This window comes from Carcharodon carcharias, chromosome 2 (genome assembly GCF_017639515.1).
Source record: "Carcharodon carcharias isolate sCarCar2 chromosome 2, sCarCar2.pri, whole genome shotgun sequence".
In the NCBI taxonomy this organism is placed as follows: domain Eukaryota; kingdom Metazoa; phylum Chordata; class Chondrichthyes; order Lamniformes; family Lamnidae; genus Carcharodon; species Carcharodon carcharias.
In genome coordinates, this window is record NC_054468.1 from 3082784 (window position 1) to 4150746 (window position 1067963).

Genomic DNA, 1067963 nt, shown 5'->3' on the forward strand with positions numbered 1-1067963 from the left:
AGTCTCTCCGAGCTCCAGGTGAGTCTGGGCAGGTGAGTCTGGGCAGGTGAGTCTGGACAGGTGAGTCTCTCCGAGCTCCAGGTGAGTCTGGGCAGGTGAGTCTGGGCAGGTGAGTCTGGACAGGTGAGTCTGGACAGGTGAATCTTTCCGAGCTCCAGGTGAGTCTGGACAGGTGAGTCTGGACAGGTGAGTCTGGACAGGTGAGTCTCTCCGAGCTCCAGGTGAGTCTGGGCAGGTGAGTCTGGGCAGGTGAGTCTGGACAGGTGAGTCTTTCCGAGCTCCAGGTGAGTCTGGACAGGTGAGTCTGGACAGGTGAGTCTCTCCGAGCTCCAGGTGAGTCTGGACAGGTGAGTCTGGACAGGTGAGTCTGGACAGGTGAGTCTGGACAGGTGAGTCTCTCCGAGCTCCAGGTGAGTCTGGGCAGGTGAGTCTGGGCAGGTGAGTCTGGACAGGTGAGTCTGGACAGGTGAGTCTGGACAGGTGAGTCTCTCCGAGCTCCAGGTGAGTCTGGGCAGGTGAGTCTGGACAGGTGAGTCTTTCCGAGCTCCAGGTGAGTCTGGACAGGTGAGTCTGGACAGGTGAGTCTCTCCGAGCTCCAGGTGAGTCTGGACAGGTGAGTCTGGACAGGTGAGTCTCTCCACGCTCCAGGTGAGTCTGGACAGGTGAGTCTGGGCAGGTGAGTCTCTCCACGCTCCAGGTGAGTCCGGACAGGTGAGTCTGGACAGGTGAATCTTTCCGAGCTCCAGGTGAGTCTGGACAGGTGAGTCTGGACAGGTGAGTCTGGACAGGTGAGTCTCTCCGAGCTCCAGGTGAGTCTGGGCAGGTGAGTCTGGGCAGGTGAGTCTGGACAGGTGAGTCTTTCCGAGCTCCAGGTGAGTCTGGACAGGTGAGTCTGGACAGGTGAGTCTCTCCGAGCTCCAGGTGAGTCTGGACAGATGAGTCTGGACAGGTGAGTCTGGACAGGTGAGTCTGGACAGGTGAGTCTCTCCGAGCTCCAGGTGAGTCTGGGCAGGTGAGTCTGGGCAGGTGAGTCTGGACAGGTGAGTCTGGACAGGTGAGTCTCTCCGAGCTCCAGGTGAGTCTGGGCAGGTGAGTCTGGACAGGTGAGTCTTTCCGAGCTCCAGGTGAGTCTGGACAGGTGAGTCTGGACAGGTGAGTCTCTCCGAGCTCCAGGTGAGTCTGGACAGGTGAGTCTGGACAGGTGAGTCTCTCCGAGCTCCAGGTGAGTCTGGACAGGTGAGTCTGGACAGGTGAGTCTCTCCGAGCTCCAGGTGAGTCTGGGCAGGTGAGTCTGGGCAGGTGAGTCTGGACAGGTGAGTCTCTCCGAGCTCCAGGTGAGTCTGGGCAGATGAGTCTGGGCAGATGAGTCTGGACAGGTGAATCTCTCCGAGCTCCAGGTGAGTCTGGACAGGTGAGTCTGGGCAGGTGAGTCTGGACAGGTGAGTCTCTCCGAGCTCCAGGTGAGTCTGGGCAGGTGAGTCTGGGCAGGTGAGTCTGGGCAGGTGAGTCTGGACAGGTGAGTCTCTCCACGCTCCAGGTGAGGCTGGACAGGTGAATCTGAACAGGTGAGTCTGGACAGGTGAATCTCTTCGAGCTCCAGGTGAGGCTGGACAGGTGACTCTCTCTGAGCTCCAGGTGAGTCTCAGGTGTTGGATGGTCAGAGCTCTGCTGGGGTGTAAAGAGTTTTCCTTTTGCGCAGGTAAGCCCAACACCCACTCTGGTGTGTTTCTTGGTTCATTGCAGGGGCAGATCACAGAACATAGTCCTCAAGAACAGAAAAGATCATTAGCCGCCCCATGGTAGCAGACAGGTAGGTCCATCCACCCCAACATCCCGATCTGGGCAAAGAGCATTGCAGAATAATTATGTTGTGGGTGGATTCACATAAGGTTTCATGTTAAGTGCAACTCCTGGAAAAATCCTATTGATAGGATTCTCAAAACCAGAGTTATACTACCACTGAACTTTGGAGCACTTTCTGCCATGATGAGCTTCAGGTTAGGAGCACTTGCAGCCTGCAGCAGAACTCTGATTTGACATGGAAGAATTTCAGTCACAAACACAATAAATTGGAGAATTAGTTGGCAGATGTTTGCCTAGTGGTGATATCACTGCAGTGGTAATCCAGAGGCCCAGTCTAGAGCTTTGGTTACAGGGTGAATAATAAATATGGATTTGAAAGCGAGTCTCAGTAATGGTGACCATGAAACTATCACCGATTGTCATAAAAAACCATCTGGTTCACTAATGCCCTTTAGGGAAGGAAATCTGCTGTTCTTACCTGGTCTGGCCTACATGTGACTCCAGACCCACAGCAACATGGTTGACTCTTAACTGCCCTCTGAAATGGCTGAGCGAGACACTCAGTTCAATGACAATTTAGCGATGGGCATCAAACACTGGCCGTGCCAGCGATGCCCAGACCCAATGAAAGAACAAAGAGAAAAAGAATTAAAATTTTTAAAAGAGAGTGAAAACAGGAAATGGTGAAACGATCAGCTGGTCCAGCGGCGTCTGGAGAGAGAGAAACAGAGTTAACGGCCAGGATTTGTTGGCCCCGCTGCGGTGCATCTCACTGCCCCCTCCCCCTGCCCTCTCCTGTCCGGCGGATGCGGCGAGCCATTTAAATTTCCATTCAGTTGGGTGGCACCGTAATATCCCACCGGGCGGGAGGGGCTGGAAGGTTCTGGCCAGCATTTCGATTGGGACATGAATCTGCTTCAGAACGGTTAGAAATGGAACAGGCTTTAAGCAAGTACAGAGACGAGAGAGATGGGGAGGAGCAAAAGGCAACGTTTGTGACAGGGAAGATGAAAAGACACGAGGGACGATGGTGTAAGGAAAAAGGAGAGGGTAGTGGGACAAGTAAAGGAACAAAAGATTGATACTTTCAAGATATAAATAAAGTCATTCAGCCTAGAAGGCTAATTGAAAGGTGCCTACCCTGCATGTGGGCATATCATTTACAAATTAATTTTAACATTGTCAGATAGTAAATTTTCATAAGAAACATAATGTTTCTTTACTTGTTTTTTTAAATTAAAAGGGGAACAGAATCAAAAGTAGTGATGCAGATTAATAAACCCATAAAAACATAAAATCAACCAGTAGGACCAAATCTTCTGATTGCAGACAATGCAGTACCCTCTCAGTACTGACCCTCTGACAGTGCAGCACTCCCTCAGTACCGACCCTCCGACAGTGCAGCACTCCCTCAGTACTGACCCTCTGACAGTGCAGCACTCCCTCAGTACCGACCCTCCGACAGTGCAGCACTCCCTCAGTACTGACCCTCCGACAGTGCAGCACTCCCTCAGTACCGACCCTCTGACAGTGCAGCACTCCCCCTGTACTGACCCTCTGACAGTGCAGCACTCCCTCAGTACTGACCCTCTGACAGTGCAGCACTCCCCCTGTACTGACCCTCTGACAGTGCAGCACTCCGTCAGTACTGACCCTCTGACAATGCAGCACTCCCTCAGTACCAACCCTCCGACAGTGCAGCACTCCCTCAGTACTGACCCTCTGACAGTGCAGCACTCCCAGTATTGACCCTCCGACAGTGCGGCACTCCCTTAGTACTGACCCTCCAACAGTGTGGCGCTCCATCAGTACTGACCATGAGACCATAAGGTGTAGGAACAGAAATAGGCCATTCAGCCCATTGAGTCTGCTTTGCCATTCAATGAGATCATTGCCGATTTGGTCTCAACTCTCCACTTTCCTGCCTTTTCCCCATAACCCTCGATTCCCTTACTGATTAAAAATCTGTCTGTCTCTGCCTTGAATATACTTAACGACCCAGCCTCTACAGCCCTCTGCGGTAAAGATCCACAGATTCACCACCCTCTGAGAGAAGAAATTCCTCCTCATCTCTGTTTTAAATGGATGCCCCCTTACTCTGAGATTATGCGCTCTGGTCCTAGACTCTCCCACAAGGGGAAACAACCTCTCAGCATCTACCCTGTCAACCCCCCTAAGAATCTTATATGTTTCAATAAGGTCACCTCTCATTCTTCTAAACTCCAGTGAGTACAGGCCCAACCTACTCAACCTCTCCTCATAAGAAAATCCCTCCATACCCAGAATCAACCTAGTGAACCTTCTCTGGACTGCCTCCAAGCCAATATTTCTTTCCTTAGATAAGGGGACCAAAACTGTTCTAGCTAGTACCTTGTATAGTTTTAGCAAGACTTCCCTATTTTTATACTCCATTCCCTTTGAAATAAAGGCCAACATTCCATTTGCTTTCCCTATTACCTGTTAAACTTGTATGTTAGCTTTTTGGGATTCACGCACAAGGACTCCCAAATCCCTCTGTGCTGTAGCTTTCTGCAGTCTTACTGTATTTAAATAATATTCAGCTCCTCTATTCTTCCTGACGAAGTTCATAACCTCACATTTTCCCACATTATATTCCATCTGCCAGGTTTTTGCCCACTCACTGAACCTGTCTATATCCCTCTGTAGACTCTTTGTATCATCCTCACCACTTCCTTTACTATCTATTTTTGTGTCTTCTGCAAACCTGGCGATAGTACATTCATTTCCCTCATCCAAGTTATTAATATATATTGTAAATAATTGAGGCAGCAGCTCTGATCCCTGTGGCACTCCACTAGTTACAGGTTGCCATCATGAAATTGCCCACCTTATCCCAACTCTCTGTCTTCTATTAGTTAGCCAATCCTCTATCCATGCTAATAAACTACCCCCAATGCCATGGGCTACTCTTATTAAGTAGCCTTATGTGTGGTACCTTATCGAACACCTTTTGGAAATCCAAATATATTACATCTACTGGTTCCCCTTTATCTATCCTACTTGTTTCCTCCTCAAAGAATTCTATTAAATTAGTCAGGCATGATTTCCCCTTCATGAAGCTATGCTGATTCTGCTTGAATAGATTATGTATTTCTAAATGCTCTGCTATTACATTCTTTATAATACACTCCAACATTTACCCAATGACAGGTGTTAAGCTAACTGGCCTATAGTTACCTGTTTTTTGTCTCCCTCCTTTTTTGAATAAAGGTGTTACATTGGCCATTCTCATTTCCTCTGGGACTTCTCCAGAATCTAAGGATTCTTGAAAGATTACCAGCGCATCCACTATCTCTACAGCTACTTCCTTTAATATCCTAGGATGCAGCCCATCAGGTCCAGGGGACCTATCGGCCTTTAGACCCATTAATTTCCCTAGTGCTTTTTCTCCAGTGATTGTTATTGTATTTATTTCCTCCCTCTCTTTTGCCCCTTGATTAGTTAATATTTTTGGAATGCTATTCATGTCTTCTACTGTGAAGACTGAAGCAAAGTATTTATTCAACTCCTTTGCCATTTCCTGGTTCCCCATTATTATTTCTCCAGCCTCATTCTCTAAGGGGCCTCTATTGACTTTGGCCTCTCTCTTCCTTTTTATATATTTAAAGAAGCCCTTACTGTCCGTTTTTATATTACTTGCTAGTTTGCCCTCAAAGTTTATTTTCTCCCTCTTTATTTTTTTTTGGTCTTTGGGTTTTTTAAACTTTCCCAATCCTCTGGCTGACCACTAATCTTTGGCACATTGTATGTTTTTTCTTTAAATTTGATACTATCCTTAACTTGCTTGTTTAACCATGATATATCCCCTTCCTGGAATCCTTCTTCCTCACTGGGATGCGTCTTTGTTGTGAGTCATGAACTATTTTCTTAAACATCTGCCATTGTTCATCAACCGTCTTTTCTGCTAAACTCCTTTCCCAGTCCACTCCAACCAACTCTGCCCTCATTCCTTTGTAATTACCCTTATTTAAGTTTAGCTCAGTTGTACCCAAGTTTCTCACTCTCAAACTGAATGCTTAATTCTATGGTACTATGGTCACTGTTTCCTAGGGGATCCTTTACTCTGAGATCATTTATTAAACCTGCCTCATTACACATTACCAGATCCAGAATAGCCTGATTCCTGGTTGGATTCACAACATATTGTTCTAAGAAACTGTCCGGAAAATACTGTATGAATTTTTGCTTGTGATGATTGCAGTATTAAAGTCACCCATGATTAATGTACTGCCTTTTTATACATGCCCTCATTACCTCCTGATTTATTCTCTGTCCTACAGTAATGGCTATAAGATCATACCAATTAACCTGTATTTGTGCCGTTAATTCATTCTAACAGTTCAGCAGACCCTCAGTACTGACCCTCCAAACAGTGCAGCATTCTCTCAGTATTGGCCCTCTAACAGTGTGTGGCCCCCTCAGTACTGCCCCTCCAACAGCGCAACACCCTATCAGTGCTGCCTCTCCAACAATGCAGGGTTCCCTCACTACTGACCCTCTGACAGTGCAATGCTTCCTCAGTACAGCACTTCAACAGTGCAGCACTCCCTCAGTACTGATCCCCCAACAAGTGCTCCCTCAATCCTGACCCTCTGACAGTGCAGCACTCCCTCAGTACTGACCCTCCGACAGTGCAGCACTCCCTCTATCCTGATCCTCTGACAGTGCAGCACTCCCTCCGTACTGACCCTCCAACAATTCAGTGCTCCCTCAGTGCTGCCCCACTGAGAGTCACTCACCACCCTGACTTGGAAATATATCACCGTTCCTTCACTGTCACTGGGTCAAACTCCTGGAACTCCCTCCCTAACAACACCTTGGGTGTACCTACACCACATGGACTGCAGCGGCTCAAGAAGGGAGCTCATCATCACCTTCTCAAGGGCAATTAGGGATGGGCTATAAATGCTGGGCCCAGCCAGCGAAGCCCACATCGCATGGATGATTTTTTTTAAAAGTAAGAAACACACACTGCCAGTGACCCACACAAACTGCCTTAAAAATTGGACATTGTTTTCATCCACCTGTCATGAACACCTCAATTACAGAAAATAACTCATCTTCAAGGGCTAAGAACATTCTGGAAGAATTTCTGGAAGACACTGTCCCTTAAAGGGTTAATGTAAGGATTCCGATTGCTTTTCTTGGCAGAGAGACTCGTTTACTGGAAAAGGTAATTAAGTCATCAAAGCTGGAAACCTCTTGACCCGAAGATATAAGCAAAATACTGTGGACGCTGGAAATCTGAAACAGAAACAAAAATTGCTGGAAAAACTCAGCAGATCTGACAGCATCTGTGGAGGGGAAGACAGAGTTAACATTTCGAGTCCATGTGATTCTGCATCAGAACTAAACAGGAGTAAAAGTGTGGTGAAATATACACTGTTTACGGAGGAGTGTGGTGGAACAGGTGGAGCTGGATAGAGGGCCAGTGACAGATGGAGGCAAAGGAGAGATTGCCAAAGATTTCATAGACAAAAGGACAAAGGGGTGTTGACGGTGGTGATACTGGCTAAAGGAGGTGACATTAAGGGTAGTAAGCAGAATGAGCAAGTAACAGATGACCCAAGTGGAGATGGGCTGGTGGGTAGGGATGGTGTGGGAGAAAAGATCAAAATGGCTAAAAGATGGGGATGAATCAATGAATGGAAATAAATTTTAAATATAATAATAAAAATGGGTGGGAAAAAAATATATATATAAAAATTTAAAAATAAATATTTGAAAAAAGGAAATCAAAAAGGCGTGAAGATGGAGGAGAGAGTTCATGATCTGAAGTTGTTGAACTCAATATCCAATCCGGAAGGCTGTAAACTGCCTGGTCGGAAGATGAGGTGCTGTTCCTCCAGTTTGCGTTGAGCTTCACTGGAACAATGCAGCAGGCCAAGGACAGACATGTGGGCATGAGAGCAGGGTGGAGTGTTCAAATGGCAAGCGACAGGGAGGTCTGGGTAATGCTTGCGGACAGACCGAAGGTGTTCCGCAAAGCGGTCACCCAGTCTGCGTTTGGTCTCTCCAAAGTAGAGGAAACCGCATTGGGAGCAGTGAATGCAGTAGACTCAATTGGAGGAGCTGCAAGTGGTGCGCTGCTTAACCTGAAAAGAGTGTTTGGACAGTGAGGAGAGGGGAAATAAAGGAGCAGGTGTTGCACCTTCTGCAGTTGCATGGGAAGGTGCTGTGGGAGGGGTTTGAGGTGTAGGGGGTGATGGAAGAGTGGGCCAGGGTGTCCTGGAGGGGGGGGTGAAGGGCAAGATGTGTTTGGTGGTGGCATCATGCTGGAGTTGGCAGAAATGGCGGAGGATGATCCTTTGAATGCGGAGGCTGGTGGGGTGATAAGTGAGGACAGGTAGGCTGACCCAATCGCGGGTGGGTGTGGAGCCGATCGGGACTGCACCACCATTTTATGTAGGCTGGTCAATTAAGGCCGGTGGATGGGGTTTCATGTTTTTTCTACTCCCCACCGGGGCTCCTGACCGACCAGCCAACATTAAGGTTGGACGGGCAGGTCCTTTACTTGTTTAAATAATCCTGTCAATAGCCTCAATTGGCCATTGACAGGTCGGGGGGCCCGCAGCTGATTTTGCTGCACCCCCACCTTCCTGAATATTTAAATGGGGCGGGATGACCCCGGGGGTTCCACCCAACATCATCCTGTGTCATTTTATGTACCGGCGAGCCGGCCCCTCCCCCACTTGCCAACGGTAAAATCCTGCCCAAGGATCCCAAACCCAATGCTTTCCCCTTTGAACCATCAACTTTTAACCTTTGGAAAAATTACTTTATTTTTATTTATTTTTGTGTGTGTGTTTGTGTTAGTGTGCGTATATGTGTGTGTTTGTGTGTGTGAGAGAGGTTTAGGGTATTTTGAATGAGTAATTGGAATACTTTCTTATTTCTTAATTTATATCAATAAACTTTGCCTTTCTGTTTGAAAAGTTTGGTTTTTTAATAAACAAATAGTTTTGTTACTTATTGAAGAAACCTGGCCATTGAGTGATCATTCTGAGATAATAGGTCAAGCAAATCTTTGGCTGTATAACTAACTGGAAACGTCATTTAAATATATGTTGCAATATAAATATATACCAGAGCTGCAAGAGTTTAGATTCTACCTGTTAGAGGATAAATTTGTGTTTTTTATTGCAAACATACCCTCATAAAAACTATTACCACTCTCGTGGAACTGCGAGCTGGCCAAGTTTGACTATTTAAACAGCACCCTGAGGCATTGGACAAGTTGGCAGAAGGTCTATCTCCAAAATTCCCTTTATCATATCCTTAAACTTTACAATCACCACCAGATTGCACAAGGACGATCAATCATCGTTTGTGTAATGCCAGATGGCTGTCTACTTACTGTGTGAAAGAGCTTGGCCTAAATAGCCAAGTGGTTATGGTACTGGGTTTGTAACCCCAAGATCAAGAATTCAAATCTCGCAATGGGAAACTATGAAACAATGTAACTCCATCTGAAACAGATGGAAATGGGTTTGTACTTGAAAGAGTTACTGTGTGAAAGTCCTTAACCCATCATAGTACAGTCTAGGGGCTGCTTGCATCTCACTATGTCTCTAGTTCTTGAATTCTACCTGTGAACCTGCTTATACTACCATTACAGACAGTGTTTTCCACATCATTACAACCCACTCCACATCCACCATGTTAGTCTCCCTGGTACATATTGAGGCAATGTAACTATTTAGTATTTCTACTCTCATTGCACGTGAGTTTATTGTGCGCAATTAGTGACCCTATCCCTATTTTGTCCTTTTGTTATTTATGTATTTGTAGCATAGTTTACTATTTCTTTTTACGTTATTTAATAATTGATTTCTGTAGTTTCTCTTGCCTTCCTAACTGCTTGTGACATTTTTGCCTTGCTCACCTTCATTGCTTTCCATTTCTCTCCTGGTGTTTGACAAGGTGTTTACTAAAACCCGCTTTCACAGCCATATCTCCTTTCTCAGTGACTGTCTCCGTCTCCGACTTACCCCACGTGGATTTCAACTGAAATTCCATCCCTCATGTTTTGAACCCACCCAGGATTACAGGTATCTCCGGGACATAAAACGTTTCTCGGACTGCTGTTCCCGTCACATTCTGAGATCCACACTCAGTGCCATGCGCCGCCATATGAACACACTCAACCTCTCCCTCCAGCAGCACCACCGTACCCTTTTTCAAAGCTGCGCGTGCCCCCGGTTTCATTTTATTATTTGTCTCATCCGACGTCTCAACAAGAAACTTTTTCTCTTTCTCTCAAGTGCTAAGGAACGCAAACTATCTGTACCTTGCTTGTCCTGCTCTCTACTCTTAATTAACACATTCCTTTAGATAATATCACCACCTTCAACAGCTCTTTGTTCTTTTGTCTGTGACATCTTTTGGTTATCTCCTCCTATCACTGGCTGCTTGTCCCAACAAACCCCTCCCCCTTGACCCCCACTTGCCCCCCCCCCTTTAAACCAGCTTATATTTCACCCCTTTCCTATTTTTACTTAGTTCTGTTGAAGTGTCATGAGGACTCAAAATGTCAACTGTGTTCCTTTCCGCAGATGCTGCCAGACCTGCTGAGTTTTTCCAGGTATTTCTGTTTCTGTTTTTGCTTGTGACTTCTTCCCGAGCTTTATCGTACGTCTCATTACTATCGACTACTGATTTAAATATTTCCCACAGCTGTTCTGTTTGCCAATTTATTTTTCCAATTTATCTTCTCTAGTTCCATTCTCATTCTCATAAAATTATTTTTTATCAAATCTATTACTTTGGTCTGTGTCCTTTTTTGTCTTTCTTAATCATTGTTTTAAACTTTAATAGAGTTGTGATTGCTATTACTTAGATGCTCCCCTATGCCCTTGCCTGGTTCTTTTCCCATTACTAGATCCAGAAGAATTGTCTGTCTTGTTAGGATTTTATGTGCTGCTTAAGAAAGGTGTCCTGAGCTACATTCCCTTTACTCTTCTCAAAAAACTAACAGTTGAACTTTCTGTCCTTGCAAAGTACTGCTCTGTCAATGACCTACCTTTCCTCCCAAAGTTCTTGAATATGTTATCATCTCCAAAATGTGTTCCCCTCTTTCCCTGAACTCCATGTTTAAGTCCCTCCAATCAGGTTTCTGCCCCTGCATATTACTGAAATGACTTAAAGTTGCCTATGTGACTTTGACAAAGGTAAACTATCCCTTCTCATCCTTCTCAACCTGCCTGCAACTTTTGACATGGTTGTCTACACCATCCTTTTCCATTGCCTCTCACTGTCCTTGCACACAAATCACAGAAAGTTAACTTGCAGAAACAGCAATCAACAAAGAAGGCAAATAGTATGTTGGCCTTTATTGCCAAAGGGCAAAAGTAAGGAAGTCTTGTTTCAATTATATTGGAAATAAAAACAGAAAGCAGTGGAAAAACTCAGCAAGTCTGGCAGCATCTGTGGAGAGAGAAACAGAGTTAACTCTTTGAGTCAAGTGCTTCAGAACTGAAGGTAGGTATAAATGTGATTGGAGAGGGGAGAAAGGGCAAAGGGATGGTCTGGGATAGGGTAGAGGGAGAGAGAGATTAACTGACATAGATGTCATGGAACAAAAGGCTAAAGGAGTTAGCTGTGGTTAAGAAACAAAGCATTGGTCCAAAGTGAGTGTGAATGGCCAAATAATTATCAGCCCTGTCTGAAAGCAAAAACATGAATAACAAGAGTCAGACCAGCACATGGCAAACAAATAGAATCAGGATGGAGGACAGAATTCATGGTCTGAAGTTGTTGAACTCAATGTTTAATCGGAAGATGAGTTGCTGTTCCTCCAGCTTGCATTGGGCTTCACTGGAACATTGTAGCAGGCCAAGGACAAGAATGTGAGCATGAGAGCAAGGTGTTAAATTAAAATGGCAAACAACTGCGAGGTCGGAGTCATTCTTGTGGACTAAACGGAGATGTTCTGCAAAGTGGTGATCTGGTCTGTGTTGGTCTCCCTAATGTAAAGGAGGCTGCATTGCGAGCAATAAATATTTTTTATATTCATTCATGGGATATGGGCGTCACGGGCAAGGATGATTGCCTATTCCTAAGCACCCTTGAGAAAGTGATGGTGAACCCCTGCAGTCCATGTGTGATAGGAACAGTGCTGTTAGGTAGGGAGAACCAGGATTTTGACTTAGCGACAGTGAAGGAACGGCGATATATTTCCAAATCAGGGTGGTGAGTGACTTGGAGGGAACTTCCAGGGGGGTAGTGTTCCCATGGGCTGAATTTTTCAGTTGGTGGGGTGCCCTTGGCGGGAGTGGGCGGGGGTGGTTCTGGAGCTGGTCGCCGCCCGCAATTGGCTCCATGCCACCATTTTACGTGGGTGACCCAATTAAGGTCCACCCAGCATAAGACGCGAGCTGGAGCGCTCAGCGTGAGCTGTGCGGGTGGGGGTAGGAGAGAGAGTCGAGACCAGAGCTCTTTCGCGCATTTGCGTGAATCTGCTTGTGGCACGGAGTTGCCTCAGGGAGATTGAGCAGTTTACAAATCAATAAATAAATGGATCAAAAATTTATTTAAATATGTCCCCTCATGTGACTGTGTCACATAGGATGGGAAATGTTTTTATATTTCATAAAAAGTTTTATTTAATTAATAAAAGCTTTAGGAAACCTTATCCCGCTCATGGATGGGGTTTCCTAGAAAAGCTTGGCCTTTTCACCTGCCCCCCAACCTTAAAGTTGCAGAGGCAGCATCAACAATGACCTTAATTACTTCCTTAATGGCCTTAATCGCGAGACAGCGCGATGACATTGGGTTGCATGCCTGACATTTTACATGTCGGTGTGTTGGACCCGCCCCCACACACTGACTGAAAATTCAGGCCCATGTGTCTGCTGCTCTTGTCCTTCTAGATGATAGAGGACACGGGTTTGGAAGATGCTGTCTTGGTGAGTTCCTGCAGCGCATCTTGTAGATGGTACACACTGCTGCTACTGTGCATTGGTGGTGGAGGAAGTGAATGTTTGTGGATGAGATGCCAATCAAGTGGGCTGCTTTGTCCTGGACGGTGTCAAGCTTCTTGAGTGGGAGCTGCACTCATCCAGGTAAGTGGAGAGTATTCCATCACAACCCTGACGTGTGCCTTGTAGATGGTGGACAGGCTTTGGGGAGTAAGGAGGTGAGGTACACGCTGCAGAATTCCCGGCCTCTGACCTGCTCTTGTAGCCACAGTATTGAGATGGCTAGTCCAGTTCAGTTTCTGGTCAATGGTAACCCCCAGGATGTTGATAGTGAGGGATTCAGTGTTGACAATGCCATTGAATGTCAAGGGGTGATGGTTGGATTCTGACTGGTTGGCTTTGGTCATTGCCTGATACTTAAATGGTGACAATGTTATTGCCACTTAGCAGCCCAAGTCTGAATATCGTTCAGTACTTGCTACATATGGACATGGACTGCTTCAGTATCTGAGGTGACACGAATGGTGCTGAACATTGTACAATCATCAGTGAACATCCCCACTTCTGACCTTATGATGGAAGGAAGGTCATTGATGAAGCAGCTGAAGATGGTTGGGCCGAGGACACTACCCTGAGGGACTCCTGCAGTGATGTCCTGGAACTGAGATGACTGACCTCCAACAACCACAACCATCTTCCTTTGTGCTAGGTATGACTCCAGCCAGTGGAGAGTTGTCCCCCTGATTCCCATTGACTCCCATTTTGCTCGGGCTCCTTGATGCCACACTCAGTCAAATGCTGCCTTGATGTCAAGGGCAGTCACTCTCATCTCATCTTTCAAATTTAAGGAGTACACACTCTGTTATGATTGGTTATGGTCTGGTATGTGGTTTCGGCAGTCCTGGACTTACTGATAAAGCTGGAGGCAATACTATTAACAAACTCTCCCTGTTATTTAACATGATTCTAACTGTTTACAAAGTAGTGCCTACGCGTTGCTGTATATAGGACTATCTCTTTCCCTGCCCTGTTATCTTTTAATCTTACATCACTGATAATGTAGATTATTTATTTCCATATTCGGTATTAACCCTTTACTCCTCCAATCTCTGACTCGGTAAATAGTATTTACTTATCCTATGCAGGCCCCTACCCCACTACCCCACTACAAAGACTCTGCCTTCATCTCTGGTTCACAGAGATAAGCGTATGGTGGTTTCACCAATCTCCCTGACCTTGTTTGGATCTCTCTCTGATATTGCATAGGAGTTAGGCTTTCGCTGTTCACTCTTGGACTCTGTGGAGTAGCTTGTGAACCTTCAGAGACCTGATCACATTGTGATTTTCTAAGTAGCCTGCTATAACCATCTTAATGGATTCTAGCAAATTCCCCTATGTTAGGCTGACTGACCTGTAATTTCCTGTGTTCTGCCTCCCTCCTTTCTTGAAGAAAGGTGTTACATCAGCTATTTTCCAATCCGCTGGAACCCTTCCAGAATCTAAGGAATTTTGGAAGATTGTAACCAGTGCAGGTACTATCAATGCTGTCATTTCTTTTAATACCCTAGGATGTAGCTCACCTGGTCAGAATCACAGAATCACACTGTGCAGAAGAGGCCCTTCAGCCCATTGAGTCTGCACCAACACATAAGAAACACCTGACCTACCTACCTAATCCCATTTACCAGCACTTGGCCCATAGCCTTGAATGTTATGATGTGCCAAGTGCTCATCCAGGTACTTTTTAAAGGATGTGAGGCAACCCGCCTCCACCACCCTCCCAGGCAGCGCATTCCAGACCCTCACCACCCTCTGGGTAAAAACGTTTTTCCTCACATCCCCCCTAAACCTCCTGCCCCTCACCTTGAACTTATGTCCCCTTGTGACTGACCCTTCAACTAAGGGGAACAGCTGCTCCCTATCCACCTTGTCCATGTCCCTCATAATCTTGTACACCTCGATCAGGTCACCCCTCAGTCTTCTCTGCTCCAACGAAAACAACCCAAGTCAATCCAACCTCTCTTCATAACTTAAATGTTTCGTCCCAGGCAACATCCTGGTGAATCTCCTCTGCACCCCCTCCAATGCAATCACATCCTTCCTATAATGTGGCGATCAGAACTGCACACAGTACTCCAGCTGTGACCTCACCAAGGTTCTATACAACTCCAACATGACCTCTCAACTTTTGTAATCTTTGCCTCAATTGATAAAGGCAAGTGTTCCATATGCCTTTTTCACCACCTCACTAACATGCCCCTCTGCCTTCAGAGATGTATGGACACACACGCCAAGGTCCCTTTGTTCCTCAGAAATTCCTAGTGCCATGCCATTCATTGAATACTTCCTTGTCAAATGACTCCTTCCAAAGTGTATCACCTCACACTTTTCAGGGTTAAATTCCATCTGCCACTTATCTGCCCATTTGACCATCCCATCTATATCTTCCTGTAGCCCAAGACTCTCAACCTCACTGTTAACCACCCGGCAAATCTTTGTGTCATCCGCAACTAGTGCTACACCCTCACATAGTCATCTATGTCGTTTGTATAACTGACAAATAATAGGGGACTGAGCACAGATCCCTGTGGTACGCCACTGGACACTGGCTTCCAGTCACTAAAGCATCCTTCTGTCATCGCCCTCTACCTCCTACAACTAAGCCAATTTTGAATCCACCTTATCAAATTACCCTGTAACCCATGTGCCTTTGCCTTCTTTATAAGTCTCCCATGTGGGACCTTGTCAAAGGCTTTGCTGAAATCCATATAAACTACATCAACTGCGCTACCCTCATCTACACACCTGGTCACCCCCTCAAAAAATTCAGTCACATTTGTTAGGCATGACCTCCCTCTGACAAAGCCATGCTGACTATCCCTGATCAAACCTTGCCTCTCCAAGTGGAGATAGATTCTCTCCTTCAGAATTTTCTCCAATAGTTTCCCTACCAATGACGTGAGACTCACTGGCCTGTAGTTCCCTGGCTTATCTCTACAAACCTTCTTAAATAGCGGAACCACATTAGCTGTTCTCCAGTCCTCTGGCACCTCCCCCGTAGCCAGAGAGGAATTAAAAATTTGGGTCAGAGCCCCTGCGATCTCCTCCCTTGCCTCCCTCAGCAGTCTGGGATACAAATCATCTGGACCTGGAGATTTGTCCGCTTTTAAGCCTGCCAACACCTCCAATACCTTGTCACTCCCTATATCAATTTGCTTAAGAACCTCGCAGTCTCTCTCCCCGATTCAATACCTTCATCCTCATTCTCATGGTGAAGATGGACGTAAAGTATTCATTCAACACTCTGGCTCCACCCATAGATTGCCCCCTTGGTCCCTTATGGGCCCTACTCTTTCCCTGGTTATCCTCTTCCCATTGATATACTTATAGAATATCTTGGGATTTTCCCTACTTTTACCAACCAGAACTTTCTCATATCCCCTCTTTGCTCTCCTAATTGCTTTCTTAAGCTCCACCCTGCACTGTCTGTTCTCCACTAATGCCTCTGCTGATTTGCTTCCCTTGTACCTGCTAAAAGCCTCTCTTCTCCTTCTCATCGTATCCTGAATATCTCTGGTCAGCCATGGTTCTCTGGGCTTGTTACTCCTTCCTATCACCCTAGAGGGAACATGTTGAGCCTGTACCCTCCCCAATTCCTTTCTGAACACCCCCCACTGTTACTCTGTAGATTTCCCCACAAGTAACTGTTCCCAGTCTACCTTGGCCAGATCCTGCCTCATTTTACTAAAATCCACTCTCCCCCAATCCAAAACATTTTTTTGCAACTTGGGGCCTTGTCAGCCTTCAGGTCTAATAGTTTTCCCAGCACCTTTTCCCTGGTGATGGTGATTGTTTTAAATTCCCTCCCATCCACACCTTAATTTTCAAGTATCTTTGAGAAGTTTTCTAAATCTTCCACAGTGAAGACAGACACAAAATACCTGTTCAACGCCTCCGCCATTTCCTTGTTGGTGTTAATTTTCCAAAATTCCCTAGATTCTGGAAAGGTTCCATCAGACTGAAAAATAGCAAATATAACCCCTCCATTCTAGATGGGAGGGAGGCAGAAAACAGGAAACTATAGACCAGTTAGTTTGATGTCTGTTGTGGGGAAATTGTTAGAATCGATCATTAAGGAGGTTATAGGTGGGCACTTAGAAGAGCTCAAGGAACTGGGAAGAGTGGCCATGGTTTTATGAAAGGGAAATCATGTTTAACTGATTTGTAGTTTGGTAGTACAGAACATGAGTAATGCTGAAAAAAGAGACATGTCTAAGTTTTTCGTCTAGCACCCAACAGGACACTCGCAAGAATACCAATATAAGGGGAAAACAACAATTTGTACCGTATGTGAAGAGAGTGCTGTTTGGTTGGCAAGTGTAATTGCTATGGAGAATGCACCACTGGTGGTGACTGACAATTAACTGCCAAGCAATATTTGAAAATTAAACCAGCCAGCTTGACCCTGCTTGATCAAAGCATTGCCCTGAGGAATGAATCAGTGAATGTCTGTCACTCATTTTGTTTAGCTGAAACAGACACAATGTATGTACATGTTCTTTCTGTCTGCAAAGAACAGGGCCCCGTGTATTAATATATGTAGCTCCCAGTAGACGCAAATGTGCCACACAGCGAGCCTGGCTGACAATCTTAAATTGATTGTCAGCATAATTTTTAGTGCATTGAAGATCATTTTGCAAATGTTGTCCAATCATAGAATCACAGCTCATGTTGGACACTATGTTTTGAGTTTTGCAAGCACGGGCAGGTTGGGTACAGTCTGTACCCTGCCTGTTGCCAACAGCAGCTGGGACATGCCTGTTTGATTTAATTCACCACTAACAGGATGCTGCTGTCAAGCCAAGAAGACATTCTGCCTATCACACAGATGAGTAATGTGTATATGAATTTCAGAGCCAGTGTGATGCTGGGTATGTAGGCCGTCCACCCCAAAGACTGGCAGATCCAACCTTGTCAAAAGTACGAGATCAGGTATTGCACAGACAGTTGAATTCTTCAGTGTCTGAAGAGGTAAGACCATTTCATACCCGTAAAACACAGTGAAGCAGTCACGATGGAATCTTGGGCCTGAATTTCGTGCTTTGCGTGTGCGCCAAGCCGACAGGAGCAGAAGCGGAATCCACTCCAGCAAATGCAATTTCATGCTGGCTGGCCAATTAACATCCGCCCAGCGTGAAACGTGTCTTCCCAATGGTCAGGAAGGGCTGGCCGGGGGCGGGGCCTGTCAGGTGCCGGGTCCAATGGTGACCCGGTGTGTGCAGTGTAAAATCAGCAGAGGCAGCTCCCTGAAAGCTGCCAGGGGAGGATCTGTATTCGGTCCGGAGATTGGGGCAATGGCCTCACCAGCGGCAGCAAACGTCAGGCGGGAGGGCAGGTCAGTGGGCGCTCGGCCCCCCTGTTTCTCGGACCAGTGTCTCATGGTTCTTGTGGAGGAGGTGGGAGTCAGGCAGGATCCCTGGTTCCCAGGGGTGGCAGGAGGAGGCCACCACACAAGATCAAAAAAGCCTGGAAGGAGGTGGCAGCCGAGGTCAGCGGCCACGACATTGTGCGGCGCACACGGGCGCAGAGCCACAAAAGGTTCATCGACCTGCTGCACTTGGCAAGGGTGAGCACCGTGTTGGCATGGATCAGTGTAGAGAAGTGTTAAGGGCTGGTCGTGGATCAGTGTGAAGAAGTGTTAAGGGCTGGTCATGGATCAGTGTGGAGAAGTGTTAAGGGCTGGTCATGGATCAGTGTGGAGAAGTGTTAAGGGCTGGTCGTGCCCCCCACCCCATGGAGCTCAGGGGTGTTATAGTCTGACTGCTAATGGTCAATGACGCCGGAGCTGGCCAAGGGGGTGAGCCCTGGCTGCTTGACCTGAGCACCTCGCGGCTCGAGGGCCACGACTCGGATGTGCCCTGTGAGGTGCTCCTCAGCTGGGGTTGGCCAGGCTGCAATGATGCTGCAGGTAGAGAGTGGACTAGTCAATGTTCCTCTGTCCTTTCAGGAGAAGATGAGCCAAAGCAACACTGAGGGGCTGGAGAAAGTTAGAGCTCCCCGCCCAAACCTCCTAATCCTGACCAGATTCGAGCAGGACTCCTTGGTGCTGGAGAGTTTCCACCCACCTTGGTCAGCTCGGCGTGGAGAGGCTGGGGTGTCAGACGAAGGTAAGAGTGCAGTGCGCAGAGGTGAGAGTTACAAATGGTGCTTACATTCTTGTGTAGTCTTATCATTAATGGGAGCCTCAAACCTGGAGTCCCCACTGATCACTGAAAGACGAGGGCAGCATGATGCAGATCTCCATGGTCTCACCAGGGTGCCTGGCATACACAGTGATAGTGTGATGACTTTAACTAATGACATGTCCTTCTTCTCCCTTAGCTTCGCCAGCTCACACTCGAACGCAGGACCCCGAAGTGTCACCCCTGATGCCAGAGGACTGCTGGGCTTCAGATGCATGCCCGCTCTCTGAACCAGGCACCAGTGCAGATGCCAGCACCTTGATGGGCATCAGATTGTCAGTTGGACTGTTGGTGCACAGCGGTGAGGGCACCTTACACTCGCTTGAGGTGTAGGTGGAGGCAGAGAGTGCCCAGGACGCCGGCAGTCGGAGGACTGCTGGAGATCAGGACGATGCTCAGCCGAAGGCTGAAGATGAGCCTCTGGAGTCATCCATTAGGCGGCAGATGCTGGATATCCAGCAAGATGTATGGTAGGATCTGGCAGAGATCCATGAGGGTCTGTGTGCCATGGTCTCTGGTGTGGAGGAGTCCATGTGGAGCATGAGCAATGCAATGACCCTCGTGGCCGAGCGCACTGCCTCCTGCATGGAGAGAGAGGTGACTCATGGAGAGGCAGCTCCAGGAACTGAATCAGGGGTTCCTGGGGTTGCGCTCGAACCTGCAGCTCAGGTTGTCAGTGCCAGTGGATGAGGCATCCAGTCTCCCAGCTAGGTGTCTGTCCATCAATGGTGAGCAGGGTAGTCCAGAGCAATTTCATGTTGGTCACATGTTGCCTGTTGTCTCTGTGGGCTCCTCTCAGGGTGCTCTGGATGACGGCAGCAGCTCCTCTGCCCCTCTGCCAGTGACCGAGGCATCTGATGAGGCTGCGGTGACTGGGGAGGTGCCAGCTGTGACACTGGCCGCTCCCTCCCAGGCGGGGCCAGCACAGGCTCCACTGGCCAGAGGACGACCACCAAGGTTATCAAGGCCAACAAGACAGCAGAGTCAGCAGCTGTCTCCAATGCCAGTGCCAGCGAGGGGTGGCACCAAGACTTGGCACTCGTAAATGTAAGTTTAGGACAACGTGAGCAGAAGAGGGACTGTTCACAGGCAATCTTCTGTTATGCCATGTTTTGTTAATATGTTTACTGACATGGCCATTAACACCAGATATAGTACTGTTCTTTTGATGTGAATGTTAACATGAAACGAGTTTTGCACTTGTCTTAATTTCCTGAGTATGCTTCACTTGTTTTGTAGGTACAGGACATGCCTGTATGTAATGCTGGACGTGAGTATCTCTAAACACAGGCACTGAATGGACTTTGGGTTGAAATGAAAGGGTCACTTCAAACATTTAGGATGGAGGTGGCAGCCCTGGCAAGAGGGGGAAGCAGATCTTTGGCAGCCAAGCTGAAGGACCGTTGGTTCAAGGTGTCCCTGGTGCCACTGTGTCCCTGAAGGATACCGACGTCTGTCTCCACGCCCTCAGAAATCTCCTCACTGTGCTCCTCCTCTGACTCACTACTGGATTCATCCTCTGTGGCCTGTGGAGCGGCCTTAAGATCCTCTTCCTCCAGTGAGTCCCCCACTGCCAGTGCCAGATTGTGGAGAGCGCAGCATGTGACCACTGTCAGTGACACCCGCTCTGGGGGGGTTTGTAGTGCTCACCCTGAATGGTTCAGGCATTGGAAGCGCATCTTCAGAAGACCCATGGGCCTCTCTATCATCACCCTTGTGGGACTCCAATTATAACGCTGCTCGGCCTCTGTTCTTGGGTGGGGAGAGGCTTCATGAGCCATCTTTTCAATGGATAGCCCTTGTCACCCAGCAGCTATCCATCCAGTTGTGTTGGAGCAGTGAATAGCTTTAATTCCTGGGAGTGTCTGAGGATGTAAGTGTCATGAGAGCTGCCAGGGTACCTTGCACAGACTTGCAGAATATGCGTCTTGTGGTCACAAACTATCTGAATGTTCATTGAGTGGAATCCCTTCCTGTTGACTAAGGCAACGCACTGACTAGCTGGTGCCTTGCTGTCCACATGTGTGCAATTAATGGCACCCTGGATGGGGGGGAACCCAGCAATCACAGCAAACCCTCTAGCTCACTCAGCCTGGCTGACCTCGTCCATATGGAAATGAATAAAGGTCAGTCCCCTCCTGAACAGAGCTTCTGTCACCAGCATGACACAACTGTGGACAGCTGATTGGGAGACTCCACACAGATCCAGGGCAATAGAAATTGAGGGCCACTGTGACCTTCTGTGCCAGTGGCACGGGGAGTCCACCCACACAGTTGGAGCTGATCTCAGGCCCAATCCTCTGACAAATGGAGGTCACAGTCTCCCTGGAGAGACGGAGCCTCCTTCGGCACTGCACCTCAGACATATTGCGGTAGCTGCATCGCTGCCTGTAAACCCTGGCAGCAGGATAGTGGCATCTCCTGTGGCCCCTTACACCTTGGACTTCCTGCTGGCCCTGCCCCCCTTGTGCCTGCGCCTGTCCTCCCACAGGTCCCTCCCCTGGAAGCTGCAATGAGACACCCAACCTCCTCTCCCTCCTGCCCCTCTCTCCCTCCTCAGAGGAGGTGCCTCCAGCAGAGACCACAATCCCCATTCCCAGGGTAAGGGAAGGCTGTCTGATACCTGGAAGGGCCCAACAACATGTGCCACTATTGAAAAGTTGCGCCAATGTTTTAGCCTACCGGAAGTCATCGTTTCATATAACGTTACTATCTTTACTAGTACAGAATTCCAGAGATTCATGAGTTTAAATGGAATTAAACATATTAAAACAGCACCGTATCATCCCTCATCAAATGGGTTAGCTGAAAGAGCAGCGCAAACTTTCAAGTCAGGAATGAAGAAGTTATCGAAAGCACTTTAAACAAAGAACAAAGAACAAAGAAAAGTACAGCACAGGAACAGGTCCTTCGGCCCTCCAAGCCTGCACCGATCATATTGCCCGTCAACTAAAACATTTTGCACTTCCGGGGTCCGTATCCCTCTATTCTCATCCTATTCATGTACTTGTCAAGCTGCCTGTTAAACACCACTATCGTACCTGCTTCCACCACCTCCTCTGGCAGCGAATTCCAGACACTCACTACCCTCTGCGTAAAAAACTTGCCCCACACATCTCCTCTATAGTTTTCTCCTCTCACCTTAAATCTATGTTCCCTAGTAATTGACTCTTCCACCCTGGGAAAAAGCTTCTGACTATCTACTCTGTCCATGTTTTGTAAACTTCTATCAAGTCGCCCCTCAATCTCCGTCGCTTTAGTGAGAACAATCCGAGTTTCTCCAACCTCTCCTCATAGCTAATAACCTCCAGACCAGGCAGCATCCTGGTAAACCTCCTCTGTACCCTCTCCAATGCCTCCATATCCTTCTGGTAATGTGGTGACCAGAATTGCACGCAATATTCCAAGTGTGGCCTAACCAAGGCTCTATACAGCAGCAGCATGACTTCCCAGCTTTTATACTCAATACCCCTGCCGATGAAGGCAAGCATGCCATATGCCTTCCTGACTACCTTATCCGCCAGCGTTGCCACTTTCAGTGCCCTGTGGACCTGTACACCCAGATCCCTCTGCCCGTCAATGCACTGAAGGGTCCTGCCATTTACTGTATAATTCCTGCCTGTATTAGACCTTCCAAAATGCATTACCTCGCATTTGTCCGGATTAAACTCCATCTGCCATTTCTCCGCCCAAGTCTCCAACTGATCTATATCCCGTTGTATCCTTTGACAATCCTCTTCACTATCTGCAACTCCTCCAACCTTAGTGTCATCTGCAAACTTACTAATTAGCCCAGTTACATTTTCCTCCAAATCATTTATGTATACTACAAACAGCAAAGGTCCCAGCACTGATCCCTGCGGAACTCCACTAGTCACAGCTCTCCATTCAGAAAAGCATGCTTCCACTGCTACCTTCTGTCTTCTATGACCAAGCCAATTCTGTATCCATCTTGCCAGCTCACCTCTGATCCCATGCAACTTTACCTTCTGTACCAGTCTGCCATGAGGGACCTTGTCAAAGGCCTTACTGAAATCCACGTATATAACATCCACTGCCCTTCCATTGTCGATCATCTTTGTTACTTCCTCGAAAAATTCGATCAAGTTAGTGAGACATGACCTCCCCTTCACAAAACCATGCTGCCTTTCAGTAATACACTAATACACTAATTTGCTTCCAAATGGTAGTAAATCCTGTCATGCAGAATCTTCTCCAAAAATTTCCCTACCACTGACATAAGGCTCACCGGCCTGTAATTTCCTGGATTATCCCTGCTACCCTTCTTAAACAATGGAACAACATTGGCCATTCTCCAGTCCTCTGGGACCTCACCTGTAGCCAGTGAGGATACAAAGATTTCTGTCAAGGCCCCAACAATCTCCTCCCTTGCCTCCCTCAGTACTCTGAGGTAGATCCCATCTGGCCCTGGGGACTTATCCACCTTTTAGTTCAAATTCAGTGTAGATTCGCTACCAGCCAATCAGGTCACAGATTTACTGTGATGCCACTTTTAATTATTTTTTAGAAACTTGACTTTCACATTTTCTTCTCAATTATCGTACGACTCCTCGAGCAACTATGGGTTCAACACCTCTGAATTATTGATGAAACCTCACCTTCGTACAATGTTTAGGGTGGGAATTTCCACACCCACCCGCTGGTGGGATCTTTCTATCCCCCCACAAGTCAATGGGCTTCTGGCTGGGGCGCCGCCTCCCCCTCGGGGGGTCCCATCCATGACAGGGCCGGAAAATCCCGGCCTACGTCTAGTGTTTCCAAACTTAGAGGGGAAGGTAGGGCAAAATCAGAGTAATCAAAAATTGAATCACAATATTCATAGCAAAGCTGGAAGATTTACCGTGGGAAATACAGTTTTTGGGTGGAATTTTGCAAAAGGACCTAGTTGGGTTCCTAGTGTAATTGCCTCTGAAACTGGACCCTTGTCATTCCAAGTGGAAGTGGAAGACAAGATTGATCGAAAACATCTGAATCATCTAAGGAGTAGAGAGACATTCCAACAATCAGTTATTCCACCTGTAATTGATGTAATAGAGTTACACAGCACAGAAACAGGCCCTTCGGCCCATCATGTCCGTGCCGGCCATCAAGCCCCTATCTATTCTAATCCCATTTTCCAGCACTTGGCCTGCAGCCCTGTGTGCTGAGGTGTTTCAAATGCTCATCTAAATACTTCTTAAATGTTGTGAGGGTTCCTGCCTCTACCACCCCCTCAGGCAGTGAGTTCCAGATTCCAACCACCCTCTGGGTGAAAAAAACATTCCTCAAATCTCCTCTAAACCTCCTGCCCCTTACCTTAAATCTATGCCCCCTGGTTATTGACACTTCCGCTAAGAGGAAAGGTTTTTTCTTATCTACCCTATCTGTGCCCCTCATAATTTTGTTTACCTCTATCAAGTCCCCCCTCGGCCTTCTCTGCTCTAAGGAAAACAGCTCCGGCCTATCCAGTTTCTCTTCATAGCTGAAACGCTCCAACCCAGGCAGCATCCTGGTGAATCTTCTCTGCACCTCTCCAGTGTATTCACATCCTTCCTATAGTGCGGTGACCAGAACTGCATATGGGACTGTGGCCTAACTCACGTTTTATACAGCTTCAACATAACCCCCCTGCTCTTGTATTCAATGCCTCAGCTAATAAAGGCAAGTATCCTATATGCCTTCTTAATCAGCTTATCTACCTGTGCTGCTGCCTTCAAGGAGCGAAGGACATGTACACCTCCGATCCTCTGTACTTCCTATTCATTGTGTATTCCCTTGCTGTGTTAATCCTCCCAAAATGCATCACCTCACACTTCTCAGGATTATATTCCATTTGCCACTGCTCTGCCCACCTTACCAGCCCATCTACATCGTCCTGTAATCTAAGGCTCTCCCCCTCACTATTTACGACACCACCAATTTTCGTGCCATCTGCAAACTTACTGATCATCCCTCCTATATTAATGCCTAAATCATTAATGTACACTACAAACAGAAAGGGTCCCAGCACCGAACCCTGTGGTACACCACTCATCACAGGCTTCCAATTGCAAAAGCAACCTTCGACCATCACACTCCTGCCAAAAAGCCAATTTTGGATCCAATTTGTCAAATTGTCCTGGATCTTATGGGCTGTTACCTTCTTGACCAGTCACCCATGCGGAACCTTGTCAAAAGCCTTACTGAAGTCCATGTACATCACTACATCAACTGCACTTCCCTCATCTACACACCTAGTCACCTCCATGAAAAACTCAATCAAATTTTTTAGAAATTATCTCCCCCTGACAAAGCCATGCTGACTATCCCTAAATAATCCCTGTCCCTCCAAGTGGAGACTAATCCTGTCCCTCAGAATTTTTTCCAATTGTTTCCCTACCACTGATGTTAGACTCACTGGCCTGTAATTACCTGGTTTATCCCTACCACCCTTCTTGTATAATGGTACCACTTTCACTGTCCTCCAGTCCTCTGGCACCTTCCCTGTGTCAGGATCAGTGTCAGAGCCCCTGCTATCTCCTCCCTTGTCTCACACAGCAGCCTGGGATACATCTCCTCTGGGCCTGGGGATTCATCCACTTTTAAGCCAGTTTAAAACATTCATACCTCCTCCCTTTCAATGCTAATTTGTTCAAGTATATACAGTACCCTTCCCTGATTTCTACACCTACATTGTCCTTCTCCATGATGAACACAGCCGAAATGTAATCATTTAAAACCTCACCTACGACCTCTGGCTCCACACAGATTGCCACTTTGGCCCCTAATGGACCCTACTCTTTCCCTGGTTATCCTCTTGCCCTTAATATATAAACTGCCTTGGGGTTTTCATTTATCTTGCCCACCGGTGTTTTTTATGCCCCCTCTTCACTCTCCTAATTACTTTTTAAATACTCCCCTGCACTTTCTATACTCCTCTAGGTTTCCGCTGTTTTCAGTCCTCTGTATCAGCCATAGGATTCCCTTTTTCTCCTTATCCAATCCTCTATATCCTTTGACATCCAGGGTTCCCTGGACTTGCTGGTCCCGCCCTTCACCTTTACGGGAACCTGTTGACCCTGAACTCTCACTATTTCTTTTCTAAATGACTCCCACTGTCTGATGTAGACTTTCCCGCAAGTAGCTGCTCCCAGATCACATTGTTGAACCTTTAATCCCTGAGGTGACAGATTCGACAGAATAGACTTAGCTTATGTCTCTGTTGAATTGCCTAATCCTGAACTGCCACTTTCTAAGGATGTAACTGATGCTGCAGTTCCTGATCATGTCGATCCAGTGGGAGAAGTCTCAAGTGGTAGAGTTACACCATTCTAGCCGAATTGTAAAACCACCTCAGAGACTTAGGGCAATATTTTCCCAGATTTGCATTAAGTGCAGGAGATTTGTTTTCCCCACTGGCTGCAGTGCCAGGTTTGCACACTGTATCATCCTAAACCCACCGTATTACTTGTACATTCCCAGGAAACATGCCGTTTCCATAACGGGCAGGCTCTCATTCACCCACAGAGCCATCACCTCGCTGCTTCATCACGCCGGGCGCCATATTTAAAGTACCGTGGCGCACACACATCTCAGCGCTTCCAGCCCAGGACTACTGCAGGGAAGATGTCCAAGAAAGGCAAAAAGACAGCAGCCCCCAAGTTTAATGACGATTCACTGGAATGCCTTTCGGACACCGTGGAAGCCTGACACAATGTCACCTGCTTTAGCCACAGAATGGGCAACGGTGTGACCAACCAGGCTTGGGAGGCGGAGTCAGTGGTGATCAGTGCCAATGCTGCACAGAAGAGGTTGGACATCCAATGCAGATAGAGGATGAATGATCTCATCTGTGCTGCCAGGGTATGGTAACCATCTCATCACTCTAAACTCACACACCCAAGCTCATCACACATGCATAGGCTCACAGACATTTACAGCATAGAAGGAGGCCATTCAGCCCATCGTGTCAGCACCGGTCAACAAAGATCTGACTACACTAATCCCATTTTCCAGCACTTGGCCCATAGCCCTGGAGACTATGGCAACACAAGTGAATATCTAAATACCTCTTAAATGTTACGAGAGTCTCTGACTCAACCACCCTTTCAGGCAGTGAGTTCCAGACTCCCACCACCCTCTGGGTGAAAAAGTTTCTCCTCAACTCCCCTCTTAGCCTTCTACCTCTTATATTAAATTTATGCCCCCTGGTTATTGACCCGTCTACTATTGGAACAAGTGTCTTCCTATCCACCCTATCTATGCTCCTCATAATTTTATACACCTCTATCAGGTCCCCTCTCAACCTTCATTGCTCCAAGGAAAACAACCCCAGCCTATCCAATCTTTCCTCATAGCTCAGAACCTCCAGCCCAGACAGCATCCTGGTAAATCTGCTCTGCACCCTCTCCAGTGCAATCACATCCTTCCTATAATGCAGTGACCAGAACTGCACGCAGTACTCTAGTTGTGGCCTAACTAGCATTTTATACAGTTCCAGCGTAACCTCCCTGCTCTTATATTCTACATCTCAGCTAATAAAGGCAATTATCCCATATGCCTTCTTAACCACCTTATCTACCTGCCCTGCTACCTTCAGGATCTGCGGATATGCACACCAATGTCCCTCTGATCTTCAGCACTTTCCAGGGTTCTACCATTCATAGTGTAATCTCTTGCCTTGTTAGCCCTCTCCAAGTGCATTACCTCACACTTTTCCAGGTTGAATTCCATTTGCCACTGCTCTGCCCACCTGACCAGTCCATTGACATCCTCCTGCAGTTTACAGCTATCCTCCTCACTATTTACCACCCGACCAATTTTCATGTCATCCGTGAACTTCTTGATCATCCCCCCTACATTTAACTCCAAATCATTTATGTACACCACAAACAGCAAGGGCCCCAGCACCGAGCCCTGTGGAACTCCACTGGAAACAGACTCCCAGTCACAGAAACATCCCTCTACCATCACCCTCTGCTTCCTACCACTCAGACAATTTTGGATCCAATGTGTCACTTTGCCTTGGATCCCATGGGCTCCTACTTTCTTGACCAGTCTGCCAAGAGGGACCTTCTCAAAAGCCCTGCTAAACTCCATGTAGACCACATCAAATGCATTATCCTCATCAACACTCCTGGTTACCTCCTCAAAATTTTGATCACTTTTGTCAAACACGACCTTCCCTTAACAAATCCATGCTGATTATCCCTGATTAATCTGTGTCTCTCCAAGTGTAGATATATACAGCCCTCAGAATTCTTTCTAGTAACTTCCCCAGCACCGAGGTTAGACTGACTGGCCTGTAATCTCCTGGTCTATCCCTCCCTCCCTTTTTTAATAATGGGACAACGTTAGCAGTCCTCCAGTCCTCTGGCATCTCACCTGTGGTGAGAGAGGATTTGAAGATTACTGCCAGGGCCCCTGATATCTCTTTCCTTACCTCCCTCAACAGCCTGGGATACATCTCATCCAGGCTTGCGGATTTATCCACTTTTAAGGCTGCTTTACCCACTAGTACCTCCTCTCTCTATGTTAATTTCCTCTAATAATTCACAGTCCTCCACCCTGATGTCTATACCTGCATCGTCCTTTTCCATTGTGAAAACCGATGCAAAGTATTCATTGAGGACTGTACCCATGACTTCCGGGTCCACACACAGATTACCTCTATGGTCCCTAATTGGTCCTACTCTTACCCTAGTTATTCTCTTGCTCTTTATATATTTAAAAAACTCTTTTGGGTTTTCCTTTATTCCACCCACCAATGATTTCTCATGCATTCTCTTAGCTTTCCTAATTTCCTTTTTAAGTTTCCCCCCTGCACTTTTTATACTCCTCTAGGGACTCTGTCATATTGAGCCCTCGGTATCTGCCATAAGCTTCTCTTTTTTTCTTAATCATAACCTTTATGTCCCTGGACATCCAGGATTCTCTGGACTTGATCCCCTCTTTGTCTTTACAGGAACATATTTGCCCTGTACTCTTGCTGTTTCCTTCTTGAATGCCTCCCACTGCTCAGACACAGTCTTATCTGTAAGTAGCTGCTCCCAGTCCACTTGGGCCAAATCACATCTCATCTGAGTAAAACTAGTCTTTCCCCAGTTTAGAACTTTTATTCCTGGCCCAACCTTATCCTTTTCCATAACTATCCTAAATCTAACTGAGGTATGGTCACTATCTCCAAAATGCTCCCCTACTGATACATCTTCCACCTGCCTGGGCTCATTTCCGAAAATTAGGTCCAGAACTACCCCCTCCCTTGTTGGGCTTTCTACGTACTGGCTAAAAAAGTTCTCCTGGATGCAGCTTAAGAATTTTGCGCCACCCCCCCCCCCGCCACCCCCAACCACCCACCCCCCACCCACCCCCAACCCGCCCCACCCCCACCGCCCCCCCACCTTGCACACCTATACTATTCCAGTTAACATGTGGGAACTCAATGGCATCTCACTCACTGCCAGCCCAAGGGAAATCACCATTCATTCTCTCACATCTCCATCTGGCCTCATCTCCTCTGGAGACTACCTCCTCAGCCCTCACCATCTTGAGGCTACTTGGACAGATCAACATGTGCTCCACACACACCCTGGGATACCCCCCTTCCCCAGTACAGCCCTGGCCCTGCAGCCTCTCCCCTTGCCCGAGGTCACTTCCCCCCCTTCCCCAAGCAAGCCCTAGCCCCGCAGCTGTTGAAAGGCCACCCTCATGCAGCTGGTCTGGTAGGTAAAGACCTGCCCATGAGCCCCCACTAAATGTGATGTGGTGCTGTGTATGTGAAGCCTGGTGCTGATGACAGTGAGTGCTGTCCGAAGCAAGGTCGGCAAACAAACCTCGAAGTCCCGAGTGAAGTGCAGCTCGCCAGATGTGTGCTTTTGTGAAACGTGTTGGTGTGTTTTCCCGTGGACGTGGGTGGACCATCCAGCAGGGGTGGGTGGGGAGGCGGGGGTGGGGGGAGATGGGTCCGGCGGGCTGGCCTTATAATGATATGCTGATGTATTACAATGAGGTTCCCGACAATCGCAGTCGTGAAACAGATCGTGCCATATTGTCCGCTCACACCACCAAACACACCCGACGCTGGCACTGGGGCATGAAAAGTCCCGGCCTTAATCTTTAATCGCTAGACCTGTGTATATATGTATGTGTCGCGGTGATTATCTAACCAAAGAGGAGCTTCTGCCACCTGCAAACAAATTGGACAAAGCGGCTCTGTGAAGTGTGAAGACAATTCATCGAAACATAGAAACTAGGAGTAGGAGTAGGCCATTCAGCCCTTCGAACCTGCTCCACCATTCAACATGATCATGGCTGATCCTCTATTTCTTTGTGAATAGGAAATGTAAAAACACTAAAGGGGGAGGAAATATAGTGATTGTCGGTATAACCCTTCCTACAGCCTTTAGGGGTCATGTGATTGTTCTGACGAATGAGCCGTAAGCGAGGATAATCCAGGGGGCAGAGCTTTTGAGTTGTGGATCTGGTTCAAGCATGTCACTTCTAATGAGTTCTGTGATAAAGTTATCTGTTTCAATAAGAAACCTGTCCGGGACCTCTATTTCATTACAGCTAGCTATGGCACCATTTATTGCCCATCCCTAGTTGCCCTTGAGAAGGTGGTGGTGAGCTGCCTTCTTGAACCGCTGCAGTCCATGTGGTGTAGGTCACCCACAGTGCTGTTAGGGAGGGAGTTCCAGGATTTTGACCCAGTAACAGTGAAGGAAAATGTTGTAACATCCCATTGACTATCAGGTTGTGGAATTCCTGATCACCAGCCCCCAGTCAAACAAGTGAGTTTGAGTTGGTCATGTGTTGCTTCCTTATTTACAGAGAGAGTGCTGGAGGGATTGGGTCTGTGAACTGGTAGTCCATGAGATGGCAGTGTTACACTGCTGTACAGAACTGGATGTTTGAATGCTGCTGTTGTTAGGAGAAATGTTTCCAGATCTGGGAGTCAGTTTCTCTAATCATTGTTGGTACTAGGAAGTGGCAGAATCCAGAATCAGATCAAATCTTTGAGCAGAAAAAATGGTTAGGGAATCATCTCAATAAATTAAACCCCCTAACTAGTTGTCTGCATCCAGTAAACAGTCACAACCTGAAACATTGGCTGGAATCTCCCAGCTGCCCCCACAGTGGGTTCCCCTGTGATGGGGCCAGCAAACCATTGAAATCTTCGTTCACATCAGCATGACAGGGAGATCCCGCCAGTTCGTAGGGCTGGAAAATTCCATCCGTTAACTCGGTTTCTCTCTCCACAGATGATGCCAGACCTGCTGAGTATTTCCAGCATTTTCGGTTTTTATTTCAGGTTTGCAGCATCTGCATATTTTGCTTTTGTATTGTTCTATAATTAAGTTTCATCTCCAGAGGGAATAAGCGCAAAAAATGCCAACACCTTTATTACCTTTCTGTTCTGTTCATGTGGTGAATCTTGTTATAATGTTGAAAATGTACAGGCTAATAAATGGCAAGTAACATTCGCGCCACACAAGTGTCAGACAATGACCATCTCCAACAGGAGAGAATCTAACCATCGCCCCTTGACGTTCAATGGTGTTACCACCACTGAATCCCCCACTATCAACATCCTGTGAGTTACCATTGACCAGAAACTGAACTGGAACTAGCCATATAAATACTGTGGCTACAAGAATCTGGGAATTCTGCATTTTACAAGGATCTGTGCCTATTTATTGGGATCCTTCCAGTTTTTTGGCTCTTGTATCAATTTTCTGTGAGAGGAATTTTAATTTTTGTGGTGGTGGTGGTGTTGGGTTTATGTTAGTGTCTTCGCTTCTTGAGGAGGTTTAACATGATGTCATTATATCACGTTAAAGTGAAGGGTAAGTCTTTCACAGGAGTTTGAAATGTCTCTTTAAATTTTACAAACTCTTTCCCTAAGGTTATGCTGCCCTCTAATTTTCCTGGAATTCTGACACAGAGTCCCACCTGTTTGGACTTGTTCGCGATCAGCATGTGTGTCGCCTGCCAACTTTGTAAACCTTGGCAGCTCCCTCCTCGTCCTGTGGTCTCTCCACAGGATCCAGTCCAAAAAACTAAACACTCAGTAGAGTCTCTCGAAGTATTTATGGACAGTTCCTGAGCTCGATGACAGGTACCAACACTCACACATGCTCAGTAGCCACTTTTTAAGAGTCTGGAATTGAGTGCCAGCCCTGGGTTGTAATTTTTGGGTTTCATTGCAACTGAGGCCAAGTCTGAGGCGAAAGGAGGCACTTCCTAACCCTGGGCAATGAGCTCAATTCTAATCCCTTCATCACCACCCTGGCTGATACCAAACCAACTCAGCACAGGTGCAAGATTCAACCTGCGAAGCGACCTCAGTATACACCTTGTTCACAAAGTCCTTTCAATTTACCACAATGTTAGTCAGACTCAAGGCAGAGGCCACCAGCCAACAGGAAGCTATCCACATCATTGGGAAGGCTGCAGTTGCCAGTGTGATCACTAGCCTCAGATTTTGGGCCCAGTGATGATGAGGAGTAACATCCTTCGCAAGAAGGGCAGAGTCCTGGGCATCAAGAAGGTAAAGAAGCGGGGACTAGGGCCAGGAAGGACACAGAGGCCACCCTGTCAACATTAGCATTGAGATACAGGATCAGCCATGATCATATTGAATGATGGAGCAGGCTCGAAGGGCCGAATGGCCTACTCCTGCTCCTATTTTCTATGTTTCTATGAATTATCTTCACCCTTCACAGAGCCGCTTTGTCCAATTTCTTTGCAGGCGGCAGAAGCTCCTCTTTGGTCAAACCAGCCAAACCTTCAGGTAATTACCTCGAGTGGGAGACACACGGGAATGAGCCCCATCCCCAGGCTCCACTGGTTACTGTCACACTACTTATAAACACCACGGCACAGACACTGCAACCTCCAGCCAATACACAAAGCTGCAAAACGATGCTGGAGCAAGAAACTAGTGACCATCAACTCACCAGAACACAGCTCAGTGAGGCACGGAGACACACAGAAGAACACAGTACTCCATAAAAGCCAAACTGCAAGGTGAGCTCACTGATCAGGAACATCCAAACGCAGGGAGAAATACCTCCAACTCCCACAGAGATCACGGTGGACCACACGGAAAAAGAAAAACTGGGTTCGGACCACGAATGAACAGAGTAAAGGCTCCATCCAGAAGGATTGGGACAAGCTGGTGGTCCCTAAGTAGGGCACATGGGGAGTTGACAAAGTGACGTTCAACTCTAAAGAGGAGAAAAAGCGTATCAGGAGAAGACAACCGAGTGCCTGAAACACAGACCACAACACAAACTCAGAATCAATGAAGGCTGTCCAAAGCAGCAGAGCCTACCACTGCTCTGAATGTGACCAGAGTGAGATCTAAAGAACTGTCAAGCCTCCAGATCATCTGAATTTATAAAGTCAGAAACTTGAGGGCTGGGGTTGGGGGGGTTGGCGGGGGGTGGTGGGGTGGTGGGGTGGGGTGCGTGGTGGTGGTGAAAGGGGTAGCATGATTGTAAGGTAAATACTTTGGGTAAATATTTGGGGGGAGGTGTTGTATAAATGTATCTGACATAGCAAGAGTTAATGTGAGACTGGGATGCAGTACCGCCCACAGTCAGAAATATACTTAATGTTCAACCATACAAGACTCAAAACCTCTTCATGAGACCCACTGAACATACAACATAAAGCAGCAAGGAGCAAGCAAAAGTCGTGTTTCGCAGCTGAGGGAGGGAGAGACAGACATGGGAAAGAGAGAGACACACACAGTGAGAGAGACACAGAGACAGGGAGTAAGAGACAGACAAGGAGAGAGACACAGAGCGAAAGAGGGACAGGGAAAGGGAAGTGAGTAAAGGGGAAATTTCAGCTTCAACCAGAATGAAAACCAAGGGAGCAGAGAAAACTGTTGTGAAAGCAGCAGCTGACTGGCTGGGAGAGTGATCTTTGCAGGGTGAAATTATCAGTGTTGCTAGTGTAACACTGTCATAAACACATTAATCACAGAAAATGGTTCATCTTCAAGGACTAAGAACATTCTGGGAGCATTTGCATTTTTTAAAAACGGTCCCTTAAAAAGGGTTAATGCAGGGACTGTGGTTGCTGCTGTTCCTGGAAAAGACAGCATTTTACAGGAAAAGGTAATTAAGCAGCTTTAAAGAAGCTGGAAACCTCTTGACCCCAGTGGCCTGTTTACAAAAGGGTCACAATGTGGTTTATGGCTTTGAAAAAAATACCATGCCTGGAAGACGGTGTTTAAAAGCTGGTAGACTGGTTTTGGCTTTTCTTTTATTCATTGATGGGATGTGGACATCGTTGTGTGTTGCTGGATAGGCCAGCATTTATTGTCTATCCCTTCTCAAGGGAAATTAAGGATGGCAATAAATGCTGGCCTAGCCAGTAACACCCACATTCTGCAAATGAGTAAAACAAGAAGGATCAACTGCCTGGGTAAAGAAGGCAACAGCTCCTGAAACTCCAGACCCAGTCCCAAAGGAAAGAGTAAATGGAAGTTACTCTGAAGATGTTCTACGCTCTGAAATTGACTGACTGCAAGTTTTCCTCGAAGCCCATCTGAAAAGCAATGCAAGAGCCATCGATTGTTTCCCAGACAAGTATCAAGAGACCAACCGTATAACCCGGACACCATTTCAAGGATTCCACCATTTGTCCTTTTCGCTTGAACCATTGACTTTGAACCTTTTTGGCAGAATTCCTCTATTTTATTTATTTATTTTTTTGGTGTGTGTACATGTGCATGCGTGTGTGTGTAGGTGAGAGTTAGGGTATTTAGAAAGAGTAATTATTATACTTTCATATTTCATTCTGTATGTTAATAAACTTTGCCTTCTATTTGACAAATCCAGCTTTATAATACACTAATAATACACTAATAATTTTGTTGTTTATTGAAGAAATTTGGGCATTGAGTGGTCATTCTGAGATTCACGGGTAAAGTACATATTTGGCCAATAAGCTAGCTGGAAAAATCATTTCAATATATGTTGTGACCCACGGAGTAGTGGAACCAGAGTCAGACTGTGCACTCCTCCCATCTTGGTCATAACAGCACCTGCCAGACAGTCCCTGATTCATATGCAAGTGTCCTATGCGAATGCATGGGGCAAGTGCGTCTTCTATTGCACCCTCTAGCCCTCTTCGGGTTTTCTGAATTCCTGTCTGGGGTTTGGGATGCCCCACCGCTTGGGGAAGACAATAATGTTTGGAAACTTTCCTAGCTAACTCATTCCTGGTCACTTCTGTATCATTGAATGTTTTGAGACAGAGGTAGATGCTCAGAAAGGGGTCAGATAGCTGACCTCTACATCCCAAATAACATTTTAAATCAAAAGAAAAAAGTTTCTAGGGGAAGAGACACTGGCTATAATGCTTTGGGGACACAGGTTCAACTTCCACCACTGTAGGTGGAGGAATTTAAATGCCATTAATAAATCTGGAATTAAATCTAGTCACAGTAATGGTGACTATATGACAGCTATATATTTTTTATTCATTTATGGGACGTAGGCTTCGCTGGCTGGGCCAGAATTTATTGCCCATCCCTAATTGCCCTTGAGAAGGTGGTGGTCAGCTGCCTTCTTGAACCGCTGCAGTCCATGTGGTGTAGGTACACCCACAGTGCTGTTAGGGAGAGAGTTCCAGGATTTTGACCCAGTGACAGTGAAGGAACGGCGATATATTTCCAAGTCAGGATGGTGAGTGACTTGGAGGGGAACTTCCAGGTGGTGGTGTTCCCATCTATCTGCTGACCTTGTCCTTCTAAATGTTGGTGGTCATGGGTTTGGAAGGTGCTGTCTAAGGAGCCTTGGTGAATTCCTGCAGTGCATCTTGTAGATGATACATACTGCTGCTACTGTGCATTGGTGGTGGAGGGAGTGAATCTTTGTGGATGTGGTGCCAATCAAGTGGACTGCTTTGTCCTGGATGGTGTCAAGCTTCTTGAGTGTTGTTGGAGATGCACTCATCCAGGCAAATGGAGAGTATTCATAAAAACCCATCAGGTTCACTAATGCCCTTTAGGGAAGGAAATCTGCCATCCTTACCTGGTCTGGCCTACATGTGAATCTAGACCCACAGCAATGTGGTTGACTCTTAACTGCCCTCTGAAATGGGCCAGCAAGGTACTCAGTTCAAGGGCAATTAGGGAGAGCAACAGATGCTGGTCTTGCCCAGCGACACCCACACCCCATGAAGGAATAAAAAAAAAAGATATATAAACCTGAAATAAATCAGAAAATGATGGAGAGACAACATCCGGAGGAAAAGCAATGAGGAATGTTCAGGTTTGTTGTTTAACAAAGCTAGTTCAGTTTGAGAGATGACCCCTTGGCTAGTTTGTTTTAAACACAAGAGGAGTGGGGGTGGATTCCATCAGGTAGAGATCAGGGTTCAGATATGCTAACCATTTTCAGTCAAAGACAGAATAACAACGTGTTATTTCAGGTTAGGGTTACCAGCAACCCCCAGGATTGACTTGAAGGTTTCACGAGGTGGTCGACACAAAATGTTTCCTCTGGCTGGAGAATCTAACACACGGGGACACAGTCTTAGGGTAAGGATTGATCATTTAGGATGGAGCTGAGGAGAAATTTCTTCACTCAAAGGGTTGTGAATCTTTGGAAATCTCTACCCCAGCGGGTTGTGGATGTTCCATCATTGAATATATTTAAAGCTGGGATAGACAGATTTAGGTCCATCAGGGAATCATGGGACATGGAGAGTGGGCGAGTGGGAGTTGAAGCCCAAGGTCAGCACAGCAGGCACAATGGGCAGAATGATCTCCTCATGCTCCTAGCATTAAACTATTGGAGTATTCATCTGGGTGATGAGAAGGCAACGAGGGTGGGGCCAGGGTTTGAGGGGCCAATGGGGGAGGGCAACCTGGAGGAGTTGCACCTCGCGGGATGGAGGCCTTCGATAGGCCCAGGTGTGGCTGGGCTGGCCGCTTGGTAGGAGCCATTCTCACTGGCAGTTAACTTGGCCGACTGGGGGGTAGGCCAGCCATTGCCACCCCCGCTGCTTGTATAATTGTAGTGGGGGCAGAGGTGGGCAGGCCACCCACTCGATTTAACGTGCCCCCCCCCGCCTTCAAACCGCTGGTGGAGGAAATACTGAAGCCAGCCCCGCACACTCTCCAAACCAATCTCTCCTTCCTGAGGTGCAGTGTCCAGAACTTAGGTACTTACTCCCAATGGTGTAAAGACCTGTACAACTGAAGCATCATAATCTCACTTTTGAACTCCAGCACCTTTGGAGGTAAAGGTCAACATTTCCTTAGGATTTTAATTACTTTTCCTACCTGTCCACTAGATTTTAGTGATTCTGCCCTTGGATCCCTAATCTAGCTCTTCCACAGTTCCTAGCTTCTCACCGTTTGGAGGTATCTCTCCTGGCAGGAATGAGTGGAAATGACTGGAAATCTGACCCAATCTGTTTAGACCACTTTGGCTTCAAAATGCTGACTGCACAGATGGTGGCGGAACGCAGTCCAAATGTAATATTGGAAGCAACTCTTCACGTTGTTTACGAGTTCCATTTTAATTCAAATCAGGTTGAATTTCGGATCAGGTCAAATAAGGTTTGAGTCACCTCTTTCCAAAAGTTTGATGTAAATAAGCTTTTGATTTTTCTCTCTCTGAGCCTGAAGCAAGAGTTGCCAATCCTGGGTGGAATTAGACCATAAAAATAGGAGCAGAAATAGGCCCATCGAGTCTGCTCCGCCATTCAATCATGGCTGATAAGTTTCTCAACCCCATTCTCCCGCCTTCTCCCCGTAACCTTTGATCTCCTTACCAATCAAGAACCTATCTATCTCGGTCTTAAATACACTCAATGACCTGGCCTCCACATGGACCCATTTTGTTCAGCTGCAACTAAGAGATTAAATTATGAGGACAAATTGAAGAGACTAGTCTTATACTTAGGTAATTAGCTATAGTCAAAATGGGACCATAGGCATCCAATAGAGAGAGAGAGAGAGAGAGAGAGACGATTGGTTATATAACTTAACAGGCACCACTCCACATCCAATGCAGGGCAGTGAGGAGGTCTCCGTCAGCTGATACAAGGATTGAACCCACGATGTTATCATCATTCTGCACCACAATTTAATCAGCGAGCCAAACAAGCCGAGCAACTCCCTATAAACACCAGCATAGACCAGTTGGGCTGAATGGCCTGTTCCTGTGTTGCAAATGCACGACACTTATTGTAAAGTGCAGGCATAACCTGTGGGAGGCAGAGTGGGGATTGGGTGGTCCCTTTAGGGGGGCGGTGGGGGGGGGGGGCTGAGTTTGTTAAGGGAATTCTTGACTTTGTATAATAGATTGCTCCAGATGACATTCTGTAAAATTACAGTAGCTGTGGTTTACTGTATAGGTTCATCTTAAATCTCCAAACCAAGAACTGAGCGTTCTGTTTCCTGAAGGATACCAGAGAACATGTGAATAAACATAGCAGCTGTTTATTCCTCATTTAAAGAGAATTTTCTGCTAAATGCAGGAGCTGGAATTAATACCAGATCCAACAAAATACAAGGTTAAAGGGAGAAGGGAAACTTGGATAGAGTTGCAGAGGAAATAGGTACTTGCGGATAGACTCCAATGAGAGTCAGAACCTTCAGCAACTGTCCACCAGTGAGAGTCAGCACCTTCAGGAACTATCCCCCCCACAGTGAGTGTCAGCACCTTCAGGAACTGTCCCACAGCAGTGAGAGTCAGCGCCTACAGGAAATCTCCCCCAGTGAGGGTCAGCACCTTCAGGAACTATCCCCAGTGAGAGTCAGCATCTTCACGAACATTCCCCCAGTGAGACTCAGCACCATCAGGAACTGCCACAATGAGAGTCAACACCATCAGGAATTGTCTCCCAGTGAGATTCAGCACATTCAGCAACTGTCCCCCAATGAAAGTCAGCACCTTCAGGAACTGACCGCCAGTGAGAGTCAGCACCTTCAGGAACTGTCCCCCAGTGAGAGTCAGCACCTTCAGGAACTGTCCCCCAGTGAGAGTCAGCATCTTCAGGAACTATCCCCCAGTGAGAGTCAGTACCTTCAGGAACTGTCCACCAGTGAGAATCAGCACCTTCAGGAACTGTCCCCCAGTGAGAATCAGCACCTTCAGGAACTGTCCCCGAGTGAGAGTCAGCGCTTTCCGGAACTGACCACCAGTGAGAATCAGCACCTTCAGGAACTGTCCCCCAGTGAGAGTCAGCGCTTTCTGGAACTGACCACCAGTGAGAATCAGCACCTTCAGGAACTGTCACTCAGCAGTGAGAGTCAGCGCCTTCAGGATCTCGCCCCCAGTGAGAATCAGAACATTCAGGTACAGTTCCCCCAGTGAGAGTCAGTACCCTCAGTTATTGTCCGCCAGTGAGGGTCAGCACATTCAGTAACTTCCCCCCTCAGTGAGAGTCAGCATCTTCAGGAACTGTCCGCCAGTGGGAGTCACCACCTTTAGGAACTGGCCCCCAGTGAGTCAGTAACTTCCGGAACTGTCCCCCACTGATTGTGGGGCACCTTCAGAAACTGACCGCCAGTGAGAGTCAGCACCTTCAGGAACAGTCCCCCAGTGAGAGTCAGCACCTTCAGGAACTGACCGCCAGTGAGAGTCAGCACCATCAGGAACTGCCACAAGTGAGAGTCAGCATCTTCAGGAACTGTCCCCCAATGAGAGTCAGCACCTTTAGGATCTGTCCCCCAATGAGAGTCAGCACCTTCAGGAACTGTGCCGGAGTTAGAGTCAGCACCTTCACGAACTGTGCCGGAGTGAGAGTCAGTACCTTCAGGAACTGTCCCCGAGTGAGAGTCAGCACCTTAAGGAACTGTCCCCGAGTGAGAGTCAGCACCTTCAGGAACTGTCACCCAGCAGTGAGAGTCAGCACCCTCAGTTATTTTCCGCCAGTGAGATTCAGAACATTCAGGAACTTCCCCCCTCATGAGAGTCAGCACCTTCATGAACTGACCCCAGTGAATGTCAGCACCTTCAGCAACTGTCCCCCAATGAGAGTCAGAACCTTTAGGAACTAGTCCCAGTGAGGGTCAGTAACTTCAGGAACAGTCCCCCACTGATAGTGGGGCACCTTCAGGAACTGACCACCAGTGAGAGTCAGCACCTTCAGGAACTGTCCCCCAGTGAGCGTCAGCATCTTCAGGAACTATCCCCCAGTGAGAGTCAGCACCTTCAGGAATCTGACCCCAATGAGAGTCAGCACTTTCAGGAACTGTCCACCAGTGAGAGTCAGCATCTTCAGGAACTGTACCCCAGTGAGAGTCAGCATCTTCAGGAACTGTCCCCCAGTGAGAGTCAGCATCTTCAGCAACTTTCCCCCAATGAGATTCAACAACTTCAGGAACTGGCCCCCAGTGAGTTTCAGTAACTTCAGGAACTGTCCTTCACTGATAGTGGGGCACCTTCAGGAACTGACCGCCAGTGAGTGTCAACACCTTCAGGAACTGTCCCCCAGTGAGAGTCAGCAGCTTCAGGAACTGTCGCCCATTGAGTGTCAGCACCTTTAGGAATTGTCCCCGAGTGAGAGTCAGCACTTTCAGGAACTGTCCACCAGTGAGAGTCAGCATCTTCAGAAACTGTCCCCCAGTGAGAGTCAGCGCCTTCAGGAACAGTTCCCCCAGTGAGAATCAGCGCCCTCAGTTATTGTCCGCCAGTGAGATTTAGCACATTCAGGAACTTCCCCCTTCAGTGAGAGTCAGCACCTTCAGGAACTCTCCCCCAGTGAGAGTCAGCAACTTCAGGAACTGTCCCCCAGTGAGAGTCAGCAACTTCAGGAACAGACCGCCTGTGAGAGTCAGCACCTTCAGGAACTGTCCCCCAGTGAGAATCAGCAGCTTTAGGAACTGACTCCCAGTGAGAGTCAGCACCTTCAGGAACTGTCCCCCATTGACAGTCAGCACCTTTAGGATCTGTCCCCCAATGAGAGTCAGCACCTTCAGGAACTGTCCCCCAGTGAGAATCAGCAGCTTTAGGAACTGACTCCCAGTGAGAGTCAGCACCTTCAGGAACTGTCCCCCATTGAGAGTCAGCACCTTTAGGATCTGTCCCCCAATGAGAGTCAGCACCTTCAGGAACTGTCCCCCAGTGAGAGTCAGCACCTTCAGGAACTGTGCCGGAGTGAGAGTCAGCACCTTCAGGAACTGTCCCCGAGTGAGAGTCAGCACCTTAAGGAACTGACCCCGAGTGAGAGTCAGCACCTTCAGGAACTGTCCCCGAGTGAGAGTCAGCACCTCCAGGAACTGACCCCCAGTGAGAATCAGCACCTTCAGGAACTGTCACCCAGCAGTGAGAGTCAGCACCTTCAGGAGCTCTCCCCCAGTGAGAGTCAGCTCCTTCAGGAACCGTCCCCCAGTGAGAGTCAGCACCCTCAGTTATTTTCCGCCAGTGAGATTCAGAACATTCAGGAACTTCCCCCCTCATGAGAGTCAGCACTTTCATGAACTGACCCCAGTGAGTGTCAGCACCTTCAGCTACTGTCCCCCAATGAGAGTCAGCACCTTTAGGAACTAGTCCCAGTGAGGGTCAGTATCTTCAGGAACAGTCCCCCACTGATAGTGGGGGACCTTCAGGAACTGACCGCCAGTGAGAGTCAGCACCTTCCGGAATTATCCCCCAGTGAGAGTCAGCATCTTGAGAAACTGTCCCTCATTGAGAGTCAGCACCTTCAGGAACTGTTCCCCAATGAGAGTCAGCACTTTCAGGAACTGTCCACCAATGAGAATCAGCACCTTCAGGAACTGTCACCCAGCAGTGAGAGGCAGCACCTTCAGGAACTGTCCCCGAGTGAGAATCAGCACCTTAAGGAACTGTCCCCGAGTGAGAATAGGATCTTCAGGAAATGTCCCCGAGTGAGCGTCAGCACCTCCAGGAACTGACCCCAAGTGAGAATCAGCACCTTCAGGAACTGTCACCCAGCAGTGAGAGTCAGCACCTTCAGGAACTCTCCCCCAGTGAGAGTCAGAACATGCATAAACTGTTCACCCAGTGAGAGTCAGCTCCTTCAGGAACCGTCCCCCAGTGAGAGTCAGCACCCTCAGTTATTTTCCGCCAGTGAGATTCAGAACATTCAGGAACTTCCCCCCTCATGAGAGTCAGCACCTTCATGAACTGACCCCAGTGAGTCCCAGCACCTTCAGCAACGGTCCCCCAATGAGAGTCAGCACCTTTAGGAACTAGTCCCAGTGAGGGTCAGTAACTTCAGGAACAGTCCCCCACTGATAGTGGGGCACCTTCAGGAACTGACCACCAGGGAGAGTCAGCACCTTCAGGAACTGTCCCCCATTGAGAGTCAGCATCTTCAGGAACTATCCCCCAGTGAGAGTCAGCATCTTCAGGAACTGTCCCCCATTGAGAGTCAGCACCTTTAGAATCTGTCCCCCAATGATAGTCAGCACTTTCAGGAACTGTCCACCAGTGAGAGTCAGCACCTTCAGGAACCGTCCACCAGTGAGAGTCAGCTCCTTCAGTAACCTTCGCCCAGTGAGAGACAGCACCCTCAGTTATTTTCCGCCAGGGAGATTCAGAACATTCAGGAGCTTCCCCCCTCATGAGAGTCAGCACCTTCATGAACTGACCCCAGTGAGTGTCAGCACCTTCAGCAACTCTCCCCCAATGAGAGTCAGAACCTTTAGGAACTAGTCCCAGTGAGGGTCAGTAACTTCAGGAACAGTCCCCCACTGATAGTGGGGCACCTTCAGGAATTGACCGCCTGTGAGAGTTCGCAACTTCAGGAACTGTCCCCCAGTGACAGTCAGCATCTTCAGTAACTATCCCCCAGTGAGTGTCAGCACCTTCAGAATCTGTCCCCCAATGTGAGTCAGCACTTTCAGGAACTGTCCACCAGTAAGACTCAGCACCTTCAGGAACTGTCCACCAGTGAGAGTCAGCACCTTCAGGAACTGTCCCCGAGTGAGAGTCAGCGCCTTCCGGAACTGACCACCAGTGAGAATCAGCACCTTCAGGAACTGTCACCCAGCAGTGAGAGTCAGAGCCTTCGGGATCTCTCTCCCAGTGAGAGTCAGAACATTCAGGAACAGTTCCCCCAGTGAGTGTCAGCACCCTCAGTTATCGTCTGCCAGTGAGAGTCAGCACATTCAGTCACTTCCCCACTCAGTGAGAGTCAGCACCTTCAGGAACTGTCCGCCAGTGGGAGTCACTAACTTTAGGAACTGGCCCCCAGTGAGTCAGTAACTTCCGGAACTGTCCCACACTGATTGTGGGGCACCTTCAGGAACTGAACGCCAGTGAGAGTCAGCACCTTCAGGAACTGTCCCCCAGTGAGAGTCAGCACATTCAGCAACATTCCCCCAATGAGATTCAACAACTTCAGGAACTGGCCCCCAGTGAGTTTCAGTAATTCAGGAACAGTCTCTCACTGAGAGTGCGGCACCTTCAGGAACTGACTGGCAGTAAGAGTCAACAACTTCAGGAACTGTCCCCCAGTGAGAGTCAGCACCTTCAGGAACTGACCGCCAGTGAGAGTCAGCACCTTCAGGAACTGTCCCCCAGTGAGCGTCAGCACCTTCAGGAACTGTCCCCCAGTGAGTGTCAGCACCTTTAGGAATTGTCCCCGAGTGAGAGACAGCACATTCAGGAACTGACTCCCATTGAGAGTCAGCATCTTCAGGAACTGTCCCACAGCAGTGAGAGTCAGTGCCTACAGGAAATCTCACCCAGTGAGTGTCAGCACCTTCAGGAACTATCACCAGTGAGAGTCAGCATTTCACGAACATTCCCTTATTGAGAGTCAGCAGCTTCAGGAACTGTCCCCCAGTGAGAGACAGCACCTTCAGCAACGGGCCCCCAGTGAGTTTCTGCACCTTCAGGAACAGTCCCCCAGTGAGGGTCAGCACCTTCAGGAACTGACCACCAGTGAGATGCAACACTTTCAGGAACTGTCCCCCAGTGAGAGTCAGCACCTTCAGGAACTGTCCCCCAGTGAGAGTCAGCATCTTCAGGAACTGTCCCCCATTGAGAGTCAGCACCTTTAGAATCTGTCCCCCAATGATAGTCAGCACTTTCAGGAACTGTCCACCAGTGAGAGTCAGCACCTTCAGGAACCGTCCACCAGTGAGAGTCAGCTCCTTCAGTAACCTTCGCCCAGTGAGAGACAGCACCCTCAGTTATTTTCCGCCAGGGAGATTCAGAACATTCAGGAGCTTCCCCCCTCATGAGAGTCAGCACCTTCATGAACTGACCACAGTGAGTGTCAGCACATTCAGCAACTCTCCCCCATTGAGAGTCAGAACCTTTAGGAACTAGTCCCAGTGAGGGTCAGTAACTTCAGGAACAGTCCCCCACTGATAGTGGGGCACCTTCAGGAATTGACCGCCTGTGAGAGTCCGCAACTTCAGGAACTGTCCCCCAGTGACAGTCAGCATCTTCAGGAACTATCCCCCAGTGAGTGTCAGCACCTTCAGAATCTGTCCCCCAATGAGAGTCAGCACTTTCAGGAACTGTCCCCGAGTGAGAGTCAGCACCTTCAGGAACTGTCCACCAGTGAGAATCAGCACCTTCAGGAACTGTCCCCGAGTGAGAGTCAGCGCCTTCCTGAACTGACCATCAGTGAGAGCCAGCACCTTCAGGAACTGTCCCCCAGTGAGAGTCAGCACCTTCAGGAACTGTCCACCAGTGAGAGTCAGCATCTTCAGGAACTATCCCCCAGTGAGAGTCAGCATCTTCAGGAACTATCCCCCAGTGAGAGTCAGCATCTTCAGGAACTGTCCTCCATTGAGAGTCAGCATTTTCAGGAACTGTCCACCAGTGAGAGTCAGCACCTTCAGGAACTGTCCACCAGTGAGAATCAGCACCTTCAGGAACTGTCCCCCAGTGAGAATCAGCACCTTCAGGAACTGTCCCCGAGTGAGAGTCAGCGCTTTCTGGAACTGACCACCAGTGAGAATCAGCACCTTCAGGAACTGTCACCCAGCAGTGCGGGTCAGCGCCTTCAGGATCTCGCCCCCAGTGAGAATCAGAACATTCAGGTACAGTTCCCCCAGTGAGAGTCAGTACCCTCAGTTATTGTCCACCAATGAGGGTCAGCACATTCAGTAACTTCCCCCCTCAGTGAGAGTCAGCACCTTCAGGAACTGTCCGCCAGTGGCAGTCACCACCTTTAGGAACTCGCCCCCAGTGAGTCAGTAACTTCCGGAACTGTCCCCCACTGATTGTGGGGCACCTTCAGAAACTGACCGCCAGTGAGAGTCAGCACCTTCAGGAACAGTCCCCCAGTGAGAGTCAGCACCTTCAGGAACTGACCGCCAGTTAGAGTCAGCACCATCAGGAACTGCCACAAGTGAGAGTCAGTATCTTCAGGAACTGTCCCCCAATGAGAGTCAGCACCTTTAGGATCTGTCCCCCAATGAGAGTCAGCACCTTCAGGAACTGTGCCGGAGTTAGAGTCAGCACCTTCACGAACTGTGCCGGAGTGAGAGTCAGTACCTTCAGGAACTGTCCCCGAGTGAGAGTCAGCACCTTAAGGAACTGTCCCCGAGTGAGAGTCAGCACCTTCAGGAACTGTCACCCAGCAGTGAGAGTCAGCACCCTCAGTTATTTTCCGCCAGTGAGATTCAGAACATTCAGGAACTTCCCCCCTCATGAGAGTCAGCACCTTCATGAACTGACCCCAGTGAATGTCAGCACCTTCAGCAACTGTCCCCCAATGAGAGTCAGCACCTTTAGGAACTAGTCCCAGTGAGGGTCAGTAACTTCAGGAACAGTCCCCCACTGATAGTGGGGCACCTTCAGGAACTGTCCCCCAGTGAGAGTCAGCATCTTCAGGAACTATCCCCCAGTGAGAGTCAGCATCTTCAGGAACTGTCCTCCATTGAGAGTCAGCACCTTCAGGAATCTGACCCCAATGAGAGTCAGCACTTTCAGGAACTGTCCACCAGTGAGAGTCAGCACCTTCAGGAACTGTCCCCGAGTGAGAGTCAGCGCCTTCCTGAACTGACCAGCAGTGAGAGTCAGCACCTTCAGGAACTGTCCCACAGTGAGAGTCAGCACCTTCAGGAACTGTACCCCAGTGAGAGTCAGCATCTTCAGGAACTGTCCCCCAGTGAGAGTCAGCATCTTCAGCAACTTTCCCCCAGTGAGATTCAACAACTTCAGGAACTGGCCCCCAGTGAGTTTCAGTAACTTCAGGAACTGTCCTTCACTGATAGTGGGGCACCTTCAGGAACTGACCGCCAGTGAGTGTCAACACCTTCAGGAACTGTCCCCCAGTGAGATTCAGCAGCTTCAGGAACTGTCCCCCATTGAGTGTCAGCACCTTTAGGAATTGTCCCCGAGTGAGAGTCAGCACTTTCAGGAACTGTCCACCAGTGAGAGTCAGCAGCTTCAGAAACTGTCCCCCAGTGAGAGTCAGCGCCTTCAGGAACAGTTCCCCCAGTGAGAATCAGCGCCCTCAGTTATTGTCCGCCAGTGAGATTTAGCACATTCAGGAACTTCCCCCTTCAGTGAGAGTCAGCACCTTCAGGAACTCTCCCCCAGTGAGAGTCAGCAACTTCAGGAACTGTCCCCCAGTGAGTGTCAGCAACTTCAGGAACAGACCGCCTGTGAGAGTCAGCACCTTCAGGAACTGTCCCCCAGTGAGAATCAGCAGCTTTAGGAACTGACTCCCAGTGAGAGTCAGCACCTTCAGGAACTGTCCCCCATTGAGAGTCAGCACCTTTAGGATCTGTCCCCCAATGAGAGTCAGCACCTTCAGGAACTGTCCCCCAGTGAGAGTCAGCACCTTCAGGAACTGTGCCGGAGTGAGAGTCAGCACCTTCAGGAACTGTCCCCGAGTGAGAGTCAGCACCTTAAGGAACTGACCCCGAGTGAGAGTCAGCACCTTCAGGAACTGTCCCCGAGTGAGAGTCAGCACCTCCAGCAACTGACCCCCAGTGAGAATCAGCACCTTCAGGAACTGTCACCCAGCAGTGAGAGTCAGCACCTTCAGGAGCTCTCCCCCAGTGAGAGTCAGCTCCTTCAGGAACCGTCCCCCAGTGAGAGTCAGCACCCTCAGTTATTTTCCGCCAGTGAGATTCAGAACATTCAGGAACTTCCCCCCTCATGAGAGTCAGCACTTTCATGAACTGACCCCAGTGAGTGTCAGCACCTTCAGCTACTGTCCCCCAATGAGAGTCAGCACCTTTAGGAACTAGTCCCAGTGAGGGTCAGTATCTTCAGGAACAGTCCCCCACTGATAGTGGGGGACCTTCAGGAACTGACCGCCAGTGAGAGTCAGCACCTTCCGGAATTATCCCCCAGTGAGAGTCAGCATCTTGAGAAACTGTCCCTCATTGAGAGTCAGCACCTTCAGGAACTGTTCCCCAATGAGAGTCAGCACTTTCAGGAACTGTCCACCAATGAGAATCAGCACCTTCAGGAACTGTCACCCAGCAGTGAGAGGCAGCACCTTCAGGAACTGTCCCCGAGTGAGAATAGGATCTTCAGGAAATGTCCCCGAGTGAGTGTCAGCACCTCCAGGAACTGACCCCAAGTGAGAATCAGCACCTTCAGGAACTGTCACCCAGCAGTGAGAGTCAGCACCTTCAGGAACTCTCCCCCAGTGAGAGTCAGAACATTCATGAACTGTTTCCCCAGTGAGAGTCAGCTCCTTCAGGAACCGTACCCCAGTGAGAGTCAGCACCCTCAGTTATTTTCCGCCAGTGAGATTCAGAACATTCAGGAACTTCCCCCCTCATTAGAGTCAGCACCTTCATGAACTGACCTCAGTGAGTCCCAGCACCTTCAGCAACGGTCCCCCAATGAGAGTCAGCACCTTTAGGAACTAGTCCCAGTGAGGGTCAGTAACTTCAGGAACAGTCCCCCACTGATAGTGGGGCACCTTCAGGAACTGACCACCAGGGAGAGTCAGCACCTTCAGGAACTGTCCCCCATTGAGAGTCAGCATCTTCAGGAACTATCCCCCAGTGAGAGTCAGCATCTTCAGGAACTGTCCCCCATTGAGAGTCAGCACCTTTAGAATCTGTCCCCCAATGATAGTCAGCACTTTCAGGAACTGTCCACCAGTGAGAGTCAGCACCTTCAGGAACCGTCCACCAGTGAGAGTCAGCTCCTTCAGTAACCTTCGCCCAGTGAGAGACAGCACCCTCAGTTATTTTCCGCCAGGGAGATTCAGAACATTCAGGAGCTTCCCCCCTCATGAGAGTCAGCACCTTCATGAACTGACCCCAGTGAGTGTCAGCACCTTCAGCAACTCTCCCCCAATGAGAGTCAGAACCTTTAGGAACTAGTCCCAGTGAGGGTCAGTAACTTCAGGAACAGTCCCCCACTGATAGTGGGGCACCTTCAGGAATTGACCTCCTGTGAGAGTCCGCAACTTCAGGAACTGTCCCCCAGTGACAGTCAGCATCTTCAGTAACTATCCCCCAGTGAGTGTCAGCACCTTCAGAATCTGTCCCCCAATGAGAGTCAGCACTTTCAGGAACTGTCCACCAGTAAGACTCAGCACCTTCAGGAACTGTCCACCAGTGAGAGTCAGCACCTTCAGGAACTGTCCCCGAGTGAGAGTCAGCGCCTTCCGGAACTGACCACCAGTGAGAATCAGCACCTTCAGGAACTGTCACCCAGCAGTGAGAGTCAGAGCCTTCGGGATCTCTCTCCCAGTGAGAGTCAGAACATTCAGGAACAGTTCCCCCAGTGAGTGTCAGCACCCTCAGTTATCGTCTGCCAGTGAGAGTCAGCACATTCAGTCACTTCCCCACTCAGTGAGAGTCAGCACCTTCAGGAACTGTCCGCCAGTGGGAGTCACTAACTTTAGGAACTGGCCCCCAGTGAGTCAGTAACTTCCGGAACTGTCCCACACTGATTGTGGGGCACCTTCAGGAACTGAACGCCAGTGAGAGTCAGCACCTTCAGGAACTGTCCCCCAGTGAGAGTCAGCACATTCAGCAACATTCCCCCAATGAGATTCAACAACTTCAGGAACTGGCCCCCAGTGAGTTTCAGTAATTCAGGAACTGTCTCTCACTGAGAGTGCGGCACCTTCAGGAACTGACTGGCAGTAAGAGTCAACAACTTCAGGAACTGTCCCCCAGTGAGAGTCAGCACCTTCAGGAACTGACCCCAACTGATACTGGGGCACCTTCAGGAACTGACCGCCAGTGAGAGTCAGCACCTTCAGGAACTGTCCCCCAGTGAGTGTCAGCACCTTTAGGAATTGTCCCCGAGTGAGAGACAGCACATTCAGGAACTGACTCCCATTGAGAGTCAGCATCTTCAGGAACTGTCCCACAGCAGTGAGAGTCAGTGCCTACAGGAAATCTCACCCAGTGAGGGTCAGCACCTTCAGGAACTATCACCAGTGAGAGTCAGCATTTCACGAACATTCCCTTATTGAGAGTCAGCAGCTTCAGGAACTGTCCCCCAGTGAGAGTCAGCACCTTCAGCAACGGTCCCCCAGTGAGATTCAGCACCTTCAGGAACAGTCCCCCAGTGAGGGTCAGCACCTTCAGGAACTGACCACCAGTGAGAGTCAGCACCTTCAGGAACTGTCCCCCAGTGAGAGTCAGCATCTTCAGGAACTATCCCCCAGTGAGAGTCAGCATCTTCAGGAACTGTCCCCCATTGAGAGTCAGCATCTTCAGGAACTGTCCCCCATTGAGAGTCAGCACATTCAGAATCTGTCCCCCAATGAATGTCAGCACTTTCAGGAACTGTCCACCAGTGAGAGTCAGCACCTTCAGGAACTGTCCACCCGTGAGAGTCAGCACCTTCAGGCACTGTCCCCAACTGATAGTGGGATACCTTCAGGAACTGACCGCCAGTGAGAGTCAGCACCTTCAGGAACTGTCCCCCAGTGAGAGTCAGCACCTTCAGCAACTGGACCCCAGTGAGATTCAGCACCTTCAGGAACAGTCTCCCAGTGAGGGTCAGCACATTCAAGAACAGTCCCCCAGTGAGAGTCAGCACCTTATGGAACTGTCCCCCAGTGAGTGTCAGGGGCTTCAGGAACTCTCCCCCAGTAAGATTCAGCACCTTCAGGATCTGTCCCCAGTGAGAGTCAGCACCTTTAAGAACTGACTCCCAGTGAATGTCAGCAGCCTCAGGAGCTGTCCCACATCAGTTAGAGTCAGGGACTACAGGAAATTACCCCCAATGAGAGTCAGCACCTTCAGGAACTATCCCCCAGTGAGAGTCAGCATCTTTAGGAGCTGTCCCCCACTGAGAGTCAGCACCTTCAGGATCTGTCCCCCAGTGAGAGTCAGCAGCTTCAGAAACTGTCCCCCAGTGAGAGTCAGCGCCTTCAGAAACTGTCCCCCAGTGAGAATCAGCACATTCAGGAATTTTCACCCAGCAGTGAGAGTCAGCGCCTTCAGGAACTCTCCCCCAGTGAGAGTCAAAACCTTCAGGAACAGTTCCCCCAGTGAGAGTCAGCACCCTCAGTTATTGTCCGCCAGTGAGATTCAGCACATTCAGGAACTTCCCCCCTCAGTGAGAGTCAGCACCTTCAGGAACTGTCCCCGAGTGTGAGTCAGCGCCTTCAGGAACTGACCCCCTGTGAGAATCAGCAACTTCAGGAACTGTCACCATGCAGTGAGAGTCAGCACTTTCAGGAACTCTCCCCCAGTGAGAGTCAGATCATTCAGGAACAGTTCCCTCAATGAGAGACACCACCTTCAGGAACTGTCCCCCAGTGAGAGTCAACACCTTCAGGAACTGTCCCCCACTGAGAGTCAGCACCTTCAGGAACTGTCCCCAACTGATAGTGGGGCAACTTCAGGAACTGTCACCCAGTGAGAGTCAACATATTCAGGAACTGTCCCCAAGTGATAGTGGGGCCAATTCAGGAACTGTCACCCAGTGAGTGTCAGCACCTTTAGGTTTTGTCCCCGAGTGAGAGTCAGCACATTCAGTAACTGAATCCCAGTGAGAATCAGCACCTTCAGGAACTATCCCAATGCAGTGAGAGTCACCGCCTACAAGAAATCTCCCCCCCGTGAGGATCAGAACCTTCAGGAACTATCCCCAATGAGAGTCAGCACCTTCAGGAACCATCCCCCTGTGAGAGTCAGCACCTTCAGGAACTGACCGCCAGTGAGAGTCAGCACCTTCAGGAACTGTCCCCAAGTGAGACTCAGCACCTTAAGGATCTGTCCCCAGTGAGAGTCAGCACCTTAAGGAAATGTCCCCCAGTGAGAGTCAGCACATTCAGGAACTGTCCTCCAGTGAGAGTCAGCACCTTAAGGAACTGTCCTCCAGTGAGAGTCAGCACATTCAGGAACTGTCCCCCAGTGAGAATCAGCACATTCAGGATCTGTCACCCAGTGAGAGTCAGCACTTTCAGGAACTGCCCCCCAGTGAAAGTCACAAACTTCAGTAACCATTTCCCAGTGAATGTCAGCTACTTCAGAAACTGTCCCCAGTAAGTGTGAGCACCTTGAGGAACTGACCACAAAGAGAGTCAGCACCATCAGGAATTGTCCCCCAGTGAGAGTCAGCACCCTCAGTTATTGTCCGCCAGTGAGATTCAGCACATTCAGGAACTTCCCCCCTCAGAGAGAGTCAGCACCTTCAGGAACTGTCCCCGAGTGAGAGTCAGCACCTTCAGGAACTGTCCCAACTAATTTTGGGGCACCTTCAGGAACTGACCGCCAGTGAGAGTCAACACCTTCAGGAACTGTCCCCCAGTGAGAGTCAGCACCTTCAGGAACTGTTCCCAACTGATAGTGGGGCACCTTCAGGAACTGTCCCCCAGTGAGTGTCAGCACCTTTTGGAATTGTCCCCGAGTGAGATTCAGCACATTCTTTAACTGACTCTCAGTGAGAGTCAGCACCTTCAGGTACTGTCCCACAGCAGTGAGAGTCACCGCCTACAGGAAATCTCGCCCAGTGAGGGTCAGCATCTTCAGGAACTATCCCAAGTGAGAGTCAGCACCTTCAGGAACCATCCCCCAGTGAGGTTCAGCACCTTCAGGAACTGACCGCCAGTGAGAGTCAGCACCTTCAGGAACTGACCGGCAGTGAGTGTCAGCACATTCAGGAACTGTCCCCCAGTGAGAGTCAGCAGCTTAAGGATCTGTACCCCAGTGAGAGTCAGCACCTTAAGGAACTGTCCCCCAGTGAGAGTCGGCACATTCAGTTTCTGTCCCCCAGTGAGAGTCAGCTCCTTCAGGAACTGTCCCCCAGTGAGTTTCAGTAACTTCAGGAACTGTCCACCAATGATAGTGGGGCACTTTCAGGAACTGACTGCCAGTGAGAGTCAGCACCTTCAGGAACTGACCCTCAGTGAGTGTCAGCACCTTCAGGAACTGTCCTCCAATGAGAGTCAGCATCTTCTGGAACTGACCCCCAGTGAGAGTCAGCAACTTCAGGAACTGTCACCCAGCAGTGAGAGTCAGTGCCTTCAGGAACTCTCCCCCAGTGAGAGTCAGCACCTTCAGGAACAGTTCCCCCAGTGAGTCAGCACCCTCAGTTATTGTCTGCCAGTGAGATTCAGCACATTCAGGAACTTCCCCCCTCAGTGAGAGTCAGCACCTTCAGGAACTGTCCTCGAGTGAGAGTCAGCACCTTCAGGAACTGACCCCCAGTGAGAATCAGCAACTTCAGGAACTGTCACCCAGCAATGAGAGTCAGCACTTTCAGGAACTCTCCCCCAGTGAGAGTCAGAACATTCAGGAACAGTTCCCCCAATGAGAGACACCACCTTCAGGAACTGACCGCCAGTGAGAGTCAGCACCTTCAGGAGCTGTCCCCCAGTGAGTGTCAGCACCTTCAGCAACTGTCCCCCATTGAGAGTCAACAACTTCAGGAACTGTCCCCCAGTGAGAGTCAACACCTTCAGGAACTGTCCCCCACTGAGAGTCAGCACCTTCAGGAACTGTCCCCAACAGATAGTGGGGCAACTTCAGGAACTGTCACCCAGTGAGAGTCAACACATTCAGGAACTGTCCCCAAGTGATAGTGGGGCCAATTCAGGAACTGTCCCCCAGTGAGTGTCAGCACCTTTAGGTTTTGTCCCCGAGTGAGAGTCAGCACATTCAGTAACTGACTCCCAGTGAGAATCAGCACCTTCAGGAACTGTCCCACAGCAGTGAGAGGCACAGCCTACAGGAAATCTCCCCCAGTGAGGGTCAGTACCTTCAGGAACTATCCCCAGTGAGAGTCAGCACCTTCAGGAACTGTCCCCCAGTGAGACTCAGCACCTTAAGGATCTGTCCCCCAGTGAGAATCAGCACCTTAAGGAACTGTCCCCCAGTGAGAGTCGGCACATTCAGGAACTGTCCTCCAGTGAGAGTCAGCACATTAAGGAACTGCCCTCCAGTGAGAGCCAGCACCTTATGGAACTGTCCCCCAGTGAGAGTCAGCACTTTCAGGAACTGTCCCCCAGTGAGAATCAGCACCTTCAGGATCTGTCACCCAGTGAGAGTCAGCACTTTCAGGAACTGCCCCCCCAGTGAGAGTCAGCACCTTCAGGAACTGTCCCTCAGTGAAAGTCACAAACTTCAGTAACCATCTCCCAATGAATGTCAGCTACTTCAGAAACTGTCCCCAGTAAGTGTGAGCACCTTGAGGAACTGACCACAATGGGAGTCAGCACCATCAGGAATTGTCCCCCAGTGAGAGTCAGCACCCTCAGTTATTGTCCGCCAGTGAGATTCAGCACATTCAGGAACTTCCCCCCTCAGTGAGAGTGAGCACTTTCAGGAACTATCCCCCAGTGATAGTCAGCACCTTCAGGAACTGTCCCAACTGATAGTGGGGCACCTTCAGGAACTGACCGCCAGTGAGAGTCAACACCTTCAGGAACTGTCCCCCAGTGAGAGTCAGCACCTTCAGGAACTGTTCCCAACTGATAGTGGGGCACCTTCAGGAACTGTCCCCCAGTGAGTGTCAGCATCTTTTGGAATTGTCCCCGAGTGAGATTCAGCACATTCTTTAACTGACTCCCAGTGAGAGTCAGCACCTTCAGGTACTGTCCCACAGCAGTGAGTGTCACCGCCTACAGGAAATCTCGTCCAGTGAGGGTCAGCATCTTCAGGAACTATCCCAAGTGAGAGCCAGCACCTTCCGGAACCACCCCCCAGTGAGGTTCAGCACCTTGAGGAACTGACCGGCAGTGAGAGTCAGCACATTCAGGAACTGTCCCCCAGTGAGAGTCAGCAGCTTAAGGATCTGTCCCCCAGTGAGAGTCAGCACCTTAAGGAACTGTCCCCCAGTGAGAGTTGGCACATTCAGTTTCTGTCCCCCAGTGAGAGTCAGCTCCTTCAGGAACTGTCCCCCAGTGAGGGTCAGTAACTTCAGGAACTGTCCACCAATGATAGTGGGGCACTTTCAGGAACTGACCGCCAGTGAGAGTCAGCACCTTCAGGAACTGTCCCTCAGTGAGTGTCAGCACCTTCAGGAACTGTCCCCCAATGAGAGTCAGCATCTTCTGGAACTGGCCCCCAGTGAGGGTCAGTAACTTCAGGAACTGTCCCCGAGTTAGAGTCAGCACTTTCAGGAACTGCCCCCCAGCGACAGTCAGCACCTTCAGGAACCTTCCCTCAGTGAAAGTCAGAAACTTCAGTAACCGTCTCCCAGTGAATGTCAGCAACTTTAGAAACTGTCCCCAGTAAGAGTGAGCACCTTCAGGAACTGACCCCAATGAGAGTCAGTACCATCAGGAATTGTCCCCCTGTGAGACTCAGCACATTCAGGAACATTCCCCCCAGTGAGAGTCAGCACCTTCAGGATTATCCCCCAATGAGAGTCAGCATCTTCAGGAACTGTCCCCCAATGAGATTCAGCACTTTCAGGAACTGTCACCCAGTGAGAGTCAGCATCTTCAGGATCTCTCCCTCAGTGAAAGTCAGAAACTTCAGGAACCGTCTCCCAGTGAATGTCAACAACTTCAGAAACTATCCCCAGTAAGAGTGAGCACCTTCAGGAACTTACCCCAATGAGAGTCATCATCATCAGGAATTGTCCCCCAGTGAGATTCAGCACATTCAGGAACATGCCCCCCAGTGAGAGTCAGCTCCTTCAGGAACTGTCCCCCAGTGAGAGTCAGCACCTTCAGGAACTGGCCCACAGTGATGGTCAGCACCTTCAGGAAGTGGCCCCCAGTGAGGGTCAGTAAATTCAGGAACTCTCCCACACTGATAGTGGGGCACCTTCAGGAATTGACCGACAGTGAGAGTCAACACCTTCAGGAAATGACACCCAGTGAGTGTCAGCATCTTGAGAAAATGTCCCTCATTGAGAGTCAGCACCTTCAGGAACTGTTCCCCAATGAGAGTCAGCACTTTCAGGAACTGTCCACCAATGAGAATCAGCACCTTCAGGAACTGTCCCCGAGTGAGAATCAGTACCTTAAGGAACTATCCCCCAGTGAGAGTCAGCAGCTTTAGGAACTGTCCTCCAGTGAGAGTGAGCACCTTCAGAAACTCTTCCCAACTGATAGTTGGGCATCTTCAGGAACTGTCCCCCAATGAGAGTCAGCACCTTCTGGAACTGGCCCCCTGTGAGTGTCAGTAACTTCAGGAAGTGTCCCCCAGTGAGAGTCAGCACCTTCAGGAACTGTCCCCCAGTGAGAGTGAGCACCATCAGAAACTCTTCCCAACTGATAGTTGGGCACCTTCAGGAACTGTCCCCCAATGAGAGTCAGCACCTTCTGGAACTGGCCCCCTGTGAGTGTCAGTAACTTCAGGAAGTGTCCCCCAGTGAGAGTCAGCACCTTCAGGAACTGTCCCCCAGTGAGAGTGAGCACCATCAGAAACTCTTCCCAACTGATAGTTGGGCACCTTCAGGAACTGTCCCCCACTGAGAGTCAGCACCTTCTGGAACTGGCCCCCTGTGAGTGTCAGTAACTTCAGGAAGTGTCCCCCAGTGAAAGTCAGCACCTTAAGGAACTGACCCCCAGTGAGAGTCAGCAACTTCAGGAACTGTCCGCCAGCGAGGGTCGACACCTTCAGGAACTGTCCCCAAGTTAGAGTCAGCACTTTCAGGAACTGCCCCCCAGTGACATTCAGCACCTTCAGGAACCGTCCCTCAGTGAAAGTCAGAAACTTCAGTAATCGTCTCCCAGTGAATGTCAGCAACTTTAGAAACTGTCCCCAGTAAGAGTGAGCACCTTCAGGAACTGACCCCAATGAGAGTCAGCACCATCAGGAATTGTCCCCCTGTGAGACTCAGCACATTCAGGAACATTCCCCCCAGTGAGAGTCAGCACCTTCAGGATAATCCCCCAATGAGAGTCAGCATCTTTAGGAACTGCCCCCCAATTAGATTCAGCACTTTCAGGAACTGTCCGCCAGTGAGAGTCTGCAGCTTCAGGAACTGTCCGCCAGTGAGAGTCAGCACCTTCAGGAACTCTCCCTCAGTGAAAGTCAGAAACTTCAGGAACCGTCTCCCAGTGAAAGTCAGCAACTTCAGAAACTGTCCCCAGTAAGAGTGAGCACCTTCAGGAACTGACCCCAATGAGAGTCATCATCATCAGGAATTGTCCCCCAGTGAGAGTCTGCACCTTCAGGGACTGCCCCCCAGTGAGAGTCAGCTCCTTCAGGAACTGTCCCCCAGTGAGACTCAGCACCTTCATGAATCGGCCCTCTCTGAGGGTCAGCACCTTCAGGAACTGGCCCCCAGTGAGGGTTCGTAACTTCAGGAACTCTCCCACATTGATAGTGGGGGACCTTCAGGAATTGACCGTCAATGAGAGTCAACACCTTCAGGAAATGACACCCAGTGAGTGTCAGGGCCTACAGGAAATCTCCGCCAGTGAGAGTTAGCACCTTCCATAACTCTCCCCCAGTGAGAGTCAGCATCTTCAGAAACTGTCCCCCATTGATATTCAGCACCTTTAGTATCTGTCCCCCAATGAGAGTCAGCACTTTCAGGAACTGTCCACCAATGAGAATCAGCACCTTCAGGAACTGTCACCCAGCAGTGAGAGTCAGAACATTCATGAACTTTTCCCCCAGTGAGAGTCAGCACCTTCAGGAACTGTCCCCCAATGAGAGTCAACAACTTCAGAAACTGTAGCCCAGTGAGAGTCAGCATCTTCAGGAACTGTCCCTCAGTGAAAGTCAGAAACTTCAGGAACCGTCTCCCAGTGAAAGTCAGAAACTTCAGAAACTGTCCCCAGTAAGAGTGAGCACCTTCAGGAACTGACCCCAATGAGAGTCAGCACCATCAGGAATTGTCCCGCAGTGAGATTCAGCACATTCAGGAACATGCCCCCCAGTGAGAGTCAGCAACTTCAGGAACATGCCCCCCAGTGAGAGTCAGCTCCTTCAGGAACTGTCCCCCAGTGAGAGTCAGCACCTTCAGGAACTGGCCCACAGTGATGGTCAGCACCTTCAGGAAGTGGCCCCCAGTGAGGGTCAGTAAATTCAGGAACTCTCCCACACTGATAGTGGGGCACCTTCAGGAATTGACCGACAGTGAGAGTCAACACCTTCAGGAAATGACACCCAGTGAGTGTCAGGACCTACAGGAAATTTCCCCCAGTGAGAGTCAGCACCTTCCGGAACTATCCCCCAGTGAGAGTCAGCATCTTGAGAAACTGTCCCTCATTGAGAGTCAGCACCTTCAGGAACTGTTCCCCAATGAGAGTCAGCACTTTCAGGAACTGTCCACCAATGAGAATCAGCACCTTCAGGAACTGTCCCCGAGTGAGAATCAGCACCTTCTGGAACTGGCCCCCTGTGAGTGTCAGTAACTTCAGGAAGTGTCCCCCAGTGAGAGTCAGCACCTTCAGGAACTGTCCCCCAGTGAGAGTGAGCACCATCAGAAACTCTTCCCAACTGATAGTTGGGCACCTTCAGGAACTGTCCCCCAATGAGAGTCAGCACCTTCTGGAACTGGCCCCCTGTGAGTGTCAGTAACTTCAGGAAGTGTCCCCCAGTGAGAGTCAGCACCTTCAGGAACTGTCCCCCAGTGAGAGTGAGCACCATCAGAAACTCTTCCCAACTGATAGTTGGGCACCTTCAGGAAATGTCCCCCAATGAGAGTCAGCACCTTCTGGAACTGGCCCCCTGTGGGTGTCAGTAACTTCAGGAAGTGTCCCCCAGTGAGAGTCAGCACCTTCAGGAACTGTCCCCCAGTGAGAGTGAGCACCATCAGAAACTCTTCCCAACTGATAGTTGGGCACCTTCAGGAACTGTCCCCCAATGAGAGTCAGCACCTTCTGGAACTGGCCCCCTGTGAGTGTCAGTAACTTCAGGAAGTGTCCCCCAGTGAAAGTCAGCACCTTAAGGAACTGACCCCCAGTGAGAGTCAGCAACTTCAGGAACTGTCCGCCAGCGAGGGTCGACACCTTCAGGAACTGTCCCCAAGTTAGAGTCAGCACTTTCAGGAACTGCCCCCCAGTGACATTCAGCACCTTCAGGAACCGTCCCTCAGTGAAAGTCAGAAACTTCAGTAATCGTCTCCCAGTGTATGTCAGCAACTTTAGAAACTGTCCCCAGTAAGAGTGAGCACCTTCAGGAACTGACCCCAATGAGAGTCAGCACCATCAGGAATTGTCCCCCTGTGAGACTCAGCACATTCAGGAACATTCCCCCCAGTGAGAGTCAGCACCTTCAGGATAATCCCCCAATGAGAGTCAGCATCTTTAGGAACTGCCCCCCAATTAGATTCAGCACTTTCAGGAACTGTCCGCCAGTGAGAGTCTGCAGCTTCAGGAACTGTCCGCCAGTGAGAGTCAGCACCTTCAGGAACTCTCCCTCAGTGAAAGTCAGAAACTTCAGGAACCGTCTCCCAGTGAAAGTCAGCAACTTCAGAAACTGTCCCCAGTAAGAGTGAGCACCTTCAGGAACTGACCCCAATGAGAGTCATCATCATCAGGAATTGTCCCCCAGTGAGAGTCTGCACCTTCAGGGACTGCCCCCCAGTGAGAGTCAGCTCCTTCAGGAACTGTCCCCCAGTGAGACTCAGCACCTTCATGAATCGGCCCTCTCTGAGGGTCAGCACCTTCAGGAACTGGCCCCCAGTGAGGGTTCGTAACTTCAGGAACTCTCCCACATTGATAGTGGGGGACCTTCAGGAATTGACCGTCAATGAGAGTCAACACCTTCAGGAAATGACACCCAGTGAGTGTCAGGGCCTACAGGAAATCTCCGCCAGTGAGAGTTAGCACCTTCCATAACTCTCCCCCAGTGAGAGTCAGCATCTTCAGAAACTGTCCCCCATTGATATTCAGCACCTTTAGTATCTGTCCCCCAATGAGAGTCAGCACTTTCAGGAACTGTCCACCAATGAGAATCAGCACCTTCAGGAACTGTCACCCAGCAGTGAGAGTCAGAACATTCATGAACTTTTCCCCCAGTGAGAGTCAGCACCTTCAGGAACTGTCCCCCAATGAGAGTCAACAACTTCAGAAACTGTAGCCCAGTGAGAGTCAGCATCTTCAGGAACTGTCCCTCAGTGAAAGTCAGAAACTTCAGGAACCGTCTCCCAGTGAAAGTCAGAAACTTCAGAAACTGTCCCCAGTAAGAGTGAGCACCTTCAGGAACTGACCCCAATGAGAGCCATCACCATCAGGAATTGTCCCGCAGTGAGATTCAGCACATTCAGGAACATGCCCCCCAGTGAGAGTCAGCAACTTCAGGAACATGCCCCCCAGTGAGAGTCAGCTCCTTCAGGAACTGTCCCCCAGTGAGAGTCAGCACCTTCAGGAACTGGCCCACAGTGATGGTCAGCACCTTCAGGAAGTGGCCCCCAGTGAGGGTCAGTAAATTCAGGAACTCTCCCACACTGATAGTGGGGCACCTTCAGGAATTGACCGACAGTGAGAGTCAACACCTTCAGGAAATGACACCCAGTGAGTGTCAGGACCTACAGGAAATTTCCCCCAGTGAGAGTCAGCACCTTCCGGAACTATCCCCCAGTGAGAGTCAGCATCTTGAGAAACTGTCCCTCATTGAGAGTCAGCACCTTCAGGAACTGTTCCCCAATGAGAGTCAGCACTTTCAGGAACTGTCCACCAATGAGAATCAGCACCTTCAGGAACTGTCCCCGAGTGAGAATCAGCACCTTCTGGAACTGGCCCCCTGTGAGTGTCAGTAACTTCAGGAAGTGTCCCCCAGTGAGAGTCAGCACCTTCAGGAACTGTCCCCCAGTGAGAGTGAGCACCATCAGAAACTCTTCCCAACTGATAGTTGGGCACCTTCAGGAACTGTCCCCCAATGAGAGTCAGCACCTTCTGGAACTGGCCCCCTGTGAGTGTCAGTAACTTCAGGAAGTGTCCCCCAGTGAGAGTCAGCACCTTCAGGAACTGTCCCCCAGTGAGAGTGAGCACCATCAGAAACTCTTCCCAACTGATAGTTGGGCAACTTCAGGAAATGTCCCCCAATGAGAGTCAGCACCTTCTGGAACTGGCCCCCTGTGGGTGTCAGTAACTTCAGGAAGTGTCCCCCAGTGAGAGTCAGCACCTTCAGGAACTGTCCCCCAGTGAGAGTGAGCACCATCAGAAACTCTTCCCAACTGATAGTTGGGCACCTTCAGGAACTGTCCCCCAATGAGAGTCAGCACCTTCTGGAACTGGCCCCCTGTGAGTGTCAGTAACTTCAGGAAGTGTCCCCCAGTGAAAGTCAGCACCTTAAGGAACTGACCCCCAGTGAGAGTCAGCAACTTCAGGAACTGTCCGCCAGCGAGGGTCGACACCTTCAGGAACTGTCCCCAAGTTAGAGTCAGCACTTTCAGGAACTGCCCCCCAGTGACATTCAGCACCTTCAGGAACCGTCCCTCAGTGAAAGTCAGAAACTTCAGTAATCGTCTCCCAGTGAATGTCAGCAACTTTAGAAACTGTCCCCAGTAAGAGTGAGCACCTTCAGGAACTGACCCCAATGAGAGTCAGCACCATCAGGAATTGTCCCCCTGTGAGACTCAGCACATTCAGGAACATTCCCCCCAGTGAGAGTCAGCACCTTCAGGATAATCCCCCAATGAGAGTCAGCATCTTTAGGAACTGCCCCCCAATTAGATTCAGCACTTTCAGGAACTGTCCGCCAGTGAGAGTCTGCAGCTTCAGGAACTGTCCGCCAGTGAGAGTCAGCACCTTCAGGAACTCTCCCTCAGTGAAAGTCAGAAACTTCAGGAACCGTCTCCCAGTGAAAGTCAGCAACTTCAGAAACTGTCCCCAGTAAGAGTGAGCACCTTCAGGAACTGACCCCAATGAGAGTCATCATCATCAGGAATTGTCCCCCAGTGAGAGTCTGCACCTTCAGGGACTGCCCCCCAGTGAGAGTCAGCTCCTTCAGGAACTGTCCCCCAGTGAGACTCAGCACCTTCATGAATCGGCCCTCTCTGAGGGTCAGCACCTTCAGGAACTGGCCCCCAGTGAGGGTTCGTAACTTCAGGAACTCTCCCACATTGATAGTGGGGGACCTTCAGGAATTGACCGTCAATGAGAGTCAACACCTTCAGGAAATGACACCCAGTGAGTGTCAGGGCCTACAGGAAATCTCCGCCAGTGAGAGTTAGCACCTTCCATAACTCTCCCCCAGTGAGAGTCAGCATCTTCAGAAACTGTCCCCCATTGATATTCAGCACCTTTAGTATCTGTCCCCCAATGAGAGTCAGCACTTTCAGGAACTGTCCACCAATGAGAATCAGCACCTTCAGGAACTGTCACCCAGCAGTGAGAGTCAGAACATTCATGAACTTTTCCCCCAGTGAGAGTCAGCACCTTCAGGAACTGTCCCCCAATGAGAGTCAACAACTTCAGAAACTGTAGCCCAGTGAGAGTCAGCATCTTCAGGAACTGTCCCTCAGTGAAAGTCAGAAACTTCAGGAACCGTCTCCCAGTGAAAGTCAGAAACTTCAGAAACTGTCCCCAGTAAGAGTGAGCACCTTCAGGAACTGACCCCAATGAGAGCCATCACCATCAGGAATTGTCCCGCAGTGAGATTCAGCACATTCAGGAACATGCCCCCCAGTGAGAGTCAGCAACTTCAGGAAAATGCCCCCCAGTGAGAGTCAGCACCTTCAGGAACTGTACCCCCAGTGAGAGTCAGCTCCTTCAGGAACTGTCCCCCAGTGAGAGTCTGCACCTTCAGGACCTGCCCCCCAGTGTGAGTCAGCATCTTCAAAAACTGACGTCCAGTGTGAGTCAGCAACTTCAGTAACTGTCCCCAATGAGAGTTAGCACATTCAGTAACTGTCCCCCAGTGAGTGACGGCAACTTTAAGAACTGTGATCCAATGAGAGTCAGCACCTTCAGGAACTGTTCCCCAGTGAGAGTCGGCACCATCAGAAACTGTCTGCCAGTGAGATTCCTCACCTTCCGGAACTGTCCCACAGTGAGATTCAGCAACTTCAGGAACTGTCCCAAAATGAGAGTCAGCACCTTCAGGAACTGTCCCCAGTGAGAGTCAGCACCTTCAGGAACTGTCCCCAGTGAGAGTCAGCACCTTCAGGAAATGAACGCCATGAGAGTCAGCATCCTAGCGAACTGCCCTCCATTGTGAGTCACCAGCTTCAGGAACAGTCCACTAATGAGCGTCATCAGCTTCAGGAACTGTCGCCCAGTGGGACTTAGCACCTTCAGGAACTGTCCCCCAGTGAGAGTCAGCACCTTCAGGAACTGTCCCCCAGTGAGAGTCAGCACCTTCAAGATCTGACCACAAGTGAGAGTCAGCATATTCAGGAACTGTCCCCCAGTAAGAGTCAGCACCTTCAGGAGATATGTCCCAGTGAGAGTCAGCACCTCCAGGAAATGTCCCCCACTGAGCGTCAGAAACTTCACGAACTGTCCCCCAGTGAAAGTCAGCACCTTCAGGAATTGTCCCCCAGTGAGAGTCAGCAACTTCAGGAACTGCCCCTCAGTGAGAGTTAGCACCTTCAGGAACTGTCCTTCAGTGAGAGTCAGCACCTTCAGGAACTGCCCCTCAGTGAGAGCTAGCACCTTCAGGCACTGTTCCCAGTGAGAGTCAGCACCTTCAGGAACTGTCCGCCAGTGGAATTCAGCTCCTTCAGGAACTGTCCCCCATTGAGAGTCAGCACCTTCAGGAACTGTCCCCCAGTGAGAGTCGGCACCTGCAGTAAATGTCCCCCTGTGAGAGTCAGCTCCTTCAGGAACTGTCCCCCAGTGAGAATCAGCACCTTGTGGAACTTTCTCCCAGTGAAAGTCAGCAACTTCAGGAACTGCCCCCACCCAGTGAGAGTTAGCACCTTCATGAACTGTCCCCCAGTGAGAGTCAGCACCTTCAGGAACTGTCCCCCAATGAGAGTCAGCACCTTCAGGAACAGTCCGCTAGTGAGATTCCGCACCATCAGGATCCGCCCCCAGTGAGAGTCAGCACTTCAGGAATTGCCCCCCAGTGAGAGCACATTCAGGAACTGCCCCCATTGAGAAACAGCACTTTCAGGATCTGCCCCCAGTGGGAGGCAGCAACTTCAGGAACTGGCCCCCAGTGAGAGTCAACACTTTCAGGAACTGTCTGCCAGTGAGATTCATCACCTTCAGGAACTGTCCCCCAGTGAGAATCAGCACCTTCAGGATCTGTCACCCAGTGAGAGTCAGCACTTTCAGGAACTGCCCCCCCAGTGAGAGTCAGCACCTTCAGGAACTGTCCCTCAGTGAAAGTCACAAACTTCAGTAACCATCTCCCAATGAATGTCAGCTACTTCAGAAACTGTCCCCAGTAAGTGTGAGCACCTTGAGGAACTGACCACAATGGGAGTCAGCACCATCAGGAATTGTCCCCCAGTGAGAGTCAGCACCCTCAGTTATTGTCCGCCAGTGAGATTCAGCACATTCAGGAACTTCCCCCCTCAGTGAGAGTGAGCACTTTCAGGAACTATCCCCCAGTGATAGTCAGCACCTTCAGGAACTGTCCCAACTGATAGTGGGGCACCTTCAGGAACTGACCGCCAGTGAGAGTCAACACCTTCAGGAACTGTCCCCCAGTGAGAGTCAGCACCTTCAGGAACTGTTCCCAACTGATAGTGGGGCACCTTCAGGAACTGTCCCCCAGTGAGTGTCAGCATCTTTTGGAATTGTCCCCGAGTGAGATTCAGCACATTCTTTAACTGACTCCCAGTGAGAGTCAGCACCTTCAGGTACTGTCCCACAGCAGTGAGTGTCACCGCCTACAGGAAATCTCGTCCAGTGAGGGTCAGCATCTTCAGGAACTATCCCAAGTGAGAGCCAGCACCTTCCGGAACCACCCCCCAGTGAGGTTCAGCACCTTGAGGAACTGACCGGCAGTGAGAGTCAGCACATTCAGGAACTGTCCCCCAGTGAGAGTCAGCAGCTTAAGGATCTGTCCCCCAGTGAGAGTCAGCACCTTAAGGAACTGTCCCCCAGTGAGAGTTGGCACATTCAGTTTCTGTCCCCCAGTGAGAGTCAGCTCCTTCAGGAACTGTCCCCCAGTGAGGGTCAGTAACTTCAGGAACTGTCCACCAATGATAGTGGGGCACTTTCAGGAACTGACCGCCAGTGAGAGTCAGCACCTTCAGGAACTGTCCCTCAGTGAGTGTCAGCACCTTCAGGAACTGTCCCCCAATGAGAGTCAGCATCTTCTGGAACTGGCCCCCAGTGAGGGTCAGTAACTTCAGGAACTGTCCCCGAGTTAGAGTCAGCACTTTCAGGAACTGCCCCCCAGCGACAGTCAGCACCTTCAGGAACCTTCCCTCAGTGAAAGTCAGAAACTTCAGTAACCGTCTCCCAGTGAATGTCAGCAACTTTAGAAACTGTCCCCAGTAAGAGTGAGCACCTTCAGGAACTGACCCCAATGAGAGTCAGTACCATCAGGAATTGTCCCCCTGTGAGACTCAGCACATTCAGGAACATTCCCCCCAGTGAGAGTCAGCACCTTCAGGATTATCCCCCAATGAGAGTCAGCATCTTCAGGAACTGTCCCCCAATGAGATTCAGCACTTTCAGGAACTGTCACCCAGTGAGAGTCAGCATCTTCAGGATCTCTCCCTCAGTGAAAGTCAGAAACTTCAGGAACCGTCTCCCAGTGAATGTCAACAACTTCAGAAACTATCCCCAGTAAGAGTGAGCACCTTCAGGAACTTACCCCAATGAGAGTCATCATCATCAGGAATTGTCCCCCAGTGAGATTCAGCACATTCAGGAACATGCCCCCCAGTGAGAGTCAGCTCCTTCAGGAACTGTCCCCCAGTGAGAGTCAGCACCTTCAGGAACTGGCCCACAGTGATGGTCAGCACCTTCAGGAAGTGGCCCCCAGTGAGGGTCAGTAAATTCAGGAACTCTCCCACACTGATAGTGGGGCACCTTCAGGAATTGACCGACAGTGAGAGTCAACACCTTCAGGAAATGACACCCAGTGAGTGTCAGGACCTACAGGAAATTTCCCCCAGTGAGAGTCAGCACCTTCCGGAACTATCCCCCAGTGAGAGTCAGCATCTTGAGAAAATGTCCCTCATTGAGAGTCAGCACCTTCAGGAACTGTTCCCCAATGAGAGTCAGCACTTTCAGGAACTGTCCACCAATGAGAATCAGCACCTTCAGGAACTGTCCCCGAGTGAGAATCAGTACCTTAAGGAACTGTCCCCCAGTGAGAGTCAGCAGCTTTAGGAACTGTCCTCCAGTGAGAGTGAGCACCTTCAGAAACTCTTCCCAACTGATAGTTGGGCATCTTCAGGAACTGTCCCCCAATGAGAGTCAGCACCTTCTGGAACTGGCCCCCTGTGAGTGTCAGTAACTTCAGGAAGTGTCCCCCAGTGAGAGTCAGCACCTTCAGGAACTGTCCCCCAGTGAGAGTGAGCACCATCAGAAACTCTTCCCAACTGATAGTTGGGCACCTTCAGGAACTGTCCCCCAATGAGAGTCAGCACCTTCTGGAACTGGCCCCCTGTGAGTGTCAGTAACTTCAGGAAGTGTCCCCCAGTGAGAGTCAGCACCTTCAGGAACTGTCCCCCAGTGAGAGTGAGCACCATCAGAAACTCTTCCCAACTGATAGTTGGGCACCTTCAGGAACTGTCCCCCAATGAGAGTCAGCACCTTCTGGAACTGGCCCCCTGTGAGTGTCAGTAACTTCAGGAAGTGTCCCCCAGTGAGAGTCAGCACCTTCAGGAACTGTCCCCCAGTGAGAGTGAGCACCATCAGAAACTCTTCCCAACTGATAGTTGGGCACCTTCAGGAACTGTCCCCCAATGAGAGTCAGCACCTTCTGGAACTGGCCCCCTGTGAGTGTCAGTAACTTCAGGAAGTGTCCCCCAGTGAAAGTCAGCACCTTAAGGAACTGACCCCCAGTGAGAGTCAGCAACTTCAGGAACTGTCCGCCAGCGAGGGTCGACACCTTCAGGAACTGTCCCCAAGTTAGAGTCAGCACTTTCAGGAACTGCCCCCCAGTGACATTCAGCACCTTCAGGAACCGTCCCTCAGTGAAAGTCAGAAACTTCAGTAATCGTCTCCCAGTGAATGTCAGCAACTTTAGAAACTGTCCCCAGTAAGAGTGAGCACCTTCAGGAACTGACCCCAATGAGAGTCAGCACCATCAGGAATTGTCCCCCTGTGAGACTCAGCACATTCAGGAACATTCCCCCCAGTGAGAGTCAGCACCTTCAGGATAATCCCCCAATGAGAGTCAGCATCTTTAGGAACTGCCCCCCAATTAGATTCAGCACTTTCAGGAACTGTCCGCCAGTGAGAGTCTGCAGCTTCAGGAACTGTCCGCCAGTGAGAGTCAGCACCTTCAGGAACTCTCCCTCAGTGAAAGTCAGAAACTTCAGGAACCGTCTCCCAGTGAAAGTCAGCAACTTCAGAAACTGTCCCCAGTAAGAGTGAGCACCTTCAGGAACTGACCCCAATGAGAGTCATCATCATCAGGAATTGTCCCCCAGTGAGAGTCTGCACCTTCAGGGACTGCCCCCCAGTGAGAGTCAGCTCCTTCAGGAACTGTCCCCCAGTGAGACTCAGCACCTTCATGAATCGGCCCTCTCTGAGGGTCAGCACCTTCAGGAACTGGCCCCCAGTGAGGGTTCGTAACTTCAGGAACTCTCCCACATTGATAGTGGGGGACCTTCAGGAATTGACCGTCAATGAGAGTCAACACCTTCAGGAAATGACACCCAGTGAGTGTCAGGGCCTACAGGAAATCTCCGCCAGTGAGAGTTAGCACCTTCCATAACTCTCCCCCAGTGAGAGTCAGCATCTTCAGAAACTGTCCCCCATTGATATTCAGCACCTTTAGTATCTGTCCCCCAATGAGAGTCAGCACTTTCAGGAACTGTCCACCAATGAGAATCAGCACCTTCAGGAACTGTCACCCAGCAGTGAGAGTCAGAACATTCATGAACTTTTCCCCCAGTGAGAGTCAGCACCTTCAGGAACTGTCCCCCAATGAGAGTCAACAACTTCAGAAACTGTAGCCCAGTGAGAGTCAGCATCTTCAGGAACTGTCCCTCAGTGAAAGTCAGAAACTTCAGGAACCGTCTCCCAGTGAAAGTCAGAAACTTCAGAAACTGTCCCCAGTAAGAGTGAGCACCTTCAGGAACTGACCCCAATGAGAGCCATCACCATCAGGAATTGTCCCGCAGTGAGATTCAGCACATTCAGGAACATGCCCCCCAGTGAGAGTCAGCAACTTCAGGAAAATGCCCCCCAGTGAGAGTCAGCACCTTCAGGAACTGTACCCCCAGTGAGAGTCAGCTCCTTCAGGAACTGTCCCCCAGTGAGAGTCTGCACCTTCAGGACCTGCCCCCCAGTGTGAGTCAGCATCTTCAAAAACTGACGTCCAGTGTGAGTCAGCAACTTCAGTAACTGTCCCCAATGAGAGTTAGCACATTCAGTAACTGTCCCCCAGTGAGTGACGGCAACTTTAAGAACTGTGATCCAATGAGAGTCAGCACCTTCAGGAACTGTTCCCCAGTGAGAGTCGGCACCATCAGAAACTGTCTGCCAGTGAGATTCCTCACCTTCCGGAACTGTCCCACAGTGAGATTCAGCAACTTCAGGAACTGTCCCAAAATGAGAGTCAGCACCTTCAGGAACTGTCCCCAGTGAGAGTCAGCACCTTCAGGAACTGTCCCCAGTGAGAGTCAGCACCTTCAGGAAATGAACGCCATGAGAGTCAGCATCCTAGCGAACTGCCCTCCATTGTGAGTCACCAGCTTCAGGAACAGTCCACTAATGAGCGTCATCAGCTTCAGGAACTGTCGCCCAGTGGGACTTAGCACCTTCAGGAACTGTCCCCCAGTGAGAGTCAGCACCTTCAGGAACTGTCCCCCAGTGAGAGTCAGCACCTTCAAGATCTGACCACAAGTGAGAGTCAGCATATTCAGGAACTGTCCCCCAGTAAGAGTCAGCACCTTCAGGAGATATGTCCCAGTGAGAGTCAGCACCTCCAGGAAATGTCCCCCACTGAGCGTCAGAAACTTCACGAACTGTCCCCCAGTGAAAGTCAGCACCTTCAGGAATTGTCCCCCAGTGAGAGTCAGCAACTTCAGGAACTGCCCCTCAGTGAGAGTTAGCACCTTCAGGAACTGTCCTTCAGTGAGAGTCAGCACCTTCAGGAACTGCCCCTCAGTGAGAGCTAGCACCTTCAGGCACTGTTCCCAGTGAGAGTCAGCACCTTCAGGAACTGTCCGCCAGTGGAATTCAGCTCCTTCAGGAACTGTCCCCCATTGAGAGTCAGCACCTTCAGGAACTGTCCCCCAGTGAGAGTCGGCACCTGCAGTAAATGTCCCCCTGTGAGAGTCAGCTCCTTCAGGAACTGTCCCCCAGTGAGAATCAGCACCTTGTGGAACTTTCTCCCAGTGAAAGTCAGCAACTTCAGGAACTGCCCCCACCCAGTGAGAGTTAGCACCTTCATGAACTGTCCCCCAGTGAGAGTCAGCACCTTCAGGAACTGTCCCCCAATGAGAGTCAGCACCTTCAGGAACAGTCCGCTAGTGAGATTCCGCACCATCAGGATCCGCCCCCAGTGAGAGTCAGCACTTCAGGAATTGCCCCCCAGTGAGAGCACATTCAGGAACTGCCCCCATTGAGAAACAGCACTTTCAGGATCTGCCCCCAGTGGGAGGCAGCAACTTCAGGAACTGGCCCCCAGTGAGAGTCAACACTTTCAGGAACTGTCTGCCAGTGAGATTCATCACCTTCAGGAACTGTCCCCCAGTGAGAGTCAACTCCAACAGGAAATATCCACCAGTGAGAGTCAGCACCTTCATAAACTGTCCTCCCCAGTGAGACTCAGCACCTTCAGGAACTGTCTGCCGGTGGGGGTCAGCATCTTCAGTAACTGTCTCCCAGTGAGAGTCAGCACCTTCAGGATCTGAAGCACAGTGAGAGTCAGCATCATCAGGAACTGTCCCCCAGTGAGAGTCAGCACCTTCACGAACTGTCCGCCGGTGAGAGTCGGCACCTTCAGGAACTCTCCCCCAGCGAGAGTCAGCAACTTCAGGATCTGAACATCAGTGAGAAGCAGCACCTTCAGGAACTGCTCCCCAGTGAGAGTCAGCACCTTCACGAACTGTCCCCCAGTGAGAGTCAGGAACTTGAGGAACTGTCCCACAGTGATAGTCAGCACCTTCAGGAACTGTCCCCCAGTGAGAGTCAGCACCGTCAGGAACTGTCCCCCAGTGAATGTCAGCAGCTTCAGGAACTGCCCCCCAGTGAGATTGAGCACCCACATGAACTGTCCCCCCAGTGAGAGTCTGCACATTCAGGAACTGTCCATCAGAGAGATTCAGGACCTTCAGGAACTGTCCCCCAGTGAGAGTCAGCACCTTCAAGGTCTGATCCTCAGTGACATTCAGCACCTTCAGGAACTGTCCCCCAGTGATAATCAACACCTTCAGGAACTGTCCCCCAGTGAGAGTCAGCAACTTCAGGATCTGAACATCAGTGAGAAGCAGCACCTTCAGGAACTGCTCCCCAGTGAGAGTCAGCACCTTCACGAACTGTCCCCCAGTGAGAGTCAGGAACTTGAGGAACTGTCCCACAGTGATAGTCAGCACCTTCAGGAACTGTCCCCCAGTGAGAGTCAGCACCGTCAGGAACTGTCCCCCAGTGAATGTCAGCACCGTCAGGAACTGACACCCAGTGAGAGTGAGCACCCACATGAACTGTCCCCCCAGTGAGATTCTGCACATTCAGGAACTGTCCATCAGAGAGATTCAGGACCTTCAGGAACTGTCCCCCGTGATAGTCAGCACCTTCAGGAACTGTCCGCCAGCGAGAGTCAGCGCCTTCAGGTGCTGCCCCCCCAGTGAGAGTCAGCACCATCAGGAACTGTCCCCCAGTGAGAGTCAGCACCTTCACGAACTGTCCGCCGGTGAGAGTCGGCACCTTCAGGAACTCTCCCCCAGCGAGAGTCAGCAACTTCAGGATCTGAACATCAGTGAGAAGCAGCACCTTCAGGAACTGCTCCCCAGTGAGAGTCAGCACCTTCACGAACTGTCCCCCAGTGAGAGTCAGGAACTTGAGGAACTGTCCCACAGTGATAGTCAGCACCTTCAGGAACTGTCCCCCAGTGAGAGTCAGCACCGTCAGAAACTGTCCCCCAGTGAATGTCAGCAGCTTCAGGAACTGACCCCCAGTGAGAGTGAGCACCCACATGAACTGTCCCCCCAGTGAGAGTCTGCACATTCAGGAACTGTCCATCAGAGAGATTCAGGACCTTCAGGAACTGACCCCGTGATAGTCAGCACCTTCAGGAACTGTCCCCCAGTGAGCGTCAGCACCTTCAGGAACTGTGCCCCAGTGAGAGTCAGCACCTTCAAGATCTGATCCTCAGTGAGAGTCAGCACCTTCAGGAACTGTCCCCCAGTGATAATCCGCACATTCAGGCACTGTCCCACCCAGTGAGAGTCAGCACCTTCAGGAACTGTCCGCCAGTGAGAGTCAGCTCATTCAGGATCTGCCCCCCAGTGAGCGTCAGCACTTACATGAACTCTTCCGCCAGTGAGATTCTGCACCTTCAGGAACTGTCCCCCAGTGAGATTCAGCACCTTGCAGAACTGTCTCCCAGTGAAAGTCAGCACCTTCAGGCACAGACCGCCACTGAGAGTCAGCACCTTCAGGAACTGTCCCCCAGTGAGCATCAGAGCCTTCAGGAGCCGCTCCCCAGTGAGAGTCAGCCCCTTCAGGAACTGTCACCCGGTGTGATTCAGCATCATCACAAACTGTCCTACAGTGAGAGTCAGCAACTTCTGGAACAGTTCCCAGTGACAGTCGGCACCTTCAGTAACTGTCCCCCAGTGAGTGTCGGCACCTTCAAGAACTGTCATCCAGTGAGATTCAGCACCGTCAGGAACTGTCCGCCAGTGAGATTCAGCACCTTCAGGAACTGAACCCCAGTGAGATTCAGCACCTTCAGGAACTGTCCCGCATGAGAGTCAGCACCTTCAGGAACTGTCCCCAAGTGAGTGTCAGCACCTTTTGGAACTATCCCCCCGTGAGAGTCAGCGCCTTCAGGTGCTGCCCCCAATGTGAGAGTCAGCACCATCAGGAACTGTCCCCCAGTGAGAGTCAGCACCTTCAGGAACTGTCCCCCAGTAAGAGTCAGCACCTTCAGGAACAGACCCCCAGTGAGAGTCAGCGCCTTCAGGAACTGTCCACCAGTGAGCATCAGAAACTGCAGTATCTACACCCCGTTGAGAGTCCGAAACTTCAGGAAGTGTCTCCAATGAGTGTCAGCATATTCCGGAACTGATCCCCAATGAGAATTAGCACCTTCAGGAACTGTCTCTCAGTGAGAGTCAGCAGCATGAGGAACTGTCCCCCAGTGATAGTCAGCACCTTCAAGAACTGTCCCCCCAGTGTGAGTCTGCACCTTCACGAACTGTCCCCCCAGTGATAGTCAGCACCTTCAGGAACTGTCCCCCCAGTGTGAGTCTGCATCTTCAGGAACTGAACCCCAGACAGATTCAGGATCTTCAGGAACTGTTTCCCAGTGAGAGTCTGCACCTTCAGGAACTATCCCGCAGTAGGAGTCAGCACATTCAGGATCAATCACCCAGTGAGAGACAGTGCCATCAGGAACTGTCCCCCAGTGAGAGTTGGCACCTGCAGTAAATGCCCCCCTGTGAGAGACAGCACCTTCAGGAACTGTCCCCCTTTGAAAGTCAACTCCAACAGGAAATATCCGCCAGTGAGAGTCAGCACCTTCATGAACTGTCCTCCCCAGTGAGAGTCAGCACCTTCAGGAACTGTCTGCTGGTGAGAGTCAGCATCTTCAGTAACTGTCTCCCAGTGACAGTCAGCACCTTCAGGAACTGTCCACCGGTGAGAGTCGGCACCTTCAGGAACTGTCCCCGGGTGAGAGTCAGCAACTTCAAGAACAGTCACCAGGGGGAGTCAGCACCTTCAGGAACTGACCCGCTTGAGAGTCAGCACCTTCAGGAACTGCCCCAAGTGAGTGTCAGCACCTTTTGGAACTCTCCCCCCGTGAGAGTCAGCGCCTTCAGGTGCTGCCCCCAATGTGAGAGTCAGCACCATCAGGAACTGTCCCCCAGTGAGAGTCAGCACCTTCAGGAACTGTCCCTCAGTGAGAGTCAGCACCTTCAAGGTCTGATCCTCAGTGACATTCAGCACCTTCAGGAACTGTCCCCCAGTGATAATCAACACCTTCAGGAACTGTCCCCCAGTGAGAGTCAGCAACTTCAGGATCTGAACATCAGTGAGAAGCAGCACCTTCAGGAACTGCTCCCCAGTGAGAGTCAGCACCTTCACGAACTGTCCCCCAGTGAGAGTCAGGAACTTGAGGAACTGTCCCACAGTGATAGTCAGCACCTTCAGGAACTGTCCCCCAGTGAGAGTCAGCACCGTCAGGAACTGTCCCCCAGTGAATGTCAGCACCGTCAGGAACTGACACCCAGTGAGAGTGAGCACCCACATGAACTGTCCCCCCAGTGAGATTCTGCACAGTCAGGAACTGTCCATCAGAGAGATTCAGGACCTTCAGGAACTGTCCCCCGTGATAGTCAGCACCTTCAGGAACTGTCCGCCAGCGAGAGTCAGCGCCTTCAGGTGCTGCCCCCCCAGTGAGAGTCAGCACCATCAGGAACTGTCCCCCAGTGAGAGTCAGCACCTTCACGAACTGTCCGCCGGTGAGAGTCGGCACCTTCAGGAACTCTCCCCCAGCGAGAGTCAGCAACTTCAGGATCTGAACATCAGTGAGAAGCAGCACCTTCAGGAACTGCTCCCCAGTGAGAGTCAGCACCTTCACGAACTGTCCCCCAGTGAGAGTCAGGAACTTGAGGAACTGTCCCACAGTGATAGTCAGCACCTTCAGGAACTGTCCCCCAGTGAGAGTCAGCACCGTCAGAAACTGTCCCCCAGTGAATGTCAGCAGCTTCAGGAACTGACCCCCAGTGAGAGTGAGCACCCACATGAACTGTCCCCCCAGTGAGAGTCTGCACATTCAGGAACTGTCCATCAGAGAGATTCAGGACCTTCAGGAACTGACCCCGTGATAGTCAGCACCTTCAGGAACTGTCCCCCAGTGAGCGTCAGCACCTTCAGGAACTGTGCCCCAGTGAGAGTCAGCACCTTCAAGATCTGATCCTCAGTGAGAGTCAGCACCTTCAGGAACTGTCCCCCAGTGATAATCCGCACATTCAGGCACTGTCCCACCCAGTGAGAGTCAGCACCTTCAGGAACTGTCCGCCAGTGAGAGTCAGCTCATTCAGGATCTGCCCCCCAGTGAGTGTCAGCACTTACATGAACTCTTCCGCCAGTGAGATTCTGCACCTTCAGGAACTGTCCCCCAATGAGATTCAGCACCTTGCAGAACTGTCTCCCAGTGAAAGTCAGCACCTTCAGGCACAGACCGCCAGTGAGAGTCAGCACCTTCAGGAACTGTCCCCCAGTGAGCATCAGAGCCTTCAGGAGCCGCTCCCCAGTGAGAGTCAGCCCCTTCAGGAACTGTCACCCGGTGTGATTCAGCATCATCACAAACTGTCCTACAGTGAGAGTCAGCAACTTCTGGAACAGTTCCCAGTGACAGTCGGCACCTTCAGTAACTGTCCCCCAGTGAGTGTCGGCACCTTCAAGAACTGTCATCCAGTGAGATTCAGCACCATCAGGAATTGTCCGCCAGTGAGATTCAGCACCTTCAGGAACTGAACCCCAGTGAGATTCAGCACCTTCAGGAACTGTCCCGCATGAGAGTCAGCACCTTCAGGAACTGTCCCCAAGTGAGTGTCAGCACCTTTTGGAACTATCCCCCCGTGAGAGTCAGCGCCTTCAGGTGCTGCCCCCAATGTGAGAGTCAGCACCATCAGGAACTGTCCCCCAGTGAGAGTCAGCACCTTCAGGAACTGTCCCCCAGTAAGAGTCAGCACCTTCAGGAACAGACCCCCAGTGAGAGTCAGCGCCTTCAGGAACTGTCCACCAGTGAGCATCAGAAACTGCAGTATCTACACCCCGTTGAGAGTCCGAAACTTCAGGAAGTGTCTCCAATGAGTGTCAGCACATTCAGGAACTGATCCCCAATGAGAATTAGCACCTTCAGGAACTGTCTCTCAGTGAGAGTCAGCAGCATGAGGAACTGTCCCCCAGTGATAGTCAGCACCTTCAAGAACTGTCCCCCCAGTGTGAGTCTGCACCTTCACGAACTGTCCCCCCAGTGATAGTCAGCACCTTCAGGAACTGTCCCCCCAGTGTGAGTCTGCATCTTCAGGAACTGAACCCCAGACAGATTCAGGATCTTCAGGAACTGTTTCCCAGTGAGAGTCTGCACCTTCAGGAACTATCCCGCAGTAGGAGTCAGCACATTCAGGATCAATCACCCAGTGAGAGACAGTGCCATCAGGAACTGTCCCCCAGTGAGAGTTGGCACCTGCAGTAAATGTCCCCCTGTGAGAGACAGCACCTTCAGGAACTGTCCCCCTTTGAAAGTCAACTCCAACAGGAAATATCCGCCAGTGAGAGTCAGCACCTTCATGAACTGTCCTCCCCAGTGAGAGTCAGCACCTTCAGGAACTGTCTGCTGGTGAGAGTCAGCATCTTCAGTAACTGTCTCCCAGTGACAGTCAGCACCTTCAGGAACTGTCCACCGGTGAGAGTCGGCACCTTCAGGAACTGTCCCCGGGTGAGAGTCAGCAACTTCAAGAACAGTCACCAGGGGGAGTCAGCACCTTCAGGAACTGACCCGCTTGAGAGTCAGCACCTTCAGGAACTTCCCCAAGTGAGTGTCAGCACCTTTAGGAACTATCCCCCCGTGAGAGTCAGCGCCTTCAGGTGCTGCCCCCAATGTGAGAGTCAGCACCATCAGGAACTGTCCCCCAGTGAGAGTCAGCACCTTCAGGAACTGTCCCTCAGTGAGAGTCAGCACCTTCACGAACTGTCCGCCGGTGAGAGTCCGCAACTTCAGGAACTGTCCCCCAGCGAGAGTCAGCAACTTCAGGATCTGAATATCAGTGAGAAGCAGCACCTTCAGGAACTGCTCCCCAGTGAGAGTCAGCACCTTCACGAACTGTCCCCCCAGTGAGAGTCAGGAACTTGAGGAACTGTCCCACAGTGATAGTCAGCACCTTCAGGAACTGTCCCCCAGTGAGAGTCAGGAACTTGAGGAACTGTCCCACAGTGAATGTCAGCAGCGTCAGGAACTGACCCCCAGTGAGAGTGAGCACCCACATGAACTGTCCCCCCAGTGAGAGCCTGCACATTCAGGAACTGTCCATCAGAGAGATTCAGGACCTTCAGGAACTGTCCCCCGTGATAGTCAGCACCTTCAGGAACTGTCCCCCAGTGAGAGTCAGCACCTTCACGAACTGTCCGCCGGTGAGAGTCGGCACCTTCAGGAACTCTCCCCCAGCGAGAGTCAGCAACTTCAGGATCTGAACATCAGTGAGAAGCAGCACCTTCAGGAACTGCTCCCCAGTGAGAGTCAGCACCTTCACGAACTGTCCCCCAGTGAGAGTCAGGAACTTGAGGAACTGTCCCACAGTGATAGTCAGCACCTTCAGGAACTGTCCCCCAGTGAGAGTCAGCACCGTCAGAAACTGTCCCCCAGTGAATGTCAGCAGCTTCAGGAACTGACCCCCAGTGAGAGTGAGCACCCACATGAACTGTCCCCCCAGTGAGAGTCTGCACATTCAGGAACTGTCCATCAGAGAGATTCAGGACCTTCAGGAACTGACCCCGTGATAGTCAGCACCTTCAGGAACTGTCCCCCAGTGAGCGACAGCACCTTCAGGAACTGTGCCCCAGTGAGAGTCAGCACCTTCAAGATCTGATCCTCAGTGAGAGTCAGCACCTTCAGGAACTGTCCCCCAGTGATAATCCGCACATTCAGGCACTGTCCCACCCAGTGAGAGTCAGCACCTTCAGGAACTGTCCGCCAGTGAGAGTCAGCTCATTCAGGATCTGCCCCCCAGTGAGCGTCAGCACTTACATGAACTCTTCCGCCAGTGAGATTCTGCACCTTCAGGAACTGTCCCCCAGTGAGATTCAGCACCTTGCAGAACTGTCTCCCAGTGAAAGTCAGCACCTTCAGGCACAGACCGCCACTGAGAGTCAGCACCTTCAGGAACTGTCCCCCAGTGAGCATCAGAGCCTTCAGGAGCCGCTCCCCAGTGAGAGTCAGCCCCTTCAGGAACTGTCACCCGGTGTGATTCAGCATCATCACAAACTGTCCTACAGTGAGAGTCAGCAACTTCTGGAACAGTTCCCAGTGACAGTCGGCACCTTCAGTAACTGTCCCCCAGTGAGTGTCGGCACCTTCAAGAACTGTCATCCAGTGAGATTCAGCACCGTCAGGAACTGTCCGCCAGTGAGATTCAGCACCTTCAGGAACTGAACCCCAGTGAGATTCAGCACCTTCAGGAACTGTCCCGCATGAGAGTCAGCACCTTCAGGAACTGTCCCCAAGTGAGTGTCAGCACCTTTTGGAACTATCCCCCCGTGAGAGTCAGCGCCTTCAGGTGCTGCCCCCAATGTGAGAGTCAGCACCATCAGGAACTGTCCCCCAGTGAGAGTCAGCACCTTCAGGAACTGTCCCCCAGTAAGAGTCAGCACCTTCAGGAACAGACCCCCAGTGAGAGTCAGCGCCTTCAGGAACTGTCCACCAGTGAGCATCAGAAACTGCAGTATCTACACCCCGTTGAGAGTCCGAAACTTCAGGAAGTGTCTCCAATGAGTGTCAGCACATTCCGGAACTGATCCCCAATGAGAATTAGCACCTTCAGGAACTGTCTCTCAGTGAGAGTCAGCAGCATGAGGAACTGTCCCCCAGTGATAGTCAGCACCTTCAAGAACTGTCCCCCCAGTGTGAGTCTGCACCTTCACGAACTGTCCCCCCAGTGATAGTCAGCACCTTCAGGAACTGTCCCCCCAGTGTGAGTCTGCATCTTCAGGAACTGAACCCCAGACAGATTCAGGATCTTCAGGAACTGTTTCCCAGTGAGAGTCTGCACCTTCAGGAACTATCCCGCAGTAGGAGTCAGCACATTCAGGATCAATCACCCAGTGAGAGACAGTGCCATCAGGAACTGTCCCCCAGTGAGAGTTGGCACCTGCAGTAAATGTCCCCCTGTGAGAGACAGCACCTTCAGGAACTGTCCCCCTTTGAAAGTCAACTCCAACAGGAAATATCCGCCAGTGAGAGTCAGCACCTTCATGAACTGTCCTCCCCAGTGAGAGTCAGCACCTTCAGGAACTGTCTGCTGGTGAGAGTCAGCATCTTCAGTAACTGTCTCCCAGTGACAGTCAGCACCTTCAGGAACTGTCCACCGGTGAGAGTCGGCACCTTCAGGAACTGTCCCCGGGTGAGAGTCAGCAACTTCAAGAACAGTCACCAGGGGGAGTCAGCACCTTCAGGAACTGACCCGCTTGAGAGTCAGCACCTTCAGGAACTGCCCCAAGTGAGTGTCAGCACCTTTTGGAACTCTCCCCCCGTGAGAGTCAGCGCCTTCAGGTGCTGCCCCCAATGTGAGAGTCAGCACCATCAGGAACTGTCCCCCAGTGAGAGTCAGCACCTTCAGGAACTGTCCCTCAGTGAGAGTCAGCACCTTCAAGGTCTGATCCTCAGTGACATTCAGCAGCTTCAGGAACTGTCCCCCAGTGATAATCAACACCTTCAGGAACTGTCCCCCAGTGAGAGTCAGCAACTTCAGGATCTGAACATCAGTGAGAAGCAGCACCTTCAGGAACTGCTCCCCAGTGAGAGTCAGCACCTTCACGAACTGTCCCCCAGTGAGAGTCAGGAACTTGAGGAACTGTCCCACAGTGATAGTCAGCACCTTCAGGAACTGTCCCCCAGTGAGAGTCAGCACCGTCAGGAACTGTCCCCCAGTGAATGTCAGCAGCTTCAGGAACTGCCCCCCAGTGAGATTGAGCACCCACATGAACTGGCCCCCAGTGAGAGTCTTCACATTCAGGAACTGTCCATCAGAGAGATTCAGGACCTTCAGGAACTGTCCCCCGTGATAGTCAGCACCTTCAGGAACTGTCCCCCAGTGAGCGTCAGCACCTTCAGGAACTGTCCCCCAGTGAGAGTCAGCACCTTCAAGGTCTGATCCTCAGTGACATTCAGCACCTTCAGGAACTGTCCCCCAGTGATAATCAACACCTTCAGGAACTTTCCCCCAGTGAGAGTCAGCAACTTCAGGATCTGAACATCAGTGAGAAGCAGCACCTTCAGGAACTGCTCCCCAGTGAGAGTCAGCACCCTCACGAACTGTGGCCCAGTGAGAGTCAGGAACTTGAGGAACTGTCCCACAGTGATAGTCAGCACCTTCAGGAACTGTCCCCCAGTGAGAGTCAGCACCGTCAGGAACTGTCCCCCAGTGAATGTCAGCACCGTCAGGAACTGACACCCAGTGAGAGTGAGCACCCACATGAACTGTCCCCCCAGTGAGATTCTGCACATTCAGGAACTGTCCATCAGAGAGATTCAGGACCTTCAGGAACTGTCCCCCGTGATAGTCAGCACCTTCAGGAACTGTCCGCCAGCGAGAGTCAGCGCCTTCAGGTGCTGCCCCCCCAGTGAGAGTCAGCACCATCAGGAACTGTCCCCCAGTGAGAGTCAGCACCTTCACGAACTGTCCGCCGGTGAGAGTCGGCACCTTCAGGAACTCTCCCCCAGCGAGAGTCAGCAACTTCAGGATCTGAACATCAGTGAGAAGCAGCACCTTCAGGAACTGCTCCCCAGTGAGAGTCAGCACCTTCACGAACTGTCCCCCAGTGAGAGTCAGGAACTTGAGGAACTGTCCCACAGTGATAGTCAGCACCTTCAGGAACTGTCCCCCAGTGAGAGTCAGCACCGTCAGAAACTGTCCCCCAGTGAATGTCAGCAGCTTCAGGAACTGACCCCCAGTGAGAGTGAGCACCCACATGAACTGTCCCCCCAGTGAGAGTCTGCACATTCAGGAACTGTCCATCAGAGAGATTCAGGACCTTCAGGAACTGACCCCGTGATAGTCAGCACCTTCAGGAACTGTCCCCCAGTGAGCGTCAGCACCTTCAGGAACTGTGCCCCAGTGAGAGTCAGCACCTTCAAGATCTGATCCTCAGTGAGAGTCAGCACCTTCAGGAACTGTCCCCCAGTGATAATCCGCACATTCAGGCACTGTCCCACCCAGTGAGAGTCAGCACCTTCAGGAACTGTCCGCCAGTGAGAGTCAGCTCATTCAGGATCTGCCCCCCAGTGAGCGTCAGCACTTACATGAACTCTTCCGCCAGTGAGATTCTGCACCTTCAGGAACTGTCCCCCAGTGAGATTCAGCACCTTGCAGAACTGTCTCCCAGTGAAAGTCAGCACCTTCAGGCACAGACCGCCACTGAGAGTCAGCACCTTCAGGAACTGTCCCCCAGTGAGCATCAGAGCCTTCAGGAGCCGCTCCCCAGTGAGAGTCAGCCCCTTCAGGAACTGTCACCCGGTGTGATTCAGCATCATCACAAACTGTCCTACAGTGAGAGTCAGCAACTTCTGGAACAGTTCCCAGTGACAGTCGGCACCTTCAGTAACTGTCCCCCAGTGAGTGTCGGCACCTTCAAGAACTGTCATCCAGTGAGATTCAGCACCGTCAGGAACTGTCCGCCAGTGAGATTCAGCACCTTCAGGAACTGAACCCCAGTGAGATTCAGCACCTTCAGGAACTGTCCCGCATGAGAGTCAGCACCTTCAGGAACTGTCCCCAAGTGAGTGTCAGCACCTTTTGGAACTATCCCCCCGTGAGAGTCAGCGCCTTCAGGTGCTGCCCCCAATGTGAGAGTCAGCACCATCAGGAACTGTCCCCCAGTGAGAGTCAGCACCTTCAGGAACTGTCCCCCAGTAAGAGTCAGCACCTTCAGGAACAGACCCCCAGTGAGAGTCAGCGCCTTCAGGAACTGTCCACCAGTGAGCATCAGAAACTGCAGTATCTACACCCCGTTGAGAGTCCGAAACTTCAGGAAGTGTCTCCAATGAGTGTCAGCACATTCCGGAACTGATCCCCAATGAGAATTAGCACCTTCAGGAACTGTCTCTCAGTGAGAGTCAGCAGCATGAGGAACTGTCCCCCAGTGATAGTCAGCACCTTCAAGAACTGTCCCCCCAGTGTGAGTCTGCACCTTCACGAACTGTCCCCCCAGTGATAGTCAGCACCTTCAGGAACTGTCCCCCCAGTGTGAGTCTGCATCTTCAGGAACTGAACCCCAGACAGATTCAGGATCTTCAGGAACTGTTTCCCAGTGAGAGTCTGCACCTTCAGGAACTATCCCGCAGTAGGAGTCAGCACATTCAGGATCAATCACCCAGTGAGAGACAGTGCCATCAGGAACTGTCCCCCAGTGAGAGTTGGCACCTGCAGTAAATGTCCCCCTGTGAGAGACAGCACCTTCAGGAACTGTCCCCCTTTGAAAGTCAACTCCAACAGGAAATATCCGCCAGTGAGAGTCAGCACCTTCATGAACTGTCCTCCCCAGTGAGAGTCAGCACCTTCAGGAACTGTCTGCTGGTGAGAGTCAGCATCTTCAGTAACTGTCTCCCAGTGACAGTCAGCACCTTCAGGAACTGTCCACCGGTGAGAGTCGGCACCTTCAGGAACTGTCCCCGGGTGAGAGTCAGCAACTTCAAGAACAGTCACCAGGGGGAGTCAGCACCTTCAGGAACTGACCCGCTTGAGAGTCAGCACCTTCAGGAACTGCCCCAAGTGAGTGTCAGCACCTTTTGGAACTCTCCCCCCGTGAGAGTCAGCGCCTTCAGGTGCTGCCCCCAATGTGAGAGTCAGCACCATCAGGAACTGTCCCCCAGTGAGAGTCAGCACCTTCAGGAACTGTCCCTCAGTGAGAGTCAGCACCTTCAAGGTCTGATCCTCAGTGACATTCAGCAGCTTCAGGAACTGTCCCCCAGTGATAATCAACACCTTCAGGAACTGTCCCCCAGTGAGAGTCAGCAACTTCAGGATCTGAACATCAGTGAGAAGCAGCACCTTCAGGAACTGCTCCCCAGTGAGAGTCAGCACCTTCACGAACTGTCCCCCAGTGAGAGTCAGGAACTTGAGGAACTGTCCCACAGTGATAGTCAGCACCTTCAGGAACTGTCCCCCAGTGAGAGTCAGCACCGTCAGGAACTGTCCCCCAGTGAATGTCAGCAGCTTCAGGAACTGCCCCCCAGTGAGATTGAGCACCCACATGAACTGGCCCCCAGTGAGAGTCTTCACATTCAGGAACTGTCCATCAGAGAGATTCAGGACCTTCAGGAACTGTCCCCCGTGATAGTCAGCACCTTCAGGAACTGTCCCCCAGTGAGCGTCAGCACCTTCAGGAACTGTCCCCCAGTGAGAGTCAGCACCTTCAAGGTCTGATCCTCAGTGACATTCAGCACCTTCAGGAACTGTCCCCCAGTGATAATCAACACCTTCAGGAACTGTCCCCCAGTGAGAGTCAGCAACTTCAGGATCTGAACATCAGTGAGAAGCAGCACCTTCAGGAACTGCTCCCCAGTGAGAGTCAGCACCTTCACGAACTGTCCCCCAGTGAGAGTCAGGAACTTGAGGAACTGTCCCACAGTGATAGTCAGCACCTTCAGGAACTGTCCCCCAGTGAGAGTCAGCACCGTCAGGAACTGTCCCCCAGTGAATGTCAGCACCGTCAGGAACTGACACCCAGTGAGAGTGAGCACCCACATGAACTGTCCCCCCAGTGAGATTCTGCACATTCAGGAACTGTCCATCAGAGAGATTCAGGACCTTCAGGAACTGTCCCCCGTGATAGTCAGCACCTTCAGGAACTGTCCGCCAGCGAGAGTCAGCGCCTTCAGGTGCTGCCCCCCCAGTGAGAGTCAGCACCATCAGGAACTGTCCCCCAGTGAGAGTCAGCACCTTCACGAACTGTCCGCCGGTGAGAGTCGGCACCTTCAGGAACTCTCCCCCAGCGAGAGTCAGCAACTTCAGGATCTGTACATCAGTGAGAAGCAGCACCTTCAGGAACTGCTCCCCAGTGAGAGTCAGCAACTTCAGGATCTGAACATCAGTGAGAAGCAGCACCTTCAGGAACTGCTCCCCAGTGAGAGTCAGCACCTTCACGAACTGTCCCCCAGTGAGAGTCAGGAACTTGAGGAACTGTCCCACAGTGATAGTCAGCACCTTCAGGAACTGTCCCCCAGTGAGAGTCAGCACCGTCAGAAACTGTCCCCCAGTGAATGTCAGCAGCTTCAGGAACTGACCCCCAGTGAGAGTGAGCACCCACATGAACTGTCCCCCCAGTGAGAGTCTGCACATTCAGGAACTGTCCATCAGAGAGATTCAGGACCTTCAGGAACTGACCCCGTGATAGTCAGCACCTTCAGGAACTGTCCCCCAGTGAGCGTCAGCACCTTCAGGAACTGTGCCCCAGTGAGAGTCAGCACCTTCAAGATCTGATCCTCAGTGAGAGTCAGCACCTTCAGGAACTGTCCCCCAGTGATAATCCGCACATTCAGGCACTGTCCCACCCAGTGAGAGTCAGCACCTTCAGGAACTGTCCGCCAGTGAGAGTCAGCTCATTCAGGATCTGCCCCCCAGTGAGTGTCAGCACTTACATGAACTCTTCCGCCAGTGAGATTCTGCACCTTCAGGAACTGTCCCCCAATGAGATTCAGCACCTTGCAGAACTGTCTCCCAGTGAAAGTCAGCACCTTCAGGCACAGACCGCCACTGAGAGTCAGCACCTTCAGGAACTGTCCCCCAGTGAGCATCAGAGCCTTCAGGAGCCGCTCCCCAGTGAGAGTCAGCCCCTTCAGGAACTGTCACCCGGTGTGATTCAGCATCATCACAAACTGTCCTACAGTGAGAGTCAGCAACTTCTGGAACAGTTCCCAGTGACAGTCGGCACCTTCAGTAACTGTCCCCCAGTGAGTGTCGGCACCTTCAAGAACTGTCATCCAGTGAGATTCAGCACCGTCAGGAATTGTCCGCCAGTGAGATTCAGCACCTTCAGGAACTGAACCCCAGTGAGATTCAGCACCTTCAGGAACTGTCCCGCATGAGAGTCAGCACCTTCAGGAACTGTCCCCAAGTGAGTGTCAGCACCTTTTGGAACTATCCCCCCGTGAGAGTCAGCGCCTTCAGGTGCTGCCCCCAATGTGAGAGTCAGCACCATCAGGAACTGTCCCCCAGTGAGAGTCAGCACCTTCAGGAACTGTCCCCCAGTAAGAGTCAGCACCTTCAGGAACAGACCCCCAGTGAGAGTCAGCGCCTTCAGGAACTGTCCACCAGTGAGCATCAGAAACTGCAGTATCTACACCCCGTTGAGAGTCCGAAACTTCAGGAAGTGTCTCCAATGAGTGTCAGCACATTCCGGAACTGATCCCCAATGAGAATTAGCACCTTCAGGAACTGTCTCTCAGTGAGAGTCAGCAGCATGAGGAACTGTCCCCCAGTGATAGTCAGCACCTTCAAGAACTGTCCCCCCAGTGTGAGTCTGCACCTTCACGAACTGTCCCCCCAGTGATAGTCAGCACCTTCAGGAACTGTCCCCCCAGTGTGAGTCTGCATCTTCAGGAACTGAACCCCAGACAGATTCAGGATCTTCAGGAACTGTTTCCCAGTGAGAGTCTGCACCTTCAGGAACTATCCCGCAGTAGGAGTCAGCACATTCAGGATCAATCACCCAGTGAGAGACAGTGCCATCAGGAACTGTCCCCCAGTGAGAGTTGGCACCTGCAGTAAATGTCCCCCTGTGAGAGACAGCACCTTCAGGAACTGTCCCCCTTTGAAAGTCAACTCCAACAGGAAATATCCGCCAGTGAGAGTCAGCACCTTCATGAACTGTCCTCCCCAGTGAGAGTCAGCACCTTCAGGAACTGTCTGCTGGTGAGAGTCAGCATCTTCAGTAACTGTCTCCCAGTGACAGTCAGCACCTTCAGGAACTGTCCACCGGTGAGAGTCGGCACCTTCAGGAACTGTCCCCGGGTGAGAGTCAGCAACTTCAAGAACAGTCACCAGGGGGAGTCAGCACCTTCAGGAACTGACCCGCTTGAGAGTCAGCACCTTCAGGAACTTCCCCAAGTGAGTGTCAGCACCTTTAGGAACTATCCCCCCGTGAGAGTCAGCGCCTTCAGGTGCTGCCCCCAATGTGAGAGTCAGCACCATCAGGAACTGTCCCCCAGTGAGAGTCAGCACCTTCAGGAACTGTCCCTCAGTGAGAGTCAGCACCTTCACGAACTGTCCGCCGGTGAGAGTCCGCAACTTCAGGAACTGTCCCCCAGCGAGAGTCAGCAACTTCAGGATCTGAATATCAGTGAGAAGCAGCACCTTCAGGAACTGCTCCCCAGTGAGAGTCAGCACCTTCACGAACTGTCCCCCTTGTGAGAGTCAGGAACTTGAGGAACTGTCCCACAGTGATAGTCAGCACCTTCAGGAACTGTCCCCCAGTGAGAGTCAGCACCGTCAGAAACTGTCCCCCAGTGAATGTCAGCAGCTTCAGGAACTGACCCCCAGTGAGAGTGAGCACCCACATGAACTGTCCCCCCAGTGAGAGTCTGCACATTCAGGAACTGTCCATCAGAGAGATTCAGGACCTTCAGGAACTGACCCCGTGATAGTCAGCACCTTCAGGAACTGTCCCCCAGTGAGCGTCAGCACCTTCAGGAACTGTGCCCCAGTGAGAGTCAGCACCTTCAAGATCTGATCCTCAGTGAGAGTCAGCACCTTCAGGAACTGTCCCCCAGTGATAATCCGCACATTCAGGCACTGTCCCACCCAGTGAGAGTCAGCACCTTCAGGAACTGTCCGCCAGTGAGAGTCAGCTCATTCAGGATCTGCCCCCCAGTGAGTGTCAGCACTTACATGAACTCTTCCGCCAGTGAGATTCTGCACCTTCAGGAACTGTCCCCCAATGAGATTCAGCACCTTGCAGAACTGTCTCCCAGTGAAAGTCAGCACCTTCAGGCACAGACCGCCAGTGAGAGTCAGCACCTTCAGGAACTGTCCCCCAGTGAGCATCAGAGCCTTCAGGAGCCGCTCCCCAGTGAGAGTCAGCCCCTTCAGGAACTGTCACCCGGTGTGATTCAGCATCATCACAAACTGTCCTACAGTGAGAGTCAGCAACTTCTGGAACAGTTCCCAGTGACAGTCGGCACCTTCAGTAACTGTCCCCCAGTGAGTGTCGGCACCTTCAAGAACTGTCATCCAGTGAGATTCAGCACCGTCAGGAATTGTCCGCCAGTGAGATTCAGCACCTTCAGGAACTGAACCCCAGTGAGATTCAGCACCTTCAGGAACTGTCCCGCATGAGAGTCAGCACCTTCAGGAACTGTCCCCAAGTGAGTGTCAGCACCTTTTGGAACTATCCCCCCGTGAGAGTCAGCGCCTTCAGGTGCTGCCCCCAATGTGAGAGTCAGCACCATCAGGAACTGTCCCCCAGTGAGAGTCAGCACCTTCAGGAACTGTCCCCCAGTAAGAGTCAGCACCTTCAGGAACAGACCCCCAGTGAGAGTCAGCGCCTTCAGGAACTGTCCACCAGTGAGCATCAGAAACTGCAGTATCTACACCCCGTTGAGAGTCCGAAACTTCAGGAAGTGTCTCCAATGAGTGTCAGCACATTCAGGAACTGATCCCCAATGAGAATTAGCACCTTCAGGAACTGTCTCTCAGTGAGAGTCAGCAGCATGAGGAACTGTCCCCCAGTGATAGTCAGCACCTTCAAGAACTGTCCCCCCAGTGTGAGTCTGCACCTTCACGAACTGTCCCCCCAGTGATAGTCAGCACCTTCAGGAACTGTCCCCCCAGTGTGAGTCTGCATCTTCAGGAACTGAACCCCAGACAGATTCAGGATCTTCAGGAACTGTTTCCCAGTGAGAGTCTGCACCTTCAGGAACTATCCCGCAGTAGGAGTCAGCACATTCAGGATCAATCACCCAGTGAGAGACAGTGCCATCAGGAACTGTCCCCCAGTGAGAGTTGGCACCTGCAGTAAATGTCCCCCTGTGAGAGACAGCACCTTCAGGAACTGTCCCCCTTTGAAAGTCAACTCCAACAGGAAATATCCGCCAGTGAGAGTCAGCACCTTCATGAACTGTCCTCCCCAGTGAGAGTCAGCACCTTCAGGAACTGTCTGCTGGTGAGAGTCAGCATCTTCAGTAACTGTCTCCCAGTGACAGTCAGCACCTTCAGGAACTGTCCACCGGTGAGAGTCGGCACCTTCAGGAACTGTCCCCGGGTGAGAGTCAGCAACTTCAAGAACAGTCACCAGGGGGAGTCAGCACCTTCAGGAACTGACCCGCTTGAGAGTCAGCACCTTCAGGAACTGCCCCAAGTGAGTGTCAGCACCTTTTGGAACTCTCCCCCCGTGAGAGTCAGCGCCTTCAGGTGCTGCCCCCAATGTGAGAGTCAGCACCATCAGGAACTGTCCCCCAGTGAGAGTCAGCACCTTCAGGAACTGTCCCTCAGTGAGAGTCAGCACCTTCAAGGTCTGATCCTCAGTGACATTCAGCAGCTTCAGGAACTGTCCCCCAGTGATAATCAACACCTTCAGGAACTGTCCCCCAGTGAGAGTCAGCAACTTCAGGATCTGAACATCAGTGAGAAGCAGCACCTTCAGGAACTGCTCCCCAGTGAGAGTCAGCACCTTCACGAACTGTCCCCCAGTGAGAGTCAGGAACTTGAGGAACTGTCCCACAGTGATAGTCAGCACCTTCAGGAACTGTCCCCCAGTGAGAGTCAGCACCGTCAGGAACTGTCCCCCAGTGAATGTCAGCAGCTTCAGGAACTGCCCCCCAGTGAGATTGAGCACCCACATGAACTGGCCCCCAGTGAGAGTCTGCACATTCAGGAACTGTCCATCAGAGAGATTCAGGACCTTCAGGAACTGTCCCCCGTGATAGTCAGCACCTTCAGGAACTGTCCCCCAGTGAGCGTCAGCACCTTCAGGAACTGTCCCCCAGTGAGAGTCAGCACCTTCAAGGTCTGATCCTCAGTGACATTCAGCACCTTCAGGAACTGTCCCCCAGTGATAATCAACACCTTCAGGAACTGTCCCCCAGTGAGAGTCAGCAACTTCAGGATCTGAACATCAGTGAGAAGCAGCACCTTCAGGAACTGCTCCCCAGTGAGAGTCAGCACCTTCACGAACTGTCCCCCAGTGAGAGTCAGGAACTTGAGGAACTGTCCCACAGTGATAGTCAGCACCTTCAGGAACTGTCCCCCAGTGAGAGTCAGCACCGTCAGGAACTGTCCCCCAGTGAATGTCAGCACCGTCAGGAACTGACACCCAGTGAGAGTGAGCACCCACATGAACTGTCCCCCCAGTGAGATTCTGCACATTCAGGAACTGTCCATCAGAGAGATTCAGGACCTTCAGGAACTGTCCCCCGTGATAGTCAGCACCTTCAGGAACTGTCACCCGGTGTGATTCAGCATCATCACAAACTGTCCTACAGTGAGAGTCAGCAACTTCTGGAACAGTTCCCAGTGACAGTCGGCACCTTCAGTAACTGTCCCCCAGTGAGTGTCGGCACCTTCAAGAACTGTCATCCAGTGAGATTCAGCACCGTCAGGAATTGTCCGCCAGTGAGATTCAGCACCTTCAGGAACTGAACCCCAGTGAGATTCAGCACCTTCAGGAACTGTCCCGCATGAGAGTCAGCACCTTCAGGAACTGTCCCCAAGTGAGTGTCAGCACCTTTTGGAACTATCCCCCCGTGAGAGTCAGCGCCTTCAGGTGCTGCCCCCAATGTGAGAGTCAGCACCATCAGGAACTGTCCCCCAGTGAGAGTCAGCACCTTCAGGAACTGTCCCCCAGTAAGAGTCAGCACCTTCAGGAACAGACCCCCAGTGAGAGTCAGCGCCTTCAGGAACTGTCCACCAGTGAGCATCAGAAACTGCAGTATCTACACCCCGTTGAGAGTCCGAAACTTCAGGAAGTGTCTCCAATGAGTGTCAGCACATTCAGGAACTGATCCCCAATGAGAATTAGCACCTTCAGGAACTGTCTCTCAGTGAGAGTCAGCAGCATGAGGAACTGTCCCCCAGTGATAGTCAGCACCTTCAAGAACTGTCCCCCCAGTGTGAGTCTGCACCTTCACGAACTGTCCCCCCAGTGATAGTCAGCACCTTCAGGAACTGTCCCCCCAGTGTGAGTCTGCATCTTCAGGAACTGAACCCCAGACAGATTCAGGATCTTCAGGAACTGTTTCCCAGTGAGAGTCTGCACCTTCAGGAACTATCCCGCAGTAGGAGTCAGCACATTCAGGATCAATCACCCAGTGAGAGACAGTGCCATCAGGAACTGTCCCCCAGTGAGAGTTGGCACCTGCAGTAAATGTCCCCCTGTGAGAGACAGCACCTTCAGGAACTGTCCCCCTTTGAAAGTCAACTCCAACAGGAAATATCCGCCAGTGAGAGTCAGCACCTTCATGAACTGTCCTCCCCAGTGAGAGTCAGCACCTTCAGGAACTGTCTGCTGGTGAGAGTCAGCATCTTCGGTAACTGTCTCCCAGTGACAGTCAGCACCTTCAGGAACTGTCCACCGGTGAGAGTCGGCACCTTCAGGAACTGTCCCCGGGTGAGAGTCAGCAACTTCAAGAACAGTCACCAGGGGGAGTCAGCACCTTCAGGAACTGACCCGCTTGAGAGTCAGCACCTTCAGGAACTTCCCCAAGTGAGTGTCAGCACCTTTAGGAACTATCCCCCCGTGAGAGTCAGCGCCTTCAGGTGCTGCCCCCAATGTGAGAGTCAGCACCATCAGGAACTGTCCCCCAGTGAGAGTCAGCACCTTCAGGAACTGTCCCTCAGTGAGAGTCAGCACCTTCACGAACTGTCCGCCGGTGAGAGTCCGCAACTTCAGGAACTGTCCCCCAGCGAGAGTCAGCAACTTCAGGATCTGAATATCAGTGAGAAGCAGCACCTTCAGGAACTGCTCCCCAGTGAGAGTCAGCACCTTCACGAACTGTCCCCCCAGTGAGAGTCAGGAACTTGAGGAACTGTCCCACAGTGATAGTCAGCACCTTCAGGAACTGTCCCCCAGTGAGAGTCAGGAACTTGAGGAACTGTCCCACAGTGAATGTCAGCAGCGTCAGGAACTGACCCCCAGTGAGAGTGAGCACCCACATGAACTGTCCCCCCAGTGAGAGCCTGCACATTCAGGAACTGTCCATCAGAGAGATTCAGGACCTTCAGGAACTGTCCCCCGTGATAGTCAGCACCTTCAGGAACTGTCCCCCAGTGAGAGTCAGCACCTTCAGGAACTGTCCCCCAGTGAGAGTCAGCACCTTCAAGATCTGATCCTCAGTGAGAGTCAGCACCTTCAGGAACTGTCCCCCAGTGATAATCAGCACTTTCAGGAACTGTCCCACCCAGTGAGAGTCAGCACCTTCAGGAACTGTCCGCGAGTGAGATTCTGCACCTTCAGGAACTGTCCTCCAGTGAGATTCAGCACCTTGCAGAACTGTCTCCCAGTGAAAGTCAGCACCTTCAGGCACAGACCCCCAGTGAGAGTCAGCACCTTCAGGAACTGTCACCCAGTGTGAATCAGTATCATCACAAACTGTCCTACAGTGAGAGTCAGCAACTTCAGGAACAGTCCCCAGTGACAGTCGGCACCTTCAGTAACTGTCCCCCAGTGAGTGTCGGCACCTTCAAGAACTGTCATCCAGTGAGATTCAGCACCTTTATGAACTGTCCGCTAGTGAGATTCAGCACCTTCAGGAACTGAACCCCAGTGAGATTCAGCACCTTCAGGAACTGTCCCGCATGAGAGTCAGCACCTTCAGGAACTGTCCCCAAGTGAGTGTCAGCACCTTTTGGAACTATCCCCCCTTTGAGAGTCAGCGCCTTCAGGTGCTGCCCCCAATGTGAGAGTCAGCACCATCAGGAACTGTCCCCCAGTGAGAGTCAGCACCTTCAGGAACAGACCCCCAGTGAGAGTCAGCGCCTTTAGGAACTGTCCACCAGTGAGCATCATAAACTGCAGTATCTACCCCCCATTGAGAGTCTGAAACTTCAGGAAGTGACTCCAATGACTGTCAGCACCTTCAGGAACTGGTCCCCAATGAGAATTAGCACCTTCAGGAACTGTCTCTCAGTGAGAGTCAGCAGCATAAGGAACTGTCCCCCAGTGATAGTCAGCACCTTCAGGAACTGTCCCCCCAGTGTGAGTCTGCACCTTCACGAACTGTCCCCCCAGTGTGAGTCTGCATCTTCAGGAACTGAACCCCAGACAGATTCAGGATCTTCAGGAACTGTTTCCCAGTGAGAGTCTGCACCTTCAGGAACTATCCCGCAGTAGGAGTCAGCACATTCAGGATCAATCCCCCAGTGAGAGACAGTGCCATCAGGAACTGTCCCCCAGTGAGAGTTGGCACCTGCAGTAAATGTCCCCCTGTGAGAGACAGCACCTTCAGGAACTGTCCCCCATTGAAAGTCAACTCCAACAGGAAATATCCGCCAGTGAGAGTCAGCACCTTCATGAACTGTCCCCCCCAGTGAGAGTCAGCACCTTCAGGAACTGTCTGCCGGTGATAGTCAGCATCTTCAGTAACTGTCTCCCAGTGAGAGTCAGCACCTTCAGGAACTTTCCCCTAGTGACAGTCAGCACCTTCAGGAACTGTCCGCCGGTGAGAGTCGGCACCTTCAGGAACTGTCCCCGGGTGAGAGTCAGCAACTTCAGGATCTGAACATCAGTGAGAAGCAGCACATTCAGGAACTGCTCCCCAGTGAGAGTCAGCACCTTCACGAACTGTCCCCTAGTGAGAGTCAGGAACTTGAGGAACTGTCCCACAGTGATAGTCAGCACCTTCAGGAACTGACCCCCAGTGTGAGTGACCACCTACATGAACTGTCTCCCCCGTGAGAGTCAGCACCTTCAGGAACTGTCCCCCAGTGAAATTCAGCACCTTGCGGCACTTTCTCCCAGTGAAAATCAGCAACTTCAAGAACAGTCACCAGGGGGAGTCAGCACCTTCAGGAACTGACCCGCTTGAGAGTCAGCACCTTCAGGAACTGCCCCCCATTTTGAGTCAGCAGCTTGAGGAACTGTCCTCTAATGAATGTCGGAACTTTCAGGAACTGTCCCTCAGTAAGAGTTAGCACCTTCATAAACTGAGACGCCCCCACTGAGACTCAGCACCTTCAGGAACTGCTCCCCAGTGAGAGTCTGCACCTTCACGAACTGTCCCCCCAGTGATAGTCAGCACCTTCAGGAACTGTCCCCCCAGTGTGAGTCTGCATCTTCAGGAACTGAACCCCAGACAGATTCAGGATCTTCAGGAACTGTTTCCCAGTGAGAGTCTGCACCTTCAGGAACTATCCCGCAGTAGGAGTCAGCACATTCAGGATCAATCACCCAGTGAGAGACAGTGCCATCAGGAACTGTCCCCCAGTGAGAGTTGGCACCTGCAGTAAATGTCCCCCTGTGAGAGACAGCACCTTCAGGAACTGTCCCCCTTTGAAAGTCAACTCCAACAGGAAATATCCGCCAGTGAGAGTCAGCACCTTCATGAACTGTCCTCCCCAGTGAGAGTCAGCACCTTCAGGAACTGTCTGCTGGTGAGAGTCAGCATCTTCAGTAACTGTCTCCCAGTGACAGTCAGCACCTTCAGGAACTGTCCACCGGTGAGAGTCGGCACCTTCAGGAACTGTCCCCGGGTGAGAGTCAGCAACTTCAAGAACAGTCACCAGGGGGAGTCAGCACCTTCAGGAACTGACCCGCTTGAGAGTCAGCACCTTCAGGAACTGCCCCAAGTGAGTGTCAGCACCTTTTGGAACTCTCCCCCCGTGAGAGTCAGCGCCTTCAGGTGCTGCCCCCAATGTGAGAGTCAGCACCATCAGGAACTGTCCCCCAGTGAGAGTCAGCACCTTCAGGAACTGTCCCTCAGTGAGAGTCAGCACCTTCAAGGTCTGATCCTCAGTGACATTCAGCAGCTTCAGGAACTGTCCCCCAGTGATAATCAACACCTTCAGGAACTGTCCCCCAGTGAGAGTCAGCAACTTCAGGATCTGAACATCAGTGAGAAGCAGCACCTTCAGGAACTGCTCCCCAGTGAGAGTCAGCACCTTCACGAACTGTCCCCCAGTGAGAGTCAGGAACTTGAGGAACTGTCCCACAGTGATAGTCAGCACCTTCAGGAACTGTCCCCCAGTGAGAGTCAGCACCGTCAGGAACTGTCCCCCAGTGAATGTCAGCAGCTTCAGGAACTGCCCCCCAGTGAGATTGAGCACCCACATGAACTGGCCCCCAGTGAGAGTCTGCACATTCAGGAACTGTCCATCAGAGAGATTCAGGACCTTCAGGAACTGTCCCCCGTGATAGTCAGCACCTTCAGGAACTGTCCCCCAGTGAGCGTCAGCACCTTCAGGAACTGTCCCCCAGTGAGAGTCAGCACCTTCAAGGTCTGATCCTCAGTGACATTCAGCAGCTTCAGGAACTGTCCCCCAGTGATAATCAACACCTTCAGGAACTGTACCCCAGTGAGAGTCAGCAACTTCAGGATCTGAACATCAGTGAGAAGCAGCACCTTCAGGAACTGCTCCCCAGTGAGAGTCAGCACCTTCACGAACTGTCCCCCAGTGAGAGTCAGGAACTTGAGGAACTGTCCCACAGTGATAGTCAGCACCTTCAGGAACTGTCCCCCAGTGAGAGTCAGCACCGTCAGGAACTGTCCCCCAGTGAATGTCAGCACCGTCAGGAACTGACACCCAGTGAGAGTGAGCACCCACATGAACTGTCCCCCCAGTGAGATTCTGCACATTCAGGAACTGTCCATCAGAGAGATTCAGGACCTTCAGGAACTGTCCCCCGTGATAGTCAGCACCTTCAGGAACTGTCCGCCAGCGAGAGTCAGCGCCTTCAGGTGCTGCCCCCCCAGTGAGAGTCAGCACCATCAGGAACTGTCCCCCAGTGAGAGTCAGCACCTTCACGAACTGTCCGCCGGTGAGAGTCGGCACCTTCAGGAACTCTCCCCCAGCGAGAGTCAGCAACTTCAGGATCTGAACATCAGTGAGAAGCAGCACCTTCAGGAACTGCTCCCCAGTGAGAGTCAGCAACTTCAGGATCTGAACATCAGTGAGAAGCAGCACCTTCAGGAACTGCTCCCCAGTGAGAGTCAGCACCTTCACGAACTGTCCCCCAGTGAGAGTCAGGAACTTGAGGAACTGTCCCACAGTGATAGTCAGCACCTTCAGGAACTGTCCCCCAGTGAGAGTCAGCACCGTCAGAAACTGTCCCCCAGTGAATGTCAGCAGCTTCAGGAACTGACCCCCAGTGAGAGTGAGCACCCACATGAACTGTCCCCCCAGTGAGAGTCTGCACATTCAGGAACTGTCCATCAGAGAGATTCAGGACCTTCAGGAACTGACCCCGTGATAGTCAGCACCTTCAGGAACTGTCCCCCAGTGAGCGTCAGCACCTTCAGGAACTGTGCCCCAGTGAGAGTCAGCACCTTCAAGATCTGATCCTCAGTGAGAGTCAGCACCTTCAGGAACTGTCCCCCAGTGATAATCCGCACATTCAGGCACTGTCCCACCCAGTGAGAGTCAGCACCTTCAGGAACTGTCCGCCAGTGAGAGTCAGCTCATTCAGGATCTGCCCCCCAGTGAGTGTCAGCACTTACATGAACTCTTCCGCCAGTGAGATTCTGCACCTTCAGGAACTGTCCCCCAATGAGATTCAGCACCTTGCAGAACTGTCTCCCAGTGAAAGTCAGCACCTTCAGGCACAGACCGCCAGTGAGAGTCAGCACCTTCAGGAACTGTCCCCCAGTGAGCATCAGAGCCTTCAGGAGCCGCTCCCCAGTGAGAGTCAGCCCCTTCAGGAACTGTCACCCGGTGTGATTCAGCATCATCACAAACTGTCCTACAGTGAGAGTCAGCAACTTCTGGAACAGTTCCCAGTGACAGTCGGCACCTTCAGTAACTGTCCCCCAGTGAGTGTCGGCACCTTCAAGAACTGTCATCCAGTGAGATTCAGCACCGTCAGGAATTGTCCGCCAGTGAGATTCAGCACCTTCAGGAACTGAACCCCAGTGAGATTCAGCACCTTCAGGAACTGTCCCGCATGAGAGTCAGCACCTTCAGGAACTGTCCCCAAGTGAGTGTCAGCACCTTTTGGAACTATCCCCCCGTGAGAGTCAGCGCCTTCAGGTGCTGCCCCCAATGTGAGAGTCAGCACCATCAGGAACTGTCCCCCAGTGAGAGTCAGCACCTTCAGGAACTGTCCCCCAGTAAGAGTCAGCACCTTCAGGAACAGACCCCCAGTGAGAGTCAGCGCCTTCAGGAACTGTCCACCAGTGAGCATCAGAAACTGCAGTATCTACACCCCGTTGAGAGTCCGAAACTTCAGGAAGTGTCTCCAATGAGTGTCAGCACATTCAGGAACTGATCCCCAATGAGAATTAGCACCTTCAGGAACTGTCTCTCAGTGAGAGTCAGCAGCATGAGGAACTGTCCCCCAGTGATAGTCAGCACCTTCAAGAACTGTCCCCCCAGTGTGAGTCTGCACCTTCACGAACTGTCCCCCCAGTGATAGTCAGCACCTTCAGGAACTGTCCCCCCAGTGTGAGTCTGCATCTTCAGGAACTGAACCCCAGACAGATTCAGGATCTTCAGGAACTGTTTCCCAGTGAGAGTCTGCACCTTCAGGAACTATCCCGCAGTAGGAGTCAGCACATTCAGGATCAATCACCCAGTGAGAGACAGTGCCATCAGGAACTGTCCCCCAGTGAGAGTTGGCACCTGCAGTAAATGTCCCCCTGTGAGAGACAGCACCTTCAGGAACTGTCCCCCTTTGAAAGTCAACTCCAACAGGAAATATCCGCCAGTGAGAGTCAGCACCTTCATGAACTGTCCTCCCCAGTGAGAGTCAGCACCTTCAGGAACTGTCTGCTGGTGAGAGTCAGCATCTTCAGTAACTGTCTCCCAGTGACAGTCAGCACCTTCAGGAACTGTCCACCGGTGAGAGTCGGCACCTTCAGGAACTGTCCCCGGGTGAGAGTCAGCAACTTCAAGAACAGTCACCAGGGGGAGTCAGCACCTTCAGGAACTGACCCGCTTGAGAGTCAGCACCTTCAGGAACTTCCCCAAGTGAGTGTCAGCACCTTTAGGAACTATCCCCCCGTGAGAGTCAGCGCCTTCAGGTGCTGCCCCCAATGTGAGAGTCAGCACCATCAGGAACTGTCCCCCAGTGAGAGTCAGCACCTTCAGGAACTGTCCCTCAGTGAGAGTCAGCACCTTCACGAACTGTCCGCCGGTGAGAGTCCGCAACTTCAGGAACTGTCCCCCAGCGAGAGTCAGCAACTTCAGGATCTGAATATCAGTGAGAAGCAGCACCTTCAGGAACTGCTCCCCAGTGAGAGTCAGCACCTTCACGAACTGTCCCCCCAGTGAGAGTCAGGAACTTGAGGAACTGTCCCACAGTGATAGTCAGCACCTTCAGGAACTGTCCCCCAGTGAGAGTCAGGAACTTGAGGAACTGTCCCACAGTGAATGTCAGCAGCGTCAGGAACTGACCCCCAGTGAGAGTGAGCACCCACATGAACTGTCCCCCCAGTGAGAGCCTGCACATTCAGGAACTGTCCATCAGAGAGATTCAGGACCTTCAGGAACTGTCCCCCGTGATAGTCAGCACCTTCAGGAACTGTCCCCCAGTGAGAGTCAGCACCTTCAGGAACTGTCCCCCAGTGAGAGTCAGCACCTTCAAGATCTGATCCTCAGTGAGAGTCAGCACCTTCAGGAACTGTCCCCCAGTGATAATCAGCACTTTCAGGAACTGTCCCACCCAGTGAGAGTCAGCACCTTCAGGAACTGTCCGCGAGTGAGATTCTGCACCTTCAGGAACTGTCCTCCAGTGAGATTCAGCACCTTGCAGAACTGTCTCCCAGTGAAAGTCAGCACCTTCAGGCACAGACCCCCAGTGAGAGTCAGCACCTTCAGGAACTGTCACCCAGTGTGAATCAGTATCATCACAAACTGTCCTACAGTGAGAGTCAGCAACTTCAGGAACAGTCCCCAGTGACAGTCGGCACCTTCAGTAACTGTCCCCCAGTGAGTGTCGGCACCTTCAAGAACTGTCATCCAGTGAGATTCAGCACCTTTATGAACTGTCCGCTAGTGAGATTCAGCACCTTCAGGAACTGAACCCCAGTGAGATTCAGCACCTTCAGGAACTGTCCCGCATGAGAGTCAGCACCTTCAGGAACTGTCCCCAAGTGAGTGTCAGCACCTTTTGGAACTATCCCCCCTTTGAGAGTCAGCGCCTTCAGGTGCTGCCCCCAATGTGAGAGTCAGCACCATCAGGAACTGTCCCCCAGTGAGAGTCAGCACCTTCAGGAACAGACCCCCAGTGAGAGTCAGCGCCTTTAGGAACTGTCCACCAGTGAGCATCATAAACTGCAGTATCTACCCCCCATTGAGAGTCTGAAACTTCAGGAAGTGACTCCAATGACTGTCAGCACCTTCAGGAACTGGTCCCCAATGAGAATTAGCACCTTCAGGAACTGTCTCTCAGTGAGAGTCAGCAGCATAAGGAACTGTCCCCCAGTGATAGTCAGCACCTTCAGGAACTGTCCCCCCAGTGTGAGTCTGCACCTTCACGAACTGTCCCCCCAGTGTGAGTCTGCATCTTCAGGAACTGAACCCCAGACAGATTCAGGATCTTCAGGAACTGTTTCCCAGTGAGAGTCTGCACCTTCAGGAACTATCCCGCAGTAGGAGTCAGCACATTCAGGATCAATCCCCCAGTGAGAGACAGTGCCATCAGGAACTGTCCCCCAGTGAGAGTTGGCACCTGCAGTAAATGTCCCCCTGTGAGAGACAGCACCTTCAGGAACTGTCCCCCATTGAAAGTCAACTCCAACATGAAATATCCGCCAGTGAGAGTCAGCACCTTCATGAACTGTCCCCCCCAGTGAGAGTCAGCACCTTCAGGAACTGTCTGCCGGTGATAGTCAGCATCTTCAGTAACTGTCTCCCAGTGAGAGTCAGCACCTTCAGGAACTTTCCCCTAGTGACAGTCAGCACCTTCAGGAACTGTCCGCCGGTGAGAGTCGGCACCTTCAGGAACTGTCCCCGGGTGAGAGTCAGCAACTTCAGGATCTGAACATCAGTGAGAAGCAGCACATTCAGGAACTGCTCCCCAGTGAGAGTCAGCACCTTCAGGAACTGTCCCCCAGTGAGAGTCAGCATATTCAGGAACTGTCCCCCAGTAAGAGTCAGCACCTTCAGGAACAGACCTCCAGTGAGATTCAGCGCCTTCAGGAACTGTCCACCAGTGAGCATCAGTAACTGCAGTATCTACCCCCCGTTGAGAATCCGAAACTTCAGGAAGTGATTCCAATGAGTGTCAGCACCTTCAGGAACTGCTCCCCAGGGAGAATTAGCTTCTTCAGGAACTGTCCCCCAGTGAGAGTCAGCACCTTCAGGAACTGTCCCCCCGTGTGAATCCGCATCTTCAGGAACTGAACCCCAGACAGATTTAGGACCTTCAGGAACTGTCTCCCAGTGAGAGTCTGCACCTTCAGGAACTGTCCCCCAGTGAGAGTCATCACCTTCAGGATCAATCCCCCAGTGAGAGTCAGCACCTTCAGGATCTGTCCCCCAGTGAGAGTCAGCACCATCAGGATCTGTCCCCCAATGAGAGTCAGCACCTTCAGGAATTGCCCCCCAGTGAGAGCACGTTCAGGAAGTGCCCCCATTGAGAAACAGCACTTTCAGGATCTGCCCCCATTGGGAGTCAGCAACTTCAGGAACTGGCCCCCAGTGAGAGTCAACACTTTCAGGAACTGTCCGCCAGTGAGATTCATCACCTTCAGGAACTGTCCCCCAGTGAGAGTCAACTCCAACAGGAAATATCCGCCAGTGAGAGTCAGCACCTTCATGAACTGTCCTCCAGTGAAATTCAGCACCTTGCGGAACTTTCTCCCATTGAAAGTCAGCAACTTCAAGAACAGTCACCATAGGGAGTCAGCACCTTCAGGAACTGCCCCCCATTTTGAGTCAACAGCTTGAGGAACTGTGCTCTAATGAGTGTTGGAACTTTCAGTAACTGTCCCCCAGTGAGAGTTAGCACCTTCATAAACTGAGACACCCCCCACTGAGACTCAGCACCTTCAGGAACTGTCCGCCGCAGAGAGTCAGCGTCTTCAGGATCTGAACCTCAGTGACAGTCACCAACTTCAGGAACTGTCCGCCAGTGAGATTTAGCACCTTCAGGAACTGTCCCCCAGTGAGAGTCAGCACCTTCAGGAACTGCCCCCAACCAGTGAGAGTTAGCACCTTCAGGAACTGTCCCCCAGTGAGAGTCAGCACCTTCAGGAACTGTCCCCCAGTAAGAGTCAGCACCTTCAGGAACAGACCTCCAGTGAGAGTCAGCTCATTCAGGATCTGCCCCCCAGTGAGCGTCAGCACTTACATGAACTGTTCCGCCAGTGAGATTCTGCACCTTCAGGAACTGTTCCCTCCGTGAGATTCAGCACCTTGCAGAACTGTCTTCCAGTGAAAGTCAGCACCTTCGGGAACTGCCCCCCATTGTGAGTCAGCAGCTTGAGGAACTGTCCTCTAATGTGTGTCAGAACCTTCAGGAACAGTACCCCAGTGAGAGTCAGCACCTTCAGAAACTGTCATCCAGTGAGAGTCAGCACCTTCAGGCACAGACCGCCAGTGAGAGTCAGCACCTTCAGGAACTGTCCCCCAGTGAGCATCAGAGCCTTCAGGAGCCGCTCCCCAGTGAGAGTCAGCACCTTCAGGAACTGTTACCTGGTGTGATTCAGCATCATCACAAACTGTTCTACAGTGAGAGTCAGCAACTTCAGGAACAGTCCCCAGTGACAGTCAGCACCTTCAGGAACAGACCCCCAGTGAGAGTCTGCATCTTCAGGAACTGAACCCCAGACAGATTCAGGACCTTCAGGACCTGTTTCCCAGTGAGAGTCTGCACCTTCAGGAACTGTCCACCAGTGAGCATCAGAAACTGCAGTATCTACCCCCCGTTGAGAGACCGAAACTTCAGGAAGTGACTCCAATGAATGTCAGCACATTCAGGAACTGATCCCCAATGAGAATTAGCACCTTCAGGAACTGTCTCTCAGTGAGAGTCAGCAGCATGAGGAACTGTCCCCCAGTGATAGTCAGCACCTTCAGGAACTGTCCCCCCAGTGTGAGTTGGCACCTGCAGTAAATGTCCCCCTGTGAGAGACAGCACCTTCAGGAACTGTCCCCCATTGAAAGTCAACTCCAACAGGAAATATCCGCCAGTGAGAGTCAGCAGCTTCACGAACTGTCCCCCAGTGAGAGTCAGGAACTTGAGGAACTGTCCCACAGTGATAGTCAGCACCTTCAGGAACTGACCCCCAGTGAGAGTGAGCACCTACATGAACTGTCCCCCCAGTGAGAGTCAGCATCTTCAGGATATGAACCTCAGTGAGATTAAGCACCTTCAGGAACTGTCCGCCAGTGAGAATCAGCTCATTCAGGATCAGCCCCCCAGTGAGCTTCAGCACCTACATGAGCTGTTCCGCCAGTGAGATTCTGCACACTCAGGAACTGTCCCCCAGTGAGATTCAGCACCTTGCAGAACTGTCTCCCAGTGAAAGTCAGCACCTTCAGGAACAACCCCCCATTGTGAGTCACCAGCTTGAGGAACTATTCTCTAATGAGGGTCAGAACCTTCAGGAACTGTACCCCAGTGACAGTCAGCACCTTCAGAAACTGTCCCCCAGTGAGAGTCAGCACCTTCAGGCACAGACCCCCAGTGAGAGTCAGCACCTTCAGGAACTGTCCCCCAGTGAGCATCAGAACCTTCAGGAACCGCACCCCAGTGAGAGTCTGCACCTTCAGAAGCTGTCACCCAGTGTGATTCAGCATCATCACAAACTGTCCTACAGTGAGAGTCAGCAACTTCAGCAACAGTCCCCAGTGACAGTCGGCACCTTCAGTAACTGTCCCCCAGTTAGTGTCGGCACCTTGGAGAACTGTCATCCAGTGAGAGTCAGCACCGTCAGGAACTGTCCGCCAGTGAGATTCAGCACCTTCAGGAACTGAACCCCAGTGAGATTCAGGACCTTCAGGTACTTTCCCCGCATGAGAGTCAGCAGCTTCAGGAACTGTCCCCAAGTGAGAGTCAGCACCTTTAGGAACTATCCCCCCGTGAGAGTCAGCGCCTTCAGGTGCTGCCCCCAATGTGAGAGTCAGCACCATCAGGAACTGTCCCCCAGTGAGAGTCAGCATCTTCAGGAACTGTCCCCCAGTGAGAGTCAGCACCTTCAGGAACTGTCCCCCAGTGAGAGTCAGCACCTTCAGGAACTGTCCCCCAGTGAGAGTCAGCACCTTCAGGAACAGACCTCCAGTGAGAGTCAGCGCCTTCAGGAACTGTCCTCCAGTGAGCATCAGAAACTGCAGTATCTACCCCCCGTTGAGAGTCCGAACCTTCAGGAAGTGACTCCAATGAGTGTCAGCACCTTCAGGAACTGCTCCCCAGTGAGAATTAGCACCTTCAGGAACTGTCCCTCAGTGAGAGTCAGCAGCTTGAGGATCTGTCCCCCAGTGATAGTCAGCAGCTTCAGGAACTGTCCCCCCAGTGTGAGTCTGCATCTTCAGGAACTGAACCCCAGACATTTTCAGGAAATTCAGGAACTGTCTCCCAGTGAGAGTCTGCACCTTCAGGAACTGTCCCCCAGTGAGAGTCAGCACCTTCAGGATCAATCCCCCAGTGAGACTCAGCACCTTCAGGATCTGAACCTCAGTGAGAGTCAGCACGTTCAGGAACTTTCCGTCAGTGAGAGTCGGCACCTGCAGTAAATGTCCCCCTGTGAGAGACAGCACCTTCAGGAACTGTCCCCCATTGAGAGTCAGCTCCTTCAGGAACTGTCCCCCAGTGAAATTCAGCACCTTGCGGAACTTTCTACCAGTGAAAGTCAGCAACTTCAAGAACAGTCACCAGGGGGAGTCAGCACCCTCAGGAACTGACCCGCTTGAGAGTCAGCACCTTCAGGAACTGCCCCCCAATTTGAGTCAGCAGCTTGAGGAACTTTCCTCTAATGAATGTCGGAACTTTCAGGAACTGTCCCTCAGTGAGAGTTAGCACCTTCATAAACTGAGACGCCCCCACTGAGACTCAGCACCTTCAGGAACTGTCCGCCGGAGAGAGTCAGCGTCTTCAGGATCTGAACCTCAGTGAGAGTCAGCAACTTCGGGAACTGTCCGCCAGTGAGATTTAGCACCTTCAGGAACTGTCCCCCAGTGAGAGTCAGCACCTTCAGGAACTGCCCCCACCCAGTGAGAGTTAGCACCTTCAGGAACTGTCCCCCAGTGAGAGTCAGCATATTCAGGAACTGTCCCCCAGTAAGAGTCCGCACCTTCGGGAAGAGATCTTCAGTGAGATTCAGCGCCTTCAGGAACTGTCCACCAGTGAGCATCAGAAACTGCAGTATCTATCCCCCATTGAGAATCCGAAACTTCAGGAAGTGATTCCAATGTGTGTCAGCACCTTCAGCAACTGCTCCCCAGTGAGAATTAGCATCTTCAGGAACTGTCCCCCAGTGAGAGTCAGCACCTTCAGGAACTGTCCCCCCATGTGAATCCGCATCTTCAGGAACTGAACCCCAGACAGATTTAGGACCTTCAGGAACTGTCTCCCAGTGAGAGTCTGCACCTTCAGGAACTGTCCCCCAGTGAGAGTCAGCACCTTCAGGAACTGCCCCCACCCAGTGAGAGTTAGCACCTTCAGGAACTGTCCCCCAGTGAGAGTCAGCACATTCAGGAACTGTCCCCCAGTAAGAGTCCGCACCTTCGGGAAGAGATCTTCAGTGAGATTCAGCGCCTTCAGGAACTGTCCACCAGTGAGCATCAGAAACTGCAGTATCTATCCCCCATTGAGAATCCGAAACTTCAGGAAGTGATTCCAATGTGTGTCAGCACCTTCAGCAACTGCTCCCCAGTGAGAATTAGCATCTTCAGGAACTGTCCCCCAGTGAGAGTCAGCACCTTCAGGAACTGTCCCCCCATGTGAATCCGCATCTTCAGGAACTGAACCCCAGACAGATTTAGGACCTTCAGGAACTGTCTCCCAGTGAGAGTCTGCACCTTCAGGAACTGTTTCCCAGTGAGAGTCAGCACATTCAGGATCAATCCCCCAGTGAGAGTCAGCACCTTCAGGAACTGTCCCCCATTGAGAGTCAGCTCCTTCAGGAACTGTCCCCCAGTGAGAATCAGCACCTTGCGGAACTTTCTCCCAGTGAAGGTCAGCACCTTCAGGACATGCCCGCACCCAGTGAGAGTTAGCACCTTCAGGAACTGTCCCCCAGTGAGAGTCAGCACCTTCAGTATCTGTCCCCCAATGAGAGTCAGCACCTTCAGGAGCAGTCCGCTAGTGAGATTCCGCACCTTCAGGATCCGCCCCCAGTGAGAGTCAGCACCTTCAGGAATAGCCCCCCAGTGAGAGCACGTTCAGGAACTGCCCCCATTGGGAAACAGCACTTTCAGGATCTGCCCCCATTGGGTGTCAGCAACTTCAGGAACTGGCCCCCAGTGAGAGTCAACACTTTCAGGAACTGTCCGCCAGTGAGATTCATCACCTTCAGGAGCTGTCCCCCAGTGAGAGTCAACTCCAACAGGAAATATCCGCCAGTGAGAGTCAGCACCTTCATGAACTGTCCTCCAGTGAAATTCAGCACCTTGCGGAACTTTCTCCCATTGAAAGTCAGCAACTTCAAGAACTGTCACCAGAGGGAGTCAGCACCTTCAGGAACTGACCCGCTCGAGAGTCAGCACCTTCAGGAACTGCCCCCCATTTTGAGTCAGCAGCTTGAGGAACTGTGCTCTAATGAGTGTTGGAACTTTCAGTAACTGTCCCCCAGTGAGAGTTAGCACCTTCATAAACTGAGACCCCCCCACTGAGCCTCAGCACCTTCAGGAACTGTCCGCCGCAGAGAGTCAGCCTCTTCAGGATCTGAACCTCAGTGAGAGTCAGCAACTTCAGGAACTGTCCGCCATTGAGATTTAGCAGCTTCAGGAACTGCCCCCAACCAGTGAGAGGTAGCACCTTCAGGATCTGTCACCCAGTGAGAGTCAGCACCTTCAGGAACTGCCCCCAACCAGTGAGAGTTAGCACCTTCAGGATCTGTCCCCCAGTGAGCGTCAGCACCTACATGAACTGTTCCGCCAGTGAGATTCTGCACCTTCAGGAACTGTCCCCCAGTGAGATTCAGCACCTTGCAGAACTGTCTCCCAGTGAAAGTCAGCACCTTCTGGAACTGCCCACCATTGTGAGTCAGCAGCTTGAGGAACTGTCCCCTAATGAGCCTAAGAACCTTCAGGAACTGTACCCCAGTGAGAGTGAGCACCTTCAGAAACTGTCCCACAGTGAGAGTCAGCACCTTCAGGCACAGACCGCCAGTGAGAGTCAGCACCTTCAGGAACTGTCCCTCAGTGAGCATCAGAGCTTTCAGGAGCCGCTCCCCAGTGAGAGTCAGCACCTTCAGGAACTATCACCCAGTGTGATTCAGCATCATCACAAACTGTCCTACAGTGAGAGTCAGCAACTTCAGGAACAGTCCCCAGTGACAGTCGGCACATTCAGGAACTGTCCCCCAGTGAGTGTCGGCACCTTCAAGAACTGTCATCCAGTGAGATTCAGCACCGTCAGGAACTGTCCACCAGTGAGATTCAGCACCTTCAGGAACTGAACCCCAGTGACGTTCAGCACCTTCAGGAACTATCCCCGCATAAGAGTCAGCACCTTCAGGAACTGTCCCCAAGTGGGAGTCAGCACCTTCAGGAACTATCCCACCGTGAGAGTCAGAGCCTTCAGGTGCTGCTCCCAATGTGAGAGTCAGCACCATTAGGAAATGTCTCCCAGTGAGAGTCTGCATCTTCAGGAACTGTTCGCCGCAGAGAGTCAGCGTCTTCAGGATCTGAACCTCAGTGAGAGTCAGCAACTTCAGGAACTGTCTGCCAGTGAGATTTAGCACCTTCAGGAACTGTCCCCCAGTGAGAGTCAGCACCTTCAGGAACTGTCCCCCAGTAAGAGTCAGCACCTTCAGGAACAGACCTCCAGTGAGAGTCAGCACCTTCAGGATCAATCCCCCTGTGAGAGTCAGCAACTTCAGGAACTGTCCGCCACTGAGATTTAGCACCTTCAGGAACTGTCTCCTAGTGAGAATCAGCACGTTCAGGAACTGTCCCCCAGTGAGAGTCAGCACATTCAGGAACTGTCCCCCAGTAAGAGTCAGCACCTTCAGGAACAGACCTCCAGTGAGAGTCAGCGCCTTCAGGAACTGTCCACCAGTGAGCATCAGAAACTTCAGTATCTACCCCCCCGTTGAGAGTCCGAAACTTCAGGAAGTGACTCCAATGAGTGTCAGCAGCTTCAGGAACTGCTCCCCAGTGAGAATTAGCATCTTCAGGAACTGTCCCCCAGTGAGAGTCAGCACCTTCAGGAACTGTCCTCCCAGTGTGAATCCGCATCTTCAGGAACTGAACCCCAGACAGGTTTAGGACCTTCAGGACCTGTCTCCCAGTGAGAGTCTGCACCTTCAGGAACTGTCCGCCAGTGAGATTTAGCACCTTAAGGAACTTTCCCCCAGTGAGAGTCAGCACCTTCAGGAACTGCCCCCAACCAGTGAGAGTTAGTACCTTCAGGAACTGTCCCCCAGTGAGAGTCAGCACATTCAGGAACTGTCCCCCAATAAGAGTCAGCACCTTCAGGAACAGACCTCCAGTGAGAGTCAGCGCCTTCAGGAACTGTCCACCAGTGAGCATCAGAAACTGCTGTATCTACCCCCCGTTGAGAATCCGAAACTTCAGCACGTGACTCCAATGAGTGTCAGCAAATTCAGGAACTGCTCCCCAGTGAGAATTAGCATCTTCAGGAACTGTCCCCCAGTGAGAGTCAGCAGCTTGAGGAACTGTCCCCCAGTGATAGTCAGCACCTTCAGGAACTGTCCCCCCAGTGAGAGTCTTCATCTTCAGGAACTGAACGCAAGACAGATTCAGGACCTTCAGGAACTGTCTCCCAGTGAGAGTCTGCACCTTCAGGATCAAACCCCCAGTCAGAGTCAGCACCTTCAGGAACTGTTCCCCTGTGAGAGTCGGCACCTGCAGTAAATGTCCCCCTGTGAGAGTAAGCATCTTCAGGAACTGTCCCCAATTGAGAGTCAGCTCCTTCAGGAGCTGTCCCCCTGTGAGAGTAAGCATCTTCAGGAACTGTCCCCAATTGAGAGTAAGCTCCTTCAGGAGCTGTCCCCCATTGAGAGTCAGCTCCTTCAGGAACTGTCCCCCAGTGAGAATCAGCACCTTGCGGAACTTTCTCCCAGTGAATGTCAGCAACTTCAAGAACTGTCAGCAGGGGGAGTCAGCACCTTCAGGAACTGTCCCCCATTGTGAGTCAGCAGCTTGAGGAACTGTCCCCCAGTGAGAGTCAGCTCCTACAGGAAATATCCGCCAGTGAGAGTCAGCAACTTCATGGACTGCCCTCCCCAGTGAGACTCAGCACCTTCAGGAACTGTCTGCCGGTGAGAGTCAGCATCTTCAGTAACTGTCTCCCAATGAGAGTCAGCACCTTCCGGAACTGTCCGCCAGCGAGAGTCAGCGCCTTCAGGTGCTGCCCCCCCAGTGAGAGTCAGCACCATCAGGAACTGTCCCCCAGTGAGAGTCAGCACCTTCACGAACTGTCCGCCGGTGAGAGTCGGCACCTTCAGGAACTGTCCCCCAGTGAGAGTCAGCAACTTAAGGATCTGAACATCAGTGAGAAGCAGCACCTTCCGGAACTGCTCCCCAGTGAGAGTCAGCACCTTCACGAACTGTCCCCCAGTGAGAGTCAGGAACTTGAGGAACTGTCCCACAGTGATAGTCAGCACCTTCAGGAACTGTCCCCCAGTGAGAGTCAGCACCGTCAGGAACTGTCCCCCAGTGAATGTCAGCAGCTTCAGGAACTGACCCCCAGTGAGAGTGAGCACCTACATGAACTGTCCCCCCAGTGAGAGTCTGCACATTCAGGAACTGTCCATCAGAGAGATTCAGGACCTTCAGTAACTGTCCCCCGTGATAGTCAGCACCTTCAGGAACAGTCCCCCAGTGAGAGTCAGCACCTTCAGGAACTGTCCCCCGTGATAGTCAGCACCTTCAGGATCTGAACCTCAGTGACATTCAGCACATTCAGGAACTGTCCCCCAGTGATACTCAGCACCTTCAGGATCTGTCCCACCCAGTGAGAGTCAGCACCTTCAGGAACTGTCCGCCAGTGAGAGTCAGCTCATTCAGGAACTGCCCTCCAGTGAGCGTCAGCACCTACATGAACTGTTCCGCCAGTGAGATTCTGCACCTTCAGGAACTGGCCACCAGTGAGATTCAGCACCTTGCAGAACTGTCTCCCAGTGAAAGTCAGCACCTTGAGGAACTGTCCTCTAATGAGCATAAGAACCTTCAGGAACTGTACCCCAGTGAGAGTCAGCAGCTTCAGAAACTGTCCCAAAGTGAGTGTCAGCACCTTCAGGCACAGACCGCCAGTGAGAGTCAGCACCTTCAGGAACTGTCCCCCAGTGAGCATCAGAGCCTTCAGGAGCCGCTACCCAGTGAGAGTCAGCACCTTCAGGAACTGTCACCCAGTGTGATTCAGCATCATCACAAACTGTCCTACAGTGAGAGTCAGCAACTTCAGGAACAGTCCCCAGTGACAGTCGGCACCTTCAGTAACTGTCCCCCAGTGAGTGTCGGCACCTTCAAGAACTGTCATCCAGTGAGATTCAGCACCGTCAGGAACTGTCCGCCAGTGAGATTCAGCACCTTCAGGAACTGAACCCCAGTGAGATTCAGCACCTTCAGGAACTATCCCCGCATAAGAGTCAGCACCTTCAGGAACTATCCCCCGTGAGAGTCAGGGCCTTCAGGTGCTGCTCCCAATGTGAGAGTCAGCACCATCAGGAAATGTCCCCCATTGAGACTCAGCACCTTCAGGAACTGTCCCCCAGTAAGAGTCAGCACCTTCAGAAACTGTCCCCAAGTGGGAGTCAGCACCTTCAGGAACTATCCCACCGTGAGAGTCAGCGCCTTCAGGTGCTGCTCCCAATGTGAGAGTCAGCACCATTAGGAAATGTCTCCCAGTGAGAGTCTGCACCTTCAGGAACTGTTCGCCGCAGAGAGTCAGCGTCTTCAGGATCTGAACCTCAGTGAGAGTCAGCAACTTCAGGAACTGTCTGCCAGTGAGAATCAGCACCTTCAGGAACTGTCCCCCAGTGAGACTCAGCACCTTCAGGAACTGTCCCCCAGTAAGAGTCAGCACCTTCAGGAAGAGACCTCCAGTGAGATTCAGCGCCCTCAGGAACTGTCCACCAGTGAGCATCAGAAACTGCAGTATCTACCCCCCGTTGAGAATTCGAAACTTCAGGAAGTGATTCCAATGAGCGTTCGCACCTTCAGGAACTGCTCCCCATTGAGAATTAGCATCTTCAGGAACTGTCCTCCCCAGTGAGAGTCAGCACCTTCAGGAACTGTCTGCCGATGAGAGTCAGCATCTTCAGTAACTGTCTCCCAGTGAGAGTCAGCACCATCAGGAACTGTCCCCCAGTGAGAGTCAGCACCTTCACGAACTGTCCGCCGGTGAGAGCCGGCACCTTCAGGAACTGTCCCCCAGTGAGAGTCAGCAACCTAAGGATCTGAACATCAGTGAGAAGCAGCACCTTCAGGAACTGCTCCCCAGTGAGAGTCAGCACCTTCACGAACTGTCCCCCAGTGAGAGTCAGGAACTTGAGGAACTGTCCCACAGTGATAGTCAGCACCTTCAGGAACTGTCCCCCAGTGAGAGTCAGCACCGTCAGGAACTGTCCCCCAGTGAATGTCAGCACCTTCAGTAACTGTCCCCCATTGTGAGTCAGCAGCTTGAGGAACTGTCCTCTAATGAGTGTCGGAACCATCAGGAACTGTCCCCCAGTGAGAATCAGCACCTTCAGGAACTGTCCTCCCCAGTGAGACTCAGCACCTTCAGGAACTGTCTGCCGGTGAGAGTCAGCATCTTCAGTAACTGTCTCCCAGTGAGAGTCAGCACCGTCAGGAACTGTCCCCCAGTGAATGTCAGCAGCTTCAGGAACTGACCCCCAGTGAGAGTGAGCACCTACATGAACTGTCCCCCCAGTGAGAGTCTGCACATTCAGGAACTGTCCATCAGAGAGATTCAGGACCTTCAGTAACTGTCCCCCGTGATAGTCAGCACCTTCAGGAACAGTCCCCCAGTGAGAGTCAGCATCTTCAGGAACTGTCCCCCAGTGAAAGTCAGCACCTTCAGGATCTGAACCTCAGTGACATTCAGCACCTTCAGGAACTGTCCCCCAGTGATACTCAGCACCTTCAGGATCTGTCCCACCCAGTGAGAGTCAGCACCTTCAAGAACTGTCCGCCAGTGAGAGTCAGCTCATTCAGGAACTGCCCTCCAGTGAGCGTCAGCACCTACATGAACTGTTCCGCCAGTGAGATTCTGCACCTTCAGGAACTGTCCAGCAGTGAGATTCAGCACCTTGCAGAACTGTCTCCCAGTGAAAGTCAGCACCTTGAGGAACTGTCCTCTAATGAGCATAAGAACCTTCAGGAACTGTCCCCCAGTAAGAGTCATCACCTTCAGGAACTGTCCCCAAGTGGGAGTCAGCACCTTCAGGAACTATCCCACCGTGAGAGTCAGCGCCTTCAGGTGCTGCTCCCAATGTGAGAGTCAGCACCATTAGGAAATGTCTCCCAGTGAGAGTCTGCACCTTCAGGAACTGTTCGCCGCAGAGAGTCAGCGTCTTCAGGATCTGAACCTCAGTGAGAGTCAGCAACTTCAGGAACTGTCTGCCAGTGAGAATCAGCACCTTCAGGAACTGTCCCCCAGTGAGACTCAGCACCTTCAGGAACTGTCCCCCAGTAAGAGTCAGCACCTTCAGGAAGAGACCTCCAGTGAGATTCAGCGCCCTCAGGAACTGTCCACCAGTGAGCATCAGAAACTGCAGTATCTACCCCCCGTTGAGAATTCGAAACTTCAGGAAGTGATTCCAATGAGTGTTCGCACCTTCAGGAACTGCTCCCCATTGTGAATTAGCATCTTCAGGAACTGGCCCCCAGTGAGAGTCAGCAGCTTGAGTAACTGTCCCCCAGTGATAGTCAGCACCTTCAGGAACTGTCCCCCCAGTGTGAGTCTGCATCTTCAGGAACTGAACCCCAGACAGATTCAGGACCTTCAGGAACTGTCTCCCAGTGAGAGTCTGCACCTTCAGGAAATGTCCCGCAGTGAGAGTCAGCACCTTCAGGATCAATCCCCCAGTGAGAGTCAGCAACTTCAGGAACTGTCCGCCAGTGAGATTTAGCACCTTCAGGAACTGTCTCCTAGTGAGAATCAGCACCTACAGGAACTGTCCCCCATTGAGAGTCAGCACATTCAGGAACTGTCCCCCAGTAAGAGTCAGCACCTTCAGGAACAGACCTCCAGTGAGAGTCAGCGCCTTCAGGAACTGTCCACCAGTGAGCATCAGAAACTTCAGTATCTACCCCCCGTTGAGAGTCCGAAACTTCAGGAAGTGACTCCAATGAGTGTCAGCACCTTCAGGAACTGCTCCCCAGTGAGAATTAGCATCTTCAGGAACTGTCCCCCAGTGAGAGTCAGCAACTTCAGGAACTGTCCCCCCAGTGTGAATCCGCATCTTCAGGAACTGAACCCCAGACAGATTTAGGACCTTCAGGAACTGTCTCTCAGTGAGAGTCTGCACCTTCAGGAACTGTCCTCCAGTGAGAGTCAGCACCTTCAGGATCTGTCCCGCAGTGAGAGTCAGCACCTTCAGGATCAATCCCCCAGTGAGAGCCAGCACCTTCAGGAACTGTCCCCCAGTGAGAGTCAGCACCTGCAGTAAATGGCCCCATGTGTGAGTCAGCACCTTCAGGAACTGTCCCCCATTGAGAGTCAGCTCCTTCAGGAACTGTCCCCCAGTGAGAATCAGCACCTTGCGGAACTTACTCCCAGTGAAAGTCAGCACCTTCAGGAACTGCCCCCAGTGAGAGTCAGCACCTTCAGGAACTGTCCCCCAATGAGAGTCAGCACCTTCAGGAACTGTCCGCTAGTGAGATTCCGCATCTTCAGGATCCGCCCCCAGTGAGAGTCAGCACCTTCAGGAATTGCCCCCCAGTTAGAGCACGTTCAGGAACTGCCCCCATTGAGAAACAGCACTTTCAGGATCTGCCCCCATTGGGAGTCAGCAACTTCAGGAACTGGCCCCCAGTGAGAGTCAACACTTTCAGGAACTGTCCGCCAGTGAGATTCATCACCTTCAGGAACTGTCCCCCAGTGAGAGTCAACTCCAACAGGAAATATCCGCCAGTGAGAGTCAGCACCTTCATGAACTGTCCTCCAGTGAAATTCAGCACCTTGCGGAACTTTCTCCCATTGAAAGTCAGCAACTTCAGGAACTGACCCGCTTGAGAGTCAGCACCTTCAGGAACTGCCCCCCATTTTGAGTCAGCAGCTTGAGGAACTGTGCTCTAATGAGTGTCGGAACTTTCAGTAACTGTCCCCCAGTGAGAGTTAGCACCTTCATAAACTGAGACCCCCCCACTGAGACTCAGCACCTTCAGGAACTGTCCGCCGCAGAGAGTCAGCCTCTTCAGGATCTGAACCTCAGTGAGAGTCAGCAACTTCAGGAACTGTCCGCCATTTAGATTTAGCACCTTCAGGAACAGTCCCCCAGTGAGAGTCAGCACCTTCAGGAACTGCCCTCAACCAGTGAGAGTTAGCACCTTAAGGAAATGTCCCCCAGTGAGAGTCAGCACATTCAGGAACTGTCCCCCAGTAAGAGTCAGCACCTTCAGGAACAGACCACCAGTGAGAGTCAGCGCCTTCAGGAACTGTCCACCAGTGAGCATCAGAAACCTCAGTATATACCCCCCGTTGAGAATCCGAAACTTCAGGAAGTGACTCCAATGAGTGTCAGCACCTTCGGGAACTGCTCCCCAGTGAGAATTAGCATCTTCAGGAACTGTCCCCCAGTGATAGTCAGCACCTTCAAGAACTGTCCCCCCAGTGTGAGTCCGCATCTTCAAGAACTGAACCCCAAACAGATTCAGGACCTTCAGGAACTGTCTCCCAGTGAGAGTCAGCACCTTCAGGATCAAACCCCCAGTCAGAGTCAGCACCTTCAGGAACTGTTCCCCTGTGAGATTCGGCCCCTGCAGTAAATGTCCCCCTGTGAGAGTAAGCATCTTTAGCAACTGTCCCCAATTGAGAGTCAGCTCCTTCAGGAGCTGTCCCCCATTGAGAGTCAGCTCCTTCAGGAACTGACCCCAGTGAGAATCAGCACCTTCTGGAACTGCCCCACAGTGTGAGTCAGCACTTACATCAACTGTCCCCCCAGTGAGAGTCTGCGCCTTCAGGAACTGTACCCCAGTGAGAATCAGCACCTTCAGGAACTGTCCCCCAGTGAGAATCAGCACCTTGCATATCTTTCTCCCAATGAAAGTCAGCAACTTCAAGAACTGTCAGCAGGGGGAGTCAGCACCTTCAGGAACTGTCCCCCATTGTGAGTCAGCAGCTTGAGGAACTGTCCTCTAATGAGTGTCGGAACCATCAGGAACTGTACCCCAGTGAGAATCAGCACCTTCAGGAACTGTCCCCCAGTGAGAGTCAGAACCTTCAGGAACTGTCCCCCAGTGAGAGTCAGCACCTTCAGGAACATTCCGCTAGTGAGATTCCGCACCTTCTGGATCTGCCCCCAGTATGAGTCAGCACTTTCAGGAATTGCCCCCCAGTGAGAGCACATTCATGATCTGCCCCCAGTGTGAGTCAGCAACTTCAGGAACTGGCCCCCAGTGAGAGTCAGCACTTTCAGGAACTGACCGCCAGTGAGATTCATCACCTTCAGGAACTGTGCCCCAGTGAGAGTCAACTCCAACAGGAAATATCCGCCAGTGAGAGTCAGCAACTTCATGAACTGTCCTCCCCAGTGAGACTCAGCACCTTCAGGAACTGTCTGCCGGTGAGAGTCAGCATCTTCCGTAACTGTCTCCCAGTGAGAGTCAGCACCTTCAGGAACTGTCAGCCAGCGAGAGTCAGCGCCTTCAGGTTCTGCCCCCCCAGTGAGAGTCAGCACCATCAGGAACTGTCCCCCAGTGAGAGTCAGCACCTTCACGAACTGTCCGCCGGTGAGAGTCGGCACCTTCAGGAACTGTCCCCCAGTGAGAGTCAGCAACTTCAGGATCTGAACATCAGTGAGAAGCAGCACCTTCAGGAACTGCTCCCCAGTGAGAGTCAGCGCCTTCACGAACTGTCCCCCAGTGAGAGTCAGGAACTTGAGGAACTGTCCCACAGTGATAGTCAGCACCTTCAGGAACTGTCCCCCAGTGAGAGTCAGCACCGTCAGGAACTGTCCCCCAGTGAGAGTCAGCACCGTCAGGAACTGTCCCCCAGTGAATGTCAGCACCTTCAGGAAATGACCCCCAGTGAGATTGAGCACCTACATGAACTGTCCCCCCAGTGAGAGTCTGCACATTCAGGAACTGTCCATCAGAGAGATTCAGGACCTTCAGGAACTGTCCCCCGTGATAGTCAGCACCTTCAGGAACTGTCCCCCAGTGAGAGTCAGCACCTTCAGGAACTGTCCCGCAGTGAATGTCAGCACCTTCAGGAACTGTCCCCCAGTGAGAGTCAGCACCTTCAGGAACTGTCCCCCAGTGATACTCAGCACCTTCAGGAACTGTCCCACAGTGATACTCAGCACCTTCAGGATCTGTCCCACCCAGTGAGAGTCAGCACCTTCAGGAACTGTCTGCCAGTGAGGTCAGCTCATTCAGGAACTGCCCTCCAGTGAGCGTCAGCACCTACATGAACTGTTCCGCCAGTGAGATTCTGCACCTTTAGGAACTGTCCACCGGTGAGATTCAGCACCTTGCAGAACTGTCTCCCAGTGAAAGTCAGCACCTTCTGGAACTGCCCCCCATTGTGAGTCAGCAGCTTGAGGAACTGTCCTCTAATGAGCGTCAGAACCTTCAGGAAATGTACCCCAGTGAGAGACAGCACCTTCAGAAACTGTCCCCCAGAGAGAGTCAGCACCTTCGGAAACTGTCCCCCAGAGAGAGTTAGCACCTTCAGGAACTGTCTCCCATTGTGATTCAGCATCATCACAAACTGTCCTACAGTGAGAGTCAGCAACTTCAGTAATAGTCCCCAGTGACAGTCGGCACCTTCAGTAACTGTCCCCCAGTGAGTGTCGGCACATTCAAGAACTGTCATCCAGTGAGATTCAGCACCGTCAGGAACTGTCCGCCAGTGAGATTCAGCACCTTCAGGAACTGAACCCCAGTGAGATTCAGCACCTTCAGGAACTATCCCCGCATAAGAGTCAGCACCTTCAGGAACTGTCCCGAAATGAGAGTCAGCACCTTCAGGAACTATCCCCCCGTGAGAGTCAGCGCCTTCAGGTGCTGCCCCCAATGTGAGAGTCAGCACCATCAGGAACTGTCCCCCAGTGAGAGTCAACACCTTCAGGAACTGTCCCCCAGTAAGAGTCAGCACCTTCAGGTCCAGACCCCCAGTGAGATTCAGCGCCTTCAGGAACTGTCCACCAGTGAGCTTCAGAAACTGCAGTATCTACCCCCCGTTGAGAGTCCGAAACTTCAGGAAGTGACTCCAATGAGTGTCAGCACCTTCAGGAAATGATCCCCAATGAGAATTGGTACCTTCACGAACTGTCCCTCAGTGAGAGTCAGCAGCATGAGGAACTGTCCCCCAGTGATATTCAGCACCTTCAGGAACTGTCCCCCCAGTGTGAGTCTGCATCTTCAGGAACTGAACCCCAGACAGATTCAGGACCTTCAGGAACTGTTTCCCAGTGAGAGTCTGCATCTTCAGGAACTGTCCCGCAGTGAGAGTCAGCACATTCAGGATCAATCCCCCAGTGAGAGACAGAGCCATCAGGAACTTTCCCCCAGTGAGAGTTGGCACCTGCAGTAAATGTCCCCCTGTGAGAGACAGCACCTTCAGGAACTGTCCCCCATTGAGAGTCAACTCCAACAGGAAATATCCGCCAGTGAGAGTCAGCACCTTCATGACCTGTCCTCCCCAGTGAGACTCACTACCTTCAGGAACTGTCTGCCGGTGAGAGTCAGCATCTTCAGTAACTGTCTCCCTGTGAGAGTCAGCACCTTCAGGAACTTTCCCCTAGTGACAGTCAGCACCTTCAGGAACTGTCCGCCAGTGAGAGTCGGCACCTTCAGGACCTGAACATCAGTGAGAAGCAGCACCTTCAGGAATTGCTCCCCAGTGAGTGTCAGGAACTTGAGGAACTGTCCCACAGTGATAATCAGCACCTTCAGGAACTGTCCCCCAGTGAGAGTCAGCACCGTCAGGAACTGTCCCCCAGTGAATATCAGCACCTTCAGGAACTGACCCCCAGTGAGAGTGAGCACCTACATGAACTGTCCCCCCAGTGAGAGTCTGCACATTCAGGAACTGTCCATCAGAGAGATTCCAGACCTACAGGAACTGTCCCCCAGTGATAGTCAGCACCTTCAGGAACTGACCCCAGTGAGAGTCAGCACCTTCAGGATCTATCCCCCAGTGATAGTCAGCACGTTCAGGAACTGTCCCACCCTGTGAGAGTCAGCACCTTCAGGAACTGTCCCACCCAGTAAGGGTCAGCACGTTCAGGATCTGAACCTCAGTGAGATTAAGCACCTTCAGGAACTGTCCGCCAGTGAGAGTCAGCTCATTCAGGATCTGCCCCCCAGTGAGCGTCAGCACCTTCCGGCACAGACACCCAGTGAGTGTCAGCACCTTCAGGAACTGTCCCCCAGTGAGCATCAGAACCTTCAGAAACCGCTCCCCAGTGAGAGTCAGCAACTTCAAGAACAGTCCCCAGTGACAGTCGGCACCTTCAGTAACTGTCCCCCAGTGAGTGTCGGCACCATCAAGAACTGTCATCAAGTGGGATTCAGCACCGTCAGGAACTGAACCCCAGTGAGATTCAGCACCTTCAGGTACTGTCCCCGCATGAGAGTCAGCACCTTCAGGAACTGTCCCCAAGTGAGAGTCAGCACCTTTAGGAACTATCCCCCCGTGAGAGTCAGCACCTTCAGGTGCTGCCCCCAATGTGAGAGTCAGCAGCATCAGGAACTGTCCCCCAGTGAGAGTCAGCACCTTCAGGAACTGTCCCCCAGTAAGAGTCAGCACCTTCAGGAAAAGACACCAAGTGAGAGTCAGCGCCTTCAGGAACTGTCCACCAGTGAGCATCAGAAACTGCAGTATCTACCCCCAGCTGAGAGTCCGAAACTTCAGGAAGTGACTCAAATGAGTGTCAGCACCTTCAGGAACTGCTCCCCAGTGAGAACTAGCACCTTCAGGAACTGTCCCTCATTGAGAGTCAGCAGCTTGAGGAACTGTCCCCCCAGTGATAGTCAGCATCTTCAGGAACTGTCCCCACTGTGTGAGTCTTCATCTTCAGGAACTGAACCCCATACAGATTCAGGAACTTCAGGAACTGTCTCCCAGTGAGAGTCTGCACCTTAAGGAACTGTCCCGCAGTGAGAGTCAGCACCTTCAGGATCAATCCCCCAGTGAGAGACAGCGCCATCAGGAACTGTCCCCCAGTGAGAGTCGGCAGCTGCAGTGAATGTCCCCCTGTGAGAGACAGCACCTTTAAGAACTGTCCCCCATTGAGAGTCAGCTCCTTCAGGAACTGTCCCCCAGTGAAATTCAGCACCTTGCGGAACTTTCTCCCATTGAAAGTCAGCAACTTCAAGAACAGTCACCAGGGGGAGTCAGCAACTTCAGGAACTGACCCGCTTGAGAGTCAGCACCTTCAGGAACTGCCCCCCATTTTGAGTCAGCAGCTTGAGGAACTGTGCTCTAATGAATGTCGGAACTTTCAGGAACTGTCCCTCAGTGAGAGTTAGCACCTTCATAAACTGAGACACCCCCACTGAGACTCAGCACCTTCAGGAACTGTCCGCCACAGAGAGTCAGCGTCTTCAGGATCTGAACCTCAGTGAGAGTCAGCAACTTCAGGAACTGTCCGCCAGTGAGATTTAGCACCTTCAGGAACTGTCCCCCAGTGAGAGTCAGCACCTTCAGGAACTGCCCCCAACCAGTGAGAGTTAGCACCTTCAGGAACTGTCCCCCAGTGAGAGTCAGCACATTCAGGAACTGTCCCCCAGTAAGAGTCAGCACCTTCAGGAACAGACCTCCAGTGAGAGTTAGGGCCTTCAGGAACTGTCCACCAGTGAGCATCAGAAACTGCAGTATCTACCCCCCGTTGAGAATCCGAAACTTCAGGAAGTGATTCCAATGAGTGTTCGCACCTTCAGGAACTGCTCCCCAGTGAGAAAAAGCATCTTCAGGAACTGCCCCCCAGTGAGAGTTAGCAGCTTGAGGAACTGTCCCCCAGTGATAGTCAGCACCTTCAGGAACTGTCCCCCCAATGTGAGTCTGCATCTTCAGGAACTGAACCCCAGACAGATTCAGGACCTTCAGGAACTGTCCCGCAGTGAGAGTTAGCATCTTCAGGATCAATCCCCCAGTGAGAGTCAGCACCTTCAGGAACTGTCCGCTGCTGAGAGTCAGCGTCTTCAGGATCTGAACCTCAGTGAGAGTCAGCAACTTCAGGAACTGTCCCCCAGTGAGAGTCAGCACATTCAGGAACTGCCCCCCAGTGAGAGTCAACTCTTTCAGGAACTGTCCGCCAGTGAGATTCATCACCTTCAGGAACTGTCACCCAGTGAGAGTCAACTCCAACAGGAAATATCCGCCAGTGAGAGTCAGCACCTTCATGAACTGTCCTCCCCAGTGAGACACAGCACCTTCAGGAACTGTCTGCCGGTGAGAGTCAGCATCTTCAGTAACTGTCTCCCAGTGAGAGTCAGCACCTTCAGGAACTGTCTGCCAGCGAGAGTCAGCGCCTTCAGGTGCTGCCCCCCTAGTGAGAATCAGCACCTTCAGGAACTGTCCCCCAGTGAGGGTCAGCAACTTCAGGATCTGAACATCAGTGAGAAGCAGCACCTTCAGGAACTGCTCCCCAGTGAGAGTCAGCACCTTCACGAACTGTCCCCCAGTGAGAGTCAGGAGCTTGAGGAACTGTCCCACAGTGATAGCACCTTCAGGAACTGTGCCCCAGTGAGAGTCAGCACCATCAGGAACTGTCCCCCAGTGAATGTCAGCAGCTTCAGGAACTGACCCCCAGTGAGAGTGAGCACCTACATGAACTGTCCCCCCAGTGAGAGTCTGCACATTCAGGAACTGTCCATCAGAGAGATTCAGGACCTTCAGGAACTGTCCCCCGTGATAGTCAGCACCTTCAGGAACTGTCCCCCAGTGAGAGTCAGCACCTTCAGGAACTGTCCCCCAGTGAGAGTCAGCACCTTCAGGATCTCAACCTCAGTGAGAGTCAGCACCTTCAGGAACTGTCCTCCAGTGATACTCAGAACCTTCTGGAACTGTCCGCCAATGAGAGTCAGCTCATTCAGGAACTGCCCCCCAGTGAGCGTCAGCACCTGCATGGACTGTTCCGCCAGTGAGATTCTGCACCTTCAGGAACTGTCCGCCAGCGAGAGTCAGCGGCTTCAGGTGCTGCCCACCAGTGAGAATCAGCACCATCAGGAACTCTCCCGCAGTGAGAGTCAGCACCTTCACGGACTGTCCGCCGGTGAGAGTCGGCACCTTCAGGAACTGTCCCCCAGTGAGAGTCAGCAACTTCAGGATCTGAACATCAGTGAGAAGCAGCACCTTCAGAAACTGCTCCCCAGTGAGAGTCAGCACCTTCACGAACTGTCCCCCAGTGAGAGTCAGGAACTTGAGGAACTGTCCCACAGTGATAGTCAGCACCTTCAGGAACTGTCCCCCAGTGAGAGTCAGCACCGTCAGGAACTGTCCCCCAGTGAATGTCAGCAGCTTCAGGAACTGACCCCCAGTGATAGTCAGCACCTTCAGGAACTGTCCCCCAGTGAGAGTCAGCACCATCAGGATCTGTCCCCCAGTGAATGTCAGCAGCTTCAGGAACTGACCCCCAGTGAGAGTGAGCACCTACATGAACTGTCCCCCCAGTGAGAGTCTGCACATTCAGGAACTGTCCATCAGAGAGATTCAGGACCTTCAGGAACTGTACCCGTGATAGTCAGCACCTTCAGGAACTGTCCCCCAGTGAGAGTCAGCACCTTCAGGTACTGTTCCCCAGTGAGAGTCAGCACCTTCAGGATCTGAAGCTCAGTGAGAGTCAGCACCTTCAGGAACTGTCCCCCAGTGATACTCAGCGCCTTCAGGAACTGTCCGCCAATGAGAGTCAGCTCATTCAGGAACTGCCCCCCAATGAGCGTCAGCACCTACATGAACTGACCCCAGTGAGATTCAGCACCTTTCAGAACTATCTCCCTGTGAAATTCAGCACCTTCAGGAACTGACCCCCATTGTGAGTCAGCAGCTTGAGGAACTGTCCTCTAATGAGCGTCAGAACCTTCAGGAACTGTCTCCCATTGTGTTTCAGCATCATCACAAACTGTCCTACAGTGACAGTCAGCAACTTTAGGAACAGTCCCCAGTGACAGGGGGCACCTTCAGTAACTGTCCCCCAGTGAGTGTCGGCACCTTCAAGAACTGTCATCCAGTGAGATTCAGCACCGTCAGGAACTGTCCGCCAGTGAGATTCAGCACCTTCAGGAACTGAACCCCAGTGAGATTCAGCACCTTCAGGAACTGTCCCCGCATGAGAGTCAGCACCTTCAGGAACTGTCCCCAAGTGAGAGTCAGCACCTTTAGGAACTATCCCCCCGTGAGAGTCAGCGCCTTCAGGTGCTGCCCCCAATGTGAGAGTCAGCACCATCAGGAACTGTCCCCCAGTAAGAGTCAGCACCTTCAGGAACTGTCCCCCAGTAAGAGTCAGCACCTTCAGGAACAGACCTCCAGTGAGAGTCAGCGCCTTCAGGAACTGTCCTCCAGTGGGCATCAGAAACTGCAGTATCTACCTCCCGTTCAGAGTCCAAACTTTAGGAAGTGACTCCAATGAGTGTCAGCACCTTCAGCAACTGCTCCCCAGTGAGAATTAGCACCTTCAGGAACTGTCCCTCAGTGAGAGTCAGCAGCTTGAGGAACTGTCCCCCAGTGATAGTCAGCAACTGCAGGAACTGTCCCCCCAGTGGGAGTCTGCATCTTCAGGAACTGAACACCAGACAGATTCAGGACCTTCAGGAACTGTCTCCCAGTGAGAGTCTGCACCTTCAGGAACTGTCCCGCAGTGACAGTCAGCACCTTCAGGATCAATCCCCCAGTGAGAGACAGCGTCATCAGGAACTGTCCCCCAGTGAGAGTCGGCACCTGCAGTAAATGTCCCCCTGTGAGAGACAGCACCTTCAGGAACTGTCCCCTATTGAGAGTCAGCTCCTTCAGGAACAGTCCCCCAGTGAAATTCGGCACCTTGCGGAACTTTCTCCCATTGAAAGTCAGCAACTTCTAGAACTGTCACCAGAGGGAGTCAGTAACTTCAGGAACTGACCCGCTTGAGAGTCAGCACCTTCAGGAACTGCCCAACATTTTGAGTCAGCAGCTTGAGGAACTTTCCTCTAATGAATGTCGGAACTTTCAGGAACTGTCCCTCAGTGAGAGTTAGCACCTTCATAAACTGAGACCCCCCCACTGAGACTCAGCACCTTCAGGAACTGTCCGCCACAGAGAGTCAGTGTCTTCAGGATCTGAACCTCAGTGAGAGTCAGCAACTTCAGGAACTGTCCGCCAGTGAGATTTAGCACCTTCAGGAACTGTCCCCCAGTGAGAGTCAGCACCTTCAGGAACAGACCTCCAGTGAGAGTCAGCGCCTTCAGGAACTGTCCACCAGTGAGCATCAGAAACTGCAGTATCTACACCCCGCTGATAATCCGAAACTTCAGGAAGTGACTCCAATGAGTGTCAGTACCTTCAGGAACTGCTCCCCAGTGAGAATTAGCATCATCAGGAACTGTCCCCCAGTGAGAGTCAGCAGCTTGAGGAACTGTCCCCCAGTGATAGTCAGCACCTTCAAGAACTGTCCCCCCAGTGTGAGTCCGCATCTTCAGGAACTGACCCCCAAACAGATTCAGGACCTTCCGGAACCGTCTCCCAGTGAGAGTCAGCACCTTCAGGATCAAACCCCCAGTCAGAGTCAGCACCTTCAGGAACTTTTCCCCTGTGAGAGTTGGCACCTGCAGTAAATGTCCCCCTGTGAGAGTAAGCATCTTCAGGAACTGTCCCCAATTGAGAGTCAGCTCCTTCAGGAGCAGTCCCCCATTGAGAGTCAGCTCCTTCAGGAACTGTCCCCCAGTGAGAATCAGCACCTTGGGGAACTTTCTCCCAGTGAAAGTCAGCAACTTCAAGAACTGTCAGCAGGGGGAGTCAGCACCTTCAGGAACTGTCCCCCATTGTGAGTCAGCAGCTTGAGGAACTGTCCTCTATTGAATGTCAGAACCTTCAGGAACTGTCCCCCAGTGAGAATCAGCACCGTCAGGAAATGTCCCCCAGTGAGAGTCAGCATCTTCAGGAACTGCCCCCACCCAGTGAGAGTTAGCACCTTCAGGAACTGTCCCCCAGTGAGAGTCAGCACCTTCAAGAACTGTCCCCCAATGAGAGTCAGCACCTTCAGGAACAGTCCGCTAGTGAGATTCCGCACCTTCAGGATCTGCCCCGAGTATGAGTCAGCACCTTCAAGAATTGCCCCCCAGTGAGAGCACATTCAGGAACTACCCCCATTGAGAGACAGCACTTTCAGGATCTGCCAACAGTGGGAGTCAGCATCTTCAGGAAGTGGCCCCCAGTGAGATTCATCACCTTCAGGAACTGTCCCCCAATGAGAGTCAACTCCAACAGGAAATATCCGCCAGTGAGAGTCAGCACCTTCATGAACTCTCCTCCCCAGTGAGAGTCAGCACCTTCAGGAACTGTCTGCCAGTGAGAGTCAGCATCTTCAGTAACTGTCTCCCAGTGAGAGTCAGCACCTTCAGGAACTGTCCGCCAGCGAGAGTCAGCGCCTTCAGGTGCTGCCACCCCCCCAGTGAGAATCAGCACCATCAGGAACTGTCCCCCAGTGAGGGTCAGCACCTTCACGAACTGTCCCCCCAGTGAGAGTCAGCACCTTCATGAACTGTCCTCCCCAGTTAGACTCAGCAACTTCACGAACTGTCCTTCAGGAACTGTCCCCCAGTGAGAGTCAGCAACATCAGGATCTGAACATCAGTGAGAAGCAGCACCTTCAGGAACTGCTCCCCAGTGAGAGTCAGCACCTTCAGGAACTGTCCCCCAGTGATACTCAGCACCTTCAGGAACTGTCCACCAATGAGAGTCAGCTCATTCAGGAACTGCCCCCCAGTGAGCGTCAGCACCTACATGAACTGTTCCGCCAGTGAGATTCTGCACCTTCAGGAACTGTCCCCCAGTGAGAGTCAGCACCTTCAGGAACTGTCCCCCAGTAAGAGTCAGCACCTTCAGGAAGAGACCTCCAGTGAGAGTCAGCGCCTTCAGGAACTGTCCTCCAGTGAGCATCAGAAACTGCAGTATCTACCCCCCGTTGAGAGTCAGAAACTTCAGGAAGTGACTCCAATGAGTGTCAGCACCTTCTGGAACTGATCCCCAGTGAGAATTAGCACCTTCAGGAACTGTCCCTCAGTGAGAGTCAGCAGCTTGAGGAACTGTCCCCCAGTGATAGTCAGCAACTGCAGGAACTGTCCCCCCAGTGGGAGTCTGCATCTTCAGGAACTGAACCCCAGACAGATTCAGGACCTTCAGGAACTGTCTCCCAGTCAGAGTCTGCACCTTCAGGAACTGTCCCGCAGTGACAGTCAGCAACTTCAGGATCAATCCCCCAGTGAGAGACAGCGTCATCAGGAACTGTCCCCCAGTGAGAGTCGGTACGTGCAGTAAATGTCCCCCTGTGAGAGACAGCACCTTCAGGAACTGTCCCCTATTGAGAGTCAGCTCCTTCAGGAACAGTCCCCCAGTGAATTTCGGCACCTTGCGGAACTTTCTCCCATTGAAAGTCAGCAACTTCTAGAACTGTCACCAGAGGGAGTCTGCACCTTCAGGAACTGACCCGCTTGAGAGTCAGCCCCTTAAGAACTGCCCCCCATTTTGAGTCAGCAGCTTGAGGAACTGTGCTCTAATGAGTGTCGGAACTTTCAGTAACTGTCCCCCAGTGAGAGTTAGCACCTTCATAAACAGAGATCCCCCCACTGAGACTCAGCACCTTCAGGAACTGTCCGCCACAGTTAGACTCAGCAACTTCACGAACTGTCCTTCAGGAACTGTCCCCCAGTGAGAGTCAGCAACATCAGGATCTGAACATCAGTGAGAAGCAGCACCTTCAGGAACTGCTCCCCCGTGAGAGTCAGCACCTTCACGAACTGTCCCCCAGTGAGAGTCAGGAACTTGAGGAACTGTCCCACAGTGATAGTCAGCACCGTGTGGAACTGTCCCCCAGTGAGAATCAGCACCGTCACGAACTGTCCCCCAATGAATGTCAGCAACTTCTGGAACTGACCCCCAGTGAGATTGTGCACCTACATGAACTGTCCCCCCTGTGAGAGTCTGCACATTCAGGAACTGTCCACAGAGAGATTCAGGACCTTCAGGAACTGTCTCCCATTGAGAGTCAGCACCTTCAGGAACTGTCCTGCAGTGAGTTTCAGCAACTTCAGGAACTGCCCCCGAGTGAGTGTCAGCAACTTCAGGAACTGTCCACCAGTGAGCATCAGAAACTGCAGTATCTAAACCCCGTTGAGAATCCGAAACTTCAGGAAGTGACTCCAATGAGTGTCAGCACCTTCAGCATCTGCTCCCCAGTGAGAATTAGCATCTTCAGGAACTGTCCCCCAGTGAGAGTCAGCAGCTTGAGGAACTGTCCCCCAGTGATAGTCAGCACCTTCAGGAACTGTCCCCCCAGTGTGAGTCTGCATCTTCAGGAACTGAACCCCAAACAGATTCAGGACCTTCAGGAACTGTCTCCCAGTGAGAGTCAGCACCTTCAGGATCAAACCGCCAGTCAGAGTCAGCACCTTCAGGAACTTTTCCCCTGTGAGATTTGGCACCTGCAGTAAATGTCCCCCTGTGAGAGTTGGCATCTTCAGGAACTGTCCCCAATTGAGAGTCAGCTCCTTCAGGAGCAGTCCCCCATTGAGAGTCAGCTCCTTCAGGAACTGTCCCCCAGTGAGAATCAGCACCTTGCGGAACTTTCTCCTAGTGAAAGTCAGCAACTTCAAGAACTGTCAGCAGGGGGAGTCAGCACCTTCAGTAACTGTCCCCCATTGTGAGTCAGCAGCTTGAGGAACTGTCCTCTAATGAGTGTCGGAACCATCAGGAACTGTCCCCCAGTGAGAATCAGCACCTTCAGGAACTGTCCCCCAGTGAGAGTCAGCACCTTCAGGAACAGTCCGCTAGTGAGATTCCGCACCTTCAGGATCTGTCCCGAGTATGAGTCAGCACCTTCAGGAATTGCCCCCCAGTGAGAGCACATTCAGGAACTGCCCCATTGAGAGACAGCACTTTCAGGATCTGCCCACAGTGGGAGTCAGCATCTTCAGGAAGTGGCCCCCAGTGAGATTCATCACCTTCAGGAACTGTCCCCCAATGAGAGTCAACTCCAACAGGAAATATCCGCCAGTGAGAGTCAGCACCTTCATGAACTCTCCTCCCCAGTGAGAGTCAGCACCTTCAGGAACTGTCTGCCGGTGAGAGTCAGCATCTTCAGTAACTGTCTCCCAGTGAGAGTCAGCACCTTCAGGAACTGTCCGCCAGCGAGAGTCAGCGCCTTCAGGTGCTGCCCCCCCCAGTGAGAATCAGCACCATCAGGAACAGTCCCCCAGTGAGGGTCAGCACCTTCATGAACTGTCCTCCCCAGTGAGAGTCAGCACCTTCATGAACTGTCCTCCCCAGTTAGACTCAGCAACTTCATGAACTGTCCTTCAGGAACTGTCCACCAGTGAGAGTCAGCAACATCAGGATCTGAACATCAGTGAAAAGCAGCACCTTCAGGAACTGCTCCCCAGTGAGAGTCAGCACCTTCAGGAACTGTCCCCCAGTGATACTCAGCACCTTCAGGAACTGTCCGCCAATGAGAGTCAGCTCATTCAGGAACTGCCCCCCAGTGAGCGTCAGCACCTACATGAACTGTTCCGCCACTGAGATTCAGCACCGTCAGGAACTGTCCCCCAGTGAGATTCAGCACCTTGCAGAACTATCTCCCAGTGAAATTCAGCACCTTCAGGAACTGCCCCCCATTGTGAGTCAGCAGCTTGAGGAACTGTCCTCTAATGAGCGTCAGTACCTTCAGGGACTGTCTCCCATTGTGATTCAGCATCATCACAAACTGTCCTACAGTGAGAGTCAGCAACTTCAGGAACAGTCCCCAGTGACAGTCGGCACCTTCAGTAACTGTCCCCCAGTGAGTGTCGGCACCTTCAAGAAATGTCATCCAGTGAGATTCAGCACCGTCAGGAACTGTCCGCCGGTGAGATTCAGCACCTTCAGGAACTGAACCCCAGTGAGATTCAGCACCTTCAGGAACTGTCCCCGCATGAGAGTCAGCACCTTCAGGAACTGTCCCCAAGTGAGAGTCAGCACCTTTAGGAACTATCCCCCCATGAGAGTCAGCGCCTTCAGGTGCTGCCCCCAATGTGAGAGTCAGCACCATCAGGAACTGTCCCCCAGTAAGAGTCAGCAGCTTGAGGAACTGTCCCCCAGTAAGAGTCAGCACCTTCAGGAACAGACCCCCAGTGAGAGTCAGCAACTGCAGGAACTGTCCCCCCAGTGGGAGTCTGCATCTTCAGGAACTGAACCCCAGACAGATTCAGGACCTTCAGGAACTGTCTCCCAGTGAGAGTCTGCACCTTCAGGAACTGTCCCGCAGTGACAGTCAGCACCTTCAGGATCAATCCCCCAGTGAGAGACAGCGTCATCAGGAACTGTCCCCCAGTGAGAGTCGGCACCTGCAGTAAATGTCCCCCTGTGAGAGACAGCACCTTCAGGAACTGTCCCCTATTGAGAGTCAGCTCCTTCAGGAACAGTCCCCCAGTGAAATTCAGCACCTTGCGGAACTTTCTCCCATTGAAAGTCAGCAACTTCTAGAACTGTCACCAGAGGGAGTCAGCACCTTCAGGAACTGACCCGCTTGAGAGTCAGCCCCTTAAGAACTGCCCCCCATTTTGAGTCAGCAGCTTGAGGAACTGTGCTCTAATGAGTGTCGGAACTTTCAGTAACTGTCCCCCAGTGAGAGTTAGCATCTCCATAATCTGAGATCCCCCCACTGAGACTCAGCACCTTCAGGAACTGTCCGCCACAGAGAGTAAGCGTCTTCAGGATCTGAACCTCAGTGAGAGTCAGCAACTTCAGGAACTGTCCGCCAGTGATATTTAGCACCTTCAGGAACTGTCCCCCAGTGAGAGTCAGCACCTTCAGGAGCTGCCCCCAACCAGTGAGAGTTAGCACCTTCAGGAGCTGTCCCCCAGTGAGAGTCAGCACATTCAGGAACAGACCTCCAGTGAGAGTCAGCACCTTCAGGAACTGTCCACCAGTGAGCATCAGAAACTGCAGTATCTACCCCCCGTTGAGAATCCGAAACTTCAGGAAGTGACTCCAATGAGTGTCAGCACCTCAGCAACTGCTCCCCAGTGAGAATTAGCATCTTCAGGAACTGTCCCCCAGTGAGACTCAGCAGCCTGAGGAACTGTCCCCCAGTGATAGTCAGCACTTTCAGGAACTGTCCCCCCAGTGTGAGTCCGCATCTTCAGGAACTGAACCCCAAACAGATTCAGGACCTTCAGGAACTGTCTCCCAGTGAGAGTCAGCACCTTCAGGATCAAACCGCCAGTCAGAGTCAGCACCTTCAGGATCTTTTCCCCTGTGAGATTTGGCACCTGCAGTAAATGTCCCCCTGTGAGAGTTGGCATCTTCAGGAACTGTCCCCAATTGAGAGTCAGCTCCTTCAGGAGCTGTCCCCCAGTGAGAATCAGCACCTTGCGGAACTTTCTCCTAGTGAAAGTCAGCAGCTTCAAGAACTGTCAGCAGGGGGAGTCAGCACCTTCAGGAACTGTCCCCCATTGTGAGTCAGCAGCTTGAGGAACTGTCCTCTATTGAATGTCAGAACCTTCAGGAACTGTCCCCCAGTGAGAATCAGCACCTTCAGGAACTGTCCCCCAGTGAGAGTCAGCACCTTCAGGAACTGTCCCCCAATGAGAGTCAGCACCTTCAGGAACAGTCCGCTAGTGAGATTCCGCACCTTCAGGATCTGCCCCGAGTATGAGTCAGCACCTTCAGGAATTGCCCCCCAGTGAGAGCACATTCAGGAACTGCCCCCATTGAGAGACAGCACTTTCAGGACCTGCCCACAGTGGGAGTCAGCATCTTCAGGAAGTGGCCCCCAGTGAGATTCATCACCTTCAGGAACTGTCCCCCAGTGAGAGTCAACTCCAACAGGAAATATCCGCCATTGAGAGTCAGCACCTTCATGAACTCTCCTCCCCAGTGAGAGTCAGCACTTTCAGGAACTGTCTGCCAGTGAGAGTCAGCATCTTCAGTAACTGTCTCCCAGTGAGAGTCAGCACCTTCAGGAGCTGTCCGCCAGCGAGAGTCAGCGCCTTTTTGAACTGCCCCCCCCAGTGAGAATCAGCACCATCAGGAACTGTCCCCCAGTGAGGGTCAGCACCTACACGAACTGTCCCCCCAGTGAGAGTCAGCACCTTCATGAACTGTCCTCCCCAGTTAGACTCAGCAACTTCACGAACTGTCCTTCAGGAACTGTCCCCCAGTGAGAGTCAGCAACATCAGGATCTGAACATCAGTGAGAAGCAGCACCTTCAGGAACTGCTCCCCAGTGAGAGTCAGCACCTTCAGGAACTGTCCCCCAGTGAGAGTCAGCAACTTCAGGATCTGAACATCAGTGAGAAGCAGCACCTTCAGGAACTGCCCCCCCGTGAGAGTCAGCACCTTCACGAACTGTCCCCCAGTGAGAGTCAGGAACTTGAGGAACTGTCCCACAGTGATAGTCAGCACCGTGTGGAACTGTCCCCCAGTGAGAGTCAGCACCATCACGAACTGTCCCCCAATGAATGTCAGCAACTTCTGGAACTGACCCCCAGTGAGATTGTGCACCTACATGAACTGTCCCCCCTGTGAGAGTCTGCACATTCAGGAACTGTCCACAGAGAGATTCAGGACCTTCAGGAACTGTCTCCCATTGAGAGTCAGCACCTTCAGGAACAGTCCTGCAGTGAGTTTCAGCAACTTCAGGAACTGCCCCCCAGTGAGTGCCGGCAACTTCAGGAAATGCCCCCCTGTGAGAGTCAGCACCTACATGAACTGACCCCCCAATTAGAGTCTGCACATTCATTAACTATCCCCCAATGAGATTCTGGAACTTCAGGAACTGTCTGCCAGGGAGAGTCTGCACCTTCAGAAACTTTCCCCCAGTGAGAGTCAGCACCTTCAGGAATGTCACCCAGTGTGAGTCAGCTGCTAGAGGAAATATCCGCCAGTGAGAGTCAGCACCTTGATGAACTGTCCTCCCCAGTGAGAGTCAGCACCTTCAGGAACTGTCCAGCAGTGAGTTTCAGCAACTTCAGGAACTGCCCCCGAGTGAGTGTCAGCAACTTCAGGAACTGCCCCCCTGTGAGAGTCAGCACGTACATGAACTGTCCCCCCAGTTAGAGTCTGCACATTCATTAACTATCCCCCAATGAGATTCTGGAACTTCAGAAACTTTCCCCCAGTGAGAGTCAGCACCTTCAGGAACTGTCACCCAGTGAGAGTCAGCTGCTAGAGGAAATATCCGCCAGTGAGAGTCAGCACCTTCAGGAACTGTCCAGCAGTGAGTTTCAGCAACTTCAGGAACTGCTCCCGAGTGAGTGTCAGCAACTTCAGGAACTGCCCCCCTGTGAAAGTCAGCACCTACATGAACTGTCCCCCCAGTTAGAGTCTGCACATTCAGGAACTATCCCCTAATGAGATTCTGGAACTTTGGGAACTGTCTGCCAGGGAGAGTCTGCACCTTCAGAAACTTTCCCCCAGTGAGAGTCAGCACCTTCAGGAACTGTCCCTGCATGAGAGTCAGCACCTTCAGGAACTGTCCAGCAATGTGTTTCAGCAACTTCAGGAACTGCCCCCCAGTGAGTGTCAGCAGCTTCAGGAACTGCCCCACTGTGAGAGTCAGCACCTACATGAACTGTCCCCCCAGTTAGAGTCTGCACATTCAGGAACTATCCCCTAATGAGATTCTGGAACTTCAGGAACTGTCTGCCAGGGAGAGTCTGCACCTTCAGAAACTTTCCCCCAGTGAGAGTCAGCACCTTCAGGAACTGTCCCTGCATGAGAGTCAGCACCTTCAGGAACTGTCCAGCAGTGAGTTCCAGCAATTTCAGGAACTGCCCCCAGTGAGTGTCAGCAACTTCAGGAACTGCCCCCCTGTGAGAGTCAGCACCTACATGAACTGTCCCCCCAGTTACAGTCTGCACATTCAGGAACTATCCCCTAATGAGATTCTGGAACTTCAGGAACTGTCTGCCAGGGGGAGTCTGCACCTTTAGAAACTTTCCCCCAGTGAGAGTCAGCACCTTCAGGAACTGTCCCTGCATGAGAGTCAGCACCTTCAGGAACTGTCCCCTAATGAGAGTCAGCTCCTTCAGGAAATGTCCCCTTGAGAGTCTGCACCTTCAGGAACTGTCACCCAGTGAGAGTCAGCTCCTACAGGAAATATCCGCCAGTGAGAGTCAGCACCTTCATGAACCGTCCTCCCCAGTGAGAGTCAGCACCTTCAGGAACTATCTGCCGGTGAGAGTCAGCATCTTCAGGAACTGTCCCCCAGTAAGAGTCAGCACCTTCAGGATCTGAAGCACAGTGATATTCAGCATCTTCAGGAACTGTTCCCCAGTGAGAGTTAGCACCTTCAGGAACGGCTACCCAGTGAGATTCAGCACCTTGAGGAACTGTCCCCCAGTGATAGTCAGCAACTTCATGAACTGTCCCCATGTGAGAGTCAGCACCTTCAGGAACTGATCCCCAGTAGTGTCAGCAACTTCAGGAACTGCCCCGCAGTGACACTCAGCACCTACATGAACTGTCCCTCCAGTGAGAGTCAGCACCTTCAGAAACTGTCCCCCTGTGAGATTCAGGACCTTCAGGAACTGTCCCCCAGTGAGAGTATGCACCTTCAGGAACTGTCCCCCAGTGAGATTCGGCACCTTCACGAACTGTCCCCCCAGTGAGAGTCAGCACCTTCATGAACAGTCCTCCCCAGTGAGACTCAGCACCTTTACGAACTTCCGCTGGTGAGTGTCAGCACCTTCAGGAACTGTCCCCCAGTTTGAGTCAGCAACTTCAGGATCTGAACATCAGTGAGAATCAACACCTTCAGGAACTATCCCAGAGTGAGTTTCAGCAACTTCAGGAACTGCCCTGCAGTGAGAGTCAGCACCTTCAGGATCTGAACCTCAGTGAGAGTCAGCACCTTGAGGAACTGTCCCCCAGTGACAGTCAGCACCTTCAGAAACTGTCCACTAGTGAGATTTAGGACCTTCAGGAACTGTCCCCCAGTGAGATTCAGCACCATCAGGAACTGTCCCCCAGTGAGATTCGGCACCTTCCCGAACTGTCCCCCCAGTGAGAGTCAGCACCTTCATGAACTGTCCTCCCCATTGAGACTCAGCAGCTTCACGAACTGTCGCTGGTGAGTGTCAGCACCTTCAGGAACTGTCCCCCAGTGAGAGTCAGCAACTTCAGGATCTGAACATCAGTGAGAAGCAGCACATTCACGAACTGTCCCCCAGTGAGAGTCAGGAGCATGAGGAACTGTCCCACAGTGATAGTCAGCAAATTCAGGAACTGTCCCCCAGTGAGAGTCAGCACCGTCAGGAACTGTCCCCCAGTGAGAGTGAGCACCTACATGAACTGTCCCCCCAATGAGAGTCAGGAACTTGAGGAACTGTCCCACAGTGATAGTCAGCAAATTCAGGAACTGTCCCCCAGTGACTTCCAGCACCTTCAGGAACTGACCCCCAGTGAGAGTGAGCACCTACATGAACTGTCCCCCCAGTGAGAGTCTGCGCATTCAGGAACTGTCCATCAGAGAGATTCAGGACCTTCAGGAAATGTCCCCCAGTCGGAGTCGGTACCTGCAGTAAATGTCCCCCTGTGGGAGTCAGCACCTTCAGGAACTGTCCCCCAGTGAGAGTCGGCACCTTCAGGAACTGTCCCCCAGTGAGATTCAGCACCTTGTGGAACTTTCTCCTAGTGAAAGTCAGCAAATTCAAGAACTGTCACCAGGGGGAGTCAGCACCTTCAGGAACTGTCCCCCATTGTGAGTCAGCAGCTTGAGGAACTGTCCTCTAATGAGTGTCGGAAACTTCAGGAACTGTACCCCAGTGAGAATCAGCACCTTCAGGAACTGTCCCCCAGTGAGAGTCAGCACCTTCAGGAACTGCCCCCCAATGAGAGTCAGCACCTTCCGGAACAGTCCGCTTGTGAGATTCCGCACCTTCAGGATCTACCCCCAGTGAGAGTCAGCACCTTCAGGAATTGCCCCCCAGTGAGACCACCTTCAGGAACTGCCCCCATTGAGAGACAGCACTTTCAGGATCTGCCCCCAGTGGGAGTCAGCACCTTCAGGAACTGACCCCCAGTGAGATTCAGCACTTTCAGGAACTGACCGCCAGCGAGATTCATCACGTTCAGGAACTGTCCTCCAGTGAGAGTCAACTCCAACAGGAAATATCCGCCAGTGAGATTCAGCTCCTTCATGAACTGTCCTCCCCAGTGAGACTCAGCAACTTCACGAACTGTCCGCCGGTGAGAGTCAGCACCTTCAGGAACTGTCCCCCAGTGAGAGTCAGCAACTTCAGGATCTGAACATCAGTGAGAAGCAGCACCTTCAGGAACTGCTCCCCAGTGAGAGTCAGCACCTTCACGAACTGTGCCCCAGTGAGAGTCAGCAACTTCAGGATCTGAACATCAGTGAGAGTCAGCACCTTCAGGAACTGCTCCCCAGTGAGAGTCAGCACCTTCACGAACTGTCCCCCCAGTGAGAGTCAGCACCTTCATGAACTGTCCTCCCCAGTGAGACTCAGCACCTTCAGGAACTGTCTGCCGGTGAGTGTCAGCATCTTCAGTAACTGTCTCCCAGTGAGAGTCAGCACCTTCAGGAACTGTCCCCCAGTGAGACTCAGCACCTTCAGGAACTGTCCCCCAGTGAGAGTCAGCAACTTCAGGATCTGAACATCAGTGAGAAGCAGCACCTTCAGGAACTGCTCCCCAGTGAGAGTCAGCACATTCACGAACTGTCCCGCAGTGAGAGTCAGGAACTTGAGGAACTGTCCCACAGTGATAGTCAGCACCTTCAGGAACTGTCCCCCAGTGACAGTCAGCACCTTCAGGATCTGAACCTCAGTGAGAATCAGCACCTTCAGGAACTGTCCCCCTGTGAGAGTCAGCACCTTCAGCAACTGTCCCCCAGTGACAGGCAGCAACTTCAGAAACTGTCCCCCAGTGAGATTCAGGACCTTCAGGAACTGTCTCCCACTGAGAGTCAGCACCTTCAGGAACTGTCCCCCTGTGAGAGTGAGGACCTACATGAACTGTCCCCCCCAGTGAGAGTCTGCACATTCAGGAAATGTCCATCAGAGAGATTCAGGCCCTTCAGGAACTGTCTCCCAGTGCGTGACTGCACCTTCAGGAACTGTCCCCCAGTGAGAGTCAGCACCTTCTGGAATTATCCCCCAGTGAGAGTCAGCAACTTCAGGAAGTGCCCTCCAGTAAGTGTCAGCAACTTCCGGAACTGCCCCCCTGTGAGAGTCAGCACCTACATGAACTGTCCCCCCACAGTGAGTGTCTGCACATTCAGGAACTATCCCCCAATGAGATTCTGGAACTTCAGGGACTGTCTCCCAGGGAGAGTCTGCACCTTCAGAATCTTTCCCCCAGTGAGAGTCAGCTCCTTCAGGAAATGTTCCCTTGAGACTCAGCACCTTCAGGAACTGTCCCCCAGAGAGAGCCAGCTCCTACAGGAAATATCCGCCAGTGAGAGTCAGCATCTTCATGAACTGTCCTCCCCAGTGAGACTCATCACCTTCAGGAACTGTCTGCCGGTGAGAGTCAGCACCTTCAGGAACTGTTCCCCAGCGAGAGTCAGCACCTTCAGGATCTGAAGCACAGTGAGATTCAGCATCTTCAGGAACTGCTTCCCAGTGAGAGTTAGCACCTTCAGGAATGGCCACCCAGTGAGTGTCAGCACCTTGAGGAAATGTCCCCCAGTGATAGTTAGCAACTTCATGAACTATCCCCCTGTGAGACTCAGCACCTTCAGGAACTGATCCCCAGTGAGTGTCAGCAACTTCAGGAACTGCCCCGCGTTGAGAATCAGCACCTACATGAACTGTCCCCCCAGTGACAGTCAGCACCTTCAGAAACTGTCCCCTGTGAGTTTCAGGACCTTCAGGAACTGTCTCCCAGTGAGAGTCTGCACCTTCAGGAACTGTCCGCCACTGAAAGTCAGCGCCTTCAGGAACTGTCCCCCAGTGAGATTTGGCACCTTCATGAACTGTCCCCCCAGTGAGAGTCAGCACCTTCATGAACTGTACTCCCCAGTGAGACTCAGCACCTTCTGGAACTGTCTGCCGGTGAGAGTCAGCATCTTCAGTAACTGTCCCCCAGTGAGAGTCAGCAACTTCAGGATCTGAAGCATAGTGAGATCCAGCATCTTCAGGAACTGCTCCCCAGTGAGAGTCAGCACCTTGAGGATCTGAAGCACATGAGATTCAGCATCTTCAGGATCTGCTCCCCAGTGAGAGTACGCAACTTCAGGAACGGCCCCCCAGTGAGAGTCAGCACCTTGAGGAACTGTCCCCCAGTGATAGTCAGCACCTTCAGGAACTGTCCCCCAGTGATAGTCAGCACCTTGAGGAACTGTCCCCCAGTGATAGTCAGCAACTTCATGAACTGTCTCCCTGTGAGAGTCAGCACCTTCAGGATCTGAAGCACATGAGATTCAGCACCGTCAGGAACTGATCCCCAGTGTGAGTCAGCAAATTCAGGAACTGCCCCGCAGTGAGACTCAGCACCTACATGAACTGTCCCCCCAGTAAGAGTCTGCAACTTCAGAAACTGTCCCCCTGTGAGATTCAGGACCTTTAGGAACTGTCTCTCAGTGACAGTGTGCACCTTCAGTAACTGTCCTCAAGTGAGAGTCAGCGCTTTCAGGTGCTGCCCCCCCCCATTGAGAGTCAGCACAATCAGGAACTGTCCCCCAGTGAGAGTCAGCACCTTCATGAACTGTCCCCCCAGTGAGACTCAGCACCTTCACGAACTGTCCGCCGGTGAGAGTCAGGAACTTGAGGAACTGTCCCACAGTGATAGTCAGCACCTTCATGAACTGTCCCCCTGTGAGAGTCAGCACCTTCATGAACTGTCCCCCTGTGAGAGTCAGCACCTTCAGGAACTGTCCCCCAGTGAGATTCAGGAACTTGAGGAACTGTCCCACAGTGATAGTCAACACCTTCATGAACTGTCCCCCTGTGAGAGTCAGCACCTTCAGGAACTGTCCCCCAGTGAGATTCAGGAACTTGAGGAACTGTCCCACAGTGATAGTCAACACCTTCATGAACTGTCCCCCCAGTGAGAGTCAGCACCTTCAGGAACTGTCCCCCAGTGAGTGTCAGCACTTTCAGGAACTGCCCCCCAGTGAGAGTGAGCACCTACATGAGCTGTCCACCCAGTGAGAGTCTGCATATACAGGAACTGTCCATCAGAGAGATTCAGGACCATCAGGATCTGTCTCCCAGTGAGAGACTGCAACTTCAGGAACTGTCCCCCAGTGAGAGTCAGCACCTTCAGGATCTGAACCTCAGTGAGTTTCAGCACATTCAGAAACTGTCCCCCTGTGAGAGTAAGCACCTTGAGGTAATTTTCCCCAGTGATAGTCAGCTCCTTCAGGAACTGTCCCCCAGTGAGTGTCAGCAACTTCAGGAACTGTCCCCCAGTGAGAGTCAGCACCTTCAGGAACTGTCCACCAGTGAGTTTCAGCACCTTCAGGAACTGTCCCACTGTGAGAGTCAGCACCTACATGAACTGACCTCCCAGTGAGTGTCTGCACATTCAGGAACTATCCCCCAATGAGATTCAGGAACTTCAGGAACTGTCTCCCAGTGAGAGTCTGCCACTTCAGAAACTTTCCCCCAGTGAGAGTCAGCACCTTCAGGAACTGTCCCCAAGTGAGAGTCAGCTCCTTTAGGAAATGCCCCTTGATACTCAGCAACTTCAGGAACTGTCCCCCAGAGAGAGCCAGCTCCTACAGGAAATGTCCACCAGTGAGAGTCAGCACCTTCATGAACTGTCCTCCCCAGTGAGACTCAGCACCTTCACGAACTGTCTGCCGGTGAGAGTCAGAATCTTCAGTAACTGTCGCCCAGTGAGAGTCAGCATCTTCAGGTTCTGAAGTACAGTGATATTCAGCATCTTCAGGAACTGCTCCCCAGTGAGAGTCAGCACCTTGAGGAACTGTCCCCCAGTGATAGTCAGCAACTTCATGAATTGTCCCCCTGTGAGAGTCAGCACCTTCAGGAACTGTCCCCCAGTGTGTGTCAGCAACTTCAGGAACTGCCCCGCAGTGAGACTCAGCACTTACATGAACTGTCCCCCCAGTAAGAGTCTGCACCTTCAGAAACTGTCCCCCTGTGAGGTTCAGGACCTTTAGGAACTGTCTCGCAGTGAGAGTGTGCACCTTCAGTAACTGTCCGCAATTGAGAGTCAGCGCCTTCAGGTGCTGCCCCCCTAGTGAGAGTCAGCACCTTCAGGAACTGTTCCCCCAGTGGAGTCAGCACCTTCATGAACTGTCCCCCTGTGAGAGTCAGCACCTTCAGGAACTGTCCCCCAGTGAGATTCAGGAACTTGAGGAACTGTCCCACAGTGATAGTCAACACCTTCATGAACTGTCCCCACAGTGAGAGTCAGCACCTTCAGGAAATGTCCCCCAGTGAGTGTCAGCACTTTCAGGAACTGCCCTCCAGTGAGAGTCAGCACCTACATGAGCTGTCCACCCAGTGAGAGTCTGCATATTCAGGAACTGTCCATCAGAGAGATTCAGGACCTTCAGGATCTGTCTCCCAGTGAGAGACTGCACCTTCAGGAACTGTCCCCCAGTGAGAGTCAGCTGCTTCAGGAACCGTACCCACGTGAGAGTCAGCTCCTTTTGGAAATGCCCCTTGATACTCAGCAACTTCAGGAACTGTCCCCCAGAGAGAGCCAGCTCCTACAGGAAATGTCCACCAGTGAGAGTCAGCACCTTCATGAACTGTCCTCCCCAGTGAGACTCAGCACCTTCAGGAACTGTCTACCGGTGAGAGTCAGAATCTTCAGTAACTGTCCCCCAGTGAGAGTCAGCACCTTCAGGAGCTGAAGCACAGTGAGAATCAGGAACTGCTCCCCAGTGAGAGTTAGCACCTTCAGGAATGGCCCCTCAGTGAGAGTCAGCACCTTGAGGAACTGTCCCCCAGTGATAGTCAGCAACTTCATGAACTGTCCCCCTGTGAGAGTCAGCACTTTCAGGAACTGTACCCCTGTGTGTTTCAGCAACTTCAGGAACTGCCCCGCAGTGAGACTCAGCACCTACATGAACTGTCCCCCCAGTAAGAGTCTGCAACTTCTGAAACTGTCCCCCTGTGAGATTCAGGACCTTTAGGAACTGTCTCCCAGTGAGAGTCTGCACCTTCAGGAATTGTCCGCCATTGAGAGTCAGCGCCTTCAGGTGCTGCCCCCCCAGTGAGAGTCAGCACCTTCATGAACTGTCCTCCCCAGTGAGACGCAGCACCTTCATTAATTGCCCCCCAGTGAGAGCACCTTCAGGAACTGCCCCCATTGAGAGACAGCACCTTCAGGATCTGCCCCCTGTGGGAGTCAGCACCTTCAGGGACTGGACCCCAGTGAGAGTCACCACTTTCAGGAACTGTCCGGCAGCGAAATTCATCACCATCAGGAATTGTCCCCCAGTGAGAGTCAGCAACTTCAGGAACTGTCCCCCAGTGAGAGTCAGCACCTTCAGGAACAGACCCTCAGTGAGAGTCAGCACCTTCAGGAACTGTCACCCAGTGTGATTCAGCATCTTTAGAAACTGTCCTACAGTGAGAGTCAGCAACTTCAGGAACAGTCCACAGTGACATTGGCACCTTCAGTAACTGTCCCCCAGTGAGTGTCGGCACCTTCAAGAGCTGTCATCCAGTGAGAGTCAGCACCGTCAGGAACTGTCCGCCAGTGGGATTCAGCACCTTCGGGAACTGAACCCCAGTGAGAGTCAGCACCTTCAGGAACTGTCCCCATGTGAGAGTCAGCTCCTACAGGAAATATCCGCCAGTGAGTGTCAGCACCTTCATAAACTGTCCTCCCCAGTGAGACTCAGCAACTTCAGGAACTGTCCGCCGGTGAGAGTAAGCATCTTCAGTAACTGTCCCCCAGTGAGAGTCAGCAGCTTCAGGAATTGAAGCACATGAAATTCAGCATCTTCAGGAACCGCTCCCCAGTGATGGTTAGCACCTTCAGGAACGGCCCCCCAGTGAGAGTCAGCAGATTGAGGAACTGTCCCCCAATGTTAGTCAGCAACTTCATGAACTGTCCCCCTGTGAGAGTCAGCACCTTCAGGAACTGACCCCCATTGAGTGTCAGCAACTTCAGGAACTGCCCCGCAGTGAGACTCAGCACCTACATGAACTGTACCCCATTGAGAGTCTGCACCTTCAGAAACTGTCTGCCTCTGAGATTCAGGACCTTCAGGAATTTCCCACCTGTGAGAGTCAGCACCTACATGAACTGTCCCCCCAGTGAGAGTCTGCACATTCAGGACCTATCCCCCAATGAGATTCAGGAACTTCAGGTACTGTCTCCCAGTGAGAGTCTGCAACTTCAGAAACTATACCCCGGTGAGAGTCAGCACCTTCAGGAACTGTCCCCAAGTGAGAGTCAGCACCTTCAGGAACTGTCCCCAAGTGAGAGTCAGCTCCTTCAGGAAATGTCCCCTTGAGACTCAGCACCTTCAGGAACTGTCCCCCAGTGAGAGTCAGCTCCTACAGGAAATATCCACTAGTGAGAGTCAGCACCTTCATGAACTGTCCTCCCCAGTGAGAATCAGCACCTTCAGGAACTGTCTGCTGGTGATAGTCAGCATCTACAGTACCTGTCCCTCAGTGAGAGTCAGCACCTTCAGGATCTGAAGCACAGTGAGATTCAGCATCTTCAGGAACTGCTCCCCAGTGAGAGTTGGCACCTTCAGGAATGGCCCCCCAGTGAGAGTCAGCACCTTGAGGAACCGTCCCCCAATGATAGTCAGAAACTTCATGAACTGTCCCCCCGTGAGAGTCAGCACCATCAGGAACTGTCCCCCAGTGAGAGTCAGCAACTTCAGGATCTGAAAATCAGTGAGAAGCAGCACCTTCAGGAACTGCTCCCCAGTGAGAGTCAGCACCTTCACGAACTGTCCCCCAGTGAGTGTCAGCACCTTCAGGAACTGCTCCCCAGTGAGAGTGAACAATTACATGAGCTGTCCCCCCAGTGAGAGTCTGCACATTCAGGAACTCTACATCAGAGAGATTCAGGAACTTCAGGAACTGTCTCCCAGTGAGAGATTGCACCTTTAGGATCTGAACCTCAGTGAGATTCAGCAAATTCAGGAACTGTCCCCCGGTGAGAGTCAGCACCTTCAGGAACTGTCCACCAGTGAGTTTTAGCACTTTGTGGAACTGTCCCCCAGTGAGAGTCAGCAACTTCAGGAACTGCCCCCCAGTGAGTGTCAGCAACTTCTGGAAGTGCCCCCCTGTGAGAGTCAGCACCTACATGAACTGTCCCCCCAGTAAGTGTCTGCACATTCAGGAACTATCCCCCAATGAGATTCAGGAACTTCAGGAACTGTCTCCCAGTGAGAGTTTGCAACTTCAGAAACTTTCCCCCAGTGAAGGTCAGCACCTTCAGAAACTTTCCCTGCATGAGAGTCAGCACCGTCATGAACTGTCCTCCCCAGTGAGACTCAGCACCTTCAGGAACTATCTGCCGGTGAGAGTCGGAATCTTCAGTAACTGTCCCCCAGTGAGAGTCAGCAGCTTCAGGATCTGAAGCACAGTGAGATCCAGCATCTTCAGGAACTGCTTCCCAGTGAGAGTTAGCACCATCAGGAACGGCCCCCCAGTGAGAGTCAGCACCTTGAGAAACTGTCCCCCAATGATAGACAGCAACTTCATGAACTGTCCCCCTGTGAGAGTAAGCACCGTCAGGAACTGATCCCCAGTGAGAGTCAGCAACTTCAGGAACTGCCACGCCATGAGACTCAGCACCTACATGAACTTTCCCCCCAGTAAGAGTCTGCAACTTCAGAAACTGTCCCCCTGTGAGATTCAGGACCTTCAGGAACTGTCCCACAGTGAGTGTCAGCACTTTCAGGAACTGTCCACCAGTGAGTTTTAGCACTTTGTGGAACTGTCCCCCAGTGAGAGTCAGGAACTTGAGGAACGGTCCCACAGTGAGAGTCAGTACCTTCAGTAACTGACCCCCAGTGAGTGTCAGCACTTTCAGGAACTGCCCCCCAGTGAGAGTGAGCACCTACATGAGCTGTCCCCCCAGTGAGAGTCAGCTCCTACAGGAAATATCCGCCAGTGAGAGTCAGCAACTTCATGGACTGCCCTCCCCAGTGAGACTCAGCACCTTCAGGAACTGTCTGCCGGTGAGAGTCAGCATCTTCAGTAACTGTCCCCCAGTGAGAGTCTGCACATTCAGGAACTATCCCCCAATGAGATTCAGGAAGTTCAGGAACTGTCTCCCAGTTAGAGTCTGCACCTTCAGAAACTTTCCCCCAGTGAGAGTCAGTACATTCAGGAACTGTCCCCGCATGAGAGTCAGCACCTTCTGGAACTGTCCCTCACTGAGCGTCAGCACCTTCAGGAAATGTCCCCGCATGAGAGTCAGCATCTTCAGTAACTGTCCCCGGTGAGAGTCAGCACCTTCAGGATCTGAAGCACAGTGTGATTCAGCATCTTCAGGAACTGCTCCCCAGTCAGAGTCAGCACCTTGAGGAACTGTCCCCCAATGATAGTCTGCAACTTCATGAACTGTCCCCCTGTGAGTCTCAGCACCTACATGAACTGTCCCTCCAGTGAGAGTCTGCACCTTCTGAAACTCCCCCTGTGAGATTCAAGTCCTTCAGGAACTGTCTCCCAGTGAGAGTCTGCACCTTCTGGAACTGTCTGCCAGTGAGAGTCAGCACCTTCAGGATCTGAACCTCAGTGAGATTCAGCAACCTCAGGAACTGACCCCTGTGAGAGTCAGCACCTTCAGGAACTGTCCACCACTGAGCTTCTGCACCTTCAGGAACTGTTCCCCAGTGAGAGTCAGCAACTTCAGGAACTGTCCCCCAGTGAGTATCCGCAAATTCAGGAACTGCCCCCCTGTGAGAATCAGCACCTACATGAACTGTCCCCCCAGTGAAAGTCTGCACATTCAGGAACTATCCCCCAATGAGATTCAGGAACTTCCGGAACTGTCTCCCAGTGAGAGGCTGCACATTCAGAAACATTCCCCCAAGTGAGATTCAGCACCTTCAGGAACTATCCTCCAGTGAGAGTCAGCGCCTTCAGTTGCTGCCCCCCAAGTGAGAGTCAGCAACATCTGGAACTTTCCCCAAATGAGAATCAGCACCTTCAGGGACTGTCCCGAAATGAGAGTCAGCAGCTTCAGTAACATACCCCAGGTGAGAATCAGCACCTTCAGGAACTGTCCCCCAGTGAGAGTCAGCAACTTCTGGAAATGTCCCCCAGTGAGGGTCAGCACCTTCAGGAACAGACCCCCAGTGAGAGTCAGCACCTTCAGGAACTGTCCCCCAATGAGCATCAGAACCTTCAGGAACCGCTCCCCAGTGAGAGTCAGCATCTTCAGGAACTGTCACCCAGTGTGATTCAGCATCTTCACAAACTGTCCTACAGTGAGATTCAGTAACTTCAGGAACATTCCCCAGTGACAGTCGGGACCTTCAGTAACTGTCCCCCAGTGAGTGTCGGTACCTTCAAGAACTGTCATCCAGTGAGAGTCAGCACCTTCAGGAACTGTCCGCCAGTGAGATTCAGCACCTTCAGGAACTGAACCCCAGTGAGAGTCAGCACCTTCAGGAACTGTCTCGCAGTGAGTGTCAGCATCTTCAGGAACTGTCCCCAAGTGAGAGTCAGCTCCTTCAGGAAATGTCCCCTTGAGACTCAGCACCTTCAGGAACTGTCCTCCAGTGAGAGTCAGCTCCTACAGGAAATATCCGCCAGTGAGAGTCAGCACCTTCATGAACTGTCCTCCCCAGTGAGACTCAGCACCTTCAGTAACTGTCCCCCAGTGAGAGTGAGCACTTTCAGGATCTGAAGCACAGTGAGATTCAGCATCTTCAGGAACTGCTCCCCAGTGAGAGTCAGCATCTTCAGGAACTGATCCCCAGTGAGTGTCAGCAACTTCAGGAACTGCCCCGCAGTGAGACTCAGCACCTACATGAACAGTCCCCCCAGTGAGAGTCTGCACCTTCAGAAACTTTCCCCCTGTGAGATTCAGGACCTTCAGGAACTGACTCGCAGTGAGAGTCTGCACCTTGAGGAACTGTCTGCCAGTGAGAGTCAGCGCCTTCAGGTGCTGGCCCCTCAGTGAGTGTCAACACCTTCAGGAACTGTCCACCAGTGAGCATCAGAACTTTCATTACCTACCCCCTGTTGAGAGTCAGAAACTTCAGGAAGTGACCCCAATTGGTGTCAGCACCTTCAGGAACTGTCCCCAGTTCGAGTCTGCACCTTCAGAAACTGTCCCCCTTGAGATTCAGGACCATCAGGAACTGACTCGCAGTGAGAGTCTGCTCCTTCAGGAACTGTCCGCCAGTGAGAATCAGCACCATCAGGAACTGTCACCCAGTGAGAGTCAGCACCTTCACGAACTGTCCCCCCAGTGAGTGTCAGCACCTTCATGACCTGTCATCCCCAGTGAGACTTAGCACCTTCACGAACTGTCCCCCAGTGAGACTCAGCAACTTCAGTATCTGAACATCAGTGAGAAGCAGCACCTTCAGGATCTACTCCCCAGTGAGATTTAGCCCCCTCAGGAAATGTTCCCCAGTGAGAGTCAGGAACTTGAGGAACTGTCCCACAGTGATAGTCAGCACCTTCAGGAACTGTCCCCTAGTGAGTGTCAGCAGCTTCAGTAACTGCAACCCAGTGAGAGTCAGCACCTTCACGAACTGTCCCCTAGTGAGTGTCAGCAGCTTCAGGAACTGTCCCCTAGTGAGTGTCAGCAGCTTCAGGAACTGCAACCCCTTGAGAGTCAGCACCTTCACGAACTGTCCCCCAGTGAGAGTCAGGAACATGAGGAATTGTCCCACAGTGATAGTCAGCAAATTCAGGAACTGTCCCCTAGTGAGAGTGAGCACTTACATGAACTGTCCCCCCAGTGAGAGTCTGCACATTCAGGAACTGTCCATCAGAGAGATTCAGGACCTTCAGGAACTGTCTCCCAGTGAGAGTCAGTGCCTTCAGGAACTGTCCCCCAGTCAGAGTCAGCACCTTCAGGATCTGAACCTCACTGAGATTCATCATCTTCAGCAACTGTCCGCCGCTGAGAGTCAGAGTCTTGAGGAAATTTTCCCCAGTGATAGTCAGCACCTTCAGGAACTGTCCCCCAGTGAGAGTCAGCAACTTCAGGAACTGATCCCCAGTGAGAGTCAGCAACTGCACTAACTGCCCCCTTGTGAGAGTCAGCACCTACGTGAACTGTCCCCCCATTGAGTGTCTGCTCATTCAGGAGCTATTCCCCAATGAGATTCAGGAACTTCAGGAACTGTCTCCCAGTGAGAGTCTGCAACTTCAGAAACTTTCCCCCAGTGAGTGTCAGCACCTTCTGGAACTGACTCCCATTGTGACTCAGCAGCTTGAGGAACTGTACCCTAATGAGCATCGGAACCTTCAGGAACTGTCCCCCAGTGAGAGTCAGCTCCTACAGGAAATATCCGCCAGTGAGAGTCAGCAACTTCATGAACTGTCCTCCCCAGTGAAACTCAGCACCTTCAGCAACTGTCTGTCGGTGAGAGTCAGCATCTTCAGTACCTGTCCCCCAGTGAGAGTCTGCACATTCAGGAACTATCCCCCAATGAGATTCAGGAAGTTCAGGAACTGTCTCCCAGTGAGAGTCTGCACCTTCAGAAACTTTCCCCCAGTGAGAGTCAGCACCTTCTGGAACTGTCCCCCAGTGAGAGTCAGCACCTTCAGGAACTGTCCCCACATGAGAGTCAGCATCTTCAGTAACTGTTCCCCAGTGAGAGTCAGCATCTTCAGGAACTGTCCCCCATTCAGTATCAGCACCTTCAGGAACTGCCCCCCCGGTGAGATTCAGCACCTACATGATTTGGCAGCCCAGTCAGAGCTTGCACCTTCAGGAAATGTCCCCCAGTGAGATTCAGCACCTTCAGGAATTGTCTCCCAGTGAGAGTTAGCACCTTCATGAAGTCACCCCAGTGAGACTCAGCATCTTCAGGAACTGTCCACCGTTGAGACTCAGAAACTTCAGTAGCTGTCCGCCGGTGAGAGGCAGCACCTTCAGGAACTGTCCCCCCTTTGAGAATCAGCACCTGCAGGATCTGAACCTCAGTGAGAGTCATCACCTTCAGGAACTGTCTGCCAGTGAGATTTAGCACCTTCAGGAACAGTCCCCCAGTGAATGTCAATACCTTCAGGAACAGTCCCCCAGTGAAAGTCATTATTTCAGGAACTGCCCCATAGTGAGAGTTATCACCTTCAGAAACTGTCCCCCAGTGAGAGTCAGCACATTCAGGAACTGGCCCCAACAAGGGTTAGCACCGTCAGGAACTGTCCGCCATTGAGATTCAGCACCTTCAGGATCGGAACCTCAGTGAGACTCTGCACCTTCAGTAACTGTCCCCTAGTGAGAGGCAGCACCGTCAGGAACTGTCCACCAGTGAGATTCAGCACCTTCAGAACTGTCCACCAGTGAGATTCAGCATCTTCAGGAACTATCCCTCAATGAGATTCAGCACCTTCAGGAACTGCACCCAGTGAGAGTCAGCACCTTCAAGAACTGTCCCCCAGTGAGCGTCAGCACTTTCAGGAACTGGCCGCCAGTGAGATCCAGCAGCTTCAGGAACTGTCCCCCAGTGAGAGTCAGCACCTTCAGGAACTGTCCCCCATTGAGAGTCAGCACCTTCAGGAACTGTCCCCCAGTGAGAGACAGCACCTTCAGGATCGGAACCTCAGTGAGACTCTGCACCTTCAGTAACTGTCCGCTAGTGAGAGGCAGCACCGTCAGGAACTGACTCTCATTTAGAGTCAGAACCTTCAGGATCTGAACCACAGTGAGAGTCAGCACCATCAGGAACTGTCCGCCACTGAGATTTAGCACCTTCAGGATCTGTCCCCCAGTGAAAGTCATTACCTTCAGGATCTGTCCCCCAGTGAAAGGCATTACCTTCAGGAACTGTCCCCCAGTGAGATTCAGCACCTTCAGGAACTGTCCCACAGTGAGAGTCAGCACGTTCAGTAACTGCCCCCCCAGTGAGAGTCAGCACTTTCCGGAACTGTCTGCCAATGAGATTCAGCAACTTCAGGATCTGTCCCCCAGTGATAGTCAACACCTTCAGGAACTGTCCCCCCCATGAGAGTCAGCACCATCAGTAACTGTCCCCCAGTGAGAGTCAGCAGCTTCAGTAACTGTCCCCCTGTGATAGTCAGCACCTTCAGGAACTGTACCCAGTGAGATTCAGCACCTACATTAATTGGCTCCCCAGTCAGAGCCTACACCTTCAGGAACTGTCCCTCAGTGAGATTCAGCACCTTCAGGAACTGTCTCCAGTGAGAGTTAGCACCTTCATGAACTGTCACCCCAGTGAGACTCAACACCTTCAGTAACTGTCCGCTGGTGAGAGTCAGCACCTTCAGGAACTGTCTGCCAGTGAGATTTAGCACCTTCAGGAACTGTCCCCCAGTGAAAGTCATAACCTTCAGGAACTGTCCCCCAGTGAAAGTCATTACTTCAGGAACTGTCCCCCAGTGAGAGTCAGCACCTTCACTAACTGGCTCCCCAGTGAGAGTCAGCACCTTCAGGAACTGCCGCCCAGTGAGAATCAGCATCTTCAGGAAGTGTCTGCCAGTGGGATTTAGCACCTTCAGGAACTTTCCCACAGTGCGATTCATTACCTTCAGGAACTGTTCCCCAATGAGATTCAGCACCTTCAGCAATTGCCCCCCCAGTGAGAGTTAGCACCTTCAGGAACTGTCCCCCAGTGTGAGTCAGCACCTTCAGGAACTATCCCCCAATGAGAGTCAGCACCTTCAGGAACTGTCCACCAGTGAGATTCAGCACCTTCAGGAACTATCCCTCAATGAGATTCAGCACCTTCAGGAACTGCACCCAGTGAGAGTCAGCACCTTCAGGAGCTGTCCCCCAGTGAGCGTCAGCACTTTCAGGAACTGGCCGCCAGTGAGATCCAGCAGCTTCAGGAACTGTCCCCCAGTGAGAGTCAGCACCTTCAGGAATTGCCCCCCAGTGAGACTCAGCACCTACATGAACTGTGCCCCCAGTGAGTGTCTGCACCCTCAGGAACTGTCCCCCAGTGAGATTCAGCACCTTCAGGAACTGTCTCCCAGTGAGAGTAAGCAACTTCAGGAACTGTCCCCCAGTGAGTGTCAGTACCATCAGGAAGTGTTCCTGAGTGAGTGTCAGACACTTCAAGAACTGTCCCCCATTTTGAGTCAGCACTTTGAGTAACTGTCCCCTAATGAGCGTCGGAAACTTCAGGAGCTGTCCCCCAGTGGGAGTCAGCACCTTCAGGAACTGTCCTCCAGTGAGAGTCAGCACCTGCAGGAACTATCCCCCAGAGAGCATCAGAACATTCAATATTTTACCGCCGTTGAGAGCCAGCATCTTCAGGACTTGACCCCAATGAGTTTCAGCACCTTCAGGAACGGTGCCCCAGTGAGAGTCAGCACCTTCAGGATCTGAACCTCAGTGAGAGTCAGCACGTTCAGGAACTGTCCGTCAGTGAGATTTAGCACCGTCAGGATCTGTCCACCAGTGAGAGTCATTACCTTCAGGAACTGTCCCCCGAGTGAGAGTCAGTACCTTCAGGAATTGTTCCCCAGTGACTGTCAGCCCCTTCAGGATCTGTCCTCCAGTGAGAGTCAGCACTTTCAGGCACTGCCCCCCAGTGAGAGTCAGCTCCTTCAGGAACTGTCCCCCATTGAGAGTCAGCAGCTTCAGGACCTGTCCGCCCGTGAGATTCAGCACCTTCAGCAACTGCCCACAGGGAGAGTCAGCACCTTCAGCAACTGACCCCAGTGGGAGTCAGCACTTTCATAAACTGTCCGCCAATGAGATTGAGCAACTTCAGGAACTGTACACCAGTGAGATTCAGCACCTTCAGGATCAGATCCTCAGTGAGAGTCAGCACCTTCAGGAACTGTCCCCAGTGAGAGTCAGCACCTTCATGAACTGTGCCCCAGTGAGAGTCAGCACCTGCAGGAACAGACCCCCTTTGAGAGTCAGCACATTCAGGAACTGTTCCCCAGTGAGAGTCAGTACAGTCATGAACTTTCCCCGAATGAGTGTCAGCACATTCAGGATCTGAACCTCAGTGAGTGCCAGCCCCTTCAGGAACTGTTCCCCAGTGAGAGTCAGAAACATCAGGATCTGAACCTCAGTGAGAGTCAGCACATTCAGGAACTGTCCACCATTGAGATCTAGCACCTTCAGGAACTTTCCCCAAGTGAGAGTCATTACCTTATGGAACTGTCCCCCAGTGAGAGTTAGCAACTTCAAGAACTGTTCCCCAGTGAGAGTCAACACCTTCAGGAACTGTCCCCCAATGAGAGTCATCACTTTCAGGAACTGTCCACCAGTGACATTCTGCATCTTCAGGACTTGCCCCCAGAGAGAGTCAGCACCTTCAGGGATTGGCTCCCAGTGAGAGCACCTTCAGTAACTGTCCCCCAGTGAGACACAGCACGTTCAGGAAGAGTCCCCCAGTGAGAGTCAGCTTCTAAAGGAACTCGCCCCCAGTGAGTGTCAGCACCTTCAGGAACTTTCTCCCAGTGAGAGTCTGCAACTTCAGGAATTGTCCCCCAGTGAGAGTCAGCACCTTCAGGAATATCCCCCAGTGATACTCAGCACCTTCAGGAACTGTCCCTCTGTGAGTGTCGGTACCTTCAGGAAATTTCTCCCAGTGAGAGTCAGTAACTTCAGGAACTGTCCCCTCAGTGACATTCAGCACCTTCAGGAATTTTCCCCAGTGAGTGTCAGCCCATTCAGGAACTGTGCCCCCAATGAGAGTCAGCATCTTCAGGAACTGTCCACCAGTGAGATTCAGCACTTTCAGTAACTGTCCCCCAGTGAGATTTAGCACCTTCAGGAACTGTTCTCCAGTGAGATTTAGCACCTTCAGGAACTGTCCCCCAGTGAGAGTCAGCACCTACAGGAACTGTCCCCCAGTGAGCATCAGAACATTCAATATTTTACCGCCGTTGAGAGCCAGCAACTGCAGGACTTGACCCCAATGAGTGTCAGCACCTTCAGGAATGGTCCCCCAGTGAGAGTCAGCACCTTCAGGATCTGAACCTCAGTGAGAGTCAGCACCTTCAGGAAATGTCTGTCAGTGAAATTTAGCACCTTCAGGAACTGTCCATCAGTGAGCGTCATTACCTTCAGGAATGTCCCCCGAGTGAGAGTCAGCACCTTCAGGAATTGTTCCCCAGTGAGATTTAGCTACTTCAGAAACTGTCCCCAAATGAGAGTCAGCACCTTCAGGCACTGCCCCGCAGTGAGAGTCAGCACCTTCAGGAACTGTCCCCCAATGAGAGTCAGCACCTTCAGGAACTGTCTGCCCGTGAGATTCAGCACCTTCAGCAACTGCCCCCAGTAAGAGCACCTTCAGGAACTGTCTAACAGTGAGAGTCAGCACCTTCAGGAACTCTCTCCAGTGAGAGTTAGCACCCTCATGAACTGTCACCCCAGTGAGACTCAACACCTTCAGTAACTGTCCGCTGGTGAGAGTCAGCACCTTCAGGAACTGTCTGCCAGTGAGATTTAGCACCTTCAGGAACTTCCCAAAGTGAGATTCATTACATTCAGGAACTGTTCCCCAATGAGATTCAGCACCTTCAGAAATTGCCCCCCCCAGTGAGAGTTAGCACCTTCAGGAACTGTCCCCCAGTGAGAGTCAGCGCCTTCAGGTACTGTCCACCAGTGAGATTCAGCACCTTCAGGAACTGTCCCCCAGTGAGAGTCAGCACCTTCAGGAACTATCCCTCAATGAGATTCAGCACCTTCAGGAACTGTCCCCCAGTGAGCGTCAGCACTTTCAGGAACTGTCCGCCAGTGTAATCCAGCAGCTTCAGGAACTGTCCCCCAGTGAGAGTCAGCTCCTACAGGAACTGTCCCCCAGTGAGAGTTAGCACCTTCAGGAACTGTCCTCCAGTGAGATTTAGCACCTTCAGGAACTGTCCCCCAGTGAGCATCAGAACATTCAATATTTTACCGCCGTTGAGAGCCAGCAACTTCAGTACTTGACCCCAATGAGTGTCAGCACCTTCAGGAACGGTCCCCCAGTGAGAGTAAGCACCTTCAGGATCTGAACCTCAGTGAGAGTCAGTACCTTCAGGAACTGTCCGTCAGTGAGCGTCATTACATTCAGGAACTGTCCCCCGAGTGAGAGTCAGCACCTGCAGGAATTGTTCCCCAGTGAGATTTAGCTTCTTCAGAATCTGTCCCCAAATGAGCGTCAGCACCTTTAGGCACTGCCCCCCAGTGAGATTCAGCACATTCAGGAAATGTCTGTCAGTGAAATTTAGCAACTCAGTAACTTTCCATCAGTGAGTGTCATTACCTTCAGGAACTGTACCCCGAGTGAGAGTCAGCACCTTCATGAATTGTTCCCCAGTGAGATTAACTACTTCAGAAACTGTCCCCAAATGAGAGTCAGCACCTTCAGGCACTGCCCCCCAGTGAGAGTCAGCACCTTCAGGAACTGTCCCCCAATGAGAGTCAGCACCTTCAGGAACTGCCCCCAGTGAGAGCACCTTCAGGAACTGTCTAACAGTGAGAGTCAGCACCTTCAGGAACTCTCTCCAGTGAGAGTTAGCACCCTCATGAACTGTCACCCCAGTGAGACTCAGCACCTTCAGTAACTGTCCGCTGGTGAGAGTCAGCACCTTCAGGAACTGTCCGCCAGTGAGATTTAGCACCTTCAGGAACTGTCCCCCAGTGAAAGTCATTAATTTCAGGAACTGTCCCCCAGTGAAAGTCATTACTTCAGGAACTGCCCCCCAGTGAGAGTCAGCACCTTCAGGAACTGTCCGCCAGTGAGCTTTAGCACCTTTAGGAACTTTCCCGCAGTGAGATTCATTACATTCAGGAACTGTTCCCCAATGAGATTCAGCGCCTTCAGAAATTGCCCCCCCAGTGAGAGTTAGCACCTTCAGGAACTGTCCCCCAGTGAGAGTCAGCACCTTCAGGAACTGTCCCCCAGTGAGCGTCAGCACTTTCAGGAACTGTCCGCCAGTGTAATCCAGCAGCTTCAGGAACTGTCCCCCAGTGAGAGTCAGCACCTTCAGGAACTGTCCCCCAGTGAGACTCAGCACCTACATGAACTGTGCCCCCAGTGAGTGTCTGCACCTTCAGGAACTGTCCCCCAGTGTGAGTCAGCACCTTCAGGAACTGTCCTCCAGTGAGATTTAGCACCTTCAGGAACTGTCCTCCAGTGAGATTTAGCACCTTCAGGAACTGTCCTCCAGTGAGATTTAGCACCTTCAGGAACTGTCCCCCAGTGAGCATCAGAACATTCAATATTTTACCGCCGTTGAGAGCCAGCAACTTCAGTACTTGACCCCAATGAGTGTCAGCACCTTCAGGAACGGTCCCCCAGTGAGAGTAAGCACCTTAAGGATCTGAACCTCAGTGAGAGTCAGCACCTTCAGGAACTGTCCGTCAGTGAGATTTAGCACCTTCAGGAACTGTCCGTCAGTGAGCGTCAATACATTCAGGAACTGTCCCCTGAGTGAGAGTCAGCACCTGCAGGAATTGTTCCCCAGTGAGATTTAGCTTCTTCAGAATCTGTCCCCAAATGAGCGTCAGCACCTTTAGGCACTGCCCCCCAGTGAGATTCAGCACATTCAGGAAATGTCTGTCAGTGAAATTTAGCACCTTCAGTAACTTTCCATCAGTGAGCGTCATTTCCTTCAGGAACTGTACCCCGAGTGAGAGTCAGCACCTTCATGAATTGTTCCCCAGTGATATTAACTACTTCAGAAACTGTCCCCAAATGAGAGTCAGCACCTTCAGGCACTGCCACCCAGTGAGAGTCAGCACCTGCAGGAACTGTCCCCCAGTGAGCATCAGAACATTCAATATTTTACCGCCGTTGAGAGCCAGCAACTTCAGTACTTGACCCCAATGAGTGTCAGCACCTTCAGGAGCGGTCCCCCAATGAGAGTAAACACCTTCAGGATCTGAACCTCAGTGAGAGTCAGCACCTTCAGGAACTGTCCATCAGTGAGATTTAGCACCTTCAGGAATTGACCATCAGTGAGCGTCATTACATTCAGGAACTCTCCCCCGAGTGAGAGTCAGCACCTGCAGGAATTGTTCCCCAGTGAGATTTAGCTTCTTCAGAAACTGTCCCCAAATGAGCGTCAGCACCTTCAGGCACTGCCCCCCAGTGAGAGCCAGCACATTCAGGAACTGACCCCAGTGAGTGTCAGCACTTTCAGCAACTGTCCGCAAATGAGATTCAGCAACTTCAGGAACTGTCCCCCAGTGAGAATGAGCACCATCAGTAACCGTCCCCCAGTGAGATTCAGCAGGTTCAGTAACTGTCCCCCTGTGATAATCAGCACCTTCAGGAACTGTACCCAGTGAGATTCAGCACCTACATGAATTGGCACCCCAGTCAGAGCCTACACCTTCAGGAACTGTCCCTCAGTGAGATCCAACACCTTCAGGAACTCTCTGCAGTGAGAGTTAGCACCCTCATGAACTGTCACCCCTGTGAGACTCAGCACCTTCAGTAACTGTCCGCTGGTGAGAGTCAACACCTTCAGGAAAAGTCACCCAGTGATAATCAGCTGCTAAAGGAACTGGCCCCCAGTGAGTGTCAGCACCTTCAGGAAATTTCTCCCAGTGAGAGTCTGCAACTTCAGGAATTGTCCCCCAGTGAGAGTCAGCACCTTCAGGAACTATCCCCCAGTGAGACTCAGCACCTACAGGAACTGTCCCTCTGTGAGAGTCGGTACCTTTAGTAACTGTCATCAAGTGAGAGTCAGTAACTTCAGGAACTGTCCCCTCAGTGACATTCAGCACCTTCAGTAATTTTCCCCAGTGAGTGTCAGCCCATTCAGGAACTGTCCCCCAATGAGAGTCAGCATCTTCATGAACTATCCCCCAGTGAGATCCAGCACCTTCAGGAACTGTCCACCAGTGAGATTCAGCACATTCAGGAACTGTCCCCCAGTGACAGTCGGCAACTTCAGGAACTGTCCTCCAGTGAGATTTAGCACCTTCAAGAACTGTCTGTCAGTGAGAGTCAGCACCTTCAGGAACTGTCCCCCAGTGAGCGTCAGCACTTTCAGGAACTGTCCGCCAGTGAGATCCAGCAACTTCAGGAACTGTCCCCCAGTGAGAGTCAGCTCTGGCAGGAACTGTCCCCCAGTGAGAGTGAGCACCTTCAGGAATGGCCCCCCAGTGAGACTCAGCACCTACATGAACTGTGCCCCCAGTGAGTGTCTGCACGCTCAGGAACTGGCCCCCAGTGAGATTCAGCACCTTCAGGAACTGTCCCCCAGTGAGAGTAAGCAACTTCAGGAACTGTTCCCCAGTGATTGTCAGTACCATCAGGAACTGTTCCTGAGTGAGTGTCAGACACTTGAAGAACTTTCCCCCGTTTTGAATCAGCACCTTGAGTAACTGTCCCCTAATGAGCATCGGAAACTTCAGGAACTGTCCCCCAGTGGGAGTCAGCACAATCAGGAACTATCCTCCAGAGAGCATCAGAACATTCAATATTTTAACGCCGTTGAGAGCCAGCATCTTCAGGACTTAACCCAATCAATTTCAGCACCTTCAGGAACGGTGCCCCAGTGAGAGTCAGCACCTTCAGGATCTGAACCTCAGTGAGAGTCAGCACGTTCAGGAACTGTCCATCAGTGAGATTTAGCACCTTCAGGAACTGTCAACCAGTGAGAGTCATTACCTTCAGGAACTGTCCCCCGAGTGAGAGTCAGTACCTTCAGGAATTGTTCCCCAGTGAGTGTCAGCCCCTTCAGGATCTGTCCTCCAGCGAGAGTCAGCACCTTCAGGCACTGCCCCCCAGTGAGAGTCAGCACCTTCAGGATCTGAACCTCAGTGAGAGTCAGCACGTTCAGGAACTGTCCATCAGTGAGATTTAGCACCTTCAGGAACTGTCAACCAGTGAGAGTCATTACCTTCAGGAATTGTTCCCCAGTGAGTGTTAGCCCCTTCAGGATCTGTCCTCCAGCGAGAGTCAGCACCTTCAGGCACTGCCCCCCAGTGAGTGTCAGTACAATCAGGAACTGTTCCCGAGTGAGTGTCAGACCCTTCAGGAACTGTCCCCCAATGAGGGTCAGCACCTTCAGGAACTGTCCCCCAATGAGAGTCAGCACCTGCAGGAACTATCCCCCAGTGAGCATCAGAACATTCAATATTTTACCTCCGTTGAGAGCCAGCACCTTCAGGATTTGACCCCAATCAGTTTCAGCAACTTCAGGAAAGGTCCCCCAGTGAGAGTCAGCACCTTCATGATCTGAACCTCAGTGAGAGCCAGCACGTTCAGGAACTGTCCGCCAGTGAGATCTACCACCTTCAGGAACTTTCTCCCAGTTAGAGTCATTACCTTAAGGAACTGTCCCCCAGTGAGAGTTAGCACCTTCAAAACTGTCCCCCAGTGAGAGTCAACACCTTCAGGAACTGTCCCCCAATGAGAGTCATCACCTTCAGGAACTGTCCGCCAGTGACATTCTGCATCTTCAGGAATTGCCCCCAGTGAGAGTCAGCACCTTCAGGGATTGGCTCCCAGTGAGAGCACCTTCAGTAACTGTCCCCCAGTGAGACACAGCACGTTCAGGAAAAGTCCCTCAGTGAGAGTCAGCATCCAAAGGAACTGGCCCCCAGTAAGTGTCAGCACCTTAAGGAAATTTCTCCCAATAAGAGTCTGCCACTTCAGGAATTGTCCCCCAGTGAGAGCCAGCACCTTCAGGAACTATCCCCCAGAGAGACTCAGCACCTTCAGGAACTGTCCCTCTGTGAGAGTCGGTATCTTCAGTAACTGTCATCAAGTGAGAGTCAGTAACTTCAGGAACTGTCCCCTCAGTGACATTCAGCACCTTCAGGAATTTTCCCCAGTGAGTGTCAGCCCATTCAGGAACTGTCCCCCAATCAGAGTCAGCAACTTCATGAACTGTCCCCCAGTGAGATTCATCACCTTCAGGAACTGTCCCCAGTGAGATTCAGCACCTTCAGGAACTGTCCCCAGTGAGAGTCAGCACCTTCAGTAACTGTTCCCCAGTGAGAGACAGTACAGTCATGAACTTTTCCCGAATGAGTGTCAGCACATTCAGGATCTGATCCTCAACAAGCGCCAGCCCCTTCAGGAACTGTCCCCCAGTGAGAGTCAGAAACATCAGGATCTGAACCTCAGTGAGAGTCAGCACATTCAGGGACGGTCCCCCATTGAGAGTTAGCAACTTCAAGAACTGTTCCCCAGTGAGAGTCAACACCTTCAGGAACTGTCCCCCAATGAGAGTCAGCACCTTCAGGAACTATCCCCCAGTGAGACTCAGCACCTTCAGGAACTGTCCCTCTGTGAGAGTCGGTACCTTCAGGAACTGACATCAAGTGAGAGTCAGTAACTTCAGGAACTGTCCCCTCAGTGACATTCAGCACCTTCAGGAATTTTCAACAGAGAGTGTCAGCCCATTCAGGAACTGTCCCCCAGTGAGAGTCAGCATCTTCAGGAACTGTCCCCCAGTGAGATCCAGCACCTTCAGGAACTGTTCCCAGTGAAATTCAGCACCTTCAGGAACTCTCCCCCCTGTAAGACTCAGCAGCTACATGAAATGTCACCCCCAGTGAGACTCAGCAACATCATGATCTGAACCTCAGTGAGAGTCATCACCTTCAGGAACTGTCCGCCTGTGAGATTTAGCACCGTCAGGAACTGTCCCACAGTGAGAGTCATTACCTTCAGGAACTGTCCCCCGAGTGAGAGTCAGTACCTTCAGGAAATGTTCCCCAGTGAGTGTCAGCCCCTTCAGGATCTGTCCTCCAGTGAGAGTCAGCACCTTCAGGAACTGCCCCCCAGTGAGAGTCAGCACCTTCAGGAACTGTCCGCACGTGAGATTCAGCACCTTCAGGAACTGTCCCCAGTGAGAGTCAGCACCTTCAGCAACTGACCCCAGTGGGAGTCAGCACTTTCATGAACTATCCGCCAATGAGATTCAGAATCTTCAGGAACTGTACCCCAGTGAGAGTCAGCACCTTCAGCAACTGACCCCAGTGGGAGTCAGCACTTTCATGAACTATCCGCCAATGAGATTCAGAATCTTCAGGAACTGTACCCCAGTGAGATTCAGCACCTTCAGGATCAGAACCTCAGTGAGATTCAGCACCTTCAGGAACTGCTCCCCAGTGAGAGTTAGCACCATCAGTAACTGTCCCCCGTGATAGACAGCACCTTCAGGAACTGTCCCCAGTGAGAGTCACCACATTCAGGAACTGTCCCCCAATGAGAGTCATCACCTTCAGGAACTGTCCGTCAGTGACATTATGCATCTTCAGGAATTGCTCCCAGTGAGAGTCAGCACCTTCAGGGATTGGCTCCCAGTGAGAGCACCTTCAGTAATTGTCCCCCAGTGAGACACAGCACGTTCAGGAAAAGTCCCCCAGTGAGAGTCAGCTTCTAAAGGAACTGGCCCCCAGTGAGAGTCAGCACCTTCAGGAACTGTCCCCCAGTGAGAGTCAGCACCTTCAGGATCTGAACCTCAGTGAGAGTCAGCACGTTCAGGAACTTTCCGTCAGTGAGATGTAGCACCTTCAGGAACTGTCCACCAGTGAGAGTCATTACCTTCAGGAACTGTCCCCCAAGTGAGAGTCAGCACATTCAGGAATTGTTCCCCTGTGAGTGTCAGCCCCTTCAGGATCTGTCCTCCAGTGAGTGTCAGCACCTTCAGGCACAGGCCCCCAATGAGAGTCAGCACCTTCAGGAACTGGCTGCCCATGAGATTCAGCACCTTTAGGAACTGTCCCCCAGTGAGAGTCAGCACCTTCAGTAACTGTCCCCCAATGAGAGTTATCAACTTCAGGATCAGAACCTCACTGAGATTTAGTACCTTCAGTAACTGTCCCCCAGTTATAGTCAGCACCTGAAGGAACTGTCCCCCAGTGAGAGACAGCAACTTCAGGAACTGTCCCCCAGTGAGAGGCAGCACCTTCAGGAACTGTCCCCCAGTGAGATTCAGCATCTTCAGGAACTAACCTCCAGTGAGATTCAGCACCTTCAGGAACTGTCCCCCAGTGAGTGTCAGTACCATCAGGAACTGTCCCCCAGTGAGTGTCAGTACAATCAGGAACTGTTCCCGAGTGAGTGTCAGACCCTTCAGGAACTGTCCCCCAATGAGGGTCAGCACCTTCAGGAACTGTCCCCCAATGAGAGTCAGCACCTGCAGGAACTATCCCCCAGTAAGCATCAGAACATTCAATATTTTACCTCCGTTGAGAGCCAGCACCTTCAGGATTTGACCCCAATCAGTTCCAGCAACTTCAGGAAAGGTCCCCCAGTGAGAGTCAGCACCTTCAGGATCTGAACATCAGTGAGAGTCAGCACGCTCAGGAACTGACCGCCAGTGAGATCCACCACCTTCAGGAACTTTCCCCCAGTTAGAGTTATTACCTTAAGGAACTGTCCCCCGGTGAGAGTTAACATCTTCAAAACTGTCCCCCAGTGAGTGTTAGCACCTTCAAAACTGTCCCCCAGTGAGAGTCAACACCTTCAGGAACTGTCCCCCAATGAGAGTCATCACCTTCAGGAACTGTCCACCAGTGACATTCTGCATCTTCAGGAATTGCCCCCAGTGAGAGTCAGCACCTTCAGGGATTGGCTCCCAGTGAGAGCACCTTCAGTAACTGTCCCCCAGTGAGACACAGCACGTTCAGGAAAAGTCCCTCAGTGAGAGTCAGCATCCAAAGGAACTGGCCCCCAGTGAGTGTCAGCACCTTCAGGAAATTTCTCCCAGTAAGAGTCTGCCACTTCAGGAATTGTCCCCCAAGGAGAGTCAGCACCTTCAGGAACTATCCCCCAGTGAGACTCAGCACCTTCAGGAACTGTCCCTCTGTGAGAGTCGGTATCTTCAGTAACTGTCATCAAGTGAGAGTCAGTAACTTCAGGAACTGTCCCCTCAGTGACATTCAGCACCTTCAGGAATTTTCCCCAGTGAGTGTCAGCCCATTCAGGAACTGTCCCCCAATGAGAGTCAGCAACTTCATGAACTGTCCCTCAGTGAGATTCATCACCTTCAGGAACTGTCCCCAGTGAGATTCAGCACCTTCAGGAACTGCCCCCCAGTATGCATCAGAACATTCAATATTTTACCGCCGTTGAGAGCCAGCAACTTCAGGACGTGACCCCAATGAGTGTCAGCACCTTCAGGAACGGACCCCAGTGAGAGTCAGCACCTTCAGGATCTGACCCTCAGTGAGAGTCAGCACATTCAGGAACTGTCCGTCAGTGAGATTTAGCACCTTCAGGAACTGTCCACCAGTGAGAGTCATTGCCTTCAGGAACTTTCCCCCGAGTGAGAGTCAGTACCTTCAGGAATTGTTACCCAGTGAGAGTAAGTACCTTCAGGAATTGACCCCCTGTTAGAGGACCTTCAGGCACTGCTCCCCAGTGAGATTCAACACCTTCAGGAATTGTTCCCCAGTGAGAGTCAGCACCTTCAGGAATTGTCTGCCCGTGAGATTCAGCACCTTCAGCAACTGCCCCCAGTGAGAGCACCGTCAAGAACTGTCCCACAGTGAGAGTCAGCACATTCAGGAACTGACCCCAGTGGGTGTCAGCACTTTCAGGAACTGTCCGCAAATGCGATGCAGCAACTTCAGGACCTGTTCCCCAGTGAGAGTGAGCACCATCAGTAACTGTCCCCCAGTGAGAGTCAGCAGCTTCAGTAACTGTCCCCCTGTGATAGTCAGCACATTCAGGAACTCTACCCAGTGAGATTCAGCACCTTCAGGAACTGTCTCCAGTGAGAGTTAGCACCTTCATGAACTGTCACCCAGTGAAACTCAGCACCTTCAGTAACTGTCTGCTGGTGAGAGTCAGCACCTTCGGGAACTGTACACCAGTGAGATTTAGCACATTCAGGAACTGTCCCCCATTGAAAGTCATTACCTTCAGGAACTGTCCCCCAGTGAAAGTCATTACTTCAGGAACTGCCCCACAGTGAGAGTCAGCACCTTCATTAACTGGCCCCCCAGTGAGAGTCAGCACCTTCAGGAACTGCCGCCCATTGAGAGTCAGCACCTTCAGTAACTGTCCCCCAGTGAGATTTAGCACCTTCAGGAACTTTCCCACAATGAGAATCATTACCTTTAGGAACTGTTCCCAAATGAGATTCAGCACCTTCAGGAACTATCCACCAATGAGAGTCAGCACCTTCAGGAACTGTCCACCAGTGAGATTCAGCACAATCAGGAACTGTCCCCCAGTGAGCGTCAGCACTTTCAGGAATTGTCCGCCAGTGAGCTCCAGCAGATTCAGGAACTGTCCCCCAGTGAGAGTCAGCACCTGCAGGAACTGTGCCCCAGTGAGAGTCAGCACCTTCAGGAACTGTCCGCCATTGAGAGTGAGCACCTTCAGGAATGGCCCGCCAGTGAGACTCAGCACCGACATGAACTGCGCCCCCAGTGACTGTCTGCACCCTCAGGAACTGTCCCCCAGTGAGATTCAGCAGCTTCAGTAACTGTCCCCCAGTGAGTGTCAGTACCATCAGGAACTGTTCCTGAGTGAGTGTCAGACCGTTCAAGAACTCTCCCCCATTGTGAGTCAGCAGCTTGAGTAACTGTCCCCTAATGAGCGTCGGAACCTTCAGGAACTGTCCCCCACTGGAAGTCAGCACCTTCAGGAACTGTCCCCCAGTGGGAGTCAGCACCTGCAGGAACTGTCCCCCAGTGAGCATCAGAACATTCAATATTTTACCGCTGTTGAGAGCCAGCAACTTCAGGACTTGACCCCAATGAGTTTCAGCACCTTCAGGAACGGTCCCCCAGTGAGAGTCAGCACCTTCAGGATCCGAAACTCAGTGAGAGTCAGCACGTTCAGGAACTATCTGTCAGTGAGATTTAGCACCTTCAGGAACTGACCCTGTGAGAGTCAGCACCTTCAGCAATTGCCCCCCAGTGAGAGCAACTTCAGGGACTGACCCCATTGAGAGTCAGCACCTTCAGGATCTGAACCTCAGTAAGAGTCATCACCTTCAGGAACTGTCCGCCAGTGAAAGTCTTTACCTTCAGGAACTGTCCCCCAGTGAAAGTCATTACATCAGGAACTGCCCCCCAGTGAGAGTTATCAACTTCAGGAACTGTCCCCCAGTGAGAGTCAGCACCTTCAGGAACTGTCCCCCAGTGAAAGTCATTACATCAGGAACTGCCCCCCAGTGAGAGTTATCAACTTCAGGAACTGTCCCCCAGTGAGAGTCAGCACCTTCAGGAACTGGCCCAAACAAGATTTAGCACCGTCAGGAACAGTCCGCCATTGAGATTCAGCACCTTCAGGAACTGTCCCCCAGTGAGAGTCAGCATCTTCAGGAACTGTCCCCCAGTGAGATCCAGCACCTTCAGGACCTGTCACCAGTGAAATTCAGCACCTTCAGGAACTCTCCCCCCGTAAGACTCAGCAGCTACATGAAATGTCACCCCCAGTGAGACTCAGCAACATCATGATCTGAACCTCAGTGAGAGTCATCACCTTCAGGAACTGTCCGCCAGTGAGATTTAGCACCTTAAGGAACTGTCCCACAGTGAGAGTCATTACCTTCATGAACTGTCCCCCAGTGAGAGTCAGCACCTTCGGGAACTGCCCCCAAAGTGAGAGTTAGCACCTTCAGGAACTGTCCACCAGTGAGAGTCATTACCTTCAGGAACTGTCCCCCGAGTGAGAGTCAGTACCTTCAGGAATTGTTCCCCAGTGAGTGTCAGCCCCTTCAGGATCTGTCCTCCAGTGAGAGTCAGCACCTTCAGGCACAGCCCCCCAGTGAGAGTCAGCACCTTCAGGAACTGTCCCCCATTGAGAGTCAGCACCTTCAGGAACTGTCCGCCCGTGAGATTCAGCACCTTCAGGAACTGTCCTCAGTGAGAGTCAGCACCTTCAGCAACTGACCCCAGTGGGAGTCAGCACTTTCATGAACTGTCCACCAATGAGATTCAGCTTCTTCAGGATCAGAACCTCAGTGAGATTCAGCACCTTCAGGAACTGCTCCCCAGTGAGAGTTAGCACCATCAGTAACTGTCCCCCGTGATAGACAGCACCTTCAGGAACTGTCCCCAGTGAGAGTCAGCACCTTCAGGAACTGTGGCCCAGTGAGAGTCAGCACCTGCAGGAACAGACCCCCAGTGAGAGTCAGCACATTCAGGAACTGTTCCCCAGTGAGAGTCATTACAGTCATGAACTTTTCCCGAATGAGTGTCAGCACATTCAGGATCTGAACCTCAGTGAGCGCCAGCCCCTTCAGGAACTGTCCCCCAGTGAGAGTCAGAAACATCAGGATCTGAACCTCAGTGAGAGTCAGCACATTCAGGAACTGTCCGCCAGTGAGATCTAGCACCTTAAGGAACTGTCCCCCAGTGAGAGTTAGCAACTTCAAGAACTGTTCCCCAGTGAGAGTCAACAGCTTCAGGAACTGTCCCCCAATGAGAGTCATCACCTTCAGGAACTGTCCGTCAGTGACATTATGCATCTTCAGGAATTGCTCCCAGTGAGAGTCAGCACCTTCAGGGATTGGCTCCCAGTGAGAGCACCTTCAGTAACTGTCCCCCAGTGAGACACAGCACGTTCAGGAAAAGTCCCCCAGTGAGAGTCAGCTTCTAAAGGAACTGGCCCCCAATGAGTGTCAGCACCTTCAGGAAATTTCTCCCAGTGAGAGTCTGCAACTTCAGGAATTGTCCCCCAAGGAGAGTCAGCACCTTCAGGAACTATCCCCCAGTGAGTCTCAGCACCTTCAGGATCTGAACCTCAGTGAGAGTCAGCACGTTCAGGAACTTTCCGTCAGAGAGATTTAGCACCTTCAGGAACTGTCCACCAGTGAGAGTCATTACCTTCAGGAACTGTCCCCCAAGTGAGAGTCAGCACATTCAGGAAATGTTCCCCAGTGAGTGTCTGCCCCTTCAGGATCTGTCCTCCAGTGAGTGTCAGCCCCTTCAGGAACGGCCCCCTAGTGAGAGTCAGCACCTTCAGCAACTGCCCCCAGTGAGATTCAGCACCTTCAGGAACTGTCCCCCAATGAGAGTTAGCAACTATACGATCGGAACCTCACTGAGATTCAGCATCTTCAGTAACTGTCCCCCAGTTATAGTCAGCACCTGCAGGAACTGTCCCCCAGTGAGAGACAGCAACTTCAGGAACTGTCCCCCAGTGAGAGGCAGCATCTTCAGGAACTGTCCCCCAGTGAGATTCAGCATCTTCAGGAACTAACCTCCAGTGAGATTCAGCACCTTCAGGAACTGTCCCCCAGTGAGTGTCAGTACCATCAGGAACTGTCCCCCAGTGAGTGTCAGTACAATCAGGAACTGTTCCCGAGTGAGTGTCAGACCCTTCAGGAACTGTCCCCCAGTGAGAGTCAGTACCTGCAGGAACTATCCCCCAGTGAGCATCAGAACATTCAATATTTTACCTCCGTTGAGAGCCAGCACCTTCAGGATTTGACCACAATCAGTTTCAGCAACTTCAGGAAAGGTCCCCCAGTGAGAGTCAGCACCTTCAGGTACTTTCCCCCAGTTAGAGTCATTACCTTCAGGAACTGTCCCCCAGTGAGTGTTAGCACCTTCAAAACTGTCCCCCAGTGAGAGTCAACACCTTCAGGAACTGTCCCCCAGTGAGAGTCATCACCTTCAGGAACTGTCCGCCAGTGACATTCTGCATCTTCAGGAATTGCCCCCAGTGAGAGTCAGCACCTTCAGGGATTGGCTCCCAGTGAGAGCACCTTCAGTAACTGTCCCCCAGTGAGACACAGCATGTTCAGGAAAAGTCCCTCAGTGAGAGTCAGCATCCAAAGGAACTGGCCCCCAGTGAGTGTCAGCACCTTCAGGAAATTTCTCCCAGTGAGAGTCTGCCACTTCAGGAATTGTCCCCCAGTGAGAGTCAGCACCTTCAGGAACTATCCCCCAGTGAGACTCAGCCCCTTCAGGAACTGTCCCCCAGTGAGAGTCAGAAACATCAGGATCTGAACCTCAGTGAGAGTCAGCACATTCAGGAACTGTCCGCCAGTGAGATCTAGCACCTTAAGGAACTGTCCCCCAGTGAGAGTTAGCAACTTCAAGAACTGTTCCCCAGTGAGAGTCAACAGCTTCAGGAACTGTCCCCCAATGAGAGTCATCACCTTCAGGAACTGTCCGTCAGTGACATTATGCATCTTCAGGAATTGCTCCCAGTGAGAGTCAGCACCTTCAGGGATTGGCTCCCAGTGAGAGCACCTTCAGTAACTGTCCCCCAGTGAGACACAGCACGTTCAGGAAAAGTCCCCCAGTGAGAGTCAGCTTCTAAAGGAACTGGCCCCCAATGAGTGTCAGCACCTTCAGGAAATTTCTCCCAGTGAGAGTCTGCAACTTCAGGAATTGTCCCCCAAGGAGAGTCAGCACCTTCAGGAACTATCCCCCAGTGAGTCTCAGCACCTTCAGGATCTGAACCTCAGTGAGAGTCAGCACGTTCAGGAACTTTCCGTCAGAGAGATTTAGCACCTTCAGGAACTGTCCACCAGTGAGAGTCATTACCTTCAGGAACTGTCCCCCAAGTGAGAGTCAGCACATTCAGGAAATGTTCCCCAGTGAGTGTCTGCCCCTTCAGGATCTGTCCTCCAGTGAGTGTCAGCCCCTTCAGGAACGGCCCCCTAGTGAGAGTCAGCACCTTCAGCAACTGCCCCCAGTGAGATTCAGCACCTTCAGGAACTGTCCCCCAATGAGAGTTAGCAACTATACGATCGGAACCTCACTGAGATTCAGCATCTTCAGTAACTGTCCCCCAGTTATAGTCAGCACCTGCAGGAACTGTCCCCCAGTGAGAGACAGCAACTTCAGGAACTGTCCCCCAGTGAGAGGCAGCATCTTCAGGAACTGTCCCCCAGTGAGATTCAGCATCTTCAGGAACTAACCTCCAGTGAGATTCAGCACCTTCAGGAACTGTCCCCCAGTGAGTGTCAGTACCATCAGGAACTGTCCCCCAGTGAGTGTCAGTACAATCAGGAACTGTTCCCGAGTGAGTGTCAGACCCTTCAGGAACTGTCCCCCAGTGAGAGTCAGTACCTGCAGGAACTATCCCCCAGTGAGCATCAGAACATTCAATATTTTACCTCCGTTGAGAGCCAGCACCTTCAGGATTTGACCACAATCAGTTTCAGCAACTTCAGGAAAGGTCCCCCAGTGAGAGTCAGCACCTTCAGGTACTTTCCCCCAGTTAGAGTCATTACCTTCAGGAACTGTCCCCCAGTGAGTGTTAGCACCTTCAAAACTGTCCCCCAGTGAGAGTCAACACCTTCAGGAACTGTCCCCCAGTGAGAGTCATCACCTTCAGGAACTGTCCGCCAGTGACATTCTGCATCTTCAGGAATTGCCCCCAGTGAGAGTCAGCACCTTCAGGGATTGGCTCCCAGTGAGAGCACCTTCAGTAACTGTCCCCCAGTGAGACACAGCATGTTCAGGAAAAGTCCCTCAGTGAGAGTCAGCATCCAAAGGAACTGGCCCCCAGTGAGTGTCAGCACCTTCAGGAAATTTCTCCCAGTGAGAGTCTGCCACTTCAGGAATTGTCCCCCAGTGAGAGTCAGCACCTTCAGGAACTATCCCCCAGTGAGACTCAGCCCCTTCAGGAACTGTCCCCCAGTGAGAGTCAGAAACATCAGGATCTGAACCTCAGTGAGAGTCAGCACATTCAGGAACTGTCCGCCAGTGAGATCTAGCACCTTAAGGAACTGTCCCCCAGTGAGAGTTAGCAACTTCAAGAACTGTTCCCCAGTGAGAGTCAACAGCTTCAGGAACTGTCCCCCAATGAGAGTCATCACCTTCAGGAACTGTCCGTCAGTGACATTATGCATCTTCAGGAATTGCTCCCAGTGAGAGTCAGCACCTTCAGGGATTGGCTCCCAGTGAGAGCACCTTCAGTAACTGTCCCCCAGTGAGACACAGCACGTTCAGGAAAAGTCCCCCAGTGAGAGTCAGCTTCTAAAGGAACTGGCCCCCAATGAGTGTCAGCACCTTCAGGAAATTTCTCCCAGTGAGAGTCTGCAACTTCAGGAATTGTCCCCCAAGGAGAGTCAGCACCTTCAGGAACTATCCCCCAGTGAGTCTCAGCACCTTCAGGATCTGAACCTCAGTGAGAGTCAGCACGTTCAGGAACTTTCCGTCAGAGAGATTTAGCACCTTCAGGAACTGTCCACCAGTGAGAGTCATTACCTTCAGGAACTGTCCCCCAAGTGAGAGTCAGCACATTCAGGAAATGTTCCCCAGTGAGTGTCTGCCCCTTCAGGATCTGTCCTCCAGTGAGTGTCAGCCCCTTCAGGAACGGCCCCCTAGTGAGAGTCAGCACCTTCAGCAACTGCCCCCAGTGAGATTCAGCACCTTCAGGAACTGTCCCCCAATGAGAGTTAGCAACTATACGATCGGAACCTCACTGAGATTCAGCATCTTCAGTAACTGTCCCCCAGTTATAGTCAGCACCTGCAGGAACTGTCCCCCAGTGAGAGACAGCAACTTCAGGAACTGTCCCCCAGTGAGAGGCAGCACCTTCAGGAACTGTCCCCCAGTGAGATTCTGCATCTTCAGGAACTGTCCCCCAGTGAGATTCAGCATCTTCAGGAACTAACCTCCAGTGAGATTCAGCACCTTCAGGAACTGTCCCCCAGTGAGTGTCAGTACCATCAGGAACTGTCCCCCAGTGAGTGTCAGTACAATCAGGAACTGTTCCCGAGTGAGTGTCAGACCCTTCAGGAACTGTCCCCCAGTGAGAGTCAGTACCTGCAGGAACTATCCCCCAGTGAGCATCAGAACATTCAATATTTTACCTCCGTTGAGAGCCAGCACCTTCAGGATTTGACCACAATCAGTTTCAGCAACTTCAGGAAAGGTCCCCCAGTGAGAGTCAGCACCTTCAGGTACTTTCCCCCAGTTAGAGTCATTACCTTCAGGAACTGTCCCCCAGTGAGTGTTAGCACCTTCAAAACTGTCCCCCAGTGAGAGTCAACACCTTCAGGAACTGTCCCCCAGTGAGAGTCATCACCTTCAGGAACTGTCCGCCAGTGACATTCTGCATCTTCAGGAATTGCCCCCAGTGAGAGTCAGCACCTTCAGGGATTGGCTCCCAGTGAGAGCACCTTCAGTAACTGTCCCCCAGTGAGACACAGCATGTTCAGGAAAAGTCCCTCAGTGAGAGTCAGCATCCAAAGGAACTGGCCCCCAGTGAGTGTCAGCACCTTCAGGAAATTTCTCCCAGTGAGAGTCTGCCACTTCAGGAATTGTCCCCCAGTGAGAGTCAGCACCTTCAGGAACTATCCCCCAGTGAGACTCAGCACCTTCAGGAACTGTCCCTCTGTGAGAGTCGGTATCTTCAGTAACTGTCATCAAGTGAGAGTCAGTAACTTCAGGAACTGTCCCCTCAGTGACATTCAGCACCTTCAGGAATTTTCCCCAGAGGGTGTCAGCCCATTGAGGAACTCTCCCCCAATGAGAGTCAGCAACTTCAGGAACTGTCCCCTCAGTGACATTCAGCACCTTCAGGAATTTTCCCCAGTGAGTGCCAGCCCATTCAGGAACTGTCCCCCAATCAGAGTCAGCAACTTCATGAACTGTCCCCCAGTGAGATTCATCACCTTCAGGAACTGTCCCCAGTGAGATTCAGCACCTTCAGTAACTGTCCCCCTGTGAGAGTCAGCATCTACATGAAATGTCACCCCCAGTGAGACTCAGCAACATTATGATCTGAACCTCAATGAGAGTCAGCACCTTCAGGAACTGTCCGCCAGTGAGATTTAGCACCTTCAGGAACTGTCCCCCAGTGAGAGTCATTACCTTCATGAACTGTCCTCCAGTGAGAGTCAGCAACTTCAGGAACTGTCCCCCAGTGTTAGTCAGCACCTTCAAAAGCTGTCCCCCATTGAGAGTCAGCACCTTTAGAACTGTCCCGCATTGAAAGACTGCTCCTTCAGAAATTGCCCCCCAGTGAGAATAAGCACCTACATGAACGGCCACAACAGTGAGCGTCAGCACCTTCAGGAACTGTCCCCCAGTGAGATTCTGCCTCTTCAGGAACTGTCCCCCAATCAGCGTCGGCACCTTCAGTAACTGTCCCCCAGTGAGAATGGTCACCTTCAGGAACTGTCCCCCAGTGAGAGTCAGCACCTACAGGAACTGGCCACCAGTGAGCGTCAGCACTTTTAAGAACTGTCCCCCAATGAGAGTCAGCACCTTCAGGAATTGTCCCCCAGTGAGAGTCAGCACCATCAGGATGTGCCCCCCAGTGAGAGTCAGCACTTTCAGGAACTGTCCACCAGTGACTTTCAGCACCTTCAGGATCTGTCCCCGAGTGAGAGTCAGCACCTTCAGCATCGGTACCTCCTTGAGATTCAGCACCTTCAGGAACTGCTCCCCAGTGAGAGTGAGCACCTTCAGTAACTGTCCCCCAGTGAGAGTCAGCACCTTCAGGAACAGTCCCCCATTGTGAGTCAGCACCTTCAGGAACTGCCCCCCAGTGAGAGTCAGCAGCTACATGAACTGTCCCGCCAGTGAGAGTCTGCACCTTAATGAACTGCCCCCCTGTGAGATTCAGCACATTGCGGAACTGTCTCCAAGTGAAAGTTAGCAACTTCAGGAACTGTCACCAGTGAGAGTCAGCACATTCACGAACTGACCAGACTGAGAGTCAGGACCTTCAGGAACTGCCCCCTATTGTGAGTCAGTAGCTTGAGGAACTGTCCCCTAATGAGCGTCGGAACCTTCAGGAACTGCCCCCAGTGAGAGTCGCAAACCTTCAGGAACTGTCCCCCAGTGAGATTCAGCACCTTCAGGAACTGTCCACCAATGAGAGTCAGCACCTTCAAGAACTGTCCGCCAGTGAGAGTCAGAACCTTCAGCAGCTTCCCCCCAGTGAGAGCACCTTCAGGAACTGTCCCCCAGTGAGAGACAACACCTTCAGGAACTGTCCCCCAGTGAGAGTCAGCACGTTCAGGAACTGTCCCCGATTGAGAGTCAGCACCTTCAGGAACTGTCCCCCAGTCATAGTCAGCTCCTTCTGGAACTGCCCCACAGTGAGATTTAGCACCTACATCAACTGTCCCCCCAGTGAGATTCTGCATTTTCAGGAACTACCCCCCAGTGAGATTCAGCACCTTCAGGAACTGTCCCCCAGTGAGATTCAGCACCATCAGGAACTATCACCGAATGAGAGTCCCTCTTTCAGGAACTGTTCCCCTGTGAGTGTCAGCACCTTCAGCAACAGGCCCCAGTGAGAGTCAGCGCCTTCAGGAACTGTCCCCCTTGTGAAAGTCAGCACCTTCAAGAACTGTTCCCGAATGAGTGTCAGCACCTTCCGGATCTCTCCGCCAGTGAGATTCAGCAACTTCAGTAACTATCCCCCCAGTGAGAGTCAGCACCTTCAGGAACTGCCCCCAGGTGAGATTCAGCACCTTCAGGAACTGCCCCCAGGTGAGAGTCAGCACCTTCAGGAACCGTCTCTGCAGTGAGAGTCAGCACCTTCTGGAATTTGCCCCAGTGAGTGTCAGCCCCTTCAGGAACTGTCCACCAATGAGAGTCAGCACCTTCAAGAACTGTCCGCCAGTGAGGGTCAGAACATTCAGCAGCTTCCCCCCAGTGAGAGCACCTTCAGGAACTGTCCCCCAGTGAGAGACAGCACCTTCAGGAACTGTCCCCCAGTGAGATTCAGCACCTTCAGGAACTGTCCCCCAGTGAGAGTCAGCACGTTCAGGAACTGTCCCCAATTGAGAGTCAGCACCTTCAGGAACTGACCCCCAGTCATAGTCAGCACCTTCTGGAACTGCCCCACAGTGAGATTTAGCACCTACATCAACTGTCCCCCCAGTGAGATTCTGCACATTCAGGAACTACCCCCCAGTGAGATTCAGCACCTTCAGGAACTGTCCCCCAGTGAGATTCAGCACCATCAGGAACTATCACCGAATGAGAGTCCCTCTTTCAGGAACTGTTCCCCTGTGAGTGTCAGCACCTTCAGCAACAGGCCCCAGTGAGAGTCAGCGCCTTCAGGAACTGCCCCCAAATGGGTCTTAGCACTTTCAGGAACTGTCCCTCAATGAGAGTCAGCACCTTCAGGAACTGCCCCCAGTGAGAGTCAGCACTTTCAGGAACTGTCCCCTAATGAGCATCGGAACCTTCAGGAAATGTCCACAGTGAGCATCAGAACATTCAATATCTATCCGACGTTGAGAGATAGCAACTTCAGGAACTGACCCCAATGCGTGTCAGCAGCTTCAGGAATGGTCCCCCAGTGAGAGTCAGCACCTTCAGGATCTGAAATTCAGTGAGAGTCAGCACCTTCAGGAACTGTCCATCAGTGAGATTTTGCACCTTGAAGAACTGTCCCCCAATTGAGAGTCATTACCTTCAGGAACTGTCCCCTGAGTGAGAGTCAGCACCTTCAGGAACTGTCCGCCAATGAGAGTCAGCACCTTCAGGAACTGTCCCCCATGTGACAGTCAGCACCTTCTGGAATTTTCCCCAGTGATTGTCAGCCCCTTCAGGAACTATCCACCAATGAGAGTCAGCACCTTCAAGAACTGTCTGCCAGTGAGAGTCAGAACATTCAGGAGCTTCCCCCCAGTGAGAGTATCTTCAGGAACTGTCCCCCAGTGAGAGACAGCACCTTCAGGAACTGTCCCCCAGTGAGATTCAGCACCTTCAGGAACTGTCCCCCAGGGAGAGTCAGTACCTTCAGGAACTGTCCCCACAGTGAGAGTCAGCACCTTCTGGAATTTTCCCCAGTGAGTGTCAGCCCCTTCAGCAACTGTCCACCAATGAGAGTCAGCACCTTCAAGAACTGTCCGCAAGTGACAGTCAGCACCTTGAGGAACTGTCCCCCAGTGAGATTCAGCACCTTCAGCAACTGTCCCCCAGTGAGATTTAGCAACTTCAGGAACTGTCCCCCAGTGAGAGTCAGCACCTTCAGGAACTGTCCCCCAATGAGAGTCAGCACCTTGAGGAACTGTCCCCCAGTGAGAGTCAGCACCTTCAGGAACTGTCCCCCAGTGAGAGTCAGCACCTTCAGGAACTGCCCCACAGTGAGAGTCAGCACCTACATCAACTGTCCCCCCAGTGAGAGTCTGCACCTTCAGGAACTGCCCCACAGTGAGAGTTAGGACCTACATCAACTGTCCCCCCAGTGAGAGTCGGCACCTTCAATAAGTGTCCCCCAGTAAGAGTCGCCACCTTCAACAACTGTCCCCCATTGAGAGTCAGCACCTTCAGGAACTGTCCGCATGTGAGAGTCAGCACCTTGAGCAACTGTCCCCCAGTGAGATTCAGCACCTTCAGGAACTGTCCCCAAGTGAGATTCAGCACCATCAGGAACTATCACCCATTGAGTGTCAGCACTTTCAGGAACTATCTACCAGTGAGATTTAGCACCTTCAGGAACTGTCCGCAAATGAGACTCATTACCTTCAGGAACTGTCCCCCAAGTGAGAGTCAGCACCTTCAGGTACTGTTCCCCAGTGAGTGTCACGCCCTTCAGCAACAGTCCCCCAGTGAGTGTCAGCACCTTCAGGAACTGTCCGCCAGTGAGATTTAGCACCTTCAGGAACTGTCCGCAAATGAGACTCATTACCTTCAGGAACTGTCCCCCAAGTGAGAGTCAGCACCTTCAGGTACTGTTCCCCAGTGAGTGTCACGCCCTTCAGCAACAGTCCCCCAGTGAGTGTCAGCACCTTCAGGAACTGTCCGCCAGTGAGATTTAGCACCTTCAGGAACTGTCCGCAAATGAGACTCATTACCTTCAGGAACTGTCCCCCAAGTGAGAGTCAGCACCTTCATGAACTGTTCCCCAGTGATTGTCAGCCCCTTCAGCAACAGTCCCCCAGTGAGTGTCAGCAACTTCAGGAACTGGCCCCAAATGAGTGTTAGCACCTTCAGGAACTGCCCCCCAATGAGAGTCAGCACCTTCTGGAATTTTCCCCAGTGATTGTCAGCCCCTTCAGGAACTGTCCCCCAATGAGAGTCAGCAACTTTAAGAACTGTTCGCCAGTAAGAGTCAGAACCTTCAGGAACTGTCCCCCCGTGAGAGTCAATACCTTCAGGAACTGTCCCCATATTGAGAGTCAGCACCTTCTGGAATTTTTCCCAGTGAGTGTCAGCCCCTTCAGCAACTGTCCACCAATGAGAGTCAGCACCTTCAAGAACTGTCCGCCAGTGAGAGTCAGAACCTTCAGGTGCTTCCCCCCAGTGAGAGCACCTTCAGGAACTGTCCCCCAGTGAGAGACAGCACCTTCAGGAACTGTCCCCCAGTGAGATTCAGCACCTTCAGGAACTGTCCCCCAGTGAGAGTCAGCACGTTCAGGAACTGTCCCCAATTGAGAGTCAGCACCTTCAGGAACTGACCCCCAGTCATAGTCAGCACCTTCTGGAACTGCCCCACAGTGAGATTTAGCACCTACATCAACTGTCCCCCCAGTGAGATTCTGCACATTCAGGAACTACCCCCCAGGGAGATTCAGCACCTTCAGGAACTGTCCCCCAGTGAGATTCAGCACCATCAGGAACTATCACCGAATGAGAGTCCCTCTTTCAGGAACTGTTCCCCTGTGAGTGTCAGCACCTTCAGCAACAGGCCCCAGTGAGAGTCAGTGCCTTCAGGAACTGCCCCCAAATGGGTCTTAGCACTTTCAGGAACTGTCCCTCAATGAGAGTCAGCACCTTCAGGAACTGCCCCCAGTGAGAGTCAGCACCTTCAGGAACTGTCCCCTAATGAGCATCGGAACCTTCAGGAAATGTCCACAGTGAGCATCAGAACATTCAATATCTATCCGACGTTGAGAGATAGCAACTTCAGGAACTGACCCCAATGCGTGTCAGCAGCTTCAGGAATGGTCCCCCAGTGAGAGTCAGCACCTTCAGGATCTGAAATTCAGTGAGAGTCAGCACCTTCAGGAACTGTCCATCAGTGAGATTTTGCACCTTGAAGAACTGTCCCCCAATTGAGAGTCATTACCTTCAGGAACTGTCCCCTGAGTGAGAGTCAGCACCTTCAGGAACTGTCCGCCAATGAGAGTCAGCACCTTCAGGAACTGTCCCCCATGTGACAGTCAGCACCTTCTGGAATTTTCCCCAGTGATTGTCAGCCCCTTCAGGAACTGTCCACCAATGAGAGTCAGCACCTTCAAGAACTGTCTGCCAGTGAGAGTCAGAACATTCAGGAGCTTCCCCCCAGTGAGAGTATCTTCAGGAACTGTCCCCCAGTGAGAGACAGCACCTTCAGGAACTGTCCCCCAGTGAGATTCAGCACCTTCAGGAACTGTCCCCCAATGAGAGTCAGCACCTTCAGGAACTGTCCCCCATTGAGAGTCAGCACCTTCAGGAACTGTCTACAAGTGAGAGTCAGCACCTTCAGGAACTGCCCCACAGTGAGAGTCAGCACCTTCAGGATCTGAACTTCATTGAGAGTCAGCACCTTCAGGAACTGTCCGTCAGTGAGATTTTGCACCTTGAAGAACTGTCCCCCATTGAGGGTCATTACCTTCAGGAACTGTCCGCCAATGAGAATCAGCACCTTCAGGAATTGTCTGTCAGTGAGATTTAGCACCTTCAGGAACTGTCCCCCAATGAGAGTCAGCACTTTCAGGAACTGCCCCCAGTGTGATTCAGCACCTTCATGAACTGTCCGCTAGTTAGATTCAGCACCTTCAGAAACTGCCCCCAGTGAGAATCAGCAACTTCAGTAACTGTCCCCCAGTGAGCGTCGCCACCTTCAAGAAATGAACCCCAGTGAGAGCCAGCACCTTCAGGAACTGTCCCCGCAGTGAGAGTCAGTACCTTCAAGAACTGTTCCCCAATGAGAGTCAGCACCTTCCGGATCTGTCCGACAGAGAGATTCAGCACCTTCAGGAACTATCCCCCCACTGAGAGTCAGGACCTTCAGGAACTGCCCCCAGGTGAGATTCAGCACCTTCAGGAACTGTCTCTACAGTCAGAGTCAGCACCTTCTGGAATTTCCCCCAGTGAGTATCAGCCCCTTCAGGAACTGTCCACCAATGAGAGTCAACACCTTTAAGAACTGTCCGCCAGTGAGAGTCAGAACATTCAGGAGCTTATCCCTAGAGAGAGCACCTTCAGGAACTGTCCCCCAGTAAGAGGCAGCACCTTCAGGAACTTCCGAAAGTGAGATTCAGCACCTTCAGGAACTGTCCCCCAATGAGAGTTAGCACCTTCAGGAACTGTCCCCCATAGAGAATCAGCAGCTTCAGGAACTGTCCCCAAGTGAGAGTCAGCACCTTGAGGAACTGTCCCCCAGTGAGAGTCAGCACCTACATGAACTGTCCCCACAGTGAGAGTCTGCATATTCAGGAACTCTCTATCAAGTGAGATTCAGGACGTTCAGGAGCTGTCCCCCAGTGAGAGTCAGCACCTTCAGGAACTGTCCCCCAGTGAGAGTCAGCACCTTCAGGAACTGCCCCACAGTAAGATTCAGCACCTACATCAACTGTCCCCCAGTGAGAGTCTGCACCTTCAGCAACTACCCCCCAGTGAGATTCAACACCTTCAGGAACTATCACCCATTGAGAGTCCCACTTTCAGGAACTGTTTCCCATGAGTGTCAGCACCTTCAGCAACAGTCCCCCAGGGAGAGTCAGCACCTTCAGGAACTGTCCACCAGTGAGATTCAGCACCTTGAGGAACTGTCCCCCAGTGAGAGTCAGCACTTTCAGGAACTGTCCCTCAGTGAGAGTCAGCACCTTCAGGAACTGCCCCACAGTGAGATTCAGCACCTACATCAACTGTCCCCCCAGTGAGAGTCTGCACCTTCAGAAACTGCCCCCCAGTGAGATTCAGCACCTTCAGGAACTGTCCCCCCGTGAGATTCAGCACCATCAGGAACTATCACCCATCGAGAGTTCCACTTTCAGGAACTGTTCCCCATGAGTGTCAGCACCTTCAGCCACAGTCCCCCAGTGAGAGTCAGCACCTTCAGGATCTGAACTTCAGTGAGAGTCAGCACCTTCAGGCACTGTCCGTCAGTGAGATTTAGCACATTGAAGAACTGTCCCCCATTGACAGTCATTACCTTGAGGAACTGTCCCCTGAATGAGAGTCATCACATTCAGGAACTGTTCCCCAGTGAGTGTCAGACCAGTCAGGAACTGTCCCCCAGTGAGAGTCGGCACCTTCAATAACTGTCCCCCAGTAAGAGTCTCCACATCCAACAACTGACCCACAGTGAGAGTCAGCACCTTCAGTAACAGTTCCCCAGTGAGAGTCAGCACCTTCAGGAACTGACGCCAAATGAGAGTCAGCACCTTCAGGAACTGTTACCCCAGTGAGTGTCAGCCCCTTCAGAAACTGTCCCCCAATGAGAGTCAGCACCTTCAGGAACTGTCCTCCAGTGAGTGTCAGCACCTTCAGGAACTGCCCCACAGTGAGAGTGAGCACCTACATCAACTGTCCCCCCAGTGAGAGTCTGCAACTTCAGGAACTGCCCCACAGTGAGATCTAGCACCTACATCTACTGTTCCCCGAATGAGAGTCGGCACCTTCAATAACTGTCCCCCAGTAAGAGTCGACACCTACAACAACTGTCCCCCATTGAGAGTCAGCACCTTCAGGAACTGTCCGCAAGTGAGAGTCAGCACCTTGAGGAACTGTCCCCCAGTGAGATTCAGCACCTTCAGGAACTGTCCCCCAGTGAGATTCAGCACCATCAGGAACTATCACCCATTGAGTGTCAGCACTTTCAGGAACTATCTGCCAGTGAGCTTTAGCACCTTCAGGAACTGTCCGCAAATGAGACTCATTACCTTCAGGAACTGTCCCCCAAGTGAGAGTCAGCACCTTCAGGAACTGTTCCCCAGTGAGTGTCAGCCCCTTCAGCTACAGTCCCCCAGTGAGTGTCAGCACCTTCTGGAACTATCCGCCAGTGAGATTTAGCACCTTCAGGAACTGTCCGCAAATGAGACTCATTACCTTCAGGAACTGTCCCCCAAGTGAGAGTCAGCCCCTTCAGCAACAGTCCCCCAGTGGGAGTCACCGCCTTCAGGAACTGCCCATAATGAGAGTTAGCACCTTCAGGAACTGTCCGCCAATGTGAGTTATCACCTTCAGGAACAGTCCGCCAGTGACATTCAGCACCTTCAGGAAATGCCCCCAGTGAGAGTCAGTACCTTCAGGAACTGTGCACCAGTGAGAGTCAGCACCTTCAGGAACTGTTACCCTGTGAGTGTCAGCCCCTTCAGCAACAGTCCCCCAATGAGATTCACCGCCTTCAGGAACTGCCCATAATGAGAGTTAGCACCTTCAGGAACTGTCCGCCAATGAGAGTTATCACCTTCAGGAACAGTCCGCCAGTGACATTCAGCACCTTCAGGAACAGCCCCCAGTGAGAGTCAGTACCTTCAGGAACTGTGCCCCAGGGAGAGTCAGTACCTTCAGGAACTGTCCCCACAGTGAGAGTCAGCACCTTCTGGAATTTTCCCCAGTGAGTGTCAGCCCCTTCAGCAACTGTCCACCAATGAGAGTCAGCACCTTCAAGAACTGTCCGCAAGTGACAGTCAGCACCTTGAGGAACTGTCCCCCAGTGAGATTCAGCACCTTCAGCAACTGTCCCCCAGTGAGATTTAGCAACTTCAGGAACTGTCCCCCAGTGAGAGTCAGCACCTTCAGGAACTGTCCCCCAATGAGAGTCAGCACCTTGAGGAACTGTCCCCCAGTGAGAGTCAGCACCTTCAGGAACTGTCCCCCAGTGAGAGTCAGCACCTTCAGGAACTGCCCCACAGTGAGAGTCAGCACCTACATCAACTGTCCCCCCAGTGAGAGTCTGCACCTTCAGGAACTGCCCCACAGTGAGAGTTAGGACCTACATCAACTGTCCCCCCAGTGAGAGTCGGCACCTTCAATCAGTGTCCCCCAGTAAGAGTCGCCACCTTCAACAACTGTCCCCCATTGAGAGTCAGCACCTTCAGGAACTGTCCGCATGTGAGAGTCAGCACCTTGAGCAACTGTCCCCCAGTGAGATTCAGCACCTTCAGGAACTGTCCCCAAGTGAGATTCAGCACCATCAGGAACTATCACCCATTGAGTGTCAGCACTTTCAGGAACTATCTACCAGTGAGATTTAGCACCTTCAGGAACTGTCCGCAAATGAGACTCATTACCTTCAGGAACTGTCCCCCAAGTGAGAGTCAGCACCTTCAGGTACTGTTCCCCAGTGAGTGTCACGCCCTTCAGCAACAGTCCCCCAGTGAGTGTCAGCACCTTCAGGAACTGTCCGCCAGTGAGATTTAGCACCTTCAGGAACTGTCCGCAAATGAGACTCATTACCTTCAGGAACTGTCCCCCAAGTGAGAGTCAGCACCTTCAGGTACTGTTCCCCAGTGAGTGTCACGCCCTTCAGCAACAGTCCCCCAGTGAGTGTCAGCACCTTCAGGAACTGTCCGCCAGTGAGATTTAGCACCTTCAGGAACTGTCCGCAAATGAGACTCATTACCTTCAGGAACTGTCCCCCAAGTGAGAGTCAGCACCTTCATGAACTGTTCCCCAGTGATTGTCAGCCCCTTCAGCAACAGTCCCCCAGTGAGTGTCAGCAACTTCAGGAACTGGCCCCAAATGAGTGTTAGCACCTTCAGGAACTGCCCCCCAATGAGAGTCAGCACCTTCTGGAATTTTCCCCAGTGATTGTCAGCCCCTTCAGGAACTGTCCCCCAATGAGAGTCAGCAACTTTAAGAACTGTTCGCCAGTAAGAGTCAGAACCTTCAGGAACTGTCCCCCCGTGAGAGTCAATACCTTCAGGAACTGTCCCCATATTGAGAGTCAGCACCTTCTGGAATTTTTCCCAGTGAGTGTCAGCCCCTTCAGCAACTGTCCACCAATGAGAGTCAGCACCTTCAAGAACTGTCCGCCAGTGAGAGTCAGAACCTTCAGGTGCTTCCCCCCAGTGAGAGCACCTTCAGGAACTGTCCCCCAGTGAGAGACAGCACCTTCAGGAACTGTCCCCCAGTGAGATTCAGCACCTTCAGGAACTGTCCCCCAGTGAGAGTCAGCACGTTCAGGAACTGTCCCCAATTGAGAGTCAGCACCTTCAGGAACTGACCCCCAGTCATAGTCAGCACCTTCTGGAACTGCCCCACAGTGAGATTTAGCACCTACATCAACTGTCCCCCCAGTGAGATTCTGCACATTCAGGAACTACCCCCCAGGGAGATTCAGCACCTTCAGGAACTGTCCCCCAGTGAGATTCAGCACCATCAGGAACTATCACCGAATGAGAGTCCCTCTTTCAGGAACTGTTCCCCTGTGAGTGTCAGCACCTTCAGCAACAGGCCCCAGTGAGAGTCAGTGCCTTCAGGAACTGCCCCCAAATGGGTCTTAGCACTTTCAGGAACTGTCCCTCAATGAGAGTCAGCACCTTCAGGAACTGCCCCCAGTGAGAGTCAGCACCTTCAGGAACTGTCCCCTAATGAGCATCGGAACCTTCAGGAAATGTCCACAGTGAGCATCAGAACATTCAATATCTATCCGACGTTGAGAGATAGCAACTTCAGGAACTGACCCCAATGCGTGTCAGCAGCTTCAGGAATGGTCCCCCAGTGAGAGTCAGCACCTTCAGGATCTGAAATTCAGTGAGAGTCAGCACCTTCAGGAACTGTCCATCAGTGAGATTTTGCACCTTGAAGAACTGTCCCCCAATTGAGAGTCATTACCTTCAGGAACTGTCCCCTGAGTGAGAGTCAGCACCTTCAGGAACTGTCCGCCAATGAGAGTCAGCACCTTCAGGAACTGTCCCCCATGTGACAGTCAGCACCTTCTGGAATTTTCCCCAGTGATTGTCAGCCCCTTCAGGAACTGTCCCCCAATGAGAGTCAGCAACTTTAAGAACTGTTCGCCAGTAAGAGTCAGAACCTTCAGGAACTGTCCCCCCGTGAGAGTCAATACCTTCAGGAACTGTCCCCATATTGAGAGTCAGCACCTTCTGGAATTTTTCCCAGTGAGTGTCAGCCCCTTCAGCAACTGTCCACCAATGAGAGTCAGCACCTTCAGGAACTGTCCGCAAGTGAGAGTCAGCACCTTGAGGAACTGTCCCCCAGTGAGATTCAGCACCTTCAGGAACTGTCCCCCAGTGAGATTCAGCACCATCAGGAACTATCACCCATTGAGTGTCAGCACTTTCAGGAACTATCTGCCAGTGAGCTTTAGCACCTTCAGGAACTGTCTGCAAATGAGACTCATTACCTTCAGGAACTGTCCCCCAAGTGAGAGTCAGCACCTTCAGGAACTGTTCCCCAGTGAGTGTCAGCCCCTTCAGCTACAGTCCCCCAGTGAGTGTCAGCACCTTCTGGAACTATCCGCCAGTGAGATTTAGCACCTTCAGGAACTGTCCGCAAATGAGACTCATTACCTTCAGGAACTGTCCCCCAAGTGAGAGTCAGCCCCTTCAGCAACAGTCCCCCAGTGGGAGTCACCGCCTTCAGGAACTGCCCATAATGAGAGTTAGCACCTTCAGGAACTGTCCGCCAATGTGAGTTATCACCTTCAGGAACAGTCCGCCAGTGACATTCAGCACCTTCAGGAAATGCCCCCAGTGAGAGTCAGTACCTTCAGGAACTGTGCACCAGTGAGAGTCAGCACCTTCAGGAACTGTTACCCTGTGAGTGTCAGCCCCTTCAGCAACAGTCCCCCAATGAGATTCACCGCCTTCAGGAACTGCCCATAATGAGAGTTAGCACCTTCAGGAACTGTCCGCCAATGAGAGTTATCACCTTCAGGAACAGTCCGCCAGTGACATTCAGCACCTTCAGGAACAGCCCCCAGTAAGAGTCAGTACCTTCAGGAACTGTGCCCCAGGGAGAGTCAGTACCTTCAGGAACTGTCCCCACAGTGAGAGTCAGCACCTTCTGGAATTTTCCCCAGTGAGTGTCAGCCCCTTCAGCAACTGTCCACCAATGAGAGTCAGCACCTTCAAGAACTGTCCGCAAGTGACAGTCAGCACCTTGAGGAACTGTCCCCCAGTGAGATTCAGCACCTTCAGCAACTGTCCCCCAGTGAGATTTAGCAACTTCAGGAACTGTCCCCCAGTGAGAGTCAGCACCTTCAGGAACTGTCCCCCAATGAGAGTCAGCACCTTGAGGAACTGTCCCCCAGTGAGAGTCAGCACCTTCAGGAACTGTCCCCCAGTGAGAGTCAGCACCTTCAGGAACTGCCCCACAGTGAGAGTCAGCACCTACATCAACTGTCCCCCCAGTGAGAGTCTGCACCTTCAGGAACTGCCCCACAGTGAGAGTTAGGACCTACATCAACTGTCCCCCCAGTGAGAGTCGGCACCTTCAATAAGTGTCCCCCAGTAAGAGTCGCCACCTTCAACAACTGTCCCCCATTGAGAGTCAGCACCTTCAGGAACTGTCCGCATGTGAGAGTCAGCACCTTGAGCAACTGTCCCCCAGTGAGATTCAGCACCTTCAGGAACTGTCCCCAAGTGAGATTCAGCACCATCAGGAACTATCACCCATTGAGTGTCAGCACTTTCAGGAACTATCTACCAGTGAGATTTAGCACCTTCAGGAACTGTCCGCAAATGAGACTCATTACCTTCAGGAACTGTCCCCCAAGTGAGAGTCAGCACCTTCAGGTACTGTTCCCCAGTGAGTGTCACGCCCTTCAGCAACAGTCCCCCAGTGAGTGTCAGCACCTTCAGGAACTGTCCGCCAGTGAGATTTAGCACCTTCAGGAACTGTCCGCAAATGAGACTCATTACCTTCAGGAACTGTCCCCCAAGTGAGAGTCAGCACCTTCAGGTACTGTTCCCCAGTGAATGTCACGCCCTTCAGCAACAGTCCCCCAGTGAGTGTCAGCACCTTCAGGAACTGTCCGCCAGTGAGATTTAGCACCTTCAGGAACTGTCCGCAAATGAGACTCATTACCTTCAGGAACTGTCCCCCAAGTGAGAGTCAGCACCTTCATGAACTGTTCCCCAGTGATTGTCAGCCCCTTCAGCAACAGTCCCCCAGTGAGTGTCAGCAACTTCAGGAACTGGCCCCAAATGAGTGTTAGCACCTTCAGGAACTGCCCCCCAATGAGAGTCAGCACCTTCTGGAATTTTCCCCAGTGATTGTCAGCCCCTTCAGGAACTGTCCCCCAATGAGAGTCAGCAACTTTAAGAACTGTTCGCCAGTAAGAGTCAGAACCTTCAGGAACTGTCCCCCCGTGAGAGTCAATACCTTCAGGAACTGTCCCCATATTGAGAGTCAGCACCTTCTGGAATTTTTCCCAGTGAGTGTCAGCCCCTTCAGCAACTGTCCACCAATGAGAGTCAGCACCTTCAAGAACTATCTGCCAGTGATAGTCAGCACCTTCAGGAGCTTCCCCCCAGTGAGAGCACCTTCAGGAACTGTCCCCCAGTGAGAGACAGCACCTTCAGGATCTGCCCCCAGTGAGATTCAGCACCTTCAGGATCTTTCCCCAGTGAGATTCACACTTTCAGGAACTGTCCGCCAGTGAGATTCAGCATCTTCAGCAACTGTCCCCCAGTGAGATTTAGCACCTTCAGGAACTGTCCACCAGTGAGAGTCAGCACCTTCAGGAACTGTCCCCCATTGAGAGTCTACACCTTCAGGAACTGTCCGCAAGTGTGAGTCAGCACCTTGAGGAACTGTCCCACAGTGAGAGGCAGCACCTTCAGGAAGTGTCCCCAGTGAGAGTCAGCACCTTCAGGAACTGCCCAACAGTGAGAGTCAGCACCTACATCAACTGTCCCCCCAGAGAGATTCTGCACCTTCAGGATCTGCCCCACAGTGCGAGTTAGCACATACATCAACTGTCCCCCCAGTGACAGTCAGAACCTTCAGTAACAGTCCGCAAGTGAGAGTCAGCACCTGGAGGAACTGTCCCCCAGTGAGATTCAGCACCTTCAGGAACTGTCCTCCAGTGAGATTCAGAACCATCAGGAACTATCACCCAGTGAGTGTCAGCACTTTCAGGAACTATCTGCCAGTGAGATTTAGCACCTTCAGGAACTGTCCGCACATGAGACTCATTACCTTCAGGAACTGTCCCCCAAGTGAGAGGCAGCACCTTCAGGAACTGTGCCCCAGTGAGTGTCAGCCCCTTCAGCAAAAGACCCCCAGTGAGTGTCAGCACATTCAGGAACTGTCCCCCAGTGAGGTTTAGCACCTTCAGGAACTGTCCGCAAATGAGACTCATTACCTTCAGGAACTGTCCCCCAAGTGAGAGTCAGCCCCTTCATCAACAGTCCCCGAGTGGGAGTCAGCACCTTCAGGAACTGTCCCCAATTGAGATTAAGCACCTTCAGCAACTGTCCCCCAGTGATATTTAGCACCTTCAGGAACTGTCCCCCAGTGAGAGTCAGCACCTTCAGGAACTGTCCCCCAGTGAGAGTCAGCACCTTCGGGTACTGTACGCCAATGAGAGTCAGCACTTTCAGGAACTGTCCCCCAGTGAGAGTCAGCACCTTCAGGAACTGATAGCCACTGAGTGTCAGCCCCTTCAGCAACAGTCCCCCAGTGAGAGTCACCGCCTTCAGGAACTGCCCCGAAATGAGAGTTAGCACCTTCAGGAACTGTCCGCCAATGAGAGTTATCACCTTCAGGAACAGTCCGCCAGTGACATTCAGCACCTTCAGGACCTGCCCCCAGTGAGAGTCAGAACCTTCAGGAACTGTCGCCCAGTGAGAGTCAGTACCTTCAGGAACTGGCCCCACAGTGAGAGTCAGCACCTTCTGGAATTTTCCCCAGTGAGTGTCAGCCCCTTCAGCAAATGTCCAAAAATGAGAGTCAGCACCTTCAAGAACTATCTGACAGACAGAGTCAGCAGCTTCAGGAGCTTCCCCCCAGTGAGAGAACCTTCAGGAACTGTCCCCCAGTGAGAGACAGCACCTTCAGGATCTGCCCCCAGTGAGATTCACACCTTAAGGAACTATCCCCCAGTGAGAGTCAGCACCTTCAGCATTAGCCCCCAGTGAGGTTCACAGTTTCAGGAACTGTCCGCCAGTGAGATTCAGCACCATCAGCAACTGTCCCCCAGTGAGATTTAGCACCTTCAGGAACTGTCCCCTAGTGACAGTCAGCATCTTCAGGAAGTGTCCCACATTGAGAGTCAGCACCTTCAGGAACTGTCCGCAAATGAGAGTGAGCACCTTGAGGAACTGTCCCCCAGTGAGAGTCAGCACATTCAGGAACTGTCCCCCACTGAGAGTCAGCACTTTCAGGAACTGCCCCACAGTGAGAGTTAGCACCTACATCAATGTTCCCCCCAGTGAGAGTCGGCACCTTCAATAACTGTCCCCCTTGTAAGAGTCGCCACCTTCAACAACTGTCCCCCATTGAGATCCAGCACCTGCAGGAACTGTCCGCAAGTGAGAGTCAGCACCTTGAGGAACTGTCCGCCTGTGAGATTCAGCACCTTCAGCAACTGTCCCCCAGTGAGATTTATCACCTTCAGGAACTGTCCCCCAGTGAGAGTCAGCATCTTCAGGAAGTGTCCCCCATTGAGAGTCAGCACCTTCAGGAACTGTCCGCAAGTGAGAGTGAGCACCTTGAGGAACTGTCCCCCAGTGAGAGTCAGCACCTTCAGGAACTGCCCCACAGTGAGAGTCAGCACCTACATCAACTGTCCCCCCAGTGAGAGTCTGCAACTTCAGGAACTGCCCCACAGTGAGATTTAGCACCTACATCAACTTTCCCCCCAGTGAGAGTCGGCACCTTCAATAACTGTCCCCCAGTAAGAGTCGCCACCTTCAACAACTGTTTCCCATTGAAAGTCAGCACCTTCAGGAACTGTCCGCAAGTGAGAGTCAGCACCTTGAGGAACTGTCCCCAAGTGAGATTCAGCACCATCAGGAACTATCACCCATTGAGTGTCAGCACTTTCAGGAACTATCTACCAGTGAGATTTAGCACCTTCAGGAACTGTCCGCAAATGAGACTCATTACCTTCAGGAACTGTCCCCCAAGTGAGAGTCAGCACCTTCAGGAACTGTTCCCAGTGAGTGTCAGCCCCTTCAGCAACAGTCCCCCAGTGAGTGTCAGCACCTTCAGGAACTGTCCCCCAATGAGAGTCAGCAACTTCAGGAACTGTGCGCCAGTGAGATTTAGCACCTTAGGGAACTGTCCACAAATGAGACTCATTACCTTCAGGAACTGTCTCCCAAGTGAGAGTCAGCCCCTTCAGCAACAGTCCCCAGGGAGAGTCAGCACCTTCAGGAACTGTCCCCCAGTGAGATTCAGCAACTTCTTTAACTGTCCCCTAATGAGCATTGGAACCTTCAGGAACTGTCCCAAGTGAGCATCAGAACATTCAATACCTACCTGCCGTTGAGAGCCAGCAACTTCAGGAACTGACCCCAATGAGTGTCAGCACCTTCAGTAACGGTCCCCCAGCGAGAGTCAGCACCTTCAGGATCTGAACTTTAGTGAGCGTCAGCACCTTCAGGAACTGTCTGTCAGTGAAATTTAGCAACTTGAAGAAATGTCCCCCACTGAGAGTCATTACCTTCAGGAACTGTCCCCCGAGTGAGAGTCAGCACCTTCAGGAACTGTCTGCCAGTGAGATTTAGCACCTTCAGGAACTGTCCGCCAATGAGAGTCAGCACCTTCAGGAACTGTCCCCCAGTGAGAGTCAGCACCTTCAGGAACTGTTACCCAGTGAGTGTCAGCCCCTTCAGCAATAGTCCCCCAATGAGAGTCACCGATTTCAGGAACTGCCCCCAAATGAGAGTTAGCACCTTCAGGAACTGTCCGCCAATGAGAGTTATCACCTTCAGGAACAGTCCGCCAGTGATATTCAGCACCTTCAGGAACTGCCCCCTGTGAGAGTCAGAACCTTCAGGAACTGTCCCCCAGTGATAGTCAGTACCTTCAGGAACTGTCCCCAAAGTGAGAGTCAGCACCTTCTGGAATTTTCCCCAGTGAGTGTCAGCCCCTTCAGCAACTGTCCAAAAATGAGAGTCAGCACCTTTAAGAACTATCCGCCAGAGAGGGTCAGCAGCTTCAGGAGCTTCCCCCCAGTGAGAGCACCTTCAGGAACTGTCCCCCAGTGAGAAACAGCACCTTCAGGATCTGCCCCCAGTGAGATTCACACCTTCAGGAACTGTCCCCCAGTGAGAGTCAGCACCTTCAGGATCTGCCCCCAGTGCGATTCACACTTTCAGGAACAGTCCGCCAGTGAGATTCAGCACCTTCAGCAACTGTCCCCCAGTGAGATTTAGCACCTTCTGGAACTGTCCCCCAGTGAGAGTTAGCACCTTCAGGAACTGTCCGCAAGTGAGAGTCAGCACCGTGAGGAACTGTCCCCCAGTGAGAGTCAGCATCTTCAGGAACTGTCCCCCAGAGGGAGTCAGCACCTTCAGGAACTGCCAAACAGTGAGAGGAAGCCCCTACATCATCTGTCCCCCCAGTGAGAGTCTGCAACTTCAGGAACTGCCCCACAGTGAGATTTAGCACCTACATCAACTGTCCCCCCAGTGAGAGTTGGACCTTTAATAACTGTCCCCCAGTAAGAGTCGCCACCTTCAACAACTGTCCCCCATTGAGATTCAGCACTTCAGGATCTGTCCGCAAGTGAGAATCAGCACCTTGAGGAACTGTCCCCCATTGAGATTCAGCACCATCAGGAACTATCACCCATTGAGTGTCAGCACTTTCAGGAACTATCTGCCAGTAAGATTTAGCACCTTCAGGAACTGTCTGCAAATGAGACTCATTACCTTCAGGAACTGTATCCCAAATGAGAGTCAGCACCTTCAGGAACTGTTCCCCAGTGAGTGTCTGCCCCTTCAGCAACAGTCTCCCAGTGAGTGTCAGCACCTTCAGGAACTGTACCCCAATGAGATTCAGCATCTTCAGGAACTGTCCGCCAGTGAGATTTAGCACCTTCAGGAACTGTCCGCAAATGAGACTCATTACCTTCAGGAACTGTCCCCCAAGTGAGAGTCAGCCCCTCCAGCAACAGTCCCCCAGTGAGAGTCAGCACCTTCAGGAACTGTCCCCCAGTGAGAGTCAGCAACATCAGTAACTGTCCCCTAATGAGTATCGGAACCTTCAGGAACTGTCCCCAGTGAGCATCAGAACATTCTATACCTACCCGCCGTTGAGAGCCAGCAACTTCAGGAACTGACCCCAATGAGGGTCAGCACCTTCAGGAACGGTCCCCCAGCGAGAGTCAGCACCTTCAGGATCTGAACTTCAGTGAGAGTCAGCACCTTCAGGAACTGTCTGTCAGTGAGATTTAGCACCTTGAAGAACTGTACCCCATTGAGAATCATTACCTTCAGGAACTGTCCCCCGAGTGAGAGTCAGCACCTTGAGGAACTGTCTGCCAGTGAGATTTAGCACCTTCAGGAAATGTCCCCAACTGAGTTTCAGCACCATCAGGAACTATCACCCAGTGAGTGTCAGCACTTTCAGGAACTATCTGCCAGTGAGATTTAGCCCCTTCAGGAACTGTCCGCAAATGAGACTCATTATCTTTAGGAACTGTGCCCTAAGTGAGAGTCAGCACCTTCAGGAACTGTTCCCCAGTCAGTGTCAGCCCCTTCAGCAACAGTCCCCCAGTGAGAGTCAGCACCTTCAGGAACTGTCCCCCAGTGAGAGTCAGCACCTTCAGGAACTGACCCCAATGATTGTCAGCACCTTCAGGAATGTTCCCCTGTGAGAGTCAGCACCTTCAGGAACGGTCTGCCAGTGAGATTAAGCACCTTCAGGAAGTGTCCGCCAATGAGAGTCAGCACCTTCAGGAACTGTCCCCCAGTGAGAGTCAGCACCTTCAGCAACTGTTACCCAGTGAGTGTCAGCCCCTTCAGCAACAGTCCCCCAATGAGAGTCACCGACTTCAGGAACTGCCCCAAATGAGAGTTAGCACCTTCAGGAACTGCCCCCAGTGAGAGTCAGCACCTTCAGGAACTGTTACCCAGTGAGTGTCAGCCCCTTCAGCAACAGTCCCCCAATGAGAGTCACCGCCTTCAGGAACTGACCCCAAATGAGAGTTAGCACCTTCAGGAACTGTCCCCCAAGTGAGAGTCAGCACCTTCAGGAACTATCCCCTAGTGAGTGTCAGCCCCTTCAGCAACAGTCCCCCAGTGAGAGTCAGCACCTTCAGGAACTGTCCCCTAGTGAGAGTCAGCAACATCAGTAACTGTCCCCTAATGAGCATCGGAACCTTCAGGAGCAGTCCCCATTGAGCATCCAAACATTCTATACCTACCGGCCGTTGAGAGCCAGCAACTTCAGGAACTGACCCCAATGATTGTCAGCACCTTCAGGAATTTTCCCCTGTGAGAGTCAGCACCTTCAGGAACGGTCTGCCAGTGAGATTAAGCACCTTCAGGAAGTGTCCGCCAATGAGAGTCAGCACCTTCAGGAACTGTCCCCCAGTGAGAGTCAGCACCTTCAGCAACTGTTACCCAGTGAGTGTCAGCCCCTTCAGCAACAGTCCCCCAATGAGAGTCACCGACTTCAGGAACTGCCCCCAAATGAGAGTTAGCACCTTCAGGAACTGTCCACCAATGAGAGTCAGTACCTTCAGGAACTGCCCCCAGTGACAGTCAGCACCTTCAGGAACTGTTACCCAAGGGTGTCAGCCCCTTCAGCAACAGTCCCCCAATGAGAGTCACCGCCTTCAGGAACTGACCCCAAATGAGTGTTAGCACCTTCAGGAACTGTCCGCCAATGAGAGTTATCACCTTCATGAACAGTCCGCCAGTGACATTCAGCACCTTCAGGAACTGCCCCCAGTGAGAGTCAGTACCTTCAGGAACTGTCCCCACAGTGATTTTCAGCACCTTCTGGAATTTTCCCCAGTGAGTGTCAGCCCCTTCAGCAACTGTCCACCAATGAGAGTCAGCACCTTCAAGAACTATCTGCCAGTGAGTCAGCAGCTTCAGGAGCTTCCCCCCAGTGAGAGCACCTTCAGGAACTGTCCCCCAGTGAGAGACAGCACCTTCAGGATCTGCCCCCTGTGAGATTCACACCTTCAGGTACTGTCCCCCAGTGAAAGTCAACAACTTCAGGAACTGTCCCCCAGTGAGAGTCAGCAACTTCAGGATCTGCCCCCAGTGAGATTCACTCTTTCAGGAACTGTCCGCCAGTGAGATTCAGCACCTTCAGCAACTGTCCCCCAGTGAGATTTAGCACCTTCAGGAACTGTCCCCCAGTGAGAGTCAGCACCTTCAGGAACTGTCCCCCAGTGAGAGTCAGCACCTTCAGGAACTGTCCGCAAGTGAGAGTCAGCACCTTGAGGACCTGTCCCCCAGTGAGAGTCAGCACCTTCAGGATCTGCCCAACAGCGAGAGTCAGCACCTAAATCAACTGTCCCCCCAGTGAGAGTCTGCACCTTCAGGAACTGCCCCTCAGTGATAGTTAGCAACTACATCAACTGTCCCCCCAGTGAGAGTCGGCACCTTCAATAACTGTCCCCCAGTAAGAGTCGCGACCTTCAACAACTGTCCCCCATTGAGAGTCAGCACCTTGAGGAACTGTCCCCCAGTGAGATTCAGCACCTTCAGGAACTGTCCCCCAGTGAGATTCAGCACCATCAGGAACTATCACCCAGTGAGTGTCAGCACTTTCAGGAACTATCTGCCAGTGAGATTTAGCACCTTCAGGAACTGTCCGCAAATGAGACTCATTACCTATAGGAACTGTCCCCCAAGTGAGTCAGCACCTTCAGGAACTGTTCCCCAGTGAGTGTCAGCTCCTTCAGCAACAGTCCCCCGGTGAGTGTCAGCACCTTCAGGAACTGTCCGCCAGTGAGATTTAGCACCTTCAGGAAATGTCCGCAAATGAGACTCATTAACTTCAGGAACTGTCCCCCAAGTGAGAGTCAGCCCCTTCAGCAACAGTCTCCCAGTGAGAGTCAGCACCTTCAGGAACTGTCCCCCAGTGAGAGTCAGCACCATCAGTAACTGTCCCCTAATGAGCAACGGAACCTTCAGGAATTGTCCCCAGTGAGCATCAGAACATTCTATACCTACACGCCGTTGACAGCCAGAAACTTCAGGAACTGACCCCAATGAGTGTCAGCACATTCAGGAATGTTCCCCCAGTAAGAGTCAGCACCTTCAGGATCTGAAATTCAGTGAGAGTCAGCACCTTCAGGAACTGTCCATCAGTGAGATTTTGCACCTTGAAGAACTGTCCCCTAATTGAGAGTCATTACATTCAAGAACTGTCCCCTGAGTGAGAGTCAGCACCTTCAGGAACTGTCTGCCAGTGAGATTTAGCACCTTCAGGAACTTTCCGCCAATGAGAGTCAGCACTTTCAGGAACAGTCCCCCATGTGACAGTCAGCACCTTCTGGAATTTTCCCCAGTGATTGTCAGCCCCTTCAGGAACTGTCCCCCAATGAGAGTCATCACCTTCAAGAACTGTCCGCCAGTGAGAGTCAGAACATTCAGGAACTGTCACCCAGTGAGAGTCAAAAACTAAAGGAACTGTCCCCCATTGAGAGTCAGCACCTTCAGGAACTGTACGCAAGTGAGAGTCAGCACCTTGAGGAACTGTCCCCCAGTGAGAGTCAGCACCTTCAGGAACTGTCCCCCAGTGATAGTCAGCACATTCAGGAACTGCCCCACAGTGAGAGTCTGCACCTACATCAACTGTCCCCCCAGCGAGAGTCTGCAACTTCAGGAACTGCCCCACAGTGAGAGTCGCCACCTTCAACAACTGTCCCCCATTGAGAGTCAGCACCTTCAGGAACTGTCCGCAAGTGAGAGTCAGCACCTTGGGGAACTGTCCCCCAGTGAGATTCAGCACCTTCAGGAACTGTCCCCCAGTGAGATTCAGCACCATCAGGAACTATCACCCAGTGAGTTTCAGCAATTTCAGGAACTATCTGCCAGTGAGATTTAGCACCTTCAGGAACTGTCCGCAAATGAGACTCATTACCTTTAGGAACTGTCCCCCAAGTGAGAGTCAGCACCTTCAGGAACTGTTCCCCAGTGAGTGTCAGCCCCTTCAGCAAAAGTCCCCCAGTGAGAGTCTGCACCTTCAGGAACTGTCCCCCAGTGAGAGTCAGCACCTTCAGGAACTGTCCCCCAAGTGAGAGTCAGCCCCTTCAGCAACAGTCCCCCAGTGAGAGTCAGCACCTTCAGGAACTGTCCCCTAGCGAGAGTCAGCAACATCAGTAACTGTCCCCTAATGAGCATCGGAACCTTCAGGAACAGTCGCCATTGAGCATCCGCACATTCTATAAATACCGGCCGTTGAGAACCAGCAACTTCAGGAACTGACCCCAATGAGTGTCAGCAGCTTCAGGGATGTTCCCCAGTGAGAGTCAGCACCTTCAGGATCTGAACGTCAGTGAGAGTCAGCACCTTCAGGAACTGTCTGTCAGTGAGATTTAGCACCTTGAAGAACTGTCCCCCATTGAGAGTCATTAACTTCAGGAACTGTCCCCCGAGTGAGAGTCAGCACCTTCAGGAACGGTCTGCCAGTGAGATAAAGCACCTTCAGGAACTGTCCGCCAATGAGAGTCAGCACCTTCAGGAACTGCCCCCAGTGAGAGTCAGTTCCTTCAAGAACTGTCCCCCAGTGAGAGTCAGCACCTTCAGGAACTATCCGCAAGTGAGAGTCAGCACCTTGAGGAACTGTCCCCCAGTGAGATTCAGCACCTTCAGGAACTGTCCCCCAGTGAGATTCAGCACCATCATGAACTATCACCCACTGAGTGTCAGCACTTTCAGGAACTATCTGCCAGAAGGATTTAGCACCTTCAGGAACTGTCTGCAAATGAGACTCATTACCTTCAGGAACAGTCCCCCAGTGAGTGTCAGCCCCTTCAGCAACAGTCCCCCAGTAAGTGTCAGCACCTTCAGGAACTCTCCGCCAGTGAGATTTAGCACCTTCAGAAACTGTCCGCAAATGAGACTCATTACCTTCAGGAACTGTCCCCCAAGTGAGAGTCTGCCCCTTCAGCTGCAGTCCTTCAGTGAGAGTCAGCACCTTCAGGAACTGTCCCCCAGTGAGAGTCAGCAACTTCTGTAACTGTCCCCTAATGAGCAGCGGAACCTTCAGGAACTGTCCCCAGTGAGCATCAGAACATGCTATACCTACCCGCCGTTGAGAGCCAGCAACTTCAGGAACTGACCCCAATGAGTGTCAGCACCTTCAGGAATGTTCACCCAGTGAGAGTCAGCACCATCAGGAACTGCCCCACAGTGAGAGTCAGCACTTACATCAACTGTCCCCCCAGTGAGAGTCAGCACCTTCAGTTACTGACCCCAGTGAGAGTCGACACCTTCAAGAACTGTTCCCCAATGAGTGTCAGCACCTTCTGGATCTGTGAGCCAGTGAGATTCAGCACCTTCAGTAATTATCCCCCAGTTAGAGTCACCACATTCAGGAACTGCCCCCAGGTGAGATTCAGCACCTTCAGGAACTGCCGCCAAATGAGAGTCAGCAATTTCAGGAACTGGCTCTGCAGTGAGAGTCAGCACCTTCTGGAATTTGCCCCAGTGAGTGTCAGCCCCTTCAGGAACTGTCCACCAATGAGAGTCAGCACCTTCAAGAACTATCTGCCAGTGAGAGTCAGCAGCTTCAGGAGCTTCCCCCCAGTGAGAGCACCTTCAGGAATTGTCCCCCAGTGAGAGACAGCACTTTCAGGATCTGCCCCCAGTGAGATTCTCACCTTCAGGATCTGCCCCCAGTGAGATTCCCACATTCAGGAACTGTCCGCCAGTGAGATTCAGCACCTTCAGCAACTGTCCCCCAGTGAGAGTCAGAAACCTCAGGAAAGGTCCCCCAATGAGAGTCAGCACCTTCAGAAACTGTCCGCTAGTGAGAGTCAGCACCTTGAGGAACTGTCTCCCACTGAGAGTCAGCACCTTCAGGAACTGTCCCCCAGTGATAGTCAGCACCTTCAGGAACTGCCCCACAGTGAGAGTCAGCACCTACATCAACTGTCCCCCCAGCGAGAGTCTGCAACTTCAGGAACTTCCCTACAGTGAGAGTCGCCACCTTCAACAACTGTCCCCCATTGACATCCAGCACCATCAGGAACTATCACCCACTGAGTGTCAGCACTTTCAGGAACTATCTGCCAGTGAGATTTAGCACCTTCAGGAACTGTCCGCAAATGAGACTCATTACCTAAAGTAACTGTCCCCCAAGTGAGAGTCAGCACCTTCAGCAACAGTCCCCCAGTGTGTGTCAGCACCTTCAGGAACTGTCCCCCAATGAGAGTCAGCAACTTCAGGAACTGTCCGCCAGTGAGATTTATGCACCTTCAGGAACTGTCCGCAAATGAGACACTTTACCTTCAGGAACTGTCCCCCAAGTGAGAGTAAGCCCCTTCAGCAACAGTCCCCCAGTGAGAGTCAGCACCTTCAGGAACTGTCCCCCAGTGAGATTCAGCAACTTCTGTAACTGTCCCCTAATGAGCATCAGAACCATCAGGAACTGTCCCAAGTGAGTATCAGAACATTCTATACCTACCCGCCGTTGAGAGCCAGCAACGTCAGGAACTGACCCCAATGAGTGTCAGCACCTTCAGGAACGGTCCCCCAGTGAGAGTCAGCACCTTCAGGATCTGAACCTCAGTGAGAGTCAGCACCTTCAGGAACTGTATGTCCGTGAGATTTAGCACCTTGAAGAAATGTCCCCCATTGAGAGTCAGTACCTTCAGGAACTGTCCCCCGAGTGAGAGTCAGCACCTTCAGGAACTGTCCGCCAATGAGAGTCAGCACCTTCAGGAACTGCCCCCAGTGAGAGTCAGCACCTTCAGGAACTGTTACCCAGTGAGTGTCAGCCCCTTCAACAACAGTCCCCCAGTGAGAGTCACCGCCTTCAGGAACTGCCCCCAAATGAGAATTAGCACCTTCAGGAACTGTCCTCCAGTGACATTCAGCACCTTCAGGAACTGCCCCCAGTGAGAGTCAGAACCTTCAGGAACTGTCCCCCAGTGAGAGTCAGTAACTTCAGGAACTGTCCCCACAGTGAGAGTCAGCACCTTCTGGAATTTTCCCCAGGGAGTGTCAGCCCCTTCAGCAACTGTCCAAAAATGAGAGTCAGCACCTTCAAGAACTATCCGCCAGTGAGTGTCAGCAGCTTCAGGAGCTTCCCCCCAGTGAGAGCACCTTCAGGAACTGTCCTCCAGTGAGAGTCAGCACCTTCAGGAACTGCCCCACTGTGAGAGTTAGCACCTACATCAACTGTTCCCCCAGTGAGAGTCTGCAACTTCAGGAACTGCCCCACAGTGAGATTTAGCACCTACATCAACTTTCCCCCCAGTGAGAGTCGGCACCTTCAATAACTGTCCCCCAGTAAGAGTCGCCACCTTCAACAACTGTTTCCCATTGAAAGTCAGCACCTTCAGGAACTGTCCGCAAGTGAGAGTCAGCACCTTGAGGAACTGTCCCCAAGTGAGATTCAGCACCATCAGGAACTATCACCCATTGAGTGTCAGCACTTTCAGGAACTATCTACCAGTGAGATTTAGCACCTTCAGGAACTGTCCGCAAATGAGACTCATTACCTTCAGGAACTGTCCCCCAAGTGAGAGTCAGCACCTTCAGGAACTGTTCCCAGTGAGTGTCAGCCCCTTCAGCAACAGTCCCCCAGTGAGTGTCAGCACCTTCAGGAACTGTCCCCCAATGAGAGTCAGCAACTTCAGGAACTGTGCGCCAGTGAGATTTAGCACCTTAGGGAACTGTCCACAAATGAGACTCATTACCTTCAGGAACTGTCTCCCAAGTGAGAGTCAGCCCCTTCAGCAACAGTCCCCAGGGAGAGTCAGCACCTTCAGGAACTGTCCCCCAGTGAGATTCAGCAACTTCTTTAACTGTCCCCTAATGAGCATTGGAACCTTCAGGAACTGTCCCAAGTGAGCATCAGAACATTCAATACCTACCTGCCGTTGAGAGCCAGCAACTTCAGGAACTGACCCCAATGAGTGTCAGCACCTTCAGTAACGGTCCCCCAGCGAGAGTCAGCACCTTCAGGATCTGAACTTTAGTGAGCGTCAGCACCTTCAGGAACTGTCTGTCAGTGAAATTTAGCAACTTGAAGAAATGTCCCCCACTGAGAGTCATTACCTTCAGGAACTGTCCCCCGAGTGAGAGTCAGCACCTTCAGGAACTGTCTGCCAGTGAGATTTAGCACCTTCAGGAACTGTCCGCCAATGAGAGTCAGCACCTTCAGGAACTGTCCCCCAGTGAGAGTCAGCACCTTCAGGAACTGTTACCCAGTGAGTGTCAGCCCCTTCAGCAATAGTCCCCCAATGAGAGTCACCGATTTCAGGAACTGCCCCCAAATGAGAGTTAGCACCTTCAGGAACTGTCCGCCAATGAGAGTTATCACCTTCAGGAACAGTCCGCCAGTGATATTCAGCACCTTCAGGAACTGCCCCCTGTGAGAGTCAGAACCTTCAGGAACTGTCCCCCAGCGATAGTCAGTACCTTCAGGAACTGTCCCCAAAGTGAGAGTCAGCACCTTCTGGAATTTTCCCCAGTGAGTGTCAGCCCCTTCAGCAACTGTCCAAAAATGAGAGTCAGCACCTTTAAGAACTATCCGCCAGAGAGGGTCAGCAGCTTCAGGAGCTTCCCCCCAGTGAGAGCACCTTCAGGAACTGTCCCCCAGTGAGAAACAGCACCTTCAGGATCTGCCCCCAGTGAGATTCACACCTTCAGGAACTGTCCCCCAGTGAGAGTCAGCACCTTCAGGATCTGCCCCCAGTGCGATTCACACTTTCAGGAACAGTCCGCCAGTGAGATTCAGCACCTTCAGCAACTGTCCCCCAGTGAGATTTAGCACCTTCTGGAACTGTCCCCCAGTGAGAGTTAGCACCTTCAGGAACTGTCCGCAAGTGAGAGTCAGCACCTTGAGGAACTGTCCCCCAGTGAGAGTCAGCACCTTCAGGAACTGTCCCCCAGAGGGAGTCAGCACCTTCAGGAACTGCCAAACAGTGAGAGTAAGCCCCTACATCATCTGTCCCCCCAGTGAGAGTCTGCAACTTCAGGAACTGCCCCACAGTGAGATTTAGCACCTACATCAACTGTCCCCCCAGTGAGAGTTGGACCTTTAATAACTGTCCCCCAGTAAGAGTCGCCACCTTCAACAACTGTCCCCCATTGAGATTCAGCACTTCAGGATCTGTCCGCAAGTGAGAATCAGCACCTTGAGGAACTGTCCCCCATTGAGATTCAGCACCATCAGGAACTATCACCCATTGAGTGTCAGCACTTTCAGGAACTATCTGCCAGTAAGATTTAGCACCTTCAGGAACTGTCTGCAAATGAGACTCATTACCTTCAGGAACTGTATCCCAAATGAGAGTCAGCAACTTCAGGAACTGTTCCCCAGTGAGTGTCTGCCCCTTCAGCAACAGTCTCCCAGTGAGTGTCAGCACCTTCAGGAACTGTACCCCAATGAGATTCAGCATCTTCAGGAACTGTCCGCCAGTGAGATTTAGCACCTTCAGGAACTGTCCGCAAATGAGACTCATTACCTTCAGGAACTGTCCCCCAAGTGAGAGTCAGCCCCTTCAGCAACAGTCCCCCAGTGAGAGTCAGCACCTTCAGGAACTGTCCCCCAGTGAGAGTCAGCAACATCAGTAACTGTCCCCTAATGAGCATCGGAACCTTCAGGAACTGTCCCCAGTGAGCATCAGAACATTCTATACCTACCCGCCGTTGAGAGCCAGCAACTTCAGGAACTGACCCCAATGAGGGTCAGCACCTTCAGGAACGGTCCCCCAGCGAGAGTCAGCACCTTCAGGATCTGAACTTCAGTGAGAGTCAGCACCTTCAGGAACTGTCTGTCAGTGAGATTTAGCACCTTGAAGAACTGTCCCCCATTGAGAATCATTACCTTCAGGAACTGTCCCCCGAGTGAGAGTCAGCACCATCAGTAACTGTCCCCTAATGAGCAACGGAACCTTCAGGAATTGTCCCCAGTGAGCATCAGAACATTCTATACCTACACGCCGTTGACAGCCAGAAACTTCAGGAACTGACCCCAATGAGTGTCAGCACATTCAGGAATGTTCCCCCAGTAAGAGTCAGCACCTTCAGGATCTGAAATTCAGTGAGAGTCAGCACCTTCAGGAACTGTCCATCAGTGAGATTTTGCACCTTGAAGAACTGTCCCCTAATTGAGAGTCATTACATTCAAGAACTGTCCCCTGAGTGAGAGTCAGCACCTTCAGGAACTGTCTGCCAGTGAGATTTAGCACCTTCAGGAACTTTCCGCCAATGAGAGTCAGCACTTTCAGGAACAGTCCCCCATGTGACAGTCAGCACCTTCTGGAATTTTCCCCAGTGATTGTCAGCCCCTTCAGGAACTGTCCCCCAATGAGAGTCAAAAACTAAAGGAACTGTCCCCCATTGAGAGTCAGCACCTTCAGGAACTGTACGCAAGTGAGAGTCAGAACATTCAGGAACTGTCACCCAGTGAGAGTCAAAAACTAAAGGAACTGTCCCCCATTGAGAGTCAGCACCTTCAGGAACTGTACGCAAGTGAGAGTCAGCACCTTGAGGAACTGTCCCCCAGTGAGAGTCAGCACCTTCAGGAACTGTCCCCCAGTGATAGTCAGCACATTCAGGAACTGCCCCACAGTGAGAGTCTGCACCTACATCAACTGTCCCCCCAGCGAGAGTCTGCAACTTCAGGAACTGCCCCACAGTGAGAGTCGCCACCTTCAACAACTGTCCCCCATTGAGAGTCAGCACCTTCAGGAACTGTCCGCAAGTGAGAGTCAGCACCTTGGGGAACTGTCCCCCAGTGAGATTCAGCACCTTCAGGAACTGTCCCCCAGTGAGATTCAGCACCATCAGGAACTATCACCCAGTGAGTTTCAGCAATTTCAGGAACTATCTGCCAGTGAGATTTAGCACCTTCAGGAACTGTCCGCAAATGAGACTCATTACCTTTAGGAACTGTCCCCCAAGTGAGAGTCAGCACCTTCAGGAACTGTTCCCCAGTGAGTGTCAGCCCCTTCAGCAAAAGTCCCCCAGTGAGAGTCTGCACCTTCAGGAACTGTCCCCCAGTGAGAGTCAGCACCTTCAGGAACTGTCCCCCAAGTGAGAGTCAGCCCCTTCAGCAACAGTCCCCCAGTGAGAGTCAGCACCTTCAGGAACTGTCCCCTAGCGAGAGTCAGCAACATCAGTAACTGTCCCCTAATGAGCATCGGAACCTTCAGGAACAGTCGCCATTGAGCATCCGCACATTCTATAAATACCGGCCGTTGAGAACCAGCAACTTCAGGAACTGACCCCAATGAGTGTCAGCAGCTTCAGGGATGTTCCCCAGTGAGAGTCAGCACCTTCAGGATCTGAACGTCAGTGAGAGTCAGCACCTTCAGGAACTGTCTGTCAGTGAGATTTAGCACCTTGAAGAACTGTCCCCCATTGAGAGTCATTAACTTCAGGAACTGTCCCCCGAGTGAGAGTCAGCACCTTCAGGAACGGTCTGCCAGTGAGATAAAGCACCTTCAGGAACTGTCCGCCAATGAGAGTCAGCACCTTCAGGAACTGCCCCCAGTGAGAGTCAGTTCCTTCAAGAACTGTCCCCCAGTGAGAGTCAGCACCTTCAGGAACTATCCGCAAGTGAGAGTCAGCACCTTGAGGAACTGTCCCCCAGTGAGATTCAGCACCTTCAGGAACTGTCCCCCAGTGAGATTCAGCACCATCATGAACTATCACCCACTGAGTGTCAGCACTTTCAGGAACTATCTGCCAGAAGGATTTAGCACCTTCAGGAACTGTCTGCAAATGAGACTCATTACCTTCAGGAACAGTCCCCCAGTGAGTGTCAGCCCCTTCAGCAACAGTCCCCCAGTAAGTGTCAGCACCTTCAGGAACTCTCCGCCAGTGAGATTTAGCACCTTCAGAAACTGTCCGCAAATGAGACTCATTACCTTCAGGAACTGTCCCCCAAGTGAGAGTCTGCCCCTTCAGCTGCAGTCCTTCAGTGAGAGTCAGCACCTTCAGGAACTGTCCCCCAGTGAGAGTCAGCAACTTCTGTAACTGTCCCCTAATGAGCAGCGGAACCTTCAGGAACTGTCCCCAGTGAGCATCAGAACATGCTATACCTACCCGCCGTTGAGAGCCAGCAACTTCAGGAACTGACCCCAATGAGTGTCAGCACCTTCAGGAATGTTCACCCAGTGAGAGTCAGCACCATCAGGAACTGCCCCACAGTGAGAGTCAGCACTTACATCAACTGTCCCCCCAGTGAGAGTCAGCACCTTCAGTTACTGACCCCAGTGAGAGTCGACACCTTCAAGAACTGTTCCCCAATGAGTGTCAGCACCTTCTGGATCTGTGAGCCAGTGAGATTCAGCACCTTCAGTAATTATCCCCCAGTTAGAGTCACCACATTCAGGAACTGCCCCCAGGTGAGATTCAGCACCTTCAGGAACTGCCGCCAAATGAGAGTCAGCAATTTCAGGAACTGGCTCTGCAGTGAGAGTCAGCACCTTCTGGAATTTGCCCCAGTGAGTGTCAGCCCCTTCAGGAACTGTCCACCAATGAGAGTCAGCACCTTCAAGAACTATCTGCCAGTGAGAGTCAGCAGCTTCAGGAGCTTCCCCCCAGTGAGAGCACCTTCAGGAATTGTCCCCCAGTGAGAGACAGCACTTTCAGGATCTGCCCCCAGTGAGATTCTCACCTTCAGGATCTGCCCCCAGTGAGATTCCCACATTCAGGAACTGTCCGCCAGTGAGATTCAGCACCTTCAGCAACTGTCCCCCAGTGAGAGTCAGAAACCTCAGGAAAGGTCCCCCAATGAGAGTCAGCACCTTCAGAAACTGTCCGCTAGTGAGAGTCAGCACCTTGAGGAACTGTCTCCCACTGAGAGTCAGCACCTTCAGGAACTGTCCCCCAGTGATAGTCAGCACCTTCAGGAACTGCCCCACAGTGAGAGTCAGCACCTACATCAACTGTCCCCCCAGCGAGAGTCTGCAACTTCAGGAACTTCCCTACAGTGAGAGTCGCCACCTTCAACAACTGTCCCCCATTGACATCCAGCACCATCAGGAACTATCACCCACTGAGTGTCAGCACTTTCAGGAACTATCTGCCAGTGAGATTTAGCACCTTCAGGAACTGTCCGCAAATGAGACTCATTACCTAAAGTAACTGTCCCCCAAGTGAGAGTCAGCACCTTCAGCAACAGTCCCCCAGTGTGTGTCAGCACCTTCAGGAACTGTCCCCCAATGAGAGTCAGCAACTTCAGGAACTGTCCGCCAGTGAGATTTATGCACCTTCAGGAACTGTCCGCAAATGAGACACTTTACCTTCAGGAACTGTCCCCCAAGTGAGAGTAAGCCCCTTCAGCAACAGTCCCCCAGTGAGAGTCAGCACCTTCAGGAACTGTCCCCCAGTGAGATTCAGCAACTTCTGTAACTGTCCCCTAATGAGCATCAGAACCATCAGGAACTGTCCCAAGTGAGTATCAGAACATTCTATACCTACCCGCCGTTGAGAGCCAGCAACGTCAGGAACTGACCCCAATGAGTGTCAGCACCTTCAGGAACGGTCCCCCAGTGAGAGTCAGCACCTTCAGGATCTGAACCTCAGTGAGAGTCAGCACCTTCAGGAACTGTATGTCCGTGAGATTTAGCACCTTGAAGAAATGTCCCCCATTGAGAGTCAGTACCTTCAGGAACTGTCCCCCGAGTGAGAGTCAGCACCTTCAGGAACTGTCCGCCAATGAGAGTCAGCACCTTCAGGAACTGCCCCCAGTGAGAGTCAGCACCTTCAGGAACTGTTACCCAGTGAGTGTCAGCCCCTTCAACAACAGTCCCCCAGTGAGAGTCACCGCCTTCAGGAACTGCCCCCAAATGAGAATTAGCACCTTCAGGAACTGTCCTCCAGTGACATTCAGCACCTTCAGGAACTGCCCCCAGTGAGAGTCAGAACCTTCAGGAACTGTCCCCCAGTGAGAGTCAGTAACTTCAGGAACTGTCCCCACAGTGAGAGTCAGCACCTTCTGGAATTTTCCCCAGGGAGTGTCAGCCCCTTCAGCAACTGTCCAAAAATGAGAGTCAGCACCTTCAAGAACTATCCGCCAGTGAGTGTCAGCAGCTTCAGGAGCTTCCCCCCAGTGAGAGCACCTTCAGGAACTGTCCTCCAGTGAGAGTCAGCACCTTCAGGAACTGCCCCACTGTGAGAGTTAGCACCTACATCAACTGTTCCCCCAGTGAGAGTCTGCAACTTCAGGAACTGCCCCACAGTGAGATTTAGCACCTACATCAACTTTCCCCCCAGTGAGAGTCGGCACCTTCAATAACTGTCCCCCAGTAAGAGTCGCCACCTTCAACAACTGTTTCCCATTGAAAGTCAGCACCTTCAGGAACTGTCCGCAAGTGAGAGTCAGCACCTTGAGGAACTGTCCCCAAGTGAGATTCAGCACCATCAGGAACTATCACCCATTGAGTGTCAGCACTTTCAGGAACTATCTACCAGTGAGATTTAGCACCTTCAGGAACTGTCCGCAAATGAGACTCATTACCTTCAGGAACTGTCCCCCAAGTGAGAGTCAGCACCTTCAGGAACTGTTCCCAGTGAGTGTCAGCCCCTTCAGCAACAGTCCCCCAGTGAGTGTCAGCACCTTCAGGAACTGTCCCCCAATGAGAGTCAGCAACTTCAGGAACTGTGCGCCAGTGAGATTTAGCACCTTAGGGAACTGTCCACAAATGAGACTCATTACCTTCAGGAACTGTCTCCCAAGTGAGAGTCAGCCCCTTCAGCAACAGTCCCCAGGGAGAGTCAGCACCTTCAGGAACTGTCCCCCAGTGAGATTCAGCAACTTCTTTAACTGTCCCCTAATGAGCATTGGAACCTTCAGGAACTGTCCCAAGTGAGCATCAGAACATTCAATACCTACCTGCCGTTGAGAGCCAGCAACTTCAGGAACTGACCCCAATGAGTGTCAGCACCTTCAGTAACGGTCCCCCAGCGAGAGTCAGCACCTTCAGGATCTGAACTTTAGTGAGCGTCAGCACCTTCAGGAACTGTCTGTCAGTGAAATTTAGCAACTTGAAGAAATGTCCCCCACTGAGAGTCATTACCTTCAGGAACTGTCCCCCGAGTGAGAGTCAGCACCTTCAGGAACTGTCTGCCAGTGAGATTTAGCACCTTCAGGAACTGTCCGCCAATGAGAGTCAGCACCTTCAGGAACTGTCCCCCAGTGAGAGTCAGCACCTTCAGGAACTGTTACCCAGTGAGTGTCAGCCCCTTCAGCAATAGTCCCCCAATGAGAGTCACCGATTTCAGGAACTGCCCCCAAATGAGAGTTAGCACCTTCAGGAACTGTCCGCCAATGAGAGTTATCACCTTCAGGAACAGTCCGCCAGTGATATTCAGCACCTTCAGGAACTGCCCCCTGTGAGAGTCAGAACCTTCAGGAACTGTCCCCCAGCGATAGTCAGTACCTTCAGGAACTGTCCCCAAAGTGAGAGTCAGCACCTTCTGGAATTTTCCCCAGTGAGTGTCAGCCCCTTCAGCAACTGTCCAAAAATGAGAGTCAGCACCTTTAAGAACTATCCGCCAGAGAGGGTCAGCAGCTTCAGGAGCTTCCCCCCAGTGAGAGCACCTTCAGGAACTGTCCCCCAGTGAGAAACAGCACCTTCAGGATCTGCCCCCAGTGAGATTCACACCTTCAGGAACTGTCCCCCAGTGAGAGTCAGCACCTTCAGGATCTGCCCCCAGTGCGATTCACACTTTCAGGAACAGTCCGCCAGTGAGATTCAGCACCTTCAGCAACTGTCCCCCAGTGAGATTTAGCACCTTCTGGAACTGTCCCCCAGTGAGAGTTAGCACCTTCAGGAACTGTCCGCAAGTGAGAGTCAGCACCTTGAGGAACTGTCCCCCAGTGAGAGTCAGCACCTTCAGGAACTGTCCCCCAGAGGGAGTCAGCACCTTCAGGAACTGCCAAACAGTGAGAGTAAGCCCCTACATCATCTGTCCCCCCAGTGAGAGTCTGCAACTTCAGGAACTGCCCCACAGTGAGATTTAGCACCTACATCAACTGTCCCCCCAGTGAGAGTTGGACCTTTAATAACTGTCCCCCAGTAAGAGTCGCCACCTTCAACAACTGTCCCCCATTGAGATTCAGCACTTCAGGATCTGTCCGCAAGTGAGAATCAGCACCTTGAGGAACTGTCCCCCATTGAGATTCAGCACCATCAGGAACTATCACCCATTGAGTGTCAGCACTTTCAGGAACTATCTGCCAGTAAGATTTAGCACCTTCAGGAACTGTCTGCAAATGAGACTCATTACCTTCAGGAACTGTATCCCAAATGAGAGTCAGCAACTTCAGGAACTGTTCCCCAGTGAGTGTCTGCCCCTTCAGCAACAGTCTCCCAGTGAGTGTCAGCACCTTCAGGAACTGTACCCCAATGAGATTCAGCATCTTCAGGAACTGTCCGCCAGTGAGATTTAGCACCTTCAGGAACTGTCCGCAAATGAGACTCATTACCTTCAGGAACTGTCCCCCAAGTGAGAGTCAGCCCCTTCAGCAACAGTCCCCCAGTGAGAGTCAGCACCTTCAGGAACTGTCCCCCAGTGAGAGTCAGCAACATCAGTAACTGTCCCCTAATGAGCATCGGAACCTTCAGGAACTGTCCCCAGTGAGCATCAGAACATTCTATACCTACCCGCCGTTGAGAGCCAGCAACTTCAGGAACTGACCCCAATGAGGGTCAGCACCTTCAGGAACGGTCCCCCAGCGAGAGTCAGCACCTTCAGGATCTGAACTTCAGTGAGAGTCAGCACCTTCAGGAACTGTCTGTCAGTGAGATTTAGCACCTTGAAGAACTGTCCCCCATTGAGAATCATTACCTTCAGGAACTGTCCCCCGAGTGAGAGTCAGCACCTTGAGGAACTGTCTGCCAGTGAGATTTAGCACCTTCAGGAAATGTCCCCAACTGAGTTTCAGCACCATCAGGAACTATCACCCAGTGAGTGTCAGCACTTTCAGGAACTATCTGCCAGTGAGATTTAGCCCCTTCAGGAACTGTCCGCAAATGAGACTCATTATCTTTAGGAACTGTGCCCTAAGTGAGAGTCAGCACCTTCAGGAACTGTTCCCCAGTCAGTGTCAGCCCCTTCAGCAACAGTCCCCCAGTGAGAGTCAGCACCTTCAGGAACTGTCCCCCAGTGAGAGTCAGCACCTTCAGGAACTGACCCCAATGATTGTCAGCACCTTCAGGAATGTTCCCCTGTGAGAGTCAGCACCTTCAGGAACGGTCTGCCAGTGAGATTAAGCACCTTCAGGAAGTGTCCGCCAATGAGAGTCAGCACCTTCAGGAACTGTCCCCCAGTGAGAGTCAGCACCTTCAGCAACTGTAACCCAGTGAGTGTCAGCCCCTTCAGCAACAGTCCCCCAATGAGAGTCACCGACTTCAGGAACTGCCCCAAATGAGAGTTAGCACCTTCAGGAACTGCCCCCAGTGAGAGTCAGCACCTTCAGGAACTGTTACCCAGTGAGTGTCAGCCCCTTCAGCAACAGTCCCCCAATGAGAGTCACCGACTTCAGGAACTGACCCCAAATGAGAGTTAGCACCTTCAGGAACTGTCCCCCAAGTGAGAGTCAGCACCTTCAGGAACTGTCCCCTAGTGAGTGTCAGCCCCTTCAGCAACAGTCCCCCAGTGAGAGTCAGCACCTTCAGGAACTGTCCCCTAGTGAGAGTCAGCAACATCAGTAACTGTCCCCTAATGAGCATCGGAACCTTCAGGAGCAGTCCCCATTGAGCATCCAAACATTCTATACCTACCGGCCGTTGAGAGCCAGCAACTTCAGGAACTGACCCCAATGATTGTCAGCACCTTCAGGAATTTTCCCCTGTGAGAGTCAGCACCTTCAGGAACGGTCTGCCAGTGAGATTAAGCACCTTCAGGAAGTGTCCGCCAATGAGAGTCAGCACCTTCAGGAACTGTCCCCCAGTGAGAGTCAGCACCTTCAGCAACTGTTACCCAGTGAGTGTCAGCCCCTTCAGCAACAGTCCCCCAATGAGAGTCACCGACTTCAGGAACTGCCCCCAAATGAGAGTTAGCACCTTCAGGAACTGTCCACCAATGAGAGTCAGTACCTTCAGGAACTGCCCCCAGTGACAGTCAGCACCTTCAGGAACTGTTACCCAAGGGTGTCAGCCCCTTCAGCAACAGTCCCCCAATGAGAGTCACCGCCTTCAGGAACTGACCCCAAATGAGTGTTAGCACCTTCAGGAACTGTCCGCCAATGAGAGTTATCACCTTCATGAACAGTCCGCCAGTGACATTCAGCACCTTCAGGAACTGCCCCCAGTGAGAGTCAGTACCTTCAGGAACTGTCCCCACAGTGATTTTCAGCACCTTCTGGAATTTTCCCCAGTGAGTGTCAGCCCCTTCAGCAACTGTCCACCAATGAGAGTCAGCACCTTCAAGAACTATCTGCCAGTGAGTCAGCAGCTTCAGGAGCTTCCCCCCAGTGAGAGCACCTTCAGGAACTGTCCCCCAGTGAGAGACAGCACCTTCAGGATCTGCCCCCTGTGAGATTCACACCTTCAGGTACTGTCCCCCAGTGAAAGTCAACAACTTCAGGAACTGTCCCCCAGTGAGAGTCAGCAACTTCAGGATCTGCCCCCAGTGAGATTCACTCTTTCAGGAACTGTCCGCCAGTGAGATTCAGCACCTTCAGCAACTGTCCCCCAGTGAGATTTAGCACCTTCAGGAACTGTCCCCCAGTGAGAGTCAGCACCTTCAGGAACTGTCCCCCAGTGAGAGTCAGCACCTTCAGGAACTGTCCGCAAGTGAGAGTCAGCACCTTGAGGACCTGTCCCCCAGTGAGAGTCAGCACCTTCAGGATCTGCCCAACAGCGAGAGTCAGCACCTAAATCAACTGTCCCCCCAGTGAGAGTCTGCACCTTCAGGAACTGCCCCTCAGTGATAGTTAGCAACTACATCAACTGTCCCCCCAGTGAGAGTCGGCACCTTCAGGAACTGATAGCCACTGAGTGTCAGCCCCTTCAGCAACAGTCCCCCAGTGAGAGTCACCGCCTTCAGGAACTGCCCCCAAATGAGAGTTAGCACCTTCAGGAACTGTCCGCCAATGAGAGTTATCACCTTCAGGAACAGTCCGCCAGTGACATTCAGCACCTTCAGGACCTGCCCCCAGTGAGAGTCAGAACCTTCAGGAACTGTCGCCCAGTGAGAGTCAGTACCTTCAGGAACTGGCCCCACAGTGAGAGTCAGCACCTTCTGGAATTTTCCCCAGTGAGTGTCAGCCCCTTCAGCAAATGTCCAAAAATGAGAGTCAGCACCTTCAAGAACTATCTGACAGACAGAGTCAGCAGCTTCAGGATCTTCCCCCCAGTGAGAGAACCTTCAGGAACTGTCCCCCAGTGAGAGACAGCACCTTCAGGATCTGCCCCCAGTGAGATTCACACCTTAAGGAACTATCCCCCAATGAGAGTCAGCACCTTCAGCATTAGCCCCCAGTGAGGTTCACAGTTTCAGGAACTGTCCGCCAGTGAGATTCAGCACCATCAGCAACTGTCCCCCAGTGAGATTTAGCACCTTCAGGAACTGTCCCCTAGTGACAGTCAGCATCTTCAGGAAGTGTCCCACATTGAGAGTCAGCACCTTCAGGAACTGTCCGCAAATGAGAGTGAGCACCTTGAGGAACTGTCCCCCAGTGAGAGTCAGCACATTCAGGAACTGTCCCCCACTGAGAGTCAGCACCTTCAGGAACTGCCCCACAGTGAGAGTTAGCACCTACATCAATGTTCCCCCCAGTGAGAGTCGGCACCTTCAATAACTGTCCCCCTTGTAAGAGTCGCCACCTTCAACAACTGTCCCCCATTGAGATCCAGCACCTGCAGGAACTGTCCGCAAGTGAGAGTCAGCACCTTGAGGAACTGTCCGCCTGTGAGATTCAGCACCTTCAGCAACTGTCCCCCAGTGAGATTTATCACCTTCAGGAACTGTCCCCCAGTGAGAGTCAGCATCTTCAGGAAGTGTCCCCCATTGAGAGTCAGCACCTTCAGGAACTGTCCGCAAGTGAGAGTGAGCACCTTGAGGAACTGTCCCCCAGTGAGAGTCAGCACCTTCAGGAACTGCCCCACAGTGAGAGTCAGCACCTACATCAACTGTCCCCCCAGTGAGAGTCTGCAACTTCAGGAACTGCCCCACAGTGAGATTTAGCACCTACATCAACTTTCCCCCCAGTGAGAGTCGGCACCTTCAATAACTGTCCCCCAGTAAGAGTCGCCACCTTCAACAACTGTTTCCCATTGAAAGTCAGCACCTTCAGGAACTGTCCGCAAGTGAGAGTCAGCACCTTGAGGAACTGTCCCCAAGTGAGATTCAGCACCATCAGGAACTATCACCCATTGAGTGTCAGCACTTTCAGGAACTATCTACCAGTGAGATTTAGCACCTTCAGGAACTGTCCGCAAATGAGACTCATTACCTTCAGGAACTGTCCCCCAAGTGAGAGTCAGCACCTTCAGGAACTGTTCCCAGTGAGTGTCAGCCCCTTCAGCAACAGTCCCCCAGTGAGTGTCAGCACCTTCAGGAACTGTCCCCCAATGAGAGTCAGCAACTTCAGGAACTGTGCGCCAGTGAGATTTAGCACCTTCAGGAACTGTCCCCCAGTGAGAGTCAGCACCTTCAGGAACTGTCCCCCAGTGAGAGTCAGCACCTTCAGGAACTGTCCGCAAGTGAGAGTCAGCACCTTGAGGACCTGTCCCCCAGTGAGAGTCAGCACCTTCAGGATCTGCCCAACAGCGAGAGTCAGCACCTAAATCAACTGTCCCCCCAGTGAGAGTCTGCACCTTCAGGAACTGCCCCTCAGTGATAGTTAGCAACTACATCAACTGTCCCCCCAGTGAGAGTCGGCACCTTCAGGAACTGATAGCCACTGAGTGTCAGCCCCTTCAGCAACAGTCCCCCAGTGAGAGTCACCGCCTTCAGGAACTGCCCCCAAATGAGAGTTAGCACCTTCAGGAACTGTCCGCCAATGAGAGTTATCACCTTCAGGAACAGTCCGCCAGTGACATTCAGCACCTTCAGGACCTGCCCCCAGTGAGAGTCAGAACCTTCAGGAACTGTCGCCCAGTGAGAGTCAGTACCTTCAGGAACTGGCCCCACAGTGAGAGTCAGCACCTTCTGGAATTTTCCCCAGTGAGTGTCAGCCCCTTCAGCAAATGTCCAAAAATGAGAGTCAGCACCTTCAAGAACTATCTGACAGACAGAGTCAGCAGCTTCAGGATCTTCCCCCCAGTGAGAGAACCTTCAGGAACTGTCCCCCAGTGAGAGACAGCACCTTCAGGATCTGCCCCCAGTGAGATTCACACCTTAAGGAACTATCCCCCAATGAGAGTCAGCACCTTCAGCATTAGCCCCCAGTGAGGTTCACAGTTTCAGGAACTGTCCGCCAGTGAGATTCAGCACCATCAGCAACTGTCCCCCAGTGAGATTTAGCACCTTCAGGAACTGTCCCCTAGTGACAGTCAGCATCTTCAGGAAGTGTCCCACATTGAGAGTCAGCACCTTCAGGAACTGTCCGCAAATGAGAGTGAGCACCTTGAGGAACTGTCCCCCAGTGAGAGTCAGCACATTCAGGAACTGTCCCCCACTGAGAGTCAGCACCTTCAGGAACTGCCCCACAGTGAGAGTTAGCACCTACATCAATGTTCCCCCCAGTGAGAGTCGGCACCTTCAATAACTGTCCCCCTTGTAAGAGTCGCCACCTTCAACAACTGTCCCCCATTGAGATCCAGCACCTGCAGGAACTGTCCGCAAGTGAGAGTCAGCACCTTGAGGAACTGTCCGCCTGTGAGATTCAGCACCTTCAGCAACTGTCCCCCAGTGAGATTTATCACCTTCAGGAACTGTCCCCCAGTGAGAGTCAGCATCTTCAGGAAGTGTCCCCCATTGAGAGTCAGCACCTTCAGGAACTGTCCGCAAGTGAGAGTGAGCACCTTGAGGAACTGTCCCCCAGTGAGAGTCAGCACCTTCAGGAACTGCCCCACAGTGAGAGTCAGCACCTACATCAACTGTCCCCCCAGTGAGAGTCTGCAACTTCAGGAACTGCCCCACAGTGAGATTTAGCACCTACATCAACTTTCCCCCCAGTGAGAGTCGGCACCTTCAATAACTGTCCCCCAGTAAGAGTCGCCACCTTCAACAACTGTTTCCCATTGAAAGTCAGCACCTTCAGGAACTGTCCGCAAGTGAGAGTCAGCACCTTGAGGAACTGTCCCCAAGTGAGATTCAGCACCATCAGGAACTATCACCCATTGAGTGTCAGCACTTTCAGGAACTATCTACCAGTGAGATTTAGCACCTTCAGGAACTGTCCGCAAATGAGACTCATTACCTTCAGGAACTGTCCCCCAAGTGAGAGTCAGCACCTTCAGGAACTGTTCCCAGTGAGTGTCAGCCCCTTCAGCAACAGTCCCCCAGTGAGTGTCAGCACCTTCAGGAACTGTCCCCCAATGAGAGTCAGCAACTTCAGGAACTGTGCGCCAGTGAGATTTAGCACCTTAGGGAACTGTCCACAAATGAGACTCATTACCTTCAGGAACTGTCTCCCAAGTGAGAGTCAGCCCCTTCAGCAACAGTCCCCAGGGAGAGTCAGCACCTTCAGGAACTGTCCCCCAGTGAGATTCAGCAACTTCTTTAACTGTCCCCTAATGAGCATTGGAACCTTCAGGAACTGTCCCAAGTGAGCATCAGAACATTCAATACCTACCTGCCGTTGAGAGCCAGCAACTTCAGGAACTGACCCCAATGAGTGTCAGCACCTTCAGTAACGGTCCCCCAGCGAGAGTCAGCACCTTCAGGATCTGAACTTTAGTGAGCGTCAGCACCTTCAGGAACTGTCTGTCAGTGAAATTTAGCAACTTGAAGAAATGTCCCCCACTGAGAGTCATTACCTTCAGGAACTGTCCCCCGAGTGAGAGTCAGCACCTTCAGGAACTGTCTGCCAGTGAGATTTAGCACCTTCAGGAACTGTCCGCCAATGAGAGTCAGCACCTTCAGGAACTGTCCCCCAGTGAGAGTCAGCACCTTCAGGAACTGTTACCCAGTGAGTGTCAGCCCCTTCAGCAATAGTCCCCCAATGAGAGTCACCGATTTCAGGAACTGCCCCCAAATGAGAGTTAGCACCTTCAGGAACTGTCCGCCAATGAGAGTTATCACCTTCAGGAACAGTCCGCCAGTGATATTCAGCACCTTCAGGAACTGCCCCCTGTGAGAGTCAGAACCTTCAGGAACTGTCCCCCAGTGATAGTCAGTACCTTCAGGAACTGTCCCCAAAGTGAGAGTCAGCACCTTCTGGAATTTTCCCCAGTGAGTGTCAGCCCCTTCAGCAACTGTCCAAAAATGAGAGTCAGCACCTTTAAGAACTATCCGCCAGAGAGGGTCAGCAGCTTCAGGAGCTTCCCCCCAGTGAGAGCACCTTCAGGAACTGTCCCCCAGTGAGAAACAGCACCTTCAGGATCTGCCCCCAGTGAGATTCACACCTTCAGGAACTGTCCCCCAGTGAGAGTCAGCACCTTCAGGATCTGCCCCCAGTGCGATTCACACTTTCAGGAACAGTCCGCCAGTGAGATTCAGCACCTTCAGCAACTGTCCCCCAGTGAGATTTAGCACCTTCTGGAACTGTCCCCCAGTGAGAGTTAGCACCTTCAGGAACTGTCCGCAAGTGAGAGTCAGCACCTTGAGGAACTGTCCCCCAGTGAGAGTCAGCACCTTCAGGAACTGTCCCCCAGAGGGAGTCAGCACCTTCAGGAACTGCCAAACAGTGAGAGTAAGCCCCTACATCATCTGTCCCCCCAGTGAGAGTCTGCAACTTCAGGAACTGCCCCACAGTGAGATTTAGCACCTACATCAACTGTCCCCCCAGTGAGAGTTGGACCTTTAATAACTGTCCCCCAGTAAGAGTCGCCACCTTCAACAACTGTCCCCCATTGAGATTCAGCACTTCAGGATCTGTCCGCAAGTGAGAATCAGCACCTTGAGGAACTGTCCCCCATTGAGATTCAGCACCATCAGGAACTATCACCCATTGAGTGTCAGCACTTTCAGGAACTATCTGCCAGTAAGATTTAGCACCTTCAGGAACTGTCTGCAAATGAGACTCATTACCTTCAGGAACTGTATCCCAAATGAGAGTCAGCACCTTCAGGAACTGTTCCCTAGTGAGTGTCTGCCCCTTCAGCAACAGTCTCCCAGTGAGTGTCAGCACCTTCAGGAACTGTACCCCAATGAGATTCAGCATCTTCAGGAACTGTCCGCCAGTGAGATTTAGCACCTTCAGGAACTGTCCGCAAATGAGACTCATTACCTTCAGGAACTGTCCCCCAAGTGAGAGTCAGCCCCTTCAGCAACAGTCCCCCAGTGAGAGTCAGCACCTTCAGGAACTGTCCCCCAGTGAGAGTCAGCAACATCAGTAACTGTCCCCTAATGAGCATCGGAACCTTCAGGAACTGTCCCCATTGAGCATCAGAACATTCTATACCTACCCGCCGTTGAGAGCCAGCAACTTCAGGAACTGACCCCAATGAGGGTCAGCACCTTCAGGAACGGTCCCCCAGCGAGAGTCAGCACCTTCAGGATCTGAACTTCAGTGAGAGTCAGCACCTTCAGGAACTGTCTGTCAGTGAGATTTAGCACCTTGAAGAACTGTACCCCATTGAGAATCATTACCTTCAGGAACTGTCCCCCGAGTGAGAGTCAGCACCTTGAGGAACTGTCTGCCAGTGAGATTTAGCACCTTCAGGAAATGTCCCCAACTGAGTTTCAGCACCATCAGGAACTATCACCCAGTGAGTGTCAGCACTTTCAGGAACTATCTGCCAGTGAGATTTAGCCCCTTCAGGAACTGTCCGCAAATGAGACTCATTATCTTTAGGAACTGTGCCCTAAGTGAGAGTCAGCACCTTCAGGAACTGTTCCCCAGTCAGTGTCAGCCCCTTCAGCAACAGTCCCCCAGTGAGAGTCAGCACCTTCAGGAACTGTCCCCCAGTGAGAGTCAGCACCTTCAGGAACTGACCCCAATGATTGTCAGCACCTTCAGGAATGTTCCCCTGTGAGAGTCAGCACCTTCAGGAACGGTCTGCCAGTGAGATTAAGCACCTTCAGGAAGTGTCCGCCAATGAGAGTCAGCAAATTCAGGAACTGTCCCCCAGTGAGAGTCAGCACCTTCAGCAACTGTTACCCAGTGAGTGTCAGCCCCTTCAGCAACAGTCCCCCAATGAGAGTCACCGCCTTCAGGAACTGACCCCAAATGAGAGTTAGCACCTTCAGGAACTGTCCCCCAAGTGAGAGTCAGCACCTTCAGGAACTGTCCCCTAGTGAGTGTCAGCAACATCAGTAACTGTCCCCTAATGAGCATCGGAACCTTCAGGAGCAGTCCCCATTGAGCATCCGAACATTCTATACCAACCGGCCGTTGAGAGCCAGCAACTTCAGGAACTGACCCCAATGATTGTCAGCACCTTCAGGAATTTTCCCCTGTGAGAGTCAGCACCTTCAGGAACGGTCTGCCAGTGAGATTAAGCACCTTCAGGAACTGTCCGCCAATGAGAGTCAGCACCTTCAGGAACAGTCCCCCAGTGAGAGTCAGCACCTTCAGCAACTGTTACCCAGTGAGTGTCAGCCCCTTCAGCAACAGTCCCCCAATGAGAGTCACCGACTTCAGGAACTGCCCCCAAATGAGAGTTAGCACCTTCAGGAACTGTCCACCAATGAGAGTCAGTACCTTCATGAACAGTCCGCCAGTGACATTCAGCACCTTCAGGAACTGCCCCCAGTGAGAGTCAGTACCTTCAGGAACTGTCCCCACAGTGATTTTCAGCACCTTCTGGAATTTTCCCCAGTGAGTGTCAGCCCCTTCAGCAACTGTCCACCAATGAGAGTCAGCACCTTCAAGAACTATCTGCCAGTGAGTCAGCAGCTTCAGGAGCTTCCCCCCAGTGAGAGCACCTTCAGGAACTGTCCCCCAGTGAGAGACAGCACCTTCAGGATCTGCCCCCTGTGAGATTCACACCTTCAGGTACTGTCCCCCAGTGAAAGTCAACAACTTCAGGAACTGTCCCCCAGTGAGAGTCAGCAACTTCAGGATCTGCCCCCAGTGAGATTCACTCTTTCAGGAACTGTCCGCCAGTGAGATTCAGCACCTTCAGCAACTGTCCCCCAGTGAGATTTAGCACCTTCAGGAACTGTCCCCCAGTGAGAGTCAGCACCTTCAGGAACTGTCCCCCAGTGAGAGTCAGCACCTTCAGGAACTGTCCGCAAGTGAGAGTCAGCACCTTGAGGACCTGTCCCCCAGTGAGAGTCCGCACCTTCAGGATCTGCCCAACAGCGAGAGTCAGCACCTAAATCAACTGTCCCCCCAGTGAGAGTCTGCACCTTCAGGAACTGCCCCTCAGTGATAGTTAGCAACTACATCAACTGTCCCCCCAGTGAGAGTCGGCACCTTCAATAACTGTCCCCCAGTAAGAGTCGCGACCTTCAACAACTGTCCCCCATTGAGAGTCAGCACCTTGAGGAACTGTCCCCCAGTGAGATTCAGCACCTTCAGGAACTGTCCCCCAGTGAGATTCAGCACCATCAGGAACTATCACCCAGTGAGTGTCAGCACTTTCAGGAACTATCTGCCAGTGAGATTTAGCACCTTCAGGAACTGTCCGCAAATGAGACTCATTACCTATAGGAACTGTCCCCCAAGTGAGAGTCAGCACCTTCAGGAACTGTTCCCCAGTGAGTGTCAGCTCCTTCAGCAACAGTCCCCCAGTGAGTGTCAGCACCTTCAGGAACTGTCCGCCAGTGAGATTTAGCACCTTCAGGAAATGTCCGCAAATGAGACTCATTAACTTCAGGAACTGTCCCCCAAGTGAGAGTCAGCCCCTTCAGCAACAGTCTCCCAGTGAGAGTCAGCACCTTCAGGAACTGTCCCCCAGTGAGAGTCAGCACCATCAGTAACTGTCCCCTAATGAGCAACGGAACCTTCAGGAATTGTCCCCAGTGAGCATCAGAACATTCTATACCTACACGCCGTTGACAGCCAGAAACTTCAGGAACTGACCCCAATGAGTGTCAGCACATTCAGGAATGTTCCCCCAGTAAGAGTCAGCACCTTCAGGATCTGAAATTCAGTGAGAGTCAGCACCTTCAGGAACTGTCCATCAGTGAGATTTTGCACCTTGAAGAACTGTCCCCTAATTGAGAGTCATTACATTCAAGAACTGTCCCCTGAGTGAGAGTCAGCACCTTCAGGAACTGTCTGCCAGTGAGATTTAGCACCTTCAGGAACTTTCCGCCAATGAGAGTCAGCACTTTCAGGAACAGTCCCCCATGTGACAGTCAGCACCTTCTGGAATTTTCCCCAGTGATTGTCAGCCCCTTCAGGAACTGTCCCCCAATGAGAGTCAAAAACTAAAGGAACTGTCCCCCATTGAGAGTCAGCACCTTCAGGAACTGTACGCAAGTGAGAGTCAGAACATTCAGGAACTGTCACCCAGTGAGAGTCAAAAACTAAAGGAACTGTCCCCCATTGAGAGTCAGCACCTTCAGGAACTGTACGCAAGTGAGAGTCAGCACCTTGAGGAACTGTCCCCCAGTGAGAGTCAGCACCTTCAGGAACTGTCCCCCAGTGATAGTCAGCACATTCAGGAACTGCCCCACAGTGAGAGTCTGCACCTACATCAACTGTCCCCCCAGCGAGAGTCTGCAACTTCAGGAACTGCCCCACAGTGAGAGTCGCCACCTTCAACAACTGTCCCCCATTGAGAGTCAGCACCTTCAGGAACTGTCCGCAAGTGAGAGTCAGCACCTTGGGGAACTGTCCCCCAGTGAGATTCAGCACCTTCAGGAACTGTCCCCCAGTGAGATTCAGCACCATCAGGAACTATCACCCAGTGAGTTTCAGCAATTTCAGGAACTATCTGCCAGTGAGATTTAGCACCTTCAGGAACTGTCCGCAAATGAGACTCATTACCTTTAGGAACTGTCCCCCAAGTGAGAGTCAGCACCTTCAGGAACTGTTCCCCAGTGAGTGTCAGCCCCTTCAGCAAAAGTCCCCCAGTGAGAGTCTGCACCTTCAGGAACTGTCCCCCAGTGAGAGTCAGCACCTTCAGGAACTGTCCCCCAAGTGAGCGTCAGCCCCTTCAGCAACAGTCCCCCAGTGAGAGTCAGCAACATCAGTAACTGTCCCCTAATGAGCATCGGAACCTTCAGGAACAGTCGCCATTGAGCATCCGCACATTCTATAAATACCGGCCGTTGAGAACCAGCAACTTCAGGAACTGACCCCAATGAGTGTCAGCAGCTTCAGGGATGTTCCCCAGTAAGAGTCAGCACCTTCAGGATCTGAAATTCAGTGAGAGTCAGCACCTTCAGGAACTGTCCATCAGTGAGATTTTGCACCTTGAAGAACTGTCCCCTAATTGAGAGTCATTACATTCAAGAACTGTCCCCTAAGTGAGAGTCAGCACCTTCAGGAACTGTCTGCCAGTGAGATTTAGCACCTTCAGGAACTTTCCGCCAATGAGAGTCAGCACTTTCAGGAACAGTCCCCCATGTGACAGTCAGCACCTTCTGGAATTTTCCCCAGTTATTGTCAGCCCCTTCAGGAACTGTCCCCCAATGAGAGTCATCACCTTCAAGAACTGTCCGCCAGTGAGAGTCAGAACATTCAGGAACTGTCACCCAGTGAGAGTCAAAAACTAAAGGAACTGTCCCCCATTGAGAGTCAGCACCTTCAGGAACTGTACGCAAGTGAGAGTCAGCACCTTGAGGAACTGTCCCCCAGTGAGAGTCAGCACCTTCAGGAACTGTCCCCCAGTGATAGTCAGCACATTCAGGAACTGCCCCACAGTGAGAGTCTGCACCTACATCAACTGTCCCCCCAGCGAGAGTCTGCAACTTCAGGAACTGCCCCACAGTGAGAGTCGCCACCTTCAACAACTGTCCCCCATTGAGAGTCAGCACCTTCAGGAACTGTCCGCAAGTGAGAGTCAGCACCTTGGGGAACTGTCCCCCAGTGAGATTCAGCACCTTCAGGAACTGTCCCCCAGTGAGTGTCAGCACCATCAGGAACTATCACCCAGTGAGTTTCAGCAATTTCAGGAACTATCTGCCAGTGAGATTTAGCACCTTCAGGAACTGTCCGCAAATGAGACTCATTACCTTTAGGAACTGTCCCCCAAGTGAGGGTCAGCACCTTCAGGAACTGTTCCCCAGTGAGTGTCAGCCCCTTCAGCAAAAGTCCCCCAGTGAGAGTCTGCACCTTCAGGAACTGTCCCCCAGTGAGAGTCAGCACCTTCAGGAACTGTCCCCCAAGTGAGAGTCAGCCCCTTCAGCAACAGTCCCCCAGTGAGAGTCAGCACCTTCAGGAACTGTCCCCTAGCGAGAGTCAGCAACATCAGTAACTGTCCCCTAATGAGCATCGGAACCTTCAGGAACAGTCGCCATTGAGCATCCGCACATTCTATAAATACCGGCCGTTGAGAACCAGCAACTTCAGGAACTGACCCCAATGAGTGTCAGCAGCTTCAGGGATGTTCCCCAGTGAGAGTCAGCACCTTCAGGATCTGAACGTCAGTGAGAGTCAGCACCTTCAGGAACTGTCTGTCAGTGAGATTTAGCACCTTGAAGAACTGTCCCCCATTGAGAGTCATTACCTTCAGGAACTGTCCCCCGAGTGAGAGTCAGCACCTTCAGGAACGGTCTGCCAGTGAGATAAAGCACCTTCAGGAACTGTCCGCCAATGAGAGTCAGCACCTTCAGGAACTGCCCCCAGTGAGAGTCAGTTCCTTCAAGAACTGTCCCCCAGTGAGAGTCAGTACCTTCAGGAACTGTCCCCACAGTGAGAGTCAGCACCTTCAGGAACTATCCGCAAGTGAGAGTCAGCACCTTGAGGAACTGTCCCCCAGTGAGATTCAGCATCTTCAGGAACTGTCCCCCAGTGAGATTCAGCACCATCATGAACTATCACCCACTGAGTGTCAGCACTTTCAGGAACTATCTGCCAGAAGGATTTAGCACCTTCAGGAACTGTCTGCAAATGAGACTCATTACCTTCAGGAACTGTCCCCCAACTGAGAGTCAGCACCTTCAGGAACTGTGCCCCAGTGAGTGTCAGCACCTTCAGGAACAGTCCCCCAGTGAGTGTCAGCCCCTTCAGCAACAGTCCCCCAGTAAGTGTCAGCACCTTCAGGAACTCTCCGCCAGTGAGATTTAGCACCTTCAGAAACTGTCCGCAAATGAGACTCATTACCTTCAGGAACTGTCCCCCAAGTGAGTGTCTGCCCCTTCAGCTGCAGTCCTTCAGTGAGAGTCAGCACCTTCAGGAACTGTCCCCCAGTGAGAGTCAGCAACTTCTGTAACTGTCCCCTAATGAGCAGCGGAACCTTCAGGAACTGTCCCCAGTGAGCATCAGAACATTCTATACCTACCCGCCGTTGAGAGCCAGCAACTTCAGGAACTGACCCCAATGAGTGTCAGCACCTTCAGGAATGTTCACCCAGTGAGAGTCAGCACCATCAGGAACTGCCCCACAGTGAGAGTCAGCACTTACATCAACTGTCCCCCCAGTGAGAGTCAGCACCTTCAGTTACTGACCCCAGTGAGAGTCGACACCTTCAAGAACTGTTCCCCAATGAGTGTCAGCACCTTCTGGATCTGTGAGCCAGTGAGATTCAGCACCTTCAGTAATTATCCCCCAGTTAGAGTCACCACATTCAGGAACTGCCCCCAGGTGAGATTCAGCACCTTCAGGAACTGCCGCCAAATGAGAGTCAGCAATTTCAGGAACTGTCTCTGCAGTGAGAGTCAGCACCTTCTGGAATTTGCCCCAGTGAGTGTCAGCCCCTTCAGGAACTGTCCACCAATGAGAGTCAGCACCTTCAAGAACTATCTGCCAGTGAGAGTCAGCAGCTTCAGGAGCTTCCCCCCAGTGAGAGCACCTTCAGGAATTGTCCCCCAGTGAGAGACAGCACTTTCAGGATCTGCCCCCAGTGAGATTCTCACCTTCAGGATCTGCCCCCAGTGAGATTCCCACATTCAGGAACTGCCCCCCAGTGAGATTCAGCACCTTCAGCAACTGTCCCCCAGTGAGAGTCAGAAACCTCAGGAAAGGTCCCCCAATGAGAGTCAGCACCTTCAGAAACTGTCCGCTAGTGAGAGTCAGCACCTTGAGGAACTGTCTCCCACTGAGAGTCAGCACCTTCAGGAACTGTCCCCCAGTGATAGTCAGCACCTTCAGGAACTGCCCCACAGTGAGAGTCAGCACCTACATCAACTGTCCCCCCAGCGAGAGTCTGCAACTTCAGGAACTTCCCTACAGTGAGAGTCGCCACCTTCAACAACTGTCCCCCATTGAGAGTCAGCACCTTCAGGAACTGTCCGCAAGTGAGAGTCAGCACCTTGAGGACCTGTCCCCCATTGAGATTCAGCACCTTCAGGAACTGTCCCCCAGTGAGTGTCAGCACCATCAGGAACTATCACCCAGTGAGTGTCAGCACTTTCAGGAACTATCTGCCAGTGAGATTTAGCACCTTCATGAACTGTCCGCAAATGAGACTCATTATCTTTAGGAACTGTCCCCCAAGTGAGATTCAGCACCTTCAGGAACTGTTCCCCAGTGAGTGTCAGCCCCTTCAGCAACAGTCCCGCAGTGAGAGTCAGCACCTTCAGGAACTGTCCCCCAGTGAGAGTCAGCACCTTCAGGAAATGTAACCCTAGTGAGAGTCAGCCCCTTTAGCAACAGTCCCCCAGTGAGAGTCAGCACCTTCAGGAACTGTGCCCTAGTGAGAGTCAGCAACATCAGTAACTGTCCCCTAATGAGCATCGGAACCTTCAGGAGCAGTCCCCATTGAGCATCCGAACATTCTATACCTACCCGCCGTTGAGAGCCAGCAACTTCAGGAACTGACACCAATGAGTGTCAGCACCTTCAGGAATGTTCCCCAGTGAGAGTCAGCACCTTCAGGATCTGAACTTCAGTGAGAGTCAGCACCTTCAGGAACTGTCTGTCAGTGAGATTTAGCACCTTGAAGAACTGTCCCCCATTGAGAGTCATTATCTTCAGGAACTGTCCCCCGAGTGAGAGTCAGCACCTTCAGGAACGGTCTGCCAGTGAGATTAAGCACCTTCAGGAACTGTCCGCCAATGAGATTCAGCACCTTCAGGAACTGTCCACCAGTGAGAGTCAGCACCTTCAGCAACTGTTACCCAGTGAGTGTCAGTCCCTTCAGCAACAGTCCCCCAATGAGAGTCACCGCCTTCAGGAACTGACCCCAAATGAGTGTTATCACCTTCAGGAACTGTCCGCCAATGAGAGTTATAACCTTCAGGAACAGTCCGCCAGTAACATTCAGCACCTTCCGGAACTGCCCCCAGTGAGAGCCAGTTCCTTCAAGAACTGTCCCCCAGTGAGAGTCAGTACGTTCAGGAACTGTCCCCACAGTGAGAGTCAGCACCTTCAGGAACTATCCGCAAGTGAGAGTCAGCACCTTGAGGAACTGTCCCCCAGTGAGATTCAGCACCTTCAGGAACTGTTCCCCAGTGAGATTCAGCACCATCATGAACTATCACCCACTGAGTGTCAGCACTTTCAGGAACTATCTGCCAGAAGGATTTAGCACCTTCAGGAACTGTCCGCAAATGAGACTCATTACCTTCAGGAACTGTCCCCCAACTGAGAGTCAGCACCTTCAGGAACTGTGCCCCAGTGAGTGTCAGCATCTTCAGGAACAGTCCCCCATTGAGTGTCAGCCCCTTCAGCAACAGTCCCCCAGTAAGTGTCAGCACCTTCAGGAACTCTCCGCCAGTGAGATTTAGCACCTTCAGAAACTGTCCGCAAATGAGACTCATTACCTTCAGGAACTGTCCCCCAAGTGAGAGTCTGCCCCTTCAGCAGCAGTCCTTCAGTGAGAGTCAGCACCTTCAGGAACTGTCCCCCAGTGAGAGTCAGCAACTTCTGTAACTGTCCCCTAATGAGCAGCGGAACCTTCAGGAACTGTCCCCAGTGAGCATCAGAACATTCTATACCTACCCGCCGTTGAGAGCCAGCAACTTCAGGAACTGACCCCAATGAGTGTCAGCACCTTCAGGAATGTTCACCCAGTGAGAGTCAGCACCATCAGGAACTGCCCCACAGTGAGAGTCAGCACTTACATCAACTGTCCCCCCAGTGAGAGTCAGCACCTTCAGTTACTGACCCCAGTGAGAGTCGACACCTTCAAGAACTGTTCCCCAATGAGTGTCAGCACCTTCTGGATCTGTGAGCCAGTGAGATTCAGCACCTTCAGTAATTATCCCCCAGTTAGAGTCACCACATTCAGGAACTGCCCCCAGGTGAGATTCAGCACCTTCAGGAACTGCCGCCAAATGAGAGTCAGCAATTTCAGGAACTGTCTCTGCAGTGAGAGTCAGCACCTTCTGGAATTTGCCCCAGTGAGTGTCAGCCCCTTCAGGAACTGTCCACCAATGAGAGTCAGCACCTTCAAGAACTATCTGCCAGTGAGAGTCAGCAGCTTCAGTAGCTTCCCCCCAGTGAGAGCACCTTCAGGAATTGTCCCCCAGTGAGAGACAGCACTTTCAGGATCTGCCCCCAGTGAGATTCTCACCTTCAGGATCTGTCCCCAGTGAGATTCCCACATTCAGGAACTGTCCGCCAGTGAGATTCAGCACCTTCAGCAACTGTCCCCCAGTGAGAGTCAGAAACCTCAGGAAAGGTCCCCCAATGAAAGTCAGCACCTTCAGAAACTGTCCGCTAGTGAGAGTCAGCACCTTGAGGAACGGTCTCCCACTGAGAGTCAGCAACTTCAGGAACTGCCCCACAGTGAGAGTCAGCACCTACATCAACTGTCCCCCCAGTGAGAGTCTGCAACTTCAGGACTTCCCTACAGTGAGAGTCACCACCTTCAACAACTGTCCCCCATTGAGAGTCAGCACCTTCAGGAACTGTCCGCAAGTGAGAGTCAGCACCTTGAGGACCTGTCCCCCAGTGAGATTCAGCACCTTCAGGAACTGTCCCCCAGTGAGTGTCAGCACCATCAGGAACTATCACCCAGTGAGTGTCAGCACTTTCAGGAACTATCTGCCAGTGAGATTTAGCACTTTCAGGAACTGTCCGCAAATGAGACTCATTATCTTTAGGAACTGTCCCCCAAGTGAGATTCAGCACCTTCAGGAACTGTTCCCCAGTGAGTGTCAGCCCCTTCAGCAACAGTCCCGCAGTGAGAGTCAGCACCTTCAGGAACTGTCCCCCAGTGAGAGTCAGCACCTTCAGGAAATGTAACCCTAGTGAGAGTCAGCCCCTTCAGCAACAGTCCCCCAGTGAGAGTCAGCACCTTCAGGAACTGTGCCCTAGTGAGAGTCAGCAACATCAGTAACTGTCCCCTAATGAGCATCGGAACCTTCAGGAGCAGTCCCCATTGAGCATCCGAACATTCTATACCTACCCGCCGTTGAGAGCCAGCAACTTCAGGAACTGACCCCAATGAGTGTCAGCACCTTCAGGAATGTTCCCCAGTGAGAGTCAGCACCTTCAGGATCTGAACTTCAGTGAGAGTCAGCACCTTCAGGAACTGTCTGTCAGTGAGATTTAGCACCTTGAAGAACTGTCCCCCATTGAGAGTCATTATCTTCAGGAACTGTCCCCCGAGTGAGAGTCAGCACCTTCAGGAACAGTCTGCCAGTGAGATTAAGCACCTTCAGGAACTGTCCGCCAATGAGATTCAGCACCTTCAGGAACTGTCCACCAGTGAGAGTCAGCACCTTCAGCAACTGTTACCCAGTGAGTGTCAGCCCCTTCAGCAACAGTCCCCCAATGAGAGTCACCGCCTTCAGGAACTGACCCCAAATGAGTGTTATCACCTTCAGGAACTGTCCGCCAATGAGAGTTATCACCTTCAGGAACAGTCCGCCAGTGACATTCAGCACCTTCCGGAACTGCCCCCAGTGAGAGCCAGTACCTTCAGGAACTGTCCCCCAGTGAGAGTCAGTACCTTCAGGAACTGTCCCCACAGTGAGAGTCAGCACCTTCAGGAACTATCCGCAAGTGAGAGTCAGCACCTTGAGGAACTGTCCCCCAGTGAGATTCAGCACCTTCAGGAACTGTCCCCCAGTGAGATTCAGCACCATCATGAACTATCACCCATTGAGTGTCAGCACTTTCAGGAACTATCTGCCAGAGGGATTTAGCACCTTCAGGAACTGTCCGCAAATGAGACTCATTAACTTCAGGAACTGTCCCCCAATTGAGAGTCAGCCCCTTCAGCAACAGTCCCCCAGTAAGTGTCAGCACCTTCAGGAACTGTCCGCCAGTGAGATTTAGCACATTCAGGAACTGTCCGCAAATGAGACTCATTACTTTCAGGAACTGTCCCCCAAGTGAGAGTCAGCCCCTTCAGCAACAGTCCCCCAGTGAGAGTCATCACCTTCAGGAACTGTCCCCCAGTGAGAGTCAGCAACTTCTGTAACTGTCCCCTAATGAGCAGCGGAACCTTCAGGAACTGTCCCCAGTGAGCATCAGAACATTCTATACCTACCCGCCATTGAGAGCCAGCAACTTCATGAACTGACCCCAATGAGTGTCAGCACCTTCAGGAATGTTCCCCCAGTGAGAGTCAGCACCTTCAGGAACTGCCCCACAGTGAGAGTTAGCACCTACATCAACTGTCCCCCCAGTGAGAGTCTGCAACTTCAACAACTGTCCCACATTGAGAGTCAGCACCTTCAGGAACTGTGTGCAAGTGAGAGTCAGCACCTTGAGGAATTGTCCCCCAGTGAGATTCAGCACCTTCAGGAAATGTCCCCAACTGAGTTTCAGCACCATCAGGAACTATCACCCAGTGAGTGTCAGCACTTTCAGGAACGATCTGCCAGTGAGATTTAGCACCTTCAGGAACTCTCCGCAAATGAGACTCATTACCTTTAGGAACTGTGCCCCAAGTGAGAGTCAGCACCTTCAGGAACTGTTCCCCAGTCAGTGTCAGCCCCTTCAGCAACAGTCCCCCAGTGAGAGTCAGCACCTTCAGGAACTGTCCGCCAGTGAGAGTCAGCACCTTCAGGAACTGTCCCCTAGTGAGAGTCAGCAACATCAGTAACTGTCCCCTAATGAGCATCGGAACCTTCAGGAGCAGTCCCCATTGAGCATCCGAACATTCTATACCAACCGGCCGTTGAGAGCCAGCAAGTTCAGGAACTGACCCCAATGATTGTCAGCACCTTCAGGAATGTTCCCCTGTGAGAGTCAGCACCTTCAGGATCTGAACGTCAGTGAGAGTCAGCACCTTCAGGAACTGTCTGTCAGTGAGATTTAGCACCTTGAAGAACTGTCCCCCATTGAGAGTCATTACCTTCAGGAACTGCCCCCCGAGTGAGAGTCAGCACCTTCAGGAACGGTCTGCCAGTGAGATTAAGCTCCTTCAGGAACTGTCCGCCAATGAGAGTCAGCAAATTCAGGAACTGTCCCCCAGTGAGAGTCAGCACCTTCAGCAACTGTTACCCAGTGAGTGTCAGCCCCTTCAGCAACAGTCCCCCAATGAGAGTCACCGACTTCAGGAACTGCCACCAAATGAGAGTTAGCACCTTCAGGAACTGTCCACCAATGAGAGTCAGCACCTTCAGGAACTGCCCCCAGTGAGAGTCAGCACCTTCAGGAACTGTTACCCAGTGAGTGTCAGCCCCTTCAGCAACAGTCCCCCAATGAGAGTCACCGCCTTCAGGAACTGACCCCAAATGAGTGTTAGCACCTTCAGGAACTGTCCGCCAATGAGAGTTATCACCTTCAGGAACAGTCCGCCAGTGACATTCAGCACCTTCAGGAACTGCCCCCAGTGAGAGTCAGTACCTTCAGGAACTGTCCCCACAGTGATTTTCAGCATCTTCTGGAATTTTCCCCAGTGAGTGTCAGCCCCTTCAGCAACTGTCCACCAATGAGAGTCAGCACCTTCAAGAACTATCTGCCAGTGAGTCAGCAGCTTCAGGAGCTTCCCCCCAGTGAGAGCACCTTCAGGAACTGTCCCCCAGTGAGAGACAGCACCTTCAGGATCTGCCCCCTGTGAGATTCACACCTTCAGGTACTGTCCCCCAGTGAAAGTCAACAACTTCAGAATCTGCCCCCAGTGAGATTCACTCTTTCAGGAACTGTCCGCCAGTGAGATTCAGCACCTTCAGGAACTGTCCCCCAGTGAGATTAAGCACCTTCAGGAACTGTCCCCCAGTGAGAGTCAGCACCTTCAGGAACTGTCCCCCATTGAGAGTCAGCACCTTCAGGAACTGTCCGCAAGTGACAGTCAGCACCTTGAGGAACTGTCCCCCAGTGAGAGTCAGCACCTTCAGGAATTGTCCCCCAGTGAGAGTCAGCACCTTCAGGATCTGCCCAACAGTGAGAGTCAGCACCTAAATCAACTGTCCCCCCAGTGAGAGTCTGCAACTTCAGGAACTCCCCCTCAGTGATAGTTAGCACCTACATCAACTGTCCCCCCAGTGAGAGTCGGCACCTTCAATAACTGTCCCCCAGTAAGAGTCGCGACCTTCAACAACTGTCCCCCATTGAGAGTCCGCACCTTCAGGAACTGTCCCCCAGTGAGATTCAGCAGCATCAGGAACTATCACCCAGTGAGTGTCAGCACTTTCAGGAACTATCAGGCAGTGAGATTTAGCACCTTCAGAAACTGTCCGCAAATGAGACTCATTACCTTTAGGAACTGTCCCCCAAGTGAGAGTCAGCACCTTCCGGAACTGTTCCCCAGTGAGTGTCAGCCCCTTCAGCAACAGTCCCCCAGTGAGTGTCAGCACCTTCAGGAACTGTCCGCCAGTGAGATTTAGCACTTTCAGGAAATGTCCGCAAATGAGACTCATTACCTTCAGGAAATGTCCCCCAAGTGAGAGTCAGCCCCTTCAGCAACAGTCTCCCAGTGAGAGTCAGCACCTTCAGGAACTGTCCCCCAGTGAGAGTCAGCACCATCAGTAACTGTCCCCTAATGAGCAACGGAACCTTCAGGAATTGTCCCCAGTGAGCATCAGAACATTCTACACCTACACGCTATTGAGAGCCAGCAACTTCCGGAACTGACCCCAATGAGTGTCAGTACATTCAGGAATGTTCCCCCAGTAAGAGTCAGCACCTTCAGGATCTGAAATTCAGTGAGAGTCAGCACCTTCAGGAACTGTCCGTCAGTGAGATTTTGCACCTTGAAGAACTGTCCCCCAATTGAGAGTCATTAACTTCAAGAACTGTCCCCTGAGTGAGAGTCAGCACCTTCAGGAACTGTCTGCCAGTGAGATGTAGCACCTTCAGGAACTGTCCGCCAATGAGAGTCAGCACTTTCAGGAACTGTCCCCCATATGACAGTCAGCACCTTCTGGAATTTTCCCCAGTGATTTTCAGCCCCTTCAGGAACTGTATCCCAGTGAGAGTCAGCAAATTCAGCCACTGTTACCCAGTGAGTGTCAGCCCCTTCAGCAACAGTCCCCCAATGAGAGTCACCGCCTTCAGGAACTGCCCCCAAATGAGAGTTAGCACCTTCAGGAACTGTCCACCAATGAGAGTCAGCACCTTCAGGAATTGCCCCCAGTGAGAGTCAGCACCTTCAGGAACTGTTACCCAGTGAGTGTCAGCCCCTTCAGCAACAGTCCCCCAATGAGAGTCACCGCCTTCTGGAACTGCCCCCAAATGAGAGTTAGCACCTTCAGGAACTGTCCGCCAATGAGAGTTATCACCTTCAGGAACAGTACGCCAGTGACATTCAGCACCTTCAGGAACTGCCCCCGAGTGAGAGTCAGTACCTTCAGGAACTGTCCCCCAGTGAGAGTCAGTACCTTCAGGAACTGTCCCCACAGTGAGAGACAGCACCTTCAGGAACTGTCCGCAAGTCAGAGTCAGCACCATGAGCAACTGTCCCCCATTGAGATTCAGCACCTTCAGGAACTATCCCCCAGTGAGATTCAGCACCATCAGGAACTATCACCCATTGAGTGTCAGCAATTTCAGGAACTATCGGCCAGTGAAATTTTTCACCTTCAGGAACTGTCCGCAAATGAGACTCATTACCTTCAGGAACTGTCCCCCAAGTGAGAGTCAGCACCTTCAGGAACTGATCCCCAGTGAGTGTCAGCCCCTTCAGCAACAGTCCCCCAGTGAGTGTCAGCACCTTCAGGGACTGTCCGCCAGTGAGATTTAGCACCATCAGGAACTGTCCGCAAATGAGACTCATTACCTTCAGGAACTGTCCCCCAGTGAGAGTCAGCAACTTCTGTAACTGACTCCTAATGATCATCGGAACCTTCAAGAACTGTCCCAAGTGTGCATCCGAACATTCTATACCTACCCGCCGTTGAGAGCCAGCAACTTCAGGAACTGACCCCAATGAGTATCAGCAACTTCAGGAACGGTCCCCCAGTGAGATTCAGCAGCTTCAGGATCTGAACTTCAGTGAGAGTCAGCACCTTCAGGAACTGTCTGCCAGTCAGATTTAGCACATTCAGGAACTGTCCGCCAATGAGAGTCAGCACCTTCAGCAACTGTCCCCCAGTGAGAGTCAGCACATTCAGCAACTGTTACCCAGTGAGTGTCAGCCCCATCAGCAACAGTCCCACAATGAGAGTCACCGCCTTCAGGAACTGCCCCCAAATGAGAGTTACCACCTAAAGGAACTGTCCGCCAATGAGAGTTATCACCTTCAGGAACGTCCGCCAGTGACATTCGGCACCTTCAGGAACTGCCCCCAGTGAGATTCAGAAGCTTCAGGAACTGTCCCCCAGTGAGAGTCAGCACCTTCAGGATCTGCCCCCAGTGACATTCACACCTTCAGGAAATGTCCCCCAGTGAGAGTCAGCACCTTCAGGATCTGCCCCCAGTGAGATTCACACCTTCAGGAACTGTCCCCCAGTGAGAGTCAGCACCTTCAGGATGTGCCCCCAGTGAGATTCACACTTTCAGGAACTGTCCGCCAGTGAGATTCAGCACCTTCAGCAACTGTCCCCCAGTGAGATTTAGCACCTTCAGGAACTGTCCCCCAGTGAGAGTCAGCACCTTCAGGAACTGTCCCCTATTGAGAGTCAGCACCTTCAGGAACTGTCCGCAAGTGAGAGTTAGCACCTACATCAAATCTCCCCCCCAGTGAGAGTCTGCAACTTCAGGAACTGCCCCACAGTGAGATTTAGCACCTACATCAACTGTCCCCCCAGTGAGAGTCGGCACCTTCAATAACTGTCCCCCAGTAAGAGTAGCCACCTTCAACAACTGTCCCCATTTGAGATTCAGCACCTTCAGGAACTGTCCACAAGTGAGAGTCAGGACCTTGAGGAACTGTCCCCCATTGAGTGTCAGCACCATCAGGAACTATCACCCATTGAGTGTCAGCACTTTCAGGAACTATCTGCCAGTGAGATTTAGCACCTTCAGGAACTGTCTGCAAATGAGACTCATTACCTTCAGGAACTGTCCCCGAAGTGAGAGTCAGCACCTTCAGGAACTGTTCCCCAGTGAGTGTCAGTCCCTTCAGCGACAGTCCCCCAGTGAGTGTCAGCACCTTCAGGAACTGTACCCCAATGAGAGTCAGCAACATTCAGGAAATGTCCGCCAGTGAGATTTAGCACCTTAGGGAACTGTCCGCAAATGAGACTCATTACCTTCAGGAACTGTCCCCCAAGTGAGAGTCAGCCCCTTCAGGAACTGTCCCCCAGTGAGAATCAGCACCATCAGTAACTGTCCCCTAATGAGCATCGGAACCTTCAGGAACCGTCCCCAGTCAGCATCAGAACATTCTATACCTACCCGCCGTTGAGAGCCAGCAACTTCAGGAACTGACCCCAATGAGTGTCAGCACCTTCAGGACCGGTCCCCCGGTGAGAGTCAGCACCATCAGGATCTGAACTTCAGTGAGAGTCAGCACCTTCAGGAACTGTCTGTCAGTGAGATTTAGCACCTTGAAGAACTGTCCCCCATTGAGAGTCAGTACTTTCAGGAACTGTCCCCCGAGTGAGAGTCAGCACCTTCAGGAACTGTCTGCCAGTGAGATTTAGCACCTTCAGGCACTGTCCACCAATGAGAGTCAGCACCTTCAGGAACTGTCCCCCAGTGAGATTCAGCACCTTCAGGAACTGTTACCCAGTGAGTGTCAGCCCCTTCAGTAACAGTCCCCCAATGAGAGTCACCGCCTTCAGGAACTGCCGCCAAATGAGTGTTAGCACCTTCAGGAAATGTCCGCCAATGAGAGTTATCACCTTCAGGAACAGTCCGCCAGTGACATTCAGCACCTTCAGGAACTGCCCCCAGTGAGAGTCAGCACCTTCAGGAACTGTCCTCTAGTTAGATACAGCACCTTCAGAAACTGCCCCCATGAGAGTCTGCACCTTCAGTAACTGACCCCAGTGAGAGTCGCCACCTTCAAGAACTGTTCCCCAATTAGTGTCATCACCTTCCGGATCTGTGAGCCAGTGAGATTCAGCACCGTCAGTAACTATCCCCCCAGTGAGAGTCAGCACCTTCAGGAACTGCCCCGAGGTGAGATTCAGCAACTTCAGGAACTGTCTCTGCAGTCAGAGTCAGCACCTTCTGGAATTTGCCCCAGTGAGTGTCAGCCCCTTCAGGAACTGTCCACCAATGAGAGTCAGCAACTTCAAGAACTGTCCGCCAGTGAGAGTAAGAACCTTCAAGAGCTTCCCGCCAGTGAGAGCACCTTCAGGAACTGTCCCACTGTGAGAGACAGCAAATTCAGGAACTGTCCCCCAGTGAGATTCAGCACCTTCAGGAACTGTCCCCCAATGACAGTCAGCACCTTGAGGAACTGTCCCCCAGTGAGAGTCAGCACCTTCAGGAACTGTCCCCCAGTGAGAGTCAGCACCTTCAGGAACTGCCCCACATTGAGAGTTAGCACCTACATCAACTGTTCCCCCAGTGAGAGTCTGCAACTTCAAGAACTGCCCCACAGTGAGATTTAGCACCTACATCAACTGACCCCCAGTGAGAGTCGGCACCTTCAATAACTGTCCCCCAGTAAGAGTCGCCACCTTCAACAACTGTCCCCCATTGAGATTCAGAACCTTCAGGAACTGTCCACAAGTGAGAGTCAGCACCTTGTGGAACTGTCCCCCAGTGAGATTCAGCACCATCAAGAACTAACACCTATTGAGTGTCAGCAACTTCAGGAACTATCTGCCAGTAAGATTTAGCACCTTCAGGAACTGTCCGCAAATGAGACTCATTACCTTCAGGAATTGGCCCCCAAGTGAGATTCAGCACCTTCAGGAACTGTTCCCCAGTGAGTGTCAGCCCCGTCAGCAACAGTCCCCCAGTGAGTGTCAGCAACTTCAGGAACAGTCCCCCAATGAGAGTCAGCAACTTCAGGAACTATCTGCCAGTGAGATTTAGCACCTTAGGGAACTGTCCGCAAATGAGACTCATTACCTTCAGGAACTGTCCCCCAAGTGAGAGTCAGCCCCTTCAGGAACTGTCCCCCAGTGAGAGTCAGCACCATCAGTAACTGTCCCCTAATGAGCATCGAAACATTCAGGAACTGTCCCCAGTGAGCATCAGAACATTCTATACCTACCCGCCGTTGAGAGCCAGCAAATTCAGGAACTGACCCCAATGAGTGTCAGCAACTTCAGGAACGGTCCCCCAGTGAGAGTCAGCACCATCAGGATCTGAACTTCAGTGAGAGTCAGCACCTTCAGGAACTGTCTGTCAGTGAGATTTAGCACCTTGAAGAACTGTCCCCCATTGAGAGTCATTACCTTCAGGAACTGTCCCCTGAGTGAGAGTCAGCACCATCAGGAACTGTCTGCCAGTGAGATTTAGCACCTTCAGGAACTGTCCGCCAATGAGAGTCAGCACCTTCAGGAACTGTCCCCCAGTGAGAGTCAGCACCTTCAGGAACTGTTACCCAGTGAGTGTCAGCCCCTTCAGCAACAATCCCCCAATGAGAGTCACCGCCTTCAGGAACTGCCCCCAAATGAGAGTTAGCACCTTCAGGAACTGTCCGCCAAAGAGAGTTATCACCTTCAGGAACTGTCCCCCAATGAGATTCAGCACCTTCAGGAACTGTCCTCTAGTTAGATTCAGCACCTTCAGAAACTGCCCCCATGAGAGTCTGCACCTTCAGTAACTGACCCCAGTGAGAGTCGCCACCTTCAAGAACTGTTCCCCAATGACTGTCAGCACCTTCCGGATCTGTGAGCCAGTGAGATTCAGCACGTTCTGTAACTATCCCCCCAGTGAGAGTCAGCACCTTCAAGAACTGCCCCCAGGTGAGATTCAGCACCTTCAGGAACTGCCGACAAATGAGAGTCAGCAACTTCAGGAACTGTCTCTGCAGTGAGAGTCAGCACCTTCTGGAATTTGCTCCAGTGAGTGTCAGCCCCTTCAGGAACTGTCCACCAATGAGAGTCAGCACCTTCAAGAACTATTTGCCAGTGAGAGTCAGCAGCTTCAGGAGCTTCCCCCCAGTGAGAGCACCTTCAGGAACTGTCCCCCATTGAAAGACAGCACCTTCAGGATCTGCCCCCAGTGAGATTCACACCTTCAGGAACTGTCCCCCAGTGAGAATCAGCACCTTCAGGATCTGCCCCCAGTGAGATTCACACTTTCAGTAACTGTCTGCTAGTGAGATTCAGCACCTTCAGCAACTGTCCCCCAGTGAGATTTAGCACCTTCAGGAACTGTCCCCCCGTGAGTTTCAGCACCTTCAGGAACTGTCCCCCATTGAGAGTCAGCACCTTCAGGAACTGTCCGCAAGTGAGAGTCAGCACCTTGAGGAACTGTTCCCCAGTGAGAGTCATAAACTTCAGGAACTGTCCCCCAGTGATAGTCAGACCTTCAGGGACTGCCCCACAGTGAGAGTCAGCACCTACATCAACTGTCCCCCCAGCGAGAGTCTGCAACTTCAGGAACTGCCCCACAGTCAGAGTTAGCAGCTACATCATCTGTTCCCCCAGTGAGAGTCGGCACCATCAATAACTGTCCCCCAGAAAGAGTCGCCACCTTCAACAACTGTCCCCCATTGAGAGTCAGTACCTTCAGGAACTGTCCGCAAGTGAGGGTCAGCACCTTGAGGAACTGTCCCCCAGTGAGATTCAGCACCTTCAGGAACAGTCCCCCAGTTAGATTCAGTACCATCAGGAACTATCACCCAGTGAGTGTTAGTACTTTCAGGAACTATCTGCCAGTGAGATTTAGCACCTTCAGGAACTGTCCGCAAATGAGACTCATTACCTTTAGGAACTGTCCCCCAAGTGAGGGTCAGCTCCTTCAGGAACTGTTCCCCAGTGAGTGTCAGCCCCTTCAGCAACAGTCCCCCAGTGAGAGTCAGGACCTTCAGGAACTGTCCCCCAGTGAGAGTCAGCCCCTTCAGGAACTGTCCCCCAGTGAGAGTCAGCAACATCAGTAACTGTCCCCTAATGAGCATCGGAACCTTCAGGAACTGTCCCCAGTGAGCATCCGAACATTCTATACCTACCGGCCATTGAGAGCCAGCATCTTCAGGAACTGACCCCAATGAGTGTCAGCAGCTTCAGGAATGTTCCCCAGTGAGAGTCAGCACCTTCAGGATCTGAACTTCCGTGAGTGTCAGCACCTTCAGGAACTGTCCCCCAGTGAGAGTCAGCACCTTCAGGAACTGTTACCCAGTGAGTGTCAGCCCCTTCAGCAACAGTCCCCCAATGAGAGTCACCGCCTTCAGGAACTGCCCCCAAATGAGTGTTAGCACCTTCAGGAACTGTCCGCCAGTGACATTCAGCACCTTCAGGAACTGCCCCCAGTGAGAGTCAGAACCTTCAGGAACTGTCCCCACAGTGAGAGTCAGTAACTTCTGGAATTTTCCCCAGTGAGTGTCAGCCCCTTCAGCAACTGTCCAAAAATTAGAGTCAGCACCTTCAAGAACTATCCGACAGTGAGAGTCAGCAGCTTCAGGAGCTTCCCCCCAGTGAAAGCACCTTCAGGAACTGTCCCCCAGTGAGAGAAAGCTACTTCAGTATCTGGCCCCAGTGAGATTCACACTTTCAGGAACTGTCCACCAGTGAGATTCAGCACCTTCAGCAACTATCCCCCAGTGATATTTAGCACCTTCAGGAACTGTCCCCCAGTGAGAGTCAGCACCTTCAGGAACTGTCCCCCATTGAGAGTCAGCACCTTCAGGAAATGTCAGCAAGTGAGAGTCAGCACCTTGAGGAACTGTCCCCCAGTGAGAGTCAGCACCTTGAGGAACTGTCCCCCAGTGAGAGTCAGCACCTTCAGGAACTGTCCGCAAGTGAGAGTCAGCACCTTGAGGAACTGTCCCCCAGTGAGATTCAGCACCTTCAGGAACTGTCCCCCAGTGACATTCAGCACCATCAGGAACAATCACCCATTGAGTGTCAAAAATTTCATGAACTATCTGCTAGTGAGATTTAGCACCTTCAGGAACTGTCCGCAAATGGGACTCATTTCCTGCAGGAACTATCCCCCAAGTGAGAGTCAGCACCTTCAGGAACTGTTCCCGAGTGAGAGTCAGCCCCTTCATCAACAGGCGCCCTGTGAGTGTCTGCAGCTTCAGGAACTGTCCCCCAATGAGAGTCAGCAACTTCAGGAACTGTCCGCCAGTGAGATTTAGCACCTTCAGGAACTGTCCGCAAATGAGACTCTTTACCTTCAGGAACTGTCCCCCAAGTGAGAGTCAGCCCCTTCAGCAACAGTCCCCCAGTGAGAGTCAGCACCTTCAGGAACTGTCCCCCAGTGAGAGTCAGCACCATCAGTAACTGTCCCCTAATGATCATCGGAACCTTCAGGAACTGTCCCCAGTGAGCATCAGAACATTCTATACATACCGGCCGTTGAGAGCCAGCAACTTCAGGAACTGACCCCAGTGAGAGTCAGCACCTTCAGGATCTGAACTTCATTGAGAGTCAGCACCTTCAGGAACTGTCTGCCAGTGAGAGTCAGCACCTTCAGGAACTGTTACCCGGTGAGTGTCAGCCCCTTCACCAACAGTCCCCCAATGAGAGTCACCGCCTTCAGGAACTGCCCCCAAATGAGGGTTAGCACCTTCAGGAACTATCCCAAAGTGATAGTCAGCAACTTCAGGAACTGCCCCCAATGAGAATCAGCACCTTCAGAAACTGCCCCCAGTGTGAGTCAGCACCTTCATTAACTGACCCCAGTGAGAGTCGCCACATTCAAGAACTGTTCCCCAATGAGTGTCAGCACCTTCCGGATCTGTGAGCCAGTGAGATTCAGCACCTTCAGTAACTATCACCCAAGTGAGAGTCAGCACCTTCATTAACTGACCCCAGTGAGAGTCGCCACATTCAAGAACTGTTCCCCAATGAGTGTCAGCACCTTCCGGATCTGTGAGCCAGTGAGATTCAGCACCTTCAGTAACTATCCCCCCAGTGACAGTCAGCACCTTCAGGAACTGCCCCCAGGTGAGATTCAGCACCTTCAGGAACTGCCGCCAAATGAGAGTCAGCACCTTCAGGAACTGTATCTGCAGTGAGTCAGCACCTTCTGGAATTTGCCCCAGTGAGTGTCAGCCCCTTCAGGAACTGTCCACCAATGAGAGTCAGCACCTTCAAGAACTGTCCACCAGTGAGAGTCAGAACCTTCAGGAGCTTCCCCCAAGTGAGAGCACCTTCAGGAACAGTCCCACTGTGAGAGACAGCACCTTCAGGAACTGTCCCCCAGTGAGATTCAGCACCTTCAGGAACTGTCCCCAATGAGAGTCAGCACCTTCAGGAACTGTCCCCAATTGAGAGTCAGCACCTTCAGGAACTGTCCCCCAGTGAGAGTTAGCACCTTCAGGAACTGCCCCACAGTGAGAGTTAGCACCTACATCAACTGTCCCCCCAGGGAGAGTCAGCACCTTCAGGAACAGTCCCCTAATGAGCATCGGAACCTTCAGGAACTGTCCCCAGTGAGTATCAGAACATTCAATATCTACCCGCCGTTGAGAGCCAGCAACTTCAGGAACTGACCCCAATGCGTGTCAGCAGCTCCAGGAATGGTCCCCCAGTGAGAGTCAGCACCTTCAGGATCTGAAATTCAGTGAGAGTCTGCACCTTCAGGAACTGTCCGTCAGTGAGATTTTGCACCTTGAATAACTGTCCCCCAATTGAGAGTCAGCACCTTCAGGAACTGTCTGCCAGTGAGATTTAGCACCTTCAGCAACTGTCCGCCAATGAGAGTCTGCACCTTCAGGAACTGTGCCCCATGCGAGAGTCAGCACCTTCTGGAATTTTCCCCAGTGATTGTCAGCCCCTTCAGGAACTGTCCCCCAATGAGAGTCAGCATCTTCAAGAACTGTCCGCCAGTGAGAGTCAGAACCTTGAGGAACTGTCCCCCCGTGAGAGTCAAAAACTTCAGGAACTGTCCCCACAGTGAGAGTCAGCACCTTCTGGAATTTTCCCCAGTGAGTGTCAGCCCCTTCAGCAACTGTCCACCAATGAGAGTCAGCAACTTCAAGAACTATCTGCCAGTGAGAGTCAGCAGCTTCAGGAGCTTCCCCCCAGTGAGAGAACCTTCAGGAACTGTCCCCCAGTGAGAGACAGCACCTTCAGGATCTGCCCCCAGTGAGATTCACAACTTCAGGGACTGTCCCCCAGTGAGATTAAGCACCTTCAGGAACAGTCCCCCAGGGAGAGTCAGCACCTTCAGGAACTGTCCCCCATTGAGAGTCAGCACCTTCAGGAACTCTCCGCAAGTGAGAGTCAGTACCTTCAGGAACTGTCCCCCAGTGAGAGTCAGCACCTTCAAGAACTGTCCCCAGTGAGCATCAGTACATTCTATACCTACCCGCCGTTGAGAGCCAGCAACTTTAGGAACTGACCCCAATGAGTGTCAGCACCTTCAGGAACGGTCCCCCAGTGAGAGTCAGCACCTTCAGGATCTGAACTTCAGTGAGTCAGCACCTTCAGGAACTGTCTGTCAGTGAGATTTAGCACCTTGAAGAAATGTCCCCCATTGAGAGTCATTACCTTCAGGAACTGTCCCCTGAGTGAGAGTCAGCACCTTCAGGAACTGTCTGCCAGTGAGATTTAGCACCTTCAGGAACTGTCCGCCAATGAGAGTCAACACCTTCAGGAACTGTCCCCCAGTGAGAGTCAGCACCTTCAGGAACTGTTACCCAGTGAGTGTCAGCCCCTTCAGCAACAGTCCCCCAATGAGAGTCACCGCATTCAGGAACGGCCCCCAAATGAGAGTTAGCACCTTCAGGAACTGTCCGCCAATGAGAGTTATCACCTCCAGGAACAGTCCGCCAGTGACATTCAGCACCTTCAGTAACTGCTCCCAGTGAGAGTCAGAACCTTCAGGAAATTTCCCCCAGTGAGAGTCAGTACCTTCAGGAACAGTCCACACAGTGAGAGTCAGCACCTTCTGGAATTTTCCCCAGTGAGTGTCAGCCCCTTCAGCAACTGTCCAAAAATGAGAGTCAGCACCTTCAAGAACTATCCGCCAGTGAGTGTCAGCAGCTTCAGAAGCTTCCCCCCAGTGAGAGCACCTTCAGGAACTGTCCCCAAGTGAGAGACAGCACCTTCAGGATCTGCACCCAGTGAGATTCACACCTTCATAAACTGTCCCCCAGTGACAGTCAGCACCTTCAGGATCTGCCCCCAGTGAGATTCACTCTTTCAGGAACTGTCCGCCAGTGAGATTCAGCACCTTCAGCAACTGTCCCCCAGTGAGATTTAGTACCTTCAGGAACTGTCCCCCAGTGAGAGTCAGCACCTTCAGGAACTGTCCGCAAGTGAGAGTCAGCACCTTGAGAAACTGTCCCCCAGTGAGAGTCAGCACCTTCACTAACTGTCCCCCAGTGAGAGTCAGCACCTTCAGGAACAGCCCCACAGTGAGAGTTAGCACCTACATCAACTGTCCCCCCAGTGAGAGTCTGCAACTTCAGGAACTGCCCCACAGTGAGATTTAGCACCTACATCAACTGTCCCCCCAGTGAGAGTCGGCACCTTCAATAACTGTCCCCCAGTAAGAGTCGCCACCTTCAACATCTGTCCCCCATTAAGATTCAGCACCTTCAAGAACTGTCCGCAAGCGAGAATCAGCACCTTGAGGAACTGTCCCCCAGTGAGATTCAGCACCATCAGGAACTATCACCCATTGAGTGTCAGCACTTTCAGGAACGATCTGCTAGTGAGATTTAGCACCTTCAGGAACTGTCCGCAAATGAGACTCATTACCATCAGGAACTATCCCCCAAGTGAGAGTCAGCACCTTCAGGAACTGTTCCCCAGAGAGTGTCAGCCCCTTCAGCAACAGGCCCCCTGTGAGAGTCAGCACCTTCAGGAACTGTCCCCCAATGAGAGTCAGCAACTTCAGGAACCCTCCGCCAGTGAGATTTAGCACCTTCAGGAACTGTCCGCAAATGAGACTCATTACCTTCAGGAACTGTCTCCCAAATGAGTGTCAGCCCCTTCAGCAACAGTCCCCCAGGGAGAGTCAGCACCTTCAGGAACTGTCCCCCAGGGAGAGTCAGCACCTTCAGGAACTGTCCCCCAGTGAGAGTCAGGACCTTCACTAACTGTCCCCCAGTGAGAGTCAGCACCTTCAGGAACTGTCCCCTAATGAGCATCGGAACCTTCAGGAACTGTCCCCAGTGAGCATCCGAACATTCTATACCTACCCGCCGTTGAGAGCCAGCAACTTCAGGAACTGACCCCAATGAGTGTCAGCACCTTCAGGAATGGTCCCCCAGTGAGAGTCAGCACCTTCAGGATCTGAACTTCAGTGAGAGTCAGCACCTTCAGGAACTGTCTGTCAGTGAGATTTAGCACCTTGTAGAATTGTCCCCCATTGAGAGTCATTACCTTCAGGAACTGTCCCCCGAATGAGAGTCAGCACCTTCAGGAACTGTCTGCCAGTGAGATTTAGCACCTTCAGGAACTGTCCGCCAATGAGAGTCAGCACCTTCAGGAACTGTCCCCCAGTGAGAGTCAGCACCTTCAGGAACTGTTACCCAGTGAGTGTCAGCCCCTTCAGCAACAGTCCCCCAATGTGTGTCACCGCCTTCAGGAACTGCCCCCAAATGAGAGTTAGCACCTTCAGGAACTGTCCGCCAAAGAGAGTTATCACCTTCAGGAACAGTCCGCCAGTGATATTCAGCACCTTCAGGAACAGCCCCCAGTGAGAGTCAGAACCTTCAGGAACTGTCCCCCAGTGATAGTCAGTACCTTCAGGAACTGTCGCCACAGTGAGAGTCAGCACCTTCTGGAATTTTCCCCAGAGAGTGTCAGCCCCTTCAGCAACTGTCCAAAAATGAGAGTCAGCACCTTCAAGAACTATCCGCCAGTGAGGGTTAGCAGCTTCAGGAGCTTCCCCCCAGTGAGAGCACCTTCAGGAACTTTCCCCCGAGTGAGAGTCAGCACCTTCAGGAACTGTCTGCCAGTGAGATTCAGCACCTTCAGAAACTGCCCCCAGTGAGAGTCAGCACCTTCAGTAACTGACCCCAGTGAGAGTCGCCACCTTCAAGAACTGTTCCCCAATGAGTGTCAGCACCTTCCGGATCTGTGAGCCATTGATATTCAGCACCTTCAGTAACTATCACCCAAGTGAGAGTCAGCACCTTCAGGAACTGCCCCCAGGTGAGATTCAGCACCTTCAGGAACTGCCGCCAAATGAGAGTCAGCAACTTCAGGAACTGTCTCTGCAGTGAGAGTCAGCACCTTCTGGAATTTGCCCCAGCGAGTGTCAGCCCCTTCAGGAACTGTCCACCAATGAGTGTCAGCAACTTCAAGAACTGTCCGCCAGTGAGAGTCAGAACCTTCAGGAGCTTCCCCCCAGTGAGAGCACCTTCAGGAATTGTCCCACTGTGAGAGACAGCACCTTCAGGAACTGTCCCCCAGTGAGATTCAGCACCTTCAGGAACTGTCCCCCAATGAGAGTCAGCACCTTCAGGAACTGTCCCCCATTGAGAGTCAGCACCTTCAGGAACTGTCCGCAAGTGAGAGTCAGCACCTTGAGGAACTGTCCCCCAGTGAGAGTCAGCACCTTCAGGAACTGCCCCACAGTGAGAGTTAGCACGTACATCAACTGTCCCCCCAGTGAGAGTCTGCAACTTCAGGAACAGCCCCACAGTGAGATTTAGCACCTACATCAACTGTCCGCCCAGTGAGAGTCGGCACCTTCAATAAGTGTCCCCCAGTAAGAGTTGCCACCTTCAACAACTGTCCCCCATTGAGAGTCAGCACCTTCAGGAACTGTCCGCAAGTGAGAGTCAGCACCTTGAGGAACTGTCCCCCAGTGACATTCAGCACCATCAGGAATTATCACCCACTGAGTGTCAGCAATTTCAGGAACTACCTGCCAGTGAGATTTAGCACCTTCAGGAACTGTCCGCAAATGAGACTCATTACCTTCAGGAACTGTCCCCCAAGTGAGAGTCAGCCCATTCAGCAACAGTCCCCCAGTGAGAGTCAGCAACTTCAGGAACGGTCCCCCAGTGAGAGTCAGCACCTTCAGGATCTGAACTTCAGTGAGATTCAGCACCTTCAGGAACTGTCTGTCAGTGAGATTTAGCACCTTGAATAACTGTCCCCCATTGAGAATCATGACCTTCAGGAACTGTCCCCCGAGTGGGAGTCAGCACCTTCAGGAACGGTCTGTCAGTGAGATTTAGCACCTTGAATAACTGTCCCCCATTGAGAATCATTACCTTCAGGAACTGTCCCCCGAGTGGGAGTCAGCACCTTCAGGAACGGTCTGCCAGTGAGATTTAGCACCTTCAGGAACTGTCCGCCTATGAGAGTCTGCACCTTCAGGAACTGTTACCCAGTGAGTGTCAGTCCATTCAGCAACATTCCCCCAATGAGAGTCACAGCCTTCAGGAACTGCCCCCAAATGAGAGTTAGCACCTTCAGGAACTGTCCGCCAGTGAGAGTTATCACCTTCAGGAACTGCCCCCAATGAGATTCAGCACCTTCAGGAACTTTCCGCTAGTTAGATTCAGCATCTTCAGAAACTGCCCCCAGAGAGAGTCAGTACCTTCAGTAACTGACCCCAGTGAGAGTCGCCACCTTCAAGAACTGTTCCCCAATAAGTGTCAGCACCTTCCGGATCTGTGAGCCAGTGAGATTCAGCACCTTCAGTAACTATCCCCCCAGTAAGAGTCAGCACCTTCAGGAACTGCCCCCAGGTGAGATTCAGCACCTTCAGGAACTGCCGCCAAATGAGAGTCAGCACCTTCAGGAACTGTCTCTGCAGTGAGCGTCAGCACCTTCTGGAATTTGCCCCAGTGAGTGTCAGCCCCTTCAGGAACTGTCCACCAATGAGAGTCAGCACCTTCAAGAACTGTCCGCCAGTGAGAGTCAGAACCTTCAGGAGATTCCCCCCAGTGAGAACAACTTCAGGAACAGTCCCACTGTGAGAGACAGCACCTTCAGGAACTTTCCCCCAGTGAGATTCAGCGCCTTCAGGAACTGTCCCCCAATGAGAGTCAGCACCTTCAGGAACTGTCCCCAGTTGAGAGTCAGCACCTTCAGGAAAGGTCCCCCAGTGAGAGTCAGCACCTTCAGGAACTGCCCCACAGTGAGAGTTAGCACATACATCAACTGTCCCCCCAGTGAGAGTCTGCACCTTCAGGAACTGCACCCAGTGAGATTCAGCAGCTTCAGGAACTGTCCCTCAGTGAGATTCAGCACCATCAGGAACTATCACCCATTGAGAGTCCCACTTTCAGGCACTGTTCCCCAGTGAGTGTCAGCACCTTCAGCAACAGTCCCCCAGTGAGAGTCATCGCCTTCAGGAACTGCCCCCAAATGAGTGTTAGCACCTTCAGGAACTGTCCCCCAATGAGAGTCAGCACCTTCAGGGACTGCCCCCAGTGAGACTCAGCACCTTCAGGAACTGTCCGCCAGTGAGAGTCAGCACCTTCAGGAACTGTCCGCCAGTGAGAGACTGCACCTTCAGGAACTGCCCCACAGTGAAAGTCATCAAATACATCAACTGTCCCCCAGTGAGAGTCAGCACCTTCAGGAACTGCCCCACAGTGAGAGTTAGCACCTACATCAACTGTCCCCCCAGTGAGAGTCGGCACCTTCAATAACTGTCCCCCAGTAAGAGTCGCCACCTTCAACAACTGTCCCCCACTGAGAGTCAGCAACTTCAGGAACTGTCCGCAACTGAGAGTCAGCACCTTGAAGAACTGTCCCCCAGTGGGATTCAGCACCTTCAGGAACTGTCCCCCAGTGAGATTCAGCACCATCAGGAACTATCACCCAGTGAGTGTCAGCACTTTCAGGAACTATCTGCCAGTGAGATTTAGCACCTTCAGGAACTGTGCGCAAATGAGACTCATTACCTTTAGGAACTGTCCCCCAAGTGAGAGTCAGCACCTTCAGGAACTGTTCCCCAGTGAGTGTCAGCCCCTCCAGCTACTGTCCCCCAGTGAGTGTCAGCACCTTCAGGAACTGTCCGCCAGTGAGCATTAGCACCTTCAGGAACTGTCCGCAAATGAGACTCATTACCTTCAGGAACTGTCCCCCAAGTGAGAGTCCGCCACTTCAGCAACAGTCCCCCAGGAACAGTCAGCACCTTCAGGAACTGTCCCCCAGTGAGAGTCAGCACCATCAGTAACTGTCCCCTAATGAGCATCGGAACCTTCAGAAACTGTCCCCAGTGTGCATCAGAAGATTCTATACCTACACGCCGTTGAGAGCCAGCAACTTCAGGAACTGACCCCAATGATTGTCAGCACCTTCAGGAATGTTCCCCCAGTGAGAGTCAGCACATTCAGGATCTGAACTTCAGTGAGAGTCAGCACCTTCAGGAACTGTCTGTCAGTGAGATTTAGCACCTTGAAGAACTGTCCCCCATTGAGAGTCATTACCTTCAGGAACTGTCCCCCGAGTGAGAGTGAGCACCTTCAGGAACTGTCTGCCAGTGAGATTAAGCACCTTCAGGAACTGTCCGCCAATGAGAGTCAGCACCTTCAGGAACTGTCCCCCAGTGAGAGTCAGCACCTTCAGGAACTGTCCGCAAGTGAGAGTCAGCACCTTGAGCAACTGTCCCCCATTGAGATTCAGCACCTTCAGGAACTGTCCCCCAGTGAGATTCACCACCATCAGGAACTATCACCCATTGAGTGTCAGCACTTCCGGGAACTATCTGCTAGTGAGATTTAGCACCTTCAGGAACTGTCCGCAAATGATACTCCAGGAACTGTCCCCCAAGTGAGATTCAGCACCTTCAGCAACAGTCCCCCAGTGAGTGTCAGCACCTTCAGGAACAGTCCGCCAGTGACATTCAGCACCTTCAGGAACTGCTCCCAGTGAGAGTCAGTACCTTCAGGTACTGCCCGCCAGTGAGAGTCAGTACCTTCAGGAACTGTCCCCACAGTGAAAGTCAGCACCTTCTGGAATTTTCCCCAGTGAGTGTCAGCCCCTTCAGCAACTGTCCACCAATGAGAGACAGCACCTTCAAGAACTATCCACCAGTGAGAGTCAGAAGCTTCAGGAGCTTACCCCCAGTGACAGCACCTTCAGGAACTGTCCCCCAGTGAGAGAAAGCACCTTCAGGATCTGCGCCCACTGAGATTCACACCTTCAGGAACTGTCCGCCAGTGAGATTCAGCACCTTCAGAAACTGTCCTCTAATGAGAGTCAGCACCTTCAGGAAGTGTCCCCCATTGAGAGTCAGCAGCTTCGGGAACTGTCCCCAAGTGAGAGTCATCACCTTGAGGAACTGTCCCCAAGTGAGAGTCAGCAACTTCAGGAACTGTCCCCCAGTGAGAGACAGCACCTTCAGGAACTGCCCCCCAGTGAGATTCCGCACCTTCAGGAACTGTCCCCCAGTGAGAGTCAGCACATTCAGGAACTGTCCGCCAGGGAGATTCAGCACCTTCAGGAACTGCCCCACAGTGAGAGTCAGCACCTTCAGGAACTGCCCCCCAGTGAGAGTCAGCACCTTCAGGAACTGCCCCCCAGTGAGTGTCAGCACCTACATCAACGCTCCCCCCAATGAGAGTCTTCACCTTCAGGAACTGCCCCCCAGTGAGATTCAGCACCTTCAGGAACTGCCCCCAAGTGAGAGTCAGCACCTTCAGGATCTGAACCCCAGTGAGAGCCAGCAACTTCAGGAACTGTCCCCCCAGTGAGAGTCAGCACCTACATCAACGCTCCCCCCAATGAGAGTCAGCACATTCAGGATCTGAACCCCAGTGAGAGCCAGCACCTTCAGGAACTGTCCCCCCAGTGAGAGTTAGCACCTTCAAGAACTGTTCCCCAATGAGAGTCAGCACCTTCCGGATCTGTCCGCCAGTCAGATTCAGCACCTTCAGGAACTATCCCCCCAGTGACAGTCAGCACCTTCAGGAACTGCCGCCAGGTGAGATTCAGCACCTTCAGGAACTGCCGCCAAATGAGAGTCAGCACCTTCAGGAACTGTCTCTGCAGTCAGAGTCAGCACCTTCTGGAATTTTCCCCAGTGAGTGTCAGCCCCTTCAAGAACTGTCCACCAATGAGAGTCAGCACCTTCAAGAACTGTCCACCAGTGAGAGTCAGAACCTTCAGGAGCTTCCCCCCAGTGAGAGCAACTTCAGGAACTGTCCCCCAATGAGAGTCAGCACCTTCAGGTACTGTCCCCCATTGAGAATCAGCAGCTTCAGAAACTGTCCCCAAGTGAGAGTCAGCACCTTGAAGAACTGTCCCCCAGTGAGAGTCAGCACCTACATGAAATGTCCCCACAGTGAGAGTCTGCACATTCAGGAACTCTCTATCAAGTGAGATTCAGGACCTTCAGGAGCTGTCCCCCAGTGAGAGTCAGCACCTCCAGGAACTGTCCCCCAGTGAGAGTCAGCACCTTCAGGAACTGTCCCCCCAGTGAGAGTCAGCACATTCAATAACTGTTCCCCAATGAGAGTCAGCACCTTCCGGATCTCTCCGCCAGTCAGATTCAGCACCTTCAGGAACTATCCCCCCAGTGACAGTCAGCACCTTCAGGAACTGCCCCCAGGTGAGATTCAGCACCTTCAGGAACTGCCGCCAAGTGAGAGTCAGCACCTTCAGGAACGGTCTCTGCAGTCAGAGTCAGCACCTTCTGGAATTTTCCCCAGTGAGTGTCAGCCCCTTCAGGAACTGTCCACCAATGAGAGTCAGCACCTTCAAGAACTATCCGCCAGTGAGAGTCAGAACCTTCAGGAGCTTCCCCCCAGTGAGAGCATCTTCAGGAACTGTCCCCCAATGAGAGTCAGCACCTTCAGGAACTGTCCCCCATTGAGAATCAGCAGCTTCAGGAACTGTCCCCAAGTGAGAGTCATCACCTTCAGGAGCTATCCCCCAGTGAGAGTCAGCACCTTCAGGAACTGTCCCCCAGTGAGAGTCAGCACCTTCGGGAACTGCCCTACAGTGAGATTCAGCACGTACATCAACTCTCCCCCCAGTGAGAGTCTGCACCTTCAGGAACTGCCCCACAGTGAGATTCAGCACCTTCAGGAACTGTCCCCCAGTGAGATTCAGCATCATCAGGAACTATCACCCATTGAGAGTCCCACTTTCATCAACAGTCCCCCAGTGAGATTCAGCGCCTTCAGGAACTGCCCCCAGTGAGAGTCAGCACCTTCAGGAACTGTCCCCTAATGAGCATCGGAACCTTCAGGAACTGGCCCCAGTGAGCATCAGAACATTCAATATCTACCCGCCATTGACAGCCAGCAACTTCAGGAACTGTCCCCCAGTGAGAGTCAGCACATTCAGGAACTGCCCCACAGTGAGAGTTAGCACGTACATCAACTGTCCCCCCAGTGAGAGTCTGCAACTTCAGGAACAGCCCCACAGTGAGATTTAGCACCTACATCAACTGTCCGCCCAGTGAGAGTCGGCACCTTCAATAAGTGTCCCCCAGTAAGAGTTGCCACCTTCAACAACTGTCCCCCATTGAGAGTCAGCACCTTCAGGAACTGTCCGCAAGTGAGAGTCAGCACCTTGAGGAACTGTCCCCCAGTGACATTCAGCACCATCAGGAACTATCACCCACTGAGTGTCAGCAATTTCAGGAACTACCTGCCAGTGAGATTTAGCACCTTCAGGAACTGTCCGCAAATGAGACTCATTACCTTCAGGAACTGTCCCCCAAGTGAGAGTCAGCCCATTCAGCAACAGTCCCCCAGTGAGAGTCAGCAACTTCAGGAACGGTCCCCCAGTGAGAGTCAGCACCTTCAGGATCTGAACTTCAGTGAGAGTCAGCACCTTCAGGAACTGTCTGTCAGTGAGATTTAGCACCTTGAATAACTGTCCCCCATTGAGAATCATGACCTTCAGGAACTGTCCCCCGAGTGGGAGTCAGCACCTTCAGGAACGGTCTGTCAGTGAGATTTAGCACCTTGAATAACTGTCCCCCATTGAGAATCATTACCTTCAGGAACTGTCCCCCGAGTGGGAGTCAGCACCTTCAGGAACGGTCTGCCAGTGAGATTTAGCACCTTCAGGAACTGTCCGCCTATGAGAGTCTGCACCTTCAGGAACTGTTACCCAGTGAGTGTCAGTCCATTCAGCAACATTCCCCCAATGAGAGTCACAGCCTTCAGGAACTGCCCCCAAATGAGAGTTAGCACCTTCAGGAACTGTCCGCCAGTGAGAGTTATCACCTTCAGGAACTGCCCCCAATGAGATTCAGCACCTTCAGGAACTTTCCGCTAGTTAGATTCAGCATCTTCAGAAACTGCCCCCAGAGAGAGTCAGTACCTTCAGTAACTGACCCCAGTGAGAGTCGCCACCTTCAAGAACTGTTCCCCAATAAGTGTCAGCACCTTCCGGATCTGTGAGCCAGTGAGATTCAGCACCTTCAGTAACTATCCCCCCAGTAAGAGTCAGCACCTTCAGGAACTGCCCCCAGGTGAGATTCAGCACCTTCAGGAACTGCCGCCAAATGAGAGTCAGCACCTTCAGGAACTGTCTCTGCAGTGAGCGTCAGCACCTTCTGGAATTTGCCCCAGTGAGTGTCAGCCCCTTCAGGAACTGTCCACCAATGAGAGTCAGCACCTTCAAGAACTGTCCGCCAGTGAGAGTCAGAACCTTCAGGAGATTCCCCCCAGTGAGAACAACTTCAGGAACAGTCCCACTGTGAGAGACAGCACCTTCAGGAACTTTCCCCCAGTGAGATTCAGCGCCTTCAGGAACTGTCCCCCAATGAGAGTCAGCACCTTCAGGAACTGTCCCCAGTTGAGAGTCAGCACCTTCAGGAAAGGTCCCCCAGTGAGAGTCAGCACCTTCAGGAACTGCCCCACAGTGAGAGTTAGCACATACATCAACTGTCCCCCCAGTGAGAGTCTGCACCTTCAGGAACTGCACCCAGTGAGATTCAGCAGCTTCAGGAACTGTCCCTCAGTGAGATTCAGCACCATCAGGAACTATCACCCATTGAGAGTCCCACTTTCAGGCACTGTTCCCCAGTGAGTGTCAGCACCTTCAGCAACAGTCCCCCAGTGAGAGTCATCGCCTTCAGGAACTGCCCCCAAATGAGTGTTAGCACCTTCAGGAACTGTCCCCCAATGAGAGTCAGCACCTTCAGGGACTGCCCCCAGTGAGACTCAGCACCTTCAGGAACTGTCCGCCAGTGAGAGTCAGCACCTTCAGGAACTGTCCGCCAGTGAGAGACTGCACCTTCAGGAACTGCCCCACAGTGAAAGTCATCAAATACATCAACTGTCCCCCAGTGAGAGTCAGCACCTTCAGGAACTGCCCCACAGTGAGAGTTAGCACCTACATCAACTGTCCCCCCAGTGAGAGTCGGCACCTTCAATAACTGTCCCCCAGTAAGAGTCGCCACCTTCAACAACTGTCCCCCACTGAGAGTCAGCAACTTCAGGAACTGTCCGCAACTGAGAGTCAGCACCTTGAAGAACTGTCCCCCAGTGGGATTCAGCACCTTCAGGAACTGTCCCCCAGTGAGATTCAGCACCATCAGGAACTATCACCCAGTGAGTGTCAGCACTTTCAGGAACTATCTGCCAGTGAGATTTAGCACCTTCAGGAACTGTGCGCAAATGAGACTCATTACCTTTAGGAACTGTCCCCCAAGTGAGAGTCAGCACCTTCAGGAACTGTTCCCCAGTGAGTGTCAGCCCCTCCAGCTACTGTCCCCCAGTGAGTGTCAGCACCTTCAGGAACTGTCCGCCAGTGAGCATTAGCACCTTCAGGAACTGTCCGCAAATGAGACTCATTACCTTCAGGAACTGTCCCCCAAGTGAGAGTCCGCCACTTCAGCAACAGTCCCCCAGGAACAGTCAGCACCTTCAGGAACTGTCCCCCAGTGAGAGTCAGCACCATCAGTAACTGTCCCCTAATGAGCATCGGAACCTTCAGAAACTGTCCCCAGTGTGCATCAGAAGATTCTATACCTACACGCCGTTGAGAGCCAGCAACTTCAGGAACTGACCCCAATGATTGTCAGCACCTTCAGGAATGTTCCCCCAGTGAGAGTCAGCACATTCAGGATCTGAACTTCAGTGAGAGTCAGCACCTTCAGGAACTGTCTGTCAGTGAGATTTAGCACCTTGAAGAACTGTCCCCCATTGAGAGTCATTACCTTCAGGAACTGTCCCCCGAGTGAGAGTGAGCACCTTCAGGAACTGTCTGCCAGTGAGATTAAGCACCTTCAGGAACTGTCCGCCAATGAGAGTCAGCACCTTCAGGAACTGTCCCCCAGTGAGAGTCAGCACCTTCAGGAACTGTCCGCAAGTGAGAGTCAGCACCTTGAGCAACTGTCCCCCATTGAGATTCAGCACCTTCAGGAACTGTCCCCCAGTGAGATTCACCACCATCAGGAACTATCACCCATTGAGTGTCAGCACTTCCGGGAACTATCAGCAAGTGAGATTTAGCACCTTCAGGAACTGTCCGCAAATGATACTCCAGGAACTGTCCCCCAAGTGAGATTCAGCACCTTCAGCAACAGTCCCCCAGTGAGTGTCAGCACCTTCAGGAACAGTCCGCCAGTGACATTCAGCACCTTCAGGAACTGCTCCCAGTGAGAGTCAGTACCTTCAGGTACTGCCCGCCAGTGAGAGTCAGTACCTTCAGGAACTGTCCCCACAGTGAAAGTCAGCACCTTCTGGAATTTTCCCCAGTGAGTGTCAGCCCCTTCAGCAACTGTCCACCAATGAGAGACAGCACCTTCAAGAACTATCCGCCAGTGAGAGTCAGAAGCTTCAGGAGCTTACCCCCAGTGACAGCACCTTCAGGAACTGTCCCCCAGTGAGAGAAAGCACCTTCAGGATCTGCGCCCACTGAGATTCACACCTTCAGGAACTGTCCGCCAGTGAGATTCAGCACCTTCAGAAACTGTCCTCTAATGAGAGTCAGCACCTTCAGGAAGTGTCCCCCATTGAGAGTCAGCAGCTTCGGGAACTGTCCCCAAGTGAGAGTCATCACCTTGAGGAACTGTCCCCAAGTGAGAGTCAGCAACTTCAGGAACTGTCCCCCAGTGAGAGACAGCACCTTCAGGAACTGCCCCCCAGTGAGATTCCGCACCTTCAGGAACTGTCCCCCAGTGAGAGTCAGCACATTCAGGAACTGTCCGCCAGGGAGATTCAGCACCTTCAGGAACTGCCCCACAGTGAGAGTCAGCACCTTCAGGAACTGCCCCCCAGTGAGAGTCAGCACCTTCAGGAACTGCCCCCCAGTGAGTGTCAGCACCTACATCAACGCTCCCCCCAATGAGAGTCTGCACCTTCAGGAACTGCCCCCCAGTGAGATTCAGCACCTTCAGGAACTGCCCCCAAGTGAGAGTCAGCACCTTCAGGATCTGAACCCCAGTGAGAGCCAGCAACTTCAGGAACTGTCCCCCCAGTGAGAGTCAGCACCTACATCAACGCTCCCCCCAATGAGAGTCAGCACATTCAGGATCTGAACCCCAGTGAGAGCCAGCACCTTCAGGAACTGTCCCCCCAGTGAGAGTTAGCACCTTCAAGAACTGTTCCCCAATGAGAGTCAGCACCTTCCGGATCTGTCCGCCAGTCAGATTCAGCACCTTCAGGAACTATTCCCCCAGTGACAGTCAGCACCTTCAGGAACTGCCGCCAAATGAGAGTCAGCACCTTCAGGAACTGTCTCTGCAGTCAGAGTCAGCACCTTCTGGAATTTTCCCCAGTGAGTGTCAGCCCCTTCAGGAACTGTCCACCAATAAGAGTCAGCACCTTCAAGAAATGTCCGCCAGTGAGAGTCAGAACCTTCAGGAGTTTCCCCCCAGTGAGAGCACCTTCAGGAACTGTCCCCCAAAGAGAGTCAGCACCTTAAGGAACTGTCCCCCATTGAGAATCAGCAGCTTCAGGAACTGTCCCCAAGTGAGAATCAGCACCTTGAGGAACTGTCCCCCAGTGAGAGTCAGCACCTTAAGGAACTGTCCCCCATTGAGAATCAGCAGCTCCAGGAACTGTCCCCAAGTGAGAATCAGCACCTTGAGGAACTGTCCCCCAGTGAGAGTCAGCACCTACATGAAATGTCCCCACAGTGAGAGTCTGCACGTTCAGTAACTCTCTATCTTGTGAGATTGAGGACCTTCAGGAGCTGTCCCCCAGTGACAGTCAGCACCTTCAGGAACTGTCCCCCAGTGAGAGTCAGCACCTTCAGAAACTGCCCCACAGTGAGATTCAGCACCTACATCAACTGTCCCCCCAGTGAGAGTCTGCACCTTCAGGAAATGCCCCCCAGTGAGATTCAGCACCTTCAGGAACTGTCCCCCAGTGAGAGTCAGCGCCTTCAGGAACTGCCCCCAGTGAGAGTCAGCACCTTCAGGAACTGTCCGCCAGTGAGTGTCAGCACCTTCAGGAACTGTCCGCTAATGAGCATCGGATCCTTCAGGAACTGGCCCCAGTGAGCATCAGAACATTCAATATCTACCCGCCACTGAGAGCCAGCAACTTCAGGAACTGACCCCAATGAGTGTCAGCACATTCAGAAATGGTCCCCCAGTGAGAGTCAGCACCTTCAGGATCTGAACCTCAGTGAGAGTCAACACCTTCAGGAACTGCCCTCAATGAGATTCAGCACCTTCAGGAACTGTCTGCTAGTTAGACTCAGCACCTTCAGAAACTGCCCCCAGTGAGAGTCAGCACCTTCAGTCACTGTCCCCCAGTGAGCTTCGCCACCTTCAAGAAATGAACCCCAGTGAGAGCCAGCTCCTTCAGGAACTGTCCCCCCAGTGAGAGTCAGCACCTTCCGGATCTGGCCGCCAGTCAGATTCAGCACCTTCAGGAACTGCCCCCATTTGAGATTCAGCACCTTCAGGAACTGCCGCCAAATGAGAGTCAGCACCTTCAGGAACTCTCCACCAGTGAGAGTCAGCACCTTCAAGAACTGTCCACCAGTGAGAGTCAGAAACTTCAGGAGCTTCCCCCAGTGAGAGACAGCACCTTCAGGAACTGTCCCCCAGTGAGAGTCAGCACCTTCAGCAACTGTCCCCTAATGAGAGTCGGCACTTTCAGGAAGTGTCCCCCATTGAGAGTCAGCAGCTTCCGGAACTGTCCCTAAGTGAGAGTCATCACCTTGAGGAACTGTCCCCAAGTGAGAGTCAGCAAATTCAGGAACTGTCCCCCAGTGAGAGACAGCACCTTCAGGAACTGCCCCCCAGTGAGAGTCAGCACCTTCAGGAACTGCCCCACAGTGAGTGTCAGCACCTACATCAACTCTCCCCCCAGTGAGAGTCTGCACCTTCAGCAACTGCCCCCCAGTGAGATTCAGCACCTTCAGGAACTGTCCCCCAGTGAGAGTCAGCAACTTCAGGAACTGTCCGCCAGGGAGATTCAGCACCTTCAGGAACTGCCCCCAGTGAGAGTCAGCACCTTCAGGAACTGCTCCACAGTGAGAGTCAGCACCTTCAGGAACTGCCCCCCAGTGAGAGTCAGCACCTTCAGGAACTGCCCCACATTGAGAGTCAGCACCTACATCAACGCTCCCCCCAATGAGAGTCAGCACATTCAGGATCTGAACCCCAGTGAGAGCCAGCACCTTCAGGAACTGTCCCCACAGTGAGAGTCAGCACCTTCAAGAACTGTTCCCCAAAGAGAGTCAGCACCTTCAGGATCTGTCCGCCAGTCAGATTCAGCACCTTCAGGAACTATCCCCCCAGTGACAGTCAGCACCTTCAGGAACTGCCGCCAAATGAGAGTCAGCACCTTCAGGAACTGTCTCTGCAGTCAGAGTCAGCACCTTCTGGAATTTTCCCCAGTGAGTGTCAGCCCCTTCAGGAACTGTCCACCAATGAGAGTCTGCACCTTCAAGAACTATCCGCCAGTGAGAGTCAGAACCTTCAGGAACTGTTCCCCAATGAGAGTCAGCACCTTCCGGATCTGTCCGCCAGTCAGATTCAGCACCTTCAGGAACTATCCCCCCAGTGACAGTCAGCACCTTCAGGAACTGCCGCCAGGTGAGATTCAGCACCTTCAGGAACTGCCGCCAAATGAGAGTCAGCACCTTCAGGAACTGTCTCTGCAGTCAGAGTCAGCACCTTCTGGAATTTTCCCCAGTGAGTGTCAGCCCCTTCAAGAACTGTCCACCAATGAGAGTCAGCACCTTCAAGAACTGTCCACCAGTGAGAGTCAGAACCTTCAGGAGCTTCCCCCCAGTGAGAGCAACTTCAGGAACTGTCCCCCAATGAGAGTCAGCACCTTCAGGTACTGTCCCCCATTGAGAATCAGCAGCTTCAGAAACTGTCCCCAAGTGAGAGTCAGCACCTTGAGGAACTGTCCCCCAGTGAGAGACAGCACCTACATGAAATGTCCCCACAGTGAGAGTCTGCACATTCAGGAACTCTCTATCAAGTGAGATTCAGGACCTTCAGGAGCTGTCCCCCAGTGAGAGTCAGCACCTTCAGGAACTGTCCCCCAGTGAGAGTCAGCACCTTCAGGAACTGTCCCCCCAGTGAGAGTCAGCACATTCAATAACTGTTCCCCAATGAGAGTCAGCACCTTCCAGATCTCTCCGCCAGTCAGATTCAGCACCTTCAGGAACTATCCCCCCAGTGACAGTCAGCACCTTCAGGAACTGCCCCCAGGTGAGATTCAGCACCTTCAGGAACTGCCGCCAAATGAGAGTCAGCACCTTCAGGAACTGACTCTGCAGTCAGAGTCAGCACCTTAAGGAACGGTCTCTGCAGTCAGAGTCAGCACCTTCTGGAATTTTCCCCAGTGAGTGTCAGCCCCTTCAGGAACTGTCCACCAATGAGAGTCAGAACCTTCAAGAACTATCCGCCAGTGAGAGTCAGAACCTTCAGGAGCTTCCCCCCAGTGAGAGCATCTTCAGGAACTGTCCCCCAATGAGAGTCAGCACCTTCAGGAACTGTCCCCCATTGAGAATCAGCAGCTTCAGGAACTGTCCCCCAGTGAGAGTCAGCACCTTCAGGAACTGTCCCCCAGTGAGAGTCAGCACCTTCGGGAACTGCCCTACAGTGAGATTCAGCACGTACATCAACTCTCCCCCCAGTGAGAGTCTGCACCTTCAGGAACTGCCCCACAGTGAGATTCAGCACCTTCAGGAACTGTCCCCCAGTGAGATTCAGCATCATCAGGAACTATCACCCATTGAGAGTCCCACTTTCATCAACAGTCCCCCAGTGAGATTCAGCGCCTTCAGGAACTGCCCCCAGTGAGAGTCAGCACCTTCAGGAACTGTCCCCTAATGAGCATCGGAACCTTCAGGAACTGGCCCCAGTGAGCATCAGAACGTTCAATATCTACCCGCCATTGACAGCCAGCAACTTCAGGAACTGACCCCAATGAGTGTCAGCACCTTCAGGAATGGTCCCCCAGTCAGAGTCAGCACCTTCAGGATCTGAACCTCAGTGAGAGTCAGCACCTTCAGGAACTGCCCTCAATGAGATTCAGCACCTTCAGGAAGTGTCCGCTAGTTAGATACAGCACCTTCAGAAACTGCCCCCAGTGAGAGTCAGCACCTTCAGTAACTGTCCCCAAGTGAGCATCGCCACCTTCAAGAAATGAACCCCAGTGAGAGCCAGCACCTTCAGGAAATCTCCCCCCAGTGAGGTTCAGCACCTTCCGGATCTCTCCGCCAGTGAGATTCCGCACCTTCAGGAACTATCCCCCCAGTGAGAGTCAGCACCTTCAGGAACTGCCCCCAAGTGAGATTCAGCACCTTCAGGAACTGCCGCCAAATGAGAGTCAGCACCTTCAGGAACTGTCTCTGCAGTCAGAGTCAGCACCTTCTGGAATTTTCCCCAGTGAGTGTCAGCCCCTTCAGGAACTGTCCACCAATGAGAGTCAGCACCTTCATGAAATGTCCGCCAGTGAGAGTCAGAACCTTCAGGAGCTTCCCCCCAGTGAGAGCACCTTCAGGAACTGTCCCCCAATGAGAGTCAGCACCTTCAGGAACTGTCCCCCATTGAGAATCAGCAGCTTCAGGAACTGTCCCCAAGTGAGAGTCAGCACCTTGAGGAACTGTCCCCCAGTGAGAGTCAGCACCTACATGAAATGTCCCCACAGTGAGAGTCTGCACGTTCAGGACCTCTCTATCAAGTGAGATTCAGGTCCTTCAGGATCTGTCCCCCAGTGACAGTCAGCACCTTCAGGAACTGTCCCCCAGTGAGAGTCAGCACCTTCAGAAACTGCCCCACAGTGAGATTCAGCACCCACATCAACTGTCCCCCCAGTGAGAGTCTGCACCTTCAGGAACTGCCCCCCAGTGAGATTCAGCACCTTCAGGAACTGTCCCCCAGTGAGATTCAGCACCATCAGGAACTATCACCCATTGAGAGTCCCACTTTCAGGAACTGTTCCCCATGAGTTTCAGCACCTTCAGCAACAATCCCCCAGTGAGAGTCAGCGCCTTCAGGAACTGCCCCCAGTGAGAGTCAGCACCTTCAGGAACTGTCCGCCAGTGAGCGTCAGCACCTTCAGGAACTGTCCCCTAATGAGCATCGTATCCTTCAGGAACTGGCCCCAGTGAGCATCAGAACATTCAATATCTACCCGCCATTGAGAGCCAGCAACTTCAGGAACTGACCCCAATGAGTGTAAGCACATTCAGAAATGGTCCCCCAGTGAGAGTCAGCACCTTCAGGATCTGAACCTCAGTGAGAGTCAGCACCTTCAGGAACTGCCCCCATTTGAGATTCAGCACCTTCAGGAACTGCCGCCAAATGAGAGTCAGCACCTTCAGGAACTGTCCACCACTGAGAGTAAGCACCTTCAAGAACTGTCCACCAGTGAGAGGCAGAAACTTCAGGAGCTTCCCCCAGTGAGAGCACCTTCAGGAACTGTCCCCCAGTGAGAGACAGCACCTTCAGGAACTGCCCCCCAGTGAGAGTCAGCACCTTCAGGAACTGCCCCACAGTGAGTGTCAGCACCTACATCAACTCTCCCCCCAGTGAGAGTCTGCACCTTCAGCAACTGCCCCCCAGTGAGATTCAGCACCTTCAGGAACTGTCCCCCAGTGAGAGTCAGCAAATTCAGGAACTGTCCGCCAGGGAGATTCAGCACCTTCAGGAACTGCCCCCAGTGAGAGTCAGCACCTTCAGGAACTGCCCCACAGTGAGAGTCAGCACCTTCAGGAACTGCCCCCCAGTGAGAGTCAGCACCTTCAGGAACTGCCCCACAGTGAGAGTCAGCACCTACATCAACGCTCCCCCCAATGAGAGTCTGCACCTTCAGGAACTGCCCCCCAGTGAGATTCAGCACCTTCAGGAACTGCCCCCAAGTGAGAGTCAGCACCTTCAGGATCTGAACCCCAGTGAGAGCCAGCACCTTCAGGAAATGTCCCCCCAGTGAGAGTCAGCACCTTCAAGAACTGTTCCCCAATGAGAGTCAGCACCTTCCGGATCTCTCCGCCAGTCAGATTCAGCACCTTCAGGAACTATCCCCCCAGTGACAGTCAGCACCTTCAGGAACTGCCGCCAAATGAGAGTCAGCACCTTCAGGAACTGTCTCTGCAGTCAGAGTCAGCACCTTCTGGAATTTTCCCCAGTGAGTGTCAGCCCCTTCAGGAACTGTCCACCAATGAGAGTCAGCACCTTCAAGAACTGTCCGCAAGTGAGTGTCAGAACCTTCAGGAGCTTCCCCCCAGTGAGAGCACCTTCAGGAACTTTCCACAAGTGAGAGACAGCACCTTCAGCAACAGTCCCACAGTGAGAGTCAGCACCTTCAGTAACTGCCCCCAGTGAGAGTCAGCACATTCAGGAACTGTCCCCCCAGTGAGAGTCAGCACCTTCAAGAACTGTTCCCCAATGAGAGTCAGCACCTTCCGGATCTGTCCGCCAGTCAGATTCAGCACCTTCAGGAACTATCCCCCCAGTGACAGTCAGCACCTTCAGGAACTGCCCCCAGGTGAGATTCAGCACATTCAGGAACTGCCGCCAAATGAGAGTCAGCACCTTCAGGAACTGACTCTGCAGTCAGAGTCAGCACCTTCTGGAATTTTCCCCAGTGAGTGACAGCCCCTTCAGGAACTGTCCACCAATGAGAGTCAGCACCTTCAAGAACTGTCTGCCTGTGAGAGTCAGAACCTTCAGGAGCTTCGCCCCAGTGAGAGCAACTTCAGGAACTGTCCCCCAATGAGAGTCAGCACCTTCAGGTACTGTCCCCCATTGAGAATCAGCAGCTTCAGGAACTGTCCCCAAGTGAGAGTCAGCACCTTGAAGAACTGTCCCCCAGTGAGAGTCAGCACCTACATGAAATGTCCCCACAGTGAGAGTCTGCAAATTCAGGAACTCTCTATCAAGTGAGATTCAGGACCTTCAGGAGCTGTCCCCCAGTGAGAGTCAGCACCTTCAGGAACTGTCCCCCAGTGAGAGTCAGCACCTTCAGGAACTGTCCCCCCAGTGAGAGTCAGCACCTTCAAGAACTGTTCCCCAATGAGAGTCAGCACCTTCCGGATCTGTCCGCCAGTCAGATTCAGCACCTTCAGGAACTATCCCCCCAGTGACAGTCAGCACCTTCAGGAACTGCCCCCAGGTGAGATTCAGCACCTTCAGGAACTGCCGCCAAATGAGAGTCAGCACCTTCAGGAACTATCTCTGCAGTCAGAGTCAGCACCTTCTGGAATTTTCCCCAGTGTGTGTCAGCCCCTTCAGGAACTGTCCACCAATGAGAGTCAGCACCTTCAAGAACTATCCGCCAGTGAGAGTCAGAACCTTCAGGAGCTTCCCCCCAGTCAGAGCACCTTCAGGAACTGTCCCCCAATGAGAGTCAGCACCTTCAGAAACTGTCCCCCATTGAGAATCAGCAGCTTCAGGAACTGTCCCCAAGTGAGAGTCAGCACCTTGAGTAACTGTCCCCCAGTGAGCTTCGCCACCTTCAAGAAATGAACCCCAGTGAGAGCCAGCACCTTCAGGAACTGTCCCCCCAGTGAGAGTCAGAATCTTCCGGATCTGGCCGCCAGTCAGATTCAGCACCTTCAGGAACTATCCCCCCAGTGAGAGTCAGCACCTTCAGCAACTGCCCCCCAGTGAGATTCAGCACCTTCAGGAACTGTCCCCCAGTGAGAGTCAGCAACTTCAGGAACTGTCCGCCAGGGAGATTCAACACCTTCAGGAACTGCCCCCAGTGAGAGTCAGCATCTTCAGGAACTGCCCCACAGTGAGAGTCAGCACCTTCAGGAACTGCCCCCCAGTGAGAGTCAGCACCTTCAGGAACTGCCCCACATTGAGAGTCAGCACCTACATCAACGCTCCCCCCAATGAGAGTCAGCACCTTCAGGATCTGAACCCCAGTGAGAGCCAGCACCTTCAGGAACTGTCCCCCCAGTGAGAGTCAGCACCTTCAAGAACTGTTCCCCAATGAGAGTCAGAATCTTCTGGATCTGTCCGCCAGTCAGATTCAGCACCTTCAGGAACTATCCCCCCAGTGACAGTCAGCACCTTCAGGAACTGCCGCCAAATGAGAGTCAGCACCTTCAGGAACTGTCTCTGCAGTCAGAGTCAGCACCTTCTGGAATTTTCCCCAGTGAGTGTCAGCCCCTTCAGGAACTGTCCACCAATGAGAGTCTGCACCTTCAAGAACTATCCGCCAGTGAGAGTCAGAACCTTCAGGAACTGTTCCCCAATGAGAGTCAGTACCTTCCGGATCTGTCCGCCAGTCAGATTCAGCACCTTCAGGAACTATCCCCCCAGTGACAGTCAGCACCTTCAGGAACTGCCGCCAGGTGAGATTCAGCACCTTCAGGAACTGCCGCCAAATGAGAGTCAGCACCTTCAGGAACTGTCTCTGCAGTCAGAGTCAGCACCTTCTGGAATTTTCCCCTGTGAGTGTCAGCCCCTTCAAGAACTGTCCACCAATGAGAGTCAGCACCTTCAAGAACTGTCCACCAGTGAGAGTCAGAACCTTCAGGAGCTTCCCCCCAGTGAGAGCAACTTCAGGAACTGTCCCCCAATGAGAGTCAGCACCTTCAGGTACTGTCCCCCATTGAGAATCAGCAGCTTCAGAAACTGTCCCCAAGTGAGAGTCAGCACCTTGAGGAACTGTCCCCCAGTGAGAGACAGCACCTACATGAAATGTCCCCACAGTGAGAGTCTGCACATTCAGGAACTCTCTATCAAGTGAGATTCAGGACCTTCAGGAGCTGTCCCCCAGTGAGAGTCAGCACCTCCAGGAACTGTCCCCCAGTGAGAGTCAGCACATTCAGGAACTGTCCCCCCAGTGAGAGTCAGCACCTTCAAGAACTGTTCCCCAATGAGAGTCAGCACCTTCCGGATCTTTCCGCCAGTCAGATTCAGCACCTTCAGGAACTATCCCCCCAGTGACAGTCAGCACCTTCAGGAACTGCCCCCAGGTGAGATTCAGCACATTCAGGAACTGCCGCCAAATGAGAGTCAGCACCTTCAGGAACTGACTCTGCAGTCAGAGTCAGCACCTTCTGGAATTTTCCCCAGTGAGTGACAGCCCCTTCAGGAACTGTCCACCAATGAGAGTCAGCACCTTCAAGAACTGTCCGCCTGTGACAGTCAGAACCTTCAGGAGCTTCCCCCCAGTGAGAGCAACTTCAGGAACTGTCCCCCAATGAGAGTCAGCACCTTCAGGTACTGTCCCCCATTGAGAATCAGCAGCTTCAGGAACTGTCCCCAAGTGAGAGTCAGCACCTTGAAGAACTGTCCCCCAGTGAGAGTCAGCACCTACATGAAATGTCCCCACAGTGAGAGTCTGCACATTCAGGAACTGTCCCCCCAGTGAGAGTCAGCATCTTCCGGATCTGGCCGCCAGTCGGATTCAGCACCTTCAGGAACTATCCCCCCAGTGAGAGTCAGCACCTTCAGCAACTGCCCCCCAGTGAGATTCAGCACCTTCAGGAACTGTCCCCCAGTGAGAGTCAGCAACTTCAGGAACTGTCCGCCAGGGAGATTCAGCACCTTCAGGAACTGCCCCCAGTGAGAGTCAGCACCTTCAGGAACTGCCCCACAGTGAGAGTCAGCACCTTCAGGAACTGCCCCCCAGTGAGAGTCAGCACCTTCAGGAACTGCCCCACATTGAGAGTCAGCACCTACATCAACGCTCCCCCCAATGAGAGTCAGCACCTTCCGGATCTGAACCCCAGTGAGAGCCAGCACCTTCAGGAACTGTCCCCCAGTGAGAGTCAGCACCTTCAAGAACTGTTCCCCAATGAGAGTCAGCACCTTCTGGATCTGTCCGCCAGTCAGATTCAGCACCTTCAGGAACTATCCCCCCAGTGACAGTCAGCACCTTCAGGAACTGCCGCCAAATGAGAGTCAGCACCTTCAGGAACTGTCTCTGCAGTCAGAGTCAGCACCTTCTGGAATTTTCCCCAGTGAGTGTCAGCCCCTTCAGGAACTGTCCACCAATGAGAGTCTGCACCTTCAAGAACTATCCGCCAGTGAGAGTCAGAACCTTCAGGAATTGTTCCCCAATGAGAGTCAGCACCTTCCGGATCTGTCCGCCAGTCAGATTCAGCACCTTCAGGAACTATCCCCCCAGTGACAGTCAGCACCTTCAGGAACTGCCGCCAAATGAGAGTCAGCACCTTCAGGAACTGTCTCTGCAGTCAGAGTCAGCACCTTCTGGAATTTTCCCCTGTGAGTGTCAGCCCCTTCAAGAACTGTCCACCAATGAGAGTCAGCACCTTCAAGAACTGTCCACCAGTGAGAGTCAGAACCTTCAGGAGCTTCCCCCCAGTGAGAGCAACTTCAGGAACTGTCCCCCAATGAGAGTCAGCACCTTCAGGTACTGTCCCCCATTGAGAATCAGCAGCTTCAGAAACTGTCCCCAAGTGAGAGTCAGCACCTTGAAGAACTGTCCCCCAGTGAGAGACAGCACCTACATGAAATGTCCCCACAGTGAGAGTCTGCACATTCAGGAACTCTCTATCAAGTGAGATTCAGGACCTTCAGGAGCTGTCCCCCAGTGAGAGTCAGCACCTTCAGGAACTGTCCCCCCAGTGAGAGTCAGCACATTCAATAACTGTTCCCCAATGAGAGTCAGCACCTTCCGGATCTCTCCGCCAGTCAGATTCAGCACCTTCAGGAACTATCCCCCCAGTGACAGTCAGCACCTTCAGGAACTGCCCCCAGGTGAGATTCAGCACCTTCAGGAACTGCCGCCAAATGAGAGTCAGCACCTTCAGGAACGGTCTCTGCAGTCAGAGTCAGCACCTTCTGGAATTTTCCCCAGTGAGTGTCAGCCCCTTCAGGAACTGTCCACCAATGAGAGTCAGCACCTTCAAGAACTATCCGCCAGTGAGAGTCAGAACCTTCAGGAGCTTCCCCCCAGTGAGAGCATCTTCAGGAACTGTCCCCCAATGAGAGTCAGCACCTTCAGGAACTGTCCCCCATTGAGAATCAGCAGCTTCAGGAACTGTCCCCAAGTGAGAGTCATCACCTTCAGGAGCTATCCCCCAGTGAGAGTCAGCACCTTCAGGAACTGTCCCCCAGTGAGAGTCAGCACCTTCGGGAACTGCCCTACAGTGAGATTCAGCACGTACATCAACTCTCCCCCCAGTGAGAGTCTGCACCTTCAGGAACTGCCCCACAGTGAGATTCAGCACCTTCAGGAACTGTCCCCCAGTGAGATTCAGCATCATCAGGAACTATCACCCATTGAGAGTCCCACTTTCATCAACAGTCCCCCAGTGAGATTCAGCGCCTTCAGGAACTGCCCCCAGTGAGAGTCAGCACCTTCAGGAACTGTCCCCTAATGAGCATCGGAACCTTCAGGAACTGGCCCCAGTGAGCATCAGAACGTTCAATATCTACCCGCCATTGACAGCCAGCAACTTCAGGAACTGACCCCAATGAGTGTCAGCACCTTCAGGAATGGTCCCCCAGTCAGAGTCAGCACCTTCAGGATCTGAACCTCAGTGAGAGTCAGCACCTTCAGGAACTGCCCTCAATGAGATTCAGCACCTTCAGGAAGTGTCCGCTAGTTAGATACAGCACCTTCAGAAACTGCCCCCAGTGAGAGTCAGCACCTTCAGTAACTGTCCCCAAGTGAGCATCGCCACCTTCAAGAAATGAACCCCAGTGAGAGCCAGCACCTTCAGGAAATCTCCCCCCAGTGAGGTTCAGCACCTTCCGGATCTCTCCGCCAGTGAGATTCCGCACCTTCAGGAACTATCCCCCCAGTGAGAGTCAGCACCTTCAGGAACTGCCCCCAGGTGAGATTCAGCACCTTCAGGAACTGCCGCCAAATGAGAGTCAGCACCTTCAGGAACTGTCTCTGCAGTCAGAGTCAGCACCTTCTGGAATTTTCCCCAGTGAGTGTCAGCCCCTTCAGGAACTGTCCACCAATGAGAGTCAGCACCTTCATGAAATGTCCGCCAGTGAGAGTCAGAACCTTCAGGAGCTTCCCCCCAGTGAGAGCACCTTCAGGAACTGTCCCCCAATGAGAGTCAGCACCTTCAGGAACTGTCCCCCATTGAGAATCAGCAGCTTCAGGAACTGTCCCCAAGTGAGAGTCAGCACCTTGAGGAACTGTCCCCCAGTGAGAGTCAGCACCTACATGAAATGTCCCCACAGTGAGAGTCTGCACGTTCAGGACCTCTCTATCAAGTGAGATTCAGGTCCTTCAGGAGCTGTCCCCCAGTGACAGTCAGCACCTTCAGGAACTGTCCCCCAGTGAGAGTCAGCACCTTCAGAAACTGCCCCACAGTGAGATTCAGCACCCACATCAACTGTCCCCCCAGTGAGAGTCTGCACCTTCAGGAACTGCCCCCCAGTGAGATTCAGCACCATCAGGAACTATCACCCATTGAGAGTCCCACTTTCAGGAACTGTTCCCCATGAGTTTCAGCACCTTCAGCAACAATCCCCCAGTGAGAGTCAGCGCCTTCAGGAACTGCCCCCCAGTGAGATTCAGCACCTTCAGGAACTGTCCCCCAATGAGAGTCAGCACCTTCAGGAACTGTCCCCCATTGAGAATCAGCAGCTTCAGGAACTGTCCCCAAGTGAGAGTCAGCACCTTGAGGAACTGTCCCCCAGTGAGAGTCAGCACCTACATGAAATGTCCCCACAGTGAGAGTCTGCACGTTCAGGACCTCTCTATCAAGTGAGATTCAGGTCCTTCAGGAGCTGTCCCCCAGTGACAGTCAGCACCTTCAGGAACTGTCCCCCAGTGAGAGTCAGCACCTTCAGAAACTGCCCCACAGTGAGATTCAGCACCCACATCAACTGTCCCCCCAGTGAGAGTCTGCACCTTCAGGAACTGCCCCCCAGTGAGATTCAGCACCTTCAGGAACTGTCCCCCAGTGAGATTCAGCACCATCAGGAACTATCACCCATTGAGAGTCCCACTTTCAGGAACTGTTCCCCATGAGTTTCAGCACCTTCAGCAACAATCCCCCAGTGAGAGTCAGCGCCTTCAGGAACTGCCCCCAGTGAGAGTCAGCACCTTCAGGAACTGTCCGCCAGTGAGCGTCAGCACCTTCAGGAACTGTCCCCTAATGAGCATCGTATCCTTCAGGAACTGGCCCCAGTGAGCATCAGAACATTCAATATCTACCCGCCATTGAGAGCCAGCAACTTCAGGAACTGACCCCAATGAGTGTAAGCACATTCAGAAATGGTCCCTCAGTGAGAGTCAGCACCTTCAGGATCTGAACCTCAGTGAGAGTCAGCACCTTCAGGAACTGTCCTCAATGAGATTCAGCACCTTCAAGAACTGTCTGCTAGTTAGACTCAGCACCTTCAAAAACTGCCCCCAGTGAGAGTCAGCACCTTGAGTAACTGTCCCCCAGTGAGCTTCGCCACCTTCAAGAAATGAACCCCAGTGAGAGCCAGCTCTTTCAGGAACTGTCCCCCCAGTGAGAGTCAGCATCTTCCGGATCTGGCCGCCAGTCAGATTCAGCACCTTCAGGAACTATCCCCCCAGTGAGAGTCAGCACCTTCAGAAACTGCCCCCATTTGAGATTCAGCACCTTCAGGAACTGCCGCCAAATGAGAGTCAGCACCTTCAGGAACTGTCCACCACTGAGAGTAAGCACCTTCAAGAACTGTCCACCAGTGAGAGGCAGAAACTTCAGGAGCTTCCCCCAGTGAGAGCACCTTCAGGAACTGTCCCCCAGTGAGAGACAGCACCTTCAGGAACTGCCCCCCAGTGAGAGTCAGCACCTTCAGGAACTGCCCCACAGTGAGTGTCAGCACCTACATCAACTCTCCCCCCAGTGAGAGTCTGCACCTTCAGCAACTGCCCCCCAGTGAGATTCAGCACCTTCAGGAACTGTCCCCCAGTGAGAGTCAGCAAATTCAGGAACTGTCCGCCAGGGAGATTCAGCACCTTCAGGAACTGCCCCCAGTGAGAGTCAGCACCTTCAGGAACTGCCCCACAGTGAGAGTCAGCACCTTCAGGAACTGCCCCCCAGTGAGAGTCAGCACCTTCAGGAACTGCCCCACAGTGAGAGTCAGCACCTACATCAACGCTCCCCCCAATGAGAGTCTGCACCTTCAGGAACTGCCCCCCAGTGAGATTCAGCACCTTCAGGAACTGCCCCCAAGTGAGAGTCAGCACCTTCAGGATCTGAACCCCAGTGAGAGCCAGCACCTTCAGGAAATGTCCCCCCAGTGAGAGTCAGCACCTTCAAGAACTGTTCCCCAATGAGAGTCAGCACCTTCCGGATCTCTCCGCCAGTCAGATTCAGCACCTTCAGGAACTATCCCCCCAGTGACAGTCAGCACCTTCAGGAACTGCCGCCAAATGAGAGTCAGCACCTTCAGGAACTGTCTCTGCAGTCAGAGTCAGCACCTTCTGGAATTTTCCCCAGTGAGTGTCAGCCCCTTCAGGAACTGTCCACCAATGAGAGTCAGCACCTTCAAGAACTGTCCGCAAGTGAGTGTCAGAACCTTCAGGATCTTCCCCCCAGTGAGAGCACCTTCAGGAACTTTCCACAAGTGAGAGACAGCACCTTCAGCAACAGTCCCACAGTGAGAGTCAGCACCTTCAGTAAATGCCCCCAGTGAGAGTCAGCACATTCAGGAACTGTCCCCCCAGTGAGAGTCAGCACCTTCAAGAACTGTTCCCCAATGAGAGTCAGCACCTTCCGGATCTTTCCGCCAGTCAGATTCAGCACCTTCAGGAACTATCCCCCCAGTGACAGTCAGCACCTTCAGGAACTGCCCCCAGGTGAGATTCAGCACATTCAGGAACTGCCGCCAAATGAGAGTCAGCACCTTCAGGAACTGACTCTGCAGTCAGAGTCAGCACCTTCTGGAATTTTCCCCAGTGAGTGACAGCCCCTTCAGGAACTGTCCACCAATGAGAGTCAGCACCTTCAAGAACTGTCCGCCTGTGAGAGTCAGAACCTTCAGGAGCTTCCCCCCAGTGAGAGCAACTTCAGGAACTGTCCCCCAATGAGAGTCAGCACCTTCAGGTACTGTCCCCCATTGAGAATCAGCAGCTTCAGGAACTGTCCCCAAGTGAGAGTCAGCACCTTGAAGAACTGTCCCCCAGTGAGAGTCAGCACCTACATGAAATGTCCCCACAGTGAGAGTCTGCACATTCAGGAACTGTCCCCCCAGTGAGAGTCAGCATCTTCCGGATCTGGCCGCCAGTCAGATTCAGCACCTTCAGGAACTATCCCCCCAGTGAGAGTCAGCACCTTCAGCAACTGCCCCCCAGTGAGATTCAGCACCTTCAGGAACTGTCCCCCAGTGAGAGTCAGCAACTTCAGGAACTGTCCGCCAGGGAGATTCAGCACCTTCATGAACTGCCCCCAGTGAGAGTCAGCACCTTCAGGAACTGCCCCACAGTGAGAGTCAGCACCTTCAGGAACTGCCCCCCAGTGAGAGTCAGCACCTTCAGGAACTGCCCCACATTGAGAGTCAGCACCTACATCAACGCTCCCCCCAATGAGAGTCAGCACCTTCCGGATCTGAACCCCAGTGAGAGCCAGCACCTTCAGGAACTGTCCCCCAGTGAGAGTCAGCACCTTCAAGAACTGTTCCCCAATGAGAGTCAGCACCTTCTGGATCTGTCCGCCAGTCAGATTCAGCACCTTCAGGAACTATCCCCCCAGTGACAGTCAGCACCTTCAGGAACTGCCGCCAAATGAGAGTCAGCACCTTCAGGAACTGTCTCTGCAGTCAGAGTCAGCACCTTCTGGAATTTTCCCCAGTGAGTGTCAGCCCCTTCAGGAACTGTCCACCAATGAGAGTCTGCACCTTCAAGAACTATCCGCCAGTGAGAGTCAGAACCTTCAGGAATTGTTCCCCAATGAGAGTCAGCACCTTCCGGATCTGTCCGCCAGTCAGATTCAGCACCTTCAGGAACTATCCCCCCAGTGACAGTCAGCACCTTCAGGAACTGCCGCCAAATGAGAGTCAGCACCTTCAGGAACTGTCTCTGCAGTCAGAGTCAGCACCTTCTGGAATTTTCCCCTGTGAGTGTCAGCCCCTTCAAGAACTGTCCACCAATGAGAGTCAGCACCTTCAAGAACTGTCCACCAGTGAGAGTCAGAACCTTCAGGAGCTTCCCCCCAGTGAGAGCAACTTCAGGAACTGTCCCCCAATGAGAGTCAGCACCTTCAGGTACTGTCCCCCATTGAGAATCAGCAGCTTCAGAAACTGTCCCCAAGTGAGAGTCAGCACCTTGAGGAACTGTCCCCCAGTGAGAGACAGCACCTACATGAAATGTCCCCACAGTGAGAGTCTGCACATTCAGGAACTCTCTATCAAGTGAGATTCAGGACCTTCAGGAGCTGTCCCCCAGTGAGAGTCAGCACCTCCAGGAACTGTCCCCCAGTGAGAGTCAGCACCTTCAGGAACTGTCCCCCCAGTGAGAGTCAGCACATTCAATAACTGTTCCCCAATGAGAGTCAGCACCTTCCGGATCTCTCCGCCAGTCAGATTCAGCACCTTCAGGAACTATCCCCCCAGTGACAGTCAGCACCTTCAGGAACTGCCCCCAGGTGAGATTCAGCACCTTCAGGAACTGCCGCCAAATGAGAGTCAGCACCTTCAGGAACGGTCTCTGCAGTCAGAGTCAGCACCTTCTGGAATTTTCCCCAGTGAGTGTCAGCCCCTTCAGGAACTGTCCACCAATGAGAGTCAGCACCTTCAAGAACTATCCGCCAGTGAGAGTCAGAACCTTCAGGAGCTTCCCCCCAGTGAGAGCATCTTCAGGAACTGTCCCCCAATGAGAGTCAGCACCTTCAGGAACTGTCCCCCATTGAGAATCAGCAGCTTCAGGAACTGTCCCCAAGTGAGAGTCATCACCTTCAGGAGCTATCCCCCAGTGAGAGTCAGCACCTTCAGGAACTGTCCCCCAGTGAGAGTCAGCACCTTCGGGAACTGCCCTACAGTGAGATTCAGCACGTACATCAACTCTCCCCCCAGTGAGAGTCTGCACCTTCAGGAACTGCCCCACAGTGAGATTCAGCACCTTCAGGAACTGTCCCCCAGTGAGATTCAGCATCATCAGGAACTATCACCCATTGAGAGTCCCACTTTCATCAACAGTCCCCCAGTGAGATTCAGCGCCTTCAGGAACTGCCCCCAGTGAGAGTCAGCACCTTCAGGAACTGTCCCCTAATGAGCATCGGAACCTTCAGGAACTGGCCCCAGTGAGCATCAGAACGTTCAATATCTACCCGCCATTGACAGCCAGCAACTTCAGGAACTGACCCCAATGAGTGTCAGCACCTTCAGGAATGGTCCCCCAGTCAGAGTCAGCACCTTCAGGATCTGAACCTCAGTGAGAGTCAGCACCTTCAGGAACTGCCCTCAATGAGATTCAGCACCTTCAGGAAGTGTCCGCTAGTTAGATACAGCACCTTCAGAAACTGCCCCCAGTGAGAGTCAGCACCTTCAGTAACTGTCCCCAAGTGAGCATCGCCACCTTCAAGAAATGAACCCCAGTGAGAGCCAGCACCTTCAGGAAATCTCCCCCCAGTGAGGTTCAGCACCTTCCGGATCTCTCCGCCAGTGAGATTCCGCACCTTCAGGAACTATCCCCCCAGTGAGAGTCAGCACCTTCAGGAACTGCCCCCAGGTGAGATTCAGCACCTTCAGGAACTGCCGCCAAATGAGAGTCAGCACCTTCAGGAACTGTCTCTGCAGTCAGAGTCAGCACCTTCTGGAATTTTCCCCAGTGAGTGTCAGCCCCTTCAGGAACTGTCCACCAATGAGAGTCAGCACCTTCATGAAATGTCCGCCAGTGAGAGTCAGAACCTTCAGGAGCTTCCCCCCAGTGAGAGCACGTTCAGGAACTGTCCCCCAATGAGAGTCAGCACCTTCAGGAACTGTCCCCCATTGAGAATCAGCAGCTTCAGGAACTGTCCCCAAGTGAGAGTCAGCACCTTGAGGAACTGTCCCCCAGTGAGAGTCAGCACCTACATGAAATGTCCCCACAGTGAGAGTCTGCACGTTCAGGACCTCTCTATCAAGTGAGATTCAGGTCCTTCAGGAGCTGTCCCCCAGTGACAGTCAGCACCTTCAGGAACTGTCCCCCAGTGAGAGTCAGCACCTTCAGAAACTGCCCCACAGTGAGATTCAGCACCCACATCAACTGTCCCCCCAGTGAGAGTCTGCACCTTCAGGAACTGCCCCCCAGTGAGATTCAGCACCTTCAGGAACTGTCCCCCAGTGAGATTCAGCACCATCAGGAACTATCACCCATTGAGAGTCCCACTTTCAGGAACTGTTCCCCATGAGTTTCAGCACCTTCAGCATCAATCCCCCAGTGAGAGTCAGCGCCTTCAGGAACTGCCCCCAGTGAGAGTCAGCACCTTCAGGAACTGTCCGCCAGTGAGCGTCAGCACCTTCAGGAACTGTCCCCTAATGAGCATCGTATCCTTCAGGAACTGGCCCCAGTGAGCATCAGAACATTCAATATCTACCCACCATTGAGAGCCAGCAACTTCAGGAACTGACCCCAATGAGTGTAAGCACATTCAGAAATGGTCCCTCAGTGAGAGTCAGCACCTTCAGGATCTGAACCTCAGTGAGAGTCAGCACCTTCAGGAACTGTCCTCAATGAGATTCAGCACCTTCAAGAACTGTCTGCTAGTTAGACTCAGCACCTTCAAAAACTGCCCCCAGTGAGAGTCAGCACCTTGAGTAACTGTCCCCCAGTGAGCTTCGCCACCTTCAAGAAATGAACCCCAGTGAGAGCCAGCTCTTTCAGGAACTGTCCCCCCAGTGAGAGTCAGCATCTTCCGGATCTGGCCGCCAGTCAGATTCAGCACCTTCAGGAACTATCCCCCCAGTGAGAGTCAGCACCTTCAGGAACTGCCCCCATTTGAGATTCAGCACCTTCAGGAACTGCCGCCAAATGAGAGTCAGCACCTTCAGGAACTGTCCACCACTGAGAGTAAGCACCTTCAAGAACTGTCCACCAGTGAGAGGCAGAAACTTCAGGAGCTTCCCCCAGTGAGAGCACCTTCAGGAACTGTCCCCCAGTGAGAGACAGCACCTTCAGGAACTGCCCCCCAGTGAGAGTCAGCACCTTCAGGAACTGCCCCACAGTGAGTGTCAGCACCTACATCAACTCTCCCCCCAGTGAGAGTCTGCACCTTCAGCAACTGCCCCCCAGTGAGATTCAGCACCTTCAGGAACTGTCCCCCAGTGAGAGTCAGCAAATTCAGGAACTGTCCGCCAGGGAGATTCAGCACCTTCAGGAACTGCCCCCAGTGAGAGTCAGCACCTTCAGGAACTGCCCCACAGTGAGAGTCAGCACCTTCAGGAACTGCCCCCCAGTGAGAGTCAGCACCTTCAGGAACTGCCCCACAGTGAGAGTCAGCACCTACATCAACGCTCCCCCCAATGAGAGTCTGCACCTTCAGGAACTGCCCCCCAGTGAGATTCAGCACCTTCAGGAACTGCCCCCAAGTGAGAGTCAGCACCTTCAGGATCTGAACCCCAGTGAGAGCCAGCACCTTCAGGAAATGTCCCCCCAGTGAGAGTCAGCACCTTCAAGAACTGTTCCCCAATGAGAGTCAGCACCTTCCGGATCTCTCCGCCAGTCAGATTCAGCACCTTCAGGAACTATCCCCCCAGTGACAGTCAGCACCTTCAGGAACTGCCGCCAAATGAGAGTCAGCACCTTCAGGAACTGTCTCTGCAGTCAGAGTCAGCACCTTCTGGAATTTTCCCCAGTGAGTGTCAGCCCCTTCAGGAACTGTCCACCAATGAGAGTCAGCACCTTCAAGAACTGTCCGCAAGTGAGTGTCAGAACCTTCAGGATCTTCCCCCCAGTGAGAGCACCTTCAGGAACTTTCCACAAGTGAGAGACAGCACCTTCAGCAACAGTCCCACAGTGAGAGTCAGCACCTTCAGTAAATGCCCCCAGTGAGAGTCAGCACATTCAGGAACTGTCCCCCCAGTGAGAGTCAGCACCTTCAAGAACTGTTCCCCAATGAGAGTCAGCACCTTCCGGATCTTTCCGCCAGTCAGATTCAGCACCTTCAGGAACTATCCCCCCAGTGACAGTCAGCACCTTCAGGAACTGCCCCCAGGTGAGATTCAGCACCTTCAGGAACTGCCGCCAAATGAGAGTCAGCACCTTCAGGAACTGACTCTGCAGTCAGAGTCAGCACCTTCTGGAATTTTCCCCAGTGAGTGACAGCCCCTTCAGGAACTGTCCACCAATGAGAGTCAGCACCTTCAAGAACTGTCCGCCTGTGAGAGTCAGAACCTTCAGGAGCTTCCCCCCAGTGAGAGCAACTTCAGGAACTGTCCCCCAATGAGAGTCAGCACCTTCAGGTACTGTCCCCCATTGAGAATCAGCAGCTTCAGGAACTGTCCCCAAGTGAGAGTCAGCACCTTGAAGAACTGTCCCCCAGTGAGAGTCAGCACCTACATGAAATGTCCCCACAGTGAGAGTCTGCACATTCAGGAACTCTCTATCAAGTGAGATTCAGGACCTTCAGGAACTGTCCCCCAGTGAGAGTCAGCACCTTCAGGAACTGTCCCCCCAGTGAGAGTCAGCACCTTCAAGAACTGTTCCCCAATGAGAGTCAGCACCTTCCGGATCTGTCCGCCAGTCAGATTCAGCACCTTCAGGAACTATCCCCCCAGTGACAGTCAGCACCTTCAGGAACTGCCCCCAGGTGAGATTCAGCACCTTCAGGAACTGCCGCCAAATGAGAGTCAGCACCTTCAGGAACTATCTCTGCAGTCAGAGTCAGCACCTTCTGGAATTTTCCCCAGTGAGTGTCAGCCCCTTCAGGAACTGTCCACCAATGAGAGTCAGCACCTTCAAGAACTATCCGCCAGTGAGAGTCAGAACCTTCAGGAGCTTCCCCCCAGTCAGAGCACCTTCAGGAACTGTTCCCCAATGAGAGTCAGCACCTTCAGGAACTGTCCCCCATTGAGAATCAGCAGCTTCAGGAACTGTCCCCAAGTGAGAGTCAGCACCTTGAGTAACTGTCCCCCAGTGAGCTTCGCCACCTTCAAGAAATGAACCCCAGTGAGAGCCAGCACCTTCAGGAACTGTCCCCCCAGTGAGAGTCAGCACCTTCAGGAACTGCCCCCATTTGAGATTCAGCACCTTCAGGAACTGCCGCCAAATGAGAGTCAGCACCTTCAGGAACTGTCCACCAGTGAGAGTAAGCACCTTCAAGAACTGTCCACCAGTGAGAGTCAGAAACTTCAGGAGCTTCCCCCAGTGAGAGCACCTTCAGGAACTGTCTTCCAGTGAGAGACAGCACCTTCAGGAACAGCCCCCCAGTGAGAGTCAGCACCTTCAGAAACTGCCTCACAGTGAGAGTCAGCTCCTACATCAACGTTCCCCCCAATGAGAGTCTGCACCTTCAGGAACTGCCCCCCAGTGAGATTCAGCACCTTCAGGAACTGCCCCCAAGTGAGATTCAGCACCTTCAGGATCTGAACCCCAGTGAGAGCCAGCACATTCAGGAACTGTCCCCCCAGTGAGAGTCAGCACCTTCAAGAACTATCCGCCAGTGAGAGTCAGCACCTTCAGGAACTGTTCCCCAATGAGAGTCAGCACCTTCCGGATCTGTCCGCCAGTCAGATTCAGCACCTTCAGGAACTATCCCCCCAGTGACAGTCAGCACCTTCAGGAACTGCCCCCAGGTGAGATTCAGCACATTCAGGAACTGCCGCCAAATGAGAGTCAGCACCTTCAGGAACTGTCTCTGCAGTCAGAGTCAGCACCTTCTGGAATTTTCCCCAGTGAGTGACAGCCCCTTCAGGAACTGTCCACCAATGAGAGTCAGCACCTTCAAGAACTGTCCGCCAGTGAGAGTCAGAACCTTCAGGAGCTTCCCCCCAGTGAGAGCAACTTCAGGAACTGTCCCCCAATGAGAGTCAGCACCTTCAGGTACTGTCCCCCATTGAGAATCAGCAGCTTCAGGAACTGTCCCCAAGTGAGAGTCAGCACCTTGAAGAACTGTCCCCCAGTGAGAGTCAGCACCTACATGAAATGTCCCCACAGTGAGAGTCTGCACATTCAGGAACTGTCCCCCCAGTGAGAGTCAGCATCTTCCGGATCTGGCCGCCAGTCAGATTCAGCACCTTCAGGAACTATCCCCCCAGTGAGAGTCAGCACCTTCAGCAACTGCCCCCCAGTGAGATTCAGCACCTTCAGGAACTGTCCCCCAGTGAGAGTCAGCAACTTCAGGAACTGTCCGCCAGGGAGATTCAGCACCTTCATGAACTGCCCCCAGTGAGAGTCAGCACCTTCAGGAACTGCCCCACAGTGAGAGTCAGCACCTTCAGGAACTGCCCCCCAGTGAGAGTCAGCACCTTCAGGAACTGCCCCACATTGAGAGTCAGCACCTACATCAACGCTCCCCCCAATGAGAGTCAGCACCTTCCGGATCTGAACCCCAGTGAGAGCCAGCACCTTCAGGAACTGTCCCCCAGTGAGAGTCAGCACCTTCAAGAACTGTTCCCCAATGAGAGTCAGCACCTTCTGGATCTGTCCGCCAGTCAGATTCAGCACCTTCAGGAACTATCCCCCCAGTGACAGTCAGCACCTTCAGGAACTGCCGCCAAATGAGAGTCAGCACCTTCAGGAACTGTCTCTGCAGTCAGAGTCAGCACCTTCTGGAATTTTCCCCTGTGAGTGTCAGCCCCTTCAAGAACTGTCCACCAATGAGAGTCAGCACCTTCAAGAACTGTCCACCAGTGAGAGTCAGAACCTTCAGGAGCTTCCCCCCAGTGAGAGCAACTTCAGGAACTGTCCCCCAATGAGAGTCAGCACCTTCAGGTACTGTCCCCCATTGAGAATCAGCAGCTTCAGAAACTGTCCCCAAGTGAGAGTCAGCACCTTGAGGAACTGTCCCCCAGTGAGAGACAGCACCTACATGAAATGTCCCCACAGTGAGAGTCTGCACATTCAGGAACTCTCTATCAAGTGAGATTCAGGACCTTCAGGAGCTGTCCCCCAGTGAGAGTCAGCACCTCCAGGAACTGTCCCCCAGTGAGAGTCAGCACCTTCAGGAACTGTCCCCCCAGTGAGAGTCAGCACATTCAATAACTGTTCCCCAATGAGAGTCAGCACCTTCCGGATCTCTCCGCCAGTCAGATTCAGCACCTTCAGGAACTATCCCCCCAGTGACAGTCAGCACCTTCAGGAACTGCCCCCAGGTGAGATTCAGCACCTTCAGGAACTGCCGCCAAATGAGAGTCAGCACCTTCAGGAACGGTCTCTGCAGTCAGAGTCAGCACCTTCTGGAATTTTCCCCAGTGAGTGTCAGCCCCTTCAGGAACTGTCCACCAATGAGAGTCAGCACCTTCAAGAACTATCCGCCAGTGAGAGTCAGAACCTTCAGGAGCTTCCCCCCAGTGAGAGCATCTTCAGGAACTGTCCCCCAATGAGAGTCAGCACCTTCAGGAACTGTCCCCCATTGAGAATCAGCAGCTTCAGGAACTGTCCCCAAGTGAGAGTCATCACCTTCAGGAGCTATCCCCCAGTGAGAGTCAGCACCTTCAGGAACTGTCCCCCAGTGAGAGTCAGCACCTTCGGGAACTGCCCTACAGTGAGATTCAGCACGTACATCAACTCTCCCCCCAGTGAGAGTCTGCACCTTCAGGAACTGCCCCACAGTGAGATTCAGCACCTTCAGGAACTGTCCCCCAGTGAGATTCAGCATCATCAGGAACTATCACCCATTGAGAGTCCCACTTTCATCAACAGTCCCCCAGTGAGATTCAGCGCCTTCAGGAACTGCCCCCAGTGAGAGTCAGCACCTTCAGGAACTGTCCCCTAATGAGCATCGGAACCTTCAGGAACTGGCCCCAGTGAGCATCAGAACATTCAATATCTACCCGCCATTGACAGCCAGCAACTTCAGGAACTGACCCCAATGAGTGTCAGCACCTTCAGGAATGGTCCCCCAGTCAGAGTCAGCACCTTCAGGATCTGAACCTCAGTGAGAGTCAGCACCTTCAGGAACTGCCCTCAATGAGATTCAGCACCTTCAGGAAGTGTCCGCTAGTTAGATACAGCACCTTCAGAAACTGCCCCCAGTGAGAGTCAGCACCTTCAGTAACTGTCCCCAAGTGAGCATCGCCACCTTCAAGAAATGAACCCCAGTGAGAGCCAGCACCTTCAGGAAATCTCCCCCCAGTGAGGTTCAGCACCTTCCGGATCTCTCCGCCAGTGAGATTCCGCACCTTCAGGAACTATCCCCCCAGTGAGAGTCAGCACCTTCAGGAACTGCCCCCAGGTGAGATTCAGCACCTTCAGGAACTGCCGCCAAATGAGAGTCAGCACCTTCAGGAACTGTCTCTGCAGTCAGAGTCAGCACCTTCTGGAATTTTCCCCAGTGAGTGTCAGCCCCTTCAGGAACTGTCCACCAATGAGAGTCAGCACCTTCATGAAATGTCCGCCAGTGAGAGTCAGAACCTTCAGGAGCTTCCCCCCAGTGAGAGCACGTTCAGGAACTGTCCCCCAATGAGAGTCAGCACCTTCAGGAACTGTCCCCCATTGAGAATCAGCAGCTTCAGGAACTGTCCCCAAGTGAGAGTCAGCACCTTGAGGAACTGTCCCCCAGTGAGAGTCAGCACCTACATGAAATGTCCCCACAGTGAGAGTCTGCACGTTCAGGACCTCTCTATCAAGTGAGATTCAGGTCCTTCAGGAGCTGTCCCCCAGTGACAGTCAGCACCTTCAGGAACTGTCCCCCAGTGAGAGTCAGCACCTTCAGAAACTGCCCCACAGTGAGATTCAGCACCCACATCAACTGTCCCCCCAGTGAGAGTCTGCAACTTCAGGAACTGCCCCCCAGTGAGATTCAGCACCTTCAGGAACTGCCCCTCAGTGAGATTCAGCACCTTCAGGAACTGTCCCCCAGTGAGATTCAGCACCATCAGGAACTATCACCCATTGAGAGTCCCACTTTCAGGAACTGTTCCCCATGAGTTTCAGCACCTTCAGCAACAATCCCCCAGTGAGAGTCAGCGCCTTCAGGAACTGCCCCCAGTGAGAGTCAGCACCTTCAGGAACTGTCCGCCAGTGAGCGTCAGCACCTTCAGGAACTGTCCCCTAATGAGCATCGTATCCTTCAGGAACTGGCCCCAGTGAGCATCAGAACATTCAATATCTACCCACCATTGAGAGCCAGCAACTTCAGGAACTGACCCCAATGAGTGTAAGCACATTCAGAAATGGTCCCTCAGTGAGAGTCAGCACCTTCAGGATCTGAACCTCAGTGAGAGTCAGCACCTTCAGGAACTGTCCTCAATGAGATTCAGCACCTTCAAGAACTGTCTGCTAGTTAGACTCAGCACCTTCAAAAACTGCCCCCAGTGAGAGTCAGCACCTTGAGTAACTGTCCCCCAGTGAGCTTCGCCACCTTCAAGAAATGAACCCCAGTGAGAGCCAGCTCTTTCAGGAACTGTCCCCCCAGTGAGAGTCAGCATCTTCCGGATCTGGCCGCCAGTCAGATTCAGCACCTTCAGGAACTATCCCCCCAGTGAGAGTCAGCACCTTCAGGAACTGCCCCCATTTGAGATTCAGCACCTTCAGGAACTGCCGCCAAATGAGAGTCAGCACCTTCAGGAACTGTCCACCACTGAGAGTAAGCACCTTCAAGAACTGTCCACCAGTGAGAGGCAGAAACTTCAGGAGCTTCCCCCAGTGAGAGCACCTTCAGGAACTGTCCCCCAGTGAGAGACAGCACCTTCAGGAACTGCCCCCCAGTGAGAGTCAGCACCTTCAGGAACTGCCCCACAGTGAGTGTCAGCACCTACATCAACTCTCCCCCCAGTGAGAGTCTGCACCTTCAGCAACTGCCCCCCAGTGAGATTCAGCACCTTCAGGAACTGTCCCCCAGTGAGAGTCAGCAAATTCAGGAACTGTCCGCCAGGGAGATTCAGCACCTTCAGGAACTGCCCCCAGTGAGAGTCAGCACCTTCAGGAACTGCCCCACAGTGAGAGTCAGCACCTTCAGGAACTGCCCCCCAGTGAGAGTCAGCACCTTCAGGAACTGCCCCACAGTGAGAGTCAGCACCTACATCAACGCTCCCCCCAATGAGAGTCTGCACCTTCAGGAACTGCCCCCCAGTGAGATTCAGCACCTTCAGGAACTGCCCCCAAGTGAGAGTCAGCACCTTCAGGATCTGAACCCCAGTGAGAGCCAGCACCTTCAGGAAATGTCCCCCCAGTGAGAGTCAGCACCTTCAAGAACTGTTCCCCAATGAGAGTCAGCACCTTCCGGATCTGTCCGCCAGTCAGATTCAGCACCTTCAGGAACTATCCCCCCAGTGACAGTCAGCACCTTCAGGAACTGCCGCCAAATGAGAGTCAGCACCTTCAGGAACTGTCTCTGCAGTCAGAGTCAGCACCTTCTGGAATTTTCCCCAGTGAGTGTCAGCCCCTTCAGGAACTGTCCACCAATGAGAGTCAGCACCTTCAAGAACTGTCCGCAAGTGAGTGTCAGAACCTTCAGGAGCTTCCCCCCAGTGAGAGCACCTTCAGGAACTTTCCACAAGTGAGAGACAGCACCTTCAGCAACAGTCCCACAGTGAGAGTCAGCACCTTCAGTAAATGCCCCCAGTGAGAGTCAGCACATTCAGGAACTGTCCCCCCAGTGAGAGTCAGCACCTTCAAGAACTGTTCCCCAATGAGAGTCAGCACCTTCAAGAACTGTCCACCAGTGAGAGTCAGAACCTTCAGGAGCTTCCCCCCAGTGAGAGCAACTTCAGGAACTGTCCCCCAATGAGAGTCAGCACCTTCAGGTACTGTCCCCCATTGAGAATCAGCAGCTTCAGGAACTGTCCCCAAGTGAGAGTCAGCACCTTGAAGAACTGTCCCCCAGTGAGAGTCAGCACCTACATGAAATGTCCCCACAGTGAGAGTCTGCACATTCAGGAACTCTCTATCAAGTGAGATTCAGGACCTTCAGGAGCTGTCCCCCAGTGAGAGTCAGCACCTTCAGGAACTGTCCCCCAGTGAGAGTCAGCACCTTCAGGAACTGTCCCCCCAGTGAGAGTCAGCACCTTCAAAAACTGTTCCCCAATGAGAGTCAGCACCTTCCGGATCTGTCCGCCAGTCAGATTCAGCACCTTCAGGAACTATCCCCCCAGTGACAGTCAGCACCTTCAGGAACTGCCCCCAGGTGAGATTCAGCACATTCAGGAACTGCCGCCAAATGAGAGTCAGCACCTTCAGGAACTATCTCTGCAGTCAGAGTCAGCACCTTCTGGAATTTTCCCCAGTGAGTGTCAGCCCCTTCAGGAACTGTCCACCAATGAGAGTCAGCACCTTCAAGAACTATCCGCCAGTGAGAGTCAGAACCTTCAGGAGCTTCCCCCCAGTCAGAGCACCTTCAGGAACTGTTCCCCAATGAGAGTCAGCACCTTCAGGAACTGTCCCCCTTTGAGAATCAGCAGCTTCAGGAACTGTCCCCAAGTGAGAGTCAGCACCTTGAGTAACTGTCCCCCAGTGAGCTTCGCCACCTTCAAGAAATGAACCCCAGTGAGAGCCAGCACCTTCAGGAACTGTCCCCCCAGTGAGAGTCAGCACCTTCAGGAACTGCCCCCATTTGAGATTCAGCACCTTCAGGAACTGCCGCCAAATGAGAGTCAGCACCTTCAGGAACTGTCCACCAGTGAGAGTAAGCACCTTCAAGAACTGTCCACCAGTGAGAGTCAGAAACTTCAGGAGCTTCCCCCAGTGAGAGCACCTTCAGGAACTGTCTTCCAGTGAGAGACAGCACCTTCAGGAACAGCCCCCCAGTGAGAGTCAGCACCTTCAGGAACTGCCTCACAGTGAGAGTCAGCTCCTACATCAACGCTCCCCCCAATGAGAGTCTGCACCTTCAGGAACTGCCCCCCAGTGAGATTCAGCACCTTCAGGAACTGCCCCCAAGTGAGATTCAGCACCTTCAGGATCTGAACCCCAGTGAGAGCCAGCACATTCAGGAACTGTCCCCCCAGTGAGAGTCAGCACCTTCAAGTACTGTTCCCCAATGAGAGTCAGCACCTTCCGGATCTGTCCGCCAGTCTGATGCAGTATCTTCAGGAACTATCCCCCCAGTGACAGTCAGCAACTTCAGGAACTGCCGCCAAATGAGAGTCAGCACCTTCAGGAACTGTCTCTGCAGTCAGAGTCAGCACCTTCTGGAATTTTCCCCAGTGAGTTTCAGCCCCTTCAGGAACTGTCCACCAATGAGAGTCAGCACCTTCAAGAACTGTCCGCAAGTGAGTGTCAGAACCTTCAGGAGCTTCCCCCCAGTGAGAGCACCTTCAGGAACTTTCCACAAGTGAGAGACAGCACCTTCAGCAACAGTCCCACAGTGAGAGTCAGCACCTTCAGTAACTGCCCCCAGTGAGAGTCAGCACATTCAGGAACTGTCCCCCCAGTGAGAGTCAGCACCTTCAGGAACTGTTCCCCAATGAGAGTCAGCACCTTCCGGATCTGTCCGCCAGTCAGATTCAGCACCTTCAGGAACTATCCCCCCAGTGACAGTCAGCACCTTCAGGAACTGCCCCCAGGTGAGATTCAGCACATTCAGGAACTGCCGCCAAATGAGAGTCAGCACCTTCAGGAACTATCTCTGCAGTCAGAGTCAGCACCTTCTGGAATTTTCCCCAGTGAGTGTCAGCCCCTTTAGGAACTGTCCACCAATGAGAGTCAGCACCTTCAAGAACTATCCGCCAGTGAGAGTCAGAACCTTCAGGAGCTTCCCCCCAGTCAGAGCACCTTCAGGAACTGTTCCCCAATGAGAGTCAGCACCTTCAGGAACTGTCCCCCATTGAGAATCAGCAGCTTCAGGAACTGTCCCCAAGTGAGAGTCAGCACCTTGAGTAACTGTCCCCCAGTGAGCTTCGCCACCTTCAAGAAATGAACCCCAGTGAGAGCCAGCACCTTCAGGAACTGTCCCCCCAGTGAGAGTCAGCATCTTCCGGATCTGGCCGCCAGTCAGATTCAGCACCTTCAGGAACTATCCCCCCAGTGAGAGTCAGCACCTTCAGGAACTGCCCCCATTTGAGATTCAGCACCTTCAGGAACTGCCGCCAAATGAGAGTCAGCACCTTCAGGAACTGTCCACCAGTGAGAGTAAGCACCTTCAAGAACTGTCCACCAGTGAGAGTCAGAAACTTCAGGAGCTTGCCCCAGTGAGAGCACCTTCAGGAACTGTCCCCCAGTGAGAGACAGCACCTTCAGGAACTGTCCCCCAGTGAGAGTCAGCACATTCAGCAACTGTCCCCTAATGAGAGTCGGCACTTTCAGGAAGTGTCCCCCATTGAGAGTCAGCAGCTTCCGGAACTGTCCCCAAGTGAGAGTCATCACCTTGAGGAACTGTCCCCAAGTGAGAGTCAGCAACTTCAGGAACTGTCCCCCAGTGAGAGACAGCACATTCAGGAACTGCCCCCCAGTGAGAGTCAGCACCTTCAGGAACTGCCCCACAGTGAGTGTCAGCACCTACATCAACTCTCCCCCCAGTGAGAGTCTGCACCTTCAGCAACTGCCCCCCAGTGAGATTCAGCACCTTCAGGAACTGTCCCCCAGTGAGAGTCAGCAACTTCAGGAACTGTCCGCCAGGGAGATTCAGCACCTTCAGGAACAGCCCCCAGTGAGAGTCAGCACCTTCAGGACCTGCCCCACAGTGAGAGTCAGCACCTTCAGGAACTGTCCCCCAGTGAGAGTCAGCACCTTCAGGAACTGCCCCACAGTGAGAGTCAGCACCTTCAGGAACTGCCGCCAAATGAGAGTCAGCACCTTCAGGAACTGTCTCTGCAGTCAGAGTCAGCACCTTCTGGAATTTTCCCCAGTGAGTGTCAGCCCCTTCAGGAACTGTCCACCAATGAGAGTCAGCACCTTCAAGAACTGTCCGCAAGTGAGTGTCAGAACCTTCAGGAGCTTCCCCCCAGTGAGAGCACCTTCAGGAACTTTCCACAAGTGAGAGACAGCACCTTCAGCAACAGTCCCACAGTGAGAGTCAGCACCTTCAGTAACTGCCCCCAGTGAGAGTCAGCACATTCAGGAACTGTCCCCCCAGTGAGAGTCAGCACCTTCAAGAACTGTTCCCCAATTAGAGTCAGCACCTTCCGGATCTGTCCGCCAGTCAGATTCAGCACCTTCAGGAACTATCCCCCCAGTGACAGTCAGCACCTTCAGGAACTGCCCCCAGGTGAGATTCAGCACATTCAGGAACTGCCGCCAAATGAGAGTCAGCACCTTCAGGAACTGTCTCTGCAGTCAGAGTCAGCACCTTCTGGAATTTTCCCCAGTGAGTGACAGCCCCTTCAGGAACTGTCCACCAATGAGAGTCAGCACCTTCAAGAACTGTCCGCCAGTGAGAGTCAGCACCTTCAAGAACTGTCCGCCAGTGAGAGTCAGAACCTTCACGAGCTTCCCCCCAGTGAGAGCAACTTCAGGAACTGTCCCCCAATGAGAGTCAGCACATTCAGGAACTGTCCCCCATTGAGAATCAGCAGCTTCAGGAACTGTCCCCAAGTGAGAGTCAGCACCTTGAAGAACTGTCCCCCAGTGAGAGTCAGCACCTACATGAAATGTCCCCACAGTGAGAGTCTGCACATTCAGGAACTCTCTATCAAGTGAGATTCAGGACCTTCAGGAGCTGTCCCCCAGTGAGAGTCAGCACCTTCAGGAACTGTCCCCCAGTGAGAGTCAGCACCTTCAGGAACTGTCCCCCCAGTGAGAGTCAGCACCTTCAAGAACTGTTCCCCAATGAGAGTCAGCACCTACCGGATCTGTCCGCCAGTCAGATTCAGCACCTTCAGTAACTATCCCCCCAGTGACTGTCAGCACATTCAGGAACTGCCCCCAGGTGAGATTCAGCACCTTCAGGAACTGCCGCCAAATTAGAGTCAGCACCTTCAGGAACTATCTCTGCAGTCAGAGTCAGCACCTTCTGGAATTTTCCCCAGTGAGTATCAGCCCCTTCAGGAACTGTCCACCAATGAGAGTCAGCACCTTCAAGAACTATCCGCCAGTGAGAGTCAGAACCTTCAGGAGCTTCCCCCCAGTGAGAGCACCTTCAGGAACTGTTCCCCAGTGAGAGTCAGCACCTTCAGGAACTGTCCCCCATTGAGAATCAGCAGCTTCAGGAACTGTCCCCAAGTGAGTGTCAGCACCTTGAGTAACAGTCCCCCAGTGAGCTTCGCCACCTTCAAGAAATGAACCCCAGTGAGAGCCAGCACCTTCAGGGACTGTCCCCCCAGTGAGAGTCAGCATCTTCCGGATCTGGCAGCCAGTCAGATTCAGCACCTTCAGGAACTATCCCCCCAGTGAGAGTCAGCACCTTCAGGAACTGCCCCCATTTGAGATTCAGCACCTTCAGGAACTGCCCCCAGGTGAGATTCAGCACATTCAGGAACTGCCGCCAAATGAGAGTCAGCACCTTCAGGAACTGTCTCTGCAGTCAGAGTCAGCACCTTCTGGAATTTTCCCCAGTGAGTGACAGTCCCTTCAGGAACTGTCCACCAATGAGAGTCAGCACCTTCAAGAACTGTCCGCCAGTGAGAGTCAGAACCTTCAGGAGCTTCCCCCCAGTGAGAGCAACTTCAGGAACTGTCCCCCAATGAGAGTCAGCACCTTCAGGTACTGTCCCCCATTGAGAATCAGCAGCTTCAGCAACTGTCCCCAAGTGAGAGTCAGCACCTTGAAGAACTGTCCCCCAGTGAGAGTCAGCACCTACATGAAATGTCCCCACAGTGAGAGTCTGCACATTCAGGAACTCTCTATCAAGTGAGATTCAGGACCTTCAGGAGCTGTCCCCCAGTGAGAGTCAGCACCTTCAGGAACCGTCCCCCAGTGAGAGTCAGCACCTTCAGGAACTGTCCCCCCAGTGAGAGTCAGCACCTTCAAGAACTGTTCCCCAATGAGAGTCAGCACCTTCCGGATCTGTCCGCCAGTCAGATTCAGCACCTTCAGGAACTATCCCCCCAGTGACAGTCAGCACCTTCAGGAACTGCCCCCAGGTGAGATTCAGCACCTTCAGGAACTGCCGCCAAATGAGAGTCAGCACCTTCAGGAACTATCTCTGCAGTCAGAGTCAGCACCTTCTGGAATTTTCCCCAGTGAGTGTCAGCCCCTTCAGGAACTGTCCACCAATGAGAGTCAGCACCTTCAAGAACTATCCGCCAGTGAGAGTCAGAACCTTCAGGAGCTTCCCCCCAGTCAGAGCACCTTCAGGAACTGTTCCCCAATGAGAGTCAGCACCTTCAGGAACTGTCCCCCATTGAGAATCAGCAGCTTCAGGAACTGTCCCCAAGTGAGAGTCAGCACCTTCAGTAACTGTCCCCAAGTGAGCATCGCCACCTTCAAGAAATGAACCCCAGTGAGAGCCAGCACCTTCAGGAACTGTCCCCCCAGTGAGGTTCAGCACCTTCCGGATCTCTCCGCCAGTGAGATTCCGCACCTTCAGGAACTATCCCCCCAGTGAGAGTCAGCACCTTCATGAACTGCCCCAGGTGAGATTCAGCACCTTCAGGAACTGCCAACAAATGAGTGTCAGCCCCTTCAGGAACTGTCCGCCAGTGAGAGTCAGCACCTTCAGGAGCTTCCCCCCAGTGAGAGCACCTTCAGGAACTGTCCCCCAATGAGAGTCAGCACCTTCAGGAATTGTCCCCCATTGAGAATCAGCAACTTCAGGAACTGTCCCCCCAGTGAGAGTCAGCACCTCCAAGAACTGTTCCCCAATGAGAGTCAGCACCTTCCGGATCTTTCCGCCAGTCCGATTCAGCACCTTCAGGAACTATCCCCCCAGTGACAGTCAGCACCTTCAGGAACTGCCCCCAGGTGAGATTCAGCACCTTCAGGAACTGCCGCCAAATGAGAGTCAGCACATTCAGGAACGGTCTCTGCAGTCAGAGTCAGCACCTTCTGGAATTTTCCCCAGTGTGTGTCAGCCCCTTCAGGAACTGTCCACCAATGAGACTCAGCACCTTCAAGAACTATCCGCCAGTGAGAGTCAGAACCTTCAGGAGCTTCCCCCCAGTCAGAGCACCTTCAGGAACTGTCCCCCAATGAGAGTCAGCACCTTCAGGAACTGTCCCCCATTGAGAATCAGCAGCTTCAGGAACTGTCCCCAAGTGAGAGTCAGCACCTTGAGGAACTGTCCCCCAGTGAGAGTCAGCACCTTCAGGAACTGTCCCCCAGTGAGAGTCAGCACCTACATGAAATGTCCCCACAGTGAGAGTCTGCACATTCAGGAACTGCCCCACAGTGAGAGTCAGCACCTTCAGGAACTGCCACACCGTGAGAGTCAGCACCTTCTGGAACTTACCCCAGTGAGAGTCAGCACCTTCAGGAACTGTCCCACAGTGAGAGTCAGCACCTTCAGGAACTACCCCCAGTGAGAGTCAGCACCTTAAGGAACTGCCCCACAGTGAGATTCAGCACCTACATCAACTGTCCCCCGCAGTGAGAGTCAGCACTTTGAGGTACTGTCCGCCAGTGAGATTCAGCACCTTCAGGAACTGCCCCCAGGGAGATTCAGCACCTTCAGTAACTGTACCCCAGTGAGCGTCGCCACCTTCAAGAAATGAACCCCAATGAGAGCCAGCAGCTTCAGGAACTGGCCCCGCAGTGAGCGTCACCACCTTCAAGAAAGTCAGCACCTACATCAACTCTCCCACAAGTGTGAGTCTGCATCTTCAGGAATTGTCCCCCAGTAAGAGCACCTTCAGGAACTGTCCACCAGTGAGATTCAGCACCTTCAGGAACTGCCCCCAGAGAGAGTCAGCACCTTCAGGAACTGTCCCACAGTGAGAGTCAGCACCTTCAGGAACTGCCACACCGTGAGAGTTAGCACCTTCTGGAACTGACCCCAGTGAGAGTCAGCACCTTCAGGAACTGTCCCCCAATGAGAGTCAGCACTTTCAGGTACTGTCCGCCAGTGAGATTCAGCACCTTCAGGAACTGCCCCCAATGAGAGTCAGCACCTTCTGGAACTGTCCCCCAGTGAGAGTCAGCACCTTCAGGAACTGCCCCACAGTGAGAGTCAGCACCTACATCAACTGTCCCCCAGTGAGAGTCAGCACCTTGAGGAACTGTCCCCCAGTGAGAGACAGCACCTACATGAAATGTCCCCACAGTGAGAGTCTGCACATTCAGGAACTCTCTATCAAGTGAGATTCAGCACCTTCAGGAGCTGTCCCCCAGTGAGAGTCAGCACCTTCAGGAACTATCCCCCAGTGAGAGTCAGCACCTTCAGGAACTGCCCCACAGTGAGATTCAGCACCTACATCAACTGTCCCCCCAGTGAGAGTCTGCACCTTCAGGAACTGCCCCCAAGTGAGAGTCATCACCTTGAGGAACTGTCCCCCAGTGAGAGTCAGCACCTTCAGGAACTGTCCCCCAGTGAGAGTCAGCACCTTCAGGAACTGCCCCACAGTGAGAGTCAGCATCTTCAGGAACTGCCCCCCAGTGAGAGTCAGCACCTTCAGGAACTGCCCCACAGTGAGAGTCAGCACCTTCAGGACCTGCCACACCGTGAGAGTCAGCACCTTCTGGAACTTACCCCAGTGAGAGTCAGCACCTTCAGGAACTGTCCCACAGTGAGAGTCAGCACCTTCAGGAACTACCCCCAGTGAGAGTCAGCACCTTAAGGAACTGCCCCACAGTGAGATTCAGCACCTACATCAACTGTCCCCCCAGTGAGAGTCAGCACCTTCAGGAACTGACCCCAGTGAGAGTCAGCACCTTCAGGAACTGTCCCGCAGTGAGAGTCAGCAATTTGAGGTACTGTCCGCCAGTGAGATTCATCACCTTCAGGAACTGCCCCCAGGGAGATTCAGCACCTTCAGTAACTGTACCCCAGTGAGCGTCGCCACCTTCAAGAAATGAACCCCAATGAGAGTCAGCACCTTCAGGAACTGTCCCCCATTGAGAGACAGCACCTTCAGGAACTGCCCCCCAGTGAGAGTCAGCACCTTCAGGAACTGCCCCACAGTGAGTGTCAGCACCTACATCAACTCTCCCCCCAGTGAGAGTCTGCACCTTCAGCAACTGCCCCCCAGTGAGATTCAGCACCTTCAGGAACTGTCCCCCAGTGAGAGTCAGCAACTTCAGGAACTGTCCGCCAGGGAGATTCAGCACCTTCAGGAACTGCCCCCAGTGAGAGTCAGCACCTTCAGGAACTGCCCACAGTGAGAGTCAGCACCTTCAGGAACTGCCCCCCAGTGAGAGTCAGCACCTTCAGGAACTGCCCCACAGTGAGAGTCAGCACCTACATCAACGCTCCCCTCAATGAGAGTCTGCACCTTCAGGAACTGCACCCCAGTGAGATTCAGCACCTTCAGGAACTGCCCCCAAGTGAGAGTCAGCACCTTCAGGATCTGAACCCCAGTGAGAGCCAGCACCTTCAGGAAATGTCCCCCCAGTGAGAGTCAGCACCTTCAAGAACTGTTCCCCAATGAGAGTCAGCACCTTCCGGATCTGTCCGCCAGTCAGATTCAGCACCTTCAGGAACTATCCCCCCAGTGACAGTCAGCACCTTCAGGAACTGCCGGAAAATGAGAGTCAGCACCTTCAGGAACTGTCTCTGCAGTCAGAGTCAGCACCTTCTGGAATTTGCCCCAGTGAGTGTCAGCCCCTTCAGGAACTGTCCACCAATGAGAGTCAGCACCTTCAAGAACTGTCCGCAAGTGAGTGTCAGAACTTTCAGGAGCTTCCCCCCAGAGAGAGCACCTTCAGGAACTTTCCACAAGTGAGAGACAGCACCTTCAGTAACTGCCCCCAGTGAGAGTCAGCACCTTCAGTAACTGCCCCCAGTGAGAGTCAGCACATTCAGCAACTGTCCCCCCAGTGAGAGTCAGCACCTTCAAGAACTGCCCCCAGGTGAGATTCAGCACCTTCAGGAAACTTCGCCAAATGAGAGTCAGCACATTCAGGAACGGTCTCTGCAGTCAGAGTCAGCACCTTCTGGAATTTTCCCCAGTGAGTGTCAGCCCCTTCAGGAACTGTCCACCAATGAGAGTCAGCACCTTCAAGAACTGTCCGCAAGTGAGTGTCAGAACCTTCAGGAGCTTCCCCACAGTCAGAGCACCTTCAGGAACTGTCCCCCAATGAGAGTCAGCACCTTCAGGAACTGTCCCCCATTGAGAATCAGCAGCTTCATTAACTGTCCCCAAGTGAGAGTCAGCACCTTGAGGAACTGTCCCCCAGTGAGAGTCAGCACCTTGAGGAACTGTCCCCCAGTGAGAGTCAGCACCATCAGGAACTGTCCCCCAGTGAGAGTCAGCACCTTCAGGAACTGCCCCACAGTGAGAGTCAGCACCTACATCAACTGTCCCCCAGTGAGAGTCAGCACCTTGAGGAACTGTCCCCCAGTGAGAGACAGCACCTACATGAAATGTCCCCACAGTGAGAGTCTGCACATTCAGGAACTCTCTATCAAGTGAGATTCAGGACCTTCAGGAGCTGTCCCCCAGTGAGAGTCAGCACCTTCAGGAACTATCCCCCAGTGAGAGTCAGCACCTTCAGGAACTGCCCCACAGTGAGATTCAGCACCTACATCAACTGTCCCCCCAGTGAGAGTCTGCACCTTCAGGAACTGCCCCCAAGTGAGAGTCATCACCTTGAGGAACAGTCCCCCAGTGAGAGTCAGCACCTTCAGGAACTGTCCCCCAGTGAGAGTCAGCACCTTCAGGAACTGCCCCACAGTGAGAGTCAGCATCTTCAGGAACTGCCCCCCAGTGAGAGTCAGCACCTTCAGGAACTGCCCCACAGTGAGAGTCAGCACCTTCAGGACCTGCCACTCCGTGAGAGTCAGCACCTTCTGGAACTTACCCCAGTGAGAGTCAGCACCTTCAGGAACTGTCCCACAGTGAGAGTCAGCACCTTCAGGAACTACCCCCAGTGAGAGTCAGCACCTTAAGGAACTGCCCCACAGTGAGATTCAGCACCTACATCAACTGTCCCCCCAGTGAGAGTCAGCACCTTCAGGAACTGTCCCCCAGTGAGAGTCAGCACCTTCAGGAACTGTCCCGCAGTGAGAGTCAGCACTTTGAGGTACTGTCCGCCAGTGAGATTCATCACCTTCAGGAACTGCCCCCAGGGAGATTCAGCACCTTCAGTAACTGTACCCCAGTGAGCGTCGCCACCTTCAAGAAATGAACCCCAATGAGAGTCAGCACCTTCAGGAACTGTCCCCCATTGAGAGACAGCACCTTCAGGAACTGCCCCCCAGTGAGAGTCAGCACCTTCAGGAACTGCCCCACAGTGAGTGTCAGCACCTACATCAACTCTCCCCCCAGTGAGAGTCTGCACCTTCAGCAACTGCCCACCAGTGAGATTCAGCACCTTCAGGAACTGTCCCCCAGTGAGAGTCAGCAACTTCAGGAACTGTCCGCCAGGGAGATTCAGCACCTTCAGGAACTGCCCCCAGTGAGAGTCAGCACCTTCAGGAACTGCCCCACAGTGAGAGTCAGCACCTTCAGGAACTGCCCCCCAGTGAGAGTCAGCACCTTCAGGAACTGCCCCACAGTGAGAGTCAGCACCTACATCAACGCTCCCCTCAATGAGAGTCTGCACCTTCAGGAACTGCACCCCAGTGAGATTCAGCACCTTCAGGAACTGCCCCCAAGTGAGAGTCAGCACCTTCAGGATCTGAACCCCAGTGAGAGCCAGCACCTTCAGGAAATGTCCCCCCAGTGAGAGTCAGCACCTTCAAGAACTGTTCCCCAATGAGAGTCAGCACCTTCCGGATCTGTCCGCCAGTCAGATTCAGCACCTTCAGGAACTATCCCCCCAGTGACAGTCAGCACCTTCAGGAACTGCCGGAAAATGAGATTCAGCACCTTCAGGAACTATCCCCCCAGTGACAGTCAGCACCTTCAGGAACTGCCCCCAGGTGAGATTCAGCACATTCAGGAACTGCCGCCAAATGAGAGTCAGCACCTTCAGGAACTGTCTCTGCAGTCAGAGTCAGCACCTTCTGGAATTTACCCCATTGAGTGTCAGCCCCTTCAGGAACTGTCCACCAATGAGAGTCAGCACCTTCAAGAACTGTCCGCAAGTGAGTGTCAGAACTTTCAGGAGCTTCCCCCCAGAGAGAGCACCTTCAGGAACTTTCCACAAGTGAGAGACAGCACCTTCAGTAACTGCCCCCAGTGAGAGTCAGCACCTTCAGTAACTGCCCCCAGTGAGAGTCAGCACATTCAGCAACTGTCCCCCCAGTGAGAGTCAGCACCTTCAAGAACTGCCCCCAGGTGAGATTCAGCACCTTCAGGAAACTTCGCCAAATGAGAGTCAGCACATTCAGGAACGGTCTCTGCAGTCAGAGTCAGCACCTTCTGGAATTTTCCCCAGTGAGTGTCAGCCCCTTCAGGAACTGTCCACCAATGAGAGTCAGCACCTTCAAGAACTGTCCGCAAGTGAGTGTCAGAACCTTCAGGAGCTTCCCCCCAGTCAGAGCACCTTCAGGAACTGTCCCCCAATGAGAGTCAGCACCTTCAGGAACTGTCCCCCATTGAGAATCAGCAGCTTCATTAACTGTCCCCAAGTGAGAGTCAGCACCTTGAGGAACTGTCCCCCAGTGAGAGTCAGCACCTTGAGGAACTGTCCCCCAGTGAGAGTCAGCACCTTCAGGAACTGTCCCCCAGTGAGAGTCAGCACCTTCAGGAACTGCCCCACAGTGAGAGTCAGCACCTACATCAACTGTCCCCCAGTGAGAGTCAGCACCTTGAGGAACTGTCCCCCAGTGAGAGACAGCACCTACATGAAATGTCCCCACAGTGAGAGTCTGCACATTCAGGAACTCTCTATCAAGTGAGATTCAGGACCTTCAGGAGCTGTCCCCCAGTGAGAGTCAGCACCTTCAGGAACTATCCCCCAGTGAGAGTCAGCACCTTCAGGAACTGCCCCACAGTGAGATTCAGCACCTACATCAACTGTCCCCCCAGTGAGAGTCTGCACCTTCAGGAACTGCCCCCAAGTGAGAGTCATCACCTTGAGGAACTGTCCCCCAGTGAGAGTCAGCACCTTCAGGAACTGTCCCCCAGTGAGAGTCAGCATCTTCAGGAACTGCCCCCCAGTGAGAGTCAGCACCTTCAGGAACTGCCCCACAGTGAGAGTCAGCACCTTCAGGACCTGCCACACCGTGAGAGTCAGCACCTTCTGGAACTTACCCCAGTGAGAGTCAGCACCTTCAGGAACTGTCCCACAGTGAGAGTCAGCACCTTAAGGAACTGCCCCACAGTGAGAGTCAGCACCTTCAGGAACTACCCCCAGTGAGAGTCAGCACCTTAAGGAACTGCCCCACAGTGAGATTCAGCACCTACATCAACTGTCCCCCCAGTGAGAGTCAGCACCTTCAGGAACTGTCCCCCAGTGAGAGTCAGAACCTTCAGGAACTGTCCCGCAGTGAGAGTCAGCACTTTGAGGTACTGTCCGCCAGTGAGATTCATCACCTTCAGGAACTGCCCCACAGTGAGTGTCAGCACCTACATCAACTCTCCCCCCAGTGAGAGTCTGCACCTTCAGCAACTGCCCCCCAGTGAGATTCAGCACCTTCAGGAACTGTCCCCCAGTGAGAGTCAGCAACTTCAGGAACTGTCCGCCAGGGAGATTCAGCACCTTCAGGAACTGCCCCCAGTGAGAGTCAGCACCTTCAGGAACTGCCCCACAGTGAGAGTCAGCACCTTCAGGAACTGCCCCCCAGTGAGAGTCAGCACCTTCAGGAACTGCCCCACAGTGAGAGTCAGCACCTACATCAACGCTCCCCTCAATGAGAGTCTGCACCTTCAGGAACTGCCCCCCAGTGAGATTCAGCACCTTCAGGAACTGCCCCCAAGTGAGAGTCAGCACCTTCAGGATCTGAACCCCAGTGAGAGCCAGCACCTTCAGGAAATGTCCCCCCAGTGAGAGTCAGCACCTTCAAGAACTGTTCCCCAATGAGAGTCAGCACCTTCCGGATCTGTCCGCCAGTCAGATTCAGCACCTTCAGGAACTATCCCCCCAGTGACAGTCAGCACCTTCAGGAACTGCCCCCAGGTGAGATTCAGCACCTTCAGGAACTGCCGCCAAATGAGAGTCAGCACCTTCAGGAACTGACTCTGCAGTCAGAGTCAGCACCTTCTGGAATTTTCCCCAACGAGAGTCAGCACCTTCATGAACTGTTCCCCAACGAGAGTCAGCACCTTCAGGAACTGTCCCCCAGTGAAAGTCAGCACCTTCAGGAACTGCCGGAAAATGAGAGTCAGCACCTTCAGGAACTGTCTCTGCAGTCAGAGTCAGCACCTTCTGGAATTTACCCCATTGAGTGTCAGCCCCTTCAGGAACTGTCCACCAATGAGAGTCAGCACCTTCAAGAACTGTCCGCAAGTGAGTGTCAGAACCTTCAGGAGCTTCCCCCCAGAGAGAGCACCTTCAGGAACTTTCCACAAGTGAGAGACAGCACCTTCAGCAACAGTCCCACAGTGAGAGTCAGCACCTTCAGTAACTATCCCCCCAGTGACAGTCAGCACCTTCAGGAACTGCCCCCAGGTGAGATTCAGCACCTTCAGGTACTGCCGCCAAATGAGAGTCAGCACCTTCAGGAACTATCTCTGCAGTCAGAGTCAGCACCTTCTGGAATTTTCCCCAGTGAGTGTCAGCCCCTTCAGGAACTGTCCGCCAGTGAGAGTCAGAACCTTCAGGAGCTTCCCCCCAGTGAGAGCACCTTCAGGAACTGTTCCCCAAAGAGAGTCAGCACCTTTAGGAACTGTCCCCCATTGAGAATCAGCAGCTTCAGGAACTGTCCCCAAGTGAGAGTCAGCACCTTGAGGAACTGTCCCCCAGTGAGACTCAGCACCTACATGAAATGTCCCCACAGTGAGTGTCTGCACATTCAGGAACTCTCTATCAAGTGAGATTCAGCATCTACATGAACTGTCCCCCTAGTGAGAGTCTGCACCTTCAGGAACTGCCCCCCAGTGAGATTCAGCACCTTCAGGAACTGTCCCCCAGTGAGATTCAGCATCATCAGGAACGATCACCCATTGAGAGTCCCACTTTCAGCAACAGTCCCCCAGTGAGAGTCAGCGCCTTCAGGAACTGCCCCCAGTGAGAGTCAGCACCTTCAGGATCTGTCCCCTAATGAGCATCGGAACCTTCAGGAACTGGCCCCAGTGAGCATCAGAACATTCAATATCTACCCGCCGTTGAGAGCCAGCAACTTCAGGAACTGACCCCAATGAGTGTCAGCACCTTCAAGAATGGTCCCCCAGTCAGAGTCAGCACCTTCAGGATCTGAACCTCAGTGAGAGTCAGCACCTTCAGGAACTGCCCTCAATGAGATTCAGCACCTTCAGGAACTGTCCGCTAGTTAGATTCAGCACCTTCAGAAACTGCCCCCAGTGAGAGTCAGCACCTTCAGTAACTGTCCCCAAGTGAGCGTCGCCACCTTCAAGAAATGAACCCCAGTGAGAGCCAGCACCTTCAGGAACTGTCCCCCCAGTGAGGTTCAGCACCTTCCGGATCTCTCCGCCAGTGAGATTCCGCACCTTCAGGAACTATCCCCCCAGTGAGAGTCAGCACCTTCATGAACTGCCCCAGGTGAGATTCAGCACCTTCAGGAACTGCCAACAAATGAGTGTCAGCCCCTTCAGGAACTGTCCGCCAGTGAGAGTCAGCACCTTCAGGAATTGTCCCCCATTGAGAATCAGCAGCTTCAGGAACTGTCCCCAAGTGAGAGTCAGCAACTTCAGGAACTGTTCCCCAATGAGAGTCAGCACCTTCCGGATCTTTCCGCCAGTCCGATTCAGCACCTTCAGGAACTGTCCCCCCAGTGACAGTCAGCACCTTCAGGAACTGCCCCCAGGTGAGATTCAGCACCTTCAGGAACTGCCGCCAAATGAGAGTCAGCACATTCAGGAACGGTCTCTGCAGTCAGAGTCAGCACCTTCAGGAACTGTCTCTGCAGTCAGAGTCAGCACCTTCTGGAATTTTCCCCAGTGAGTGTCAGCCCCTTCAGGAACTGTCCACCAATGAGACTCAGCACCTTCAAGAACTATCCGCCAGTGAGAGTCAGAACCTTCAGGAGCTTCCCCCCAGTCAGAGCACCTTCAGGAACTGTCCCCCAATGAGAGTCAGCACCTTCAGGAACTGTCCCCCATTGAGAATCAGCAGCTTCAGGAACTGTCCCCAAGTGAGAGTCAGCACCTTGAGGAACTGTCCCCCAGTGAGAGTCAGCACCTTCAGGAACTGTCCCCCAGTGAGAGTCAGCACCTACATGAAATGTCCCCACAGTGAGAGTCTGCACATTCAGGAACTGCCCCACAGTGAGAGTCAGCACCTTCAGGAACTGCCACACCGTGAGAGTCAGCACCTTCTGGAACTTACCCCAGTGAGAGTCAGCACCTTCAGGAACTGTCCCACAGTGAGAGTCAGCACCTTCAGGAACTACCCCCAGTGAGAGTCAGCACCTTAAGGAACTGCCCCACAGTGAGATTCAGCACCTACATCAACTGTCCCCCGCAGTGAGAGTCAGCACTTTGAGGTACTGTCCGCCAGTGAGATTCAGCACCTTCAGGAACTGCCCCCAGGGAGATTCAGCACCTTCAGTAACTGTACCCCAGTGAGCGTCGCCACCTTCAAGAAATGAACCCCAATGAGAGCCAGCAGCTTCAGGAACTGGCCCCGCAGTGAGCGTCACCACCTTCAAGAAAGTCAGCACCTACATCAACTCTCCCACAAGTGTGAGTCTGCATCTTCAGGAATTGTCCCCCAGTAAGAGCACCTTCAGGAACTGTCCACCAGTGAGATTCAGCACCTTCAGGAACTGCCCCCAGAGAGAGTCAGCACCTTCAGGAACTGTCCCACAGTGAGAGTCAGCACCTTCAGGAACTGCCACACCGTGAGAGTTAGCACCTTCTGGAACTGACCCCAGTGAGAGTCAGCACCTTCAGGAACTGTCCCCCAATGAGAGTCAGCACTTTCAGGTACTGTCCGCCAGTGAGATTCAGCACCTTCAGGAACTGCCCCCAATGAGAGTCAGCACCTTCTGGAACTGTCCCCCAGTGAGAGTCAGCACCTTCAGGAACAGTCCTGCAATGAGAGTCAGCACTTTGAGGTACTGTCCGCCAGTGAGATTCAGCACCTTCAGGAACTGCCCCCACTGAGAGTCAGCAACTTCAGTAACTGTACCCCAGTGAGAGTCGCCACCTTCAAGAAATGAGCCCCAGTGAGAGCCAGAACCTTCAGGAACTGTCCCGCCAGTGAGAGTCAGCACCTTCCGGATCTGTCCGCCAGTGAGAGTCAGCACCTTCAGGAACTGCCCCACAGTGAGAGTCAGCACTTACATCAACTGTCCCCCAGTGAGAGTCTGCACCTTCAGGAACTCTCCCCCAATGACAGTCAGCAGTTTCAGGAACTGTCCGCCAGTGAGACTCAGCACCTTCAGTAACTGTCCCCCAGTGAGCGTCGCCACCTTCAAGAAATGAACCCCAGTGAGAGTCAGCACCTTCAAGAACTGTTCCCCAATGAGAGTCAGCACCTTCTGGATCTGTCCGCCAGTCAGATTCAGCACTTTCAGGAACTATCCCCCCAGGTGAGATTCAGCACCTTCAGGAACTGCCGCCAAATGAGAGTCAGCACCTTCAGGAACTGTCTCTGCAGTCAGAGTCAGCACCTTCTGGAATTTTCCCCAGTGACTGTCAGCCCCTGCAGGAACTGTCCACCAATGAGAGTCAGCACCTTCAGGAACTGTCCCCCAGTGAGAGTCAGCACCTTTAGGATCTGCCCCCCAGTGAGAGTCAGCACCTTCAGGAACTGGCCCACAGTGAGAGACAGCACTTACATCAACTGTCCCCCAGTGAGAGTCTGCACCTTCAGGAACTGTCCGCCAGTGAGAGTCAGCACCTTCAGTAACTGTCCCCCAGTGAGCGTCGCCACCTTCAAGAAATGAACCCCAGTGAGAGTCAGCACCTTCAAGAACTGTTCCCCAATGAGAGTCAGCACCTTCTGGATCTGTCCACCAGTGAGATTCAGCACTTTCAGGAACGATCCCCCCAGGTGAGATTCAGCACCTTCAGGATCTGCCTCTGCAGTGAGAGTCAGCACCTTATGGAATTTTTCCCAGTGAGTGTCAGCCCTTTCAGGAGCTGTCCACCAATGAGAGTCAGCACCTTCAAGAACTGTCCACCAATGAGAGTCAGCACCTTCAGGAACTGTCCACCAATGAGAGTCAGCACCTTCAAGAACTGTCCGCCCAGTGAGAGTCAGCACCTTCAGGAACTGTCCCACAGTGAGAGTCAGCACCTTCAGGAACTGCCACACCGTGAGAGTCAGCACCTTCTGGAACTGTCCCCCAGTGAGAGTCAGCACCTTCAGGAACTGTCCACCAATGAGAGTCAGCACCTTCAAGAACTGTCCGCCAGTGAGATTCAGCACCTTCAGGAACTGCCCCCAGTGAGAGTCAGCACCTTCAGTAACTGTACCCCAGTGAGCGTCGCCACCTTCAAGAAATGAACGCCAGTGAGAGCCAGCACCTTCAGGAACTGTCCCCCCAGTGAGCGTCGCCACCTTCAAGAAATGAACCCCAGTGAGAGTCAGCACCTTCCGGATCTGTCCGCCAGTCAGATTCAGCACCTTCAGGAACTATCCCCCCAGTGACAGTCAGCACCTTCAGGAACTGCCCCCAGGTGAGATTCAGCACCTTCAGGAACTGCCGCCAAATGAGAGTCAGCACCTTCAAGAACTGTCTCTGCAGTCAGAGTCAGCACCTTCTGGAATTTTCCCCAGTGACTGTCAGCCCATTCAGGAACTGTCCACCAATGAGAGTCAGCACCTTCAGGAACTGTCCCCCAGTGAGAGTCAGCACCTTTCGGAACTGCCCCCCAGTGAGATTCAGCACCTTCAGGAACTGTCCCCCAGTGAGAGTCAGCACCTTCAGGAACTGTCCACCAGTGAGATTCAGCACCTTCAGGAACATCCCCCAGTGAGAGTCAGCTCCTTCTGGAACTGTCCCCCAGTGAGAGTCAGCACCTTCAGGAACTGTCCCCCAATGAGAGTCAGCACCTTCAGGAACTGTCCCCCAATGAGAGTCAGCACTTTCAGAAACTGTCTGCCAGTGAGATTCAGCACCTTCAGGAACTGCCCCCAGTGAGAGTCAGCACCTTCAGGAACTGTCCCCTAATGAGCATCGGAACCTTCAGGAACTGTCCCCAGTGAGCATCAGAACATTCAATATCTAACCGCCGTTGAGAGCCAGCAACTTCAGGAACTGTCCCTAATGAGTGTCAGCACCTTCCGGAACGGTCCCCTAGTGAGAGTCAGCCCCTTCAGGATCTGAACTTCGGTGAGAGTCAGCACCTTCAGGAACTGTCCGTCAGTGAGATTTAGCACCTTGAAGAACTGCCCCCCATTAAGAGTCATTACCTTCAGGAACTGTCCCCCGAGTGAGAGTCAGCACCTTCAGGAACTGTCCCCCGAGTGAGAGTCAGCACCTTCAGGAACTGGCTGACAGTGAGAGTCAGCACCTTCAGGAACTGTTACCCAGTGAGTGTCAGCATCTTCAGGAACTGCCCCCAGTGAGAGTCAGCGCCTTCAGGAACTGCCCCCAAATGAGAGTTATCAACTTTAGGAACTGTTCCCCAGTGAATGTCAGCCTCTTCAGAAACTGTCCCCCAATGAGAATCATCACCTTCCGGATCTGTCCACCAGTGACATTCAGCACCTTCAGGACCTGCCCCCAGGTGAGATTCAGCACCTTCAGGAACTGCCCCCACAGTGAGAGTCAGCATCTTCAGAAACTGTCCCCCAATGAGAATCATCACCTTCCGGAACTGTCTGCCAGTGACATTCAGCACCTTCAGGAACTGTCCCCCTGTGAGAGTCAGCACCATCAGGAACTGTCCCCCAATGAGAGTCAGCACCTTCAGGAACTGCCCCCTAGACAGAGTCAGCACCTTCAGGAACTGTGTACCAGTGAGATTTAGCCCCTTCAGGAACTGTCCCCCAATGAGATTCAGCCCCTTCAGGAACTGCCCCCAAGTGAGAGTCTGCACCTTCAGGAACTGTCCGCCAGTGAGATTCAGCACCTTCAGGAACTGCCCCCAGTGAGAGTCAGCTCCTTCTGGAACTGTCCCCCAGTGAGAGTCAGCACCTTCAGGAACTGGCCCCCAATGGGAGTCAGCACCTTCAGGAAATGTCCGCCAGTGAGATTCAGCACCTTCAGGAACTTCCCCCTGTGAGAGTCAACACCTTCAGGAACTGTCCCCCCAGTGAGAGTCAGCACCTTCCGGAACTGTCTCCCCAGTGAGAGTCAGCACCATCAGGAACTGCCCCCCAGTGAGAGCACCTTCAGCAACTGTCCCCCACTGAGATTCAGCACCTTCAGGATCTTCCCCCATTGAGAGTCAGCAACTTCAGGAACCGTCCCCCAATGAGTGTCTGCACCTTCAGGAATTGTCCGCCAGTGAGATTCAGCACCTTTAGGAACTGCCCCCTGTGAGAGTCAGCACTTTCAGGAACTTTCCCCCAGTGAGAGTCAGCACCTTCAGGAACTTTCCCCCAGTGAGAGTCAGCACCTTCAGTAACTGTACCCCAGTGAGAGTCAGCACCTTCAGGAACTGTCCCCCCAGTGAGCGTCGCCACCTTCAAGAAATGAACCCCAGTGAGAGCCAGCACCTTCAGGAACTGTCCCCCCAGTGAGAGTCAGCACATTCAGGAACTGTCCCCCCAGTGAGCGTCGCCACCTTCAAGAAATGAACCCCAGTGAGAGCCAGCACCTTCAGGAACTGTCCCCCCAGTGAGAGTCAGCACCTTCAAGAACAGTTCCCCAATGAGAGTCAGCACCTTCCGGATCTGTCCGCCAGGCAGATTCAGCACCTTCAGCAACTATCCCCCCAGTGACAGTCAGCACCTTCAGGAACTGCCCCCAGGTGAGATTCAGCACCTTCAGGAACTGCCGCCAAATGAGAGTCAGCACCTTCAGGAACTGTCTCTGCAGTCAGAGTCAGCACCTTCTGGAATTTTCCCAGGTGACTGTCAGCCCCTTCAGGAACTGTCCACCAATGAGCGTCGCCACCTTGAAGAAATGAACCCCAGTGAGAGTCAGCACCTTCAAGAACTGTTCCCCAATGAGAGTCAGCACCTTCTGGATCTGTCCGCCAGTGAGATTCAGCACTTTCAGGAACGATCCCCCCAGGTGAGATTCAGCAACTTCAGGATCTGTCTCTGCAGTGAGAGTCAGCACCTTCTGGAATTTTCTCCAGAGAGTGTCAGCCCCTTCAGGAACTGTCCACCAATGAGAGTCAGCACCTTCAAGAACTGTCCGCCAGTGAGAGTCAGAACATTCAGGAGCTTCCACCCAGTGAGAGCATATTCAGGAACAGCCTCCCATTGAGAGTCAGCAGCTTCTGGAATTTGCCCCAGTGAGTGTCAGCCCCTTCAGGAACTGCCGACAAATGAGTGTCAGCCCCTTCAGGAACTGTCCACCAGTGAGAGTCAGCACCTTCAAGAACTGTCCGCCAGTGAGAGTCAGAACCTTCAGGAGCTTCCACCCAGTGAGAGCACCTTCAGGTACTGTCCAAAAGTGAGAGACAGCACCTTCAGGAACTGTCCCCCAGTGAGATTCAGCACCTTCAGGAACTGTCCCCCAATGAGAGTCAGCACCTTCAGGAACTGTCCCCAATTGAGAGTCAGCACCTTCAGGAACTGTCCCCCAGTGAGAGTCAGCACCTTCATGAACTGCCCCACAGTGAGAGTCAGCACCTTCAGGAACTGCCCCACAGTGAGAGTTAGCACCTACATCAACTGTCCCCCCAGTGAGAGTCTGCACCTTCAGCAACTGCACCCAGTGAGATTCAGCACCTTCAGGAACTGTCCCCCAGTGAGATTCAGCACCATCAGGAACTATCACCCATTGAGAGTCCCACTTTCAGGAACTGTTCCCCATTGAGTGTCAGCACCTTCAGCAACAGTCCCCCAGTGAGAGTCATCGCCTTCAGGAACTGCCCCCCATTGAGTGTTTTCACCTTCAGGAACTGTCCCCTAATGAGAGCCAGCACCTTCAGGAACTGCCTCCAGTGAGAGTCAGCACATTCAGGAACTGCCTCCAGTGAGAGTCAGCACCTTCAGGAACTGTCCGCCAGTGAGAGTCAGCACCTTCAGGAACTGTCCCCTAATGAGCATCGGAACCTGCAGGAACTGTCCCCAAATGAGAGTTAGCCCCTTCAGGAACTGGCCACCAATGAGAGTCAGCACCTTCAAGAACTGTCCGCCAGTGAGAGTCAGAACCTTCAGGAGCTTCCCCTCAGTGAGAGCACCGTCAGGAACTGGCCCCCAGTGAGAGAAAGCACCTTCAGGAACTGTCCCCCAGTGAGATTCAGCTCCTTCAGGAACTGTCCCCCAATGAAAGTCAGCACCTTCAGGAACTGTCCCCCATTGAGAATCAGCAGCTTCAGGAACTGTCCCCAAGTGAGAGTCAGCACCTTCAGGAACTGTCCCCCAGTGAGAGTCAGCACCTACATGAACTGTCCCCACAGTGAGAGTCTGCACATTCAGGAACTGTCCCCCAATGAGAGTCAGCACCTTCAGGAACTGTCCCCCAATGAGAGTCAGCACCTTCAGGAACTGTCCGCCAGTGAGCGTCAGCACCTTCAGGAACTGTCCCCTAATGAGCATCGGAACCTTCAGGAACTGTCCCCAGTGAGCATCAGAACATTCAATATCTAACCGCCGCTGAGAGCCAGCAACTTCAGGAACTGTCCCTAATGAGTGTCAGCACCTTCCGGAACGGTCCCCCAGTGAGAGTCAGCCCCTTCAGGATCTGAACTTCGGTGAGAGTCAGCACCTTCAGGAACTGTCCGTCAGTGAGATTTAGCACCTTGAAGAACTGTCCCCCATTAAGAGTCATTACCTTCAGGAACTGTCCCCCGAGTGAGAGTCAGCACCTTCAGGAACTGTCCCCCAAGTGAGAGTCAGCACCTTCAGGAACTGGCTGCCAGTGAGAGTCAGCACCTTCAGGAACTGTTACCCAGTGAGTGTCAGCATCTTCAGGAACTGCCCCCAGTGAGAGTCAGCGCCTTCAGGAACTGCCCCCAAATGAGAGTTATCACCTTCAGGAACTGTTCCCCAGTGAATGTCAGCCTCTTCAGAAACTGTCCCCCAATGAGAATCATCACCTTCCGGATCTGTCCACCAGTGACATTCAGCACCTTCAGGAACTGTCCCTCTGTGAGAGTCGCCACCTTCAAGAACTGTCCCCCTGTGAGAGTCAGCACCATCAGGAACTGTCCCCTAATGAGAGTCAGCACCTTCAGGAACTGCCCCCAAGACAGAATCAGCACCTTCAGGAACTGTCTACCAGTGAGATTTAGCCCCTTCAGGAACTGTCCCCCAATGAGATTCAGCCCCTTCAGGAACTGCCCCCAAGTGAGTGTTAGCACCTTCAGGATCTGTCCCCCAGTGAGAGTCAGCACCTTCAGGAACTGGCCCCCAATGGGAGTCAGCACCTTCAGGAACTGTCCGCCAGTGAGATTCAGCACCTTCAGGAACTTCCCCCTGTGAGAGTCAACACCTTCAGGAACTGTCCCCCCAGTGAGAGTCAGCACCTTCCGGAACTGTCTCCCCAGTGAGAGTCAGCACCTTCAGGAACTGCCCCCCAGTGAGAGCACCTTCAGCAACTGTCCCCCACTGAGATTCAGCACCTTCAGGATCTTCCCCCAGTGAGAGTCAGCAACTTCAGGAACCGTCCCCCAATGAGTGTCTGCACCTTCAGGAATTGTCCGCCAGTGAGATTCAGCACCTTTAGGAACTGCCCCCTGTGAGAGACAGCACTTTCAGGAACTTTCCCCCAGTGAGAGTCAGCACCTTCAGGAACTTTCCCCCAGTGAGAGTCAGCACCTTCAGTAACTGTACCCCAGTGAGCATCGCCACCTTCAAGAAATGAACCCCAGTGAGAGTCAGCACATTCAGGAACTGTCCCCCCAGTGAGTGTCAGCACCCTCAAGAACTGTTCCCCAATGAGAGTCAGCACCTTCCGGATCTGTCCGCCAGTCAGATTCAGCACCTTCAGGAACTATCCCCCCAGTGACAGTCAGCACCTTCAGGAACTGCCCCCAGGTGAGATTCAGCACCTTCAGGAACTGCCGCCAAATGAGAGTCAGCACCTTCAGGAACTGTCTCTGCAGTCAGAGTCAGCACCTTCTGGAATTTTCCCCAGTGACTGTCAGCCCCTTCAGGAACTGTCCACCAATGAGAGTCAGCACCTTCAGGAACTGTCCCCCAGTGAGAGTCAGCACCTTCAGGAACTGGCCCACAGTGAGAGACAGCACTTACATCAACTGTCCCCCAGTGAGAGTCTTCACCTTCTGGAACTGTCCCCCAATGACAGTCAGCACTTTCAGGAACTGTCCGCCAGTGAGAGTCAGCGCCTTCAGTAACTGTCCCCCAGTGAGCGTCGCCACCTTCAAGAAATGAACCCCAGTGAGAGTCAGCACCTTCAAGAACTGTTCCCCAATGAGAGTCAGCACCTTCTGGATCTGTCCGCCAGTGAGATTCAGCACTTTCAGGAACGATCCCCCCAGGTGAGATTCAGCAACTTCAGGATCTGTCTCTGCAGTGAGAGTCAGCACCTTCTGGAATTTTCTCCAGAGAGTGTCAGCCCCTTCAGGAACTGTCCACCAATGAGAGTCAGCAACTTCGAGAACTGTCCGCCAGTGAGAGTCAGAACATTCAGTTGCTTCCCCCCAGTGAGAGCACATTCAGGAACTGTCTCCCATTGAGAGTCAGCAGCTTCGGGAATTTGCCCCAGTGAGTGTCAGCCCCTTCAGGAACTGTCCACCAATGAGAGTCAGCACCTTCAAGAACTGTCCGCCAGTGAGAGTCAGAACCTTCAGGAGCTTCCACCCAGTGAGAGCACCTTCAGGTACTGTCCAAAAGTGAGAGACAGCACCTTCAGGATCTGTCCCCCAGTGAGATTCAGCACCTTCAGGAACTGTCCCCCAATGGGAGTCAGCACCTTCAGGAACTGTCCCCAATTGAGAGTCAGCACCTTCAGGAACTGTCCCCCAGTGAGAGTCAGCACCTTCAGGAACTGCCCCACAGTGAGAGTTAGCACCTACATCAACTGTCCCCCCAGTGAGAGTCTGCACCTTCAGGAACTGCACCCAGTGAGATTCAGCACCTTCAGGAACTGTCCCCCAGTGAGATTCAGCACCATCAGGAAATATCACCCATTGAGAGTCCCACGTTGAGGAACTGTTCCCCATTGAGTTTCAGCACCTTCAGCAACAGTCCCCCAGTGAGAGTCATCGCCTTCAGGAACTGCCCCCCATTGAGTGTTTTCACCTTCAGGAACTGTCCCCTAATGAGAGCCAGCACCTTCTGGAACTGCCTCCAGTGAGAGTCAGCACCTTCAGGAACTGTCCGCCAGTGAGAGTCAGCACCTTCAGGAACTGTCCCCTAATGAGCATCGGAACCTTCAGGAACTGTCCCCAAATGAGAGTCAGCCCCTTCAGGAACTGTCCACCAATGAGAGTCAGCACCTTCAAGAACTGTCCGCCAGTGAGAGTCAGAACCTTCAGGAGCTTCCCCCCAGTGAGAGCACCTTCAGGAACTGGACCCCAGTGAGAGACAGCACCTTCAGGAACTGTCCCCCAGTGAGATTCAGCACCTTCAGGAACTGTCCCCCAATGAAAGTCAGCACCTTCAGGAACTGTCCCCCATTGAGAATCAGCAGCTTCAGGAACTGTCCCCAAGTGAGAGTCAGCACCTTGAGGAACTGTCCCCCTGTGAGAGTCAGCACCTACATGAACTGTCCCCACAGTGAGAGTCTGCACATTCATGAGCTCTCTATCAAGTGAGATTCAGGACCTTCAGGAGCTGTCCGCCCTTGAGAGTCAGCACCTTCAGGAACTGTCCCCCAGTGAGAGTCAGCACCTTCAGGAACTGCCCCACAGTGAGATTCAGCACCTACATCAACTGTCCCCCCAGTGAGAGTCTGCAACTTCAGGAACTGCCCCCCAGTGAGATTCAGCACCTTCAGGATCTGTCCCACAGTGAGATTCAGCACCATCAGGAACTATCACCCATTGAGAGTCCAACTTTCAGGAACTGTTCCCCATGAGTGTCAGCACCTTCAGCAACAGTCCCCCAGTGAGAGTCAGCACCTTCAGGAACTGCCCCCAGCGAGAGTCAGCACCTTCAGGAACTGTCCCCTAATGAGCATCGGAACCTTCAGGAACTGGCCCCAGTGAGCATCAGAACATTCAATATCTACCCGCCATTGAGAGCCAGCAACTTCAGGAACTGACCCCAATGAGTGTCAGCACCTTCAGGATCTGAACCTCAGTGAGAGTCAGCACCTTCAGGAACTGCCCTCAATGAGATTCAGCACCTTCAGGATCTGAACCTCAGTGAGAGTCAGCACCTTCAGGAACTGCCCTCAATGAGATTCAGCACCTTCAGGAACTGTCTGCTAGTTAGACTCAGCACCTTCAGAAACTGCCCCCAGTGAGAGTCAGCACCTTCAGTAACTGTCCCCCAGTGAGCGTCGCCACCATCAAGAAATGAACCCCAGTGGGAGCCAGCACCTTCAGGAACTGTCCCCCCAGTGAGAGTCAGCTCCTTCCGGATCTGTCCGCCAGTGAGATTCAGCACCTTCAGGAAGTGTCCCCCAGTGAGAGTCAGCACCTTCAGGAACTGTCCCCTAATGAGAGTCAGCACCTTCAGGAACTGTCCACCTTTTAGAGTTAGCAGCTTCAGGAACTGTCCCCAAGTGAGAGTCATCACCTTGAGGAACTGTCCCCAAGTGAGAGTCAGAACCTTCAGGAGCTTCCCCCCAGTGAGAGCACCTTCAGGAACTGGCCCCCAGTGTGAGACAGCACCTTCAGGAACTGTCCCCCAGTGAGATTCAGCACCTTCAGGAACTGTCCCCCAATGAAAGTCAGCACCTTCAGGAACTGTCCCCCATTGAGAATCAGCAGCTTCAGAACTCTCCCCAAGTGAGAGTCAGCACCTTGAGGAACTGTCCCCCAGTGAGAGTTAGCACCTACATGAACTGTCCCCACAGTGAGAGTCTGCACATTCAGGAGCTCTCTATCAAGTGAGATTCAGGACCTTCAGGAGCTGTCCCCCAGTGAGAGTCAGCAGCTTCAGGAACTGTCGCCCAGTGAGAGTCAGCACCTTCAGGAACTGCCCCACAGTGAGATTCAGCACCTACATCAACTGTCCCCCCAGTGAGAGTCTGCAACTTCAGGAACTGCCCCCCAGTGAGATTCAGCACCTTCAGGATCTGTCCCACAGTGAGATTCAGCACCATCAGGAACTATCACCCATTGAGAGTCCAACTTTCAGGAACTGTTCCCCATGAGTGTCAGCACCTTTAGCAACAGTCCCCCAGTGAGAGTCAGTGCCTCAGGAACTGCCCCCAGTGAGAGTCAGCATCTTCAGGAACTGTCCCCGAATGAGCATCGGAACCTTCAGGAACTGGCCCCAGTGAGCATCAGAACATTCAATATCTACCCGCCATTGAGAGCCAGCAACTTCAGGAACTGACCCCAATGAGTGTCAGCACCTTCAGGAATGGTCCACCAGTGAGGGTCAGCACCTTCAGGATCTGAACCTCAGTTAGATTCAGCACCTTCAGGAACTGTCTGCTAGTTAGACTCAGCACCTTCAGAAACTGCCCCCAGTGAGAGTCAGCACCTTCAGTAACTGTCCCCCAGTGAGCGTCGCCACCATCAAGAAATGAACCCCAGTGGGAGCCAGCACCTTCAGGAACTGTCCCCCCAGTGAGAGTCAGCTCCTTCCGGATCTGTCCGCCAGTGAGATTCAGCGCCTTCAGGAACTGTCCCCCAGTGAGAGTCAGCACCTTCAGGAACTGTCCCCTAATGAGAGTCAGCACATTCAGGAACTGTCCACCGTTGAGAGTTAGCAGCTTCAGGAACTGTCCCCAAGTGAGAGTCATCACCTTGAGGAACTGTCCCCCAGTGAGAGACAGCACCTTCAGGAACTGCCCCACAGTGAGAGTCAGCACCTTCAGGAACTGCCCCCCAGTGAGAGTCAGCTCCTTCAGGAACTGCCCCACAGTGAGTGTCAGCACCAACATCAGCTCTGCCCCCACTGAGAGTCTGAACCTTCAGGAACTGCCCCCCAGTGAGATTCAGCAACTTCAGGAACTGTCCCCCAGTGAGAGTCAGCACCTTCAGGAACTGTCCGCCAGTTAGATTCAGCACCTTCAGGAACTGTCCCCCAGTGAGAGTCAGCACCTTCAGGAACTGCCCCACAGTGAGAGTCAGCACCTTCAGGAACTGCCCCCCAGTGAGAGTCAGCACCTTCAGGAACTGCCCCTCAGTGAGAGTCAGCACCTACATCAACGCTCCCACCAGTGAGAGTCTGCACCTTCAGGAACTGCCCCCCAGTGAAATTCAGCACCTTCAGGAACTGTCCCACAATGAGAGTCAGCACCTTCAGGAACTGTCCGCCATTGAGATTCAGCACCTTCAGGAACTGCCCCCAGTGAGAGTCAGCACCTTCTGGAACTGTCCCCCAGTGAGAGTCAGCACCTTCAGGAACTGTCCCCTAATGAGAGTCAGCACCTTCAGGAACTGTCCACCTTTGAGAGTTTGCAGCTTCAGGAACTATCCCCAAGTGAGAGTCATCACCTTGAGGAACTGTCCCCAAGTGAGAGTCAGCAACTTCAGGAACTGCCCCACAGTGAGAGTCAGCACCTTCAGGAACTGCCCCCCAGTGAGAGTCAGCTCCTTCAGGAACTGCCCCACAGTGAGAGTCAGCACCAACATCAACTCTGCCCCCACTGAGAGTCTGCACCTTCAGGAACTGCCCCCCAGTGAGATTCAGCAACTTCAGGAACTGTCCCCCAGTGAGAGTCAGCACCTTCAGGAACTGTCCGCCAGTTAGATTCAGCACCTTCAGGAACTGCCCCCAGTTAGAGTCAGCACCTTCAGGAACTGCACCACAGTAAGAGTCAGCACCTTCAGGAACTGCCCCCCAGTGAGAGTCAGCACCTTCAGGAACTGCCCCTCAGTGAGAGTCAGCACCTACATCAACGCTCCCACCAGTGAGAGTCTGCACATTCTGGAACTGCCCCCCAGTGAAATTCAGCACCTTCAGGAACTGTCCCACAATGAGAGTCAGCACCTTCAGGAACTGTCCGCCAGTGAGATTCAGCACCTTCAGGAACTGCCCCCAGTGAGAGTCAGCACCTTCTGGAACTGTCCCCCAGTGAGATTCAGCACCTTCAGGAACTGTCCCCTAATGAGAGTCAGCACCTTCAGGAACTGTCCGCCAGTGAGATTCAGCACCTTCAGGAACTGCCCCCAGTGAGAGTCAGCACCTTCAGGATCTGAACCCCAGTGAGAGCCAGCACCTTCAGGAACTGTCCCCCCAGTGAGAGGCAGCACCTAGAAGAACTGTTCCCCAATGAGAGTCAGCACCTTCCGGATCTGTCCGCCAGTCAGATTCAGCACCTTCAGGAACTGTCCGCCAGTGAGATTCAGCACCTTCAGGAACTGCCCCCAGTGAGAGTCAGCACCTTCAGGATCTGAACCCCAGTGAGAGCCAGCACCTTCAGGAATTTTCCCCCCAGTGACAGTCAGCACCTTCAGGAACTGCCCGCAGGTGAGATTCAGCACCTTCAGGAACTATCCCCCCAGTGACAGTCAGCACCTTCAGGAACCGCCCGCAGGTGAGATTCAGCACCTTCAGGAACTGCCGCCAAATGAGAGTCAGCACCTTCAGGAACTGTCTCTGCAGTCAGAGTCAGCACCTTCTGGAATTTTCCCCAGTGAGTGTCAGCCGCTTCAGGAACTGGCCACCAATGAGAGTCAGCACCTTCAAGAACATTCCGCCAGTGAGAGTCAGAACCTTCAGGAGCTTCCCCTCAGTGAGAGCACCTGCAGGAACTGTCCCCCAGTGAGAAAAAGCACCTTCAGGAACTGTCACCCAGTGAGATTCAGCACCTTCAGGAACTGTCCCCCAATGAGAGTCAGCACCTTCAGGAACTGTCCCCCATTGAGAATCAGCAGCTTCAGGAACTGTCCCCAAGTGAGAGTCAGCACCTTGAGGAACTGTCCCCCAGTGAGAGTCAGCACCTACATGAAATGTCCCCACAGTGAGACTCTGCACATTCAGGAGCTCTCTATCAAGTGAGATTCAGGACCTTCAGGAGCTGTCCCCCAGTGAGAGTCAGCACCTTCAAGAACTGTCCCCCAGTGAGAGTCAGCACCTTCAGGAACCGCCCGCAGGTGAGATTCAGCACCTTCAGGAACTGCCGCCAAATGAGAGTCAGCACCTTCAGGAACTGTCTCTGCAGTCAGAGTCAGCACCTTCTGGAATTTTCCCCAGTGCCTGTCAGCCCCTTCAGGAACTGTCCACCAATGAGAGTCAGCACCTTCAAGAACTGTCCGCCAGTGAGACTCAGAACCTTCAGGTGCTTCCCCCCAGTGAGAGCATCTTCAGGAACTGGCCCCCAGTGAGAGAAAGCACCTTCAGGAACTGTCCGCCAGTGAGAGTCAGCACCTTCAGGAACTGTCCCCTAATGAGCATCGGAACCTTCAGGAACTGTCCCCAAATGAGAGTCAGCCCCTTCAGGAACTGTCCACCAATGAGAGTCAGCACCTTCAAGAACTGTCCGCCAGTGAGAGTCAGAACCTTCAGGAGCTTCCCCCCAGTGAGAGCACCTTCAGGAACTGGCCCCCAGTGAGATTCAGCACCTTCAGGAACTGTCCCCCAGTGAGATTCAGCACCTTCAGGAACTGTCCCCCAATGAAAGTCAGCACCTTCAGGAACTGTCCCCCATTGAGAATCAGCAGCTTCAGGAACTGTCCCCAAGTGAGAGTCAGCACCTTGAGGAACTGTCCCCCAGTGAGAGTCAGCACCTACATGAACTGTCCCCACAGTGAGAGTCTGCACATTCATGAGCTCTCTATCAAGTGAGATTCAGGACCTTCAGGAGCTGTCCGCCCTTGAGAGTCAGCACCTTCAGGAACTGTCCCCCAGTGAGAGTCAGCACCTTCAGGAACTGCCCCACAGTGAGATTCAGCACCTACATCAACTGTCCCCCCAGTGAGAGTCTGCAACTTCAGGAACTGCCCCCCAGTGAGATTCAGCACCTTCAGGATCTGTCCCACAGTGAGATTCAGCACCATCAGGAACTATCACCCATTGAGAGTCCAACTTTCAGGAACTGTTCCCCATGAGTGTCAGCACCTTCAGCAACAGTCCCCCAGTGAGAGTCAGCGCCTTCAGGAACTGCCCCCAGTGAGAGTCAGCACCTTCAGGAACTGTCCCCTAATGAGCATCGGAACCTTCAGGAACAGGCCCCAGTGAGCATCAGAAGATTCAATATCTACCCGCCATTGAGAGCCAGCAACTTCAGGAACTGACCCCAATGAGTGTCAGCACCTTCAGGATCTGAACCTCAGTGAGAGTCAGCACCTTCAGGAACTGCCCTCAATGAGATTCAGCACCTTCAGGAACTGTCTGCTAGTTAGACTCAGCACCTTCAGAAACTGTCCCCAATGAGAGTCAGCACCTTCAGTAACTGTCCCCCAGTGAGCGTCGCCACCATCAAGAAATGAACCCCAGTGGGAGCCAGCACCTTCAGGAACTGTCCCCCCAGTGAGAGTCAGCTCCTTCCGGATCTGTCCGCCAGTGAGATTCAGCACCTTCAGGAACTGTCCCCCAGTGAGAGTCAGCACCTTCAGGAACTGTCCCCTAATGAGAGTCAGCACCTTCAGGAACTGTCCACCTTTCAGAGTTAGCAGCTTCAGGAACTGTCCCCAAGTGAGAGTCATCACCTTGAGGAACTGTCCCCAAGTGAGAGTCAGAACCTTCAGGAGCTTCCCCCCAGTGAGAGCACCTTCAGGAACTGGCCCCCAGTGAGAGACAGCACCTTCAGGAACTGTCCCCCAGTGAGATTCAGCACCTTCAGGAACTGTCCCCCAATGAAAGTCAGCACCTTCAGGAACTGTCCCCCATTGAGAATCAGCAGCTTCAGAACTCTCCCCAAGTGAGAGTCAGCACCTTGAGGAACTGTCCCCCAGTGAGAGTCAGCACCTACATGAACTGTCCCCACAGTGAGAGTCTGCACATTCAGGAGCTCTCTATCAAGTGAGATTCAGGACCTTCAGGAGCTGTCCCCCAGTGAGAGTCAGCACCTTCAGGAACTGTCCCCCAGTGAGAGTCAGCACCTTCAGGAACTGCCCCACAGTGAGATTCAGCACCTACATCAACTGTCCCCCCAGTGAGAGTCTGCAACTTCAGGAACTGCCCCCCAGTGAGATTCAGCACCTTCAGGATCTGTCCCACAGTGAGATTCAGCACCATCAGGAACTATCACCCATTGAGAGTCCAACTTTCAGGAACTGTTCCCCATGAGTGTCAGCACCTTTAGCAACAGTCCCCCAGTGAGAGTCAGTGCCTTCAGGAACTGCCCCCAGTGAGAGTCAGCACTTTCAGGAACTGTCCCCAAATGAGCATCGGAACCTTCAGGAACTGGCCCCAGTGAGCATCAGAACATTCAATATCTACCCGCCATTGAGAGCCAGCAACTTCAGGAACTGACCCCAATGAGTGTCAGCACCTTCAGGAATGGTCCACCAGTGAGGGTCAGCACCTTCAGGATCTGAACCTCAGTGAGATTCAGCACCTTCAGGAACTGTCTGCTAGTTAGACTCAGCACCTTCAGAAACTGCCCCCAGTGAGAGTCAGCACCTTCAGTAACTGTCCCCCAGTGAGCGTCGCCACCATCAAGAAATGAACCCCAGTGGGAGCCAGCACCTTCAGGAACTGTCCCCCCAGTGAGAGTCAGCTCCTTCCGGATCTGTCCGCCAGTGAGATTCAGCGCCTTCAGGAACTGTCCCCCAGTGAGAGTCAGCACCTTCAGGAACTGTCCCCTAATGAGAGTCAGCACATTCAGGAACTGTCCACCGTTGAGAGTTAGCAGCTTCAGGAAATGTCCCCAAGTGAGAGTCATCACCTTGAGGAACTGTCCCCAAGTGAGAGTCAGCAACTTCAGGAACTGTCCCCCAGTGAGAGACAGCACCTTCAGGAACTGCCCCACAGTGAGAGTCAGCACCTTCAGGAACTGCCCCACAGTGAGAGTCAGCACCTTCAGGAACTGCCCCCCAGTGAGAGTCAGCACCTTCAGGAACTGCCCCTCAGTGAGAGTCAGCACCTACATCAACGCTCCCATCAGTGAGAGTCTGCACCTTCAGGAACTGCCCCCCAGTGAAATTCAGCACCTTCAGGAACTGTCCCACAATGAGAGTCAGCACCTTCAGGAACTGTCCGCCATTGAGATTCAGCACCTTCAGGAACTGCCCCCAGTGAGAGTCAGCACCTTCTGGAACTGTCCCCCAGTGAGAGTCAGCACCTTCAGGAACTGTCCCCTAATGAGAGTCAGCACCTTCAGGAACTGTCCACCTTTGAGAGTTTGCAGCTTCAGGAACTATCCCCAAGTGAGAGTCATCACCTTGAGGAACTGTCCCCAAGTGAGAGTCAGCAACTTCAGGAACTGTCCCCCAGTGAGAGACAGCACCTTCAGGAACTGCCCCACAGTGAGAGTCAGCACCTTCAGGAACTGCCCCCCAGTGAGAGTCAGCTCCTTCAGGAACTGCCCCACAGTGAGAGTCAGCACCAACATCAACACTGCCCCCACTGAGAGTCTGCACCTTCAGGAACTGCCCCCCAGTGAGATTCAACAACTTCAGGAACTGTCCCCCAGTGAGAGTCAGCACCTTCAGGAACTGTCCGCCAGTTAGATTCAGCACCTTCAGGAACTGCCCCCAGTTAGAGTCAGCACCTTCAGGAACTGCCCCACAGTGAGAGTCAGCACCTTCAGGAACTGCCCCCCAGTGAGAGTCAGCACCTTCAGGAACTGCCCCCAGTTAGAGTCAGCACCTTCAGGAACTGCCCCACAGTGAGAGTCAGCACCTTCAGGAACTGCCCCCCAGTGAGATTCAGCACCTTCAGGATCTGTCCCACAGTGAGATTCAGCACCATCAGGAACTATCACCCATTGAGAGTCCAACTTTCAGGAACTGTTCCCCATGAGTGTCAGCACCTTCAGCAACAGTCCCCCAGTGAGAGTCAGCGCCTTCAGGAACTGCCCCCAGTGAGAGTCAGCACCTTCAGGAACTGTCCCCTAATGAGCATCGGAACCTTCAGGAACAGGCCCCAGTGAGCATCAGAAGATTCAATATCTACCCGCCATTGAGAGCCAGCAACTTCAGGAACTGACCCCAATGAGAGTCAGCACCTTCAGGATCTGAACCTCAGTGAGAGTCAGCACCTTCAGGAACTGCCCTCAATGAGATTCAGCACCTTCAGGAACTGTCTGCTAGTTAGACTCAGCACCTTCAGAAACTGCCCCCAATGAGAGTCAGCACCTTCAGTAACTGTCCCCCAGTGAGCGTCGCCACCATCAAGAAATGAACCCCAGTGGGAGCCAGCACCTTCAGGAACTGTCCCCCCAGTGAGAGTCAGCTCCTTCCGGATCTGTCCGCCAGTGAGATTCAGCACCTTCAGGAACTGTCCCCCAGTGAGAGTCAGCACCTTCAGGAACTGTCCCCTAATGAGAGTCAGCACCTTCAGGAACTGTCCACCTTTCAGAGTTAGCAGCTTCAGGAACTGTCCCCAAGTGAGAGTCATCACCTTGAGGAACTGTCCCCAAGTGAGAGTCAGAACCTTCAGGAGCTTCCCCCCAGTGAGAGCACCTTCAGGAACTGGCCCCCAGTGAGAGACAGCACCTTCAGGAACTGTCCCCCAGTGAGATTCAGCACCTTCAGGAACTGTCCCCCAATGAAAGTCAGCACCTTCAGGAACTGTCCCCCATTGAGAATCAGCAGCTTCAGAACTCTCCCCAAGTGAGAGTCAGCACCTTGAGGAACTGTCCCCCAGTGAGAGTCAGCACCTACATGAACTGTCCCCACAGTGAGAGTCTGCACATTCAGGAGCTCTCTATCAAGTGAGATTCAGGACCTTCAGGAGCTGTCCCCCAGTGAGAGTCAGCACCTTCAGGAACTGTCCCCCAGTGAGAGTCAGCACCTTCAGGAACTGCCCCACAGTGAGATTCAGCACCTACATCAACTGTCCCCCCAGTGAGAGTCTGCAACTTCAGGAACTGCCCCCCAGTGAGATTCAGCACCTTCAGGATCTGTCCCACAGTGAGATTCAGCACCATCAGGAACTATCACCCATTGAGAGTCCAACTTTCAGGAACTGTTCCCCATGAGTGTCAGCACCTTTAGCAACAGTCCCCCAGTGAGAGTCAGTGCCTTCAGGAACTGCCCCCAGTGAGAGTCAGCACCTTCAGGAACTGTCCCCGAATGAGCATCGGAACCTTCAGGAACTGGCCCCAGTGAGCATCAGAACATTCAATATCTACCCGCCATTGAGAGCCAGCAACTTCAGGAACTGACCCCAATGAGTGTCAGCACCTTCAGGAATGGTCCACCAGTGAGGGTCAGCACCTTCAGGATCTGAACCTCAGTGAGATTCAGCACCTTCAGGAACTGTCTGCTAGTTAGACTCAGCACCTTCAGAAACTGCCCCCAGTGAGAGTCAGCACCTTCAGTAACTGTCCCCCAGTGAGCGTCGCCACCATCAAGAAATGAACCCCAGTGGGAGCCAGCACCTTCAGGAACTGTCCCCCCAGTGAGAGTCAGCTCCTTCCGGATCTGTCCGCCAGTGAGATTCAGCGCCTTCAGGAACTGTCCCCCAGTGAGAGTCAGCACCTTCAGGAACTGTCCCCTAATGAGAGTCAGCACATTCAGGAACTGTCCACCGTTGAGAGTTAGCAGCTTCAGGAACTGTCCCCAAGTGAGAGTCATCACCTTGAGGAACTGTCCCCAAGTGAGAGTCAGCAACTTCAGGAACTGTCCCCCAGTGAGAGACAGCACCTTCAGGAACTGCCCCACAGTGAGAGTCAGCACCTTCAGGAACTGCCCCTCAGTGAGAGTCAGCACCTACATCAACGCTCCCATCAGTGAGAGTCTGCACCTTCAGGAACTGCCCCCCAGTGAAATTCAGCACCTTCAGGAACTGTCCCACAATGAGAGTCAGCACCTTCAGGAACTGTCCGCCATTGAGATTCAGCACCTTCAGGAACTGCCCCCAGTGAGAGTCAGCACCTTCTGGAACTGTCCCCCAGTGAGAGTCAGCACCTTCAGGAACTGTCCCCTAATGAGAGTCAGCACCTTCAGGAACTGTCCACCTTTGAGAGTTTGCAGCTTCAGGAACTATCCCCAAGTGAGAGTCATCACCTTGAGGAACTGTCCCCAAGTGAGAGTCAGCAACTTCAGGAACTGTCCCCCAGTGAGAGACAGCACCTTCAGGAACTGCCCCACAGTGAGAGTCAGCACCTTCAGGAACTGCCCCCCAGTGAGAGTCAGCTCCTTCAGGAACTGCCCCACAGTGAGAGTCAGCACCAACATCAACACTGCCCCCACTGAGAGTCTGCACCTTCAGGAACTGCCCCCCAGTGAGATTCAGCAACTTCAGGAACTGTCCCCCAGTGAGAGTCAGCACCTTCAGGAACTGTCCGCCAGTTAGATTCAGCACCTTCAGGAACTGCCCCACAGTGAGAGTCAGCACCTTCAGGAACTGCCCCCCAGTGAGAGTCAGCACCTTCAGGAACTGCCCCCAGTTAGAGTCAGCACCTTCAGGAACTGCCCCACAGTGAGAGTCAGCACCTTCAGGAACTGCCCCCCAGTGAGAGTCTGCACATTCTGGAACTGCCCCCCAGTGAAATTCAGCACCTTCAGGAACTGTCCCACAATGAGAGTCAGCACCTTCAGGAACTGTCCGCCAGTGAGATTCAGCACCTTCAGGAACTGCCCCCAGTGAGAGTCAGCACCTTCTGGAACTGTCCCCCAGTGAGATTCAGCACCTTCAGGAACTGTCCCCTAATGAGAGTCAGCACCTTCAGGAACTGTCCGCCAGTGAGATTCAGCACCTTCAGGAACTGCCCCCAGTGAGAGTCAGCACCTTCAGGATCTGAACCCCAGTGAGAGCCAGCACCTTCAGGAACTGTCCCCCCAGTGAGAGGCAGCACCTAGAAGAACTGTTCCCCAATGAGAGTCAGCACCTTCCGGATCTGTCCGCCAGTCAGATTCAGCACATTCAGGAACTCTCCCCCCAGTGACAGTCAGCACCTTCAGGAACTGCCCGCAGGTGAGATTCAGCACCTTCAGGAACTATCCCCCCAGTGACAGTCAGCACCTTCAGGAACTGCCCGCAGGTGAGATTCAGCACCTTCAGGAACTGCCGCCAAATGAGAGTCAGCACCTTCAGGAACTGTCTCTGCAGTCAGAGTCAGCACCTTCTGGAATTTTCCCCAGTGAGTGTCAGCCGCTTCAGGAACTGGCCACCAATGAGAGTCAGCACCTTCAAGAACTGTCCGCCAGTGAGAGTCAGAACCTTCAGGAGCTTCCCCTCAGTGAGAGCACCTGCAGGAACTGTCACCCAGTGAGAAAAAGCACCTTCAGGAACTGTCACCCAGTGAGATTCAGCACCTTCAGGAACTGTCCCCCATTGAGAATCAGCAGCTTCAGGAACTGTCCCCAAGTGAGAGTCAGCACCTTGAGGAACTGTCCCCCAGTGAGAGTCAGCACCTACATGAAATGTCCCCACAGTGAGACTCTGCACATTCAGGAGCTCTCTATCAAGTGAGATTCAGGACCTTCAGGAGCTGTCCCCCAGTGAGAGTCAGCAGCTTCAAGAACTGTCCCCCAGTGAGAGTCAGCACCTTCAGAAACTGCCCCACAGTGAGATTCAGCACCTACATCAACTGTCCACCCAGTGAGAGTCTGCACCTTCAGGAACTGCCCCCCAGTGAGATTCAGCACCATCAGGAACTGTCCCCCAGTGAGATTCAGCACCATCAGGAACTATCACCCATTTAGAGTCCCACTTTCAGGAACTGTTCCCCATGAGTGTCAGCACCTTTAGCAACAGTCCCCCAGTGAGAGTCAGTGCCTTCAGGAACTGCCCCCAGTGAGAGTCAGCACCTTCAGGAACTGTCCCCTAATGAGCATCGGAACCTTCAGGAACTGGCCCCAGTGAGCATCAGAACATTCAATATCTACCCGCCGTTGAGAGCCAGCAACTTCAGGAACTGACCCCAATGAGTGTCAGCACCTTCAGGAATGGTCCCCCAGTGAGAGTCAGCACCTTCAGGATCTGAACCTCAGTAAGAGTCAGCACCTTCAGGAACTGCCCTCAATGAGATTCAGCACCTTCAGGAACTGTCCGCTAGTTAGATTCAGGACCTTCAGAAACTGCCCCCAGTGAGAGTCAGCACCTTCAGTAACTGTCCCCCAGTGAGCATTGACATCTTCAAGAAATGAACCCCAGTGAGAGCCAGCACCTTCAGGAACTGTCCCCCCAGTGAGAGTCAGCACCCTCCGGATCTGTCCGCCAGTGAGATTCAGCACCTTCTGGAACTATGCGTCAGTGAGAGTCAGAACCTTCAGGAGCTTCCCCCGAGTGAGAGCACCTTCAGGAGCTGTCCCCCAGTGAGAGACAGCACCTTCAGGAACTGTCCCCCAGTGAGATTCAGCACCTTCAGGAACTGTCCCCTAATGAGAGTCAGCACCTTCAGGAGCTGTCCCCCATTGAGAGTCAGCAGCTTCAGGAACTGTCCCCAAGTGAGAGTCATCACCTTGAGGAACTGTCCCCCTGTGAGAGTCAGCACCTTCATGAACTGTCCCCCAGTGAGAGTCAGCACCTTCAGGAACTGCCCCACAGTGAGAGTCAGCACCTTCAGGAACTGCCCCCCAGTGAGAGTGAGCATCTTCAGGAACTGCCCCCCAGTGAGAGTCAGCACCTTCAGGAACTGCCCCACTTTGAGAGCCAGCACCTACATCAACTCACCCACCAGTGAGAGTCTGCACCTTCAGGAATTGTCCCCCAATGAGTGCACCTTCAGGAACTGTCCACCAGTGAGATTCAGCACCTTCAGGAACTGCCCCCAGTGAGAGTCAGCACCTTCAGTAACGGTCCCACAGCGAGAGTCAGCACCTTCAGTAACTGCCCCACCATGAGAGTTAGCACCTTCAGGAACAGCCCCCAGTGAGAGTCAGCATCTTCTGGAACTGTCCCCCAGTGAGAGTCAGCACCTTCAGGAACTGTCCCCCAATGAGAGTCAGCACTTTCAGGTACTGTCTGCCAGTGAGATTCAGCACCTTCAGGAACTGCCCCCAGAGATTCAGCACCTTCAGTAACTGTACACCAGTGAGCGTCGCCACCTTCAAGAAATGAACCCGAGTGAGAGCCAGCACCTTCAGGAACTGTCCCCCCAGTGAGCGTCGCCACCTTCAAGAAATGAACCCCAGTGAGAGTCAGCACCTTCAGGAACTGTCCCCCCAGTGAGAGTCAGCACCTTCAAGAACTGTTCCCCAATGAGCGTCAGCACCTTCCGGATCTGTCCGCCAGGCAGGTTCAGCACCTTCAGGAACTATCCCCCCAGTGACAGTCAGCACCTTCAGGAACTGCCCCCAGGTGAGATTCAGCACCTTCAGGAACTGCCGCCAAATGAGAGTCAGCACCTTCAGGAACTGTCTCTGCAGTCAGAGTCAGCACCTTCTGGAATTTTCCCCAGTGACTGTCAGCCCCTTCAGGAACTGTCCACCAATGAGAGTCAGCATCTTCAGGAACTGTCCCCCAGTGAGAGTCAGCACCTTCAGGAACTGCCCCCCAGTGAGAGTCAGCACCTTCAAGAACTGTCCGCCAGTGAGAGTCAGAACCTTCAGGTGCTTCCCCCCAGTGAGAGCACCTTCAGGAACTGGCCCCCAGTGAGAGAAAGCACCTTCAAGAACTGTCCCCCAGTGAGATTCAGCACCTTCAGGAACTGTCCCCCAATGAGAGTCAGAACCTTCTGGAACTGTCCCCCATTGAGAATCAGCAGCTTCAGGAACTGTCCCCAAGTGAGAGTCAGCACCTTGAGGAACTGTCCCCCAGTGAGAGTCAGCACCTACATGAAATGTCCCCACAGTGAGACTCTGCACATTCAGGAACTCTCTATCAAGTGAGATTCAGGACCTTCAGGAGTTGTCCCCCAGTGACAGTCAGCACCTTCAGGAACTGTCCCACAGCGAGAGTCAGCACCTTCAGGAACTGCCCCACAGTGAGATTCAGCACCGACATCAACTGTCCCCACTGTGAGAGTCTGCACCTTCAGGAACTGCCCCCCAGTGAGATTCAGCACCTTCAGGAACTGTCCCCCAGTGAGATTCAGCACCATCAGGAACTATCACCCATTGAGAGTCCCACTTTCAGGAACTGTTCCCCATGATTGTCAGCACCTTCAGCAACAGTCCCCCAGTGAGGGTAAGCGCCTTCAGGAAATGCCCCCAGTGATAGCCAGCCCCTTCAGGAACTGTCCCCCCAGTCAGAGTTAGCACATTGAAGAGCTGTTCCCCAAAGAGTCAGCACCTTCCGGATCTGTCCGCCAATCAGATTCAGCACCTTCAGGAACTAACCCCCAGTGACAGTCTGCACCTTCAGGAACTGCCCCCAGGTGAGATTCAGCACCTTTAGGAACTGCCGCCAAATGAGAGTCAGCACCTTCAGGAACTGTCTCTGCAGTCAGAGTCAGCACCTTCTGGAATTTTCCCCAGTGAGTGTCATCCGCTTCAGGAACTGGCCACCAATGAGAGTCAGCACCTTCAAGAACTGTCCGCCAGTGAGAGTCAGAACCTTCAGGATCTTCCCCTCTGTGAGAGCAACTGCAGGAACTGTCCGCCAGTGAGAGAAAGCACCTTCAGGAACTGTCACCCAGTGAGATTCAGCACCTTCAGCAACTGTCCCCCAATGAGAGTCAGCACCTTCAGGAACTGTCCCCCATTGAGAATCAGCAGCTTCAGGAACTGTCCCCAAGTAAGAGTCAGCACCTTCAGATCTGTCCCCCAGTGAGAGTCAGCACCTACATGAAATGTCCCCACAGTGAGAGTCTGCACATTCAGGAAGTCTCTATCAAGTGAGATTCAGGACCATCAGGAGCTGTCCCCCAGTGAGAGTCAGCACCTTCAGGAACTGTCCCCCAGCGAGAGTCAGCACCTTCAGGAACTGCCCCACAGTGAGATTCAGCACCTACATCAACTGTCCCCCCAGTGAGAGTCTGCACCTTCAGGAACTGCCCCCCAGTGAGATTCAGCACCATCAGGAACTATCACCCATTGAGAGTCCAACTTTCAGGAACTGTTCCCCATGAGTGTCAGCACCTTTAGCAACAGTCCCCCAGTGAGAGTCAGCGCCTTCAGTAACTGCCCCCAGTGAGAGTCAGCACCTTCAGGAACTGTCCCCTAATGAGCATCGGAACCTTCAGGAACTGGCCCCAGTGAGCATCAGAACATTCAATATCTACCCGCCGTTGAGAGCCAGCAACTTCAGGAACTGTCCCCAATGGATGTCAGCACCTTCAGGAATGGTCCCCCAGTGAGAGTCAGCACCTTCAGGATCTGAACCTCAGTGAGAGTCAGCACCTTCAGGAACTGCCCTCAATGAGATTCAGCACCATCAGGAACTGTCCGCTAGTTAGATTCAGCACCTTCAGGAACTGCCCCTCAGTGAGAGTCAGCACCTACATCAACGCTCCCACCAGTGAGAGTCTGCACCTTCAGGAACTGCCCCCCAGTGAGATTCAGCACCTTCAGGAACTGTCCCCTAATGAGAGTCAGCACCTTCAGGAACTCTCCACCTTTGAGAGTTTGCAGCTTCAGGAACTGTCCCCAAGTGAGAGTCATACATCTTGAGGAACTGTCCCCAAGTGAGAGTCAGCAACTTCAGGAACTGTCCCCCAGTGAGAGACAGCACCTTCAGGAACTGCCCCACAGTGAGAGTCAGCACATTCAGGAACTGCCCCCCAGTGAGAGTCAGCACCTTCAGGAACTGCCCCACAGTGAGAGTCAGCACCTACATCAACTCTGCCCCCACTGAGAGTCTGCACCTTCAGGAACTGCCCCCCAGTGAGATTCAGCACCTTCAGGAATTGTCCCCCAGTGAGAGTCAGCACCTTAGGGAACTGTCCGCCAGTTAGATTCAGCAACTTCAGGAACTGTCCGCCAGTTAGATTCAGCACCTTCAGGAACTGCCCCCAGTGAGAGTCAGCACCTTCAGGAACTGCCCCACAGTGAGCGTCAGCACCTTCAGGAACTGCCCCCCAGTGAGAGTCAGCGCCTTCAGGAACTGCCCCTCAGTGAGAGTCAGCACCTACATCAACGCTCCCCCCAGTGAGAGTCTGCACCTTCAGGAACTGCCCCCCAGTGAGATTCAGCACCTTCAGGAACTGTCCCACAATGAGAGTCAGCACCTTCAGGAACTGTCTGCCAGTGAGATTCAGCACCTTCAGGAACTGCCCATAGTGAGAGTCAGCACCTTCTGGAACTGTCCCCCAGTGAGAGTCAGCACCTTCAGGAACTGTCCCCCAATGAGAGTCAGCACTTTCAGGTACTGTCCGCCAGTGAGATTCAGCACCTTCAGGAACTGCCCCCAGTGAGAGTCAGCACCTTCAGGATCTGAACCCCAGTGAGAGCCAGCACCTTCAGGAACTGTCCCCCCATTGAGAGTCAGCACCTTCAAGAACTGTTCCCCAATGAGAGTCAGCACCTTCCGGATCTGTCCGCCAGTCAGATTCAGCACCTTCAGGAACTATCCCCCCAGTGACAGTCAGCACCTTCAGGAACTGCCCCCAGGTGCGATTCAGCACCTTCAGGAACTGCCGCCAAATGAGAGTCAGCACCTTCAGGAACTGTCTCTGCATTCAGAGTCAGCACCTTCTGGAATTTTCCCCAGTGTGTGTCAGCCCCTTCAGGAACTGGCCACCAATGAGAGTCAGCACCTTCAAGAACTGTCCACCAGTGAGAGTCAGAACCTTCAGGTGCTTCCCCCCAGTGAGAGCACCTTCAGGAACTGGCCCCCAGTGAGATTCAGCACCTTCAGGAACTGTCACCCAATGAGAGTCAAAACCTTCAGGAACTGTCCCCCATTGAGAATCAGCAGCTTCAGGAACTGTCCCCAAGTGAGAGTCAGCACCTTGAGGAACTGTACCCCAGTGAGAGTCAGCACCTACATGAAATGTCCCCACAGTGAGATTCTGCACATTCAGGAACTCTCTATCAAGTGAGATTCAGGACCTTCAGGAGCTGTCCCCCAGTGAGAGTCAGCACCTTCAGGAACTGTCCCCCAGCGAGAGTCAGCACCTTCAGGAACTGCCCCACAGTGAGATTCAGCACCTACATCAACTGTCCCCACGGTGAGAGTCTGCACCTTCAGGAACTGCCCCCCAGTGAGATTCAGCACCATCAGGAACTATCACCCATTGAGAGTCCCACTTTCAGGAACTGTTCCCCATGAGTGTCAGCACCTTCAGCAACAGTCCCCCAGTGAGAGTAAGCGCCTTCAGGAACTGCCCCCAGTGAGAGCCAGCACCTTCAGGAACTGTCCCCCCAGTGAGAGTCAGCATCTTCAAGAGCTGTTCCCCAATGAGAGTCAGCACCTTCCGGATCTGTCCGCCAGGCAGATTCAGCACCTTCAGGAACTAACCCCCAGTGACAGTCAGCACCTTCAGGAACTGACCCCAGGTGAGATTCAGCACCTTCAGGAACTGCCGCCAAATGAGAGTCAGCACCTTCAGGAACTGTCTCTGCAGTCAGAGTCAGCACCTTCTGGAATTTTCCCCAGTGAGTGTCAGCCGCTTCAGGAACTGGCCACCAATGAGAGTCAGCACCTTCAAGAACATTCCGCCAGTGAGAGTCAGAACCTTCAGGAGCTTCCCCTCAGTGAGAGCACCTGCAGGAACTGTCCCCCAGTGAGAAAAAGCACCTTCAGGAACTGTCACCCAGTGAGATTCAGCACCTTCAGGAACTGTCCCCCAATGAGAGTCAGCACCTTCAGGAACTGTCCCCCATTGAGAATCAGCAGCTTCAGGAACTGTCCCCAAGTGAGAGTCAGCACCTTGAGGAACTGTCCCCCAGTGAGAGTCAGCACCTACATGAAATGTCCCCACAGTGAGACTCTGCATATTCAGGAGCTCTCTATCAAGTGAGATTCAGGACCTTCAGGAGCTGTCCCCCAGTGAGAGTCAGCACCTTCAAGAACTGTCCCCCAGTGAGAGTCAGCACCTTCAGAAACTGCCCCACAGTGAGATTCAGCACCTACATCAACTGTCCACCCAGTGAGAGTCTGCACCTTCAGGAACTGCCCCCCAGTGAGATTCAGCACCATCAGGAACTGTCCCCCAGTGAGATTCAGCACCATCAGGAACTATCACCCATTTAGAGTCCCACTTTCAGGAACTGTTCCCCATGAGTGTCAGCACCTTTAGCAACAGTCCCCCAGTGAGAGTCAGTGCCTTCAGGAACTGCCCGCAGTGAGAGTCAGCACCTTCAGGAACTGTCCCCTAATGAGCATAGGAACCTTCAGGAACTGGCCCCAGTGAGCATCAGAACATTCAATATCTACCCGCCGTTGAGAGCCAGCAACTTCAGGAACTGACCCCAATGAGTGTCAGCACCTTCAGGAATGGTCCCCCAGTGAGAGTCAGCACCTTCAGGATCTGAACCTCAGTGAGAGTCAGCACCTTCAGGAACTGCCCTCAATGAGATTCAGCACCTTCAGGAACTGTCCGCTAGTTAGATTCAGGACCTTCAGAAACTGCCCCCAGTGAGAGTCAGCACCTTCAGTAACTGTCCCCCAGTGAGCATTGACATCTTCAAGAAATGAACCCCAGTGAGAGCCAGCACCTTCAGGAACTGTCCCCCCAGTGAGAGTCAGCACCCTCCGGATCTGTCCGCCAGTGAGATTCAGCACCTTCTGGAACTATGCGCCAGTGAGAGTCAGAACCTTCAGGAGCTTCCCCCGAGTGAGAGCACCTTCAGGAACTGTCCCCCAGTGAGAGACAGCACCTTCAGGAACTGTCCCCCAGTGAGATTCAGCACCTTCAGGAGCTGTCCCCCAGTGAGAGTCAGCACCTTCAGGAACTGCCCCCCAGTGAGAGTCAGCGCCTTCAGGAACTGCCCCTCAGTGAGAGTCAGCACCTACATCAACGCTCCCCCCAGTGAGAGTCTGCACCTTCAGGAACTGCCCCCCAGTGAGATTCAGCACCTTCAGGAACTGTCCCACAATGAGAGTCAGCACCTTCAGGAACTGTCTGCCAGTGAGATTCAGCACCTTCAGGAACTGCCCATAGTGAGAGTCAGCACCTTCTGGAACTGTCCCCCAGTGAGAGTCAGCACCTTCAGGAACTGTCCCCCAATGAGAGTCAGCACTTTCAGGTACTGTCCGCCAGTGAGATTCAGCACCTTCAGGAACTGCCCCCAGTGAGAGTCAGCACCTTCAGGATCTGAACCCCAGTGAGAGCCAGCACCTTCAGGAACTGTCCCCCCATTGAGAGTCAGCACCTTCAAGAACTGTTCCCCAATGCGAGTCAGCACCTTCCGGATCTGTCCGCCAGTCAGATTCAGCACCTTCAGGAACTATCCCCCCAGTGACAGTCAGCACCTTCAGGAACTGCCCCCAGGTGCGATTCAGCACCTTCAGGAACTGCCGCCAAATGAGAGTCAGCACCTTCAGGAACTGTCTCTGCATTCAGAGTCAGCACCTTCTGGAATTTTCCCCAGTGTGTGTCAGCCCCTTCAGGAACTGGCCACCAATGAGAGTCAGCACCTTCAAGAACTGTCCGCCAGTGAGAGTCAGAACCTTCAGGTGCTTCCCCCCAGTGAGAGCACCTTCAGGAACTGGCCCCCAGTGAGATTCAGCACCTTCAGGAACTGTCCCCCAATGAGAGTCAGCACCTTCAGGAACTGTCCCCCATTGAGAATCAGCAGCTTCAGGAACTGTCCCCAAGTGAGAGTCAGCACCTTGAGGAACTGTCCCTAAGTGAGAGTCAGCACCTACATGAAATGTCCCCACAGTGAGAGTCTGCACATTCAGGAACTCTCTATCAAGTGAGATTCAGGACCTTCAGGAGCTGTCCCCCAGTGAGAGTCAGCACCTTCAGGAACTGTCCCCCAGCGAGAGTCAGCACCTTCAGGAACTGCCCCACAGTGAGATTCAGCACCTACATCAACTGTCCCCACGGTGAGAGTCTGCACCTTCAGGAACTGCCCCCCAGTGAGATTCAGCACCTTCAGGAACTGTCCTCCAGTGAGATTCAGCACCATCAGGAACTATCACCCATTGAGAGTCCCACTTTCAGGAACTGTTCCCCATGAGTGTCAGCACCTTCAGCAACAGTCCCCCAGTGAGAGTAAGCGCCTTCAGGAACTGCCCCCAGTGAGAGCCAGCACCTTCAGGAACTGTCCCCCCAGTGAGAGTCAGCATCTTCAAGAGCTGTTCCCCAATGAGAGTCAGCACCTTCCGGATCTGTCCGCCAGGCAGATTCAGCACCTTCAGGAACTAACCCCCAGTGACAGTCAGCACCTTCAGGAACTGACCCCAGGTGAGATTCAGCACCTTCAGGAACTGCCGCCAAATGAGAGTCAGCACCTTCAGGAACTGTCTCTGCAGTCAGAGTCAGCACCTTCTGGAATTTTCCCCAGTGAGTGTCAGCCGCTTCAGGAACTGGCCACCAATGAGAGTCAGCACCTTCAAGAACATTCCGCCAGTGAGAGTCAGAACCTTCAGGAGCTTCCCCTCAGTGAGAGCACCTGCAGGAACTGTCCCCCAGTGAGAAAAAGCACCTTCAGGAACTGTCACCCAGTGAGATTCAGCACCTTCAGGAACTGTCCCCCAATGAGAGTCAGCACCTTCAGGAACTGTCCCCCATTGAGAATCAGCAGCTTCAGGAACTGTCCCCAAGTGAGAGTCAGCACCTTGAGGAACTGTCCCCCAGTGAGAGTCAGCACCTACATGAAATGTCCCCACAGTGAGACTCTGCACATTCAGGAGCTCTCTATCAAGTTAGATTCAGGACCTTCAGGAGCTGTCCCCCAGTGAGAGTCAGCACCTTCAAGAACTGTCCCCCAGTGAGAGTCAGCACCTTCAGAAACTGCCCCACAGTGAGATTCAGCACCTACATCAACTGTCCACCCAGTGAGAGTCTGCACCTTCAGGAACTGCCCCCCAGTGAGATTCAGCACCATCAGGAACTGTCCCCCAGTGAGATTCAGCACCATCAGAACTATCACCCATTTAGAGTCCCACTTTCAGGAACTGTTCCCCATGAGTGTCAGCACCTTTAGCAACAGTCCCCCAGTGAGAGTCAGTGCCTTCAGGAACTGCCCGCAGTGAGAGTCAGCACCTTCAGGAACTGTCCCCTAATGAGCATAGGAACCTTCAGGAACTGGCCCCAGTGAGCATCAGAACATTCAATATCTACCCGCCGTTGAGAGCCAGCAACTTCAGGAACTGACCCCAATGAGTGTCAGCACCTTCAGGAATGGTCCCCCAGTGAGAGTCAGCACCTTCAGGATCTGAACCTCAGTGAGAGTCAGCACCTTCAGGAACTGCCCTCAATGAGATTCAGCACCTTCAGGAACTGTCCGCTAGTTAGATTCAGGACCTTCAGAAACTGCCCCCAGTGAGAGTCAGCACCTTCAGTAACTGTCCCCCAGTGAGCATTGACATCTTCAAGAAATGAACCCCAGTGAGAGCCAGCACCTTCAGGAACTGTCCCCCCAGTGAGAGTCAGCACCCTCCGGATCTGTCCGCCAGTGAGATTCAGCACCTTCTGGAACTATGCGCCAGTGAGAGTCAGAACCTTCAGGAGCTTCCCCCGAGTGAGAGCACCTTCAGGAACTGTCCCCCAGTGAGAGACAGCACCTTCAGGAACTGTCCCCCAGTGAGATTCAGCACCTTCAGGAGCTGTCCCCCATTGAGAGTCAGCAGCTTCAGGAACTGTCCCCAAGTGAGAGTCATCACCTTGAGGAACTGTCCCCCTGTGAGAGTCAGCACCTTCAGGAACTGTCCCCCAGTGAGAGTCAGCACCTTCAGGAACTGCCCCACAGTGAGAGTCAGCACCTTCAGGAACTGCCCCCCAGTGAGAGTGAGCATCTTCAGGAACTGCCCCCCGGTGAGAGTCAGCACCTTCAGGAACTGCCCCACAGTGAGAGCCAGCACCTACATCAACTCTCCCACCAGTGAGAGTCTGCACCTTCAGGAATTGTCCCCCAATGAGTGCACCTTCAGGAACTGTCCACCAGTGAGATTCAGCACCTTCAGGAACTGCCCCCAGTGAGAGTCAGCACCTTCAGTAACTGTCCCACAGCGAGAGTCAGCACCTTCAGGAACTGCCCCACCATGAGAGTTAGCACCTTCAGGAACAGCCCCCAGTGAGAGTCAGCATCTTCTGGAACTGTCCCCCAGTGAGAGTCAGCACCTTCAGGAACTGTCCCCCAATGAGAGTCAGCACTTTCAGGTACTGTCTGCCAGTGAGATTCAGCACCTTCAGGAACTGCCCCCAGAGATTCAGCACCTTCAGTAACTGTACACCAGTGAGCGTCGCCACCTTCAAGAAATGAACCCGAGTGAGAGCCAGCACCTTCAGGAACTGTCCCCCCAGTGAGCGTCGCCACCTTCAAGAAATGAACCCCAGTGAGAGTCAGCACCTTCAGGAACTGTCCCCCCAGTGAGAGTCAGCACCTTCAAGAACTGTTCCCCAATGAGCGTCAGCACCTTCCGGATCTGTCCGCCAGTCAGATTCAGCACCTTCAGGAACTATCCCCCCAGTGACAGTCAGCACCTTCAGGAACTGCCCCCAGGTGAGATTCAGCACCTTCAGGAACTGCCGCCAAATGAGAGTCAGCACCTTCAGGAACTGTCTCTGCAGTCAGAGTCAGCACCTTCTGGAATTTTCCCCAGTGACTGTCAGCCCCTTCGGGAACTGTCCACCAATGAGAGTCAGCACTTTCAGGAGCTGTCCCCCATTGAGAGTCAGCAGCTTCAGGAACTGTCCCCAAGTGAGAGTCATCACCTTGAGGAACTGTCCCCCAGTGAGAGTCAGCACCTTCAGGAACTGCCCCACAGTGAGAGTCAGCACCTTCAGGAACTGCCCCCCAGTGAGAGTGAGCATCTTCAGGAACTGCCCCCCGGTGAGAGTCAGCACCTTCAGGAACTGCCCCACAGTGAGAGCCAGCACCTACATCAACTCTCCCACCAGTGAGAGTCTGCACCTTCAGGAATTGTCCCCCAATGAGTGCACCTTCAGGAACTGTCCACCAGTGAGATTCAGCACCTTCAGGAACTGCCCCCAGTGAGAGTCAGCACCTTCAGTAACTGTCCCACAGCGAGAGTCAGCACCTTCAGGAACTGCCCCACCATGAGAGTTAGCACCTTCAGGAACAGCCCCCAGTGAGAGTCAGCACCTTCAGGAACTGTCCCCCAATGAGAGTCAGCACTTTCAGGTACTGTCTGCCAGTGAGATTCAGCACCTTCAGGAACTGCCCCCAGAGATTCAGCACCTTCAGTAACTGTACACCAGTGAGCGTCGCCACCTTCAAGAAATGAACCCCAGTGAGAGTCAGCACCTTCAGGAACTGTCCCCCCAGTGAGAGTCAGCACCTTCAAGAACTGTTCCCCAATGAGCGTCAGCACCTTCCGGATCTGTCCGCCAGTCAGATTCAGCACCTTCAGGAACTATCCCCCCAGTGAGAGACAGCACCTTCAGGAACTGCCCCCAGGTGAGATTCAGCACCTTCAGGAACTGCCGCCAAATGAGAGTCAGCACCTTCAGGAACTGTCTCTGCAGTCAGAGTCAGCACCTTCTGGAATTTTCCCCAGTGACTGTCAGCCCCTTCGGGAACTGTCCACCAATGAGAGTCAGCACTTTCAGGAGCTGTCCCCCATTGAGAGTCAGCAGCTTCAGGAACTGTCCCCAAGTGAGAGTCATCACCTTGAGGAACTGTCCCCCAGTGAGAGTCAGCACCTTCAGGAACTGCCCCACAGTGAGAGTCAGCACCTTCAGGAACTGCCCCCCAGTGAGAGTGAGCATCTTCAGGAACTGCCCCCCGGTGAGAGTCAGCACCTTCAGGAACTGCCCCACAGTGAGAGCCAGCACCTACATCAACTCTCCCACCAGTGAGAGTCTGCACCTTCAGGAATTGTCCCCCAATGAGTGCACCTTCAGGAACTGTCCACCAGTGAGATTCAGCACCTTCAGGAACTGCCCCCAGTGAGAGTCAGCACCTTCAGTAACTGTCCCACAGCGAGAGTCAGCACCTTCAGGAACAGCCCCACCATGAGAGTTAGCACCTTCAGGAACAGCCCCCAGTGAGAGTCAGCACCTTCAGGAACTGTCCCCCAATGAGAGTCAGCACTTTCAGGTACTGTCTGCCAGTGAGATTCAGCACCTTCAGGAACTGCCCCCAGAGATTCAGCACCTTCAGTAACTGTACACCAGTGAGCGTCGCCACCTTCAAGAAATGAACCCGAGTGAGAGCCAGCACCTTCAGGAACTGTCCCCCCAGTGAGCGTCGCCACCTTCAAGAAATGAACCCCAGTGAGAGTCAGCACCTTCAGGAACTGTCCCCCCAGTGAGAGTCAGCACCTTCAAGAACTGTTCCCCAATGAGCGTCAGCACCTTCCGGATCTGTCCGCCAGTCAGATTCAGCACCTTCAGGAACTATCCCCCCAGTGACAGTCAGCACCTTCAGGAACTGCCCCCAGGTGAGATTCAGCACCTTCAGGAACTGCCGCCAAATGAGAGTCAGCACCTTCAGGAACTGTCTCTGCAGTCAGAGTCAGCACCTTCTGGAATTTTCCCCAGTGACTGTCAGCCCCTTCAGGAACTGTCCACCAATGAGAGTCAGCACCTTCAGGAACTGTCCCCCAGTGAGAGTCAGCACCTTCAGGAACTGCCCCCCAGTGAGAGTCAGCACCTTCAGGAACTGCCCCACAGTGAAAGTCAGCACTTACATCAACTGCCCCCCAGTGAGAGTCTGCACCTTCAGGAACTCTCCCCCAATGAGAGTCAGCACTTTCAGGAACTGTCCGCCAGTGAGAGTCAGCACCTTCAGTAACTGTCCCCCAGTGAGCGTCGCCACCTTGAAGAAATGAACCCCAGTGAGAGTCAGCACCTTCAAGAACTGTTCCCCAATGAGAGTCAGCACCTTCTGGATCTGTCCGCCAGTGAGATTCAGCACTTTCAGGAACTATCCCCCCAGGTGAGATTCAGCACCTTCAGGAACCGCCGCCAAATGAGAGTCAGCACCTTCAGGAACTGTCTCTGCAGTGAGAGTCAGCACCTTATGGAATTTTCCCCCGTGAGTGTCAGCCCCTTCAGGAACTGTCCACCAATGAGAGTCAGCACCTTCAAGAACTGTGCGCCAGTGAGAGTCAGAACCTTCAGGAGCTTCCCCCCAGTGAGAGCACCTTCAGGAACTGTCCCCCATTGAGAGTCAGCAGCTTCAGGAACTGTCCACAAGTGAGAGTCGTCGCCTTGAGGAACTGTCCCCAGTGAGAGTCAGCACCTTCAGGAACTGTCCCACAGTGAAAGTCAGCACTTACATCAACTGCCCCCCAGTGAGAGTCTGCACCTTCAGGAACTCTCCCCCAATGAGAGTCAGCACTTTCAGGAACTGTCCGCCAGTGAGAGTCAGCACCTTCAGTAACTGTCCCCCAGTGAGCGTCGCCACCTTGAAGAAATGAACCCCAGTGAGAGTCAGCACCTTCAAGAACTGTTCCCCAATGAGAGTCAGCACCTTCCGGATCTGTCCGCCAGTCAGATTCAGCACCTTCAGGAACTATCCCCCCAGTGACAGTCAGCACCTTCAGGAACTGCCCCCAGGTGAGATTCAGCACCTTCAGGAACTGCCGCCAAATGAGAGTCAGCACCTTCAGGAACTGTCTCTGCAGTCAGAGTCAGCACCTTCTGGAATTTTCCCCAGTGACTGTCAGCCCCTTCAGGAACTGTCCACCAATGAGAGTCAGCACCTTCAGGAACTGTCCCCCAGTGAGAGTCAGCACCTTCAGGAACTGCCCCCCAGTGAGAGTCAGCACCTTCAGGAACTGCCCCACAGTGAAAGTCAGCACTTACATCAACTGCCCCCCAGTGAGAGTCTGCACCTTCAGGAACTCTCCCCCAATGAGAGTCAGCACTTTCAGGAACTGTCCGCCAGTGAGAGTCAGCACCTTCAGTAACTGTCCCCCAGTGAGCGTCGCCACCTTGAAGAAATGAACCCCAGTGAGAGTCAGCACCTTCAAGAACTGTTCCCCAATGAGAGTCAGCACCTTCTGGATCTGTCCGCCAGTGAGATTCAGCACTTTCAGGAACTATCCCCCCAGGTGAGATTCAGCACCTTCAGGAACCGCCGCCAAATGAGAGTCAGCACCTTCAGGAACTGTCTCTGCAGTGAGAGTCAGCACCTTATGGAATTTTCCCCCGTGAGTGTCAGCCCCTTCAGGAACTGTCCACCAATGAGAGTCAGCACCTTCAAGAACTGTGCGCCAGTGAGAGTCAGAACCTTCAGGAGCTTCCCCCCAGTGAGAGCACCTTCAGGAACTGTCCCCCATTGAGAGTCAGCAGCTTCAGGAACTGTCCACAAGTGAGAGTCGTCGCCTTGAGGAACTGTCCCCAGTGAGAGTCAGCACCTTCAGGAACTGTCCCCCAGTGAGAGTCAGCACCTTCAGGAACTGCCCCACAGTGAGAGTCAGCACCTTCAGGAACTGTCCCCCAGTGAGAGTCAGCACCTTCAGGAACTGTCCCCCAGTGAGAGTCAGCACCTTCAGGATCTGCCCCACAGTGAGAGTCAGCACCTTCAGGAACTGTCCCCCAGTGAGAGTCAGCACCTTCAGGAACTGCCTCACAGTGAGAGTCAGCACTTACATCAACTGTCCCCCCTGTGAGAGTCTGCGCCTTCAGGAACTGCCCCCCAGTGAGATTCAGCACCTTCAGGATCTGTCCCCCAGTGAGAGTCAGCACCTTCAGGAACTGTCCACCAGTGAGATTCAGCACCTTCAGGAACTGCCCCCAGTGAGAGTCAGCACCTTCTGGAACTGTCCCCCAATGAGAGTCAGCACCTTCAGGAACTGTCCCCCAATGAGAGTCAGCACTTTCAGGAACTGTCCGCCAGTGAGATTCAGCACCTTCCAGAACTGCCCCCAGTGAGAGTCAGCACCTTCAAGAACTGTCCCCTAATGAGCATCGGAACCTTCAGGAACTGTCCCCAGTGAGCATCAGAACATTCAATATCTAACCGCCGTTGAGAGCCAGCAACTTCAGGAACTGTCCCTAATGAGTGTCAGCACCTTCAGGAACGGTCCCCCAGTGAGAGTCAGCACCTTCAGGAACTGTCCACCAGTGAGATTCAGCACCTTCAGGAACTGCCCCCAGTGAGAGTCAGCACCTTCAGGAACTGTCCACCAGTGAGATTCAGCACCTTCAGGAACTGCCCCAGTGAGAGTCAGCACCTTCCGGAACGGTCCCCCAGTGAGAGTCAGCCCCTTCAGGATCTGAACTTCGGTGAGAGTCAGCACCTTCAGGAACTGTCCGTCAGTGAGATTTAGCAACTTGAAGAACTGTCCCCCATTAAGAGTCATTACCTTCAGGAACTGTCCCCCGAGTGACATTCAGCACCTTCAGGAACTGTCCGTCAGTGAGATTTAGCAACTTGAAGAACTGTCCCCCATTAAGAGTCATTACCTTCAGGAACTGTCCCCCGAGTGAGAGTCAGCACCTTCAGGAACTGTCCCCCGAGTGAGAGTCAGCACCTTCAGGAACTGGCTGCCAGTGAGAGTCAGCACCTTCAGGAACTGTTACCCAGTGAGTGTCAGCACCTTCAGGAACTGCCCCCAATGAGAGTCAGCGCCTTCAGGAACTGCCCCCAAATGAGAGTTATCACCTTCAGGAACTGTTCCCCAGTGAATGTCAGCCTCTTCAGAAACTGTCCCCCAATGAGAATCATCACCTTCCGGATCTGTCCACCAGTGACATTCAGCACCTTCAGGACCTGCCCCCAGGTGAGATTCAGCACCTTCAGTATCTGTCCCCCAGTGAGAGTCAGTACCTTCAGGAACTGCCCCCACAGTGAGAGTCAGCATCTTCAGAAACTGTCCCCCAATGAGAATCATCACCTTCCGGAACTGTCCGCCAGGGACATTCAGCACCTTCAGGAACTGTCCCCCTGTGAGAGTCGCCACCTTCAAGAACTGTCCCCCTGTGAGAGTCAGCACCATCAGGAACTGTCCCCTAATGAGAGTCAGCACCTTCAGGAACTGCCCCCAAGTCAGAGTCAGCACCTTCAGGAACTGTCTACCAGTGAGACTTAGCCCCTTCAGGAGCTTTCCCCCAATGAGATTCAGCCCCTTCAGGAACTGCCCCCAAGTGAGAGTTAGCACCTTCAGGATCTGTCCCCCAGTGAGAGTCAGCACCTTCAGGAACTGGCCCCCAATGGGAGTCAGCACCTTCAGGAACTGTCCGCCAGTGAGATTCAACACCTTCAGGATCTTCCCCCTGTGAGAGTCAACACCTTCAGGAACTGTCCCCCCAGTGAGAGTCAGCACCTTCCGGAACTGTCTCCCCAGTGAGAGTCAGCACCTTCAGGAACTGCACCCCAGTGAGAGCACCTTCAGCAACTGTCCCCCACTGAGATTCAGCACCTTCAGGATCTTCCCCCAGTGAGAGTCAGCACCTTCAGGAACTGTCCCCCAATGAGTGTCTGCACCTTCAGGAATTGTCCGCCAGTGAGATTCAGCACCTTTAGGAACTGCCCCCTGTGAGAGTCAGCACCTTCAGGAACTGCCCCCCAGTGAGAGCACCTTCAGCAACTGTCCCCCACTGAGGTTCAGCACCTTCAGGATCTTCCCCCAGTGAGATTCAGCACCTTCAGGAACTTTCCCCCAGTGAGAGTCAGCACCTTCAGGAACTTTCCCCCAGTGAGAGTCAGCACCTTCAGGAACTGCCTCCCAGTGAGAGTCAGCACCTTCAGGAACTTTCCCCCAGTGAGAGTCAGCACCTTCAGGAACTTTCCCCCAGTGAGAGTCAGCACCTTCAGGAACTTTCCCCCAGTGAGAGTCAGCACCTTCAGGAACTGCCTCCCAGTGAGAGCACCTTCAGTAACTGTCCCCCACTGAGATTCAGCACCTTCAGGATCTTCCCCCATTGAGAGTCAGCACTTTCAGGAACTGTCCACCAGTGTGATTCAGCACCTTCAGGAACTGCCCTCCCCCCGTGAGATTCAACACTTTCTAGAATCTTTCAAGATATTTGTAGTAAGCAGGAAAATGCAGCCTCTGGAAAGCTGCTGTTTAGTCCGTTCCTGTTCCATGAGGCACCAAAACCTTTATTTGAAGTTTTGTTCCCAGCTGGTTCATCCTATTTTAAAAATTACTCTAAGTCTCCTCTCCCACTTTTCCTTTGCCCGTTTATGCTGGCTCTTTGTGTTTGTGCATCCGATTGGACTCGGTGTGGATGGTCACTAATTTAGAAAGCAGAATTGGAGAGGCTGTGGTGTTACAATGGGATTCATAATCTAGAGACCCAGGGCATTGCGCTGTGGACCATGTTTTGAATCCCACCACAGCAGATGGTGGAATTTGAATTCAATGAAAATCTGGAATTAAAAGTCTAATGATGAAACTATCGCCCATTGTAAAAACCCATTTTGTTCACTAACGCCATTTCGGGAAGGAAATCTGGTCTGGCCTACAAATAATTCCAAACCCACAGCCGTGTGGTTGACTCTTCAATGTCCTGTGAACAAGGGTAACCAGTGATGGGCAATAAATGTTTGCCTTGCCACATCCCGTGAATGCATAAAAAAAGTGCAGTTTTTATAGGTGTGATAAACCTTGATCGCAATATGCAGTGGTGAGTTCTGTGCTGTGACCCTGTATTATTTAACAAAGTGCGTACACAGAGAGCTGGGGGGAATCTTACTGAAGCAGCACCTGGACTTATAAAACAAAATTCCACTGAATTGACCCAAAGGCAGCTGGTGGTGCTTATTGCAGCCCAGCCTTTGGGGGTCAACTTCACCAACAATCTCATGTGAGAATGGCCAAATGGTCTGAGTGTCAACTGACCAGACATCAGGAGGCCAACATTCTTGCCCATCACAGGCTTTCCATGAGATTCTGGTCAGTAGGAATACTTCTCCACATTCTTTGGTCACAGGAAACTGGGCACAGTCCTCTGGAGCTCAGCATAAAGGGTCTTCCAAGTCATTATGTTATAATGACCAGATCTTTAGTGATTGCTGACCAGGAAACTGGACAAGATTCCCCTGCTCTCCTTCCAATTGTGTCCTGGGTTCTATAAGCACATTTGAAACAGCAATCTCCATTTAACATCGCCACCTAAAAGATATCACCTCCAATATTGCAGCACTCCCTCAGTACTGACTCTCCGGCAGTGCAGCACTCCTTCAGTACTGACCCTCCGACAGTTTAGCACTCCCTCAGAACTAAACATTTGACAGTGCAGCACTCCCTCAATACTGACCCTCTGACAGTGCAGCACTCCCTCAATACTGTTCCTCTGACAGTTTTCAAGAAACTATCATATCTTTCCTAATCTTACTGTGGGATATTTTAAAGCATGTTTAAAGTATGTGTGTGTGTGTGTGTGTGTGTGTGTGTGTGTTCATGTCTAATTTAATTAAACTAGAGATGATTCGACTGCAAGTTTTAATTTATCAAAGGGACTGTGTGAAACAGACATGGAGAAAAAGCCTCTAGCCACCCTGCAGAAGTTTGCGGTTGCAATATCCAAAGTTGTGTTAAAAGCCTTTGGAATTCCATTATCCATTGGGCGCTTGTGGCAAAGTTACTGAATGACGTCATAAATTTGGACTGTTGTCTTAAAGGGGGTGTGTAGTTGGGAGTCTGATTAGGTAGATATTTTGGGAACTGTGTGACTCTAATCTTGGGTGTGTTTAAGTTTGTTATTCTTTTGTTAATAAATGTTTTAATTTAATCTTCAAAATCTCTGAAGGTGGCAGTGGGCTCATTACTTCTGACTTTAGTTCACAAGGCTTCTTGTAATAAATGCAAATTGCAAAATGGTTGATAGTGTGGCCAAGTTTCCCTTGTGGACTGCGTCAGTCTGGCAAACACCACCTGCCATATCATAACAAAATCGGGGGCTCTTTGTGGGACTTTTGAGCTTCCTCGATTGGCTTGAAGTTGGTGAATCTTAAGGTTTCGAGTATGAGAAGATCATTGAACTCAGGAATTGGTGCTGAGGGAGTTTTTAAGTGGTTAGACTGCAAGTATGGGTTTATCAATTATTAGGACTTCTCTGGGAGTAGGAAATGTAATCCAGACTGTTTCACAATAAGTAACAAAGGACCAGTTAACAGAATTGGCAGGTAAATTGCAGTTAGGATTAACTGCAGGGGCAAAGACAGAAGGCATAATTGAAATAATAGCACAGCATTTGAAATTGGAAGGGATACCTAGAACTAGTGAGGCACAGTTGGATGCAGTGAGACTTTAGTTACAAATGAAAAAGCTCGAATTTGAACAAGCAAAGGGAAAGAAAAAAGAACTTGAATTCGGAGGAAAGGAAAAAAGAAAAAGAGAAATAATTTCAAAAATAAATGGAAATGAGAAAGTTTGATCTTCGGAGGGAGAAGTTAGTAATGGAGGAAAGAGAAAAGGAAACGGAAAGGGAGTATCAGCTTAAAAGGCTGGAAGTTAAAAAAGAGACTTCAGATGCTGATGAAGGTTCTGATGTGAAAACAACCACTCTTAACCCAAAGCCTAGTGGAGAGGTGTTTAAATTTGTGCAGGCTCTTCAGAAATTTGAGGAAAGGGATATAGGGACATTTTTTATTTCATTTGAGAAGGTAGCTAAGAAAAATGAAATGACCACAAGAAATGTGGACATTGCTTTTACAGTCTAGGTTGCTAGGTAGAGTTCATGAAGTAAATGCATCGCTGTCAGAAGAAGTATGTGTGGATAATGAGGCAGTAAAAAAGGCTATTTTGAGTGCATATGAGTGGGGTCCTGAGGCATACAGGCAGAAATTTAAGAAGGTAAGGAAACAGCCTGGACAGATTTATATTGAGTTTGAGAGAACAAAACAAAGTAATTTTGACCAGTGGATATGTGCATTAAAGGTAGAGAAAATGTAAGCAGCTCTTTTGGAAGTAATTCTTTTGGAAGAATTGAAAGATTCAATTTCTTCCATAGTTAGAACTCATGTGGAGGAACAGAGGGTTCAAGTGGCTAGGTAAGCAGCAGAGATAGCTAATGATTACGAGCTTGTCCATAGATGTAAACCTTTCTTCTGTCACCTTTTTAAATCTGAGTAGGATAGAAAGTGGGAAGGTGAAAGGAAGAGAAGGAGCCGATGGAAATGTTCAGGAAGTTTCTCCTCAGACCAGTAAGGAAGGTGCTGAGGGTAGAAATGACACTCAAATACTTAAAATTTTTAATGTAATAAGATCAAAAGTCAATGTGTTGGAGGTTACTGGGAAAACCTATTGCAGTAGTTGGAACACCAAACTGTTCTAGAAATAAGAGTACTGTGGGTCCTGAGAGCCAGGGGCAAGATAAACCAATGGTTTATGTACAGCTGAAGCAGGAAGAATCAGTGGGAGGTAAAGAAGTGGGAATGTGTTTGCAACTTATTCAAGGAAGTTCTGAAGGGCAGGTTTCAAGAAATGTTTAAAGATCCTGTGTGTGAAGGGAAAGTCTTTCCATGTGTACAGGATGGAGCAGACAAAAATGCTAAAATTTTAAAGGAACATAGAGGCCAGTCGGTCCTTAATGTTATGGGATGGTGCTATTTGTTGTCCAGAGGGTGTATCGTAAGAAAGAATGGTAATAATGGAATTCATGGAGATGCTAAATCTATTCCATTGTGGAAGGTAAATTTAAAAAGTAAGCTGAAAACAGGTGAGGTGATTGTTGGAGCAGTGGAAAAATTGCCCATTGCAAGAGTTCAATTTATTTTAGGTAACGATATAGCTGGGTCACAGATGTTGGTGATGCCTACTATAGTCAAGCAGCTGGTGGCGATGCTTTATTATTTTCAGATTGTGTAGTAACAAGAGCACAAACTCACAGGTTGAAACAAGAGGAGGACGCTAAAAGACGGAAGGATGCTGACATCTAATTAGCTTGTCCTGTTTTTGAAAAGATTGTTCAGGAACGGAAGGTTGAAGAGAATGAGGTGGAAATGTTTAGCTCAGTGAAATTGGTAGAGTTACAGCAGAAGGATTCACAAATAAAGAAGTTATTCCAGACAGCTTATTCAGAAACAGAGGCAGAATGTGTTCCAAAACGTTATTTCCTTAAAGGTAATGTGTTAATGAGGAAATGGAGGCCATCTCATATTCCAACAGATGAGAAGTGGGCAGTAGTACATCGAATAATTATACCATCTGTATACAGAAATGAAATATTGACAGCAGTTCATGAAACTCTAATAGCTGGACATTTTGGAATTAGGAAAACTCAGGTGAAAGTACAAAAACAGTTTATTGGCCCAGACTGCATAAGGATATAGTCAAATTCTGTAGAACATGTCACACATGTCAGGTGACAGGAAAACCTCAAACAGTGATTAAACCTGCACCTTTGATTCAGATTCAAGCATTTGAGGAACTTTTTACCAGGGTCCTGTCTGATTGTGCAGGACCCTTCCCTAAGATCAATAGTGGAAATCAGTGCTTGCTGACAATCATGGATGTGTCTGCAAGATTTCTGGAAGCAATTCCTCTACGAACTATTACAGCAAAGAGAATTAAAGAGGACTTGACCAAATATTTTACGAGATATGGGTTACCAAAAGAAATGCAGTCAGATCAGGGTTTGAATTTCATGTTACAGCTGTTTAAGGAAGTAATGAACAGACTGGGGATAAAACAATTTAAGTCATCAGCTTATCATCCTGAATCACAAGGTGCTTTAGAGAGATGACATCAAACTTTACAAACTATGATGAGGGTTTATAGTCAATACTACCCACAGGACTGGGATCGAGGGATTCCATTCCTGTTATTTGCTATTAGGGATGCCCCTAACAAATCGACAGGGTTTAGCCCTTTTGAATTAGTCTATGGTCATGAAGTGAAGGGACCACTTAAGTTGATTCAGGAGAAACTTGTGGGCCAGAGTTTAGAAACTACTCTCCTGGGTTATGTGGCAAAATTCAGAGAAATATTGAGCACAACATGTGAGTTAGCTAAGGAACATTTAAAGATATCACAGCAAGTGATGAAGACAAATGCAGATCAGGGGGCAAAAACTCAGAGTTCTGTTGCTGGGGAAAAAGTGTTAATTTTATTATCAGTACTGGGTGAATAATTAAAGGCATTTTACAGTGGGTCTTACAGGATTGAAAAGAAACTGGGTGAAATAAATTATTTAATAAATTCTTCCACATCCATAAACATTCATTCCCTCCACCACCAATGCACAGTAGCAGCAGTGTGTACCATCTACAAGATTCATTGCAGGAACTCACCAAGCGCCTTAGACAGCACCTTCCAAACCCACAACCATTACCATCTAGAAGGACAAGGGCAGCAGATAGATGGGAACACCACCACCTGGAAGTTCCCCTCCAAGTCACTTCACCATCCTGACTTGGAAATATATCATCGTTCCTTCACTGTCACTGGGTCAAAATCCTAGAACTTCCTCCCTAACAGCACTATGGGTGTACCTACACCACATGGACTGCAGTGGTTCAAGAAGGCAGCTCACCACCACCTTCTCAAGGGCAATTAGGGATGGGTAATAAATGCTGGCCCAGCCAGCGATGCCTCATCCCGTAAATGAATAAAAAAGAAGAAAGAATCAGAGGGTGTGTCATGTAAATATGCTTAAAAGTACTTTGACAGGGAGGATAACAAGAAGGAGGTATTAGTCGTGGTAGATAAAGTGAAAGAGGTAGAAATGAAGGATTATGAAATTGGTTTTCCTCTAATCAAATTGGACAATGAGGGGTACTTAAAATACTGAGTTATCTTCCAGGCAAGTGTCAAAGTGATTTGGAAAAGCTATTGCGGTCACACAAATCTATTTATGGAAATAAGTTGGGGAGAACAAATTTAACTATGTATGATGTGGATGTGGGAGATTCAGTTTCAATCAGGCAACATCCTTATAGATTAAATCCAGTAATATTAGCTCAAGAAAAAAAGAGATCAAATTTCTGCTTCAGAGTGACATCATAGTGTCTAGTTGCAGTAACCGGAGTTCACCTGTTGTGATGTTGCCGAAACCAGATGGGACACAAAGATGGTGCGTGGATCATCGAAAAGTAAATGCAGTGGCAAAAGCGGCTTCATATCCTAATCCATGGCTGGAAGATTGTTTAGAGAAAGTGGGATAATCAGAGGTTATTACAAAGGTTGACTTGCTGAGAGAATATTGGCAAGTACTGTTAATGGAAAGAGTAAAAGAGATATCAGTTTTTGTACTGCCGGCTAAACTACATCAGTTCAAAGTTACGCCATTTGGTATGAAGAATGCACCAGCGTCATTTCAAAGACTGACAAACAAAGTAATTGCGGGACTGAGCAATCGTGCTGTTTATATTGATGACCTGATAGTTTTCAGTCAAACATGGGAGGAACAATTACAACATCTGAAAAAACAAACCTTTGATCGACTGCAAGAAGCTAATTTGGTGGTGATCTTGGCTAGGAGTGAATTTGCCCATACTGCTGGACATGGTCATGTGGCTGCAAGAGATGTGAAAATAAAATCAATCATGAATTTCCCAGAGCCTACAACAAGATAAGAATTTTTGAGATTTCTGGGAATGAAGGGATTTTATTCGAAGTTTGAACCAAATTTTAGCAGTGTGATCACTCCATTAACTGAACTACTGAAATAGAATAAGAAATGTCAATAAACACAGGAGTGTCAGAATGCATTTAAAAACTGTGTTGAATACTACACCAGTTTTGGCAGCACCTAATTACGCCAAGCGATTTAAGTTGGCGATTGATGCAAGTGATCCGGATATTGGCGCTGTGTTGTTATAAGAAGCTGAAACAGGAATTGAAAAGCCGGTAGGATATGTTTCAGGGAAGCTGAATGTACATCAGAAAAGATACTCAACCATTGAAAAATAGATTTAAGTCTGGTGTAAATGTTGCAGCATTTCAAGGTTTATCTTGCAAGTAATTATTCAAAAAAATTGTTTACATAGACCACAATCCTTTAAAATTTTGGGACAAATTTTGAGACCAAAGTGCAAGATTCAAATGGAGTTTATTGGTGCAACTGTTTAATATTCATATTATACCTGTGGCTGGAGGAGAAAATTTAAGATGCATTGTCAAGGATTGAAAATTCAAAGGAGATTGGACATTTGAAATGTGGACTCTGGAATGAAATAACCTCTGTTGATACAAAGGATTTGTACATTGTAAAAATCATATATTTTTATTTTTATTGGACTGCGGCTTTAAAATTGGACTGCGGCTTTAAAAACTACCATGGCAGCAATTGAAAGACGTTCACTGGAGCAGGATGAGGAATATATACAATGCTGCTATCCTGGGACAGAGTGTGCCATTAAAGAACAGGATGGTGCCAGAAAGGAGTTCTGGACTAAGGGGAACTGCCTGATGATGGCATTTTAATTTGTTCCTGACCAGGTGACCAGGATTCTGTGCGGTAACTATACAGGGAGAGCAGCTCCTAGCGTCTGAACTAGAACAGCCCAAAACTGCTCTCTCCTGTGTTTGTAAGATTTCAGTCATTCTGCCATAGTAGCTAGCTAGCTGGTTATTCCTCACATCTCTGTAACCTGCTTTCTCTGAAAACACCTGTCAAGAGGAAAAGGGGTAAAGTCGCTTGCAGAGACCTTGAAAAGCAAGTTTTTCAACCAGTGAACCACAGGCTGAAAGTGCTGGGAGACCAGCTCATGTCACCAGCAACAAATTGCAAAGAATTTGGAAGACATCAATCAAAATCAACCCATCTAATCCTGTACTCCAGATTGGTGCTATTGGGCTGTTTTATCTCGTCCTTAAAACTCATGTTTTGTGTGCCTTATGTGTGTGTGTGTGTGTGTGCACATGTGGGTTGAGTATAGGGATTAAAGACGGGGTAGAGTTAAATTATAGAGTTAGAAATTAGCAGTTCATATTTCTTTTTACCACTGGTTAAAGACAAATTGTTTAATAAACAGTTATTTACTTTTATAAGTTTACAAACCTGTTGCTTGGATTCTGTTAACATAAATTAAACATTAGGTAGAATTGGGACAATCTGGTGGTTTGGTCAAACTTTTCATATTTATTGTGGTTCGGGGAACAGTGGGGCTGGATATAACAGTGCACTATCCCCAGTGAATCATGACAAAGTTTGGGGGCTCGAGTCCCCGATATTTTGGAACAAAAGATAATGACAATTTGGGTGTAAATTTAGTAAGTCACAAAAGCTAAAAGGAAATACCAGGTTTGTACTATCAAAATAAGATGGCACTGCAAACTGTTAAAACCTTGCTGCAAGTGGAAGAGATGTCCCTGACAATTTTACAAGGGATCACAAAAGCCAGGTTAATTGAATCGGCAAGTAAATTAAGAGCAGGATTGCCTGCTAAAGCTAGAATAGCAGAGATAATTGAAGAGATAGCACAGCGTTTAAAACTGGAAGGAATATCTGAGAGACTGAGTTTTCCAAAGGGTTGTTCATTGGAATGGGCTCAAATTCAGTTGCAAATTTTTTTAAAAATTGGAACTAGGGGCAGCAGAAAGGGAAACGGCATTAGAGAAGGTGAGGTTAGAAAAAGAGAAAAAAAGAGAAAGAGAGATAATCCCAGGCAAGAAAGAAGGATAAATAAAGGGAATACCGCTTCAAAATGCTGTCATTTAAAAAAGAGACATCAGCAGGTGAGGCAGGATTTATGTGCAGATCAGAATCCAGACAGATGTTTAAATTTGTGCAAGCTCTTCCCAAGTTTGAGGAAAGGAATGTTGAAACATTCTTTATTTCATTTGAGACGATAGATAAAACAGATGAACTGGCCAAAGGAAAACTGGACATTGCCCACGCAGAACAAATTGACAGATAGAGCACAGGAAATGTATACTTCACTGTCAGAGGAGATTTCTAGGGATTAATGACATGGTGAAAAAGGCCATTTTGAGTACATACAAGTTGGTCCCTGAAGCACACAGACAAAAGTTTCAACATTTAAGGAAACAGCTTGGGCAAACTTACCTCCAGTCTCTTATTTGTAGTTAAAGCTACAATTTGATCCGTGGCATTTTCTTTTTGAGTTCCCTTTTCGGACGCAATATTAAGAACTCTAATAAATTCCATTGGCTTCCCTCGCAACTTCCAGCATTCTGAATGAATGTGACCATTCCCTTAAATTTGAAAGGATTAAGCAAAATAGTTTTGACAGGTGGATACGAGAATTAAGAGTTGAAACTACATATGAAGTTCTCAAAGAGACCATTCTCTTGGAAGTATTTAAAAACTCCCTACCTTCTGTAATAAGAACCCATGTGGAAGACCAAAGAGTTCCAGCTGCTAGACAGGTAACAGTAATGGCTGATGATTATGAACTGATCCATAAACTAAACCTGTTTTCCATTGCCCCCATAAATTTGAAAAGGAAAAACGGTGGGAGAGTGAAAGGAAGGTGAGTAGCCAGGGTAAAGAATGGATAGCTGGGAATACCTTGAGATCTCCTCCCCAGATCAGGAAGGAAGGTACTGAGGGTGGAGGTGAAACTCAAAGGCCTAAGTGTTTCCATTGTAATAAAGTGGGACACATTTGTTCAGAATGCTGGAAATTGCGAGGGAAGCCCATGGAATTTACTAGAGTTCATAATATTGAGTCCGAAAAAGGAACTCAAAAAGAAAATGCCATGGATCAAATTGTAGCTTTAACTACAAATAAGAGACTGGAGGTAAACACTGCTGTGAATGCAGGTGAAGTGAATAAGGTAGATGAGGGATATAAAGTGTTTTTTTCCCAAAGGAAAGATAACCCCTTTTTCATCAAATGAAGCAGCTAAACCCATAACTACATTAAGGGACACAGGAGCTATTCAAACTCTTTTGCTGGAGAAGGACCTAGTTTTTCCCCCAGAGAGTTCAATGAAAGCTAAATTATTGGTAAACAGGATAAGTGGAGAGTATATCCTGGTTCCATTGTACAAAGTACAATTAGACTGTGATTTGTTGTCTGGATCGGTGGTGTGGGAGAGGTTAAGAAATTACCGGTGGATGGAACTGATTTCCTCCTGGGGAATGATTTGGCAGCAGTGAGGGTTATAGCTTCACCCATAATTACAGAAAGCCCAAGAGAGGCTAAAGAGACGGAGCAGTTACACAACACGTCCCTGGTATTTTTCCATCATGTGTGGTGACCAGAGCAATGGCTAAATAAAGCTTATCACCAGAGGTCAATGTAATTCCATAAGCAGATGTTAGAGTAGCCAGAACTTTCTTTAAGGATGAGGATAATTCGAAGGAAGTGTATGGCACGTCTTCATTAATTGAGGCTCAGAAAGCAGATCTGGATCAAATTGTAGCTTTAACTACAAATAAGAGACTGGAGGTAAACACTACTGTGAATGCAGGTGAAGTGAATAAGGTATATGAGGGATATAAAGTGTTTTGAATAAGTTGAATAAGTTAGCACAGTCAGCTCACACTGAAGCTGAGGCAGAAGGAGTTCCGCGGTGCTATTACATTAAAATCTGAGTTCTTCTGAGGAAATGGAGACACCCTCACAGACCTGTGGATAAGGAATCAGATAGTGGTACCGCCCAAATATCGCAAGGAGATATTGCGAGTAGCACATGAAATTCCTATGACAGGAATATATAGGAATACGGAAAACCCAAGCATTGACAAACAGGCATTTTACCTGGCCAAGACTTCATAAGGATATAGTGCAATTTTGTAAAACATGTCATACATGCCAGGTTGCAGGTAAACCTCAACATGTAATCAAACCAGCAGCTTTAATACCCTTATCAGTTTTTGAAGGAACATTCAGTCGGGTATTAGTAGATTGTGTAGGACCATGACCCAAAACAAAAACAGGAGCATGTAAAGCAGCACGAGAGCAGACTAATGGAAAAGAGTTGGAGAAATAAGTCTGCAAAATCCAGCACACGTGATTCAGAACAGAGTAATGGCAAAGAGGCAAAATTCAGAGATACAGATCCTAAACAGTAAAAGCAAGGAGAGAGAAAAATGGATCCAATTGAAATCTAAAAGTCGGAACGAAGTAAAAGCAGGGAGCAAGAAAAAAGGGCCAAATCAAAATCTAGAAGCTGAGATAGAGAACAGAATAGAGACAAAGATAGAGGGAAAAGTGACAAATCTCAAAGTAAAGATGGGGTAAAAAAGGGAAGAGAGAGGAAAACATGCAAACTCAAGAAGCAAATGCAGGGAACAAAAACACAAAGAAAACTGGGTTTAATCCAGTAGTAACGATGCGGACCAGGGCAATAGTAAAGATAAAAAAAGAACAAAATCCAAAAGCAAGGAAAGGGCTAGAGAAGCCAGTGGGGGACCTTTCCAAGAAACTAAATCAATATCAGAAGAAGTACCCTACAGTAGAAAAAGAAACTCTAACATTGTTGTCTCTTCAACACTTTGAAGTTTATGTCCGACAAGGTAACAAAGAAACACTAATCTACACTGACCATAATCCACTGGCATTCATTGAGAAGTTTAAAACTTGAAATGCGAGACTGTTTAGATGGAGTCTATTGTTTCAACCATTGAATGTAAAGATTGTTCACATTGCCAGTGAAGATAATGTGATCGCAAATGCTTTGTCAGGGGTGTGAATTACTGAAATAAGTATAAGGGGGAAGGATGGATGAATGAATGCAAGTCTCATGTTTTGTTGTCCATGTGTCACACACCTTGTGATGAAAACACATTTTTTAAATGGTGCTTCATCCTTTTTAAGGGTGGAGGCATGTAAAGAACATATTATTTATTTTTCTTGGACTGTGGCTTTAAAATTGGACTGTGACTTTAAAAACTAGAATTTAGTATTAGGCTGCAGTTGAAAGGCATGTTCACTGGAATTGGATGAGGAATATCTATAATGTTGCCATCCTGGGATAGAGTGTGCTCTAAAAGAACAGGATGGTGCCAGAAAGGAGTTCTGGACTAGGAGGAACTGCCTGATGATGGCATTTTAATTGGCTCCTGACCAGGTGACCAGGGTTCTGTGTGATAACAGTACAGGGAGAGCAGCTCCTAGCCTGTGAACTAGAACAGCCTAAAACTGCTCTCTCCTGTGTTTGTAAGATTTCAGTCATAATATCTGCCATAATATCTAGCTGGCTATTCCTCACACCTATGTAACCTGCTTTCTCTGAAGGGTCCCTGTCAAGAGGAAAAGGGGAAAAATTGCCAGTAGAGACCTTGAAATGCAAACTTTCCAGTGAACCATAGACTGAAAATGTTGGGAGACCAGCTCATGTCACCAACAACAGACGGCAAAGAATTTGGAAGACAACAATCAAAATCAACCCATCCAACCCTGTACTCCACATTGGTGCTATTGGGCTGTTTTATCTTGCCCTTAAAATCCATGTTTTCTGTGTTTTATGGTGTGTGTATATGTGTTTGTGTGTAGGGATTTAAGAAGGGTTAGAGTTTAAGTTATAGAGTTAGAAATTAACAGTTCATATTTCTTTCTTTTGCTACTGGTTAAAGGCAATTTGTTCAATAAACAGTTATTTATTTATTAAGTTTACATACAAACCTGGTGCTCGTATTCTGTTAACCTAAGTTAAACGTTAGGTAGAATTGGGACAATCTGGTGGTTTGGTCAAACTTTTCACATTTGTTGTGGTTCAGGGAACAGTGGGGCTGGATATAATAGCGCACTATCCCCAGTGAGTGGTGACAAAACATTGTCATGTTAATGCATGTAATAGTTTTGTGTATATAGGTAAGTATAGTAAATAATGTGAAACAGGTTGGGAAAATCAAACCATCTTTCAAAATTATGACGGTTAATTTTTTCATAAGGATGGAGAATCATGAAATTATCATGTTTTTCATAATATTATTGTGGGATAATTTAAAGCAGGCTTGTGTGTGTGTTTGTGTGCATGTGCATGTGCATGTGTGTAATTTAATTACACTAGAGATAATTAGGCTGCAAGGTTTAAATTATCAAAGAAGAGAGGTATAAAACAGATATTTGAAATGCAGATGAGTAAAGCTAGGTTGAGGTCACAGCAGAGACGGTGTGATGAAATTTGCATTTTTAGATAAGTAGGAAAGGTGTTTGATTTTCAAAGGGATCTGATAAGATTTTTACAACTGGCAAGATAAACAAGGCAAAGTTATTACATTGATTTTTCCCAAAAGTGCTGGCCATAATGATAACATGAAAGATTGTTGTATTCTGGGAAAATTAACTTCTAAAGACAAGTTGAAACAATGGGATTTCCAAATCAAAAAGAGAGAAATATATTTGAAGATGGACAAAAGGCTTTGTGAGTTATGGCCATGTGAGATCTTGAAAGGTGACAGTGTGAAACAACCTTGGAGAAAACGCCTCTAGCCACCCTGCAGAAGTTTGCGGTTCCAATAACCAAAGTTGTGTTAAAAGCTTTTGGAATTCCATTGTCCAGTGGGTGCTTGTGGTAAAATTACTGAATGACTTTATAAATTTGGAATCTATTTGGACTATTGCCTTAAAGAGGGTATTTAGTTGGAAGTCTGGTTATGTAGTAATTTTGGGAACTGTTATAACTGTGTAACTCTAATCTTGGGTGTGTTTAAGTTAGTTATTCTTTTGTTTATAAATGTTTTAATTTAATCTTTAAAATCACTAAAGGTGGCAGTGGACTCATTACTTCTGACTTCAGTGCTCAAGGCTTCTTGTAATAAATACAAATTGCAAAAACGTTGTGAGAACGTGGCCAAGTTTCCCTTTTGGATTGATCAGCCTGGCAAACACCACCTGCCATATCATAACACAATGCAGCACTCCCTCAGTACTGACCCTCTGACAGTGCAGCACTCCCTCAGTACTGACCCTCCGACAGTGCAGCACTCCCTCAGTACTGACCCTCTGACAGTGCAGCGCTCCCTCAGTACTGACCCTCTGACAGTGCTGCACTCCCTCAGTACTGACCCTCTGACAGTGCAGCACTCCCTCAGTACTGACCCTCCGACAGTGCGGCACTCTCTCAGTACTGACCCTCCAACAATGCAGCACTCCCTCAGTACTGAACCTCTGACAGTGCAGCACTCCCTCAGTACTGACCCTCTGACAGTGCAGCACTCCCTCAGTACTGACCCTCTGACAGTGCAGCACTCCCTCAGTACTGACCCTCTGACAGTGCAGCACTCCCTCAGTACTGACCCTCTGACAGTGCAGCACTCCCTCAGTACTGACCCTCTGACAGTGCAGCACTCCCTCAGTACTGACCCTCTGACAGTGCAGCACTCCCTCAGTACTGACCCTCCGACAGTGCAGCACTCCCTCAGTACTGACCCTCCGACAGTGCAGCACTCCCTCAGTACTGACCCTCTGACAGTGCAGCACTCCCTCAGTACTGACCCTCTGACAGTGCAGCACTCCCTCAGTACTGACCCTCTGACAGTGCAGCACTCCCTCAGTACTGACCCTCTGACAGTGCAGCACTCCCTCAGTAATGACCCTCTGACAGTGCAGCACTCCCTCAGTACTGACCCCCTGACAGTGCAGCACTCCCTCAGTACTGACCCTCTGACAGTGCAGCACTCCCTCAGTACTGACCCTCTGACAGTGCAGCACTCCCTCAGTACTGACCCTCCGACAGTGCAGCACTCCCTCAGTACCGACCCTCTGACAGTGCAGCACTCCCTCAGTACCGACCCTCTGACAGTGCAGCACTCCCTCAGTACCGACCATCTGACAGTGCAGCACTCCCTCAGTACTGACCCTCTGACAGTGCAGCACTCCCTCAGTACCGACCCTCTGACAGTGCAGCACTCCCTCAGTACCGACCCTCTGACAGTGCAGCACTCCCTCAGTACCGACCCTCTGACAGTTCAGCACCCCCTCAGTACTGACCCTCCAGCGGTGAGGTGCTCCAGCAATACTGACCCTCTGACAATGCAGCACTCTCTCAGTACCTACCCTCCAACAATGTGACACTTCCTCAGCACTGACCCTCCAACAGTGAGGCACTCCCTCAGTACTGACCCTCCAACACTACAGTATCCCTCAATACTGACCCTCTGACAGTGAGGTACTCCCACAGTCCTGCACTGGGATTGTCGGCCTGGATCATGGGCTCTTTCAGGAATGGGTCTTGAATCCATAACCTTCTGGCTCAGATGTGGGAATGCTTCCATCTGAGCTAAAGACATCCAGAGACCTCCAGTCTCCACTTCCAATTTTATAACCTGGTGCTATTGTTTAAATTTTTAAAAAACTTGTTCTCAGGTTACAGGTGTTGATGACAAGGCCACTGTCTATTGCCCATTCCTTGTTCCTCTGGAGAAATTGGTGATGGGCCCACTAGTTGAAGAGCTGCACTGTTTGTGGTGAATGTGCTCTCATCGAGCTGTTAATTAGGCTGTTAGTATGTTGGCAGTTTGGAGAGATAGAAAGGAGATGGGGATGAACTATACTGACCCCATTCATTTAAACAACACTGAATCTATAAATTACTAATTAAATCACAAATGTTAGCAGCATGAGTCAGATTCTCCGATTAATACTTTACATGGTTCCCCAAATCTACAGCACTAATGTCACAATTAGTTATTTCCTTCACCTTATATAACCTTGTGAAACTTTTTCATGATAGTTTTGTTAAAGGGCTGTTTTCTTTGTATAATTGAGTCTAGCTCAAATGACCACTCTCCGGTAACTCAGATTGTAACATTGCAAAATGAGTCCCGCTGTGTGTTGTTGACAATTCTCTCTGCTTGTTACAGTAATTGTGACTAATGCTTATGATCATGAATGTACACTGCCTAGTTCCAGACATCTGTTCTGTAGGCTGCTTTTTAATTCATGGAACTAGACAAGCACTGGGCAATCACAGTGAGTACTGTAGCAGTGCAAACTGCACCAGATTTAAGAGTAAGAATCTGGGTTAATTTAAGCTTCGTTTAGGGTTTGGAGGCTCTGGAATCTCCTAAAACTGAATGGGAGCACAAATATTAGCACCTCTGCATATTGAAATACAGAACAACACCTTGTGCCTAGACATTGCCTGTTAACCCCTGGACACGGGGGTCAAACCCAGCCCACAGAGGGCAAAGATCACCTTTCCCTCTTAACTCTCAGGTGGTAAATACATCGAGAGTGGGCTCCCATTTCACAAGGTCTGTACTTGGAGCACAAACTCTTAAAAAGCCTGCTGAAGTGTCCGACATGAAATGGGCCTGGGATGGTCTGATTCTTATTCCCAGCGGGCCTGCGTTTAATGAAGTGTTAGCTTGGCTCAGTGGTCACACTCTTTCCCCAGAGTCAGAATCGGCTGTGTTCAAACCATGAGTAGGAATAAATGGGTCATTTCAGGAAAACATGGTATAACTTGTGGGGTACCACAGAAATCAGTGTCTGAACCTCAGCTTTTTATAATCTATATGAGTCTAAATACATTTCAGAACAACGTGTAGAATTATGATGAAAGGTCATTGACCTGAAACATTAACTCCACAGATGTTGGCAGACCTGCAGAGTTTTTCCAGTACTTTCTATTTTTATATCAGATTTCCAGACAGTATCTGGCATTAGCAATGTATTTAATTTGCTGACAATACAATGTTAGTTGGGACAGGAAGCTGAGAGGAAATAGGCCTCAAAGACCGGTTAAGTGAATGGACAAGAATGTGGAAGATGTGGGGAAATGTGTAATGGTCCACCCTGAGAGGAAGAGTGAAAAATCAGAATATTTTTCAAAAGGTATGAGACTAGTAAACATTGATGTTCAGAGAGATGTGGAACCCTCGTACACAAATCACAGAATGTTAGCATGCGAGTACAGCAAGCAATTAGGAAGACAAATGGCATGAGTCCTTTATTGCAAGGGGATTGGAGTATAAGAGTAAGGAAGCCTTACTGCAGTCGTACAGGGCTTTGATCAGATCACACTGTCTTGAAGTCCTTACAGGGGATGCAATGAATATTCGCTAGATTGATCCTGGGATGGGAGATGAAGAGAGATTGAGTAGAATGGGCCTATCTTTCCTGGTTTGGAAGGTGCTCACACTAAGACATTTAAATTCTGCAAAGACTTTACATTGATGTTGAGAAGTTAGAGCATCTACAACTAGGGGGCATTGACTCAGGATAAAGGGGGCAGCCATTTTTGACTAAGATTAGGAGAAATATTTTCGCTCCGAGTGGCATGAATGTCTCGGTCCGAGTGGGTTGTGGATGCCCCATCGATGAGTACATCCCAGGTTGTGATCAAAAGATTTTTTTGGTGCTAAGAGAATGGAGAAACAGGGATTGGCCCAGAAGGTGGAGCTGATCATAGTGTCACAGAAGTTTAATGGCACAGGAGGAGGCCAGTCAGCCCATCGTGTCTGCACCGGCTCTCCAAATGGCCATAATGACCTAGTGCCATTGCTTTGCCTTTTCCCTGTACCCCTGCACATTGTTTCTATTCTAATAATCATCTGATGCCCTCTTGAATGTTTCAATTGAAGCTGCCTCCACCACACTTCCAGGCAGCGCATCCCAGACCCGAACCACTCGTTGTGTGAAAAAGCTTTTTCTCACATCAGGTTTGCTTCTTTTGCAAATCACTTTAAATCTGTGCCTTCTCGTTCTTGATCCTTTTACGAGCCGGAAAAGCTTCTCCCTACCTACTCTGTCCAGCCCCCTCATGATCTTGATCATCCCTATCAAATCTCCTCTCAGCCTTCTTCTCTCCAAAGAGAACAGTCCCAACCTCTCCAATCTATCCTCATAGCTGAAATTTCTCATCCCTGGAACCATTCCTGTAAACCTCTTCTGCACTCTCTCCAATGTGTTCACATTCTTCCTATAATGTGGCACCCAGGACTGTACACAATATTCCAGCTGATGAGGGTAATGCTGTTGATGTGGTGTACATGGACTTTCAAAAGGCATTTGACACAGTGCCACACAACAGACTTGTGAGAAAAGTTATTGCTCCTGCAATAAAAGGGACAGTAGCATTGTGGATACAAAATTGGCTGAAAAATAGGAAGCAGAGAGTAATGGTCAATGGATATTTTTCAGGCTGGGGGAAGGTTTGTAGTGGAGTTCCCCAGGGGTCGGTATTGGGATCCTTGCTTTTCCTGATATATATTAATGATCTAGATCTTGGTGTGTAGGGGACAATTTCAAAGTTTGTGAATGAGACAAAGCTTGGGAGTGTTGTGAACTGCGAGGAGGATGGTGTGGAACTTCAAGAGCACATAGACAAGTTGGTGGGGTGGGCAGATAGGTGGAGAAGTGTGAGATGATGCATTTTGGTAGGAAGAATATGGACGGACAATATAAAATAAGGGGTGAAATGTTGAAGGGGGTGCAGGAGCAGAAAGACCTGGGTGTATATGTGCACAGATCATTGAAGGTGGCAGGACTGATGGAGAGAGCAGTTAATAAAGCATACAGCATCCTGGGCTTTATTAATAGGGGCATAGAGTATAAGAGCAGGGAGGACCTTGGTGTACATATCCATAGATCCCTGAACCTCTTCAACAAAATCCAGCAAGTTAGTTAAACATGATTTCCCCTTTAGAAATCCATGCTGGCTCTTCCTTATCAACCCATACCTTTCCGTGTGATTACTAATTCTATCCCGAATAATTGTTTCTAGAATCTTGCCCACCACTGAAGTTAAACTGACTGGTCTGTAATTGCTGGGCTTATCCTTACAACCTTTTTTTGAACAAGGGTGTAATGCTTGCAATTCTCCAGTCCTCTGGCACCTCCCTTGAGTCTAGGGAAGACTGAAAGATTATGGCCAGTGCCTCTGCAATTTCTACTCTTACTTCCTTCAATATCCTTGGATGCATCTCATCCAGTCCTGGTGCCTTGTCAATTTTGAGTACCAACAGATTGTTCAATACTTCCACGTCATCAATTTTGAACCCTTCTAGTGACAGAGTTTACCTCGTCTGTCACCATGGCCTGGGTCTACCTCCTTGGTGAAGACGGATGTAAAGTATTCATTTAATATCTCAGCCATGGCCCCTTCGTCCATGTGTAAATCCCCTTTTAGGTCCCTAATCGGCCCTACTCCTCCTTTTACCACCCTTCTACTACTTATATGCTTATAGAAGGCTTCGGGATTCCCCTTTATGTTGGCTGCCAGTCTTTTCTCAAAATCCCTCTTCACTTCTCTAATATGCTTTTTCACCTCCCCTCTGAACCTTCTGTATTCCTCTTGGTTCTCAATTGTATTTTCGACCTGACACCTGTCATAAGTGCACTTTTTCTTCTTTATCTTAATTTCAATCTCCTTTTCCATCCAGGGAGCTCAGGATTTGTTTGCCCTTTCAATGGAATATACCTCAACTGTGCCCAAAACAATTCTTTTTTGAAAGTAGCTCATTGTTCAGCTACAGTTTTCCTGCCAATCTTTCATTACAGTCTATCTGGCCCAGCTCCGTTTTTGCCCCATTGAAGTCGGCTCTTGTCCAATTAATTATTTTTACTCTGGATTGCCTATCATCCTTTCCTATCATCATCCTAAAACATACAATACAATGATCAGTGTCTGCTAAATGTTTCCTCACTGACTTTTGATCTATTCAGCCTGCCTCATTTCCAAGAACCAGGTCCAACTGTGCGTCTTTTCTTGTTGGATTGGACACTTACTGATGTAGAAAATTCTCCTGAACACAATCTGGGAACGTTTGCCCCTCTCTGCCCTTTACGCTACCACTGTCCCAGTCTACATTCGAGTAATTAAAGTCCCCCATTATAACTACTCTACAATGCTGCATCTCTGTAATTTCCTTGCAGATTTGTTCCTCTACATCCTTCTACTATTTGGTGGTCTATAGACTACACCAAGCAATGTAATTGCAACTTTTTTGTTCCTTAGCTTTAGCCAAATTGATTCTGCCCTTCAACCCTCTGGGACATTCCCTTTCTCCAGCACTGCAATGCTCTCCTTAACCAAGTTAATAAGGAATTAAACTGGACAGGGTATAAGGCTTCAAAGTGACACCAGAAACGACAACAACAAGCTCAGCCCTGTTGACCCTGCAAAATCCTCTTACTAACATATGGGGGCTAATGCCAAAATTGGGAGAACTGTCTCATAGACTAGTCAAGCTGATGTGCTGGACGGAGTCATACTCATGGAATCATATCTCACAATGTCCCAGGCTCCACCATCACCATCCCTGGGTATGACCTGTCCCACTGACAGGACAGACCCAGCAGAGGTGGGGACACAGTGGTATACAGTCAGGAGGGAGTTACCCTGGGAGTCCTCAACATCGACTCCGGACTCCATGAAGTCTCATAGCATCAGGTCAAACATGGGCAAGGAAACTTCCTGCTGATTACCACGTACCGCCCTCCCTCAGCTGAGCTGGCTGAGTCCTAAAGGACATAGCTGCTAGACTGGGTCTGCGGCAGGTGGTGAGGGAACCAACTGGGAAGAGCATACTTGACCTCATCCTCACCGACCTGCCTACCACAGATGCATCTGTCCATGCCAGTATCAGTAGGAGTGTTCACTGCACAGACATTGTGGAGATGAAGTCCCGCCTTCACATTGAGGATACCCTCCATCATGATGTCATAGAGTCATGGAGGTCTACAGCACAGAAAAAGGCTCTTCGGCCCATCGAGTTTGCACCGGTCAAACAAGTACCTAACTATTCTAATCCCATTTTCCAGCACTAGGCCCATAGCCTTGTATACCATGGTATCACAAGTGCACATCCAAATACTTCTTAAATGTTATGAGGGTTCCTGCCTCTACCACCCTTCCAGGGAGAGAGTTCCAGATTCCCACCACCTTCTGGGTGAAAACATTCTTCCTCACATCCCCTCTAAGCCTCCTGCCCCTTACCTTAAATCTGTGTCCCCTGGTTATTGATCCCTCCACCAAGGGGAAAAGTTCCTTCCTGTCTACCCTATCTATGCCCCTCATAATTTTATACACCTCAATTATGTCTCCCCTCAATCTCCTCTGCTCGGAAGATGGTTGGGCCGAGGACACTACCCTGAGGAACTCCTGCAGTGATGTCCTGGAGCTGAGATGACTGACCTCCCACAACCACAACCATCTTCCCCTGTGCCATGCATGACTCTGACCAGCAGAGAGGTTTCCCCCTGAATCCCATTGACTCCAGTTTTGTTCGGGCTCCTTGATGCCACACTCGGTCAAATGCTGCCTTGATGTCAAGGACAGTCACTCTCACCTCAGGAGTTCAACTCTTTTGTCCTTGTTTGAACCAAGACTGAAATGAGGTCAGGAGCTGAGTGGCCCTGGCGGAACCCAAACTGGGTGTCAGTGAGAAGGTTATTGCTGAGCAAGTGCCGCTTGATAGCACTGTTGATGACCCCTTCCATTACTTTACTGATGATGGAGAGTAGACAGATGGGGCAGTAATTGGTCGGGTTGGATTTGTCCTGCTTTTTGCGTACAGGACATACCTGGGCAATTTTCCACATAGCCGGGTAGATGTCAGTGTTGTAGCTGTACTGGAACAGCTTGGCTAGGGGTGCGGCAAGTTCTGGAGCACAAGTCTTCAGTACTATTGCCGGAATGTTGTCAGGGCTGATAGCCTTTACAGTATCCAGTACCTTCAGCTGTTTCCTGCTATCACGTGGAGTGAATTGAATTGGCTGAAGACTGGCATCTGTGATGCTGGGGACCTCCGGAGGAGGCCGAGATGGATCATCCACTTGGCACTTCTGGCTAAAGATTGTTGCAAATGCTTCAGCTTTATCTTTCACACTGACGTGCTGGGCTCCTCCATCATTGAGGATGGGGATATTTGTGGAGCCTCCTCCTCCAGTGAGTTGTTTAATTGTCCACCACCATTCACAACTGGATGTGGCAGAACTGAAGATCTTAGATCTAATCCATTGGTGTGGGATCACTTAGCTCTGTCTATCACTTGCTGCTTATGCTGTTTGGCACACAAGTAATCCTGTGTTATAGCTTCACCAGGTTGACACCTCATTTTTAGGTATGCCTGGTGCTGCTCCTGACATGCCCTCCTGCACTCTTGATTGAACCAGAGTTGATCCCCTGCCTTGATGGTAATGGTAGAGTGGGGGATATGCTGGGCCATGAGGTTACAGACTGTGTTCGAGTACAATTCTGCTGCTGCTGATGGCCCACAGCACCTCATGGATGCCCAGTCTTGAATTGCTAGATCTGTTTGAAATCTATCCCATTTAGCATGGTGGTAGTGCCACACAACATGATGGAGGGTATCCTCAATGTGAAGATGTGACTTTGTCTCCACAATGACTGTGCGGTGGTCACTCCTACCGATACTGTCATGGGCAGATGCATCTGCGGCAGGCAGGTTGGTGAGGATGAGGTCAAGTATGTTTTTCCCTCTTGTTGGTTCCCTCACCACCTGCTGCAGACCCAGTCTAGCAGCTATGTCCTTTAGGACTCGGCCAGCTCGGTCAGTAGTGGTGCTACCGAGCCACTCTTGGTGATGGACATTGAATTCCCCACCCAGAGTACATTCTGTGCCCTTGCCACCCTCAGTGCTTCTTCCAAGTGCTGTTGCCACATTAAGGTCAACACTGGCAGGATGACAGTGGAAGCCTTGCTCCAAGACATTGGTCCTGCACCTGATGTGTGGGCTGAGTTTCAGTGCTGGGCCATAGTTGGTCGCCAACAGTCTCAACACCAGGTGCGGGGGAGGTGGGGGTGGTGGGGGGGGAGGAATTGTGGGGTAGTTCCATCTCACTCCAGCTTCCCCTTCTCCTCAAGGAGTCAATCAGGAGCAGTAACTTGACACCCCGGGGCCATCTACCCATGTGAGTCTGGGAATGTCCACTTGACCCAAATCCTCTCTTCCTGTGACCCCCGGCCCTCAGGCCGAGGAGGGTGCAGCTGACCCACAGCAGGTCACCCAAAGCAGGCCGGGGCCCTCCACATCTCGGCCCTCCAGAGACAGGGCCTCACACTCAGCAGACTGACCCCACCTCCACTGGAACTCTTTTGAGTCAAAACAATTGAACTAAATTAACAAATTAAGGGCAAAGTAAAAGCAGCCCCTTAAAGGGAAACTGCAAAAACAAAGGCAAAATGCAAAGGAAACTTACCGACATCAAACCAAAATGTGATAAAAGGGGTCAACAAAACACCCCAGTCCCCGCGGTGCCCACCGAGCACGGAAGGCCTCGATGGTGCCAGCAGACACCGCGTGCTTCCTCTCCAGAGACACCCGGCAGCGAACGTAGCCGCGGAAGAGGGGCAGACAGTCGGGCGGGACTCTCCCGTCAATCGCCCGCTGTCTGGATTTGGCCAGGCCCAGGAGCAGGTTCACGAGGAGGTCCTCCTCCTTCCTGACCCCCTTCCACACCGGGTGCCCATAGATCAGGAGCGTGGGGCTGAAGTGCAAACAAAACATCAATAAAAGGTTTTTTAAATAGCTGAAAAGGGAGTGCAACCTACCACACTCTATATATGCATGGTCCACGGACTCCACAAGACCACAAAAAGGGCAAGTGTCCTGGGAGTCCGTGAACCTACACATTCTCCGGTTGTAGGGGACTGCTGTATGCAACACCCTCCAACCCAGGTCCCCGATAGAAATCGCAAGGACTCCACCCTCCGTAGAGGGTCTCCCATCGGGGGCCTCCGTCGCCAGATGGTAACAAGGCACGCCAGCGCGTGTCCGGGCAGCGGACAAGGGCGAGGAAGTGAAGGGTGTACAGCAGCAGTCCTTACAAAAAGCTACTCCGCGCCGTGCTAAAGGACACAGAGGGCATGTCCCCGAGGCAGCTCATATTGCGGGGCACCAGCACCCGAGGGAGGATTCAGGGATTGGGGCCAATGTGGAATTCTGTCCGAACAGGGGAATGTTCAGACGTAAGACCACCGCGCACCTGGGCCTCCTCGAGACCCAATAAAATTTCGGGGCCAAACACGATCATCCTAAAGTCTCGAATGGCATCGGCTGCGGGAGCATCCAAACCCAGTCCTCCACCACCCAGCGCGTCCCCAATCCTGGTCACCCCTGTGGCCACAGCCCTCCTGTCCACCAGCCACTGAAAGGGACGGAGGGGTGGATTCCTGAGCAGTGGCTCTCTGACGATAGCCGCTACTCCTGACGGGGGAGAGCTGCGTCACGAGGCAACCATGATCCAGACTTTGATCAGGTTGGGTAGAGTTGTTGTTGGGTAGATCCACTGGTGCCCACCACCACCCCCCCCCCACCGCCAATTCTCCCCTCATCCCTTTATGGGATCTCCAGGATTTTTTATCGAGTAATCCCGGTCACCGAGACAGGGTCCAGTTGGCCCTGGACCGGTGGCATTCGTTTCCACTGGTGTTCGGGTCCACTCACGAGACCCTCAAAGCCCCTGGGCTGGACTGGATGCTAAGAGGAGGGTCCACACATTTCTCACTGGGCTCCTGAAGGAGAGAAAGGATTAAAACAGCCTTCTCTTTCTTACACTAGGCATGATGATAGCAGCACATACTCCTGACAATGAAGACTACCATAGCCAACCTCAACATCCACAGCAGCAGCAGGGACGCACAGCGCAGCTTCCAGAACTTCTCGCTCTGCCGGGATGGGAAGTATGTGATGTGCTTCCTGTAGGAAACCCAAACCATTCCGGGAGACAAAGCTACGAGGCTCCTGGAGTGGCGAGGGGGGGTCTACATGAGTCACCCAGCCTCCAATTCTGGCCAGGTAGCTTTCGTAGAGGGGTGGCCAGTTGTATTCTACCTGTGAGGAGCCTTTCCTGAGCCTCTTGCGGGGGAGGTTGTCGGGATTGGTTCTGTGTGGGCCGGGCATCGGGGTGGTCCCTCCGGCTTACGCCGATGTCATGATCCTCATGTTCACTGACCCGGCTGACCTGTGGAGGATGTGCGAGTGCCAGGAGGTCTACTCTGCCCTGCCCTCTGCCAGGATCAACTGGGGTAAATGTTCTGGACTCCTGGTTGGTCCATGGCAGACGGATCCCCTACCCGAGGAGCTCAGGACTTTCACCTGGAGCAGGACCAGCCTCCTCTACCTGGGGGTCCATCTCTGCCCCGCTGAGGAATCCTGGCCGGCGAATTGATAGGAACTGGAGATGAAAGTCACCGCTCGCCTGCGGCGCTGGACAGGACCGCTCCGAGTGCTGTCTTACCGGGGTCGAGTGCTGGTCATAAACCAGCTGATCGCCGCCACGTTGCGGTATCGGCTGGTCACTTTGACCCCTCACCTGGACTTTGTCACAAAAATCCGGAGAATTCTCGTCGATTTCTTCTGGGACAAAAGGCTGCGCTGGGTCACTGCCGAGGTTCTGAGTCTCCCGCTTAGGGAGGGTGGTCAGGCGCTAGTGTGCCTACGCACACAGGTGGCGACTTTCTGCCTTCAGACCCTGCAGCGATACCTCTACGTCGAGCCTCCTCCGAGATGGTTGCCCTGACGATGTATTTCTTCCGTCAGGTGCACGGCCTGAATTATGACAGGCAGCTCCTGTTTATAGAGCAGAGGGGCCTCGGTGGCTCCTTGCAGGCGTTGCCCGTCTTTTATTTTACTTTTATTTCCGTTCCTCTCGTGATAAAGGATAGCATTCCATTGGTCTTCTTAATTACTTGCTGTATCTGCATACTAACTTTTTGTGACTCATGCACGAGAACACTTAGATCCCTCTGCAGCTCAGAATTCTGCAGCTGTTCCCTGTTAAAGTAATATCTGCTTTTTTATTCTTCCTGCCCTATCAGAGGGTCAGTACTGAAGGAACACTGTACTGTTGGAGCGTCAGTACTGAGGGAGTGCTGCACTGTCAGATGGTCAGTACTGAGGGAGTGCTGCCCTGTTGGAGGGTCAGTACTGAGGGAACACTGCACTGTTGGAGTGTCAAGTACTGAGCGTGTGATGTACTGTTGGAGTGTCAGTACTGAGAGTGCACTGCACTATCGGATGATCAGTATTGAGGGAGTGCTGCACTGTCGGAGGATCAGTACTGAAGGAGCACTGCACTGTCAGAGGGTCATTACTGAAGGAGTGCTGCACTGTCAGAGGGTCAGTACTGAGGGAGTGCTGCACTGTCAGAGGATCAGTACTGAGGGAGTGCTGCACTGTCGGAGGATCAGTACTGAAGGAGCACTGCACTGTCAGAGGGTCATTACTGAAGGAGTGCTGCACTGTCAGAGGGTCAGTACTGAGGGAGTGCTGCACTGTCAGAGGATCAGTACTGAGGGAGTGCTGCACTGTCAGAGGGTCAGTACTGAGGGGGTGCAGCACTGTGGGAGGGTCAGTACTGGGGGAGTGCTGCACTGTGGGAGGGTCAATACTGAGGGGGTGCTGGACAGTCAGAGAGTCAGTACTGAGGGAGTGCTGCACTGTGGGAGGATCAGTACTGAGGGAGTGCTGCACTGTCAGAGGGTCAGTACTGAGGGAGTGCTGCACTGTCAGAGGGTCAGTACTGAGGGAACACTGTACTGCTGGAGTGTCAGTGCGAAGGGACTTCTGCACTGTCAGAGGGCCAGTACTGAGGGAATGTTGCACATTTGGCTGTGCTGTCTTTTGAACGAGGGCTCTGTCTGCCCTCTCATGTGGATGTAAATGATCCAACTGGTCTATTTGATAAAGACCGAGGGGACTTCCCCCTGGTGTTTGTGGTGAATATTTACCCCTCGATTAACATGACTAAAACAGATAATCTGGTCATTATCACATTGCTGTTTGTGGGAGCTTTCTGTGTTCAAACTGGTTGTTTGTTATTCTACATTACAGTGAGTGCACCTTACAAACCTGTTGATTGTCTGTGTAGCCTTTTGGAACATCCTGAGATTGTGAAAGTTGCTATAGAAATGCAGCTGTTGCTGTGATCTGATCAATCAGGCATGTCGCTCCTTTACGCAGCTTCCTCTATGGTAACACGAACCTGCTGGTGCAGTCAAAATTGCAAGGATATTAAAAAAGTGAAGTTCAAAGTGAGTGAGACAGCGATTCCAGGCCGTCTACTCTTACCCTCGATTTCACAGTGAGCTGACTGATTGGCTGCTTCCACTTTTCTTTCAGGACTCAATGGTTTTTCTTTGCAGACTAGATGTTGCCATGACAGCAGTTTCCAGACCGCAGTCAGTGGTTGGAATTGATGGAGGTGGCGGGGGGGGGAATCTTGGGATCAGTGTGGCTGCTGGGATTGACAGGTCTGCAAACAGGGAACGCTGACAGACCCAACACATTCCAGTAGCAGAGGCAGCAGCTGGTCATGCAAACTGACTGTCCCTGTGTCTGGGGCCACCGATTCAGCTGTTATCATGTTGCATCAATGAAATCAATGCCTTTTCCTATCGGTTATGCAGCTGTTGTTTGAGCTGAGTGATTTTACCGTTTCAGCAACTCTGTGTCTGCCCCGAGTCAGCCCCTGTAGGGGCGAGTGTCTGATGAATGCTGAATTGGGTTTGCTGGTGAGGATAGGCTGGAGCAGCAGTGAGTACAGAGACACCTCACAGGTTCCGAGCCCAATTCACTATGTCACAGGACAGACATGAGTAAAACGTGGGGCAGAGGGGGAGAGGGAGAGACCTCCCCTTCAACAAGCTCCTTCAGCTTTGCTGTCAAATTAACAAGAGCCAGTATTCAGCTGATGAACTCCCTCAAACGCACAGAGAACTTTTAAACAGAAAGGACAATTATGAAACAATACAGCACAGGTGACCGTTCAGCCCATCACGCCAGTGCTGGCTCTCAGGAAGAACTATCCAACAGTCCCACTCCCCTGTTTCCCCATAACAAGAGCATTATCCTATTCCTTTCATATATTTCTCCAAATCTCTTTTGAAAGTTCCTGTTGAATCTGCTTCCACTGCCCTTTCAGGCAGAGCCTTCCAGATCACTAGATTTATGGAAAAGGATCGTTCCTCTTCTCCCCCTTTGGTTCTTTTGTCAATTACCTTCACTCCACATCCTCTGGTTACTGACCCTCCCTCCCTGCGGTTTCACTTGACCTACACTGTTCAGCGTCAGGAGAGATGAGGATGACATCACAGTGAAATGATGAGCTCCTGCTCATGGTCCACAGCTCATTAGCTCTAAGCAGAGGTAGTGATGGGTCTTTACAGGGCAGCACCCAGAAAGTACCCATACCTGGCCCATGCTGTGAAAGAAGTTCAACATTCTAGGCCAGTCACTGCATAGCGATGGTGGGGGTGAGTTAGAAACAGGCAGCACACAACATAATGCTGGGCCCAGCAGTCTGCTGGCAGGTCAGACAGTATCAGTCTGCATCCTAATGGAACAAAATTATCTCCAAGACACCGCAAGACTCAAGATCCTAGACAGGGGGAATTGAAAGGTTTCACTGTTGGTGTAGGAATTATCTAGTGAGGTTGACGGGACGGTGAAAGGGGAGCTTTACTCTGCGTCGAACCCCGTGCTGTACCTGTCCTGGGAGTGTTTGATGGGGACAGTGTAGAAGTAGCTTTACTCTGCGTCGAACCCCGTGCTGTACCTGTCCTGGGAGTGTTTGATGGGGACAGTGTAGAGGGAGCTTTACTCTGTATCTAACCCCGTGCTGTACCTGTCCTGGGAGTGTTTGATGGGGACAGTGTAGAAGTAGCTTTACTCTGTATCTAACCCCGTGCTGTACCTGTCCTGGGAGTGTTTGATGGGGACAGTGTAGAAGTAGCTTTACTCTGTATCTAACCCCGTGCTGTACCTGTCCTGGGAGTGTTTGATGGGGACAGTGTAGAGGGAGCTTTACTCTGTATCTAAGCCCATGCTGTACCTGTCCTGGGAGTGTTTGATGGGGACAGTGTAGAGAGAGGTTTACTCTGTATCTAACCCCGTGCTGTACCTGTCCTGGGAGTGTTTGATGGGGACAGTGTAGAAGTAGCTTTACTCTGTATCTAACCCCGTGCTTTACCTGTCCTGGGAGTGTTTGATGGGGATATTGTAGAGGGAGATATACTGTGTATCTAACCCCGTGCCGTACCTGTCCTGGGAGTGTTTGATGGGGACAGTGTAGAGGGGGCTTTACTCTGTATCTAACCCTGTGTTGTACCTGTCCTTGGAGTGTTTGATGGGGACAGTGTAGACAGAGTTTGACTCTGTATCTAACCCCGTGCTGTACCTGTCCTGGGAGTGTTTGATGGGGACGGTGTAGAGGGAGATTTACTCTGTATCTAACCCCGTGCTGTACCTGTCCTGGGAGTGTTTGATGGGGACGGTGTAGAGGGAGATTTACTCTGTATCTAACCCCGTGCTGTACCTGTCCTGGGAGTGTTTGATGGGGACAGTGTAGAGGGAGCTTTACTCTGTATCTAATCCCGTGCTGTACCTGTCCTGGGAATGGTGCCAGGTTCAGGGATGTCATTGAACGGCTGCAGGACATTCTGAAGGGGGAGGGTGGACAGCCAGAGGTCGTGATCCATATCGGTACCAACGACAGAGGTGAAAAGAGGGATGAGGTCCAATAGGGAGCTGGAAATAAATTAACAAGCAGGACCTTAAAGGTAGCAATCTCAGGATTACTCCCATTGCCACGTGCTAGCTAGATCAGGAATAGGAGAATAGACCAGATGAATGTGTGACAGGAGAGATGGTGTAGGAGGGAGGGGATTAGATTCCTGGGGCATTGGGACCAATTCTGGGGAAGATGGGACCTGTACAAGCTGGACCGGTTGCACCCCAGCAGGACCAGGACCAATATCCTCACAGGGGTATTTGCTAGTACTGTGGGGGAGGGTTTAAGCTAGATTAGCAGGGGGTGGGAACCTGAGCAGAAAGGCAGAGAGACATGAGAGGGAACCAAAGATAGGAATGAGAGACAGAAAAGTAGAAAGTAAAAGTGGAAAGCAGAGGAAACAAGGGCTAGCAGCAAATAGGGCCATAGTACAAAAAACATGTGTAAAAATGTTAAAAAGACAAGTCTAAAGGCAGTGTATCTGAATGCATGGAACATTCACAATAAGGTAGACGAATTAACAACGCAAATAGATGTAAACGGGTATGATGTGATTGTGATTACGGACACATGACTGCAGGGGGACCGAGGCTGGGGACTGAATAGCCAATATTTAAGCCGGACAGGCAAAAAGGAAAAAGAGGTGGTGTTGTTAGTTAAGGATGAAATCAGTGCGATAGTGAGAGAGGATATTGGCTCAGAAAATCTAGATGTAGAATCAGTCTGGGTGGAGCTAAGAAGCAACAAGGGGCGATAAACATTAGTGGGAGTTGTCTATAGGCCTCCAAGCAGTAGTGATAAGGTAGGGGACGGTATTAAATAGGAAATTTGAGATGCTTGTAAAAAGGGTGCTGCAGTAATCATGGATGACTTTAATCTACATATAGACTGGGCAAACCTAATTAGCAATAATACTGTGGTGGATTAATTTCTGGAGTGTGTACCAGATTTTTGTTTGGACCAGTATGTCGAGGAACCGACTAGGGAACAGGCTATCCTGGATTTGGTATTGTGCAATGAGAAGGGGTTAATTAATAATCTTGTTGTGCGGGGTCTTTTAGGGAATAATGATCATAACTTGATAGAATTCTTCATTCAGGTGGAAAGTGAAGTAGTCCGATCCAAAACTAGGGTCCTAAATCTAAGAAAAAGGTATGAGGCATAAGATAGATTGGGGAACTTCATCAAAAGGCATGACAGCGGATAGACAATGGCTAATATTTAAGGAATGAATATATGCATTGCAACAGTTACACACAACAGGAAAAGTGGCCCAACCATGGATAGCAAAAGAATTTAAGAATAGTATTAGATCCAAAGAGGAGTCATATGAAGTTGCTAGAAAAAGTAGCAAGCTTGAGGACTGGGAGCAGTTTAGACTTCAGCAAAGGAGGACAGAGAGATTGATTAAGAGGGGAAAAATAGAGTATGAGAGTAAACTTCCAAGGAACATAAAAGAGGACTGTATAAGATTCTATAAGTATGTAAGAAGAAAAAGGTTAGCGAGGACAAATGTAGGTCCCTTACAGTTCAAAATGGAGAAATTTATAACAGAGAACAAGGAAATGGCAGAGCAATTAAACAACTATTTTAGTTCTGTCTTCATGGAGGAAGACACAAATAACATCCCAGAAATACTAGGGAATCAAGTTCCTAATGAGAAGGAGGAATTGAAGAAAATTAGTATTACAAAAAAAATTGCTGCAGGAGTTAATGGGACTGATAGCCAATAAATCCCCAGGGCTTGATAATCTATACCCTAGGACACTAAAGGAGGTGGCCATGAGTTGGTTGTCATCTTCCAAAATTCTGTAGATTCTGGAACAGTCCTGGCAGATTGGAGGATGGCAAATGTAACCCCACTATTTAAAAAAGGAGGGAATTACAGACCAGTTAGCCTAACATAAGTAGTGTCATAACTGATGCAGTTGGTAAAGCTGAGCTATTTAAAAATCCCAGATGGTAACTTTAAACAACTGTCATAACCAATAATTATTTGTGATATGTTTGAGATGTGACTCTAAATTCAGGAATCAGACTACCAGTCCTCGAGGTTTTACATTAAACTAAATGAAACATTTTATTAATTTACACAGGTTAAATATATATACACATGGCTACAAATTACTGCTATCATAACTTTTAACAAATTCCCAAACTAGTCTCCATTAAGGGAACAGGAACCCATAGACTTAACCAGACACCAGGCAAAGCATTTTCACCTTACGAATTCAGAATGAGGTTCCTTTCACTTTGGTTCCTGTGGAGACAGTTGGAGGCTTACAGCTGCCTTTTGATCTCACATTGTTTCTGCTCTGCACACCCGAAAACTACTGAAGTTATACCAACCACCGCCCATTGAATGTAAACTGTCATTGTATCATCTACCTCTGAACTAAACCTCTCTAGCAATAAAACCCCTTTCATAGCACCAGTTTTATTAGTAATATAAACATATTGCTTGGTATCTGCCAGATAGGTGTCAGTTTTCACCCCACTTCTTGAATGCTCTATTCAAAAAAATGCAAATGCAGCTATCTCTCTTACATATCAAAACTAGTACACATCAAAGCACCCAGACTAGCTGGCTTTAATCCAATTAAGACACACCCACCGACTACACCTCTATTTTATAAGAAAAATATTTTCCAAAATATTATATGTATATTAATAGCCTCATGACAATGTATCAGTAATTACATTGCATGGCAATTACATTGTTAAAGACAATTGCTCGTTAACTATTTAAATAAGGAGTCAGGGAGAAAACAGCGAATTACAGACCGGTAAACCTAACTTCAGTAGTAGGGAAAATGCTACAGATTATGATAAAGGCTGTGATAACAGGACACTCAGAAGATATCAACAGGATTAGACAAAGTCAACATGGATTTATGACAGGGAAATCATGTTTGACAAACCCACTGAAGTTTTTTGAGGATGTAACTTGTAGAATAGATAAGGGAGAACCAGTGGATGTGGTTATTTGGATTTTCAGAAAGCTTTTGATAAAGTCCCACATAAGAGGTTAGTGTGTAAAATTAAAGCACATGGGATTGGGGTAATATATTGGCATGGATTGAGAATTGGTTAGCAGACGGGAAACAGAGAGTAGGAATAAATGGATCTTTTTCGGAGTGGCAGGCAGTGACTAGTGGGGAACCGCAGGGATCAGTGCTTGGGCCCCAGCTATTCACAATATCTATCAATGATTTGGATGAGGGAACCAAATATAATATTTCCAAGTTTGCTGATGACACAAAACTTGGTGGGAATGTGAGTGATGAGGAGAGTGTTAAGAGGCTTCAAGGCAATTTAGAGTGAGTGGGTGAATATATGGCAGATGCAGTATAATGTGGATAAGTGTGAAGATATCCACTTTGGTAGGAAAAACAGAATGGCAGAGTATAATTAAAATAGTAACATATCGGGAAATGTTGTTATACAAATGGACCTGGGTGTCCTTGTACACCAATCACGGAAAGCAAGCATGCAGGTGCAGTAGGCGGTTAAGAAGGCAAATGGTATGTTGGCCTTCATTGCGAGAGGACTTGAGTACAGGAGCAAGGATGTCTTACTGCAGCTGTACAGGGCCTTGGTGAGACCACACCTGGAGTATTGTGTGCAGTTTTGGTCCCCTTGCTGTCTTGAAGAGATATTAATATATATGTTATTGGAAATTATTTTAATTTGGACTTGTAGTAGGATCTGTGTCTGTGGGTGTGGGTGTGTGTGTTTTAATTGGATTAAAGCCAGCTAGTCTGGGTGCTTTGGTGAATAGTAGTTTTGAGATGTTAAACAGTAAGGTAAAGGGGACATTTGCATTTTGTTGAATAAACCATTCAAAGACTGGGGGTGAAATCTTGCACCTAGCTAGGAGACACCAAGCAATATGTTTATATTACTAATAAAATTGGTAATATGAAAAGGGTTTTATTGTTAGAAGAGGTGGAGTTCAAAAGACCTGGTGATATAATGAGAATTTACATTCAAAGGGAGGGCTAGGTATATACAAAAAAAGAATTTTGTGTGTGATTCAGAGGTATGTGAGATCTAAGCCACCTGTAAGCCTACAACAGTCTGCGAAGGAACTAAATTGAAAAGAACCTCATTTTGAATTTGTAAAATAAAATGTGCTTTGCCTGGTGTCTGTTTAAGTCTATGGGTTATTGTTGCCTTGGGGAAGATAATTGCCTGGGAGTGATTAATTTGGGGATTTGATTAAAAGTTATTATGGTAGTAATTTGTATACATGCGCATGTGTTTAAATTTGTTGTTAAATTAATAAATGTTTAATTTAATTTATATAAAAAATCTCTGGAGGCTTGGTGGTCTTATTCCTGAATTTAGAGCTGCATCTCAAACATACCAATTGAAAATATATGTTATGACAGTTGTTTAAAGTTTCCCTCTGTGATTTTAAATAACTTAGCCTTTACAAACTGCTACCTCATAACATTACCTAAGAAAGGATATATTTACCATAGAGGGAGTGCAGCGAAGGTTCATCAGACTGATTCCTGGGATGGCAGGATTGTTGTATGAGGAGAGATTGGGCTAACTAGGCCTGTATTCACAAGAGTTTAGAAGAATGAGAGGGAATCTCATTGAAATGTATAAAATTCTGACAGGGATGGACAGACTGGATGCAGGAATGACCTTTCCTCTGGCTGTGGGGTCTAGATCAAGGGATCACAATTTCAGGATACGGGGTAAACCGTTTAAAATTGAGAGGAGGAGAAACTTCTTCACTCAGAGGGTGGTGAACCTGTGGGATTCTCTACCACAGAGGCTGTGGAGGCCAAGACACTGAATATATTTAAGAAGAAAATAGATAGATATCTAGACACTAAAGGTGTCAAGGGGTAAAGGGAGAGTGCGGGAGTATAGTGTCGAGATGTAGGATCAGCCATGATTATAATGGACCATGAATGGGGGAGCAGGCTCGAAGGGCTGAATGACCTACTCCTGCTCCTATTTTCCATGTTTCTATGTTTGATGGGGATAGTACAGAGGGAGCTTTATTCTGTAACTAAACTGTGATGTACTTGCCATGGGAGTGTTTGATGGATACGGTGTAGATGGAGCTTTACGATCGATTTAACTCCATGCTGTACATGTCCTGGGAGTGTTTCATGGAGAAAGCATAGAGGGAGATTTACTCTGTACCGAACCCCATATTGCACCTGTCCTGGGAGTGTTTGATGGGGACAGTGTAGAGGGAGATTTACTCTGTACCGAACCCCATATTGCACCTGTCCTGGGAGTGTTTGATGGGGACAGTGTAGAAGTAGCTTTACTCTGTATCTAACCCCGTGCTGTACCTGTCCTCGGAGTGTTTGATGGGGACAGTGTAGAGGGAGCTTTACTCTGTATCTAACCCCGTACTGTACCTGTCCTGGGAGTGTTTGATGGGGACAGTGTAGAGGGAGATTTACTCTGTATCTAACCCCGTGCTGTACCTGTCCTGGGAGTGTTTGATGGGGACAGTGTAGAGGGAGATTTACTCTGTATCTAACCCCGTGCTGTACCTGTCCTGGGAGTGTTTGATGGGGACAGTGTAGATGGAGATTTACTCTGTATCTAACCCCGTGCTGTACCTGTCCTGGGAGTGTTTGATGGGGACAGTGTAGAAGTAGCTTTACTCTGTATCTAACCCCGTGCTGTACCTGTCCTGGGATTGTTTGATGGGGACAGTGTAGAGGGAGATTTACTCTGTATCTAACCCCGTGCTGTACCTGTCCTGGGAGTGTTTGATGGGGACAGTGTAGAGGGAGATTTACTCTGTATCTAACCCCGTGCTATACCTGTCCTGGGAGTGTTTGATGGGGACAGTGTAGAGGGAGCTTTACTCTGTATCTAACCCCGTGCTGTACCTGTCCTGGGAGTGTTTGATGGGGACAGTGTAGAAGTAGCTTTACTCTGTATCTAACCCCGTGCTGTACCTGTCCTGGGATTGTTTGATGGGGACAGTGTAGAGGGAGATTTACTCTGTATCTAACCCCGTGCTGTACCTGTCCTGGGAGTGTTTGATGGGGACAGTGTAGAGGGAGATTTACTCTGTATCTAACCCCGTGCTATACCTGTCCTGGGAGTGTTTGATGGGGACAGTGTAGAGGGAGCTTTACTCTGTATCTAACCCCGTGCTGTACCTGTCCTGGGAGTGTTTGATGGGGACAGTGTAGAAGTAGCTTTACTCTGTATCTAACCCCGTGCTGTACCTGTCCTGGGAGTGTTTGATGGGGACAGTGTAGAGGGAGATTTACTCTGTATCTAACCCCGTGCTGTACCTGCCCTGGGAGTGTTTGATGGGGACAGTGTAGAGGGAGATTTACTCTGTATCTAACCCCGTGCTGTACCTGTCCTGGGAGTGTTCGATGGGGACAATGTGGAGGGAGCTTGACTCTGTATCTAACCCCATGCTGTACCTGTCCTGGGATTGTTTGATGGGGACAGTGTAGAGGGAGATTTACTCTGTATCTAACCCCGTGCTGTACCTGTCCTGGGAGTGTTTGATGGGGACAGTGTAGAGGGAGATTTACTCTGTATCTAACCCCGTGCTGTACCTGTCCTGGGAGTGTTTGATGGGGACAGTGTAGAGGGTTTACTCTGTATCTAACCCCGTGCTGTACCTGTCCTGGGAGTGTTTGATGGGGACAGTGTAGAAGTAGCTTTACTCTGTATCTAACTCCGTGCTGTACCTGTCCTGGGAGTGTTTGATGGGGACAGTGTAGAAGTAGCTTTACTCTGTATCTAACCCCGTGCTGTACCTGTCCTGGGAGTGTTTGATGGGGACAGTGTAGAAGTAGCTTTACTCTGTATCTAACCCCGTGCTGTACCTGTCCTGGGAGTGTTTGATGGGGACAGTGTAGAGGGAGCTTTACTCTGTATCTAACCCCGTGCTGTACCTGTCCTGGGAGTGTTTGATGGGGACAGTGTAGAGGGAGATTTACTCTGTATCTAACCCCGTGCTGTACCTGTCCTGGGAGTGTTTGATGGGGACAGTGTAGAGGGACCTTTACTCTGTATCTAACCCTGTGCTGTACCTGTCCTGGGAGTGTTTCATGGAGAAAGCATAGAGGGAGATTTACTCTGTACCGAACCCCATATTGCACCTGTCCTGGGAGTGTTTGATGTGGACAGTGTAGAGAGAGATTTATTCTGTATCTAACCCCGAGCTGTGCCTGTCCTGGGAGTGTTTGATGGGGACAGTGTAGAGAGAGATTTATTCTGTATCTAACCCCGAGCTGTGCCTGTCCTGGGAGTGTTTGATGGGGACAGTGTAGAAGTAGCTTTACTCTGTATCTAACCCCGTGCTGTACCTGTCCTGGGAGTGTTTGATGGGGACAGTGTAGAAGTAGCTTTACTCTGTATCTAACCCCGTGCTGTACCTGTCCTGGGAGTGTTTGATGGGGACAGTGTAGAAGTAGCTTTACTCTGTATCTAACCCCGTGCTGTACCTGTCCTGGGAGTGTTTGATGGGGACAGTGTAGAAGTAGCTTTACTCTGTATCTAACCCCGTGCTGTACCTGTCCTGGGAGTGTTTGATGGGGACAGTGTAGAAGTAGCTTTACTCTGTATCTAACCTCATGCTGTACCTGTCCTGGGAGTGTTTGATGGGACAATGTAGAGGGAGATTTACTCTGTATCTAACCCCGTGCTGTACCTGTCCTGGGAGTGTTTCATGGAGAAAGCATAGAGGGAGATTTACTCTGTACCGAACCCCATATTGCACCTGCTCTGGCAATCTTTGATGTGGACAGTGTGTACGGAGCTTTACTCTGTATCTAACCCCATGCTGTACCAGTCCTGGGAGTGTTTGATGGGGACAGTGTAGAGTGAGTTTTACTCTGTATCTAACCCCGTGCTGTACCTGTCCTGGGAGTGTTTGATGTGGACAGTGTGTACGGAGCTTTACTCTCTATCTAACCCCGTGCTGTACCTGTCCTGGGAGTGTTTGATGGGGACAGTGTAGAGGGATCTTTACTCTGTATCTAACCCCGTGCTGTACCTGCCCTGGGAGTGTTTGATGGGGACAGTGTAGAGGGAGATTTACTCTGTATCTAACCCCGTGCTGTACCTGTCCTGGGAGTGTTTGATGGGGACAGTGTAGAGGGAGATTTACTCTGTATCTAACCCCGTGCTGTACCTGTCCTGGGAGTGTTCGATGGGGACAATGTGGAGGGAGCTTGACTCTGTATCTAACCCCATGCTGTACCTGTCCTGGGATTGTTTGATGGGGACAGTGTAGAGGGAGATTTACTCTGTATCTAACCCCGTGCTGTACCTGTCCTGGGAGTGTTTGATGGGGACAGTGTAGAGGGAGATTTACTCTGTATCTAACCCCGTGCTGTACCTGTCCTGGGAGTGTTTGATGGGGACAGTGTAGAGGGTTTACTCTGTATCTAACCCCGTGCTGTACCTGTCCTGGGAGTGTTTGATGGGGACAGTGTAGAAGTAGCTTTACTCTGTATCTAACTCCGTGCTGTACCTGTCCTGGGAGTGTTTGATGGGGACAGTGTAGAAGTAGCTTTACTCTGTATCTAACCCCGTGCTGTACCTGTCCTGGGAGTGTTTGATGGGGACAGTGTAGAAGTAGCTTTACTCTGTATCTAACCCCGTGCTGTACCTGTCCTGGGAGTGTTTGATGGGGACAGTGTAGAAGTAGCTTTACTCTGTATCTAACCCCGTGCTGTACCTGTCCTGGGAGTGTTTGATGGGGACAGTGTAGAGGGAGATTTACTCTGTATCTAACCCCGTGCTGTACCTGTCCTGGGAGTGTTTGATGGGGACAGTGTAGAGGGACCTTTACTCTGTATCTAACCCTGTGCTGTACCTGTCCTGGGAGTGTTTCATGGAGAAAGCATAGAGGGAGATTTACTCTGTACCGAACCCCATATTGCACCTGTCCTGGGAGTGTTTGATGTGGACAGTGTAGAGAGAGATTTATTCTGTATCTAACCCCGAGCTGTGCCTGTCCTGGGAGTGTTTGATGGGGACAGTGTAGAGAGAGATTTATTCTGTATCTAACCCCGAGCTGTGCCTGTCCTGGGAGTGTTTGATGGGGACAGTGTAGAAGTAGCTTTACTCTGTATCTAACCCCGTGCTGTACCTGTCCTGGGAGTGTTTGATGGGGACAGTGTAGAAGTAGCTTTACTCTGTATCTAACCCCGTGCTGTACCTGTCCTGGGAGTGTTTGATGGGGACAGTGTAGAAGTAGCTTTACTCTGTATCTAGCCCCGTGCTGTACCTGTCCTGGGAGTGTTTGATGGGGACAGTGTAGAAGTAGCTTTACTCTGTATCTAACCCCGTGCTGTACCTGTCCTGGGAGTGTTTGATGGGGACAGTGTAGAAGTAGCTTTACTCTGTATCTAACCCCGTGCTGTACCTGTCCTGGGAGTGTTTGATGGGGACAGTGTAGAAGTAGCTTTACTCTGTATCTAACCTCATGCTGTACCTGTCCTGGGAGTGTTTGATGGGACAATGTAGAGGGAGATTTACTCTGTATCTAACCCCGTGCTGTACCTGTCCTGGGAGTGTTTCATGGAGAAAGCATAGAGGGAGATTTACTCTGTACCGAACCCCATATTGCACCTGCTCTGGCAATCTTTGATGTGGACAGTGTGTACGGAGCTTTACTCTGTATCTAACCCCATGCTGTACCTGTCCTGGGAGTGTTTGATGGGGACAGTGTAGAGTGAGTTTTACTCTGTATCTAACCCCGTGCTGTACCTGTCCTGGGAGTGTTTGATGGGGACAGTGTAAAGGGAGATTTACTCTGTATCTAACCCCGTGCTGTACCAGTCCTGGGAGTGTTTGATGGGGACAGTGTAGAGTGAGTTTTACTCTGTATCTAACCCCGTGCTGTACCTGTCCTGGGAGTGTTTGATGTGGACAGTGTGTACGGAGCTTTACTCTCTATCTAACCCCGTGCTGTACCTGCCCTGGGAGTGTTTGATGGGGACAGTGTAGAGGGATCTTTACTCTGTATCTAACCCCGTGCTGTACCTGTCCTGGGAGTGTTTGATGGGGACAGTGTAGAGGGACCTTTACTCTGTATCTAACCCCGTGCTGTACCTGTCCTGGGAGTGTTTGATGGGGACGGTGTAGAGGGAGCTTTACTCTGTATCTAACCCCGTGCTGTACCTGTCCTGGGAGTGTTTGATGTGGGCAGTGTAGAGGGAACTTTATTCTGTATCTAACCCTGTGCTGTACCTGCCCTGGGAGTGTTTGATGGGGACAGTGTAGAGGGAGATTTATTCTGTATCTAACCCCGAGCTGTGCCTGTCCTGGGAGTGTTTGATGGGGACAGTGTAGAGCGAGCTTTACTCTGTATCTAACCCCGTGCTGTACCTGTCCTGGGAGTGTTTGATGGGGACAGTGTAGAGGGAACTTTACTCTGTATCTAACCCCGTGCTGTACCTGTCCTGGGAGTGTTTGATGGGGACAGTGTAGAGGGAGCTTTACTCTGTATCTAACCCCGTGCTGTACCTGTGCTGGGAGTGTTTGATGGGGACAGTGTAGAGGCAGATTTACTCTGTATCTAACCCCGTGCTGTACCTGTCCTCGGAGTGTTTGATGGGGACAGTGTAGAGGGACCTTTACTCTGTATCTAACCCCGTGCTGTACCTGTCCTGGGAGTGTTTGATGGGGACAGTGTAGAGGGACCTTTACTCTGTATCTAACCCTGTGCTGTACCTGTCCTGGGAGTGTTTGATGGGGTTAGTGTCGAGGGAGCTTTACTCTGTATCTAACCCTGTGCTGTACCTGTCCTGGGAGTGTTTGATGGGGACAGTGTAGAGAGAGATTTATTCTGTATCTAACCCCGTGCTGTACCTGTCCTGGGAGTGTTTGATGGGGACAGTGTAGAGAGAGATTTATTCTGTATCTAACCCCGTGCTGTACCTGTCCTGGGAGTGTTTGATGGGGACAGTGTAGAAGTAGCTTTACTCTGTATCTAACCCTGTGCTGTACCTGTCCTGGGAGTGTTTGATGGGGACAGTGTAGAAGTAGCTTTACTCTGTACCTCACCCTGAGCTGTACCTGTCCTGGGAGTGTTTGATGGGGACAGTGTAGAGAGAGATTTATTCTGTATCTAACCCCGTGCTGTACCTGTCCTGGGAGTGTTTGATGGGGACAGTGTAGAAGTAGCTTTACTCTGTATCTAACCCTGTGCTGTACCTGTCCCGGGAGTGTTTGATGGGGACAGTGTAGAGGGAGATATACTCTGTATCTAACCCTGTGCTGTACCTGCCCTGGGAGTGTTTGATGGGGACAGTGTAGAGGGAGCTTTACTCTGTATCTAACCCCGTGCTGTACCTGACCTGCGAGTGTTTGATGCGGACGGTGTAGAGGGAGCTTTACTCTGTATCTAACCCCGTGCTGTACCTGTCCTGGGAGTGTTTGATCGGGACAGTGTAGAGGGAGCTTTACTCTGTATCTAACCCTGTGCTGTACCTGTCCTGGGAGTGTTTGATGGGGACAGTGTCGAGGGAGCTTTACTCTGCATCGAACCCCGTGCTGTACCTGTCCTGGGACTGTTTGATGAGGACAGTGTAAAGTGAGCTTTACTCTGTATCTAACTCCGTGCTGTACCTGTCCTGGGAGTGTTTGATGGGGTTAGTGTCGAGGGAGCTTTACTCTGTATCTAAACTACATTGGATGGGATGAAATGATTTTCCTTTTTACGTGACCTGATCATATTTCTAAAAGAAGCCCCAAAGTATTTTATTTGCTGAATTCGAATTGCTGTGGCTTTCATGGTTTCCACTGACCCAATGTGAGGCTCATGTTGGGGAAGTGGCAATGGACAGAGAAAGTAACTGCAAAGGTACTGCTGCTACAACAGAGGGAACTCATTCAATAGTTCTACACAGAATTTACATCCCAGAATCAAGCCATTCAGCCCGAGCAGCCTGTGCTGCTATGTTAGGCAGTTCAAAAGCTGTTCACCCTGTAGTGACTCATTAAATCAGCTCTGTTGATTGGAGGCATTCAGGAATTTGTCAGAGTTTCTTCTGTTCGTACCTGGTTAACGTGCGATTAGCCAAGTGATGAGATGATGGGTTTAACTGCTGACAGCAGTCAGACAGGCTAAGTGGAGATTTCCTGTTTATTAAATATATTACTAACTTCACTCTGCTTTTGGCACTGATCACATTTCTCTGGCAGATTATGTTCACAACATCGCCACAATAACCAGTGCTAATTATTCCTCCGAGATTGGTCAGTGTTAAAATGATGTTGAATATGATGCCATTTGGACTGTATAAAATTCCCATAAACAGTAACTGGGTAAACGAGTGCTTAAGCACGGAAAAATCTCACCATTTATCAAATATTGCCACAGTATCACCAACCTTATCTCAATCACTGGATAAAGCCACAACTTCACTTCTCTTCTGCGCGACAACATGCCAAAAGTGCAGCACTCCCTCAGTACTGAACCTCTGACAGTGCAGTAATCCCTCAGTACTGATCCTCCCACAGTGCAGCACTCCCTCAATACTGACCCTCCGAGATTGCAGCACTCCCTCAGTACTGACCCTCTGACAGTGCAGCACACCCTCAGTACTGACCCTCTGACAGTGCAGCACTCCCTCAGTACTGACCCTCCGAGATTGCAGCACTCCCTCAGTACTGACCCTCTGACAGTGCAGCACACCCTCAGTACTGACCCTCTGACAGTGCAGCACTCCCTCAGTACTAACCCTCCGACAGTGCAGCACTCCCTCAGTACTGACCCTCTGACTGTGCAGCACTCCCTCAGCACTGACCCTCTGACAGTGCAGCACTCCCTCAGTACTGACCCTCTGACAGTGCAGCACTCAATCAGCATTGACCCTCTGACAGTGCAGCACTCCCTCAGCACTGACCCTCTGACAGTGCAGCACTCCCTCAGTACTGACCCTCTGACAGTGCAGCACTCAATCAGCATTGACCCTCTGACAGTGCAGCACTCCCTCAGTACTGACCCTCTGACAGTGCAGCACTCCCTCAGTACTGACCCTCTGACAATGCAGCACTCCCTCAGTACTGACCATCCAACACTGCAGCACTCACTCAGCACTGACCCTCTGACAGTGCAGCACTTCCTCAGTACTGACCCTCCCACAGTGCTGCAGTCCCTCAGTAATGACCCTCCCACAGTGCAGCACTCCCTCAGTACTGACCATCTTCCTGATACAGAGTTATGTTGCTACCCACTGAGACATGGTGACACTCTAATCTACTCTTTGGGAGCATGAAACCAGCTGTCTTTGTGCAGCTTGTGATTATTGGACTATAGATTCCTCTCTCCCTCATCTTTCATTTAACAGTTAGGTCATGACGAGGGTTTGAACACTTGAGTTGTGCAAAATGAGTGATAAGGGATCAGCTGTCCATTTTTCTGACAGAGACATTGAATTTGTACATTTTTGTGTGTAATGCATAAGTTGCACATTAGCTGTGGCATGGTTTTCTCTTCTTCTATTTAAGAGTGGGAGCACCAACACCTGGAAGTTCCCTCCAAACCGCTCACCATCCTGACTTGGAAATACATCGTCATTCCTTCACTGTCACTGGGTCAAAATCCTGGAACTCCCTCCCTAACAGCACTGTGGGTGTACCTACACCACATGGACTGCAGCGGTTCAAGAAGGCAGCTCAGCACCACCTTCTCAAGGGCCACTAGGGATGGGCAATAAATGCTGAATAAAAGAATGGTATTTCATCCCTGGCACCCTGCTCTGGTGTATCGCACTGTGAAAATCTCTCGAACTCACTATCTCCTTTCCAGGACTTCTGCAGCTACATTCACACATTATTTATGGGCTGATTACTTTCGTGTTGTTTTAACTTCCCCTTGCTGACCCAAGTAGTGTGTTTTTATATTTAACAAATAATTTTGCTTTCTGATGTTTCATGAAGATTTTGCAGCACAGCTGCACTTCCTGAGGAACTAACATTAGCCATTTATATATATCTATATCTATATATATCTATAAAATATACATGTGCTGTCTTCAAACAGATAGATTATTGAAACTTCCCAACGTCCAATTTTACATCAGAGGTGGTGCTTTTGTCTGTGTTATGTGTGTCTGTGAAAATGAGTGGGGTAATGTGTGTGAGTGAGTGTATATGTGTGTTTGTGTGCATGTTTGTATATGTTTCTCTGTGTTTATGTATGTGTCTGTGAGTATGAGTGCAAGCTGTCTGTTTGTGGTCATTATGTGACCATGAGTATGAGTGTGTCTGTGAGTGTGTGCTTGTGCACATGCGAGAGTGTGTACGACTGTGTGCCTTTGAGTGTGAGTCTATCTCTTTTAGTGTGTGTTTGACTGTGTGTTTGTGTGGGTGTAGGCACGTGCTAGAGTGTGTGTGTGTGTTTGTGAGTGTATGTGTGTATGTGTGTGACTGTGTGTGTGAGTGCAAGAGAATTTGTGTGTGTGTGTGTTTGTGAGTGTGTGTGTATTTATGTGTGTGGAAATGCATGTGCAGGTGTGTGTCTCTGTGTTTGTGTATGTGTCCATGAGTATGAGTGTGAGGTGTGTTTGTGGCCTCTGTATGGGGGAGAATGAGTGTGCATATGAGTGTGTGTGCTTGTGCATGAGTGCACAGTCTGTCTCTAGTCCAACGAGTTCACCAGTCACAACATATATTGAAATGATTTTTCCAGCTAGCTATATAGCCAAATATGTGCTTTACCTGTGAATGTCAGAATGACCACTCAATGCCCAGGTTTCTTCAATGAACAACAAAATTACTAGTGTATTATAAAGCCAGGCTCATCAAGTAAAAGGCAAAGCTTATTAACATACAGTATGAAATATGAAAGTATAATAATTACTCTTTCTAAATAACGTAATTCACACACAGTACAAAAAAATTTGGTAATATAGAAGAATTCTGTCCAAAGGTTAAAAGTCAATGGTTCAAGGGAAAAGGATAAATGGTGGAATCCTTGAAATGGTGTCCGGATCATACAGTTGGTCTCTCAGTGCTTGTCTGGGAAACAATCAATGACTCTTGCACTGCTTTTCAGATGGACTTTGAGGAAAACTTGCAGTCAGTCAATTTCAGAGCAGAGAGCAACTTCAGAGCAACTTCCTTTCACTCTTTGTTTTGGGACTGGGTCTGGAGTTTCAGGAGCTGCTGTGTTCTTTATCCAGGCAGTTGTTCCTTCTTGTTTTCTCCCCAAAAGCAAAACAAAACCAGTCTACCAGCTTTTAAACACCGTTTTCCAGGCATGGTATTTTTTTCAAAGCCATAAACCACGATGTGACCCTTTTGTAAACAGGCCACTGGGGTCAAGAGGTTTCCAGCTTCTTTAAAGCTGCTTAATTACCTTTTCCTGTAAAATGCTGTCTTTTCCAGGAACAGCAGCAACCACAGTCCCTGCATTAACCCTTTAAGGGACAGTTTAAAAAAAAAAATATTATTCCAGAATGTTCCGCATCCTTGAAGATGAATTATTTTCCACGGTTAGTGCATTAATGACAATGTGTGAAAGTGTACGCAACGGTGTGTGTGTGTCCGAGTGTGCGTATGTTTGTGAGTGTATGCATGAACATGGTTGAGTGGGTGTGTTTGTGTGTGTGTGTGTGTGTGTGTGTGTGTGTGTAAGCTTGATTGTGCTTCTGTGTGTATCTCTGTATTTAGAAGTATGTGAGTGTGTGAATCATAGGATTATAGAACATTTACAGCACAGGACAAGGCCACTCTGCCCATCGTGTCTGTACTTGTTAATATACCAGCTGCCCAGCCCAACCCCACTTTCCAGCATTTGGCCCTATAGATTCTGGCACTCGAGGTGCAGATCCAGACGCCTTTTAAATGAGTTGAGGGTTTCTCCCTCTACTACCCTTTCAGGCAGCCAGTTCCAGACCACCACAAGCCTCTGGGTAAAAACAATTTTCCTCACTTTCCCTCTAATCTTTCTACCAATCACTTTAAATCCCCTAGTCACTGGCCTCTCTGCTAATGTAAATAGGCCCTTCCCATCCACGCTATCCAGGCCCCTCACAATTTTGTGCATCTCAATCAGATTACCCCTCAGCCTCCTCTGTTCTAAGGAGAACAACCCCAGCCTTTCCAATCTTTCCTCATAGCTGCAATTTTCCAGTCCTGGCAACATCCTCATAAACCTCCTCCATACCCTCTCCAGTGTAACTACATCCTTTCTGTAATGAGGTGGCCAGAGCTGCACACAGTACTCAAGTTGTGGCCTAACTAATGTTTTATAAATTCCAGCATAACCTCCCTGCTCTTATTCTATTGCTCAGCTCATAAGTGAAAGGATTCCATATGCCTTCTTAACCACCTTATCAAAGGACCTGCTACCTTCGGGGATCTGTGGACATTCACTCTAAGGTCCCTCACTTCCTCTACACCTCTCAGTATTCTCCCATTTATTGTGTAATCCGTCACCTTGTTTGACCTCCCCAAATGCATCACCTCACACTTCTCTGGGTCGAATTCCATTTGCCACTTTTCTGCCCACCTGACCAGTCCATTTATATCTTCCTGCAGTCTACAGCAATCCTCCTCACTATCTACCACACAGCCAGTTTTTGTGTCAACAGCAAACTTCTTGATCATTCCTCCTATATTTATGTCCAAGTCATTAATATATGCCACAAGAAGCAGGGGACCCAGTACTGAGTGCAGCTCCAGGAACACTCAAGACACTTGACACCATCCAGCACAAAGCAGCCGCTTGACTGGCACTTCATCGACCATCTTCAACATCCGTTCCCTCCACCACTGACACACAGAGGCAGCAGTGTGAACCATCTACAAGATGTACTGCAGCAATTCATTAAGGCTTCTTCGACAGCACCTTCCAAACCCACAACCACCACCATCAAAAGGGACAAAGGCAGCAAATACAAGTTGCAAGTGTAAATGCCTCACCTGGAAGTTCCCCTCCAAGTCACTCATCATCCTGACTTGGAAATATATCGCCGTTCCTTCACTGTCACTGGGTCAAAATCCTAGAACTTCCTCCCTAAGAGCACTGTGTGTATACCTACACCACATGGACTGCAGCGGTTCAAGAAGGCAGCTCACCACCACCTTCTCAAGGGCAACTAGAGATGGGTAATAAATGCTGGCCCAGCCAGTGAAGCCCACATCCTGTGAATGAATTAAAAAAACACACTCATATACACTCTTACAAACACTCACTCTCACACATACGGACACACCCTTTCACAAACACACACACTGACCAACACACACAAATCACACTCGCACTCACAAACACAGACACACACAATCACATTCTCTCTCATAAACACTCACAAACACTCCCACACACACAAACACTTACAAATACACAAAGGCACACACACACCAACACACTCACAAATACACACGCTGACAAACACACACAAATACTCACACCCCCACACTCGCACTCACAAACACACACTCACACACACAAACACTTACAAACACACTCACAAATACACACGCTGACAAACACACACAAATACCCACACCCCCACACTCCCTCACACAAACATACACCCACACACACGAACACTTACAAATACACAAAGGCACACACACACAAACACACTCACAAATACATACAAGTACACATGCCCATTCACAAGAAAACGCATACTGTTGCACACACTTTACTCAGGTAAGTCGAGAGGAGTATAGAAAGTGGAGGGGTGAAATCAAAAAGGAAATTAGAAAAGCAAAGAGAGTGCATGAAAACATATTGGAAAGCAAAATCAAGGAAAACCCAAAGATGTTTAATCAATACATTAAGAGTAAGGGGATAACTAAGAAAATATTAGGGCCCATAAAAGACCAAAAAAGGTAACCTTTGTGTGGAGGCAGAGGATGTGGATATGGTTCATATTGAATACTTTGTGGCTGTCTTCACTGAAGAGGGGGTCAATGCGAACATTGTAGTTAAGGAGTGGGAGTGTGAAGTATTGGATGTGATAAACATCGGGAGAGAGGAAGTATGAAGGGGATCAGCATCCTTGAAAGTGGATAAATCACTAGCGCCGGATGAAATGTACCCCAGGCTGTTAAAAGAAGCCAGGGAGGAAAGAGCAGAGGGTCTGACCATGATTTTCCAATCCTCACTGGATAAGGTGAGGTGCTGGAGGAACGGAGGATGGGTAACATTGTACCTTTGTTTAAAAAAAGAGCGAGGGATAGACTGAATAATTAAAGGCCAGTCAGTCTGACCTCAGTAGTGGTTAAATTATTAGAAACAACTCTGATAGACAGTATAAACTGTCACTTAGGAATGCATTGATTAATCAGAATGGTCAGCATGGATTTGTTAAGGGAAGATCGTGTTTGATTAAATTGCATGGAATTTGTTGAGCAGATAATAAATAGGATTGATGAGGGGACTGTAGTTGATGTGGTCTACATGGATTTTGGTGAGACTTTTGACAAAGTCCCACATTTTTTTTCATTCTTTCATGTGACATGAGTGACTTGGAGGGGAACTTGCAGGTGGTGGTGTTCCCATCTATCTGCTGCCCTTGTCCTTCTAGATGGTAGTGGTCATGGGTTTGGAAGGTGCTGCCTACGGAGTCTTGGTGAATTCCTGCGGTGCATCTTGTAGATGGTACACACACTGCTGCTACTGTGCGTCGGTGATGGAGGGAGTAAATGTTTGTGGATGTGGTGCCAATCAAGCAGAGCTGCTTTGTCCTGGATGGTGTCAAGCTTCTTGAGTGTTGTGGGAGCTGCACTCATCCAGGCAAGTGGGGAGTATTCCATCACACTCCTGACTTGTGCCTTGTAGATGGTGGACAGGCTTTGGGGAGTCAGGAGGTGAGTTACTCGTTGCACGATTCCTAGCCTCTGACCTGCTCTTGTAGCCACAGTATTTATATGGCTAGTCCAGTTCAGTCTCTGGTCAATGGTAACCCCCAGGATGTTGATAGTGGGGGATTCAGTGATGGTAATGCCATTGAATGTCAAGGATGTCGAGGAGCGATGGTTAGATTCTCTCTTGTCGGAGAAGGTCATTGTCTGACACTTGTGTGGCGTGAATGTTACTTGCCACTTGTCAGCCCAAGCCTGGATATTGTCCAGGTCTTGCTGCATTTGGACATGGACTGCTTCAGTATCTGAGGAGTCATGAATGGTGCTGGACATGGTGAAATCATCAGCAAACATCCCCACTTCTGACCTTATGATGGAAGGAAGGTTAAAGATGAAGCAGCTGAAGATAGTTGGGTCGAGGACACTACCCTGAGGAACTCCTGCAGTGATGTCCTGGAGCTGAGATGACTGACCTCCAACAACCACAACCATCTTTCTTTGTGCAAGGTATGACTCCAACCCCTGATTCCCATTGACTCCAGTTTTGCTGGGGCTCCTTGATGCCACACTCGGTCAAATGCTGCCTCGATGTCAAGGGCAGTCACTCTCACCTCAGCTCAGGAGTTCAGCTCTTTTGTCCATGTTTGAACCAAGGCTGTAATGAGGTCAGGAGCTGAGTGACCCTGGCAGAACCCAAACTGGGCGTCAGTGAGCAGGTTATTGCTAAGCAAGTGCCTCTTGATAGCACTGTTGGTGACCCCTTGCATCACTTTACTGATGATGGAGAGTAGACTGACTGGGGCAGTAATTGGCTGGGTTGGATTTGTCCTGCGTTTTGTGTACAGGACATACCTGGGCAATTTTTCACATAGCCGGGTAGATGCCAGTGTTGTAGCTGTACTGGAACAGCTTGGCTAGGTGCGTGGCAAATTCTAGAGCACAAGTCTTCAGTACTATTGCCGGAATATTATCAGGGCCCATAGCCTCTGCAGTATCCAGTGCTTTCAGCCATTTCTTGATATCATGTGGAGTGAATCGAATTGGCTGAAGACTGGCATCTGTGATGCTGGGGACCTCTGGAGGAGGCTGAGATGGATCATCCACTTGGCACTTCTGGTTGAAGATTGAAGCAAATTCTTCAGCCTTATCTTTTGCACTGATATGCTGGGCTCCTCCATCACTGCGGATGGGGATATTTGTGGAGCCTCCTCCTCCAGTGAGTTGTTTAATTGTCCATCACCATTCATAACTGGATGTGGCAGGACTGCAGAGTTTACACTGATCCATAGGTTGTGGGATTGCTTACCTCTGTCTATCACTTGCTGCTTATGCTGTTTGGCACACAAGTAATCCTGTGTTATAGCTTCACCAGGTTGACACCTCATTTTTAGGTATGCCTGGTGCTGCTCCTGGCATGCCCTCCTGAACTCTTCATTGAACCAGGGTTGATCCCCTGCCTTGATGGTAATGGTAGAGTGGGGGATATGCTGGACCATGAGGTTACAGATTGTATTCGAGTACAATTCTGCTGCTGCTGATGGCCCACAGCGCCTCATGGATGCCCAGTCTCGAGTTGCTAGATCTGTTTGAAATCTATCCTATTTAGCACGGTGGTAGTGCCACACAACATGATGGAGGGTATCCTCAATGTGAAGATGTGACTTTATCTCCACAATGACTGTGCGGTGATCACTCCTACCGATACTGTCATGGACAGATACATCTGAGGCTGGCAGGTTGGTGAGGATGAGGTCAAGTATGTTTTCCCTCTTGTTGGTTCCCTCACCACCTGCTGCAGACCCAGTCCGGCAGTTACAAAACAAAAACAAAAATACAAATATACCTGGAAAAGCTCAGCAAGTCTGGCAGCATCTGTGGAGAGGAACACAGTTAACATTTCGAGTCCAAATGACCCTTCAACAGAACTGTTAGCTTCAGTCTAGCAGCTATGTCATTTTGGACTCGTCCAGCTTGGTCAGTAGTGGTGCTACCGAGCCACTCTTGGTGGTGGACATTGAAGTACATTCTGCACCCTTGCCATTGTCAGTGCTTCTTCCAAGTGGTGTTCAACATGGAGGAGCACGGATTCATCAGCTGAGGGAGGGCGGTACGTGGTAATCAGCAGGAGGTTTCCTTGCCCATGTTTGACCTGATACAATGAGACTTCATGGGGTCCGGAGTCGATGTTGAGGATTCCCAGGGCAGCTCCCTCCTGACTGTATACCACTGTACCCCCACCTCTGCTGGGTCTGACCTGCCGGTGGGACAGGACATACCCAGGGATGGTGATGGAGGAGTCTGGGATATTGTCTGTAAGGCATGATTCCGTGAGGATGACTATGTCAGGCTGTTGCTTGACTAGTCTGTGAGACAGCTCTCCCAGTTTTGGCACTAGCCCCAGGTGTTAGTAAGGAGGATTTTGCAGGGTTGGCAGGGCTGAGATTGCTGTTGTCGTTTCCGGTGCCTAGGGCGATGCCGGGTGGTCCGTCCGGTTTCATTCCTTTTTTGCGCCTTTGTAGTGGTTTGTTACAACTGAGTGTCTCACTGGCCCATTTCAGAGGGCATTTAATAGCTGTGGGTCTGGATTCACGTGTAGGCCAGACCAGGTAAGGATGACAGATTTCCTTCACTAAAGGGGATGGATTTTTGCAACAATCAACAACGGTTTATTGGTCAGCATTAGACTTTTAATTCCAAATTTTTACTGTATTCAAATTCCACCATTTGCCGTGGTAGGATTCAAACCTGGAGCATTACCCTGGGTTTCTGGATTATTAGCCAGCGACAATACCACTACACCATCACCTCCCCAATATGTGTGTGTGTGTGTGTGTGTGTGTGTGAGTGTTAATGTGTATTTGTGAGTGTGTGTGTTTGTGAGTGTATGTGTGTGTGAGTGTGTGTTTATGTGTGAGTATTTGTGAGAGTGTGTGTGTGTGTATGTGTGTGTGTATGTGTGTTTATGTGTATTTGTGAGTGTATGTGTGAGAGTGTTTGTGTGTGTGTGTGTGTTTGTGTATTTGTGAGTGTGTGTGTGTTTGAGTGTGAGTATTTGTGAGAGTGTTTGTGTGTGTGTGTCTATCTGTGTGAGTGTGTGTGTGTGAGTGTTTGTGTGTGTATGTGTGTGAGTGTGAGTGTATGTGTGTGTGTGTTTGTGAGTGTGAGTATTTGTGAGAGTGTTTGTGTGTGTGTATGTGTGTGAGTGTGTACGTGTGTGTGTGTGTCTATGTGTGTGTGTGTGTCCATTTGTGTGAGTGTGTGTGTGTTTGTGAGAGTGTTTGTGTGTGTGTACATGTGTGTGTGAATATGTGTGTGTGTGTGTGTGTTTGTGAGAGTGTTTGTGTGTGTGTACGTGTGTGAGTGTGTGTGTGTTTGTGAGAGTGTTTGTGTGTGTGTACGTGTGTGAGTGTGAGTGTGTGTGTGTGTGTGTATGTGTGTGAGTGTGTGTGTGTTTATGTGTATTTGTGAGTGTTGAGTATGAGTGTGTGTTTTTTGGTCTGGTTGCTGAATCTCTGGCTGCCTCCTCTGTCTGGATCTGTTTGCCAACCTGAATTGACATCACAGCCTGTGTCTTTGCCAGAACACAATGTTCTCTGGGATCAGGCCAGAACCTTCTTCAGTTTACTGTCACACAAGACAGAAGCAGAGAGCAGTGTGTCTGTGTGTGTATGTGTGGAAATGCTGAGAGCTATATTTAACAACTCTGCTCTGAACTGGCTGCCTGCCCTACCTCTATAAACACTGAGCTGTTCCACATGAGTTTTCCTTCCCTAGTTGTTTTGCACATCATTCTATTCATGTAACATCTGATTCGCTACAAATAAGTTGGTAAATAAAACATAATTCCTTTAAAGTTTTAGAGCAATGAAAGACTTGTCTTCATATCCCTCTTACTACCTCCTGAAGGTGACCATCTTTGAAGCTCAATGTTATAAATACATTTAAACATCTCTATAAACCAACATCTCCATGCATTCTGTTCCCACAAACAGGAATGGGTCTATTTTCAGTGTGACAAGCAGGAGGAACATTGACCCGGACACTAGAGGCAGTATCGGCCTGGATTCATGTTCAACCCTCTGGGGGACTTGAACCCACAACCTTCAGACTCTGGGGTAAGTGTGTAAGCCAAGCTATCATACTGGTCAGGGCAGGAGCACATTTCTGGAAATGGGCTTGAGTTGATCCTAATTTAAGCAACTAATCTGAGTTGGAAGTTTTCACAGTTGTCATCTTTTACCAGGTTTTCTAGAAAGTGCAGATAGTCAGGGTTGAGAAAAAGTCACTGCTTCTACTGAAGTTAATTTCTCTCATACTAAATCTCCCCAACTCTCCTTCCAGCTGTATGCTAAAGGTTTCTCTCTGCTATCATCCTGCCAGGTCATTCCGAACATTTCTCTCTCTCAGAGAAGGAATTTAGCCTCATCTTTGCTTGAATGTTTATTTTCACTGTTTTCATTTATATGCTCAATTCCTGATCCTCAACGAAAGAGCAGGATGTTCAAACTGTTCAGTCCCTGTGTTCTCACAGACTCTCAGATATCTGCAGCACAGAAGGAGGCCATTCAGCCCATCGTGTCCGTGCAGGTCAACAAAGATCTGACTACACTAATCCCATTTTCCAGCGCTTGGCCCATAGCCCTGGAGGCTATGGCAACGCAAGTGAATATCTAAATACTTCTTAAATGTTACGAGAGTTTCTGACTCAGCCACCCTTTCAGGCAGTGAGTTCCAGACTCCCACCACCCTCTGGGTGAAAAATTTTCTCCTCAACTCCCCTCGTAGCCTTCTACCTCTTACCTCAAATCTATGCCCCTGGTTATTGACCCCTCTACTAATGGAACAAGTGTCTTCCTATCCACCCTATCTATGCTCCTCATAATCTTATACACCTCTGTCAGGTCCCCTCTCAACCTTCGTTGCTCCAAGGAAAACAACCCCAGCCTATCCAATCTTTCCTCATAGCTCAGACCCTCCAGCCCAGACAACATCCTGGTAAATCTCCTCTGCACCCTCTCCAGTGCAATCACATCCTTCCTATAATGCAGTGACCAGAACTGCACACAGTACTCTAGTTGTGGCCAACCAGCATTTTATACAGTTCCAACGTAACCTCCCTGCTCTAATATTCTACATCTCAGCTAATAACGGCAATTATCCCATATGCCTTCTTAACCACCTTATCTACCTGCCCTGCTACCTTCAGGATCTGTGGATATGCATACCAAGGTCCCTCTGATCTTCAGCACTTTCCAGGGTTCTACCATTCATAGTGTAATCTCTTGCCTTGTTAGCTCTCCCCAAGTGCATTACCTCACACTTTTCCAGGTTGAATTCCATTTGGCACTGCTCTGCCCACCTGACCAGTCCATTGATATCCTCCTGCAGTTTACAGCTATCCTCCTCACTATTTACCACCCGACCAATTTTCGTGTCATCCGTGAACTTCTTGATCATACCCCCTACATTTAACTCCAAATCATTTATGTTCACCACAAACAGCAAGGGCCCCAGCACCGAGCCCTGTGGAACCCCACTGGAAACAGACTCCCAGTCACAGAAACATCCCTCTACCATCACCCTCTGCTTCCTGCCTCTCAGCCAATTTTGGATCCAATGCGCCACTTTGCCTTGGATCCCATGGGCTCTTACTTTCTTGACCAGTCTGTCATGAGGGACCTTATCAAAAGCCTTGCTAAACTCCATGTAGACTACATCAAATGCATTATCCTCATCAACACTCCTGGTTACCTCCTCAAAAAATTCGATCAAATTTGTCAAACACGACCTTCCCTTAACAAATCCTTGCTGATTATCCCTGATTAATCCGTGTCTCTCCGAGTGCAGATATATTCTGTCCCTCAGAATTCTTTCTAGTAACTTCCCCACCACCGAGGTTAGACTGACCGACCTGTAATCTCCTGGTCTATCCCTTCCTCCCTTCTTTAATAATGGGACAACGTTACCAGTCCTCCAGTCCTCTGGCACCTCACCTGTGACCAGAGAGGATTTGAAAATTACTGCCAGGGCCTCTGATATCTCTTCCCTTTCCTCCCTCAAAGGTGTGGGATACATCTCATCCAGGCCTGCGGATTTATCCACTTTTAAGGCCGTTAGACCCATTAGTACCTCTTCTCTCTATGTTAATTTCCTCTAATAATTCACAGTCCTCCACCCTGATGTCTATACCTGCATCGTCCTTTTCCATTGTGAAAACCGATGCAAAGTATTCATTGAGGACTGTACCCATGACTTCCGGGTCCACACACAGATTACCTCTACGGTCCCTAATTGGCCCGACTCTTTCCCTAGTTATTCTCTTGCTCTTTATATATTTAAAAAAACAGTTTGAGTTTTTCTTTATTCCACCCACCAATGCTTTCTCATGAATTCTCTTAGCTTTCCTAATTTCCTTTTTAAGGTCCCCCTCTGCACTTTTTATACTCCTTTAGGGACTCTGACATATTGAGCCCTCGGTATCTGCCAGAAGCTTCTCTTTTTATCTTAATCCCAACCTTTATGTCCATGAACATTCATGGTTCTCTGGACTTGGTCCCCCCCTTTGTCTTTACAGGAATATATTTGCCCTGTACTCTCGCTATTTCCTCCTTGAATGCCTCCCACTGCTCAGACACAGTTTTATCTGTAAGTAGCTGCTCCCAGTCCACTTGGGCCAAATCACATCTCATCTGAGTAAAACTAGTCTTTCCCCAGTTTAGAACTTTTATTCCTGGCCCAACCTTATCCTTTTCCATAACTATCCTAAATCTAACTGAGGTATGGTCACTATCTCCAAAATGCTCCCCTACTGATACGCCTTCCACCTGCCTGGGCTCATTTCCAAATATTAGGTCCAGAACTACCCCCTCCCTTGTTGGACTTTCTACGTACTGGCTAAAAAGGTTTTCCTGGATACAGCTTAAGAATTTTGCTGGAAAAATTCAACAGGTCTAACAACATCTGTGGAGAGAGGAACAGAGTTAACGTTTCGTGTCCATATAACTCTTCTTCAGCTCTGAAGAAGAGTCATACGGACTTGAAATGTTAACTCTGTTTCTCTCTTCACAGATGTTGTTAGACCTGTTGAATTTTTCCAGCATTTTCTGTTCTTGTTTCAGATTTCCAGCATCCACAGCATTTTGCTTTTAATGTAAGAATTTTTCTCCCTCCCTACCTTGCACATTAAAACTATCCCAGTTAACATTTGGGTAATTATAATCCCTGACTATTACTGTCTTAATATTCTTCCACTTCCCTGAAATTTTATTACATATTTGATCCTCTATCTCTCCCTGACTGTTTGGGGGCCTATTGTACACACCCAACAGTGTGTTTGCCCCTTTTGTGTTTTTGACTTCTACCCATATGGCCTCATTTGATGATCCTTCCAAGATATCATCCCTCCGCACTGCTATAATTGATTCCTTGATCAATATTGCAATCTCCCACCTCTCTATCCCGTCTGAATACCTGATAACCAGGAATGTTGAGCTGCCAATCCTGCCCTTTTAGCTAGTTCTCAGTCATAGCTATGATATCATACTCCCATGTGCCTACCTGTGCCCTTAGCTCCTCTGTCTTATTCCTCAGGCTCCTTGCATTAAAATATATTCCATTTAGCCTTGCTAAACTCACTTCTTTCTTATCTAGCCTATGTTTCCTCTGCCTTGCAGACTCACTCACTAGTGTTTTAACTTCTAATTCCATCTCAGCTTCTCTCCCCTCCAATACATATCAGGATCTCATCCTCCTGCCAATTTAGTTTTCCCAAGTGAGGATTCAATTAATCAGATTCTCTCCATATTCTGCAGTTTGAAATTCTCAAATGCCTTTTACACTGGGATCATTCTCATGGGCAGAGGTCAGCTGGGGGGAGACTGGGTGGGAAGAAAGCAAGTGGACATTGAATGGGGGAGGAGTGGGAGAAGTTCAGGCAGGAAGAGATTGAATGGGATAGATGGGAACACCACCACCTGGAAGTTCCCCTCCAAGTCACTCACCATCCTGACTTGGAAATATATCGCTGTTCCTGCACTGTCGCTGGGTCAAAATCCTGGAACTCCCTCCCTAACAGCACTGTGGGTGTACCTACAACACAGGAACTGCAGCAGTTCAAGAAGGCAGCTCACCACCGCCTTCTCAAGGGCAATTAGGGATGAACAATAAACGCTGACCCAGCCAGCGAAGCACATGAATTAAAAAAAAAGTGATCGGGTGGAAGGAAATTGGCAGCAGAAGTTCAGATGGGAGGAGATTGGATGGGAGGAGATCAGGTGGAGGGGGATCGGGTGGAGGGGGATCGGGTGGAGGGAGATCGGGTGGGGGGAGATCGGGTGGAGGGAGATCGGGTGGGGGGAGATCGGGTGGAGGGACATTGGGTGGAGGGAGATCGAGTGAGATTTGGGGAGCAGAGATTGGGCAGGGATTGGGGGAGGCTGTGCTGTCGTGGGACTGATCTTCAGCTGCAGTACAAGGGCAGCTGATTAAAGTAAATCAGCAGTGATCTCTGCACCAGGATCAAAGGGCTCAGGGTCAAGAAACATGCCAACAAGGCCAGCAGCTGTTAAAGAGCTGCTGCTCCTTTTTAAAGCTGCCTATGGGAAGGGGTAGAATGGCTGCTGCATTAATGGGATCAGGTAGACATCTATCAGTGGGGAATGTGTCCACAGTTAATCTCGTTGCTAACCTCACCCTCTCTTATATTGTGCTAATTGGAGCTGTTCCTACAAGACCAGGCTGTGTGCTTTGTAATCAGACAGAGAGATTCTGCCCCTATTCAGAGCTTGGGGGTTCTTAACACTGTAACAGCAAGGGGTGCTGGGGGGAGGGTGGGTGCTATTTGACTTGGCATAATAAAAGCAGCTCTGCTGCTGAGAGGCAGACACGAGTCAAACCCACTCAAATCGTACAGAATCGGACAAGATTCCACAGCCATTCAACATTTTTAGATGACAAAGGCCATTAATCAAACTGTTTACTTTAAAAACTTTTGGATGAGGGGATTGTTCCTGTAATGCATTCCATCCCTCTCAGCTAAAAACTAAGAACCCAGCTCCAGATACAGGACAGGAAATCTATGCGTGACAGGGTGTTTGTCTCCACTGCACTGACAGTTTGCTCCCTGACAGAGTGGATGGATCTGGTGGTGAGGGTTTTTAAGGAGGGTTATTTTTCATGTTCCATATAGCAAGGTTCAGCAGCCAGGGCTGTAGGAAATTAAGCATAGCAACCAGCCGAGGAGCTGATTAACGGATTGTACCAGCACATTCTCGCAATGCAAGGGAGCCGCTTATGACCAGACTATTGGGACAAAGGGAGATTGGACACTAATATCTGAACTAACTCGCTCCATCAGAATGAGCAGAGTGTAATAAAATCTTCACTCTTGCTAATGCGCAGGTAAAGTATCCGCTCTAACAGAGTAGACTCCAGGGGCTGATTTGCTGAGTTATGAAGAGCCCATGTGTGTTTGAGGTGATTTCTGAACAGCTGTCACCTCCTTTCAGAAACAAAATCCTGAAAGAAATTCCAGGGAAAAATAATCCTGGGAAATTCCTCTCTGCCCTCAAAGGAGACCAAAAGTTAACTCCACATGTTGACCACGAGGTACATCGATGGGCCGAATGACCCTCTTCTGCGCTGTACTAACTTTATGACATCCCACCTGCATTCCGTATCCAGTGTATTGTTCACCTCCAGGAACACAAGAACAAAATCCTTCACAAACATTTACAGTGAACCCGGAGCATGAGCCACGAAGCCATTGAAAATTTCAACGTGATACATTTCAAGGGGGGATTGGTGAACACGTGAGGGAGAAGGGAAGAGAGTGATTATAGGGGCAGGGTGGGATGATCTAATTAGAGAGGGACGAGGTGTGTCAACACCAGTACATATCAGGTGGGCTGAATGGTATGTCTGTGCTTATAAATTGGGTGCAATTCCAAAAGTTGTGGTAGGAATTTGCCATGACTGGAATGGTCATTAGCCAATCAGGAGGAATTTAATAAGATAATTTCAAACCATTCTGCAGCTTAGTAGGAAAATAAATCCAATTGCACCAAACAATCTTTGCTTCTATTCCACCAACAAATAATTTGTGGCCATTTTAATGGCAGCTGCTGTGTAGTGAACGGTTGATCATTGGAAACAAGAAGTTTCTAATGTTTTAAATGATAAATTGACCTTTGTGGTGAACTTCGTGTTTGTTTCAGAGGCTTTTGGAAAAAACAACTTGCAAAATCCACACAATCTGAGCTCATTCCACAGCCTTCAGCAAATTACACTCGCTCAAAAACTTCAAAACTCCTCAATTGTTCTGGTGAGAAACTCCCAACTGATGCCCAGGCTTTAGAGACATGCTAGGCCTCAAAGGCCAAACTTTAATTAAAAGAAAACAAATTGGCATCTAAATGAAATATTACTGTGAAATATGAAATACTTAAAATGCATTCATCTGGTTAAAATAAAATTAGGTCCCCCCTGAATTCCTCACTTTGATTGTCCCCCAAATTCAGAGCGAGGGAGGACAGGAAATGAAGGACAATGAGGTTGGTCCAGTCTGTATCTCCTCCCATCATGGCCAGCACTGACCACTCCAGCTCAGACCATAACACTTAAATAGCAGAGGGAAGGAGGAAAAATGAGAATGGTGGAACCTGGGAAGGGTGGATCCATGGGGAGAGTGGATCCATGGGGAGGGTGGATCCATGGGGAGAGTGGATCCATGGGGAGGGTGGATCCATAGGGAAGTTGGATCCTTGGGGAGGGTGGATCCACAGGGAGGTTGGATGCAAGGGGAGAGTGGATCCATTGGGAGGCTGGATCCATGGGGAGAGTGGATCCATGGGGAGGTTGGATCCACGGGGAGGTTGGATCCACAGGGAGGTTGGATCCAAGGGGAGAGTGGATCCATGGAGAGGTTGGATCCATGGGGAGGCTGGATCCATGGGGAGGCTGGATCCATGGGGAGGCTGGATCCACGGGGAGGCTGGATCCATGGGGAGGGTGGATCCACGGGGAGGGTGGATCCACGGGGAGGCTGGATCCACGGGGAGGCTGGATCCACGGGGAGGCTGGATCCACGGGGAGGGTGGATCCACGGGGAGGTAGGATCCACGGGGAGGGTGGATCCACGGGGAGGGTGGATCCATGGGGAGGGTGGATCCATGGGGAGGGTGGATCCATGGGGAGAGTGGATCCATGGGGAGGTTGGATCCATGGGGAGGGTGGAGCATTGGGGCAGGAGCTGGGAGAGTGGGGATGATGGGTATCGGGGCCATTGACACACCCTGGCGTTGGCAGTCCACGGGGACAGGAGCAGGACACTGTGTTACAGAAACGCACAGCCCCTCGAGCCTGCCCTGCCATTCAATCACACCATTTCATGTGGCTGATCAGTATCGTCACTTCATTCACTCGCCTGCTCCATATCAGTTGGTCGCCAACAAAAAAATCTCATCAATGACAGTGTTGAGATCTTTAATGGGTCCACAGCATCCACAGCTTTTAGCGGGAGAGAGGTCTAGAATTGCACTAGCCCTTGTGTAAAGATGTGATATCACACTGCAAATCCTAAATCCAATTTTAAAACCTTGATCTTGGCTCTGTTGCCAGAGGAAACAGTTTTGATGGACCCTCTCAAATCTATTAATCATTTTAAACACTTCCTTAAATCACAATAATTCTATCAAGTGAATGATATAAAAACAATTTAAAGCGAACGGAAAAAAAACAGAGGCAAAAGGAGAAAATATTTCATTACACAACGTATGGCTGCACTGTCAGGGGGTCAGTACTGAGGGAGTGCTGCACTGTTGGAGGGTCAGTACTGAGGGAGTGCTGCACTGTCAGAGGGTCAGTACTGAGGGAGTGCTGCACTGTCAGAGGGTCAGTACTGAGGGAGTGCTGCACTGTTGGAGGGTCAGTACGGAGGGAGTGCTGCACTGTCAGAGGGTCAGTACTGAGGGAGTGCTGCACTGTCAGAGGGTCAGTACTGAGGGAGTGCTGCACTGTCAGAGGGTCAGTACGGAGGGAGTGCTACACTGTTGGAAGGTCAGTACTGAGGGAGTGCCGCACTGTTGGAGGGTCAGTACTGAGGGAGTGCCGCACTGTTGGAGGGTCAGTACTGAGGGAGCGCCGCACTGTTGGAGGGTCAGTACTGAGGGAGCGCCACACTGTTGGAGGACCAGTACTGAGGGAGTGCTGCACAGTTGGAGGGCCAGTACTGAGGGAGTGCTGCACTGTCAGAGGGTCAGTACTGAGGGAATGCCGCACTGTTGGAGGGTCAGTACTGAGGGAGTGCTGTACTGTCAGAGGGTCAGTACTGAGGGAGCGCCGCACTGTTGGAGGGCCAGTACTGAGGGAGTGCTGCACTGTCGGAGGGTCAGTACTGAGGGAGCGCCACACTGTTGGAGGGTCAGTACTGAGGGAGTGCTGCACTGTCAGAGGGTCAGTACTGAGGGAGTGCTGCACTGTCAGAGGGTCAGTACTGAGGATAATTTTTTACATTTTTAAAAAATTCATCTATGGGATGTGGGCTTCACTGGCTGGGCCCAGCATTTACTGCCCATCGCTAATTGCCCTTGAGAAGGTGGTGATGAGCTGACTTCTTGAACCGCTGCAGTCCATGTGGTGTAGTACACCCACAGTGCTGTTAGGGAGGGAATTTTGACCCAGTGACAGTGATATATTTCCAAGTCAGGATGGTGAGTGCATTTACCTTCCAGCATTATGTTTTTTTTGGAGCAGTTATTCTGTAAAATGCTTTGGGACATTCTGAGATAGGGAATTCAATACGCAGGTAGCAGAGTGGTGTGCTATTGTCACTGATCAGTATTCCACCGACCTAGGGTAATGTTCTGGGGACCTGTGTTCAAATCCCACCATGGCTGATTGAATTTGAATTCAATAAAAATCTGGATGACCATTGTTGTAAAAACACATCACTAATGCCCTTTAGGGAAGGAAACCTGCTGTCTTTACCTGGTCTGCCCTACATGTCACTCCAGACCCACAGCAAAGTGGTTGACTCTTAAAATGCCACCTGAAAAGGGACAATTAGGGAAGGGCAATAAATTCTGGCCTAGCCAATGACACCCACATCCCATGAATGAATAAATAAAATGCAAATACAAGTCTCAGTCTTTGCTATTTCCAATTGATTAAGCTGATTTGAATTGGAATCTGTGGTGATTTAACGCTGTCATGGTGCTTAAATAAAGCCATCAAATCAGACATTCCTGTTGTTTGCTTAGAGTGCTCCGGGAAATGGTTTGCTCTTTATGCTTGGTTCTATTTTCTTTGTGTCTGTGGTCAATAGAATGGTGGTTACCAGGCAGCAACTGAAAATCGAGAATTTCAGTCATGCCTATCGCTGGCACAGAAACAGGCAGAGCGTCAGACACAGTTACAGGCAGAGCGTCAGCCACAGTTACAGGCAGAGCGTCAGACACAGTTACAGGCAGAGCGTCTGCCACAGTTACAGGCAGAGCGTCAGCCACAGTTACAGGCAGAGCTTCAGCCACAGTTACAGGCAGAGCTTCAGCCACAGTTACAGGCAGAGCGTCAGCCACAGTTACAGGCAGAGCGGCAGCCACAGAAACAGGCAGAGCTTCAGCCACAGTTGCAGGCAGAGCGTCAGCCACAGTTACAGGCAGAGCGTCAGCCACAGAAACAGGCAGAGTGTCAGCCACAGAAACAGGCAGAGTGTCAGCCACAGTTACAGGCAGAGTGTCAGCCACAGAAACAGGCAGAGCGTCAGCCACAGTTACAGGCAGAGCGTCAGCCACAGAAACAGGCAGAGCGTCAGCCACAGAAACAGGCAGAGCATCAGCCACAGTTACAGGCAGAGCGTCAGCCACAGAAACAGGCAGAGTGTCAGCCACAGTTACAGGCAGAGCGTCAGCCACAGAAACAGGCAGAGCGTCAGCCACAGTTACAGGCAGAGCGGCAGCCACAGTTACAGGCAGAGTGTCAGCCACAGTTACAGGCAGAGTGTCAGCCACAGTTACAGGCAGAGTGTCAGCCACAGTTACAGGCAGAGTGTCAGCCACAGAAACAGGCAGAGCGTCAGCCACAGTTACAGGCAGAGTGTCAGCCACAGTTACAGGCAGAGTGTCAGCCACAGAAACAGGCAGAGTGTCAGCCACAGTTACAGGCAGAGTGTCAGCCACAGTTACAGGCAGAGCGTCAGACAGGCACAGACTCAGTGAGTCACAGTCACAAACAGACACAGACACTTGTGTTGTTATGTTGACAACATAAACAAGTCCAGATAATTTTCTCAATATTTCCTGAATGTTTTCATTTAGTATCTTTAGAGATTAATGAAGGGTCAGTGACAGATGAGAGTGATGATGCTAATAGCGATTCTGATGAACACTGCACACGTGATTCAATTCCAGTCAAAATGATCTGAGCTGCACAACATATTCAGGGTTACCGGCACTTAAGATATTTTGCTGTTTTCATACCGTGTGTGGTGTTATTGTGCCATATCCTGGGAGTGTGGTGTTACCGTGCTGTATCCTGGGAGTGTCGTGTTAGTGTATCGTATCCTGGGAGAGTGGTGTTACCGTGCTGTATCCTGGGAGTGTCGTGTTAGTGTATCGTATCCTGGGAGAGTGGTGTTACCGTGCTGTATCCTGGGAGTGTCGTGTTAGTGTATCGTATCCTGGGAGAGTGGTGTTACCGTGCTGTATCCTGGGAGTGTGGTGTTACTATGCCGTATCCTGGGAGTGTGGTGTTACCGTGCTGTATCCTGGGAGTGTGGTGTTACCGTGCTGTATCCTGGGAGTGTGGTGTTACCGTGCTGTATCCTGGGAGTGTGGTGTTACCATGCTGTATCCTGGGAGTGTGGTGTTACCGTGCTGTATCCCGGGAGTGTGGTGTTACTGTGCTGTATCCCAGGAGTGTGGTGTTACCGTGCTGTATCCTGGGAGCGTGGTGTTACTGTGCTGTATCCTGGGAGTGTGGTGTTACTGTGCTGTATCCTGGGAGTGTGGTGTTACCGTGCTGTATCCTGGGAGTGTGGTGTTACCGTGCCGTATCCTGTGAGTGTGGTGTTACCGTGCTGTATCCTGGGAGCGTGGTGTTACCGTGCTGTATCCCAGGAGTGTGGTGTTACTGTGCTGTATCCTGGGAGTGTGGTGTTACTGTGCTGTATCCTGGGAGTGTGGTGTTACCGTGCTGTATCCTGGGAGTGTGGTGTTACCGTGCCGTATCCTGTGAGTGTGGTGTTACCGTGCTGTATCCTGGGAGCGTGGTGTTACCGTGCTGTATCCCAGGAGTGTGGTGTTACTGTGCTGTATCCTGGGAGTGTGGTGTTACTGTGCTGTATCCTGGGAGTGTGGTGTTACCGTGCTGTATCCTGGGAGTGTGGTGTTACCGTGCCGTATCCTGGGAGTGTGGTGTTACCGTGCTGTATCCTGGAGAGTGTGGTGTTACCGTGCCGTATCCTGGGAGTGTGGTGTTACCGTGCTGCATCCTGGGAGTGTGGTGTTACCGTGCTGTATCCTGGGAGTGTGGTGTTACCGTGCCGTATCCTGGGAGTGTGGTGTTACCGTGCTGCATCCTGGGAGTGTGGTGTTACCGTGCTGTATCCTGGGAGTGTGGTGTTACCGTGCTGTATCCTGGGAGCGTGGTGTTACCGTGCTGTATCCCAGGAGTGTGGTGTTACTGTGCTGTATCCTGGGAGTGTGGTGTTACCGTGCTGTATCCTGGGAGTGTGGTGTTACCGTGCCGTATCCTGTGAGTGTGGTGTTACCGTGCTGTATCCTGGGAGCGTGGTGTTACCGTGCTGTATCCCAGGAGTGTGGTGTTACTGTGCTGTATCCTGGGAGTGTGGTGTTACTGTGCTGTATCCTGGGAGTGTGGTGTTACTGTGCTGTATCCTGGGAGTGTGGTGTTACCGTGCCGTATCCTGTGAGTGTGGTATTACCGTGCCGTATCCTGTGAGTGTGGTGTTACCGTGCCGTATCCTGTGAGTGTGGTGTTACCGTGCTGTATCCTGGGAGAGTGGTGTTACCGTGCTGTATCCTGGGAGAGTGGTGTTACCGTGCTGCATCCTGGGAGCGTGGTGTTACCCTGCTGTATCCTGGGAGTGTGGTGTTACCGTGTTGTATCCTGTGAGTGTGGTGTTACCGTGCTGTATCCTGTGAGTGTGGTGTTACTGTGCTGTATCCTGGGAGTGTGGTGTTACCGTGCCGTATCCTGTGAGTGTGGTATTACCGTGCCGTATCCTGGGAGTGTGGTGTTACCGTGCCGTATCCTGTGAGTGTGGTGTTACCGTGCTGTATCCTGGGAGTGTGGTGTTACCGTGCTGTATCCTGGGAGTGTGGTGTTACCGTGCTGCATCCTGGGAGTGTGGTGTTACCGTGCTGTATCCTGGGAGTGTGGTGTTACCGTGCTGTATCCTGGGAGAGTGGTGTTACCGTGCCGTATCCTGTGAGTGTGGTGTTACCGTGCTGTATCCTGGGAGAGTGGTGTTACCGTGCCGTATCCTGGGAGTGTGGTGTTACCGTGCTGTATCCTGGGAGAGTGGTGTTACCGTGCCGTATCCTGTGAGTGTGGTGTTACCGTGCTGTATCCTGGGAGAGTGGTGTTACCGCGCTGTATCCTGGGAGCGTGGTGTTACCGTGCTGTATCCCAGGAGTGTGGTGTTACCGTGCTGTATCCTGGGAGTGTGGTGTTACTGTGCTGTATCCTGGGAGTGTGGTGTTACCGTGCCGTATCCTGTGAGTGTGGTATTACCGTGCCGTATCCTGTGAGTGTGGTGTTACCCTGCCGTATCCTGTGAGTGTGGTGTTACCGTGCTGTATCCTGGGAGTGTGGTGTTACTGTGCTGTATCCCAGGAGTGTGGTGTTACCGTGCTGTATCCTGGGAGAGTGGTGTTACCGTGCTGTATCCTGGGAGTGTGGTGTTACCGTGTTGTATCCTGGGAGTGTGGTGTTACGGTGCTGTATCCTGGGAGTGTGGTGTTACCGTGCTGTATCCTGGAGAGTGGTGTTACCGTGCTGTATCCTGTGAGTGTGGTGTTACCGTGCCGTATCCTGTGAGTGTGGTATTACCGTGCCGTATCCTGTGAGTGTGGTGTTACCGTGCTGCATCCTGGGAGTGTGGTGTTACTGTGCTGTATCCTGGGAGCGTGGTGTTACCGTGTTGTATCCTGGAAGTGTGGTGTTACCGTGCTGTATCCTGGGAGTGTGGTGTTACCGTGCTGTATCCTGGGAGAGTGGTGTTACCGTGCTGTATCCTGTGAGTGTGGTGTTACCGTGCCGTATCCTGTGAGTGTGGTATTACCGTGCCGTATCCTGTGAGTGTGGTGTTACCGTGCCGTATCCTGGGAGAGTGGTGTTACCGTGCCGTATCCTGTGAGTGTGGTGTTACCGTGCTGTATCCTGGGAGAGTGGTGTTACCGTGCTGTATCCTGGGAGTGTGGTGTTACCGTGCTGTATCCTGGGAGTGTGGTGTTACCGTGCTGTATCCTGGGAGTGTGGTGTTACCGTGCTGTATCCTGGGAGTGTGGTGTTACCGTGCTGCATCCTGGGAGTGTGGTGTTACCGTGCTGTATCCTGGGAGCGTGGTGTTACCGTGCTGTATCCTGGGAGAGTGGTGTTACCGTGTTGTATCCTGGGAGAGTGGTGTTACCGTGCTGTATCCTGGGAGTGTGGTGTTACCGTGTTGTATCCTGGGAGTGTGGTGTTACCGTGCTGTATCCTGGGAGAGTGGTGTTACCGTGCTGTATCCTGTGAGTGTGGTGTTACCGTGCCGTATCCTGGGAGTGTGGTGTTACCGTGCCGTATCCTGGGAGTGTGGTGTTACCGTGCTGTATCCTGGGAGTGTGGTGTTACCGTGCTGTATCCTGGGAGCGTGGTGTTACCGTGCTGTATCCTGGGAGCGTGGTGTTACCGTGCTGTATCCTGGGAGTGTGGTGTTACCGTGCTGTATCCTGGGAGCGTGGTGTTACCGTGCTGTATCCTGGGAGTGTGGTGTTACCGTGCTGTATCCTGGGAGTGTGGTGTTACCGTGCTGCATCTTGTGAGTGTGGTGTTACCGTGCTGTATCCTGGGAGCGTGGTGTTACCGTGCTGTATCCTGGGAGTGTGGTGTTACCGTGCTGTATCCTGGGCATGTGGTGTTCCTGTGCCGTATGGCGGGATTGGACAGGTGCCAGAGGTGGTGGTGGGGGAGCATTTTAGCGATAGCGACCACAACATGGCACAGTTTAAGTTTGTTATGGACAAAGAAATGGACAAGTTGCAAAAAAAATGTTTTGGATTGGGGGAGAGTGGATTTCAGTAAAATAAGGCAGTATCTGGCCAAGGTAGACTGGGAACAGTTACTTGGGGAGATCTACATAGGAACAGTGGGGGGGTGTTCAAAAAGGAAATGGGGAGGGTACAGGCTCAACATGTTCCCTCTGGGGTGATAGGAAGGAGTAACAAGCCCAGAGAACCATGGCTGACCAGAGATATTCAGGTTACGATGAGATGGAAAATAGAGGCTTTTAGCAGGTACAAGGGAAGCAAATCAGCAGAGGTATTAGTGGAGAACAGACAGTGCAGGGTGGAGCTTAAGAAAACAATTTGGAGAGCAAAGAGGGGATATGAGAAAGCTCTGGCTGGTAAAAGTAGGGAAAACCCCAAGATATTCTATAAGTATATCAATGGGAAGAGGATAACCAGGGAAAGAGTAGGGCCCATTAGGGACCAAGGGGGCAATCTATGGGTGGAGCCAGAGGACATCGCTAGAGTGTTGAATGAATACTTCACGTCCATCTTCACCCAAGAAAATGAGGATGAAGGTATCAAACTCAGGGAGAGAGACTGCGAGGTTCTTCAGCAAATTGATATAGGGAGTGACAAGGTATTGGAGTTGTTGGCAGGCTTAAAGTGGACAAATCTCCAGGTCCGGATGATTTGTGTCCCAGACTGCTGAGGGAGGCAAGGGAGGAGATCGCAGGGGCTCTGACCCAAATTTTTAATTCCTCTCTGGCCACAGGGGAGGTGCCAGAGGACTGGAGAACAGCTAATGTGGTTCCGCTATTTAAGAAGGTTTGTAGAGATAAGCCAGGGAACTACAGGCCAGTGAGTCTCACGTCAGTGGTAGGGAAACTATTGGAGAAATTTCTGAAGGAGAGAATCTATCTCCAATTGGAGAGGCAAGGTTTGATCAGGGATAGTCAGCATGGCTTTGTCAGAGGGAGGTCAGGCCTAACAAATTTGATTGAATGTTTTGAGGAGGTGACCAGATGTGTAGATGAGGGTAGTGTAGTTGATGTAGTTTATATGGATTTCAGCAAAGACTTTGGCAAGGTCCCACATGGGAGACTTATAAAGAAGGCAAATGCACATGGGATACAGGGTAATTTGATAAGGTGGATTCAAAATTGGGTTAGTTATAGGAAACAGAGGGTGATGACAGAAGGATGCTTTAGTGACTGGAAGCCAGTGTCCAGTGGCGTACCACAGGGATCTGTGCTGGGTCCCCTATTATTTGTCATTTATATAAATGACATAGATGACTATGTGGGGAGTAGGATTAGTAAGTTTGTGGATGACACAAAGATTGGCCGGGTGGTTAACAGTGAGGTTGAGTGTCTTGGGCTACAGGAAGATATAGACGGGATGGTCAAATGGGCAGATAGGTGGCCGATGGAATTTAACTCTGAAAAGTGTGAGGTGATACACTTTGGAAGGAGTAATTTGACAAGGAAGTATTCAATGAATGGCATGACACTAGGAAGTTCTGAGGAACAAAGGGACCTTGGTGTGTGTGTCCATAGATCTCTGAAGGTGGAGGGGCATGTTAGTGGGGTCGTGAAAAAGGCATATGGGACACTTGCCTTTATCAATCGAGGCATAGATTAAAAAAGTAGGGAAGTCATGTTGGAGTTGTATAGAACCTTGGTGAGGCCACAGCTGGAGTACTGTGTGCAGTTCTGGTCACCACATTATAGGAAGGATGTGATTGCACTGGAGGGGGTGCAGAGGAGATTCACCAGGATGTTGCCTGGGACGAAACATTTAAGTTATGAAGAGAGGTTGGATTGACTTGGGTTGTTTTCGTTGGAACAGAGAAGACTGAGGGGTGACCTGATCGAGGTGTACAAGATTATGAGAGGCATGGACAGGGTGGATAGGGAGCAGCCTATACTTATAGGGGCAGAGGTTCAAGGTGAGGGGCAGGAGGTTTAGGGGGGATGTGAGGAAACACATTTTTACCCAGAGGGTGGTGACGGTCTGGAATGTGCTGCCTGGGAGGGTGGTGGAGGTGGGTTGCCTCACATCCTTTAAAAAGTACCTGGATGAGCACTTGGCACATCATAACATTCAAGGCTATGGGCCAAGTGCTGGTAAATAGGGTTATGTAGGTAGGTCAGGTGTTTCTCACGTCGGTGCAGACTCGGTGGGCCAAAGGGCTTCTTCTGCTCTGTGAGATTCTGTGATTTTGTGATGAACAAGGCCACCCATGTCCCTTTGCACATCACTTCCCTACCTCGCAAATACTCTGCTTCTGCGATTCTGATTCTGATGGTGGTGTTACCTTGCCGTATCCAGGGAGTGTGCTCTTTCTTTGCCGTTCCCCTGGAATTTGGTGTTTCAGTACCACATCCCAGGAGTGTGGTGTTTCCGTGCCATACCCTGGGAATTTGGTGTTACTGTGCTGTATCCCAGGAGTGTGGTGTTACTGTGCTGTATTCCGGGAGTGTGGTGTTACTGTGCTGTATCCCAGGTATGTGGTGTTACCGTGCTGTATCCCAGGAGTGTGGTGTTACCATGCTGTAGCCTGGGAGTGTGGTGTTACTGTGCTGTATCCCAGGAGTGTGGTGTTACCATGCTGTATCCTGGGAGTGTGGTGTTACCATGCTGTATCCTGGGAGTGTGGTGTTACTGTGCTGTATCCCAGGAGTGTGGTGTTACTGTGCTGTATTCCGGGAGTGTGGTGTTACCGTGCTGTATCCCAGGAATGTGGTGTTACTGTGCTGTATTCCGGGAGTGTGGTGTGACCGTGCTGTATCCTGGGAGTGTGGTATTAATGTGCTGTATTCCAGGAGTGTGGTGTTACCGTGCTGTATCCCGGGAGTGCGCTGTTGCTGTTCCATACCCCGGGAGTGTTGTGTTACTGTGCTGTATTCCGGGAGTGTGGTGTTACCGTGCTGTATCCCAGGAGTGTGGTGTTACTGTGCTGTATCCTGGGAGTGTGGTGTTACCGTGTTGTATCCTGGGAGTGTGGTGTTACCGTGCTGTATCCCAGGTGTGTGGTGTTACTGTGCTGTATTCCAGGAGTGTGGTGTTACTGTGCTGTATCCCAGGTGTGTGGTGTTACTGTGCTGTATTCCGGGAGTGTGGTGTTACTGTGCTGTATCCCAGGAGTGTGGAGTTACTGTGCTGTATCCCAAGAGTGTGGAGTTACTGTGCTGTATCCCAGGAGCGTGGTGTTACTGTGCTGTATCCCAGGAGTGTGGTGTTACCATGCCGTATCCTGGGAGTGTGGTGTTACCGTGCTGTATCCTGGGAGAGTGGTGTTACCGTGCTGTATCCTGAGAGTATAGTGTTACTGTGCTGAATCCTGGGAGTGTGGTGTTACCGTGCTGTATCCTGGGAGAGTGGTGTTACCGTGCTGTATCCTGGGAGAGTGGTGTTACCGTGCTGTATCCTGGGAGAGTGGTGTTACCGTGCTGTATCCTGGGAGTGTGGTGTTACCATGCTGTATCCTGGGAGTGTGGTGTTACCGTGCTGTATCCTGGGAGAGTGGTGTTACCGCGCTGTATCCTGGGAGAGTGGTGTTACCGTGCTGTATCCTGGGAGAGTGGTGTTACTGTGCTGTATCCTGGGAGAGTGGTGTTACCGTGCTGTATCCTGGGAGAGTGGTGTTACCGTGCTGTATCCTGGGAGAGTGGTGTTACCGTGCTGTATCCTGGGAGAGTGGTGTTACCGTGCTGTATCCTGAGAGTATAGTGTTACTGTGCTGTATCCTGGGAGTGTGGTGTTACCGTGCTGTATACTGGGAGAGTGGTGTTACCGTGCTGTATCCTGAGAGTATAGTGTTACTGTGCTGTTTCCTGGGAGTGTGGTGTTACCCTGCCATATCCTGGGAGTGTGGTGTTACCGTGCTGTATCCCAGGAGTGTGGTGTTACCGTGCTGTATCCTGGGAGTTTGGTGTTACTGTGCAATATCCCTGGAGTGTGGTGTTACCGTGCTGTATCCCAGGTGTGTGGTGTTCCTGTGCCGTATCCCGGGACAGTGGTGTTACCGTGTGTATCCTGGGAGTGTGGTCTTACAGTGCTGTATCCTGGGAGTGTGATGTTCCTATGCCTTATCCTAGCTTCAGTTCTGAAGAAGTCATGTTGCACTTGAATCGTTAACTTTCATCACCCTCGACAGATGCTGCCAGACCTGATGAGTTTTTCCAGCACTTTCCATTCTAATATACCCTGTTTCCTGTTCAAATGGATTGCATGAATCCATTTATTTAGGAAACATTCCAGTCAGAGAGAATAAGGTGCTTGTGGGTCACTGTTGGATGAGGATGGGAATGGAGTGCAGCAGTGAAGCTGCAAAAGGACTGAGGGTGTGACTGTGGTTTACTCTCACACCAGGGGGCTTAGCTTCAGCCTAACTGTATGAGTCGTGATGTTAGCCTCCCGTTTGCCATTTACAAAACATCAATAGAAGAGCCTGAGGAGATGTTCAGAGTCTATTACCGTTCTCCCAAAATCGGGGCAGAGAGGTGGCTGCAGCAGTTAAGGACTAAATTATCCAATACAGAGTGCAATTTTATTTAACTATAAGCCAATGTCAGTATAAACCACATACTATAAATATTCTGATTGTACGTGAGACTTTTATTGAGAATGGTGCTAATGGACAGTATACAAATTTCATAGCAGAGAAGGGGGAGGCCATGTTCATGAATGATTCTCAGCTTCCCCGGAATCAAAATAAAAATATATTGCTGATGGAAACATAGTTTTATCAAGAAATATTTCAAAATTTAAAATAATCACTGGTGAATAGCAAAGCAGAACATATTGATTTTGAAGTGTTATATATAAAATGTGTTATATTCATTCTAAATAAGTATATACAGTCCAGCATGTCTAGATTGCATTCTGTGCCTTCAGCTCAATTTTATTTCTCCTCCAGCGGTCTCTGTTGAATGGCTTTGCTCCCAACCCTGCTCTTGGATGAAATGGCAAAGTGTCTTAGATTGGAGTGTGTTGAATTGAGTTGAGGTGAATTAAGTTTGATTGGGATTAATTGCGTTCAGTTCAATTAAGTTGAGTTGGGTTGAATTGAGTTGGGTTGAGCTGTATTGATTTGAGATGAGTGGGTGAAGTTGGGCTGTGTTGCATTGGGTTGGGCTGGGTTCAGTTGGAATGGTTTGAGTTGGGTTGGGTTGGGTTGGACTGGATTGGTTTGAGGTGAGTTGAGTTGAGTTGAGTTGAGTTGAGTTGGGTCAGGTTAGGCTGGGTTGGTTTGAGTTGGGTCGGGTTGGGCTGGGTTGGGTTGGGTTGGGCTGGGTTGGGCTGGATTGGTTTAAGTTGAGTTGGGCTGGGTTGAGTTGAGTTGAGTTGAGTTGAGTTGAGTTGAGTTGAGTTGAGTTGGGTTGAGTTGAGTTGAGTTGAGTTGAGTTGAGTCATGTTGGATTGAGTTGAGTTGAGTTGAGTTGGGTCAGTTTGGGCTGGGTTGAACTGAGTTGAGTTGAGTTGGGTTGGGTCAGGTTGGATTGAGTTGAGTTGAGTTGGGTTGGGTCAGGTTGGATTGAGTTGAGTTGGGTTGGGTCAGGTTGGATTGAGTTGAGTTGAGTTGGGTTGGGTCAGGTTGGATTGAGTTGAGTTGAGTTGGGTTGGGTCAGGTTGGATTGAGTTGAGTTGGGTTGGGTCAGGTTGGATTGAGTTAAGTTGGGCTGGGTTGGGTTGGGCTGGGCTGGGTTGGGCTAGATTGGGTTGGGCTGGGTTGGGCTGGGTTGGTTTGAGTTGAGTTGAGTTGGGCTGGGTTGGTTTGACTTGAGTTGAATTGGGCTGGCTTGGTTTGAGTTGAGATGAGTTGGGTTGGGTTGGATTGGTTTGAGTTGGGTAGGTTTGGGTTGGTTTGAGTTGGGCTGGGTTGGTTTGAGTTGAGTTGGGTTGGGCGGGGTTAGGTTGAATTGAGTTGAGTTGGGCTGGGTTGCTTTGAGTTGAGTTAGGTTGGGCTGGGTTGGGTTGGGTTGAGTTGGGCTGGGTTGGGTTGGGTTGGATTGAGTTGAGTTGGGCTGGGTTGAGTTGAGTTGGGTCAGTTTGGGCTGGGTTGAGCTGAGTTGAATTGAGTTGAGTTGGGTTGGGTCAGGTTGGATTGAGTTGAGTTGAGTTGGGTTGGGTCAGGTTGGATTGAGTTGAGTTGAGTTGGGTTGGGTCAGGTTGGATTGAGTTGAGTTGGGTTGGGTCACGTTGGATTGAGTTGAGTTGAGTTGGGTTGGGTCAGGTTGGATTGAGTTAAGTTGGGCTGGGCTGGGTTGGGTTGGGCTGGGTTGGGCTGGGCTGGGTTGAGTTAGATTGGGTTGGGCTGGGTTGGTTTGAGTTGAGTTGAATTGGGCTGGGTTGGTTTGACTTGAGTTGAATTGGGCTGGGTTGGTTTGACTTGAGTTGAATTGGGCTGGGTCGGTTTGAGTTGAGATGAGTTGGGTTGGGTTGGATTGGTTTGAGTTGGGTAGGTTTGGGTTGGTTTGAGTTGGGCTGGGTTGGTTTGAGTTGAGTTGGGTTGGGCGGGGTTGGGTTGAATTGAGTTGAGTTGGGCTGGGTTGCTTTGAGTTGAGTTGGGTTGGGTTGGGTTGGGTTGAGTTGGGTTGGGCTGGGTTGGGTTGAGTTGAGTTGAGTTGGGCTGGGTTGAGTTGAGTTGGGTTGGGTTGGGTTGGGTTGAGTTGAGTTGGGTTGGGTTGGGTTGGGTTGGTTTGAGTTGAATTGGGTTGGGCTGGCTTGGGTTGAGTTAATTTGGGTTGGATTGAGTTGGGCTGGGTTGGGTTGAGTTGAGTTGGATTGGGCTGGGTTGGGTTGGGCTGGTTTGGGTTGAGTTGAGTTGAGCTGGGTTGGGCTGGGTTGAGTTGAGTTGAGTTGAGTTGGGCTGGGTTGGGTTGAGTTGGGTAGGGCTGGTTTGAGTTGAGTTGGTTTGGGTCAGGTTGAATAGTTTTAAGCTGAGTTGAGTTGGGCTGAATTGGGTTGGATTGGGTTGGACTGGTTTGAACTGAGTTGGTTTGGGTCGGGTTGGGTTGAACAGTTTTAAGCTGGGTTGGGTTGAGTTGAGTTGAGTTGAGTTGAGTTGAGTTGAGTTGAGTTGAGTTGAGTTGAGTTGAGTTGGGTTGGGCTGGATTGGGTTGGATTGGTTTGAGTTGAGTTGGTTTGGGTTGGGTTGAACGGGTTTAACCTGAGTTGAGTTGGGCTGGGTTGGGTTGAGTTGCAATGGATTGGAGAGGAATCTGTTGTAAGCTGGTTCCGAATGAGGAAGTGGGGGGGAGGGGGGGGAGGGCACTGGGATTGTTCTCAACCCACCCTTCTCCAATGTGCTTCGATATTTACTGTGAACAACACAACCTAAGCATGAAATATGTTGAATCTAGCAGTTCAGTATAACTTCAGATGTCAAATCTTCAAACCTATTTGCAGGACTTCCCACAGATCTAACCCAGCAAACCTTCTCATTGATACAACCTGCCCAGTTAAGATTAATATCTTCTCATGTAAACATTTATGTTCAATCTGTAAATGACACCGGGAGTAATCAGTGGCTCCATCTGGGACAAAATTGCTAATGACTTTACACAGAGACCTGTACCCAGGGGATTGATCCAGGGCTGACAAAAATGCAATACAACATTTTCAAATGGCCTAACACCCACAGAGTGACAAAGGTGACAATTCCTAGACATATTGGACTGTACAGTGCTTGAACACAGCAAGAAAAACTCAAGCCTAATCTGGTGCCATGACCCATGAATCCCATCAATAACTCGAGCCACATCAATGTTCCCGAAATTCCAACCCTCACTGGGGAACAATTCCTGAAATGCTGACTCTCACTAGGGGACAGTTCCTGAAGGTGCTGACTTTCACTGGGGGACAGTTCCTGAAGGTGCTGACTCTCAATGGGGGGACAGTTCCTGAAGGTGCTGACTCTCACTGGGGGGGCAGTTCCTGAAGGTGCTGAATCTCACTGGGGGGACAGCTCCTGAAGGTGCTGACTCTCACTGGGGGACAGTTCCTGAAGGTGCTGACTCTCACTGGGGGACAGTTCCTGAAGGTGCTGACTCTCACTGGGGGACAGTTCCTGAAGGTGCTGACTCTCACTGGGGGGACAGTTCCTGAAGGTGCTGACTTTCACTGGGGGACAGTTCCTGAAGGTGCTGACTCTCGTTGGGGAACAGTTCATGAAGGTGCTGACTCTCGTTGGGGAACAGTTCCTGAAGGTGCTGACTTTCACTGGGGGACAGTTCCTGAAGGTGCTGACTCTCATTGGGGAACAGTTCCTGAAGGTGCTGACCCTCACTGGGGGACAGTTCCTGAAGGTGCTGACTCTCGTTGGGGTACAGTTCCTGAAGGTGCTGACTCTCACTGGGGGACAGTTCCTGAAGGTGCTGACTCTCATTGGGGAACAGTTCCTGAAGGTGCTGACTTTCACTGGGGGACAGTTCCTGAAGGTGCTGACTCTCATTGGGGAACAGTTCCTGAAGGTGCTGACCCTCACTGGGGGACAGTTCCTGAAGGTGCTGACTCTCGTTGGGGAACAGTTCCTGAAGGTGCTGACTCTCACTGGGGGACAGTTCCTGAAGGTGCTGACTCTCACTGGGGGACAGTTCCTGAAGGTGCTGACTCTCACTGGGGGACAATTCCTGAAGGTGCTGACTCTCACTGGGTTTTGGGTTACACAGACACGGACTTTCACTGGTAACAGTTTTGTCCTTGCCTAATACACAAGTGTTCTAGTCGAGGTTACTGGCGTTGTCATCAGGGGTATGACTCCTGTTCAATCTTTTCCATTTCCTTAGCTGAAGAACAGTGAGGCTAATTGTAAAATCCTGCTCCTCTCTGATTGAAGGCAGCAGTTTCAGCAGTAACTGGGGTGAAAGCTGCTGACGGGGTAAGGGCAACTGATCTGTGACCAGGAACAGGGAAAATAATCACGTGTCAGCCAATAACAGTGTATGGGACTGTATGGTGTGAGAATGAGCTACAGCCACCGTGTACAATTTATAAAGAAGCCACTTTCGGATTACATTTTAAGGCATATACTCACTAACTTGTTTAACTGCAGGGTGGTTATTAGGGTTGGCACCATCTCAGAGATCGAGTTTTCTTGCTGCTGTCATTACACTGAAAGCAGATTAAATGTTGTTTTGCTGTTTAGACACAGGAAACTGAATTTACCAAAGACGTTGTTTTTAAGATAGTAGGAAGTAAACGTACAAATTAATTGCAGCTATAGTCAATCCTGTAATTGTACAGTGCCCTTTAATATCGAGCTGTGCCCTATAATATTGTAATTTGCCCTGTGATATTTAGTGTAGGATCAGTAATGGAAGCAATAATAGACAATTAAACAAGTGTTGATATATTCCACAGATAGTAACTGATCTGAAACTGACTCTAGAAAGATGCTGTGTTCAGAATCTTGCCATGGTTAGCTTCAGGCCATTACAGCTGATTATAAATACACTGGCGTAATAATAGTGCTTTTTTATAAAGGGTTTTAAAAGTTAATATTTGATTAAAGTGGTGTCTCCCTCAGTTACCTAAGAGGCACTGAGTCCGGGACGTTTTTGCTTTGGTTTGGGAATCATGGTCTGGGCTTAAAGACTTTCTGAAAACACAAATTGCAAGTAGTGGGTTCAAATTTACCAGACAGCCCCTGAAAACCACCAGGTGGCGACATGAAGCCATCTTGACATCAACAGGTTCAGTTTAGTGTGAAGGGACAAGATTATATAAACACACTGATGTAGACACTGGAAAACAACCAGCATTATATAAATGATTGTAGCAGCAAGCAGCTTTCAGTTCATTGCATAGAATTCAAATATCCCCAAAATTAATTACACAGAGCACTGAAAGTGACGGGAAAGGGCAACAAGTAATCTCCAGAAGAGTCAAGTCTAAACACAAGATAAAAACACAAGCAAGGAAATCGTGATGTGAACTCATTCACCATACAAGGAGCAGGACTGGGACTTTATGGTGCTGTGACCGGACACATGGCCAACCTGAGCTAGTGTGAAACACACGAGAAAACATCAGGCGGGTGCCCCGACGCTATGGGTGGTGTTGTGCCAGGTCAGTCAGCAGCAATACGTGGGGGCTGGAAGACCACCTGCCGATAAGCAAAGTTCCAATTAAAGCCCCAACCGACCTGGATTTTTAGTGGCCCGTGCGCTTTTACACTTGGCACACGGGCTGATTGGCCAGGCGGCCTTCACCTTTTTGGCATCCTTCTCTGAGCAACATTGCAGCTCCCTGAGGCTGCTCCACAGCAGGTGTTAGCCTTCAGGTAGCTCACCATAAACCACCTGCCCTGGCCCTCAGTTACCTTGGTGCCCACTCCCTTCCTGCACTGACCCACCCCCAACCCCGTTTCCACCCCACCCCCGGCCCCGGCAGCTCTGAGCCCCTTTCAGCGTGTGTTTCACGCTGGCCGCCAGTTGATTGGCCAGCCAGTGTGAAACTGCGAGTCAGTTGTGTTCACGTCTGGAAGCTCATATTGTATCCACTTCCGGGCCAGCCAATCGTGCGCCTACAACAAACGCAAAATTCAGGTCCTGGATCTGTTTCAAAGACACCGACTGATTCAGGCCAATATCCTGCCCTGCTCTGCTCGGAACACAGTCTGTACAGTCCCTTTCCCTATACAGACCCGTCCCCACCAGTACTGTACCCCAGTGTTATACAGTGACAGACCCGTCCCCACCAGTACTGTACCCCAGTGTTATACAGTGACAGACCAGTCCCCACCAGTACTGTACCCCAGTGTTATACAGAGACAGACCAGTCCCCACCAGTACTGTACTCCAGTGTTACACAGTGACAGACCTGTCCCCACCAGTACTGTACCCCAGTGTTACACAGGGACAGACCTGTCCCCACCAGTACTGTACCCCAGTGTTATACAGTGACAGACCTGTCCCCACCAGTACTGTACCCCAGTGTTATACAGTGACAGACCTGTCCCCACCAGTACTGTACCCCAGTGTTATACAGTGACAGACCTGTCCCCACCAGTAGTCTACCACAGTGTTATACAGTGACAGACCTATCCCCACCAGTACTGTACCCCAGTGTTATACAGTGACAGACCCATCCCCACCAGTACTGTACCCCAGTGTTATACAGTGACAGACCTGTCCCCACCAGTATTGTACCCCAGTGTTGTAGTGACAGACCCGTCCCCACCAGTACTGTACCCCAGTGTTGTACAGTGACAGACCCATCCCCACCAGTACTGTACCCCAGGGTTATACAGTGACAGACCCGTCCCCACCTGTACTGTACCCCAGTGTTATACAGTGACAGACCTGTCCCCACCAGTACTGTACCCCAGTGTTATACAGTGACAGACCCGTCCCCACCTGTACTGTACCCCAGTGTTATACAGTGACAGACCTGTCCCCACCAGTACTGTACCCCAGTGTTATACAGTGACAGACCTGTCCCCACCAGTACTGTACCCCAGTGTTATAGTGACAGACCTGTCCCCACCAGTACTCTACCCCAGTGTTATACAGTGACAGACCCATCCCCACCTGTACTGTACCCCAGTGTTATACAGTGACAGACTTGTCCCCACCTGTACTGTACCCCAGAGTTATACAGTGACAGACCTGTCCCCACCTGTACTGTACCCCAGTGTTATACAGTGACAGACCTGTCCCCACCAGTACTGTACCCAGTGTTATACAGAGACAGACCTGTCCCCACCAGTACTGTACCCCAGTGTTATACAGTGACAGACCTGTCCCCACCAGTACTGTACCCCAGTTTTATACAGAGACAGACCTGTCCCCACCAGTACTGTACCCCAGTGTTATACAGTGACAGACCTGACCCACCCATACTGTACCCCAGTGTTATACAGAGACAGACCTGTCCCCACCAGTACTGTACCCCAGTGTTATACAGTGACAGACGAGTCCCCACCAGTACTGTAACCCAGTGTTATACAGTAACTGACCTGTACCAACAATCAGTACTGTACCCCAGTGGTATACAGTGACAGACCTGTCCCCACCAGTACTATACCCCAGAGTTAGAAAGTGACAGACAACACTAGAGCTCTTCAGAAGACACTATAGTCTCCTGAACATCTTTGTTGGTGATTATTGAGAGCTGATCATCATCTTGATCATTAACATGACTGCCAATTTGTTGCTCATGGGACCTGGCTGTTTGCATTGAGTTAATGACCAGATAATCTGTGTAAGCGATGTTGATTGTTAAATATTGACCAGGACGTTGGGGATAACTCCGTAATTCTGGTTTGAAATAGTGGCAGGGAATCTTTCGGATCCACTTGAGAGGGAAGGTGTGGTCTCGGTTTAACATCTTGTCTATAAGAGATAGTTAGTCAGCAAACTGATAACAGGATTTATCCAATTGAAGATCACAAGGTGAGTAAATACTGTCTTTTATTGGGGACATTAATCAGAATATTTTAAAACATACATCATTATCGTGTCTAGGAGGGTCAATTGACAGTGTGTTCTGTGTATTGTGCAGTTGGATGTTATTTCAGAGAACGGTCTTATCTGTTGGAGAGAAGGTCAGCCACCTGTTTCTGACAGCCAGACAGGTGACAGCAAGAGTGTCAGACCTACAAACTGTGCACGCTCTGGTAGGGGTTGGTGGAAATGGTGCAGCACTGCAGAGTAGTTCCTCTTTACTGGCTTAGTCCTACTTGAAGGCACCTCAATCTCAGCTGCTCACATCCTAATACCGTGTTACTCCATTAATGTGTTACAGTAATATTAATGGTGTCACATGGCCTAAGTTGCTTCAGGGGAGCGCGTAACCAAACACAATTTGACAACGAGTCAAAGAGGAGAAGAGAGGGAGGGAAGACAAAGAAGTGGGAATGTGAGAGTAGGGAGCAGGGAGGAAGGGGTAGGTTGGAAGAGGAGAGGAATGGGGAGGAAGGAGAGAGGAGGCAGGTTGGGGGAGGGGACAGAGGGAAGTAGTGAGGGGAGGGAAGGAGGGGGTAGGAGGAACGTTAGGAGGGAATTCCTTTGCATTGAGGGAAGCTGGATTGATGCAGTGTAACTAGACTGGACTGTGTTCCCCATTTAATCTGCCTGGGGGGGCAGAAAGCTTTTTAAAAAATGAATCCTATGTCAGTGATGGTAAAGCTGCTGAACCTGAACAACCCACAATTACAGGAAACCACCAAAACCACTTCTGGGTGAAAAATAAGCTGTTCTAAATATGGGAGCAGGTGCTATTAAAAGGCATCTAATACTGAACTGAATGTTGCCAGTTGTATATCTGTGAGACTGCGAGGAAGGGTAATACTGAGAGAAATGACAACCCTTGCCTGTCCCTCCCTTCCCCCTTTCTTTGTTGCCCCACCAATCTATGTTCTCCCCTCACTACCAAGAAATTAGGAACAGAAGGCCATTCAACCCCTCAAGTCTGTTCCGCAGTCAGTGAGATATTGGCTGGTTTATAACCTAACTCCCTGTACCCACCTTTGTCCCATATCCCTTAATACCTTTGGATAATAAAAATCTATCAAGCTCAGATTTAAATTAACAACTGACCCAGCATCAACTGCTGCTTGCAGAGGAGAATTTCAAACTCCCACCGCTCTGTGACTTCACCCCTGAACTGTTTAAACTGGACAGAAATAAAACTCAACTTTAGGAGTGATTCTTTATCTCAGATTTTCTATCACAGTCAAATCATGTTCTATTTCTGGGAACGTGTTGTATATCCCGGGAACGTATTGCATGTTCCTGAACTCATCTGTATCGACAAATATAATCTCAAATGGAATGACACTTCGCTGAAACTAAGCAGTGGCTGCAGATAATATCGAGATTAACACACTGCCAAACAGTAATCAGGAAAAATTATTTGGTGCAAAGTCTCAAATCTAATACATTTGTGCACAGTCTGCACCTGATCTATTGTATTTACTTAGATAATTTCAAGGGACCATATATAGTTCTTGATGAAAGAACAACAGGATCATTAGAAATGATCACTTCATTATTGTGAAGCAGCTGCTCTCTCCAGTCTCTCACACAATATTAATGCAGTTTGTATCACCAGATCACACTGGGAGATTTTTTAAAATGCCCATCTTCATGTTAAAATGGGTTCCTGAGATGAACTTCTGACACAATTTATTAGTGGATATTGTCAAATTCAGCTGAGCACCTGCTCTGGTCTATTAATGTATCCTCACCACTGAGTGTTCTTCATTAGAGAAGAGATCTTGCACAGTCAGAATTGACTTTTCTAGCAGTAGAACAGTGCACAATTACTCCTGCAAAACTAAAAACATTCAGTCTCAATCTGCTCGAATAATCTCCCATTCTGCTTGGACATAAACGCCTGTATGACCCAATCCAGGAACAAAAATCAGGGAGATTCATTGCCAGAGCTCCACATCTTCCTGTCACTTCACTTTCTCTTTAGCAAGGAGCAGGCAGTGAGGATATCACTTTAAATCCCCTCACTGCATCCTGTGATTTAACAGCATGTTACAGTGCTCTGTTTATGCTACTGGAAAGTGTGTGGAGGACAAACTTTACAGGAAAATGGACAGATACATCAGTCACTCTACCTCATCTTCTTTTGGGGATTATCTGTAAAGAGATTCCAGCAGTAGAGTCCATGACAGACAAGACTGGCCAGGATCTTGAAAGGAGATTAAATGGGTTAAGAGAGTCCACGAAAGGATGAAGTGTTACATGGGGCTGTGCTGAATAACTTGGGAGGTCAAGATGACTATAAGCAGGACTCTGACATCACCCCATAAAATCACCTCCTCCCAAGGCAATAAAAGCGAAAAAACTGCGGATGCTGGAAATCCAAAACAAAAACAGAAACAAAAATACCTGGAAAATCTCAGCAGGTCTGGCAGCATTGGCGGAGAAGAGCACAGTTCACGTTTGGGGACTCGAAACATCAACTGTGCTCTTCTCCGCCGATGCTGCCAGACCTGCTGAGTTTTTCCAGGTATTTCTGATCCTCCCAAGGCAACATGGCTCAGGCTTGAGACTTAGCAACTGCGCAAACCTGGCTCTGGTTACTCAAAGGGGACATTGTCTATCGGGGTAACTTTATGGGGGTATCTATTCTTCACCCAACTGCGCTCCCCCTCCTTCCCTGCCCACCCCCGGGTCAGAAAGTTAGTCGGCAGCTTGCTGATTTTAAATCTGGCTGCCCGGCAGTGATAATACACCAGGAGGAGCTTTAACGAGCTGAGAGTAGGACTTCTGCCCCTCAGACACGGGTTTGGTGGGCTGCTGAGCAGTATCAGCAGTGCCAGGAGCAAGTAGTGCCTCCTGCTGGCACTACCGGCAGATCACAGGAAGGAACCGGATCCTGGACTTCAAGTATGCTGGAGGGGAGGGGCATGGTAGGCTGCATAATTCACCCCCTCTCTCAAAGGCAGCCTTCACCCCATCAATAACCACCCATTTTACAGGGCTCTGTTTGTCTAGGATGCTCATGGGAAAATCCTGGTGGGAAACTGTGCCCCCAGTGTATGTATGTATCTCAATTCTCATCCTTGTTTTCAAATCTAACCTCGGCCTCACCCCTATCTCTGTAATTTCACCCAGCCCCCTACAAGCCTCCAAGTTCCCCACGTCCCTCTAATTCTGGCCTCTTGAGCATCTCCAATTGTAATTGCTCCACCATCGCTGGCCATGTATTCAGCATCTTAATCATGAATATAATCAGTGACTGAACATCTACAATCCTTCGGGGGTAGAGAATTTCAAATATTCACAACCCTTTCAATGAAGCAATTTCACTTCATCTCAGGCCTAAATGATTGACCCCTTGGCCAGAATTTTCCTGCGTGCCCGACCAGAACAGATGTGAAATAGCACGAGATGGGGTCGGCCAAGCGTCCCCATGTCATCGCGCTCATGCGCCATATTTCACACCGTGGGCACTCACACTAGTCGGATGTGTGCCCGCCGACAACTAAGTGGCCAATTAAGTCTGTTAGCGATGCAATCAACAGCAAGTTTACGTGGCCTGTCCACATTTCGGGTTGTCGGATGGACCGTTCTCCCAGGCAGCATCCACGTTGCTGTTCAAACCTCAATCCAGGGCGGGGTGAAATCTCCGATTGAAAAAGAGAGAGAGATATCTGGGTGCTGGTTTTTTTTTTTAATCAGGTGTGCTTTCAGCTGTTTGCAGCATATTTTGCAGCATTTTTGTCATGTTTTTTATTCTGTGCAGGTCTGCAGCTCCCGGGGACAGCTGTCTGTCTTCAGGGAGCTCTCTCGAAGCACTCACCCACACACTCGGTGAAGTAGAAGCCCGCCCTCCTCCTGACCCCGCCCCCCACCCCACCCTGGCAGCGCTGAGCATTTCAGAGCCTGTTTCACGCTGTTTGTTAATTGGGCAGCCGGGGTGAAATCGCAGTCGGGGACCGATCACGGCCAGTGGCCCATTTCCCATCCACTAACGGGCCTGCCAATCTCGCAGGCCTGATGACTGCCAAGTTCAGGCCCTTATCCTGAGACTGGGGGCTCCATCTCTAGACTCTCCAGCCACACCCTCTCCAAATTGTATAACATTTTAATGGGGTCGCCTCATATTCTTCTACACTCACAGTGTAGGCCCAATTTACTCAGCCTCTCAATCCCTGCACTACCCAACACAGACAGTGCAAAGCTTTAACTGCATCCACACAATTAAATATCTGTCGCGTTGCTCTGAATCTCAATGCTGATGCAGTACAATCTGAAATAAGTCTTTAGGGAAAGGTAAAGTTCTGAGAGGCTCCACACCTCAGGACTGTCTGAGTGCAGAAACTATTGTCAGGTATGGATGTTTCCCACATCGGAAATATGGCTTCCTTTTCCATGAAATTCCTGGCAAGATTGGCTTCTATATTGGCTCAGGGAATGTTGGTCTCTGCTCTATGTTTGGAGTTTAGATATTTAGAAAGTCAGTCTGTTTATTCTATTTCCAATAAAGATTCCCAGAGCTAAATAAGGCTTACTTTTTACATTTATAAAGTGCCAGAAGCAAACATTATTTCTTCCTGTATAAGCTCAAAGCTGGAATGCCTGGTACCATTTCTGTTGAAATTCTGTTGTGTCCATCAACAACTCTCAGTATGTAGCCCTGGTCCTTTACAATCTGGGAGTATAGCTGTGATGTTTGAAATCTCACTCAAACGACCAGAAGACCCTGCTGCCTATGTTGTGTGTTTTCAATGAGGGGGGAGGATGATTAATATCCCATCAGGAGAAGCGAAGGAACACAGTCTTCAGCAGTAAACGAGATAGATTCTGTTGATATAACGTCCTTCAGGATCACAAAGGTTCCAACAAGAATTTTCTTCAATCACAAAGACTTTTGGCAGTGGGTTTTTCACCATGGGGGACTTTTCAACAAGATGTGAAAACAGTCTGTGTGTGAGGCACAGGATTACAAAGTTTCTTTCATCTAAGCTTTCCAATTCTCACCTAATGCATTCAAAAATAAAATCTCTTCCCTGTTGAGTCTGCAAAATGGAAGGCACCACATTCAGTGTCACAAACCCCAGCTTGCCTGGCGCCAGTTAGAGAGGACATTTTTTTTTGGTCCCCTGCTCAATGAATGGCCTTTGATCACAATATAACCAACACAAACCACTGTCATCGTTCAGCAAATTATTTTCTCTAGCACTAGAATCACTCTCTGCTTTCAACATAGCCTTCAGCTGCAAATCACTGCAACAGTACTAGGTGTGCATTGAGGGATGTGGCTGGTAAAGATGGAATCATGCCCATTCTTTGGACTGAGTCCAGCTCAGGATTGAACTTGTCTGTCGAAAGGAATCAGTTAACTAAAACCAAACACAGTTGTTATACTGAGGGTGAGTAGATCTTACACAAATTGGATCCTGTCCTGTGGAAACCAATAACATTCTGATCCAATCATATCCATACCCTCAACCCCAACAGCAACTATTTGTCCTTGCAGTATTCCCCTTCTGGAGTGGGGTACAAACAATTCCTTCCTCCAGAGGTACAGTATAATGGGCACCCTCTTCCTGTTGGGGTACAGTATAATGGGCACCCTCTTCCTGTTGGGGTACAGTATAATGGGCACCCTCTTCCTGTTGGGGTACAGTATAATGGGCACCCTCTTCCTCGGGGGGTACAGTATAATGGGCACCCTCTTCCTCCCGGGTACAGTATAATGGGCACCCTCTTCCTCGAGGGGTACAGTATAATGGGCACCCTCTTCCTCGGGGGGTACAGTATAATGGGCACCCTCTTCCTGTTGAGGTACAGTATAATGGGCACCCTCTTCCTGTTGGGGTACAGTATAATGGGCACCCTCTTCCTCCGGGGGTACAGTATAATGGGCACCCTCTTCCTCCGGGGGTACAGTATAATGGGCACCCTCTTCCTCCGGGGGTACGATATAATGGGCACCCTCTTCCTCCCGGGATACAGTATAATGGGCACCCTCTTCCTCCAGGGGTACGGTATAATGGGCACCCTCTTCCTCGAGGGGTACAGTATAATGGGCACCCTCTTCCTCCTGGGGTACAGTATAATGGGCACCCTCTTTCTCCTGGGGTACAGTATAATGGGCACCCTCTTCCTCTGGGGGTACGGTATAATGGGCACCCTCTTCCTCGAGGGGTACAGTATAATGGGCACCCTCTTCCTCCCGGGGTACAGTATAATGGGCACCCTCTTCCTCCGGGGGTACGATATAATGGGCACCCTCTTCCTCCCGGGGTACAGTATAATGGGCACCCTCTTCCTCGAGGGGTACACTATAATGGGCACCCTCTTCCTCCCGGGGTACGGTATAATGGGCACCCTCTTCCTCCTGGGGTACAGTATAATGGGCACCCTCTTCCTCCGGGGTACAGTATAATGGGCACCCTCTTCCTCGAGGGGTACAGTATAATGGGCACCCTCTTCCTCGAGGGGTACAGTATAATGGGCACCCTCTTCCTCCGGGGGTACAGTATAATGGGCACCCTCTTCCTCGAGGGGTACAGTATAATGGGCACCCTCTTCCTCCCGGGGTACAGTATAATGGGCACCCTCTTCCTCCGAGGGTACGGTATAATGGGCACCCTCTTCCTCAGGGGGTACAGTATAATGGGCACCCTCTTCCTCGAGGGGTACAGTATAATGGGCACCCTCTTCCTCGGGGGGTACAGTATAATGGGCACCCTCTTCCTCCGAGGGTACGGTATAATGGGCACCCTCTTCCTCAGGGGGTATGGTATAATGGGCACCCTCTTCCTCGAGGGGTACAGTATAATGGGCACCCTCTTCCTCCCAGGGTACAGTATAATGGGCACCCTCTTCCTCAGGGGGTACGGTATAATGGGCACCCTTTTCCTCAGGGGGTACAGTATAATGGGCACCCTCTTTCTCAAGGGGTACAGTATAATGGGCACCCTCTTCCTTGGGGGGTACAGTATAATGGGCACCCTCTTCCTCCGGGGGTACGGTATAATGGGCACCCTCTTCCTCAGGGGGTACGGTATAATGGGCACCCTCTTCCTCCGGGGGTACGGTATAATGGGCACCCTCTTCCTCCGGGGGTACAGTATAATGGGCACCCTCTTCCTCCGGGGGTACGGTATAATGGGCACCCTCTTCCTCAGGGGGTACGGTATAATGGGCACCCTCTTCCTCCGGGGGTATGGTATAATGGGCACCCTTTTCCTCAGGGGTACAGTATAATGGGCACCCTCTTCCTCGGGGGGTACAGTATAATGAGCACCCTCTTCCTCGGGGGGTACAGTATAATGAGCACCCTCTTCCTCAGGGGGTACAGTATAATGGCATCCAACCCTCTGCTGAGCATGTCACCCTCCAGAACCTGACCATATTGCAAGAGGAGTATTAGTGGGTCCCTCCCTGTTGAGGGCCTATGGCTGAGTCAGTGAGATTTCAAGATCCATATATCTGGACGGACAAACACACTTCACAATTGAATTCATTGGACAGAGCCCAGGAGAATGGACCCAGTCTTTATTTCATCTGTTGGACCTAATGCCACAGCAGCTGGGATTAGGTGACCGAGCAGTGAAACAACTGCAGTCTGCGGCTCTAGGGATTGAACTTAACTGCGGGATTCCCTCAATTGACAGTTATTTGCTCTAAAATATTCTTAAGATTCAGAGGGTTTTATAAATTCTCTTTAAATTTCACATTTTGTAGTGTTAAGTGTTAGTTAAACTCTTCCTGAACGCCATGGGATAGAGTTTGCTTGGCGAGTTCTCCTGAAATTCTGATTTCACGTTGGTGTAAAGAACGTGATCAAGAGGATCTGGAATGAAATCCACCCCCCCTCCCCCCACCCCCACATCGCCACCGCCCTTGGCCCTTTTAGGAGAGTAAATGTAGGATTGTCAGGGTGTGTATGTTAGAGGGCAGGGAATTCCACCCAGTCTGTGGTCTCAATTTTCACCATCTCCTTGAGGACAGAGGGGAAGAAGTGTAAAATGGCGCCACACCAACACTCGCTGAGGGCCTACCATCGAGTCTGGAATACTACCATTCCCGCTTGGGATTTGTCCACCATCCCAGGAGGTTGGTTGCAATGTTATCCCATCGGGCCAACAATCAAATCAAAAGGAATTTTATATCCCTGTGTAATGTATAATGGAAGGAAATCGTAGGATTAGAGTTTAAAAAAAAGGCCACAGGCTGCTCCCTACTATTTCACAGGATAATTTCCAAACAGCAGCTAGACCTTTTCTACTCAAGGGAATGTGAGAGAGAGAGAGAGAGAGACCAAGGGAAAGAGAAATGAGCTTAACAGAGAGAGAGAGAGGGAGGGAGAGAGAGCGAGACAGTGACAGCGAAAGAGAGAGAGCTAGAGAGCGATGGAGCTGGAGACAGACAGTGCATGACAGAGGGTGAAACAGAGAGAGACAGATAGAGAAACAGAGCTGGAGAGAAGACTGGGAGGTGGTGCTTTGAGTGACAAACACTAATTTCCTTGTTGGGCTATTTTCAATGCTCTGGTTAACAAGTTTCCACTAGCTTCCCATCCACTCTATTTCAATTACTCAAAACCACTGCACTCTGTACTGAGAAGATAATAGCAAGCAGGCTGTGGGGAGTTAGTTTCCGGAGACAGTCAGAGATGCGGCAGACAGTTCATCCATACTGGAGAAATATAGCTCCACAGGTTAATCAATGACACTAGGACACTAAACCCCTGAACCTCCTCCAAAAAGCAGTAACTTACAGGCAGCCAGAATGAAGCTGAAGCTGTGTCACAGGAAGTGTCTATATCGACTGAGGCAGCAGCGTGATTGGCAGAAGTAAGGCTGTGGCTGGTAAGCAGGAAAGAGGAAGAGCAGCGGGAGAGGCGCAGCATTCTGCTAACTGCCTGATCTTTGGTAAGGAGCTCCCAACTCAAGGAAACTCAGTGGGGAAGTCAAGTCACCGCAGGTTGACGTGCTGCTCCTACTGGGCAGTATGGATCAGTGGGCTGTCTGGGGTCATCAGAGATCAGTGGTGGCCTTGGCGGTCAGTGTCTGGATACGTTTGGCATTGCAATTCTTGCAGTAGATGTGTCCATCCAGGGGGTAACATCCTTGAGTGTCTCCATCTGACAGGAGGATATTACAGTCCTGCAATAAAACCAGAATGGTCAATGAGGAGAGCATGAGGAGAAAAAGCAGTAACAGAGGGGGATAAACTCAGCACTGGAAGCAGAAAGGTGCAGCCAACCAGGTAGTGATGGTTGTTTGTGTAACAATGCAGGTGATGTTGTTCCACCCACATCCTGCAATTGAGCCCATTTAGGACACAGTCATTGCCTTGGGCTTTGGGCACATTAAGGTCCCGCTGCACATCGCCTCCCATTGGGATAGCAGAGCTGTGGAGATTAGCACCATCACCAGGATCAGCACCTGATGTGGAAAAGGCACAGAAGCGACTTACTGAGATTCCTTCCTTTTATAGCAACAAATTCCAAATGTTTCTACACTTCACAATTAAAGGATTTGATAATGTAGACACAGAGGAGCTATTTCATCAGGTGGGTAAGTCCAGAAAAAGGGAGTTTAATTCTAATACTGGAGGGAAGCTGTGGAGGGGGCGGATCAGAAAATACTTCTTCACACAAAGGACAGTGGAAATCTGAAACTCTCTGGTCCCAAAAAGCTGTGGATGTTGGATATTTTCAAAATTGAGATAAATAGGTTTTTATTGGGTGAAGTTAATGAGGGATATGGAGTAAAGGCAGGTAAATGGAGGTAAGTTACACACCAGCCAGGTAATGACTCTAAGTTGCAACAGGTTATACGAACATATGAATTACGAGCAGGAGTGGGCCACTTAGTCCCTTGAGCCTGCTCCACCATTCACTGAGGCCATGAATGTAACCTCAACCCCGTATTCCTGCCTAACCCTGCTAACCTTTCACCCCCTTGTAAATCAAGAATCTATGTGGCTCTGCCTTAAAAATACCCAAAGGCTCTGCTTCCACCACCTTTGAGCGAGAGAGTTCCAAAGACTCATGGCCCTCTGAGAGAAATAAATTCTCCTCATCTCTGTCGTAACTCAGCAATCCCTTATTTTTAAACAGTTCTAGATTCTCCCGCAAGAGGAAACATCCTTTCCACATCCACCCTGTCAAGTCCCCTCAGGATCTTAAAAGTTTCAATTAAGTCACCTCTTACTCTTCTAAACTCCAGCAGATACAAGCCTAACTTGTCCAATCTTTCCTCATAAGGCAACCCACTCATTCCTGATATTAGTTGAGTAAACCTTCTCTGAACTGCTTCTAACGCATTTACATCTTTCTTTAAATAAGGAGACCAATACTGTACACAATACTCCAGATGTGGTCTCACCAGTGCCCTGTACAACTGAAGCATAACCTCCCTACTTTTGTAATCAATTCCCCTCACAATGAATGATAACATTCTATTAGTTTTCCTAATTACCTGCTACAACTGCATGCTCACCTTTTGTGATTCATGCACTAGGACACCCAGATCCCTCTGAATCTCAGAGCTCTGCAATCTCTCACCATTTAGAAAATAAGCTTCTTTGTTATTCTTCCTGCCGAAATGAACGATTTCACATTTTCCCACATTATTTGCCAGATAGTTGCCCACTCATTTAACTTAGTTATGTCACTTTTGTAGCCTCTTTATGTCCTCTTCACCATTTACTTTCCTACCTATCTTTGTGCCAGCAACCATCCCTTCAGTCCCTTCATCCAAGTTACTTATATAAATTGTAAGAGGTTGAGGCCCCAGCACCAGACACACCACTCATCACATCCTGCCAACCAGAAAAAGGCCCATTTATGCCAGCTCCCTGCTTCCTGTTAGCTCGCCAATCTTCTACCTATAGGTTTGAGGGGCTGAATGGTCTCCTCCTGTTTGCAATTTTTCATCCAAATAAGAAACAGACTTTGCATTTTTATAGCACCTTTCACTTCCTCAGATCACTCCTAAGTGCTTTAAAGCCTGAAGTTCTTTTGAAATGCAGTCACTGATGTAATGTAGGAAAACATTCACCATAACATTTCTGCAGATACTGATTTGTTCAACCACATCCTCACCCCCATCTTTGGTGCCCTAGTTCAATAAAACTCACTCTCAGTTGCATCCCCTAGCAACAACCTCCATCCACCTCCCTGTCTGAAGTTAAACCAGACTATTTGTAACTATGGTGTTACATCTATTCCAAGATTAGCTTCTGACTATGATTCTGGGCTGCCTGCCTCCATCTTCTTGACATGGTTAAGGCAGGGGAGTGGGAGTAGGTGGAATGATCTCTCAGAGAGCCAGTGCAGACTCGATGGGCTGAATGACCTCCTTGTGAGATACTGTGATATTGTGGTCCGACTTTGACCCTTCCTCAGTTCATCAGCTGTTGAAAACCTCATTCCTGCCTTTGTTACCCGTAGACTTGACTATTCCATTCCACTCCCGGATGGACTCCCAAATTCTACCCTCCAAAATATCTGCTGCCTGTGTCTTAACTCGGGCTCCAACCCCTGTTCATCTATCACTTCTGTGCTCGCTGACCTGCACTGGCTCCCGGTCAGACAATGCTTCCATTTTAAAATTCTCCTCCATCATCTTGGCTTCCCTATCTGTGTAAAATCCTCCAGCGCAACAACCCTTCGGAATGTCTATGCTTCTCCGATTCTGGCATCTTGACCCTGTTGTTTGTTGTTGCACTATTGGTGGCTGTGCCTTCTGCTGTCATGGCTCGAAGCTCTGGAATTCCTTCCCCAAACTCTCCAGTTCTTGAAGTGTCTTCTTCTCTTTGACCAAACTTTTTGCCACCTGCCCTAACATCATCTTATCTAGATTGTTGTTAATTATTGCTTTAGAACATTCCTGTAAAGCGCCTTTAAGTGTTTTATAACTTATAGGTGCTATATAAATACGGGTGCAGCACTCCCTCAGTACTGACCCACTGACAGTGCTGATCCCCCTCAGTACTGACCCTCCGGCAGTGCTGATCTCCCTCAGTACTGACCATCCGACAGTGCAGCACTCCCTCAGTACTGACCCTCTGACAGTGCAGCACTCCCTCAGTACTGACCCTCTGACAGTGCAGCACTCCCTCAGTACTGACCCTCTGACAGTGCAGCACTCCCTCAGTACTGACCCTCCGACAATGCAGCACTCCCTCAGTACTGACCCTCTGACAGTGCAGCACTCCCTCAGTACTGACCCTCCAGCAGTGCAGCACTCCCTCAGTACTGACCATCCGACAGTGCAGCACTCCCTCAGTACTGACCCTCTGACAGTGCAGCACTCCCTCAGTACTGACCATCCGACAGTGCAGCACTCCCTCAGTACTGACCCTCCAACAGTGCAGCACTCCCTTATACTGACCCTCTGACAGTGCAGCACTTCCTCAGTACTGACCCTCCAGCAGTGCAGCACTCCCTCAGTACTGACCATCCGACAGTGCAGCACTCCCTCAGTACTGACCCTCTGACAGTGCAGCACTCCCTCAGTACTGACCCTCTGACAGTGCAGCACTCCCTCAGTACTGACCCTCTGACAGTGCAGCACTCCCTCAGTACTGACCCTCCGACAATGCAGCACTCCCTCAGTACTGACGCTCTGACAGTGCAGCACTCCCTCAGTACTGACCCTCCGACAGTGCAGCACTCCCTCAGTACTGACCCTCTGACAGTGCAGCACTCCCTCAGTACTGACCCTCTGACAGTGCAGCACTCCCTCAGTACTGACCCTCATTACTGTGCTGGGTGTGTCAGCCTGGATAATCATGTAGGTGGTTGGAGTGGGTCTTGAACCACTCGGAGAGAGCAACTGAGCCACACACATGGTACCACCGCGGACACCGGTCACTGAGTATGGCAATTATTCTCCGCAGATGTCTTTTTGCCAGTGCCGTGTTTTTGGATATATGAATGTCAGTGATCGTACCTCACAGCGATAACATTGCACGTGGAAATCACGGTCGAGAGCCACAATACGCACAGTTTCCTCCTGACCTTGGGCTGGCATGATGGCCTCATTGCAGACACAGCACCTTGGAGCAAACTTCCTACAGGAACAGGAGGCGAGGATCAGAATGATTAAACCTGGTTACAACAGGCCACGCTCTGTTGGACCAACAGCTCGGTGGATTTAATGAATGATATCCTGGGGGGAGGGGGGGGGGTCAAACCTCCTCCCGCTTCAGCCAAAGGGGATGGAGGTGGGGGAGTGGAGTGGGGGGTGGGTAACGGCTGCACCTATACCACTCGTGTCACCAGCGAAGACTTTGTACAATGTTAGGCCACATATTTTTGACAGAGGAATCTAAATGAAGATGTGACAACAAGCTTAGGAGTCAGCACCTGAGCACCTGTCCCCCCAGTGAGAGTCAACACCTTCAGGAACTGTCCCCCAGTGAGATTCAGCACCTTCAGGAACTGTCCCCCAGTGAGAGTCAGCACCTTCAGGAACTGTCCCCCAGTGAGATTCAGCACCTTCAGGAACTGTTCCCCAATGAGAGTCAGCACCTTCAGGAACTGTCCCCCAGTGAGAGTCAGCACCTTCAGGAACTGTCCCCCAGTGAGAGTCAGCACCTTCTGGAACTGTCCCCCAGTGAGAGTCAGCACCTTCAGGAACTGTCCCCCAGTGAGAGTCAGCACCTTCAGGAACTGTCCCCCAGTGAGAGTCAGCACCTTCAGGAACTGTCCCCCAGTGAGATTCAGCACCTTCAAGAACTGTCCCCCAATGAGAGTCAACACCTTCAAGAACTGTCCCCCAGTGAGAGTCAACACCTTCAGGAACTGTCCCCCAGTGAGATTCAACACCTTCAGGAACTGTCCCCCAGTGAGATTCAGCACCTTCAGGAACTGTCCCCCAGTGAGAGTCAACACCTTCAGGAACTGTCCCTCAGTGAGAGCTATGACAAATTTTTTTACTTGATCAATTATCCTGATTATTTCCCGCATAGCAGATCACTAGTCGTTATTGAGGATAAAATGCATTCAAATATTAATAAGTTATTGGTTGAAGTATTGGTTAAGTTATTATTGAGGTTATTTATTAAATTAGCGGCAGAGGATTGCTCCCGAGGTGTGTAAGGATATTAATTTGTGAGTGACGTATTGTTTAAGTTACGTACTTGTGGAAATCCTCAATGCAGTGAATCTGATTGGATGCATCGACAGTGAAGGGGATCCCATCGAGGCTGCGGTGACACATCACACAGGTGAAGCATTGTGGGTGATAGGCCTTGCCTGTCGCACGCAAGATTCGCTCCATTATCGGCTTAGAGCAAACGCTACACTTTTCCAGGGTGTTCTGTGTCGGAGACAGAGAGAACGCAGAGGTTAGATAGTGAGAACAGTTAATCTTGACAATAAAATCTCAAAATAAATATTGTGAATACATATTGAACCTGAAACATTAACCCTGTTTCTCTCTCCACAGGATGCTGCCAGACATGCTGGGTTTTCCAGCATTTTCTATTTTGCTTGCAGTTTTAAAACATCTGCAGTATTTTGTTTTTATTTTAACCTTTCATTAGAACTGGGAGAAGTTAGAAACCTAAACAGGTTTGAAGCAAGTGAAAGGGGGAGGGGCAAAAAAGACAGAGCAAAGGCCTGTGATTGGGTGGAAATGAGAAAAAAGGGTTGATGCTGTAAGGCCAAAGGGATGCTAACAGGACAGTAAAGAAACAAAGGATGTGTCTAAAGGAGGTGTGAATGGCAGAATGATGAACAGCTGCATTCTGAAAGAAAAATCAAGAGAGAAAACAAAAGCAAATTGGAAAAAGAGAAAGGGAACAAAATGGGGATTGGGGGGGGAGGGGGAGCAGAGATTGAGGTTTGAAAATGTTGAAGTCAATCAAAAGGTGAGATGTTCTTCCTTGAGCTCGTGTTGCCCTTCACTGGAACACTGGAACACTGGAATACTGTAACACTGTAACACTAACACTGGAATACTGTAACACTGGAATACTGTAACACTGGAACACTAACACTGGAACACTGGAATACTGTAACACTAACACTGGAATACTAGAACACTGTAACACTGGAATACTGTAACACTGGAACACTGTAGCACTAACACTGGAACACTGGAACATTGAAACAGGCAGAGGACAGAGATGTCAATCTGACAGCAAGGTAGAGAACGAAGCTGATATGCAACAAGAAGCTCTGCTCATGCTTGTGGATTGAACAGAGGCTGCGATTGGTCAACCCAATGCAGAGAGACTGCATTGTGGATAGTGAATACAATGTCAGTAAAACCTGACAGCACTGTGTTGTTAAACTGAGGCAACATTTAAAACAACTTTCCAAGCAGCCCAAGTTACACTGCCTGTTTGGCAATGCCTGCCAATAAAGCTAAAGAGAACTGTGCAGGTGCAGACCTCCTGCTTGTTGTTCATTCAATTTTAAATCAGCTGCATGGTCACAGTTTACAGAGCTGTAGTGATACCCACCCTCCTACACGGTTCAGAGGCACGGACTATGTACAGCAGGATCTCAAAACTCTGCAGAAGGACCACCAGAGCTGCTTCTGCAAGATCCTGCAAATCCATTAGCAGGATAGGTGCACCAACGTCAGTGTTCTCACTCAGGCCAACATCCCTAGCATTGAAGCATTGACCAGGCTCGATCAGCTCCGCTGGGCAGGTCACATCGTCCACGTGCCTGACACGAGACTCCTGAAACAAGTGCTCTACTCAGAACTTCAACGTGGCAAGCGAGCCCCAGGAGGGTGGAGGAAACACTTCAAGGAAACCCTCAAAGCCTCCTTGACAAAGTGCAACATCGCCACCGAAGTCTGGGAACTCCTGATCCAAGACAGCCTGAAGTGGAGGGAAAGCATCCGGGAAGGAGCTGAACACCTCGAGTCTCATCGCCAAGGGTTAGTTGAAGCTAAGCATCGACAGCAAAAGGTGCGCATGGCAACCCGGGCACCCCACCCACCGGGTCCCCACATCACTGTCTGCCCCACCTGTGGCAGAGACTGTAGGTCACGTATTGGACTCTTCAGTCACCTGAGAACTGATCTCTTAGTGTGGAAGCAAGTCATCCTCTACTCCGAGGGACAGCCTAAGAAGAAGGACCTAAGCTCAGGAATTTGTTCCCTAAATCACTCCAACTTCTTTGTGATGCTCCTAAAAACCTAGTTCCCTATCCTAATATCTCCTTATACAGCTTGGTGTCAAATTTTGTTTCATCATGCTCCTGCTTTGTGCGTTGGGACATTTAACTCGATTAAAGACACAAAGTTTAAGCACGTGTCAGCTGTGGCTCAATTTATAACACACACACATCTGAGTCAGAAGTCATGGGTTCAAGACCTACTTCAGGACTAGAGTGATGAGGGAAATGAATGTACTATCGCCAAGTTTGCAGGTGATACAAAAATAGATGGGAAGGGAAGTGGTGAGGATGATACAAAGAGTCTACAGAGGGATATAGACAGGTTCAGTGAGTGGGCAAAAACTTGGCAGATGAAATATAATGTGGGAAAATGTGAGCTTATGCACTTTGACAGGAAGAATAGGGAGCTGAATATTATTTAAATGGAGAAAGACTGCAGAAAGCTGCAGCACAGAGGGATTTGGGGGTCCTTGTGCATGAATCCCAAAAAGCTACATACAAGTTCAACAGGTAATAGGGAAAGCAAATGGAATGTTGGCCTTTATTTCAAAGGGAATGGAGTATAAAAATAGTGAAGTCTTACTAAAACTATACAAGGCACTAGTTAGACCACACCTAGAATGCTGTGAACAGTGTTGGTCCCCTTATCTAAGGAAAGATATACTGACATTGGAGGCAGTCCAGAGAAGGTTCACTCAGTTGATTCCGGGTATTGGAGGGATTTTCTTATGAGGAGAGGTTGAGTAGGTTGGGCTTGTACTCATTGGAGTTCAGAAGAATGAGGGGGGACCCTATTGAAACATATAAGATTCTGAGGGGGCTTGACAGGGTAGCTGCTGACAGGTTGTTTCCCCTTGTGAGAGAATCCAGGACCAGAGGGCATAATCTCAGAGTAAGGGGTCACCCATTTAACACAGAGATGAGGAGGAATTTCTTCTCTCAGAGAATAGTGAATCTGTGGAATTCTTTACCGCAGAGGGCTGTAGAGGCTGGGTCATTAAGTATATTCAAGGCTGAGATAGACAGATTTTTAATCAGTAAGGGAATCGAGGGTTATGGGGAAAAGGCAGGAAAGTGGAGTTGAGGATTATCAGATCAGCCATGATCTCATTGAATGGTGGAGCAGACTCGATGGACTGAATGGCCTACTTCTGTTCCTATGTCTAATGGTCTTATGGAAAGCGGTAGGACAGGTTGAGAAAGTGGTTACAGTCAAGGGTGTATGAACTTTGGCTCTGCAAGTTCCACTCACTCCCTTCAGTATCCTTAGGTGCATGTCAACCAGTCTTGGTGCCTTAGCAACGGTATCCTTCCTTATTCTGGACTTTCCTCCTTCACCATAGGAAATCGTTTATCTCTCTCTATCTTGGTTATATCACCACTTAATCTTCTATACATATATTTAACTCTTTAAGCCCTGATATCATTCTGGTGAATCTGTACTGCACTCCCTCCAAGGTCAATATCTCCTTCCTGAGGTGCGATGCCCAGAACTGAACATAGGAACAGGAGTAGGCCATTCAGCCCCTCAGCCTGCTCTGCCATTCAACTAGATCATGGCTAATCAGCTACTACAATGCCAAATTCCTGCAATATTTCCATATCCCTTGATCTATCGATCTCTGTCTTGAATATGCTTAATGATTGAATGAGAATTCCAAAGATTCACCACCCTCTGAGTGAAGAAATTCCTCCTCATCTTAGTTTTGAATGGACTGCCTCTTATTCTGAGACCATGTCCCTTGGTTCTAAATTTCCCAGCCACAGGAAACTCCTTTCTGCATTTACCCTGACCAGCCCTTTAAGAATCTTGTAAGTTTCAAAGAGATCACCTCTCATTTTTCTAAACTCGAGAGAATACAAGCCCAATCACCTCAATCTTTCCTCATAGGTAGTCCCACCAGCCCAGGAATCAGTCTGGTGAACCACTGTTGCACTCACTCTATGGCAAATATATCCTTCCTTAGATAAGGAGACTAAAACTGTACACAATACTCCATGTGCAGTCTCACCAAGGCTCTACACAGCTGCAGTAAGACATCTTTACTCCTGTACTCAAATCCTCTTGTGATGAAGGCCAACATACCATTTGCTTTCCTAATTGCTTGCTGTACCTGAATGCTAGCTTTTAGTGATTCATGAACAAGGACACCCAGATCCCTTTAGACATCATTTCCCTCCCTCACAAATACTCTGCAACTCTGTTCCTCCTACCAAAATGGATAACCTCACACTTATCCACATTACATTCCATCTGCCATTCTTGCCCACTCACTCAGCCTGTCCATATCCCCTTGAACCTTCTTTGCATTATCCTCACAACTCACATTCCCACCTGGTTTTGTGTCATCTGCAAGTTTGGAAATATTACATTTAGTCCCCACATCCAAATCATTGATATAGATTGTGAACAACTGGACCCAAAGTATTGATCCTTGCGGTACTCCACTAGTAACAGCCTGGCAAACTGAGAGTGACCTGTTTATTCCTCCTCTCTGTTTTCTGAATCCTCAACCTGAATGCAGTTACTCCAGATGGGGTCTGACCAAAGCTTTATATACTGGAGCAAGGGTTTCCACCCCTTGTATTCCATTCAAAGCACCCTTTACTATTCTGACTGAGTCGCACAGGGCTTCACTGCAGCAACAGGAAAAGAGAAGTAGCCACTCAGCCCCTCAGACCTGCCCACCATTACATTAGTTCATGGTCGATTTGCTTCTGAACTCCACCCACCCATCTTGGCTCCATATTTTCTAAAATATTCTGATCCACTTGGCCCTGGTCCCTCTCTCTCTTTTGGCACAGTGCTGTTGCCAATGTCAATTGACCTTACATAGAAACATTTCCAAGGAGCTGTTCGACAGATGAGAAACTTCAAACCGCCGATCAAACAGCATTTGTTGGCAAGAAACCAAGTTTGAGTTGGAACGAGGGAGTCAGAGGTCAATGGCCAACACTGTGTCACATAATTGCACAAGTACTTTTAATTCTGGACACTATAAACAATTGAATGTAAAAGTAGCCGATTAAGACAACGGCTGCATCAGTTGCCTAAATATGGTCAATGCAATTTGTTGAGTTTAAAACAAAATCGAAGTTTATGTGTTCAACAGCCCATATGGGTTTATTTAAGCTCCATTCGTACTATCTACATCAATTTCTCTGAAGATTGTGTGACCTTCAGCAGGAGGTTTTGATTACACTAATGCAAGTTAGAGAGTGATTGCAAAAATAATATTAACATATACCAGATTACAATTTCTAAATTCTTCAATCCTTTTAAGCCTCTTACACAATTTTGAACATCTTTTGTACAAACTGGAAGATATATGAAGCTCTATCTTCTTTACTTAAAGGGAAATGTTGGACGAACGTCTGGTCAGCTAGAATGACCATTGTCCCCATCCCACATCTTCTGCTTAAGTAGCAAAGCCAAGTGTCTATGGTGAAGCAGGTTGAAGCTCAAAAGCGTCAGTAACCCTGCTAATGGCTGCACTAATGCTTCCTCAGGCAGTCCATCTTATTAAGTGCAATCCGTATTTCCACTTTCTGCAGTGCATGGGTCAGCAGTGGGTTACTGTGGTCACGCTAAGTGTTTATAAATGGAGTGCAGCCATTTATATAAGTGACTGCTCAGTCGGTCAGACAGCATCAGTGGAGAGAGAAACAAGAGTTGACGTTTTAGGTTGATGAACTTCAGAACGAAGGAAGGTCACAGACCTGAAATGTTAACCCTGTTTCTCTTTCTACAAATGCTGCCAGGCCTGCTGAGTTTATCCAGCACTTTTGTTTTGTCTTTATTTTAGATTTCTTGCATCTGCAGCATTTTTCATTTGTGAAAAAGATGTGAATTTGGTGATAGTGGGAACCTGCTGGCAAGTGGTGAATTTAGTTTAATGTTTGGAATTTAACATAGAATTTTAAAAAGGGTGGAAGAAGCTTCAAGGATTTTGTGGCTGGAGGAGGAGAGAGGGCTCTGGCTGTCAAGGTGACCAGAGCTGGAGGTGTACTGCATGGTGGAGGAGTGGACTGGATGTTGCTGGAAGAGCTTGCCTGACATGAGTCCCTGGTTAGAGTCCAGCTTTGCGGCCAAAGCCATAGAGACACTTAAAGTGATGCTTGAGTATACTCAAGGTGTCGAGGTGGCTCAGGTGTGTGGAGGGCTCCCGTCTGAACAGTGTTTGGATTAGAACCACAGAACCATAGAAATGTTACAGAACAGAAGGAGGCCATTCGGCCCATCTTGTCCATTGAATGGATTGAAATGCAATCATGTCCTAATTTTCATTCAGTTCTAAAAAAGTCGGAGTACGACAAGCACTGTACTCTGTCAGCTCATAAAAGACAGAATTTCTGATCGGTGCCAGGCAATGAAAGTTTCCTCAGGTGCCTCGGCCCCACAATCTGAGAGGCCTCGTGGAAATCCCCTCTGTGCCACTCCACTCTGCCCGGAGGAGTTTCCTGTGTGAGCTGCTCTTGCACACCCTGCACTTACTTGTCCTTACCGGCCGTCTGGACATGCTGTGATGTTCCGTCCTGCTGTGTGGAGGAGCCTGCACCCCTGGTAGAGGGCTGTCTGTGCAGGAATCCTCCCTTTGTCCCTTGGGGATTTGGCATGAGGGAGTGTTGCATGTGGCAATCCCATGCAATAGATGGTTAAAACTTTTGTCACGTGTTTTAGTGCTAATAGGTTAATGAGTAGATAAAGAAAAAAAGAACATACATCAAACTAAAAGGTGGATATAAATAATCTAGATTTAGATATGGCAGAGCAGGTTGTGTTTCTAGACTGCGGTATGTAGTCATACAAACAGTGAGGCTGTCTTCAATAAACACTTGTGCAGTAAATGTCACCATCACAAATCTCACTGGCACAGAGTTGGAGACACTCTGACAAGTAGGGACAGGATCAGTGTCTGGGCAGTGTGCTCCAGACTTTGGTCATACCTCATGGAGAGGTACAGGTTTGGAATAAGTTGGCATGACAGATAGTTTACAAAGTATGAGGTGAGATAGAGAATGTGGAACCACAGAAATTGATCCTACTCAAAAGGTCCAATGTACTTGCTACCTGTGAGGATAAGGATAACGACAGTCAGAAGGACAGCCTGAATGTGGACCAAGCCACCTTGAAGTAGGAGGCTGTCCAAATAGTTGGGGGGGGGGGGGGGGGGGGGGGGTGGATGCGGGGTGTGGAGTGGGGGGAATGGGGATACAAGGAGATGAGTAGAGAAAACATAATTCAATAATTCGGGGGACAGGGAGCACCCTTTGCAAGCGGGATCGGGAGTCCCGCATAGGGAAGAGACATAAACAGTTTGAAATGATATGAGAGAGGGAAGGGGAAGATCCAGTCATTGTGATCCATGTTTGGACCAACAACATAGGGAAGAGTAGGCAAGATGCCCTGTTTGGGGGATGTACCAGGACTTAGGAGCTAAACAAAAGAACAGAACCTCAAGGGCTATAACCTCTGGAGCTGCGTGCAATTTGAGTTGACTAAAGTACTGGATAGGGGAATGTCTGGCTGTTTTATATATATATATATATATATATATATATATAGAGTTCCAGGAGACAATTAATAAAGTCCCTCACATAAGACTGCTAGCTAAAGTCAAAGCTCATGTTGTATATATTAATGATTTAGACTTAAAAGTGGCAGGCACAATTGAGAAATTTGCAGATGACACAAAAATTGGCTGTGTAGTGATAGTGAAGAGGATAGCTGCCGATTCCAGAATTATATCAATGGTTTGGTTGAGTGGATGGAGAAGTGGCAAATGGAATTCAATCCGGAAAATTGTGAGGTAATGCATTTGGGGAGGGCAAACAAAGCTAGAGAATACTCAATAAATGGGAAGTTATTGAGAGAGGTTGAGGAAATGAGAGACCTTGGGGTGCATGTCCACAGGTCCTTGAAGGTAGCAGGACAGGTGGACAAGGTGAACAAGAAAGCATCCCCCTTTATTGGGTGAGGTATTGGATACAAAAGCAGGAACGTAACGATAGAACTGTATAAAACACTGGTTAAGCCACAGCTGGAATTTTGTGTACAGTTCTGGTCACCATTACAGGAAGGACATAATTGCTCTGGAGACAGTGCAGAGGGGATTTACAAGAATGTTGCTAGGGCTTGAAAATTGTAGCAAGAGGAGAAATTGGATAGGCTAGGGTTGTGTTCCATAGAACAGGGGAAGCTGAGGGGTGACCTAATTGAGGTGCACAAAATTATAAGAGGACTAGATAGGGTAGATAGGAAAGATAAAAGCAAAATACTGTGTATGCTGGAAATTTGAAACAAAAGCAAAACTTGCTGGTAAAACTCAGCAGGTCTGACATCATCTGTGGAGAGAAAGACAGAGTTAACGTTTCAAGTCCATATGACTCTTCTTCAGAATGACTTGTTTCTCCTAACTGAGGGGTCAATTACCAGGGGGCATAGATTTAAGATGATTGGTAAAAGGGTTAAGGGGACATGAGGAAAACCTTTTTCACCCAGAGGGTGGTGGGTGTCTGGAATTCACTGCGTCAGTTGGTGGTTGAGGCTGAAATGCTCAACTCATTTAAAAGGTACCTGGATCTGCATCTGAAGTGCTGTAACCTGCAAGGCCATGGACCAGGGGCTGGAAAGTGGGATTAAAATGAGCGGCTAGTTTCTTTTTCATCTCTTTGGCCAGAGCAGATACGATGGGCTGAATGGTCTCTTTCTGCACCGTAAGTTTTCTATGATTCTATGAAATTGAAAACAAATGTTTGACCTGGTTAGGAAATAGGCTGATTGTCAGGAGATATGGGCAGATACTCTAAATGACACGATGTGACTTGCGGTGCCCCACAAGAATCTGTGGGGCGCTCAACAATTCATCGTTTTTATCTACAGCTTCGATGGCAGGAAAGAAAGCCATGTAACAAGGTTGCTGATGACACAAGGGTAGATGGTAATGTAAGCAGTGTAGATAAGAACATAAAACTACAGAGAGGTATTAGTCGACTAGGTGCAAAAGCATAACAAATGGGTTTCAATGTAGGCAAATATGAGCTGATCTACTTTAGAGCAGTAGGGCACTTTCTAAATCAGGAGTTCCAAAACTAAGAGCTCCAAGACAGCCATGGCGCCTTTTGAGTGAAGTGTTTGGTGGGACAGTCCTGGGAACAGCTCCGAGTCTCCATTACACCCGAGCGCACAATTCTCCGCTCCGAGGCTCCATCAGTCATCAAAGCTGTTGTGGACAAAACCATTGGTCCCTGCTCAACTACTTCCTCTCCACCCCCTTCAACAACTACCCCCACCCCACACACGCCCCCACTGGGGATCCAATGATGGTAGTGCCTTTGAACGTTAAGAGTCAATGGTTAGGATTCTCATTGTCTGACACTTGTGTGGGGCGAATGTTACTTGCCACTTGTCAGCCCAAGCCTGGATATTGTCCAGGTCTTGCTGCATTTGGACATGGGCTGCTTCAGTATCTGAGGAGTCATGAATGGTGCTGAACATTGTGCAATCATCAGCGAACATCCCCACTTCTGACCTTATGATGGAAGGAAGCTCATTGATGAAGCAGCTGAAGATGGTTGGGCCGAGGACACTACCCTGAGGAACTCCTGCAGTGATACCCTGGAGCTGAGATGACTGACCTCCAACAACCACAATCATCTACCTTTGTGCTAGGTGTGACTCCAGGCATACAGACTTAGGTCACAGGTCAGCACTGATCTCACTGAATGGTGGCTGAACAGACTCAATGGGTTGAATGGCCTCCTCCTGTTCCTGTGTTCTGATGGGTTAACAATTGTGAATTGTGGTAAATTACATGGGATACTTATCAAAAATGTCTGACAGCCTCGAAGACTTGAACCCAATCACAATGCGCAAGACAAAACTGGATTTACAGCGTGTACACACCAGATTTACACCAATTACAAACCAGAGTTACACCATGTACACACTGGATTCACACTGTGTACATAATGGATTCACACCATGTACACACTGGATTCACACTGCATACACACCAGATTCACACCGTGTACACACTGGATTCACACTGCGTACACACCAGATTCACACCATGTACACATCAGATTACACTTTTAGTGGCTGAACTCAAACAAAAGTCAAGGATTGATTCCCTGTTTTTTTTCCCTGTAGATATTAATCTTAGGAAGGTGTGATTCACTTCACAACTGGCTCAATCGCCAAGAATTAAGGTAAAGAAATCAGCCAGGGTTCCTGCTCCAGATCACCGTCCAGTGATCCCTGCGTTAGAGAGAGAGGGGAAATCAGTCAGGGTTCCTGCTCCTGATCACTGTCCAGTGTTCCTTGGGTTAGAGAGAGAAAGTCTTGGAAGGATCCTGGTGTTTTCACACTGTGCTGTCATTGGTTAACAGGCTTGTGTTCAAAGTGAGCAATCCTCTACATCAAAGCAAAAACAAAAATACCTGGAAAAACCCAGCAGGTCTGGCAGCATCTGCGGAGAGGAACACAGTTAACGTTTCGAGTCTGAAAGACCCTTCAACAGAACTAAGTAAAAATAGAAGAGAGGTAAAATATAAGCTGGTTTAAGGGGGGTGGGGCAGGTAGAGCTGTATAGAGGGCCAGTGATAGGTGGAGATAACCAAAAGATGTCACAGACAAAAGGACAAAGAGGTGTTGAAGGTGATATTATCCAAGGAATGTGCTAAGTAAGGGTAGAAAGCAGGACGAGCAAGGTACAGATTGGGCTATCTGTACCTTGCTCGTCCTGCTTTCTACCCTTAATTAGCACATTCCTCGGATAATATCACCACCTTCAACACCTCTTTGTCCTTTTGTCTGTGACATCTTTTGGTTATCTCCACCTATCACTGGCCCTCTATACAGCTCTACCTGTCCCACCCCCCTTAAACCAGCTTATATTTCACCTCTCTTCTATTTTTACTTAGTTCTGTTGAAGGGTCTTTCGGACTCAAAACGTTAACTGTGCTCTTCTCCACAGATGCTGCCAGACCTGCTGGGTTTTTCCAGGTATTTTTGTTTTTGTTTTGGATTTCCAGAATCCGCAGTTTTTTTAACTTTTATCTCTACATCAAACCTCCTGATTTAGACAGAGTAAGGGCTTTATCCCATTGCAATCCCCCATGTGAATGAAGCTATTTGTTATAATCTCTGCAGGGCAGAAGTGAGAGAATGGAACGTCCCACCTCCTCCTGACACCTCAAAGTATCTCCTCGCAAATTTAATTTTCTATTTTGCTACTTAAGGAAAGTTGGGTGAAATCCTGATTGAATCACTTCAGATGTGAGGAATTGGCCAGAACCAGTGAAAATGTCACGATTATAAAAATAAGACATCATTGGTGGAAACTATGCAGAATCCCTCTGGGTACATGACACACTCCCATTGATAGAAGTTCTATGATGATTCAAGGTCAGTGAGTGCAAGAACAACACTCAATGCTGTAGGCATTTCTACTGACAGACTCAGGGAGGGTATCGATCGATGGGAGGTGAAAGGCAAATAGAAAGGTGAGGGGGGCAGTGTGGGGGTGACTTCTGTCTTGAGGAGATTCTGAGCTGAAGGAATTGATTGTAAGTCCTTCAAGTTGTAGATCAAAACAAATCTACAAATCGAGCACTTTATGAATCCCCACCTGCTAAGTTACACATCCCACCTCACCCCCAATCCAGAAGCCAAACACTCTATACCCCTACTGATGCCCCCAAACACTCTATATCCCTGCTGATGCCCCCAAGCACTCTATACCCCTGCTGCTAATACCCCCAAACACTCTATACCCCTGCTGCTAATACCCCCAAACACTTGATACCCCTGCTGCTAATACTCCCAAACAATCTGTGCCCCTGCAGCTAATACTCCTAAACACTTTGTGCCCCTGCAGCTAATACCCCCAAACAATCTGTGCCCCTGCAGCTAATACTCCTAAACACTTTGTGCCCCTGCTGCTAATACCCCACAAAACTATATACCCCTGCTGCTAAAACCACCAAACACTCTATGCCCCTGCTGCTAAAACCCCCAAACAATCTATGCCCCTGCTACTAATACGGCCAAACACTTGATACTCCTGCTACTAATATCCCCAAATGCTCTGTACCCCTGCTGATAATATCCCCAAACAATCTGTGCCCCTGCAGCAATACTCCTAAACACTTTGTGCCCCTGCTGCTAATACCACACAAAACTATATACCCCTGCTGCTAATACCCCAAAACAATCTGTGCCCCTGCTGCTAATACCCCACAAAACTATATACCCCTCCTAATATCCCCAAATATTCTATGCCCCTGCTGCTAATACCCCCAAACACTCTTTGCCCCTGCTGCTAATACCCCCAAACACATGATACCCCTGCTGCTAAAACCCCCAAACACTCTATGCCCTTGCTGATAATACCCACAAACACTCGATACCCCTACTACTAATACCCCCAAACACTTGATACCCCTGCTACTAATACCCCCAAATGCTCTATACCTCTGCTGCTAATACTCCCAAACACTTGATACCCCTGCAGCTAATACTCATAATTCTGTGCCCCTGCAGCTAATACCCCACAATACTATATGCCCCTGATGCTACTACTCCTAAACAATCTATGCCCCTGCTGCTAATACCCCACAAAACTATATACCCCTGCTGCTAATACACCCAAACACCCGATACCCCTGCTGCTAAAACCCTCAAACACTCTATGCCCCTGCTGCTAATACCCCCAAACACTCTATGCCCCTGCTGCTAATACCTCCAAACACTCGATACCCCTACTGCTAATACCCCTAAACACTCTGTACCCCTACTGCTAATACTCCCAAACACTTGATACCCCTGCTAATACTCCCAAACACTCGATACGCCTACTGCTAATACCCCCAAACACTCTGTACCCCTGCTGCTAATACCCCCAAACACTCTGTACCCCTGCTGCTAATATCCCCAAATGCTCTATACCCCTGCTAATACCCCCAAATGCTCTATACCCCTGCTGCTAATACCCCAAAACAATCTGTGCCCCTGCTAATACTCCTAAACACTCTGTGCCCCTGCTGCTAATACCCCCAAATACTCTATGCCCCTGCTGCTAATACCCCCAAACACTAGATACCCCTACTGAAAATACCCCCACTCTACGCCCCTGCTGCTAATACCCCCAAACAATCTGTGCCCCTGCAGCTAATACTCCTAAACACTCTATGCCCCTGCTGCTTATGCCCCCAAACATTCGATTCCCCTACTGCTAATACCCCCAAACACTCTGTGCCCCTGCAGCTAATACCCCCAAACACTCTGTACCCCTGCTGCTAATACCCCCAAACACATCATATCCATGCTTCTAATACTCCCAAATACAATACCCCTGCTGCTAATACTCCAAAAGAACTCTATACCCCTGCTGCTAATACCGCCAAACACTCGATACCACTACTGTTAATACTCCCAAACTTTTTATACCCTTGCTGCTAATACTCGCAAACACGCGATACCCCTGCTGCTAATACCCTCAAACACATGATACCCCTGCTGCTAAAACCCCCAAACACTCTATTCCCCTGCTGCTAATACCCCCAAATACTCAATACCCCTACTGCTAATACCCCCAAACACTCTACGCCCCTGCTGCTAATACCCCCAAACAATCTGTGCCTCTGCAGCTAATACTCCTAAACACTCTATGCCCCCGCTGTTAATACCCCCAAACACCCGATACCCCTGCTGCTTATGCCCCCAAACATTCGATTCCCCTACTGCTAATAACCCCAAACACTCTGTGCCCCTGATGCTAATACCCCCAAACACGTCATATCCAGGCTGCTAATACTCCCAAATACTATACCCCCGCTGCTAATACTCCAGAAGAACTCTATACCCCTACTGTTAATACTCCCAAACACTTGATACCCCTGCTGCTAATACTGCCAAACACTCGATACCCCTAATGTTAATACTCCCAAACAGTTTATACCCCTGCTGTTAATACCCGCAAACACGCGATATCCCTGCTGCTAATACCCTCAAACACAGGATACCCCTGCTGCTAATACCCCCAAACACCTCTATACCCCTGCTGCTAATATCCCCAAACACACTGTGCCCCTGCAGCTAATACTCCCAAACACTTTATATCCCTGCTGTTAATACCCGCAAACACACGATACCCCTGCTGCTAATACCCTCAAACACACGATACCCCTGCTGCTAATATCCCCAAACAATCTGTGCCCCTGCAGCTAATACTCCCAAACACTTTATACCCATGCTGTTAATACCCTCAAATATGCGATACCCCTGCTAATACCCTCAAATACGCGATACCCCTGCTGCTAATACCCCCAAACACTCTATACCCCTGCTGCTAACACCCCCAAACACTAGATACCCCTACTGCTAATATCCACAAACACTCTATGCCCCTGCTGCTAATACCCCCAAACACATGATACCCCTGCTGCTAATACCCCCAAACACATGATACCCCTGCTGCTAAAACCCCCAAACACTCTATGCCCTTGCTGATAATACCCACAAACACTCGATACCCCTACTGCTAATACCCCCAAACACTTGATACCCTTGCTACTAATACCCCCAAATGCTCTATACCTCTGCTGCTAATACTCCCAAACACTTGATACCCCTGCTAATACTCCCAAACACTCGATACCCCTACTGCTAATACCCCCAAACACTCTGTACCCCTGCTGCTAATACCCCAAAACAATCTGTGCCCCTGCTAATACTCCTAAACACTCTGTGCCCCTGCTGCTAATACCCCCAAACACTAGATACCCCTACTGATAATACCCCCACTCTACGCCCCTGCTGCTAATGCCCCCAAACAATCTGTGCCCCTGCAGCTAATACTCCTAAACACTCTATGCCCCTGCTGCTTATGCCCCCAAACATTCGATTCCCCTACTGCTAATACCCCCAAACACTCTGTGCCCCTGCAGCTAATACCCCCAAACACTCTGTACCCCTGCTGCTAATTCCCCCAAACACGTCATATCCATGCTGCTAATACACCCAAATACTATACCCCTGCTGCTAATACTCCAAAAGAACTCTATACCCCTGCTGCTAATACTCCCAAACACTTGATACCCCTGCTGCTAATACCGCCAAACACTCAATATCCCTACTGTTAATACTCCAAAAGACTTTATACCCCTGCTGCTAAAACCCCCAAACACTCTATTCCCCTGCTGCTAATACCCCCAAATACTCAATACCCCTACTGCTAATACCCCCAAATACTCTGTGCCCCTGCTCCTAATATCCCCAAACAATCTGTGCCCCTGCAGCTAATACCCCCAAACACTTTATACCCCTGCTGTTAATACCCTCAAACACGCGATACCCCTGCTGCTAATACCCCCAAACATTCTATACCCCTGCTGCTAATACCCCCAAACACTCTATACCCCTGTTGCTAATACCCCCAAACACTCTATACCCCTGCTGTTATTACTCTCAAACACTCAATATCCCTGCTGTTAATAACCCCAAACACTCGATGCCCCTTCTACTAATACACCCAAACACTCAATAGCCCTGCTGCTAATGCCTCAAACATTCTATACCCCTGCTTCTAACACCCCCAAGCACTCCATACTCCTGCTGCTAATACCCCCAAACAGTCAATACTCCTGCTAATACTCCCAAACATTTGATACCAGTGACATCAGTCATCTCAATTTCTCTGCTCCTCTCACCCACTCTAACTTGTCTCTCTCTGAACTTGCTGCACTCTGTTCTCTCAGGTCCAACCCTGACATTGTCATCAAACCCGCTGACAAGGGTGGTGCTGTTGTTGTCTGGCGCACTGACCTCTACCTCACGGAGGCTGAGCGTCAACTCGCACACACTTCCTCCTACCTCTCCCTGGACCATAACTCCACCACTGAACATCAAGTCATTGTTTCCAGGACTGTCACTGACCTCATCTCCTCTGGGGATCTCCCTCCCACAGCTTCCAACCTGATAGTCGCCCAACCTCGGACGGCCCGCTTCTATCTCCTACCCAAAATCCACAAACAGAACTGTCCCGGCAGACCGATCGTGTCAGCCTGTTCCTGCCCCACGGAACTCATTTCTCGTTATCTTGACTCCCTTCTCTCTCCCCTTGTCCAGTCCCTTCCCACCCACATCCGCAATTCCTCTGACACCCTACATCATATCAACAATTTCTAGTTCCCTGGCCCCAACCACTTCCTCTTCACCATGGACATCCAATCCCTCTACACCTCCATCCCCCACCAGGATGGTCTGAGGGCCCTTAGCTTCTTCCTTGAACAGAGGCCCGAACAATCCCCATCCACCACTACTCTCCTCCGTCTGGCTGAACTTGTTCTCACGCTGAACAATTTCTCCTTTAACTCCTCTCATTTCCTCCAAATAAAAGGTGTGGCTATGGGTACCCACATGGGCCCCAGTTATGCCTGTCTCTTTATCGGGTATGTGGAACATTCCTTGTTCCAGTCCTACTCCGGCCCCCTCCCACAACTCTTTCTCCGGTACATCAATGATTACTTCAATGCTGCTTCATGCTCTCGTCTGGACCTGGAAAGATTTATTAATTTTGCTTCCAATCTCCACCCCTCCATCATTTTCACATGGTCCATCACTGACACTTCCCTTCCCTTCCTTAATCTCTCTGTCTCAATTTCTGGTGATAGACTGTCCATCAATATCCATTGTAAGCCTACCGACTCCCACAGCTACCTTGACTAAAGCTCCTCACACCCCGCTTCCTGTAAGGACTCCATCCCATTCTCTCAGTTCCTTCGCCTCCGTCGCATCTGTTCTGATGATGCTACCTTCAAAAACAGTTCCTCTGACATGTTCTCCTTCTTCCTTAACCGAGGTTTTCCACCCACGGTCGTTGACAGGGCCCTCAACCGTGTCCGGCCCATCTCCCACGCATCTGCCCTCACACCTTCTCCTCCCTCCCAGAAACATGATAGGGTCCCCATTGTCCTCACTTATCACCCCACCAGCCTCCGCATTCAAAGGATCATCCTCCACCATTTCTGCCAACTCCAGCATGATGCCACCACCAAACACATCTTCCCTTCACCCCCCCGGCGGCATTCTGTAGGGATTGTTCCCTCCGGGACGCCCTGGTCCACTCCTCCATCACCCTCTCCCATGGCACCTTCCCATGCAAAAACTGAAGGTGCAACACCTGCCCCTTTATTTCCCCTCTCCTCACCGTCCAAGGGCCCAAACACTCCTTTCAAGTGAAGCAGCATTTCACTTGCACTTCCCTCAGTTTAGTCTACTGTATTCATTGCTCCCAATGCAGTTTCCTCTACATTGGAGAGACCAAACGCAGACTGGGTGACCGCTTTGCAGAACTCCTTCGGTCTGTCCACAAGCATTACCCAGACCTCCCTGTCGCTTGCCATTTTAACACTCCACCCTGCTCTCTTGCCCACATGTCTGTCCTTGGCCTGCTGCATTGTTCCAGTGAAGCTCAAAGCAAACTGGAGGAACAGCACCTCATCTTCCGACTAGGCACTTTACAGCCTTCCGGACTGAATATTGAGTTCAACAACTTCAGATCATTAACACTCTCCTCCATCCCCACCCCCTTTCCATCCCCCTTTTTCCAATAATTTATATATATCTTTCTTTTTCCACTTATTTCCATTATTTTTAAATGTATTTCCATCCATTGTTTTATCTTTGCCTTTTAGCCTATTGCAATACCTTCCCCCCACCCCACCCCCACTAGGCTATCTGTACCTTGCTTGTCCTGCTTTCTACCCTTAATTAGCACATTCCTTAGATAATATCACCACCTTCAACAGCTTTTGTCCTTTTGTCTGTCACATCTTTGGGTTATCTCCACCTATCACTGACCCTCTATCCAGCTCTACCTGTTCCACCCCCGGCAACCACCTTTAAACCAGCTTATTTTTCACCCCTTTTTTATTTTTACTTAGTTCTGTTGAAGAGTCATTCGGACGCGATACGTTAACTGTGTTCCTCTACGCAGATGCTGTCAGACCAGCTGGGTTTTTCAGGTATTTTTGTTTTTGTTTTGGATTTCCAGAATCCGCAGTTTTTTGCTTTTAACTTGATACTCCTGCTGCTAATACCCCCGACATGACACACCCCTGCTGCTAATATCCCCAAACATTCTACACCCCTGCTGCTAATACCCCCAAACATTCTATACCCCTGCTGCTAATACCGCCAAACATTCTATACCCCTGCTGCTAATACCCCGAAACATTCTACACCCCTGCTGCTAATATCCCCAAACATTCTATACCCCTGCTGCTAATATCCCGAAACATTCTACACCCCTGCTGCTAATATCCCCAAACATTCTATACCCCTGCTGCTAATACCCCGAAACATTCTACACCCCTGCTGCTAATATCCCCAAACATTCTATACCCCTGCTGCTAATATCCCCAAACATTCTACACCCCTGCTGCTAATACCGCCAAACATTCTACACCCCTGCTGCTAATATCCCCAAACATTCTATACCCCTGCTGCTAATATCCCGAAACATTCTACACCCCTGCTGCTAATATCCCCAAACATTCTATACCCCTGCTGCTAATATCCCGAAACATTCTACACCCCTGCTGCTAATATCCCCAAACATTCTATACCCCTGCTGCTAATACCCCGAAACATTCTACACCCCTGCTGCTAATATCCCCAAACATTCTATACCCCTGCTGCTAATATCCCCAAACATTCTATACCCCTGCTGCTAATACCCCGAAACATTCTACACCCCTGCTGCTAATATCCCCAAACATTCTATACCCCTGCTGCTAATACCCCGAAACATTCTACACCCCTGCTGCTAATATCCCCAAACATTCTATACCCCTGCTGCTAATATCCCCAAACATTCTACACCCCTGCTGCTAATACCGCCAAACATTCTATACCCCTGCTGCTAATACCCCGAAACATTCTACACCCCTGCTGCTAATATCCCCAAACATTCTACACCCTTGCTGCTAATACCCCCAAACATTCTATACCCCTGCTGCTAATATCCCCAAACATTCTATACCCCTGCTGCTAATATCCCCAAACATTCTATACCCCTGCTGCTAATACCCCCAGACATTCCACACACCTGCTGCTAATACCCCCAAACATTCTATACCCCTGCTGCTAATACCCCCAAACATTCTACACCCTGCTGCTAATACCTCCAAACATTCTATACCCCTGCTGCTAATACCCCCAAACATTCTATACCCCTGCTGCTAATATCCCCAAACATTCTATACCACTGCTGCTAATACCACCAAACTTTCTACACCCCTGCTGTTAATATCCCCAAACATTCTACACCCCTGCTGCTAATACCCCCAAACATTCTATACCCCTGCTGCTAATACCCCCAAACATTCTATACCCCTGCTGCTAATACCCCCAAACATTCTATACCCCTGCTGCTAATACCCCCAAACATTCTATACCCCTGCCGCTACTACCTCCAAACATTCTATACCCCTGCTGTTAATATCCCCAAAAATTCTACACCCGTGCTGCTAATACCCCCAAACATTCTATACCCCTGCTGCTAATACCCCCAAAATTTCTATACCCCTGCTGCTAATACCCCCAAACATTCTATACCCCTGCTGCTAATACCCCCAAACATTCTACACCGCTGCTGCTAATACCCCCAAACATTCTATACCCCTGCTGCTAATAACCCCAAACATTCTACACCCCTGCTGCTAATACCCCCAAACATTCTATACCCCTGCTGCTAATACCCCCAAACATTCTATACCACTGCTGCTAATACCCCCAAACATTCTATACCCCTGCTGCTAATACCCCCAAACATTCTATACCCCTGCTGCTAATATCCCCAAACATTCTATACCACTGCTGCTAATACCACCAAACTTTCTACACCCCTGCTGTTAATATCCCCAAACATTCTACAACCCTGCTGCTAATACCCCCAAACATTCTATACCCCTGCTGCTAATACCCCCAAACATTCTATACCCCTGCTGCTAATACCCGCAAACATTCTATACCCCTGCTGCTAATACACCCAAACATTCTACACCGCTGCTGCTAATACCCCCAAACACTCTATACCCCTGCTGCTAATAACCCCAAACATTCTACACCCCTGCTGCTAATACCCCCAAACATTCTACACCCCTGCTGCTAATACCCCCAAACATTCTATACCCCTGCTGCTAATAACCCCAAACATTTTACACCCCTGCTGCTAATACCGCCAAACATTCTATACCCCTGCTGCTAATACCCCCAAACATTCTACACCCCTGCTGCTAATATCCCCAAACATTCTATACCCCTGCTGCTAATATCCCCAAACATTCCACACCCCTGCTGCTAATACCCCCAAACATTCTATACTCCTGCTGCTAATACCCCCAAACATTCTATACCCCTGCTGCTAATACCCCCATTCTATACTCCTGCCTATAAACACCCCCAAACATTCTATACCCCTGCTGCTAATACCCCCAAACATTCTATACTCCTGCCTATAAACACCCCCAAATATTCTATACGCCTGCTGCTAATACCCCCAAATATTCTATACCCCTGCTGCTAATACCACCAAACATTCTATACCCCTGCTGCTAAACACCCCCAAACATTCTATACCCCTGCTGCTAGTACCCCCAAATATTCTATCCCCCTGCTGCTAATACCCCCAAATATTCTACACCCCTGCTGCTAATACACCCAAATATTCTATACCCATGCTGCTAATACCCCCAAATATTCTACACCCTGCTGCTAATACACCCAAATATTCTATACCCCTGCTGCTAATACCCCCAAGTATTCTATATCCCTGCTGCTAATACCCCCAAACATTCTACACCCTGCAGCTAATACCCCCAAACATTCGACACTCCTGCTGCTAATACCCCCAAACATTCTACACCCCTGCTGCTAATAACCCCAAAAATTCAACACCCCTGCAGCTAATACCCCCAAACATTCTACACCCCTGCTGCTAATACCCCCAAACATTCTACACCCCTGCTGCTAATACCCCCAAACATTCTACACCCCTGCTGCTAATACCCCCAAATATTCTATACTCCTGCTGCTAATACCCACAAACATTCTACACCAGTGCTGCTAATACCCCCAAATATTCTATACTCCTGCTGCTAATACCCCCAAATATTCTATACCACTGCTAATACCCCCAAACATTCTATACCTTTGCTGCTAATACCCCCAAATATTCTATACTCCTGCTAATACCCCAAATATTCTATACCCTGCTGCTAATACCCCCAAATATTCTATACCCCTGCTGCTAATAACACCACACATTCTATACCCCTGCTGTTAATAACCCCAAATAGGTTATAATCCTGCTGCTAATATCCCCAAACATTCTATACCACGGCTGCTAATACCACCTAACTTTCTACACCCCTGCTGTTAATATCCCCAAACATTCTACACCCCTGCTGCTAATACCCCAAACATTCTATATCCCTGCTGCTAATACCCCCAAACATTCTATACCCCTGCTGCTAATACCGCCAAACATTCTATACTCCTGCCTATAAACACCCCCAAATATTCTATACGCCTGCTGCTAATAGCCCCAAATATTCTATACCCCTGCTGCTAATACCCCCAAACATTCTATACCCCTGCTGCTAAACACCCCCAAACATTCTATACCCCTGCTGCTAGTACCCTCAAATATTCTATCCCCCTGCTGCTAATACCCCCAAATATTCTACACCCCTGCTGCTAATACATCCAAATATTCTATACCCCTGCTGCTAATACCCCCAAATATTCTACACCCTGCTGCTAATACACCCAAATATTCTACACCCCTGCTGCTAATACCCCCAAGTATTCTATATCCCTGCTGCTAATACCCCCAAACATTCTACACCCTGCAGCTAATACCCCCAAACATTCGACACTCCTGCTGCTAATACCCCCAAACATTCTACACCCCTGCTGCTAATAACCCCAAATATTCAACACCCCTGCAGCTAATACCCCCAAACATTCTACACCCCTGCTGCTAATACCCCCAAACATTCTACACCCCTGCTGCTAATACCCCCAAACATTCTACACCCCTGCTGCTAATACCCCCAAACATTCTATACCCCTGCTGCTAATACTCCCAAATATTCTATACCCCTGCTGCTAATACCCCCAAACATTCTATACCTTTGCTGCTAATACCCCCAAATATTCTATACTCCTGCTGCTAATACCCACAAACATTCTACACCCCTGCTGCTAATACCCCCAAATATTCTATACTCCTGCTGCTAATACCCCCAAATATTCTATACCCCTGCTAATACCCCCAAACATTCTATACCTTTGCTGCTAATACCCCAAAATATTCTATACTCCTGCTGCTAATACCCCAAATATTCTATACCCTGCTGCTAATACCCCCAAATATTCTATACCCCTGCTGCTAATAACACCACACATTCTATACCCCTGCTGTTAATAACCCCAAATAGGTTATAATCCTGCTGCTAATACCGCCAAACATTCTATACCCCTCCTAATACCCCCAAACATTCTACACCCCTGCTGCTAATACCCCCAAACATTCTACACCCCTGCTGCTAAGAACCCCAAACATTCTATACCCCTGCCGGCAATACCCCCAAATATTCTATTCCCCTGCTGTTAATACCCCCAAATATTCTATATCCCTGCTGCTAATACCTCCAAACATTCTATACCCCTGCTGCTAATACCCTAAACATTCTACACCCCTGCTGCTAATACCACCAAATATTCTATACCCCTGCTGCTAATACCCCCAAATATTCTATAACCCTGCTGCTAATACTCCCAAACATTCTACACCCCTGCTGTTAATACCCCCAAATATTCTATACGTCTCCTGCTAATACTCCCAAGCTTTCTATAACCCTGCTGTTAATACCACCAAATATTCAATACCCTGCTGCTAATACCCCCAAATATTCTATACCCCTGCTGCTAATACTCCCAAATATTCTATACCCCTGCTGCTAATACCCCCAAACATTCTATACCTTTGCTGCTAATACCCCCAAATATTCTATACTCCTGCTGCTAATACCCACAAACATTCTACAACCGTGCTGCTAATACCCCCAAATATTCTATACTCCTGCTGCTAATACCCCCAAATATTCTATACCGCTGCTAATACCCCCAAACATTCTACACCTTTGCTGCTAATACCCCCAAATATTCTATACTCCTGCTAATACCCCAAATATTCTATACCCTGCTGCTAATACCCCCAAATATTCTATACCCCTGCTGCTAATAACACCACACATTCTATACCCCTGCTGTTAATAACCCCAAATAGGTTATAATCCTGCTGCTAATATCCCCAAACATTCTATACCACGGCTGCTAATACCACCTAACTTTCTACACCCCTGCTGTTAATATCCCCAAACATTCTACACCCCTGCTGCTAATACCCCAAACATTCTATACCCCTGCTGCTAATACCCCCAAACATTCTATACCCCTGCTGCTAATACCCCCAAACATTCTATACCCCTGCTGCTAATACCCCCAAACATTCTATACCCCTGCTGCTAATACCCCCAAACATTCTATACCCCTGCTGCTAATACCCCCAAACTTTCTACACCGCTGCTGCTAATACCCGCAAACATTCTATACCCCTGCTGCTAATAACGCCAAACATTCTACACCCCTGCTGCTAATACCCCCAAACATTCTATACCCCTGCTGCTAATACCACCAAACATTCTACACCCCTGCTGCTAATACCCCCAAACATTCTATACCCCTGCTGCTAATAACCCCAAACATTTTACAACCCTGCTGCTAATACCCCCAAACATTCTATTCCCCTGCTGCTAATACCCCCAAACATTCTACACCCCTGCTGCTAATATCCCCAAACATTCTATACCCCTGCTGCTAATACCCCCAAACATTCTATACTCCTGCTGCTAATGCCCCAAAACATTCTATACCCCTGCTGCTAATACCCCCAAACATTCTATACTCCTGCCTATAAACACCCCCAAACATTCTATACCCCTGCAGCTAATACCCCCAAACATTCTATACTCCTGCCTATAAACACCCCCAAACATTCTATACCCCTGCTGCTAATACCGCCAAACATTCTATACTCCTGCCTATAAACACCCCCAAATATTCTATAAGCCTGCTGCTAATAGCCCCAAATATTCTATACCCCTGCTGCTAATACCCCCAAACATTCTATACCCCTGCTGCTAAACAAATCCAAACATTCTATACCCCTGCTGCTAGTACCCCCAAATATTCTATCCGTCTGCTGCTAATACCCCCAAATATTCTACACCCCTGCTGCTAATACACCCAAATATTCTATACCCCTGCTGCTAATACCCCCAAATATTCTACACCCCGCTGCTAATACACCCAAATATTCTATACCCCTGCTGCTAATACCCCCAAGTATTCTATATCCCTGCTGCTAATACCCCCAAACATTCTACACTCTGCAGCTAATACCCCCAAACATTCGACACTCCTGCTGCTAATACCCCCAAACATTCTACACCCCTGCTGCTAATAACCCCAAATATTCAACACCCCTGCAGCTAATACCCCCAAACATTCTACACCCCTGCTGCTAATACCCCCAAACATTCTACACCCCTGCTGCTAATACCCCCAAACATTCTACACCCCTGCTGCTAATACCCCCATTCTATACCCCTGCTGCTAATACTCCCAAATATTCTATACCCCTGCTGCTAATACACCCAAACATTCTATACCTTTGCTGCTAATACCCCCAAATATTCTATACTCCTGCTGCTAATACCCACAAACATTCTACACCCCTGCTGCTAATACCCCCAAATATTCTATACTCCTGCTGCTAATACCCCCAAATATTCTATACCCCTGCTAATACCCCCAAACATTCTATACCTTTGCTGCTAATACCCCCAAATATTCTATACTTCTGCTAATACCCCAAATATTCTATACCCTGCTGCTAATACCCCCAAATATTCTATACCCCTGCTGCTAATAACACCACACATTCTATACCCCTGCTGTTAATAACACAAATAGGTTATAATCCTGCTGCTAATACCGCCAAACATTCTATACCCCTCCTAATACCCCCAAACATTCTACACCCCTGCTGCTAATACCCCCAAACATTCTACACCCCTGCTGCTAATATCCCCAAACACCCTATACCCCTGCTGCTAATACCCCCAAACATTCTATACCCCTGCTGCTAATATCCCCAAACATTCTATAGCCCTGCTGCTAATACCCCAAAATATTCTATACCCCTGCTGCTAATACCCCCAAACATTCTATAACCCTGCTGCTAATACCCCCAAACATTCTATACCCCTGCTGCTAATATTCCCAAACATTCTATAACCCTGCTGCTAATACCCCCAAATATTCTATACCCCTGCTGCTAATACCCCCAAACATTCTATACCCCTGCTGCTAATATCCCCAAACATTCTATAGCCCTGCTGCTAATACCCCCAAATATTCTATACCCCTGCTGCTAATATCCCCAACCACTCTATACCCCTGCTGCTAACACCCCCAAACATTCTACACCCCTGCTGCTAATATCCCCAAACATTCTATAGCCCTGCTGCTAATATCCCCAAACATTCTAAACGCCTGCTGCTAATATCCCCAAACATTCTATATCCCTGCTAATACCCCCAAACATTTTATACCCCTGCTGCTAATACCCCCAAACATTCTATACCCCTGCTGCTAATAACCCCAAACATAAAACACCCCTGCTGCTAATACCCCCAAATATTCTATACCTTTGCTGCTAATACCCCCAAACATTCTATACCCCTGCTGCTAATACCCCCAAAAATTCTACACCCCTGCTGCTAATACCCCCAAATATTCTATACCCCTGCTGCTAATATCTATAAACATTCTACACCCCTGCTGCTAATACCCCCAAATATTCTATACCCCTGCTGCTAATATCCCCAAACATTCTACACCCCTGCTGCTAATATCCCAAAATATTCTATACCCCTGCTGCTAATACCCCCAAATATTCTATACCTTTGCTGCTAATACCCCCAAACATTCTATACCCCTGCTGCTAATACCCCCAAACATTCTATACCCCTGCTGCTAATATCCCCAAACATTCTATACCCCTGCTACTAATACCCCCAACAATTCTATACCCCTGCTGCTAATATCCCCAAACATTCTACACCCCTGCTGCTAATATCCCCAAATATTCTATACCTTTGCTGCTAATACCCCCAAACATTCTATACCCCTGCTGCTAGTACCCCCAAACATTCTACACCCCTGCTGCTAATATCCCCAAACATTCTACACCCCTGCTGCTAATATCCCCAAACATTCTACACCCCTGCTGCTAATATCCCCAAACATTCTACACCCCTGCTGCTAATATCCCCAAACATTCTATACCCCTGCTGCTAATACCCCCAAACATTCTATACCCCTGCTGCTAATACCCCCAAACATTCTATACCCCTGCTGCTAATATCCCCAAACATTCTATACCCCTGCTGCTAATACCCCCAAACATTCTATACCCCTGCTGCTAATATCCCCAAACATTCTACACCCCTGCTGCTAATACCCCCAAACATTCTATACCCCTGCTGCTAATACCCCCAAACATTCTATACCCCTGCTGCTAATACCCCCAAACATTCTACACCCCTGCTGCTAATACCCCGAAACATTCTACACCCCTGCTGCTAATATCCCCAAACATTCTATACCCCTGCTGCTAATATCCCCAAACATTCTACACCCCTGCTGCTAATATCCCCAAACATTCTACACCCCTGCTGTTAATATCCCCAAACATTCTATATCCCTGCTGCTAATACCCCCAAACATTCTATACCCCTGCTGCTAATATCCCCAAACATTCTACACCCCTGCTGCTAATATCCCCAAACATTCTACACCCCTGCTGCTAATACCCCCAAACATTCTATACCCCTGCTGCTAATATCCCCAAACATTCTACACCCCTGCTGCTAATACCCCCAAATATTCTATACCTTTGCTGCTAATACCCCCAAACATTCTATACCCCTGCTGCTAATACCCCCAAACATTCTACACCCCTGCTGCTAATAACCCCACACATTCTACACCCCTGCTGTTAATAACCCCAAATAGGTTATAATCCTGCTGCTAATACCCACAAACATTCTACACCCCTGCTGCTAATACCCCCAAACATTCTACACCCCTGCTGCTAATATCCCCAAACATTCTATACCCCTGCTGCTAATACCCCCAAACATTCTACACCCTTGCTGCAATACCCCCCAAACATTTTATACCCCTGCTGCTAATACCCTCAAACATTCTACACTCCTGCTGTTAAGACCCCCAAACATTCTACACCGCTGCTGCTAATACCCCCAAACATTCTATACCCCTGCTGCTAATACCCCCCAAACATTCTATACCCCTGCTGCTAAAATCCTAAAACATTCTACACTCCTGCTGTTAATACCCCATACATTCTATACCCCTGCTGCTAATACCCCCAAACATTCTATACCCTTGCTGCAATACCCCCCAAACATTCTATACCCCTGCTGCAATACCCCCCAAACATTCTACACCGCTGCTGCTAATACCCCCAAACATTCTATACCCTTGCTGCAATACCCCCCAAACATTCTACACCGCTGCTGCTAATACCCCCAAACATTCTATACCCTTGCTGCAATACCCCCCAAACATTCTATACCCCTGCTGCTAAAATCCTAAAACATTCTACACTCCTGCTGTTAATACCCCATACATTCTATACCCCTGCTGCTAATACCCCCAAACATACTATACCCCTGCTGCTAATATCCCCAAACATTCTTTACCCTTGCTGCAATACCCCCCAAACATTCTATACCCCTGCTGCTAATACCCCCAAACATTCTACAACCCTGCTGCTAATATCCCCAAACATTCTATACCCCTGCTGCTAATACCCCCAAGCATTCTATACCCCTGCTGCTAATACCCCCAAATATTCTATACCTTTGCTGCTAATACCCCCAAACATTCTATATCCCTGCTGTTAATACCCCCAAACATTCTATACCCCTGCTGCTAATATCCCCAAACATTCTACACCCCTGCTGCTAATACCCCCAAACATTCTACACCCCTGCTGTTAATATCTATAATCATTCTACACCCCTGCTGCTAATACCCCCAAACATTCTACACCCCTGCTGCTAATACCCCCAAACATTCTATACCCCTGCTGCTAATATCCCCAAACATTCTATACCCCTGCTGCTAATATCCCCAAACATTCTATACCCCTGCTGCTATTACCCCCAACAATTCTATACCCCTGCTGCTAATATCCCCAAACATTCTACACCCCTGCTGCTAATATCCCCAAATATTCTATACCCCTGCTGCTAATACCCCCAAATATTCTATACCTTTGCTGCTAATACCCCCAAACATTCTATACCCCTGCTGCTAATACCCCCAAACATTCTATACCCCTGCTGCTAATATCCCCAAACATTCTATACCCCTGCTACTAATACCCCCAACAATTCTATACCCCTGCTGCTAATATCCCCAAACATTCTACACCCCTGCTGCTAATATCCCCAAATATTCTATACCTTTGCTGCTAATACCCCCAAACATTCTATACCCCTGCTGTTAATATCCCCAAAAATTCTATACCCCTGCTGCTAATATCCCCAAACATTCTACACCCCTGCTGCTAATATCCCCAAATATTCTATACCTTTGCTGCTAATACCCCCAAACATTCTATACCCCTGCTGTTAATATCCCCAAAAATTCTATACCCCTGCTGCTAATACCCCCAAACATTCTATACCCCTGCTGCTAATATCCCCAAACATTCTACACCCCTGCTGCTAATATCCCCAAACATTCTACACCCCTGCTGCTAATATCCCCAAACATTCTATACCCCTGCTGCTAATATCCCCAAACATTCTACACCCCTGCTGCTAATACCCCCAAACATTCTATACCCCTGCTGCTAATACCCTCAAATATTCTATACCTTTGCTGATAATATCCCCAAACATTCTACACCCCTGCTGCTAATATCCCCAAACATTCTACACCCCTGCTGCTAATACCCCCAAACATTCTATACCCCTGCTGCTAATACCCTCAAATATTCTATACCTTTGCTGATAATATCCCCAAACATTCTACACCCCTGCTGCTAATATCCCCAAACATTCTACACCCCTGCTGCTAATACCCCCAAACATTCTATACCCCTGCTGCTAATATCCCCAAACATTCTACACCCCTGCTGCTAATACCCCCAAATATTCTATACCTTTGCTGCTAATACCCCCAAACATTCTATACCCCTGCTGCTAATACCCCCAAACATTCTACACCCCTGCTGCTAATAACCCCACACATTCTACACCCCTGCTGTTAATAACCCCAAATAGGTTATAATCCTGCTGCTAATACCCACAAACATTCTACACCCCTGCTGCTAATACCCCCAAACATTCTACACCCCTGCTGCTAATATCCCCAAACATTCTATACCCCTGCTGCTAATACCCCCAAACATTCTACACCCTTGCTGCAATACCCCCCAAACATTTTATACCCCTGCTGCTAATACCCTCAAACATTCTACACTCCTGCTGTTAAGACCCCCAAACATTCTACACCGCTGCTGCTAATACCCCCAAACATTCTATACCCCTGCTGCTAAAATCCTCAAACATTCTACACTCCTGCTGTTAATACCCCATACATTCTATACCCCTGCTGCTAATACCCCCAAACATACTATACCCCTGCTGCTAATATCCCCAAACATTCTTTACCCTTGCTGCAATACCCCCCAAACATTCTATACCCCTGCTGCTAATACCCCCAAACATTCTACAACCCTGCTGCTAATATCCCCAAACATTCTATACCCCTGCTGCTAATACCCCCAAGCATTCTATACCCCTGCTGCTAATACTCCGAATCATTCTATACCCCTGCTGCTAATACCCCCAAGCATTCTATACCCCTGCTGCTAATACTCCGAATCATTCTATACCCCTGCTGCTAATATCCCTCCACACACTCTATACCCCTGCTGGTCATACCCCTTGGCCCCCCCTATATGCAATGTATACACTCCATTGTTCATTACAGAATCACTGAATTATTACAGCACAGAAGGAGGCCATTCAGCCCACCTGACTTAGGCGTTGTGTTCCCATTCACCTGCTATACCCTCAACTGAAACTCTCACTCATTGTTTGTAAAATTCATTCATCTAAAAGCTGGGAATCAAGAAATGAAATGATGAAATAATGAGATAGAAACAGGAATCAATATTTCTGAGCAGCTTTGTAAACACCTGTCTGCTCTGTTGACACTGTCACCGAGTGCACTCTCTAATACACTTTAGAAGATGGGGACTGTACATAAGTATTTTTTGTTATCTTTTAGATAATGTCTGACCTTCAGAGTCTACTCACACGTTATTGCCCTTCATCAATCAAATTCGGCTTGTACAAATATGAGCTAAGGTATTCCATTATGTATTTCATGTATTTGGGGATCAAAGGTTACGGGGAGAAGCTGGGAGAATAGGGTTGAGAAACTTATCAGCCATGATTGAATGGCGGAGCAGACTCGATGGGCCGAATGGCCTAATTTCTGCTCCTATGCCTTATGATCTTATTATCATTTTTGGTTTCAGACTAACTATTCAATGGAGTGCTTGTAGATTTGCTTTCTACAGCACCTTCAGAACATTGTAATTACTGCAATGTTCAAATGTGGAGGACTGGTACACCTACTCGAAGATGCCAGGTTCCACACTTGCTCCGCACTGAGTTAATGATAGCTGCAGCAGTTTAATTAACCTCAGCTATTCTAGTTTGGGGAGGGAGAGAATATCAGCCAGTCCCTTGTGCTCTTGCTCATCATCCAGTAACCACTATCGGGAACTGTGTGGCTATGGATAGGATTGGGCTCAGCTGCCAAGCTCCACATGGTCGAACAACAAAAATCTTCTCCAGTCATCCTCCCATGCAGTACCTTTCCTAAAGGCCATGGACACCACACTTACACATTGCCTCCAACTAACTGTGTCTGCTCCCTTCTCAAACAGGTTGACAAAGCACAATTGTTCCTTTGGCCATTCTTACAGGCGTGCGAGGCATCTGAGGTGAACCTCAATAAACTTCAAAAGAGATATTTCCTGAAGTTACCACACACTCGGGTGGCAAACAATCCTTGTTGTCCAATAGAGGTATGACTCAAGGGCGCTGAAATACAAGGAAAGGAAGTCATGCTACAGTCGTCCAGGGTCTTGGTTACATCCCATCGGGAGTAACTGTGTTCAGCCCAGACACTGCATCTCAGGAAGGATTTATTAGCTTCGAGGGGGTGTGCAGATTCACCAGAATAATATCAGGGCTTAAAGGGTTAAACTACGAGAACAGGTTGTACAAATTGTGGCTTTGCATCCCTTTGGTTATAGAAGATGAACAGGTAACCATATTGAGGTAAAAACAGAAAGGGTTAGAAATTCTCAGCAGGTTTGGCAGCATCTGTCCACAGAGAAACATCTGGAGTTCAATCTGACTCAGAGGAAGAGCACTTTCTGTTTTTATTTTAGATTTCCAGCATCTGCAGTATTTTGCTTTTAGTTTAGGATCCAATTGATTAAAATGATTCAAGGGTTGGCAGAAAGCATTACCTATCGTAGGCAAGTCGAAGGCAAATGGGCATAATTTTAACATGAGAGCAAGCCATTCAGGGGTGATGTCAGGAAGCACTTCTTCACACAAAGGGGAGTGGAAATCTGGAGCTCTCTTCCCCCAAAAGGCTGTGGGTGTCAGGGGTCAACTGGAACATTCAAGATAGAGATCAATGATTTTTTATTGAGCAAAGGTATCAAGCAATATGGAGCAAAGGTGATACAGATCAGCCATGATCTAATTGAATGCAGAACAGGGTCGAAGGGCTGAATGGCCTCTTCCTGTTGCTATGGTCAGTCGAGATGCTAATCAGAAAACTGAAGCATAGTTCGAGGTTTGCAATGAACTGTTCTCTCTGCTTCAGTTGGAGTGGAAATTGATTATTTCTGTTGGCAGTTGCTTTGGCTCTTTATTGAGTAAACCTGGTTCGCTGCCAAAATCGTTTCAGAGCCTCAGTTGCTCAACGTGGTTTGGGTTCCCCTGAAAACGGTCAGTTTCTTCCCACTGGAGCACTCAGTCTGATTGATCATGCTGCAAACTCCTGTAGCGGCTTACTGTCCAAATTGTAGAGCTTGATTCAGATCTTATCCTCACCATTATCATTGTGACCTTCCTGTAAGGCTGCACACTTTAAATTCAGTAGGCTAATGTTGTGGTAACCTTTAGCTTTAAGCACACCACAAATTTCAGTGACTCCCTCTCACTCTGTGGGGTAGCAGGCTCTGGATGTTTGTGGAATCAGTGCTGTGTCAACAAGGATCTGGACTCACGCCAAAGAATCTCTTCTGAGGTAACGAGTCCAGATGTTTCCAGTAAAGAGAGAATGCATGTCTTAGTGACAAACAATTGAACTGAAAACTGCCCCTTTGCTCTCTCCCTCCCCCTCCAAACCCCCAAATAAACCACTCACAGCTGAAGTAAACCCACATATTGTATGTAGCAAGGTTGGGGTGGGAGGGATCATTGTTAAAATATAACATAGTAATGGAATAAGTTCAAATAAATAATTTTCAGTTTTATTTGCGGTTGATGGGGGAGAAATTGGTGGCACTAAACAGAGAATACAAAACAGTACTCCCACCATCATTACAGTCCACTCCTTAAATTACAGCCCACCCCCTGATTACAATCCACTCTACTAATTACAGCTCACACTCACCAATCACAGCTCACCACACCCCCTTGATTACAGCCCACCCCTTGACTGTAAGAGCTTGCTGTGCACAAATTGGCTGTCATGTTTCCTTATTACAGCAAGGATCACACTTCAAAAATACTTTATTGGTTGTGAATGTTTTGGGATGTGCAGATGTCCAGAGCCTGATACCCCACAGAGTGAGAGGGAGTCACTGAAATTTGTGGTGCACTTAAAGCTAAAGGTTACCACAACATTAGCCTACTGAATTTAAAGTGTGCAGCCTTACAGGAAGGTCACAATGATAATGGTGAGGATAAGATCTGAATCGAGCTCTACAATTTGGACAGTAAGGTACGAAAGGAATTGTAATTCACTCTTAATAAATATTCATTTTTACTTGAAAATCAATCTTTGCACTTTCCTCCAGCACTGACTGGACATTGACACACTGACCCATGGACAGTGCTGTTTCTGGCCTAGATGGTGACACACATCCCATGAACAAATAAATGTAAGAAAAAAGGTCACTCATCAGTTATCAGTGGGAATCAAAGATTATTGAGGGTAGCTGGGAATGTAGAATTCAAAACACAAACAGATCAGCCACGGTCTTTTTGAATAGTGGAGCAGGCTCGAGGGGCTGAATGGTCTACTCCTGCTCCTATTTTGTATGTTCGTATATTCAAGAAGGCAACTCACCACCATCTTCTCAAGGCAACTAGGGATGGGCAACAAATGCTGGCCTTGCCAGCGATACCAACAGCCTGAGAATGACTACATTTCAAGTGGCAAGTTAACACGTAGCCCTCATGAAAACAAGTTTCCAAAACCTGATTTGTCTGCACTTCCATCCATAAATGGCTTGTACAAATGAAATTCAGCTTCCGAAGCAATGGTTGGCACACGTTTTACTACACTTGATGGACTCAGCATTTAAACAAAAATATTTTGGGGAATGTTACATAGGGAGGAGTGTCTTGGCTAAAACTGTTATGCTTGGCTGTGCAGAGCTGTGAAATGCGAAGGGAGTTTGGAGATTTTGCAATCCTGCAGTTGGTTTGGGTTTATATTGGAAGCCGGGTGTGTTTACATTGGAAAACGACAGACGTCAAGGTGATCTCACTGAAGTTTTCAGGATCCTGAAGGGACTTCATAAAGTTGATTGCCGCAATTAGTTGCTCATGTTAAAGAGTTCAAATCCTAGTGGGCAAAGATTAAAACATGGGGGAGCTGGAATTACCAGTGACACAAGAGTGTGACGCTTCCTCATCTGAACGAGAGATGCATTTAGAGAAAGCTTCCAGGGTAGGATAGAGAAGTGAAAATGGAACCAAGCGATAACTGGGTGTTTTGGAGAGAAGGGTTTGAGAGATATGGCGCTAGGGTGCATTGAGGCAGTGCCATTGTGCTTTAAAAATTATAGCAGTTTCTTCAAAAGATAGATAGAATTCTACCGTAATATTCATCCGATGGAATTTTCACAAGAAGGAGAAGAAGAGAAGGCAGAGGAAGGAATTAGAGGGGAGGAAGGGAGTGAAGAAAGGGGAAGGGACATGTGAGGAAGGAGAAGAGAGGAAAGGAAGGAAAATGGAGTGGTGCAGAAAAGATTAAAAGGTGGGGAGGCAAAAAGAGGAGAGAAGGAGGAGAGGAGTTGAAGAGAGAAAGAGAGAAAAAGCGGGGTAGGGATGAGGTGGGAATTGAGAGGAAATGTTTCAAGAAGACAAAAATGTGACTGGGTGAGAAAGTAGAGAAAGGTGAGGGTGGAGGGAATGGAAGGGAAGAAGAAGAGAGAAATAGACAATCTGTTGATAATATGTTGAGAGGTGAAGAAGAGAAAGGAGAAAAACAAAAGATTCCTGTGTGCCAAAATAGGGCCGTGTTGGTCATACTTGAGTGACAGTTCATTAAACGCCTCCCTCTACAAAGGGAGCTGACCTTTGACCCCCCACCTTTTTCTCCATCTTGAATTGTGATGACTTTGATCAAGAACTACTCTCGTTTCTCCATGTTGTTTGAGTATTACATATAATTTTGGTTTGTCAGGTCAATCGCATCCATAATTCCTGGATCCAAGTAAAACCTGTGGCCCTGATGCTTACTCTTCCTGCATCCTCAGGATGGGATACCTCTGAGTTGATGCATGCCCTCTGGATTTCTAGTCCAATAAGCTAAGAATTACTCTACCCTTGTGAATGAAATCTGTTTGCTGTAAAGTGAGAGAGGAGTATTCAGTGAAGCTATTGATATGGGGGCATTACTCAAGATTTTTGTGGATCTGGGCTAAGGATAGGTTGCATAGACTAAGCTTGTATTCCCTTGAGTATAGAAGATTAAGGATGATCTAATTGAGATACACCGCAGGAATTCACCAAGGCTCCTTCAACAGCACCTTCCAAACCCACGACCACTACCACCAGGGCAGCAGATAGATGGGAACACCACCAACTGGAAGTTCCCCTCCAAGCCAGCCACCATCCTGACTTGGAAAAATATCGCCGTTCCTTCACTGTCGCTGGGTCAAAATCCTGGAACTCCCTCCCTAACAGCACTGTGAGTGTACCTACACCACATGGACTGCAGCGGATCAAGAAGGCAGCTCACCACCACCTTCTCAAGGGCAACTAGGGATGGGCAATAAATGCTGGTCTAACCAGTGAAGCCCACATCCTGTGAATGAATAAAAAAAATGTTAAAGATGATTAAAGGATTTAATTTGGTGCATAGAGAGAAACTATTTCCTCTGCTGGGAGAGTCCAGAACAAGGGGATTAAAATTAGTATTAAACAATTCAGGACCGATGTCAAGAAGCACTTCTTCACACAGAGGGAGGTGAAAATCTGGAACTCTCTCCCAAAAGCTATTGAGGCTGGGGGTGAGTTGAAAATTTAAGAACAGAGATCAATAGATTTTTGTTGGGTAAGGGTATTCAGAGTTGCAAAACCAAGGCAAGTAGATGGTATTAAGATAGAGGTCAGCCATGATCTAACTGAATGACGGAACAGGCTCGAGGGGATGAATGGCCTACTCCTGCTCTCATGTTCTTTACCAGTGACACCCACAATCTGAGAACAAATGCGTGAATAATAGGTCAAATACTTGTAATTTCCAGCACTTTTTGTTTTTAGTTCGGATTTCCTGCATCCTCAGTATTTTGCTTTTGGCCCAAGAGTAGAGGCTGAGGCTGGTTTTTCCTGGCTGGAGAGTCTAGAACTAGTGGATATAGTCTCAGGATATGAGGTCGGCCGTTTAGGAATGAGGAGGTAAAATTCCTTCACTCAGAGCGTTGTGACTCTTTGGAATTCCTTACATGCTGTACATGCTCAGTCACTCAGTTTTAGATTGATAGACTTTTGGACACTAAGAAAGTCAAGGAAGAGGGCAGGAAAATCAGTCATGACCTTATTGAATGGCAGAGAAGGCTTGAGGGTGAAATGGCCTATGCCTATGGGAAGTGATCTTTGTCTGCTTCTCCAAGTCCAAATAATTATGAATACGTCTGTCTATATTTGTCCCATCTTTCTTTGTAACACTGAGAAGCAAACAGTCACACACTGGAGAAGATGGCAGTAGTCATTTTTGATCTATCTTATTATCTGAGTCCTATCCCAATCACCAAAGATATTTGTACATTTATAAAGGAAGAAATAGCAGGACATTTGGTTAACGCAATCAAACAGAGTCAATATGGTTTTGTGAAAGAGAAATCATGTTTGCCAAATTTGCTACAGTTCTTTGAGGATATAACAAGCAGAGTGGATAAAGGGGAACTGGCAGGTGTAGTGTATTTGGATTTCCAGAAGGCATTCGATAAGGTGCCACATAAAAGGTTATTGCACATGATAGGAGATCACGGTATTGGGGGTAATATATTAGCATGATTGATGATTGGTTAACACACAGAAAACAGAGAGTCGGGATTAATAGGTCTTTTTCAGGTTGGAAAGACATAACTAGTGGAGTGCCACAAGGATCAGTCCTAGGGCCTCAATTATTCACTATCTATACTAATGATTTGGAGGAGGGGCAGAGTGTAATGTATCCAAATTTGCTGACGATACAAAAATAGGCGGGAGGTCATGTTGTGATGAGCACATATGGAATCTGCAAAGCAATATAGACAGGTTGAGTGAGTGGGCAAAAACTTGGGAGATGGAGTTTAAAGAACTTTAGCAAATTTGTCAAGCATGATTTCCCTTTCACAAAACCATGTTGACTCTGTTTGATTGCATTAAGCTTCTCTAAATGTCCTATTTCTTCCTTAATAATGGACTCTAGCATTTTCCTAACAACAGATATTAGGCTGACTGGCCTATAGTTTCCTACTTTTTGTCTCCCTCCTTTCTTGAACAGGGACATCACATTACCAGTTTTCCAATCCTCTGGGGCCCTCATGGAATCCAGTGAGTTCTGAAATATTTTGACCAATGCCTTCAATATCTCTACAGCCATTTCCTTTAAAACCCTTGGATGCAGGTCATCAAGTCCTGGAGACTTGTCTGCCTTTAGTCCCATGAATTTGTTAAACACTTTGCCCCCTTGTGATAGAGATGGTTACAAGATCTTTCTTCCCATTAGCTCCTTGCTTATCTGATTTCTTTCTGATGTTTATAGTGTCTTTACAGTGCGAAGACCAATGCAAAATATTGGTTTAAAGTATCTGCCATTTCTCTATTCCCCACATCCTCCAGGGGTCCCACACTGACTTTAGCTACTCTCTTTCTTCTTATATACCCATAGAAGCTCTTGCTGTTTGTTTTTATTTTTCTTGCCAATTTACTTTCATAATCAATTTTCTCCCTCTTTCTTAGCTTTTTAGTCTCTGCTGCTGGTTCCTAAAAAATTCCCAATCCTCTGGCCTACCATTAGTTTTTGCCGCTTTGTATGCCTTAGTTTTTGATTAGATACTCTCCTTGACCACCTTTGTTAACCACGGGTAGTTCATCCTTCTCATTGAGTCCTTCTTTTTGACCAGGATTAATCTTTGCTGAGCGTTATGAAATATCTGTTTAAATTTCTGCCACTACTCAACTACTGACCTCTCACTTAGTCTATTTTCCCAGCCCACTTTAGACAACTCGTTCTTCATAACCTCGGTAAATGCCCTTATTTAAATTGAGGACATTGGTTTGAGGCCCGAGTTGCTCGCCCCCAAATTGAATTTGAAATTCTACCATGTTGTGATCGCATCCCCCTAGAGGATCCTTAACTATGAGATCTCTTATTAATCCCACCTCATTACACATTACTAGATCTAAAATTACCTGTTCCCGGGTAGGTTCTGCAATGTATTTCTCTAACAAACATCCCTGATGGACTCTATAGATTCGTTTTCCATGTTACCCCTGCCAACCTGATTTGTCCAGTCAATATGCAGATTAAAATCACCCATGACAATTGTAGCACCCTTATTACACACCTCCATTATTTCCTGGTTTATACTTTGTCCTACAGTGAGGCAACTCTTCGGGGGCCTATAGACAACTCCCACCTGTGACTTCTTCCCCTTGCTATTCTTTATTTCCACCCAAACTGATTCCACATCATGATCTATTGCACCTATATCACTACTCACCACCGCACTGATACCTTCCTTTATTAACAAAGCTACTCCACCTCCTTTTCCTTTTTGCCTATTTTTCCGGAACGTTGAATACCCTTGAATATTGAGTTCCCAGTCTTGGTCACACTGCAACCATGTCTCTGTAATAACTATCAAGTCATATTCATTTATTTCTATTTGTGCCGTCAACTCATCTATCTTGTTACAAATGCTGCATGCATTGAGATAAAGAGCCTTAAGTCTTGAATTTTTAACATTATTACTCATTCTGTCTCAAATTTCTGCTGCACCCTTCTGCTTATATTGTCTGCCCCTTCCTGTCACACTTTGATTATTGTTTGCCTCTTCACTACCCTGTACCTCTGCTCTCTCTTTTCTTTTTGATTTTTTGGGTATCCTTGTACATGAAGCACAAAAGGTCAGCGTGCAGGCACAGCGAGTAATTAGGAAAGCAAACAGAATTCTATAATGATTTTCTAAATGTTCTGCCACTGCCTCCTTAATAATGGATTCTAGCATTTTCCCAATGACAGATGTTAGATTAACTGGCCTACAGTGTCTGCTTTCTGTCTTCCTTCTTTTTTGAATAGGAGTGTTACATTTGTGACTTTCCAATCTGCTGGGACCTTTCCAGAATCTACAGAATTTTGGAAGAGTATAATCAATGCATCCACTATCTCTACATCCACTTCCTTTAAGACCCTAGGATAGAGGCCATCTGATCCAGGGGGCTTGTCAACCTTCAGTCTCATTAGTTTTTCCAGTATTTTATCAATGATCATGATTGTTTAAAGTTCCTCCCTCCCTTTTGCCTCTTGATTTCCTCCTATATTTGGGATGTTTTCTCTGTCTTTTACTGTGAAGACAGATGCAAGATATGTGTCCAACGTCTCTGTCATTTCCTTGTTTCCCATTATTAATTCCCCAGTCTCACCCTCTTAGAGACCCAATGCTCACTTTAGCTAATATCTTCCTTTTTTTATACTTGCTTTTCCTGACTGTTTTTATATCTCTTGCTAGTTTTCTCCTATACTCTAATTTCTCCCTCTTTACTTTTCTTTTGTTATCCTTTGTTGATTTCTAATTTTTTTCCCAATCTTCTGGTTACCATTAATCTTTACATTGTTTCTTTCATTTTGATACTATCCTTAACTTCCTTAGTTAGCCATAGATCCTTCACATAGCATCCTCCTTTCTCAGTGGAGTATATCTTTGTTGAGAGTTACGGAATATCTCCTTAAATGTCTGCCACTGCTTCTCCACTGTTTTACCTTTTAACCTATTTTTCTATTCCACTTTAGCCAACTCTGTCTTCATAACCTTGTCATTGCCTATGTTTAAGTTTCAGACACTATTTCAGACTTCAACTTCTCACCCTCAAACTGAATGTGAAATTCTATCATGTTATGATCACTCTTACTTAGAGGATCTTTTACTATGAGGTTATTAATTGATCCTGTCTCATTACAAGTTCCCAGGTCTAAAGTAGCTTGTTCCCTGCTTGGTTCCAGAACATATTGTTTTAAGAAACTGTCCTGAATACACTCTATGAACTCATCCTCCAGCTACTTTCACCAATTTGATTCGTCCAATCTATAAGAAGATTAAAATCTCCCACAATTATTGCAGTATCTTTCTTTCAAGCCCCCATTATTTCTTGCTGTATACTCTGCCTATAGCATAGCTGATGTTAGCAGGCCTATAAACTACTCCCAGTAGTGACTTATTTCCTTTGCTATTTCTTATATTCACCCAAACCGATTCTACATTTTGACCATCTGAACCAAGGTCATTTCACACTACCGTACTGATCTCATTGTTTATTAATAGAACTACCCTACCTCCTTTTCCTTTCATCCTGTCCTTCCAAAATGTCAAATACCCTTGAATATTCAGCTTCCATCCCTGGTCACTTTGCAACCATGTCTCTGTAATGCTTATCTTATAATACTCATTTATTTCTATTTGCGCTATCAACTTATCCATCTTGTTGCGATTGCTGTGTGCATTTGGGATCAATATAGGGTCATGGAGAGAGATTGGGGTAGTGGATTAGGTTATGACTATTCTCACCAAAATACCACCAGGGACATAATGGGCCGAATGGTGTCTCTCTGTGCTGCATAATTCTATGATTTTGTACTGATGTCACCCGAATATGACAAGCTGCTCTCCTTTAAAGAAAATCACCAGACTGACATACTCTTCCTGCCTCTGGACAATAACACAAGGATGGTGGATGAAATAGAAAGCCTTGATTTTGTTCTAATACTCAACTAATTTGCACACCTACTCCTTTCACAATTACACTTGACAGTTAAACTGTAGTGTGCAGTTCAATGGATGGAGACTCTGGGCTGCTTATGCACTCGGTGCTGTGGTGCTGTTAGTATCTGACTGATTCTGCACTATTAACATGTTTCATTGCCATTTGCTATTGAGGAAGTTGCTGTGTTCTTACGTAAATAGCCATTTTTCACTTCGTAAATCAATCTCCCATTCCTTTTATAGAAGCCTGGAACAAGCTGCATACAGGAACTGATGCATATTAATACTTCTATTTTAAATTAAATAAACATTTTGCTGTTAAATTCAGCAGTGAGAACATTCCATTACTTTCTAATGTGCATTTTTTGGTGGCTACTTTATTTGGAATGTGTACTGAATGCCCTTTGACTCCAGGCTCCATTGTTGTATTCATAGACTCATTCCCATTGAAGTATATGGGGGATTAGAGTATGGGTTGGGGGACAGTGGTTGGGTTACACTGCAAAAGGTATTCCAAATTACTATACTGATTGGAGTCATTGTTTTTATAGCATTAGCCTAGGCCTCTGGGTTACTAGTTCAGTTGTGTTACCACTTTGCCCCAACCTCCCCTTATCTGAGAGGTTTGGGGGCTTGGAGGAGATTACAGAGGTAGGGAGGGACCGGGCCATGGATGGATTTGAAAACAATGATGAGAATTTTAAAACTGGGGCACTATGCAACCAGGAGGCAGTGTAGTTCACTGTGCACAGGGGTGATGGGTGTACAGGACTAGGTTTGATTAAAGACACAGGCAGCAGAACTTTGGATGACCTCAAGCTGAGGTTGGATGGAAGATGGAAGTCCAATCAGAAGACCATTGGAATAGTCAAGTCTACAGGTAACAATGGCATGGTTGGGGGTTTCAGCAGCAGATCAGCTTAAACAGGGCGAAGTTGGGCGATGTTAAGGTCCTCCCAATATTTAAGTGGAGGAGGTTTCTGCTCATCCAGTACTTGATGTTGGGTAAGCAGTTTGATCATTTAGAGACAGTGGAGAGTTTGAGTGAGGTAGTGGTGAGGTAGAGACGGGTGTTGTCGGTGTACTTGTGGAACCTAAAATTGTGTTTATGGATCATGTCACTAAGGATCAGCAAGTAGATGAGAAATCTTCCTTCCTTACCCCATCCGGCTTGTATGTAACTCCTGTCCCACACCAATCAAATTAGCTTTTAATTGCCCTCTGAAGTGATCTGGCAAGCTCCTCAGTCATGTCAAATTGTTTCAGTGGCTCAAGAAGAAATCTCATCATCACCTCCACCTTCTCGTGGCCACTGGAGATGAACAATTAATGTTGTCCTTGCCAGTGATGCCCAAACCTTGGGTATTATTTTTTAAAGAATAGCCAGCAATTTTAAGATTGATGTATAAAGTATATTTTTGGTGGAAGAAAACGTCTAGAGTGCCTGGAATGTCTGGAACTTGCTAGTTTTGCCATGTAAAAAGCTGCCAACAGCCGAGTGTGGCAGAGTGGTACATTCCAAGCTCCAGCACTATGTGCTGAGGGACACACTAAAGCTTGGGGCAGCCGCTGCAAAGGCCCAATGAAGAATGGCCACAGTCTAAACCTCCCACTGTCATACACTGAGGGGCTGGAACCCGAGTAAAACCTCTCAGGCTGGACGTTTGATGTGAAATGAATATTGTTGATATAACCTGTAAATGTAGCTTTAGTGAGGCACCTCAGACTGCTGCATTTTGTATGGAAAGAAATTGATCGGGATTATACTTTATGTAATGTTAAATTTGAACTGTTATGTCATGTATCTTTATAAAGTTTATGAATAAAGAATAGTTCTGGAAAAAAAATCAAGGATCCCATTAAATGGGAGATTGCTGAGTGACGGAGGAGTGGGCACTGGGTGCAGAGAGTAAGGGGGCAGGGGGGAGCACATTCAAAGAAAGTCACACTAGGAAGGATGAAGGACAATAAACATACATTTCCGGACCTCTGACTGGCAGGATTCTGAGTCAGGGACCCTTAATATCCAGCTACTGAGCCAATATTGTTGGCGTCAAGAATACTGAGCTGTGAATTTGTGTTTCTTTTTAAAGCGAGTATGAAAGCCTCCCCCTTTTGTGTGTTATAATAATTAGTTCTGATACTCACAACGTAGCAGGGCTCACAGTAGGATTTCTTCTCCACAGCATAGAAGGGCTGCCCTCGGAGCTTGTGACTGCACGTCATGCAGGTGAAGCAATCAACGTGAAAGACTTGGTCCATTGCTGTGCAGCCTGCACCCTCCCCAACAACACTCTCCCCACAACGAGCACAGCAGCCTGCAATGAGAGGTTCCAGAATAAACCCTGGCTGTCAGATGGAGAAAGACTTCATGTGCAGGAAAGAAATGGATAATTAGGGCATCATATCTTTTATGCATCAACCATTGCCAGTCAGATACAACCTTCTGCTTAGGGTTGGAGCTTGAGTTAAACTATCAAACTGTCTTTCAGATATGCCTTTAAACTGAGGCTCCCTCTACCCTCTTTACAATTGAAAGAAGTGCAGGGAAGTTCTCCCCAGTGTCTTGGTCAATATGTCAACATTTATCCCTCAGCCTACATCACTGAAACCAATTATCTGATCATTATCTCATTGCTGTTTGCAGAAGCTTGCTGTGCGCAAACTATGTAATTCCCTTTAAAAAATGTGTGGATTTAGCTTTAATAACAGTTTCTGGCAGTGAGTTCTACTTTTTAACTTCCCACTGTGTGAGAAATATTTTTCAACCTTCCCTTTAATTTTATTTGTGGTTATCTTAAATTAGTTTCCTTACTACCAGAAAGAACCCTCCATAATCTTGAATACATCTATGAGTTCATCCATTAACCCTCTAAATTCTGGTGAAAAGCTACCAAAACTATCAAATATCACTTCCAACTGGAATCCCTCAGCCCTGGAAACAGCCCCAGTGAATCCACACGGCATCTTTCCCACTATCCTTATGTCCATCCTGGAATGCCGGGTCAAAATGGTACACCCATCTTTCAAAGCCTCCAATGTCTTGCCCCACCCAACCTCTGTAACCGCTTACAATCCCATCCCCCTTTCCCCCAAGACATGCCTGACCCTGGGTTTCTGTGTCCTCCTCCTCCTTGTCCCACTGTGTAAGTAGGTCCTTCAGTTGTCTGGTTCCTTCTCTCTGGAACTTCCTTCCTGAATCCCTCCACCCTTCAATCTACCTTTTCTCCTTTAAAAGTCTTCTCAAAACACATGACTTTGACAAAGCCTGTCCCTCTAAACCATTCCTCACTGGCTCCCTCCGTGCTCTCCCATTACAGTGAAAGTTTCAGGATGTTCTTTATGTAATATAGTTCCAGAAAGCAGGTTGTTTTGCATAATAATACAACTGTGGCCTAACTAAAATGTTGGACAAGGTCAACATTAACTCCTTGGTTTTGTGTTCTATGCCTTATGATTCCTTTCTTGACATGATCTCCTTACATTGCATATGAACGTATGAATTAATAGCAGCATTAGGCCTTTCTTTGAGACTGTTTGGCTTACAGTGTAACAAGACTCTGGGAGGAGTTGATGAGAGATCCATAGCATCTGTTTGGGGTGGCATTTGTCACAGTTTCAGGGTATGGTTTGCCTGGCCACAGGTCACCTATTGTTTTACATGGACTGTGTACCTACGGTGGACATTAGAGTATAAGATAGCTTTTTTTAAATTCATTCACAGGATGTGACTGGGCCAGCATTTATTGCCCATCCCTAATTGTCCCTTGAGAAGATGGTGGTGAGTTGCCTTCTTGAACCGCTGCAGTCCATGTAGTGTAGGTACACCCACAGTGCTGTTAGGGAGGGAGCTCCAGGATTTCCCATCTATCTGCCGCCCTTGTCCTTCTAGATGATAGTGGCTGTGTGTTTGGAAGGTGCTGCCTAAGGAGTCTCGGTGAATTCCTGCAGTGCATCTTGTAGATGGCACACACTGCTGCTACTTTCTGTCGATGGTGGTGCTTTGTCATTCAATAAGATCATGGCTGATCTGATTGTGGCTCCACTTTCCTTCCTCCCCCTGACAACGTATAATAACCTGTGTACTGCTCTTACCTATTATCTTACATTTTTCTTCACTCAACTGTATCCCCACCAGCAACATTTTAGAGGTCACCACTAACTGATGTTTAACTGAACCTGCCACATCATCACTGTGGCTACAGGTAAAAGGTTGAATCCACTGCACCCAGTGTGTTCTCTCCTGACTGTTCAAAATCTTTCCATCATCGACAGGGTTCTGACTATCAATCTGATGCAATAGCATTCAAGAAGCCCAAAACCATCCAAGACAGTGCAGTTTGTTTGATTGATGTCCCTGTCACTGTACTCAATATCACTCCTTCCACCACTGGAGCACAGGGGGCAGCAAAGTGTACCATCTGCAGGACACAGTGCAGCAACTCCCTAAAGCGCCTTTCACAGCACGTTCCAAACCCGCGGCTTCTATCATCAAGAAGGAGCAGCAATGTTGTGGGAACACCGTCACTTCCAAGGTCACCTCCAACTCCCCAGTCATCCTGACCTGGATGTACATCAATGTTCTTCATTATTATCGGGTCAATATTCAGAATTTCTTTAAAAGATCCCCATAATGGGAGCTGCTTCACTACACAGACTGCAGCAATTCAAGAAGGTGGCTCACCACCACCTTTTCAGAACAACTAGAGATGGGAAATAACTGCCAGCCTTGCATACATCCCATGAACCAATTAGAAAAATCATTCACAAGCTTGCTCATAATATGTTCTATTCCTAATTTGGTGATAACAGCAAATACACTAGATACTATTCTCTTCCTCAAAGAGCAGTGCAGGCAGGGTCACTGAATATCTTTAAGGCTGAGTTAGAGAGATTTGTAACTGACAAGGGAGTCAAAGGGTATGAGGGTAGACAGGAAAATGGAGTTAAGGCAAGAGTCAGATCAGCCATGATCTTATCAAATAGCGGAGTAAGGTGCTCACTGGACCAAATGTCTTACTCCTGCATCTAATTCATATGGTCATATGTATGTTCTATTCTCTCAGTTAATTTATTTGAAGGTACTTTGACAGCAAACACTTTGCTGCAACTCACATCCTGCATTTCATCAAGACTTTATCTTTCATCTTGGGGGCCTGGGTATTTCTGACAGCCTGATTAACAAATATGTGCTGCCTGAATCCAGGGCCCATTGAGCCACGTCTCCATCTGCATTTAGAACAAGTAACTGTCATGGTCAAGTTCAGAAGATGTCTAAAAGAATTTCATCTGGGAACATTTGAAACCACTGTTGATGGTGTCAGTTTTTCATGGAAATTCCCAGCATGGGAATATTCAAGTTGGGGTTAACATTGTTGCAGAAGAACTCATTTACTACATCACAATAGTGACTATACTTGGCTGTAAAGCACTTTGTGTCTCAAACACACTAGATCGATTATATCATCCATGCCTACTCTATTATCTCTTCAAAAAATTCAATGAGGTTGGTGTCAAGCCCCTTTTTGAAAACCATGCTGATTATTCATTATTATATTTTTGGTTTCTAGATATCTGCCTATTCTGTCCTCTCACAAGGATGTTAAGCTGAGTGGTTTATAATTTCATGGACACATTCTATCTCTGTTTCTTAAATATAGTTATAGCGTTAACTAACTGCCAGTGTTCTGGCACTACACATTTCCTAACACAGTATTAGATATGTGTAATAGTGCCTCTGCTATCACTTCTTTAATAATGCATGGATGCAATCCATCCAGACCAGGAATTTTATCCTTTTTGAGTTTGATTAGCTTATTTAATATTTCTGTTCTTTTTATTTTAAATGATGTTTTATCACTTCTAATCTCATCTTCAAATGCCATCTCTACCTCATTTGACTCCCTGGTAAAGCAAAATAATTATTTCATATTTATACCATATTGCTATCATCATCTATGATTCTATCCTGTCCGACTCTTAGTGGCACTATTCTCATCCCAAATTTATTTTCTTAATTGATATGTCTGTAGAATGTTTTACTACTTTATTTTAGGTCCTCCAATAATTTAATTTCATAGCCTCTTCGTTGTCCTAGCTATGATTTTGATTTCTCTCCTAATCTCTTTGTATTCTTCCTGATCATACTTTCCCCTGTCATCTATGTTCTTACTTATTTGTCTCTTTCCTTGCCTTTAATTTTCCCCTTATGCCTTTATTTATCCATGGTGTCTCATTTGTACTTATTTCATCTTTGCTTTTAGCAAAATATATTCTTCCTCGACTCTGTTGATCTGTTTTAAATATTTCCCAGAGCCGTTCTACATTGTTGTTTGCCAATATTGTTGTCCATTTTATTTTCCCAGTTTTATTCTCAAACCCCAAAATGGGATTATCTCTACTTTATTATGCTGGTCATACTTATGTCCTTTCTATACCATATGATATTATGGTCACTACTGCCTAAATTTTACTTGTACTTCTTTTATCTGCTCTGGCTCATTACAAGATCCACTAGCAATTCCTCCCTTCTTGAGTTTTTAAAAATATTGGGTGTACACAATCCAGCTCCTTATTCCCTTTACCTAACTCTTCTAGCCAATTAATTTTGGGTAGTTAAAAATCCCCCATGATTATTCTTCCATTTTCTTTTACTAATTTCCCTAATTTGTTTGCATGTTTCTTCCTCCACTTCCTTTCTACTATAAGGTGATCTGTAGGCTACACCTAATGGTGTGGTTGATTCCTTATTGTCTTTAGTATCTACCCACACGGATTCTCAATTTAGAATGCTCCAGTTGACCCCCATCTATGTCTACAGCCTTTTTGGGGGAGAATTGCAGATTCCCACTACCCTCTGCATGAAAATCTGCTGCAGGATTTCACCCCCCAACAGTCTGTTCTAATTTTTAAATTATTCCCTTTGTTTTGGACTCTTCCCCACCCCCACCCCACCCCCCCACCCACCCCACCACCCCTCCACCAGAGGGAATAGTTTCTCTCTATCCACCTTATTGAATCCTTTGTCATTTTTAAATACAGGTAACAGGCCCAATGGGCAGAATTTTACAGCAGTGGGATTTTACGTTCCCGCTGCAGTCAATGGGGTTTGGAATGTCTCACTGCATCTTACAGCCCTGTCCCCGCCAAAACAGGGCCGTAAAATTCTGCCCCATATCCGGGAAGCTTGGGATCGGATGTGTGCCGGATTTGGGGATTTTGGGTCCGTGCTTAGCTTGTGCTTATAAAACATAAAATAAAGTATGAAAAATAAAGAATAAAATAAAAGCATTATTAAAATTGCTACCCGGGGCACCAGCTGCGAGTATAGCTGGTTTTGGGGTCCTTCTAGATTTCGGGCACACCGGTTAAGGGGTCCAGTGCCTGTGGCTCAGTTAGAGCACTCGTCAACCTTTGAAACTCAAGGGATACACCAAGTCTCTGCAGCCTGTCCTCAAACTTTAAGGCTCCTAACTGCAATATTATTCTGATGAATCTGACTGCACCTCCCTCCAAGGACAATGTATTCTTCCTGGGGTGGGGTGCCCGGAACTGAGCACAGTTACTCCAGACAGGGGCTGACTACAGCCCTGTTTAACTGAAGTGTAACTCTCTCACTTTCATAATCCAGCTGCTTCTTGGATGAAAGGGGAAAAAAATGATTTATTCTTCCTATCCTGATCTGGAAGACACTGCCTGAAAGGGTGGTGAAGGATGAAAAGCAACTTTCAGGAGGGAACTGGATTTGAAAAAAAAAAAGTTAAAAAAAAATGAAGGCTGCGGGGAAAGGGAGAGGTATGGGACCAACAGGGTAGCTCTTTCAAAGAGCTAGTACTGGCTCAAAGGGCTGAATAACCTCCTTTTGTGCTGCATAATTCTAAGATTTAAAAATGGAGCAAAGCCAAGCTGTCTCGGCAGATTGCTGGAGAACAGCACCATCACCAATGTAAACAGACAAACAGTTAAACCTCTCCCTGGAAACACAGGAGCCCTGCCAAACCTAGGAAGAGTCATGCTACTCTTGAAAAAATATTCACAACACTGAAATTGTAGCAATTGGAATGATGTGAGCTAAACAGCGGCTTTGCATCTGACAGCAACGTCCCCAGTGTACTGGCGGAGAAACTGTAATCTGTGGGGGCTTCATCAACTCAGTACCAACGTTCCAGAGCAAAATGTTCATTTTGTCTCAACAGAACAAATTGTACAATATAAACACAGGGATGTTTTGAGAGGGAGCTGTCACTCTCACTGCTTCCATTACACTTCAGTAAGAGTGTGCAGTAGATTTTCAACTTGTGGACTGAGCATGAAGGTCGTATTACAGATCGGGATTGCCCATTATTTAAAACTGTCCAATATTTCATATCTTCAATGCTATTCAAGCAGATTGTCCATGAGCTAATTTTATGCCCAGTAATTTGTGAATCTACTCCCATAACTAGATCGTGCTGAGCAACACAGCACAGGCTTACCAATAAATGCAGCTCACAAGTATTTTATCCAGGTGAAGCAAAACTGTTCACAGAACTCCAAATGCAATCCAGTTCTTGTCGCTACACTTTAGAAAAGGTGTGAAGGTCCTTGAGAAGGTGCAGAGATTTAGCAGAATGGTTCCAGGGATGGGTAGTGTTAGTCCCAGGGTTAGGTTGAAAAGGCTGGGGGTTGATCTCCTTGGAGCAAATGGAGATTATGACATGCTTGGATAAGGTAGATGAGGAAAAACCCTTCCCTTTGGCAGTTTTTTAATCCATTCGTGGGATGTCGTTGGGGGCAGCATTTATTGCCCATCCCTAATTGCCCTTGAGAAGGTGGCGATGAGCTGCTGATGGTACAAGGACTAGGGGAAACAGAGTTAAGATTTTGAGTAAGAGATGCAGGGGGAATGTGGGGAGGAACTTATTTGCGCAGCAAGTGGCATTGACCTGGACCTCGCTTCCCATGAGGGCAGTGGAAGCTGTAACAATCAAGGATTTCAAAAGGAAATTAGATAGATACTTGAAGGGAATAAACTTGTGGGGCTACGGAGACTGAGTTGGGGAGTGGGACTGACTGGATTGCTCCACAGAGAGTTGGCATGGATTCAATGGGCTGAATGGTCTCCACATGTGCTGTAAATGGCTCTTTGACTCTAAGTTTGGAACTAAATGGGAAATATTAAATGAAGCGTCAAACTGAAGATCAGTGTAGAAATGGACGGGATTTTATGGATAGGGAAATACATGTAAATTTGTATAAAACCGGGTTAATCCACTGTTTGAGGACTGTGTACAGTTTTGAGTCCCACTATATAAAAAGCATTAAAACCATAGAGGCCTGACAAGTGTAGATTCACCAGGGTGATGCCAGGAATGGGAAACTATAGTTATGAGGAGAGACTTGACATACTGGCACTATTCCCACTGGAGCAGAGATGGAAAAGACGGAGATTTAAGAGGTTTTTGAAATAATGGAGTGTTTTGATGGTGAATAGGGGAGTCAGGGACAAGAGCTTCATCAACTTCAAATTGTCACAAAATTAGTGAGTAGGGAGATTGGGAGAAATCTCTTCCCGAAACCCATTTGAATTTGGATTGCCCTCCATTCGGTTTCCTTACCAAAGTAATCATCAGACGGTGGGTTCTCCATGTCATACAGCATCCTTTTCGTCAAACGTTCAAGCTCATCCTCTGGTCTTGCACCAGTTGCACTCAATCCAGGAGCTTGAGTGGGAACCGCAACAGGAGGTGGAGCAGGAGCTGGAGTGGAAACTGGAGCAGGGATGGGAGCAGGAACTGGAGGCTGGTAGACATTCTGAAAAAAAAGAAAATGTTTTTATGGTTATGAATTCACCTTTGACTTCAATTCCAGAACTAAAAATCACCACATTCCCCTCAGAGTCTCTCCAAGAAATCTTGAAACTACAGAGTATTCCAGCGTATTTACAGCACAAAAACAGGCCATTCAGCCCAACTGGTCTATGCTGGTCTATGCAACATATGAGCTTCCTCCCACCCCTTCCCATCTCATCCTATCACCACGTCCCTTTATTCTTTTCTCTCTTGTGTTTATCCAATTTCCCCTTAAATGTACCTGTACTGTTCACCTCAACCACTCTCTGTGGTAGCGAGTTTCACATTCTCACCACTCTCTGGGTAGAGAAGGTCTGGGTCACCACCTCCCCCCCATCCCCACCCCCACCCCCACCCCCACTCCTCCACCCCCACTCCCACCCCCACCCCCACTCCTCCAGCCCCAGCCCCATCCCCACACCCACCCCCACCCCTCTACCCCCACCCCCACTCCCACCCCCACTCCTCCACCCCCACTCCCACCCCCACCCCCAACCCCACTCCTCCACCCCCACTCCCACCCCCACTCCTCCACACCCACCCCCTCCCCCACTCCTCCACCCCCACCCCCACCCCCACTCCTCCACCCCCACCCCCAACCCCACTCCTCCACCCCCAACCCTTCCCCAGAAGGAATGTCGGCCCCAAACTTTTAAAAAGCCCGCTCAACAGCGATAACATGCTGGGCTAAACAGGCTTAGGGTCAATCTGCTTGGCCGGCACCTTTAGAAGTCCCAGCTGCACCAGAATCCAGTGGTGGGTGCTGCTGGGGCTGTAAGGAGGCCCACTGAAATCTCTGATGGTGTCCGGAATCAGCTAAGTCCCAGGGTTTTAAGGCTGGGAGGGATTGCAGAGAGGGGAGAGTGGGGTGGGGTGTGGGTTTTGGAGGGCAAGCAGGGAAGAAGAAAGTAGGGGGTGATGTCTTCGGGAGGGTGCCCCCACTGAGGACACGTCCTTGACTGATGTGCACCATTCCCCCTTCCATCCACCTTTTCAAAGAAGCCTATTCAAAAACTACCTTTGTGTTCTGGCCCTTCTGCCACTGCCCAGCGGTTTATCACAGTGGAGGCGGATTGAAGCTCTTAATTGCCAATTAATTGGGCAGTTAGGGATCTTAATAGGTCTACAGACTTACCACCGCCCTCCAAGTCCCCACCCTGTATTATGGGGAACAGGTCGGGGGTGGGTGGGAAGGAGGTGGGCTGGCCACCCAACATATTTTATGTACTGCCCGCTCAAAACACGCCCCCAGTGGGAGAAGCCACAGAGTCAAGTCCAAAGTTTCTCCTGAAACCCCTATTGCATTTATTAGTGACTATCTTAGAGTTAGCCCTAATTCTGGTCTCTCCTGTAAGTGGAAACATTTCCTCTCCATCTATACTATCAAATCCTTTCATAATCTTAAAGTCCCCCTTCAATCTTCTCCTTTATAAAGAAAAATGCTTCAGCTTGTTCAATCTTTCCTGATCGGTATACCCTCCCAGTTCTAATATCATTCTAGTAAATCTAGTTTGCAGCTTCTCCTGTATCTCTAGTGTCCTTTTTGTAATATGGGTCTGTGAACAAATATGGTCCAGCCAAAGTTCTTTACAAGTTGAACATAACTTCCCTGCTTTTCAAATCTATCTTTCCAGAAATGAACCCGAGTACTTTGTTTTTTTCTCAATTAACCTGCGTCACTGCTTCAGTGATTTGTGTATCTGTGGATCCCTCTGCTCCCGTATCCTATTTAGACAATCATTTGCCAAGAGATTGTGATCCTCTGAAATTCTCTGTGCCGAGAGCTAAAGATGCTTAGTACATTCAAGACAGAGATTGATGGATTTTTGGGCATTAAAGGAGGGATAGGGTGGAATTGAGGTAGATGATGACCCATGATCCTATTGAATGATGAAGCAGGCTCGAGGGGCTGAATGGCCTTCTGCTGCTCCTATTTCTTTTGTTCGTAAATATGGAACCAGATAATGGAACTGGAAGATGTGGGGTTTAGGGAGTAGGAGGTTTGACACTGGCTTGTATGGACAGTTTCTGAGTTCAGCTTCCGCTGATGGAATGAAGTACTAGTGGCTGATTTACATGTTAAATAGGTCAGAGAAGCAAGTGCTAATTTAATAGTGGGTAAGAGTAAAGAGCCCAAAATTACCCTTAAATTGATACCAAGTTTGGCAAGGCCAGCTTGGAGAGGGGGAAAGGATGAATGGCCTGGAGGCATTTCATTACATAATGCATCACAGTTCACTGCAATCCCTCACCCAACAGCACATCATAGAATCATGGAATGATACAGCAAAGGAGGAAGCCATTCAACCCATTGTGCCTCTGCTGGTTCTTTGAGAGAGCTGTCCAGTTCATCTCAACTCCTGCCATTTCCCCATAGCCCTGAAAATATTTTCCATGTGAAGTATTTATCTGAATCTCTTTATAAATGTTTCCAAGACATGTTTCCACCACACTTTCAGGCAACACTTTCCAGATCATCAGAACTCATTCAGTAAAATGATTTCTCCTCATCTTCCCACTGGCTCTTTTGTCAATTACATAAGAATATAAGAAACAGGAGCAGGAGTAGACCACAGGGCCCCTTGTGCCTGCTCCACCACTCAATAAGATCATGGCTGATTTTGGGCTTCTGCTCTATTTTCCCACCTGCTCTCCATACCTCTTAATTCCCTGAGAGACCAAAAATCTCTCTCAGCCTTGAATATACTCACTGATAGCACATCCACAACCCTCTGGGGCATAGAATTCCAAAGATTCACAATCCTTTGAGTGAAGGAATGTCTTCTCCTCTCAGTCCTAAGTGATCATCCTCTTAATTCTGAGTCTGTGTCCCTGTGTTCTAGATGCTCCAGCCAGGGGAAACAACCACTGTGTCTACCCTATCAAGCCCTTTCAGAATGGTGAATGTTTCAATAAGATCACCTCATTCTTCTAAGGTATGGCAAAGCAGCTCAGCCGAATGGAATGTGCCTCCTGTGATATGTGGGAAGTCGTGGATGAACCATGTGTCCTAGACAAACACATCTGTAGGAAGTATCACCAGCTGCAGAAGATTGAGCTCTGGGTTGTGGAACTCTAGTGGTGGCTGGAGTCACTGCATCACAACCACAAAGCTGGGAACTATGTGGATAGCATGATTAGGGAGGTGGTCACACTGCAGGTTAGGAGTGTGCAGGCAGAGCAGGAATGGGTGATTTCCAGGCAGTCTAAGAAAGCCAGGCAGATAGTGCAGGAGTCCCCTGAGTTGATCTCGCTCGCCAACCGGTTTTCCATTTTGGATATTGGTGAGGGTGATGGCTCCTCAGAGGAGTGCAGCCTGAGGCAAGTCCATGGTTCAGTGGATGACTCAGCCACACAGGAGGAGAGAAAGAAGAGTGGAAGGGCAATGGTGATAGGCGATTGGATAATTAGGAGAAACGGACAGGCGTTTCTGCAGCTGTAGATGTGATGATATGTTGCCTCCCAGATGCCAGAGTCACAAATGTCATGGAGTGGCTGCAGGGTGTTCCTCTGGGGGAGGGCGATCAACCAGAGGTTTTGGCCTGCATTGGTATGGATGAATTAGGTAGGAAGAGGGATGAGGTCCTGAAAGCAGATTTTAAGAAGTTAGGCAAGAAATTAAAAAGCGGGACCTCAAAAGCAGTAATCTCAGGATTACTCCCAATGCTACGTACAAGTGAGCAGAGGAATAGGAGGATTGAGCAATTGAACATGTGGCAGGAGAACTGGTGTAGGTGGGAGGGCATCGGATTTCTGAGGCATTGGGACTAGTTCTGGGGCAAGTGGGACCTGTTCAAGATGAATGAGTTGCACCTTAGCAGGACTGGCACTAATGCCCTCACAGGGAGATTTGCTAGTGCTGTTAGGGGGTTTAAACTAGATTGGCAAGGGGATGGGAACCTCAGATTGGAAGGAAGCAAAACTGGTAAAAGGAAGTAGAAAAGTAGTAAGCAAAAACAGAAGACAGACAAAACAAAGGGAAGCATCAAATAGGATCGGAATGCAGAATAATACCAAAAAGACAAAGTTAAGAGCACTCGATCAGAATGCACATAGCATTCACAACAAGGTAGATGATTTGAAGGCATAAATGGAGGCAAATGGGTATGACTTAATATGGGTATATTACAGGCGGAGAAGGAGAATTTATAATAGAGAATAGGGAAATGGTGGAGAAAATAAATATTTAATTTTTGTCTGTCTTCATGGATGAAGACACAGAAAATCTTCCAGTAATAGTAGGGAACCAAGGGACTTGTGAAAATAAGGAACTGAAAGAAATTAGTATTAAAGAGGTAATACTCGAAAAATTAATTGGGTTGAAGGTTGATAAGTCCCCTGGACCAGATGAGCTACACCCCAGAGCATTGAAGGAGGTGGTTATAGACATAATGGATGTATTGGTGATTATCTTTCAAATTTCTATACATTCTGGAAAGGTTCCTGCAGACTGGAAAGTAGCATTACTCATTATTTAAGAAGGAAGGGAAGGAGATTGGAGAACGACAGACCTGTCAGTTTGACGTCAGTAGTAAGGAAAATGTTGGAATCTATTAAAAAGGATGTGATAACTGGACACTTAAAAAATAATGGTAACATGGGGCAGAGTCAACATGGATTTAAAAAGGGAAATCATGTTTGATAAAGTTGTTGGAGTTTTTTGAGGATGTTACTTGTAGCATAGATAAAAGAGAACCAGTGGATGCAGTGCATTTAGATTTTCAGGAAGCTTTCAATAAGGTCCCAGACAGAAGGTTAGCAAACGAAATTAGAGCGCATGGGATTGGAGATAACATACTGGTATGGATTGAGAATTGGTTAACAGAAAGAAATCAGAGAGTAGGAATAAAAGGCTCATTCTCAGGATAGCAGGCTGTTAGTAGTGGGGTATTGCAAGGATCAGTGCTGGGGCAACAGCTCTTCATAATCTATTTCAATGATTTGGATGTGAGGACCAAATGTAATTTTTCCAAATTTGCTGATGACACAAAACTAGATGGGAATCTGAGTTGTGAGGAGGATGCAAGGTTGCTTCAAGGGAATTTGAACAGGACAAATGAGTGGGCAAGAACATGGCAGATGAAATGTAACGTGAATAAGCATGAGTTATTCACTTTGGTAGAAAATACAAAAAGTCAGAGTATTTCATAAATGGTGAGAGGCAACTAGGAAGGTAGATGGTATGTTGGCTTTTATTGCAAGAGGATTTGAGTACAGGAGTAAAGATGTCTTGCTGCAATTGTATAGAGCCTTGGTGAGATCGCATCTGGAGTGCTACATACAATTTTGGTCTCTTTCTCTAAGAAAGGATGTATTTGCCATAGAGAGAGTGCAACAGAGGTTCACCAGACTAATCCCTGGGATGGTAGGATTGTCTTTTGAGGAAGGATTCAGGAGATTGGGCCTGTATTCCTAGAGAGGTGATCTCATTGAAACTTACAAAATTCTTACAGGAGATGACAGGGTGGATGTGGATAAGATGTTACTGTGGGCTGGTGAGCCTAGAATCAGGCGGCACAGTATCAGAATAAGGGGTGGGCCATTTGAGACTGAGATGAAGAGGAATTTCTTCACTCAGAAGGTGGTGAAACTTTGGAATTCTCTACCCCAGAGGACTGTGGAAGCTCAATCATTGAGTATGTTCAAGACAGAAATTAATCCATTTCTAATGACATCAAGGGATAAGGGAATAGTGGGAAAAATTAAAGAGGTAGATGTTCAGCCTGATCTGTTTGAATGATGGAGCATTCTTGATGGGTTGAATGGCCCACTCCTGCTCCTATTTCCTATGATCTTATGTTCCTAAACTCCAGGGAATATAGACCCAATTAACTCAGCCTCTCTTCAGAGGACAACCCTCTTATCCCAGGGACCAATCTAGTGAACCTTCACTGTACTGCCTCAAATGCAAGTGTATCCTTCCTTAAATATGGAGACCAAAACTGCACACAGTATTCTGGGTGTGGTCTCAGCAAAGCCCCATACAGTTGTAGGGAGGTTCCTTATTATTGTACTCCAAATCCCTTGCAATAAAGTCCAACATGCCATTTACTTTCTTGCTTGCTTGTACCTGCTGTTTGTACCTTGCTTGTTTATACCTGCTGACTTGGTGTACCTCTCACTATTTATGAAATACTCTGACTTTTTGTTTTCTCTACCAAAGTGGATAACTACACGTTTATTCATGTTATATTCCATCTGCCATGTTCTTGCCCACTCATTTGTCCTGTTCAAATCCCCTTGAAGCTGCCTTGCATCCTCCTCACAACTCAGATTCCCACCTAGTTTTGTGTCATCAGCAAATTTGGAAAAATTACATTTGGTCCTCACATCCAAATCATTGAAATAGATTATGAAGAGCTGTTGCCCCAACACTGATCCTTGCAAAACCCCACTACTGACAGCCTGCTATCCTGAGAATGAGCCTTTTATTCCTACTCTCTGATTTCTCTCTGTTAACTAATTCTCAATCCATACCAGTGTCTGCATGCTTTTGTGTTCCTTGTATGAGTAAAGCCAAGTCTCTCTGAGCATCAACCTTTACAAATTTCATGTCTTTCAAAAAATATTCTGCTTTTCTATTCATACATTCAAAGTGGATAATCTGAAACTTCCTACATACTTCATCTGCCATCTTGTTGCCCAGTCACAAACCTGTCTCTATCTCTTTGCAGCTTCTTTGTGTCCTCCTTGCATCATGCATTCCCAACTAGCTTTGTATCGTCAACAAATTTAGATACATTAGTCTCTATCTCTTCATCTAAGTAATTAATACAGATTGTAAATAGCTGAGATCCTAAGGCTGATCCTTGTAGCCCTCATTAGCCACAGCCTACCAATCTGAAAACACTCCTTCTATCCCTATCCTCTACCTCCTGTCCATTTGTTGTTGGAGGTCAGTCATCTCAGCTCCAGGACATCACTGCAGGAGTTCCTCAGGGTAGTGTCCTCGGCCTAACCATCTTCAGCTGCTTCATCAATGACCTTCCTTCCATCATAAGGTCAGGACTGGGGATGTTCACTGATGATTGCACAATGTTCAGCACCATTTGTGACTCCTCAGATACTGAAGCAGTCAATGTCCAAATGCAGCAAGACCTGGACAATATCCAGAATAGACTGACAAGTGGCAAGTACATTTGCGTCACACAAGTGTCAGGCAATGATCATCTCCAACAAGAGAGAATCTAACCATTATCCCTTGACATTCAATGGCATTACCATTGCTGAATCCCCCACTATCAACATCCTGGGGGTTACCATTGACCAGAAACTGAACTGGACTAGCCACATAAATACTGTGGCTACAAGAGCAGGTCAGAGGCTAGAAATCCTGCGACGAGTAACTCACCTCCTGTCTCCCCAAAGACTGTCCACCATCTACAAGGAACAAGTCAGGAGTGTGATGGAATTCTCTCCACTTGCCTGGATGAGTGCAGCTTCCACAACACTCACGAAGCTTGATACCATCCAGGACAAAGTGGCCTGTTTGATAGGCACCACATCCACAAACATTCACTCCCTCCACCACCGACACACAGTAGCAGCAGTGTGTACCATTTACAAGATGCACTGCAGGAATTCACCAAGGCTCCTTAGACAGTACCTTCCAAACCCATGACCACTACGATCTAGAAGGACAATGGCAGCAGATAGATGGGAACACCACCACCTGGAAGTTCCCCTCCAAGTCACTCACCATCCTGACTTGCAAATATATCGCCGTTCCTTCACTTTCACTGGGTCAAAATCCTGGAACTCCCTCCCTAACAGGACTGTGGGTGCACCTACACCACATGGACTGCAGCGGTTTAAGAGGGCAGCTCACCACCACCTTCTCAAGGGCAACTAGGGATGGGCAATAAATGCTGGCCCAGCCAGTTGCGCCCACATTTCGTAACTGAATAAAAAAAAATCTCTTCCTGTGACTCAATGTCAATTTTTTTTTTCCAATTTAGTTCAATTCCTTGGGACAGTTAACTACATTACTGGTGCTATACAAATGCAAGTTGTTGCTTTTATTTCACTAGAGTGTAGGGGTTTAAAGGATAACCTACCAAAGGTCATCAAAATTATGGTTGAGGTTATGATAAAGCTATATGGTGGTAGACTGGATCGCTAGGTGGAACGAATGTGTAAAAATGTAAGACGATGACACACACACACCGTCTCTGTTGCTCCAACTTTGGCCTCTTGAGCATCCCTGGTTTCAATCGATCCACTGTGGTGGCTGTGCCTTCAGTTGCCCGGGTCCTACGCTCCGGAACTCCCTCTACCTCTTTACCTCTCTCTCGTCGTTTAAGTTGCTCCTTAAAACCTACCTCTTCGACCAAAAAAAGGTTGCCAGCCTTAATATCTCCTTTGGTTCGGGATCTTTTTGTGCCTGATGATGTCTGTCTGAAGCACCTTGGCATGTCTCTGTCGGCTCACTGCAGGCTGATGGCAGAAGCAATCGCAAAGTGGGGGAAGGATCAAGCTTTGGACCTTTGTGCCCTCAAAACACTGTGTGAGGAGTAATGCTGTCAGAGACAGTGAGCTGATTGGGTTAATGGTGAATATATTTAAGCACAAGCTGCAGAAATGAAAACCATCTGAAAGTGTGTTACAGGGCAGGCCAGCCAAAGCTGTAAATATTATCCGAGCAGCAGAGACCCTGAGATATCTCTGACTAAGACTGTTCCTAGCTGAATGCCCACCCAGAGATTTCCCCAAAGATGCCCTGTAAAAGGTGCTATCTTTTATTAAAAGAAACCTCATTTAATGAACCTGCACGTGTCACTCACAGCTTCATCAAAAACACTTTTAAAAATCAGTCAGGAATTGAATTCTTCAGAAGCCACAGGAAAACACAGTTACAAATCACAGTATGTGTGTGTGATCCCTAGGACAGTCTGTGGGGGACAGGTTGTGGGGTATAGGCTGTGGGGGACAGGCTGTGGGGGACAGGCTGTGGGGTATAGGCTGTGGGGTATAGGCTGTGGGGTATAGGCTGTGGGGGACAGGCTGTGGGGTATAGGCTGTGGGGTATAGGCTGTGGGGTATAGGCTGTGGGGGACAGGCTGTGGGGGACAGGCTGTGGGGTATAGGCTGTGGGGTATAGGCTGTGGGGTATAGGCTGTGGGGGACAGGCTGTGGGGTATAGGCTGTGGGGTATAGGCTGTGGGGGACAGGCTGTGGGGTATAGGCTGTGGGGTATAGGCTGTGGGGTATAGGCTGTGGGGTATAGGCTGTGGGGGACAGGCTGTGGGGTATAGGCTGTGGGGTATAGGCTGTGGGGTATAGGCTGTGGGGGACAGGCTGTGGGGTATAGGCTGTGGGGGACAGGCTGTGGGGGACAGGCTGTGGGGGAGAGGCTGTGGGGGACAGGCTGTGGGGTATAGGCTGTGGGGTATAGGCTGTGGGGTATAGGCTGTGGGGTATAGGCTGTGGGGTATAGGCTGTGGGGGACAGGCTGTGGGGTATAGGCTGTGGGGTATAGGCTGTGGGGGACAGGCTGTGGGGGATAGGTGTGGGGTATAGGCTGTGGGGTATAGGCTGTGGGGTATAGGCTGTGGGGGACAGGCTGTGGGGGACAGGCTGTGGGGTATAGGCTGTGGGGGACAGGCTGTGGGGTATAGGCTGTGGGGTATAGGCTGTGGGGTATAGGCTGTGGGGTATAGGCTGTGGGGGACAGGCTGTGGGGTATAGGCTGTGGGGTATAGGCTTTGGGGGACAGGCTGTGGGGTATAGGCTGTGGGGGACAGGCTGTGGGGGACAGGCTGTGGGGGACAGGCTGTGGGGGACAGGCTGTGGGGTATAGGCTGTGGGGTATAGGCTGTGGGGTATAGGCTGTGGGGTATAGGCTGTGGGGTATAGGCTGTGGGGGCCAGGCTGTGGGGTATAGGCTGTGGGGTATAGGCTGTGGGGTATAGGCTGTGGGGGACAGGCTGTGGGGTATAGGCTGTGGGGTATAGGCTGTGGGGTATAGGCTGTGGGGTATAGGCTGTGGGGTATAGGCTGTGGGGTATAGGCTGTGGGGGAAAGGCTGTGGGGGACAGGCAGTGGGGGACAGGATGTGGGGGACAGGCTGTGGGGGACAGGCTGTGGGGTACAGGCTGTGGGGGACAGGCTGTGGGGTATAGGCTGTGGGGTATATGCTGTGGGGTACAGGCTGTGGGGGACAGGCTGTGGGGTATAGGCTGTGGGGTATAGGCTGTGGGGTATAGGCTGTGGGGGACAGGCTGTGGGGTACAGGCTGTGGGGGACAGGCTTTGGGGTATAGGCTGTGGGGTATAGGCTGTGGGGTATAGGCTGTGGGGGACAGGCTGTGGGGTATAGGCTGTGGGGTATAGGCTGTGGGGTATAGGCTGTGGGGGACAGGCTGTGGGGGACAGGCTGTGGGGGACAGGCTGTGGGGTATAGGCTGTGGGGTATAGGCTGTGGGGGACAGGCTGTGGGGGACAGGCTGTGGGGTATAGGCTGTGGGGGACAGGCTGTGGGGTATAGGCTGTGGGGTATAGGCTGTGGGGGACAGGCTGTGGGGGACAGGCTGTGGGGTATAGGCTGTGGGGGACAGGCTGTGGGGTATAGGCTGTGGGGTATAGGCTGTGGGGTATAGGTTGTGGGGTATAGGCAGTGGGGGACAGGCTGTGGGGGACAGGATATGGGGTATAGGCTGTGGGGTATAGGCTGTGGGGTATAGGCTGTGGGGTATAGGCTGTGGGGGACAGGCTGTGGGGTATAGGCTGTGGGGTATAGGTTGTGGGAGACAGGCTGTGGGGTATAGGCTGTGGGGTATAGGCTGTGGGGTATAGGCTGTGGGGTATAGGTTGTGGGGTATAGGCTGTGGGGAATAGGCTGTGGGGGACAGGCTGTGGGGTATAGGCTGTGGGGTATAGGCTGTGGGGTATAGGCTGTGGGGTATAGGCTGTGGGGGACAGGCTGCGGGGTATAGGCTGTGGGGTATAGGCTGTGGGGTATAGGCTGTGGGGGACAGGCTGTGGGGTATAGGCTGTGGGGTATAGGCTGTGGGGGACAGGCTGTGGGGTATAGGCTGTGGGGTATAGGCTGTGGGGGACAGGCTGTGGGGTATAGGCTGTGGGGTATAGGCTGTGGGGGACAGGCTGTGGGGGACAGGCTGTGGGGTATAGGCTGTGGGGTATAGGCTGTGGGGTATAGGCTGTGGGGTATAGGCTGTGGGGGACAGGCTGTGGGGTATAGGCTGTGGGGTATAGGCTGTGGGGTATAGGCTGTGGGGTATAGGCTGTGGGGGACAGGCTGTGGGGTATAGGCTGTGGGGTATAGGCTGTGGGGTATAGGCTGTGGGGGACAGGCTGTGGGGGACAGGCTGTCGGGTATAGGCTGTGGGGGACAGGCTGTGGGGGACAGGCTGTGGGGTATAGGCTGTGGGGACAGGCTGTGGGGTATAGGCTGTGGGGTATAGGCTGTGGGGTATAGGCTGTGGGGTATAGGCTGTGGGGGACAGGCTGTGGGGTATAGGCTGTGGGGTATAGGCTGTGGGGTATAGGCTGTGGGGGACAGGCTGTGGGGGACAGGCTGTGGGGTATAGGCTGTGGGGTATAGGCTGTGGGGGACAGGCTGTGGGGGACAGGCTGTGGGGTATAGGCTGTGGGGGACAGGCTGTGGGGAATAGGCTGTGGGGTATAGGCTGTGGGGGATAGGCTGTGGGGGACAGGCTGTGGTGGACAGGCTGTAGGGGACAGGCTGTGGGGTATAGGCTGTGGGGTATAGGCTGTGGGGTATTGGGTGTGGGGGACAGGCTGTGGGGTATAGGCTGTGGGGTATAGGCTGTGGGGGACAGGCTGTGGGGGACAGGCTGTGGGGTATAGGCTGTGGGGTATAGGCTGTGGGGTATAGGCTGTGGGGTATAGGCTGTGGGGGACAGGCTGTGGGGTATAGGCTGTGGGGTATAGGCTGTGGGGTATAGGCTGTGGGGTATAGGCTGTGGGGGACAGGCTGTGGGGTATAGGCTGTGGGGTATAGGCTGTGGGGTATAGGCTGTGGGGGACAGGCTGCGGGGTATAGGCTGTGGGGGACAGGCTGTGGGGGACAGGCTGTGGGGGACAGGCTGTGGGGGAAAGGCTGTGGGGTATAGGCTGTGGGGTATAGGCTGTGGGTATAGGCTGTGGGGTATAGGCTGTGGGGTATAGGCTGTGGGGGACAGGCTGTGGGGTATAGGCTGTGGGGGACAGGCTGTGGGGGATAGGCTGTGGGGTATAGGCTGTGGGGTATAGGCTGTGGGGTATAGGCTGTGGGGGACAGGCTGTGGGGGAAAGGCTGTGAGGTATAGGCTGTGGGGGACAGGCTGTGGGGTATAGGCTGTGGGGTATAGGCTGTGGGGTATAGGCTGTGGGGGACAGGCTGTGGGGAACAGGCTGTGGGGGACAGGCTGTGGGGGACAGGCTGTGGGGGACAGGCTGTGGGGTATAGGCTGTGGGGTATAGGCTGTGGGGGACAAGCTGTGGGGTATAGGCTGTGGGGTATAGGCTGTGGGGTATAGGCTGTGGGGGACAGGCTGTGGGGTATAGGCTGTGGGGTATAGGCTGTGGGGTATAGGCTGTGGGGTATAGGCTGTGAGGGACAGGCTGTGGGGGACAGGCTGTGGGGGACAGGCTGTGGGGTACAGGCTGTGGGGGACAGGCTGTGGGGTATAGGCTGTGGGGTATAGGCTGTGGGGTACAGGCTGTGGGGGACAGGCTGTGGGGTATAGGCTGTGGGGTATAGGCTGTGGGGTATAGGCTGTGGGGGACAGGCTGTGGGGTACAGGCTGTGGGGGACAGGCTGTGGGGTATAGGCTGTGGGGTATAGGCTGTGGGGTATAGGCTGTGGGGGACAGGCTGTGGGGTATAGGCTGTGGGGTATAGGCTGTGGGGTATAGGCTGTGGGGGACAGGCTGTGGGGGACAGGCTGTGGGGGACAGGCTGTGGGGTATAGGCTGTGAGGTATAGGCTGTGGGGGACAGGCTGTGGGGGACAGGCTGTGGGGTATAGGCTGTGGGGTATAGGCTGTGGGGTATAGGCTGTGGGGTATAGGCTGTGGGGTATAGGCTGTGGGGGACAGGCTGTGGGGTATAGGCTGTGGGGTATAGGCTGTGGGGTATAGGCTGTGGGGTATAGGCTGTGTGGGACAGGCTGTGGGGTATACGCTGTGGGGTATAGGCTGTGGGGTATAGGTTGTGGGAGACAGGCTGTGGGGTATAGGCTGTGGGGTATAGGCTGTGGGGTATAGGCTGTGGGGGACAGGCTGTGGGGGACAGGCTGTGGGGGACAGGCTGTGGGGGACAGGCTGTGGGGTATAGGCTGTGGGGTATAGGCTGTGGGGGACAGGCTGTGGGCTATAGGCTGTGGGGTATAGGCTGTGGGGTATAGGCTGTGGGGTATAGGTTGTGGGGTATAGGCTGTGGGGTACAGGCTGTGGGGTATAGGCTGTGGGGTATAGGCTGTGGGGTATAGGCTGTGGGGTATAGGCTGTGGGGGACAGGCTGTGGGGTATAGGCTGTGGGGTATAGGCTGTGGGGTATAGGCTGTGGGGGACAGGCTGTGGGGTATAGGCTGTGGGGTATAGGCTGTGGGGGACAGGCTGTGGGGGACAGGCAGTGGGGTATAGGCTGTGGGGTATAGGCTGTGGGGGACAGGCTGTGGGGTATAGGCTGTGGGGTATAGGCTGTGGGGGACAGGTGGTGGGGGACAGGCTGTGGGGTATAGGCTGTGGGGTATAGGCTGTGGGGTATAGGCTGTGGGGTATAGGCTGTGGGGGACAGGCTGTGGGGTATAGGCTGTGGGGTATAGGCTGTGGGGTATAGGCTGTGGGGTATAGGCTGTGGGGGACAGGCTGTGGGTTATAGGCTGTGGGGTATAGGCTGTGGGGTATAATCTGTGGGGGACAGGCTGTGGGGGACAGGCTGTCGGGTATAGGCTGTGGGGGACAGGCTGTGGGGGACAGGCTGTGGGGTATAGGCTGTGGGGACAGGCTGTGGGGTATAGGCTGTGGGGTATAGGCTGTGGGGTATAGGCTGTGGCGGACAGGCTGTGGGGTATAGGCTGTGGGGTATAGGCTGTGGGGTATAGGCTGTGGGGGACAGGCTGTGGGGGACAGGCTGTGGGGTATAGGCTGTGGGGTATAGGCTGTGGGGTATAGGCTGTGGGGGACAGGCTGTGGGGTATAGGCTGTGGGGGACACGCTGTGGGGTATAGGCTGTGGGGTATAGGCTGTGGGGGACAGGCTGTGGGGTATAGGCTGTGGGGTATAGGCTGTGGGGGACAGGCTGTGGGGTATAGGCTGTGGGGTATAGGCTGTGGGGTATAGGCTGTGGGGTATATGCTGTGGGGTACAGGCTGTGGGGTATAGGCTGTGGGGGACAGGCTGTGGGGTATAGGCTGTGGGGGACAGGCTGTGGGGTCTAGGCTGTGGGGTATAGGCTGTGGGGTATAGGCTGTGGGGTATAGGCTGTGGGGGACAGGCTGTGGGGGACAGGCTGTGGGGTATAGGCTGTGGGGTATAGGCTGTGGGGGACAGGCTGTGGGGGACAGGCTGTGGGGTATAGGCTGTGGGGTATAGGCTATGGGGTATAGGCTGTGGGGGAAGGCTGTGGGGGACAGGCTGTGGGGGACAGGCTGTGGGGGACAGGCTGTGGGGGACAGGCTGTGGGGTATAGGCTGTGGGGTATAGGCAGTGGGGTATAGGCTGTGGGGGACAGGCTGTGGGGTATAGGCTGTGGGGTATAGGCTGTGGGGGACAGGCTGTGGGGGACAGGCTGTGGGGTATAGGCTGTGGGGTATAGGCTGTGGGGTATAGGCTGTGGGGCATGGGCTGTGGGGTATAGGCTGTGGGGTATAGGCTGTGGGGGACAGGCTGTGGGGGACAGCCTGTGGGGAATAGGCTGTGGGGTATAGGCTGTGGGGTATAGGCTGTGGGGTATAGGCTGTGGGGGACAGGCTGTGGGGTATAGGCTGTGGGGGACAGGCTGTGGGGTATAGGCAGTGGGGTATAGGCTGTGGGGTATAGGCTGTGGGGTATAGGCTGTGGGGGACAGGCTGTGGGGTATAGGCTGTGGGGGACAGGCTGTGGGGTATAGGTTGTGGGGTATAGGCTGTGGGGGACAGGCTGTGGGGGACAGGCTGTGGGGTATAGGCTGTGGGGTATAGGCTGTGGGGTATAGGCTGTGGGGGACAGGCTGTGGGGTATAGGCTGTTGGGTATAGGCTGTGGGGTATAGGCTGTGGGGTATAGGCTGTGGGGGACAGGCTGTGGGGGACAGGCTGTGGGGTATAGGCTGTGGGGTATAGGCTGTGGGGTATAGGCTGTGGGGTATAGGCTGTGGGGGACAGGCTGTGGGGTATAGGCTGTGGGGTATAGGCTGTGGGGTATAGGCTGTGGGGGACAGGCTGTGGGGTATAGGCTGTGGGGTATAGGCTGTGGGGGATAGGCTGTGGGGGATAAGCTGTGGGGTATAGGCTGTGGGGTATAGGCTGTGGGGGACAGGCTGTGGGGTATAGGCTGTGGGGTATAGGCTGTGGGGGACAGGCTGTGGGGGACAGGCTGTGGGGTATAGGCTGTGGGGTATAGGCTGTGGGGTATAGGCTGTGGGGGACAGGCTGTGGGCTATAGGCTGTGGGGTATAGGCTGTGGGGTATAGGCTGTGGGGTATAGGCTGTGGGGGACAGGCTGTGGGGTATAGGCTGTGGGGGACAGGCTGTGGGGTATAGGCTGTGGGGGACAGGCTGTGGGGTATAGGCTGTGGGGTATAGGCTGTGGGGTATAGGCTGTGGGGGAAAGGCTGTGGGGGACAGGCTGTGGGGTATAGGCTGTGGGGTATAGGCTGTGGGGTATAGGCTGTGGGGTATAGGCTCTGGGGGACAGGCTGTGGGGTATAGGCTGTGGGGTATAGGCTGTGGGGGACAGGCTGTGGGGTATAGGCTGTGGGGTATAGGCTGTGGGGTATAGGCTGTGGGGTATAGGCTGTGGGGGACAGGCTGTGGGGGACAGGCTGTGGGGTATAGGCAGTGGGGTATAGGCTGTGGGGTATAGGCTGTGGGGTATAGGCTGTGGGGGACAGGCTGTGGGGTATAGGCTGTGGGGTATAGGCTGTGGGGTATAGGCTGTGGGGTATAGGCTGTGGGGGACAGGCTGTGGGGGACAGGCTGTGGGGTATATGCTGTGGGGTACAGGCTGTGGGGTATAGGCTGTGGGGGACAGGCTGTGGGGTATAGGCTGTGGGGTATAGGCTGTGGGGTATAGGCTGTGGGGGACAGGCTGTGGGGTATAGGCTGTGGGGTATAGGCTGTGGGGTATAGGCTGTGGGGGACAGGCTGTGGGGTATAGGCTGTGGGGTACAGGCTGTGGGGTATATGCTGTGGGGTACAGGCTGTGGGGTATATGCTGTGGGGGACGGGCTGTGGGGTATAGGCTGTGGGGGACAGGCTTTGGGGTATAGGCTGTGGGGTATAGGCTCTGGGGGACAGGCTGTGGGGTATAGGCTGTGGGGTATAGGCTGTGGGGTATAGGCTGTGGGGTATAGGCTGTGGGGGACAGGTTGTGGGGTATAGGCTGTGGGGTATAGGCTGTGGGGTATAGGCTGTGGGGGACAGGCTGTGGGGTATAGGCTGTGGGGTATAGGCTGTGGGGTATAGGCTGTGGGGGACAGGCTGTGAGGTATAGGCTGTGGGGTATAGGCTGTGGGGTATAGGCTGTGGGGGACAGGCTGTGGGGTATAGGCTGTGGGGTATAGGCTGTGGGGTATAGGCTGTGGGGGACAGGCTGTGGGGGACAGGCTGTGGGGTATAGGCTGTGGGGGACAGGCTGTGGGGTATAGGCTGTGGGGTATAGGCTGTGGGGGACAGGCTGTGGGGTATAGGCTGTGGGGTATAGGCTGTGGGGGACAGGCTGTGGGGGACAGGCTGTGGGGGACAGGCTGTGGGGTATAGGCTGTGGGGGACAGGCTGTGGGGTATAGGCTGTGGGGTATAGGCAGTGGGGTATAGGCTGTGGGGTATAGGCAGTGGGGTATAGGCTGTGGGGTATAGGCTGTGGGGGACAGGCTGTGGGGTATAGGCTGTGGGGTATAGGCTGTGGGGTATAGGCTGTGGGGGACAGGCTGTGGGGTATAGGCTGTGGGGTATAGGCTGTGGGGTATAGGCTGTGGGGGACAGGCTGTGGGGGACAGGCTGTGGGGTATAGGCTGTGGGGGACAGGCTGTGGGGTATAGGCTGTGGGGTACAGGCTGTGGGGGACAGGCTGTGGGGTATAGGCTGTGGGGAATAGGCTGTGGGGGACAGGCTGTGGGGGACAGGCTGTGGGGGACAGGCTGTGGGTTATAGGCTGTGGGGGACAGGCTGTGGGGTATAGGCAGTGGGGTATAGGCTGTGGGGTATAGGCAGTGGGGTATAGGCTGTGGGGTATAGGCTGTGGGGGACAGGCTGTGGGGTATAGGCTGTGGGGTATAGGCTGTGGGGTATAGGCTGTGGGGTACAGGCTGTGGGGGACAGGCTGTGGGGTTTAGGCTGTGGGGTATAGGCTGTGGGGTATAGGCTGTGGGGGACAGGCTGTGGGGTATAGGTTGTGGGGTATAGGCTGTGGGGTATAGGCTGTGGGGGACAGGCTGTGGGGTAAAGGCTGTGGGGGACAGGCTGTGGGGTATAGGCTGTGGGGGACAGGCTGTGGGGTAAAGGCTGTGGGGTATAGGCTGTGGGGGACAGGCTGTGGGGTATAGGCTGTGGGGGACAGGCTGTGGGGGACAGGCTGTGGGGTATAGGCTGTGGGGTATAGGCTGTGGGGTATAGGCTGTGGAGGACAGGCTGTGGGGTATAGGCTGTGGGGTATAGGCTGTGGGGTATAGGCTGTGGGGGACAGGCAGTGGGGGATATGCTGTGGGGTATAGGCTGTGGGGTATAGGCTGTGGGGGACAGGCTGTGGGGGACAGGCTGTGGGGGACAGGCTGTGGGGTATAGGCTGTGGGGGACAGGCTGTGGGGTATAGGCTGTGGGCTATAGGCTGTGGGGGACAGGCTGTGGGGTATAGGCTGTGGGGTATAGGCTGTGGGGTATAGGCTGTGGGGTATATGGCTGTGGGGGAAGGGCTGTGGGGTATAGGCTGTGGGGTATAGGCTGTGGGGTATAGGCTGTGGGGGACAGGCTGTGGGGGACAGGCTGTGGGGTATAGGCTGTGGGGTATAGGCTGTGGGGTATAGGCTGTGGGGGACAGGCTGTGGGGGACAGGCTCTGGGGTATAGGCTGTGGGGTATAGGCTGTGGGGTTTAGGCTGTGGGGTATAGGCTCTGGGGGACAGGCTGTGGGGTATAGGCTGTGGGGGACAGGCTGTGGGGTATAGGCTGTGGGGTATAGGCTGTGGGGTATAGGCTGTGGGGTATACGCTGTGGGTTATAGGCTGTGGGGGACAGGCTGTGGGGGACAGGCTGTGGGGTATAGGCTGTGGGGGACAGGCTGTGGGGTATAGGCTTTGGGGGACAGGCTGTGGGGTATAGGCTGTGGGGGACAGGCTGTGGGGTATAGGCTGTGGGGGACAGGCTGTGGGGTATAGGCTGTAGGGTATAGGCTGTGGGGGACAGGCTGTGGGGGACAGGCTGTGGGGGACAGGCTGTGGGGTATAGGCTGTGGGGGACAGGCTGTGGGTTATAGGCTGTGGGGGACAGGCTGTGGGGGACAGGCTGTGGGGTATAGGCTGTGGGGGACAGGCTGTGGGGTATAGGCTGTGGGGGACAGGCTGTGGGGTATAGGCTGTAGGGTATAGGCTGTGGGGGACAGGCTGTGGGGGACAGGCTGTGGGGTATAGGCTGTGGGGTATAGGCTGTGGGGTATAGGCTGTGGGGGACAGGCTGTGGGGGACAGGCTGTGGGGTAAAGGCTGTGGGCGACAGGCTGTGGGGTATAGGCTGTGGGGTATAGGCTGTGGGGGACAGGCTGTGGGGTATAGGCTGTGGGGTATAGGCTGTGGGGGACAGGTTGTGGGGTATAGGCTGTGGGGGACAGGTTGTGGGGTATAGGCTGTGGGGGACAGGCTGTGGGGGACAGGCTGTGGGGTATAGGCTGTGGGGTATAGGCTGTGGGGTATAGGCTGTGGGGAATAGGCTGTGGGGGACAGGCTGTGGGGTATACGCTGTGGGGTATAGGCTGTGGGGGACAGGCTGTGGGGTATAGGCTTTGGGGTATAGCCTGTGGGGTATAGGCTGTGGGGTATAGGCTGTGGGGGACAGGCTGTGGGGGACAGGCTGTGGGGTATAGGCTGTGGGGGACAGGCTGTGGGGTATAGGCTGTGGGGGACAGGCTGTGGGGTATAGGCTGTGGGGGACAGGCTGTGGGGTATAGGTTGTGGGGTATAGGCTGTGTGGGACAGGCTGTGGGGTATAGGCTGTGGGGGACAGGCTGTGGGGTATAGGCTGTGGGGGACAGGCTGTGGGGTATAGGCTGTGGGGGACAGGCTGTGGGGTATAGGCTGTGGGGTATAGGCTGTGGGGTATAGGCTGTGGGGGACAAGGCTGTGGGGGACAGGCTGTGGGGGACAGGCTGTGGGGTATAGGCTGTGGGGTATAGGCTGTGGGGGACAGGCTGTGGGGTATAGGCTGTGGGGTATAGGCTGTGGGGGACAGGCTGTGGGGTATAGGCTGTGGGGGACAGGCTGTGGGGTATAGGCTGTGGGGTATAGGCTGTGGGGTATAGGCTGTGGGGTATAGGCTGTGGGGGACAGGCTGTGGGGGACAGGCTGTGGGGTATAGGCTGTGGGGTATAGGCTGTGGGGGACAGGCTGTGGGGGACAGGCTGTGGGGTATAGGCTGTGGGGTATAGGCTGTGGGGGACAGGCTGTGGGGTATAGGCTCTGGGGGACAGGCTGTGGGGTATAGGCTGTGGGGGACAGGATGTGGGGGACAGGCTGTGGGGTATAGGCTGTGGGGGACAGGCTGTGGGGTATAGGCTGTGGGGGACAGGCTGTGGGGTACAGGCTGTGGGGTATAGGCTGTGGGGGACAGGCTGTGGGGTATAGGCTGTGGGGGACAGGCTGTGGGGTACAGGCTGTGGGGTATAGGCTGTGGGGGACAGGCTGTGGGGTATAGGCTGTGGGGGACAGGCTGTGGGGGACAGGCTGTGGGGTACAGGCTGTGGGGTATAGGCTGTGGGGTATAGGCTGTGGGGTATAGGCTGTGGGGGACAGGATGTGGGGGACAGGCTGTGGGGTATAGGCTATGGGGTATAGGCTATGGGGTATAGGCTGTGGGGTATAGGCTGTGGGGGACAGGCTGTGGGGGACAGGCGGTGGGGTTTAGGCTGTGGGGTATAGGCTGTGGGGTATAGGCTGTGGGGGACAGGATGTGGGGGACAGGCTGTGGGGTATAGGCTGTGGGGTATAGGCTGTGGGGTATAGGCTGTGGGGGACAGGCTGTGGGGGACAGGCTGTGGGGTATAGGCTGTGGGGGACAGGCTGTGGGGTATAGGCTGTGGGGTATAGGCTGTGGGGGACAGGCTGTGGGGTATAGGCTGTGGGGGACAGGCTGTGGGGGACAGGCTGTGGGGTATAGGCTGTGGGGTATAGGCTGTGGGGGACAGGCTGTGGGGTATAGGCTGTGGGGTATCGGCTGTGGGGTATAGGCTGTGGGGGACAGGCTGTGGGGTATAGGCTGTGGGGGACAGGCTGTGGGGGACAGGCTGTGGGGGACAGGCTGTGGGGGACAGGCTGTGGGGTATAGGCTGTGGGGTATAGGCTGTGGGGTATAGGCTGTGGGGTATAGGCTGTGGGGGACAGGCTGTGGGGTATAGGCTGTGGGGTATAGGCTGTGGGGTATAGGCTGTGGGGTATAGGCTGTGGGGGACAGGCTGTGGGGTATAGGCTGTGGGGTATAGGCTGTGGGGTATAGGTTGTGGGGTATAGGCTGTGGGGGACAGGCTGTGGGATATAGGCTGTGGGGTATAGTCTGTGGGGTATAGGCTGTGGGGTATAGGCTGTGGGGGACAGGCTGTGGGTGACAGGCTGTGGGGGACAGGCTGTGGGGGACAGGCTGTGGGGTATAGGCTGTGGGGTATAGGCTGTGGGGGACAGGCTGTGGGGGATAGGCTGTGGGGTATAGGCTGTGGGGTATAGGCTGTGGGGTATAGGCTGTGGGGGACAGGCTGTGGGGGACAGGCTGTGGGGGACAGGCTGTGGGGGACAGGCTGTGGGGTATAGGCTGTTGGGTATAGGCTGTGGGGGACAGGCTGTGGGGGACAGGCTGTGGGGTATAGGCTGTGGGGGACAGGCTGTGGGGGACAGGCTGTGGGGGACAGGTTGTGGGGTATAGGCTGTGGGGTATAGGCTGTGGGGTATAGGCTGTGGGGGACAGGCTGTGGGGGACAGGCTGTGGGGTATAGGCTGTGGGGTATAGGCTGTGGGGTATAGGCTGTGGGGGACAGGCTGTGGGGTATAGGCTGCGGGGTATAGGCTGTGGGGTATAGGCTGTGGGGTATAGGCTGTGGGGTACAGGCTGTGGGGTATAGGCTGTGGGGGACAGGCTGAGGGGGACAGGCTGTGGGGTATAGGCTGTGGGGTATAGGCTGTGGGGGACAGGCTGTGGGGTATAGACTGTGGGGTATAGGCTGTGGGGGACAGGCTGTGGGGGACAAGCTGTGGGGGACAGGCTGTGGGGTATAGGCTGTGGGGTATAGGCTGTGGGGTATAGGCTGTGGGGGACAGGCTGTGGGGGACAGGCTGTGGGGTATAGGCTGTGGGGTATAGGCTGTGGGGTATAGGCTGTGGGGTATAGGCTGTGGGGGACAGGCTGTGGGGTATAGGCTGTGGGGTATAGGCTGTGGGGTATAGGCTCTGGGGGACAGGCTGTGGGGGACAGGCTGTGGGGTATAGGCTGTGGGGTATAGGCTGTGGGGTATAGGCTGTGGGGGACAGGATGTGGGGGACAGGCTGTGGGGTATAGGCTGTGGGGTATAGGCTGTGGGGTATAGGCTGTGGGGGACAGGCTGTGGGGTATAGGCTGTGGGGGACAGGCTGTGGGGGACAGGCTGTGGGGGACAGGCTGTGGGGTATAGGCTGTGGGGTATAGGCTGTGGGGTATAGGCTGTGGGGTATAGGCTGTGGGGGACAGGCTGTGGGGTATAGGCTGTGGGGTATAGGCTGTGGGGTATAGGCTGTGGGGGACAGGCTGTGGGGTATAGGCTGTGGGGTATAGGCTGTGGGGGATAGGCTGTGGGGGACAGGCTGTGGGGTATAGGCTGTGGGGTATAGGCTGTGGGGTATAGGCTGTGGGGGACAGGCTGTGGGGTATAGGCTGTGGGGTATAGGCTGTGGGGTATAGGCTGTGGGGTATAGGCTGTGGGGTATAGGCTGCGGGGTATAGGCTGTGGGGGACAGGTTGTGGGGGACAGGCTGTGGGTTATAGGCTGTGGGGGACAGGCTGTGGGGGAAAGGCTGTGGGGTATAGGCTGTGGGGGACAGGCTGTGGGGTATAGGCTGTGGGGGACAGGCTGTGGGGTATAGGCTGTAGGGTATAGGCTGTGGGGGACAGGCTGTGGGGGACAGGCTGTGGGGTATAGGCTGTGGGGTATAGGCTGTGGGGGACAGGCTGTGGGGGACAGGCTGTGGGGTATAGGCTGTGGGCGACAGGCTGTGGGGTATAGGCTGTGGGGTATAGCCTGTGGGGGACAGGCTGTGGGGTATAGGCTGTGGGGTATAGGCTGTGGGGGACAGGTTGTGGGGTATAGGCTGTGGGGGACAGGTTGTGGGGTATAGGCTGTGGGGGACAGGCTGTGGGGGACAGGCTGTGGGGTATAGGCTGTGGGGTATAGGCTGTGGGGTATAGGCTGTGGGGGACAGGCTGTGGGGTATACGCTGTGGGGTATAGGCTGTGGGGGACAGGCTGTGGGGTATAGGCTGTGGGGTATAGCCTGTGGGGTATAGGCTGTGGGGTATAGGCTGTGGGGGACAGGCTGTGGGGTATAGGCTGTGGGGGACAGGCTGTGGGGTATAGGCTGTGGGGGACAGGCTGTGGGGTATAGGCTGTGGGGGACAGGCTGTGGGGTATAGGTTGTGGGGTAAAGGCTGTGGGGGACAGGCTGTGGGGTATAGGCTGTGGGGGACAGGCTGTGGGGTATAGGCTGTGGGGGACAGGCTGTGGGGTATAGGCTGTGGGGGACAGGCTGTGGGGTATAGGCTGTGGGGTATAGGCTGTGGGGTATAGGCTGTGGGGGACAGGCTGTGGGGGACAAGGCTGTGGGGGACAGGCTGTGGGGGACAGGCTGTGGGGTATAGGCTGTGGGGTATAGGCTGTGGGGGACAGGCTGTGGGGTATAGGCTGTGGGGTATAGGCTGTGGGGGACAGGCTGTGGGGTATAGGCTGTGGGGGACAGGCTGTGGGGTATAGGCTGTGGGGTATAGGCTGTGGGGTATAGGCTGTGGGGGACAGGCTGTGGGGGACAGGCTGTGGGGTATAGGCTGTGGGGTATAGGCTGTGGGGGACAGGCTGTGGGGGACAGGCTGTGGGGTATAGGCTGTGGGGTATAGGCTGTGGGGGACAGGCTGTGGGGTATAGGCTCTGGGGGACAGGCTGTGGGGTATAGGCTGTGGGGGACAGGATGTGGGGGACAGGCTGTGGGGTATAGGCTGTGGGGGACAGGCTGTGGGGTATAGGCTGTGGGGGACAGGCTGTGGGGTACAGGCTGTGGGGTATAGGCTGTGGGGGACAGGCTGTGGGGTATAGGCTGTGGGGGACAGGCTGTGGGGTACAGGCTGTGGGGTATAGGCTGTGGGGGACAGGCTGTGGGGTATAGGCTGTGGGGGACAGGCTGTGGGGGACTGGCTGTGGGGGACAGGCTGTGGGGTACAGGCTGTGGGGTATAGGCTGTGGGGTATAGGCTGTGGGGTATAGGCTGTGGGGGACAGGATGTTGGGGACAGGCTGTGGGGTATAGGCTGTGGGGTATAGGCTATGGGGTATAGGCTGTGGGGTATAGGCTGTGGGGGACAGGCTGTGGGGGACAGGCTGTGGGGTATAGGCTGTGGGGTATAGGCTGTGGGGGACAGGATGTGGGGGACAGGCTGTGGGGTATAGGCTGTGGGGTATAGGCTGTGGGGTATAGGCTGTGGGGGACAGGCTGTGGGGGACAGGCTGTGGGGTATAGGCTGTGGGGTATAGGCTGTGGGGTATAGGCTGTGGGGGACAGGCTGTGGGGTATAGGCTGTGGGGGACAGGCTGTGGGGTATAGGCTGTGGGGTATAGGCTGTGGGGGACAGGCTGTGGGGTATAGGCTGTGGGGGACAGGCTGTGGGGGACAGGCTGTGGGGTATAGGCTGTGGGGTATCGGCTGTGGGGTATAGGCTGTGGGGGACAGGCTGTGGGGTATAGACTGTGGGGGACAGGCTGTGGGGGACAGGCTGTGGGGGACAGGCTGTGGGGTATAGGCTGCGGGGTATAGGCTGTGGGGGACAGGCTGTGGGGGACAGGCTGTGGGGTATAGGCTGTGGGGGACAGGCTGTGGGGTATAGGCTGTGGGGGACAGGCTGTGGGGTATAGGCTGTGGGGGACAGGCTGTGGGGTATAGGCTGTGGGGGACAGGCTGTGGGGTATAGGCTGTGGGGGACAGGCTGTGGGGTATAGGCTGTGGGGGACAGGCTGTGGGGTATAGGCTGTGGGGGACAGGCTGTGGGGTATAGGCTGTGGGGGACAGGCTGTGGGGTATAGGCTGTGGGGGACAGGCTGTGGGGTATAGGCTGTGTGGGACAGGCTGTGGGGTATAGGCTGTGGGGGACAGGCTGTGGGGTATAGGCTGTGGGGGACAGGCTGTGGGGTATAGGCTGTGGGGTATAGGCTGTGTGGGACAGGCTGTGGGGGACAGGCTGTGGGGTATAGGCTGTGGGGGACAGGCTGTGGGGGACAGGCTGTGGGGGACAGGCTGTGGGGTATAGGCTGTGGGGGACAAGCTGTGGGGGACAGGCTGTGGGGGACAGGCTGTGGGGTATAGGCTGTGGGGGACAGGCTGTGGGATATAGGCTGTGGGGTATAGGCTGTGGGGTATAGGCTGTGGGGTATAGGCTGTGGGGGACAGGCTGTGGGGGACAGGCTGTGGGGTATAGGCTGTGGGGTATAGGCTGTGGGGTATAGGATGTGGGGTATAGGCTGTGGGGGACAGGCTGTGGGGTATAGGCTGTGGGGTATAGGCTGTGGGGTATAGGCTGTGGGGGACAGGCTGTGGGGTATAGGCTGTGGGGGACAGGCTGTGTGGTATAGGCTGTGGGGTATAGGCTGTGGGGTATAGGCTGTGGGCTATAGGCTGTGGGGGACAGGCTGTGGGGTATAGGCTGTGGGGTAGAGGCTGTGGGGTATAGGCTGTGGGGGACAGGCTGTGGGGTATAGGCTGTGGGGGACAGGCTGTGGGGTATAGGCTGTGGGGTATAGGCTGTGGGGTATAGGCTGTGGGGGACAGGCTGTGGGGGACAGGCTGTGGGGTATAGGCTGTGGGGTATAGGCTGTGGGGTATAGGCTGTGGGGTATAGGCTGTGGGGGACAGGCTGTGGGGGACAGGCTGTGGGGTATAGGCTGTGGGGTATAGGCTGTGGGGTACAGGCTGTGGGGGACAGGCTGTGGGGGACAGGCTGTGGGGTATAGGCTGTGGGGTACAGGCTGTGGGGTATAGGCTGTGGGGTATAGGCTTTGGGGGACAGGCTGTGGGGGACAGGCTGTGGGGTATAGGCTGTGGGGTATAGGCTGTGGGGGACAGGCTGTGGGGGACAGGCTGTGGGGGACAGGCTGTGGGGTATAGGCTGTGGGGTATAGGCTGTGGGGTATAGGCTGTGGGGTATAGGCTGTGGGGGACAGGCTGTGGGGGACAGGCTGTGGGGTATAGGCTGTGGGGTATAGGCTGTGGGGTATAGGCTGTGGGGTATAGGCTGTGGGGGACAGGCTGTGGGGTATAGGCTGTGGGGTATAGGCTGTGGGGGACACGCTGTGGGGTATAGGCTGTGGGGGACAGGCTGTGGGGTATAGGCTGTGGGGTATAGGCTGTGGGGGACACGCTGTGGGGTATAGGCTGTGGGGGACAGGCTGTGGGGGACAGGCTGTGGGGTATAGGCTGTGGGGTATAGGCTGTGGGGGACAGGCTGTGGGGGACAGGCTGTGGGGTATAGGCTGTGGGGGACAGGCTGTGGGGTATAGGCTGTGGGGGACAGGCTGTGGGGTATAGGCGGTGGGGGACAGGCTGTGGGGTATAGGTTGTGGGGTATAGGCTGTGGGGGACAGGCTGTGGGGTATAGGCTGTGGGGGACAGGCTGTGGGGTATAGGCTGTGGGGGACAGGCTGTGGGGTAAAGGCTGTGGGGGACAGGCTGTGGGGTATAGGCTGTGGGGTATAGGCTGTGGGGGACAGGCTGTGGGGGACAAGGCTGTGGGGGACAGGCTGTGGGGGACAGGCTGTGGGGTATAGGCTGTGGGGTATAGGCTGTGGGGGACAGGCTGTGGGGTATAGGCTGTGGGGTATAGGCTGTGGGGGACAGGCTGTGGGGTATAGGCTGTGGGGGACAGGCTGTGGGGTATAGGCTGTGGGGTATAGGCTGTGGGGTATAGGCTGTGGGGGACAGGCTGTGGGGGACAGGCTGTGGGGTATAGGCTGTGGGGTATAGGCTGTGGGGGACAGGCTGTGGGGGACAGGCTGTGGGGTATAGGCTGTGGGGTATAGGCTGTGGGGGACAGGCTGTGGGGTATAGGCTCTGGGGGACAGGCTGTGGGGTATAGGCTGTGGGGGACAGGATGTGGGGGACAGGCTGTGGGGTATAGGCTGTGGGGGACAGGCTGTGGGGTACAGGCTGTGGGGGACAGGCTGTGGGGTACAGGCTGTGGGGTATAGGCTGTGGGGGACAGGCTGTGGGGTATAGGCTGTGGGGGACAGGCTGTGGGGTACAGGCTGTGGGGTATAGGCTGTGGGGGACAGGCTGTGGGGTATAGGCTGTGGGGGACAGGCTGTGGGGGACTGTCTGTGGGGGACAGGCTGTGGGGTACAGGCTGTGGGGTATAGGCTGTGGGGTATAGGCTGTGGGGTATAGGCTGTGGGGGACAGGATGTGGGGGACAGGCTGTGGGGTATAGGCTGTGGGGTATAGGCTATGGGGTATAGGCTGTGGGGTATAGGCTGTGGGGTATAGGCTGTGGGGGACAGGCTGTGGGGGACAGGCTGTGGGGTTTAGGCTGTGGGGTATAGGCTGTGGGGTATAGGCTGTGGGGGACAGGATGTGGGGGACAGGATGTGGGGGACAGGCTGTGGGGTATAGGCTGTGGGGTATAGGCTGTGGGGGACAGGCTATGGGGGACAAGCTGTGGGGTATAGGCTGTGGGGTATAGGCTGTGGGGGACAGGCTGTGGGGTATAGGCTGTGGGGGACAGGCTGTGGGGTATAGGCTGTGGGGTATAGGCTGTGGGGGACAGGCTGTGGGGTATAGGCTGTGGGGGACAGGCTGTGGGGGACAGGCTGTGGGGTATAGGCTGTGGGGTATAGGCTGTGGGGGACAGGCTGTGGGGTATAGGCTGTGGGGTATCGGCTGTGGGGTATAGGCTGTGGGGGACAGGCTGTGGGGTATAGGCTGTGGGGGACAGGCTGTGGGGGACAGGCTGTGGGGGACAGGCTGTGGGGGACAGGCTGTGGGGTATAGGCTGTGGGGTATAGGCTGTGGGGTATAGGCTGTGGGGTTTAGGCTGTGGGGGACAGGCTGTGGGGTATAGGCTGTGGGGTATAGGCTGTGGGGTATAGGTTGTGGGGTATAGGCTGTGGGGGACAGGCTGTGGGATATAGGCTGTGGGGTATAGGCTGTGGGGTATAGGCTGTGGGGTATAGGCTGTGGGGGACAGGCTGTGGGTGACAGGCTGTGGGGGACAGGCTGTGGGGGACAGGCTGTGGGGTATAGGCTGTGGGGTATAGGCTGTGGGGGACAGGCTGTGGGGGATAGGCTGTGGGGTATAGGCTGTGGGGTATTGGCTGTGGGGTATAGGCTGTGGGGGACAGGCTGTGGGGGACAGGCTGTGGGGGACAGGCTGTGGGGTATAGGCTGTGGGGGACAGGCTGTCGGGGACAGGCTGTGGGGGACAGGTTGTGGGGTATAGGCTGTGGGGTATAGGCTGTGGGGTATAGGCTGTGGGGGACAGGCTGTGGGGGACAGGCTGTGGGGTATAGGCTGTGGGGTATAGGCTGTGGGGGACAGGCTGTGGGGTATAGGCTGTGGGGTATAGGCTGTGGGGTATAGGCTGTGGGGTATAGGCTGTGGGGTACAGGCTGTGGGGTATAGGCTGTGGGGGACAGGCTGAGGGGGACAGGCTGTGGGGTATAGGCTGTGGGCTATAGGCTGTGGGGGACAGGCTGTGGGGTATAGACTGTGGGGTATAGGCTGTGGGGGACAGGCTGTGGGGGACAAGCTGTGGGGGACAGGCTGTGGGGTATAGGCTGTGGGGTATAGGCTGTGGGGTATAGGCTGTGGGGGACACGCTGTGGGGGACAGGCTGTGGGGTATAGACTGTGGGGTACAGGCTGTGGGGTATAGGCTGTGGGGTATAGGCTGTGGGGTATAGGCTGTGGGGTATAGGCTGTGGGGGACAGGCTGTGGGGTATAGGCTGTGGGGTATAGGCTGTGGGGTATAGGCTGTGGGGGACAGGCTGTGGGGGACAGGCTGTGGGGTATAGGCTGTGGGGTATAGGCTGTGGGGTATAGGCTGTGGGGGACAGGATGTGGGGGACAGGCTGTGGGGTATAGGCTGTGGGGTATAGGCTGTGGGGGACAGGCTGTGCGGTATAGGCTGTGGGGGACAGGCTGTGGGGGACAGGCTGTGGGGTATAGGCTGTGGGGTATAGGCTGTGGGGTATAGGCTGTGGGGTATAGGCTGTGGGGGACAGGCTGTGGGGTATAGGCTGTGGGGTATAGGCTGTGGGGTATAGGCTGTGGGGTATAGGCTGTGGGGGACAGGCTGTGGGGGACAGGCTGTGGGGTATAGGCTGTGGGGTATAGGCTGTGGGGTATAGGCTGTGGGGGACAGGCTGTGGGGTATAGGCTTTGGGGTATAGGCTGTGGGGTATAGGCTGTGGGGGACAGGCTGTGGGGTATAGGCTGTGGGGTATAGGCTGTGGGGTATAGGCTGTGGGGTATAGGCTGCGTGGTATAGGCTGTGGGGGACAGGCTGTGGGGGACAGGCTGTGGGGTATAGGCTGTGGGGGACAGGCTGTGGGGTATAGGCTGTGGGGGACAGGCTGTGGGGTATAGGCTGTGGGGGACAGGCTGTGGGGTATAGGCTGTGGGGGACCGGCTGTGGTGTATAGGCTGTGGGGGACAGGCTGTGGGGTATAGGCTGTGGGGTATAGGCTGTGTGGGACAGGCTGTGGGGGACAGGCTGTGGGGTATAGGCTGTGGGGGACAGGCTGTGGGGGACAGGCTGTGGGGGACAGGCTGTGGGGTATAGGCTGTGGGGGACAAGCTGTGGGGGACAGGCTGTGGGGGACAGGCTGTGGGGTATAGGCTGTGGGGGACAGGCTGTGGGATATAGGCTGTGGGGTATACGCTGTGGGGTATAGGCTGTGGGGTATAGGCTGTGGGGGACAGGCTGTGGGGTATAGGCTGTGGCGGACAGGCTGTGGGGTATAGGCTGTGGGGTATAGGCTGTGGGGTATAGGCTGTGGGGTATAGGCTGTGGGGGACAGGCTGTGGGGTATAGGCTGTGGGTTATAGGCTGTGGGGGACAGGCTGTGGGGTATAGGCTGTGGTGTATAGGCTGTGGGGTATAGGCTGTGGGGTATAGGCTGTGGGGGACAGGCTGTGGGGGACAGGCTGTGGGGTATAGGCTGTGGGGTATAGGCTGTGGGGGACAGGCTGTGGGGTATAGGCTGTGGGGGACAGGCTGTGGGGTATAGGCTGTGGTGTATAGGCTGTGGGGTATAGGCTGTGGGGTATAGGCTGTGGGGGACAGGCTGTGGGGTATAGGCTGTGGGGTATAGGCTGTGGGGTATAGGCTGTGGGGGACAGGTTGTGGGGGACAGGCTGTGGGGTATAGGCTGTGGGGTATAGGCTGTGGGGTATAGGCTGTGGGGGACAGGCTGTGGGGTATAGGCTGTGGGGGACAGGCTGTGGGGTATAGGCTGTGGGGGACAGGCTGTGGGGTATAGGCTGTGGGGTATAGGCTGTGGGGTATAGGTTGTGGGGTATAGGCTGTGGGGTATAGGCTGTGGGGGACAGGCTGTGGGGGACAGGCTGTGGGGTATAGGCTGTGGGGTATAGGCTGTGGGGTATAGGCTGTGGGGTATAGGCTGTGGGGGACAGGCTGTGAGGGACAGGCTGTGTGGTATAGGCTGTGGGGTATAGCAGGTGGGGTATAGGCTGTGGGGGGCAGGCTGTGGGGGACAGGCTGTGGGGTATAGGCTGTGGGGTATAGGCTGTGGGGTATAGGCTGTGGGGTATAGGCTGTGGGGGACAGGCTGTGGGGTATAGGCTGTGGGGTATAGGCTGTGGGGTATAGGTTGTGGGGGACAGGCTGTGGGATATAGGCTGTGGGGTATAGGCTGTGGGGTATAGGCTGTGGGGGACAGGATGTGGGGGACAGGCTGTGGGGTATAGGCTGTGGGGTATAGGCTGTGGGGTATAGGCTGTGGGGGACAGGCTGTGCGGTATAGGCTGTGGGGGACAGGCTGTGGGGGACAGGCTGTGGGGGAGAGGCTGTGGGGTATAGGCTGTGGGGTATAGGCTGTGGGGTATAGGCTGTGGGGTATAGGCTGTGGGGGACAGGCTGTGGGGTATAGGCTGTGGGGTATAGGCTGTGGGGTATAGGCTGTGGGGTATAGGCTGTGGGGGACAGGCTGTGGGGGACAGGCTGTGGGGTATAGGCTGTGGGGTATAGGCTGTGGGGTATAGGCTGTGGGGGACAGGCTGTGGGGTATAGGCTGTGGGCTATAGGCTGTGGGGTATAGGCTGTGGGGGACAGGCTGTGGGGTATAGGCTGTGGGGTATAGGCTGTGGGGTATAGGCTGTGGGGTATAGGCTGCGGGGTATAGGCTGTGGGGGACAGGCTGTGGGGGACAGGCTGTGGGGTATAGGCTGTGGGGGACAGGCTGTGGGGTATAGGCTGTGGGGGACAGGCTGTGGGGTATAGGCTGTGGGGGACAGGCTGTGGGGTATAGGCTGTGGGGGACCGGCTGTGGGGTATAGGCTGTGGGGGACAGGCTGTGGGGTATAGGCTGTGGGGTATAGGCTGTGTGGGACAGGCTGTGGGGGACAGGCTGTGGGGTATAGGCTGTGGGGGACAGGCTGTGGGGGACAGGCTGTGGGGGACAGGCTGTGGGGTATAGGCTGTGGGGGACAAGCTGTGGGGGACAGGCTGTGGGGGACAGGCTGTGGGGTATAGGCTGTGGGGGACAGTCTGTGGGATATAGGCTGTGTGGTATAGGCTGTGGGGTATAGGCTGTGGGGTATAGGCTGTGGGGGACAGGCTGTGGGGTATAGGCTGTGGCGGACAGGCTGTGGGGTATAGGCTGTGGGGTATAGGCTGTGGGGTATAGGCTGTGGGGTATAGGCTGTGGGGGACAGGCTGTGGGGTATAGGCTGTGGGGTATAGGCTGTGGGGGACAGGCTGTGGGGTATAGGCTGTGGGGTATAGGCTGTGGGGGACAGGCTGTGGTGTATAGGCTGTGGGGTATAGGCTGTGGGGTTTAGGCTGTGGGGGACAGGCTGTGGGGGACAGGCTGTTGGGTATAGGCTGTGGGGTATAGGCTGTGGGGTATAGGCTGTGGGGTATAGGCTGCGGGGGACAGGCTGTGGGGTATAGGCTGTGGGGTATAGGCTGTGGGGTATAGGCTGTGGGGGACAGGCTGTGGGGGACAGGCTGTGGGGGACAGGCTGTGGGGTATAGGCTGTGGGGTATAGGCTGTGGGGGACAGGCTGTGGGGTATAGGCTGTGGGGTATAGTCTGTGGGGTATAGGCTGTGGGGGACAGGTTGTGGGGGACAGGCTGTGGGGTATAGGCTGTGGGGTATAGGCTGTGGGGTATAGGCTGTGGGGGACAGGCTGTGGGGTATAGGCTGTGGGGGACAGGCTGTGGGGTATAGGCTGTGGGGGACAGGCTGTGGGGTATAGGCTGTGGGGTATAGGCTGTGGGGTATAGGCTGTGGGGTATAGGCTTTGGGGGACAGGCTGTGGGGGACAGGCTGTGGGGTATAGGCTGTGGGGTATAGGCTGTGGGGTATAGGCTGTGGGGTATAGGCTGTGGGGGACAGGCTGTGAGGGACAGGCTGTGGGGTATAGGCTGTGGGGTATAGGCGGTGGGGTATAGGCTGTGGGGGGCAGGCTGTGGGGGACAGGCTGTGGGGTATAGGCTGTGGGGTATAGGCTGTGGGGTATAGGCTGTGGGGTATAGGCTGTGGGGTATAGGCTGTGGGGGACAGGCTGTGGGGTATAGGCTGTGGGGTATAGGCTGTGGGGTATAGGTTGAGGGGGACAGGCTGTGGGATATAGGCTGTGGGGTATAGGCTGTGGGGTATAGGCTGTGTGGGACAGGCTGTGGGGGACAGGCTGTGGGGTACAGGCTGTGGGGTATAGGCTGTGGGGTATAGGCTGTGGGGTATAGGCTGTGGGGGACAGGCTGTGGGGTATAGGCTGTGGGGTATAGTCTGTGGGGTATAGGCTGTGGGGGACAGGCTGTGGGGGACAGGCTGTGGGGGACAGGCTGTGGGGTATAGGCTGTGGGGTATAGGTTGTGGGGTATAGGCTGTGGAGGACAGGCTGTGGGGTATAGGCTGTGGGGGACAGGCTGTGGGGTATAGGCTGTGGGGGACAGGCTGTGGGGTATAGGCTGTGGGGGACAGGCTGTGGGGTATAGGCTGTGGGGTATAGGCTGTGGGGTATAGGCTGTGGGGGACAGGCTGTGGGGGACAAGGCTGTGGGGGACAGGCTGTGGGGGACAGGCTGTGGGGTATAGGCTGTGGGGTATAGGCTGTGGGGGACAGGCTGTGGGGTATAGGCTGTGGGGTATAGGCTGTGGGGGACAGGCTGTGGGGTATAGGCTGTGGGGGACAGGCTGTGGGGTATAGGCTGTGGGGTATAGGCTGTGGGGTATAGGCTGTGGGGGACAGGCTGTGGGGGACAGGCTGTGGGGTATAGGCTGTGGGGTATAGGCTGTGGGGGACAGGCTGTGGGGGACAGGCTGTGGGGTATAGGCTGTGGGGTATAGGCTGTGGGGGACAGGCTGTGGGGTATAGGCTCTGGGGGACAGGCTGTGGGGTATAGGCTGTGGGGGACAGGATGTGGGGGACAGGCTGTGGGGTATAGGCTGTGGGGGACAGGCTGTGGGGTATAGGCTGTGGGGGACAGGCTGTGGGGTACAGGCTGTGGGGTATAGGCTGTGGGGGACAGGCTGTGGGGTATAGGGTGTGGGGGACAGGCTGTGGGGTACAGGCTGTGGGGTATAGGCTGTGGGGGACAGGCTGTGGGGTATAGGCTGTGGGGGACAGGCTGTGGGGGACTGGCTGTGGGGGACAGGCTGTGGGGTACAGGCTGTGGGGTATAGGCTGTGGGGTATAGGCTGTGGGGTATAGGCTGTGGGGGACAGGATGTGGGGGACAGGCTGTGGGGTATAGGCTGTGGGGTATAGGCTATGGGGTATAGGCTGTGGGGTATAGGCTGTGGGGGACAGGCTGTGGGGGACAGGCTGTGGGGTTTAGGCTGTGGGGTATAGGCTGTGGGGTATAGGCTGTGGGGGACAGGATGTGGGGGACAGGCTGTGGGGTATAGGCTGTGGGGTATAGGCTGTGGGGTATAGGCTGTGGGGGACAGGCTGTGGGGGACAGGCTGTGGGGTATAGGCTGTGGGGTATAGGCTGTGGGGTATAGGCTGTGGGGGACAGGCTGTGGGGTATAGGCTGTGGGGGACAGGCTGTGGGGTATAGGCTGTGGGGTATAGGCTGTGGGGGACAGGCTGTGGGGTATAGGCTGTGGGGGACAGGCTGTTGGGGACAGGCTGTGGGGTATAGGCTGTGGGGTATAGGCTGTGGGGGACAGGCTGTGGGGTATAGGCTGTGGGGTATCGGCTGTGGGGTATAGGCTGTGGGGGACAGGCTGTGGGGTATAGGCTGTGGGGGACAGGCTGTGGGGGACAGGCTGTGGGGGACAGGCTGTGGGGGACAGGCTTTGGGGGACAGGCTGTGGGGTATAGGCTGTGGGGTATAGGCTGTGGGGTATAGGCTGTGGGGTATAGGCTGTGGGGGACAGGCTGTGGGGTATAGGCTGTGGGGGACAGGCTGTGGGGTATAGGCTGTGGGGGACAGGCTGTGGGGTATAGGCTGTGGGGTATAGGCTGTGGGGTATAGGCTGTGGGGTATAGGCTGTGGGGGACAGGCTGTGGGGGACAGGCTGTGGGGTATAGGCTGTGGGGTATAGGCTGTGTGGTATAGGCTGTGGGGTATAGGCTGTGGGGGACAGGCTGTGAGGGACAGGCTGTGGGGTATAGGCTGTGGGGTATAGGCGGTGGGGTATAGGCTGTGGGGGGCAGGCTGTGGGGGACATGCTGTGGGGTATAGGCTGTGGGGTATAGGCTGTGGGGTATAGGCTGTGGGGTATAGGCTGTGGGGGACAGGCTGTGGGGTATAGGCTGTGGGGTATAGGCTGTGGGGTATAGGTTGTGGGGGACAGGCTGTGGGATATAGGCTGTGGGGTATAGGCTGTGGGGTATAGGCTGTGTGGGACAGGCTGTGGGGGACAGGCTGTGGCGGACAGGCTGTGGGGTATAGGCTGTGGGGTATAGGCTGCGGGGTATAGGCTGTGGGGTATAGGCTGTGGGGGACAGGCTGTGGGGTATAGGCTGTGGGGGACAGGCTGTGGGGTATAGGCTGTGGGGTATAGGCTGTGGGGTATAGGCTGTGGGGGACAGGCTGTGGGGGACAGGCTGTGGGGTATAGGCTGTGGGGTATAGGCTGTGGGGGACAGGCTGTGGGGGACAGGCTGTGGGGTATAGGCTGTGGGGTATAGGCTGTGGGGGACAGGCTGTGGGGTATAGGCTCTGGGGGACAGGCTGTGGGGTATAGGCTGTGGGGGACAGGATGTGGGGGACAGGCTGTGGGGTATAGGCTGTGGGGGACAGGCTGTGGGGTATAGGCTGTGGGGGACAGGCCGTGGGGTACAGGCTGTGGGGTATAGGCTGTGGGGGACAGGCTGTGGGGTATAGGCTGTGGGGGACAGGCTGTGGGGTACAGGCTGTGGGGTATAGGCTGTGGGGGACAGGCTGTGGGGTATAGGCTGTGGGGGACAGGCTGTGGGGGACTGGCTGTGGGGGACAGGCTGTGGGGTACAGGCTGTGGGGTATAGGCTGTGGGGTATAGGCTGTGGGGTATAGGCTGTGGGGGACAGGATGTGGGGGACAGGCTGTGGGGTATAGGCTGTGGGGTATAGGCTATGGGGTATAGGCTGTGGGGTATAGGCTGTGGGGGACAGGCTGTGGGGGACAGGCTGTGGGGTTTAGGCTGTGGGGTATAGGCTGTGGGGTATAGGCTGTGGGGGACAGGATGTGGGGGACAGGCTGTGGGGTATAGGCTGTGGGGTATAGGCTGTGGGGTATAGGCTGTGGGGGACAGGCTGTGGGGGACAGGCTGTGGGGTATAGGCTGTGGGGTATAGGCTGTGGGGTATAGGCTGTGGGGTATAGGCTGTGGGGGACAGGCTGTGGGGTATAGGCTGTGGGGGACAGGCTGTGGGGTATAGGCTGTGGGGGAAAGGCTGTGGGGTATAGGCTGTGGGGTATAGGCTGTGGGGTATAGGCTGTGGGGTATAGGCTGTGGGGGACAGGCTGTGGGGGACAGGCTGTGGGGTATAGGCTGTGGGGTATAGGCTGTGTGGTATAGGCTGTGGGGTATAGGCTGTGGGGGACAGGCTGTGAGGGACAGGCTGTGGGGTATAGGCTGTGGGGTATAGGCGGTGGGGTATAGGCTGTGGGGGGCAGGCTGTGGGGGACATGCTGTGGGGTATAGGCTGTGGGGTATAGGCTGTGGGGTATAGGCTGTGGGGTATAGGCTGTGGGGGACAGGCTGTGGGGTATAGGCTGTGGGGTATAGGCTGTGGGGTATAGGTTGTGGGGGACAGGCTGTGGGATATAGGCTGTGGGGTATAGGCTGTGGGGTATAGGCTGTGTGGGACAGGCTGTGGGGGACAGGCTGTGGCGGACAGGCTGTGGGGTATAGGCTGTGGGGTATAGGCTGCGGGGTATAGGCTGTGGGGTATAGGCTGTGGGGGACAGGCTGTGGGGTATAGGTTGTGGGGTATAGGCTGTGGGGGACAGGCTGTGGGGTGTAGGCTGTGGTGTATAGGCTGTGGGGTATAGGCTGTGGGGTTTAGGCTGTGGGGGACAGGCTGTGGGGGACAGGCTGTTGGGTATAGGCTGTGGGGTATAGGCTGTGGGGTATAGGCTGTGGGGTATAGGCTGTGGGGGACAGGCTGTGGGGTATAGGCTGTGGGGTATAGGCTGTGGGGTATAGGCTGTGGGGGACAGGCTGTGGGGGACAGGCTGTGGGGGACAGGCTGTGGGGTATAGGCTGTGGGGTATAGGCTGTGGGGGACAGGCTGTGGGGTATAGGCTGTGGGGTATAGTCTGTGGGGTATAGGCTGTGGGGGACAGGTTGTGGGGGACAGGCTGTGGGGTATAGGCTGTGGGGTATAGGCTGTGGGGTATAGGCTGTGGGGGACAGGCTGTGGGGTATAGGCTGTGGGGGACAGGCTGTGGGGGACAGGCTGTGGGGTATAGGCTGTGGGGTATAGGCTGTGGGGTATAGGCTGTGGGGTATAGGCTGTGGGGTATAGGCTTTGGGGGACAGGCTGTGGGGGACAGGCTGTGGGGTATAGGCTGTGGGGTATAGGCTGTGGGGTATAGGCTGTGGGGGACAGGCTGTGAGGGACAGGCTGTGGGGTATAGGCTGTGGGGTATAGGCGGTGGGGTATAGGCTGTGGGGGGCAGGCTGTGGGGGACAGGCTGTGGGGTATAGGCTGTGGGGTATAGGCTGTGGGGTATAGGCTGTGGGGTATAGGCTGTGGGGGACAGGCTGTGGGGTATAGGCTGTGGGGTATAGGCTGTGGGGTATAGGTTGTGGGGGACAGGCTGTGGGATATAGGCTGTTGGGTATAGGCTGTGGGGTATAGGCTGTGTGGGACAGGCTGTGGGGGACAGGCTGTGGGGTACAGGCTGTGGGGTATAGGCTGTGGGGTATAGGCTGTGGGGTATAGGCTGTGGGGGACAGGCTGTGGGGTATAGGCTGTGGGGTATAGTCTGTGGGGTATAGGCTGTGGGGGACAGGCTGTGGGGGACAGGCTGTGGGGGACAGGCTGTGGGGTATAGGCTGTGGGGTATAGGTTGTGGGGTATAGGCTGTGGGGGACAGGCTGTGGGGTATAGGCTGTGGGGGACAGGCTGTGGGGTATAGGCTGTGGGGGACAGGCTGTGGGGTATAGGCTGTGGGGGACAGGCTGTGGGGTATAGGCTGTGGGGTATAGGCTGTGGGGTATAGGCTGTGGGGGACAGGCTGTGGGGGACAAGGCTGTGGGGGACAGGCTGTGGGGGACAGGCTGTGGGGTATAGGCTGTGGGGTATAGGCTGTGGGGGACAGGCTGTGGGGTATAGGCTGTGGGGTATAGGCTGTGGGGGACAGGCTGTGGGGTATAGGCTGTGGGGGACAGGCTGTGGGGTATAGGCTGTGGGGTATAGGCTGTGGGGTATAGGCTGTGGGGGACAGGCTGTGGGGGACAGGCTGTGGGGTATAGGCTGTGGGGTATAGGCTGTGGGGGACAGGCTGTGGGGGACAGGCTGTGGGGTATAGGCTGTGGGGTATAGGCTGTGGGGGACAGGCTGTGGGGTATAGGCTCTGGGGGACAGGCTGTGGGGTATAGGCTGTGGGGGACAGGATGTGGGGGACAGGCTGTGGGGTATAGGCTGTGGGGGACAGGCTGTGGGGTATAGGCTGTGGGGGACAGGCTGTGGGGTACAGGCTGTGGGGTATAGGCTGTGGGGGACAGGCTGTGGGGTATAGGCTGTGGGGGACAGGCTGTGGGGTACAGGCTGTGGGGTATAGGCTGTGGGGGACAGGCTGTGGGGTATAGGCTGTGGGGGACAGGCTGTGGGGGACTGGCTGTGGGGGACAGGCTGTGGGGTACAGGCTGTGGGGTATAGGCTGTGGGGTATAGGCTGTGGGGTATAGGCTGTGGGGGACAGGATGTGGGGGACAGGCTGTGGGGTATAGGCTGTGGGGTATAGGCTATGGGGTATAGGCTGTGGGGTATAGGCTGTGGGGGACAGGCTGTGGGGGACAGGCTGTGGGGTTTAGGCTGTGGGGTATAGGCTGTGGGGTATAGGCTGTGGGGGACAGGATGTGGGGGACAGGCTGTGGGGTATAGGCTGTGGGGTATAGGCTGTGGGGTATAGGCTGTGGGGGACAGGCTGTGGGGGACAGGCTGTGGGGTATAGGCTGTGGGGTATAGGCTGTGGGGTATAAGCTGTGGGGGACAGGCTGTGGGGTATAGGCTGTGGGGGACAGGCTGTGGGGTATAGGCTGTGGGGTATAGGCTGTGGGGGACAGGCTGTGGGGTATAGGATGTGGGGGACAGGCTGTTGGGCACAGGCTGTGGGGTATAGGCTGTGGGGTATAGGCTGTGGGGGACAGGCTGTGGGGTATAGGCTGTGGGGTATCGGCTGTGGGGTATAGGCTGTGGGGGACAGGCTGTGGGGTATAGGCTGTGGGGGACAGGCTGTGGGGGACAGGCTGTGGGGGACAGGCTGTGGGGGACAGGCTGTGGGGGACAGGCTGTGGGGTATAGGCTGTGGGGTATAGGCTGTGGGGTATAGGCTGTGGGGTACAGGCTGTGGGGGACAGGCTGTGGGGTATAGGCTGTGGGGGACAGGCTGTGGGGTATAGGCTGTGGGGGACAGGCTGTGGGGTATAGGCTGTGGGGTATAGGCTGTGGGGTATAGGCTGTGGGGTATAGGCTGTGGGGGACAGGCTGTGGGGGACAGGCTGTGGGGTATAGGCTGTGGGGTATAGGCTGTGGGGTATAGGCTGTGGGGTATAGGCTGTGGGGGACAGGCTGTGAGGGACAGGCTGTGGGGTATAGGCTGTGGGGTATAGGCGGTGGGGTATAGGCTGTGGGGGGCAGGCTGTGGGGGACATGCTGTGGGGTATAGGCTGTGGGGTATAGGCTGTGGGGTATAGGCTGTGGGGTATAGGCTGTGGGGGACAGGCTGTGGGGTATAGGCTGTGGGGTATAGGCTGTGGGGTATAGGTTGTGGGGGACAGGCTGTGGGATATAGGCTGTGGGGTATAGGCTGTGGGGTATAGGCTGTGTGGGACAGGCTGTGGGGGACAGGCTGTGGGGGACAGGCTGTGGGGTATAGGCTGTGGGGTATAGGCTGTGGGGTATAGGCTGTGGGGGACAGGCTGTGGGGTATAGGCTGTGGGGTATAGGCTGTGGGGTATAGGCTGTGGGGGACAGGCTGTGGGGGACAGGCTGTGGGGGACAGGCTGTGGGGTATAGGCTGTGGGGTATAGGTTGTGGGGTATAGGCTGTGGGGGACAGGCTGTGGGGTATAGGCTGTGGGGGACAGGCTGTGGGGTATAGGCTGTGGGGGACAGGCTGTGGGGTATAGGCGGTGGAGGACAGGCTGTGGGGTATAGGCTGTGGGGTATAGGCTGTGGGGTATAGGCTGTGGGGGACAGGCTGTGGGGGACAAGGCTGTGGGGGACAGGCTGTGGGGGACAGGCTGTGGGGTATAGGCTGTGGGGTATAGGCTGTGGGGGACAGGCTGTGGGGTATAGGCTGTGGGGTATAGGCTGTGGGGGACAGGCTGTGGGGTATAGGCTGTGGGGGACAGGCTGTGGGGTATAGGCTGTGGGGTATAGGCTGTGGGGGACAGGCTGTGGGGGACAGGCTGTGGGGTATAGGCTGTGGGGTATAGGCTGTGGGGGACAGGCTGTGGGGGACAGGCTGTGGGGTATAGGCTGTGGGGTATAGGCTGTGGGGGACAGGCTGTGGGGTATAGGCTCTGGGGGACAGGCTGTGGGGTATAGGCTGTGGGGGACAGGATGTGGGGGACAGGCTGTGGGGTATAGGCTGTGGGGGACAGGCTGTGGGGTATAGGCTGTGGGGGACAGGCTGTGGGGTACAGGCTGTGGGGTATAGGATGTGGGGGACAGGCTGTGGGGTATAGGCTGTGGGGGACAGGCTGTGGGGTACAGGCTGTGGGGTATAGGGTGTGGGGGACAGGCTGTGGGGTATAGGCTGTGGGGGACAGGCTGTGGGGGACTGGCTGTGGGGGACAGGCTGTGGGGTACAGGCTGTGGGGTATAGGCTGTGGGGTATAGGCTGTGGGGTATAGGCTGTGGGGGACAGGATGTGGGGGACAGGCTGTGGGGTATAGGCTGTGGGGTATAGGCTATGGGGGACAGGCTGTGGGGGACAGGCTGTGGGGTTTAGGCTGTGGGGTATAGGCTGTGGGGTATAGGCTGTGGGGGACAGGATGTGGGGGACAGGCTGTGGGGTATAGGCTGTGGGGTATAGGCTGTGGGGTATAGGCTGTGGGGGACAGGCTGTGGGGGACAGGCTGTGGGGTATAGGCTGTGGGGTATAGGCTGTGGGGTATAGGCTGTGGGGGACAGGCTGTGGCGTATAGGCTGTGGGGGACAGGCTGTGGGGTATAGGCTGTGGGGTATAGGCTGTGGGGGACAGGCTGTGGGGTATAGGCTGTGGGGGACAGGCTGTGGGGGACAGGCTGTGGGGTATAGGCTGTGGGGTATAGGCTGTGGGGGACAGGCTGTGGGGTATAGGCTGTGGGGTATAGGCTGTGGGGGACAGGCTGTGGGGTATAGGCTGTGGGGTATCGGCTGTGGGGTATAGGCTGTGGGGGACAGGCTGTGGGGTATAGGCTGTGGGGGACAGGCTGTGGGGGACAGGCTGTGGGGGACAGGCTGTGGGGGACAGGCTGTGGGGGACAGGCTGTGGGGTATAGGCTGTGGGGTATAGGCTGTGGGGTATAGGCTGTGGGGTATAGGCTGTGGGGGACAGGCTGTGGGGTATAGGCTGTGGGGTATAGGCTGTGGGGTATAGGCTGTGGGGTATAGGTTGTGGGGTATAGGCTGTGGGGGACAGGCTGTGGGATATAGGCTGTGGGGTATAGGCTTTGGGGTATAGGCTGTGGGGTATAGGCTGTGGGGGACAGGCTGTGGGTGACAGGCTGTGGGGGACAGGCTGTGGGGGACAGGCTGTGGGGTATAGGCTGTGGGGTAAAGGCTGTGGGGGACAGGCTGTGGGGGATAGGCTGTGGGGTATAGGCTGTGGGGTATAGGCTGTGGGGTATAGGCTGTGGGGGACAGGCTGTGGGGGACAGGCTGTGGGGGACAGGCTGTGGGGGACAGGCTGTGGGGTATAGGCTGTTGGGTATAGGCTGTGAGGGACAGGCTGTGGGGGACAGGCTGTGGGGTATAGGCTGTGGGGGACAGGCTGTGGGGGACAGGCTGTGGGGGACAGGTTGTGGGGTATAGGCTGTGGGGTATAGGCTGTGGGGTATAGGCTGTGGGGGACAGGCTGTGGGGGACAGGCTGTGGGGTATAGGCTGTGGGGTATAGGCTGTGGGGTATAGGCTGTGGGGGACAGGCTGTGGGGTATAGGCTGTGGGGTATAGGCTGTGGGGTATAGGCTGTGGGGTATAGGCTGTGGGGTACAGGCTGTGGGGTATAGGCTGTGGGGGACAGGCTGAGGGGGACAGGCTGTGGGGTATAGGCTGTGGGGTATAGGCTGTGGGGGACAGGCTGTGGGGTATAGACTGTGGGGTATAGGCTGTGGGGGACAGGCTGTGGGGGACAAGCTGTGGGGGACAGGCTGTGGGGGACAGGCTGTGGGGGACAGGCTGTGGGGTATAGACTGTGGGGTACAGGCTGTGGGGTATAGGCTGTGGGGTATAGGCTGTGGGGTATAGGCTTTGGGGGACAGGCTGTGGGGTATAGGCTGTGGGGTATAGGCTGTGGGGTATAGGCTGTGGGGGACAGGCTGTGGGGGACAGGCTGTGGGGTATAGGCTGTGGGGTATAGGCTGTGGGGTATAGGCTGTGGGGTATAGGCTGTGGGGGACAGGCTGTGGGGGACAGGCTGTGGGGTATAGGCTGTGGGGTATAGGCTGTGGGGTATAGGCTGTGGGGGACAGGCTGTGGGGTATAGGCTGTGGGGTATAGGCTGTGGGGTATAGGCTGTGGGGGACAGGCTGTGGGGTATAGGCTGTGGGGTATAGGCTGTGGGGTATAGGCTGTGGGGTATAGGCTGTGGGGTATAGGCTGCGGGGTATAGGCTGTGGGGGACAGGCTGTGGGGGACAGGCTGTGGGGTATAGGCTGTGGGGGACAGGCTGTGGGGTATAGGCTGTGGGGGACAGGCTGTGGGGTATAGGCTGAGGGGGACAGGCTGTGGGGTATAGGCTGTGGGGGACAGGCTGTGGGGTACAGGCTGTGGGGGACAGGCTGTGGGGTATAGGCTGTGGGGTATAGGCTGTGTGGGACAGGCGGTGGGGGACAGGCTGTGGGGTATAGGCTGTGGGGGACAGGCTGTGGGGGACAGGCTGTGGGGGACAGGCTGTGGGGTATAGGCTGTGGGGGACAGGCTGTGGGATATAGGCTGTGGGGGACAGGCTGTGGGGTATAGGCTGTGGGGGACAGGCTGTGGGGGACAGGCTGTGGGGTATAGGCTGTGGGGGACAGGCTGTGGGGTATAGGCTGTGGGGTATAGGCTGTGGGTTATAGGCTGTGGGGTATAGGCTGTGGGGGACAGGCTGTGGGGTATAGGCTGTGGGGTATAGGCTGTGGGGGACAGGCTGTGGGGTATAGGCTGTGGTGTATAGGCTGTGGGGTATAGGCTGTGGGGTATAGGCTGTGGGGGACAGGCTGTGGGGGACAGGCTGTGGGGTATAGGCTGTGGGGTATAGGCTGTGGGGTATAGGCTGTGGGGTATAGGCTGTGGGGTATAGGCTGGGGGGACAGGCTGTGGGGTATAGGCTGTGGGGTATAGGCTGTGGGGTATAGGCTGTGGGGGACAGGCTGTGGGGGACAGGCTGTGGGGGACAGGCTGTGGGGTATAGGCTGTGGGGTATAGGCTGTGGGGGACAGGCTGTGGGGTATAGGCTGTGGGGTATAGGCTGTGGGGTATAGGCTGTGGGGAACAGGTTGTGGGGGACAGGCTGTGGGGTATAGGCTGTGGGGTATAGGCTGTGGGGGACAGGCTGTGGGGTATAGGCTGTGGGGGACAGGCTGTGGGGTATAGGCTGTGGGGGACAGGCTGTGGGGTATAGGCTGTGGGGTATAGGCTGTGGGGTATAGGCTGTGGGGTATAGGCTGTGGGGGACAGGCTGTGGGGGACAGGCTGTGGGGTATAGGCTGTGGGGTATAGGCTGTGGGGTATAGGCTGTGGGGTATAGGCTGTGGGGGACAGGCTGTGAGGGACAGGCTGTGGGGTATAGGCTGTGGGGTATAGGCGGTGGGGTATAGGCTGTGGGGGGCAGGCTGTGGGGGACAGGCTGTGGGGTATAGGCTGTGGGGTATAGGCTGTGGGGTATAGGCTGTGGGGTATAGGCTGTGGGGGACAGGCTGTGGGGTATAGGCTGTGGGGTATAGGCTGTGGGGTATAGGTTGTGGGGGACAGGCTGTGGGATATAGGCTGTGGGGTATAGGCTGTGGGGGATAGGCTGTGTGGGACAGGCTGTGGGGGACAGGCTGTGGGGTACAGGCTGTGGGGTATAGGCTGTGGGGTATAGGCTGTGGGGTATAGGCTGTGGGGGACAGGCTGTGGGGTATAGGCTGTGGGGTATAGGCTGTGGGGTATAGGCTGTGGGGGACAGGCTGTGGGGTATAGGCTGTGGGGTATAGGCTGTGGGGTATAGGCTGTGGGGGACAGGTTGTGGGGGACAGGCTGTGGGGTATAGGCTGTGGGGTATAGGCTGTGGGGTATAGGCTGTGTGGGACAGGCTGTGGGGTATAGGCTGTGGGGGACAGGCTGTGGGGTATAGGCTGTGGGGGACAGGCTGTGGGGTATAGGCTGTGGGGGACAGGCTGTGGGGTATAGGCTGTGGGGTATAGGCTGTGGGGTATAGGCTGTGGGGTATAGGCTGTGGGGGACAGGCTGTGGGGGACAGGCTGTGGGGTATAGGCTGTGGGGTATAGGCTGTGGGGTATAGGCTGTGGGGGACAGGCTGTGAGGGACAGGCTGTGGGGTATAGGCTGTGGGGTATAGGCGGTGGGGTATAGGCTGTGGGGGGCAGGCTGTGGGGGACAGGCTGTGGGGTATAGGCTGTGAGGTATAGGCTGTGGGGTATAGGCTGTGGGGTATAGGCTGTGGGGGACAGGCTGTGGGGTATAGGCTGTGGGGTATAGGCTGTGGGGTATAGGCTGTGGGGTATAGGTTGTGGCGGACAGGCTGTGGGATATAGGCTGTGGGGTATAGGCTGTGGGGTATAGGCTGTGTGGGACAGGCTGTGGGGGACAGGCTGTGGGGTACAGGCTGTGGGGTATAGGCTGTGGGGTATAGGCTGTGGGGTATAGGCTGTGGGGGACAGGCTGTGGGGTATAGGCTGTGGGGTATAGGCTGTGGGGTATAGGCTGTGGGGGACAGGCTGTGGGGGACAGGCTGTGGGGGACAGGCTGTGGGGTATAGGCTGTGGGGTATAGGTTGTCGGGTATAGGCTGTGGGGGACAGGCTGTGGGGTATAGGCTGTTGGGTATAGGCTGTGGGGTATAGGCTGTGGGGTATAGGCTGTGGGGGACAGGCTGTGGGGTATAGGCTGTGGGGTATAGGCTGTGGGGGACAGGCTGTGGGGGACAGGCTGTGGGGTATAGGCTGTGGGGTATAGGCTGTGGGGTATAGGCTGTGGGGGACAGTCTGTGGGGTATAGGCTGTGGGGTATAGGCTGTGGGGGACAGGCTGTGGGGTATAGGCTGTGGGGTATAGGCTGTGGGGTATAGGCTGTGGGGTATAGGATGTGGGGTATAGGCTGTGGGGTATAGGCTGTGGGGTATAGGCTGTGGGGGACAGGCTGTGGGGTATAGGCTGTGGGGTATAGGCTGTGGGGCATAGGCTGTGGGGGACAGGCTGTGGGGTATAGGCTGTGGGGGACAGGCTGTGGGGGACAGGCTGTGGGGGACAGGCTGTGGGGTATAGGCTGTGGGGTATAGGCTGTGGGGTATAGGCTGTGGGGTATAGGCTGTGGGGGACAGGCTGTGGGGTATAGGCTGTGGGTATAGGCTGTGGGGTATAGGCTGTGGGGGACAGGCTGTGGGGTATAGGCTGAGGGGGACAGGCTGTGGGGTATAGGCTGTGGGGTATAGGCTGTGGGGTATAGGCTGTGGGCTATAGGCTGTGGGGGACAGGCTGTGGGGTATAGGCTGTGGGGTATAGGCTGTGGGGTATAGGCTGTGGGGGACAGGCTGTGGGGTATAGGCTGTGGGGGACAGGCTGTGGGGTATAGGCTGTGGGGTATAGGCTGTGGGGTATAGGCTGTGGGGTATAGGCTGTGGGGGACAGGCTGTGGGGGACAGGCTGTGGGGTATAGGCTGTGGGGTATAGGCTGTGGGGTATAGGCTGTGGGGGACAGGCTGTGGGGTATAGGCTGTGGGGGACAGGCTGTGGGGGACAGGCTGTGGGGTATAGGCTGTGGGGTATAGGCTGTGGGGTACAGGCTGTGGGGGACAGGCTGTGGGGGACAGGCTGTGGGGTATAGGCTGTGGGGTATAGGCTGTGGGGTATAGGCTTTGGGGGACAGGCTGTGGGGGACAGGCTGTGGGGTATAGGCTGTGGGGTATAGGCTGTGGGGGACAGGCTGTGGGGGACAGGCTGTGGGGGACAGGCTGTGGGGTATAGGCTGTGGGGTATAGGCTGTGGGGTATAGGCTGTTGGGGACAGGCTGTGGGGTATAGGCTGTGGGGTATATGCTGTGCGGTATAGGCTGTGGGGTATAGGCTGTGGGGTATAGGCTGTGGGGGACAGGCTGTGGGGTATAGGCTGTGGGGTATAGGCTGTGGGGTATAGGCTGTGGGGGACACGCTGTGGGGTATAGGCTGTGGGGGACAGGCTGTGGGGGACAGGCTGTGGGGTATAGGCTGTGGGGTATAGGCTGTGGGGGACAGGCTGTGGGGGACAGGCTGTGGGGTATAGGCTGTGGGGGACAGGCTGTGGGGTATAGGCTGTGGGGGACAGGCTGTGGGGTATAGGCTGTGGGGGACATGCTGTGGGGTATAGGCTGTGGGGGACAGGCTGTGGGGGACAGGCTGTGGGGCATAGGCTGTGGGGTATAGGCTGTGGGGTATAGGCTGTGGGGGACAGGCTGTGGGGGACAGGCTGTGGGATATAGGCTGTGGGGTATAGGCTGTGGGGTATAGGCTGTGGTGTATAGGCTGTGGGGTATAGGCTGTGGGGTATAGGCTGTGGGGGACAGGCTGTGGGGGACAGGCTGTGGGGTATAGGCTGTGGGGTATAGGCTGTGGGGTATAGGCTGTGGGGGACAGGCTGTGGGGTATAGGCTGTGGGGTATAGGCTGTGGGGTATAGGCTGTGGGGGACAGGCTGTGGGGGACAGGCTGTGGGGGACAGGCTGTGGGGTATAGGCTGTGGGGTATAGGCTGTGGGGGACAGGCTGTGGGGTATAGGCTGTGGGGTATAGGCTGTGGGGTATAGGCTGTGGGGGACAGGTTGTGGGGGACAGGCTGTGGGGTATAGGCAGTGGGGTATAGGCTGTGGGGGACAGGCTGTGGGGTATAGGCTGTGGGGGACAGGCTGTGGGGTATAGGCTGTGGGGGACAGGCTGTGGGGTATAGGCTGTGGGGTATAGGCTGTGGGGTATAGGCTGTGGGGTATAGGCTGTGGGGGACAGGCTGTGGGGGACAGGCTGTGGGGTATAGGCTGTGGGGTATAGGCTGTGGGGTATAGGCTGTGGGGTATAGGCTGTGGGGGACAGGCTGTGAGGGACAGGCTGTGGGGTATAGGCTGTGGGGTATAGGCGGTGGGGTATAGGCTGTGGGGGGCAGGCTGTGGGGGACAGGCTGTGGGGTATAGGCTGTGGGGTATAGGCTGTGGGGTATAGGCTGTGGGGTATAGGCTGTGGGGGACAGGCTGTGGGGTATAGGCTGTGGGGTATAGGCTGTGGGGTATAGGTTGTGAAAGACAGGCTGTGGGATATAGGCTGTGGGGTATAGGCTGTGGGGTATAGGCTGTGTGGGACAGGCTGTGGGGGACAGGCTGTGGGGTACAGGCTGTGGGGTATAGGCTGTGGGGTATAGGCTGTGGGGTATAGGCTGTGGGGGACAGGCTGTGGGGTATAGGCTGTGGGGTATAGGCTGTGGGGTATAGGCTGTGGGGGACAGGCTGTGGGGTATAGGCTGTGGGGTATAGGCTGTGGGGTATAGGCTGTGGGGGACAGGTTGTGGGGGACAGGCTGTGGGGTATAGGCTGTGGGGTATAGGCTGTGGGGTATAGGCTGTGGGGGACAGGCTGTGGGGTATAGGCTGTGGGGGACAGGCTGTGGGGTATAGGCTGTGGGGGACAGGCTGTGGGGTATAGGCTGTGGGGGACAGGCTGTGGGGTATAGGCTGTGGGGTATAGGCTGTGGGGTATAGGCTGTGGGGTATAGGCTGTGGGGGACAGGCTGTGGGGGACAGGCTGTGGGGTATAGGCTGTGGGGTATAGGCTGTGGGGTATAGGCTGTGGGGGACAGGCTGTGAGGGACAGGCTGTGGGGTATAGGCTGTGGGGTATAGGCGGTGGGGTATAGGCTGTGAGGGGCAGGCTGTGGGGGACAGGCTGTGGGGTATAGGCTGTGAGGTATAGGCTGTGGGGTATAGGCTGTGGGGTATAGGCTGTGGGGGACAGGCTGTGGGGTATAGGCTGTGGGGTATAGGCTGTGGGGTATAGGCTGTGGGGTATAGGTTGTGGCGGACAGGCTGTGGGATATAGGCTGTGGGGTATAGGCTGTGGGGTATAGGCTGTGTGGGACAGGCTGTGGGGGACAGGCTGTGGGGTACAGGCTGTGGGGTATAGGCTGTGGGGTATAGGCTGTGGGGTATAGGCTGTGGGGGACAGGCTGTGGGGTTTAGGCTGTGGGGTATAGGCTGTGGGGTATAGGCTGTGGGGGACAGGCTGTGGGGGACAGGCTGTGGGGGACAGGCTGTGGGGTATAGGCTGTGGGGTATAGGTTGTCGGGTATAGGCTGTGGGGGACAGGCTGTGGGGTATAGGCTGTTGGGTATAGGCTGTGGGGTATAGGCTGTGGGGTATAGGCTGTGGGGGACAGGCTGTGGGGTATAGGCTGTGGGGTATAGGCTGTGGGGGACAGGCTGTGGGGGACAGGCTGTGGGGTATAGGCTGTGGGGTATAGGCTGTGGGGTATAGGCTGTGGGGTATAGGCTGTGGGGGACAGTCTGTGGGGTATAGGCTGTGGGGTATAGGCTGTGGGGGACAGGCTGTGGGGAATAGGCTGTGGGGTATAGGCTGTGGGGTATAGGCTGTGGGGTATAGGATGTGGGGTATAGGCTGTGGGGTATAGGCTGTGGGGTATAGGCTGTGGGGGACAGGCTGTGGGGTATAGGCTGTGGGGTATAGGCTGTGGGGTATAGGCTGTGGGGGACAGGCTGTGGGGTATAGGCTGTGGGGGACAGGCTGTGGGGGACAGGCTGTGGGGGACAGGCTGTGGGGTATAGGCTGTGGGGTATAGGCTGTGGGGTATAGGCTGTGGGGTATAGGCTGTGGGGTATAGGCTGTGGGGTATAGGCTGTGGGGGACAGGCTGTGGGGTATAGGCTGTGGGTATAGGCTGTGGGGTATAGGCTGTGGGGGACAGGCTGTGGGGTATAGGCTGAGGGGGACAGGCTGTGGGGTATAGGCTGTGGGGTATAGGCTGTGGGGTATAGGCTGTGGGCTATAGGCTGTGGGGGACAGGCTGTGGGGTATAGGCTGTGGGGTATAGGCTGTGGGGTATAGGCTGTGGGGGACAGGCTGTGGGGTATAGGCTGTGGGGGACAGGCTGTAGGGTATAGGCTGTGGGGTATAGGCTGTGGGGTATAGGCAGAGGGGTATAGGCTGTGGGGGACAGGCTGTGGGGGACAGGCTGTGGGGTATAGGCTGTGGGGTATAGGCTGTGGGGTATAGGCTGTGGGGGACAGGCTGTGGGGTATAGGCTGTGGGGGACAGGCTGTGGGGGACAGGCTGTGGGGTATAGGCTGTGGGGTATAGGCTGTGGGGTACAGGCTGTGGGGGACAGGCTGTGGGGGACAGGCTGTGGGGTATAGGCTGTGGGGTATAGGCTGTGGGGTATAGGCTTTGGGGGACAGGCTGTGGGGGACAGGCTGTGGGGTATAGGCTGTGGGGTATAGGCTGTGGGGGACAGGCTGTGGGGGACAGGCTGTGGGGTATAGGCTGTGGGGTATAGGCTGTGGGGTATAGGCTGTTGGGGACAGGCTGTGGGGTATAGGCTGTGGGGTATATGCTGTGCGGTATAGGCTGTGGGGTATAGGCTGTGGGGTATAGGCTGTGGGGGACAGGCTGTGGGGTATAGGCTGTGGGGTATAGGCTGTGGGGTATAGGCTGTGGGGGACACGCTGTGGGGTATAGGCTGTGGGGGACAGGCTGTGGGGGACAGGCTGTGGGGTATAGGCTGTGGGGGACAGGCTGTGGGGGACAGGCTGTGGGGTATAGGCTGTGGGGGACAGGCTGTGGGGTATAGGCTGTGGGGGACAGGCTGTGGGGTATAGGCTGTGGGGGACATGCTGTGGGGTATAGGCTGTGGGGGACAGGTTGTGGGGGACAGGCTGTGGGGTATAGGCTGTGGGGTATAGGCTGTGGGGTATAGGCTGTGGGGGACAGGCTGTGGGGGACAGGCTGTGGGGTATAGGCTGTGGGGTATAGGTTGTGGGGTATAGGCTGTGGTGTATAGGCTGTGGGGTATAGGCTGTGGGGTATAGGCTGTGGGGGACAGGCTGTGGGGGACAGGCTGTGGGGTATAGGCTGTGGGGTATAGGCTGTGGGGTATAGGCTGTGGGGTATAGGCTGTGGGGGACAGGCTGTGGGGTATAGGCTGTGGGGTATAGGCTGTGGGGTATAGGCTGTGGGGGACAGGCTGTGGGGGACAGGCTGTGGGGGACAGGCTGTGGGGTATAGGCTGTGGGGTATAGGCTGTGGGGGACAGGCTGTGGGGTATAGGCTGTGGGGTATAGGCTGTGGGGTATAGGCTGTGGGGGACAGGTTGTGGGGGACAGGCTGTGGGGTATAGGCTGTGGGGTATAGGCTGTGGGGTATAGGCTGTGGGGGACAGGCTGTGGGGTATAGGCTGTGGGGGACAGGCTGTGGGGTATAGGCTGTGGGGGACAGGCTGTGGGGTATAGGCTGTGGGGTATAGGCTGTGGGGTATAGGCTGTGGGGGACAGGCTGTGGGGGACAGGCTGTGGGGTATAGGCTGTGGGGTATAGGCTGTGGGGTATAGGCTGTGGGGTATAGGCTGTGGGGGACAGGCTGTGAGGGACAGGCTGTGGGGTATAGGCTGTGGGGTATAGGCGGTGGGGTATAGGCTGTGGGGGGCAGGCTGTGGGGGACAGGCTGTGGGGTATAGGCTGTGGGGTATAGGCTGTGGGGTATAGGCTGTGGGGTATAGGCTGTGGGGGACAGGCTGTGGGGTATAGGCTGTGGGGTATAGGCTGTGGGGTATAGGTTGTGGGGGACAGGCTGTGGGGTATAGGCTGTGGGGTATAGGCTGTGTGGGACAGGCTGTGGGGGACAGGCTGTGGGGGACAGGCTGTGGGGTACAGGCTGTGGGGTATAGGCTGTGGGGTATAGGCTGTGGGGTATAGGCTGTGGGGGACAGGCTGTGGGGTATAGGCTGTGGGGTATAGGCTGTGGGGTATAGGCTGTGGGGGACAGGCTGTGGGGTATAGGCTGTGGGGTATAGGCAGTGGGGTATAGGCTGTGGGGGACAGGTTGTGGGGGACAGGATGTGGGGTATAGGCTGTGGGGTATAGGCTGTGGGGTATAGGCTGTGGGGGACAGGCTGTGGGGTATAGGCTGTGGGGGACAGGCTGTGGGGTATAGGCTGTGGGGGACAGGCTGTGGGGTATAGGCTGTGGGGTATAGGCTGTGGGGTATAGGCTGTGGGGTATAGGCTGTGGGGGACAGGCTGTGGGGGACAGGCTGTGGGGTATAGGCTGTGGGGTATAGGCTGTGGGGTATAGGCTGTGGGGTATAGGCTGTGGGGGACAGGCTGTGAGGGACAGGCTGTGGGGTATAGGCTGTGGGGTATAGGCGGTGGGGTATAGGCTGTGGGGGGCAGGCTGTGGGGGACAGGCTGTGGGGTATAGGCTGTGAGGTATAGGCTGTGGGGTATAGGCTGTGGGGTATAGGCTGTGGGGTATAGGCTGTGGGGGACAGGCTGTGGGGTATAGGCTGTGGGGTATAGGCTGTGGGGTATAGGCTGTGGGGTATAGGTTGTGGGGGACTGGCTGTGGGATATAGGCTGTGGGGTATAGGCTGTCGGGTATAGGCTGTGTGGGACAGGCTGTGGGGGACAGGCTGTGGGGTACAGGCTGTGGGGTATAGGCTGTGGGGTATAGGCTGTGGGGTATAGGCTGTGGGGGACAGGCTGTGGGGTATAGGCTGTGGGGTATAGGCTGTGGGGTATAGGCTGTGGGGGACAGGCTGTGGGGGACAGGCTGTGGGGGACAGGCTGTGGGGTATAGGCTGTGGGGTATAGGTTGTCGGGTATAGGCTGTGGGGGACAGGCTGTGGGGTATAGGCTGTTGGGTATAGGCTGTGGGGTATAGGCTGTGGGGTATAGGCTGTGGGGGACAGGCTGTGGGGTATAGGCTGTGGGGTATAGGCTGTGGGGGACAGGCTGTGGGGTATAGGCTGTGGGGTATAGGCTGTGGGGTATAGGCTGTGGGGGACAGGCTGTGGGGTATAGGCTGTGGGGTATAGGCTGTGGGGGACAGGCTGTGGGGTATAGGCTGTGGGGTATAGGCTGTGGGGTATAGGCTGTGGGGTATAGGATGTGGGGTATAGGCTGTGGGGTATAGGCTGTGGGGGACAGGCTGTGGGGGACAGGTTGTGGGGTATAGGCTGTGGGGTATAGGCTGTGGGGTATAGGCTGTGGGGTATAGGCTGTGGGGTATAGGCTGTGGGGGACAGGCTGTGGGGTATAGGCTGTGGGTATAGGCTGTGGGGTATAGGCTGTGGGGGACAGGCTGTGGGGTATAGGCTGAGGGGGACAGGCTGTGGGGTATAGGCTGTGGGGTATAGTCTGTGGGGTATAGGCTGTGGGCTATAGGCTGTGGGGGACAGGCTGTGGGGTATAGGCTGTGGGGTATAGGCTGTGGGGTATAGGCTGTGGGGGACAGGCTGTGGGGTATAGGCTGTGGGGGACAGGCTGTGGGGTATAGGCTGTGGGGTATAGGCTGTGGGGTATAGGCTGTGGGGTATAGGCTGTGGGGGACAGGCTGTGGGGGACAGGCTGTGGGGTATAGGCTGTGGGGTATAGGCTGTGGGGTATAGGCGGTGGGGTATAGGCTGTGGGGGACAGGCTGTGGGGTATAGGCTGTGGGGGACAGGCTGTGGGGGACAGGCTGTGGGGGACAGGCTGTGGGGTATAGGCTGTGGGGTATAGGCTGTGGGGTACAGGCTGTGGGGGACAGGCTGTGGGGGACAGGCTGTGGGGTATAGGCTGTGGGGTATAGGCTGTGGGGTATAGGCTTTGGGGGACAGGCTGTGGGGGACAGGCTGTGGGGTATAGGCTGTGGGGTATAGGCTGTGGGGGACAGGCTGTGGGGGACAGGCTGTGGGGGACAGGCTGTGGGGTATAGGCTGTGGGGTATAGGCTGTGGGGTATAGGCTGTGGGGTATAGGCTGTTGGGGACAGGCTGTGGGGTATAGGCTGTGGGGTATATGCTGTGCGGTATAGGCTGGGGGGTATAGGCTGTGGGGTATAGGCTGTGGGGGACAGGCTGTGGGGTATAGGCTGTGGGGTATAGGCTGTGGGGTATAGGCTGTGGGGGACACGCTGTGGGGTATAGGCTGTGGGGGACAGGCTGTGAGGGACAGGCTGTGGGGTATAGGCTGTGGGGTATAGGCTGTGGGGGACAGGCTGTGGGGGACAGGCTGTGGGGTATAGGCTGTGGGGGACAGGCTGTGGGGTATAGGCTGTGGGGTATAGGCTGTGGGGGACAGGCTGTGGGGTATAGGCTGTGGGGTATAGGCTGTGGGGGACAGGCTGTGGGGTATAGGCTGTGGGGTATAGGCTGTGGGGTATAGGCTGTGGGGGACAGGCTGTGGGGTATAGGCTGTGGGGGACAGGCTGTGGGGTATAGGCTGTGGGGTATAGGCTGTGGGGTATAGGTTGTGGGGTATAGGCTGTGTGGTATAGGCTGTGGGGGACAGGCTGTGGGGTATAGGCTGTGGGGTATAGGTTGTGGGGGACAGGCTGTGGGGGACAGGCTGTGGGGAATAGGCTGTGGGGTATAGGCTGTGGGGTATAGGCTGTGGGGGACAGGCTGTGGGGTATAGGCTGTGGGGGACAGGCTGTGGGGGACAGGCTGTGGGGTATAGGCTGTGGGGTATAGGCTGTGGGGTATAGGCTGTGGGGGACAGGCTGTGGGGTATAGGCTGTGGGGTATAGGCTGTGGGGTATAGGCTGTGGGGTATAGGCTGTGGGGGACAGGCTGTGGGGGACAGGCTGTGGGGTATAGGCTGTGGGGGACAGGCTGTGGGGTATAGGCTGTGGGGTATAGGCTGTGGGGTATAGGCTGTGGGGTATAGGCTGTGGGGGACAGGCTGTGGGGTATAGGCTGTGGGGGACAGGCTGTGGGGTATAGGCTGTGGGGGACAGGCTGTGGGGTATAGGCTGTGGGGTATAGGCTGTGGGGTATAGGCTGTGGGGTATAGGCTGTGGGGTATAGGCTGTGGGGGACAGGCTGTGGGGTATAGGCTGTGGGGTATAGGCTGTGGGGTATAGGCTGTGGGGGACAGGCTGTGGGGGACAGGCTGTGGGGTATAGGCTGTGGGGTATAGGCTGTGGGGTATAGGCTGTGGGGGACAGGATGTGGGGGACAGGCTGTGGGGTATAGGCTGTGGGGTATAGGCTGTGGGGGATAGGCTGTGGGGGACAGGCTGTGGGGTATAGGCTGTGGGGGACAGGCTGTGGGGGACAGGCTGTGGGGGACAGGCTGTGGGGTATAGGCTGTGGGGTATAGGCTGTGGGGTATAGGCTGTGGGGTATAGGCTGTGGGGGACAGGCTGTGGGGTATAGGCTGTGGGGTATAGGCTGTGGGGTATAGGCTGTGGGGGACAGGCTGTGGGGGACAGGCTGTGGGGTATAGGCTGTGGGGTATAGGCTGTGGGATATAGGCTGTGGGGGACAGGCTGTGGGGTATAGGCTGTGGGGTATAGGCTGTGGGGGACAGGCTGTGGGGTATAGGCTGTGGGGTATAGGCTGTGGGGTACAGGCTGTGGGGTATAGGCTGTGGGGTATAGGCTGTGGGGTATAGGCTGTGGGGTATAGGCTGCGGGGTATAGGCTGTGGGGGACAGGCTGTGGGGGACAGGCTGTGGGGTATAGGCTGTGGGGGACAGGCTGTGGGGTATAGGCTGTGGGGGACAGGCTGTGGGGTATAGGCTGTGGGGGACAGGCTGTGGGGCATAGGCTGTGGTGGACAGGCTGTGGGGTATAGGCTGTGGGGGACAGGCTGTGGGGTATAGGCTGTGGGGTATAGGCTGTGTGGGACAGGCTGTGGGGGACAGGCTGTGGGGTATAGGCTGTGGGGGACAGGCTGTGGGGGACAGGCTGTGGGGGACAGGCTGTGGGGTATAGGCTGTGGGGGACAAGCTGTGGGGGACAGGCTGTGGGGGACAGGCTGTGGGGTATAGGCTGTGGGGGACAGGCTGTGGGATATAGGCTGTGGGGTATAGGCTGTGGGGTATAGGCTGTGGGGTATAGGCTGTGGGGGACAGGCTGTGGGGTATAGGCTGTGGGGGACAGGCTGTGGGGTATAGGCTGTGGGGTATAGGCTGTGGGGTATAGGCTGTGGGGTATAGGCTGTGGGGGACAGGCTGTGGGGTATAGGCTGTGGGGTATAGGCTGTGGGGGACAGGCTGTGGGGTATAGGCTGTGGGGTATAGGCTGTGGGGTATAGGCTGTGGGGTATAGGCTGTGGGGGACAGGCTGTGGGGGACAGGCTGTGGGGTATAGGCTGTGGGGTATAGGCTGTGGGGTATAGGCTGTGGGGTATAGGCTGTGGGGGACAGGCTGTGGGGTATAGGCTGTGGGGTATAGGCTGTGGGGTATAGGCTGTGGGGGACAGGCTGTGGGGGACAGGCTGTGGGGGACAGGCTGTGGGGTATAGGCTGTGGGGTATAGGCTGTGGGGGACAGGCTGTGGGGTATAGGCTGTGGGGTATAGGCTGTGGGGTATAGGCTGTGGGGGACAGGTTGTGGGGGACAGGCTGTGGGGTATAGGCTGTGGGGTATAGGCTGTGGGGGACAGGCTGTGGGGTATAGGCTGTGGGGGACAGGCTGTGGGGTATAGGCTGTGGGGGACAGGCTGTGGGGTATAGGCTGTGGGGTATAGGCTGTGGGGTATAGGCTGTGGGGTATAGGCTGTGGGGGACAGGCTGTGGGGGACAGGCTGTGGGGTATAGGCTGTGGGGTATAGGCTGTGGGGTATAGGCTGTGGGGGACAGGCTGTGAGGGACAGGCTGTGGGGTATAGGCTGTGGGGTATAGGCTGTGGGGGGCAGGCTGTGGGGGCAGGCTGTGGGGTATAGGCTGTGGGGTATAGGCTGTGGGGTATAGGCTGTGGGGTATAGGCTGTGGGGGACAGGCTGTGGGGTATAGGCTGTGGGGTATAGGCTGTGGGTTATGGGTTGTGGGGGACAGGCTGTGGGATATAGGCTGTGGGGTATAGGCTGTGGGGTATAGGCTGTGGGGGACAGGCTGTGGGGGACAGGCTGTGGGGTATAGGCTGTGGGGTATAGGCTGTGGGGTATAGGCTGTGGGGGACAGGCTGTGGGGTATAGGCTGTGGGGTATAGGCTGTGGGGGACAGGCTGTGGGGGACAGGCTGTGGGGGACAGGCTGTGGGGTATAGGCTGTGGGGTATAGGCTGTGGGGTATAGGTTGTGGGGTATAGGCTGTGGGGGACAGGCTGTGGGGTATAGGCTGTTGGGTATAGGCTGTGGGGTATAGGCTGTGGGGTATAGGCTGTGGGGGACAGGCTGTGGGGTATAGGCTGTGGGGTATAGGCTGTGGGGGACAGGCTGTGGGGGACAGGCTGTGGGGTATAGGCTGTGGGGTATAGGCTGTGGGGTATAGGCTGTGGGGTATAGGCTGTGGGGGACAGGCTGTGGGGTATAGGCTGTGGGGTATAGGCTGTGGGGGACAGGCTGTGGGGTATAGGCTGTGGGGTATAGGCTGTGGGGTATAGGCTGTGGGGTATAGGATGTGGGGTATAGGCTGTGGGGGACAGGCTGTGGGGTATAGGCTGTGGGGTATAGGCTGTGGGGGACAGGCTGTAGGGTATAGGCTGTGGGGGACAGGCTGTGGGGTATAGGCTGTGGGGGACAGGCTGTGGGGTATAGGCTGTGGGGGACATGCTGTGGGGTATAGGCTGTGGGGTATAGGCTGTGGGGTATAGGCTGTGGGGTATAGGCTGTGGGGTCAGGCTGTGGGGTATAGGCTGTGGGGTACAGGCTGTGGGGTATAGGCTGTGGGGGACAGGCTGTGGGGTATAGGCTGTGGGGGACAGGCTGTGGGGTATAGGCTCTGGGGTATAGGCTGTGGGGTATAGGCTGTGTGCTATAGGCTGTGGGGGACAGGCTGTGGGGTATAGGCTGTGGGGTATAGGCTGTGGGGGACAGGCTGTGGGGTATAGGCTGTGGGGGACAGGCTGTGGGGTATAGGCTGTGGGGTATAGGCTGTGGGGTATAGGCTGTGTGGGACAGGCTGTGGGGGACAGGCTGTGGGGTATAGGCTGTGGGGTATAGGCTGCGGGGTATAGGCTGTGGGGTATAGGCTGTGGGGGACAGGCTGTGGGGTATAGGCTGTGGGGGACAGGCTGTGGGGGACAGGCTGTGGGGGACAGGCTGTGGGGTATAGGCTGTGGGGTATAGGCTGTGGGGTACAGGCTGTGGGGGACAGGCTGTGGGGGACAGGCTGTGGGGTATAGGCTGTGGGGTCTAGGCTGTGGGGTATAGGCTGTGGGGTATAGGCTGTGGGGGACAGGCTGTGGGGGACAGGCTGTGGGGTATAGGCTGTGGGGTATAGGCTGTGGGGGACAGGCTGTGGGGGACAGGCTGTGGGGTATAGGCTGTGGGGTATAGGCTGTGGGGTATAGGCTGTGGGGTATAGGCTGTGGGGGACAGGCTGTGGGGGACAGGCTGTGGGGTATAGGCTGTGGGGTATAGGCTGTGGGGTATAGGCTGTGGGGTATAGGCTGTGGGGTATAGGCTGTGGGGGACAGGCTGTGGGGTATAGGCTGTGGGGTATAGGCTGTGGGGGACACGCTGTGGGGTATAGGCTGTGGGGGACAGGCTGTGGGGGACAGGCTGTGGGGTATAGGCTGTGGGGTATAGGCTGTGGGGTATACGCTGTGGGGTATAGGCTGTGGGGGACAGGCTGTGGGGGACAGGCTGTGGGGTATAGGCTGTGGGGGACAGGCTGTGGGGTATAGGCTGTGGGGTATAGGCTGTGGGGGACAGGCTGTGGGGTATAGGCTGTGGGGTATAGGCTGTGGGGGACAGGCTGTGGGGTATAGGCTGTGGGGTATAGGCTGTGGGGGACAGGCTGTGGGGTATAGGCTGTGGGGGACAGGCTGTGGGGTATAGGCTGTGGGGTATAGGTTGTGGGGTATAGGCTGTGTGGTATAGGCTGTGGGGGACAGGCTGTGGGGTATAGGCTGTGGGGTATAGGTTGTGGGGGACAGGCTGTGGGGGACAGGCTGTGCTGTATAGGCTGTGGGGTATAGGCTGTGGGGTATAGGCTGTGGGGGACAGGCTGTGGGGTATAGGCTGTGGGGGACAGGCTGTGGGGGACAGGCTGTGGGGTATAGGCTGTGGGGTATAGGCTGTGGGGTATAGGCTGTGGGGTATAGGCTGTGGGGGACAGGCTGTGGGGTATAGGCTGTGGGGTATAGGCTGTGGGGTATAGGCTGTGGGGTATAGGCTGTGGGGGACAGGCTGTGGGGGACAGGCTGTGGGGTATAGGCTGTGGGGGACAGGCTGTGGGGTATAGGCTGTGGGGTATAGGCTGTGGGGTATAGGCTGTGGGGGACAGGCTGTGGGGTATAGGCTGTGGGGTATAGGCTGTGGGGTATAGGCTGTGGGGTATAGGCTGTGGGGGACAGGCTGTGGGGTATAGGCTGTGGGGGACAGGCTGTGGGGTATAGGCTGTGGGGTATAGGCTGTGGGGTACAGGCTGTGGGGTATAGGCTGTGGGGGACAGGCTGTGGGGGACAGGCTGTGGGGTATAGGCTGTGGGGTATAGGCTGTGGGGTACAGGCTGTGGGGTATAGGCTGTGGGGGACAGGCTGTGGGGGACAGGCTGTGGGGTATAGGCTGTGGGGTACAGGCTGTGGGGTATAGGCTGTGGGGTATAGGCTGTGGGGTATAGGCTGTGGGGTATAGGCTGTGGGGGACAGGCTGTGGGGGTCACATTGTAGGGGACAGGTTGTGGGGGACGGGCTGTGGGGGATAAGCTGTGGGGGACAGGCTGTGGGGTACAGGCTGTGGGGTATAGGCTGTGGGGTATAGGCTGTGGGGGTCACATTGTAGGGGACAGGTTGTGGGGGACGGGCTGTGGGGGATAAGCTGTGGGGGACAGGCTGTGGGGTACAGGCTGTGGGGTATAGGCTGTGGGGTATAGGCTGTGGGGTATAGGCTGTGGGGGACAGGCTGTGGGGTATAGGCTGTGGGGTATAGGCTGTGGGGTATAGGCTGTGGGGTATAGGCTGTGGGGTATAGGCTGTGGGGGACAGGCTGTGGGGTATAGGCTGTGGGGTATAGGCTGTGGGGTATAGTCTGTGGGGGACAGGCTGTGGGGGTCACATTGTAGGGGACAGGTTGTGGGGGACGGGCTGTGGGGTATAGGCTGTGGGGTATAGGCTGTGGGGTATAGGCTGTGGGGGACAGGCTGTGGGGTATAGGCTGTGGGGTATAGGCTGTGGGGTATAGGCTGTGGGGTATAGGCTGTGGGGTATAGGCTGTGGGGGACAGGCTGTGGGGGACAGGCTGTGGGGGTCACATTGTAGGGGACAGGTTGTGGGGGACGGGCTGTGGGGTATAGGCTGTGGGGGACAGGGTGCAGGGAACACGCTGCCAGGACCTGTTTTGTATGAGAGGTCCTGACAGAAAATCCAAGTGTCAGTCTAACCATGGTCCTATTTAAGAAAATCTTGCATTTCTACAGCACCTTTCCCGACCACAGGATATCCAATAGTGTTTTAGCCAGTGAGCTACTTTGGAGTGTAGTCACTGTTGTAATGGGGGCCAGTTTGCAGGATCCTGCAAATAGCAATAAGTTAGTAACAGGTAAACACTGGCCAGGACACTGAGGTGAACTTCCCTGCTCATCTTTGAAAAGTTCATAGGACCGTTTACATCCACTTGAAAGAGCAAAAAGGGCCTTCGTTTAATGTCTCATCTAAAAGATGGCACCTTTGACAGAGTAGCCCTCCCACAATACTACACTGGGAGTGTCAGCCTGGACTTTGTACTCGTTTCTGAAATGGGATTTGAACCTACCACCTTCTGACTCAGAGGTGAGAATACTGCCTGCTTCTGACTGGCAACAAATAACTCCCGGTGGATCGGAGAGTAGGGAGCTGACCAGCGGAGGACGCAGTCCCACAACCCGGAACAGCTACAGACTATTCCAAACTCTGTGAAAATTATGAAACATTTTTTATCTGAGGAAACATGTAAGGAGAATGGTGAAACTGAAACAGGCTCAAACTCAGACCTCAGAATCACAGATTGTTACAGTACAGAAGGAGGCCATTCAGCCCATCATGTCTGCGCCAGCTCTCCAAATGAGCATTGTGACCTAGTGTCATTGCCCTGCCTTTTCCCTGTACCCTGCACATTGTTTCTATTCTAATAATCATCTAACGCCCTCTTAAATGCCTCGAATGAACCTGCCTCCCCCACACTTCCAGGCAGCGCATTCTAGACCCAAACTCGTTGTGTGAAAGTTTTTCTCACATCACATTTGCTTCTTTTGTAAAGTCATTTTAAATCTGTGCCCTCTCGTTCTCAATCCTTTTACGAGTGGGAACAGCTTCTCCCGATCTACTCTGTCCAGCCTCCTCATGATTTTGAACATCTCTATCAAATCTCCTCTCAGCCTTCTCCTCTCCAAGGAGAACAGTCCCAACCTCTCCAATCTATCCTCATAGCTGAAGTTTCTCATCCCTGGAACTATTCGTGTAAACCTCCCTGCACTCTCTCCAATGCGTTCACATCTTTCCTAAGTGTGGTGCCCAGAACTGTACACAATATTCCAGCAAAAGTCTGACGAGTGTCTTATATAAATTCAGCATAACCTCCCAGCTCTTGTACTCTATGCCCCTAATAATAAAGCCCAGGATACTGTCTGCTTTATTAATTGCTCTCTCCACCTGTCCTGCCACTGTTAATAATTTATGCTGAGTTCCGGAGCTGTTTGCTCTGCTGCTTCCAGAATTTCAACAAGAGCATTGTGGGAGGAGAAGAGACATCACTTAGGTTGCTTAAGATATTGTATGTTGCCTCACTGCAAATACCCAAATGGTTTGTCGACAGAAACAATTGTTTCAAAAGCAGTTCTCTTCACTTAATTAAATCCATGAGGCAACAGTACTGAAGACGTGTGCTCCAGAACTAGCTGCATCCCTAACCAAGCTGTCCCAGTACAGCTACAACACTCACATCTATCCGGAAATGTGGAAAATTGCCCAGACATGTCCTATCCACAATAAGCAGAAGAAATCCAACCCCGCCAATTACGAGCCCATCAGTCTACTCTCGATCATCAGTAAAGTGATGGAAGGGGTCATCAACAGTGCTATCAAGTAGCACTTGCTTAGCAATAACCTGCTCACTGATGCCCAGTTTGGATTCCGCCAGGGCCACTCAGCTCCTGACCTCATTACAGCCTCGGTTCAAACACGGACAAAAGAGCTGAACTCCTGAGGTGAGGTGAGAGTGACTGCCCTTGACATCAAGGCAGCATTTGACCGAGTGTGGCATCAAGGAGCCCTAGCAAAACTGGAGTCAATGGGAATCAGGGGGAAAACTGCGCTGGGTAGAGTTATACCCAGCACAAAGGAAGATGGTTATGGTTGTTACAACAGTCACTACACTTCAAAAGTACCTTCATTGGTTGTAAGGTGCTTTAGGACATTATGAGGAAGTGAAAGGTGGTGAATAAATGCAGGTCTTTCGGAGAAAGACATCACATCTGGAATACTCTTTACAGTTCCGGTCTCCAGAACACAAAAAGGAAAGAGTGAAATTGGAGAAAGAGGAAAATAGATTTACAAGTATGATATCAGAACTTGGAGGTTAAATCAGTAAAGACTGAACTCTTCTGTCCGCAGAACAGAAGACTGAGGGGTGACCTGATAGAGGTCTTTAAGATTATGAAAGGATTTGATAGGATAGACGTGGGGCAGATGTTTCCACTTATCGGGGACCCCAGAACTCGGGGATTTAAATGTAAGGTGTAAGACTGGGAGGGAAATGAAATTAATTTTCTCCTTTTCATTCATCACCTTACAGGCAAAATGTTTTAACAAGCTTCTGCTCAATTCAGGAATTTGAAATGACAATTCCTTGATCTCAGTTAGATTCTTTCCTATCCTGGGAATTTAATGGGATTCCTACAAGAGCAGATGCTTCAAATTAGAGGCTGAACAACCCCACAGCAATTTGCATCTGATGGCCTAATGTGTTTTTTGAGAGCTGGGGCCCAGTGAGAGTGGTCATTATGGGAGTGTAATTTCAGATCCCCTAAACAATGTGATCGGGCCCCTGCTCCCTCCAACACTAATCATTCGCACAATGCTAACATGTGCTCAAAAGATAGGGAAAAAAAGACTTGCATTTATATAGCACCTTTCATGACTTCAGGACATCCCAAAACACTTTAGAGAACAGTCACAGTTATAATGTAGGAAATGTGGCAGCCAATTTGCGCACAGCAAGCTCCCACAAACAGCAATGTGGTAATGATTCCATTACCCGTGACTGAGAAATAAATATTGACCAGGAAACAAGAGAACCTTCCAACTTCTCTTCAAAATAGTGCCATGGGATCCTTTACACCCATCTGACAGAGCAGGCATGTCCCTGGTTTATTACTTATCCCTCACACTCCCTCAGTAATGCACTGGGATGGGTGACTGTATTTCTATCCTCTAGTCTCTGGAGTGTGATTTGATCCACAACCATCTGATTCACAACTGATAGTGCTCCTCACTGATCCACAACTGACAGTCAATTTTTGCTTTTTCTTTCCCCACGTTCTCCTCTTCTGACCACAATGCCTGATTGTTGGGGTTCAGAGAAGCAAGTCTAAAGAATGGGAAGTGGTTAGACATGGCACCCAGCATGTCCGAGTTACTATTAGCTGCACACATTGCAATAGAGGTCACTGGTCTGTGGGCTTTTTTTATTCATTCATGGGATGTGGGCTTCGCTGGCTGGGCCAGCATTTATTGCCCATCCCTAATTGCCCTTGAGAAGGTGGTGGGGAGCTGCCTTCTTGAACCGCTGCAGTCCATGTGGTGTAGGTACACCCACAGTGCTGTTAGGGAGGGAGTTCCAGGATTTTGACCCAGTGACAGTGAAGGAACGGCGATATATTTCCAAGTCAGGATGGTGGGTGACTTGGAGGTGAACTTCCAAGTGGTGGTGTTCCCATCTATTTGCTGCCCTTGTCCTTCTAGATGGTAGTAGCCATAGGTTTGGAAGGTGCTGTCGAAGGGGCCTTGGTGAGTTCCCGCAGTGCACCTTGTAGATGGTACACACTGCTGCTACTGTGCGTTGGTGATGGAGGGACTGAATGTTCAAAGTGGTGAATGGGGTGCCAATCAAGTGGGCTGCTTTGTCCTGGACAGTGTCAAGCTTCTTGAGTGTTGTGGGAGCTGCACTCATCCAGGCAAGTGGAGAATATTCCATCACACTCCTGACTTGTGCCTTGTAAATGGTGGACTATCCTCGGGGAATCAGGAGGTGAGTTACTCACTGTAGGACTCCTAGCCTCTGACTTGCTCTTGTAGCCACAGTATTTAAATGGCTGGTGTTATGATCCCAGCTGATGTTATTACTGGACAACCCAAATCCCAGGATGGAACCCGGCTTGATGAATCCTAACTTTTATATTTTGTTTAGAAACATGGAGAGTGGCTACTGAACAGAGTCACAGGAGTCAGCTGATGAACTTCTAATAAAAGAATAAAACATTTATTAAACAAGAAAAGATGAACTATATTACAATACTCCTTCACCTACAACTATACTTTTACAGATATATCTAGATTCGTAATGATAACACAATTTACAATTCACTGTTGCTGGGGCAAAATCCTGGCACTCCCTTCCTAACAGCACTGTGGGTGTACCTACACCATATGGACTGAAGCGGTTCAAGAAGGAAGCTCTCCACCACCTTCTCAAGGGCAACTAGGGATGGGCAATAAATGCTGGCCCAGCCAGTGAAGCCCACATCCCATGAATAAATAAAAAAAGCTATCTTATACTCTAATGTCCACCGTAGGTACACCGTCCATGTAAACCAATAGGTGACCTGTGGCCAGGCAAACCATACCCTGAAACTGTGACAGATGCCACCCCAAACAGATGCTATGGATCTCTCATCAACTCCTCCCAGAGGCTTGGTACACTGTAAGCCAAATAGTCTCACTGAACTCCATCTTTCACTCGAGGGCTTCCTATCTCCACTCTTGAAGAACTTGCCTTAGAATCTTCTCCCAAATGATGCCTTATCTTGGATGCCTCCCACAAGGGTTCACCTCCAGGGTTTTTAACTCTCCTTCTGATGTTCATCTCCCCTGGATCGCCATGTGTATTCAAGCTTTGCCTTTTACGCATTCTCTCTCAAATGTTCAGCCTTGCCAACAGAACACCACTGCTACATTTCCCATAAGAAAGAGTTACAGATCTTTGGCTGACTCATTGGATCTTCAGGCTTTCTGCAAGCCTATTTTGCTTCAAGTCTGAGTCCTGCAGCTTTCTCTCTTTAAGTTTGGAGTCTTTCCCTGCTCCTCACTCTTAACTTCACTTAACAGGAACTTTTTCAGATTCCTGTCCTTGTCTTTTGACTTAACTGAAAAGGCTTCTTGTGCCTTCCTCTTTCTTCTTTTAGGACCTGCTCCCTGCAGATCCCTCTCCCAGCAGACTGCTAACAACTTGGTATCTCCCTTGAGATCCAGAACTCACTTGACATTCACTGTTACTTTACTTTAGAGCAAAATATCTAACATTCTTAGACTTATTCTCCTCAGCAAACCACCAGTATGTCAGCTAGAGAGAGGCTTAAACTGCTCCCTATACCTTAGTGCAGAGTGACCACCTGAACTCAAACTGCTTTCGATTTCTTTGTGTCTGTGTAGAGCCTCTCTCTGTTTGGACCCCTGTTGCTAGCAACAGCATAATTCTGCTATCTTATGTTTGTTTTAACTGCCCTTCAAGAGTTGTCTATAAAACCTATAAAAATATAGGCATCTTTTAAAGTGAAACTAAAACTCAAGTTCTCTCTTTCCTAACACACAAATACAGAAATACAAATTAAACTTAAAGTTAAAACTCATTCCTAACACCCACAAATACAAATATAATTTGCTTAAAGTGTCTCTATTTCCTAACACCGCTCCAGTTGGATTTCTGGTCAATGGTAGCCCCCAGGATGTTGATAGAGGGGGATTCAGTGATGGTAATGCCATTGAACATCAAGGGGCAATGGTTAGATTCTCTCTTGTTGGAGATGGTCATTGCCTGACACTTGTGTGGTGTGAATGTTACTTGCCACTTGTCAGCCCAAGCCTGGAAATTGTCCAGGTCTTGCTGCATTTGGACATGGACTGCTTCAGTAACTGAGGAGTCATGAATGGTGCTGAACATTGTGCGAACATCCCCACTTCTGACCTTATGATGGAAGGAAAGGGCATTGATGAAGCAGCTGAAGATGGTTGGGCCGAGGACTCTATCCTGAGGAACTCCTCCAGTGATGTCCTGGAGCTGAGATGACTGACCTCCAACAACCACAACCATCTTCCTTTGTGCTAGGTATAACTCCAACCAATGGAGAGTTTTCCCTCTGATTCCGATTGACTCCTGTTTTGCTAGGGCTCCTTGATGCCACACTCGGTCAAATGCTGCCTTGATGTCAAGGGCAGTTACTCTCATCTCACCTCTGGAGTTCAGCTCTTTTGTTCATGTTTGGACTAAGCTATAATGAGGTCAGGAGCTGAGTGGCCCTGGCGGAACCCAAAATGTGTGTCAGTGGGCAGGTTATTACTGAGTAAATGCTGCTTGATAGCACTGTCAACGACACCTTCCATCACTTTGTGATGAGGAACATGGGCCAAGGCTGATCATTTACCCACTCTCTCCATCCTGGGGACAAACATTCAATCTTAGCAGCCCTGTTAATCAGAAATCTGGGTACATCCTAGGGTTCAAAGCTGTTCAGTTTGGCAGCACAGTTACCGGGGGGTCACACACATCATGTTAAAGCTTTGCTGTATTTGCATTTACAGAGAGTTTGGTCAGATTGTGATGAAAGATCCTTACATTAACCTTTTGCCACTCAACTGCCATTGTACATGTACTGACTGAGCTGTTCTCAAGTCCAGCATCTCTCTTCCTGATTCTTTTATTTTATTTAAAGAATGCAAAAGTTGATTTTAATCTTCAGTGGAATAAAGCTGGTGAGGACTCTATAAAAAGCGAATGATTCGTTACCCCACATAGAAGATTAAAATCAATCAAATGGTCCTTTTGAAAAAGGTAATTGTGAAACAAAAATTTACGATTTATAATTTCACTGAGTACAGCACATGTCCCACCATCAGGAGGGTCCAGAAAACCATGGGGATTGGGAGGAGCAAGGAGGGAAGGCGAGACTGAGAGAGGGGGAAGAAGAGGAGATGGTGGACAGAGAGAGAGGAGAGTGGAGGGGAAAAGTGGGGATGGGATTGGGGAGAGAACAGGGACAGTGTGGGGAGAGGTTGAGAAGGGAGGAGGTGAAACAGGAAAGAGGTGGTGGGGGGAAGGTGGAGAAGGGAATGGAGAGTGTGGAGGAGAGGGGTGGGAGAGGGAGGGGCAAGAATGGGAGATGGGAAAGTGAGCAAGAGGGAGAGAGGAGAAAAGGGAGAGGGCAGATGGGAGATAGGTGGAGAGAGGGAGTGAGGGGAGTCAGGGAGAGGGGAGCATGAGAGAAGTAGGTAAGTGGAGAATGAGGGAAAGGGAGAAGGAAAGACGTGGAGAGGAGGTATGAGAGACAGGGAGGGGGGAGGTGGAGAGTGCAAAGTGGAGAGAGCAAAGGAGAAAGAGAGAGGTGAGATCTCAGAGAGGGAGGAGTAGAGAGATTGGGGGAGAGGAGAAGCGTGGGAGTAATAGAGCGATAATTACGTTGAGACCACAGAGGGTGCAAAAGAGAAAGAAGAAATTGCATTCCAATAGAATGTTTCACAACCTCAGGATTCCCCAAAGCACTTCACAGCCAATCAGGTGAAGTGTAGTCATTGCTATAATATAGGAAACATTGCAGCTAATTTGTGCACAGCAAGATCCCACAAATAGATATGTGATAACAACCCAAATAATCTGTTTTTTGAGGTACTGATTAAGGGATAAATATAGTCCAGAACGATTTAGTAAATTTCAGTTGAAGGTGATCCTAGGTTATAAGCAACTGGGAATATTTTACTAAAACAGAAAAGATGAAGAGATCATCAGGTCAAAGGACTCAATATCAGGAAGTATTCCAGTGAAGTAAATCAGAGTGAATTTTGCAGGATCTTGCAGCTGTTGTGAGTCACCTTCACAGTACATCTGATACAAAGTAAAATCCAAATTCCGTCTGAACAGCTCTGAAGAAGTCATATGGACTTGAAACGTTAACTCTGTTCCTCTCTCTACATATGCTCAGACCTGCTGAGTTTTTCCAGCATTTTCTGTTTTAATCTAAGTTTTTTGTTCTAACCTCTCCGTTCACTCCATTATCTTTCTCTTGTTTCCTGAGAAGAACTTGGGATGTTTCTCCACTTAAAAAATGTTGCAATGATGCAGTATGTGGTTGGGTTGTTTAGAGAGAGAATTGTCTGGGCAGTTTCCTTCTTGCTAATGCTCAGGTGTGGTGTACTGGTGATAAGACAGAGTCTTTCAGCCTGGCAAAGGAGTCAGAAAAGGACGTAACACATATGAACTTAAGAAACAAGAGCAGGAGCAGACCACTCTACCCATCAAGCCTGCTCCATTCAATATAATCTTGGGCTTCAACTCTAATTTCCTGCCCACTCCCCATACCCCTTTAATTCCCTGAGAGACCAAAAATCTGTCTATCCCAGCCTTAAATGTATTCAACGATGGAGCATTCACAACCCTCCGGGGTAGAGAATCCCAAAGATTCACAACCCTTTGAGTGAGGAAATTCCTCCTCATCTCAGTCCTAAATGATTGATCCCTTATCCTAAGACTATGTCCCCATGTTCCAGTTTTCACCACTATCGCTCAATGCCATAGGAGAACCGGTCACGGGGGAAGTCAGCTCTACTCTCCCAAAACATCTTGGTGGTCACAACATCTGAAACATCAGATATACTGAGAACACTTCCCTAACGGCTGAAGACAAACAAGAATTGTCCACGATGGCTGAGGCATTGAGAAAGTCATCTGAAGTTTAGCTTCAGCATCAATAACAAGACATACTCAGTAGCAATTCACGGTGGGAGCAGTGGGATGATTCAGTCCACAACTATTGCAAATTTAGAGCAATTTCAGTTTCTGGGATTGAAAGTGACCACAGATGGAGATAGTGGCACTGAAATCAAGGCAAGACCAGCAATTAGGAGGGGCTCCAACACTAGCCTTCACTTGAAAAAGCAAATATCCCTGCTATGGAGCCCAAGACCAATACACACTCCCCAGGCTGGCCGAAAGAGTCAGCTTTGCACAGCGTAAAGGGGAAACACTTATTCTGAGAATCTCATGTGCAGCAACACATGGGACTGAGATCTATTGTTGTGGATTAACCGGCCATCTTAAAATAATTAAACCAACAGAAGTGGAGATCAGTTGTAACAACTAAATGCCTGTACAAATCAAAAGCACAGAAAAACCATGATACTAAAACCACTGACCCCAACTCATCATTTCACAGACACATTTTTTGCTGTGAAATTACCACAGCCAAACACAGAATGAAGGTAAGGAGCCTGCCCGCCTCTTTAATAGCAACTGGGATTCAAACAATATAAGGGGCACTGAGGGAGAAATATTCATGCAGTGTGTCCAGGAAAATTTTTTCAACCATTAGTGACAAAGCCAATGAGAGGAGATGCAATTCTAGACCTAGTCTTGGGGAACGAAGAAGGGCAAGTGGGTGAAGTGACAGTTGCCGACCACATCCGGGACAGTGATCACAATTCAGTTAGATTTAGCATTACCATGGAAAAGGACAGAGATAAGGCTGGAGTAAAAGTCTTGAACTGGGGGAAGGCAAATTCTGCAGAAACGAGAAGGGACTTGGCTGAGGTGGACTGGACAGCACTGCTGGAGGATAAAACAGTGGGAAGCACTAAAAAGCGAGATCCTAATTATACAAAGTAGACATGTCCCTTACAAAAATAAGAGTGGTACTGCCAAATCTAGACCCCCCCTGATTGTCTAGAGGAATACAGGGGAAGATCAAACAGAAAATGAAAGCGTATGATAGGCACAAAGAACTAACACTGCAGATAGTCTAGATGAATATAGGAAGTGCAGGGATGCAGTAAAAAAGGAAATTAGGAAATCAAAGAGAGGGCATGAAAAAAGATTAGCAAGTGGAGTTAAAGATAACCCAAAGATGTTTTACCAATACATTAATTCTAAAAGATTAGTTAAAGAAAAATTGGGACCTATCAGAGATGAAGATGGAAACTTGTGTGTAGATGCAGAGGCTGTGGGAAGGGTTTTAAATGAATATTTTGTCTCCATGTTTACAAAGGAAAGGGAGGATGTAGATATAGTCCAGGAGGAACACTGCGAGATATTGGACGGGATAGTCATAAAGAGAGAGGAAGTACTCGAAGGGTTGAAATACTTGAAAGTGGATAAGTCACCAGGGCCAGATGGATTGTTTCCGAGGCTGCTGAAGGAAGCCAGGGAGGAGATAGCAGATGCTCTGAGGACGATTTTCCAATCTTCACTAGATACAGGGGAGGTACCGGAGGACTGGAGAAATGCAAACATAGTTCCATTGTTTAAAAAGGGATCAAAGGAAATGCCTAACAATTATGGGCCAGTTAGTCTAACATCAGTGGTGAGCAAATTAGTAGAATCAATCCTGAGAGATAGGATTAACTGTCATGTGGAAAGGCATGGACTAGTCAGGGATGGTCAGCATGGATTTGTTAAAGGAAGGTCTTGCCTCACAAATTTGATTGAATTCTTTGAGGAAGTGACAAGAAGGATTGATGAAAGGAGTGCAGTGGATGTTGTGTACATGGATTTTATCAAGGCATTTGACAAGGTCCCACATGGCAGATTGGTCAGGAAAGTAAAAGCCCATGGATTCAGGGTAATGTGGCAAACTGAATAAAAGGTTGGCTTTGTAACAGGAAACAAAGGGTAATGGTCAATGGATGCCCTTGCGAATGGAAAATTGTCTCAAGTGGTGTTCCACAGGGCTCGGTGTTGGGACCCTTGCTGTTTGTGTTATTTATTAACAATTTGGACGTGAACGTGGGGGCCACGATTGGGAAATTTGCAGATGACACAAAGATTGGCTGAGTAGTGGATAGTGTAGAGGATAGCCATAATCTCCAAAACGATATAGATGGGTTGGTGGAGTGGGCGGTAAAGTGGCAGATGGATTTTAACATAGAGAAGTGTGAGGGAGAACTGCACTGTCAGAGTGTAATACTGAGGGAGTGCTGCACTGTCAGGCGGTCAGTACTGAGGGAGTGCTGCACTGTCAGAGTGTAATACTGAGTGAATGTTGTACTACTAGACGTGTCAACTTTAGTTAGGACGTTAAGCCTAAAGCCTAATTTTCGGTGGATGTTTGGGATCCTTCTCTGTAGAAATGTTCTGGTTCTGTGCTGTAAACACGGTGACTGGAAAACACATAGACCAGATCGAACCTTGGGAGCAGGAGGGCAAAAGCAGGGAGTGGTGGGGGAAGGGGTACAGGAGTGTTTGTGAGAAGGGGTTGGGCTGGGGGACAGTTGGTAAGAGGTATTGAATTCACAGCAAGATGAAAGAAACAGGTGATGGAAACATGACAGTGAAAGAGTCAGATTAAGGACATCACATCCTGTGCTCAAAAAGCACTTTTATCTGTAATTTTGTTCATTAGATTGTGGAACTGATGGGACACATCAACATCATTCTTGAAAGCTGCAGATCAATTTGTGCAGAGATGTCTGGAAGCCAATGAATCTTCTTCTGTTAGATGCCTCTTTCCAGAGAGAATAACACAGTTTCCTTCAAATAAGGAGTGAAATTCTACAGCAAGTGCCACACTGAGTGTCCTCTCCCATCAGTCACACACTGCCTGAGAGCTTCTTCAGTCACATTTACTGTACTCTAGTGTTCTCAGGAACATTTAGACAAATGCTTTGAAATAAACAAACAATTCTCCATTTTGATCTGATGTCTGATTCACTGTAATGAGGTGTTTTTTCCAGCTCACTCTTTCCGCTCAAATTCAGCAGATCTCAAACACGGTTCTCCTAAAAATCCTTAGTTCAAAACAAAATAATGAGATAGATTTTAACTTTTAACTTCAATACAGATTGGGATAAGCAGACGAGTCTGTGCCAGCCGAGTGATGAACTTCCTGAGTCAGTTTCTGCAACAAAATGTCTGAAGATGGGGCAAGGCCATTTTCGACATATTATTGAGCAATGAGCCAGGTTTAGTTCACAGCCCATCACTGCTTGCAAACCTAATAGCAATCATAATATGATCAAATTCAATGTCGTGTTTGAAAGGGAGAAATACTAAACAGCTACTGAGATTCTAGTTGTAGGTAAGACTGACTTCAATGCAGTGAGATCGAGAGTGTCCGCAGTAAACTGATCAAATCAGTTAATGGGTAAAATAACAGAAGTGGTGCTCAAAAACTAATTTAAGATGATACAGAACCAGCTTATAAAGCTAAGGGGTAAAAGCTCTACTTGGCAATAAAACCAGCATGAGCAATTAACGAGGTAAGAGAAAGATAAAACTAAACAAAAAGCTATACAAAAGTGCAAACATTAGCACAGATCCTGGTGAATGAGAAATATAGTAAGAACTACAAAAAGGAATTTGCAAAGGGTTATTGAAATCAAACAAACAGCCCCTTAGGCACCTGGAGCAGTGGGGCATATGGTCACTATTCCTGCCTGAGCCTGGAGAGTGCTATTTGAATGGGCTATTTGGCAGTGGAGGCTATCACACCTGGGTTCAATTCTCTCCTCAGATTTTCATTAGGGTTCCTGGCTGATTTCCCTAATCCTCTAACTGAAATATTTTAGAACCAATGAAGTATTTTGAAATGTGGTCACTGTTGTAATGCAGAAAAGGTGGCAGGCAATTTCTCCACAGCAAGATCCCAAAAACAGCAAAGTGTTTTTTTTAAGTGATGTTGGTGAGGAACAAAGATTAGCCCAGAATAGTTTCATAGGATCCTTTACGTTCACTTGATAAGCTCCATACACCTCACCTCAGTGCTCATCATGCGAGACCCATAAACTTGGACCTTAGTGAAGGGAGGGAGGAGGAATGTGAGGAGTGAGAGGACGGCCATGTGGAGATGTAGTCAGAGGGAGGGATGGGGAGTAAGAAGGTTTGGACCTCATGATTCTGAGGAGGGCAGACTTGTGAATCTCTTATAGAGTAATAAAGCAATGGAGCAGGAGAAGGGAAAGGAGAAACAGGAATGAGACTGGATATATGCTCCAGACTTGCCCGTGATCACTACAACAAACAGACATTGCTTTTGCCTTGACTCAGGGGCCCCAGATTTCTCAGTGTACATGAGTGGATATCAGACTCTCTCCATGTACATGAGTGGATATCAGATTTTCCCCGTGTACATGAGCAGATATTAGACTCTTTCCATGTACATGAGTGGATATCAGACTTTCCCCATGTACATGAGCAGATATTAGACTCTCTCCATGTACAAGAGTGGATATCAGACTCTCCCCATGTACATGAGCGGATATCAGACTTTCCCCGTGTACATGAGCGGATATCAGACTCTCTCCATGTACATGAGTGGATATCAGACTCTCTCCATGTACATGAGTGGTTATCAGACTGTCTCCATGTACATGAATGGATATCAGACTTTCTCCATGTACATGAGTGGATATCAGACTTTCCCCGTGTACATGAGCAGATATTAGACTGTCTCCATGTACATCAGCGGATATCAGACTCTCCCCATGTACATGAGTGGATATCAGACTCTCACCGTCTACAGGTATGGATAACAGACTCACGCCATCTACATGAGTGGATATCAGACTCTCTCTGTGTACATGAGTGGATATCAGACTCTCTCTGTGTACATGAGTGGATATCAGACTCTCTCTGGGTACATGAGTGGATATCAGACTCTCTCCATCTACATGAGTGGATATCATACTTTTTCCATGTACATGAGTGGATATCAGACTCTCTCTGAGTACACAATGGATTTCAGGCTCTCTCTGGGTACATGAGTGGATACCAGGCTCTCTCCATGTACAAGAGTGGATATCAGACTCTCTCCATGTACATGAATGGATATCAGACTCTCTCCATCTACATGAGTGGTTATATGGCTCTTCAAATCAAAGAATATATTATTAAAAGGTGTGATGCTGTTCCTTCATCCTTTATAATTTCCGGATCTTTAGATATCCTCCCATATACGACAGTACTGGTCACACTGTAAGCGGTCTAGTTACCTTATGTTCAGGAGTGTGCTTGGATTGTCTGATATTTAACGGAATAATAGTAGGAGCTCTGTCTGGTCTGGATATTCAGCAGTGTGCCTTTTCAATATCTTTGATGAGAAAATATTTGGTATGATGGGGCCAGGTACAAATCATTAAATAAATACATGTAAAACAAATAGAGCCAATGTTACCTTGCTCTTCCTTATATAATTTACATGGGATCTTTTATAACCACCGAGTGAACAGAGGAGCCTTGTTTTAACAGCTCACCTGAAAGATGGCAGCTCAGACAGTGCAGTACTCCCTCAATACTGACCCTCTGACAGTGCAGCACTCCTTCAGTACTGACCCTCCGACAGTGCAGCACCCGTTCAGTACCGATCCTCCAACAGTGCAGCACTCCCTTAGTACTGACCTATTGATACTGCAGCACTCCCACAGCACCGATCCTCCGACAGTGCGACACTCCCTTTGTAATGACCCTCTGACAGTGTGGCACTCCCTCAGTACTGACCTTCCAACAGTGCTGCACTCCCTTAGTTATAACCCTCTGACAGCGCAGCATTCTCTCAGTGCTGACCCACTGACAGTGCGGCACTCCCTCAGTACTGACCCTTTGACAGTGTGGCACTCCCTCAGTATTGGCCCTCTTACAGTCCAGTCTCCTTCAAGTACTGCATTCAGATTGGTTGTTTAAATATTACGATCTAGTCTCTGGAGTGGGATTTAAACACACAGCTGCCTGACTCTGAGGTGACAGCGCTCCCCACTGAGCCATGACTGACAGCGTGTGTCATGGTCCATCCCACCCCTGAACCCGAGAGTCCTACCGTGGGGTTCTTGTGTTCCTTGGTGCTGCGGTCAGCCTTGTTTTTTAATCTCCAGAACATTTCTAGATTGTGTGGATGAAATTCTCACCTTCACCCTCTCAATCACAGTGTGTGATGTGTTGTCTCTTGTCCCTTTTCTGCTCTGCTCTGAGCGGCAAGAGTTTCTCTCTTGTTGTGAATCTCATCCTGTTCTGTTTGGGAGTTCATTAAATTTAAATTTGCCTCCTCTCTAATCTAAACACTGAGCTTGCCTCTGATCAATCAGTGCAATGAAAACCATCAAAACAGCTTGAAGATCCGAGTAAACAGCTCACTCCAAGCAAAAAAGGTTTCACTTTTGCTGAGTCTCCCATTTCTCTTTAGCTAATGAATAGATTTAGGAAAATAGCTGTTATATGTTCACCAGGCAGCATCACTTAACTGCAGAATGAGGAAAGTTGGCAAGACAAGCTGCCAGTGCAATGAGTCACACCTTCCTTCCCCAACACACACGTACATCCTTAATTTGCACAAACTGCTTCCTGAGGGAATTATCACATCAACAACAAGCTCATAATCACAGCTACTACTCAGAATTAATATTTCCGCCTTGCTTCCTGTGCTTCAGGAGTCATTTCTATAGTGACTTAGTCAAAAATATGACAGACCTCAAAGATACAGTAACTTTCTGAGACAGCTTTGGGTGGGAAATTTCCAGTAACGCTGGCATACAGTTCACACAATGTCGCAATACGGAGATTAACCAAGGGCAAAGGAGAAGCAGAGAGAGGGGTAGAGGGGATGGAGGAAGGGGGGAGGGAGGAACGGAGGGTGAAGCGGGTCACGGAATGGAAATAGATCTCCCTCACTTCAACAGTGCTTCACCTGTCCAACAGATTCAGTACCTCAAACACAGAAAGTTCTCATTAAGCTGATAAAACCTAAAGACTAGTACCAAAAATGCACTTTCCATTGACAGACCATTCACAGGACTCACAGTCCAACTCACTCCATCTCCTGACAAACACTGATTGTACATTTCAATTCAGCAAAGCCCTGTGAAATTTCTCTCCTCTCCCATAGTGTCCCTGTAACCAGGCAACACATCAATAACTCAGAAACACAACTCTTGACCAGTGGCATTTCAAAGTAGGCTGATCTCTCATCTCAGAGAAGAGGCTTCCGTATAACCTCCTCCAGCCCCTCAACCCTCCCTTAGCCCTGTAACCTCCTCCAGCCCCTACAACCCTCCCTTAGCCCTGTAACCTCCTCCAACCCCTACAACCCTCCCTTAGCCCTGTAACCTCCTCCAGCCCCCACAACCCTCCCTTAGCCCTGTAACCTCCTCCAGCCCCTACAACCCTCCCTTAGCCCTGTAACCTCCTCCAACCCCTACAACCCTCCCTTAGCCCTGTAACCTCCTCCAGCCCCTACAACCCTCCCTTAGCCCTGTAACCTCCTCCAGCCCCCACAACCCTACCTTATCCCTGTAACCTCCTCCAGCCCCTACAACCCTCCCTTATCCCGCTAACCTCCTCCAGCCCCTACAACCCTCCCTTATCCCTCTAACCTCCTCCAGCCCCTACAACCCTCCCTTAGCCCTGTAATCTCCTCCAGCCCCCACAACCCTCCCTTAGCCCTGTAACCTCCTCCAGCCCCCACAACCCTCCCTTAGCCCTGTAACCTCCTCCAACCCCTACAACCCTCCCTTAGCCCTGTAACCTCCTCCAGCCCCCACAACCCTACCTTATCCCTGTAACCTCCTCCAGCCCCTACAACCCTCCCTTAGCCCTGTAACCTCCTCCAGCCCCCACAACCCTACCTTATCCCTGTAACCTCCTCCAGCCCCTACAACCCTCCCTTATCCCGCTAACCTCCTCCAGCCCCTACAACCCTCCCTTATCCCGCTAACCTCCTCCAGCCCCTACAACCCTCCCTTAGCCCTGTAACCTCCTCCAGCCCCCACAACCCTCCCTTAGCCCTGTAACCTCCTCCAACCCCCACAACCCTCCCTTAGCCCTGTAACCTCCTCCAACCCCTACAACCCTCCCTTAGCCCTGTAACCTCCTCCAGCCCCCACAACCCTACCTTATCCCTGTAACCTCCTCCAGCCCCTACAACCCTCCCTTAGCCCTGTAACCTCCTCCAGCCCCCACAACCCTACCTTATCCCTGTAACCTCCTCCAGCCCCTACAACCCTCCCTTATCCCGCTAACCTCCTCCAGCCCCTACAACCCTCCCTTATCCCGCTAACCTCCTCCAGCCCCTACAACCCTCCCTTAGCCCTGTAATCTCCTCCAGCCCCTACAACCCTCCCTAACCTTGTAGCCTCCTCCAGCCCCTACAACCCTACCTTATCCCTGTAACCTCCTCCAGGCCCTATAACCCTCACTATCCCTGTAGCCTCTTCCAGCTTCTACAACCCTCCCTATCTCTGTAACGTCCTCCATCCCCTACAACGCTCCCTATCTTGGTAACTTCCTCCAGCCCCTACACCCCTCCCTACCTCTGTAACCTCCTACACCCTACACCCCTCCCTACCCCTGTAACCTCCTCCACCCTACAACCCTCCCTACCTCTGTAACCTCCTCCACCCTACAACCCTCCCTATCCCTGTAACCTCCTTGAGCCCTACAACTCTCCTTATCCCTGTAATCTCCTTGAGCCCCTACAACCCTCCCTATCTCCAATTTCTTTCAGCCCTATGACTCACTGAGATTTCTTCGCTCCTCCGATTCTGATGTCTGAGCATCGCCCTACCATTGGTGGTTGTACCTTTCACTGCTTGGACTCTAAGCTCTGGAATTCTCTTCCTAAACCTCTCGGTCTCACATTGTCCTCCTTAATACATTCCTTAAATCCTCCTTCAAGCGTTGGTCACCTGTCTTAATATCGCTTTTGATGGCTCAGTGTCAAATTTTGTTTGATAATGCTCTTGTGAAGCACCTTGAGACATTTTACTATGTTAAAGGCACTAAATAAATGCAAGGTGTTGCTGTTGTATTTCTTGTGGGGAGCCAAGAGTTGACTTAATTTCACCTCTGAACAGCCGGGCTCTAATTTTAAGGTTATGCCCCCTTGTTCTGGACTCCCCTACCAGAGGCAATAGTTTCTCTCCACCTGTCCTTTAAAATCTTTTAATCATCTTAAGCATCTTAATTAGATCATCCCTTAATCTTCTTTGCTCTTCTACACAAGGGAATGTATAATTTAATCCTTTAAACCCTGGTATCATTCTGGTAAATCTATGCTACGCCCCCATGAGCTAACATATCCTTTCTAAGGTGCAGTGTCCAAACTGAACACAGCTACTCCAGATGGGGTGTGACCAAGACTCTAGACATCACTTCTTCATTTCTGTACTCCAAGCCCCTTCAGGTAAAGGTCCTCTTTCCTTTCACCTTTCTGACTGTTTTTCTTACCTGTGTACTAATGTGTGTACACAAACACCTAAATCCCTTGGCTCCCTCACAGTTCCTGGTCTCTCATCATTAATTAGGGAAAGAAGCCATTCGAAGGCACAGTCATTGAATATCACAAGGAATCCAAAACTACATGAGAAGCTCTTCAGGCTTGTTAATTATAGTCTCCACACAAAAAGGGAGCTGGGGGTGTAATGGTAATGTCATTAGACTAGTAATCCAGAGGCCCAGGCTAACGCTGTGGGGATATGGGTTCATAGCAGCCGTGGAATTTAAATTTAATTAATAAAATCTGGAACATAAAGCTAGTCCCAGTAATTAACCCATTAACCTACCTGGTTCACTAGTGCCCTTTAGAGAAGGAAACTGCCATCCTTACATGTGACTCCAGATGCACAGCAATGTGGTTGACTCTTAACTGCCCTTCATCTCAAGGGGCAGCGAGGGACGGGCAACAAATGCTGGCCTCACAACCGATGCCCACATCCCATGAATGAATAAAAAAAGTAGAGTCATCTCTCATAATGGCAGAATTTGTACACAGTATTTACAGCACAGAAAGAGTCCATTGGGTTCTTGTCAGTGTTTATGCCCCATATAAGCCTCCTCCCACCCCCCTCGTTATCTCCCTCAGTCACCCTATCATTCTTCTGGTGTTTACTGCAAGGGGAATAGAACATGAAAGTGGAGAAGTTTTACTGCAGTTGTACAGAGACTTGGTAAGACCACATGTGGAGTGTTGCTTTGGTCTCCTTATTTGAAGGATATAATTGCATTAGAAGCAGTTCAGAGAAGATTCACTGGACTCATTGCTGGGATGAAAGGCATATCTTGTGAAAAAGGTTGAGCAGGTTGGGCCAATACCCATTGAAGTTTAGAAGACTGAGAGGTGATCATATTGAAACAAACAAGATCCTGAGGGGATTTGATAGGTTGGAATCCCAGAGGATGCTTCCTCTTGTAGGGGAGACTAGAACCAGCGGACACAGTTTAGGAGTAAGAGATCTCCCTTTTAAGAAGGGGATGAGGAGATTTTTTTTTTCTCTCAGAGCATCTGTAGTCCGTGGAATTCTCTTCTCCAAAGAGCATTAAAACATAAGAAATAGGAGCAGAAGTAGGCCATTTGGCCCCTCGAGCCTGCTCCACCATTCAATAAGACCGTGGTTGATCTGTTTGTGTTTCAAGTTCCGCATTCCCATCTACCCCCGATAACCTTTGATTCTCTTGCTTAACAAGAATCTATCTACTTCCGCCTTAAATATATTTGGTGACCCCGCCTTCACCACCTTCTGAGGCAGAGAGTTCCAAAGTCGCATAACACTCTGAGAGAAAACATTTCTCCTCATCTCTGTCCTAAAAGAGCAAACCCTATTTTTAAAGCACTGCCACCTAGTTCTGGACTCACCCACAAGAGGAAACATCCTTTCCAAATCCACCTTGTCAAGGCCGTTCAGGATCTTGTAAACTTCAATCAAATCGCCCCTCACTCTTCTAAACTCCGGTGGAAACAAGCCCAGTCTGTCCAACCTTTCCTCATAAGACAACCCACTCATTCCAGGTATCAATCTAGTAAACCTCCTCTGAACCGTCTCCAACACATTTACATCCTTCCTTAAATAAGGAGATCAAAACTGCACATAGTATTTAAGATGGGTTCTCACCAATGCCCTGTATAACTGCAGAATAACATCCTTACTTTTACATAAAGGCAAAATACTGCAGATGCTGGGAATCTGAAACAAAAATCAAAAATGCTGGAAAAACTCAGCAGGTCTGACAGCATCTGTGGAGAGAAAGACAGAGTTAATGTTTCGAGTCCGTATGACTCTTCTTCAGACTCTTCCTCACGATGATGTCGGCTCTGAAGAAGTATTACAGACTCCAAATGTTAATTCTGTCTTTCTCTCCACAGATGCTGTCAGATCTGAGATTTTCCATCCTTACTTTTACATTCAATTTCTCTCGTAATAAAGGATAGCATTCCATTAGATTTCTTCATTACGATGTACCTGCAAGCTATCTTTTTGTGATTCATGCACGAGAATACCTAGATCTCTTCTGCACCTCCGAATTCTGCAGTTATTCTCTGTTTAAGTAATACTCTGCTTTTTTATTCTTCCTGCCAAAGTGAACAACTTCTCATTTTCCCACATTATACTCCATCTTGCCAGATTTTTGCCCACTCACTCAACTTACCTATATCCATCTGCAAACTCCTCAGGCAGAATTCTTCCCTTGAAGAAAAGAGTTGACGTCTCAAGTCCTCATGACCCTTCAGCAGAACTGAGTAATATTAGGAGAGGGATGAAATATAAGCTGGTTTAAGGTGGGGGTGGGTGCATGGGGGGAGAGAAGTGGGGGGGGGTGGGTTGTAGGGACAAGCAAGCAGTGATAGGAGCAGATCATCAAAAGATGTCACAGACAAAAGAACAAAGAGGTGTTGAAGGTGGTGATATTATCTAAACGAATGTGCTAATTAAGAATGGATGGCAGGGCACTCAAGGTACAGCTCTAGTGGGTGTGGGGTGGAAAGACTAACAGGGCATAAAAGGCATAGATTTAAAAATAATGGAAATAGTTGGGAAAAGAAAAATCAATATAAATTATTGGAAAAAAACAAAAGGAAGGGAGAAAAAACAGAAAGGGTGTGGGGATGGAGGAGGGAGTTCAAGATCTAAAGTTGTTGAATTCAAAATTTAGTCCGGAAGGCTGTAAAGTGCCTAGTCGGAAGATGAGGTGTTGTTCCTCCAGTTTGCGTTGGGCTTCACTGGAACAATGCAGCAAGCCAAGGACAGACATGTGGGCAAGAGAGCAGGGTGGAATGTTAAAATGGCAAGCGACAGGGAGGCTTGGGTCATTCTTGCGGACAGACCACAGGTGTTCTGCAAAGCGGTGGCCCAGTTTACGTTTGGTCTCTCCAATGTCGAGGAGACCTCATTGGGAGCAATGAATGCAGTAGACTAAGTTGGGGGAAATGCAAGTGAAATGCTGCTTCACTTGAAAGGAGTGTTTGGGCCCTTGGACGGTGAGGAGATGGGAGTGAAGGGGCAGATCCCTGTTCCCTCCAGGACACCCTGGTCCACTCCTCCATCACCCCCTACTCCTCAATCCCCACCTATGGCATCTCCCCATGCCTACCCAAAAGATGCAACACCTGCCCCTTCACTTCCTCTCTCCTCACCGTCCAAGGGCCCAAACACTCCTTTCAAGTGAAGCAGCATTTCACTTGCATTTCCCCCAACTTAGTCTACTGCATTCGTTGCTCCCAATGAGGTCTCCTCTACATTGGAGAGACCAAATGTAAACTGGGCGACCGCTTTGCAGAACACCTGCGGTCTGTCCGCAAGAATGACCCAAACCTCCCTGTCGCTTGCCATTTTAACACTCCACCCTGCTCTCTTGCCCACATGTCTGTCCTTGGCTTGCTGCATTGTTCCAGTGAAGCCCAACGCAAACCGGAGGAACAACACCTCATCTTCCGACTAGGCACTTTACAGCCTTCTGGACTGAATATTGAATTCAACAACTTTAGATCTTGAACTCCCTCCTCCATCCCCACCCCCTTTCCGTTTCTTCCCCCTTCCTTTTGTTTTTTCCAATAATTTACATAGATTTTTTCTTTTCCCACCTATTTCCATTATTTTTAAATCTATGCCTTTTATGCCCTGTTAGTCTTTCCACCCCACACCCACTAGAGCTGTACCTTGAGTGCCCTGCCATCCATTCTTAATTAGCACATTTGTTTAGATAATATCACCACCTTCAACACCTCTTTGTTCTTTTGTCTGTGACATCTTTTGATGATCTGCTCCTATCACTGCTTGCTTGTCCCTACAACCCACCCCGCAAAATTCCCTCCCACGCACTCCCACCGCCCACCCCGCCCCCCCCAACCCCACTCCACAATGCCACCCCAAACCTTAAACCAGCTTATATGTCACCCCTCTCCTAATATTACTAGTTCTGTGGAAGGGTCATGAGGACTCGAATTGTCAACTCTTTTCTTCTCCGCCGATGCTGCCAGACCTGCTGGGTTTTTCCAGGTAATTCTGTTTTTGTTTTGGATTTCCAGCATCCGCAGTTTTTTGTTTTTATCTTAGAATTCTTCCCTTGTTGGGTGGCAGTAAAATAACGTACAATGATGTTGGGCAAGTGTCCCGACGTCATCGCGCACTCTGGCAATATTTCGCTTGGCGGGCACATGCGAGAGGTGGGAGCAAGTCACCGACTATTAAGAGGCCTATTAAGGCCCTTAATCAATTAATTAAATGGAATTTTTCACTGCCCGTCCAACTGTTTAGTTGGTGGGCAGCTGAATAGGTCAAGCGGCCTTTGCATTTTTTTTCAAAACCTCATCCGCAGGTGGGGTGAAGTTTCAACCAGTGATTTGAAAAAAAACTATTAAAGATTATTTTTAACAAGTCCCTGCTCATGTCACAGAGTCACATGAGGGAACATGTTTTCCTTATTTTTCAATTCTTCATCTGTAATTTGAAGAATCCCCAGTTCCCTGAGGCAGCTCTGTGCCTTCAGAAAGATTTCACTGAGCACACCTGGCGCTCATGCACTGACTTCCACACTCGTCCTCCTACCTCCCCATCCTGACAGCGCTGAGCATTTCAGTGTGTGATTCACGCCGTCAGGCCGCTAACTGGCCAGCCAGCATGAAATAGAAGTCGGGCCTGATAGCGGGTGGTGGACCATCACTTACCAACTCCCGGGCCCACCCACTGTGCCCACCTGACCAGGGGAAAGTCTACCATGCCTTTGCTCCCCTCATCGCAGTTATTGATGTAAATTGTAAAACATTATGTCCCCAGGAGAGCTGGGATTTTCACAGTTTAAAGCAGCGAGAGGAGAGACGGGATTTTCACAGTTTAAAACAGCGAGAGGAGGGACGGGATTTTCACAGTTTAAAACAGCGAGAGGAGACGGGATTTTCACAGTTTAAAGCAGCGAGAGGAGAGCCAGGATTTTCACAGTTTAAAACAGCGAGAGGAGAGACGGGAATTTCACAGTTTAAAACAGCGAGAGGAGACGGGATTTTCACAGTTTAAAGCAGCGAGAGGAGAGCCAGGATTTTCACAGTTTAAAACAGCGAGAGGAGAGCCAGGATTTTCACAGTTTAAAACAGCGAGAGGAGAGACGGGAATTTCACAGTTTAAAACAGCGAGAGGAGAGCCAGGATTTTCACAGTTTAAAACAGCGAGAGGAGAGACGGGAATTTCACAGTTTAAAACAGCGAGAGGAGAGACAGGATTTTCACAGTTTAAAACAGCGAGAGGAGAGCCAGGATTTTCACAGTTTAAAACAGCGAGAGGAGAGCAGGATTTTCACAGTTTAAAACAGCGAGAGGAGAGACAGGATTTTCACAGTTTAAAACAGCGAGAGGAGAGACAGGATTTTCACAGTTTAAAACAGCGAGAGGAGAGACAGGATTTTCACAGTTTAAAACAGCGAGAGGAGAGACAGGATTTTCACAGTTTAAAACAGCGAGAGGAGAGACAGGATTTTCACAGTTTAAAACAGCGAGAGGAGAGACAGGATTTTCACAGTTTAAAACAGCGAGAGGAGAGACAGGATTTTCACAGTTTAAAACAGCGAGAGGAGAGACAGGATTTTCACAGTTTAAAACAGCGAGAGGAGACGGGATTTTCACAGTTTAAAACAGTGAGAGGAGAGCCGGGATTTTCACAGTTTAAAACAGTGAGAGGAGAGACAGGATTTTCACAGTTTAAAACAGTGAGAGGAGAGCCGGGATTTTCACAGTTTAAAGCAGTGAGAAGGGAGCTGGGATTTTCACAGTTTAAAGCAGTGAGAGGGGAGCAGGATTTTCACAGTTTAAAGCAGCAAGAGGAGAGACGGGATTTTCACAGTTTAAAGCAGTGAGAGGAGAGCTGGGATTTTCACAGTTTAAAGCAGTGAGAGGGGAGCAGGATTTTCACAGTTTAAAGCAGCAAGAGGAGAGACAGGATTTTCACAGTTTAAAGCAGCAAGAGGAGAGACAGGATTTTCACAGTTTAAAACAGTGAGAGGAGAGACGGGATTTTCACAGTTTAAAGCAGCAAGAGGAGAGACGGGATTTTCACAGTTTAAAGCAGTGAGAGGGGAGCAGGATTTTCACAGTTTAAAACAGCGAGAGAAGAGCCGGGATTTTCACAGTTTAAAGCAGTGAGAGGAGAGCTGGGATTTTCACAGTTTAAAGCAGTGAGAGGGGAGCAGGATTTTCACAGTTTAAAGCAGCAAGAGGAGAGACAGGATTTTCACAGTTTAAAGCAGCAAGAGGAGAGACAGGATTTTCACAGTTTAAAACAGTGAGAGGAGAGACGGGATTTTCACAGTTTAAAGCAGCAAGAGGAGAGACGGGATTTTCACAGTTTAAAGCAGCAAGAGGAGAGACAGGATTTTCACACTGTAAAACAGCGAGAGAAGAGCCGGGATTTTCACAGTTTAAAACAGCGAGAGAAGAGCCGGGATTTTCACAGTTTAAAGCAGCAAGAGGAGAGACAGGATTTTCACACTGTAAAACAGCGAGAGAAGAGCCGGGATTTTCACAGTTTAAAACAGCGAGAGAAGAGCCGGGATTTTCACAGTTTAAAGCAGTGAGAGGAGAGACGGGATTTTCACAGTTTAAAGCAGCGAGAGGAGAGACGGGATTTTCACACTGTAAAACAGCGAGAGAAGAGCCGGGATTTTCACAGTTTAAAACAGCGAGAGAAGAGCCGGGATTTTCACAGTTTAAAACAGCGAGAGGAGAGACGGGATTTTCACAGTTTAAAGCAGCAAGAGGAGAGACGGGATTTTCACAGTTTAAAGCAGCAAGAGGAGAGCTGGGATTTTCACACTGTAAAACAGCGAGAGAAGAGCCGGGATTTTCACAGTTTAAAGCAGTGAGAGGGGAGCAGGATTTTCACAGTTTAAAGCAGTGAGAGGAGAGACGGGATTTTCACAGTTTAAAGCAGCAAGAGGAGAGACAGGATTTTCACACTGTAAAACAGCGAGAGAAGAGCCGGGATTTTCACAGTTTAAAACAGCGAGAGAAGAGCCGGGATTTTCACAGTTTAAAACAGCGAGAGGAGAGACGGGATTTTCACAGTTTAAAGCAGCAAGAGGAGAGACGGGATTTTCACAGTTTAAAGCAGCAAGAGGAGAGACGGGATTTTCACAGTTTAAAGCAGCAAGAGGAGAGCTGGGATTTTCACACTGTAAAACAGCGAGAGAAGAGCCGGGATTTTCACAGTTTAAAACAGCGAGAGAAGAGCCGGGATTTTCACAGTTTAATGCAGTGAAAGGAGAGCTGGGATTTTCACAGTTTAAAGCAGCGAGAGGAGAGACGGGTTTTAAACAGTTTAAAGCAGTGAGAAGGGAGCTGGGATTTTCACAGTTTAAAGCAGTGAGAGGAGAGCTGGGATTTTCACAGTTTAAAGCAGCGAGAGGAGAGACGGGATTTTCACAGTTTAAAACAGCGAGAGGAGAGACGGGATTTTCACAGTTTAAAGCAGCGAGATGAGAGCTGGGATTTTCACAGTTTAAAACAGCGAGAGGAGAGCTGCTCTAGGAAACTATCTCGAAAGCATTCTATGAAATCCTCATCCAGGCTACTACTGCCAATCTGATTTATCCAGTTTATATGTAGATTAAAGTCGCCCATGATTATTGCCGTCCCTTTATTACTGGCACTCAATATTTCTTCTTGCATAATTTGTCCAACATTGTGGTTACTGTTTGGGGGCCTGTAGACTACTCTCACTAGTGACTTCTTTCCCCTACTATTCCTCATCTCCACCCAAACCAATTCTACATCTTGAACCAAGGTCATCTCTAACTATTGCACCAATGCCATCCTTGATTAACAGTGCTACCCCTCCACCTTTACCTAGCTTCCTATTCTTCTTGAAGGCTATATGCTAGGACCCAATCCTTGTCATCTTGCAGCCAGATCTCCATAATGGATATCAGATCATATTTATTTCCTTCAATGTGTGCTATCAGTTTGTTTACTTTGTTACGAAGACTGGATGGATTTTTGATAAACAAGGGAGACAAGGGGGCAGTCAGGAGAGTGGAGCTGGGACCACAACCAGATCAGCCATGATCTTATTGAATGGCAGATCAGGCTCGAAGGAATAAATGGCCTCCTCCTGCTCCTAAGGCCTATGTTCCTATTCTTTTCTCCCTCATGTAATTGTCTATCTTCCTCTTAAATTGAAAGTTAGGGCCTTCTGTGGAACCACTGTTTGTGGCAAGAATAATTTGTAATTGAGTCCTCTCAATCTCTTGAAACCCTGGAGAACCAGGATAAAGAACTACTTTTGGCCATTTACACCATTTCTTGAGCCTATAACATCCCATTGCCGAAGTTACAAGGGGAATTTTGGAATAACAATCCAGAAACTCCTGCCATCTATTTTTTTAGCATTTCTTTATCACCCTATCACATCCTTAGGAAGTTCCAGAGCACTTTACAATCAACGGACTATTCTGAAAGCACAGTTGCTGTTTCCTGTAAGGCATGACACCAAACCTGAGTTTGTAAGGTCTGTAGCCTGTGAGAGTAAATGGAATAGTGAGGGAAGTGAGGATTGGGACTTCCACAAACAAAAGACATAAAATGACCCTTAGGCAAATGTACAACATTCTTAACATGAGATGAATTTGTACCTTGGGTTGCTGCAGAGGTGCAGCTGGTCCCGGAGCTTGGTCAGTGATGTAGGTTTTCTTGGTGGGAGCTGGTTGATGATAGGCACTAGTGTTTGATCCAGGTGTGACTTGAGTATAAGCTGCTTCTGGTCTCCAGGTATTCTGAGCTCCATATGTTGGGTCACCTGCATACCCCACTCCATATGCCGGTGCTGGAGCCATAGGTCGGTGATCTAGGTAACGACTTGGTGAAGGCGTGTAAGTATAACCTGGGTCAGGGTATCGTGTGGGCATCGCTCCATACCCATGGTCTATGGTGCGGGGCTGTTGAGTGTAATGCTGAATCGGCGGAGCTGGTTCAGGGAACCTGGATGGCTGCAAGTTATACTGCTGGTACTGAGAAGGGGCAGGGTCTGGACCTGTTTGCTGAAGCCCCTGTGGCATGAAATTTGGATTGGGTTGTGCTGTTTTAACTTGCACGTTGAAGGCAGGTCGGGCAGGTGTGGAGGCTGTGGTATAGGAGGCTGGAACTGGCTGTGGTTGGCTCTTTGGGGCCACAGCTACACCCTGTGCCACGTGGGGCTTTGCAGCTGCTTTCTTGGTGGCTGTTAGAAGTGGCTGAGAGGGGATAACCATCCTCTGATGTCCGATCACTGGACTGTGAGAGGTTGTCATTGGAGCTTGTGGAGTAGAAGAGCTGATGGTCGAGGCAACTCCATGACTCTGAAAAAGAAGGAGATTCATGAGGACAACAACAGAACTGAGAGGGAACACCGATCAGGAAGGACTGAACAGGCTCTTCTCCCTAGAAAAAACAGAAGATTGTGTGAGGTGATCTGTTAAATATCTTTAAGATTATGAAAGGGTTTGGTGGTGTAGACAAAGAGAAGATTGTTCAACTTGTGGAGAAGACCAGAACTGGGGTCCATCAACATAAAGATAGTCACTAATAAATCCAATCTGGAATTCATGAGAAACTTCTTTACCCAGAGAGTGGTGAGAATGTTAAACTCATGACCACAGAGTGGTTGAAGTGATTAGTATCGATACATTTGAGGGGAAGCTGAATAAACACATGAGGGAGAAGGAATAAAAGGGTACGTTGATAGCGTGAGATGAGAAGGGGGTGTGAGGACACTGGTTTGGAACAGAAACACTGAGAAAGGTCATTTGAGTCAAATGGCTTGTTTCAATGGTGTAAATTTGCTGCAATTTTATGTAACAAGGCTAAAATAGAAAGTACTGATCAGCTTCACCCCTGGAATATTACTGTGTGAGCACACGTCAAATACACAGAACAGTTCGTAGGCTATTCAGCATCTGCAGGAAAGCATCAGAGACTCTAAAGTCACATTTCATTAAAGAACAATCAATGTTGTTAGAAAAATATTGGCACAGCCCAAGGTGATACCGGGGATCAGGGGAAATCAGTGGGAATGAAAATTCACAGCAGATATCAGTAAAATCATCTGCACTCAAAGAGTAGCCTCTCTCCAAAATGTATCCCACCAGGTATCCCATGTCTAACCATCTCTCGCTCCCTGATTGGATCACTGCCTGTTCCTCCCTCTCTCAGTCCCTGATTGGATCGCTGCTTGTTCCTCCCCCTCTCAGTCCCTGACTGGATCACTGCCTGTTCCTCCCCCTCTCAGTCCCTAACTGGATCACTGCCTGTTCCTCCCTCTCTCAGTCCCTGATTGGATCACTGCTTGTTCCTCCCCCTCTCAGTCCCTGACTGGATCACTGCCTGTTCCTCACTCTCTCACTCCCTAACTGGATCACTGCCTGTTCCTCCCTCTCTTACTCCCTGACACGATCCCTGCCTGGATCACTGCCTGTTCCCCCCTCTTCACTGCCTGACTGGATCATTGCCTGTTCCCCCCTCTTCACTGCCTGACTGGATCACTGCCTGTTCTCTCTCACTCCCTGACTCGATCCCTGCCTGTTCCCCCATTTCTCACTTCCGAAATAGATCACTGTCTTTTCCCTCTCTCACACGGAATAGATCACTGCCTGCACCCCCACCCCCCTCACTCCTGGACTGGATCACTGCCTGTTCCTCCCCCTCTCACTCCCTGACTGGATCACTGCCTGTTCCTCCCCCTCTCACTCCTGGACTGGATCACTGCCTGCACCCCCACCCCCCTCACTCCTGGACTGGATCACTGCCTGTTCCTCCCCCTCTCACTCCTGGACTGGATCACTGCCTGCACCCCCACCCCTCTCACTCCCTGACTGGATCACTGCCTGTTCCTTCCTCTCCAATTACCACCCTAGAACCCAGAACTGAAACACAAGTCAATGTTTCCAGGAAAGGAGAGGCGGAGACAGGAAGAATTATTTCAATAAGATAAAAGCAAAATACTGCGGATGCTGGAAATCTGAAACAAAATCAAAAATTGCTGGAAAAACTCAGCAGGTCTGACAGCATCTGCGGAGAGAGAAACAGAGTTAATGTTTCGAGTCCGTATGACTCTTCTTCAGAAGAATTATTTCAACCCTATTGTGATCCCAGACTGAGCTCAGTCTCAGATGGCCTTGCTTCGAGCTTCAACTCTTGTTCCATGGGATTGCGAGGGAACCACAAGTTCCCAAGCCTGCACATTCGGAGGACGCACATTCGGAGGACGCACTCCAAGCTTAATTAACATCTTGGGATGGAGGTGTTGACTGACACAGATTCAAGAATGGATGGAAGGGACTTGGTAGGCTGAACAAGGAATAGTTGACAATATACAGTGACATTTGGTGACAAGGTCAAGTTCCAATCCTAGTTCACAACTAGGTGCTGAATAAGGGAAAGCCATCTCTATCTCTATACACCCAAGTCCTGATTGACTGGGCTCAGTTTAGACTCAGAAAGGACAGCAAAAATAAACACAGGAAAACTGTGACTATTAGAAGTTTAACAAAATGCAATAAATGCATAACAGCTGCTGTACATCACAGAGAAAAATGTGTCCCATTCAATCACTTCAGAGATCGGGTCAAAGCCAGCAATATTGCTGTGGAACTGGAACAGTCGCATTCGGCTGCAGACTGTGTGACAACAACAGGCAGAATGGCCTGTCCCTAATCGCCCAGAATCGAAGTCTCTCCACGCCAGCCTGTCCCGTGCATGAGGCTGAACAAGACCAGCATGGGACTGGTAACCCTGGCTGGGGAAGCAGTCCTGACCCCGGGAGCTGTTGGCTAATCCGATTGGCCCAGGAGCTCCATCATTCCTGGTGGTGGGAGCTGCCAAGAGCAGGTTAGTGGGGGCTGTCGGGGCTGCAACGAGGAAGTCAATAACGGCCCTGTGACTCCCAGAAACTGGTCAGTCCGGACTCTTGGAAGGGGGTTATTGGGCAGGTTTTGGCATGAGTGGGCGATGGTGAATTTAAGGCAGCAGGTGGATAGGACAAAAGCGGAGGTGGGGGGGGGGGGGGTTCGCTTTTAATGGGGGGGTCTGCCCCGCCTGATACACAAAGGGCAGCCCTCAAAGACAGAATTCCCCCTTCCTTCCCACCCTTTGAAGAATTAGAAAAAGATTGGGCTGCCCATTCCTGTTAGACTTCCCACGTTAACCACTGTATGATTTCGGCAGTGTAATATCGGGGTCAACTGGCCTGTTTCAAGCCTAACCAACACCCCCCACCCCACCGCGCCCCCCTCCACCCCCAACCCCCCGGTAAAATGGGGGTGAGCTCAGGGCTGGGCGAAAAGATGGTGGGGCGGACATCTGCCCTATTTCACATGCCTTCCTTCTGGAAACACACCCGTCAGGGGCGCGTAAAATAAGTTCCTTCATTAAAGGGACAAGCCAAACAAACAAAACTAAAAACTATCAATCGTGAAAGCTCTCGCTGACCCCTGACATCCACAGTACCCTTGTTCCCGACTTTCCCCAATCAGAGGAAATATTTTCTCTGTATATACCTGATTGAATTCTTTTATCATTTTAAGCAACTCGATTAGATCACACCTCAATCAGCTAAACGCAAGGGAATACAAACTACATTTTGCAACCTAACCTCACAATTTTACACTTTAAAAGTTCCACTATCATTTTGGCTAATCTGTGTTGGACCCAATCAAAAGTCAAATTATCTCAACTGATTTGCAATGCCCAGCATTGAACACAGTTACTCCTGATGAGGTTTGACCAAGTTGAAGCATCACTTTCTGTCCTTTGCATTTCAGGTTTCAACCCCTTGCAGTCGTTTCCAGTACCGTTTGTACCTGGGATCCAGCTTTTAGTTATTAATAATATGACAGTGTTTCTACTGCCCTAGTCCCAACCATCTTCAGCTGCTTCATCAATGACCTTCCTTCCATCATAAGGTCAGAAGTGGGGATGTTCGCTGATGATTGCACAATGTTCAGCACAATTAGCAATTCCTCAGATACTGAAGCAGTCTGTGTCCAAATGCAGGAAGAACTGGACAATATCCAGGCTGACAAGTGGCAAGTAACATTCGCGCCACACAAGTGTCAGGCAATGACCATCTCAACAAAAGAGAAGCTAATCATCGCTCTTGACGTTCAATGGCATTACCATCACTGAATCTCCCACTATCAACATCCTGGGGAATACCATTGACCAGGAACTGGACTGGTTTAGCCACATAAACAGTGTGCGTGCAAGAGCAGGTCAGGAGTTGGGAATGCTGTGGTGAGTAACTCATCTCCTGACTCCTCAAAGCCTGTCCACCATCTACAAAGCACAAGTCAGGAATGTGATGGAATACTCCCCACTTGCCTGGATGAGTGCAGCTCCCACAACACTCAAGAAGCTTGATACTATCCAGGATGATGCAGCCCACTACATCCATCATCTTCAACATTCATTCCCACCACCACTGACGCACAGTAGCAGCAGTGTGTACCATCTACAAGATGCACTGCAGGAACTCACCAAGGCTCCTTCGACAGCACCTTCCAAACTAATAGCCTCTACCACTTAGAAGGACAAGGGCAGCAGATAGATGGGAACACCACCACCTGGAAGTTCCCCTCCAAGTCACTCATCGTCCTGACTTGGAAATATATCGCCGTTCCTTCACTGTCACTGGGTCAAATCCTGGAAACCCCTCCCTAACAGCACTGTGGGTGTACCTACACCACATGGACTGCAGCAGTTCAAGAAGGTGACTCAGGTAGTGAGTATGAAACGCTGGCCTAGCCAGAGATGCCCACATCCAAGAATGAATAAAACCATTGCCACATTTTGGAGATGTGATTAGCATTTATATAAACAGAAATTTTATAGTAAAGGGTTAATTCTGATGAGCTCCACCACTTACGGCCAGAAGGTTTTAAATATATTTTCTGTGTTTTCAATTTATAAATATTAAGAAGTAGTTTTTTGACTACTTTCAGATTGCTATTCTAATTTAATTTATTGCATCAACTATGGGTCCCCACCCTCACTATAATCAATGATAGTCAGCAGAAAACTACTCCCAAAGCACAGACACAACTAGTACTGAGAAGGATCTTCCTACACTCTGTCTAATTCAACCTAACTTAAATGGACAGCCACAATTTAAAGGGTTAGTCAATCATTTATTCAAAACACTTGGCTTAAAGTACAAGCTTGATGAAAGACACCAAGGTCCATCCCCTTCACCCGCTACCATCCTGGGAGTCACATGACCCAATGATAATGGTGTTATTGACTAATCACAGTGATCAATCTCTATCAATGAGTCTATAACAGAGACAGACATGAGCTAAGGAAAACCTTCAATAATGTCAAGCTTTAGGAATGAGAATTGTTCCTCTCAAGTTTGTTATACTCAGTACATAAAATGTTCCAAATTACTCAGATACTGGATCCCAAAATTGAAAGACAGGTCTCAAATTTCCACCATAATCCTTGAGGTATACCAGGAAATGCAGCTATGGAGAGAGGAACAGAGTTAATGTTTCAGGTTGATGACCTCTCATCAGAACCCTTTCATCCATGGGAGAATGTTCCACTGACTGATGTGTGTTCCACAGGCTGACCAAGGACTGAAATACTGTTTATAGACTGATCATTCACTAAAACACTGTTCCACAGACTGACCACTGACTGAAATAATGCTCCACAGACTGACCACTGACTGAAATACTGTTGTGCCAGGCAATGACCATCTTCAACAAGCGAGAATCTAACCACCTCCCCTTAGCATTCAATGGCATTACCATCGCCCACCATCAACATCCTGTGGGTTACCATTGACCAGAAACTAAACTGGACTAGCCATATAAATACTGTGGCTACAAGAGCAGGTCAGGGTCTGGGAATTCTGCAGTAACTCACCTCCTGACTCTCCAAAGCCTCTCCACCATCTACAAGGCACAAGTCAGGAGTGTGATGGAATATTCCCCACTTGCCTGGATGAGTGCAGCTTGCACAACACTCAAGAAGCTTGACACCATCCAGAACAAAGCAGCCTGCTTGATTGGCACCCCATCCACCACCTTCATCTTTCACTTCCTCCACCGCCGGTGCACAGTAGCAGCAGTGTGTACCATCTACGAGATACATTGCAGCAACTCCTTATGACTGCACCTTCCAAACCCCCGACCTCTACCATCTAGAAGGACAAAGGTAGCAGATAGCACCATCTGCAAGTTCCCCTCCAAGCCACGCACAATGTTGACTTGGAAATATATCACTGTTCCTTCACTGTCACCGGGTCACAATCCTGGAACTCCCTCCCTAACAGCACTGTGGGTGTACCTACACCACATGGACTGCAGCTGTTCAAGAAGGCAGCTCACCACCAACTTCTCAAGGGCAATTAGGGATGGGCAATAAATGCTGGGCCAGCCAATGATGTCCACATCCTGGGAATGAATTTTAAAAATGGCTATAGGAAGAGCAGGGCAGTGGCATTGGTTTGAGATTGATGCAGGGCTCTGGGGAGAGAGAGCACAGGGAAGTGGGATTAGTTTGGGATTGATACAGGACTATGGAAGGAGTGTGGGGTAGTGCAATTAGTTTGAGATTGATACAGGGCTATGGTGAGAGAGTGAGGCAGTGGGATTAGTTTTGGATTTATACAGGGCTATGGTGAGAGAGCAGGGCAATGGGTTTAGCTGGACAGGCTGGGTCTGTATCCATTGGAACTTAGAAGATTGAGAGGTGATCTTATTAAAACAGCTAAGTTCCTGAGGGAACTTGACAGGGTGGATGCTGAAAGGATGTTTTCCCTTGAGGGAGAGACTAGAACTGGGGGACACAGTTTAAAAATTGGAGATCACCCATTTAAGATGGAGAGAAGAAATATTTATCTCTCAGAACGTCATGAATCTTTGGAACTCTCTTTCCCGGAAAGTGGGGGAGGCGGGGTTATTGAATATTTTTAAGGCAGAGGTAGATTGATCCTCGACGAGCAAGGGAGTCAAAGGTTATTGGGCTGGGCGGAATGTGGAGTTAAGGCCACAATCAGATCAGCCATGATCTTATTGAATGGCGGAGCAGGGTGGAGGGGCTGAATGGCCTACACCTGCTCCTAATTCGTATGTTCGTATGGTTGGTTTGGGATTGATACAGGGTTATGGAGCAATGAGATTAGGTTCTGATGGCTGAATGAAAAGAGGATTAAAGGGGTTCTTGAAACATAGCCTTCTGATATACTTGACATTTCAATTTCTCTTCTGTCACCGACCAGAAATAAAAATAGAAATTTAAATTAACCAGCAATCTGTTTCTCTTTTTTGGGGACAACGGAAATTGGCACTTCTTTTTATGAAACCACAGAAGCTTTAGAATAGAAAGTGTTGGTCAGATATCTCCAGCCATGGGAGTTGATTTTAATTTTGGAATAGCTAGGTTTTGTGATGAGCTGGTGGATTGGAGTTATCTGCCACACAATCTGTCCAGCAAATCACCGGTGTTAAGAGCTCGAATGGATTTCTGGTCAGCAACGGGTGTCCATTTATTAACTGCTTGGTTTCCTTCTCAGAGTGAGGCCAGGTGAATCAGGGAAAATCAGATTGAGAGAAGAAAGGAAAAATAAGGCCATCTACAGACAAATAAGGGGACTCACATGTGGAGGCTGGAGAAATAGCGGAGGTGTTAACCGAATGATTTGCATCTGTCTTTACAAAGGAAGAAGATGCTACCCAGGCTGAGGTGAAAGATAAGGTAACTGGTATACTAGAATAATTTACAATTGAGAAGGAGAAAGTGTTAGAAAGGCTATCTTTACTTAAAATAGGTAAGGGACCAGGAATGGATGAGATGCATCCAAGGGTACCAAGGGAAGTGAGAGAGGAAATTGCAGAGTCACTAGTGATAATTTTCCAGTCTTCCTTAGACACAGGGATGGTGCCAGAGGACTGGAGAATTGTGAATGTTACACCCTTGTTCAAAAAGGGGTGCAAGGATAAAGCTGACAACTACAGACCAATCAGTTTGACCTCAGTGATAGGGAAACATCTGGAAGCTATAGTACAGGATAAAATCATTTGCCACTTAGACAAGTGCAGGATAATTAAGGAAAGCCAGCATGGAATCATTAAGGGAAAATCATGTTTAACCAACATGCCAGAGTTTTTTTGAGGAGGTAACAGAGAAGTTTGATAAATAAAACGCTGTTGATGTGATGTATATGGATTTTCAAAAGGCACCTGATAGTGCCACACAACAGACTTTGAGCAAATTTCAAGGCCATGGAATAAAAGGGAACATAGGCACTTGGATAAGAAATTGGCTGAATGACAGGAAACAGAGAATAGTGATAAATGGTTGTTTTTCAGATTGGCGGAAGGTCTGCAGTGAAGTTCCCCAGGAATCAATGTTGGGATGTTTACTCTTCCTGATATATATTAATGACCTAGACTGTGGTGTGCAGGGCATGATTTCAAAATTTGCAGATGATACGAAGATTGGAAATGTTGTCAGTTGTGATGAGGATAGTCTTGAACTTCAAAAGGACATAGACATGTTGGTGTGTTGGGCAGACAAGTAGCAGATGAAGTTCAATGCAGAGAAGTGTGAGGTGATTGATTTTGGTAGGAAGAATATGGTGAGAAAGTGTAAAATAAAGGGAGAGTCTCTAAAGGAGGTGCAGGAACAAAAGGACCTCGGTGTATATGTTCATTGAAGGTGGCAAGGCATGTTGAGAGAGTAGTAAATAAAGCATATAGTATCTTAGGCTTTATTAATCGGGGGTATTGAGTACAAGAGGAAGGAGGTCATGTTGAACTTGTATAAGACACTAGTTAGGCCTCATCTGGAGTACTGCATCCAGTTCTGGGTGCCATACTTGAGGAAGGATGCAAAGGCATTGGAAAGAGTACAAAGGAGATTCACAAGAATGATTCCAGGGATAAAAACCTGTAGCTATGAGGATAGGTTGGAGAGGTTGAGACTGTTTTTCTTGGAGAAAAGAAGGCTGAGAGGAGACTTGATCGAGGTATTCAAGATCCTGAGGGGTATGTACAGGGTAAATAGTGAGAAACTGTTCCCACTCAAGAGAACATCAAGAACTAGAGGGCACAGATTTAAAATAATTGGCAAAAGGAGTAAATGTGATGTAAGGAAAACATTTTTCACCCAGAGGGTGGTTGGAGTCCAGAACGAACTTCCTGAAAGGGTGGTGGAGGCAGGTTCGATCTAGGTATTCAAAAGGGAATTGGATTGCTCCCTGAAAAGAGACAATGTGCAAGGTTACAGGGATAAGGCAGGGGAGTGGGACTAGGTGGAATGCTCCTTCAGAGAGCCAGTGTAGACTCGATGGGCTGAATGGCCTCCTTCTATACTGTAAAGATTCTGTGATTCTGGGAGGATACCAGAGGAAAAGCAGGAGGAGTCCATTCAACCACTTGAGCATGTACTGCCATTCAGTGAGATCAGGTTTGAGCTGCATTGCAATTCTACCCACCTGTCTTGGTTCCATATCCTTTTAAACCTCTGTCCAGCAATAATCTATCAATTTCAGGTTTAAAATGATTGAGTTCCAGCATTCAATGCTTTTTTGTGGGAGAGATTTCCACACTCCTGACACCCTTTGTGTGATTAAGTGTTTCCTAACTTTTACCCCGCATGACCTGGCTTTGATTTTAAGGTTATGTTTCTATATCCACACTTTCCAACCAGCAGTGGAAAAAATGTATTTCTCTATCTAGGCTATCAAAGGGGAAGAGTTCAAAGGCCAAGGTGATGGATCAGAGGTGGTGGCTTCTGTGGATCTTCCTGGGTGTTGCTCCAGACAGCTGATCTCAGAGCAACATTGATGGATTCTTAGAAGCTGATCCCTCGAATAGACACCCTGTGGTACATGAGGGCTGTGTGAAAAACCTGAAGAGGAAGAAACGTTTTTCAGAAGAAAGATCTGAGACTGAAATTAAAAAGAAAGATTGTGCAGAATTTAAAAAGGGTGAATGGAATTTGTCAAGGTCAGTAAATGCCTCTGTGGTAAGAAAATGGTGAACAGGGACAGTTACTGCACTCAGAGTATTTACACTTCAAGGTGAATTTTCAAATAGATATCTTCCATTAATTATAATAAAATATGACTCCAGCTTTGTTGAATAGGAAATACTTTTCATGCAAGGTGCATTAGTATGCAATGTGCCGAAATTCACTCTGAATAATGTGACTAGAAATTGGTAGTCAGACCATCTTCCAAATCCAAGAAGGAAAAGGGCAGCAGACAAATGGGAACACCACCACCTGCAAGTTCCTCTCCAGGTCACACACCATCCTGACTTGGAAATATATTGCCGTTCCTTCACTGTCGCTGGGTCAGAATCCTGGAACTCCCTCCCAGACCTACACCATATGAATTGCAGTGGTTCAAGAAGGCAGCTCACCACCACCTTCTCAAGGGCAACTAGGGATGGGCAATAAATGCTGGCCCAGCCAGCAACGCCCGCATCCTGAGATGGATTTTTTAAAGTTATTACTTATAATAAATTATTGAAAATTTTTGTGAGCTAAATATCATTAAAAAACTGTTGGTAGGAGATGTTCTGTCTTGTTACATTCAAATATCCTGGAGTTAATCCAGCATCTTCATGTCATTCTTCATTATGAACCACTTCTCACTACTTTCTAATATCCCTCACTATCACAGGAGTCATGCCAATATTCACAGTAACTGGGTTTTTCAGCAACAGATGAGTTGTCTCCTGCACTAAAGAATTCATATTAATAGCATGCCCTGGTTTCCAACCATGTCTCAAGAAATAAAACAGATGGGCAACTGCTTATTACTCTATAAAACTAGCACCTCCGAGAATTAGTCACCACACCTCATAAATCTATCAACAAGTGACTGTAGATAGCGTCCGCACAGTAATTGAAGATTGAATTGCATCCAAACCAGGGATCTATGAGGAGTAGTGAGAGAGGGTGGGACCATTAATCCAAAAACAAACTGTAAACAGGGGTTTAGAGAGTACAAGACAAGAGAAAACATGTACACACCAAGAGAGTCAATATACACAGAGTCAATACACACAGAGTCAGTATACACCAAGAGAGTCAATATAGAGTCAATGTACATAGAGTCAGAATACAACAAGTGAGTCATTATACACAATCAATGCACACAGAGACAGTATACACCAAGAGAGTCAATATCCACAGAGAGATTTAATATATAGTCAATATACACAGGCAGCCAATGTACATAGAGGGAATAAATAATCAGAGTGTTCTTATACATCCAGAGTCAATATACACAAAAGATAGTCACTATACAGAAGAGAATCAATATATACAATATACACAGAGCCAATGTGCACAGAGGGCGGAATTGTCCCAGATTTTCACTAAATGCGGTAGCAGGCGGGTAAAACAGCATTTTACCGGGTGGCTGCAATGCCGGGATTTCACAACTTATCATCCCATTAGTTATGCACTCCCCAGGAAACACATCGTTTCCATGGCGGGTGGGCTCTCATTCACCCGCCATGCTATCACCTCACCGCTTCATCACGCCGAGCGCCATATTTAAAGTACAGCCGTGTGCAAACACCTCAGTGCTTCCAGCCCAGGATTACTGCAGGAAAGATGTCCACAAAAGGCAAAAGGACCACAGCCCTAGGTTTACTGATGCGTCACTGAAATGCTTTTTGGATGCTGTGGAGGCCCGCCGTGATGTCCCCTACCCCCACTTGGCCGCAGGGTGGGCAGCAGCCTGACCAGCCAGGCTTGGGAGGCAGTGGCAGTGGTGGTCAGTGCCAATGCTGCACAGAAGAGGTTGGCCATCCAGAGCAGAAAGAGGATGAATGATCTCATCTGTGCTGCCAGGTTAAGGCAACCATCTCATCACTCTAAACTCACACACTCAAGCCCATCACACACTCACTGGCATCTCACTCACTGCCAGCTCAAGGGGCATCACCACCCATTCTCACACACACACACCCTCACATCTCCATCTGGCCTCATCTCCTCTGGAGGCTGCCTCCTCAGCCCTCACCATCCTGAGGCCACTTGCACAGATCAACATGTGCTCCACACACACCCTGGGATACCCCCCTTCCCCAGTACAGCCCTAACCCTGCAGCTGTTGGAAAGCCCCCCACATATGGCTGATCTGGTAGGTAGAGACCTGCCCATGAGCCCCCCTAAAAGTGATGTGGTGCTGTCTGTGAAGCCTGGCGCTGATGACTGTGAGTGCTGCCTGAAGCGAGGTAGGTAAACAAACCTCGAAGTCCTGAGAGAAGTGCAGCCCGCCAGGTACACGTCGCTAATGTGCTGTTTTGAAACATGTCAGCGTGTTTTCCTGCTGACGTGGGAATCCAGCGGGGGAGGGAAGATTCCGGTGGCCAGGTTTAACACTGATTTGCAGATGTACTACAATGAGGTTCCTGGTGTCCAATGGTGGGAAACACAGCCACCATCGGCAGGCTGAGCGGACGATTGCAAACGCCATTGTGAAACCGATCACGCCACATTGTCAGCTCACAGCACTGAACACGCCCAACACCAGCGGGCACAGGAAATTCCAGCCAGGAGGTCTATAGACACGGAGGGAATCAAGTTACACAGAAACAGTCAATATACAGAGAGAGTTTTTGGGTATGGAGAGTAGCTGCTATGGTCTTTGACCAGTAATCCAGAAGCAGAAGTTCAAATGGCAATGTTAGTAGTTAATGGTTTGGATTCAGGTTCAATAATACCTCTTGAATAAATCTAGAATGAGGAATGTGGTTGACTCTTAACTACCCTCTGAAATAATCTAGCAAGCCACTCTGCTGTATCAAACAACAAAGAACAGGTCTGATATCAGTAAAACCAGACGAGCAACCCAATACCGCACGAGGCACTGGAAATGACCACTGCACATTCTGCCCCACTAACCCTGCAAATTCCTCCTTATGAACATCTGAGGGCTTTTGTAAAAGTGGGAGAGCTGTCCCTCAGGCAATGTTGTACTCATGGAATCATAACTCTCAATCACAGAATCACAGAATCTCACAGTGCAGAAGAGGCCCTTCGGCCCATCGAGTCTGCACCGACACATAAGAAACACCTGACATACCTACCTAATCCCATTTAACAGCACTTGGCCCATAGCCTTGAATGTTATGATGTGCCAAGTGCTCATCCAGGTACTTTTTAAAGGATGTGAGGCAACCCGCTTCCATCACCCTCCCAGGCAGCGCATTCTAGACCGTCACCATCCTCTGGGTAAAAAAGTTTTTCCTCACATCCCCCCTAAACCTCCTGCCCCTCACCTTGAACTTATGTCCCCTTGTGACTGACCCTTCAACTAAGGGGAACAGTTGCTCCCTATCCACCCTGTCCATGCCCCTCATAATCCTGTACACCTCGATCAGGTCACCCCTCAGTCTTCTCTGCTCCAGCGAAAACAACCCAAGTCTATCCAACCTCTCTTCATAACTTAAATGTTTCATCCCAGGCAACATCCTGGTGAATCTCCTCTGCACCCTCTCCAGTGCAATCACATCCTTCCTATAATGTGGCGACCAGAACAGCACACAGTACTCCAGCTGTGGCCTCACCAAGGTTTTATACAACTCCAACATGACCTCCCTACTTTTGTAATCTATGCCTCAATTGATGAAGGCAAGTGTCCCATATGCCTTTTTCACCATCCCACTAACATGCCCCTCTGCCTTCAGAGATCTATGGACACACACGCCAAGGTCCCTTTGTTCCTCAGAACTTCCTAGTGCCATGCTGTTCATTGAATACTTCCTTGTCAAATCACTCCTTCCAAAGTGTATCACCTCACACTTTTCAGGGTTATATTCCATCTGCCACTTATCTGCCCATTTGACCATCCTGTCTATATCTTCCTGTAGCCCAAGACACTCAATCTCACTGTTAACCACCCGACCAATCTTTGTGTCATCCACAAACTTACTAATCCTACCCTCGACATAGTCATCTATGTTGTTTATATAAATGACAAATAATAGGGGACCCAGCACAGATCCCTGTGGTACGCCACTGGACACTGGCTTCCAGTCACTAAAGCATCCTTCTGTCATCACTCTCTGTCTCCTACAACTAAGCCAATTTTGAATCCACCTTATCAAATTACCCTGTATCCCATGTGCATTTGCCTTCTTTATAAGTCTCCCATGTGTGACCTTGTCAAAGGCTTTGCTGAAACCCATATAAACTACATCAACTGCACTCCCCTCATCTACACACCTGGTCACCCCCTCAAAACATTCACTCAAATTTGTTAGGCATGACCTCCCTCTGACAAAGCCATGCTGACTATCCCTGATCAAACCTTGCCTCTCCAAGTGGAGATAGATTCTCTCCTTCAGAATTTTCTCCAATAGTTTCCCTACCACTGACGTGAGACTCACTGGCCTGTAGTTCCCTGGCTTATCTCTACAACCCTTCTTAAATAGTGGAACCACATTAGCTGTTCTCCAAACCTCTGGCACCTCCCCTGTGGCCAGAGAGGAATTAAAAATTTGGGTCAGAGCCCCTGCAATCTCCTCCCTTGCCTCTCTCAGCAGTCTGGGACACAAATCATCCGGACCTGGAGATTTGTCCACTTTTAAGCCTGCCATCACCTCCAATACCTTGTCACTCCCTATATCAATTTGCTTAAGAACCTCGCAGTCTCTCTCCCTGAGTTCCATACCTTCATCCTCATTCTCTTGGGTGAAGACAGATGTGAACTATTCATTCAACACTCTACTGATGTCCTCTGGCTCCACCCATAGATTTCCCCCTTGGTCCCTAATGGGCCTTACTCTTTCCCTGGTTATCCTCGTCCCATTGATATAGTTATAGAATATCTTGGGATTTTCCCTACTTTTACCAGCCAGAGCTTTCTCATATCCCCTCTTTGCTCTCCTAATTGCTTTCTTAAGCTCCACCCTTCACTGTCTGTACTCCACTAATGCTTCTGCTGATTTGCTCCCCTTGTGACAATGTCCCAGACACCAGACACCACTATCACCATCCCTGGGTGTGTCCTGTTCCACCAGCAGGACAGACCCAGCACGGTGGCAGCACAGTGGTATACAGTCGGGAGGGAGTTAAAATGAATAATAAGCAAAATAAAAGTGGAAACTTTCTTCACATGTCGCTTTCTTCATGCTCAGGCGATGCCAGGAACCTGTCTCTCTCTGGGAGGTTGAGCTGGATTGAGCTGTTATCGGCCCCAGGCACCTCCCCACCTGCTGTACCTTGGGAATCCTCAACATTGGCTCCAGGAAGTCTCATGGCATCAGGAGGAGGGTAAACATGGGCAAGGAAACCACCTGCTGATTACCACCACCCTCCCCTGCACCCTGCCTCAGCTGATGAATCAGTCCTCCTCTATGTTGAACACCAGTTGAAAGAAGCACCGAGTGTGGTAAGACACAGAATATACTCTGGGTGGGGGACTTTAATATCTATCATCAGTCGAGAACCAGTGCAGACACCATGGGCCAAGTGACCTCCTTCTCCTCCATAACAATTCTGGGGAGTGGTTTAGCAGCACCACTATAGACCGAGCGGGCTGAGTCCTGAAGGACATATCTGCTACACTGGGTCTGTGGCAGGTGGCAAGGGAACCAACAAGAGGCAAAAGCCCACCTGATCTTATCCTTACAAATTTACCTGTCGCAGATGCATCTGTCCGTGACAGTATCGGCGGGAGTGACCACTGCACTGTCCTTGTTGAGACAAAGTCCCACCTTCACATTGAGGATACCCTCCATCATGTTGTGTGGCACTACCACCCTGCTAAATGGGATGGATTTCAAACAGATCTAGCAACTCAGGACTGGGCATCCATGAGGCGCTGTGGGCCATCAGCAGCAGCAGAATTGTACTCGAACACAATCTGTAACCTCATGGCCCAGCATATCCCCCACCCTACCATTACCATCAAGCCAGGAGATCAACCCTGGTTCAATGAAGCGTGCAGGAGGGCATGTCAGGAGCAGCACCAGGCAAACCTAAAAATGAGGTGTCAACCTGGTGAAGCTATAAAACAGGATTACTTGCGTGCCAAACAGCATAAGCAGCAAGTGATAGACAGAGCTAAGCGATCCCACAACAAACGGATCAGATCTAAGCTCTGCAGTCCTGCCACATCCAGTCGTGAATGGTGGTGGACAATTAAACAACTCACTGGAGGAGGAGGCTCTACAAATATTTCCATCCTCTTGGATCCCAGCACAGCCAAGAGTTTGGAGGAGGAGTGGACCATACTTCCTGTCAAGTCTGCTCCACCATTCAATACAATCATGGCTAATCTTAGGCTTCAATTCCACTTTTCCACCAGCTCCCCATGTCCCTTGATTCCCTGAGAGATCAACATCCTGATACATATTCAACATCAGTGCAAGAGATAAAGCTAAAGGATTTTCAGCTGTCTTCAGCCAGAAGTACCGAATGGATGATCCATCTCAGCCTCCTCCGGAGGTCCCCAGCATCATAGATACTAGTTTTCAGCCAACTCGATTCACTCCATGTGATACCAAGAAACAGCTGAAGGCACTGGATACTGCAAAGGCTATGGGCCCTGACAATATTCTGGCAATAGTATTGAAGACATGCGCTCCAGAATTTGCCGTGCCCCTAGCCAAGCTGTTCCAGTACAGCTACAATACTAGCATCTACCCGGCTATGTAGAAAATTGCCCAGGTATGTCCTGTACACAAAAAGCAGGACAAATCCAACCCGCCCAATTACCGCCCCATCAGTCTACTCTCCATCATCAGTAAATTATGGATGTTGACATCCACAGTGCTATCAAGCAACTTATACAGCATTAACCTGCTCACTGATGCTCAGTTTGGGTTCCATCACAACCACTTGTTTTTTGACCTCATTACAGCCTTGGTTCAAACATGGACAAAAGAGCTGAATTCCAGAGGTGAGATGAGAGTGACTGCCATTGACATCAAGTGAACATTAGAATATAAGAAATAGGAGCAGGAGTAGCCGCTTGAGCCTGCTTTACCATTCATTAAGTTCATGGCTGATCTGGTTATAGCTTTAACTCCACTTGCCTGTCTGCCCCCACATAACCTTTGCCTCCCTTGTAGATTAAAAATCTGTCTACTTCATCCTTGAATATATTCAAAGTCCCAGCCTCCACTGCTCTCTGGGCAAGAGAATTACAAAGACTAACAACGTCCTGACAGAAGAAATTCCTCCTCATCTCAGTTTGTGCCTTTGAATGCTAGAATCCCCCATGAGGAGAAACATTCTCTCACCACCTCCCCTGTCAAGCCCCCTCAGAATCTTATGTTTCCACAAGATCACCTCTCATTCTTCTAAACTCCAATGTGTATGGACACAACCTGCTCAACTGTTCCTCATAAAACAATCCTTTCATCCCAGGAATTAACCTAGTGAACATTCTGTGAAGTGCTTCCAATGCATATATATCCCTTTTAAATAAGGAGACCTAAATTGTACAAATTCCCCAGGTGCAATCTCACACCTCTAACAACTTGTACAGTTGTAACAAGACTTCCTTACTTTTATACTCCCCCCGAAAGCCAATATTCCATTTGTCTTCCTAATTACTTTCTGTACATACATAGATCTACAAATTACTACTATGATAACTTCTAAGTCCCTTAATCAATCTAACTCCCAGTTACACTTTCGTTAAGGCAACAGTCAGACATATAGATTTTAAAAGACCCAGGCAAAGAACCATGATACCTTGAACAATCCAATTTCAAAGTGAGTTTTCTTAGCTTCAGTCTCTGGAGACAGCAGCTTGAGGCTTAGATGCTGAATACTTTTCACACTTGTAATGTGTTAAAAATGCCTCCCCGACACACAGCCTTTGCTTTTTTATACATATTTTCCCCCTTGGACGCAAATACCCATTGTTTCACTATGTCTTTGGACTTAATCTCCCTGATAATAAAACCATAATAAAACTAAGTTTTATCAGTAATCTTTAGGAGAAATAAACACACTGTTTCTAAACTTCACCAGGCTAGGTAACACATTTCCCCCCTCCTTTGAAAAGAAACTAGTTTGGTTTATTTCAAAATGCAGATGTTCCCTTGACACCTATGTTTCTAAACTTTCCCATGTTTACCTAATTAACATTTCAAACCTAACTCCTCTTCTTACATCAAAGGACTCACAATAATTCAATTAAGTCTCACACATACAGAGTGGGGGGGCAAACCTTCCACTCGGTGTGCGGGGGTGGGACTAACACGCCAACACATAAAGTGCCGCACGACGATGTCAGGTGTGTGTTCCTGTGTCATCACGCGTCACCTCGATATCTCGTTTGGCGGTCTCGCTCCTGAGGCAGTTACTCACCCGCCGAAATGTCAACAGCCTATTAAGCCCACAGAGGAAGTAAGCTTGACGGGCAGGCGAAAAGGCCAAACGGCCTTCACCTTTTTCAGGAAACCTCATCCACAGGTGGGATGAGGTTTCCTGAAGCTTTTATAAAATTAGATGAATTTTCCAACCTTTACAAACATGTCCCCACTCATGTGACATTGTCACATGAAGGGACATGTTTGAATAAATCTTAAAATCTATTCTTAATTTTCATAACCATTCAATCTCCCTGAGACAACTCCATGCCTCAGGGAGATTTCTGCACTCTTTTTGCGTGCATGTGTGAAACAGCACAGGCCCCGACTCTCCCTCCTCCCCCCGCCCGCACAGAGAGCGCTGAGGGCTAACGGCTGCGCGTTATGCTGGACAGGCCTTAATTGGCCCGCCCGTGTAAAATGGCGGCACGCGGCTGATGATGGGTCGCGACTGGCTCTGCGTCCCTCTCACCCACTCCCGCCCAGCCCACCCGCCATAGGAAAAATCCCGACCATATAGACACAGAGACACATCCCACTATTCCTCTATTTTACAATAAATTTTAATATTATAAGAATTGTTATATCTTCCTGACACATCCTGTGAGGGAAGAGGGTGAATGCTCCCATCCGTTCTACCAGGGTAAGTCAACCACCTCATCACTCTCAGCTCACACACTCACAAACCCATCACACACCCACAGGGATCTCACACCTCAAGGGACAACACCACTAACTCTCACACACACCCTCACATCTCCATCAGGCTCATACCCTCTGGAGCTCATGTCCTCATCCTGTCCCTGGCTCCACTCACCACACAAACATTCCACACGGAGTCATGTGTCCTGCTCACACTCTCTCCATCTGTTTTCATGCAGGAGAAGCTGGCTCACATCAGCAGGGAGGGGTCCCAGACCCAGGGTGGAGTGGCCCACATTAGGCCCCTCACTCACTTTGAGGAGCGTCCCATCGCGCTGACTGGTGAGGACGTGGACTGTGCTTGTGGTGACGATGAGGTCAGCAATGAACACCCACGTGAGGAACCTACACCACATCGTCCCTCTCTCAATGCAAATACTCTCTCTCCCTCTCTCAATGCAAATGCTCTCTCTCCCTCTCTCAATGCAAATACTCTCTCTCCCTCTCTCGAAGCAAACACTCTCTCTCCCTCTCTCGAAGCAAACACTCCCTCTCCCTCTCTCAATGCAAATGCTCTCTCTCCCTCTCTCAATGCAAATGCTCTCTCTCTCTCTCTCAATGCAAATGCTCTCTCTCCCTCTCTCAATGCAAACACTCTCTCTCCCTCTCTCAATGCAAATACTCTCTCTCCCTCTCTCAATGCAAATGCTCTCTCTCCCTCTCTCAGTGCAAATGCTCTCTCTCCCTCTCTCAATGCAAATGCTCTCTCTCCCTCTCTCAATGCAAATACTCTCTCTCCCTCTCTCAATGCAAATACTCTCTCTCCCTCTCTCAATGCAAACGCTCTCTCTCCCTCTCTCAATGCAAATGCTCTCTCTCCCTCTCTCAATGCAAATGCCCTCTCTCCCTCTCTCAATGCAAATGCCCTCTCTCCCTCTCTCAATGCAAATGCTCTCTCTCCCTCTCTCAATGCAAATGCTCTTCCTCTCTCAATGCAAACACTCTCTCTCCCTCGCTCAGTGCAAATGCTCTCTCTTCCTCTCTCAATGCAAATGCTCTCTCTCCCTCTCTCAATGCAAATGCTCTCTCTCCCTCTCTCAATGCAAACACTCTCTCTCCCTCTCTCAATGCAAACACTCTCTCTCCCTCTCTCAATGCAAATGCTCTCTCTCCCTCTCTCAGTGCAAATGCTCTCTCTCCCTCTCTCAATGCAAATGCTCTCTCTCCCTCTCTCAATGCAAATACTCTCTCTCCCTCTCTCAATGCAAACGCTCTCTCTCCCTCTCTCAATGCAAATGCTCTCTCTCCCTCTCTCAATGCAAATGCTCTCTCTCCCTCTCTCAATGCAAATGCTCTCTCTCCCTCTCTCAATGCAAATGCTCTCTCTCCCTCTCTCAATGCAAATACTCTCTCTCCCTCTCTCAATGCAAATGCTCTCTCTCCTGCTTTTGACTCTGCTGCCAGGCACTAATTATCTCTACTTTGGTTCACAGGGAGCTCTGCCAAGCAACCAACACCCTCAGCCAGCCAGGCCCTCAGCTCCATCCACATCCTCACCTCCAGCCAAGAGGACACCTCTTCTAGTGAAGAGCTGGAAATAAGCAGCCTGGAAGACCCATCACAGCCCTTACCCACACCCTCCACCAGCGCAGAGACACACACCTCAGTGAGACCTGGATCTAGAGCAGGCTCGGGTTCACAATCTGGTGGTTACCACGTGGACACGTGTCTGCAGCAGGAGGAGGCAGGTTCAGCTGAGCTCCCTGGCACTTGGGGCACTGCTAGGAAAGAGGCATCTGAGGTCTGAGTCAGATGATGAGCCTCTGGATCCGGCCTCCCAACTCATCGTGGAGAGTCAGCAGAAGGTGGGGGAACATCATGCGAGCTGTTGAATGCCCTCAGCAGAGTGGCACGCGAGTCGGGGGAGTGTGTCCGCCTGCTCTCTGATGAAGTGGTGCCCACGTGTACGCGTATGGAGGTCTCATGGGGAAGATGGCAGATGCCATGGTGACCCTGGTCCAGCAGAATGCGGAGATGTGTGCAGACCTGCCCTCCATTGCAGGGGGGGAGACAGGGCACTTCAACGTCCCTCTAGGCGCTCTGTCCCCTCAAGGAGTCAGGCCGGGGCCCTCGAGCACCCGGAGGGAGGAGGAGCGGCAGCTGGACACCCCTGAGTCATCCACTCAGGAATCTCAGATTCTGTCCTCTCCCTCTGAGTCCCTTTTACCTGTGACCCCTTCAACCTCGTCCTCTGTTACCGCAGAGGAAGCAGCTGGCCCACAGGAGGACAGGCAAAGCAAGTCAGGACCCCCAAGGGCTCGACTCTCCAGACGATCTACACCAAAATCATCAGAGGGAGCAGGGCCAACATTGCACAGGCTGTCTCCACTCCTGCTGCAGATGTCAGGGCAGTACATGGAAGTCTAAGGCCTAGAAAAGTTAAGAACCTCTGACCACAGTTGGTTGCACAGGTGAATACAATTTGTCACTTTACAATGTGAAGATATATTCACTTTCACTGAATAATGTGTAATGGTGTCTTTCAGTTTTGTTGACAGACTTCATGAGCCCTCCCACTGCATCTGCCCTCCACCCCCCCAACTCCCACTAGCTGTTCAGCTGCAGTGTGTGTGTGTGTGTGTGTGTGTGTGTGTGTGTGTGTGTATGTGTGTGGCAGGGCCTTTCAGAGCCTCATGCAAGCATCTTCCACGCACATGGATCTTTCCTGTATCACACTCATCTCACTGCCCTGAGCATTTTCAATGCTGCCTGCTGGGGTTCACTTTCAGTTGACCATCTGAGCTGACCTGCATCTCCACCCACCCACTGATCACACTCCCATGGCACGTCTGATCTCGTCCACCACGACACTCGTCTCGCTTTCGATTTAGACAGCACGATAATGCTAGTTTTTCTTTCGCTCCCCCATCTTTTCCCCTCCTCTAATCACCCATTTCTTTTCCCCCATCACTGTCAACCCCCCTGGCATCACCTTCCACCTCCCGACCATGACCTACCAGTCACAACCCTTTTTTTCCCAGGCATGTCCTGGTGAACATTCACTTCCTTCCCGAAAATCCCACCCCATCCACATTAACCTCCCTGACCTTCTCTTTCCCACACCCAGGGTCTGTGTCTGTCTCTGAGTCCCCACCAAACACCCTCACTGTCCCCTGTCCCGATACTGTCACACCCTCATCCTCCCACCCTACTGCCTCACTCTGCCCTTGGTCATTCTCACCATTTCCTCTTACCATGTCACCCTCAGTTCGCCCAGGAGGCAGCCATGGACTCAAGAGAGCCCTCCCTTGCAAGTTCACCAGGACATCTCCCCCTCCAGACTCCTTCCCCCCTTGGAACTCCTTCCCCTTCCACTGTGCCTCCTGTCAGAATCCTCCCCAACTCTGGACTCCCCCATCCCCCTGCTTACGCCTTCCTCCTTCCCGGCTCCTTCCTCCACCCTTACTTCTTCCTCACACTTACTCCTTCCCCTCTCCCAACTTCTTCCTCCCACCAGACTCCTTCTTCCGCCTGGACTCCTTCCCCTCTTTGGACTCCTTCCCCTCTCCAAACTCATTCCCTTACAACTTCCTCCCCACTACACCCACCTCCCCAGCTGTCCAACCTCACCCTCCCAACACCTTCACCCACCCCCCACCTAACTTCATCCGCTCCGACACCTTAATTCCCCCTTCCCAACCTCACTCCCCAACATCTTCATTCCCCCCTCCCAAACTTACCCCCCGACACCTTTGTTTCCCAACACTCAACTTCACTCTCCTCGACACACCTCCCTCTCCCAGTCGATCCTAGACCTTCTCTCCACCCGCTTGACCATCATCCGTCCTGAGCAGAGCCTCAGCGGTGATTTTCCACCTTCCTGAGCTGCTTGGCGGTGAAGCCATGTCCATGAGAATCCACCCAGCATGCCATGGACGTCCCTCCAGGGTCCCGTTGCTGTTGGGTTCCAGCACTTTCTGCTCCCCGGATCTCCGCCATGTGAACAAGGCCCTGGCGGTAAGTCCCGATTCGGCACATCACGCTTGTCAAGACTGTTCTGCTCTGGAGTGTTTTCCTGCCGACATGAGCGGAAAATTTGATGTGGGCAGATGATTCCGGCGAACAGGACTTATAATGATAGGCAGATGTATTAAAATGGAGTTCCCAGTGTCCAGCGGCAGGAAAGGCGGCCTGACATTGACGGGGCTGAGCGGACATTCGCCAACTGGTTTCATGACATAGTGAAACCGATTTTTGGCCTTCTCACTATGTTGTCCACTCACAGCGTCAAACACGCCTAACGCCAGCAGGCACGGAAAATTCCGCCCATTGGGATCCGGAATTCTAGACTAGGGATGCGAACCCAGGTTGGTCATATTCCTGGAGGGAAAATAATGCTGAATTCTTAACTACCCCACCAAGTGAAACAGCCTCTGCCCCACTGCCAATTATTTTTTTGAACCAATAAACATCTGTTCAGGGAAATGAAAACTAAATCATCATTTTTTTTAAAAGATTTCTTTCTCTGAGTCCCTAGGTTCACTTGCAGCGGTGTGCAGGAGATTAATCTCTAACTCCTGAAGATGATGGGCTGAATGACTGTATGGCAATCCTGGGGGTTTGGTGACATTATTCTAGACTATTCCTCACCTTGACACCTAAGGGCGTCTTGCTGGAGCTGTGACTGGCACAGAGTGTTTGAAATGTCAGGGAACAAGCTGTGGGTTCGGAGTATCCATGTGATATAAGACACATGATGCAGCATTCCCATCCAAACCCTCCAGAACGATCCATCAAAGATGCCCCAAGGTTACTATACTGGCACAGAGAAAATATCTTAAGCTGCCTTCTTCAATCTCAGGCTCATCAAAACAAAGTTCTGTACATTGTGTTCTTGTTTCAAACATATTGCTAAACTGGAGAACTTAATTTGTTTCTCTAATCCACTTCAATGTTCCATTTCCTCTGCAGGTTTCAAACACCAAGGCTCATGCAAAGTGCTGCATTCTGGCACTGAGGGTGTGCTCAGCTGAGCTCAGTATCACAAGGTCAGCCCATGTGCCTCACATGGAGGATTTCCACATACCGAAGGCAGCACTCTTCAGCCAGCTGTACACGGGAACCCAAACCACAGGACATCCCAAAGTTAGAGAAAGCCAACCTCAGAGATTGCAAGTTGGATCCCAACACATGGGGAAAAAAATGACCCCGAACAGACCCAAATGGAGAAGTCTCTTCATCAAGCAATTTTGACGTTCAAGCAGAAAAGAGTCAAGTGCCTTCAGGACAGCGAAGCCAATACCTCCATCCGTTCCTCCAACACTGACTTCGTTTGCGGTACTTGCAAACTGACACTTGGCCTAATGTCACACATGAGACGCAACCAGCCTAGGCTGTAAACCGGTCTTTCAAAAAAATTTTGCTGAACATTCACCCATTGAAGCGATGGGAGAATCTAACATTCCCAAATGCACCGCAGTGCCTTCGAGGAAACTCTATCTCGTTTGAACCAGTATTCCTTCCTTGATCACTTCTCTCATCTGTCGACCAGCTTCTATTGGCTTATCAGTTCTTCAAATGGCAAATACATCACATTACAGGGACACATACAGGACAGGGAGGTCCCAACATCCATCCTCACCCTTCACTCAGGAACCAGGTTTCAGCTGTCTGTGAGGGTTCCCATTTAGATTCTGTCCTGACACGAAATTTGGACAATGCTACGTCAAACAGCATTCACCATATGACCATAAGATGTAGGAGCAGAAGTAGGTCATTTGGCCCATCGAGTCTGCTCCACCATTCAATGGGATCATGGCTGATCTGATAATCCTCAACGCCACTTTCCTGCCTTTTCCCCATAACCCTTGATTCCCTTACTGATTAAAAACCTGTCTATCTCAGCCTTGAATATACTTAATGACCCAGCCTCTACAGCCCTCTGTGGTAAAGAATTCCACAGATTGACTACCCTCTGAGAGAAGAAATTCCTCCTCATCTCTGTCTTAAATGGGTGACCCCTTACTCTGAGATTATGCGCTCTGGTCCTAGACTCTCCCACAAGGGAAACAACCTCTCAGCATCTACCCTGTCAAGCCTCCTCAGAATCTTATATGTTGCAATAAGGTCACCCCTCATTCTTCTAAACTCCAATGTGTACAGGCCCAACCTACTTAACCTCTCCTCGTAAGAAAATCCCTCCATACCTGGGATCAATCTGGTGAACCTTCTCTGGACTGCCTCCAATACCAGTATATCTTTCCTTAGATAAGGAGACCAAAACTGTTCACAGTATTCTAGGTGTGGTCTAACTAGTGCCTTGTACAGTTTTAGCAAAACTTCCCTATTTTTACACTCCATTCCCTTTAAAATAAAAGCCAACATTCCATTTGCCTTCCCTATTACCTGCTGAACTTGTATGTAGCTTTTTGTGATTCATGCACGAGGACCCCCAAATCCCTCTGTTCTGCAGCTTTCTGCAGTCTTTCTCCATTTAAATAATATTCAGCTCCTCTATTCTTCCTGTCAAAGTGCATAACCTCACATTTTCCCACATTATATTTCATCTGCCAAGTTTTTGCCCACTCACTGAACCTGTCTATATCCATCTGTAGACTGTATCATCCTCACCACTTCCCTTCCCAACTATTTTTGTGTCATCCGCAAACTTGGTGACAGTACATTCACTTCCCTCATCCAAGTCATTAGCATATTTGTAAATGATTGTGGCCCCAACACTGATCCCTGTGCCATCCTGAAAATACCCACCATATCCCAACTCTCTGTCTTCTATTAGTTAGCCAATGCTCTATCGATGCTAATATACTACCCACAAACCCATGGGCTCTGATCCTATTAAGTAGCCTTATATGTGGTACCTTATCGAATGACTTTTGGAAATCCAAATATATTACATCTACCGGTTCCCCTTTATCTATCCTGCTTGTTACCTCCTCAAAGAATCCTAATAAATTAGTCAGGCATGATTTCCCCTGCAAGAGGTCATACTGACTCTGCTTGATTAGATTATGGATTTCTAAATGCTCTGCTATTACATCTCTTATAATTTTCCCAATGACAGATGTTAAGCTAACTGGCCTATAGTTACCTGTTTATTCTCTCCTTCCCTTTTTGAATCAGGGTGTTACATTGCCAGTTTTCCAGTCCTCTGGAACTTTTACAGAATCTAAGGATTCTTGGAAGATTACTACCAGTGCATCCACTATCTCTGCAGCTACTTCCTTTAATATCCTAGGATGCAATCAATCATCAGTGAACATCCCCACTTCTGACCTTATGATGGAAGGAAGTTCAATGATGAAGCAGCTGAAGATGGTTGGGTCTAGGAACTCGCTGAGGAACTCCTGCAGTGATGTCCTGAAGCTGAGATGACTCACCTTCAACAACCACCTTCCTTTGTGCTAGGTATGATTCCAACCAGTGGAGAGTTTTCTCCCTGATTCTCTTTGACTCCAGTTTTGCTAGGGCTCCTTGATGCCACACTCGGTCAAATGCTGCCTTGATGTCAAGGATAGTCACTCTCACCTCACCTCAGGAGTCCAGCTCTTTTGTCCATGTCTGTAACGAGGTCAGGAGCTAAGTGGCCCTGGCGGAACCCAAACTGGGCATCAGTGAGCAGGTTATTGCTAAGCAAGTGTCGCTTGATAGCACTGTCGATGACCTCTTCCATTACTGATGATGGAGAGTAAACTGAAGGGGCGATAATTGGCTGGGTCGGATTTGTCCTGCTTTTTGTGTACAGGACATATCTGGGCAATTTTCCACATAGCCGGGTAGATGCCAGTGTTGTAGCTGTACTGGAACAGCTTGGCTAGGGGCATGGCAAGTTCTGGAGCACAAGTCTTCAATACTATTGCCAGATTGTGGTCAGGGCCCTTAGCCTTTGCAGTATCCAGTGCCTTCAGCCGTTTCTTGATATCACGTGGAGTGAATCGAATTGGCTGAAGGCTGAAGACTGGCATCTGTGATGCTGGGGACCTCTGAAGGAGGCCGATATGGATCATCCACTTGGCACTTCTGGCTGAAGGTTGTAGCAAATGCTTCAGCTTTATCTTTTGCACTGATGTGCTGGGCTCCTCCACCATTGAGGATGGGGATATTTGTGGAGCCATCTCTTCCAATGAATTGTTTATTTGTTCATCACCATTCATGACTGGATGCAGAGCTTAGGCCTGATCCATTGGTTGTGGGATCGCTTAGCCCTGTCTATCGCTTGCTGTTTATGCTGTTTGGCATGCAAATATTCCTGTATTACAGCTTCACCAGGTTGACACCTCATTTTTAGGTATATCTGGTGCTGCTCCTGACATGTCCTCCTGCTCTCTTCATTGAAACAGGGTTGATCCCCTGGCTTGATGGTAATGGTAGAGTGGGGGATATGCTGGGCCATGAGGTTACAGATTGTGTTCGAGTACAATTCTGCTGCTGCTGATGGCTCACAGCACCTCGTGGATACCCAGTCATGAGTTATTAGATCTGTTAGAAATCTATCCCATTTAGCACGGTGATAGTGCCACACAACATGATGGAGGGTATCCTCAATGTGAAGGTGGGACTGCATCTCCACAATGACTGTGTGGTGGTCACTCCTGCCGATACTGTCATGGACAGATGTATCTGCGGCTGGCAGGTTGGTGAGGATGAGGTCAGGTATGTTTTTCCCTCTTGTTGGTTCCCTCACCACCTGCTGCAGACCCAGTCTAGCAGCTATGTCCTTTAGGACTTGGCCAGCTTGGTCAGTAGTGGTGCTACCAAGCCACTCTTGGTTATAGACATTGAAGTCCCCCCAACCAGAAAACATTCTGCACCCTTGCAACCCTCAGTGCTTCTTCCAAGTGATGTTCAACATGGAGGAGCACTGATTCATCACCTGAGGGAGGGCAGTATGTGGTGATCAGGAGCAGGTTTCCTTGCCCATGTTTGACCTGATGCTATGAGATTTCATGAGGTTTGGAGTCGATGTTGAAGACTCCCAAGGCAACTCCCTCCCGACTGTATACCACTGTGCCACCACCTCTGCTGAAACAGGACATACCCAGGGATGGTGATGGTGGAGTCTGGGACATTATCTGTAAGGTATGATTCTGTGAGGATGACTATGCCAGGATGTTGCTTGACTAGTCTATGAGACAGCTCTCCCAATTTTGGCACTAGCCCCAGATAGTAAGAAGGACTTTGCAGGGTTGACAGGGCTGAGGTTGCCGTTGTCATTTCCGGTACCTCGGTCGACGCCAGTTGGTCTGTCCAGTTTCACTCTTTTTTTGTGTCTTTGTAGCGGTTTGTTACAACTGAGTATCTTGCTAGGCCATTTCAGAGGGCATTTCAGAGTCAATCAGATTGCTGGAGTCACATGTAGGCCAGACCAGGTAAGGACAATTAATTTCCTTCCCTAAAGGATGAGTTTTTACAACAATCGACAATGGTTTCATGATCATCATTGGACTTTTAACTCCAGATATTTGTTGAATTCAAATTCTACCACCTGCCTTGGTGGGATTCAAACCCAGGTCCCCAGAACATTACCCTGGGCCTCCTGATTACTAGTCCAGTGACAATACCACTACGCCATCGCCTCCCCTCCATTATTAGTGTCTGTTACTGTGAAGACTGATGCAAAGTATCCTATTGATCTGTCCACTCGTTTTAATCTGTACCTTTTACAATTTGCTCCTTTGTTTTAGCAACGCACCATCTTCCCAAGCTTCATATCACCAAGCTGGACGATTAACACAAAGGAGCTTTGTTTGCTGGATTTATGACCCAAGGTTAAATATTTAAACCAAAGACACATGGTAACCCTTTGAAAGCCATATGGAAGGCTTAAAGTTCTCAATGTGTACTTGGTGAAATCTTATATTGGACTTATATAAATATAAAATCACATGGTGAAAACTATACCAGGAATACAAAATATGACATGAGAACACAACACAGGAAATATAACACAAAATACAACACAGAGAACACAACACAGGAAATATAACACAAAATACAACACAGAGAACACAACACAGGAAATATAACACAAAATACAACACAGAGAACACAACACAGGAAATATAACACAAAATACAACACAGAGAACACAACACAGGAAATATAACACAAAATACAACACAGAGAACACAGCACAGGGAATATAACAGAAAATACAACACAGAGAACACAGCACAGGGAATATAACAGAAAATACAACACAGAGAACACAGCACAGGGAATATAACAGAAAATACAACACAGAGAACACAGCACAGGGAATATAACAGAAAATACAACACAGAGAACACAGCACAGGGAATATAACAGAAAATACAACTAAGAGAATAAGATCATGGCTGATCTGAATGTAACCTCAACCCCACATTCCTGCCTACCCCCGATAACTTTTCACCCCCTTGTTAATCAAGAATCTATCTAGCTCTTCCTTAAAATATTCAAAGGCCCCGCTTCCACCACCTTTTGAGGAAGAGGGCTCCAAACAGTCAGGGCCTTCAAGCAAAAAAATTTCTCCTCGTCTGTCTTGAATGAATGACCACTTATTTTTAAACAGTGACCCCCTCATACTAGATTCTCCCACAAGAGGAAACATCTTCTCCACATCCACCCTGTCAAGACCCCTCAGGGTCTTATATGTTTCAATCGTTACCTCTTAATCTTCTAAATTCCAGCAGAGTCAAGCCTAACCTGTCCATTCTTCCCTCATTAGACAACCGACCGATCCAGGTATTAGTCTAGTAAACCTTCTCTGAACCGCCTCCAATGCATTTACATCATACCTTAAATAAGGAGACCAATACTGTACACAGTACTCCAGATGTGGTCTCACTAATGCCCTGTATAAATGAAGCAAAACACTCCAACCTTCGTATTCAGTTCCCCTTGCAATAAATTATAATATCCAACAGCCTTCTTAATTATTGCTATACCTGCATTCTAACCTTTTGCAATTCATGCACAAGGGCATCCAGATCCCTCTGCATCTCAGAGTTCTCCAATCTCTCACCATTTAGATAATAAGCTTCTTGTTTATTCTTCCTGCAGAAATGGACAATTTCACATTTCCTCACATTATACTCCATTTGCCAGATCTTTGCCCACTCACTTAACCTTTAACCTACCGGTGTGTCCCATTGTGGCCTCCTTCTGTCCTAATCTGTTTTAGTGATGCTGTTTGAGGGATAAGTATTGACCAGGATACCAGGGAGAACTAATCAAAAAGCAAATAAAATACTGCGGATGCTGAGAACCTAAAATAAAATCAGAAAATGCTGGAAATACTGAGCAGCTCAGGCAGTTTCTGTGGAGACAGAGGCAGAGTTAATATTTCAGGATGATGACCTTTCATAAGAACTGGGGAAAGTTGGAGATGTGATAGGATTTGAGAAAGGGGTGGGAGGGACAAGGACAAAGGAAGGTCTGTGATAGGGTTGAAGACGGGAGGGATTGCATGGCAGAAGAGTTGGTCTTCCAGGGCCAAAGGGAATGGTGATGGGGATAGAAAGAAACAGAAGATATTCAGGAGCTGGTGTGCTGCTGTCTGAAAGATAAATAAGCGAAAAACATGCAGAGGAAAGGAAACAAAATGGGGGGACTGAGCTCATGGTGTGAAATTGTTGAACTCAAGGTGGAGACCGGAAGGCTGCAAAGAGCCTAACTGAAAGATGAGGTGCTGCTCCTCAAACTTTTATTGAGCTTCACTGGAACAGTGCAACAGACCGAGGACAGAGATGTCGGCGTGAGAGCAAGTTGGAGAATTGAAATGACAGGTCACCGGAAGATTGTGAACTGAATGGAGATGATGTGCAAAGTGGTCACCCAATCTGGGTTTGGTCTTGCTGAACATTGTGATCACTGAATACTGCATATGCAATTGAAAGAACTGCCCTGCTCTTCGCCCCATAGTGGGCTTGGGATCTTTTACATCTCACCTGAAATTTTAATCTTTTATTTGAAAAGTATACTCACCAACAGTGCAGTGCTCCCTCATTAGTTCCCCTCCAACGGTGCAGTACACTCTCAGTACTGATCCTCTGAAGGTGCAGCACTCCTTTAGTATTGCCCCTCCGATGATGCAGTATTCCCTCAGTACTGACCCTCCTAAAGTGTGGTGCTTCCTCAGTACTGACCCTCCCACAGTGCAACACACCCTCAGTACTGACTCTCCCACATTGCAACACACCCTCAGTACTGTCGGTCCCACAGTGTAGCACTCCCTCAGTACTGACCCTCTGACAGTGCAGCACTCCTTCAGTACTGACCCTCTGACAGTGCAGCACTCCCTCAGTACTGACCCTCCCACAGTGTAGCACTCCCTCAGTACTGACACTCCCACAGTACAGCACTCCCTCAGTACTGACACTCCCTCAGTACTGACCCTCTGACAGTGCAGCACTCCTTCAGTACTGACCCTCTGACAGTGCAGCACTCCCTCAGTACTGACCCTCCCACAGTGTAGCACTCCCTCAGTACTGACACTCCCACAGTGCAGCACTCCCTCAATACTGACACTCTGACAGTGCAGCACTCCCTCAGTACTGACCTTCTGACAGTGCAGCACTCCCTCAGTACGAACCCTCTGACAGTGCAGCACTCCCTCAATACGACCCCTCTGTGTGTCAGCCTTGAATTTGTGCTGTAGCCTCTGAAGTGAAATTTGAGTCCAACATCTTCCGAATTGGAGATCAGGGTGACCTAGTTAACAATTGCTGATTCTGTTCCTCTCACCCTGAGTGATAATCTGGTGAATAATCGGCCCCAGCAAAAGCCAACAGGTTTTCATTCCCTGAAATCAACAGAAGATGAATACCTACCCCAAGAAGGATTTTTTTTTTGCATTCAGGGGATGTGGGCTTCGATGGCTGGGCCAGCATTTACTGCCCCTCATTAGTTGCTCTTGAGAAGGTGGTGGTGAGCTGCCTGAGAGATGCAGAGTGTTTCTCAGCCGGCACAAACAGGATGTGACCTCTTTCTGTGCCACAAACCGTCTACGATTGGATGATTTTCCCACATTTTCAAATTTAGTTTGAGTGAGCAACAGACAGAAGTCACAGCATCAAGACAACACCTGCAGCTGCTGTTAATGTAGATTAGGGGGCAGGATTTCCACTAGCAACACATTAGAGATGGAAAGACAGATTGAATGATTAAGCTGAAATTAATGTTACTGACACTCACTAACAGACAGCCAGGTTTTGCTGATTCGATCCCAGGATTCATCTTTGGAGATGGGGAATTGCACCAAGGTTGCAATTTGCAAAAAAGAGGACTGGCTGAAATTGACCCACGAACAGAGTAAGTGAGAACAGTCGGCGGGGAGGTGGGTGGAGGAGGGTGGGGGGGGCGTTGGTGGTGGTAATGTCATTTGACGAGTGATCCAGATGCGCAGGCAAATCTGCTGTGGTCATGGGTTCGAATAGCAGCGGGTGGAATTTATCTTTTTTTAAAGTTTGGAATTGTAAGCCAGTCTTATTAATATGGTGACCATGAAACTATCATCAAATGTCATAAAATCCCATCTCAAATCTGTCATCTTAACCCAGTCTGGCCGACACGTGACTTCAGGTGCACAGAAATGTGGTTGACATTGAAATGGCCAAGCAAGCCACTCAATTCAAAGGGCAATTAGGGACGGGCAACAAATGCTGGCCTTGCCAGTGATGCCCACGTCCCGTTACAGAATGAATAAAGAGTCACAGCAGCAACAGGATTGCTCCAAAGATCTTTCAATCTGACAGCACAGGTGGAGGCTGATCCCATTCCCTCAGGCCAAGGCAGGACTAGCCAGACCCCTAACCAAGCTGTTTTACACTGGCATCTACCCGATAAATTGAAAATTTCCCAGGTGCCTCCACAGGAGTCAGGGCAAATCCCACCCGGTCACTTACAGCCCCATCAGTGCACTCTTGATCATCAGCAAAGTGATGGAAGGGATCATCAACAGTGCTATCAAGCAGCACTTATATAGCAATAACCTACTCACTGATGCTCAGTCTGGGTTCCACCAGGGCCACTCAGCTCCTAACCTCATTACAGACTTGGTCCAAAGGTGGACTAAAGAGGTCAAGTGAGAGTGACTACCCTTAATAATAAGTCTGTATTTGACCAAGTGTGGCATCAAGGAGCCCCAGCAAAACTGGAGTCAATGGGGAATCAGGCGGAAGCTCTCCATTGGTTGGAGTCATACCCAGCAGAAAGGAAGATGGTTGTGGTTGTTGGAGGTCAATCATTTCAGCTCCAGAACATTACAGCAGGAGTTCCTCAGGGTAGTGTTCTAGGCCCAACCATCTTCAGCTGCTTCATCAATGACCTTCCTTCCATCATAAGGTCAGAAGTGGGGATGTTCATTGATCATTGCACAATGTTCAGCACCATTCGTGACTCCTCAGATACTGAAACAGCCCTTGTCCAAATGCAGCAAGACCTGATCAATATTCAGGCCACAAATGTGGCAGAAAATGACCAAAGTCTACCAGAGAGAATCCAATCATGCCCCTTGACATTCAATGGTATTACCATTGCTGAATTCCGATCTAAATACAACCTGGAAGTCACAAATGACCAGAAACTGAACTGGACCAGCCATATAAATACTGTGGTTACAAGAGCAGGGCAGAGGCTAGGAAGTGTGCAACGAGCAACTCACTTCCTGACTCCTCAAAGCTTGTCCACCATCTAGAAGGCACAAGTCAGGTGTGTGATGGAATACTCTCCACTTGCCTGAATGAGTACAGCTCCCACAACACTCAAGAAGCTTGACACCATCCAGGACAAAGCAGCCCACTTGATTGGCAACCCACCCACAGACATTCACTCCCTCCACCACTGACGCACAGTAGCAGCAGCGTGTACCACCTACAAGAAGCACTGCAGCAATTCACCAAGGCTCCTTAGACAGCACCTTCCAAACTCACGACCACCACCATCTAGAAAGACAAGGGCAGCAGACACATGGGTACACCACCACTTACAAGTTCCTCTTCAAGCCACTCACAATCTGATGTGGAACTATATCACCGTTCCTTCACTGTCACTGGGTCAAAGCCCTGGAACTCCCTCCCTAACTGTGGGTGTACCTACACCACATGGACTGCAGAGGTTCAAGATGGTGGCTCACCACCACCTTCGCATTGGCAATTAGGGATGGACAATAAATGCCGGCCCAGCCAGCGATGTCCACATCCCACGGAAGAATTTTTAAAATGACCATGTGAATGGTGCACACCTTGCTGTCATGTTTCTTATAACCAGCAGAGCGGGAGACAGGCTGCTTGGGACAGCTCGAGAGAAAGTCAGGGTGTAGAAAGGCATTTGACCAGGGCCGGGTGGGGTTTAAATGATCTCCTAGCCACCATTGGAAAATCTCAATCCTGTAACACAGGTTTGTTAGAGTGGCATCGACTCTCATCGCACAGTGTGCCCTTATTTTTGTCGAGGTATTCAGCAGTCACTCACCTTCAGTAGTAAATTCCAGAAACAGCAAATGTCAACGGGGGTGTGGAATGTGGGCCTTCCCACTAATTCCATGTGGAATGTGGGCCTTCCCACTCATTCCATGACTCTATAGACTCCAGGTCCCCCCAATATCTGGTGAAATGGGATGTTCCCCCTTCCACCCAGTAGCACCTATTGGAAAGGGCACACGTGGGGATATTGAACAAGGAGCTACAGCAGGTTCACTGCCATGTTACACCCACTTTAATGACCCACTTAACATTCCATTCTGCCCAGCCCACTCCAGACAAGCTGTGGACACTCAAATGAAGAATGATGATAAGCAGGAGATTCCAGAGGACACAGGATGTGGTGAGCATGAGAGAGGCCGAAATGTTACTGTGGAAACAATCTACGATATTTCTCTCATTTTGTTAGCAAAATGGTTACAATTTTCTGTTCAGTAAAATTTTTTAATGACCACAGAGGCAACTGCTTATCAGTAAGTTGAAGGGTTGTGACGAGAATTGTAACGAGCGCAGTAAAGCTGAGGCATTGACTCACTCCAGAAAACACTGCTGTGATAAATAGCTAGCACGCTTCCTACTCAAATAGAGCAGAATTGTTTCTGTTACCACCCCTGGTTACCTGGAGACCACACACATCAGGGTAAAGACAGAAAAGATTTTAGCAATCACCACTCACTGAGTGAAGAGGCCACTCAGATTATTAAATGCTTGAAAACACAGTAGGAGGTAAATGTCCTAATAAAATGTTTAATTAGCTGAACCATAGCCAGAATAATCTAGCAACATTTTAAAGTGGCATCTTTAAAACACTGAACACACAGTAAAATTCTCTCTTCAAATATTTGATCAGTTTAATCAAGTAATTTCCAACCATTACCAGACTTACTCCGTCATTCATCCTACAATCAGGTGCAATATTAATTTCCGACCACACAGTAAATTATCACCTCAGCACTCAGGACGTTTACTCTGTATCTAACACCGTGCTGTACCTGCCCTGGGAGTGTTTGATGGGGACAGTGTAGAAGGAACTTTACTCTGTATCTAACCCCATGCTGTACCTGCCCTGGGAGTGTTTGATGGGTACAATGTAGAGGGAGCTTTACTCTGTATCTAACCCCGTGCTGTACCTGTCCTGGGAGTGTTTGATGGGGACAGTGTAGAGGGAGCTTTACTCTGTATCTAACCCCGTGCTGTACCTGTCCTGGGAGCGTTTGATGGGGACGGTGTAGAGGGAGCTTTACTCTGTATCTAACCCTGTGCTGTACCTGTCCTGGGAGTGTTTGATGGGGACAGTGTGGAGGGAACTTTACTCCGTATCTAACCCCGTGTTGTACCTCCCCTGGGAGTGTTTGATGGGGACAATGTAGATGGAGTTTCACTCTGTATCAAACTTGCGCACCAGATGCTCAATCTGCTTCTTTATTAGTTGGGCTATTAACCTGACACTAAGTTATTTACAAGGTTTACCTAATGTGAACTGATGCAGTTCCACATAAGAGTTGATTCAACACCCAAAGTCAATTATCCAGGTGACCATTATCATCTCGTCTCACACATGGAACATAAGTGTTGGGAACATGTGGGTAACACCCTGGCACAATGGGCTGCCTTTTGTGTTGTACAATTCTCTAAGAATGAGCAGGGATGAAATAGTGGAGGCTGCTGGAATCTACAGGCCTGCTGGAGTCAACATCTTCAAGCAAAGCTATGTGAAAACTGGCCATGAACCCTGTATCCAATTCCAGCATGTTTCCCACATTGCCACTGAAATCAGTTGGAGAGATGTTTTTAGGAAAAGGGAATGTTCTCGTCTTCTGGATTAGGTGCTGCAATCATTCACCCACACTCCTCTTTAATGAACCTGCTCCCTGGGTTGCTTCTAGCTCAGGGTTGTGAAGCTGGGTGTTCATCAAACCCTCTACCTCAGCCGAATCCTATTTGACTCTTGAAGAGATAGTTATTGATGTGTGGGGAAGGTGTCCTGGAGAACTCCCTGATCATATCTGATGCCTGCATGGTTTCAATTAAAGACAATGAATTAATGTCAGTGCATCATGTCTGATCGCACAAAGGCATTTGTTACCTGATTAGATACCGATCTTCACCAATGGACTAAACAACTATGATGACACATTCCTTACCTGTCGAGGACGAGGCTGATAGGGTGAGCTGCTCTCCAGATCAGCTAAGATGCTGGTCAATGAGTCAATCTCTGCATCCAGACTTGATCGCCTTTCATCCAGGCTCTTCTTACCTGTCTGAGAATGGGAGAGCACCAGTCAGCTTGGGATCAACAACTTTCCTGATTCATATGAACATACGAACAAGGAGCAGGAAGAGGCCATTCAGCCCCTCGAGCCTAGCTCTGCCATTTAATAAGATCATGGCTGATCTGATAATAACCTCAAATCTGCATCCCGCCTACCCCTGATAACCTATCACCCCCTTGCTTACCAAGAATCTATCCACCTCTCCCTTCAAAATATTCAGACTCTGTTTGCACCACCTTTTCAGGGAGAGAGTTCCAAAGACTCACAAGAGAAATAATTCCACCTCCACTCTGTTTTAAATGGGTGACCCCTTTTTAAATAGTAAACTCTAGTTCTAGATTTTCCCACAAGAGGAAACATCCTCCCCACATCCACCCTGTCAAGACCCCTCAGGATCTTATATGTTTCAATCAAGTTGCCTGTTACTCTCCTAAATTCCAGTAGATACAAGCCTAACCTGTCCAACCTTTCCTCATAAGGCAACCCACTCATTCCTGGTATTAGTCTGGTAAACCTTCTCTGAGCTGCTTCTAGTGCATTTACACCCTTCCTTAAATATGGAGACCAATATTGTACACAGTACAGATGTGGTCTCACTAGTGCACTATATAACTGAAGCATAACCTCCCTACTTTTGTATTCAATTCCCCTCACAGTAAATGATAACATTCTATTAGCTTTCCTAATTACCTGCTGTACCCACATATTAACCTTTTGCGATTCATGCACTAGGACATCCGGATCCCTCTGCAGTTTAGAGCTCTGTAATCTCTTCTTATTATGCTTCACTTTTATTCTTCCTGCCAAAATGGACAATTTCACATTTTCCCATGTTATTCTCCATTTGCCAGATCTTTGCCCCCTCACTTAACTTATCTATGATTTTTTAGTCTCCTTATGTCCCCTTCCCAACTTACTTTCCTACCGATCTTGTGTCATCAGCAAATTTGGAAGCCATCCCTTCATCCAAGTCATTTATATAAATTGTAAACAGTTGAGGTCCCAGCACTGATCCCTGTGGCACACCACTCGTTATATCTTGCCAACATGAAAAAGGCCCATTTATGCCTACTCTCTGCTTCCTGTTAGCCAGCCAATCTTCTAACCATGCCAATATGTTACCCTCTATACCATGAGCTTTTACTTTCTGCAACAAGCTTTGATGTGACACTTTACCAAATGCCTTCTGGAAATCTAAGTACAGTACATCCACCGGTTCCCCTTCATCCACAGCACATGTTTCTTCCTCAAAGAGCTCCAGTGAGTTGGTTAAACATGATTTCCCTTTCACGAAACCATGTTGACTTTGCCTGATTACCTTGAACTTATCCAAGTGCTCTGCTATAGCTTCATTAATAATAGCTCATAACATTTTCCCTATGACAGATGTTAAGCTAACTGGCCTGTACTTTCCCATTTTCTGTCTCCCTTTTTGAACAATGGAGTTACATTTGCTATCTTCCAATCTAATGGGACATTCCCCAAATCTAGGGAGTTTAGGAAAATTAAGATCACTAAGACCCTCTTTAAAAGACTACCGCTTTTCAGACCCTAGGATGAAATCCATCAGGACCCGGGCACTTGTCAGCCCACAGCTCCATCAATTTATTCAGTACCCCTTCTCTGCTGATTGTAATTGTCCTGAGTTCCTCCCTTCTATCTCCTGACTTATAGCTGCTTCTGGGATGTTACTTGTATCCTCTATAGAGAAGGCTGATGCAAAATATCTGTTCAATTCATCTGCCATTTCCTTGTTTTCCATTAACAATTCTGCAGACTCACTTTCTATAGGATCAACGCTCACTTGGTTAACTTTTCTTTTTAAAATATTTATAGAAACTCTTACTATCTGTCTTTATATTTCTGGCTAGTTTTCTCTCACGCTCTAATTTTTCCCTCCTTATTAACCTTTTAGTCATCCTTTGCTGTTCCTTATCTTCTATCCAATTTCTGGCCTTCCCCCTACCTTTGCATAATTATATGCTTTTTAATTCTGATACTATCTTTAACCTTTCTAGTTAGCCACAGATTCTTTGTCTGTCCCCTGAACTTTTTCTCACTCGTTGGAATGTATCTATTCTGTGCATTCTGAAATATCCCCTTAAATGTTTGCCACTGCATCTCGATTGACCTATCCCTTAACCTCATTTGCCAATTCACTTTAGCCAGCTCTGCTTTCATGCCCTCACAATTGCCCTTATTTAGGTTTAAAAACATCGGCCATAATTTTACATGTGCCCGACACACCCGAGTGTAATATGATGCGTGATGACTTTGGGTGTGAGTCCTGACATCATCGCAAGATATTTTGTTCAGTGGGCGCGTGCCGGAGTCACTGCCGATGATTGAATGGGCCTATTAAGGCCATTAAGAAGCTAATTAAAGTCAAATTAACACTGCCCGGCCAACCTTACAGTGGACGGGCAGGCGAAAAGGCCAAGCGGCCTTTACATATTTTAGGAAACCTCATCCACGAACGGGATGAGGTTTCCTAAAGCAAACAAACATTAACAGAAAACTTTATATTTGAATTAAAAACATCTCCCGGCTCATGTGAAAGAGTTACAAGAGGGGACATGTTTTTAAAATCTTTTACTGTCTTTAATAATTTTTTAATAAAAAGTGCTTCAGTCTCACCAGGCCCGATCTCCCTCCTCGCCCCGCTTGCACAGGTAGCGCTCAGCACTGCCATTCGCTATCTGTGCAAGGTGGGCCTTAACTGGCCCGTCCGTGTGAAATCGTGGAGCGGAGCCGATCGCGGGCTTCCCAAACATCCTCCGCCCACTTCCGCTGAGACCACCCGATGAGGGAAAAATTCTGGCCATAGTCTCAGACCCACTCCTCTCTCCCTCAAACTGAATGTAAAATTCCATCATATTATGGTCATTGCTACCTAGGGGTGCCTTCACTGTGAGATCATTAATTAATCCCATCTTGTTGCCCAATACCAGGGTCTAGTTTAGCCTTCTCTCTGGTTGGTTCCAGAATGTGCTGTTCTAAGAAACTATCCCCAAAATATTCGATGAACTCGTCTAGGCTGCCTTTGCCCATCCGACTTTTTTCCAGTCGATATGTAAATTAAAATCTTCTACGATTATCACTGTGCTTTTCTAAAAACCTCCCATTTTCTCTTCCTTAATGCTCCATCTTACCATGTGGCTACTATCAAGAGGCCTGTACACGACTCATACAAGTGACTTCTTGTTGCCCAGCTGATCACGCCTGCGCGCCCACCTAAAAATCCTGCTCCCCTGTGTTTTGTGCGCACAATATAGCAATTCATCAAAAAGCAATCCTCCTAGACAATGCTTATGAGATTCCCAGGCACGTGTACACCCTATAATCCTGAGCACTGAGATATAATTCGCTTTTCTGATCTGGTTACAAGCAGTTAACACCCCAGCTGGATCTGTGAACATACCAAATCTCAAAATAATGTTTCCTCCTTATACCAATTTTTAGGCAATTTTTAAAAGGGCAGCTTAAAGATGTAAATAAATACGGGAACTGAAAGCTGAACTGGTCCGTGTTCTGTGCGGTGTGGGGGGAGGGGCAAGTCACCCGACGCAGTGAACTGGCACAATCATCAACCACAGCAAATAAGAATGTGATGCAAAACTTAAAATAAATCCAAGCAACACAGGGCACAAGACAGTAAAAGTGCTGCAATGCTTCAGTTGACGTTCTTTTGGGTCTTCGAAAACACAAAGACACACACGTCCAACCCTCTTCCCCTTGCACAATTCAAAGGACTCCACTAATAAATCAAATAAGAGTGAACACTGAAAAAGGTTATATCATAAATTATGAAAAGTGAGGGGGAGAGTGGGATTAGACTGGGTGGGATATTAAATGGTGTGGGGAGTGAGGGGACAGTGGGATTAGACTGGGTGGGATGTTAAAGGGTGCGGGGAGTGAGGAGACAGTGGGATTAGACTGGGTGGGATATTAAACAATGTGGGGAGTGAAGGGGAGAGTGGGATTAGACTGGGTGGGTTATTAAAGGGTGTGGGGAGTGTGGGGGAGAGTGGGATTAGACTGGGTGGGATATTAAAGGGTGCAGGGAGTGGGGGGGAGAGTGGGATTAGACTGGGTGGGGTATTAAAGGGTGTGGGGAGTGGGGGGGAGAGTGGGATTAGACTGGGTGGGATATTAAAGGGTGTGGGGAGTGAAGGGGAGAGCGGGATTAGACTGGGTGGGATATTAAAGGGTGCGGGGAGTGAGGGGGAGAGTGGGATTAGACTGGGTGGGATATTAAAGGGTGCGGGGAGTGAAGGGGAGAGTGGGATTAGACTGGGTGGGATATTAAACGGCGCAGGGAGTGAGGGGGAGAGTGGGATTAGACTGGGTGGGATATTAAACGGCGCAGGGAGTGAGGGGGAGAGTGGGATTAGACTGGGTGGGATATTAAAGGGTGCGGGGAGTGAGGGGGAGAGTGGGATTAGACTGGGTGGGATATTAAAGGGTGTGGGGAGTGAAGGGGAGAGTGGGATTAGACTGGGTGGGATATTAAAGGGTGCGGGGAGTGAGGGGGAGAGTGGGATTAGACTGGGTGGGATATTAAAGGGTGCGGGGAGTGAGGGGTGAGAGTGGGATTAGACTGGGTGGGATATTAAAGGGTGCAGGGAGTGAAGGGGAGAGTGGGATTAGACTGGGTGGGATATTAAAGGGTGCAGGGAGTGAGGGGGAGAGTGGGATTAGACTGGGTGAGATATTAAAGGGTGTGGGGAGTGAAGGGGAGAGTGGGATTAGACTGGGTGGGATATTAAACGGCGCAGGGAGTGAGGGGGAGAGTGGGATTAGACTGGGTGGGATATTAAACGGCGCAGGGAGTGAGGGGGAGAGTGGGATTAGACTGGGTGGGATATTAAAGGGTGCGGGGAGTGAGGGGGAGAGTGGGATTAGACTGGGTGGGATATTAAAGGGTGTGGGGAGTGAAGGGGAGAGTGGGATTAGACTGGGTGGGATATTAAAGGGTGCGGGGAGTGAGGGGGAGAGTGGGATTAGACTGGGTGGGATATTAAAGGGTGCGGGGAGTGAGGGGTGAGAGTGGGATTAGACTGGGTGGGATATTAAAGGGTGCAGGGAGTGAAGGGGAGAGTGGGATTAGACTGGGTGGGATATTAAAGGGTGCAGGGAGTGAGGGGGAGAGTGGGATTAGACTGGGTGAGATATTAAAGGGTGTGGGGAGTGAAGGGGAGAGTGGGATTAGACTGGGTGGGATATTAAAGGGTGCGGGGAGTGAGGGGGAGAGTGGGATTAGACTGGGTGGGATATTAAACGGCGCAGGGAGTGAGGGGGAGAGTGGGATTAGACTGGGTGGGATATTAAAGATTGCGGGGAGTGAGGGGGAGAGTGGGATTAGACTGGGTGGGGTATTAAAGGGTGCGGGGAGTGAGGAGGAGAGTGGGATGAGACTGGGTGGGATAGTAAAGGGTGCAGGGAGTGAGGGGGAGAGTGGGATTAGACTGGGTGGGATATTAAAGATTGCGGGGAGTGAGGGGGAGAGTGGGATTAGACTGGGTGGGATATTAAAGGGTGCGGGGAGTGAGGAGGAGAGTGGGATGAGACTGGGTGGATTTTACACCAGCAGTAGGTGAGTAGGCAGGAAAACTTGTAAAATCCAGCCGGTGACCCTGTCGCTACCTCCCCACCAGCACCAGGCCTGTCTGAAATTTTATAGAGGTGGTGTGGCAGTCATTGGGTGGCGCATCCACCCCTGGGCGTATTGTGGCCTTTAATTAGCTGCTTAACAGCCTCTCCCTGCCCCGGCAGTATTTCACCATAGCAGGAGGAGACCATGCTCAAAAACTGGCGGGTTCGGCTGGGCCGGCTGGAGTTGGGGAAGTGGTGGTTGTCAGGGGGGGGGGGCCGGGGTGGGGGTGTGGGGGGGTGTGGTAGCATGGGGGGAACGAGCCTCCTTTGCTGGGCCCTGTGCCCCTTGGAGGCATCTTCCCCAAGGTCATACTTCTCGCTTTACCCTCCCCCCTCCCTTTCAAACCTCTCTTCCCTCACCAGCCTCCCCAGGGCCTACCAGCTTGGCTCTGGAGAAACCCCTGACTTGCCTCTGGGCTACTCTTCATGGGGACTGGTTGTAGTCCCAGCCGGGGCCACTGCCCTTGCCTGGCACTGCTGAACCCTACAGAGCTTCCAGACATCCGACTAGCCGGCAACACTCTAACCCGGGCCTTCCTCCTGAGATCAAGGGTGGGGTGGGGAGCTCTTGCATTAATGCAATTAACAACCCTCCCAGTGTTAAACTGCTGCAGGACAGCCATTAGGGTTACGGACAGGCTACCCACTGACTGTTTAGCTGGGTCACAGGGATTCCAGCCACATGATTATTTTCATAAAACTGAAATCTTAGGTGCAGAAAATGGCATAAAGCAAATTCAAATTGTCTGGCTTCACTTCCTGCCGAATGTGCTCGGAGTCTGTGCCATATGGACCCACGGAACAGTTACATTGCTTTTTATTCATTTAGGGAATGTGGGCCTCGCTGGCTGGGCCCAGTATTTATTGCCCATCCCTAGTTGCCCTTGAGCAGGTGCTGGTGAGCTGCCTTCTTGAACCGCTGCAGTCCATGTGGTGTAGGTACACCCACAGTGCTGTTAGCATTGAAAGCAAAACTTTCAGACAGCTCTTAAAATCAGAAGTAAGACCTTTTCTGAGGTGATCTGTTAAATACTTGAAGCCTGATCAGGAGTGGATAGATTTGGTGAATGGGAAGGTCAGTGTTGCACTCACACATGACAAGGGCATCACAGTGAATGGTAACTGAGGGACAATGTGGGACAGTACAGGAGGGAGCCATTCGATTGGATGTAAACATCATGTCCTCATGGCAACATTTAACTGCAGGATCACGATCCTTGTGTGGCTGCTGCAGGGACAGAAAGCAGAGCTTTATCCTGCAGCAGACTGGACTAGGGCTAGTGTCCAGTGTGAAGTGTCCCTGGCTGTGCTCCACTGTGACACCCCAGTGAGTTTCTGGAGCATTCTAAGGTATCAGATAAATGTCAGACAGCTTTTCTGAGTAGGTAGGTTTGTCCTGAAAAAATCCTTGCAGCTGAGACTTATGGGGCTAAGGTAAGGTTAGTTACACGCAATTTTAAAATGTGACTGTGTGACACAGATGTTAGAGTGGACTCAGACTGGAATGATCTTTTCCCCCCTTTTAGGCCACACCTTCATGGGAATGCAAATCAATCAACATAAAAGCTGAGTTTCTGCAGGGTGATACTTTTCAGACAAACGTGTTTCTGAAAGAGCCCAAAGAGGCAACAGATGCAAAAGTAAAACTATGGGAATGTCTATAAGGTCTGAATGATGCTTCCAGGCTGTGGGTATCTTTTGGTGACACCTCTTTTGTTGAAAATAGGTTGGTTCAACTAAAAGCAGATTCCGCAATGAATTATTGATATCTGAAAGCAAAAATTTCAGACAACCTCATGATGCATGTTGATGATTTCTTATGTGAAATTTGAGAAATGTGTTATTAATAAGATTAGAGCAGAATTTAAAGTTCGCAGTCAGGCTATGAGGTGTTTAAATATAAAGGTTTATATATTAAAAAGAGTTAGTCTGGAAAACTTTAAATCGTTAATTTTATTTAGGGAGTGTTGGTCCCAACTTGGTTAATCATTCTAGCTCTAGAAAGATGATGTTAAATCTAAAGAAGAGACAAAACAATTGTGAAGTTTGACTGGTCAGTTGAACTGGTTGTGCACTCAGGCTAGACCAGATGCTCGTTTTGACATGTTGGAGTTAAGTATGACGATAAAACGCCCTAAAGTAGGGAATGATTTAAGGACAAAATAAAACATTAAAAAATAAATCTGGATAAATGCGTACATACATTTCCATCCTTGGGTAAGCCAAAGGACATAAAACTAGTCATTGCTACGGATTTTTTAAAAATTCATTCACAGGATGTGGGTGTCGATGGCTGGACCAGCATTTATTGCCCATCCCTAATTGCCCTTGAGAAGGTGGTGGTGAGCTGCCTTCTTGAACTGCTGCAGTCCATGTGGTGTAGGTACACCCACAGTGCTGTTAGGGAGGGAGTTCTAGTATTTTGACCCAGCGACAGTGAAGGAACGGCGATATATTTCCAGGTCAGGATGGTGAGTGACTTGGAGGGGAACTTCCAGGTGGTGGTGTTCACATCTATCTGCTGCTCTTGTTCTTCTAGGTGGTAGTGGTTGTGGGTTTGGAAGGTGTTGATGAAGGAGCCTTGGTGAGTTTCTGCAGTGCATGTTACAGATGGTACACACTGCTGCTACTGTGCGTCAGTGGTGGGGAGGGAGTGAATGTTTAGGTGGTGGAAGGGGTGCCAATCAAGGAGGCTGCTTTGTCCTGGATGGTGTCGAGCTAGTGTACTTGTTGTTCTAGCGGAAAAGCATGTTTATTACAGATGTCACTTAAGATGTTTATCAAATAGAATCTCATATCCACTGCCTCCAGAAGAGCCAATGTTTCAGCAGCCAGAGTACTTTGAACAACCCTTTTTATTTTGTTAGCTTTTGAGTCTATAAGGACAACCTTTCCCATTTTCACACATAAGAAACATAATAAAACCAGTTGCGCCCGAATACCCATCAGGAAGATTAGCATATGTAGCATCAAGGCTGCATTTGACCGAGTGTGGCATCAAGGAACCTGAGCCAAACTGGAGTCAATGGGAATCAGGGGGAAAACTCTCCACTGGTTGGGGTAATACCTAGCACAAAGGAAGATGGTTGTGGTTGTTGGAGGTCAGTCATCTCAGCTCCAGGACATCACTACAGAAGTTCCTCAGGGTAGTGTCTTCGGCCCAACCATCTTCAGCTGCTTCATCAATGACCTTCCTTCCATCATAAGGTCAGAAGTGGGGATGGTCGCTGATGATTGCACAATGTTCAGCACCATTTGCAACTCCTCAGATACTGAAGCAGTCCATGTCCAAATGCAGCAAGACCAGGACAATATCCAGGCTTGGGCTGACAAGTGTCAGGCGATGGCCATCTCCAACAAAAGAGAATTCAACCATCGCCCCTTGACATTTAATGGCATTACCATCACTGAATTCTCCACTATCAACATCCTGGGGTTACATTGACCAGAAACTGAACTGCACTAGCCATATAAATACTGTGGCTATAATAGCAGGTCAGAGGTGACAAGTAACTCACTTCCTGACTCCCCAAAGCTTGTCCACCATCTACAAGGCACAAGTCAGAAATGTGGTAGAATACACTCCACTTGGCTGGATGCTTGCAGCTCCCACAACACTCAAGATGCTTGACACCATCCTGGACAAAGCAGCCCACTTGATTGGTGCCCCATCCAGAAACATTCACTCCCTCCACCACTGACACATAGCAGCAGAAATGTGTACCATCTACAAGATGCACTGCAGGAATTCACCAAGGCTCCTTAGACAGCATCTTCCAAACTCACAACCACTACCACCTAGAAGGACAAGGGCAGCAGATACATGGGAACACCACCACCTGGAAGTTCCCCTCCAAGTCACTCACCATCCTGACTTAGAAATATATTGCCATTCCTTCACTGTCGCTGGGTCAAAATCCTGGAACTCCCTTCCTAACAGCACTGTGGGTGTACCTACACCACATGGACTGCAGCGGTTCAAGAAGGCAGCTCACCACCACCTTCTCAAGGGCAACTAGGGATGGGCAATAAATGCTGGCCCAGCCAGCGATGCCCACATCTTGTGAATGATTTTTTAAAAAATCAGTAGCAACGACTAGTTTCATGTCCTTTGGCTTACCCAAGGATGGAAATGTATGCATGCATTTATCCAGATTTATTTTTTTAAATGATTTATTTTGTCCTAAAATTCTCTACTTTAGGGTGTTTTATCATCATACAAAACGAGCATCTGGTCTAGCCTGAGTGCACAACCAGTTCAACTGACCAATCAAACTTCACAATTGTTTTGTCTCTTCTTTAGATTTAACATCATCTTTCTAGAGCTAGAATGATTAACCAAGTTGGGACCAACACTCCCTAAATAAAATTAATGATTTAAAGTTTTCCAGACTAACTCTTTTTAATATATAAACCTTTATATTTAAACACCTCATAGCCTGACTGCGAACTTTAAATTCTGCTCTAATCTTATTAATAACACATTTCTCAAATTTCACATAAGAAATCATCAACATGCATCATGAGGTTGTCTGAAATTTTTGCTTTCAGATATCAATAATTTATTGCGGAATCTGCTTTTAGTTGAACCAACCTATTTTCAACAAAAGAAGTGTCACCAAAAGATACCCACAGCCTGGAAGCATCATTCAGACCTTATAGACATTCCCATCATGACTTGGAAATATATTGCTATTCCTTAACTGTTGCTGGATCAAAATCCTGGAACTCCCTCCCTAACAGCACTGTGGGTGTACCTGCAAAAAGGCAGCTCAGCACCATCTTCTCAAGAGCAATTAGGGATGGGCAATAAATGCTGGTCTAGCCAGTAACAGGTCCCATGGAAGAATAAAAATAACATGGACGCATGCTAGATTAAAGTATTGGCACCTTCTGGATGATCACATTGTCCGAGTCAAAGATCCAAGTGAGGTCTGTATCACTCAACCCATGCGGGGGGGTTGATGCCTGCTGGACAGATCATTGACTTGTTTGGTCGGTGATGGACATCCACTTAGCACCAAGACAATGCAAGGCCCAAAGGCCCAATGTCTCAGCCCTAAAGCAGTCTGGCCAAAGGGAGGAATACCAAGTATAGCTCACAACCAGTCTGGAAAATGTTCACACATCCGACTGAATTCCAGAACAGTGAAGTCAGCTGTACTGTGGTCTCTTGTGTCGAGACCATTGGGATCGGGCGTCGTCGTCACCAGGTCTGGTTTGATTAAATCTATGCTGAAATATGTGACCTCCTGGAACAAAATCGAGTAGCCTTCACTGCCTGGCAGAACAACCCAAGGTCACAAGTGAAGAAGGCAGCTTTCCAACAGCTAAAGGCTGATGGCCAAAGACAAATCCGGAGGATAAAGGGCATGTGGTTGGGAGAGAAAGCCTAAGAAAATCAACAATATGCTGATCATCATGACATGTGGAGCTTTTCTGAAGCCACCAGGGACATCAATAGATCATTGTCAAATGGACAAAATCCCCTTCACTTACAGGATGGTGTTTCTCTTCTTAACATTGACAATGCCATCTGTCAATGCTGGAAAGAATATTTTCAACAACTCCTCAAACATGAATCACAGTGGCAGCCAATACTCTCTAGGCTGTCCCCCAGTATCCTGTGGTGAACTACCATCGATGGGAGAGTTGCAACAAGCAATCAAACAGATGAAAAACAACAATGTCTGTGGCTCCGATGTACCAACTGAGGTCTTCAAAGCTGGTGGGCTTTAACTCACATCAAGACTCCATGCATTTATCCTACAGGTTTAGGAGAAGAAAGAGCTCTAGGAATGTGATAAATGTAACTATCTACAAGAAGGGAGATGGGTTATGCTGTATAAATTATCGAGATATTTCCCTCTTGTCCACTGCAGGGAAAATCCTGACACAGATTCTCCCGAATCACCTACTTCCTGTGGTTGAGGAAATTCTCCCAGGGACACATTGTGGCTTTAGATCTTCCAGAGAAACCTTCAACATGGTCTTTGTTGCCAGATAGATCCAAGAAAAATGTTGAGAAGAACACAAGGAACTCCTCATTGCATTCAGTTCATCGACCTGACCAAAGACTTTGACTCAGTGGATCAGGAGGCTCTGTGGATTGTGCTTTGTGGATTTTGGATGTCCAAGAAACTTCATCACAATCCTGCAATGGCTTCATGATGATATGACTGTAACTGTCTTGAGTGGGGGATCTGAAACAGACACCTTCAAAATTCGGAATGGGGTCAAGCAAGGCTGTGTGATAGCCCCCATGCTATTTACAATCCACCTGACAGTGGCTATTCACCTCATCAAAGACCAACTTCCCTCAAGTGTCAGTATTACTTACCCCCTCGATGGAAAACTCTTTAACCTCGGCTGTCTCCGTGCCAAACTAAACTGACCACCATACATATACATGATCTACGTTTTGTGGGTGACTGCAGTGTCGTTCCCACTCCGCACCAGATTTGCAACTCACTCTAGATTTGCATTCATCAACTTTGCATACTAGAAACTTGGCCTCTCCATGAATGTTGCCAAAACAGAAATCATATATCAACCCATACCTGGTCAGCCGAATATTCCACCTCCCATATATGTTGAAGGAGAGATTCTGGAATATCCTGATAACTGGGGAAGATTGTCGAACAAATGTTAGTGTCCTCCACAAGCCGTCAGGCAAAACTCCTGCAAAATCAACTTCAATGGACTGGGTACTGTCTGAATGGCAGAATAACATCCTGTTTTCTCAACTCTCAAATGGCCAACATTGCAGGGAGGTAAAAAAAAAACGCTTTGAAGCTCTGAAGCTCTCCTTGAAGCATGGCAGCAGTGACATTAATGTCTGGGAGGAGTTTGTTACCAATCACTCACAATGGTGACAACTTGACCATCAAGCTGCATCACATTTTGAGTCAAAATGTCTTAATGAGGGAGAGTGGCAGCAGGGAAGCAAATCCAACACTCCGGATTCCACTACATCATGAGACGTCCTACCCCTTGTTCCCAAAGATCTGCGAGTCAAGAATCGGCCTGTTCGGTCATGTGAAGACAGATAGCAGAAACTCACCTGAGAATACATATCTTCAACTCGAGAGACAGCTGACGATAACAATGAAAATGGATCATATACCGTTGAATTTTATTACATATATATATATAACCATCTCTATTACTATGAATTCTATGTAGATAATCATTTATTGTGCAATAATGTACACTCCACAAAAAGTGTGAGAAAAGGTTACAGATTGATCTTGCTAGTTTGAAACAAATGCTGGAGAGAAAGGACATCTCTAAAATTAAATGGGAAGATTCCAGCCATCAACTGCCTGGTTGTTTTACAAAATGAATTGTACATATGAAGAAACTGTTCAGGGTTCTAAAGGAGGGATGTCTCGCAGTATAACACTTTGCACTGTATATAGAAGTCTTCAATTTTTTGTAAATAATTTTGGTTGTAAATAGGAATTCTAATATTTTTATTGTATTTAGGAGAAGGGAATCTGTTAATTGTATATTAATTATATATTAATAGGATGTTATGTTATCACAGAATCACACAGTGCAGAAGAGGCCCTTCGGCCCATCGAGTCTGCACCAACATGTGAGAAACACCTGACCTACCTACCTAATCCCATTTACCAGCACTTGGCCCATAGCCTTGAATGTTATGATGTGCCAAGTGCTCATCCAGGTACTTTTTAAAGGATGTGAGGCAACCCGCCTCCACCACCCTCCCAGGCAGCACATTCCAGACCGTCACCACCCTCTGGGTGAAAAAGTTTTTCCTCACATCCCCCCTAAACCTCCTGCCCCTCACCTTGAACTTATGTCCCCTCGTGACTGACCCTTCAACTAAGAGGAGCAGCTGCTCCCTATCCACCCTGTCCATGCCCCTCATAATCTTGTACACCTCGATCAGGTCGCCCCTCAGTCTTCTCTGCTTCAACGAAAACAACCCAAGTCTATCCAACCTCTCTTCATAACTTAAATGTTTCATCCCAGGCAACATCCTGGTGAATCTCCTCTGCACCCCATCCGGTGCAATCACATCCTTCCTATAAAGTGGTGACCAGAACTGCACACAGTACTCCAGTTGTGGCCTCACCAAGGTTCTATACAACTCCAACATGACCTCCCTACTTTTGTAATCTATGCCTCGACTGATGAAGGCAAGTATCCCATATGCCTGTTAATTGTATTGAGCTGGCAGGTAGTAAATGGAAGCTCATTTGTGCTCTATATGCGTATATACATATTTATATATAGGGACAAGCTGAAAGAGGGTTTATTTGTTGAAGGTACACGATAGGTAAATTTATGTCTCTGTAAATAAGAGTGAACGAAGACTAGACTCCAATGTTCTGCCCTTCACATGCAGGCTATCCGGCCTTTGACAATTCCCACCATAACTCTCAGAGTTCTTGGTCAATTCATTATCTTGGCATCATCATGCACCTCGACACTGCTCATATTCTCAAATCACAGTGTCAGAAAGCTGATGTTGTTGGCTTTGCAGCGGTGTCCTGACCGCATTCTACTCACAACTGAATCAGCAACACCAGGATTCATTTTACCTGTAACTTTATTAACTGGCCTTAAAACAGGCCAGACCTTGATTCCTTGTGGCTGAGCTGAATTCCTGCCCAGATACCAGAGTTGGAAGGCCGAGGGTACAGTCTGTGCCTCCTTGTGATTTTTTTTAGTGTTTGGGCTGGGTAGGAAGGTTCTAATGAATGAAAGCGACAGTATGACAACTGGAATGGAACCAAAAATAAGCCTTTGATGTTCAGATGAGGTAGATTGATTAAGCAAGGGGCAAGGTGGGAACAAGCCAATTTAATCCTCTATCTTTGCAGCTACAAGACCTTCAGACAGAAAGAGCAAAGGCAAATGTAGCCAAACAACTCGAAAAGAGAATTCTGGTGCCAGTTTACTAAAAGGCATCTTATGAGGTGAAACAACAGAAATGAAAACTTGTGGATTAAGTACAACAGCAACAGTTCTGATGAGGGGTCACTGACCTGAAAGAGGCTGGGTTTTATGGCCCTGTATTTTCAGCAGGAGAGGGCAGGTGAAATATGGTGGGTGACTAGTCCACCATATTCCTGCCCACCCCTCACCTGGTCCCCATAAAATGGTGGGCGGGTGGGTACTGAAATTAAACAAACGATTAATGGGCAATTGAACTTGTTAGCGAGCCAACTGACCCAAATATTACACTGCCCATGCTGTAAAACAGTCGGCTTGGGCAGGTGAGCGGGAGTGAGAAGGCTGTTTTTAAAAAAATGTTGGAAGTAGGGGCATGGGTTCATCATTTGGGTGTGCCCTGTGCGCAATGGAGACACCCAAACCAACATGCAACCTTTCCCACTTTGTTCCTTCTCCCTGGTCTCCAAAAACCTGACAGTCCCATCCCCCTTGCCGCTCTCCCTAGGCTCCCTGATCTCTCACCTTCATAAGCCCGGGACGTACCTGGGTCCAGACGCCATTGCTGTTGTCACCCGGCAATCTCCTGGCAGTCCCAGCAATGCCCATCGCTCAGCTCTGCTGCTGCTGGGACTGCCAGGGCTGCTGGTCAGTCAGATTGGCCGGCAACTCTCAAGGGTGGGACTTGTTTCTGCTGAGAGGTGGCAGTCCCACTTCCTGCTTGTTTAGCCCAATGGCAGCATGTCATCGCTGCTGGGCGGAGCTTTGTTTAAGCCGGTTGGCTGGCGCCTGACTTTAGCAACAGGAAGGCAACCAATATGCCCCCCTCCCCACGCTGTGAAATTCAGCCCATTAACTCTGTTTCTCTCTCCACAATGCTGCCTGGCCTGCTGATTATTTCCAGCATTTTCTGTTTTTATTTCAGATTTCCAGCCTCTGCAATATTTTGGTTTTGTGCAGCAACAATAATTGGCAGTTATAAAGCTCCTTTAACATAATAAAAGTCCCAAGACACTTCACAGAGGCGCAATCAAACCAACACTGACACCAAGCCACTGAAGTAGAGGCAGCCAAACGTTTGGTCAAAGAGGTTGGTTTTAAGGAGCGCCTTAAATGAGAAGAAAGAGGTAGAGACATTTTGGGCAGAAATACCAGAGCTTAGGGCCCAGGCAGCTGAAGGCACAGCTGTTAATGGCAGAGTGAAGGAAATGGGGATGTGACCAGAGTCAGAATTGGAGGAGCGCAGAAATCTTGGGAGGGTTGCGGTGCTAGAGGAGGTTATAGAGGTAGTGAGGGGCAAGACCATGGTAAGGTACTAGGCTATTTACTCTGTGTCAGTAACATCTCTCCCAGCATTAAGATATTGGCAGAAACTATCCATCCCTTTCTCCCTCCTATGTTTTGCCCAAAACATTAAAGATTAGGATTTTGCAGAATAAACAAAGAGTTGGGGAAGCTGGGACACTGCAGCTGTGTCCAATGATATAGAGCTTGTCTCGGTTACAAACCTGACCAGACAGCCATAACCTTTCAGTGTGCAGGCTTTTCCCATCCGGCTGCTGGTGATAAAGGTATTGGGCTTTCACAGATCCCTTTCCCCATCAGCGAAGCAGGTGCTTCACCATGTGACATGAAACCCATGTTACTGAATGTACTAAATGGTATGAGGAATACTTGATGCAATTAATATAGTTTGACAACAGCTGTGCTTAGAAGAAAGATTTCCACTTATCCAGCACCTTTCACACCCGCAGGATGTCCCAAAGTCAATGAAGAACTTTTTTGAAGTGTAGTCACATTTTCAACATCAGAAAGAGGGTGGACAGAGAGCAAGGGTTATGGTGAAAGGGTAGTTAGAACATCTGGTTGGAAGTGATAGACTTGATGTTTCTTTATTGCTTAAAAAATCCACAGTTCTAGGGTTTTACATTATGGACAATGAACCTGAATTAATGAAATCAACAACAGAATCAGGTGCAAAGAATGAAAACAGTAAGAGCTGGAAAAGGTGAGTGGAAAATGGAGAGTAAACAGTCAGTTACAGAGCGAGGTTCCATCTTAAACCACAGGCAGGTGCAGGATTGGGCCAGTGAGTCTGACATTGTACATTTCTGATTGCAATAACATTCCTAAATGAGAAAATCCAGAGGAACATAAAGGAAAGATACAAGAAAAAACGGTGACATGTTCAGGAGATGTGATCAGGAACAGAACTGAGATATCCCTGTCTCACAGACTAGGCTTCCTCTGCCCACAGGGAGCAGGGTCTTGCCCCAAAATCCAGTTTCTCCAGTTGCAGCCTTTGGCAAATTAAATGTTTTAAAAGCTCTACTCCCAATGATCAAGTTTCAAAGTGTTTCGTAGGAAATAATTTGGAGAAATTCACATCAATCATCCAATCAGTTCCACCTACAACTGACTCACCTAACACACTGATACAAGGAGCAATATACATCATTGAAAAACTCAACAGATCTCAATGCACCATCACTAGACCCTAATGCCATCATCATTGACCCCTAATGACATTATGTCCCTGCTTTTTAAAGACCAATGTCCATGGTTGAGGCGATGGATGGATTGGGGGAACTCAGTCCCATTGCTTGGTGATGTGCTGCATTCATGGGGACAGGGTACAGAATCTGAAACATTGATCCTCACCTTTCAAATCTTATCATTTTTGGAATGTGGGCATCACTGGCAAGGCCGGCACTTATTGCCCATCTGTAATTACCCTTGAGAAGGTGGTGGTGAGCTGCCATCTGGAACCCCTTCAGTCTGTCATGATGCACATACACCTACAATGCTGTTAGGGAGGGAGAATCTGGATTTTTTCCCCTCTGTGTCATAACATGGTGACAAGTACAAAGGGAAATAGGGATGATGGACTTCAGTTATGCAGAGAGACTGGAGAAGCTGGGACTTTTTTTGAGAAGTAGAGATTTGCTGTGCTATGGAAAGTGGAACTAATTGAATAACCCTTTCAATGATTCTGTATAACACCTTCTTATCCTCTAGAATTCGGTCAATGATTTACTTTCAAATTGTAACTACAGCTATTAGCAAGATAAAGGAAGGTCTATAGAAACCTCTAAAAGGCTGAACATTCCATTTGTTTCCAGCAAGGCAGTGACCCCTGAGCAATGGTCCCACAGGCATTTAGTGTTACGGGTGTCAGGGGATGCAGGCTCACATCCTGACTATTATGGTCAGGACCCACTGATACTTCACTGCTACACTGAAAAAGATGGAGAGAAGCAAAGCCAAAAGAAACCAAGACCAATCTGTGTGTTGGAAAAGCTGCTGGTGGACCAGGAGTTCGAAGTAAATCCTCTGTATAATTGATCAACTGTGCCTCGGGTTCTTTTAGGGAGTACAGTCTGATCCTGGACAAGCAGCTGAATATATATATAGCTGGGTAGTATACATAGGCTTCCGTCCCCTGGATTACACACAACTCCCTTTCAGTACACGCCACCAAAACACCAAATATTGAGCAGAATTACAGCCAGTTCATTAACATTGTGATCCAACCATGTGAAAAGAGACAGGAACTCCTGTCTGTAGTGAGACGCCAAGCTGACTACTCACTCATGTCTGCTGATATACTCAGGATAACTTAAAATGCTTTCTATCAATTTTCTCCCGCTTATCTGAAGGTGTTAACTCATGTTAGGGCACAATCATCTGGAGTGCCACTCACTGAAGTGGAATTCTGCAAGGGCTAAATTTAAACTGTCCCCATCAAACACTCCCAGGACAGGTACAGCACAGGGTTAGATACAGCGTAAATCTCCCTCTACACTGTCCCCATCAAACACTCCCAGGACAGGGGCAGCACGGGGTTAGATACAGAGTAAAGCTCCCTCTACACTGTCCCCATCAAACACTCCCAGGACAGGTACAGCACGGAGTTAGATACACAGTATATCTCCCTCTACACTGTCCCCATCAAACACTCCCAGGACAGGTACAGCACGGGGTTAGATACAGAGTAAAGCCCCCTCTACACTGTACCCGTTTCCATGGCGAGCAGGCTCTCATTTACTTGCCATGCCATTACCTCGCTGATTCCTCATGCCAGTAGGGTGCACACCTCTCAGTGCTTCCAGCCCAGGACTGCTGCACAGTAGACATGGCCCCGAAAGGCAAGAAGACCACAGGCCCCTGAAGCAGTGATGCATCCCTAGGATGGCTTCTGGACACCGTTGGAGCCCACCACAATGTCTTCAACCCCCACTCTAGCCGCAGGAGGCCCATCACTGTCACCACTCTGGCTTGGTAGGCAGTGGCAGTGGTCAGTGCCAATGCTGCACAGAAGAGGTTGGCTATCCAGTGCAGGGTAAGGCAACCACCTCATCACTCCACCCCCTCCACCCTCTCAACCACCTCATCAGTCCACCTCCTCCACCCCCTCCACGTTCTCCAACTGCTCCACGCCTTCACTCCTTCAACACTCTCCACACCCTCAACCAATCCATCCCCTTCACCCTCTCCAACCCTTCCCCCTCTCCAAATCCCCCACCGCCACATCCACCACCCTCTCCAACTCCTCCACCCTCAACCCCCTCCTCCCCTCCACCCTCTCCAATCCCTCCACACTCTGCACCCCCACACCCTCCACCCCTTCACCAACTCTACCACCTCCACTCTCTCCGACTCCTCCACCCACTCCACCTCTCCACCCCTCCAACCTTTCCACCTCCCCAGCCTCTCTTTCCCCAACTCCCTCTCCTCCTCCACTCTCTCCACCCAATCAACTCTCTCTAACTGCTCCATCCTCTCCTACCCTCCACACTCTACACCCCCTCCACACTCTACACCCCCTCCACTCCTCCTACCACACCCTCTCATTCCCCTCCACCCTCTGCAGCCCTGTGTCATGATCAGAAGACAGGAAGGAAAATCTATACAGAATTACCTGGAAAAACTCAGCAGGTCTGGCAGCATCGGCGGAGAAGAAAAGAGTTGACGTTTCGAGTCCTCATGACCCTTCGACAGATCTTGAGTTCGAGGCCAAGAAAGAGTTGAAATATAAGCTGGTTTAAGGTGTGTGGGGGGGGCAGAGAGAGAGAGAGAAGTGGAGGGGGGGTTGTGGTTGTAGGGACAAACAAGCAGTGAAAGAAGCAGATCATCAAAAGATGTCAACAACAATAGGACAAAAGAACACATAGGTGTTAAAGTTGGTGATATTATCTAAACGAATGTGCTAATTAAGAATGGATGGTAGGGCACTCAAGGTATAGCTCTAGTGGGGGTGGGGAGAGCATAAAATAATGGAAATAGGTGGGAAAAGAAAAATCTATATAATTTATTGGAAAAAAAAAGGAAGGGGGAAACAGAAAGGGGGTGGGGATGGGGGAGGGAGTTCAAGACCTAAAATTGTTGAATTCAATATTCAGTCCAGAAGGCTGTAAAGTGCCTAGTCGGAAGATGAGGTGTTGTTCCTCCAGTTTGCGTTGGGCTTCACTGGAACAATGCAGCAAGCCAAGGACAGACATGTGGGCAAGAGAGCAGGGTGGAGTGTTAAAATGGCAAGCGACAGGGAGGTTTGGGTCATTCTTGCGGACAGACCGCAGGTGATCTGCTTCTATCACTGCTTGTTTGTCCCTACAACCACACCCTCCCCTCCACTTCTCTCTCTCTCTCTCCGCCCCCCCCACACACCTTAAACCAACTTATATTTCAACTCTTTCTTGGACTCGAACTCAAGTTCTGTCGAAGGGTCATGAAGACTCGAAACGTCAACTCTTTTCTTCTCCGCCGATGCTGCCAGACCTGCTGAGTTTTTCCAGGTAATTCTGTTTTTGTTTTGGATTTCCAGCATCCACAGTTTTTTTGTTTTTAGGAAAATCTATATCTCTATATCACCCTGGCCACTTTATAAACGTATTACTTTTTTAAAAATGGACAAATGGTTTGACTAATAAAATGGCTGACCACACGATGGTGGTTCTGGAAGTTTATGAACAGATTAAAAATGGACAAAGGCTAATTCATCAAACTCCTGGAATGTAACACTCCTTGCATTGTATAAACATACCGCTCAAGCCAACACACAGAAGAGGCGTCAGCACCGGACAAAGGCAGAGCTATTTGTGACTCCTCATCTCCAATGGTTCTACAGTTACCTGCTCAAAACACAATGGGCTTTAACGAGGGGCCTCGTTAGCTGAATAGCTCAAGCTGAAACCACATGACCAAGGCTTGACCTGTTTGAATTGCTTTAATTGCACAGCTTTTGAGTTCTATCTTCAGTCACTGTTTAGTCTCAGAAGACAAGCAGGACTCCAGGCGAGCAGCCTGCCTCTGTCTACCATTTATTACCCAACAGGGAGCAACAGAAAGAGCTCTGCCCAGATTTAAATTGCCTGGCCCTCATCTACACTTTGTTCTACTGGAACATTTAAACTTTTAGTATCTGTGCCTATGAGACTAATTTATCTCCACGTGCATTCTTCCATCATTGAAGTCTTCACTTCTGGAAAAAGTGGATCAGCTTGCAACAGTTTCAGCCTGCTAACATCTGAAGGGATGCACCATTGAGCTTTTTCATTCTGGACTCTGGACTCTCATGAAACCATAATTCTTATTTTGTCTGTAGTCTTTGCCCTGAACCCTCCTCTTTCCCTTATCCCTCTTGAGGGTAGATGCTCAAGGGTATATACTTCAATGTAAGGAGCATAGCAAATAAAGCAGATGAGCTGAGGGCACAGATAGAAATGTGGCAGTACGATGTCATTACTATTACAGAAACATGGCTCAAGGAGGGACAGGAATGGCAGTGCAGCACTCCTGCTTACAAGGTTTTCAGGCAAGTTAGAGGGGGTGATAAACGAGAGGGAGGTGGCAATTTTGGTCAAAGAAACAATTACAACTCTAAGGAGGGATGTTATGTTAGAAGGATCATCAACTGAGCCCATATGGATTGAGCTAAGGAACAAAAAAGGGGCAGTCATACTAGAAGTGTCCTATGGACCCCTAAGCAATTGGAAGGAGACAGAAGAGCAAATATGTAGGCAAATCTCTGAGAAGTGCAAAAACAGTAGGGCAGTAATAGTGGGTGATTTCAACTACCCCAATATTAACCGGGACAGTTTTAGTCTGAAAGGAAAGGAGGGAACAGAATTGCTGAGGTGCATTCAGGAGAACTTTTTTGGCCAGTACATAGCAGGTTCAACAAGAGAGGGTGTGGCTTTGGATTTAGTTTTAGGAAATGAAGCTGGGCAGGTGGAAGGAGTGACAGCAGGAGAGCATTTTGATAGTAGTGATCATAATTCAGTTAGTTTTAACATAATTATGGAAAAGGACAAAGATAGAACAGGAGTTAGAGTTTGAATTTGCAATTTTACTAAGCTGAGGAGTGATTTAGCAAAGGTGGACTGGAAACAGCTACTTGAAGGTAAATCAGTATCAGAGCAATGGGAGGGCATTCAAAGGGGAGATTCAAGTGGTTCAGAGTAAACACGTTCCCACAAAGAAAAAGGGTGGTGTGGCCAAATCTAGAGTCCCCCCCGGATGTCGAGGAGATTACAGGGTAAGATAAGGCAGAAAAAAAAAGCTTATATCCAACACCGAGAACTCAATACTACAGAAAGCCGAGAGGAGTATAGAAAGAGGAGAGGTGAAATCAAAGAGGAAATTCAGAAAGCAAAGAGAGAGTATGAAAGAATATTGACAAGTGAAATCAAGGGGAACCCAAAGATGTAAGTAGGGCCAGTTAAAGACCAAAAAGATAACCTATGTGTGGAGGCGAAGGATCTGAGCATGGTTCTTAATTAATACATTTTGTCTGTCTTCACAAAAGAAGGTGATGATGCAGACATTGTAGTTAAGGAGGGGGAGTGTGAAATATTGGATGTGATAAACATCGGGAGAGAAGAAGTAATAATGGGATTAGCATCCTTAAAAGTGGATAAATCATCAGGGCCGGATGAAATGTACCCCAGGCTGTTAAAATAAGCCAGGGAAGAAATTGCAGAAGGTCTGACTATCATTTTCCAATCCTCACTGGATACAGGTCTGATGCCAGAGGACTGTTAACATGGTACCTTTGTTTAAAAAGAGAGTGAGGGGTAGACCGAATAATTTTACAGGCCAGTCAGTCTGACCTCAGTAGTTGCCAAATTATTGGAATCAATTCTGAGAGGATATCAAGAATAAACTGTCACTAGGAAAGACACAGATTAATCAAGGTCAGTCAGCATGGATTTGTTAAGGGAAGATCATGCCTAACTAAATTGATTACATTTTTTGAAGAGGTAACAAGGAGGATTGATGAGGGTAGTGTAGTTGATATGGTCTACATGGATTTTAGCAAGACTTTTGACAAGGTTCCACAAGGCAGACTCGTTAAAAAAGAAGCCCATGGGATCCAAGGGGATGTAGCAAGCTGGATACAAACTTGGCTCAGTGGCAGGGAACAAAGGGTAATTGTTGATGGGTGTTTTTGTGACAGGAAGGTTGTTTCCAGTGGGGTTCTGCAGGGCTCAGTACTGGGTCCCCTGCTTTTTGTGGTATATATTAATGATTTGAACGTAAATGTAGGAGGAATGATCAAGACGTGTGCAGACGATACAAAAATTGGCCGTATGGTAGATAGTGAGGAGGATTGCTGTAGACTGCAGGGACCTATCAATGGACTGGTCAGGTGGGCAGAAAAGTGGCAAATGGAATTCAACCTGGAGAAGTGTGAGGTGATGCATTTGGGGAGGTCACACAAGGCAAAGGATTACACAATAAATGGGAGAATACTGAGAGGTGTAGAGGAAATGAGAGTCCTTAGAGTGAATGTCCACAGGTCCCCTGAAGGTAACAGGACAGATTGATAAGGTGGTTAAGAAGGCATATGGAATCCTTTCACTTATTAACTGAGGCATAGAATAAGAGCAGGGAGGTTATGCTGGAACTGTATAAAACATTAGTTAGGCCACAACTTGAGTACTGTGTGCAGCTCTGGCCACCTCATTACAGAAAGGATGTAGTTACACTGGAGAGGGTACAGAGGAGGTTTATGAGGATGTTGCCAGGACTGGAAAATTGCAGCTATGAGGAAAGTTTGGAAAGGCTGGGGTTGTTCTCCTTGGAACAGAGGAGGCTGAGGGGAGATTTGATTGAGATGTACAAAATTGTGAGGGGCCTGGTTAGAGTGGATGGGAAGGGCCTGTTTACTTTAGCAGAGAGGCCAGTGACAAGGGGGCAGAGATTTAAAATGATTGGTGGAAAGATTAGAGAGAAGATGAGGAAATATTTTTTCACCCAGAGGGTTGTGGGGATCTGGAACTCCCTGCCTGAAAGGGTAGTACAGGCAGAAACCCTCAACTCATTTAAAAGGTGCCTGGATCTGCACCTCAACTGCAGGACTATGGACTAAATGCTGGAAAGTGGGATTAGGCTGGGTGGATTGTTTTTCGGCTGGTGCAGACACGATGGGCCGAATGGCCTCTTTCTGTGCCATCAACTTTCTAGGATTCTATGATAAACAGCTGGTCTCAGTAAAAATCTCTATCATGAAGCTGTCAGATTGTTGTAAAAAGCCAACTGGTCCACGAACGTGTGTACCTGGTCTGTGCCTACGTGACTTAAGTTTTGCAGGAATGTGGTTGACTTTTAACTGCCCTCCAAAGTGGCTACACTCTTGTATTTACTGCAAGTTGCTTCAACAAAAAACCCACCAGCATCTCCTCAGGGTGGATGGGAATGGGTGACAAATGCAGCCTCACCATCTATCAGGTAAAAGATGAAGAAAATGCAGCTGCCTATCAGATGCTGCAAAGTTTTCAACAATAAAATTTAAGAAATTTATCTCAAAGTCATTTGCTTTTGGTATAGTTTTAGTGATGTGTGGGGGCTAAGGTTGAGAGGAGAGAGGCCAGAATCAAATAGGGTCAAAATATGGAATAATGTTAAAAAGGCAGAATTAACGACACTCTATCTGAATGCATACAACATTCGCAACAAGATAGATAACTTGGTGGCACAAACAGAACTAAATGGGAACGATCTAATTGCCATTACAGACATGTGGCTGCAGGGTGACAAAGGCTAGAAATGAAATATTCAAGTGTATTCAGCACTTAGGAAGGGTAAGCAAAAGGGAAAGATAGGTGGGGCTGCACTGTTTAAATAAAGGATGAGATCAGTACATTGCAGAAAGAGGATCTTAAGTTAGAAGATCAAGATGTGGAACCAGTTGGGTGGAACTAAGAAACAACAAGGGGCAGAAAAGTAGGAGTTGTTAACAGGCCACCAGACAGTAGTGGTAATATAGGGCACTGTGTAAATCAGGAAATTAGAGGTGCATGTAACAAGGGTAATACAGTAATTATGGGAGACTTCAGTCTATATGTAGACTGGGTAAAGCTAATGAGCGCTAACGCCGTGGAGAATAAATTCCTGGAATGTGTAGGAGATGGTTTTCTAGAGTAGTATATTGAGGAACCAACTGGAGAACAGGTTATTTTAGATCTAGTATTATGCAGTGAGAGCAGTAATCTTGCTGTTAAAAAAAAACCCTTAGAGGAGTGTAACCATAACATGATAGAACTTTCCTTTAAGTTCGAAAGTGATGTAGTTCAATCTGAAACGAGGGTCTTAAATCTGGACAAAAGAAATGATGAAAGTAAGAGAGCAAGTTGGCTGTGGTGGATTGGAAACTACATTAAAAGCTATGACGCTGGACAGGCAATAGCTAGTAGTTATTTTCTTTTTTTATTCATCCATGGGACGTGGGCATCTCTGGCTGGGCCAGCATTTATTGCCCATCCCTAATTGCCCCTTGAGAAGATGGTGGTGAGCTGCCTTCTTGAACCGCTGCAGTCCATTTAAAGAACTAATACATGGCTTACAACAAATATACATTCCTTTAAGGTGCTAAAACCCAACAGGAAAAGAGAATCAGCCATGGCTAACAAAGGAAGTCAAAGATTGCACAAAATCAAAGGAAGAGGTTTATAAAGTTGCCAAAAAAAGTAGCAAGCCTGAGGATTGGGGCCATTTTAGAATTCAGCAATGGAGGGCCAAGAAACTAATAAAGAAAAGGGGGAATAGATGAGAGTGTAAGCTAACGAGAAACATAAAAACAGACTGTAAAAGCTTCTCTAGATATGTCAAAAGGAAAAGATTAGCAAGGACAAATGTGGGCCCATCACAGGCAGAGAAAGAAGAATTTATAATGGAACATTGGGAAATTGCAGAGAAGTTAAATAATTACTTTGTGTCTACCTTCACAGGGAAAGGTACAAGGAATCTCCCAGGAATACTAGCGAACTGAGGGAATGAAGAACTGAAGGAAATTAATATTAGTAAAAAGTAGTATTGGAGAAATTAATGGGACTGGAAGTTGAAAAATGCCAGGGACCCGCTGATCTACATCCCAGGCTGTTGAAGGAGGTGGCTATGAGATAATGGATGATTAATGGTCCTCTTTCAAAATTCTATAGACTCTAGAATGGTGCCTGCAGATCGGAAGGTAGCAATTATAACCCCACTGGTTAAAAAAGTAGGGAGAGAGAAAACAGGGAACTATAGACCTGTTTGTCTGATGTCAGTAATAGGGTAAATGCTAGAATCCATTATAAAGGATGTGATAACTGGACATTTAGAAAATAATGACATGATTGGGCTGAGTCAACATGGATTTATGAAAGGGAAATCATGTTTAACAAACCTGTAGGAGTTTTTTGAAGATGTTACTAGCAGAATAGATAAGGGGGAACCAGAGGATATGGCGCTTGGATTTTTAAAGAACTTTTGATAAGATCCCAAACAGGAGGTTAGTAAACAAAATTAAAGCTCACAGGATTGGGGGTAATAAACTCGCATGGGTTGAGGATTGGCTAATGGACAGAAAACAGAGAGTAGGGGTAAATGGGTCATTCTCAGGATGGCAGGCTGTGACTAGTGGGGTACCACAAGGATCAGTGCTGGGGCTCCAGTTGTTCACAATCTATATCAATGATTTGGAAGTGGGGACTAAATGTAGTATTTCCAAGTTTGCTGATGACACTAAACTAGCTGGGAATCTCAGTTGTGATGTAAAGAGGTTTCAAGGGGATATGGACAGGCTGAGTGAGTGGGCAAGAACATGGCAGATGGAATGTAATGTGGATAAGTGTGAGTTATTCACTTTTATAGAAGGAACGGAGGTTCAGGTTAATTTCTTAAATGGTGAAAGGTTGGGAAATGTTAATGTCCAAAGGGACCTGGGTGTCCTTGTTCATAAGTCACTAAAAGCTAACGTGCAGGTAAGCAAGCAATTAGGAATGCAAATGGTATGTTGGCTTTCATCGAAAGGGGATTTGAGTACAGGAGTAAAGATGTTTTGTTGCAGTCATGTAGAACCTTGGTTAGATCGCACCTGGGTATTGCGTACAGTTTTGGTCTCCTTACCTAAGGAAGGATACACTTGCCATAAAGGGAGTGCAACAGAGGTCCAACAGACTGATTCCTGGGATGATGGGATTGTCCCATAAGGAGTGATTGAGGAGACTGGGCCTGTATTCTCTAGGGTTTGGAAAAATGAGAGGTGATCTCATTAAAGCTTACAAAATTCTTAAAAGGCTAAACAGGATAGATGCAGAAAGGATGCTTCTAGAACCAGGGAACACAGTGTCTGGGGCAGGTCATTTAGGACTGAGATGAAAGGGGCAGTGGGAGGTCTTCACACTGCACATTCTCCCAAAGTCTCCCAGACACTCATCAGATGCTCCTTGGGCAGACTGACAGTTACTTGGAAAGGCAACAGCTGCATCCATGCAGTAGCAGTGCGTTGATCACTCAGTGAATGTTTCCAGGTGCACTCTGATCCCAGGGGTTATCTGACGCTGAGTACAAGGCAATTCTCAAAAAATCAAAAAACATTTGTTGAAACCACTGCAAAGACCAACAGTTTATCCATTGACCAAAATCATGGACAGAGAAGATGCAGGACATCAGTGGACATCATATCCTCAGCTGGAGGACACTGATTTAAGGAAATTGAAAAGAAAACCAGAGGTGAGATAGGAACATAGGAAGATAGTGAACAGGAGCAAGGGTAGGCCATTCAGCTCCCTCGAGCCTACTCCGCCAATCAACTAGACCAAGGCTGACCTTCCACCTCAAAACCATTTTCCTGCATTATCCACATTTCTCTTGATATCTTTACTAACTAGAAATCTATCGATCTCTGTCTTGAATATACTCAATGACTGAACCTCCTTAGCCCTCTGGGGTGGAGAGTCCTGCATTCCAGATTCCATCACCTTATGGGATGCCCTGCCTCATGTGCCCAAAGATCTGTGGTTCAAGAATTGGCCTGTCCAGTCACAAGAAGAGCCACGGTGGAAATTCATAGACCTGAATAGACATCTTCCTTACACTGAGAGAAGGCCTGACACTGAAAGATGACCACCTGAGATCAGTTAGCTAATCCCAGGATATCTCTGCTCACTCTCGCAAGAAGCTTCACCCAAACCTTTAATGGATCTGAAGTTACACAATCCTTCCCTCAGCCATTCAGCTTCTCTCACATAGCTTTCAGCACCAGGGAATCTGACAGTTCTTTTCATTGTACCAATTGCTGAATTGAACACTTGTATCACATTCAAAGAGCTCATTCAAATCACCGAACCTCTCAGTTAGATTCCAGCCTGTGACTCATTCCCATAACTAAGGAGCGTCAGGCCTATCAATGACCTCAAAGCCAACCTATGTGTGGAGGTGGAAGATGTATATGCATGTCTCAATGAATGAGGGGAGTGGTGTAGACATTGTAGTTACTGAGGGAAAATGTGAAAATTGGAGGTGATAAACATAGATTGAAAATATTAAGGAGTTTAGTATCTTTGAAAGTAATTAAATCACCAGGCCAGGATGAAATGTATCCCAAGCTGATAAGAGAAACAAAGGAGGAAATAGTGGAAGTTCTGACCATCATTTTCATGCTTGTGGACTGAGCAAAGGTGTTTAGTCTCCCCAGTGTAGAGGAGACCGCACTGGGAGCAGTGAATGCAGCAGTTTAAATTGAAGGCAAGTGAAATGCTGCTTCGTCTGAAAGCAGTGTTTGGGGCCTTGGACGGTGAGGAGGGAGGAGGTAAAGGAGCAGGTGTTGCATCTTCTGTGGTTGCATGGGAAGGTGCCGTGGGAAGAGGATGAGGTGTTGGGGATTATGGAGCGGTGGACCAGGGTGTTAAGAAGCTGAAAACCTCTTGACCCTGGTGCACCGTTTACAAAAGGGTCTCATGGCGGTTTATGGCTTTGAAAAACACCATGCGCCTGGAAAACGGTGTTTAAAAACTGGTCAGCTGGTTCTGGAAAACAAGAAGGATCAACTGCTTGGATAAAGAAGACAACTGCTCCTGAAGCTCCGGACCCAGTTTTTTTTTGCTTTATTGTTTTACAGGATTTGGGCATTGCTGGCGAGCAAAAAGGGAATGGAAGTTGCTGTAAAGTTGCTGTACGTTCTGAAACCAACTGACTGCAAGTTTTTTGCAAAGTCCATCTGAAAAGCAGTGCAAGAGTTTGCAATTGTTTCCCAGACCAGCACTGAGAGACCAACCATATAACCCAGACACATTTCAAGGATTCCACCATTTATCCTTTTCCCTTGAATCATTGACTTTTAACATTTTGGCAGAATTCCTCTATTTTATTTTATTTTTTGGTGTGTGTGTGTGTGTTAGGGTATTTAGAAAGAGTAATTATTATACGTTTATAAAGAAACTTGGACATTGAGGGGTCAAACGGAGATTCATAGGTAAAGCACATGCTTGGCCGTATAGCTAGTTGGAGAAATTATTTAAATATATGTTGTGACCCATGGAGTAGTGTGCGCTCCTCACATATCAGTTGTACTGTGGATGTGGGAGGGTATACCCCTGAGCAAAGACATTAGCCTGAGTCCTTGGATTGCTTTTCTCTCATCTGTATCTGTCTCCTGTTCCACAGCTATCATCGCACACTTAGAATTAACCACTTACACATGTCACTTAATATATCAAATTTCAAGATTTCTCACTAGTTTGTCATGGTGAGATCTTGAGGTTTGACTGGGTGGGATCTTAAAGGGTGTGGGGAGTGAAGGGGAAAGTGGGATTAGACTGGGTGGGATATTAAAGGGTGTGGGGAGTGAGGGGGAGAGTGGGATTAGACTGGGTGGGATATTAAAGGGTGCGGGGAGTGAGGGGGAGAGTGGGATTAGACTGGGTGGGATATAAGAGGGTGTGGGGAGTGAAGGGGAGAGTGAGATTAGACTGGGTGGGATATTAAAGGGTGCGGGGAATGAAGGGGAGAGTGGGATTAGACTGGGTTGGATATTAAAGGGTGTGGGGAGTGAGGGGGAGAGTGGGATTAGACTGGGTGGGATATTAAAGGGTGCGGGGAATGAAGGGGAGAGTGGGATTAGACTGGGTGGGATATTAAAGGGTGTGGGGAGTGAGGTGGGAGAGTGGGATTAGACTGGGTGGGGTATTAAACAAGGTGGGGAGTGAGGGGGAGAATGGGATTAGAGTGGGTGGGATATTAAAGGGTGCGGGGAGTGCGGGGGAGAGTGGGATTAGACTGGGTGGGATATTAAAGGGTGTGGGGAGTGAGGGGGAGAGTGGGATTAGACTGGGTGGGGTATTAAACAATGTGGGGAGTGAGGGGAGAGTGGGATTAGACTGGGTGGGATATTAAAGGGTGTAGGGAGTGAGGGGGAGAGTGGGATTAGACTGGGTGGGATATTAAAGGGTGTGGGTAGTGAGGGGGAGAGTGGGATTAGACTGGGTGGGATATTAAAGGGTGTGGGTAGTGAGGGGGAGAGGGGGATTAGACTGGGTGGGATATTAAAGGGTGCGGGGAGTGAGGAGGAGAGTGGGATTAGACTGGGTGGGATATTAAAGGGTGTGTGGAGTGAGGAGGAGAGTGGGATTAGACTGGGTGGGTTATTAAAGGGTGCGGGGAGTGAGGGGGAGAGTGGGATTAGACTGGGTGGGATATTAAAGGGTGTGTGGAGTGAGGAGGAGAGTGGGATTAGACTGGGTGGGTTATTAAAGGGTGTGGGGAGTGAAGGGGAGAGTGAGATTAGACTGGGTGGGGTATTAAACAAGGTGGGGAGTGAGGGGGAGAGTGGGATTAGACTGGGTGGGATATTAAAGGGTGTGGGGAGTGAGGGGGAAAGTGGGATTAGACTGGGTGGGATATTAAAGGGTGCGGGGAGTGAGGGGGAGAGTGGGATTAGACTGGGTGGGATATTAAAGGGTGTGGGGAGTGAAGGGGAGAGTGGGATTAGACTGGGTGGGATATTAAAGGGTGCGGGGAGTGAGGGTGAGAGTGGGATTAGACTGGGTGGGATATTAAAGGGTGCGGGGAGTGAGGGTGAGAGTGAGATTAGACTGGGTGGGATATTAAAGGGTGTGGGGAGTGAGGGGGAGAGTGGGATTAGACTGGATGCAATATTAAAGGGTGTGAGGAGTGAGGGGGAGAGTGGGATTAGACTGGGTGGGATATTAAAGGGTGCGGGGAGTGAGGGGGAGAGTGGGATTAGACTGGGTGGGATATTAAAGGGTGCGGGGAGTGAGGGGGAGAGTGGGATTAGACTGGGTGGGATATTAAAGGGTGCGGGGAGTGAGGGGGAGAGTGGGATTAGACTGGATGCAATATTAAAGGGTGTGAGGAGTGAGGGGAAGAGTGGGATTAGACTGGATGCAATATTAAAGGGTGTGAGGAGTGAGGGGAAGAGTGGGATTAGGTTGTGTGGGATATTAAAGGGTGCGGGGAGTGAGGGTGAGAGTGAGATTAGACATGGCTTGCTTCTGTACCAAAACATTCTATGATTGTTTTTTTCAGGTCTAGGTGGAAAAAGTATTGTTGAATATGGCATTACTTAAGGGTTGCCACACCAACAGCAATGTTGATTATTAAAGTCAAATTATGCTACAATTGGTTCTACAGGGGGACCTATTTAAATGAAACACTCTGCGTACATCTGGGCACAAGTCAACCTGCTTGACTCAAACTATCCATTCGCATGTTTGATTTAGGATTTCCAGAGGTGTTGTGTTTTCCAATCTAGCAGCATCTGTTATGACCCCACAATGACTCTGTGACCGTTCAGTGAATGAGGTTTTCTAATCAACACTTTGAAACGTAAACTCGTAAGGGCACTGACAGTGAGCCAAGTATTAGAAACTGTTTTTAACCACACAACCCTGCTTTCTGAAGGTCGTTGCTTTTGATTAATTGTACTCTGGCTAGATAGACACTCTTACGCAAGACAGGCTGTTCTTTTTGCCAGTCCCCTGCCACACACACTGAAGTTGGGTGATCAAAACATCAAATATTAGCCAAAAAACTATTAGATAGACGTTTCAAACGGTGCTGTTAATTCCTGAGAGTTTGCAATCCTTGCTGAATGGGGTGTGCTGCAGTCTCATGTTCTGTACTATAACCCAGTCCACTCCCAGGCCCCGCATTTGGTCTTTGTCAACATTGGCAACTCTGGGCAGACAATGAGCAAAGACACTGGGATGACTTGTTAAGCTGAGCTTTATGGGGTCTCATTGCTCCCCAGGCCATCCCCTCTCTCCAGAAGGAAGGTCGAAGCTGCGCTGACCGATACTCAGCAAGCCAGCCCACAGAGCAATAGCGCGCTAGTGTAGGCCTTAAGCAGGTGAGGGTCAGACCGCTACTCCTGGAGAGCTGCTGAACAATCTGACTGGCACAAGAAATCAGTGGTGGGCATTGCTGGGCCTGCAAGCGGGATCATGGAGAGGAGCAATGGTGTCTGGACTGAGGTAAGCCCTGGGCTCTTAAAACGGGAAGCGGTCAGACACCCTAGGAAGTGAGGTGAGGGGGGTGGGGCGGTGGATTTTGGAGGCCAGGTGGGGTGGGGCTAACATCTTGGGGAGGTAATATCTTATTTGGGGGGGGATGGGGGGGGGGGTGGTGCCCCCAATATGCACACGGCACTCTCCAAAAGGAGGTACCCCAATTCCTTCCCATCTTCTAACCAGTTGGGTTAAAAATGTATCTACCCACTACCACTGACATGCCCACTCCAACCATATTATGGCATGGGCAACAAGATCAAGTGGATTACTAACAAGCTAAATTACCCATAAACTTTCTTTTTAAAAAAGGCAGGTGGACTTCCAATTTCGGGCCCACCCATCCACTGCATTATGGGGGGCCGCTTGGAGGTGGGGGGAAAGGCAGTGGGCTAGCTGCTCATCATATTGTACATGCCACCCCCACCCCACCCCACCGCTGTAAAACCACCCAGAAAACCCTGACCATCACTGCATCTTACATTGAAGTGTCAGCCAGGGTAACGCCCGGGCAGTACTCTCACCTCTGAATTGGAAGATGTGGATCTAAGGCCGGCTCTAGGGACTCGAGCTCCGACACTCACTGTGCAATACCAAGGGAGCATTGTGAAAGGTGCTTTCTTTCTTTCGGATGAGGCGGTAAACCAAGGCCCTGTCTGTTCTCTCAGAAGGGTGTAACTGATGCCACTTCACTGTTTGAAGGACAGCGGGGCAATTCTCCAAATTGTGTTGGCCGATATTTATCCTCTATCACCATAACTAAAGCAAATTATCTGGCCATTAACACATTATTTCCGTGGGATCTTGCTGTGCAGACAGTGGCTGCCATATCTCCTAAATTACAATAGCAGCTGCAATTCAAAAGTACTCCATAAACCTGAAGTTATCCAATCCTCTGCTGCCAGTCTTCTAACTCTCAGCAAGGCCTGCATTTTCATTCCTGAGGTGGACACCTCGCCAGGTCTGTGTCATTAGAAAGGTCCCCGAAGGTTGTGATTCTCACTCTGGGGGGAAAGCTGTGGGATGGAGTCAGGCCTGCTGACCCCAAAAGCAAAGTGCAGGCGGCCAGCGGCTGGCCGGGCGCCGATGTGGGCTAGTTAGAAGGACCGGCTCGGTTCTCCGGGACTTCATCTTAGTTGTACTTATGGCTGTTCGGGCTTCTGGCCCTCACCCTTCACTGCCTGTCACCCCACCCACTCCCCACGCCACCTCCAGCTCCTCCATGCCAAATCAAGCCCTCCACCCGTCCCCAATGGATCTTTGTACCCTCCATGCCAGCTCATAGCCCTTCCATGCCCATTCACCCAAAATACACTGCATACAGAACCAATCAGCCACGTTGGCATGTTTGAAACAGCTCAAAGAGAAAAAAACACTCATTCACAAATTTTTTTTAAAAGAAAAACTGATGTTCCTACAGCCCCATAAATGTGTCAATCAGACACACCATTAAAGTATGATTAAGAGAAGCTTTAAACATTCACACCTCTTAGTCTTGTGCAAGTAAACATTGAGGTATTGATAAAAGGGATCACAGGAAGCATAACTTAATATAACCACTTAAAGGTGTCAATTAAACAAAGCCACAGTTCTCCCTAGTTGTCTAAACAGAACCCTTTACTGAGATAATCCTGTTATGAGCCTGGGCTCTCAGTCAAGCATGCATAATGAGGCCATCCAGATCTACTAAAAGAGTTCTTACACCTGCTCTCAACTGCCGAAGACCCAATCACTTTACTTGCTCCAAGATGGTATCCCACATTCTACCCACCTTAAAATTGAGGTCATACAAAATTCTGCTGCCCTTGTCTTAACTTGCAGCAAATTCCATTCCCCAATCACCCCAGCACTCACTGACCTACACTGGATTCCAGTCAAACAACATCTTGATTTTAAAATTCTCATCCTTGTTTTCAATTCCCTCCAAGTTCTCGCCCCTCTCTATTTCTGTGACCTCATCAAGACCCATAAGCCTCCAAGGCATCTGTGCCCATCTGGCCTCTTGAGCATCATCGATCTTAGTAGCTCCACCGTTGGTGGCTTTGCCTTCAGCTCCCTATGTCCCAACCTCTGGAATTCCCTCCCTACGTCCCACCACCTCCCTATCTCACTTTCCTCCTTTTAGCCACTCTTAAAAATCACTCTGTTCAACAAGCTTCTGGTCACCTGTCCTAATATTGTTTGATGTGATTCAGCGTCATACTTTGTTGCATAATGTTTCTGGAAAGTGCCATGGGATGATTTATTACATTAAAGGTACTATATAAATATAAGTTGTTGTTGTCATAGTAAGATAAATAGTGCATCCAGCCAGGGACTAATAAACAGGATCCTCCTTCACCCTTGATATTTTGCTGCCAAGGTGAAGGCTGATTAATCCAGGCCTCTCAGGTTTGTATTTTCCACGTTTTCCAACACAGCACAGTGAGATCTTTTGAAATGACAAACTTGGGAATTTGTCCTATAATCCGCAAAAGAAAAAAATTGTGGAGTTATGGGGTACGAACAAGTTGTGGATGGCGGGGGAGGGGGGTTGATTGGCATTAAATGAATAGCTCTTTCAAAGAGCAAGCACAGACACTATGGGCAGAATGCCATACAGTCATAGAGTCATGGAGGTCTACGGCACAGAAAAAGGTCCTTCAGCCTATTGAGTCTGCGCCGGTCAAACAAGTGCCCAACTATTCTAATCCCATTTTCCAGCACTAGGCCCATAGCCTTGTATGTCATGGCATCACACATCCAAATACTCCTTAAATGTTATGAGGGTTTCTGCCTCTACCACCCTTTCAGGCAGCGAGTTCCAGATTCCCACCACCCTCTGGGTGAAAAATTTCTTCCTGACATCCCCTCTAAACCTCCTGCCCTTCACCTTAAATCTCTGCCACCAGATTGTTGATCCCTCCACCAAGGGGAAAAGTTCCTTCCTGTCTACCCTATCTATGCCCCTCATAATTTTATACACCTCAATCATGTCCCCTGCCCAAGTGCATCACCTCACACTTATCCAGATTAAATTCCATTTGCCACTGATCAGCCCATCTGACCAGCCCGTCTATATCCTCCTGTAATCTAAGGCTGTCCTCCTCACTATTTACCACCCCACCAATTTTCACGTCATCTGCGAACTTACTCATCAATCCTCCTACATTCAAGTCTAAATTGTTTATATATACCACAAACAGCAAGGGACCCAACACCGATCCCTATGGAACCCCACTGGACACAGGCATCCAGTCAGAAAAACACCCGTCAACCATTACCCTCTGCTTCCTGCCACTCAGCCAATTCTGGATCCAATTTGCCAAATTGCCTTGGATCCCATGGGCTCTTACCTTTGTTATCAGTCTCCCATGCGGGTCCTTTTCAAAAGCCTTGCTGAAGTCCAAGTAGACTATGTCAAATGCATTGCCCTCATCGACACACCTGGTCACCTCTTCGAAAAATTCAATCACATTGGTCTGACATGACCTCCCCTTAACAAAACCATGCTGACTGTCCTTGATTAATCCCTGCCTCTGTCCCTCAGAATTGCTTCCAACAGTTTCCCCAACACTGAGGTTAGACTGATTGGCCTGTGGTTCACTGGTTTATCCCTTCCTCCCTTCTTGAATAATGGTATCACATTGGCTGTCCTCCAGTCCTCTGGCACCTCTCCTGTGGCCAGAGAGATATTGAAAGTTATTGCCAGTGCCCCTGCTATCCCCTCCCTTGTCTCACTCAACAGCCTGGGATACATTTCATCTGGGCCTGGAGATTTATCTACTTTTAAACCTGTCAGGCCACTTAGAATCTCCTCCCTTTCATGCTAATTTCTTTAATTATATCACCGTGCTTCTGCCAGATTTCCATACCCACCCAGAATGGCCTCTCTCTCAGCCATAATACCTACTTGGAGCTGTGACATAACATTAGCTCCTATCCCATTGTGGTCAGTCCATCACATAATGTTATGTCAACTAAAAATACAATGTATTTGAAATCCTTAAATCACTCACTGTTACTGATATCTAATAGATAGTTCTACACTGAAAACAAACTGACCAGTGCCAAATTTAACTGCATTTGTTCAGCTCACCTCACTTTTGAGATACGTGAATGAATTTTATAAGCAGATTGTAACGCATCACACAGAATGACAAATTCTCCCAGGTCAGTGACAGACTTCCTGCTCCACGGTTTGTTGCTTATGACAAAGAAACTTCTTCACAAGAATGTAAAAGGTACAGTTAAATAAGATTAGTTGTTGGTAGTAAATCTACCTTCAATGTCCCGAAGATTTCTCAAAATAACTATCCTTGGAATTCACAAAAACACCCCCAGCCCTCTCATCAAGGTTCCAAACATTCAAGGAATTTAAAATAAAGAATAATGGGCTCTGATTTCAGTTCTTGCATTGATGGATCCCAGGCCAACAGCAGTATGTCCGAGGGCTTTTTGCAAACTTACAGTTTCTGCCTTACGATCCAGAAACAGACCATGGCACAAGGTTCTGACTCAGGGAGGTCTGCTTTAGATTGGAGACCTTCAAACCCAGCTTTCTTTGCTTTTTAAACATAGAAAATAAAGACTGTTAAAAAGGGTGGGATCCTTGCCTTTATTAATAGAGGAATGGAGTACAAAAGCCAGGAAGTTATGCTAAATCTTTATAAATCGTTGGTTAAGCCTCAGCTGGAATAATGTCTAATTCTGGGCACAGAGAATTTAAGAACATAAGAAATAGGAACAGGAGAAGACCATTCGGCCCCTCAAGCCTGCTCCGCCATTCAATAAGATCATGGCTGATCTTCAGGTGTTTCGATTTTCACATTCCCATCAATGCTTGATAACCTTTGATTCCCTTGCCTAATAAGAATCTATCTACCTCTACCTTAAAAATATTCAATAACCCCACCAAGAATGGCAGCAGGGATGAGGGGTGTCAGTTATGTGGAGAGACTGAAGAAGCTGGGATTGTTGTTCCTTTCCTTTCCTTCCTCATTCCTGTGATGTGGGTGTCACTGGCAAGGCCAGCAGTGATTGTCTATCCCTAATTTCCTTTAAGAAGGTGGTGGCGAGCTGCCTCTGGATACAGGTAAATGGCTTACGAGTAGTTGAGTCAATCACATTTCCTTTTTTAAAAGGCATAATTGAACTTGATGGGGTTTTTATGACATCTGTAGTTTCCATGGTCAACTTTACTGATGAACAAAGAAGAAAGACTTCCATTTATGTGGTGTCTTTCATAACAACAGAATGCTCCAAAGTGCTTTATAGACAAGAAGTACTTTTTGATATTTTGTTAATGTTGTAATGTAGGAAATTCATTAGCCAATCTGTGTACAGCAAGTTCCCACAAAGAGCAACGTGAAAATGACCTGACAACCTATCTTTGTAATGTTGATTGAGGGGTAAATATTGATCAGCAAACCAGGGATTACACCACTGATCTTCAAAATAGTGCCACAGGACTTTTGACATTTGACTGGAGGAATAGACATGGCCTTGGTTTAATATCTCATCCAAAAGACAGTGCATCTCCTCAGTACTGCACCAGAGGGTCAAGCTGGATTCTTGGGGCTCAAGTCCTAGTGCAGGAATTGAATCTATAACCTTCTGCCTCAGAGACAGGAGTGTCCCCAAGTGATTCATGGCTAGCTTCTTCTTCAGGATTTAATTAAATAATTGAATTCGGGTTCCCCAATTGTCGTGGTAGGATTTGAATTCATATCTCCAGATCATTAATCCAGATGTTTGGATCACTTGTCTTGTAATACAGCCACAATGCTAGCGGACCCCATGTTCTCCTGAGAGCAGAGAAGGTTAAGAAGCAACTTGAAGCTTTGAAAATGATGAAGGAATTTGATAGATGAGAGGGGGATGAACTGTTTCCACTGGCAGAAGAGTCAGTAACCAGAGGAAACAGATTTAAGGTAACTGGCAAAAACAGCAGGAGGGAGATATGGAGAATGTTTTTTACAGAGTTATTTGGAATGGGTTACATGAAAGGGTGTTGGTAGCAGATTCAATAATAGTTTTCAAAAGGAAATTAGACAAACACTTTGAGTCCCGGTCAAACAATATTTTCAATTTAAAATTCTCATCCTTGTTTTCAAATCCCTCCATGCCTTCACCATTCCCGATCTCCATAACCTCCTCTAATCCCACAAATCTCCGAGGCACCTATGCTCTAATTCTGGCCTCTTGAGCATCTCTGATCTTAATTGCTCCACGATTGGTGGCCATGCCTTCAATTGCTTGGGTCTCAAGCTCTAGAATGGTTTCTCTACAGCTCTCTGCCTCACTTCTCTCCTTAGGACCAACCTCTTTGACCAAGCCTTTGATCAGCTGACCCAATATCTCCTTATCTGGCTCGGTATCAAATATTGTTTGACATTACTCCTGTGAAGCACCTTGTGATTGTTCATTATGTTAAAGGTGCTTTATAAACATACGTTGCTGTTGTTGAAAAGAAAAAAAAATTGTGGGGGCATGAGGAAGAGAAGTGGAGTGCAAGTAATTGGACAGCTCTATTCAAGAGCCAGTAGAGGAATGATGGCCTGGTTCGGAGCTGTATCATTCTATGAATCGGTCAGCATAAACCAGCAGACAAACTCACAAATGACGACCAGGTGTGTAAACAGAGAAGTCAAAATACAACTTTTCAAATTATTTCTGGCCATATTACCTCTGAAATGCCAAACCAAACAACCCCTGTGCACACTCAAAACTCTGCAACTTTGGCAAACTCAAGACTTTCAACTTATTATGCTGTCCTTCTCAACCTGAAAGGATGCTTGTCTGAAACTAACTATGTTCCAGTGTGTGAGGGTAAACTGCGCTATTGGTAGATCGCCAATCCTAACTGCACTTCTCTGCTATTTTACTTTTGAGGAAATAAAATGAAACTACTAGAAGCCGTAGCAGTTACCAGTCAAGCTCAGGTCAGCCTGCCCCCTCCCTCTGGTCCCTTCACCAATCCCCCAAAAAATAGCTTTCGAAGGAGTTAGTCTTCTTGACCTTTACATGCCTGGTAAGGGCAGCTGGACCAGTTGAGACTCTCCATCTTCTGAACTCCTGCTGAAACCAATATCCAAGGAATCCTTTGAAACCATCATTTGATTTGTAGAGAGGATCTTGGGCAACGCAAGTCCTCTAAGTTCTCATGTCCCAGTTGAAGGATCACAGACAGTTCTTGCTCTAATGTCACATCTCAAAGGTGAAGAAGGGTTTTGGTTGAATGATACATCTGAAGGATGGCAGCACCTGAAAAGATGTGCCTGCTTCACCTGTGTGAAACTCGCCAGGGCTCCTTCATCAACATCTTCCAAACACACAACCAATATTACCTAGAAGGACAAGGGCAGCAGATAGATGGGAACACCACAGTCTGGAAGTTCCCCTCCAAGTCACTCACCATCCTGACTTGGAAATATATCGGCCATTCCTTCAGTCACTGGGTCAAAATCCTGGAGCTCCCTCCCTAACAGCGCCAGGTGCAACGGTTCGAGAAGATGGCTCTTCACCACACGTTTTTTTTTATTCATCCACGGGATGTGGGTGTCACTGGCCGGGCCAGCATTTATTTTCCATCCTTAGTTGCCCTTGAGAAGGTGGTGGTGAGCTGCCTTCTTGAACTGCTGCAGTCCATGTGGTGTAGGTACACCCACAGTGCTGTTAGGGAGGGAGTTCCAGGATTTTGACCTAGCGACAGTGAAGGAACAGTGATATATTTCCAAGTCAGGATGGTGAGTGACTTGGAGGGGAAATTCCAGGTGGTGGTGTTCACATCTATCTGCTGTCCTTGTCCTTCTAGATGATAGTGATCGTGGGTTTGGAAGCTGCTGTCCAAGGAGCCTTGGTGAATACCTGCAGTGGATACCATTGTAGATGGTACACACACTGCTGCTACTGTGCATCGGAGTTGGAAAGAGTGAATGTTTGTGGATGTGGTGCCAATCAAGTGGGCTGCTTTGTCCTGGATGGTGCCAAACTTCTTGAGTGTTGTGGGAGCTGCACTCATCCAGGCAAGTGGGGAGTATTCCATCACACTCCTGACTTGTGCCTTGTAGATGGTGGACAGGCTTTGGGGAGTCAAGAGGTGAGTTATTCGTCACACGATTCCTAGACTCTGACCTGCTCTCTTGTGGCCACTGTATTTATATGGCTAGTCCAGTTCAGTTTCTGGTCAAGGGTAACCCCCAGGATGTTGATAGTGGGGTATTCAATGATGGTAATGCCATAGAACATCAAGGGGCAATGATTGGATTCTCTCTTGTTGGAGATGATCATTGCCTGACACTTGTGTGGTGCGAATGTTACTTGCCACTTGTCAGCCCAATCCTGGATATTGTCCAGGTCTTGCTGCATTTGGACATGGACTGCTTCAGTATCTGAGGAGTCGCAAATGGTGCTGAACATTGTGCAATCATCAGCAAACATCCCCACTTCTGACCTTATGATGGAAGGAAGGTCATTGATGAAGCAGCTAAAGATGGTTGGGCCGAGGACACTACCCTGAGAAACTCTTGCAGTGATGTCCTGGAGCTGAGATGACTGACCTCCAACAACCACAACCATCTTCCTTTGTGCTAGATATGACTCCAACCAGTGGAGAGTTTTCCCCCTGATTCCCATTGACTCCAGTTTTGCTAGGGCTCCTTGATGCCACACTCGGTCAGGTATGGCCTTGATGTCAAGGGCAGTCACTCTCACCTCACCCCGGGAGCTCAGCTCTCTTGTCCATGTTTGAACCAAGGCTGTAATGAGGTCAGGAGCTGAGTGGCCCTGGCAGAACCCAAACTGGGCATCGGTGAGCAGGTTTTTGCTAAGCAAGTGCTACTTGATAGCACTGTTGATGACCCCTTGCATTACTTTATTGATGATCGAGCATAGACAGATGGGGCGGTAATTGGCCGGGTTGGATTTGTCCTGCTTTTTGTGTACAGGATATACCTGGACAATTTTCCACATAGCCGGGTAGATGCCAGTGTTGTAGCTGTACTGGAACAGCTTGGCTAAGGATGCGGCAAGTTCTGGAGCACAAGTCTTCAGTACTATTACCAGAATATTGTCAGGGCCCATAGCCTTTTCAGTATCCAGTGCTTTCAGCCATTTGTTGATATCATGTGGAGTGAATTGAATTGGCTGAAGACTGGCATCCGTGATGCTGCGGACCTCCGGAGGAGGCTGAGATGGATCATCAACTCAGCACTTCTAGCTAAAGATTGTAGTAAGTGCTTCAGCTTTATCTTTGGCACTGATGTGCTGGGCTCCCCCATCACTGAGGATGGGGATATTTGTGGAGCCTCCTCCTCCAGTGAGATGTTTAATTGTCCATTAGCATTCACGACTGGATGTGGCAGGACTGCAGAGCTTACACTAAACCGTTGGTTGTGGGATCGCTTAGCTCTGTCTATCACTTGCTGCTTATGCTGTTTGACACGCAAGTAATCCTGTTTTATAGCTTCACCAGGTTGACACATAATTTTTCAGTATGCCTGGTGCTGCTCCTGACATGCCCTCCTGCACTCTTCATTGAACCAGGGTTGATCCCCGACTTGATGGTAATGGTAGAGTGGGGGATATGCTGGGCCATGAGGTCACAGATTGTGTTCGAGTGCAATTCTGCTGATGGCCCACAGCACCTCATGGTCTTGAGTTGTGAGGTCTGTTCAAAATCTATCCCATTTAGCACGGTGGTGGTACCACACAACACGATGGGGGGTATCCTCAATGTGAAGACGGGACTTCGACATACCGAGAAACAATAAATTAATAAAATTATGAATGTATTCTATCAGGTATACATGGAGAAAATGTTTGCACTTGTGATTGAGGACAGTGGTAAGGGCTAGAAAGGGGAAGAGAGTCATTAATAAATCCAATAGGGAATTCAGATCATGGTGAGAAAGTGGAACTTGCTATCACAGAGAGTGGTTGAGGTGGATAGTGTTGATACATTTAAAGGGAAACTGGATAAACACCTGAGGGAGAAAGATATAAAGGGATATGTTGATGGAGTAAGAAGGGAGGAAGCTCATGCAGAACATAATTTTATGTAATGAGGGAGGGATTGATTCACTACCAGATTCGTGTCCCTGCCCCCACACCCTCCCCCCATCGCCATGACCAATTTCACCCCTATCATAGTATTTGAATTGCAGACTGTTAACTCTCACACTATTGATTTACTAAGTGTGTACATCTTTCTTTGTTGTGCTGTTAAGTGTGTTCTATGTCATATGGGACTTAAATGTTTTCTATGTCATATGGGACTTCAATGAACAAAGTGATGATAAATCATGTACGATGAAGCACATGTGAACAAAGTAAAACCAACATCCATACTATTGTTAATCCCACCTGTTCTCATTTCAAGCATTGGCACAATCGGTTCTGGCAGTCGTGCGTGGTAATCATTGGGGTGAGGGTTGGGATAGAATGGAAAATACAACCTGCGTCTCCATACACTGAGCTGAAATGGTCCATCTGCCAGGCCATTGTAACCCTTAATCTTTGGCAACAAGGTCTTACAGGAAATTTTGGAGGTGTGGAGACAAGTATGTATCCAATCACTAAGAGCACCTTAATTGGACTCAGAAAAGGGATGAGATACAACCTGAGATCTCTTGCATTGCCTCTTGAACATCAGCTCAAACCACTCAGAAATCAAGATTAATGCAACAACATTTCCATTTACTACAATCTTGCGATTGACAAAGTCCGATTGATAATATATGCTCTCCAGGGAACACTAGGAAACCTTTCTGTTTAACTTCAAATTGTCCCAACCAGGCATTGGAAAGAAACTTCAAACCGATAGAATAACAAAAAATAAATTGTTCCTCCCACTGGACTAAAGTAAGATCATAAGAAATAGGAACAGGAGTAGACCATTTGGGCCTGCAAGCCTGCTACACCATTCAATATGATCATACAAATTAGGAGCAGGAGTACGGACATCACTTTGACCCGAACAAGGACATAATCCACGAGGTGCCAATGCTTTAATCTGGGATTCTTCCATGTGGTTTTGTATTTGTCCTTCTGTCGGGAGTGTACGTTTGTTATAATGGGGCCGTGGTGAGTTCACTTTGTCAGCATGAAGACACTGTTTGCACTGGCTTTTCTACCCATTTTTCCTAATGGGTCTGCTCCAGACATCGGAGTCATGGTTAACCCTGACATTGAAGTCTCCCAGAAGGATGATTTTTTCTTCTTCTGGGATTGCAGTGAGGACTTCATCAAGATCAGAATGGAGCTTTTCCTCAAGATCTTCATCGGAGTCAAGGGTCAGAGCATAAGCGCTGGTGGCAATGGCATATTGATAATGGCTGAGCTGTAGGGACGCTGTCATTGTCCACAAGATCTTCACGAGTTGATGATCAGATTTCAGTAGTGTGTCAAATCGCAATGACCAACATCTTCTTCCACCTTTGCAGCTGGTGATGCACACAGTCTCCTTTCACACGTTCTGCTGTTGAGAGCTTTATCGACCGCACTTTGTCTGGCAGCTTCCCCTGACCTTGCTGCCATGGCTGGTCCTATCAGGGTCAAGGAGCTCCTGATGGCATCACTCAAAGGTTCATCAGAGTGCACAAGCCTCTCCACCATGTCGCGGTGACAATCCACAGAGAAGCCTCTGGGATAGAAAATTCCAACCCTATGAGTGAAGAAATTTCTCCTAAATGATCGTCGCCTTATCCTGAGACTGTGCAACCCCCCGTCCCCCCTCTGATTCCCCAGCCAGAGGAAACAGCCTCTCAGTTTCTAAAACAAAAACAGAATTACCTGGAAAAACTCAGCAGGTCTGGCAGCATCGGCAGAGAAGAAAAGAGTTGACGTTTCGAGTCTTCATGACCCTTCAACAGAACTGATCTTTCTTTCCAAGGAGAGGGGTGAAATATAAGCTGGTTTAAGGTTGTGGGGGGGGGAGAAGTGGAGGGGGGGGTGTGGTTGAAGGGACAAGCAAGCAATGATAGGAGCAGATCATCAAAAGATGTCACAGACAAAAGAACACAGAGGTGTTGAAGTTGGTGTTATTATCTAAATGAATGTGCTAATTAAGAATGGATGGTAGGGCACTCAAGGAAAAATCAATATAAATTATTGGAAAAAAACAAAAGGAAGGGGAAAGAAACAGAAAGGGGGTGGGGATGGAGGAGGGAGTTCAAGACCTAAAGTTGTTGAATTCAATATTCAGTCCGGAAGGCTGTAAAGTGCCTAGTTGGAAGATGAGGTGCTGTTCCTCCAGTTTGCGTTGGGCTTCACTAGAACAATGCAGCAAGCCAAGGACAGACATGTGGGCAAGAGAGCAGGGTGGAGTGTTAAAATGGCAAGCGACAGGGAGGTCTGGGTCATTCTTGTGGACAGACCGCAGGTGTTCTGCAAAGCGGTTGCCCAGTTTACGTTTGGTCTCTCCACAGTTTCTAACCTGTCAAGCCCTTCGGAATCTTGTATGTTTCAATGAGATCACCTCTTATTCTTCTAACTCTAGAGAATGTAGACCCAATGTTTCAGCCTCTCATCAAAGGACACAACTTGCTTATTCTTGTACTCCAGTCCCTTTGAAATAAGAGCCAACATGCCACTTCCCTCCATAATTGTCTGCTGTATCTACATGCTAACTGTGTGTGTTCCTTGTATGTTTACACCCAAAAGTCCTTCTGAAAATCAAGCCTTTTAAAAAATATTCTGCCAAAGTGAATTAACTGACATTTCGCCACATTTAACACTATCTCCCACTTTGTTACCCATTCATATGTTTGCAGCATTTTTGTGTTCTCCTCATAGCTTATGATTTTCAACAAGCTCTAGGGATAAATGTTAAAGATAATTCACAAGCACATGTTTTATTGTTGACACTGATGCTAAAATATATGCCCTAAGCTCTGAAATTTTCTCCCTAAACCTCTCCAACTCTCCCTTTTTCTTGTTTTAAGACAATCCTCAAAACCTACTCCTTTGACTAAGCTGTTTTAATATCTCCCCAGGTGTCAATTGTTGTTTGATAATGCTCTTGTGAAGCGCATTAGGACTAGGTTGAAGGCACCATATAAATTCAAGCTTTTGTTGTCAGAAAATCGAGACTGGGATCTGCTCACCTGAACCCCTAAACTTGCACTTGTTTCATAATGTTCCGGAAGTAAGGGTGGCAGAGACGGGAATCCTCCAGGAAATGTCGACATCTGGTTCAATCCTTCTACAGGTGGAGGAGGTGGAGGAAATTCACCTACAGGCAAACCAAGGAAATTCAAACATCAATAATCTTCAATTCAGTCAGCTAATGCGATAGTGTGCTACAAGCAGAATGCAATGCAGAAACTATTTCCCCAACACATCAGTCACATACCATAAATATAAACAGCCTCCTTACCCTAACTAATCAGCAAAGCACTGAGGGTTCAGAAATAGAATGTCTTTTTTGCTGCTTCTTCCATTGCTCATTGATCTCCCATTAATTTTTACTTCTGGATCGTTTTCTTCCTCGTTATCCTGGGTGCAATCGCCACTCCAGAGGTTTGAACTAATAATATAGGTCGACACTTCCAGTGCAGTACTACAGCAGTGCTGCACTATCTGATGGTCAGCACTGAAGGAACACTGCACTGTCTGAGGGGCTGTACTGAGGGAATGCTGCACTGTTGGAGGGTCAGTAGGGGGAGTGTTGCACTGTTGGAGGGTCAGTACTGAAGGAGTGCTGTGCTGCTGAAGGGGCAGTACCGAGGGAGTGCTGCACTGTTGAAGGGGTAGTACTGAGGGAGTGCTGTGCTGTTGAAGGGGTAGTACTGAGGGAGTGCTGTGCTGTTGAAGGGGCAGTACTGAGGGAGTGCTGCACAGTTGAAGGGGTAGTACTAAGGGAGTGCTGCACTGTTGAAGGGACAGTACTAAGGGAGTGCTGCACTGTTGAGGAGGCTGTACTGAGGGAGTGCTGTGCTGTTGAAGGGACAGTACTAAGGGAGTGCTGCACTGTTGAGGAGGCTGTACTGAGGGAGTGCTGTGCTGTTGAAGGGACAGTACTAAGGGAGTGCTGCACTGTTGAGGAGGCTGTACTGAGGGAGTGCTGCACTGTTGAAGGGCAGTACTGAGGGAGTGCTGCACTGTTGAGGAGGCTGTACTGAGGGAGTGCTGCACTGTTGAAGGGGCAGTACTGAGGGAGTGCTGCACTGTTGAGGAGGCTGTACTGAGGGAGTGTTGCGCTGTTGAAGGGGCAGTACTGAGGGAGTTCCACACTGTCAGAGATGCCTTCTTTCAGATGAAAAGTTAAACCCAGGTTGTCCCTGCCCCCTCAAATGCATGTGAATGATCCCAAGGCACTATTCCAAAGAACAGGAAGGGGAAGAAGAGGAGGAAGATCTTGCCAGTGTCCTGGCCAATATTTATCCCTCAATCAACATCACAAAAAACAGATTACCCGATCATTAACACATTGGGTGGGATTTTCCCCTCATCGGGCAGGCAGAGTGGGTGGGCCTGGGAGCGGCTGCCCGCAATCGGCCCCAACTGCAATTTCACACCAGTTGGCCACTTAGCCACTCAGCATTGCCGGAGTGGGAGTGGGAGGAGTGGGAGGAGAGGGAGGAGCGGGAGGAGCAGGAGAAGCAGGAGGAGAGGGAGGAGCGGGAGGAGAGGGAGGAGAGGGAGGAGCAGGAGGAGAGGGAGGATAGGGAGGATAGGGAGGAGCGGGAGGAGCGGGAGGAGCAGAAGGAGCAGGAGGAGAGGGAGGAGCGGGAGGAGAGGGAGGAGAGGGAGGAGCAGGAGAAGCAGGAGGAGAGGGAGGAGCGGGAGGAGAGGGAGGAGAGGGAGGATAGGGAGGAGCGGGAGGAGCAGAAGGAGCAGGAGGAGAGGGAGAAGAAGGAGGAGAAGGAGGAGAGGGAGGAGAAGGAGGAGAGGGAGGAGTGGGAGGAGAGGGAGGAGCAGGAGAAGCAGGAGGAGAGGGAGGAGCGGGAGGAGAGGGAGGATAGGGAGGATAGGGAGGAGCGGGAGGAGCAGAAGGAGCAGGAGGAGAAGGAGGAGAAGGAGGAGAGGGAGGAGAAGGAGGAGAGGGAGGAGCAGGAGGAGAAGGAGGAGAGGGAGGAGGGGGAGGAGTGCGAGCGCTGAAGTGTGTGCCTGTGCGGGGGTGAGGGGAGCTGGAGGTGGGGGTGAGGGTGAGGGTGAGGGTGGGAGTGGGAGGGGGAGTGGGGGTGGGGGGGCGAAGGGGTTGGGGGTGGCGGGGGAGGGGGTTGGGGGGGTGGAGGGAGTGGGGAGTGCGTGGGGGGGTGGGGTGGTTGTGCGCAGGGGGGTGGGGGGGGAGGGGTGGGGGGGAGGGGGTTGGGGGGGTTGGGGGGGGTGGAGGGGAGGGGGAGGGGGAGGGGGAGGGGGGTGGGGTGGAGGGGGTGGTGCTCTCACTGAAAACTCCCTGGGGGCACAGAGCTGCATGTTGCCGCCTGTGACTCGGTCACATGAAGAGGGATATGGGACATGTTAGAAATGAGTTTGAAAAAGTTTTATTTTTTTTTATTCATTGTTGCACATCTCATCCCGCCCATGGATGAGGTTTCGCAAAAAAGTGCAAAGGCCGCCTGGTCCATCTACCCACCAGCCTGCCGTAAGGTTGGACAGGTAGTGAAACATTCTACTTAATTAGCTGTTTAAGAAACTTAATAGGCCTCTTAATTGTCAGCGAGCACATGCCCCACCATTAACTGAAATATTGGGTGCTGTTTCACGCTTGGGTGTATTGGGCTTGTGCCCGAATGCTGGGCTGAAAATCCTGGCCATTGCTGTTTCGGGAATTTGCTGCGTACAAATTGGCTGCTGCATTTCCACGTTACGCTTCACAAATTATTTCATTGGAACATCCTGACAGCATGAAAGGTGCTAGAGAAATGCAAATCTTTCTTTCTTCCTTCAGGTGAACAGTATAAATAGACCCACATCCCATCACAGAATAACCGAATTGTTGCAGCACAGAAGGTGGCCATTCAGCCCGTCGTGTCAGTGCTGGCTCTCTGAAGTAGCAATTTATTTAGTGCTCCTCCCCTGCCTTCTACCCAGAGCCCTGCACATTTTTCCTTTTCAGATAATAATCCAATTCCCTCTTGAATGCCTCGGTTGGAGCTGCCTCCACTACACTCTCAGGCAGTGCATTCCTGATCCCAACCACACAAACATCTTTCTATTGTTTCTTTTGCCAATTTCCTTACATTTGTGCCCTCTCATTCTCGAACCTTCCACCAATGGGGACAGATTTTCCTTATCTGTCCGGATCCCTCATGATTTTGAACACCTCTATCAAATCTCCTCTCAACCTTCTCTTCTCCAAGGAAAACAATCTCAACTTCTCCAGTCTACCCACGCAACTGAAGTTCCACATCCTTGGAACCATTCTCCTGAATCTTTTCTGCACGCTCTCTAATGCCTCCCTAAAGTGTGGTGCCCAGAACTGGACCTAATATTCCATTTGAGGCTGAACCAGTGTTTTATACAAGTTTAACATAACCTCCCTGCTCTTGTACTTTGTATCCCTAGTAATAAAGCCTAGGACACTATGCTTTATTCACAGCTTTCTCATGTACCTGAATACAGATACAAAGCATCAGTGTCCTGTGTCTGTATCCCAAACCAGGAGAGACCCAGCCCTGTGCTAGTGAGAAGGATGGGGGAAGCAGTAACCACAGGAACCCAGAGCCCTTAGTGCAAAGAACGATCTTGTGTGATTGTCAGCACATTACAGAAGCTACCTGTGTTACACAGACAGGGCTCCCTTTCTTGTCCTGTGTGGGCTGTGATTCAAAACAGTGCAAAAATAAAACGCTCGCAGCGTCCAGAATTAAAATATCTCCCAGTGTATGGTTTGTATTAAGATTCCATCTGAAAACCTAAAAATAGGAATTAAGTTTCTGTAGCTGCAATCACCTGCATATTCAGAGACAGGCAGACTTTTTAGAGTCAAAGCATCATAGAGTGATTACGAAGGAGGCCATTCAGTCCATCAAGTCCATGCTTGCTCTCTGTGGAGCAATCATTCAGTCCTACTCTATCACTCTATTGCCCATCCAATTTCCTTTTAAAATCATTGATCGTCTCTGCTTCAACTGCCCTCATGGGCAATGAGTTCTAGGTCATTCTCTTCGCTGTGTAAAAAAAAGTTCTGCTCATTCCATCTGCATCCCTATGTCAAAACCTTAAATGTCCTTGTACCATCAGCCAATGGAAACAGCTTTTCCTTGTCTACCTTACCTAAGCCTCTCACAATCTTGCACACCTCTATCAAATCTCCCCTGCTCCAAGGAGAACAACCCCAGCTTCTCCAACCTAAAATGATAGCTAAAATCCCTCTTTTTTTTAATTCATTCATGGGATGTAGGTGTTGCTGGCTGGGCCAGCATTCATTGCCCATCCCTAATTGCCCTTGGGAACTGAGTGTCTGGCTAGGCCATTTCAGAGGGCATTTAAGAGTCAACCACATTGCTGTGGTTCTGGAGTCACATGTAGGTATGTAAAGTGAGGATGGCAGATTTCCTCCCGCTGAAGGACAGATGGGTTTTTACAACCATTGTTTCATGGTCATCATTAGACTTTTTAATTCCAGATTTTTTATTAAATTCAAATTTCGCTATCTGCTGTCATGGGATTCAAACCCAGGCCCCTAGAGCATTACACTGGAAATCTGGACTACTAGGCCAGTGATGATACCACTACACCACTGCATCCCTGGAACCAGTCTGGTAACTCTCATCTGCATCCTCTCAAGGACCCTCACATCCTTCCTAAAGTGTGGTGACCAGAACTGGACGCAGTACTCTAGTTGTGACCTAACTAGAGCTTTATAAAGGTCCAACATAACTGCCCTGCTTTTGTACTCAATATCTCTATTTATGAATCCCAGGATCCCATGTGCTTTGATAACCATTCTCTCAATATGTCCTGCCACCTTCAAAGATCTATGCACAGGGTCTCTTAGAATTGTGCCATTAAGTCTACATTTTTCCACTCCATCCCTTCTGCCAAAATGCATTACCTCATACTTCTCTGTATTAAATTCCATCTTCCACTCTCTGCCCATTCTGCTAGTCTATCCATATCTTACTACTGTTGTTTGGTATCACCCTCACTGTTTGTCACATCCCAAGTTTGGTGTCATTGGCAAATTTTGAAATTTTACGCTGTATTCCAAAACCCAAGTCATTAATACATACAGAAAAAACAGTGGTCCCAGCACTGAGCCTTGTATTTATACAGCACCTCACCAATTCTGTCAGAATCCTCTCAACCTACTCCAAATATTTTAAATTACTTTGAAGTTTAGTGATGGTTATTTTGTAGGCAAGTTTTGAAGGAACATTCTGCACATCCCTAGCCTCGAAATAGCAATGCGATGAATGGCCAGTTAAATGTATTTTTGTTGGTTGAGAAAGGAATGCTGGCTAGCACACTGGGAGAACACCTTGTTCCTTTGCAATTAGTGTCAGGGGATCGAATGAAATCACCATCCAGTCAGGCAGCTCCTGCCAGTCTCATGTTATTAATTGTTCCATCTTTCTACACCAGGATTAATCCGTACTCCTTTCCTATCACAATCAGCCCCCCACGGGGCTGCCCACTCAGGCTGTAAACACAGGAACTTAGGAACATAGGAAATAGAAGCAGGAGTAGACCATTCATCCCCTCAAACCTGCTCCACCATTCAATTAGGTTATGGCTGAGCATCTACCTCAAAGCCATTTTCCTGCACTATCCTCGTGTCCCTTGATATTTTTAATATCTAGAAATCTATCGACCTCTGTTTTGAATATACTCAACAAATGTACACAAGGCAGAAGACACTCAGTGTGATTCCACAAACTTCAGCCAAACTGAAACTTGCTCTGTGAATAAGGAATGGGGGTAAATTATGGAACTTCCCAGAAATTCTGAAATTGCTTCAGAAAAGCCGAGTGAGTCACTAATTGTTTGGGAAATAGGACACAGAGAGTGCGGATAAAGGAAACATTCCCAGATCGGGATGTGCCCAGTGCCCCCAGGAATCTGTGCTGCTGCCTCAGCTTTTTGCCGTATATATTAATGACTTGGCTAAAGGAATATAGAGTTGTCCACCTGAACTTGCAGATCACATTAGTTTTTCTGTTCCTAGCCTGTTGAATCATTTTAAACACCTTGGATTAAGCTATCCTCCCAACCTTCTGAACTCCAGTGAACACAAGTCAAGTTTGTGAAACCTGCCTTGATTTTATAAGCCATGAAACGCTGCGGGGAGGCTAAATGAGGGCCAAGTGGGTCTTCCGCCCCTCACTGGGGAGGAAGTTCTACCTTCTGGAGCTGTCAGCCAATCAGGTTGGCTGGCAGCTACATCAGTCCTGGCAGTGTGAAGAGCGTTTTAGCGGCAGCTATCGGGACTGCTGGAGAAGGAGTGAATCCCCAGAGCAGGTAAGTCCAGGGTCTTGGGCAGGGAGAGTTTGGGGGGCAGCATTGAGCTTAAGGCTGCAGGCATGTAGGAAGGAAGGGAGGGCTTGATCTTAGGGTGGTGGGACCCCCCCACCCCACCCAAAGGATCTGCAAAGAGCGAACACACCCCACTTTCTACCCTTAAAATAACTTTTTTCAAACATTGTGCTGCCCGGTCCCACCCAGCTGCCCATGCCTAATGTGTTACAGCGTGGGCAGCATATTATCAGGGTCAATAGGCTTGATAACAAGTCTAATTGACCCTTTATTGCTTATTGGAACATGGTAGGCACGCTGCCAATTTTGGCACCTGCCCAGTCCCTGTCTTATGGGGTTGAGGTCGAGGATGGGCAGTAAAGTGGTGAGGTGGGCACCTATTAAATTTCAAGTGCCACCCCCCTCAGCCCAAACTCACTTGGCAGGGGCACATAAAATGCAGCCCATAAGATTTTGAGGGGGCCTTGACAGGATGAATGCTGAGGGGATGTTTTCCTTTATAGGCGAGACTAAAGCTAGGGGACATAGTTTAAAAATAAAGGGTCTTCCATTTAAGACGGAGATGAGGAGAAATTTTTTCTCCCAAAGGGTCGTTAGCCTATGGAATTCTCTTCCCCAGAGAGCAGTGGAGGCTGGGTGATTGAATATCTTTAGGGTTGACTTTGACAGATTCTTGATTGACAAGGGAGTTAAGGGCTATAGGACTGGAGTTGAGGCCACAATCGGATGAGCCAAGATCTTAACAAATGGCCGAGCCGGCTTGAGTAGCCAACTCTAGCTCCTAATTCGTATGTTTCTCTGGTTAGGCATCAATTTTTGCATTGAGTTACAGCTGTGTAAAATGCTCTGTGGTGTTTTTCCGAGTTAATGGTGCTGTGGAAAGGCACTTTGCCGTTGTCGAACATTCTCTGTTACTGGATTTTTACTTGCAACGGCTGGAGGTTTGAAAGAGTTTTTCTCTGTGTTTAAATACAGAGCCGAGTAATTAAATATTCGACGAAACTCAAACCCTGCCTGAGCTGCCGCAGGAAAGAAATCTCTGGTTAAGCAAGAATATTATAGAGGAACCTGAAATAGGTGAATCTTCTGAAAGTCCAAACTAAGAATCCAAGAGCAAATGTGATCCTAAATCATAAGCACACCAAGTCCAGAGCCCAAGAAACTCAGCCCCAATTGCCATTTTTTTTTAGACACTGGTTTGTCCGGCTTGGGGTTTCTGGGTCAGGGTTTGCAGTAGGCAGCAGGTCCAGTGCTGGAAACATCGGGCAGAATCTTCGGCTTGGCGAGCAAGGCCCACCTGCCGAGGTGTAAATTGACATGTGGTGATGTCGGGGTGTGCCTCCCAACATCAGCTGGCGACATTCAGACTTTCAGTTCGGCGGGCGCGCACCCAAGTTGGCTGCGCTCCCGCCGAACTCTCCAAGGGCTATTGAGGCCAATTACCTATTCATTAAAATAATAAACTGAGCTGCCCATCCAACCTTAATTGGCCCGCCCACATAAAATGGCAGCACCCAGCCAATCGCAGGCGTCAATCGGCTGCGCGCACATCTGCACAATCCACCACCACCCCCCCCCAACTGGGAGAGAAAATTCTCCCCATCATTTCTGGGTCAAATTCCTGGAATTCCTTTCCTAACAGCACTGTGGGTGTACCTAAACCACAGGGACTGCAGCGGTTCAAGAAGGCAGCTCACCAGCAACTTCTCCAGGGCAATTAGGGATGGGCAATAAATGCTGTTTATGCCAACATTTTAAGATAACAGACATTAATGGCAAAGCAGCGCACTGGAGATGGCATAATTACAGGTGAGGGCTGTCCTGTCACTGAAAGTTTTGTGTGTGTGTGACCATCTCCAACAAAAGAGAATCTCACCATCATTTCTTGATATTCAATGACATTACCATCACTGAGTCCCACTGTCAACATCCTGGGAGCTACCACTGACCAGAATCTGAACTGGGCCAGCCATATAAATATGTGGCTAGATGAACAGGTCAGAGGCTAGGAATACTGCGGTGAGTAACTCACCTCCTGACTCTCCATAGCCTGTCCACCATCTACAAGGCACAAGTCAGGAGTGTGATGTAGAACTCCCCACTTGCCTGGATGAGTGCAGCTCCATCAACACTCAAGAAGCTTGACACCATCCAGGACAAAGCAGCCCACTTGATTGGCACCACATCCACAAACATTCACCCCCTCCACCACCGATGCACAGTAGCAGCAGTATGTACCATCTACAAGATGCACTGCAGCAACTGACCAAGGCTCCTTAGGCAGCACCTTCCAAAGCCACGATTGCTACCATCTAGAAGGACAAGGACAGCAGATAGAGGGGAACACCATCACCTGGAATTTCCCCTCCAAGCCACTCACCATCCTGACTTGGAAATATATCACTGTTCCTTCACTGTCGCTGGGTCAAAATCTTGGAACTCCCTCCCTAACAGCACTGTGGGTGTACCTACACCACATGGACTGCAGCAGTTCAAGAAGGCAGCTCACCACCGCCTTCTCAAGGGGCAATTGGGGATGGATAATAAATGCTGGCCCAGCCAGTAAAACCCATATCACATGAATTATTTTTAAAAAGCAGCTGAAGTTAGTTAGTCAAGGAAACGAGCTTAAACTGGTTTTTCTGTACCTGGGACTGAGCTAACTCTTTAGTTTCCAAGCATATAACTACAGGCCTCTCAGTGCACCTTAGCACTGAGTGTGAATTTAAACAGTGTGGGGATTGGGTGAGTGAGGGAGCTCAGTGAAGAGGGAAAGGAGGTGCTCCTTCGCTTTTTCTAACTTTTTCACCCTACAGAATTGGCGCTTACTCTACTACAACAGAAGCTAGCTGTTTGGTGAGTATATGATGAGTGGTTAAGGCCAATTCTATTTCTAAGGTTTAAAATATTACAGAAACTGGTTGTATGGTTAATAAAATATATAAAGAGGAAAATAACTAATTGAATATGTTATGTACAGCAGGAAGATTAATTTTACAGCCCTGATTTCTCCTCTCACTACCCATCCATAAACAGAAAGGTGTTTCTGATTTTCGAATACACCCTTATAAATGATGACATCTTTTTCCCCAATATCTCGGTCTGGAGTGATTCAATCCTCGATTAATAACCCCGCAGCAAACTCAAGGTGAGGTAAACTAAGAAGGGGAGACAGTGGGGTAGCATTATTGTCGCTGGACTAGTAATCCAGGAACCCAGTGTAATACTCTGGGGACCCGGGTTCAAATCCCACCATAGCAGATTGAATTTGAATTCAATAAAAATCTGGAATTAAAAGTCTAATGATGACCATGAAGCCATTGTTGTAAAAACCCATCTGGTTCACTAATGCCCCTTTAAGGAACGAAATCTTCTGTTTCTACCATTCCTTATCTGGTCTGCCTACATGTGACTTCACATGTAGTCACAGTAATATGGCTGACTCTTAAAAATGCTCTCTGAGCAAGGGATGGGCAATAAATGCTGGCCTGGCCAGTGACGCCCACATCTCATGAATGAATAAAAAAAAACCCGGGAAGGGGTTATGTAATGTCCATCCCTTTTGCATCCATACAATAGGAGAGAGGTAAAGGAAAGAAAGGGGTTCAGGGAAAAGACCACAATAAAAATAAGAATTATGATTTCATGCATGTCTGGAGTCCAGAATCAATTTCTAAGGAAGATTCGTCTAGGTGGCTTTGTCTGGTCTTGGTCCTAGGAGCTCAGTTGCAGGTTGAGTCCGTTGAAGATGCAGCAAAGTATCCTTGTATCCTGGCTATTAGTTTACTCTGTAGGTGAAATACAGGGTTTTTTCTGGAAATCAGACTTGGAGAGGGGTCAAGGGCAGGCTACTGGCCTGGAGTCCAGTTCTCGTCGGAGGTTAAACCGCAAATGAAGATAAAATTCAAAAGCTGTAAAATTAGAGGAATTCAAACAGCTCAAGCATCTGTCATTGGACAGGGAGGTTTTGGGTCAAGCTATTCAGCTAACCAGGGACCCTTGTTAAAACCCATTCTGTTTTGTGCAGGTAAACGGAGAACCATGAGTACAATGTTGGAGATGATGGGACCCAAACAGCTCTGTCTTTGTCCATCACAGGCTGGTGCAGACATGTCATCTACAAATTCTTTGTGTTGGCTTGGCTGGAATGTTTGCATGATGCAGGGCATGTTATATTCCAGGGGTTTGATGTGTTAGCATTTGTTCACTTTCAAGCATATATACACACACTATTCTTCCAGTCTGCTGGACAGGACAAATAAAATAATTAAGTAGTTAATTAAAACATATTAAAGGTGGCAGCACAGCTGATGTGTCAATTCTGCAGCATGTGGGTGCTCCTGGGTGTCGATGTGATCCAGGACAAACACATCTGCAGTAAGTGTTTGGGGCACAAGGAGCTTCAGCTCAGAGTCATTGAGTTGGAGGCCGAGCTGCAGACACTGTGATGCATCAAGGAGGGGGAAAGTTACCGGAAGTTACTCTCTACCAGGCCACACCCCTTAGGATAAGGTCTTCTGATTTGGTCAGTGGTCAGGGGCAGGAGGATATGACTGCAAGCGAGGCAGGTAAGGGGAGCCAGAAAGCAGGAGTGCAAGAGCCTCAGTCTTTACAATAGTCTGAGGTTCTTTCAGCTTGTGTGGAGGAGAGTGGGGGCTGCAGGATGGATGAACTGACTAAGCATGGCACTGTGCTACAGGAAGCCATTCAAGTGAGGAGACAAAGAGAAATGTGATGGTATTAGGGGATGGTATAGTGAGGGGAATTGACACTGTTCTCTGCAGCAAACAGTGAGAGTCCAGGCTGTGCTGCCTGCCCAGTGACAGGGTTTGGTACATCTGCTCAGGGCTGGAGTGGGAGGGGGAGGATCCAGCTATCGTGGTCCATGTAGGTACCAAAGATATAGGCAAGGCAAGGAAAGAGGTTCTGCATAGTCTGTATGAGGATCTAGGTCCAGATTAAGAAGCAGAACCTCAAAGATAATAATCTCTGGATTATTACTTGAGCCACACGCAAATTGACATAGGATGAATAAGATTAGAGAGATGAATGTGTCGCTCAAAGACTGGTGTGAGAGAAGTTGGTTCCGGTTTGTGGGGCACTGGCATCAGTACTTGGGAAAGTGGGGGCTGTACCGGTGGGACGGTCTACACCTGAACCGTGCTGGGACCAGTGATTTAGCGAGCTGCATAATTAGGGAAGTAGAGAGGATTTTAAATTAAATAGTAGGGGCAAGGGATCAAATTTGGGAAGATGTGGTAAATCAAAAAGTAAAGACAAGGCAAGAGAGACAGGTATGAATATGGAGAATGATAAACAGATTGTGACTGGAGGAATAGATTACAAATCTAAGAGTAAATCAGCAGATAAGGCTAGAGGTTACAAAAATAATAAAATATGTCATAAATGCTTTAATCATGGAAGATGGTTTATCTTCAAGGACTAAAAACATTCTGGAAGATTTCGCGTTTTTTTAAAAAGACACTGTTCCTTAAAGGGTTAAGACAGGGACTCTGGCTGCTTTGAAATAAAATAGGCCTTGAAATTAATGTCCAAAAGCTGGTCGACTGCTTTACTTTGGGGGCAAAACAAGAAGGATCAACTGCCTGGGTAAAGAAGGCAGCAGCTCCTGAAACTCCAGACCCAGTCCCAATGCAGAGAGCGAATGGAAGTCACTCCAAAGTCGCTCTACGTCGTGAAATTGACTGACTGCAAGATTTCCTCAAAGTCCACCTGACATTCTCCTCCCCCATCTCGGTTATAGCAAAGGGCAGAACTAAAGGCTCTGTTTCCAAATGCATGTAGCATTTGAAACAAAACAGATGAACTGATAGCTCATTATAGAAATAAATAATAACAAGCTGAAAGCCATTACAAAGACATGGATGCAGGAAGACATAGATTAGGACCTGAATATCGAAGGGTACATGACATTTAGGAAAGGCAGGTGGTGAGGAAAAGGTGGACGGCTGGCTCTGTTAATTAAAGATGGTATTAGCAAAATGGAGAGGGATGACCTAAGTTCAGGAATCCAGGATGTAGAAGCACTTTGGGTAGAGATGAGAAATGATAAAGACAAGAAGTCACTTGTGAGATTGCTGTTCAGGCCCCCTAACAGCACCCATATGGTTGGACTGAGTACAAAGGAAGAAATAATGGGAGCTTATCAGAAAGGTACGGCAATAACCATGGGGAATTTTAATCTACTTGTAGACTGGAAAAATCAGACGGTCAAAGGTAGCCTAGGTGAGGAGTTCATAAGAGTGTTTTTGGGATAGCTTCTTAGAACAGTACGTTCTGGCGCCAAACAGACAGCAGGCTATGCTAGACCTGGTACTGTACAATTAATGATCTCATAGTGAAGGCATCCCGAGGTAGCAGCGATCATAATATAATTGAATTTTACATTCAGTTTGAAGAAGTGAAGAGTGGATCCAAGACTAGTATTTTAAACTTAAATAAGAGCAGTTATGAGGGCATGAAAGCAGAGTTAGCAGAAAGCAGAGCTAGTGACAAATTTGGTTAAGGGATAGAACAATTGAGATGCAGTGGTACACCTTTAAAGGGAGATTTCAGAATACAAAGAATAGAAACATTCCGACGAGAAAGAAAAATTCCGGGGTGGGGGGGTGCAGGGGGAGGTACTCACCATCTGTGTTTAATTAAAAAAATTAAAGACAGCATCAAACCTAAAGAAAAAGCACATAACTGTGCAAAGATAAGCGGCGGGTCAGAAGAGTGGACAGAATATAAAAAACAGCAAAGAATGACTAAAAGCTTAATAAAGGTGAATAAGTATGAATAAATATGAAAGAAAGCTAGCTAGAAATATTAAAACAGACAGCAGGAGTTTCTATAGATAGTTACAAAAGAAAAGGGATAACAAACTGAGCATTGGTCCTATAGAGAGTGAGTCTGGGGAATTAATGATGGAAAATAAGGAGATGGAAGATGAATTGAATAGATATTTTGCATAGGTGTTCACTGTAAAAGATACAAGTAACATCCCAGAAATATTCATAAATCAGGAAATGGAAGGGAGAGAAGAATTCAAGAAAATTACAATCACCAGTGAAGTGGTACTGAGCCAATTATTGGAACTGGGGCTGACAAGTCCCTGGATTCTGATTGACTTCATCCTAATGTCTTAAAGAAGTGGCTAGGGAGATAGTTGATGTGTTGGTTTTAATTTTCTAAAATTCCCTCGATTCAGGGAAGGTTCCATTAGACTGGAAAATAACAAATGTAACTCCTTCATTCAAAAAGGGAGGGAGACAAAAAACTGGAAGCTACAGTTTAACATCTTTCATAGGGAAAATGTTAGAAGCTGTTATTAAATATGTATGGCAGGGCACTTAGATAAATTCAAGGCAAATCAGGCAGAGTCAACATGGTTTTGTGAAAGAGAAATCATGTTTAACCAATTTATTGCAGTTCTTTGAAGAAGTAACATGTGCTGTGGATAAAGGGGAACCTTGGATGTACTGCACTTATCAAATGCATTCTGGAAATCTAAGGTGTCACATCAAAGGTTATTGTGGGAAATAAAAACTCACGGTGTAGAGGTTAACATATTGACATGACAGAAGATTGGCTGACTAACAGGAAAGGGAGAGTGGGCATAAATGGGTCATTTTCTGGTTGGCAAGATATAACGAGTGGTGTGCCACAGTGATTAATGCTGGGGACTCAACTATTTACAATTCATACAAGTGAATTGAATGAAGAGACTGAAGGTATGGATGTGAAATTGCCCATTTTAGCAGAAAAGATAAAAAAGCATATTATCTAAATGATGAGAGATTACAGAGCTTTGAGATGCAGAGGGATCTGGGTGTCCCAAGCACATAAATTGCTAAAGGTTAGTATGCAAATACAGCAAGTATGTAGGGAAGCTAATAGAACGTTATCACTTATTGTGAGGGGAATTGGATAAATATTTTAGAGGTTATGCTTCAGTTATACAGGTGAGACTTACGTCTTGGGTACTGTTATAATATTGGCCTCCTGGATTTGGAGGGTTACTTTTTGAGGGAAGGTTGGACACAGTAGGTTTGTATCTGCCTGAGTTTAGAAGAGTAAGAGGCAACTTGATTGAAACATATAAGATCCTGAGGGGCTTTGACAGGGTGGATGTGGAAAGGATGTTTCCTCTTGTGGAGAATCTAGAACTAGGCATCACTGTGTAAAAATAAAGGGATGACCATTTAAAACAGAGATGAGATTTTTCCTTCGGAAGGTTGTGAGTCTTTGGAACTCTGTTCTTCAAAAGGCATTGGAAGCAGAGTCTTTGAATGTTTTTAAGGCACAGCTGGATAGATTCTTGATAAGCAAGGGGGGTGAAAGGTTATCAGGGTGGGCAGGGATGTGGAGTTGAGGTCACAACACAGGACTAGTTGCATGGCAAACAGCATAAGCAGCAAGTGATAGACAAAGCTAAGCAATCCCATAACCAATGGATCAGATCTAAGCTTGCAGCCCTGCCACATCCAGTTGTGAATGGTGGTAGACAATTAAACAACTCACTGGAGGAGGAGGCTCCATAAATATACCCATCTTCAATGATGGGGGAGCCCAGCACAGCAGTGCAAAAGATAAAGCTGAAGCATTTGTAACAATCTTTAGCCAGAAGTGCCAAGTGGATGATCCATCTCGGCCTCCTCCGGAGTCCCCGGCATCACAGATGCCAGTCTTCAGACAATTCGATTCACTCCATGTGATAGCAGGAAATGGCTGAAGGCACTGGATACTGCAAAGGTTATGGGCCCTGACAATATTCTGGCAATAGTACTGAAGACTTGTGTTCTAGAATTTGCCACGCACCTAGCCAAGCTGTTCCAGTACAGCTACAACACTGGCATCTACCAGGCTATGTGGAAAATTGCCCAGGTATGTCATGTCCACAAAAAGCAGGACAAATCCAACCCGGCCAATTACCGCCCCATCAGTCTACTCTCCATCATCAGTAAAGTAATGGAAGGGGTCATCAACAGTGCTATCAAGCGGATCTTGCTCAGCAATAACCTGCTCACTGATGCCCAGTTTGGGTTCCGCCAGGGCCACTCAGTTCCTGACCTCAATTACAGCCTCGGTTCAAACATGGACAAAAGAGCTGAACTCCTGAGGTGAGGTGAGAGTGACTGCCCTTGACATCAAGGGCATTTGACCAGATGTGGCATCAAGGAGCCCTAGCAAAACTGGAGTCAATGGGAATCAGGGAGAAAACTCTCCGCACAAAGGAAGATGGTTGTGGTTGTTGGAGGTCAATCATCTCAGCTCCAGGACATCACTTCAGGAGCTCCCCAGGGTAGAGTCCTCAGCCCAACCATTTTCAGCTGCTTCACCAATGACCTTCCTTCTATCATTAGATCAGAAGCTGATCAGGCTGATGATTGCACAATGTTCAGCACCATTCGTGACTCCTCAGATAGTGAAGCAGCCCATGTCCAATTGCAGCAAGACCTGGACAATATCCAGGCTTGGGCTGACAAGTGGCAAGTAACATTCATGCCACACAAGTGTCAGGCAATGACCATCTCCAACAAGTGAGAATCCAACCATCGTCCCTTGATGTTCGATGGCATTACCATCACTGAATCCCCCACTATCAACATCCTGGGGGGTTACCATTGACCAGAAACTAAACTGGATTAGCCACATAAATACTGTGGCTACAAGAGCAGGCCAGAGGCTAGGAATAGTGCGATGAGTAACTTTCCTCCTGACTCCCCAAAGTCCACCATCTGTAAGGCACAACTCAGGAGTGTGGTGGAATACTCCCCACTTGCCTGGATGAGTGCAGCTCCCACAACACTCAAGAAACCTGACACCATCCAGGACAAAGCAGCCCACTTGATTGGCACCACCACAAACATTCACTCCCTCCACCACCAACGCACAGTAACAGCAGTGTGTACCATCTACAAGATGCACTGCAGGAATTCACAGCAGGGATTCACCAAGGCTCCTTTGACAGCACCTTCCAAACCCACGACCACTACCACCTAGAAGGACAAGGGCAGCAGATACATGGGAACACCACCAACTGCAACTTCCCCTCCAAGTCACTGACCATCCTAACTTGGAAATATATCGCTGTTCCTTCACTGTCGCTGGGACAAAATCCTGGAACTCCCTCCCTAACAGCACTGTGGGTGTACCTACACCACATGGACTGCAGCGGTTCAAGAAGGCAGCTCACCACCACCTTCTCAAGAGCAACTAGGGACGGGCAATAAATGCTGGCCCAGCCAGTGAAGCCCACATCCCGTGAATGAATCAAAAAAGTCATTGAAAGGAAAACATACAACTTTGCAAAGATTAATGGTAGGTCAGGTGACTGGACAGAATTTAAAAACCAGCAAAGAATGACTAAAAAAGTAATAAGGAAGGAGCAATTAGAATATGAGAAAAAGCTTACAAGAAATATAAAAACAAATAGTAAGACTTTCTACAAGTATTTAAAAAGAATTAATATTGGAAAATAAGGAAGTATTGTGCATCTGTTTTCACTGTAAAAGACTCAAATAACATCCCAGATCCTAGAAATACTTGTAAATCAAGAGGTGAAAGGGAGAGAGGAACTTAAAACAATTGCAATCACCAGGTAAGGGGACTGAGAAAATGATTAGAGCTAAAGGCTGACAACTGCTGAGGTCTTGTTGGATTTCAACCTCGGGTCTTTAAACGGAACGGCTGCTGACATAGTAGGTGCATTGGTTGCAATTTTTCCAAAAATCCCTTGATTCTGGAAAGGGCCAATGAGATTGGAAAATAGCTAATGTAACTCATTTATTCAAGAAAGGAGGGAGGCAGAAAGCAGGAACCTACAGGCCAGTTAGCTTAACTGCTGTCAAAGGGAAAATGGTAGAATCTATTATTAAGGGGGTTGTACCAGGGAACTTCAAAAATCTTAATGCAATCAGGCAGAGTCAACATGGTTCTGTGAAAGGGAAATCATGTTTGACTAATTTATTGGAGTTCTTTGAGGATCTAACAAGTTACATGGATAAAAGGAAACCAGTAGATGTGGTGCACTTGGATTTCCAAAAGGTGCTTGACAAGCCGTCACATCAAAGGTTATTGCACAGAACAAGAACTCATGGTGTAGGGCGAACATCATATCAAGGATAGAGGATTGGTTAGCATACAAGAAGTAGAGGGCAGGGATAAATGGGTCATTTTCGCTAAGCTGTAACTAGCGGAGTGCCACAAGGATCAGTGTTGGGGCCTTAACTATTTGCAATCTATCAATGACTTGGATGAAGGGACTGAATGGTTGCTAAATTTTCTGAGGACACAAAGACAAATAGGAAAGCAAATTGTGCGGAGGACATTAAGAGTCTACAAAGGGATTCAGATAGGTTAGGTAAATGGGTAGAAATTGGTAGAATATAGGAAAATGTGAACTCATCCAATTTGGCAGGAAGAATAGTAAAACAGTATGCTATTTAAATGGAGAAAGATTGGAAAACTCTGTGGGACAGAAGGATCTGGGTGTCCTGGTACATAAATTACAAAATGTTAGTCTGCAGGTACAGCAAGTGATCAGGAAGGCAAATGGAATGTTGCTGTTTATTGCAAGGGGAATGGAATATAAAAGTAGGACATTTTGCTAAAATTGTACAGAGTGTTGGTGAGACCACATCTGGGATTATGTGTACAGTTTGGGTCTCCTTATTTAAAGAAGGATATAACTGCATTAGAAACAGCCAGGAAAAGGTTCACTCAAGTGATACCTGGGATGAGGGGGTTGTCTTATGAGGAAGGATTGGACAGGTTGGGCCTGTATCCATTGGAGTTTAGAAAAATGAGAGGTGATCTTATTGAAACACAAAAGATCTTGAGGGGAATTTACAGGGTGGATGCAAAGAGGGTGTTTCTCAATGTGAGAGAGACTAGAACTAGGGGACATAGTTTAAAAATAAGAGGATTCCCATTTAAAGCAGAAATGGGGAGATGTACCGATACAAGGTGGACTGATGTGGTTCAAGAAGGTGGCTCACCGTAACCTACTCAACGGCAATTAGGAATGGGAAACAAATGCTGGCCTAGCCAGAGACACCAACATCCCATGAATGAATTAAATTTAAAAAAAAGAGTTTGTTGATCATTTAAAGTGTTTCCCAGGTGCTGTTCTATTTGAGAATTGCTGAAAAATTAGACATTTTTTGTTGAAGCTTTTCATCTTGCACTCATCAGGACAATTCGCAAGAAAATACCAATGTCAGGGGAAACACCAAGTTTATACTGTATGAGAAGAGAGTGCTGATTGGTTGGCAAGTGGACTGTGCTTGGTAGAGGCATCGCCATGGAGAGTGCACAAGCTGTTCTACCTCTTTGTTGGTAAAGTTTTTCATTTTATTTTCTCTCATTCCATTCTCATCCTTAAAGTCAGCTTTTCGATAATTTATTACTTTGGCCTTTGCCTTACATTTCTCCAACTATATTTAGACATAATTATGTTGTGATCACTACTGCCTAGCTGTTCCCAACCCTTATTTGTCTAATGTGTTTTGGTTCATTTCCCATCAGTAAATCCAGCAGTGCTCCCTCTCTTGTTGGACTTTTTATATACTGGGAAAGAAAGGAGTCCTACACATGTTGTAAATCCTCCATTCTCTATGCACACCCTCGCCACTTCTTCCTGCAGCTAGTTAATACATTTTCTTGCTCCAAAGCCTTTCCACTATTAGGTGCCTATATTTCAATGGTATGTCTCACTGATGTCCACTTATTTTGTTCATAATTTCCAGTTTATGTTCAGGGTTAGTCTTGTTTTATGAGTATTTTTACTCTAACTGATATGTGGTCTAATGCAACCTAGCCAGCAATGCCCAAATCCCACCAGAGAATTAAAAAGACATACAAGCGTATGAATTAGGAGTAAGAGTACGCCACTCAGCCCTCAAGCCTGATCTGCCATTCAGTTAAGTCATGGTTGATCTGATTGTAACCTCCCACCTACACCCTGATGACATTTCAGTTTCTTGTTAATCAAGAATCTATCTAAAAAATATTCAAAGATTCTCCTTCCACCAACTTTTGAGGAAGAGAGTTCCAAAGTCGCACAACCCTCTGACGGAAAAAAATTATCCTAATCTCTGGTTTAAATAAGCGACCCCTTATTTTTAAACAGTGACCCCTAGCTCTAGATTCTTCCACAAGAGGAAACATCCTCTCCATATCCACCCTGTCAAGACCCCTCAGGATCTTAAAGGTTTTAATCAGCCTGCTTATATTCTATGTATTTCCATTATAAAAACCACAAGCAGACTTCAATCAGTCAAATAAAATATCACAATGTTTCCTTGCTTCATTACATGAGCACTGAATGCATTCAGATTAATTCTCTAACCAATTAAAACCTTCAGCTCCTGCTGGACCTGTGCCCTTTGTTATATTTGATGCCTTGAAACCATTTTCTGTCCTACAGGAACAAGGAGTTCTTTCTCAACTATCTGAACAATGCGAGTGTCTGTGGCCTGGGATCATCAACTGTTATTTTTCTACTAACCCATCAACATCTTTTGAAAGTACACAGTCCAGAACTGGATGTACCATTCCATGTCTGGCCTGACTGAAGTATTAGACAACGTTAAACACTGCATCCTTTAAACATTATGGCCTGCTAACCATTAAATGCAAAACAATATCGGAGACCAGGGTTTCACAATGATCTATTGCCCCATCATTCCCTTTGCAGTTCTACTTTCAATCCTTTTACGCCTCATTGCAGCCACAAACTTACTGCCAATGCCGATATCCGTCAATTAATATTGACCAGTAGTACTGCTCTGTTTACTAATCAGTGCTAGCAGTGCCAAGAGAGATCAGATCCACCCTCATTAACAACCACTTTCTTCACCACAGTCAGGTTTTGCTTATCGGTCCTGATACCAGCAGATCCACAGGTTAGGCCTGTGACAAAAACATGTGGTGCAGATCTGCAAGTGCAGATGCGTAGTTGATGCTCAGCAGCACCCGGTCCTATCAAGGTCCAAGCACTCACTTTATTTTCGATGTGTGCTTGCCAACACCACCTGCCAAGGCTGCCACGTGAATGCAGGACCTTCAGTTCCATCGGGGTGACGGAAGTCGTAGGCTCAAGCCCCAACTCAGAATTCTAATCCAAAGCTGATTGAGTCTTACAATGTCAGGTGAGTTAAGTCCCAGGGCAGGAGCTGATGTTAAAAAAGAAAGACACGCATTTCTATAGCACTTGTTATAACATCAGGATGTCCCAAAGTGCCTTATATCCAATGGAGTAAACTTCAAGCGTTATTGCTATTGCAACGCAGGAAACAACGCTGGCAAAATATGCAAAGTAAGATCCCACAAACATCAATAATATTAACGATCAGATAATCTGCTTTAGTGATGTTGGCTGAGGGATAAATATTGGCCCAGGAAAACCAGGAGAACGCCCCTCATATTTTTGAAATAGTGTCATGGGATCATTGGCATCTGCCTAGGGAGCTAGGCAGGGACTTGGTTTTATGTCTCATCCAAAAGATAGTATCTCTGACAGTGCAGCACTCCTTCAGTATTGAACTTCTAACAGCACAGCACACCTAGATACTGGCCCTCTAACAGTGCCGCACTCCCTCAAAACTGACCCTCCAATAGTGTATCACTCCCTCAGTACTGACCCTCCAATAGTGTATCACTCCCTCAGTACTGACCCTCCGACAGTGCAGCAGAGGCGAGGCAAATGGCATAGTGACATTGTCACTGGATTAGTCTTCAGAAGACCCAGGTTTGAATCCCACCATGGGAGATGGTGAAATTTGAATTCAATAAGAAGCCTGATCATGAAACCATTGCCGTTTGTTGTAAAGACCCATCTGGGTCAATAATGCCCTGTAGGGAAGCAAATCTGCAGTCCTTACCTGGTCTGGCCCACATGTGACTCCAGACCCATAGCAATGTGGTTGGCCCTTAAATGCCCTCTGAACAAGGGCAATTAGGGGTGAACAATAAATGCTGGCCCAGCCAGTGACACTCACATCCCAGGAACGATTTGCAAAAACTCCTTCAATACCGACCCTCCGACAATGCAGCACTCCCACTCCTTCAGTACTGACCCTCTGACAGCGCAGCACTCCCTCAGTACCGATCCTCCAACAGCGCAGCACTCCTTCAGTACTGACCCTGTGACAGTGCAGCACTCCCTCAGTACTGACCCTCTGCCAGTGCAGCACTCCCTCAGCACTAACTCTCTGACAGTGCAGCACTCCCACTCCCTCAGTACTGACCCTCTGACAGTGCTGCACTCCCTGATTTCTGACCCTCTGACAGTGCAGCACTCTGTCAATGCTGATAGCGCAGTGCCTCAGGACCCTGAGTTGCCCTGATGTCTGGATCCCGAACTAGGCCGAATGTTCTGCTTGCACTGCATGCCGAGATAATTATCTCAAGGACGTAATGAAAGAGCAGCTTCCGGCAGAGAAGGAGGAGGAGCATCATTGTTTCTGTGTCTCTGACACTGGCTTGTTTCCATGTGTCACACAGTAGATTGTTTCCTTGATTTGATCAGAATTCACTGGTTAAAGAGCTATTTTTTCTGGTTTCCCCTCCTCAAGGCCACTCTTGTCTTTTCTTAGGCAGTCCTTCGAGATTGAGATTGACTTGTGCCCACTCCCATTCAATGGGTTCTGACATGGCTGAATTTCCAGTGAGCGATCTGCACTCTGCCACATGCAGGGCAGGTGTGGTGCTTGTAGGGTTGGGCAGATGGAGGTTTTGCTCTCTCTCTGATGCTTCGTCTCTGCACGCTCACAGCGACTTCTCTCAATGTAAAATCAGAAAGCGCTCGTAAAACTCAGCAGCTCTGGCACCATCTGTGGAGAGAGAAACAGAGTTAACCTTGAGTCTAATATGACTTTTCTTCAGACTCAAAATGTTAACTCTGTTCTCCCTTTCCACAGATGATGCCAGAGCTGCTGAGCTTTTCCAGCATTTTCTCCTTTTATTTCAGATCTCCAGCAACTGCAACATTTTGCTTTTATTTAAGCCTCACGATATGTTTGGTGTCTTACCGGATGAACCTTATCAATTTTTAAAAAAAATTTTATTCGTTCACAGGATGTGGGCATTGCTGGCTGGGCCAGCATTTATTGCCCATACATAATGCCCCTGGAAAAGGTGGTGGTGAGCCATGTGATGTAGGTACACCCACAGTGCTGTTAGGAAGGGAGTTCCAGGATTTTGAGCCAGCAACTGTGAAGGAACGGCGATATATTTCCAAGTCAGGATGGTGAGTGACATGGAGGGGAAATTCCAGGTGATGGTGTTCCCATCTATCTGCTGCCCTTGTACTTCTAGCTGTTGTTGGTTAGTGTTTGGAAGGTGCTGTCCAAGGAGCCTTGGTGAATTCCTGCAGTGCATCTTGTAGATGGTACACACTGCTGCTACTGTGCATCGGTGGTGGAGGTTGTGAATGTTTGTGGGTGTGGTACCCATCAAGTGGATTGCTTTGTTCTGGATGGTGTTGAACTTCTTGAGTGTTGTGGAAGCTGAACTCATCCAGGCAACTGGAGAGTATTCCATCACACTCCTGACTTGTGCCTTGCAGATTATGGAAAGGCTTTGGGGAGTCAGGAAGTGAGTTACTCATCGCAGGATTCCTAGGGTCTGACCTGCTCTTGTAACCACAGTATTTATATGGCTAGTCCAGTTCAGTTTCTGGTCAATGATAACCCCTAGGATGTTGATAGTGGGGGATTCAGTGATGGTAATGCCATTGAATGTCAAGAGGTGATGGTTAGATTCTCTATTGTTGGAGATGGTCATTGTCTGACACTTGTGTGGCGCAAATGTTACTTGCCACTTGTCAGCCCAAGCCTGGATATTGTCCAGGTCTTGAAGCATTTGGACATGGACTGCTTCAGTATCTGAGGAATCGGAAATGGTGTTGAACATTGTGCAATCATCAGCGAACATCCCCATTTTTGACCTTATGAAGGAAGGAAGGTCATTGATGGTAATGGTAGAATGGGAGATATGCCGGGCCACGAGGTTTCAGATTATGTTTGTTTAGAATTCTATTGGTGCTGACGGCCCACAGAGCCTCATGGATGCCCAGTCTTGATCTGTTTGAAATCTATCCCATTTAGCACAGAGACACTGCCACAGTATCTTAACACAGAGATATTGCCACACAACATGATGGAGGGTATCCTCAGTGTGAAGGTAGGGCTTCATCTCCACAAAGACTGTGCAGTGGTCGCTCCTATCAATAGGGCCATGGTTAGATGCATCTGCAGCAGGCAGGTTAGTGAAGACCAGGTCAAGTATGTTGCTCTCTTGTTGGTTCCCTCACCACCGGCTGCAGACCCAGTCTAGCAGCTATATTCTTTAATGCTCAGCCAGCTCAATCAGTAGTGGTGCTACTGAGCCACTCTTGGTGATGGACATTGAAGTGCCCCACTCAGACTACATTCTCTACCCTTGCCACCCTCAGTGTTTCCTCCAAGTAGTGTTCAACATGGAGGAGCACTGATTCATCAGCTGAGGGAGGGGGGTGGTATGTGGTAATCAGCAGGAGGTTTCCTTGCCCATGTTTGACCTGATACCATGAGGCTTCATGGTGTTCAGAGTTGATGTTGAGGATTCCCAGGGCAACTCCCCCGTGCTGACAGTATATCAGCTTCCTGCCACCTCTGCTGGGTCTGTCCTGCCGGGTGGTCTGTCTGGTTTCACTCTTTTTTTGAGACCTTGTAGCAGTTTGATACAACTGAGTTATATGTTAGGCCATTTCAAAGGGCATTTAAGAGTCAACCGCATTGCTGTGGGTCTGGAATCACATGTAGGCCAGAAAGGTAAGGACAGCAGATTTCCTTCCCTGAAGGACATTAGTGAACCAGATGGGTTTTTGGTTTCACGGTCATCATTGGACTTTGAATTCCAGATTTTTATTGGATTCAAACTCCACCATCTGCCGTGGCAGGATTTGAACCCAGGGCCCCAGACCATTACCCTGGCTCTCTGGATTACTCATCCATCGACAATACTGCTACATCATCGCCTCCCGTAACTTGGCTGGTCAGTGGCCAGGGCCTCCCAGGACTCGGCGAAGATGTTTGACCTTTTGGGGCATCCTGAAGTGTTTCTACTGTCCTCCTGGGAGTCTCTTGCTGTGACCACATTCAGTGTAGAACTCATATCTGGAGTCTGGAATCAGGCATACAAATGACATGTCCCACCAAGTGGAACTGGTTTTGACTGATTAGCATCTCAATGCTGGCTTGGGAGAGGATGCTGCCATTGGACTGCTTTTCTTGCCAATGAATTTGGAGGATACTCCAAAGGCACCGCTGGTGGTAGGTCACCAGTGCATTGAGATTCTGCTGGAGGTGCCCAAGTCTCTGGAGCGTGAGGAGTACTGCTGCCCAGTAAACCATGGCCTTAGTCTTGGGTTTGAGATCCTGGTCCTCAAATACTCTTCCTCTCAGTCGGCTGGAGGTTGAGCTGGTACATTGGAACCAGGCTGAATTTCATCATCTTTGTCGGCCTTCATCAATAGGAGGCTCCCAAGATATGGAAAATGGTTCACATTTTCTAGGATCATGCCCCTGATCTTAATCGCTAGGAGGAGATGTTTTGCTATGGGAGCTGATTTGAAAAGGACCTTAGTTTTCCAGGTGTCTAGTGAAAGCCCATTTTCTCATATGCTTTGGAGAAGGAGTCAACAATGATCTGGAGCTTGCTTTCTGAGTGAGTGCACACACAGAAGCATCATCTGTATACTGAAGCTGTATGACTGAGGTTGGAGTGGTTTTGGTTTTAGATTGAAGGCGGTGTAGGATTGAACAGTTTCCCATTTGTTCTGTAGATTATCTCCACACCTGTGGATGATCTGTTGGATGTGAGGAAGTTGGCGAAGACAGCTGACACGATAAAACAGCCTTGTTTGACCCCAGTCTTCACTGAGATAGGGTCTGTGGTGGTTCTGTTAGTGAAGGTCATGGCTTGCATGTCATCCAGGAGTAAGCAGAGCATGATGTCAAATTTCTGTTAAATTTGAGGAGTATACTCTATAAGCCTTCATGGTTGACAGAGGTGACATTGAAAAAAGGCCATGTACAGCAGTTGAGCCTGTTCTTTGCATTTTTCTTGGATTTGCCACCTAGTGAAGATCATGTTTGTGGTGTCTCTCATTGGGCGAAAACCACACCGTGACTCTTCTGTCACTGGGAGGAGGGAGTTGAAGAGGATCCTTGCAATAATCTTCTCTATAACAGACATCAGGGAGATTGCTCTGTAGTTACCACAATCAGACTTTTCTCCTTTCTTGAATATACTCATGATCACTGTGCCCTGGTTGTACTCCACTTCCCAGATAAGGGATATGAGGTTGTGAAGCTAGCCCAGGAGTGTATCTCCGCTGTACTTCAGAATTTCAGCAGGGATTCCATCTGCTCCAGCGGCTTTGTTGTTTCTCACCTCTCAAATGGCTTTCTTCAACTTTGCTCTGGACGGGGGTAGCACAGAGACTGAGCCGGATTGGGTCCTGAGGAATGGAGTTGAGGATGTTTGAGTTGAAGACAGAGTCTCAGTTGAGGAGTTCTTCAAAATGCTCTCCCCAAAAAGCACTGACTGTCCTTGATGAGCTCCCCTCCTTGCTTGACTCTTGGCAGGGTGGGCCCTTGAGTGTTTGTGCTATAGATTATCTTGACAAGGCTGAAAAAACATGCATGGCATTTGTGTCTGTGCGTTGTTGGGTCTTGCGCGCTCTTTCTACCCACCATTTGTTCTTTGTGTCACAGGTTTTATGCTACATCATTTCCTTCAGCCTGTCTGTCATACTGCTGCTTTTCTCTTGAACTATGGTGACATTTCCCGTCTGTGAAAGCTTTGCACATATGCTCAATTAGATCCTGTATCTCAGTCATTTTCATCAAACCAGTCACAATGTTTTCTGGTAGAGAGGCCAAAGATTTCTTTGGAGCTGCTTGTTACAGTGGACTTTAGGGTTGAGCAGTACTGTGGGCACACTGTAGCTCCTGGTGGCTGGAGGTTGAGAGGTTGGCAGTGAGGCGCAGACTGAGAGGCACCACCTTGGTGGGCTCTTTGAGGTCTTCCATGTTAATTTTTTTGCAGTATTCCCTGTGTTGCCTCTGCTGTTGAGGTCCAGGCTGACAGAGATGGTAGATTGGATAAGGCAGTGATTGGCCCAGCAGGAGCCAGCATGGCGTGGGTGATATGAATATCTCTGTGGTCCCATGCCTGAACGATGATGTAGTTGAGCAGGTGCCACTGCTTGGACCATGGGTCTTGCCAAGAGAGGTTGTGCTTGTCTCATTGGAACAGGGTGTTAGTTATGGCAAAGTCATGTTCTAGACATTTTGTTAGAAGGAGGACTCCATTGGAGTTTGCTTTCCCTAATCCTTTCTTCCCAATCACACCCTTCCAGAGATTCACACCCTTCCCCGCTCTGATGTTAAAATCACTGAGGAGGATCAGTTTGTCACCGGCTGGGACTCGGGTTAGGGATTGCTCGAGATCAGTACAGAATCCTTCTTTGGTCTCATCTGTTGCCTCAGTCTGGGAGTGTATGTGTTGATGACAGTGGTGTGCTGATTCGTCATTTGGGTGAGCCGGGCAGTCATGAGGTGCCCGCTTATCCCACAGTGGGTAATCACTGAGGCACCAGACAAGTTCATTATTGATGGTGAAGACCACCCCATGGAAATGTCATTCCTCTTCCGGAAGGTCCTTTCAGAAAAATGTGCACCCACTGCATTGTTCCTTCAATTGGCTTTCTCTTGCACATTGTGACTCACATGGGCCAGTAATATCAATGTTGAGGTGCCTGACCTCCCAAGTTATGATGACGGTGTAGCATCCAGGTCTGTCACTGTTGGAGTTGTCCTTGAAGGTTCTGAAGTTCCAGGTCCCAAGCTTCATTTTGATAAGTGGAAGATGCCGACGTGTGAGCTGTATTTAACGTGGGATTTTCGTTGCTGGATGGTTACGACATGGTCTCGACAGAGCAGGGCCTTGGCCCAATGGCAAAGGGGGTTCTAAGATGACTGGAGACTCTGCTGTGATACATTAGCACAGTCTGTGCATGATCCTATACAGGTGCATCTGTGGTCAAAGGGACACAATTATCTGGTAGGCAGAACATCTTTTTGGACTGATGCCAGCAGTGCTCCTATGCTGTGACAACGCAAGTGGAATTTTCCACAAATAGGATCTGGTCATTAACACATTGCTGTTTGTGGGATCTTTCTATGCACAAAATTGGCTTCCATGTTTCTTACATTACAACAGTGACCAAGCTCAGGAAACACTTCATTGGCAGTAAAATGCTATTGGACATCCTGACATTGTGGAAAGCACCTTAGAAATGCAAGTCTTTCTTAAATGGCGGTGCTCTTCAAATGATGCTGTATAACAGCTATAGTGAAAAGAAAAGGGCAAGGACTTTGCTTCAGTGCGAGACAGAGAATGGGCCAGTTTTGAAAGAAAGAAGAACATAAATAATATCAGAATGACACAAATACCAAGTGCAGAATTCTATACAAGCAGCTGAAAAATTCTGCCGATATTCCAAAAGCCCTAAACCTAAATTACACATCTAAACCGAATAAGGAACTTAACAAGTTACTAATAAAACATAAACTAAGCCCAGAGCATCCAAAGTGATTGGATACTAGCACCTTCAGCAATGCAGGATAGCTGGAAAAGTAGAAGAGTTGACAATAATGGAGCTGTTCAAACAAAACAGGATTACGATGGAAAGATCACTTTTTATAAAGCCCTGCATTTGGCAGATGCCATCACAATTGTCAGCAGGATATTTTTCTAGCCAACGAGGCAGCTACAGTAGTTCACAGTGAATTCCAGATGATGTAAAGAGCTGAAGCTGTGCTAAAGAATTTCCATAAAACATCTGGCAGTAGTTAGAGTCTCGTGCCAGAGATTACATAAGATCACTGGGTTAAAGGGTTCATCAACAAACTAGGAGTAACAATTCACACAGCGGCAAGCAAAACAATGAAGGATGACAAGAGGCACTGTCTTTACTCAATGAATGCAACCTGATATTACTACCACCACCCAGCATCTCCAGGGATGATATTACCGATGACATACAGAACCATCTCTCAATCCCCAGAGAGAGAGATCATTCTTGATCAACAGACCTGAGGATTGGGAGCAGTTTAGAATTCAGCAAAGGAGGACCAAGGGATTAATTAAGAAGGGGAAAATAGAGTACAAGAGTAAGCTTACAGGGAACATAAAAACTGACTGTAAAAGTTTCTATAGGTATGTGAAGAGAAAAAGATTGGTGAAGACAAATGTAGGTCCTGGAACAGGGGAATTTATAATGGGGAACAAAGAAATGGCTGACCAACTAAATACATACTTTGGTTCTGTCTTCACAAAAGAGGACACAAATAACATACCAGAAATGTTGGGAACACAGGGTTTAGTGAGAGGGAGGAACTGAAAGAAATCAGTATTAGTAAGGAAATGGTGTTGGGGAAATTGATGGGATTGAAGGCCGATAAATCCCTAGGACCTGATAATCTACATCACAGAGTACTTAAGGAAGTGGCCCTAGAAATAGTGGATGCATTGGTAGTCATCTTCTGAGATTCTACAGACTCTGGAACAGTTCCTATAGATTGGAGGGTAGCTAATGTAACCCCACCATTTAAAAAGGGAGGGGGAGAGAAAAGAGGGAATTATAGACTAGTCAGCCTGACGTTGGTAGTAGGGAAAATTCTACAGCCCATTATAAAAGATTTAATAGCTGAGCACATGGAAAATAGTGGCAGAATTGGACAGAGTCAGCATGGATTTATGAAAGGGAAATCATGCTTGACAAACCTACTGGAATTTTTCGAGGATGTAACTAGTAGAGTTGTTGAGGGGGAGCCAGTGGATGTGGTTTATTTGGACTTTCAGGAGGCTTTTGACAAAGTCCCACAAAAGAGATTGGCGTGTAAAATTAAAATGCACGGGATTGGGGGTAGTGCATTGAGATGGATAGAAAACTGGTTGGCAGACAGGAAACAAAGAGTAGAGATAAACTGTCTTTTTCTGAATGGCAGGCAGTGACTAGTGGGGTACCGCAGGGATCGGTGCTGGGAACCCAGTTATTCACAATATATATATCAATGATTTAGATGAGGAAATTAAACGTAATATCTCCAAATTTGCAGATGATACAAAGCTGGGTGGGAGGGTGAGCTGTGAGGAGGATGCAGAGATGCTTCAGTGTGATTTGGACAAGCTGAGTGAGTGGGCAAATGCATGGCAGATGCAGTATAACATGGATAAATGTGAGGTTATCCACTTTGGTAACAAAAACAGAAAGGCAGATTATTATCCGAATGGCTATAAATTGAGAGAGGGGAATGTGCAATGAGACCTGGGAGTCCTCGAACACCAGTTGCTGAAGGTAAGCATGCAGGTGCAGCAGGCGGTAAAGAAGGCAATTGGTATGTTGGCCTTCATAGCCAGAGGATTCAAGTACAGGAACAGGGATGTCTTGCTGCAATTATACAGGGCCTTGGTGAGACCACACTTGGAATACTGTATGCAGTTTTGGTCTCCTTATCTGAGGAAGGATGTTCTTGCTATAGAGGGAGTGCAGCGAAGGTTTACCCGACTGATTCCTGGGATGGCGGGGCTGACATATGAGGAGAGATTGAGTCGATTAGGATTATATTTGCTGGAGTTCAGAAGAATGAGGGGGCATCTCATAGAAACCTATAAAATTCTAACAGGACTAGACAGGGTAGATGCAGGAAGGATGTTCCCGATGGTGGGGGAGTCCAGAACCAGGGGTCACAGTCTGAAGATATGGGGTAAACCATTTAGGACTGAGATGAGGAGAAACATCTTCACCCAGAGAATGGTGAGCCTGTGGAGTTCGCTATCACAGAAAGTAGTTGAGGCCAAAACATTATATGTTTTCAAAAGGGGTTAGATATAGCTCTTGGGGCGAAAGGGATCAAGGGATATGGGGAGAAAGCGGGAGCAGGTTATTGAGTTGGATGATCAGCCATGATCATAATGAATGGCAAAGCAGGCTCGAAGGCCGAATGGTCTACTCCTGCTCCTAATTTCTATGCTTCTATATCCCAATCAGTCAGTCAGTCCCATAAGATGATAAGAAACAGGAGCAGGAATAGGTCATTCAGCCCATCGGGCCCATTCATCATTTGATACGATCATGGCTGATCTGATTTGGGCTGCGACTTCACTTCTCTGCACACCCCCACCCCTACCTGTCCCATAACCCTCAACCCCCTTGTTGATCAAACATCTTTCTAATTCAGCTTTGAATGTATTCCACGAGCCAGCCTCCTCTGCTCTCTGGTGAAGAGAATTCCACAAACTAACGACCCCCTAAGAGAACAAAATTCTCATCCCCTTCTTAAATGGAAGACCCCCTTATTTTTAATGTGTACCCTAGTTCCAGATTCCCCCCACAAGGAGAAACAGTCTCTCAGCATTTACCCTATCTAACCCTCTCAGAATCTTACATGTTTCAATGAGATCACTTTGCATTTTCCTAAACACCAGTGAACATAGGCCCAACCTGCTCAACCTTTCCTCATAAGACAACCCCTTCATCCCAGGAATCAGCCAGTGAACCTTCTCTGAACTGCTCCCTAAATAAAGAGGCCAAAACTATACAAAGTACCCTAGGTGTGATCACATCAACACCCTGTACATTGTGGCAACTTCTCTATTTCATCCTCCTTGCAGTAAAGGTCAACATTCTATTTATCTTCCTAATTACTTGCTGTACCTGCACACTAACTTTCTAAGTTTCCTGCATGAGTACACCCAGATCCCTCTGGACCACAGCATTCTGCACTCACTCGCCATTTAAATAATATTCTTCTTTTCTGTTCTTCCTGCCAAAGTGGACAACCTCACATTTTCCCACATTATACTCCATCTGCAATTTTTTTGCCCACTAACTTAGCCTATCTACATCCCTTTGCAGATTCTTTGTGTCCTCCTCACTACTTGCTTTCTTACTTATATTTGTACCATCAGTAAATTTGGCTACTATACAGTCTGTCTCTTCATCCAAGGCATTGATGTTGATTGTAAATAGTTGAGGCCCCAGTACTGATCCCTGTGGCACTCCACTCACTAGTTAGTTTGCCAACCTGAAAATTACCCATTCATCCCAAATCTCTGTTTCCTATTAGTTAGCCAATCCTCTATCCATAATTCCATGAGCTCTTGTGTAGTCGTCTTTTACATGGAATCTTATCGAGTGCCTTTTGGAAATCCAAATACAATAGTGCCTCAAATCCAACTGTCCAAAAGACAGAGTTGTCCAAAAACTGGATATTTTTAGAATGTGTCATGCACCGATTTTAAAAAACTTACTTGGACAATTTGACTAGGCAATGCATTTGCACGGTGTGGTGCCTGACTCGCTATCCCCTTTGCTGCTTACAAGCTGGTCTATTCCTGCACTCCAAGCAACCCTTGACCCCCTCAACCTGAACTGTCCATGACCTGAACTACCCAACCTGAGATCTGGCAAGATCTGAAACCTAGCACAGCCTTGGTCCCAAGTTTTGAGACAGTAACTGAGCTCGACATCTACTGGTTCCCCTTTATCCACCCTGCCTGTTACATCCTGAAAGAACATTAATAAACTTGTCAAACATGGTTTCCTTTTCACAAAGCCATGTTGACTCTGCCTGACTGTATTCTTGATTTTCTAAATGTCCTCCTACTACCTCCTTAATAACAGATTCTAGCATTTTCCAAAAGACAAATGTTAGACTAACTGGCCTATAGTTTCCTGCTTTCTGTCTCCCTCCTTGCTTGAATAATTGTGCTAAGTTTGTGCTTATCAAATCTGCTGGGACGTTTCCAGAATTTGAAGAATTTTGGAATATTACCACTAATCCATCCATTTTCTTGGCAACTACTTCCTTTAAGATCCTAGGTTGCAGGCCATCAAGTCCAGGGGGACTTGTCAGCCTTTTGTCCTATTAATTTTCTATAACTTTTTCTCTAGTGATCGTGATTGTTCAAAGTTCCTCCCTCTGTTTTGCCTCTTGATTTCTTCCTATACTTGGGATGCTTTCTGTGTCTTCTACTGTGAAGACAGATACAAAATACTAGTTCAAAATCCCTGTAATTTCCTTGCTTCCCATTATTAATTCCCCATTCTCACACTCGAAGGGACCAAGACTTACTGGAGTTACTCTCTTCCTTTTTATACACTTGAAGAAGCTCTTACTCTCTGTTTTTATATTTCTTGCTATTTTTCTATATAACCCAATCTCTCCCTTTATTCTTCTAGTCATCCTTTGCTGCTTCCTAAAATTTTCCCAATCTTCTGCCCTTCCACTAATCTTTACAGCATTGCAACTCTTTTCTTTCAATTTGATACCTTCTTTAACTTTCTGAGTTAGCCATGGATGTGTCTCATAGTGTCATTCTTTCTCAATGGAATATATCTTTGTTGAGAGTCATGAAATATCTCATTAAATGTCTGCCACTGCTTCTCTACCATCTTATCTTTTAACCCATTTTTCCATTCCACCTTAGCTAACTCTGTCATCATAACCTTGTAATTGCCTTTATTTAAGTTTAAGACACCGGTTTCAAGTTTCTCACCTTCAAACTGTATATGAAATTCTAATATGTAATGATCGCTTTTACTCAGAGGATCCTTTAATATGAGGTCCATTAATTATTCCTGTCTCATTACTCATTACCAAGTGTAAAATAACCTGATCTTTGGTTGTTTCCAGAATGGAAACTAAGAAACTGTTCCAAAGGCACGATTATGAAGCCATCCCCGGGCCAACTTTGCCAATTTGATTCATCCAATCTACTTGAAGATTAAAATCTTCCATGATTATTGCTGTATCTTTCTTACAAGCCCCTAGTATTTCTTGATGCATACTCTGCCTTACTATGTAGCTATTGTCAGGGGGCCTATAAATCACACTCACCAGTGACTTCTTTCCTTTGCTCTTTCTCATCTCCACCCAAACTGATTCTACAGTTTGATTCTCCGAACCAAGATCATCTCTCAGTACTGTGCTGATTTCATCCTTGATTAACAAAGCTACCCCATCTCCCTTCCCATTCTTCCTGTCCTTATGAAATTCCAAATATCCTTGAATGTTCAGGTACCAGCTGTGCTCACTTTGCAACCACGTTTCTATAATGGTTATTATATCATACTCAATTATTTCTACTTGTGCTATCAATTCATCCGCTTTGTACGAATGCTGTGTGCATTCGGATAAAGAGCTTTTAATTCTGTCTTTTTACTATTTTCCCTACTCTGTCCTTATTTGCTGGTGCACTCTTATGTTTGCACACCCTGTTCATTCCTGTCACACCCTGGTTATCGTTACTCACATCGCTACCCTGCCCTATTGCCTTATCCTTTCTCTTTGACTTTCCAAATCTCTCTCCCCTCACAGGGACCCACAGCCTCCCCATACTGTCCATTCCCACCCCCCCCCACCACCCCACCCCCCACTCCCCCGACACTATTTGGTTTAAAGCCCTTGCTACAACCCAAATTACATGAGTTACCAGGACACTGGTCTCAGCGCAGGCTGAAGGCTGGCCTAGAAGTCCAGCTCCCTCTTTCCCCAGTACTGGTGCCGATGCCCCATTCTAGGTTTTTGCTACAACAAAGCAAAACTAATCCTATTGTCCCACTCTCCCCATTCCCCTATATCAATCTCAAATGAATCACATTGCCCCACTACCTCACAATAAATCTGTATTAATCCAAAATTTGAATCCCTAGGTCTTTCTGTTCATCCACACCCTTCAGTGCTTTTCCATTAAGGGCATTACTATTATTATTATTATTACACTCATTATTCATTTTCCAACCAAAATCTATTAGCTCACACTGGTCCAGATTAATCGCACCAGAAACCTATCTGCCTAATTCCACTATGTTATCTTACATCAACCAGAACAATAGATCTAGTACGGACACATGGCCAAAGTATTTTCAGCAGTGGCCCTTGGGATACATCCAGCAAGGACCCTGGGTATCCGTCACTGGCTCTTTGTTGTTTCACAATTTATCGAATACCTTTTGAAAATCCACATCTATCACATTCCTTTCATTCGTCGCTGGGTCAAAATCCTGGAACTCCCTCCCTAACAGCGCTGTGGGTGTACCTACACCAAATGGACTGCAGCGGTTCAAAAAGGCAGCTCACCACCACCTTCTCAAGGGGTAATTAGGGATGGGCGGTTAATGCTGACCCAGACAGCGACGCTCCGATCCTGAGAATGAATAAAATCATCAGTCCAGTTTCTTCATCTCTTCAGAAACACTGTACAAGGTATCAGCACGATAAAAAGATATAGGGACCATGGAAACTCCTCATGATAAAAGGATATAGGGACCATGGAAACTGCTCCTCCCACAATCCATGCGTGACCACTTCAATGAGGGAGTGTCCATCACACACCTGTAATGATCTACAGAGGGCGCTGTGTGATGGTTTGTCATATCAGACCTGAGGAATGATAAATGGCCACTGATCTGAAGAGTAAAATAGTAAACATTTAATATGGTATCTACCTCAGACATGTCATAGAGTCACAGGGTCAGAGAGGTCTACAGCACAGAAAGAGGTCCTTTGGTCCATTGAGTCTGCGCCAGTCAAACAAGTACCTAATTATTCTAATCCCATTTTCCAGCACTAGGCCCATAACCTTGTATGCCATGGCATCGCAAGTGCACATCCAAATACTTCTTAAATGTTATGAAGGGAGTGAGTTCCAGATTCCCACCACCCTCTGGGTGAAAATATTCTTCCTCACATCCCCTCTAAACCTCCTGCCCCTTACCTTAAATCTATGCCCCCTGGTTATTGATCCCTCCACCAAGGGAAAAAGTTCCTTCCTGTCTACCCTAACTATGCCCCTCATAATTTTATACACCTCAATCATGTCCCCCCTCAATCTCCTCTGCTCCAAAGACCATAGCCCCAGTCTATCCAATCTCTCCTCATAACTAAAACTCTCCAGCCCAGGCAACATCCTGGTAAATCTCCTCTGCACTGTCTCTAGTGCATCACATCCTTCCTATAATGCGGATTCCAGAACTGCACACAATACTCTAGCTGTGGCCAAACCAGTGTTTTATACAGTTCCAGCATAACCTCCCTTTTCTTATATTCTAAGCCTTGGCTAATAAAGGCAAGTATCCCAAATGCCTTCTTATCCACCTTATCTACCTGTCCCGCTACCTTAAGGGACCGATGGACATGCACACCAAGGTCCCTCTGATCCTCGGTACTTCCCAGGGTCCAACCAGTCATAGTGTATTCCCGTGCCTTGTTTGTCCTGCCCAAGTGCATCACCTCACACTTATCTCAGTCTCATAGCTCTTATCCCAAACATCATTAAGAATATTTAAATTATTTCCTTATGGGCTTTTATTACCAGCGTTTTTGGGACCGGTAATTAATCTTAGAGGAACTTAACTCTATTTAGCCCCGTGCTGTACCCGTCCTGGGAGTGTTTGATGGGGACAGTGTAGAAGTAGCTTTACTCTGTATCTAACCCCATGCTGTACCTGTCCTGGGAGTGTTTGATGGGGACAGTGTAGAAGTAGCTTTACTCTGTATCTAACCCCGTGCTGTACCCGTCCTGGGAGTGTTTGATGGGGACATTGTAGAGGGAGCTTTACTCTGTATCTAACCCCGTGCTGTACCTGTCCTGGGAGTGAATGATGGGGACAGTGTAGAAGTAGCTTTACTCTGTATCTAACCCCGTGCTGTACCTGTCCTGGGAGTGTTTGATGGGGACAGTGTAGAAGTAGCTTTACTCTGTATCTAACCCCGTGCTGTACCTGTCCTGGGAGTGTTTGATGGGGACAGTGTAGAAGTAGCTTTACTCTGTATCTAACCCCATGCTGTACCTGTCCTGGGAGTGTTTGATGGGGACAGTGTAGAAGTAGCTTTACTCTGTATCTAACCCCATGCTGTACCTGACCTGGGAGTGTTTGATGGGGACAGTGTAGAAGTAGCTTTACTCTGTATCTAACCCCGTGCTGTACCCGTCCTGGGAGTGTTTGATGGGGACATTGTAGAGGGAGCTTTACTCTGTATCTAACCCCGTGCTGTACCTGTCCTGGGAGTGTTTGATGGGGACAGTGAAATGGAAAGTCTCTAACCTTGATGAGCACAAAATTCACACAGAAATTTTACTTTTGAAAGTGAATGAATAAATCCCCCAGCTGGACGATTATTGATTGCATGTTTAACACAATATAGAGTACGTTTACAGTCTGCTACGATTTTAAAGCATAATGGCAGCAATACACTGTGCAGAACACACTCTGACAAGGCCAGGTCTATAAGGGGTAATGTATCCTCTTATTCTGTTGAACTGCCTGAACTTATAAGATGAGCTATTCTTTACTCATGTAGTAGAAAGACCATGAACTCAAAAAATACTGTCAATGCAACTCAAAACATCAATAAATTTTACACTTCCCTACATCTCTAAATCCTCCTTATTTGGTTTAATAATCTACACATTTCCCCAAAGGAATGTTTCCATCTGTCTCCAATCTGTTCTCTGTTTGAGACTGGTACTCAGGATTCCAATAATCACTCCTGGTAAAATTCCAAAAAAATGTTGTTTACGCTATAATGCTTTAACTGCAAACATTCCCGTTCTATCTGTTTTAATTAGAATATATGTTTTACATTGTTATCTCTCACTTTGTGCATGGACAGTGAAGACTTGGCTCAGTAAGTAGCACTCTCACTTCTGAGTCAGAATGTGGAGGGTCAAGTGGCACTCCGGGATAGGAGAAAATAATCTGGGCTGCACTGTCAGAGGGTCAGTACTGAGGGAGTGCTGCACTGTCAGAGGGTCAGTACTGAGGGAGTGCTGCACTGTCAGAGGGTCAATACTGAGGGAGTGCTGCACTGTCAGAGGGTCAGTACTGAGGGAGTGCTGCACTGTCAGAGGGTCAACACTGAGGGAGTGCTGCACTGTCAGAGGGTCAGTACTGAGGGAGTGCTGCACTGTCAGAGGGTCAGTACTGAGGGAGTGCTGCACTGTCAGAGGGTCAGTACTGAGGGAGTGCTGCACTGTCACAGGGTCAGTACTGAGGGAGTGCTGTACTGTCGGAGGGTCAGTACTGAGGGAGAGCTGCACTGTCGGAGGGTCAGTACTGAGGGAGTGCTGCACTGTCAGAGGGTCAGTACTGAGGGAGTGCTGCACTGTCAGAGGGTCAGTATGAGGGAGTGCTGCACTGTCAGAGGGTCAGTACTGAGGGAGTGCTGCACTGTCAGAGGGTCAGTACTGAGGGAGTGCTGCACTGTCAGAGGGTCAGTACTGAGGGAGTGCTGCACTGTCAGAGGGTCAGTACTGAGGGAATGCTGCACTGTCAAAGGGTCAGTACTGAGGGAGTGCTGCACTGTCAGAGGGTCAGTACTGAGGGAGTGCTGCCCTGTTGGAGAGTCAGTACTGAGGGACTGCTGCCCTGTTGGAGAGTCAGTACTGAGGGAGTGCTGCCCTGTTGGAGAGTCAGTACTGAGGGAGTGCTGCCCTGTTGGAGAGTCAGTACTGAGGGAGTGCTGCACTGTTGGAGAGTCAGTACTGAGGGAGTGCTGCCCTGTTGGAGAGTCAGTACTGAGGGAGTGCTGCACTGTTGGAGAGTCAGTACTGAGGGAGTGCTGCAGTGTGGGAGTTCAGTACCAAGGGAGCACCACACTGGAGTAGGATCAGTACAGAGAGAGCACTGCACTGTTGGATTTACCACCCTTCATAGAGAATTTAGAAAGCTGTTCCATTTTATAGAGTGAATGTTAATGTTAGATGTTCAAGAAGAAAATTTGGGGTTCATCCCATTGACCACATTGCAGCCCAACCATGAATAAGACAGAGCAACAAAATACAACACAACACAATGGTAACTTCTGTCGGAGTGACTGTTGAGTTGGGTGGGGGGTAAGGGTATGTTGGCAACTGTGACTGGCCGCCGGGGTGGTGGTGGTGGTGGTGGGGGGGGGGGGGTTCTGGCTACGAGATGGGGTGGTCGGTGGTCAACAGTCGGGCCTTGGAGGGGGTGGTGGGGGGGCGGGAGGTTGGGTGTCAGGCCTTGGGGGCTGTCGGGGGGAGGTCGGGAGTTGAGCCAGGGTGGGAGAGTTCCTGTGGGGGCGGGGGGAAGGGAGAGTAACGTGGGCACGGGGTGTCCAATGGGGTGGGGGGTGGGGGGAGTAGTCTGGATGGGGAGGGTTGGGGGGTCGCAAGTGGGGAATCCCATGGGGTGATGGGGGGAGACCCCTGTAAGACAGTGAGACCCATCCAAAGTTTGCAATTTATATCGTACTTTCGGATGGTTCCCAGTGCAGGTCAATTGCCCAGTGGAAGTTTGAATTTCTCGGGCAATTGCATGCGATCCTAACATGAGAACTCCCGGGAGTGGTAGGGGGCTTCCCAGCACATCTTTGGGGTACCCCGCAGTTTCAATGCCCTGGAGCTCAGAAGTTATGGCCCAATATATTCTATGATATAGCTGTTGCACCAAGTTTGGGGCGGTGTGGGGAGGGAGTCATGTGTTGTGTTTGTCAAAGCCAGTGTGGTCAGTAGTTGAAGCCAATGGCCAATGGTCAACAGGACCATGCAGCATCCCATTCCCTAGCTCCAAGCTCGTGCCTCGCATAATCCAGCTAAAATTTTGGCCATCTGAGCATCTTCTTCTGTGGGAACTAGATTATTTTGTTTATCATGGTTTCCACTGCCATTTGGCGCTAACATTTTTATACTTTAATTCCATCCGCATAAAGAGAATCTGTTATATACTGGGAGGAACCTGTAAAAGACAGACAGAAACCAAGATGGCTGGAAAGTTTAATGGCTCCATCATACACTGGCCATGCTCATAACATAAACACATGAAAACATTTAAAGGGAAAACAATCTAATGAACTATTTACAGGCAAACTCAAACTGTACAACCTTAAAAATAAATAATAAATCTCTGAATATTCACAGGTGGCCAAATAACAACTGACTCTTTTTATCTTTAAACTATATTTATCAATCAGGTTTAACAACTGAGTAATATCTTCTGGTTCTGATCTTCTGGGAACTTCTACATGGTGGTTAAATGGAGAGCAGGGGGTGGGGGTGATTTCTTGTAAGTCTCACATAGTAAAGAAAAACCATTGCTGTCTTTGAACTCTTAACGTGCACAAAATGGTTGCGAGCTTGTCAACTGAGTTCAGTTCAGGCTGATGCTCCGTGAAGATTTTTGGGGCATTTTGCTGAGCTATAATAAGTTTCTATATCTATCCACTTTTGAAACAGGAATGGTTCTGATATCAGACCTAGAGTTCGGCCAGAGACCATTTACCAAATAGTCAATGCTGCACCACCACTCCTCTCTCGTTGGAATCAAATCAATACTTGGAAAAGCAAAAAACCAAAGCTGCAAATACTGGAAATAGACAACCGATCTGTCAACCTCAGGAGTTCTGTTCACAAACTGGTGTCTTAGTATTACTCTGCATTCAAACTTCATATCTTCCAACTGAAATATTGCCAGGACCTCACACTGGAATTTGTAACTTCTCTCAGACCCCTGCTCCTTCCTATAGTCGCAGAAATCTCCAGCTTGTCATCTCATTATGCTATAATACAGTGGCTGCACAAGTGGTAGTTTCCACTAACAGGATGCTGCTGTCAATCCAAAAATACATCCTGCCTATCAGACAGCTGCTAGTTTCAGACCACCCAGACCCCCCTGTCTCTTGCCATTTCAACACCACCCTGCTCTCTTGCCCACATGTCTGTCCTTGGCCTGCTGCATTGTTCCAGTGAAGCTCAACGCAAACTGGAGGAACAGCACCTCATCTTCCGACTAGGCACTTTACAGCCTTCCAGACTTAATATTAAGTTCAACAGCTTCAGACCATGAACTCTCTCCTCCATCCTCACCCCTTTTTGATCACCTTTCTTCAAATATTTATTTTTACGTATATTTTTCCCACCTATTTCTATTACCTTTTAGCTTATTTCGATCTTATCTCCCACACCATCCCCTTCCCCCACACCAGCCCCACTAGGGCCATTTGTCACTTGCTCATCCTGGCTTTCTACTCTCAATGCCACTAGTAGCACCTCCTTCACCACCATCAACACCCCTTCCATCTTTTGTTTATGACATCTTTGTCAATCCCTCCTTTGCCTCCACCTATCGCTGGCTGTCTATCCAGCTCCACCTGTCCCACCCCCTTTAAACAATATATATTTCACCATATTTCTACATCACTTTAGCTCTGAAGAAGAGTCATACGGACTCGAAACGTTAACTCTGTCTTTCTCTCCACAGATTGTCAGACCTGCTGAGTTTTTCCAGCCATTTTTGTTTTTGTTTCAATCTGAATCCTTCTCTCCTGTAATATAAATTGTTATGATCATTTGAAATTTGGTGTTCTTGTGTTTGTCCTGATTAACACAAGAGGAAAATCTTCAGCAACACATCTCTCTTTTCAGTAATATCCAGCCCATTATCTCCTGCCTGGCACTGTCTGCTCTCCCACTACTTTCAAATATGATTCTGTATGACACTCAGGGTCTAAGTGATCCAGGTGGCCTAGATGAAGTTATCTGGCCGCAGGTTCTCTGTGGCTGCAGGAGTTCCTGATCCACACCACAGGGAGTTAGGGGCTGATATAGGTGGCGTATCATCAATATCATGACAATGGCCAGCAATTAAAATCAATTAATGTTTGTAATGCCCACATACCTGACTGCTACCTTCCTGTATTAGCTTTCAACACACACACCCCATCTCAGCATTTGAGCTGTGGAATTTGATTTTACAAAGGTCACGCATTCTTTATTAAACATGTGTTTGAATTTACACACTGGTGATATGGGCAGGACTAGTTTATTGCTACAAAATTATCAGATCACAAAACACATGCAGTTAATTTCTTCTTTGTGTGTTTTCGGTATAACAATGAGGCAATAGGAGGAAAGTGTCATTTAACTCAACTGTAAACTCCCAGCCTAATATCCTGTTGGGTTCAGAGCACAAATCCAGTTGCGACAGCTGGCACCTCTAAAATCACATCACTCCCTCAGTACTGCCCTTCCTACAGTGCAGCATTCCCTCAGTACTGACCTCCTGGCATTGCAACACTTCCTCAGTCCTCAACCTCTGACTAGGCAACCCTCCCTCAGTAGTGCCAATCCTTGGACCAGCAGCTGTCATGTCCAAGCAGCGCACTGGATGTGAAGGCCACTGAGTGTGGAGGCCACTGGGTGTGGAGGCCGCTGGGTGTGGAGGCCACTGGGTGTGGAGGCCACTGAATGATGAGGCCACTGGGTGTGGAAGCCACTGGGTGTGGAGGCCACAGGGTGTGAAGGCCGCTGGGTGTGGAGGCCACAGGGTGTGGAGGCCACTGGGTGTGGTGGTCACTGGGTGTGGTGGTCACTGGGTGTGGTAGTCACTGGGTGTGGGGGCCACTGGGTGTGGGGGCCACTGGGTGTGGAGGCCACTGGGTGTGGAGGCCACTGGATGTGGAGGCCACTGGATGTGGAGGCCAATGGGTGTGGATCTCACTGGGTGTGGTCACTGAGTGTGGTGGCCACTGGGTGTGAAGGCCACTGGATGTGAAGGCCACTGGATGTGAAGGCCACTGGATGTGAAGGCCACTGGGTGTGGAGGTCACTGGGTGTGGAGGTCACTGGATGTGAAGGCCACTGGGTGTGGAGGTCACTGGGTGTGGAGGTCACTGGGTGTGGAGGTCACTGGGTGTGGAGGTCACTGGGTGTGGAGGTCACTGAGTGTTGTGGCCACTGGGTGTGAAGGTCACTGGGTGTGGAGGTCACTGGGTGTGGAGGTCACTGAGTGTTGTGGCCACTGGGTGCGAAGGTCACTGGGTGTGGAGGCCACTGGGTGTGGAGGCCACTGGGTGTGAAGGTCACTGAGTGTGGTGGCCACTGGGTGTAAAGACCACTGGGTGTGAAGGCCACTGGGTGTGAAGGCCACTGCGTGTGGAGGTCACTGGGTGTGGAGGTCACTGGGTGTGAAGGTCACTGGGTGTGAAGGCCACTGGGTGTGGAGGCCACTGGGTGTGAAGGTCACTGAGTGTGGTGGCCACTGGGTGTAAAGACCACTGGGTGTGAAGGCCACTGGGTGTGAAGGCCACTGGGTGTGGAGGTCACTGGGTGTGGAGGTCACTGGGTGTGGAGGTCACTGGGTGTGGAGGTCACTGGGTGTGAAGGCCACTGGGTGTGAAGGCCACTGGGTGTGAAGGCCACTGGGTGTGGTGGCCGCTGGGTGTGGTGGTCACTGGGTGTGGAGGTCACTGGGTGTGGAGGTCACTGAGTGTTGTGGCCACTGGGTGCGAAGGTCACTGGGTGTGGAGGCCACTGGGTGTGGAGGCCACTGGGTGTGAAGGTCACTGAGTGTGGTGGCCACTGGGTGTAAAGACCACTGGGTGTGAAGGCCACTGGGTGTGAAGGCCACTGGGTGTGGAGGTCACTGGGTGTGGAGGTCACTGGGTGTGAAGGTCACTGGGTGTGAAGGCCACTGGGTGTGGAGGCCACTGGGTGTGAAGGTCACTGAGTGTGGTGGCCACTGGGTGTAAAGACCACTGGGTGTGAAGGCCACTGGGTGTGAAGGCCACTGGGTGTGGAGGTCACTGGGTGTGGAGGTCACTGGGTGTGGAGGTCACTGGGTGTGAAGGCCACTGGGTGTGAAGGCCACTGGGTGTGAAGGCCACTGGGTGTGGTGGCCGCTGGGTGTGGTGGTCACTGGGTGTGAAGGCCACTGGGTGTGAAGACCACTGGGTGTGAAGGCCACTGGGTGTGAAGGCCACTGGGTGTGGTGGCCACTGGGTGTGAAGGCCACTGGGTGTGAAGGCCACTGGGTGTGAAGGCCGCTGGGTGTGAAGGCCGCTGGGTGTGGTGGCCGCTGGGTGTGGTGGTCGCTGGGTGTGGTGGTCGCTGGGTGTGGTGGCCGCTGGGTGTGAAGGCCACTGGGTGTGGTGACCGCTGGGTGTGAAGGCCACTGGGTGTGGTGGCCACTGGGTGTGAAGGCCACTGGGTGTGGTGGCAGCTGGGTGTGGTGGCCGCTGCTGGGTCTCTAAGAGTCATCATGGAAGGGGAGCTGCCTTGGCAGTTGGACAAAGTTCAGGATCTGACTTGGACAAGGCTGGTAGGCCTCAATGAGGAAGGTGAGTGGTCAGGATCAACAGGGCGGAGGAAAGGGTGAACCCTGAGGTGGAGGGCAAAACCTTTTTGAGCCTCCGATGTGCACAGGGGCCTGCAAAGTAGACACGACTGCCCCATTGCTCAGTGGATGCCTGGTGCCATCTCTCCCATGTGACTCCTCTCCTGCTGCTGGTTAAATTGCAGCAGGGGTAGAACGGAGCAGGTAGGTGGCGAATATGGTACCACTGGCATGGTGCCCAACTTTAAGGACACCCACTTGCCATCTTGCTCCCTTGAGCCATAAAATTCCAGCCTGTAGGTTCCTCATTTTCAAGCCCCTGGCCAACTCTCTTCTTCAATTCTTTATGGATTCAGCTTCCACCAGCTTCTCAGGTCAAGAGTTCTAGACCCCGATAACTCTGAGCGAAAAATTCTCATGTTCCTCTAGATCTTTTACCAATGATTTGTAATCAGTAAACCCTGGTTATTGACTCACTCGCCAGAGGGAACATCTTTTCTCTACCTATTCAATCAAAACCTCTCATCATCCTGAAAACCTTCATGAGGTCACCTCTTAACCTTCTCTGCTCCAAGTCGGAAATTTTCCAACCTCTCCTCATAACTGGAATTCCTCATTCCTGGTAACATCCTGGTAAACTTCCTCTCGAACCATTCTAAGACCTTTGTATCTCTCCTGAAGTGCAGGACCCAGAATTATCCATAGCCTCCCAACTGAAACCTAACTAGGGATTTATAAAGTTCTAGAATGATTGATGCATTTGTGAATTTTCTACAAAGTTATAATCTCAGGCCATGGTACAGATAAAGTTTTATTTGATATTTTGTAAGTTATTTTCTTTGCTACTGTCAGGATGGTGCAGTTTCCAAATCAAGTCCCACTTAACTGTACTTGCTTGAGTCTAAGTAGGGAATGCCAAGAGAATATTCAGCAGCTGGAAGCAATCCTTCTGACCGGCACACAACAGGGGTTGGTTGGGTAGACGGTGCAGGAACCTGGGTTGGATTTGTCACCTCCGGCCAATATTCTTGAAACCAGGGGAAGAGGTAGTGTTTGCCCATTCTCACTTTTCTCTCTCATTCTCTCTCTTGCTGTCTCTCATTCGCTCTCTCTCCCTCTCCACTGGCCCATTCTAAGATCCACGCTGTGTCATCTTACTGCCCAATGCTCACTACAGTAAGTACCCTCTCTGAGTGCTAGTTTCAACCTGATCGGAGCAGAGAAACAGGGAATTTAAATTTGTTCAAAGTTGTTAGAAACCTCCAGAGGCTGCAATAAACATCTTCTGAAAGACAACCTGCTGGTGTTTGAGAGTTCAAGAGCTCAAGGTGGAAGCAGTTGCTGAGGGTGGTGTCGCAATACGTGTACATTAACAGCAACACGATAATAAAGAGAGTTTTTATTAAGAAACTTCTGATAAAGGGAGATAAGAATTTCTATAAGTCAGCACAATACAATCAGGGTATTATACTTCATATCACATGGCATGGTCAAATATTGCAGTATTTTTAGTGATTTTGATATGGTACTCCTGCCTCCAATGAGTAATCTGCAGCGTGACTTCAAATAGAAAATTCCATTAAATTCAAACTATCACATGCCCTTTGGAAAACAAAGTGACTTTACTGAATGACACAGTTACCCCCCCCCCCCAGCTTACCAGATGCTAACACATCAGGGAGATTATGCTGGAACTGTATAAAACGCTAGTTAGGCCACAGCTAGAGTATTGCGTGCAGTTCTGGAATCCGCATTATAGGAAGGATGTGATTGCACTGGAGAGGGTGCAGAGGAGATTCATCAGGATCTGGGCTGGAGGGTCTGAGCTATGAGGAAAGATTGGATAGGCTGGGTTTATTTTCTTTGGAGTAGAGGAAATTGAGGGAGGATGTAATTAAGGTGTATAAAATTATGAGGGGCAGAAAGACAGGAAGGAACTTTTCCCCTTGGTGGAGGGGTCAATAACCAGGGGGAATAGATTTCAGGTGAGGGACAGGAGGTTTAGAGGGGATGTCAGGAAGAAATCTTTCACCCAGAGGGTGGTGGGAATCTGGAACTCACTGCCTGAAAGGGTGGTAGAGGCAGGAACCCTCATAACATTTAAGTATTTGGATGTGCATTTGCGATACCATAGCATACAAGGCTATGGATCTAGCGCTGGAAAATGGGATTAGAATAGTTAGGGACTTGTTTGACCAGCGCAGACTTGATGGGCTGAAGGGCCTTTTTCGGTGCTGTGATCCCTATGATTCTATGACTCTATGACATCAGGAATATATTTAACAGAGTGTATTTTATACCACAGAGACATGTGACAGAACTTTCTGTGCCCGCTAGCGTCGGGCGTGTTTGGTGGTATGAGCGAATATGGTGAGGAGGCCAAAGGTCGCTTTTAGGACATTGTGAAACCAGTTTTCCATCGTCCACCCCACCGGTGTGTTTCACAACTGCATATAAATGACGTGCACCTGGTGAGCTGCACCTCATTCGGGGCTTCGAGGTTTGTTTGCCTACCTTGCTTGAGGCAGCACTTGTGGTCTCAGCGCCAGGCTTCACAGGCAGCTCAACATCACTTTTAGAGGGGGTCACAGCAGGCCATAAGGTGGGGGTGGCTTTGTATGGCTACAGGGCTAGGACTTGCTTGGGGAAGGGAGAGAAGAGGCCGCAGGCAAGGGAAGGGAAGAGGCTGCAGGGTGAGGGCTGTACTGAGGAAGGGGGGTATCCCAGGGTGTGTTGATCTGTGCAAGTGGCCTCAAGATGGTGAGGGCTGAGGAGGCTGTCTCCAGAGGAGACGAGGCCAGATGGAGGTGTGTGTGAGAGAATGGGTGGTGATGTCCCTTGAGCTGGCAGTGAGTGAGATGCCAGTGAATGTCTTGGGTTTGAGTGTGTGAGTTTAGAGTGATGAGATGGTTGCCTCACCCTGGTGGCATGGATGAGATCTTTCATCCTCTGCCTGCATTGGATGTCCAACCTCTTCTGTGCAGCATTGGCACTGACCATCACTGTCACTGCCTCCCAAGCTGGAGTGGGTAATGTTGCTGTCCCTCCTGCGACCAGAGAGGGGATAGAGGACATCATGGGGGGCCTCCACAGCATCCAAAAGGCTCTGGAGAGATGGGTCACTAAACTGAGGGGGGGCTACAGTCTTCTTGCCTTTCAGAGCCAGGTCTTACTTGCAGCATTCCTGAGCTGGAAGTCCTGAGAAGTGTGTGCACGGCTGCACCTTAAATGTGGTGCCCGGTGTGAGGGAACGGCAAGGTGACAGTGTGGAGGACAAATCAAAACGACATGTTTCCTGGGAATGTATAAGCAGGTTTGGGACGATACAGCGTGAAAACCCGAAAACATCGCGTACGACCAGTAAAACACTGTTACATCATGCCCGGTGCCACATTTAAAGTACAGCAAGCGCCCAACCCAATCGGGCATGAAACCGAGCGAGATTACATTGGGTGAGCATCCTGACGTCGTCCTGCACTCGCTCGATATTTCGGCGGGTGGGCATGTGTAAAAGTTGGAAGAGCCCCCACTGACCACTGAGGGCAACTGAGCCCAATAACGGAGCAAACTGACTCCGATTGTTCATGATCCATCCAACCTTTCAGTTGGCGGACGAGTGAATCGGCCAAGCGGCCTCTACATTTTTCATGAAACCTCATCCAAGGATGGGATGAGGTTTCCGTTATGAAATAAAATTAAAATAAAAATCTGTGGGCAGCATTTCTTGTCATCTATATTTTCAGGTGCCTGATCCTGATGCTTGGATTTTTTTTTTCCAGCTTTTTCCATCAAACTTTATTTGATGGTTTTTTGGGTCTGCATCTCCTTGAGGCAGCTCTGCACCTTCAGGGAGCTTTCTCTCAGCGTTCGCCCACGTGGATGTCATCACCTACCTTCCTCCTGCCCCCCCCCACCCCAGCAGGGCTGAGGTTTTCACTGCATCCTTCATGCTAGCTGGCTGTTGATTGGCCGGCCAGCGTGAAATCGCAGCCAGGGGGCCAATCACGGTCCATTTCCCGGTCACTCCCAGGTCCACTGATCGTGCCCACCTGCCAAGCTGAAAATTCAGGTCAAAGTGTATTTTCATTTTCAATCGTATTTAGCACAGGAAATTTAACACACCCAGATCAGGCAGTGACCACTAACCAGACACACTAAGCCTCATTAGAAGTAAAGAGGATGTTTTTAAATTATTGCAAGAAATGAATCCAAATAAAACCCTGGGTCCAGATGAAACACTTCCCTGGATTTTAAAGTTAGCAGCTGATGAACTGGTTCCATTATTGACCAACCTCTTTCAAGTATTAATCAACACCAGCAACTTACCAGACCAGTGGAGACAAGCTAGAATCTGTACCATATTCAAAAAGGGGATAAAAGTCAGTCAGAAAACGACAGACCAGTAGCTCTCGCCAGTGTCATTTGCAAATTGCTTGAGCACATTGTTCATTCTCTTGTTAAGAAGCACTTTGAAGCTTACAATATCCTGGAAGGTAAATAGCATGGCTGTCAGATGGAGAGATCTACTGAATTACAGCTTTTATAGGCTGTCGGTAGCCTAGATTCAAGTCTCAAATGAGGTGAAACTACCTCACATGGCAATACTGGATTTCTCAAAAGCCTTTGACAAAGTTGCTCATTCTCTTGTCCAAACTCCAGTACTGTGGAATCAAGGGGATATTAGTAAATTGGATCCAGGCACTTCCTTACCAACAGAAGGCAGAGTGGTGTGTGATGAGGAGTCATCCTCTCCTAGAGATCACCTTTCCAGGGTGCCCCAGGGACCTGTGTTGGAACCTATACTCTTCTTGATATACATAACGACCTTCCCAATAAGTTAAAAACTATAAAAGCATCAGGGAAAACTTGAGATCATGCTAACTCACAATAAGATGATCTTCTGAAATTGCAAAAATGGTAGGAGCAATAAAGATAACATTCAGTGCCAAAAAATGGTAGGTCCATGTGCATTACCAACAAAAAGCATCCACAAACAGATAGATTTAAGTTCCGTAATCAAATTCTCCAACAGGCAGATACACGACTATATCTGGGGGTTCATCTTAAAAACAATCTCCATTGACCATTCCACATTCAGAGAATAATGTCCAAAGCATACAGGGTTCTTGGATTTCTGAGGAGGAATCTTTGGTATTGCAACAAAAACATCAGAATTATAGCTTACAAAACATCTGTTCGTCTAACCCAGGAGTATGCAAGTTGTGTGGGGGGACATGCATGAGGACATCCAGATCCCTTTGCATCTCAGAGCTCTGTAATCTCTCACCATTTAGATAATATGCTTTTTTATTCATCCTGCCAAAATGGACAATTTCACATTTGCCCACATTATTCTCCATTAGTGAGATCTTTTCCCACTCACTGAACATATCTAAGTCCCCCTGCAGCCTCCTTACATCCTCTTCACAATTTACTTTCCTATCTTCGAGTCATCAGCAAATTTAGCCACCATTCCTTCGGTCCTTTCATCCAAGTTATTTATATCAATTGTAAACATTGAGGCCCCAGCACTGATCCCTGTGGCACACCACTTGTTATATCTTGCCAACCAGAAAATGACCCATTTATGCCTACCCTCTATTTCCTGTTAGCCAGCTAATCTTCTATCCATGTCAATATGTTACACCTTAGGCCATGAGCTTTTATTTTCCAAAATAACCTTTGACGTGGCACAGTACATCCACTGGTTCCCCTCTATCCACAGCACATCTGACTCCTAGAACGCCAATAAATTGGTTAATCATGACTTCCCATTCACAAAACCATGTTGACTCTGCCTGATTACCTTGAATTTTTCGAAGTGCCCTGTTATAACGTCTATAATGATAGCTTCAAACATTTTCCCTTTGACAGATGTTAACCTATCATTTCCTGCTTTCTGTCTCCCTCCTTCCTTGAATAAAGAAGTTACATTTGCCATTTTCCAATTTAATAGAACCTTCCTGAATCTAGGGAGTTTTGGAAAATTAAAACTAACGCATCAAATATCTCACTAGACACTTCTTTTAAGACCCGAGGATGAAGTCCATCAGGACCTGGGGATTTGACATCAGCAGCTCCAACAATTTGCCCAGTATCAGTTCCCTGATGATTGTAATTTTCCTGAGCTCCTCCCTCCTTCCCATTTCCTGATTTCCTGCAATTTCTGGGATGTTACTTGTATCTTCTATAGTGAAGATCAAAGCAAAATACGTTTTTAATTCAACTTCCATCTCCTTACCTTCCATTATTAATTCCCCAGACACATTCTCTATCGGCACAATGCTCACTTTTGTAACGCTCTGAAATGGGTGCACAATTCTAGCAAAATCATGAACAACAATTCCAGAGGAGGGTCCTCCATCAGCTCAGGAAAGTAAGGTATGGACAATTAATACTGGCCGTGTAAAAATGTCCAGATCCCAAGAAGAAATTGTAAAAACCCAATAACAATGCTTTTGAATGAGATGGTTTACGAAACACAGGTATCAAAGGAAGAGTGTGGGTGTGAGAATGTTTCACAAAGTGTTCACTTGAGCTGGAAAAAACACCCACAAAATAACTGCAGACTCTGCAGCTTCAAATATGGGGTGTGCCTATAGTGAGTGTTAGAACCGTGTAAGACTGCGTCCAGTACTGGTGGGGACGGGTCTGTCACCGTATAACACTGGAGTACAGTACAGGTTGGGACAGGTCTGTCACTGTATAACACTGGAGTACAGTACTGGTGGGGACAGGTCTGTCACTGTATAACACTGGGGTACAGTACTGGTGGGGACAGGTCTGTCACTGTATAACACTGGGGTACAGTACTGGTGGGGACAGGTCTGTCACTGTATAACACTGGGGTACAGTACTGGTGGGGACGGGCCTCTCACTGTATAACACTGGGGCACAGTACTGGATAGGATGGGTCTGTTACTGTATAACACTGGGGTACAGTACTGGTGGGGACAGGTCGGTCACTGTATAACACTGGGGTACAGTACTGGTGGGGATGGCTCTGTCACTGTATAACACTAGGGTACAGTACTGGTGCGGACGGGTCTGTCACTGTATAACACTGGGGTTCAGTACTGGTGGGGACAGGTCTGTCACTGTATAACACTGGGGTACAGTACCGGTGGGGACAGGTCTGTCACAGTATAACACTGGGGTACAGTACTGGTGGGGACGGGTCTGTCACTGTATAACACTGGGGTCCAGTACTGGTGGGGACGAATCCGTCACTGTATAACACTGGGGTCCAGTACTGGTGGGGACGAGTCTGTCACTGTATAACACGGGTACAGTACTGTGGGGACAGGTCTGTCACTGTATAACACTGGGGTACAGTACTGGTGGGGACAGATCTGTCTCTGTATAACACTGGGGTACAGTACTGGTGGGGACGGGTCTGTCACTGTATAACACTGGGGTACAGTACTGGTGGGGTCGAGTCTGTCACTGTATAACACTGGGGTCCAGTACTGGTGGGGACGAGTCCGTCACTGTATAACACTGGGGTCCAGTACTGGTGGGGACGAGTCTGTCACTGTATAACACGGGTACAGTACTGTGGGGACAGGTCTGTCACTGTATAACACTGGGGTACAGTACTGGTGGGGACAGATCTGTCACTGTATAACACTGGGGTACAGTACTGGTGGGGACGGGTCTGTCACTGTATAACACTGGGGTACAGTACTGGTGGGGTCGAGTCTGTCACTGTATAACACTGGGGTCCAGTACTGGTGGGGATGAGTCTGTCACTGTATAACACTGGGGTACAGTAATGGTGGGGACAGGTCTGTCACTGTATAACACTGGGGTACAGTACTGGTGGGGACGGGTCTGTCAGTGTATAACACTGGGGTACAGTACTGTTGGGGACAGGTCTGTCACGGTATAACTCTGGGGTCCAGTACTGCTGGGGACGGGTCTGTCACTGTATAACACTGGGGTACAGTACTGGTGGGGACGGGTCTGTCACTGTATAACATTGGGGTCCAGTACTGGTGGGGACGAGTCTGTCACTGTATAACACGGGTACAGTACTGGTGGGGACGAATCTGTCACTGTATAACACTGGGGTCCAGTACTGGTGGGGACGAGTCTGTCACTGTATAACACGGGTACAGTACTGGTGGGGACGAGTCTGTCACTGTATAACACTGGGGTACAGTACTGGTGGGGACGAGTCTGTCACTGTATAACACTGGGGTACAGCACTGGTGGGGACAGGTCTGTCACTGTATAACACTGGGGTACAGCATTGGTGGGGACAGGTCTGTCACTGTATAACACTGGGGTACAGTACTGGTGGGGACAGGTCTGTCACTGTATAACACTGGGGTACAGCACTGGTGGGGACAGGTCTGTCACTGTATAACACTGGGGTACAGCATTGGTTGGGACAGGTCTGTCACTGTATAACACTGGGGTACAGCATTGGTGGGGACAGGTCTGTCACTGTATAACACTGGGGTACAGCATTGGTGGGGACAGGTCTGTCACTGTATAACACTGGGGTACAGTACTGCTGGGGACAGGTCTGTCACTGTATAACACTGGGGTACAGTACTGGTGGGGGCGAGTCTGTCACTGTATAACACTGGGGTCCAGTACTGGTGGGGACGAGTCTGTCACTGTATAACACGGGTACAGTACTGGTGGGGACGAGTCTGTCACTGTATAACACTGGGTACAGTACTGTTGGGGACGAGTCTGTCACTGTATAACACTGGCGTAGAGCACTGGTGGGGACAGGTCTGTCACTGTATAACACTGGGGTACAGCATTGGTGGGGACAGGTCTGTCACTGTATAGCACTGGGGTACAGTACTGGTGGGGACAGGTTTTCACTGTATAACACTGGGGTACAGCACTGGTGAGGACAGGTCTGTCACTGTATAACACTGGGGTACAGTACTGATGGGGACGGGGCTGTCAATGTATAATTCTGGGGTACAGTACTGGTGGGGAGGGGAATGTCACTGTATAACTCTGGGGTACAGTACTAGTGGGGACGGGTCTGTCACTGTATAACACTGGGGTACAGTACTGGTGGGGACGGGTCTGTCACTGTATAACACTGGGGTCCAGTACTGGTGGGGACGAGTCCGTCACTGTATAACACTGGGGTCCAGTACTGGTGGGGACGAGTCTGTCACTGTATAACACGGGTACAGTACTGTGGGGACAGGTCTGTCACTGTATAACACTGGGGTACAGTACTGGTGGGGACAGATCTGTCACTGTATAACACTGGGGTACAGTACTGGTGGGGACGAGTCTGTCACTGTATAACACGGGTACAGTACTGGTGGGGACGAGTCTGTCACTGTATAACACTGGGGTACAGTACTGGTGGGGACGAGTCTGTCACTGTATAACACTGGGGTACAGCACTGGTGGGGACAGGTCTGTCACTGTATAACACTGGGGTACAGCATTGGTGGGGACAGGTCTGTCACTGTATAACACTGGGGTACAGTACTGGTGGGGACAGGTCTGTCACTGTATAACACTGGGGTACAGCACTGGTGGGGACAGGTCTGTCACTGTATAACACTGGGGTACAGCATTGGTTGGGACAGGTCTGTCACTGTATAACACTGGGGTACAGCATTGGTGGGGACAGGTCTGTCACTGTATAACACTGGGGTACAGCATTGGTGGGGACAGGTCTGTCACTGTATAACACTGGGGTACAGTACTGCTGGGGACAGGTCTGTAACTGTATAACACTGGGGTACAGTACTGGTGGGGGCGAGTCTGTCACTGTATAAAACTGGGGTCCAGTACTGGTGGGGACGAGTCTGTCACTGTATAACACGGGTACAGTACTGGTGGGGACGAGTCTGTCACTGTATAACACTGGGTACAGTACTGTTGGGGACGAGTCTGTCACTGTATAACACTGGCGTAGAGCACTGGTGGGGACAGGTCTGTCACTGTATAACACTGGGGTACAGCATTGGTGGGGACAGGTCTGTCACTGTATAGCACTGGGGTACAGTACTGGTGGGGACAGGTTTTCACTGTATAACACTGGGGTACAGCACTGGTGAGGACAGGTCTGTCACTGTATAACACTGGGGTACAGTACTGGTGGGGACGAGTCTGTCGCTGTATAACACTGGGGTACAGTACTGATGGGGACGGGGCTGTCAATGTATAATTCTGGGGTACAGTACTGGTGGGGAGGGGAATGTCACTGTATAACTCTGGGGTACAGTACTAGTGGGGACGGGTCTGTCACTGTATAACACTGGGGTACAGTACTGGTGGGGACGGGTCTGTCACTGTATAACACTGGGGTCCAGTACTGGTGGGGACGAGTCCGTCACTGTATAACACTGGGGTCCAGTACTGGTGGGGACGAGTCTGTCACTGTATAACACGGGTACAGTACTGTGGGGACAGGTCTGTCACTGTATAACACTGGGGTACAGTACTGGTGGGGACAGATCTGTCACTGTATAACACTGGGGTACAGTACTGGTGGGGACGGGTCTGTCACTGTATAACACTGGGGTACAGTACTGGTGGGGTCGAGTCTGTCACTGTATAACACTGGGGTCCAGTACTGGTGGGGACGAGTCCGTCACTGTATAACACTGGGGTCCAGTACTGGTGGGGACGGGTCTGTCACTGTATAACACTGGGGTCCAGTACTGGTGGGGACGGGTCTGTCACTGTATAACATTGGGGTCCAGTACTGGTGGGGACCGGTCTGTCACTGTATAACACTGGGGTCCAGTACTGGTGGGGACGGGTCTGTCACTGTATAACACTGGGGTCCAGTACTGGTGGGGACGGGTCTGTCACTGTATAACACTGGGGTACAGCCCTGGTGGGGACCGGGCTGTCACTGTATAACTCTGGGGTACAGTACTGGTGGGGACGGGTCTGTCACTGTATAACACTGGGGTACAGTACTGGTGGGGACGAGTCTGTCACTGTATAACACTGGGGTCCAGTACTGGTGGGGACGAGTCTGTCACTGTATAACACGGGTACAGTACTGGTGGGGACGAATCTGTCACTGTATAACACTGGGGTCCAGTACTGGTGGGGACGAGTCTGTCACTGTATAACACGGGTACAGTACTGGTGGGGACGAGTCTGTCACTGTATAACACTGGGGTACAGTACTGGTGGGGACGAGTCTGTCACTGTATAACACTGGGGTACAGCACTGGTGGGGACAGGTCTGTCACTGTATAACACTGGGGTACAGCATTGGTGGGGACAGGTCTGTCACTGTATAACACTGGGGTACAGTACTGGTGGGGACAGGTCTGTCACTGTATAACACTGGGGTACAGCACTGGTGGGGACAGGTCTGTCACTGTATAACACTGGGGTACAGCATTGATTGGGACAGGTCTGTCACTGTATAACACTGGGGTACAGCATTGGTGGGGACAGGTCTGTCACTGTATAACACTGGGGTACAGCATTGGTGGGGACAGGTCTGTCACTGTATAACACTGGGGTACAGTACTGCTGGGGACAGGTCTGTCACTGTATAACACTGGGGTACAGTTCTGGTGGGGACGAGTCTGTCACTGTATAACACTGGGGTCCAGTACTGGTGGGGACAAGTCTGTCACTGTATAACACGGGTACAGTACTGGTGGGGACGAGTCTGTCACTGTATAACACTGGGTACAGTACTGTTGGGGACGAGTCTGTCACTGTATAACACTGGCGTAGAGCACTGGTGGGGACAGGTCTGTCACTGTATAACACTGGGGTACAGCATTGGTGGGGACAGGTCTGTCACTGTATAACACTGGGGTACAGTACTGGTAGGGACGGGGTCTGTCACTGTATAACACTGGGGTACAGTACTGGTGGGGACAGGTTTTCACTGTATAACACTGGGGTACAGCACTGGTGAGGACAGGTCTGACACTGTATAACACTGGGGTACAGTACTGGTGGGGACGAGTCTGTCGCTGTATAACACTGGGGTACAGTACTGATGGGGACGGGGCTGTCACTGTATAATTCTGGGGTACAGTACTGGTGGGGAGGGGAATGTCACTGTATAACTCTGGGGTACAGTACTAGTGGGGACGGGTCTGTCACTGTATAACACTGGGGTACAGTACTGGTGGGGAGGGGTCTGTCACTGTATAACACTGGGGTCCAGTACTGGTGGGGACGAGTCTGTCACTGTATAACACTGGGGTACAGTACTGGTGGGGACGGGTCTGTCACTGTATAACACTGTGTTACAGTACTGGTGGGGACGGTTCTGTCACTGTATAACACTGGGGTCCAGTACTGGTGGGGACGAGTCTGTCACTGTATAACACTGGGGTACAGTACTGGTGGGGACAGGTCTGTCACTGTATAACACTGGGGTACAGTACTGGTGGGGACGGGTCTGTCACTGTATAACACTGGGGTCCAGTCCTAGTGGGGACGGGTCTGTCACTGTATAACACTGGGGTCCAGTACTGTTGGGGACGAGTCTGTCACTGTATAACACTGGGGTCCAGTACTGGTGGGGACAGGTCTGTCACTGTATAACACTGGTGTACAGTACTGGTGGGGACAGGTCTGTCACTGTATAACACTGGGATACAGTACTGGTGGGGACAGGTCTGTCACTGTATAACACTGGGGTCCAGTACTGGTGGGGACGAGTCTGTCACTGTATAACACTGGGGTACAGTACTGGTGGGGACAGGTCTGTCACTGTATAACACTGGGGTACAGTACTGGTGGGGACGGGTCTGTCAGTGTATAACACTGGGGTCCAGTCCTAGTGGGGACGGGTCTGTCACTGTATAACGCTGGGGTCCAGTACTGTTGGGGACGAGTCTGTCACTGTATAACACTGGGGTACAGTACTGGTGGGGACAGGTCTGTCACTGTATAACACTGGGGTACAGTACTGGTGGGGACAGGTCTGTCACTGTATAACACTGGGGTACAGTACTGGTGTGGACGGGTCTGTCACTGTATAACACTGGGGTACAGAACTGGTGTGGACGCATCTGTCACTGTATAACACTGGGGTCCAGTACTGGTGGGGACAGGTCTATTACTGTATAACACTAGGGTACAGTACTGGTGCGGACGCGTCTGTTACTGTATAACACTGGGGTCCAGTACTGGTGGGGACGGGTCTGTCACTGTATAACACTGGGGTACAGTACTGGTGGGGACGAGTCTGTCACTGTATAACACTGGGGTCCAGTACTGGTGGGGACGAGTCTGCCACTGTATAACACGGGTACAGTACTGTGGGGACAGGTCTGTCACTGTATAACACTGGGGTACAGTACTGGTGGGGACAGGTCTGTCACTGTATAACACTGGGGTACAGTACTGGTGGGGACGGGTCTGTCACTGTATAACACTGGGGTCCAGTACTGGTGGGGACGGGTCTGTCCCTGTATAACACTGGGGTACAGTACTGGTGGGGACAGGTCTCTCACTGTATAACACTGGAGTCCAGTACTGGTGGGGACGGGTCTGTCACTGTATAACACTGGGGTATAGCACTGGTGGGGACAGGTCTGTCACTGTATAACACTGGGGTACAGCACTGGTGGGGACAGGTCTGTCACTGTATAACACTGGGGTACAGCACTGGTAGGGACAGGTCTGTCACTGTATAACACTGGGGTACGGTACTGGTGGGGACAGGTCTGTCACTGTATAACACTGGGGTACAGCATTGGTGGGGACCGGTCTGTCACTGTATAACACTGGGGTACAGTACTGATGGGGACGGGTCTGTCACTGTATAACTCTGGGGTCCAGTACTGGTGGGGACGAGTCTGTCACTGTATAACACTGGGGTATAGTACTGGTGGGGATGGGTCTGTCACTGTATAACACTGGGGTACAGTACTGGTGGGGACCGGGCTGTCAGTGTATAACACTGGGGTACAGTACTGGTGGGGATGGGTCTGTCACTGTATAACACTGGGGTACAGTACTGGTGCGGATGGGTCTGTGACTGTATAACACTGGGGTACAGTACTGGTGGGGACGAGTCTGTCACTGTATAACACTGGGGTATAGTACTGGTGGGAACGAGTCTGTCACTGTATAACACGGGTACAGTACTGGTGGGGACGAGTCTGTCACTGTATAACACTGGGGTACAGTACTGGTGGGGATGGGTCTGTCACTGTATAACACTGGGGTACAGTACTGGCGGGGACAGGTCTGTCACTGTATAACACTGGGGTACAGCACTGGTGGGGACAGGTCTGTCACTGTATAACACTGGGGTACAGCACTGGTGGGGAGAGGTCTGTCACTGTATAACACTGGGGTACAGCACTGGTAGGGACAGGTCTGTCACTGTATAACACTGGGGTACGGTACTGGTGGGGACAGGTCTGTCACTGTATAACACTGGGGTACAGCATTGGTGGGGACCGGTCTGTCACTGTATAACTCTGGGGTACAGTACTGGTGGGGACGGGTCTGTCACTGTATAACACTGGGGTCCAGTACTCGTGGGGACGAGTCTGTCACTGTATAACACTGGGGTATAGTACTGGTGGGGACGGGTCTGTCACTGTATAACACTGGGTTACAGTACTGGTGCGGACGGTTCTGTCACTGTATAACACTGGGGTCCAGTACTGTTGGGGACGAGTCTGTCACTGTATAACACTGGGGTCCAGTACTGTTGGGGACGAGTCTGTCACTGTATAACACTGGGGTACAGTACTGGTGGGTACGGGTCTGTCACTGTATAACACTGGGGTACAGTACTGGTGGAGACAGGTCTGTCACTGTATAACACTGGGGTACAGTACTGGTGTCGACGCATCTGTCACTGTATAACACTGGGGTCCAGTACTGGTGGGGACAGGTCTGTCACTGAATAATACTGGGGTACAGTACTGGTGGGGACGGGTCTGTCACTGTATAACACTGGGGTACAGTACTGGTGGGGACAGGTCTGTCACTGTATAACACTGGGGTGCAGTACTGGTGGGGACAGGTCTGTCACTGTATAACACTGGGTACAGTACTGGTGGGGACGGGTCTGTCACTGTATAACACTGGGGTCCAGTACTGGTGGGGACGAGTCTGTCACTGTATAACACTGGGGTACAGTACTGATGGGGACGGGTCTGTCACTGTATAACTCTGGGGTACAGTACTGGTGGGGACGGGTCTGTCACTGTATAACACTGGGGTCCAGTACTGGTGGGGACGAGTCTGTCACTGTATAACACTGGGTTACAGTACTGGTGTGGACGGTTCTGTCACTGTATAACACTGGGGTCCAGTACTGGTGCGGATGGGTCTGTGACTGTATAACACTGGGGTACAGTACTGGTGGGGACGAGTCTGTGACTGTGTAACACTGGGGTATAGCACTGGTGGGGACAGGTCTGTCACTGTATAACACTGGGGTACAGCACTGGTGGGGACAGGTCTCTCACTGTATAACACTGGGGTACAGCACTGGTAGGGACAGGTCTGTCACTGTATAACACTGTGGTACGGTACTGGTGGGGACGAGTCTGTCACTGTATAACACTGGGGTATAGTACTGGTGGGGATGGGTCTGTCACTGTATAACACTGGGGTACAGTACTGGTGGGGACCGGGCTGTCAGTGTATAACACTGGGGTACAGTACTGGTGGGGATGGGTCTGTCACTGTATAACACTGGGGTACAGTACTGGTGCGGATGGGTCTGTGACTGTATAACACTGGGGTACAGTACTGGTGGGGACGAGTCTGTCACTGTATAACACGGGTACAGTACTGGTGGGGACGAGTCTGTCACTGTATAACACTGGGGTACAGCACTGGTGGGGACCGGTCTGTCAGTGTATAACAATGGGGTACAGTACTGGTGGGGACAGGTCTGTCACTGTATAACACTGGGGTACAGTACTGGTGGGGACGGGTCTGTCGCTGTATAACACTGGGGTACAGTACTGGTGGGGATGGGTCTGTCACTGTATAACACTGGGGTACAGTACTGGTGGGGACGAGTCTGTCACTGTATAACACTGGGGTCCAGTACTGGTGTGGACGAGTCTGTCACTGTATAACACGGGTACAGTACTGGTGGGGACGTGCCTGTCACTGGATAACACTGGGGTACAGTACTGGTGGGGACGAGTCTGTCACTGTATAACACTGGGGTACAGCACTCGTGGGGACAGGTCTGTCACTGTATAACACTGGGGTACAGCACCGGTGGGGACAGGTCTGTCACTGTATAACACTGGGGTCCAGTACTCGTGGGGACAGGTCTGTCACTGTATAACACTGGGGTACAGTACTGGTGGGGATGGGTCTGTCACTGTATAACACGGGTACAGTATTGGGGGGACAGGTCTGTCTCTGTATAACACTGGGGTACAGTACTGGTGGGGATGGGTCTGTCAGTGTATAACATGGGTACAGTACTGGTGTGGATGGGTCTGTCACTGTATAACACTGGGGTACAGTACTGGTGGGGACAGGTCTGTCACTGTGTAACACTGGGGTACAGTACTGTTTGAGACAGGTCTGTCACTGTGTAACACTGGGGTACAGTACTGGTGGGGACGGGTCTGTCACTGTATAACACTGGGGTACAGTACTGGTGTGGACAGGTCTGTCACTGTATAACACTGGGGTACAGTACTGGTGTGGACAGGTCTGTCACTGCATAACACTGGGGTACAGTACTGGTGTGGACAGGTCTGTCACTGTATAACACTGGGGTACAGTAAATAAATTCCGGATCAGGATCACTGATTTTGAAGCCAAACTGCAGACATAGCACAACATAAGGGAGGGGAAGAATTACTTGGGCACTTTGTTCCAGAAGATGGTCACGCCTCAGCAGGGCTGTGACCATGAGTGACGTAGGTAAAGGGACTGAGCAGACAGTAGTGAAGGAGCTTCAGACTTTGCAGTTGTCAGAGGTTTGAGGTGCTCACAACCTGTGTGGACGAAAGCGAGGTATGCAAGATGGATGAGGTGGCTGGCCATGGCACTGTGGTACAGGAAGCCGTCTAAGTGGGGGGAGCATACAGGAATGTAATGGTAGTAGGGGACAGTGTAGTGAGGGGAATTGACACGGTTCTCTGTAGCAAAGAGTGAGAGTCCAGGCGGCTGTGTTGCCTGCCTGGTGCCAGGGTTCTGGACATCTGCTCAGGGCTGAAGAGGAACTTGCAGTGGGAGGGGGAGGATCCAGTTGTTGTGGTCCATGTAGGTACCAAAGACATAGGCAGGATAAGGAAAGAGGTTCTGCATAGTCAGTATGAGGAGCTAGTCACCAAATTAAGAAGCAGAATCTCAAAGATAATAATCTCTGAATTATTACCTGAGCTATGTGCAAATTGGCAGAGGGCAAATAAGATTAGGGAGATGAATGTGTGGCTCAAAGCCTGGTTTGAGGGGAGTGGGTTCTGGTTCATGGGGTATTGGCACCAGTACTGGGGAAAGTGGGGGCTGTACTGTTCAGACAGACTTTATCTGAACCGTGCTTGGAAGTAGAGAGGGCTTTAAACTAAACGGCTGGTGGGGGGGGGGTGCGAGGGCTCAAGCTTGGGTAGATGTAACAGACCAAGGGAAAGATTCAAGGCAGGAGACCATAAAAGTAACATGGGAAATGAGGGTCATAAGCCATTTAGGCAGGTTGAGTGAGTGAACAAAAGCAAGATAATGTGTGAAGTTACGCACTTTGGTAGGAAAAACAGAATGGCAGAGTATCATTTAAATGGTGATAGATTGGGAAATGTTGATATTCACAGGGACCTGGGTGTCCTTGTACACCAATCACTGAAAGCAAGCATGCAGGTGCAGCAAGCAGTGAAGATGGTATGTTGGTCTTCATTGCGAGAGGACTTGAGTACAGGAGCAAGGATGTCTTACTGCAGCTGTACAGGGCCATGGTGAGACCACACCTGGAGTATTGTGTGCAGTTTTGGTCTCCTTACCTAAGAAAGGATATACTTGCCATAGAGAGAGTGCAGCAAAGGTTCATCAGACTGATTCCTGGGATGGCAGGATTGTCGTATGAGGAGAGATTGGGCCGACTAGGCCTGTATTCACTGGAGTTTAAAATAATGACAGGGGATGTCATTGAAACATATAAAATTCTGACAGGGATGGACAGACTGGATATAGGGATGATATTTCCTCTGGCTGGGGTGGTCTAGAACATGGGGTCACAGTCTCAGGATGTAGGGTAGACCATTTAGGACTGAGATAAGGAGAAAACTCTTCACTCAGAGGGTGCTGAACCTGTGGAATTCGCTACCACAGAGGCTGTGGAGGCCAAATCACTGAATATATTTAAGAAGGAAATAGATTTCTGGACTCTAAAGATGTCAAGGGGTATGGAGAGAGAGCGGGAGTATGGCATTGAGGTAGAGGATCAGCCATGATCATATTGAATGGCAGAGCAGGCTCGAATGAGCTACTCCTACTCCTATTTTCTATGTCTTTAGTAGGAAGGGACAGAGAGATAAAACCTAAGAAAACACCAATTGTCAAGACTGGATGTTACACAGATAACAAAAAGACAAAATGAAAGGCTCTGTATCTGAATGCATGAAGCATTCATAACCAAGTAAATGAACTGATAGTGCACATTGAAGTAAATATATATGATCTGATAGCCATTACGGAGATATGGCTGCAAGATGACAAGGGTTGTGTCCTGAATATTGAGGGGTATATGGCATTCAAGAAGAATAGGAAACTAGGTAAAGGTGGAGGGGTAGCACTGTTAATCAAGGATGGTATTGGTGCAATAGTTAGAAATGATCTTGGTTTGGAGATCAGGATGTAGAATCGGTTTGGGTGGAGATGAAGAATGGTAGGGGAAAGAAGTCACTAATGGGGATGGTCTGCAGGCCCCCTATCAGTAACTGCAATGTGGGACAATGTATACAAGAAGAACTATTGGGCTCTTGTGATAAAGAGACAGCAATAATTATGGGTGATTACAATCTACATATAAACTGGAAAAATCAGCTAGATGAGGAGCTCCAGCCAGACAGCAGGTTATATTAGACTTGGTATTGTGTAATGTGACAGGACTAATTAATAAACTCAGAGTGAAGGCATCCCTAGGTAGCAGAGACCACAACATGATTGAATTTTACATCCAGTTTGAAAGGGAGAAGAGTGGGTCTAAGACTTGTATTTTAAACTTAAATAAAGGCCACTATGTGGGCATGAAAGCTGAAGTGAACTGGGATACCAGGCTAGAGGACAGATCAAGGGGGAAGCAGTGACAGACATTTAAGGGCATATTTCAGAATACTCAGAATAAGTATATTTTGACTATAAAGAAAAATTCTGAATTGAGGACCCATCATTTGTGGTTAACTAACGAAGTTAGGGAAAGCGTCAAATTTAAGGAAAAAGCCTATAACTACGCAAAGATGAATGGCAGGTCAAATGATTGGTCAGAATATAAAGAATGGCAGAGGATAACTAAAAGAGATAACTAAGGAGAAAGAAATTAGAGTATGAGAGGAAGCTAGCTAGAAATGTACAAACGGATAGCAAGAATATCTACAGGTATTTGAAAAGAAAAAAGAGTAAGTAAAGTGAGTGTTGACCCTCTAGAGAGTGTCATCGGGGAGTTAATAGAAAATAATAAGGAAATGGTGGATGAAAGGAACAAATATTTTGCTTCTATGTTCACTATAGAGGATACACAATACATTCCAGTAATAGCTGCAAATCAGATGTGGAGGGGAAAGGGAAACTTGGTGAAATTACAATCATAAAGGAAGCAGTACTGAGCAAACTGAAGGAGCTGTGAGCTGACGAGTCTCCAGGTCCAGATGGACATCATCCTAGGATCTTAAAAGAGGCGGCTAACAAGGTAATAGATGCATTGGTGTTAATTTTCCAAAATTCACCAGATTCTGGAAAGGTTCCATTGGACTGGAAAGCAGCAAATATAACCCATCTATTCAAGAAAGTAGGGAGGCAGAAAACAGGAAACTGTAGGCCAGTTAACTGGATGTCTCTCATGGAGAAGGTGTTAGAATCAATCATTAAGGAGGTTACAGCTGGGCACTTATAGAAACTCAAGGTGATCTGGAAGGTTTTGTGAGAGGGAAATCGTGTTTAACCAATTTGACTAATGCTGAAAAAAGACATCTTTTCAAAGCTTATCGTCCTGTGCTCATCAGCACGATCCAAGAATATCAATGTCAGGGGAAACAGCAACTTTATACTGTATAAGAGAGTGCTGATTGGTTAGCAAGTGGACTCTGATTGGTAGAGGTGTTGCCTTGCAGAATGCACCAGTTAATGGTGACTAACAATTAACTGCCAAACATTGTTTGAAATTTTAACGCAGGCAGCTTGACTTTGATTGGTCAAGGCATTCCCTTGAGGGATGAACCAGTGAATGGCTATCACTCATTTTGTTTAGCTGAAACAGGCACAATGTCTGTCTGCAATGGCAATCTCCAACAAGAGAGAATCTAATCATCTCCCTTGATGTTCAATGGCACTACCATCACGGAATCCCCCATGATCTACATCCTGGGGATTACCATTGACCAGAAACTGAACTAGATTAGCCATATAAATACTGTGGCTACAAGAGCAGGTCAGAGGCTGGGAATTCTGCAGTGAGTAACTGACCTCCTAACTCCCCAAAGCCTGTCCACCATCTACAAGGCACAAGTCAGGAGTGTGATGGAATATTCTCCACTTGCCTGGATGAGTTCCCACTACACTCAAGAAGCTTGACACTATCCAGGACAAAGCAGCCGCTTGATTGGCACCACATCCAAAAACATTCACTCCCTCCACCACCAAAGCACAGTAGCAGCAGTGTGTACCATCTACGAGATGCACTGCAGCAACTCACCAAGGCTCCTTAGACAGCACCTTCAAAACCCACGATTGCTACCAACTAGAAGGACAAGGACAGATGATGCTTGGGGACACCACCACCTGCAAGTTCCCTTCCAAGCCACACACCATCCTGACTGTCATTGAATCAAAATTCTAGAACACCCTTCCTAACAGCCATTTGGGTGTAGTTACAGCACATGGGCAAAGTTCACCACCAACTTCTCAAAGACAATTGGTTGTGTACAATAAATGGGGATGCACAATAAATGCTGGTCTAATCCTGTGAAAGAATAAATTAACAAAGAATGAAGCAAGTGAGTCAAAGCAGCATCTAAATTTCACAGTGTGTCCTGGGGTCAGTGTTAAAGGCACCCTGCTATTGACCACCAGATGAAGCCAATCACGCCCTCAAATTATTGTGATTGATGTAATGCTTCCTAAGATTCCTAAGATTCGAAAAGCTCATGTGAGGATGTGGAATGATTTCTCAAATGAAGGAGCAGACTGAATCCTAGCATGAGGAGAAAGAGTGAATCCTCAACGAGGAAGCAGAGTGAATCCTCACACGGAGAACAGAGTGCAACGTCACACGGAGAGCAGAGTGCAACTTCACACGGAGAGCAGAATGCAACTTCACACGGAGAGCAGAGTGAATCCTCACACGAGGAAGCAGAGTGAATCCTCACACAGAGAGCAGAGTGAATCCTCACACAGAGAGCAGAGTGAATCCTCACACGGAGAGCAGAGTGAATCCTCACACAAGGAAGCAGAGTGAATCCTCACATGAAGAAGCAGAGTGAATCCTCACACGAGGAAGCAGAGTGAATCCTCACACGAGGAAGCAGAGTGAATCCTCACACAGAGAGCAGAGTGAATCCTCAGAGAGCAGAGTGAATCCTCACACAGAGAGCAGAGTGAATCCTCACACGAGGAAGCAGAGTGAATCCTCACACGAGGAAGCAGAGTGAATCCTCACACAGAGAGCAGAGTGAATCCTCACACGGAAAGCAGAGTGAATCCTCACACGGAGAGCAGAGTGAATTCTCACACGGAGAGCAGAGTGAATTCTCACACAGAGAGCAGAGTGAATCCTCACATGAGGAAGCAGAGTGAATCCTCACACAGAGAGCAGAGTGAATCCTCACACAGAGAGCAGAGTGAATCCTCACACAGAGAGCAGAGTGAATCCTCACACGGAGAGCAGAGTGAATCCTCACACGGAGAGCAGAGTGAATCCTCACACGGAGAGCAGAGTGAATCCTCACACGGAGAGCAGAGTGAATCCTCACACAGAGAGCAGAGTGAATCCTCACACAAGGAAGCAGAGTGAATCCTCACACGAGAAAGCAGAGTGAATCCTCACACAGAGAGCAGAGTGAATCCTCACACGAGGAAGCAGAATGAATCCTCACACGAGGAAGCAGAGTGAATCCTCACACAGAGAGCAGAGTGAATCCTCACACGGAGAACAGAGTGAATCCTCACACGGAGAACAGAGTGAATCCTCACACGGAGAACAGAGTGAATCCTCACACGAGGAAGCAGAGTGAATCCTCACACAGAGAGCAGAGTGAATCCTCACACGGAGAACAGAGTGAATCCTCACACGGAGAACAGAGTGAATCCTCACACGAGGAAGCAGAGTGAATCCTCACACGAGGAAGCAGAGTGAATCCTCACACGAGGAAGCAGAGTGAATCCTCACACAGAGAGCAGAGTGAATCCTCACACAGAGAGCAGAGTGAATCCTCACACAGAGAGCAGAGTGAATCCTCACACGAGGAAGCAGAGTAAATCCTCACACGGAGAGCAGAGTGAATTCTAATACAGCAATTTTAAACCTATGGCTGTTGAATTGAAACTAATCCAAAGACATTACGTTAAACACATGGGACCAGAGTTGCTCTCTGCTGCTCACTCATTGTAACCATCCAATGACCGGAGTCCTGCTCTGCTGCCGAGCTGATCTCCTGATTACAACACATCCCCCTCCCACGGCCCCTTCCCATGCAACCGCAGAAGGTGCAAGACCTGCCCCTTTACTTCCCCCCTCCTTACCGTCTAAGGGCCCAAACACTCCTTTCAGGTGAAGCAGTGCTTCACTTGCACCTCCATCAATTTGGTCTACTGCATTCGCTGCTCCCCATGTGGTCTCCTCTACATTGGAGAGACCAAACACAGACTGGTCACAAGTCTGCTGTGTGGCACTGTATCAAATGCCTTTTGAAAGTCTGTATACACCACATCAATAGTGTTTCCCTTATCAACCTTCTCTGTTACCTCCTCAAAAATCTCCAGCAATTAGTTAAATATGATTTTCCCTTAATGATTCCTGGCTTTCCTTAATTATTCTGCACTTGTTTAAGTGCCTGTTGATTTTTATCCTGAACTATAATTTCCAGAATTTCCCTGCCACTGAGGTCAAACTGACTGGCCTGTAGTTGCTGGCTTTATCCCTGCACCCCTTTCTGAACAAGGATGTAACGTTCACAATTCTCCAGTCCTCTGGTACCTCCCCTGATTCTAAGGAAGACTGGAAGATTATCACTCATGCCTCTGCAATTTCCTCTCTCACTTCTTTCAGTCCCCTTGGATGCATGTCATCCGGTCCTAGTATCTTATCTATTTTAAGAAAAGATAGTCTTTCCAACACCTCTTTCTTCTCAACTGTAAATTGTTCTAATGTACCAGTTACCTCCTCTCTCACCTCGGCCTGGGTTGCATCTTCTTCCTTTGTAAAGACAGACGCAAAGCATTCGTTCAACACCTGCTCTATTTCTCCAGCCTCAACATGCAAGTCCCCTTTTTTGTCCTTAATCAGCCCCACTCTTTTTTTTAAACTACCCTTTTATTATTTACATGCTTATAGAATTGCCTGAGATTCCCTATTTTGTTCACTGCCAGCCTCTTTTCATGCTCTCTCTTTGCTTTTCTGATAAGTTTCTTCACTTCTCCTCTGGTCCTTCTATATCCTGATTCTCCATTGTATTTTCCACTTGACGTCTGTTGTACATGCGCTTCTTCCTTTTCATATTTACCTCTATCTCCCTCCTCATCCCCAGGGCGCTTTGGATTTATTTGTCCTACCTTTCCCCTTCAAGGGAATATACCTTGACATTTCCTACAATACTTCTTCTTTCAAGGTAGCCCATTGTTCAGCCATTGTCTTTTCTGCCAACATTTGATTCCAACTCACTCGACTCAGATGCATTCTCATCCCATTGAAGTTGGCTTTCCCCCAATTAATTATTTCATTCTGGATTGTTCCCTGTCCTTTTTTATGATTAACCTAAACTAGGTTAACAATACTACTTCAAAGCAGGGTGTTGCTGTTGACGGTGCCTGTGTCTGACCAGCATCTGGGTCATTTGGTATCTGTAAGTGAAATCTAGCCCAGTGATATCCTCTTGCCTCCCCATTCACACATCAGTAAGGATCCAATGTTTCTGACCCTCTTGGATTTCCTGATCCCGCCTGCTGTCTCCAGCTCTGTACACCGGATATCTGCCACAGGCTCCAAGGAGATTTGCGGCCATTTATTCAATGATTCCTCAGTAGTTGCCTGTCCTTGAAGCCAAACCTCAGTGTCCAAAATTACGTTATCTTTCTCCAATACTGTACCTCAAGCAGTCATGGCTTGCCCCAATATTGTCACCCTTGCTTAGCACAAAACCACACATCAAAATAGCGATACAAATCTGAACTATAGGTTCACTGTCCAACAGGGTGTTTAAAGTATAAATAGATCCAGGATAAACAGGTAGCAAGGTTATAGAATCACGGACTCAACAAACCATGGGAACTGCCTCTGAAACTGGGCAGCGAACTTTGCTCCAATAACTGGGTGTTTATGGAGGTTAAATATAGAGCACATTGATACACTGTAAAAGAGTATTTGTGAAAAAGCAGGATTTGCTGGAATTATCCCTACCTCAGCAACTTACCCATAGAAGCAGAGGAGTATACAGCACAAGAGCATGGTCCATGGTCCACTCCAGCTATTGACTGGAACAAACAAAAACTAATCCCACTGCCCCATTCTCTCCCTATATCCCAGTATTAACCCCAGATTAATCCCATTGTCCCACTCTCTCCCCATATCCCTGTATCAATCCCAAAGTAATCCCAGTGCCCCACTCTCTCCCCATAGCCCTGTGTCAATCCCAAACTAATCCCACTGCTTCAATCTCTCCCCATCACCCTGTGTCAATTGCAAAGGCTCTTTAGACAGCATCTTCCAAACCCATGACCACTACCATCTAGGAGGACAAGGGCAGCAGATAGATGGGAACACCACCACCTGAAAGTTCCCCTCCAAGCCACTCACCATCCTGACTTGGAAATATATCGCCGTTCCTTCACTGTTGCTGGGTCAAAATCCTGGAACTCTCTCCCTAACAGCACTGTGGGTGTACCTACACCACATGGACTGCAGCGGCTCAAGAAGGCAGCTCACCAGAGATGGGTAATAAATGCTGGTCTAGCCAGCAATGACCACATTCCATCTTACTTGTGCTGATACTCTGAAAGAATTATGTAATTAGTCCCACTCCTCTGATCTCCCTCATATCCCTGAACACTTCTCCTTTTAAGGGATCCTTCCAGTTCCCTTTTGAAAGTTATTATCGAATCTGCTTTCACAGCCTTTTCAAGCTGCACAATCCAGGTCATAATCATTGAAAACTGTGCGTGCATAAGAGTATCCACTAACAATGGGAATTTGGTGAGTCAGCTGAATATTCCAAGTCATGGGCTAAAAATCCAAGCTCCCCAATTTGTGGGAGTACTGTAGGGGTTGTGATTCACAACCTGCCTGTGCTGGTTCCCTTTGAGGTAGGTGCCAGGTGCATTGTGTGCTCCCTCCTCCTGTGTATGCTTTGGGCCTTCTCCCAAACTGTGCACATTCCAGGGTAGATGGGGAACCGACTCTGCTTTAATTGTCACACAGTAACAGCCTCATTCAGGTGGCCTTCAGCCCATCTAACCCTCCTATCCACAATATTGCCTTCACCCCATCTAACCCTCCTATCCATAATATCGTCTTCAGCCCATCTCACCCTCCTATCCACAGTGTTCCCTTCAGCCCATCTAACCCTCCTATCCACAATGTTCCCTTCAGCCCATCTAGCCCTCCCATGCACACTAGTTATTTGGTGAATAGTTCATAACTGTAAATTCCATTTGTTAACAAGATCCCGTTTCATTCCTTCCAGAAACTCATTAAGGTTTCATATTCCACTGCTTGTGCCTGGAATCTGTTCCTCTTACTGTTCCTTTCAGGAAAACATTTCCTCCTGAAATTTCCAGTTTCTTTCATTGTCCATAGTTTGTGCATGTCACCCCTCGAGCTAAAATTCTACAAACTGCAGAAGATCTATTTAGATTCAATTCATCTGAATTTTTCACAATTATAAACACTTCTATCGGATTCACTCTCAGCTTTCTTTTCAAGAGAGAACATACCCCAAGATCGGCAAGCCTTCCCCACATCCCATTCCCTTCAATTCTGGGATGAAGGAGTGAGAGGGCAGGGGTGCTGGATGGTAGAGAAGGAATGGGGAATCAGGAATCAGGAATGCTGGGTCCAGTTGTTCCTGCGATCTCTGGGCTGAAGAGATGTGTTACCGCCTGTCACTAGGGAGCAGTACAGCTTAAAGAGTTTGTAGGAGGGAGACTGCACCGCTTGCACACAGTACAAAGAATCATAAATTCACAGAATGGTTACAGCACAGGAGACCATTTGACCTGTCCTATCTGTACCAGCTCTTTGAAAGAGCGACTCGCGTGGTCCCATTCCCCCATCTTTTCCTCATAGCCCTGCAATTTTTTCCCTTCAGTTCTCTTTTGAACCTGCTTCCACCACATTCTCAGGCAGTGCCTTCCGGATCCTAACCACTCCCTGTATAAAAAGGTGTTTCCTCATGTCACCATCACTTCTTTTGTCAATTACCTTAAAACTGAGCCCTCTAGGGGCAGCTTAGGTCTATCTACCCTGTCTAGACCCCTCTTGATTTTGAACATGTCTATCAAATTTCGTAGGCAGATTGGCACAGGCTGTGGTGGGACAGCACTGGTCCAATCCCCTCGCTGATGACCCTGGCCTCAGTGAAAGATATTGGGTGGGCATGCACAGCTTGTCCCTACAGAGGGTAGGTGGGGGGACTGGAGGGTCTGACAGGTGGGAATGGGGAAGGGTCTGACAGGTGGAGAAACGGGAGGGTCTGACAGTTAGAGAGGGTGTGGGACAAGTGGGGAGAGGTTGGGTCAGCTCCTTCCTGGGCTGAGGCCACTAAAGTGGGGGATAGTGCTGGGGTGGGTGGGGGAAGAGGGGGCAGTCAGTCTGGTGAACGACTGGAAAGGAAGCATTTGGGGGGTGAGCCACCCACACTGTCCTTGTAAGAGCACTGATCAGGCTGCTCAACACTCGCTATGAGTGGATGAAACTTGTCTAATGCAGGCTCCCTCCATGAGGTGGAAATTAGCTGACAGACTTTCTGCAATTGCAGCAGTGACGACCTTTAAAAGTACTTCATTGGCTGTAAGACACTTTAGGATGTCCCAAGGCTGTGAATGGTGTTGTGGAAATCCAAATCTATCCTTTTTCCTTCACTTTGCTAACTTCAGTTACAAGTAAATAAATACAAATTATTTCTCAAGGAAGGATTGTAATGTGGTTTCTGTGCTTATAGATGCTCTCACAGTGCAGATGTGATGCGCATGGTGCAGTTGGGGTTAACATTTGAAGGCTTTGGAGGGTGGGTGAAATGGAAGTTGCTGGAGGCTGATAGGAGTATTAAACACAAAACTGCAATACACAGTAGATCAGAGTCTAGTTACTGTTTTCCCCCCAGGGATAGATTTAGGGAAGGGTTTATATTACCACTGAGTTTGCTTTGCAAATTGCCATAGTTGTTGCTTTAGGTTGGGATAGTGTGCACCCTGCTGCAGAGGGCAGAATCCCTCCTCCTGTCTCTCCTGCACACATACTGGTTCCGGGTGATCGCTGTCACTGATTAAGAATGCATTCAGTAACCCCTCCACCCACTGTTCTCTGATCAGGGACAAACACCACCACAAGTTACCTGAAAAAGATCACACCACAGTAAATGACAGCAAAGGATCCCCATCAACAGCAGCCTGCATTTATATAGCACCTTTAATTTGGTAAAATGTCTCCAAAAACATCATGCAGACACCAAATAAAAACTTGACACTGAGACACATCAAGGGTTATTGGGATAGATGGAGATAAACTTGGTTAATGAGATTGTTTCAAGAAGGTAGACAGGTGGAGAGGTTTAGGGAGGGAATTCTAGAGCCTGGAACCCAGGTAGCTGAAGGCTTGGCCACCAATGGTAGAGCGATTAAAATCTGTCAAATCTGGAACTCAGGAGTTTACAGAGACAGGGAGGAAGTGAAGACATGGAGGGATTTGGAAACAAGGATGAGAATTTTAAAATTAAGATGTTGCTGGACCAGGAGCCAGTGTCGGTCAGTGAGCACAAGGGTGATCAGAATACATGATTTGGGGCCTTCCTGATTCTGCCCTAAACTGGTGCTATGCAGCAGGGTGCACACCATCCCAACCTAAAACAACAACTATGGCAATTTACAAAGCAAACTCAGTGGTAATATAAACCCTTCCCTAAATCTATCCCTGGGGGGAAAACAGTAACTAGACTCTGATCTACTGTGTATTGCAGTTTTGTGTTTAATACTCCTATTAGCCTCCAGCAACTTCCATTTCACCCACCCTCCAAAGCCTTCAAATGTTAACCCCAACTGCACCATGCGCATCACATCTGCACTGTGAGAGCATCTATAAGCACAGAAACCACATTACAATCCTTCCTTGAGAAATAATTTGTATTTATTTACTTGTAACTAAAGTTAGCAAAGTGAAGGAAAAAGGATAGATTTGGATTTCCACAACACCATTCACAGCCTTGGGACATCCTAAAGTGTCTTACAGCCAATGAAGTACTTTTAAAGGTCGTCACTGCTGCAATTGCAGAAAGTCTGTCAGCTAATTTCCACACAGCAAGATCCCACAAACATCAATGTGATAACAAACAGATAAACTGCTTTTAGTGATAACGGTTGAAGTATAAATATTGGCAAGGATATCAAGGAGATCTTACTCTCTGCTCCTCTTACAAATAGCATCAGACAGGGCAGTTAAGGGACATTGGTTTAGCATCACATCTAAAAGACAGCACCTCTGACAGTGCAGTGATTCCTCAGCACTGACCCTCCGACAGTTCAGTACTTCCTCAATACTGACCCTCCCACAGTGCGGCACTCCCTCAGAAATGCACCTCAACAGTGCAGCACTCCCTCAGTACTGCACCAGGATTATGCGCTCAAGTCTCTGGAATGGAGCTTGAAAAAGTATCTTTCTGAATCAGAGGGGAGTCATAGCTAACATTGAAATAATAAAGATGCCTGGGTTTCAAATCTGGTTTCCCTTTCTGTTCCGTCATCTTGTGAATGACCTCTTTATGATCATGCACACACTTACACACGTTCAAAAAAAAGTGCGCGCGTGTGTGTGTATACGTAAATGTTAATATACGTGTGTGTGTGCACAAGTAAGTGTGAATGTGTGTGGAAATGTGAGAATGCATGTATGTCAGAGTATGTGATATGTGTGAGTATGTGGACATAAGTGTGTGCAAGTGAGTATCTGTGAGAATGAGTGTGTGTACGAGTGAGTGTGTGTGAGTATGTGTGTATATACATAAATGAATGTGTGTGTGTGTATCCTTGCGCGTTTGGGTATATGAACAAATGTGTATGTGTACGAGTGAGTGCGTGTATGAGTGAGTGTGTGTGAATGTGTATGTGTCTATGAATGCCTGTGTGTGTGCGTGTAAGTGGGTGTGTGAGTGGGTCTGTGTGTGAGCGCATGTATAAGCGTGTGTGTGTGAGTGAGTCATATATGAATGTGTGTGTCTATGAATGCATGTGTCTGTGAATGAGTGTGCGCATGTGCGGGTGTGTGTACGTGTGTCTATGAATGAGTGTGTGTGTATATGTTTGTGAGTGAGTGGATGCGTGTATGAGTGAGTGTGTGTGAGTGAGTGAGTGAGTTGTCTATCAATGAGTGTGCGTGTATGTGTTTGTATGTGTGTGTGTGCATGCATGTGCGTGTCTAAGAATGAGTGTGTGGGCATGTGAGTGACTGAGTGTGTGAGAGTGTGTGTATGAATGAGAGTGAGTGTGTATGTGTGCATGTGTATGTGTGTGCACGTGCCTGAGTGATTGAGTGTGAGTACCTGCGTGTGTGTGTGTGTATGTGCATGTGTGCATGTGAGTGAGTGAGTGTATGTGAATGAATGCGTGCATGTGTTTGTATGAATGAGTGTGCATGTGTGTACATGTGCGTGAGTGATTGTGTGTGTGTGTGTGTGTGTGTGTGTGTGTGTGCGCATGCATGTGAATGAGTGGTTCTGCTAGAATTGCTTCAACAGATTGTACCTGGTACCTAAAATGTAAATCAGTCATTCCCCAGTGATGGGCATCTGGTGAATGTATGTTTACTGGTTTACCAGTAAGACAAAGTTCACTCTTCTCACACTCCCTGGTCAGTTATTTACGGAGCTCCCTTTGGAAAAGATTTACTTGTTCAATTACATTTTAAGGGATTAGTTCCCCAGCTGTCAACTCTCAAAGTTGTTATAGTGGGCCAGCCTACAGAAATCGAGCAAACAAAACCAAGCTTTTGAAGGGAAAAAATTTATCAGTTAAAATCAACAGACAATTTGAATCAAGTTAAATCTTATATAAATACCTCATTCCTCACTAATTGCTTGGATACGTTATTTGTACTATTGTTCTGTTCGGAACCTAGAAACATCTCATTTAATCCAATTTGCACAAAACAATGAGGCACGGTATGTTCATGATTTGACCAGGTGTGTCTGAATATCTCCCCGACACACCCCTCAGTTCACACTGATAGCTGCAACAGTGAGAAAGTGTCAAAGAAGCAGAGACATCTCAGAGTCCCACATGCATTTAACCTGTTCCCTCTTGGTCAAATCCAGTTATTGCGACTTCAGATATCCAAAACATCTTGTTTTTATTTGGAACATTCTGAATTTACACCACAAAAACTCACCATTCGATCCTTCCAAGTCTATGCTGGCAATTAGGCTCCACACAAACCAATAGTTCTAACCACAATTACACCCCTTTAAACTCTCTCCTTTACCATTCCTCCGCCCCAATCTAATCATCAATGTTGAGACTGTTTCTACTTCGGCCAATAACACTGGGGGTGAATCCTACAGTCTCACAACTCTCTGTCTAACGAAGCTTCTCCTGCTCTCTGTTCAAAGTCTCTTACATTTAATCTTCTATCTATGGCCCCTCATTCTAGACCCTCAATAAATTTGTTCAAGATGCATGTCATGAAACAGACTGTTAAAGGGAATTTACACTGAACAACAAGATTCTGAACCAGAGTGAGGACACAGAGAGAGTTGCAGGTACAGATACAGCAGATCATGCAAAGGGAAAGTGGGATCCTGGGTTTCTACATTGCATATAATAGTAAGGAAGTACTGCTCTGTGAAAAACATTAATTAGGCCACTGTGGAGAGCTCACTGAGGCTGCATTAAACTGCTCTCTGCTCCCTGCATGTGAATCCTACAGTAAGACTCCCCCAATCCCTTGACTCTACCATTGGCAGCTGTGCCTTTAGTTGCCTGAGACCTAAGCTTTGGAATTCCCTCCCTAAACCTCTCCGTCTCTCTCTCCCCCTTTAAGAAGCTCCTTAAACCTATCTCTCTTAACAAGCTTTTGGTCACCCATTATCCCATTATGTGGCTTGGTGTCAAATTCTGTTTGATAATCGCTTCTGTGAAGCACTTTGGGATGTTTAACTCCATTAAAGGTGTTATATAAATGCAAGCTGATGTTGTTGCTGTGGTGCCTCAATCTGACTGGTATTCTGCCCCTCCCTTAGTCTCATTATGCACTATTCCCAACTCATATCAACCTTTACCTCTGACCCATTGTGATGATAAAAGCCCACAAAAGCTGCCATATGACACACAAAACTCATAACATTTAACAAAACACACACCCAAGTTGCCCAGGGCTGTTTCCAAGATGCAGCCCCAATGGAGACAGAAACGTGTACAGAGAAACCTCAAAATATAATTCACACATAAACACCAGAGTATGAGGTTGGAGCTGTGCTCATAGAGAAAGTTCAGACATTTTTGGAGACAAGGACCGTGATTGGCCAGGAATCTCTCAGCCTCACCTCCTCGTTGACCAAGGGCTCCAATCTGTAACGCACCCCCGAGACTAGGTGATTAAAATCCAAGGGTTACATCACTAGTACAGATTTTTTTAAAAGCAAATGGTATTGGAAAAAGCAGGGAATGAATTGTGTGGACAGTTGCTTCAAAGATCCAGCACAGGCTCAATGGGCCAAATGGCCTAATTCAGTTCTGTAAAATTCTATGATTTCGTACTTAGATCCAGATACCTCATTTATATTTGCAGAGTTGAGTCTCAGCCCTTCTGTGCTTTCAGGTGGATGTAAAAGATCCCACAGCACTATTTGAAGAATAGAAATAGGAGCATAAATAAGCCAAATGGCCCTTTGATAAGATCATAGCAATTCCTTGACCTCAACTTCACTTCCATATTGAAGCAAAACAGAGGCCACTGTGGAGAGCTCTCTGAGGCTGCATTAAACTGCTCTCTGCTCCCTGCATGTGAATCCTATATTATAACTCCCCCAATCCCTTGGCTTCACCATTGGCAGCCGTGCCTTTAACTGCCTGAGACTTAAGCTTTGGAATTCCCTCCCTAAACCTCCCTGTCTCTCTCTCTCCTCCTTTAAGATGCTCAGTGTCCTGGTTAACATTTACCCCTCAACCAATATCACCAAAACAAATTCTCTGGGTATCCATTCACTTACTCTTTGTGAGACTTTGTTAAGGGTTTCTATATGTTTTTGCTTCCACTTTGGAAGACGTACACTGGTTGTCAAGTGGTTTTGGATGCTTTGAGCATATAAATTGTTTCCGTCACAAAAAGAAACCATCATAGAAAAGAGATTAAAATCACAGAGAGCAGACAGAAGGATTAGGCATTTAAGCGTTAGGTTTAGGGGTTAAGGGTAGAGCAGCCAGTGTACGGTTAGGGTTAGGATTAGAGTGGGCAGTGTAGGATTAGGGTTAGAGCAAACAGGTTAGGGTTAGAATTAGAGTATACAGGTTAGGGTAAGGATTAGAGCAGACAGTGCAGCAGTAGAGTTAGCATTAGAGTGTGCAGTGTAGGGTTAAGGATAGAGCAGACAGTGTAAAGTTAGGATTAGAGCTGACAGCATAGATTCACCAGTGCCATGCCAAGGAAAGACTTGCCCTTATTGGGACTAATCCCATTGCAGTAGAGAGAATTTAAAAGGGTTGGGGATAGGCTAGGGTTAATGCAGAGGGGATTTAAAAGGTTTATAAAATAAAGACCTGCTTTGATAGAATGAATGAAGAAACATGAGGGGTTCTCAAACCTGTACTGTCACTGAGTGAGGGAAGAGATTCGGAGAAATGTGTTTACACAAGGTTTTGTTGAATCATGGAACGCTTTGCCTTAGGGAACATTGAATCTGTGAAAAAATAGCTCCATAAACATTTGAAGCAGAGGAAGATGCAGAATTGTCGGGGGAGGTCAGGGCAGTAGGATTAGTTTGGGACTGATCCAAGGCTATTGGGAGAGAGAGGATTAGTTTGGGATTATGCAGAGTTACGAAGGGTGGGACAATGGGATTAGTTTGGGATTGGTAAGGGATTGGTTGTTAGGTGGATCCAGTGGCTGGGGGGGGGGTTAGAGAGGCACGCGGTCTGAACCCATCCGATTCCCAGACAATGGATTTAGTTAAAATTACCGTCAATGTGCCTCAGGCCCAATTTTGGAAGATCACCCCTGCTGCAGCACAATAGGCTGAATTTTTAGCTCGGTGGGTGGGCACGATCGATGGGCCTGGGGTCAGCCGGCGATGGACCGCTGACTGCGAGCAGCCCCAACTGCGATTCCAGCAACGCGTACTAAAAAGCTCAGCTCCGCTGGGGTGGGGGGCAGGAAGAGGGTGGACGATGATGTCAACCCGAGCAAGCGCTGAGAGAAAGCTCCCTGAAAGCGGAGAGCTGCCTCAGGAAGCTGCAGACCCGAAAAACCATCAAATAAAGTTTCAAAAAGCCAGAAAAAAATGGCTAAGCATCAGAATCAGGCACCTAAAAATACGGCTGATAAAAATGCTACACACATATTTTTATTTTTATTTTATTTCATAATGGAAACCTTATCCCGCCCTTGGATAGGTTTCATGAAAACTGTAAATTCGCCCATCCGCCAACCGGAACATTGGAAGGACCATGAAAAATCAGAGTTAATTGCTCCATTAAAGGGCTTAATTGCCCTCTTAGTTGTCGGCGGGTATGCTACCAACTTTTGCGTGCACCCACCAACCGAAATATCGTGCGAGCGCAGATGACATCGGGTCACTCTGCCCTATGAGTTTTTACCTGGCTGATCGGCAACTTGAGTGTAGTCCCAATTTCTGTGCAGTCTGATAGAGAACAAGGGGGCATAACATTAAACTAGTACCAGGCTGCTCAAGGGTGACGTCAGCAAAGAGTTCTCCGTATTAAGGTTTGTGCAAATCTCAAACTCTTTCCCCCAAAAAGCTTTTGAGGCCAGGGCTCAACTGAGAATTTCAAAATGAGTTTCATAGATCTGACTCTGATTGGTTGAGAGTGTTGCCATGCAGAAAGCAATGGGGGACTATCACCTTCCCAAGCTCCCTCGACCAATCATAATTGTCTTGCCAGCCAATCTGCACCATTTTCCCCTGTAGAATAAATTGTTGTGATGTTTTGAAATTTGACATTCATGTGTTTGTCCCAATGAGTGTAAGATGAAGGACATCAGCAGCATCTATCTTATTAGGCATAATTCTGCATCAGAGGTCAAATCAAAGCCACTGATCCATCCAGTCTTCTGTAACAGAATCTAACTCCTTTAATGTTTAAAAATGAAAAGTTTTCTTGAGAACCATTGTTCTCATGGACATTGCTGCCCTAAATATATCTTTGCACTTGAAACAGATATTAAAGTTCAAATCCAATTGTAATTACCCAACCCCAACAGTTTTAAGTTCCCGGGTGTTACACAATTCTCAGCCCAGCCTTTGGTTGTTGGGTGCTGGGTCTTTCATAAGCAGCATTGTTACAAAGGCTTGTAGTTTCCAAAGCCTGTGCCTCTAGGACTGACCTATACTCTCTACTCTTCAAAGGGCTGCTCAAACATGGCAAGTGGCCGGAAACCTCTTGCAACCGATCCTGTGCAAGGTTTTCAGGAAGAGAGCTTGTATATGGTTTTATTTCCTGAATTGAGTCATTACCAGTGACCTCTAGTTATTTTTAGTTTTATGGAAAACATCCAGGAAACATCACTCAATGTAGCACATTAAACATCCGAAACCACATTATCGTCAAAGAACAGAATAAGCTGAGCTAGCCAAACCGTTCAGCTCAAGATTAAACCCCCCCCACCACCCCCCCTCAGTCCTCGCAGAACCAGAATATCAGTCCAGGCCCACTTAAGCAGTGATGGCATGACAGAATCCAAATCGTTGATTATCATGTCACACATTCAAACTGACTAATAAGCTGAACCACAAGCCCTTGCCAGATCCCCTGTGCTTTTCTGTGATATCATCTCTGTAGGCTCTAGGTTAGCGTAGCTCACAGTCCTGGGAGGGGGCACAGCCCACTCCTCAGGTGGCCAGAGAGTTTCTACTGCACTGAAAGGGCAGAACATGCTCCAATCTTCAATTATCTAGAAAAGAGTTGCAGTCTGAACTTAAGAAGCAAAGGAGAAAAGAAGGACTTGCATTTATGTAGTGCCTTACAGACCCTCAAGATGTCACAAAGTGCTTTAGAAATTTTTTAAAGTGTTGTCACAGTTGCACTGAAGGAAACGTGACAGCTAATAAACACAGCAAACTCCCACAAACATGATAATGGCAGAATAATCTGTTTTAATGCTATTGGTTGAGGGATAAATATTGACCAGAATACTGGTGAGAACACCCATGTATTTCTTCAAATAGTGTCCTGTTATCCTTACATTCATGCGAGGGGGTGTCAGTTTAACATCTTATCCCAAACAAGGTATCTCTGACAGTGTAGCACTCCCTCAGAACTAACCCTTCGACAGTGCGGCACTGTCTCAGTACTGACCCTCGAAAGAGCAGCACTCACTCAGTACTGATCTTCCAACAGTGCAGCACTCCCTCCGTACTGACCCTCCGACAGTGCAGCACTCGCTCAGTATTGACCCTCTGACAGTGCAGCACTCCCTCAGTACTGACCCTCCGACAGTGCAGCACTCCCTCAGTACTGACCCTCCGACAGTGCAGTAAATACATCTCGCTGTTTTTGTGGGATTTTGCTGTGTATATATTCCAAATAACAACAGTGACCAATGTTTTCTCTAAGCCACATGCCAGGCAGCAACCTGAGTGTCCTTGATCACGGTTCTGGACAAATCAGAGCCCCTTTAAATTACCGCAAATGGACGGCTGTGTAAGACAGTTAAAATGGCCTGCAGACTCCAATCCAAATTCCAGGCTACATTGACAGGGATTGTAGTTGAAGGTAAGTCATTGGCTGTGAACTTGTTTGATAACTTTTTGGTAGTGGTGTGTGTGTGGGAGAGTGGGAGGGAGCAGGGTGACGTGGTGCTTATAAAAATAATTGCCTTTCCTTTTGCAGAGTTGCAAGAAAGGTTTTGGTAAATTGTTTATAATTGAGAGCTTTAAAAACATCATTCATTTTTGCAATATTTCCCATTTGGCAGCACGTTGAAGACAACATCTCCTTGAAGGGATACCCCACAAATGATGACAGCAACCCCCAACACAGCATCAGCGGTGGGGAAACTCCACCTCTTTCCCTGAAGTAAATGATCTCCACTGCCTTTAGCTTTTGGAACAGAATGAATAAATGACCGGTAATGATACTGCGACTCCCTTGGCATTGTCCCAATGCCTCAAGAGCTGAAATTCCTTATAAACCAAAGAAATCCTTAAACAAATGGCTGAGATCAATTTGAAATGAGTTTCTCTCTCCTGTTTATTTTCTATACAAATGGGACTATGAAATCCTAGCCCCAGTACCCAGTCTGCTTCCTTTAGAATCCTCTCCATTGCTTCATTTCCCTGAACACGCTAACCATTTCGGTCATTTCATATTATCCTCATGCAGTTGCTAAGGTTACTGTGAATTACTTCTCCATCTAGTGACCCTGATTATAGTAATTAGTGGATAGTTATGCACCCAGCATCCTGCCTGGGAGCCAACACAAACACATGTAATCAGCCCTCGTATTGACCGAGCAAGGTGAATGGTTGTGCAATGTGCTTGCTGTACACAACACTGGGCTACCTGACAGCTGCAGAGTCTAATATAAACAATATCTGAACTCCTTTCACCCTGCACTGAAACCTCGTCATGACCATTAACACTAACTTTGACAAACTGAAGACATCTTGGCAAGGTTTCAAAAAGGTGCTTCCAGCTCAAGAGAATAGCATATTCAGTTTATTAGATGTCTTTCGGATGGGAGATTAAACCCAGGCCCCGTTTGCACTCTAAGCTGATGTAAAAGATCCCACGACCACGATTTTGAAGAACAGTTAGGAAAGTTCTCCCTGGCGTCAAGGCCAATATTTGTCTCTCAACCAACATGCTTAAAAACAGATTATCTGGTCATTTTCATATTGCTGTTTCTGGGATCTTGCTGTGTGCAAGTTGGCTGCCGCATTTCTTCATTGGCAGCGTCGTCCCCAGGTCGTGAAAGGTGATATAGAAATGAAATTTTATTCATGAGAACTCTCAGTACTTCCAAAAAGTATCTCATTGTCTGTTTGGGTGTCAAGTGTCAAAAAAAAACTTGATCCCAGCTATTTGCAGAGTTTAAGAATTCTCTGTGCACATATTTAAACCACTAGCTGCACCATTTACATATAAATGCCTGATGCACTGAATGTGGCCTGGTGTCAGACAGCACTCAGCTCTTGTATCGCACAGAAACAGGAATACATTCCAACTCTGCTGAGTAGCCCGTGATAAAATTAAACAGCACTTTGCCAGACAATATCCACCAACATTTAGTTCCAACAATCAAAATAATGACATGGGAGTAAAAATAGTGATCCTTTCAGAACCTTCACTGCTCCAATATGTGGGGAGACAGTGGAGAACGGCAGCAAGGCTTCATGGTACTGGATTATTAATCGAGAGACCTGGACTAAAGATCTGGAAGCACAAGTTCAAAACCCACCACTGGGAATTTAAATTCAATTGGGGCCCTTACTCTTCCTGATAGACATTAATGTCCGAGGCCTACGTGCACAGGGCACAATTTCAAAATTTGCGGATGATTTGAAACTTGGAAGCACTGTGGACTGTGAGGAGGATAGTGTAGAACTTCAAAGGGACATAAATAAGTTGCTAGAATGGGTGGCAGGTAACAGATGAAATTTAATGCAGAGAAGTGTTGATTCATTTTGGTAGAAAGAACGCAGAGGGGGTGCAATTCTAAAGAGGATGCAGGAGCAGAGGGACCTGGGTTTATGTGTGCATAAATCATTGAAGGCGGCAGGACAGGTTGAGAGAGCAGTTAATAAAGCATATAGTATTCTAGGCTTCAATAATAGGGGCATGGAGTATCAGAGCAAGGAGGTTATGTTAAACTTGTATAAAACACCGGTTCTGTCTCAGCTGGAGTATTGCATCCAGTTCTGGATGCCACACTTTAGGAAGGATATGAAGGTATTAGAGAGAGTGCAGAAAAGATTCATGAGAATGATTCCAGGGATGAGGATCAATAACCAGAGGGCGCAGATTTAAGGTAATTGGCAAAAGAAGCAATAGAGGCATGAGGAGAAACTTTTTCACACTGGAACGCACTGCATGAGACTGTGCTGGAGGTAGGGTCTTTCAAGGTATTCAAGAGGAAATTGGATTATCATCTAAAAAAGGAAGAGCGTGCAGGGCTACAGGGAAAGGCATATTGCTCATTCAGAGAGCCGGTGCAAACACGACAGCCCAAACACTGTAACAACTCTGTGATTCTGTGAAATAAATCAGGGAAAATCAGTCTGTGATGAATCGACTGTCTTGTCGTAAATGCATCTGGTTCATGAATGCCCTGTCATCCTTACCCAGTCTGGCCTCCATGTAACTCCAACCCCACGGCAATGAACAAAGAACTCAGCTGAGGACAATTAGGTATGGCAATAAATGCTTGCCAGTCAAAGAAGGAAAAAAAAATAGGAGAGAAAGGGGAAGGAAAGGTGAGGATAAGATGGGAAGGAGGAGGAGGGGAGGAGGAGAGAGCAAGAACAGCTTGCTATAAGAAAGCAGTTTAATTGTAGGGGACAGTCCCAAGATGCTTCACAGGAACATGATCTAACAAAATTTGGCACTGAGCCTCATAGAAATCTGTTAGCACAGGTAATAGAAAATTTGGTCAGAGGTAGGCTTTAGGGAACACCTTGAAGAAGAAACGAGAAGTGGAGAGGTTTAGGAAGGAAATTCCTGAGCTCAGGGCCCAGGAAATGAAGCAGGCTGCCAGTGGCAGAGCCTTTAAAATCAGAGATGATCAATAGATAGAGAAAGGAAGAGAGAGACATATAGAGTGAAATTAAGAAAGATAACGCAAAGGAAAGTAGAACAGGAACTAAGTGAGTATCAGAGTTCCAGCAGAAGTGGGAAGCAGGAGACAGATAGAGATACATAATGAGAGAGAAATGGGAAATAAAACAAGAGGGGGAGGGGGAGAGAGAAAGAGTGGGGAGAAGAGAGAGAGGGGCTAAAGGAGGATACAAGAAGGAGAAAAGGGGGATGAAGAGAGAGAAGGGCAAAGGGCAAGAAAGGGAAATAATGGACAATGAGGGAGGAAGAGGAAGGAGTGTAAAATATAGAGAGAGAGAGTTGGATGAGTGAAGATTTTTGTCTTTTTCAGGAAAGTTTCCAGGGCTGGATGTTAATTTTAGTTCCGTGGATAGATGGGATATGTTGAGACTGTTTTCCTTGGAGAAGAGAAAGTTGATAGAGATTTTCAGAATCATGAGGAGTTTGGACAGAGTAAATAGGGAGAAACATAGAAAATGGGAGCAGGAGTAGGCCATTCAGCCCTTCGAGCCTGCTCCGCCATTCAATATGATCATGGCTGATCCTCTAACAATGTCATTCTCCCGCTCTCTCCCCATACCCCTTGATGTTGTTAGAGTCCAGAAACCTATCTATTTCCTTCATAAATATATTCAGTGACTTGGCCTCCACAGTGTCTGTGGTAGAGAATTCCACAGGTTCACCACCCTCTGAGTGAAGTTTCTCCTCATCTCAGTCCTAAATGGTCTACCCCATATTCTGAGACTGTGACCCCTTGTTCTAGACCCCTCCCCCCCCACCAGAGGAAATATCATCCCTGCACCCAGTCTGTCCATCCCTATCAGAGTTTTATATGTTTCATTGATATTCCCTTTCATTCTTCTAAACTCCAGTGAATACAGGCCTAGTCAGCCCAATCTCTCCTCATACGACAATCCTGCCATCCCAGGAATCAGTCTGGTGAACCTTTGCTGCACTCCCTCTATGGCAAGTATATCCTTTCTTAGGTAAGGAGACCAAAGCTGCACACAATACTCCAGGTGTGGTCTCACCAAGGCCCTGTACAGCTGCAGTAAGACATCCTTGCTCCTGTACTCAAGTCCTCTTGCAATGAAGGCCAACATACCATTTGCCTTCTTAACTACTTGCTGCACCTGCATGCTTGCTTTCAGTGATTGGTATACAAGGACACCCAGGTCCCTTTGTACATCAACATTTCCCAATCTATCACCATTTAAATAATTATCTACCATTCTGTTTTTCCTACTGAAGTGGATAACTTCACACTTATCCACATTATACTGCATCTGCCATGTATTTTCCCATCACTCAACCTGCCTAAATCATCTTGAAGTCTTTTAACAACCTCCTCACCGCTCACATATCCACCAAGTTTCGTATCATCAACATACTTGGAAATATTACATTTGGTTCCCTCATCCAGATCATTGATAGATATTGTGAGTAGCTGGGGCCCAAGCACTGATCCCTGTGGTACCCCCCAGTCACCGCCTACCACTCTGAAAATGTCCCATTTATTCCTACTCTCCGTTTCCTGTCTGCTAATCAATTCTCAATCCATACCTATATATTACCCCTAATCCCATGTGCTTTAATTTTGCAACCAACCTCTTAGTTTTGCAACTAACCTTCTCCCAACCCAAAGAGCAACTTTTAGTTAGTTGCTAAATTAAAGAAAGATTAGACTTTAGATGGAAATTAACACTTAAAAATCCCTCTCTCAACAAACTCCAACTTAAGCACTTTAATGCAGCCCAATGCAGCACTCCAGTGCAGACCAACTGTTCCCATTGGTGGAAGGATTGAGAACCAGAGGGCACAGATTTAAGGTAATTGTTAAAATTGGTAAAATTGGAGACATGAGAAAAAACTTTTTCACACAGCGATTGGTTAGGATCAGAAATGGACTCCCATGAGAGTGTAATGGACTCCCACGAGAGGTTTAATCGAGGCATTCAAGAGAGAATTGGATTATTATCTGAAAAGGAAGAATGTGCAGAGTTATGGGGAGATGGTGGGGGATTGACACTGGGTAAATTTCTCTTTCAGAGAGCCAGTGGAGGCACAGAGTTACACATGTGGGAGGATGTGTATTTAGGATGTAGAGATAAAGACTTGGGGGGAGATATGGAGTAAAGGGTTAGTTCCAACACAACTCAAACAATAGCTACTGAGCATGTGTGTAAGGAGATATGTATAATGATGTCACACAGAAGAGAATGAGAAGAATCTGAGAGAGAAACAATGGTTCTGTTCTGGTGCTTTGTAATGCTGTACAAAGTTGAATATGTAAAATGAAAGTTACTTTGAAAAGGCATGTTTGCTTCCTGCCAGATCTCTAAGAGTACGACACCCAACATCTTCCAACAACAACAGAACACACACACACAAACAAGCAGAAACAATGTCACTGACACATAGACAGTGACAAGGACACAGAGAGAGAGAAAAAAAAGCACAAAGAATGAAAGAGAAAGTCAATGGTAGATTGACACATGGATAGTGAAAAAGACAAAGATAGAAGAGTTAACTATAACCACAGATAGGGAAGAGTGCTCAAAAATTAGCAAACCTCGAATCGGACAAGGCTGTGAGCACTGATGGCTGCGTCCTTGAATACTGAGGGAAATCAGGGAGGGGGCACTAGGCCACAATCTTTCACAGATCCTTTCACAAACCTCCCAGTGATTTGCTTGCGCAGCCACTGGTTGCATGAACTGGGACAATGAGAGTTGACAGGCTATTCCAGTAAAGGGAACATCACACCCAAACAAGTGCATACGCACAGATCAGCTGAAGCAAAAAGCAAACATACAGCACCAGAGCCCACTGTGAGAGACTAAACACAATCCATTAGAAGTGTTAATTATACTGCGTTGCAGTAGCTCACTAAACTCACTCCCTCTACCACAAACGCACAGTGTTAGCACTGTATGTATCATCTACAAGATGCACTGCAGGAATTCACTAAGGCTCCTTCGACAGCACCTTCCAAATCTGCGACCACTACCATCTAGAAGGACAAGGGCAGCAGATAGATGGGAACACCACCGCCTGGAAGTTCCCCTCCAAGTCACTCACAACCCGACTTGGAAATATATCGCCGTTCCTTCACTGTCACCGGGTCAAAATCCTGGAACTCCCTTCCTAACAGCACTGTGGGTGTACCTACACCACATGGACTGCAGCAGTTCAAGAAGGTAGGTCACCACCACTTTCTGAAGGACAATTAGGGATGGGCAATAAATGATGGTCTTCCCAGTAATGTTTATATCCTAAGAATGACTAAAAAATTTAACATCTGCCCTCCACCAACACCAGGGTTGTATACTGTACTTGCATTGTTGTAGTAGAGAGAGCGAGGTTTGAATTCTGCTGAACTTACCTTCAGTCCCCACCTGTCCAAGGGGCTGCCCATTCTGTTTGTAGGGGTTGAACTTGGGTTTTGGAGCCACCACAGGTGCGAATTTCTTTGGTGTTTGTTGAGTGGACACGGAGATGCTGGGAGTGGCGATTGATGCCATGGTCTCTACTCTGGCTGGTACATGCCCAGAGTCATCGGTCTGCCGTGGTGGGAGCCAAGTTGGATTGGACATGATTTATAAACCTAAAGCAAAGAAGAGTTAAATGAGAGTGTGCTTACTGTGAGGTGGTCACTAAATCTCAATGAAAAGCTCACCGTGCACCAACCATGCAAACAACATCACTATTAGATATGGATAAGTCAGATCGTTCAGTCCATTCTACTTAATCCATCATCATAAACCCTTCAGCACATCCTATCAGAGCCTCTCAATGTTTCTTACAGTGTCAGCTGGGCTCAGTTGGTAACATTCTTTGAGTCATGAGATTCTGGGTTCAAGTCCCACTCTAGGGCTTGAGCACAAAAATCAAGACTGACACTTCAGTGCAGCACTGAGGGAGGTGCTGTCTTTTGAACGAGATGTTAAACCAAGGGCCGGCCTGCCTGTTTGGGTGGATGTGAAAGATCCCGTGGCAATATTTCAAAGAAGGACAGGGGAGTTATCCCTGGTGCTCTGGCCATTATTTTTCCCTCAATCAACATTACACATACAGGTTATCAGGTCATTATCACATTGCTGTTTTTGGGATCTTGCTGTGTGTATATTGGCTGCCCACATTATGACAGTCACTGAAGTCCAGTCATTATGAAAAGTGCTATATAAATGTAAGCCTTTCTTTTTTGTCTTTAAAAATGATCCCAGGAACTCTTGCCACCATTCCCTCAACCAGAATTCCATTCCCGGTCCCGGTGTGTGAAGAACTTCCCAGTCCAACTCTGACCTTCAGCTCCCTGACATCCTCTATTCAAAGGTAATGTTCCAGATTTACCCTTTCAATCCCCTTTAGTAACTTTCACACCTGGCAGCTTGGTTCTCGATCCCCTCTTTTGTTGATCTGTCCTGATATCTACACGTTGAAAGTATTGTGAACAGGTTGGTGGGATGGACGGGGAAGTGACAGATTAAATTTACTGCACAGAAGTGTGAAGTGATTCCTCTCGGTAGAAAGAGCATTGAGACACAAAAAAAGGGATACAACTCTAAATGTGGTGGAGGAACATGTGGGGAGAGGGGAGATTGGAGAATGGAGTGGGAGGGAGGGGGGAGCGGGGTGGCAAGGAGAGGGAGAGAGAGAGAAGAGGGAGGGAGAGAAGAGAGGGAGGGAAAGGGAGTGGGAGGGAGGAGAGGGCGGGAGGGAAGAAGGTGAGATGGGAGAGGGAGGGAGAGGGAAGAGGGAAGGGGAAGGAGAAGGGAGAAGGAGAGAGAAGAGGGTGAGGGGAGAGGGAGAGAGAACAGAGGGAGAGGGAAGGGGAGGGGAGAGGGGAGAATGGAGAGAGAGGGAAAAGGGAGAGTTGGGAGGGAGATGAGTGGAATAGAGGTATATACAACTATAAGCACGCGATGATAGACAGGCAGTTTCTGGGATACTGAGGTAGATTTGAAACCTCTCCAATAGCCCAGTGGTGTGAGTTCTAATCACACTGGAGAAAATAAACTCTATTCCATAAATGTAGCAAATGTAGCATAAAAAAACTATAACAGCTGATGAATTATCAGAAATATCCAGCCGCTTCATTAATGTCCTTCAGGGAATGGACAATGGCTAGTCCTGACCTAATAAACCACTGTAACTGCAATTGGATCATCACTCAAAAAGACCAGTGGGCTTGGGCAACAAGTTCCACATTAAGGGGCAATTGTCCCAATTCCCTCAGAATGTCAACCAGAAAGGAAATCACAAGAGGACACTCTCATCCTATCGGATTCTCCTCTCGTTTGGGAAAGGGATCCAGTGCAGCAACAATGATGAATGTGGCACATTTAACTCTTTTCCATTTCAGATTTTGTGCTAATTGTTCACAATCCCAGCTGCAACCACAGAGCGTGCACAAAGTTATTTGTTACGCAAAAAGTAAATCAAGGCGGGTACTGTAATCCTCCTCAGTGTTCACAGGATTTACTCAAACGAGCATTCTCTAATGATCGTCACATTAGCAACACTGCTTTTAACCATCTGCTGGGTAAAATCTGAGTCAGCATGCTGCAACATCATGGCTCATCCAAACGAACAACTTCAGCACTAAGACAGCAGAAACAGGCAGGAGGCTGACCACAGCTCACTCATGACTAAGTCCAACGTGCGCCGGTGCTGACCTGGGCTCACAGCTGGTTACACTTCAGTCTACATGTTACAGCTACAAACACACTGAAAACAGATTGATATTCAATTCGTTTCAGATTCTGGTTGGAATGTTAAATACACTCGGCAGCAGTGCCACTGATAACACTCCACATATGACAATTCTTGGAAGATTGGAAAATGAGGAGTTTTATTTTCAGATTTTTCTTTTCCCATGATGCAGTCTTATGGTACTTAAAAAACAATACCTCCGTGCTGATTAAAACGAGCAAGAGTTAACATTGGGAAACAAAACATTCATTGCACAGAAACCCAGTTATCAGAAAATCCTCATCACTCTCTGCCCAATTTCACTTATACCCTCATAGATGTAAAAATGAAATCTAGCCCACTCTCTCCGCCCCAAACTGTCATAGGGACAGGATGAGGCCATTCAGCCCCTCCAGCCTGTTCCCTCATTAAATCAGATCATAACTGATTTGTACCTTAACTACATTTACCCAATTTTGATCTATACTCCAGCCTTAGAAAAGAAGAGTCTATTCATCCCATTCTTGAAAATTTCAATTGATCCCCAGTCTTTTGGGGGAGTGAATTCCAGATGTTCACTATCCTTGGTGTGAAGAAGTACTTCCTGATTTCACCACTGGCTCTAATCATGAGATCATTGCCCCTTGTTCTACACTCTCCTACCAGAGGAAGCAGCTTCTCTTTATCCACCCTGTCAACAACACCTCAATGAAACCATCCTTCAATCTTTCAAACACAGGGAAATACAAGCCTAGTCTGTGTCCTTGCAATTTAACCCTGGCATCCTTCTGGTGAATCTATACTGCGCCTGCTCCAAGGCCAATACATTGTGCAGTGTCCAGATTGAATGCACTTACTTCAGATCGGGTGTGACCGAGACTCTGGACAACTGAAGCATCTCTTCCTCACTTTTGTACTCCCACCTTCTTGAGGTAAAGGCCAGCCTCCATTAGCCTTTCTGTGCACCAGCCATTAGCAATCTATCTACTTGAACACCTAAATCCCTTGGCTCCTCCTCAGTCCCAGTCTAGAAACATTAAGAGTACAATATGATTTGCTTTCTCAGAATCAAAGTGGATGACCTCACATCTCCACCACACTGAACTCCATCTGGCACAGTTTTGCCCACTGAATCTATCAATGCCCCCTTGTAACTACATGCTGTCATCCAGACAGCTTATCATGCCAAGTGTCATCTGTACCCTAGAATACTAAACTCTACGATAAAAACAGAAACTGCTGGGAATACTCAGCAGTTCCTGTGTAGAGAGATATACAGAATTAATGTTTCAGGTCAATGACCTCTCAGCAAAACTGGGACAAGTTAGAGGTGCAATAGGATTTGAGAAAGGGATGGGTGAGACAAGGACAAAGGGAGGCCTGTGAAAGGGTTGAAGACAGCAGGAATTGATTGAGAGAAGAGTTAGTCTTCCAGGGGCAAAGGGAATGGTGATGGGGAAAGAAAAGGAAACAAATTGGGGGGATAGAGCTCATGGTGTGAAATTGTTGAACTCATTGTGGAGTCCTGAAGGCTGCAAAGTGCCTAACTGAAAGATGAGGTGCTGCTCCTCAAACTTATGTTGAGTTTCACTGGAACAGTGCAACAGACTGAGATGTCAGCGTGAGAGCAAGTTGGAGAATTGAAATGACAGGTCACCGGAAGCTCTGGGTCATGTTTGTTGACCGAACAGATGGTGTTCCGCAAAGCGGTCACCCAGTCTGCATTTGGTCTCGCCAATGTACAGGAGACCACACTGTGAGCAGCAAATACAGTAGGCTAGATTGAAAGAAGCACAAGTAAATGACTGATTCACCTGGAAGGCGTGATTGGGACTTGGACGGTGAGGAGAGAGGAAGTAATGGGGCAGATGTCACATCTCCTGCATTTGCATGGAAAGGTGCAGTGGGAAGGCGACAGGGCGCTGGGGGTAACTGTGGAGTGGACCAGGGTATCACAGAGGGAACGGTCCCTTTGGAATGCTGAAAGGGGAGGTGAGGAGAAACTGTTTGGTGGCAGCATCATGCTGGAGGTGGTGGAAATGGTGGAAAATGATGCAATGAATATGGAGGCTGATGGGGTGGAAAGTGAGGACAAGGTGAACCCTATCTTAACCCTTCCCCTCTGTCCCAGAGCTGAGAGAAGAAGTGTGGGAAATGTGACAGGCAGAGCTGAGGGCCCTGTCACATTTGCCCCTTGGAGAGGCATCTGCAGCTGGGGAAAGAAGAAGTCATATCAGAAGCACTGTTGTGGAAGGTTTCATCATCAGAACAGATGCCATAGAGGCAGAAAAACTGGGGGATTATAACGGAACCCTTACAGCGTGTAGGGTGTGAGAAAGTGTAGTCGAGGTAGCTGTGAGAGTTGGTGGGCTTATAATGGATATTAGTTGATAGCCAGAAATAGAGACAGAGAAGTCAAGGAAGGGAAGGGAAGAGTCGAGATGGACTATGTGAAACTGAGAGAAAGGTGGAAATTGGAAGTAAAGATGTTGCCACTTTCCAATCCAGGGCAGGAGCAGGATACGGCATCGATACAGTCATCAATGCGCCAGAAAGAGAATGTGGCAGTGGACCTGAGTAGGACTGAAACAAGAAATGCTCCACATATCCCACAACAAGACAGGAATAATTGGGACCCATGTGGGTACCCATAGCAACACCTTTTATTTGCAGGAAGTGAATGGAGTTAAAGGAGAAATTGTTCAGATTGAGAACAAGCTCAGGCAGGTGGAGGAGGTTGGTGGTGGATGGAGACTTGTTGGGCCTCCATTCAAGGACGAAGAAGAGAACACTCAAGAGCATCAACCCATGTCACAACGTAACATCCAATTCAACTAGCTTTCATTTTTGAAAACAACCCATCATGTGGAACACTATTGGATGCTTTTTCGAAGCCCATATGTAAGTCTACGTCAGCTCACAGTCAGGTACAGCACGGGGTTAGATACAGAGTAAAGCTCCCTCTACACCATCCCCATCAAACACTCCCAGGACAGGTACAGCATGGGGTTAGATACAGAGTAAATCTCCCTCTACACCGTCCCCATCAAACACTCGCAGGGAAGGTACCAACCCTCTGACAGTGCAGCACTCCCTCAGCACTGCCCCTCTGCCAGTGCAACAGTCCCTCAATACCGACCCTCCGACAGTGCAGTGCTCCCTCAGTACTGACCCTCCGACAGTGCAGCACTCCCTCAGTACTGACCCTCCGACAGTGCAGCACTCCCTCAGTACTGACTCTCCGACAGTGCAGCACTCCCTCAGCAGTGATCCTCCGACAGTGCAGCACTCCCTCAGCAGCAACCCTCCGACAGTGCGGCACTCCCTCAGTACTGACCCTCCGACAGTGCGGCACTCCCTCAGTACTGACTCTCCGACAGTGCGGCACTCCCTCAGTACTGACCCTCCGACAGTGCGGCACTCCCTCAGTACTGACCCTCTGACAGTGTGGCACTCCCTCAGTACTGACCCTCTGACAGTGCGGCACTCCCTCAGTACTGACCCTCCAACAGTGCGGCACTCCCTCAGTACTGACCCTCCAACAGTGCGGCACTCCCTCAGTACTGACCGTCCGACAGTGCAGCACTCCCTCAGTACTGACCGTCCGACAGTGCAGCACTCTCTCAGTACTGACCGTCTGACAGTGCAGCACTCCCTCAGTACTGACCCTCCGACAGTGTGGCACTCTCTCAGTACTGACCGTCCGACAGTGCGGCGCTCCCTCAGTACTGACCGTCCGACAGTGCGGCGCTCCCTCAGTACTGATCCTCCGACATTGCGGCGCTCCCTCAGTACTGACCCTCCGACATTGCGGCACTCCATGACTGTACGGCATCTGCTTTCTTGGTTAATGGGCTCAAGTCTCTGGGGAGATTGTTAAACAAACGTTTCTTACAACTGGAAAGCGCTACCCACCAAGCCAATCTTACACTGTCTGACCACCAATGCCAGTGAGACATGCATTTCTCTGTTGAGCTGCTGGTGTCTCAACAGGACCAGGAATCCTGTGATGATTTCTTGTGACATTGAGGGTTCTTCAAAGCATCTTGACTGTCATTGAGCTCATCCAATCAGATTTTGCAGATGAACTAGTAATCACAGCACTAATCCAGCACTGAGTACCGGCTTGTGAAATGTGACGAGCTATATGAAGCACTTGTGAGGGAACATCCTGTATGATTTCCTTTCATGTATCAGACAGTTTGATGCACTTTCTATCCCGGGGTTAGTTCCTTGGCTGCATTATCAGGAAGAGCTCAGTGTTCGCACAGGCTTTGGCCTTCATTCTGCCCCCTCACAAACCAAACCACCAAGGAAAACATGCTGATGGGTTCAGTTAATACAGCAGATCGTCCAAACAGCTGGTACACATATGATGGGTTGAATGGCTTCCTTTGGTACAGTGTTATTCTATGGTCTCATTGGCTGTAACTATAACTAGAAAAACTGCATTAGCTATCGTGACCAATGTGCAAAAAGTAACTCACAGGCTGCAAAATACTGGGATTTCCTAAGAATGTGAATAGCTCTCAATAAACTGATGCGTAGCTAAACTGGTGTGTTTGCTCCAATTCTAGTCATCCAGACAAGTAGACCAATAGGACCAAAGAATGAGTTCGAATCCCACCAATGACAGATTGAAAATTAAAAATCGGTTTAAAAATTTGGAAATAAAATGTTGGTGTCAGTAAAAGTGTTCTAAAAACCCAACTGGTTCGGTAATGCCCTATAGGGAAGGAAACCTGCTCACAATACCCAGTCTGGATCTATATGTGAATCCAGTTCCACACCAGCACAGCTGGTTCTTAACTGACCTCTGAAGTGGTGCAAAAAGTAACCGAGCCACTCCATTTGTATCAAACCTCAAGGCAACTATGGGTGAGTGATAATGGGCTCTTGCCAGTGATGTCCATATCTGGCAAGTGAGTCAGTTAAGGGAATAGTGTGGCCTATGAAAGAACAGGACCATACTGGACTTGGTCAGTGGGTTCAGTGTGTTGCTGGACACGGGTAGGGGGTCAGTGTGGTTCATACTGGACGTGGGTAGGGGGGTCAGTGTGGTTCATACTGGACGTGGGTAGGGGGGTCAGTGTGGTTCATACTGGACGTGGGTAGGGGGGTCAGTGTGGTTCATACTGGACGTGGGTAGGGGGGTCAGTGTGGTTCATACTGGACGTGGGTAGGGGGGTCAGTGTGGTTCATACTGGACGTGGGTAGGGGGGTCAGTGTGGTTCATACTGGACGTGGGTAGGGGGGTCAGTGTGGTTCATACTGGACGTGGGTAGGGGGTCAGTGTGGTTCATACTGGACGTGGGTAGGGGGGTCAGTGTGGTTCATACTGGACGTGGGTAGGGGGGTCAGTGTGGTTCATACTGGACGTGGGTAGGGGGGTCAGTGTGGTTCATACTGGACGTGGGTAGGGGGGTCAGTGTGGTTCATACTGGACGTGGGTAGGGGGGTCAGTGTGGTTCATACTGGACACAGGTAGGGGGGTCAGTGTGGTTCATACTGGACACGGGTAGGGGGTCAGTGTGGTTCATACTGGACACAGGTAAGGGGGTCAGTGTGGTTCATACTGGATACGGGTAGGGGGTCAGTGTCGTTCATGCTGGACCTGGACAGAGAGGTCCCTGGCACGGGGGGTGGGGGGGTCAGTGTGGGTCAGTGCGGGTCATGTTGGACCCGGACAGAGGGGTCCCTGGCAGGGGGGGTCAGTGTGGGTCATGTTGGACCCGGACAGAGGGGGTCACTGGCAGGGGGGGTCAGTGTGGGTCATGTTGGACCCGGACAGAGGGGGTCACTGGCAGGGGGCGTCAGTGTGGGTCATGTTGGACCCGGACAGAGGGGGTCACTGGCAGGGGGGGTCAGTGTGGGTCATGTTGGACCCGGACAGAGGGGTCCCTGGCAGGGGGGGTCAGTGTGGGTCATGTTGGACCCGGACACAGGGGGTCACTGGCAGGGGGGGTCAGTGTGGGTCATTAGACTTGCTCTAACATATGAAAAATTCTAAACTATGTTAAATCAGCCTGCAGCAGGATTATGAGAAACTTCACACCCATTAAACTCAGAATTAATAATGCCTTCCCCACAAAGCAAGTTTCCCACCAGTTCCTGTTTCCTGTCTCCCACATCCACATCATCCCACCAAGTCCATATTTTAGTCTGCAGCGAGAGAATGGAACAGCACATATTAAATATCAGCAAAGAGACCACCAAACCAGCCAGGTTCAGAGTGAACACAATGCATTTTGTGACCCACCAGTTTTGCTTTGTCAGTTTGGGGCAGGCTCCAGTCATATTCCAGGAACAGGATGTGGCCATTCGACCCTCAAGCCAGTTCCACCATTCAGCTCAATCAGAACCAATCACTACATCAGCTGCATTTACCCACCTTCGATCTCTTTCCCTTGGAAGGTTTACCGAACAACATCTACTGATCTCGCAAAATCTCGAGGTTTCTCTTCAAGCCCGCATCAAAATCTTATAACTCGCCAGTCAGTAAATTCTCTCTGCCAAAGTATTTGGGTGTGACAGTAACTTTTACTTCCTGATAACAGATCTTCAAAGCAGCTCCGGATAATTGGCCGGGGAGATCTGCTGGAATTCCAAAATTGACACAGAGTCTGCTCTGGGGGGAGTTCCAGCTCACACAGACCTGGCTGCCCCATTCTGCACTAGGGGCTTCTCTTCATGTATAGGCCGAGGGCTCCATTTGAGCACAGGGGCATCCAGTCCTATCCCCACATATAGCAGCAGAACTTCAAGAATGAAACAGAACAGTAAGAGACCGTTCAGTCCAATGTGCCTGACTGACTCTTGGCTGTCAAATTAGACCCATTACCCTCCCTTTTGCCATCATTCTGAAGATTTTCTGCCTCCAAGTATCTGTACATTTCTCTTTGGAAAGTTATTATTAAATCTGTTTCCACTGCTCTTTCAGGAAGAGTGTTGCACTGTTGCTGGGTTTTAATTGCTGCGGGTATCTTGGCCTAATTTCCCCTGACTAGCACAGGGGTACTGGGGGAAACAGCTGCTTCTTTGTCCTCACTCCTGCTGTGAGCAACTAAATGCCCAACAGGGTACAATAGTGAGAGTGAGTGCTGAGGGAGCCCTGAACTGTCAGAGGGTCAGGGAGTGAGTGATGAGGGAGCACTGCACTGTCAGAGGGTCAGGGAGTGAGTGATGAGGGAGCCCTGCACTGTCAGAGGGTCAGGGAGTGAGTGATGAGGGAGCACTGCACTGTCAGAGGGTCAGGGAGTGAGTGATGAGGGAGCACTGCACTGTCAGAGGGTCAGGGAGTGAATGCTGAGGGAGCCCTGCACTGTCAGAGGGTCAGGGAGTGAGTGATGAGGGAGCACTGCACTGTCAGAGGGTCAGGGAGTGAGTGATGAGGGAGCCCTGCACTGTCAGAGGGTCAGGGAGTGAGTGATGAGGGAGCCCTGCACTGTCAGAGGGTCAGAGCATGAGTGATGAGGGAGCACTGCACTGTCAGAGGGTCAGGGAGTGAGTGATGAGGGAGCCCTGCACTGTCAGAGGGTCAGGGAGTGAGTGATGAGGGAGCCCTGCACTGTCAGAGGGTCAGAGCGTCAGTGATGAGGGAGCACTGCACTGTCAGAGGGTCAGGGAGTGAGTGATGAGGGAGCACTGCACTGTCAGAGGGTCAGAGCGTGAGTGATGAGGGAGCCCTGCACTGTCAGAGGGTCAGGGAGTGAGTGATGAGGGAGCCCTGCACTGTCAGAGGGTCAGGGAGTGAGTGATGAGGGAGCACTGCACTGTCAGAGGGTCAGAGCGTGAGTGATGAGGGAGCCCTGCACTGTCAGAGGGTCAGGGAGTGAGTGCTGAGGGAGCCCTGAACTGTCAGAGGGTCAGGGAGTGAGTGCTGAGGGAGCCCTGCACTGTCAGAGGGTCAGGGAGTGAGTGCTGATGGAGCCCTGCACTGTCAGAGGGTCAGGGAGTGAGTGATGAGGGAGCCCTGCACTGTCAGAGGTTCAGTACTGAGGGAGAGGAATGATTCAGATGTCTGAGAGATGTGGTAAGGCTTTGACAATGTCATGTATCTTTACTTATTGCTGTCAGGAGATGAGGGAATAGAACATTTTTGAGGTGAACTGGGCTCTGAGAGAGTGAATGTTTTATTTAAGGAACTGGAGATTGCCAAGGATACAGCTGACAGGGGGCTGGGCTGCTCCTGACCACCTAGTGGAAAGGCAGAGCAGTTACTGAAATTCTACTTTCTAATCATCATTACAGATAAAGTTCCCTTCTCTAAATATCAGGTCCAAGTGTAAATGGAAAGTGAGTTCACTGGGTTCCTGACAATTATAAATAGAACGCTGATAACCAACAAGGACTCACAAACTGAAATACAATCAAACACTCTCAAACTGTCTCTGCCAGAAATTTGAGACATAAGACACTCAACTTAACTCAGTTACAGAGTTCAACGTGACAACCTGGCGATAAAACAGCTCCCACACTGAACATTTAACAAAACCCGAAGAAACACTGAACATTTAACAAAACCCCAACACACACTGAATATTTAATAAACCTCTCCCCCACAACTGTGCATTTAATAACTCCCCCACCATCATCACCACCCCCACCAACCCCAATGTACATAATCCAGTCAATGTCACCGATTATATGTTAACCCATAGGACTGTTCAGTTCAGGCTGCAATCCACACTCTGTCTTTGGAAATCCTGAAGAAATAAGGTGGTCTGACACAAAAGCAGTAATCAGTCTGGGGCCTCTGCGATCAACAATCCTTGAGCTCGTTAGCGAAGGAGGGATTTGCAGGGTCAACTGGATAGATAATGGCAAATAGGAACATAGAAAACAGGAGCAGGGGTAGGCCATTCAGCCCGTCAAGCCTGCTCCGCCATTCAACTAGATCATGACTGATCTTCTACCTTGACGCCATTTTTCCCGCTATCCCTATATTCCTTGATGTCATTAATATCTAGAAATTTATTGCTCAGTCTTAAATATGCTCAATGATTGAGCTTCCACAACCGTCTGAAGTAGGGAATTCCAAAGATTCATCACCCTCTGAGTCTCAGTCCTGGATGCCCTTATTCTGTGTCTATGTCTCCTGGTTCTAGACCCCCCACCCCCTTGCCCACCAACCAGGGGAAACATCTTTCCTGTATCTACCCTGTCATGCTCTGGAAGAATTTTGTATATTTCAATGAGATCACCTTTCATTCTTCTAAACTCGAGAGAATATAGGCCCAGTTCCTCAATCTCTCCTCATAGGACCATCTTGCCATCCCAGGAATCAGTCTGGTGAACCATTGTTGCACTCCCCAAATATATCCTTCCTTAGATAAGGAGACCATAACTGTATACAATACTCCAAAAGCAGTCTCACCAAGGCTCTACGCAATTGCAGCAAGACATCTTTACTCCTGTACTTAAATCCTCTTGCAGTAAAGGCCAGCATATCATTTGCCTTCCTATTTGCTTGCTGCACCTGCATGTTAGCTTTTAGTGACTCATGAGCAAGGATATCCAGGTCCCTTTGGACATCAACACTTCCCAAACTCTCACCATTTAAGAAATACTCTGACTTTCTGTTTTTCCTACCAAAGTGGATAACTTCACATTTTTCCTTATCATATTCAATCTGCCATGTACTTGTCCACTCACTCAGCCTATTCAAATCCCCTTGAAGCCTCTTTGTATCCTCCTAACAACTCCTACTCCCACCTAGTTTTGTGTCAACAGCAAATTTGGAAAAATTACAGCTGGTCCTCACATCCAAATCATTGAAATAGATTGTGAATAGCTAGGGCCCAAACACCAATCTTTGTGATACCCCTAGTCACCGCCTGCCATCTTGAGAATGAACAATTGATCCCTACTCTGTTTTCTATCTGTTAACCAATTCTCAATCCATGTCAGTATATTACCCCCAATCTCATGTCCTCTAATTTTGCTTACCAACTTCCTGTATGGAACTTTATCAAAAGCTTCCTGAAAATCCAAATGTACCACATCCACTGCTTCCCCCTTATCTATTCTGGTAGTTACATCCGCAAAAAACTCTAACAGGTTTGTCAAACATGACTCCCCTTTGCATTTCTCATGTAAGGTGCCTAGGTCGATGCTGGGTGGTCTGTCTGGTTTCATTCTGATTTGACATTTCTATAGCAGTTTGGTGCAACTAAGTGTCTTGCTCAGCCATTTCAGAGGGCAGTTAAAAGTGAACCACATTGCTGTGGGTCTGGAGTGACCAGGTAAATATGGCAAATTTCCTTCTGTAACGGACACTAGTGAGCCAGATGGGTTTTTACAACAAAATGGTACCATAGCATCATTATTGGGACTCACTTTTTATTCCAGGTTTATTTAATTAATTGAGTTAATTTGGGCAAAGATCTGCATGTCCATATACAATACTGGACAAGCAGTGTGATAAAGCAGAGTCAGTGGAAAGGTTTAAAGGGGATGGTGTTGATGAAGAGCTGGGATTCCTGAGAGTACGTGTGGAACATGAGAGTGTGTTTTCAGGTGATCTCACTGAGGGGAAGCATTGTAGGCGAGAAATAGGAAGGACCATGAATAAATCCTTTCTGACCAAGTCAAGTAGTGCACAAAAATGTTGAGCAAGTTGCATTTGATTACACTGTGTTGACCTCTTTAAAGATATAAAGAGGCATCTAATTGATTCAAAACCTAAAGGCTGTGAGGAAAAGTGATCCAACTGAGGCAAAGTTTAGATGCATTGTGAAATTTGTGAAAATCTAATTTCAGGCGCTTGTTATGTAACAATGGATGGGGTAACATGAAAGGACCATACAGCGAATGCTGGGAATCTGAAAAACAACAGAAAATGTGGAAAACACTCAGCAGGTCAGGCAGCATCTGTGCTGAGAAACAGAGTTAACATTTCAGGTTGATGGTCCTTCATCAGAACCAGAATCAGAATTAATGGATAGAGTAAGATGGTCACAGATATCTGAACTCATCTGCGGAATTGCCTGAGAGTTGACCTCACTGAGGCAGAGGGCCTGTTGTAATACGTTATATATTAAAGGTAATTAAAGGATGGCCCAACCATGTTATATGCACATCTCAAGATGACTGGAGTTGGGATTTTTTGCTGAAACCACACAATCTTCACATCTCTAAATTAACTAGTTTTGATCTGAGTGAAATTCATTTTTCACAAACCACAAAAGTAAAAGGGACATTGCTTTGGTTTCAGTCTTATTAAGACTGGTCTGCGGATTTTTAGATTTTCGAGAAAGGAATTGAATTATTTCTTCATTTTTTTACTGTTTACCGTATCTGCGAGTGCCGCAGCCAAAGAAATAAATTATATTCGAAGCTACAAAAAATGTTTTCACGCCATTCAGTGTTTGTTTTGTTTACTGAGCGTTCTTGCTATCTAAGTGGAGGTTGATACGGTGCGCAGGTGAATCATTGGCCCCTGACCTTTTCAGATATCCAACATGTGAAGATAATTTCCCTTCAGTCATGCTATTCTAAAAAACGCAAATGCCTTTCCCTCCTTAAAAGGCATTGAGTCGCAGAATAACAGCTGCAAGGTCTCTGCATCTGTCACTTCTTCCCCATAACCTTTACTTCTTGAAGTCTATAGCAGCTTGTGATGATGCTGCATTTTTTATCTATGATAATCATAATCAGTTTTTGTCTGTCTAGGCTGTTTTAATTGGACAGTTTAAAGGATGCATCTTTTGGTAACTTTATTTATTGGGTTTGTTTTTTCTGTCTGTTTTTTCTTTCTTTCAGGAAAATGGCCTTCGCTGGCTGGGCCTAGCATTTATTGCCCATCCCTAGTTGCCCTTGAGAAGGTGGTGGTGAGCTGCCTTCTTGAACCGCTGCAGTCCACGTGATGTAGGTACACCCACAGTGCTGTTAGGGAGGGAGATCCAGGATTTTGACCCAGCAACAGTGAAGGGACAGAGATATATTTCCAAGTCAGGATGGTGTCTTGGAGAATAACTTCCAGGTGGTGGAAGTGTCTACTGCCCTTGTCCTTCTAGATGGTAGTGGTTGTGTATTTGGAAGGTGCTGTCAAAGGAACCTTGGTGAATTCCTGCAGTGTATCTTGTAGATGGTACCAACTGCTGCTACTGTGCGTCAGTAGTGGCATGAGTGGATGTTGAAGGTGTTGGATGCGGTGCCAATCAAGTGGGCTGCTTTGCTCTGGATGGTGTCAAGCTTCTTGAGCATTTCTGGAGCTGCACTCATCCAGGCAAGTGGGGAGTATTCCATCACACTCCTGACTTGTGCCTCATAGATTGTGGACAGGCTTTGGGGAGACAGGAGGTGAGTTACTCTCCACAGAATTCCCAGCCTCTGAGCTGCTCTTGTAACCATAGTGTTTATATGGCTAGTCCAGTTCAGTTTCTGGTCAATGGTAACCCCCAGGATGTTGATAGTAGAGGATTCAGTGATGGTAATGCCATTGAATGTCATGGGGCAATGGTTAGATTGTCACTTGTTGGAGACGGTAATTGCCTGGCATTTATGTGTGAATGTTACATGCCCCTTATCAGCCCAAGTCTGAATGTTGTCCAGGTCTTGCTGTATATGGGCACAGACTGCTTCAGTATCGGAGGAGTTGTGAATGGTGCCGAGGAATTCCTGCAATGATATCCTGGAACTGAGATGACTGACCTCCAACAACCACAATCATCTTCCCTTGTGCTGAGTATGACTCCAGCCAGTGGAGAGTTTTCCCCCTGATTCCCATTGACTCCAGTTTTGCTGGGGCTCCTTGATGCCACACTCAGTCAAATGCTGCCTTGATGTCAAGGGCAGTCACTCTCACCTCACCTCAGGAGTTCAGCTCTTTTGTCCATGTTTGAACCAAGGCTGTAATGAGGTCAGGAGCTGAGTGGCCCTGGCGGAACCCTAATTGGGCATCAGTGAGCAGGTTATTGCTGAGTAAGTGCTGCTTGATAGCACTAATGATGACCCCTTCCATCACTTTACTGATGATCGATGGGACGGTAATTGGCCAGGTTGGATTTATCCTGCTTTTTGTGTACAGGACATACCTGGGCAATTTTCCACATAGCCGGGTAGATGCCAGTGTTGTAGCTGTACTGGAACAGCTTGGCTAGGGGCCTGGCAAGTTCTAGAGCACAAGTCTTCAGTACTATTGTCAAATGTTGTCAAGACCGACAGCCTTTGTAGTATCCAATACCTTCAGCCAGTTCTTGATATCACAAGGAATGAATCAAATTGGCTGAGGACTGGCATCTGTGATGAGGAGGCCAAGATGGATCATCCACACGGCACTTCTGGCTGAAGACTGTTGCAAATGTTTCAGCCTTGCACTGACATGCTGGGCTCCCCCAACATTTTGGAACCTCCTCCTCCAGTGAGCTGTTTAGTTGTCCACCGCCATTCACGACTGGATGTGGCAGGACTGCAGAGCTTAGATCTAGAGAATGAAAACAGCAGAAGGTAAGGGGAGCTCAATAACTAAGCTACCCTGGCCGGAGAGATTGTTTCCATGGAAGAGATGGAAGGAATGAGATGGAGCTGGCATTGGAGGGGGTGGATGGGAAGGATGGGATGGCATGGGAGGGAAGGGATGAGATGATGGAATTGGTTAAGTGTGACAAAAATGTGGGGCCAATTACTTTCTATGCTCATGTAAAAGTTGATCTCATGACTTTTGGCCTAAAAAAATGTAATTTTCACACATCTCATCTAAAAGTTGAATCTCATTTCTCAGGGATCAAAATTTTATTAATTACTTGGTGGTAATTACTGTTAAGCTTCTGGCGAAGGAGGAGACCTGAAGTCAAAATTTACTCAATTTAGATTTATTCATGAAGTGAAACATTACAAATGTATCACTCCTAACGCTACAACCCAACACCAGTGTCCCTAAGGTTCTCTTTAGATGTGCATAAGTAATTATCCAATGAATGCTCCCCCCCCCAACCTGTATACACTTAACCTTAATTCATTCAATCTGTAGTGTAAATGGTTAATGTTAAGTATGCAAATAGACTGTCTATATCATCATCAAGGCCAACATAAGCTCAGAACCACAAAAAAAAAACAATGATAACAGATGGTGGCAGCAGTAAAGACAACGGAAAAGCACCAAGTAAAAAATCCCAAGACTAAAGACAGAGAGGAAAAAAGCCCAGTGATGAAAAAGCAGCAAGCAAAACAACTGCAAAAAAAATACAGCATGCAAAAAACATCAACAGAACTCAAAGAAAGGCTAAAGTGAAGAAAAACCATGGAGAAAATCTTACCCTTTCCAGAGCACTTGGAAGGCCCATACCAAGCCAAGAAGTGGCAAAACTGGCGTCATAGGTTTAGCAGGTATAGAACTTCTTCAGGACTAGCAGAGAAGCCTAGCAAGGAACAGGGTCAGTGCCCTTTTCTATGCTATAGGCAGTAGTGCAGGTGACATAATGATCAGACAGGGCATTAATGAAGAAACGGTGACATACAAATATTCAATAAAAGCTTTTGAGACATATCTCAGCCTTCAAAGGAACACAATCGTGGAAATTATGAAACTCAATTGACGTACCCAAAAACCACAAGAGAGCACATGATTCCTTCATTAATGATTTAAATCAACTAGCTGAGGAGTGTGAATATGGAGCCCTGAAATATGAATTAATTCAGGATCGTACAGTTATAGAATTCTTAGAGGAGATTTTATCAGGTTTTTAACGGCCCTGTGAGGGTTTAACAGCAGTTAACAAGGCAGGCAGAAGTGAAAAAGCAAAATTGTGTATTTATTCGAGATGACAAGGAGATTTCATGGGGAAAAATGACTGAAACAGTACAGTTTGTAGGACACAGCAGTAGCAGCACACCGACTCAAAAATGGGGAAAGAGCAAAGAAACCGCGGTAGCCGCCATTATTCAGTATTCTCAATGTGGTGGGAAAAGGCTACCCAAGCACCAACAGTGGCCCTGCCAAAATGCAGAATGCATTCCTGTGAGTGGACAGGACATTTTAAAGCTGTATGCTGCAGAAAAAAGCTCCTAACTCAGAAATTTAAGGAGGAACCAATTATAGCAAGTAGCATTCAATAAACTGAAGATGTAAAAGACAACGAAGTGTCATTCTTGGGAGAAATTACAGGATCTAATGATAACTAGTCATGCACAGGCATTATGGTCAATGGGCATAAAACAAACTTCAAATCAGGCACTAGAGCACAAGTTTCAGTTCCTTCAAACACAGAACAGTGGCTAAAGCAAGATTTCCTCAAGCCATTGGTCATACAACTCCATGGTCCAGGAGGCATTCAGCTGAAGGTCAAGGGACAGGTGACTGATAAACTTCAGTACAAAGGAAGAGAAGTCACAGAAACTTTATACATGATCCAAAACCCAAAGTGTTCACTATTAAGCGAAAAAGCTTGCATGGAGTGACAACCCACCTATAATGTAGACACATTGGGAAGCCAAGACAAACTGATAGAATTCAGGAAAGAATTTCCAAGCTTAACTACAACCAATTATATCCAAGGAAAACAACAAACTACAGCGGATGCAGTGTCACACTGATTCCTAGTGAAAAACCTGAACAAAAGGACATATATTTTGTTGAAGATATGGAGTCCTATATTTCACTGACCATAAAATTTCGATCAGCAACAACACAGAGGCTAAATGACATTCAAAAGGCACAAAAAGCAGATGAAGAATGTGCTGAAATGTGGAAATATTGCATAAATGTATGGCTAGGATACATTTCAAATAATCTCATCCTGAAGCAATACTTCAAGCAGTGAAGGCATCTCAGTGTCATGGATGACTTGCGGATTTCTGATGAGAGATTGGTCATTCCAAGAGTTCTCAAGTTTGAGATCATTCAGAGAATACACCAGGGACACCTGCATATTACAAAGTGTTGTGCCAGAGCACAAAATTCCGTTTGGTGCCAGGGATCTCAAAATCATTAGAAGAGATGATGTCAAATTGCAGCATCTGTGCAATCCATTGCCAGGAACAATGAGAACCACTGATGGTATCATAATTTCCACCCGGACAATGGGAATGTCTCAGAAAGGATCTTTTGAGCTCAAAGGGAAGACATTCCTCATAGTTGTTGACTATTACTGCAGATGGATTGAGGATAAGCGTCTACATGGTACTACCTCGGAAGCTGTCATTATGTTCCTAAAATAATTTTTTGCCACACATGACATTCCAGACGTCATAATTTCAGATATTGGCCCAGTGTTTACCAATGAATGTTTTAAGCATTTTGCAGACACCTATGGGTTTGTCCACATGACTAGCTCACCCAGGTACCTGCAATCTAATGGGGAAGCTAAACGAGGAACAAGGGCGGTGAGTGAAGGATTTGTTGAAGAAAAATGACTATATCAACTTGGCACTGTTGAGCCACCACTCCACACCAATCCAGAATGGTCTGGCTCCATCCGAACTTCTAACGGTAAGAGAACTGTGGACTTAACTTCCTGTTCTTCTGTACATGCTTATACCATGCCTCAAGGCAGCAGGTATAGAGAGAGTAAGGGAGAAGGAGGATGAGTATCATGCAAATCAAACCAGAAACTATAATCAATGCCATAAAGTACATAACTTATCAGAACTCCAGACAGTGGAATCAGTATGGATTTGTGACCAAAACTGCACAGGCCAGGTTTTGGATAAAACACTACAACTGGATTTTTATCTGACTGAAACTGGAATAGTGAGAAGAAACAGAAGTACACTTGTATCTACAAAAAGGAGACCTTCAATGGAATGGACCAATTACCCAGAAGATCAGGAAGCCAAACTGAACAGCGAGCTGAAGGTCTCTGATTATTCCTGTACTACTCTACTGCGTTCGAGAACATGGAGAACTTGAACCCTATACATCCTCCAAGGGAACCGAGAACAAGATCAGGGAGATTGTGAATTCGCTACAACAGTTATCTCTGTGAACCAGGGATGAAAGCAAAGACTTTGGGGGAGATGTAGGATAATGTAAATAATATAGTTAATAGAGTCAGAGAATTGGGGGTGTCAGGAAGATATAATAATGTTATTGGAATTTATTGTAAGATAGTGATATCTGTGTCTGTGTGTGTGTGTGTGTGTGTGTGTGTGTGTGTGTGTGTGCGTGCACAAGACTTAATTGGATTAAAGACAGCTGGTCTGAAGGCTTTGATGTATTAGAAAATGAGTGATGTTTGAAATGTTAAGTAGGTAAATGTGGGGGATGTTTAGAATTTAAGGTGTAAAAGGACATTTGCATTGTTAAATAAACCAAACTAGATTGTTTTCAGAGAGGTGAAATATGTCATCTAGCCAGGAGAAGTTCAGAAACAGTGTGTTTATTTTTCCCAAAGATTACTGGTCAAATTGGTACTATGAGAGATTTTTATTATGAGAGATGAAGTCCAAAGACATAGTGAAACAATGGGAATTTGCATTCAATGGGGAAAATATGGATAAAGGAGCAAAGGCTGTGTGTAAGGGTAGGCATTCTAAGATTTAACAAGTGTGAAAGGCCTTCAGAATCTAAGCCTCAGCTGCAGTCTACAAGGAACTGAAGTTAAGAAAACTCATTTTGAATTGGATTGTTCAGGGTATCTTGTTTCTTTGCCTGGGTCTTTTATAATCTATGTGTCTTACCGTTGCCTTAATGAAAGTGTAACTGGATTAATTAGGGGATTTAGAAGTTATCATAGTATTAATTTGTAGATCCATGTATATATTTTAAATCATTTCTTCTATTAATAAAGGTTTAATTTAGTTTTATAAGAACCTATAAGACTTGGTGGTCTTATTACGACTGAATTCAAGGCACGCATCTCGAAATTTATACATATTGCAAAACAAGTTGTGGCAGTTGTCTGAAGGTTCCTCTGGGATTTGAGCAGCTCAACATTTACCATTGGCTGTGCCATAACAGAGGGAGATGGAGTGTAAAGAGTTAATGTAAATAGACACTCTACATCATTAGTGATGTAAGATCACATGACAATAGAGCATGCTGAGAGATAGTTCTTTGTGAAGCCTCATGCTAAACCTTGTCCTCTATGCAGAGAAGACAGTTTACCAAAAGGTAAGGTTTACCAACTGTCTTGCCTCCAGCAGTCTCTCAATCCTAACCAAAGACAGCCTAAGTTAAGACCCACAAAGATGATAACAGACAATTAAAAATTACTATGGTTCATTAATTTAAAGGCACGTGTGGGAACCAGATTTTCCCTCCTCCAATTCTAGCAGCAATCTCTCAGCCAATTGACAAGACGCATGTGTACCACATGATCTATCATAATGCCTTTGAGAAAGAAGAACAAGCAAGCAGCTCAGATAAAACCAGAGAACAAAGTGGCAGAATGGGTTAATGAGCATCAGCAAAATCGTCATTTTATCAGCCACAGAGCCACCCGACTCTCCAGCCCCAGAGAAGCTAAGAAAGATGGTATTTCAGAATTCAAGACCAGTGCCAGGTTGTGCACAAGATTCATGAAAAGATGCAATTTTGTACTCTGTCAGAAAACAAATATTTCATGGCTTCTGCCACCTGAACTTGATGATAAAATCATCAAATTTCACCAGTTTGTCATCCGACATCGAGAGAAGAATTTGTATTGATTGGCCTGCATTAGAAATATGGATGAAACACAGACAAACTTCAACATGCCAGCAAACAATCCCATTACCAAGATTAGTAAAAGAACTGTCCTTCTAAAGATCTCTGGCCACAAGAAAATACAGTTCACAGTCATTCCATCTTGAATGGCAGATGGTGCAAAATTAAAGCCGATGGTGATATTCAAGCACAAAACTCTTCCCCAAAGAGAAATTTCAGAAAGGCATTGTTGCCCATGTTCACAAGAAAGGCTGAATGGAAAAAGGTGGTTTCAAAAAATGGAACAAAAAATGTGGAATTTGAGACCAGGACAACTCCGCAAAGAAAAAAGTTTGTTCATCTGGGACAAGTTCATTAAATCCCACCTTGTCAACAATGTGCTTCATAATGTGAGATCAATCAACACCAACATGGCAGCTATTCCCGATGGTCCTACACATGTTGTCCAGCCCTTGGATGTGTGTATAAATAAATCTCTCAAGGACAGTATCCGAAAGATGTGGAACAACTGGATATCGGAAGGTAAGAAAACGTTCACTAAAGGTGAAAATATGCAAGTATCCTCACTGACAATAGGCGGTAGACATGTGTAATGAACTGGATCCCAATATTGTCAAAAAAATCATTTCTATATGTAGAATATCGAATGTGATATAATTACTTGTGAAACGATGATTCCAAAGTTACTACCAATGATGATGACAAAGACGAGGGAGATTCATATGATGATGTCATAATGATGTTGCAATGAATTGTTCAATGATTCAGGTGACAAGAGTGTTTTCAAAGGATTTCAACGTGAAATGTTGCAGTTAATTCGTTACGCTTATATTGTGTTGGATGAAATGTATAAAGTTTGTAATGTTATAAAATTAAAAAATATTAGATAATAAATCTGAATTTCTTAAGTGTGGCTGGTTTTTACTTTCTTCCATTTCAATGGCCTTTTTTGGGTTTCACTTGGGCTCAAACCCAACACACATGTCAACACTCAAAAAACATTACCCATGTAAAAGTTCATCCCATGATTTTGGCTGAAAAATCTGGTCTCAAAAATTTGACATTTACACATACACATTATTTGAAACAACTTATTATTGGAAAGCTATTCTTTGTACTAAAACGTAAGATTCACTAGAATTAAAAGAATACATTAGCATTGATTCTCCAGACAAAGTTGATAGTAATGGTCTAGACCCTCCAGAGTTTCTATGCAGCCTGATTCCAAATAGGCAGCCCACCTCACAATTTGGACTCAAGGAAGGAGCAGTTATAATGTTGCAACAAAACTTGAATCCTAAACAAGGGCTTTGTCATGGAACAAGATTGGTAGTGTTTATTCCTCAAATAATATTGGGTCAATCAAATGTAAATCTGCCTTTTCAACTCAGGGGAAAACAGTTCCCAATTAAACTTTCATAATCTGTGACCATAAACAAGTCACAAGGCCAAACTCTTGACAAAATTTGTGTTTATATTCCTAGGCCTGTTCTTACACATGGACAGATTTATGCAGCTGTTTCCAGAGTGAGAAGTTTTGATTTTATTAAGGCCTTTGGTGAAAGAATAACCGGAAATCTTGTATTTGAAGATGTAATGTTGCTATAAAGACACTAATTTGACATCAAATGTTTTCCAGGCCTCTGTTAGTTTAGAAAATTAATCAAGTCCCATTCAACATTTCCTCTCTCTTCATTGACCTATATTGGTGCCCAGCCTTGCAACACCTCAATTTTAAGATACTCATTCTTATTTTCAAATCCCTCCATTACCTCTCCCTACCTCTGTAATCTCCTTCTACCCCACAACCCTCTGAGATCCCTACACTCCTCCAATTTGGGCCTCTTCAGATCAGCCATGGTCTTTTTGAAAGATGGAGTAGGCTCAATGGGCTGAATGGCCTACTCCTGCTCTAATTTTTTTCATGATTTTATGACCTCTTGTTCGCTCCCACACACTTAGTTCCATTAAGTGGCTGTTGTGCCTTCAGCCGCCTGGGTCCAAGTTCTGGAATTCCCTCCCTGAACTTCCCCACCTCTCTCTCATCCTTTAAGTTCCTTATTAACACAATCCCTTTGGCCACATATTAGGTCACCAGCCCTAAAGTCTCCTCATGTCAAATGTTGGTTGATAATCACTCCTACGAAGCACCTTGAGATTTTTTTATATTAAAGCTGTTCAAATGCAACTTGTTGTTACCTTTACTGCACTGACAGAATTAACAAAGGAGGAAATATAATAATAAAAATACATTTTTTTAAAAAAAGACATTGAACTGAGAAACTGGCAGAAGTGACAAAGCAGAACGAGAATAGAACTGGCTTCCGTTTGTTGGTCAGCTCTCAGTGAGGTATCTCTCCGATCTGACAGCACACCAAACCTGTTCTCCAACGTTATACTGTAATTCACTTTCAAAATGAGCTTAAATTCTTGAAACTTTTCACTTAAGGAACAATAACATTCTGGAAAGCAGATCCCAGCCCCATTATACCACCCTCTTTTCTGTTGCTTTTAAAATGCTGGTGTCGAAATCCCCCTCAGCTACAGCATCAGATTTAAAAAAAAGATTCTACCAATAATATCCAGGTAGAAGAAATAAGTGGGTTGTCATAACAACTGAAACATTACAACAGAATAAGTAGGTCACTACAGAGGAACACGGCGTTATTCACTCCTGATCATCACCTCTCCACCACCAGCTTTGCATCAACAACTCCATCCTACGTAAGGATGAAAATTGCAAGAGGTCCAAACAGATTCTGGTTATGAATTCAAACTCACTCCTTAAAATAAAAAAAAAATTAAAAGAGCTGAAGAGTTTTTTTCTAACTGATCTAATCAGTCAGTACTGAATCAGCTTGATCAAAGGTCACAGACCTGAAACATTAACTCTGTTTCTCTCTCCATAATGACACCAGGCCTGCTGAGTGTTTTCAGTATTTTCTGTATTTATTTCAGTTTTGACAGTTCCTGTGTCCCACTCCCATGTAATGAATATGTGGCACTGCGTATGTGTGCGTGAGAGAGAGTGTGTGCATGTGAGAGAGAGTGTGTGCATGTGCGAGAGTGTGTGTGCATGTGAGAGTGAGTGTGTGCATGTGAGAGTGTGTGCATGTGAGAGTGAGTGTGTGCATGTAAGAGTGAGAGTGTGTGCATGTGAGAGTGAGTGTGTGCATGTGAGAGTGAGAGTGTGTGCATGTAAGAGTGAGAGTGTGTGCATGTGAGAGTGAGTGTGTGCATGTGAGAGTGAGAGTGTGTGCATGTGAGAGAGAGAGTGTGTGCATGTGAGAGTGTGTGTGTGCATGAGAGAGTGAGTGTGTGCATGTGAGAGTGTGTGTGTGTGCATGTGAGAGAGAGTGTGTGTGCATGTGAGAGTGAGAGTGTGCATGTGAGAGTGTGTGCATGTGAGAGTGAGTGTGTGCATGTGAGAGTGAGTGTATGCATGTGAGAGTGAGTGTGCGTGTGAGTGAGTGTATGCATGTGAGAGTGTGTGCATGTGAGAGTGAGTGTGTGCATGTGAGAGTGAGTGTGTGCATGTGAGAGTGTGTGTGCATGTGAGAGAGAGAGTGTGTGCATGTGAGAGAGAGTGTGTGCATGTGAGAGTGAGTGTGTGCATGTGAGAGAGAGTGTGTGCATGTGAGAGTGAGTGTGTGCATGTGAGAGTGTGTGTGCATGTGAGAGAGAGAGTGTGTGCATGTGAGAGAGAGTGTGTGCATGTGAGAGTGAGTGTGTGCATGTGAGAGAGAGTGTGTGCATGTGAGAGAGAGTGTGTGCATGTGAGAGAGTGTGTGTGCATGTAAGAGTGAGTGTGTGCATGTGAGAGTGAGTGTGTGCATGTGGGAGAGAGTGTATGCATGAGAGTGAGTGTGCGTGAGAGAGTGTGTGCATGTGAGAGAGTGTGTGCATGTGAGAGAGAGTGTGTGCATGTGAGAGAGTGTGTTCATGTGAGAGAGAGTGTGTGCATGTGAGAGAGAGTGTGTGCATGTAAGAGTGAGTGTGTGCATGTGAGTGTGAGTGTGCGTGAGAGAGAGAGTGTGTGTGAGGGCGAGTATGCTTTAGAGACCGTGTGCGCGAGAGTGTGCAGGTCAGAGTGTGTGCATGAGAGACAGTGTGCATGAGAGTGAATGTGCGTGAGAGTGAGTGTGCATGAGAGTGTGAGAGTGAGTGTGTGAGTGACAGAAAGTGGGTGTGCATGTGTGAGAAAGTAGGTGCGTGTGAGAGTGAGTGTGCAAGTGAGAGAGTGAGTGTGTATGAGAGAGTGCAAGTGAGAGAAAGTGGGTATGCGTGTGAAGTAGGGTAAGTGTGCATGAGTAAGAAAGTGGATGAATGGGAGAAAGTGGGTGTGCATGTGGACTAGGGTAAGTGTGCATGAGAGAGAGTGAGCGGGTGAGTGAGAGAAGGTGCGTGTGTGAACTGAAGTGAGTGTGTGTGAGAGAGCATGAATGGGCAGGTGAGAGAAAGTGAGTGTGCATGTGAGAGAGAGAGTGGGTGTGTGCGAGGCAGAATGTGTGCATGTGTGACAGAGTATGTGTGTGAGTGAGAGTGTGTAGGTGTGTGTGAGTGAGAGAGAATAGGTGTGTGTGGGTGAGAGAGAATGGGTGTGTGTGAATGAAAGAGAATGGGTGTGTGTGAGTGAGAGTGTGCAGGTGTGTGTGAGTGAGAGAGAATGGGTGTGTGTGTGTGAGTGAGAGACTGTAGGTGTGTGTGTGTGTGAGTGAGAGTGTGCAGGTTTGTGTGAGTGAGACAGAATGGGTGTGTGTGTGAGTGAGAGACTGTAGGTATGCGTGAGTGAGAGGGTGGGTATGTGTGAGTGAGAGAGAATGGGTGTGTGTGTGTGAGTGAGAGTGTGCAGGTGTGTGTGAGTGAGAGAGAAAGAGGGTGTGTGAGTGAGAGAGAATGGATGTGTGTGAGTGAGAGATTGTAGGTGGGTGTGTGTGTGAGTGAGTGTGCAGGTGTGTGTGAGTGAGAGAGAATGGATGTGTGTGTGTAAGAGATTGTAGGTGTGTGTGTGTGAGTGAGAGTGTGCAGGTGTGTGTGAGTGAGAGAGAATGGATGTGTGTGAGTGAGAGATTATAGGTGTGTGTGTGTGTGAGTGAGAGTATGGAGGTGTGTGTGTGAGAGAGAGAGAATGGATGTGTGTGAGTGAGAGATTGTAGGTGTGTGTGTGTGTGAGTGAGAGTGTGCAGGCGTGTGTGAGTGAGAGAGAATGGATGTGTGTGAGTGAGAGATTGTAGGTGTGTGTGTGTGTGAGTGAGAGTGTGCAGGTGTGTGTGTGAGTGAGAGTGTGCAGGTGTGTGTGAGTGAGAGAGAATGGATGTGTGTGAGTGAGAGATTGTAGGTGTGTGTGCAAGTGAAAGAGTGTAGGTGTGTGAGATTGAGAGAGTGTAAGTGTGTGTGCGAGTGAGAGAGTGTAGGTGTGTGTGTGTGAGTGAGAGAGCGTAGGTGTGTGTGACTGAGAGAGTGTAAGTGTGTGTGCGAGTGAGAGAGTGTAAGTGTGTGTGTGTGAGTGAGAGAGCGTGGATGTGTGTGTGAGTGACAGAGTGTAAGTGTGTGTACGAGTGAGAGAGTGTAGGTGTGTGTGTGTGAGTGAGAGAGTGTAGGTGTGTGTGTGTGAGTGAGAGAGCGTAGGTGTGTGTGAGTGAGAGAGTGTAGGTGTGTGTGTGCGAGTGAGAGAGTGTAGCTGTGTGTGACTGAGAGAGTGTAGGTGTGTGTGTGTGAGTGAGAGGGCAGGTGTGTGTGCGAGTGAGAGAGTGTAGGTGTGTGTGATTGAGAGAGTGTAAGTGTGTGTGTGTGTGTGTGTGTGAGTGAGAGAGCGTAGGTATGTGTGCGAGTGAGAGTGTAGGTGTGTGTGCGAGTGAGAGAGTGTAGGTGTGTGTGTGTGAGTGAGAGAGCGTAGGTGTGTGTGCGAGTGAGAGAGTGTAGGTGTGTGTGATTGAGAGAGTGTAAGTGTGTGTGTGAGTGAGAGAGCGTAGGTATGTGTGTGAGTGAGAGAGCGTAGGTGTGTGTGATTGAGAGAGTGTAGGTGTGTGTGTGTGAGTGAGAGAGCGTAGGTGTGTGTGCGAGTGAGAGGGCAGGTGTGTGTGTGAGTGAGAGGGCAGGTGTGTGTGCGAGTGAGAGAGTGTAGGTGTGTGTGATTGAGAGAGTGTAAGTGTGTGTGTGAGTGAGAGAGCGTAGGTGTGTGTGCGAGTGAGAGAGTGTAAGTGTGTGTGCGAGTGACAGTGTAGGTGTGTGTGATTGAGAGAGTGTAAGTGTGTGTGTGAGTGAGAGAGCGTAGGTGTGTGTGCGAGTGAGAGAGTGTAGGTGTGTGTGATTGAGAGAGTGTAAGTGTGTGTGTGTGTGTGTGAGTGAGAGAGTGTAGGTGTGTGTGATTGAGAGAGTGTAGGTGTGTGTGAGTGAGTGTAGGTGTGTGTGATTGAGAGAGTGCAGGTGTGTGTGTGTGAGTGAGAGAGCGTAGGTGTGTGTGCGAGTGAGAGGGCAGGTGTGTGTGTGAATGAGAGCGTAGGTGTGTGTGATTGAGAGAGTGTAAGTGTGTGTGTGAGTGAGAGAGCGTAGGTGTGTGTGCGAGTGAGAGAGTGTAGGTGTGTGTGATTGAGAGAGTGTAAGTGTGTGTGTGTGTGTGTGAGTGAGAGAGTGTAGGTGTGTGTGATTGAGAGAGTGTAGGTGTGTGTGAGTGAGTGTAGGTGTGTGTGATTGAGAGAGTGTAGGTGTGTGCATGTGAGTGAGAGAGCGTAGGTGTGTGTGTGAGTGAGAGGGCAGGTGTGTGTGCGAGTGAGAGAGTGTAGGTGTGTGTGATTGAGAGAGTGTAAGTGTGTGTGCGAGTGACAGTGTAGGTGTGTGTGATTGAGAGAGTGTAAGTGTGTGTGTGAGTGAGAGAGCGTAAGTGTGTGTGTGTGAGTGAGAGAGCGTAGGTGTGTGTGCGAGTGCGAGCACAGGTGTGTGTGAGTGAGAGTGTAGTTGTGTGTGCGAGTGAGAGTGTAAGTATGTGCGCGAGTGAGAGAGCGTAGGTGTGTGTGCGAGTGAGAGAGTGTAGACACTTCCTCCTACCTCTCCCTGGACCATGACCCCACCACTGAACATCAAGCCATTGTTTCCAGGACTGTCACTGACCTCATCTCCTCATCTCCTCATCTCCCTCCCACAGCTTCCAACCTGATAGTCGCCCAAACTCGGACGGCCCGCTTCTATCTCCTACCCAAAATCCACAAACAGAACTGCCCCGGTAGACCGATCGTCTCAGCTTGCTCCTGCCCCACAGAACTCATTTCTCGTTATCTTGACTCCCTTCTCTCTCCCCTTGTCCAGTCCCTTCCCACCTACATCCGTGATTCCTCTGCCACTTTACGTCACATCAACAATTTCCAGTTCCCTGGCCCCAAACGCTTCCTCTTCACCATGGACGTCCAATCCCTCTACACCTCCATCCCCCACTAGGATGGTCTGAGGGCCCTTAGCTTCTTCCTCGAACATAGGCCCGAACAATCCCCATCCACCATTACTCTCCTCCGTCTGGCTGAACTTGTACTCACGCTGAACAATTTCTCCTTCAACTCCTCTCACTTCCTCCAAATAAAAGGTGTGGCTATGGGTACCCGCATGGGCCCCAGCTATGCCTGTCTCTTTATGGGGTATGTGGAACATTCCTTGTTCCAGTCCTACTCCGGCCCCCTTCCACAACTCTTTCTCCGGTACATCGATGATTACTTCGGTGCCGCTTCATGCTCTCGTCGGGACTTGGAAAAATTTATTAATTTAGCTTCCAATCTCCACCCCTCCATCATTTTCACGTGGTCCATCTCTGACACTTCCCTTCCCTTCCTTGACCTCTCTGTCTCAATCTCTGGTGATAGACTGTCCACCAATATCCATTACAAACCTACCGACTCCCACAGCTACCTCGACTACAGCTCCTCACACCCCACTTCCTGTAAGGACTCCGTCCCATTCTCTCAGATCCTTCGCCTCCGTCGCATCTGTTCCGATGATGCTACATTCAAAAACAGTTCCTCTGACATGTCCTCCTTCTTCCTTAACCGAGGTTTTCCACCCACAGTCGTTGACAGGGCCCTTAACCGTGTCCGGCCCATCTCCCGCGCATCCGCCCTCACGCCTTCTCCTCCCTCCCAGAAACATGATAGGGTCCCCCTTGTCCTCACTTATCACCCTACCAGCCTCCGCATTCAAAGGATCATCCTCCGCCATTTCCGCCAACTCCAGCATGATGCCACCACCAAACACATCTTCCCTTCACCCCCCTTATCGATATTCCGTAGGGATCGCTCCCTCCGGGACACCCTGGTCCACTCCTCCATCACCCCCTACTCCTCAACCCCCTCCTATGGCACCACCCCATGCCCACGCACAAGATGCAACACCTGCCCCTTCACTTCCTCTCTCCTCACCGTCCAAGGACCCAAACACTCCTTTCAACTGAAGCAGCATTTCACTTGCATTTCCCCCAACTTAGTCTACTGCATTCATTGCTCCCAATGTGGTCTCCTCTACATTGGAGAGACCAAACGTAAACTGGGCGACCGCTTTGCAGAACACCTGCGGTCTGTCCGCAAGAATGACCCAAACCTCCCTGTCGCTTGCCATTTTAACACTCCACCCTGCTCTCTTGCCCACATGTCTGTCCTTGGCTTGCTGCATTGTTCCAGTGAAGCCCAACGCAAACTGGAGGAACAACACCTCATCTTCCGACTAGGCACTTTACAGCCTTCCGGACTGAATATTGAATTCAACAACTTTAGGTCGTGAGCTCCCTCCCCCATCCCCACCCCCTTTCTGTTTCCCCCTTCCTTTTTTTTCCAATAAATTATAAAGATTTTCCTTTTCCCACCTATTTCCATTATAGAAAAAAAAACCACACTAGAGCTATACCTTGAGTGCCCTACCATCCATTCTTAATTAGCACATTCGTTTAGATAATATCACCAACTTTAACACCTATGTGTTCTTTTGTACTATTGTCGTTGACATCTTTTGATGATCTGCTTCTATCACTGCTTGTTTGTCCCTACAACCACAACCGCCCCCCCTCCACCTCTCTGTCTCTCTATCTCTCCGCCCCCCACACACACACCTTAAACCAGCTTATATTTCAACTCTTTCTTGGACTCGAACTCAAGTTCTGTCGAAGGGTCATGAGGACTCAAAACGTCAACTCTTTTCTTCTCCGCCGATGCTGCCAGACCTGCTGAGTTTTTCCAGGTAATTCTGTTTTTGTTTTGAGAGAGTGTAGGTGTGTGTGCGAGTGACAGAGTGTCGGTGTGTTTGCGAGTGAGAGAGTGTCAGTGTGTGTGCGAGTGAGAGAGTGTAGGTGTGTGCGAGTGAGAGAGTGTAGGTGTGTGTGCGAGCGAGAGACTGTAGGTGTGTGTGCGAGCGAGAGAGTGTAGGTGTGTGTGCGAGTGAGAGAGTGTAAGTGTGTGTGCGAGTGAGAGACTGTAGGTGTGTGAGCAAGAGAGTGTAGGTGTGTGTGCGAGTGAGAGACTGTAGGTGTGTGTGCGAGTGAGAGAGTGTAGGTGTGTGCGAGTGAGAGAGTGTAGGTGTGTGTGCGAGTGAGAGAGTATAAGTGTGTGTGCGAGTGAGAGACTGTAGGTGTGTGTGTGCGAGCGAGAGAGTGTAGGTGTGTGTGCGAGTGAGAGACTGTAGGTTTGTGTGCAAGCGAGAGAGTGTAGGTGTGTGTGCGAGCGAGAGAGTGTAGGTGTGTGCGAGTGAGAGAGTGTAGGTGTGTGTGCGAGCGAGAGAGTGTAGGTGTGTGCGAGTGAGAGAGTGTAGGTGTGTGTGCGAGCCAGAGAGTGTAAGTGTGTGTGCGAGTGAGAGAGTGTAAGTGTGCGAGTGAGAGAGTGTAGGTGTGTGCGAGCGAGAGAGTGTCAGTGTGTGTGCGAGTGAGAGTGAAGGTGTGCGAGTGAGAGAGTGTAGGTGTGTGTGCGAGTGACAGAGTGTAGGTGTGCTTTTGTGGGGGTGAAATAAGTAGTAGAACACAATCAGGGTCATTAAGGCTAACTCAGTCCGGTACAGAAAAAAAATGACTGAACATAGAGACCACTCACCCCAACTGTGCAGTAGCAGAGGGTAATCCAATAAAAGATTCCAAAAAATGCCTGGTACTCTATAAGTATCAACACTCTGAGACATGTAGCCTGTATAACTTGGCGCATTATCAGCACACCAATAAACCCAGCTATGCCTGTCTCTTTATGTGGAACATTCCTTGTTGCAGTCCTACTCCGGCCCCCTTCCACAACTCTTTCTCCGGTACATCGATGATTACTTCGGTGCCACTTCATGCTCTCGTCGGGACTTGGAAAAATTTATTAATTTTGCTTCCAATCTCCACCCCTCCATCATTTTCACGTGGTCCATCTCTGACACTTCCCTTCCCTTCCTTGACCTCTCTGTCTCAATCTCTGGTGATAGACTGTCCACCAATATCCATTACAAACCCACCGACTCCCACAGCTTCCTCGACTACAGCTCCTCACACCCCGCTTCCTGTAAGGACTCCATCCCATTCTCTCAGTTCCTTCGCCTCCGTCGCATCTGTTCCGATGATGCTACATTCAAAAACAGTTCCTCTGACATGTCCTCCTTCTTCCTTAACCGAGGTTTTCCACCCACGGTCGTTGACAGGGCCCTCAACCGTGTCCGGCCCATCTCCCGCACATCCGCCCTCACGCCTTCTCCTCCCTCCCAGAAACATGATAGGGTCCCCCTTGTCCTCACTTATCACCCTACCAGCCTCCGCATTCAAAGGATTATCCTCCACCATTTCCGCCACCTCCAGCATGATGCCACCACCAAACACATCTTCCCTTCACCTCCCCGTCGATATTCCGTAGGGATCGTTCCCTCCAGGACACCCTGGTCCACTCCTCCATCACCCCCTACTCCTCAACCCCCTCCTATGGCACCACCCCATGCCCACGCAAAAGATGCAACACCTGCCCCTTCACTTCCTCTCTCCTCACCGTCCAAGGACCCAAACACTCCTTTCAACTGAAGCAGCATTTCACTTGCATTTCCCCCAACTTAGTCTACTGCATTCGTTGCTCCCAATGTGGTCTCCTCTACATTGGAGAGACCAAACGTAAACTGGACGACCGCTTTGCAGAACACCTGCGGTCTGTCCGCAAGAATGACCCAAACCTCCCTGTCGCTTGCCATTTTAACACTCCACCCTGCTCTCTTGCCCACATGTCTGTCGTTGGCTTGCTGCATTGTTCCAGTGAAGCCCAACGCAAACTGGAGGAACAGCACCTCATCTTCCGACTAGGCACTTTACAGCCTTCCAGACTGAATATTGGATTCAACAACTTTAGGTCGTGAGCTCCCTCCCCCATCCCCACCCCCTTTCTGTTTCCCCCTTCCCTTTTTTTTCCAATAAATTATAAAGATTTTCCTTTTCCCACCTATTTCCATTATATAATAAAAAAAACCCACTAGAGATATACCTTGAGTGCCCTACCATCCATTCTTGATTAGCACATTCGTTTAGATAATATCACCAACTTTAACTTTTACACCTATGTGTTCTATTGTACTATTGTCGTTGACATCTTTTGATGATCTGCTTCTATCACTGCTTGTTTGTCCCTACAACCACAACCGCCCCCCCCCTCCACCTCTCTGTCTCTCTATCTCTCCGCCCCCCACACACACACCTTAAACCAGCTTATATTTCAACTCTTTCTTGGACTTGAACTCAAGTTCTGTCGAAGGGTCATGAGGACTCGAAACGTCAACTCTTTTCTTCTCCGCCGATGCTGCCAGACCTGCTGAGTTTTTCCAGGTAATTCTGTTTTTGTAATAAACTAACATACGTGGAACACAAAACACACACATGGAAACACACACACACACACACACACACACACAGACAGGGTAAAACACACGCACACACACACACAGGGTAAATAACACACACACACACACACACACACACACACACAGAGGGTAAAACACACACATATACACACAGGGTAAAACACACACACACACAGGGTAAATCACACACACACACACACACAGGGTAAATCACATACACACACACACACACACACACACACACACACACACACAGAGTAAATCACACACACACACACACACACAGGGTAAATCTCACACACACACACATACACACACAGGGTAAATCATACACACACACACGGTAAATCTCACACACACATACATACACACACAGGGTAAAACACACACACACACACATACACACAGGGTAAATAACACACACACACACATGGTAAAACACACACACATACACACAGGGTAAAACACACACACACACACACACACACACACACACAGGGTAAAACACACACACACACAGGGTAAATCACACACACACACACACACACACACAGGGTAAATCTCACACACACACACACACACATACACACACAGGGTAAATCACACACACACACACACACAGGGTAAATCTCACACACACACACAGGGTAAATCACACACACACATACACACACAGGGTAAATCTCACACACACACACATACACACACAGGGTAAATCACACATACACACATACACACACAGGGGAAATCTCACACACACACACACACGGTAAATCACACACACACACATACACACAGGGTAAATCACACACACACACACACACACACACACACACACACACACACAGGGTAAATCTCACACACACACACACACACACACACACACACACACACACACAGGGTAAAAAACACACACACACACAGGGTAAATCACACACACCCACACACACATACACACCCACACAGGGTAAAACACACACACACACATACACACACAGGGTAAAAAACACACACACACAGGGTAAATCACACACACACCCACACAGGGTAAAACACACACACACACACAGACACACATACACACAGGGTAAAACACACACACACACACACACACACACACACACATACACACAGGGTAAAACACACACACACACAGGGTAAAAAAACACACACACACAGGGTAAAACACACACACACACACCCACACAGGGTAAAACACACACACACACACACACACACACACACACACACACACACACACACACTCGGGGAAAGGCACGGATATTCTGTTAGGAGCAGAGAGGCGGCTTACTACATCCTTTCTGCATTCCAAGCAGTCCTGCATTAGCTGCACAATGTTACCTTCAAACAGATCACCTTCACCGCTTGTCTACAGCAGTCACCCCTTTACCAGGACACACTGTGTTGGTTCAAATCGGTTCATGCCAATTTTGGTTGGATGTTCAAGTTAAAATGAAGAATAAAGACACTGCATGGACAGGCAGCAGAAACAGATTCCATCGGGAATTGGATAAATAATTGACAAGGAGAATTTTACTGGGCTGTGGGGAAGGAGCAGTGGGATGGGATTAACTGCATAGTTCGTTCACAAAGAGCCAGCACAGCCATGATGGATTGAATGGCCTCCCTCTGTACTGTACTATTCGATCATTCCATGAACTGTGCTTTGGAATTCCCCAACTCTGCAGCCAGACTCAGCCTGACTCAGAAGCTGCTCCCTTGTCTCAGACAGATGGTGCTGCCCGTGGGCTTACACACAATCACAAAAGTTACCATGGCTGCTGGGGTCAGGCTGCACTGGCGGTGGGGTGGGGGGCAGAGTGCGGCAGGGGTCAACGTGTGGTGGGGGAGGAGTCAGTGTGCAGTGTTGGGGAGGTCAGAAGGTGTTGGGGGTCAGAGCGTGGTGGGGGAGGAGTCAGAGTGGGTTTTTTTTTGTCATTCATGGGATGTGGGTGTCGCTGGCTGAGTCAGCATTTATCGCACATCCTTAGTTGACCCTGAGAAGGTGGTGGGTGAGCTGCCTTCTTGAACCGCTGCAGTCCATGTGGTGTAGGTACACCCACCGTGCTGTTAGGAAGGGAGTTCCAGGATTTTGAGTCAGCGACAGTGCAGGAACGGCGATGTATTTCCAAATCAGGATGGTGAGTGACTTGGAGGGGAACTTCCAGGTGGTGGTGTTCCCATCTATCTGCTGCCCTTGTCCTTCTAGAGGGTAGTGGTCGTGGGTTTGGAAGGTGCTGTTGAAGGAGCCTTGGTGAATTCCTGCAGTGTATCTTGTAGATGGTACACACTGCTGCTACTGTGCATCGGTGGTGGTGTGGGGGGGGCCGGGGGAGGTGGTGGTGCTGCTGCTGCTGAATGTTTGTGGATGTGGTGCCAATCAAATGGGCTGCTTTGTCCTGGACGGTGTCAAGCTTCTTGAGTGTTGTGGGAGCTGCACTCACCCAGGCAAGTGGGGAATATTCCATCACACTCCTGACTTGTGCCTTGTAGATGGTGGACAGTCAGGAGGCCTCTGACCTGCTCTTTTGCCACAGTATTTATATGGCTAGTCCAGTTCAGTTTCTGATCAATGGTAACCCCCAGGGTGTTGATAGTGGGGGATTTAGTGATGCTAATGCCATTGAACATCAAGGGGCGATGGTTAGATTCTCTCCTGTTGGAGATGATCATTGCCTGACACTTGTGTGGCGCGAATGTTACTTGCCACTTGTCAGCCCAAACCTGGATATTGTCCAGGTCTTGCTGGAATATGGACATGGACTGCTTCAGTATCTGAGGAGTCACAAATAGTGCTGAACATTGTGCAATCATCAGCGAACATCCCTACTTCTGACCTTATGATGGAAGGAAGGTCATTGATGAAGCAGCAGAAGATGGTTGGGTCTAGGACACTACCCTGAAGAACTCCTGCAGTGATGTCCTGGAGATGAGATGACTGACCTCCAACAACCACAACCATCTTCCTTTGTGCTAGGTATGACTCCAACCAGTGGAGAGTTTTCCCCCGATTCCCATTGACTCCAGTTTTGCTAGGGCTCCTTGATGCCACACTCGGTCAAATGCTGCCTTGATGTCAAGGGCAGTCACTCTCACCTGGTGGGGGTCAGAAGGTGTTGGGGGTTCAGTGTGTGATGGGGGAGGTTGGAGGGTATTGGATGTCAGAGTGTGGTGGGGAAGGAGTCAGAGTGTGGTGGGGGGGGACAGAAGGCGCTGGGGGTCAGAGTTTGGTTGGGGGTGTCATGGGGTGTTGGGGGTCAGAGTGTAGGGCGAAGGGAATGAGCAGTCACAATGATGTTTGTTGAATTTTAACATTGCTGGTTTGTCATGAAGCTACTAATGTAGGTAATACTGGAAAATATTTTTCTGTTAAAACAGAGGCTTAGTCTGTAGGTGTGTCTTAATTGGATGAAAACTATCTAATCTGAGTGTTTTGATGTGTACTAGTTTTGAGATATGAGAGATAAGTGTGCATTTGTATTTTTTGAATAGAGCTTTCAAGAAGTGGAGTGAAATCTGGCACCTAGCTAACAGAGACCAAGCAATATGTTTATAATACTAATCAAATTGGTACTATGAAAGGGGTTTTATTGTTAGAAGAGGTTGGTGATACAATGAGAAATTACATTCAATGAGCTGTGCTAGATACAACTTCAGCAGTTTTTTCAGAGCAGAGACATTGGTCAGAGACATAAGGTCAAAGCAGCTGTAAACCTCCAACTGACTCCACAGGAACCAAAGTGAAAGGAACCTCATTTTGAATTTGTAAGGTGAAAATGCTTTGCTTGGTGTTTGGTTACAGATCTATGGGTTGCTGTTGCCTTCATTGAGATTAGTTTGGGAATTTGTTAAAAGCTATGATAGCAGTAATTTGTAGCCATGTGTATGTGTTTACTGTGTTGTAACTTAATAAAATGTTTCATTTAATTTAGTATAAAAACCTCTCGAGAACTCCTGAATTCAGAGTTGCATCTCAAACATACCACTTAAAATACAGGTTATGACAGGTGTCTAAAGTTTCCCTCTGGGGTTTTTAAATAACTCAGCTTTACCAAAAGACTCTCTCATAACATGGTTATCCTGGGCAGAGGACAACAGAACTACCACCTGGAACTCACTACCCTCAAGAGTGCTGAAGTGAAGGTGATGAATGATTTCAAAAGGAAATTGGATGGGGACTTGAGGGAAATATATTTACAGGGCTATAGGGGTAGAGCAGGGGAGTGGGACTGATAGGTTTGTCCCACAGAAAGCCAGCATAGACTGCACAGGCCAAATGGCCTCTTTCTGTGCTATAGTGACTCTGGCTCTATAGTGAAATATCAGGAGAGGTGAACAAAAGCTTAATCAAAGAGGAGCATCTTAAAGAAGGAAAACCAAGCCGAGAGGCAGAGGTTTAAAAATGGAACTCCAGAGCTGAGAGTCCAGGTAGCCAATGATGCAATAATTAAAATTGGGAATGCTCAGAAGGCCAGAATTGGAGGAGAGCAGAGGATTGGAGGATTATAGGGCCGGAGCTAGTTACAGACAGAGGCAAAAGACATGGAAGCCTCCAGTGTTTCAAATGAAACCACTGATTTTCCTTTCCCTCTTGTCAGTTCTATTGCCCTGGACCCAGAATAACCAGTACTGTCAAAATTAATCCAACAATGTTGTGAGACTACCTTCATTACAGGGCTATAGCAGATTAATAAAGTGGCTCATCACTACGTTCTAAGGAATGGACAATCAATGCTGCCGTTGATCCGGGTTTATTTGTGACCCCAAATCCACATTAATGATTGACTCTTAGCTGCTCCCTGAGTGGATTCAGCAAGTCACTGCATTCACAACTCCTCAGATGTTGAAGCAGTCTGTGCCTACATGCATCAAGACCTGAACATCACTCAGTCTTGGGCTGACGAGTGGCAAGTAACATTCACGCCACACAAATGTCAGACAATGACCATCTCCAACAAGAGAGAATCAAACAATCGCCCCTCGACATACACCGGCATTACCATCGCTGAATCCCCCACCATCAACATCCTGAGGGTTACCATTGGAAGTTCCACCTCAAACTTCCTCCCAAACAGCACTGTGGGTTTACCAACACTAGATGGACTACAGCAGTTCAAGAAGGTGGCTCACCACCACCGACTCAAGCGGGTAATTATGAATGGACAGTAATTGCTAGCCTTGCCAGAGATGTTCACGTTCCTAAATGATTTTTTTTTTTCAATGTTCCCTTGTAACTTCTGGATTTCTCATGACATTCCCAGAAGTCCTTTAAGGCATCAACATGTGATTCATGAGCTGGAGAGCTGGTTTGTGGTTTTCATGACAGTCGGCAGAATTACGGAACACCGTCTCAAAACTCTGGTAAAATTCCCAGAAAACTAAATATAAAAACACAGTCTGTTTGATTGGTATAATCCTTTACCCCTGAGAAGGAATCACAGAGTTCTCATTATGACTAATATCTAATAAACACACGACATGGTTCCTCATTTGGAGCAAAAACTTCTCATTGACACAAACTTGTGGATTCAGTGGACCCAGACATCTATCATAGAGCCACAGAGTTACACAGCACAGAAACAGGCCCTTCGGCCCATCATGTCCGTGCCGGCCATCAAGCCCCTATCTATTCTAATCCCATTTTCCAGCACTTGGCCTGCAGCCCTGTGTGCTGAGGTGTTTCAGGTGCTCATCTAAATACTTCTTACATGTTGTGAGGGTTCCTGCCTCTACCACCCCCTCAGGCAGCGAGTTCCAGATTCCAACCACCCTCTGGGTGAAAAAAACATTCCTCAAATCTCCTCTAAACCTCCTGCCCCTTATCATAAATCTATGCCCCCTGGTTATTGACCCCTCCACTAAGGGGAAAAGTTTCTTCCTATCTACCCTATCTATGACCCTGATAATTTTGTATACCTTAACTATCAAAACTGCCTCTTGGTACACCCTTCAATCACTCCTTGGAAACTTCCGCACAAATAACATTGGAATGGACCTTATTCCCAAAGAAACTAAAAACTAGATTGGTAGGATACACCTGTGTGATCTGAGCAGGATAATGTGTGGCCTGGGCAGTGTAACATGTATCTGTGTAACCTGGGCAGGGCCGGGTTGGGTACACCTGCACATGCCAGGATACACGTGGATAACTGGAGGGGGTGGGGAGAGTGGGGGAGGGGGGGGCGGTGCACATGTGTAACAGGAGCAGGCTAGGGTATACCTGTGAAAGTTGGGCAGTGTAGAGTACAAAAGCAAGATAATGTGGATGCTGGAAATCTGAAATACAAAGGAAATTCTGCAGCAGGTCAGGTAGCGTCTGTGAAAAGAGACACAGAGTTAACCTATCAGGTCCTGAGCAATTCCGATGAAAGGTTAACTGTTTCTCTCTCCACAGATGCTGCCATATTTTCTGTTTTTATTTCAGGGTAGAGGCAGACCTGTCTAACCCGCAGGGTACAGCTATGAAATCTGCCCAGGGTAGGGTTCTGCCCTCACTCTCAGGTGAGAATGTAGGGTCAGTGAGGGACGTGCCAGGAGACATTGACTACGCCAGAGGGAGAGGGAGACTGAATGAGTAGCGAATTAGGCTCATGTGGGAGTTTGGTGCACGGGGGAAAGAAGTGTGGTATACATCGGAATTATTCTAAGTCAGTAACAGGGGCAGCTGAGCAGGAACAGACCCTGGGTGTAAACTTCACCTTCAGAGCTGAGTTTGAAAAAAAAATTAAACATGTTGCCTCCCTGGTGCCAGGGTCAAGGATGTCACAGAGCGACTGCAGGACATTCTTCTGGGGGAGGATGAACAGCCAGAGGTCGTGGTCCACATTGGTACCAATGACTTTGGTAGAAAGAGGATGTGGTCCTGCAATCAGAATTTAGGGAGCTAGATAGAAAATTAACAAGCAGGACCTCAAATGTAGTAATCTCCGGATTATTCCCAGTGCCACAAGCCAGTGAGGACAGGAATAGGAGGATAAGTCAGATGAATGTGTGGCTAGAAAGATGGAGCAGGAGGGAGGGCTTTAGATTCCTGGGACACTGGGACTGGCTCTGGGGGGGAGATGGCACCTGTACAACCCGGGCAGGTTGCACCTGAACAGAGCTGGGGCTGAGTTCCCTGTGGGGTGCTTTGCTGGTGCTGTTGGGAGTGTTTTAAACTAACTCGGCAGGGGTGTGGGAACCAAGAGAAAATATTAGAGAGGAATACTCGGGTGCACAAAATACTGGGAGAGGCAGATGGCACTAATATAGAGTATAAAAAGTTAATAGGTGGAGTCGGAGTAAGGGAGAAAGTAATGAAGTCTAAATCAGGGTTACTGTGCATGTATGTGAATGCACGGAGTATAGTAAATAAGATTGGAGAGTTACAGGCGCAAATTGCCATGTGGAAATATGATGTTGTGACGATAACAGAGACCTGGCTCAAGGAAGGGCAGAATTGGTGTGTCAAATATTCCTGGGGACAAGGTGTTCAGAAAAGATAGGAAAGGAAGGAAAGGAGGAGGGGTGGTGGTATTGGTTAAGGAGAGCATTGCAGTGCTGGAGAAAGAGGATGTCCCAGAACGTTCAAGGACAGAATCAATTTGGCCAGAGCTAAGGAACAAAAAGGGTGCAATTACATTGCCCGGTGTAGTCTATAAACCGTCAAGTAGTGAGAAGGATGTAGAGGAACAAATCTCAGGGAAATTACAGAGACGTGCAAACATTATAGAGTAGTTATAATTGGGGGCTTTAATTATCCGAATGTAGACTGGGATAGTGATAATGTAAAGGGCAGAAAGGGGCAAGAGTTCCTAGATTGTGTTCAGGAGAGCTTCCTACAGCAGTATGTGTCCAGTCCAACAAGAAAGGAGGTGCTGCTAGACCTGCTTCATGGAAATGAGGTGGGCCAAGAAGATCAAGTGTCACAGAATCACACAGTGCAGAAGAGGCCCTTTGGCCCATCAAGTCCACACCAACACATGAGAAACACCTGACCTACCTACCTAATCCCATTTACCAGCACTTGGCCCATAGCCTTGAATGGTATGATGTACCAAGTGCTCATCCAGGTACTTTTTAAAGGATGTGAGGCAACCCGCCTCCACCACCCTCCCAGGCAGCACATTCCAGACCGTCACCACCCTCTGGGTAAAAAAGTTTTTCTTCACATCCCCCCTAAACCTCCTGCCCCTCACCTTGAACTTATGTCCCCTTTAACTAAGGGGAACAGCTGCTCCCTATCCACTCACTCAACCTGTCTAAATCACCTTGAAGCCTCTTAAAACCCTCCTCACCACTCACATTCCCACTAAAGTTTCATGTCGTCAGAAAACTTAGAAATGTTACACTTGGTTCCTTCATCCAAACCCATTGATATATATTGTGAATAGCTGGGGCCCAAGCACTGATCCCAGCGGTACCCCACTAGTCACTGCCTGCCACTCCGAAAAAGACCCATTTATCCCTGTTCTCTGTTTCCTGTCTGCTAACCAATTCTCAATCCAGCCAATATATTACCCCCAACCCCATGTGTTTTAATTTTGCCCACTAACCTCTTATGTGGGACTTTATCAGAAGATTTCTGCAAATCCAAATACACCACATCCACTGATTCTCCCTTATCTATTTTGCTGGTTATTTCCTCAAAAAAATCCAGTAGGTTTGTCAAACATGATTTCCCTTTCATAAGCCCATGTTGACTTTGTCTAATCCTGTTGATATTTTCCTAGTGTCCTGTTATCACATCCAGCATTTTCCCTACTACTGATGTTAGGCTAACCGGTCTGTGATCCCGTTTTTTCCCTCCCTCCTTTTTTAAACAATGGGATTACATTTCCCACCTCCAATCTGCCGGGACTGTTCCAGAATGTACAGAATTTTGGAAGAATGACAACACATCCACTATTTCCATCGCCACCTCCTTCAGTACCTTGGGATGTAAATTATCAGGCCCTGGGGACTTATCAGCTTTCAGTCCCATTAATTTCTCCAGCACTATTGTTTTAGTAATACTAATTTCCTTTAATTCCTTCTCCTCACTAGGCTCTTGGTTCCCTAGTATTTCTGGGAAGGTATTTGTGTCTTCCTTCATCAAGACAGAACTAAAGTAGTTGTTTAATTGCTCTGCCATTTCTTTGTTCTCTATTATAAATTCTCCCATTTTGGACTGTAAGGGACCAACATTTGTCTTCACTAACCTTTTTCTTTTTACATAAATTTCATAGAAGCTTTTACAGCCGCTTTTATCTTCCTTGCAAGTTTACTCTCACATGGATAAATGTGGGTTGATTAGGAAGAGTCAGCATGGATTTCTTAGGGAAAATCATGTTTAACTAACTTGCTGGAGCTTTTTGAAGAGGTAACAGAGAGAGTTGATGAGGGTAATGCTGTTAATGTGGTGTACATGGACTTTCAATAGGCATTCAATACTGTGCCACACAACAGACTTGTGAGAAAAGTTTGAGCTCATGGAATAAAAGGGACAGTAGCAATGTGGATACAAAATTGGCTGAGTAATAGGAAACAGAGAGTAATGGTTAATGGGTATTTTTCAGGCTGGATGAAGGTTTGTAGTGAAGTTCCCCATGGGGTCAGTATTGGGACCCTTACTTTTCCTGGTATATATTAATGATCTAGATCTTGGTGTGCAGGGGACAATTTCAAAGTTTGCAGATGATGCAAAACTTGGAAGCATTGGAAACATACAAAACTTGTGAGGAGGACAGTGTAGAGCTTCAAAAGGACATAGACAAGTTGGTGAAGTGGACAGATAGGTGGCAGATGAAGTTCAATACAAAGAAGTATGAGGTGATTCATTTTGCTAAGAAGTACATGGAGAGACAATATAAAATAAGGGTTACAACTCTAACCATTCAGCTAAGGTGATGTTAATTTTTTTGTTGGCTCTCTAATGCCATTGTGTCCAAATCTCTTCCAGCACAAATGTGAAAACTCCCTCAGTACTTTCCCCTGAGGCTAGCACCCAGGGGAGGTAGGTATATCTAAAGGATGTACAGGAGCAGAAGTCATTAACGGTGGCAGGACAGGTGGAGGGAGTAGTTAATAAAGCATACAGTATCCTAGCCTTTATTAATAAGGGCATAGGGTACAGGACAAGGGGGTTATGCTGAACTCATATAGGACATGAGTTAGACCTCGACTGAAGTATTGTGTACAGTTCTGATGGCCACACTATAGGAAGGATGTGAACACATTGGAGAGAGTGCAGAAGAGGTTTACAGAAATGATTCCAGGGGTGAGAAACTTCAGTTATGAAGATGGATAGGAGAATTGGGACTGTTCTCTTTGGAGCGAAGGCTAAAGAAGAGATTTGATAGAGGTGTTCAAAATCATGAGGGGGCTGGGCAGAGTAGATAGGGAGAAGCTATTCCTGCTCGTAAAAAGATCGAGAATGAGAGGGCACAGATTTAAAGTGATTTGCAAAAGAAGCAAATACGACATGAGAAAAAACTTTTTCACACGACGAGTGGTTCGGGTTTGGAATGCACGCCCTGGAAATGTGGTGGAGGCAGATTCAATCGAAGCATTCAAGGAGGCATTGGATGATTATTTAAATAGAAACAATGTGCAGGGTTATGGGGAAAAGACAGGAGAATGGCACTGAGTCATAATGCTTTCTCGGAGAGCCAGTGAAGACACGATGAATGGTGTCTTTCTGCAACATAACAATTGTGTGATTCTATACCCACCTTGATCAAAAATCTACAGCCAGAATTTCAACGTTCATAGTTCTTTGACACAGCACAACTTTGGATGGTGCTGAGGTGGCTTTAGACATCATTTCTGATCTTGTAAGTGGCAGCAGTAAGCAATCTATGTGATCAATGATGAGTTAGAGCTCAGATCTTGACAGCCAGACTAAAGGCCAGGCTGCATCAACAAAGATATACGCACCTCGCCTAGGTGCTAGCTTCAGGGGAAGGTACTGAGGAAGTTTTCACATTTCTGCTGGAAGAGATTTGAACACCTCGGCATTAGAGAACCAAAACTAACTGACATCACCTTAGCTCAATGGGACCACTCGTCTCAGAATTAGAAAATTGGGACTTCAAACACCATCTCAAGATCCGAGCACAAAATCCAGAACGACACTCCAGGAACCAATAATAAAGAAGGTGCTGCACTGCCAGAGGATCAGTACTGAGGGAGTGCTGCACTGTCCGTGGGTCAATACGGAAGGAGTGCTGCACTATCTGGGGGTCAGCACAGAAGGAGTGCTGCACTGTCAGAGGGTCAATACTGAGGGAGTGCTGCACTGTTGGAGGGTCAGTGCTGAGGGAGCATTGCACTGTCAGAGGGTAAGTACTGAGGGAGTGCCGCACTGTCAGAGGGTTAGTACTGAGGGAGTGTCGCGCTATCAGAGGGTTAGTACTGAGGGAGCGCCGCACTGTCAAAGGGTTAGTACTGAGGGAGCACCGCACTGTCAGAGGGTTAGTACTGAGGGCATGCTGCACGGTCAGAGGGTTAGTACTGAGGGAGCACTGCACTTCAGCAGGGTCATGAGGACTTGAAACGTCAACTCTTTTCTTCTCCGCCGACGCTGCCAGACCTGCTGAGTTTTTCCAGGTAATTCTGTTTTTGTTTTGGATTTCCAGCATCCGCAGTTTTTTTGTTTTTATCTTCTTTGGGTTAGTAGTGTGGTTGCACCATTGGTCAGATAAGATAAGATGTTATAAACTGAGGCCCCATCTGCCCTCTCTGGTGTATGTAAAAGATCCAGTGACATTATTTTGAAGAAGAGCAGGAAAGGTCTCTCCAGAGTCTTAGCCAGTATTTATCCCTCTATCTACACCTAAAACAAATTATCTGGGCATTATCACATTGTTATTTGTGGGAGCTTGCTGTGTACAAATTGACTGCTGCCTGTCTGTCATTACAACAGTGACTGTATTTGCAAATTAATTCATGGTCTGTGAAGAGTTTAGGGATGTCCTGCCGGTTGTGAAAGGTGTTATATTTTTAGCTGCCATGGTGCTGGCCGGGTGTAATTATCCTAAAGAATGCAGCTGTCTCTGGTTTGCAAGATGAAGCAGGTTCCACGTGAGTTTCAGGATTAGTGAAGCTGGGCGTGGAGTTGGGAGAAGGGAGACTGACTGCCATCAATAAGCTACCTCACAAACCTTAATTACAGAGCTGACGATAAGGGAATTGGACAGGTCTGAACCTGTTCATGTGAAACAGCAGCAAATCACTGACAGTGGGAGGGGAAATCCCACTCTGGCAGTTTGTTCAAAATCCACCAAACTTTTTGAAAGGTTAAATTCCATCAGAATTTGCTGAGTAGAAGCACAGGTTGATGGTGTTTGAGGGCCAACCCTTAGTTGTCAATTCAGGTTTTGTTCTGCAAATCTCACAATGGGGCCTTTTCTAGATAATTTTAGAAAATTCAGAAAATAATGTAAATACTCAGCAGGTCTCGCAGTATCTATGGAAAGAGAAAGAGTTAACATTTCAGGTCAATGCCCTATCATAGAACACCCCTCCCAGCCACCCTCAATTTGTAGTGTCACACTCCAGGTCCTGAGCTCAAAAATCAAACCTGACATTCAAGTGCAGTACTAAGGGAGTGCTGTACTGTCAGCAATGCCATCCTCTGGATGACATGTTAAACCAAGGTCCCATCTTGCTACGCAATTGGATGTAAAAGATCCCATGGTTCTAATCTAAAGAAGTGTAGGACTGTTATCCCCGGTGTCCTGATCAATGTTCCACAACCAACAAAACAAGATTATCTGGCCATCCTCATAATGTTGATTCTGGGATCTTGCTGTGTGCAAATTGGCTGCCACATTTCCTACATTACAACAGTGACTACACTTGAAAAAAGTACTTTGTCGGCTGTAAAGTGCTTTGGGATGTCCAGTGGCCACAAAAGATCCCACAGAAATGCAAGACATTTTCTTTCTTTTTCTACCTTAAATGCCACAGAAAATTTTGATGCAATATTATCGAGAGGTCATGAGAAAAAAAATCCTCCTCTCCTTGATCAACTGCAAACAAACCAAATTCCAGTTGAAAGCTCTGAGGCTGTCTGCAAACAGTGAGGATTACCTGTAATACTATGCTTCCTAAACAGAGGCTCAATAATTCAAAACAAAAACAAAAATAGCTGGAAAAACTCAGCTGGTCTGGCAGCATCTGCGGATAGGAGCACAGTTAACGTTTTGAGTCCGAATGACTCTGCAACAGTTGAACAGTTCTGTTGAAGTGTCATACGGACTCGAAACGTTAACTGTGTTCCTCACTGCAGATGCTGCCAGACCAGCTGAGTTTTTCCAGCTATTTTTGTTTTTGTTTTGGATTTCCAGCATCTGCAGTCTTTTGCTTTTAGCTCAATAATTCAATATTGACTGTAACAATCATTGAGATGAGGTTTTGTTACTGACAGTGAGAGGAAAGCAATAATGGACGGATAGTACAAAGAATTAGGCCAGAATTTCTGTTCTCACCTGAGGTGTGCAGAGTCAGGAGGATTGCCAGCTCTACAAACCTGACATCATTAAAGTGATCCCAAATGTTAGATTCTCAGTCTGGGTCAGGGTGATGGGGTGGGAGGGGGGGTTGGTGGGGGCAGGCTACATTAGGAGTTGGGGTGAGTGACCCCCGGAAGTAGTGTGGATCAGAGGCTGGCATCGCTCGGGGTCTGCAACTCAGGCACAGGTGAAAAGCAGGCCTTCAGAAAGGCCCATTCGAGAGGTTGGTCATCCACGCAGAAGTCCCGAAGCCTTGGAGGAGATGTCATTGCTTTGTCAGGTGAGTGGGAATTCTAAATGTTGTCCAACTGTTAGCTGATCCTGGAATGGATGGTCCATCATGGACTTTTCCTCGGAGAAAACACCATTGTTGCTGCCTATTCACAGTGTGCTGTATTGATGCACCAAAAGCATGGAGTGGATTCACAAGACAGCCATGGAGAGGGCACTGTCTTGGCACCATTACCTGGGAAAGATATTCTGCAGTTATGGAAATAGCTGCAATTCCTCAGTGAATGAATGATGAACAGTGCCACGCTCATCAGCCCATCCATTGCCAGCCATCCATGAGGATGCACCCACACTGTTGGCCCTTGACCAGCTCTCTCACGTATAACAGTATAAGTAAGAGGGAGTAACCCAGTAGAGCCGTCAGTGGTTGCAGAGCTACCTTGGAGTCACAGCTACAACATACATGGCACGAAGCATGTGAACAAAGTCAGTTTCTCCACCAAATCTTCCCAGTATTAACTGATGATATGGTGAAAATGGTTAGTGAATGTAAGCAAAAGTGAACGAGAGCATTGTAATCTGAACGACTCATGGCCCTTTTCACCTCACATTTCTATTAGTAGACAGGGGGAAGAGATGGGTCTTCATACTTCTACATCTCTTTAGCTCTGAAGAAGGGTCATATGGACTCGAAACGTTAACTCTTTTTCTCTCTCCACAGATGCTGCCAGATTGACTGAGTTTTTCCAGCATTTTCTGTTTTTATTTCAGATTGCCAGCGTCTGCAGTATTTTGCGTTTATCTAAGGGATTGGTCCAGCTGCCCCACGCTTCACAGATCAGGACCTGCAGGAAGCGGGGCAAAGGAGTGGGCACTGCTGTCCCCTCCAGTCCAGCATACTCCTCCAACTGCCACAAAGAAGGCCTGGGTTCAAATCTCTGCTGTGATGAGGGTAACAGGAGAGCACGAGAGGTCTTGGGAAGAGTGCCAGAAAAGGTTCAATGACGTGCTGCGTTCCGGCAAGGTGAGTAGCTGGCTCATCCACACAGGGGCCTAAGGGAAGGGTCACAGCAGCATGCAGCAGCTAAGATACGAGGCATGGCGCACACCCCTGCCTCAGCCTGGAAGCTTGTATGTGTACTCAGCTCAACTAGGTGTGCACAGAGTATATGTGAAGGAGCATTGTGATGCACAGGTACAGTGAAGAGAATTATCCCCACAGGCGCTATACATCAGACTAACATAAATTGGTGGTGTCACTGCAGTTAAAGAGGGTGAAGAATGCCATGGAGATGGCTTGGACTGAGAGTTGGCCAATCTGGCTGAGACCCCATTCACTCAGTTGAACACCCTGGCCATGGAGATTGCCAGGTGTCTGAACAGCTGTCTGTTGGTGATGAAGAATAGTGGTTAGCAGGTGATAAAAGTGGTATTGTAATCACCGTGGCACACACTGGTAATGGTGGGGGTCGTTCTTCACTTCACTGAGCACAGAGGGATGTTAGCATGAGAGGGAGTGCAAGGATGGGGATGAGTCACATAGGCAGCGCGAGCATGTTTAAGGCAATGACATGCACCAGAGTGTGCCTTCACTATGAGAAGGGCTATATCTAAATAAATCCTTTTGTGTCTCACACAGGTCCCAGCCCTGCTCCCTCACCTTCCTCACCACACACCCCTCCCCCCAGGCCAGATTATCCCTCAAGCGTCAAGGGGAGGAAGAAATGTCCAAGGGAGCAGCATCACACTCCGTCAACTCAGATACGAGCACTTTGGAGTGATGTAACACATGTAGAGTCAATGGCACAGGGTGAAAGTCACTGCACCAGAGTGCAGGAGGAGGTGGGAACATAGGATCTTGGAGCAGGAGTAGGTTATTCTGCCCTTCAAACCTGCTCCACCATTGGATAGAATCGTGATTAATCTGGTTATGATCTCAGCTCCACTTTCCTACCCTTGACTCCCTTGTCTATCAAAAATCTGTCAAACTCAGCCTTGAATAAATTCAGTGGCCCAGCCTCCACTGCTCGCTGGAGAAGATAGTTCCACAGACTAACTACCTTCCAAAAGAAAAAAAAAATCCTCATCTCAGTCTTTAAAGGGAGACCTCTTATTCTTAGCTCTAGTCTCCCCCACAAGGGGAAACATCCTCCTGGTATCCACCCTGTCAAGCCCCCTCAGGATCTTATATGTTTCAATAAGATCACTGCTCATTCTTCTAAACTCCAGTGGATATGAGCCCAGCCTACTCAACCTTTCTCCATAAGATAACCCCCTCATCCCAGGATTGAGCCAAATGAACCTTCTCTGAACTGCTTCTAACTGCAATTATAGCATTTTCAAATACAGAGACCAAAATTATACACAGTACTCCAGATGTGGTCTCACCAAGGCTCTGTACAGCTGCAATAAAACTTACCCACATTTATATTCCATTCCCCTTGCAATAAACATTCCATTTCCCTTCCTGATCACTTGCTGTACGTGCATACTAGCTTCATGTGATTCATGCACCAGGACACCCAGATACTTCTGTACCATGACTTCTGCAATCTCTCTCCATTTAAACAGTATACTGTTTTCCTATTCTTCCTGTCAAAGTGGACAAGATCACATATATCCCACATTATACTCCATTTGCCAAATCTTTTGCCCACTCACTTAACCTGTTATATTCCTTTGCAGATTCCCTCCTCTTGACAACTCACTCTCCTACCTATCGTTATGTCTTCAGCAAATTTAGCTACCATACATTCAGTCCCTTCACCCAAGTTATTGATATAGATTGTAAATAGTTGAGGCCCCAGCACTGATCCCTGTGGCACTCCGCTAGTTACATCTTGCCAACCTGAAATAGACCCATTTATCAGAGGTTCTCTACTTCCTGTTGGCTAAACAATCCCTTATCTGTGCTCATATGTTAACTCACACACTATATAATCTAGTCTCGTGTAGTAATCTTTGATGTGGCACCTTATCAAATGCCTTCTGAAAATTCAAGTACACCACATCTACAGGTTCCCCTTTGTCCACATTGCTTGTTACTTCCTCAAAAAACTCAAATAAATTAGTTAAACATGATTTCTCTTTCACAAAGCCATGTTGGCTCTGCCTGATCCCATTATGATTTTCTATGTATCCTGCTATAATCTCCTTAATAATGGGTTCTAGCAATTTCCTTATGACAGATGTTAGGCTGACTGGCCTGTAGTTTCCTGCTTTCTGTCTCCCTCCTTTCTTGAATAAAGGTGTTTCATTTGCTAGGACCTTCCTATCGAAGGAATTTTGGGAGATTATAACCAATGCATCTACTCTCTCTGCAGCAGCTTTTTAAAAAACTCTAGGATGCAGGCCATCTGCTGGTCATGGGGACTTGTTAGCCTTTTGGTCTAATAGTTTTCCCAGCACCTTTTACCTAGTAATGGTGATTGTTTTAAGTTCCTCCCTCCTATTCACCTCTGGATCTTCAAGTATCTTTGAGACGTTTTCTAAGTCTTCCATAGTGAAGTCAGACACATGTTTAACGACTCTGTCATTTCCCTGTCTCCGATTGTTTTCGATGACTCAATTGTCATAAAAACTCATCAGGTTCACTTATGCCCTCTAGGGAAGGAAATCTGCTGTCCTTACTTGGTCTGGCCTATGTGTGACTCCAGATCAGGTAAGGACAACAGACCAAGAGTGGCTCAGTAGCACCACTACTGTTCGAGCTAGCCAAGTCCTAAAAGACACAGCTGCTAGGCTGGGTCTGCAATAGGTGGCAAGGGAACTAACTAAAGGGAAAAAACCTACTTGATACGGTCAAGAGTTATGGGGGACAGATGGGAAAGTGGAGCTGAGACCACAAACAGATCAGCCATGATCTTATTGAATGGTGGGGCAGGCTCGAAGGGCTGAATGGCCTACTCCTGCTCATATGTTCCTATTATAAATTCACCAGACTCACTCTCTAGAGGACCTACACCAGCTTTAGTTACTATTTTCCTATTTAGATACTTGTAGAAACTGACTATCTGTTATTATATTACTAGCTGGCTTTCTGAGCACCGTCCCCTCTGAGGATGGAGGGAAGTCACGATGATTATTCAGTGGGCAGGAATGTGGAGCCTCAGGATTCACCTTTTGGGGCACAATATTTAGCAGATAAACAGCAGACATGTGGATATCTGGTGGAGTTCCCTGTGGCAATGGCAGCTCTAGGACTGCGAATACAAGAGTCCATCACCTTCATGAGCTCCACATTGTCCTGGGAGCTCAATATGAGCTCTGACCATGAGAGATTAGTCAATCTTACAGAGAGACACGTGCAGCAACACTCGGAGTGGATGCAGGAGCAGTGTCTCACCAGGGAAAGGTGTAGCCTTCCTCAGTAACCTGGATCAGTCCACTCAGAGTATGAGCACTAACATCCTCGAGACACATGAAGGGCTGAGTGCCTGTAACAGGACAGTCACACTGTTGGCACAGCGGCTACTGGAATGCACGAGCAGCCAGCCCCATCAACCCCATCTGAAGGCCGACCCAGGGCTGTGGAGGTCACTGAGGAGGGTGAAGGTGCTGGGAGTTCCTCAGCACCCTCATCTTCTTCCACGTCCCCAGCCCCTCTACCACAGCCCTTGCCTGTTCCACAGGTACCAGTGACCACAGTGCCCATGCAGAGTACAAAGGTCGCAGCCTGAAGGAGCTCCCCAATGGCTGCCTGTATAAAGAGACTGGCTGTCACACTTCTCACTGTCATACAGACCGAGAAGTGAGCAGCCTGCCTCCATCTCCTCTGAGGCAACATGGGGAGGCACTTTTTAGGAGTGTGTATGAGCGCAGGGCGCCATGTCATCTGGACTACTAATGGGTTCACTGTGTTTATACTTTTCGAATTGTAAACATCACACCTGAGCACCTTTTGAATATATGTACATACATTCGGAGATGCCTTGGTGTGTTTTCATACACTACAAAACTCCATAAGAATGTTAACATTATGAAGGACATTCCTACCAATAACACTGAAGGCGGTAGGCTGAGCTCCATCTGACATTGAAATCATCAGCAGCAAGGGCATAGCCAGATCTGTGAGGCATCAGAGAGCTTCTTCCTTCTCTACTGTATCGCATAAGAATAAGGCCCTAACCCTGAGATTCTCCTTGCACTTTTCATTGTCAGTCTTGACTTTTAAAGGAGGCTCTACGATCAGGCTCTGCGAACAGATGCTGGGCAGCAGGGACATCTCAAGCATGAGTGCTGGGTGCAAGCCATTCATCTGCACTGCAGTGTTCCACAATGGCCCGGGTGTAAGCAATGCAGGTTAACATGCCATGCATGCTCCAGGGAATGTTGCTCGCCTGCTGTTCCCACTACTTTGGCAGCATTTATATTCCAGGTGGCAGAGGATGTGCTTTGTGAGGGAAGCCAAGGTTTATGGAAGCCAGGAGTGTTGCATATGGCATCCACTCTAGGGGCAGAATTTTACGAGTCGGCGAGTGGGGGGGCAAAACCCCCGACGTCATCCCGCCCCATTTAAATTTTCAGGAAGGTGGGGGGTGCAGCAAAATCAACTGCGGGCCCCCCGACCTGTCAATGGCCAATTGAGGCCAATGACAGGATCAATTATACAATTAAAGGACCCGCCCGTCCAACCTCAATGTTGGCCGGTCGGCCAGGAGCCCCGGTGGGGAGTAGAAAAAACACAAAACCTCATCCACCGGCGGGATGAGATTTCATGTAAACTTTAAAAAATATAAATAAAGGTTTTGTGAAAATTGTGGACATGTCCCAGCTCATTGTCACATGAGGGGACATGTAAGGGAAATTTTATTTTTCTATTTTTGTCTTTTTCACACTTAGAGCCGATCTCCCTGAGGCAGCATTTAGCCTCAGGGAGATGAATGCTCTCTATCATGCGCATGCGTGAAAGAGCACACTCTCAATTTTGGGATTCCCCTCCCCACCTGCATAGGCGGGTGTCACGCTGGGCGGGTCTTAATTGGCTCACCCACATAAAATGGCGCCGCACCTCCAATTGGAAGCGTCCGCCCATCAACCTCCCCACCGAAGAGGGAAAAATTCAGCCCTAGAAACTGGATCACTGGCCAGAAAGGATGCTGCACAATTTCATTAAAAGAGCTGTTGTTGCACAGTTATGGGCTCCTCATAAGCAACATGCCTTACCTGCACCTGTGTTCTATGTGGGGGTAGTTGGCAAAGCCAGCATTTGCTGCCCATCCCTAATTGCCCTTGAATTAAACATTTCAGAGGGCAGTTAAAAGTCAACGACATTGCTGTGGGTCTGGAGTCACATGTAGGCCAGACCGGTTAAGGATGGCAGATTTCCTTCCCTTAGGGCATTGGTGAGGCAGATGGATCTTCAGGACAATTGATGATAGTTTCATGGTCACCATTACTGAGACTAACTTCATATTCCAGATTTTTATTAATTGAATTTAAGTTCCACCAGCTGCCATAATGGGATTTGAACCCATGTCCCCAGAGAATTAGCCTGGGCCTCTGGATTACTAGTTCGGTAACATTGGCCGGGATTTTCCAGTCGGCGATTTGGGGGCGGGGCCCGCTTGCTGAGGGGAAAATGACGTGGGATGACGTTGGGAGGAACCCCCGACGTCATCCCGGTCCCTTTAAATTTCCAGGAAGGTGGGCGGACAGTGAAATCAGCTGTCTGCCCACCGACCTGTCAATGGCCAATTAAGGCCATTGACAGGCTAGTTAATATAATTAAAGACATGCCCGTCCAAGCTTAAGGCTGGCGGATAGGCCAGGAGTCCCAGACAGCTCCAGATTATTCATGAAACTTCATCCACCGGCGGGATGAGGTTTCATGTCCATTTTTAAAATCTTATAATAAAGTTTATGTGCTTCTTATCAACATGTCCCATCTCGTGTGACATTGTCACATGAGGGGGACATGTTAATAGTTTTAATATTTTTCTATTTTTGGAGTTTTCTTACCTGTCAGTAATCTCCCTGAGTCAGGACTTTGTCTCAGGGAGCAGTGCCCTCTTTAATTGGCGGCAGGTCCCGTTTCGGTGGCAAGGGTCGGCTGTCCGGGGAGGGCAAGATTCTGCCCATTACCACTACAACTCCGTGTTCCCAACAACACATACATTCATACCAGCATGTATCGGGTGTGAAGTCTCAAATCGTAATGTCATTCTCAGCATCGTGGGTATAGTGTGAGTATGCAGAGTGTGGCGGCTTTGACACCTCATTTACAGGCACCAGCATTTACCTGAGGGGGACAGGTTGTGAAGGGCTTCTTACCATGTGTGTTAGCAATGTGTTGGGGCCAATGACTATGATGGTGAAAGTTGCAATCATTTTAATGTGACTGAGTCAAACTCATTGAGGTGTTTCTCTCCCTTGTGGGGGGAATGGGCTTTCTGCTGATTAATTGTGGCTTCCATGTGAAAGGTTCTTTATATGGAATTTGCTCACCAGGGATTTGGCTTATGGCAAGCGTGAGACCGGATGACCTTACAGGAATCGATTTTTCCATAAGGAGACATCTGGCGATGATCACCTCTTGCACAGAGTCACCCCTGGCTCCATGACCACACCTCCCAGCAGCACTGCCTTTGGCAGCTTTCTCATCCTCCTCCAATTTGCAATCATCAGAATTGACAGAGGCTCCCTCGTCCTCCTCATCTTCCTCATCATCCTCCTTCTCAGAGGTTGAAGCTCTGGCCCTGGCATCAATGTCTTCGAGTTGCAGGCCCCTCCACTGGGCATGCAGCATGCAGCATACCACCACTATTCTGGGTACCCTTGTTGGGGCAAACCACAGAGTCCCACCTGAGCAATCGAGGTACCTGAAACACAGTTTTACAATGCCAATGGTCTGCTCAATCGTACAACATGGCTGCTGTTGTAGTTGCGCTCAGCTTCAGTTTGACAGCTCCTAAAGGGCATCATTTGCTAATGTCATAAGGGGTAGCCCTTGTCCTCTGGAAGTCAGCCATGTATCTGCGAGGGTGGGTTAAATAGCTAAGGGAATTGGGAACTCCTCAGTATGAGGAAGTCATACCGGCTACCGGGGAACCTCGCACAGGCTTGAAGGAAGATCTTGCTGTGGTCACAAATGACCTGGACATTGATTGAATGGAAGGACTTCCGGTTGATAAAGATATCCGAATGTTGAGTTGGGATCTTTATGGCAACATGGGTGAAATCAATAACATCCTGTGCCTGAGAGAAACCTACTAACCAGGCAAAAGCTGTAGCTCTCTGTGTCTGAGAGGCCAAATCTATAGGGAAATTAATATGATCCCCCCAAACGAGCAAACAGGGCATTAGTTACAGCCTTAACACAGCCGTGTGCTGCTGACTGGAGTATACCAGACAGATCTCCTGATGAGCCCTGGGAAGCTCCTCAGGCATAAAAACTGAGGGTGATGGTTACCTTCCCGGGCACTGGCAGGGCATGGGGGTCGATGGGTCGTGGCTCAAGTTGTTGTTGGACTATCCAACATATGTCTGTGACCACTTCACAGCTTAGCCTCAAGTGCCTTCGGTACTGATTCTCTGTCGCATTGAGGTATGACATCTGAGGTCAGTACACCCTTTCCACAGGGTAATACATGGTTGTCCTCCCTCTCCTACTCCTCCTTTCTGGTGCGCGTGGCTCTACCTCTTGCTTCTGACCTTGTGCCATCCCTCTGCCCTTCACCTGCTCACATTGACTTGCTTCTACAGTGCCAATGTGAGGGTGCCAAGGCCATTTGTAGTTTCCTTGACACAATCCACATGTGCCCTTCTCAAGCACAATGTTCTTCCTGGCACTTGGGTTCACAAGTCAATGGGGGCAAAATCAAATTGTCCTGTCAAGTCCAGCAGCACCACCCTTCTACTCCCTTGGGTTAAAGTCAGACAGTTGGTATTGAATCTTTGCCATTTCTGGGGCAGTTAATACTATTTTTAAGCAAATTCCAAAGGGGTCCCACACCTCTCCTGGCTACCCAAACAAATCCACAAAGTTTAGAGCTGCTGCTATCAGGTCTAACCTGTGCACATCGCATTTCACACACCTAGGCCACCAAAATTAGATATGAATTAGCAGCTGTCTCCACACAGCCACAACCTGCCCCCATTCCCCCCACTCCCCTACCCCCCCTACCCAACCTCCACAATGGCAGGTATCCCGTGGCTACATTTCCAATTTTCAGCAACTTCCGCCATTTATGCAATGACGGAGAGACTCTCTGTCTTTGCATAAATTAATGCCCAAGTGATTTAGAAATATTGCAGATCTGGAGAGAAGAACATGAGAAATAGTGTGGAGCAGGCCATGTTTTCCCACAAGGCCGGCTTCTCAGTTCAGGAAGATCATGGCTGATCATAAGATCATAAGGAATAGGAGCAGGAGCAGGCCTTTCAGCCCATCGAGTTTGCTTTGCCATTCAATAAGATCATGGCTGACCTGATTGTGGCCTCAACTCCACTTTACCTGCTCCTCCCCATATCCCTTGATTCCCTGAGACACCTATAATCTGTTTATTCCATCCTTAAATATATTTGAAGATGGAGCATCCACAGCCCTGTGGTGTAGAGAATTCCAAAGTTTCACAACCCTTTGAGTGAAGAAATTTATTCCCAATCTAGTCCTATATGATTGACCCCTTATCCTGAGGCTGTGAGCTTGCATTCTAGAACCCCCAACCAAGGGGAAGAACCTCTAAGTGTCTCATTAAATTAAAGCAGGAACTATTGGAAACACTCAATGATACTCAGAATTGGAGAGTGATAAAAAGCATGGAAGGCAGCCATTTGGTCCATCATGCTCTGCTGCCTGACTAAAGGGGCTATCTAATTCATTCCACTCCTCTGCTGTTTTCCCATAGCTTCGGATAAAGAATCCTGGCTGGGGAATAGTTAATGTTATTCGTCAGCAGGGTTTGGGTGAGCAGTTTAACCGCACTGCCGATCAATTCACTGCTGGTTCCTCCATTTTCCATTTGGCTGAAGGATTTTATATTCAGCTTTCCTCAATACGTGCCACGTGGCTGGATTCAGAGCTGATCCCAGCGCACACTGCTGTGGCTCACCATCAGACAATCGCTGGCCACATGCGCCCTGCTCAACTCTATATTCTTTCATAATCAATAAAGCTGTGCACACAAATCAATCTTAAATTTGATTCGCTCCATGAGATATCAAGAAACGGCTGAAGGCACTGGATACTGCAAAGGCTGTGGGCCCTGACAATATTCCAGCAATAGTACTGAAGACTTGTGCTCCAGAACTTGGGCTGACAAGTGGCAAGTAACATTCACATCACACAACTGTCAGGCAATGACCATCTCCAACAAGACAGAATCCAACCATCACCCCTTGATGTTCAATTGCATCACCATCACTGAATCCCCACTATCAACATCCTGGGGGTTACCATTGACCAGAAACTGAACTGGACAAGCCATATAAATACTGTGGGTACAAGAGCAGGTCAGAGGCTAGGAATCGCATAACGAGTAACCCACTTCCCGATTCCCCAAAGTCTGTCCACCATCTACAAGGCACAAGTCAGGAATGTGATGGAATACTCTCCATTTGCCTGGATGAGTGCAGCTCCTACAACACTCAAGAAGCTTGACACCATCCAGCCCACTTGATTGGCACCACATCCACAATCATTCACTCCCTCCACTACCAACGCACAGTAGCAGCAGTGTGTACCATCTATAAGAAGCACTGCAGGAATTCACCAAGGCTCCTTCAACAGCACCTTCCAAGCCCACGACCTCTACCATCTAGAAGGACAAGGGCAACAGATAGATGGGAACACCACCACCTGGAAGTTCCCCGCCAAGTAACTCACCATCCTGACTTGGAAATATATCGCTGTTCCTTCACTGTTGCTGGGTCAAAATCCTGGATCTCCCTCCCTAACAGCACTGTGGGTGTACCTACACCACATGGACTGCAGCAGTTCAAGAAGGCAGCTCACCACCACCTTCTCAAGGGCAACTAGGGATGGGCAATAAATGCTGGCCCAGCCAGCGAAGCCCACATCCCAAGAATGAATAAAAAATACACATATATCTTTGAATATTTGAATAATGGCGAACATCAATTAAACTTAGGGGAAACAGATGCCAAGATAAAAACATACACGAGTGAAGACATTCAAGTAAAAGGCATAAGCAGAGTAACTGTCCATTATGGAAGCCAATCAGCAAAGATACCAGTGTTGGTATCGAGAGGCAGAGGACTAAGTCTTCCAGGGCAAAATTGGCTAAGGGAAATCAGCCTTGGTTGGTCACTGAGATTCGAAAAGGAAGCCAGGAGGGTTCCTGTTTTGAAAAAGGAGTGCGTATGGATTCAACAGCCTGAAGAAATGCAGGCCGTCTTAAACCAAACCCTTGAAGAACAGCAGAGGGAACTCGAAGAGACCCTGCTTGATGACAGAGTTCGAGATGAGGTGAACAATTTTCAAAGAGAAGAAAAAACCTGTTGAAAGACCTTCACACACGACAAGATTCCCTCAGGTCAAAGGTGTACCGCTGGAAAAGTACAAAGAGAGACAGAAAGAATTCAGCACCTCTCTGAACAAACTGAAGAATGAGTTGGCAGAGAAGACACAACAATGTTCAATTTTCCAGGAGGCAGCAAACAAATACAAAAAAGAGGTGGAAGAGCTGAAGAATCAGCTAAGTGAAGCCAAAGAGGCTTTGGAAGCAAAAGTCGCAGAATTTTCCAAGAAGCAGACAGATGATGGAATTTTGGGAGGCTCAGCCATTGAGTTCAGACTAGCTGAACTTGTATCTGAGAGAAGTCTGGACAACAGTGAAGTCAAAAAGAAAGCTGGGATTAAAGTCTGTGCTAGAAAAAAGAGAAGTGCACGATCAAGGCCAGGGAGGTAATCTATTTGGGTCACCGGGTAGATTCACAGGGCCTCCACCTGGTTGAGGGGAAAGTGAGAGCCATAAGAGAGGCATTTGCGCCAAAGAACACCTCAGAGCTCAAATCATTCCTGAGAATGATCAACAATTATGGATGGTTCTTACCCAATTTGCCTACAGTGCTGGCTTCCCTGCATTCTCTACTCAAAGAGAGCCAGCGTTAGTCTTGGGAGGCACCCCAGAAAGAAGCTTTCATAAAGGTGAAATAATTGTTGCACTCGTCCAAACTATTAGTACATTATGACCAGATGAAAGAATTGGTGCTGACATGTGACACATCTCCCTATGGAGTGGGAGCAGTGCTCTCTCACTGGATGGACAACAGCACGGAATGGCCAATAGGTTATGTATCAAGAACACTCACCACAGCAGAAAAGGGATACTCACAGAAAGAAAAAGGCCTGTCCATCTTTGGTGTCAAGAAATTTCACCAGTGCATATACGGCCACCGTTTTACAATCATTTCAGAATACAAACCATTACTCGGATTGTTTAGTGAGGACAAGGCTATACCACCCACAGCCTCAGCGAGAATAGAACAATGGGCCTTAATTCTGGCAGCATATGAATACACTTTCATACATAGGCCTGACAATCAAATCACAAATTCCGATGCCCTTAGTCGTTTGCCTTTACAAGAAAATGATGAGCATGTCCCAGTTCCACAGGAACTTGTTTTACTGTTAAATTTCGTTGATTCCTCCCCAGGATGAGCTCAACAGGTCAGAGACTGGACAAGTCGGGACCCAGTCCTATCTCAGGTATGAGAACAAGTGCTACACGGTTGGTCACAGGAGCCCGTATCTGATAAAAGGAAATGTACTTCAGCAGAAGACATGAAATAACCAGCCAGGATGGCATCTTACTGTGGGGTGCATGAGTGATAGTTCCTACAAAGGGAAGGGAGCCACTTTTAATTACCTATGGTGGCCAGGGATGGATGGTGAAATAGAGAGTTTAGTAAAGCACTGTGTGCAATGTCAGAAACTGCAAAAGTTGCCAGTGACAGCTCCATTATACCCATGGGAGTGGCCAGGTAGACCCAGGGTACAGTTACACATTGACCACATTGGACCTTTCCTGGGAACAATATTTCTGCTCATTGTCGATGCCCATTCAAAATGGATGGACATATATGAGGTGAAGTCACCAACGTCGTCATCTACAATTAAGAAGCTACGTCTGAGTGTTGCCATTCACAGACCGCCAGAAGTAGTCATTTCCGATAATGGCACAACATTTATGAGTGCTGAATTTCAACGGTTTGACAGCGTCAACAGTATCATTCATGTGAAAACTGCACTGTACCACCCTCCCTCAAACAGACTGGCCGAAAGGGCAGTTCAAACATTCAAGTCTGGCATGAAAAAGCTAACTAGTGATTCCTTAGCAATCAGACTAGCAGACTTTCTTTTTCATTATAGGACCATCCCTCACACAACAACAGGTGTTACACCTACGGAGTTATTGTTGAAACACCGTCTCAGGTCAAGGTTGAGCTGGATAATGTTGAGTTTAAAGGAGAAGGTGGAAAGGGATCAAGTCAGAAAACTGGACATGACTGGCATATCACGAGAGGAAATTTACCGTGGGAGAGACGGTATACGTGAAAAATTTCGGGGGAGGACCAGAGTAGTTTTGGGTTAAATAAGTGCGGTGACTGGACCTCTTTCTTACCATTTGGAAGTGGAAGGCTGAATTATCCATTACATGTGAACCATTTAAGGAAGAGAGAGACAAATCACCAAGATTTGGTTCCACCAGTGACCATGACCAGGTCTGTGTTTCCTGTTAAGGATTCTCAACCCAGGACTGACACGTCTGGTGTTCCTGTAAGACTTGAGGATACAGAACTGCAAGTGCCCATCAAAGCACCTGATGTGCAGGCAACTCTGGAAAAGTAGGTTCCTGATAAAGAACCTGGAGTTGTGGAGCTGAGACATTACACACGTACCAGGAAACCGCCTGAAAGACTGTGTAAATTCCTTACCCAGTGTAAACATTATGTTCTCTTGAAAAATATGTGCTTGTAAATATATGTACAGCCATGTTAAAGGGGGAGGAATGCAGTAATTATGGTTTTATTTAGTGTATAATGTACCTTTAAGAATAATACTTGTTAGGCAAGATCACATGATCTATAGTAACCAATAGGAGAATAGCATCGACTACCTCAGGAGTCAGTATAGAGTTGGAGTTGAAAACACACATGTAGTTGCTGCTGAGTATATTGTAAATAAACTTAATGTTTCCACCCAAGAAGTGTCTGCAGGTCAACTCTATCATTAATAGGACAACTCGGCCAAAATTGCGCATTGGAGCACAAAATGGTAATGCTCCATTTTGTGGAATCCAATGTTATGTCGAGGGGCACAGTTCATTTAAATTCATGTGTGACAATTTCTTGTGGTTGTGCAACACAGAGAGCACAGCTAATACTCATTGATGCACCAACTGGAGTTTGATTATCCATTTCCAGTCTTCAGTACCATCTACTCCATCAATGCTTATTTGATGTGATTTATTTATGATTTTTTGAATACCAGAATTTAGAAATAAGTTGATCACTTTTGCTGTACTGATGCTCTAAAAAAAACCCACTGGAAGTTCCCCATTCAGTATTCACCTTACTATTGGGTGGATTGTGACCAGGCAGTCCTTAGTGATAATATTCTGCAAGAGTTGACCAGAAGTTGTGTAAATGGCCTTCATGTTCTGTAATAAAACATCGACGGCCCCATCCCTAAAATAAACCCATATTTCAAAAGTTCCTATTTATAAACCTCAGGGCCAATTAACAACTCTGCAATTTACAGGCATTTACAGCAGATTTACGGATGAACAACTTCCACTTGCTCAAAATAAACTAAAAACATACTGACAGCTGAACATCTGTTTTCATTTTGAATGAGACCAACTACATTGTTACCGGCATTGTATAATTACATTGTGCATCTATGTTGTGCATCTAAGTCATACCACAGAACAGTGCCACAAGTACACCATCCAATCATGCCAACACACTCGGCCATGCATCACTGCCCATTCACACTACTGGCCCACATTCATCCTCTGTGCAGGATTAATTTTCTTAATGTGACCTTACAATTGCAACACATCCAAAACAGTTCAAAACCCCCTCCATTTCCACAGCTTTTTAAATGTTGAAACAAGCTGCAGTTATCTGATATTATTTCTATTTACTGCTGGACCTCTTCCCCCAGCACACAACCAATAAGAAATCATTGGTTCATATAATAGTACAGCACAGGGCACCATTCAGCCCATTGAGTCTGTGCTGCCTCTTTCAAAGAGCAATCCAGTTAGTCCCACTCCCACCTTATTTTCTCCAATTCCTGCAACTTCTTCTCCTTCAAATATTTATCCAATCCCCTTTTAAAAGTCACAATTGAACATGCCTCCATCACACTCAGGCAGTGCATCCCAGATCCTAAACACTGCGCGGAAAAAAGGTTTTCCTCTTGCCGCCTCTAGTTCTTTTGTCAATCTTCTTAAATACATGCCTTCCGGTATATGACCTTCAGCCACCAGAAGCAGTTTGTCTTTATTTACTCTACCTAAGCCCTTCATGATTTTGAACAACTCTAACAAATCTCCTCTTAACCTTCGCTGCTCTAAGGAGAGCAGCCCAGCTTCTCTAATCTATCCACATGATCGTAATTCCTCATTCCTGGAACTATTCTAATAAATCTCTTCTGTATGATCTCCAAAGGCTTAACATTCTTCCTAAAGTATGGTGACCAGAATCAGGCAATATTCCAATTGGGACCTAAACAGTATTTTGTATAGGATTAACATAACTTTCTTGATTTTGTACATTATACCTATATTTAAAAAGTCTTTTGAACTGCTTTGTTAACCTGTCCCATCACTTTCAAAGATTTGTGCATCTACAGGCCCAGGTCTCTCTGCTCTTGAACCTTCTTTAAAATTGTATCATTTCGTTTGTATTGCCTCTCCTTATTCTTCCTACCAAAATGTATCACCTCACAAATGGAGAGCAGCTAAGGAAACTGAATGAAGATTTGGAGTTTGGTGAGAGAGGGAGTTCGGTGAAGGGGGGGAGGAGGTGCTTGTTTCCTCTTTCTGTCTTTCTCACCCTGTAGGAAGTGCTTCCTTGCTCTAATACAGGGAAAGTAGCTAGCTGTTTGGTGAGTATCTGGTTAGTGGGTAAGTTTTATTCCATTCCTAAGATTTAAAATAGGACACAAATTGGTGGTGAAGTTAATAAAATAAACAAGAAAGCAACATAATTAAGTGATTAATATAATTAAGCAATTATTTAAAACACATTAAGGATGGCAGGACAGGTGATGTGTCAAGCCTGCAGCATGTGGGAGCTCCTGGATAACATTGTGACCCAGGGCAAACACGTCTGCAGTAAGTATTTGCGGCTTGAGGAACTTTGACTTAGAGTCAATGAGCTGGAGGCTGAGCTGCAGACACTGCGACACATCAGGGAGGGGGAGAGTTATCTGGATGCTTTGCACCAGCAGGCAGTCACACTACTTAGGATAGGGTCTTCTGATTTGGTCAGTGGACAAAGGCAGAAGGGTCTGACTATGAGCGAGGCAGGTAAGGGGACCAGAGGGCAAGAATGCAGGAGTGTGAGCCTCTGCTATTTTCCAGCAGGTTCTTTCAGCTTGTTTGGATGGGAGCAGGGGCTTCAGGGACAATGTGCAAACTGACCATGGCTCCGTGGTACAGGAAGCCATTCAAGTGGGGAGAGCAAAAAGGAATGTATTGGTAGTTGGGGACAATATAGTGAGGGGGATTGACATTGTTCTCTGTAGCAAAGAGTGAGAGTCCAGACAGCTGTGTTGCCTGTCCTGTGCCGGGGTTTGGGACAAAGGCTCAGAGCTGGAGAGGAACTTACAGTGGGAGGGGGAGGATTCAGTTGTCGTGGTCCATGTCAGTACCAATGACATAGGCAGAACTAGGAACGAGGTTCTGTGTAGAGAGTATGAGGAGCTACACACTAATTTACAAAACAGAATCTCAAAGGTTATAATCTCTGGATTATTGCCTGAGCTGTGTGCAAATTGGCACAGGGTACATAAAATTAAACAAATATGTGGCTCAAAGACTGGTGTGGGAGAAGTGGCTTCTGTTTTGTGGGGCACAAATTGGATAGACTGGGGTTATTTTCCCTGGAGCAGAGGAGATTGAGGGGGGACATGATTGAGGTGTATAAAATTATGAGGGGCATAGATAGGGGAGACAGGAAGGAACTTTTCCCCTTGGTGGAGGGATCAATAACCAGGAGGCATGGATTTAAGGTGAGGGACGGGAGGTTTAGAGGGGATGTGAGGAAGAATTTTTTCACCCAGAGGGTGGTGGGAATCTGGAACTCACTGCCTGAAAGGGTGGTAGAGGCATAACATTTAAGAAGTATTTGGGTGTTCAATGCCATGGCGTACAGGGCTATGGGCCTAGTGATGGAAAATGGGATTAGAATAGTTTGGCTAGTGCAGACTCGATGGACAGAAGGGCTTTTTTTGTGCTGTAGACCCCTATGATTCTATAACAGTAGCCAGAATGTGGGACAAAGTATACAAGAAGAAATATTGGGTGCTTGTGATAAAGGGACAGCAATAATAATGTAATAATATGTGACTTTAATCTGCATATAAACTAAAAAAGTCAGATTGGCAGTAGTATCCTGGATGAGGACACAAAGAATGCTTTCGAGATAGTTTCTTAGAGAAGCGCGTTCTGGAACCAACCAGAGAGCAGGTTATATTAGACTTGGTATTGTGTAATGTGACAGGATTAATTAATGACCTCAGAGTAAAGGCACCCCTAAGTAGCAGCGACTACAATATGATTGAATTTTACATCCAGTTTGAAAGGGAGAAGAGTGGATCTAAGACTAGTATTTTAAATTTAAATAAGGGCAACTATGTGGACATGAAGCGGAGCTAGCTGAAGTGAACTGGTATACTTGGCGAGGGGATAGATCAATAGAGAAGCGATGGCAGACACTTAAGGGGATATTTCAGAGTACTCAGAATAGGTATATTACAACTATAAATAAAAATTCTAAGGGGAAGACCCACCATCCATGGTTAACTATGAGAGGAAGTTGGCTAAAAATGTAAAAAAGATAGCAAGAATTTCTACAGGTAGTTAAACATGAAAAGAGAGGGTAATGTGAGTGTTGGTACTCTAGAGAGTGATAATAGGAAGTTATATTAGATAATAAGGAAATGGCGAATGAAAGGAACAAAGATTTTGCTTCTATCTTCACTACAGAGGATATAAAAATATTACAGTAACAGCTGCAAATTGGGAGGTGAAGGGGAGAGAGGAAATTGGTGAAATGACAATCACAACGGAAGCAGTACTGAACAAACTAATGGAGCTGCGGGCTGTAAAGTCTCCAGGTCCAGATTGGCTTCGTCTGAGGGTCTTAAATGTGGTGGCTAATGAGGTAGTAGTTGCGTAGGTGTTAATTTTCTGAAATTCCCTGGATTCTGGAAAGGTTCCATCAGAATAGATGGGAGCAAATAAAGTCCCTCTATTCAAGAAGGGCAGCAAGCAGCAAACAGGAAACTATAGGCCAGTTAGCTTGATGTCTGTCATGGGGAAGGTTTTTTAGTTATTCATTAATGGGATGTGGGCTTCACTTGCTGGGCCAGCATTTATTTCCCATCCCTAGTTGCCCTTGAGAAGGTGGTGGTGAGATGCCTTCTTGAACTGCTGCAGTCCATGCAGTGTAGGTGCCCCACAGCGCTGTTAAGGAGGGAGTTCCAGGATTTTGACCCAGCAACAGTGAAGGAACAGCCATATATTTCCAAGTCAGATGGTGAGTGACTTGGAGGGGAACCTCCAGGTGGTGGTGTACCCATCTATCTGCTGCCCTTGTCCTTGGTAGTGGTCATGGGTTTGGAAGTACTCTCCAAGGAGCCTTGGTAAATTCCTGCAGTGCATCTTGTAGATGGTACACGCTGCTGCCACTGTGCGTCAGTGGTGGAAGGAGTGAAAGTTTGTGAGTGTGGTGCCAATCAAACGGGCTGCTTTGTCCTGGATGGTGTCAAGCTTCTTGAGTGGTGTGGGAGCTGCACTCACCCAGGCAAGTGGGAAGTATTCCATCCCATTTCTGACTTGTGCCTTGTAGATGGTAGACATGCTTTAGGGAGTCAGGAGGTGAGTTACTCATCGCAGGATTCCTAGCCTCTGACCTGCTCTTGTAGCCACAGTGTTTATATAGCTAGTCCAATTCAGTTTCTGGTCAATGGTAACCCCCAGGATGTTAATTATGGGGGATTCAGTGATAGTAATGCCATTGAACGTCATGGGTGGATGGTTAGATTCCCTCTTGTTGGAGATATTCATTACCTAGCACTTGTGTGGCATGAATGTTACTTGCCACTTGTCAGCCCAAGCCTGGATATTGTCCAGGTCTTGCTCCATTTGAACATGGGCTGCTTCAGTATCTGAGGAGTTGCGAATGGTGCTGAACATTGTGCAATCAGCACGAACATCCCCACTTCTGACCTTATGATGGAAGGAAGGTCATTGATGAAGCAGCTGAAGATGGTTGGGCCGAGGACACTACCCTGAGGAACTCCTGCAGTGATGTCCTGGAGCTGAGGTGACTGACCTCCAACAACCACAACCATCATCCTTTGTGCTAGGTATGACTGCAACCAGCAGAGAGTTTTCCCCTGATTCCCACTGACTCCAGTTTTGCTAGGGCTCCTTGATGCCACACTCGGTCACCTCAGAGAGAGAAAACAGAAAAAACAGGGAATTATAGACCAGTCAGCCTGACATTGGTAGTGGGGAAAATTCTACAGTCCATTCTAAAAGATTTAATAGCTGGACAGAATCAGCATGGATTTATGAAAGGGAAATCATGCTCGACAAATCGACTGGAATTTTTCGAGGATGTAATTAGTAGAGTTGATGAGGGGCTTCTTTGGACTTTCAGAAGGCTTTCGACAAAGTCCCACACAAGAGATTAGCGTGTAAAATTAAAGCGCATGGGATTGGGGGTAGTGTATTGAGATGGATAGAAAACTGGTTGGCTGACAGGAAACAAAGAGTAGGAATAAACAGGTATTTTTCCAAATGGCAGGGAACGGTGCTGGGACCCCAGCTATACATGATATATATTAATGATTTAGATGAGGGAACTAAATGTAATATCTCCAAATTTGCAGATGACACAAAGCTGGATGGGAGGGTGAGCTGTGAGGAGGATTGCAGAGATGCTTCAGTGTGATTTGGAGAAGCTGAGTGAGTGGTATTTCCAGCATGATGCCACTACCAAACACATCTTCCCTTCACCCCCACTGTCGGCATTCCGTAGGGATCGTTCCCTCCGGAACACCCTGGTCCACTCCTCCATCACCCCCTACTCCCCAACCCCACCTATGGCACCACCCCATGCCCACGCAAAAAATGTAACACCTGTCCCTTCACTTCCTCTCTCCTCACCGTCCAAGAGCCAAAACACTCCTTTCAAGTGAAGCAACATTTCACTTGCATTCCCCCAACTTAGTCTACTGCTTTCGTTGCTCCCAATGCGGTCTCCGCTACACTGGAGAGACCAAACGTAAACTGGGCGACCGCTTTGCAGAACACCTGCGGTCTGTCTGCAAGAATAACCCAAACCTCCCTGTCGCTTGCCATTTTAACACTCCACCCTGCTCTCTTGCCCGCATGTCTGTCCTTGGCTTGCTGCATTGTTCCAGTGAAGCCCAACGCAAACTGGAGGAACAACACCTCATCTTCTGACTAGGGACTTTACAGCCTTCCGGACTGAATATTGAATTCAACAACTTTAGGTCTTGACCTCCCTCCTCCATCCCCACCCCCTTTCTGTTTCTTCCCCTTTCCTTTTGTTTTTTTTTCCAATAAATTATATAGATTTTTCTTTTTCCCACCTATTTCCATTATTTTTAAATATTTTTAAATGTTTTATGCTCCCCCCACCCCCACTAGAGCTATACCTTGAGTGCCCTACCATCCATTCTTAATTAGCACATTCGTTTAGATAATATCACCAACTTCGACACCTATGTGTTCTTTTGTTCTGCTGTCTGTGACATCTTTTGATGATCTGCTTCTATCACTGCTTTTGCCTACAACCACACCCCCCCCTCCACTTCTTTCCCCCCACCCAACCCCACCCCCCCACCACCTTAAACCAGCTTATATTTCACCCCTTCCTGGGATTTACCTAGTTCTGTTGAAGGGTCATGAGGACTCGAAACGTCAACTCTTTTCTTCTCCGCCGATGCTGCTGAGTTTTTCCAGGTAATTCTGTTTTTGTTTTCAATTTCCAGCATCCGCAGTTTTTTGTTTTTATTTTTGTTTTTATAACTGGAACAGCTTGGCTAGGTGCGTGGCAAGTTCTGGAGCACAAGTCTTCAGTACTACTGTTGGAATGTTGTCAGGCCCCATAGCCTTTGCAGTATCCAGTGCCTTCAGCCATTCCTTGACATCACATGGAGTCAAACGAATTGGCTGAAGGCTGACATCTATGATGCTGGGGACCTCTGGAGCAGGCCGAGATGGATCATCCACTCAGCACTTCTGGCTGAAGATTGTAGTAAATGCTTCAGCTTTATCTTGTGCACTGATGTGCTGGGCTCCTGCATCATTGAGAATGGAGATATTTGTGGAGCCTCCTCCTCCAGTGAGTTGTTTAATTGTCCACCACCATTCATGTTTGGATGTAACAGGACTGCAGAGCTTAGATCTGATCCATTGGTTGTGGGATCGCTGAGCTCTGTCTATCACTTGCTGCTTATGCTGTTTGGCACGCAAGTAATCCTGTGTTATAGCTTCACCAGGTTGACACCTCATTTTTAGGTATGCCTGGTGCTGCTCCTGACATGCCCTCCTGCACTCTTCATTGAACCAGGGTTGACCCCTGGCTTGATGGTAATGGTAGAATGTGGGATATGCTGGGCCATGAGGTTACAGATTGTGTTCGAGTACAATTCTGCTGCTGCTGATGGCCCACAGCACCTCATGGATGCCCAGTCTTGAGTTGCTAGATCTGTTCGAAATCTATCCCATTTAGCACGGTGGTAGTGCCACACAACATGATGGAGGGTATCCTCAATGTGAAGATAGGGCTTCGTCTCCACAATGACCATGTGGTGGTCACTCCTACTGACACTGTCATGGACAGATGCGTCTAAGTCAGGCAGGTTGGTGAAGATCAGGTCAAGTATCTTTTCCCCTCTTGTTCGTTCCCTTACCACCTGCCGGACCCAGTCTAGCAGCTATGTCACTTAGGACTTGGCCAGCTCGGTCAGTAGTGGTGCTACCAAGCCACTCTTGGTGATGGACATTGAAGTCCCCCACCCAGAGTACATTCTGCGCCTTTGCCACCCTCAGTGCCTTCCCCAAGTGATGTTCAACATGGAGGAGCACTGATTCATCAGCTGAGGGAGGGCGGTACGTGGTAATCAGCAGGAGGTTTCCTTGCCCATGTTTGACCTGATGCCATGAGACTTCATGGGGTCCAGAGTCAATGTTAAGGACTCCCAGGGCAACTCCCTCCCTCCCTCCTGTGTTGCTACTTCTGCTGGGTCTGTCCTGCCGGTAGGACAGGGCATGCCCAGGGATGGGGATGGTGGAGCCTGGGACGTTATTTGTAAGATATGATTCCGTGAGGATGATTATGTCAGGCTGTTGCCTGACTAGTCTGTGAGACAGCTCTCTCAATTTTGGCACACGCCCCCAGATGTTAGTAAGGAGGACTTTGAGGGGTTGACAGGGCTGAGATTGTTGTTGTTGTTTCCAGTGCCTAGGTCTATGCTGGGTGGTCCGTCTGGTTTCATTCCTTTTTTGAGGCTTAGTAGCGATTTGTTACAACTGGGTGGGCTTGCTAGGCTATTTCAGAGTCAACCACATTGCTGTGGGTCTGGAGTCACATGTAATAAAGATGACAGATTTCCTTTCCTAAAGGGAATTAGTGAACCAGATGGGTTTTTACAACAATCAACACTATTTCATGGTTATCATTAGATTTTTATTGGATTCAAGTTCGTGGTGGGATTCAAACCTAGTCCCCAGATCATTACCCAGGGCCTCTGGATTACTTGTCCTGTAACAATACCACTACATTTTCGCCTCCCAAGGAATCATAAAGTTATGCAGCACAGAAACAGGCCCTTCGGCCTATCATGTCCGTGCCGGCCATCAAGCACCTTTCTATTTTCCAGCACTTGGCCTGTAGCCCTGTGTGCTGAGGCGTTTCAAATGTTCATCTAAATATTTCTTAACTGTTGTGAGGGTTCCTGCCTCTATCACCCCCTCAGGCAGCGAGTTCCAGATTCCAACCACCCTCTGGGTGAAAAGATTTTTCCTCAAATCCCCTCTAACCCTCCTGCCCATTACCTTAAATCAATGTCCCCTGGTTATTGACACCTCCACTAAGGGGAAAAGTTTCTTCCTATCTATCCGATCTATGCCCCTCGTAATTTTGTTTACCTCTATTAGGTCCCCCTTCAGCCTTCTCTGTTCTAATGAAAACAACCCTAGCATATCCAATCTCTCTTCATAGCTGAAACGCTCCAGCCCAGGCAACATCCTGGTGAATTTCCTCTGCACTCTCTCCACTGCAATCACATCCTTCCTATAATGTGGCAACCAGGACTGCACACACTATTCCAGCTGTGTCCTAACTAGCATTTTATACGCCTCCATCATAACCTCCCTGCTCTTATTCTCTATGCCTCGGCTAATAAAGGCAAGTGTCCCATATATCTTCTTAGCCACCTTATCTACCTCTGCTGCTGTCTTCATGGATCTATGGACATATACACCAATGTCCCCTATCGGCGTTAGAGTCAATCATTAAAGAGGTTATAGCTGGGACCTCAGAAAAGTTTAAGGTAATTGGGAAGAGTCAACATGGTTTTATGAAAGAGAAATCATGTTGAACCAATTTATTGGAACTCTTTGAAGGAGTCACATGCACTATGGATAATGGGTAGCCTGTACTTGGATTTCCAGAGAGCATTTGATAAGGTGCCACATCAAAGGTAACTGTGGAAGATAAATGCTCATGATGCAGGGAGTAACACATTAGCCTGGATAGAAGATTAGCTAGCTGGCAGAAAACAGAGAGTATGCACAAATGGGTTTTTGCCTGATTGGCAGGATGTGACGAGTGGAATCCTGCAGGGTTCTGTGCTGGGGCCTCAATTTGTTATAATTTACATCAATGACTTAGATGAGGGCAGTGAAGACACGGTAGCTACATTTTCAGCCGACATAAAGATTGGTCAGAAAGTATGTTGTGAAGAAGACGTAAGGAGTTTGCGGACAGATCTTGAGATGTTGAGTGAGTGGACAAAATTCTAGCAGATGGAGTATCATGTGGGAAAATGTGAAGTTGTTCACATTGGCAGGAAGAATAAAAAAGCAGAGTATTACTTAAATGGAGAATAACTGCAGAATTCCAAGGTGCAGTGGGATCTAGGTGTTCTTGTGCATGAGTCACAAAAAGTTAGTACGCAGGTAACAGCAAGTAATCACAAGGGCTAATGGAATGCTAGCTTTTATTACGAGACGGATTGAACATAAAAGTAAGCATAAACAGGACTACCTGGAAAAACTCAGCAGGTCTGGCAGCATCGGCGGAGAAGAAAAGAGTTGACGTTTCGAGTCCTCATGACCCTTTGACAGAACTTGAGTTCAAGTCCAAGAAAGGGGTGAAATATAAGCCGGTTAAAGATGTGTGTGTGTGTGGTGGGGGGGGAGGTTTGGGTGGGGGGAGAGAGAGAGAAGTGGAGGGGGTTGGTGTGGTTGTAGGGACAAACAAGCAGTAATAGAAGCAGATCATCAAAAGATGTCACAAACAACAGAACAAAAGGACACATAGGTGTTAAAGTTGGTGATATTATCTAAACGAATGTTGTAATTAAGAATGGATGGTAGGGCACTCAAGGTATAGCTCTAGTGGGGGTGGGGGGAGCATAAAAGATTTAAAAATATTTAAAAATAATGGAAATAGGTGGGAAAAGAAAAATCTATATAATTTATTGGAAAAAAAAGGAAGGGGGAAACAGAAAGGGGGTGGGGATGGGGGAGGGAGCTCAAGACCTAAAGTTGTTGAATTCAATATTCCGTCCGGAAGGCTGTAAAGTGCCTAGTCGGAAGGTGAGGTGTTGTTCCTCCAGTTTGCATTGGGCTTCACTGGAACAATGCAGCAAGCCAAGGACAGACATGTGGGCAAGAGAGCAGGGTGGAGTGTTAAAATGGCAAGCGACAGGGAGGTTTGGGTCATTCTTGCGGACAGACCGCAGGTGTTCTGCAAAGCGGTCGCCCAGTTGACGTTTGGTCTCTCCAATGTAGAGGAGACCACATTGGGAGCAACGAATGCAGTAGACTAAGTTGGGGAAATGCAAGTGAAATGCTGCTTCACTTGAAAGGAGTGTTTGGGCCCTTGGACGGTGAGGAGAGAGGAAGTGAAGGGGCAGGTGTTGCATCTTTTGCGTGGGCATGGGGTGGTGCCATAGGAGGGGGTTGAGGAGTAGGGGGTGAAGGAGGAGTGGACCAGGGTGTCCCGGAGGGAACGATCCCTACAGAATGCCGATAGGCGGGGTGAAGGGAAGATTTGTTTGGTGGTGGCATCATGCTGGAGTTGGCGGAAATGGCGGAGGATGATCCTTTGAATGCGGAAGCTGGTGGGGTGATAAGTGAGGACAAGGGGGACTCTATCATGTTTCTGGGAGGGAGGAGAAGGCGTGAGGGCGGATGCGTGGGAGATGGGCCGGACACGGTTAAGGGCCCTGTCAACGACTGTGGGTGGAAAACCTCGGTTAAGGAAGAAGGAGGACATGTCAGAGGAACTGTTTTTGAAGGTAGCATCATCAGAACAGATGCGACGGAGGCGAAGGAATGAGAGAATGGGACGGAGTCCTTACAGGAAGCGGGGTGTGAGGAGCTGTAGTCGAGGTAGCTGTGGGAGTCGGTAGGTTTGTAATGGATATTGGTGGACAGTCTATCACCAGAGATTGAGACAGAGAGGTCAAGGAAGGGAAGGGAAGTGTCAGAGATGGACCATGTGAAAATGATGGAGGGGTGGAGAGTGGAAGCAAAATTAATAAATTTTTCCAAGTCCCGACGAGAGCATGAAGCAGCACCGAAGCAATCATCGATGTACCGGAGAAAGAGTTGTGGAAGGGGGCCGGAGTAGGACTGGAACAAGGAATGTTCCACATACCCCATAAAGAGACAGGCATAGCTGGGGCCCATGCGGGTACCCATAGCCACACCTTTTATTTGGAGGAAGTGAGAGGAGTTAAAGGAGAATTTGTTCAGTGTGAGAACAAGTTCAGCCAGACGGAGGAGAGTAGTGGTGGATGGGGATTGTTCGAGCCTCTGTTCAAGGAAGAAGCTAAGGGCCCTCAGACCATCCTGGTGGGGGATGGAGGTGTAGAGGGATTGGACGTCCATGGTGAAGAGGAAGCAGTTGGGGCCAGGGAACTGGAAATTGTTGATGTGACGTAAGGTGTCAGAGGAATCACGGATGTAGGTGGGAAGGGACTGGACAAGGGGAGAGAGAAGGGAGTCAAGAAAACGAGAAATGAGTTCTGTGGGGCTGGAGCAAGCTGACACGATCGGTCTACCGGGGCAGTTCTGTTTGTGGATTTGGGTAGGAGATAGAAGCGGGCCGTCCGAGTTTGGGCGACTATCAGGTTGGAAGCTGTGGGAGGAAGATCCCCAGAGGAGATGAGGTCAGTGACAGTCCTGGAAACAATGGCTTGATGTTCAGTGGTGGGGTCATGGTCCAGTGAGAGGTAGGAGGAAGTGTCTGCGAGTTGACGCTCAGCCTCCGCGAGGTAGAGGTCAGTGCGCCAGACAACAGCACCACCCTTGTCAGGCTCGCTTCTTTGGGCAGGAGTCCTCTCCCCGTTCAACGGATCCTTTCACCCACCTCCAATATTCTCCCTCCACCTGGACCCCTCCCTCTGGATTCTTACCTTCTCTTGATCTTTTCATTGAGAACTGTCGGCGCCACATTAGTCGTCTCAATTTCTCTGCTCCTCTCACCCATTCTAATCTCTCTCTCTCTGAACTTACTGCACTCCATTCTCTCAGGTCCAACCCTGACATTGTCATCAAACCCGCTGACAAGGGTGGTGCTGTTATTGTCTGGCGCACTGACCTCTACCTCACGGAGGCTGAGCGTCAACTCACAGACACTTCCTCCTACCTCTCACTGGACCATGACCCCACCACTGAACATCAAGTCATTGTTTCCAGGACTGTCACTGACCTCACCTCCTCTGGGGATCTTCCTCCCACAGCTTCCAACCTGATAGTCGCCCAACCTCGGACGGCCCGCTTCTATCTCCTACCCAAATCCACAAACAGAACTGCCCCGGTAGACCGATCGTCTCTGCTTGCTCCAGCCCCACAGAACTCATTTCTCATTATCTTGACTCCCTTCTCTCTCCCCTTGTCCAGTCCCTTCCCACCTACATCCGTGAATCCTCTGACACCTTATGTCACATCAACAATTTCCAGTTCCCTGGCCCCAACCGCTTCCTCTTCACCATGGACGTCCAATCCCTCTACACCTCCATCCCCCACCAGGATGATCTGAGGGCCCTTAGCTTCTTCCTCAGAGGCCCGAACAATCCCCATCCACCACTACTCTCCTCCGTCTGGCTGAACTTGTTCTCACACTGAACAATTTCTCCTTCAACTCCTCTCACTTCCTCCAAATAAAAGGTGTGGCTATGGGTACCCGCATGGGCCCCAGCTATGCCTGTCTCTTTATGGGGTATGTGGAACATTCCTTGTTCCAGTCCTACTCCGGCCCCCTTCCACAACTCTTTCTCCGGTACATCGATGATTGCTTCGGTGCCGCTTCATGCTCTCGTCGGGACTTGGAAAAATTTATTAATTTAGCTTCCAATCTCCACCCCTCCATCATTTTCACGTGGTCCATCTCTGACACTTCCCTTCCCTTCCTTGACCTCTCTGTCTCAATTTCTGGTGATAGACTGTCCACCAATATCCATTACAAACCTACCGACTCCCACAGCTACCTCGACTACAGCTCCTCACACCCCGCTTCCTGTAAGGACTCCATCCCATTCTCTCAGTTCCTTCGCCTCCGTCGCATCTGTTCTGATGATGCTACCTTCAAAAACAGTTCCTCTGACATGTCCTCCTTCTTCCTTAACCGAGGTTTTCCACCCACGGTCGTTGACAGGGCCCTCAACCGTGTCCGGCCCATCTCCCGCGCATCCGCCCTCACGCCTTCTCCTCCCTCCCAGAAACATGATAGGGTCCCCCTTGTCCTCACTTATCACCCCACCAGCCTCCGCATTCAAAGGATCATCCTCCGCCATTTCCGCCAACTCCAGCATGATGCCACCACCAAACACATCTTCCCTTCAACACCCTATCGGCATTCCGTAGGGATCGTTCCCTCCGGGACACCCTGGTCCACTCCTCCATCACCCCCTACTCCTCAACCCCCACCTATGGCACCACCCCATGCCCACGCAAAAGATGCAACCCCTGTCCCTTCACTTCCTCTCTCCTCACTGTCCAAGGGCCCAAACACTCCTTTCAAGTGAAGCAGCATTTCACTTGCATTTCCCCCAACTTAGTCTACTGCTTTCGTTGCTCCCAATGTGGTCTCCTCTACATCGGAGAGACCAAACGTAAACTGGGCGACCGCTTTGCAGAACACCTGCGGTCTGTCCACAAGAATGACCCAAACCTCCCTGTCACTTGCCATTTTAACACTCCACCCTGCTCTCTTGCCCACATGTCTGTCCTTGGCTTGCTGCATTGTTCCAGTGAAGCCCAACGCAAACTGGAGGAACAACACCTCTTCTTCCGACTAGGCACTTTACAGCCTTCTAGACTGAATTCAACAACTTGAGGTCTTGAGCTCCCTCCTCCATCCCCACCCCCTTTCTGTTTCCCCCTTCCTTTTGTTTTTTCCAATAAATTATATAGATTTTTCTTTTCCCACCTATTTCCATTATTTTTAAATATTTTTAAATCTTTTATGCTCCCCCCACCCCCACTAGAGCTATACCTTGAGTGCCCTACCGTCCATTCTTAATTAGCACATTCGTTTAGATAATATCACCAACTTTAACACCTATGTGTTCTTTTGTTCTGTTGTTTGTGACATCTTTTGATGATCTGCTTCTATTACTGCTTGTTTGTCCCTACAACCACACCAACCCCCTCCACTTCTCTCCCCCCACCCAAACCCACCAACCCCCGCCTCCCCCCAACCACACACACACACACACACACCTTAAACCAGCTTATATTTCACCCCTTTCTTGGACACACTCAAGTTCTGTCAAAGGGTCATGAGGACTCGAAATGTCAACTCTTTTCTTCTCCGCCGATGCTGCCAGACCTGCTGAGTTTTTCCAGGTAATTCTGTTTTTGTTTTGGATTTCCAGCATCCGCAGTTTTTTTGTTTTTATATAAGTGAGCATGTTATTCTTCAGTTATACAGGGCATTGGTGAGACCGCACCTCGAATACTGTGGGCAGTTTTGGTCTCCTTATTTAAGGAAGGATGTAAATGCATTGGAGGCGGTTCAGAGGGGGTTTACTAGATTGATACCTGGAATGAGTGGGTTGTCTTATGTGGAAAGGTTGGACAGACTGGGCTTGTTTCCACTGGAGTTTCGAAGAGTGAGGGGTGACTTGATTGAAGGTTACAAGATCCTGAACGGCTTTGACAAGGTGAATGTGGAAAGGATGTTTCCTCTTGTGGGTGAGTCCAGAACTAGGGGGCACTGTTTTAAAATTAGGGGTCGCCCTTTTAGGACAGAGATGAGGAGATTTTTTTTCTCTCCGAGGGTTGTGTGACTTTGGAATTCTCTGAATCGGAAGGTGGTGGAGGCAGTGGGGGGAGGTCATTAAATATTTTTAAGGCGGAAGTAGAGAGATTCTTGTTAGGCAAGGGAATCAAAAGTTATCAGGGGATAGATGGGAGTGTGGAATTCAAAACACAAACAGATCTGCCATGATCTTATTGAATGGTGGAGCAGGCTCGATGGGCCGAATGGCCTACTTCTGCTCTTATTTCATATGTTTATATTTGCTTTTGCAATGATTTTCATCTGTCATGTGTCTACTTACATCACCACCCTGAATCTATCACTACCTTCATTGTTTATTACATTTCCAGGTTCTGTGTCTTGAGTAAAATTTCAAAGTCATGCCCTGTAAACCTCTCAAATCCAATCCATTAATGTACTTCAGAAACAGTTGTTGCCCTGCTACTGACCCTTGGGGAACTGCATTGTTTACCTTCCTTCCTTCAGAAAACCAGCCAATCACCAAAGCTCTATTTTCTCTCCCTTAGGCAATTTTGCCACTGCCCCTGCGGCACTTTGTCAAACACCTTTTGAAAGTCCATATACACAACATCAGCTGCACAGCCCTTGTTCACCCTCTCTAGTACCTCATCAATAATCTCAATCGAGTTAGTCAAACACAGTTTGACCTGAACAAATCTGCCCTGGGTTTCCTTTATTAATCCATGGTGGTCAAAGTGACTGTTAATTTTAACTTGGATTATTGTTTCTGACAGCATTGATATTAAACTGATGGGTCTGTAGTTACTGGGCTTATATTTATGCCTTTTGAAGAAGGATGTATCATTTGCAATTCTCCAGTCCGCTGGCACCACCCCTGTATCTAAGGATTGGAACATTATGTCCAGCGCCTCTGCAATTTCCATCCTTACTCAGCAACTGAGGATGCATCTCATCCAGACCTAGTAACATATCTACTTTAAGTATAGTCAGCCCATCAAGTACTTCCTCTTACTTTTATCTCATCTAGTATCCCAGCAACCTTCTTGTTTACCACAGTTTTGATAATCTGTTCTTTCATGGTAAACACCAGTGCAAAATGTTCACTTAGTGCCTCTCAGCCATGAGCTCTGCCTCCACCACCAGATCTCCATTTTGGTTGCTATTCAGCTCCATCAGTGGGTTTCCTTTTATACTGCCTACCATCTATTCATCTTCCTTCTTTGCCCCTCTTATTCTCTTTTTCACTTCCCCTCTGTACTTTTTACATTCAACCTGTTCCATCTTTGCATTATCAACCTGATATTTAGCATTCACCCCATTTTCTGCTTATGATTTACTCTGTAACTCCTTCACTGTCCAGGGAATTCTGGATTTCATTCCCATTCCTTTCCCCATCGTGGGATTGTACCTTGACTATTCTGGTCCCACTTACACTTTAAAGTCCACCCATTCCTCTATAGGGTTTACAGAGTGGGCAAAGGGGTTAATGAGACTGAGGATAGGGGGTTTACAGAGAGAGAGGGTAATGGGATTAATGAGACCGAGGACAGAGGGTGACGGGATCAATGAGACTAAGGGGAGAGGGATTACAGAGAAAGAGGGAAATGGGGTTAATAAGGCTGCAGGTTTCTCTGATGCCACTCCCGAATTTTGGATTTTACTCTTACTCCTTTTAATGGTCATGTCTTCAGCTGTCTAGGCCCAAAGCTTTGGAATTCCTTCTCTAAACCTCTCCGTTCCTCTCTACCTTTCAACCTTAAAACCCACCTCTTTGAACAAGCTTTCTGCCATGTGCCCTCATCTCACCTTATGTGGCTCTGCGTCAAATCTTGCTTTATAACTCTTGCCTTGAGGCATTTTATTACACTGCTGGCACTGCACACATGCAAGCTGTTATTGTAGTAGTGCTTTGGGTCATCCTGAGGCCAGGAAAGGCACTGGAGTAAAGCAAATCCTTTCTTTCTTTGAATGGCTCAGAAATTGTGCCTCTTTGTACTTGGTTTGAACCTCAGATAGGATTAAACATCCTGACAACAATTAGAAATGACATTTTTAGATTGATCATGTTAAACACTGCATCAGGGTGGATCCCCTGGAAACAACTCCAGTGTTATGCCCACCTGACCTGAACGCCAGATGAAAAAATACACTCAAAAAAAATAGCTGCACTCAATAAAACACAGGTCAGGCCTGCAACCATGTCCATACGTCGAGGAAACGCCAGAGAGAGAAGGGGGTGGAGGCAAGACTGATATTTATTGTCCATCCCCAAGATACGTTGGAAGTTGGAACAACTAAGGGACTTGCTAGGCCACTTCAGATGACAATTTGGGTCAGTTGGTGTGGTACTGGAGTCACATATCTGACCAGACCAGATTCCCTTCCCTAAAGGACATTAGTGAACCAGGTGGGTTTTTAAGTCAATCTGACAGCTTTGAGGTCAGGCTGACTGCTCCAGACTTTTCTTTCCAGATTTATTTTAAAATTCAAATCATACTGATAAGCTGCTGTGGTGGGATTTGAAACCTTGATCCTGGGAACATTGGACTAATAAAATATATTTCATAGACATGCTTTTTTTTATAGTTCAAACACCATAAGCTGCACATTCTATCATTCGACACCAGAACCAGGTACATAGTTCCAAAATAAAACTTTTACTGACCTGTACAGAGGGAGAGGTGTTCCCAACTCCGTTGGTGTGGAAAATCTCACAATTCTTGGCTCTTTCAAAAAGAAACAGAAAAATTCATGAGGATAGTTGGTAATTTCAAATGCTTAAACCATCAACAGGTGATTCTAGGCAGCAAAAGAGAGAAAAAGGAACATACTAGGGATCAGACACAAAAACAGAATTTGCTTTCCTTCCATCAGTCTCAAGTTTCTCCTCAAATATTTCAAATAAAATATACACACTCTAAAACATCAGACATCTTTTCACCTTACAAGAAATGATAAACCTGCTGTTTCTGGTATCAACAAGCAAAGTTACAAAATCCAAATATACCATCAGGCCAAAACTAAAATCCACCTGGAAGGTGGAAATTAAATATTTGAAGTGAAGTGAATCCTGGGAATTAGTCACCATTCTCCACTCAGGTATCTAAATTTAGCAAAAAAAAGTCTTTGCAGTATATTAACCAATCACATCTGTCTAATTTGACACCCAATAGTGAACCACCAGACCTGTACAACTTTGTCACCGTATAACACTGGGGTACAGCACTGGTGGGGACAGGTCTGTCACTGTATAACACTGGGGTACAGCACTGGTGAGGACAGGTCTGTCACTGTATAACACTGGGGTACAGTACTGGTGGGGACAGGTCTGTCACTGTATAACACTGGGGTACAGCACTGGTGGGGACAGGTCTGTCACTGTATAACACTGGGGTACAGTACTGGTGGGGACAGGTCTGTCACTGTATAACACTGGGGTACAGTACTGGTGGGGACAGGTCTGTCACTGTATAACACTGGGGTACAGCACTGGTGGGGACAGGTCTGTCACTGTATAACACTGGGGTACAGTACTGGTGGGGACAGGTCTGTCACTGTATAACACTGGGGTACAGTGCTGGTGGGGACAGGTCTGTCACTGTATAACACTGGGGTACAGTACTGGTGGGGACAGGTCTGTCACTGTATAACACTGGGGTACAGTACTGGTGGGGACAGGTCTGTCACTGTATAACACTGGGGTACAGTACTGGTGGGGACGGGTCTGTCACTGTATAACATTGGGGTACAGTACTGGTGGGGACGGGTCTGTCACTGTATAACACTGGGGTACAGTACTGGTGGGGACAGGTCTGTCACTGCTTAACACTGGGGTACAGTACTGGTGGGGACAGGTCTGTCACTGTATAACACTGGGGTACAGTGCTGGTGGGGACAGGTCTGTCACTGTATAACACTGGGGTACAGTACTGGTGGGGACAGGTCTGTCACTGTATAACACTGGGGTACAGTACTGGTGGGGACAGGTCTGTCACTGTATAACACTGGGGTACAGTACTGGTGGGGACAGGTCTGTCGCTGTGTAACATTGGGGTCCAGTTCTGGTGGGGACGGGTCTATCACTGTATAACATTGGGGTACAGTACTGGTGGGGACAGGTCTGTCACTGTATAACATTGGGGTGCAGTGCTGGTGGGGACGAGTCTGTCACTGTGTAACATTGGGGTGCAGCACTGGTGGGGACGGGTCTGTCACTGTATAACATTGGGGTACAGTACTGGTGGGGACAGGTCTGTCGCTGTGTAACATTGGGGTCCAGTACTGGTGGGGACGGGTCTGTCACTGTGTAACACTGGGGTCCAGTACTGGTGGGGACGGGTCTATCACTGTATAACATTGGGGTACAGTACTGGTGGGGATGGGTCTGTCACTGTATAACACTGGGGTACAGTACTGGTGGGGACAGGTCTGTCACTGTATAACACTGGGGTACAGTACTGGTGGGGACAGGTCTGTCACTGTATAACACTGGGGTACAGTACTGGTGGGGACGGGTCTGTTACTGTATAACATTGGGGTCCAGTACTGGTCGGGACAGGTCTGTCATTGTGTAACACTGGAGTACAGTATTGGTGGAGACAGGTCTGTCACTGTGTAACACTGGGGTCCAGTACTTGCAGGGACAAGTCTGTCACTGTGTAACACTGGGGTACAGTACTGGTGGGGACAAGTCTGTCACTGTGTAACACTAGGGTCCAGTACTTGCAGGGACAAGTCTGTCACTGTGTAACACTGGGGTACAGTACTGGTGGGGACGGGTCTGTCACTGTATAACACTGGGGTACAGTACTGGTGGGGACGGGTCTGTCACTGTATAACACTGGGGTGCAGTACTGGTGGGGACTGGTCTGTCACTGTGTAACACTGGGGTACAGTACTGGTGGGGACGGGTCTGTCACTGTATAACACTGGGGTACAGTACTGGTGGGGATAGGTTTGTCACTGTATAACACTGGGGTATAGTACTGGTGAGGATGGGTCTGTCACTGTATAACACTGGGGTACAGTACTGGTGGGGACAGGTCTGTCACTGTATAACACTGGGGTACAGTACTGGTGGGGACGGGTCTGTCACTGTATAACACTGGGGTATAGTACTGGTGGGGATGGGTCTGTCACTGTATAACACTGGGGTACAGTACTGGTGGGGACAGGTCTGTCACTGTATAACACTGGGGTCCAGTACTTGCAGGGACAAGTCTGTCACTGTATAAAACTGGGGTACAGTGCTGGTGGGCAGAGGTCTGTCTTTACACATTTTAATTCATCATGGAAATGAATGGCGAATTCAACAAATCAATTCTTCGGGACAGGAATGGACTTTGTTCATGCAATGAATGTCTGTGCAAAACTGCCTCTCTGGATGAAGAAAGACTGCTCACAGTCTCAATTCATCTGTGTCAGCTTGTATTTGCATTTCAATTGCACTCAATGTTCCACTGGAAGCCTGTTTCAACTTTTGAGTTTGTTCAGAGCTCTGAAGAAGGGTCATAAGGAATCGAAATGTCAACTCTGTTTCTTTCTCCACAGATGCCTTCAGACTTGCTAAGTTTCGCCAGCATTTTCTGGGGTTTTTTTTAGAAACAGTGTGTTTATTTTTCCCAAAGATTACTGGTAAAACTTAGTGCTACGAGAGGTTTTTATTATCAGGAGGATAAAGTCCAGAGACATAGTGAAACAATGGGAATTTGCATTCAAAGGGAAAAATATGTATAAAGGAGCGCACGCTGTGTGTAAGGTAGGCATTTTAAGATCTAACAACTTAAAGCCTTCAGCATCTGTGCCTCAAGCTGCTGTCTTCAAAGGACTGAAATTAAGAAATTTGACTTGTTCAGGGCATCATGTTTCTTTGCCTGGGTCTTTTAAAATCTGTGTCTTACTGTTGACTTAACGAAAGTGTAACTAGGAGTCAGATCAAGTGGGTGATTTAGAAGTTATCATAGTAGTAACTTATAGATCTATGTATGTATTTAAAATCAGTTCTCTTATTAATAAATGTTTAATGACTCTGTCACATGAACAGGGGCATGTTACAAATGAAATTTAAAAATATTTATTTTATTTTTAATTAACATCAGGGACTTCACTCCGCCAGCGGATGAGGTTTCCTTTTCACCCTTGGACAGGGAAAAACTCATTTTAATTCATTTATTAATGGGTTTAACAGCCCTCTTAATTGTCAGCGGGTGCACTGCCGACTCCCGCATGCACCCACCGACTGAAACATCACACGAGTGAGCAATGATGTCGGGACGCTCGGCCGATGTCATCGTTGCGCTATTTCATGCTCGTGTGTGTCAGGCAGGCATCTGCACCCCGAGTTGAAAATCCAGCCCCAGATCTTCTCAGGGATCCCCTACAGTAGCTCGAATTCAACTGATTAATAAAAATCTGGAATTAAAAGCTAGTCTCAGTAACAGTGACCACTAAACCATTGTTGATTGTCATAAAAACCCATCTGGTTCACAAATGCCCTTTAGGGAAGGAAATCTGCTGTCCTTACCCGGTCTGGCCTACGTGTGACTCCAGACCCACAGCGACATGGTTGACTCCTAACTGCCCTCTGAAATGGCCATGCAAGTCACCCAGCTCAAGGCCAATTAGGGATGGGCAACAAATGCTGGCCTTGCCAGTGGCACCCACATCCCATGAAAGAATTAAAAATAAATCCACTGGGGACATGCGTGGGATCTCCAGGCAGCAGCACACTGCTGCATCAAGGAGCTAACAGAAGCATTGTTCAGGAGGGCTGGTGTACCTCATGCTTTTCCAAATGGAGTCAAAGAGTCAGGTGGAGAGAATCATCAGCTTTGGAGACATTGCTGGATTTCCACAGGTACAAGGTGCCATAGACTGCGCTCTTATGGCCATAAAGGCTTCCACGGAAGAGCTAGTGGCCTTCATCAACAGGAAGAACTCCCATTCCATTAATGTGCAGCTGGTCTGCAACCATCGAAAGTGAATCCTACAAGTATCTGCACAGTTCCTGGGGAACTGCCACAATACACACATACTCATTCTCAAGTCAACAGCTCTTCTGGCCCAGTCCTGCTAACCTTCCAGGATAGATTCTCAGTGACAAGGGCTACCCGTTGAAGACATGGCTGCTCAGGCCTCTGCAGCAGAGCTAAGGTATAATGTCTGCCACAGATTCACCCGAACGACAATCAAGCTGCCCATTGGACTACTCAAGTTGCAATTCCGATGCCGCATCAGGTGTGTCATATAATGTGGTGGTCTACTGTACACTGCAGAAGGAAGCCTTGGCCCAAACCCATGGCTGATCTCCAGTCTTCACCTGACCAGGAGGATATGGTGGAGGATGCTGGGCTGACAATGCACGATGGAGAAGCTCTTGAGCCTGATGCCAAGGGCATTTAGGGAACTGCCAGAGAGGCATGGGACAATCCAATATATACCCAGTTCCTGGAACCATGATGCCCCTTGCTACTGAATTCAATAAAGTCTAAACTAAATGTATACCACCTGTCTCCTCCCTCCTGCTGGCGTTCTGCACCAAGTGCTCAAGTCAAGAAGATCACTCACAGAGCTGAGATGGTATCGCAATTTGAGTAGCCCAATGGGCAGCTTGATTGTCGTTCGGGTGAATCTGTGGCAGACATTATACCTTAGCTCTGCTGCAGAGCGAGGGTTCCTCACAGGCCTGAGCAGCCATGTCTTCAATGGGTAGCCCTTGTCACTGAGAATCCATCCAACAGTCACAGAGGGACAGTCACAGAGGGAGCTCCAGTCACAGAGGGACAGTCACGGAGGGACAGTCACAGAGGGACAGTCACAGAGGGACAGTCACGTAGGGACAGTCACGGAGGGACAGTCACAGAGGGAGCTCCAGTCACAGAGGGACAGTCACAGAGGGACAGTCACAGAGGGACAGTCACAGAGGGACAGTCACGGAGGGACAGTCACAGAGGGACAGTCACAGAGGGAGCTCCAGTCACAGAGGGACAGTCACAGAGGGACAGTCACAGAGGGACAGTCACGGAGGGACAGTCACGGAGGGACAGTCACAGAGGGAGCTCCAGTCACAGAGGGACAGTCACAGAGGGACAGTCACGGAGGGACAGTCACAGAGGGACAGTCACAGAGGGACAGTCACAGAGGGACAGTCACAGAGGGACAGTCACAGAGGGACAGTCACGGAGGGACAGTCACAGAGGGAGCTCCAGTCACAGAGGGACAGTCACAGAGGGACAGTCACGGAGGGACAGTCACAGAGGGACAGTCACAGAGGGACAGTCACAGAGGGACAGTCACAGAGGGACAGTCACAGAGGGACAGTCACAGAGGGACAGTCACAGAGGGACAGTCACGGAGGGACAGTCACAGAGGGACAGTCACAGAGGGACAGTCACAGAGGGAGCTCCAGTCACAGAGGGACAGTCACAGAGGGACAGTCACAGAGGGACAGTCACGGAGGGACAGTCACAGAGGGACAGTCACAGAGGGACAGTCACAGAGGGACAGTCACAGAGGGACAGTCACAGAGGGACAGTCACGGAGGGACAGTCACGGAGGGACAGTCACAGAGGGACAGTCACAGAGGGAGCTCCAGTCACAGAGGGACAGTCACAGAGGGACAGTCACAGAGGGACAGTCACAGAGGGACAGTCACAGAGGGACAGTCACAGAGGGACAGTCACAGAGGGACAGCCACAGAGGGACAGTCACAGAGGGACAGTCACAGAGGGAGCTCCAGTCACAGAGGGACAGTCACAGAGAGACAGTCACAGAGGGACAGTCACAGAGGGACAGTCACAGAGGGAGCTCCAGTCACAGAGGGACAGTCACAGAGAGACAGTCACAGAGGGACAGTCACAGAGGGACAGTCACAGAGGGACAGTCACAGAGGGACAGTCACAGAGGGAGCTCCAGTCACAGAGGGACAGTCACAGAGAGACAGTCACAGAGGGACAGTCACAGAGGGACAGTCACAGAGGGACAGTCACAGAGGGACAGTCACAGAGGGACAGTCACAGAGGGAGCTCCAGTCACAGAGGGACAGTCACAGAGAGACAGTCACAGAGGGACAGTCACAGAGGGACAGTCACAGAGGGACAGTCACAGAGGGACAGTCACAGAGGGACAGTCACAGAGGGACAGTCACAGAGGGACAGTCACAGAGGGAGCTCCAGTCACAGAGGGACAGTCACAGAGGGACAGTCACAGAGGGACAGTCACAGAGGGAGCTCCAGTCACAGAGGGACAGTCACAGAGGGACAGTCACGGAGGGACAGTCACGGAGGGACAGTCACAGAGGGACAGTCACAGAGGGACAGTCACGGAGGGATAGTCACAGAGGGACAGTCACAGAGGGACAGTCACAGAGGGACAGTCACAGAGGGACAGTCACAGAGGGACAGTCACGGAGGGACAGTCACAGAGGGACAGTCACAGAGGGACAGTCACAGAGGGACAGTCACAGAGGGACAGCTACAGAGGGACAGTCACAGAGGGACAGTCACGGAGGGACAGTCACGGAGGGACAGTCACAGAGGGACAGTCACAGAGGGACAGTCACAGAGGGACAGTCACAGAGGGACAGTCACGGAGGGACAGTCACAGAGGGACAGTCACAGAGGGACAGTCACAGAGGGACAGTCACAGAGGGACAGCCACAGAGGGACAGTCACAGAGGGACAGTCACAGAGGGACAGTCACAGAGGGACAGTCACAGAGGGACAGTCACAGAGGGACAGTCACAGAGGGACAGTCACGGAGGGACAGTCACAGAGGGACAGTCACAGAGGGACAGTCACAGAGGGACAGTCACAGAGGGACAGTCACGGAGGGACAGTCACGGAGGGACAGTCACAGAGGGACAGTCACAGAGGGACAGTCACAGAGGGACAGTCACAGAGGGACAGCCACAGAGGGACAGTCACGGAGGGAGCTCCAGTCACGGAGGGACAGTCACAGAGGGACAGTCACAGAGGGACAGCCACAGAGGGACAGTCACAGAGGGACAGTCACAGAGGGACAGTCACAGAGGGACAGTCACAGAGGGACAGTCACAGAGGGACAGTCACAGAGGGAGCTCCAGTCACAGAGGGACAGTCACAGAGGGACAGTCACAGAGGGACAGTCACAGAGGGACAGTCACAGAGGGACAGTCACAGAGGGACAGTCACAGAGGGACAGTCACAGAGGGACAGTCACAGAGGGACAGTCACAGAGGGACAGTCACAGAGGGACAGTCACAGAGGGACAGTCACAGAGGGACAGTCACAGAGGGACAGTCACAGAGGGACAGTCACAGAGGGACAGTCACAGAGGGACAGTCACAGAGGGACAGTCACAGAGGGACAGTCACAGAGGGACAGTCACAGAGGGACAGTCACAGAGGGACAGTCACAGAGGGACAGTCACAGAGGGACAGTCACAGAGGGACAGTCACAGAGGGACAGTCACAGAGGGAGCTCCAGTCACGGAGGGACAGTCACAGAGGGACAGTCACAGAGGGACAGTCACGGAGGGACAGTCACGGAGGGACAGTCACGGAGGGACAGTCACAGAGGGACAGTCACAGAGGGACAGTCACAGAGGGACAGTCACAGAGGGGACAGTCACAGAGGGACAGTCACGGAGGGACAGTCACAGAGGGACAGTCACAGAGGGACAGTCACAGAGGGACAGTCACAGAGGGACAGTCACAGAGGGACCAGTCACAGGAGGGCCAGTCACTGAGGGACAGTCACAGAGGGACAGTCACAGAGGGACAGTCACAGAGGGACAGTCACGGAGGGACAGTCACGGAGGGACAGTCACAGAGGGACAGTCACAGAGGGACAGTCACAGAGGGAGCTCCAGTCACAGAGGGACAGTCACGGAGGGACAGTCACAGAGGGACAGTCACAGAGGGACAGTCACAGAGGGACAGTCACAGAGGGAGCTCCAGTCACGGAGGGACAGTCACGGAGGGACAGTCACGGAGGGACAGTCACGGAGGGACAGTCACAGAGGGACAGTCACAGAGGGACAGTCACGGAGGGACAGTCACAGAGGGACAGTCACAGAGGGACAGTCACAGAGGGACAGTCACAGAGGGAGCTCCAGTCACAGAGGGACAGTCACAGAGGGACAGTCACAGAGGGACAGTCACAGAGGGACAGTCACAGAGGGAGCCAGTCACAGAGGGACAGTCACAGAGGGACAGTCACAGAGGGACAGTCACTGAGGGAGCAGTCACAGAGGGACAGTCACGAGGGACAGTCACAGAGGGACAGTCACAGAGGGACAGTCACAGGAGGGACAGTCACAGAGGAGACCAGTCACAGAGGGACAGTCACAGAGGGACAGTCACAGAGGGACAGTCACAGAGGGACAGTCACAGAGGGACAGTCACAGAGGGACAGTCACAGAGGGACAGTCACAGAGGGGACAGTCACAGAGGGACAGTCACGGAGGGGCTCAGTCACAGAGGGACAGTCCACAGAGGACAGTCACAGAGGGACAGTCACAGAGGGACAGTCACAGAGGGACAGTCACAGAGGGACAGTCACAGAGGGACAGTCACAGAGGGACAGTCACAGAGGGAGCTCCAGTCCACAGAGGGACAGTCACAGAGGGACAGTCACAGAGGGACAGTCACAGAGGGACAGTCACAGAGGGACAGTCACAGAGGGACAGTCACAGAGGGACAGTCACAGAGGGACAGTCACAGAGGGACAGTCACAGAGGGACAGTCACAGAGGGACAGTCACAGAGGGACAGTCACAGAGGGACAGTCACAGAGGGACAGTCACAGAGGGACAGTCACAGAGGGACAGTCACAGAGGGACAGTCACAGAGGGACAGTCACAGAGGGACAGTCACAGAGGGACAGTCACAGAGGGACAGTCACAGAGGGACAGTCACAGAGGGACAGTCACAGAGGGACAGTCACAGAGGGACAGTCACAGAGGGACAGTCACAGAGGGACAGTCACGGAGGGACAGTCACAGAGGGACAGTCACAGAGGGACAGTCACAGAGGGACAGCCACAGAGGGACAGTCACAGAGGGACAGTCACAGAGGGACAGTCACAGAGGGACAGTCACAGAGGGACAGTCACAGAGGGACAGTCACAGAGGGACAGTCACAGAGGGACAGTCACAGAGGGACAGTCACAGAGGGACAGTCACAGAGGGACAGTCACAGAGGGACAGTCACAGAGGGACAGTCACAGAGGGACAGTCACAGAGGGACAGTCACAGAGGGACAGTCACGGAGGACAGTCACAGAGGGACAGTCACAGAGGGAGCTCAGTCACAGAGGGACAGTCACAGAGGGACAGTCACAGAGGGACAGTCACAGAGGGACAGTCACAGAGGGACAGTCACAGAGGGACAGTCACAGAGGGACAGTCACAGAGGGACAGTCACAGAGGGACAGTCACAGAGGGACAGTCACAGAGGGACAGTCACAGAGGGACAGTCACAGAGGGACAGTCACAGAGGGACAGTCACAGAGGGACAGTCACAGAGGGACAGTCACAGAGGGACAGTCACAGAGGGACAGTCACAGAGGGACAGTCACAGAGGGACAGTCACAGAGGGACAGTCACAGAGGGACAGTCACAGAGGGACAGTCACAGAGGGACAGTCACAGAGGGACAGTCACAGAGGGACAGTCACAGAGGGACAGTCACAGAGGGACAGTCACAGAGGGACAGTCACAGAGGGACAGTCACAGAGGGACAGTCACAGAGGGACAGTCACAGAGGGACAGTCACGGAGGGACAGTCACAGAGGGACAGTCACAGAGGGACAGTCACAGAGGGACAGTCACAGAGGGAGCTCCAGTCACAGAGGGACAGTCACAGAGGGGACAGTCACAGAGGGACAGTCACAGAGGGACAGTCACAGAGGGACAGTCACAGGAGGGAGCTCAGTCACAGAGGGACAGTCACAGAGGGACAGTCACAGAGGGACAGTCACGGAGGGACAGTCACAGAGGGACAGTCACAGAGGGACAGTCACAGAGGGACAGTCACAGAGGGACAGTCACAGAGGGACAGTCACAGAGGGACCAGTCACAGAGGGACAGTCACAGAGGGACAGTCACAGAGGGACAGTCACAGAGGGACAGTCACAGAGGGACAGTCACAGAGGGACCAGTCACAGAGGGACAGTCACAGAGGGACAGTCACAGAGGGACAGTCACAGAGGGACAGTCACAGAGGGACAGTCACAGAGGGACAGTCACAGAGGGACAGTCACAGAGGGACAGTCACAGAGGGACAGTCACAGAGGGACAGTCACAGAGGGACAGTCACAGAGGGACAGTCACAGAGGGACAGTCACAGAGGGACAGTCACAGAGGGACAGTCACAGAGGGACAGTCACAGAGGGACAGTCACAGAGGGACAGTCACAGAGGGACAGTCACAGAGGGACAGTCACAGAGGGACAGTCACAGAGGGACAGTCACAGAGGGACAGTCACAGAGGGACAGTCACAGAGGGACAGTCACAGAGGGACAGTCACAGAGGGACAGTCACAGAGGGACAGTCACAGAGGGACAGTCACAGAGGGACAGTCACAGAGGGACAGTCACAGAGGGACAGTCACAGAGGGACAGTCACAGAGGGACAGTCACAGAGGGAGCTCCAGTCACAGAGGGACAGTCACAGAGGGACAGTCACAGAGGGACAGTCACAGAGGGACAGTCACGAGGGACAGTCACGAGGGAGATCAGTCACAGAGGGACAGTCACGGAGGGACTCCAGTCCACAGAGGGACAGTCACAGAGGGACAGTCACAGAGGACAGTCACAGAGGGAGCAAGTCTCAGGAGGGACAGTCACAGAGGGACAGTCACGAGGGGACAGTCACGGAGGGACCAGTCACAGAGGACAGTCACAGAGGGACAGTCACAGAGGGACAGCACAGAGGGACAGCACAGAGGGACAGTCACGGAGGGAGCTCAGTCACAGAGGGACAGTCACAGAGGGACAGTCACAGAGGACAGTCACAGAGGACAGTCACAGAGGGACAGTCACGAGGGACAGTCACAGAGGACAGTCACGAGGGACAGTCACAGAGGGACAGTCACAGAGGGACAGTCACAGAGGGACAGTCACAGAGGGACAAGCCACAGAGGGACAGTCACTGAGGGAGCAGTCACAGGAGGGACAGTCACAGAGGGACAGTCACAGAGGGACAGTCACAGAGGGACCAGTCACAGAGGGAGCTCAGTCACAGAGGGACAGTCACAGAGGGACAGTCACAGAGGACAGTCACAGAGGGACAGTCACAGAGGGACAGTCACAGAGGGAGCTCAGTCACAGAGGACAGTCACAGAGGGACAGTCACAGAGGGAGCACCAGTCACAGAGGGACAGTCACAGAGGGGACAGTCACAGAGGGACAGTCACAGAGGGACAGTCACAGAGGGACAGTCACAGAGGGACAGTCACATGAGGGACAGTCACAGAGGGACAGTCCCAGAGGGACAGTCACAGAGGGACAGTCACAGAGGGACAGTCACAGAGGGAGCTCCAGTCACAGAGGGACAGTCACAGAGGGACAGTCACAGAGGGACAGTCACAGAGGGACAGTCACAGAGGGACAGTCACAGAGGGGACCAGTCACAGAGGGACAGTCACAGAGGGACAGTCACAGAGGGACAGTCACAGAGGGACAGTCACAGAGGGACAGTCACAGAGGGACAGTCACAGAGGGACAGTCACAGAGGGACAGTCACAGAGGGACAGTCACAGAGGGACAGTCACGGAGGGATAGTCACAGAGGGACAGTCACAGAGGGAGCTCCAGTCACAGAGGGACAGTCACAGAGGGACAGTCACGGAGGGATAGTCACAGAGGGACAGTCACAGAGGGACAGTCACAGAGGGACAGTCACAGAGGGACAGTCACAGAGGGACAGTCACAGAGGGAGCTCCAGTCACAGAGGGACAGTCACAGAGGGACAGTCACGGAGGGAGCTCCAGTCACAGAGGGACAGTCACAGAGGGACAGTCACAGAGGGACAGTCACAGAGGGACAGTCACAGAGGGACAGTCACAGAGGGACAGTCACGGAGGGAGCTCCAGTCACAGAGGGACAGTCACAGAGGGACAGTCACAGAGGGACAGTCACAGAGGGACAGTCACAGAGGGACAGTCACAGAGGGACAGTCACAGAGGGAGCTCCAGTCACAGAGGGACAGTCACAGAGGGACAGTCACAGAGGGACAGTCACAGAGGGACAGTCACAGAGGGAGCTCCAGTCACAGAGGGACAGTCACAGAGGGACAGTCACAGAGGGAGCTCCAGTCACAGAGGGACAGTCACAGAGGGACAGTCACAGAGGGACAGTCACAGAGGGACAGTCACAGAGGGACAGTCACAGAGGGAGCTCCAGTCACAGAGGGACAGTCACAGAGGGACAGTCACAGAGGGAGCTCCAGTCACAGAGGGACAGTCACAGAGGGACAGTCACAGAGGGACAGTCACAGAGGGACAGTCACAGAGGGACAGTCACAGAGGGACAGTCACAGAGGGAGCTCCAGTCACAGAGGGACAGTCACAGAGGGACAGTCACGGAGGGACAGTCACGGAGGGACAGTCACAGAGGGAGCTCCAGTCACAGAGGGACAGTCACAGAGGGACAGTCACAGAGGGACAGTCACAGAGGGACAGTCACGGAGGGACAGTCACAGAGGGACAGTCACGGAGGGACAGTCACAGAGGGACAGTCACAGAGGGACAGTCACAGAGGGACAGTCACAGAGGGACAGTCACAGAGGGACAGTCACAGAGGGAGCTCCAGTCACAGAGGGACTGTCACAGAGGGACAGTCACAGAGGGACAGTCACAGAGGGACAGTCACAGAGGGACAGTCACGGAGGGACAGTCACAGAGGGACAGTCACAGAGGGACAGTCACGGAGGGACAGTCACAGAGGGACAGTCACAGAGGGACAGTCACAGAGGGACAGTCACAGAGGGACAGTCACAGAGGGACAGTCACAGAGGGACAGTCACGGAGGGACAGTCACAGAGGGACAGTCACAGAGGGACAGTCACAGAGGGACAGTCACAGAGGGAGCTCCAGTCACAGAGGGACAGTCACAGAGGTACAGTCACAGAGGTACAGTCACAGAGGGACAGTCACAGAGGGACAGTCACAGAGGGAGCTCCAGTCACAGAGGGACTGTCACAGAGGGACAGTCACAGAGGGACAGTCACAGAGGGACAGTCACAGAGGGAGTTCCAGTCACAGAGGGACAGTCACAGAGGGACAGTCACAGAGGGAGTTCCAGTCACAGAGGGACAGTCACAGAGGGACATTCACAGAGGGACAGTCACAGAGGGAGCTCCAGTCACAGAGGGACAGTCACAGAGGGACAGTCACAGAGGGACAGTCACAGAGGGACAGTCACAGAGGGACAGTCACAGAGGGACAGTCACAGAGGGACAGTCACAGAGGGAGCTCCAGTCACAGAGGGACAGTCACAGAGGGACAGTCACAGAGGGACAGTCACAGAGGGACAGTCACAGAGGGACAGTCACAGAGGGACAGTCACAGAGGGAGTTCCAGTCACAGAGGGACAGTCACAGAGGGACAGTCACAGAGGGGGATCCAGCAGCAATTTGTTTTAGAGCATGGGCAGATGCCAGCACCTATGTTCTTGCCCAATCACAAAACAATCAGTGCCTCACTTCCCCTGCCCATCCTGTAATAAGGCATCTGCACCTCATTACTGCAAAATGACCAGTCACCATGTGGTCGCAGTCAGCCAGCTAGATTTGATGTGTGTGCTTCCTGTGCCATTGCTAGAACGCAAGGCAGGCTGACCATATTCAACCTTATATCATCGTAGGGGCCAGCACTGTTTGACCCGAAATGTTAACTCTGTTTCTTCCTCCACTGAATCTGCCAACTCTTCTGAGTATTTCCAGCATTTACTATTTTTATTTCAGATTTCCAGCAGCTGCAGTATTTTCTTTTGTAATATCCACAATGTAAACCCAAACTTGGAACACAATCACAGGAATGTGGGGTTGAGGTTACAGTCAGATCAGCCATGATCTCATTGAATGGCGGAGCAGACTCGAGGGGCCAAGTGGACTACTCCTGCCCCTAATTTGTATGTTTGCATGTATCAAAGGAATCATAATTATTTAATTTTAAAAATGTACGTGCTGGCAGTTTGGCCAATCAACCACAATGGTTCGATTCCAGAAACTTGAGCTCTTACTCCAGAGTGGCACTCCCAGTATGATACCAAGGGAATGCTGCACTGTCGGAGGGGCAACACTGAGGGTGTGCTGCACTGTCGGAGGGTCAGTACTGAGGGTGTGCTGCACTGTCGGAGGGTCAGTACTGAGGGAGTGCTGCACTGTCGGAGGGTCAATACTGAGGGAGTGCTGTACTAGGGTCAATACTGAGGGAATGCTGCACTGTCGGAGGGGCAATACTGAGGGAGTGCTGTACTGTCTGAGGGTCAATACTGAGGGAGTGCTGTACTGTCGGAGGGGCAATACTGAGGGAGTACTGTACTGTCTGAGGGTCAATACTGAGGGAGTGCTGTACTGTCGGAGGGGCAATACTGAGGGAGTGCTGTACTGTTGGAGGGGTAATACTGAGGGAGTACTGTACAGTCAGAGGGGTAATACTGAGGGAGTGCTGTACTGTTGGAGGGGCAATGCTGAGGGAGTACTGTACTGTCGGAGGGGCAATACTGAGGGAGTGCTGTACTGTTGGAGGGTCAATACTGAGGGACTGCTGTACTGTCTGAGGGTCAATACTGAGGGAGTACTGTACTGTCGAAGGGGCAATACTGAGGGAGTGCTGTACTGTTGGAGGGGCAATACTGAGGGAGTACTGTATGGTCTGAGGGTCAATACTGAGGGAGTGCTGTACTGTTAGAGGGGCAATACTGAGGGAGTATTGCACTGTTTGAGGGGCAATACTGGAGGGAGTACTGTACTGTCTTAGGGGCAATACTGAGGGAGCACTATACTGTCTGACGGTCAATACTGAGGGAGTGCTGTGCTGTCGGAGGGTCAGTACTGAGGGAGTGCTGTACTGTTGGAGGGGCAATGCTGAGGGAGTACTGCACAGTCGGAGGGTCAGTACTGAGGGAGTGCTGTACTGTCTGAGGGTCAATACCAAGGGAGCACTACAATGTTGCAGCGCAATACCGAGGAAGTACTGCACAGTCAGAAGGGCAATCCTGAGGGAGTGCTGTACTGTCTCAGGGGCAACACTGAGGGAGTACTGTACTGCTGGAGGGGAAATACTGAGGGAGCACTATAACATTGAAGGGAAATACCAAGGGAATACTGTACTGTCGGAGGGGCAATACTGAGGGTGTAGTACACTGTCGGAGGGTCAATACTGAGGGTGTACTGCACTGTCGGAAGGTCAAAACTGAAGGAGTACTGCACTGTCAGAGGTACTGCCTTTCAGATGAAATGTTAAAGAGAGACGCAGCCCCTCTCTCTAAGACAGACATAAAAAATCCCATGGTTCTATCCAAAGAAGAGCTGGGGAGTTATCCCTGGTGTCTCAGCCAATATTTATCCCAATGTCACAAAAACAGATTATCTGGTCATTCTGACATTGCTGATTGGGGGAAGTTGCTGTGTGCAAATTGTCTGCTGTGTCTACACTTCAAAAAGTACTTCATTATCTGTGGAGCGCTTTGGCACCTCCCAAGGGAGTGAAAGACTCCAAATAAATGCAAGTTCCTTTTTTTTTGCAGAGGCAGATATTAAGGTAAGTAAATTAATCCTTTTATAATTCCTCCAAATACAATATCCTCAGTTTCACGACCACCTTCTCAAAGGGCAATTAGAGATGGGCAATAAATGTTGGTGTGTGGGTCTAAACTGGGCAGATCATTAAAAAATCTGACAGAGGCACATTGGGCCAAAAGGCTGACAGTTCCTATCAGTCTAACAAGATTCTTGTTGTCCTGCAGTGTGGGATTGCTGGTGTAGTACTGAAGTAAAGATTTAAAAAGGAAGATTTGCATGTATACAGTGCTTTACACATCCTCAGGACTTCCCTATCACTTCACAGCAAATAGAAACATAGAAAATAGAAGTAGGCCATTCAGCCCTTCGAGCCTGCTCCACCGTTCAATATGATCCTGGCTGATCCTCTTTCTCAACACCGTACTCCCTATGCCCCTAGATGCCTTTAATCTATCTATTTCCTTCTTAAATATATTCAGTGACTTGGCCTCCACAGCTTCTGTGGTAGAGAGTTCCACAGGTTCACCACCCTCTAAGTGAAGAAAATTCTCCTCATCTCAGTCCTAAATGGTCTACCCCATATTCTGAGACTGTGACCCCTTGTTCAAGACCCCTCCAGCCAGAGGAAACATCATCCCTGCATCCAGTCTGTCCAGCCCTGTCAGGATTTTATATGTTTCAATGAGATCCCCTCTCATTCTTCTAAACTCCAGTGAATACAGGCCTAGTCAGCCCAATCTCTCCTCATACGACAATCCTGCCATCCCAGGAATCAGTCTGGTGAACCTTTGCTGCACTCCCTCTATGGCAAATATATCCTTTCTTAGGTAAGGAGACCAAAACTGCCCACAATACTCCAGGTGTGGTCTCGCCAAGGCCCTGTACAGCTGCAGTAAGACATCCTTGCTCCTGTACTCAAGTCCTCTCGCAATGAAGGCCAACATACCATTTGCCTTCTTAACTGCTGGCTGCACCTGGCTTGCTTTCAGTGATTGGTGTACAACGACACCCAGGTCCCTTTGTACATCAGCATTTCCCAATCTATCACCATTTAAATAATGCTCTGCCATTCTGTTTTTCCTTTCGAAGTGGATAACTTCACTCTTATCCACATTATACTGTTTGCCCACTCACTCAACTTGTCTAAATCACCTTGAAGTCTCTTTACATCCTCCTCACCAATCACATTCCCATCAAGTTTCGTGTCATCAGCAAACTTGGAAATATTACATCTGGTGCCCTCATCCTGTTATGGAGCTGATTTTCCAGGCAATTTTTCTTGGTGGAAACACTGAACTTTATTTACAAAACAGCAGTGGCAGCTACACATGTGCATCTAACTCCAAAACTAAAGCAGGACCATCTCCTAGAGGTTCCCCATGCTGCTAACTCATTGGTTTACACAGATCATGTGATCTTACAACACAGGATTATTCTTAAAGCTACAATCCTATGTTTATCAAAACTATAATTGCTACATTCCTCCCCCTTTAACTTTTCTGTACATTTTATATTTACGAGGATATTTATCTCATGACATTACAATATTACAGGTCATGAAATTATAAGTTCAGTCTCTCAGGTGGTTTCCTGATCCGTGGGGAATGTCGCAGCTCCACAACTTCCGATTCTTTGGCAGGAACCACATTCTCTGGAACCGCATTATCAGGTACCTCATCAGGCAGAGGCAGCTCAGTGTCTCCCACTCTGACAGAGACATTGGGCATGTCTGTCCTTGGTTGAGCAACTTCAACAGGAACCAGAGGTTCAGCAATGGTTACAGGTGGAGCATCATTTTGTTGGGCTATCTCCCTTCTTCTTAAATGATCCCCATGCTTATGGCTGATCCTGCCCTCCACTTCCACATGGTGTGACAATGGTCCGGGCACAGAGCTTACTTTACTAGATAACCACTTCCTTCCTCCACTGAAATTCCTGACATACTGTGTCTCCAAAAGCAAATTGTCACACGACTATGCAATTCATGAATCGCTTTTCTGGCTCCCTTGACTTTCATCCACCTTCCCCTCCAAATTGGGAAGTATTAGGCTTAGTCTTGTTTGAAGGTGGCGCCTCATCAATAATTCTACATCCTCTTCCTATGTGTCTTCTTCTTTCTACCACAGAATTTAGTCTCGTCCTCCTTTTTGACTTCACTGTCAGCCAGTCTTTTCTCAGGTGAAATCTCACCTCGTCTTAGTTCGGTAGTTGAGGTACCCATGACTTCAGTATCCACTCATATCCTGGAAAGTTCTTTGACTTTTGCTTTCAAAGCCTCGAGATTAATTCAGCTGATTCTTCAGCTCTTTGGTTTCCTTCTTGTATCTGTTGGCTTCCTCCTGGAACCTTGAACATTGCTAACAGTTTATTCAGAGTGACGTCCAATTCTTCCTGTTTTTATTTATAATTTTCCAGAGGAACAAACTTTGACCTGAGGGATCCTTGTAGTGTGTGAAGGTCTTTCAACAAGATTTCCTTTTCTTTGTGAAACTCACTTGCTCCATCTTGAATTCTGTCATTCAGCAGAGTTTCCTTTAGCTAATTCTGTTATTGTTTAAGACAATCTTCATTTCTTCAGGTTCCTTTTTCATCCAGCTGTGGTCCTTGGACCCTCCAGGCTCTTTCTGAAGTATCTTGCCTTGTTCCTTTTCCAACTCAGGAACTCTTCCTGCTTCCTTTTGAAACCTCACGGGCCAATCAAGGTTAATTTCCCTCAACCATTTTTGACCTAGAATTTTGGTCCTCTGCCTTCTAATACTGGTAGTTGTGCTGCTTGGTGTCTATAAATAACAAGTACTCTGGCGACACCTTTTACCCGGATTTCTTTGCATGTGTACGCTTTCAACTTGGCAGAGGTTTGTTCCAAATTTAATTGGTGAGCACCTTTATTTAAATAGCTGAAAGTGTGTTCTCCTACTACAGTGGAAGAAGCATCAGTGTCTACTTCCATTTTTAAGGGTTTACCATTCACTTGAAATGTGATAGTAATTGTCTCTGACTTCCCAACTTTCATGTTGAATAAGGAATAAATGTCAGAATTGGTCTCCCCTGGGGCTCTATTCCATGAATTGAACCTGAACCTCTGCATTGTGACTAAGGGCTTGGGTTGAAAACGTCACTTAATGAGGTCTACAAATTCACTGAAGGTCTTTGAATCTGGGGCACTGGGGGCCGTCAAACATCGAATTAAACTGTAGGCTTTGCCCCCACAAAAACTCAGGAGAATCGCTCTCCTCTTTTCCTCTCCCATGATTGTGTTGGCTTGAAAGTAGAATGCAACATATTCTACATATTGAGACCAGTCATCTGTGGCTGGATCAAAGGGATCGAGTCTGCCAAACCGTGGCATCTCAGATGAATATATCTTCCTTTCTTTTTAATTATCTTAGATACTAACAATTGCTGGGCAAGGGACAGTACCAAATCTGATTTATCCTCATTGCCAGTTTGTTATAGAGTTGATTTTCCAGGCAACTTTTCTTGGTGGAAACACTGAACTTTAGTTACAAGACAGCAGCAGCAGCTACACATGTGCATCTAACTCCAAACTAAAGAAGAACTCCCTCCTAGAGATTCCCTGCACTGCTAACTCATTGGTTTATACAGATCATGTGATCTTACAACACAGGATTATTGTTAAAGCTACTGTCCTACATTTATTAAAACTATAATTACTACACATCCAAACCATTGATATATATTGTGAATAGTTAGGGCTCAAGCACTAATTCCTGTGACACCCCATTAGTCACTTCCTGCCAATCCGAAAGAGATATTTATTCCTGCTCTCTGTTTCCTGTCTACTAACCAATTCTCAATCCGTGCCAGTATATTACCCCCAATCCCACGTGCTTTAATTTTGCCCACTAATCTCTTATGTGGGACTTTATCAAAACCTTTCTGAAAATCAAATAAAGCACTTTTCAGTGCAGCCACTGTCGTAATGTATGACATTCAGCAACCAATTAACAAACAGCAAGCTCCCACAAGTATCAATAGGATAATGAACAGATAGCCTATTTTCAGTGTTAGCGAAATTTTCACCAAGACATTAGGAAATCCAATTGAAAGGCCTGGCAGGTTTACTATCTCATCCAAAAGATAGCACTCCGACAGTGCAGCGCTCCCTCAGTACTGATCCTCCGACAGTGCAGCACTCCCTCGGTACTGACCTTCCGACAGCGCAGCACTCCCTCAGTATTGACATTCCAACAGCACAGCTCTCGCGCAGTTCTGACTATCCGACAGCGCAGCACTCCCTCAGTACTGACTGCCCAACAGTTCAGCACTCCCTTTGTACTGACCCTCTGAGAATGCAGTGCTCGCTTACTACTGACCCTCTGACAGTGCCGCACTCCCCCATTACAGCTCCTCTGACAGTGCAGCGCCCCTCAGTACTGACCCTCTGACAGTGCAGCGCCCCCTCAGTACTGACCCTCTGACAGTGCAGCACCCCCTCAGTACTGACCCTCTGACAGTGCAGCACTCCCTCAGTACTGACCCTCTGACAGTGCAGCACTCCCTCAATACTGACCCTCAGACAGTGCAGCACCCCCTCAGTACTGACCCTCAGACAGTGCAGCACTCCCTCAGTACTGCCCCTCAGACAGTGAAGCACCCCCTCAGTACTGACCCTCAGACAGTGCAGCACCCCCTCAGTACTGACCCTCTGACAGTGCAGCATTCCCTCAGTACTGACCCTCTGACAGTGCAGCACTCCCTCAGTACTGACCCTCTGACAGTGCAGCACCCCCTCAGTACTGCCTTGGGCATCTGGATTATGAGCTCAAATGTTTGAAGTTGATCCTGAATTGCAACCTTCTCAATTTAGGGTGAAGGTGCAACCCACTGAGCGAAAATAACATTGAGTAATTCTTGGTGACCTTCAATGAAAATGGGAGGAGCTGTCGCTGATTTGATATGAATTAACAGGTGGCTGTGTTGCAACATGTGGAGTAATGTCCTGCACAACTCTGGAAGAGACAAAGTAGGTCATAGCCAGCCCGAGACAGAGAGAGGCAACTAGCAGGAAGTGAAGAGATAGCCGAGGAAGTGGTTTGTTACAGTGTCTGAACTGAATAGAAACAATGTCAAAATATTTAGTATTCCAACAAAAGGGATCTAAATATACAATTTTGACATGCAATCATTGTATTCTGGGCACTTTTTGTACAAAAGTGTTTTGAATGTTGAGGACAACATAATGATGTAGCAATCCTGCTCTGGGAAGTTCTGTCGAAGGGTCATGAGGACTCGAAACGTCAACTCTTTTCTTCTCCGCCGATGCTGCCAGACCTGCTGAGTTTTTCCAGGTAATTCTGTTTTTGTTTTGGATTTCCAGCATCCACAGTTTTTTTGTTTTTGTTTTTATATCTGCTCTGGGGTTTGCACATCACTGTCCAAAACTGGAAATGTCCACTGTCCAAAACAGGAAATGTCCACTGTCCAAAACTGGAAATGCCCACTGTCCAAAACCGAAAATGTCCACTGTGCAAAACTGGAAATGTCCATTGTCCAAAACTGGAAATGTCCACTGTCCAAAACCGAAAATGTCCACTGTGCAAAACTGGAAATGTCCACTGTGCAAAACTGGAAATATCCATTGTCCAAAGCTGGAAATGTCCACTGTGCAAAACTGGAAATGTCCACTGTGCAAAACTGGAAATGTCCATTGTCCAAAACTGGAAATGTCCACTGTGCAAAACTGGAAATATCCATTGTCCAAAACTGGAAATGTCCACTGTGCAAAACTGGAAATGTCCATTGTCCAAAACTGGAAATGTCCATTGTCCAAAACTGGAAATGTCCACTGTCCAAAACTGGAAATGTCCACTGCGCAAAACTGGAAATGTCCATTGTCCAAAACTGGAAATGTCCACTGTCCAAAACTGGAAATGTCCACTGTGCAAAACTGGAAATGTCCATTGTCCAAAGCTGGAAATGTCCATTGTCCAAAGCTGGAAATGTCCATTGTCCAAAGCTGGAAATGTCCATTGTCCAAAGCTGGAAATGTCCACTGTCCAAAACTGGAAATGTCCATTGTCCAAAACTGGAAATGTCCACTGTGCAAAACTGGAAATGTCCATTGTCCAAAACTGGAAATGTCCATTGTCCAAAACTGGAAATGTCCATTGTCCAAAGCTGGAAATGTCCATTGTCCAAAGCTGGAAATGTCCATTGTCCAAAGCTGGAAATGTCCATTGTCCAAAGCTGGAAATGTCCATTGTCCAAAACTGGAAATGTCCATTGTCCAAAACTGGAAATGTCCACTGTCCAAAACTGGAAATGTCCACTGTGCAAAACTGGAAATGTCCATTGTCCAAAACTGGAAATGTCCACTGTCCAAAACTGGAAATGTCCACTGTGCAAAACTGGAAATGTCCATTGTCCAAAGCTGGAAATGTCCATTGTCCAAAGCTGGAAATGTCCATTGTCCAAAGCTGGAAATGTCCATTGTCCAAAGCTGGAAATGTCCATTGTCCAAAGCTGGAAATGTCCATTGTCCAAAGCTGGAAATGTCCACTGTCCAAAACTGGAAATGTCCATTGTCCAAAACTGGAAATGTCCACTGTGCAAAACTGGAAATGTCCATTGTCCAAAACTGGAAATGTCCATTGTCCAAAACTGGAAATGTCCATTGTCCAAAGCTGGAAATGTCCATTGTCCAAAGCTGGAAATGTCCATTGTCCAAAGCTGGAAATGTCCATTGTCCAAAACTGGAAATGTCCACTGTGCAAAACTGGAAATGTCCATTGTCCAAAACTGGAAATGTCCATTGTCCAAAGCTGGAAATGTCCATTGTCCAAAGCTGGAAATATCCATTGTCCAAAGCTGGAAATGTCCATTGTCCAAAGCTGGAAATGTCCATTGTCCAAAACTGGAAATGTCCACTGTGCAAAACTGGAAATGTCCATTGTCCAAAACTGGAAATGTCCATTGTCCAAAGCTGGAAATGTCCATTGTCCAAAGCTGGAAATGTCCATTGTCCAAAGCTGGAAATGTCCATTGTCCAAAACTGGAAATGTCCACTGTACAAAACTGGAAATGTCCATTGTCCAAAACTGGAAATGTCCATTGTCCAAAGCTGGAAATGTCCATTGTCCAAAGCTGGAAATGTCCACTGTCCAAAGCTGGAAATGTCCACTGTCCAAAGCTGGAAATGTCCACTGTCCAAAGCTGGAAATATCCACTGTCCAAAGCTGGAAATATCCACTGTCCAAAGCTGGAAATGTCCATTGTCCAAAGCTGGAAATGTCCATTGTCCAAAGCTGGAAATGTCCATTGTCCAAAGCTGGAAATATCCATTGTCCAAAGCTGGAAATGTCCATTGTCCAAAGCTGGAAATGTCCATTGTCCAAAGCTGGAAATGTCCATTGTCCAAAGCTGGAAATGTCCATTGTCCAAAGCTGGAACTGCCCACTGTGCAAAACTGGAAATGCCCACTGTCCAAAGCTGGAAATGTCCATTGTCCAAAGCTGGAAATGTCCACTGTCCAAAACTGGAAATGTCCATTGTCCAAAGCTGGAAATGTCCATTGTCCAAAACTGGAAATGTCCATTGTCCAAAACTGGAAATGTCCATTGTCCAAAGCTGGAAATGTCCATTGTCCAAAGCTGGAAATGTCCATTGTCCAAAGCTGGAAATGTCCATTGTCCAAAGCTGGAAATGTCCATTGTCCAAAGCTGGAAATATCCATTGTCCAAAGCTGGAAATGTCCACTGTCCAAAGCTGGAAATATCCACTGTGCAAAGCTGGAAATGTCCACTGTCCAAAGCTGGAAATATCCATTGTCCAAAACTGGAAATGTCCATTGTCCAAAGCTGGAAATATCCACTGTCCAAAGCTGGAAATGTCCATTGTCCAAAGCTGGAAATGTCCATTGTCCAAAGCTGGAAATGTCCATTGTCCAAAGCTGGAAATGTCCATTGTCCAAAGCTGGAAATATCCATTGTCCAAAGCTGGAAATATCCACTGTCCAAAGCTGGAAATATCCATTGTCCAAAGCTGGAAATGTCCATTGTCCAAAGCTGGAAATGTCCATTGTCCAAAGCTGGAAATGTCCATTGTCCAAAGCTGGAAATGTCCATTGTCCAAAACTGGAAATGTCCATTGTCCAAAGCTGGAAATATCCACTGTCCAAAGCTGGAAATGTCCATTGTCCAAAGCTGGAAATGTCCATTGTCCAAAGCTGGAAATGTCCATTGTCCAAAGCTGGAAATATCCATTGTCCAAAGCTGGAAATGTCCATTGTCCAAAGCTGGAAATATCCACTGTGCAAAGCTGGAACTGCCCACTGTGCAAAACTGGAAATGTCCATTGTCCAAAACTGGAAATGTCCATTGTCCAAAGCTGGAAATGTCCATTGTCCAAAGCTGGAAATGTCCATTGTCCAAAGCTGGAAATGTCCATTGTCCAAAGCTGGAAATGTCCACTGTCCAAAGCTGGAAATGCCCATTGTCCAAAACTGGAAATGTCCACTGTCCAAAGCTGGAAATGTCCACTGTCCAAAGCTGGAAATGTCCATTGTCCAAAGCTGGAAATGTCCATTGTCCAAAGCTGGAAATGTCCACTGTCCAAAGCTGGAAATGTCCATTGTCCAAAGCTGGAAATGTCCATTGTCCAAAGCTGGAAATATCCACTGTCCAAAGCTGGAAATGTCCACTGTCCAAAGCTGGAAATGTCCATTGTCCAAAGCTGGAAATGTCCATTGTCCAAAGCTGGAAATATCCACTGTCCAAAGCTGGAAATGTCCATTGTCCAAAGCTGGAAATGTCCACTGTCCAAAGCTGGAAATGTCCACTGTCCAAAGCTGGAAATGTCCATTGTCCAAAGCTGGAAATGTCCATTGTCCAAAGCTGGAAATGTCCATTGTCCAAAGCTGGAAATATCCACTGTCCAAAGCTGGAAATGTCCATTGTCCAAAGCTGGAAATGTCCATTGTCCAAAGCTGGAAATGTCCATTGTCCAAAGCTGGAAATGTCCATTGTCCAAAGCTGGAAATGTCCATTGTCCAAAGCTGGAAATGTCCATTGTCCAAAGCTGGAAATGTCCATTGTCCAAAGCTGGAAATATCCACTGTCCAAAGCTGGAAATGTCCACTGTCCAAAACTGGAAATGTCCATTGTCCAAAGCTGGAAATATCCATTGTCCAAAGCTGGAAATGTCCATTGTCCAAAGCTGGAAATATCCACTGTCCAAAGCTGGAAATATCCACTGTCCAAAGCTGGAAATGTCCACTGTCCAAAGCTGGAAATATCCACTGTCCAAAGCTGGAAATATCCATTGTCCAAAGCTGGAAATGTCCATTGTCCAAAGCTGGAAATGTCCATTGTCCAAAGCTGGAAATGTCCATTGTCCAAAGCTGGAAATGTCCATTGTCCAAAGCTGGAAATGTCCATTGTCCAAAGCTGGAACTGCCCACTGTCCAAAGCTGGAAATGTCCATTGTCCAAAGCTGGAAATATCCACTGTCCAAAGCTGGAAATATCCACTGTCCAAAGCTGGAAATATCCATTGTCCAAAGCTGGAAATATCCACTGTCCAAAACTGGAAATGTCCACTGTCCAAAGCTGGAACTGCCCACTGTCCAAAGCTGGAAATGTCCATTGTCCAAAGCTGGAAATATCCACTGTCCAAAGCTGGAAATGTCCATTGTCCAAAGCTGGAAATGTCCATTGTCCAAAGCTGGAAATATCCACTGTCCAAAGCTGGAAATATCCACTGTCCAAAACTGGAAATGTCCACTGTCCAAAGCTGGAACTGCCCATTGTCCAAAGCTGGAACTGCCCATTGTCCAAAGCTGGAACTGCCCACTGTCCAAAGCTGGAAATATCCACTGTCCAAAGCTGGAACTGCCCACTGTCCAAAACTGGAAATATCCACTGTCCAAAGCTGGAAATGTCCACTGTCCAAAGCTGGAACTGCCCACTGTCCAAAGCTGGAAATATCCATTGTCCAAAGCTGGAAATATCCACTGTCCAAAACTGGAACTGCCCACTGTCCAAAGCTGGAAATATCCATTGTCCAAAGCTGGAAATATCCATTGTCCAAAGCTGGAAATATCCACTGTCCAAAGCTGGAAATATCCACTGTCCAAAGCTGGAAATGTCCACTGTCCAAAGCTGGAAATGTCCACTGTCCAAAGCTGGAACTGTCCACTGTCCAAAGCTGGAAATGTCCACTGTCCAAAGCTGGAAATGTCCATTGTCCAAAGCTGGAAATATCCACTGTCCAAAACTGGAAATGTCCATTGTCCAAAGCTGGAAATATCCATTGTCCAAAGCTGGAAATGTCCATTGTCCAAAGCTGGAAATATCCACTGTCCAAAGCTGGAAATATCCACTGTCCAAAGCTGGAAATGTCCACTGTCCAAAGCTGGAAATATCCACTGTCCAAAGCTGGAACTGCCCACTGTCCAAAACTGGAAATATCCACTGTCCAAAGCTGGAAATGTCCACTGTCCAAAGCTGGAACTGCCCACTGTCCAAAGCTGGAAATATCCATTGTCCAAAGCTGGAAATATCCACTGTCCAAAACTGGAACTGCCCACTGTCCAAAGCTGGAAATATCCATTGTCCAAAGCTGGAAATATCCATTGTCCAAAGCTGGAAATATCCACTGTCCAAAGCTGGAAATATCCACTGTCCAAAGCTGGAAATGTCCACTGTCCAAAGCTGGAAATGTCCACTGTCCAAAGCTGGAACTGTCCACTGTCCAAAGCTGGAAATGTCCACTGTCCAAAGCTGGAAATGTCCACTGTCCAAAGCTGGAAATGTCCACTGAGCTCCAAGGTTCCAAACCAAATCTGTCATAAGACAGCCAATCCTGGAGCAGTCGACTCCTGGAGTTGTCCTTAGCATCCCAGGGTTGCCAAGATTTGCAGATTTCTGCTACTGGTGCGTAAGTTTCTGGCTGGGAAGTGTGTGTGTGTAGATTTAACAATGGCAACAACAACTTACATTGATCTCACCAAGGCACAAGAGGGGAAAAAACAGACTGGGATGTGGTTTAGATCATAACAATGCTGCAAATTCAGTTTGTAAGTCTTTCAGAAAGTCTACAGCCTCGATACATCAAAATATTAGCAGTTGAAATCAGTGCACATATCCTGAATCTATCCATACCATTAATCAGAAGTCATTTGGTCTTCAAGGCACAACTGAGATATAGTTTTTATGGTGCCGAGCTTGGGAGATTCTTCCCTAGCCTGTCACGGAGACTCTGGAGTTGCGCGTTGATGATTTGAGTGGCTGAAGCAGGTTGCCTAATTGTAGATATTCTGGTTTTGAGCATCACCATTCTGTCATTCCTCTCAGCCCCATTCAAGTCCAGTTATTGGGTTTATAATTTCTCCAATAAATGACTTGCTTGCTGCAGTGTGTACTATCCCAGTGTCCTCCCCACAAACTCATCTCAATACACATTATCAGGCAGAATGTGAAAGGGGCAGGAGAGACCCGCTCTAACTGGCAGAGTGACAGTCACTGGGTATTGAATGCAGGGGGGGTGGGGGGTGGTTACAAGGAGATTCAGTATATGAGGTGCAGGGAGGGATCCAGAGAGTCAGGATGTGTGGGGTGGGGGGAGGGATTCCAGAGATTCAGAGGGAATGACTGAAATTGAGATGTCAGCTGGCAACAAAGGAAAAGTGGGCTTTAGGAGTGACAGAAATTAGTGCGGTTTGCTCAGTAATTTTAAAGTGTCAATGGAGGTTAATTTGCCAAAAATTTGCCATTGACTTTCCAACAATTCACAGTATTTTACAACTCAAGCTTGGTGTCATGCAAAACTACCTTTAGAAGGGTATGCTGATAGGATGAGGTGAAGTTTATGTGGAGCAGAAACATCAATTGGATCAAATGGCCTGTTTCTGTGTTGAGGACTTGAGAGAAAGAGAAAAAGTTTCTTGTTGAGGAAAGTTTCCTGTTTCTGTGCTCGCCTTTCTGTGTGACCTAAGCATTCATCCAAGAATTGTTTCCTCTGGTATTCCATCGGATGATTCAAGGTTTAAAGGGTTCACCATGTATACAATTATGTTTTAGATCTTTCTGACTCCCCAAACCTTTCTCATTTATGTTGCTGTCCTACACTTTGTATCTTTGACTATCTCCTTTCATTTGGGTAAGTAACATGAGTCACTCTGAAATGCTCATCCAACATCCAAGAGTTTTGGATCTTGTAACTTAAACCAACATTGATTCTGAGCGCTCTGTAAAATTGCAGTGGGATCAGTCAAAGAACTGAGCAGGAACCAACATCAGGATAACAATGAAGAACAGAGCAGGAGAGAGCAATGCGGCAGTGAAGAATATCAGGGCAAGGAAAGGAGCAGGGGAGGGATCAGGCTTGGGTGAAGGTTGAAGGTTGAAGGGCAGGGGTCAGGATTGGGAGAAGGTTGAAGGACAGGGGTGAGGAATGGGGGAAGGTTGAAGGGCAGGGGTCTGGATCAGAATAGAGTTGATGGCAGAGGGGGTAGGTCAGGGGTCAGAATTAAGGTGAGTATGGGAGGTGGGGCAGGGGGCCAATGAGATGCTACTTTGGATATGTTTGTTAGCACCGGGTTTTACAAAATTTCAAGAAAAAAATGTTGCATTCTGTAAACTGCCACCTTCAATGTTTATTCATCCTGATCCTAGATCACAGATCACAGAATGAATCATAGATATGACAAAAAGCTAAATTGAAGCAAAGTTATTTGCACGGAGGTACTTGGCTCAGCCCAGGTCTGGTACTGTCAATAATCCAACTCCTGCTCATCACTCTAAAAACATTTCTTTAGGACACACTGTTCAGAAACAGCTCTGTCTGATGCCAGTGTGAGACTCTGCTTCTAAATTTGGACATTTTTTTAATATTGTTGGCCCACCAGGAACAGCAGCTACGACTCCCTTGCGTCAGTTGTACATTCCATCAGTGACCCAGCATGACCTGGTGTAACAGGCAAACATCAGCCTCCTCACAAGATAAGTATTTCAGCCAACCCCACTACACTGAACCTGTGCCAATGCATTCCTGGCTCATAACCCAGCAGAAACTCAACCTTGGTCATGTACTCAATGACTTTCTCACGAAACCCATGGTAATCTAGTGAACAATTTACAGCCAGACTCATCTTTCTAATGTTTGGCAAGCAAAGGGATAATTGCAATGGAGAAGATGCAAAAACAGATTGACTCTAACTATACCAGAACTGAGATATTGCACCTATTGGGGAAAAATTGAACAAGCTAGGGCTTCTTTCTCTAGGAAAGGGAAAGATGAGATGTGGCCTCATAGAAGTTTTTAAGATTATGAAAGGATTTGATAGAGAGGATGTAGGGAAGATGTTTCCACTTATGGATAAGACCAGAATTAGGGGCTATCAATATAAGGCAGTTGCTCATAAATCCAATCAGGAATTCAGGACAGATTTCTTTACCCATAGAGCAGTGAGAAAGTGGAACTCGCTCTCATAGGGAGTGGTTGAGGAGCATAGTATAGATAAAGTTAAGGGGAAGCTGTATAAACACATAAGGGAGAAAAGAATAGAAAGATAGGTTGTTCGGGTAAAATGAAGAAAGTTGGGAGTGGGACCATTTAGAGCTCAAACACTGGCATAGACCAGGTGGGAGCAAATGAACTGAAAATATTTTGTGCATTTTTCTCTTAAAGTCACTGACCTGCCAATCACAGGAAATAGTCTGTTCCCTCAATCAAATCTCCTTAACACCGTAGAATCTCAGAGCACAGGATGAGACCATTCAGTCCATCATACCTGTTCAAGATCTTTGAAGGAACTATCCAATTATTCCCACGTTCCTGTCCTTCCCCATAGGTCTGCAAATTTTTGATAAGGAATAAAACGGATGGACCACCTGGCATCGACTCAGGTACTGGAAACAACAATGGCACATCCAGCCCTAATGACCCGGCAAAGTCCTCCTTACTAACTTATGAGGGCTAGTGCCAAAGTTGGGAGGGCTGTTTTACAGACTAGTCAAGCAACAGCCTGACATAGTCATACTCACGGAGACATATCTTATAAATGATGTCCCAGACACCATTATCACCATCCCTGGGTATGTCCTGTCCTACCAGCAGGGCAGACCCACCAGAGGTGGCAGCACAGTGGTATACAATCAGGAGGGAGTTGCCTTGGAATCTTCAACATCGACTCTGGAACTCACGAAGACTCATGGCATCAGGTCAAATGTGGGCAATGGCATGAAGATATAATAATTTTCATAATATTATGGTATTTTATTGTAAAGGTACTTTATAGGTAGGTTTTCGTTGGAGCAAAGAAGACTGAGGGGTGACCTGATCGAGGTGTACAAGATTATGAGGGGCATGGACAGGGTGGGTAGGGAGCAGCTGTTCCCCTTAGTTGAAGGGTCAGTCACAAGGGGACATAAGTTCAAGGTGAGGGGCAGGAGGTTTAGGGGGAATGTGGGGAAAAACCCTTTTACCCAGAGGGTGGTGACGATCTGGAATGCACTGCCTGGGAGGGTGGTGGAGGCGGGTTGTCTCACATCCTTTAAAAAGTACCTGGATGAGCATAACATTCAAGGCTATGGGGCAGGTGCTGGTAAATAGGATTAGGTAGGTAGGTCAGGTGTTTCTCATGTGTTGGTGCAGACTCGATGGGCCGAAGGGCCTCTTCTGCACTCTGTGATTCTGTGAATAATGGGGTTTGGATTAGTTTCTCTGTGTTTAAGTCTTAGCATTCCTTCCTCCTTACACATAACCTCATTTCCTTTATACAGGTTTCTTCCTTTTTAATGTATATCCTATTGTTCCAATATGCCTTTGTGTGTGTGTGTGTGTGTGTGTGTGTGGGTTTTAATTGAATTACAGACAGCTGACTTTGATGTATCAGAAGAGAAGCTAGGTTTGAAATGCTAAATATGTAAACATGGCTGAAGTTTTAGAATGTGAGGTGTGAAGAATATTTGCATTTTTAGATAAGCCAGAGTCGTGAATTTCAAAGAGGTGGTAAAGTGTTACACCTAGTCAACAGAGGCTAAGCCAAACAGTCTGTTTATTTTTACCAAAGGTTACTGATATGAGTGCTATGAAAGATCTATTTTATGGAAAAAGTAAAGTTGCAAAGGCATATTGGAACAATGGGATATATATTAAAAAGGAAGAAACCTGTATAAAGGAAATGAGGTTATGTGTAAGGAGGAAGGAATGCTAAGATCCAACTAGTGTGAAAAGCCTCTAGCCTCTATGTACCATGCTGCTGTCTACAGGAACCAAAGCTAAGAGAATTCATTATGAATCTCCCTGTCTGGGGTATCATGTGCTTTGCCTGAGTCTATTGAAATCTATGTTGTTTTACTGTTGTCCTAATGGAGGTGTAACTGGGAGCTGGATTAATTAGGGGACTTAGAAGTTATCATAGCAGTAATTTGTAGACCTGTGTATGTGCTTAAAATAAATTTTTTATTAATAAATACTTAATTTAGTTTTGTAAAAATCCACGAAGACTCGGTGAACTTATTACAACTGAATTCATGGCACACATCTCAAAATAAAAATACAAATTGAAAAACATTTATGGCAGCAGTTTCAAGTTTCCCTTTGGGATTTGAGCAGCTTAGCATTTACCATCCACTGTGCCATAAAAGGCAAGGAGACCTCGGGCTAATTATCACCTACTGTGCTCCACACCCCATGCTTCAGCTGATGAATCAGTGCTCCTCCATGTTCAACACCACATGGATGAAACACTGAGGGTGGCAAAGGCACAAAATGTAGTCTGGTTGGAAACTCTCAAAGTCCTTTGCCAAAAGTGACCCTGTAGTACCACAAATGACCAAGCTGGCTGAGTCCTGAAGGACATAGCTGCTAGACTGGGTCTGCAGCAGGTGGTAAGGGAACCAACAAGAGGGAAAACTAGCCAGACCTCATCCTCACCAATCTACCCGTTGTGGGTGCATCTGTCCATGGCAGTATTGGTAGGAGTGACCAATGCAAAGCCTTTTTAGAGCCCAAGGATGCTCTTCATCATGTTGTGTGGCACTACCACCGTGCTAAATGGGATAGATTTTGAACAGATCTAGCAACTCAAGACTGGGCATTCATGAGGCACTGTGGGCCATCAGCAGCCGCAGAATTGTATTCAACCATAACCTGTAACCTCAAACCCCAGCATATCCCTCATTCTACCATTACCATCAAGCCAGGAGGTCAACCCTGGTTCAATGAAGAGTGCAGGAGGGCATTCCAGGAGCAGCACCAGGCATACCTAATAATGAGGTGTTAGCCTGGTGAAGCTATAACACAGGACTACTTGTATGCCAAATAGTGGAAGCAGGAAGTGATCGACAGAGTTAAGCAATCCCACAACTTTAACAGATCAGATCTAAGCTCTGCAGTCCTGCCACATCCAGTCATGAATGGTGGTGGACAATTAAACAACTCACTGGAGGAGGAGGCTCCACAAATATCCTCATCCTCAATGATGCAGGAGCCCAGCACATCAGTGCAAAAGATAAGGCTGAAGAATTTTCAACAATCTTCAGCCAGAAGTGCCGAGTGCCATCTCAGCCTCCTCCAGAGGTCCCCAGCATCACAGATGCCAGTCTTCAGCCAATTCAATTCACTTCCCATGATATCAAGAAATGGCTGAAGGCACTGGATACACAAAGGCTCTGGACCCTGACAACATTCCTGCAAAAGTACTGAAGATTTGTGCTCCAGAACTTGCCGCGCCCCTAGCCAAGCTGTTCCAGTACAGCTACAACACTGGCATCTACCCAGCTATGTGGAAAATTGCCCAGGTATGTCCTGTACACAAAAAGCAGAGCAAATCCAACTCAGCCAATTACCACACCATCAGTCTACACTCGATCATCAGTAAAGTGATGGGAGGGATCATCAACAGTGCTATCAGTGGCACTTACACAGTAAAGACCTGCTCACTGACACTTAGTTTGGGTTCCATTCATAGCCTCATTACGGCCTTGGTTCAAACATTGATAAAAAAACTGAACTCAAGAGGTGAGGTAAGAGTCACTGCTATTGACATCAAGGCAGTATTTGTCCAAGTGTGGCATCAAGGAGCCCTCGCAAACCTGGAGTCAATGGGAATCAGGGGGAAAAGCTCCACTGGTCGGAGTCATACCTAGCACAAAAGAGGATGGTTGCGATTGTTGGAGGTCAGTCATCTCAGTCCCAGGACATCACTGCTGGAGTTCCTCAGGGTAGTGTCCTAGGCCCAACCATCTTCAGCTGCTTCATTAATGACATTCCCTCCATCATAGTCAGAAGTGGGGACGTTCACTGATGATTGTACAATGTTCAACCCCATTCACGACTTCTTAGACACTGGAGCAGTCCATGTCCATAGGCAGCAAGACCTGGACAACTTTCAGGCTTGGGCTGATAAGTGACAAGTAACATTCGCACCACACAAGTGTCAGGCAATGACCATCTCCAACAAGAAAGAATCCAACCATCTCCCCTTGACATTAAATGGCAGTAGCATCACTGAATCCCCCACTGTCCACATCCTGGGGAGGTTATCATTTACCAGAAACCACTGCTCAAAATCCTGGAACTCCTTCCCTAACAGCACTGTGGGTGTACCTACACCACAAGGACTGCAGCGATTCAAGAAGGCAGCTCACCATCACCTTCTCAAGGGCAACTGGGGATCAGCAAAAATTGCTGGGCTTGAAAGAATTTCCAAGTATTTTTCCAATTCTGTTTTGATATTTATTATTGAATCTGCTTCCACTGCCCTTTCTGGCAGCACATTGCAGATCACAACAATTCACTGTGTAAAAAATTTCATGATCTTCCCTTTTTGCCAAAAACCTTAACTCAGTGTCCTCTGTTTACAAAAACAAAAACAGAAAATGCTGGGAAAACCCAGCAGGTCTGGCAGTATCTGCGGGGAGGGTAACAGAGTTAAAGTTTCGAGTCCTTATGACTCTTCTTCAGAGCTCCCTCCATAGATGCTGCCACACCTGCTGAGCTTTTCCAGCATTTTTTGTTTTTATTTCAGATTTCCAACATTCCGCTGTATTTTGCTTTGATCCTCTGGTTACAGACCCTCTTGCCAGTGAAACACATTCCTCATTTACTCTGTCAAAACCTCATACAATTTGAATGCCTCTATTAAATTTCCTTCTTAAATTTCTCTGCTCCAAGGAGAACAATCCCAACCTACATAACATTAGTCCCCTATTCATAGTCTAACTCTGGCAAATCTCCTCTGCACCCTCTCTTTTGACTTAACTTGTTTATGTCAAAATGAAAAATCAAATTTACCACGCCCGGAAATTTATGAGTTGATACATGACCCTTAACAGCCATGTCTTCAGCTGTGGACAACCTTAGTTTTGATTTTTTTATTAAATCATTAATTTCATGTGAGCGACACTGCCAAGGCCAGCATTTGTCACTCATCCCTAAATTGCCCTTGAGGGAAGTTAAGAGTCAACAAGCTTGCTGTGGGTCTGAAGTCACATGTAAGCCAGACCAGGTAAGCACAGCAGATTTCCCCCCCCAAGGGACTTTAATGAAACAGATGGGTTTTCACTAGATGGTTTTATGGTCACCATTACTGAGATTAGCACTCAATTCCAGATTTTTAAAAATTATTTGTATTCAAATTCCCCCACCAGTCGTGGTAGCATTTGAACCCAGGTCTGCAGGGCATTGGCCTGGGCCACTACAATACTCACCCAGCGACATTACCACTACATCCCCATTTCCCCCTCAATCTCGCTAGCCCCTTTAAGTTGCTCCATAACATGTTCTTTGAGCATGGTTTCGATCACCTCTCCTAATACCTCCTTTATATCTGCCTACACTCCTGTGGAGTGCCTTTGGACAGTTTACTGCATTCTAGACACTGTATAAATACAAGTTATTGATTGCAATAAAAACCCAACTAATTTGCCAATGCCCTTCAGGAACAGAAACCTGCCACCCTAACCCAGTCCGGCCTACACCTGACACTAGTCCTGCACCATGACTGCAACGCTTTCAAAGGAACTAGGGTGGGGTGATAAATGTAGCCAAGCTCACATCGCTCATATTCCAAATATAGTTAATAATAGAGGACTGAGTCTCCACCCAACAAGGGTGGAATTGAAGCACAGTTAAAAACCGAGAATGACTACAACTACTTGGACCAGAACATTTACCTCAGTGAGATGCACAATCAGATAAACATCTTGACCAGTGAAGTCAGCACAGTTCTGACCATCAAATCAGTCAGGACTGCCTGCTTATTCCTCAAGGGCCTTGAGTGACTGATGTTGAGAAACTGTGAGCCACCAAAGCTGTTGACGCTGGAACTTTAAACTTACAAATGGAAAGTCCTTCTTGGCATCTGTCCAAAGAGCATGTTTAAGACAGGTGGAAGGAGGTATTTCTTTACAGAGGGGATCTATAGCTGAAATGAGTTGATGCCAGGGCTCTGTACAGATTTAAGGAACACTGTAATGGACAAGCAGGGAGCTGCAATAATTCGGACCAAATGAGTTTAAGGGTCCTCGGCATTGAACCAATCTCGGAAGAGAAATTTACCCCAGCCAAGTGATATGGTGTACGATAATATTAGCAAGAACTCATTCTGATGGTCAGAGTATATTTATAAAGTACCAGATTCTTAAAGCATGGTATCTTGTAGATAGAAGCCAAAGGTAAAACCACTGGCATTTGGTGAGAAAGCTGAATTGTTGTCAGAAAATCATTGTATAACCTGGTTTTGTATTTGAGTACCAACTGATCATGCAAGATCGATATTTTGGGAACATAGAGGCACTGAGTACAACAAATGGCCATATTCTTATGCTCTCCCGATAGCAAGACAGCAGTGATCCCGATCAGTAGGTTCCTGGTGTGAGGCCAGGAATGATTGGATTCCCTAAATTCACTTGACACTAATTAGCCTCATGGTACTAGTTTATTGGTCATTCTGTATAAATCATCTAACACGCTACAGCCCTTCAACTTAATGGACTGTATTACCACAGGCAAATTTGGTAAATCATGTTTCAGTTACAAGCAGTTTACAGTCACACTGACTCTGGCACCTTGTGAAAGTATTGTTTGTTTCAATGTTGTCTATGTGAACACTGCATTCAGAACCGACAGAGAACAAAGGCCCTGCTAGCTCAACATTTCATCCCCTAACATCTGACGAACCAAACAGTTCCAATCTCCTCAGGTGAGGGCGAGAAGGCGGGAGCCAAGAATCCATCACAATGTCGGACCTGTGGCTTCATAGAGAGTGAGTGGGCAGCAGGAGCAGGTCCCGATTGCAGCACAGAGTGAATGAGAAGATGGAGCAGACTCCCTGTCCACACAAACACATCATCCAGAAGCTCCCATCACAAGTGCCAGACAAACGGAAGCGTCAATTGCCACCAAATAAAACCGCAACGAGTCTAATTTTCAGTCAGATATGTCAAGTGAATGTTCAGCCAGCCCCAGATAGGGAGGGAGAGGGAGCGAGAATAGAGATAGACAAATACGAAGCACATATCCTCCCCCTCCTTCCAGTGGGGGACAGTGCAAAACGTTCTCTCTCTCAATGGGAAAAATTCGATGTGTTAATTAGCAAAGAATTTCTCGCACGGCTGTCACAGCACAAATATTAACCTGTATTCTTCAACTTTCCACAAGAATGTGGGCTCAGGGAGACAGCCAGCCCAGCCCTGCCCACAGGAGTCGGTTGCTCAACTCCCAGCGACAGGGCATTGAGTTCAATCCAGTCGGCATCTGAACTCGGTTAACCTCATTTGGAAGCTCGCCAATTCCTGGTTGGGCCAACAGACGGAATCTGACAGTGAAACACCCACCTCCGCAACAAGAAAACCATCCGTTTAAGTGACTGTTGGTGTTTGTTGTTCTTACTGAGCAGACGCATTACTGGGGGAGAATATTGGTGAGGCAATGAGGCAGGTGAGGTTCAGTGGCCTGGCCTCCAGCAGACTCTGGCCCTCTCTACTACCTCCAGAGCAAACAGTGAGAGGACAATGAAGTCTGAATCCTACAAGGGGGAAAAATAAACTCTTCCAACAATTCATAGAATACATTCTAGGAATTTGCACTCTAGCAGCCTCCACAGGCGCTGTGTAAAGGACCCTCCCGTGCCAATGGAAACTGATGTACATTCGGTGCAATAAATGCCCGAACAGTGACAGCAACTTCAATACAAGGAGAGAGAAAAAAAAAATCAAAACCAAAAGAAACAGAATTTGGAGCATGAGTCGTGTGTGGAATTTGAAAGGTGCTGCAGGAGTTTGTGCGGTCCTCTCTCCTCCCCTTTCCCTGTATATTATCAAATTACTGCCTCCCCGGGTCAGTTCTCCTGTTTACAGTGATATTTAATACGTAGCCACTTCCTCCCTAAAGACTGCCATCTCGTTCATTTGGTTGTAAGCTCCTGTGGTTTTGGCTAACAGGATTGAGCGAGCAACTCAGGCAGGGCGATGAGCTTTCATCATTAACTTTTGCAAAATATCCAAATGCACAAAACTGATACTCAGCCGGGTGCACAGCAAGCACGAGAAAATATTTGCTCCACGAACTGAATTTCTCAGGTTCCAGCACCATGACATGCATTACATGGATGACTTTTCATTCATTTAGGGGATGTGGGCTTCGCTGGCTGGGTCAGCATTTATTGCCCATCCCTAGATGCCCTTGAGAAGGTGGTGGTGAGTGGTCTACTTGAACCACTGCAGTCCATGAGGTGTAGGTACACCCACAGTGCTGTTAGGAAGGGAGTTCCAGGATTTGCACCCAGCGACAGACCATAAGACCTAGGAGCAGAAATTAGGCCATTTGGCCCATTGAGTCTGCTCCGCCATTCAATCATGACTGATAAGTTTCTCAACCCCATTCTCCCGCCTTCTCCCCATAACCTTTGATCCCCTTACCAATCAAGAACCTACCTATCTCGTTCTTAAATACACTCAATGACCTGGCTGTGGAGCCTTCTGAGGCAATGAATGAACGGCGATATATTTCCAAGCCAGGATGGTGAGTGACTTGGAGGGGAACTTCCAGGTGCTGGTGTTCCCATCTATCTGCTGCCCTTGTCCTTCTAGGTGGTAGTGGTCATGGGTTTGGAAGGTGCTGTCAAAGGAGCCTTGGTGAATTCCTGTCGTGTATCTTGTAGATGGTATACACTGCTGCTGCTGTGCGTCAGTGATGGAGGAGTGAATGTGTGTAGACGGGGTGCCAATCAAGCGGGCTGCTTTGTGCTGGATGGTGTTGAGTTTCTTAAGTGTCGTTGGAGCTGCACTCATCCAGGCAAGTGGAGAGTATTCCATCACACTCCTGACTTAAGTCTTGTAGACGGTGGACAGGCTTTGAGGAGTCAGGAAGTGAGTTGCTCGTTGCACGATTCCTAGCCTCTGACCTGCTCATATAGCCACAGTATTTATATGGCTAGTTCAATTTCTGGCCAATGGTAACCCCCAGGATGTTGATAGTGGGGGATGATGTGATGGTAATGCCATTGAATGTCAAGGAGCAATGGTTAGATTCTCCCTTGTTGGAGATGGTCATTGCCTGGCTCTTGTGTGGCACGAATGTCAATTGCTACTTATCAGCTCAAGCTGATTGTTGTCCAGGTCTTGCTGTATTTGGACATGGACTGCTTCAGTATTTGAGGAGTTGCGAATGGTGCTGAACATTGTGCAATCATCAGCGAATATCCCCACTTCTGACCTTATGATGAAAGGAAGGTCATTGATGAAGCAGCTGAAGATGGTTGGGCTGAGGACACTACCCTGAGGAACTCCTGCAGTGGTGACCTGAGACTGAGGTGATCGACCTATAACCATCTTCCTTTGTGCTGGGTATGATTCCAACCAATGGAGAGTTTTCCCCCTGATTCCCATCAACTCCAGTTTTGCTTGGGCTTCTTGAAGCCACATTCAGTCAGATGCTGCCTTGATATCGAGGGCAGCCACTCTCAGCTGACCACTTGAGTTTAGCCCTTTTGTCCATGTCTGGACCAAGGCAGTAATGAGGTCAAGGGCTCAGCAGCCATGGCAAAACCGAAGCTTGGCATCAGTGAGCAGGTTATTGCCAAGTGCCACTTAATAGCACTGTCGACGACAAAGTAGACTGATGGGTCAGTAATTGGTCAAGTTGGATTTGTCCTGCTTTTTGTGTACAGGACATACCTGGGCAATTTTCCACATAGCTGGGTAGATGCCAGTGTTGTTGCTGTACTGGAAACAGCTTGGCTAGGGGTGCGGCAAGTTCTGGAGCTGAAGTCTTCAGCACTATTGCCGAATATTGGCAGGGCCCAGAGCCTCGGCACTATCCAGTGCTTTCAGCCATTTCTTGATTTCACATGCAGTGAATCAAATTGGCTGATGACTGGCATCTGTGATGCTGGGGACCTCCGGAGGAGGATAATCCACTCAACACTTCTGGCTGGAGATTGTTATGAGTGCTTCAGCCTTTGTCTTTTCACTGATGTGCTGAGCTCCCCCATCATTGAGGATAGGGGTATCTGTGGAGCTTCTCCTCCAGTGAGTTGTTTAATTGTCTAGCACCATTCATGAATGGATGTGCCAGGACTGCAGAGCTTAGATCTGATCCGTTGGTTGTGGGATCATTAAGCTCAGTCTGTCGCTTGCTGCTTTAGCTGTTTGGCATCCAAGTAGTCCTATGTTGTAGCTTCACCAGGTTGACAGGTATGCCTGGTGTTGCTCCTGGCATACCCTCCTGCAATCATCATTGAACCAGGGTTGATCCCTGAATTGGCGGTAATGTTTGAGTGGCCACGAGGTTACAGATTGTGCTCGAGTATAACACCAACCCAACCTGTCCTCTGCCCCCTTTTTCAACACTCCCTCTTTCCAAAAGAAGGGCACAGTCAGCAGCAAGTTTGCATATGGTATCCTAGGCTTTATTAATAGGTACAAGATAGGGATAGGACACAAGAGCAGGGAGGTTATGCTGAACTTATAGAGGACACTAATTAGAGCTTGAGTAGAATTCTGCTGCTGCTGATGGCCCATAATGCCTTATGGATGCAAAGTTTTGAGTTGCTAGGCCTGTTCCAAACCTAAGATGAAAGCAAAAAACTGCGGATGCTGTAAATACAAAACAAAAATAAAAATACCTGGAAAAACTCAGCGGGTCTGACAGCATCTGCGGAGAGGAACACAGTTAATGTTTCGAGTCCGTATGACTGTTCAACAAAACTAAGAAAAAATAGAGGTGAAATATAAGCTGGTTTAAGGAAGTGGGGGGGGACGCGGTGGGACAAGTAGAGCTGGATAGAGGACCAGTGATAGGTGGAGATAACCAAAAGATGTCATAGACAAAAGGACATAGAGGTGTTGACGGTGGCGATATTATCTAAGGAATGTGCTAATAGGTGACATTAAGGGTAGAAAGCAGGACAAGCAAGGGACAGATAGCCCTAGTGGGGGTGTGGTGAAGGGAAGGGATCGAAATAGGCTAAAAGGTAGAGATAAAACAATGGATGGAAATACATTTAAAAATAATGGAAATAGGTGGGAAAAGAAAAATCAAAAAAATTATTGGAAAAGGGGGGATCGGAAAGGGGGTAGGGATGGAAGAGAGAGTTCATGATCTAAAATTGTTGAACTCAATACTAAGTCTGGAAGGCTGTAAAGTGCCTATTCGGAAGATGAGGTGCTGTTCCTCCAGTTTGCATTGAGCTTCACTGGAACAATGCAGCAGGCCAAGGACAGACATGTGGGCATGAGAGCAGGGTGGAGTGTTGAAATGGCAAGCAACAGGGAGGTCTGGGTAATGCTTGCAGACAGACCGAAGGTGTTCCACAAAGCGGTCACCCAGTCTGCATTTGGCCTCTCCAATGTAGAGGAAACCGCATTGGGAGCAGCGAATACAGTAGACTAAATTGAGGGAAGTGCAAGTGAAATGCTGCTTCACTTGAAAGGTGTGTTTGGGCCCTTGGTCCTTTTGTCTATGACATCTTTTGGCAATCTCCACCTATCACTTGCCCTCTATCCAGCTCTACTTGTGTCCCGCCCCCACCCCCAACCCCCACCCCCCAACCCCCCTTAAACCAGCTTATATTTCACCTCTTTTCTATTTTTACTTAGTTCTGTTGAAGTGTCATACGGACTCAAAACGTTAACTGTGTTTCTCTCCACAGATGCTGCCAGACCTGTTGAGTTTTTCCAGGTATTTTTATTTCTGTTTCAAACCTATCCTATTTTTATGGTGATAGTGCCACAGAACATGCTGGAGGGTTTCCTCAATGTGAAGGCAGGACTTTGTCCTCAAAGGACAGGCCAGACTGAGTGAGGACAGCAGATTTCCTTCCCTAAAGGACATTAATGAACTAATTGTTTTTTTATAACAATCCAATAGCTTATCGATCACCATGAATGATTCTACTTTTTATTTGTGTTTTTTTTAATTTAGTGAATTTAAGTTCCCCAGCTGCTGCAGTGGCATTTGAACTCATATTACCAGATCATTGGTGCAGGCTGGAGATGAATGATGCATATTGTACAGTATGTGATGTATGCTGCACCATTTGCTGTGTACAATGTACGGTATCAGATGAGGTATACTATTCTGGGGGCAATGGGGTGGGTGGATTTTGCAGACCTTTCAAGATTGCTGTCCTCAATTGAACAGAAACTGCAGAACTTTATCATATTTCTCTCCAAAGAAATAACACAGCATTTTACAAAATAAATTACCTTACATAATATTTAAACAGATATTAAAGTGACAAGCAGTCATTTAGTCCAACTGGTTTATTCTGGTGTTTGCACTGCACACAAGCCTGCTCCCACCCAACTTCATGTCAGACAAGCATCACCGCCATCCCCTTCCTCCTCACAGGGTGTACCTACAGCACAGGGCCTGCAGCGGTTCAAAAAGGCAGCTCAACACCACCTTCTCAAGGGCAATTAGGGATGGGCAATAAATGCTGGCCCAGCCAGTGACACCCACATCCTGTGAAATAATTAAAAAAAAAGCGTGTCTGCCTTCCCTTTCAATGCATCTGTGCTATTCACTGCAACCACTATTCACTATTCACTATTCACTGCAACCACTATTCACTGCAACCACTATTCACTATTCACTGCAACCACTATTCACTATTCACTGCAACCACTATTCACCATTCACTGCAACCACTATTCACTATTCACTATTCACTGCAACCACTATTCACTATTCACTGCAACCACTATTCACTATTCACTATTCACTGCAACCACTATTCACCATTCACTATTCACTGCAACCACTATTCACTATTCACTGCAACCACTATTCACTATTCACTGCAACCACTATTCACCATTCACTATTCACTGCAACCACTATTCACTATTCACTGCAACCACTATTCACTGCAACCACTATTCACTATTCACTGCAACCACTATTCACTGTTCACTATTCACTGCAACCACTATTCACTATTCACTGCAACCACTCCTTGTGGTAGCTGAGGAAACATAGGAGCTTTTACAAGCACAGCAAGATCCCAATAACAGCCGGGAGGAACACCTTTTAACTAATCAGTGACGCAGAGAGCAATGTAACTGGATCTTTCACACTGAGTCACTTGCTGTTCGACACGTAAAGAACATCAGAAACCAAGGACTGATTAGCCTAAGGCAGAGATCTGGTTGCTGTAAACTTTAGTCAGGAGGATGGACAAACATAAAGACGTACAGCACCAAAATAAATATCAGCTCGAGTGTCATCGCCCCTCCAGTTATCTTCAATGGCTATGCAGCACATTTCAGTGCCTGTGCAATGACACTCCATACACATCCCGGATACAATACTTTAAGGAATGTTTGTAGCGGTTTGAGATTTATTCATACAAAAAAAAAATCGCTCCTTCCACCTTGGAGATTAGAGATTGATCATCAGTTGGCGTCTGTTCAGTGTGACCATTTTTTTGGGGGGGTGGGGGGGAGTTTTCATTTGACAGCCGTTTATAAATGGCACTTTATCATCAGGAAGGACTGCATTGTTTATGTGACATTTTCCAGGGAGGTGCACAGTAAAACGGAGAATCCACTGAAGCCGTTGGGCTAAATTAACAAACTTACACAACAGGTTTCAAACCCAGGGGCTTGTGTGTGCGTGTCCCGCTTTCATATACTGATTTCATCTGATCTTAAAATGTGCAAAGTTGCAAAACCTCCTCAAAACCAACCCGTAGGATTAAATATTACATCTCATTCGAGATGAACGGGGGCTGTGTGCTGGGGGAGGGGGGAGAAATATCGCAAGTTATCTATGAGGCAAAGTTGATGAATCAGTTGAAGCTGCCTCTTATTGCATTCCCATGCTAAGATCCAGCGTCCAAAATAAAACCTTAAATTAACCTTAATTGAAAAGCAGAGAATTTATGTCCAATTTATGTTAAACTTGTACACAGCAGGTGGTTAGACCACGTTTGCAATAACTCCACAATACGAAAATACAAAGGCATTGCAGAAGTTACAAAAAAAGATTTACTAGAATGATAGGTATAACTAGAATGATCGAACAGTTTGGATCTCTTGTCCCTAGATAAAAGATTCCAGGGGCCCTGTTAAAGGTCTTTAAGATTATGAAAGGAGTTGATAGGGTAAATGTAGAGAGAAAATGTTTTCACTTAGGGAGACCAGAACGAAGCAGCATAAAAATATGTATTAATAAGTAATTAATATATGTATTAATAAATCTGAGCAGGAACCTCTCTACCCAAGGAGTGGTGAGAATATGGAACTCGCTACCACAGGTGAATGGTATAGATATATTTAAGAGGAGGCAAGCCAAACACTTGAGGAAGAAAGGAATAGAAGGATGAGACTAAGACGGGATAGAGAAATTCACGTGAAGCATAATCACCAGCATGGAGCAGTTGGGCTGAATGGGCTGTTTCTGCATAGTAAACACATTGTAAAGCCTTTATGGATCTTGGTTAATGTGCAAACAGGAATTAAAGTGTCTAATGGTTGGGGACAAAGGAAACCAGAACTCTGAGTGTTCTGTGAAACTGGGATATTAGCAATCTCATTTAGCTGGAAACAAGAATGGACACGTAATTCTAACTAGGACATTAAAATGTTTACTCTGCTTTTCTCAGGCACAATTCTGTACAACCCTGCTGTTCTTATCTAACTGGAGTCCAGTCAAAGGCAGTGCAGAACAAGAGTCTGAGGTGACAAGAGGGATTGCTGCTGGAGCTCTCAACAGCTGGTCACATCAGTGGATATGTAGATACACAGCCTAACATCACATCAAGAAACAGGATAAGGGCACAGGTCCATGCCAAGCTGTCTGATGCTACAAGAAGTTGCATTTAAATAGCACCTTTAACAAGATAAACCACTTCAAGGTGCTTCACGGAAGTAGTATCAAACAGAATTTGACACTGAGACACACAAGGAGATATTAGGACAGATTTGACCCAGGAGTTAAGTTCTAAGGGGAGATTTCAAGGAGGACAGAGAAGGGGAGAGGTTTAGAGAAGAAATTCCAGATGTTAGGCAGCCGAAGGCATGTCCAACAATGGTAGAGTGGGGCTATGGGGGAATGCTGAAGAAGCCAGAATTGAGCAAGTGCAGATATGTTGGTGGGTTGGAGGGATGGAGGAGATTACAGATTTAGGCAGGGACAAGGACATGGATGTGAAAACGAGAATGAGATTTCAGTAATAAGGCATTGTTTAACTGGGAGTCAAGCAAGCACAGGTGTGTTAGGAGAACAGGACTTGCTGCATGTTAAGACCCAGGCAGCAATTTCAGATGACCTCAAGTTTCCAGAGGGCAAACATGGGAGACCAGCCAGGAGTGCATTGGAAGAGTCAACTCTCGAGGTAACAAAGACATGGGTTAGAGTTTCAGCAGCAGATGAGCTGAGGGAGGGTCATGTATAACTGATGTTACGGAGGTGGAAGTAGGTGGTCTTGGTAATGGTGGATATGTGGTGACAAGTTCAAATAGTTCCACAGGTTGCAAACAGACTGGTTCAGTCTCAGGCAGCGGCAGGAACAGTCTCCATTGGTCTACGTCTCTCTGTGCTAAAGGAAAGGTGGGGGCGGGGAAAGGGGAGAGTTTGTGAATGCCAGCGAGAAGCAAGAACCATAATGTTAACCATGTAACAATGACCAGCCGACATTCCAGGTTAACAGGTGGAGAAGAGGCAACACAGCAAGGTACAGTAGCCATGGAAAGAGGAAATAAGTGAAGGGAACGAGACAACATGAGTGAAAGCAGTCTGATGTTGCAATTTTTAAATTCTTTCACAGGAAGTGGGTGTCACTAGCTGGGCCAGCATTTACTGCCCATCCTTAGTTGCCCTTGAGAAGGTGGTGGTGAGCAGTCTTCTTGAATCGCTGCAGTTCATGTGGTGTAGTTACATCACATTTTAATCCAGTAACAGTGAAGGAACGGCAATATATTCCCAAGTCAGGGTGGTGAGTGATATGGTGGGGAACCTCCAGGTGGTTGTGTTCCCATCTACCTGCTGCCCTCCACCTTCTGGGTGGTAGAGGTTGTGGGTTTGGAAGGTGCTGTCTAAGGAGCCTTGGTGAGTTGCTGCAGTGCATCTTGTAGATGGTACACACTGCGGCTACTGTGTGTCAGTGGTGGAGGGAGTGAATGTTTGTAGATGTGGTGCCAATCAAATGGGCTGCTTTGTCCTGGATGGTGTCAAGCTTCTTGAGTGTTGTGGGAGCTGCACTCATCCAGGCAAGTGTGGAGTATTCCATCACACTCCTGACTTGTGCCTTGTAGATGGTGGATTGGCTTTGAGGAATCGCCACAGGATTCCCACCTCTGACTTGCTCTTGCAGCCACAGTATTTATATGGCTAGTCCACTTCAATTTCTGGTCAATGGTAACTCACAGGATGTTGATAGTGGGGGATTCAGTGATGGTAATGCCATTGAATGTCAAGGGGAGATAGTTTCTCTCTTGTTGGAGATGGTCATTGCCTGACACGTGTGGCATGAATGTAAACTTGCCACATATCAGCCCAAGCCTGGATATTGTCCAGGTCTTGCTGCATTTGGACATGGACTGCTTTAGTATCTGAGGAGTCATGAATGGTGCTGAACATTGTGCAATCATCAGCGAACATCCCCACTTCTGACCTTATGATGGAAGGAAGGGCATTGATGAAGCAGCTGAAGATGGTTGGGCCTAGGACACTACCCTGAGGAACTCCTGCGGTGATGTCATGGGACTGAGATGATTGACCTCCAACAACAACAACCATCTTCCTTTGTGATAGGTATGATCACAATATATAGTATCAAGGTATGATAGGCTTGATGGTAATGGTAGAGTGGGGGATATGCCGGGCCATGAGGTTACAGATTGTGTTCGAGTACAATTCTGCTGCTGCTGATGGCCCACAGCACCTCATGGATGCCCAGTCTTGAGCTGCTAGATCTATTCAAACTCTATCCCATCTAGCATGGTGGTAGTGCCACACAACACGATGGAGGGTATCTTCAATGTGGAGACAACAATTCGTCTCCACAAGGACTGTGCAGTGGTCACTCTTACCAATACTGTCATGGATGCATCTGTGGCAGGCAGGTTAGTGAGGATGAGGTCAAATATGTTTTTCCCTCTTGTTGGTTCCCTCACCACCTGCCGCAGACCCAGTCTAGCAGCTATGTCCTTTAGGACTCAGCCAGCTCGGTCAGTAGTGGTGCTACCAAGCCACTCTTGATGAATGGACATTGAAGTCCCCCACCCAGAGTACATTCTGCACCCTTGCCACCCTCAGTGCTTCCTCCAAGTGATGTTCAACATGGAGGAGCACTGATTCATCAGCTGAGGGAGGGCGGTACGTGGTAATCAGCAGGAGGTTTCCTTGTCCATGTTTGACCTGATGCCCATGAGACTTCATGGGGTCGGGAGTTGATGTTGAGGACTCCCAGGGCAACTCCCTCCTGACTGTATACCACTGTGCCCCCACCTCTGCTGGGTCTGTCCTGCCAGTGGAACAGGACATACCCAGGAATGGTGATGGAGTCTGGAGTCTATAAGGTATGATTCCGCAAGGATGACTATGTCAGCTTGACAAGTCTGTAAGACAGGTCTCTCAATTTTGGCACAAGACCCCAAATAATGAGGAGGACTCTGGCACACCCAGGACTGTCAATCCTGTCTTGTTGTTTCATTCCTTTTTAGCTTCATAGTGGTTTGATACAACTGAGTGGCTTGCTAGGCCATTTCAGAGGGCATTTAAGAGTCAGCCACATTGCTGTGGGTCTGGAGGTCAGGCCAGGTAAGGAGGATAAATTTCCTTCCCTGAAGGGCATTAGTGAACCAGATGGGTTTTTACAACAATCGATGATAGTTTCATGGTCACTATTACCGGGACTAACTTTTAATTCTGGATTTTTCATTAGAATTTAAATTCCACCAGCTGCCAGAGTGGGATTCAGAGCATTTAGCTGGGCCTCTAGATTATTAGTCCAGTGACATTACCACTACCCACCCCACCTGCTCCCATTTAACTGGAGCAGGGCGATAGGTGAAAATTGAAGAACAGAATCTTTTTAACAGCCCTGAGCAGGTCTCAGAAATTTAGTTTTCATAAAAATTGCTATTTTGAGATTAATTGAAGCAGATTCCTGACTCACCCTGCCCAGTTTAGTTATGACAGGAAGGTTCATCATTGGCTATAGAGTGTGTCCTACGATTGTGAAAAGCACTATAGAATTGCAAGCCTTTGTCATGAGATGGGGTATCCAACTACTTTTGAAGAAGGAAAGGTTGAGGAAATACATTCAGTGCAAAATGTTCCTCCCACGTGTGTGTACCACTTAAATACCTCTGCTCACATCTTTGATTCACTGATTCGATTCACCTGCTGTAGACATGCTCCATGTATATAAACACACGTGTGGACTAATTCATTTCAATAAACACCGCCCTGAACCAGTTCAAACAATTCATCACTTTGGAGAACAGCAAACGGCTCTGAAGGCTATCCATGAAAAGGAGCTGGATAATTGGGATGGTATAGATTACTGCTTCTCCTGGACTAATAATCCAGCCAGGCCATTTCAAATCCCATTGTCACTGTTTGAGAATCTGAATTCAGTTGTAAAACAAAATCTGGGGTTAAAAAAACAGGTCTCAGTAAAAGTGACCATGAAGCTGTTGGATCATTGTAAAAACTTAACTGGTTCACTAATATCCTTTAGTGGAGGCATCCTGCTATCTTCCCACACCTGTTCTAGACCTGAATGTGACTTCAAATCGGTACCAACACTGCATCAATCCACTCCCTCCTGAACAGCACCATCAGAGCACCTTCACCACACAACCTGAAGCAATTCAAAGAGTAGATGCATCACCACCTTAGAGGGAAATTAGGGATGGGCAGTAAATCCAGGACAAAGGGGGGGAAATCACCTCCAGTCTCACACAGATCAGTCACAGCTCAGGTTCCATTCCAGTCTGCTGTGGGTCCTAAGTTAATCACCTCTAGGGTGCTGCTACACTGCCCTAAGCACCCCTGGCACGGTAACTTCAGGCAGAGTCTAAGCTCCAGAGTGAGTCTCAGTAGTGTGAGTTCATGTGCACCAGGCGATATGTCTCACACATCAAGACTAGACAGCTAGACAGTGAGATGTTCGTGGAATGGTAATGTCGCTGGACTAACAATCCAAAGGCCCAGGCTAATGTTCTGGGAACACAGGTTCAAATCCCATCATGAACAGCTGGTGGAGTTTAAGGTTAACTAACAAAATCTGGAATTGAAAGCTAGTCTCAGTAAAGGTGACCATGAAACTATAATTGGTTGGTTCACTAATGCCCTTTAGGGAAGGAAATCTGCTGTCCATGCCTGGTCTGGCCTACATGTGGCTCAAGACCCACAGCAACGTGGTTGACTCCAAACTGCCCTCTGATATGGTCCAGCAAGCCACTCAGTTTAAAGACAATTAGGGATGGGCAACAAATGCTGGCTTCGTCAGCAACACCCACATCTCATGAAAGAATTTTAAAAATGCAAGTGTTACAGCTGAATGCTGCCTTCCAGTTCCTTTTCTAACATTAGCTCACTTTTTTCTCTATTTCACACTATGCTGTTTCCCTCCTAATACCACATCAGTTTTAAAGGCTTTGGATGAATTTGAAGCATGAAATTGTTGTGCTTCTTCAATTTGAGATTCCCTGCACTTTTTAATATAGTGGCTGTGTCATCATTAAATGACCGGTTTGCAAGCAAATATTTGAGTACAGTGAGTCCAAAAGATTAGATATATACAAAATAGCAGATCATTATTGTGTGAGAGCAGGGTGGCCCACTCTGTCTGTGCAATACATTCCAAGCAGAGTACAATGTGCAAAGGGACAGAATGTAGATGGGCAGAGTGCACAGCAGCAATTCTGCTCACCAAATTCAGTCGCTAACATCAGTATTGGTCATGCAGACTATTGCAATATCGCATTGTCCCTGCAGGAGGAGCTCCACACCTCTGCTCAACGTCTCCCAGAGATTCAACTAAGGCCAGAAAACCATCAGGAGAGGGTATGCAGGAGGGTGGGGGGGAGAGAGAGGGGTTGGAAGGGAAATGGAGAAGGGGAGAATAAAGAGGAGGGGGAAAGGGAGGTAAGAGGGGAGAGGAGGAAAGGGGAGCAAAGAATGGAGGAGAGAGAAAGAAAAGGGGGAGAACAGAGCAGAGAGAAGGGAGAGAGTTTTATGATTGGCTGGTAAACAGAGCAGAAACCATGTCAACAACTGACCACTGTTTCTGAAGCATAGATACTCTGTACAAATATTTAAACCTTAAGTTATGGGAGTGACTGTACGATAGATCCTGCCCCAAGCTAATGCAGTCGGCTCTACATGGTGCAGATCCAACAACTTTGAAAAGATGCAGCTTCATTACTCTGATTGCAGTTCTTGAGTTTCTCATGCACTGCCAGAGGTTTGATGATAACATGGATTTGGAGGATACAGTAACAAGAGCTGAGGTTGCATATCCATTCCTGTCACTCACAATCTGAACCTGCAAGAGGCAAGAGGCCACCAGAAAACAAACTTAGTTTTAAGTATCAGGCAAAACCACCCAGCAGTCAGCAACGTTCCTGGAGGTGATCCATGAGAATGAGGGAACTGGAACTGCACTGGCAATGTTACCCCACAATTTGTTGGGCTGATTGATCAGCAGGTATTTTCAATGTAGGAGCCAGTCAGCAGCCCTGGAGAGACACACCCCTACTGAACTCTCTGACCCTCTCTCCTCATCTGTCACATATCGCCTGCGGCACACCTCCTCAAATAAATAGCTGGCTTTTTTTAAGCCGTAGATTGCAGTCCCCACCTTCCAGGGGCCCTGAGTGCAGGATAATGAGCTTCAGTCACTCCCAAACACACCCCGAGCCTAGACTCACTCACAGCCCCACATTCTCACTCAAACGTTCAAATTTCATTCACACAGCCAGATTCTTTCCCTTTAAGTGGGATAGACTTTGAGCTACAGGCAGGAGAATGAATCTCTCCAGCAGCCCATCTGAAGCTATGAAAGTTCCTCCCGAGACAGCACAGGACGACTGCCCACCCCTCAGTCCCCAGGTCAAGCTTCATCTGCTCTCAACATGAGATGGGGCACACCTTCCCTACGCAGACCTTGAATACACAGAGCAATAATTTCCAGGATGCACTTGGTCACCGGAATTTCAGTGACGTTAACGTTTCAGGTCTATGACTTTTCATCAGAACAGTTATGATATGGTTCTGATTTAGACTCAACGATCCAAATGTTAACTCTGTTTCTCTCCACAGATACTGCCTGAACTGGAGAGAATTTCTAGCATGTTTTGCTCTTAGTCAAAGATGCAAAATGTCAGTTTAACAGCCTTCTCAACTTACTCTGCTCCCTTCACAGATTAACATGTGTACACTCCACAAGTTTCTTTGTAGCTGCACCCCATTTAAAATTCAATCAATCATTTACTTTATATTGTCTCTCTTCATTCGTGTGACATTGTTGCACTCTCTCAGTCCTGCCCCTCTGATAGTTTAGCACTCCCTCAATATTCTTCCAACTGCGCAGCGCTCCCTTAGTATGACCCCTCTGACAGTGCAGCACTCCCTCAGAACTGACTCTCCGACAGTGTGGCACTCCCTCAGTACTGCCCCTCCGACAGTGCGACGCTCCCTCAGTACTGCCCCTCTGACGGTGCGGCATTCCCTCAGTACTGCCCCTCCGACTGTGCGGCACTCCCTCAGTACTGCCCCTCCTCCAACAGTGCGCTGCTCCCTCAGTACTGCCCCTCCTCCAACAGTGCGCTGCTCCCTCAGTACTGCCCCTCCTCCGACAGTGTGGCGCTCCCTCAGTACTGATTCTCTGACAGTGCGGCACTCCCTCAGTACTGACCATCCGACAGTGCGGCAGACCCTCAGTACTGACCCTCCGACAGTGGGGCAGCACTGAGGGTGTGCTGCACGTTCAGAGTTGAAACACTGAGGGAGCACTGCACCAAAGGACCAGTATTACAGGAATGCTGCATTGTCGAATATGCCATCTTTTGGCTGAGAAATTAAATTGAAGCCCTGTCTGACCTCTCATGTCACTATTCCAAAGAAAAGTAGGGGAATTTTCTCCACTACTCTGGTCAATATTTATCTGGTCATTCTCACATTGTTGTTTAATGGAGTTTGTTGCACACAAACGGGCTGCCATGTTTGCTAATTACAACAGTAATCTACACTTCAAAACAACCTCATCGGCTATAAATCATTTTGGGATATTTGGGAGCAGGAGAAATATTTCACAATTCAGTACCACATGTGGTTGCATAACTCATTAAGTCAGGCTACACTCTCCCCTTTACTTGTTTTGCACCTCTCTCACTCGAAACCAAATACAGTACATAAAACCTCTGAGGTTGTTAAGACATTTACTTCACATTAAACGTCACACTGGATTCCCTCCCAACCCGCCCAGCCCCCCAAGTACCTAGTGCACCCGGTGGTGGGAGGGATAGTTGCAAGATCCTTTCTAATTGGTTCAGAATACATCATTTACACTATTAAACCTATAATTATGTTGATATCACAAGTCAACTTATTCCAGCACTGAGGGACTGACTAGCAGATACTGCTGAGACAGAGAGAGATGGAGAGACAGACATAGAAAGGACAGACAAAGAAAGAGGGTGATACAAACATGCACACAAACTATTTAAGTAGAGAAGTAGACAGAGACGCATGCTCCAGAATTTTAGCACATAATCTAGGCTTACACTCGGCAGGGGAGAGTGCTGCTGCATTTTTGGAAGTGGTTATCTTTCAAATGAGGCATTAAATGGAGGCCTGTGTTAAATTGTTATTTTAGTTGACAACAGTTAGGAACTATATTGTTTTGTGCATACATGAGTATCCAGAATGCCACGTTACTCACAACTGCTCTACAGTCTGAGCACCGAACTAACAATGTATCATGCCACAGCATATGGAGAAATACACTCAGTGTCAACTACAATATTTGTGTCTTAACGTGTGATTATTTCAGAATTCTGGGAACCAGAAGACATAAACAATCTAACTGTCTGCTCAGGTTGACACTCATATGGCACTAATGGAAGAATCAAAAGCATCAGCCCGCAAAACAACACCACCACGATAGATAATGATGCTGTGTCCCTGCTCTTTGTGGGATCTCGCTGTGCACAAATTGGCTGCTAGGTTGCTTACAAAATAAGCGACTCCATTTCAAAAAGTGACTTGGGAGAAGCAGTTTATGAAGTTCCTGAAATGAGATAAGTCTGTGTATAATCGCAATAAGTCTGTCTCTGTGTACATCCAGGATATTGGAACAGTGGACAAAATTCAACTTAGAACTGAGCCTTTGAAAGCCAACGTGCTTATTAAAAATTTAAAAAAACTTAAAATACCTGCAGTGCACAATGGAAATCTGATGGTTGGAGTAAATAATCACCAAGCAAAAACAGACCTGAGAAAGGAAAGAGGAAGGAAAAATAAATATATATAAGAAAAGTTGTTGTGATCTGGAAGGCGCTGCCTGAAAGGGCGGTGGAAGCAGATTCAATAGGAACTTTCAAAGCAGAATTGGATAAATACAGGGAAAACTTGCAGGGCTGTGTGGGAAGAGCAGGGAAGTGTGACTGAGCTCTTCAAAGAGCTGGCACAGGCACAATGGGCTGAATGGCCACTCCTGTTCTGTGTCATTCTTTGATTCTAAAGGAGAGGGGTATATGCTTCTCATGTGCATGTTCTTTATCTTTTTTTCAGTTTCTTTTTCTTTGTTCCCTTCCCTCATTCTATCTTTCCTTATAAGCTTAATATTCGGAGTTTCTGATGAAGGCTGCCTGAAAGATCAATAACTCCCTTTGTAAATGCTGCGAGTTGCCAGCATTTCCTGTCAGGTTCATTCCTCTTCTCGGAAATATTTTGTGCTGAATATTTTCCTCAATGTTGAGGCAGTCTGGGCAAGTGAAGAGGCAAATATATGAAACAGCTGCTGCTGGTGAGCCTGCAAGTTTAACCATCCCAGCCTCTGTACACAATCAGCAGGCCCGAGTGTCTGAGACAAACAGGAAATATTCCCTGCGTTCTGAATACCAGCATTCCTTTCATTCCCTCTTGCTGCTCTCTGTAGATTTGTCAGAAGAACAGGTTGCACCCAACCCGGCAGTCTGGAGCTTTCTCTGCAAAGGCAGTTAGTCCCTCACCGATCTGCACAGCGCACTACTCTTCACATTCAGTAGAAGCTGTAAGGTTTTACAATATCAGGCTTCTCCAGGAGTAAGAGAGTGCCAAACATGAGTGCACATTAAATCAGTCCGAAGAGAGAATACTTCTGTTACTGGCTTGCCCAAACTAAAGACCCAGAATCTTCCATACTCAAAGCCTAAAGTAAATTTCTCAGTATGGTTAAGAGACAATCTCTCTTTTGTTTACCAAAATTCGGGTTGGAATCTAAATGAAGCAATTAAACAAACACCTGTTCTTATAGTCATTAGAGAGCGAGGGCACGGAATGAACTCAAAGAAACTGTGCCAAAACCCTCCCAAGTTCCATCCCTCCTCTTTTCACAAGTTTGTAAAGTAGGTCAGCAATCAACACTGAAAAATATGAGAGCAAGTAAAATTGATTCAGGATCCACTCCCAGTAATCACCTGCTCTGGATCAGTGATCCCCCAGGATCTGCTACAGTAAACACCCGCTCTGGATCAGTGATCCCCCAGGATCTGCTGCAGTAAACTCCTGCTCCGGATTTGTGATCCTGGGAATCTGCTCTCAGTAAACACCTGCTCTAGTGCAGTAATTCCTGAGGACTTGCTGCATTAAAAACCCATTCTGGATCAGTGATTCACCTGGATTTACTGCAGTAAGCAAATCAGTGCACAGCAATCCCCCACAAACAGCAGCGTGAAATATGACCAGGTCTCTATTTGAGGTTTTAGTGAATGGATAAACATTGATCAGAGGAACTCCCTCACTTTCTTCACTAGGGGTGCTTTCTATCCAACAGACTGGGCAGACAGCGCTTCAATTTAAAGTCTCATTTGAAAGTTGGCACCTCTAACAGTACAGCACGTTTCTAGTACTGACCCTCCAACAGTAGACTGAAGCAGTCTGTGCCTATGTGCAGCAAGACTCAGGCCCATTAAACCAAAATCTGGAACTAGAGATATTCCTAAACCTTTATACCATGTGCAGCCAACAACAGGAGCCCTACATCATAAGATTTTATGGAAACACAGAATGATGACAGCACACATTCAGCCCATCATGCCCGTGCTGGCTCTCTGCAAGAGAAAGTCATCTAATGCCACTCCCCTGCCTTTTCCCCAGAGCCCTGCACATTTTTCCTTTCAGATAATGATCCAATTCCCTTTTGAATGCCTCAATTGAACCCATTTCCACACTGACAGCTAATGCATTCCAGGTCCTAACCACTTTTTCCTCGTCACCATTGCTGCTTTTGACAAAACCTTAACTCTGTATCCTCTCGTTCTCCATCTCTTCATGGAAGGAAACAGCTTCTCCCTCTCGACTCTGTCCAAATCCCTCATGATTTTGAACACCTCTAGCAAATCTCCTCTCAACCTCTTCTCCAAGAATACAGTCCCAACTTCTCCAATCTATCTTCATAATTGGAGTTCCTCATCTTGGTGAATCTTTATTGCACAATCTCTAATGCCTTCACATCCTTCTTAAACTGGACGGAATCCTCCAATTGAGGCTGAACTCATGTCTTATACAGCTTTAACATAACTTTCTTGCTTTTGTACTCTATGCCCCTATTAATAAAGCCTAGGATACTGCATGATTTATTAACTGTCTCACAACCTGTCCTGCCACCTTCAGTGATTTATGCACATATACACGCAGATCCCTCTGCTCCTGCATCCCCTTTAGAATTATTCCCATTATTTTATATTGTCTCTCCATGTTCTTCCTACCAAAATGAATCACTTCACTTTGCATTAAGTTTCATCGGCCACGTGTCTGTCCACTCCACCAACCTGCCTATAGCCTTTTGAAGTTCTACACTAACCTCCTCACAATCCCTAATGCTTCCAAGTTTTGTGTCACCCACATATTTTGAAATTGTACCCTGCACACCATGGTCTAGGTCATTAATACATCTCAACGTGCAGGGGTACTAACACCCACCCCTGTGGTCCACTACAAACCTTCCTCCAGCTTGAAAAACAATTATTCGCCACTATGTTGTTTCCTGTCACCCAGCCAATTTCGTAGTCATGTTGCTAGTGTCCTTTTTATTCCATGAGCTATAACTTTGCTCACAAGTCTTTTGTGCAGCACCTTATAAAATGCCTTTTGGAAGTCCATGTATACCACATCAACAGCGCTGCCTACATTCATCTTCTCTGTTACAAAAAAACTCAAGCAAGTTAGTTAAACAAGTTCTTAACAAATCTATGCTGGCTTTTCTTAATTAACCTGCATTTACCCAAATAACTATTAATTTTGTCCTGAAGTATAATTTCCAAAACCTTCGCCAACACTGAGGTTAAACTGTCTGGCCTGTAGTTGCTAAATCTTGTCTTTACACCTTTTACTGAACAAGGGTGTAACATTTGCAATTCTCCAATCCTCTGGCACCTACATTAATAAGCAACTGCACTTCAAAATCACTGCATCTTGTTCGGTATTTCTTTATAGAGAGAACAGTGAGTGAGGGAAATGCTGGAGAAACTGAGTAATATCACTGGGGGAATCACCAATTTGATTGAATTTTTCGAAGAGTTGACCAGGTGTGTAGATGAGAGCATTTCATTTGACGTAGTCTACTTGGACTTCAGCAAGGCTTTTGATATAGTGCCGCATGGGAGACTGATAACGAAGGTAAGAACCCATGGGATCCAAGGCAATTTGGCAAATTGGATCCAGAATTGGCTGAGTGGCAGGAAGCAGAGGGTGATAGTCGAGGGGTATTTTTGTGACTGGGGATGCCTATGTCCAGCGGGGTTCCACAGGGATCAGTGTTGGGTCCCTTGCTGTTTGTGGTATATATAAACAATTTAGACTTGAGTGTAAGGAGGGTTGATCAATAAGTTCGCGGATGACACAAAAATTGGTGGGGTGGTAAATAGTGAGGAGGATAGCCTTAGATTACAGGGGGAAAAAGACGGGCTGGTCAGATAGGATGATCAGTGGCAAATGGAATTTAATCCAGGTAAGTGTGAGGTGATTAACTTGGGCAGGACAAACAAGGCACGGGAATACACGATGAATGGTAGGTCCCTAGGATCAGAGGGACCTTGGTGTACATGTCCATTGGTCCCTTAATGTAGCAGGGCAGGTAGATAAGGTGGTTAAGAAGGCATATGGGATAACTTGCCTTTATTAGCCAAGGCACAGAATATAAAAGCAGGGAGGTTATGCTGGAACTGTATAAAATACTGGTTAGGCCACAGGTAGACTATTGTGTGCAGTTCTGGAATCCACATTATAGGAAGGATGTGATTGCATTAGAGAGAGAGCAGAGGAGATTTACCAGGATGTTGCCTGGGCTGGAGAGTTTTAGTTATGAGGAAAGATTGGACAGACTGGGGTTATTTTCCCTGGAGCAAAGGAGATTGAGGGGCGATGTGATTGAGGTGTATAAAATACATATCTATAGATAGGGTAGACAGGAAGGAACTTTCCCCATGGTGGAGGGATCAATAACCAGAGGGCATGGATTTAAGGTGAGGGGCAGGAGGTTTAGAGGGGATGTGAGGAAGAATGTTTTCACCCAGAGGGTGGTGGGAATCTGGAACTCACTGCCTGAAAGGGTGGTAGAGGCAGAAACCCTCATAACAGTTAAGAAGTATCTGGATTTGCAATGCCATGACGTACAAGGCTATGGGCCTAGTGCTGGAAAATGGGATTAGGATTGTTAGGTACTTGTTTGACAGGCACAGACTCAATGGGCCGAAGAGCCTTTTTCTGTGCTGTAGACCTCTATGACTCTATGACTGCTTATCTTTACGGCAAAGACTAAACTCCCTGCAGAATTTGAATCCTGACCTCCACCTTAAGGCAAGCAGACTAGAGCCTCTCTGTGTATTTACTGAACCCACTGTGTTCAATGTGGTCTCAGCTGCTGACCACTTGGAAACAAAGCTGAGGAAGTGCCTCTGGCTTCTCCAGGCTCACACCAGTCATATTGTAGCCAATTTCTGGAAAACGTTAGGAACTTCCACAAGGCAAGTTAAGCAAACTGAGAAGACTCTGCTAACCCCCCACTCATCATCTCACATACAAAATTATCCACCAGCCTCAGAGGGTCAGATGGACCAGGAAAGAACAACACCATCATTAAGTCAACAACAACAACCTATATTTATATAGCACCTATAACATAACAAAAATGTCCTAATACTCTTCACAGGTGCATTATAAAACAAAGTTTAACACTGATCACCATAAGGAGATATTAGGTCAGATGACTTAAAGCTTGGTCAAAGAAAGCTTTTAAAGAGTGTCTTAAGGAGGAAATCACAAATACAACGGTCCTCTCCAAGGCAAATCTCCCTCGTTTGCTAGCACTCATCAAACAGAGATGGCTTCACTGGCTCGGGCACATTCACTGGATGGAAGGTGGTCCCAAGGACTTATTGTATGACCAGTAGGATGCTTCCAGACATGAAAATAAGGCCCTAAACTGCGATTTTCTTACCTGGGAGACACTGGCTAAAAACAGGGGGAGATGGTAACATCACCTGTGGGCCTGGGTGCACCACCATGACGACTAGTGGCTAGAGTGGCTTGGCAACTGGCACCAACCCAAAATCAACACCACCCAATAACCACTTCATATGTGGCGCTCATGGCAGATCCTGCCTCTCATGGATTGGTCTCTTCAGAAATCAGCAAAAGTGCACATGAAGCTACCCCATCCCTGAGAGATTTGATCTTCTGCATGTCTATCACCTTACACAAATGGAAGAACATTAACAATGATGAAAGAAGGGAAGCAAATTAGAGAGGCAGAGCGGTTTAGGGAGGGAATTCCAGAGCTTGGGGCTCAGGCAGCTGAAGGTGTGGCCACCAATGGTGGTGATTAAAATCAGGGATGCTCAAGAGGGTGGAATTGGAGAAGCACAGGGATCTCGGAGGGGTGTAGGGCCGAAGGAGACTACAGAGGTAGAAAGGGGTGAGGCCACGGAGAGATTTGAAAACAGCTGAGGTACTATAGAACTCTGAGATACTATAGAGAAATCCGAGACATTATAGAACTCCGATAGATTACTGAACTCCGATAGATTACAGAACTCCGATAGATTACAGAACTCCAATAGATTATAGAACTCGATAGATTACAGAACTCCGATAGATTACAGAACTCCGATAGATTACAGAACTCCGATAGATTATAGAACTCCGATAGATTACAGAACTCTGATTATTTCTTTTCACTTTGAATTTGGTAATTTAAAAACAACATGATCTTCAGATTTAGGAGAGAGAAGTGGGGAGAGGGAGTGTGATGAGAGGAAGTGTCTAGTTGGGGAAAAGGCTAAGATTAATAAGGAAGAGCATGGGGCAAAAGAAGTGATATATATATATTGTTTTCAACCTCAGAAAGTCATGGTGATCAGAAGTTCATCTTAGGGTCTAATGTGACATCAAGGATGCAAACAGTCTTGTTTAATCATGTTCCCAGGGAAAGGGATCGAGTTAATGGTTCGGGAACAGAGTTTGCAGTGGGGACCAGAAACAATAGCTTCAACTTTCCTAACTGTGAACTGGAGGAAATTGCATGCTCATCCAGTGCTGGATGTCAGGTAAGCAAGCTGATTATTTAGCACCAGTGGAGGAATCAAGAGAGATGTTGGTGAGGTAGAGCTGGGTATTGTCAACTATATGTCGTACATGTGAAAACTAATACTGTATTTTTGGATGATATTGCCAAAGGGCAGCATATAGAGGAGAAATAGGGGACCAAAGATAGATCCTTGGGGGACACCAGAGATAATGATGCAGGAGGTCCGCAGCAAAGGGCACAGACTTTGACACCACTCTCACTCCCTTTAACAGCTCCATCTAGCACAATATGAAATTTACTAAAATTTATTACCACTCCTATCAGCATCATTACCTAGCTGAGCTATGTGCACACACACAAACAAACAGACACACACAGACTTGTAAAGATGTTATTTTTTAATTGTATTTGCATCTTTACTCATCTAAGTTTGAAGCTGTGGCATCTCAACCCAGAGTTTTTCCTAGAACTGAACACCTTTCCAATCTAGTTTATCTGTTACTTTTCCCCACCAGATCCTGTGCTGCTGAGTCTCTCGTATCACAACTACCCCAATCCCATTTCTTTCATTGCATTGGCAAGAGCAAAGTTGACGTTTCGAGTCCTCATGACCCTTCAACTGTCAGAGAGTCAGTATTGAGAGAGTGCTGCACTGTCAGAGGGTCAGTACTGAGGGAGTGCTGCATTGTCAGAGGGTCAGTACTGAGGGAGTGCTGCACTGTCAGAGGGTCAGTACTGAGGGAGTGCTGCATTGTCAGAGGGTCAGTACTGAGGGAGTGCTGCACTGTCAGAGGGTCAGTACTGAGGGAAGGCTGCACTGTCAGAGGGTCAGTATTGAGGGAGTGCTGCACCGTCAGAGGGTCAGTATTGAGGGAGTGCTGCACTGTCAGAGGATCAGTACTGAGGGAGTGCTGCACTGTCAGAGGGTCAGTACTGAGGGAGGGCTGCACTGTCAGAGGGTCAGTACTGAGGGAGTGCTGCACTGTCAGAGGGTCAGTATTGAGGGAGTGCTGCACTGTCAGAGGGTCAGTACTGAGGGAGTGCTGCACTGTCAGAGGGTCAGTACTGAGGGAGTGCTGCACTGTCAGAGGGTCAGTACTGAGGGAGTGCTACACTCTCAGAGGGTCAGTACTGAGGGAGTGCTGCACTGTCAGAGGGTCAGTACTGAGGGAGTGCTGCACTGTCAGAGGATCAGTACTGAGGGAGTGCTGCGCTGTCAGAGTCAGTACTGAGGGAGTGCTGCATTGTCTGAGGGTCAGTACTGAGGGAGTGCTGCACTGTCAGAGGGTCAGTACTGAGGGAGTGCTGCACTGTCAGAGGGTCAGTACTGAGGGAGTGCTGCACTGTCAGAGGATCAGTACTGAGGGAGTGCTGCGCTGTCAGAGTCAGTACTGAGGGAGTGCTGCATTGTCTGAGGGTCAGTACTGAGGGAGTGCTGCACTGTCAGAGGGTCTGTACTGAGGGAGTGCTGCACTAATTGTACTTTCCCTCTTTACTGATGCATCATTTCGAAGCAGGAGCTGAAGCAAAAACCCTTTCTCCCTCTATCTGCCCCCCAACCACCTAGTCCCCTCCAACTTGCCTCTTCCCAGATCCAGTCATAGCTGTTGATCTTTAACCAGTCAGCAGGACTCCCAGCGGAATGCAGACTAACATCACACACAGAAATCCCACCAGGTGAAATTGCAAAAACCACTGCAAGGAAGGGCACGTTCCATTGTGAACATTCAAAGCACTCACATACCTGCAAACGCAGCCGTGAGAGAAAGTTTACCAAGAGAAACCCTCTAAGAACATAATGAGATTATTCAGATCCTTTATCTGATGTCACCATTCAATTAGGACAACAAAAACTTGCATTTATGTAGCACCTCTAGCAGTAAATGTAAGGTGCTTCATAGGAGAATTATCAAACAAAATTTGACACAAGCAATGAAAGACATTAGAACAGATGACAATAGTTTGGTCAGAGAGGTAGGTTTTTAGGAGCATCCTCAAGGAATTGAGAGACTTAGAGAGGCAGAATGGTTTCAGGAGGGCATTCCAGAATTAGGGCCCAGGCAATTTAAGGATTTTCCACCAATGGTGGGGCAGTGAAAATCAGGGATGCTGAAATATCCAGAAGTGGAAACGTGCAAAAATCCCATGGTTCCTGCTTAGTCTGTAACTCAAATCCATTTACCTGCATTTATTCCATATCCCACGATAACTTTACCCAATAGAAATCAAATAATCTCAGTCTTGAAAATTCATATTGACCCCTTCGCAGCCACAGCTTTTTGGCAGAGAACATTCCAGATTTCCACTTCCCTTTGTGAGGAGAAATGTTTCCTGACCTAAGCCCTGAATGGCTTGGCTCCAATTTGAAGTTTGTCTCCTTGTTCTGGACTCCCCCCCCCACATCTCTCCTGCTTTAAGTATGTCAGGATTTTGAGGACGTACACCTGCTTTGAGCACCGTTTTTTCATGCAATAGAATGTCAAAGCATATTAGGCTGTCAGGTTATTGGACAAGTTTACAGTCCGGTACTGCATTTCCTCTTGTGTGCTCACCACAGCCACCTGTGACCTCGCCATCTCTCATCTTCCCTCATATCTCCCCCCATTATCTCCCCCTATTAAATGCCAGAGCCCGAAAGCAAGAGGGAAGATGCTGAAATAGCGGGTTTATAATTCACGGGAAGTGTGATACAGTCTGGTGTGTTCTGCCTGCTGCCACTCCTTGTACCTCAAGTGTTGCCTCCTCCTAGTAACTCAGAGACTCAGAGTCCCCTCCAGCAGTTTCAATTTCTTCTAGTTCCTTCAATTAATTAAATCACATCTCAGGCACACACCTGCTGAAGGTCAACCAGTTTACACAGTGATGTGGAACCAGCTCTTACCCTCACTATAAAGACACCTAAAGCATTTTACATTATCAGATACTAGATTGTATCTGTTGCTGATTGATCAGCAGCTTGTTGCTAGGCCTTGTGCAAACAGGTTGATTTCAGCTCACCTCGTGTCCCGGTCACAGGAGAGGGACCCCTACATCAAGTACAGGGTGAATCCCCCCTCACCCTCTGACACAGCTGGCAACACACTGAGCAAAGATTAAGTGCTCACAATCCCAGAGGGTCCCTCATGTCTAAAGGGTTGAGGAAGAGGAAGGAGCTGCAGAGGGAAGTCAGCCACTGAATCAGCAGGTTAGAAATACCTGGAAATGTTCAGCAGGTCAGGCAGCATCTGTGGACACAGCTGAAGGCTTGGTGTGTGGCAAAGGGCAGGTCTGGAGTTTCCAAATTGAACATGCAATGTGAGTTGGCTGTTTGAAGGCTTGGTCTTGATGGGCTGAATGGCCTTCTTCTCTACTCTGTATTCTCTGCATGTCTGCTTAGTGATGATAGCACATGACCACAATCATACAACAGCAATGCTTCTGGCATCAGTCCACACTCTCCCCGTGTGGACATCACCTTCCTGCTGCTGTTAGATGCTCAGTGTAACAAATTTTACAAGCTTATTGTTAGCACTGGCTGATCCCCTGTGACAATGTTCACAGAGATTTATAATCGGGGAGCTAGTGGATGAAAGAAAGTCTAGGTCCATCTTCTGGTCTGGTCACATGATGCAACAATACTGGAGTCATTGATTAATCACTGTGATCAATCCCAATCAATGAGCCGATAACAGACGCAGACATCCCGAGAGATGGAAAGCTTCAGGAAGCAGAAGTCCAAAGTCACCTGTTCCTCCCAAATACTCTGCACTCACCATATCATGGAATTATAAAATGGTTACAGTACAGATGAAAGCCATTTGACTCATCATGTCTGTACTGGTTCTCTGTAAGAGTAACTCACCTGCTGCCACTCCTGAACTTTCTCCTCCTAGCTCTGCAAATTTTTCCTTTTCAAAAAGTGATCCAATTTCCTTTTGAAATCCACGATTGAATCTTCCTCCACCACACTCTCAGACAGTGTATTCCAGATCCTAACCACTCGATTGACCCTGTCTCCACCACACTCTCAGACACTGCATTCCAGATCCCAACCACTCGATTGACCCTGTCACCACCACACTCTCAGGTAGTGTATTCCAGACCCTAACCACTCGATTGGCCCTGTCTCCACCACACTCTCAGACAGTGCGTTCCAGATCCTAACCACATGATTGACCCTGTCTCCCCCTCACTCTCAGACAGTGCATTCCAGATCTTCACCACTCGATTGACCCTGTCTCCACCAAACTCTCAGGCAGTGCATTCCAGATCCTAACCACCTGATTGACTCGGTCTTCCCCTCACCCTCAAACAGTGCATTCCAGATCCTAACCGCTCGATTGACCCTGTCTCCACCACAGTCTCAAACAACGCATTCCAGATCCTCACCGCACAATTGACCCTGTCTCCACTACACTCTCGGGCAGATCATTCCAGATTCTAACCACTTGATTGACCCTGTCTCCCCCTCACTCTCAGACAGTGCATTCCAGATCCTAACTACTCGATTGACCCTGTTTCCACTACACTTTCGGGCAGTGCATTCCAGATCCTAACCACTCAATTGACCCTGTCTCCATCACACTCTCAGACAGTGCATTCCAGATCCTAACCACTCAATTGACCCTGTCTCCCCCACATTCTCAGACAGTGTATTACCGATCCTACCCACTCGATTGACCCTGTCTCCACCACACTCTCAGACAGTGCATTCCAGATCCTCACCACTCGATTGACCCTGTCTCCACCACACTCTGAGGCAGCGCATTCCAGATCCTCACCACTCGATTGACCCTGTCTCCACTATACTCTCAGGTAGTGTATTCCAGACCCTAACCACTCGATTGACCCTGTCTCCACCACACTCTCAGACAGTGCGTTCCAGATCCTAACCACATGATTGACCCTGTCTCCCCCTCACTCTCAGACAGTGCATTCCAGATCTTCACCACTCGATTGACCCTGTCTCCACCAAACTCTCAGGCAGTGCATTCCAGATCCTAACCACCTGATTGACTCGGTCTTCCCCTCACCCTCAAACAGTGCATTCCAGATCCTAACCGCTCGATTGACCCTGTCTCCACCACAGTCTCAAACAATGCATTCCAGATCCTCACCGCACAATTGACCCTGTCTCCACTACACTCTCGGGCAGATCATTCCAGATTCTAACCACTTGATTGACCCTGTCTCCCCCTCACTCTCAGACAGTGCATTCCAGATCCTAACTACTCGATTGACCCTGTTTCCACTACACTTTCGGGCAGTGCATTCCAGATCCTAACCACTCAATTGACCCTGTCTCCATCACACTCTCAGACAGTGCATTCCAGATCCTAACCACTCAATTGACCCTGTCTCCCCCACATTCTCAGACAGTGTATTACCGATCCTACCCACTCGATTGACCCTGTCTCCACCACACTCTCAGACAGTGCATTCCAGATCCTCACCACTCGATTGACCCTGTCTCCACCACACTCTGAGGCAGCGCATTCCAGATCCTCACCACTCGATTGACCCTGTCTCCACTATACTCTCAGGTAGTGTATTCCAGACCCTAACCACTCGATTGACCCTGTCTCCACCACACTCTCAGACAGTGCATTCCAGATCCTAACCACACGATTAACCCTGTCTCCACCACACTCTCAGGCAGTGCATTCCAGACCCTAACCACTCGCTGCGTGAAAAGGTTTTCCCTCATGTTGCATTTGCTTCTTTTGCCAAATACCTTAAATCTGGTTCTCAATCCTTCCATCATTTAGTTTCTCCCTATTTACTCTGTCCAGACCCCTCGATTTTGAGCACCTCTATCAAATCTCCTCTCAACCTTCTCTTCGCCAAGGAAAACAATCTCAGCTTATCCAATCATTCCTTATTGCTGGAATCATTCTTGTGAATCTTTTCTGCAATCTCTCCAATGCCTTCACATCCTTCCTAAAGTATGGTACCCAGGAATGGATGCAATACTCCAGTTGAGGCCAGTTGAGCAATGTTTTATATAGTTTTATCATAACTTCCTTGCTTTTGTACTCTATGCCCCCATTTATGAAGCCCGGGATCCTGCAAACATTTTTAACCATGCTCTCACCCTGTCCTGCAACCTTCAATTATTTATGGACATAAACCCCCAGGTCTGCTCCTGCATCCCCTTTAGAATTGTGCCTTTTATTTTATGTTGTCTCTCTGTGTTTTTCCTACCAAAATGAATCACTTGACACTTCTCTTCATTAAATTTCATCTGCCACTTGTTCGCCCATTCCATCAACTAGTCTATGTCCTTTCGAAACCTAACACTATTCTCCTCACAGTTCACAAGATTTCCAAGTTTCATATCATTGGCAAATTTTGAAATGGTGTCCTGTACACCAAGGCCTAATTCATTAATATATCTCTGAAAGTGCTAGGATTGGCCAAGAATGACCCCTGGGGGACCTCACTGTAAACCTTCCTCCAATTCGAGAAACAACCATCCACCACTCCTTTGTTGCCTGTCACTCAGTCAATTTCATATCCATGTTGCTACTGTCCCTTTTATTTCATGAGCTCTAACTTTGCTCTTCTATCTATTGTTTTGCACTTTATCAAATGTCTTTTGGAAGTCCATGTACACCACATCAACAGCATTGTCCTCATCAACCCTCTCTGTTACCTCAACAAAAAAACTCAAGCAAGTTAGTTAAACATGATTTGCCTTTAACAAATCCATGCTGGCTTTACTTAATTAAGCTGCATTTGCCCAAGTGACTATTAACTTTGTCCTGAATTATTGTTTCTAGAAGTTTCCCCATCATTGAGGTTAAACGTTGAGGTTTGTAGTTGCTGGGTTTATCTTTACACTCTTTTTGAACAAGGGTAGAACATTTGTAATTCTCCAGTCCTCTAGCACTACTCCCGAGTTTAAGGAAGATTGGAAAATTATGGCCAATGCCTCCACAATTTCCACCCTTACTCCCCTCAGTATCCTCAGATGCATCTCCTCCAGTTCTGGTGCTTTATTGCCTTGAAGTTCAGGCAGTCTTTCTAATGCCTCCTCTTCATCAATTCTAAACATTTCAAGTGTCTGAATTATCCCCTCTTTCCCCATGACCTACAGAGTATCTTCTTATTTGCTAAAGGCCAATGCAAAGTATTAATTTAATCTCTCTGCTACATCCTCTGCCTCCATGCATAAATGTACTTTTTGCCCTAATCCACCCTACTCCCCTTTTTACCACCCTTTTACTATTTTTATGCCTATAGAAGACTTTTGGATTCCCTTTTATGTTAGCTGCCACCTGGGACACCTGGGATTTGGGCACACTGGGATAGGGTCTGGATTGTAGCAGCACTTGTCTGAGGTGACAAGGAGAGAGACCAGAATTCAGTGAGGGGGGACCTCTCAGGGTGCAGAAGATTAAGCAGGAGATCCAACTGGGCTGCAATAAGAGAAGGTTTAAGAGCATTGTGGTTACTGAGGGATCGATAAGTCTTGACTTTTGGCTAGTGCTGAAAGGTTGGTCAAAGCTGAGAGATTGGTTGGGAATGAAGGGTTGGTTGTTATTGAAAGATTTGTTAGGGTTGTGGTATTAAGGGTTTGAGAGGCATGTTAGGATTGAGGGATCAGTTAGAATTGAGGGATCAGTTAGGATTGAGGGGTCGCTTAGGGTTGGTTAGTATTGCGGGTTTGAGGGATTGGTTAGTATTGAGGGTTTGAGGAGTCTGTTAGGATTGATTAGTATTGAGGGTTTGAGGGGTTTGAGGGGTCTGTTAGGATTGGTTAGTATTAAGGGTTTGAGGGGTCTGTTAGGGTTGGTTAGTATTAAGGGTTTGAGGGGTCTGTTAGGGTTGGTTAGTATTAAGGGTTTGAGGGGTCTGTTAGGGTTGGTTAGTATTGAGGGATTGAGGGGTCTGTTAGGATTGGTTAGTATTAAGGGTTTGAGGGGTCTGTTAGGGTTGGTTAGTATTAAGGGTTTGAGGGGTCTGTTAGGGTTGGTTAGTATTAAGGGTTTGAGGGGTCTGTTAGGGTTGGTTAGTATTAAGGGTTTGAGGGGTCTGTTAGGGTTGGTTAGTATTAAGGGTTTGAGGGGTCTGTTAGGGTTGGTTAGTATTAAGGGTTTGAGGGGTCTGCTAGGGTTGGTTAGTATTAAGGGTTTGAGGGGTCTGTTAGGATTGGTTAGTATTAAGGGTTTGAGGGGTCTGTTAGGGTTGGTTAGTATTAAGGGTTTGAGGGGTCTGTTAGGGTTGGTTAGTATTAAGGGTTTGAGGGGTCTGTTAGGGTTGGTTAGAATTAAGGGTTTGAGGGGTCTGTTAGGGTTGGTTAGTATTGAGGGATTGCGGGGTGTGTTAGGATTGGTTAGTTTTGAGGGTTGGTTAGTATCGAGTGTTGTATAGAGGGCAGGCTCAAAAGAAAGTGACACAAATTTCCCTTTTTGGGTATTGGATGCAGCCACTCAGCTCATTCTCTCACCAGCCTCAATCCATAGCCTCAGCGCCAAGCACTGGAAGTTGCAAGAAAACTTTCTTTTTTATACAGTGAGTTATTGTGATCTGGAATGTGCTGCCTGAAAGGGTTTTGGAAGCAGATTCAATAGGAAATTTCTAAAGGGAGTTGGATAAATACTTGAAGGGAAAAAAAATTACAGAGCACAGGGGAGTGAGATTAATCTGATAGCTCTACTAAGGAGCCAGCATAGACCAATGGGCTGAATGGTCTCCTTCTGTGCATTGTCATTTTATGATCTTCTCTACAACTGCACAACCAAACAGCTTCATAATTTTAAAGAGCTCTATCAGGTCTTCCTCTCAGTCTTCCCTTTCCCAGAGAAAAGAGCCCCAGTCTGTTCAATCATTTCAGATAGGGTATATCCTCAGTTCTGGCAAAATACTTGTAATTTTTTTTTTTCACTTTTTCCAGTGCCTTGATATTCTTTGTATAATATGGAGACCAGAACTGTTCGCAGTCCTCTAAGTGTGATCTAACCAAGCTTCTATACAAGTTTAATGTAACTTCATTACTTTGCAATTCCATCCCTCTGGAAGTGAACCTAGTGTTTTGTTTGCATGTTTTCATCTGTTATTATTAAAGGCTGGAAGATCAGCGAGGCAAATCAATGCAGTGCCATTTCCTGGCATGTCTTATTGGCCTTTTGCCATCTGCCATCTTCCCTGCCGAGTTTGTCAACTTATGCAATCTTTAATATAACAAACAAAAGTGACATCATAAAACATTGGCAAGCTCATCACAGACTGAATTTCCAATCAGGGACAAAAATGGAAATGTTGTAGTAAGGGATTAAAGAATGACACGCAACAGGATTAGAAGAAAGTTTTTTGACGAATTGTTGGAATGTGGAATGTGTTACCATAAGTGGTCATTGATGAGGCGATCCAACGAGAAACATTTTTACACAGCAACTTGTCATGATCTGGAATGAACTGCCTGGCAGAAGCTGATTCAAATGTAACTTTCAAGGAATCACAAAATCTTACAGCACAGGAGGCGGCTACTTGGCCCATTATAGCTGTGCCAGCTCTTTTAAAGAGTTGTCCAATTAGTCTCACACCCAAGTTTTTTCCGCATAACCCTGAAAAATCAGTTCTCTTACAATTGCCTTTGGAGACTTCCTATGGAATCTGATTCCGCCAACCTTTCATGCAGTGTATTCGAGACATTAACAACCCTCTGATAGGAGAAATTTCTCCTCATTTCCCAGCTAGTCCTTTTGCCAATTATTTTAAATCTATAACTTCTGGGTACTGACCCACTTGTCAGAGGAAACCATTTCTCTATACTTGCTCTACCAAAACTCTTCATCATTTTGAATCTCTCTATTAAATCTCCCTTTCACCTTCTCTGCTTTCAGGAGAACAATCTCAGCTTCTCTAATCTCTCCAAAAGCTAAAGTCCCCCATCCCTGGAACAAATTTGGTAAATCTCCTTTGCACTCTTTCCAAGGCCTTGACATCCTTCCAAATGTGCCATGTCCAAAACTAACACATTACTCCAATGGGGGTTTAACCAGTGATTTACGAAGGTTTAGCATGACTTCATTGTTTTTGTATTCAATGCCTCTATTTACAAAGGCCAGTACTTGACACACTTTCTTAACCACCCTATCACCTTGTCCAGCCACCTTCAAATCTTTGTGAAGTCACTCCCTAGACCCTCTGTTCTTGCATTCCTCTCAAAATAGTACCATGTAGATCATACTCCCTCAATATGTTGTTTTTCCCAAAGTGCATTAAATCACATTTATCTCCATTAATTGCATCTTCCATGCTGTCTGCCCATTTCACAAGTCTGTCTAGGTCATCTTGACATCTCCTACTAAATTACTCATGATAAACTTTGAAGCCAAGGTTTGTATCATCCACAAACTTTGAATTATACTTCCTACACCGAAGTCCACGTCATTTATATATAACAAGAAATGCAATGGTCCTAGTTCTGAGCCCTGGGGATTCTGCCACATACTTCCCTCCAATCAGAAAAAGATCTATTATCTTCTACTAGTTATGTTGCTAATTACATGCCCAAGTTTCTTTTAAACTTATTTACTTTTTATACAAATTGTTTGTGCTTCTTTATTCCAAACTTATCTGCTATGTGATACTTTTTTAATTATTTTACAAGATGTGGGCATCGCTGTCTACACCAGCATTTATTGCCCATCCCTAATTGCCCTTGAGAAGGTGGTGGTGAGCTGCCTTCCTGAATCACTGCAGTCCCAATGATGTAGGCACAACCACAGTGCTGTTAGGGAGGGAGTTCCAGGATTTTGACCCAGAGACAGTGCAGGAACGGCGATATAGTTTCAAGTCAGGATGGTGAGTGACTTGGAGGGAAACTTGCAGGTGGTGGTGTTCCCATCTATCTGCTGCCCTTGTCTTTCCAGGTAGTAGAGGTCGTGGGTTTGGGAGGTGCTGTTTAAGGAGGCTTGGTGAGTTCCTGCAGTACACCTTGTAGATGGTACACACTGCTGCTACTGTGCATCGGTGGTAAGGGAATGGATGTTGAAGGTGGTGGATGGGTGCTATCAAGCAGGATGCTTTGTCCTGGATGGTGTCAAGCTTCTTGAATGTTGTGGGAGCTGCACTCATCCAGGCAAGTGGGGAGCATTCTATCACACTCCTGACTTGTGCCTTGTAGATGGTGGTCAGGCTTTGGGGAGTCAGGAGGCGAGTTACTCGTTGCACAATTCCTAGCATCCAACCTACTCTAATGGCCACAGTATTTATATGGCTGGTCTAGTTCAGTTTTCGGTCAATGGTAACCCTCCCCAAGATGTTGATAGTGGGGGAATTCAGTGATGGTAATGCCATTGAATGTCAAGGGGAGATGGTTGAATTCTCTCTTATTGGAGCTGGTCATTGTCTGGAGCATGTGTGGCATAAATGTTACTTGCCACATATCAACCCAAGCCTGAATGCCTTCCAGGTACTGTAAAGTAAGGGATTAACATCAGAAACACCTGATACTGATGTAACTATATTGCAATGTCATTTGACTAAATAACTGAGATCTGGTGGGAAGCAGAAGTACAAACTCATGTAGAGTTACTGAGATGTACATAGATCTGTAAATAAACAAGAATGGTTTTTACAAATAACAACATATGGTAGCACTCTTAGGGTAATAGGCAAACCCTAAAGAAACCCCATCTAGATGCTGAACTGAAGACAAAACATGGTGATAGTGGACAGAAAAATCTCCAAAAGCAGATGCAGACTTGGAAGACCTAAAAATCCTTGCAAAAAGGACATGAAGAGAAAAGATTGAAGACTCACCTGAGAACGAATCATCGTGGGTGCTGCAGATACAAACAGACACTCAGATCCGGAATCCAGAGAACATTGGGTACGGTTCACAATCTCCAAGCCAAACTACTGAAGCAGCAACAGATCCAGAGTTTAGGTCAAGCATACAAACTACATTGCCACTCCCAGAACCATTCTGAAGTGCCAAAGGCTCACATCAGGCTCAAAACATGGACAATTGGAGGAAGAGATTCTCCAGATACAGAACAGCTTCAGGTTTGCATAAGAAGGACAAGAAGAATCAGGTCAGTACTTTAAGCTATGCAGTAGGGGCCATAGCAGATGATGTTATTGCAAGACAGGGCATCGATGAGGCTTCAAGCTCATATGAAGAAGTCTTCCAGGCATTTGATACATAGTTCAGCATTCAAAAAAATTTGATTATTGAGCTAGCAAAGTTTAATAAGAGGCAAAAATCAGCTGAATCAACAGATTCATTTATAAATGACCTGTACAGACTCGTGGTGAATTCTGACTGTGGAATCCTCAGAGGCGAATTAATGTGTGATCGTACAGTGGCTATGGACTTAGATGAAACCCTATCAGAACTCTTGCAAATGAGGGAAGATTAAACTCTCACAAAGGCAGTGCAGATAGCATGACAGACTGAGCTTAGGAAGCAAAACAGAATGGTCGGTCGTAGGAAAAATGATACAACTTGGCAAAAAAATAAGTGGAGCCATTCCATATGTTGGATATAAAAGAGAAAGCACAGTGAAGCAAAAACCTGAAAAATTAAGAAAAAGCACAGCAACCAGCATCTTGAGTTGCTCTCGGTGTTGCAGGAAAATCCTCCACAAGCCGGAAGAATGCCCAGCAGGAGGAGCTGACTGCCACAACAGTGGGAAGTTAAGACACTTTAAAAATGTCTGCTGATCTGAAATACAAGTAGCTCATAGGAAAGAAGAAAGAGAAAAAACCAAGGCCAAATCAAGTGCAAGGAGTAAAAGAGCCACAGAACCAATAACCTTCCTAGGGGAAGTTAGCAAAACAGAAAATAATTGCTGCAGCATTAAATTAGAAGCTGGTGGTCACCCCACAGAATTCAAGCTGACACAGGTGTTTCAGTATTATCTAATTAAGTAGATGGCTTAAAAATATCACATTACAGCCATCCTCCATCCAGTCACAAGGTCCAGAAACAAGCACACTGAAAGTAATAAGGCCAACATTTGGTGAGCTTAAGATACAGGAATAAAGAAATTATTGAATCCTGTGAGTTATACAGTACCAAGAGTCGCCATTACTGAGCAGAAAAGCATACTTGCAGTTGAGGCTGATTTACAAAGGCCAGGATTTTTAGGATGGCGGGCTTTACCGTTAATTGGCTGGAGATGGGACTTCTGCCCCGCACTCGGGAGGAAGTCCGACATTAGAGAGCTGCTGGTCAATCTGAAAACTTTTCACTTTATACATTAATGATCTAGATGAAGGAACTGAGGGCATCCTGGCTAAGTTTGCAGATGATACAATGCAGATGATGGAGGGACAGGTAGTATTGAGGAGGCGGGGAGGCTGCAGAAGGAGTTGGACAGGTTAGGAGAATGGGCAAAGAGGTGGCAGATGGAATACAATGTGGGGAAGTGTGAGGTCATGCACTTTGGTAGGAAGAATAGAGGCATAGACTATTTTCTAAATGGGGAGAGAACTCAGAAATCTGGAGTGCAAAAGGACTTGGGAGTCCTCGTCCAGGATTCTCTTAAGGTTAACTTGCAGGTTGACGCAGTAGTTAGGAAGGCAAATGCAATGTTGGCATTTATTTCGAGGGGACTAGAATATAAAAGCAGGGATGTGCTGCTGAGGCTTTATAAGGCTCTGGTCAGACCACATTTAGAATATTGTGAGCAATTTTGGGCCCCGTATCTCAGGAAGGATGTGCTGGCCCTGGAGAGGTTCCAGAGGAGGTTCATGAGAATGATCCCAGGAATGAAAGGCTTGACATATGAGGAACGTTTGAGGACTCTGGGTCTATACTCGATGGAGTTTAGAAGGATGAGGGGGGATCTGATTGAAACTTACAGAATACTGAAAGGCCTGGATAGAGTGGACGTGGGGAAGATGTTTCCATTAGTAGGAGAGACTAGGACCCGAGGGCACAGCCTCAGAGTAAAGGGAAGACCTTTTAGAACAGAGATGAGAAGAAACTTCTTTAGCCAGAGAGTGGTGAATCTATGGAACTCATTGCCACAGAAGGCTGGGGAGGCCAGGTCATTGAGTGTATTTAAGACCGAGATAGACTGGTTCTTGATGGGTAAGGGGATCAAAGGTTACGGGGAGAAGGTGGGAATATGGGGTTGAGAAATTTATCAGCCATGATTGAATGGTGGAGCAGACTCGATGGGCCGAATGACCTAATTTCTGCTCCTATGTCTTATGGTCTTTCTTGTCCCTGCAGCACCAGAAGCTGCAGTGGACATGACTGGGACTTCCCTTGAGCTTAAGTCCCTTGATTCCCAGTATAGCCAAGTATTGGGGGTCTCTGGGCGGGAAGGGTAGGGAAGGCCTGGGGGGTGGGGGAAGGGGTGGACAGGGGGGGATTGACATGTTGGTGGAGAGGCTGGTGTGGTGGGGGGAGAGTGGTCCTGTAGATACTGGACCTTAAGGGGTTGAAAGGGGGCTGCTGATGGAGGTGACCCCCACCCCCTCTTCCCACCCGAGGCCTGAACCATATTTAATTTCGGGCTTGCTCAATACCCTTAAACTCCTGCCAGCCTGAAAATTGAGGCTGGGCAGGAAATGGCCCTTAAATGGTCAACAATTGGCCAATTAAAGGCTTCAATTGGGGCAAGGGTGGGTGGGCCTCACCTGTCCCAGCGTAAAATTTCGAAGAGGTCAGGGTGGGTGGGATCCCTTCGGGATGGTTCTGCGCCAACCCACTACAAACCTACCGGCGGGGGAAATTAAAATCTGCCAAAGTTTTATGAAACTGCTGATGAGCAGTCCAGTAATGTATTCAAAAATGAATTCCCATCCCAATTGTCAGGATTAGGAAAGCCCTGCAAACAGAATTTCACATAACCCTAAGGGCAGATAGTAAGCCTATATCTCAGCATTACTGATGAAGTGGTGATCTGGAATGGTCACTGTGCCAAAGCCCAATGGTTCAATTAAAATCCGTGTGGGTTTGACTCAGTTAAACAAGTGAGTAGAGCATGAGAACCATCTGATGGCACAGTGGGCAAAAGTCTTGCCAAATTAGTTAAAAGCTTCCTCTTCACAAAATTGGACGCTAACAGTGACTTTTGGCAATTGCCTCTGGACATAGAATCCAGATTATTCACTACTTTTATCACCCTATTTGGCCGTTATTGTTTTAACAGTTTACCACTGGAAGGAGTAATATGCCATATGGACGACATTTTCATACACGGTTCATCGAGAGAAGGACATGACTGTTGAGTGACAGCAATCCTCAAAGTTCTACAAAAAGCAGGTTTAACATTAAATGACAAGTGTGAATTTGCAAAACCGATGATAAAATTCTTAGGCTACATTGTGCAAGCTTTGGGAGTTACTGCCAACCCACAGAACACCAAGGGCATTAGAGAGTTTGCACAGTCAAAAAACATCACAGAATTACAAAGGTTCCTTGCGATGGTCAATCAAGCAGGCAAGTTCCTACCAATTTTGGCGGAAAACAATGAACCATTACGACAGCTGTTGAGATAAGGTCAACAGTGGTGTTGGAACATGGACCAGCAAAATGCTTTTGACAAGATCAGAAATCTCCCACTTTCACCAGAAATTCTACCGCACTACAATCCAGAGTTGCTAACAATTGTAGCAGCAGATGCACCATCTACAGGCTTGGGCATAGTGTTGTTTCACGTTCAAAAGGATGGACAAAGAAGACCAGTTTATAACACCTCAATATCTCTCATGGTCACAGAGAAGAGATGTGCAACTATTGAGAAAGAAGCATTAGCAGCCACAAGGGCCTGGGAGAAGTTCTCTGATTATGTCATGGGATTAAGGTTTAAAATTGAACCGACCACACACCTTTGGTTACTTTTTTTAACCTAATGGAAATTGCAAAAATGCCACCTAGAATTCAATGTTTCAGACTGCGACTTACAAGACACGATTCAGTAGTACCAGGCAACAGCAGATGCATCATCAAGAATACCAGTGGAAGGAGTCAAACTGGAAGATTTCAAATTTGTTGAGGAAATGGAAGCATACACTTCACTCAGTGCTAAACACTTACCAGCCACAAAAAAGAGATTACAAAAGAGTGAGCAAGCACCACAGCACGATGGCAAATTCATCCACATTTTTAAGAGAGTATTGCCGAAACAGATGGTCAGATTACACTCCTAACAACCCAACACTTCTCCAATACTTTGAACAGAGAAAATATCTTACAATCATCAATGATTTCTTAGCATTTAACGACAGACCAGTCATCCCTCAAACACTTAATACGACATTCTCCAAAAAATCCATCAAGGTCACTTGAGGGTAGAAAAATGCTGAGCAAGGGCCCAGCTGTCAGCCTGGTGGCCAGGCATCAGTCACTCCTTTGAAAAGTTATTCACAAATTGCCTTATGTGTGCAGTGAATAGCCAACAGCAGAGTAAACCACTGGCACCCTTCACTTTTCCCCCAAGGTCACAGCAGCGCATGGGAATGGATTTATTTGAGTTCAAAGACAAAGTTTTCATCATCGTCATTGATCACTACTCCAGAGGGTTTGAAGTGAGTAGAGTGCACAGCATCACGGTGGAGGCAGTCACTACATCACTAAGAAGAATCTTCACGACACATGGGGTCCTGGATGTTGTGGTCTTAGACATTGGTCCTCAGTTTGTTAATGAGCTATCGCATAACTTTGCACAGGAATATGGTTAGTGTGGCTACTTCATCGAGATATCCTTAGTCAAATGGAGAAGCAGAAAGAGGAGTTCAAACAATCAAGGATTTGATGAAAAAGTACAAAGATATTAACTTAGCCCTTCTTAACTACAGAATCTCACCACTAAAAAACAGGTTCTCACCATCAGGACCATTGATGGGAAAATGGCTGCGAACACAACTTCCTGCTCTACAACAAACACTGCAACCTGACATTACCTCAGACGGTCGTGAGAACATTAGGAAGCATGAGGAGCAGCAAAGAGACAGTCATCTTATAATCTCAACTTCAGGCACAGAGCATGAGACTTGAAAGTGCGACAGCCCGGGGAGAGAGTGCAGATATAAGATCAACAGAAAGAACGCATTGGAATTGAAGGAGCTCCACAACCGAGATCTTATCGAATTGAGATGGAGCAGGGAAATATCAGAAGGAACCGAAGGCCTTGACATCATTGGTAATGAAACCAACGGAACCTTGACATACTACATAGATCCGGATAGAGACCAGGAACCAGAAACTTACAACCAGCCAGGTGCAAGACACTTCTATCCAACAATGAGTGAGTGCAGTTCATCCTCATCCTTGAAATGAAATCAGGACCAGAGCAGAGAGATTGGTCAAGGCACCTCAAAGGCTAATCATGTGAAGTCTGAGACTTTGGGGGAGATAGTGTGGGAAGGTGTTTATAGTTGGGACGAAGACTTAGGGGGACATATGGGCATGGATTGCTTCAGAATATGAGTGACAGGAAACAGAGTAGTGATAAAACGGTTGTTTTTCAGATTGGAGGTAGGTCTGTAGTGGATTTCCCCAGAGTTCAGTGTTGGACCCTAGATCTTCTTGATATATATTAATAAACTAGACTGTGGTGCTCAGGGCATGATTTCAAAATTGAAACAGATTCATGATTTTATCAGTGAGACAGTGCAGACTCGATGGCTGAATGGCCTCCTTCTGTACTGTAAAGCTTCTGTGATTCTGTTAATAGTGAATGGTGCTAAACATTGTGCAATCATCAGTAAACATCCCCATTTCTAACCTTATGATAGTCATTAATGAAGCAGATGAAGGTGGTTGGGCTGAGGACATTACCCTGAGGAACTCCAGTAGTGATGTCCTGGGACTGAGATGATTGATCTCCAACAACCACAACCATCTTCCTTTGAGCTAGGGATGACCCCACTGACTCCAGTTTTGCTCGGGCTCCTTGATGCCACACTTGGTCAAATGCTGCCTTGATGTCAAGGGCAGTCACTCTCACCTCTTGCTCAGAGTTCAGCTCTTTTGTCTGTGTTTGGAATTGAGTGGCCCTGGTGGAACCCAAACTGAGTACAGGTTATTGCTGAGTAAGTGCCACTTGACAACACTCTCAACTACACCTTTGATGCACTCGATCAAATGCATTTTGAAAGTCCATATATACATCTACTGCATTAGCTTCATCAGCCCTCTCTGTTACTTCGTGGATAGGGAATTGGATATAAACTTGAAGGGAAAACTATATGCAGGCAGAAGATAGAGGAAGGGAAGTGAGATTAATTGGATAGCTCCATCAAAACACAGGCACAGTCATCATGAGCTGATTGGCCTCCTTCTGTGCTCTGGTTCTCTGCTAAATCAGTTACAGCATCCAGAAAGTTCTTGACCAATTATTGTACTAAAAAGAATATAACAATGTCACCTTGGCTCAGTAGATGCCACTTTCATCTCTCAGTCAGAAGGCTGTGGGTTCAAGTCTGGAGGGTCTGAGCTATGGGGAAAGATTGGATAGGCTGGGGTTGTTTTCCTTGGAGCAATGAAGGTTGAGGGGGGGCCTGTCACTGAAATAATCCTGGGGGTCAGAGGTTTTAGTTATCAGCAGAGACCAGGAAAAGTGAGGTTCCCATCATTAGAGTGAACAAGAAGGCTCTGAGCAGATCTGATAGAGAAGTTGAAAATAGGAGGTTTTGATGAAGTAAATCAGAATAAAATGATTTCCATTTGTCAGATAGATGGTAACTGGAGTAAAAAGTTAGAATTATCACCTGAAGAGTTAATAGAAATGATGCAATTTTTTACACAGATCCTGAGATGAGGTTCAGCAGGAGGAGATGCACAGCCAAAATTAGAAGAGAGAGCAAGAGTCTGGAAGGCATAAAAATTATAGGCCAGTTAAGGGAATTTGGCAAGGTTGCATGGTATTTATTTGAATGCAAGGAGTCTGATGAAAAAGGCAGAAGAGCTGAGGGCACAAATTAACACTTGGAAGTATGATGTCATTGCTCTCACAGAGACATGGTTGAGAGAGGGGCAGGATTGGCAGCTCAATATTCCAGGATATAGGGTCTTCAGACAAGACAGGGAAGGAAGTAAAAGAGGAGGGGGTATCGCAATATTGATCAAGGAATCAATTACAGCAGTAAGGAGGGATGACATCTTAGAAGGCTCCTCAAATGAAGCCATATGGGTAGAACTGAAAAACAAAAAAAGGAGCAATCACATTGTTGGGAGTGTACTATAGGCCCCCAAACAGTCAGAGAGAAATAGAAGAGCAGATATGTAGGCAAATTTCAGAGAAATATAAAAATAATAGGGAAGTAATAGTGGGGGATTTCAACTTCCCCAACATTAACTGGGTTAGTCATAGTGTGATAGGTTTAGAGGGAGCAGAATTCTTAAAACACATCCAGGAGAGCTTTTTAAGACAGTACGTAGAAGGTCCTACAAGAGACGGGGTGGTCCTGGACTTAATTTTAGGGAATGAAGCCAGGCAAGTGGTAGAGGTATCAATGGGGGAGCATTTTGCAGATAGTGATCATAACTCTGTTAGACTCAAGATTTTTATGGAAAAGGACAAGGATGGGCCAGAAATCAGAGTTCTAACTTGGGGGAAGGCCAATTTTAATAAGATTAGGTATGATTTGGCCAGAGTGGACTGGGAGCAGCTACTTTTAGGTAAATCTGTGTCAGAGCATTGGGGCTCATTCAAGAAGGAAATAGGGAGAATACAGAGCCAACATGTTCCAGTAAAGATAAAAGGTGGGACCAACAAATCTAGGGAACCTTGGATGTCGAGGGATATACAGGATTGGATAAAGAGAAAAAGGGAGGCTTATGCCAGATACTGAGGGCTCAAAACTGTGGAAGCCCGAGAGGAATATAGAATGTGTAGGGGGGAACTTAAAAAGAAAATTAGGAGAGCAAAAAGAGGGCATGAAAAAACATTGGCAGGTAAAATAAAGGAAAATCCAAAGTTATTTTACAAGTATATTAAGTGTAAGAGGATGACTAGGGTAAGAGTAGGGCCCATTAAGGGCCACAGTGGTAATTTGTGTGTGGAGCCAGAAGACGTAGGTAGGGTTCTAAATGAATACTTTATGTCAGCGTTCACAAAGTGAGAGGGATGATGTAGGTATGGAAATCAGGCAGAAGGACTGTGATATAATTTACGAAATTAACATAAAAAGGGAGGAGGTTCAAAGTGGTCTGGCAGGCTTAAAAGTAGATAAATCTCGAGGCCCAGATGAAATGTATCCCATGCTGTTGAGTGAGGCAAGGGAGAAGATAGCAGGGGCGCTGGCAATAATTTTCGATATCTCTCTGGCCACAGGAGAGGTGCCAGTGGATTGGAGGACAGCCAATGTGGTATCGTTATTCAAGAGGGAGGAAGAAATAAACCAGGCCAGTCAGTCTAACCTCAGTGGTGGGGAAACTATTGGAAGCAATTCAATATTAATCTACAGAATTAATCTACACTTGGAGAGGCAGGGATTAATCAAGGAAAATCAGCATGGTTTTGTTAACGGGAGGTCATGTCTGACCAATTTGATTGAATTTTCAAAGAGGTGACTAGGTGTGTAGATGAGGGCGATGCATTTGACGTAGTCTACTTGGACTTCAGCAAGGCTTTTGATAAGGACCCGCATGGGAGACAAATAATGAAGGTAAGAACCCAAGGGATCCAAGGCAATTTAGCAAATTGGCTCCAGAATTGGCTGAGTGGCAGGAAGCAGAGGGTGATGGTCAAGGGGTGTTTTTGTGACTGGGGATGCCGGTGTCCAGTGGGGTTCCACAGGGACCAGTGTTGGGTCCCTTGCTGATTGTGGTGTATAGAAACAATTTAGACTTGAATGTAGGAGGGTTCATGAGTAAGTTCGCGGCTGACACGAAAATTGATGGGTTGGTAAATAATGAGGAGGATAGCCTTAGATTACTGGAGGATAGAGACGAGTTGGTCAGATGGGCTGAGCAGTGGCAAATGGAATCTAATCTGGATAAGTGTGAGGTGATGCACTTGGGCAGGACAAACAAGGCACAGGAATACACGATCAATAGTAGGACCGTAGGAAGTACTGAGGATCAGAGGGACCTTGGTGTGCTTGTCCAATGGTCCCTTAAGGTAGCGGGACAGGTAGATAAGGTGGTTAAGAAGGCATATGGGATAACTTGCCTTTATTAGCCGAGGCATAGAATATAAGAGCAGGGAGGTTATGCTGGAACTGTATAAAACACTGGTTGGGCCACAGCTAGAGTATTGTGTGCAGTTCCGGGATCCACATTATAGGAAGGATGTGATTGCACTGGAGGGAGTGCAGAGGAGATTTACCAGGATGTTGCCTGCGCTGGAGAGTTTTAGTTATGAGGAGGGATTGGATAGTCTGGGTTATTTTCCTTGGACCAGAGGAGATTGAGGGGGGACATGATTGAGATGTATAAAATTATGTGGGGCATAGATAGGGTAGACAGGAAGGAACTTTTCCCCTTGGTGGAGGGATCAATAACCAGGGGGCATAGATTTAAGGTAAGGGGCAGGAGGTTTAGAGGGGATGTGAGGAAGAATGTTTTCACCCAGAGGGTGGTGGGAATCTGGAACTCACTGCCTGAAAGGGTGGTAGAGGCAGAAACTCTCATAACATTTAAGAAGTATTTGGGTGTTCACTTGCGATGCCATGGCATACAAGGCTATGGGCCTAGTGCTGGAAAATGGGATTAGAATAGTTAAGTACTCGCTTGACTCGATGGGCCGAATGGCCTTTTTCTTTGCTGTAGACCTCTATGACTCTATGAAATGGTGTTAGGACAATGGAAAGAGCAGGAGTGGGACTAAGGGGAAAGTTAATTCAGTGAGCGGCACGAGGCAATGGGTGGAACGGCTTCCTTTTGTACTGTATGTATGTATCTACTGTACTAGATTCTATGAGCTGATGGAAGGGTTATTACATGTACAGAGAGAGGAAGAGCTTGATACAGACACACGCCATGGGAGGGAGAGAGAAAGAGAAAGAGCATGCTGCAGACACCAAGGGGGAGCTGAGATGTCAACACAGTGGTGAAGATAAATAATAAACACTGTAAGTATCAGAAGTGGAAAGAGCAGCTGTCAGCGCCATCAGGAATCTGGAAGTGTCAGTAGACTGAATTGAGTTGGAGCTACAGGTTACTGCAATTTAACACTGTATTGCTCACTTGCTTTAATTTTAAACAGCTCAAATGTTCAGTGGAGCATGACTAGTATCAACGCTTCAGGCTGCAAATCAAATTGAGGGCTGGTGCAAAGCTCAATTTGGTAAATCATTGAAAGTCATTCAACCCAAAGGTGAACTCAAAGTTCGCCACAAGTTACACAATCTCTCATTCTCCTTGTTTCCAAACACTGGATTTTGTCCAGTGTTTGAATCCAATATCACAATTTTCACTTGTGTTCCTGATCAAATGTTTTGGTGCTGCTAAATCAAACAGGGTAGCATTAGAAAGACTCACCATACATATGACAGACACTATACAGACAGAAACAAAACAGCACAGACACAATGAAGGCAGATACAACACATCACAGGCACAATGCGAACAGACACAACACATCACAGACACAATACAGACAGACATAACACATCACAGGCATAATACAGGCAGGCACAACACACCTCAGGTACAATACAAGCAGACACAACACATCACAAGCACAACAGGTTACAGGTACAATATAGACAGACAAAACAACACAGGCACAATACAGACAGACATAACAAGTTACAGACACAATACAGAGAGACAAACACATCACAGGCACAATACAGACAGGCACAATACAGATAGATATGATACAGATGGATACATCACAGGCACAATACAGACAAACACATCACAGGCACAATACAGACAGACACAACACAGGCACAATACAGACAGACACATCACAGGCACAATACAGGCAGACACCACATATCACTGGCATAATACAGGCAGACACAACACATCATAGGCACAATAAAATTGAGACACAACACATCACAGGAACAATACAGACAGACGCAACACATCACAGTCATAATACGACAGCCACAACACATCACAGGCATAATACGGACAGGCATAACACATCACAGACACAACAGGTTACACGTGCAAAATACAGACACAACACATCACAGGCAAAATAAAGGCAGGCATAACACATTAGACACAATATAGGCAGACACAACAGATCACAGGGACAATACAGACAGGCAAACACATCGCAGGCACTATACAGATGCAACAGGTCACAGGCACAATACAGACAGACACAACAAATCACAGCCACAATACAAACAGACAAACACATCACAAGCACTGTACAGACGGACACAATACATCATACACAATATAGTCAGGCGCAACATATCACAGACTCAATACAGGCAGACAAAACACATCACAGACACAATATAGATACAACACATCACAGACACAATACAGACATACACAACAAGTCACTGGCACAATACAGGCAGACAATCGCATCACAGACATAATACAGGCAGACACAACACATCACAGGCACGATACAGACATACACAATATAGACAAACACAGCAGGTCACTGCATAATACAGGCAAACAATCGCATCACAGGCACAATACAGACAGACACAACAATCACCAGAGAAGTGGTTTTGAGTAGTTTGTTAGAGCTGCAGCCTGACAAGTGCCTGGGGCTAGATGGACTTCATCCTTGGGTCTTAAAAGAAGTGGCTAGTGAGATAGTTGATGTACTGATTTTAATTTTCCAGAACTCCCTAGATTCGGGGAAGGTCCCATTAGATTGGAAAATAGCAAATGTAACTCATTACTCAAAAAGGGAGGGAGACAGAAAGCAGGAAACTACAGGCCAGTTAGCTTAACATTTGTCATTGGGAAAATATTAGAAGCTATTATTAAATAAGTTTTAGCAGGGCACTTGGATAAACTTCAGGGTAATCAGGCAGAGTCAACATGGTTTTTTGAAAGGAAAATCATGCTTAACCAACTTATTGAAGTTCTTTGAGGAAGTAACATGTGCTGTGGATAAAGGGGAACCAGTGGATGTACTGTACTTAGATTTCCAGGAGGAATTTGATAAAGTGCCACGTCAAAGCTTATTGCATAAAATAAAAGCTCATGGTATAGAGGGTAACATACTGGCATGGATAGAAGATTGGCTAGCTAACAGGAAACAGAGAATAGGCATAAATGATTCTTTTTTCAAGTTAGCAAGACATAATGAGTGGTGTGCCACAGGGATCAGTGCTGGGACCACAACTGTTTACAATTTATATAAATGACTTGGATGAAGGGATGGATGGAATGGTTGCCAAGTTTGCTGATGACACAAAGATAGGTAGGAAAGTGAATTGTGCAGAGGACATAAGGGGGTTATGAAAAGATATAGATGGGTTAAGTGAGTGAGCAAATGGAGTATAATGCGGAAAAATGTGAAATTGTCCATTTTGTCAGGAAGAATAAAAGAGAAGCATATTATATAAATGGTGAGAAATTGCAAAACTCTGAGATGCAGAGGGATCTGGGTGTCTTAGTGCATGAATCACTAAAGTTTAGTATGCAGGCAGAACAAGTAATTAGAAAAGCTAATAGAATGTTATCATTTATTGTGTGGATAACTGAATACAAAAGTAGGGAGATTATGCTTCAGTTATACAGAGCACTAGTGAGACCACATCTAGAGTATTGTGTACAGTATTGGTCCCCTGTTCCCTTATTTAAGGAAGAGTATAAATGCGTTGGAAGCAGATCAGAGAAAGTTTACCAGAGTTATACTTGGAATGGGTGGGTTGCCTTATGAGGAAAGGTTGGACAGGTATCCACTGGAATTTAGAAGAGTAAGAGACGACTTGATTGAAACATATAGGATCCTGAGGGGTCTTGACAGGGTGGATGTGCAGAAGATATTTCTTCTTATGGGAAAATCTAGAACTAGGGGGTCACTGTTTAAAAGTAAGGGTTCACCCATTTAAAACAAAGATGAGGTGAAATTTTTTCACTCAGAGGGCCATGTGTCCTTGGAACTCTCTTCCTGAACAGGTGGTGGAAGCAGAATCTTTGAATATTTTTAAGGCAGAGGTGGATAGATTCTTGGTAAGCAAGGGGGTGATAGGTTATCAGGGGTAGGTAGGATGCAGATTTGAGGTTAATATCAGATCAGCCATGAATGGCGGAGCAGGCTCGAGTGGCTGAATGGCCTACTCCTGCTCCTTGTTTGTATGTTTGTATGTCACAGGCACAATACAGACAGACAAACACATAACACGCACAGTACAGACAGATACAACACATCAGACATAATGAAAGCAGGCACATCACATCACAGGAACAATACAGACAGACACAACATTACAGACAACTATGGGCAGACAGGCACAACAAATCACAGGCACAATACAGACAGATGCATCATGTCACAGGCCCCATCCAGACAGACACAATATAGACCAACACAATATAGACCAACACAATAAAGACTGACACAACATCATAGGTACAATTTGGACAGACACAACATAACTCTGACACAATACAGGCAGACACAGTATAGACAGAACACATCACAGATACAATACAAACAGATGCAACACATCAGACTCAACACATCACAGACATAATTCAGGCAGGCACAATTCAGGCAGACACAATTCAGGCAGACACAATTCAGGCAGGCACAACACAGGCAGCCACATCACATCACAAAGACAAGCACAACAAACACAGGCACAATACAGACAGACAACACAGGCAGACACAATATAATGGACCAAACACAAGCCAGCACAACACAGGCAGGAACAACACAGGCAGACAGACACAACAAAGACAGACACAGAGACAATAGACCAACACAGTACAACAAATTATACAGACACAACACAGACAGACATAACACAGTTGGCACAATGTAAAGAATGGAGACAGACAGACACACTGTACACAACACAGAGAAAGATATAGATATTTGATGTACAATACAGGCAGCCACAACATAGACACATTACATACAATCGAAGGATACACTGTATATAATAATCAGGCATAACACAAGCAGACAGATGCACCATGCACAACAAATGCATGTGACACATCACAGGCACACCAAATACATCATCGACACACCTTCCAGACACAATGGAAGATTGTGCTGACAGACATGGACAGCTTATGAACACAAGTTGTGAATGGAGATGCTGTAGCAGTGACATTTTCCTCAAAGGTTAACACTGATACTATAAAAGAACACAGAATAATGCAACAATCAGATAGACACCATCCAGTTCAATGTGCAGACCAGCTATATTATACTCTCTGTGTCACCGGAATCTTCTGTTCTGGAATCTAAGTTCAGTACCAGGCGCAAAAGCGGGAGTGATTTCCTTGGGGTGGGGGGGGGGGGGGGGGTAGCAGATCGCTGATCACCCACAATCTTGCACTGTTAAATATGCATCTATGAAGAGCTCGTCAATTCTTGTGACAGGAGTAGGCAGGAAGTCACCATCCCTGACATAACCTCATGGGCCGTTGGCCCAGGTGCCCTATTTAAAGGGCACCCAGACAGTCTGCATCATCCCTTCCACCTTTGCCCGGCCATTGCTCCACCCTTCCCCGCTAACCCTCCCTCCTTTCCTTGGTCATCCTCCACACAACTTGCACTGCCAGCCGCGGATCTCACCCACAGGCTGGCATTTACGGACACTCCCCAAAGAGGACAATGCAGTGACCACTCACCGTTAACCATGGAAGAAGACTACCTCACCAAGTGCACATCACTTATTTGCAGTCGTTAAATGTGAATGTTCTAATTTCTCGCTGCTGGGGAACTTAACCTGGAGGGGGAACTTAATTCCAGTGAGGTAACCTTTATCATGAGCATGCGTGACCTGCTAATAAATACGAAAGGGCTTCCCAATATCATTCATCGGGAAGTTTGAACCTTTAATCCTGAAAGTCCTGAGAACATAATTGCTAAAGTTCATCCTGCCGCTGGGACACTGATTTTTGGCCTCAGGCCAAATTAAATTTCCCCGCCCATCAAGCTTCCTGCTACTGGTGGGACCGGAGGATTCCACCCTGTGTCTCCCTCTTTCTGTCTGTCTCTCTCTCTCTCTCTGTGTCACTCTCTCTCTCCTTCTGTGTATGTCTCTCTCTCTGTATCTGTGTGTGTGTATGCATGTATGTCTCTCTCCCTTTCTGTCTCTCTGTGTCTCTCTCCCTGTCTCTCACTCTCTCCCCTCTGTCTCTCTCCATCTCCCTCTCCCTTTCTCCCCCTCCATCTGTCTTTCTCTCTCTCTCTCTTTCTCTGTCTCTTTATCTCTCTCTTCCTCTCTGTCAGTCTGCATGTCTCTCTCCTTGACTCTCTCATGCCCTCTGTCTTTCTCCTTCTCCCCCTATGTCTGTCTCTCTCACTCCCATAGTCTCTCTTTCCCTGTGTGTGTCTCTGTCTCTCATTCCCTCTCCCTCTGTCCTTCTCTCCTCCCATCTGTCTCTCTCTTCCCGTGTCTTTTTCGCTCACTCCTCCTGTGTGTCTGTCTGTCCCTCCATCTCACTCTCCATCTTTCTGTCTCTCCCTCTGTTTGTCTCTCTCTCTCCCACCTCTCTCTCCCTCCTTCTACCTCTCCCTCCCTCTGTCTCTCCCTCCCTCTGTCTCGCTTCCTCTCTCTCTCTCCCTCTGCCTCTCTCTCCCTCCCTCCCTCTCTCTCTCTCTCTCTCTCTCTCCCTCTGCCTGCCTCTCTCTCCCTCCTTCTCTCCCTCCCTCCCCCTGTCTCTCTCTCCACCCCTGTCTCTATGTTCCTGTATATACCTGCTTTGTCTGCTCCCTCTCAGGATTTTATTTCCTTTCCAGGGTGGGAGGGCTGTTCTCCTTTTCTCTCCTAAACTCAAATTAAAAGAGTTGTTGCACTTACAGAGAGGCTAGGCTGAGTTAGCGTGAGGCAGCAGCCTGTCCTTCAATCCTCAGGCCCAGTGCTGTATACACCGCGGCTACTGACAGGAAACCTACTGGAAACATAACCAAATCCTCCCTCCTACATCCCTCCCCTTCCCTCCCATCCCAACAACTGCTCAACAATTCCAAATATGGGAAATTACAACAAACTCTGCAAGAAAAAAACAGCCATAATCTCATTCTTCAGAAAAATCAAGGAAAGGAATTGTCCCACAAAACAGTCCCTGTCTCTCCCCATGAATACACAAACTAAACCCATCTCTAACTTTACTAGCAACACTGCACACATCAGAAGAAGCTTGATTCTTCACTTTCAATCTTAAGGCAATTTCTCCACTGCACCGTCAGCCAAGTTCACTTAACTAGATTCAGTGTGTCAATATTCAAAGTTAACACTTTATACACAATGTATATCCTATACATTCACCCCCTGGTCACTTCTAAAACAAAAAATAAAAATGATATGTTGTCGTACTGGAAGAGACTGAGTTCAGTCAGTGACAATGAGATTCTCCCAGGCAATTCCTGCCAGGCTGATCACCTACAATAGGTGTAACATTCAGTTCCTCCTCAACAACCCTTTCTCTGCAATCACCTTCACCCTCCTCCCTCCACATTCCCCCCCTCCACACTTCCACCCTCCAATCCCTCCTCCGCAACCCACCCTAACTGGAATCCCCTCTCAACACTGTAAAACCCAGTGGATAGGTACACAAATAATTTTAAAAGCGAATGGAATGTGGGTTTGTATCTCAAGAAGGCTGGAGTACAAGAGATGGAAGAACGTTGGAGCTGTTACACAGACCCTTTATCAGACCACATCTGGAGTTACTTGTTCAGTTCTGGACTCCACACCTCAAGAAGGAGATATTGTCCTTGGAGAGGATGCAGCGCAGATTAACCAGAATAATACTGGGGCTAAATGGGTTAAAGTATGAGGACAGGTTGCACAGAGGGAGCTTGTATTTCTTCAAGTATAGAAGATTAAGGGGTGGTCTGATCGAGGATTTTGAGATAAGGTAGAAAGAGAGAAACTATTTCCTCTGGTGGGGAATGTGGAACAAGGGAGTATAATTTTAAAATTAGACAGGCTGTTCAGGGGCGATGTCAGAAAGCACTTCTTCACACACAGGGAAATAAAGAGAAATCCAGAACTCTCCCCCTCCCCTGAAAAAAATGTGGTTGAGCAGAAAATGTGTCAGCATTCAAGATCAGATTGGAGAGATGGATGAAGGCAAAGATTTGGAAGGACAATGGGAACAGGCCGGCTAATGTGATTAGAGCCATTTACAAGGGCATGTTGAGCTGAATGGCCTCTCCATATTGCAGCTTTCACAGCTCTTTCTTTAAATAGGGAGAATATACACAAGTTGAGACACAGAGTGAGAGCAATCTGTACAGACATGTACAGACATGTACACATTCCCAGCGCACTTGCACAAGTAAGAACAGAGCCAGGCTTAATACTTCACACTCGGCTCGACAGCATTCAGCCCCCCTGACTGGCTGCACACTGACCCTCCTGACCGGCTGCACACTGACCCCCCTGACCGGCTGCACACTGACCCCCCTGACTGGCTGCACACTGCCCCCCCTGACCGGCTGCACACTGACCCCCCTGACCGGCTGCACACTGCCCCCACTGACCGGCTGCACACTGACCGGCTGCACACTGACCCCCCTGACTGGTTGCACACTGACCGGCTGCACACTGACCCCCCTGACTGGCTGCACACTGACCCCCCCTGACCGGCTGCACACTGACCCCCATGACCGGCTGCACACTGACCCCCCTGACTGGCTGCACACTGACCCCCCTGACCGGCTGCACACTGCCCCCCCTGACCGGCTGCACACTGACCCCCCTGACTGGCTGCACACTGACCCTCCTGACCGGCTGCACACTGACCCTCCTGACCGGCTGCACACTGACCCTCCTGACCGGCTGCACACTGACCCCACTGACCGGCTGCACACTGACCGGCTGCACACTGACCCCACCGACCAGCTACACACTGACCCCCCTGACCGGCTGCACACTGACCCCCCCTGACCGGCTGCACACTGACCCCCCTGACCGGCTGCACACTGACCCCCCTGACCGGCTGCACACTGACCCCCCCGACCGGCTGCACACTGACCCTCCTGACCGGCTGTACACTGACCCTCCTGACCGGCTGCACACTGACCCCCCTGACCGGCTGCACACTGCCCCCACTGACCGGCTGCACACTGACCCCCCTGACCGGCTGCACCACCCCTGACCGGCTGCACACTGACCCTCCTGACCGGCTGCACACTGACCCCCCTGACCGGCTGCACACTGACCCTCCTGACCGGCTGCACACTGACCCCCCCTGACCGGCTGCACACTGACCCCCCTTGACCGGCTGCACACTGACCGGCTGCACACTGACCCCCCTGACCGGCTGCACACTGACCCCCCTGACCGGCTGCACCACCCCTGACCGGCTGCACACTGACCCCCCATGACCGGCTGCACACTGACCCCCCTGACCGGCTGCACACTGACCCCCCTGACCGGCTGCACACTGACCCTCCTGACTGGCTGCACACTGACCCCCCCTGACCGGCTGCACACTGACCCCACTGACCGGCTGCACACTGACCCTCCTGACCGGCTGCACACTGACCCCCCCTGACCGGTTGCACACTGACCCCCCTGACCGGCTGCACACTGACCCCACTGACCCCACTGACCGGCTGCACACTGACCGGCTGCACACTGACCCCCCCTGACCGGTTGCACCACCTCTGACCAGCTGCACACTGACCCCCCTGACTGGCTGTACACTGACTGGCTGCACACTGACCCCCCTGACCAGCTACACACTGACCCCCCTGACCGGCTGCACACTGACCCCCCTGACCGGCTGCACACTGACCCCCCTGACCAGCTACACACTGACCCCCCTGACCGGCTGCACACTGACCCCCCTGACTGGCTGCACACTGACCCTCCTGACCAGCTACACACTGACCCTCCTGACCGGCTGCACACTGACCCCCCTGACCGGCTGCACACTGACCCCCCCCTGACCGGCTGCACACTGACCCCCCTGACCGGCTGCACACTGACCCCCCTGACCGGCTGCACACTGACCCCCCTGACCGGCTGCACACTGACCCTCCTGACCGGCTGCACACTGACCCCACTGACCAGCTGCACACTGCCCCCACTGACCGGCTGCACACTGACACCCCTGACTGGCTGCACACTGACCCCCCTGACTGGCTGCACATGGCCCCCTGACCAGCTCACACTGCCCCTTGACCACACACTTCCTCTTGATCCGCACACTGCCCCTTGACCCGCACACTGCCCCTTGACCCGCACACTGCCCCTTGACCGCACACTGCCCCTTGACCCGCACACTGCCCCTTGACCGCACACTGCCCCTTGACTGCACACTGCCCCTTGACCCGCACACTGCCCCTTGACCCGCACACTGCCCCTTGATCCGCACACTGTCCCTTGACCCGCACACTGCCCCTTGACCGCACACTGCCCCTTGACCGCACACTGCCCCTTGACCTGCACACTACCCCTTGACTGTACACTGCCCCTTGACCCGCACACTGCCCCTTGACCCGCACACTGATCCTTGACCCGCACACTACCCCTTGACTGCACACTGCCCCTTGACCTGCACACTGCCCCTTGATCCGCACACTGCCCCTTGACCGCACACTGCCCCTTGACCGCACACTGCCCCTTGACCTGCACACTACCCCTTGACCGTACACTGCCCCTTGACCCGCACACTGCCCCTTGACCCGCACACTGATCCTTGACCCGCACACTACCCCTTGACTGCACACTGCCCCTTGACCTGCACACTGCCCCTTGATCCGCACACTGCCCCTTGACCCGCACACTGATCCTTGATCCGCACACTGATCCTTGACCCGCACACTGCCCCTTGACCCGCACACTGCCCCTTGACTGCACACTGATCCTTGACTGCACACTGACCCTTGACCCACACACTGACCCTTGACCCGCACACTGCCCCTTGACCCGCACACTGACCCTTGACCCGCACACTGACCCTTGACCCGCACAGTGACCCTAACCGCCCCCTGGCTGGCTGCACGCAGAGACTACATAAGTCATCAGAGACATTGTAATCCCTCACACAGAGACATCGGGTGGGATTTTCCATGCCCACTGGCATCGGGTGTGTTCGGCAGTGTGAACGGACAATATGGCGTGAATCGATGTCATTACGTTGTGAAACCAGTTTGCGTTGTCCACTCAGCCTATCAATGATGGGCTGATTTCCCCCCAGCAGGCGTCAGGAAGCTGATTGTTATACATCAGCACATAATCGTCAGGTCAGCCCATCAGAATCGTCCTGGCCCCGGCTGGATTGTCCACCCACATAGGTGTGCTTGTACGCTGACATGTTCCACAACAGCATATAGATTCATAGCGGGCTGCACTTTGAGGGGAACTCAAAGGCGAGTGTGCACACGCTGCCCTGCGGTTGAAGGTAATGCACAAGCACATAGGAGCTGGAGGCGAGAGGAAGTGGTCACGCATTAGGGAAACCTTGTATAAAGTGACCATTCCTCTGCAGCTGAGACAGTTCAGGCACAGCCTCTTCGATATGATTGGAGTTGGGCCTCTAGCTTATCTGCCCACTCAAGCAACACAGAGGCATGAAAGTGCCACCCAATGCTTCACAGTTTTTCTTGGGCACAGAATGCAAACTAATGAGCGTTTCAGTGGACTGCAGATCAGTTAGGCAACTGTATACATCGTACAATCTCCTTGTTAAAGCTGGCCATGGAGCAGTCACTGCTGGAGGTGCTCACAGCCCCTTGCAAAGTCATCATCCCGGTTTGGACCAGTCTCCCGCATGGTTCAAGCTAACAGTGCAGCCTTGCAGTGCGGGTTAGGAGAATGCCTGTGCCTGAGCTGAGAGCACAGCCTGCAGTCCAATGGGCAAAGCTGCTGCCAATCGGTCAAGAGGAGTGGGGCGGAGGTGGGTGGGGTTTCGGGCAGCCATGCAGCGCACTAAACTCTGGCCATCCAAGTAGTGGCCAGCACTCTCCAGGATGCTTTACGAGACCTTCAGGCTTAACCAGGACAGGTTGTTAGTTACCCATGCTAACCCACGCATCTCTCTCTTTCATCCTGCAGGAGTACAACATCAGGAGCATGAAGCCTGGTGAACTAGCTGTATGCCTCTTGGCTCACAGGGAGCAGAGACAATGGAGAAGAGGGTGACTGAGGATGCCAGCTGTGCAGAGGCAGGAGCAGCACCCTCCGGAAGAAAGAGTGGCTGCGGATCCCACACACACCACCAAAGAACCACAGTGAGCCATCACTGGTCGGTGCCTCGCTAGACCCAGGGGCTATAGACACGACCTTTCATTCCTGCAGAAACCAACAACCAGTGTTTCTGAAGACTGTGCGTGTCTAATGAACTGGTAGCTCACATCTGCCACTTAGTGCAGGACTTGGCGCCAAGGGGACATGGAGGGCATCAACTGCCAGTGGCTGTGAAAGTGACCGTGTCGCTCAATTTCTAAGCTAGTGGCTCGTTTCAGGGCTCCACAGGTAACCTCTGTGGGATATCACAAGCCTCCAACCATAAATGAATCAATGAGGTCATGTCACTTCACAAGGGCACACAATTTTATGCATTTTGCCCAGGACCAGGAAAGCCAGGATGCAAAAGCAATTGGATTTGCCCAGATCTCGGGTTTCCCACAGGTACAGGGTGCGATTGACTGCACACACGTGGCACTCAGATCTCCAACATAACACACAGTCAACTATGTCAAAGCAAGGGATTCCATTCGCTGAAGGTGCAGCTGGTGTGCGACCACCACAAACACATCCTGCAGGTCTGCACATGTTTTCCAGGGAGTGTCCCCAACTCCTACATTCTCAGTCAGTCACAGATCCCTGACGTCTTCCAGGGTCCACAGAGGCGGCAGGGATGGCTCCTCAGGGACAAGGGCTATTCAAAGAGGCCGTGGCTGATGACACCTGTGCAGCAGCCTCAGACAGCAGCAGAGCGACGGTATAACAAGGTTCAAGCTGCAACTCGCAACTTGGGGGAGTAAACCATTGGGATGCTGAAGATGAGGTTCCAGTGCCTGGACAGGTCTGATGGAGCCCTGCAATATAGTCCACAGAGAGTGTCACACATCACCATCGTCTGCTGCACCCTTTACAACCTGGCGCTGCAACAGAGAGTGGAGTTGGCTGAGGAGGAGTTGGATGATATGCAAATCTCCTCCGATGAGGAGGATGTCGACGGGGATAAGGGTGAGGTCCCAAAAGGAAAAGCAGCCCAACCACAGGTAACAAAAGAAATTAAGGATAATATTAGTTCCAAAGAGGAGTCATATAGAGTTTCTAGAAAAAGTAGCAAGCCTGAGGACTGGGAGCAATTTAGAATTTAGCAAAGGAGGACCAAGAGATTAATTAAGAGGGGAAAAATGGAATATGAGACTAAACTTGCGAGGAACATAAAAGTGGACTGTAAAAGCTTCCAGAAGTGTGCAAGAATAAAAAGATGAGTGAAGACAAATGTAGGTCCCTTACAGTCTGAAATGGGAGAATTTATAATAGAGAACAAGGAAATGGCAGAGCAATTAAACAACTACTTTAGTTCTGTCTTCACAGAGGAAAACACAAATAACTTCCCAGAAATACTAAGGAACCAAGGTCCAGTGAAAAGGAGGAACTGAAGGAAATTAGTATTACTAAAACATTGATGCTAGAGAAATTAATGGGACTAAAAGCTAACTAATCCCCTGGGCCCAATAATCTACATCCCAGGGTACTAATGGAGGTGGCCATGGAAATAGTGGATGTGTCAGTTGTCATTTTCCAAACTTCTGAGCATTTTGCAACAGTCCTGGCAGATTGGAGGGTGACAAATGTAATCCCACTATTTAAAAAAGGAGGGAGAGAGAAAACAGCGAATTACAGACCAGTTAGCTAAACATCAGTAGTAGGGAAAATGCTAGAGCCTATTACAAAGGATGTGATAACAGGACACTTAGAAAATATCAACAGGATTAGACAAAGTCAACAGGATTTATGAAAGGGAAATCATGTTTGACAAACCTACAGGAGATTTTTGAGGATGTAACTAGTAGAATAGATTAGGGAGAACCAGTAGATGTGGTGTATTTGGATTTTCAGAAAGCTTTTGATAAAGACCCACGTGAGAGATTAGTGTGTAAAATTAAAGCACATGGGATTGGGGAGAATATATTGGGCATGGATTGAGAATTGGTTAGCAGACAGGAAACAGAGAGTAGGAATAAATGGGTCTTTCTCAGAGTGGCAAATGGTGGCTAGTGGGGTACCACAGGGATCAGTGCTTGGGCCTCAGCTATTCACACTATATATCAATGATTGGATGAGGGAACCAAATGTAATACTTCTAAGTTTGCTGATGACATGAAACTTGGTGGGAATGTGAGGTTTAGGAGGATGTTAAGAGGCTTCAAGGTGATTTAGACAGGTTGAGTGAGTAGGCAAATACAAGGCAGATGCAGTATAATGTGGATAAGTGTGAAGTTATCCACTGCAGTAGGAAAAACAGAATGGCAGAGTATTATTTAAATGGTGATAGATTGGGAAATGCTGATGTACAAAGGGACCTGGGTGTCCTTGTACACCAATCACTGAAAGCAAGCATGCAGGTGCAGCAAGCAGTTAAGAAGGTAAATGGTATGTTGGCCTTCATTGTGAGAGGACTTGAGTACAGGAGCAAGGATGTCTTACTGCAGCTGTACAGGGCCTTGGTGAGACCACACCTGGAGTACTGTGTGCAGTTTTGGTCTCCTTACTTAAGAAAGGATATACTTGCCATAGAGAAAGTGCAGCAAAGGTTCACCAGACTGATTCCTGGGATGGCAGGATTGTCGTATGGGGAGAGATTGGGCCGACTAGGCCTGTATTCACTGGAGTTTAGAAGAATGAGAGGAAATTTCATTGAAACGTATAAAATTCTGACAGGGCTGGACAGACTGGATGCAGGGATGATGTTTCCTCTGGCTGGATGGTCTAGGACAAGGGGTAGTCTCAGGATATGGGGTAGGCCATTTAGGACTGAGATGAGGAGAAACTTCTTCACTCAGAGGGTGGTGAACCTGTGGAATTCTCTACCACAGAGGCTGTGGAGGCCAAATCACTGAATATATTTAAGAAGGAAATAGATGGATTTCTGGACTCTAAAAGTGTGAAGAGATATGGAGAGAGAGCAGGAGTACAGCGTTGAGATAGAGGATCAGCCATAATCATATTGAATGGCAGAGCAGGCTCGAAGGGTTGATTTACCTATTCCTGCTCCTATTTTCTATGTTTCTATATCGTTACCCCTCACAGAGAGATGCTATAATCTATCATATGGAGACATCATAATCCCTCAGACATAAAGGCTATAACCCCTCATACAGAGACACAGTAACACCCACATAAGAGACTTTGTAACCACCCACTTGTAACCACTCAGAGACATCATAATCCTATCACACAGTGACATCACAATCTCGCACAAGAATACATTATAAACCCCCACAGACACATCGTAACCCCTCAACAGAGGCATCACAATCCCACATGCATGCACATCATAAACCTACACCTTAGACAGAGACATTGTAACCTCCCATATAGCAAAATCGGAACCTCTCACCCAGTGACACTGTAAACTCTCACATAGTGACATTGTAAGCCCCCCCACACAGGCATCGTAACCCACACAGAGACATCGCAATCTCTCACACAAAGACATCGTAACCCCTCACATGGAGACATTGTAACCCCTCACACAGAGACATCGTAACCCTTCATACTGACATAGAACCATAGGGAAGTTACGGGCAGAAAGAGGCGATTCACCGTGTCTGTGCCTGCTATAAAAAGAGAAAAATAGAAACTAGCCGCTCATTTTTAATCCTACTTTCCAGCACCTGGTCTATAGCCTTGCAGGTTACAGCATTTCAGGTGCATATCCAGGTACCCTTTAAATGAGTTGAGTGTTTCAGCCTCAACCGCCAATTTAGACAGTGAATTCCAGACGCCCACCACCCTCGGTGAAGTTTTTCCTCGTTCCCTCTAATCTTTCCACCAATCACCTTAAATCTATGCCCCCTGGTAAGTGACCCCTCAGCTATGGGAAACAGATCTTTCCTGTCTACTCTATCTAGGCCCCTCATAATTTTGTACGCCTCAATTAGGTCACCCCTCAGCCTCCTGTGTTCTATGGAAAACAACCCTCGTCTGTCCAATCTTTCCTCATAGCTGCAATTTTCCAGCACTGGCAACATTCTTATTAATCTCCTCTGTACTTTATTTAGAGCAATAATGTCCTTCCTGTAGTGTGGTGACCAGAACCGTACACAAAATTCCAGCTGTGGCCTAACCAGCATTTTATACATTTCCAACATTATAGCCCTGCTTTTATATTCAATACCTTGTACAATAAAGGAAACAATTCCATATGCTTTCTTGATCATCTTGTCCACCTGTCCTGGCGCCTTCAGGGACATGTGGACATGCACTCCAAGGTCTCTCACTTCTTCAACCCCGCTCAATATCCTCCAATTTATTGAATATTCCCTTGCTTTGTTTGCCCTTCCCAAATGAATTACCTCACACATTTCCATGTGCCACTTTTCCACCCACTCAATAAAACCATTGATATCGGCAACACCTATCCTCTTCACTATCAACTATACAGCCAATTTTTGGGTCATCTGCAAATTTCCCAATCATGCCTCCCACATTTAAGTCTAACTCATTAATATATACAACAAACAGTAAGAGCCCCAACACTGAGCTCTGTGGGACACCACTGGAAACCGCTTTCCACTCGCAAAATCAACTATCAACCATTACCCTTTGTTTCCTGTCACTGAACCAATTTTGGATCCAACTTGCCACCTTCCCCTTTATCCCATGGGATCCCACTTTTCTGACCAGTCTGCCATGTGGGTCCTTGTCAAATGCCTTGCTGAATTAAATGTAGATAACATCCACTGCACTAACCTCATCAATCCTCCTTCTTACTTCTTCAAAAAATTGTATTAAGTTAGTAAGACACAACCTTCTCTGAACAAAACCATGCTGACTATCACTGATCAATCTGCGCCTTTCTAAGTGACAGTTTATCCTCTCAGAATTCATTCCAATAACTTGCCCACCACTGAAGTCAGACTGACCAGCCAATAATTTTTTGGCCCATCCCTCACACCCTTTTTAAAATATTGGTAAAATAAATCCATCCCCACCCCCTTTCCAATTTTCTCCCCTTTTTTCCAATAATTTATATAGATTTTTCTTTTCCCACCTACTTCCATTATTTTAAAATGTATTTCCATCCATTGTTTTATCTCTACCTTTTAGCCTTTTTTGATTCCTTCATCCCACCCCACCCCCACTAGGGCTATCTGTACCTTGCTCGTCCTGCTTTCTACACTTAATTAGCACATTCCTCAGATAATATCACCACTTTCAACACCTCTTTGTCCTTTTGTCTGTGACATCTTTTGGTTATCTCCATCTATCACTGGCCCTCTATCCAGCTCTACCTGTCCCACCACCCCCTTGAACCAGTTTATATTTCACCTCTCTTCTATTTTTACTTAGTTCTGTTGAAGGGTCACGTGGACTCGAAACGTTAACTGTGTTCCTCTCCGCAGATGCTGCCAGACCTGCTGAGTTTTTCCAGGTATTTTTGTTTTTGTTCTGGATTTTTGTTTTGGATTTCCAGCATTTAAATACTGGAGCTACATGAGCAGGTCAGGGGCTAGGAATCCTGCAACGAGTAACTCACCTCCTGGCTCCCCAAAGCCTGTCCACCATCTACAAGGCACAAGTCAGGAGTGTGATGGAATACTCCTAACTTACCTGGATGAGTGCAGCTCCCACAACACTCAAGAAGCTCGACACCATCCAGGACAAAGCAGCCGCTTGATTGGCACCCCATCCACAAACATTCACTCCCTCCACCGCTGATGCACAGTAGCAGCAGCGTGTACCATCTATAAGATGCACTGCAGGAATTAACCACGGCTCCTTTGGTAGCGATCTCCAAACCTGTGACCTCTACCAACTTGAAGGACAAGGGCAGCAGATACATGCAACATGGGCCCCTGGAAGTTCCCCTCCAAGCCACTCACCATCCTGACTTGGAAATATATCGTCGTTCCTTCACTGTCGCTGGGCCAAAATCCTGGAACTCCCTCCCTAACAGCACTGTGGGTGTACCTACACCACATGGACTGCAGCGGTTCAAGAAGGCAGCTCACCGCCACCTTCTCAAGGACAGTTTGGGATTGGCAATAAATGCTGGGCCCAGCCAGCAAAGCCCACATCCCGTGAACGAATTTTTAAAAATCACAAACAGGTGTTGTAACCCCACAGAGAGATCTCCTAACTGCTCACACAGAGACATCGTAACCCCTCACACGGAGACATCGTAACCCCTCACATAGAGACATCATTACCCTTCAGATAGAGACATCATAGCCTCTCACACAGAGACACCATAAGGCCCACAGAGACATTATAACCTCCAAACAGCCATTGTAATCCCTCACACAGAAGTATCACAGTCCGTCATGCAGAACATTGGGCAAGATTTTTAGGCTGGGATACAGGCGTGATTTGCGGACCTGGGAGCAGCCGGGGAATGAACTGCTGACCGCCAGTGTGGAGCGTGTGCTGGAATGCTCAGCGCTGCCGGGGTGGGGGTAGTGGGAGGGTGGGCGCTAATGTAAACTCAAGTGCGGGCAAGTCTTTAATGAAAACTCCCTGAAGGCAGAGAGCTGCCTCAGGGAGCTGAAGACTTTAAAACTAATAAATAAAGCATTTACGATCCAGAAAAACATGTCCACGCATCACAATCGGTCACCTGAACATATGCACAATGAAAATTCTGTCCAGGCAATCTTTTTTAATTTAATAACGAAAACCTCATCCCGGCCTTGGGTGAAGTTTCATGAAAGAGGCAAAGGCCACCTGGCCAGTTCACCCCTCGACCAACTGGGAGGTTAGAGGGACCAGAAAAAATCAAAGGCAATTACAACTTTCATTCCTTTAATTGGCCTCTTAATTGTTGGCGGGAACAGTCCCGACTGCTGCGAGTGCACCCGCCAAACAGAATATCGTGCGAACGTAGGATGATGTCGGGATGCTCGCCCGATGTCACCTTGTGCAATTTTGCAGCCGACTGGGTCGGGCGTGTGTCTGCACAGTGACCTAAAAATATCTGCCCATTGTAACCCCTCACACAGACACATCGTAACCAATCACACAGACACATCGTAACCCCTCACACAGACACATTGTAACCCCTCACACAGACACATCGTAACCCCTCACAGAGACATCGTAACCTCTCACACAGACAGCGTAACCCCTCACACAGAGACATCGTAATCCATCACACAGACACATCGTAACCCCTCACAAAGACACATCGTAATCCCTCACACGGAGACATCGTAACCCCTCACACGGAGACATCGTAACCCCTCACACGAAGACATCATAACCTCTCACATAGAGACATCATTACCCTTCAGATAGAGACATCATAGCCTCTCACACAGACATCGTAACCCCTCACAGACACATCGTAACCCCTCACACAGACACATCGTAACCGCTCACACAGACACATTGTAACCCCTCACACAGACACATCGTAACCCCTCACACAGAGACATCGTAACCCTCACACAGAGACATCGTAACCCCTCACACAGACACAGCGTAACCCCTCACATGGACACATCGTAATCCCTCACACAGAGACATCGTAACCCCTCATACAGACACATCGTAACCCCTCACACAGACAGCATAACCCCTCACACAGAGACATCATAACCCCTCACACAGACACATCGTAACCCCTCACACAGAGACATCGTAACCCCTCACACAGACACATCGTAACCCCTCACACAGACACATCGTAATCCGTCAACATACACATCGTAATCCCTCACAGAGACATCGTAACCCCTCACGCAGAGACATCGTAACCCCTCACACAGACACATCGTAATCCCTCACACAGACACATCATAACCCCTCACAAAGACACATCGTAACCCCTCACACAGACATCGTAACCCCTCACAGAGACACATTGTAACCCCTCACACAGACACATCGTAACACCTCACACAGAGACATCGTAACCCCTCACACAGAGACATCGTAACCCCTCACACAGAGACATCGTAACCCCTCACACAGAGACATCGTAACCCCTCACACAGAGACATCATAACCCCTCACACAGAGACATCGTAAACCCTCACAGACAACATAACCCCTCACACAGACACATCGTAACCCCTCACACAGACACATCGTAACCCCTCACACAGACACATCGTAACCCCCACACAGAGACATCGTAACCCCTCACACAGACACATCGTAACACCTCACACAGACACATCGTAAGCCCTCACACAGAGACATCGTAACCCCTCACACAGAGACATCGTAACCCCTCACACAGAGACATCGTAACCCCTCACACAGACAGCATAATCCCTCACACAGACACAGCGTATCCACTCACCCAGAGACATCATAACCCCTCACATAGAGAGATCGTAACCCCTCACACAGGCAGCATAACCCCTCACACAGACACATCGTAACCCCTCACAATGAGACGGCTGCAGTGGTGGCTTTTCACGTTGTATCATCCCAAACCCACTGCATTAATTATGCATTCCCAGGAAACACAATGTTTTTTTCGGCTCTCATTCGCCTGCCACACCATCACCTCACCACTTCTGGACACAGAGCGCCATATAGGTTCCCTCCACTACCGACACACAGTAGCAGCAGTGTGTACCATCTACAAGATGCACTGCAGGAATTCACCAAGGCTCCTTAAACAGCACCTACCAAATCAACAACCACTACCCTCTAGAAGGACAAGGGAAGCAGACACATGGGGAACACCACCATCTGGAAGTTCCCCTCCAAGTCACTCATCACCCTGACTTGGAAATATATCGCTGTTCCTTCACTGTCACTGGGTCAAAATCCTGGAACTCCCTCCCTAACAGCACTGTGGGTGTACCTACACTAAATGGACTGTAGCAGTTCAAGAAGGCAGCTCACCACCACCTTCTCAAGGGAAATTGGGGATGGGCAATAAATGCTGGCCCAGCCAGTGACACCCACATCCCTTGAACGAAGAAGAAACAATTTAAAGTGCAGCCACGCGCACACCTCTCAGTGCTTCCAGCCCACGACTGCTGCACAGAAGCCATGGCCCTTAAAGGTAAAAAGACTGCAGCCTCCAGGTTCAATGACACATCTCTTGAGTGCCTATTGGATGAAGTGGAGGCTCATCATGATGACTTCTTTCCCCGCTCTGGCTGCAGGGAGGGCAGCAACATCACCAATCCGGCTTGGGAGGCGGTGGCCGTGGTAGTAATCACCAACGCCCTTCAAAAGAGTGCTGCAAGAGGATAAATGATCTCCTCCGTTCCGCCAGGGTAAGTCAGTCTTCTCATCATTTTCAACTCACTCTCAAACCCAGCACACACCCACAGGGATCTCACTCACGGCCAGTTCAAGGGACATCACCATTCACTATCTCACACACACTATCATCATCCTCATCCCATCCATGGGACCACTCACCACCCACACAGGCCAGGTCTACTTATCATCTGGCCTGGCAGGTGTCCTGCTTACACTCTCTCCAGCTCTATCCATGCAGGAAAAGCTGGAAAAGAGGGAGAGGTCACAGACTACTGGAGGAATGCCTGAAATCAAGATCCTCATGAAAACAGTACCATCCAACTGGCCGGTGATGACCGGGACCGGTCCTGTGCTGACAGTGAGGTCGACGCTGCTCTACCAAGTGAGGATCCAGCAGTACAACATCCATCAGACCACCATGCTGTGAGTGATGTGTCCTGTTTCACAGGCCCCTGCCATGCACTAATTATCTCCCCTTGCTTCCACAGGCACATCTGGGAAACAGCCAACAGAGTCCATGACCCAGGGCCTCCAATCAAGCCCCAAAGAAACCTCTGAAGAGGAATCTGGAGGCATCCTCCCTGAAGTCCCATCTCAGTGCTCACCCACACCCTCCACCAGCGCAGTCACACACCTCAGTGGGACCGAGCTTTAGAGTAGCCTCAGGATCACAATCTGGTGAGTACATCGCACTGTCTGATCCACAGCAGGTGGAGGCAGGGACTTCCCAGGTCCCCGGCACTCGGAGGATGCTGGAGGCCAGAACGTTGCTGAGTCTGAGTCAGATGATGAGCCTCTGGACTCGGTCATGTCACAGTTGCTGGAGCTGCAAAGACAAGCTTGGGAACATCAGGAAGGGATGTCCGCTGCACTCCTCAGATTGGAAGGCACGATGGAGGAGTCTGTCCACCTTCAGTCTGAGGTGATAGCGCCAGCATGCCAATGCACTGAGGTCAATGCTGGTAGGATGGCGGCCACCATGGAGACCTTGGTCCAAGATGTTACTCCTGCACTGCTGCACGGGCTCAACTCCATCACTGATGCCATAGTTGGCCTCCAACAGTGTGTACACAAGAGGTGTGTGGGGCAGCTCAATCTCACTCCAGCTACCCTTTCTCCTCAAGAAGTCATCCAGGGGACCCAGGCACCCATAGGGAGAGGTATCAGCAGGTGTACACTCCGGGACCATCCACCCAGGTGACTCTGGAAGTGTCCAGCTCATCCAAATCCCCTCTTCCTGTGACCTCAGCATCTCCAGCTCCTCCACAGCCGAGGAGGGTGTCACTGCCACACATCAGGACCCCAAAAACAGGCCAGGGGCCTCCAGAGGACACCTGCCAAGGTCATCACAGACTGGGTAGCAGTCAGCAGGCTGCCTCCACCTTCACTGTGAATAGCCGGGAGCACCAAGACGTAGCGGCAGGGTTACGAAGGTTAAGAAAATGTAGTTGCACAGCCTGGTCACAGGAGTTAATCACTTGTATATACTGTTCACTATTGTCAATAAACTCCCAAGAATGTCTCCCTGCCTGTGGATCCTTGTTCTGATGAGCAGTGTTCGTGTCACTCAGATGTGAATCCTTTCTGCACAAGATAAAGGCAGGTGTCTCAGTCCAGGGCCTCTTCCCTGTGTCTGTGCAGCCTTCAGACCAAACTGATGGTCCAGCCTCACACTCCCTGGACACATTACTGATGCCTGCAGCTTGGCGTTGCTGGTCATTGCTGCCAAAATGTTGTGGGTAGGCATCACAGAGTTCTGTCATTCTGTCTGTGTGCTCTCAGCACCTTTAAAGAGGGGCTGGCCCCCACCTCTTCAGCATCTGTGACCAGTGACAATGTGCTCCTGAAGAACTCAGGTGCAGAAGACGGACAAAGAATCAGGTGCTTTCAAATCTCATGGCTGCATCTCTATGTTATGACCCTGGTCACAGAGCGCAAGCAAGCTGACCTCAGCCAGACAGGAGTCAGACATTCTCAGAGGCTATGTGAAGATCTATGGAGTGTCCTCGCTGCATGTCTTCATCATCCTCCTGCAATCGAGCAACTATTAGGGCCTCCACAGTGTTTCCATGACAGGAGCATTAACACAGAGGGTATGTGCACCGCCATAAGCCAGACTGCAGTCAAACATTGACAGATGCAATGTGAGGGCCTACGGTGTCTCCTCACTGCATCCTCCACAATTCCACCAGCTGTGAGGGATCCCGAGTACGCCTGCCTTGTCTAAACAGTGCAAAGGCCTCATCCCCAGCATCGTCACCTTTCAGGACGTCCTTCTCATCGGAGGAGACCTCCAGCTCCTCCATCTCCTCCTCAGCCAGCTCCTCTCCCTGTTGGGGCGCCAGGTTGTAAAGGATGCAGCAGACAACGATGATGTGTGACACCCTCTGTGGACTGTATTGCAGGCTCCACCAGACCGGTCCAGGCACCAGAACCTCATCTTCAGCATCCCGATGGTCTGTACCACCAAGTTGCGAGTTGCAGCATGAGCCTCATTACAACATCGCTCTGCTGCAGTCTGAGGCTGCTGCAAGTGTGTCATCAGCCATGGCCTCTGTGGGTAGGCCTTGTCTCCGAGGAGACATCCCTGCAGCTTCTGTGGACCCTGGAAGGCATCAGGGATCTGTGACCTACTGAGAATGTAGGCTTCATGGACACCTGTCCAGTGATAATACCATTATGCCACTGCCCCCCCCCAGTGATCCCAAAACGCCTGACACAGTGACATCAAAACCCCCATGCAGAAACACTGTAACCCCCACGCAGAGACACTGTAACCCCCACGCAGAGACACTGTAACCCCCATACAGAGACACTGTAACCCCCACGCAGAGACACTGTAACCCCCACGCAGAGACACTGTAACCCCCGTACAGAGACACTGTAACCCCCACGCAGAGACACTGTAACCCCCACGCAGAGACACTGTAACCCCCACGCAGAGACACTGTAACCCCCACGCAGAGACACTATAACCCCCACGCACAGACACTGTAACCCCCACGCAGAGACACTATAACCCCCACGCAGAGACACTGTAACCCCCATACAGAGACTCTGTAACCCCCACGCAGAAACACTGTAACCCCCACGTAGAAAGACTATAACCCCCACACAGAGACACTGTAACCCCCACGCAGAGACACTGTAGCCCCTACGCAGAGACACTGTAACCCCCACGCAGAGACACTGTAACCCCCACGCAGAGATGTTGTAACCCCCATGCAGAGACATTGTAACCCCCACACAGAGACACTGTAGCCCCTACGCAGAGACACTGTAAACCCCATACAGAGACACTGTAACCCCCACGCAGAGACACTGTAACCCCTACACAGAGACATTGTAACCCCCACACAGGGACGTTGTAACCCCCATACAGAGACACTGTAACCCCCATACAGAGACATTGTAACCCCCATGCAGAGACATTGTAACCCCCATGCAGACACTGTAACCCCCACGCAGAGACATTGTAACCCCCACACAGAGACACTGTAACCCACATGGCAGAGACACTGTAACCCCCACACAGAGACATTGTAACCCCTACGCAGAGACATTGTAACCCTCATGTAGAGACACTGTAACCCCCATACAGAGACATTGTAACCCCCATGCAGAGACACTGTAACCCCCACGCAGAGTCACTGTAACCCCCATGCAGAGACACTATAACCCCCACGCAGAGACACTGTAACCCCCACGCAGAGTCACTGTAACCCCCATGCAGAGACACTATAACCCCCACGCAGAGACACTGTAACCCCCACACAGAGACACTGTAACCCCCACGCAGAGACGCTGTAACCCCCATACAGAGACACTGTAACCCCCACGCAGAGACACTGTAACCTCCATACAGAGACACTGTAACCCCCACGCAGAGACACTGTAACCCCCACGCAGAGACACTATAACCCCCACGCAGAGACACTGTAACCCCCATACAGAGACTCTGTAACCCCCATGCAGAAACACTGTAACCCCCACGCAGAAACACTATAACCCCCACACAGAGACACTGTAACCCCCACGCAGAGACACTGTAACCCCCACGCAGACACTATAACCCCCACGCAGAGACACTGTAACCCCCACGCAGAGACACTGTAACCCCCACGCAGAGACACTGTAATCCCCACGCAGAGATGTTGTAACCCCCATGCAGAGACATTGTAACCCCCACACAGAGACACTGTAGCCCCTACGCAAAGACACTGTAAACCCCATACAGAGACACTGTAACCCCCACGCAGAGACACTGTAACCCCTACACAGAGACATTGTAACCCCCACACAGGGATGTTGTAACCCCCATACAGAGACACTGTAACCCCCATACAGAGACATTGTAACCCCCATGCAGAGACATTGTAACCCCCATGCAGACACTGTAACCCCCACGCAGAGACATTGTAACCCCCATACAGAGACACTGTAACCCACATGCAGAGACACTGTAACCCCCACACAGAGACATTGTAACCCCCATGTAGAGACACTGTAAACCCCACGCAGAGACACTGTAACCCCTACGCAGAGACATTGTAACCCCTACGCAGAGACACTGTAACCCCCACGCAGAGACATTGTAACCCCTACGCAGAGACACTGTAACTCCCACGCAGAGACACTGTAACATCAACGCAGAGACACTGTAACCCCTATGCAGAGACATTGTAACCCCCATACAGAGACACTGTAACCCCTACGCAGAGACACTGTAACCCCCATACAGAGACATTGTAACCCCCATGCAGAGACACTGTAACCCCCACGCAGAGACACTGTAACCCCCATGCAGAGACACTGTAACCCCCACGCAGAGACACTGTAACCCCCACGCAGAGACACTGTAACCCCCAGAGACACTGTAACCCCCTTAGAGACAATGTAACCCCCATATAAAAATATTGTAATCTCTCACACAGAGACAGGTTTATCCACCAGGCATTCACAAATGTAAAAGGCTGAATAACTTATATTTTTATCATCATCTTTCCACTTTCTATCAAAACCAGTTTGAATCTAAGCTGAATCCTACTTGTCTCTCATTGCCCAGAAACTAACACCGATCATCCAACACCCATCATCCAATGCTCCTGACCTATCTGCCCCGTCCAGTATAACTGCCACAATGCTGACACTGTGTACAGAATTTCCTCAATAACTGCACAGCAGAAAACTGAAGCTTGTTACAGGAAGCTCGCATAGAATCTTATCTTGAGCTATCGAACTCTGCAAGCTCTCCATCAGTCAGTATCAATTCCCAAACCTTGGGTGCTACATTTTGTGGAGGAATTTGGAACATTTCCTGAAAGTTGCTTCATAAATATAATCTATTGATTTTTTGTTTACCCAACAAGCTCTCTGTGGCTAATTGGTAGATTATTCTTCCTCAAAAGGAACATATTAGCTGAATACAAGTAAATATTAGGCAGGACATGAGGAAGAACTTCCTGTTCTTCCAACAATGTCAAGGGCTTTTTTGCATTGAATGTGAGACGGTGGATGGAACCTGTTTTAATGTCCCATTCAAAATACAGTACCGGCGACACTGCAGCACTCCCTCTGTATTGACTCTCCAACAGTGCAGCACTCCCTCAGTACTGACCCTCCCACAGTGCAGCACTCCCTCAGTACTGACCCTCCACCTTCCCTCACCCAACAAGACAGCACTTCTTCAGCATTGACCTTCTGCCAGGCCATTCAGCCCATCCAGTCCATGCCTGTGTCTATGTTCTACTCCAGATGTTTATGCTCTTCTGAATTCCACATTGGATTGATTGATGACTGTCTTATATTGATGGTCTCTAGTTCTGCTCTTCTCCACACAAGCGAAAACATTCTCTCTGTAAACACTCTATAAAAACCTTTCAGAATTTCAAAGACACTGATTAGGTCATCCCTGAGGCTTCTTTTTTCAAAAGAGACCCAGTGTCAGGAAGAAATAATAATTTTCATAATGTTATTGGGATTTATTGTAAAATAGAGGGGTCTGTGTCTATGTCTCTGTGTGGGTGAGACTTAATTGATTAAAAGGCTGCTGGTCGGAAGGCTTTGATCTAACAGAAGATAAGCTAGGAATGAAATGTTAAGTAGGTAAACATAGGTGCAAATGGAACATTTGCATTTTTAAATAAACCAGGCTGGATTGAATTCAGAGGGGGTGAAATGTTTCACCCAGCCAGGAGAAGTTAAGAAACATTGTGTTTATTTTTCCCAAAAATTACAGGTAAAATTGGTACTATGAGAGGTTTTTATTATTAGAAAGGTAAAGTCCAAAGACATAATGAAACAATGGGAATTTGCATTCAAAGGGGAAAATATGGATAAAGGAGAGAAGGCTGTGTGCAAGGGAAGGCATTTTAAGATCCAAAAAGTGTGAAAAAAAAGCTTCCAGCATCTAAGCCTCAAGCTGCTGTCTACAAGCAACTGAAGTTAAAGAAACTCACTTTAATTGGACTGTTTCAGGGTATTGTGTGTCACCTTGCCTGGGTCTTTTAAAATCTGTGTCTTACTGTTGCATTAATGAAAGTGTAACTGGGGTTTAGATTAATTAGGGGATTTAGAAGTTATCATAGTAGTAATTTGTAGATCTATGTATGTACTTAAAATCATTTCTTCTATTAATAAAGGTTTATTTTAGCTTTGTAAGAAACCTATAAGAATAAATTAAAGGCACGCATCATGAAATTTGTACAAGTTGCAAAACAAGTTGTGGCAGTTGTTTCAAGTTTCCGTGAGATTTGAGCAGCTCAGCGTTTCCCATCAGCTGTGCTAAAACACCCAGTCTGTCTGTCTGTCGGTGCTGATATGTATATGCACTTATTTCTGGATCAACCTTACAAATCTCCTGTGCACCCTCTCCAGTGCCTCTATATCCTTTTATAAAATGGTGACCAGAACTGCACACAGTACTCTGAGTGTGGTCTAACTAAGGTTCATTGCAGGTTTAGAATAACTTCTCTACTTTTCAATTCTATCCCTCTAGAAATAATGCCTAGAACGTGTTTTTTTTTTCTGGCCTTGTTAACCTATAGTGCAACTTCTGGTGATTGGTATACTTATACTCTGAGGTCCCTTTGTTCCTCTAGCCCACCTAGACTTGCATGTTCCAAGTAATAAGTGACCTCCCTACTAAATGTAATACCTCACATTTACCTGTGTTGAACTTTGTTGCTGATTGTCCTCCTGTAACTTGTTGCAGTCCTCCTCAGTACTGACTATCCTCCCCAATTTGGTGTCACCTACAAATTTAGAAATTGTGTTTTGAATTCCAAAATCCAAAACATTAATGTAAATTGTGAACAGCAGTGGTCCCAGCACTGATCCACTTCCCTCCTTCTGCCAATCTCTTTACCACCCTTTCTCTTCTTTCCTATTTATTCATTCACAGGATGTGGGCATCACTGGCTGGGCCAGCATTTATTACCAATCCCTAATCACCCTTGAGAAGGTGGTGGTGAGCTGCCTTCTTGAGCCACTGCAGTCCATGTGGTGTAGGTACACCCACAGTGCTGTTAGGGAGGGAGTTCCAGGATTTTGACCCAATGACAGTGAAAGAACGGCGATATATTTCCAAGTCAGAATGGTAGTGGCTTGGAGGGAACTTCCAGGTGGTGGTGTCCTTGTCCTGCCAAGTGGCAGAGGTCGTATTTAAGGAGCCTTGGTGAGTTGCTGAAGTGCATCTTGTAGATGGAACACACTGCTGCCACTGCGTGACCATGTTGGAGGGATTGGATGTTTAAAGTAGTGGATGGGGTGCCAATCAGGTGGAAAGCTTTGTCCTGGATGGTGTCAAGCTTCTTGAGTGTTGTTGGAGCTGCACTCACCCAGGCAGGTGGAGAATATTCCATCACACTCCTAACTTATGACTTGCAGATGGTGGACAGGCTTTGGGAAGGCAGGAGATGAGTTACTCGCCACAGAACTCCCAGCCTCTGGCCTGCTCTTGTAACTACGGTATTTATATGGATGGTCCAGTTCCATTTCTGGTCAATGGTAACCTTCAGGATATTTATAATGCCTTGAAGCCAGCTAGTAATCCATACTACCATTGGTCCCCTGACTCCACATTATTATAGGGCACCTTATCAAAGGGCTTTTGAAAACTCAGGTAAATTACAACCACTGTATACTCTCTGTTACCTCCTCATAACATTCAATAAAGTTGGTGAAGCAAGATTTACCCTTTCAAAATCAATGCTGATTCCCCCCCCCTCCCTATTCTTTCAATAAATTTTTCTTCTCTAGATCTTCTTCTGTCCTCTCTTTAAGTAAGGATTCCATTATTTTTCCTGTTACTGATGTTAAACTGACTGGTCTATAATTCCGTGGACATGTTCTGCCCCTTTCTTAAATACAAGAATTACATTAGCTATCTACCAGTCTTCTGGCACCACACTTTATTCTAACAACTTATTAACTGTGTGTAGTAATGCCTCTGGTGTCTCTTCCCTGGATTCTTTTAAAATTGGTAGATGCAATCTACCCAGAACAGGGGCTTTATCCTGTTTGAGTTTGTTTAATTTATTCAACATCCCTTTTAATTAAAATGCATTTATTTTATTATTCATCTCATCATTCAGTCTCATGTCCCAGATGGTGACCCGTTCTATCTCCCTTGTAAATGCCAAAGTGAAATAATTGTTTAATATTTCTGCCATCTCTCTATTGTTACCCGTGGTATTATCCTGTCAATCTCTTAATGGTTCTATTTCCATCACAGCCTTTATTTTTATTGATAAAGCTGTAAAATATTTTAGTATTTTGTTTTGTGTTCCTTGATAACTTAATTTCATAGGTCCTCTTTGCCTTCCTAAATTGCTTCCGATCTCTCTTCTAATATCTTCGTATTCTCTCATACCTTGCACGCCTCTGCTGTTCATGTATTTAATGTTGCCCCTTTACTAACCTTCAATTGTTCCCTTATGTCTTTGTTCAACTACAGAGTCTCACTAGTATTTAGTTTGTTCTTTCCTTTTAGCAGAACATATTTTCCCTGCACTCTGCTGAACACCATTTTAAATATCTCCCACTGTCATTCTACATCATTGTTTGACAACATTGTCACCCAATTTATGTTCCAAAGTTCTACCCTCAGCTCCTCAAAATCAGCTTTTCACCAACCTATTAACTTGGTTTTCATCATACTTATGCCATTATTAATCATCACTTTAAGGTATATGATATTATTAACAGACTGCCCAAATGTTCCCCTACTTTTACTTCTCTTATCGGCACTAGTTCATTCCTCATGACTACATCCAATAGTGAATCATCCCTGGTTGGGATTTTACATATTGAATTAGAAAAGACTTCTGTGCACATTGTAGGAACCCCATTCCCATATCTCCTTTGCCTATCATTTTATTTATTCATTCATGGGATGTGGGCTTCGCTGGCTGGGCCAACATTTATTGCCCATCCCTAATTGCCCTTGAGAAGGTGGTGGTGAATTGCCTTTTGGAACCGCTACAGTTCATGTGATTTAGGTACACCCACAGTGCTGTTAGCAAGGGAGTTCCAGGATTTTTACCCAGCAACTGTGGAAGAATGGCGATATGTTTCCAAATCAGGATGGTGTTTGGCTTGGAGGGGAACACCATGTATATGCTGTCTTGTCCTTCTGGATGTACTGGTTGTGGATTTAGAAGGTGCTGTGAAGGAGCCTCGGTGAGTTCCTGCAGTTCATCTTGTAGATGGTACACACTGCTGCTACTGTGCCTCAGGAGGGAGTGAATGTTTGTGGATGGGGTGCCAATCAAGCGGACTGCTTTGTCCTGAATGGTGTCCAGCTTCTCGAGTGTTATTGGAGCTGCACTCATCCCTGCAAGTGGAGAGTATACAATCAAACTGCTGACTTGGGCTTTGTAGATGGCGTACAGGCTTTGGAGAGTCAGGAGGTGAGTTACACACCACAGGATTCCTAGCCTCTGACCTGCTCTTGTAGCCACAGTATTTATATGGCTAGTCCAGTTCAGTTTCTGGTCAATGGTAAATCCCAGGATGTTGATAGTGGGGGATTCAGTGATGGTAATGCCATTGAATGTCAAGGGGCAATGGTTAAATTCTCTCTTTTTGGAATACTCATTGCCTGGCACTTGTGTGGTGCGAATGTTACTTGCTACTTGTCAGCCCAAGCCTGGATATCATCCAAGTCTTGCTGCATTTGGACATGAACTGCTTCAGTATCTGAGGAGTCACGAATGGTGCTGAACATTGTACAATCATCAGCGAACATCCCCACTTCTGACCTCATGATGGAAGGAAGGTCATTGACAAAGCAGCTGAAGATGGTTAGGCCTAGGACACTACCCTGAGGAACTCCTGCGGTGGTGTCCTGGAATTGACATGATTAACCTCCAATAACCACAACCATTCTCCTTTGTGGTAGGTACGACTCCAACCAGCAGAGAGTTTTCCCCCAATTCCCATTGACCCCAGTTTTGCTAGGGCTCCTTATTGTCACACTCGGTCAAATGCGACCTTGAAATCAAGGACAGTCATTCCCACCACACATCTGGAGTTCAGCTCTTTTGTCCATGTTTGAACAAAGGCTGTAATGAGGTCAGGAGCTGAGTGGCCCTGGCGGAACCCAAACTTAGCATCAGTGAGCAGGTTATTGCTAAGCCAGTGCTGCTTGATAGCACTGTTGATGGCCCTTCCATCGCTTTACCGATGATCAAGAGTAGACCAATGGAGCAGTAATTGACTGGGTTTGATTTGTCCTGTTTTTTGTGTACAGAACATACCTGGGCAATTCTCCACATTGCCAGGTAGATGCCAGAGTTCTAGTGTTATTGGAACAGCTTGGCTAGGGGCACGGCAAGTTCTGCAGCACAAATCTTCAGTTGCTGGAACATTGTCAGGGCCCATAGTCTTTGCAGTATCCAATGCCTTCAGCCATTTCTTATCATGTAGAGTGAATCAAATTGACCAAAGAATGGCATCTGTGATACTGAGGACCTATAGAGGAAGCCGAGACAGATCATTCACTCGGCACCTCTGGCTGAAGATTGTTGCAAATGCTTCAGCCTTATCTTTTGCACTGATGTGTTGGGCTCCCCTATCAGAGGATGGGAATATTTGTGGAGCTACCTCCTCTGGTGATTTGTCAATTGTCCACCACCATTCACAACTGGATGTGGCAGGGCTGCAGAGCTTAGATCTGATTCTTTAGTTGTGGAACTACTTAGTGGAATTGTCTATCACTTGCTGCTTAAGCTGTTTGGCATTTAAGTAGTTCTGTGTTATAGCTTCACCAGGTTGGCACCTCATTTTTAGGTATGCCTGGTGCTGCTCCTGGCACGCCCTCTTCATTGAACCTCTTTTATTCAATTCGTATCAGGGTCGTTGAAATCTCCCATGATTATTCTATTTTTTTATGCAAATACTAATTTGTCTGCTTATTTCTTTCTCCATCTCTCTTCCATTATTAGTGACTGAGTTCTCTCATGTCTTTTAATGTCTTGCTAAACAATTTTACTTCTGAAATTTAGCCAGTTCAAAAACTTTGGTTTCAACTGAATATTTTTAGCTAAATAGCTGAAGATTGTTGCCGCTTGCAAAGTTTTCGTGTATCTAATTGGTGCAGTCTATAACTTGACACCTGCTCTTCCCTGTGAGAATCTCAGAGTTTCATTACTATTTGATCAAAAGACTTCAAAACAAAATTGTGATCAAGTACTTAAGGCTTGCATTTACAGCATCGACATTTATTTGAAGAATTGCTTTCTTTCTGTTTTCAGCACCTGTGTCTGTGGTTTCTTGGGTGACAGGTAGAAAAGATTGTTTCTTCTTTTACTTTTATTTGCATCAGAAATTTTGTTTCTGAAATACTCGTCCTGAACCATTTTTGAGGTTTAATGCATTGATACAGATATTAATGATAAACATTTGAAGTTATCATGAGGCAATTTTTGATATTTCTAGACATTTATTTTAATTGCCAATTCTATAACTTAGCAAACTCAGTAATACTGCAGCAAAGGACAGTTTTCCTATCTCTTGATACGTGTAAAGAGAGCACAATCAGGATACTGCGCCACCACAGTCCATCACTTTGCATCCCTTAACAAAGATGTGCATTTTGCCATGTAGTCCTCCTCTCTATGCACCAGAGGTGACGGGGAAAGCAATGGGAAATCAGGGCCCTGGGTGACAACCTTATATCTGCTCTTAATGATGCTGGACACAAGGCAATGATGGAGCACAATCTCTGTCCTTGATTACTCTCCAGTAGGCTGTGCTAGGATTTCCACATTTGAAGCCTTCAGATACCCAGGTCACAGGTCACCAACTCCAATCTCTCCAACAGTCCAACAAGATGTTGACAATGTCCAAGCTCTCAGTTACATGGAGGGTTTGTGAACTGGCTAAGATACGAGGCAGCTATTCGCACCGCAGGGTGAGTCACACCTTACACGGGTGGGGGAGTTGGTGTTGGTGGAAAAGAGTTGCAAGGCATCTGGTTTATCATTTATCTCTGCAATTTATAAAAGGTCAAGAGTTTGCATGATAAGACACAGTGCGTGTTCTTAAATTTATTTGTCTTTTGATTTATGATGTAACATTTAGCCAATACCAGAATCACACTTAACACCACTACCAATGAGTAAAGATTGACAACAGACACCGAGACAGAAGTCTGTCTGAAATATTCAGCTCCTTGAATACTGGAACACACTCTGGGCATTGATAAACCCACAGACTTACAGACTGTTCATTTATTGAAGAATATGATGGAGGATTATGATGAGAACTGTAGCACTGAGTGTGTGAATTTTATTTTAATCGTTCATGGGATGTGAGCATCACTGACTGAGCCAGCATTTATTGCCCATCCTAGTTGCCACTTGAGAAGGTGGTGGTGAGCTGTCTTCTTGAACCACTGCAGTCCATGTGGTGTAGGTACACCCACAGTGCTATTAGGAAGGGAGTTCCAGGATTTTGACCCAACGACAGTGAAGGAACGGCAATATATTTCCAAATCAGGATGGTGAACGGCTTGGAGGGGAACTTCCCGGGGCTGGTGCTCCCATGTTTCTGCTGCTCCTGCCCTTCTAGGTGGGAGAGGTCATGGGTTTAGAGATCGCTACCGAAGGAGCCTGGGTGAGTTGCTGCAGTGCATCTTAAAGATGGTACACACTGCTGCTACTGTGCATCGGTGGTGGAGGGAGCGAGTGGACAAAGTGGAGGATGTGGTGCCAATCAAGCGGGTTTCTTTGTCCTGGATGGTGTCAACCTTCTTGAGTGTTGTTGCAGCTGCACTCATCCAGGCAAGTGGGGAGTATTCCATCACACTCCTGACTTGTGCCTTGTAGATTGTGGACAGGCTTTGGGGAGTCAGGAGGGAGTTATTCGTCGCTCGATTCCTAGCCTCTGACCTGCTCTAGTAGCCACAGTATTTATATGGCTAGCCCAGTTCAGTTTCTGGTCAATGGTAAATCCCAGGATGTTGATAGTGAGGTATTCAACGATGGTAATGCCATTGAACATCAAGGAATGATGGTTAGATTCCCTCATGTTGGAGATAGTCTTTGTCTGACACTTGTGTGGCATGAGTATTACTTGCCTCTTGTCAGCCCAAGGCTGGATATTGTCCAGCTCTTGCTGAATGTGGGCATGGACTGCTTCAGTATCTGAGAAGCCGCGAATGAGGCTAAACATTATGGAGTCATCAGCAACTATCCCCACAAGGGGAGGTGATGGTGTTGTGGTATTACCACTGGACTAGTAATCCAGAGACCCAGGCTATCACTCTGGAGACCCAGGTTCAAATACCGCCACAGCAGATGTTTGAATTCAATAAAAATCTAGAATTAAAAGTCTAATGATGACCATGCAACCATTATAAAAACCCACCTGATTCACTAACATCCTTCAGGAAAGGAAATCTGCTGTCCTTACCTGGTCTGGCCTACAAGTGAAGGTGCTATCAAGTGGCACTTGCTTAGCAAGTGGAGCCACATGTAGGGTGACAGATTTCCTTCCCTAAAGGGCATTAGTGAACCAGATGGGTTTTACAACAATGGCTTCATGGTCATCATTAATTTAATACTTTTTACTTTAATTCAGATGTTTATTGGATTCAAAGTTCACCATCTACCATGGTGGGATTCGAACCTGAGTCACCAGAGCATTACCCTGGGTGTCTGGAACACCAGTCCAGTGACAATACCACTATACCATGGCCCGGCATATTCTCCCCCCTTACCATTACCATCAAGCCAAGGGATCAACCCTGGTTCAATGAAGAGTGCAGGAGGGCATGCCAGGAGCAGCACCAGGCATACCTAAAAATGAGGTGTCAACCTGGTGAAGCTATACACAAGAATACTTGAACAGCTTTTCCTTGTCTACCTTATCCAATCCTGTCACAATCTTGTCCACCTCAATCAAATCTCCCCTCAATCTCCTTTGCTCCAAGGAGAACAACACCAGCCTTTCCAACCTGACCTTGTAACTAAACCCCCACATCCCTGGGAACATTCTGGATTAGAAAACAATCTTGAGCAATCTGTTGTTTGTCATCAATGGTACAGGGAAATGGTGGTGCAGTAATTCAGTGTTCAGATCCCACTGCAGCAGTTGAGAATCATCCCACACCAACATGGTTGAAACTCTGAAGTGGCCCAGGAAATCACTGAGTTGTACCAAACATGCTCAGTGGCTTCAAGCTGAACAATAAATGCAAACAGCACCCACGTCCTGACAATCATTATTTTTAAGTAGCCTCCACCTCTCTCTTAATATGGAAGAGGTCGTAGAGCATTAGAGCAACATGAACCGTGACCAGAGGACAAGGACAGAGGTCAGAGGTGAAAGGCACACTCAGGGTCAATAAGAACAACTTTACACAACTAACTGATCAACACAAAGAGAATTTGAGGATGGGGAGACGGGCAACAGAAAGGATGTAAATTAATGTGTATTCAATCTGGGTTGAATGGCATTCATTTGTTTATGTTCTAAGTTGCTCTCGGGCTGTGACCGTTGCTGGCAACATCAGCATTTATTGCCTTTCCAGCACTGCCCTTGAGCAGCCAACTCACCACCAGCTGCTTAAGGGTAATTAGGGATGGACAATAAATGCTGATGTCACCAGCAACACAGCCCGAGAACAAACATAAAAAAAACTCAGAGATAAAAACAAAAAACAAAAAACAGCAGATGCTGGAAATCCAAAACAAAAACAGAATTACCTGGAAAAACTCAGCAGGTCTGGCAGCATCTGCGGAGAAGAAAAGAGTTGACGTTTCGAGTCCTCATGACCCTTCAACAGAACTAGGCGAATCCCAGGAAGGGGTGAAATATAAGCTGGTTTAAGGTGGTGGGGGGAGAGAAGTGGAGGGGGGTGGTGTGGTTTTGCCTACAACCACACCACCCCCCTCCACTTCTCTCCCCCCGCCCAACCCCACCCCCCCACCACCTTAAACCAGCTTATATTTCACCCCTTCCTGGGATTCGCCTAGTTCTGTCGAAGGGTCATGAGGACTCGAAACGTCAACTCTTTTCTTCTCCGCAGATGCTGCCAGACCTGCTGAGTTTTTCCAGGTAATTCTGTTTTTGTTATAAAAAAAACTCATATGTGTTGATCTTGTGATAAACATGATGCATTCATTTGACTAGAATGTGAGTACAAATTCAGCATATAACATGTCCCAATTCAACATATATTTTGTATTGCACTGAAAGACAGTTTATTATCCTCAACCATTTCACAACTGGACAATCTGCACATGAAACAAATAGTGTTTCACTGTAAGGCATCCAACTGAGGGCCAAGAAGGTTGAAGCTGACCTTTGGCCGCCCAGGGCAGAGTGGATTGGTCAGTTCAGAGGGAACTCCTCATGGAGCTGCTCCTGGGCCTGGCCAAGGTGGTCAGCCACAGCTCCACACAGCAGGAGGACAGGAATGGGCAGGTTGCCTTTCACAAGGAGGCGATGGCATAGTGGAATTGTTGCTGGACTAGTAATCTAGAGACTCAGGGTAATGCTCTGGGGACCCAGGTTCAAATCCCACCATGGCAGATGGTGGAATTTCAATTCAATAAAAATTGGGAATTAAAAGTCTAATGATGACCACGAAACCATTGTTGATGATTGTAAAAACCCATCTGGTTCACTAATGCCCTTTAGGGAAGGAAACCTGCTGTCCTTACCTGGTCTGGCCTACCCATCTGGTTGACTCTCAAATGCCCTCTGAACAAGGGCAATTAGGGATGAGCAGAAATTACTGACCTACCCAGCAATGTCCACATCCCACGAATGAATTTTTAAAAATGAGGAAAGGTTGGACAGATGAGGCTTGTATCCATTGGAGTGGTTTGGAAGAGTAAGGTTGACAGAGTGAATGTGGAGAGAATATCATTCCCCTCTTGTGGGAGAATGACTAGGAGGTCATAGTTTAAAAATAAGGGATCGCTCATTTAAGACAGAGATGAGGAGAACCTTTTTCTCTCAAAGGGTTGAGAGTCTTTGGAACTCTCTTCCTCAAAAGGCAGTGGAAGCAGAGTCTTTGAATATTTTTAAGGCAGAGATAGATCCTTGATAAACAAGGAGGTGAAAGGTTATCAGGGCTAGGCATGGTGGTGGGGGGAGGATTACAATCAGATCAGCCGTGATCTTATTGAATGGCGGAGCAGGCTTGAGTAGCCGAGTGGCCTACTCCTGCTTCTTGTTCAAATGTTTGTATGTCAGGAGATCATTCATTCTGACACCCTGCCTCTCTTCCCAGGATACACCCACACCCGGATTCCCCCGGGGATGGAGAATGCGGTATCCGTTAGCAAGTTCGAGGCCTTTTGCAACCAGTAAGCAACAGGGGCTTCATCAACATTTTACTTTAATTTGATAAGATTCATTTAAATTTGTTCTAATTTAATTTATTGGTCTTGCCCCTTTAAGAGGCAATTTTTAACTCTTAATGAAAATATCAGCTGTCATCAATAAAGAAATTACATAAAAGTGTGAACCTGATCCTATCCTACCCCGACTTCGAAACAAACTTGCATTTATATAGCAACTTTAAATAACAAAATGTTTCAAGGTACTTCACGGGAGCACAGATACATTAAAATTTGGCATCATGCCACATACGGAAATTTTAGGAGGTACAAAAAACTTATTCAAAGAGACAGGTTTCAAGGAAAGTTCTGAAGCTGCAGAGAGGTTTAGAGAGGGAATTCCAGAGTTTATGGCCTCAGCAGCTGAAGGCACGGTGCCATTAGTGGAGGGATTAAAATCGGGGATATACAAGAGGCCAGAGTTAGAGGAGTACATACCTCGGAGGGCTGTAGGGCTGTAGGAAGTTATAGGGATCGGGAGGGGCGAGGCTAGGGAGGGATTTCAACATAAGGATGAGAATTTTAACTTTGAGGTATTTTGTTTCTAAGGAGAGAAATTGCCCATTGAGAATTCATACTTCCTGGGTAATTCCCTCAGAGGTCAACACGTCTGGACTTCCACAAGGTCCATACACACACCTTCATTTGTATGTCCAGTCTCCGGCGATCCAGATACTGGAAGGACTGGGCAATACTCACTTTTCCAGAACAACATCATCCAACTCAGGGTCGTGAGGAGTCGGAGCCAATTGCCACAGACAATGGGCACTAGCTGGGGTACACCCAGTTCATCACATGGCACACACACTAAGGGACAATTTACTGTAGCCAATCCACCTTAACCAGCACATCTTTGGGTGGGGGGAGGAAACCAGAGCACCCAGAGGAAACCCACGTAGACACAGGGGAGAACGTGCAAACTCCACACAGACCAACACCCGAGGTCAGGATTGAACTCGGGTTCCTAGAGCTGAGGCAGCAGCGCTAACCACTACAACACCATGCCACTAGAACGAGCCTTCCCATCACGGGTGACGTTTGGACCAAGGATTGGCATCCCCGTCGGGGGATTGAACTCTGGACTCCTGTGTGACAGTTGGGGATACGAACCACCATACGAAATGTGGAGGTTCCTGTCTAAATATCAGAGAGTGGTATCGACCCATCTACCTTCGGGTTATGTGCCCAACATGCTACTGCAAGTCAATGTAAGTGAAAGCGCACAAACACCAGAGCAGAGAAGTTAATGCAGACAATGAGGAGTTGGAGCATCAGCTAATTTTATTGTTCCTAATTTCGGAACACTGACGCCAATGATAACACGCCACACTGAGATTAGTTTGCTCAACACACACAAGGGATCCAACAGAGGGGGGGGCACTTGGAAGGCCACATGTTTCAGCATCACACCAGGCAATGCTGTCACTGACTGAATAGCTTTGCAATTCGGATGGTAAAGTACTAAACATGGGGATACGTCTTGTTAAGTCATACCATGCATTTCTGGAGTTAAGTCACACAGCAGGAGGTCCAGGCAGGAGGAACCTTCAGCCCATCTAGCCCTCCTACCAATCTAGTGTACCCTTCAGCCCATCTAGTGCTTCTACCGATCTAGTGTCCCCTTCAGCCCATCTAGCCCTCCTACCGATCTCGTGTCCCCTTCAGCCCATCTAGCCCTCCTACCGATCTCATGTCCCCTTCAGCCCATCTAGCCCTCCTACCGATCTCGTGTCCCCTTCAGCCCATCTAGCCCTCCTACCGATCTAGTGTCCCCTTCAGCCCATCTAGCGCTTCTACTGATCTAGTGTCCCCTTCAGCCCATCTAGCCTTCCTACCGATTTAGTGTCCCCTTCAACCCATCTAGCGCTTCTACTGATCTAGTGTCCCCTTCAGCCCATCTAGCGCTTCTACTGATCTAGTGTCCCCTTCAGCCCATCTAGCGCTTCTACTGATCTAGTATCCCCTTCAGCCCATCTAGCCTTCCTACCGATTTAGTGTCCCCTTCAGTCCATCTAGCGCTTCTACTGATCTAGTGTCCCCTTCAGTCCATCTAGCGCTTCTACTGATCTAGTGTCCCCTTCAGTCCATCTAGCGCTTCTACCGATCTAGTATCCCCTTCAGTCCATCTAGCGCTTCTACCGATCTAGTGTCCCCTTCAGCCCATCTAGCGCTTCTACTGATCTAGTATCCCCTTCAGCCCATCTAGCGCTTCTACTGATCTAGTGTCCCCTTCAGCCCATCTAGCGCTTCTACTGATCTAGTGTCCCCTTCAGTCCATCTAGCCTTCCTACCAATCTAGTGTCCCCTTCAGCCCATCTAGCCCTCCTACCGATCTAGTGTCCCCTTCAGTCCATCTAGCGCTTCTACCGATCTAGTGTCCCCTTCAGCCCATCTAGCCCTCCTACCGATCTAGTGTCCCCTTCAGTCCATCTAGCGCTTCTACCGATCTAGTGTCCCCTTCAGCCCATCTAGCGCTTCTACTGATCTAGTATCCCCTTCAGCCCATCTAGCCTTCCTACCGATCTAGTATCCCCTTCAGCCCATCTAGCCTTCCTACCAATCTAGTGTCCCCTTCAGCCCATCTAGCGCTTCTACCGATCTAGTGTCCCCTTCAGCCCATCTAGCGCTTCTACCCAGTGTTTGCTTCAGCCCATCAGCCCTCCTATTCAGTATTCCCTTGAGATCATCTAGCGCTTCTATCCACACTAGTTGTTTGATGAATTGTTCATAACCGTGTTTACACTTGTTAACAAGAGGCTGTCTCAACCTTTCTCGAAACCCATTAAAAGTTATATTCCACAGCTTGTGCCCGTTCCTCAAACTGCTTTCCTTTGAGGAAAACATTTCCTCCGGCATTTATCGGTTCTCTTTATGCTAAATTTGTAAATGTCACCCAGGTGCCTCAATTCTACACAAAATAGGAATGTTCAGCAAGATTCAATGAGCCCAAACCATTCCTAATATTAATCCCTAATATCATCTCCCTCCCAGTCCACGTCATGAGAGAAGAGGTTACGGCAGGAAGACAACCGGAGACATTTCAACAAAGACTGGAATTAGGCAACGCTTTCCACAGCCCCAGGCCCGAGTGCTGGCAGCCAAATCAGCTCAGTGTGTGTGTGTGTGTGTGCACAGCAAGATCCCAGAACACGCAGTAACGAGCGTCAGGAAAGAGGAGGCAGGTCTCAGCCCCCGGGGACCGGCTCAGGATCCTCACTCGGGCCCCGCGGGCCTGTGGTCAATCCGGCCGCTGCAGACTAGGGCCCGGCTCCATCCTCGGCCTGGCCTGCCCGGCGGCGCCGACTCACGTCACGGGCAAGTCCGGGTGCAGAACGGAGAGCCGCTCCGGGGCTGAAGGAAGGTCTCGAGCGGAGTCTGGGGACCGACCGTCCGGAGCCAGAAACCGGCAGGGAGTTGGAGTCACTCGGGGTGGGAGTGAGGAAGGAGCCGGCACCGGGGAGGGGGAGGGGAGGGGGGTGGTGGGGGGTAGCGGGAGGGTCTGGGGAGGGGGAGGGGAGGTGGGGGTAGCGGGAGGGTCTGGGGAGGGGGAGGGGAGGGGAGGTGGGGGTAGCGGGAGGGTCTGGGGAGGGGAGGGGAGGTGGGGGGTGGTGGGGGGGTAGCGGGAGGGTCTGGGGAGGGGAGGGGAGGTGGGGGGTGGTGGGGGGGTAGCGGGAGGGTCTGGGGAGGGGAGGTGGGGGGTGGTGGGGGGGTAGCGGGAGGGTCTGGGGAGGGGAGGGGAGGTGGGGGGTGGTGGGGGGGTAGCGGGAGGGTCTGGGGAGGGGAGGGGAGGTGGGGGGTGGTGGGGGGGTAGCGGGAGGGTCTGGGGAGGGGAGGGGAGGTGGGGGGTGGTGGGGGGGTAGCGGGAGGGTCTGGGGAGGGGAGGTGGGGGGTGGTGGGGGGGTAGCGGGAGGGTCTGGGGAGGGGGAGGGGAGGGGAGGTGGGGGTAGCGGGAGGGTCTGGGGAGGGGAGGTGGGTGGTGGTGGGGGGGTAGCGGGAGGGTCTGGGGAGGGGGAGGGGAGGGGAGGTGGGGGTAGCGGGAGGGTCTGGGGAGGGGAGGTGGGTGGTGGTGGGGGGGTAGCGGGAGGGTCTGGGGAGGGGGAGGGGAGGGGAGGTGGGGGTAGCGGGAGGGTCTGGGGAGGGGAGGGGAGGTGGGGGTAGCGGGAGGGTCTGGGGAGGGGGAGGGGAGGGGAGGTGGGGGTAGCGGGAGGGTCTGGGGAGGGGGGGTGGGGGGTGGTGGGGGGTAGCGGGAGGGTCTGGGGAGGGGAGGGGGGTGGTGGGGGGGTAGCGGGAGGGTCTGGGGAGGGGAGGGGAGGTGGGGGGTGGTGGGGGGGTAGCGGGAGGGTCTGGGGAGGGGTGGTGGGGGGGTAGCGGGAGGGTCTGGGGAGGGGGAGGGGAGGGGAGGTGGGGGTAGCGGGAGGGTCTGGGGAGGGGAGGGGAGGTGGGGGTAGCGGGAGGGTCTGGGGAGGGGAGGGGAGGTGGGGGTAGCGGGAGGGTCTGGGGAGGGGAGGGGAGGTGGGGGGTAGCGGGAGGGTCTGGGGAGGGGAGGGGGTGCCGGACACATTGTATCCGGGCTGGAAGATGGAAACAGGAAGAAGCCCCGGGAACAATGTATCGGATCCGAGCTACATTGTAACGGCGGCAGCAATGCAGAAGGCGCCAGTAACCAGCAGAAGCTCCGCACTCACCCTCACTCACTCCCTCCGCTCGGCCGCTCTCTCCCTCTCTCACTCCCTCAATCCCGGTGCCTCCGCTTCCCGGGAACCGAGCAACCTGACGTCAGGACACATTCCAGGCCGCCGCGTCATTGCTCAACATTCCCAGCTCACAGCCAAGCCGGGAAACAGGGAGAGAGAGAGAGGGGGAAAGACCGCAGGGTGAGGTATTGAATGGGTGGGATTAGACTGGGTGGGATATTAAAGGGTGCGGGGAGTGAGGGGGAGAGTGGGATTAGACTGGGTGGGATATTAAAGGGTGCGGGGAGTGAGGGGGAGAGTGGGATTAGACTGGGTGGGATATTAAAGGGTGTGGGGAGTGAAGGGGAGAGTGGGATTAGACTGGGTGGGATATTAAAGGGTGTGGGGAGTGAGGGGGAGAGTGGGATTAGACTGGGTGGGATATTAAAGGGTGTGGGGAGTGAAGGGGAGAGTGGGATTAGACTGGGTGGGATATTAAAGGGTGTGGGGAGTGAGGGGGAGAGTGGGATTAGACTGGGTGGGATATTAAAGGGTGCGGGGAGTGAGGGGGAGAGTGGGATTAGACTGGGTGGGATATTAAAGGGTGTGGGGAGTGAAGGGGAGAGTGGGATTAGACTGGGTGGGATATTAAAGGGTGCAGGGAGTGAGGGGGAGAGTGAGATTAGACTGGGTGGGATATTAAAGGGTGTGGGGAGTGAGGGGGAGAGTGGGATTAGACTGGGTGGGATATTAAAGGGTGTGGGGAGTGAAGGGGAGAGTGGGATTAGACTGGGTGGGATATTAAAGGGTGCGGGGAGTGAAGGGGAGAGTGGGATTAGACTGGGTGGGATATTAAAGGGTGCGGGGAGTGAAGGGGAGAGTGGGATTAGACTGGGTGGGATATTAAAGGGTGTGGGGAGTGAGGGGGAGAGTGGGATTAGACTGGGTGGGATATTAAAGGGTGCGGGGAGTGAGGGGGAGAGTGGGATTAGACTGGGTGGGATATTAAAGGGTGCGGGGAGTGAGGGGGAGAGTGGGATTAGACTGGGTGGGATATTAAAGGGTGCAGGGAGTGAGGGGGAGAGTGAGATTAGACTGGGTGGGATATTAAAGGGTGTGGGGAGTGAGGGGGAGAGTGGGATTAGACTGGGTGGGATATTAAAGGGTGTGGGGAGTGAAGGGGAGAGTGGGGTTAGACTGGGTGGGATATTAAAGGGTGCGGGGAGTGAAGGGGAGAGTGGGATTAGACTGGGTGGGATATTAAAGGGTGCGGGGAGTGAAGGGGAGAGTGGGATTAGACTGGGTGGGATATTAAAGGGTGTGGGGAGTGAGGGGGAGAGTGGGATTAGACTGGGTGGGATATTAAAGGGTGCGGGGAGTGAGGGGGAGAGTGGGATTAGACTGGGTGGGATATTAAAGGGTGCGGGGAGTGAGGGGGAGAGTGGGATTAGACTGGGTGGGATATTAAAGGGTGCGGGGAGTGAGGGGGAGAGTGGGATTAGACTGGGTGGGATATTAAAGGGTGCGGGGAGTGAGGGGGAGAGTGGGATTATACTGGGTGGGATATTAAAGGGTGCGGGGAGTGAAGGGGAGAGTGGGATTAGACTGGGTGGGATATTAAAGGGTGCGGGGAGTGAGGGGGAGAGAGGTATTAAACTGGGTGGGATATTAAAGGGTGCGGGGAGTGAGGGGGAGAGTGGGATTAGACTGGGTGGGATATTAAAGGGTGCGGGGAGTGAAGGAGAAAGTGGGATTAGACTGGGTGGGATATTAAAGGGTGCGGGGAGTGAGGGGGAGAGTGGGATTAGACTGGGTGGGATATTAAAGGGTGCGGGGAGTGAGGGGGAGAGTGGGATTAGACTGGGTGGGATATTAAAGGGTGCGGGGAGTGAGGGGGAGAGTGGGATTAGGCTGGGTGGGATATTAAAGGGTGCGGGGAGTGAGGGGGAGAGTGGGATTAGACTGGGTGGGATATTAAAGGGTGCGGGGAGTGAGGGGGAGAGTGGGATTAGACTGGGTGGGATATTAAAGGGTGCGGGGTGTGAGGAGAGAGTGGGATTAGACTGGGTGGGATATTAAAGGGTATGGGGAGTGAGGGGGAGAGTGGGATTAGATTGGGTGAGATATTAAAGGGTGTGGGGAGTGAGGGGGAGAGTGGGATTAGACTGGGTGGGATATTAAAGGGTGCGGGGAGTGAGGGGGAGAGTGGGATTAGACTGGGTGGGATATTAAAGGGTGCGGGGTGTGAGGAGAGAGTGGGATTAGACTGGGTGGGATATTAAAGGGTATGGGGAGTGAGGGGGAGAGTGGGATTAGATTGGGTGAGATATTAAAGGGTGTGGGGAGTGAGGGGGAGAGTGGGATTAGACTGGGTGGGATATTAAAGGGTGCGGGGAGTGAGGGGGAGAGTGGGATTAGACTGGGTGGGATATTAAAGGGTGTGGGGAGTGAAGGGGAGAGTGGGATTAGACTGGGTGGGATATTAAAGGGTGCGGGGAGTGAAGGGGGGAGAGTGGGATTAGACTGGGTGGGATATTAAAGGGTGCGGGGAGTGAGGGGGAGAGTGGGATTAGACTGGGTGGGATATTAAAGGGTGTGGGGAGTGAGGGGGAGAGTGGGATTAGGCTGGGTGGGATATTAAAGGGTGCGGGGAGTGAGGGGGAGAGTGGGATTAGACTGGGTGGGATATTAAAGGGTGCGGGGAGTGAAGGGGAGAGTGGGATTAGACTGGGTGGGATATTAAAGGGTGCGGGGAGTGAAGGGGGGAGAGTGGGATTAGACTGGGTGGGATATTAAAGGGTGTGGGGAGTGAGGGGGAGAGTGGGTTGGACTGGGTGGGATATTAAACGGCACAGGGAGTGAGGGGGAAAGTGGGATTAGACTGGGTGGGATATTAAACAAGGTGGGGAGTGAGGGGGAGAGTGGGATTAGACTGGGTGGGATATTAAACAAGGTGGGGAGTGAGTGGGAGAGTGGGATTAGACTGGGTGGGGTATTAAAGGGTGTGGGGAGTGAGGGGGAGTGTGGGATTAGACTGGGTGGGATATTAAAGGGTGCGGAGAGTGAAGGGGAGAGTGGGATTAGACTGGGTGGGATATTAAAGGATGTGGGGAGTGAGGGGAGAGTGGGATTAGACTGGGTGGGATATTAAACAAGGTGGGGAGTGAGGGGGAGAGTGGGATTAGAATGGGTGGGATATTAAAGGGTGTGGGGAGTGAGGGGGAGAGTGGGATTAGACTGGGTGGGATATTAAAGGGTGTGGGGAGTGAGTGGGAGAGTGGGATTAGACTGGGTGGGGTATTAAAGGGTGCGGGGAGTGAGGGGGAGAGTGGGATTAGACTGGGTGGGATATTAAAGGCTGAGGGGAGTGAGGGGGAGAGTGGGATTAGACTGGGTGGGATATTAAAGGGTGTGGGGAGTGAGGGGGAGAGTGGGATTAGACTGGGTGGGATATTAAACAAGGTGGGGAGTGAAGGGGAGAGTGGGATTAGACTGGGTGGGATATTAAACAAGGTGGGGAGTGAAGGGGAGAGTGGGATTAGACTGGATGGGATATTAAACAAGGTGGGGAGTGAAGGGGAGAGTGGGATTAGACTGGGTGGGATATTAAACAAGGTGGGGAGTGAAGGGGAGAGTGGGATTAGACTGGGTGGGATATTAGAGGGTGTGGGGAGTGAAGGGGAGAGTGGGATTAGACTGGGTGGGATATTAAAGGGTGCGGGGAGTGAGGGGGAGAGTGGGATTAGACTGGGTGGGATATTAAAGGGTGTGGGGAGTGAGTGGGAGAGTGGGATTAGACTGGGTGGGATATTAAAGGGTGCGGGGAGTGAAGGGGAGAGTGGGATTAGACTGGGTGGGATATTAAAGGGTGCGGGGAGTGAAGGGGGGAGAGTGGGATTAGACTGGGTGGGATATTAAAGGGTGTGGGGAGTGAGGGGGAGAGTGGGTTGGACTGGGTGGGATATTAAACGGCGCAGGGAGTGAGGGGGAAAGTGGGATTAGACTGGGTGGGATATTAAACAAGGTGGGGAGTGAGGGGGAGAGTGGGATTAGACTGGGTGGGATATTAAACAAGGTGGGGAGTGAGTGGGAGAGTGGGATTAGACTGGGTGGGGTATTAAAGGGTGTGGGGAGTGAGGGGGAGAGTGGGATTAGACTGGGTGGGATATTAAAGGGTGCGGAGAGTGAAGGGGAGAGTGGGATTAGACTGGGTGGGATATTAAAGGATGTGGGGAGTGAGGGGAGAGTGGGATTAGACTGGGTGGGATATTAAACAAGGTGGGGAGTGAGGGGGAGAGTGGGATTAGAATGGGTGGGATATTAAAGGGTGTGGGGAGTGAGGGGGAGAGTGGGATTAGACTGGGTGGGATATTAAAGGGTGTGGGGAGTGAGTGGGAGAGTGGGATTAGACTGGGTGGGGTATTAAAGGGTGCGGGGAGTGAGGGGGAGAGTGGGATTAGACTGGGTGGGATATTAAAGGCTGAGGGGAGTGAGGGGGAGAGTGGGATTAGACTGGGTGGGATATTAAAGGGTGTGGGGAGTGAGGGGGAGAGTGGGATTAGACTGGGTGGGATATTAAACAAGGTGGGGAGTGAAGGGGAGAGTGGGATTAGACTGGGTGGGATATTAAACAAGGTGGGGAGTGAAGGGGAGAGTGGGATTAGACTGGGTGGGATATTAAACAAGGTGGGGAGTGAAGGGGAGAGTGGGATTAGACTGGGTGGGATATTAAACAAGGTGGGGAGTGAAGGGGAGAGTGGGATTAGACTGGGTGGGATATTAAAGGGTGTGGGGAGTGAAGGGGAGAGTGGGATTAGACTGGGTGGGATATTAAAGGGTGCGGGGAGTGAGGGGGAGAGTGGGATTAGACTGGGTGGGATATTAAAGGGTGTGGGGAGTGAGTGGGAGAGTGGGATTAGACTGGGTGGGATATTAAAGGGTGCGGGGAGTGAGGGGGAGAGTGGGATTAGACTGGGTGGGATATTAAAGGGTGCGGGGAGTGAGGGGGAGAGTGGGATTAGACTGGGTGGGATATTAAAGGGTGCGGGGAGTGAGGGGGAGAGTGGGATTAGACTGGGTGGGATATTAAAGGGTGTGTGGAGTGAGGGGGAGAGTGGGATTAGACTGGGTGGGATATTAAAGGGTGTGTGGAGTGAGGGGGAGAGTGGGTTGGACTGGGTGGGATATTAAACGGCGCAGGGAGTGAGGGGGAAAGTGGGATTAGACTGGGTGGGATATTAAACAAGGTGGGGAGTGAAGGGGAGAGTGGGATTAGACTGGGTGGGATATTAAACAAGGTGGGGAGTGAAGGGGAGAGTGGGATTAGACTGGGTGGGATATTAAACAAGGTGGGGAGTGAAGGGGAGAGTGGGATTAGACTGGGTGGGATATTAAACAAGGTGGGGAGTGAAGGGGAGAGTGGGATTAGACTGGGTGGGATATTAAAGGGTGTGGGGAGTGAGGGGGAGAGTGGGATTAGACTGGGTGGGATATTAAAGGGTGTGGGGAGTGAGGGGGAGAGTGGGATTAGACTGGGTGGGATATTAAACAATGTGGGGAGTGAGGGGGAGAGTGGGATTAGACTGGGTGGGATATTAAAGGGTGCGGGGAGTGAGGGGGAGAGTGGGGTTAGACTGGGTGGGATATTAAAGGGTGTCGGGAGTGAGGGGGAGAGTGGGATTAGACTGGGTGGGATATTAAACAAGGTGGGGAGTGAGGGGGAGAGTGGGATTAGACTGGGTGGGATATTAAACAAGGTGGGGAGTGAGGGGGAGAGTGGGATTAGACTGGGTGGGATATTAAAGGGTGCGGGGAGTGAGGGTGAGAGTGGGATTAGACTGGGTGGGATATTAAACAAGGTGGGGAGTGAGGGGGAGAGTGGGATTAGACTGGGTGGGATATTAAACAAGGTGGGGAGTGAGGGGGAGAGTGGGATTAGACTGGGTGGGATATTAAACAAGGTGGGGAGTGAGGGGGAGAGTGGGATTAGACTGGGTGGGATATTAAACAAGGTGGGGAGTGAGGGGGAGAGTGGGATTAGACTGGGTGGGATATTAAACAAGGTGGGGAGTGAGGGGGAGAGTGGGATTAGACTGGGTGGGGTATTAAAGGGTGTGTGGAGTGAGGGGGAGAGTGGGATTAGACTGGGTGGGATATTAAACAATGTGGGGAGTGAAGGGGAGAGTGGGGTTAGACTGGGTGGGATATTAAAGGGTGTGGGGAGTGAGGGGGAGAGTGGGATTAGACTGGGTGGGATATTAAAGGGTGCGGGGAGTGAGGGTGAGAGTGGGATTAGACTGGGTGGGATATTAAACAAGGTGGGGAGTGAGGGGGAGAGTGGGATTAGACTGGGTGGGATATTAAACAAGGTGGGGAGTGAGGGGGAGAGTGGGATTAGACTGGGTGGGATATTAAACAAGGTGGGGAGTGAGGGGGAGAGTGGGATTAGACTGGGTGGGGTATTAAAGGATGTGGGGAGTGAGGGGGAGAGTGAGATTAGACTGGGTGGGATATTAAAGGGTGCGGGGAGTGAGGGGGAGAGTGGGGTTAGACTGGGTGGGATATTAAATGGTGCGGGAAGTGAGGGGGAGAGTGGGATTAGACTGGGTGGGATATTAAAGGGTGTGGGGAGTGAGGGGGAGAGTGGGATTAGACTGGGTGGGATATTAAAGGGTGTGGGGAGTGAGGGGGAGAGTGGGATTAGACTGGGTGGGATATTAAAGGGTGCAGGGAGTGAGGGGGAGAGTGGGATTAGACTGGGTGGGATATTAAAGGGTGCGGGGAGTGAGGGGGAGAGTGGGATTAGACTGGGTGGGATATTAAAGGGTGCGGGGAGTGAGGGGGAGAGTGGGATTAGACTGGGTGGGATATTAAAGGGTGTGGGGAGTGAGGGGGAGAGTGGGATTAGACTGGGTGGGATATTAAAGGGTGCGGGGAGTGAGGGGGAGAGTGGGATTAGACTGGGTGGGATATTAAAGGGTGTGGGGAGTGAGGGGGAGAGTGGGATTAGACTGGGTGGGATATTAAAGGGTGCGGGGAGTGAGGGGGAGAGTGGGGTTAGACTGGGTGGGATATTAAATGGTGCGGGGAGTGAGGGGGAGAGTGGGATTAGACTGGGTGGGATATTAAAGGGTGCGGGGAGTGAGGGGGAGAGTGGGATTAGACTGGGTGGGATATTAAAGGGTGCGGGGAGTGAGAGAGAGAGTGGGATTAGACTGGGTGGGATATTAAAGGGTGTGGGGAGTGAGGGGGAGAGTGGGATTAGACTGGGTGGGATATTAAAGGGTGTGGGGAGTGAGGGGGAGAGTGGGATTAGACTGGGCGGGGTATTAAAGGGTGCGGGGAGTGAGGGGGAGAGTGGGATTAGGCTGGGTGGGATATTAAAGGGTGCGGGGAGTGAGGGGGAGAGTGGGATTAGACTGGGTGGGATATTAAAGGGTGCGGGGAGTGAAGGGGAGAGTGGGATTAGACTGGGTGGGATATTAAAGGGTGCGGGGAGTGAAGGGGGGAGAGTGGGATTAGACTGGGTGGGATATTAAAGGGTGTGGGGAGTGAGGGGGAGAGTGGGTTGGACTGGGTGGGATATTAAACGGCGCAGGGAGTGAGGGGGAAAGTGGGATTAGACTGGGTGGGATATTAAACAAGGTGGGGAGTGAGGGGGAGAGTGGGATTAGACTGGGTGGGATATTAAACAAGGTGGGGAGTGAGTGGGAGAGTGGGATTAGACTGGGTGGGGTATTAAAGGGTGTGGGGAGTGAGGGGGAGAGTGGGATTAGACTGGGTGGGATATTAAAGGGTGCGGAGAGTGAAGGGGAGAGTGGGATTAGACTGGGTGGGATATTAAAGGATGTGGGGAGTGAGGGGAGAGTGGGATTAGACTGGGTGGGATATTAAACAAGGTGGGGAGTGAGGGGAGAGTGGGATTAGAATGGGTGGGATATTAAAGGGTGTGGGGAGTGAGGGGGAGAGTGGGATTAGACTGGGTGGGATATTAAAGGGTGTGGGGAGTGAGTGGGAGAGTGGGATTAGACTGGGTGGGGTATTAAAGGGTGCGGGGAGTGAGGGGGAGAGTGGGATTTGACTGGGTGGGATATTAAAGGCTGAGGGGAGTGAGGGGGAGAGTGGGATTAGACTGGGTGGGATATTAAAGGGTGTGGGGAGTGAGGGGGAGAGTGGGATTAGACTGGGTGGGATATTAAACAAGGTGGGGAGTGAAGGGGAGAGTGGGATTAGACTGGGTGGGATATTAAACAAGGTGGGGAGTGAAGGGGAGAGTGGGATTAGACTGGGTGGGATATTAAACAAGGTGGGGAGTGAAGGGGAGAGTGGGATTAGACTGGGTGGGATATTAAAGGGTGTGGGGAGTGAAGGGGAGAGTGGGATTAGACTGGGTGGGATATTAAAGGGTGCGGGGAGTGAGGGGGAGAGTGGGATTAGACTGGGTGGGATATTAAAGGGTGTGGGGAGTGAGTGGGAGAGTGGGATTAGACTGGGTGGGATATTAAAGGGTGTGTGGAGTGAGGGGGAGAGTGGGATTAGACTGGGTGGGATATTAAAGGGTGTGTGGAGTGAGGGGGAGAGTGGGTTGGACTGGGTGGGATATTAAACGGCGCAGGGAGTGAGGGGGAAAGTGGGATTAGACTGGGTGGGATATTAAACAAGGTGGGGAGTGAAGGGGAGAGTGGGATTAGACTGGGTGGGATATTAAACAAGGTGGGGAGTGAAGGGGAGAGTGGGATTAGACTGGGTGGGATATTAAACAAGGTGGGGAGTGAAGGGGAGAGTGGGATTAGACTGGGTGGGATATTAAACAAGGTGGGGAGTGAAGGGGAGAGTGGGATTAGACTGGGTGGGATATTAAAGGGTGTGGGGAGTGAGGGGGAGAGTGGGATTAGACTGGGTGGGATATTAAACAATGTGGGGAGTGAAGGGGAGAGTGGGGTTAGACTGGGTGGGATATTAAAGGGTGTGGGGAGTGAGGGGGAGAGTGGGATTAGACTGGGTGGGATATTAAACAATGTGGGGAGTGAGGGGGAGAGTGGGATTAGACTGGGTGGGATATTAAAGGGTGCGGGGAGTGAGGGGGAGAGTGGGGTTAGACTGGGTGGGATATTAAAGGGTGTGGGGAGTGAGGGGGAGAGTGGGATTAGACTGGGTGGGATATTAAACAAGGTGGGGAGTGAGGGGGAGAGTGGGATTAGACTGGGTGGGATATTAAACAAGGTGGGGAGTGAGGGGGAGAGTGGGGTTAGACTGGGTGGGATATTAAACAAGGTGGGGAGTGAGGGGGAGAGTGGGATTAGACTGGGTGGGATATTAAAGGGTGCGGGGAGTGAGGGAGAGAGTGGGATTAGACTGGGTGGGATATTAAACAAGGTGGGGAGTGAGGGGGAGAGTGGGATTAGACTGGGTGGGATATTAAACAAGGTGGGGAGTGAGGGGGAGTGTGGGATTAGACTGGGTGGGATATTAAACAAGGTGGGGAGTGAGGGCGAGAGTGGGATTAGACTGGGTGGGATATTAAACAAGGTGGGGAGTGAGGGGGAGAGTGGGATTAGACTGGGTGGGGTATTAAAGGGTGTGTGGAGTGAGGGGGAGAGTGGGATTAGACTGGGTGGGATATTAAACAATGTGGGGAGTGAAGGGGAGAGTGGGGTTAGACTGGGTGGGATATTAAAGGGTGTGGGGAGTGAGGGGGAGAGTGGGATTAGACTGGGTGGGATATTAAAGGGTGCGGGGAGTGAGGGTGAGAGTGGGATTAGACTGGGTGGGATATTAAACAAGGTGGGGAGTGAGGGGGAGAGTGGGATTAGATTGGGTGGGATATTAAACAAGGTGGGGAGTGAGGGGGAGAGTGGGATTAGACTGGGTGGGATATTAAACAAGGTGGGGAGTGAGGGGGAGAGTGGGATTAGACTGGGTGGGATATTAAAGGGTGCGGGGAGTGAGGGGAGAGTGGGATTAGACTGGGTGGGATATTAAAGGGTGCGGGGAGTGAGGGGGAGAGTGGGATTAGACTGGGTGGGATATTAAACAAGGTGGGGAGTGAGGGGGAGAGTGGGATTAGACTGGGTGGGATATTAAAGGGTGCGGGGAGTGAGGGGGAGAGTGGGATTAGACTGGGTGGGATATTAAAGGGTGTGGGGAGTGAGGGGGAGAGTGGGATTAGACTGGGTGGGATATTAAAGGGTGCGGGGAGTGAGAGAGTGGGATTAGACTGGGTGGGATATTAAAGGGTGTGGGGAGTGAGGGGGAGAGTGGGATTAGACTGGGTGGGATATTAAAGGGTGCGGGGAGTGAGAGAGAGAGTGGGATTAGACTGGGTGGGATATTAAAGGGTGCGGGGAGTGAGGGGGAGAGTGGGATTAGACTGGGTGGGATATTAAAGGGTGCGGGGAGTGAGAGAGAGAGTGGGATTAGACTGGGTGGGATATTAAAGGGTGTGGGGAGTGAGGGGGAGAGTGGGATTAGACTGGGTGGGATATTAAAGGGTGTGGGGAGTGAGGGGGAGAGTGGGATTAGACTGGGCGGGATATTAAAGGGTGCGGGGAGTGAGGGGGAGAGTGGGATTAGGCTGGGTGGGATATTAAAGGGTGCAGGGAGTGAGGGGGAGAGTGGGATTAGACTGGGTGGGATATTAAAGGGTGCGGGGAGTGAGGGGGAGAGTGGGATTAGACTGGGTGGGATATTAAAGGGTGCGGGGAGTGAGGGGACAGTGGGATTAGACTGGGTGGGATAGTAAAGGGTGCGGGGAGTGAGGGGGAGAGTGGGATTAGACTGGGTGGGATATTAAAGGGTGCGGGGAGTGAGGAGGAGAGTGGGATTAGACTGGGTGGGGTATTAAAGGGTGCGGGGAGTGAAGGGGAGAGTGGGATTAGACTGGGTGGGGTATTAAAGGGTGCGGGGAGTGAAGGGGAGAGTGGGATTAGACTGGGTGGGGTATTAAAGGGTGCGGGGAGTGAAGGGGAGAGTGGGATTAGACTGGGTGGGGTATTAAACAATGTGGGGAGTGAAGGGGAGAGTGGGATTAGACTGGGTGGGATATTAAAGGGTGCGGGGAGTGAGGGGGAGAGTGGGATTAGAATGGGTGGGATATTAAAGGGTGCGGGGAGTGAGGGGGAGAGTGAGATTAGACTGGGTGGGATATTAAAGGGTGCGGGGAGTGAGGGGGAGAGTGGGATTAGACTGGGTGGGGTATTAAAGGGTGCGGGGAGTGAGGGGGAGAGTGGGATTAGACTGGGTGGGGTATTAAAGGGTGTGGGGAGTGAGGGGGAGAGTGGGATTAAACTGGGTGGGATATTAAAGGGTGTGGGGAGTGAGGGGGAGAGTGAGATTAGACTGGGTGGGATATTAAAGGGTGCGGGGAGTGAGGGGAGAGTGGGATTAGACTGGGTGGGATATTAAAGGGTGTGGGGAGTGAGGGGGAGAGTGGGATTAGACTGGGTGGGATATTAAAGGGTGCGGGGAGTGACGGGGAGAGTGGGATTAGACTGGGTGGGATATTAAAGGGTGCGGGGAGTGAGGGGGAGAGTGGGATTAGACTGGGTGGGATATTAAAGGGTGCGGGGAGTGAAGGGGAGAGTGGGATTAGACTGGGTGGGATATTAAAGAGTGTGGGGAGTGAGGGGGAGAGTGGGATTAGACTGGGTGGGGTATTAAAGGGTGCGGGGAGTGAGGGGGAGAGTGGGATTAGACTGGGAGGGATATTAAAGAGTGTGGGGAGTGAGGGGGAGAGTGGGATTAGACTGGATGGGATATTAAAGGGTGCGGGGAGTGAAGGGAGAGTGGGATTAGACTGGGTGGGATATTAAAGAGTGTGGGGAGTGAGGGGGAGAGTGGGATTAGACTGGGTGGGATATTAAAGGGTGTGGGGAGTGAAGGGGAGAGTGGGATTAGACTGGGTGGGATATTAAAGTGCACGGGGAGTGAGGGGGAGAGTGAGATTAGACTGGGTGGGATATTAAAGGGTGTGGGGAGTGAAGGGGAGAGTGGGATTAGACTGGGTGGGATATTAAAGGGTGTGGGGAGTGAGGGGGGGAGTGGGATTAGACTGGGTGGGATATTAAAGGGTGCGGGGAGTGAGGGGGGGAGTGGGATTAGACTGGGTGGGATAGTAAAGAGTGAGGGGGAGAGTGGGATTAGACTGGGTGGGATATTAAAGGGTGTGGGGAGTGAGGGGGAGAGTGGGATTAGACAGGGTGGGATATTAAAGGGTGTGGGGAGTGAGGGGGAGAGTGGGATTAGACTGGGTGGGATATTAAAGGGTGCGGGGAGTGAGGGGGAAAGTGGGATTAGACTGGGTGGGATATTAAAGGGTGTGGGAGTGAGGGGGAGAGTGGGATTAGACTGGGTGGGATATTAAAGGGTGTGGGGAGTGATGGGGAGTGTGGGATTAGACTGGGTGGGATATTAAAGGGTGTGGGAGTGAGGGGGAGTGTGGGATTAGACTGGGTGGGATATTAAAGGGTGCGGGGAGTGAGGGGGAGAGTGGGATTAGACTGGGTGGGATATTAAAGGGTGCGGGGAGTGAGATTGAGAGTGAGATTAGACTGGGTGGGATATTAAAGGGTGCGGGGAGTGAGTGGGAGAGTGGGATTAGACTGGGTGGGATATTAAAGGGTGTGGGGAGTGAGTGGGAGAGTGGGGTTAGACTGGGTGGGATATTAAAGGGTGTGGGGAGTGAAGGGGAGAGTGGGATTAGACTGGGTGGGATATTAAAGGGTGTGGGGAGTGAAGGGGAGAGTGGGATTAGACTGGGTGGGATATTAAAGGGTGCGGGGAGTGAGGGGGAGAGTGGGATTAGACTGGGTGGGATATTAAACAAGGTGGGGAGTGAGGGGGAGAGTGGGATTAGACTGGGTGGGATATTAAAGGGTGCGGGGAGTGAGGGGGAGAGTGGGATTAGACTGGGTGGGATATTAAAGGGTGCGGGGAGTGAGGGGGAGAGTGGGATTAGACTGGGTGGGATATTAAACAATGTGGGGAGTGAGGGGGAGAGTGAGATTAGACTAGGTGGGGTATTAAAGGGTGTGGGGAGTGAGGGGGAGAGTGGGGTTAGACTGGGTGGGATATTAAAGGGTGCGGGGAGTGAGGGGGAGAGTGGGATTAGACTGGGTGGGATATTAAAGGGTGCGGGGAGTGAGATTGAGAGTGAGATTAGACTGGGTGGGATATTAAAGGGTGCGGGGAGTGAGTGGGAGACTGGGATTAGACTGGGTGGGATATTAAAGGGTGTGGGGAGTGAAGGGGAGAGTGGGATTAGACTGGGTGGGGTATTAAAGGGTGTGGGGAGTGAGGGGGAGAGTGGGGTTAGACTGGGTGGGATATTAAAGGGTGTGGGGAGTGAGGGGGAGAGTGGGGTTAGACTGGGTGGGATATTAAAGGGTGTGGGGAGTGAGGGGGAGAGTGGGATTAGACTGGGTGGGATATTAAAGGGTGTGGGGAGTGAGGGGGAGAGTGGGATTAGACTGGGTGGGGTATTAAAGGGTGCGGGGAGTGAGGGGGAGAGTGGGATTAGACTGGGTGGGGTATTAAAGGGTGCGGGGAGTGAGGGGGAGAGTGGGATTAGACTGGGTGGGGTATTAAAGGGTGCGGGGAGTGAGGGGGAGAGTGGGATTAGACTGGGAGGGATATTAAAGAGTGTGGGGAGTGAGGGGGAGAGTGGGATTAGACTGGGAGGGATATTAAAGGGTGTGGGGAGTGAAGGGGAGAGTGGGATTAGACTGGGTGGGATATTAAAGTGCACGGGGAGTGAGGGGGAGAGTGGGATTAGACTGGGTGGGATATTAAAGGGTGTGGGGAGTGAAGGGGAGAGTGGGATTAGACTGGGTGGGATATTAAAGTGCACGGGGAGTGAGGGGGAGAGTGGGATTAGACTGGGAGGGATATTAAAGGGTGTGGGGAGTGAAGGGGAGAGTGGGATTAGACTGGGTGGGATATTAAAGTGCACGGGGAGTGAGGGGGAGAGTGGGATTAGACTGGGTGGGATATTAAAGGGTGTGGGGAGTGAGGGGGAAAGTGGGATTAGACTGGGTGGGATATTAAACGGTGCGGGGAGTGAGGGGGAGAGTGGGATTAGACTGGGTGGGGTATTAAACAAGGTGGGGAGTGAGGGGGAGAGTGGGATTAGACTGGGTGGGATATTAAAGGGTGCGGGGAGTGAGGGGGAGAGTGAGATTAGACTGGGTGGGATAATAAGGGTGCGGGGAGTGAGTGGGAGAGTGGGATTAGACTGGGTGGGATATTAAAGGGTGTGGGGAGTGAGGGGGAGAGTGGATTAGACTGGGTGGGATATTAAAGGGTGCGGGGAGTGAGGGGGAGAGTGGGATTAGACTGGGTGGGATAATAAGGGTGCGGGGAGTGAGGGGGAGAGTGGGATTAGACTGGGTGGGATATTAAAGGGTGCAGGGAGTGAGGGGGAGAGTGGGATTAGAGTGGGATTAGACTGGGTGGGATATTAAAGGGTGCGGGCAGTGAGGGGGAGAGTGGGGTTAGATTGGGATTTTGATTACTGTTGTTTGTGTGTGGTTGTTGCCTGAATGATGAGTCAGCTGTGATATTCCTTCATGCCTGAATATCTGGCCATAGTCTCAATGATGATGTTACACCTGAAATCAGCTGGGGAGGGGAGTGGAGGTTCTGCAGAATCGTTGGAACTGCACAATTGAATTGGCTGGTGTAGAGAAACTGAGGAGGAAACTATTGGATTGTGATGGACGGCTTTCAGTTTTTACTCTCAGGTCGAGGCTTCAGGTTCAGTTCCGTCTGCTCTGATTCTGTTTTAATGTAACAGAAAAAATGGCAGCAACGATGCAACATTCTGTTTACTGAGGGAGATTAGAGGCTTTTTTGGCTTGGTAAGAAGTGGAATGCCAAAGGGATCAGTGCTGGGGCCTCAACTGTTTACACTCAATGTCAATGACTTGGACAAAGTAACTGAATATAAGATTGCTAAACTTGCAGATAGGTAAGAAAGTCAGTTGCGAAGAGAAAGTAGAGAGTATGCAAAGGGAAATGGGCAAGTTAAGTGAGTGAGGAAAAATTTGGCGGATGGAATATTATTTGGGAAAATGTGAACTTCACTTTGGCACTGTTACAACCTGGATCGGAGGAGTGCGTGGATTATCAGATCCCACTAATCTGCAGGCTGTACCATTAATTTAAATGTTTAATTTTCTCACCAAAATGGCCAATTGTTTACCTATACTTTTAGTACCCAGAAAAAAAGACTGACCATTCTTCTTTCAAAAAAAATCCTCTGAATGATTAATTTATTATAAAACAAAACTTCTTTTAAAAACGTTTCAACAACTGGTTGCCATACGATTATAATCTGGAACCGTAACTAACTAACCCTTTTAAACTTCCTCAGCACACACACGCAGGCACATGCACAGACACACACACGCAGGCACATGCACAGACACACACACGCAGGCACATGCACAGACACACACGCAGGCACATGCACAGACACACTCACATGCAGGCACATGCACAGACACATGCAGGCACATGCACAGACACACGCAGGCACATGCACAGACACACACGCAGGCACATGCACAGACACACACGCAGGCACATGCACAGACACACACACACGCAGGCACATGCACAGACACACACACATGCAGGCACATGCACAGACACACACGCAGGCACATGCACAGACACACACATACACGCAGGCACATGCACAGATGCACACACACACGCAGGCACATGCACAGACACACACGCAGGCACATGCACAGACACACACGCAGGCACATGCACAGACACACACGCAGGCACATGCACAGACACGCAGGCACATGCACAGACACACACACGCAGGCACATGCACAGACACACACACGCAGGCACATGCACAGACACACACACAGGCACATGCACAGACACACACGCAGGCACATGCACAGACACACACGCAGGCACATGCACAGACACACACGCAGGCACATGCACAGACACACGCAGGCACATGCACAGACACACACGCAGGCACATGCACACACACACGCAGGCACATGCACAGACACACACACGCAGGCACATGCACAGACACACACGCAGGCAGATGCACAGACACACACGCAGGCACATGCACAGACACACACACGCAGGCACATGCACAGACACACACATGCAGGCACATGCAGACAGACACAGGCATGCACGTGCACAGACGTGTGCGCGCAGACACACACAGACGCACAGGTGCATAGGCACGCAGGCACACACACACACACACAAAGTCTCTGCAGAGTTGGATGGATGGAAAAAACTTTCTAAGGGAAAATAAAGGTTCATGGAAGCTGGATGCTGTTGGTCTGAAGTTCCCTCAGGTGGGCTCAGTAGATGTCGGGAAGCTCACCAACGATACTTCAGTGTGGAGGGGAGAATAGCTGGACCAATTCTTCCTGTCCCAGCCAGCAAGTCCAAAATTATGCAGACAAACTACACTCAGCTGAGGATTATCTGGCTACAGGTCGAGAGCGGTTTCACAAAGCAGAGAGGGAGAGAGAGCTCGTCAGGATGGCCTTCTCTTCTCAGCCTTTCACCAAGAAGACTGAAAGCAAAACCACAGCTTCAAACTGAAGGTTTCCCTCTGGCGTGTGACTGCCTTTCTGTCTCCCAGCCTTTCACTAATTCAAGAGCTTTGCAGTTCAAAACAGACAAACAACAACTTCTCAAGCACCACACAGCTCAGGTGAATTCTGGGAAGAGGCCTGCTTGTTGACAGTCCCAAGGTGAACCTATGACTCTTTTTAAAAATAAAAATCCCAGGTTAAAATCCGCATGTCCAGATCACGCCATGTCCTTCCATTTTGTAAAAGAAACATTCAGCCTTGAGCGAAATGACCCTAACAGCAGGAAGAATAGAAAAGCAGTATGCTATTTAAATGAAGAAAGATTGCCAAACTCAGTGGAACAGAGGGGTCTGGGTGTCCTGATACGTGACTCACATAAAGTTAGAATGCTGGTACAGTAAGTGACTAGGAAGGTAAATGGAGTGTTGTCATTTATTGTAGGGGGAATGGAATATAAAAGTGAGTTTTTACTGCAGCTGTACAGGGCCTTGGTGAAAACACATCTGGAGCACTGTGTATAGTTTTGGTCTCATTTTAAAAGAGGTATAATTGCATTAGAAGCAGTTCAGGCAAAGTTCATTCGACTCATTCCTGAGGTGAAGGTTATGAAGAAAGGTTGAACAGGTTGGGCCCATGTCCATTTGAGTTTAGAAGAATGAAAGGTAATATTATTGAAACATATAAGATCCTGAGGAGATTTGAAAGGGCAGATACCCGGAAGGTGTTTCCTCTTCTGGGAGAGACTAAAACCAGGGGACATAGTTGAAGAATAAGAAGTTTCCCTTTTTAGAGAGAGCTGAGGAGAATTTTTTTCTCTCAGAGCATCATTAATCTGTGGAATTCTCTTCCCCAGAAGGCAGTGGAGGCTGGTTCTTTAAATTTATTTAAGGACAGGTGGTATTGAGGAGGCTGGGAGGCTGCGGATTTATTTGGACAGGTTAGGAGAATGGGCAAAGAAGTGGCAGATGGAATACAACGTGAGGAAGTGTGAGGTCATGCACTTTGGTAAAAAGAATAGAGGCATAGACTATTTTCTAAATGGGGAGAGAATTCAGAAATCTGGAGTGCAAAGGGACTTGGGAGTCCTAGTCCAGGATTCTCTTAAGGTTAACTTGTAGCTTGAGTTGGTAGTTGGGAAAGCGAATGCAATGTTGGCATTTATTTCGAGAGGACAAGAATATAAAAGCAGGGATGTGCTGCTGAGGCTTTATAAGGCTCTGGTCAGACCACATTTAGAATATTGTGAGCAATTTTGGGCCCCGTATCTTAGGAAGGATGTGCTGGCCCTGGAGAGGGTCCAGAGGAAGTTCACGAGAATGATCCCAGGAATGAAAGGCTTAACATATGAGCAACGTTTGAGGACCCTGGGTCTATACTTGATGGAGTTTAGAAGGATGAGGGGGGATCTGATTGAAACTTACAGAATACTGAGAGGCCTGGATAGAGTGGACGTGGGGAAGATGTTTCCATTAGTAGGAGAGACTAGGACCCGAGGGCACAGCCTCAGAGTAAAGGGAAGACCTTTTAGAACAGAGATGAGGAGAAACTTCTTTAGCCAGAGAGTGGTGAATCTATGGAGTTCATTGCCACAGAAGGCTGTGGAGGCCAGGTCATTGAGTGTATTTAAGACCGAGATAGGTTCTTGATTGGTAAGGGGATCAAAGGTTACAGGGAGAAGGCAGGAGAATGGTGTTGAGAAACTTATCAGCCATGATTGAATGGCAGAGCAGACTCGATGGGCTGAATGGCCTAATTTCTGCTCCTATGTCTTATGGTCTTATAGTTAGGCAGATGTTTGATAGACAGGGGAGTCAAGGGTTATGGGGAGCAGACAGGAAAGTGCAGGAGACCACAACCAGATTAGCCATAGTCTTACTGACTGGTGGAGCAGGCTCAAAGGGCCGAATGGCCTACTCCTGCTCCTAAGTCCAATGTTCCTGTATGCTTCAGTGACTACACAGGAGGCACAGATATCCAGGGGAGAAGTCACCACAGTGGCATGTCCTCCACTGCAATTCGATACATGCTGGAGCTTTGAATCAAGCACATGGACCCTGTTTGCTGAGTGTCTGCTGCTCTGGTGTTACAGGATGGGATTAAAATGACTGCTTATTTTCCAGAGGCCCAGGATGCTGAAACTGCTATGACACCATGTTATCATGTGGGTTTATCATGTCATACCAACTCTACTGTCACCAATACTGTGGTTGTTTTCAAAGTGGCAGAATTGCTCAGCATTCTCACCATTGAGTCAGGAGGTCATGGATATAAACCCCACTCAGACATGAGCAGGAAATCCAAGACAGTACTGAGGGAGTGCTGCACTGTCAGAGGGTCAGTACTGAGGGAGTGCTACACTGTCAGAGGGTCAGTACTGAGGGAGTGCTGCACTGTCAGAGGGTCAGTACTGAGGGAGTGCTGCACTGTCGGAGAGTCAGTACTGAGGGAGTGCTGCACTGTCAGAGGGTCAGCGCTGAGGGAGTGCTGCACTGTCAGAGGGTCAGTACTGAGGGAGTGCTGCACTGTCGGAGGGTCAGTACTGAGGGAGTGCTGCACTGTCAGAGGGTCAGTACTGAGGGAGTGCTGCACTGTCAGAGAGTCAGTATTGAGGGAGTGCTGCACTGTCAGAGGGTCAGTGCTGAGGGAGTGCTGCACTCAGAGGGTCAGTACTGAGGGAGTGCTGCACTGTCGGAGGGTCAGTACTGAGGGAGTGCTGCACTGTTAGAGGGTCAGTACTGAGGGAGTGCTGCACTGTCAGAGGGTCAGTACTGAGGGAGTGCTGCACTGTTAGAGGGTCAGTACTGAGGGAGTGCTGCACTGTCAGAGGGTCAGTACTGAGGGAGTGCTGCAGTGTCAGAGAGTCAGTACTGAGGGAGTGCTGCACTGTCAGAGGATCAGTACTGAGGGAGTGCTGCACTGTCAGAGGATCAGTACTGAAGTAGCGCTGAACTTTCAGAGAGTCTCTACTGAGGGAATGCCGTACTGTAAGAGGGTCAGTACTGAGGGAGTGCCGCATTGTTGACACTATGATCTTTCAGATGAAATGTAAAAAATTGGAATTGCTGGACGGATAAAGGTCACGGCTGATTCAGTTCACCTTTACCGATCTGATAGTCACATGATGAAACGATAATAGAGTTATTGATTAATCATGTGACCAATCTCCATCAATGAGTCTACAACAGACCCAGACATGATGTGAGGAAATTCCCGAGAGATGGAGAGCTTTGGGAACCAGAGGTCTGAAGTCACCTGTTCCTCCCAAATACTCTGCACTCATCATACAGTTATGTCTCTACACTGAGGTTCTCTCTTTTGTTGGTGTGGCTACAGTGATGTTATGGATCTGAATGCACAATTTGACGAGAGATGATCCTCTCCCTAGTGTCATGGTTAGCAATTTTCCTTCACCCACCAAAACAGATTAACAAGCTATTCATTGTATATTTCTGGGACTGTGCTTCATGGATATTGGCTCTAAATTTGTCTGTAGACTTACTGACTACACCTCCGGATAAATTGTTATGGGAAGTTGCTTTGGGAAGTTTCGGAGGGATGTGAAAAGCTGTGAGTAGATTTCATCGTCCTTTGGTGCTTATTCCTCTTTTGGTGAAACAGCAGGTCTCTTGTGACGTACTGTGACATGCCCTTTGCACTCCTCTCCCAGTTACTTTTAGGTCTCCTGTGCCTTCTGTAATCAGGATACAGCATCTTATTAGGCCCAAAAACAAAAAATGCTGGAAAAACTCAGCAGGTCTAACAGCATCTGTGCAGAGAAAAACAGAGTTAATGGTTTGAGTCCTTCTGACCCTTCTTCAGGATCTGAAGAAGCCATACAGACAAAACTTGTTTCAGATTTCCAGCATTTGCAGTATTTTGCTTTCATCTTATTAGGCCCACCTTCTTGAACATAAATGAATAATCATCCTGTATGTTGCTTAAAGAATACTGGATTCCCAGGTAGAAGCTTCAGGGCTGCAATGTGAAGCGGAAGATGAACTGCATGGATCAAATTATCTGAGCCTCTTAGCAACGCAACAGATTAGAAGCAGTGGTTCAGATCAAAAGGTATGACATGGATATAGACCTGGCAACAAACATGAAAACGTGAATGGGATTTTAATATATCAAATTATAAGTCTTTAGAAAGGACGGGAATTGGGAAAGGAAGTGGACTAGCAGCAATATTGATAAAGGACAATATTACAGCAGGTGAAAGGAGGGGTGTCAGTGAGGATCATCAGACACTGGGGTACACTGGGCAGAATTAAACAGTAAAGGATACAAGACTTCAGCTGGGAGTTTTCTACAATAACTGTCGTGGTGTAGAAGTGTGACGCATAAATACAGAGATCAGAAAGATTTGGAACAAAGGCAAAAACAGTTATTAGGGGAGAATTTCATTTCACAGGGTGGGAAATGCTAAACAGCTCAATGAATTTCAAGAGTGCACAGCAATTTAATGAAATCATACATTTCAGAGCCAACAAAGGAGCAGAGCATTCTGGATTTAGTGATGAGTAGTGAGCCAGAATTAATCTGACAGTGCAGGACCAGCTTGCTAAGAGCGACCTTTACATGATGGAGTTTAACATTAAGGTCAAGAAGGAAAAAAAGATTACACAGAAAGCAAAGTTTTTAACCTTTACTTAAGGCTGGCTTTGAAGGAATGAAATATAAACTGAAGGTGTTAATCTGGGCTGAATGTTAACAGGTGAACTCACAGATAAACAGTGGGAGGTATTCAAAGTTCTTTTTCAATGAAATATTTAGGATAAGACAAAATACATTTCCCTAAAGAGCAAAGGTTTCACTGTGTAACAACCATAGTCAGCTTGGACGCAATATACAGTCAGTGTAAAACTAAAGGAAATGGCTTACGCAAGTGATAAGAAGTGGTAACCTCGATGACTGGGCAAAAGATAGAAAGCTGGAGATAGATACAGAGAATATATTTAGAGCTGTAAAAGGGAATTTGAAAAGAACTTGCAAGTAACATTAAGGCTAGTGGTGAAAGCTTTTACAAATACATTAAGAATGAGAGAATGACTAAGGGAGATGGGGCCCATTTTTGAGTGATGCAGGAGATATTGTAACAGAAAACAATGAATTGGGAAATCCATTAATAAGTACTTTGTATCTGATCACAAAGGAGGAAGAGGTTAATTATAGAAGGAACCTAACCCTTAACCCCACTTTCTTCCCATATCCCTCAACCTCACTTGCCCACCATCTCCCCATATCCCTGAAACGAGTGAAGTGGATGCATATAGAGGTTCAAGGGCGGATGCTAGCGTGAACAGTAGTGAAGAGGGATTGGGGCTCAATGTGTCAGTGCATGGTGCTGGTCCATAATAATGAGGATGCTCAAATGGTCAGCGGGCTGCAGGGCACTTATCAGGTTACAGTGCCACAGTCCAGTCATGCTTCTTTAAGAGGTGTAAGGTGATAAAGTAGAAAGTGGGTTAATAATGGCCTTGCAAAGTAAGAGTTTGATGCTAAAATGGTGATCATGGATTTAACAAGCAGAGAGCGGAAGAACCATACCCACAGATCTTTTCAGAATTCAGCAATTGGCATCTGGCACATTCCTAACTGCTGTGTGACTGATTCCTGACAATGTCACTATCAACAAAGTGGGTCCCACATACATATAATTTATGATACAACTCGGTCACGTCAGCCCCTCAGTCCCATGTTACAGGCCCATTAGCCTGTTGAGATTGTGGAAACAAAGAACAAAGAAAAGTACAGCACAGGAACAGGCCCTTCGGCCCTCCAAGCCTGCGCCGATCATATTGCCCATCAACTAAAACATTTTGTACTTCCGGGGTCCGTATCCCTCTATTCCCATCCTATTCATGTATTTGTCAAGCTGCCTCTTAAACCCCATTGTACCTGCTTCCACCACCTCCTCTGGCAGCGAATTCCAGCCACTCACTACCATCTGTGTAAAAAACTTGCCCCGCACATCTCCTCAATAGTTTTCTCCTCTCACCTTAAATCTATGTCCCCTAGTAATTGACTCTTCCACCCTGGGAAAAAGCTTCTGACTATCTACTCTGTCCATGCCACTCATAATTTTGTAAACTTCTATCAAGTCGCCCCCCCAATCTCCGTTGCTCTAGTCAGAACAATCTGAGTTTCTCCAACCTCTCCTCATAGCTAATAACCTCCAGACCAGGCAGCATCCTGGTAAACCTCCTCTGCACCCTCTCCAATGCCTCCATATCTTTCTAGTAATGTGGTGACCAGAATTGCATGCAATATTCCAAATGTGGCCTAACCAAGGTTCTATACAGCTGCAGCATGACTTCCCAGCTTTTATACTCAATACCCCTGCCAATGAAGGCAAGCATGCCATATGCCTTCCTGACTACCTTATCCACCTGCGTTGCCACTTTCAGTGACCTGTGGACCTGTACACCCAGATCCCTCTGCCTGCCGATGCACTTAAGGGTTCTGCCATTTTCTGTATAATTCCTGCCTGTATTAGACCTTCCAAAATGCATTACCTTGCATTTGTCCAGATTAAACTCCATCTGCCATTTCTCCGGCCAAGTCTCCAACCGATCCATATCCCGTTATATTCTTTGACAATCCTCTTCACTATCTGCAACTCCTCCAACCTTAGTGTCGTCTACAAACTTACTAATTAGCCCAGTTACATTTTCCTCCAAATCATTTATGTATACTACTAACAGCAAAGGTCCCAGAACTGATCCCTGCGGAACACCACTAGTCACAGATCTCCATTCAGAAAAGCACCCTTCCACTGCTACCCTCTGTCTTCTATGACCAAGCCAATTCTGTATCCACCTTGGCAGCTCACCTCTGATCCCGTGCGACTTTACCTTCTGTACCAGTCTACCATGTGGGACCTTGTCAAATGCCTTACTGAAATCCATGTAGATAACATCCACTGCCCTTCCATCGTCGATCATCTTTGTCAATTCCTTGAAAAACTCGATCAAGTTAGTGAGACACGACCTCCCTTTCACAAAACCATGCTGCCTCTCACTAATACGCCCATTTGCTTCCAAATGGTAGTAAATCCTGTCATGACGAATCTTCTCCAATAATTTCCCTACCACTGACGTAAGGCTCACCAGCCTGTAATTTCCTGGACTATCCCTGCTACCCTTCTTAAACAATGGAACAACATTGGCCATTCTCCAGTCCTCTGGGACCTCACACTTAAAGAATGAACAAGGTACAGACTGTCTGAATAATGGTTCTCTGGTGAGTTGGCACCTTCAGGACACGGCTAAGAGACAATGAACAGGTCAAGCAAGTGGCAGGAGGAATGAAGGGCCTCAAAACTAATGAGAATGAATTGGTTCCTAGACGCGTATCTCAACGTAAATATATAATATCACTGAAACCAACATAAGAAGTAGGAGCAGAGTAGACCACTTGTCCCACTGAGCACATTCCACCATTCAATATGATCACAGCTGATCTGATTGTGTCTTCAACTGCACTTTCTTTCCTGTCCCCATAACCCTTGATTTGACTTGGTCCAAGTTGAGTGGAATGCCTGAAGTGGGGGCTGTGGTTAAGGGCGGAGCGTCCTACAAAGCGTCGAAGCAGTCGGTGACTAAAGTCACCAAGAAGCGGAGGAAATGTCACAAGCAGAGCTATTCCACTTCAGTGTACAAGGTGCTGCCCCAGGTCCACCCTCCCACCAGGATCTCGACCGAGGCCATGAGCGTTATGAATTCCTTAATTGTTGACATTTTTAAGTGCATCACCTATGAGGCTTCGCAGCTCATTCACCACAATAAGCACTGCACCATCTCGACCAGAGAGATCCAGAGTGCCATCTGCCTCCTGCTGCCAGGGCAACTGGCAAAACACACCATCACCGAAGGCACTAAATCGGTCACCAAATACACCAACTCTGTTTGGGTCGATCATTCTAAAGATTATAACCCTTATTACCCTTGTCAATCAAAAATGTTCCTACCTCAGCCCATTTAAGGCTGAATACATTTAGTATTCAGTTTATTCAAATCAGACATGACCTTATGACCCAGCCACCACTGCTCTCTGGGGAAGAGAACAGCAAAATTTATTGACCCTCAGAGAGAAGAAATTCTTCCTCATCCCTGTCTTAAATGGAGACCCCTTATTTTGAAACTGCCCCCTTGTTCTAGATTCCCCCTTGAGGGGGTAATACTCTCTCAGCATCCACCCTGTCAAGCCCCCTCAGAATCTTATGTATTTCAATAAGATTACCTCTCATTCTTCTAAACTCCAATGAGTATCTGTCCAACCCTCTCAACCTTTCCTCATAAGAAAACCCCTTCATCCAGGAAATCTCTGAACTGCTTCCATAAGTTCATAAGACACAGGAGCAGAAGTAGGCCATTCAGCTCATCATGTCTGCTCTGCCATTTAGTTAAATCATGGTTGATCCGATAACCCTCAAACCCATTTTCCTGCCTTTTCCACATAACCCTTGATTCTCTTACTGATTAAAAATCTGTCTACCTTATCCTTTAATAACCCAGCCTCTACAGCCCTCTGCAGTAAAGTATTCCACAGATTCACTACCCTCAGAGAAGAAATTCCTCCTCATCTCGGTCTTAAATGGATGCCCCCTTACTCTGAGATTATGCACTCTGGTCCTAGACTCTCCCACGAGGGAAAACAACCTCTCAGCATCTACCCTGTCAAGCCCCCTAAGAATCTTATATGTTTCAATAAGGTCACCTCCCATTCTTCTAAACTCCAATGAGTACAGGCCCAACCTACTCAACCTCTCCACATAAGAAAATCCCTCCATACCTGGGATCAACCTATTGAACCTTACAATGCAAGTATATCATTCCTTAACTAGGCCAAAACTGTAAAAAAATACTCTAGATGTGATCTCACTAATGCCCTATACAGTTGTAGCAATTCTTCCCTATTTTATATTATGTCCCTATTGCAATAAAGGTCAACATTCCATTTGGTTTTCTAATTTCTTGCAGTACGAGCATGTTAATCTTTGTGATTCATGTACAAGGACACCCAGAACCCTCTGTACTGCAGCATTCTGCAGTCTCTCTCCATTTAACAATATTCTGCTTTTCTGTTCTTCCTGACAACATGGACAACCTCTCATTTTCCCACATTATACTCCATCTGCCAAATGTTTGCCCGCTCACTTAACCTCTCCGCATGCTTCTCATGGCTTGCTTTCCTACATGTCTTTGTATTGTTGGCAAGTTTGACTAATATACAGCATGTTCCTTCATCCAAGTCTTTAATTTAGCTCGTAAATAGTTGAGGCCCCAGCGATGTTGGCTCACCTCTCTACCTGGCCTCCATTGTTCTGAGTGCTATCTGCAGGAGAGAGTTTAATGTAAGCTTCTTGTGAAAAATTTCTCTATTATACCATTTGAGTTATATATGCCAGCTTGTATTCATTATATCGCAATGTAAATTGAACCACTGTGGAGACATAGTTCTATGATTTAGAGTAGAATCTGTTCATTGTTATTCATACAAAGGTTCTTTTTTTTTAAAATTGTTGCAATCAAAAGAGTTCTCTAAATGAAATGAACTCTGAATAAATATTCAACATGTTGGAGCTGATATTGAAAGATTAACCCAGGGATTGTCAAGCTGCAGGTTAAAGTACAATTTGTGATATGCATGGAAGAGTGTAAACATTGTTAGAATCCAGAAAAAGCTATAAAGCCCAGTGAGCCTGCTCCTTTTTACTAAATCCATTCTCCCCTTATGTTTTCTCAGGTTCTGTGTGGTAGACAGTGTTGGTAAGGATGTGTTTCCCACTGACTCGCCAGATAGTGGGAAGGGAAACCCCGCGATCCTGAAAACCCTGGCCTTGCATTTATATAGCATCTTACACAATCTCGGGATGTCCCAAAGCACTTTACAGCCAATGAAATTCCCTTGAAGTGCAGTCACTGTTGTAATTTAAGGAACACAAGAGCCAATTTGCACAGAGCATGGTCCCACAAACAGCACTCCACATGATATCAAGAAATGGCTGAAGGCACTGGATACTGCAAAGGCTCTGGGCCCTGACAGCATTCCAGCAATAGAACTGAAGACTTGTGCTCCAGAACTTGCCATGCCCCTAGCCAAGCTGTTCCAGTACAGCTACAATGCTGGCATCTATGTGGCTATGTGGAAAATTGCCCAGGTATGTCCTGTACACAAAAAGCAGGACAAATCCAACCCAGCCAATTATCGCCCCTTCAGTTTACTCTCCATCATCAGTAAAGTATTGCAAGGGGTCATCAACAGTGCTATCAAGCGACACTTGCTTAGCAATAACCTGCTCACTGATCCCCAGCTTGGGTTCAGCCAGAGCCACTCAGCTCCTGGTCTCTTTATAGCCTTGGTTCAAACATGGACAAAAGAGCTGAACTCCCGAGGTGAGGTGAGAGTGACTGCCCTTGACATCAAGACAGAATTTGACCGAGTGTGGTATCAAGGAGCCCTAGCAAAACTGGAGTCAATGGGAATCAGGGGGAAAACTCTGCTGGTTGGAGTCATACCTAACATAAAGGAAGATGGTTGTGGTTGTTGGAGGTCAGTCATCTCAGCTCCAGGACATCACTGCAGGAGTTCCTCAGGGTAGTGTCCTAGGCCCAACCATCTTCAGCTGCTTCATCAATGACCTTCCTTCCATCATAAGGTCAGAAGTGGGGATGTTCGCTGATGATTGCACAATGTTCAACACCACTCATGACTCCTCAGATACTGAAGCAGTCCATGTCCAAATGCAGCAAGACCTGGACAATATCCAGGCTTGGGCTGACAAGTGACAAATAACATTCACGCCACACAAGTGTCAGGCAATGACCATCTCCAACAAGAGTGAATCCAACTATCAACCCTTAATGTTCAATGGCATTAACTTCACTGAATCCCCCACTATTATCCTGGATGTGACCATTGACTACAAACTGAACTGGACTTGCCATATAAATACTATGGCTGCAAGAGCAGGCTGGAGGCTAGGAATTGTGTGATGAGTAATTCATCTCCTGACTCCCCAAAGCCTGTCCAGCATCTACAAGGCACAAGTCAGGAGTGTGTTGGAATTCTCTCTATTTGCCTGGATGAGTGCAGCTCCCACAACACTCAAGAAGCTTGACACCATCCAGGACAAAGCAATCCACTTGATTGGCACCACATCCACAAACATTCACTCCCTCCACCACCGATGCACAGTAGCAGCAGTGTGTACCATCTACAAGATGCACTGCAGGAATTCACCAAGGATCCTTAGATAGCACCTTCCAAACCCACAACCACTACCATCTAGAAGGACAAGGGAAGCAGATAGATGGGAACACCACCACCTGGAATTTCCCCTCCAAATCACTCACCATCCTGACTTGGAAATATATCACCATTCCTTCACTGTCGCTGGGTCAAAATCCTGGAACTCCCTCCCTAACAGCACTGTGGGTGTACCTACACCACATGGACTGTAGCGGTTTAAGAAGGCAGCTCACCACCACCTTCTCAAGGGCAATTAGGGATGGGCAATAAATGCTGGCCTAGTCAGTGAAGTTCACATTCCATGAATGAATAAAAGAAAATGTGATAAATCATCAGATAACTTGTTTTAATGATATCTGTTGGATCAATATTGGCCACAACACTGGGGGAAACTCTACTACTCTTGAATAGTGTCATGGAATCTCTAAAAATCCAGCTGAGAGGGGACGCAGAACTTTGCTTTAAAGCCCCATCTAAAAGACAGTACCTCCAACAGTGAGGCACTTCCTGAGTACTGCCCTTCCGACAGTGCCCCCTTCTCTCAGTTCTGACCCTCAGATAATGAAGCCCTACCCCAGTAATGCCCCCAATTGAAATGCCAGCCTAGATATAAGTTCAAAACCCTGAACCCGCAACTTGCTGAGTAAAATTGCAACGGAATCCAGCTATCCTAATGAATAGGCAGGCAAAGACTGAAGGCAGTCCTGAACATGATGCCTATTTAACACTTTCTCATGGCTGCAGGAACAGTCCATGCAATAGACTGAACACCTCATCCTTTGTCGATACACTTCAACTAGCTAATTCACCTGGAGCTCAACATTTGTAGAAAAGCTTCTCCAGCATCTGAAAATACATCATCACTGATATCGAATGAGATCCTGACCAAATACACGTCATCTGATCAAATACACATGCTCTCTGATCAAATACACATGTCATCTGATCAAATACACATGTGATCTGATCAAATACACATGTTCCCTTATCAAATACACATGTTCCCTGATCAAATAAACATGCTCTCTAAGCAAACACACATTCTTTCTGACAAACTACACATGCTCTCTGATCAAATAAACATGCTCTCTGGCCAAACACACATGCTCTTTGACCAAATACATGTGCTTTCTGATCAAATGTACATGCGCTCCAACCAAATCCGTGGGCTCTCTGAGCAAATCCATGGGCTCGCTGAGCAATATCTCATGCAGTCTCACCAAATACACATACTTCCTGATCAAATAGACATGCTCTCTGATCAAAAATTCATGCTCTCTGACAAGTACAAAAGCACTCTAATCAAATACACATGCTCTCTAACCAATATTACATGCTCTCTGATCAAATTCACATACTCTCTGACCAAATGTACATGCTCTCAGTTCAAAAATACATGCTCTCTGACCAAATACATATGCTCTCTGATCAAGTACACACATTCTTGGACCAAATGCACATGCTCTCTGACCCAATACACATGCTATCTGATCAATATCACATGCTCTCTGACCAATATCACATGCTCTCTGCTCAAATAAACATGCTCGCTGACCAAACACACAAACTCACTAAGCAAATACACGTAGATAAAAGCAAAATACTGCGGATGCTGGAAACCTGGAATAAAAATACCTGGAAAAACTCAGCAGGTCTGATAGCATCTGCTCAGAGGGATACAGTTGACGTTTCGAGTCCATATGACCCTCCGGGACACCCTGGACCACTCCTCCATCACTCCCTACACCTCAACCCCCTCCCATGCAACCGCAGAAGGTGCAACAACTGCCCCTTTGCTTCCCCCCTCCTCACTGTCCAAGGGCCCAAACACTCCTTTCAAGTGAAGCAGCATTTCACTTGCACTTCCCTCAATTTAGTCTACTGCATTCACTGCTCCCAATGTGGTTTCCTCTACATTGGAGAGACCAAATGCAGACTGGGTGACCGCTGTGTGGAACACCTTCGGTCTGTCCGCAGGCGTTACCCACACCTCCCTGTTGCTTGCCATTTCAACACTCCACCCTGCTCTCATGCCCACATGTCTGTCCTTGGCCTGCTGCATTGTTCCAGTGAAGCTCATCGCAAACTGGAGGAACAAAACCTCATCTTCCGACTAGGCACTTTACAGCCTTCCGGACTAAATATTGAGTTCAACAATTTCAGATCACGAACTCTCTCCTCCATTCCCACCCACTTTCCGATCCCCCTTTTCCAATAATTTGTAATTTTTCTACAACTATATTTTTTCTTCTCCCTCCTATTTTTAAATTTATTTCGATCTATTGTTTCATCTCCACCTTTTAGCCCATTTTGATCCCTTCCCCCCACGCCCACCCCCACTAGGGCCGTCTGCCACTAGCTTGTCCTGCTTGTTACTCTTAATGTCCCCATTAGCACATTCCTTAGATAATATCACCACTGTCAACACTTCTTTGTCCTTTTGTCTATGACATCTTTGGCAGTCTCTTCCTGGCCTCCACCCATCACTGGCTGTCTATCAAGCTCTTCTGTCCCACCCCCCTTCTACCAGCTTATATTTAATCTCATTTCTATATGTCTTAGTTCTGATGAAGGGTCATATGGACTCGGAACGTTAACTGTGTTCCTATCCACAGATGCTGTCAGGCCTGCTGAGTTTTTCTAGGTATTTTTGTTTTTGAGCAACTACACAAGCTCTCTGATCAAATACACATGCTCTTGAATCAAATACACATGCTCTTTGATCAAATACACATGCTCTCGAATCAAATACACATGCTCTCTGATAAAATACACATGCTCTCGAATCAAATACACATGCTCTTGGATCAAATACACATGCTCTCGAATCAAATACACATGCTCTCTGATAAAATACACATGCTCTCGAATCAAATACACATGCTCTTGGATCAAATACACATGCTCTCGAATCAAATACACATGCTCTCTGATAAAATACACATGCTCTCGAATCAAATACACATGCTCGCTGATAAAATGCACATGCTCTCGAATCAAATACACATGATCTCTGATAAAATACATAAGCTCTCAGATAAAATACACAAGCACTCTGATCAAATACACATGCTCCCTGACCAAATACACATGCTCTCGGATCAAATACACATGCTCTTGGATCAAATACACATGCTCTCTGATAAAATACACATTCTGTCTAATCAAAAATACCAACTCTCTGGCCATATACACATGCATTCTGATCAAATACACATGTTCTCTGACCAAATACACATGCTCTCTGACCAAATACACATGCTCTGACCAAATACACTTGTTCTCCGATGAAATATACAGGCTCTCTGATCAAATTCGCAAACAGTCTGAACAATTACACATGCTCTCTCACCAAGTACATAAGTTCCCTCTGGCCAAATACACAGGCTCTCTGGCTAAATACGCATGTTCTGTGATCAAATGCACATGATCTATGATCAACTACACATACTCTCTGACTAAATACACATGTTCTATGATCAAATACACATGGTATCTGACAAAATCCATATGCTCTCTGATCAAGGACAAATGCTCTCTCATCAAAGGTAAATGTTCTCTGAGCAAATGCACATGCTCTCTGATAAAATACACATGTTCTCTGACAAAATACACATGCTCACTGAGCAAATACACATGTCTCTGATCAAATACACATGATCTCTGATAAAATACACATGTTCTCTCTGATCAAATACACATGTCTCTGATCAAAAATACATCATCTCTGGCCAAATACACATTGTTTCTGAGCAAATACAAATGCTTTCTGACCAAGCACACATGTTCTCTGATGAAATACACGTGTTCCCTGATCAAATGCACATGTTTTCTGACCAAATACATATGCTCTCTGATCAAATACACATGTTCCCTGATCAAATACACATGTGATCTGATCAAATACACATGTTCCCTGACCAAATAAACATGCTCTCTGATCAAATACACATGTTCTCTGATGAAATAAACATGTGATCTGATCAAATACACATGTTCCCTGATCAAATGCACATGTTCCCTGATCAAAGACACATGTTTCCTGACCAAATAAACATGCTCTCTGATCAAATAAACATGCTCTCTAAGCAAACACACATTCTTTCTGACAAACTACACATGCTCTCTGATCAAATAAACATGCTCTCTGGCCAAACACACATGCTCTTTGACCAAATACATGTGCTTTCTGATCAAATGTACATGCGATCCAACCAAATCCGTGGGCTCTCTGAGCAAATCCGTGGGCTCTCTGAGCAATATCTCATGCAGTCTCATCAAATACACATACTTCCTGATCAAATAGACATGCTCTCTGATCAAAAATTCATGCTCTCTGACAAGTACAAAAGCACTCTAATCAAATACACATGCTCTCTAACCAATATTACATGCTCTCTGATCAAATACACATGCTCTCTGACCAAATTCACGTACTCTCTGACCAAATGTACATGCTCTCTGTTCAAAAATACATGCTGTCTGACCAAATACATATGCTCTCTGATCAAGTACACACATTCTCGGACCAAATGCATATGCTCTCTGACCCAATACACATGCTCTCTGACCAATATCACATGATCTCTGACCAATATCACATGCTCTCTGCTCAAATAAACATGCTCTCTGACCAAACACACAAACTCACTAAGCAAATACACATAGATAAAAGCAAAATACTGCGGATGCTGGAAATCTGGAATAAAAATACCTGGAAAAACTCAGCAGGTCTGATAGCATCTGCTCAGAGGGATACAGTTGATGTTTCGAGTCCATATGACTCTCCGGGACACCCTGGACCACTCCTCCATCACTCCCTACACCTCAACCCCCTCCCATGCAACTGCAGAAGGTGCAACACCTGCCCCTTTACTTCCCACCTCCTCACCGTCCAAGGGCCCAAACACTCCTTTCAAGTGAAGCAGCATTTCACTTGCACTTCCCTCAATTTAGTCTACTGCATTCACTGCTCCCAATGTGGTCTCCTCTACATTGGAGAGACCAAATGCAGACAGGGTGACCGCTGTGTGGAACACCTTCGGTCTGTCCGCAGGCGTTACCCACACCTCCCTGTTGCTTGCCATTTCAACACTCCACTCTGCTCTCATGCCCACATGTCTGTCCTTGGCCTGCTGCATTGTTCCAGTGAAGCTCAACGCAAACTGGAGGAACAGCACCTCATCTTCTGACTAGGCACTTTACAGCCTTCCGGACTAAATATTGAGTTCAACAATTTCAGATCACGAACTCTCTCCTCCATTCCCACCCACTTTCCGATCCCCCTTTTCCAATAATTTATAATTTTTCTGCAACTATATTTTTTCTTCTCCCTCCTATTTTAAATTTATTTCGATCTATTGTTTCATTTCCACCTTTTAGGCCATTTTGATCCCATCCCCCCACGCCCACCCCCACTAGGGCCGTCTGCCACTAGCTTGTCCTGCTTGTTACTCTTAATGTCCCCATTAGCACATTCCTTAGATAATATCACCACTGTCAACACTTCTTTGTCCTTTTGTCTATGACATCTTTGGCAGTCTCTTCCTGGCCTCCACCCATCACTGGCTCTCCATCAAGCTCTTCTGTCCCACCCCCTTCTACCAGCTTATATTTAATCTCATTTCTATATGTCTTAGTTCTGATGAAGGGTCATATGGACTCGGAACGTTAACTGTGTTCCTATCCACAGATGCCGTCAGGCCTGCTGAGTTTTTCTAGGTATTTTTGTTTTTGAGCAACTACACAAGCTCTCTGATCAAATACACATGCTCTCGAATCAAATACACATGCTCTCTGATCAAATACACATGCTCTCGAATCAAATACACATGCTCTCTGATCAAATACACATGCTCTCGAATCAAATACACATGCTCTCTGATCAAATACACATGCTCTCGAATCAAATACACATGCTCTCTGATCAAATACACATGCTCTCGAATCAAATACACATGCTCTCTGATCAAATACACAGGCTCTCGAATCAAATACACATGCTCTCTGACAAAATGCACATGCTCTCGAATCAAATACACATGATCTCAGATGAAATACATAAGCTCTCAGATAAAATACACAAGCACTCTGATCAAATACACATGCTCCCTGACCAAATACACATGCTCTCGGATCAAATACACATGCTCTTGGATCAAATACACATGCTCTCTGATAAAATACACATTCTGTCTAATCAAAAATACCAACTCTCTGGCCATATACACATGCATTCTGATCAAATACACACGTTCTCTGACCAAATACACATGCTCTCTGACCAAATACACATGCTCTGACCAAATACACTTGTTCTCCGATGAAATATACAGGCTCGCTGATCAAATTCGCAAACTGTCTGAACAAATACACATGCTCTCTCACCAAATACACAAATTCTCTTTGACCAAATACACAGGCTCTCTGATCAAATTCACAAACTGTCTGAGCAATTACACATGCTCTCTCACCAAGTACACAAGTTCCCTCTGGCCAAATACACAGGCTCTCTGACTAAATACACATGTTCTATGATCAAATACACATGGTATCTGACAAAATCCATATGCTCTCTGATCAAGGACAAATGCTCTCTCATCAAAGGTAAATGTTCTCTGAGCAAATGCACATGCTCTCTGACAAAATACACATGTTCTCTCTGATCAAATACACATGTCTCTGATCAAATACACATGTCTCTGATCAAAAATACATCATCTCCGGCCAAATACTCATGGTTTCTGAGCAAATACAAATGCTTTCTGACCAAGCACACATGTTCTCTGATGAAATACACATGTTCCCTGATCAAATGCACATGTTTTCTGACTAAATATACATGCTCTCGGATCAAACACACATGCTTTCCAACCAAATACACATGCTCTCTGACCAAGTAAACATGCTCACTGATCAAATAAACATGTTCTCTAATCAAAAATACATGCTCTCTGAACAAATACACATGCTCCCTGAACAATATCACAAGCACACATGTTCTCTCTGATCAAATCCACCTGTTCTCTGACAAAATACACATGCTTTCTGTTCAAATACACACGCACTCTGACCAAATACACATGTCTCTGATCAAAAATACATCCTGTCTGGCCAAATACACACCTTCTCTGACCAAATACACATGTCCACTGACCAAATGTACATGCCCACTGATCCAACTCACATGCTCTCTGATCAAAAGCACATGTTCTCTGATCAAATACACATGTTCTCTCTGATCAAATACACATACTGTCTGACCAAATACACATGCCCTCTGGCAAAATACACATGTTCTCTGATCAAATACTTGTGCTCGCTGACCAAACATACATGGTTTCTGAGCAAATACAAATGCTCTCTGATCAAACACACATGCTTTCCAACCAAACACACATGCTCTCTGATCAAACACACATGCAATCTGACCAAACGCACATGCTTTCCAACCAGATACATATGCTCTCTGACTAAATGCACATGTTCTCTGATCAAATGCACATGTTCACTGGCCAAAAGCCACATGCTTTCTGACCAAATACACGTGCTCTCTGATCCAATACGCATGCCCTCAAACCAAATAGACATGTTCTCTGACCAAATACACATGCTGTCTGATCAAATACACATGCCCTATGATCAAATACACATGCTGTCTGGTCAAATATACATGCTCTCTGATCAAATACACATGCGCTTGGATCAAATACACACGCTCTCGGATCAAATACACATGCTCTTGGATAAAATACGCATGCTCTCTGATAAAATACACATTCTTTCTAATCAAAAATACAAACACTCTGACCAAATACACATGCTCTTTGATTAAATACACTTGTTCTACGATGAAATACACAGGCTCGCTGATTAAATTCACAAACTGTCTGAACAAATACACATGTTCTCTCACCAAATACACAAGTTCCCTCTGGCCAAATACACAGGCTCTCTGGCTAAATACACATGTTCTGTGATCAAATGCAAATGATCTATGATCAACTACACATACTCTCTGACTAAATACACATGTTCTATGATCAAATACACATGGTATCTGACAAAATCCATATGCTCCCTGATCAAGGACAAACGCTCTCTCCTCAAAGGTAAATGCTCTCTGAGCAAATGCACATGCTCACTGATAAAATACACATGTTCTCTGACAAAATACACATGTTCTCTGACAAAATACACACGCTCTTGGATCAAATACACATGCTCTCGTATCAAATACACATGCTCTCAGAAAAAATACACATTCTGTCTAATCAAAAATACCAACTCTCTGGCCATATACACATGCATTCTGATCAAATACACACGTTCTCTGACCAAATTCACAGGCTCTCTGACCAAATACACTTGTTCGCCGATGAAATATACAGGCTCGCTGATCAAATTCACAAACTGTCTGAGCAATTACACATGCACTCTCACCAAGTACACAAGTTCCCTCTGGCCAAATACACAGGCTCTCTGGCTAAATACACATGTTCTGTGATCAAATACACATGGTATCTGACAAAATCCATATGCTCTCTGATCAAGGACAAATGCTCTCTCATCAAAAGTAAATGGTCTCTGAGCAAATACACATGCTCTCTGATAAAATACACATGCTCTCTGATAAAATACACATGTTCTCTGATAAAATACACACGTTCTCTGACAAAATACACATGCTCTCTGATAAAATACACATGCTCACTGAGCAAATACACATGTTCTCTCTGATAAAATACACATGTTCTCTCTGATCAAATACACATGTCTCTGATCAAATACCCATGTCTCTGATCAAAAATACATATTCTCTCTGATCAAATACACATGTCTCTGATCAAATACACATGTCTCTGATAAAATACACATGTCTCTGATCAAAAATACATCATCTCCGGCCAAATACGCATGGTTTCTGAGCAAATACAAATGCTTTCTGACCAAGCACACATGTTCTCTGATGAAATACACGTGTTCCCTGATCAAATGCACATGTTTTCTGACCAAATATACATGCTCTCTGATCAAATACACATGTGATCTGATCAAATACACATGCTCTCTGATCAAATACACATGTTCCCTGATCGAATACATATGTGATCTGATCAAATACACATGTTCCCTGATCAAATACATATGTGATCTGATCAAATACACATGTTCCCTGATCAAATACACATGTTCCCTGACCAAATAAACATGCTCTCTGATCAAATAAACATGCTCTCTAAGCAAACACACATTCTTTCTGACAAACTACACATGCTCTCTGATCAAATAAACATGCTCTCTGGCCAAACACACATGCTCTTTGACCAAATACATGTGCTTTCTGATCAAATGTACATGCGCTCCAACCAAATCCGTGGGCTCTCTGAGCAAATCCGTGGGCTTGCTGAGCAATATCTCATGCAGTCTCACCAAATACACATACTTCCTGATCAAATAGACATGCTCTCTGATCAAAAATTCATGCTCTCTGACAAGTACAAAAGCACTCTAATCAAATACACATGCTCTCTAACCAATATTACATGCTCTCTGATCAAATACACATGCTCTCTGATCAAATTCACATACTCTCTGACCAAATGTACATGCTCTCTGTTCAAAAATACATGCTGTCTGACCAAATACATATGCTCTCTGATCAAGTACACACATTCTCGGACCAAATGCATATGCTCTCTGACCCAATACACATGCTCTCTGACCAATATCACATGATCTCTGACCAATATCACATGCTCTCTGCTCAAATAAACATGCTCTCTGACCAAACACACAAACTCACTAAGCAAATACACATAGATAAAAGCAAAATACTGCGGATGCTGGAAACCTGGAATAAAAATACCTGGAAAAACTCAGCAGGTCTGATAGCATCTGCTCAGAGGGATACAGTTGACGTTTCGAGTCCATATGACTCTCCGGGACACCCTGGACCACTCCTCCATCACTCCCTATACCTCAACCCCCTCCCATGCAACTGCAGAAGGTGCAACACCTGCCCCTTTGCTTCCCCCCTCCTCACCGTCCAAGGGCCCAAACACTCCTTTCAAGTGAAGCAGCATTTCACTTGCACTTCCCTCAATTTAGTCTACTGCATTCACTGCTCCCAATGTGGTCTCCTCTACATTGGAGAGACCAAATGCAGACAGGGTGACCGCTGTGTGGAACACCTTCGGTCTGACGGCAGGCGTTACCCACACCTCCCTGTTGCTTGCCATTTCAACACTCCACCCTGCTCTCATGCCCACATGTCTGTCCTTGGCCTGCTGCATTGTTCCAGTGAAGCTCAACGCAAACTGGAGGAACAGCACCTCATCTTCTGACTAGGCACTTTACAGCCTTCCGGACTAAATATTGAGTCAACAATTTCAGATCACGAACTCTCTCCTCCATCCCCACCCACTTTCCGATCCCCCTTTTCCAATAATTTATAATTTTTCTACAACTATATTTTTTCTTCTCCCTCCTATTTTTAAATTTATTTCGATCTATTGTTTCATCTCCACCTTTTAGCCCATTTTGATCCCTTTCCCCCACGCCCACCCCCACTAGGGCCGTCTGCCACTAGCTTGTCCTGCTTGTTACTCTTAATGTCCCCATTAGCACATTCCTTAGATAATATCACCACTGTCAACACTTCTTTGTCCTTTTGTCTATGACATCTTTGGCAGTCTCTTCCTGGCCTCCACCTATCACTGGCTCTCTATCAAGCTCTTCTGTCCCACCCCCTTCTACCAGCTTATATTTAATCTCATTTCTATATGTTTTAGTTCTGATGAAGGGTCATATGGACTCGGAATGTTAACTGTGTTCCTATCCACAGATGCTGTCAGGCCTGCTGAGTTTTTCTAGGTATTTTTGTTTTTTGAGCAACTACACATGCTCTCTGATCAAATACACATGCTCTCTGATAAAATACATAAGCTCTCAGATAAAATACACAAGCACTCTGATCAAATACACATGCTCCCTGACCAAATAACATGCTCTCGGATCAAATACACATGCTCTTGGATCAAATACACATGCTCTCTGATAAAATACACATTCTGTCTAATCAAAAATACCAACTCTCTGGCCATATACACATGCATTCTGATCAAATACACACGTTCTCTGACCAAATACACATGCTCTCTGACCAAATACACATGCTCTGACCAAATACACTTGTTCTCCGATGAAATATACAGGCTCGCTGATCAAATTCGCAAACTGTCTGAACAAATACACATGCTCTCTCACCAAATACACAAATTCTCTTTGACCAAATACACAGGCTCTCTGATCAAATTCACAAACTGTCTGAGCAATTACACATGCTCTCTCACCAAGTACACAAGTTCCCTCTGGCCAAATACACAGGCTCTCTGACTAAATACACATGTTCTGTGATCAAATGCACATGATGTATGATCAACTACACATACTCTCTGACTAAATACACATGTCTCTGATCAAATACACACGTCTCTGATCAAAAATACATCATCTCTGGCCAAATACGCATGGTTTCTGAGCAAATACAAATGCTTTCTGACCAAGCACACATGATCTCTGATGAAAAACACATGTTCCCTGATCAAATGCACATGTTTTCTGACCAAATATACATGCTCTCTGATCAAACACACATGCTTTCCAACCAAATACACATGCTCTCTGACCAAGTAAACATGCTCACTGATCAAATAAACATGTTCTCTAATCAAAAATACATGCTCTCTGAACAAATACACATGCTCTCTGAACAATATCACAAGCACACATGTTCTGTCTGATCAAATCCACCTGTTCTCTGACAAAATACACATGCTTTCTGTTCAAATACACACGCACTCTGACCAAATACACATGTCTCTGATCAAAAATACATCCTGTCTGGCCAAATACACACCTTCTCTGTTCAAATACACATGTCCACTGACCAAAGGTACATGCCCACTGATCCAACTCACATGTTCTCTGATCAAAAGCACATGTTCTCTGATCAAATACATGTGCTGTCTGATCAAATACACATGTTCTCTCTGATCAAATACACATATTGTCTGACCAAATACACATACCCTCTGGCAAAATACACATGCTCTCTGATCAAACGCACATGCTCTCTGATCAAATACACATGCTCTCTGATCAAACACACATGCTCTCTGATCAAACACACATGCTCTCTGACCAAACGCACATGCTTTCCAACCAGATACACAAGGTCTCTGACTAAATGCACTTGTTCTCTGATCAAATGCACATGTTCTCTGGCCAAACGCCACATGCTTTCTGACCAAATACACGTGCTCTTTGATCCAATACACATGCCCTCAAACCAAATAGACAAGCTGTCTGGTCAAATGCGCGTGTTCTCTGATAAAATACACATGCCTTCCAACCAAATACACATGTTCTCCGAACAAATACACATGCTCTCTGATCAAATACACATGCCCTCTGTGATCAAATACACATGTTCTCTGACCAAACGGTCATGCCCTCTGGCCAAATACACATGCTCACTGAACAAATACACATGCTCACTGAACAAATACACATGCTCACTGAACAAATACACATGCCCTCTGATCAAATTTGCATACGCTCTAACCAAATAAACATTTTTTCAGATCAAACACACACGGTCTCTGTCCAGATTCACATCCTTCCTGATCAAATACACATTCTGTCTGACCAAATACATATTCTCTCTGATCAAATTCACATGCCCCCCCTACCAAATACATATGCTCTCTGACCAAATATGCACTCTCTATGATCAAATACACATGTTCTTTGATCAAAAATACATGCTCTCTGCACAATATCACATGCTGTCTCATCAACACACATGATGTCTCACCAAATACACATGCTCTCTTGACATTATCACAAGATCTCTCCCCAAATACACATGTTCCCTCAGACCAAATGCACACGTTCTCTGATCAAATGCACAGGCCCCTCTACCAAATACACTTGTTCTCTGAACAAATACACATGCTTCTGATCAAAAATACATCCTCTCTGATCAAATACATATGTTCTCTGATCAAACACACACATTCTCTATTCAATTGCATGTGCTCTCTGATCAAATGCACATGCTCACTCAACAAATATACATGGTTTCTAACCAGATTCACAAATTCTCTGACCAAATACACATGCTCTCTGAGCAAATGCACACACTCTCTGATCAAACATACATGTACTCTCATCAAATACACATAGACTGTTCAAAAGTACATGCTCTCTAACCAAATACACATGCTCTCTGATCAAAAATGTATCCTCTCTGACCAAATACACACCCTCTCTGATCAAATACCCATGCACTCTGACCAAATACCCATGCACTCTGACCAAATACATATGCTCTCTGATCAAATACACATGTTCTCTCTGACCAAATACACATGCTCACTGAATAAATACACATGCTCACTAACCAAATACACATGCTTGCTGATCAAATTCGCATACTCTCAGACCAAATACACATGCTCTCTGACCAGATTCACTTCCTCTCTGTGCAAATACACATGCTCTCTGAAGAAGTGCACATGCTCACTGAACAAATGCACACACTCACTAACCAAATACATAAGGTCTCTGATGAAATATATGTTCTTTCTGATCAAATACACATGCCCTCCTACCAAATACACAATGTCTCTGACCAAATGCACATCCTGTCTAATCAAATACACAAGATGTCTGACCAAATACACATGCTGTCTGCAGTGTTTTATCTTCTTTCCAGGAACATATCTAAGGCAGTACGAAGAACAAACAGTTTGCTTGAAAACAGGTGTGAAGCATGAAAGCTGTTTCTTTGCCTCTTCTCAGGTGATGTTAGCCCAGAAACTTTATAAAGACATGAGTTTCAAGGTCGGACATCCTGTGATGGTGAATTTCCGCCGAAGATATTGATCATGAAGAAACCGCATCCTCTGGTTGTCCTTTCATTCTCCAAGAAAACACCAGAGATGTTTTGAGACATCTTTCTACTCCAGTTGCTCGCTCATTGCAACATGTTTATTTTACTTCTTCACTGACACATCTCTGACTGCATCACAGACAGTATAATGAAGGGGTAGTGGGATTAGTTTGGGATTGGTACTGGGATATGGGGAAAGAGTGAGACAGCGGGATTAGTTTGGGATTGATACGGAGCTGGGGGAGAGAGTGAGGCAGTGGGATTAGGTTTGGATTGATATAGGATAATGGGAGAGAGTGAGTCAATGGGATTAGTTTGGGATTGCTGTTGGGAATGGTGTCCGTTCATGCTGCAAACAGCTATGGTTTTTATTTGGGAGTCCCGCCAATCCTCCCTGTGGATACAGGAACGTTTGTATACAATCCAGCCCAAGCATTGCCCAGTGCCATGATGAGAATTAGATGCTTGCAGGTGGGCCTTACCTGTATAATCATAGTCTCTGCTCTGAGGGGCTGATTGGCCTTCCCCAGTTTCCATAAAATGTGGCTTGCATTGTTCATCAATTCTCAAACTGAGCTCTGAGATCCTCCTTGCCTTTCAAAAATCGCTGTGCATTGGGATTGATTTCTGGCTGCTGTTCCCTGCTCTGGATAATCTCCCCAGAGGATGATCCAGCAAAGCTGTGCCAGCTGTTTTTCACCAACACAGTCCACCAGAAGCCTCCAGCAGCTCTGATGCCACTGGCCCCCATCAGACCTGAGCCTGTACCTGGGATTTGGGATGGGATCTCTGGGCTGCAGTGGTTGGGGGCAGGAGAGGGCATGGGTGGTAGGCAAGGTTTTACACCACCTAGAGCAGACCCCAGGAATTTTGAAGCCTTGGCTCTCCTCTGGGGTAATTGATGTACTCAGCAAAGCTTTTTCCGGAGATCAGTGGTGGGAAATTCCTAGAGTTTTCAACATTGAAAGTGAAGGGAGAGCCAGACTTCCAGCCATGTGACTGTTAAGGATAATTTCCCAAATCCTGGGGCCTGGGTCATTAACATAAAGCTAATGGGAAACCATTGGTCACAATACACGAGCGATATCCCACCTGAGAACACCAAGGTAGAGTGGAGGGGATGTGAAGGTATTGGGATATCAGCAATATCCCAACCCTACTGATCCCCCCCACCATGCTGCCTTCCTGCCATGTTTATGGTGTTATCAATACCATGAAACTGCATGGCAGGGCTGCATTCACTGTGAACCAGCCATATAGGAGTTTACTGCTGGATAACCAAAATTCAAGGTCTTTTGTTCTTTTGTGGGCATTACTGGCAAAGCCATAATTTATTATCTATCCCTAATTGCCCTTGAGAAGGTGGTGGTGAGCTGCCTTCTTGATCCGCTGCAGTCCATGTGATGTAGGTACACCCACAGTGCTGTTAGGGAGGGAGTTCCAGGATTTTGACCCAGTGACAGTGAAGGAACGGCGATATATTTCCAAGTCAGCATGGTGAATGGCTCGGAGACGAACTTTCAGATGGTGGTGTTCCCATCTATCTGCTGCCCTTGTCCTTCTAGGTGGTAGTGGTTGTGGGTTTGGAAGGTGCTGTTTAAGGAGCCTTGGTGAATTCCTGCAGTGCAACTTATAGATGGTACACACTGCTGCTACTGTGCATCGATGTTGCAGGGTGTGAATATTTGTGGATGTGGCGCCAGTCAAGCGGGCTGCTTTGTCCTGGGATGGTGTCAAGTTCCTTTAGTGATGTTGGAACTGCACTCATCCAGGCAAATAAAGAGTATTCCATCACACTCCTGACTTGTGCCTTGTAGATGATGGCTTTGGGGAGTCAGGAGGTGAGTTACTTGCCACAGGATTCCTAGCCTCTTTCCTGCTCTTGAAGCCACAGTATTAATATGGCTGGTCCAGTTCTGTTTCTGGCCAATGGGAGTACTTTCTCCCTATCCACTCTGTCCAGAGCCTTCATATTTTTGAATGCCTCTACGAAAACGTCTCTCAAACTTCTTTTCTCTAAAGAATAATACTCTAGCTTCTCCAATCTATCCACAGAACTGAAGTTTCACATCTCTAGAACCATGTTTGTGAATCTTTTCTCCATCTTTTCTAATGCCTTCACATCCTTCCTAAAGTGTGGTTCCCAGAACTAGACACAATCCTCCAGCTGAGGCTGAAGCAGGGTGCAATACTGGTTTAACAGCGCTATTCACTGCTCCTCAGCTACTGAAACAGTCCGTGTCATTATGCAGCAAGACCTGGACAATATTTAGGCTTGGGTTTTTATTTTACTCATTCGTGATATATGGGCTTCGCTGGCTGGGACAGCATTTATTGCCTTTTAGAAGGTGGTGGTGAGCTGCCTTCTTGAACCACTGCAGTCCATGTGGTGTAGGTACACCCACAATGCTGTTAGGGAGGGAGTTCCAGGATTTTGACCCAGCAACAGTGAAGGAATGGCGATATATTTCCAAGTCAGAATGGTTAGTGGCTTGGAGGGGAACTTCCAGGTGGTGCTGTTCCCACATATCTGATGCCCTTGTCCTTCTGGATTGTAGATTGCAAGGCATAAGGAGCCTTGGTGAGTTGCTGCGGTGCATCTTATAGGTGTCACACACTGCTGCCACTGTTAGTTGGTGATGGAGGGAGTGAATGTCTGTGGATGGGATGCCAATCAAGCGGGTTGGTTGTTCTGGATTGTGTTGAGCTTCTTCAGTGTTGTTGGAGCTGTAGATAGGACTTTAAACTAATTAGTGGGGGGAGGGTTCAGTTGAAGGGGGGTTTAAAAATCAAAAATAAATGAGAGAGCAGTGGTGGAGGGTATGAAGAGGCAAACAGTAATCAAAGTGTGACAGGAAGGGGCAGAAAATATAAGCAGAAGGGTGCAACGGAAATCAGAACCAGAATTAGTAATAATGGTAAAAAGTCAAGCCTTAAGGCTCTTTATCTGAATGCACGCAGCATTTGTAACAAGATAGAAGAGTTGATGGCACAAATAGAATTAAATGAATATGACTTGATAGCTATTACAGAGACACGGTTGCAAGGTGACCAAGGCTGGGAACTCAATATTCAAGGTATTTGACATTCTGGAAAGATAGGCAAAAAGGAAAAGAAGGTGGGGTAGCTTTGTTCATAAAGGAAGGTATCAGTGTGATGGTGAGTAGTGATATAGGTGCAATAGATCATGATGTGGAATCAGTTTGGGTGGAAATAAGGAATAGCAAGGGGAAGAAGTCACGGGTGGGAGTCATCTATCAGCCCCTGAAGAGTTGCCTCACTGTAGGTCAAAGTATAAATCAGGAAATAATGGAGGTATGTAAGAAGGGTGCTACAATTGTCATGGGTGATTTTAAACTGCATATTGACTGGACAAATCAGACTGGCAGGGGTAACATGGAAGACGAATTTGTAGACTGTATCAGGGATTGTTTCTTAGAGCGATACATTGCAGAACCTATCTGGGAACAGGTTATTTTAGATCTAGAAATATGTAATGAGGTATGATTAATAAGAGATCTCATAGTTAAGGATCCTCAAGCGGGCAGTGATCACAACATGGTAGACTTTCAAATTCAGTTTGAGGGTGAACAACTCATGTCTCAAACCAGTGTCCTCAACTTAAATAAGGGCAATTACAGAGGTTATGAAGAAAGAGTTGTCTAAAATGGGCTGGGAAAATAGACTAAGGGGAAGGTCAGTGGATGAGCAATGGCAGAAATTTAAACAGATATTTCATAACGCTCAGCAAAGATTTATCCTGGTCACAAAGAAGGACTCGATGAGAAGGATGAACCACCCGTGGTTAATAAAAGTGGTCAAGGAGAGTATCCAATCAAAAACTGAGGCATGAAAGTGGCGAAAACTAATGGTAGGCCAGAGGATGGGAATTTTTTTAGGAACCAGCAGCAGAGACTAAAAAGCTAATAAAGAGGGAGGAAATTGATTATGAATGTATATTGGCAAGAAATATAATAACAAACAGAAAGAGCTTCTACGGGTTTATAAAAAGAAAAAGAGTGGCTAAAGTGAGCGTGGGACCCTTGGAGGATGCGACTGGAGAATTGATAATGGGGAACAGGGAAATGGCAGACAATTTAAACCAATATTTTGCAACAGTCTTCACAGTGGAGGACACTGTAAATATCAGAAAGAAATCAGATAAGCAAGGAGTTAATGGGAGGAAAGATCTTGTAATGGTCTATCTCATGAGGGACAAAGTATTTGACAAACTAATGGGATTAAAGGCAGACAAGTCTCCAGGACCTGATGACCTGCACCTAAGGGTTTTAAAGGAAGTGGCTGCAGAGATAGTGGAGGCATTGGTCAAAATATTCCAGAACTCACTGGATTCGGGAGGGTTCCAGCGGATTGGAAAACTGACAATGTACGCCCCTGTTCATGGAGGGAGGGAGACAAAATTCAGGAAACTATAGGCCAGTCAGCCTAACATCTGTCATTGGGAAAATGCTAGAGTCCATTATTAAGGAAGAAACAGCAGGACATTTAAAAAAGCCTAACGCAATCAAACAGAGTCAACATGGCTTTGTGAAAGGGAAATCATGTCTGACAAATTTGCTGGAGTTCTTTGAGGATATAACAACCAGAGTTGATAAAGGGGAACCGGTAAATGTCGTGTATTTGGATTTCCAAAACACATTTGATAAGGTGCGGCATAAAATGTTGTTGCACAAGATAGGAGCTCATGGTATTTGGGGTAATGTATTAACATAGAAACATCGAAAATAGGAGCAGGAGTAGGCCATTCGGCCCTTCGAGCCTGCTCTGCCATTCATCATGATTATGGCTGAACATACAATTCAATAGCCTGCTGCCACTTTCTCCCCATATCCTTTGATCCCTTTTGCTTCAAGAGCTATATCTAACTCCTTCTTGAAAGCATACAATGTTTTGGCCTCAACTACTTTCTGTGGTAGTGAATTCCACAGGCTCACCACTCTCTGGGTCAAGGAATTTCTCCTCAGCTCAGTCCTCAATGGTCTACCCCGTATCCTCAACCTGTGACCCCGGTTCTGGACTCTCCCACCATCGGGAACATCCTTCCTGCATCTACCCTGTCCAGTCCTGTTAGAATTTTATAGGTTTCTATGAGATGCCCCCTCATTCTTCTGGACTCCAGCAAATATAATCCTAATTGACTCAATCTCTCCTCATATGTCAGTCCTGCCATCCCAGGAATCAGTCTGGTAAACCTTCGCTGCACTCCCTCTATTGCAAGTACATCCTTCCTCAGATAAAGAAACCAAAACTGCACACAATATTCCAGGTATGGTCTCACCAAGGCCCTGTATAATTGCAGGAAGACATCTCTGCTCCTGTACTCAAAGCCTCTCGCTATGAAGGCCAACATATCATTTGCCTTCTTTACCGTCTGCTGCACCTGCATGCTTACCTTCAGCGATTGGTGTACGAGGACACCCAGGTCTTGTTGCATATTCCCCTCTCTCAATTTATAGCCATTCAGATAATAATTTGCCTTCCTGTTTTTGCTACCAAAGTGGATAACCTCACATTTATCCACGTTATATTGCATCTGCCATGCATTTGTCCACTCAGCTTGTCCAAGTCACACTGAAGCATCTCTGCATCCTCCTCACAGCTCACCTTCTCACCCAGCTTTGTGTCATCTGAAAATTTGGAGATATTACATTTAATTCCCTCATCTAAATCATTAATATATATTGTGAATAACTGGGGTCCCAGCACCGATCCCTGCGGTACCCCACTAGTCACTGCTTAGCATGGATTGAGGATTGGTTAACACACGGAAGACAGAGAGTCGGGATTAAAGGGTCTTTTTCAGGTTGGAAAGACATAACTAGTGGAGTGCCACAAGGATCAGTCCTAGGGCTTCAATTATTCACTATCTATACTAATGATTTGGAGGAGGGGCAGAGTGTAATGTATCCAAATTTGCTGATGATACAGAAATAGGCAGGAGGTCATGTTGTGATGAAGACATAAGGAATCTGCAAGGGGATATAGACAGGTTGAGTGAGTGGGAAAAAACTTGGGAGATGGAGTTTAATGTAGGAAAGTGTGAGGTCATGTACTTTGGTAGGAAAAAGGCAGGCTATTATTTAAATGGAGAGAGACTCCAAAAAAGTGCAGCACAGAGGGATCTGGGTGTTCGTGTGCATGAAACACAAAACGTTAGCATGGAGGGGCAGCAAGTAATTCAGAAGGCAAATGGAACTATGGGCCATTTTGCTGGGGGGGGTTGGAGTTTAAAAATAGGGAAGTCTTGTTACAAGTGGATAGGGTGTTGGTGAGGCCGCACCTGAGTACGGAGTACAGTTTTGGTCCCTGTATTTAAGAAAGGATATACTGACATTGGAGGCAATTCAAGAGAGATTCTTTAGGCTGATTCCTGGTATGAAGGGATTGACTTATCAAGAGTGTCTAAACAGGTTAGGCCTTTATTCATTATTGTATAATGACATGATCTTATTGAACCGTACAAGATTCTGAGGGGGCTTGACAGAGCAGATGTTGAGAAGGTGCTTCCACTAGTTGGGGAATCTTGAACTAGGGGACATAGTTACAGAGTAAGGGGACACTCATTTAAAACTGGAGATATGAAGGAATTTCTTCTCTCAGTGAATGTCTGGAATTCTCTATCCCAGGAAGTTGTGGAGGCTAGATCACTAAGTATTTAAAGAGGAGGTAGATAGATCCTTGAAATATCAGGGAGTTGAGGGCTATGAGGAGCTGGCACGAAAGAGGAGTTGAGGCCTGGGGCAGATCAGCCATGATCTTATTGAATGGGGGGCTGGCTTGAGGGGCTGAATATGGATAGTAAATAATTGAGGCCCTAAGACTGATCCTTGTGGCATTCCACTAGTAATGTCTTTCCAACCTGAAAAAGACCCATTAATCCTGACTCTCTGTCTCCCTGCTCCTATTTCTTATGTTCTTATGTTCATCCAGGCACATGGGGAGTATTCCATCCCACTCCTGATTTGTGCCTTGTAGAAGATGGACAGGCTTTGGGGAGTCAGCAGGTGATGTACTCATCCCAGGATTCCCAGCCTCTGACCTGCTCTTGTAGCCACAGTATTTATCTGGCCAATGATAGCCCCCCAGGATGTTGATAGTGGGGGATTCAGTGATGGTAATGCCATTGAACATCAAGGTGGGATGGTTAGATTTTCTTTTGTTGGAGATGGTCATTGCCTGGCACTTATGTGGTGCAAATGTTACTTGCCACTTGTCAACCCAAGCCTGGATATTGTCCAGGTCTTGCTGCATTTGGACACGGACTGCTTCAGTATCTGAAGAGTCGCGAATGGTGCTGAACATTGTACAATTATCAGCAAAGATCCCCATTTCTGACCTTATGATGGAAGGCGGGGGGTGGGGGTTGGGGTGGGGTGGGGAGGAGGTCATTGATGAAGCAGCTGAAGATGGTTGGGCCGAGGACACTACCCTGAGGAACTCCTGCAGTGATGTCCTGGAGCTGAGATGACTGACCTCCAACAACCACAACCATCTTCCTTTGTGCTGGGTATGACTCTAACAAGCAGAGAGTTTCCCCCATGATTCCCATTGACTCCAGTTTTGCTCGGGCTCCTTGATGCCACACTCGTTCAAAGGCAGCCTTGATGTCAAGGGCAGACATGCACGCCTCACCTGATAAATGGCAAGTAACACTTGTGCCAAACAAATGCCAGACAATGATCATGTACAACAAGAGAAAATCTAATCATCTCACCTTGACATTCAATGGCATTACCATCACTGAATAGTATCACCCGTCTAGTTCACTAATGTCCTTTAGGGAAAGAAATCTGCCATCCTTACCTGGTCTGGCCGACATGCGATGCATACGCATTGCAATGCAATTGACTCTTAACTGCCCTCTGAAACAGCTGAGCAAGCCACTCAGTTGTATCAAACTGCCACGACGTCTAAAAGGAATGAAACTGGATGGACCACCCTCCATCAACCTTGGCAAAGAAAACCACAATGGCAAAACCAGCTCTGTCGATTTTGCAAAGTCCTCCTTACAAACATCTGGGGGCTTGTGCCAAAATTGGGAGAGCTGTCTCACAGGCTAGTCAAGCAATAGTCTGACATAGTCATCCTCACAGAATCATATCTTACAGATAATGTCCCAGACATCACCATCACCAACCCTGGGTTGTTCCTGTCTCACTGACAGGTCAGACCCAGCAGAGGTAGTAGCACAGTGGTATATAATTGGGAGGGAGTTGCCCTGGGAGTCCTCAACATCCACTGTGCATACCATGAAGTCTCATAGCATCAGGTCAAACATGGAGAGGGAAACCTCCTGCTGATTCAACAAACTGTGGCCCACCCATCAGCTGATGAATCAGTGCTCCTCCATGCTGAACATCACTAGGAGGAAGCACTGAGTGTGGCAAGGGGGCAGAATGTACTCTGGGTGGGGGACTTCAATGTCCATCACCAAGAGTGGCTGGTAGCACCACTACTGACCAAGCTGGCAGTGGCAAGGGAACCAACAAGAGGGAGAAACATACTTAACCTTATCCTCACTAATCTATCTGTTGCAGATGCATCTGTCCAGGACAGCATCAGCAGGAGTGACTACCACATGGTCCTTGTGGAGACGAAGTCCTGTCTTCACATTGAGGATACCCTCCATCGTGTTGTGTGGCACTACCACCGTGCTAAATGGGATAGATTTCAAACAGATCTAGCAACTCAAGACTGAGCATCCATGAGGCGCTGTGGGCCATCAGCAGCAGCAGAATTGTACTCAAACACAATCTGTAACCTCATGGCCTGGCAAATCCCCCACTCTACTGTTGCCATCAAGCCAGGGGATCAACTATGGTTCAATGAAGAGTGCAGGAGGGCATGCCAGGATCAGCACCAGGCATACCTAAAAATGAGGTGTCAACCTGGTGAAGCTACAACACAGGATTACCTGCGCGCCAAACAGCAAAAGCAGCCTGTGATAGACAGAGCTAAGTGATTCCATGACCAATCGATCAGATCTAAGCTCTGGAGTCCTCCACATTCAGTCATGAATGGTGGTGGACAATTAAACAACTCACTGGAGGAGGAGGGTCCCCAAATACCCCCATCCTCAATGATGGGACCGCCCAGCACATCAGTGCAAAATATAAGGCTGAAACATTTGCATCCATCTTCAGCTAGAAGTGCCGAGTGGATGGTCTATCTCAGCCTCCTCCTGAGGTCTCCAGCATCACAGATGTCAATCAATACCGGCATCTGCCCAACAATGTGTAAAATTGCCGGTATGTCCTGTACACAAAATGCAGGACAAATTCAACCCTACAATTGCCATCCCATCAGCCTACTCTTGATTATCAGTAAAGTGATGGAAATTGTCATGGACAGTGATATCAAGCATCACTTACTCAGCAATAACCTGCTCACTGACACCCAGTTTGGGTTCCACCAGGGCCACTCAGATCCTGACCTCATTACAACCTTGGCTCAAACATGAACCAAAGAGCTGAACTCCCGAAGTGAGGTGAGAGTGACTGCCCTTCAAGGCAGCATTTGGCTGAGTGTAGCATCAACTCTCCACTGGTTGGAGTCATACCCAGCACAAGGGAAGATGGTTGTGGTTTTCGGAGGTCAGTCATCTCAGTCCCTGGACATTTCTGCAGGAGTTCCTCAGGGTAGTGACCTTGGCCCAACCGTCTTCAGCTGTTTCATCAATGACCTTCCTTCCATCATAAGGTCAGAAGTGGGGATGTTCGCTGATGATTGCGCAATGTTTAGCACCATTCGCAACTCCTCAGATACTGAAGCAGCCCATGTTCAAATGGAGCAAGACCTGGACAATATCCAGGCTTGGGCTGATCAGTGGCAAGTAACATTCGTACCAACATTTGGACCATCTCCAAGAAGATTTACTAGGATGTTGGCCAGGTCTTCAGGAGTTGAGTTACAGGGAGAGATTAAACAGATTAGGACTTTATTCCTTGGAGCGTAGAGAATGAGGGGAGATATGATAGAAGTTTACAGAATTATGAGGGGTATAGACAGATTAAATGTGAGTAGGCTCTTTCCACTTAGATTAGAAGAAATAAACACGAGAGGATATGGCTTTAGGGTGAAAGGGGAAAGGTTTAGGGGGAACATTAGGGGGAACTTCACACAGAGAGTGGTGAGAGTGTGGAATGAGCTGCCATCTGATGTGGTAAATGTGGGCTCACTCTTAAGTTTTAAGAATAAATTAGATAGATACATGGATGGGAGGGGTCTGGAGGGTTATGGACTAGGTGCAGGTCAATGGGACTAGCGGAATAATATTTTGGCACAGACTAGAAGGGCCGAATGGCCTGTTTTCTGTGACGTAGTGTTCTATGGTTCTATGGTTTTAAGAGAGAATCTAACATCACCCTTGAAGTTCAATGGCATTACCATCGCTGAATCCCCCCACTATCAACATCCTGGGGGTCACCATTGACCAGAAACTGAACTGGACAAGTAATAGTGTGTCTACAAGAGCAGGTCAGAGGCTGGGAATCCTGCAGTGAGTAACTTACCTCCTGACTCCCCAAAGCCTGTCCACCATCTACAAGGCACAAGTCAGGAGTGTGATGAAATACTCCCCACTTGCCTGGATGAGTGCAGCTCCTACAACACTCAAGAAGCTTTACACTGTCCAGGACAAAGCAGCGCGCTTGATTGGCACCCCATCCACAAACATTCACTTCCTCCACCACCGATGCACAGTAGCAGCAGTGTGTACCATCTATAAGATGCACTGCAGGAACTCACTAAGGGTCCTTAGACAGCACCTTCCAAATGCACAACCACTACCATCCAGAAGGACAAGGGCAGCAGATAGATGGGAACACCACCATCTGGAAGTTCCCCTCCAAGCCACTCACCATCCTGACTGAAAATATATTGCTGTTCCTTCACTGTCACTGGGTCAAAATCCTGGAACTCCCTCCCTAACAGCACTGTGGGTGTACCTACACCACATGGACTGCAGCGGTTCAATAAGGCCCAGCAAGCGAAGCCCACGTCCCATGAATGAATAAATAAAAAAAGGCTGGCAGCAAATAGGACCATAGTACAAAAAAAATTGTAAAAATGTTAAAAAGACAAGTCTAAAGGCAGTGTATCTGAATGCATGGAGCATTCACAATAAGGTAGACAAATTAACAGCGCAAATAGATGTAAACAGGTATGATATGATTGTGATTATGGAGACATAGCCTCAGGGTGACCAAGGCTGGGAACTGAATATCCAATGGTGTTCGATATTTAGGACAGACAGCAAAAAGGAAAAGGATGTGGCGTGGAGTTGTTAGTTAAGGATGAAATCAGTGCGATAGTGAGACAGGATATTGGCTCAGAAAATCTAGATGTAGAATCAGGTGGAGCGAAAAAGCAACAAAGGGCAGAAAGCATTAGTGGGAGTTGTCTATGGGTCTACAACCTGATGTGGTAAGGTAGGGGACAGCATTAAACAGGAAATTAGAGATGCATGTAACAAGGATGCTACAATAAACATGGGTAATTTTAATCTACATATCGACTGGGCAAACCTAATTAGCAATAATACTGTGGGTGGATTAATTCCTGGAGTGTTACGAGATGGTTTTTTAGATCAGTATGTCGAGGAACCACCTAAGGAAGAGGCTATCTTAGATTTGGTGTTGAAAAGGCTGAACATTTTCCACCTTCGCAGAACAACGTCACCAACTCAAAAGTCTTGGAGTCTGTTATTTCCATCAGCATCTGCACTGCCTCGGCCACATTCATTGGATGGCTAGAAACTGTAGACCCAAAGACCTTCTGAATGGCAAACTGACCCCTGGGCCCCAACCTACTCGGCATCCATACCTCTGCTACAAGGGCACCTGCAAGTGAGGTATGAGGATGATGGATGTTGACAATGACAAATGGGAGATAGTTGCTGATGGCTGTGACCTCTGGAGGTGACCGCTTGGAGGGGTATTGGAAGAAGCAAGGTGAAATGGAAAGCTCAGCTGGCCAAGAAGACGGTCCAGAGAAAACAGAGGCCAGTGAATCGTGTACCTTCTCAGCCTCACTGTCTTCCTCTGCAGCCAATGCCAGAGCCAGGTTCCTGTGCCACACCAGGCAATGTTTAACCACCTGTGTGCAAACCATTGCCTCATGAAGTGAAAGGCTGCCTAGGGTGAGGGCCATTCACTATCTCTTTGTGTACTGTAGTTTCTGCTTGTAGCTCAGGTGTCCGATGACAGGTATTTGACAGACATTCCCAGTACGATAACAGATCCCTTATAATCCATTACTGCTTTGTTGCTGGAAAGGCAGACTCTATCTAAGCACAACCTCAATTAAAGTTCTCCATTCCATCGCTGAAATTGTGTCTTTAATTAATGAGCCTGCTCCTCTTCTCCTTTCTTTCCTTTTGTGTCTCCTGAAATTTTTATAGCCTGGAATATTTAGTTCCCAGTCTTGATCAGGCTGAAGCCAAGTTTCTGCCAAGCTGACACTGTCCTAATTACAGCCTCTAGCTTTTTGAATCTAATGCATTGTACATTTGCATATAAGCCTGGCACCCAGACACAGATACACATCTCTGTAGCTTGCTCTTCTATTTTTAGTTTATCTTTAGTTTTCTGCTCTAAGCTATGAAGTTCTATTTCCTCCAGCCTCCAGGTTTACTATTTGAGACTGGCTATTCCCTTTCTTATCTCGTTATTTTCAATGCATATCCTAACTCACAAATCTATAGGCTATCCTCCCTCTCCCTATGTTATTTAGCCTATCTGGGAGGACATTGCTACTGTTCTGGTTTAACTAAAACATATCCCATCTAAGTTTCATTTAGTTTTGTGTTGTGAGACAACATTTTTATCCATTGTTGGAAGCCTGGGGAAGGATTGGCAATAAGATAACACATGACTTATATTTTTATACCACATTTCATGTCTTCAGAATGTCCCAGAGCATATTACAGCCAACTAAATACTTTTATAGAGTAGGCACTGATGTAACATGGGAAACGTAGTGCTTAATTTGTGCACAGCAAGATGGCCAAAAAACCCAACAATGTTATACTGACTAGCTGATGGCTGGAATTGAGGGAGAATGGCTCTGTTCTTCTTCAGATAGTATCACAGGATCTTTTCCATCCACCTGGGAGGGCAGCATTAGAGAATCAAGGACATAAGGTGGGATTAGATTCATGTGTAGGTTGTTGGACATCACAGGATGCTAAAAGATTCACAGTCAAACTTCTTCCTTCCGATATTAACAGGATGGATTTGAAGTAACATGAGAAAAATGCGCAACTTGTCTTCTGAAATGCAAAGTACTTATAGAAGGAGATAAGTGACAGAGCTATACCTTGAGTGCCCTACCATCCATTCTTAATTAGCACATTCGTTTAGATAATATCACCAACTTTAACTTTAACACCTATGTGTTCTATTGTACTATTGTTGTTGACATCTTTTGATGATCTGCTTCTATCACTGCTTGTTTGTCGCTACAACCACACCAACCCCCTCCACCTCTCTGTCTCTCTATCTCTCCGCCCCCCACACACACACCTTAAACCAGCTTATATTTCAGCTCTTTCCTGGACTCGAACTCAAGTTCTGTCGAAGGGTCATGAGGACTCGAAACGTCAACTCTTTTCTTCTCCGCCGATGCTGCCAGACCTGCTGAGTTTTTCCAGGTAATTCTGTTTTTGATAAGTGACAGTAATCAGCCATGAGTAATTAAAGTGTAACTTTAGAGACTGGAGTAATGACCATCGGTAGAGAGGGATCCATTAGCTACAGTATAGAAAGATGACAACTGATAAAACTGGTTCTTCCAAGGGTTTAGGAACAATTACATTTATCTATAATCTGCATTCCTGATGTCAGCAAAATATGATGTGTGAAGGAGAGTAGCTGCCAGTATTCTTCAGAGGGCTCAAATACTAGAACTTGAAGCCGAAAACCACCTCCTTTATTCTAATTAAGCTGATCAATCAAACCAGTCCACTCCATATACACTACAAAGTGTCTCAGTTTAATTCAGTTGTGTTAGTTTGAACTAGAGAAGGAAGGAGGTTGACTATTAATATAAATCAGTCCAGGTTGTGGGGACTGATTCCCTTCTCTGAAGGACATTCATGACCAGTTGAGCTTTTACAACAATCTGACAGATATCCTGGTCATTTACTGGTGCCAGCTCCCAAATGACTTGTATTAACAGTTCAATTTCAGAATGTGCTCTGGTAGGACTTGAATATAATAATTGATGGATTCCAGTGCTGTAACTGCCAGTTTACAGAATCACAGAATAGTTACAACATACAAGGAGGCCATTCAGCTCATCATGTCTGTGCTGTCTCTCTGAAGGAGCAATTCATCCAGTGCTACTCCCCTGCCTTCTCCTGGTAAACCCTGCATATTCTTCCTTTTCAGATAATAATCCAATTCCCTTTTGAATGCCTCGATTGAACCTGCCTCCACCACACTCTCAGGCAGTGCATTCCAGATGCTAACCACTTTCTGCCTGAGATAGTGTCATTGTTGCTTCTTTTACCAATCATCTTAAACCTGTGTCCCTCTGGTTCTTGATTCTTCCAACAATGGGAACAGTTTCTCCCTGTCTACTCTGTCCAGGTCCCTCATGATTTTGACTACCTCTATCAAATCTCCTCTCAACTTTCTCTTCTCCAAGGAGAAGTCATACCTTCTGCAATCTGTCCAAGTTACTGAAGTTCCTCATCCCTAGAACCATTCTTGTGAGTCTTTTCTGCACTCTCTCAAATGCCTTCACGTCCTTCTTAGAGTGTGCCCTGAACTGGATGTAATATTCCAGTTGGGACTGTTAGAATCATATCTCTCAAGACTGAATTTTTCTTTCACAAAATGGAAGGACTTGGGATTATCTGGATATGCAGACGCTAACCTGGGATTGTTTTAAAGGAGGTCATAAGTTCACTTTGGAACTGTCAGCAAGCAGGCCTCTTCCCAGAAATCACCTGACTTTTATGTTACTTGAGGAAGATTTGGGGCAGAATTTTCCCCCCGTTTGGGGGGATGTTCAGGAGCAGGCGCACCTCTGATCGGTGTGCCGCCATTTTATGTAGGTGGGCCAATTAAGGCCCCTCCAGGGTGACATCTGCAAGGAAGCACTATGCACTCCATATGTGGGTGGAAGGGGGATTCCCTCAGCCGAGAGTGCACTCTTTCGCACAAAAGAGCACACAGATCTCCCTGAGGCTAAGTGCTGCCTCAGGGAGGTCAGCTCCACATTAAAAAATGGTAAAAACAGAAAAAATTAATTTCCCTGACATGTCCCCTCACGTGACACTGCCACATGAGTTGGGACATGTCCATCACTTTTAGTTACGCTTTAAGTAAATTTTTAAAAACCTACATGAAACCTCATTCTGCCCGTGGATGAGGTTTGATGCTTTTTCCAATGCCCGCCAGGGCTCTCGGCCTGTCCGCTGACCTTAAGGATGGACGGGCAGGTCCACTAATTACATTAATTACCTCAATTGGCCATTGACAGGTCGGCGGGCGGACAGCTGACTCGGCTGAGCCCCCGCCAACCTGAAAATTGAAATGAGGCGGGGTGACGTCGCGAGTTCCGCCCAATGTCATCCCGCGTCATTTTACACATCGGCGAGCAGGCCCCGCCCCCTGCTCACCGACCGGGAAATCCTGGCTCTGGCTGTCTGTTTTGAACAGAATTCACTTTAATTGATGGAAAAAAAAACTGAAAAGGAAGGTTGGGAACTTGCTGGAAATCATTCAGGAGAGAGGGAAAACTTACATTGTGAACCTGCTGGTTTTGAAGGCAACAAGCTGAGGAAGAAAGGCTACCTTAACTGTGTCTCTCTCTCTACCTTGTCTGTAATTGTGTGTGGCTATCAACCTGTGGCCAGAGAACCCTCATCTGAGTGTAACTGGTCTGCATTTGGACCTGCAGAGCTGAGACCAGCTGGTGAGAACTTCCGGACATCCATCAGGACCAAGGTCTGCACATGAGGGAACCCCAGGTTGACAGCATCAAGACCCTGCAGACTTTATCCTTTATTTTGTGACACCCAGTCTCTAAAGCCCATCTCTGCAGAGAGACTATCTGTTTGTCCTTTGTGTGTCCGTTTGTCTGTATGTGAGTCTGTGTGTACACTGGGGGAATTCTTTAGGAAGAGATAGATAGTTCTGTCGAAGGGTCATGAGGACTCGAAACGTCAACTCTTTTCTTCTCCGCCGATGCCGCCAGACCTGCTGAGTTTTTCCAGGTAATTCTGTTTTTGTTTTAGGTAAACACAATTTGCTCTTAACAAGTCCATGCTGCTGTTTCTTAATTAGCCTACATTTATCCATGTGGCTATTAATTTCCCCCCTGATTATTGTTCCTAAAAGTTTCCCCCACCATTGAAGCTAAAATACCTGCCCTATAGTTGCCACACTTTGCACACTTTTTTGAACTGTAATGTAAAGTTTACAATTCGCCAGTCCCCTGGCACCAGCCATGAGCCTAAGGAAGACTGAAAAATTATGGCTAATGCCTCCTCAATTTCCATTCTTACTTTCTTTAGTATCCTTGGATGTACCTCATCAGGTCCTAGTGCCTTATCAACTTTATTTACAGACAAGCCTGTTCAATACTTCCTCGCTATCAGTTTTGAATCATTCATGTCTCTGAATTACTTCCTCTTTCACTATGGCCTGGGCAGCATCTTCTTCCTTGGTAAAGACAGATGCAAAGTGTTCATTTAATACCCCAGATAATCCTCCTGCCTCCATGCATAAATCTACATTTTGGTCCCTAAATCGGCCCTACTCCTCTTACCACCTTTTTACTATTTTTACGCCTATAGAATACTTTGCAGATTCCCCTTTATGTTAGCTGCCAGTCTCTTTTCATATTCTCTCTTTGCTTCTCTTATTTGCTTTTTCAATTCTCCTCTGAGCCTTCTATATTCAAATTTTCCGTTGCATTATTCACCTGATATCTGTCATAAGCACACATTTTCTTCTCCATCTTAGTCTCTATCTCTTTTGTCACCCAGGTCTGTACCCAGATTTTCCGATAAAGGCCATTATCAATCTGAAAAGTCAACTTTATTTTTCTCCACAGATGCTGCCTGACTTGCTTAGTATTTCTGGCATTTTCTGTTTTTATTTCATATTTCCAGCATCTGCAGTATTTTATTTTTGTGGATGTTCTGTATGTTGACCAAAATCAGTGGAGCAGTAGGGGGCAGTCTGGAAAGGTCCAGGACAATGTGCATTAACGGAGAGACTCTAGATATCTCATTGCAGCAATTACATCTCATAAAGAGCCTCCAGTTTCATTTGGATTACAGAATCATAGAATGATACAGCACAGAAAGATGCCATTCAGCCTACTGAGTCTACACTGGTTATTTCAGAGAGCAATCACCAGCTCTGTCTGCACTATTTTGTTTTCTTTTTCAAGTATTTATCTAATTCCCTTTTGTAGGCTACTAATGAATCGTTTCCACCCACCTACCAGGCAGCTCATTCTAAATCCTGACCATTTGTTGTGTTAAAAGATTTTTCCCACATGTCACCTTTGATTCTTTTGCCAATCACTTTAAATCCATGCTCTCTAATTATTGACCCTTCATCATTAGAAACCATTGCTCTTTATTTAGACCATCTAAGCCCTTCATGATTTTTAAACACTTTTATCAAATCTCTTCTTAGCCCTCTCTGCTCTAATGAGACCAGAGCTTCTCCAGTCTATCCATGTAACTGTAAACCTCATCCTTGGAACCCATTCTAGTAAATCTCTTCTGTATCCTCTCCAAAGTCTTTATGTCCTTCCTAGAGTATTGGACACAGCATTTCAATGAGTGTTTTACATGGTTTAGAATAACCTCCTTGCTTTTGTACTCTAAAGTTTGTATCCCAGACTGTTGAGTGAGGCAAGGGAGGAGATAGCAGGGGCCCTGGCAATAATTTTCAATACCTCTCTGGCCACAGGAGAGGTGCCAGAGGACTGGAGGACAACCAATGTGGTGCCGTTATTCAAGAAGGGAAGAAGGGATAAACCAGGGAACTACAGGCCCATCACTCTAACCTCAGTGGTGGAGAAACTATTGGAAGCAATTCTGAGGGTCAGTATTAATCTACACTTGGAGAGGCAGGGATTAATCAAGGACAGTCAGCATGGTTTTGTTATGGGGAGGTCATGTCTGACCAATTTGATTGAATTTTTTGAAGAGGTGACCAGGTGTGTAGATGAGGGTAATGTATTTGACGTAGTCTACTTGGACTTCAGCAAGGCTTTTGATAAGGACCCTCATGGGAGACTGATAACAAAGGTAAGAGCCCATGGGATTCAAGGCAATTTGGCAAATTGGATCCAGAATTGGCTGAGTGGCAGGAAGCAGAGGGTGATGGTCGAGGGGTGTTTTTGTGACTGGATGCCTGTGTCCAGTGGGGTTCCACAGGGATCGGTGTTGGGTCCCTTGCTGTTTGTGGTATATATAAACAATTTAGACTTGAATATAGGAGGGTTGATCAGTCAGTTCGTGGATGACATGAAAATGGGTGGGGTGGTAAATAGTGAGGAGGATAGCCTTAGATTACAGGAGGATATAGACGGGCTGGTCAGATGGGCTAATCAGTGGCAAATGGAATTTAAACTGGGTAAGTGTGAGGTGATGCACTTGGGCAGGACAAACATGACATGGGAATACACAATGAATAGTAGGACCCTGGGAAGTACCGAGGATCAGAGGGACCTTGGTGTGCATGGCCACCGGTCCCTTAAGGTAGCGGGACAGGTAGATAAGGTGGTTAAGAAGGCATATGGGATACTTGCCTTTATTAGCCGAGGAATAAAATTTAAGAGCAGGGAGGTTATGCTGGAACTGTATAAAATACAGGTTAGGCCACAGCTAGAGTATTGTGTGCTGTTCTGGATTCCGCATTACAGGAAGGATGTGATTGCACTAGAGAGAGTGCAGAGGAGATTTACCAGGATGTTGCCTGAGCTGGAGAGTTTTAGTTATGAGGAGAGATTGGATAGACTGGGGTTATTTTCCTTGGAGCAGAGGAGATTGAGGGGGACATGATTGAGATGTATAAACTTATGAGGGGCATAGATAGGGTAGACACGAAGGAACCTTTCTCCATTGTGGAGGGATCAATAACCAGGGGACATAGATTTATGGTAAGGGGCAGAAGGTTTAGAGGGGATGTGAGGAAGAATGTTTTCACCCAGAGGGTGGTGGGAATCTGGAACTCTCTGCCTGAAAGGGTGGTAGAGGCAGAAACTCTCATAACATTTAAGGAGTATTTGGATGTGCACTTGTGATGCCATGGTATACAAGGCCATGGGCCTAGTGCTGGAAAATGGGATTAGAATAGTTAGGTACTTGTTTGACTGGTGCAGACTCGATGGGCTGAAGGGCCTTTTCCTGTTCTGTATACCTCTATGACTCTGTGACTCTAAAGCCCAGGATCCCATGTGCGTTATCACCTGCTTTGTTCACCTGTCCTATCACCTTCAATCATTTGCACACTGGCATCACCCCAGGTCTCTTTATTTTTACACCCCTTTAAAATTGTACAATTTAACATGTCATGTTTCTCCTAATTTTTCCTACGAAAATGTATTACATCACATTTTCTGGTGTTAAATTTCATCTGTCAAATGGCTGTCCATTCCAGCAGCCTGTGTGTGTCCTCCTGGAATCCATCACTATCTTCCTCACTGTTTTGTGTCATCGGTAAATTTCAAAATTGTGTCATTTACACCCAAGTCCAAATCATTAATGCACATCGAAAATAGTGGTGGTCCCAGTGCTGAACCCTGGGGGTCTCCATCCAGTATGAGAAACAGCCATTCACCACAACTCTATTTTCTATCCCTAAGCCAGCCATGCTGCTACTGCTCTTATTTATCCCGTGGACTTCAGTTTTGATAATGATCTGACACTTTATCCAATGCTTTTGAAAGTCCATATGGACACGTAACTGCCCCGCCCTCCTCCACCTTGGCCTGGATATTTCAGATGGTGGGGTTTCCCTTCCCACATGCCCGGCTCCCAATTCCAAGTGTCCTGCAGCCCTTTCACGCTCGAATGAGTGTTCCGTATCTGCAGGTGAGATTCCCGCCCCTCACTCAGGAGGAAGTCTCGCCTTAGAGAGCTGCCGGTCAATCTGATTGGCCGGCAGCTCTCCAATCCCTGTAGCAACAAGAGCTGCCATGGGCTGGTGAGGAAATGTAGGAGGATGCCTGAGACCAAGGGCTGCATCTTCTGGTTGGTGAGTGGGTGGGCAGGGTCTGCTCGCCGATGTGTAAAAGGACGTGGGGTGATGTCGGGCGTGTGTCCTGACCTCACCTCGCGTCATTTAGATTTCCCGTTCGGTGGGTGCAGAGCCGGGTCGGCCGGGTTTGGCGCTGGCGAAACTGTCAATAGCCACTTCAGGCCTTTAAAAAAGTAACTAAGCCAATTAATGGACCCACCCATTGGGCAGGCGAAGACCCTGGCGAAAAAGACATGAAACCTCATCCACGGGCAGGATGATGTTTCACGAGGGATTTAAAATATTGAAATAAAAGAAATTGACATGTCCCAGCTCATGTGACAGTGTCACACGAGGAGACGTGCCAGGAAATTTTTTTTCTACACTTCCATAAATGTTTAAAACTTCCAGCAATCTCCATGAGGCGGCACTTAGCCCCAGGAGGCCTGTGCGCTCTTCTGTGCGCAAGTGTGAAAGAGCCGCTCCCGACTCAGGGAATCTCCCTCCCCACCCACACAGGGAGTGCACAGTGCTTCCCAGCGGATGTCACGCTGGACGGGCCTTCATTGGTCCGCCCATGTAAAATGGCGGTGTGCCCCCCCAATTGGGGGGCATCGATTGAGAACCCGCTCGCTCCCGCACATCCTCCCCCCCCTCCCACCCCAACGGAGGGAAAATGATGCCCTAAGTTTGGGCACCAGAGGCCCAGGTAAGTTTAAAGGGTCCCAGGACAGGAAGGATAGGGAAGGACTGGGTGGGCACAAGGGGGGTAACCGAGGTCTCGGGGGACAGGCTGTGTGGGGGAGGGAAGTCCGGAGGCCACCGGACCTGAAGTGGGGGGGGTTGGGGTGGTTGCGCCTGCTTCAAGAGCTGGGCTCCTGATGGTGGTGCCTCCCCTCCAACCCCCTTATTGCCGAGGATCTAACTCCGTTGTTTTTCAGGCCCCTCCCCCACCCCCCACACAACCTCAGCTCTCCTACCAGACCAAAAATTGAAGCTGAGCGGGAAATAACCCTTTAGGGCCTCAACTGGGCAAGGGTGGGCTTCCTGTCCGAGGCCATGCCCGTCCATCCTAAAATCTCTATGTGGCCGGGATGGGCGTGAACCCAGTGGGAATCCCATTCCCCTCAGTTTCACACTCCTCACCTGCATAAAACCCACCAGTTAGGGAGCATAAAATTCCAGCCCCTGCATGTCACTTCATTAAAAAACCCAATCAAATCCGTGAAACATGATCTGATGTTAACAAATTGGTGTTGGCTTTCCTTTGCTAATCCATCCTTCTCCAAGTTACTGTTAATTTTAATCCAGATTATTTCTCAATGTTTCCCCATCACCAAGATTGAACTGACTGCTCTGTCATTGGCAGGTTTATTTTTCTGCCCTTTTTTGAACAAGGGTTGTGACACTTGCAGTCCATCCATCCCTTTGGCACTGACCCTGTATCTGAGGAGGGTCGAAGGTTGCGATCAGAAGCTCAACAATTTTTACTGTTAGTTCCTTTAGCAACTGAGGGTACATCTCATCGGAACAGGTGACTTATCAAAGTGAAGCCAGCCATCTAGTATTTCCTCTTTCATTTTATTTCATCCTGGTAACCTATTTTACTGCAGTTTGGGAAGAGTCCTCTGCCTTTATAAACACCAATGTAAAGTCCTCATTTAGTACTCCATCCATGTCTTCTGCCTCTAGTCATTACGCCTGCTCCTCTGGCAACCTGATTACTATTAATTTTCCCATAGGGGACCTTGAGATTCCCTTTCATATTGGCCATCAATCTATTCGCATATTGTTTCTTTCCCCTCTTATTTCCATTTTCACTTGTCCCCTGTACTTTTTATATTCAGCTTGATTCTCCCAGGTGTTATCAAGCTGACATCTGCCACCTGCCCCCAGATGTAGGGGTGTAGTGTGAGCAAAGCAGTAGGTCAGGCATTGTGGCAGGTTCCCTCCTGGTTAATATACAATGGGAATGTAGGTCCAATGTTGCAAATCAGTCGCCTCATCAGAAGACATCAGAACTATGGTATTATACCAACTGTAGTTTTATAAACTGTCATTAAAGGAAGATTTAAGGCAGTAGTTCAGATTTTAAAGGGCACCGTGTTATTGCAGCTATGTTAGAAATAAGAATACAGGCCAAACAAAATCAAATCCCACTGTGGAAGTTTGAGAATTTGAATTCAGTTTCAAAAATCTGCAAATTAAAAAGCTTATTTTTTATTCATTCATGGGATGTGACCTTCGCTGGCTGGGCCAGAATTTATTGCCCATCCCTAGTTGCCCTTGAGAAGGTGGTGGTGAGCTGCCTTCTTGAACCGCTGCAGCCCCATGTGGTGTAGGTACACCCACAGTGCTGTTAGGGAGGGAGTTCCAGGATTTTGACCCGGTGACAGTGAAGGAACAGTGATATATTTCCAAGTCAGGATGGTGAATGACTTGGAGGGGAAATTCCAGGTTGTGGTGTTCCCATCTATCTGCTGCCCTTGTCCTTCTAGATGGTAGTGGTTGTGGGTTTGGAAGGTGCTGTCCAAGGAGCCTTGGTGAGTTGCTGCAGTGCATCTTGTAGATGGTACACACACTGCTGCTAGTGTGCATCGGTGGTGGAGGGAGTGAATGTTTGTGGATGTGGTGCCAATCAAGTGGGCTGCTTTGTCCTGGACAGTGTCCAGCTTTTTCAGTGTTGTGGGAGCTGCACTCATCCAGGCAAGTGGGCAGTATTCCATCACACTCCTGACTTGTGCCTTGTAGATGGTGGACAGACTTTGGGTAGTGAGGTGAGTTACTCGTCGCAGGATTCCTAGCCCCGGACCTGCTCTTGTAGACACAGTATTGTCTCAGTAAAAGTGACCATAAAGCTGCTGGATTGTTGTAAAAACCCAACTAGTCCACTGATGTCACCTTGGAAGGAAAGCCTGCCGTCCTTACCTGGTCTCAGCCTGAATGTGAATTGAGACCCACAGCAATGTGGTTGACTCTGCCCAGCAAATCCCTCAGATGTTTGCTTGTAATCTAACAGCACTGTCTGGCACCTTTTCCACTGATGTTCAAGAAAGCAGCTCACCACCATCTTCTTATGGGGCCACTAGCAATGGATAATAAATACCGGCCTTGCCAGCACAATGTGTGCATTAGATGCCATATCAATAAAAATACACGTGGTTCAGATTTGTACTTACTCTGAAGAACAATTCAGTCTATCCCATGATGTCTGACATCAGGTGAGCCCAGACATTGATCTACAACCTCTGATATTATGAATCTTATCATGCCCCACACTCCCAATGGAACTATGTGGTGAAAACAGCCATAGAACCATGACGCATTGGCATCTGTACGATGAACTTATCTGCTGTGCATTTTCTTATGCGCTTTTGTTGCCTTGTGAACATCAATAGGAAATGAAGAATGGAGGAGTTAGAAGGGAGTGGAATATAATTAGACATTATTGCGTTCCGCTCAGGGTCCAAATACTGTCAGAGGTAGTAAGCATCAGTAAAAGGTGAATTATCTTCTTGTCAAAAGTATAAAGATTCTCTGCCAAAGTCTCTGCATTAACCTTTATTGATTGAAACAATTCATGACACATTTTAGAGTCACGCTCAATAATGATTATGGGATGACGTCCGTCAAAATCCAGTGACGATTTGGGAATTAGAGACAGAACATGACATGTGAGCAGGGAGCTGAGACAACACCACAGATCCTGCAAGTGAACTATTTTGACATCTCCTGTTATTTGTGTTCCATGCACTTTTTAAATATGAACTACCGAATGATATGCTGCTGAATACAACATTACAATGTCTGACCAGGGCCTGAATTTTCCCTGTGTCAGGTGGGCTCAGTGGATGGGGGTGATCGTGGAGCCGCTGCGATCGGTTCTGCACCGCCATTTTACATAAAACGTGAGCAGTAGTGCTGAGCGCTGTCTGTGCGGCGGTGGGCAGGGGAGAATCGGGTCCAGCGCTCTTTTTCACATGTGTGGGAAAGAGTGCTTCAATCTCCCCATGGAGCTGCCTCAGGGAGACTGAAGCGCTTTTGCAAAATGTAATGAGACATTGTCCCCTCATGTGACTGTGTCACACGAGGTGGGACATGTTTTTATTTTTCAAAGGAAGCTTTTATTCTATTTTTACAAGCTTTAGGAAACCTCACCCTGCTCATGCAGGAGAAACAGACAAGTAGTGCAGAAGTCCCCAGAGGTCCCGCTCATTTACCGGTTTTCCATTCTGGATATCGGTGAGGGCGATGGATCTTTGGAGGAGTACAGCAAGAGCCAAGCCTGTGGAGCCATGTGTGCCCCAGCTGTACAGAAGGGGAGGAAGGAGAGCGGACCGGCAGTACTAATAGGAGATTCATTAGTTGGAGGAGCAGACAGACATTTCTGTAGCTGTCCCTGTGACTCCAGGATGGTTTGTTGCCTCCCTGGTGCTAGGGTCAAGGGTGACACAGAGCGACTGCAAGACATTCTTGTGGGGGAGGGTGAACAGCCAGAGGTAATTGTCCACTTTGGTATTATTGACATAGGTAGGAAGTGGGATGTGGTCCTGCAATTGGAATTTAGGGAGCTAGGTAGAAAATTAGCATGTAGGACGTCTAAAGTAGTAATCACCAGATTACTCCCAGTGCCACAAGCCAGTGGGTACAGAAATAGGAGGATAAGGCAGATGAATGTGTGGCTGGAAAGATGGTGCAGGAGGGAGGGCTTTAGATTCCTGGGACACTGGGACTGGCTCTGGGGGAGATGGCACCTGTACAAGCCGGATGGGTTACACCTGAACAGTTCCTTGCAAGTCATTTTCCTGGTGCTGTTGGGAAGATTCAAATTAACTCATCTGGGGTGGGAACCAGGAGAGAATATTAGGAAGTAATACCAGAGCGCATGGAATGTTGGGAGAGGCAGATAGAACTAAAATAAAGAATAGCAAGTTAATAGATGGATTTGGAGTAAGGGAGCAAGTAATGAAGTCTGAATCAGGATTACACTGCATGTGTGTGAATGCACAAAGTACAGTTAATAAAATTGGGGAGTTACAGACACAGATTGCCTGGTGGGATTATGATGTTGTGGTGATAACAGGGACCTGTTTTAAGGAAGGGCAGATCTGGGTGCTAAATATTCCTGGTTACAAGGTGTTCAGAAAAGATAGGAAAGGGAAAACAGCAGGAGGGGTGATGTTTTTAGTTAAGGAGAATATTGCAGTGCTGGAGAAAGAGGATGTGTCAGAGGATTCAAGGACAGAATCGATTTGGCTAGAGCTAAGGAATAAGAAGGGTGAAATTACATTGTTCAGTGTAATATACAGACCACCAGCTAGTGGGAAGGATATAGAGGAACAAATCTGCAAGGAAATTACAGGAGGTGTAAACATCATAGAGTAGTTATAATGGGGGACTTTAATTACCCGTATATAGACTGGGATAATGGTAGTGTAAGGGGCAGTGAGGGACAAGCGTTCCTAGATTGTGTTCAGGAGAATTTCCTACAGCAATGTGTGTCCAGTCCAACAAGAAAGGAGGCGCTGCTAGACCTGGTTCTTGGGAATGAGGTGGGCCTAGTAGATCAAGTGACAGTGGGGGAGCATTTAGGAGACAGTGATCATTGGATCATAAGGTTTATGATGACGGTGGAAAAGGATATTGGTCAATCCAGGCTAAGACTAATCAACTGGCAGACTGGACTTCAATGGGGCAAGAATGGGGCTGGGCTGGATAGACTGGAACCAAAGGTTAGCAGGACAAACAGTAGCTAAATAATGGGCTACCTTCAAACAGGAGATGGTTTGGGCACAGTCAAGATATGTTCCCTCAAAAGGGAAGGGTAGGACAAAAAAAATTCAGGAGCTCCCTGGATGACAAATGGGGTAGAAATTAAGTTAGAGAAGAAAAATTATGCTTATGACAGAGTCAGGTAGTAAATACAATTGAGAAACAAACTGAATACAGAAGCTTCATTCATGGGATGATTTATTGCCCATCCCTAATTGCCCTTGAGAAGGTGGTGGTGAGCTGCCTTCTTGAACCGCTGCAGTCCATGTGGTGTAGGTACACCCACAGTGCTGTTAGGGAGGGAGTTCCAGGATTTTTGACCCAGCGACAGTGCAGGAACGACGATATATTTCCAAGTCAGGATGGTGAGTGGCTTAGAGGGGAACTTGCAGGTGGTGGTGTTCCCATCTATCTGCTGCCCTTGTCTTTCTAGATTGGTTTGGAAGGTGCTGTCTAAAGAGCCTTGGTGAATTCCTGCAGTGCATCTTGTAGATGGTATAACTGCTGTTACTGTGCGTTGGCGGTGGAGGGAGTGAATGTTTGTGGATGCGGTGCTAATCAAGTGGGCTGCTTTGTCCTGGACGGTGTCCAGCTTCTTGAGTGTTGATGGAACTGCACTCATCCAGGCAAGTGGGGAGTATTCCATCCCACTCCTGACTTGTGCCTTGTGGATGGTGGACAGGCTTTGGGGAGTCAGGAGGTGAGTTACTTGTCACAGGATTCCTAGCCTCTGACCTGCTCTTGTAGCCACAGTATTTATCTAGTTCTGATGAAGAGTCACATGACTCAAAATGTTAACTCTGTCTTCCTCTCCACAGATGCTGTCAGACCTGCTGAGTTTTTCCAGCAATTTTTGTTTTAGTTTCAGATTTCCAGCATCTGCAGTATTTTGTTTCTTTCTTAGTATATATATATATGGTTAGTCCTGTTCATTTTCTGGTCAATGGTAACCCCCCAGGATGTTGATGGTGGGGGGATTCAGTGATGATAATACCATTGAATGTAAAGGGGCAGTGGTTGGGCTCACTCTTGCTGGAGATGGTCATTGCCTGACACTTGTGTGGTGCGAATGTTACTTGCCACTTGTCAGCCCAAGCCTGGATATTGTCCAGGTCTTGCTGCATTTAGACACGGACTGCTTCAGTATCTGAGGTGTTGCGAATGGTGCTGAACATTGCGCAGTCATCAGCGAACATCCCCACTTCTGACCTTATGATGGAAGGAAGGTCATTGATGAAGCAGCTGAAGATGGTTGGGCCTAGGACTCTACCCTGAGGAACTCCTGCGGTGATGTCCTGGAGCTGAGATGACTGTCCTCCAACAACCACAGCCATCTTCTTTTGTGCTGGGTATGACTCCAACCAGCAGAGAGTTTTCCCCCTGATTCCCATTGACTCCTGTTTTGCTAGGGCTCCTTGATGCCACACTCGGTCAAATGCTGCCTTGATGTCAAGGGCAGTCACTCTCGTCTTACCTCGGGCATTCAGCTCTTTTGTCCATGTTGAACAAGGGTTGTAATGAAGTCAGGAGCTGAGTGGCCCTGGCAGAACCCAAACTGAGTGTCAGTGAGCAGGTTATTGCTAAGCAAGTGATAGCACTGTTGATGACCCCTTCCATTACTTTACTGATGATCAAGAGTAGATTGATGGGGTGGTAATTGGCTGGGTTGGATTTGTCCTGCTTTTTGTATACAGAACATACTTGGGCAATTTTCCACATAGCCGGGTAGATGTAGCTGTACTAGGACAACTTGGCTAGGGGCGAGGCAAGTTCTGGAGCACAAGTCTTCAGTACTATTGCGGGAATGTTGTCAGGGTCCAGAGCCTTTGTGTATCCAGTGCCTTCAGCCATTTCTTGATATCATGTGAAGTGAATCATATTGGCTGAAGATTGGCATCTGTGATGCTGGGGACCTCCAGGGGAGGCTGAGATGGATCATCCACTCGGCACTTCTGGCTGAAGATTGTAGCAAATGCTTCAGCCTTATCTTTTGCACTGATGTGCTGGGCTCCTCCATCATTGAGGATGGGGATATTTGTGGCGCCTCCTCCTCAAATGAGTTGTTTAATTGTCCACCACCATTCCTGGATGTGGCTGGACTGCAGAGCTTAGATCTGATCCGTTGGTTGTGGGATTGCTGAGCTCCGTCTATCACTTGCTGCTTATGCTGTTTGTCACGCAAGTAATCCTGTGTTATAGCTTCACCAGGTTGACATCTCATTTTTAGGTATGTCTGGTGCTGCTCCTGGCATGTCCTCCTGCACTCTTCATTGAAGCAGGGTTGATCTCCTGGCTTGATGGTAATGGTAGAGGGGGGGATATGCTGGGCCATGAGGTTACAGATTGTGTTTGAGTACAATTCTGCTGCTGCTGATGTCCCACAGCGCCTCATGGATGCCCAGTCTTGAATTGCTAGATCTGTTTGAAATCTATCCCATTTAGCATGGTGGTAGTGCCACACAGCATGATGGAGAGTATCCTCAATGTGAAGGCAGGACCTCGTCTCCACAACGACTGTGCAGTGGTCACTCCTACTGATACTGTCATGGACAGATACATCTGAGGCTGGCAGGTTGGTGAGGATGAGGTCAAGTATGTTTTTCCCTCTTGTTAGTTCCCTCATCACCTGCTGCTGACCCAGCCTAGCAGCGTTGTCCTTTAGGACTCGGCCAGTAGTGGCACTACCGAGCCACTCTGGGTGGGACAGGACAGGGATAGTGATGGTGGTTTCTGGGACATTATTTGTGAGGTATGATTCCATGATTATGACTATGTCAGTCTGTTGCTTGATTATTCTGAGACAGCTCTCCCAATTTCGGCACAAGCTCCCAGATGTTAGTGAGGAGGACTTTGCAGGGTCAACACAGCTGCAATTGTTGTTTCTGGTGCCTAGGTTGATGCCGGGTGGTCCATCTGGTTTCATTCCTTTTTTGCCCCTGTGTAGTGGTTTGTTACAACTGAGTGACTTGCTCGGCCATTACAGAGGGCACTTAAAAGTCAACCACATTGCTGTGGGTCTGGAGTCACATGTAAGACAGACCAGGCAGATTTCCTTCCCTAAAGGGCATTAGTGAACCACATGGGTTTTTACAACAATCGATAAAGGTTTTATGGCCATTATTAGACCTTTAATTCCGGATTTTTTAAAATTGAATTCAAATTCCATCATCTGCTGTGGTGGGATCTGAACCCTGGTCCATGGAGCATTACCCTAGGCCTCTGCGTTACTCGTCCAGCCTCCCCTATGAGAACTAGAGAGATTATGATAAAAGACTGGCAGCTAACATAGAAAAGGAAATCCCAAAGTAGTCTATAAGCACATCAGTAGTAAAAGGAATGGGGCCGATTAGGGACCAAAAAGGGGTTTTACACATAGAAGCAAGAGGCAAGGCTGAGGTGTTAAATGAATATTTTGCATCTGTCTTTACCTATGAGGTAGATGCTGCTCAGGCCTTGGTGACAGAGGAGGGAATTCAGTCACTAGAAGGGTTTAAAGCTGATAAGGAAGAGGTATTGGATAAGCTGTCGGTACTTAAAGCTGATAAGGCACCGGGACTGGATGAGATACATCCAAGAATATTGAAGGAAGTGACAGTGGAAATTACAGAGGCACTGGCAATAATCTTTTAATGTTCCCTGGATTTGGGGGAGGTGCCAGAGGACTGGAGAATTGCAAACATTACAACCTTTTTTGAACTAGGGTGTAAAGACCAGCCCTGCAATTACAGACCAGTCAGTTTAACTTCGGTGGTGGGGAAACTTCTAGAAACAGTTATTTGGGATAGAATTAACAGTCACATGGAAAAATTTGAATTGATTCAGAAGAGTCAGCATGGATTTGTTAAAGGAAAATCGTGTTTAACTAATTTGCTGGAGTTTTTTGAAGAGATAACAGGGATGGGTTATGAGGGCAAGGCTGTTGATGTGGTGTATATAGACTTCCAAAAGGCGTTCGATACAGTGACACACAACAGGGTTGTGAGGAAAGTTATAGGTCATGGAATAAAAGGGACAGCAGGAATATGGATACAAAATTAGCTGAGGGATAGGAAACAGAGAGTAATGGTTAATGGGTATTTTTCAGGCTGGAAGAAGGTTTGTAGTGGAGTTCCCCAGGGGTCGTTATTGGGACTCTTGCTTTTCCTGATATATATAAATGATCTGGACCTTGGAGTGCAGGGGACAATTTCAAAGTTTGTGGACACCACAAAACTTGGGAGAATTGTGAACTGTGAGGAGAACCGTGTAGAACTTCAAAAGGACATTGACACATTGGTGGAGAGGGCAGATAGGTGGCAGATGACGTTCAGTGTGGAGAAGTGTGAGGTGATGCACTTTGGTACAAAGAACATGGAGAGATAGTATAAAATAAGGGGTGAAATTTTCAAAAGAGTGCAGGAGCAGAAAGACCTGTGTGTATATGTACATAAGTCATTAAAGGTGGCAGGACAGATAGAGAGCTGTTTCTACAGCATACAGTATTCTAGGCTTCATTAATAGGGGCATAGAGTACAAGAGCAGGGAGGTTATGATGAACTTATATAAGACACTGGTTAGACCTAAGCTGGAGTATTGTGTACTGTTCTGGGTGCCACACTATAGGAAGGATGTGAACACATTGGAGGGAGTGCAGAAGAGGTTTACAAGAATGGTTCCAGGGATGAGACACAGTTATGAGGAAAGATTGGAGAAGTTGGGACTGTTTTCCTTGGAGAGGAGAAGGCTGAGAGGAGATTTGATAGAAGTTTTCAAAATCATGAAGGGCCTGGACAGAGTAGAGAGGGAGAAACTGTTTCTATTCATAAAAGGATCTAGAACCAGGGGGCACAGATTTAAAGTGTTTTGCAAAAGAAGCAAATGCGAGGTGAGAAAATGCTTTTTCACACATCGAGTGGTTAGGGTTTGGAATGCACTGTCTGGAAGTGTGGTGGAGGTAGGTTCAATTGAAGCATTCAAGAGGACATTGGATGATTATTTAAATCAAAACAATGTGCAGGGTTATGGGGAAAAGGCAGGAGATTGGCACGAAGTTAAAATGCTCAGAGCCAGCGCAGACACAATGGGCTGAATGGCCTCCTTCTGCACCTTAACAATTCTGTGATTCTGTGATTTTTTTCCCCATTAGAACAGAAACAAATCAATGAGGTGACAAAGAAATTGGAGAATTACTGAACCATTACCCTTGTATCAGTAACTGGAAAAATAATAGAATTAATTCCAAATGAGCATCGCTTGTAATTAGTATCCCAAGTGACTATTGGAGGGCCCTATGATCTGGTCTATTTAGGCTTTCAGAAAATCTTTGAGGTTTCACATGAGAAGCTCCTACACAAGCTCAAGACAATGAACGTCCTGTAAGACATAAAGGTGGTTATAAATTGGCTAAAATAAAGGAAACAGCAGATGTTGGTTTTTTAAAATGATATTGGACTGAGGAGATTGTACTGGATGGAATTCTGGAGTGGATATTCTTACAAGTTTATGTACCTGAAATGGATTCTATACGTAAAACACTCAAAATCCTCAGCTGGACAAAGGAAGATTTACATTTCTGCAGCACCTTTCACGACCTCTGGACATTCCCAAAGTACTTTACAGCCAAAGAAGTGCATTTAAAGTGTGGTCTCTGTTTTAATGTAGGGAAACACTGCAGCCAATCTGCACATTCAAGAGCTCATTAGTTGCTGCTTTCATTTCATTTTTTGTTTAATTTTTTTTGCTCCTTTTTGAATGCATTCATTGTATTCGCTCCATTCATTTACTTTTTCCATCATTAATTTGAGGCTTTTATTTCACCTGGTGCCCTTTTATTGTCCTGTAACATGCTCAGCTAAAGCATCAATCCCTGGCTCTCCCACTCACTTTAACTTCTCTCCCCCAAACACATAGAAATGGCTGAAGGCACTGGACAGACCAAAGGCCATTGGCAGCTGAGCAGTCATACTGAAGACTAGAACCAGCCGTGCCTCTAGCCAAGCTGTTCCAGTACAGCCACAACACTGACATCTACTCAACAGTAAGAAAGATTGCTCAACATGCCCTCTCCACAAGAAACAGGACAAATCCAATCTGGCCAATTACTACTCCATAAGTCTACTCTCTTGAATGTGTTGTCAACAGTGCTATCAAGTGGCACTTAGCATTAACCTGCTCATCAATGCCCAGTTTAGATTCCGCCAGGGCTGGTCAGCTCCTGAGCTCATTACAGCCTTGGTCTAAACATAGAAAAATGAGCTGAGATCCCGAGGTGAGGTGAGAGTGACTGCCCTTGACATCAAGGCAGCATTTGACCAAGTGTGGCATCAAGGAGCCCTAGCAAAACTGGAGTCAGTGGGAATAAGGGGGAAAACTCTCCGCTGGTTGGAGTCACACTTAGCACAAAGGGAGATGGCTGTGGTTGATGGAGATCAATCATCTCAGCTCCAGAACATCACTGCAGGAGTTCCTCAGGGTAACGTTCTAGGCCCAACCATCTTCAGCTGCTTCATCAATGGGATTCCTTCCATCATAAGGTCAGAAGTGGGGATGTTCATTGATCATTGCACAGTTTTCAGTAACACTCAACTTCTTAGATATTGAAGCAGTCAATATTCATATCCAGCAAGACCTGGATAACATTCAGAATTTTGCTGATAAGTGGAAAGTAACAAGAGAGAATCTAGTAAATTGCCCCTTGATGTTCAATGGCATTATCATCACTGAATCCCCCACTATCAACATCCTGGGGGTTACCATTGACCAGCTGAACTGGACTAGCCATATAAATACTACAAGAACAGGTCAGAGGCTAGGAATCCTGCAGCGAGTAACTCACTTTCTGACTCCCCAAAGCCTGTCCACCATCTAGAAGGCACAAGTCAGAAGTTTGATTGAATACTCCCCACTTATCTGGATGGGTGCAGCTCCCACAACAATCAAGAAGCTCAACACCATCCAGGACAAAGCAGCCCCATCCACAAACATTCACTCCCTCCACCACTGACGCACAGTCGCAGCAGTGTGTACCATCTACAAGATGCACTGCAGAAACTCAAAGCTCTTTAGACAGCACCTTCTAAACCCACGATCACTGCCACCTAGAAGGACAAGGTCAGCAGATAGATGGGAACACCACCACCTGGAAGTTCCCCTCCAACAAATCCTTGCCAGTGACACTCATATCTAATGAAAAAATAAAGAGCTGAGGCCTAGCTAATACTTTGCAAAGTTGCTTCTGTACTCTATTCCTCTGTTCATTAAGCCATGGATCCTGTTTGCTATTTTTAGCAGCCTTCTCGACTTGTCCTGTCACCTCCTAAGACTTGCGTACATACAAACCAGTTCACATGCCTGGAAGTAACGGACCTGTTCACTCTGTCAAGTGCCAGCTGTGGCTCAGTGGGTGGCACTCTTCCTGAGTCACATGGTTTTGGGTTCAAATCCCATTCCAGGGCTTAAACACAAAAATCCAGGCTGTCACTCTGGCGCAGAACAGGTGAGGGAGTGATGCATTGTTGGAGTTGCTGTGTTTTAAATCTCATCTGTGTGCTTGGGTGGACATAAAAAATTCATTGCACTATTTCAAAAAGGAGTAGAAGGGTAATCCCAGATGTCCTGGCAAATATTTATCCCTCAATCAATATCACATGAACAGATGACCTGCTCATTATCACATTGCTCTTTGTGGGAGCTTGTTGTGTGCAATTTGGCTGCCTCCTTTCCAACATCACAACAGTAACTACACTTCAAAAGTGCTTCATTAGCTGTGTTGCACTTTGAGGCGCTATATAAATGGAAGTCATTCTTTCCTTTTCAGTTTCTCTCCCCACAGGCTGACTTGGTGAGTGTTTCTAGTAATTTGTGTTTTTATTACTCCCCAGCTTTCTGTTCCTGCGCCTCATTTCAAATTGCATCACTTCATTGATACTACCTCTCCTAGTTCCTCCTAACTGTATCACTTCACAATTTTTGGTATAAGTTTCATCTGCCACATGTCAATGGCGTGTCTATGTCCTGAAGTCTTTTATGATGAAATTATGCTATCCAGACCCAAGTCCGTATCATGAATAGACATCAAAAAGAGTAATATTGCTGATATTGACTCCTGAGAGGATCATCATGATATACCCTTCTACAGTTTGACAACCAACTCTTCACCATTATTCTGTTTACTGTCCTTAAGCTAATTTTGCATTCATGCAGCCACTGTCCCTTTAATCCTATGAGCTTCAGTTTTTCTGACAAGTGTATTATGTAGTGTTTTATCAAACAATTTGAAGGTTTGTATAAACAACATCAACCACTATGCCCACATTTAACTTCTCTCTGTTACTTTAATAAAAAACTAGATATGTTAGTCAAACACTATTTGCCTTTAACAAATCTATGCTGACTCATTTATTAGCCTATAGATTTCCAATTGCAAATTAATTTTATCTAAAGTTATAGTATCTAAAAACTTTGACACTGCTAACATTAGGCTGACTGTAATTCTCAGCTTTATCCTCTCATATTTTAAACAGAGAGATAACTGAAATCCTGTACTCCTCTTCATTCCAGTTGAATTTTGGTGCCCTGCTTTTTGCACAGAACTGGTCTTTCCTGTCTAACTGCTCCTCGGTGAACTGGTTTGTTGAACTGGTATTGCAAGATTTTCGTTCTGAAATTAAAATATTTATCAAGAGAATAGGCGTCTTGCAGCAACATTGAACCCCACTGACACACAGCGCTAATGGAACGCTACTATACCAACACTGTACCACACCAACACACTGTACTAATGGAACACTGTACAATACCAACACACTGTACTAATGGAACACTGTACAACACCAACACACTGTACCAATGGAACACTGTACAACACCAACACACTGTACCAATGGAACACTGTACAACACCAACACACTGTACCAATGGAACACTGTACAACACCAACACACTGTAGTAACCCAACCACTACTACTGGAAAACTGTATTACACCAACGTGCTGTAGTTACCCACTGTAGTACACTGTAGTACAGTAGTACTGGAACACTGTACTACAGGAAGAATGTACTATGCCAACACTCTGTACAAAACGGACACATTGTAATACATGAACACTGTACTGCACCAACATCCTGAACTGCATCTGGCTGATCAGGACATGATACTCCACCTGACCAAATGGAGGGGGAACCAGGCTCAGTCTGTAAACCCTCCTCTGGATGATATGGGCCATCTCATTGGTGCAATTCTTTGCAGGATGATGGTGGGCATGGGGGATGATATGGTTTTTGGTGGTACTCAGCACCCTCCTGCTAATGTCTTGTGTCCCTACGATAAACAAAGTTACACACAGGCTGCTACCAGGCTCCATCCGCCAGTTCCTGTGACAATGGAAGGAGGAGATCCAACACCAGATCAGCTGCTCCAGTCGGCCTTCTACAAACTGGGTGTTTGACAACAAAGACTTCCACAAGTCAACAACAGTCTGTGTATGGATCAGTTGTTATCACCACACTCCTGTTCTGCAGTGAGACCTGGGGCAGAATCTTGTTGAGGTGTTGGGGGTCTCGTATGTCAGTTGGGGGGGTGGAGGGAGACCTGCACTGCTCTTTTTGGAAAGAGCCCATGGAACCACAAGTCCATCGGGCAGCAGTGAGGCCATCTGTGGGCCTTTCCCTGTCACCAAGACCTTGGGAGAGGAAGATTTGCCTCCAAGAACTGCTGGCAATCAGGCCAGAAGCTCTTGTAGTCAGCAATGCTACCTGGGAGGCTGTGGTTGTTACCAGAAGATCAGGCACCAGGGTCTTAGGCCACAGATAAGTCATGTTGGGTGGGGTGGGTGGTGGCGGGGGTGTGGGGTGGGTGGTTGTAGGGTGCTGATTGGGGGAGAGGGGTGCAAGTGCAGGGGTAGTTCTCAACAGGCTCCTCCCATTCCTGTTGTCCAGTCCCTTGACCAGGCACTGAGTGCCTTTGATCCAGGAACTGCATCCACCCCACCCCACCCCCAAGAGCTGACAATCTGGCTGCATGACTTTAGCTGCCATGCAAGCTGCATGGCTGCGGAATCCTGGGCACCCTGACCCTGTGGCATATGGGGCTCTGTCCACTTTAAGTAGTTTTTGCCATTCAGTTCCAAGAAAGTATTCAAAGAAAAACCTTTAAAAGTGGTAAAAACAGATACAGGGGATCTCATGTGCTTTATGAACTCTACAACCTTTGGTTTTCTAATTGAAGAAATTCTTTAAAAATGGCCCAAATCTTCCAAGTTGGCGAGAGACCTCCAACCCAACTTACATCACTGACATGCCTCAGGACCTTGAGGAGGACCTTGAGCATGTGTACATCCATGGTACTTAAATGGGAAGTTTAATCTTCCAATCGCTGGTTTTTCCCTGTCTGGATTTCTCTGTGATTCGTATGATAGTGGTATAAGATGGTCAGAACCATGTAGACCTGGGATGTTTACAAGATGCCCTGCAGCAACTCACAAGGCTCCTTTGACAACACCTTCCAAACCCATGACCATTACCATCTAGAAGGACAAGGGCAGCAGATAGATGGGAACACCACCACCTGGAAGTTCCCCTCCAAGTCACTCACCATCCTGACTTGGAAATATATCACTGTTCCTTCACTGTCGCTGGGTCAAAATCCTGGAACTCTCTCCCTGACATCACTGTGGGTGTACCTACACCCCATGGACTGCAGCGGTTCAAGAAGGCAGCTCACCACTGTTACTCACAATAAGAGGCTGTGGTGAAAGAATTAATCCAAGCTGGTTTATTTTCAAAACAACTCCTCAGTGCTACTGACTTCCAAGTGGCTTCCACACAGTGTTCCAGTTGTATTTTTAAATTCTATTTAGAAGGGATAATCAATGCCCATCACCTGTTGAACTAGCAATTGTCTTTAACAAGGTGATTGCCTTGCAGTGTGATTATTTATACATTGTCAGATTCCCCACTTCTTTTTTAAATTAATACATTGAAAGAAACCTTAAGGAACATTTTTAAACAAACAGAAGGAAATAATGTCACGTATTCCCACATCTATATTAACAGGCACTTCTTTGTGTAAAACAGTCTGATAGCTGGTGACTTGTCAACCCATTGTATTTTAGAGATCTCTCTTCTTCCTTAAGTTTCTTTTATACTGCTTAGGAATATTCTTAGCCTTTTTTCAGTGACACCAATTATCAACATAACATTCTCAGGGCAAACCTTTCCCACATTACCCTGTATATAGTAATTCTGTCAGTATATTGGATAAGTAAACACCCATATCTATAGCCTGTACTAAGGCCAGCATTTCAGCAGCTATGGTGCTTTTCACTACCCTTTTTATTTTCTTGACCTCCCAAGCCAGTGGGCAACATTTATCATTCTTTCCCACCGAGAATATGATGAACCCGGCTGTGCGAGAGAATATGATGAACCTGGCTGTGCTGGAGCACCCATCTGGAAGATTGGCATGTGAAGCATCGCTAAAAATGACCAACCTCATATCTTCCGGATCACCCCAGGCTGGAAACTTGAGCACACATCTCTCAGAATTTAATTTTTTTTAAGTGTTCTATTTGCTCTCAGAACGTGCTCAACTGTAGCATGTTTCATCATCGTACTCAGCTCCAACACATCATAACTAGAGTCAGGCCTAGTCTGAGCGCACAACCAGTTCACAACTGCCCAATCAAACTTCCCAACTGTTCCATTTCTTCCCTGGTAGCTGGATCCTCTTTTTGTGAGGATCTACCACAAGTTATTGGGATATAATTAACATTTTCTAGATAAGATTGTTGATTCAATGTCACTCCTAACTTGCTTTGCTTAATGTCTAAACCTATGTAGTTAAAGGCCTCAGGAGCTTGACTTCCGACCTGGAATTCCTTCTTTATCTTCTCAATTACCCATTGTTCAAATTCTACAGAGCCTCCACCCCCCTCCACCACAGGAAATCACCAACATGCATGATAAAGATCCCAGCTAGATTCTCCTTATGGTTCCAGTAGAACATCACAGGGTCTGCCTTTAACTGAATGCAACCCAATTTCAACAGGACAGTCCTCACGGAAAAATACCACACTCTTGATGCATCGTTCAACCCATAAAGACACTTATTCAATTCCCATAGCTTTCCTTCTACATTCCCGGCTTCTTTGGGTGGGTTAAAAAAGAAAACTTCCCTTTGAAACTTCTCCCCCTATAAAAACACAGCCTTTATATCAATCGATTTGTGCCCCCAGGATGCCAAAATAGCTGAAAAAAAATCTTCAACTCACTTTCCCCGCATTAAGCGAGTCAACTCTGACATCCTGATCTCGTCTCTCTTCAAAACCTCGGGCTACTAATCTCGCCTTATATGTGCCGTCTGGGAGTACCTTTTCTGTACAGATCCATCTGTGAGATAAAGCTGGCTGTCCTCTATCAGGTATTTTAGAATATACCCCAAATTCCTTCCAACTTTCTAACTCTTTCCATTTGGCTTCCTTTATCAGCTTACTTTCCAATTTATTAGCAGCCACTAGACTCTGTCATAAGGACTCTACTTCTGAGATTGCTAGCTTGCTCTAGTCTTCCTTGTAAAGCTAAGGCCTCTACTCACATTCCTCTCTATTTTTGAACTGCTACTATATGATCGTCCCCCCCATGTGAACAGAACTCCGTTCGCAAGTCAGTGATTTTTTTCTAGGGTCACGACCACTTTCTGGTCCACGGTCAGAACTCATACTGCGCTTTCTGGGTTTCCACATCTTCACCTCAGTTTGCTAATTGATAGGTCTTGTCCTTCATCCTGCACATTTAGCCAATGTTTGTATTTACCAGTGGCCTTTCCTGCTCGCCCTATGATAGGGACCACACACTGGTCCCTTCTGGCTGTATGTTACCTTTGTTCCTACTTTGGGCAATTGCCCTTTTGGACCAATAGCATTGTCCTGTACCTCAGTATTACTTTGTTCATAGTCAGTCAACCCTGTATCTGCTGTTGTCTGCTCCTCATAACTGCCCAGTGTATGTGTTTTCGAAGTGCATGGTGCCTCCTCGTGTTCTATGTCCTGCTCAGAGCCTGTAAAAGGTGTAGTCAATACCAATCAACCGTGAAGAATGTACCCTAACAGTTTGATTACCGTGTTGCACAATCACTACTTTCCCATCACTCCCTATAACCTTGCCAGCTCCTTTCCACTCTTTCTGGCCTTCCCTTTTATAATATACCATGTCTCCCTGTCTAAACTGTTTTCCCGATGATCTTATACAGTGTCGTAGGGCTCACCGAATTTTATCCGAAACCTCAGCTTTATTGAAAGCTTTCCTGCCCACATGCAAAGTGTTCAGATGAGCAGAAAGAGTGGAGCTAATGCTAGTCCCTTCTAGAGCAGGGGGAGCACCTGACAACACTGAAGGTAACTTTGGATTTCTTCCATACACCAACTGGCACAGACTGTACTCCCCAATCATTTGCAGAGAGTTTTTTCTGTGCACCACCCATGCTAGCGCCGTTTGCAGTTTACAAGCTGGTTGATCAGCTAATATTTATGTAACACGTCATCTATTACTGCATGGTTTCTTTCACAAAGACCATGACCAAACAGGCTCTGAGCTGCAGTGTGCATGACTATGATGTTTCAATTTTTGCACATATCTCAAAATTCCTCATTGGTGAATTCCCCACCATTATCTGTGAGGAACTTCGTTGGTGTTCCTAATCCTGTTCCTACCCATTGCTCCATGACCTTATCGACAACAGTCCCTTTGTCTTTACTATGTATCACAGTGGATAGACTAAATCTGGTTGCCATATCTATGGAGTGCAGTAAAAAAGATAACTCTATCCTGGTCCCAAACTTTCAAATCCGTCGCCACTGCATCGTTAAACCCCCCGGCTAGTGGCAAGCTCACAACAGGACGCAGTGGTGTGTTGCGATAGTTAAGGTAAAGTTCACACTGAGCAGTGACTCGTTCAATAAGATCATCAGATCCTTTATCGATCACTCCTACATCTCGAAGCAGAGTCTTCAGTTTCTGTGGTGCCGGATGTTCAAGCTGTCTATGTAATTTCCAAATGATCTTTTTGTCCACCAAATTCTCATTCCCAGCAGTTAACAAAGCTTCATGGGCTTTTTGATGAGAAATCTCTGGCTTCCTTATTGGCAAGCAGTGGCCTGACAGGGTAAAATGTAGATCCACATTTTTCCCCCAAACACAACTGCTCTATCATTCTTTGTATGTAGCGTCATCTGAGCCTCCTTCATCGCAGATCGACTCAAGAATAGAAACGCTAGAAACCACATCAGTACTGATAAACAGATTGATCCCTGCTACCTCACAAGAGAGGACCACCCATTTGGAGGATGTTAATGTATTGTCATCTCCTAACCTGAAGCAGGTAGAGATTTCATACTCCTTGACCTTCTGCCGGTCTGCCTCATCAAGAGACTCCAGATAGCAGTCAAGCCAGTCCATGCCGCACACCTTAGAAGTGCAACCATTGTCCAGAACTGCACAGTTGAAGGAATCTATCATCAAGATACTCATCACCAGATTCAAACCCTCAGTTATCAATATAATTCCACCATGGCAGTCACCATTATCATTTTCAGTTTGAGATGAATCCGTCTCGTGGGTCACTTCAAAAACACGATTCCTTTGTTGTGATAAAAGCAAAAAAAACTGCAGATCCTGGAAATCCAAAACAAAAATAAAAATACCTGGAAAAACTCAGCAGGTCTGGCGGCATCTGCGGAGAGGAACACAGTTAACGTTTCGATTCCTTCGTTGTGGGCTGTTCATTGCGTAATGGTACTGGGAATCATACCAAAAACAGCGATTAACCATTCCTCGGGCATTTTTTGGGGTTTAAGTGTCTCCGGTCACATCCCAGACACGTTTTTTGTCCTGACTCTCAAATTGACTAGGGTTACAACCATTTTCAGACCTCGTCATTAACCCCATCTTTGTATTGGAATCTTCATCTAATATTTGGTTGACCTTGAAATTCAGTCACCGTCGAATCCTTTGTTTTACAGCATAGTTGTTCACATTTGCTAAAAAAATGGCAGGAACGACTGTTCCCCCAGAAATCTTTTTAGGGCAGCAGCCATTTGATCTGAGGGGTTCTTTCCTCTGGAACTGAACCCCTGTTAGTACTAAAAGACGATCAACATGTGAAATGCGAGTCCAGTAATTTAAATGCCAAAACCGATTCCGGAATTTCAAGTTCAAATCTCTGTAGTCTCCTGTACCATTTATCAAAATCCATGATATATTCTTCCATGTACTGATCATCTGATTTCCTAAACCTATCAAAGATCCTCCAAGCTTTATACACTTCCAATAACTGATCCTTTTTGTAGAACTTATCCAAAAATTGTATCAGACTGTTTAATCCCTCTTCATGATCTAAATCATCCACTTTCCACTCTGAAAATACTTTACTCCTTACCTTACTTTTGGCTGATAATAATAACACCAAAGCTATACCTTGCTTCTTCCGGGGTATAGCAGTTACCCGGGTCCACATTTTAACTTCAGCCTTCCATTGCTGATAAGGTTCAGAGTCACAAAAAATTGGTGGATAGTCAAAGCTTGCGATTTTGCACTGTCCTTCCACCATTCCATAACTTAAATTGTTAGCAAAAGTGCACTTCTTTTCCCTCAGAGGACTGAGACAGAAAGCTTCATATACAGCAACCAATCAGCAAAGCTTAAAGTTCATCCTCTGCTACCATGTTGCTCACAATAAGAGATTGTGGCTGGTCTTTTGGTTTGAGCTGGTTTATTTTGAAAACAACTCCTCAGTGCTCCTGACTTCCAAGTAACTTCCACAAAGTGTTCCAGCTGTATCTATTTATTCTATTTAGGTGGGACAATCAACGTCCATCACCTGTTTACCCAGCAATTGTCTTTAACAAAGTGATGCCATGTAGTGTGATTATTTATACATTGACAACCACCACCTTCTCAAGGGCAACTAGGGATGTGTAATAAATGCTGGCCCAGCCAACGAAACTCACATCCTGTGAAAGAATGTAAAAAAATTATCAAGATTCTCTTTGGACTAAAGATGAATAACCCATGACCTCCTGCAAGTGACCATGTGAACATTTTGATCTGCCCCATCCTCCTCAGCCAAGCTCAAAACTAACAGGAGGATTGAGATGAACCCAGAGAAAACAGGGCCTTGGATGCTCCTTGTCCAGAGTGCAAGGAATTATGGGTATTTTAGCTGTCATTATCGTTGACTTGATGTGTCAGTTGGCCAATGGCGGGATCATGGATCTGGGATGGTTGGAAGTGGGTGGGTGTGATTCTAATTATCACAGGGCCTGGAGCAGCAGCTCTATATTTCTACTCACAATATGATGAATAACACAGACCAAAAATGGGAACAAAAGCAAATTATTCCAAATACTGGAAATCTGAAATAAAAATTGAAAATGCTTGAAATACTCAGCAGATCTGGCAGTGTCTGTGAAGAGAGAAGCAGATAACATTTCAGGTTTTTCTGCCAATCTTAAATCATGGAATATAAAAAGACCTCATTGGTTTGCCAATGAGACATCCAATTGTTTTTAAATTATTCAAGGGTGTTTTGCCAGCTCTATTCTCTCTGGAAGTTAATTCCTTCCATTGAATACTCTTTGAATGAAGAATAATTGCCTCACAGAACTTAGAAACAGGCTCCTCTCTGTGTTGTCCTATTCTCTGTCTGCTCCTGGGTCCTGCTGTAGCGAACAGCACTGAACATGGACACTGCAGCCTGAAGCCCCAAGATGGCAATACTCAAACAGGAGGAGGATGCTGCACAGCTCCATCATTCACTCACTGAATCCACTTGCTTCACTTTCATTTCCTCTGTGTCTGAAACAGTTACCCTCCCCCTCTAGATCTTGGCAAGCAGCGAGGCATGCCAGAAATTAACATTTGATAATGGCTGAAAGAGTATTTGGAAATCTGATAAAAACAAAAAAACTGCTGATGCTGGAAATCCAAAACAAAAACAGAATTACCTGGAAAAACTCAGCAGGTCTGGCAGCATCGGCGGGAATTCTGTCGAAGGGTCATGAGGACGCGAAACGTCAACTCTTTTCTTCTCCGCCGATGCTGCCAGACCTGCTGAGTTTTTCCAGGTAATTCTGTTTTTGTTTTGGAAATCTGATGGTTGGCATATTTGACAATTATTCAAATACGCTGAAGGTGAATTTGCAAGTGGTTGGTTTCCTGCCTCCTCTGGTGGGTTCACTCCAGGGCACAGGAATGTTACTTGTGTCAGTGTTCCAGTAACTTCAGGCTTCAGTTTCACCCTCTCTTGTTATAAAAAATGTTGAGTTGAAACCAGATCATTCTGTCAGAGGAAGGCTGCTAAAATGGAAATAATAGATTAAATGCAGCAATGTAAATCTAAAAGCAAGGATCTGCACTTCGAGACTTTTTGAAGAGTTGGTACTGTTTTACTATAGGAAACATGGTACCCAATCTGTCTACAGCAAGATCACATATACAGCAATGGAACCTAAGCAAATCTGTTTGAAGTACTGGATGGAAGTACTGGATGAAGGATAATTATTCACCTGCACAACAGGGAAACCATGCCGGCTCTTCTTTAAATAGTATCTTGAGATCTTTCACATCCGCCTGAGAGGAAGTTTAACATCTCATTCGAAAAACAGAACCCCCAAAAGTGCAATGCTCCCTCCATACTGCCCCCTGACAGTGCAGCACTCCCTCAGTACTGCCCAGCTGATAGGGCAGTGATCCCTCAGTACTGACCCTCTGACAGTGCAGCACTCCCTGAGTACTGACACTCTGACAGTGCAGCACTCCCCCAGTACTACTCCTCTGACAACGCTGCACTCCCTCAGTGCTGACCTCCTGACAGTACAGCACTCCCTCAGTACTGCCCAGCTGATAGTGCAGTGGTCCCTCAGTACTGACCCTCTGACAATGCAGTGCCTCCTCAGTACTGCCCCTCGGAGAGTGCAGCACTCCCTCAGAACTGACCGTTCAACATTGCAGCACTCCCCCAGTACTACTTCTCTGACAATGCTCCACTCCCTCAGTACTGACAATCCAACAGTGCAATGCTCCCTCAGTACTGTTTCTCTGACAGTGCAGCACTCCCTCAGTACTGTTTCTCTGACAGTGCAGCACTCCCTCAGTACTGTTTCTCTGACAGTGCAGCACTCCCTCAGTACTGTTTCTCTGACAGTGCAGCACTCCCTCAGTACTGTTCCCCTGACAGTGCAGCAAATGATTAGTTCTGCACTGGGAGTGTCAGCCTAAATTTTGTGCTCATGTCTCTGTAGTGGGGCTTGAACCCACAACCTTCTGACTCAGAGATGAGAGTTACCTACAGAACCATGGCTGACACGGTTAATTTCAGATAATTGGAACAAGTGGGATGCCTGCTTTTCACGTAACACTCCTCCTTCCCCCACGCATGGTTAGTGCAAACCCCAGGTGAGCCATCCAGGGTGGGAGGGTGCACTTTCCACATAGACAAGAGGAAAGAATATATCAGAGAATGACTCAGTATGATGAGGATGATACCCACATTGGCAATAAATGTAAAGGTGGAATTGATGGTGAATGCAGATAAGATATTATGATAACGAAACACAGAAAATAAATTCATCTTTTTGTAAACAACAGGCAGAGATAATCTCATATTTCAGTGAAGCAACAAGGGACACCCTTCATTGAAGTGAAAGCCTGCACACCAGGAAATGGAAAGACTACAGGATCCAGTCATAATCACCATTCTTTCACATCCTACAGACTTTAGGAAGCAACCGTTTTGTAAAGATTTCATTATCTCTTCAATAACGCTTTGCTTCTAATTTTCTCTCCTTCCCCCTCTGTTGGTGTCGGCTGTCACTAGGGTTTACTCCAATGGCTATGGGATATACCCTGTTTCTCTCCCAGGCAGCAATACTTTATATGTGAGCTGGAGAATGAGTGTGGGTCAGGACACCATATCCCAATCCCTCGCATGCCACTGGTAATTTAAAAGGAAAGCAAAACACTGCAGACACTGCAAATAGCAACATAGGAACACAGGAGCAGGCGTGGGCCATTTTGCCCTCAGGCCTGCTCCACCATTTAATGAGATCATGGCTGATCTTCTATCTCAACACTTTCTTCCTGCACTATCTCCAGATCCCTTGAATTCATTGTTATCTAGAAATCTACTGACCTCTGCTTTGAACACGCTCAATGACTGAGTTTCCACAGCCTCTGGGTTAGAGAATTCCAAAGATTTACCGCCCTCTGAGTGAAGAATTCCTCCTCATCTCAGTCCTAAATGGCCCGTCCTTTATTCTGAGACTGTGTCCCCTTGTTCTAGACCCTGCCCTCCACAGCCAGGGGAAACATCTCCCTGCATCCACTCTGTCGAGTCCTGTAAGAATTATGTACACTTCAATTAGATCCCCTCTCAACCTTCTAAACTCTAGAAAATACAGACCCAGTCTCCTCAATCTTTTCTCATAGCACAATTGCGCCATCCCCGGGATCAGTCTGGTGAACCCCCCTGCACTCTCTCTATGGTCAGTATTTCCTTCTTTATACAAGGAGACTAAAACTGTACATAATACTCCAGGTGCGGTCTTACCAAGGCTCGATACAACCGCAGCAAGACTTCTTTGTTCCTGCACTCAACTCCCTTTGCAATAAAGGCTAAAATACCACCGGCCTCCTATTTGCTTGCTGCACCTTCATGTTAGTTTTCAGTGACTCATGAGCAAGGACACCCAGGTCCCTTTGGACATCAGCATTTCCCGCTCTCTCCCCATTGAAGAAATACTCTGTATTCCTGTTTTTCCCACCAAAATGAATAACATCGCACTTTTCCACATTACATTCCATCTGCGAAGCTCTTGCCCACTCACTCAGCCCGTCCATATCTCCTTGAAGCCTCTTTGCATCCTCCTCACAACTCACATTCCCACTTAGGTTTGTGTCATCTGCAAACTTGGAAATATTACATTTGGCCCCCACATCCAAATCATTGATATAGATTGTGAACAACTGGGGCCCCAGGACTGATCCTTGTGGTACCCCACTAGTCACAGCCTGCCATCCTGAGAATGACCCATTTACCCCTACTCTCTGTTTTCTGTCTGTTAATCAATCCTCAATCCATGTCAGTATATTACCCCCAATCCCATGAACTCTAATTTTGTTTACTAACCTTCCTGTGTGGGACTTTATCAAAAGCCTTCTGAAAATCCAAATACACCACATCCACTGGTTTTCCCTTATCGATCCTGCTAGTTACATCCTCAAAAACACCAATAACTTTGCCAAACATGACCACTCAATCTCACCATTATTTTCTAAAAGTCCAGTTATCACATTGTTTAGAATAAAAATCTGATATAAAAATGGAAAATGATGGAAATACTCAAGAGTTCAGGCAACATCTGTGGAAAGAGAAAAACAGAGTTAATGTTTCAAATGTTAATTCTGTCTCTCTCCACTCGGTACTGTCCCACCAACAGTGCAGCACAGAGCAACAACTTGAATTTATTTAGTAACATAGGAAAACGTCCCAAAGTGCTGCATAGGAGCATTATCAAAAACAAAATTAGACACCACGCCACTTAAGGAGGTATTAGGGCAGATTGCCAAAAACTTAGTCAAGGAGATAGTGGCAGAGAAGTCTAGAGTGGTAATCCCAGAGTTTAGAGCCCAGGCAGCTGAAGGCAGAGCCATCAATGGTGGAGAGATTAAAATCGGGGATGTTCAAAAAGCCAAACCAAAAGACTCAGCTTTCATCTTTAATCCCAAATTCCTAGTTTCCTACAACAACTGTTAATCCTTCATGAATTCAGTCCCTTCAACTCTGGGGATATTCATCTAGGACAGAAGAGCAAGCCTGGTGTTTTATTAATAACCTCTTTCTCACCTCCAACCACTGTGTCTGTCTCTGTCTCTGTTTCTCTATTTATTGATATGACTGTGGTCAGTTCTTCTCTGAATTTCATCCACTTTCCTCCTAACCACCCATTCCCTCATCTGATGCCATTTGACTCCTCCTTACATTGTCACCGTGTTAAAGTCAAGACTCATTACGTTGTTTCCTCCTTGAGCTCATTCTCAATATCTCTACAGTGTGGGACTCCTCACCTCCTATAGACTTCCTTCCATTTCTTGAAATCACATGGAATGAATCAAATTGGCTGAAGACTGATACCTATGATACTGGAGACCTCAGGAGGAGGCTGAGATGGATCTTCCACTTAGCAGTTCTGGCTGAAGATGGTTGGAAATGCTTCAGTCTTGCCTTTTGCACTGATGTGCTGGACTCCCCATCATTGACGCTGGCAGGTTTGCAGTGCAATGGGAGTGTCGCTACCTCTGGGCCAGATGCCCTGGGTTCAGATCCCGCTCCGGGACTGGTTGGCCATGGAAGGAGTGTTCATGACGTAGTTCAATGGGCTGATAATTAGCCTTGGAATCCTTCTACCACCTCCCTGCTGTTCCCCAAAGGGAAAAATGTGAGTGAAGATATACTAAAACAAAATCATTGAGGATGGGGATATTTGTGGACCCTCCTCCTCCAATAAGTTGTTTAATTGTTCACCACCATTCACGACTGGATGTGACAGGATACAGGACTTAGGTCTGATCCGTTGGTTGTGGGATCACTTAGCTCTGTCTATCACTTGCTGCTTATGTTGTTTGGTACAAACTGTGTTGTCACTTCACCAGGTTGATTCCTCATTTGCCTGGTGCTGCTCCTTCATTGAACCAGTGTTGATCCCCTGGGTTGATGGTAATGGTAGAATGTGGGATATGCTGGGCCATGAGGTTACAGATTGTGTTCAAGTACAATTCTGTTGCTGCTGATGGCCCACAGTGCCTCATGGATGCCCAGTCTTGATCTGTTTGAAATCTATCCCATTTAGCACGGTGGTAGTGCCACACAACATGATGGAGGGTATCCTCAATGTGAAGATGGGACTTTATCTCCACTAGGACTGTGCGGTGGTCACTCCTACCGATACTGTCACGGACAGATGCACCTACAAAAGGTAGATATCTTTGAATATTTTTAAGGCAGAAGTAGATAGATTCTTGATAAACCAGGTGAAAGGTTATCAGGGGTAGGTGGAGCTGAGGTTATAATCAGGTTATCCATGATCTCATTGAATGGCGGAGCAGGCTCGAGGGGCCAAATCCTGCTCCTAATTCGTATGTATGTTCGTATGTTCATATATGTTTGTACATAAATATTGAGGGTGAGGTCAAGTAAGTTTTTCTCACTTCTTGGTTCTCTCACTACCTGCCATAGGCCCAGCTTAGAAGCTATGTCATTTAGGGCTCAGTCAGCTCAATCAGTTGTGGTGTTACCGAGCCAGTTTTGGTGATGGGCATTGAAGTCCCCCACCCAGAGTACATTCTGTGCCCTTGCCACCCTCAGTGCTTCCTCCAAGTGGTGTTCAACATGGAGGAGCACTGAGTCATCAGCTGAACATTAACCTCCCTTACCTTGTTGGTGTGCTAGAATTAGCCTGAGGATTTCTGCATGAAGGAAAATTTACCCTCAGGCTTCAGCTCCTAATTTCAATTGGAAGTCAACACTCAGCATCTTCATCCTATTGCTAAAGTGATCCAACAGTGTACCATTGGTCAAAGCTAATTTCACCCACATGGAGGCATGTCCACTAATCCCATAATACAACCAGTGTCAGGTCATCCATCCCAAAGGCATTGTTTGCTGATGTTACCAACTGTGGTCATTTCTGAGTCATGAAGTCATGGGTTCAAGCCTCATCCCAGGGAGTTGAGCAGAATGCCTAGGCTGACAATCCCATTGCCTGTGTTGTGGTTGTGTTGTTAAACTGAGGTCCTGTCTATCACTCGGGCGGATGTAAAAGATCCCATAACACTAAGTGAACAATCACAAGGGAACTTTCCCAGTGTCCTCAGACCAATTTTTATTCTTCAACCAACATCACTAATAAAACAGATTATCTGGTTATTATCACTTGCTGTTTGGGGGATCTTGCTGTGTTTAAATTGACTCCTGTGTTTCTTCCATCACAACAGTGACTACACTTCAAAATATTGACTGTAAAGTGTTTTGGAATATCCTGCGGTTATGAAAGGCTCTGGAGAATTATAAAATCTTATAGCACAGAAGGAGGCCATTCAGTCCATCATGCCCCTGTTGACTCTATGAAAACTCTTCAATTAGTCCCGTCCCCTTTGCACTTTCCCCACAGCCCCAGCAATTTTTTTCCTTTTCAAGTATTTATCCAATTTCCTTTTGAAAGTTACCATTCAAGTTGTTTTCAGGCTGTGAAATCGTAACAAATCGCTCTGTTGCAACAATTATAATCTCCTCCTGGATTTTTTGCAAATCATCTGTGTCACCAAGTTGCCAACCTTCCTGCCACTGAAAACATTTTTCTCCATCTAGTCAATCAAAACATTCCTGATTTTTAAAAGCTCTATTAAATCTTCCCTTAAATCACTGTGCTCTAAGGAGAACAATCCCAGCTTCTCTCACACCTTCACATAGCTGAATTTATGGAACTATTTTAGTAAACTCCTCCAAAACCTCTCCAAGGCTTTGACAAACTTCCCAAAGTAAACTGGACACAAAACTCCAGCTGACGCCTAATCAGTGATTTATAAAAGTTTAGCATAACTTCCTTGTCCTGTGCCTTGATTAACAACCTCTTCAACCTGTTCTGCCACCTTCAAAGAATTTTGTATATATACCCCAGACTATCTGTTCCTGCAACCCTTTTAAAATTACCCCACTTAGTTTATATTGTCTCTCCTCATCCTTCCTATCAAAATAAATCATTTTCTGTGTTTATCCAATTCATCAGACTGTCTCTGTCCTTCTGAAGTCCGTTTCTACCCACCGCACTGTTTACTCCATTTCTGGGTTTTATGTCATTTGCAAACTTTTAACTGATGTCCAGTTCAGAGCACCGCCCTTTAGAATGGATGTGAAGTCATTAGAGAGGGCGCAGAAAAGATTCAGGAGACTTCAATTACAAGAACGGATTGGAGGAGCTGTTCTCCTTAGATAAGAGAAGGTTGAAAAGAGATTTGATATAGGTATTCAAAATCATGAGGGGTTTGGACAGAGTGGATAGGGAGAAACTGTTCCCATTGGTGTAGGGGGAGGCAGTTGCATAGTGGCATTATCACTTGACTAGTATTCCAGAGACCCAGGGCAATGCACAGGGGACTTGGGTTTCCAATCCCACCATGGCAGATGGTGAAATTTTGAATTAAAGCCTGACCACAAAATCCATTTGGTTCACTAATGTCCTTTAGGGAAGGAAATCTGCTGTCCTTACCCTGGTCTGGCCTACATGTGACTCCAGACCTACGGCAATGTGGTTGAGGCTTAAATGCCCTATGAACAGGGGCAGTTAGGGATGGGCAATAAATGCTGACCTAGCCAGCAACGCCCACATCCCATGAGCAAATTTTAAGAGGACCAAGAGCCAAAGGACCCAGATTTAAGGTGATCAGCAAAAGAACCAAAGACAACGTGAAGAAACGCTTTGTTACACCAGTGGTTAGGATCTGGAATGCACTGTCTGAGAATGTGTTGGAGGCAGATTTAATTATGAATTTGAAAGGAAATTGGATAATTAACAGAAGAGAAGAAATTTGCAGGGTTTTGGGGAAAAGGCAGGGTTGGGAATGTTGAGGCTAGCTGAGTAGCACTTACAGAGACCTGACACGGACACAACGGGCTGAATGGCCTCTTTCTGTTCAGTAACCATTCGATGACATAATTCCAAGTGCAGGGTATTAATATATATCAAAAATAGCAGTGGTGTTACATGCAAGTTCATCTTTCTGTAATGGTGACAGACTAGGGGTAGTTTATAACTGTAGAGGGCGAAGGTCAGTGGTGGAGATTATGAATATGAGTGATCACTCTCGATTCTAATTCCATGGTGTTTGGCTCAGCTAATGCACAGACTCAGTGTTTAAATGGAAATCAATGTGTTTAATTATTTTTTTATTAAAACATGTCATAAATCAGAGAGATGACACACACAGAATACTGTGAGGAGACAAGATAGTTTATTAAAAGGAAGTGGACTGCAGGCTGCACAATCTCACAACCAAAAAGAATGATAAACATGTTAAGAACAGGACAGGAAGATTCCTGGTACCATCTTGAGGTTTCACAGCTTTCCTCTCAGTGTAAGGGATATGCCAGCTCTAAGCTGGGCAAGGGGATTGCTTACACAAAGAGAGATTACAGAGAGGGACATGAACCAGCATTCATTTTCCTCATTACTGGCCCCTCTAGTAAACTATGGCCAGGATATTTCGGGTGACCATCCCACCATCCGACGAGTTGGCAGGGACAATATCCCTGGTGACACTGCCTGACCCGCAGCCATTTCACACTCGAATGAGCAGCAATTGGCTACAGGCGGGTTTTCCACACCTCAGTCAGGAGGAAGCCCCACCTGAGAGAGCTGCCGGCCAATCTGATTGGTTGACAGCTCTCTAATCCCTGCAGCACCAGAAGCTGCAGTGGACAGAAGAGGAACTTCATGAAGACGACGGGACCTAAGTCCCAGGGGTGGAGGGTTAGGTGAGTTTTCGGGTCTATAGGCAGCAAGGCTAGGGAAGGCCTGGGATGGGAGGATAGCGGGGAATTGGGGTGTTGGGGAGAGGCCGGGGGAGGGAGATCCAGCAGCCAACGGACCTTAAAGGGCAGAATCCCAAAGTTAGAAGGGGGCTACTGGGGGAGGCGCTGCCCCACATTCCCACCTGAGGCTTAAACCCAATTATTTTCAGGCTTCCCACATGCCTAACAATTGAGGCTGGGTGGGAAATGACCTTTAAATGGTCAACAATTGGCCACTAAAGGGCCTTAATTGTGGCAAGGGTGGGCAGCCCATCCGGGGCCTTGCCACCCCCAGCGTGAAATTGCTGAGAGATCGGGGTCAGGCACAAAGCCAGCGGGAAGCCCATCCGTCCAATTTCCCATTCCCCAACCACTGTCTAAAAAACTGCTGCGGGGGAGCGTGAAATTCAGGCCTTTATGTGGAGATTTCAAATGAGAGCAGGATTGAGCTCAGCTGTGATACACTCCACAGTCGAATATCCTGGCCTAGGTTCAAGCATGACAAATATATGAAAAGCTGGAGGTCGTCCAGTGACTGAGATTCTATTTCTATCAGAAGGAGCGCCTTCAGGAGAGGATCACTAGGAACTGGTTAAAAACCAGCCCGACCTATCTTCATAGAATCATTGAATAGTATTGGCACAGAAGGAGGCCATTTGGTCAATTGAGTCTACACTTGCTCATTCAAAGAGCAATTCATTTAGTGCGACTCACCAGCTCTTTTCCCAATCCCTGCAATGTCTTCTCCTTGAAGGCACAATCCTAACCTCTCAGGGCATAAAGGCAATTTTCCTCCTGATGCCCTTGGTTCTTTTGAAATGACCTTAAATCTATTCCCTCTGGTTATTGGATTCAGCCCATTGGAAACAGTTTCCCTTTATTTATTAAAAAAGAAGCTGGAGAGTTTCAAAGAGGGGGCACAGTCTGAGGATAAGGGCTCAGACATTTCAGGCCGAGATGGGGAGGAATTTCTTCACTCAAAGTGTTGTGAATCTTTGGAATTCTCTGTCCAGAGAGCTGTGAATGCTCAGTCACTGAATCTATTCAAGGCTGAGATCAATAGATTTTTGGACTCTAAGGGAAGCAAGGGATATGGGATCAGGGAGGAATGAGGAGTTGAGGTCAAACGCCAGCTGTGATTTAATTGAATGATGGAGAGGGCTCAAGGGGCCTAATAATCCACCTCTGCTCCTATTGAATAAGTTCTTAATCCATCTAAACACTTTCTGATTTTAAAAACCTCTATCAAATCTCTTCTCAGTCTTCTCTGCTCCAAGGAGAAGAACCACAGCTTCCCAAGTCTCTCCATCTAACTGCAATATTTCATCCCAGCAACCATTCTGGTACATTTTCTCTGTACCCTTTCCAAAGCCTTACACCCTTCCTACAGTGCGGTGCCCAGAATTGGACACAATATTCCACCCGGGACTGAACTCATGTTTTACATGGTTTAGAATAACCTTCTGGATTTTGTATATAACTCAGAATTTCATATGCTTCATGACCTGTTTAGTTAACCTGTCCTGCACCTTCAAATATTCATGCACAAACAACCCCAGGTCTCTCCATTTTTGCACAACCCTTAAAATTATAAAAAGGCAGTGACTATCTCCAACAAGCGAGAACCCAACCATCCCCCCTTGATGTTCAATAGCATTACCATCACTACTCCCCCACTAGCAACATCCTGGGGGTTACCATTGACCAGAAACTGATCTGGACTAGCCATATAAATACTGTGGCTACAAGAGCAGGTCAGAGGCTAGGAATCCTGCAATGAGTAACTCACCTCCTGACTCCCCAAAGCCTGTCCACCATCTACAAGGCACAAGTCAGGAGTGTGATGGAATACTCCCCACTTGCCTGGATGAGTGCAGCTCCCACAACAATCAAGAAGCTCAACTCCAGGACAAAGCAGCCCATTTGATTGGCACCAAATCCACAAACATTCACTCCCTCCACCACCAACGCACTGTAGTAGCAGTGTGTACTATCTACAAGATGCACTGCAGGAATTCACCAAGGCTCCTTAGACAGCACCTTCCAAATCCACAACCACCAACATCTAGAAGGACAAGGGCAGCAAATAGATGGGAACACCACCACCTGGAAGTTCCCCTCCAAGTCACTCACTGTCCTGACTTGGAAATATATCACCATTCCTTCATTGTCGCTGGGTCAAAATCCTGGAACTCTCTCCCTAACAGCACTGTGGATGCACCTACACCACATGGACTGCAGCGGTTCAAGAAGGCAGCTCACCACCACCTTCTCAAGGGCAACTAGGGATGGGCAATAAATGCTGGCCCAGCCAGGGACACTCACATCTCTTGAATAAATAAAAAAAAGTCCTGCTGCTCCTTATTTTACCTGCCAAAATGTATCACCTCACAATTTCTGGAGTTAAATTTCCTTTGCCATGTGTCTGCCCATTCCAGCAGCCTGTGTATGTCCTGCTGGAGTCCATCAATCTCTTCCTCACTGTTCACCACATTTCCAAATTTTATGTAATGAGCAAATTTCAAATTCATGCCCTGTAAATTCCCAAGTCCAGGTCATTAATGTATATCAAAAACAGCAGTTGTCCTAATTTCTTTTATTTGTCCATGGGATGTGAGCATTGCTCGCTAAACATTTTTTGCCTTTATTTATTGCCAATTTGAACTCAAATATTGTTCAATATAGCACTCGGGGAGTGGGGAGGCTGTGGGGTTGGGGGTGGGGGGGTGGTGGGGGGGGGGGTGCGGTGGTGCAACACTCTGGAGATCCCATATTCCTCAAACACTAGTTCATCCTTACACTATGAGATGTTTAAACTTCACAGGTGGCTGTGACATTCCCTTATTCAGATCCATGTTTAACTAAATACTGGCCACAGAATCAAATTCCATCCACAGTTTAAATGTCTGTAGTCACAGCCATCTTAACAGAGTATGGGCCATTTTCACAAAGTATGATCTTACAGTCCATAGTACCTAATATCCTCACACTTGTACTGAGTGTGACAAAACCCATCTGGTTCACTAATGTCCTTAAGGGAAGGAAATCTGCCATCCTTACCTGGTCTGACCTACATGTGACTCCAGACCTACAGCAATGTGATTGACTCTTAGTCACTCTCAAGGACAATTAAGGATGAGCAACAAATGCTGGCAATGACCACATCCCATGAAAGGATAACAAAAAACTGTGCTGGTTTTCCCTTATTAATCCATGCTGTTTAAAAATAAAAATAAGTGGATAAAAAATAAAAAAACCTTTTTTTCAATATTCATTTTTATTTTTTATTTTTTTATCCACTTATTTGTATTTCTATTTATTTTCATTTTTATTCATTTATTCATTGTTTAATCCCCACCTTTTATCCAATCTTTATTCCTACCACTGTCCCCTCCTCCCACCCCACCCCCACCAGGACCATCTGTCACTAGTTCATGTTGCTCTTTCCAGAGTGCTTACCCTTGTCCTGCTATTATCACATTCTGCTTTCTGACCTTAATGCCACTATCAGTACCTCCTTTAGCCAGTATCACTACCATTAACATCCCTTTGTCCTTTTATCCATGACACCTTTGTCAATCTCTCCTTTGCCCCCACCTATCGCTGGCCTTCTATCCAGCTCCACCTGCTCCATCCCCTTAAACAGTATAAATTTCATCACAATTTTACTTCTCTTTAATTCTGAGGAAGAGTCATACAGACTCGAAACATTGACTCTGTTTCTCTCTCCACAGATGCTGTCAGACCTGCTCAGTTTTTCCAGCATTTTATGTTTTTGTTACTAGATTGATACCTGGAATGAGTGGGTTGTCTTATGAGGAAAGGTTGGACAGACTGGGCTTGTTTAGGAGAGTGAGGGGTGATTTGATTGAAGTATACAAGATCCTGAACAGCCTTGTCAAGGTGGATGTGGAAAGGATGTTTCCTCTTGTGGGTGAGTCCAGAACTAGGGGGCAGTGTTTTAAAATTAAGGGTCACCCTTTTAGGACAGAGATGAGGAGAAATTTTTTCTCTCCGAGGATTGTGCAACTTTGGAACTCTCTGCCTCAGAAAGTGGTGGAGGCGTGGTCAGTGAATATTTTTAAGGCAGAGGTAGATAGATTCTTGTTAGACAAGGGAATCAAAGGTTATCGGGGGGTGTATGGGGATGTGGAAATTGAAACACAAACAGATTAACAATGATCTTATTGAATGGTCTAATCCTGCTCCTATTTCTTATGCTCATATGTTCTAAGTGATGATTAATTTTTACCAAGATTATTGCCTCTAAAAGCTTCCACCACCAACATTAAACTGACTGGCCTGAGGTTGCCAGGTTTACCCTTTAGTCAAAAGCTTTGCTGATGTTGGGTACACACAACCTTTACAGCAATAGATCAAAGAAAGACAAGTGATTCACAGACCACCCGCCTACAGATGAATCTCGCTTTGCTGTGCAGTTTTAGCAGGTGTTGTGAGTTACTGCTGCATTCTCAGGCTTCCTGTGAGTCACAGCAAGTTCCACTTTCACTACATCCTACACTTTCCAAGACACCGAAAAATTAAAAGTGCAGAAAACCCCTCTGAATATGATCCACTCACTCAAATGTGACCACAAAACACAACTCTGCTATTGCAACAAAACGATGCAAAGTCCATGATTTGTTATCACTTTGAAAACTAAAATGCCGAATGCATTTTTCTAAAAAAAAACCGTGCAGACTGCTGCGATTTTCCTGCTTGGGTTGTGGTATATTGTGTTCACACATGACCTTTAAGTAGATAAAACACTGAAACCCAAGGTCTATATATAGTCGGCAGGAACTCAAAGAGCAACATTACTGAGGTCGATGTTGTTTTCTGCTCCTGTCTCAGTTAGAAATCTAATTTTAAAACTGTTCGTGTTCAACAAGTATTTTTATTTCCTTTGGCTAGCATTTTCCATTTGAAAAAGCAAAATTTGCTGCAGTTTATTTGGGTAACTGTTTGTTACCACTCTGGCTTTTTAGTACAACATTGAGTGGGAGTGCTACACTGTCAGAGGGTCAGTACTGAGGGAGTGCTGCACTGTCAGAGGGTCATTACTGAGGGAGTGCTGCACTGTCAGAGGGTCAGTACTGAGGGAGTGCTGCACTGTCAGAGGGTCAGTACTGAGGGTGTGCTGCACAGTTGGAGGGTCAGTACTGTGGAAGCACTATTCAATTGGAATTTTCGTCTTTTGAATGAAACATTAAAATGATGTCCTAACTGGCCTCACAGGTAAACATAAAAGATCCCATGACACAAGGTTAAGAAGAGCTGGAGTATTCTTTCTTGTGGCTTGACTGGAATATTTGTTCCTGTACCAACATCACTGGCACAGATTATCTCATCATTATCAAATGGCTGTGTGTGGGATCTTGCTGTTCACAAATTGGCTGCTGCATTTGTCTTACTGCAGCTGTACAGGGCCTTGGTGAGACCACACCTGGAGTATTGTGGGCACTTCTGATCTCCTGACCTGAGAAAGGATATACTTGCCATAGAGGGAGTGCAGTGAAGGTTCACCAGACTGATTCCTGGGATGGCAGGATTGTCGTATGAGGAGAGATTGGGCTGACTAGGCCTGTATTCACTGGAGTTTAGAAGAATGAGAGGGGATCTCATTGAAACATATAAAATTCTGACAGGGCTGGACAGACTGGATGCAGGGATGATGTTTCCTCTGGCTGGAGGGTCTAGAACAAGGGATCACAGTCTCAGGTTATGGGGTAGACCATTTAGGACTGAGATGAGGAGAAACCTCTTCACTCAGAGGGTGGTGAACCTGTGGAATTCTCTACCACAGAGGCAGTGGAGGCCAAATCACTGAATATATTTTTGAAGGAAAGAGAGAGATTTCTAGACACTAAAGGCACCTAGGGGTATGGGGAGAGAGCATGAGTATGGTGTTGAGATAGAGGATCAGCCATGATTATTCTGAATGGCAGAGCAGACTCGAAGGGTCGAAATATCTACTCCTGCTCCTGGTTTCTATGTTTGATGTTTCTATTTCCTACATTACAACAGTGACTATCCTTCAAAATCATTTCATTGGCTGTAAAACAATTTAGGATATTCTGAGGTTGTAAAAAGCACGACAGAAATTCAGGTTTTTCTTTGGTGCTGTTGAGGAGTGGGGTGGTCTTCAGCTCTGTGAGTGGTTTATGACCTACTGAAGGGCATTAACCCATTAAATCCATTGTTGGGAGAATGTTTCTCCATTAGTTTATCGAGACAATGTGCTGGGCAAGGGTTATGTGTGGTTCCAATTCTGGATCTAAGGATGATGCTCCAGTTATGATTCCACTTTAAATAATGACTTGATTTTGCTTCAAGAGTAAGTCTGATTTGATTGGAGTGGGGGTGCTCCGCCTGGCATCATGCCCATTGCACCTATCAGCCAGTCTGATGGCTCCTCTCCTAGAATCACAGAATCACACAGTGTAGAAGAGGCCCTTTGGCCCATCGAGTCTGCACCGACATGTGAGAAACACCTGACCTACCTACCTAATCCCATTTACCAGCACTTGTTCCATAGCCTTGAATGTTATGATGTGCCAACTGCTCATCCAGGTACTTTTTAAAGGATGTGAGGCAACCCGCCTCCACCACCCTCCCAGGCAGCACATTCCAGACTGTCATCACCTCCTGGGTAAAAAAGTTTTTCCTCACATCTCCCCTAAACCTCCTTTCCCTCACCTTGAACTTATGTCCCCTCGTGACTGACCCTTCAACTAAGGGGAACAGCTGCTCCCTATCCACCCTGTCCATGCCCCTCATAATCTTGTACACCTCAATCAGGTCACCCCTCAGTCTTCTCCACTCCAACAAAAACAACCCAAGTCTATCCAACCACTCTTCATAACTTAAGAGCTTCACCCAGTGTTACATTCACAGCACCTCCTGCTACCCCACACCTCCTCTGAAGAAGAAACCCAGTTTCATTATTCAGGAAAATATGTTTTGCGAGACTATTGGTGATTTGTTCAGGATCAATATTCATAGAGTTTTGAAGATGTTAAGCCTGATATTTGCATTGATGTATACTTGCACTGTGAGTCATGGAGCTTAGTGAACCGAGTTATCTACTGATCTCCATGCACTCTATTGTGATCTGATACAAAGACATCCCACATGTAAAGAACAGCTCAGAGTTTACTTTCCAGTATCTGATGTCTGGAGAGGTACATGTTCTGCTAAAAGCCACAATAGCTCCTTGCTGAGATCAGAGACAATCTTTCAGTATGTCAGAGGTGCTGTCTTTTGAATGAGATCTTAAATCAAAGCCCCAAATGCCCTCTCAGTTGGACATGAATGATCCCATGGCACTATTGGGGGCAAAGACAGGGGAATTCTTCCCAATGTTCAGGCCAATATTTAATCCCCAACAATATCACTTAAACAAATTATCTGGCCATCTTCACATCACTGTTTATGGGATGTTGCTGTGCACAAATTGGCTGCCATATCTCCTATATTATAATAGGGACAATACTTCAAAAGCACTTAATTTCTTTCTTTTCTTCCTTCCTCTGAAGGGTAGACACCCTGCAGCTGATGAACAGAAAGCCCCTGAATGACTCTCAGCAACACCACATGGACAAGAAACTGTCCATTTGCTCCTATTGGTGATCACTTTCCGTTCAAAGGGCTTATTTGAATTGAAGAGGTCCAGGAAATGGACCAAAGTCCAATCGAGATGAGGAAGAGAGAAGGGGAGAAAGTAATGGAGGATGATTAGTTGATGACAAGCTTGGGCTTGTTGAAGTTTGTTGACTGTCGGAGGAAGTGGATTCTTTTTGTGTTGAGGATTACTGTCATTTAGAAGTCTTGAGAAAGTGGAGACTTGATTCAACACAATGATGATGTCAGAAGAAGAAGGAAAATCTTACTGAGAGGTTCAAGTAAAGGATCACAGTTTCCAGAATCTGTGACAACTCAAATGGCCCAACAATGACCCTGTCAGCTGTGTATAGACCAATCACACAGTTACTGATATACCATTTTGAAGCACGAGAGTTCATGACACTAAATGGGTTGTGAGGTTTGTGATCCCGTGGCAACTGGTTAGAAACATCCTCAACATCTGGTTATTCTGAACTGTTGTATATTTCACAAATGACATATTTTTATTCTAAATATGTGAAAAACAAAGTGAAATTTGCATTTCAGAGGGCTGATCAAACACTCAGGCAGTGCAGCACTCCCTCAGTACTGACCCGCCAATAGTGCTGCACTCCCTCAGTACTGACCCTCTGGCAGTGCAGCACCCCTTCAGTACTGACCCTCACAGTGCAGCACTCCTTCAGTACTGACCCTCACAGTGCAGCACTCCCTCAGTACTGACCCTCACAGTGCAGCACTCCCTCAGTACTGACCCTCTGGCAGTGCAGCACCCCTTCAGTACTGACCCTCACAGTGCAGCACTCCCTCAGTACTGACCCTCACAGTGCAGCACTCCTTCAGTACTGACCCCCTAACAGTGCAGCACCCCCTCAGTATTGACCCTCCGACAGTGCAACATTCCCTCAGTACTGACCCTCTAACAGTGCAGCATATCGTCAGTACTGCCGCTCTGACAGTGCAGCACTCCCTCAGTACTGCAGTGTCATGCCAGTTTGAATTTTGAGGTTGAAGTTTCTAATGAATGACCTGATTCTTACTCAGAGACAAGGTTGCTGTCAATGGAGTCATTAATTGGATAGTTCAGAAAAGGAATGAGTACAGACTAAGCAAAAACAAAGTTTGAATAACTATAAGACCCAACTTGAGATGAAGCTTTCAATTATTCACTCTTGCAACAACAATATGTCAATAATAAGGTATCTCTTTCCAACATAAATCAGCAACCTGACTGCTAACCCTGTCCAGTCCCCAATGCCTGTAACTCAAGTGCTTCTCCGTGTGACTTGCGTTTTTAATAAATAGTTTTGATAATTACCCACATAGACAATTTTTGTTTCAAAAAGAAATTACATGTGTTAAGCGGAAGTGTCTGTTTGCCATTTCTACATTTCAGTACTTACCCACATCCTGGTATTTCTCACACATGTAGCAATGTGATGATTTGCCAACCAGCAACTGATCTTGCATTCGCACTTGTGTGGGTAAAAATCTGCATTAAGATTCATTGAAATGAAATTCTCATCGACTGAAGGCGAGATTCAACTTTTGTAACTCACTCTTATTGAAGGATAGAATTTTTAAACAGGAAACAGCAAATGCTGAAATCCTCATAAGATCAGTCAGCACCCACAAAGAAGCAGAGCCCATTATTGACCTGGCCTTGAAAAGTACACATCGAAGCTGTCCCAGCTAATTGTATATTCTTCAGAAAGCCAGGATTTATTGTCCATCGCTAATTATATTTGAGAACGTGACAGTGACCTGCCTTAAACCGTTTCAAACTTGGAGGTGATGGTGTTCTCATATACCTGTTGTCTTGTAAATGTATATATACATATAGTCACAGAGATACAGTCGCTTTGTAGTCCAGACTTGAATATTGCTGAAAAGAGAGATGTTGCAGGACAAATGCTAGAAGGTCAAATTTCAAATGATCACAACAATTTATACTACAGGAGGAAAGGGCGATGATTAGTTGGCAAGTTGACTGTGATTAGCCGAGGCGTTGCCATGGAGAAAACACCAGGGAACTATAAGCTCCCCAGACTTCCAGGTAATTCAAAAATGCACAAGGTTTGGACGTGTTCCTTTTGTTTGCAGTGAGTGGGTTGCTGTGTCTGAACGTGTGTCACTTCTAGCAAGCATAAATAAGCCACATTATGAGCTTAACTGATCATCTTAAATTGGTTGTCAGAGTAGTTATTAGCGCACTCAGGATTGTTCAGCAAATGCTGCCTGATCATGGAATCACATCTAACAATAGACATTTTGTTTTTGGCTTTGCAAGCACAGGTGGTTGAATATGGTCTATACACTGTTAAATAGAAATAGCTTAAGGAACATGTTGTTTGAATCGATCAGCCAATCATTAGGGCGTACCTGGCATCACATCGGCACTGACATTCATACCCAACATCTACTGTTAAATATGATTTCATGATAGGGCCTCATAGTAAAGGATCCTCTAGGTAAGAGCGATCATAACATGGTAGAATTTCACATTCAGTTTGAGGGTGAGAAATTTAGGCCTGAAACTATAGTCTTAAATAAAAGCAATTACAAAGGTATAAAGACAGAGTTGGCTAAATTAGAATGGGAGATAGGTTAAAAGGTAAGACAAGAGAGAAGCAGTGGCAGAAATTTAAGAAGATTTTTCATAACTCTCAACAACGATATGTGTCATTGAGAAAGAAAGAGGCTGTGACAAGGATGCATCATCTTTGGCTAACTAAGGAATTTAAGGATGGTATCAAATTGAAAGAAAATATTTACCATGCTGCAAAGATTAGTGGAAGGTCAGAAGATTGGAAACATTTTAGAAGCCAGCAAAGGATGACTAAAAAAAAGAGGGAGAAATTAAAATATGACAGAAAACTAGCAAGAAACATAAAAACAAACAGTAAAAGCTTCTACAAGTATATAAAAAGGAAAAGAGTAGCTAAAGTGAGTATTTGTCCCTTAGAGGGTGAGACTGGGAAATTGATAATGAGAAATGAGGAAATATAAGAGATTTGAACAAATATTTGGAACCTGACTTCACAGTAGAAGACACAGAAAGCCTCCCAAGTGTAGTCAAAAATCAAGAGACAAAAGGGAGGGAGGAACTTAAAACAACCACGAAAACTAGAGAAAAAGCTTTTTTTATTCTTTCATGAAACGTGGGCCTTGCTGGCTGGGCCTGAATTTATTTCCCATCCTTAATTGCCCTTGAGAAGGTGGTGGTGAGCTGCCTTCTTGAACCGCTGCAGTCCATGTGGTGTAGGTACACCCACAGTGCTGATAGGGAGGGAGTTCCAGGATTTTGACCCAGAGACAGTGAAGGAACGGTGATATATTTCTAAGTCAGGATGGTGAGTGGCTTGGAGGGGAACTTCCAGGTGGTGGTGTTCCCATCTGTCTGCTGCCCTTGTCCTTCTTGATGCTGGAGGCTGTAGGTTTTGAAGGTGTTGTTGAAGGAGCCTTGGTGGATTCCTGCAATGCATCGTGTAGATGGTACACACACTGCTGCTACTGTGCATGTAAATACTAAAAGGCTAGTAAAAGGAGGAGTAGGCCAATTAAGGACCAAAAAGGGGATTTATGCATGAAGACAGAGGGATTAGCTGAGGTACAAAATTAATACTTTGCATCTGCCTTTACCAAGGAGGCTGATGCTGCCCAAGTCGCAGTGAAAGAGGAGCTTATGAGAAAAAGTATGGGCTAAAAATTGATAATGGGGAGATATTGGAAAGGCTGACTGGATGGAAAGTTGGTACATCACTAGGGCTAGATCAGATGTATCTGAAGATACTGAGAGGACTAAGGGTGAAAATTGCAGAGACATTGGCCATAATCTTCCAATTCCCCTTCCAAACAAGGGTGATGCCAGAGGACTGGAGAATTGCAAATGTTACACCCTTGTTCAACAAAGCAACTACAGGCCTGTCAGTTTAACCCTGGTGATGGGAAAGGTTATGAGAACAATAATCCAAGATAAAATTAAGTCACCTGGATAAATGTGGATTAATTAAGGAAAGCCAGCATGGATTTGTTGACTTTTTTTCATAAACAGAGAGCTCATGGATGTAATGTCATTGAGATGGTGTTCATGGACTTTCAAAAGACATTTAATAAATTCCATATAATAGGCTTGACAGCAAAGTTAGAGCTCATGGAAGAAAAGGGACAGTGGCAGCACAGATAGAGTTGGCTGAGTGACAGGAAACAGAGAGTAGTGGTGAATGGTTGTGTTTCAGACTGGATTGTAGTATACAGTGGTGTGTCCCAGGGATGTTAAATCGATCCAAGCCAGATGTTGAAGTACGAAACAAAACACAGATCTTTTCCTTGTGAGTAAGTTTATTCACAGGATATAGCATTGCTGATCTCTCCCTCCCCGACGTCATCCCAGTCACTTTAAATCTTCAGGAAGGCGGGTGGACAGTGAAATCAGCTGTCCGCCCCCCGACCTGACAATGGCCAATTGAGGCCATTGACAGGCTAATTAACCTTGTTAAAGACCCTGCCCATCCAAGCTTAAGGCTGGCGGATAGGCCAGGAGTCCCAGAGGGCTCCAGATTATTCATGAAACTTCATCCACTGGCGGGATGAGGTTTCATGTCTGTTTTTAAAAATGTAATAAATTTTAAGTGTTTCTTATTAACATGTCCCATCTCATGTGGCATCGTCACATGAGGGGGACATGTTAATAATTTCAATATTTATCTATTTTTAGACTTTACTTACCTGTCACGAATCTCCCTGAGACAGGACTTTGCCTCAGGGAGCAATGCGCACTTTGACAGATGGAGAATCCCTCCTCCCCCCCGTACAGGAAGCACTTCCCATCGGGCAGGCTGCTGGGTGGGCCTTAATTGGCCCATCTACTCAAAATGGCTGCGGGCCCTGTTTCTGTGGTGGAGTTTGGCTGCCCGCTCACCACCGAGCTGGTGGGGCCCGCCCACCCATTAAGGTCAAAATTCTGCCCTTTGTTAGTACGAAATGGAATAAGTACAATAGCAAGAAATGATCTTGGATTGGAGGATGTGGAATCCATATGGGTGAAGGTAAGAGATAACAAGGGGAAGAAGACACTGGTGGGAGCATTCTATTGGCCCCCTAACAGTAGCTATGCTGTCGGACAGAGAATAAATCAAGATATAATGAGGGCATGTAAAAAAGGCAGTATATTAATCATGGTGACTTAAATTTCCATGTACATTGGGAAAATCAAATTGGCAGAGGGAGCCACAAGCAAGAATTCATAAGAGTGTATTTGTGACAGTTTCCTAGGACAATATGTTGTGGATCCAACCAGGGATCAGGCTATTTTGGATCTGGTAATGTGTAATGAGGCAGGTTTAATAAATGATCTCAGAGTAAAAGATCCCCTAGGAAACAGTGACCATAATATGCTGGAATTTAGCAACTTAGTTTTGAAACAACTGAGCTAAACTTAAATAAGGGTAATTACAAAGGAATGAGGGCAGAGTTGGTTGGAGTGGACTGGGAAAGGAGTTTAGCAGAAAAGAAGGTTGATGAACAATGGCAGACGTTTAAGAAATTAGTTCATGACTCACAACAAAGATATATCCCAGTGAGGAAGAAGGATTCTCGGAGGGCAGTAAACCAACCATGGTTAACCAAAGAAGTTAAGAGTAGTATCAAAGTGAAAGATAAAGCATACAATGTGGCAAAGATTAGTGGTCAGCCAGAGGATTGGGAAAGTTTTAAAAACCAACAGATGACGACCAAAAAAAATAATAAAGAGGGAGAAAATAAACTTTGAGGGTAAACTAGCAAGTAATATAAAAACAGACAGTAAGAGCTTCTTTAAATATATAAAAAGGAAGAGAGAGGCCAAAGTCAATAGAGGCCCCTTAGAGAATGAGGCTGGAGAAATAATAATGGGGAACCAGGAAATGGCAGAGGAGTTGAATAAATACTTTACATAAGTCTTCACAGTAGAAGACACTAATAGCATTCCAAAAATATTAAATAATCAAGGGGCAAAAGGGGGAGGAAATAAATACAATAACTACCACTAGAGAAAAAAGTACTAGGGAAACTAATGGGGTTAAGGCCAATAAATCACCTGGACCTGATGGGCTGCATCCTAGTATATTAAAGGAAGTAGCTGCAGAGATAGTGGATGCGCTGGTAGTAATCTTCCAAGAGTCCCAGAGGATTGGAAAACTGCCAATGTAACACCCTTATTCAAAAAGGGAGGGAGACAAGAAACAGGTAACTATAGGCCAGTTAGCTTAACACCTGTCATTGGGAAAATGTTAGAGTCTATTATAAAGAATATAATAGCAGAGCATTTAGAAATACATAATCTAATCAAGCAGAATCAGCATAGCTTCATGAAGGGGAGATCATACCTGACTAATTTATTAGAATCCTTTGAGGAGAAAACAAGCAGGATAGATAAAGGGGAACCAGTGGATATAATATATTTGGATTTCCAAAAGGTGCTTGATAAGGTGCCACACATAAGGCTACTTAATAAGATAAGAGCCCATGGTGTTGGGGGTAGTATATTAGCATGGATAGAGGATTGGCTAACTAAAAGAAGACAGAGAGTTGGGATACAGGGGGCATTTTCAGGATGGCAGCCTGTAACTAGTGGAGTGCCACAGGGATCAGTGCTGGGGCAACAATTATTTACAATATATATTAATGACTTGGATGAGGGAGGTGAATGTATTATCGCCAAGTTTGTGGATGACACAAAAGTAGGCAAATTGTGAGGATGACACAAAGGGCAGGATTTTCCCCCCGTCGGGGGTGAAGTTGAAGAGTGGGTGTGTGGTGGTGGGTCTCCGAGCGGCGCCCCCAATCGGGGGTGTGCCGCCATTTTACATGGGCAGGCCAATTAAGGCCCATCCAGCGTGATGTCCACATGGAAGAGCTTTGCACTCTCTGTGCAGGCAGAGGGGAATCCCTCAATCTGAGACTGCGCTCTTTTGTACTCATCTCCCTGAAGCTAAGTGCTGCCTCAGGGAGATCGTCTCTACAGTAAAAAATATTAAAAATAGAAAACAAGAAATTCCCTGAAATGTCCCCTCATGTGATACTGTCACATGAGTTGGGACATGTCCATAACTTTTTAAAAAAAACTTTAATCAAGTTTTTAAAAACCTACATGAAAGCTCATCCTGCCGGTGGATGAGGTTTCATGCTTTTTCTGAAGCCCGCCAGGGCTCCTGGCCTGCCCGCCAACCTTTAGCTTGGATGCACAGGTCCTTTAATTGCTTCAATGACTCTGTCATTGGCCTCAATTGGCTGTTGACAGGTTGGTGGGCCCGCAGCTGATTTTGCTGCACCCCCACCTTCCTGAGAATTTAAATGGGGTACGGTGACATCGGGAGTTCCGCTCCCTGCTCGCTGATGGGAAAATTCTGCCCAAAGAGCCTCCAGAGGGATGGAGACAGGTTAAGGGAGCGGGCAAAAATATGGCAGATGGAATATGATGTGGGAAAGTGTGAGGTTATGCACTTTGGCAGGAAGAATAGAGGAGCTGAATATTATTTAAATGGAGAAAGACCGCAGAAAGCTGCAGCACAGAGGGGTTTGGGGGTCCTTGTGCATGAATCCCAAAAAGCTAACATACAAGTTCAACTGAGTAAGAGGGAAGGCAAGTGGAATGTTGGCCTTTATTTCTAAGGGAATGGTGTATAAAATTAGGGAAGTCTTGCTAAAACTATACAAGGCACTAGTTAATCCACACCTAGAATACCGTGAATAGTTTTGGTCCCCTTATCTAAGGAAAGATATACTGGCATTGGAGGCAGTCCAGAGAAGGTTCACCAGGTTGATTCCGGGGATGGAGGGATTTTCTTATGAGGAGAGGTTGAGTAGGTTGGGCCTGTACTCACTGGAGTTTAGAAGAATGAGAGGCGACCTTATTGAAACATATAAGATTCTGAGGGGGCTTGACAGGGTAGCTGCTGAGAGGTTGTTTCCCCTTGTGGGAGAGTTAAGGACCAGAGAACTCAGAGTAAGGGGTCACCCATTTAAGACAGAGATTAGGAGGAATTTCTTCTCTCAGAGGGTAGTCAATCTGTGGAACTCTTTACCACAGAGGGCTGTAGAGGCTGGGTCATTAAGTATATTCAAGGCCGAGAAAGACAGATTTTTAATCAGTACGGGAATCAAGGGTTATGGGGAAAAAGCAGGAAAGTGGAGTTGAGGATTATCAGATCAGCCATGATCTAACTGAATTGTGGAGCAGACTCGATGGGGTGAATGGCCTACTTCTGCTCCTACATCTTAAGGTCTTATAAATTAAAAGATGGTTAAGGAGGTTGATAAAACACCCCAGTGAAGGCCTCCATCGTGCTGGCAGAGGCTACATGCTCCCTCTCCAGGGACACCCGGCTGCGAATGTAGCCATGGAAGAGGGGCAGACAGTCAGGTTGGACAACCCCCTTGGTTGCCCGCTGCCTGGACCTGTTGATGTCCAATTTGGCCAGGCCCAGGAGCAGGTTCATGAGGAGGTCCCCCTCCCTCCCAGCCCCTCTCCGCATTATTGGGTGCCCGTAGATCAGGAGCGTGAAACTGAAGTGCAAACAAAACAACAGTAAAAGGTTTTTTAAATAACTAAAAAGGGAGTGCAGCCTACAACACCCTATGTACACATGGTCCACAGACTCCACAAGGCCGCAAAAAATGCAGGCATCTTGGGTATCAATTCATCCTACAGTTGTATAGGACTGCAACAGGCAACACTCACAACAGTAAGTGGGAGGACTCCCGCATAGATAGCCCTCCAGTGGGCAACTTTGACTCTCTTTATACTCTTTGAGTATACCTGTAAAGCTAATTAACTAATTAAACAACTATTAACAAATTAACAGCCTTTCAATGGACACTGTAACAACAACATAACTTTAAAGGAAACTTTATTACTTTGGTGGAGGTAAAGCACTTCAGCCTCTAACATTCTTTTGAGTATACCAATAAATAAACAAAGGAACTAATGATCAATTAACTAATTAACAGCCCCTTAAAGGGGACTGTCACTTTATACTCTTTTGTGTATAAAAAATAAACTAATTAACAACCCCTTTAGGGGCAATTTTCCTCTCCCCCAGTTGCTATCATAGGTTTTGAATTTATATCCCTAGAATGTTAAAACATCTGAATTACCAATACAGTGACATTGTCATTATGCTACCATCCCCCTAGCTCTGGCTTGCTCTATCTTATTTTAAATAAACAATATACCAATGAAATAACCTAATTAACAATTAACAGAGGTGACAGGCACTGTAATAAAAACAAAACTTTCCAAGGAAACATCTAATTAAATTAAACCCTTATTCCTGGGCTGATGCTGCACTCCAGCTCTAAAAACACCTGAAGCTTCAGCAGCTGTGGGATTTGAACTCATACCCCCACCCCACCTGGAACTTTGCACAAGCATGTTAGACCACTCAACCATGGTCAAAACCAGCAGTAAGGAGAAACACAGTCGTCATGTCTTGAATCTTTGTGGGTTGACCCTCCCCTGCCACCCTGCCACCCTCCCCTGCCCCCTTCCACCCTCCCCATGCCAATGGATTGGGAATCCAGCTCTTTTATAATCTGACCAATTAAATCCCAGATTCTCTTTCTACTCTTTTGATTTAACTCAATTAACCAGGGGGAAATAAAATAATTGTTAGGAAATAGAGATAGATTAAGTAAGCTATATTTGTGTTTATGGGTGTTAGGAATGAGTTTTAGCTTCAAAGTTTAAGTTTGATTTGTATTTCTGTATCTGTGTGTCAAGAAAGGTCAAATTTAGTTTCATTTTAAAAGATGCTTGCATTTCTAATGAGTGTTTTATGACTATAAGCTAAGTTAAGCAAACAAAAGTAGAAAAAAACAATGTTGTTACCTAGCAACAGGGGTCCAGAGAGGCAGGTTCTTCCCACAGGCACATGCACGCAAGAAGAGAAACAGCAGTTTAATTTTGGAAGCTGTTTGAGTTTAGTTGGTTTTCAAAATAGCCGCCAGAAGAGGCTGGAGCAAAGGGGATAGATTGTCAGTCCCAAGCTAAAGAGAAGACCCCAAAAATCCAGGAGAGTGGAACAGGGGGAAGTCCCAAGCAGACCTTCTAGTCAAAGGTAGGACAGGAACCTGGAAAAGGTCCTATTAATGAAGTTAAGAGTGAGGGGCAGAGAAAGGCCAGAGCTTCAAGTTTAAAGCTTCAAGCTGCAGAAAGCAGATTTAAAGTGAGAAGAGCTTGCAAGAGGCAAGAAGGTCCAAGGAGACAGCTGAAGGTCTGTAACTCTTTGCTATGAGCATTTAATGCAGTGGTACTGTTGACGGTTGAATTGGTGGCAGCAAGTGTGTGGAAGAAAGCTTGAATGCTAGTGGTGTCCCAGGAAGAGGAACATCAGAATGAGAATTCAAACCCCTGGAGGTGAACCCTTGAGGAAAGCATCTGAGAGAAAGTGTTGGTTTGGGAGACGATTCCAGGGTATGGTCTTGGAGAGTGAGATTGGAAACCCTCATGTGAAGGACAGAGTTCAGTGAGACTGGTTAGCTCAGGGTGTGACAAGCGTCTGGTGGAGGTTGATGAGAGATCCATAATATCTGGTTGAGGTGTCATCTGTCACTTGCTTTTAGATTGTGGTGTGTCTGACCACAGGTTGCAATTGGTTTACATGAACTGTGTACTTACTATGGACAATAGAGAATAAAATAGCATTCAAAACTCATGTTATCCTGACAAATCTGTATATAAATACATCTGTAAATGTATAGTTTTTTTTTCTCATGGGATGTGGACATCACTGGGTAGGCCAGCATTTATTGTCCATCTCTAATTGCCCTTAGTCCAAAGAGCATTTCAAGAGTCAACCATTGCTTTAGGTCTGGAGTCACATGTAGGCCAGACCAGGTAAGGACAGCAGATTTCCTTCCCTAAAGGGCATTAGGGAACCAATTGGTTTTTTACAACAATCATTACATGGTCATCATTAGACTTTTTATTGTAGGTTATTTTTTTATATTGAATTCAAATTCCACAACTACTAGAGTTTGAACTAAGGTCCTCACAACTTTACCCTGGGTCTCGCGATTGCTAGCCTGGTAACAATACCCCTCTGCCATCACCTCCCCTGTTGCAGGTGAAGTGGTTTAGTTTGTCTTTTCTTGTTGAATAAGTGTTTTATTCTTTTGTTAAAAGTTCATTCGCTGACTCTGGTGACTCTGTTCAATAACCAATCTCCACATATCTAAACAAACAAATTAAAAGTTAGGACCTATCAAGCTGGGATCGGACTTGTCCAGGGTAACCTCAGCTGGGAACGTAACACTATTAACAAATTAAATTAAATTGATAGCCCCTCTGAAGGGCACCATAACAAAATGACAAAACTTGAAAAGAAACAAATTGAATTAATTGGAATGATTCTATGATTACATTTACTTACCCAATACCCAACTGCCATAGGGAAAATCATTTCCAACAGCTAATTACACCATGAATGGAAACAATTAATTGTCCTGTAAATGGCTCAGCAGCCAGTCATAGAGCCAAAAAACAGAGAAAAACATATCAAATAGAAGCAGGAGGAGGCCATTCAGCCCTTCGAGCCTGTTCCACCATTCAATATGATCATGGCTGATCCTTTATCTCAACATCATACTCCCACTCTCTCCCCATACCCCTTGATGCCTTTAGAGTCTAGAAATCTCTCTCTTTTCTTCTTAAATATATTCAGTGATTTGGCCTCCACAGCCTCTGTGGTAGAGAATCCCACAGGTTCACCACCCTCTGAGTGAAGAAGCTTCTTCTCATCTCAGCCCTAAATGGAGTATCCCGTGTCCTGAGACTGTGACCCCTTGTCCTAGACCCCCCACCCCACCCCACCCCACCCCACCCCACCCCCCCCACCCTCCCCCCCCTCCCAGCCAGAGGAAACATCATTCCTGCATCCAGTCTGTCCAGCCCTGTCAGAATTTTATACGTTTCAATGAGATCCCCTCTCATTCTTCTAAACTCCAGTGAACACAGGCCTAGTTAGCCCAATCTCTCCTCATACAACAATCCTGCCATCCCAGGAATCAGTCTGATGAACCTTCGCTGCACTCCCTCTATGGCAAGTATATCCTTTCTTAGGTGAGACCAAAACTGCACACACTAATCCAGGTGTGGTCTCACCAAAGCCCTGTACAGCTGCAGTAAGACATCCTTGCTCCTGTACTCAAGTCCTCTCGCAATGAAGGCCAAGATACCCTATGCCTTCTTAACTGCTTGCTGCACCTGCATGCTTGCTTTCAGTGATTGGTGTACAAGGACATCCAGGTCCCTTTGTACATCAACATTTCCCAATCCATCACCATTTAAATCATACTCTGTCATCCCGTTTTTCCAACCAAAGTGGATAACATCACACTTATTCACATTATAGTGTATTAGCCATGTATTTGTCCATTCACTCAACTTGTCTAAATCATCTTGAAATCTCTTAACATCCTCCTCCCCACTCACACTCACACCAAGTTTTGTGTTGCCAGCAAACTGAGAAATATTGCATTTGGTTCCTTCATCCAAATCATTGATATATAGTGTGAATAGTTGGGCTCCAAGCACTGATCCCTGCGGTACCCCACTAGCCACCATCTGCCACTCTGAGAAAGACCCATTTATTCCTACACTCTGTTTCCTGTCTGCTAACCAATTCTCAATCTATACCCAATATATTACCCCCAATCCCATGTGCTTTAATTTTACACACTAACCTCTTATTTGGGACTTTATCAAAAAGCTTTCTGAAAGTCTAAATACACCACATCTACTGGTTCTCCCTAATCTATTCTGCTGGTTATGTCCTCAAAAAGCTCCAGTGGGTTTGTTAAACATGATTTCCCTTTCATACATCCATGTTGACTTTGTCTAATCCTGTTGATATTTTCTAAGTGTCCTGTTATCACATCCTTTAAAATAGGCTCTAGCATTTTCCCTACTACTGATATTAGGCTAACCAGTCTATAATTCACTGATTTCCCCCTCCCTCCTTTTTTAAATAGTGGGATTACATTTGCCAACCACTTTTAGTACCCTGGGATGTAGATTATCAGGCCCTGGGGACTTATCAGCTTTCAGTCCCATTAATTTTTCCAGCGCTGTTGTTTTAGTAATACTAATTTCCTTCAATTCCTCCTTCCCTTGGTTCCCTAGTATTTCTGGGAAGTTATTTGTGTCTTCCTCTGTGAAGACAGAACTAAAGTAGTTGTTTAATTGCTCTGCCATTTCCTTGTTCTCTATTATAAATTCTCCCATATTGGACTGTAAGGGACCTACATTTGTCTTCACTAACCTTTTTCTTTTTGCATACTTGTAGAAGCTTTTATAGTCTGCTTTTATGTTCCTTGCAACTTTACTCTCATTGAGTAAGCAAGACAGTTCCTAATAATAAAGAGCTAAAATAAAATAACAAATGCAAAATATAGTAAAAAAAACTGTGAAATTGTTTTACACTGGATGACATAGACTATACAGCACAGAAACAGGCAATTCGGCCCAACTAGTCCATGCAGATGTGTGTGCTCCATTCCAGCCTCCTCCAATCTTTCTTCATCTAAATCTACCATCTTAACATTCTATACTCTTCCCCCTCATCTGCTTGTCTCGTTTACCCCTTAAATGCATCAATATTGTTCACTTCAACCTCTGCCTGTGGTAACGAGTTCCCCATTCTCACCATTCTTTGGGTGAAGAAGTTAATCCTGAATTCTCTATTGGATTTTTTGGTGACTATGTTATACTGATGGTCTCTAGTTCTGCTCTGCCCCACAAGAGGAAAAATTCTCTTTGTATCCACTCAATCAAAACCTTTCAGAATTTTAAAGACAGAAGAGCCCAGCCTGTCAATCCTTTCCTGATACGCCCCCTACACATTTCAGATATCATCCTTGTATTATCCTATGATCATTATCTGAACAGAAAAATGTTACAGAGCTACAGGGAAAAGGCAAGGTGTGGCTTTCGTTGAATTGCTCATGCAGAGGTTGACACTGGCACAATCGGCCGAATGGCCTCCTTCTGTTCAGTAACCATTGTAAATCTATTCTGCACCCTCTCTTGTGCCTCTGTTCCCTTTTTTTAATACAGCAACCAGAACTGCACATAAGTTCCCCTCCAAGTCACTCACCATCCTGACTTGGAAATATATCGCTGTTCTTTCACTGTCGCTGGGTCAAAATCCTGGAGCTCCCTCCCTAACAGCACAGTGGGTGTACCTACACCACACAGACTGCAGCGGCTTAAGAAGGCAGCTCACCACCACCTTCTCAAGGGCAATTAGGATGGGCAATAAATGCTGACCCAGCCGGCGAAGCCCACATCCTGTGAATGAGTAAATGATTTTAAAAAAACTCTTAAATGTGATCTAACCAAGGTTTGGTACAGGTTTACCATAACTTCTCTATTTTTCAATTCTATCTCTCCAGAAATACAGACTAGTGCTTGTTTTTTTTTATGGCCTTGTTATCCTGTGGCAGAATTTTTAGTGATTGATGTATTTATACTCTGAGATCCTTTAGTCCCTCTAGCCCACCCAGATTCACACATTCTGAGTAATAAGGGGACTCCCTATTTTTCCCGATTGTAATTTTTCTTTTCTAGATGCTCTACTATTCTCTCACTTAATAAGGATTCCATTATATTTTCTACCACTGATGTTAAGCTGACTGGTCTTCAATTCCCTCAGCATGTTTCATTCTGTTCTAATATGCAGGAATTACATGAACTATCTACCAGTCTTCTGGTGCTACATCTCCTTCTAACGAATGATTAAATACATGTAGTGATGCCCCTGCTATCTTTTCCCTAGATTCTTTTAAAATGCATGCTTGGAATCCATCTATCCTCTTTGAGTTTGTTTAGTTTATTCAATGCATGCCCTTTCTTTATTTTAAATGCATCTACCTCATTATTCAGCTCATCATTCAGCGTCATATCTACCTGTCCCATTGCCCTAGTGAATACTGAAGCAAAACAATTACTTAAGATTTCTGCCATCTCCTTATTATTACCTGCGGCATTATTCTGTCCTATTGTGATCATAGCCATTCTTTTTTTACTGTTGCGCCTGGAAGATATTTTACTATTTCTTTATTTTCAAACAGTCATTTGGCACTAAGGACTTGAATATTGCTGAAAAAGGAGACATGTCAAAGCTTTTTGTCTTGCACTCATCAGGACACTTTGCAAGAACACCAATAAAAGGGGAAAACAACAGTTTATACTCTGTTAGAAGAGAGTACTGATTGGTTAGCAAGTAGACTCTGATTGGTAGAGGCATTGATATGGAGAATGCACCAGTAATGGTGATTAACAGTTAACTGCCAAGTATTGTTTGAAATTTAAACCAGGTAGCTTGTGCCTGATTAGTCAAGGCATTGCCCTGAGGAATGTGTCACTTATTTTGTTTAGCTGAAACAGACACAATGTGTGTACATGTTCTTTCTGTCTGCAAAGAACAGGGCCCCGTGTATTAATATATGTAGCTTCCAGTAGATGCAAACGTGCCACACAGCGAGCCTGGCTGACAATCTTAAACTGGTTGTCAGTGTAATTCTTAGCACATTGAGGATTATTTAGTAAATGCTGTCCAATCGTGGAATCATATCTAATGTTGGACACTGTATTTTGAGTTTTGCAAGCATGGGCTGGTTGGGTACAGTCTGTACTCTGCCTGTTTGCTGATGCTGAAATAGGAGCATCAAAGGCACTCTTCAGGATAATGGCTACCCTGATCAGATTATTTCACACTGTATATCACACAAACACATGAATGGGCCCTAGGCTGTCACTTTCAGCCCTGAAAAGTGCCCAGTCTACCTCAGGTTATGCTGGAAGGACAAGATATCTTAAAATATGTGAGCAGCACGTGAAGCTAGCTGTTTCACGCTGCTACTATTCAGCAGCAACACACGTGGTATTCGCCACTAACAGAATGCTGCCATCAAACCAAAAAAACATTCTTCCTTTCACACAAATGAGTAATGTGTATATGAATTTCAGTGCCAGTGTGATGCTGGGTATGTTGGCTGTACATCCCAAAGACTGGCAGATCGTATCAAACAGCATGTCCCAGCTGCTGGTCACGATGGGCAAGGTACAGACTGTACCCAACCAGCCTGTACTTGCAAAACTCAAAACACAGTGTCCAACATTAGATATGATTCCATGATTGGACAACATTTGCTAAATAATCCTCAGTGTGCTAAGAATAATGCTGGCAACCAAGTTAAGATTGTCAGCCAGTCTCGCAGTGTGGCGCATTTGCCTGTACTAGAAACTGCAAATATTAATACACGGGGCCCTGTTCTTTGAAGACAGAAAGAACATGTACACACATGTACGTGCCTGTTTCAGCTAAACAAAATAAGGGACAGAAATACCTGGAAAAACTCAGCAGGTCTGGCAGCATCGGCGGAGAAGAACAAAGTTGACATTTCGACCTTCAAGGGGTCATGAGGACTTGAAACGTCAACTCTTTTCTTCTCCGCCGATGCTGCCAGACCTGCTGAGTTTTTCCAGATATTTCTGTTTTTGTTTTGGATTTCCAGCATCCGCAGTTTTTTGTTTTTATAAAATAAGTGACAGCCTCAGCGAGTTGCTGCAGTGCGTCTTGTAAAGATGGTACATACTGCTGTCATTGTGCACCATTGGTGGAGGGAGTGAATCTTTAAGGTGGTGGATGGGGTGCCAATCAATGATTGCTTTGTCTCTGATGATGTCAAGTTTCTTGAGTGTTGTTAGCGCAGCACTCATTGAGGCAAGTGGGGAGTATTCCATCACACTCCTGACTTGTGCCTTGTAGAGGTGGTGGTCAAGCTTTGGGGAGTCAGGAGGTGAGTTACTCACCACACGATTCCTAGCCTCTGACCTGCTCTTGTGGTCACAGTATTTATATGGCTAGTCCAGTTCAGTTTCTAGACAATGGTAACCCCCAAGATGTTGACAGTGGGGGATTCAGCGATGGTAATGCCTTTGAATGTCAAGGGGCGATGGTTAGATTTTCTCTTATTAGAGATGGTATGAAAAGAATATAAGAGGCATTGAATATAAGAGCAGGGAGGTTATGTTGGAGGTGTATAAAATGCTAGATAGGCCACAGCTGGTCACAGTTTTGGTCGCCACACTATAGGAAGGATGTGATTGCACTGGAGATGGTGCAGAGGAGGTTCACCAGGATATTGCCTGGGCTGGAGCATTTCAGCTATGAAGAGAAACTGGATAGGCTGTATAGGCTGGGGTTGTTTTCTTTGGAGCAGAGAAGGCTGAGGGGGGACCCTGATAGATGTATACAAAATTATGAGGTGTATAGATACGGTAGGTGGACAATAAAACAACTCACTGGAGGACAAGGCTCCACAAATATCCCCATCTTCACTGATGGAGGAGCCCAGCACATCAGTGCAGAAGGTAAGGCTGAAGCATTTGCTACAATCTTCAGCCAGAAATGCTGAGTGGATGATCCATCTCAGCCTCCTCCGGAGGTCCCCAGCATCATACATGCCAGTCTTCAGCCAATTCGATTCACTCCTTGTGATATCAAGATATGGCTGAAGGCACTGGATACTGCAAAAGCTATTGGTCCTGACAATATTCCAGCAATAGTACTGAAGACTTGTGCTCCAGAACTTGCCATGCTCCTAGCCAAGCTGTTCCAGTACAGCTACAACACTGGCATCTACCCGGCTATGTGGAAAATTGCCCAGGTATATCCTGTACACAAAAAGCAGGACAAATCCAACTCAGCCAATTACCGCCCCATCAGTCTACTCTCCATCATCAGTAAAGTGATGGAAGGGGTCATCAACAGTGCTATCAAGAGGCACTTGCTTAGCAATAACCTGCTCACTGATGCCCAGTTTTGGTTTCGCCAGGGCCACTCAGCTCCTGACCTCATTACAGCCTTGGTTCAAACATGGACAAAAGAGCTGAACTCCCGAGGTGAGGTGAGAGTGACTGCCCTTGACATCAAGGCAGCATTTGACCGAGTGTGGCATCAAGGAGCCCTAGCGAAACTGGAGTCAATGGGAATCAGGGGGAAAACTGTCCGCTGGTTGGAGTCATACATGGCACAAGGGAAAATGGTTGTGGTTGTGGGAGGTCAGTCAGTTCAGCCCCAGGACATCACTGCAGGAGTTCCTCAGGGTAGTGTCCTGGTCCCAACCATCTTCAGCTACTTCATCACTGACCTTCCTTCATAGGGTCAGAAGTGGGGATGTTCGCTGATGATTGCACAATGTTCAGCACCACTCATGACTCCTCAGATACTGAAGCAGTCCATGTCCAAATGCAGCAAGACCTGGACAATATCCAGGCTTAGGCTGACAAGTGGCAAGTAACATTCAGACCACATAAGTTTCAGGAAATGACCAACTCCAACAAAAGAGGATCCAACCATCACCCCTTGATGTTCAGTGGCATTACCATCACTGAATCCTCCACTATCAACATCCTGGGGTTTACCATTAACCAGAAATTGAACTGGACTAGCCATATAAATGCTGTAGCTACAAGAGCAGGTCAGAGGCTAGGAGTCCTGCGACGAGTAACTCACCTCCTGACTCCCCAAAGCCTGTCCACCATCTATAAGGCACAATTCAGGAATGTGATGGAACACTCCCCATTTGCCTGGATGAGTGCATCTCCAACAACACTCAAGAAGCTTGACACCATCCAGGACAAAGCAGCGCATTTCATTGGCACCACATTCACAAACGTTCACTCCCTCCACCACCAATGCATTGTGACAGCAGTGTGTACCATCGACAAGATGTACTGCAGGAATTCACCAAAGCTCCTTAGACAGCACCTTCCAAACCCATGACCACTACCATCTAGAAGGACAAGGGCAGCAGATAGATGGGAACACCACCACCTGGAAGTTCCCCTCCAAGTCACTCACCATCCTGACTTGGAAATATACCACTGTACCTTCACTGTCGCTGGGTTAAAATCTTGGAACTCCCTCCCTAACAGCACTGTGGGTGTACCTACACCACATGGACTGCAGCAGTTCAAGAAGGCAGCTCACCACCACCTTCTCAAGGGCAACTAGGGATGGGCAATAAATGCTGGCCCAGCCAGTGAAGCCCACATCCTGTGAATGAGTAAAAAAGAAATATAGGAAGAAACTTTTCCCCTTAGCGGAGGTGTCAATAACCAGGGGGCATAGATTTAAGGTACGTGGAAGGAGTTTTTGAGGGGACTTGAGGAAAAATCTTTTCACCCAGAGGGTGGTTGGAACCTGGAACTCACTGCCTGAGGGGGTGGTAGAGGCAGGAACCGTCACAGCTTTTAAGAAGTATTTAAATGAGCACTTGAAACACCTCAGCACACAGGGCTACAGGCCAAGTGCAGGAAAATGGGATTAGAATAAATAGGGGCTTGACGGCCGGCACAGACATGATGGGCCGAAGGCCCTGTTTCTGTGCTGTATGACTCTCTGACTCTATGACTAAGGTCATTGTCTGGCAGCTCAATTGTGTGAATGTTACTTGCTACTTATTGTAGTAAAAGGGGTTAATTATAACTATGTGATATGCTAATGATGCAGAGTATACATCAACACAGGAAGTGATGTAAAGTCTCATGATCTTGCCCACACTTGTAGAACTTAATGGCAAGGAAGCCATAGAGATATTCAAATGAAGTTAATGTTTTACTTACCTCGGCAAACTCTGTAAATGCTCAGTGTTCGCACAAAGAGACCAAAAATATTATATGGTGGTAGCTAGTGAAAGAACAAATCTGGAAAGGTCTTTGCCACTACTGTAAAGCTTCCAGCATGCTGCAGCTTTCAACCAAGTGGAAACAGGGCTGCACTGGCATTGAAGATTTACTAGATATCACACCACATCAGGCTCTGCGGCACAGCCGGGCAGTGAGCAGGGCAGTTCACTGTAATACCTAATTAGTGGTGGTGCAGATCATGTGCTGGTCAGGTGTGTGAACCTTCTCTGAATTTATTCTAAAGCAATGATATTCTTTCTTACATAAGAAAACCAAAACCATACTCAGTATTTACCAACGCCCTGTACAACTGAAGCAAAACATCCCTACCTTCATATTCCATTCCCCTCGCAATAAATAACAGCTTTCCATTTGTCTTCCTAATCACTTGCTGCATCTGCACACTAACTTTTCCTGATTCATAAAATGATGACCATGAAGCCATTGTTGATTGTTGTAAAAACCCACCTGGTTCATTAATGTCCTTTCGAAAGGAAAACTGCTGTTCTTACCTGGCCTACATGTGGCTCCAGACCCACAGCAATGTGGTTGACTCTTAAAAATGCCCTCTGAACTACGGCAACTAGGGATGTGCAATAAATGCTGGTGTTAGCCACCAACGCCTACATCTCATGAACAAATGTAAAAAATACCCAGGCGTCTCTGTGCCACAGAGTTCTGCAATGTCTTTCCATTTAAACAATATTCTGCTTTTCTATTCTTTCTGCCAAAGAGGACAAGTTCATATTTTCCCACACGATACTCAGTCTGCCAAATTTTTGCACATTCAATTAACCTGTCTATATCCCTTTGTAAATTCCTGATGCCCTCTTTACAACTTATCTTCCTACCTATCTTTGTGTCATCAGCAAATTTAGCAACTATACATTTCATTATTTCACCCAAATACAAATCATTGATATAGATTGTATAGGTTATAGATAGAACTGTGAATATGACAGCATAAAAGATGAACTAATCAGGGACAGAGTTGTTGCTGGAGTCTTGGATGAAGCATTGTCCGATCACTTACAGTTGAGGGATAGTTTAACCTTAAGACAGGCAATTCAGCTGAGCAGGCAAGCCAAGGTCAAGAAGCAAAATCGATCACTGATTCAGAGTGACAGGGAGAACCATATCCCAAAAATGACAGACTCAGTCAGACTACAGTGTGCTTGCACACCAACAGGAGAGCGAGCACATCCTGAGTGGGGCACAGCTAGAGTGGGTATTCGGAATTTGGTGCAAAGCGGGATGTCAGTGCATAGGGGACAAGGTGCTCATTGCATTTTTCCTTGCTATCCAACTTCTTATATCTTCAGAGCATGCTGCAGCAGTAGAGGCTACAAGGGAAAGGAATCACTGGTAAGTAATGGGTAAGGTACTTACTACTTTAATTGCTTATAGTTTAAGGTCATTTTGTGGCTTACAGTTCATAACGAGGATCAGGAAAGAAGGGCCCTAGAGTAATTGATTTAAAAGGTTTAATTTAAAGAGATAAGTCATGGCAGGAGAGTTCAAAGCCGTGGTGTGCTCCTCGTGCTCCATGTGGGAAGCCGGGGACATTTCCAGTGCCCGGAACCAGCATGTGTGCAGGAAGTTTGTCCAGCTGCAGCTCCTGGAAGCTCGGGTTTTAGAGCTGGAACAGCAGCTGGGGACACTGTGGAGCATCCGTGTGTCTGAGAGCATCGTGGATAGCACGTTTAGAGAGGTGGTCACACCGCAGCTGAAGGGACTTGAGGAACAGAGGGAATGGGTGACCACCAGGCAGTCCAAGAGAAACAGGCAGGTAGTTCAGGAGTGACCTGGCGTCCCGCTCGCAAATCGGTATTCCATTTTGGAGGCTGATGAGGCACTGGTTCCTCCAGGGAGTGCGGACAGAGCAAAGCTTCAGGCACCACAAGAGGCCTGTCTGTACAGGAGGGGAGGAAGGGAGGAAGAGCAATATTAATAGGGGATTCTTTGGTCAGGGGAACAGATAGGTGCTACTATGGCTGTCAATGTGACTCCAGGATGGTATGTTGCCTCCCTGGTGCCAGGGTCCGGGATGTCACTGAACGGCTGCAGGGCATCCTGAAGAGGGAGGGTGATAAGGCAGAGGTCATGGGACATGTTGGTACCAATGACATAGGTAGAAAGAGGGATGAGGTCTTGCATCAAAAATTCAGGGAGTTAGGCAGCCGACTAAAAAGCAAGACCTCTCGGGTTGTGATCTCTGGATTACTCCCAGTGACACGTGCTAGCGAGCTCAGAAATAGGAGAATAGCGCAGATGAATACGTGGCTTAAGAGTTGGTGCAGGGGGGGCGTGGGTTTAGATTCCTGGATCACTGGGACCGTTTATGGGGAAAGTGGGAACTATACAAGCGGGACGTTCTACATCTGAACCAAAGCAGAACTAACATCCTTGCGGGTAGGTTTGCTAGTGCTGTTGGGAGGAGTTTAAACTAATTCGGCAGGGGAAGGGAACACAGAATGTTAGCAGAATAGGGACACATCAGAATACAGTAAAATATGAAGTCAGAGGGAGTACAGCTGCATTAAGTTTCAAGGGAGTAAGGCAAGGCTGGATGGTCTCTACTTTAATGTCAGGAGTATTACAGGTAAAATGGATGAGTTAAGGGTGAGGATTGACACATGGAATTGTGATATAGTAGCCATCACAGAGACGTGGTTGAGGGAGGAGCAGGATTGGCAGCTCAACATTCTGGGATATAGAATCTTCAGGAGAGACAGGGGAGGGGGTAAAAGAGGAAGAGGCATTGCATTATTGGTTAAGGAGTCAGTTACTGCAGTAAGGAGAGATGATATTTTGGAGGGGGCATCGAATGAAGCTTTGTGGGTAGAGCTTAGGAATAAAAAAGGGGCAACCACATTATTAGGTGTATATTATAGACCCCCAGATAGTCAGCAGGAAATTGAGGAGCAAATATGTGCACAATTTGTGGAGGTGTGTAAAAACAATAACAATAGGGTAATTATATTAGGTGATTTCAACTTTCCCAACATTAATTGGGATAGACTTAGTGTTAAGGGCTTGGATGGAGTGGATTTCTTGAAATGTGTATAGGAGAACTTTTTAGGTCAATATGTAGAGAGTCCAACATTGCTGGACCTAATTCTGGGGAATGAAGCCGGACAGGTGGCTGAGGTGGTGGTGGGGGAGCATTTCAGTGATAGTGACCACAACATGGTACAATTTAAGCTTGTTATGTACAAAGAAATGGACAAGTTGCAAAAAAATGTTTTGGACTGGGGGAGAATGGATTTTAGTAAAATAAGGCAGGATCTGGCCAAGATAGACTGGGAACAGCTACCTGTGGGGAAATCTACAGAGGAACAGTGGGTGGTGTTTAAAAAGGAAATGGGGAGGGTACAGGCTCAACATGTTCCCTCTAGGGTGATAGGAAGGAGTAACAAGCCCAGAGATCCATGGATGACCAGAGATATTCAGGTTACAATGAGAAAGAAAAGAGGGTCTTTTAGCAGGTACAAGGGAAGCAAATCAGCAGAGGCATTAGTGGAGAACAGAAAGTGGAGCTTAAGAAAGCAATTAACAGAGCAAAGGGGATATGAGAAAGCTCTAGCTGGTAAAAGTAGGGAAAATCCCAAGATAATCGATAAGTATATCAATGGGAAGAGGATAACCAGGGAAAGAATAGGTCCATATGGGACCAAGGGTAAATCTATGGGTGAAGCCAGAGGACATTGCTAGAGTGTTGAATGAATACTTCACGTCTGTCTTCACCCAAGAGAATGAAGTTGAAGGTATCAGGGAGAGAGACTGCGAGGTTGTTAAGCAAATTGACAAGGTATTGGAGGTGTTGGCAGGCTTAAAAGTGGACAAATCTCCAGGTCCAGGTGATTTTTGTCCCAGACTGCTGAGGGAGGCAAAGGAGGAGATCGCAGGGGCTCTGACCTGAAATTTTAATTCCTCTCTGGCCATGGGGGAGGTGCCAGAGGACTGGAGAACAGCTAATGTGGTTCCGTTATTTAAGAAAGGTAGGAGAGATAAGCCAGGGAACTACAGGCCAGTGAGTCTCACGTCAGTGGTAGGGAAACTATTGGAGAAAGTTCTGAAGGAGAGTATCTATCTCCACTTGGAGAGGGAAAGTTTGATCAGGAATAGTCAGCATGGATTTGTCAGAGGGAAGTCATGCCTAACAAATGTGATTGAATGTTTTGAGGAGGTGACCAGATGTGTAGATGAGGGTAGTGTGGTTGATGTAGTTTATGTGGATTTTAGCAAAGCCTTTGACAAGGTTCCACATGGGAGACTTATAAAGAAGGCAAATGCACATGGGATACAGGGTAATTTGATAAGGTGGATTCAAAATTGGCTTAGTTGTAGGAGACAGAGGGTGATGACAGAAGGATGCTTTAGTGACTGGAAGCCAGTGTCCAGTGGCATACCACAGGGATCTGTGCTGGGTCCCCTATTATTTGTCATTTATATAAACGACATAGATGACTATGTGGGGGGGTAGGATTAGTAAGTTTGCGGATGACATAAAGATTGGCCGGGTGGTTAACAGTGAAGGTGAGTGTCTTGGGGTACAGGAAGATATAGACGGGATGGTCAAATGGGCAGATAAGTGGCAGATGGAATATAACCCTGAAAAGTGTGAGGTGATACACTTTGGAAGGAGTAATTTGACAAGGAAGTATTCAATGAATGGCATGACACTAGGAAGTTCTGAGGAACAAAGGGACCTTGGCGTGTGTGTCCATAGATCTCTGAAGGCGGAGGGGCATGTTAGTGGGGTGGTGAAAAAGGCATATGGGACACTTGCCTTTATCAATCGAGGCATAGATTACAAAAATAGGGAAGTCATGTTGGAGTTGTATAGAACCTTGGTGAGGCCACAGCTGGAGTACTGTGTGCAGTTCTGGTCGCCACATTATAGGAAGGATGTGATTGCACTAGAGGGGGTGCAGAGGAGATTCACCAGGATGTTGCCTGGGACGAAACATTTAAGTTATGAAGAGAGGTTGGGTTGACATGGGTTGTTTTCGTTGGAGCAGAGAAGACTGAGGGGTGACCTGATCGAGGTGTACAAGATTATGAGGGGCATGGACAGGGTGGGTAGGGAGCAGCCTATACTTATAGGGGCAGAGGTTCAAGGTGAGGGGCAGGAGGTTTAGGGGGGATGTGAGGAAAAACCTTTTTACCCAGAGGGTGGTGACAGTCTGGAATGTGCTGCCTGGGAGGGTGGTGGAGGCGGGTTGCCTCACATCCTTTAAAAAGTACCTGGATGAGCACTTGGCACATCATAACATTCAAGGCTATGGGCCAAGTGCTGGTAAATGGGATTCGGTAGGTAGGTCAGGTGTTTCTCACGTGTTGGTGCAGACTCGATGGGCTGAAGGGCCTCTTCTGCACTGTGTGATTCTGTGATATGTTAAATTTAAAAGCAGAGAGATGACTGTAAAAATGCAGGGGAGGCAGGAAGATCATCTATCCTATCAAACCACAATCAATGTGGCAGGAAGAAGCACAGGTGCAAAATGGGCCACCAAAGAGGCTGAGGAGGCTCAACAAATGTCATTTTTAGAGAAGGAAGGATCACTTTCAGGCTTTATGTTGCGCAGCAAGAAGCTTGTACAGAACAAACAAAAAGAGAAGCCTTTGAAAAGTGGAAGGATCCATGAAATAGAGGAAACCAATGATACTGATGCCAATGTCTTATTAATCACATTGTTAAAGTCCAATAGCAATCATTTTGTTAAATGGCAAATACATGGTCAAAGTTTAATGGCAATTACATTGTTAAACAGGTGATGGGTATTTGTCCACCTATAAATAGGGAACTTTCACCTGGAGCAGGACCAGCCTCCTCTACCTGGGGGTCCATCTCTGCCCCGCTGAGGAATCCTGGCCGGCAAATTGATAGGAACTGGAGATGAAAGTCACCGCTTGCCTGCGGCGCTGGACAGGACCGCTCCGAGTGCTGTCTTACCGAGGTCGAGTGCTGGTCATAAACCAGCTGATCGCCGCCACGATGTGGTATCGGCTGGTCACTTTGACCCCTCACCTGGACTTTGTCACAAAAATCCGGAGAATTCTCGTCGATTTCTTCTGGGACAAAAGGCTGCGCTGGGTCACTGCCGAGGTTCTGAGTCTCCCGCTTAGGGAGGGTGGTCAGGCGCTAGTGTGCCTACGCACACAGGTGGCGACTTTCCGCCTTCAGACCCTGCAGCGATACCTCTACGTCGAGCCTCCTCCAAGATGGTTGCCCTGACGATGTATTTCTTCCGTCAGGTGCACGGCCTGAATTATGACGGGCAGCTCCTGTTTATAGAGCAGAGGGGCCTCGGTGGCTCCTTGCAGGCATTGCCCGTCTTTTACCAGGACCTGATCAAAGTCTGGAACGTGGTCGCCTCGCGACGCAGCTCTCCCCCGTCAGGCGTAGCGGCTATCGTCAGAGAGCCACTGCTCAGGAATCTGCCCCTCCGTCCTTTTCAGTGGTTGGCGGAGAGGAGTGCTGTGGCCGCAGGGGTGACCAGGATCGGGGAGTTGCTGGGTTGCAGAGGACTGGGCTGGATGCTCCCGCAGGAGTTGGCGCGACGCGCATCTGTGAGTGTCCAGGTCGCAGCCGATGCCATCCAAGACCTGAGAATGGTCGTGCTCGGACCCGACGTTATTTTGGGTCTTGAGGAGGCCCAGGTGCGCGGTGGTCTTCCTGCTGAACGTTCCCCTGTTCGGACAGAATTCCACATTGGCCCCCAAGCCCCGAACCCTCCCTCGGGTGCTGGTGCCCCACAATATGAGCCGCCTCGGGGACATGCCCTCTGTGTCTTTTGGCACGGCAAAGAGGGGCTTTTTGTACGAACTGCTGCTGCACACCTTCCATTTTCTCGCCCTTGTCCGCCGCCCGGACACGCCCTGGCGTGCCTTGTTACCATCTGGCGATGGAGGCCCCCGATGGGAGGCCCTCTACGGAGGTGTCCTCCCCCTTTCTATCGGGGACCTGGGTTGGAGGGTGTTGCATGCAGCAGTCCCCTATAATCGTAGGATGCATAGGTTCACGGACTCTCAGGACACCTGCCCTTTTTGCGGTCTTGTGGAGTCCGTGGACCATGCATATATAGGGTGTGGTAGGCTGCACTCCCTTTTTAGTTACCTGAAAAACCTTTTATTGATGTTTTGTTTGCACTTCAGCCCCACGCTCCTGATCTATGGGCACCCGGTACGGAAGGGGGTCGGGAAGGAGGAGGACCTCCTCGTGAACTTGCTCCTGGGCCTGGCCAGGTTGGCCATTAACAGGTCCAGGCAGCGGGTGATCGAGGTGGAGTCCTGCCCGATTGTTTGTCCCTCTTCCGCGGCTACGTTCGCAGCCGGGTTTCCTTGGAGAGGGAGCACGCGGTGTCTGCTGGCACTCTCGAGGCCTTCCGTGCCGGGTGGGCACCGCGGGGACTGGGGTGCTTTAAACCAAAATGTGATTAAGGGGGGTCAATAAAGTTTGTAAGTTTTCTTTAAACTTTGTCCTTGGTTTTACAGCTGACCTGACTAAGGGGCTTTGCTTGATTTATCCCTTATTTTGTTAATTTAGTTTAATTGGTTTAACTCCAAAAGAGTTACACCTTCTTAACCTTCCTAACCCTGCCACTATGTCTTGGTGGTCCCCGGACATCCACTGTGGAAGTGGAGGCAGCTTGCTGACTGCTACACCCTGTCTGATGATCTTATCCTCTGCAGGACCGAGACTTGGAGGGCCCTGGCCTGCTTTCAGGGTCCTGCTGTGTGGCAGTGGCACCCTCCTCAGCCTGTGGAGCTGGAGCTGCTGGGATCACAGGATGGGCTGGACATTCCCAGAGGCACCTGGGTGGATGGCCCTGACATGTGCACCTGCTGATCCTCCTCCCTATGGCTGGCTGCGGGCTGACTCTTTGAGGAGAAGGGGAAGCTGGAGAGAGTTTGAGTTTGCCTGCATCCTTCTTGCGTTGACAGTGTTTGAGGCCAACTATGGCATCAGCGATGGAGTTGAGCCATGCAGCAGCACAGGGACAGATGTCCTGGACCAAGGTCTCCATAGCGGCCACCATCCTACCAGTGTTGACCTCAGTGCACTGGCAATGCTGGCGCTATCTCCTCAGACTAAAGATGGACAGGCTCCTCCATTGTGCCTTGCAATCTGAGGAGTGCAGCGGACATCCCTTCCTGATGTTCCCAAGCTTGTCTTTGCAGCTCCAGCAACTGTGACATGACCGAGTCCAGAGGCTCCTCATCTGACTCGGACTCAGAGGATTTCTGGCCTCCAGCATCCTCTGAGTGCTGGGGATCTGGGAAGTCTCTGCCTCCTCCTGCTGTGGAGCAGACGGTGCAATGTGCTCATCAGATTGTGATCCCGAGGTTACTGTAAAGCTAGGTCCCACCGAGGTGTGTGTCTCTGAGCTGGTGGAGGATTTAGGGAGCGCAGTGATGGGACATCAATGACAGTTTCATTAAATTCTTTTTCTTCGGCACTTGAGTCGAGGATCTGGCTCGTGGATCCCCTCAGTTGCTTTCCAGATGTTCGTGCAAAAGCAAGGGAAGGTAATAAGTGCATGGCACGGGACTTCAGAGCAGGGGAACTGACTCACGGCACGGGTATCTGATGGATGTTGCACAGTTGGATCCTCAGTTGGTAGAGCAGCGTCGACCTCACTGTCAGCACGGGACCGGTCCCGGTCATCACCAGTCAGCTGGATGGTACTGTTTTCAGAGCCCATGAGGACCTTGATTTCAGGCATTCCACCACCAGCCTGTGACCTCTCCCTCTCTTGCTGTGTGCCAGCTTGTCCTGCATGAAGACAGATGGAGAAAGCATTGGCAGGGCACCTGCCAGGCCAGATGAGAAGGATGCCTGGCATGTGTGGGTGCTGAGTGGTGCCATGAATGGGATGAGGATATAGGAGGAGTGTGTGAGAGAGTGGGTGGCGATGCCCCTTGAACTGGCAGAGAGTGAGATCCCTGTGGATGTGCGATGAGTTTGTGAGTGTGAGAGTTGAGAGTGATGAGAAGAGTGACTTACCCGGGCAGAACAGAGATCATTCATTGTCTTCCTGCACTGGGTGGCTGCCCTCTTTTGCAGGGTGTTGGCACTAACCATCTCTGCCACCACCTCTCATGCAGGATTAGTGACCTCGCTTGGTGCCTTTGCCCAGAGCGGGGGTAGAGGACATGGTGGCAGGCCTCCATTGCACCCAGTAGGTTCTCGAGGGAAGTGTCACTAAATTTGGGGGCAGCGTTTTTCCTCCTTTTGGCAGCCAAGAGTTCCCAGCAGCTTCCTCTCCCTTGAAGTGAGCTGGCTCTGTGCAGGAACGGCCTTAAAATATGGTGCCTGGTTCACTGAAGACCTGAGGTGATGGCAGAGCGAGTGACTCAGAGGCTGCTCTGCCTGTGACCCCATGTGTTTCCTGGGAATGCAGAATGAATAAGGCAGAAATGGGACAATGCGGCCGACGGGTAAAACATCCTTTTTCCTGCCTTCTTCCGGACTTAGTGCAAATCTGGAACGATTCCGTACAGAGTATGTTCTGGGAAAGTAGCAGAATACAACGGATGCTTTGTCCTGTATTCCAGTGGCAAGGCTGAAATAAGGTGATGTATCTCTTGTTGAAGAGGTAGAAACCTTTGTTTTGATAACCACAAATCTACCAGCAACAACTCAGAGATACACAGAAATCGAATGAAGAATGCCCTCAGGCCAGAGGGCTCTCTGTGTCAAAGGATGGCCAGTGTACATGTTGCACAATCCCATTCTCAGACAGGACTATGAACAGAAAGGACAGCTCAATGTAGTTGATGATTTACTTACCTGCAGAAACTCACCAAGGCTCCTTAGACAGCACCTTCCAAACCCACAACCACTACCATCTAGAAAGACAAGGACAGCAGATAGATGGGAACACCACCACCTTGTAGTTCCCCTCCAAGTCACTCACCATCCTGACTTGGAAATATATCGCCGTTCCTTCACTGTCACTGGGTCAAAATCCTGGAACTCCCTCCCTAACAGCACTGTGGGTGTACCTACACCAAGTGGACTGCAGCGGTTCAAGAAGGCAGCTCACCACCACCTTCTCAAGGGCAATTAGAGATGGGCAATAAATGCTGACCTAGCCAGCGACACCCACATCCCGGGAATGAATCAAAAACAACGATGAGAGATTGGTCATTCCGAGAGTTCTGAGGTTTGATTGCACTAAGGCAATTGGTGGAATTTAAATTCAATTAATAAATAAATCTACAACTGAAAGCTAGTCTCAGTAAAAGTGACCACGAAACTATCATGAATAGTCATAAAAAGCCTTCTGGTTCAATAATGGTGTTCTTTAGGGAAGGAAATCTGCTGTCCTTACCTGGTCTGGCCTCCACATGGCTCCAGACCCACAGCAATGTGGTTGTCTTTGAAATGACCTAGCAAACCACTCAGCTCAAGGGCAATTAGGGATGGGCAGCAAATGCTATCCTAGCCAGTGACGTCCACATCCCATGAAGGGATAAAGAAAGAAAAAGGACATTTAGGTATTACAGAGGGGCTGAGGTTACAATCAGATCGGCCATAATCTTATTGAAAGGTGGAGCAGGCTCGAGGGGCTGAGTGGCCTACTCCTGATCACAATCGTATGCTCGTATGTAAGTGCCAAGCCAGAGCAAGATAGTCTGTTTGGTGTCCAAGTCACTCAAAATTGTTGGAACCGATAATATCAAACTGTATTACCTGTCCTTTCATTGTTTCATGCAACACGTGGAATCCCAGACCCTGTAATCAGACCTTGTCATAGACCACAGTTCACCAATGAACACTTTAAAGAGTTCATGACATCATAGTAAATCTGATCAAACTACCAGCTCACCAAGTTACCCCCAAGTCACAGTGAAGCTGAAAGTGGGGTGTTTACAGTGAAAGTTTGGCTGAAGAACAATGACATCCAACTTGCACTTCTGAATTATTGTACATCTCCACTCCAAAATGATCTAGCACCATGTGAACTCCTCATGGGAAGAAGACTCAGAACTCAACTCCCGACTCCCCCACATGCACTCATGCTTCATGTACAAGCTGATGACTTGGAAAAATTGAAGGAGAAAGAAGGTAAGTGTCATTCCAGCCAGATATGAAATTATTAGAAATGTCACAAAGCGTGAAACCTGCTAGACCTCCAACCAGGAGGGCCAGTTTGGATCTGAGAGCAAGCTCACTATGGACAAGTACTTAGGAGACACCACATCCACATTCTTACCTCATACAAACAGATAATGGTACAGCGTGATAGAACAGAACACTAGTTGTCACACAGAAGCAACCTCCTACACAGTCAAAGCAACAGAACCGAATACAGCCACAATCAGAAACTTCATTTTTTTTTCATTCATGGGATGTGGGCTTCGCTGGTTGGGCCAGTATTTATTGCCCATCCCTAGTTGTCCTTGACAACTGAGTGCCTTACTAGACCATTTCAGAGGGTGTTTAAGGCTCACCCACTTTGCTGTGGGTCTGGAGTCACATGTAGGCCAGACCAGGTAAGGACAGCAGATTTCCTTCCCTAAAGGGTATTAGTGAACCAGATGGGTTTTTACGACAATTGACTAGATTGAAACTTAACAGTTTCATGGTCATCAATAGACTTTTAATTACAGATTTTTTATAGAATTCAAATTTCACCATCGACTGTGACTCATTTCAAACTCAGGTCCCCAGAGCCTTACCCTGGGTATCTGGAGTACTAGTCCAGTGACAATACCACTATACCACCACCTCCCCTAAACCACCTCATGGCCCGGCATATCCCCCACTCTGCCATTACCAACAAGCCAGGGGATCAATGAAGAGTGCAGGAGGACTTGCCAGGAGCAGCACCAGGCATACCTAAAAATGAGGCGTCAACCTGGTGAAGCTATAATACAGGACTACCTGGGTGCCAAACAGCATAAGCAACAAGTGATAGACAGAGCTAAGTGATCCCACAACCAACAGATCCGATCTAAGCTCTGCAGTCCTGCCACATCCAATCATGAATATTGTTGGAAAATTAAACAACTCATTGGAGGAGGAGGCGCCACAAATATCCCCATCCTCAATGATGGAGGAGCCCAGCACATCAGTGCACAAGATAAGGCCGAAACACTTGCTATAATCTTCAGTCAGAAGTGCCAAGTGGATGATCCATCTCGGCCTCCTTCGGAGGTCCCCAGCATCACAGATGCCAGTCTTCAGTCAATATGATTCACTCCATGTGATATCAAGAAAAGGCTGAAGGCACTGGACACTGCAAAGGCTATGGGCCCTGACATTATTCCAGCAATAGTACTAAAGACCTGTGCTCCAGAACTTGCTGCGCCCCTAGCCAAGCTGTTCCAGTACAGCTGCAACACTGGCATCTACCCGGCTATGTGGAAAATTGTCCAGGTATGTCCTGTCCACAAAAAGCAGGACAAATCCAACCCAGCCAATTACCGCCCCATCAGTCTACTCTCCATCATCAGTAAAGTAATGGAAGGGGTCATCAACAGTGCTAATACTCTTACAAAGCAAAAACCTACGAACATGCGAACATACAAATTAGGAACAGTAGGCCACTCAGCCCTTCGAGCCTGCTCACTGACGCTCAGTTTGGGTTGCACCAGAGCCACTCAGCTCCTGACCTCATTACAGCCTTGGTTCAAACCTGGACAAAAGAGCTGAGATCCCGAGGTGAGGTGAGAGTGACTGCCCTTGACATCAAGGCAGCATTTGACCAAGTGTGGCATCAAGGAGCCCGAGCAAAACTGAAGTCCACGGGCATCACGGAGAAACGTTTCCCCTGGTGGGAGTCATACCTAGCACAAAGGAAGATGGTTGTGGTTGTTGGAGGTCAGTTATCTCAGTTCCAGGACATCACTGCAGGAGTTCCTCAGGGTAGTGTCCTCGGCCCAACCATCTCCAGCTGCTTCATCAATGACCTTCCTTCCATCATAAGGTCAGAAGTGGGGATGTTCACTGATGATTGCACAATGTTCAGCACCATTCGCAACTCCTCAGATACTGACACAGTTGTGTTCAAATGCAGCCAGACCTGGACAATATCCAGGCTTGGGTTAATAATGGAAATGGAACTGGACCAGCCACATAAATACTGTGGCTACAAGGGCAGGTCAGAGGCTGGAATTCTGCGGAGAGTAGCTCACCTTCTGACTCCCCAAAGCCTGCCCACCTTCTACAAGGCAGAAGTCAGGAGTGTGATTGTATACACTCAACTTGCCTGGATGAGTGTAGCTCCATCAACACTCAAGAAGCTTGACACCATCCAGAACAAAGCAGCCCACTTGAGTGGCACCCCATCTACCTTCAACATTTACTCCCTCCACCATCATCACACAGTAGCAGCAGTGTGTGCCATCTACTAGATGCACTGCAGCAACTCACCAAGGCTCCTTAGACAGCACCGCCCAGACCCACGACCGCTAGAAGGACAAGGGCAACAGGTGCCTGGGAATACCACCATCTGAATTTTCCCCTCCAAGTCACTCACCATCCTGACTTGGAAAAATATCGTTGTTCCTTCACTGTCGCTGGGTCAAAATCCTGGAACTCCCTCCCTAACAGCACTGTGGGTGTACCTACACCACATGGACTGCAGCAGTTCAAGAAGGCAGCTCACCACCACCATCTCAAGGGCAATTAATGCTGGCCTGGCCAGTGATGCCCACATCCCATAAACAAATAGATTTTAAAAAAAGATACGAGGTCAGATGACTGAAAGCTTGGTCAAAGAGAGAGATAGGTTTTAAGGAGTCTCTTAAAGGAAGAGAGTGTGATTGAGAGGGTAGAGAGGGAATTCCAGAGCTTGGGCTTAGGCAATTGAAGGCATGGCCATCAGTGGTAGAGCGGTGATAATTGGGAATACACAGGAAGCCAGGAGGATATCTTGGAATGTTGTTGGGTTGGAGGGTATTACAGAGACAGGGAGGGGCAATGTCCTATAGAGATTTGAAAACTGGATGAGAATTGCAAAATCAAAATGTTCTTGATCGGGAACCACTGTTAGAGATGTGAAGTTAGACATATGAAGTTCTTGGGAAGGAATAGTAAATTCAGAAAGATTCAGTAAGAAGCAGAATTGTTGCATGTGATGTTAAAACATGGATTCCTTTATTCTCTTCTGGACTCCCTCCGAAGGTATTACATGTATGTTGCCTTAAATGGATGAAATGCAAAATGTAATTTTCAGTACACTACAAGCGAACATGGAGTGATTGGGAAATGGGATTTGCTGTGAGTTAAAGCATGGCAGCAGAGTTTTGAATGATCTGAAGTTTATGAAGAATAGGATCTGGGAGTGCAGCCAGGAGTGTGTTGGAATAGGCAACTCTAGAGGTAACGCTGATGAGGGTTTCAGCAGCAGATGAGCTGAGACGGGGCGAAGTTGAGCGATATTATAGAGGTGGAAATAAGTGGTCGAGTGATGGAATGAACCTGAGTGAGAAGGGGCTAGCTTCATCTGGTGCACCTTTGCTAGTGGCTGAGGAGACTAACCTGTGAGAGGCAGCTTCGGCCACAAGTACCACATGTGAAGTGGGTATCAGCTGCCACTGCGGGTTGTTGTTTTTGGTATTGGAGCCTGTTGTCAAACCACTGTTGCCACTGATTGTCATGTTGGCACATCCAGGCCCACAGGTGATGTTGTCATTTTCCTCTGTGTTCAGCTGGTGTCTCTGAGGTGTGAAAATCGATGTTTAATGTCGTACTGGGGTCTGGCACATACAAGGTTAATTTTCGGATTGGGTACAGTACCACCCACTCAGTGATGTAAGAAGGCACGTGACCCAGAGCCAGGAGCAGTGTGGTGTTAAGACTGAGACATGGAGATGTCTCCTTGCCTGTACACTTTACTGTATATAAATGTATATATTTACAAGTAGATAATAAAGACTTGCTGTTAACATAAGGAAGACTACAAAGACTTCATTAACAGGCACGTCCTATAACCAAGACCATCACAACACTATAATAATAATAATAATAAAAACAAAAAAACTGCGGATGCTGGAAATCCAAAACAAAAACAGAATTACCTGGAAAAACTCAGCAGGTCTGGCAGCATCAGCGGAGAAGAAAAGAGTTGACGTTTCGAGTCCTCATGACCCTTTGACAGAACTTGAGTTCGAGTCCAAGAAAGAGTTAAAATATAAGCTGGTTTAAGGTGTGTGTGTGGGGGGCAGAGAGAGAGAGAGGTGGAGGGGGGTGTGGTGTGGTTGTAGGGACAAACAAGCAGTGATAGAAGCAGATCATCAAAAGATGTCAACGACAATAGTACAATAGTACAAATAGTACAATAGTACAAAATTGGAGGAACAACACCTCATCTTCCGACTAGGGACTTTACAGCCTTCCAGACTGAATATTGAATTCAACAACTTTAGGTCGTGAGCTCCCCCCACCATCCATCCCCACCCCCTTTCTGTTTCCCCCTTCCTTTTTTTTCCAATAAATTATAAAGATTTTCCTTTTCCCACCTATTTCCATTATATAAAAAAAAACCCACTAGAGCTATACCTTGAGTGCCCTACCATCCATTCTTAATTAGCACATTCATTTAGATAATATCACCAACTTTAACTTTAACACCTATGTGTTCTATTGTACTACTGTCGTTGACATCTTTTGATGATCTGCTTCTATCACTGCTTGTTTGTCCCTACAACCACATCCCCCCCCCACAACCTCTCTCTCTCTCTATCTCTCCGGCCCCCCACACACATACCTTAAACCAGCTTATATTTCAACTCTTTCTTGGACTCGAACTCAAGTTCTGTCGAAGGGTCATGAGGACTCGAAACGTCAACTCTTTTCTTCTCCGCCGATGCTGCCAGACCTGCTGAGTTTTTCCAGGTAATTCTGTTTTTGTTTACCATCACAACACTCACTGAGCTGTGCTCGCTGATTGGCTCCCAGTTAAACAATGCTGTGATTTTAAAACCCTTATTTTCAAATCCTTCATGACCTTGCCCTGCTTTATCTCTGTAATCACCTCCAGGCCGGTCATTCTGGGCGGTGACTTCAACTGCATCATCGATGTGGCTGGACAATCCGGCAGGGCCGACAGCTGATTGGACGCTACGTGCAGATCCCTGATGGAAACAGTAAAGGATGCCAAGCTGCACGATGTCTTCAGCAACCCTGCAGACGGAGCGCAGCATAGATACACATGGTCGCGGCCAGACGGGTCCATCCGTTCCAGGATAGATTTCCTGTTTGTGTCCCATGCATTCACAGTCAGATCCACCAACGTCAAGCCGGTGTTCTTCTCTGACCACTGCCTCCTACTGGCTGACTGCCACTTAGAGGAAGACCAGAGGGTTGGCAGGGGGGCATGGAAGCTAAACGTTAAACCGCTGACTCCAGAGAACATTGAGGAGATCAAGAGGGTTTACAAAGGTTGGAGAACCGTGAAACCCCACTTTGAGTCACTGACACACTGGTGGGAAGCGATCAAGGGAAACGTCAAGAGGTTTGTCATCCTCAAAGGCACCCAGAAAGCTAGAAAGGAACAGAGGGAAATGTCCCGACTCCAGAAAAACATGCAGAATCTGCTCCGGCAGCAGTCGATGGGGATCGATATCAAGGAGGAACTCCAAGAGGTGAAGAGCCAGCAAGCCTCGTTCTTTGCCTCGGAGGCCTCCAAAATCATCTTTTGGTCCAGAGTCCGCTCCGTGGAGCAGGATGAGACATGCTCACGTTTCTTCTTCCAAAAGGTACACAGAGAGAGCTCTGTGACCAGCAGCCTGAAGGAAGAAGACAGCTCAGTAAAGTCATCGCAGTCCCACATTGAGGATCAGCAAATCCTTTTATGCCGGATTATATGACGTGAAGCCCACAGACAGCACAGCCTCCCAGTCCTTCCTGTCCTCTATCACGGAGGTCTTAGATGACAGTACATGGGAGAGTCTGGACAAAGCGCTAACTCCTGACGAACTGACTGAGGCCCTTGAGTCCTTCGAGAAGAGTAAAACTCCCGGAAGCGACGGCTTGCCGGCAGAGTTGTATTTGGCTCTGTGGGACTGGATCGGCCCGGACCTGCTAGAAGTGTATGAGAGTATGCTCCTGGCTGGCAGTATGTCAGAATCCATGAGGAAAGGCATTATCACCCTCATCTACAAGCACAAGGGGGAAAGGGAGGAAATTAGAAATTGGCGACCCATTTCACTGTTGAATGTGGACTATAAGATTCTGTCCAAGGTCATTGCCAATCAGGTCAAATCCGCTCTGGAATTGGTGATCCACCCTGACCAGACCTGCACTGTGCCAGGCAGGAAGATCTCTGACAGCCTCGTGCTGCTCAGGGATACGATTGCCTATGTACAGGACAGGGGTGTGGATACCTGCCTCATCAGCCTGGATCAGGAGAAGGCCTTTGACAGAATATCGCACACCTACATGGTGGATGTACTCTCCAAAATGGGGTTTGGGGAGGGAATCAGCAACTGGATCCAACTGCTCTACACTAACATCAGTAGCGCAGTCTCAATCAATGGGTGGGAATCAGATAGCTTTCCGATTAAATGTGGAGTCAGGCAGGGCTGCCCTCTCTCGCCTGTTCTTTTCATGTGTTGCATAGAACCCTTTGCTGAGTCCATCAGGAAGGATCCGGGCATAAGAGGAGTGATGATCCCAGGCAGTGGAGACACTCAGATCAAAGTCTCCCTGTACATGAACGATGTCGCCGTTTTCTGCTCGGATCCGCTGTCAGTGCGCAGACTGATCCACATCTGCGACCAGTTCAAACTGACCTCGGGAGCCAAGGTAAATCATGGGAAGAATGAGGCCATGTTCTTTGGGAAATGGGCTGACCGATCCTTTGTCCCCTTCACTGTCAGGGCTGACGGCCTGAAGGTGCTGGGGATATGGTTCAGAGGGACCGGGACATGCGTTAGGAACTGGAGGGAGCGAGTGTCTATGCTGAAGAGGAAACTGGGCATGTGGGAGCGACGCTCCCTCTCCATTGCGGGTAAGAACCTGGTCATCAGGTGTGAGGCACTCTCGCTGTTGCTGTACGTGGCGCAGGTCTGGCCCATTCCACACTCCTGCGCGATGGCGATCACCCGAGCTATCTTCCGCTTTATCTGGAGGTCGAAAATGGATCGTGTTCACAGGGACGCAATGTACAAGCCTCTAGATAAAGGGGGAAAAAACGTGCCTAGCATCGCCCTCATCCTGATGGCCACCTTTGTGTGTGGCTGCATCAAGCTGTGTGTAGACCCTCGGTACGCAAACACCAAGTGTCACTACATGCTGAGGTTCTTCCTGTCCCCGGTGTTGCGAAGGATATGCTGCCGCAGAACGCTGCCGGACCACCTGTCCTTCGTGGAAAAATTTATGCAGAGAAACACCTTTGACCACAAGTCCATCAGGCAGTGGTCGGCACGTAACGTCTTAGAGACCCTGAGGGAAAAGGAGAGGGTGGATCCTGTGGGATGGTTCCCTGAGCAGACTGTCAAAGTCATTTGGCAGAATGCCTCATCGCCAGAACTTTCCAACAAGCACCAAGACGTAGCTTGGCTGATGGTGAAAAAGGCCCTCCCTGTCAGATCCTTCCTACACGCCAGGGGTCTCACCCCCTCTGCACGTTGTGCTCAAGGTGTCTGTGGTGGGGAAGAGACCGTTGTTCACCTCCTTGTGGATTGTGCTTTTGTAAAGAAGGTCTGGAGAGCGATGCAGTGGTTTCTGTCGAGGTTCATCCTGAGCAGTTCTGTGACAGAGGACTGTGTGCTCTATGGGCTGTTCCCAGGGACACACACCGAGACAAACAGCAACTGCAGCTGGAGGATCATCAACTCGATGAAAGACGCTCTTTGGTCTGCCCGAAACTTGTTGGTTTTCCAGTGCAAAGAGTTGTCCCCAACCGAGTGTTGCAGACTGGCACATTCCAAGGTCCAGGACTACGCGCTGAGGGACGCACTAAAGTTTGGGGCAGCCACCACAAAGGCCCAATGGGGAAAGGTCGCTGTCTAAGACCTTTCTGCCATAGGGCACCGAGGGGCTGGGAACTGTTGAGAGCCCCTCGGGATGTACAGCTTAAAATGAATGTCTGCAGTGAATACTAATTGTATTATAAATGTATTGAAGCACCTCAGAGTGCAACATGATGTATGTTGATAACCCCAATCCCATTGTCTGGTTGTCTGCATTGACCAGATTGAAATGATTGTAATATTCATTGATTATATTGATGCACCTTGTGATCCATGTGTAAAAGTTGAATCTGGTTGTACTTTTGTGATTGTGATTTTGAAATGGTTTGGTATGTTCTTCCAGATATTTTACGAATAAAGTATATTTTTCAAAAACAAAAATCTCTGTAATCCCCTTGAACCCACAACCTTCTGAGATATCGGCACCCTCCAACATTGCTCTCTTGAACATTCTCAATTTTAATCGCCTCACCTGAAGGCCATGTGTCTGCAGTTGCTGAGATTGGAAGCTCAGGAATTCCCTTCCCTAAACCTCTCTGCCTCTTTCCCTCTCTCTACTCCGAATATGAGAAAACAGTCAGGGCAAACTTATATTAAATTATATTAAGTTTGAAAGAATAAAACAAAGTAATTTTGACCGGTGGATACAGGCATTAAAGATAGACAACATATGCGGCTCTTAGAGTGGTAATTCTTCTGGAAGAATTTAAAGTTTCAATTCCTTCGGTAGTGAGAACTCATGTGGAGGAACAGAGGGTTGAATCTGTAAGGCAAGCAGCAGAGATAGCCGATGACTATGAGCTAGTTCATAGAGCTAAACTTTTTTTGTCACTCTTCTAAATCAGAAACGGATAGAAAGTGGGAAGGTGAACGGAAGGGGAGTAGTCAGGGAAGAGAAGGAGTAGGTGGAAATTCCCAGAAAGTTTTTTCTGAGAATAAAAAGGAAGGTGCTGAGGGAAGAAGTGACATTCAAAAATTAAGGTGTTTTCATTGTAATAAATGTGAACATACAAATTCTGTGTGTTGGAAATTGCAGGTAAAATCTGTTGGTATTACAGTAGTGCAGAAAATTTCTGGAAGTAAAAGTGCTGTGGGTTCTGAGGCTCAGGCCCAGGAAGAAACAGTGGTTTGTGTACAGGTAAAACAGGAAGAATCAGTGATAGGTAAAGAAGTGGGAATGTGTTCACAATTTACTCAAGAGAATTTGGAGGAGCAGGTTTCAGAAATGTTTAAAGATGTTGTGTGTGAAGGGACAGTTTGTCCATGTGTACAGAGTGCAGCAGGTAACAATCTTAACAATTTAAGAGACATGGGGGGGCTAGTCGAACCTTAATGTTGTGGGATAGTGACATTTGTTGTCCAGATGGAGTATTGCAGGAACAGGTGATACTAAGTGAGGCTCATGGAGATGCTAAACCTATCCCATTGTGGAAAGTAAATTTAAAGGATAAGTGGAAAACAGGTGAGGTGATTGTTGGAGTGGTGGAAAAATTGCCCAGTGCAGGGGTTCAATTTATTCTGGGTAAAGATATAGCTGGATCACAGATGTGGATGATGCCTATGGTAGTTGAACAACCTGTAGAAGTGTTTTCAACTGAAGTGTTGCAGAGAGAGCATCCTGGATTGTTTCCAGGTTGTGTGATAATGAAATCTCAGGCTCAAAGGTTGAAACAAGAAGAACAGGAATTTCAAAGGCAGGGAGAAGGTGTAGAAACCCAATTAGCTAACACTGTGTTTGATTAGGTTGTTCAGGAACAAAAATCAGAGGACAATTCAGCTGATGTGTTAACTCAAGGTGACTAGTGGAGTAACAGCAAAAGTTATTTGCAAATAAAACATTTATATCAGACAGCTTACTCTGAGACAGAGACAAAATGTATTCCAGAATGTTATTATCTTAAGGCTAATGTTTTAATGAGAAAATGGAGGCCTTATCATGTTTCAGCAAATGAAAGCTGGAGGGAGGTGCATCAGACTGAAATACCATTTGGATATAGAAATGAGGCTCTGAGGATAGTTCATGAATTTCCAAGGGGGACATTTAGGAATTAGAGAGACACAGGTGAAGATACAAAAGCATTTTTATTTGGCCTGGGTTGCACAGGGATGTAGTCAAATTCTGTAAAACATGTCAGACATGTCAGGTGATAGGAAAACCATAAGCAGTGATTAAACCAGCACCTTTAATTTCAATTCTAACATTTAAAGAATCTTTTATTCGGGTCATGATTAATTGTGTAGGAAGCTTCCCTAAGACTAAAAGTGGAAATCAGTATTTACTGACAATAGTGGATGTATCTACCAGGTTTTGTGAAACCTTTGAGAAATATTGCAGCAAAGAAAATTGTGGAAGAGTTAACTACATTTTTTAAACAAATTATGGTTTACTTACCGAAATACAATCAGATCAGAGTTCAAATTTCATGTTACGGCTGTATGAGGAACAGTTTGGGGATAAAACAGTTTAAGTCAACAGCTTACCATCCAGAGTCACAAGGAGCTTTGGTAAGATGGCATCAAACTTTGAAAACTATGATGAGGGCGTATAGTCAGGAACATCCACAGGATTGGGAAAGGGGAATTCCATTCTTGTTATTTGCTATTAAGGTTGCTCCTAATGTATTGAATGGTTTTAGTCCTTTTGAACTAGTTTATGGTCATGAGGTAATGGGACCACTGAAATTAATTCATGAGAAATTGGTGGGTCAAAATTCAGAAGCTACTCTCCTGGATTATGTATCAAACTTCAGAGAGAGATTGGACAGAGCATGTGAGTTGGCTAGGGAACATTTAAAGATATCACAGCAAGTGATGAAAGTGAAGGCAGACAGGAAAGCTACAGCTTAGTTTTGTTGCTGGGGAGAAAGTGCTAGTTCTGTAACCAGTACTGGGTGACTCATTAAAGGCAAGGTTTAGCGAGCCTTACAGGATTGAAAAGTAACTGAGTGAAGTAAATTATTTAATAAATACTCCAGATAGAAGAAAGAAGCAGAGGGTGAGTCATGTAAATATGCTTAAAAAGCACTTTATCAGGAAGAGGGCCAGAAGGAAGTGTTAGTGCTGATATATAATGAGAAAGAGCTAAAAATGCAAGATTCTGAAATTGATTTCCCTCTAATAAAACTGAATAATGAGGGGGGTACTTGAAAATTTAAATGTAATATTGAGTTACCTTCCAGACAAGTGTCAAAGTGATTTGGAGAAGCTATTGCGTTCATATAAATCTATTTGTGGAAACAAGTTGGGAAGGGCAAAATTAGCTATACATCATGTTTCTGCAGAAGTTTCGTCTTCACTAAGGCCACAT

At 48.7% G+C, this 1067963-nt stretch overlaps 1 protein-coding gene across 3 annotated transcripts; it reads right to left on the reverse strand.

The window, feature by feature from the left end:
• Positions 1-399289: 399289 nt before the first annotated feature.
• LOC121292992 (LIM domain containing preferred translocation partner in lipoma) lies at positions 399290-925069 on the reverse strand. Of its 3 annotated transcripts, none has more exons than XM_041215543.1 (12): positions 924967-925069; positions 801761-801821; positions 722930-723151; positions 636488-636615; positions 590905-591021; positions 553941-554642; positions 467671-467866; positions 460223-460392; positions 417320-417498; positions 416128-416248; positions 411942-412329; positions 399290-399857 (listed from the first exon to the last, which is right to left on the reverse strand). In XM_041215543.1, the coding sequence occupies exons 3-11, from the start codon at positions 723138-723140 to the stop codon at positions 412201-412203; spliced, it is 1953 nt and encodes a 650-aa protein (XP_041071477.1). In that variant the 5' UTR covers positions 723141-723151; positions 801761-801821; positions 924967-925069; the 3' UTR covers positions 399290-399857; positions 411942-412200. The 3 variants fall into 3 exon arrangements, with proteins under 3 accessions (XP_041071477.1, XP_041071458.1, XP_041071467.1); XM_041215524.1 differs by lacking the exon at positions 924967-925069 and adding an exon at positions 888858-888923; XM_041215533.1 differs by lacking the exon at positions 924967-925069 and adding an exon at positions 854680-854728.
• Between the last annotated feature and the right edge of the window lie 142894 nt (positions 925070-1067963).

Excerpts from the sequence above, each read along its gene's own strand:
- LOC121292992 (XM_041215543.1), bottom strand. The coding sequence starts at position 723,140 with ATGTCCAATCCAACTTGGCTCCCACCACGGCAGACCGATGACTCTGGG. Across the intron at positions 636,616-722,929 it reads TGGACAGGTGGGGACTGAAG|GTGAATTTCCTCCACCTCCT; the intron begins GTAAGTTCAGCA and ends GTTTGCCTGTAG. Across the intron at positions 412,330-416,127 it reads TGCAATGTTATCGCTGTGAG|GACTGTAATATCCTCCTGTC; the intron begins GTACGATCACTG and ends GTTTTATTGCAG.